Here is a 1,153,433-nt window from a genome sequence, read left to right as displayed (position 1 = left end):
TCTCTACGAATTTTAGCCCATATAGCCTGTGGGACTACATTGCCCATCAGTAAATCAATATCTGCCAAATTCATGATACATGCATCAACGGTCTGAGACAACTCTTTATAATACCCAGCAGGATTCTTACGAGGGTCCGGTAAGGACTGTTTAAGTGCCAACACTTCTGATCTTTTCCAAGGATCATGTACCCATATACGCTGAAAATGAGCTGGAATAGCTGGATTAGCACCTGCTTGAGGAACTTCATCTCTCCATATCGGAGGAACTTCTCGCATATAATATTGTTTTATTCTACTGCGAACCGCAGGATCAGGTTCAAGAGAATCTTGAGAGAAAAAGGAAGACCTAAAAGTAACAAGCTTTTGAACAGCATGCTCTACATCAGGACCCACAATAAGTCCCTTATCAAATTTATCCTTGATCTCAAACAAACCCTGTGGAGGTAAATCCAAATCCGTATCTCCCCATGCTTTGATAAGAGTATTACACATAACATTAAAGACATATCTCTGCGTAGGCGCATTCCATTGAAGAAAGGTGTCTAAGATATCACGCACACTATACTGTAGACTACTCATAATCCAATTACGAGTGAGAGAATCTAACTTAGTCTGTTCTTCTAGATCTGGAATCTGACTACGAGATTGCCTTCGAGATGAAGCAGGAGAAAAAGAAAGAGGCCCAAGAAAAGGTGACAAGAGACCAGAGACAGTATTAACTAATCGTTGTCGAGCTGTAGGGGAATCCGATACTAGAACAGGAGACAATGTATTCTGTACGGCAGGAAAAGAGCTAGTAGCGAGAGAAACTAACGGCAAGGAAGACTGAGGCATAGAAAACGGAGGAACAGAAGCCGGTGGCAAAGGAGGCGGAGCTGGAATCACCGGGAGAGGCAAATGTGCGGGAACCGGAAGAACTGGATTAGCAGCATGTTGTAATGGGGGTGCATTAGCACCTAATACATAAGGTGGAGGTAATGTCAATAGATGGGACATGAAAGGATCATCGTCAGGACCTTTACTCTTTGAGGAAGAAGGCAACACAGGATAACACCTATCTATTGCCACACAATGCTGTCCTTCTGAAACTTCAATCAGCTGATCAGTCTCATCATTTTTAAACTGTTGGGCAGCCTATAATATTGTCATATCTTGTATTTTTTTATCTTTTTTATCTTGTTTAATTTCTTTCTGTTTGGCTTCCTTACGCCAGAGGCGGAAAGAGTCAAACATTGCCGGCCAGGCTTTTCTTTTAAACAGAATTGCTTCCAAATTATTTAATATGTCAGGCTCAAAGCTACCATTTTGTGGCCACTGTAAAACACCATCTTTTTTTGTGTACCGGATCCATGTGTCATTAAAGATAATAGGACCAAGACCATGCTTCGAATAGAGCTCATAAGTGGGAGTTCCAACCAGAGGAATCCAACAAGAATCCTCTAGCCGGGAATCCCTACAACAACCAAAACAACAAAATGTCCTAAACTTACTAAATCCAGGCATTTCGTAACGAACTGGATTTATTCCAAACGTCATGAGGTTTGAAGACAATATAGTCACAGCACAAATGTACTTACCCCTTGGCTTCGATTAGTGCACTACTCGAATAACAAAAACAAAACAAAGAGTGGGCGCTACCCACGAATACTTAACTAAATATTTTCTTCTGCCAACAGATGTCCGTCTAATGTCTCGCGATACCAATCATCACCAGAGGGCCAAGGCAGGGCGACAGTCAGGGCAGCAGTCGTCAACAGCCGTCGGAAAGGAGTAGCCGTGCTTCAAAAGACTTTCGGTCCACTTCGACATACAGGGGTCGCTCACGTGGTTCGCGAATCCTCCAGAATTTTCTTGCAAAGCTCCTCACGATCTTCGGGCTGAACCACTACCACTGAAGTCGCCCACACATTGGGCGCCAATTGGAGAACCGGGCCTTATGGGTCCAGCGGTGCAGGGCACGCCTAATATCTCCGGGTTCACCTGCCTTGTCAGACAGAGACATGAAACACTCTGTTAGGCATAGAAAATCAAGTTTATTATCTGCAGCTAAGCACAGTGGTCCTAGAAGTACACCAGTGGTAAATTCTCAGGAGACTGCCACTTAATTCCGTGGCGCATAATCTATTATAGGGTACAGATTTACAATGCCCACTCCCAAATATACAAAACTGACGAATAGGAATAGTTCGAAAACAAGTCGAATGCCAAAAACACCCCTTCTTTCAGACCCAGTGTGCTCTCCTCCCCTCAAGTTAATCAACACTAGTGCCCGTAATTCAATTTGAAGGTGGTAGAACATGTTTGAATGCTTCAACGGATAGCTTATGTAACAAGAGAATACACGAAGAGAATAGCGAAGGCCAGTCAAATAAGATAAAGTCAGAAAGAATAGTGAGAGCCAAATAGTCAGTCGAGACAGGGATCAATCAGCCTAGACATGGATTAGTGGACTCGGCCAGACCCTGACATCTGCTGGAAGTCATATGCACCTACCCCTCATATGTCTGGTCACTGCTGGGAGTCCTCTGCACCCACCCCTATACTGTTGGGCACTGCTGGGTGTCATATGCACCCACCCCTATACTGTTGGGCACTGCTGGGAGGCTTCTGCACCCACCCCGCACATGTCTGGGCACTGCTGGGAGTCATATGCACCCACCCCTCATATGTCTGGCCACTGCTGGGAGTCCTTTGCACCCACCCCTATACTGTTGGGCACTGCTGGGGGGCTTCTGCACCCACTCCTCATATGGCTGGGCACTGCTGGGAGTCATATGCACCCAGCCCTCATATGTGTGGCCACTGCTGGGAGTCATATGCACCCACCCCTCATATGTCTGGGCACTGCTGCAAGTCATATGCACCCACCCCTATACTGTTGGGCACTGCTGGGAGTCATATGCACCCACCCATATACTGTTGGACACTGCTGGGAGGCTTCTGCACCCACCCCTCATATGTCTGGGCACTGCTGGGAGTCCTATGCACCCACCCCTGATATGTCTGGGCACTGCTGGGAGTAATATGCACCCACCCCTCATATGTCTAGCCACTGCTGGGAGTCCTCAGGACCCACCCCTATACTGTTGGGCACTGCTGGGAGTCATATGCACCCACCCCTATACTGTTGGGCACTGCTGGGAGTCCTCTGCACCCACCCCTCATATGTCTGGGCACAGCTGGGAGTCATATGCACCCACCCCTCATATGTCTGGCCACTGCTGGGAGTCATATGCACCCACCCCTCATAAGTCTGGCCACAGCTGGGAGTTCTCTGCACCCACCCCTATACTGTTGGGCACTGCTGGGAGTCATATGCACCCACCCCTATACTGTTGGACACTGCTGGGAGTCCTCTGCACCCACCCCGCTTATGTCTGGCCACTGCTGGGAGTCCTCTGCACCCACCCCTATACTGTTGGGCACTGCTGGGAGTCCTCTGCACCCACCCGTTCATATGTCTGGCCACTGCTGGGAGTCATATGCACCCACCCCATCTATGTCTGGGCACTGCTGGGAGTCCTCTGCACCCACCCCTATACTGTTGGGCACTGCTGGGAGTCATATCCACCCACTACTCATATGCGACGCACCGTACCCCAACATTCCTGCCGTGTGTGCAGCTCGTATCACTATTGCAATGGTGATATACGCAAGCGTATGACGCACCGTACCACAACATTCATGGCGTGCGTGCGGCTCGTATCACTATTGCAATGGTGATATACGCGTGAGTGTAACGCACCGTACCCCAACATTCCTGCCGTGTGTGCGGCTCGTATCACTATTGCGATGGTGATATATGCGTGCGTGTGGCGCACGGTACCCCAACATTCCTGCCGTGTGTGTGGCTCGTATCACTGTTGCAATGGTGATATACGCGTGCATGTGACGCACCGTACTCCAACATTCCTGCCGAGTGTGCGGCTCATATCACTATTGCAAAGTTAATTTACGCGAGCGTGTGATGCACCGTACATGTACGCTTCCGTTGTTGCGGTACGGTGTACTCACCGTCTGCGCCATCGTCGGTTTCTGTGCACCAGGTCGTAGGCGTACCGGGGTGCGGTTCCAGCTGGACTCTGGTTTTACGGCTGTTTTCATGTCCCATAGAAAAAGGGTCGTACGGAGTGTTGAATAGACGAATCGTACTTGCTGGGACGGAAACTGCTGCCTGTTTACGTACGGATGTCGCGTACAGCGTGAACCGGATGCAAAACGTATGTATTTTTGTTTCGTACGGAGTTTGGTACGAATCGTACGGGATGTGCTTTGGGTTAGGATCGTCATTGACCGTACGTACGGGGACGTTGCAGGGTACGATTCGTACGGGAAATACGCTCCGTACACATATTCGGAGTGCATTTTCCCGGACCGGAATCGACCCCCAAGTGTGTAGTTTAAATTTTAAGTAAACAAAAACAGCCTCCTTGTCCATATATTTTGCAATACCAATTAACTTCACATAAAACTTCTTGCATGATAAAGCGCTGCCGTGTGTGCGGCTCGTATCACTATTGCAATGGTGATATACGCGTGCGTGTGACGTACTGTACCCCAACATTCCTGCCATGTGTGCGGCTCGTATCACTATTGCAATGGTGATATACGCGTGCGTGTGACGCACCGTACCCCAACATTCCTGCCGAGTGTGCGGCTCATATCACTATTGCAATGGTGATATACGCGAGCGTGTGATGCACCGTGCATGTACACTTCCGTTGTTGCGGTACATTGTACTCACCGTCTACGCCATCTTCTGGTTTCTGTGTACCAGGTCGTAGGCATACAGGACTGAGATGACAAGGACGATGGGGTTCATGGCATGTGTGTCGCGTACCGGGATGCGGTTCGAGCAGGTCCCGAAGAAAAAGGGTCGTACGGAGTGTCAAATAGACGAATCGTACTTGCTGGGACAGAAACTGCTGCCTGTTTACGTACGGATGTCGCGTACAGCGTGAACCGGATGCAAAACGTATGTATTTTTGTTTCGTACGGAGTTTGGTACGAATCGTACGGGATGTGCTTTGGGTTAGGATCGTCATTGACCGTACGTACGGGGGACGTTGCAGGGTACGATTCGTACGGCAAATACGCTCCGTACACATATTCGGAGTGCATTTTCCCGGACCGGAATCGACCCCCAAGTGTGTAGTTTAAATTTTAAGTAAACAAAAACAGCCTCCTTGTCCATATATTTTGCAATACCAATTAACTTCACATAAAACTTCTTGCATGATAAAGCGCTGCCGTGTGTGCGGCTCGTATCACTATTGCAATGGTGATATACGCGTGCGTGTGACGTACTGTACCCCAACATTCCTGCCATGTGTGCGGCTCGTATCACTATTGCAATGGTGATATACGCGTGCGTGTGACGCACCGTACCCCAACATTCCTGCCGAGTGTGCGGCTCATATCACTATTGTGTTGTATAGCTCCTATATATCCTTATATCGTGTTAAGTTAGCATAGGTACATTTGAGATTTAAACGCCATTTTTCCTTTCTTGCAACTTCTGCACACGACCCTTAATTGTTGACTTAGCTTTCAACCTAGTGGTTTGCCGTGGTGTATGTGAGAATAATATGTTATTGCTCTGATATCAGTCTTGTTTAATAAAACATGTCTGCACGGAGAGTGCTGAAGTTTCAGGAGCAACACGATATGGAATTGTTATGAGGTCTGATCTCCACGCCTTCATAGTCATAACACAAGTGCAGCCTTTGCCAACTTGGGCTTGAGGCGGGATTGATATTGCTTTGCACGAGAATTGTTAAGACACTTGATGCGGTGCACATGCAGAGAGAGCTGGTGTATGCTGATGTGATTCCTTCATGCTAGGACACTAAGGTATGGGCCCGCCCTAAAACAACCCAAAGAGACCTTCTTAGATAATAATATAATATATGTGTTAGGGAGGGTGAGATATAAGTGTTGTTGACTCTTATTCATTACAGCATGTTAACATGCTGTCACCATTCGCTTTTTATGTCTTAGTAACTATGCTGATAATTTTGCTACTGATAATAAGTATACTTGTATTATCAAAGATACTGCGCCTGAGAAGACGGCATTAGTAAATAAACATTTCAAATGCACATGTGTCTTCTTTACTCCATGTTCTGGTTTGTAATGATAATATAACGAAAGAGTGTTCATGAGTCCCACGTACCCTGAGGTACTGTAAGTTCATGTTCTGGTTTGTCTAAACATTGGGTGTTTGATATGTCCAATGAGACACTGTAGCTAGCTCGGTAAGGGGTGAGTTGGTTGCTAAGGTAAGTTTTGGGACATCCTAATTTGCCGAGGTTCCACTCCTCTGTGCACAGTTCTGTGTGAGTACAGAAACCCTGCAACATGGCGCCCAACGGTTTCGGTGGTCTTATATCATGACACTCGAGTAGTTTATCATTCATGCCTTAACCCCTTCACATCCGTTTCCGGAAAACGGGGTGTTGGTGAAACCTACCTATTTTTTGAAATAGGTCTTTATTCAAGCTTGATTCTTACTTAAACGGTTTCTTTGAATTACTACCCAGTTGTGCTACAAAGTATTCTTTGTGTTTTCTTGTTTCCAATTCTGTAATGGCGGCAGCGGTGGCTATTGCGCAGCATAGTCGCGTAGCGGTACGCAACCATCTTCAGACGTACCAGGTCCCAGTAGATGGGATGGCTGTGATTTTCGTGGTAAGTGCAGATCCGGCGTTTCCTTACGAGTTGTTTTACTCTTGGGTTACGTTTCCGGCTGTGGACGCTAATTCTGGTTTGTTCCACTCCTACACCGCCTCGGATGTCCCGGCTGAATATACGCCATACAGGGCATTGGAAATACCTATTGATCATTGGCAGCATCGAGTTTGGTTTGATGGCGCCCTCCCCCACTCTTTGTCCCGTGCGAGGTTAGGTCCACTCTCAATTCCAGGTACTAATTGGCCTGCGTTGGGTGGCTTTACCCCGCACCCGAATCACGGGGCTTGTACCCTGGCGGAAATTCGCAGGCTACATGTCGTTTCCATTTCCGTGATTCGTGCTTTAGTGCAATACATCGGTCGACATCTTCCTGGTGGTCCCCAGGGGGGTGCGGCCGCTCCCATGGAACGAGGCGGAATGCGTCTCAATCCAGTGATGGTAAATTCGGTTTTTGGTGCGCGTCCTGTTGACAACGATGACTTCCCATTCTGGCTAGCAGAGAAGTTTGATCAACTGGAGGCGGTTTTTCCGAATTCTACTCCTGCTGATAAACATAGAATGTTGACGATTACTCTACCGAAGGATATTACTCCTGAACTAGCTGACTGTGAAAGCTGGGGAAAAACTTTTGCGGCGGTTTATACGAGGTGCTTCGGCACCCCGTCTATGAATGCCCTGCCTGAAATCATTAGACGTGTTCAGAATGATCACGGTCCAGAGGCAGCTGTGGAATTGGGTATGCGCCTGTGTGGTTCTTTTGAGATTGTAAGTGATCTCATTCTCTCCAATGTTAAAGGAGATGCAGTTAACTTTCAGGTGTCGAATGCTTTGGCTGCTCTGCCCGATGCCGACAAACCCCGCCAGTTAGCAAAGATTGTAGTGGCCGCTTATAAAACTATTGGCCGCACAAGTAGAGGTCTGAAATATTTTCCAGTGAAGGATAAAAAACAACCTCAGGGACAATCTGCAGTGACAGATGCCCAGCCCAAGTCCAAGAAATCGAATTGGCCTAAAAAACAGACACAGGGGAAGCAGACAATGCAGACTCAGGGTACTTTTCCTGCAATACAAGCTCCTGCGCCATCCGAAAAAGTTTATGATTTGCGCGACCGCGCGATGATTAAATCACCTGATCGTTTTCAGGGTTCTGATCAACGCTCTCCTCGTTCCTTTCAGGACACATCGGCCCCGAAAACCGGTGGAGGAGGAGGGGGTGGACGTGGACGTGGTGGCCAACAAGGACGTGGTCAGTCCCGCCAGACGGACGGCGCAGTGAAGCAGGAGGATTCTACGCCTAGGCGTCCACAGTTTGCGAAAAAGAAAGTCGCAGCCTTAACAGCGCATCGATATGCCACAGATAGTGAGAACGCGGCTTCGGAATCTGACGTGGGCTCTGACCTTGCTGGACAGCGCGGCGGAGATAACCATAGTCAGAGAGGCGCTGCGTCCACTACTGAGGGTGACAGCGACTGATGTCTACGTTGTGATAGAAACAGCGGATACGAGACTTGCTCCCCCTGAAAGACTATATGAAATTGTCCTGTTAATTGAAGGTGACATACAGCGTTCCGTTAAAGGTGTATTTTGGGAGAATCTGTCTTCTACATATGATATTTTACTTTCGGAGGCTGACTGGCCCCCGCCTTTTGTGCTCGCGGCGCCGCGAGGGGAGGAGGTAATCCTACCCAGTTTCGCGAACACTGTCTCGAAAGAGCATGCGCAGCATTTTGCAGAAGAGTGGGCTCGGGCTCTCGCGCCGGCTCTGTACCGTAACCAATGTGGTTGGGATAAATTGTCGCCTTGCCACGAAATTCCGTTGCGGTCTCAGCCGCAGCCTCAACCTCAATATCCCATTCGGCGTGAAGCAAAATCTTCCGTCGCGGAAATCCTTGAACAATTGGAATATCAGGGAGTTATTGAAACGTGTGTGTCACCGATGAATAATCCCCTTTTTACTGTGAATAAACCTGACGGATCATATCGTTTGGTTTTGGATTACCGGCATTTGAACTCGCATTGCCGTAACTGTGCAGTACAGAATACCCACGGCTCTGCCCTAGTGGATAGTCTCGTGCGTAAGCGTTTCAAGACAACGCTTGACATATCCAATGGTTTTTATGCCCACAGATTGGACAGCTTTAGCTCCCAATGGACCAGTTTTACAAGCGCTGGAGTCCAAAAGCAATTCCGGCGTCTTCCAATGGGCTACAAGAATAGTCCTGGTGTATTTACCGCTCGAATTGTCTCTATTCTGGTTTGGCTCCTCACTTCTTGGAGAAGTGCGCACAATTGCGCGCACCAACAACTCTGAAAAAATTACAATCCTTACTGGGCTTTTTGAATTTCGGCAGAACTTACATTCCGGAATATGCCCAGCGTATCAAGCCTTTGTATGCTTTGATACAACCAACTTTCTCAAAATCATGCTGGCTGCCTGAGCATTCAGCCATTTTGCAATCCTTGCAGGCTGATCTGCTCGCTTCTAAATATTTACTGACTCGTGATAACCACACCAACCTGGTCATAAGAATAATTCCTGGGACGGTGGGTTTCACTTACCTCACTTTTAATGAAGGTGACACAGTACCTATTGCTTACAAGTCACACTTGTACACCTCGGCTGAGATGCGGTTTCCCACCATAGAAAGGGTTTTAACTGCTGTACTGATGGCTATTCTAAAGGAACGAGCTCTGTCACAGGGGAAACGCATGCTAGTGGTAACACCCTGTCCTCATTTGGAGGCAGTCACGAAAGCCAGTGTACCAAATTCAAAAGCTTTGCACCCTCGGTGGATTCAGTGGGCTGCGTCATTGTCATCCACGGATGTCATGTTTATTTTTGACGCTTCCTTACGGTCGCAGGAGTTCTTGCAGTATGAATTCGTTCACCCTGCTCCTCTGGCGATGCGACCTTTGGAGGACTTCCATTGCATCATTTACACTGATGGGTCGGCGCAGGTTGCGCATGGCTCTAAACATGCCTACGTTTCCGCATGCGCCATTGTGGTCGGTGCTATGTTGAATGATGAGTTCATTTCCAGGGAGGTACACACGTTGCCCCTGGGCGATTGCACCGCACAATTGGCAGAGCTTCGTGCTCTCTTACTAGCTTTGGAGTACGCAGATCCAAGTGTTACTACTCTAATTGTAAGTGATTCTTACTACTGTGTCCAGTCTTACAATGAGAACTTGTTCTTTTGGATTCAAAATGATTTTCATGATTCCAAGGGTAGCACGATAAAACATAAAATGATCTGGGTTCGAGTGGCAGAGCTTAAGGCTATGTTGCCACTCGTTTATGTGATTCATACTCTCGGTCATCAGCTCGTGGGAGTTCACGCTGTTGGCAACTCGCTTGCTGATGAAGCAGCGAAATCAGCAGTATCTACATACTTAGTTGCAGCAGTTACTAGGTCTAAAACCAAGATTGATAGCGACATCTTGGCAGCGATTGCTGCCTCTGAGAAGGGAAGTAAACATCCTTCGGGATTCCCTTCGAAGTATAAATACCACTTAAGTCCCGAAAAGGTTCCTTTTGTGACAATTCCTGATGTTGGGGAACGGCTGATTCCCAATTCGGATCGCAGAACAGACTTGATTACAGCGGCTCATGAAGGTGTGGCGTCTGCGCATGCGGGCGTCTCAGCCACTGTAACGCAACTACAACAACGTTTCTGGTGGCGGGGACTGTACAAACAGACGCGTGATTATGTCCTTCTTTGTGACATATGCCAGCAGATTAAACCTTCAACTGCTACGCGTCCGCCTCAGACTCAGTTGTACATTTCTAATAAACCACTAGGCTGTGTTTATTTAGATCACTGCGGTCCATTTTCATCTGATACTGCGTATAAATACATCTTAGTAGCAGTTGACTCATGCACACGCTTTGTGTGGGTATGGCCACATCGCAGCGCTGATTCCCGGACTGTCATCAGAGATTTGCGTATCTTTATAGGGATTTTTGCCTGTGGTACCTTCCATTCGGATCAGGGTCCGGCTTTCGCCTCTAAGGCGTATAAGGATGCCATGACTTCGATGGGGGTCCAAGTCAAGTTTTCGTCACCCTACAGACCCGAGGGTAATAGTGTAGTTGAACGAATGAACCGTGATTTAAAGCAATCTTTGACAGCCCGAGTTATAGGCACTGGCAGAAATTGGCTGGCTCACCTCTATGGCGTGCAGCGTGCTCTTAATAATCTCCCTAGAAGGTCTCTGGGTGGGCGGACCCCATACGAAATGCTCTTTGGCATCAAGATGTTCGTCCCTGACCTTGACGGTCTAGACTCGGTGGTTCGCGCCACTTCCTTTGACGCAGATGAACATTGCAATGTTTTACAGAATCTACAAAAGACGAGAGACACTCTTGCAAAGGAACATTTGCCCTCCACATCGGATGATGCGTTGCAGATCCCGGTAGTTGGCTGGCTACCCCAAGTTGGAGAACTGGTTCGAGAGAAGATCGACAAAAAGAAAGAGTTTGGTCCCTCCTATCGAGCTCCGGTCCCAGTGCTTGGAGTGAAGGGCACAAGAACAGTCATTTTACCACCACTTCCAGGTCGTAAGGAAAACAGGTTTATTTCTATTGACAATGTCAAGATACACAGAGTGGCCGATTCTTCTTAGCATGACACCGGCTGTTTCCTGTCCTTCCATTGTGAGAAATTCAATTATGCCCACTGCTTCTAATAATGAACCTGAGGTGGCCATCGAATTACCTGCTGTTTCCAGTCCATTATTGAATAATTTACCAGGAACTAACCTTGATGAGACAGACTATACATACCCCACTGATTTGTCCATGCCTGACCTGCAAGCTCGTTTAGCCACGGAATCCAGATTTTCATTTGACTCTGCTTCCCTTGCCTCGAAAAAACCCTCTAAAATTGCATTATATGCTAGCCTGTTTAAAAAACATTTTTTGATACCTCCTTGGATATACATTTGGCTGGTCCTTTTTTCAGTTTACCTTTTTATGTCAATTGGTTTTGTGTTTTATTTTTTTCGGATTATGAATGGACACTATGTCGAGGAGAGAACTTGCATTACTCATTTGAATGGAACTTTGGCCCCACTTTCCTCTTCACATTCTACACACAGATTAAAAAGAGACTTGACTTTGGTTAACATCACAGCGTGGCCTGTTCTGGATGGAATCGCGTGGGATGCAGTTCGTTTTCAGATACATGGTCCAACGGAAGTCGTTAATGTCCCTAATGTACTAAGAGTTAATATGGGGGATGTGGTGAAACAAAACATTCGTTCTGATGATTGGGATGTTAATGCTGTGGAAAGTTTGTTTTCTGATTTGAAATATTATGCTGCTTTTGATGCTGAGGATTTATATTTAGATTCTGCTAATTATGGTGAATTGTTCTGTTACCAACATTATGGCAATCACTTCTTACACAAGACATCTTCCCGAAGGGATGCTGTTAATTTTACTCAGTGGGAACATTGCCCAGCACCAACACAAGGGAGTTCGGAAACGTTTCTTAAAAAATATACTTATTTCACTGACTTTAATCAGTCCAATCCCGAGTCCTTTTATTTTAAATTTCACAAACAGCCACTGTCCAAGGTTCGACTTACAAATACAAAATTGTTATATTCAAAGGCCTTCCTGGATCAATTAGTTACTGGAGGGTATGAGTTATGGAAGGATACCATAGACCTTAAATCAGTTTGGGGCTCAAGGGCCTGGCAGGTACAAGGCACTGAAGCTTTGCACCGTGCATGTCTCATCCCAAATCATATGTGGTTTTTAAATGAAACCATTTCCCAGACCACGTGCTTTGGATTGGCTACATCTAAAAGGTTAAACACCCCGTCTTTCCCGGAGTTGGAGGAATATGAGAATTGGAGTAATTTTACTAAATTGTCCATTAGAGATATACAGGCTCTGCTTCTGAATTCCTCCTTTAACATTTCCAGTATGAATCCCACGGGTTGGCTGCTTTGGCACCGTAGTGCTGATTCTTGCCAAAAGAGATTTTTAAATATAACTGACGGTTTTAAGGCTGTTAGATCTGATCCCCGTTTTGATTTGAGTCATACTGTCACCTCTTACTCTGTTGGCAAGTTGTGTCAAGCTTGGCTGAAACATTCAACTTTACCTGCGGTTAAGTATCACCTTTCCAAACTGAATGCAGACGTGGATTTGAATGATTTCATTAAGGGCCCAGCTAGTGGCAGGTCGAAAAGGTGGTTATATGGTGTTTACAATGAAATTTGGAAACTCTCACAGATTGAGGCTGCTTCACGCCTTAGGGCTATTGATCAGGCAAATCTTGAGAAAGTGCTTGCAGTGGTTGACAATAGCATTAACGTGCTTTCCTCTAGAATTTACACATTAGATAATATTGTGTCGTCTGTTGTTGATATTGTGCATGATGAAGTGTCTGTATTATACCATGGTCAAAATCAATTACGTTCAATCATGCAGTTTGCATGGACACTACAGACTCTAAAAATGGGTAAAGTTCCCTGGGGATACATGAACGTTTCCTCTTTATTTGCACCGTTTAATTTGACAGACAAACAACGCTTGCTTTCAATGCGTGATGCTTCCTTTTCTATGCTCCATATTGAAAGATTGGAATCTTTACCTTTTTCTGTGGCAGAGACCACTGCTGCTACGTGGCTTATCCACGGTTTAATAACGCTGCCGTTTGCTTTATATAAGTTTTCAAATTGTATGAAATATGTGCCAATAGGTCGTTTTGAACCCTTAGGTAGCGGTTTTCTTCATGAGGTCTGGTCACTCCCATACACATACAGATGTTTCAAGGATGAACAAGAGGTTTATCTAACAGGGGATGAGTGTACTGAGACGCCAGATCATTCTTTAATGTGCAGACACATACAGTTACACGGTTCATGTAACAAGGACAGACCGAATATGGCTTGCGTTTTACAGGGCACGCCAGTTCCTGCTATCATCCCCACGTTTAACTTGTTGGAGAATGGTAGTTATTTAATGCTCAATAATGAAAACTGCTGTGGTTTAATTAAAGGTATAGCTTTCATAGTAACGGTTAGTGAGCGAGTTATTTGCTGCAGAAATGTTCTTTATCCTCCCACACGTGAACATAGGGAGTCTTCCATTTGGCCACAGATACCGACCTTGGGAGCAGAATTCAGCGGCATGGCTAGAATAAGAGCTCTATTGTCCCAGAAAGAGGTGGCCTTGAGCTCGGCCCGTGAAACTTTCGTGCTTCACATTGCTAACACCCGCACGGAGGTTCAGGCTCTTTTAAACACTGATTTGCCCTTGCATTTCGGAGCCATGGTCCGTTCTATCTTTAACGCATCCTCCACAACGGGCCTAGCACATTTTTTTAAAGTTGTTAGCGGTGGTCTCGTGACTTCCTTTGAGAAGATTTTTGGAGTCATCCCTGCTTTCTTCCATTCTATTTTTTCATCCTTGTTTGGAGGGTTCCCGTTTTTGCTTGCATTAGCGGCTGGCGCATTGGTGGTTTTCTGCCTTTTTAAATATGGATGCCCTTCATGTGCAAGACCACGCACAGCTACTACTGACGCGGTTTCGCAACCGCATGCTTGATTACTATGGCACACTGCCGTTAGCGACTCTAAGCACGGCGTTTGGATTATCTTTTCGGTTCTCCTATTTCACCTGTGTCCAGCCTGTATTTCGCTGTCTGACCTGTGATTTCCTTTGGGCCATTGATTTGTGTCTCTGCGGACCAGCATCTTCTGACGTCGATTTTAATCAACTGATGAGTCCTATCATTGCTCACGAGTTGGTTTGTTCTGACGAAAGGGTTATGGCCTTGGCGGTGGCACATGGACTAATGGGTCCCTGGGATGTGTTGTCGGCAGCGCAGAATTTCTTGGAACTAAGTTTTCTTGAGAACCCACCGAGCTGTCCTCTGATGGTTATAGAGGATCCGGTGCTGGAAGATCACGTATGTTCCTTTCATCTTTTAAATTGGATGGCTGAACTGTTTTCTGATGAGGACAGTGACTTCCTCCTGGAGGCTGTTGCAGCTTACTTTTCATATACGGTCTTATCTTAGACACTGCCTCAAATTGACATGCTGATTGATAGCATTTCCTTGACTTTATTGACTTTTGGTCAAGACATTTTATTTTTCCTTGCCTATTGGCTTGAGCCACATTATATTTGTGGGCTATTTTTTTAGCATTAATTTTTATAATTGAATCTTTATTCATGCTCGTTTATAAATGGATTCTGCTCTCATGTGATGGCACTTCTGTTACCTTATTTAGTCCGTTCTCGGATCATGGGGGGGTGTTGTATAGCTCCTATATATCCTTATATCGTGTTAAGTTAGCATAGGTACATTTGAGATTTAAACGCCATTTTTCCTTTCTTGCAACTTCTGCACACGACCCTTAATTGTTGACTTAGCTTTCAACCTAGTGGTTTGCCGTGGTGTATGTGAGAATAATATGTTATTGCTCTGATATCAGTCTTGTTTAATAAAACATGTCTGCACGGAGAGTGCTGAAGTTTCAGGAGCAACACGATATGGAATTGTTATGAGGTCTGATCTCCACGCCTTCATAGTCATAACACAAGTGCAGCCTTTGCCAACTTGGGCTTGAGGCGGGATTGATATTGCTTTGCACGAGAATTGTTAAGACACTTGATGCGGTGCACATGCAGAGAGAGCTGGTGTATGCTGATGTGATTCCTTCATGCTAGGACACTAAGGTATGGGCCCGCCCTAAAACAACCCAAAGAGACCTTCTTAGATAATAATATAATATATGTGTTAGGGAGGGTGAGATATAAGTGTTGTTGACTCTTATTCATTACAGCATGTTAACATGCTGTCACCATTCGCTTTTTATGTCTTAGTAACTATGCTGATAATTTTGCTACTGATAATAAGTATACTTGTATTATCAAAGATACTGCGCCTGAGAAGACGGCATTAGTAAATAAACATTTCAAATGCACATGTGTCTTCTTTACTCCATGTTCTGGTTTGTAATGATAATATAACGAAAGAGTGTTCATGAGTCCCACGTACCCTGAGGTACTGTAAGTTCATGTTCTGGTTTGTCTAAACATTGGGTGTTTGATATGTCCAATGAGACACTGTAGCTAGCTCGGTAAGGGGTGAGTTGGTTGCTAAGGTAAGTTTTGGGACATCCTAATTTGCCGAGGTTCCACTCCTCTGTGCACAGTTCTGTGTGAGTACAGAAACCCTGCAACAATTGCAATGGTGATATACGCGAGCGTGTGATGCACCGTGCATGTACACTTCCGTTGTTGCGGTACATTGTACTCACCGTCTACGCCATCTTCTGGTTTCTGTGTACCAGGTCGTAGGCATACAGGACTGAGATGACAAGGACGATGGGGTTCATGGCATGTGTGTCGCGTACCGGGATGCGGTTCGAGCAGGTCCCGAAGAAAAAGGGTCGTACGGAGTGTCAAATAGACGAATCGTACTTGCTGGGACAGAAACTGCTGCCTGTTTACGTACGGATGTCGCGTACAGTGTGAACCGGATGCAAAAGGTATGTATTTTTGTTTTGTACGGAGTTTGATACAAATCGTACGGGATGTGCTTTGGGTTAGGATCGTAATTGACCGTACTTATGGGGGACGTTGCAGGGTACGATTCGTACGGGAAATACGCTTCATACAGATATTCAGAGCGCATTTTCCCGGATCGGAATCGACCCCCAAGTGTGTAGTTTAAGTTTTAAGTAAATAAAATCATCCTCCTTGTTCATATATTTTGCAATACCAATTAACTTCACATAAAACTTCTTGCATGATAAAGCGCTGCACATTGATTATTAGCTCCGATAGGGATAATTTAGTGTGGTTTAAATGCGGTGGATGCGGTCTGTGGTACCCATAACTGTAATTCAGACAACAATTCCATAACCCCAGAACACGACAATGATATTCCAGTTGTCTTGAATGTAAGAACAAAACTAAAACACCAACTCTAACTTTAAAAGATGTGAGCTGAATCACCACTTAAAGGGTCATCCAATGAAAGATGTCACTATAGTTTTTAGAATCCAACAGACATGGAATTAAAAGGCATTCTGTAACCCTTATAGTTGGTGGTTAGTGATGATGCAAGATTGCTTATGAAGGCAAGATCTATTAATTTCGCTGGCAAGCACCTTAAATGGTCTGCAATAAGAAAATCATCTCCCTCAAACCCTTTCTGGCTGTAACCATAAAGCAATGTTGCTCGACTTCAAGGGCACGTGACAAATAAAATAAACCTGGGGGCTGAATTTTTAACTGTAGAAGTAAAACCGTAATTCTGGCAAATGGAGGATTCAAAAGGAAGAGAGAAGTATCTTAAACTAGAAGTGAAGGGACTTGGAGAGTTAAGAACACACAAATCACTGACCAAATCAATGCGTTATCAAAAACGTATCAGTCATGCACAGGAGTTAAAGATTTAAATCATCCAAGCGCAATCCATAGTATCAACTGAGTGAAATTGTGTGCAAGTTTCTTTTTCTGAATACTATAATCCTGCACTCATTGTTCGAGACTACACTGAATTTCTTCTGGGCAACAATCTCCCAGTCCGGTCAGTCTGAAGAGTGGTACAAACAGCAGCAGTAACTCATTGTGCAAACATTTACTTACAGTGCCCTTTCCCAAGGTTGAATGTTGTGCAACTTGCGCTCTGAAGCACCAGCCACAAAAAGACAGGATCAAAAGTGCCAGCCACACACTACATATCACTGGCGTAACCGAACTTGAGGAGGCCCCTACAAAGTACATGGAGAGGGCCCCAACGCTCCGGACCATGTCATCTCACCCCCCACACACAGTGGTACTGTTACGCCACTGGTACATATATAATAATAAAGGGCGGACAACTAGCATACCAGCCAATTTCACTCTTTTACATATGAAATATTACTCGCAGAATGACTCGTCTCAGAAAGCGGTTATATTACAAAGATCTGGTGGATTGGCTCCAGTACATTTGTGACAGTCACGCCTGCTGTGCCTAATGATTAAATTTAATGACTAAAAAATGCGAAAATGTAATGAGCTTAAGTCTGGTTAATGCTGAGGCAGGGTGGTGCCAAACCCTCTCTCCAAACTTCTCAAAATCTGTGAGACGTTGACTTTAATTTTGCGCCAACATTGTCGACTTTTGGTACGAAAATATGCTTTGTAATGTTCATATGCTGGAGACAGAAGTTTGCCAGACACTTGTTATTATGCATAAGTATTTTTTTTGTTCAACAAATATTCGAAGACTCCAGTCGAATAACTGTGTTTACGGTGCTGAAGGGTAGAGGACCGACATCAGGGGAGGTAACACACTTGCCAATTTCAACTCTCACTACTAGTTTAGGATATCAATAAAAACCATAACATGTGCTTTAAATAGCGCTTCCTACTGCACTATTATCGTTTCTAAGCAGTATTACTGTTGCCCAATGTTCAGGAATTCAATTTATCGACCTCGGAAGGATGGAAAGCGGACCCACCTCCACGTAGAAAGGCTAACGCAGAAGTGATTGATGTTAAAAGGATTGTGGGGTTTCAAGGGTATCGAGCCTCAAAGCATATTACTTGGGGTACCGGCGGTGACACAAGTGAAACCACAATCGGAAAACTAGCCCATTTTGAAGTCAGAATCCTTTCGGACTCTGGTGTAACAAGCAGCAACCTGGGAGTGGTGGTGAGGCAGGCAGACACGAAGAGGAAATGCAACAACGAGTGGGATGTGGTCCGAAAGCCGAGTCAAAAAAAACAAGCCAGCCTCGTAAAATCACCACAGAGCGCACGGTTGTAAAAACAAGCCCACAAGCAAAATAGATGCCGTGCGGTGCGCGCGCACATGAACTGAAAGCTAAGAGGAGACGCCATGCGTGTGCACATGGCCTGTCCATGCGCGCACATGGTTTGTCTCCCTTCGCGCATCAAACCCACAACAATAGTGTCGCCAAGGTGAAGCAGCGCATGCTCTGCGTTCGCTAGGCTAGACCTAAAAACAACAAATTGAGAGACATATGAAGAATAGCGATATCAACAACACAATCCAAGTAGGATATAAACTGTGAAAACAGAAAAGCAGGAATATAATAGTGTAGACTCATCGAAGAGGAAGGGCGTCCGCTTCCATCTGTGTCTTCGACTGATTATCAAGAAACGTAGCCAAATCAGAAGGTTCTGCAAAGGTTTTTGAGTGCCTTTTAAAGGTGAGCCTGAATTTCGAAGGACCTGAAAAAGCAAAAGGAACTTTCATTTCCAACAATCTTTTCCGCAGGTTCAGAAAACCTTTACGACAAATAACAGTGTCTTTGGCATGGTCCTGCAAAATTGAGGAAAAAAAATAGAGACAACTTTATTGTGTAGTTAATCAAAACCATTACAATTTTAACTGAGATAAGGTGACCATGCCATTGCACAGACCAGATCCTCCTCGGATCACTGAAACAATATCGAGGTCAAAAATATAGAACTACAAGAATATCGAGGTAAAAATATAGAATACAAAAATATCGAACTCCTATCTCCAAACAGGTAAGTACAAAAATATCAAATCAAAAATATCGATGTAAAAAATATAGTTAGTCAAAATATCGATTTTTTTTAAATGCTTTAAATTAATTAAAAATGAATGAAATAATAAATATAATTAACTTAAACATACTTAAAATACTTAAATAATCTTAAAATTAATAAATAAATAATTTAAGTTAAAAAAAAGCATACAAATTGATTTGTTAATACATATATATATATTACCTACTGGCGGTCGCCAGTAGGTATATATAGTTAGGATTTTTTCTCTATGGGATTTTTGAAAATTCTATGTCTAATAACTTTGGCGTTTGTGGACGGAATTGGCTGAAATTTTCAGGAAAATGGAACATTTTGTTTCTGAGCAGCCCCTGAAAATTTGGGGGGGTTCGTCAAGGGGGGGGCCGAGAAAAAAGGGGGGTCCCAAAACGCGTTTTTCCCATGTTAATTTCCATTGGGCGGTTGGCCTCACTTTTAGCCCGAACGGCTGAATGGATTTGCATGAAACTTGGCAAAATTGTAGGGACTGTTAGCCCGATGTGCCTTTGCTAGGTCTCAATATATGTGCTCCAGTGGATTTTGATAAATTAACGTTCAAAAAAATATATATATCTGTAACAGCGCTCCGGGTAGCGCTCCGGTTCGCGTACTTGACGCGTAACAGAACTTCGCGAAGCGAAGCTGATTGGCTCTCCGGTGTCTGTCAACATTCTAAACAGTCCGGAGCGGCCGCCATCTTGTCTCTCGGTAGGATCGAGAGACAAGAGGAGGCCAAAACAAAGGGGGAAATGACCATAAGGGGGCATAGTAGATCCTCCCTCACCCTCTAGGTTTGATGTGAAGGCTTTAAAAGGAACCCGCGGGGCAAACATTTTTTTTAAAAAAATCGTTTTTTTTGCATGGGGAGCGCCCGGTACGCTTTTGTGCAATGGGCGGTGGTAATCTAAATGATGAGGGGGGGGGGGCAGCGTTCAAAGCACATCAGCGTGCATAAACACGAAAATGTTTTTATCTACCACGTACTTGACTTATCTCTAGCTTTATTAATACAATAATCAATAATGAAAAATCGACATCAATAGGGTTGTCTGTATTCCCAGTCAGTACCCTTCCCCGCCCGCCATGTGCACAAAGACCGCATACATCCCCCATAACGTCAAGGCTAAGTAACTAGAACGTCATATGGAGTTGCAAGTCGCTCCCATACTGGCGCCATTTTGGTCGAGGCCAGGCAGGTCCAGAGTATAGTTGAATGTCTCTAATAAGTAGCGGCAGGACCAGAATCCCTTTCGGCAGTTCTGGCTTCGTCATTACAAGCACTAGAAAACAAGACATTCTGGGCAATACCACTCTTGACGCAGCCCTTTATTCTACAAGATGGTGTCTTTCAAAAGCCAGGGGTATAGGAGTATGTAACAAGCGAGCCATTTAATTGAAAAAACTAAACGTGACAAACGGTTGCAGAATCAGTGAAGGTTGATTTTTTAATTGAAAGTATAACAGGATCAGTTACAATAAAATCGTCCATACGCACACCATGGGCGAGTATCATGGGTAACATTACTTCGAAGCTTTATTAATACAATAATCAATAATGAAAAATCGACATCAATAGGGTTGTCTGTATTCCCAGTCAGTACCCTTCCCCGCCCGCCATGTGCACAAAGACCGCATACATCCCCCATAACGTCAAGGCTAAGTAACTAGAACGTCATAAGGAGTTGCAAGTCGCTCCCATACTGGCGCCATTTTGGTCGAGGCCAGGCAGGTCCAGAGTATAGTTCAATGTCTCCAATAAGTAGCGGCAGGACCAGAATCCCTTTCGGCAGTTCTGGCTTCGTCATTACGAGCACTAGAAAACAAGACATTCTGGGCAATACCACCCTTGACGCAGCCCTTTATGCTACAAGATGGTGTCTTCCATTCAGAAAATATTGTTGGCAGCATTTTGAAAGGAAAGATAAACGGCCGTTCTCCTAGTGAGTCTCACATTGTTACATTTATGAAGAATGTTGAAGAGTAGTATGTTGAAAAACTGAAGCCATCGTTCTACAAACTCTCAACCAGCCTTGGATGGAAAAATCCTGAAGAATGTACAAACTGAAAACCAGTTTTTGTCTGCATAGCATCAGCAGCAACACTTGAGTCAGCTTTGTGTGAAGCCGCCATCTTGATCCAATCAATACCGTCCCCCTGCACACATTCAGGGACCAGGCCGCATTGCGAGGGCACCGCAGGACGTGTCTTCAGCTCAAACGGATTGTGGGACAAGGTCCAGAATGGAAGAGTCACCAAAAGGCTAAAAGTCCCGCCGGACCCCGGGAGCCGCCCGCCTATGTCGGGGGCGATCTCAGGCCACACCAGGGCAACAAGACTTGGGGAGGGGGCAGGAGCCAAGCGCCCCCTCCCAGTCCGCGTCACCACACCGCCCCTCGGGGGCCTCCGTCAAGCGGTTCAGGGAGGCACCGCAGGCAGCGGTTCTTCAGATCAGTGGCTCTCACCGGCAAGGCTCCCCTCCGTCAGCAGCGATCGTTGGCGCTGTGGTTGCGGCCGGAGGCCCCGCCTAGTCAACGCCCCGGCCTCTCCATGTCGTAGGCCGCAAGAGTGGGCGCAACTCAGCTGGATGGCGGGTGAGACGCTGTAGCCGCAAGAGTAGGCGAAACTCAACTGGCCAAGTGAGGCACTGTGCCGCAAGAGCGGGCGGAACTCAGCTGGCCGAGCGAGGCACTGTGCCGCAAGAGTGGGCGGAACTCAGCTGGCCGAGTAAGGCACTGTGCCGCAAGAGCGGGCGGAACTCAGCTGGCCGAGCGAGGCACTGTGCCGCAAGAGTGGGTGGAACTCAGGTGGGCGAGCGAGGCACTGTAGGTCTTCCTCTCACAAAGATGAAAGTCAGAGTGAGGAAACAAGGAGGGGTTTTCATCATTTGGGACAAAAAAATAGTTCTAAACCAATGAAAAGTGTCATTTTTAGGTCACATGACCTAGCCTTACATCATTAGGAAACCAAAAGTGAAATGAAGCAATGAAAATTTTTATTAACAAGTCACATGACCTGTTATGCTTACGTTACGCGCTCCGCGCCGCGCCCCGGATCGCTTCCGGGAAGCTGCGCTTCGCGCCTCGCTTCGCGCATCGGGTGCGCTAACCCGGCGCGTCATATGACGCATTACGCGACAACGCGATACTACAGTGTTTCTGGATGTTTCAGACTGAAGCTGGCGTCAGCATGAGAGCACCCCGTGGCTACGTCGTGACCATTCCGCGAGCAATCATGGCAGTCGCTCCCCACCGGAAGTCTGCGGGAGTCGGGGGCCCCGGTGACTCTTGTAGCATCTTCAAGGCTGAGGGGACGCTTTTGGGAATGGGGCCCATGCCCTAGCAGTCAAGCGTCCGAGTTCCAGGGTTGCCCAGAGCCATCCTTGCAGGCCAGGCCCAAGTCTGTGGAGCCGACCGCCATTTCGTGAGCTCCGTGGCAGCCGCCTGTCGCTGTACCGCAAGAGTGGGTGCAATTCAGCAGGATGGCGGGTGAGACGCTGTAATAGCAAGAGCAGGCGCAACTCAGCTGGCCGAGAGAGGCACTGTGCCGCAAGAGTGGGCGTAACTCAGCTGCCGAGTGAAGCGCTGGGGTGCAGCTGAGAAACCTCCACCTGGGGAGGTGGGGGAGGCTCGTTCGCGCCGCCTCTCCCTTCCAGTGCACCCCACGCCGTCTCCTGGCGCAGGTATATGTGATGGTCGGACCAGGGCACCGCAGGACGTGTCTTCAGGTCAAACGGATTGTGGGACAAGGTCCAGAATGGAAGAGTCACCAAAAGGCTAAAAGTTCCGCCGGACCCCGGGAGCCGGCCGCCTACGTCGAGTGAAGCGCTGGGGTGCAGCTGTGAAACCTCCACCTGGGGAGGTGGGGGAGGCTCGTTCGCGCCGCCTCTCCCTTCCAGTGCACCCCACGCCGTCTCCTGGCGCAGGTATATGTGATGGTCGGACCAGGGCACCGCAGGACGTGTCTTCAGGTCAAACGGATTGTGGGACAAGGTCCAGAATGGAAGAGTCACCAAAAGGCAAAAAGTTCCGCCGGTCCCCGGGAGCCGGCCGCCTATGTCGGGGGAGATCTCAAGCCACACCAGGGCAACAAGACTTGGGGAGGGGGCAGGAGCCAAGCGCCCCCTCCGAGTCCGCGCCACCACACCGCCCCTCGGGGGCCTCCGTCAAGCGGCTCAGGGAGGCACCGCAGGCAGCGGTTCTTCAGATCAGTGGTCTCACCGGCAAGGCTCCCCTACGTCAGCAGCGATCGTTGGCGCTGTGGTTGCGGCCGGAGGCCCCGCCTAGTCAACGCCCCGGCCTCTCCATCTAGTAGGCCGCAGAGTAGTCGGGGAGAAATCCCGGGAACGGCGGCATGCATTTGGATCAATGTTGCAGCAGGCTGCCATGTAAATAGTTATTTAATAAAACGTTTTACCCTGTTACTTTGCTGGTGTGTTGTATATATTTATAATATTTGCATAGGGTTTGTCGTTATTTTGGGCGGGGTGGGCGGCGGAGCCGAGCTGTCTTGCAGCCATCATGGCGTCGAGCTCGGTTCCTCTCACTAGTTTCATATTTCTCATGAGGGGTTGTTCCTAATGTTTCTATTTTAGCGAGGTCAAAAAGAGATCCCATTAGTGGCCTACTGATTTTGCTTGATTCCTTTTGTTTTTTCTAACGATTTTTCACTATCTGCAAAGACTAAACAGAGTATTGCGACTCTGTGCTTGTTTGTAAATAGAGAATGAACCAAAGAGAAGCAATTCCAAAACAGTAAATGCTTGGATAACAATCAATCAAATGGAGAGGGAAACAGGCACGACGGATTACAACGGGGGCAAAGGCCTGCGTTACCTACCATTCACTATCTGCAAAGAGAGAATACTCCTAAAAGAAAAGAGGGGGGGGGGCAGCGTTCAAAGCACATCAGCGTGCATAAACACAAAAATGTTTTTACCTACCACGTACTTGACATTTTAAAGCTTTTGATATTTGCTAATAAAAAACCATTGAAATTCACTGAAAAAACCATAGGTTATAGACCATATATAGTTAGGAATTAGCATTTACAAAACCTTGAAAATTCACTGAAAAAAACATGGGTTATAGACCATATATAGTTAGGAATTAGCATTTACAAAACCTTATTTTACTCACACAAAACCATTGAAATTCCATATATAGTTAGTTGCACTAACTATATATCGCGCACCCGCAATCCACTGCTGATGATGTCACATATTACATCATTCATGACATGGTCAGTGACATCACTGATGACATCACTGATGACATCTCTAATGACATCACTGATAACATCTCAAATGACATCACTGATAACATCTCAAATGACATCACTGATGACATCACTGATGACATCTCAAATGACATCACTGATGACATCTCATTTGACATCAATGGTCACATCACTGATGATATCATTCATGTGACAATACAATGCATCTCCTCACACTTTAATATAACCTCTGTTACACCCAGTGTTAAATACAGAATATAATTTTTTAAACCATTGACACACCAATACTAGTTACTACATACGCACTCACTGATTCCTACGTCTACACACACATTCACTCATTCACCCATACAATCATTCATACATACAATCACTCATCTTTACAACACTATCATATGCACTCATACACCTATACAGACACTCACACTCTGCCACTCATCCATGGAGTTACTCACACACCTAGTCAGTCCTGTAAAGAATCAATCACACTTCCATTTTCTAATCTATACAGTTAAACATAGAGTACCTTACATTTTCAAACATATACTAACACATACTTACTCTCTTATACAATCATTGATACAAGAACACATTGATCTGCACAGAGTCACACATCTGCCAGCCAGCCACACACACACTCAGTCTCCCATACATATACTTGGACAATCAATCAATAACCCATATAGTTACTCATATAGCTACTGATCAACACATGCAGCAGTTTACAGAACAACAGACATAATGATGCACAAATTAAGACAGTTTAGTCACTAACCCATGCATTCAGTGAGACACATTTAATCACTCACTCATACAGTCAGTCACGCACCTACTAAATCCTTCATCCAGACACTTCTACATCTACTCATTCTTCAATATGTAAAACATATTTAAACTTTACAGAAACACACAGTCACTGGATGATGTCATCAGTGATGTCATCAGTGATGTCAGTTGAGATGTCATCAGTGATGTCATCAGTGATGTCATTTGAGATGTCATCAGTGATGTCATCAGTGATGTCACTGACCATGTCATGAATGATGTAATATGTGACATCATCAGCAGTGGATTGCGGGTGCGCGATATATAGTTAGTGCAACTAACTATATATGGAATTTCAATGGTTTTGTGTGAGTAAAATAAGGTTTTGTAAATGCTAATTCCTAACTATATATGGTCTATAACCCATGGTTTTTTCAGTGAATATATATATATATAAACGTAATAGGGATTTGGAGCACCCTGCTGACACGTCACAGCTGAATTACCTCATGCATCATGGTCGATGTGGTTCAGTGTTACTCGCTTCACACACAGTTCTCACAGTTTGTTGGCCAGTGCCAGTACCAGTATTCTTTTCAAGTGTATCCCCAGACACGTGTTTCTAGATTCCTCTTTCATCAGTGGGGAAAATGTTCATAGGACGCTGGACGTGATGCCGCAGTTTCCTCAGGGTTAGTGCCACACCCAGCACGCAGGTGCTCACAGAGCTCGTCAGCTCACGGCCCACGGGAGCCATATTAAACAGTCAAAGGGATTTGGAGCACCCTGCTGACACGTCACAGCTGAATTACCTCATGCATCATGGTCGATGTGGTTCAGTGTTACTCGCTTTACACACAGTTCTCACAGTTTGTTGGCCAGTGCCAGTACCAGTATTCTTTTCAAGTGTATCCCCAGACACGTGTTTCTAGATTCCTCTTTCATCAGTGGGGAAAATGTTCATAGGTCGCTGGACGTGCTGCCGCAGTTTCCTCAGGGTTAGTGCCACTCTCAGCACGCAGGTGCTCACAGAGCTCGTCAGCTCACGGCCCACGGGAGCCATATTAAACAGTCAAAGGGATTTGGAGCACCCTGCTGACACGTCACAGCTGAATTACCTCATGCATCATGGTCAATGTGGTTCAGTGTTACTCGCTTCACACACAGTTCTCACAGTTTGTTGGCCAGTGCCAGTACCAGTATTCTTTTCAAGTGTATCCCCAGACACGTGATTCTAGTTTCCTCTTTCATCAGTGGGGAAAATGTTCATAGGTCGCTGGACGTGCTGCCGCAGTTTCCTCAGGGTTAGTGCCACTCTCAGCACGCAGGTGCTCACAGAGCTCGTCAGCTCACGGCCCGCGGGAGCCATATTAAACAGTCAAAGGGATTTGGAGCACCCTGCTGACACGTCACAGCTGAATTACCTCATGCATCATGGTCGATGTGGTTCAGTGTTACTCGCTTCACACACAGTTCTCACAGTTTGTTGGCCAGTGCCAGTACCAGTATTCTTTTCAAGTGTATCCCCAGACACGTGTTTCTAGATTCCTCTTTCATCAGTGGGGAAAATGTTCAGAGGTCGCTGGACGTGCTGCCGCAGTTTCCTCAGGGTTAGTGCCACTCTCAGCACGCAGGTGCTCACAGAGCTCGTCAGCTCACGGCCCACGGGAGCCATATTAAACAGTCAAAGGGATTTGGAGCACCCTGCTGACACGTCACAGCTGAATTACCTCATGCATCATGGTCGATGTGGTTCAGTGTTACTCGCTTCACACACAGTTCTCACAGTTTGTTGGCCAGTGCCAGTACCAGTATTCTTTTCAAGTGTATCCCCAGACACGTGTTTCTAGATTCCTCTTTCATCAGTGGGGAAAATGTTCATAGGTCACTGGACGTGCTGCCGCAGTTTCCTCAGGGTTAGTGCCACTCTCAGCACGCAGGTGTTCACAGAGCTCGTCAGCTCACGGCCCACGGGAGCCATATTAAACAGTCAAAGGGATTTGGAGCACCCTGCTGACACGTCACAGCTGAATTACCTCATGCATCATGGTCGATGTGGTTCAGTGTTACTCGCTTCACACACAGTTCTCACAGTTTGTTGGCCAGTGCCAGTACCAGTATTCTTTTCGAGTGTATCCCCAGACACGTGTTTCTAGATTTCTCTTTCATCAGTGGGGAAAATGTTCATAGGTCGCTGGACGTGCTGCCGCAGTTTCCTCAGGGTTAGTGCCACTCTCAGCACGCAGGTGCTCACAGAGCTCGTCAGCTCACGGCCCACGGGAGCCATATTAAACAGTCAAAGGGATTTGGAGCACCCTGCTGACACGTCACAGCTGAATTACCTCATGCATCATGGTCGATGTGGTTCAGTGTTACTCGCTTCACACACAGTTCTCACAGTTTGTTGGCCAGTGCCAGTACCAGTATTCTTTTCAAGTGTATCCCCAGACACGTGTTTCTAGATTCCTCTTTCATCAGTGGGGAAAATGTTCATAGGTCGCTGGACGTGCTGCCGCAGTTTCCTCAGGGTTAGTGCCACTCTCAGCACGCAGGTGCTCACAGAGCTCGTCAGCTCACGGCCCACGGGAGCCATATTAAACAGTCAAAGGGATTTGGAGCACCCTGCTGACACGTCACAGCTGAATTACCTCATGCATCATGGTCGATGTGGTTCAGTGTTACTCGCTTCACACACAGTTCTCACAGTTTGTTGGCCAGTGCCAGTACCAGTATTCTTTTCAAGTGTATCCCTAGACACGTGTTTCTAGATTCCTCTTTCATCAGTGGGGAAAATGTTCATAGGTCGCTGGACGTGCTGCCGCAGTTTCCTCAGGGTTAGCGCCACTCTCAGCACGCAGGTGCTCACAGAGCTCGTCAGCTCACGGCCCACGGGAGCCATATTAAACAGTCAAAGGGATTTGGAGCACCCTGCTGACACGTCACAGCTGAATTACCTCATGCATCATGGTCGATGTGGTTCAGTGTTACTCGCTTCACACACAGTTCTCACAGTTTGTTGGCCAGTGCCAGTACCAGTATTCTTTTCAAGTGTATTCCCAGACACGTGTTTCTAGATTCCTCTTTCATCAGTGGGGAAAATGTTCATAGGTAGCTGGACGTGCTGCCGCAGTTTCCTCAGGGTTAGTGCCACTCTCAGCACGCAGGTGCTCACAGAGCTCGTCAGCTCACGGCCCACGGGAGCCATATTAAACAGTCAAAGGGATTTGGAGCACCCTGCTGACACGTCACAGCTGAATTACCTCATGCATCATGGTCGATGTGGTTCAGTGTTCCTCGCTTCACACACAGTTCTCACAGTTTGTTGGCCAGTGCCAGTACCAGTATTCTTTTCACACGTGTATCCCCAGACACGTGTTTCTAGATTCCTCTTTCATCAGTGGGGAAAATGTTCATAGGTCGCTGGACGTGCTGCCGCAGTTTCCTCAGGGTTAGTGCCACTTTCAGCACGCAGGTGCTCACAGAGCTCATCAGCTCACGGCCCACGGGAGCCATATTAAACAGTCAAAGGGATTTGGAGCACCCTGCTGACACGTCACAGCTGAATTACCTCATGCATCATGGTCGATGTGGTTCAGTGTTACTCGCTTCACACACAGTTCTCACAGTTTGTTGGCCAGTGCCAGTACCAGTATTCTTTTCAAGTGTATCCCCAGACACGTGTTTCTAGATTCCTCTTTCATCAGTGGGGAAAATGTTCATAGGTCCCTGGACGTGCTGCCGCAGTTTCCTCAGGGTTAGTGCCACTCTCAGCACGCAGGTGCTCACAGAGCTCGTCAGCTCACGGCCCACGGGAGCCATATTAAACAGTCAAAGGGATTTGGAGCACCCTGCTGACACGTCACAGCTGAATTACCTCATGCATCATGGTCGATGTGGTTCAGTGTTACTCGCTTCACACACAGTTCTCACAGTTTGTTGGCCAGTGCCAGTACCAGTATTCTTTTCAAGTGTATCCCCAGACACGTGTTTCTAGATTCCTCTTTCATCAGTGGGGAAAATGTTAATAGGTCTCTGGACGTGCTGCCGCAGTTTCCTCAGGGTTAGTGCCACTCTCAGCACGCAGGTGCTCACAGAGCTCGTCAGCTCACGGCCCACGGGAGCCATATTAAACAGTCAAAGGGATTTGGAGCACCCTGCTGACACGTCACAGCTGAATTACCTCATGCATCATGGTCGATGTGGTTCAGTGTTACTCGCTTCACACACAGTTCTCACGGTTTGTTGGCCAGTGCCAGTACCAGTATTCTTTTCAAGTGTATCCCCAGACACGTGTTTCTAGATTCCTCTTTCATCAGTGGGGAAAATGTTCATAGGTCGCTGGACGTGCTGCCGCAGTTTCCTCAGGGTTAGTGCCACTCTCAACACGCAGGTGCTCACAGAGCTCGTCAGCTCACGGCCCACGGGAGCCATATTAAACAGTCAAAGGGATTTGGAGCACCCTGCTGACACGTCACAGCTGAATTACCTCATGCATCATGGTCGATGTGGTTCAGTGTTACTCGCTTCACACACAGTTCTCACAGTTTGTTGGCCAGTGCCAGTACCAGTATTCTTTTCAAGTGTATCCCCAGACATGTGTTTCTAGATTCCTCTTTCATCAGTGGGGAAAATGTTCATAGGTCGCTGGACGTGCTGCCGCAGTTTCCTCAGGGTTAGTGGCACTCTCAGTACGCAGGTGCTCACAGAGCTCGTCAGCTCACGGCCCACGGGAGCCATATTAAACAGTCAAAGGGATTTGGAGCACCCTGCTGACACGTCACAGCTGAATTACCTCATGCATCATGGTCGATGTGGTTCAGTGTTACTCGCTTCACACACAGTTCTCACAGTTTGTTGGCCAGTGCCAGTACCAGTATTCTTTTCAAGTGTATCCCCAGACACGTGTTTCTAGATTCCTCTTTCATCAGTGGGGAAAATGTTCATAGGTCACTGGACGTGCTGCCGCAGTTTCCTCAGGGTTAGTGCCACTCTCAGCACGCAGGTGCTCACAGAGATCGTCAGCTCACGGCCCACGGGAGCCATATTAAACAGTCAAAGGGATTTGGAGCACCCTGCTGACACGTCACAGCTGAATTACCTCATGCATCATGGTCGATGTGGTTCAGTGTTACTCGCTTCACACACAGTTCTCACAGTTTGTTGGCCAGTGCCAGTACCAGTATTCTTTTCAAGTATATCCCCAGACACGTGTTTCTAGATTCCTCTTTCATCAGTGGGGAAAATGTTCATAGGTCGCTGGATGTGCTGCCGCAGTTTCCTCAGGGTTAGTGGCACTCTCAGTACGCAGGTGCTCACAGAGCTCGTCAGCTCACGGCCCACGGGAGCCATATTAAACAGTCAAAGGGATTTGGAGCACCCTACTGACACGTCACAGCTGAATTACCTCATGCATCATGGTCGATGTGGTTCAGTGTTACTCGCTTCACACACAGTTCTCACAGTTTGTTGGCCAGTGCCAGTACCAGTATTCTTTTCAAGTGTATCCCCAGACACGTGTTTCTAGATTCCTCTTTCATCAGTGGGGAAAATGTTCATAGGTCACTGGACGTGCTGCCGCAGTTTCCTCAGGGTTAGTGCCACTCTCAGCACGCAGGTGCTCACAGAGATCGTCAGCTCACGGCCCACGGGAGCCATATTAAACAGTCAAAGGGATTTGGAGCACCCTGCTGACACGTCACAGCTGAATTACCTCATGCATCATGGTCGATGTGGTTCAGTGTTACTCGCTTCACACACAGTTCTCACAGTTTGATGGCCAGTGCCAGTACCAGTATTCTTTTCACAGGTGTATCCCCAGACACGTGTTTCTAGATTCCTCTTTCATCAGTGGGGAAACTGTTCATAGGTCACTGGACGTGCTGCCGCAGTTTCCTCAGGGTTAGTGCCACTCTCAGCACGCAGGTGCTCACAGAGCTCGTCAGCTCACGGCCCACGAGAGCCATATTAAACAGTCAAAGGGATTTGGAGCACCCTGCTGACACGTCACAGCTGAATTACCTCATGCATCATGGTCGATGTGGTTCAGTGTTACTCGCTTCACACACAGTTCTCACAGTTTGTTGGCCAGTGCCAGTACCAGTATTCTTTTCACAAGTGTATCCCCAGACACGTGTTTCTAGATTCCTCTTTCATCAGTGGGGAAAATGTTCATAGGTCGCTGGACGTGCTGCCGCAGTTTCCTCAGGGTTAGTGCCACTCTCAGCACGCAGGTGCTCACAGAGCTCATCATCTCACGGCCCACGGGAGCCATATTAAACAGTCAAAGGGATTTGGAGCACCCTGCTGACACGTCACAGCTAAATTACCTCATGCATCATGGTCGATGTGGTTCAGTGTTACTCGCTTCACACACAGTTCTCACAGTTTGTTGGCCAGTGCCAGTACCAGTATTCTTTTCAAGTGTATCCCCAGACACGTGTTTCTAGATTCCTCTTTCATCAGTGGGGAAAATGTTCATAGGTCGCTGGACGTGCTGCCGCAGTTTCCTCAGGGTTAGTGCCACTCTCAGCACGCAGGTGCTCACAGAGCTCGTCAGCTCACGGCCCACGGGAGCCATATTAAACAGTCAAAGGGATTTGGAGCACCCTGCTGACACGTCACAGCTGAATTACCTCATGCATCATGGTCGATGTGGTTCAGTGTTACTCGCTTCACACACAGTTCTCACAGTTTGTTGGCCAGTGCCAGTACCAGTATTCTTTTCAAGTGTATCCCCAGACACGTGTTTCTAGATTCCTCTTTCATCAGTGGGGAAAATGTTCATAGGTCGCTGGACGTGCTGCCGTAGTTTCCTCAGGGTTAGTGCCACTCTCAGCACGCAGGTGCTCACAGAGCTCGTCAGCTCACGGCCCACGGGAGCCATATTAAACAGTCAAAGGGATTTGGAGCACCCTGCTGACACGTCACAGCTGAATTACCTCATGCATCATGGTCGATGTGGTTCAGTGTTACTCGCTTCACACACAGTTCTCACAGTTTGTTGGCCAGTGCCAGTACCAGTATTCTTTTCAAGTGTATCCCCAGACACATGTTTCTAGATTCCTCTTTCATCAGTGGGGAAAATGTTCATAGGTCGCTGGACGTGCTGCCGCAGTTTCCTCAGGGTTTGTGCCACTCTCAGCACGCAGGTGCTCACAGAGCTCATCAGCTCACGGCCCACGGGAGCCATATTAAACAGTCAAAGGGATTTGGAGCACCCTGCTGACACGTCACAGCTGAATTACCTCATGCATCATGGTCGATGTGGTTCAGTGTTACTCGCTTCACACACAGTTCTCACAGTTTGTTGGCCAGTGCCAGTACCAGTATTCTTTTCAAGTGTATCCCCAGACACGTGTTTCTAGATTCCTCTTTCATCAGTGGGGAAAATGTTCATAGGTCGCTGGACGTGCTGCCGCAGTTTCCTCAGGGTTAGTGCCACTCTCAACACGCAGGTGCTCACAGAGCTCGTCAGCTCACGGCCCACGGGAGCCATATTAAACAGTCAAAGGGATTTGGAGCACCCTGCTGACACGTCACAGCTGAATTACCTCATGCATCATGGTCGATGTGGTTCAGTGTTACTCGCTTCACACACAGTTCTCACAGTTTGTTGGCCAGTGCCAGTACCAGTATTCTTTTCAAGTGTATCCCCAGACATGTGTTTCTAGATTCCTCTTTCATCAGTGGGGAAAATGTTCATAGGTCGCTGGACGTGCTGCCGCAGTTTCCTCAGGGTTAGTGGCACTCTCAGTACGCAGGTGCTCACAGAGCTCGTCAGCTCACGGCCCACGGGAGCCATATTAAACAGTCAAAGGGATTTGGAGCACCCTGCTGACACGTCACAGCTGAATTACCTCATGCATCATGGTCGATGTGGTTCAGTGTTACTCGCTTCACACACAGTTCTCACAGTTTGTTGGCCAGTGCCAGTACCAGTATTCTTTTCAAGTGTATCCCCAGACACGTGTTTCTAGATTCCTCTTTCATCAGTGGGGAAAATGTTCATAGGTCACTGGACGTGCTGCCGCAGTTTCCTCAGGGTTAGTGCCACTCTCAGCACGCAGGTGCTCACAGAGATCGTCAGCTCACGGCCCACGGGAGCCATATTAAACAGTCAAAGGGATTTGGAGCACCCTGCTGACACGTCACAGCTGAATTACCTCATGCATCATGGTCGATGTGGTTCAGTGTTACTCGCTTCACACACAGTTCTCACAGTTTGTTGGCCAGTGCCAGTACCAGTATTCTTTTCAAGTATATCCCCAGACACGTGTTTCTAGATTCCTCTTTCATCAGTGGGGAAAATGTTCATAGGTCGCTGGATGTGCTGCCGCAGTTTCCTCAGGGTTAGTGGCACTCTCAGTACGCAGGTGCTCACAGAGCTCGTCAGCTCACGGCCCACGGGAGCCATATTAAACAGTCAAAGGGATTTGGAGCACCCTACTGACACGTCACAGCTGAATTACCTCATGCATCATGGTCGATGTGGTTCAGTGTTACTCGCTTCACACACAGTTCTCACAGTTTGTTGGCCAGTGCCAGTACCAGTATTCTTTTCAAGTGTATCCCCAGACACGTGTTTCTAGATTCCTCTTTCATCAGTGGGGAAAATGTTCATAGGTCACTGGACGTGCTGCCGCAGTTTCCTCAGGGTTAGTGCCACTCTCAGCACGCAGGTGCTCACAGAGATCGTCAGCTCACGGCCCACGGGAGCCATATTAAACAGTCAAAGGGATTTGGAGCACCCTGCTGACACGTCACAGCTGAATTACCTCATGCATCATGGTCGATGTGGTTCAGTGTTACTCGCTTCACACACAGTTCTCACAGTTTGATGGCCAGTGCCAGTACCAGTATTCTTTTCACAGGTGTATCCCCAGACACGTGTTTCTAGATTCCTCTTTCATCAGTGGGGAAACTGTTCATAGGTCACTGGACGTGCTGCCGCAGTTTCCTCAGGGTTAGTGCCACTCTCAGCACGCAGGTGCTCACAGAGCTCGTCAGCTCACGGCCCACGAGAGCCATATTAAACAGTCAAAGGGATTTGGAGCACCCTGCTGACACGTCACAGCTGAATTACCTCATGCATCATGGTCGATGTGGTTCAGTGTTACTCGCTTCACACACAGTTCTCACAGTTTGTTGGCCAGTGCCAGTACCAGTATTCTTTTCACAAGTGTATCCCCAGACACGTGTTTCTAGATTCCTCTTTCATCAGTGGGGAAAATGTTCATAGGTCGCTGGACGTGCTGCCGCAGTTTCCTCAGGGTTAGTGCCACTCTCAGCACGCAGGTGCTCACAGAGCTCATCATCTCACGGCCCACGGGAGCCATATTAAACAGTCAAAGGGATTTGGAGCACCCTGCTGACACGTCACAGCTAAATTACCTCATGCATCATGGTCGATGTGGTTCAGTGTTACTCGCTTCACACACAGTTCTCACAGTTTGTTGGCCAGTGCCAGTACCAGTATTCTTTTCAAGTGTATCCCCAGACACGTGTTTCTAGATTCCTCTTTCATCAGTGGGGAAAATGTTCATAGGTCGCTGGACGTGCTGCCGCAGTTTCCTCAGGGTTAGTGCCACTCTCAGCACGCAGGTGCTCACAGAGCTCGTCAGCTCACGGCCCACGGGAGCCATATTAAACAGTCAAAGGGATTTGGAGCACCCTGCTGACACGTCACAGCTGAATTACCTCATGCATCATGGTCGATGTGGTTCAGTGTTACTCGCTTCACACACAGTTCTCACAGTTTGTTGGCCAGTGCCAGTACCAGTATTCTTTTCAAGTGTATCCCCAGACACGTGTTTCTAGATTCCTCTTTCATCAGTGGGGAAAATGTTCATAGGTCGCTGGACGTGCTGCCGTAGTTTCCTCAGGGTTAGTGCCACTCTCAGCACGCAGGTGCTCACAGAGCTCGTCAGCTCACGGCCCACGGGAGCCATATTAAACAGTCAAAGGGATTTGGAGCACCCTGCTGACACGTCACAGCTGAATTACCTCATGCATCATGGTCGATGTGGTTCAGTGTTACTCGCTTCACACACAGTTCTCACAGTTTGTTGGCCAGTGCCAGTACCAGTATTCTTTTCAAGTGTATCCCCAGACACATGTTTCTAGATTCCTCTTTCATCAGTGGGGAAAATGTTCATAGGTCGCTGGACGTGCTGCCGCAGTTTCCTCAGGGTTTGTGCCACTCTCAGCACGCAGGTGCTCACAGAGCTCATCAGCTCACGGCCCACGGGAGCCATATTAAACAGTCAAAGGGATTTGGAGCACCCTGCTGACACGTCACAGCTGAATTACCTCATGCATCATGGTCGATGTGGTTCAGTGTTACTCGCTTCACACACAGTTCTCACAGTTTGTTGGCCAGTGCCAGTACCAGTATTCTTTTCAAGTGTATCCCCAGACACGTGTTTCTAGATTCCTCTTTCATCAGTGGGGAAAATGTTCATAGGTCACTGGACGTGCTGCCGCAGTTTCCTCAGGGTTAGTGCCACTCTCAGCACGCAGGTGCTCACAGAGCTCGTCAGCTCACGGCCCACGGGAGCCATATTAAACAGTCAGAGGGATTTGGAGCACCCTGCTGACACGTCACAGCTGAATTACCTCATGCATCATGGTCGATGTGGTTCAGTGTTACTCGCTTCACACACAGTTCTCACAGTTTGTTGGCCAGTGCCAGTACCAGTATTCTTTTCACAAGTGTATCCCCAGACACGTGTTTCTAGATTCCTCTTTCATCAGTGGGGAAAATGTTCATAGGTCGCTGGACGTGCTGCCGCAGTTTCCTCAGGGTTAGTGCCACTCTCAGCACACAGGTGCTCACAGAGCTCGTCAGCTCACGGCCCACGAGAGCCATATTAAACAGTCAAAGGGATTTGGAGCACCCTGCTGACACGTCACTTCTGAATTACCTCATGCATCATGGTCGATGTGGTTCAGTGTTACTCGCTTCACACACAGTTCGCACAGTTTGTTGGCCAGTGCCAGTACCAGTATTCTTTTCAAGTGTATCCCCAGACACGTGTTTCTAGATTCCTCTTTCATCAGTGGGGAAAATGTTCATAGGTCGCTGGACGTGCTGCCGCAGTTTCCTCAGGGTTAGTGCCACTCTCAGCATGCAGGTGCTCACAGAGCTCGTCAGCTCACAGCCCACGGGAGCCATATTAAACAGTCAAAGGGATTTGGAGCACCCTGCTGACACGTCACTTCTGAATTACCTCATGCATCATGGTCGATGTGGTTCAGTGTTACTCGCTTCACACACAGTTCGCACAGTTTGTTGGCCAGTGCCAGTACCAGTATTCTTTTCAAGTGTATCCCCAGACACGTGTTTCTAGATTCCTCTTTCATCAGTGGGGAAAATGTTCATAGGTCGCTGGACGTGCTGCCGCAGTTTCCTCAGGGTTAGCGCCACTCTCAGCACGCAGGTGCTCACAGAGCTCGTCAGCTCACGGCCCACGGGAGCCATATTAAACAGTCAAAGGGATTTGGAGCACCCTGCTGACACGTCACAGCTGAATTACCTCATGCATCATGGTCGATGTGGTTCAGTGTTACTCGCTTCACACACAGTTCTCACAGTTTGTTGGCCAGTGCCAGTACCAGTATTCTTTTCAAGTGTATCCCCAGACACGTGTTTCTAGATTCCTCTTTCATCAGTGGGGAAAATGTTCATAGGTCGCTGGAGGTGCTACCGCAGTTTCCTCAGGGTTAGTGCCACTCTCAGCACGCAGGTGCTCACAGAGTTCGTCAGCTCACGGCCCACGGGAGCCATATTAAACAGTCAAAGGGATTTGGAGCACCCTGCTGACACGTCACAGCTGAATTACCTCATGCATCATGGTCGATGTGGTTCAGTGTTACTCGCTTCACACACAGTTCTCACAGTTTGTTGGCCAGTGCCAGTACCAGTATTCTTTTCAAGTGTATCCCCAGACACGTGTTTCTAGATTCTTCTTTCATCAGTGGGGAAAATGTTCATAGGTAGCTGGACGTGCTGCCGCAGTTTCCTCAGGGTTAGTGCCACTCTCAGCACGCAGGTGCTCACAGAGCTCGTCAGCTCACGGCCCACGGCCCACGGGAGCCATATTAAACAGTCAAAGGGATTTGGAGCACCCTGCTGACACGTCACAGCTGAATTACCTCATGCATCATGGTCGATGTGGTTCAGTGTTACTCGCTTCACACACAGTTCTCACAGTTTGTTGGCCAGTGCCAGTACCAGTATTCTTTTCAAGTGTATCCCCAGACACGTGTTTCTAGATTCCTCTTTCATCAGTGGGGAAAATGTTCATAGGTCGCTGGACGTGCTGCCGCAGTTTCCTCAGGGTTAGTGCCACTCTCAGCACGCAGGTGCTCACAGAGCTCATCAGCTCACGGCCCACGGGAGCCATATTAAACAGTCAAAGGGATTTGGAGCACCCTGCTGACACGTCACAGCTGAATTACCTCATGCATCATGGTCGATGTGGTTCAGTGTTACCCGCTTCACACACAGTTCTCACAGTTTGTTGGCCAGTGCCAGTACCAGTATTCTTTTCAAGTGTATCCCTAGACACGTGTTTCTAGATTCCTCTTTCATCAGTGGGGAAAATGTTCATAGGTCGCTGGACGTGCTGCCGCAGTTTCCTCAGGGTTAGCGCCACTCTCAGCACGCAGGTGCTCACAGAGCTCGTCAGCTCACGGCCCACGGGAGCCATATTAAACAGTGAAAGGGATTTGGAGCACCCTGCTGACACGTCACAGCTGAATTACCTCATGCATCATGGTCGATGTGGTTCAGTGTTACTCGCTTCACACACAGTTCTCACAGTTTGTTGGCCAGTGCCAGTACCAGTATTCTTTTCAAGTGTATCCCCAGACACGTGTTTCTAGATTCCTCTTTCATCAGTGGGGAAAATGTTCATAGGTCGCTGGACGTGCTGCCGCAGTTTCCTCAGGGTTAGTGCCACTCTCAGCACGCAGGTGCTCACAGAGCTCGTCAGCTCACGGCCCACGGGAGCCATATTAAACAGTCAAAGGGATTTGGAGCACCCTGCTGACACGTCACAGCTGAATTACCTCATGCATCATGGTCGATGTGGTTCAGTGTTACTCGCTTCACACACAGTTCTCACAGTTTGTTGGCCAGTGCCAGTACCAGTATTCTTTTCAAGTGTATCCCCAGACACGTGTTTCTAGATTCCTCTTTCATCAGTGGGGAAAATGTTCATAGGTCGCTGGACGTGCTGCCGCAGTTTCCTCAGGGTTAGTGCCACTCTCAGCACGCAGGTGCTCACAGAGCTCGTCAGCTCACGGCCCACGGGAGCCATATTAAACAGTCAAAGGGATTTGGAGCACCCTGCTGACACGTCACAGCTGAATTACCTCATGCATCATGGTCGATGTGGTTCAGTGTTACTCGCTTCACACACAGTTCTCACAGTTTGTTGGCCAGTGCCAGTACCAGTATTCTTTTCAAGTGTATCCCCAGACACGTGTTTCTAGATTCCTCTTTCATCAGTGGGGAAAATGTTCATAGGTCGCTGGACGTGCTGCCGCAGTTTCCTCAGGGTTAGTGCCACTCTCAGCACGCAGGTGCTCACAGAGCTCATCAGCTCACGGCCCACGGGAGCCATATTAAACAGTCAAAGGGATTTGGAGCACCCTGCTGACACGTCACAGCTGAATTACCTCATGCATCATGGTCGATGTGGTTCAGTGTTACTCGCTTCACACACAGTTCTCACAGTTTGTTGGCCAGTGCCAGTACCAGTATTCTTTTCAAGTGTATCCCCAGACACGTGTTTCTAGATTCCTCTTTCATCAGTGGGGAAAATGTTCATAGGTCGCTGGACGTGCTGCCGCAGTTTCCTCAGGGTTAGTGCCACTCTCAGCACGCAGGTGCTCACAGAGCTCGTCAGCTCACGGCCCACGGGAGCCATATTAAACAGTCAAAGGGATTTGGAGCACCCTGCTGACACGTCACAGCTGAATTACCTCATGCATCATGGTCGATGTGGTTCAGTGTTACTCGCTTCACACACAGTTCTCACAGTTTGTTGGCCAGTGCCAGTACCAGTATTCTTTTCAAGTGTATCCCCAGACACGTGTTTCTAGATTCCTCTTTCATCAGTGGGGAAAATGTTAATAGGTCTCTGGACGTGCTGCCGCAGTTTCCTCAGGGTTAGTGCCACTCTCAGCACGCAGGTGCTCACAGAGCTCGTCAGCTCACGGCCCATGGGAGCCATATTAAACAGTCAAAGGGATTTGGAGCACCCTGCTGACACGACACAGCTGAATTACCTCATGCATCATGGTCGATGTGGTTCAGTGTTACTCGCTTCACACACAGTTCTCACAGTTTGTTGGCCAGTGCCAGTACCAGTATTCTTTTCAAGTGTATCCCCAGACACGTGTTTCTAGATTCCTCTTTCATCAGTGGGGAAAATGTTCATAGGTCGCTGGACGTGCTGCCGCAGTTTCCTCAGGGTTAGTGCCACTCTCAGCACGCAGGTGCTCACAGAGCTCGTCAGCTCACAGCCCACGGGAGCCATATTAAACAGTCAAAGGGATTTGGAGCACCCTGCTGACACGTCACTTCTGAATTACCTCATGCATCATGGTCGATGTGGTTCAGTGTTACTCGCTTCACACACAGTTCGCACAGTTTGTTGGCCAGTGCCAGTACCAGTATTCTTTTCAAGTGTATCCCCAGACACGTGTTTCTAGATTCCTCTTTCATCAGTGGGGAAAATGTTCATAGGTCGCTGGACGTGCTGCCGCAGTTTCCTCAGGGTTAGCGCAACTCTCAGCACGCAGGTGCTCACAGAGCTCGTCAGCTCACGGCCCACGGGAGCCATATTAAACAGTCAAAGGGATTTGGAGCACCCTGCTGACACGTCACAGCTGAATTACCTCATGCATCATGGTCGATGTGGTTCAGTGTTACTCGCTTCACACACAGTTCTCACAGTTTGTTGGCCAGTGCCAGTACCAGTATTCTTTTCAAGTGTATCCCCAGACACGTGTTTCTAGATTCCTCTTTCATCAGTGGGGAAAATGTTCATAGGTCGCTGGAGGTGCTACCGCAGTTTCCTCAGGGTTAGTGCCACTCTCAGCACGCAGGTGCTCACAGAGTTCGTCAGCTCACGGCCCACGGGAGCCATATTGAACAGTCAAAGGGATTTGGAGCACCCTGCTGACACGTCACAGCTGAATTACCTCATGCATCATGGTCGATGTGGTTCAGTGTTACTCGCTTCACACACAGTTCTCACAGTTTGTTGGCCAGTGCCAGTACCAGTATTCTTTTCAAGTGTATCCCCAGACACGTGTTTCTAGATTCTTCTTTCATCAGTGGGGAAAATGTTCATAGGTAGCTGGACGTGCTGCCGCAGTTTCCTCAGGGTTAGTGCCACTCTCAGCACGCAGGTGCTCACAGAGCTCGTCAGCTCATGGCCCACGGCCCACGGGAGCCATATTAAACCGTCAAAGGGATTTGGAGCACCCTGCTGACACGTCACAGCTGAATTACCTCATGCATCATGGTCGATGTGGTTCAGTGTTACTCGCTTCACACACAGTTCTCACAGTTTGTTGGCCAGTGCCAGTACCAGTATTCTTTTCAAGTGTATCCCCAGACACGTGTTTCTAGATTCCTCTTTCATCAGTGGGGAAAATGTTCATAGGTCGCTGGACGTGCTGCCGCAGTTTCCTCAGGGTTAGTGCCACTCTCAGCACGCAGGTGCTCACAGAGCTCATCAGCTCACGGCCCACGGGAGCCATATTAAACAGTCAAAGGGATTTGGAGCACCCTGCTGACACGTCACAGCTGAATTACCTCATGCATCATGGTCGATGTGGTTCAGTGTTACCCGCTTCACACACAGTTCTCACAGTTTGTTGGCCAGTGCCAGTACCAGTATTCTTTTCAAGTGTATCCCTAGACACGGGTTTCTAGATTCCTCTTTCATCAGTGGGGAAAATGTTCATAGGTCGCTGGACGTGCTGCCGCAGTTTCCTCAGGGTTAGCGCCACTCTCAGCACGCAGGTGCTCACAGAGCTCGTCAGCTCACGGCCCACGGGAGCCATATTAAACAGTCAAAGGGATTTGGAGCACCCTGCTGACACGTCACAGCTGAATTACCTCATGCATCATGGTCGATGTGGTTCAGTGTTACTCGCTTCACACACAGTTCTCACAGTTTGTTGGCCAGTGCCAGTACCAGTATTCTTTTCAAGTGTATCCCCAGACACGTGTTTCTAGATTCCTCTTTCATCAGTGGGGAAAATGTTCATAGGTCGCTGGACGTGCTGCCGCAGTTTCCTCAGGGTTAGTGGCACTCTCAGTACGCAGGTGCTCACAGAGCTCGTCAGCTCACGGCCCACGGGAGCCATATTAAACAGTCAAAGGGATTTGGAGCACCCTGCTGACACGTCACAGCTGAATTACCTCATGCATCATGGTCGATGTGGTTCAGTGTTACTCGCTTCACACACAGTTCTCACAGTTTGTTGGCCAGTGCCAGTACCAGTATTCTTTTCAAGTGTATCCCCAGACACGTGTTTCTAGATTCCTCTTTCATCAGTGGGGAAAATGTTCATAGGTCACTGGACGTGCTGCCGCAGTTTCCTCAGGGTTAGTGCCACTCTCAGCACGCAGGTGCTCACAGAGATCGTCAGCTCACGGCCCACGGGAGCCATATTAAATAGTGAAAGGGATTTGGAGCACCCTGCTGACACGTCACAGCTGAATTACCTCATGCATCATGGTCGATGTGGTTCAGTGTTACTCGCTTCACACACAGTTCTCACAGTTTATTGGCCAGTGCCAGTACCAGTATTCTTTTCAAGTGTATCCCCAGACACGTGTTTCTAGATTCCTCTTTCATCAGTGGGGAAAATGTTCATAGGTCGCTGGACGTGCTGCCGCAGTTTCCTCAGGGTTAGTGGCACTCTCAGTACGCAGGTGCTCACAGAGCTCGTCAGCTCACGGCCCACGGGAGCCATATTAAACAGTCAAAGGGATTTGGAGCACCCTACTGACACGTCACAGCTGAATTACCTCATGCATCATGGTCGATGTGGTTCAGTGTTACTCGCTTCACACACAGTTCTCACAGTTTGTTGGCCAGTGCCAGCACCAGTATTCTTTTCAAGTGTATCCCCAGACACGTGTTTCTAGATTCCTCTTTCATCAGTGGGGAAAATGTTCATAGGTCACTGGACGTGCTGCCGCAGTTTCCTCAGGGTTAGTGCCACTCTCAGCACGCAGGTGCTCACAGAGATCGTCAGCTCACGGCCCACGGGAGCCATATTAAACAGTCAAAGGGATTTGGAGCACCCTGCTGACACGTCACAGCTGAATTACCTCATGCATCATGGTCGATGTGGTTCAGTGTTACTCGCTTCACACACAGTTCTCACAGTTTGATGGCCAGTGCCAGTACCAGTATTCTTTTCACAGGTGTATCCCCAGACACGTGTTTCTAGATTCCTCTTTCATCAGTGGGGAAACTGTTCATAGGTCACTGGACGTGCTGCCGCAGTTTCCTCAGGGTTAGTGCCACTCTCAGCACGCAGGTGCTCACAGAGCTCGTCAGCTCACGGCCCACGAGAGCCATATTAAACAGTCAAAGGGATTTGGAGCACCCTGCTGACACGTCACAGCTGAATTACCTCATGCATCATGGTCGATGTGGTTCAGTGTTACTCGCTTCACACACAGTTCTCACAGTTTGTTGGCCAGTGCCAGTACCAGTATTCTTTTCACAAGTGTATCCCCAGACACGTGTTTCTAGATTCCTCTTTCATCAGTGGGGAAAATGTTCATAGGTCGCTGGACGTGCTGCCGCAGTTTCCTCAGGGTTAGTGCCACTCTCAGCACGCAGGTGCTCACAGAGCTCATCAGCTCACGGCCCACGGGAGCCATATTAAACAGTCAAAGGGATTTGGAGCACCCTGCTGACACGTCACAGCTAAATTACCTCATGCATCATGGTCGATGTGGTTCAGTGTTACTCGCTTCACACACAGTTCTCACAGTTTGTTGGCCAGTGCCAGTACCAGTATTCTTTTCAAGTGTATCCCCACACACGTGTTTCTAGATTCCTCTTTCATCAGTGGGGAAAATGTTCATAGGTCGCTGGACGTGCTGCCGCAGTTTCCTCAGGGTTAGTGCCACTCTCAGCACGCAGGTGCTCACAGAGCTCGTCAGCTCACGGCCCACGGGAGCCATATTAAACAGTCAAAGGGATTTGGAGCACCCTGCTGACACGTCACAGCTGAATTACCTCATGCATCATGGTCGATGTGGTTCAGTGTTACTCGCTTCACACACAGTTCTCACAGTTTGTTGGCCAGTGCCAGTACCAGTATTCTTTTCAAGTGTATCCCCAGACACGTGTTTCTAGATTCCTCTTTCATCAGTGGGGAAAATGTTCATAGGTCGCTGGACGTGCTGCCGTAGTTTCCTCAGGGTTAGTGCCACTCTCAGCACGCAGGTGCTCACAGAGCTCGTCAGCTCACGGCCCACGGGAGCCATATTAAACAGTCAAAGGGATTTGGAGCACCCTGCTGACACGTCACAGCTGAATTACCTCATGCATCATGGTCGATGTGGTTCAGTGTTACTCGCTTCACACACAGTTCTCACAGTTTGTTGGCCAGTGCCAGTACCAGTATTCTTTTCAAGTGTATCCCCAGACACATGTTTCTAGATTCCTCTTTCATCAGTGGGGAAAATGTTCATAGGTCGCTGGACGTGCTGCCGCAGTTTCCTCAGGGTTTGTGCCACTCTCAGCACGCAGGTGCTCACAGAGCTCATCAGCTCACGGCCCACGGGAGCCATATTAAACAGTCAAAGGGATTTGGAGCACCCTGCTGACACGTCACAGCTGAATTACCTCATGCATCATGGTCGATGTGGTTCAGTGTTACTCGCTTCACACACAGTTCTCACAGTTTGTTGGCCAGTGCCAGTACCAGTATTCTTTTCAAGTGTATCCCCAGACACGTGTTTCTAGATTCCTCTTTCATCAGTGGGGAAAATGTTCATAGGTCACTGGACGTGCTGCCGCAGTTTCCTCAGGGTTAGTGCCACTCTCAGCACGCAGGTGCTCACAGAGCTCGTCAGCTCACGGCCCACGGGAGCCATATTAAACAGTCAGAGGGATTTGGAGCACCCTGCTGACACGTCACAGCTGAATTACCTCATGCATCATGGTCGATGTGGTTCAGTGTTACTCGCTTCACACACAGTTCTCACAGTTTATTGGCCAGTGCCAGTACCAGTATTCTTTTCACAAGTGTATCCCCAGACACGTGTTTCTAGATTCCTCTTTCATCAGTGGGGAAAATGTTCATAGGTCGCTGGACGTGCTGCCGCAGTTTCCTCAGGGTTAGTGCCACTCTCAGCACACAGGTGCTCACAGAGCTCGTCAGCTCACGGCCCACGAGAGCCATATTAAACAGTCAAAGGGATTTGGAGCACCCTGCTGACACGTCACAGCTGAATTACCTCATGCATCATGGTCGATGTGGTTCAGTGTTACTCGCTTCACACACAGTTCTCACAGTTTGTTGGCCAGTGCCAGTACCAGTATTCTTTTCAAGTGTATCCCCAGACACGTGTTTCTAGATTCCTCTTTCATCAGTGGGGAAAATGTTCATAGGTCGCTGGACGTGCTGCCGCAGTTTCCTCAGGGTTAGTGCCACTCTCAGCACGCAGGTGCTCACAGAGCTCGTCAGCTCACAGCCCACGGGAGCCATATTAAACAGTCAAAGGGATTTGGAGCACCCTGCTGACACGTCACTTCTGAATTACCTCATGCATCATGGTCGATGTGGTTCAGTGTTACTCGCTTCACACACAGTTCGCACAGTTTGTTGGCCAGTGCCAGTACCAGTATTCTTTTCAAGTGTATCCCCAGACACGTGTTTCTAGATTCCTCTTTCATCAGTGGGGAAAATGTTCATAGGTCGCTGGACGTGCTGCCGCAGTTTCCTCAGGGTTAGCGCCACTCTCAGCACGCAGGTGCTCACAGAGCTCGTCAGCTCACGGCCCACGGGAGCCATATTAAACAGTCAAAGGGATTTGGAGCACCCTGCTGACACGTCACAGCTGAATTACCTCATGCATCATGGTCGATGTGGTTCAGTGTTACTCGCTTCACACACAGTTCTCACAGTTTGTTGGCCAGTGCCAGTACCAGTATTCTTTTCAAGTGTATCCCCAGACACGTGTTTCTAGATTCCTCTTTCATCAGTGGGGAAAATGTTCATAGGTCGCTGGAGGTGCTACCGCAGTTTCCTCAGGGTTAGTGCCACTCTCAGCACGCAGGTGCTCACAGAGTTCGTCAGCTCACGGCCCACGGGAGCCATATTAAACAGTCAAAGGGATTTGGAGCACCCTGCTGACACGTCACAGCTGAATTACCTCATGCATCATGGTCGATGTGGTTCAGTGTTACTCGCTTCACACACAGTTCTCACAGTTTGTTGGCCAGTGCCAGTACCAGTATTCTTTTCAAGTGTATCCCCAGACACGTGTTTCTAGATTCTTCTTTCATCAGTGGGGAAAATGTTCATAGGTAGCTGGACGTGCTGCCGCAGTTTCCTCAGGGTTAGTGCCACTCTCAGCACGCAGGTGCTCACAGAGCTCGTCAGCTCACGGCCCACGGCCCACGGGAGCCATATTAAACAGTCAAAGGGATTTGGAGCACCCTGCTGACACGTCACAGCTGAATTACCTCATGCATCATGGTCGATGTGGTTCAGTGTTACTCGCTTCACACACAGTTCTCACAGTTTGTTGGCCAGTGCCAGTACCAGTATTCTTTTCAAGTGTATCCCCAGACACGTGTTTCTAGATTCCTCTTTCATCAGTGGGGAAAATGTTCATAGGTCGCTGGACGTGCTGCCGCAGTTTCCTCAGGGTTAGTGCCACTCTCAGCACGCAGGTGCTCACAGAGCTCATCAGCTCACGGCCCACGGGAGCCATATTAAACAGTCAAAGGGATTTGGAGCACCCTGCTGACACGTCACAGCTGAATTACCTCATGCATCATGGTCGATGTGGTTCAGTGTTACCCGCTTCACACACAGTTCTCACAGTTTGTTGGCCAGTGCCAGTACCAGTATTCTTTTCAAGTGTATCCCTAGACACGTGTTTCTAGATTCCTCTTTCATCAGTGGGGAAAATGTTCATAGGTCGCTGGACGTGCTGCCGCAGTTTCCTCAGGGTTAGCGCCACTCTCAGCACGCAGGTGCTCACAGAGCTCGTCAGCTCACGGCCCACGGGAGCCATATTAAACAGTGAAAGGGATTTGGAGCACCCTGCTGACACGTCACAGCTGAATTACCTCATGCATCATGGTCGATGTGGTTCAGTGTTACTCGCTTCACACACAGTTCTCACAGTTTGTTGGCCAGTGCCAGTACCAGTATTCTTTTCAAGTGTATCCCCAGACACGTGTTTCTAGATTCCTCTTTCATCAGTGGGGAAAATGTTCATAGGTCGCTGGACGTGCTGCCGCAGTTTCCTCAGGGTTAGTGCCACTCTCAGCACGCAGGTGCTCACAGAGCTCGTCAGCTCACGGCCCACGGGAGCCATATTAAACAGTCAAAGGGATTTGGAGCACCCTGCTGACACGTCACAGCTGAATTACCTCATGCATCATGGTCGATGTGGTTCAGTGTTACTCGCTTCACACACAGTTCTCACAGTTTGTTGGCCAGTGCCAGTACCAGTATTCTTTTCAAGTGTATCCCCAGACACGTGTTTCTAGATTCCTCTTTCATCAGTGGGGAAAATGTTCATAGGTCGCTGGACGTGCTGCCGCAGTTTCCTCAGGGTTAGTGCCACTCTCAGCACGCAGGTGCTCACAGAGCTCGTCAGCTCACGGCCCACGGGAGCCATATTAAACAGTCAAAGGGATTTGGAGCACCCTGCTGACACGTCACAGCTGAATTACCTCATGCATCATGGTCGATGTGGTTCAGTGTTACTCGCTTCAAACACAGTTCTCACAGTTTGTTGGCCAGTGCCAGTACCAGTATTCTTTTCAAGTGTATCCCCCAACACGTGTTTCTAGATTCCTCTTTCATCAGTGGGGAAAATGTTCATAGGTCGCTGGACGTGCTGCCGCAGTTTCCTCAGGGTTAGTGCCACTCTCAGCACGCAGGTGCTCACAGAGCTCATCAGCTCACGGCCCACGGGAGCCATATTAAACAGTCAAAGGGATTTGGAGCACCCTGCTGACACGTCACAGCTGAATTACCTCATGCATCATGGTCGATGTGGTTCAGTGTTACTCGCTTCACACACAGTTCTCACAGTTTGTTGGCCAGTGCCAGTACCAGTATTCTTTTCAAGTGTATCCCCAGACACGTGTTTCTAGATTCCTCTTTCATCAGTGGGGAAAATGTTCATAGGTCGCTGGACGTGCTGCCGCAGTTTCCTCAGGGTTAGTGCCACTCTCAGCACGCAGGTGCTCACAGAGCTCGTCAGCTCACGGCCCACGGGAGCCATATTAAACAGTCAAAGGGATTTGGAGCACCCTGCTGACACGTCACAGCTGAATTACCTCATGCATCATGGTCGATGTGGTTCAGTGTTACTCGCTTCACACACAGTTCTCACAGTTTGTTGGCCAGTGCCAGTACCAGTATTCTTTTCAAGTGTATCCCCAGACACGTGTTTCTAGATTCCTCTTTCATCAGTGGGGAAAATGTTAATAGGTCTCTGGACGTGCTGCCGCAGTTTCCTCAGGGTTAGTGCCACTCTCAGCACGCAGGTGCTCACAGAGCTCGTCAGCTCACGGCCCATGGGAGCCATATTAAACAGTCAAAGGGATTTGGAGCACCCTGCTGACACGTCACAGCTGAATTACCTCATGCATCATGGTCGATGTGGTTCAGTGTTACTCGCTTCACACACAGTTCTCACAGTTTGTTGGCCAGTGCCAGTACCAGTATTCTTTTCAAGTGTATCCCCAGACACGTGTTTCTAGATTCCTCTTTCATCAGTGGGGAAAATGTTCATAGGTCGCTGGACGTGCTGCCGCAGTTTCCTCAGGGTTAGTGCCACTCTCAGCACGCAGGTGCTCACAGAGCTCGTCAGCTCACAGCCCACGGGAGCCATATTAAACAGTCAAAGGGATTTGGAGCACCCTGCTGACACGTCACTTCTGAATTACCTCATGCATCATGGTCGATGTGGTTCAGTGTTACTCGCTTCACACACAGTTCGCACAGTTTGTTGGCCAGTGCCAGTACCAGTATTCTTTTCAAGTGTATCCCCAGACACGTGTTTCTAGATTCCTCTTTCATCAGTGGGGAAAATGTTCATAGGTCGCTGGACGTGCTGCCGCAGTTTCCTCAGGGTTAGCGCAACTCTCAGCACGCAGGTGCTCACAGAGCTCGTCAGCTCACGGCCCACGGGAGCCATATTAAACAGTCAAAGGGATTTGGAGCACCCTGCTGACACGTCACAGCTGAATTACCTCATGCATCATGGTCGATGTGGTTCAGTGTTACTCGCTTCACACACAGTTCTCACAGTTTGTTGGCCAGTGCCAGTACCAGTATTCTTTTCAAGTGTATCCCCAGACACGTGTTTCTAGATTCCTCTTTCATCAGTGGGGAAAATGTTCATAGGTCGCTGGAGGTGCTACCGCAGTTTCCTCAGGGTTAGTGCCACTCTCAGCACGCAGGTGCTCACAGAGTTCGTCAGCTCACGGCCCACGGGAGCCATATTAAACAGTCAAAGGGATTTGGAGCACCCTGCTGACACGTCACAGCTGAATTACCTCATGCATCATGGTCGATGTGGTTCAGTGTTACTCGCTTCACACACAGTTCTCACAGTTTGTTGGCCAGTGCCAGTACCAGTATTCTTTTCAAGTGTATCCCCAGACACGTGTTTCTAGATTCTTCTTTCATCAGTGGGGAAAATGTTCATAGGTAGCTGGACGTGCTGCCGCAGTTTCCTCAGGGTTAGTGCCACTCTCAGCACGCAGGTGCTCACAGAGCTCGTCAGCTCACGGCCCACGGCCCACGGGAGCCATATTAAACCGTCAAAGGGATTTGGAGCACCCTGCTGACACGTCACAGCTGAATTACCTCATGCATCATGGTCGATGTGGTTCAGTGTTACTCGCTTCACACACAGTTCTCACAGTTTGTTGGCCAGTGCCAGTACCAGTATTCTTTTCAAGTGTATCCCCAGACACGTGTTTCTAGATTCCTCTTTCATCAGTGGGGAAAATGTTCATAGGTCGCTGGACGTGCTGCCGCAGTTTCCTCAGGGTTAGTGCCACTCTCAGCACGCAGGTGCTCACAGAGCTCATCAGCTCACGGCCCACGGGAGCCATATTAAACAGTCAAAGGGATTTGGAGCACCCTGCTGACACGTCACAGCTGAATTACCTCATGCATCATGGTCGATGTGGTTCAGTGTTACCCGCTTCACACACAGTTCTCACAGTTTGTTGGCCAGTGCCAGTACCAGTATTCTTTTCAAGTGTATCCCTAGACACGTGTTTCTAGATTCCTCTTTCATCAGTGGGGAAAATGTTCATAGGTCGCTGGACGTGCTGCCGCAGTTTCCTCAGGGTTAGCGCCACTCTCAGCACACAGGTGCTCACAGAGCTCGTCAGCTCACGGCCCACGGGAGCCATATTAAACAGTCAAAGGGATTTGGAGCACCCTGCTGACACGTCACAGCTGAATTACCTCATGCATCATGGTCGATGTGGTTCAGTGTTACTCGCTTCACACACAGTTCTCACAGTTTGTTGGCCAGTGCCAGTACCAGTATTCTTTTCAAGTGTATCCCCAGACACGTGTTTCTAGATTCCTCTTTCATCAGTGGGGAAAATGTTCATAGGTCGCTGGACGTGCTGCCGCAGTTTCCTCAGGGTTAGTGGCACTCTCAGTACGCAGGTGCTCACAGAGCTCGTCAGCTCACGGCCCACGGGAGCCATATTAAACAGTCAAAGGGATTTGGAGCACCCTGCTGACACGTCACAGCTGAATTACCTCATGCATCATGGTCGATGTGGTTCAGTGTTACTCGCTTCACACACAGTTCTCACAGTTTGTTGGCCAGTGCCAGTACCAGTATTCTTTTCAAGTGTATCCCCAGACACGTGTTTCTAGATTCCTCTTTCATCAGTGGGGAAAATGTTCATAGGTCACTGGACGTGCTGCCGCAGTTTCCTCAGGGTTAGTGCAACTCTCAGCACGCAGGTGCTCACAGAGATCGTCAGCTCACGGCCCACGGGAGCCATATTAAACAGTGAAAGGGATTTGGAGCACCCTGCTGACACGTCACAGCTGAATTACCTCATGCATCATGGTCGATGTGGTTCAGTGTTACTCGCTTCACACACAGTTCTCACAGTTTATTGGCCAGTGCCAGTACCAGTATTCTTTTCAAGTGTATCCCCAGACACGTGTTTCTAGATTCCTCTTTCATCAGTGGGGAAAATGTTCATAGGTCGCTGGACGTGCTGCCGCAGTTTCCTCAGGGTTAGTGGCACTCTCAGTACGCAAGTGCTCACAGAGCTCGTCAGCTCACGGCCCACGGGAGCCATATTAAACAGTCAAAGGGATTTGGAGCACCCTACTGACACGTCACAGCTGAATTACCTCATGCATCATGGTCGATGTGGTTCAGTGTTACTCGCTTCACACACAGTTCTCACAGTTTGTTGGCCAGTGCCAGCACCAGTATTCTTTTCAAGTGTATCCCCAGACACGTGTTTCTAGATTCCTCTTTCATCAGTGGGGAAAATGTTCATAGGTCACTGGACGTGCTGCCGCAGTTTCCTCAGGGTTAGTGCCACTCTCAGCACGCAGGTGCTCACAGAGATCGTCAGCTCACGGCCCACGGGAGCCATATTAAACAGTCAAAGGGATTTGGAGCACCCTGCTGACACGTCACAGCTGAATTACCTCATGCATCATGGTCGATGTGGTTCAGTGTTACTCGCTTCACACACAGTTCTCACAGTTTGATGGCCAGTGCCAGTACCAGTATTCTTTTCACAGGTGTATCCCCAGACACGTGTTTCTAGATTCCTCTTTCATCAGTGGGGAAACTGTTCATAGTTCACTGGACGTGCTGCCGCAGTTTCCTCAGGGTTAGTGCCACTCTCAGCACGCAGGTGCTCACAGAGCTCGTCAGCTCACGGCCCACGAGAGCCATATTAAACAGTCAAAGGGATTTGGAGCACCCTGCTGACACGTCACAGCTGAATTACCTCATGCATCATGGTCGATGTGGTTCAGTGTTACTCGCTTCACACACAGTTCTCACAGTTTGTTGGCCAGTGCCAGTACCAGTATTCTTTTCACAAGTGTATCCCCAGACACGTGTTTCTAGATTCCTCTTTCATCAGTGGGGAAAATGTTCATAGGTCGCTGGACGTGCTGCCGCAGTTTCCTCAGGGTTAGTGCCACTCTCAGCACGCAGGTGCTCACAGAGCTCATCAGCTCACGGCCCACGGGAGCCATATTAAACAGTCAAAGGGATTTGGAGCACCCTGCTGACACGTCACAGCTGAATTACCTCATGCATCATGGTCGATGTGGTTCAGTGTTACTCGCTTCACACACAGTTCTCACAGTTTGTTGGCCAGTGCCAGTACCAGTATTCTTTTCAAGTGTATCCCCAGACACGTGTTTCTAGATTCCTCTTTCATCAGTGGGGAAAATGTTCATAGGTCGCTGGACGTGCTGCCGCAGTTTCCTCAGGGTTAGTGCCACTCTCAGCACGCAGGTGCTCACAGAGCTCGTCAGCTCACGGCCCACGGGAACCATATTAAACAGTCAAAGGGATTTGGAGCACCCTGCTGACACGTCACAGCTGAATTACCTCATGCATCATGGTCGATGTGGTTCAGTGTTACTCGCTTCACACACAGTTCTCACAGTTTGTTGGCCAGTGCCAGTACCAGTATTCTTTTCAAGTGTATCCCCAGACACATGTTTCTAGATTCCTCTTTCATCAGTGGGGAAAATGTTCATAGGTCGCTGGACGTGCTGCCGCAGTTTCCTCAGGGTTTGTGCCACTCTCAGCACGCAGGTGCTCACAGAGATCGTCAGCTCACGGCCCACGGGAGCCATATTAAACAGTCAGAGGGATTTGGAGCACCCTGCTGACACGTCACAGCTGAATTACCTCATGCATCATGGTCGATGTGGTTCAGTGTTACTCGCTTCACACACAGTTCTCACAGTTTGTTGGCCAGTGCCAGTACCAGTATTCTTTTCACAAGTGTATCCCCAGACACGTGTTTCTAGATTCCTCTTTCATCAGTGGGGAAAATGTTCATAGGTCGCTGGACGTGCTGCCGCAGTTTCCTCAGGGTTAGTGCCACTCTCAGCACACAGGTGCTCACAGAGCTCGTCAGCTCACGGCCCACGAGAGCCATATTAAACAGTCAAAGGGATTTGGAGCACCCTGCTGACACGTCACAGCTGAATTACCTCATGCATCATGGTCGATGTGGTTCAGTGTTACTCGCTTCACACACAGTTCTCACAGTTTGTTGGCCAGTGCCAGTACCAGTATTCTTTTCAAGTGTATCCCCAGACACGTGTTTCTAGATTCCTCTTTCATCAGTGGGGAAAATGTTCATAGGTCGCTGGACGTGCTGCCGCAGTTTCCTCAGGGTTAGTGCCACTCTCAGCACGCAGGTGCTCACAGAGCTCGTCAGCTCACAGCCCACGGGAGCCATATTAAACAGTCAAAGGGATTTGGAGCACCCTGCTGACACGTCACTTCTGAATTACCTCATGCATCATGGTCGATGTGGTTCAGTGTTACTCGCTTCACACACAGTTCTCACAGTTTGTTGGCCAGTGCCAGTACCAGTATTCTTTTCAAGTGTATCCCTAGACACGTGTTTCTAGATTCCTCTTTCATCAGTGGGGAAAATGTTCATAGGTCGCTGGACGTGCTGCCGCAGTTTCCTCAGGGTTAGCGCCACTCTCAGCACGCAGGTGCTCACTGAGCTCGTCAGCTCACGGCCCACGGGAGCCATATTAAACAGTCAAAGGGATTTGGAGCACCCGCTGACACGTCACAGCTGAATTACCTCATGCATCATGGTCGATGTGGTTCAGTGTTACTCGCTTCACACACAGTTCTCACAGTTTGTTGGCCAGTGCCAGTACCAGTATTCTTTTCAAGTGTATCCCCAGACACGTGTTTCTAGATTCCTCTTTCATCAGTGGGGAAAATGTTCATAGGTCGCTGGACGTGCTGCCGCAGTTTCCTCAGGGTTAGTGCCACTCTCAGCACGCAGGTGCTCACAGAGCTCATCAGCTCACGGCCCACGGGAGCCATATTAAACAGTCAAAGGGATTTGGAGCACCCTGCTGACACGTCACAGCTGAATTACCTCATGCATCATGGTCGATGTGGTTCAGTGTTACTCGCTTCACACACAGTTCTCACAGTTTGTTGGCCAGTGCCAGTACCAGTATTCTTTTCAAGTGTATCCCCAGACACGTGTTTCTAGATTCCTCTTTCATCAGTGGGGAAAATGTTCATAGGTCGCTGGACGTGCTGCCGCAGTTTCCTCAGGGTTAGTGCCACTCTCAGCACGCAGGTGCTCACAGAGCTCGTCAGCTCACGGCCCACGGGAGCCATATTAAACAGTCAAAGGGATTTGGAGCACCCTGCTGACACGTCACAGCTGAATTACCTCATGCATCATGGTCGATGTGGTTCAGTGTTACTCGCTTCACACACAGTTCTCACAGTTTGTTGGCCAGTGCCAGTACCAGTATTCTTTTCAAGTGTATCCCCAGACACGTGTTTCTAGATTCCTCATTCATCAGTGGGGAAAATGTTCATAGGTCGCTGGACGTGCTGCCGCAGTTTCCTCAGGGTTAGTGCCACTCTCAGCACGCAGGTGCTCACAGAGCTCGTCAGCTCACGGCCCACGGGAACCATATTAAACAGTCAAAGGGATTTGGAGCACCCTGCTGACACGTCACAGCTGAATTACCTCATGCATCATGGTCGATGTGGTTCAGTGTTACTCGCTTCACACACAGTTCTCACAGTTTGTTGGCCAGTGCCAGTACCAGTATTCTTTTCAAGTGTATCCCCAGACACATGTTTCTAGATTCCTCTTTCATCAGTGGGGAAAATGTTCATAGGTCGCTGGACGTGCTGCCGCAGTTTCCTCAGGGTTTGTGCCACTCTCAGCACGCAGGTGCTCACAGAGCTCGTCAGCTCACGGCCCACGGGAGCCATATTAAACAGTCAAAGGGATTTGGAGCACCCTGCTGACACGTCACAGCTGAATTACCTCATGCATCATGGTCGATGTGGTTCAGTGTTACTCGCTTCACACACAGTTCTCACAGTTTGTTGGCCAGTGCCAGTACCAGTATTCTTTTCAAGTGTATCCCCAGACACGTGTTTCTAGATTCCTCTTTCATCAGTGGGGAAAATGTTCATAGGTCACTGGACGTGCTGCCGCAGTTTCCTCAGGGTTAGTGCCACTCTCAGCACGCAGGTGCTCACAGAGCTCGTCAGCTCACGGCCCACGGGAGCCATATTAAACAGTCAGAGGGATTTGGAGCACCCTGCTGACACGTCACAGCTGAATTACCTCATGCATCATGGTCGATGTGGTTCAGTGTTACTCGCTTCACACACAGTTCTCACAGTTTGTTGGCCAGTGCCAGTACCAGTATTCTTTTCACAAGTGTATCCCCAGACACGTGTTTCTAGATTCCTCTTTCATCAGTGGGGAAAATGTTCATAGGTCGTTGGACGTGCTGCCGCAGTTTCCTCAGGGTTAGTGCCACTCTCAGCACACAGGTGCTCACAGAGCTCGTCAGCTCACGGCCCACGAGAGCCATATTAAACAGTCAAAGGGATTTGGAGCACCCTGCTGACACGTCACAGCTGAATTACCTCATGCATCATGGTCGATGTGGTTCAGTGTTACTCGCTTCACACACAGTTCTCACAGTCTGTTGGCCAGTGCCAGTACCAGTATTCTTTTCAAGTGTATCCCCAGACACGTGTTTCTAGATTCCTCTTTCATCAGTGGGGAAAATGTTCATAGGTCACTGGACGTGCTGCCGCAGTTTCCTCAGGGTTAGTGCCACTCTCAGCACGCAGGTGCTCACAGAGCTCGTCAGCTCACAGCCCACGGGAGCCATATTAAACAGTCAAAGGGATTTGGAGCACCCTGCTGACACGTCACTTCTGAATTACCTCATGCATCATGGTCGATGTGGTTCAGTGTTACTCGCTTCACACACAGTTCTCACAGTTTGTTGGCCAGTGCCAGTACCAGTATTCTTTTCAAGTGTATCCCCAGACACGTGTTTCTAGATTCCTCTTTCATCAGTGGGGAAAATGTTCATAGGTCGCTGGACGTGCTGCCGCAGTTTCCTCAGGGTTAGCGCCACTCTCAGCACGCAGGTGCTCACAGAGCTCGTCAGCTCACGGCCCACGGGAGCCATATTAAACAGTCAAAGGGATTTGGAGCACCCTGCTGACACGTCACAGCTGAATTACCTCATGCATCATGGTCGATGTGGTTCAGTGTTACTCGCTTCACACACAGTTCTCACAGTTTGTTGGCCAGTGCCAGTACCAGTATTCTTTTCAAGTGTATCCCCAGACAAGTGTTTCTAGATTCCTCTTTCATCAGTGGGGAAAATGTTCATAGGTCGCTGGAGGTGCTGCCGCAGTTTCCTCAGGGTTAGTGCCACTCTCAGCACGCAGGTGCTCACAGAGTTCGTCAGCTCACGGCCCACAGGAGCCATATTAAACAGTCAAAGGGATTTGGAGCACCCTGCTGACACGTCACAGCTGAATTACCTCATGCATCATGGTCGATGTGGTTCAGTGTTACTCGCTTCACACACAGTTCTCACAGTTTGTTGGCCAGTGCCAGTACCAGTATTCTTTTCAAGTGTATCCCCAGACACGTGTTTCTAGATTCTTCTTTCATCAGTGGGGAAAATGTTCATAGGTAGCTGGACGTGCTGCCGCAGTTTCCTCAGGGTTAGTGCCACTCTCAGCACGCAGGTGCTCACAGAGCTCGTCAGCTCACGGCCCACGGCCCACGGGAGCCATATTAAACAGTCAAAGGGATTTGGAGCACCCTGCTGACACGTCACAGCTGAATTACCTCATGCATCATGGTCGATGTGGTTCAGTGTTACTCGCTTCACACACAGTTCTCACAGTTTGTTGGCCAGTGCCAGTACCAGTATTCTTTTGCAAGTGTATCCCCAGACACGTGTTTCTAGATTCCTCTTTCATCAGTGGGGAAAATGTTCATAGGTCGCTGGACGTGCTGCCGCAGTTTCCTCAGGGTTAGTGCCACTCTCAGCACGCAGGTGCTCAAAGAGCTCATCAGCTCACGGCCCACGGGAGCCATATTAAACAGTCAAAGGGATTTGGAGCACCCTGCTGACACGTCACAGCTGAATTACCTCATGCATCATGGTCGATGTGGTTCAGTGTTACCCGCTTCACACACAGTTCTCACAGTTTGTTGGCCAGTGCCAGTACCAGTATTCTTTTCAAGTGTATCCCTAGACACGTGTTTCTAGATTCCTCTTTCATCAGTGGGGAAAATGTTCATAGGTCGCTGGACGTGCTGCCGCAGTTTCCTCAGGGTTAGCGCCACTCTCAGCACGCAGGTGCTCACTGAGCTCGTCAGCTCACGGCCCACGGGAGCCATATTAAACAGTCAAAGGGATTTGGAGCACCCGCTGACACGTCACAGCTGAATTACCTCATGCATCATGGTCGATGTGGTTCAGTGTTACTTGCTTCACACACAGTTCTCACAGTTTGTTGGCCAGTGCCAGTACCAGTATTCTTTTCAAGTGTATCCCCAGACACGTGTTTCTAGATTCCTCTTTCATCAGTGGGGAAAATGTTCATAGGTCGCTGGACGTGCTGCCGCAGTTTCCTCAGGGTTAGTGCCACTCTCAGCACGCAGGTGCTCACAGAGCTCGTCAGCTCACGGCCCACGGGAGCCATATTAAACAGTCAAAGGGATTTGGAGCACCCTGCTGACACGTCACAGCTGAATTACCTCATGCATCATGGTCGATGTGGTTCAGTGTTACTCGCTTCACACACAGTTCTCACAGTTTGTTGGCCAGTGCCAGTACCAGTATTCTTTTCAAGTGTATCCCCAGACACGTGTTTCTAGATTCCTCTTTCATCAGTGGGGAAAATGTTCATAGGTCGCTGGACGTGCTGCCGCAGTTTCCTCAGGGTTAGTGCCACTCTCAGCACGCAGGTGCTCACAGAGCTCATCAGCTCACGGCCCACGGGAGCCATATTAAACAGTCAAAGGGATTTGGAGCACCCTGCTGACACGTCACAGCTGAATTACCTCATGCATCATGGTCGATGTGGTTCAGTGTTACTCGCTTCACACACAGTTCTCACAGTTTGTTGGCCAGTGCCAGTACCAGTTTTCTTTTCAAGTGTATCCCCAGACACGTGTTTCTAGATTCCTCTTTCATCAGTGGGGAAAATGTTCATAGGTCGCTGGACGTGCTGCCGCAGTTTCCTCAGGGTTAGTGCCACTCTCAGCACGCAGGTGCTCACAGAGCTCGTCAGCTCACGGCCCACGGGAGCCATATTAAACAGTCAAAGGGATTTGGAGCACCCTGCTGACACGTCACAGCTGAATAACCTCATGCATCATGGTCGATGTGGTTCAGTGTTACTCGCTTCACACACAGTTCTCACAGTTTGTTGGCCAGTGCCAGTACCAGTATTCTTTTCAAGTGTATCCCCAGACACGTGTTTCTAGATTCCTCTTTCATCAGTGGGGAAAATGTTAATAGGTCTCTGGACGTGCTGCCGCAGTTTCCTCAGGGTTAGTGCCACTCTCAGCACGCAGGTGCTCACAGAGCTCGTCAGCTCACGGCCCACGGGAGCCATATTAAACAGTCAAAGGGATTTGGAGCACCCTGCTGACACGTCACAGCTGAATTACCTCATGCATCATGGTCGATGTGGTTCAGTGTTACTCGCTTCACACACAGTTCTCACAGTTTGTTGGCCAGTGCCAGTACCAGTATTCTTTTCAAGTGTATCCCCAGACACGTGTTTCTAGATTCCTCTTTCATCAGTGGGGAAAATGTTCATAGGTCGCTGGACGTGCTGCCGCAGTTTCCTCAGGGTTAGTGCCACTCTCAACACGCAGGTGCTCACAGAGCTCGTCAGCTCACGGCCCACGGGAGCCATATTAAACAGTCAAAGGGATTTGGAGCACCCTGCTGACACGTCACAGCTGAATTACCTCATGCATCATGGTCGATGTGGTTCAGTGTTACTCGCTTCACACACAGTTCTCACAGTTTGTTGGCCAGTGCCAGTACCAGTATTCTTTTCAAGTGTATCCCCAGACACGTGTTTCTAGATTCCTCTTTCATCAGTGGGGAAAATATTCATAGGTCACTGGACGTGCTGCCGCAGTTTCCTCAGGGTTAGTGCCACTCTCAGCACGCAGGTGCTCACAGAGATCGTCAGCTCACGGCCCACGGGAGCCATATTAAACAGTCAAAGGGATTTGGAGCACCCTGCTGACACGTCACAGCTGAATTACCTCATGCATCATGGTCGATGTGGTTCAGTGTTACTCGCTTCACACACAGTTCTCACAGTTTGTTGGCCAGTGCCAGTACCAGTATTCTTTTCAAGTGTATCCCCAGACACGTGTTTCTAGATTCCTCTTTCATCAGTGGGGAAAATGTTCATAGGTCGCTGGACGTGCTGCCGCAGTTTCCTCAGGGTTAGTGGAACTCTCAGTACGCAGGTGCTCACATAGCTCGTCAGCTCACGGCCCACGGGAGCCATATTAAACAGTCAAAGGGATTTGGAGCACCCTACTGACACGTCACAGCTGAATTAACTCATGCATCATGGTCGATGTGGTTCAGTGTTACTCGCTTCACACACAGTTCTCACAGTTTGTTGGCCAGTGCCAGTACCAGTATTCTTTTCAAGTGTATCCCCAGACACGTGTTTCTAGATTCCTCTTTCATCAGTGGGGAAAATGTTCATAGGTCACTGGACGTGCTGCCGCAGTTTCCTCAGGGTTAGTGCCACTCTCAGCACGCAGGTGCTCACAGAGATCGTCAGCTCACGGCCCACGGGAGCCATATTAAACAGTCAAAGGGATTTGGAGCACCCTGCTGACACGTCACAGCTGAATTACCTCATGCATCATGGTCGATGTGGTTCAGTGTTACTCGCTTCACACACAGTTCTCACAGTTTGATGGCCAGTGCCAGTACCAGTATTCTTTTCACAGGTGTATCCCCAGACACGTGTTTCTAGATTCCTCTTTTATCAGTGGGGAAACTGTTCATAGGTCGCTGGACGTGCTGCCGCAGTTTCCTCAGGGTTAGTGCCACTCTCAGCACGCAGGTGCTCACAGAGCTCGTCAGCTCACGGCCCACGAGAGCCATATTAAACAGTCAAAGGGATTTGGAGCACCCTGCTGACACGTCACAGCTGAATTACCTCATGCATCATGGTCGATGTGGTTCAGTGTTACTCGCTTCACACACAGTTCTCACAGTTTGTTGGCCAGTGCCAGTACCAGTATTCTTTTCACAAGTGTATCCCCAGACACGTGTTTCTAGATTCCTCTTTCATCAGTGGGGAAAATGTTCATAGGTCGCTGGACGTGCTGCCGCAGTTTCCTCAGGGTTAGTGCCACTCTCAGCACGCAGGTGCTCACAGAGCTCATCAGCTCACGGCCCACGGGAGCCATATTAAACAGTCAAAGGGATTTGGAGCACCCTGCTGACACGTCACAGCTGAATTACCTCATGCATCATGGTCGATGTGGTTCAGTGTTACTCGCTTCACACACAGTTCTCACAGTTTGTTGGCCAGTGCCAGTACCAGTATTCTTTTCAAGTGTATCCCCAGACACGTGTTTCTAGATTCCTCTTTCATCAGTGGGGAAAATGTTCATAGGTCGCTGGACGTGCTGCCGCAGTTTCCTCAGGGTTAGTGCCACTCTCAGCACGCAGGTGCTCACAGAGCTCGTCAGCTCACGGCCCACGGGAGCCATATTAAACAGTCAAAGGGATTTGGAGCACCCTGCTGACACGTCACAGCTGAATTACCTCATGGATCATGGTCGATGTGGTTCAGTGTTACTCGCTTCACACACAGTTCTCACAGTTTGTTGGCCAGTGCCAGTACCAGTATTCTTTTCAAGTGTATCCCCAGACACGTGTTTCTAGATTCTTCTTTCATCAGTGGGGAAAATGTTCATAGGTAGCTGGACGTGCTGCCGCAGTTTCCTCAGGGTTAGTGCCACTCTCAGCACGCAGGTGCTCACAGAGCTCGTCAGCTCACGGCCCACGGCCCACGGGAGCCATATTAAACAGTCAAAGGGATTTGGAGCACCCTGCTGACACGTCACAGCTGAATTACCTCATGCATCATGGTCGATGTGGTTCAGTGTTACTCGCTTCACACACAGTTCTCACAGTTTGTTGGCCAGTGCCAGTACCAGTATTCTTTTCAAGTGTATCCCCAGACACGTGTTTCTAGATTCCTCTTTCATCAGTGGGGAAAATGTTCATAGGTCGCTGGACGTGCTGCCGCAGTTTCCTCAGGGTTGGTGCCACTCTCAGCACGCAGGTGCTCACAGAGCTCATCAGCTCACGGCCCACGGGAGCCATATTAAACAGTCAAAGGGATTTGGAGCACCCTGCTGACACGTCACAGCTGAATTACCTCATGCATCATGGTCGATGTGGTTCAGTGTTACCCGCTTCATACATAGTTCTCACAGTTTGTTGGCCAGTGCCAGTACCAGTATTCTTTTCAAGTGTATCCCTAGACACGTGTTTCTAGATTCCTCTTTCATCAGTGGGGAAAATGTTCATAGGTCGCTGGACGTGCTGCCGCAGTTTCCTCAGGGTTAGCGCCACTCTCAGCACGCAGGTGCTCACAGAGCTCGTCAGCTCACGGCCCACGGGAGCCATATTAAACAGTCAAAGGGATTTGGAGCACCCTGCTGACACGTCACAGCTGAATTACCTCATGCATCATGGTCGATGTGGTTCAGTGTTACTCGCTTCACACACAGTTCTCACAGTTTGTTGGCCAGTGCCAGTACCAGTATTCTTTTCAAGTGTATCCCCAGACACGTGTTTCTAGATTCCTCTTTCATCAGTGGGGAAAATGTTCATAGGTCGCTGGACGTGCTGCCGCAGTTTCCTCAGGGTTAGTGCCACTCTCAGCACGCAGGTGCTCACAGAGCTCGTCAGCTCACGGCCCACGGAAGCCATATTAAACAGTCAAAGGGATTTGGAGCACCCTGCTGACACGTCACAGCTGAATTACCTCATGCATCATGGTCGATGTGGTTCAGTGTTACTCGCTTCACACACAGATCTCACAGTTTGTTGGCCAGTGCCAGTACCAGTATTCTTTTCAAGTGTATCCCCAGACACGTGTTTCTAGATTCCTCTTTCATCAGTGGGGAAAATGTTCATAGGTCGCTGGACGTGCTGCCGCAGTTTCCTCAGGGTTAGTGCCACTCTCAGCACGCAGGTGCTCACAGAGCTCATCAGCTCACGGCCCACGGGAGCCATATTAAACAGTCAAAGGGATTTGGAGCACCCTGCTGACACGTCACAGCTGAATTACCTCATGCATCATGGTCGATGTGGTTCAGTGTTACTCGCTTCACACACAGTTCTCACAGTTTGTTGGCCAGTGCCAGTACCAGTATTCTTTTCAAGTGTATCCCCAGACACGTGTTTCTAGATTCCTCTTTCATCAGTGGGGAAAATGTTCATAGGTCGCTGGACGTGCTGCCGCAGTTTCCTCAGGGTTAGTGCCACTCTCAGCACGCAGGTGCTCACAGAGCTCGTCAGCTCACGGCCCACGGGAGCCATATTAAACAGTCAAAGGGATTTGGAGCACCCTGCTGACACGTCACAGCTGAATTACCTCATGCATCATGGTCGATGTGGTTCAGTGTTACTCGCTTCACATACAGTTCTCACAGTTTGTTGGTGTTAGAATTGGGGGTCTCTGGTTGGCGCAAGTAGGTACTTGTGACAAGCAGGGACCCTCTCCTCTAAGTCAGGGCAAAGGATGACCCTTCAGAATTACCCTTGCTCACCCTCTAGGTGCGTGGCGTGAGCAGCCAAGGCGATTCTCCAGGCGTTAGTCAGTTAAGCATTTGTAGACACACACACAGTAAAATATACCAATCCCCCCACAAATGGACACCAGGCTGTGAGTATATAAAAATACGCTTCTTTATGTAAAATATATATATCTCTTAGGTCAGACTTATCACAAGATCAAATAACGGTTCTGTATGCCCACAGGTTGTAAATAGGCAAGCTCTCTTTTAGTTGTAGTTCAAAAATGCACTGTTCTTATCTCAAGTTGTATTCCACAGTGTTCTCTTGATTCTTTGTTCGTTTCTGCACTCGGTTGCGCTTTAGACGGGTGAAATCCCGCCGCCCTGCCAAGTCTCACGCTTCCCGCGTGAGACGCGATCGGCCCGGCCGGGTCTCTGACAGCTGATGGCCCCCCTGGTCTGCGGAACCCCCCCGGGGGGGAAACACCGACCTCAGAGCTGTCCAGGTGGAGGGGAGGCCCACGGACCCAGCGCAGCCCCAGTCACTCGGGCAGGGGCTCTGATTGCAGCCTCGTCTCCCCGACAGCTAAAGGATTCCAGCGGGAGGGGCTGGAGCGCTCTTCTCAGCGCGGAGCTGCAGGCAGGCACACAGAGCGGTGCGAGTCAGCGGAACAGGGGCGGCTCGCACCGCGGGTGATATTCACAATTCCTGGGCCCTTGCAGGCAGGCTGGCAACCCCAAAATCAAGGGTAGAAACAAACGTTGCGGGCCCCGAGCCCGTTGACGGTCTCGGTGGCGGCTTTCCTCCGGGGACAAAGGCGAGGTGCCCAGCGGCTCAGGCAGAGCGAGGCTGGCACCCGAGGCGTCCGTCCAGTTCGGAGGTCTGTCCCCTGGGTCTGTTTGCGTCCGGTGGGGATTTCTGGCGGGAGGGTGAGGCACCGCAGCGGGCCCTCTTAGGCGGTCGACACAGCGATCCCCTCAGCGGGGGAAGAGCGGCTCAACGGAGCGGAGCTCTTCCTCGGCGGGGACGAGGAGACACAGTCGGTCACGGCCTCAGGGAGGGGCTGGGGGGCACCACAGCAGCGAGCCTTCCAGGCGGTCAACACAGCGATCTCCTCAGCGGGGGGAGAGCAGCTCAACGGAGCGGAGCTCTTCCTCGGCGGGGACGAGGAGACACAGTCGGTCACGGCCTCAGGGAGGGGCTGGGGGCACCAAGGTCACAGCTCCGGCAGTAGTAGATATCCCGGTTAATTACCGGCAGACGAGCAGAGGCAGGTTGAGCCAGATGGTCCTGTGGCTCAGGTCAGGGGGCAAGCTCAGTCAAGCCCTTGGAGAATGTTCAAGCACAAAGCAGCAAAGTCTTTTCTTATCAAGTCTTTTCCTCTCCTTTCTCAGCAAGGCAAGCAGCAGGCCAGTTCTCCCAGCGTCTCTTCTCCTTCTAGTCGGGCAGAGGTCCTTCGTGGTGAAACAGGATTCTAATTTACAAGGAGCAGGGCTCCTACTTTTATACACAGTTTCTTTTGTTCTCACTGGCCAGGGGGGCCTCTGCATAACTGCTCTCAGCTCCTGAGCACTTGTGGTGGGTACTTCTGCTTCTGCATTCAGTGTGAGGGCAGGCACATCAGCCGCTCCCCAGGGGGGCGGAGCCGGCATTGTGAAGACAGGGGCAGCCTGAGCACTCTGTTGACAAACTTCGGTCTTTCCTGGGCCAGGTGTAGGCTGAGTCATCAGTCGCTCCCCAGGAGGGCGGAGCCAGCATTGTGGTGGCAGAGCACAGCCTGATGCATCATTCAGGGGAAACTCCCACCACCCACTAAGGTGTCATCTGGCTATTCACTACCTGTCAACTCCCAGCCCTGTCACTCACACACACCAGACAGTCAGATCCACATCCAAGCAGAGGCGGGCTGAAATGGTTAGGCAAGCAAATGCTAACTTTCTAAAAGTAGCATTTGCAAACACAGGATATTAAAATAAACTTTACTAAAAGAAGTATTTTATTATTCTGAGTTCAGGCATACTAAACATTAATTTCTACCATGTTCCCTGAGCCTGCTGGGATTATAGAGTGTAATAATTCCAGCAGCCCATCTGGCCTAGAAGGGAACTGGTAGCCTTACAATAGTGAAAAACGAATTTGGCAGTAATTCACTATTAGAACATGCCACACACATCAGGGCATGTTCTCCCTTACACTTACAATGCACCCTGCCCTTAGGCCTACCATAGGGGTGACTAATATGAAGTTAAGGGAAGGTTTAGGGGCTGGCAAGTGTGTGCACTTGCCCAGCCAGCATGACAGTACCAGACTGCACGCAGGTTCTGCAATGGCAGACCCTAGACACATTTTAAGGCTGCTTCTGTGGGTGGCGCAACCAGCGCTGCAGGCCCACTAGCAGTATTGGCATTCACAAGCCCTGGCACTCCTGGTGCACTTTACTGGGGACTGACAGTAAATCCAATGAACCAATCAGGTATATCAATCACATGTACACTTTACAGTAGGGAGCACTTGCACTGCGGCACGGGTTGGCCGTGGCGCAGTGCCCTGAGTAGCGGACACCAGCAAAACATCTGAGGCACAACAGCAAAAAGTGGAAGGGAAACTCACGCCAAGGTGCCAGGTCTAACACGTGTCCCCTCCAGCTGAAATGTGGGGGGAACTACCCTTCCCCAGGGAGTTCCACATCACTAAGGCGGAAAAACCTGGACAGACCGTCAGCGTTGGCGTGATCTGTGCCAGGGCGGTGTTCCACCGTAAAGTCCATGCCCTGTAGGGAGATGGACCACCTCAACAGTTTTGGGTTCTCACCCCTCATTTGCATCAACCATCTGAGGGGCCTGTGGTCTGTCTGAACCCGGAAGTGAGACCCAAACAAGTAGGGTCTTAGCTTCTTCAGTGCCCAGACCACAGCAAATGCTTCACGCTCTATTGCACTCCACCTACTTTCCCGTGGCAGTAACCCCCTACTGATGAAGGCTACAGGGTGGTCCCAGCCCTCCTCAGTCATCTGTGAGAGAACAGCCCCTACACCATGCTCTGAAGCGTCTGTTTGCACTATGAATTCCTTGGAGAAATCAGGAGCCAGGAGCACGGGCGCCGTGCACATGGCAGTCTTCAGGGTGTCAAAAGCCTTCTGACAGGTGTCAGTCCAAATCACATTCCTGGGCTGCTTCTTAGAAGTCAGCTCTGTCAAGGGGGTCACAATAGTGCCATAGCCCTTGACAAACCTCCTGTAATACCCAGTGAGCCCCAGGAAGGCTCTCACTGCAGTCTGGGTCTTGGGGGGTTCCCAAGCCAGGATGGTCTCAATTTTGGGTTGCAAGGGTGCCACCTTGCCACTCCCCACTTGGTGTCCCAAGTACACCACGGAACCCTGCCCAATCTGGCACTTGCTCGCCTTGATTGTGAGGCCTGCCTTGCGCAGGGCCATCAACACTTCCCAGAGGTGTCGCAGGTGTTCTGGCCAGGTACCACTGAACACTGCGATGTCATCCAGGTAGGCGGCACTGAACTCATCCAGCCCAACCAACACCTGGTTGACCAACCTCTGAAAGGTGGCAGGGGCATTCTTCATCCCAAATGGCATAACCCGGAACTGGAAATGCCCATCTGGTGTGGAGAATGCGGACCTCTCCTTTGCCCCATCGGTCAAGGCGATCTGCCAGTACCCAGACGTTAAATCAAACGTGCTGAGGAACCGGGCAGCCCCTAGCCGATCAATGAGCTCATCAGCTCTGGGGATAGGGTGCGCGTCAGTCTTGGTGACTGAATTGAGTCCTCTGTAGTCCACACAGAACCGGAGTTCAGGTGTGGCTCCCGGCGCAGCAGCCTTTGGGACCAAGACCACGGGGCTGGACCAAGGACTGCTGGAAGACTCAACCACCCTAAGAGCAAGCATCTTGGAGACCTCCTCCTTGATGCAGGCCTGGACCCTGTCAGTTACCCTGTAAGCCTTATGCTTCACAGGTAAGCTGTCTCCTGTGTCCACATCATGGACGCACCAATCTGTGACACTAGGAACCAGGGAGAACAGGTCTGGAAACTGCCCCAGCAACTGGCGGCAGTCTTCCTGTTGCTCAGGGGTCAGGGTGGGTGAGAGGTTAACTCCATCCACTGACCCATCTTTCTCACAGGCCACTAAGAGGTCAGGAAGAGGCTCAGACTCCTCTTCCATTCCATCATCAGTGGCCAACAGCATGCCCACTTCGGACCTTCTCAAGTGGGGCTTGAGGCGGTTGACATGTAAGACCCTTAAAGGATTCCTGGGCGTCTTCATGTCCACCAAGTATGTCACTGAGCTCTTGCGCTCCACAACCTCAAATGGGCCTGTCCACTTATCCTGAAGTGCACAGGGTTCCACTGGGGCCAAGACATACACCTCTTGTCCAGGCTGAAGCTCTACCAGAGTGGCATTCTGGTCGTACCACCGCTTCATCTCCTCCTGGCTAGCTTCCAGATTTGCCTCAGCAAGTTGTCTGAAGCGCCTGGTTTGGTTTCTGAAGGCCAGCATGTAGCTATATACATTCTGGGGAGGTTTCCTGGGAGATTGCTCCCAGCCTTCCTTTACCAAACTCAGTGGTCCTCTCACGGGGTGACCATACAGCAGCTCAAAGGGGCTGAACCCTAGAGACTTCTGTGGCACCTCGCGGTATGCAAAGAGCAGGCATGGTAAGAGGACGTCCCACTTACGCCTCATTGGACCTTCCAGGCCCATGATCATGCCCTTCAGGGTTCGGTTGAATCTTTCAACCAACCCATTTCCTTGTGGATGGTAAGGTGTGGTGAACTTGTAGGTCACACCACACTCTTGCCAAAGGGACTTCATATACTTGGATATGAAGTTGGTCCCTCTGTCGCTCACCACCTCTAGAGGGAACCCCACTCTGGAGAAAATTCCCATTAGTGCACGCCCCACCACGGGGGCCGTCACTGTCCTCAGAGGGATGGCTTCAGGGTACCGGGTGGCATGATCCACCAAGACCAGGATGAACCTGTTGCCCATGGCTGTCTTGGGGTCCAGAGGCCCAACAATGTCAATACCCACTCGTTGGAATGGAGTACTGACCACAGGGAATGGTTGGAGTGGAGCCTTGTTCTTCCCTCCACTCTTCCCACTTGCCTGGCAAGTTGGACAGGTCCTACAATGAGCATCTGAGCTCTTGTGCATTTGGGGCCAGTAAAAGTGGGTGACAAGCCTGTCATAGGTCTTGTCCATCCCCAAATGTCCTGCTAACGGCACATCATGAGCCAGTCCCAGTAGGAAGGCTCTGAACTTCTGGGGTACCACCAGCACACGGGCTGACCCAGGTTCAGCAGTCTTAGGCTCTGAATACAGGAGGTCATTCTCCCAGTACACATAATGTGTTTTGGCCTGAACACCATTGGCCTGGTCTGCAGCCTGCTGCCGCATACCCACGAGAGAAGGGCATTCTTTCTGCTCCTTGCAGAATTCCTCCCTGGAGGGGCCTCCTTCTTGCTGCCAATGGGTCAGCTCAGGCAGGTCCCCCAGTTCAGCAATCTGTTCCCCTGTAGGCTCCAGGGCATCCCCCTCAAGGTCTGCTTCCTCCTGGACCGTGGGAACAGCAGGGGCCGGTTTCCCGCGCCCCCTGCGCCTTCTCTCTAAGGCCGGTTCCTGGGCCTCTCCTTCAGGTCCCAGGACTTCTTGATCACCCCTACTGGCTGCCATTGACCGGGTGGTCACGCACGCCCAGTCAGGTAGACCCACCATCTTCAGGTGAGTCGTTTTCTCCACCTTTTCCCAAGGGGAGTCCTCCAAGTCATTCCCTAGCAAACAGTCAACAGGCATGGTTTTCCTCACACAGACCTGCAGAGTACCAGAGACCCCCCCCCACTCGAAGGGAACTTGAGCCATCGGACACTGACTCTCTGAATTGTCAGCGTTGACAACCCTACAGTAGGCATGGGGTACAACCTGCTCTTGAGACACCAGGTGCTGCCTCACTGCAGTCACACTGGCTCCTGTATCTCTAAGAGCCTCAGCTTTCTTACCATTGATGGTAACCACCTGCCCATATTTTTTAGTGTTAGAGGGCAGGTAGTTTGTAGGGACCATCTCACTGTCTCCTAGTGAGACTAGGGTCATCTGAACAGGATCTCCACCCCCCGGGACCATCACTTCTTCTCCTAAGTGAACACTGGTCACTTGTCGGGGCGGAGCACCAGTGGGTGCTGGTTTTCCAAACAGGCGACACTTGGGGTCACTGGCTATGTGCCCCGGGTCACCACATTTGTAACAATTGAAGGGCCCCTTGGGAACAGATCTACCTGTCGGGGCCCCATTCTGCTTTGGGGGTGGGGGAGGCTGAGAACCCTTCTGCTGGTTCCCTTGAGGATTACTTTGGGGGCCTTTAGGGAACCCTTTCTGTTTACCCCTGTCCCCCCCACTCTTCTGCTGGGGACCCTGCCCACCCTTGGCGGAGTCTCCCACTGGACCCTTGTGGACCCTGGTGCTGAGCCAGCGGTCCGCCTCCTCAGCAAGCTTCCTCGGGTTGGACAGCTTGCTATCAATCAGGTGCTGGCGTAACTCAGGAAAACAGTTATCAGACAAGTGCTCCCATGCAATTAAATCAAAGAGACTTTGAAAATCATTCACCTTGTTACCCTTCACCCAACCATCCAGGGCTCTGCAAAAAAAATTCACATACTCCACATACGTAGTCCCAGGACGCTTTGCACACCCCCTGAACCTCTGTCTATATAATTCAGGGGTAAGCCCATACCTGGTCATTAAGGCCTCTTTCATGTGGGGATAGGAAATCTGTTCTGCAGTGGGCAAATCTAGCAGGGTGTCCCGCCCTTCGCTAAGGAACCTTCCCCACAACCCCGCTCCCCAATCTTTCTCAGGGACCCGGTGGGAGGACATGGCTACCTCATATGCCCTAAACCACTGTCCTATGTCATCCCCCCTAAAGAATTCTTTAACTATATCTTTGGGGATGTACACCTTGGACTCTACCTGCACCGGCGTTGTGCTGCCACCAGAAGGAGCTGTTCCCAAACCTCTTTGATCCAACTCCTTCATTCTCAGGTCATGGTCCAGCTGGCGTTGCTGTGCCTCCATGGCCAATCTTTGCTTGTCCATTTCCAGTTTTTGTTTTTCCATTTCCATTTGCCCAGCTAATCTTGCCATCTCCATTGCATGTGCCCTGTCTGCGGCTCTGTCTGCCAGCTCCTCTGGTGACAGGCCTCTGGGGGGCTCTACAGCGCCATCTGTTGGAACGATATCCACCGGGGTCTGTGGATCTCTTGACTCCCTCCAGGCTCTCAGCGCCGTCACGAGTTGGGTCTTGTTGCTTAATCCACCTTTGGCAATTCTGCATTTTGTGCAGAGATCTTTCAGCTGGTCATTGGTCAAGCTCCTCAAGGCTCCCTCTCTCCAATCTATGTCATCTGCTCCAGAGAAGGTAGAGAGCGCTCTTCCGGCAGGAAGTGAGCCAGGCATGGCTTCAGAAATGGCAGATGTCTCAACAAAATTAGCAAAAAGGAACTGGAAACCTGTGGCTGCGTTATAGATCTGCTCTCCCTATGTGGTGATCAGTAATTCACTGTATGTAACCTACAAATGCAAATTCGCAAATCCTCACCGCTGCGACCAATGTTAGAATTGGGGGTCTCTGGTTGGCGCAAGTAGGTACTTGTGACAAGCAGGGACCCTCTCCTCTAAGTCAGGGCAAAGGATGACCCTTCAGAATTACCCTTGCTCACCCTCTAGGTGCGTGGCGTGAGCAGCCAAGGCGATTCTCCAGGCGTTAGTCAGTTAAGCATTTGTAGACACACACACAGTAAAATATACCAATCCCCCCACAAATGGACACCAGGCTGTGAGTATATAAAAATACGCTTCTTTATGTAAAATATATATATCTCTTAGGTCAGACTTATCACAAGATCAAATAACGGTTCTGTATGCCCACAGGTTGTAAATAGGCAAGCTCTCTTTTAGTTGTAGTTCAAAAATGCACTGTTCTTATCTCAAGTTGTATTCCACAGTGTTCTCTTGATTCTTTGTTCGTTTCTGCACTCGGTTGCGCTTTAGACGGGTGAAATCCCGCCGCCCTGCCAAGTCTCACGCTTCCCGCGTGAGACGCGATCGGCCCGGCCGGGTCTCTGACAGCTGATGGCCCCCCTGGTCTGCGGAACCCCCCCGGGGGGGAAACACCGACCTCAGAGCTGTCCAGGTGGAGGGGAGGCCCACGGACCCAGCGCAGCCCCAGTCACTCGGGCAGGGGCTCTGATTGCAGCCTCGTCTCCCCGACAGCTAAAGGATTCCAGCGGGAGGGGCTGGAGCGCTCTTCTCAGCGCGGAGCTGCAGGCAGGCACACAGAGCGGTGCGAGTCAGCGGAACAGGGGCGGCTCGCACCGCGGGTGATATTCACAATTCCTGGGCCCTTGCAGGCAGGCTGGCAACCCCAAAATCAAGGGTAGAAACAAACGTTGCGGGCCCCGAGCCCGTTGACGGTCTCGGTGGCGGCTTTCCTCCGGGGACAAAGGCGAGGTGCCCAGCGGCTCAGGCAGAGCGAGGCTGGCACCCGAGGCGTCCGTCCAGTTCGGAGGTCTGTCCCCTGGGTCTGTTTGCGTCCGGTGGGGATTTCTGGCGGGAGGGTGAGGCACCGCAGCGGGCCCTCTTAGGCGGTCGACACAGCGATCCCCTCAGCGGGGGAAGAGCGGCTCAACGGAGCGGAGCTCTTCCTCGGCGGGGACGAGGAGACACAGTCGGTCACGGCCTCAGGGAGGGGCTGGGGGGCACCACAGCAGCGAGCCTTCCAGGCGGTCAACACAGCGATCTCCTCAGCGGGGGGAGAGCAGCTCAACGGAGCGGAGCTCTTCCTCGGCGGGGACGAGGAGACACAGTCGGTCACGGCCTCAGGGAGGGGCTGGGGGCACCAAGGTCACAGCTCCGGCAGTAGTAGATATCCCGGTTAATTACCGGCAGACGAGCAGAGGCAGGTTGAGCCAGATGGTCCTGTGGCTCAGGTCAGGGGGCAAGCTCAGTCAAGCCCTTGGAGAATGTTCAAGCACAAAGCAGCAAAGTCTTTTCTTATCAAGTCTTTTCCTCTCCTTTCTCAGCAAGGCAAGCAGCAGGCCAGTTCTCCCAGCGTCTCTTCTCCTTCTAGTCGGGCAGAGGTCCTTCGTGGTGAAACAGGATTCTAATTTACAAGGAGCAGGGCTCCTACTTTTATACACAGTTTCTTTTGTTCTCACTGGCCAGGGGGGCCTCTGCATAACTGCTCTCAGCTCCTGAGCACTTGTGGTGGGTACTTCTGCTTCTGCATTCAGTGTGAGGGCAGGCACATCAGCCGCTCCCCAGGGGGGCGGAGCCGGCATTGTGAAGACAGGGGCAGCCTGAGCACTCTGTTGACAAACTTCGGTCTTTCCTGGGCCAGGTGTAGGCTGAGTCATCAGTCGCTCCCCTGGAGGGCGGAGCCAGCATTGTGGTGGCAGAGCACAGCCTGATGCATCATTCAGGGGAAACTCCCACCACCCACTAAGGTGTCATCTGGCTATTCACTACCTGTCAACTCCCAGCCCTGTCACTCACACACACCAGACAGTCAGATCCACATCCAAGCAGAGGCGGGCTGAAATGGTTAGGCAAGCAAATGCTAACTTTCTAAAAGTAGCATTTGCAAACACAGGATATTAAAATAAACTTTACTAAAAGAAGTATTTTATTATTCTGAGTTCAGGCATACTAAACATTAATTTCTACCATGTTCCCTGAGCCTGCTGGGATTATAGAGTGTAATAATTCCAGCAGCCCATCTGGCCTAGAAGGGAACTGGTAGCCTTACAATAGTGAAAAACGAATTTGGCAGTAATTCACTATTAGAACATGCCACACACATCAGGGCATGTTCTCCCTTACACTTACAATGCACCCTGCCCTTAGGCCTACCATAGGGGTGACTAATATGAAGTTAAGGGAAGGTTTAGGGGCTGGCAAGTGTGTGCACTTGCCCAGCCAGCATGACAGTACCAGACTGCACGCAGGTTCTGCAATGGCAGACCCTAGACACATTTTAAGGCTGCTTCTGTGGGTGGCGCAACCAGCGCTGCAGGCCCACTAGCAGTATTGGCATTCACAAGCCCTGGCACTCCTGGTGCACTTTACTGGGGACTGACAGTAAATCCAATGAACCAATCAGGTATATCAATCACATGTACACTTTACAGTAGGGAGCACTTGCACTGCGGCACGGGTTGGCCGTGGCGCAGTGCCCTGAGTAGCGGACACCAGCAAAACATCTGAGGCACAACAGCAAAAAGTGGAAGGGAAACTCACGCCAAGGTGCCAGGTCTAACAGTTGGCCAGTGCCAGTACCAGTATTCTTTTCAAGTGTATCCCCAGACACGTGTTTCTAGATTCCTCTTTCATCAGTGGGGAAAATGTTAATAGGTCTCTGGACATGCTGCCGCAGTTTCCTCAGGGTTAGTGCCACTCTCAGCACGCAGGTGCTCACAGAGCTCGTCAGCTCACGGCCCACGGGAGCCATATTAAACAGTCAAAGGGATTTGGAGCACCCTGCTGACACGTCACAGCTGAATTACCTCATGCATCATGGTCGATGTGGTTCAGTGTTACTCGCTTCACACACAGTTCTCACAGTTTGTTGGCCAGTGCCAGTACCAGTATTCTTTTCAAGTGTATCCCCAGACACGTGTTTCTAGATTCCTCTTTCATCAGTGGGGAAAATGTTCATAGGTCGCTGGACGTGCTGCCGCAGTTTCCTCAGGGTTAGTGCCACTCTCAACACGCAGGTGCTCACAGAGCTCGTCAGCTCACGGCCCACGGGAGCCATATTAAACAGTCAAAGGGATTTGGAGCACCCTGCTGACACGTCACAGCTGAATTACCTCATGCATCATGGTCGATGTGGTTCAGTGTTACTCGCTTCACACACAGTTCTCACAGTTTGTTGGCCAGTGCCAGTACCAGTATTCTTTTCAAGTGTATCCCCAGACACGTGTTTCTAGATTCCTCTTTCATCAGTGGGGAAAATGTTCATAGGTCGCTGGACGTGCTGCCGCAGTTTCCTCAGGGTTAGTGGCACTCTCAGTACGCAGGTGCTCACAGAGCTCATCAGCTCACGGCCCACGGGAGCCATATTAAACAGTCAAAGGGATTTGGAGCACCCTGCTGACACGTCACAGCTGAATTACCTCATGCATCATGGTCGATGTGGTTCAGTGTTACTCGCTTCACACACAGTTCTCACAGTTTGTTGGCCAGTGCCAGTACCAGTATTCTTTTCAAGTGTATCCCCAGACACGTGTTTCTAGATTCCTCTTTCATCAGTGGGGAAAATATTCATAGGTCACTGGACGTGCTGCCGCAGTTTCCTCAGGGTTAGTGCCACTCTCAGCACGCAGGTGCTCACAGAGATCGTCAGCTCACGGCCCACGGGAGCCATATTAAACAGTCAAAGGGATTTGGAGCACCCTGCTGACACGTCACAGCTGAATTACCTCATGCATCATGGTCGATGTGGTTCAGTGTTACTCGCTTCACACACAGTTCTCACAGTTTGTTGGCCAGTGCCAGTACCAGTATTCTTTTCAAGTGTATCCCCAGACACGTGTTTCTAGATTCCTCTTTCATCAGTGGGGAAAATGTTCATAGGTCGCTGGACGTGCTGCCGCAGTTTCCTCAGGGTTAGTGGCACTCTCAGTACGCAGGTGCTCACAGAGCTCGTCAGCTCACGGCCCACGGGAGCCATATTAAACAGTCAAAGGGATTTGGAGCACCCTACTGACACGTCACAGCTGAATTAACTCATGCATCATGGTCGATGTGGTTCAGTGTTACTCGCTTCACACACAGTTCTCACAGTTTGTTGGCCAGTGCCAGTACCAGTATTCTTTTCAAGTGTATCCCCAGACACGTGTTTCTAGATTCCTCTTTCATCAGTGGGGAAAATGTTCATAGGTCACTGGACGTGCTGCCGCAGTTTCCTCAGGGTTAGTGCCACTCTCAGCACGCAGGTGCTCACAGAGATCGTCAGCTCACGGCCCACGGGAGCCATATTAAACAGTCAAAGGGATTTGGAGCACCCTGCTGACACGTCACAGCTGAATTACCTCATGCATCATGGTCGATGTGGTTCAGTGTTACTCGCTTCACACACAGTTCTCACAGTTTGATGGCCAGTGCCAGTACCAGTATTCTTTTCACAGGTGTATCCCCAGACACGTGTTTCTAGATTCCTCTTTCATCAGTGGGGAAACTGTTCATAGGTCGCTGGACGTGCTGCCGCAGTTTCCTCAGGGTTAGTGCCACTCTCAGCACGCAGGTGCTCACAGAGCTCGTCAGCTCACGGCCCACGAGAGCCATATTAAACAGTCAAAGGGATTTGGAGCACCCTGCTGACACGTCACAGCTGAATTACCTCATGCATCATGGTCGATGTGGTTCAGTGTTACTCGCTTCACACACAGTTCTCACAGTTTGTTGGCCAGTGCCAGTACCAGTATTCTTTTCACAAGTGTATCCCCAGACACGTGTTTCTAGATTCCTCTTTCATCAGTGGGGAAAATGTTCATAGGTCGCTGGACGTGCTGCCGCAGTTTCCTCAGGGTTAGTGCCACTCTCAGCACGCAGGTGCTCACAGAGCTCATCAGCTCACGGCCCACGGGAGCCATATTAAACAGTCAAAGGGATTTGGAGCACCCTGCTGACACGTCACAGCTGAATTACCTCATGCATCATGGTCGATGTGGTTCAGTGTTACCCGCTTCATACATAGTTCTCACAGTTTGTTGGCCAGTGCCAGTACCAGTATTCTTTTCAAGTGTATCCCTAGACACGTGTTTCTAGATTCCTCTTTCATCAGTGGGGAAAATGTTCATAGGTCGCTGGACGTGCTGCCGCAGTTTCCTCAGGGTTAGCGCCACTCTCAGCATGCAGGTGCTCACAGAGCTCGTCAGCTCACGGCCCACGGGAGCCATATTAAACAGTCAAAGGGATTTGGAGCACCCTGCTGACACGTCACAGCTGAATTACCTCATGCATCATGGTCGATGTGGTTCAGTGTTACTCGCTTCACACACAGTTCTCACAGTTTGTTGGCCAGTGCCAGTACCAGTATTCTTTTCAAGTGTATCCCCAGACACGTGTTTCTAGATTCCTCTTTCATCAGTGGGGAAAATGTTCATAGGTCGCTGGACGTGCTGCCGCAGTTTCCTCAGGGTTAGTGCCACTCTCAGCACGCAGGTGCTCACAGAGCTCGTCAGCTCACGGCCCACGGAAGCCATATTAAACAGTCAAAGGGATTTGGAGCACCCTGCTGACACGTCACAGCTGAATTACCTCATGCATCATGGTCGATGTGGTTCAGTGTTACTCGCTTCACACACAGATCTCACAGTTTGTTGGCCAGTGCCAGTACCAGTATTCTTTTCAAGTGTATCCCCAGACACGTGTTTCTAGATTCCTCTTTCATCAGTGGGGAAAATGTTCATAGGTCGCTGGACGTGCTGCCGCAGTTTCCTCAGGGTTAGTGCCACTCTCAGCACGCAGGTGCTCACAGAGCTCGTCAGCTCACGGCCCACGGGAGCCATATTAAACAGTCAAAGGGATTTAGAGCACCCTGCTGACACGTCACAGCTGAATTACCTCATGGATCATGGTCGATGTGGTTCAGTGTTACTCGCTTCACACACAGTTCTCACAGTTTGTTGGCCAGTGCCAGTACCAGTATTCTTTTCAAGTGTATCCCCAGACACGTGTTTCTAGATTCTTCTTTCATCAGTGGGGAAAATGTTCATAGGTAGCTGGACGTGCTGCCGCAGTTTCCTCAGGGTTAGTGCCACTCTCAGCACGCAGGTGCTCACAGAGCTCGTCAGCTCACGGCCCACGGCCCACGGGAGCCATATTAAACAGTCAAAGGGATTTGGAGCACCCTGCTGACACGTCACAGCTGAATTACCTCATGCATCATGGTCGATGTGGTTCAGTGTTACTCGCTTCACACACAGTTCTCACAGTTTGTTGGCCAGTGCCAGTACCAGTATTCTTTTCAAGTGTATCCCCAGACACGTGTTTCTAGATTCCTCTTTCATCAGTGGGGAAAATGTTCATAGGTCGCTGGACGTGCTGCCGCAGTTTCCTCAGGGTTGGTGCCACTCTCAGCACGCAGGTGCTCACAGAGCTCATCAGCTCACGGCCCACGGGAGCCATATTAAACAGTCAAAGGGATTTGGAGCACCCTGCTGACACGTCACAGCTGAATTACCTCATGCATCATGGTCGATGTGGTTCAGTGTTACCCGCTTCATACATAGTTCTCACAGTTTGTTGGCCAGTGCCAGTACCAGTATTCTTTTCAAGTGTATCCCTAGACACGTGTTTCTAGATTCCTCTTTCATCAGTGGGGAAAATGTTCATAGGTCGCTGGACGTGCTGCCGCAGTTTCCTCAGGGTTAGCGCCACTCTCAGCATGCAGGTGCTCACAGAGCTCGTCAGCTCACGGCCCACGGGAGCCATATTAAACAGTCAAAGGGATTTGGAGCACCCTGCTGACACGTCACAGCTGAATTACCTCATGCATCATGGTCGATGTGGTTCAGTGTTACTCGCTTCACACACAGTTCTCACAGTTTGTTGGCCAGTGCCAGTACCAGTATTCTTTTCAAGTGTATCCCCAGACACGTGTTTCTAGATTCCTCTTTCATCAGTGGGGAAAATGTTCATAGGTCGCTGGACGTGCTGCCGCAGTTTCCTCAGGGTTAGTGCCACTCTCAGCACGCAGGTGCTCACAGAGCTCGTCAGCTCACGGCCCACGGAAGCCATATTAAACAGTCAAAGGGATTTGGAGCACCCTGCTGACACGTCACAGCTGAATTACCTCATGCATCATGGTCGATGTGGTTCAGTGTTACTCGCTTCACACACAGATCTCACAGTTTGTTGGCCAGTGCCAGTACCAGTATTCTTTTCAAGTGTATCCCCAGACACGTGTTTCTAGATTCCTCTTTCATCAGTGGGGAAAATGTTCATAGGTCGCTGGACGTGCTGCCGCAGTTTCCTCAGGGTTAGTGCCACTCTCAGCACGCAGGTGCTCACAGAGCTCATCAGCTCACGGCCCACGGGAGCCATATTAAACAGTCAAAGGGATTTGGAGCACCCTGCTGACACGTCACAGCTGAATTACCTCATGCATCATGGTCGATGTGGTTCAGTGTTACTCGCTTCACACACAGTTCTCACAGTTTGTTGGCCAGTGCCAGTACCAGTATTCTTTTCAAGTGTATCCCCAGACACGTGTTTCTAGATTCCTCTTTCATCAGTGGGGAAAATGTTCATAGGTCGCTGGACGTGCTGCCGCAGTTTCCTCAGGGTTAGTGCCACTCTCAGCACGCAGGTGCTCACAGAGCTCGTCAGCTCACGGCCCACGGGAGCCATATTAAACAGTCAAAGGGATTTGGAGCACCCTGCTGACACGTCACAGCTGAATTACCTCATGCATCATGGTCGATGTGGTTCAGTGTTACTCGCTTCACATACAGTTCTCACAGTTTGTTGGCCAGTGCCAGTACCAGTATTCTTTTCAAGTGTATCCCCAGACACGTGTTTCTAGATTCCTCTTTCATCAGTGGGGAAAATGTTAATAGGTCTCTGGACATGCTGCCGCAGTTTCCTCAGGGTTAGTGCCACTCTCAGCACGCAGGTGCTCACAGAGCTCGTCAGCTCACGGCCCACGGGAGCCATATTAAACAGTCAAAGGGATTTGGAGCACCCTGCTGACACGTCACAGCTGAATTACCTCATGCATCATGGTCGATGTGGTTCAGTGTTACTCGCTTCACACACAGTTCTCACAGTTTGTTGGCCAGTGCCAGTACCAGTATTCTTTTCAAGTGTATCCCCAGACACGTGTTTCTAGATTCCTCTTTCATCAGTGGGGAAAATGTTCATAGGTCGCTGGACGTGCTGCCGCAGTTTCCTCAGGGTTAGTGCCACTCTCAACACGCAGGTGCTCACAGAGCTCGTCAGCTCACGGCCCACGGGAGCCATATTAAACAGTCAAAGGGATTTGGAGCACCCTGCTGACACGTCACAGCTGAATTACCTCATGCATCATGGTCGATGTGGTTCAGTGTTACTCGCTTCACACACAGTTCTCACAGTTTGTTGGCCAGTGCCAGTACCAGTATTCTTTTCAAGTGTATCCCCAGACACGTGTTTCTAGATTCCTCTTTCATCAGTGGGGAAAATGTTCATAGGTCGCTGGACGTGCTGCCGCAGTTTCCTCAGGGTTAGTGGCACTCTCAGTACGCAGGTGCTCACAGAGCTCATCAGCTCACGGCCCACGGGAGCCATATTAAACAGTCAAAGGGATTTGGAGCACCCTGCTGACACGTCACAGCTGAATTACCTCATGCATCATGGTCGATGTGGTTCAGTGTTACTCGCTTCACACACAGTTCTCACAGTTTGTTGGCCAGTGCCAGTACCAGTATTCTTTTCAAGTGTATCCCCAGACACGTGTTTCTAGATTCCTCTTTCATCAGTGGGGAAAATGTTCATAGGTCACTGGACGTGCTGCCGCAGTTTCCTCAGGGTTAGTGCCACTCTCAGCACGCAGGTGCTCACAGAGATCGTCAGCTCACGGCCCACGGGAGCCATATTAAACAGTCAAAGGGATTTGGAGCACCCTGCTGACACGTCACAGCTGAATTACCTCATGCATCATGGTCGATGTGGTTCAGTGTTACTCGCTTCACACACAGTTCTCACAGTTTGTTGGCCAGTGCCAGTACCAGTATTCTTTTCAAGTGTATCCCCAGACACGTGTTTCTAGATTCCTCTTTCATCAGTGGGGAAAATGTTCATAGGTCGCTGGACGTGCTGCCGCAGTTTCCTCAGGGTTAGTGGCACTCTCAGTACACAGGTGCTCACAGAGCTCGTCAGCTCACGGCCCACGGGAGCCATATTAAACAGTCAAAGGGATTTGGAGCACCCTACTGACACGTCACAGCTGAATTAACTCATGCATCATGGTCGATGTGGTTCAGTGTTACTCGCTTCACACACAGTTCTCACAGTTTGTTGGCCAGTGCCAGTACCAGTATTCTTTTCAAGTGTATCCCCAGACACGTGTTTCTAGATTCCTCTTTCATCAGTGGGGAAAATGTTCATAGGTCACTGGACGTGCTGCCGCAGTTTCCTCAGGGTTAGTGCCACTCTCAGCACGCAGGTGCTCACAGAGATCGTCAGCTCACGGCCCACGGGAGCCATATTAAACAGTCAAAGGGATTTGGAGCACCCTGCTGACACGTCACAGCTGAATTACCTCATGCATCATGGTCGATGTGGTTCAGTGTTACTCGCTTCACACACAGCTCTCACAGTTTGATGGCCAGTGCCAGTACCAGTATTCTTTTCACAGGTGTATCCCCAGACACGTGTTTCTAGATTCCTCTTTCATCAGTGGGGAAACTGTTCATAGGTCGCTGGACGTGCTGCCGCAGTTTCCTCAGGGTTAGTGCCACTCTCAGCACGCAGGTGCTCACAGAGCTCGTCAGCTCACGGCCCACGAGAGCCATATTAAACAGTCAAAGGGATTTGGAGCACCCTGCTGACACGTCACAGCTGAATTACCTCATGCATAATGGTCGATGTGGTTCAGTGTTACTCGCTTCACACACAGTTCTCACAGTTTGTTGGCCAGTGCCAGTACCAGTATTCTTTTCACAAGTGTATCCCCAGACACGTGTTTCTAGATTCCTCTTTCATCAGTGGGGAAAATGTTCATAGGTCGCTGGACGTGCTGCCGCAGTTTCCTCAGGGTTAGTGCCACTCTCAGCACGCAGGTGCTCACAGAGCTCATCAGCTCACGGCCCACGGGAGCCATATTAAACAGTCAAAGGGATTTGGAGCACCCTGCTGACACGTCACAGCTGAATTACCTCATGCATCATGGTCGATGTGGTTCAGTGTTACTCGCTTCACACACAGTTCTCACAGTTTGTTGGCCAGTGCCAGTACCAGTATTCTTTTCAAGTGTATCCCCAGACACGTGTTTCTAGATTCCTCTTTAATCAGTGGGGAAAATGTTCATAGGTCGCTGGACGTGCTGCCGCAGTTTCCTCAGGGTTAGTGCCACTCTCAGCACGCAGGTGCTCACAGAGCTCGTCAGCTCACGGCCCACGGGAGCCATATTAAACAGTCAAAGGGATTTGGAGCACCCTGCTGACACGTCGCAGCTGAATTACCTCATGCATCATGGTCGATGTGGTTCAGTGTTACTCGCTTCACACACAGTTCTCACAGTTTGTTGGCCAGTGCCAGTACCAGTGTTCTTTTCAAGTGTATCCCCAGGCACGTGTTTCTAGATTCCTCTTTCATCAGTGGGGAAAATGTTCATAGGTCGCTGGACGTGCTGCCGCAGTTTCCTCAGGGTTAGTGCCACTCTCAGCACGCAGGTGCTCACAGAGCTCGTCAGCTCACGGCCCACGGGAGCCATATTAAACAGTCAAAGGGATTTGGAGCACCCTGCTGACACGTCACAGCTGAATTACCTCATGCATCATGGTCGATGTGGTTCAGTGTTACTCGCTTCACACACAGTTCTCACAGTTTGTTGGACAGTGCCAGTACCAGTATTCTTTTCAAGTGTATCCCCAGACACATGTTTCTAGATTCCTCTTTCATCAGTGGGGAAAATGTTCATAGGTCGCTGGACGTGCTGCCGCAGTTTCCTCAGGGTTTGTGCCACTCTCAGCACGCAGGTGCTCACAGAGCTCGTCAGCTCACGGCCCACGGGAGCCATATTAAACAGTCAAAGGGATTTGGAGCACCCTGCTGACACGTCACAGCTGAATTACCTCATGCATCATGGTCGATGTGGTTCAGTGTTACTCGCTTCACACACAGTTCTCACAGTTTGTTGGCCAGTGGCAGTACCAGTATTCTTTTCAAGTGTATCCCCAGACACGTGTTTCTAGATTCCTCTTTCATCAGTGGGGAAAATGTTCATAGGTCACTGGACGTGCTGCCGCAGTTTCCTCAGGGTTAGTGCCACTCTCAGCACGCAGGTGCTCACAGAGCTCGTCAGCTCACGGCCCACGGGAGCCATATTAAACAGTCAGAGGGATTTGGAGCACCCTGCTGACACGTCACAGCTGAATTACCTCATGCATCATGGTCGATGTGGTTCAGTGTTACTCGCTTCACACACAGTTCTCACAGTTTGTTGGCCAGTGCCAGTACCAGTATTCTTTTCACAAGTGTATCCCCAGACACGTGTTTCTAGATTCCTCTTTCATCAGTGGGGAAAATGTTCATAGGTCGCTGGGCGTGCTGCCGCAGTTTCCTCAGGGTTAGTGCCACTCTCAGCACACAGGTGCTCACAGAGCTCGTCAGCTCACGGCCCACGAGAGCCATATTAAACAGTCAAAGGGATTTAGAGCACCCTGCTGACACGTCACAGCTGAATTACCTCATGCATCATGGTCGATGTGGTTCAGTGTTACTCGCTTCACACACAGTTCTCACAGTTTGTTGGCCAGTGCCAGTACCAGTATTCTTTTCAAGTGTATCCCCAGACACGTGTTTCTAGATTCCTCTTTCATCAGTGGGGAAAATGTTCATAGGTCGCTGGACGTGCTGCCGCAGTTTCCTCAGGGTTAGTGCCACTCTCAGCACGCAGGTGCTCACAGAGCTCGTCAGCTCACAGCCCACGGGAGCCATATTAAACAGTCAAAGGGATTTGGAGCACCCTGCTGACACGTCACTTCTGAATTACCTCATGCATCATGGTCGATGTGGTTCAGTGTTACTCGCTTCACACACAGTTCGCACAGTTTGTTGGCCAGTGCCAGTACCAGTATTCTTTTCAAGTGTATCCCCAGACACGTGTTTCTAGATTCCTCTTTCATCAGTGGGGAAAATGTTCATAGGTCGCTGGACGTGCTGCCGCAGTTTCCTCAGGGTTAGCGCCACTCTCAGCACGCAGGTGCTCACAGAGCTCGTCAGCTCACGGCCCACGGGAGCCATATTAAACAGTCAAAGGGATTTGGAGCACCCTGCTGACACGTCACAGCTGAATTACCTCATGCATCATGGTCGATGTGGTTCAGTGTTACTCGCTTCACACACAGTTCTCACAGTTTGTTGGCCAGTGCCAGTACCAGTATTCTTTTCAAGTGTATCCCCAGACACGTGTTTCTAGATTCCTCTTTCATCAGTGGGGAAAATGTTCATAGGTCGCTGGACGTGCTGCCGCAGTTTCCTCAGGGTTAGTGCCACTCTCAACACGCAGGTGCTCACAGAGCTCGTCAGCTCACGGCCCACGGGAGCCATATTAAACAGTCAAAGGGATTTGGAGCACCCTGCTGACACGTCACAGCTGAATTACCTCATGCATCATGGTCGATGTGGTTCAGTGTTACTCGCTTCACACACAGTTCTCACAGTTTGTTGGCCAGTGCCAGTACCAGTATTCTTTTCACAAGTGTATCCCCAGACACGTGTTTCTAGATTCCTCTTTCATCAGTGGGGAAAATGTTCATAGGTCGCTGGACGTGCTGCCGCAGTTTCCTCAGGGTTAGTGCCACTCTCAGCACGCAGGTGCTCACAGAGCTCATCAGCTCACGGCCCACGGGAGCCATATTAAACAGTCAAAGGGATTTGGAGCACCCTGCTGACACGTCACAGCTGAATTACCTCATGCATCATGGTCGATGTGGTTCAGTGTTACTCGCTTCACACACAGTTCTCACAGTTTGTTGGCCAGTGCCAGTACCAGTATTCTTTTCAAGTGTATCCCCAGACACGTGTTTCTAGATTCCTCTTTCATCAGTGGGGAAAATGTTCATAGGTCGCTGGACGTGCTGCCGCAGTTTCCTCAGGGTTAGTGCCACTCTCAACACGCAGGTGCTCACAGAGCTCGTCAGCTCACGGCCCACGGGAGCCATATTAAACAGTCAAAGGGATTTGGAGCACCCTGCTGACACGTCACAGCTGAATTACCTCATGCATCATGGTCGATGTGGTTCAGTGTTACTCGCTTCACACACAGTTCTCACAGTTTGTTGGCCAGTGCCAGTACCAGTATTCTTTTCAAGTGTATCCCCAGACACGTGTTTCTAGATTCCTCTTTCATCAGTGGGGAAAATGTTCATAGGTCGCTGGACGTGCTGCCGCAGTTTCCTCAGGGTTAGTGGCACTCTCAGTACGCAGGTGCTCACAGAGCTCATCAGCTCACGGCCCACGGGAGCCATATTAAACAGTCAAAGGGATTTGGAGCACCCTGCTGACACGTCACAGCTGAATTACCTCATGCATCATGGTCGATGTGGTTCAGTGTTACTCGCTTCACACACAGTTCTCACAGTTTGTTGGCCAGTGCCAGTACCAGTATTCTTTTCAAGTGTATCCCCAGACACGTGTTTCTAGATTCCTCTTTCATCAGTGGGGAAAATGTTCATAGGTCACTGGACGTGCTGCCGCAGTTTCCTCAGGGTTAGTGCCACTCTCAGCACGCAGGTGCTCACAGAGATCGTCAGCTCACGGCCCACGGGAGCCATATTAAACAGTCAAAGGGATTTGGAGCACCCTGCTGACACGTCACAGCTGAATTACCTCATGCATCATGGTCGATGTGGTTCAGTGTTACTCGCTTCACACACAGTTCTCACAGTTTGTTGGCCAGTGCCAGTACCAGTATTCTTTTCAAGTGTATCCCCAGACACGTGTTTCTAGATTCCTCTTTCATCAGTGGGGAAAATGTTCATAGGTCGCTGGACGTGCTGCCGCAGTTTCCTCAGGGTTAGTGGCACTCTCAGTACGCAGGTGCTCACAGAGCTCGTCAGCTCACGGCCCACGGGAGCCATATTAAACAGTCAAAGGGATTTGGAGCACCCTACTGACACGTCACAGCTGAATTAACTCATGCATCATGGTCGATGTGGTTCAGTGTTACTCGCTTCACACACAGTTCTCACAGTTTGTTGGCCAGTGCCAGTACCAGTATTCTTTTCAAGTGTATCCCCAGACACGTGTTTCTAGATTCCTCTTTCATCAGTGGGGAAAATGTTCATAGGTCACTGGACGTGCTGCCGCAGTTTCCTCAGGGTTAGTGCCACTCTCAGCACGCAGGTGCTCACAGAGCTCGTCAGCTCACGGCCCACGGGAGCCATATTAAACAGTCAAAGGGATTTGGAGCACCCTGCTGACACGTCACAGCTGAATTACCTCATGCATCATGGTCGATGTGGTTCAGTGTTACTCGCTTCACACACAGCTCTCACAGTTTGATGGCCAGTGCCAGTACCAGTATTCTTTTCACAGGTGTATCCCCAGACACGTGTTTCTAGATTCCTCTTTCATCAGTGGGGAAACTGTTCATAGATCGCTGGACGTGCTGCCGCAGTTTCCTCAGGGTTAGTGCCACTCTCAGCACGCAGGTGCTCACAGAGCTCGTCAGCTCACGGCCCACGAGAGCCATATTAAACAGTCAAAGGGATTTGGAGCACCCTGCTGACACGTCACAGCTGAATTACCTCATGCATAATGGTCGATGTGGTTCAGTGTTACTCGCTTCACACACAGTTCTCACAGTTTGTTGGCCAGTGCCAGTACCAGTATTCTTTTCACAAGTGTATCCCCAGACACGTGTTTCTAGATTCCTCTTTCATCAGTGGGGAAAATGTTCATAGGTCGCTGGACGTGCTGCCGCAGTTTCCTCAGGGTTAGTGCCACTCTCAGCACGCAGGTGCTCACAGAGCTCATCAGCTCACGGCCCACGGGAGCCATATTAAACAGTCAAAGGGATTTGGAGCACCCTGCTGACACGTCACAGCTGAATTACCTCATGCATCATGGTCGATGTGGTTCAGTGTTACTCGCTTCACACACAGTTCTCACAGTTTGTTGGCCAGTGCCAGTACCAGTATTCTTTTCAAGTGTATCCCCAGACACGTGTTTCTAGATTCCTCTTTAATCAGTGGGGAAAATGTTCATAGGTCGCTGGACGTGCTGCCGCAGTTTCCTCAGGGTTAGTGCCACTCTCAGCACGCAGGTGCTCACAGAGCTCGTCAGCTCACGGCCCACGGGAGCCATATTAAACAGTCAAAGGGATTTGGAGCACCCTGCTGACACGTCACAGCTGAATTACCTCATGCATCATGGTCGATGTGGTTCAGTGTTACTCGCTTCACACACAGTTCTCACAGTTTGTTGGCCAGTGCCAGTACCAGTGTTCTTTTCAAGTGTATCCCCAGGCACGTGTTTCTAGATTCCTCTTTCATCAGTGGGGAAAATGTTCATAGGTCGCTGGACGTGCTGCCGCAGTTTCCTCAGGGTTAGTGCCACTCTCAGCACGCAGGTGCTCACAGAGCTCGTCAGCTCACGGCCCACGGGAGCCATATTAAACAGTCAAAGGGATTTGGAGCACCCTGCTGACACGTCACAGCTGAATTACCTCATGCATCATGGTCGATGTGGTTCAGTGTTACTCGCTTCACACACAGTTCTCACAGTTTGTTGGCCAGTGCCAGTACCAGTATTCTTTTCAAGTGTATCCCCAGACACATGTTTCTAGATTCCTCTTTCATCAGTGGGGAAAATGTTCATAGGTCGCTGGACATGCTGCCGCAGTTTCCTCAGGGTTAGTGCCACTCTCAGCACGCAGGTGCTCACAGAGCTCGTCAGCTCACGGCCCACGGGAGCCATATTAAACAGTCAGAGGGATTTGGAGCACCCTGCTGACACGTCACAGCTGAATTACCTCATGCATCATGGTCGATGTGGTTCAGTGTTACTCGCTTCACACACAGTTCTCACAGTTTGTTGGCCAGTGCCAGTACCAGTATTCTTTTCACAAGTGTATCCCCAGACACGTGTTTCTAGATTCCTCTTTCATCAGTGGGGAAAATGTTCATAGGTCGCTGGGCGTGCTGCCGCAGTTTCCTCAGGGTTAGTGCCACTCTCAGCACACAGGTGCTCACAGAGCTCGTCAGCTCACGGCCCACGAGAGCCATATTAAACAGTCAAAGGGATTTAGAGCACCCTGCTGACACGTCACAGCTGAATTACCTCATGCATCATGGTCGATGTGGTTCAGTGTTACTCGCTTCACACACAGTTCTCACAGTTTGTTGGCCAGTGCCAGTACCAGTATTCTTTTCAAGTGTATCCCCAGACACGTGTTTCTAGATTCCTCTTTCATCAGTGGGGAAAATGTTCATAGGTCGCTGGACGTGCTGCCGCAGTTTCCTCAGGGTTAGTGCCACTCTCAGCACGCAGGTGCTCACAGAGCTCGTCAGCTCACAGCCCACGGGAGCCATATTAAACAGTCAAAGGGATTTGGAGCACCCTGCTGACACGTCACTTCTGAATTACCTCATGCATCATGGTCGATGTGGTTCAGTGTTACTCGCTTCACACACAGTTCGCACAGTTTGTTGGCCAGTGCCAGTACCAGTATTCTTTTCAAGTGTATCCCCAGACACGTGTTTCTAGATTCCTCTTTCATCAGTGGGGAAAATGTTCATAGGTCGCTGGACGTGCTGCCGCAGTTTCCTCAGGGTTAGCGCCACTCTCAGCACGCAGGTGCTCACAGAGCTCGTCAGCTCACGGCCCACGGGAGCCATATTAAACAGTCAAAGGGATTTGGAGCACCCTGCTGACACGTCACAGCTGAATTACCTCATGCATCATGGTCGATGTGGTTCAGTGTTACTCGCTTCACACACAGTTCTCACAGTTTGTTGGCCAGTGCCAGTACCAGTATTCTTTTCAAGTGTATCCCCAGACACGTGTTTCTAGATTCCTCTTTCATCAGTGGGGAAAATGTTCATAGGTCGCTGGACGTGCTGCCGCAGTTTCCTCAGGGTTAGTGCCACTCTCAGCACGCAGGTGCTCACAGAGCTCATCAGCTCACGGCCCACGGGAGCCATATTAAACAGTCAAAGGGATTTGGAGCACCCTGCTGACACGTCACAGCTGAATTACCTCATGCATCATGGTCGATGTGGTTCAGTGTTACCCGCTTCACACACAGTTCTCACAGTTTGTTGGCCAGTGCCAGTACCAGTATTCTTTTCAAGTGTATCCCCAGACACGTGTTTCTAGATTCCTCTTTCATCAGTGGGGAAAATGTTCATAGGTCGCTGGACGTGCTGCCGCAGTTTCCTCAGGGTTAGTGCCACTCTCAGCACGCACGTGCTCACAGAGCTCGTCAGCTCACGGCCCACGGTAGCCATATTAAACAGTCAAAGGGATTTGGAGCACCCTGCTGACACGTCACAGCTGAATTACCTCATGCATCATGGTCGATGTGGTTCAGTGTTACTCGCTTCACACACAGTTCTCACAGTTTGATGGCCAGTGCCAGTATTCTTTTCAAGTGTATCCCCAGACACGTGTTTCTAGATTCCTCTTTCATCAGTGGGGAAAATGTTCATAGGTCGCTGGACGTGCTGCCACAGTTTCTGGGGATACACTTGAAAAGAATACTGGTACTGGCACTGGCCAACAAACTGTGAGAACTGTGTGGGAAGCGAGCAACATTGAACCACATCGACCATGATGCATGAGGTAATTCAGCTGTGACGTGTCAGCAGGGTGCTCCAAATCCCTTTGACTGTTTAAGAGGGCTCCTGTGGGCCGTGAGCTGACGAGCTCTGTGAGCACCTGAGTGCTGAGAGTGGCACTAACCCTGAGGAAACTGCGGCAGCACGTCCAGCGACCTATGAACATTTTCCCCACTGATGAAAGAGGAATCTAGAAACACGTGTCTGGGGATACACTTGAAAAGAATACTGGTACTGGCACTGGCCAACAAACTGTGAGAACTGTGTGGGAAGCGAGCAACATTGAACCACATCGACCATGATGCATGAGGTAATTCAGCTGTGACGTGTCAGCAGGGTGCTCCAAATCCCTTTGACTGTTTAAGAGGGCTCCTGTGGGCCGTGAGCTGACGAGCTCTGTGAGCACCTGCGCGCTGAGAGTGGCACTAACCCTGAGGAAACTGCGGCAGCACGTCCAGCGACCTATGAACATTTTCCCCACTGATGAAAGAGGAATCTAGAAACACGTGTCTGGGGATACACTTGAAAAGAATACTGGTACTGGCACTGGCCAACAAACTGTGAGAACTGTGTGGGAAGCGAGCAACATTGAACCACATCGACCATGATGCATGAGGTAATTCAGCTGTGACGTGTCAGCAGGGTGCTCCAAATCCCTTTAACTGTTTAAGAGGGCTCCTGTGGGCCGTGAGCTGACGAGCTCTGTGAGCACCTGCGCGCTGAGAGTGGCACTAACCCTGAGGAAACTGCGGCAGCACGTCCAGCGACCTATGAACATTTTCCCCACTGATGAAAGAGGAATCTAGAAACACGTGTCTGGGGATACACTTGAAAAGAATACTGGTACTGGCACTGGCCAACAAACTGTGAGAACTGTGTGGGAAGCGAGCAACATTGAACCACATCGACCATGATGCATGAGGTAATTCAGCTGTGACGTGTCAGCAGGGTGCTCCAAATCCCTTTGACTGTTTAAGAGGGCTCCTGTGGGCCGTGAGCTGACGAGCTCTGTGAGCACCTGCGCGCTGAGAGTGGCACTAACACTGAGGAAACTGCGGCAGCACGTCCAGCGACCTATGAACATTTTCCCCACTGATGAAAGAGGAATCTAGAAACACGTGTCTGGGGATACACTTGAAAAGAATACTGGTACTGGCACTGGCCAACAAACTGTGAGAACTGTGTGGGAAGCGAGCAACATTGAACCACATCGACCATGATGCATGAGGTAATTCAGCTGTGACGTGTCAGCAGGGTGCTCCAAATCCCTTTGACTGTTTAAGAGGGCTCCTGTGGGCCGTGAGCTGACGAGCTCTGTGAGCACCTGCGCGCTGAGAGTGGCACTAACCCTGAGGAAACTGCGGCAGCACGTCCAGCGACCTATGAACATTTTCCCCACTGATGAAAGAGGAATCAAGAAACACGTGTCTGGGGATACACTTGAAAAGAATACTGGTACTGGCACTGGCCAACAAACTGTGAGAACTGTGTGGGAAGCGAGCAACATTGAACCACATCGACCATGATGCATGAGGTAATTCAGCTGTGACGTGTCAGCAGGGTGCTCCAAATCCCTTTGACTGTTTAAGAGGGCTCCTGTGGGCCGTGAGCTGACGAGCTCTGTGAGCACCTGCGCGCTGAGAGTGGCACTAACCCTGAGGAAACTGCGGCAGCACGTCCAGCGACCTTCGAACATTTTCCCCACTGATGAAAGAGGAATCTAGAAACACGTGTCTGGGGATACACTTGAAAAGAATACTGGTACTGGCACTGGCCAACAAACTGTGAGAACTGTGTGGGAAGCGAGCAACATTGAACCACATCGACCATGATGCATGAGGTAATTCAGCTGTGACGTGTCAGCAGGGTGCTCCAAATCCCTTTGACTGTTTAAGAGGGCTCCTGTGGGCCGTGAGCTGACGAGCTCTGTGAGCACCTGCGCGCTGAGAGTGGCACTAACCCTGAGGAAACTGCGGCAGCACGTCCAGCGACCTTCGAACATTTTCCCCACTGATGAAAGAGGAATCTAGAAACACGTGTCTGGGGATACACTTGAAAAGAATACTGGTACTGGCACTGGCCAACAAACTGTGAGAACTGTGTGGGAAGCGAGCAACATTGAACCACATCGACCATGATGCATGAGGTAATTCAGCTGTGACGTGTCAGCAGGGTGCTCCAAATCCCTTTGACTGTTTAAGAGGGCTCCTGTGGGCCGTGAGCTGACGAGCTCTTTGAGCACCTGCGCGCTGAGAGTGGCACTAACCCTGAGGAAACTGCGGCAGCACGTCCAGGGACCTATGAACATTTTCCCCACTGATGAAAGAGGAATCTAGAAACACGTGTCTGGGGATATACTTGAAAAGAATACTGGTACTGGCACTGGCCAACAAACTGTGAGAACTGTGTGGGAAGCGAGCAACATTGAACCACATCGACCATGATGCATGAGGTAATTCAGCTGTGACGTGTCAGCAGGGTGCTCCAAATCCCTTTGACTGTTTAAGAGGGCTCCTGTGGGCCGTGAGCTGACGAGCTCTGTGAGCACCTGCGCGCTGAGAGTGGCACTAACCCTGAGGAAACTGCTGCAGCACGTCCAGCGACCTATGAACATTTTCCCCACTGATGAAAGAGGAATCTAGAAACACGTGTCTGGGGATACACTTGAAAAGAATACTGGTACTGGCACTGGCCAACAAACTGTGAGAACTGTGTGGGAAGCGAGCAACATTGAACCACATCGACCATGATGCATGAGGTAATTCAGCTGTGACGTGTCAGCAGGGTGCTCCAAATCCCTTTGACTGTTTAAGAGGGCTCCTGTGGGCCGTGAGCTGACGAGCTCTGTGAGCACCTGCGCGCTGAGAGTGGCACTAACCCTGAGGAAACTGCGGCAGCACGTCCAGCGACCTATGAACATTTTCCCCACTGATGAAAGAGGAATCTAGAAACACGTGTCTGGGGATACACTTGAAAAGAATACTGGTACTGGCACTGGCCAACAAACTGTGAGAACTGTGTGGGAAGCGAGCAACATTGAACCACATCGACCATGATGCATGAGGTAATTCAGCTGTGACGTGTCAGCAGGGTGCTCCAAATCCCTTTAACTGTTTAAGAGGGCTCCTGTGGGCCGTGAGCTGACGAGCTCTGTGAGCACCTGCGCGCTGAGAGTGGCACTAACACTGAGGAAACTGCGGCAGCACGTCCAGCGACCTATGAACATTTTCCCCACTGATGAAAGAGGAATCTAGAAACACGTGTCTGGGGATACACTTGAAAAGAATACTGGTACTGGCACTGGCCAACAAACTGTGAGAACTGTGTGGGAAGCGAGCAACATTGAACCACATCGACCATGATGCATGAGGTAATTCAGCTGTGACGTGTCAGCAGGGTGCTCCAAATCCCTTTGACTGTTTAAGAGGGCTCCTGTGGGCCGTGAGCTGACGAGCTCTGTGAGCACCTGCGCGCTGAGAGTGGCACTAACCCTGAGGAAACTGCGGCAGCACGTCCAGCGACCTATGAACATTTTCCCCACTGATGAAAGAGGAATCAAGAAACACGTGTCTGGGGATACACTTGAAAAGAATACTGGTACTGGCACTGGCCAACAAACTGTGAGAACTGTGTGGGAAGCGAGCAACATTGAACCACATCGACCATGATGCATGAGGTAATTCAGCTGTGACGTGTCAGCAGGGTGCTCCAAATCCCTTTGACTGTTTAAGAGGGCTCCTGTGGGCCGTGAGCTGACGAGCTCTGTGAGCACCTGCGCGCTGAGAGTGGCACTAACCCTGAGGAAACTGCGGCAGCACGTCCAGCGACCTTCGAACATTTTCCCCACTGATGAAAGAGGAATCTAGAAACACGTGTCTGGGGATACACTTGAAAAGAATACTGGTACTGGCACTGGCCAACAAACTGTGAGAACTGTGTGGGAAGCGAGCAACATTGAACCACATCGACCATGATGCATGAGGTAATTCAGCTGTGACGTGTCAGCAGGGTGCTCCAAATCCCTTTGACTGTTTAAGAGGGCTCCTGTGGGCCGTGAGCTGACGAGCTCTGTGAGCACCTGCGCGCTGAGAGTGGCACTAACCCTGAGGAAACTGCGGCAGCACGTCCAGCGACCTTCGAACATTTTCCCCACTGATGAAAGAGGAATCTAGAAACACGTGTCTGGGGATACACTTGAAAAGAATACTGGTACTGGCACTGGCCAACAAACTGTGAGAACTGTGTGGGAAGCGAGCAACATTGAACCACATCGACCATGATGCATGAGGTAATTCAGCTGTGACGTGTCAGCAGGGTGCTCCAAATCCCTTTGACTGTTTAAGAGGGCTCCTGTGGGCCGTGAGCTGACGAGCTCTGTGAGCACCTGCGCGCTGAGAGTGGCACTAACCCTGAGGAAACTGCGGCAGCACGTCCAGCGACCTATGAACATTTTCCCCACTGATGAAAGAGGAATCTAGAAACACGTGTCTGGGGATACACTTGAAAAGAATACTGGTACTGGCACTGGCCAACAAACTGTGAGAACTGTGTGGGAAGCGAGCAACATTGAACCACATCGACCATGATGCATGAGGTAATTCAGCTGTGACGTGTCAGCAGGGTGCTCCAAATCCCTTTAACTGTTTAAGAGGGCTCCTGTGGGCGTGAGCTGACGAGCTCTGTGAGCACCTGCGCGCTGAGAGTGGCACTAACCCTGAGGAAACTGCGGCAGCACGTCCAGCGACCTATGAACATTTTCCCCACTGATGAAAGAGGAATCTAGAAACACGTGTCTGGGGATACACTTGAAAAGAATACTGGTACTGGCCAACAAACTGTGAGAACTGTGTGGGAAGCGAGCAACATTGAACCACATCGACCATGATGCATGAGGTAATTCAGCTGTGACGTGTCAGCAGGGTGCTCCAAATCCCTTTGACTGTTTAAGAGGGCTCCTGTGGGCCGTGAGCTGACGAGCTCTGTGAGCACCTGCGCGCTGAGAGTGGCACTAACACTGAGGAAACTGCGGCAGCACGTCCAGCGACCTATGAACATTTTCCCCACTGATGAAAGAGGAATCTAGAAACACGTGTCTGGGGATACACTTGAAAAGAATACTGGTACTGGCACTGGCCAACAAACTGTGAGAACTGTGTGGGAAGCGAGCAACATTGAACCACATCGACCATGATGCATGAGGTAATTCAGCTGTGACGTGTCAGCAGGGTGCTCCAAATCCCTTTGACTGTTTAAGAGGGCTCCTGTGGGCCGTGAGCTGACGAGCTCTGTGAGCACCTGCGCGCTGAGAGTGGCACTAACCCTGAGGAAACTGCGGCAGCACGTCCAGCGACCTATGAACATTTTCCCCACTGATGAAAGAGGAATCAAGAAACACGTGTCTGGGGATACACTTGAAAAGAATACTGGTACTGGCACTGGCCAACAAACTGTGAGAACTGTGTGGGAAGCGAGCAACATTGAACCACATCGACCATGATGCATGAGGTAATTCAGCTGTGACGTGTCAGCAGGGTGCTCCAAATCCCTTTGACTGTTTAAGAGGGCTCCTGTGGGCCGTGAGCTGACGAGCTCTGTGAGCACCTGCGCGCTGAGAGTGGCACTAACCCTGAGGAAACTGCGGCAGCACGTCCAGCGACCTTCGAACATTTTCCCCACTGATGAAAGAGGAATCTAGAAACACGTGTCTGGGGATACACTTGAAAAGAATACTGGTACTGGCACTGGCCAACAAACTGTGAGAACTGTGTGGGAAGCGAGCAACATTGAACCACATCGACCATGATGCATGAGGTAATTCAGCTGTGACGTGTCAGCAGGGTGCTCCAAATCCCTTTGACTGTTTAAGAGGGCTCCTGTGGGCCGTGAGCTGACGAGCTCTGTGAGCACCTGCGCGCTGAGAGTGGCACTAACCCTGAGGAAACTGCGGCAGCACGTCCAGCGACCTTCGAACATTTTCCCCACTGATGAAAGAGGAATCTAGAAACACGTGTCTGGGGATACACTTGAAAAGAATACTGGTACTGGCACTGGCCAACAAACTGTGAGAACTGTGTGGGAAGCGAGCAACATTGAACCACATCGACCATGATGCATGAGGTAATTCAGCTGTGACGTGTCAGCAGGGTGCTCCAAATCCCTTTGACTGTTTAAGAGGGCTCCTGTGGGCCGTGAGCTGACGAGCTCTTTGAGCACCTGCGCGCTGAGAGTGGCACTAACCCTGAGGAAACTGCGGCAGCACGTCCAGGGACCTATGAACATTTTCCCCACTGATGAAAGAGGAATCTAGAAACACGTGTCTGGGGATATACTTGAAAAGAATACTGGTACTGGCACTGGCCAACAAACTGTGAGAACTGTGTGGGAAGCGAGCAACATTGAACCACATCGACCATGATGCATGAGGTAATTCAGCTGTGACGTGTCAGAAGGGTGCTCCAAATCCCTTTGACTGTTTAAGAGGGCTCCTGTGGGCCGTGAGCTGACGAGCTCTGTGAGTACCTGCGCGCTGAGAGTGGCACTAACCCTGAGAAACTGCGGCAGCACGTCCAGCTACCTATGAACATTTTCCCCACTGATGAAAGAGGAATCTAGATACACGTGTCTGGGGATACACTTGAAAAGAATACTGGTACTGGCACTGGCCAACAAACTGTGAGAACTGTGTGGGAAGCGAGCAACATTGAACCACATCGACCATGATGCATGAGGTAATTCAGCTGTGACGTGTCAGCAGGGTGCTCCAAATCCCTTTGACTGTTTAAGAGGGCTCCTGTGGGCCGTGAGCTGACGAGCTCTGTGAGCACCTGCGCGCTGAGAGTGGCACTAACCCTGAGGAAACTGCTGCAGCACGTCCAGCGACCTATGAACATTTTCCCCACTGATGAAAGAGGAATCTAGAAACACGTGTCTGGGGATACACTTGAAAAGAATACTGGTACTGGCACTGGCCAACAAACTGTGAGAACTGTGTGGGAAGCGAGCAACATTGAACCACATCGACCATGATGCATGAGGTAATTCAGCTGTGACGTGTCAGCAGGGTGCTCCAAATCCCTTTGACTGTTTAAGAGGGCTCCTGTGGGCCGTGAGCTGACGAGCTCTGTGAGCACCTGCACGCTGAGAGTGGCACTAACCCTGAGGAAACTGCGGCAGCACGTCCAGCGACCTATGAACATTTTCCCCACTGATGAAAGAGGAATCTAGAAACACGTGTCTGGGGATACACTTGAAAAGAATACTGGTACTGGCACTGGCCAACAAACTGTGAGAACTGTGTGGGAAGCGAGCAACATTGAACCACATCGACCATGATGCATGAGGTAATTCAGCTGTGACGTGTCAGCAGGGTGCTCCAAATCCCTTTGACTGTTTAAGAGGGCTCCTGTGGGCCGTGAGCTGACGAGCTCTGTGAGCACCTGCGCGCTGAGAGTGGCACTAACCCTGAGGAAACTGCGGCAGCACGTCCAGCTACCTATGAACATTTTCCCCACTGATGAAAGAGGAATCTAGATACACGTGTCTGGGGATACACTTGAAAAGAATACTGGTACTGGCACTGGCCAACAAACTGTGAGAACTGTGTGGGAAGCGAGCAACATTGAACCACATCGACCATGATGCATGAGGTAATTCAGCTGTGACGTGTCAGCAGGGTGCTCCAAATCCCTTTGACTGTTTAAGAGGGCTCCTGTGGGCCGTGACCTGACGAGCTCTGTGAGCACCTGCGCGCTGAGAGTGGCACTAACCCTGAGGAAACTGCGGCAGCACGTCCAGCGACCTATGAACATTTTCCCCACTGATGAAAGAGGAATCTAGAAACACGTGTCTGGGGATACACTTGAAAAGAATACTGGTACTGGCACTGGCCAACAAACTGTGAGAACTGTGTGGGAAGCGAGCAACATTGAACCACATCGACCATGATGCATGAGGTAATTCAGCTGTGACGTGTCAGCAGGGTGCTCCAAATCCCTTTGACTGTTTAAGAGGGCTCCTGTGGGACGTGAGCTGACGAGCTCTGTGAGCACCTGCGCGCTGAGAGTGGCACTAACCCTGAGGAAACTGCGGCAGCACGTCCAGCGACCTATGAACATTTTCCCCACTGATGAAAGAGGAATCTAGAAACACGTGTCTGGGGATACACTTGAAAAGAATACTGGTACTGGCACTGGCAACAAACTGTGAGAACTGTGTGGGAAGCGAGCAACATTGAACCACATCGACCATGATGCATGAGGTGATTCAGCTGTGACGTGTCAGCAGGGTGCTCCAAATCCCTTTGACTGTTTAAGAGGGCTCCTGTGGGCCGTGAGCTGACGAGCTCTGTGAGCACCTGCGCGCTGAGAGTGGCACTAACCCTGAGGAAACTGCGGCAGCACGTCCAGCGACCTATGAACATTTTCCCCACTGATGAAAGAGGAATATAGAAACACGTGTCTGGGGATACACTTGAAAAGAATACTGGTACTGGCACTGGCCAACAAACTGTGAGAACTGTGTGGGAAGCCAGCAACATTGAACCACATCGACCATGATGCATGAGGTAATTCAGCTGTGACGTGTCAGCAGGGTGCTCCAAATTCCTTTGACTGTTTAAGAGGGCTCCTGTGGGCCGTGAGCTGACGAGCTCTGTGAGCACCTGCGCGCTGAGAGTGGCACTAACCCTGAGGAAACTGCGGCAGCACGTCCAGCGACCTTCGAACATTTTCCCCACTGATGAAAGAGGAATCTAGAAACACGTGTCTGGGGATACACTTGAAAAGAATACTGGTACTGGCACTGGCCAACAAACTGTGAGAACTGTGTGGGAAGCGAGCAACATTGAACCACATCGACCATGATGCATGAGGTAATTCAGCTGTGACGTGTCAGCAGGGTGCTCCAAATCCCTTTGACTGTTTAAGAGGGCTCCTGTGGGCCGTGAGCTGACGAGCTCTTTGAGCACCTGCGCGCTGAGAGTGGCACTAACCCTGAGGAAACTGCGGCAGCACGTCCAGCTACCTATGAACATTTTCCCCACTGATGAAAGAGGAATCTAGAAACACGTGTCTGGGGATATACTTGAAAAGAATACTGGTACTGGCACTGGCCAACAAACTGTGAGAACTGTGTGGGAAGCGAGCAACATTGAACCACATCGACCATGATGCATGAGGTAATTCAGCTGTGACGTGTCAGCAGGGTGCTCCAAATCCCTTTGACTGTTTAAGAGGGCTCCTGTGGGCCGTGAGCTGACGAGCTCTTTGAGCACCTGCGCGCTGAGAGTGGCACTAACCCTGAGGAAACTGCGGCAGCACGTCCAGCTACCTATGAACATTTTCCCCACTGATGAAAGAGGAATCTAGAAACACGTGTCTGGGGATATACTTGAAAAGAATACTGGTACTGGCACTGGCCAACAAACTGTGAGAACTGTGTGGGAAGCGAGCAACATTGAACCACATCGACCATGATGCATGAGGTAATTCAGCTGTGACGTGTCAGCAGGGTGCTCCAAATCCCTTTGACTGTTTAAGAGGGCTCCTGTGGGCCGTGAGCTGACGAGCTCTGTGAGCACCTGCGCGCTGAGAGTGGCACTAACCCTGAGAAACTGCGGCAGCACGTCCAGCTACCTATGAACATTTTCCCCACTGATGAAAGAGGAATCTAGATACACGTGTCTGGGGATACACTTGAAAAGAATACTGGTACTGGCACTGGCCAACAAACTGTGAGAACTGTGTGGGAAGCGAGCAACATTGAACCACATCGACCATGATGCATGAGGTAATTCAGCTGTGACGTGTCAGCAGGGTGCTCCAAATCCCTTTGACTGTTTAAGAGGGCTCCTGTGGGCCGTGACCTGACGAGCTCTGTGAGCACCTGCGCGCTGAGAGTGGCACTAACCCTGAGGAAACTGCGGCAGCACGTCCAGCGACCTATGAACATTTTCCCCACTGATGAAAGAGGAATCTAGAAACACGTGTCTGGGGATACACTTGAAAACAATACTGGTACTGGCACTGGCCAACAAACTGTGAGAACTGTGTGGGAAGCGAGCAACATTGAACCACATCGACCATGATGCATGAGGTAATTCAGCTGTGACGTGTCAGCAGGGTGCTCCAAATCCCTTTGACTGTTTAAGAGGGCTCCTGTGGGCCGTGAGCTGACAAGCTCTGTGAGCACCTGCGCGCTGAGAGTGGCACTAACCCTGAGGAAACTGCGACAGCACGTCCAGCGACCTATGAACATTTTCCCCACTGATGAAAGAGGAATCTAGAAACACGTGTCTGGGGATACACTTGAAAAGAATACTGGTACTGGCACTGGCCAACAAACTGTGAGAACTGTGTGGGAAGCGAGCAACATTGAACCACATCGACCATGATGCATGAGGTGATTCAGCTGTGACGTGTCAGCAGGGTGCTCCAAATCCCTTTGACTGTTTAAGAGGGCTCCTGTGGGCCGTGAGCTGACGAGCTCTGTGAGCACCTGCGCGCTGAGAGTGGCACTAACCCTGAGGAAACTGCGGCAGCACGTCCAGCGACCTATGAACATTTTCCCCACTGATGAAAGAGGAATCTAGAAACACGTGTCTGGGGATACACTTGAAAAGAATACTGGTACTGGCACTGGCCAACAAACTGTGAGAACTGTGTGGGAAGCGAGCAACATTGAACCACATCGACCATGATGCATGAGGTAATTCAGCTGTGACGTGTCAGCAGGGTGCTCCAAATCCCTTTGACTGTTTAAGAGGGCTCCTGTGGGCCGTGAGCTGACGAGCTCTGTGAGCACCTGCGCGCTGAGAGTGGCACTAACCCTGAGGAAACTGCGGCAGCACGTCCAGCGACCTTTGAACATTTTCCCCACTGATGAAAGAGGAATCTAGAAACACGTGTCTGGGGATACACTTGAAAAGAATACTGGTACTGGCACTGGCCAACAAACTGTGAGAACTGTGTGGGAAGCGAGCAACATTGAACCACATCGACCATGATGCATGAGGTAATTCAGCTGTGACGTGTCAGCAGGGTGCTCCAAATCCCTTTGACTGTTTAAGAGGGCTCCTGTGGGCCGTGAGCTGACGAGCTCTTTGAGCACCTGCGCGCTGAGAGTGGCACTAACCCTGAGGAAACTGCGGCAGCACGTCCAGCGACCTATGAACATTTTCCCCACTGATGAAAGAGGAATCTAGAAACACGTGTCTGGGGATACACTTGAAAAGAATACTGGTACTGGCACTGGCCAACAAACTGTGAGAACTGTGTGGGAAGCGAGCAACATTGAACCACATCGACCATGATGCATGAGGTAATTCAGCTGTGACGTGTCAGCAGGGTGCTCCAAATCCCTTTGACTGTTTAAGAGGGCTCCTGTGGGCCGTGAGCTGACGAGCTCTGTGAGCACCTGCACGCTGAGAGTGGCACTAACCCTGAGAAACTGCGGCAGCACGTCCAGCTACCTATGAACATTTTCCCCACTGATGAAAGAGGAATCTAGATACACGTGTCTGGGGATACACTTGAAAAGAATACTGGTACTGGCACTGGCCAACAAACTGTGAGAACTGTGTGGGAAGCGAGCAACATTGAACCACATCGACCATGATGCATGAGGTAATTCAGCTGTGATGTGTCAGCAGGGTGCTCCAAATCCCTTTGACTGTTTAAGAGGGCTCCTGTGGGCCGTGAGCTGACGAGCTCTTTGAGCACCTGCGCGCTGAGAGTGGCACTAACCCTGAGGAAACTGCGGCAGCACGTCCAGCGACCTATGAACATTTTCCCCACTGATGAAAGAGGAATCTAGAAACACGTGTCTGGGGATACACTTGAAAAGAATACTGATACTGGCACTGGCCAACAAACTGTGAGAACTGTGTGGGAAGTGAGCAACATTGAACCACATCGACCATGATGCATGAGGTAATTCAGCTGTGACATGTCAGCAGGGTGCTCCAAATCCCTTTGACTGTTTAAGAGGGCTCCTGTGGGCCGTGAGCTGACGAGCTCTGTGAGCACCTGTGCGCTGAGAGTGGCACTAACCCTGAGGAAACTGCGGCAGCACGTCCAGCGACCTATGAACATTTTCCCCACTGATGAAAGAGGAATCTAGATACACGTGTCTGGGGATACACTTGAAAAGAATACTGGTACTGGCACTGGCCAACAAACTGTGAGAACTGTGTGGGAAGCGAGCAACATTGAACCACATCGACCATGATGCATGAGGTAATTCAGCTGTGACATGTCAGCAGGGTGCTCCAAATCCCTTTGACTGTTTAAGAGGGCTCCTGTGGGCCGTGAGCTGACGAGCTCTGTGAGCACCTGCGCGCTGAGAGTGGCACTAACCCTGAGGAAACTGCGGCAGCACGTCCAGCGACCTATGAACATTTTCCCCACTGATGAAAGAGGAATCTAGAAACACGTGTCTGGGGATACACTTGAAAAGAATACTGGTACTGGCATTGGCCAACAAACTGTGAGAACTGTGTGGGAAGCGAGCAACATTGAACCACATCGATCATGATGCATGAGGTAATTCAGCTGTGACGTGTCAGCAGGGTGCTCCAAATCCCTTTGACTGTTTAAGAGGGCTCCTGTGGGCCGTGAGCTGACGAGCTCTGTGAGCACCTGCGTGCTGAGAGTGGCACTAACCCTGAGGAAACTGCGGCAGCACGTCCAGCGACCTATGAACATTTTCCCCACTGATGAAAGAGGAATCTAGAAACACGTGTCTGGGGATACACTTGAAAAGAATACTGGTATTGGCACTGGCCAACAAACTGTGAGAACTGTGTGGGAAGCAAGCAATATTGAACCACATCGACCATGATGCATGAGGTAATTCAGCTGTGACGTGTCAGCAGGGTGCTCCAAATCCCTTTGACTGTTTAAAAGGGCTCCTGTGGGCCGTGAGCTGACGAGCTCTGTGAGCACCTGCACGCTGAGAGTGGCACTAACCCTTAGGAAACTGCGGCAGCACGTCCAGCGACCTATGAACATTTTCCCCACTGATGAAAGAGGAATCTAGAAACACGTGTCTGGGGATACACTTGAAAAGAATACTGGTACTGGCACTGGCCAACAAACTGTGAGAACTGTGTGGGAAGCGAGCAACATTGAACCACATCGACCATGATGCATGAGGTAATTCAGCTGTGACGTGTCAGCAGGGTGCTCCAAATCCCTTTGACTGTTTAAGAGGGCTCCTGTGGGCCGTGAGCTGACGAGCTCTGTGAGCACCTGCGCGCTGAGAGTGGCACTAACCCTGAGAAACTGCGGCAGCACGTCCAGCTACCTATGAACATTTTCCCCACTGATGAAAGAGGAATCTAGATACACGTGTCTGGGGATACACTTGAAAAGAATACTGGTACTGGCACTGGCCAACAAACTGTGAGAACTGTGTGGGAAGCGAGCAACATTGAACCACATCGACCATGATGCATGAGGTAATTCAGCTGTGACGTGTCAGCAGGGTGCTCCAAATCCCTTTGACTGTTTAAGAGGGCTCCTGTGGGCCGTGACCTGACGAGCTCTGTGAGCACCTGCGCGCTGAGAGTGGCACTAACCCTGAGGAAACTGCGGCAGCACGTCCAGCGACCTATGAACATTTTCCCCACTGATGAAAGAGGAATCTAGAAACACGTGTCTGGGGATACACTTGAAAAGAATACTGGTACTGGCACTGGCCAACAAACTGTGAGAACTGTGTGGGAAGCGAGCAACATTGAACCACATCGACCATGATGCATGAGGTAATTCAGCTGTGACGTGTCAGCAGGGTGCTCCAAATCCCTTTGACTGTTTAAGAGGGCTCCTGTGGGCCGTGAGCTGACGAGCTCTGTGAGCACCTGCGCGCTGAGAGTGGCACTAACCCTGAGAAACTGCGGCAGCACGTCCAGCTACCTATGAACATTTTCCCCACTGATGAAAGAGGAATCTAGATACACGTGTCTGGGGATACACTTGAAAAGAATACTGGTACTGGCACTGGCCAACAAACTGTGAGAACTGTGTGGGAAGCGAGCAACATTGAACCACATCGACCATGATGCATGAGGTAATTCAGCTGTGACGTGTCAGCAGGGTGCTCCAAATCCCTTTGACTGTTTAAGAGGGCTCCTGTGGGCCGTGACCTGACGAGCTCTGTGAGCACCTGCGCGCTGAGAGTGGCACTAACCCTGAGGAAACTGCGGCAGCACGTCCAGCGACCTATGAACATTTTCCCCACTGATGAAAGAGGAATCTAGAAACACGTGTCTGGGGATACACTTGAAAACAATACTGGTACTGGCACTGGCCAACAAACTGTGAGAACTGTGTGGGAAGCGAGCAACATTGAACCACATCGACCATGATGCATGAGGTAATTCAGCTGTGACGTGTCAGCAGGGTGCTCCAAATCCCTTTGACTGTTTAAGAGGGCTCCTGTGGGCCGTGAGCTGACAAGCTCTGTGAGCACCTGCGCGCTGAGAGTGGCACTAACCCTGAGGAAACTGCGACAGCACGTCCAGCGACCTATGAACATTTTCCCCACTGATGAAAGAGGAATCTAGAAACACGTGTCTGGGGATACACTTGAAAAGAATACTGGTACTGGCACTGGCCAACAAACTGTGAGAACTGTGTGGGAAGCGAGCAACATTGAACCACATCGACCATGATGCATGAGGTGATTCAGCTGTGACGTGTCAGCAGGGTGCTCCAAATCCCTTTGACTGTTTAAGAGGGCTCCTGTGGGCCGTGAGCTGACGAGCTCTGTGAGCACCTGCGCGCTGAGAGTGGCACTAACCCTGAGGAAACTGCGGCAGCACGTCCAGCGACCTATGAACATTTTCCCCACTGATGAAAGAGGAATCTAGAAACACGTGTCTGGGGATACACTTGAAAAGAATACTGGTACTGGCACTGGCCAACAAACTGTGAGAACTGTGTGGGAAGCGAGCAACATTGAACCACATCGACCATGATGCATGAGGTAATTCAGCTGTGACGTGTCAGCAGGGTGCTCCAAATCCCTTTGACTGTTTAAGAGGGCTCCTGTGGGCCGTGAGCTGACGAGCTCTGTGAGCACCTGCGCGCTGAGAGTGGCACTAACCCTGAGGAAACTGCGGCAGCACGTCCAGCGACCTTTGAACATTTTCCCCACTGATGAAAGAGGAATCTAGAAACACGTGTCTGGGGATACACTTGAAAAGAATACTGGTACTGGCACTGGCCAACAAACTGTGAGAACTGTGTGGGAAGCGAGCAACATTGAACCACATCGACCATGATGCATGAGGTAATTCAGCTGTGACGTGTCAGCAGGGTGCTCCAAATCCCTTTGACTGTTTAAGAGGGCTCCTGTGGGCCGTGAGCTGACGAGCTCTTTGAGCACCTGCGCGCTGAGAGTGGCACTAACCCTGAGGAAACTGCGGCAGCACGTCCAGCGACCTATGAACATTTTCCCCACTGATGAAAGAGGAATCTAGAAACACGTGTCTGGGGATACACTTGAAAAGAATACTGGTACTGGCACTGGCCAACAAACTGTGAGAACTGTGTGGGAAGCGAGCAACATTGAACCACATCGACCATGATGCATGAGGTAATTCAGCTGTGACGTGTCAGCAGGGTGCTCCAAATCCCTTTGACTGTTTAAGAGGGCTCCTGTGGGCCGTGAGCTGACGAGCTCTGTGAGCACCTGCACGCTGAGAGTGGCACTAACCCTGAGAAACTGCGGCAGCACGTCCAGCTACCTATGAACATTTTCCCCACTGATGAAAGAGGAATCTAGATACACGTGTCTGGGGATACACTTGAAAAGAATACTGGTACTGGCACTGGCCAACAAACTGTGAGAACTGTGTGGGAAGCGAGCAACATTGAACCACATCGACCATGATGCATGAGGTAATTCAGCTGTGATGTGTCAGCAGGGTGCTCCAAATCCCTTTGACTGTTTAAGAGGGCTCCTGTGGGCCGTGAGCTGACGAGCTCTTTGAGCACCTGCGCGCTGAGAGTGGCACTAACCCTGAGGAAACTGCGGCAGCACGTCCAGCGACCTATGAACATTTTCCCCACTGATGAAAGAGGAATCTAGAAACACGTGTCTGGGGATACACTTGAAAAGAATACTGATACTGGCACTGGCCAACAAACTGTGAGAACTGTGTGGGAAGTGAGCAACATTGAACCACATCGACCATGATGCATGAGGTAATTCAGCTGTGACATGTCAGCAGGGTGCTCCAAATCCCTTTGACTGTTTAAGAGGGCTCCTGTGGGCCGTGAGCTGACGAGCTCTGTGAGCACCTGTGCGCTGAGAGTGGCACTAACCCTGAGGAAACTGCGGCAGCACGTCCAGCGACCTATGAACATTTTCCCCACTGATGAAAGAGGAATCTAGATACACGTGTCTGGGGATACACTTGAAAAGAATACTGGTACTGGCACTGGCCAACAAACTGTGAGAACTGTGTGGGAAGCGAGCAACATTGAACCACATCGACCATGATGCATGAGGTAATTCAGCTGTGACATGTCAGCAGGGTGCTCCAAATCCCTTTGACTGTTTAAGAGGGCTCCTGTGGGCCGTGAGCTGACGAGCTCTGTGAGCACCTGCGCGCTGAGAGTGGCACTAACCCTGAGGAAACTGCGGCAGCACGTCCAGCGACCTATGAACATTTTCCCCACTGATGAAAGAGGAATCTAGAAACACGTGTCTGGGGATACACTTGAAAAGAATACTGGTACTGGCACTGGCCAACAAACTGTGAGAACTGTGTGGGAAGCGAGCAACATTGAACCACATCGATCATGATGCATGAGGTAATTCAGCTGTGACGTGTCAGCAGGGTGCTCCAAATCCCTTTGACTGTTTAAGAGGGCTCCTGTGGGCCGTGAGCTGACGAGCTCTGTGAGCACCTGCGTGCTGAGAGTGGCACTAACCCTGAGGAAACTGCGGCAGCACGTCCAGCGACCTATGAACATTTTCCCCACTGATGAAAGAGGAATCTAGAAACACGTGTCTGGGGATACACTTGAAAAGAATACTGGTATTGGCACTGGCCAACAAACTGTGAGAACTGTGTGGGAAGCAAGCAATATTGAACCACATCGACCATGATGCATGAGGTAATTCAGCTGTGACGTGTCAGCAGGGTGCTCCAAATCCCTTTGACTGTTTAAAAGGGCTCCTGTGGGCCGTGAGCTGACGAGCTCTGTGAGCACCTGCACGCTGAGAGTGGCACTAACCCTTAGGAAACTGCGGCAGCACGTCCAGCGACCTATGAACATTTTCCCCACTGATGAAAGAGGAATCTAGAAACACGTGTCTGGGGATACACTTGAAAAGAATACTGGTACTGGCACTGGCCAACAAACTGTGAGAACTGTGTGGGAAGCGAGCAACATTGAACCACATCGACCATGATGCATGAGGTAATTCAGCTGTGACGTGTCAGCAGGGTGCTCCAAATCCCTTTGACTGTTTAAGAGGGCTCCTGTGGGCCGTGAGCTGACGAGCTCTGTGAGCACCTGCGCGCTGAGAGTGGCACTAACCCTGAGAAACTGCGGCAGCACGTCCAGCTACCTATGAACATTTTCCCCACTGATGAAAGAGGAATCTAGATACACGTGTCTGGGGATACACTTGAAAAGAATACTGGTACTGGCACTGGCCAACAAACTGTGAGAACTGTGTGGGAAGCGAGCAACATTGAACCACATCGACCATGATGCATGAGGTAATTCAGCTGTGACGTGTCAGCAGGGTGCTCCAAATCCCTTTGACTGTTTAAGAGGGCTCCTGTGGGCCGTGACCTGACGAGCTCTGTGAGCACCTGCGCGCTGAGAGTGGCACTAACCCTGAGGAAACTGCGGCAGCACGTCCAGCGACCTATGAACATTTTCCCCACTGATGAAAGAGGAATCTAGAAACACGTGTCTGGGGATACACTTGAAAAGAATACTGGTACTGGCACTGGCCAACAAACTGTGAGAACTGTGTGGGAAGCGAGCAACATTGAACCACATCGACCATGATGCATGAGGTAATTCAGCTGTGACGTGTCAGCAGGGTGCTCCAAATCCCTTTGACTGTTTTAGAGGGCTCCTGTGGGCCGTGAGCTGACGAGCTCTGTGAGCACCTGCGCGCTGAGAGTGGCACTAACCCTGAGGAAACTGCGGCAGCACGTCCAGCGACCTATGAACATTTTCCCCACTGATGAAAGAGGAATCTAGAAACACGTGTCTGGGGATACACTTGAAAAGAATACTGGTACTGGCACTGGCCAACAAACTGTGAGAACTGTGTGGGAAGCGAGCAACATTGAACCACATCGACCATGATGCATGAGGTAATTCAGCTGTGACGTGTCAGCAGGGTGCTCCAAATCCCTTTGACTGTTTAAGAGGGCTCCTGTGGGCCGTGAGCTGACGAGCTCTGTGAGCACCTGCGCGCTGAGAGTGGCACTAACCCTGAGGAAACTGCGGCAGCACGTCCAGCGACCTATGAACATTTTCCCCACTGATGAAAGAGGAATCTAGAAACACGTGTCTGGGGATACACTTGAAAAGAATACTGGTACTGGCACTGGCCAACAAACTGTGAGAACTGTGTGGGAAGCGAGCAACATTGAACCACATCGACCATGATGCATGAGGTAATTCAGCTGTGACGTGTCAGCAGGGTGCTCCAAATCCCTTTGACTGTTTAAGAGGGCTCCTGTGGGCCGTGAGCTGACGAGCTCTGTGAGCACCTGCGCGCTGAGAGTGGCACTAACCCTGAGGAAACTGCGGCAGCACGTCCAGCGACCTATGAACATTTTCCCCACTGATGAAAGAGGAATCTAGAAACACGTGTCTGGGGATACACTTGAAAAGAATACTGGTATTGGCACTGGCCAACAAACTGTGAGAACTGTGTGGGAAGCGAGCAACATTGAACCACATCGACCATGATGCATGAGGTAATTCAGCTGTGACGTGTCAGCAGGGTGCTCCAAATCCCTTTGACTGTTTAAGAGGGCTCCTGTGGGCCGTGAGCTGACGAGCTCTGTGAGCACCTGCACGCTGAGAGTGGCACTAACCCTGAGGAAACTGCGGCAGCACGTCCAGCGACCTATGAACATTTTCCCCACTGATGAAAGAGGAATCTAGAAACACGTGTCTGGGGATACACTTGAAAAGAATACTGGTACTGGCACTGGCCAACAAACTGTGAGAACTGTGTGGGTAGCGAGCAACATATAACCACATCGACCATGATGCATGAGGTAATTCAGCTGTGACGTGTCAGCAGGGTGCTCCAAATCCCTTTGACTGTTTAAGAGGGCTCCTGTGGGCCCTGAGCTGATGAGCTCTGTGAGCACCTGCGCGCTGAGAGTGGCACTAACCCTGAGGAAACTGCGGCAGCACGTCCAGCGACCTATGAACATTTTCCCCACTGATGAAAGAGGAATCTAGAAACACGTGTCTGGGGATACACTTGAAAAGAATACTGGTACTGGCGGTATACACCCATTACAATGGATCTTTTACTCCGCACTACCATTACAACGCGACCATTACTCCGCATACCATTACAACGCATTGCGCTGGGGGGCGCTCTAGGATAGGGAAAAAGTATAATTTAATATCCAACACCTTCCCTAGGGTCCACGGGGACTGGAGTTAGAATAGTAAATTAGAGAGGAGGAGCCAAGATGGCGACCTGAACGGACGTGTGGTCGCTCGGCTCCACCGGCCCTGAAGACCCGCGCCTACATCCTGCCTGTAATCCTGGGGTTTCTTTCGCCCGACATACGCGGGACACGGAGCTGATCCTGGCGGTGTCCCTCTGACCTCTCAGCCCGCCCGGAGTCTCGAGCTCTGGGAGGATCGTCTCTGCCCCGGACCTCCGCCCGCTCCCTGTAGCCTGCCGGACCTCGCAAGTCTCGAAGAGATACTCTGTTGCGGTGGCTGCCTGTACTGGAGGAGTGTTTTCGCCCGTCTACAGCCTGGCCCGTGCCCTGCGCTCACTGTCCTGCCGAGATCGCACGGTGCAGCTCCGGCACGCATATGTGAGGGCTCGCACGGATTCCTTTCTTTGTGGCCGCCATGATGCCGGTCTGCTTTCTTCTCAGCTGCGCTGATTGCCGGTGAGCTCGAACTGCCCTGGCTGCCCGCCGCACCATCGGATGCCCCTTGCTTATGCAGCGCACAGGAGGGGGTGTAGAGTGTTGTAGGGCAAACATCCACTTCCCTGTCGGGGACTGTGACCCCCGTTTCTCCCCCCTCCCAACACCCCGTGGACTGCTGCCAAGATGGCGATGCCTGATCACCAACGGGGTGGAGATGGCGCTGGGACCTCTTCCTGGGGTGGCACGTGTGCATTGGTACAGGGGACCGTGTTTGAGCCCTCCACTGAGGCTGGAGAACCTCGAGTATCGCAGCCGGACTGCACCTACAGGGAGGTGTTGAATATCCTGGATGAGGTACGGTCGGAGATGCGGCGTACCTATGCTGTGCTGTTTGAGAAACTTGAGGCATGTATCCCTGCTGAGAGCCGACCGCAAGGGGTTCACTCCCGACAGGACCCAGGTCTGACTTTGTTACAGCTTGCCAGCCCCTCGCTACCTCCTGTTACTACTGTGTCACCCGATGGAACGACTGCTGGAGCCTTTGAAGATTTGTTGCCGCTCGTCGACTCTGCTGTTGCAACAGTGTTTCCCCTTTGTTCTTCGACTGGCTGTCTGCCTCGTGTACCAGCCTGGCTGCGCAGTGCATCACTAGCCTGTTCTCCTGCCCTGTCCCCTGCTCCTTCCTTGACTAGTTCCATCTCGTCGTTCAGTGACTTTTGTCATCTATACGCTCTGGAAGTACATTTTGTTGTTGGACTACTATCTACGGGGGACAGGCGAAGCTCCCTCAGCGATGGTGCGCCTCCCCCATCCTCGAGGCGGCCATGTTTTCATGTCGAGGCGGACTGCAGTGGACTGCCAAGTTGGTTGGGTTCCAAAGTGCCTCCTAGATCGGGCCAGGGCTAGACGATCCCCTGATTGCATTCATATACTGGCGGGTGGAGGCTAAGACAGACTTGATATGTGTGTGGGACACTGGGTATTCTTTGCTGTCTCTCCCCAATGATTATATCTCGGGTGAAGTTCTCTGGTAATTGATATTGGGGTGTAGGATGCTTAATGGGTCGGCGGTATCCGAGGATGTACAATCGGTACGGGGTTGGGCAGGTTCCTGGTTGTGTCACTGTCTTGCCGGGTGGGGATTGGGGTTAGAATGTGGTGCGTACTGGCTGCTTGGCTTATATTTACGATGTAGATTGTTTTCCCCCGTCTGTCTCTATTATAGTTAGTGGTTGTTTTGCTTTCCAATCAAGGCATCCTTCGGGTGTTGCGACCTTTGTCAATGGCACAGTCGGCGTCATACACTGGCTACCCTGATTGATTGCTGGATATCGGCTCCGCCACGTTTCTCTGGTTCCTGTTGGCTGGTCCTGGAAGCTTATTGTGACATGGGGTTATTTGTATAGGGTAGCGTCCATCTTGCTCTCCTTTGTCTGCACTCTCATTGCGGCGGCCATCTTGTCCCTTTGTCCTGACTGGGGAGGGCTTTTGCTGGGCGTCATAGTGTAGTGGTCGCTCGCGACCGGTTTAAAGATGGAGGTCTCCGGGGCTTCACTCTTGTTGGACTACTGTTATGTTTCGTACTGTGCCTCCTCTCTGGCGAATGTAGTGGTCGTAGCTCCCCACATCTGTTCTGCTACTGTTGCTCATTCTGGTGATTTCGCACGTGGGGTGTAACTGGGTGTATCCTGCTATGGCCCATATGGACGGGGTGATCATTCAAGTACTGGCTCGGGGTCCGGGGTGCATCTGTTTCAATTCTTCTTTTGGTGGTGTACCTTTTTGATATTATTGCTTCGCTCGATGCTGGGGGCTATACATGGCTGGGGGACCGAGATTTTGTTAATGTTAGGGCTCCTCCTCCCCCGTTTCCTTTCTTTTCGGGAGTGATAGACTAGCTTGTTCTTTTCTTCCTCCCGATGCTTCAAGTGTGATAGCTTTCTTTTCTTATCTTTTCTTCTTCTTTTCTATTCTTTCTCTGTATTTCGGGTTTCTTTACTGGGCGACAGGCACTTTGCCGGGGGGGGGGTAGGCCGTAGCCTCCGGATTGTTGCAGGGTGGGGGGGTAGATTTAATTTTCCTTTTTAGTTTCTATGGGCCTTATTTTTCTAATTTCTGCGCTTTCTTGTTCTGGTTTCTGTTCTGGGTCTGCATTAGAGGTTAGTAGGGAGTGGGTGGCGCTGAGGGTAGTACGTAACTGTGGACTGCAGCTCTTATTGTTTTGTATGGTACTGCCATATTGACGGGGTGTTCTTCCTAATGTTGTTCAAATTGATGCTGCCTGCTCATGTTTGTGTCACTAATGTCTGGACTCAGATCTTCTTGATTTTATTCTTCACTGATTTATATTTCTTCACAACTTTAAAAATTTAACCTTCAATACTCCTTTTCCTTGGCGACATGACTCTATTCAATGCAACTGCTACTGATTGCTGTTATCTTGCCTGATGCCGCTGTGGGACCGCGTTGCTCGCACCTGTGCTTAAAGTTTCGTGGCCGGCCTGATGGTTGTAGGCCCGTATTTGTTCTCTCTTTTGTGCACAATAAAGGTTTTAAAAAAAAAATAAAAAAAAAAAAAAAAAATAGTAAATTATACTTACCACTATCCAGCGCCCCAAGGCGCTATGCGTTGTAACGGTATGCGGAGTAAAAGTCGCGTTGTAATGGTCTGCGGAGTAATAGTATGCGTTATAACGTCATACATCCGTACTGGCACTGGCCAACAAACTGAGAGAACTGTGTGGGAAGCGAGCAACATTGAACCACATCGACCATGATGCATGAGGTAATTCAGCTGTGACGTGTCAGCAGGGTGCTCCAAATCCCTTTGACTGTTTTAGAGGGCTCCTGTGGGCCGTGAGCTGACGAGCTCTGTGAGCACCTGCGCGCTGAGAGTGGCACTAACCCTGAGGAAACTGCGGCAGCACGTCCAGCGACCTATGAACATTTTCCCCACTGATGAAAGAGGAATCTAGAAACACGTGTCTGGGGATACACTTGAAAAGAATACTGGTACTGGCACTGGCCAACAAACTGTGAGAACTGTGTGGGAAGCGAGCAACATTGAACCACATCGACCATGATGCATGAGGTAATTCAGCTGTGACATGTCAGCAGGGTGCTCCAAATCCCTTTGACTGTTTAAGAGGGCTCCTGTGGGCCGTGAGCTGACGAGCTCTGTGAGCACCTGTGCGCTGAGAGTGGCACTAACCCTGAGGAAACTGCGGCAGCACGTCCAGCGACCTATGAACATTTTCCCCACTGATGAAAGAGGAATCTAGATACACGTGTCTGGGGATACACTTGAAAAGAATACTGGTACTGGCACTGGCCAACAAACTGTGAGAACTGTGTGGGAAGCGAGCAACATTGAACCACATCGACCATGATGCATGAGGTAATTCAGCTGTGACATGTCAGCAGGGTGCTCCAAATCCCTTTGACTGTTTAAGAGGGCTCCTGTGGGCCGTGAGCTGACGAGCTCTGTGAGCACCTGCGTGCTGAGAGTGGCACTAACCCTGAGGAAACTGCGGCAGCACGTCCAGCGACCTATGAACATTTTCCCCACTGATGAAAGAGGAATCTAGAAACACGTGTCTGGGGATACACTTGAAAAGAATACTGGTATTGGCACTGGCCAACAAACTGTGAGAACTGTGTGGGAAGCGAGCAATATTGAACCACATCGACCATGATGCATGAGGTAATTCAGCTGTGACGTGTCAGCAGGGTGCTCCAAATCCCTTTGACTGTTTAAGAGGGCTCCTGTGGGCCGTGAGCTGAAGAGCTCTGTGAGCACCTCCACGCTGAGAGTGGCACTAACCCTGAGGAAACTGCGGCAGCACGTCCAGCGACCTATGAACATTTTCCCCACTGATGAAAGAGGAATCTAGAAACACGTGTCTGGGGATACACTTGAAAAGAATACTGGTACTGGCACTGGCCAACAAACTGTGAGAACTGTGTGGGAAGCGAGCAACATTGAACCACATCGACCATGATGCATGAGGTAATTCAGCTGTGACGTGTCAGCAGGGTGCTCCAAATCCCTTTGACTGTTTAAGAGGGCTCCTGTGGGCCGTGAGCTGACGAGCTCTGTGAGCACCTGCGCGCTGAGAGTGGCACTAACCCTGAGAAACTGCGGCAGCACGTCCAGCTACCTATGAACATTTTCCCCACTGATGAAAGAGGAATCTAGATACACGTGTCTGGGGATACACTTGAAAAGAATACTGGTACTGGCACTGGCCAACAAACTGTGAGAACTGTGTGGGAAGCGAGCAACATTGAACCACATCGACCATGATGCATGAGGTAATTCAGCTGTGACTTGTCAGCAGGGTGCTCCAAATCCCTTTGACTGTTTAAGAGGGCTCCTGTGGGCCATGACCTGACGAGCTCTGTGAGCACCTGCGCGCTGAGAGTGGCACTAACCCTGAGGAAACTGCGGCAGCACGTCCAGCGACCTATGAACATTTTCCCCACTGATGAAAGAGGAATCTAGAAACACGTGTCTGGGGATACACTTGAAAAGAATACTGGTACTGGCACTGGCCAACAAACTGTGAGAACTGTGTGGGAAGCGAGCAACATTGAACCACATCGACCATGATGCATGAGGTAATTCAGCTGTGACATGTCAGCAGGGTGCTCCAAATCCCTTTGACTGTTTTAGAGGGCTCCTGTGGGCCGTGAGCTGACGAGCTCTGTGAGCACCTGCGCGCTGAGAGTGGCACTAACCCTGAGGAAACTGCGGCAGCACGTCCAGCGACCTATGAACATTTTCCCCACTGATGAAAGAGGAATCTAGAAACACGTGTCTGGGGATACACTTGAAAAGAATACTGGTACTGGCACTGGCCAACAAACTGTGAGAACTGTGTGGGAAGCGAGCAACATTGAACCACATCGACCATGATGCATGAGGTAATTCAGCTGTGACGTGTCAGCAGGGTGCTCCAAATCCCTTTGACTGTTTAAGAGGGCTCCTGTGGGCCGTGAGCTGACGAGCTCTGTGAGCACCTGCGCGCTGAGAGTGGCACTAACCCTGAGGAAACTGCGGCAGCACGTCCAGCGACCTATGAACATTTTCCCCACTGATGAAAGAGGAATCTAGAAACACGTGTCTGGGGATACACTTGAAAAGAATACTGGTACTGGCACTGGCCAACAAACTGTGAGAACTGTGTGGGAAGCGAGCAACATTGAACCACATCGACCATGATGCATGAGGTAATTCAGCTGTGACGTGTCAGCAGGGTGCTCCAAATCCCTTTGACTGTTTAAGAGGGCTCCTGTGGGCCGTGAGCTGACGAGCTCTGTGAGCACGTGCGCGCTGAGAGTGGCACTAACCCTGAGGAAACTGCGGCAGCACGTCCAGCGACCTATGAACATTTTCCCCACTGATGAAAGAGGAATCTAGAAACACGTGTCTGGGGATACACTTGAAAAGAATACTGGTATTGGCACTGGCCAACAAACTGTGAGAACTGTGTGGGAAGCGAGCAACATTGAACCACATCGACCATGATGCATGAGGTAATTCAGCTGTGACGTGTCAGCAGGGTGCTCCAAATCCCTTTGACTGTTTAAGAGGGCTCCTGTGGGCCGTGAGCTGACGAGCTCTGTGAGCACCTGCACGCTGAGAGTGGCACTAACCCTGAGGAAACTGCGGCAGCACGTCCAGCGACCTATGAATATTTTCCCCACTGATGAAAGAGGAATCTAGAAACACGTGTCTGGGGATACACTTGAAAAGAATACTGGTACTGGCACTGGCCAACAAACTGTGAGAACTGTGTGGGTAGCGAGCAACATATAACCACATCGACCATGATGCATGAGGTAATTCAGCTGTGACGTGTCAGCAGGGTGCTCCAAATCCCTTTGACTGTTTAAGAGGGCTCCTGTGGGCCGTGAGCTGATGAGCTCTGTGAGCACCTGCGCGCTGAGAGTGGCACTAACCCTGAGGAAACTGCGGCAGCACGTCCAGCGACCTATGAACATTTTCCCCACTGATGAAAGAGGAATCTAGAAACACGTGTCTGGGGATACACTTGAAAAGAATACTGGTACTGGCACTGGCCAACAAACTGTGAGAACTGTGTGGGAAGCGAGCAACATTGAACCACATCGACCATGATGCATGAGGTAATTCAGCTGTGACGTGTCAGCAGGGTGCTCCAAATCCCTTTGACTGTTTTAGAGGGCTCCTGTGGGCCGTGAGCTGACGAGCTCTGTGAGCACCTGCGCGCTGAGAGTGGCACTAACCCTGAGGAAACTGCGGCAGCACGTCCAGCGACCTATGAACATTTTCCCCACTGATGAAAGAGGAATCTAGAAACACGTGTCTGGGGATACACTTGAAAAGAATACTGGTACTGGCACTGGCCAACAAACTGTGAGAACTGTGTGGGAAGCGAGCAACATTGAACCACATCGACCATGATGCGTGAGGTAATTCAGCTGTGACGTGTCAGCAGGGTGCTCCAAATCCCTTTGAATATATAAACGTAATATTAATAAAAAAATTACAATATTTTTACCGTAGGATAGTGGAAAGGGTAACATTTACTATTACCACTCCAGTGAGTGCAACAGTAGGGAAAGCGTTGGATAGCGTAGGGGTAAAAATTACTATTCCCACTCCAGAGAGTGCAACACTAGGGAAAGCGTTGAATAGCGTAGGGGTAAAAATTACTATTCCCACTCCAGAGAATGCAACAGTAGGGAAAGTGTTGGATAGCGTAGGGGTAAAAATTACTATTCCAACTCCAGAGAGTGCAACAGTAGAGAAAGCGTTGGATAGCGGGAGGGTAAAAATTACTATTCCCACTCCAGAGAGTGCAACAGTAGGGAAAGCGCTGGATAGCGTAGGGGTAAAAATTACTATTCCCACTCTAGAGAGTTGCAACAGTAGGGAAAGCGTTGGATAGCGTAGGGGTAAAAATTACTATTCCCACTCCAGAGAGTGCAACAGTAGGGAAAGCGTTGGATAGCGTAGGGGTAAAAATTTACTATTCCAACTCCAGTGAATGCAACAGTAGGGAAAGCTTTGGGTAGTGGGGGGGGGGGGGTACAAATTACTATTCCCACTCCAGAGAGTGCAACAGTAGGGAAAGCATTGGATAGCGGGAGGGTAAAAATTACTATTCCCACTCCAGAGAGTGCAACAGTAGGGAAAGCGTTGGATAGTGTAGGGGTAAAAATTACTATTCCCACTCCAGAGAGTGCAACAGTAGGGAAAGCGTTGGATAGCGTAGGGGTAAAAATTACTATTCCCACTCCAGTGAGTGCAACAGTAGGGAAAGTAAAGATTTAATATATTAATAAAAATTGATTAAATATCAATACCAAGAAAATATTAATTAAAATAAATTACCAATTTAATATTATATAATAATTAATCAATTACAAATACAAATTAATATTAATACATACAATTAATTACCTATTAATACAAATTAATTACCAATTAATTAATACATTAAAAATAAATACCACTTAATAAATAAAAATGATTTACTTAATTACAATTAAATTACTTCCCCCCCTATTCCCCTATAAACCCACAACCCACCACAGAAAATAAATTAATACAATTAACTTAATTATCAAATAATCCATTAATAAAAATAAATTACCAATTAAACATTAATTAATTAATAATTAATTAACAATTCAAACTGAATACCAATAAATAAATTAACATTTAATTAATTACAATTAAATTACTTCCCACCCTATTCCCCTATAAACCCACAACCCGCTACAAAAAATAAATGAATTAAATTAACATAATTATCAATTAATCAATTAATAAACATTAATTACCAATTAAGAACTAATAAATTACCATTTAAAAAAGAATTAACAATTAATTCAAAATAAATACCAATTAAAAATTAACATACTTAATTATTTACAATTAAATTACTTCCCACCATATTCCACTATAAACCCACAACCCGCTACGGAAAATAGATTAATAAAATAAACATAATTATCAATTAATTAATTAATTAATTAAAATACATTACCAATTAAAAATTAATTACCAAAATTAATTAATTACCAATTGAAAATTATTTAACAATTAATTCAAAATAAATACCAATAAATAAATTAACATTTTTTAATTAATGACAATTAAATTACTTCCCAGCCTATTCCCCTATAAACTCACAACCCGCTACAGAATTAGATTACACAAAAATTAAATAACATAAAAAGCACTTTAAAAAATTGGATATTATTAAAAATTTGATATATTTAAATACCTATATTATATACTTCAATATTTTGACTTTCTATATTTTAAAAATCAATATTACTTACTTCCATATTTTGACTTTCTATATTTTAAAAATCGATATTACTTACTTCCATATTTTGACTTTCTATATTTTAAAAATCGATATTACTTACCTTCAATTCGATATTTTTAGCCACTATATTCTGTCCATTTGATATTATGTCCATTCTATATTTTTAACTCGATATTATGTCCATTCTATATTTTTCCGTCGATATTATGTCTGTTCACCATCCTCCTCATATGGACTAAACTTTGTTCTGTGTACTGATGCCGTTAGGGTTTTAAGATCAAAGGTCTAATAAATTACATATTTGTGGGTTTAAAAGAATGAACCCCATGGGCTCTTTCAATCTCAAAGTCTTTATTGAAGGACAACTGCAAAGCGGCTGACAACAAAGAGATCAGAAAATCAGCAACCGAAGGGGCAGAGAACTCAATTCCCTCTGGTAAACCAAAAATACGTAAGTTGCTCCTATGATTGCAGTCCTTCTGAGAAGTAAGATCTCTCCTCAAAGCTGCAATGGCGCATTCAAGGTTTTGAATTTGTTTGGCCTGAGAATTTGTATAGTTCTCCACCGTACTAATTCTGGTTTCAGCCTTCGACATTCTTTTTGCCATATCGTTAAAGTGGCTGCCACTTCCAATTGAGGAAGATCAGTATTTGTTTTCGTACTCTGAGCAATATCATGAACAGTATTGGCCTTAATCAAAATAGCCTCCAATGTAAATGCCGAGTCTGGGCTACCTTTTTTTTTTGTTTTTTTTTAATTTTCCAAATACCTTTATTGAGAAAAATCAAGGCAGACACAGTACATCGTGAGGTATCGCAATGCATATATGCAAAAAAAAAACAGAAAGCAGGTCAATCCTTGTATTACAAATATATGTCAACTGTCGGCACTTGTAAGCATACATGAGAGTAGTATCACTGCTCCACTTCGCCGAGGAACCCTCCCTCATGGGGAAACAGCACGGGACAATAACAGCAGGGAAAGGCAGAGGAAAGGAGGGTGGGAGCGCACACGGCAGTGGGGGGGGGAGGCATTCACTGACCATCGCCGGCGGCCGCCGCAGATCCAAGGCCGGCGGGGAGCACGGGGGAGGCAGAGCCACTGGAACCGAGATGGGAGAGAAGGTAGGTGACCAGAGGGCCCCAGATGTCAACAGGACGGGACCTAGCAGGCATTTAGTCCCAGAACTCTGAGAGGAGAGTCTGGCACCGAGGGGCGTCCTCCAGCTAATTCTCAACCTTGGGAGCAGGGTGGCGACCCCAGCACATTGCCACTTTACGCCTAGCAAGGACCAGCAGCATCGCAATGAGACGGCGAGAGGCGTCAGGGCAGAATTTGATGAAACCGAGCAGGCACAGAGGAGGATCCGGGCGCACCGCTGCGCCAGAGTCTGGGCCACCTTTGCTCAGGGAACTGGGAGGGGAGATGACTGATTAGACCGTTTCAGGGTTGCTTTAATGTCTTTAACCTTCATGTTTCCATTTGCATCCTCTGCCATCTGCCATATGCCCCGCAGTGGCTAACAAACACTAGTCCCAAAAGAGTAACAAACAAAGTGAACAGTTTGAATATTGACTGAAGATCAGGAGCAAACTATTTGGCCTCAATAAGATGATAGCAGAGTGGTCCACGAAAGAGGCGGGAGGAACTTCTACTGCGTTACAGTCAAATTGCTTCCACTGGCACAGGCTGATCCTCAGTGGCCACACTGATTCCACAGGCTCCACTGACGTATACTGGATACCACTATTACCACTGTACAGGCGCGCAACACCCATTGAACTCACCGGGCTTCAGCCCCTCCCCCGTCGTGTGTGGCAGCCCGGGATGAGACAGATCCCGGGCACACACAGAGCCGCACCCGAACGTTTCACAGGTCTTTAAAAGACCATTTGAAAGTTAATTATGTCTTGCAGCTGTTTCACCCCTTCCAAGAGCACCTGCAGCTCCACTCTGCCTACTGATTAAAGGTTCAGCCCCCCCGAAATTTTTTCTCAGCCACCCCCAAAATTTGGTTCTAGTTGCGCCTCTGCCACTGTATGTCACCAAATCCAATAGACAATGATTATATGGACAGCCTGGTTAACAAATGAGCCGGGCTTGAAAAATGACAGGTGTCAACAAGCCTAGGCAGGTACACAAAGCACTCGAGCAACTGGAAGAAATAGCAAATGGGACCGCAACGTTGAAATCAGCAGGAGGCCTGTCTGACTGGAAAGTTAATTATGAAGCCGCAATTTTAAAATGCTGAGGAGATAAGTTACGGGGCTGAAAGAGTCATAAGCACTCTTAAATAAAGGAAAGCTTACTGCTGGTGAACAGGAGGAACCTCTATATCATGCAGCACTTCAGGTGTCCGAGCAGCTGTTCACCCTCATGACGGCGCTCACAGGAAACCATGAACGTGGCAGCAATAATAGAAAACAGAGGTCTCCCAACATACCTCCAAACAAAGTCTCATGGATGTCCGCCTCCAGTATATACAATTAAAACTATATAACTGGTGTAGAGAATTGCATTCTGTGCCGGCTAGTCTGCAAAGCTAAGCAATGAGCAACTATCTTAGCCGTGCGCTATAAAACGCCTTTTATCATTCAGATTAGAATTAGATGTGGGTGTTGCGTTACCAAAGAATAAAAGCAGTTCTCGGCACGGCTCCAATGCCTTCAGTTTAAAAGTACTGGCAATTATCAGCAGCAAACAAGTACCATGGGTGAAAGAGTACATGCATTTCTACATTACCTCCTCGTCCTGTCTCCCCGTCCCATTCCTTACAAGTGAGCAGCTAGTCTGCTCCACAGAAACCTAGGGGCCCGATGTAGGTCGGTCGGTAACGGCCGAAAATCGGTATTTTCGGCCGTTACCGATCGGAATTGAGACAACGGGATGTAGGAGGCCGAAATCCGGCAAAATCGGTGATTTTACCGAATCGGAAAGTCACCGAGTCAGTAGAATCCCGAATCGGAAAAAAGTAGGAATTTGAAAAATCTCCGATTCGGTAGAATATCTAATCGGAGATTTTTCAGATTTCTACTTTTTTCCGATTCGGAATTCTACCGACTCGGTGTTTTTACAGAATGGTGAACGTACCGAATCGGTATAATTACCGAATCGGTGATAATCCGAATCGATGTGAAAAGCTGAAGATTGAGATGTAGGTAAGCACTGAAATACCGATTTTGCTTCAAATTCGGTATTTCAGAGTCGGAAATTACCATGGATTGGAATCAGGTGGTAACCAGGTGCAACCTATAAAAAAGGACCCAAAATGCAGTTCTACTTGCAACATGGCAGCTTTCTATGTCATAGCAAGACGGCTACGGCTACAGCAGGAAGGAGAGAGGGAATGGCAGAGAGAGGAGCAGGTCTATAGACAGAGGGTCACCCTGTTCATGCTGACAGATGCAGAGATCCAACAGAGGTACAGGCTGGACCCAGAGACCATCAGAGAGCTCATTAGGGACCTCCAACCCCTGTTGCAGCACCCCACCCCAAGGGCACACGCAATCCCTGTGAATGTGCAGGTGCTATGCTGCCTACACCTGCTGGCGTCTGGCAGCTATCAAAGTGTAGTTGCTGTGGCAGGAGGGGTGACCCAGAGCAGCCTGTCAAGGTTCTTCCACAAGTTCCTTGATGCCATGATTCAGAGGATGGGCCACTACATTTCCTTCCCTTCCACCCATGCAGAACTGGCACAGACAAAAGCTGAATTCTATCAGATGGCAAGATTCCCCCACATCATTGGCTGCATAGATGGCACACACATTCCGATTTGCCCCCCTGCTGACACTGAATACGTATTCCGCAATCGGAAGTCACGGCACACCATAAATGTGCAGGTGATTTGCAATGCTAAGTGTGTCATCACTGACCTGGTTGCAAAGTTTCCGGGGAGTACCCACGACTCCTATATCTTCCAGAGTAGCGGAATTTATGCACGGCTGATGGCAGGGGAATTTGGTGAAGGATACCTCCTAGGTAAGACACAGTGTCAGACCCCCATAACCAAAATTGCAGTGTGAAGTACATGTATGCATGTGAGTAATGTTACCCCTTTTCCTTCTAGGCGACAGTGCATATGCCCTCCGCTCGTTCATTCTCACCCCCTACCTCAACCCCTCAACACCCAGCCAAAGGAGGTACAACCGTGCCCACAAAAGCACGAGGAATGTAGTGGAAAGGACCTTTGGCATCTGGAAGAGCAGGTTCAGATGCCTGCACAAGAGCGGAGGTGCAAGACAATATACCCCCATCACCTGCTGCAAGATTATTGCTGTCTGTGCAATGTTGCACAACCTTGCAGTCAGGAAAGGCACTAAGGTTGAGTTGTCCGACTACGACGACCCTGACGATGACAATGCTGTGCCACTACCACAACCTGCTGGAGTCTCTGCACCAACTGACGGCAGATACAGGCGTCAGGAGATAACAGACAACTATTTCTGAGTGAGTACAGATGCACAAACAGGTCAATGTATGTTTTCCAAAAAGAAATTTAATAATGTTGCAACAACGTTACTGCACTGATGTGCAACAAAAGAAAAGGTAAACAAGAAGTGGTGAAATGTCCATTGTCCGGGTTGCCTCACCCGCACTGCCAGTCTTATTTTTTGCTGCGCTTAGCAGCCCCACTAGGATGTGCCTCACCCCCTTCTGTATGCCCAGCAGCCTCAGCTGAGCGCCTGCTGCTCTGGCGCGGCTCTGACACTGCGCTGGCCGGGCTGCTGCGGCTGCTGCTGTCCCCAGCCTCGCCCAGGACGGGATTAACGACAGTGTTGGAGATCAGTAGTGTCTCCATGGCGGTGGTAATGCGGCCCATGCCCCTAGTGACCTCTGACATGTTCTGTGTGAGGCTGGCCTCCATGTTTGCCCCACGTTGGCATAGCTGGGCGGTCGCAGCTGCAAGGCGGTTGAGGGACCTATTCTGCACACGGGCATCCCTGCGACGACATAGCTCATGGTCATCCATTCTGTTGCAGAGCTGGGTGATGGCAGTGGTCATTCGGCCAAGAGAAGTTGCAATCTCCTTGTTGCTATCTACAAATGTCTTGAATCCCTGTGCCATTTCCCCCATCTGCAGGTTGTGCAGGCGCAACTGGCGATGGCAGGCCAAGATAGATTTTGCCTGCATTCTCTGAATCGTCACCATACTGGCCTCCAGCCCTACGAAGACGCTGCCCCCCTGTGCTTGAAGTGGACTGCTGGTTGCACGTGGCCTCCGGGGATTTCTGCTGCCCTGCTGTGTGTGCTGGGGTGACGCTGGTGTCACAGGGTCTTGTGCTGGAGCCTGACCCGCTGCTCCCTCCATGATGATTAATGGAGCAACAATTCTCCTCCTGGCAGGGGATGTGGCAGGTGCAGGGTGGCTCTGTGGTGGTGTGTTCTCCGGGGAGAAATGCAATGGGGGCGTCTGAGACAGAGACAGTCGGGGGGAGTGTGGATATGTGAGGGAATGTCCAGTGTCTTCCTCATTGCCCAGGGCACTGCTGTTGTCCTCCTCCTGTGCTACTACACTGGTGCTTGCCACTGCCACCGCACTGGCTGTTGGTGCTGGAGCTGGTGCTTGAGTTGGTGCTGCTCCCCCGCCTGATGGTGCCCCTAGGTATAAAGAAGCATTTGTCAACTGAGTGCTATTGTGTTCCAGTCACTACTATTAAATCATTGCACATCTCATTACTAAAACGTAGATGCAGTATTACTGTTATTTTTCTTATGCTTCTGCAGTGCCATTTTTGGGTACTTTTGCTGACTACATTTAGCAAGATGCTTTGCTCATGTCTGTTGCTAGCAGTACTGGCCTGGGGTTTGGCTGTGCATTGGGTCTATAGGGGAGGTGTCTGGTATGGTGTGTCAAGTTGCGCATGCTTCTTACCTGTAGCTGTAGCTCGGAATGAGCTATCCAGGTCCCCAATTCCCACAACACTCGCTCTCTCAATGGTGGTCGCCACTAGTTCCTCCAGCTCAGTGAGGGGTGGCGCCCGGTTTGTGCCTCCACCAGTAAGTCCAGCCTGCTTGTGCAGGTCAGCCAGTTTCCTCTTTGTCACACCACGGATATCGTAGAACCTCTTCTTGAGGTTGTCCTGGCTCCTGTGGGTGACACCAACAGCGTTGACTTTTTCCCCAATGTCTATCCACAGCTTCCTCTTAGTGCTCTCTGGAACAGTGAGGGACAGCCTTCCATAAAGCTGCCTGTGCACCCTCACCACCTCCTCCACCAACGTTTGCAGCTCCATGGTGCTGAATTTGGTCTTCCTCTTGCGCTCTGCCTTCTGGCTCTCACAGCTGTTTGCCATGTTTCACAGGGATCCTGCTAAGACTGCTGCTCACTGTGTTTGCTCAGCTCAGGCAGCCTCTCCAGAAAGTTCTGATGAGTTGCACCTGCCTGGGTTGCCACTCCCTGTGGGGGAGGGTGCTTCCAGCTCATTGGCTGATGTCTTCAGTGTCAGTTAACCTGCTCGACGAATCGGCATTCACCGAAGCGGAATTCTCCGAATCGGTATTTTCCGATTCGGAAAATACCGATCATGTTCGGTAAAAACCGATTCGGTATGTATTATGCGTTCCTATTGGCCTTTTGGCCCACGGGGCGTATTGCTATTTCCGATTCGGCGTTTACCGAATCGGTAGGTTCCGCATTTTTATTTACCGATTCGGAAGTGTCCGATCCGGGCTATACCGATTCGGTACTTGGCGAATCGGTACGTATCGACTCACGATACCGATTGCTACCGAATCGGTAATGTTCCGATTTATTTTTCCTACATATCATTTTCCGATTTTGAAATACCGATTCGGTACGAATCGGTATTTTAAAATCGGTAAATGCGTTTTACCTACATCGGGCCCCTAGTACCTAGCAGAGCTTTTTGCCCCTCCCCCAGTATGGCGTCACCATCATGTGACAATAAAGGGGGAGGAGCGGCAGAGAAACTTCCTGTTCTTTTTTTTCTGCATTCGCAGTCTACTGATGTCCAAGCAGGAGCTGTTTGGGGGTAAGTTTATCTCTTTTTTTGTTGTTATTGTGGCGGCCTGCTTTAGTGGACGCCTTTTTTTTACTTTTTCTTGCTTGTGGGACTACCGGAGGTTCGTTCCCTGCTCTTTGTGGCTCCACCTTCTTGTATGTTTATGGGGGGTGGGGGGTGTCATTTGCTCGGTCCGCTCTAGCGGCCGGCTGTGCCTCCTTTTTTGGCTGCTGCTTGCTTTTGGGCACTGGAGTGATCTGTTCAGTGATCTCGTGGTGCTTGGAACCCATGTTCATGGGTTCTATTCTAGAAAGTGCACGGGCAGTTGCTATACGGCACAATGCTTCACATGATGAGAGCCGTTGTGGGGCTCACATGTAGTGTGTATAGGTTCTATCTGTGTCCCACCTTTTTTGGCCTCATTTGTTGCTCTTACATATGGTGAATGCGTTGCGCTTGAGTTCCGTTTGAGTTTCCCTGCGCAGGTTTGAATCCTGTTTGCAGCGTCTTGTGTTTTTGTGCCTCCTCGGCCTGCTCTAGCGGCCGTTCCTCTCGATGCCGGCCTGCTCTAGTGGCCGTTCCTCTCAATGCCATTCCCAATGCGCCCTGCTTAGCGGGCGGGGTTTTTCGGCTGTGTTTCCTGCTGGGTGCTCAGCTCCCTGGGGATGTTTTTCGGCAGCCGGACGCTTTTTCAGCATCCCCCCCCTGTTTCCTGTGTGGGGACAGGGCCTCGGGACTTCATGCCTTTCCGGGCGGGTCCCTTTATTTTGGGTCCTGTCCTCTGTGGCTGCTTTGTGTCCTCCTCACTTGCGTTACTGCCGTGGTGCTGGATGCCTCTTCACCTGCGGACTCTCATGGTTCTCTCAGTGCACAGTCGTCTCTCGCGATGTACTGTTCTGCGCCTTGTTTGCCTGCTGCTCTGCTGGCAGTGTGACGTGCTCTCTGCATGAACCTCTTTGCATCCTTGTTGCTGCTTCTTCGTGTGGAGGTTGCTGCTGCCTTCCGGGCTCGGCTGGCTGTTGGTGGGGTGTGGCGTTCCTCTGCTGCTTCCCGCTTTTTTGTCGGGCGTGGGCCTGTTCTGCTGCCATGGTCTGGGCCCTGGTTTTTCTTTTGCGGGATGGTGTGGATGCCTCCTCTCTCTTGGCCCTCCTGGTGTTGCAGGTGCACTGGTTGTTGTCCCTTGGTATGCCACTGCGCTGCTTATGCTGCTTCGGTTACTGCATTGCGTCCCGCCTGGTTGCAATCCTGGTAGGCTGGGTCTTCTCAGTGGTCGGTCCTGCTTGGGTTGCCCTTTGTGGGTTCCCGTGGACGTGCTTGTGGTCCCGCATGCTTGTGGCTCCTGTATGCCCTCCTTCTTGGGGACATGGGTTTGCCTGCCGCCGTGCCTTTGGGCCTCCTGCTCGGGGTACTTCGCGGCCCTTTTTTATGGCTGGGGTCGTGGCCGGTGGTCCCTGGCGGTGCCTGGTCCCGTGCCCCTGCAGGTGTTGCTGCCCCCACTTCCTCCTCTTCCCGTTGGCTTTCTGCCTCTGCCTGTTGGTGGTCGCCTCCAGCCCTTCCTGTCCCGGTGATTGTCTAATCCGGATGCCTGGGCGGTTCGGTCTGAGTCGTTGGGTTGCCAGTTGGTGTTTTCCTCTCCTCCCCCTCCGGGTTTCTTTCTGGCTCCCCTGCCCCGTCTTCCTCTGCGTCGGAAGGCGTTGCTGGCGGGTGTTCGGCTTCTGTTGGAGGAGGTGGCTGTTGTGGGGGCTGCTGTCGGTCCTTTTTATGGTCTCCGGGAAGGATTCTTCGGTTCGGCGTCCTGTTTTGGATCTGAAGCGGGTCTATCACTTCGTTCTCCGTCGTCCTTTCCGGATGGTGTTTCTGCTGTCCTTTCTGCCTCTGGTGCTTCCGGGTGGCTTCCTGGCAGCCCTGGATCTGATGGTTGCGTTTCTGCAACCGAGATGCTTTGGCTCGTTGGTGCGTCTTGTACCTTTGGTGATGCCCGCCCTCGCGGTCCAGGGTTCGAGTCCTCCCGATGCTGTGTGTGTGTCCCCAGGTGGTATGTTTAGGGGTTTTCTCCAAGCTCTTGGCCCCTCTGGTGGGTTTTCTTCATTCCAGGGGGCTGCATGTGTTTCCCTTTCTGGTTGACTGGCTTCGTCGGCCCCCGGAAGTCCTCCCTGGTGCCCTTCCAGTCCCTGTGGTTTCTTGGGGCTCTCTTCCTCTTGGACCTGGGCATGGTATTCCTCTCCCAGGGGGCGCCGGTTGACTTTCTTTCCCGGGTGTCTGCCCATCTCTGGTTGCGGTGTCGGGGTGTTGGCGTCCGCTTTGCTTCTCCTTCCTTGGGACAGGCTGCGTCTGTAACCCCTGTTGCATTATGTCCTGTCACGCTGGGGTCCTGCCTCCTTGGACTACGAGACTCTGATCCCTGTCGCTCCGGGGTTTTGGGCGGATCTCCAGTGGTGGTTGTCCCCTCAGGGTTTTTCCCGGGGGTTCGTCCTCCTTCCTCCTCTGGCTGTGGTCGTGTTGTCCACGGATGCTTTGGGGTGGGGTGCCGTTCTGGGTGCCTCCTAGGCTCGGGTCGGTGGTCCCGTTTCGAGTCCCTCGAGTCCTCGGCTTGGAAGGTGTTGAGGGCGGTTTGGTTTGCTCTTCTTTGGTTCGCTCCTCTCCTTTGGGGTCGGGCGGTCTCGGAGCAGACCGTTGTTCTGGTGGTTCATGCTTCTGTGTATCGCCTTGGGGGCTTGTGTTGCGCTCTATTTCTCCTGTCCCGGTGGTTCGGCTTTTGGGCCGAGTCGTGTCTCTTATCTCTGATGGCGGTCTGTCTTCCGGGGTGGGTGATTGGGCCTGCGGCTTCTTTGAGCTGGGTGTTCCCCTCCTCGGTGTCCCTGGGTCTGTCCCCGGTTCTGTTGGATCTTTTTGTCCTCCGGTTCCGCCTTCCTTGGCTGGATCTTTTTTGCCTCGGAGGATTCCACCCTTCTTCCTCTGTTTTGCAGCGTTCCCTCTCGGTTGGCGTGCGCCACCGATGCTTTCTCGATTCCGTGGTCGGAGGGTCTGCTGTTTGCCTTCCCTCCGTTTGCCTTCATTCCCAGGGTCTCCCGGGAGTTTCGGTTGGTTCGGGCGGAGGTTCTCCTGGTGTTTCCGGAGTGGTCTCGGCAGTCTTGGTTTCCCCTTCTGCTAGCCCTTTCTGTTTGCCCTCGTTGGAAGTTTCCCCTGTCTCCCTCCCCCCTGTTGGCTCCTCTTCTCGGGTTTGCCTCCCTGCGCCGCCTCCGGCTGGGGGTTTGACGCTTGAGGAGTTGTGTTTGCTGGGTCTGGGTTGCTCGGTGGAGGTTGCCCAATGTCTCCGGCTTTCTAGGCGTCCTTCCGTCTTGAAGTCGTATGCCCCTCGCTTGAGATGTTTCTCCTCCTGGTGTCTTGGAAGGGGTCTCTCTTCTGCCTCCTGTGAGGCCGTGTGGATGTTGGACTTCTTGAGGGATGGTTTCGTCTTGGGGCTTGCGGTTTCTTCCCTGCGGGCGCACTGGGCTACCTTTCTTGCTTTTCGGGGTTCCTCTGTTTCCTCTGTATCCCCGTTGGTGGCTCACCTTCTGAGAAGTTTCTTGGTTCAGCGTCCTGTCTCTCATTCTCCTGTGCCTCCTTGGGATCTTCCCTTGGTTCTGCAGGCTTTGACGGGTCCTCTTTTTGGCTCCGTGGCCCTGATATTCCTTTCTGCTAAGGTTGTTTCCTGGTGGCCTTTACTTCTGGGCAGAGGGTTGATGTGTTTGGGGCTCTGATGGCTTCTTCCCCCTTTTTTGCGCTGTCAGGGTCATTCTCTGCCCGGGTCAGTTCTTTCTTCCTATGGTGTTCTCTTCTTTTCACTGTCAGGAGGTTGTTGTTCCCCCTGTGTTTTTTCTGGCTCCTGCCTCTCCTGAGAGGTGCTCCTCTGTTCGTTGGCTGTGCTAGGGCTCTCCGCATCTACTTGGGGCGTACAGCTGTTTCCGTATGGTTGATTCCCTGTTTGTCGCCTATGGCCTCTCGGGGCTGGGGCTTCGGCCTTCTTTGTCCACCTTGTCTCGTTGGGTCGGGGGCGCTGTGGTTTCTGCTTCCGATTTTGCCCACTGTCCTCTGCCTTCTTCTGTTCTGGGTCGGTCGCCTCGGGGCGTGTCGTCCTCCTGGGCCATGTTCGAGGGGGCCTCTTTGGGGGACATTTGTGTTGCTGCACATGGGCTTCTCCCCATGCTTTTGTTTCCCGTTCTCGTCTTCAGTTGGGGATGGCGGCCTCTGCTGCCTTTGGGGCTTATGTCCTGTCTGCGGTACATGGTTTGTGCTATGTACTGTTTTCTGTTGATTAAAATGGACCTGTTTTCCTCGCACCTTTTGGTCTGTTTTTTTCTTACAATCACTGTGTGCTTGGGTATGGGCTTACTTGTAAGGAATAGGACGGGGAGACAGGACGAGGAGGTAATGCCCGGTTACTCACCGGTAATATCCATTACTCCGAATCCTCGTCTCCCCGTCCCATTCCTGAGCCCTTCCCTCTCTCCCTCTTTTTGGTTTTGGGGTGATTGTTTCATTTCTGGGTTTTTTTCTTTGGTATTCTCAGGAAGTTTCTCTGCCGCTCCTCCCCCTTTATTGTCACATGATGGTGACGCCATACTGGGGGAGGGGCAAAAAGCTCTGCTAGGTACTAGGTTTCTGTGGAGCAGACTAGCTGCTCACTTGTAAGGAATGGGACGGGGAGACCAGGACTCGGAGTAATGGATATTACCGGTGAGTAACCGGGCATTTCCCTTTCAAACACTGTTTAGGAACATTTCCCTGTTAAAAGCATTTACCCACAGAAGTCGCCACATTGCTGCATTCTAATATGTTCTCAGTCAAATGAAGCAGGAAGCTCAACATCCAGCATCCCTTTGGCATTGCTCCCTGGGAGACAAATAATTATCTTTGCCAGGAGTGGCAACGTATTTCTTTTTAAATGTTTTACACTGCTTTTACTCATCCCATTGCCTTAAACGTTTAAGTTTCAAGATTCTTTCCTCTCTCAGCATTTCTTTTTTGTTCCCTCTTTCATTACTTTATCTGTGTTTCTCATTTTCATATTCTAGCCCTCTTTTTCCATTTTGTTCTGATTTTCTTATATCTTTCTCTTTTCTTCCTTTCTCTTGGATCTTATTTTTCCCCATTATTTATATTCTACATTCAATTGCTTTCTTTGTCTCTTGTTCTCATGTTCTCTTTACTTTTTTCTTGCATTCTTATTATTTAGCTTTCTCCCAGTTTTCTTTAGCATCCCCCTTTCTTCTCTCTGTTCTGTATATTCTCTTAATAATTATGAAACGCTCTTCATTTATCACTTAGTTTGCTCAAGTATTTTTCAATATCTTGCTCTTCATTGCTTCTTGTCCTCTTCATCCTCTATTTCCTACTGGCCCTTGCTTTTGCTTCTTTATTTGTCATCAGTTCATTTTCGTCTTTTACTTTACTCTGTGTTGTATGTTAAACCTAATTGACCAATGTAATGCTCATCATTTTGCTTATTTCCGAATTTCATTTCTTTCACTGATCACTTTGCTTTATTATTTAAATTTTTCTTCTTGATATCATAATTTCCAATTTTCCTTCTCAATTTGCCCTTCTCAGTCCTTTTCTTATTTTCTTTACTGTTTACAACTTTTTCCTATTGTATATCTCATTTTGATTGCATTTCCATTACTCTCTTTGATTTTTACTGAGCAGTTCTTTCACTACAGCAATTTATATTAATCTACTTGCATTTTTCTTCCTTAGATTTTTTTATACATTCTGTTTTTGTATTCCCATTTACTGTTGTTTAGTGCCTATGATATTCTTTTTTTAAAAGTCTTTATCTCCATCCATTTATTTATCATGCATACATTTTTATTAACCCTCCTTAACTCCTATAATCTCCCCTTCACTGTTATATTTCTGCTTGCTTTTTTTGATTGCTGCTTTATGTTTCCTGAACGCTTAGCACACTTGTCTTTACTTTTCATTTTTCTACTTATTATTGATGTAGCTCAGATTTCATCTGGAGTCAGGCATTGCTTTTTTTTGTGCTTCAGACAGACTGCTTTTAAAATGACGCAGATTTGGTGCAAGTGAAAAACACATGGCACATGAAACATAAAGTGAGGCCTAGTCAATTTGAAATGCTTGTGCTGAATTAACATATGTTTTTGCAGTTTAGAGAAAACTCATGATTTCAGTGGCCTCTTCAGCTTTGAAAATAATCGTGAAATGTGTTCTCTCTTCCCAGCTCATTTTCCATGTAATCTACACTCCCTGTTCCTGTTTTAAGAGACTTTGACTTTGTGGCATATTTAGCCAATCACATATTCAGTTCATAACATATCTTCTTATAATGTATATTAATTAACCATGTACCAACACTACACCGGGGCAAATGCATTTTGCATGGAAATCTATCTAAAACATTAGAGCATGTTGCTATGAGTATGTATTAACTGTGTGCGCTTTGAAAATTTGCACTGGTGCATGATTATGCTTTGTTGTACATTACACATTTTTGCATGTTGTGCACAAATGATAGATAAACTGCTATAAACTAATAGATTTTGCTAGGTAATAACTAATACAGGGTACTAGTATGGGGGAGGTAAACATAATTGGTTTATTTTTCATAAATTAATACTTTTTTTCATGTTTATTTTGTTTATGGGCCCACCATTAAATGGCTGCCTGGGAATCCAGCATGGCTGAGAATTGTACTGAATGACAGACGCATGCGCCGGACTGCCAAGTGCCTCAAGTAAAGACATGAAGGAGTCAAGGCCACAGTAAACTGTACATTCTTGTTATTGTGCCAATGTATCAGTGTTTGTAGAAAGTATCCTTCCTGTGTGCGATGTGAAATGAAGGAAGAAATGGACTGATACATTTTTCTGCCTTAATGTTGCATATTTGAATAATTATTGCTGGTGAAACATAAGACTGTATTAAGCATTAACACTTCCTTTGTTAAAACTGGTATGGGTTGGATTTGCCAATGAGAACAGGATGGTGAGACCCTCATGTCATATATGCTAACCAAGCACGGTGCAAGGTTTACTGAAAACTGCAACATTAATAGTATAGTCAGCCAAGAATTAGAGTATAAATAATGACCTCTTAGGGGGTGTGTATGCTCGCTTTTTATGCCTTGATTCTCGGGGGCCTTAGTCTGAGAGGGAGGAGAGGAGAAGAAGCAGATGAGATCAGACATCATATGGGTTAGATACGAGAACGTCACGGGTGCAGTCTGGGAGGAGATTGCGTCTGAGGAGAGATAGAGGGAGGTAAGGTGCATAGGCTAGCCTGGCACCTCATATTTCTGGCAAGGCAGATCATATTCCTCTATGGTCTTGTGAAGGGCGGGCTGTCTCGCTCCTTGCGAAGCACAAAAAGGCAGATGGAACAGACCAATGCAGAAGGTTTAGATTTAGTTGCTAAAACTTTAAGTTTATGTTTTGACTAATTAATTAGTTTGAAAAGATGTATTTGTGTTATGCATTTATTTCTATTTATGGGATATTTTGCTAATTATTAATTAGCCTTGGATAATTCACTCTTGAATTATATTTCCTGAACTCTTTAAAGAATTCTGACTGACATTTGATGCCGTATTCCCTTCCTTTATGGAATGCTTTATATGCAGTAAAACACAAACAATTGAAGAAGGGTCTGAGGGAAATTTAAAGACCTGCCCAGTTCGTATCCCCCTAACTGTAATCCTAACAACAAAAGAACCGGGGGTCTATAACGGAGCTTCAAGTACTCCGAGCTGCTGCAAAACTCCTACATAAGTGAGTTAGGCGCTAATAGAGCTACATAAGTCTCTATATCAGAATGTGTGCCAGGACAAACCTGTCGAAGGACCTACTGAGATTGTTGGTAAGACCCGTACAGAGATGTGTTGGATTCCCATCAAATAGGTATGTAGATCAAGTGTTCTCATTTGGTCATCCAAAAATGGGGTGGTATGTCTCTTGATCAATGAGACCCATCCATCGCCCTTACTCAATTGGGTCGCACCATCAATCGCTAAGGTACCCATGAACAAATGATAAAGATGGGATCGAGTGCAGTGCAAAAATCAAAAGATGTGTGAGTTAAAAACAAGGGGTAAAAGGATCAATAGGCGAAAAACTCTAATGTAATTTGTCCTTTCCCTCAAACAAACGAGAACAATGCAGAGGAAGCAGTCTAAACATATAACTGCATTTACAAGGCCAACATGTTTCAGCCGGTAGGGACAAGATCCCATTGCTTTCTTCAGGGCCAGAGTTCTAAGCATTAGCTACTGCATACATAAAGTGAACGTAACGACAATCTGTAAAGGATATACATAAATAGTCCAAAATCGTGTTCCTCTGTACCAAACGGTGTCTCTTACATCTGAATAGTACAGGGAGTGTACCTCACCTCTCCTGGAACCCAGCTCAGGAAAAAGGAGGCCCCGCTCTGTCCGGCGTTGTCTCATCGCAGGACCCGAGCTTGGTGGAAGGCCTTTACAGATTGTCGTTACGTTCACTTTATGTATGCAGTAGCTAATGCTTAGAACTCTGGCCCTGAAGAAAGCAATGGGATCTTGTCCCTACCGGCTGAAACATGTTGGCCTTGTAAATGCAGTTATATGTTTAGACTGCTTCCTCTGCATTGTTCTCGTTTGTTTGAGGGAAAGGACAAATTACATTAGAGTTTTTCGCCTATTGATCCTTTTACCCCTTGTTTTTAACTCACACATCTTTTGATTTTTGCACTGCACTCGATCCCATCTTTATCATTTGTTCATGGGTACCTTAGCGATTGATGGTGCGACCCAATTGAGTAAGGGCGATGGATGGGTCTCATTGATCAAGATATATATGCAAAGTAACACTCCCAGGCATATAACAGTTACACAATAGATTAAACAAACAAACTAGTGCAGTTTTAGGACGAATACATTTTTAATAAGATTTAAAAAAGAGACAATACTAAAAATCAGTGCATTGATTACAATTAATAAAACATTCCTATAATTTTACATCTGTTTATACAAAGGATTTCAAAATTTAAAAAAAAAAGGGGGAAGATTAGATGGCATCCAGTCTGGATGCCATCTAATCTTCCCCCTTTTTTTTTTAAATTTTGAAATCCTTTGTATAAACAGATGTAACTGTTTGTTTGTTTAATCTATTGTGTAACTGTTATATGCCTGGGAGTGTTACTTTGCATATATTGTTTTTCCCTGTCCCAGGATTTTGATCCGTATCAGGGGGTCCTTGTTGTGAACACAGTCTCATTGATCAAGAGACATACCACCCCATTTTTGGATGACCAAATGAGAACACTTGATCTACATACCTATTTGATGGGAATCCAACACATCTCTGTACGGGTCTTACCAACAATCTCAGTAGGTCCTTCGACAGGTTTGTCCTGGCACACATTCTGATATAGAGACTTATGTAGCTCTATTAGCGCCTAACTCACTTATGTAGGAGTTTTGCAGCAGCTCGGAGTACTTGAAGCTCCGTTATAGACCCCCGGTTCTTTTGTTGTTATGCTTTATATGCAACCTATAATATGTTCTGTATTTATTCTATTTTTCCTGTTTTCCATATTCTGTAACCTGATTGATATTTGACTAATGAATAAAGTGTCAGAGAAACGTAACTTTTGACTAGAACATAAAACCTTTAAAATATTCACCAACTCTCTTTATTGGCTTAAATATTATTTGTATTTTGATTTTTCATGTTTATGTAAAGTCTCCTGAAGGTAATACACGGTGTCAAGGGTCCAACACCTTTTCAGCGGTAAAATAGAGGTAAATGAAGTTTTGCATTGAGAAATTACTGTGAAATTACCGCTGGATCATTATTCATGTGCATACCTGATCCGTGACATCAACCAAGAAACGAGGGTTCTGACATTTTGGGCATCTTCTCCTGTACAGATGCATCAGTGTGTCTATCTGACAGGCGGAGTCTCCAGGAAGGCACGTTAGTAGCTTTTACTACACCAGCTAATTGTTCATTCCCTGGAATTCAAATTCATTCCTCTGTATTTAAAACAATTTTCAATTGCGACAGTAGGCCCACTAGAAATGGTCAACGCATTTCGAAACCCCTACATCATCCTTTGTGGGGTTCTCCTCAAGATGCAGAACTGATATCCACTCTCCAATGGTTTAGAGCAGAGGCACTAATGCCCTGTTTGGGGTCTTTAACTTCAAAAAGGAAAGAACACTTATACTTCAATAAACACGGTCTCAGAATGACTCAGTGTGCTTTGGAAAAACCACGTGGATTCTACAGACATCTCTCAATTTGGCTAAATGTTGAGTTGAAAGTCATTTGGACACCCCGGTGTTGGAGTAGAAGGGATCTTTCCTTTTTGCAGTTAAAGGCTCCAAACAGAGTGACTTTGAATTACAATTGGTAAAAGATACTAACCTGATGATATAATCTGATTTACTAAGGTGAAACACTTCCACGTGTTAAAAGAAATAGCTGTTTTAAAACATTTGGAAGAGACTTTCAAATTTTTATATGATGTTTCCTTCACGATTTACATTTCTTGGAGCGGCTTATGCACAGGCTCTTAGAACCAGGCGCGACCTTTGGCTTGGCTCTGGCTCAGTCCTCCTTTTTATTAGGTCTCGCGTGGCATTGCTGGGCAGAGCCCTGCTCCGCCTACCCAAGAGATTTAGTAAGAGAGGACTTTCAGAAGAGGGCTTTAAGCACAGTTTGGGCAATTTTCTGTAATCCAGTAAATACAAATTGTAGCTTGATTATCCGTCTATGTCTGACAAGTGAATTTTAATGGATGAATGACAAGGTAAGACTCAGGCACGAAAATATACAAATGTGCAGAATGTGGGTCAAATTGCTAGACTGCTGGATTTACACAGCTCAGGTAAACAAGGCTCCGCGGTAATGATTATTTTTTTATTTTTTATTTTTTTTTTATTTTTTTTTGTTGAAAACCTTTATTGGACAGAGAAAGCTCACAAATACGGGCCTACAACCCACCAGGGCTGGCCACCACATAGCAAACGTATCAGGAGTCATACACCAATTGACACAGTATACAAAGGCAACGAGTCAGGGAAAAGAACAGGCATCGTAGAGCAGTCTAAGGAGCAATCAAATAGAAAGGTAGTTTTCTTTTTAAAAGGAACGGGTATGAGAGGTCAGGCGCATAGCGGGCCGGGAAACAAACCAGAGGGGCGGGGTCGCGGCGGGCAGCCACATAGCGATCTTAAAGACACAGGAGAAGCAAGTACGACAGAGGTATACCAATAAGTACCGGGCAAAACCACGAGCATGATGAAAGGCAACTGCGCACACTGTCCACTGCCCGCCCACCGCAGCCACCACCCATCCCACCAATCAGCACAATAAAGGACCCAAATACCAATACAATACGAAACGCACCCCCAGGTAGAAAAAACCCCACAAAAGGGGAGGGGGAAGGGAAAAGGGGAAAAAAGAAAAGAAGGGACCCCAACCCAAGCACCCGCCCCCAGGTGACAAAACAGAAAAAACGAAAGTCCGGTACAAAATCGATCACAAAATAGGAAAACAGACATAGCAAATCCCCATCTTTGCAATACCGGGGAAAATACCAGAAAGACACCAGGGGGATAGATGGCGAGACAGAGCCCCGAAAAAGGGGATACACAAGGGCCATAGAACCAATAAGGGAGAAAAGAGGAGGAGACAGAAGCTCCCTCCACAAACAACAACAGACCCTCCCACCCACCCCACAAGCCCACCCTACACCCCTGCAGAGGGCTACGGCCTACCCCCCGGCAGCGTGCCTGTCGCCCTAAATAGAACCCGAAATGTAGAAGAAAGAAACAGGCTAGAAACAAAGACAAAAGAGAAGGGACAGGGGAAGGAGAGAACAGCGCACACGGGGGGAGGGCGAAAAAACAGGATCATCTGCTTCCATCCCGCCACCTGCCACAAAGGAGGGGTAGAACCCACGGAAAGTCAATGATAATAGGATAAGTTTCAGGAGTCTCAAGAAAGTACACAACATTACAACAGCACTTGTCAGTCACATATCAAAAGAAACAAGACTACCGCATATAGAAATAGTTTCAGCCCTGTCCGCTTTTGTCCAAAGTTGTAACCATCCGAACAAACAAAGAGCAAACAGTGAGGGACACAGGGCACAGGAGTAAGTTCCGCGGCAGTCCTAAGAAGAAACGTGAAAGAAAATACTGAAGGTCCAGGAAAGGCATAGCACAAAGGTCGCATCGCAGGCTGAGTTCCAAGGACAGTGCGAACGAGGCAAGCCCAGCCGGGCCGGCACAGGCTTTCAGACCGGGGTGTAGACGCGATGAGAAACTGGAAAGATCATCGAGGCCAGGCCAGGAGATAAGCGGACCGCAGACCAGGGGCCGAGGCAACCGAACAGGATGACGAGGAACGCCGGAGACTTTCCGACCCAAGGATGCAGTCCCCGCCGGGAGCGTAGAGTCCATGAGCACAGAAGCCGCAACCAGCAACGAGGAGGCCAAACCTGATGACGGGGGCCCGCACAGTTCAGAAGGAGGGTCCGCCTTCACAGCGGAAACAGGCGCCGCCACGGTAGTCCGCCAGGAGTTCAGTGCATCCAGGACAACTTGAAGCGTAGGAAAATCTGTACAAGATCCGACATCCGGGCCATGCGGCGGGCCCCCAGTGCTCGCCCAGGCCTGGCAGAGATTCCCAGGGCCGGCCGCCATCTTAGGAGCCCAGCAAGTCCTCGATCTTCGGGGACCCCGGCTGGGGTAAGACCAGAGCAAAGGAAGGTCAGCCGAACTGCGGCAAGGCGCCCCAAGGCAGGAAGGAGAGCCAACAGAAGAAGGATGTCCGTCGGTCCCCCCGTGCCGCCGGCCCCGTTCTCCGGGCCCGGGCGGAAAAATTCAAAATGGCCGGGCCGGGGAACAGAAGGGGGACCCAGCCGAACAAGTGAGTAGGCTCTCCCGCGAGGGGCAGCGTTCGTACCTCTGGGCCCAGGTCAGTCGGGTCGCCAACGGGCACAGCCGGCCTATTCGCACATCAGCACCCGCGTCCAGCTCCACAGCGCCAGCAAGGGCCGAGCATCAAGCTCCGCAACGTCTCGGCGCCGCAATGAGGTCCGGCCAGTCCGCCCCGGAGGCTCCGAGCGGAACCGCTGCACAGGATCGACAGCACTCAGGATCACCGGAGCAACGGGTAAGTGTCGGCGAAGCGACTTGAATACCACACACAGCAAGTGGGGCTTCCCGGGGAAGGATAAATACAGGATATACGAAGAGAAGCAGGCGGTTGAACGGAGCCGAGCTAAAACGCGGCCATCTCGGTCGCGAGCTAGGCTCCTCCACCGCGGTAATGATTATTAATTGTTAATAATGTCTTTGGGGAAACCCTCGTGTTTTCCTTCTGTTCACAGCACAGTTTCTCTCTCTTGATTTGAAATGCTCGAGGTTGAGCAGGCACAATGGTGTTTCTTGCAAGATGGTTTATTTGGTCTCCCTATCACCACCTGCTGGTCCTAACTACAGTAGTAGCTTCCTAATTCTATTGAAGTAGTATGCCGAGGAGGTATATTTCAGTGTTTTGCCGAACTTGGTAATTATACTGTTCCAGACTGTAGTCTTGTATTTTAATTTAGGAGGGGTGATCAGAGAAGGGTGGGGAGGGAGTGGTGGAGAGCTGATACTACACTGTACATAGTGTAAATATAAACACGGCTTTCTTTGCGTCACGGGGTGCTGGAAAGCAGCTTCCATATGATATGGTAGGCGCAGTCCAGGACTCATCGTAAAGACCCAACTGCATGTCTTTTGAGGGCAAGAAAAACAGTCTCAAAACTGTTGGACTAAGTTTGGCATGTGAAAAAAGAACTCCAGTATGTATTGCACAAATCAAGACTGTGGATAAAATTACTATAATTTTAGGTGTTTTAAGAATCTAAAGTTTTATACTTGATCAGAATTAGGAAAGGTGGGGGGGGTTGTGAGTTGACGTTTCTAATAAAAAGGATCGCCATACCTAACTTTCTTAGTATGATGCATCTTTCTCACAGGGGCTGGAGGCACATTATCTTATTTTGGGGGGTGTCTGAACGATGCCCCCTGTGTTTGCAGCCTTCCAGGGAAATCCAGCTTTTCACAAGAAATAAAGGCGTGAAATACTTAAAGCAATCCGCTCACAGTGTTGTATGTCGATTTAGATTCCGTATGAATTTTACCGAATTCATGCCCTTATATAGGTATAATTCACATTGGCCTTATATAGGCATAAATATCCAGTACTTATTTAGGTATAGTCCATGCTACCCAAATACAGACATGGCTACTTCCATCCGTTAATCTACATCACAACGAGTACTAGAAAAAACAGACTTTTTTTATATATATATTTTATTTATCATTTTTAAACCAGAAAAGCAGTGCATCTGATCAATATACATACAGTGGTCATCTCATACATGCCCGTAGGCTCCAAAGGAAATTCATACAAAGAATAGTGCACAAAAGACCCATAATACATACAAAGGAAATGAAAAAGGAGTCAGGAAGTGCAAACAACGCAGCAGTAGCAGCCAATCCTCATCACAATGTTTAGTCCTCCATAGAGCGAGTCAGCATATAGGCGGTGTATGGCCCCCACACGTCCCGAGGCCGTGACTCACTCGGGAGCTCTTCAGCGTAGCACAGGAGCTGATCACGACAGTAAGCAATGTCACGCAATCGATTTTTCAACAAAGGGGCAGGTTTACCATTCCAGTTTAATGCCACCCTTCGCTTTGCCAGCTGTAAAGTCAACACCACCAATTTGCGGGTCCTTGGCGGCAACTTGGATACGTTGCCCAATAGACACATTTTCACATCTCTTTCAAGCGTCACTCTCACCATTTCTGTTAATGTAGCAATCACTCCATCCCAGAAAGTAGCCACTTTGGGACATTCCCATGCTAAATGCATAAAGTCTGCAGCATCCACACCACAATGCTTGCAACACGATGAGTCCCGCAGACCATATCGTTGCAGCTGGATCGGCGTATAATACATCTGATGTATATACTTGTAATGAAGGAACTTAAAATTCAAATTAATCACAAAGCTCCCAGTCATTCGACAGCAATCCTCCCACTCCTTATCTGTAAGTGGCTGTGGAAGACACGCATCCCACTTGGCTTTGGAGGTGACTTGTGCAGCACCCTCATCTAACTGCGAAGTTCGATACAACCTCGAAACCAATTTCACCTGAGTTTGTGTAGTGTAAAGTAGCTGCAGAGCCCCCAGCTCCAAGGGTGCCTCAAGAAAGCAGGGATATAAGCTGCACAGAGCAGAGCGGAGCCTAGTATAGATAAATGTGGACATTGCCTCATTCGCCCCATCGCTCATAAATTCCCGTAGAGTGAGAAATTTCCCATTTGGAAAAACATCCCCCATGGTTCGCACCCCAGCTGTCTGCAATACCTTCAGGGCACCTGCCTCGCCCGTTACGGACAGTGCTGCATGGTGTAGCAGAGGCATCGCCGAGGCATACAGGGGAAGCCGCCCCGCCCGCCGACCCAACACATGCCACGCCCTTGCCGTGCATTGAATTGAGTCAACCTCATCACGCTCCAACACCGTGTGCGGGTTCGCAATCATTGCAATTAGAGGTAAGGGGTGAATGGCCCCGGCTTCAACCGCCACATGCGGTGTAAATCGCGACGCATGCTGCCATTAAAACGCAAACTGTGCCTGAGCACAAAGATAATACAATTGCAGATCCGGTACTGCAAAGCCGCCCAGTGTATATGGTTTCGTCAGAGTGTCCCAGGCAATGCGGGACTTCTTGCCCCCCCAAACTAAGGTAATCAACAGTGAACGTAAGGTAGTGAAAACATGTTGCAGTAAAGGAATAGGAATATTAGTAAATAAATATAAAAACTTTGGCAGCACTACCATTTTAATTAATGCTACTCTGTCCGCGACTGTGAGGGGCAGATGAATCCAGCGAGCCACCTGATCCTCCAACTTTCATATTGCCGACCCAAAATTTGCCCGAATGACAACATGGGGGTCCCTATGAATCCAGACCCCAAGATACTTTACGGGATCGTCAGCCCACTTCAGGGGGTAGTTCAACTCAAAGGGTTTGGTACAATCTGTAAGTGCAAAGATGACTGACTTACTCCAATTAATAGACAATCCAGAGAACCACTCAAAACTGACATACTCTCGTATGACCGGCTCAAGATACGTCTCCGGCTCCCTCACGTACAAGACCATGTCATCGGCATACATGGACACCGCTAGAGGACGTTGGTGAAAACCCAGTGCAAATCCAGCATGCCGTTGGCGCAACACACACGCAGATGGCTCCAGTATAACCGCAAAGAACAAGGGTGACATCGGGCACCCCTGTAGTGTCCCCCTCTTAATTGGAAACAGGTCCGACGTATGGCCATTAATACGCACTCAGGCTCCAGGCTCCGTATATAGCAGCTTTATCCAGTTGGTAAAGAAGAAGGGCACCCCCATGCGATGCAGTACAGCAAACATGTACGTCCATGCAACAGAATCAAACGCCTTGGCGGCATCCAAAAGGACTGCCGCTGCTGGCAAATGAGGCTTTAACAGGTGCATAACCGCAAACAATGTTCTCAAATTGTACGCTGTAGAGCGGGTGGGAATAAACCCCGACTGGTCAGGCAGCACCATAACCGTTAACAACAAGCGCAGCCGGGTTGGCAAAACTTTTGCTAGAATTTTCACGTCAGTATTCATAAGGTAAAGCGGCCTATAGGACTCGCACCAGTCGGTGGTTTACCAGGCTTTAACAATGCAACAATTAGTGCTTCACGAAGCGAGCCAGGCAGCCTTTGTTTGCTCAAACACCTCATCATACATAGCCGGTAAATGCGGCAATAGGATATCAGTATACGCCTTGTAGAACTGGGGCGGTAGCCCATCAGTGCCTGCTGTTCGCCTATCCCCATATACGTCCGTATAATACTGCACAAATTGTGCTAATATACCAGCCGAATCCGAATGAATGGTATCTCCCTCTGCAATGCCCTGTACCGTGCAATATCTCGCCCAAGGTTCCAGAATCCTGTCTGCCAGCGCCCGCCCCGGCCTGCCACCCTCACCATAATATCTAGCCCTGCAGCGCCTAGACAAATGGCACACTTCCTGGTCCGCCAGGTCATTGTATTGAGTGACACCCGACCGGATAGCAGCCAGGGTGGCACTATCAGGCGTCACCTCATACTGTCTCTCTAACTTCGCCAGGTACCGCTCTATCCGGCGCATGGAGTCGCGCAGAGATTTAAGCAACCCCGCACGCAATCCGATACATGCACCCTGAATAGTGACCTTGAAGGCCTCCCACAACGTGCCGGTACTCTGCACCGAGCAAGGTTGTCAGTAAAATACTTCTCAATAGCATCACGGCGGCCCTCCTTAAACACCGGATCCGACAAAGCCGAGAGCTGCAGTTTCCATTGGAATGGGGCCTGAGCATAAGTCAGACAGAGTGCGGGGTAAATGCTGCACATAGGACACCCAGGTACCAACATCCCTCGTCGTGAGCCAATAATCCAAACGGGACCATGTATTATGTGCATATGTATAGCTTGTGCCCTCCCGCACACCAGGATGTTGCACTCTCCAAACATTAAGCAAACCCAAATCTCTCATGCTGTCATGCACAACCTGCACAGCTTTTTTCACAGATACAGAAGCTCCCCCACTCCTATGCAGCCCTTGATTTAACACCACATTAAAATCCCCCCCACAAAGAATGGCGGACGCCGGCAATGTATAGACTTTGTTCCACAGCCCTTTAAAGAACTCAGTATCGTCGATATTCGGACCATAAATATTTACCATTGTGACGACTGTACCACACAGCCTACCCTGCACTATTATATACCTGCCAGCAGCATCAACCTCCTCAAAGCTACATTCAAAATTCGCATTCTTTTTTACCAACACCATCACACCTCTTGCATACGAGGAGTAAGTAGAGGCAAAGCGTGTCCCCGCCAACATGAGATCAAATAGAAACACTGCAATTGATACAGATGCACAGAAAAACATCCCAACTGCTGCCTCCCCCCACCCACCCCAGCATCATAACTATGCCAAGGACAGCCCTAGACCACCCGGATCCCCCAACTTTACCCGCCCCACAATCACAACTCACCCCAAAGAACAGTAAACCAAAAAAACAAATGGGGCCCTCCCACCGAGGTGCACAAACACACACACCCCTCTCCACCCCACCACACAATTTCTTGGGGTGCTCCCACATGAGAGACACCAACGGCCCAGTGAACCCCTCCAGCAAGAAATGAGAGGGGCGGTCAGGGCTCTATTCCAGCAATGCACCCCACCCCTCTAAAAGACAGGTACGTATCGGCATGTCACAACCAGGCCAAACGGACCACTATACTAACCATATATACTTTAACCTCCCAAGCTACGATCAAGGCCCCCATGTAACAAAGAGCACAAATGCATCTAAATACATCGAATTACCCCTGTGTGCAGTTCAGCAGAATCACCTAAACAAAGGCTGATCAATTAAAACACAAGAAGGTACAGATACAGATAAACAGTGACATACCCTTCCATGTTCCCTGGCAAATCACATGTATCAACACTTCAGCAATAAACGTAGTGCGTCGCTATGCAGAGCTTCACTAGAAGTGAAAATGGATACGTAAGTGTACATATAGGCCAACAGTCTCTGGGTCATAACACATTAGAATAAAAAATAGTAAACCAGCATCCCGTAAATTCATCAATCTTCACCATCCGCCTCGGTCCCCACCTCCTTCGCCTTCTCCTGACGTTCCAGCTGTTTAACAAACTGCAAGGCATCCTTAAGCGTGGAGAAGAACCTTGGCTTGCTTCCATGATGTATCCGCAATTTCGCCGGATACATCATTGCGTATTGGATTTGCAACGCTTGAAGCCTTTTCTTTACCGGTTGGTACTCCCTCCTGGCTTGCTGCACGGCTGCAGTGAAATCAGGATAAATCGCAGTCTCCATCCCTTGATACTGAGCCTTGCCCACCTCACGCTCCAGCCGAAGAGCCGCGTTCCTGTCCCGATAGTTAAGGAGCCTGGCGATGATGGGCCTAGGAGGTGCTTGCGGGACGGGTCGTGGCGCAAGGGAGCAGTGCGCTCTTTCCACCACCATGAGCGAGGAGAGGTTTTTCGCCCCAAATATAGTCTTAAGCATCTCCTCCATGTACAACTCCATCTTTCCCACATTGGTCGTCTCCGCCACCCCCGTAATGCGCAGATTATTGCGGCGCGATCTGGCCTCCAAGTCCTCATTCTTGGATTGTATTACTGCAAGTAACTTCTCCATTTGCGTACACGAGGTCGTGACTACTTCAACCCTATTCTCCGTGGTGGATGTGCGCTGTTCCGCCTCCGTCAACCGTGCACCATGCTTATCCAGCTTGGACGCCATTGTATCCATACTGAGGTTCAGATGATCTATTTTTCCATCAATGGTACGTAAACTCTGTTGCATGGCTAGCATCATACCCTCCAGCTTACTGCAGCCGCTAGCCTCCATGTCCTGTTCGGCGTCCAACTCCGCCGGGGCAGTGGATTTCTTCTGCCTCTTGGTGTCAAAGGACAGCTTGGACTGCAACGGCCTGTCCGTTTTCCCCATGATAGCCGCTTCCACTCCACCTATCGCAAAATCCACCAACGCAGCACTCCAGTACAGCTAAATCCACCACCCAACGGCCTCCTTCCAATCACTGACAGAGTCCAAGTAGCGCCGAGAAGGAGAGTCCCAGCGCAAGCCCAACAGCGGATCACTCGGCGCCAAAGCAGGCTTACAATCTACACAAAGCCCCGCCAGAACAAATACAATCTGCTAATATCTCAATCTCACCGTAGCTCTAGGAAGTGAGCCCACAGTGCCACCGAACTCCAGATGCCTGGCATTAGTCAATCCAGCAGGGGCATAACAATATGTCACCAGGCTCCGCTGCAGGGCTCCCACTCCCACGTGGTGTTGCCCAAATCCCGGATAAATGGCCCAAAAAACAGATCCAGCTCCCTCACAGTGTATCCCAGGTATGGCGAAATTCGTGGGATTAATATTTAGGCTGAGGCAGGAGCACCCACCCGCGATCCCCTTCAGCAGTGTCGATATGCAGGCCAGCAGCTTCCAAGAACCAGCGGCAGCAAGCACAAGATGGCGGCATCCCCAGCTCCCGAGTCAGGCCAGAGGGCCACAGCGCCGCAGCCCAGCCGGAGGAGAGCCACCGCAAACCCACCAAACTGCCTCACGGAGTGCCGCGGTGAACTCCTCCCCCGCTGACACTCTGCTCCAACAGCCGGTAAGGAAGAGCACGCCCGAGGCAGCACAGCCCCGCCAACCACAGCTCTGCCGCTTACCTTCCCTCTGGCCCTCGAGTGCGGAGCGGCCGCCCGGCTCTGACCTCTCCCCCGCCGCCACCGCCAGTCACTCGAGCCACAGCTCTCCTCACCGGCAGCAATCACCTGGAGCCGGCACATAGCAGCGGCTCCCCACCAGCGGCGACAGCATGCACGGGCAGCAACGAAGAACCCCAGAGGACCTCAGTGGGCAGTCAGAATCAAAGCACCGCCAGTACGCTCCGCCGCAGCAGCCGGTCACTCAGCCACCACATGTACAGGCCGCAGACTTCCCGATGCCGGTGCTTCGCCAGGTAAGCACGCTAAGGCTCCATAAAGCCTGCAATCTGTTGCCAGAAGCTTGGGATTACAGAAACCTGCATTCAGAGGGGTGGATGTCACACCGGTACCAGGATTATTGAAGGATACTAGCCCCGACCAGCAGAGCTGCACTAGGGTGCGGCCATCTTGCTTCGGGCTCGCTAGCAAGGAAAACCAGACTCCTAAGCCGTTAGGGACTTCCCCTTGCTTGGATATTGATTTCTCCAAGAACTCATTTATTATGCATGAACATCTATTCCTTAGGAGTTCATTCATGATGTTCATATGACCGACTTTACATCAATGCTGGCATTCCTAAACACCTTCAAGGTATAAATATACCTTCACTTGCTATGGCAAAGCACGGTGTGGTTTGGTGCAGTTTGACTACCTACTTGCATGACGCAGCTCACCGCAGCAAGTACCGAAGGAAGCCAACTCTCCAGCTGATGCACTGACTAGAAGCTGTCCTCCTCCTGCCGAGAAATCCAGCTCCAGTGTTTCTGACTCCCCTTGCGGGGTGTTGGGAAATCGAGTTGTGAGAAAGAGATACCAACCTCTCTCATTCTAAGGTATGGAGCGGTTTAGAACCTAGAGAAACCTTTGGCAATTCTTGGCAAAACTAAACTATAGCTAAAACAGCACCTACTTCTTCCCTCGTACTAGACCTAGGTTAGGTACATTGGGGTAGGCGTATTTTAGAAGCACCAGTTGAATATTTTAGCCTGTGTTATTTATGTATGTATTTTTATATATGTCATAGCAACAGACAATGCTATTACAGTATTATTTTATATTACTGTTTCCGCTGTACGCATTATACTTCGCATTCTGTCTAACGATTGTAGCAGATCACATCTCTTGCATGAGAAATAAGACTGTTCAATAACCCCTTTTATTGAAACGCCTGTCCCACCATTTCTATGCAACTCTGTAGAAACGAAGCATGCACGATTGACTGAGTGAAATAGTTATCTATTGTTTCCATGACGCTGAAGATGTTGTTTCAATTCTAGGGGAAACAAAGTTGTCATTTTTATGCGGTTGTCAGAGACTAATCCCTTCTTGTTTATTCGATAAAGTTTCTAGTGACGTCTGAGTTAGCTGGCACAAACACAATTACGTTTAATATACTCAATAGAGGCATACTGACCTCAGTCCTATGTCAAATCTATAGTGTATATTATTTCAATGTGAAGAGCCTATAGGGAATATAGGAACTACACTAGATGGTGCCCAACGGTTTCGTAAGGCACTAATTTAATGCTAGATACTGGGGTAACTCAATCGTGCTTTTCTCAGAGACCCCTTTTCCTGTAATACTCCAATAGACGTCTGGAGTGGATAAAGGATAATATCCGCCATAGCTGAGTAGGACGAAAAATCCTATGTATTAGCTTTTTTGGTTTCTTCAACGTTGAAGGATACAGTGTTCCAAGAATTTGTGCACCTTATCTATGTTTCCTTGAAACTTGCTCTGCAAACTTTCAGTCAACAAAATGGTCGACAATATAATCCCAGGGCCAGTGGAGCTACAGGCGACAACGCGGATGCAGCTTTTAACTTGGCAGGTTTCCAAGAAACCGATGAGAATGCTGTAGTCATTCCTCCAAATTTAAGGAAAACCATCACTATAGAACTTATAAAACATGGCCTAACATCAAGAGGTGGTAGAGCAGTTTTTGTGATCGAGGCACATGAATATCACCAAACAGAGGTATTCTATTCAAGGATAGTCTTCCCAGAAGCAAATCCAGTAACACACATGTTTCGCTTCTACAAAGAAGATGAACCACCAGAGGAATATATTCCTTTCGAGGATATTGAAATTCCACTCACATACGAGGAGCATGAGCTCTGGTTTAAAGGCGCCCTAAAACATTTAAATCACATTATCAGACTCGGTCCACTAGGTAGACCAGGAGCAACATGGCCGGTTTTAGCCGACTATACACCACATCCTGACATTAATGACATGTCAGCCGCAGAATTAAACTCAACTCAGAGTTAATTAGAATTTATAGACAATTGGTTCAATATGTCATGCGGACTCTCACAGTCCAACCTGTAGTAGTTATTCCACAACATACCTCTCACAAGGGAAATACACTAAAAATTACACCACTGACTTTACACTCAGTCATAGGTAAATTACCTACAAAATGTGAACAAATTCCATTCTGGATAGCTCAAATCGAAGCAGTATTTCCTAATACTAGCCCTCATGAGAAACACAGGACCAATGGGGGGTCACACCACATCTGGAGGACTTCACCACTTGGGGTACAGTTTTCGCTGCAATCTACACTAAAACACATGCAGGCCAATCCGATTCGGGAAAAAAACGCTCCGAATAGCCGTTCGTTTTTTTTCCTCCGTACGAATCGTATCCTGCAACGTCCCCCGTACGTACGACGAAGTACGATTCGTACCAGGAGCCGTACTCCGTACGAGTCGTACAGAGACCGTACTAATCAAATCCCCATCCGAATCTCCCTTGGAACCCGCTGTACGCAACATCTGTACGGTTCGCGGCTGGTTTTTACGACCCAGCAAGTACGATACGTGTCGGGTACGCACCATACGACCCTTTTTCTACGGGAGCTGAAAACAGCCGTAAAAGCAAAGTTCATGCCGGAACAGGTACGGAACGGCTCCCCCGGGTATGGTGTGTACCCCCCATGATCGCAGGGGTACGCACCATACCCCTGGATCGCAGGGGTACACACTGTACCCCATGATCACAGGGGTATGCACCGTACCCCATGTACACTGGGTGTACGCACCGTACACCCAGCATACATGGGGTACGGTACGTACACCCAGCGTACATGGGATACAGTGCGTACACCAAGCGTACATGGGGTACGGTGCGTACCCCTGCAATTATGGGGTACGGTGCGTACCCCTGCGATCATGGGGTGTACGGACCGTACGGTGTGTATGTGTTTGTGTGCTTTTCCGTATGACTCGCCCTTACCTGACGTGGACCGTACGAATCGTGTCCTCATACCCCGGTCCGGATCGTACTCGTCGGGTCGTACGGCATGTGTACGAGTCGTACGGCATGTGTACGAGTCGTACGGTTCACGGTTTCAGCCTTGCAATACGTACGGATCGCGACGATTCGGACGGATTCACGGAATACGGATCGTACTTCGCGACTCGGACGGACGGGTACGATTCGTACGGAGAGGGCTCCAGATACAAATCGTACGGACGTTTTTTTCCCGAATCGGAATCGACCCCTTTGTGTTCCGTCTTTGGCGGTAATACATGATGTCCTGAAACAGATTAAAAACGAATACAGGGCAGAGCCTGCTCTAAATTTAGGTATGAAACTACTGAAAGATTCCAAACAGGTCTCGACAATAATATTAGCTAATATTAAAGCAGAAGCAGCATCAGTGGCGATTCGCCAGAAGTTAAGGGAATTTGACGTAACAGAGCAACCACAAGAACTAACCAGAATAATTGAAAAACCCTATGAAGAATTAGGCAGAGACAGTCTGGGTGGGAAATCAGTGAAACCCCAACTGTCTGAAAGTCCTGAAAAGGTATTTACTAAAAACACTCCTACTCCTTCTAAAAAGAAGTGGGAAATTAGCAAACAAACTTCTAAAGAGAAGCGTTCTCATTCCAGAGGCAGGTCTCCTCAAAAGGAGCCCTCTGAAAGGAAGACTAACCTCAGGAATAGGAATTTAAGAAACCTGATAGATATCAAGACACTGATACACGTTCCTCTCGTACCTTTCAGACTTCATCACTGAAATCCGAAAGAAGAGGACGGTCAGAAAACAAGGAAGAATGCGTGAAGTCCAAAGACGATCAACACGTTCAGAAAAACAGGAAACCTCAATTTACCAAAAAGAAGGTAGCAGGTCTAAAAAATCAGACATGCCGAGGATCTTGAAGACACAACTCAAGAACAGAGAATGGGCCCAGACAATGTTGGACAGCGCAGCAGAAGTTACAATAGCTCGCCAGAACCTGAAGGGTCTTCTGAAGACAGTGGACTTGAATGAATTCATTCACGTTGAAACTGCAGATACCAGGGTTAGTTCTCCACATAGGTTATATGAAATAACACTCCGGATGGAGGGAGACGTACCACGAAAAGTGAAAGCACTCTTTTGGGGAGCGACTTTCTAAGGGTTATGACATTCTTCTAGCTGAACAAGACTGGCCACCAGAATTTGTCAGGGAGTGCCCACATGGCAAAGACATCATTATGCCAGCCTTCTCTAATCATATTCCAATACATTTAAAATATACCTATGCCAGGAAATGGGCAGTCGCCCAAGCTCCTACATTATACAAAAATCATGTAGGGTGGGATGAGGATTCTTTTCACCATAAAATCCAGTTGAAAAATTAACCAACTGCACACAGGCAGTACCCAGTTAAGCAAGAAGCTAAAAAAACAGGTCAGGGAGATCTTAGAACAACTTGAATACCAACGGTGATTAAAACATGCACCTCATCAATGAACCATCCCTTGTTTCCTGTCTCCAAACCACACAATAGATATCGTCTTGTTTTGGATTACAGACATCTAAACTCTTGTTGCAAAACATTTGCAGTGCAAAATGCACACAGTGCAGCATTAATGAATAACATTGCGTGTAAAAAATATAAAACCACATTAGATATTTCTAACGGTTTCTTTTGTCAAAACATTGCACCAGAAAGTAGGTATTTGACTGCTTTCTCAATCATGGGGACAGGTTCACTTCTGTCGTCTCCCTCAGGGATTCAAGAATAGTCCTGAGTTATTCTCAGCAAGGATAACAGAGTTACCACAAACTTATGATGATGAAGCATTGTCATATCTCGATGACATCTATCTAACAGATGATGACTTGGATAGGCACTTGAACAGGGTGAACACCATTATATTGGGCTTCGCCTCTGAAGGGTACAAATTCAATTGTAAGAAATCAAGAATTGCCCACCTCAACGTTCTTTTTCTAAGATATGAGTTATCAAGAGAAGGCAAAAGCCTGGCAGCCAACTTTTTAGAAAAGTGTGCGCTGCTCCAACCTCCACAAATGCTGAAAAACGTACAGTTGATTCTAGGTTTCCTGAATTTTGGAAGAACTTACATTCTAAACTACGCAGAAAGGGTAAAACCTCTCTACGAATCAATCAAACCTGATTTTAAAACAGTAAATTTGACACAAAAACACCCAGAAATTTTGCGTTCACTCCAAACAGACATGTTAGCAACAAAACATTTGCAAAAAGGCGTAAACATACGCAACTTAGTGATCCGGATCATTCCAGGTCAATGCGGATTCACCTACTTAACTTTTAACGAAGATGAAAAAGTACCAATAGCTTACAAATCACATTTGTACACACAATGCCGAAATTAAATTCACTTCTACAGAAAACATTCTGACAGCTGCTCAAACTGCTGTAGCAAAAGAAAGATCCCTCGCACAGGAAAAACTCATAATGATCGTGACACCTGTACCTGCCTTAGAAGCAGTGACAAAAGCAAGCATTCCAAATGCTAAAGCTTTACATCCAAGATGGATACAATGGGCTAATTCTCTTGCTGCAACTGATGTTGAATACGTTTTTGATCCTTATTTAAAAACACAAGCATTCCTGCAATACGAACAAGAATGTCCTCTGCCAACTGAAATTCTCCGTCTTGACCAGTATGAGTGTATAATTTATACTGACGGATCAGCACAACCCGCTACGGGGGGTAAACAAGCTCACAGTGCTGTGTGCGCGATCATTAAAGGTCATATGCGCGGTGGCAAATTCAGACCTATGGTCACAAAAACGCAATCTCTAGGAGATTATACAGTTCAGCGAGCTGAACTACAAGTGTTCAAAATGGCACTTGAAAATACGGAACGCGAATTCCCCACACTCATAGTGTGCGATTCTTTCTATTGTGTCCAATCCTACAATGAATATTTACAGAATTGGCTTCAAACCGGTTTCAAAGATGCAAAAGGTGGCACAATTAAGCATATAACGCTTTGGGAACAAGTAGTTCAATTACGAGAAGGACTACAAAACACTCACCAGATACACACGCTAAGTCATCAACGTGATGGCGTTCACGTTGAAGGGAATTCATTGGCTGATGAAGCCACGAAGGCAGCTGTGCAAATGGCTTCGGTAGCTGCAATCATTCGTTCAAAAACGAAAATAGACAGCGAAATAATGCTGGATGTCAAAGCTACATGCAAAGGCAGCGAAGCAGTGTTACCTAATAAGTTTCCACTCAAATACTCATATGTAATTGATGCAAACAGCGTTCTTTTTTCTCTAATCCATGGAGTAGGGGATAGGATAATTCCAAACAGGAAACGTAGAGTAGCTTTTATATACGAAGCACATTTGGGAGAGGATCTGATACATCAAGGGACCTCTAAAACGATGTTAACTGTAAAAGAGACGTACGGGTGGCCAGGAATAAATGCTCACATTCATATGTTTGTCATTGACTGCATTGACTGCAATAGAGATCACAGCATAGAACGCCTCCGGATACCTGACTATAGCATGGCCAGCCCAGTACAGATACCATTGTTAGACAGCATTAGACTATCTACACACAGACGTTCTTGTGGACAAATGTAATCCCATAAAAACTAAGACAAGGTTCATTTGGATGTGGCCTCAGCGCTCGGCTGACACTCGAACTGTTATAAAAGATTTGCGATTCTTTATCGGCACATACACATTCGGCACGCTACATTCTGACCAGGGTCCTGCGTTTAGCTCTTGAGCTTACAAAGAAGCCAAGGCCAATTTGGTCATTGCATTGTGGTATTCCAGTCCATTCCATCCTGAGGGAAATTCGGTTGTCGAGAGAAAAAAACAGGACATTAATAAATCTATAACAGCTAGGCTATTAGGTTCGGGTGACGGGTGGGTCAAACATCTAATAAGTGTCCAACGTAGTCTTAACAACTTGCCAAGAAATTCTCTAGGGGGTATCACTCCATATGAGGTCCTTTTTGGGAAAAGAATGTTGGTCTCGGACCTTGATTGTCAGACATCAGTGGTGGAACAAAAAACATTTGATATCAAAGATTGTTTGGCTGTTTTACAGGACTTAAGTGAACTAAGAACGAAGCAAAGCAACGTGTTCCTGAAGCCAACCACCACTGGGGAAAAGCCACCCATCCCGCAAGGCCTGCCTGGATCCCAAAGCTTGGTGATCTAGTCAGAGAAAAGATTGCGAACAAGAAGGAATGTGGGCCTTCTTACAGACAACCGGTACCTGTCCTAGCAATCCATGGATCAAGGACAGTATTACTGCCACCCCTTGCTGGTAAAAAGGAGAACAGGTTTGTGTCCATCGACCTGATAAAACCATACTATGTGGCCGATACTAAGCAGTAGGCCAAGTGAACTCTGACAATGTAGCAGACGCACACCTCTAGCTACAATCCAAGAGGTTCAAACTGAGAGACTCATCACCTTTGAGGAATCTGCAGTGCGAAAAGAAGGACTATAAAACAAAGCTATAGAACTTGTACCTCTTGAGATCCAAATAACAGTTTGTCAAGAAATACCTATCTACAATGAAGTAGCTCCAGTCTACAATGAAATAAAAAGTGATCAAGTGGTTCCAGCGATTTCAACGAATCCTGATGCAATCCCAACAATTGGCAGAACTGCCTCTGGCTATTTCATTAACTTTGATACGTTTTCTGAGGATCCCAGCGAACCTGAAACAACGCCAGCGAAAAGAACTGTCAAAGAACAAGCAACTGACTGTTTTCATCACCTCGAAAAGACTTATCTAGTTTCACCATGGATTGAACTTTGGATTGTGTTGGGTATGTTTTTCTTCTACTTTGGTTGACTCTGGTAATGACTCTGGGTATGCTGATAAATGGAAAATATGTGAAAATGGACACAGTAAGTAAGAACGTCAACTTACTCCTCAAACCACACAAATCATCCCATCGTGAACAAAGAGACTTGTCCTCAGTGAACATCACAGCCGTTCCTATACCAGATGGTATCGCTTGGGACAAAACGGATTATGACATTTTTGGCCTGTCGGAGCTGTTGAATATTCCACACTTATTCAAGATTTCATTAAGTGACTTTGTTTCATCTAGTACTTTTTCTGATGATTGGGACTTCGAGACTGTTAATAATATGATGTCAGACCTAGAAATGTCTGCAGTATTCACAAATCATGAATATTTAGAGGGTTCATCAGACTATGAACAAATGTTTTGTTATACTCATTATGTTCATCATTTCTTGCACAAATTTGCAAATCCTAGAAATGTATTAATGTATAGCCAATGGGAACATAGTCCTACGCCACCAAAGGTTAGCTCAAAAACTTTTGCAATGAAATGTCCATACTTTTCAGGGTTCAATGTATCCAATGCTGAATCGTTTTCCTTTAAAAATGTAAACAAAACAGGAATGAAAAGTATGTTGACAAATACCAAACAGATTTATTCTGCAGCCTTTTATGCCCAACTGTGTAAATGAGGTTTCGACTTTTGGAATGACAACATTGAGACAAAAATTGTCTGGGGTACAAAAGATAGGCAGGTACAGGGGGTAGAAGCTATGTTTAGAGCCTGTATCATTCCAGAGCAAATTTTCTTTTTGAATGACACTGTCCAACAGATTTCTTGCCTTGGGTTAGCCAAGATCAAATACATGAACAATCCGTCCATACCTACACCTACACCTGAAAGTGATAACACTTCAGAGGGGGAGGTCGATGTACATACTATTTTGCATCACAACAGAACAGATCCAGATTGGAATACATGGTTGATCTGGCCCCCAGACACAAACAACTGTCAAGATAAATTCCTGAACAAAACACAGGGTTCCACATTGAATAGGCCAGACCCAAGATATGTTCATGGACAGCATCCTGGAATAGTAACAACATACACTGTAGGGAAGCTCTACCTCGATTGGCTACAAAAATCTACACTTAAGGATGTAAAGCAACACTTATCTTTAATTAAAGATGGTGCTGATCTTAGAGAATTCTTGCTAGGACCAAGAAAACTGCGTCAAAAATGTTTTATATATGCCGGTATATGCTGCTTATAATAAAATATGGAAGATTACGCAAGCAGAGACTGCAGAACAAATACGAGAAATTGATCATATTAATTTAGAGAAATCTGTCTCTTTGGTTGACAATGGGTTAATGACTCTGTCGTCCAGGATATATTCTTTGGACAGCATAGTGTCTTCTGCCATAGACATCATGGAACAGGACTTGGTCATGTTGCAACATGATCAGTCGCAATTACGTTCTATCATGCTATTAGGCTGGACGTTGCAAAACCTTCATTCAGGCTATGTGCCTTGGTGTTTAATCAATACTACGTCACTGTTTTCAGCATTCAATCTCACTGATAAACAGATCAAATTGGCACAAAGGGGAGCAGACTATACGGTGCTGAGCATTGAAAAACTGGAAAGATTGCCATTTACGGTAGCAGAGATACCAGCTACTGAATGGATTATACATGGAACAATCACTCTACCAGTTACAATTTTCCATTTTCAGTATTGCCTAAAACGCATACCAGCAGGCACATATGAAAGGTTGGGTAAAGAATTCATCAAGACATCCTGGAAATTACCTTACATACACAGATGTTGGAGTGGGGGCCGAGAAGTGTTTCTTAGCGGTACACACTGTGAAAACGCACTGAGCGGTTCTCTCCTTTGTCGGGGTATAAACTTACACGGGGCCTGTGATGGTTCTTCTAATAATTTATTCTGCCACCTGCAAGGTTCACCAGCTACAATGATTGATCCACTTTTTGGACAACTTTCAAATGGAAGTTACCTCATGTTGAACGATCACAGCTGCTGTGGCATGTTGCCAGGTATACTATATCTAGTAACTGTGTCAGCCAGGGTCACTTGCTGTATGCAAGTATTGTTTCCAACAACCAAGACAGCCAGGGAGTCACCACTATGGCCTTCACTGAACATCTCTTCTATACGAATTGATACTCTAAGCAGAATGAAAGCCATTCTTTTGCAAAAAACTGTGCCATTGACCTCGGCCAAAGAAACCTATGATCTACATGTCGCATGGATTTCTACAGAGATACATGCCCTTTTGGCTACAAACTGCCCTATACATTTCTCAGAAATGTTAAGTCGTATCCTAAACATGTCTGATACGAGCGTTATTGTACATGTATTTAAGACCTTATTTTCTGGACTGTTAGCACCTTTTAAAGCAGTCCTAGGAATATTGGTGGATTGTCCCCCCTTTTGGGACTCATTGCAGGGATACTATTTTTGCTCCTACTGCTGCAATAGGGCAAGCCAATTTACCAGCGACACCCAGTTCTCCATGGAGACAACTCTACTGGCAATGAAGTGTCGTGAGAGCATCATCCAAATTTTAGGACTACCTCGTCTACGAGAATTAAATTCCCGTACCCTGGAAAACTGCAGTTATTAAGCCGCTTCTGAAAAAGGCCTCCCTGGACCCTGAAGTCCTAAAAAGAATTTGGCCCATATCCTTACTTCCAGCACCTGCCAAGATGCTGGAGGCCCATCTTAACCGCCATCTGGCCTCTCATCTGGAGAGGGCGAACCTGCTGGATTTTTCCCAACATGGGTTTCGTGCTGCCCACAGCACCGAGTCTGCCCTCACAGTTGTGGTCAATAATATAAGATCGGAGGTGGACAGGGGACAGACCACTCTGTTGGTGCTGCTGGATCTAACGGCAGCTTTCGACACCCTGTCCCCACTAATCCTGGTCGATAGGCTAAAGGGGATAGAGGTGGAAGGTAGTGCCTTGAATCTCCTTTCCTCCTTCCTCCATCAAAGACGGCAGAGAGTAAAGTTGGGCAACTTTCTGTCTCCCTCCCACTCGGTGCAATGTGGGGTTCCGCAGGGCTCTGTGTTGAGCCTGCTCCTGTTTAACATCTACGTGACCCCACTTGCTAAAATTGTGCGATCTTTTGGGTACCAGGTACTGTCGTATGCCGACGACACCCAGATTATCATCTCCATCACTCAGCTGATAAAAGATTCTGCCATCAAATTTCGAGCGTGCATGGAGGCAGTCTCGCAATGGATGATACGCAACCACCTAAAACTAAATGGGGAAAAGACGGAGGTCTTGGTTTTTGGAGGGAGCCAGGATTTATGGTCAGGGGACTGGTGGCCTTCCTCCTTAGGGGAGTGTCCCCATCCTACCCACTCGGCTAGGAATTTGGGCGTACTCATAGACCCAGCCCTCTCCTTTGACCTCCAGGTCAATAGAACAGTGGCCACCTGCTGTGCTATCATCCGGACACTGAAAAAGATTGCCCCATATCTGTCGCCTGAGGCTCGCAAACAGTCAACAGTCGCCCTGGTTTCCTCCAGGCTAGACTATTGTAATGCGCTCTATGGTGGCATTAATAAGAAATCGCTTCAGCGTCTTCAGGTAGTCCAAAATGCTGCAGCCAGGATGGTCCTGAACCTCCCTAGGCGGGCATCCGCAACCCTGGCCAGGAAAGATCTCCACTGGCTGCCTATTCAAGCCAGGATTTCTTTCAAACTCCTCTGCCTGGCCCATAGGGCAGGCTTTGGATCAGGTTCTGAAGGGATAAGTTCCCTTGTTAGTCTCTATACCCCGGGCAGAATCCTTCACTCGGCCTCTAGAAATCTGCTCGCCGTTCCCAGATTCAAAAAGGCTAAGTGGGGAGGAAGAGCCTTTTCCACCTTGGCCCCCAATCTATGGAACTCGCTCCCCCCTGAACTTGACAGCCAACCCTCACTTGTGATCTTCCGTAAACTCCTTAAGACCTGGCTCTTCTCCCAGGCGGATTAATTTCTGTGGTATCTGCCTTTTGTTATTTTTGTCTGTATGTTGCCTGCGCCTTGATGCCCTCCGGGTTAAGTTTGCGCATTACAAGACATCCATTCATTCATTCATTCACATGGTTTCTGTCATTCAGAACAATTTAGCAAGATTGCATCTTACCTGTTCTACGCTGCCTGCTATGCGGAGAAGAATGCGTGTTAGACACATGTCTCACACTCCCACTTTGCTGGACCCGGTAACAGTCATGCTCTGTGTTGTCCCCAGCGGCTACCAATTCTGATGATGGCATTCATTGAGATCTCACAGACGCAAATTGCAACTGCTGAGGTACAAGAGGAAACAGGCGCGCAGATACCATCCAGTACGAACATTGCTAATCCGACCAATGCTGACGGCGATGCTTCACATCTATGTGCGGTTAGTCTTCTAAACGAGGTAATCCAACTTTCACCTACAATGGTAGACAATTTTTTGTCAACAGACATAGAAGAGTTCATGTTTTCTCCAAGCCCTAACACTGACTTTTGATTTTGGCACATGTGTTTGTGGGAAAACAGCCAATCTTTAACGAATAATCAAGACTGTTCGGCGTAGGACGCCTTTAATCTCAATATCGATATTTACCAAATAAAGAGACAGGCTCTGGCAATCTGGAAAGCAAGAACAGGTTTATTGCTTCAGTAGAGAACACAACAGGCCTGACACAAGTCAATGTCTTCAAAAGGTGTTCTAACAACGTCTCCGTGGTCCCACACTATATGACGTTTACAGCAAGTTTATTGGTGGTCAAACTTCCTTGGAATTCCCGCCCCCAGCAGGTTCTCACAGAGTCCCAACAGTTGATAGTCCTCCCTCCCGGATCTTGTTTGGTGATTGGTATCACACAGCCGGACATTCCAATGGGGACTGTAAATGCGTGGAATCGGTCAGATCTAAGAGTTATGTAGATGATAAGATCATGCACCTCTGTGTGTGCAACACATCCTGCAGTGTGGGGGGGCAATAAAGTATGTCTGCAAGGCTTGGTTTACATCCTGAGACCGGATCGAGTGGCCAGGTGCGGTTGGGGGTAATCAAAAGGGCCTGCTGGAGCGGGGAGGATGAAAGGGCATGTGGGTTCGGCTCGGGAAGTGGCTCCGGGGCAGGGTCACGCTGAGGATGCTTTATGACTCTAGCATGTGTGCTTGGGGGCTGCCAGTGCGCAGGGAATGATTGCAAAGTCAGGGAGACGTGTAGGTGACTCGCAAAGCGTGAGATGGCCGTGGCACCTAAAATGGATGCCGTTTACGTGCGGCCGATGGCTCTTGTTAAGCAAGATGGCGTCGGTGATGTTCACGTTTGTTGATTCTACTTTCAACAGTCCTCCCTTTGAACATTCCTAAGACATCTTGCTAGTCTATTTCGATCCCCATAATGTCCTGTATCTCGTTATCGTGTATTACATTTATTCGGGCTGTGTATGAGTCTATACTTCTGGGGCATAAGGAGTACGTACATAGAAAACACAGAGGAGGTATGCAGTGTATCCCCAGGCAGCAGGCACATATCATAAAGACTGGAATCAAGAGGATCATCAATACTTTCCATCCCCACTCTTTTAATATCCCCCATAACCAGCTTCCAAGTGTCCAAGTCTCTTGTTGGATGGATCTCTGAAGAGAGTCTGTGCAAATGTTCAATTGCCTTATAAACAGAAGGTGAACTATCAGGAACGAAGGTGCAACAGCTGTCACCGATGATGAGGCATGCTCCTCCGCGGTCTGCCGGTACTACGTCTAATACAAGACGATTTTGCAAAGTCATGAGGCGGACCGCTTGAAGCTCGGCAGTGTTGTTGGTGAGGATGCCAGCTGTCACGTTCAAAGCTATCTCGACCGCCTGAGATAGATGTTGAATGGCCTGGCTGTTTCCCATCGGACCCCAAAATGGAACAAGGCCTTTAACTGCATCCAGAAACTGGGATGCAGCCGAGTCTGCTTGGTCGAGTCTCCGGACTGCTTTTCTCTGTGATGCCCAGCAGGGGCAGTGTAGGTCGGAGGCAGAACAAAGCCAATGTAGCAAGTACCCCCACAGCCTTTTGGGAGCCAGGTGTAGGCCTTAGTACCGTAGATGAAGTACATGTTTGGTGATGCAACAAATGAAGGGGGGTCGGTGGTATGTAGAGTCCTGGTGATGCGACAAGTACTGTGGCCCACATTTTTCGTCCCATGGCCTTCAATGCAATCAAGACCTGAGACGTTCACCACAGATAGGGCCACAGTTGTGGTTGCAGCTGTTCTTTTCTTTAGAAAGGAGAAGGTGGGCCTGGCTGGATAATTGAACACTTGCATTTCCACTCGTTCTTTTGCAGCAATGTCCATTGGGAAGGTCGTATTTGAAGTGAGGGGACAAAAGGGAACAGCTGTTCTTCCAGTTTTGTTCAGCCAGAACTCGTTGTAGAATTGTTTTATTGTTCCATCAGATGTGGCATTGTCTCTAGCTTTCTTGTAGCAGCATTAACCAGGCAAGGCAGGACCCATGTACAGAGAAAGGTGAAGGAATGAAAGGAATGGAGTGTTCAGTGGCATGTGGTAGCAGTCCACAGACCCAACAGTTCGTAGCATATGCAACAAGATTGTGCTGGTGCAGCAGTTGGACGGAAGAGTAATTCCAGAACTCTCTGCGTCGTTCTCGGAGGCGTGGTGATAGTGACACCAGATAGTGTTCTTTTTCAGTGGTGGGTTGCACAGTGGGCATAAATGTTCGATGAGCGGGAGCACTTTCTTCGATGATCCATACTGTTACCATTAGTAGGAGGCTTGTGAGTGATACTCCAATGAGTGCAATTGTCTTTATACTGTGAACTTTGGCAGCCTTGGCGTCGTCGCGGTAGTTCTTCGGTCGTCCGGGATCTTCCATCACCTTCAAGGGGCTCGATGACTCACAGGACCACATACTTTGTCTAGCGTATCTCCTGGTAGCCTTTGTAGTGTTGACTACCGATCTGAGACTTTTGACTTAGTTAGTGGTCTGCGTGTCGAGACGCCCTCCTCTGTCGACCTCAGGTTGTATCCTTTCTTGGATGGCACAGTAGGGTCGGGATACTCTGCCAGTTCGAGTGTCTCTTTTTGCGGGTAACAGTTCAAGGCTGGTCGGTCTTTGATCAGGAGCTCTTCTTGGACGTCCACTTCCTCGCTGGTTGTCAGGGTTGGTGAAATCCATCGACAGTGGTGGGCATGCAGCCAGTTTGTCTTTCCTTCCACTCGAAGGGCAGTTCGGGTGGTGATGAGGACCTGCCAGGGGCCCGTCCACCTAGGCTGCAGACTCTCCGACCACTGGAAATTCTTTATGAGGACGAAGTCGCCAGGTTTGATATCATGTCCTGGACCCCTGGACACATCCGGAATGGCATGCAGCACCTGTTGGTGGATAAGTGTTAATTCGGTGGTAAGCTTATGCAGGTAATCAGACATTAGTATGTCCGGGATATCATTAATGGTGGATGGTTTCGGTGCTGCCCAAACATTCATTGGCCGGCCGAAAATCACTTCGTAGGGTGTCAATCTATGCTTGGTTGGGGTGGAGCGCATTGATAGCAATGCCAGTGGGAGTGCGTCGGGCTATTTTAACCCAGTGGTGGCAACTATTTTCGCAAGTTTCAGTTTTAACGTGGCGTTGTGCCGTTCTACTAGGCCTGCTGATTGGGGGTGAACGACAGCGTGGAATTTTTGTTTCACCCCTCATCCCTTCAGGATGCCTTGGATTACTTCTGCTACAAAATGGGGGCCATTGTCGCTCCATAAAATTCGACAAAGGCAGTACCTAGGGAAGAATTCTTTCAACAACACCTTAGCTGTAGCCGTAGCGGTATTGTCTCGAGTGGGGTATGCTTCCACCCATTTGCTAAATGCACACACAATGACTAGGACGTATTTGAGACCATGGCACCTTTCTAACTGTATGTAGTCCATTTGGAGGACTTCAAAGGGGTGATTGGGGACTCCAAACCCTCCTCGTGGTACCGTTGTCCCCTTCCCTGGGTTGTGATGTAGGCACACCATGCATTGTTGTACCAAACGTTTTGCCGAGTCAGCAATCTTGCTGTTGTGCCATACTCTCGTGATTAGCTCGATCATGGGGGCAGATCCTATGTGTGCGGGTAAGTGTGCCATGGTCAGTATGGGGATCAGATATGCGTACACAGGCGAGGTCGCCCCCACACACCACTGCTTCTGCCTCGCTGCTGCCCGCCTGGCCTTGGGCACTTGCCCTGCTTTTTGGTGTGCCTTGTGCCTCTGTTTGTTTGCTCACCCTTGCCCTTCGCTTTGCTTTCCTTGTGCTTTCCTTGTGCCTCTGTTCTGCTTGCTCACTCTAGCCCTTCTTTTATATTTTTATTGTACCTCTGTTTTGTTTCTGTTGTCTCGCCCCCCGGACGACCCAGACGCCGCTGAGACGCGCTCGAACCTCCGTTTCCCGCCGCTGACTCCCTGCGGCCCCGCCCCCCTCCTGCCCATTCGCCGCCCCGCTCCCGTCACCCAGCTGCTCCTCCCTCCTGGCTCCTCTCTTAAGGGGATCGTGCCCAGGCGCAGGGAGCGACCGCCGAGCCTGTAAACAGGCGAGGTCGCCCCCACACACCACTGCTTCTGCCTCGCTGCTGCCCGCCTGGCCTTGGGCTCTTGCCCTGCTTTTTGGTCTGCCTTGTGCCTCTGTTTGTTTGCTCACCCTTGCCCTTCGCTTTGCTTTCCTTGTGCTTTCCTTGTGCCTCTGTTCTGCTTGCTCACTCTAGCCCTTCGTTTATATTTTTATTGTAACTCTGTATGTTTCGGTTGTCTCGCACCCCGGACGACCCAGCCGCCGCTGAGCCGCCCTCGAACCTCCGTTTCCCGCCGCTGACTCCCTGCGGCCCCGCCCTCCTCCTGCCCATTCGCCGCCTCGCTCCCGCCACCCAGCTGCTCCTCCCTCCCGGCTCCTCTCTTATGACGTCCACGCGAACGCGCAGCCCGTCTGCGCCCGTCCGCGCCTGGACCGCGCCCAGCGCCAGGACCCCTGGCCTTCACCGACGCAAGATGACCCGACAGACCTACGACGCCGCCGCCCTCAACGCACTCAATGCCGGCCGGAACCCCGCCTGCTGCCGGGCCGCCCGAAACGCTTCCACGGACCCTTCACCTGCACAACCTGCAAGTTCACCTGCCTCCGAACATGCACCACGCCCGCCAAGCCGAACCCCAGCAGCGACCTCAAGTGCATCCTGCCCAACACCCGCTCCGTCCACAGACACGCCGTCGAACTCTGGAACCTGCTTGACACTACAACGCCAGACGTCGCGTTCCTCACGGAAACATGGATGAACGCCTCCTCAGCCCCCGACATCGCCGTCGCCATCCCGGATGGATACAAGATCATCAGGAGGGACCGCGTCAACCAGACTGGGGGAGGGATCGCCATCGTCCACAAGGACACCATCCGCATCACGACCGACGCCGACGACACCTTCACCGCCGCCGAACACCTCCACTTCCAGATTCACACTGACCCAAAGACGACCCTCAGAGGCACCCTCATCTACAGACCCCCGGGACCACGCACACAATTCAGCGAAGACATCACGGACTTCATCAGCCCACACGCCCTCCCCTCCGCCGACTACATCCTCCTAGGGGACCTCAACTTCCACCTGGAGAACATCAAGGACCGCAACACCGCCGCCCTGCTGGACAACCTCGCCAACCTCGGACTCAAGCAACTGGTAAACACCCCCACCCACTACGCCGGCCACACGCTTGACCCCATCTTCTCAGCCAGCAAGCACATCGCCTTCAGCCACTCCACCGGACTCCACTGGACCGACCACAGCTGCGTCCACTTCAGCTTCAGAAAAACCACTACCCACCACCACCCGCAACAGGTTCCTCACAGAAGCTGGAGCAAGATCACCGCCGACCAGCTCACCACCTCCCTCAGCCAGAACCCACCTGCCAGCACACCGGACCCCAACGAAGAAGCCCGCAACTTCGCACAGTGGCTGACCGCCTGCGCCGACGACCTCGCACCACTGAAAAACCCTCCCAGCAAACCCAGAAGCAAGAAGGCCCCCTGGTTCACCGACAAACTCAAGGACTCCAAGAAGACCTGCCGCACCCTTGAGAAAGCCTGGCTCCTCGACCGGACCACTGACAACATGACCGCCCTCAAACACGTGACCCGCAAACACCACCAGCTCATCCGCACCACCAAGAAGAAATCACTGAAGGATCGACTGGACAACAACGCCCACGACAGAAAGGAACTCTTCAGCATCGTCAAGGAGTTCTCCAACCCCAGCACCGGCAACAACAACATCACCCCGTCACAAGATCTCTGCGACTCCCTCGCCTCATTCTTCCACCGCAAGATTGCCGACATCCACAACAGCTTCGGCGCACCCTCCTCACACCCAACCGTCGAACCAACGCACCCCACCGCCACCCTCCGCACCTGGACCGCAGTGACCACCAAAGACACAGCCCGCACGATGAACACCATCCACTCCGGATCTCCGACTGACCCCTGCCCCCACCACGTCTTCAACAAGGACGACTCCACCATCGCACCCCAACTCCGAGACGTCATCAACACCTCCTTCGACACCGCCACCTTCCCGGAGAGCTGGAAGCATGCCGAGCTCAGCGCCCTACTGAAGAAACCAACAGCGGACCCCACCGACCTCAAAAACTTCCGCCCCATCTCGCTCCTCCCTTTCCCTGCCAAAGTCATCGAGAAGATCGCCAACAGACAGCTTGCCGCCTTCCTCGAGACGAATGGATCCCTCGACCCCTCGCAGTCCGGCTTCAGAGCCAACCACAGCACCGAGACCGCCCTCATCGCAGCCACCGACGACATCCGAGCCCTTCTCGACAACGGGGAAACAGCGGCACTCATCCTCCTGGACCTCTCCGCCGCGTTCGACGCGGTCTGCCACCGCACCCTAGTCCAACGCCTCAGCAACACCGGCATCCAAGAGAAGGCATTGAAGTGGATCATCTCGTTCCTCGATGGAAGAACACAGAGAGTCCGCCTCCCCCCGTTTCGTTCCGAGGCCACCGAAGTCATCTGCGGCGTCCCGCAAGGATCATCACTCAGCCCCACCCTCTTCAACGTCTACATGAGACCTCTCGCAGCCATCGCACGCCAACACAACCTCAACATCATCTCCTACGCCGACGACACCCAGCTGATCCTCTCCCTCACCAGAGACCCCGACACCGCCAGAACCAGCCTCCACGAAGGGATGAAAAACGTCACCGAGTGGATGAAGAACCGCCGCTTGAAACTGAACTCAGACAAGACGGAAGTCCTCATCCTTGGACCATCACCCTCCGCCTGGGACGACTCCTGGTGGCCCCCAGCCCTGGGCACCGCCCCCAAGCCGACAGACCACGCACGCAACCTGGGCTTCATCCTGGACTCCTCCCTCTCGATGACCAGACAAGTCAACGCCGTCTTCTCTTCATGCTTTCACACCCTCCGCATGCTCCGCAAGATCTTCCGATGGATCCCGATCGAAACCAGGAAGACGGTCACCCAGGCCCTCGTCACCAGCCGGCTGGACTACGGAAACACCCTCTACGCCGGAACCACAGCCAAGCTACAGAAAAAACTACAACGCATCCAGAACGCCTCCGCCGACTCATCCTGGACATCCCTCGACGCAGCCACATCTCCGGCCACCTGAGAAACCTGCACTGGCTCCCCGTACAACAAGAGGATCACATTCAGGCTCCCCACCCACGCACACAAGTCTCTCCACGACCTGAGCCCCAAGTACCTCAACGACCGCCTGACCTTCCACACGCCCACCCGCCAGCTACGGTCCGCTAGCCTCGCCCTCGTCGCCGTACCACACATCCGAAGAGCCACCGCCGGAGGCAGATCCTTCTCCTACCTGGCAGCCAAGACATGGAACTCCCTCCCCATCCACCTTCGGCTGACTCAGGACCACCTCGCCTTCAGAAGACAACTCAAGACCTGGCTGTTCGAGCAGTAACGGCCCCCTTCCCCCAAGCGCCTTGAGACCCTTCCGGGTGAGTAGCGCGCTATACAAGTGTTATGATTGTTATTGTTATTGTTAACTTGGTCTTTTATAGCGCCAAATCACCAACAGGTCTCTAGGCGCTTAGACAAACAAAAACAAAAAGACAGTGCATGAAGGAGAAGTAGACGGAGCCTGTAATTAATTTTATTTAGCTGAATCCAGTGCCTCCCTAAATAAAGAAGTTTTTAACATCTTTCTAAAACGCTGGAGATTCGTTTCTTTCCTAAGTGATTCTGGTAGGTTGTTCCAAATCTGTGGAACCAGAACCGAAAAGGACCTGCCACCCTTCGTTTTTAGCTTATAGCGGGGACAGACCAGAAACTGGGATTCTGCGGACCGTAGTACTCGCTTGGGGGTATATAGCTCCACACGCTCTTTGATGTATGCAGGTGCTTGCCCATAGATGGCCTTATGGGCTGTACACAGGCTCTTGAACTCCACCCTCTGTTTAATTGGGAGCCAATGTAGCATGCGTAAAAGATCAGAGGCATGGGATCTTCTGGGTAGTTTGAAGATCAAACGCGCCGCGTCATTCAAAACCACCTGCAGTCTGTTAATCAGGAATTTAGGTAGACCAAGATAGTGGGCGTTCCCATAGTCTAGCCTCGAAACAATGGTAGCAGAAACTACCATACGAAGCGCAGAGAAGGAAAGGAGTGGGGCCAGCTTTCGTAGCTGCCTAATCAGACCAGTGCACATCCCTACTACTGAGGAGATCTGACTGGCCATAGACAACTCATTGTCGATTTTAATTCCAAGACTTTTTACATTTTCCCTCGGTCTTGGTGAGGGCCCTAATTCCTGGGGCCATTAAAGATCGCTCCAGGGCGAGGCTTGGGTAGAGACCACCAGTACCTCCGTTTTTTCCGGGTTTATTTTTAACAGGTTGGCTGTCATCCAGCCAACTGTATGTCTGAGGATATTCTGGGCGTTAGTTTGTGCCTGAGTCGTATTATCAATACTCAGCAATAACTGGGTGTCGTCAGCGTAATTAAATACACGACAACCCATGTTGGCTAGGGAATCAATCAGCGGCTGGAGGTACAGGTTGAAGAGCAATGGGGATAGCGCGGAGCCCTGAGGGACTCCGCACTCCAGAGTACCCGCTTTAGAGATGGCATCCCCCAATTGGATTCTCTGGGTCCTACCAGTCAAAAAAGATTGGAGCCATTGATGTACCTGACCCCTTATCCCAAAAGCCTCCAGTCTGTCCAGTAGCAGGGAATGGCTGACAGTATCGAACGCCGCCGAAAGATCTAAAAGTATCAGGGCGCTCGGTTTCCTACTGTCAGCCATACCTCTCAGCTCATCCAGCACCGAGAGCATCACCAACTCGGTGCTGTGATGTGCACGAAATCCCGCCTGACGCTCCTGGAGAAGATGGTGTGATTCCAGGAATGAGGACAGGGACCTCAGCACATGTTGCTCTAAAATCTTGGACAGAAATGGCAGTTGGGAGATCGGTCTATAGTTGTTCAACATGGCCAGTTCGGCTCCAGGCTTCTTCAACAGAGGCCTCACCCGTGCCTCCTTAAGACTTGAAGGTAGTTGGCCTGTCTCCAATGAGTTATTAAGGATAGAGATGATATAACTTTCCATAATGGGACGCGCTAAACGAAAGACCCTAGGGGGGCAAGGATCTGCTGGAGAACCTGATCTAATGTTATTCATGATCTGTTCGAGGCTTAGGGCGTCTAAATCAGGAAACTTAAAAAGATATGCTTCGGGGGGAGACTGAGTTTCCTGTAACGGACTTGGGCCCTTCAGGGCACTGTTCTTAATTTCAGAAAGGATAATTTCCACCTTCTCCAGGAAGAAATCTTGAAAGCTATCGGCCGTTATTAATATTTCCGCCGTTTTTGATTTTTTACTTAGCTTCTTTAAGATTTTAAATGTTTCCTTCTGAATGTTGTCTGCTTGACTTATACGGGATTCGTAGAAAAACTGCTTTTGCTGCTATAATCAGTTTCTTATAAGTCTTAAGTGAGGTTCTATATCGTTCCCTATCTGTCCCGTCTCTCGTTCTCCGCCAGGTCCTTTCTATGCCCCGAAGCTTCTTTTTATGGTCTCTCAAAAGTGGAGTAAACCATGGGGCACCTTTTACTACTCCTTTTACTATTTGTAATTTCTCAGGGGCTATCTGGTCAATGGCCAGACTCAGATTCTGCATTAAATCCGTGTAGTCTTGGTCCAAATCTCCTTTTAAGACTAATGATTGAACACGGCTGGGAAGGCTGTCGGTCAAAGTTTGAGAATCTACTTTTGTCCACTGCCTGACTTTTTGGTGGGTTTTTGTGACATATAGCATTCGATCGGGATCTCACAATTCACCAAATAGTGGTCCGACCAAATGCAAGGTACAATATCCACAAGGTTTACCCTTGGGTCTGATGTCCAAATAAGATCTAAGGTATGCCCCTTGATGTGAGTAGGGGCATCCACCAGCTGTCTGAACCCTAAAGAGAACATGGTATTCTCTAGCTGTCTCAATGACAGGTCTTTATGAGCTTTGTCCCAATGCAAATTGAAATCTCCAGTCACCACGATTCTTTAATATCTAGTACATATATCAGAGATAATCGGGGCGAACAGATCATTAAAAGCTGACGTAGAGTTTGGGGGACGATACACCGTGAGAATCACTAAACATGCATTATTCAGCATGATCTTAACTCCAAGTGTTTCAGCTAACTCGATAGTTTCAGCAATGATTTTAACAACTTTTAGATTTTTCTTAAACAGAATTGCTACCCCCCCTCCCCGTGTGTTTCCCACTCGGTTATGCCATACCGCGTCATAGTTGCTGGGGAGGGCAGCTATGATGTCTGGCAGGGAATTATCACCCAACCATGTCTCCGTAAGTGTCAAAATGTCAATTGCATCATCCTGAAGAAGATTAAAAACCTCAAGATGGTGCTTTTGAAGAGATCTAGTATTTAAACGGGTTAGTTTCAGGGCGAAAGGAGCTATTCCGGGAGGACCCTTATCAGATCGGAGAATTTTCAAATCGGTTAATCTGGACACAGTAACCGGATCCAGACTCTGCCTACCCGTGTCATAATCGCGCAAATCCTTAAAGGAGAATACATGTCGACGACTAACATGTCTGGCCCCTGATCCCGACCGAGCGCGGACGGGCGCAGACGGGCAGGACTCTGGCACGACTCCGGCACAGGTCCGGCGCGTCCGCTGGTAGCGTCCGCTGCGCGGAGGCATGCCCGTCCCTTTAAGTACGTGACTAGAGCGCGTCACGAGCACTCCAGCCCACCCAAGATGTCTGCCATGCTGATCCTGGCCGGGACCGCCTCGACAGCGTCAACACTCGGCTGTGAGTGGCCCGGTCAGCAGGGAGGAGAGTAACGGAAGAAAAAGGCTTCGCAATCAAGCCTGAGCCCTTAAGAATAGATTTAATAAATCTTACAGCAGTTTTTTAAAAAGCGTTCGTTTTTCAATAAAATTCGTCTCAACAACATGCACGACCTCCCGGCTTCCGCCTCAGGAGGATACACACACACACAGACAGGTATCAGGTGTTAGACTCAAAGGGGGACCCTTAAGTACGCGACTAGAGCGCGTCACGAGCACTCCAGCCCACCCAAGATGTCTGCCGTGCTGATCCTGGCCGGGACCGCCTCGACAGCGTCAACACTCGGCTGCGAGTGGCCCGGTCAGCAGTGAGGAGAGTAAGGGAAGAAAAAGGCTTTGCAATCAAGCCTGAGCCCTTAAGAATAGATTTAATAAATCTTACAGCAGTTTTTAAAAAGCGTTCGTTTTTCAATAAAATTCGTCTCAACAACATGCACGACCTCCCGGCTTCCGCCTCAGGAGGATACACACACACACAGACAGGTATCATTGATTGATTGATTGATTGATTGATTGATTGATTGATTGATTGATTGATTGGTTTGGTAACAACTATTTGTCACCTTTTGTTATCCACCAGTCTACCTCATCTTTCAGTCCCACCCATGCCCATTCTGTCAGTTCACTCTGTGTGCCTGTCGTTTGTATGTCTCTTATAGTCGTTCTAGTGTCAGTCCAGTGTTCTGCTTGTGACCTGGTCACATACATGCTTGTTGTTGTTCTGTCTTGTGCTGTGGTTCGAGCGGTAATGTCTGCTAGAGCGTTTCCCTGTCCAATAAGGTCGGTCACCTTCTTATGAGCCTAGCACTTGATCACTGCTAGTTGCTTGGGGAGGAGTTCTGCTTCTGTCAATGCAGAGACTAGATCTCCATGTAGGATGGGTGTGCCGTGTGACATCAGGAACCCTCTTTCCCTCCAAAGGAGCCTGAAATGATGAACTACCCCAAAGGCATATTGGCTATCGGTGTATATGTTGACTGTTGTTATTGGAAAAGGGGGGTGGTGATGGACAGAGTTTCTGAATGATGCAGAATACTCTTACCAAGTCAATAGATCATGGTTTTAATCCATCACCGTTTTTTAGCTCACTGCACCATCCCAGCTCAGAACCTGGCTATATGCAAATTAGTCTGTTCCTGTTCAGTGCATGATGGGAACAGGACAAACCAAACTACCAAGCCAATTCTTATACTGGGAAGGAAACAAGCTTCCGGGGACCGGTTTCTGGCATCACAGCCTTCTTCGGCCCGGCTTGCTTGAATCCTGATGGTGCAATGAGCAAGGGACTCACGTCTGAGTATACCCTCCCACACATAGTGTGGATAAAACCGATATTGGAAAAGGGGGGTGGTGATGGACAGAGTTTCTGAATGATGCAGAATACTCTTACCAAGTCAATAGATCATGGTTTTAATCCATCACCGTTTTTTAGCTCACTGCACCATCCCAGCTCAGAACCTGGCTATATGCAAATTAGTCTGTTCCTGTCCCAGTGCATGATGGGAACAGGGCAAACCAAACTACCAAGCCAATTCTTATACTGGGAAGGAAACAAGCTTCCGGGGACCGGTTTCTGGCATCACAGCCTTCTTCGGCCCGGCTTGCTTGAATCCTGATGGTGCAATGAGCAAGGGACTCACGTCTGAGTATACCCTCCCACACATAGTGTGGATAAAACCGATATTGGAAAAGGGGGGTGGTGATGGACAGAGTTTCTGAATGATGCAGAATACTCTTACCAAGTCAATAGATCATGGTTTTAATCCATCACCGTTTTTTAGCTCACTGCACCATCCCAGCTCAGAACCTGGCTATATGCAAATTAGTCTGTTCCTGTCCCAGTGCATGATGGGAACAGGGCAAACCAAACTACCAAGCCAATTCTTATATTGGGAAGGAAACAAGCTTCCGGGGACCGGTTTCTGGCATCACAGCCTTCTTCGGCCCGGCTTGCTTGAATCCTGATGGTGCAATGAGCAAGGGACTCACGTCTGAGTATACCCTCCCACACATAGTGTGGATAAAACCGATATTGGAAAAGGGGGTGGTGATGGACAGAGTTTCTGAATGATGCAGAACACTCTTACCAAGTCAATAAATCATGGTTTTAATCCATCAGCGTTTTTTAGCTCACTGCACCATCCCAGCTCAGAACCTGGCTATATGCAAATTAGTCTGTTCCTGTCCCAGTGCATGATGGGAACAGGGCAAACCAAACTACCAAGCCAATTCTTATACTGGGAAGGAAACAAGCTTCCGGGGACTGGTTTCTGGCATCACAGCCTTCTTCGGCCCGGCTTGCTTGAATCCTGATGGTGCAATGAGCAAGGGACTCACGTCTGAGTATACCCTCCCACACATAGTGTGGATAAAACCGATATTGGAAAAGGGGGGTGGTGATGGACAGAGTTTCTGAATGATGCAGAATACTCTTACCAAGTCAATAGATCATGGTTTTAATCCATCACCGTGTTTTAGCTCACTGCACCATCCCAGCTCAGAACCTGGCTATATGCATATTAGTCTGTTCCTGTCCCAGTGCATGATGGGAACAGGGCAAACCAAACTACCAAGCCAATTCTTATACTGGGAAGGAAACAAGCTTCCGGGGACTGGTTTCTGGCATCAAAGCCTTCTTCGGCCCGGCTTGCTTGAATCCTGATGGTGCAATGAGCAAGGGACTCACGTCTGAGTATACCCTCCCACACATAGTGTGGATAAAACCGATATTGGAAAAGGGGGGTGGTGATGGACAGAGTTTCTGAATGATGCAGAATACTCTTACCAAGTCAATAGATCATGGTTTTAATCCATCACCGTTTTTTAGCTCACTGCACCATCCCAGCTCAGAACCTAGCTATATGCAAATTAGTTTCTTCCTGTCCCAGTGCATGATGGGAACAGGGCAAACCAAACTACCAAGCCAATTCTTATACTGGGAAGGAAACAAGCTTCCGGGGACCGGTTTCTGGCATCACAGCCTTCTTCGGCCCGGCTTGCTTGAATCCTGATGGTGCAATGAGCAAGGGACTCACGTCTGAGTATACCCTCCCACACATACTGTGGATAAAACCGATATTGGAAAAGGGGAGTGGTGATGGACAGAGTTTCTGAATGATGCAGAATACTCTTACCAAGTCAATAGATCATGGTTTTAATCCATCACCGTTTTTTAGCTCACTGCACCATCCCAGCTCAGAACCTGGCTATATGCAAATTAGTCTGTTCCTGTCCCAGTGCATGATGGGAACAGGGCAAACCAAACTACCAAGCCAATTCTTATACTGGGAAGGAAACAAGCTTCCGGGGACCGGTTTCTGGCATCACAGCCTTCTTCGGCCCGGCTTGCTTGAATCCTGAGGGTGCAATGAGCAAGGGACTCACGTCTGAGTATACCCTCCCACACATAGGGGCCGATTAGGATGGCGGTTTTTCCGCATCCTCCGGGCCGGCGGAAGTGTCCGCCGGCCTGGAGGATGCGGAAAAACCGCGGCGGAGACTCCAAAGACCCACCGCCAAATTAGGATGGCTGGTGGGTCTGATAATCTGTCCGCCGCTTTTTCGCTGCGGTCGGAAGGCGACCGCGGCGGAAAAGCACTAACATGTCTGGCGGTGTCTATCAGACACCGCCAGGCATATTAGGATGTCTGAAAATATATGCTTTTCCGCGGCGGCTTTACCGCCGTGGAAAAGCATACGGACCTTCACTTCGGGGGCCCGTTGCGGGCCCCCTGGGTGAAGGTGGGGTGGGGGGTGCACATGGGGGGTACCTATGGTACCCCCCTGCATTTGCGTGCACAATGCAGCAGGCACCGCGCGGTGCCTGCTGCTTTGTGCACGCAAATGCTGTGCATGGATTTTTTACATTGCGGCGGATGCAGCTTGAAGCTGCACCCGCCGCAATGTTAGAGATAGAGGATGTGACCGCCACCCTGGCGGTCACATCCTAATTTGATCGGAGGGAACGCCGCAGCCCATGCGGACGTTCCCTCCTCCTCAGGGGTCGCGGACGGACTCAAGTCCGTCCGCGATCCTAATCGACCCCATAGTGTGGATAAAACCGATATTGGAAAAGGGGGGTGGTGATGGACAGAGTTTCTGAATGATGCAGAATACTCTTATCAAGTCAATAGATCATGGTTTTAATCCATCACCGTTTTTTAGCTCACTGCACCATCCCAGCTCAGAACCTGGCTATATGCAAATTAGTCTGTTCCTGTCCCAGTGCATGATGGGAACAGGGCAAACCAAACTACCAAGCCAATTCTTATACTGGGAAGGAAACAAGCTACCGGGGACCGGTTTCTGGCATCACAGCCTTCTTCGGCCCGGCTTGCTTGAATCCTGATGGTGCAATGAGCAAGGGACTCACGTCTGAGTATACCCTCCCACACATAGTGTGGATAAAACCGATATTGGAAAAGGGGGGTGGTGATGGACAGAGTTTCTGAATGATGCAGAATACTCTTATCAAGTCAATAGATCATGGTTTTAATCCATCACCGTTTTTTAGCTCACTGCACCATCCCAGCTCAGAACCTGGCTATATGCAAATTAGTCTGTTCCTGTCCCAGTGCATGATGGGAACAGGGCAAACCAAACTACCAAGCCAATTCTTATACTGGGAAGGAAACAAGCTTCCGGGGACTGGTTTCTGGCATCAAAGCCTTCTTCGGCCCGGCTTGCTTGAATCCTGATGGTGCAATGAGCAAGGGACTCACGTCTGAGTATACCCTCCCACACATAGTGTGGATAAAACCGATATTGGAAAAGGGGGGTGGTGATGGACAGAGTTTCTGAATGATGCAGAATACTCTTACCAAGTCAATAGATCATGGTTTTAATCCATCACCGTTTTTTAGCTCACTGCACCATCCCAGCTCAGAACCTAGCTATATGCAAATTAGTTTCTTCCTGTCCCAGTGCATGATGGGAACAGGGCAAACCAAACTACCAAGCCAATTCTTATACTGGGAAGGAAACAAGCTTCCGGGGACCGGTTTCTGGCATCACAGCCTTCTTCGGCCCGGCTTGCTTGAATCCTGATGGTGCAATGAGCAAGGGACTCACGTCTGAGTATACCCTCCCACACATACTGTGGATAAAACCGATATTGGAAAAGGGGAGTGGTGATGGACAGAGTTTCTGAATGATGCAGAATACTCTTACCAAGTCAATAGATCATGGTTTTAATCCATCACCGTTTTTTAGCTCACTGCACCATCCCAGCTCAGAACCTGGCTATATGCAAATTAGTCTGTTGCTGTCCCAGTGCATGATGGGAACAGGGCAAACCAAACTACCAAGCTAATTCTTATACTGGGAAGGAAACAAGCTTCCGGGGACCGGTTTCTGGCATCACAGCCTTCTTCGGCCCGGCTTGCTTGAATCCTGATGGTGCAATGAGCAAGGGACTCACGTCTGAGTATACCCTCCCACACATAGTGTGGATAAAACCGATATTGGAAAAGGGGGGTGGTGATGGACAGAGTTTCTGAATGATGCAGAATACTCTTATCAAGTCAATAGATCATGGTTTTAATCCATCACCGTTTTTTAGCTCACTGCACCATCCCAGCTCAGAACCTGGCTATATGCAAATTAGTCTGTTCCTGTCCCAGTGCATGATGGGAACAGGGCAAACCAAACTACCAAGCCAATTCTTATACTGGGAAGGAAACAAGCTACCGGGGACCGGTTTCTGGCATCACAGCCTTCTTCGGCCCGGCTTGCTTGAATCCTGATGGTGCAATGAGCAAGGGACTCACGTCTGAGTATACCCTCCCACGCATAGTGTGGATAAAACCGATATTGGAAAAGGGGGGTGGTGATGGACAGAGTTTCTGAATGATGCAGAATACTCTTACCAAGTCAATAGATCATGGTTTTAATCCATCACCGTTTTTTAGCTCACTGTACCATCCCAGCTCAGAACCTGGCTATATGCAAATTAGTCTGTTCCTGTCCCAGTGCATGATAGGAACAGGGCAAACCAAACTACCAAGCCAATTCTTATACTGGGAAGGAAACAAGCTTCCGGGGACCGGTTTCTGGCATCACAGCCTTCTTCGGCCCGGCTTGCTTGAATCCTGATGGTGTAATGAGCAAGGGGCTCACGTCTGAGTATACCCTCCCACACATAGTGTGGATAAAACCGATATTGGAAAAGGGGGGTGGTGATGGACAGAGTTTCTGAATGATGCAGAATACTCTTACCAAGTCAATAGATCATGGTTTTAATCCATCACCGTTTTTTAGCTCACTGCACCATCCCAGCTCAGAACCTGGCTATATGCAAATGAGTCTGTTCCTGTCCCAGTGCATGATGGGAACACGGCAAACCAAACTACCAAGCCAATTCTTATACTGGGAAGGAAACAAGCTTCCGGGGACCGGTTTCTGGCATCACAGCCTTCTTCGGCCCGGCTTGCTTGAATCCTGATGGTGCAATGAGCAAGGGACTCACGTCTGAGTATACCCTCCCACACATAGTGTGGATAAAACCGATATTGGAAAAGGGGGGTGGTGATGGACAGAGTTTCTGAATGATGCAGAATACTCTTACCAAGACAATAGATCATGGTTTTAATCCATCACCGTTTTTAGCTCACTGCACCATCCCAGCTCAGAACCTGGCTATATGCAAATTAGTCTGTTCCTGTCCCAGTGCATGATGGGAACAGGGCAAACCAAACTACCAAGCCAATTCTTATACTGGGAAGGAAACAAGCTACTGTTGACTGTTGTGCCAGCTGCTAGGACGCATGCTCGAGTGTGGGCAATGAGCTCGGCTGCTTGGGCAGATCGCTGGGTGATGCGGGCAGTTTCTACAACAGTTTGGGCTGTGGTTACAGCGTATGCTGCTGAGGTAGTACCGTCAGGGAGTTTGAGACATGAGCTCTACTCTTAGTCTGTTCATCAGTGAGCGTAACGCAGTCGTGCAGTGAAGTCATATTGGGGTCACTTTCAGGAAGAGGCAGCAATGTGGCCGGATTGAGGGTGGAACATCGTTTCAGCGTAATGTGTGGTGATAACAGGGTCAGTTCGTATCCAGTCAGTCGGGCACTCGTTAAACGTTGTGTCTTAGTCTGATTCAGCAATGTGTCAACAGCATGTGGTACTAGCACTGTAATGGGGTTGGAGAGCACTATTCCCTCGCTCTGTCGAATGGAAACTGCTGCAGCTGCTACGGCGCGTAAGCACGCGGGCAGTGCTCTGGCTACCGGGTCAAGGGTGGTGAAGAAATACGCACAGGAGCGTTGCTTGTGGCCAATTGCTTGTGTCAGAACAGATAATGCGCAAGCCTCCCTTTCGTGCGTGTAGAGGGAAAATGGTTTGGAGTAGTCCGGTGTTCCTAGCACAGGTGCTGAGCAAAGGGCATCTCGTAATTCTTTGAACGCATACTGACATTCGGGTGTCCAAGGGAGTGGAAAGGGTGTGTCTTTGGCTAGGAGGGAGAGAAGGGGTTTGACAATGAGGCTAAAATTCGGTAACCATTGTCGGCAGAAAGAGGTGAGGCCAATCAGTGTGCGGACTTGTTTCTGGGTTTTGGGAACAGGGGTGTCGAGAATGGTCTGGATCCTATCTGGTGTGAGCGTCCTTCCTTCCTTTGACAAGAGGTGTCCTAAATAAGTCACTTGGGGTTGGCAGAATTGTAGTTTCTTACGGGAGACCTTGTGACCGTTCTCAGCAAGAAAGTGCAGTAATTGAAGGGTGGCGGTAATTGCTATGGGAGTGGTGTCTGCTGCTAGCGAGATGTCATCTACGTATTGTATCAGTGCTACCCCGTCTGGCAATTGTATGGCGTCCAGCTGTCGTTTTAGTGCCTGGCTATAGATGCTCGGACTTTCTGTGTACCCCTGTGGTGCTCTACAAAATCTGAATGAGCGGGATCTGAGTGTAAATCCAAAAAGGTAGCGGCTGTCCTCATGAATGGTTTTGGAAAAGAATGTGTTTGTGAGGTCGATTACAGTAAAAACTGAGGCACTGGATGGATAAGGGTCAAAATGGTGGTGATGTCAGACACGACTGGGAATTGGGGTACTACGATCTTGTTCACCTCCCTTAGATCAATGATAAAGCGGTAGGCTTTTCAGTCTCCCTCTCCTTGCTTCTTTATGATCGGCAGAATAGGACTGTTACAAATGTTGCTCACCACCTCTTCCACCACCCCTGCCTCTACAAGTGAGTGAATGATATCTGTGAGTGTTCTCTCTCCCTCTGGCGATATTTTGTACTGCGGTATCTTTGGTAAAATCGCGTCCTGTCGAATTGTCACATGTACTGGGTCAATCATGATCTGTTATACGTCCGAGTCAGCCCTAGCCCATAAGAGTGAGGGTAGAGTGTCCAGTAGGGATGCGTCTGCTGTGGAAATGGGATACATGTGTTGGGGTGGACTATCTCTCTGTTGTGGGTTATTGTCATATAAAATGACTGGCCGCACTCCATCCGGGGAACATCGGATAGTTGCACGGAAGTGCTTCACCAAGTCGAGGCCCATAATAGCGTCTGGGGTGTTGCAAGAGAGACGGAATGTTGTGTCAGTGATGTTGTTTTCTAGATTAAAAGGGATGGGTCTGGACAAAGGGTTAGTGGAGGGCGTACCATCAAATCCTATTGAGGTCACATGTGAGCCAGACAAGGGTGCCCTTGGAATCAGTCGTTTGGATAGTGCACTACGTGTTGCTCCTGTGTCTACCAAAAATGGCGACTATGTGCCCAGGACCTTTGCGGTAACATAAGGGACTTGGTGATCAACATAGAGCTCGACTGGATCCCTCCCTTGCCCTTGGCTGTCCTATGCAAAGTCGTACGTGTTGTCGTAGTCCGATTGCTGATACTGGTTCTGTCGGGGACGGTCAAAAGCATTCGTCCTACCTGGCCTTTCTTCTCTAATGTCGTTTGTGTGTCCTCTTCCTCGTCTTCTACCTCTGGGCCCATTCGCTACTTCTCTCGTGCCTTTGTCTCTATTTATCTCTGACAGGATCGGGCATTGGGATTTCCAGTGTCCAAACCCTTTACAAAATGCACACTGATCTTCCTCTAAATCTCGGCGTCCGTTGTATGGGGCAGGCGCATTATTCCTAGGTGGTGGCGCTCTAAGGGTACTTTGTTGATATCCTCCCTTGTACTGTTCCCTTCCTGAATTTACACCTTGTAGCTGTGCGATCATGACTCTTTCCTTTAAGACTTTCTTTTTCTTTTCATTGGCCCTTTCGTTCTCGTTTTTCTGATGCTCATAGTACTGGGACATCTGGAGGATGGCTGCTGGTTTAGAAGCCACCCAACTACTCTCACTAGTCTGTAATTTCTGTGAGACTTCTGGTAATAAACCTTTGACATAGTTCTGTACGAACAAGTGGTGTCCGGTTGCAGTGGACATGTCTTGTCCACTATAGTCTGAGAACACCGTCTCGAACCGAGAGAAGAACTCTGACACATCTTCCTACGGCTTTTGGCAGCAAGCTGTTACGATAGACCAGTCTATCTTTTTCTCAGGGACTAATGTTTTCACTTTCTGCACTATTTTGTCCGGGAGGTCTAAGATCGCTTTTAAGGGTTTCTGTCCAGGGTGTCGTTGCTTATCCAGTCCGTCTAGTTGTCTCCAGGTATGTCCGAACAGATCTGAGTGGTCTACCTTTCTAATTTGTTTCCAAACATCGGCTGGTAGACATAGCCCAAAGAACAAGTCGATGTCGGCTAGCGTCATGATCGTCGATCCTAGGGCTGTGCCTAACTCTGTGTAGAACGCAGTAGGGTTCTTTTGTAAGTCTGGTAGGGATTTTCGAAATGTCAAAATGTCCTGTCTATCCCAGGGCTGATATACCCAATTATAGACTACCCTTCCTTTAGCGTCTTGGTGATTTATATATTCATGTGTTCATTGTCCTCTAGGGGGGACCCAATAGGAGGCGGCTTCCTTGATGGGCATCATGCTATCTATTCTGTCTATCGGGGGTTCTGTTATGGTTGATGCCGCTTATTTGCCTGTCTGACCTTGTTCCATAAGTTGGCGAAATATTTCCAACGTTTGGGAGAATAGTTCAGCTATATCACATTCAATCTCGTCTCCTATGTGTACCTTTCTGTACAGAATTATGAGCCGGTTGGGCCCTTTGGTGCTATATTTTTCTTCATACGCTGTGAGCATATGGTGGCAAAAGCGCACGACGAAGTGCCGTTTGCGATTGTCGGTGTACGAGTTACAGATGTCCGTTAAGTGTTCTTCAGTTTCTTTCCTGTCGATTAGAGTCTTAACTATTCTATCGATTCCTGCTCGCTCATCTTTACTAAGTCGCGGGATTCTCACTGACTCCTTTATTTCCGTTCTGTTTAGCGTGTTATCTGATAAGGCATTTGTTGCGAGAGGCTCGGTCTGCGCGGAGGCCGTGGGTACCGGGGCCCTGGCGTTACCTTCAGTGGTACTCGGAGGTTCTTGCTGTTGCACTAGGGGATGGGTAGGGGCTTAAGGAGGGGGCATATAGATAATCGGTAGACCTAGAAGTAGATCATCATCGATCCTTTGTTTTGGTGGGAGCTCAGGGTAAAGGGTTGAGGGAGCTCTAACCGGGTACTGACCCGAGATCTCCGCCTCTCGTTCTTTCCTAACTTTTTCCCTTACTAGAATTTCTTCTTCTAACTTTTTGCCAGCTAGGTGAGCTGATTTTCGCAGTTCCTTTTCTACTCTTGCTCCTTCTCTTTTCTTTCGTTGCGTAGTTTCTTTTCGCCATAAGCCGAAGCATAGTTGGCGTAGTTTTCTTTTCACGTAAAGCTATCTCTAGCACATCTATTTTAACAGGATCAAAAGATCTCGTCAGTGGCCACTGATTTTCCCTATCTTTCTTCGTATGTTTATACCATAGCTTACTGTAAGCTACAGCGACTAGTCTATATTTTATAAACATGTCCTTATTAGGAGTGCCTTCCGGTGGAGCCGGATGATCGACCTCTAATAAACGGTCCGGGTTGAACCAATTACCAATCAGTGGGGAGAAGATAGGCCTGACGTATAATCGGACAAATGAAAATGGTGGACAAAGGTCCGCACTACCTATCCTTCACTGCCTGCAAAGAGAGAGAATATTCCTACTCTTCGTTGTTTGCAAACAGAGAATATCTCAAAGAGAACCAATATATCAATTAGCTAACGAGCTAAACAAACCAATAAAGCTCAATACTACTATTTCAATAACAAACAATCAATCATCCTACTACTAGTCGTTTTCATGACCTTACCCGGACAGTATGGACAGTTCTTCGTCTTCCACTTCCAGCGCCCGATCGTCCTCTTTCTCCGTAATTAGCCACGACACTCCTGTGGGATCCCAGTCAGGACCGTAGGTCACTCGAGAGAGGTTCATTCGGAACTGGTGAAGTTCGGATGATCGGCCACCAGACGAGGGTCTCTTTCAGGCAGGAGCTCTTCCCGATCGTTGCAGTCGTTCACTCCGTCGTTAGGACCTCTCTACCTGGACCCACGTGTCGCTGATGGGCCCCGCGTTGGGACGCCAATTGTGGGAAAACAGCCAATCTTTAACGAATAATCAAGACTGTTCGGCGTTGGACGCCTTTAATCCCAATATCGATATTTACCAAATAAAGAGACAGGCGCTGGGAATCTGGAAAGCAAGAACGGGTTTATTGCTTCAGTAGAGAACACAACAGGCCTGACACAAGTCAATGTATTCAAAAGGTGTTCTAACAACGTCTCCGTGGTCCCACACTATATACAGTTTACAGCAAGTTTATTGGTGGTCAAACATCCTTGGAATTCCCGCCCCGAGCAGGTTCTCACAGAGTCCCAACAGTTGATAGTCCTCCCACCCGGATCTTGTTTGGTGATTGGTATCACAGAGCCGGACATTCCAATGGGGACTGTAAATGCGTGGAATCGGTCAGATCTAAGAGTTATGTAGATGATAAGATCATGCATCTCTGTGTGTGCAACACGTCCTGCAGTGTGGGGGGGGCAATAAAGTATGTCCGCAAGGCTTGGTTTACAGCCTGAGACTGAATCGAGTGGCCAGGTGCGGTTGGGGGTAATCAAAAGGGCCTTCTCGAGCGGGGAGGATGAAAGGGCATGTGGGTTCGGCACAGGAAGTGGCTCCGGGGCAGGGTCACGCTGAGGATGCTTTATGACTCTAGCATGTGTGCTTGGGGGCTGCCAGTGCGCAGGGGATGATTGCAAAGTCAGGGAGACGTATAGGTGAGTCGCAAAGCGTGAGATGGCCGTGGCACCTAAAATGGATGCCGTTTACGTACGGCCGATGGCTCTTGTTAAGCAAGATGGCGTCGGTGATGTTCACGTTTGTCGATTCTACTTTCAACATGTTCTGAGAGACTTTGAATTTGATCTTCATTTTTCAAAAGAAGGTACTTAACTTTGGAACTCTTTTTCCTATGATTAATTTTTTTTCTCCAATTTTGTATTTTTCATTTTTGCCACAAGTAATCTGCTCATAGTAGAACTATTCATAGAGAACAAAAATTCTTTGAAAGCTTCCAGAGACAATATATGACCTTATCCACATACAAACAGTTCATGTAGTCTGACATGAAATGGTTTCAGCACTTTTTCTTCTGTATTACCGAGCCATTTCATAAATGTATATTTTCTTGATTCATTCAGTTAGCATTTAAATGTCAACAAATAAGCTTCGAATGAAACATTGCTTTAAATGCGCACAGCACCAATGCATTTTTTATGTGTACAACCAGTTCTAATGCATTTTTATGTATTTTGGGTGGGTTTTAACACTTCATGTGTAGATATGTTTTAGATATGTTTCAACATGTTTAGAATTTAGTAATGTCGTACATAAGAAAGTGGAGTGGGTGTTGTATGTCGATTTAGATTCCGGATTAATTTTCCAGATTCATGCCTTTATATAGGTATAATTCACATTGCCCTTATATAGGCATAAATATCCAGTCCTTATTTAGGCATAGTCCATAATACCCAAATACAGGCATGGCTACTTCAATCTGTTCACCTACGTCAAAACGAGTTCTAGGAAAACCAGACCCTTAAGCCGTTAGGGACTTCCCCTTGCTCGGATATTAATTTCTCCAAGAACTCATTTATTATGCATGAACATCTATTCCTTAGGAGTTCATTCATGACGTTCATATCCCCGACGTTACGTCAATGCTGTCATTCCTAAACACCTTCTAGGTATAAATATACCTTCACTTGCTATGGCAAAGCACGGTGTGGTTCGGGGCAGTTCGACTACCTACTTGCACGACGCAGCTCGCCACAGCAAGAACCGAAGGAAGCCAACTCTCCAGCTGACTAGAAAGCTGTCCTCCTCCTGCCGCGAAATCTAGCTCCAGTGTTTCTGACTTCCCTTGCAGGGTGTTGGGAAATCGAGTCCCGAGAAAGAGATACCAACCTCTCTCATTCTAAGGTATGGAGCTGATTAGAACCTAGAGAAACCTTTCGCAATTCTTGGCAAAAACTAAACTATAGCTAAAACAGCACCAGCTTCTTCCCTTGTACTAGACCTAGGTTAGGTACATTGTGGTAGGCGTATTTTAGAAGCACCAGTTGAGTATGTTAGCCTGTGTTATTTATGTATGTATGTTTATATATGTCATAGCAGCAGACAATGCTATTACAGTATTATTTTATATTACTGTTTACGCTGTACGCATTATACTTTGCATTCTGTTTAACGATTGAAGCAGTTCATATCTCTTTTATTTATTTATTTTTTATTGTTCAGCTTGAAAACAAATCAATAACACAGAACAATATAGCTTCATCATGGCTAATCAATGTAAATATAACATAATTTGTACAAAGACTACCAAAAACGAAAAAGAAAAGACAGAAAAAAGAAACAAGGAAAAAGAAAAACAAGAAACACCGGCATGAGAGAGGTAATAACATGAAGAAAGGGGAAAAAGAATGGGTCAAACAGAGCACAAATGCCCCAGCAAAACATATACAAGAAACCATGTGGCAAGAACCAGTTCATACAGTTCAGCCATTCAGCCATTGTGTAAATGGAGCCCAAATGTTCAGCCCCCTCTCATGCCTTCTCTTACCTCCCTTAAAAAGACAGCTGATTCTAAATTATGGAGAGCTAGAATCCTTGATTTCCAATTTACAAAAGTGGGGGCGTCAGAACTAATCGATTCTGACGTAATACATTTAGGATATAGCAATAAATATCAGAGCAGAAACATGGCTTGGTCTAACATACAAACCATCGGTCTTACAACCCAATATTACTAGTTCAGGGGATAGAAACAACAGAATTTTCAGGCTTAGGTTGATAAATGATTGAACATCTTGAAGAAATGGATCGAGTTTAGGACAAATAAGAAACATATGTATGTCATTAGCTGCTACTAAACCGCATCTTGGACATCTATGACCCCCACTGCCGCCCCATTTAGATATTTTGGCCGGGGTATAGTAAAGGTCAAATAGGGCCATATAACTTTGGGAGCGTAAGTTTCCGCAGATTAACACCGTGCTGGATAATTCTAGTGCCTGGGAAATGTCCATGCGAACCTTACCTAACTTATTCTCCCATTTAGTGTTATAAAAAGACTAGCAGCCCGTCCCGATGTTGTCCGGGTATGAAATAGAATGTGTGCAATGTGTGCATTCAGATACAGTCATTCGCGTGTTCCCCCGCTTGAGGCCCAGCTGCAGCCCTGGTTGATGTTAGCAGGCGCGTGTCCCCCCGCTTGAGGCCCAGTTGCAGCCCTGGTTCATGTTAGCAGGCGCATGTAATTAGTGTAGTGATCCGCCGCCTGAGCCTGGCTACAGCCCTGGCTGATGTTAGCAGGCGCGTGTAATTTGGTTTAATGTGATAGTTCAGTAACAGGGCGCATGAGAGGCTGCAGTAATTGTCCCCGCAGACACGCTCAGTCGCGTGTCCCCCGCTTGAGGGCCAGCGGCGGCCGCCTAACAATTAGAATTGTGTGAGTCTTGAATGATTGTTTCCCGCTGTTCTTATTTTTTTATGACCAACACCTTCGCTCTTCGGCCCTGAGTGCTTTTTAGACGCACACAGGCCAAGCCACACACTGCGTTCTGCCCTTTCAGACGCACCCAGGCCAAGACACACACTGCATTTGGCACCCCCAGTATGTGTGAGACAACGGGCAGTCCCCCAAGGGAGTCTTACAAGTGGTTACTTACCACGCTTCGAGGTGAACGCCTTTGTGACGCCCCCAGCACACGGCCACAGCAGACAATCTGATTAATGTTCGACCCAGATGGCATGAAGTGCGGAATATAGCACACGCCCCCAGCATTTGTTACGTCCCCAGCGTGCCCCTTGATGCGGCGCAATTGCGTAATTGGCGCTTCACATGGCATGAAGGGCAGACACACGGCCACAGCGCGGACACACGCCCACGGCGTTTGTCACGGACCGAGCGTGTCACGCCCCCAGCGTGCCCCTTGATGGTGTGCAATTACGACTCACATGGCATGAAGTGCGGAACGTACCACATAGCCCCCAGCATTTGTCACGCCCCCAGCACACGCCCACAGCAGAACGCAGACACGCCCACAAGGGACTACTTTGCTGGCACGGTTATTTTACCTTTTATATGTATATGGTGGCCGTCTGCATAGCTAATGTCCTTCTGCTGCAACTGCCCTTTCCAACGCTGTATTGGGTGCTGTGATTGGTGCTGTGGTGACTGAGATTACCCGCCTCAAAAAGAATTTGCAGCGCTCTCTCGCCGGTTCGTAAATCCCCGCAGCAGAACCATGCCGCATTTAAATCCACAACCAATTCCCCCAGCTGGGAGAAAAACGGGACGAACTCGCGTTTGTCTTCACTTATGTGCTTTTTTATTTAATCCTCACAGCATGGAGTTTCTCAAGCAGGCAGGCACAAATCTACGCGTTCGGGATAGCATATCCCTTGTTCACGATCAATTTTGCTCCAGGCTCTCAGTCTCAATATATTGAGTCACATTATTACATCATTTCCTGTTTGATGTTATTTTGGCCCTTGGCCTTCTGGATGATGTCTTTTTTTGCAATTTTTGTAATACATTTTTTTATTTGTCTGCATAGCCTATGTCCTTCTGCTACAACTGCCCTTTCCAACGCTGTATTGGGTGTTGTGATTGGTGTTGTGGTTACTGAGATTACCCGCCTCAAAGGTTTGGGCTCTCTCTTTATAATATTAGTATGGATAGGTCGTCGTGAAGGCCCGAAAGTAAGTTTTGATAGAGCAACCCAATTCGTGACTTCCTCAAAATCAATTCCGTAAGTGTGTTCTTGATAAATAAGGTTGGGATTTTATGCTTAAGTTTATCTAAATAACTTCAAACCTGTAAATATTTAAAGAATTCATGCATGCAGGGCAAACTTATCTTTTAAAAATAGAAATGAAGGCATATTCCCCTCACAGAATAGGTCCCCTAGAACCGTAATACCGTGTAGCCTCTACCTAATTGTAATCTGGTCTTGAAAAGTAGAAGGCAACAATCTAGTTGCTGCAAGAGGTATATAATAATTAATGTTGGGGATTAGCCATTTCCGACGAACTTTCCTCCAAACTGAGTACATTGAGATAATGACCTTGAACTTCATTTTTTTGTAATAGCTAGGTTCGAGAACCGACAATAATATCCCCTTGGCATCCTCCCCTAAACCAATCTCAAAGATAGAGGGGCTGCAGAATAGTGGAAGTATTGCTCTGTCTCCGAAGAGCGGCGGAGCAAAATGTTGAAGTAGGGCTGACCAGTTATATAGCAGCAGGTTGGGCACAGACCACCCACTCCTGTCCAACGGTAAGTGCATCCATTTTGCCGCCCTACGTGGCTGGCGGTAACCCCACAAGAATCTGTTACAGCATCTTTCTGCACGGGCGAGACTTGCCTGCGCGAATTCTAATGGGATGGTCCTAAATATATATAAACATTTTGGTAGGATCAACATTTTTAAGACATTCCTTCTTCCAAACAAAGATAGGTGCAATTTATCTAATCTTAGCAGGGTGGAGCTAACCGTATCTATAATGTGTAAAATATTCATGTACGGTATCTTATCTACTACAGCTGTAATTGTTATCCCTAAATACATCACACTTTGGACTACTGGCGCGTCAGAGGGGCCCATAGTAGTGGATTGGACAACCTGGGTTTTCTGGACATTGAGTTTGTAGCCAGAAAGCTGGCCGTACTGTTCCGCTAAATACTTAATAGCTGGGAATGAGGATGACACATCGCTAGTTAGCACGATGATATCATCAGCATATGCTAGAATTTTAAATTCAAAAGCATTGATCCTGATCAAAGATATACTCGGGGAGAGCTTGTTTTTACTTATAAAAGGGTCTATATAGAGAGCGAATAGCAGAGGCGAGCAGGGACAACCCTGCATAGTGCCCCTGCTAATATCGAACAATCTTGAGACCAGACCTGATATTGATAGAGTTGCTTGTGATGCAATATAAAGTGACTGTATAGCATGAATGAAGCTTGGACAGAACCCCTTCCAGTGCAGGACTTTCCAAAAAAAAAAACAGCCGACCCTGTCAAACGCCTTTTTGGCGTCTAACAGGATCGCATCGAGGGGAGATCTTGTGGCTTGGGCCCAGTCCACAAGTGCAATAATAAGGCGGACATGGTCCGCCGTGTCCCTAAATCTGTGTTGGCGTATGGAGACTAGTGGGGATATCACTGAAGCTAATCTTGTGGCCAAAATCTTTGCATAAACCTTGCTGTCCATATTAATCAGCGATTTCGGGCGGAATGAATAAGGATCCAGCTGCGGCTTGTCTTTCTTTTTAAAAAGAATGATAGTAGTATGGCGCCAAGAGTCTGGTATGTGACCAAGCTGAACAGCTCTAAGAATTATTAAGAAATCCTCCCGAATCTCAGACCGAAATGTGCTATAGAATTCCAAGGGAATAGAATCCGGACCGGCCGCCTTGCCCTTAGCTAATGAATTCAGTGCTAATTTGACCTCCGATCCTATTGGTGCGGCAAGAGCGGCGTTCTGGAGGTCTGCAACTTTTAAGGTGTTAAGATCGTGAGTTCGGGGCCTTCACTCATGGTCTATATTGAGGTCCCTGGCTTCCTCCGTATATAGAGAGTGATAAAACTCAGAAAAAACACTCAAGACTCCTTCAGGAGTATCCTGGATATGGCCCTGAGAGTCCTGAATCTTGATAATACGGTTAGCCAAGCTTCGCTGCTGAAGCCGCTTAGCGAGGACCCTACCAGATCTTTCGCCAAACTCGAACATCATCGAGCGAAACTGTAAATATTTGGCAGCAAGGTCCTGACCAAAAAACTCAAGCAGGGAAGCCTTGATTCGCGCGACCTGTACCTGACTTTGGGCTATGTCCCGGCCTTCCTTAATAGCACTTATGAGTTGGACCTCTGGGGTGAGCGGAGGCCATTCTCCCTGCACGAATACCGAACTGACCGAGGGCAGCTTCTAGAACTTGTAACGAAGCAACAGGTTTCTGACAACCCAGATTCTTCTACGGGGGCACTGGTAGGCGTGATTACAGCAGCCACCTGGTACAATAAATGGAGAATCAAAACGTGCAGAGATAGCGCAGACCCAAAACCCTGATGAAATTGCCGGTAAAAATAACTAGGCAATGAAACATGTTGGTTTTTAGCAGAGTGGGCACACAGCATTCAATAAAATTAGTCTAGCCAGTGTAACCTAGCTCTTTTTAAACGGTGGTGGGACCAGATCTTGATGATAGAGTTTGGCAATCCACATTGGGTCACTCACACAGAGCACTTACATGTTTTTTTGTCTGCACAGTTTATTATCCCCTTTATGTTGTAAGTTGGCAGATGCTGATGATGAGAACGTGAGGACACAGGCGAGTACCAGTCTGTTAAATTCCACCCCGGGTGTTGCTCCCGTGAGGCTCTGCCAACTCCCCTACCCCTTTTTTCAAAGGCAACATCATCTTGGAAAGTTAGAGTGAGGGTAGCCGGTTGCCACAATATTATCACACACACGTTTTTAGCTTTGAACCTGTGACCATATTGAGCACATTGAGACAGGAAGGTTTATATATATATCAACTGTTGAGTAGGCAGTAAAAGTACATGGGAGATTATTGACTCCACATCATTGAGGGGCAGGTCTTTTGTTGTTGAGAGAGTATAGAGTGGGGGGCGACCTTTTTAAACCCCGATACTCCCCCCAAGGCTCCTAGTAGTCTAGAGTAATTCATCGATACATCCGTTAGTTTGCTCTTGAATTTTCCTCTGGCGAGAGAATGAGAAGCTCTTCATTTCGCCACGGATCGCTGCCTTGAGTGTATCCCAGATAATATTACTGGAGGCTGACCCCCTATTGATGTTCAGGAATTCTGTTACCCAGGGCCTCATATGATCTAAGTATGATTGTTCTGATAGGAGTTTTCTCTCAAAGGTCCAGGGCCTTGGGACCCTCGCAATCGAACTTAAAATACAGCCAATTATCACCGGATTGTGATCTGATATAATCCTGGGTGAAATTGATATCGAGGAGGTGTCTGCAAGCTGGTCAGACAAAAAGAAGTAGTCTAAGCGCACCATTTTATTGTGAGGAGCAGAAAAGTATGTGTAGCCATGTAAGTTTTTACAATGATAAAACCAGAGATCGGTCATAAAGTGCTCCTGAACCAAGGCTTGAAAGGCCCTGAAAACTCTAGGTTTCTTACCTACATATTTTTGCCCCCCAATTATATTGAAGTCGGCTGGCAGGTTAATGTTGAAATCCCCACAAAGACAGATGAGGTGGGGCCAGAGATCCAGTTCTACATTCAAATGGTGTAGTACGGCAGGGTCATCCACATTTGAGCAATATACAGTGCAAATGGACAAAGGTCTACCATTAATCATAAGCTCAGCAATTAACCATCTCCCCCCACTGTCTTGACTGGTTCTCAAACATGAACCTAGCCCACGTTTTATCAATATTGATAAGCTCAGCAATTAACCATCTCCCCCCACTGTCTTGACTGGTTCTCAAACATGAACCTAGCCCACGTTTTATCAATATTGCCACCCCTTTTATCATTGAGGTCTGTCGTGAACACCCTATTAAATCAAACCCAGGAATTTTTAAAAGATCTCGATTGTTCCAGGGCACGTGTGTTTCCTGCAAGCACAGTACTTCTAAATGTAAAGCTTGAATAGCTCTTGAAAATAAGGCTCTCTTCTTCCATCATTCAGGCCACAAACATTCCATGAGGCTATGTGAATTCTACCCAACGCCATTAAGTCTTTTGTACACGAGAATCATAGTAATAACAGTAGTCAACAAAGAGCCATGATAAGTTTGATTTTTGTCAAGCTTTTTTTTAGTATGACCCCCAACCCAACCCCCAACCCCCCTCCAACCCCCTACACCCACCCAGCAGCACCCCCTCACCCCACCCCACCCCAAACTAGGCAACAGGACCGAAGTCCGAATGATGGAGGAGCTGGTATGAGCAGAGACCCCCCCGGAGTCATTGCCAACTTAGAATTACCAATAGAGGACATGTCCAAGGAGAATCAGAGCAAAAACGACAAGAGTGAGTACATACAAAAGAGCATCATCCCCACTAAGGATCATTGTCCCCACTAACAAAAAAGAAAGGAAGAAGTATACAGATAAATCCTTGCAATTTAAACCCTCTAAATTGAGTCCAAAAATGCCTTAGCCTGAATTTCGGAATCGAAAAATCTAGTCTGGCCTTGATGGATAACTTTGAGTATAGAAGGAAAAAGCAAAAACACCTGCGCACCGTTAGACTGAAAAGGGACAATTAGCTGGCGGAGCTACCACCTCCGTTCACCCGTAGCTGAGCAAAAATCTGGCCTAACAAAAAACTGACAGCCCTTCCCAGCTCTTTTCCTATCAGGCCTGGCTAGATCGTAAATCCTTTCTCTAGCTAGAAAATTATTCAAGCAGATTAAAATAGCACAGGGTCTATTGTCCGTTTGACCAAGCCATTGTTTAGGCTTGAAAGGAAACCGGTGGGCATGTTGAATTTCCAGTTGCCAGTCCCATTCCTTAACCTCTGGAAATGCCTCAACAAATAGTTCAGCCACAAACTGCCGCGTATCCGACCCTTCGATGCCTTCGCGAACCCCCAGGATTCTTAAATTATTTCTCCGGGCCCTGTTTTCAATGTCCACAAGTTTCCATTGGATATCTTCCCTCTGGGATTTGATTGAATCCGTAACAGTCTTTTGACTGGCGAGATCGTCTTCTAGAGTAGAGATCCGGGCTTCTGCTTCGCCTACCCTAGATGCGATGTCTGCGCAGGTTTTGGCCACTCTGCGAATGGAGTTTTGGACCCTGCGGCACGCCCCCTGCGTGCGGGCACTCTCCTGTCGAGTCTCCTCACAGTGTGCCATTATTGTCTGGTATATTATTGCCCGTGTCATTTCCCCCCGAGGCGGGCCTGAGCCAGAGTCCGAGCCGTTGGTAAGTGGATCTGGAAAATTACCTTGTGCTCCAGACTGTGCAGAAAATGAATAATCCCAAGCTAGGGAGCCAGTGTTTGAACAAGAATCTTGAGGTACTTTTCAACTGTAGAAAGGCCCTTCGAAATACCAGCGGAGTTTAGAACATCATTTGTTCGCCAGTCTCCCAATTCACTGTCTTCATCATCAGTCCAGTTCTTATCCAGATCATTATCATCCACAGAGGAGCCGGTGTGATCTGATAGAGAATAGAAGTTGTCCCCATCTATGTCACCATCAGTATTTATTGAGGCAGGCGGTAGAGGAGCTTGCATTATCTCTATGTGGGCATGAGTATTTTGCTGTTGAAAAGCTATAGAAAGCGCCGGGGGGTGAGCAGCTGCCGATTGTGTTTTTGATTGGGACACAGTCTCAGAAATATTATCGCCAGGCACCCCCATCTCTGGTTGCTCAATTATGCTTCCCAAAGTGCCCCCATCGATATCTCTAGGCAAAACTGTGAGAGGTGATGCCACAGAAGCACTTACTGCCTTACCGATAGAAGACGCCGTTGAAACTTTAGAGGAAGCAGCAGGGGAATGGCGAAGTTTTTCAACAGCCGGGCTCTGTGGACTCAATGGTGTTTTATTATTGCTACTTGCCCGAGGTTTAAACATTGCTGGAACAGGAACGGGTTTGGCATTCTTCAGGATTTTACCAGCCACGTTATCTGTCTGGCCCCTTTTAGGATTCTGGATGGATGCAGGTCCTGTCTGGATGCCTGGAGGTTGGAGTACTGAGGATCCGGTCTTCGCGGGGCCCCGAGGCGGGTTCTTCGTTTGTCATTTCGGCGGCATTACTGCACTGATGGAGCACCGTTGAGCAAAAGGGCTGCTGCCCAGCGATCGCCGCGGTGGAAGAATCCAATGTGAAAAGCAGCGTCTATAGACAGAAGGCCACCGGAACATTCCTTTCACAGGTTTGTGTATAGCAGATTATTTGACTATTTAATTCTTTTTAACCCTGTGCTTTAAGACTGAGGAGTTAGCAGGTCATCCAGGGGGAGAGAGCGCTGAGACCAGTTCACACAGCCAGGAAGCTGGCCGCCATCTTGCCCCTCACACTATGTCATAGCAGCAGACAATGCTATTACAGTATTATTTTATATTACTGTTTCCGCTGTACGCATTATACTTCTCATTCTGTCTAACGATTGTGGGAGTTCATTTCTCTTGCATGAGAAATAAGACTGTTCAATAAACCCTTTTATTGAAACACCCGTCTCACTATTTCTATGCAACTCTGTAGAAATTAAGCTTGCACGATTGACTGAGTGAAATAGTTATCTATTGTTTCCACGATGCTGAGGATATTGTTTCGATTCTAGGGGAAACAAAGTTGTCATGTTTATGCGGTTGTCAAAAACTAATCCCTTCTTGTTTATTTGAGAACGTTTCTAGTGACCTCTGAGTTAACTGGAACACACACAATTAAGTTTAATATACTCGATAGATGCATCAGTCCTATGACAAATCTATAGTGTATATTACTCCAATGCGCAGAGCCTATTGGGAATATAGGAACTACACTACAACAGCTCATGGGATGTAATACTGTCCATCGCCCTTCGCAGAGAGCAAACTACAAACCAGAATGTGGTTGCATACTTACAGAATAGGTAGGCTGTTCCGTAACAAAATGGCAAACACATGACAGTGGAAGGATGAAAGGCTGTAACAGCAAGGCCAACATTAGGACCCATGACCTGTATTGTACGAAGCTCCTAGGCGACTTAACTGTCATGCTAAGATAAAAACCAGCGGGAAGGAATCTAGGACCCTGCACGTGTGAGTCCCCATACTACTTTTCAATACCCACGGGCATTTTATTAATACTTGAAAACAGGCCACGAAACACTCTTTCCAACGTGCCTAGGAGCTTTACAAACGGTGCTGCAGAGCTACGCTCTCATAAAAAATAGAGCACTCGTTTTATCGACCTCTGAAGGATGAATGGCAGAGGAGACCTCAGTGGGATTTGGACCTGAAACAGGGCAGATGTTTACAGCCACAGCGGTATCTCTAGAAGTGTTTTCTAGGGGCTTGGGGACTGGGGAAGGAGATGCAACTGGCCACAAATATAATTGGTGGAGCCACCTATAATGGGGAATCGTGAAGGGTGTTTGTGCACGTGTGTGTGGGTGTGTACACATATCTGTACTCACGCATATACAAAGTTATAGTAATCGCACTCACAAAACACTGTCAGTTACAGACTCATGCATTTCCTCAGTCACTGATTTACAGTGAGAGGTATTTGGACAACATGGGAAAGAACAGATTTAAATTGTTTTCCACCATCACTGCCAGCTGAAGTGCACAGCCTTTAAAAGCAACATTTGCATTCCGTAGCTTTGCTTATGCAGGTATCAGTGAAAGTTTATATGACTGTTGCCTACTCAGGCTGACGAAGCGCCACTGGAAGCAACTGGAGCACACACAGAGAGTGAGCCAAGATCAGCAGACAAAGAGATGTTCAAATCCACACAGAGATGCGACCAGCAGCAAATCCCGAAGACCAAGCGCACAGCCCCCCAATGATGCATCAACGGTAGCACCAGCAAAACTTTTGCAATGCAATAGGTCTCGCAGTCCTGCCAAGTATCACGCATCAGGTGTGACTCTAACGCATTTCAGTGTGGTGGTCCGCATCACCGAACTGAAATGCAGTGTCTCGCATTTGATGCCACTCTGTCTGCTGTCACACAAAGTGCTAAACTAGTATATTACTGGCCACTTCAGGCTGCTTTCTTGCATGCGCGCCTGTGTGTCTGGCCTGCGCCGGGGCTGCTCCCACAGACGTCATTTGCCGGCCCAGGCGCGAGCTGCTAGAAGCACAGAGCACAGCAGAGAGGCTGCTACAATGTATTCTTTTTTGAAAGCCGTATTAGCGCGTTCCCGCCCGGCTCGGCGCCGCAGTCACAGCCTGACCTTAGGACCCGGCCGAACGATGGCAGTATGTATGCTACGTCCTCCTGTCACCTGTGGCGCAAGTGGGGGTGGCTGCGCAGGCAGATGAGTGTAACTGCGGCAAATGGCAGTGCGGCTTGCACCGTCGCCGTCATATTTTAAAATGAACATAATTGTCCCGCACAAATGGGAGCCAACTCACGGATCACGGTGGCTGCTGGAGCCCGGGGCAGCAATCACAGCTGTGTGGTGAGCCTGAATGATCTCTAGAATCGAGCCTGAGCCGCATGTTTTTTACATGAGAGTATAATAGAGACTAGTACAGTTATGATTCTGTGATCAAATCACGGCAGTGCGCCTCGCCTTTCTGTGTTTCCGGCACCTGGGCGCCACCCTTGCACTGTGTTGGGATTATGGCCAAATGAAGTAATGAGTGGCGGGGGGCAAATTAAAGTTTCTTTTTCAAGTACACACCGGTGCCCCTGGAAGCGGAGAGAGTAGGAGGCTGACGTCCTCTTGTCCAAATGGCGCTTAATTAGCAGTGCACTGTGAGCTGACCTCAAAACCTAACTTAGAGGGTCGTTAGCGCTCATGACTGGCAGGATGTTTTTAACTATATTATCCTGCCAGCCCCAGGAAGGCATCACTGGTGCTAATGCGGGCCCACCCGAAAATAACATGCTCAGGGTCCTGTATCAAAAACTGCTGCCACTTAGATCACGACAATCTTGAGGAGAGCTGACTGTGGCTCTCTGATCCCTCCGGGTCAGCTTGAAACTCCAGCTGAATCACCGAGACACGTCGCACCTCAACAGTGTGAAAAAAAGTTAGCTGGCGAACCATTCAGCCTCCAGACCCACTCCCAGGCAGTGGTGGAATGGACAGCAGCAGTCAGGTGAGTCAGACACTGACTAGGGTTGTCACATTCCCAAGAGAAGTTTATTTGTTTTATTAAGTCTGCCAATGACTGGACGTAATACTAAATAGAACTGGAAACAAAATCAGATTTATTCATTTTGAACTTTCGATTTCTGTTTTTGGTTACTCTAAGTAATAGTCATGTATGAGCACTAGAACACGTTTAAAGTGCTTTCTATTTGCATTACTTCTTTGTAGTATGTTCAGTTAAGGGTTGCAAATTTTACCAGCTTTAGGTGATTTTGTTTACTTTTTTACATGCCGGAATAACATATCTGCCTTCTGTTCATTTGATTTCTGCAGCATGTGCTTACCTGTATTAGGCCACAATAAAGTGCAATGGCATGGGGATGTGAAAGGCTTTATGATAATTTCTTTACTTTCATATCTTCTATGCAGACACATCATTTCGTATCCGTATCTTAATCTTCTATTTCAAGGGTTTTGAAGCAGTTTCAAGGTATTTTAGGGTTTCTCGATGATAAAAAATGTCTAATATTTTATATTTATCTCTTTCCATGCACTTCATTGCTTTGTTTTACTCGAGAGAAAATGTCCCCCCAAGTGTCACACATTTGGCAGTTCACTGACAGCACTTAAAAGCCCTTCCATTTCTGGTGTTTTTAACAGTTTTCAGACCTTCTTAGAGTTTCTTGTTAGTCAGTTGGGTGAAATTTCTGATATTTATATGGTTCACTGCTCTTTAGTGCTTGATTTTGCTTGCACGAAAGTGTCACTCATAGTAGTTGAATGTCACTCATAATTCCATTGAAAGTATGAAAATGTGACACATAAGCAATCAGAAACCTTGGCAGCTATGGTCTCGCAGTTACCCGAGTTTAAGCTAATGGCATTGCGAATGACAATGCCTTTTATTTATGTTTTTAAAGCAAAAACAAAAATAAAAGGCATTATTATTTGCAATATCAATAGCTCAAACTCGCATAAATGCGAGACCTATTGCATTGCAAATGCTTGTTTTGCTGACTCGTCTACCTAACGACATTATGTCTTAACACGCAATTAAAGCTGTTCTTTGTCAGATCTAAAACATTTTTATTCATTTTTTCTTTGCGTACAATAGTGCGCAAGCAAGACACCGCTCGTTTAACGGGGAGGTAAACTCCATGAGCTAGAGGACCGAAGTGGCCACCCTCTGAGTCTACAGCTACCTTTGGTACGTGGACACAGAGCGCATAATATATCCCCTATATAACACTAGACCGCCCAAGGTAAATTTGTGGTGAAGTCACAAAGGAGGCCATGTTAGAGTCAGGCTTTTGTTGATTCAATAAGTTGCACAAGGTCCTGAACTATGCGAACTGCTAATATAAAACAGTAAAGAAAAAATGCCAGGCTACGATAGAGCTGACGGAAGAAAAGAAAAAGCGTTAGCCATTTTGTAATGGGATATTTTAGCTGCAGGTCCATGACTTGTCCTTCTGAACGCTACTAATGAAGTGATTATAACAGATAGGAGCGTATAGGCTTCCGCGTGGATCTTTTTAATCGACACTTCGTCCATCACGTTTAGTCCTTATAATGGGAATGGGAAGCGATAGATACAATAACAATGCAATCTAATTTAATACAAAACCAATCCGTCCCAAATAAATATGGCTGCGGTTAAACTTGTCCTCTCACTGTATAAGCCTAATAGGTGAGGTGGTTGGCGCTAGGGTTGCTGGGAAGTCCGTTGTGACGCGCGCGTACGACGGCGGGAGGGAGTGCGCAGGCTCGAGTTGCACGGAGACCGACGGCAACCATGGAGAGAAGAGGTGAGAGAAGTGGGAAACAGCGGGCAAGGCAACATGTGGGATGAGATGATGCGAGGCAGGGGTTACTGGATGTGGGATAGAAACGAATTTTGTTGCTGCAAGGATCTGGCAATAAAAGTTAATGCATAATGCTAGCTCCGGTCTTGTCATGAAATTATGTTGTGTAGAGGTAAGTTATTGGAGATGAGGAGCAAGACCGACCTCTCTGGTGACTGACAGTAGAAGTCAGTGTACAGAATTGGGCTGCCATGTGGCGCTTGAGATAATTGCAACATTCATGAATAGAGGAAGCCAAGTTGCAGATGTAGGGGGTCTGTAGCAGCAGAGTACTGGAGCAGTTCTTTGACAGATGCCATGTGATATAAAGCGGCAGGCCTGCTGAATGGACTGGAAGAGACCTCTCATCGATGGACGGGAAAATACGGTCCTGGAGGGGACAGGAAGAACCAGTCTTAAGGGGGGGGTGGGGGACACAGGGAGAGGCAGTCTTGAGGGAAACGATGGAAAGACAATCCTCGTGGTATACAGAAAGAAAAACTACTAATTGATGGGACAGGGAGATATTACCCGGGAAAGGGCAGGGATGGACCGTTTTGATTGTAGTTGACCCGAGAATTAGACAGGTAGAGGCAGTCTTGAGAATTGTATAGTGATTTTTCTGAGGTATGGATAGAGGAATATGGTCCTGGACGTGAGTTTGGAGAGAGATCATAGTTATTATTGTTAACCATTATTAAAGCGCAGCTACCACCCAGCGGGCATCTTGGCTCTTGTACCAAGTTAGTCTACATAAGTCTAAAGGCAACATTACAATAGGGGGGGGCTGTAGTTGCGTTATCAATAACTAGTAAACAACCAGGTTTTTAGACTTTTCCTGAAACTCAGCGGGTTTGTATTTGCTCTCAGGGTAATGGGTAGTGTGTTCTAAAGTTACGCCGCTTTTCTCTGAAGGATCTCTTACCTATTCTTTCTCTTTTTAAAAGAGGGCACACAGACCAAACAGGCTGAGGATGATCTTCGGGACTGAACATGTTTCTAGTAGGATAATTTTTCTTTTAGAGACCTGTGACCGCCTACCATTCAAGGCTTTGTGCATTATGCACATGGCCTTGTAGATGCATCTTTCCGTCACTGGTAGCCAGTGGAGTACTTTCAGAGTGCCATACACAGAGTCAAATCTGGTTTTGTTTAACAGTAACTTAGCGGCCAATACTTGAATCGTGGAGCCGCTTAAGCAGATATTTTGGGATCTCTATAAAAAGAGAATTACAATAATCCAGTCTACTCGGCACCGTACATTGCACTACCAGCTTCCTAGGTGGTTGTGGTAGAAGGGGGAAAATTTAAAAAACATTCTCAGAAGTCCATGGCAAGTAGCCACTGTTTTATTGACGTAGACTTCCATGGAAAGTTTCTTGTCAAATTGGACTCCAAGGTTTCGGACTGATTGTGACAAATTTGTACCCTTTAACCATGGTCGTCAGAAGTCCCTTGGGAGCTTATATTGAGATTCCCTGGAGAAGAATGCAGAAATTAAGTTTTATATCCATTGAGTTTGAGTGTGTTCTTGTTAAGCAAATTGGTGGAGAGGTAGTGGCCAGGGTGGAGAGGTGTGGTGCAGCGGCCAGGGCAGCTGACTCCGGAGCACAGGGTTCATGGTTTGATCCTCGCTTCGGAGGCAGCTCAGCACCATGCGACTCTGGGCAATGGCTCACTTAATTTCACTACGGCCCCCAGCGCTTTGAGACCCTTAAGGGTGAGTAGTTTGCGCTTTGCAAATACGGATACGGATTTACATTTTTATTTACATTTTTACAATTAGCTACTTCGTTTAAACAAACATTAAAGTTTTCTAGCTGAATAGAGTGAGTTTTGTCTACTTATATTATTAATTGGATGTCATCCATTTTATTTATGAAGGTGACACTAAAAGTGTTGATCAAAGTCAACAGTGGTCGGAGATAGACGTTTAGAAGAATAGAGCTCAAGGCAGAACCCTTCAGTTCCCCATGTTGACTTACACACACACGCACACAACCACTACCACACACACAACCACTACCACACACACAACCACTACCACACACACAACCACTACCACACACACAACCACTACCACACACACAACCACTACCACACACACAACCACTACCACACACAACCACTACCACACACAACCACTACCACACATACAACCACAAGCACACACACACACACACAAACAAACACTGTTGGAAGGGGGTGGTCTCTGGGCGGCCGAGGTAGTTATTCTGACCACACAGGGACCCCCTTCTCCCAGGAACGTCGCCGAGCACTTGGAGTCTGCTTCTCAGATGGGAGAGTTAGGCATTGATAGTTACACACAGATCTCACTATACCACAAAAGGACAACACACCAGTTGATTAAGGAATAAAAGGGTTCTTTATGTCACAAAGGTCCTTGCTGCAATTAGGGTGGTGGGGAGGGGGCTTCTTCAGCACGAGGGGACCAGGAGACAGTTCAAACGGGGTTTAATCGGGTGGTTTCTTCAGTACAGTCCCTTCGAGAGCAGGGTTGGGTCACGAGTACTCGCTCCTGAGATATCCCTTGCACGGGTCCTGCAAGACCGTGAGGAGCAGCGGTGCTGTGGTGGTCTGGCCGCTGGCTCTCAATCCTCGAGCCACGGGGGGGATTTCTGATAGACTGATGCAGGGCGTATCAGGCGTACGGCTCTCAATCCTCGAGCCGCGTGATACGAGGTTGCCCAAGTGTGGGGCGCCCCTGGTGCCTGGCTCGTGGGTCATGTGCCGGAGTTGCAATTCTGCTGGGCTGAGGACAATCTGAGGCGTAGGTTTGTGGAAGATGGGGAAGACGCGAGGCGCACCGGCGGGTGCGTGTCAGGAGTATGGAGCGTACTCGGCAATCTGGAAGATGGTCGAAGCAATGCGCACCAGCGGGTGCGTTCCGGTGTACAGAGCGTACTCTACGGTCCGGAGGATGGTCGAAGCAATGCGCACCAGCGGGTGCGTTCCGGAGTACGGAGCGTACTCTACGGTTCGTAGGATGGTCGAAGCAATGCGCACCAGCGGGTGCGTTTCGGAGTATGGGGTGTGACAGGCTTGAGCCGCGACAAAGTCAGCAGGGCTCGGCGGTCCAGATGCGGTCCGTACTGGAGGTGTTGGTTGCAGGAGCAGCGACAACTTCAGCAGGGCTCGGGAGGTCCGGGTACGGCACGTACTGGCGGTATTCTTTGCAGGTGCCGCGACAACGTCAGCAGGGCTCTGGAAGTCCAAAAGTCAACTGCCGCCAGCGGGGAAGGGGCCTCCAGTTATAGGGCCTCAACCCTTTGAAGTCCTTTGATTGGGCTAGTGGTTCCCTGGTGTCCTCGCACTGATTGTCCGGGCTTCCTGCCAGATGGTGCCTGGCTCCTTTCAAATGGGAGGCAGGGTTATCAGACGGCCAGCAGGGAGCGGGGCCGGCCTCGGGGGGGGGGGGGAGGGGGGATGGGTATTGTGCGGGGGGGTATTGTGCGGGGGTGGGGGAACGGACAGGACTGTTGGCCGAAACTGCACCACCCCCCTCACTTAGCACTGGCATGTTACCACCAGGCTCGGAGGCAACTTGGCAGGATGTTCCAGGCCCGGAGTACGGTGGTGGGGGGTAGGGAGTCAGGGATCTTACAGGACAGTGCTTTTCCTACGCTGGGTGGTGCTACAGGTCTTTGCGACGCATAGGTCTCACGAACCCGGGGGATGGGGAGTTTCTGTGACCTCCCTGGGGTCGGGAGAATTTGTGATGTCAGGGGTTAACCTATTAGTATGAGGCTTCACACGGTGTTCTGGGGTGGAGCATGAAGGAATTTAGCCAGAAGATTGTGACATACACGGGGGGCCTAGGGGAAAGAATGTAAGGAGATCCACGCCAAGGATGCCAGGTCCAACCGGTGTGCCCCCCCCAACCCCCCCCAGCTGAAAGGCAGGGAGAACTACCCATCCCCTTGGGAGTTCTCTTCACTGAGGTGGAAAAACCTGGACAGACCATCCGCGTTGGCGTGGTCGGTACCAGGGCGGTCTTCGGTGAAGTCCATTCCCTGGAGGGGAATAGACCACCGCAACAGTTTTGGATTCTCTCCCCTCATCTGCATTAACCACCTGAGGGGCCTGTGGTCGGTTTGGACCCGGAAGTGAATTCCGAACAGGTAGGGCCTCAGTATCTTCAGGGCCCAGACCACCGCAAAGGCCTCTTGCTCGATGGTGCTCCACCTTTGTTCCCTGGGTAGTAACCTCCAACTAATGAATGCTACTGGCTGGTCTAGGCCCTCCTAATTCAGCTGGGATAGAACTGCCCCTATGCCATGCTCTGAGGCGTCTGTCTGGACAACAAATTCCCGGGAGTAGTCAGGGCCCTGGAGTACTGGGGCTGTGCACATGGCTGTCTTCAAGGTATCAAAAGCCTTCTGACGGGTGGGGGTCCAGTGCACCTTCTTAGGCTGTCTCTTAGAGGTCAATTCTGTCAGTGGTCAGCCTAGGATAGCGATGGAGACATTACAGGGAAACCAATACAATGGTGGGATTTCCCTCCCCAACATTGAGGCATATTATTGGGCGGAACATCTCACTCCGATTAATGACTGGATACATGCCCCGGCAGATCACCCCACGTATAGACTGGAAAGGGAGAAGTTGGGCCGTCGTACATTACATATATGGAGGGAAAGGGAAAACAGCACTACTGCCAGCGACTAGGGTGACCGTAGAGATATGGGATAGGGCGACACGACGGATCGGCTGGCGGCACAAACCGTCGACACAAACCCCAATTAGGCAGTGCGCTTGGTTGAGAGAATTGCACAAGCTGAAAGGCTTCAGACGGTGGGACGATATAGGCATCTATAGTACGGTTTGCACTGCTCTCAATTTTTTAAATATGCGCCACGTGCGTGGCAGGCGGAGGGGGCGCTCTCGGAACCATTACCGGAGCATGCTCCGTTAGAGGGCCGTCTATTGCAGGAGCAGGTACAGGCCAAGTTAGTTTCCCTGACTTATAAAACTCTCCCCAACAACATGCCAGACGGGCTAGTGAAACTGAAAACTGTGTGGGAATCAAACCTAGGGGAGATGGACACGTTTGACTGGGAGACAGCACTGATGCATCCTAGGGAGGTGGCCATAAAATCTCATCTCTCTCTCTCATTCAACTCAAGATTTTACACAGTCTATTAGGACAGACACCGTTTACCATGGATAGGGCGGGCTGCTGACCCTAGTTGCCTGAGATGTGGTCATGTCGAGGGCGACTTCTATCACACCATCTGGGAATGTGAGGTCCTCCAAAGTTACTGGGCTAGAATATTGAGAGAACTTGGAGAAATACTCGAAGTGATCCTACCGCTGGACCCTAAACTAGTCCTACTGGGGATAACAAACGAGGTGGACCTGACTCGCCCTGATCTAATTTTTTTGACATTAGCATTAGTGGTGGCCAAGAGGGATGTGGCGAAGGAATGGGGAGCCCCAAATCCTCCGAGGGTGGCGGACTGCAGGAAAGGTATGGACATGTATATGGCGGCTGAAAGAGTTACTTATAAAGCGAGAGGTTGCCCGAAGAAGTTCTGTAGATTGTGGGGGAAATGGAGACGCTTCTATGGCCTGGATGGGGGGCTTTGAAAGGGTAGGGGGGGTTCCACGTGCCGTTATACTGTACACAGGAAGGAGTGGGGGCAGCTGCTTACCGGGATGGAGACTGGGATTTTCAATATAGATGCACTGCTTTGTTTAGTGGTATGTGGGGGGGAGGCGGGTGGGGGGAGGGTAGGAGGTGATGGCTATTCGGGTGTGACATGCTCGTTATGTTTTTGTATTCCTTTTTGTTTGGAAATGCAAAGAAAAAAAAAACATTCTGTCAGTGGTCCCATCATGCCGCCATACCCATGATGAATCTCCGATAGTAACCGGTGAGGCCTAGGAAGGCCTTCACCTCTGTCTGGGTCGTGGGGGGTTCCCAAGCCAGGATGGTGTCGATTTTGGGTTGGAGGGGTGCCACTGGCCACTCCCTACCTGGTGCCCTAGGTAGACTACTGACCCATGTCCAATCTGGCACTTACTGGCCTTGATGGTGAGCCTGGCCCGGCGTAAGGCCATCCACACCTCCCAGAGGTGTCGCAAGTGTTCTCTCCAGTCGGTGCTGAACACGGCAATGTCATCCAGGTACGCGGCGCTGAATCCCTCCAGCCCGGCCAGTACCCGGTTGACCAGTCTCTGGAAGGTGGCAGGGGCGTTTTTCACCCAGAAGGGCATCACCCGGAACTGGTGGTGCCCATCGGGGGTGGAGAAGGTGGACCTCTCTTTTGCCCCATCTGTGAGGGCGATTTGCCAGTACCCCGAGGTCAGGTCGAAGGTGCTGAGGTAGAGTGCGGATCCCAGGCGGTCAATGAGTTCATCTGCTCAGGGGATGGGGTGCGCATCTGTTCGGGTGACGGCATTGAGTCCACGGTAATCCACGCAGAACCTCAGTTCGGGGTGGTACCAGGCGCGGCCGCCTTTGGGACCAGGACCACTGGGCTGGCCCATGGGCTGTCGGAGGACTCTACTACCCCCAGGGCAAACATTTTAAAGACTTCCTCCTTAATACAGGACCGAACTCTGCCTGGGTCGCGGTAGGCTTTGTGTCGCACAGGGGGCTGTCCCCAGTGTCTACATCGTAGACACACCAATCGGTGACACTGGGGACCAGGGAGAATAGATCCGCGAACTGCCTCAATAACTGGCGACAGCCTTCGTGCTATTTAGGGGTCAAGGAGGGGGAGAGAACTAACCCCTCCACGGAGCCATCCTTTTCCTTAGCACACAGGAGATCGGGTAGAGGCTCAGTTTCCTCTTCCACTCCATCGGTGGCTAGGAGCATGCTCACCTCAGACCGCTCGAAGTGGGGCTTGAGGCGGTTCACATGGAGGACCCTTAAGGGGTTCCTTGGAGACTGGACATCCACTAGGTAGTTGACCTGGCTCTTGCGCGCCACTATCTTGAAGGGACCGGTCCATTTGTCCTGGAGAGCGCAAGGTTCCAACGGGGCCATCACCCACACCTGCTGACCAGGCTGAAACTCTACCAGAGTGGCATTCTGGTCATACCAGCGATTCATTTCTTCCTGGCTAGCCTCTAGGTTGGCCTCCGCGAGTTCCCTGAATTTACGAGTCTGATCCCTGAGGGCCAGGATGTATCGGAACACATCCTGGGGAGGTTTTCGGGGGGCTGTTTCCCAGCTCTCTTTGACTAGGCTTAGAGGTCCTCGGACGGGGTGGCCGTAGAGTAGTTCAAAAGGGCTGAACCCCAAGGACTTCTGGGGAACTTCCCCGTAGGCGAACAAGAGGCAGGGCAGGAGGATGTCCCACTTACGCCTCCAGGGCTCCTCGAGGCCCATGATCATCCCTTTGAGGGTCCGGTTGAACCTCTCAACCAGACCATTGCCTTGCAGGTGGTGAATTTGTACGTAACCCCACATTCCTGCCACAGGGACTTCATGTATTTGGAAATGAAGTTGGCCCCCCTGTCGCTCACTACCTCATGGGGGAATCCCACCCGGGAGAATATCCCCATCAGGGCCCGCCCCACCACGGGGGCCGTCACTGTTCGGAGGGGGATGGCTTCCGGGTACCGGGTGGCATGGTCCACCAGGACTAGGATGAATCTGTGGCCCATGGCGGTCCAGGGATCCAGAGGTCCCACAATGTCGATTCCCACCCGCTCAAAGGGTGTACTGACCACCGGGATTGGCTGGAGGGGGGCCTTGCACCTTCCCCCACTCTTCCCACTCGCCTGTCAGTTCTGGCAGGACTTGCAGTGGGTTTCTACGTTTTGGCGCATCTGGGGCCAATAGAAATGGGTAACCAGCCGGCAGTAGGTCTTATCCTGTCCCAGGTGTGCTGCTAGAGGCACGTCATGAGCCAGGCCCAGTAGGAAGTCTCTGAAGCATAGGGGTACCACCAGCACACGGCCTGACCCTAGCTCAGCAGACTTAGGCTCGCTATAGAGGAGGCCATTTTCCCAGTAGATCCAGTGGGACCCGGACTGGTCGCCGGCCGCCTGGGCGGCGGCCTGCTGCCGCTCGCCTATGAGGGTGGGGCAGGTGGTCTGTTTCTGGCAGAACTCTTCCTGGGAAGGTCCACCATCTTGTCGCCACTCGGCCAATCCAGGTAGGTCCCCCAGTTCCGCAATCTGCTCGCCGGTAGGGCCCAGGGCATCTCCTTCAGGGTTTTCCTCTTCTAGGGTGGTGGGACTGGAGGGATCTGGTTGCCCGTACTCACCTTCTCCCCCCTCTAAGGCGGGGCCCTGGGCCACCCTTTCTGGCTCCAAATCCTCTTGAGCACTCATCCTGGCGGCCATGGACCGAGTAGTGGCGCACACCCACTCGGAGAGTCCCATCATTCTCAGGTGAGCCTTCGGCTCCACTTGTGTCCACGGTTAATTCTCCAGATCGTTGCCCAGTAAACAATCGACAGGCATGGTGGGTCGGACCGCTACTTGCAAGGTGCCTGAGACTAACCACCACTCGAAGGGAATTTGGGCCATTTTGCAGAGGCTTTCAGAATTTTCTGCCGAAATGACGGGACAGAGGACGTGAGGTACAATCTGCTCTTCTGATAGCAAGTGACAGCGGACAGCCGTGACACTCGCCCCGGTGTCGCGGAGGGTCTCTACCCGGTGCCCATTGACGATCACCCACTGCCCGTACTTCGTAGTGTTGGCCTGCAGCGGGATTCCGGGGACCATTTCTCCATTCCCTAGGGAGGCTAGGGACATCGCTACTGGCTCCCACTCTTCAGGAGTTTCTAACTCCTCCCCTAGGGCGACAGCGGCTACCTGTCGGGTGGGGGTTGCCAGAGATGGCTGGCTTTTTGTAGAGGGGACACTGGGTATCACTGGCGTAGTGGCCGGGTTGTTGGCATTCATAACAAGATATGGTGTTCCTTAGCCCCGGTCTGCCTGGAGGTGCCCCAGGACTTGTTACGGGGGGAGACTGTGAACTTGGCTGCTGGTTCCCTGGGGGGCTACTTTGAGGCCCTGGCTGGAATTCCCGCTGCCTACCTTGCCCCCCCCCTCGCTGTCGGGGACCCTGCCCAATCCTGGCATAGTCTCCCAATGGGCCCCTGGGGACCCGGGTGTTCACCCAGCGGTCTTCCTCCACAGCAAGGCTTCTGGGGTTAGTAAGCTTGCTGTCAAGGAGGTGCTGGCATAGTTCTACAAAGCAATTTAAGGACAGGTGCTCCCAGGCTATCAGATCAAATAACTCTTCAAAAGTGGTGACCTTGCTACCCTTGATCCAGCCTTCTAAGGCTCTGCTGTAAAAATTAACGTACTCCACCCAAGTGGTACCAGAGAGGTTTTTGCCATCCCTGAATGGTTGTCGGTACATCTCGGGGGTGAGCCCATATCTAGCTAACAGTGCCTCCTTCATGTGGCTGTAGGAATTCAGTACTGTGGAAGGTAGTTCTAGCAAGGTATCCCTCCCCTCGCTTAGGAACCGGCCCCACAACCCGGCCCCCCAATCCTTCTCAGGGACCCGGTGGGAGGTCATAGCTACCTCATAGGCTTTAAACCACTGTTGAATGTCGTCATTCCTATAGTACTCCTTTACCACTTCCTTGGGGATGTGTACCTTGGCTTCTACAGGGGTAGGGGCCCCTCCGTTTCCCGGGGACCCGGTTTCCTCATTCCTGGCCTTGAGCTCAAGCTCCGTTCATGTTTTAACTGGAGTCTCCTGCCCTCATGCTCCCGCTGTAGCTTTTTCTCTTCCAACTCCCCTTGCAACCTTAATTCTTCAATAGCTAATTTCCTCTCTGCTAACTTCCACTACCCTTCGATTTTGAGCTTAGCCAGTTCTAACTCGTGGGCTCTGCTTCTCTCTCGGTCTGCCAGTTCCTCTGGGGACAGGCCTATCTCTGACGCACTGCTGCGCGCAGGAGAGACCACCCTCTCTCTCTCTCTCAGGGGCCCCGGTTCGTCCTGCTGCCCCTCCCCAACACCGTTCCCTTCTACATGGGGAGGGAGGGGCCCTGGACTCTACCCAGGCCCTCAGCGCTTTTTGGAAATCTTCTTTGATGCTTAGGCCAGTGGTTGGGGATTTGTAAGTCTTTACAGAATTGTTTTAGCTCCCTATGGGTGCAACTTTCTAGTTGGTTTTCCTGAAAGGTCGGGTTCACGTTGGGCCCGGTAAGACTCATGGCTGTCGGGGGTAAGTCTCTCCTTTGATTAGTTCTGGAGGTATTTGGATCAAAGAGGGCTTAGTTAGGGTTTGTCCTCGCTAGGTAGCAAGTCAGTAACTCACTGTGCAGTAACCGAAAATGTCGGTTCGTATCCTTCCGCTGCTTCCAGTGTTGGAAGGGGGTGGTCTCTGGGCGGCTGAGGTAGTTGTTTCTGACCACACAGGGACCACCCTCTCCCAGGAATGTTGCCAAGCACTTGGAGTCTGCCTCTCAGATGGGAGAGTTAGGCATTGATCGTTACACACAGTGAGAGCTCACTATACCACAAAAGGACAACACACCAGTTGATTAAGGAATAAAAGGGTTCTTTATGTCACAAAGGTCCTTGCTGCTAAGTCCACGGGTACACTATACAATTACGGTGGTGGGGAGGGGGGCTTCTTAAGCACGAGGGGACCAGGAGACAGTTCAAACGGGGTATAATCGGGGTGGTTTCTTCAGTACTCGCAGTCGCTTCGAGAGCAGGGTTGGGTCACGAGTCCTCGCTCCTGAGATATCCCTTGCAGGGGTCGGTCCTGCAAGACCGTGAGGAGCAGCGGTGCTCTGGTGGTCTGGCTGCTGGCTCTCAATCCTCGAACCACGGGGGGATTTCTGGTAGACTGATGCACGGCGTATCAGGCGTACGGCTCTCAATCCTCGAGCCGCGTGATACGAGGTTGCCCAAGTGTGGGGCGCCCCTGGTGCCTGGCTTGTGGGTCACGAGCCAGAGTTGCAATTCTGCTGGGCTGAGGACAATCTGAGGCGTAGGTTCGTGGAAGACGGGGAAGACGCGGGGGCACCGGCAGGTGCGTGTCAGGAGTACGGAGCGTACTCGGCAATCCGGAAGATGGTTGAAGCAATGCGCACCAGCTAGTGCGTTCCGGAGTATGAAGCGTACTCTACGGTCCGGAGGATGGTCGAAGCAATGTGCACCAGCGGGTGCGTTCCGGAGTATGGAGCGTACTCTACGGTTCGTAGGATGGTCGAAGCAATATGCACCAGCGGGTGCGTTTCGGAGTACGGGCGTGACAGGCTTGAGCCGCGACAGTCAGCAGGGCTCCGGCGGTCCAGATACGGTCCGTACTGGAGGTGTTGGTTGCAGGAGCCGCGACAACGTCAGCAGGGCTCGGGAGGTCCGGGTACGGCACGTACTGGCGGTATTCTTTGCCGGTGCCGCGACAACGTCAGCAGGGCTCTGGAAGTCCAAACGTCAACTGCCGCCAGCGGGGAAGGGGCCTCCAGTTATAGAGCCTCAACCCTTTGAAGTCCTTTGATCGGGCTAGGGGGTTCCCTGGTGTCCTCGCCCTGATTGTCCGGGCTTCATGCCAGATGGTGCCTGGCTCCTTTCAAGTGGGTGGCAGGGTTATCAGACGGCCAGCGGGGAGCGGGGCCGGCCCTAGGGGGGTGGTAGGGGGAGACAGGACAGTTGGCCGAAACTCCTCCACCCCCCTCACTTAGCGCTGGCATGTTACCACCAGGCTGGGAGACAACTTGGCAGGATGTTTTAGGCCCGGAGTACGGTGGTGGGGGAGTAGGGAGTCGGGGATCTTACCGGACAGGGCTTTTCCTATGCTGGGGGGTGCTACAGGTCTTTGCGACGCGTAGGTCTCATGAACCCGGGGGATGGGGCGCTACTCTGGAGTTTCTGTGACCTCCCGGGGTCGGGAGAATTCGTGATGCCGGGGTTAACCTATAAGTATGAGGCTTCGCACGGTGTTCTGGGGTGGAGCATGAAGGAGTTTAGCCCGAAGATTGGGACATACACGGGGTGCCTAGGGGAAAGAATGTAAGGAGACCCACGCCAAGGATGCTAGGTTACACAACCCCACACACACACAACCCCACACACACACAACCCCACACACACACAACCCCACACACACACAACCCCACACACACACAACCCCACACACACACAACCACACACAACCCCACACACACACAACCACACACACACAACCACACACACACAACCACACACACACACAACCACACACACACAACCCCACACACACACAACCCCACACACACACAACCCCACACACACACAACCCCACACACACACAACCCCACACACACACAACCCCACACACACACAACCCCACACAACCCCACACACACACAACCACACACACACACAACCACATACACACAACATACACACACACACAACATACACACACACACAACATACACACACACACACAACATACACACACACACACAACATACACACACACACAACATACACACACACACACAACATACACACAACAAACATACACACACAACATACATACACACACAACATACATACACACACAACATACATACACACACAACATACATACACACACAACATACATACACACACACACACAACATACACACACAACACACACACACACAACACACACACACACAACACACACACACACAACATACACACACGCAACCACACATGCACACAACCACACAACCACACACGCACACAACCACACACGCACACAACCACACACGCACACAACCACACACGCACACAACCACACACGCACACAACCACACGCACACAACCACACACAGACACTCAACCACACACTCAACCACATAAACACAACCGCACACACACAACCGCACACACACAACCACTCTCACACAACCGCTCTCACACAACCGCTCTCACACAACCGCTCTCACACAACCGCTCTCACACAACCGCTCTCACACAACCGCTCTCACACAACCGCTCTCACACAACCGCTCTCACACACAACCACACACAGACACTCAACCACACACTCAACCACACACACACAACCGCACACACACAACCACTCTCACACAACCGCTCTCACACAACCGCTCTCACACAACCGCTCTCACACAACCGCTCTCACACAACCGCTCTCACACAACCGCTCTCGCACAACCGCTCTCGCACAACCGCTCTCGCACAACCGCTCTCGCACAACCGCTCGCGCACAACCGCTCGCGCACAACCGCTCGCGCACAACCGCTCGCGCACAACCGCTCGCGCACAACCGCTCGCGCACAACCGCTCGCGCACAACCGCTCGCGCACAACCGCTCGCGCACAACCACTCGCGCACAACCACTCGCGCACAACCACTCGCGCACAACCACTCGCGCACAACCACTCGCGCACAACCACTCGCGCACAACCACTCGCGCACAACCACTCGCGCACAACCACTCGCGCACAACCACACACGCGCACAACCACACACGCGCACAACCACCCACACCCACACACACTCCCACACACACTCCCACACACAACCACACACAACCACATCCACACACGCACACGCGCATGCGCACACGCACACAACCACACACGCACACAACCGCACACATGCACACGCCCACAACCACACGCGCACACGCACACGCGCACACACACGCGCACACACCCATACACCCAACCACACACGCACGCACGCACACACGCACACACGCACACACGCACACACGCACACACGCACACACAACCACCCACACACACACAACCACCCACGCACACACACAACCACCCACGCACACACACACAACCACCCACGCACACACACACAACCACCCACACAACCACACACACAACCACCCACACAACCACCCACACCACCACACACACAACCACCCACACCACCACACACACAACCACCCACACCCCCACCCACACCCCCACCCACACCCCCACACACACCCCCACACACACCCCCACACACACCCCCACACACACCCCCACACACACCCCCACACACACCCCCACACACACCCCCACACACACCCCCACACACACCCCCACACACACCCCCACACACACCCCCACACACACCCCCACACACCCCCACACACACCCCCACACACCCCACCACACACACCCCCACACGCAACCACACACAACCACCCACGCACACACACAACCACCCACGCACACACACACAACCACACACACACAACCACCCACGCACACACACACAACCACCCACACCCCCACACACACAACCACCCACGCGCACACACACACAACCACCCACACCACCACACACACAACCACCCACGCGCACGCGCACACACACACAACCACCCACACCCCCACACACACCCCCACACACACCCCCACACACACCCCCACACACACCCCCACACACACCCCCACACACACCCCCACACACACCCCCACACACACCCCCACACACACCCCCACACACACCCCCCACCCGCACACAACTGCACACGCACACAACTGCACACGCACTCAACCACACACGCACTCAACCACACACGCACTCAACCACACACGCACTCAACCACACACGCACTCAACCACACACGCACTCAACCACACACGCACTCAACCACACACGCACTCAACCACACAACCACACACAACCACCCACACACAATCACCCACACACAACCACCCACACATAACTACACCCCCACACGCGCGCGCACACGCACTCAACCACACGCGCGCATACACGCATACACGCACACACGCACGCACGCACCCACGCACCCACACACCCACGCACCCACGCACCCACGCACCCACGCACCCACCCACGCACACACCCACGCACACACCCACACACCCACACACGCACACACAACCACCCATACCCACACAACCACACACCCACACACAACCACACACCCACACACACCCCCACACATCCACCCCCACACATCCACCCCCACACATCCACCCCCACACATCCACCCCCACACATCCACCCCCACACATCCACCCCCACACATCCACCCCCACACATCCACCCCCACACATCCACCCCCACACATCCACCCCCACACATCCACCCACACACATCCACCCACACACATCCACCCACACACATCCACCCACACACATCCACCCACACACATCCACCCACACACATCCACCCACACACATCCACCCACACACATCCACCCACACACATCCACCCACACACATCCACCCACACACATCCACCCACACACATCCACCCACACACATCCACCCACACACATCCACCCACACACATCCACCCACACACATCCACCCACACACATCCACACACACACATCCACACACACACATCCACACACACACATCCACACACACACATCCACACACATCCACACACACACATCACCACACACACATCACCACACACACATCACCACACACCCACCCCCACACCCACACACCCACCCCCACACCCACACACCCACCCCCACACACCCACCCCCACACCCGCACGACACCTCCCCCCCCGACACCTCCCCCCCCGACACCTCCCCCCCCGACACCTCCCCCCCCCGACACCTCCCCCCCCCGACACCTCCCCCCCCGACACCTCCCCCCCCCGACACCTCCCCCCCCCCGACACCACCCCCCCGACACCACCCCCCCCACACCACCCCCCCGACACCACCCCCCCGACACCACCCCCCCCCCCCGACACCACCCCCCCCGACACCACCCCCCCCCGACACCATCCCCCCGACACCACCCCCCCCCGACACCACCCCCCCCGACACCACCCCCCCCACGACACCACCCCCCCAGACACCACCCCCCCAGACACCACCCCCCCCAGACACCACCCCCCCCAGACACCACCCCGACACCGGCCCCCCCGACACCGGCCCCCCCGACACCGCCCCCCCCAGACACCGCCCCCCCCCAGACACCGCCCCCCCCCAGACACCGCCCCCCCCCAGACACCGCCCCCCCCCCCCCCCAGACACCGCCCCCCCCCCAGACACCGCCCCCCCAGACACCGCCCCCCCAGACACCGCCCCCCCCAAACTACGCCCCCCCCAGACACCGCCCCCCCAGACACCGGCTTCCCCCACCCACACACCCACTCCCCCTACACACACCCACTCCCCCCTACACACACCCACTCCCCCTACACACACCCACTCCCCCCTACACACACCCACTCCCCCCTACACACACCCACTCCCCCCTACACACACCCACTCCCCCCTACACACACCCACTCCCCCCTACACACACCCACTCCCCCCTACACACACCCACTCCCCCCTACACACACCCACTCCCCCCTACACACACACCCACTCCCCCCTACACACACCCACTCCCCCCTACACACACACCCACTCCCCCCTACACACACACCCACTCCCCCCTACACACACCCACTCCCCCCTACACACACCCACTCCCCCCTACACACACCCACTCCCCCCTACACACACCCACTCCCCCCCAACACACACACCCACTCCCCCTACACACACCCACTCCCCCCCAACACACACACCCACTCCCCCCCCACACACACACACCCACTCCAACCAAACTCCCCCACTCCCCCCCCCCCCCACACACTGTGCCAACAGGCACGGGCAGAATTTACAGGGGATATGTAAAAGACAGGGCCACCAGGACCACTGTCAGGAATCAGCACTTTTAGAAGTAACACTTTTAGAAATAGCACTTAGAACATAGAACATAGAATGTAAATCACTTTAGTACACAACCAGTAACTACTGGTAACCAGGACCTCACTAGCACCACCTGCACTAGGAGAAAAACAACCACCGAAGTATCACAATACCTGTAGGGGTGTAAGCACATAACACATGATACATAACATACATTCAGAGGTGTAAGGAACAAGGCACATGACGCATAAAAACACATTCAGAGGTGCATCAAAAGAACAATTGCGCCAAACTCACACAAGTCACCACCTGTGACTGTCCATAGACCAACTGGCCTCTCTAGGGCTAGGACGCCCAGTGTCCCAGTGTCAAGGGCCTAAACGTGGCAGCTGCAGCTGTTTAGCAATTGATGGGGCCAAAGTTGGAGCCTCGCAGGCTCTGAACAAAGGAAATGTCCCCCCTGAGCCTCGTGGGCTCTTCAAAATAACTGGGGCACCTGGAGCCTCTCTCCGGGCCCTAAGAAATGAATGTGGCCCTCCAGAGCCTCGCTGGGCTCTAAACAAACAATTGGGGCTGTGAGCCTCTCTGGGCTCGAAGAATAACGGTGGGGCCCTGGAGCCTCGTGGGCTCTGAAATACAATAATGCCCCCTTTAAGCCTCTCGGGACTCGAACTACTGATGCTGGGAGCCTCGCAGGGCTCAACAAACAACATATGCCCCCGGAGCCCTCGTGTGCTCGAGAACAAGATGCCGCCTTGCTAGGGGAGCGACCCGCTGCCTGTCTGGCCGCTCTACACTGAATACTGCTCGCCGAAGGATGCCTACACCACTGGGGGGGGGGGGGCGCCCCCTCCCTTCTCTCACAGCTACTGCGCACTCACCGGGACGGCGGGGACTCTCTGGCGCTGCTCCATGGCGGGGGAACTCCTCTCTGGTCCCGGTGTGGCTCCTCGGAGGGGGCTGCTCTCGAGCCACTCCTAGGCTTCCCCAGACCGGGGGATGCAGAAGGGAGACTTGCCGGTCCTGCCCTCGTCCGGGCGTCTTGTGCCTGCCTTCCTGTGGGGCAGGCAGTACTTCCGGTTCGCGGCTGCAGCCAATAGCAGCGCGGCACTGGGAGAATGGAGGCGGGACTTCCGGGTCGCCGTAGGCAGCGCGGCGGCGATTCCAACACGGAGTGGGCTCCCGTGGTAATTAAATATAAAGCGAGGTGGGCACTCGCTGTGGGGGGCCAAAGAATTAGCCGCAATGTCCCTGTCGGGGTGGGCACCTGCCAGGGCACCTTAAAATCGGCAAAAACTGATCAAATGCCGGGAGGACACCGGCGAAGCACCAGGGAGGCGCTCTCAAGCACCAAGGACAAATACAGCGTTCCCAGTGCTAGGAACAGGATCACAGCGCTCCCAAGCGCTGGAGGGCAAGAGCACACACTTTCCACTGGGACACCGTGAAAGTGCGCAGAACCCAAAAATCACTACCACCAGGTCACCATTAAAAGCAAAAAGTTTAGGTGTGAACCTGCCAGAAGGGCCAAGTCCAACAGAGACCATCAGTTACACCCACACACAACCACACAACCACACCGTCAGTGCACACTTTCACCAGGCCAGACACATCATTTGTCAGTGCACGCTTTCACCGGGCACAAACACCACCACCGTCAGTGCATGCTTTCACCGGGCACAAACACCACCACCATTGGTGCATGCTTTCACCGGGCACAAACACCAAAAGCCATCAGTGCACTCTTTCACCGGGCACAAACACCAAAAGCCATCAGTGCACGCTTCCACCAGGCACACACCACCAGACACCAGTGCACGCTTTCACCAGGCACACACACACCACCACCAGCAGTCAGTGCACGCTTTCACCAGGCACACACACACACCACCAGCAGTCAGTGCACGCTTTCACTAGGCACACACACACACCACCAGCCGTCAGTGCACGCTTTCACCAGGCACCCACACCACCAGCCGTCAGTGCACAATTTCTACAGGCACACACACCACCAGCCATCAGTGCACACATCAATTGTTAACGCATCCACAATTAACTAGTGTAGCAATCGCAGTATGGCACACTTTACTTTTAAACATATTCATCTAAAGCGCAGCATGCCACCATTGCTAAAAAAATAAATACACTTTTTTTGGCCTACAATTTATAGACTTGTTGCAATTGGTGTTGCAATATTTAGCATTGTACAGTTAGTAGCACATCCACTTCATTTGAAAGAACCCAAGCATCAGACAATGAGGTGGAATCAAAAATTTGCTAGCATTCGCGACAAGAATTTTCAATTCTATTAAGGACACGGAGGCGAGGATAATGCTTCCCAATCGTTACTGCCAAAACACAGCAGCCAATGAAAATGCATATTTTCATAAACACAGTATAACAAAACTACATTTCCCATGGTACACATGAGTACAGGCACGCCCCCATAGTCCATAAGAACCCTCTGCGTGCCTCCATCTTCCTCTTTCTTTGTAGTGAACACAAGTCCAATATCAACTTGAATAACTGTACAACTCCTCCAACATGGAAGAAACAGCGATCATCGGGCATAGGTTCCTGTCAGTCTTCTCCGTCTATTCAGACTTCTTGTCTAGGCCTGAAACAGAGGAAATAAACAACTGTAACCACTGAATACGTGGGTGGGCAAGCTTGTTACACTTAATCAAGCCGGGTGGGATAATCCTCGCCTCCGTGTCCGTAATAGAATTGAAAATTCTAGTCGCGAATGCTAGCAAATTTTTGATTCTATTACAGGACCGTAGGCTTCAGATTATGCTAGTTTAAAGCTCTTTAAATACCACAGAGGTAATATCCCCCACCAATAGTATGACTTAAAAGTTGACTCAGAGGACCAATCTGCACAACGCATAATGTCCTGAATGGTAGAACCCAGCATGAATGTTTTTGACGCCATAGCACCTCTTACCGAATGAGCACCAAACATTTGAGTGTCAACACCTGCTTCCTTCATTATAAAACGAAGCCATCTAGCAATGGTGGCGGCCGCCACAGGCTTAAAAGATTTTTGCAATGCAATCAGTAACTGAGAACAACCCTGAGGCCGCAAGGCCTTTGTGCATTCCTCATATGTCTTCAAACATTGTACAACACATAATTTGTCATTTTCACGAAAGGAATTATAATCAATATGACGTGACAATGTTTTAGTACGACCTGTAATAGTAAATGAAACCCCTTCCGGGGTAAATACTCTACCTGTTACGTCGAGTGCCCTCACATCCGAAGAACATCTGCACGATGACCGGCAAAGCAGCATGGCCAGTTTGTCCGACAACTGTTTTCTGGATAGAAGTGAGTTAGCGGGCCATTTATTGAACAAATCAATAACTAAAGAGACGTCCCATAGCCGTATACTTGGGTTTAGGAGGATTGGCAACCCTAATATCCTTGAGGAGTTTGCATACCACCGGGTGCATGCCCCCCGGTTTCCCGTCTATCTGGGCATGCCCCGCAGAGATTGCCGACCTGAAATTGTTCACTGAACGGTAGGCCAGGCCTTCCGCCGCCTTGTCCGACAAAAAATTTAACACTTGGGATATTTTCGCCCCCACAGGATCCAGATGTCGTTCCACGCACCAATCCACCCAATTTTTCCAGGCCGAGGAATACTGTGTCCTGGTGGAAGGTGCCCAGGCCTGTCTGATGAATTCAGAAGTCCTGCTCGAAACTCCTGGCAGGTGCCACTTTTCCCTGAAAGCCTCCATGCCATCAGCGTGAGCCTGCCCTCTAGAACCAACGGGTGCCGCTCCTGAAGAGGGCCCCGCAACAGCCTCTCCGAGTCCGGGAGGAGCCTGGGGAGATCGCAACTCCACTGCAACAATTTGGGAAACCAAGACTGGGACGTCCACCACGGCGTCACCAAGACTATCTCCGCCCGTTGCTTGATCACTTGTGTCATGACTCTGGGTATCAATAGGAACGGGGGAAATGCATACTGGGTCGCAGACGACCAAACCTGGAGAAAAGCATCTGTTGCTTTCGCTAACGGATCCGGCCTCCAGCTGAAAAACAGGGGTAGCTGATGCGTTAGTCTGGAAGCAAAAAGGTCCATCTGAAACGGGCCCCAAATTCTCTGAAGCCACTGGAAGACCTCGGTAAGCAACTTCCAGTCACTGTAGTCCCTCAGATGTCGGGAGTTCCAATCTGCCACTTGGTTGGATTGTCCCGGGATGTATTCCGCCATCACTGATATCTGATTCGTGAGACAGTAATGCCAAAAGTCTTTGGCTATCTGTACAAGAAGTGACGACCTCGTGCCGCCCAACTTGTTGATGTATCTCACTGCGGACACATTGTCCAGTCGAGGAAGGATACAACAAGATGTCTGCCTCGGGGATAGCGTTCGAACTGCGAATGACCCTGCAAGCAGTTCCAAGCAATTTATGTGCAAGGATAACTCTTGCTGAGACCATCTGCCGCCCGTGGAGACGTCTCTGCAGCGCTCGCCCCAGCCCCAACGGCTGGCGTCTGACTCGATTATCACCTCTGGTTGAGAGGCGAAAATCGCTCTGCCGTTCCAGGCGTCCACGTGACCTAGCCACCACTGTAATTCGGTTCTGACCTCTTCTGACAGAGGAATGACATCCGAGTAGGACAATCCCCTCTGAAGATGCCTGATCTTTAGTCGTTGAAGGGCCCTGTAGTGAAGAAAGTGTATGGCCCCCCCCAAGGAAAGAGAGAAAGATCTACTACACTCACCAGCGTGTTGTGGGTTCTTGAAGTGTGCCCTGTTGTTTCCGGATTGGTAACGACGCTTGAATCCTCTGCGGGCGGGGTAAAAGGTACCTCCACGGGTGGAGTCCCACTCTCCTCTTCCACGACCGAAGTCGCCACGCTGGGAGCCTTGGTGGAATCCTCGACCTGACGAGCGGCCCCGCCTCGCCCGGCCCTGTTGAAAACACCCTGGGTAAGGACCCTCTTGATACCACTTTGAGCCTTGTCCAGGGCGGTGAAGGTACCCACATATTTTGAAATGTCTTTGACAAACCGGTCCCCAAATAAATTGCCACTGGCCAGGGGGCCGGGTTCCGCCTCTGCCAATTTGGTTATGTTGCCGTTCATTCTCATCAATAGACTTTCGCCTTTCCGATGATACCGCACAGTTGGCGTTTCCGATAAGGCAGATAGCTCGCTGAGTCCAGCCAGCTAATATATCTGGGTCGATAGCAGACGCGTTCTCTTTAGCCGCCAGAGCCATTTCTAAAATCTTAGCTAGAGGACATACTTCTAGCATCTTGTCTTGACAACCGCGCCACGCACGGTCTAGGCCACGTTTGGGGTCCTTAGAAAACTTCTTAAGGAAGGTTAGCATGCTAGCGTCGATCTCTGGCGTCTCCGCCACCTTGTCCGGCAACTCTGGTCTGGGACACTCCGATCTGAGTCGGTTACGTACTTCTCTCGAGAAACCCTTCCTCAGGTTTTCATGAAGGTAATCTGAAACCACAGGAGGTGGTATCCAGTCTGAGGACCGGGGGTGGACGATCTCTGAGGGATCAAAGGTGAAAGGGGTGTTAAGAGGAGGCTCGGCCGAAGCCTTGGGGCCAACCTTGGCTTTCTTCGGTGGAGGCGGAGGCTTCTCTGAAGTATCAGTGTCCATGTCCGTATTAGTGGTGGTGGTATCTGTATCCACCTGAACCTTAGCTGTAGCTTTAGGTAGACTACCTGCGTAGGCATGTTCCGCCGACCCTCTAGGGGGCAGGATCGCCAGAGTTTGGGAATGCGGCCAAAGCCCGGGATTACCGGAGCCTGTGACTGATGTGGAAGCCTCAAATTTCTTTTGCTGATGTTTCTTGACATATCCATGACGTCCAGCGAAACCCTCTAGTTGTTTACGGATTGGGCGTAGGGCTACTGCCAGTTCTTGTTGCACAGTCTAAGGGACTTTGGTTTCCATAGCTTTATTCACTGAAGCTTGGACGGAAGCATCTAGTGCTTCCACAATGTTGTCCTCCAAGACAGCTTCCTGCTGTCCTTCACCAACTTCCTCCTCCCCTCGATAGTATTCTTCGGGGTCCTGAGCCCACTCCTCCATACTATGGCTAGTATAAATTCTATTGTAATGGAGCAACACCTCAAAATTCACTGGGAGGGGTAATGGGGGGACAGCCCAAATGCACACAAAAATGTAAAGTTAAATAGACCCCCTCAGCAAAGCTGTAATCATAAACGTCAGTGACCTTGGCCAAAATTGTGTCCAGAGAGCGTGTGCTCGCTCTAATGGCCTATATTTTACAACCTGGAATCAGGCGATCGAACAGAGAGGTTGCCGGTGTGTAAAACGCTCCGAAATGCATTTTGAATGTGTGCAGGGAATCGCGCCGAGGCGCGCAGCCCAAACGCAACCAAAAACTGCCCAAAACAAGCCCAATTTGGTCACGTTTAGGCGCGCGCGTCGGCCGTGAGCCACCCGGCCTGAGCGCGTAGGAGGGACTATTAGGGACGCCCAACGCGAGGAGAACCTGCCGGGTACAGGGGCTCATGTGGAGTCTCGCGGCCGCCCCTCTGCTGGTCAGGGACCGTGAAGTTGAAGCGCAACTAAAGGCGCGAGATCATTGAGCCCAGTGCTACCGAACTGGAGCAGCCTGTGGAAGTCAGGCGATTGCGGCTTCACCAGGTAAATCGGAGCGGAGCTCCCAGAGCATGAAACAGAGCATGAAACACGGCACAAATGATCGCAATTGAGCACCATGAATTAACTAAACAATAGAAATAAACCATAACGCATTACAAAAGCATTTAGATATCCCCATGCCAAGCAAAGTAAGGGAACCAGTAAACAGGGTGCACTTAACTCTTGCTGTGAGCAGCAAAGGAAGAGGAAGATGGAGGCAGGCAGAGGGTTCTTATGGACTATGGGGGCGTGCCTGTACTCATGTGTACCATGGGAAATGTAGTTTTGTTATACTGTGTTTATGAAAATATGCATTTTCATTGGCTGCTGTGTTTTGGCAGTAAAGATTGAGAAGCATAATCTGAAGCCTCCGGTCCTGTAATAGAATCACAAGATTTCCTACTCCCCCTCGAGGCGTCAATAGCTCAGATTTCTACTGCATGTTTGTGAGGGAACTAGTGGCAGAGCTCTTCTCTGACCGGTCAGTGAACCTTAAATATGATACATTCCTGATCTTAAATGTATCTGAACCAGCACTATCTTCAGCTAATGTACTGGGCGTTATGTTTAGGGGAATGTAATCAAATTCTGGACAAGGGAGGAGTTTATACCTGACAGCCAACTGTCACCTTGGCTTACAAAGATAATAAATCACTTTTCAAACCCTGGGAAATTCTCTTTAGAGGCCCGAACACTCGTGTTCTGTTGGTTAATACCCTTTTTAGAGGTTTTGGATTAAATTATAGAGGAAAACTTGCCACTTATGTGAGAGTGGGGTCAACAACACCTCCTAATAATTCAAATGACAACCAAGAATGAGTGTCATCCAAAATGAAGGGAATATCCCTCTGAATATGGCAATTATGTTAAAGATTGTAGTTTTCCCAAAACATAATTGGAAATGAATGTTACATCAAATTTTTCACAATGAATTTCTTTATTTTAATTTTGTTTCATCCTGAGAGGTGAGCTCTGAGAGAGAGAGAGGACTCTGTTTATTTAGACCATAGTCTTTAAACTCCAAGATCTTATATCAACTATAAAAACTGTACAAAGCCGGTCAATAACAAGATGATTCACAATAACATATAAAAACAAACAGTTACTTTCCGGGCGGCTCTGCTTAAATGCGTCTATAGTAAAACCGGAACTACCATCGCCCCTTACGCCTCTGTATTTCTAATTTTGTAAAATCAGTTAAAAACCTCCAAAACTTGATAAAACAGGAATTACAAATCTCCTAAGAATAAAAAATTCTTTACATACATCATTGTTCATTAACAGAATAAATTAAAACCATTTAAACTAGACGTACATCGGTCTTAGGCCTTTGTCTACTAAAAGAGAGGGTTTGAAAATAAGTGAATCACAATTCTTGCTTGAGTTTTTCCCTAGCCAAACGATTTACACCTCTCATATAATTTCCTATGCAATTGCAATATCCAAATTTTCCATTTCTATCAGTAATGTAATGGCTTGGGCTTGTGACCTTATGCCGTATTTTATAAAAAAGTGGCTGTAAGAACAGTTTTCTCACCTCTAGGCACATAAGGCAATCTAACAGTATGTGCAAAGTTTCACAGTTGGTCCCCAGCCAACATATGCATAATCCATCGGGATATAGCATTTCTACCTTTAGTCTCCCCTCCATTAGCCATGGGTTGGTGCCAATTCGGATTTTCAAAATTTCGCACCTAAATCCATAATTCGGCAGAGTTTTTAGATATGGGTACCACGCATCCTTTTCCCACGCTTTTATTATGCATTGGACCGATTTCTTTTTTTTTTTTTGTCTTTTTTCTCATGTATTCTAGGTCCTGATTTCTTGATTGCTCCATTCCTTGGGCTCTTGGTAAAGGCTACGTCTAAGGGATTCTGATTAGCTCTCACCTTTAGATTCCCAGTTATCTCCTTTATTTTCCTTCTCGCTTCCATTGCCCATTTTAGGCTGCTATGCCGGATTTCCTCGCTACACCGATGTGAAACCTTCTGGGCGTCCCCTTGGGATTGACGTTTCCAGAATCTTGCCACGGCCATTTGGTCCTGGGTATTCCATGCTATTATTCCTGTCTCTAATCTAATTGCCTGTATCATAGCTGACTTAGGGAGGGACAGTAGCATTTTTAGGGCCTTGCCTTCCTCCCGATCCCACCCTCCTTTGCCACTGAAATGGAGTACTTCTACCCCATATAATATTTGGGGGGGGGGGCGGCGGATCATAGCTTCACAAGCCTTTAACATTGGTTTATGTGACATGTCCCCATAGTCTTTATTAAATTTTTTCAGACCACAGATGGAGTACGATGCTTTTACATTTTGGGCTTCCAATTGTATACCTCATTTTAAGGAGCTTTCAAACCATAGGCCTAGGTATTTATATTCCTTTACAGTTTCCAATTTTGTTTGACCTAGGTACCAGCTACAACTTTTAGACCTTTTACCAAAGCACAGAATCTTTGTTTTGTCCATATTTACCACTAAAGGTTTGCCTTGCAATAGTCACTAAAAACATTTAATTTTCTCTGTAGCCCTAGCTCAGTTTGATCAATTATCACTAGGTCGTCCGCATATAGCAGGCTTGCTACCTTCCTACCGCTCATTCTGGGACAAGCACTTCTTTCAACCTCCAGTTCTGCAGGTAGGTCTGCTAAAAAAATAGAAAAGAGGAGAGGGGCCAATACGCAGCCGTCTTAGCTAATTTCCTATGGCTATTTTCCTTGTCAGTGCCCCTTGAGTGTCTTTGATTACTTGGGCCCAGTTTCCTCTGTGCAATTCTTTTAGGATTGCTAGTAGGCCTACTGGGATATCATATTTTGTCAGGCACTCCCATAGCCTTATGCGATCCACCAAATCAAAGGCCCCCCGGAAGTCGACGAAACAGCAGCACATTTTCCCCGTTTGTTCTATCGACTTCTGGGCAAGTGCCCAAAGGGCATAGCAATGGTCCACTTTAGAGTGCCCTTCTTTAAATCCCCCCTGTTCTACTGGGACAATTGAATTCACTTCTACCCAATCTTTTAGTTTGCCTAGCACTATTTTTACAAATATCTTCTCCCCAATGTCTAACAGATTGATTAATCTGTAGTTTTTGGGGGTATGCATATCACCTTTTCTATGTATAGGGCCTTATCATTGCCCCTTTCCAGTTGTTGGGGAACCTCCCAGTGTCTAAAATAACTCGAAACATTTTGCCAAAAAATTCAGCCCACCAATGTTTGTTTATAGAATGTTTTATAGCGCGCTCGATTACTCACGAGTATCCTGGCGCGTGTGGGGTCGTAAGATGAGCAGAGGCAGAGTGAAACAGTCTTGATTAATTGTTAGAATGAAAAAGGTGAGTTTTTACAGCTTTTTTGAAGAGGGAAATGTCCTGAATAGCCCGGAGGTGAAGGGGGAGTGCATTTCAGGCCCTGGCTGCTGTAACAGAGATAGACTGGCCCCCCAGCCTAACACGCTTAAATCGGGGTAGGACCATCCTACACTGGTTAGCTGATCTCAGGCAGCGATTGGGAGCATACATAGAAAAACGTTTTCTTAAGTACAGTGGCCCTTGCTCGTGTGTCGCTCTAAAGGAGAGAACCAACGATTTAAATAGAATCCGCTGTGCCACCGGTACCCAATGTAGACTGCGCAGATGAAGGCGGACGCTAGACCTCCTAGGGATATTAAACAGGAGTCTAGCTGCTGCGTTCTGGACAACCTGGAGTCGTTGAATCAAATAGGATGGAATGCCACTTAACAGCGCATTGGCATAATCGAGCCTAGATAAAATTAGGGCACGCGACACCGTCTCTTTAGCTTCCCTTGGTAGTAGTGGAAAAAATCTGCGCAAAGCTTTCAGAGTGCTAAACTGTAAGTTTCTTAATATGGTCCTCAAATTTCAGATTTTTGCTGAACCAAACGCCCAGATTTTTTGCCGGACCACCCATGGATTTGGGGCAGGGACCCTCTGGTGGCCATAAGAGATCTCCGAAGTTGCTGGGAAAAGTGCCATAAAAGAGGACTTCGGATTTTTGTAAAAGTTGTTTTTTTTTGTAAAAGTTGAAGGACTTCGGATTTTTCCTCATTGCACTTTAACTGCGCAAGCGCAAGCCAGCGAAAGACGGAAGAGAGACAGAGCTGAACAGCTGACGTGTCCAGATTGTCACCTGGCCAGGTAAACAAGAGCTGGGTATCGTCAGCATAAGCAATTATTTTTGCCCCCAACTGCTCAGCTAGGTAGATCAAAGGGGTCAAGTAAACATTGAACAGCAGGGGGCTAAGTGTAGACTCCTGTGGTACCCCCATAGAAAGTATCCTAGGCGAGGACGAATAAGGTGGCATCCAAACCTGCTGGGTCCTATTATTTAAAAATGACGTCAGCCACTCTAAGGCCGAGCCAGTAATGCCAATAGCAGACAGCCTGGCGAGGAGAAGCTCATGGGGCACAGTGTCTAAGGCGGCAGAGAGATCCAACAAAATTAGGACCACTCTACCGCCTCCGTCCAAGCACTCCCGAATAGCCTCCGTCATCTCAACCAGGGCTGTTTCAGTGCTGTAAGCTGCCCGAAATCCAGATTGGGCCGGGTGCAAGGCATTAGAGGTCTCAACAAAATTGTCCAACTGGCGAAACGCCATCTTTTCGCAGACTTTAGCCAGCGTCGGCAACAAAGATATGGGCCGGTAACTTGACGGAGTAGCAGGGCCCAGCCCGGATTTCTTTAGAAGCGGCAATAGTTTAGCCTGCTTCCAGCAGATCAGGACAGTCGCGGTTAGAAAAAAAGAGAGGTTGACAATCCGAGGGACCTCCCCACATATTGTCTCAGCCACTCCCCCCAGCACTCGCGCCGGACAAGGATCCGTAGGGGACCCCGACTTCATGGACTTTAGTACTGCCAAAATATCTGCTTCTGCAGAGGTGGCAAATCCCTCAAACTGGCACACAGCAGATGTAACAAAACTAGGAGAACACTGGTCAACAAAATGGTGAGACTGTTAAGCTAGAAAAACCCCAATGGACTCAGTTCCACTATACTGAGACACGTCCCATCAGCCCACCTCACTGGCGAAGCATCGTCATTTGGGACTGAGATATATACATGCAGTGAAGTGCACCCCTCAATGAGGGGGACTTTGCTCACACTGCATCTAGAGGACACTAAACTGTCCAAGTTCTCAGTAGAGTGGTGCTGAAAAATGTTGAAAAGTGCAGTGCATGAAAAAGTGCGGGTTAAAAATAGCTACCGGAAAACACCACCATCTTTTATTTAGTGTTTGCCAAGTGCCAAGATTAAAAAGAAGTGAAAAAACCAGATAGTTATTATTTCAAACTATCTCGAGGCAATAGGATCAAGGTCGACATGTTTCAGCCATAATGGTTAATGTTAACCTGGCTTTCTTCAGGACCTAGTTTGACAAATTCTACTGCAATGAAGAAGAATTTCAGTGTAAATGTAATTAATAAGAACTGGTACGATACCCCTACCAAAGACCTGGAATACAAGTGACTGTTTCAGTATCCAGAAGATGTAGGGTGTTCATCAAGTCCTGTAACCAAAATAGTGATAATCATAAAAACATTGAAGGTTAGAAAACTAGCTAACAGTCTCAAAAAAGCTATACTGTATTAAAGTTATACAGAAGCAAAAACCTTGAAAGATAGATGAATATAGGGTGCTCAATGCATAGTTCTATTGACCAAATGTAAGTACTCAACCAGCTTTATGTGGGAGTAGACCTCACCTCCCCCGGCAACTGCTCGGTGTGGGAGGCCCCGCTCTATATAAAATAAAAAGAATAGGAAAACACACTTCTTAATTCTGAGTGTGTTTTCTGTAAAAACAGAAACCCTATTGTTGAAAATGTCTGCAGACCATAAACCAACCGCACAGGGGCAAGGGATTGATGACATACCTATGGAATTCTGACTTATTTAGAGATTTCCTAGGGGACAGAGTCCCATGGTTAACTGAAATCATTACATACAATGTGGATCACATGCTTTGAGTTTACAGAATGGAACAGGTTGATAACTAAACCATAAAGATACTAGATTAAACAGAGGTATGGTATAAAAAGTATGATAATCCTATCTGACCAGTGGAGGACTTACCTGTCCGTCGGTACCTCTGTCTTTGACCAAGCCGAAGGGGAGGTAAAGACTAGAGGGGGACACTGTCTTTATATAGGCCTTCTTATTGGTTAATCCCTAACACCTGACACCAGGGAAACACCATTGAGCATGTGTAGGAGATCAGTGTCTCTCCAATACACATGCATAGTACCGAATTCACTGTGTATGCCTCCTTATTGGTTAATCCCTAAAACCTGACACCAGGGAAACGCCATTGAGCATGTGTGGGAGATCAGTGTCTGTCTGGTAATGGATCAACTATTGAACCAGAAGATTAGGGAGTGTGTGTGTCCCAATCATAATGAGACCCACGGGATCTCATCGTTAAGCCCCACAACGTTTGTTTTCAAGCGAAAAACCCATTTCTGTTCTTTTAAAAACGGGAATCTCGCCACATCGGTGATGTGGGGAGGTATGAAAGGACGCTCAAGAACGAGCCACTGCATATCTTCAGCCTTGTGTTTCAAATCGAGGAAGTGATTGGTAAGACCTGTTGCCTGTTTGTTACACCGGATAGTGCTTTTAAGTTCACTAATCCTTAACTTGATCTTTCGAGTCGTGTATCCGATATACCTTAACGTACAAGGACAAGTGATCATGTAAATGACCCTATCCGAGTTACAGTGGGTATGAGTGTTGAGAATCCATGGACGTGTTGTTCCAATATCAACACTCTCGGTTTTCTTAGTCTGTGGACAGGCATTACAGGTGCCACATGGATAATGCCCTCGAACAGCTGGAAGGTCCCACAATGTGTTGCCCGGCTCCTTGGTATTGCTGTTGGTCTTCGGCCTTGTGTGGACTAAGCTGTCGCGTAAGCTCGGTCCCTTTTTGAAAGAAAACCGAGGAGGAGGGATTTTCACTGTAGTCACATTCAGGATCTTCCAATGTCTGCGTATGATTTTCTGCACCTGGTTGGATGATGTGCTAAATGTGTTCACACACGTCAGATGATTGAGGGGTTCCTTTATAGTACGTGTATCCAACAGGGCATCCCGATCATTATTTGAGGCTCGTTTCCAGGCTTGTCTAACCAGACGTCGTGGGTAGTCACGATCTTTGAGTTGTTCAGCCAAAGCCTTAGTATGTTTCTCAAATAGAGGCTTCTCAGAACAGTTCCTCCGACACCGTAGAAACTGTCCCACGGGCAGATTCTCTCGTAAAGCCCTCGGATGATGGCTGTTAAAGGCTAATAATGAGTTCTTAGCCATGGGCTTCTTGTACAATTCACATCCCAGTCTCCCTTCTTGTGGGAAGATACTGATATCCAGGAACGATAGCCGGGTGGGGCTGATCTCAACAGTGAATTTCAAAAACCTGTTCTGTCTGTTGAGCCAGGCGTGGAAGTCTTGAACCTCACTCGTGGTACCACGCCACACCACCAGGATGTCGTCGATGTATCTCTTCCACATCACCACATGATGACATACAGGTTCGCCAAACTTGGCGCAAAAATACTCCCCATGGATATTTTTGCGCCAAGTTTAGCGAACCTGTATGTCTACCTTTTTGAGACACAGTATGTTCTCGACCACAGCAACCCGTTCCATCATCATGTGGTGCTGTGGAAGAGATACATCAACGACATCCTGGTGGTGTGGCGTGGTACCACGAGTGAGGTTCAAGACTTCCACGCCTGGCTCAACAGACAGAACAGGTTTTTGAAATTCACTGTTGAGATCAGCCCCACCCGGCTATCGTTCCTGGATATCAGTATCTTCCCACAAGAAGGGAGACTGGGATGTGAATGGTACAAGAAGCCCATGGCTAAGAACTCATTATTAGCCTTTAACAGCCATCATCCGAGGGCTTTACGAGAGAATATGCCCGTGGGACAGTTTCTACGGTGTCGGAGGAACTGTTCTGATAAGCCTCTATTTGAGAAACATGCTAAGGCTATTTGAGAAACATGCTAAGGCTTTGGCTGAACAACTCAAAGATCGTGACTACCCACGACGTCTGGTTAGACAAGCCTGGAAACGAGCCTCAAATAATGATCGGGATGCCCTGTTGGATACACGTACTATAAAGGAACCCCTCAATCGTCTGACGTGTGTGAAATCATCCAACCAGGTGCAGAAAATCATACGCAGACATTGGAAGATCCTGAATGTGACTACAGTGAAAATCCCTCCTCCTCTGTTTTCTTTCAAAAAGGGACCGAGTTTACGCGACAGCTTAGTCCACACAAGGCCGAAGACCAACAGCAATACCAAGGAGCCGGCAAACACATTGTGGGGCCTTCCAGCTGTTCAAGGGCATTATCCATGTGGCACCTGTAATGCCTGTCCACAGACTAAGAAAACCGAGAGTGTTGATATTGGAACAACACGTCCATGGATTCTCAACACTCATACCAACTGTAACTCGGATAGGGTCATTTACATGATCACTTGTCCTTGTACGTTAAGGTATATCGGCTACACGACTCGAAAGATCAAGTTAAGGATTAGTGAACATAAAAGCACTATCCGGTGTAACAAACAGGCAACAGGTCTTGCCAATCACTTCCTCGAATTGAAACACAAGGCTGAAGATATGCAGTGGCTCGTTCTTGAGCGTCCTTTCATACCTCCCCACATCACCGATGTGGCGAGATTCCTGTTTTTAAAAGAACAGAAATGGGTTTTTCGCTTGAAAACAAACGTTGTGGGGCTTAACGATGAGATCCCGTGGGTCTCATTATGATTGGGACACACACACTCCATAATCTTCTGGTTCAATAGTTGATCCATTACCAGACACTGATCTCCCACACATGCTCAATGGTGTTTCCCTGGTGTCAGGTGTTGGGGATTAACCAATAAGGAGGCATACACAGTGAATTCGGTACTATGCATGTGTATTGGAGAGACACTGATCTCCTACACATGCTCAATGGTGTTTCCCTGGTGTCAGGTGTTAGGGATTAACCAATAAGAAGGCCTATATAAAGACAGTGTCCCCCTCTAGTCTTTACCTCCCCTTCGGCTTGGTCAAAGACAGAGGTACCGACGGACAGGTAAGTCCTCCACTGGTCAGATAGCATTATCATTCTTTTTATACCATACCCCTGTTTAATCTAGTATCTTTATGGTTTAGTTATCAACCTGTTCCATTCTGTAAACTCAAAGCATGTGATCCACATTGTATGTAATGATTTTAGTTAACCATGGGACTCTGTCCCCTAGGAAATCTCTAAATGTCAGAATTCCATAGGTATATCATCAATCCCTTGCCCCTGTGCGGTTGGTTTATGGTCTGCAGACATTTTCAACAATAGGGTTTCTGTTTTTACAGAAAACACACTCAGAATTAAGAAGTTTGTTTTCCTATTCTTTTTATTTTATATAGAGCGGGGCCTCCCATACCGAGCAGTTGCCGGGCGAGGTGAGGTCTACTCCCACATAAAGCTGGGTGAGTACTTACATTTGGTCAAGAGAACTATGCATTGAGCACCCTATATGCATCTATCTTTCAAGGTTTTTGCTTCTGTATAACTTTAATACAGTATAGCTTTTTTTGAGACTGTTAGCTAGTTTTCTAACCTTCAATGTTTTTATGATTATCACTATTTTGGTTACAGGAATGGATGAACACCCTACATCTTCTGGATACTGAAACAGTCACTTGTATTCCAGGTCTTTGGTAGGGGTATCGTACCAGTTCTTATTAATTACATTTACACTGAAATTCTTCTTCATTGCAGTAGCATTTGTCAAACTAGGTCCTGAAGAAAGCCAGGTTAACATTAACCATTATGGCTGAAACATGTCGACCCTGATCCTATTGCCTTGAGATAGTTATTATTTCAAACTATCTGTTTTTTTCACTTCTTTTTAATCTTGGCACTTGGCAAACACTATATAAAAGATGGTGGTGTTTTACGGTAGCTATTTTTAACCCACACTTTTTCATGCTCTGCACTTTTCAACATTTTTCAGCACCACTCTACTGAGAACTTGGACAGTTTAGTGTCCCCTAGATGCAGTGTGAGCAAAGTCCCCCTCATTGAGGGGTGCACTTCACTGTATCTATATATCTCAGTCCCAAATGACGATGCTCCGCCAGTGAGGTGGGCTGATGGGACGTGTCTCAATATAGTGGAACTGAGTCCATTGGGGTTTTTCTAGCTTAACAGTCTCACCATTTTGTTGACCAGTCTTCTCCTAGTTTTGTTATTTGTTCATTTTATGGGGGTTTGGGGTTCATTTGGTCATTACAAATAATTCCCTTGGGCCCTCTTTTCATATCTTGGTTTTCGACACAGCAGATGTAGACATAGGCAGAGAAGGCAGCAGGGTTGAAGTATTTTGGTCAGGGCAGGCAGTAAGCAGACCATCCTGAATCTTCACAATTTTATCAATAAAAAAGGGGGATAGCTCCTCGCACCATTTTTCTCAGGAGGGCAAAAAAGGTTGTGCGGCACATGGCGATAGGAAACTCTTTACGATGGAAAAGATTTCTTTACTATTATTAGTAGCCTTTGCAATTCTACCTGCGTAATAACTGCCTTTTGCTGTCCTAATCGCAGCATAATATTCTCTCTGGGCAGTTCGCAGAGCAGTTTTCGCATCAGGCTGGTAGCCCTGCCTCCATTGGCGTTCCAGTTTTTTGCAGCCTAATTTCATTTCCCGCAGAGTGTGCGAAAACCATGGCTTTGAGGGGGAAAAACGCATTCTGCGGATAGACCCCTGATTCACAGATGCTTCCGACCCCTTCTCAACCCATGCGTTAAAGCTCATTACAGCCTCAGCCACCTCAGAACCCAATAAAGGTCGGTTCCGGGAAAGGGTGTCGGCGAGAGTGGATAAATTAATCTTCTGGGGGTGGACATTGGGAAGAGAGTCCCCAGCCCCTATGGATTTATCCAAAGACCAGGAGAACCTAATTAGCTCGTGATCTGACCATGTCACACTCTTAGGGCGTGACATCGAGATGTTAAAGTTGGAGCAAACTAAATCGAGTAAATGCCCCCCGACATGCGTTCATGCCTCAACCCATTGCTTAAGGTGGGCGAGGTTCAGAGCATCAACTAAACGGCGTGCCTCTGTTGAATCTGAGGTATCCGCATGGATGTTAAAGTCCCCTAGAAGGAGAAACTTCGAGAATCTCAGAGCCCGAGGCACAATTACCTCCTCCAGATCATCAATAAACTGCCCTGTGTATCCAGGAGGCCGATAAACCAGTGTGCCTCCCAGCGTAAAGTGCGGGTTTAACACAAGGGAAAAATGGTGCACCTCCCCATCACCCAAATCATCTGAGCGCTCATAAGAAAAGATCCATTTATCCCTATCTATCACGGCAACACCGCCTCCTCTTCCTGACAGGCGATCTGCCCTCGTGATTTTAAAGCCCCTAGGAATGGCAAGCTCCACCACCGGGGCGCAAGAATCATTAAGCCATGTCTCAGTGATGAAAAATAGGTCCAACTGGTTATCTGCCAGGAGCTCAAAAACATTAGGGGCTAGCTTAACCAGGGACCGGGCATTAATAAGCCCTGCTGTGATCATGGTATGATTAATGTTTTCAGGGCCAGGGCTGATGGCAGTGGGATGAAAACGGAAATTACAGACTGGGCATTTCCTGGAGGGACATTCAGCCACCACCCAAGGACATTCCATTCCGCACCTTGCTGTATTTAGTGCCAATAGTTCATTGCGGGAATACCTTCTCTTGGCAGCCTTCCGCTGTGGAGGTAACCGGGCAGGGGGTCTGGCACTAAGCACGTCCGGAGCACGGACGGGCACAGACGGGCCCTCCTTCGGCGCACCTTCGGCGCGCACGCTGTGCGCGTCCGCTGCGCGCCTGAGCTACCATTGCAATTTATGCCCCAAGACCCTCCCCCAGCTAGACCGCTGCCTACGGTCCGCTGGGATCCGGGCCTCACGCAAGATGGCGCCCTACCCTGCCCTCCACAACAAACGGCACACAAAAGCCGCGGTGGGGCGGGAGGAGCGAGCCAAAGGTGAGTAGATTATCCACAGAGCACAGGAGTTTAAAAATTAATTATAAAAAGGATTCAAGCAATTTCCACAAACACAGTAATTTTTTAAAAGATGATTAAAAAGGTTTCCAAACAGTTTAACAACACAGCTGATGGTATAAAGTTAAAGCAGAAGAGAAAACACTCGCAGTCTGCCTCACCTTGCAAGCTGGTATCGAGGAGCTGACACCATCTCGATTAGCCGCCAATCTGTCTGGGTTTTAATGATCAGAGCCGGGAGGTTATCTGGGCCTGCTGCTCTTGTTAAATTCAGGCTCTTTATTGTGTTTTTAACTTCAGAAACCGAAAAGTGAAGTTTTATATCTGCTAGCAGCCCGCTCCAGTCTGTGTGCTGATTTACTTCCCGGTTGCTCCCAGGGCTGTACAAGTCCTGCAAATATTCCTCCCAGGCTGCCTCTTCCACTACGCAGTTCATTACAGCTGTTTGGCGGTCCGCAGCGGAATGAACTAGTTTCCAGAACTGGAGTAGGTTCCTTGCCTCAAGTAACTTTCGCCAACAGCCTTCTTCATATGCTCTTTTTTTCCTCCTAATTAACATATTATATTCTCTTTTTAGAGACACAAGGGCATTTCCACTACCCTGCCCGCCCTTTAAAAATTTACGGCGGCGCCATTCTCCTCACTTCTTTTCTTTTCCAGACATTCCCTTGTGAACCATCGTCCTTGTTTCTCCGCCTTTTTGTGGTTCACTTTAACATTTTTTTGACGGTTTCTCAGTCCCTCACTGAGAGTTTGGACCACCTCCTCGATTTTTCCCACGTTCCAATCTAAATCCTGGCCACTTACTGAGTCCAGATCTAAGTTCTGTTGTAACTTTACTACCCTGGCTACATATTCTTCTGTTAGCCTAGTTGTACGTCGCCTGGTGTATTCCATCCGTTGTTCCAAGACTTGGGTACGGGGTTCTAAATGTGCATCAGGGATCTCCAGAACTAAAATGTTATGGTCGCTTCCTTCTCCATTTAGAATCCTAAACCCTGTAATTAGTTGGAAGCTCCAGGGGGACGTGAAAACCTAATCGATTAGGCAGTTTTAGGTACCTATCTTAAACGTTTTTTTTGCTGGGCAATCTAAGGGGGATCTTCCATTTAGGCAGAAAAGGATTTTGGTTCCCAAAAAATTGCCCAAATGGGTGTCCTTAGCACTTGTTATACACTCTGGGAAAGTCGCTTGTGGTATCTCATAGGCCTCTAATATTTCTTGAAACCAGCAGTCTACATTCTTGGGGTGTAATTTATGATTAAAATCGCCCATTAACATAATCAAATCCATGCCATACATTTCACAGATTAAATCCATATCTTCTTTAAAATATCCCATTTCTGCTGCATATTCCTCTGTGGTGTCCCATTGCATATATACATTTATAAGCAATATCATGTTCGTTTTTACAAATCCAGATATTATTCTACAAGTAAGCAATCATTTACATTTTACGGTTATTTCTGTCACTTTCGTCACTATTTTTGTTGACACCAGAGTCCTTAATCCCCCAGCTTGACGGCCAAATCTATGTTTCTTTGCTAATCGGTTTAGCTGGGAGAAGCCGTCAAATGTGGGGGTCTTGCCACATAGCCATGTCTCCTGGATACACATAATCTCTGTGCTTTCTCCTAATTCCCTTAAGTTTTTTTGTTTAACTTCATCTCCTAGGCCTTTTATATTCCAGGAAGCTAATCTTATGCTATGTGGCGTACCTTTTACCTATTCTGCGTCATCTTGCTAGCCGTCCTCCCCATGCCTTTCAAAGACTCTAGATGAGGGACCTGCCTGGTCTATATCCTTGCTCCAGTTTCCCCACCAGTTTTCTGCATTTGAATTATTGGCTACTATTTTAATATTTCCCAGGGTGGCTCCTTCATCTTCTTCTGGATCTCTTATCCTTACCTGTCTCTTTCCCAAACCTGCATGACACCATAGGAAGTTATTTCCTTGCCACCCCTTCCCTTCTACTTCTATTAGTACCTCATCTTCGGCTAGTAGTCGTATTCCCTCTTTCTGTAGCTCATTTGCTCCTTTCTCAATCGTATTTTTTTTACCAGATTTGATTACAACGTTACTCTCGTGACCTCCTTCCCTTCTTTATTTTGCCTAAAGCCCACTTGTTTTAGGTCATTTGTTCCTATAGCTTTCAGACTATATCATTTGGCAAACTCTTGCAGAAGTTGTGACCTATTTAGGGGCAACCTCTTTCCTAACTTCTTACCCCCTTTCCTTTGTGGGATTAGTGCAAGATATAGCCTCTTATTCTTACTCCCCTCTTTCATTGCCCCGTTTAATCTCGGGGGTTCTATCATATAGGCCTTATTTATATGAGTGTTTGACCTGTTATCGCGCACCTCCCGGGTAATCCATGTCTCCAAACTTCCTCCTAACTGTCTCCCAGACTCCTTTGGCTGTGATGTTATTTTATTGATTACACGTTTCTTCTGAGGAGCTGGAATATTATGAGGGAACACGTTTTTTTCCTGCTTTTTTGGGTTTTTCTTCTTTGTTGTACTCATATGGGGGTTGGGTAACTTTATTTCATTCCCCCTTTCACCAACCACCTTCTCCACCCTTGATCCTTTCTCTACAGTTTCACTCCCTTTCCTTAGAGATTTCCTTCCTACACATCTAATGCTATTTATTTGCCCACGTCTAGTCAACTCTCCTCTTCTTATTATCCTCATCGGCCACTTTGAGATATGCACCTCATGACTTTCGTTAGGTGGTTCATCAGTTTCCAGCTGTGCCTCAACCCGTGGCTGAGGGTCTGGGTCAGGGATTTGTCTTACCATAGCTGGCAAATGAGATCTGATCCCCTGCAACCCCCCCTCTATTTTAGCTAAATACATTTTTTGTGATTTTAAAATAACATTATTTGATAATGTCACTTCTAGAAGTACTTTTTTTAATTCAAATCATTTTTATTGAAAAAGAGGGAAAAGTAGACAATACAATAAGGTGCATATAAAAAGATGGGATCAAGATAGCTGATCTGCAATAATACAAAATACAATAATACAAAACCAGAAATAAATAAGAGACTACATAATAGTAATGCTTGATATCAGGAGTACATATATCGGAATAAACAAAACAATACAACAAATAAAATAAAAGCATTGACTCATGTTTGTATAGTTACATGCGAATCCAAACTGTCTGTAAGCAAGTCAGGCTCATGAGGTCGCAAAAGCGCACTACAATAGCGCCTCAAAGATATACCTCAGTGCCTTGATGATATGTATCAGTGATTTGAGGAACTGCATCAGTAGGAGCTACATCACGGTGGATCGAATTGAAATGAAGACTTGTCTAATAATTTCCAGAGATTTTTATTGGAAGTTCGCCAGGTGGAGGAGTGCAGTGCCGGGTTGTCCGCTACTCTCGGGAAGGAAAGCCAGTCCTGCCAAATCTTAAAATTAACCTCTGTGGTATTTTCCCACTTACATAAAACCACCTTACATGCTAGCGTGAGCATCAAGTCCAAGAGCTGGCGGTCCTGTGCATTGTGTAATTTTGGCTCAAGAGCGCCCATTATGACATATATGAATTCCCTCACTGGATGTATCTTGAAAACATGTTGAATGCAGTAAAAGATTTTCCCCCAGTAGGTTTGTAGGGTAGGGCAGTGAAAGAGCATGTGGGCTAGATCACCAGTCTCAGACAGGCAGTTCCAGCACAGGGGAGTATCTCTTAGTTGGCACTTAAAGAGTCTCTCCGGGGTCCAGAATGTTCGATTCAGTAGCATGTATTTTGTTTGGGCAAGGATAGGGGATATTTTGTTGGAGAAAGCAGTTCTGTGAATTATATCCCAGTCAATCGCAATACCCGTAGAGTTGGGTTCTGACTCCCATTTAAGTTCTACCGGCTTGTGTTTTCCTAGGCCTAGGAAGGAGTAATTTGTACACTTTGGAGACAAAGTGGCCAGCCGCTAGGAGACGTGGTAGATGGGAAATGAGCCAGGGAGTGTGGGGATTGAGGACTCGCGTTGAAATGATGGCTTTCAATTTCAGGAACTCCTAGAAGGCCATAGGGGGTAGATCATATGAATTTTGCAGAGAGGAAAAAGGAAGGGGTTGTATTCCATCATACAGGTCAGACACCATGTTAATGCCCTTCTCTGACCAGGATTCTAGGTAAAGGGTTTTCCCTTCATGTTTAAAGTACGGGTTCCTCCATAGGGCCATGAGTGTGGATTTCCTAATTTTTAAGTTTGATTCAGCAGTTTGGTCTAATCTTAGTAGCGCCCGCCTTGTGTTTAGTAAAATGTATTTGGAATGGGGTAAGTGAGATAAGTCCATGGTGAGTAGGGTCGGCAAAGGTGAGTGTTTGATGATAGATTTTTCAATATTTATCCACATTGGGACGTAAGTTGGGGTGTCGACCAACCATTGTGCACCTTGTTTGCAGAGAAAAGCTGTCTAGTAGTTCCTAAAGGAGGGAAGACCCAGGCCGCCCTTGTCTTTTTCTAACTGTAGCTTTTTCAGTGATATTCTGGCTTTCTTACCCTGCCACAGGAAGCCACCAAACAGCCTTTCCACTCTGGAGATGAAGTCATCAGAGAATGTCATAGGCAGCATGCTGGCCAAGTAATTTACCAACGGGGTGATCATCATCTTAAGCGTTTCCGCCCTACCCCACCAGGACAGAAACTTGGATGACCATCCATCCAGTAAAGTGGAGATCTTCTTTAGGGTTGATGTTTCATTGGCTTTTAGTGTGCATATTAGATCCTTATCAAAATCTAAACTTAGATATTTAAAGCAGTGTGGTTGCCATGTAAGGCCCGAATCACCAAGGATATCTTTACCACCTATGTTATTGAGTAATTTGACCTCCGTTTTATCCTTGTTTAATTTGTAACCTGATACCCGGGAAAACTCTTCGATGGATGTCATAAGCGCTGGTATAGCATCCCCTGCCCTCTCTGACAAGACAAGTACATCGTCTGCGTAAGCGGTGAGCTTTATATTGCAATCCTGGAATGGGATGCCGGCAATAGCATCATTGTTTCTCATATGATAGAGGAATGGCTCCATCGCCAGCAGAAACAGAGAAAGGGATAGCGGACACCCCTGTCGTGTTCCCTGTTGCAGCCGTAGCGAGGGAGAGAAAGATCCACCCGCCCTAACCTTTGCCGTGGGACAAGAATACAGAGACATTACTAGTTTCGTGAATGTTGCTCCCAATTGAAATTTATTTAGGACTGCTTCCAGGAAGCTCCAGTCGACTTTGTCAAAAGCCTTCTCGGCATCCAAGGTTATTGCAGCTGTCGGTGTATCAAGGAGTTTCGCCTTTTCTAGCACATGTGCCAGTACCCTAGTATTGTCACTGGACAGTCTGTGTTTAAGAAAGCCTGCCTGTGAGGGGTGGATCAGTTTAGGTAGGACTCGTTGGAGGCGAGCAGAGAGGATCATGGCCAGAAGCTTACAATCAAGATTAATGAGGGAAATGGGCCTGTAATTTTTTGGGAGAGAGGGGTCTTTACCATCCTTTGGGAGCACCGCGATTATGGCCTCAGCCAGAGTCCCCTTGACTTCTCCTGTATCTTCTATCTCTTGGAAGAGGTGGAGCAGAGGTTCAACCAGAAGTGAGGGAAAAGCTTTGTAAAATTTAGCTGTGAACCCATCAGGGCCTGGTGCTTTCCCGCATTTTAATGATTTGATTGCTAACTCAATCTCTGTCGCGTTAATCGGTGCATTGAGATTTAGTTGCTCTTCCGACGAGAGCGTTGGAAGGGCACATTCGTTTAAATAACCTTTAATTTTGTCCCCTTCTACCGACTCGTTCTTAGCATATAGATTTGCATAAAAATCTTTAAACACTTCAGCTATCTTATCCGGTTCCGAATGGGTAACCCCCATTGCATCTTTAATGACATTGATTGAGTTCTTCTGCACTTTAAATTTCAAATATGCAGCCAAGCTCTTGCCTGCTTTATTTGACTCACAGAGTTTAAACCTCTTACCTCTGTCCAACCACACTCCAGCTCTTTCGCTCACTATCTTGTTGTATTCATACTTTTTGCTAGCCAGCGCATTCAGAGTTGTGTTTGCCCTGTTTGCCTGATGTCTGTTTTCTAGGACCAAAATGTCCTTTTCCAGGGTCTCCAGTTTTACGTTATGTTCTTTATTCATTGCTGATCTAAGCTTAATGCACACTCCCCTAATAGTGCTTTTTAACGCCTCCCAACGGATGAGTTCAGAAGTATCACCTTGCCTGTTAAGCTCCAAGTATGCCTCAATGGCAGACTGGATAGTGGTCCGATGCTGCTCATTATCTAGCACCTCATCATTCAACCACCAGGATGTTTGTCTGGAAGAGGGTTTCACATTGCTGATGGAAAGGGAAATGCACGAATGGTCAGACATAACTCTTGGTTCTATTGATGTGCCTTCTATTCTAGGGACACCATTCTGTGTTATAAGAAGGTAGTCGATACGGGAGTAAGAGTCATGTGGGGATGAGTAGAATGTGTAATCCCTGCCCGTGGGATTTTGCAGTCTCCACGAGTCAATCAGGTGAAAACGGTTGCATAAGTTGATAAGGGCCTTGTGTGATTTGCTGGGTCTAAAGGTACATTTGGAATCTCGATCAAGAGTAGGGTCCATGGGGAGGTTAAAGTCACCAGCTAGTATGTGCACAGCCGAATCTGGGATGGTTTCAAGTTGTTTAGTTAGGTCTGACCAGAATCTTAGATCAGTAGTATTTGGGGCATAAATGTTCGTGACATAGAATTCCGTATTATCTTTGGATAGCTTGGCTGTAACCCACCTCCCCTTGTTATCTGCTGTGGAGGACAGTAATTCAACCTTAGATTTTTTCGCTATTAATAACAGTACTCCATTCTTTTTACCCACCGCTTCAGCCCCCACAACCTCAGAGTAGAATTTATTCCTCAGTGTATAAAACTGTTTAGCATCAATTTTAGTCTCTTGCAGGAGCACAATGTCCCCCTTCTGTCTGCGTAAGTAGTCCAGTATTTTTTGTCTCTTGATAGGCTGATTTAGGCCTTTAACATTCAGGGAGAGTATTTTCAGATTGTCCATAGTGGACACACCGAGGGGTGTATTAATTGTTGTTTGCACCATTTATAAATAATATGTTTGACATAAAATCCATATAACCCATAGTTAAGTAGACATGCTCAGTAAGTTCCCACGACCCAAACCAGTGGTTATATCCATGGAAGACCTCTAGGTTCCTTGTTAATTCTGACCACAGCCACTCTATGCGTACATCATTCCGCGTTTTTGCATTTACGTTCTTTGGACTTATGTCCATCATCACAGCAGATACTCCCAAAGAGCAATTACTAACAGCAGTTTGTAGACTCGACATGCAACAGTCCGACAGTATCAGGTTAAAAAATGAACGAAGAAAAAGAAGCATAACACACAATCCCGACCTCTACCCTCAACCTCCCCACCCAACCCTCCCCCAAAATGCTTCGTAGGCATGGCGATTGGAGAAAAATCGCAGCAATCTCCCGTGGTTATGCCAAAGTTATAATGAGCATTGGAACCGCAATGCCAGGTAACCATTATATCCACCGTAACAAGAGATGTAACCTAACATCTAACATCTATCAACATAACTTCTAGTTTACACCGTTAGAAGTAGAGCCATTCCGTATAGAGAGTGTATTGTTCTTAGAGTAATGTCTAACAGTCTTGTACTCTGCATCCCAAATTTCCTAACGAAAGTACTTGCCTAGAATGTGGCATTAACCGTTATTACCAACAGGTTCAGTGCAATGTACGACATTTTTTATTTCTGTCTGCAACCTAGTGTATGGAGGTCGATGTAGTATCAAACACACCTATTTGATTAGGTAAACACTTAGGAGTGAACATTGTATAACCAGGACGCCTCAAAAGGCCGTGTCAGTGTAGCAAACCATATTTAACCTAACACGTAGCTTGTGTCAGCATCATCGAAACGCTAGCTAGCTCATGACCTCAGACGCGAAGCATCCTCTTCATATGGCCCACATATGGAATGAGTCCAGGCACCAATAATGTCCCTGAGAGGAAAGCGTCACTTACCAAATAACTTTCACATACCAGGTCTAGTAATGTCTATAGCGCAACATTCCGAGTACCTGTAATCCAGAGAGACTGACCTCAAACTAGTATATCAAGCACAGGATACTTATTCACCAGCGTGTGCTGAGGCGTGTGCTGAAGGACCGACGTTGTCTGGACCGTTGGTGTCCATGTCTTGCTCTTCCTTACCATCCAACAGTCTTTTAAGCCTTGTGGGATCCGTAAATATATGCGGGGATCCTTGTATAGTCACTCTGTACCTTGCTGGACCTATAAAACCAAACTGGTATCCCATTGATTTGAGCTGTGGGCGAAGCGCTAGGAAAGCCTTCCTTACATCCACCGTTTCCTTGCTGTAGTCCTGTGAGATATATATTTTCGAGTTCTTCCATAATATATGGTTGTGCTTCCGGACGAAGACTAGAATCTGCTCCACATGCTGGTAGCGCAATGGTTTGCAAACGCTAGCTCTGGGGCCTTTCTGGTTTTTTAGGATCCTGCCTGGGACTCGATGAGCCCTATCAAACTCCAGAGGTTGATGGAAGGTCATGCTGGTGGCTTGTGTGAACCATGACTCCAAAAACGCTACACAGGAGCCCTGTGAATCTTCGGATCCCTCCGGAATGCCAAAAATGCAAAGGTTCCCCCTTCGATTTCTGTCCTCCAATTCGGACAGCCTCCTTGTTATTTGATCCGATGCTATGTTCAGGCGTTTGAGCGCTCCACAGGTTTTGCTTTCGGAGTCTTCCAGTCGGCTGATCCTTGATTCCGTCTCCGTCAGTCTTGCATTGGTATCGCGTATATCCTGCCTGATTGCTATCACCTCTTCTTTGGTGGATTTGGCCAAGTCTCTTACTTCATCCAGTCTGCTTAGGATCATGTCCATGGCTTCACTATTGTCCTTCTTTCCCTTAGCGGGTGACCCTGGATTGGAATGGTCAGATTTGACCCTTTTCAGGTTTTTTCCATCCTTGCGATCCATATTTACTGCTTCTTAGCTTCTATAATCTAAAGGCGCAGCAGATGGGTGACCGTGGTAATGGATCGTGGTGCAGCGTGAACAGGCGTGTGGGCCCTCTTTTGCTAGTGCAGAGAAGCGCGTAGATAAATCAGATTTGTGTACCCTATAGCCAGTTCAGTGATCGCCGTACAACCGGGCTTGATCTGAGCTAGGCATACATTCATGCAGTGGATAGACCGATTAGGCTGTATTAGGCTATATTTGTGATCAGTATTGCCAACTCAGTGGTCATCACATATCCGGCTATGGAAGACAGGAGGTATCCCTTCAATCAACGTACAGACCGGTTCATGCTTACGTGGGACAGCTCTGATGATTGCTTTTATTGACCCCACCACAATGATTTGAACGATGCTGCCGATAGTAGGTAGGCGTGTGGTGTTAGATGCAGTACATAAGCCTGCTAGGTTGTGAAGCGAACACCTTACGTTCGGTATGGCCAGCTCCCGCTATTTTATGAATTTCCTGCAGTCCGCATAGGATGGGACCTAGTGGCGGCACACAGTGAAGGTATGGTCATTGTATTGACGAGCCTTGTTATAACATGTAGACATGGGTGAATTAGGGACCCCTGAGCTTCCTTCGGAGCCGCTGGTTACGTGTACCGCCTTGCTAGCAGATATGATCAGGGACGAAGCGTTCCTGGCAGTCTAGGCGCTAAATTAGCTCATCTTCATAGCCCCCAGGCAGAGTGTGACCAGGTTGTGGTAAACGAGCACCGCTTGTTAGTGACCTTGTGCATTTAACTCATTGCGGGGCCGGTCCAAGGGCGAAATACATTGCGCCCGCCATTTTGAAATACCCTGTGTGCAGACCACGCAGGCCGGGTTAATGGTGGCAGAGGAATGGTTGCGAGTACTCACTCGGGGGCCCCGGAAGCCCCGATGTTTCCACAGGCTCAAACCGATCCCGTTTCATGAGCTCCGATTATTTGGGTAGGTCACTCGTCCCTCTGTTAGGGTCGGCTGGAGCCGCCGTGTGTTAGCTCTCCGACGCCGGGCACAGCCACGCTCCGGCTCGTCACAACCAGCGGTGCTTCACGGCCGCTTCCGCGCCTGTAACTTCATTCACGGCATGCCGCTCACTTTCCGGTGTCCAGATCCGATGCCGGCGCCGATTTTGGTCCGGTGGAAAAGGTTCCAATTTCGTGTTTGGCCCTTGTCCACGGGAGGAGAAAAACCTCTAAGCTGCCATTTCTCTCGGCGCCCAAGCCACGCCCCCCCACTTCTAGAAGTCCTTGAAGGGTTCTTTGTAGTAATAACATTGGATCCAACATTGAGGATGCGGACATTGCCGAAAGATCCTGATTTGTCTCAGGAGTTAAGTTCAATTCCGCACATTGTTCTATACTGGCGTTTCGAATTTCAGGGGGGCTTTTATTTTCATTTCTTCTCTGGATTGACTTACTACTCAGGGTACTTTCTTTTTCTTTCCCTGTGACTTCCTGTGAGAGCGGGCTATCCTGGGGACCTCTTTCCAGATCATAGGAGAAAAGATCTCGTGGTGACGATGACAGCCGTGGTGACGCTAGACCCCTATGGTCCAGTAGTAGCTGTAGAGACTGATTAACCATATTTAGGAATTCGGTTGTGTGTACTTCCAAAGGTAGGGAGGTATACCCGTTCTCTTCCCTCTCGAGACTCACATTTTGCAATGCCGACTCAATTGTCACAATTTCTTGCTCTTTTGTGGGTGTGAAGACTTTTTTGAAATGTTTCCCCACAAATTCCTTTATTGATTTTGAAGCAGAGCTACCCGGATTTTTATTAGCTGCTATATTCCTTTTTGCACCTTTCTTGTTTGCTTTCACAGGTGTCGGCTCTATGCTCTCTCTACTTTCTTCCAAGATGCCCGGATTCCCTCGGTTTGCTGGATTTAGTCTTGACCTCAAGTTGTGTTCCGCAGTGTTTTTAACTTTCTTTGGGGCCATCTCTGGAGTTTCCCTCAGGGATTACAAGCTCCTCTGGTGCTGGGTTATATTTTTACCCTATTAAGGGAGAGAGCGATCTGCAACTGTTTAAACCGGTGAAGAATGTGCCCAGACGCAGAATTCCCCAATCTCTTTGAGGCTCAGACTGGGGATGCCAGGCTCCACGTTCCCTGTGTTGACTTGTGTTTTTGTGGGGTTAAATGAGTTCGACCACCGTTTGGTTAATAGTCCTAATTGTACTGGCTCACGAACACGAAGAGGCTTACACTTCTCCTCGCCGCCTCCCCACTTACCTCTGTTGTGTGTGCGAGGAATCCGCCTCCACACCCAGGCCCGTGCCCCTGTCTCTCCGGATCGCGATGTGTTGTCACATTCGACTCCGTCGGTGCTGTTCAACCGCTGCCAGCCGGCTCGGCTCACCGTTTTTGCGTCTCCCCCTTCTGCTTCCTACTCTCGTCCGTGTTGGCGTCGGTGCGGCTTTCAGCTAGTGCTGACGCGTGCTGGCGCGTGATGTATGGGTGTGGGGGCAGGGCTTCCACAGAATAGCGTCCGTATCGGGCAGGCGGTTGACGTTTCACACAGCAACAACAGAGACAACAGGGAGCTCTGAAAACTGCAGTGATATCACTTCCTGAGGAAATTGATACGTTCGTTGAAGGACAAGAGTTTTTGATCTTGAGGTATCATAACAAATCAGGCTTTATATATGATAAAGTGATTGACTTAAAAATTGCCAAAACGTGTTTCGCGTGTTTCGCCCTTTAGGGGCATGCAAGCCGCTGCCTTTTTCAACACTAGTAAAAATTTGAACAATATACAGACCAAAATCAAGATATGTTCAAAATGATAGTAGGAGTTATTGGTGGTGTTCCCATTGGTGATAGGCATCTCCACACTTGTGTACATGATTGATTTAATCTCTAAAACTGAAATAAGTGTGGCATAGTGAGAAAATGAAGTGAAACAGTGAAAATCATTAGTGTTAATTAAAGAATTAGGATTAAAAGTACAGTCGAGTGCAGTTAAATTTACCCCTCCAATATAGGTGTAACTATATTCAAGGCACCAGCAGCACACATATGAAGGTGCGTTACCTGTTCTTGTAACTGTTAGATTAAATAATTCAGTATTTATAAATTAGGGTCTCTTTTAGTATTAATCCTGCAAATAGGAATCCTACTAGAGAACCCCCAAAAACATAGTTGGATGATTCTTCCAGAGAAACATGGGAAGCTGATACATTACGGTGATGTATATGATGTATATGTATGGCGTAAAGGTGATCCAATGTTCCAGCAATGAAAATCGAATGACCTGTAATTTCCATACAAGCAGCATACCGAGGTTACAGAGCACGGAAAGCCCTTCCAGTGCATGCCAATTCAGACTGTTTTTAGAGCTTATCCTGCTTGAAAAAGTTCTCTTTTACTGGACAGTATGTCTTACAATTCAAATGTTTACTAGGGCCAACCTATTTTCTAAAAGACAACTTCATTTCTTTACTATAAGCAGATCACCGTGGCTAGGTTGTCCGTTGCAAATCCAAAGCAACATATTGCTGCTGTGGTGCTTTAGTCCGCCTACAGGAAGGTTGTGGCTCAAAAAACGATGTGCTTGCATTTGATAAAGCATGCATTTTTCCCCGCCAAACTAACATGCAAGAGGCTACTTCTTACACTACTGGTGAATTGGGGCGAGGGATTGGCATAAGGCCAAAGCTGTCGATGTTGGCCATGTTGTAGCTGGGGAGCCAGTTTTGAGTTTCTGCGTTGCCTCAACATCCTGTGATTCTGGTGAAATCACTTAATCGCCATGTGTCCCAAAAAATTGATCTGCCTTATGTAATGTAACTGCAGTTTGTGTTAAGAACTCCAATACCTTCAGCTTGAATTCGTGATTTGTAAAACTGCAAAAAAAAAAAAGGATAGGCGCAGGGTTTAACACAGTCGTTAAGTAATAAAACTTGTAGGGTTAGGGGAAGTGTAGTAATGCATAACCAGTCCTTTAAACTGCGTGTGACATCTCACGTGTAGCACAGATCCTACCTACATATGGTAGAAAACTTCTAAAGATTTCATTGATTAGAATAATTAATTATGTTTTTTCAAAGTACTTGAGCGGCGAGTATCCTTGTCATCTGCACATAAAAAAACACATTTTTTAATTATTTTGTTGAATCGAAATCATATACAGAAAAGCAGTAAGTAAGTAATGTTTATTTTCTACATGATTAATTAAAATCTTTACAAAATTATAAAACTCAAGTAGGAACATTAAAAACAGTTTGTAATTAAACTTAAAAAGTACAAGATTACTGGGATCAATTCAAGGTTGTCCTCAGGGCCTAATAAGGACTTCAAACACTATAAAGTCTTTTTCTTATTAAGTCAAAGAACTTCACAAACTGGCAGTTCAGTTTGATATTACTGGCGTTAAAGCATAGTTTGACTGCCTGTCTGCAGGTCCGAACAGCATGTGATTTAAAAGATGGTAGCAAAAGGTTAGACCTCAAATCCCTTAGTCTGGGGCATATACAAATCACATGAACAATGTCCTCCTTACCGGACTTACACAAGCGACACTGTTGCGAAGAGTGTGTTCTCTCCCACGGGGGGAGGTGTGGCAGTATCGGGATTACCCCAAGGCATAGTTGTAGAAACTTTTCTTTGGCTGTTATTTTCATCCCGGTATTGAGTTATGCTTGTGGCTGTATTTTACCATAATCGCCCAGGGTTGTCCATCCATGCGCTCTGTTTGCTAAGTCCTTCTTGTCTTCAATCACTGAGATAATACGTGCTGATTTTTTTGCTAGTTTTTTGAAGGACAGGAGGTCTATAGCCGTTTCCCAAGTGTCAGTCAAACCTAGAACTTTGATTGATTCGAATAAGTAGTCTCTAGGCAACGAATTACGATGCCGGAGTAACTCTTCCCAAACGTTGGCATTTAGGGAGTCGGCTTCTGCATTACGAATCTTGCGCCAACTGGCTACGTACGCACTCCGCCTTTCTAGTGTTTGTTTGAGGAGGTCAAATTCTAAACGAATCTGAGCAGGAGGGACATACTTAGGAAGATTAAAAATAGCCCTATAGGAGTTGGCTATGACTGTCTCCAGCAGTGCGGCGTCCTTCCCGTGAAGAGATTCACGCCCGTATGTGAGCGTTGGTTGTAATTTTGCACGCAGGACTTCAAGGAAGGGTTTGCGAGTGAGATCGGGGAGTTTGGCCTTTAATGATTTTAATGCCAGATAAGTCATTGTGGCCTTCCCTCGAATGGAATGAAGTTGTGCCCTAAACGTATTATTTGAGTCCAGGAGAACACCCATATACTTGTATGTGGCTACACGGTCAAGCTTTTCCCCATTCACGTGCCAGCTGGGATTCCTTTTTTTCCTGTAATTCACCGTCATGACCTTTGACTTGTTGAAATTTATTTGAAGGGCATTCTTTGCTGAGAAGGCGTAGGCTGCGTTCAAGAGGTGCTGAAGACCTATTGGCGAGCGACTTATCAGCACCAGGTCGTCCGCGTATAGCAGGTTTGAGAGGGTGATTTTCCCTAGCTTGGGTGCATGGTTGCGGCATTTATCTAGTTCTGCGGGTAAATCCGCTAAAAAAGGTTGAATAGGATGGGCGCTAATAAGCACTCCTGCTTTAGTCCTTTTGTCGTCCTTATCTGCTTCGAAAGATGTGTACCTGCCCCAAGTTTACTTTTAATCCAAGTATTGGAGTGGAGCAGTATTAGGACGCCTAGGAGACGTTTCGGAATACCCCAATGGTATAGTTTCTGCCAAAGTCTGTTGCGGTACACATGGTCGAAGGCAGCAGTATAGTCAATGAACGTGAGGAATAGAGATGACTTGGTTGCTTTTGCTGCACCCATCAGAAGGGACAGTGCCATGATGTTAGTTGTGGTCCCTTGGCCTTTGCAGAAACCTGTTTGGTTAAGTGGGATGATGGCGTTTTCAGAGGCCCATAACGATAATTCCTCCAGGATAAGTCCTGCAAAGTATTGTGCTTCTACGTCTAGCAAGGCAATGAGACGGTAACTGTTTGGATGACTTTTGCTCCCATGTTTATAGATCGGGCTGATGATTGACCCATGCCAGGAGTCGGGAAGAGACAAGGCCAGCCTTGTGTTGTTGAATACTAGTGTCAGAGATGCGCTCCAGAAATCTACATCTGATTTATACAGTATAGGTTGTATTCCATTCGGCCCTGGTGCTCTGTTGGGTCTCCCCTTTATTTGACGTCTGATATCTGCAGGGGTAAATTTCATTGGCCCTGGCTCGACATCCTTTGCAGGTCTTTCTTCAGTTTTTGGATTATCGGATTTCGATGGGCGCATATCCTCACGCTCCCACATTTCATGCGTTTTTACACCCGTGTGATGGTTACATTTCTCCTCTTTTTCAGGCCTTGTTGTTTTGATGCGGGAAGACATTATTGCAGTGTCTCCTCCGATGTCATCATTATTGAAGTGCGACAATAAATATTTGGTCCATACTTCCTCTGATATATGTGAATTTTGCCCTAAGTGGTCAGGGTTCTGTATCCTTTTTACCATTTGCCAGAACCTAGAGCTGTTTTTCTGCTTCCCTTCATTGAGAAGTTTTACCCAAAGATCTTCATTTCTTTGCTTCTGGCTTTCCCATTTCATCCGTTTGAGCTGTTTTTTCGCTTCCCGCAGAACCAATTGGAGGCTGTGGTTTACCTGGTCCTTTCGCATACGTCTCAGGGTTTGGTTTATTAATCGTTTTTGTGTTTTCATGTCCGGACATGAATATCTCCAAGTTGAGGACCCCTTCCCTTGACGAGAGTTGTTAGGCATCGCACTACTCATTTTCTCCCTAATGGCGTTGATGAAATTTTGCCAGACGACCGACAGCTTAGTTGAGGAGCCGGGGGCTTGGGAGAATAGGATTTTCGCAGTGGAGCGGATAGAGTCAATGTTGTCCGGGTTGCACCGTAGCCGCCTTAAGTTTGAACTGACTTCTGTGTCTGGGCCAATAAGCGGTTCAATTTCCAGTTTCGAATTTGATCTTATTTCGGCCACTAGGGGTAGATGATCACTGAGGTCACTCTCCTCTATTTTGAATGATGTTACCCAACAGAACATATTCAGAGACATGAACATGTAGTCAAGATGCGAGGAGTGTGTGTTAGAGTGGAAGGTGGCTGCTGGAGGGTCGTCTTCGGCGTAGCGACCGTTTAAGGCCCTAAGGTTAAGATGTTCCAGATGACGAAGTAAATTTTTGGAGTGCATCGTTAAGTTATTATTTTTTGTTGGGCCTTGTGGCGGCAAACCCCATGCTGCATTCAGTTCTTGGGTGAGGTCGCTATCATGATCTTTGCTGATCAGGAGGGTGTTGAAGTCACCAGCCAGGATGAGTAAGTCAGACACCCAAGCTTCCCTTATTTTTTCTAAAACTTTCGCCAACTCGTCCATCGATTTTTGTTTCCGTTTAGGGTGAATGTATGTATTAATTATAATTGCTCCCTGGGGCTGTTTTTTGAGCCTGAGTGAGAGCTTTACCACCTGGATGGCGCTTGGAGGAGGTATATGGAAATCCATTGACTCAATGTCGCCTATTGTCGGTATAGAGGCGAGAAACATCAGCCCTCCTGATCTATGTCGAAAAGTTTGAATTTTTGTTTGCCGGAATGCAGCAAGACGTGAACCCATGGAGACCGAAAGCTTTGTTTTCCCAGGTTTCTTGTAGTAATAAAAGATCAAATGTGGTTAGGTATTTAGGGCTCGAAAATTCCACTCGACCACTCGCATAGTCGAGCTAAATTTAACAAGGTCGAGCTGTTTTTAGGTCCTACTCGCCCTTTCTGGCGAGTAGGAAAACAAACCAACTTTTGTCCTCTGTCTGTGAAAACGGAACAAATGTGACAAGATAACAAGATTTAAAGGCATTTTTATTGCTCACAAAGTTAATGAGCAATAAAGATGCCTTTAAATCTTGTTATCTTGTCACATTTGCTCCACTTTCAGAGACGGAGGTCAAGTAGGTTGCAGTTAGGGCGAGGACATTTTTTAAGGTACTAGTCCTGCAGGACTAGTACCATTTTTTTAGATTTTTCGAGCCCTGGGTATTGCAGAAATTCAGGGTCATTCCTTTTGCTTGCTAGACCATTGATGTTACAAGAGCAAATTCTTATATCGCTGCACCTCGCTGGGAGGTTGGAGAGGACTTGCCTTTTTTGTCAGTTGTCAGCAGTCGTTGTAATGATTGTACGCTGAATTGACTTCCAGTTATGGTCAGTTGTTAGCAAGAGATGACTACTTTGATTTTGGCGTTGTCCAGATCGAGGACTTTATATTTCGCGGGAACATCCCAGGTGAGCTGCTCCTGGCTCCCTTTAATATTGAGATTGAATTTTTTTGAGGCTGAAGTCTGGTGGAGGGTAAAAGAGGAGTCGGATAACAGGGTTGCTTTTCGAGCTTCAAGTCAATCCCCCATTGCTGGAACATTGCTACTTCTTTCATTATTTTATGTGCTATCTCTAGTGAGTTCCAAGTTGCTTTTGTTAAGTCTGGGCGATGAGGCTCGGTGTTAGACTGGAACCCTACTTGCAAAAGGACAGTGGAGCTGATGTTTGTAAGATTTGGTAATGAATGCAGTAGTCTTAGTATGTTTTTCCTGTTCAGTATATCGTCCCTGCCTCTGGATGTATATTCAGGAATAAAAAAGATTGATGTTGGGGTACTCGAAAGCAGCATTCTTGTTGAGGCAGGTGGTGGGCTCTTGTTGTCCTGTTGGAATTGTTCAGGAGAGTGACTTGGGGAAGCTGAGTCTGGGACGACAAAATGCCCACTTTGGTCATTGTCTAACCTCGTATTTCGGGGTGTGCTATTTGGTTTCAATTCAGACTGTTGCAGTGTCTCTGTGGGAATGACCGTGAGGGTATCGTGTCTTCCTGATGTTAAGGCGTTTTTAGATGATTTAGTTTTGATATTAGCACAGTTTAGGCCTAGCTGTATTGGTTTAAATTGTAAAAGTTTCTGTTTGAACTTTTTTGGTGTCAGTTTCTTTATAGACTTGTCCGTTGATTTTACACTCTGTGAAGGGGACACTGATGGAGTGCTGGCTGGGGTCTTGTGCGGGGGAGATAGTTGGTCGTTTGTTGTCAGACTCCGGACATGAGTAGCTGGTAAAGGAAAGGAGATCAGTTGGACTTCTGTATTATGTCTGGCGCCTATTAGCGTCCGATTCCTTCCTTTCCTTTTGTTCTTTCTACGGGACTTTGCAGTGGATTGGGAAGGGGGTTCAGCTGTGATCGCAGTGCTAGTCGTTGGCTCAGCTTCTGGTAGTCCGGGAGATAATGCTTGAGCTGAGGGTAAAATAATTGCTGGTCGTAAAATAATTGCTGGGCTCTGGCCGCCCGGCTGGGTGGTCGCTGGACCTGTTGGTATCGCTGGAGGAACAGTGAATGGGTCGGAGGATTTTGGCTTCAAAGATTGAAGGGCTGTAGATTTTAAGTCGCTTATCAAGTCCCCTAACATCGATGGTAAAGATGATAGTTTGTCTAAAAGTGGGTCACAAGATGGAAGTTGTGCCGGGGGTGGTTGGGCTGCGAGGACGGCGTCTTGGCCCCTCCTTATAAGACCATTTAATTACGAGATTTTCCAATCGATCACTGAAATAGAATCGGCCATTGACTGCAAAACAGAAAGCTGTAAATCAATTTTTTGTGACTGGAAGTCCAGAGCAGTAGCCGAGTATTGCAGGGTATTTAGGATTGTTGTCCATGGTGTTTCGGGGGCTAGTTTGTCTAAATTGCTGCTCCCCACTGATGTCGGAGAGGCGTTAGTAGTTGGTTTCGCTTCAGATGGATTAAGGTTATAAGTGGCAACTAGTTCCTCCCACTCCTGTGCTGCTATGGAGGAAATATCATCGTTTATAAAATTATTTATAGGTTGGGAATCGTTGAACGGCAGTAAAGTGCGGCGTTGGGATGCCGTTGGCGATACTGGCCTAGTGTTTGGAGTAGTTTGTTCACTAGTGCTGCTCAGGTTCGGTTGGGATGTTTTAGTTGGAATCAGTGGTGAGCCTGGCAGATGAGGTGATAGAATCCCGCTACCTTGCCCTTTAAGGTCCGATGGGGGTTCCGTGCATACGTCTTGGATTTCCTTCAATAAGATTGGGGAACTGCTGACTGGTTGGAGATCGGGCGCATCTTCTCTTGCCTCCTCTCTATGGATCATGGCCTTAGTAGTCGTTAACGCGACTTGACTTCCTAGGAGTAATGGGCTGAGCTTTCCGGATTGGGACTCACACTGATTGACTGATTAGAGATCGGTTGCTGGCTCGGGTGGTACGGCTTTGGTTGGTAGGGTCCGATCTCTCGCGGAAATTGATCTATCAGACCCATTTTCCAGGGAATTGGGAATAGTAGAATCCTGGCCAGCTGTGAAGGTGTATGCTCCTGTTTTTCTTAGATCAGGTGGTGTCGATGTTGATATAGCGGTAGCGACCCCGTTGCTAGATGGAAAGAAAATATTGGTGGGTTCGCCTTGTAGAAGCGGAGTTTGGAGGCCTCTAATGTTCCCTGTCTTGGAGTAAATGACTGTCCCTGGGTCTTTGAGGAAAAAAAACTTTGTGTAAATCTTAGGTTGATATGAGCATATCCTTTTTTTTGCTGGCAGTCCGCCGATAGTTACAAGATTGTCCGAAGCTATTGGTGGGGACTTTGATGCTGGAGATGGTAGAGTTTGTACGGACCATTGTGAGTGCTGAGGGACAATAGTTGGACAAAGCGGTGCCGGGGGGATGTTTGCCAGATCATTTTTATTTGTCGGAGCAGTTAGAATTGAAATTTGATTTGAAGGCAGCGTTTCCATAGCTGTCGAAGTTGAGTATCGTTTGATAATTTTTTTGCATGCGTGTGGACCAGTGTCCTGGGAGTTGTTTAGGTTTAGCGGAGATGTTGGCTCTGGGTTTCCCAGTTTCCTTTTCTGAGTTTTGGGCTTGGTGATGGATTTGGGCTTTAGTTGTAGCCTAACTCTGCCTGATCTCATTGCTCGGCTTGTTTTGACACCTCTCTGTTTATTACTTGTTGTGGTCCCAGTTATGATTGCGCACCAGTGAAGTAGTTGCGTCCTCTATTGAAGCCCTGAGGGGGACTGTTGTAGGAGAATTTGGGTTTCTCCTTCTCTTTGTGAAATCCAATTGATGCTGTTGGAGGTGAAATCCTGGATTAACCACAGTTATGGCTGGTTGTGACTGGTTGTGACTGGAAGCGAGCTGTGACTGATAGCTAGTGACTTGCAGGAAGGCTGATAGCTGAAGACTGATAGCTATCTTGCTGTCTTCAGGCTGGCTGAAAGATGTAAGGCGTATTGGCGCGCCGAAGGGTCACAGGGAGGTGCTACGGATAGCGAGCGGTGCTCGTGGGGAGGACCACAGGTCAGTACAACCTAGTCGAGCTGCCTTCCGGCCAACCCCCAGGCTCTTACTCAGCGGCTGTCTCTATCGACAGCCGCGCTCGCGAGTGCACAGTGGCCAATGACCCTCTTGTGGCACCGTATGCCGCAGTTTGCCACCTGCTCCCACTCCTGCTCCTGTCCCTCTGCTGCTCCTCTCCTGAGGTGATCACAGCCGGCAGTGCCTGCAACGCCAACAACGCCTACAACGCCTGCAACGCCAACAACGCCTGCAACGGTGCCAGATATTGAGCAGGTGGAATTAGGAGCAAAAGTGCAGAAGTATCTAACCCCTGCCCCCTTGGCTGTAAAGGTGGTGAGCCCGATCAGATGGGCGTAAAGGGTGGGCGAGTCGCCAGGAGAAAGAACCCCCCTCACCTGTCGGCAAGCCGGTGAAGGATGGTGGGTGAAGGGCGGATCTGCCGAGTTCCGCCGAATTCCGCCGCCTGTCCACTGCGGCTTGAGTGCGGATGTGGGTGGGGGGGGGAAGTCGAGTGCTCGCTGATTCGCGATGCCCCCCCCGGCAAATCTCCCGCTTGATTCGGGGCGGCTGAATGTGGAATCGGCACCGCGACCTTTCACTGCGCCTCGGACTGCAGCTCGCACAGCAGCTCACTCTCCTGGGACACGCTGCTCGTCAACCTTCTATACAGCAAAGCAGACTGTGCCGTAGGTCAAGTTTTATCTTTAGATGTACAAATGTGCTGTCCCAGGGTTGTGTAAGATGAATGGTGTTAAGAAACCCGCACAACCGTGGTGAACACCCTCGAAGCCTGATCTTGATTATGATTTACAAAAATATGTAAATAACGTGATTCCCACGTTTCTGTAAAGTTGGTGTTAAAGGTGTAATGCCCAGGTATACATGCTGCTGAAAGTATGAAAAGTTGCTCAAATTATCAGGTTTTCACCATATTTATGTGTAGGAACAAGAGACAAATTAGGGAACATACAAATTATCAATTTTCCAGTCCGCTTTAAAGAATGCACAGAGCTGCAAAAACTGTCCAGGACGTGAAAGAAGAAACGGGGAGGGGGTAAGGATGATTTTAAAGAGCTATGGCGTGACTTTGACCGCATCATAGTGCATAAATCGTATCTGAATTCCAGCAGGAGTAGATGTGGTGTAAGGGCCAGAGCTGCCAACTTTGTGGAGAAATAAGTTTGAGTCTCGGGGTCAACTCAACATCCTATAATTCTGGTCAAATCACTTCATCTTTCTGTGTCTTACCGAAAAATAAAAAAATAGTGTCCTGCTGTAACATAGCTGGTGCTCATGTTAAACTTTGCTCTTTAAAAAAACTAATCAAAGTTCATTAATCCGTACTTGATCCCTGCGCCACGCAATAACCCAATGCCCAATGAGAAGGCAGCAAAGAAAAGAGAAAATGGTGCTAACCTATGGTAAGCTATGGGATGGTTCCAAAGCAATCATCAGACACAAAAGGCTTGCAAGGTTTAACTTAAAAAGGAGGAAAAGAGGAAACTGGGAAGATTCCTGTGTTCAAAGTACATACGATGGTAAAAGACCCTGTGTTATACATCATAGTCCAATTAGTTGGTCTGTCCACCATGGGGAGAGATCTCATGTGTATATGAAAGGAGAAAGACTGCATCATGCATGCCCCTATAGGGCGAAATACATTTTGGCAATTTTAAATTCAGTCGCTTTATCATATATAGAGCGAGATTTGTTACAATACCTCAAGATCAAGAATTCTTGTCCTTTCTCGGATTTGAAAAATACATGTTCTAAGGTATCCTTCCCTCTCTGAACAAGAAACAAAAATAAAGTAATTCATTGTAAAAGTTTTGATAGAACATAGTCCTTTTTAGGTCTCGTGGCGATTACAGCGCACAGCGCTGTCTCGCCAGAGATCTATTGTTACTGACACAGCTTTCCAGGAGACAGCACCTGGCCGCGCGCATTTCCTCTCCGAGGAGGCGATCGGAGCGGGCCACCTGCATGCGAACGCGCTCGCTGTGGCCAGCTGCTGTCTCCTGGGAAGCTCCAACACCACACACGCATGCGCATACGCAGACACACACACGAGCGCCCACGCACGCACATACAGACACCCCCCACACATACACACACACCCCCCACACATACACACACACACACACACACACACACACACACACGCGCACGCACACAAGTGCACCGCCCCCCCCCCCCGCCGTTGCACACATACACACGAGTGCACGAGCCCCCCCCCACCCTTTTGAACTTACCGGGCCAATCTCAGGGGACTCCGCTGTCAGCATGCGGCAGGGGCAGGCACCGGGCATGTGCCTCGTGCCCCCTCCGCAGAGTTCACGCTGCGGCTCTTGCCAGCTCCTTTCCCGGGGCTCCCTCTTGGTCAAGGGAGCCCCGCAACACTTGCGCAACCTCCTGCTGGCGGCCCCGGGGCTCTCCACCGCTCACAGGAGCCCTGGGCCGCGATACGCATTTACTCCGCCTGCCTCCTCTTCCGGTCCGGACGCGGCCCTCCCCGTCACAGGCGACATTGCCTGACTTCCGGTGCGTGCGCGGCGGGATTCCGGGGGCATTTTCTGCCACACAAACCTTGCCAATTTTTCACTCTCTACCCCTCCCACTGCCCACGAAGGAGGCCCGGCCCCCAGGAGCGGGACCGGGTGCCAGAGTTCCGCTGCCCTGGGAGCAGAGGCGCCAGCGACGGAGCCCCGGAGCAGCACGGAGACAGAGTTAAGTCCCCAAGAGGCCCGGTGAGTGCGGGCGTCTCGAGGCGGGGGCCCCAGTGTTCTTTAGAGGCCCCGTGGGGGCCCGGGCATACTCCTGGAGCGGCCCCGGAAGGCAGCGGGCCGCTCCCCCTTTAATTCCAGCAGCTCTGCAGGCACTGTTATTTCGAGTCCCCAGAAGGGGGACTCCAACGTTTGGGGCATATTGTTTCAAAGCCCCCCAGGGGCTCCTGGCGCCATTATCATTTTGAGTCCCCCGAGCGGGACTCCATCATCACGGGGGCAGTTGTGTTTGCTTTCTTAGCCCATGAGGGCTCCGGGGGCCATCATTGTACGAGGGGGTGCGTCGGGGCACATTGCCGGTGCCCGCCCCCCTCCTGCTAAAGTGGTAGCGGCATTTGGTTATTTTAGAGCCCAGAGAGGCTCACAGCCCACCGTGCCTGAGGTGCTTCATCAGAGCTGTGTGAATAATAACAGCTGTGAGCCCGTACTTGAGGTGCATCATCAGAGCTGTGTAAATAATACCTGCGTCAGCCCCTTGCGTGAGGTGCATCATCAGAGCTGTGTAGAGCTGTGTGAATAATAACAGCTGTGAGAGCAAGGAAAAGTCCTCAAGCCTCCCAGTCCAGCAGGCATCCAGGCAGCCAGGGTTGCAATTAGTGTTGCAATATTTAGCAATGCCAAAAGCTCAAACTTAATTACTGCGAGACCTATTGCATTGCAAATGCTTGTTAATTATTTTTTGGGAACACTTCAGTCCTTATCGTAAGTCATCTATTCATAGCAATCTTTTTAATTTTGGAGGACACACTTATCTTGGATGACACTTTTCAAACCCTGTTCATCTTGTGGCCTTAAGAAGATTACATCATTGATGTAAATGTTTTTTTCCCGAAATGTTTTTATTGATATTTTGTCAGATACATTAAGCAAAATAATTCAACACAACATCAGTTACAGACCTGCAGTTACATACATATATTGGTCGTGTATCATGCAATCCCGCATCATAGCCCCTTAGGACATCTGGAACAATCAATTTCTGCCAGTTCACATATCCCCAGTGTCGTAGCCCAAGGTCCCTCTTCGTCTGGGATGATTGAAAGCTAGGCAGTATGAAAGGAAAGGCCCCTCAAAAGGCCCACTAACCAGTTCCCATCCCCCCATCTGGGCCATAATACTCCCTCCATTTGCCCCATACCCTGCGGAATTTCTTCGGGTACCCCCTCGCCTTTATAGGTGACTTTTTCTGCCGCCATGTACATATACATCCCTGCTTTCTATTCACGGAGGATGGGAACGGCTGCAGCCCCTCAAGTTCGTTCTACATCTCTTTTCGCTACCTCCAGGGCTAACCTAGTTAAAACGAGCATTGGCATAGCCACTAGGTCTCGCCTTTTGGGACCTTGTAAGTGTTTAGCTAGACCTATTGGATTTGTTAATATGTTTAAGCTATGTTGTAGATAAGTGTGGCTTGTGTGTAGCAAAGTTATAGTAAAGTGTTGTAAGCATTTTGTTACCTTTTCTATAATTAAGATGATATGTAGAACTGAACAACTTTATTAAAAAAAAATATTAAAACTTTTTTTATTTGTTCGGGGGGAATGTTGGCAACTATTTCCTGCCTGTTCAATTGGTTGTTTTGGTTTGTCTATCCCGACACATCATGACCGCTCAGTCGAGTCCCTGCCAGTTCTGGCTGCTATTGGCCGCTTTAGTGGCAGCGAAACCACACCAAAACCTTTTATCCCGTAGCAGTCCCCAGCACAAAGCACTGACACATTGCACTACTCTACGTTCCTTGAGCAGGACAGGTGCGCACTTGTATACAAAGTCCATCCCTGTGTATGAGGGAAGCTCTGTTATTCCACTGCACACACATGCGGTCCTGCACAATCACACATGCATTGCCAAGCCACGGTATGTTTGCCCTCGATCAACGGGGTCAATGCAGACCCAGACTCCGGTGTCTGAGAGCAACCCGGTGTGTCCCGAACGCACACATGTTTGTCCCTGTGTGTGTGAGCGTAGCCGTTGGGCTTCCTTGCGCAGGCTGTCTGTGAGGTCAGCCCGTGTATGAGTGCCCAGGGTGGGACAAACTGTGTCCCTAGACTCCGGGATTTTGGAATCTAGTCCATACTGGACGAGTAGAAGGCCAGACTACTATTGAGCCTAACATTAGTGAGGAAGCCTGGCGCCTCCATTTTAAAGACTTATATTCTAGCTACAAAGAAGTCCAAAGTGTGACTGGGAATATATGCAATGCCTGAATTTTAGCCCCATATATGGATGTGCCGATCTGTACTTTGGTCGAGGTACCATCTGCAATCAAGAAGGTACTACCAAACAAGGCCCCCGGGTTAGATAGAATCCCTGGGGACCTGTACAGAAGTAAACAGGCAGTGTGGGCTCCATACCACTCAACAACAACTTTTTAATGCGATCCTTAATGGATTCCCCCCCCGCCCCCCATGGGCTGGGGCGGATATTATCCCAATTTATAAATAAGGATCTCCAACTGACCCTCTAAACTATAGACCCATTAGTCTCATCGATGTGTCCCAAAAAATATATGCTAGAGTCCTACTGGCTAGACTCCATGAATGGATGGAGGACCATGATATTTTAACTCCCCTTGAAGCCGGGGTCAGAACTAAAACATCGATTATAGATCAGTTGTTTAGGTTACAACTGATCTATTGGAAGCACATAGTACTTGAGGGTGGAAGTTTGTATCTCACATTTGTGGATCTAAAATCTGCCTTCGACATGGTGGATCGCGACCAGTTGTGGGCCATCCCGCTAGACATGGGTGCCCCACCCTATTTATGTCATCTGTTTAGGTGCCTCCACGAGGGAACTTTTGCCAGGGTCAGGTTCGGCTAGAATGGTAAATTGACATCCCCTTTCCCTGTAGAAAAGGGGGTGAGACAGGGTTGTGTGCTCGCACCTACTCTTTTCCCCCTCTTTCTCAACGTGTTTGTTGAAGACCTTCTTGCTGTTAAAGATATTGACCCACCAAAACTGGCGAACCGCAAATTTCCTGCACTAATGTTTGCGGATGACACCCTGCTCCTCTCAAAATCACCCATGGGGAGGCAGCGTGTCCTAGAGTAATTTAGCCAGTTTTGCAAGAGGAGGAATCTGGTGGTCAATATTACAAAGACAAAATATATGTTTTTAACGCGAATTCCACCAACTGCCCACACCCTATAATGGATGGGAGCCCTTTAGATGGGGTTTCCATCTTTGACTATCTAGGACTTACTTTAAATGACAAAATGAGGTGGGAACAACAAATTAACAAGGCACATTTAAAATTAACCCAGGCCATTGGAGGGATTCTTAAACTGCATAAATCTTCGGTTTTAAAGGACATAAGTCCGCCATTAGAAATGTTTAAAATACAAGCTAGTGGATCTACCTTATAGGGGGCTGAACTGTGGGGGCTTTGTGCAACGAAAACTCTCACAGTAACCGAAAGTGGCTTTATGAGACAGATTTTAAGCCTCCTAAAAAATACTCCCCTCGTACCACTCAGAATGGATCTGGGCATCTGCCCCATAGCAGATCTTTTATCGGGGCGCCCATTGATGTACTGGCGACGTCTCTGGAGCACCCGTGAACTGGCCCATTATAGGGATGAATTAAAAGTGGTACTGTCTACGTTGGGGTGGGCAGGATCCACTGGTTGGTTTTCATCACGGACACTTTCAGAGCAATGGGTAGGGAAGATCTATGGACTAAATCTGAAACTTCATGTGCGGAAATTTCAAAAAAGTCCTTAGCATGTTCTGTGAAGGAATAGAAGTTGTCATTCATTGTACAGACTGTTGATTCCTCTAGTCTGACCTACGGGTTCCTTGGCTTTAAGTGCCATTACTAGTTTGAGCAAGTGATAGACATTATGCAACCTGTCTTAGTAAAACAATTGTATCTCCAATTTAGATATGGGACCCTCCCACTTAACGCCCGAACAAACAAGTGGGGAGGCACTTTAGGCCGTCCTTGCCCAGGGTGTCTAGTGGCGGAAGAAATCGTGATTCATGTGGTTTTCTTCTGCCCGGCATACACGAGTCCACGATCTAAGTGGGTGATCCAACTGTGCAGGAACCTGGGCATTAGAAATTATACAGAAATTTACAGGATTCTAAAAACAGACACTGACCCGGTTTTTGCTGTTGCGATCTCAAATTTTTTATTTGCAATGTGGTCAAAGTGTAGGTTTCTTCTTGACAGCTGCAATGCGAGTTCAGGAAACTTGTAGCTTGTTTATGCTTGCGTAAGAATCCAGTGGTATCTATCATAGATACCTATACACTTGCTGTATCAAAAGGATTCAAACACATTAAATGATTGCTAGTGGAGGATGACCGTTTGTCACTTTTTAACATGAAACTTTTATCTGTTTTAAAGTTTTGATATTAATTTATATTTTTAAATCATTTTTATATTTCCCATATTGATGTGTGTATATATATTGAACTAATTCTGTGTGTGTGAGGGTAGCCGTTGAGCTCCCCTGCGCAGGCTGTCTGTGAGGGCAGCCCATGTATGAGTGCCCAGGGTGGCACAAACAGTGTCCCTAGACTCCTGCACACTCAGTGCCCTGCTCAGTCACACGCGTGACTGTCCAGAGCCCCACAGATGCCCCACCTGCACTCCCTTTCAAACCGTGCCTTGCCCAGCCACGGACATGGGCGCGCGCACACGTACTCTGTCCAGCTTGTTGTATGAGGGCTGATATAGTCTCCCGACGTTTACACACGTGCACTGCCCAGCTATTGTATAGGGTGCTCATACAGAAAAGGGTATCTTGAGGGGAGGGCAGCTCTACCCTAAACCCTGCACCCACATACTCCCCAGAGGTGCCCCATAGCTTTAGTATCACTATAGAACCTAATGAAAAGTTCACTGTGTCAACAGAATTAGTGTTCCAGACCCTATATACCATACCCTCCCCCACCCCCGCAAATACCTGCCACCTTACGGCAAAGTAACGAGAAAAGCATAAATGCAAAAACTCAACAGTCACCCGCTTCAATAAATCTGGGACCAAGACTAGTGACAGAACAATCGCCAAAATTGCTCGCGGGTATGCACCCCTTCCCCGCCCCCACCCTGAGAACAGGGGATCCCGACACGCTCACCGTCAGAGCCACGAGGTGAAGACATTGCTCGTAGGAAATAATGTTAAAACAACAGAAAACAGTTTCAACAAAAACAAGCACGGGAGTTGTGCGCGCGCCACAGCAAGACATCTCTTTTTAATTATCGCGTACGCTTCTGGGCACGATAATTAAAAACAGATGGTGCCTGTGTGGGTAACCGCAAGCAATAGGCCGTGGGTGGAGCAAAGGCGGGACATTCACACGCCTTTGCCCAACTGCATTCTGTCTTTCTTAGAAAGACGCGCGCAAGGCCAATAGGCTGTCGGCCAAAAACTAAACACATGCACGAGCATGTGAAAAGTTGTGGTGAGTTCCAAGAGATCATTTTCCTAGTGCAGCGCATGCGCGCTACTATAGGCTCGACCTAATGAGGTGCGATCTGCTCAGGTCGACATCCCCGTGTATGCCCAACAGTATACATTTAGGGTCTAAGGGGATAGGTGATTCGAGGACCTTTCTCCGTTTCCCCAATACCTTCACCCAGTAGGCCTGTATCTCAGTGCAGTCCCAGATGGTGCGATAAAAAGCCCCCCTCTCATGGCCACATCTCTGACAACTAGGGTCTCTGGCTCGGCCCATGCGCTGGAGTCTGGCCTTGTCATAATAGATATTGTGGAGTATTTTATATTGATTAAGGCAGAGGCGGGACTTAATAGCCATTGATGTTAATGTTGATGAGAATATTCCTCCTTCTATATGAGATGCCCCCTCTTCAGAGAAATATTCTGTGAAAAGTGCTCCTCCAAGCACTTCCATTTAGGCAACGCAAAAAAGGAGCATTATTTGGTTTCCTGAATTTAATTTGTTTGGTTCAGCGCTAGCAGCCTCTTCTCCATATTACCATGAGAAACATTTGTCTAAAGAATCTTTATCTGCACAGTCTAAACCAAATCCATGGACCATCCTGCTTTGAAGAAAAAAATCTTTAAACATACAATTTTCAGACTCTGCGTCCACAGCAAGTTTGTCAGTGAGAACACCGCCTACAATGAGCACCTAAGCTTCTGAGGTACCTTCGAAGTCCGTGCTGATTGATGGCAACTTCGTCAGTGGTGGCTGTCGACTGTCTTGAGGGTGGCGACAGTCAACAGTAGTTTTAAAGGAAACAGACACACTTTCACCATCAAAGGTGTCATAATTATTACCAGCTCACACTTTACAATCTGATCAGGACAAGAGACTAGCGTGAAATCTGACTGCTACTGAAGTCCTGTATGACTAGTCCACTATGAAATATACGACCTCTTTAAAGGTAGAGCTTTGATCCTATTTTTTTTTTGCAGGTTTGCCCCAAGACAATCGAGTATTTGTGAATGGTACTTTAGAGGGTAAGAATAGATTTGAGTGTCTACTGTAAGTGCAAGGACATCTTCGATAGTCCCCTCCTTTCTGAGTCCCAGGGTTAAACTGAATATTAGTAATTTCACTGACATAGGCGATTCCATATAGGTTTGGGTTGCTGGTGCGATGAAATAGGAAGGGGGATATTGTGCAGCCCTGCTTGGCCCCTGACATAGTTGAAGACAATTTGACATGGTCCTATTCATCCAGACTCACCGAGGGTTTGGCATAAAGTGCTGTGATAAACTGAATGTAAGTGTTCTCTAGTGAAAACCAAATTCAGCACTCCACGCAGTAATATCTAAGACCTTATCAAAGGCCTTTTCTGCATCCTGCACCACAGCCCTCTCTGCCTGCGGTGCCACCAACTTGCCCTTTGCAATGATTTATCAAATATCACACACTAATCTGCCTTTTAAGAAAGCTGTTTGAGAGCCGGAGAGCTGATTTATGAATGACTGTAGACACATCCCCAGTACTATCCTGTATATTTACAGTTTGTGTTAAATGGCATTTCTCATACTTTGATGGCTATTATAATTACTTTGTCAGTTGAAGCTTCTCATTTGCCTGTAGATGCAATATGGTGAAACAGTGTCCATAAGGAGCTAAATCACCAATTCAGAATGTCTTGAAAATAGGGCAGTGTATCCATCAGAGCTGCTCTGTTAGCGTATTCAATCTAGTTCTATCGTTTCAATTGTTAATGGAAGTTTCAGGGTGTTTAAGAAGGCTATGCATGCTTTTGGTGTGGTGAGGGCAATAATTCTAAAAGCACAGTTCTATTTCTTAGTTTCAATATACACAGATCCATTATTGTTTTAACGGCCACAATTTTTGGTTTATTCTTTTTATATTTTGTACATAATAGCAAAATATACCCACTTGTTTAATTCACACATTTTCTTTCCTTTCTGGTTGGTTCCACAGGTGTTTGCTCTCGTATTGAAAATGCTGTTGTATTCATATTTTGGCTTTTACATTTTGTACCTAAACTCGTTCTGAATATAGAAGCCCTTGCAGCGTTGCATAACATATTTATCTCACATCTGACTCTTTAGTCTTTCTAGCCAGGTTCCCAATCAACACACCCTTTAGTGTGTCTTTAACAGCACTGCAGCATATCCGAGATTCTTTAGGGGTTCCAAAGTTTGCTGATCTCTTAAGTCCTCATTCTACTTCTTTATATTTTGTTTGGGATGCAGTTTGCCAGATAAGAAATACATTTAAATGCAATTGTGGTCAGAGATTAACATCAGCATTATTTCCCGATAAATGACTTGGGAGGGGGGTGAGGGGGAGGCAGCGAATGGGTAGTATCAGTTAATACAAGAGTAATTCTATAGTAGCTCGGGTGGGATTGGAGTAAAATGTAAATGTTCTGCCATTACTATTATACATCCTCCAAGCATCTGACAGGTTATAAGAAGGTCATAAAATGGGCATTTATTAATCGTGAGGAAATCTGAATTTACTGGCTATACCAAGAATTAAATGTATAGTGAGGTTAATGTGTCCCCAAGAATAATAATAAAATCAGGAGGGAGTTCTAATAGTTTACTGTTGGGTGCATCCCAAATAATTTATGGTGTCAGGTCAAAGCGTATATGGTGACATAATGATCCACCCCATTCATGTGTAGCCATATAACAAGGCTCAGATCTGAATCAATGTGATCACCCCCAGCTTCATTGATGAAATTCAGTGTACTCCTTTTTTTTTTTACCAAGCAGTGACGAGGTGGTAACCTCTTTCGCCCAGTGGTTTTTAGGTCTCGCCTGTCGATGCGCATGCGCATCGAGCTTGCGAGCCTATTGCGGCTTAAACAACCTTTAACTAAGAAGCAAGGAATCGTGGCGATTCCTTGCAGTGCCCGTGACTTTTAAGCTCAATGCGCATGTGCATTGAGCTTAAAAGCGCGTGCACATCAGTTCCCTCAGCCGCAATCGCCGTCTGTTCGCTCAGCCGCATTCCTCCGACACCTTTTGAAGTGAAGCTTAGCTTCACTTCAAAGGCCCCGGCTTCTTCACACCCACATGCCGCTCCGCCCCCTCCCCTGCCCGCCGTGTGCATTTCTCCTCCACCCCCTCCCCACAGCAATGCCCTCCGTCTTGTTTTTTTTACCCGCGACTCTACTTTAGCTTAAAAACATGTTCCGATAGGAAGTGCATCACATTGGTAATTTACAAAGATTTGCTCTGTTTTCCTGTGGATAAACCATGCACTAGTCGAACACACGATTTGATCAATGTATTGCTGTTTAGAGTACATTCCTTTTGCAGGTCTTTTTGTCATCATCGTGAAAACCGTGACAAATGTCAAGTCTGCATACATGCGCGAAGGCAGGCCTTTTTTATAAGCGCTCGTCTCAGTGCTTGGTTGCCGGGCTGTCTGACATTGCCAGCCTCCCAATTACAGCCATTTCGACAGGCTGTAATCAATAACATTTGAAATGACCGTGTGAGTCGCCTGTCTTTTTTTTCCACATGCTGGAAGCTGCTGCGACAGCGCTCAGAAATGGCTTTAATTCACAGCCAATATTGTCTTTTTTTCCACACAGGGTCTCCGCAAACAACCACAGCGATAGCTCGCATGAAATGGGAAAATGGTTGGAAGGGGTTAACAATTCAGTAAATACAGCTGATAAGTTCCCGATGCTTCTACACAGCGCGCACACCACCTTTTCCTGAAGCCTTTTCTCAAATTCACCCGTTTATCAAGCCACAGTAAAAGCATGGTGTGGATCTTTGCGAAACTCCCTTTACAGATTCCGCCGTGTCGCATTTCTCCTCCCCCCTCCCCTTATCTGCCTTTCCCTCCGTCTTGTTTTTTTTTTACCCGCTCCGCCCCCTCCCCTGCCCGCCGTGTCGCCTAATCTAACTAAATCCTTGGCCGATCACAGCAGTGTATGCTAAACCGTGCACTAAATTAATAAATCTTGCATTAGTATTCTGATAACAGTAAGAATGTTCAAATGTGTTTTTCATGATTGGGCGATGAATTTAGACTAAAATGATACATGTAGAGCGTTAGAGGAATGAGTTAAATTCATTTGCGGTCCATTCTTCAAGCAACTTCCATTGCTAAAAACAGTTCAAACCTCGAAGTTGGTTCAAAACCAGATTCATTCTTTATGAACAAAGTGCCTCCTCCTTGCTTTGTGGCAAATAGTCTTGCTCAAGTGAATCGATGTGTGACCAAATGTAGAAAAAAAAAATGCCTTAAAACGAATCGAGCTTCGAATCTACTTTAGCTTAAAAACATGTTCCGATAGGAAGTGCATCACATTGGTAATTTACAAAGATTTGCTCTGTTTTCCTGTGGATAAACCATGCACTAGTCGAACACACGATTTGATCAATGTATTGCTGTTTAGAGTACACCCTCAACCCCTCACCCTCACTCACCCTCACTCACCCTCACTCACTCACCCTCACTCACCCTCACTCACCCACCCTCACTCACCCTCACTCACCCTCACTCACTCACCCTCACTCACTCACCCTCACTCACCCTCACTCACCCTCACCCTCACTCACCCTCACTCACCCTCACCCACCCTCACCCACCCTCACCCTCACCCTCACTCACCCTCAACGCCTCACCCTCACTCACCCTCACTCACCCTCAACCCCTCACCCTCACTCACCCTCAACCCCTCACCCTCACCCACCCTCAACCCTTCACCCTCAACCCCTCTCACCCTCTCACTCACCCTCACTCACCCTCAACCCCTCAGCCTCACCCTCACTCACCCTCAACCCCTCACCCTCACTCACCCTCACCCTCACTCACCCTCAACCCCTCACACTCACTCACCCTCACCCTCACTCACCCTCAACCCCTCACCCTCACCCTCACCCACCCCCACCCACCCTCACCCTCACTCACCCTCAACCCCTCACCCTCACCCTCACTCACCCTCAACCCCTCACCCTCAACCCCTCACCCTCACTCACCCTCAACCCCTCACCCACCCTCACTCACCCACCCTCACTCACCCTAAACCCCTCACCCTAAACCCCTCACCCTAAACCCCTCACCCTAAACCCCTCACCCTAAACCCCTCACCCTAAACCCCTCACCCTAAACCCCTCACCCTAAACCCCTCACCCTAAACCCCTCACCCTAAACCCCTCACCCTAAACCCCTCACCCTAAACCCCTCACCCTAAACCCCTCACCCTAAACCCCTCACCCTAAACCCCTCACCCTAAACCCCTCACCCTCACTCACCCTCACTCACCCTCACTCACCCTCACTCACCCTCACTCACTCACCCTCACTCACTCACCCTCACTCACCCTCACCCTCACTCACCCTCACTCACCCTCACTCACCCTCACTCACCCTCACTCACCCTCACTCACCCTCACTCACCCTCACTCACTCACCCTCACTCACCCTCACTCACCCTCACTCACCCTCACTCACCCTCACTCACCCTCACCCACACTCACCCTCACCCTCACTCACCCTCAACCCCTCACCCTCACCCACACTCACTCACCCTCACTCACCCTCACTCACCCTCACCCACACTCACCCTCACTCACACTCACCCTCAACCCCTCACCCTCACCCACCCTCAACCCCTCACCCTCACCCACCCTCAACCCTTCACCCTCACCCACCCTCAACCCTTCACCCTCAACCCCTCACTCACCCTCACTCACTCACCCTCACTCACTCACCCTCACTCACTCACCCTCACTCACCCTCACTCACTCACCCTCACTCACACTCACCCTCACTCACCCTCACTCACCCTCACTCACCCTCACTCACCCTCACTCACCCTCACTCACCCTCACTCACCCTCACTCACCCTCACTCACCCTCACTCACCCTCACTCACCCTCACTCACCCTCACTCACCCTCACTCACCCTCACTCACCCTCACCCACACTCACCCTCACCCTCACTCACCCTCAACCCCTCACCCTCACCCACACTCACTCACCCTCACTCACCCTCACTCACCCTCACCCACACTCACCCTCACTCACACTCACCCTCAACCCCTCACCCTCACCCACCCTCAACCCCTCACCCTCACCCACCCTCAACCCTTCACCCTCAACCCCTCACTCACCCTCACTCTCACTCACCCTCACTCACCCTCAACCCCTCAGCCTCACCCTCACTCACCCTCAACCCCTCACCCTCACTCACCCTCACCCTCACTCACCCTCACTCACCCTCACCCTCACTCACCCTCAACCCCTCACCCTCACTCACCCTCACAACCCCTCACCCTCACTCACCCTCAACCCCTCACCCTCACTCACCCTCAACACCTCACCCTCACTCACCCTCAACCCCTCACCCTCACTCACCCTCAACCCCTCACCCTCACTCACCCTCAACCCCTCACCCTCACTCACCCTCAACCCCTCACCCTCAACCCCTCACCCTCAACCCCTCACCCTCAACCCCTCACCCTCAACCCCTCACCCTCAACCCCTCACCCTCACTCACCCTCACAACACATATTGTGTTACAATAGGTGTCACATTTGCGAAAGATAAAACTATCTAGAGATGTAGCATAACGACCAGAGCTGCCATATAAGTCACGTAAATACAAAACATGTTGCATTCCAAATGCTATAGGTGTCACTCATCCATTTGCAAAACGAAAAATGTCAAACTCTTCTATTGCGAGACCTATTGCATTTTCAATGCTTGTTATACATTATTGTGATCTGCATTAGGACTAGGGGTATTAGTAACTCATGGAATGTATTTCTTGTAAATGTATGTTTTTTACAAAAACGTATCTTTTTTAACATATGAATAATGTGCTTTTATTGATGATGATAATAAAATAGTATAAGCACTACACCTTGATTTTCGTAGGGCACTTTCTTGCTATTTGGAGTAGAAGTGTGAATCTTCCAAACACGAATGTATAGAGAGTATGGTGTGGTTAGACTGAGCGCAGTGTGAGTGAACAAATAATCTTCCAAGGGAAGTTCTTTCTATGCTGGTTTGAAGTGTTGGCTGCCAATCAGAGGCAAGCTTGTGCTCGAGAGGGCTCAGCCAATCAGATCTCAGAATTCTCAAATATCAATATCTATAAATCTTTAAATATCTCAAACTGCTGAACGGATTTACACCATTTAAAAAAAAGCGTGCTTTCTGGACCAAGAGCTGTCTGATCTGTCTGTCAAATTTGGTGTAATTCCGTTCAGCAGTTCAGGCTGTACCCGTGTCTAAAGTTTCCTATGGAAATGAACATGGAGAAAACCCGTTTTGGGACCCCCCTTTTTTCTCGGTCCCCCTTGGCGAATCGCCCCGAAACTTTCAAGACCAGAGCTGTCCTCAGTGAACAATTAGGCTTGGAAATTTGGCGAAGATTCGTCAAACGGCGCCAAAGTTATTGGCAAATCAAAAAACGCGTTTCCTATGGAAACTAGGTTCTAACTATACCTTCCTACTGGCGACCGCCAGTAGGTAATATATATAACTATATAGCTATACACACACACCTACATATATACACAGATGCATATACACACACATACACAAATGTATAGACACACACAAATGTATAGACACACACAAATGTATAGCCCCACACATACATACATACAAACACACACAAATATACACACACTCACACACAAACACATATGCAAATTATTAGGCCGTCAAGGTAGTTACACTATGCGGACATCAGAACAGCATACGTTAATGGTGTAAATGATAGGAAGATAGCTGAAACAATCAATCAACCGCTATATACATATATACACACACACTTCAACCGTTGCGTTTGTTGATTATTTCAGTGGTCAACTGTCATTTACACTGTTAACTTATGCTGTTCTGATGTTTGCACATTGAAACTACCTTGACTGTGTAACTATATATATATATATATATATATATATGTGTGTGTATATGTATGTGTGTGTATATATATGCATGTTTGTACTTCAATCAATCTCGCATATAAACAGCGCTCCGAAACCTAGCGCTACATAGAACCTATAAATAAATAAATGGAAGAAATAACATAAATGACCAATATCAAGCTGTATAGACCACAATGTAGAGGTTCAGCATTATCAAGGAATAAATATGTACATGGCATGCCCAAAGCACACAGCACATATGGTCATTCAAGCAGTAACCTGAATATGTAATAGAAATAATGAAAGACTCAGTATTGTAAGTTAAAGGATGAGAGGCTGCCACAAACATTATATGGGAACTGCAATTGAATTACTTTTATTTTGCAGAAGTAGCAGGCCATGCGGCGTGAAAGTGAGATTAGATTGCGATCTGTTCTTCAGTGAGCAAGTTTTTAGTGAGGGATTCGAAACTTTTGAAAAGAGGAGTTTTTCGATATGAAGATGGAAAATGTTGCAGATTCTGAGAGTGTTGACTATTTCCTGAAACATGGCTGCAAAAGAGATCTGTTGTCTTTTCTGCAGAAAGAGTAAGAGCAAGAGCCTTCAGAAAAGGCGTTTCTGGATGATGATTTTTAGAATTTGAAGGTTCAGGGCTTTGATTCGGAGTCAGGCTGTTCTAATAGTGCTGCATGCCTTGGTTAGAAACCATTTAAGTTAAGCTAGAACATGGGCAATATGCTTCTGTTTGTGTTGGTAAGAAACTTGTCAGCAGCATGAAACACTGTTGGATTAGTGTTTTTCTTTGTAAAGCAGTGAAGAGGGATAAACCATAGTCAAGATTACCATAGCCTTTACTGCCAGATTAAAATTCTAGAAATAGAGCATATGTTTTAATTTCTTAAGTTTGTGGAGATGCTTATCCATAGCTTTGATGTTACAGGTAATTAAAGCCTGCTCTGCTTCATGTGGAACTTTACAATATGTGTCCCCTGTGCGAACATGAATGTTGATACAGTGTTAGTTTCCTTCAGGCTAAACCCAGATCTCATTAGCACTACGCAATTCCATTGTGCTACCTTTGTACCTTCATGTGTTCGTCGGTGCGTATTCATGTGAAATCTGATGCTGGATGTTCACACTGTATCGAACCCAAGTAACGTTTACAAGCTAAAGCAACATATGTGGTTTGAATGATGAGCTGTAATACGATTTTGGGGGGAGCTGCGGGAGTATGAGCTATAATTATATTTGGTAGACGAGTGGTATAAGGAGACTTGGGATAATGAGGAAGAGCTAAATGTAATTGACAGAAGGAAGATGAGCTATAACGAGGTTGCCATGGAGGATTGGCATAATGAGACTTGGGGCAGGTGGAGGAGCTAGATCAAGATTTAGAATTCGGAGGATGATCTATGCTATTGAGGAGTAGAAAGGTGAGCTATAATGAGACTGAAAAAATAGCTTTCATGAAATTGTGCTATTAGGCTGAGTTATGAGTTTGGAAGGAGGGAGAGCTATGGGATTGTGGAAGCAGAATGAACTGTAATTGGAGGGAAAGTAACGAAATTAAGGACTGTAGAATGAACAAATTTGAACCTGAAGTAGGTATTTTGGCTTTACTTGATCTATTGAGGTGAGAGTATCTGTTAAAATGAAATGCCGAATTTGGTGGATGAGCCACGACTGGTGCGAAGACTAGTTTGAGGATGAACTATAATGATAATTGGGAATTTCGGATGAGTATAACTATATAATCGAGTGTGCGTTACAGGGAGGAGTTATTGGAATAAGGGTGGGAATTGTTTATGTAGGTAGACTTTCCTGTTTGGATTTGGGAGACAGTTGTATTGTGGGGAAGGCAGGGTGATGGGAAATAAGCAAAAGGATCACTGAGAAATCTATCAAGTTGCAAACCTCCTACCACTAATTCATAATCTCTACAACATCTTCCCTTCCACCATATATATTGTAATAATTCTGCATCATGTTTATTTGGTGGTCTCTTCCATTGAATCTGAGGTTTGTTTAGATATAGAGTAAGGATCGTCTCGCTGCTGCTTTGTAAGGAAGAACTCGTCTGGTTGCCTGTTTTTTGTTTGTAGATTATGCAACAGAAGAACTTGAGTAGTACCAACCTTTGGGGCACTATCTTAGTATTCTCTTAGCTGAGCGAAATATGAGTGTATATACGCATCAGTCATAAAGCAAAAGTGTATTTCTTTTGTTTGGGAAGTCCCTATCTTGTCCATATCAAAATATTTTCCTTTTTTTTTTTTTACAGTTCTAGCGATACAAGCACGAAAGAAACGCACTAAAGCCAAAAGGACACAAAAAAAGTAAGTGAGAATTGCTGATTGTGCTTTTGTTATATTTTTTTTACTCATTTTAACTGCGCTGTAACATTGATTTCTGAAGCGCCTATTTTTTTATGTAGTGGAGAGGTACCATCTGTAGTTTGGTGAAATAGATAGGGTTCAATGCTGGCTGGTTGAAGCGGATACCTTGTTTAAGTCGAAGCATGGGGCGTCATAGTCTGGGAGACAAAATTTGTGAAATATCCACTTCATACCACTGATGTTAGAGTGGATGTGAATTAATTGCCTGGTTGTGTGGGTGTAGAGGGTGTCTGCCATGATGGTGCAGCCATCCTTGAATTTTCCAGAGATGCTTTCCTTCTTGGGGAAGTGCCTACTCGTGCCAATGTGCTAAATTCTTTACTATTTTTGAGGATAGCTTGGTTTCTTACTAAACTGGTAACCTTGGCAAGTGAATGCTTTGCAGTGTACCGGATGCTTCTTTGTGGAATCTCTGTACTGGTGGGACTTTGGCAGATGTAGTGTTTGTTACTATTGTCAAGTAGTGTTAGTATCTGAGCACTTTTACTACTGATTTTTAAAAAGCTGTCTCTCCAGCATGTCTTAAACGTAGGTAAACAGAGCTGTATTTTAGAAGAATGAGTGTGTTTTTAACAAGATTGTCCCCGTGCAGCTGGTAGAGGCTGCCATCCTGTGGTTAAAATAATAATTTGACGCTCTCTTCTCTCAAACCCCCAAAACCTTTTGATTCTTAGTCCATAAGTGGCTTAGACTGAAACATCTGGGATTTGTGATAAATGGTAATGCTACTTCTACCTGCAGATTTGCACAGAAGTCAGAAGTTGGTTATTGTTTTAGATAAACCAACCCTTCTCTAGCTTCACACCATTCCTGCCGTGACTACTGCAACATCTAATTTTTGTAAATCCCTTAAAATAAGTTCATAAACAATCAAAGGGCACAAATACTGCCATGTTGGGCCATATTAGGACTTCAGTTCGTTCAAAACTGTATTCAGCAGCATTGTGGCAGCCATAAAAGTTATTCATGAACCGAAAATGATAAAAAACATTTTACATCCTAACATTTTATATTAAGATTTAACCAATGCGTAATATGCCTCCGCTAGGATAAAATATCTCATACAGTACTAAATTGCAACAGCATATTTCATCGGTGCATCAAAGTTCGTGCCCACGTAGCAGCCTTTAAAAATTGGTCCACATTAAAAGACACTTAATCATTATGTAAAAGTAATAAGAATCTAATAGCGAGTCTACATTGACTTAGGCCATATTTGTACTTAAGAGACTGGACCATATCACATCCACATGAAGGACCATATACTCTCTTTCTGTGGGAAGCAACATTTGTTTTTATGATAGCCTACTTGACTTTAAATATATGCCATATGCACCATCCTGCACCTATGAATTGAGTAATAGGTGCTCTTTAAAGTACCTCCATCTGAACACCAAAGGTTACCAACCCTTTTTAGGTCTCGGCCTGTGTAGGCTGCACTTGCGCAGTCTCGCTGGCGAGATCTTATGTTTCTTAGTGTGGGGGCTTGAACCCGCCCCTTTTCTCCATTGGCTGGCTTCCCTAAACGGAGGCCAGCCATTGGATAAGAGGGGCGTCTGTCCATTTAAGCCCCGTCTTTTTGGGATTGAGGGTTGTGTTTTTTAGGTTCTTTCTCTCCTCTTCCCATTGGCTGGAATTTTACATTCCAGCCAATGCGAAGAGGAGGGAAAGAAAAACACGTCCCCCAGTCGAAAAATGACGGGGCGTTTCTCCGTGGCATTTCTGCTTGAACTCGGAGAAACATGGTGGTCCTTTCCCCCTTGCGCTGTCCTTGCTTAGGGTGAAAGAAGTAAATATGACTGGTTTACTTGTTGTGTACCAATGTAAACTCCTAGTGGCATTTCAGAGCTCAGATCATCTTGTAAGGTGGATGTGAGCTTTTCCTAATATTTCCATCGATATGTGTTCGAGATGCATATATAATGCACAAGGTCTGGCTACATCGCATCCAAGCATCTACACGCTTGAGACTTTCAGCAGATCCTGGCTTTTAAACAGCAGCACTTTGCATGTTCAGATTTCGGGTTCTCTACCTAGGACCTTAAAACGCACAACCACGTGCCCCACATTGCAGCTATTTGACAGAACAGAACAGCCAGAGCTGACGGATGGTGTCACACATAACTAGGAGCCAATGGATTGTGCTGCTAAGTGGCTGTCAAGACATGGGCGTCAGATGGGTGTGAACGCGAGTGCGGAGTCATCAGTTTACAGTGTACTTTTGAGGAAGGTTAACTTAGACATATCAGTCAGCCCCCATCCTCTCCGAAGGTAGTCCCTCCTGGCGGCTGGGGACTTCAGGAGGTCACTGGCAGTGCATCGGGAGGGAGCCCCGCGCCAGCAGTCGCCATCTTCCTCGGCCGCCGATGGGATTGGCTCTGTTTTGATCTCGTATAAACACTGCCACGCGTACAGCGCCCCTCTCCCCTCCCTGCCTCTTTGCAGCCCTCCTTACTCCCGCCCCCACTCCCTCCTGCTTGCCTCTCCCTGCAGCGGGCTGTGATCTGTCATCGGACCTAGCCTCGGGTTTGCCTCCAGAGTCCCCGGTTATTTTCTGTTACAAAGTTGCTGCAGGTGGCTCGGTGCACGGCGTTGCCTATTCTGTGCGCCCTGCCCTGTGAGTAACCTTGTGCGGTGAGATGCAGGATGCACCCTGCCAGCTACCTTTAAAAATAGCCCAAGCCAGACCACCGGGGACCTGATCTGTGGTTGGGCCAGGGTCACGGCCTCAAAGGGTGAGCTCCCAGTCTCGTCGTCCACTGCGGGCCTGCCAGCTCTGTATCCATTTCAGGTCGCACCGAGGATACAGAGAAGAACACCCGGCGTGAGACAACTCATACAATTTCGTTCTGCCAAAAACAAGGAAGCTGCTAACATTTAACATAGAAATGCATGTTTAGCCCATCAACCCCCGTATCTAAGAGAAACCCTTCCAGTAAGCTTTTTTTTAATTTAAAATGGTCAGGCCGGGGTCCAACGCCCCCAGGCTGCCTGGTTTTATTGTATTTCACATTTTCATCTATTTAAATAGCACAATTGTTAGCCACACAGCGAAGTATATATAGCGGTGCCAGTTGTAAATAAGAGGTGGGGATGCAAATGGAGAATGGGTGTGGTGGGAAGAAAATTGTTCAAATGTAAATAATGCCATTGTTCCAGCGTGAACGTGGCCCGGTTGCTATCTTTGCTCTCATTGATTTCGCTGATGTACCGGGAAAGGTTGCAGGTTAAACGGTAGATTAGTACTTTACACTAGAACTTCAGAAGTTCTGGAGCCCATGTGAACGAGAAGCAACGCCTGTCTCAGCGCAGTGAGCAAGCGGCCATGCCATTAAGTATGATAAACCTGCCCCTGCTTTTCCGCCTGCTTGCTGCATGCTTTCTGCAAGGTCATGCAAGGACAGCGCTAAGTTTGCGTAACTCTGTAATTTTTCCATGATTGCCGGTTATTACTATTGTGCGGGCCATGGGGTTTGCATGTCTCCCGCTGCCTGCCCCTGTGCAGGACAGACAGGGCAGTGACAGTACATTCTCTGCCTCAACATGGTTCATAGCATCCTCCACGCCATTGCACTGATGGCCACCTGCGCCCGCACCCATGTAATCGAATTGCGAGGGCTCATTGCATGCGAAGGTCTGGCAGCCTGTGGTAGTGTTCCTCCTGGCTTAAACTCATAGCCATGGTATGGGGGTATAATACAGAAACTGATTTGCAGAGTGCAGTGTGTTAGTGCATAGGTCGGAGACCCGGGATTCCCTCCCGGATATTACAGTCTGCGTTGCACAAACACGAGGGGAGAGTGAGAAGGTGGGAGGGGGGTGAAACAGGCACTATTCTCAGGTTATCTGGCAGTACTTTTATTAGTCTAAGCAGCGTATACAGGTAACCTTTCTCGGCCGTCTTTGGCATTTGTATGCTAATTTCGGGGTGTGCGCACAAGAAGAACCAGTGAAGCTGTTTTATTATCGTCAAGCGCTATTGTGTGCGTATTGGACTATAACGTGACCGACGGATCCAAAAAGGAATAGCGCGGCTGCATTGCACAAGGACGTGTCCAGCCGTCTAGGGGAGGCGTTGTCTAAACAAATGCAAATAGCTTTATGTTGATGTACTGTTTCCACAGCCATTGTGTTCTAATTTGCTTCCCTGCTTTGTTCTGGCTTTTTAATCCTCAAGACTACTACTTTCCAGGCAGCGCCGAGATGCCCCAGGGTGAGTTGAGCGCTTTAGAAAACAATTAACATAACAAACATAACATAACACGGGGAGCAGGACCAACACTGATTTGCATATGGCTGGGTCTAAATTGGGGTCTTGGGGCGAGCAACAAAAAAATGCCTTAATCCAGATCTGTGATTGGGGGTGAGTGCTTGATTTGTTCAGCATTCCCCCATCATCTTTTCTTTTGTATTTGCCATCCTAAGTGGGAAGGGTATGCCCGACGTGGGACCCGTGCTCTGTGCTGCTGGATTCACGCTAGCCTGGCAGATGAGGGGGTGATACCTCGAAACCGGTCCGAGGATGCTTGCTTCTGGTCCAGGGAGGACCTAGCCTGGTCAAGGCAGGACCTAGGCTGCCAATTCGGGTTGCTCTGTTCCCATGGGGAGCAGGGTAAAGACTGATTTGCATATTGCTGGGTCCAAACTGGGATAGCGTGGCAAGGGAAAAAAAACGATGGATTCAACCCAGATCTGTGACTGGGGGTAAGTGCTTGATTTGTTCAGCATTCCGTCCATCATCTGTTCTTTTTGCAGTTATTGCCAGGCTTATTTTTGAGTTTTGCGCTCAAAGTGCATTTTCTTAAAAAAAAAAGAGGTTTACCTCATAGAAGGTCTGTTCTGGCTAGACAGCTTTGGAGTTATGTTGCTGTAAGAGAAAGGGGTGGTCCTTGTGACTCCCTTTTAAAACTTTCATGGGGGTAGTTAAGTAGTTGCTGGTCCCTTACAAGATGTCACCTGGCATTAGATGGGGGATGACAAGACTTAATGGATGAAAAGATTAATGGAGGAGGCTCTACAAGTTGTTATGGAGCCTACAAAATGTTCTCAGAAGAGCAAACAGGATCTTGTTTGGGGGTCTGAAAATGAGGAATTAACAATTTCCAACCGGGAATTTGAAGCCCTGATTAAGTATACAGTGAATTCAGCCTTGGCTAATCCACAAGATAAAAGGCAACAGCTTGATAATTCAGTGGACTCTGAGGAAGGTCCTAAATTACATCATACCTAAAGGGGCCTGTTAGAATAGGTGGCGGTCAGCATGAGATAAATCCTTAAATTACAGGATGAACCTCAATGGGGGTGAGGAAGAGTTTTTGTCTCAGTATGTTTCGCCACAGTTAGTTTCTTTGCCATTCCATGATGATGTGAAATAAGTGGTTTTAAAGGAGTGGAAGGATTTGGAAAAGTCCTAGTTTCCAAGTGGTTTCCCCAAAAGATACCATTTGGGGCATTTTGATACATCTTTTCCTCAGGTCCTGAAAGTTAACACAGTTCTGGTGAGTATGGTGTAAAACTAATTTCTGACCTTTGAGGAATCTTTTTTACCTAATGCTGTACAACATAAAACTGAGAGTGCTTTTAAAAGCAGCTATGGGGCTTCCCATTTTGCATTGCGTGCTAACACGTTGCAATTTGTGCTTCTCAGGCCATGTTGAAGGTTTTTCAGTTGCTCTCGGACAGCCTGGATGAAATGAAAGTTCCCATGGATATTTTAGGCAAAATGGGGTATCTTGCTCAGGTTTTTCTGTATTAGGACTGGGCCGAAAAGTGATGACGAGGTGATGCATGTTTTGTGTGCGTTCCCAAACCTACAGGGCATTCCAGCCCTGAAACATCCACTTCTCACCTATAGGAGTAGATGGACTCACCGTTAAATCTTTGCATGAGTAAGTCCATTTTATTACTGAAAAAGCAACTTTTGTAAATTCAAAAAGTGGCTTGTATTTGTAAAAAAAAAACTGCATGTGCAAATAACTGTGAATCTGGCCTCCAGTGTGCTAGGACCTCCTCGTATGAATTTCACAACATCTCTTTGAACTCTTGAGCAGACATAAACAGGTAGCACACTGTGATGCATGCATGGTTTCTGGTACAAAGCAAGCTGGCTTGCGCAGTCTCGCCGGAGAGATCTTATGTTTCTTAGTGTGGGGCTTGAACCCACCCCTCTTCTCCATTGGCTGGCTGCCTAAACGGAGGCCAGCCATTGGAGAAGAGGGGCGTCTGTCCATTTCAGACCCGTCTTTTTGGCATTGAGGGGTGTGTTTTTTAGGTTCTTTCTCTCCTCTTCCCATCATTGGCTGGAATGTAAAATTCCAGCCAATGGGAAGAGGAGAGAAAGAAATACACGCCCCCCAGTCGGAAAATGACGGGGCGTTTCTCCGAGGCATTTCTGCTTGACCTCGGAGAAACATGGTGGTCCTTCCCCCTTGCGCTGTTCTTGGGGCTCTCTGAGTGTCTGTCCCTCGGGGCCCGGCTTGCTCCGGTACCGGCACCACACAGTGCCAACAGGGCTCGCCGCCTGCTCGATTTCTGAAGGCCGAGCAAGCCAATTGCAAACTGGCCACGATGCTTTCCATGCCTCACAGTCAGGGCGCTCCTCGCGTTGAGGCACGCCTGATTTGCACTGTTCATGTAGAACTCTAGGATGCAAAGTCTGCACGAGTTTCAAAGTGCTTCTCTGCTGTCTTCACCCTAAAGGACTCAGCCAGGCCGCTGATCCGATGGGAACAACTCTTTTCCTAGCACGCACACTTTAGCCCTTACCGCTAGGAGTGGCCGCTCTCTTTCGCCGGCGTCCCCAGGCTGCCCTCTCCGCTGCCACACCGCTCTCTGCTCTTCTAAGGCTCTTTAGCTCACTTTGTGGGACGGCTCCAGTCTCACTCCGGCACTCGATGTTGTGAGGCCGCGTACCCCTGCTGCAGCTCCTGGCTCAGCTCAGCTCGTCATTCGGGCCACTGATTCGTGCTGCGAGGTCACCGGGTAGTTCCTCACGATTTCCACAGCTGCCCCAGCACTTCAGGCAGTTGATGCGGCACCGCTTCACAAAGCTTAAGCCGAAGGCCCTGGCCGGGAGACGGAACGACAAGCAGGCACGTCCTACTTAATCTGTTTTTTAACAGTGTATTTGTCTCTAGTTTTCGAGGTGACATCGCGCACCTTACTTCGATACAAAAGTCATAGCGTGCCTTATGTCATGCTGTGATTGAAGCAATGCCTTTTTTGTGACATGTTTGACATTGTAATTCGCCCCACAGTGTAATCTCAGTTTATTTCTGAAACTTTGGTAAATATAGCAACTGTAAGATCTCTGTAGGAAAGTATAAACGAGACCATACCTTCTTTGTTGAGAGGACCAGCAAAAGTATTGCATAATTTTCATTTATGGGGGAAAAAAATGCAAGAGTTACAATCGGAGATCACTGCTGCTTTAAAAATATTTGAGTGCCAGTACGTTGAGTAATTTTTTTTAAATGTATTATGATAACTGCTTCTGACGTGGATTTTTATTCAATAAAACAGCTTGACTGGTCACCTTGCATTGCTTATTGCTATATTCCATGGTTAAACTTGAAAAAATGAGGTGCAACCAATGTCCAGGTAGTTTTAGCAAGTGTAAAAATGACGCAATAATGGCATAATACTAGCTTAAAGTGTGCTGCATTACGCCACATAATTTGGCTTTGCCTGCCGCACAATTTACTCGTGTGTGTGTGTGTGTGTGTGTGTGTGTGTGTGTGTGTGTGTGTGTGTAGCTCTGTGTGTGTGTAGCTCTGTGTAGCTCTGTGTGTGTGTGGCTCTGTGTGTGTGTGTGGCTCTGTGTGTGTGTAGCTCTGTGTAGCTCTGTGTGTGTGTGGCTCTGTGTGTGTGTGTGGCTCTGTGTGTGTGTGTGGCTCTGTGTGTGTGTGTGGCTCTGTGTGTGTGTGGGTGCAAATGCAATAGGTCTCGCATTTGCGAGAGATTAAGCTATTGGCATTGTAAATGACAATGCCATTTATTTATATGTTTTAAAAACAAAAATAATGTCATGAGCAATGCCAATAGCTCTAACTTTACCAAAGATGAGACCATTGCATTGTAAATGCTTGTTTATGTAGTTACCCTATTATTCAGAAATGCATTGTATTAGATGTTACGAAATGTCATGACATTTGGTCAGTGATTTGTAAGGAAAGATTTTCTGAAATAGTTTGAGACAGAGAAATTGAGACAGGTAACTATTTGGCTGATTCAATTTTAATTTTCAGCAAAATATATATTTTCGAGTTGATTTCACTCTCTTGCTGAAAATGAATCCCTTTAGTTAAATGGTTATAATACAATGTTCTCTCAAATAAAGTTTTGGTTGTAAAAGCAATGGTGGGGGCAGTTTAAGTGTCGTTTACTGCAACCTAGCAAAGTGCAAAAAATTATACATTTTGCTCAGCTCCGTTGACGACATAACTATTTCACCCACTTCTAATCAGATTCAATCCCTTTCCTCAATCCCTTTTGCTCCATTATTTGCTGCATATATTTCAAGATCACCTCCTTGCTCTACTGTGCAGTATCACTTTCTTCCCACTCTCTCCAAGACACTACTGTCCCTTTTAAGCTTTGATTTGATCATACTTCTTAGTGTTCCTACTTCTTTCCTGGTTCGTTGACGATCCCTTATCAGTAAGCTGCTAATAGTTGTTGAAACCAATTATGTCACCTTAATCCTTTTTTTCAACCTGAAAATAAAAAAGTGAAATGAGGACAAACAGGAAGGATGCCATTTTTTTCTCTTTTTATCCTGTAGTAAGTCTTTCTATCAAAGTTTGCACTATTTATTCTCAGCACTATGGGTAGTAGTTGAAGCAATCGAAATAAATGACACCCTGAATGTATTACTTAAAATCGGCATTGAAGCTTTGTTTATGCTAGAAAATGAACAAAGCTTGGTGGAGATACTTCAGTTCTCTATCCGTTCTCTTGCAGGTGGTGCCACAGTTCCCTTGAACTTGTCAGTTGCAGCTCCTGCTGGAATACATGCCTTAGTCTTGTGTGTGGGGACAGTTAAGCCAGGTGTTTCATATAATGGATTATATCGCATTGCTAGCAATGTTCTCTATCCCCTACAAGAGTTAAGAGTGCACAGCCAACCGCTGTGGGGGAGTTTGGGGGCGGTAAGGCGTGTGAAATATGGGAGGAGGGCAGGGGGTCGATGGGGTGCTAAACATTAATCCTCAGTATATTAAGGATTGATTACAAAGGCTTTTACGGGACCTAATTGAAACCAAGTGGGATGGACATGCTGCTGTTTGCATAACTTTGTCAGGCAGCTCCCTGCTGCCCCCTCAGAATATTGATGCCCAATGCCCAACTCACCCATGTCCAAGGACGGCCCTGCTCACAGCCTGTGCACCTCCCCATCCAAAAGTAAAAATTATCCATTATTGTTGAGTCCATCTCCAAGGGCTGGTTGCCCTCAGCCCGAACCTCCAGAATAATATAACTGGAGGCACCAACTAGTAATCCTACAGTTTACTTGTAATGTTTATGGAAAGTTCATATACTTCCACAGAATGTGTAGATGCTGTAGTCCATATGAAAAGTGCCTTTTACACACTTACCAATGTAATCCTTAAAAAAAGTGTTCTTTACACATGCAAACCTTAGCAAAACAACCACCAATGAGTTTTACTCTTTCGAAAAACAGCTTCTTCAGGGCCAGAATTTCTTGTAGGATGCATAATTAAATTAACAGTGTTCCTATATAGCTCAATAGGAGCACATCATCTGTCTCTGATCTCAGATCACAACAAGCCCATGGAACGTTACTAACACAAGCCGATATTTAAGCAGCAGATACACATCATGAATCTTGGTGAATCAGCAACAGATAATCAAGAATTCTTTACCAGCTGGGATGATCTCCCCTCAGATCTATGGGTCCTAGCAGTAATCCAGTAGGGCTATTGCCTACAATTCCCCCACCTCCTCTCCCCAAACATACTACCCCACTATCACATCCTCAGCCGAAACAAACTCAAACTAACTCAAACTTCTGGAAGAGGAGATTCAAGTGCTCCTCCAGAAGGGTGTGATGATACAGGTCACACACCACACCAGCGGCGAAAAGCCATGTACATGCTTTACTTGGTTATTCCAAAAGAGGATGTATCCCTTGGTCTCATCCAAGACCTAACTCCACTAAATTTATACATCCAAAGCAGCACTTAGACGCTCCTGCAGGATGTCATCCTGCTGCTCCGGCAAAGAGACTTCAGGACTGCTCTAGATGTTCCCATCCACCCTACCCATTACTGGTACCTTTGAATTTGTAGTGTTGTCTACTTACCACAAAGCAAAGCCCAAAGTCCTGCTCTTTGGAGCCAGAATAGCTCCCGGGGTATTTTCAAAGTACCTGGCAGTGGTGGACGCACATTTGCCAGGTGCACCATTCATGTCTTTCCCCTCCCTCTATGATTTGCTGAAGTAGAGCAGCAGCAGGAAATATTGTCTTGCACACATTCAGACAGTGATGTCACTAATTCACAGTTTAGGGTTAATCAGAAGTGTAAAGAAATCCCACCTCCAACCCCAATAGAGCCAGCCCTACTTGAACTCAGTGTTGCGCAACATGAACGGCCGAGGCACATTGAACTCAAGCAGCTCACACTAGCTATCTGGTTTCTGAGGTCTTTGAGTTGGCTACAGAAACCTCCCCAATGAGTGTATGGCTTGACTGCATGAAACTCTTCGGTCTACCACACTTGCGTGTTATGCTGCCAATTGGAAGTGATTCACTGTTGCCCAAGGTAGTCTCACGTTTGTGTATCAACCAGGCTATAGAGCTGCCAGTTTTCTTTCCACAGCCAGATTCGGTAGTGCAATGGACATAGTGCATCTTGGATGTCACACAAGAGCTCAATACTAACCAACTCTTTACAGCTTTTGCTAACCCGTATGAAGGTCACCCCGTTTCCAAAGCCGGCATAGTAAAGTGGATTGTTTAGTGTATCCAAACTTCCTACTCTAAAGTTAAACATGTACTCATGCTACAACCCAGCGCATGCTCTTCACTCCAAAAAGGGTGTGACCATGTCTTTCCTGGTTATCTGGTTACCATACTTCTGCAAAGTAGCTACCTGTTGTACATCACATACCTTCACTAGGATCTACTGTGTAGACATGCTAGCCCATGTCTGCCACAGTTATAGACCGTAGGTAAGATGATGTTTAGCCATCAATAGTCTATTGTTGGCTAAATATTATTAAGAAAATGCTTCCAAACATTTTCATCATCTGCCTACTGGGCACTACTGTAGGAGGAACTACCTTTCAGCCGATGCAGATTATGTAAATCTATAATCAAATGTTGTGAACAGAAAATATTTCATTGTAAACATCCGTGTTGTGCAGTGTTATAGTTTCTCATGCACCCACTCTCCTCCCTGTAAGCTGGCAAATATGGTACTTGTTTTCACCTTCTTTAACTACTTGTAATGCTCCCTACACACCCAGTCGTCTTACTATAGACTCCACTTTAACTACTCACCTGCTGAGGGTGATGTCTGCCTATGCACATTGTTGTTGAAGGGAGGAGTCACAGCACCTCCAGTGACTCAAAACTTCTTTGAAGATGATCAAATTGTAAATTTCGAAGCACAACACTAGATGGCAGATTATGCAGAGCATCAAACTACAGATCTAAACTCCTAAAAAGTTATGCTTACAGGGTAAGTAACAATTTCCTTATCTGTCAATCTAGGTGAACATTTACATTCTAAATGGGAAAGTCATTGTCTAGGGACTAACACTTCAAGCTCCAAGAACTCAGGAGAACATCACTGTTACTGTAGAAAATATTCTCCAGAGTTTACCAAGCCTTTCAGGAGCTAGAGGCATTGGACAGCTCAACATCGAGACACTAGAGTAACTGTATACCATCACCTAAGCGGTGCAAAAGCACATGCCGATCCTTTCCTGACCTGCGCAGTACCTTTTTTTCTGTAGAGAGGCACAGAGGTATATGTTCATTCCCTGAGATTGGAGATGTGTCCATTCATTGCAGTAGGTTTCTTTGCCTGTGGAACCATCAGAACTATTTCTCTAGCTAGTATGGCACTGGAGAGTTTCATTTGAGTCCCAAGCCTAAATCCCAGTTATGATTGAACAAGTTCCTGTGTTCGGTGGGTTGTTCTGCGAGTGCTTATGATAAGCTGTAGTTTGACTAGCACTAGCCCATTTCTAGATGTGGGCCCCTAGAAATTTGGCACGCCTGAGTATCTTGAGCTTTGGTGCTGGCACTTGTCCTCATGCTGAAAAGATTTGGAGGCCATCAGAGACCTTAATAATGGGTCGTAGTCCCATTCAACTGGACACTTACTCTTTATCAAAGTACATTTTCATTGTTGAGTTGGTGGAATCTTTGTTCTTGTTTGGGGTTTTTGGGTTTTGGACTGAGAATTTCTGGTCGATATTGAACTGGCAACCTAGCAGCAGGTTCTCTAATACACCGAGTTGTCTACTCTGCGCCCAGAGCCAATAACATGGAAATAAGTTGTGCAGGAATTTGAATGCAGTCCTTGTCCTTATACATTGTCTTTCTTTTCCTGGCACCTCTAGCATGATAGTGAAGGCGGCTCTTGACAAAATCAAGCTTCTCACCTTATATAGTATAGAAATAGAGGTTGGCTGTTTATAAGCACTGCCTTTGGTTATGTCACTGGAAACTAAGTCAAGATTTGTTAGATCTTCACTTCTAACTTAACTAACCAGTGTTTGTTTCTGTTTTACCCGCTTACCAATGAATGAGGGGCTGTTATTTGAAGTTGGAAAACCGACTAGAAAATCAGCCTGTTAATCTCTGCAAGGTGGCTACTTTTGACTTTACATAAAGTTAGCTGAGGCGTCTGTATCGGTGCTGGCACCAGGGTTGTTCCTGTTTTTGTACCAGAAAGTTACTCAGTCTCGCGATTATTATTTTCATATTCTTTAACATTTGTTGTCCGAGCTCTTGCTAAAATATTCTGAGCTTAATTAACATTAGTTTGAATGTCTGAGCTAGATATGCAAAGTATTTTTGCAAATAAGAAGCCATGAGCTTATCATTTCATCTGGCTTTTACCATTCTTGCCAGGCTTTAGTATGCTCGAAATCCACCTGTCTCTGTTGAAAAATGCGCTCTGTCAGAATTTTTGGGATCATCAGCCAATGTTCAGGTGATGGTAATGGCTGGCAATTATGAAGGGAAAAGGAGCCTCATATACTCATTGTGCTTACACAGCCAGTGATTCGCAAAATCATAGGGTTTCCGCAAAACGGATTTTCATTATGTACAAACGCGTCAGAAAATTATTTCTGACTCATGAAAGAACTTTTCTCTGGATTGCAAATAGGAGGGGTGCATGAAATGGGCATTCCCTGCCTGTTGGAGGTTGAATAAGAATGTATCAATAGTTTGACCTCAGTTGTGGTTGCAAATCGTTGATGAGATACTGACACCCCAAAGGAGGTAGTATCCGATTAGCAAAGGGGAAGGGGATTTTTTTTGTAAATGCAGTCCCATTTCCTTTAGGGATAACCGATTGCATAAATGTTTTATTTATTTAAACGCAAAGCAATTATATGGTGGTCTGTTGTCCGTGCATAACACCATCCCAGTGATTGTGGCCAATCTCAGGTGGTATCAAATTGGACTGCCATACCCTGTGATTTGGGTTTTTGTGAATTAACCTATTTGTACATTGGAAGTTTCGCAAAATCAGAATGGGTTCATAAAGTCAGTGCACAATTTGCAGCCACTTTCTGTGAATCCGTTCTTAGTACATGAGGTGCCGGATGTGAGAGGCTGGAAGCTGGGGTTATACTCTTGTGTTTGCCTCTTCAATCATTTCCTCCTTTACAGCTGGTTGGCAAATACAGCACTACAGGTAGAAATAGAAAACACTTCGCCAAAAGATGCTGAATCTTGTCTGGCTCGAGCGATCACTAGCTTGTAGATCTGAATGTTGCTGCGGGAAACACCTGGAACCCACTTGTCTCCTAACCCATTGACACTGTTGAAAACATCCAAGACTGATTGATACGTGCGGCAAAGAGAGAGACGGGAGTTGGTGAAATGAGGAAGAACACAAGGTATTGGGTTGTAGTCACATGGCTCACCTTGTCAAATGGGGGCTCTTTTGGGTGTTCTGCAGACCCGTGAGTGATGTCTCCATTATACTGAACAGGACATAAGGCTACTGTTGCCCTCTGCTCTTACATCGATTTCAATTGCATGCATGTTTTTCTTTTGCACAGATTTCACATGAATGGTATAATTCGACAGAAACTGAAATAAATTCTTAAAAATCACTCGAGCAACAGGTGCCCTGTAGTAAATACTCATCAATGGGACATTACTCTTCTATTGCTAGAGCTAAGGAAATAGTTGTGAGACTGGTCGTGTTCAGATGTCGTGTTCACAGTTGTTAAAGCTCCACAACGTGAGACGCCAAACAGAAATAAAGGTGCACTCAGAATTTGTAAATTACTTTGTGAAGGTCCAAGAGACAGTTGTCCCAGCACTACTTGGGTGAGGCTGAGTTCAATATGTAGGTGTAAGAGGCAATTCAAGAATCCAACAGTAGTTTACCAGTCCAAATAAATACAACTCTCCCTAGATAATCACCAGCCTGAGGGTTTTGAAGACCGCGTTGGTAGAAGTTGATGAGTTTTTAGTATAAAGGACATTTAGTTTAACTGCTGCTACAGAAGAAGGTCTAAGATACCCCAATGGCAAAAGAAAGTCTGTGAAAAGGAACTCTGCATTTGGCTTGAGGATTCTCTCAGCTAGAGAGCCAGAATCAACAGTGAAGAGCAGAATCCAAGCAGAGGAACACAGCTGAAGACCAGAGCCCACCAGAGTCTTCAGCCCATCAAAGTCTTCAGCCCATCAACCGGGAGGAAACCCAGGCATCAAGCCATGCCCTGGGTTTGACTTTTATAGATCGAGCTCCTCAAAGCTTTGTAGCAGATGCTTGAATCCTGTGAACCTTGAATCCTGTTGTAACTTGAGACTCAGGTGTGGCATATTATCACTGCTTTGTGGTGCCTGCATGGGGGCCGGGATTGGCTGTGCTGTTGACGTGGGAGACTATGCGGGTCACAATTGGGCAGCACACATGGCAGTCGCAAACCTGGGTGGTGTGATTCCTGCCACTCCAGCACATGGGACATCCTGAGTGGCAGCCGCCTGAGCAAGGAGTAGGAGGAACGGCTAGTAATGCCCAGGATCAGTGCTGACAGGGAGTGGGGCGAGCACTTGTGGCAAGCAGTGATACTCAGCTTGTGCATTCTTTCCTTGTATAATAAACTTGCTCTACTTGTCCATCAACTGCCCCCACACAATTCCAGATGTTCGAGGCATGTGGGCTGCTGAATTCATATCTATAGCATAGATCGCCGCCTAGTGTTGGGTCCGGATGATTGCACATTGTTGTCCTGGAAGAGTCTTCGAAGTATCACGAGATAGGTGGCTCCTCCCCTGGACTACAGTGCGCATGGGCATCGACTCCATCCCCAGATTGTTTTTTTCCGCCATTGGGTTCGGATGCATATTTGATCACTCAAGTTCGGATTCGATAGAAACTTTCTTTTCGGCCCAAAGGCCTTTCCTACATCGTCGGTATTGTCTTGCGTTCGGTGCCCAGCTCTGTTCCGGCTCAGTTCCCGAGTCGGACATCCAGAGGAGTCGCGTGGCTCTTCGGTGCTCGAGGCCCGGCCGACGCAAAAAGCCTTATTCGACGACACATCATGGAACGGAGCCCGTTCAAAAGGTGCCCCGTGTGCAACTCGAAGTATCCCCACATCGACGTCCACCCGGTGTGCAACAAGTGCCTGTCGCCGGATCACGATGAAGCCAACTGTATGGCTTGTTCTCGTTTTCGCTCCAAGAAGACGATTCGACCTCGGCGCTTCAGGAGGCCCAGCAGACGGCACCTGACCCGGTGAACATTTTCGATACCGAGGGAGAAGAGGCGAACGAGCAGGAAGATCAAGAGCCGATTTCAAATCCAGCGGCAGAGATCGACTCCAACTACGACGCAGACGTAGAAATGCTCGATACAGAAGACGCCGTCGACTAAGTAGGAGACGACGATGGGGCCTATGGGGCCACGGAAGATAGCTCAAGCGAGGAGCTATGCCCCGTTCGGACACTAGCTAAGGCTCAGGTCGAGGGATCGCCACATGGCCTTACCCAAGATCTTGCACCTAGATCCACAGTCTCGCCTCCGGGCCCGGCTACGGACACTTCTACGGAGCCGCCATTAGTCAAATTGAAACCGAAAGAGAAAGCTTTGGTCGCGACAAAAGCAAAAGTGATAGAGGCGCCGTCGAAACAGAAAGCGCCTGTCGCCTTGGTCGGCTCCACGTCTTCAGACCTGTCATTGCAGACGAAGCCAAAGAAGGTTGTCGAACCGGTGAAGTCGCTCAAGGGCGTCGAGCCGAAGACTGGGGCACCGAAAGCGCTTGTCAAGGTCGCCGACCCGAAGCCGTCGGCGCCAAAGGCCATCGACACAAACAAGGGACTCGGAGCTACAAAAGCTGTCGATCCTGTGCGTCGGCCTGAGAAGGCCAAGAGTACTACTACCCTCGAGTCCGCACAAGGTGGTGGCTCGAAAACACCTGTCCAGTCAACGCAACCGTCCGCATCCTTCACGAAGCAGGTGTCGGACTCATTGAAACGCATTAAGGACAAGGCTTCCGCGGTCGATCCGAAGAATACTTCCACGCCGAAGCCTGGCGCAACACCGCACAAGTCGGCGGCGCTGATTCAGTTCACGCTGCCCCCGAAAGTGGCGCCAAAGGCGTTCGCGCCGAAGAAGGTCGTCGAGGTGTCCATGACAGTGTCCACGGGGCCGAAGCCTACCCCTGCAGTTGTAGGCACAAAGCATCGACAGCCCCTGCCGGAGGAGCAGTCGGAACAATTTATCGACGCCGACACCGGTAAACTTTCCTTTTACAAGCGGAAAATCACACCTGCACAGCCTATGGAGTCCTACACAATTCCTTTAAAGAGGAAAAAGGATTCCACAGATTCCCCAGTTCTTGTTGAACTGATTAATCCACGTGGTCAGGACACTGCCCCAGTCTCGCCCAATTACTCGGATGTGGAGGCTGGGGAAGGTGACTATGATGAATACAACTACCCTGCAGACACTGATCCTGAAGATCAACATGACACATGGGCAGATGCTGCGGACCCGGGGGAACCACAAACCGCCCCGGACACTCAAGTGTATACTGTCAAAACCTCACCTACTGAGGATTCTGCGGCATTTAATGCGCTTATTGAGAGAGCAGCCAAGAATCATGACGCCCAGCTCCATGCTGAACCTATTGAAGTGGACTTTCTGTTTGACACTTTTTCCACCTCTGAAAAGACCGTAAAGACTCTGCCAATGCTGATGGGTGTCTTAAAACATGCTGCAGACATTATTAAATGACCCACACGTGCCAGGGTTATAAACCCCAGAATTGAAAAAAAGTACAAGCCAGCACCTGGCGACCCTACCTACATCAAGGGGCAGTTGCCATTGGACTCTCTAGTTGTTTCTAATGCCCGGAAGAGGGCAAATTCACAAACTACTGGTGATGCTCCTCCCCCTCACAAGGAATCTAAGGTGCTAGAAGCCTCAGGGAAGAGGGTGGCGGCTCAAGCGGCCAATTTCTGGTGCATTTCTAACACGCAGGCACTCTTGGCCAGATATGACAGGGCACATTATGATACACTTGAAACCCTGTTACAACACTTGCCAGATGAATATAAGGAGGCAGCAGAGATGCTCGTTCAAGAAGGGAAACTCATCTCAAATGCTTCTATTAAGTGTGCACTGGACGCAGCGGACACCGCGGCCAGGGCCATTAATACAAGTGTAATGTTGCGGCGTCAGGCCTGGCTCAGAATATCCGGGGTCAAACCGGAGATACAAACCACCATCCTAAATCAGCCTGTAAACCCTGATCACTTGTTTGGGCCCGAGGTGGACACCACCCTAGAGAAAATCAAAAAGGACACCGAGACTGCAAAGTCTATGGGGGCTCTCCAGTCCCAGCAGTTCAGGGGTGGTTCTTTTCGTCGCTCAAGTAATAGAGGTGTTTCCAGAGGCCAGCTGTCCCAGCAAACACAGTACACTAAAAGTGGTGCACAAACCTCATACAACAAACAGAGTGGAGGTGGCTATCGCGGAAACACCGCCAAGGGCAGAGGTCGTGGAAACCACAGCTTCCAATCCTCCGCCGCCAACAAACAGTGACGCCTTGTCACTGCCCCCCAGCCATACAACGCCAGTCGGGGGGAGACTCCAACAGTTCCTGCCAGTCTGGAAATCCATCACCACAGACAGGTGGGTCAGAAAGCTTATCCAGTACGGTTATTGTCTGGAGTTAACATCCACTCCACCCAACATTCCCCCAAAACACCATTCTATGTCCACAGAGCATTTACACTTATTGCAGCAGGAGGTGCTCGTCATGCTGCAAAAAGGGGCAATCGAGCTCGTACCAGTGGAACAAAGAGGCTCGGGAGTGTACTCCCTGTACTTCTTGATCCCGAAGAAAGACGGGTCCCTCCGACCCATACTGGACCTCAGGCCCCTAAACCAGTACATTCTCTCAGAACACTTTCATATGCTCACGCTGCAGCAGGTTCTTCCGTTGCTCAATCAGGGAGATTTCCTCGCAACATTAGATCTCAAAGATGCATATTTTCACATTCCACTACATCCGTCACACAGAAAATACCTCCGATTCACCATTCAGAATCAGCATTACCAATTCAAAGTCCTCCCTTTCGGAGTGACCACAGCGCCCAGGGTGTTCACGAAATGCCTGGCAACAGTGGCTGCGCACCTCAGGAGACAAAACGTTCACGTCTACCCTTATCTGGACGACTGGCTTGTCCAAGCAAAGTCGGCCCAGCAGTGCGCTGCCAACATGTCCCACACCATTCAACTTCTTCACGATCTGGGATTCTCACTGAATTATCCAAAGTCACACCTTCAGCCCGCCCATGTGCGGCAGTATCTGGGCGCGACAATACACACTCTGGCGGCCACAGCGCAGCCAAATTCTGTTAGGATCAACAGCATTCAATTGCTGATACAGAAATTCAGACCGCAACACTCGCTTCCAGCACGAGTGTTCATGCCGTTGATAGGCATGATGACCTCCTGCATCTTCATAGTCCGCACGCGAGACTACATATGCGTCCGCTTCAAGAGTGCTTAGCACGTCAGTGGAATCAGGCTCACGGGCAGTTAAAAGACCTAGTGTTGGTGACCGGTCGTGCATACAACTCTCTGCATTGGTGGAATCCACACAACCTTTGCAAAGGCAGACCGTTCCAGGAGCCTGTTCCACAGATCATCCTAACGACGGACGCTTCTCTCCATGGTTGGGGAGCTAATGTACTCCACTACACAGTGCAGGGACTATGGACAACGCAGCAAAAGAAGATGCACATCAACCACCTAGAGCTGATGGCAATCTTCATGGCACTAAAGGCATTCAAGGTACATCTGTGCAACAAGGTCGTGTTGATCCGGACGGACAACATGACCGCCATGTACTACATTCAGAAGCAGGGAGGTACACACTCTCCACAGTTGTCTCATCTAGCTCAGAGCATGTGGAAGTGGGCCATTCAGAGGAACATCTTCCTCATGGCGGAACACCTCCCAGGCAAGGACAATCAGATGGCGGATCTGCTCAGCAGGTCCAGCCACCAAATGCACGAGTGGGAGATATATCCAGCAGTACTCCACCCGTACTTCCAGCAGCGGGGTCATCCAGAGATAGACCTGTTCGCCACAAAGGAAAACGCCAAATGCCAAAGCTTTGCCGCCAGGTTCCCGCACCCACAGTCGCAGGGCAATGCGATATGGATGAACTGGTCAGGCAAATTTGCGTACGCTTTTCCCCCAGCACCTCTAATACCGCTGGTGGCACAAAAGCTAAAGCAACACTCGATGATGCTCATCCTGGTTGCTCCAACGTGGGCACGCCAACAATGGTACACCACGTTTCTAGAACTTTCCGTGGTACCGCATCAAAGGCTGCACCTCACACCCAGCCTTTTGACGCAGAGCCATGGCGACATTCAGCACCCAGATCCGCAACAGCTCAACCTGGCGATCTGGCTCCTGAGGTCTTAGAGTTTGGCTACCTCAACTTGCCTCCAGACTGCATGCATATCATACGGGAGGCAAGAAAGCCCACCACCAGAGCATGCTATGCAGCAAAATGGAAGCGGTTTGTCATTTATTGCGTAGACCACAACATAGACCCGCTTGACGCGTCCACGCACAACATCATTTGTTATCTGTTGCATCTTTACAAATGCAATCTGGCATATGCTTCCATTCGGATACATTTATCCGCCATAGCGGCTTATCTCCAAAACAGGCAGCATCTCTCCCTTTTCAGAGTGCCTGCCATTAAAGCCTTTCTGGAGGGACTCAAACGAGTCATTCCTCCCAGGACCCCACCTGCTCCTGAATGGAATCTTAATGTGGTCCTCACCCGGCTGATGGGTCCACCTTTTGAGCCTCTACATTCATGCGAGCTTCAGTTCTTAACATGGAAAGTAGCTTTCCTGATAGCCATTACGTCACTGCGACGTGTTAGTGAGCTCCAAGCGCTCACTGTATAAGAGCCATTCATACAAATTCACTCCAACCGGGTAGTGCTGCGCACTAACCCTAAATTTCTTCCAAAGGTGGTTTCACAGTTCCATGTCAATCAAACTATTGAACTGCCTGTGTTCTTCCAAAATCCTGAGACAGTGGCAGAAAGAATGCTCCACACTCTTGACGTCAAAAGGGCTTTGATGTACTACATTGATAGGACCAAAGATTTTAGGAAGACGAAACAACTCTTTGTTTCCTTTTCAGCACAACACAAGGGCAACCCCATTTCCAAAGCAGGTATAGCCAGGTGGATCGTTAAGTGTATTCAAATTTGCTATCAAAAAGCTAAGCGCACTTTAACAATCCCCCCCAAGAGCCCACTCCACCCGCAAGTTGGGGGCCTCCATGGCTTTCCTTCGGAAATATCCCTTTAGAAGACATTTGTAGAGCAGCCACATGGTCTACCCCACACACATTTGCAAAACACTACTGTGTAGATGTGCACTCCAAGCAGCTGTAGGGCAGGCTGTTCTAAAAACACTTTTTCAAACGTCTGCAGCTGGCACAGGCGGCCGCTGCTAATGGAGGGACTGCTATATATTCTATGCTATAGATATGAATTCAGCAGCCCACATGCCTCGAACTGAATATGCTACTTACCAGTATGCATCTGTTCTTGGCATGTAGGGCTGCTGACATTCATATCGCCCACCCTCCTCCCCGGCGCCTGTAGCGGCTGCAGAACTTACACTTACTCTTAGCATGGTCATCGCTCACGCTGTTGCACTCTATCTTCGCCACAATGGCTAAAAACAATCTGGGGATGGAGTCGATGCCCATGCGCACTGTAGTCCAGGGGAGGAGCCACCTATCTCGTGATACTTCGAAGACTCTTCCAGGACAACAATGTGCAATCATCCGGACCCAACACTAGGCGGCGATCTATGCTATAGATATGAATGTCAGCGGCCCTACATGCCAAGAACAGATGCATACTGGTAAGTAGCATATTCATTTCCCACTTATTGGTAATGCAAAGAGGAGTTCTTGACTTAACACCCCACCATTTTTGTCTCGCCTTCCTTGAGGCACCTACAAATCAATAAAATCCTATAAAGTAGCAGAGCTCTGAACAGCTCATCCTGTATGTGTAGACACTGTTCAGCTAGACATTTGGAAGAGGTCTATAGCCAAGTAGCAGAGATTCTTTTTTTGATTTCAATATTCTAGTGTTTAGGAATATCAACAAGTGTCGTCCAACTATAGTAAACCACTGCAAAAAGATAACTTGTTTGATATTCGATTTTATTGATGATTTATATTTTACATATGATAAGTGTTTATATATCTTTTTTTGATTTTTTGTATATTTCTCTTTTTTAGTCAGATTAGTAATTTATAAAGAACAATACAGTGTATACAGTGACTGATATTATACATAAAACTCGTGTATTTACATATTCATTTAAATTCAAGAAAGGTTTAAAAAAACATGAACACAAAACATGGAAGACATGATCAATAAACTTAAAAACTCAACAAATGAGTTGAAGGCAATACGGTAGATTACAGTGACGACACTTGTTGATATTCCTAAACACTAGAATATTGAAATCAAAAAAAGAATCTCTGCTACTTGGCTATAGACCTCTTCCAAATGTCTTGTTCTTTCCCTATGTATAGCAAGTAGAACTATATTATATAGGGGTCCCCTTCTTTCAAAATAGACACTGTTCAGCTAGGTCATGGATTTACTTTTAGAATGCATTTATTTCCACTTTCTTCTGATGAGAAATGCAAAATGTGGGCTACTAAATCACTTGGCTCTTACCTCAGAAAAACAGAAGAGCATTTGTCAGCCTTTTCAAGCTTTTAAAGAGTGTAAGACCAGGTAAACTTCGAAAGGAAAATAGTCTTCTGTATCCAGCTAGTCTTCCAGAAATGGCTAATATCGACCAAAACATAGGTCTGTCACTCAATATTTCACTTATGCAGATGTAACTGTAAAAAAAGCTCCTTTACATGTAGGTGCAGTCTGCCAATCCCAAGACCATCTGTCCTGGAATAGCTCTTGCAGGGGGGGGCAAAAAGAAAGTGAATTTCCTCTCATAATGATTGAGAGTCCTCCATATATCCATCATATTATAATGAGAAAAGAATTGCAACGTTTGTTTGCTGGATCTGTTAGAACAGAACGTACAGGTGAAATGTCTTTCTAGAATTCTTTTTATTTTATTTTTGCTCTTATACAATTACAACATCATCCATGTATCTACTCATCATTGACTACAACCTCAATCATCTGTGGCTATAGTAGTTTGCCACAGTTATAGACCGTAGGTAAGACGAGAGTGGGGCCCAGACGTCCTAAGGTCTAGATGGCATAGGAAGTTCTTCATCATAGCATGCCAGCTGATCCCTGCAATAAATAACATCTTCCAACCAATTTTTTTTGTTGTGGAGCTTTTCGACAATCCCAACATTGAGCCACTTTTCTCTTAGCCAGGAGCAGAGCGATCAGAACTAATCACCTATTCTGTGGTTGCAGACGGCCAGCAAGGCGCAATAAACATATCTGTGGTGTACATTCCACTTTCTCCATTACGATATCAGAAAGGGTCTTGGTAACCTGCTCCCAAAAAGCATATACCCTCCCACAAAACGAAGCTAAATGTATAAAATCAGCATCTTGCATTTTACATCTAGTACAATCGTCACTCTCATAACCCATACCTCTTTAATTGCTACTGGTGTAGTATAGTAGCTGTAGGATCTTAAAATAAATAATACGCAGCAGGTGCGCCGGCGGCATGCCGAAGGCGCGCCAAAGGCAAGCCAGTCTGCGCCCGTCCGCGCGCCGGGGCCAGGACCCCTGGTCGGGTGCTGACTTACTCTACGGATGAGCTTCGGGCACTTATACCCAATGCAAGTCAGATGGACATGGAGGTTAAAGCTGGGCTAAAGGAGGGAAATCACCTGAAAACCAGAGTGGAGGGCAGGACCAAGAAGACCTCGGAGGGGTCTCCCCACGTAAGGGTGGGGTATGATTCCCTACCAGGACTTAAAGTAGCGGCCTTGAAAACCTGATTGCTACAAAAACACTGCTTCTGGTGGGAGATATAGACACTCTAGCAGTCTCTGAAACCTGGTTGGAGGAGTCATCTACCCCAGATGTCATTGCGGCTCTCTCGGGGGAATGTGATGTCTTTTGGCACAATAGTCAGGAAAAAATTATAGGGGGGGGGTAGCCATTCTCTACAACAAACAGCTTGTGGTAACAAAAATTGTGGCTGAAAGTGTGGACGGTGCAGACAGCTTAGGGGTAAAAATTGCCACTTTGTCTAGCCCTCGTGGTAGCTTATCGGCCCCCACGGGTAACCTCTAAATTCAGTGAGTTTTTCTCTGAAATTATTAGCGATCTCTGCTCCGGATATCAACGCCTCCTAGTGGTTGGCGATTTTAATTACCAGTGGGATAGCCTGTATCTTCTCGAGTGTAATAAAGGTACCTTCGGTGTAGGCATCACCCATCGAGACAACCCCAATATCTTCGAGGATGGAGATTGCATGGGGCTGCTGTGACCGATCTATCCGGGTGCTGCACCAGCGCATGTTTGGTGCGTATAGAGGTAATTTCCCCGCCCGCACCACCAAGTTCACCAAGCCTGTGCGGTGCAATCTGTCTTTCTCATTTCATGTCCATGGTACACTAGATGTACCTTGTGTATCAGGGCCGTCAGTGGATCCGGAAATATCTCATCCGCCTTCACCACAACATGCGGGAGGAATGGTGGAGGGAAACACCAATAGTGCGCATATTGCGCTTGTGCGCACAGATAGAATAAGTAGAGATCTGGGGCTCCAAAGCCTCCTTGGGAGTATGGCCTAGTAAGTGTTCCCCAACTGCATTGTGGTTGCTTACCTGCCCAGACCATCCTAATGAGGACCGGGAGCAATTTGTCAAAAAAAGACTTTGTTAGACGGATGGGGACATTTGTGAACAGATATAAACATTTCTGAAGAACCGTAAGTTTTATGACCGCTACTTTGTCTGCCAGTGACAGTGGCAGCTTAATCCATCTGCTCACTTGTTCCTCTGCTTGTACTAGTGCCCGCCCAAAAGTCTCTCAACAGTTTCTGGATCCTTGTGGATCCATACATCCAGGTATTTAACAGGTTCCACTGTCCACCACAGTGGAAATTCTAGTTCAAATGATCGCGAACCCGGTGTTAATGGAAAAATGGTAGATTCATCCCAGTTAATCCTGAGCCCCGAAAGCCGTTTGTATGTTATGTACTCTCTGATCAACCCATGTAGCTCCGATACAGGATTACAGACATGGAATACCATGTAAGAATACCATGTCGTCCGCATACATGGAGATAACAAGGGGCCGCTGCCTAAATCCCAGCCCTGCACTAGAGTGTCTGCCTTATGATATAAGTCAATGGTTCCATCACAATCGCGAATAGCATTGGGGAGACCGGGCAGCCCTGCCTCGAACCCCCTACAAATCGGAATGAGTTTGGAATGGCAGTTATTCCCCCGCACTCTAGCAACTGGGGTATTATACAGCAGTTCCATCCATTGTATGAATGCGAACGGCAACCCATTCATCTAAGTACGCCAAACATGAACCCCCATTTTATAGAGTCAAAAGCTTTTGCCGCATCTAACAGCACAGCCGCCGCCTCGACATTTTAATGTATATCAGCAAATAATGTACGTATATTATGTACAGTGGAACGAGTCTGGATGAAACCCGACTGGTCCAGCAACACCAATGCTGGGATCAGCGGGCACAGTCTAGTCCCCACCAGTTTTGCCTATATTTTCGTATCAATGTTTAATAGTGAGAGCGCGATACCACTCACAACGTCCTTGTCCTTTGCCTGGCTGTAATAGGGTTATTATTATGACCTCACGAAGTGTGGGAGGTAAAATCTTGTTCGTGTATGCCTCACTATACATGTTGTGAAGATGAGGGGCCGACAGATTTGCATATGTTTTATAAAATTTGCATAGCAGGCTTTCGCTGCCCGATTCCTTAACAGAGGGAAGGGACTGTATTGCCTCCTTAACATCCTCAACTATGAATTCCTGCATCAGGTATTCTCTTTGACCTGGTGACAGCCAAGCAAACGCCATTTCCTCAAAGAAGGCCAGAATCTCATCACTAGCTGCCTCCTCCACCCCACCATACAAATCAGAATAGTATGACATGAATTGATTAAGGATTTCGGCCGTGCCATGACTCTCAGTGCCATCCTGACTCACAAGCTTCGTAACGTAGTCCTGCTTCCATGGGGTCCTGATCTTCGCTGCCAATGTGTGACTCGGACGGCTGCCCGCCCTCCCCAATCTCTCTAGCTGCCCATCGCCTGGACATATGTTTGAGCTCTTGGTCTGCTGTTTCGTTATATTCAGTGATCTGCTCCCTGATTTCAGCTAATATTTCCAGTTTGTGTGAGGTAGCGTATTCCTGTTCCACTCTATTTAAGGATTTTTCTATTGTGTACGTTCGAGATCTTAGGTCCTTAAGCACACCTGCCTGTAACCCAATGCATGTTCCCCTCATTTTGGCCTTAAATGCCTCCCACAATGTACTTGCTGCATCCACTGTGCCCACATTTTCATTGAAGAACAATTCGATAGCCTGTCGCACCCCTTCGCTAAAAACCGGATCTAACAACGAGGAAGGCTGTAGCTGCCACTGCAAGGGCTGTGTGTGATGTGCGGGGATACATACATCCAAGAACACAGTGGAGTGATCTGAAAGAGTGCGCGGCATGTGCTTAACTCCCTTAACCCAGGGAACCAATGCGCTCGATATCCGCCAATATTCCAACCTGGACCATGTTTTATGTACAGATGAGATATGCGTGACCTTTCGCACCCCAGGGTTTCTTACCCTTCATATATAAATAAGCTTATGATTATGTATGATATCATGTATGATCTGTGCTGCCCTTTTTCCCGGCCATGCGGTGGTCACACTGCGGTCTATTTCGGGATCCAGATACGTATTCATGTCTTCACCCCCACCCCTCCCCCCATAGTATCAGTTCTGGTTGTAGACCAAACAGTTTATTCTCCAAGCTTTGGTAAAAGATCAGATCATTGACATTCGGGCCGTAGGTTGTAAGGATTGTAACGTTTGTACCTCCAAGGTATCCCTGTACTAATGGGAACCTACCCATGTCACTGATTCTGTATGCATAAGTTTAAAGGGAGTGCCCTTTTTCACTAAAATCATGACCCCCCCCTAGCATAAGAGGAGTAAGAGGAGGATGCTCTTACCACTGCCCATTTCGCTCCTACCCTGCTCTCTCCCAGTCCAGTGAGGTGAGTCTCCTTCAGTCAGGCCAGCAGTATCCTATGCCTGTCTAGGTAGGCCAGCTCCTACCTGAATATTTTGGGATTGTTCAGCACCCTTACATTCAACGTCACTAACCTGATCTCACCTACCATTTTTGTAATGCGTTTTTTTCTTACAAGCTATTCTTCTACTGTGATGCAACATCTGTATCCACACTACCTGTGTGACTATATGCCAGTGATGTACCATGGCTACAACTTCAATGACCTAAATAAACCCTTACCTACTTTAGCATCCCAGTCATGCCAAAGACACTCCCGCATAACAAGGATATTCAACATTATAACCTTAGTGGGAAACACCCTCCGGGGGGCGCCCGATGCCCGTTCTCCCACTCGCAGAGCAGATGTGAACTGAATAACATAATAGTCTACGGAGCAGACTGCAAGCATCGGCTTTAACTTATTGTTCAGCATGCAAAAACCATTACACCGTGTAGTAACATGCTACATACTCCCCGCCAACAGCACCCAGCATTAGACGCATTATACCTTTTCAATATTGACTGCCTCGTGCAGACACAGTATACAACGTTGCCCATAGGCCTACTTCGTAACTGGGAGACTGTCCGTGATACATAGGCTATATTGAAGGTATAGCCCCCCTCCAGCGCTTATCTTATCTGCCCATACATACGGAAAAAACAAGCATTAGAAATGCACTAGGTCTCGCATTTGATTGTGTTAGAGCTGTTGGCGTTGTAAATGACAAGGTCTTTTACTCATGGAGTGTATGTATGTGGTGTGTAGTGGAATTATATTGGTTGGATTGGATTTTGTGTATTGGAATTATGTGGCATGGTGTGCGTGTGGAATTATGTGAATAGTATTTAAGTGGTATTGAGTGTGCTGGAATTATGTGGAATGGTATTTGGTGTTGTGGAGTGGCATGTAGTGGAGTTTAATTATGTGGTGTGCTGTGAATTTTGTGATGTGATGTGGAATTCTGTGGTGTGGATTTGATGTATGTGGTGTGTTGTGTAATTGTGTTGTTGAGTAGAATAATGTGGTCTGATGTTAAATTATGTGGTATGGCTTGGAAATGTGTGAAACTAACAAATGGAAAGCAATGAGCGGCCTCCAAACTCCTCAAATACAATATCTCCCGGCGCTGTTTTAGGCGAGACCTAACAATGTAGATCAATTAAATGGACAAGAACATACAATAAACTCATAGGATGAAACAAGGTGCTGAACAGCACAAAGCAGCATGCAGTAAATTAGTGTTCGAGGCATATGAGATGCAGATTACACACTACGCATAGATGGCCACCTAGTGTTGGGCCCGGATGTTTGCAGTTTGTTTTGTTGTAGAAAAGTCTTTGGAAGTCACTGGATCGGTGACTCCTCCTTTGGATGATACTGCGCATGGGCATCGGCTCCGTCCCGAGATTGTTTTTTTTCCGCCACCGGGCTTGGATGTGTTTCCAGCGCTCCGTGTTGGAACCGATTTCCTTCGGCACGCAATCCTCACCAACTTACAAAACTTAGTTTCGAACGCTTTCCAGTCGACGCTACTCTTCAACATCGAGGATCTCGACTCCGGTCGTCGTCGACGGCCTTCGGGCCTAGCTATGCCTCGACTCCAGCTCATGGCAAGGACGCCGTTCAAAAAGTGTCCTCAATGTGGGTCAAAGTTTCCCCACACCGACCTTCATGAGGTATGTAACCTCTGCCTCTCTCCGGAGCACGAGGCAAAGGACTGTTCAGCTTGTGCCTCTTTCCGCTCCAAAAAGACCATACGGGACCAAAGAGCGAGGAGAACAATGGCTCAAAGATCACCCGCTCCGATTCTGGACAACACCTTCGAAGAGGGCGTCAACGTTCCAGAACAACACAACGTCGACAGCAGCTCCGAGGCAGAAGATTCCGAGGTCGAGGAGATCACTCCAGCGCAGTGGGTTGTAAGTAAGACCGTCCACCCCGACCCTTCCTCGACACAGAAGGCCCCAGTCACACCCTCGCATGCACACCGGCACTCTGCTTCTACAGGCCCACCTTCGGGCCTGGCTAAGAATCTAATTAAGCCTCCAGGCGATTCGGGCTTGAGTCTGCCTTCACGCGGTGCTGGAGCACATCTACCGGCACCGAAAAAGACAACGGCACCGACTACACCTACATCCAAACCATCAGCGCCGAAACATACCACTGCTCCTTCGGCACCGAAACCCAGGTCGGAACCAAGCAAACCCGCTTCGGATTTAAAAAAACCACGAAACCGAAAAAAGCCTCCGAACCGAAAAAAGCCTCAGAACCGAAAAAAGCCTCGGAGCCGAAAAAGACTTCTGCTTCCCCAGTGAAAGATATTGCCAAGAAACCTAAATAAGCCATTTGGGTGCCCTAGCCTTCCTCCGCACCAAAAGATCACCCTCCTGCAGAGGATTTACCTTATCCAGACCCTGCTCAAAAGACTCTCGCTAAGGATCCAATCACTGGACACTTAATTTTGGCTTAAAAAAAGCGACCACTGGACACACCAGCTCCGCATTCAAAGAAAGACATGGCTACCTCTCCCCTAAGACTGCCTTCCCCTTCTCTTTCACCTGTACCACCACCACATCCTCCCATACCACAGCATTCCCCAGCATCCTCCATCATACCAGACAGGGATGATAGCTCTGATGATATGGGGGGTAACATACCTGATCCAGGCACGCCTACAGGATCCCCTGAACCGTGGGATGATTATACCACCCCAGACGTCCCTAATGTCCCTCAGGATGATTTATACCCATCAAGGCCTTCCCCACCAGAAGACACTATAGGGTTTAATGAATTAATTCACAGGGCTGCACAATATCATGGAATGGATATGCATACAGACCCTGTTGAGGAAGACTTCCTAATCGACACCTTTGATAATGCACAAAGGTCCTCATCCATTTTACCAATGCTCAAAGGAGTGATCATCCAAAAAAACAACGGTTCCTGTGGAATATCACTCAATAATTCTACGATAAAGAGGGTACTTAATACCTATCCAACTATTAGAGAGAGGGTGGCAAAGAGAAAAGACACAACTGAATCAGTCTCGAACCATTCTTTTATATGTTTCAATTGAAAAAATCAATAATGCTTTAGACTACAACATATACTACAATATATATAAACAGTGCAATGTGTCCCCAGTGGTTTGTGAAGTAACCAAAAAACGTGTGTACATTTAAGTGAGCTATACAGGTTACAATAGTGACTATTTACAGAAAGGAGACATGACTCCAAAAAATATTTAAATCAGTCATAAAACAGTTGCTACACAATCATAAGCACTGTATGAGTCTCATTCGCCTCCAGTACGTCGACGGCGTTTCGACCCTTAGAGTGAGGGTCTCATCAGGACAGGGAGTGAGGGACGTCTAAAAGACATAATATATATTGTGGAATTTTAATTGTATGTAGTCACCTTGAATATTGGTAAATATTCTAAGAGAGGTGAAATGATTTACCTTAGAATGGGCTAATGAATACGTAACCCATGCGTGTAGAAGTAAAATAAATTTACTTACAGTGAACCCAGCCGGGCACTGTCGTGGGACAGACAAGAAGAAGCATATAATTAGCCACGTGCGTGAAAACGTCAAGATTGTGTATCTAAAAGGCACAGAATCAACAGCTTACCACTGTCTTAGACACTTGGTAGTTGTGATATCTCTGTCTCAATAGGGGGAGGTAACGCCCATTAGCAAAATCAGTCAAGGTTCTGCAAATATAATAAACGGTGTCTGAATAATTTAGGAACTGGCAGTAGCTATGTAATTTAAAGTGCTGATTAATCATCACGCTGTGATGCCTACCTGAGCGTGTTGTCCACTAGCACAATTGCTAGCTTCCGTAGTTTGTTTTTTGACAACGGACGATGCCGTCTCAGCGCGAAATGGCCAGGGGATCCCTGCAAGTGCAGCCAACAATAACGGAATTTTAACATGGGCTGGCAGTGTCCCAAAGTTAACACACGTAAAATCATTTCAATTCACAGAGCCTACCTGGGCGCTTTAACCACTTGCTGGATCGCTATTTTCCGAGAATCGTGTGGTGCCTGGCGGGTGACGTCACTACGTTTTAAGACGTCCGGCATCACACACAAGGTAGATATAAAGGAAAGACTTTGGTGCCGTGTTTATGTTTATGAAAGGAAAGTGAATTCCTATCATTTGCGCTATGGTCTAAGCGGAAATGTGTTAGTGTGCAAAATATAAGCCAAACACAAGGATAAAAGAAAACAATTGAGGGAATTAAAAGGCAGGATTTGAGGAAGAAAATAGCATACATTATTTACAATTTCGTACATTTCTATATAATACTCTTGCAATATACGCTGCATTTGATAATCATAGTTTTACAGAGCCAATTCATTGTGTCATCACATACTTCATCATAGTTTCTACATTTCTCAGAGTAATATATTGATAAAAGTGTCTTCAAATGAGGATGATGTACATTTGGCTGTTTCATCAAAACTTATTCACTGAGCGATCTGCTCTGCACTCATTATGATATCATTAACATACATATCTCATTTCTCTGTAGACTAGATGATCTGTAGTTTCTGACATTACAGTTCTAAGTGACAAAAATCAAGAGTTTTGACAAGCATAGACTACGTCAATGTAGAGACAAAACCCCTCCACTCATCTGCAGAATTCAAACCTTCATTGATTGAGTTGATTTTGTCTATCCAATGGCATTCACGGCGCTGTAAGATCTGGGTGATATCGCCACCTCTTTCGGGTAATGTTGCAATATCTACAACTTGCCATCGCATTTCATCCGCAGTGTGTTTGAATTCTTGGAAATGTGCAACGAGAGGAGCCGTCAGAACCAATTTTCTTATGCGGCTACGATGTTGCCCTATCCTGGCTTTTATCAATTGCTGAGTTTGGCCAATATAGGGTAGCCCGCATGGACACCATATGCAATACACGACATTTCGTGTATTGCAATTGGAAAAGAAGTCTAGTTTGTGGTCACAGTTGCCATGTCTGAAACTAGTGGTTTTGCAAGTCAGTGGGCAGATCACACAGTTGCCACAAGGATAGTGACCAAGAAGGGGGGGAAGGTTCCAAGCCGTTTCAAGGCTATTAGTCTTCTGAGAAGTTTTTTCGGTGGATGACCTCACTAGATGATCTTTCAAGTTTTTAGCCCTCTTATATGCGAACAACGGTACATCCATTTCGGAGTCAATGCTTTGGATTATTTTCCAATTTTTCATGATTGTTTTACGAATCTTGTTAGTATTGACACCGAAAGTTGTAACACAAACAATTTTGTTCATCTCTTTCTTTGGTCTAGTGATCAGTAGTTCCTCTCGAGGGCAATACCATGCCCGTTTGAGTGATCTACGTACTAATCTATTGGGATATCCTCGTAATATTAGTTTATTTTTCAAAACTTCTGATTCTTTCATATAGTCCTCTCGTCGAGCACAATTCCGACGGATTCTCAAAAATTGGCCAAATGGCAGACCGTCCCTCAATGCGCGCGGATGTTGACTTTTATATGATAACAGAGTGTTTCTCTCCGTAGGTTTTCTATGGAGAGATGTGATCAACATGTTGTCTGCATTCAAGATATTTAAATCTAGGAACGGAATTGTCTCTTTATGTATAGTTGACGTGAAAGTCAAATGGATTTGGACGGTATTCAGATACGAGATAAAATTGGTGAAATTCTCTTCACTGCCTCTCCAGGTTAAAAAAAAATATCATCTATATATCTATACCAGCAATTAATGCTGGTATAGTATGGATTTAGAACATTCAAGACAAAGGCTCCTTCAACGTGGTTCATATAAATATTCGCCAGATTCGGGGCAAAAATTGCGCCCATACTGGTGCCACAACATTGTTCATAAAATTGGCCATTTGAGACAAAATAGTTTCTCTGAAGTGCTATTTCTAACAGAGAAATAATAAATGAAGTAGGCACATTAAATGGACGTGGTCTTGTGTCGAGAAGTTCTTTGATACAGCTGATACTCTCTTTTTGAGGGATATTCGTGTATAAAGATGATATATCAAGGGTGGCTAGCCAGTCAGTCTCATAGTTGTATGGCATTTGCTCAACTAAATTAATCATGTGCATAGTATCACGCACATAACTCTGTTGTAGAGGAACAAAGTCTCTGATTAAAAAAATCAATATACTTCCCGATTGGCTCTAAAATTGAGCCACATCCAGATAGGATGGGTCTACCAGGAGGGTGTGTGGTGCTTTTGTGGACCTTGGGGAGAGTGTATAGAACGGGCGTTCTAGGGTTAGATGAATTCAAAAAGTCAAATTCCTTTTTTGTGATAAAGCCTTCATCCAAGCCTTCTTTAGTGATTACCAAAATTTTTTCTTTGATCTCAGAGAGAGGATTCCGATTCAATTTTTTATAATGTTTCTCTTCAGAGATCTGTTTTGTAATCTCACTCTCGTAGTCCGTCCTATTTTGAATTACAATTCCCCCACCCTTATCTGCGGGTTTTAGTATTATGGAAGTATCATGTTTCAAATCAAAGGAGTGATCAAGCATGCCCCTGAAGTCTTCAAGGGCCCAGTCAGAACTCTGGTCATTAACCCTCGTATAGAGAAAAAATATAAAGCTGCTCCCTCAGACCCAGCATATATTAAAGGTCCAGTACCGTTAGACTCACTTGTAGTTTCCAATGCACGCAAGAGAGCAAACTCAGTCATCAGGGGAGGCTGCACCACCAGATAAGGAGTCTAAGCTACTTGACGCATCAGGGAAAAGAACAGCGTCTCAAGCAGCAAACATGTGGCGTATCGCCAATACACAGGTATTATTAGCTAGATATGACCGGGCACATTATGACGAGCTAGAGTCATTAATGAGACACCTCGCGGACAAGTACAAGGATAGAGCAAACAAGCTTATCCAAGAGAAAACATCACAAACCCCTCTATTCGGTGTGCACTTGATGCAGCAGATACTGCCTCTAGGGCAGTTAACACCAGCGTTTTACTACGCAGACACGCCTGGCTACGTATACCAGGGTTCAAACCTGAGGTACAAAGTACCATTCTTAATCAGCCCTACGATGAGCAACACCTATTTGGACCCAACATAGATGTATCACTAGAAAAAATGAAAAAGGATACAGACACCGCCGAATCTATGGGAGCCCTGCAGTCGCAGGCTCCCAGACGTTCATTTTGTCGCTCATCCTATCGAGGTGCCACCAGGGGATATACCTCAGACACAGCTTCTACCTCTTATAAAGCCCCTACACAGTACACTTACAGCAAGGGCTACCAAAGGGGGGGTTACAGGGGTAACCATAACAAAGGCAGAGGTAAAAATAACAACTCCCGCTCTGCCTCTACCCCTGCCCAATGACTCCTTCCCCCTTCCCCCGTCCCATTCCACTCCTGTCGGGGAAAGACTCCAACAATACCTGCCAGCCTGGGAAAACATCACATCAGACAGGTGGGTGCTCCAAATAATTCAATTAGGTTATTGTCTGGAACTAACATCTACCCCTCCAAATATACCACCCAAGCGCGCCCAATGTCACAGGAACATTTAACATTGCTCAGACAAGAGGTAATATCCCTCCTGCAGAAAAATGCAATAGAAATAGTTCCAGAGCATCACAAAAACAAAGGAGTATACTCCCTATATTTCCTAATACCAAAGAAGGAAGGATCTCCAAGACCCATCCTAGACCTCAGACCTCTAAACATTTACATACAGTCGGATCATTTTCATATGGTCACACTCCAACAAGTACTTCCACTGCTGGTACTAAACGACTTCCTTGTCACTCTAGAACTCAAGGTCACCTACTTCCATACTCCCATCCACACAGCGCACAGAAAATATCTCGGATTTGTGCTAGACGGGCAGCCTACCAGTTCATAGTGCTCCCATTTGGAGTCACAACAGCGCCAAGGGTGTTTACCAATTGCCTAGCAGTAGTAGCAGCACACTTAAGAAGACAACATATTCATGTCTTTCCATATTGGACGACTGACTCATAAAAGCCAGCTCATACAGCCAGTGCGTGCAACACACTCACGCTACTATTCAACTGCTTCACGACTTGGGATTCACAGTAAATCACACCAAATCGCACCTTCAACCCTCGCACATACAACAGTATCTCGGCGCTACAATAAACACCCAACTAACACTAGCTTATCTATCTCCAGCAAGGATAACAAGTGTACAAGCTCTCCTAACCAAATTCAAACCGCAACACTCACTACCAGCTCGAGTGTTCATGCAGCTCATAGGGATGATGGCATCTTGCATATTTGTAGTACCTCACGCAAGACTGCAAATGCGTCCACTTCAAGAGTGCCTAGCACGCCAATGGAACCAGGCTCAAGGTCAACTGACAGACCTAGTGTTGGTAGACGGTCGGACTCATCGTTCTCTGCAATGGTGGAACACCAAAAACCTTTCCAAAGGGCGACCGTTTCTAGAGCCATTTCCTCAAATAGTCATGACAGCGGACGCATCGCTCTCCGGCTGGGGAGCTCACCTACTGCATCACACCATGCAAGGCAGGTGGACACCGCAACAGAAACTACTCCACATCAACCACTTAGAGTTGCTAGCTGTATTTCTAGCCCTAAAAGCATTTCAAACTCAAGTGTCAGGCAAAGCTGTCTTAGTCCACACAGACAATATGACAGCTATGTACTACATAAACAAACCAGGGGGACACACGCTCTCTGTTAGCACAGCAGATATGGAGATGGGCTATACTACTAAAGATCTTTCTCTTAGCCCAACACGTCCCAGGAGTGCAAAACACTATAGCAGATCTGCTAAGTCGCCAAACACAACAGATCCATGAGTGGGAACTTCATCCCCAAGTTCTTCATCCTTTCTTTCAAATGTGGGCACAACCTCAGATAGACCTCTTCACCACCCACGAAAACGCAAAATGCCCAAACTTTGCCACCAGATACCCACACCCATTGTCCAAAGGCAATGCGATATGGATGAATTGGTCAGAACTATTTGTGTACGCTTTTCCTCCTCTCCCCCTACTTCCGTTAGTGGTACGCAAACTACAGCAACATTCCCTAACGCTCATCCTAGTCGCTCCAACTTGGGAAAGGCAACCGTGGTACACCATGCTGTTGCAAATGTCTGTAGTACCACACCAAAAACTAAACCTATCTCCACGCCTATTAAAACAGAACCATGGAGAGATCAGACACCCGGACCCAGCTCAACTCAATCTAGCGATCTGGCACCTGAGGTCATAGAGTTTGGTTACCTCAAGCTTCCCCCAGAATGTATGAACTTTATCAAAGAAGCTAGACACCCCACTACTAGAGCATGTTATGCCGCTAAGTGGAAATGGTTCGTCATATACTGCCAAAACAACCAAATTAATCCTTTAGACGTGTCTATTCAACACATCATAGGATATCTATTACACCTTCAAAGTGTAACTTAGCCTATACATCTATCAGGCTATACCTCGCTGCCATCGCAGCATACTTACAAAATAGACAACACCTATCTCTTTTTAGAGTACCAGCTATTAAAGCTTTATGGAATGACTCAAAAGAATAATTCCTCCCAGGACGCCACCTGCACCAGTGTGGAACTTAAATGTGGTTATCACAAAATTAATAGGACCTCCCTTTGAACCATTACAGAAATGTGAATTGCAATTCCTAACCTGGAAAGTAGCTTTCCTAGTAGCCATTACTTCTCTTAGAAGAGTTAGTGAACTACAAGCATTTACCATTCAAGAACCCTTTCTGCAAATGCATCATAACAAAGTGGTTCTTCGTACTAACCCCAAGTTCCTCCCTAAAGTCATTTCACCATTCTATCTAAATCAATCTGTTGAGTTGCCCGTATTTTTCTTGCAGCCTCAAACAGTCGCAGAAAGAGCTCTACATACCTTAGATGTCAAAAGAGCATTACTATACTATATCGAAAGGACACAAGCTTTTCGGAAAACAAAACAGCTTTTTGTGTCTTTCTCACTGCCACATAAAGGCAATCCCATATCAAAATCGGGGATCGCTAGGTGGATTGTTAAATGCATAAAAATATTTTATCACAAAGCCAAACGTACATTAACAATTCCTCCAAAAGCTCATTCTAGAAGGAAAATAGGGGCTTCAATGGCATTCTTAGGGAACATTACCCTAGATGATATATGCAAAGCAGCCACATGGTCTACACCGCACACATTCACAAAGCATTACTGTGTAGATGTGCAAACTAAACAACAAGCCAGTGTGGGCCAGGCTGTACTAAAAACTCTGTTTCAAACAACTGCAACAGATACTGGTGGTCGCCGCTAGTGCTGGGTACTGCTATACAATCTATGCATAGTGTGTAATCTGCAGCTCATATGCCTCGAACGGAAAATGCTACTTACCAGTATGCGTCTGTTCTTGGCATGTAGAGCTGCATTGTTACACACACCCACCCGCCTCCCCGGCTACCTTTAACTGTTCCAGTATTATCTTAATTAGATACAAATCATATGGACATCACTACCTCTTATACAGCTCCATCACTTCCCTAATGGCGAAAACCAATCTGGGGATAGAGCCGATGCCCATGCACAGTATCATCCAAAGGAGGAGTCCCCTATCCCGTGACTTCCAAAGACTTTTCTACAACAAAACCAACTACAAACATCCGGGCCTAACACTAGGTGGCCATCTATGCATAGTGTGTAACTCTGCAGCTCTACATGCCAAGAACAGATGCATACTGGTAAGTAGCATTTTCCTTACTACACTGACCAAATACTTAATGGTTAAACTGCAAACAAATGAAGAGATAAAACGCATTCACAAACTCATGAAGAGCGACCCACGGCTCAAAGATTTACAATTAACTTTTACTGGAGATTTAAAAATTCTTTTACAAACCAATAACTGGGAGTAACCTACATGTAGTTTAACATACAATTACGTGATCAGTATATCAACCAAGATTTTTATGCTTTTGGTACATCACAAGTACATGTAATGGACGAAGTCGCAGCGCACCACAGAGGGAAGGTAAACTGGAGCATCTTATACTGCATTCTCTCAAACACAAGGAATTGTATCACAACTTAATTTCTTTCAGAATCAGAACATGACCGTAAGTCAGTGATTATTTTCAGAAACCTTATCACAGTGCACACTTTAATGATCCCTATCAACGACTTCAATGCATTTCGAACCAAAAAGGTCCTTCGTCATAACTTATGAAAATGCACATTAACAACAAAACTACAAACAATATTTTTGTACATGAAAGACTGTGCCGCTTAGCCAATAATAACTGTCTTAAGAAAAACTTGTAAGCATGTACAAGTTATAAGCAGATTCCAAACCCTTTGCCACTTCAAGAGAAAATCATAAGCCTGAAACCACCAGTAAATAACAGTATGAGTCGTGTATGATGCGGCATTCTAGTTTTGTGCCATCTCATTGAAAAACATGCTTACAGACTACATGTATCAAGCCACAGAGTTCATTAAAAATTGCCCATATTTGTGTTTCAAAACAATCGGCAAACTGAAAGTGCCTTAATTCCAAGATGCAAACTCAAGAAGTAGAAACCAATGTGATTCTTAACCAAGTCAAGATGGCAAATAGGACTGCATGGAGAATCAAGGGAACTGCGACTTCAAACATGCATCTCATTGGAGTAGCGGCGAGATTAAACAACAAGGGAGCACAGAAGTGGATGCCTGCTTTGGCCGAGGGAAAACTACAGAGTGCGTGAAGATCAAGAGCACTCGAGTAAGTCCCTGCTTCTGCCCCGGACGGACTGCGGCCGGCGCACTTGATCGTAGGGTATGAATGCTTTTTGAAGCACCAAAAATATTTCAACGGAAACTCAAAAGAAAGACCGATGAAACTCGATCGGGAGTGTACGTATAAATCCCTTTTCCAAGCAAAACATTATTTAAACGCCACCTTAAAATAAACCCAAACACTAATCAGAATGCCTTTTCAAGCACCCAAAAAATTAAGAACACGAATGCATGCCAATTCCAAGAAGCCAAAACAAGAACGGGAGTCGTGCGTGCGTGCGTGCACGCACAGTCTGCTCTTTTTTGTAGTGCGCTCATGCTCGCTCCCGCAAGAAGGATGCTGCCACAAGCACGAGTATGTGCTTTGAAAAAGAGCAGAACGACGGCTAAAGGTCTCCTATGCAGTGCATGCGCGCTGAGTAGGCTAGACCGAATAATGAGTCAGTATTTCTCTCTTTCTTGCCCGGCAAAGTTCAGGGATCTCAAGTATCCATAAAACATATAGGCACACCAATGCATTCAATCCTACTAATATGTGTGCGATGACCCACCATACCACAGTCTGTCCTTGCCTGGATCCCCCAGCCGTCTCTATAACTGTGTGTGGGAGGGAAGGTGATCTCCTCTGACTTTTGTGTTCCGACTTCAACTTTTTGAGGAAATCCTGAACTGCTTTTGGCGTTGAAAAGAATTTCATTTTGCCCTCATGTGAAATCCGCAGCCGTGCGGGCTACAACATTGCTAGGGGATCTCCAGCTCATGTATTTTCTCTTTGACCGGAGCAAACTATCTGCGTGCCGCTTGGACTGCTATGGTGAAGTCCGGGACGAAGGATACTACATTTCCATGGTAGCTTGTGTGCTGCTTTTCCCTTGCCAGCCGCAGTACTGCATTGCGATCATGATAATTTAAGACTTTGGTCACTGTGGGCCGTGGAGACGCCCCCGGAGGTGGTCTGGGAGCCAGTGTTCTGTGCGCTCTCTCAATTATTAGAACCTGTGTAAAGTTCTCGGCTCCAAACCGATCTTTGAGCATCGCTTCAACATAAGCTTTAAGCTGACGTGTGTTGGTGCTCTCTGGAACTCCCAGAATTCGCAGGTTGTTGTGCCTGGAGCGCACCTCCAAATCTTCATTCTTTGCTTTTATGGCCTCCAATATTTTTTCCATGTCTAGGCACTTTACCATCGTCGCATGGGACTCATCCTCGACCGAAGATATGCGCTGCTCTGCGGTGTCCAGGCACGCACATTGCTTGTCCAACTTGGCGGCCATATTGTCCATCCTGATCATGAGGGTATCTATTTTGCCATCTATGGCCTGTAGGCTGTGCTGCATTGCTCTCAGGGTGGACTCCAGCGGAGATACATTTACCTGCCCCATATCGAGATTTGTATCTGAGTGCGCTACAGTAGGCCGCGAAGATCGGCGGGATTCAAAGGAAAGCTTGACTTTTGCTTGTCAGGCTTTCCTATTGTCCCTCTTTCAAAGCAGCCGTCCGGGTACTTGGACAATATCCCAGCACACAGTCTAAGCAGCCGCCCAGCTATTAAGACAATATCCCAGCACACAGTCTTTGGTATATCTGGTTATTTTTTTCATTGACAGTTGTAGCTTGCGTACTGTTTGCCCACTCGTGTGTGCATTACCTCCAGCACCCAGATATCTACATCCCACGATAGCACACCGCTCTGTGAATCCTGAGCTCCCAATCATATGTCGCAGCTCACCACAGGCCCACTCCACGTGCACAGGCCACACCAATCAGGGCCCTTGGTAAGGCAAGCTTATGCTGCAGACACCATGCGCCACTGATGGCTCATCCTGTCACTTCATGCTCCATGCCAGCTCAGACCATAGATATTTGCCTCCCTACGCCAAGCTGACAATATCCTGCGCAGCATCTATTGTCCTCCCCGCTCCTCAGTCTGCCGTTCATATACAGCCGACTGCAGAGCTCCTCACTTGCCCTGCATGTTCCCAGCTTCTGTTATCTCAGTTAGGGTTGTTGGCCGCTCCCGCTGTCTCCACGCTGTATCGCATCTTGCTTCCACCGCCGGCGGAGGCGCCTCAATGAAGAGTCACAGCTCAACTAGTTATAGCAGGCAGGGCGCCATTTATGCCCATCAGGTGCACCCTTGAACTCTGCACCGCATCTCCCGGACAGCTCGCAGAGCTACCCCCTACAGTTTTGAGGCTGGATCTGTCGTCTCAGGGAGCGAGCTCTGCTCACCTCCACGCCCACTGTCTCTTGGCTGAGTCTCTAATTGCGGGGGAGGAGTACAGCTCACTCTTCTGCCGGCGAAGCCCGGGTCTCCTGCCACCATCTTGTTGCGGAGCAGGCCGCAACCGCGCTGGTCACGTTAGCCGGGATCTTCAACAGCAGCAGTCGTACTGCACTCAGAATGGCATAATTTAACTCTCCCTTACTTCAGCTACACATTGCATACTGTTTCTCGAACTGATGAGCATCCTCTCTCGTCGCTATTTTCAGGATGATGACTACGGTCGGCAGAGCAGCACTGTGGCTATCTTGCCGCTGGCCTTCTAGCACCCCCTTTCTAGGATCCTTAATGTTGGCACCAATAGAGAGGTTAAATAGTTTGTATTCAAAGCAGCCATGGAAAGTGCACATGTGTTTTTTTTTAATGAATTCAGTTCTAATCTCTCTAAAAGCCTGCACATCAATCCCTTACCCTCTGTGTTCGCATATGCGATTACCAACAACTACGATCTTTTCACTACTCCTTTTTTTTGGTAGCTTTAAAAACGTAAGCTTCTACTGCTTGCTTTCTGCCACTTCTTACAGGTCCGTTTTAATTTATTTTAAGAATCTTAAGTCGCCCATAACTCTTTAGGAATAATCTGATTTATTATCATTTTTACAGGATGATTTAACTCTTTTGTGTTTAGGGAAAAGTCCTTCAACTTACTTGTGAATGATAAGAGTAGATATTGCAGCTTTCTTGTGATTTTCCAGAGCTACCAAAGGTTCACAGCAGTCAGTATAGAGGGGGCAAAGGGTGACCTACCTTTCTTCTTTTCAGATATTTCTGTTCAGATGTTAAAGTTCAAATATGCAAAGGAAAAGAGCCTATGGTTCGGCTGGCACGATCATAAGAATAAAGAGAAGAAAAGAAGAACCAAAGTCAAGTAAATCATAGTCCCCTCTCCCTGAAACCATCTTCCCAAACCATCATGTCCTTCCTTTTCAAATGCAAATATGGTCATGGTGTACTTGAGTGAACTCCTCTCCCACTCCTTCTATGGAGGTACATCCACATTTCATGCAAACACATAGAACCATAGATTGAAAGCCTTATCTGAATCTACAATTACATCTGCCTTGGCAAAGACTAGGTATTGCACTACTTGGACATACCCACAATGATCACTTGAAGTGACGCATGCATTTGAACAGGAGCACAAACATCCAGTGGATGTTTAAAAAGACCCCTCACCCATCAACCTAGTTGGTGGCATGCTTCATCTTTGGGGTCCCATCTGGGTTGCTGAATGCAACCCAGCTGTGCTTCAAAGCCCGATTACAGCAGAGCGGGTATTGTGAAGTGAGTGCTATGTGAGATGTGACTAAATGTTAAAAATGTCTCTAAGAATGCCCTTGTAAAAAGTTTAATAAAAGAAATATCATGCCTGGTCACAGATACTATCATGCATGATAGTTATCTTATCAGGAACCATGTGTGGCCACAATGTGCTAAGTAATCACGTATGTAGACTTAGAAAAGTAGACATTCTTCAGTCTGATTCCTGCTGGAATGCTCTAGATTTCCAGGGTATGACTTAACTCAAGTGATGTAATGTAAATGCCTCTTCCCTCTGCAGGTTGAGATGGATACAAATATTGAAGACATTGTGTGGACTGATTTGCCTTGGGTCAGGTTGTAGTCTGAGTATCTCTGCTGTTGACCCCATGCTAATAGTAGATACAAAAGACTTTCCTCTGATTGACATGCCCTTGAACATGGGGCAGCGATGGGGGATGATGAAGATAATTCTGTCCGAATCTGCAAATGATGTCTGCCACAGATGGTGGGCATGGTTATGCTATGCTTTGCCCATGGTTCAAAAAACTTGATCCTGAGTGTCACAGTTTGATAAAGGTTCTTTGACTCTGACCAAAAGTCGCTGCTGAAAATCTGGATGGCATCTAGTCAAAACACAAAATCATGGAGTGGCAACTTTTCTTAGCTATTCATTGATGAATGCCTTGGAGTCGTTCCTGCTGTTGCTCAGCTTTGGTGTTTTCTTAAAAAGGGTTCCTTGGCAGGAGGACAAAAGTCTAAGTACTCTACTACCCGAACCAGCCAGCTAGTTTACTCGACCACAAATCCTGTTCACCCTGTCATGCATGTCTTCAGCTGGCCTCTGTCTGGGACCCTGGTTTATTGGGGCAGACAAACTGTATCTGCCCAAGCTGCTGATTCTTCTTTAATCACTCAACATATCTGTGCTCAAGATAATGAGCCACTGTGGTCCTGAACCACTTAAAGAATAATTTTATTAGCAGACTGCTATGGAATAAGCTTGATCATTGTTTGCATTAAGTTAAACACTGTACATTGTTTTATTTCATCAAGTTAAACTTGACAGATGGAGGTCTGATAAGTAGATTTAAGTATATGTGAATGGTCTATGTCTGTGCTGGTTTTAGTTTGATCTTTTTTTGAGAGGGGCACTTTTACTTCTCTTTAGTTTCTTTCTGTACTGAGACTTTATATCACTCCTGGGTTTTGGATATGACTGTTAATTACTATATTCCTACATGCAAGGTGGAGATATTTAGTTGTACAATTATTCATAGTTACCTATGAGCAACTGAGTTTGTTCTAGTTCTGGAAGATGTTACTTTGTTTGGACTGAAACATATTGTGGGACCCTGATATTGAATCACCTAGTGATACTGAATGCCCTGATGGTTTTCAGAATTTGCTTAACCTGCTATTCTGTGAACATTCTCTGGGACTGCTGTTATTTCAGTTTGTATACTACTGTAATAGTTTGACTGGAAGCACATGATTTACCAGCGCCCTTTTCTGGTCTCTTTTTCTTGTTAACATTTAATAAAATGCATATAAAAAAAATTCTCCATTACTTGTCTGGAAGAGTTCAGTTCTGAGAATCCCCTGTGCTCAATAACTGTCACGCCCTAGTGTGAGGTCAACTTTCACTTTAGAAGGTTTGTGCCTTTCCAGAATGTCTCTTTTTAAACATCCCTTCAGTGCACTCAACTCTCCCAAAATGTCCTTAATCATAGCAAGAGCTACTGCAGGACATTGAGAAGATCCTAAATCTAAGAACTATAAAATTGATTCCAGAGCTGAAGTCTCTATGTACTTAGCTCCCTCTCGGTCCCAAGTAGATCCGGGACATCAGGATTTTCCTAGACCTTTATGAGCTGAAGCAAATTTTACTTTGCTGTTTTTAAGAAATTGGGTTTGTGATTGAGGGTGTGAAAGCCCTTCTCAAGCAGTAACCACAGTTTTTGAGCCAGGGTGAACCACAAAAGTCACAAAATAATCCATCTCTTTTTTTCTATTCCTTAGTTTATATCTTCTTCAGGAAAGAGCATCAGCAATACTTAAGGTTTGTCATAAAGGATGACCACTAGCAGGTCTCCTTTTTAGACTCGATTAGATAAATGTGGTGTTGTAGAGTTACTGTCATCTCATATTGCTTTCATGGAGTTAACCACTACCTTTAACCTCTGCAGTAGGCTTCTACGGTACAGCCCTAAGGAAATGGCCAGAAGCTTTCAGTTGGTGAGCAAGCACCTTTATGGCACAGGTTTCGCCATTCACATCAGGAAGTTTTAGGTAGTCGCTTGTCAAAGACTACAGATCGTAGAAGCTCTGCTGGAGTATTCGCTCCACCTTCTTCAGATCAACACCTTCGATGTCGGTATGGCTTTTTTAGAAGTTTCAAGACTAATGGCATTATGCTTTTCATCTGGAATTGTAAGCAGTGCAACTCCAGCTGACCCTTCACTATTTCCAGCTTTGAGAGCCGCGGTTCAAGATCATTTATTTCTCCAGCACAAATCTCTCCTTGGGTAGCTTCAGGAGCCACGCCATGTTAAAAGTCAAGCCTTTCAGCCACACAAATGGCCATGACAATAAAGAATAGGTCAGGAACTTACTGGTCCGACCGCTCAGTTTGGGATCGGCCCCGTAAATGAATCTTCAATTGAATCACCTTGTACTAAAATATGTCTTTCTTCTGCAAAGCCATTGCTCCTCCAGTTTCCCTTTCTCTTGCCTGTCTGTTCACTTATTTGTCCCAGATATTCTCTTCCTTCTCTTGGTACCACATGCACCCAGGGCCAGTAAATTAAATGCTAGTAGTCTGCCTGCATCACTTATTGTACCACCCACTTAAGTCACCCTTTAAAATATATTTTAGGTCTGCCATTGCAGCCTGTGCGCAGTTTTAAACTGCCAAGTTGACCTGGCAAAATAAACCTTTTGCCAAGCGTAAACCTCCCTTTTTAATACGTACAAGTCACCCCTAAAGAAGGTCCTAAACAGCCCTTAGGGCAGGGCGCATTGCATTAAAAAAGAAAATAGAGCATGTGGTTTCAAGTTTTACATGTCCTGGTAGGGAAAATCTCCCAAATTCCTTCTTAACTACTGCCTCTCCCATAGGACAACATTGGGTTACCATATTGCATTTTAGAAGTGATAATTTATGTTTGGGAACAGGTACAAAGGTCAGGTTTGGAGGCAAATGAATTGTAATTTGAAATCATCTTTAATGGTAAAGTAAGTCCGACTTTAGATTAGTTTTGTGCCCTAAACCTTGAGGTCTTCAAGAAGTTCCCAGGTGATTGTCCTGTTAGTTAACAAGCCGAGGCAACTGGGAACTCTTCCGTCTCTGTTTTTGTGCTCATATTTTCTTTACTGAACTTCCATGTTTCCTCGGTTTAGTTGCTGTTCACAAAATCTGATTTGAATGCTGTTTTGTTGGCAGCACAAGAGTTGAATTGTTAAGCACACCACTAGTGAAAACAACCATGATCACTGATTCCTCTTTGTTCGGGTGCCCATCTGGAAACCATGACAGCACAAGGCCGTCATCTATGTAGAGCAGCCTTTATTTCCTGCTGTTGGCAGGGCACCTTGCCATGAAGCCTTTTCTCACCTATATCTCAACAAGCACCATTCAGATTCACTTGGGCAACACTACCACTCTCCATTCTCTCAAAGACCTGTCATTGGAGATTATGGATTCTGTACTGGGAGTCAATTGGACTGCTGCAGCGGGGGAAGCAAATGGGTGATTGTGAGACAGTGCCCTCCTTCTTGCATTGTATGCCATCACTTTTTGCTGAATTGCTGATGTACTTTGCCTGAGTGTGCCCTGGGCTCCAGCCAATCAGGTACCCGGGGCCTGTGTTCCTTCCCTAAAACTGAATTGAAGCCTAAACCCAATTGGCATCTCTGGCCACATGTCAGCCCCTGGTAAATGGTACCCAAGGTACCCAGGGCACTGTGACCAGAGAAGGCCCCTATGGGCTGCAATACTTATCTGAAAGAGACACGTTAGTGATAGATTCCTTACCTTAGAATGTCCCCAGGCGTCAGACTGGATCCGGAAATTTTTCGCGTAGCAGTACCCTTGCGCGTCGGTAGGCGTCGTCTGCGTCTCCGCGTCCGTCGTCTGCGTCGTGGGCGCCGTGATTACATCGTCGGAGTACTTAGACGCCGCTTCCGCGTGCTGACGTCAGTTCTTCTTTTTTCTGCGCCAGCAGCGCAGATCCGGGAAAGAGTGGCACCTTAGTCACTTTTTGACTAAACTTTTTTTAATCTTTTGATCATCCTTTTTCAAAGTCTTCGACTCCGAACGGTGCCGGTAGGGATGCCAGGTTTCAAGCCCTGTGAGGATTGCAACCGACTGATTTCGGTGTCTCCACTGCCTCGGCGTCGATCATGACGACAAGACCTGCTCCGACTGTTGGGCCCTGACTTCGAAGGCTAGGCGGGAGCGGTCCCGTAAGCTGCTCGAACTCCGGCAGTCGGCCCCGCGCCGAGAACGGTCCCGGTCCGGACGGAGGTCGAGGGACCGGTCGCGGGAGAGGAGCCATCGGAGCTCCGGGAGTCGACATCACTCCTCCGGGTCGAAGTAGTCAGGTAAGCACAAGAAGTCGAAGAGACGTCATCGCTCTTCCGACTCCCCCCGACGCCCGTGGGACGCGGCCGGGGGTTCTGGTGACACCGCCCCGTCGGAGTCGCAGGTGCCGCGTCCGGCCTAATACCCTCCGGTCCCTGGGCCTAACGCGGCGCCAGAGGAGATCGAGCGGTTCCTCATGGCCATGAGGTCCCTCTCTCCTCCGACGGGCTCCGCGGCGCCTTCGGGCCCAGCGGACCCGTCTGGGGGGGCCTAGCGGGTCGTAGGCTTCGGTCCCGATGCCGTCGGGTGCTTCAGCTCTGACGCCGCCAGCGCCTTCGGGCCCGGCGCCGCAGGGCCCCACTGGATCCGGTTCTGGATCCGGGTCGCCGCCGGTGGACTTAACGACCTCCCCGGCGCCCTCCCCCCAGGTGTCACCCCCGGCGCCGCCCTCGGGCGGTGCCGTCCCCGATGCCTCCCTCGACCCGGTTCCGGGGCCAGTGCGGCGCCCCTGGGCGCCGCTTCAGACGCCGTTCTGAGAGTTTACTTTCCATTATCCGGCCCCATCTTTTTCTGACCCTGAGTATCAGGTGATGGGTGATGAGGAGTATTGGGAGGGGTCTGAGGACCCTCTGACACGTGAATGTCAGTCCCAAGAGGACTGGACAGGTGAACTTGGGGATGCCAGTGGTCTCGACACTTCGCCCGAAACTGGCTTTGTCTCACCTCCTACCGTGGCTACGGAGGAGAGGGCAACCTATAGTGTGGTGTTGATGAGGGCTGCCAAGGCCTTGGGTCTTGAGCTCCCTGTCGCGGCCGTGAGGACTAACCTCCTCACTGAGGTCCTTAAGCCGCAGTCATGCTCAGCCGAGCCTCTGCTGCCGTTTAACGAAGCCTTGTCCGACGTTCTTTTGGGCACTTGGTCCAAGCCCGCTACAGGTTCGCCTGTAGATAGGAACGTGGCCAGACGCCACCGCCCGGCTCCGGGCGACCCATGTTTCCTGTCCACCGACCCCACCCCCGAGAGCCTGGTCATCCAGGCCTCCAATTTCCAGACCGCATTCCCGTCGGCTCCGCCGGACAGGGAATCCAAGAGGTACGAGCAGTACGGTAAAAAGATCTTCTCCTCCCTTAGTCTGGGACTGCGGTCTTCCAACACCGCCTGTCTCTTGGGCCGCTACACCCACTCTCGGTGGGATACGGTTGCGGAAGTGCTGCCAGAGTGTCCGTTGGATGTACGGGCCAAACTTGGCCAAACCCTTGTGGAGGGCCGGGATGCAGCCAAATATTCTATCCGGTGCAGGCTGGATACCACCGACTCACTAGGTAGAGCGATGGCAATGACAGTGGCGGTCAGACGTCACGCCTGGTTGAGGTCCGCCAACTTTTCGGCCGATGTCCAAAACACACTGATGGACTTGCCGTTTGATGGCCGTCGCCTTTTTGGCGACAAGGCAGACCATGCGCTTGAGCGCTTTAAGGACTCCAGGGCTACTGCCAAGTCCTTGGGCCTCTCGGCCCCGCGCCAGCAATCGGCTGCCTTTCACTCCTTTCGTGGCCACGGAAGGGGTGTACCCACACGTGCTGCCAGCCACGCTCCGCAGGGTAATACCCAACGCGGTGGCGGCCCTGGAAACCGCTGTGGCGGCGGTCGGGGACAACGGCGAGATCAGTCCACACCTTCCCCCGCAGCATCCGCCTCGAAACCCTTCTAGTCCGTGCTTTCAGGCCCATGTGATGCCAGTGGGGGGCAGAGTTCGCCATCACCACCTCCACTGGCGCACTGTCACCTCGGACAGGTGGGTGCTGCAGATCGTCCGAAGGGGCTACTCCCTCCCCTTCGAGGCGACTCCTCCAGCCATGCCACCGCAGAACCACCGTGTATCGGGGGATCATTTGCGACTTCTGCAGGAGGAAGTTACGGCCCTCTTGGCCAAGGGGGCCATCGAGCGCGTTCCAGGGCCAGAAGTAGGGTGTGGTTGCTACTCCCACTACTTTCTGGTACCCAAGAAGGGCAAAGGGGGCCTACGCCCTATCTTGGACCTACGGAGCGTCAACGGCTTCCTCCGGAAGGAGAAGTTCAAAATGCTGACTCTGGCTCAGGTCTTAGCTGCCCTGGACCCAGGAGACTGGATGGTAGCGTTGGACTTGCAGGACGCTTATTTCCACATCCCCGGCGCTACCTGCGGTTCACGGTTGGCCACGAGCACTTTCAGTATACCGTGCTCCCCTTCGGCCTTACCAGCGCCCCACGGGTGTTCACAAAGGTGATGGCGGTGGTCGCAGCTCATCTGCGCAGGTTAGGGGTTTCAGTCTTCCCCTACCTCGACGACTGGTTGTTGAAGGCGGGCTCGCCCCAGACAGTCGTTAGCCACCTCCAGACTATGGCAGATCTCCTGCACCAGCTGGGGTTCTCCATCAATGTGCCGAAGTCACACCTGTGCCCCTCTCAGAAGCTCCTCTTCATTGGAGCGGTTCTCGACTTGGCGCGGTTTCGGGTTTTTCCACCCGAACAGCGGGTCCGGGTTATTCAGGCTCTGATTCCGATATTTCAGCCTTTATCCTGGGTCTCGGTCAGGTTGACGCTGCGGCTTCTGGGACTGATGGCCTCCTGCATCCTTCTGGTGCATCACGCCAGGTGGCGGATGCGGGCTCTTTAGTGGGACCTGAAGTTTCAGTGGGCCCAGCATCAGGGCAACCTGTCCGACCATGTCCTGATCTCGGAGGGCACTGCAAGACAGCTGCAGTGGTGGCTCACGGACCGCGATTGGGTCAGCGGCAGATCCCTCTCCCTCTCCCTTCCCCAACCGGAGCACGTAGTTGTGACGGACGCGTCTCTCCAGGGCTGGGGAGGCCACATGGGAGAGGCGGAGATCAAAGGCTCTGGTCTCCGGCTGAGGCCCGGCTCCACATCAACCTTTTGGAGTTGTGGGTGATTCGTCTAGCACTGAAAGCATTCCTCCCCTCTGTCCGGGGGAGTGTAGTGCAGGTGTTCACGGACAACACCACCGCCATGTGGTACTGCAACAAACAGGGCGGGTGGGGTCGTGGACCCTTTGCCAGGAGGCTCTGCGCCTCTGGCAGTGGCTGGAACGCCAGGACGTGACCCTGGTGGCTCAACACCTGGCAGGTTGTCTGAACGCCAGGGCGGACGAGCTCAGCCGTCGGTGCATGATGGATCACGAATGGCGTCTGAACTCAGACGTGGCGCAAGGCCTCTTTAAGCGATGGGGAGAGCCTTGGTTAGATCTATTCGCCACCGAAGAGAACGCCCAATGTCATCAGTTCTGCGCGTTGGAATTTCCAAGGCGGCACTCGCTCGGAGACGCTTTTCGTCGCGAGTGGAGTTGCGGTCTGTTGTACGCCTTTCCGCCTATACCACTTCTGCCCAGAGTGCTGAAGAAGATCAAGCGTGACCGGGCCCCAGTCATCCTTGTGGCTCCGGACTGGGCACGAAGGTACTGGTATCCAGAGCTACTCAGTATATCAGTCGATCCCCCGGTTCGTCTGCCTCTTCAGGAGGACCTTCTGTCACAGCAGCAGGGGACGGTCCTCCACCCGAACCTGTCCAGTCTCCACCTCCATGCTTGGAGATTGAGCGGCGACAGTTGAGGCCATTTGACTTGCCTCCTGAAGTTTGTGATGTGATTCTGGCAGCCAGGCGTCCCTCCACAAAGTCGGTATACGCCTGCAGGTGGAACAGATTTGTGGCATGGTGCACAGCAAAGGCTGTGGATCCTTGCTGCCCCTCTCTCTGAGGTTCTTCTCTTCCTTCTTTCTCTTGCCCAGCAGGGCTCTGCTCTGGGCACTATCAAGGGCTACCTTTCTGCCCTTTCAGCCTTTCTGAGGCTGCCTGATCAACCTTCTTTGTTCAAGTCCCCTATTGTAAACAGATTTCTAAAGGGCATCACACACACGTTCCCTCCTGTTCCGTTTGTGATGCCTCAGTGGGACTTGAACCTTGTTCTTACATTTCTGATGTGCGCTCCCTTTGAGCCACTTCACAACTGTCCTCTCCGTCTTCTGACTCTGAAGACTGCTTTCCTGGTTGCCATCACCTCTGCCAGGAGAGTGAGTGAGCTCCAGGCCCTTTCTTGTACTCCTCCTTTCCTTTCTGTCCATCCGGACAAGGTTGTGTTGCGTACTAAGCCATCTTTCCTGCCCAAGTTTGTCACAGCCTTCCACATCGGGCAGTCCATCACCTTGCCAACCTTCTTTCCGCCTCCGAGGGGCGCTAGGTGGCGCTTGACCGGTATGGCCGCCATTGTGTAGAGCTCTCGCCAGGCCGGGAGTAATTCTGCACATAATCCTCATCCTGCCTTCGAGGAAATCACCCTAAACCACAGCAACGCTTGGCGAGAGGTCTGCTGCCGAGGTGGTGTGAATCCTGACTCGGAAGCTCCGACTGCGCTCCTGTGATCAGCTGACAAACAATCCAGGGCCACGGAGGCGCGCGGTGCCGGAGCGTGAGGGCGGATCGCAAAACTACGCGAGCCCGCGGTCGGAGGGGCCAGCTGCTGGAAGGCGCTTCCCGCGCGGCGAACCATTAGCGACTGAGGGAGCGGCCTCTTGGCCCCAGCGGACACAGCGGAGGAGCATGAGGTGAGACTAGCGGGCGACCACACTGCACTGTGAGGAGCTACAACGGCATCGCGGCACTGATCAAAGAGCGTACCTCCGCCCGCCCGGGACCGTGAGAGGTTCCCTGAACACACACAAGCGGAGGCGCCTGGATCGGAGGAGACGCTGGGCGCCTGACGGTGGCGATGACGGCGGAGCCCTGCAGCCCCCCCAGCCATTCCTGCATCAACTGGCAAACTGCACCGAGCTTCCTGGAGGTGAGAGCAGTTTGAAGCGCTACACCGGGGGGACAGGCTGCACTGGAAGTTGGGCGTAGGGCGCAGAGAGAGCGTCTGGACCCCTGCGTTCGGGGCGGTTGCCCTTTCACCATCCACCATTGTTATTAGAGCCGCCGTCTGGCACGGACCCCGCGTCGCCTCACAAAACGGACCAGCTGTGGTGGGGTGCTTAGGAGCGAGCCAGGATGGGCAAACCGGAGCAACGACAGTCCAAACTCCCCTTTGACACGCGCAGGACACCGGGAGCGACCTCCAGCACTCAAGGCAACACGGGCTCGCCTGAACCACGAGATGACAGTTGGAAAGCCATCCTGGTCGGACTACAGCAAAGCCTCACGTCCATAGACTCAAAAATAGACTCTATGACCCTCCGCTTGGACAACGTGGTGGCAAAACTGGATGGTCATGAGGCGCGCATCAAGAGTGTAGATCAAAGAGTGTCGGATATTGAAGATGGGGCTACAACTAGCAGGCAGCACATGGCTCATATCGACAAACTTCTGAAGGTGATTGCTGAACGTAATGAAGATTTAGAATCCCGCTCCAGACGAAATAACGTACGCGTGCTGGGCCTGGCCGAGACCACCAACACGGGGCGCCTGGAGGACTACATGGAGCGTCTGCTGATAGATCTGTTTGGGCGCGATGCCTACTCGGCGCACCTAGTTATTGAGAGAGCGCACCGTTCCCTGGCGCCAAAACCCCCTCTGGGCGCCACGCCGCGACCGATCATCATGAAGTTCCTGAACTACAGGGATAGGGACACGCTACTACGTTTGGCACGAGACAAGGGCGAGGTGCGCCACGAGAACACTACCCTGTCGTTCTACCCCGACTTCACCCAAATGGTGCAGGACGCCCGGAGAAAATTCCAGGCGGTAAAAAAACAACTTCAATCCCGTAGCATCAAATATGCGATGCTATACCCGGCCCGCCTACGGATCCACCATAGGGGACGACAACATATCTTCTCAACACCCCAGCAGGCAGAAGACTTTCTGAAACACTACAGACGCTCAGCATCCAGAGAGACGGCTGCGAGGCGGAGATCGCGCTCCAACTCGCCATTATCGGAACCCTCTTGAGACTTGCCACCTAAACTGCTGGTAGAATGGGCTGGGGAGCCCTTTGGCGGCATCACGTGAAACATCGGGAGGGTGAAGTATGACACTGTTACTGGTTTGAAGGCACAATATGACTCTTGGCCGCCCACCCCCGTCCCGTCAATGCAGCCTCATGTGGCCCAGGGGGCTGTAGATGGGTGAGAAAGGGAGGTGTGACGGTACTGGCGGGAGCTCCTAGCGGTCCCCACTGAGGGCATTCCCCCTTGTTTGACTAACACTACTGTGTTTTTCTTAGTTCCTTGATCCACCTGGGTGTATGTTGTCATCCGGGGATCTGTTTTTGACTTGGGAGGGAGGGGAGGTTGATTCCTGGCATGTTGGGGCAGCCGGTGTGGGAGGGCAGGGGAGAGGGGGGAAGCGGGGGGTAGGGGTATTGCGGGACGTTCAGTTTATGAGAGGAGGGGGCTGGGTTGAGAAACATAAGGGTCGGGTAACTCGAGTGGCTGAATGGTGCGGAAGGAAGAGTGTCTTCAGTGGAAGCCTGACAACTACTGTTTATCACAGACAATGCAGGACAAGCAGTTAGATGACGCTCCAGGCGTCAGAGTGATGACATGGAATGTGAGAGGGCTCAATGATCCCCGGAAACGCCGACAAGTACTGGGTTATCTAGATAGGCACAGTGTTAATATAGCTTTCCTACAGGAAACGCATCAGGCACGGGGATCTACCCCTAAATTTGCAACCAGGTGGGCGTCACACGGCTGTTTTGCGTCGTACTCTTCCTACGCAAGAGGGGTGGCCATCTTGATTAAACGTGGGCTGCATTTTGTGGAACGAGGGAGGGAAGAGGATTCGGATGGCAGATACTGCTTGTTGTGGGGGTCCCTACTGACGCATGACATTGCTCTTGTGAACTATTACGGGCCTAATGTGGATGACCCTCACTACCTACAATTGTTACATGGTAAGGTGAAAGCACTAGGGTGTAGGTACCTCATCTGGGGTGGGGATTTCAATACTGTCGTAGACCCAACATGGGATAGAACACAGGCTGCACCAGCACATTACACCACCTCTCAACGTGCCTTACGCGATATAGTCACAGGGGAGGGACTGATTGATACATGGCGCTTTCTACATCAATCGCTGTGGGAAGGCACACATCACTCCTATGTCCATAATACCTGGGCTAGTCTGGATTATATATTTGTGGCGAGAGGGATGACTAACTGGGTGCACAAGGTGACACATATGGCTAGGACATTTTCGGACCACTCCCCCGTGTGCGTCTCCATGCACTTACCAGTAGATACCGCTTCCTATCTGGGCTGGCGGCTGAACTCCGCACACCTACAGGACGCTGCCTTTAGGGCAGAGCTGGAGCTCGAGATAGCTGACTTCTTCCCTAGAAACACTGGCTCTGTGACGAGTCTTACCACCGTCTGGGAGGCCTTCAAAGTGACTGTCAGGGGGTGGTGCATTGCTAAGGGGGGGGCGTACTGAGAGCGCTGCGTGGTACCCTACACAGGCTAGAGACTGAACTGAAGGCATTGGAGCGCGAGGCCAGGAGCGCTGCTGACCCCTCCCCCATACAAGCGCGCATTAGGGAGAAACTGCTGGAATATACCGAAGAGGCAGACCGCGAGAGTAAGTTTCGTGGGAAACCGGGAGAGGCAAGGAAATATGGGCAGGGAGACAGGCCGGGGAGGTCTCTGGCTGGAGCGGTTCGACCACCGCGATTCCAAAACTTCGTAACAGAACTCCAGGATGGTCAAGGGGGGCTGTGCAGATCGTTACCGGGACAAATGGAAATACTAACTGAGTTTTATAAAACACTTTATACATCACAACACAGCTCCGCGTTATCACTGGAGAGCTACTTCGAAGACGTGGCTTTGGCATGGTTGGGCCCTGGGCAGCAGAAATTCTTGGAAGCCGACCTTGAAGTGGACGAAATTAAGGACGCTATAATGGGAATGGCATCTGGCAAATGCCCAGGATCGGACGGGATCCCTATCGAATTTTATAAGACCTATGTACACATTCTAGCTCCTATACTTAAGGCAGTATTTTACGAGGCGCTGGAAGAGGACGTACTCCCAGACACTATGCGAGAAGCGCACATACTGTCCTTACTTAAGCCAGGTAAAGCTCCCGTGCACTGCGATTCTTATAGGCCCCTGTCCCTGTTGAATAGTGACACGAAAATACTAGCTAAAGTTCTAGCCACCAGGTTGAACCTCCTGCTTCAAAAATTGGTTTTACCTGATCAAGCGGGCTTTGTGCCTAATCGGGCCACTTCGCACAATTTGCGTACGTTGCTTGCTATCATCCAGGAGATTACTCCTAAATGCGCGGCAGTAGCCGTCTTTCTGGACGCTACCAAAGCGTTTGATTCCCTGGAATGGGATTACATGTTTGGGACTCTGGCCCATATGGGGATGCCGGGACAGTTCCTCAGGTGGATCAAGCTCCTGTATGAAGCGCCACTGGCTAGAGTGTTGCTTAACGGGGCGCGTTCTGAGCCCTTCAACATACACAGAGGGACGAGACAGGGGTGTCCCCTGTCGCCTGTGTTATTTGCTATCGCGGTTGAACCCCTGGCGGCTAAACTGCGACAGCATCATAATCATAGAGGCCTAAATTACCCTTCCCGACATGTACTTGTCTCCCTCTATGCGGATGACATCACCCTATACGTCTGTAAGCCTGAGGAAAACCTGAATCCTGTGCTGCGTGAAATCACGAAGTTTGGGGCGTATGCAGGAGTGCAGATGAATTGGAGTAAATCTGCGGTATTCCTGCTGACTGACCGCACCGTTCCCCACCCCCTGGATTACCCCCTGCAATGGGAGGAATCTGATTTCCGTTACTTGGGGATATTCATATCCAGAGATAAAGACACACTTCTGAGATTGAACTATGGCAGGGTCATCTCCAAAGTTACGGATAACATCACTTCCGGGCTTCGACTCCCTTTATCAATGGCAGGGCGCATATCGCTCATCAAAATGGTGATCGTGCCGAAGTTCCTCTACTTGTTTGTGAACATCCCATACCACCCCGGAGCGCATTTCTTTGCTACTCTTAAGGCACAACTGGTGCGACTGATTTGGGAAGGGAAGCCGGCACGCTTGAAGTTGGACACTATGATGCTGCCATATAGGTTTGGAGGATTTGATGTGCCAGATTTCGAGCAATACTACCACAGTGCGCAGGCCCATTTTGCGGCTTACTGGTTTCACCCCCCCTCCCTACATCCGCCATTTGGCGGTAGAGGACGGCCATATGTCTCCCATCCCCCCAGCGGGATATGTGTTTGCCCCATATAAACCAGGCAATCGAGATCCCACTACGGTGGATTGCACTGTAAAGGCAATGTACTGGCTAGCTAAGGCTGATGGCATAACGCGTCTCTATTCCCCCAAATTGCCACTGCTAACGAGTCAGATATTGCAGGTAACCAGTGAGAGAATTTGTCAAAATATGCTTGTGAGACTTGGCTATCACACGTGCGGGGATCTGTTTCTGGATGGCAAATTCCGTACACGTGACCAATTCTTTGGGGAAGATCCCCCTGCATTCATGGACCTGTTCCTCTATACGAAGTTGAAACAGAGTATGAAGGCCATATGCCCCGACTTCCCCACGGAGCCGGAGACATTTCAATCCCTACATTTGATGCTGCAGGGTGAGACGCTGAAACACGCTACATCTACACTGTATGCCAGAAGTAGATTGATTCCCCCCCATGAACCGGCCAGGGCTAGGGCAGCCTGGGACAGAGACCTACCTGAACCCCTCACGGACGAGCAATGGGAGGATGCATGCATTCAGACAGAACGCATTTCCGGCAGTACTAGACTCCGGATACTTCATTTTAAATTTTTGCACAGGTTATACCACACACCGGCGCGCTTACACAGACTAGGGCTGAGACAGGACGATAGATGCCAGAGATGCCACCGGGGCCCGGCGGACTTCCTACACCTGGCTTGGGGCTGCCCTAAAGTGGCGGAGTACTGGGAGGAAGTATTGGAAGGGCTAGCTGACATGCTGGGGGTGGACATCGAGACGTCGCCAACGACGGCCCTCCTGGGCCTAATCACGCACATTGTCACCCCACATAAGAAGTTACTATTGCTGGGTCTGCTGTTAGCGAAACGACAGGTGGCATGCCGCTGGGGGAGGGGAAGAGCGCCCAAGTTCAAGGGCTGGCTCCGAGATATGGTTCTATGGCAAGAGAACTTACATGCATATGCGGAACTAATGCCCTTGCACTCCAGACCTAAGGACATTTGGAGCCCGTTTTTAGCGTTTCTCCGGAAAAGACAGGGGGGAGAGGAGGAGGAAGAGACTGGGAGGGGGACAGAAGGGTGAGCTCCCAACTGAAGCAAGAGGCTGGCGTCTAATTGTACAACGAGCCTTGCGTTCTCAACTGCTATGTATATCATGCTATAACTGTGTTGGATGTGATGTTGCCACTCTTATGTTCCTGACGACTATAATACCCGTATTTCTTAGACTTTACCTGTTATACCTGGCCTGACTCGACTATCCTCTGAAGATGGAAATTACTTTACGATATGATGTCCTTGTTAGATGCAGATAGAAGTTAACTGAGGACCTGTTTTGTCCTTTCAGCTATTGGGGGGGAGGCGTCCGGGGGAAGAAAGGGGGGGGGGGGGAGTTTGAGGGTTTGAGTATTCCAAGATTGACAATGTGACAATGGCATGCTATGAACGTAACGTGTATTAATGTATGAAACTACTAAATAAAGTTTAAAAAAAACCACAAAAAAAAAACCTTCTTTCCGCCTCCGCACCCCTCTAAAGAGGAAGAGCGGCTCCACCGTATGGACCCAAAACGTGCGCTCTCATTCTACTTGGATGGCACACGCCAATTCGGGGTTGATGACCAACTCTTTGTTGGTTACGTGGTCGCTAAGAAGGAGAAAGCGGTGCACAAGAGGACCATCTCCCGGTGGATCATCTTGTGTATCCAGGCATGTTACTCCTTGGCTAAAAAGGAGCCCCCTGTTGGATTGCGGGCTCATTCCACCCGAGCCACGGCGACTACAACTGCCCTGGGCCGGGGAGTGCCCTTACAAGACATCTGTCAGGCAGCTACGTGGGCATCTCTGCACACGTTTGCAAGACACTACTGCCTGGACAGCCAAGTCCGGAGGGATGGCTTATTTGGCCGTTCTGTCCTCCAGGACTTTCTGGTGTGATTATTGGTTCGCAGACCCACCACCGGGGTTGGTATTGCTGGGGTATCTATTCTAAGGTAAGGAATCTATCACTAACGTGTCTCTTTCAGATGCACAAGTTACTACTTGTGTAAAGATATATCTGTAAGAGACATTAGTTGGTGATAGATTCCTTACCGACTCACCCATCCTCCCCGTTCTGCGAACCGATATCTAGGGTTAGGGTTATCCCCTTTCAGGGCCCTAGTTTCAATGGCACCAGTGTTGGTTTTTAACATGGCTCAGCGCTTCTGGCGCGTAAAAGCTGTGTCTAAGAACTGACGTCAGGACGCGGAGGCGGCGTCTAAGAACTCCGACGACGTCATCACGGCGCCCACGACGCCGACGACTGACGCGGAGCCGCAGACGACGCCTACCGACGCGCAAGGGTACTGCTACGCGAAAAATTTCCGGATCTAGTCTGACGCCTGGGGATATTCTAAGGTAAGGAATCTATCACTAACTAATGTCTCTTACAGATATATCGTTACACAAGTAGCAACTTGTGCATTGGGCCTATGCCCTGACACACACACTGCCTTGGCAGGCTGCGTGTCTTGGTTCAGAACAATACAGAGTCGACATGGCACACATCCCTGTGTGCCATGCCCACAAAACACTGCCCTGGCATACATCAGTCACCCCTCTAGCTGGGTACCCCATGCCAGTGGTGAGGGTACAGGTGCATGAGCCCTGTACCCCTACAGTACCCAGGGCCATTCCTGGGCACTAAAGTGCAGTGCTGCCATTAAGAGTATATGGTGCTGGGAGGTTGTCATTACGAACTCCACAGCACCATAATGGCTACACTGAAGACTTAGAAGTTTTGTATCAAACTTCTCAGCACATTAAACCCACACTGATGCCAATGTGGGATTTAATGTAAAATGCATGACAGAGGGCATCTTAGAGAACTCCCAATGACCTGACTGAGTGGCTGCCGAGGCTGCCACCCCAGACATGTTTCTGGACACCTGGGTCGAGAGCTTGCTGCTCTCGGGGGCCTGAAACAATGCACATCCTGGGACGGGGTGCCAAGCCTACTCCCCCAGGATGGGCAGGGTTCATGAAGGAGAAGCTTCAAAGCCATACCGCCTTTGTGAGCCTCTCCAGAACAGTTGCTGTACTCAGCAACTGGTCCCCACTGGTTCTACCCCCCACTTTGGGCCGGAGACCCGGTGGGAAAAACAAAGTGAGGAAGAGGGGTGTGCCCACCTCGGCCAACTGCACCTCTAGGGTGGGGGAGGCGAGATGAAGCACAACCTTGAGTACCCGCTATCTTGAGGATGGGGGGACCCAGCCAACCAGGGACAGGCTCCTGCCCCCTCCCACCAGAGAGTGGCAGAATAGTGGGTGTACCCACCCCAGGGAAGAGACCCATTGGTACCTGACCTTTACCTACCTGTAACACCCGTAAATTTTGTATTTAGGGGCACCCTGAACCTTCCTTCCTCAGATCCAGCAACGCTGAGAAAAGGAGAAGCCATGATGAGCTAACAAGAGGACGATGCCCACTGACTTGGCCCCAGCCCTACAGGCCTGTCTCCCCTCGAACCTGCTCCTGCGAAATCCTGGTGTCTAGTGGCCAGCAACCTTAAAAACCCCGGAGGACCTGCCTGCATTCACTTTTCAAGCTGTTTCTCCCGTGAACACCGGACGTGTTTGAACTGCAGCTTCTGGTGCCAGCCAGAAACCGTGAATCCAGCACACTCTTCACCTGCCGAGCCCGGCCCATGGTTGAGTAAACAAACACCACAAGGAGGTCCCCCTGGCGATCCTGACCAGAGATGTGGTAACCCCTGACCTGCCTCAAGCCTCCAGACGACGCCTGCAGCCTCAATCCAAAGGGCCCCCCCACCGCGACCAGAGCGGGTAAGAAAAACCAACGTCCAAAGGCATCCCTGCACCTGACGCCCCATGGCCTTGTGTGCCTTACCCAGCAGTGCCTACCCATCCCAACTTACTCCTCGAAGTGGTGGTCACTCCTGGAAGATTCTCATCCTCGAGCCTGCAGTGTTTGTTTGTCCCGGAGAAATACCATTGAAATCAACAGGGCACCCGACCTCAAAACAGACCCCTGCACCCGCCTGCCCTAGCGCCGCTGAAGGTGCCCCTTTGGTGCTAACTTGGTCCCCAACGTGCCCTGAGCTTAACCCTAGGAGCTTTGCTCCCACAACCCTGCGGCCTGCTTGCCAGTTTCCACTAACCGGAGTCCCCCTATCCCCCATTGGATAACATTGGGCCACAACACTCAGCAGCCGGCCGCCCGAGTGCTGCTGAGGTTGCAACAACAGTGCATCACTGACCCTGGGAGACCCCTGAGTCTAACCCAGAACCCTAACTCAAAAGACCGATTACTTATCTTATGATGAAAAATTAGCTATCGGTTTCAAGGTAACATTGACGCTTTTTCTCCCAAAAAGTTTCTAAATGTCGACTTTTGAAAACTGCTAATATTCCTTAAAAATCAGCCGAATAACTAAAACGCATTTTCTCAACTGTCTTCAGGAAATGTCCCAGTTCTGAATCCAGGATCCAGCACTGAGTAAGAAAATGTAACGATAACCTAACTTACATGCTTAGTGAATTTCCTCCCATAGGATAACATTGGTGATTCTATGTGAAAAAGTTTCTCAACTTTTGAAATACAATAATATTCCTTACAAATCGTACCTTTAACCAAAAAGCATTTACTCACCTGTTTTCAGGAAATGTCCCAGGACTGAATCCAAATCCAGTCCTGTGTTAGCAAAAGTAATCTGAAAAGTAATTAACTGCATTATACTTAAAAAGCCAATTCAATTGAATGTACTATACCTGCATTGTGTTGCAAACTACTTTCTTAAAACTGTAACCAAAACCAGTACAAGTTACATTGCTATTTTGAACTGTGTAAATACAAGTTATTTACTACTGAAAAGTATTTTTATGCTTACCTGCAACAGGCTTGCTTGGTTTTAGAAATGGAACAGCATATTTTCTTATACGAAACAATTGGCCTAGAGTTCACTTCTTGAGTGTGTGAGACCATTTGCTGACTGAGTGTGTACATCAAATGCCTTACACTGTCCTCTGATACTGCCTTACTGCTCGACCAAGCTACCACTTTTTAGAGAGTAAGGTTATATCTAACTTTAGCCTCTGCCAAACCTCTGGAGACTCTTGGACTCTATACACACTGTACCTCACTTTGGTGTAGTGTATATATAGAGCCAGTTTCTTACAGTGATTTCTCGTGAGTTTCTCATGTTGCAGGTTCCCTCTGTCTCTCTAGCTAGAGGAACACAAGTGGGAACTATGCAGGAGATAGTGTTCAATTTGGAGTGTCAATTCGGAGTTTGAATATGTAGATCTCCTTGCCAGTGCCCAAAACAGGAATTTTCCTCATCGTTGTGCTTTACACTTCCCTCTGGATGGTTTAGCTGGACCTTGAGTCTTTTGTTTAATGTTTACACAGATTTTGCTTCTGTTAGAAGTACTTTGGAAAGTGAGAGAGGTTCAACCACAGTTCATCCAGACAGCTCCAGATTGGGTGGGATCGATCTGTCTGTCGATCTGTTGGCACACAATATTTGGCCACCTCTTCCTCGCCCATAAAGGTTGGATCAGTATGAGGGTCATGTCCTCTAGTCCAAATGCTGTGACTGTACATGTGCTTAAACAGTGCTAGAGTCCTTTTTCCTTCTTTGATAGAGAGATAGATTACTTTTTATTGTATCAAGAAAGCTCCTCGTGCCTATATAACTCCTTTGAATGCCTGTCTGTCAACATCAAATCGCGCACGAACAGGTCGCTTCGCTGCCATCTCCTGTACGACCCTCCAGGTAACTCCAACGAATTTGGAGCACAGCTCTCTGACCTGATCACCCAACGTGCACTCAGCAACGACAACAGTATAATTCTGGGCGATCTCAACTTACGATGGAATGAAATAAAAAACCCACCCATCCAGTCTCTCACCAGCCTCCTGCTAGATATCGGTATGATCCAACATTGCTCAGAAGAAACACACCACAGAGGAGCGATCCTTGACGCAATCATCTCGGATAGAAGCACAATCACTTTGGACTACATCATTCCCGTGGACTGGTCTGACCACCACATTATACTTTTCCATATCAACCAACCGGCCTTAACTCAACCCCCTATGCAGGCCCCTCCCAAATGGGTCAAGAACACAGTCCGAGTCCCCCGGGTTAAAATAGAAGAAGAGCTAAGCACGCTCCTCCCAAGCACGACAGAGCACCTCTCAACCACCAAACTCACCTCTCTACCACTCCAACATGACTCTCACCTTGTATCTTCTGGCACCCCTGAAACTAAAAAAACCCAGAAGCACCCCCTCCAGGTCCTGGTTCACTACCGACATCAATGATGAAAGAAGACACCTCAGAACCTTAGAAAGAATCTGGAGGAACAACCCCTCCTCCCTCCACTGTTTTCAACTCAAGGGAGCACGCAGAAACTACAATAAACACATTAAGAACAAAACAACATTTTTCTTCTGCTCCGCCTTAGAGAATGCAAAAAAACCGCCCCAAAGAACTCTTTAACATCATTAACCCCTTCAGTGCTAATGACAAGGGTAACTCGTCATGTAGGGCCCATTGATTTCAATGGAAAGTCAATGGACCTACATGCACACCCCTTAGCAGCCAAGTGGTTAAGAGCCAAACATCCAAACCGATGACATCCAACATAGTGGCGTCCAAAGATCATTGCGACAATTTTACCAGCTTTTTCAACGAAAAAATTGCCAAAATGTATCTCTCTCTCAGCACAAATCCCTCCACTCCCACGGAGATCATGACGCCAGCAACTAACGGCAACACCCCAGTGAACACACTTACTCTCTGGTCCTCCTTCCGCCCCATCCAGGAAGAAGAGAGTCAATCTGATCTCCTCCGCTAAACCCTCATCCCACTCCCTAGATCAGCTGCCTACGGGTCTGGCTAAAGACCTGAAGCTTACCCTAGCCCCAATTTGGTGCAAGATCATCAATAGCTCACTGAACTCAGGAATCATTCCATATTGCCTCAAAGTCGGGCAAGTCACGCCGCTACTAAAAAAAACCTGGGCAAGACACGGAGGACATGAACAACTTTAGACCGGTATTGAGCCTTCCTCTTCTATCCAAAACTCTAGAAAGATGTGTTCTTCCACAGCTAACCCAACACCTAGAGAATATCAAGCTACTAGACCCACACCAATCAGGATTCAGAAAGGGATGCAGCACCGAAACCGCTATCTTAAATGTCTTAGACGATCTTCACAAGTCACTTGTCTCAGACCAATGCAGCCTTCTCATTCTCCTAGATTTGTCGGCCGCGTTCGACACAGTTGATCACACTCTGCTCCTCAAAGTCCTCCATGAAAGAGCGGGCATTGAAATGACGGTACTAAACTAGTTCTCCTTTTCTTCACAACCGCACGCAAAGAATAAAAATCAACAACTTTGAGTCTGACCCCCTTCCCGTCAACAGAGGAGTTCCACAAGGGTCAGTACTCTCTCCCCAACTTTTCAACATCTACATGCAACCCCTCACCACACTTCTCAGGAACTCCAACATTCCCTTCCACCTCTATGCAGACGACACACAACTTTATCTGGAAACAACCTCGATCAAAGACATACACAGATTAAATGTCACGCTCAAAGAGGTCCAACATTGGCTCTCAGTGAACCACCTTAAACTCAACCAAGAGAAAACAGAAGTCCTCCTCATCTCTAACAGAGATGAAAACCCCCAAATCGAAGAATGGCTCAAAGCCCTCAATGGTGCCCTGGCACCAACGGACTCAGTGAAATTCCTAGGTATTACCCTTGACCCCAAACTGGACATGAAAAAACACATCTCAAAAGCCGCCAAAAGTGCGTTCCTAAACCTGAAACTGCTATCCAAAATAAAACCCTTCCTCCACCCGAAAGATCTTAAACAAACCACCCAGGCACTGGTGCTCACCAGAATTGAATATGGAATTGCAGCCCTGACCGGGACAGCAAAATCTCACCTAGGTCCCCTGACCACTACCCTCAATTCCGCAGCAAGAATGGTCACAGGAACTAAAAAATTCGAACACATTTCTCCGGCACTCAAGGAACTGAAGTAGCTTCCTATTGATCAACGAGCCAGTTTCCGTACTGCCTGTCTCACGCACAAAGCCCTGCACACAGGTAAACCAGAATACCTGGCCTCCAAACTCAAAAGTGCAGGCCAGTCCAGGAACCTCAGAAGTTCCAACACGCTTCTACTCATCCCACTGAAATCACGGAAACACAAAACCGCAAATAAATCCTTCGCGGGAAATGCACCTAAGATCTGGAACTCCATCCCCCCCCACATCAGAACGACCACCTCCTTCCCGAAATTCAAGATCCTACTCAAAGCCCTCTTCCTAGAGCGCTCTCGAACGTAACGAGAAACCCACAAGTTACTATGGAAAGGGCAACTGACTCCTCTTCCTGATACCCCTCAGCCTGAAGATCTGTACTGTAACTTTGTTTCGAAGGCTCTTGAGCTGGTAAATTGCAGATTTGTTGTCTTTGCCAAAAATTGCTCATAACTGTACCTGTTGTGAAGCGCTCTGATACCCTTGGGTCCAGCTAGTGCTATACAAAAACTTTAAAAAAAAAAATATATATATATATTTTTAAAAGCAGCAATCTGGATAAAACAGAGCAAAAGACATATTATAGCTTAATCAATCAGTACATTTAGCAACACTCTACTCCATTGTGAACCTGATCCACTAAAGGCAAGGTACAATGTTGTCCACATGGGATTAGAAGGTCCCATCAAATGAGGAGAAAATAGCACCCTACTACTTATGCTGCGGTTTGTGCCCTTCCAAGAGTTCTGCAGAGAGCAAATGGTCACTAAATAGAATATTATTGATAAAGTGCAACGTGCAGAACCATCAAAAAGCATCTCTGCAGCGTATCCAGTGACTACAAAACCATTTTCACCTTTGGTTAAATAAAGTGCCACAGCAGCCTAATGAGAAAAAAATCTTTTTAGCTGTGGTCTTCTAATCAAATTCTGAGCAGGGCAAAATGCAGCCACCCAGCAGATGAAACTTTATTCAGTGACAGTGGTAGTGAAATATAGCATGTAACCCATCCGATCTGATCTATCTATGAGTTAGATAAGATAAAATGCAGGTGCAACTTCATACTGCTATCCATTTTGACTATAGTCTGCACATCTGTTTGAAGTTAAAAATTCAATGAACCAAGTGTGGTCCAGCTAAAATGGATAAAAGGGATAGGCACTCTCTGACGGGTAAGATAGTTAAAAATTCTCCGCCGGTAGGTTCTGTAACTTAAGTAGTTCTCTGAGAACTTTTACACATTTAGCTGATAGCTGCATGTTCACACCACTCAGACATCTGGTGATAGCCATGCTGCATTGTCTTATGCTGAGTTTACTTAAAAGGGGTGTCAGCCATTAGCATCTTACATTTTTCAGAACTGGGCACATGCATTTTACATGGGAAAGGCTTTCCTTCCTATAATTACATAAGCGGCAGTGCTGTTTCATAGACCCAGTTAACTCCCCACAATTGTAGCCTTTTCGAGGAATTTGACCGCATCGGAGTCTCAGCAGATAATTTTTAATGGCCAGTTTCTTGGGGCTGGCTAAGTATACTGCTTTCCCCGGTCAGTTCGATATAATACTCATGGCATGGGTTTTTCAACACGGTACTTGTTTGTCATCAATTCCCGATTGTATCTTTGCCCTTTGTACCTACAATTTTGCAGTAAGCTTTGGGCTTAAGTTGTGTTCAAAGATATTTGACGCTTTGAGGGCTTCCTTTGCCCCCCTCAAGGTCGCCACATGAGTTTTTTGTCTTGGATACCTCGCCTTCTCACTTCTTCCAGAGACCCTGGTGATGCAGCTCTGAGCATCATATAATATCCCAAAAACAGAGCCTTCAACAATATATATTGCTTATGGAGACCAAATTCCAGCCGCATTTGTGAAGATTGGTTAGTGTCCTGGAGGTTGAATAAATGTCTATAAATCTTATTTGCGCTTTGTCCAGCCAAACAGAGATGTGATCTTTAAAAATCAATGAGCCATACATGAGTGTTGGCATAAATTTGGTGTTTATTATTTTACAGATGCCGATTAGATCTGGCCGCTCATCTTGGAGGACTATTTTTTAAAACTCGTTATCATTGACAAGGCAGAATCCTTAAAGCAGCAAAGAATTGTGACGTGGGAGCCACTGTTAAAATTGATTTCCAGATATTTAAAGGTAAAAGAAAATAATAATCTGAGGGACATCCAGTATGGCTTTATGGCGGGGAGGTCGACTTCAGACCAAGGTTTGAACCGCCATCTAATCATTAATAAATACACGGTGGCCCGGTCTGAATCTTTACATCTAGCATTTATGGACTTGACATCCGCATTTGATAGGGTGAACCTAGTGAAACTCTGGGCTTTGCTCAGTGAGATGGGGTTGATCCCAGTATTGTGGCCCTCTTAGCTGATCTCCACTCTTAGCTGATCTCCACTGAAAGACCTCCGCCTAGGTGCCTTTTTCTCAAGGTGCAGCGTGTACTCGCTCATTCCTGATGAGCTGTGGGGTTCGTCAGGGGTGCATAATTTCCCATTTTTAGGTCTCGCCTACGCAGAGCGCATGCACTGCAAAGACAAAAAGACCTTTTCCGATCGCTTTGGCTTTTCAACGTGCATGCGTATGCGTTCCATTGCCCTCAATGGCAATGCGTGCATGTCTGGAGATTCACTTGCCGGAGTGAGCGCCGCCATATGGTAGCAATTATAACTCTCGCAAGTGAATCGTGCAGGCCATCCCCCCCCCCCCCCCCCCCCTGGTAATCTCTGAGCCAGCAAGAGTTCCATTGTCTTGAGAGCTCTTGTCACGGACATCCATTGTGGTGTGTTTTAAACGTTTCTAAGGTGAAACGAAAGTGGCATATTTCACGAAGGACCGTGCGTGTCATTTCATTGTTACCTTTGGTTTTGGTGGAATCTGCAAATAACTACTGCCATTTTATTTCACCTTTATTTGTTATATTTGGGCAGTGCTATATACTTTTCTGTGCTTCGGTTGGACGGTGTTGTACCAGGGCGGGCCCAATACCCGGGGCCCCGTTCTAAACTTGACCATGGTGTATGTGGGAGTGGCTCCCACACACATCTGAGGGCAATGTCTCTATTTAACAGGACAAGACCGACAGGTGTTTTTAGGTGAAGTGCGTCCTGCTTGAAAACAGGTGCCAAAATCAGAGTGAGGACCCAGCTGTGAGATCATGGTGCTGACAATTACATTAACCCTGTGATAGCCTCGCTGAGCCTGTTTGGGCGAGGGAGGGTGCACCAAACTTTGAGGGGCCTCTCTGGTGGTCGTGTCTTTCTGATTGCCCCTTTCCGAATAGAATCTAAATGTACGGCCACTTTGTGTTTGTCAGAAGGGGTCTGCACAAGCAAGGCCACACGGCTGGGAGCGCATGCAGCTGCGACCGCACAAGCCTCACGGCTGGAATAATACCCCCCGGAGCCGCTCTAAGCAACAGGTGTTCGCCTGATCCCATGTAGGTAAATACTCAGAGGTCGAAGATCCCTCCCTTTAACCCCATTTTGCTTCCTCAGCCTATCTTACTCTTTACTCTGCTGTTCACGCCACCGCAGCACGTCACCACCCAGCGTGCCCCTCACCCTCGTCTGCTCTCCCAGCTGCCGAGCCCTCCAGGGAACGCTGCAGGGACACATAACGTAGTTCAGTCTTAAGATGGCATTATTACCACTCCCTTCTGTTTCATGCACTATTCTAGTCTCAGGTTACTTGTTTTTTTCCTGGTCAGTTTAAAAGATTTGAAATATCCTTGTGAAAGGGCTGCTTTCGGGGCACGCGTGCAGCCCCATGTTGAAGTGCTGTTTTTCTCTTGTCGCTCTTCTGAGTGTGTATCCTCGCCTATGTAGGTTTAACTTCTGCATTTAAGAGCTATTTCTGTGTGAGTCCTCAGTAGCATGTGCTTCCTTGCACGAATGTGTGTACGCAGTCTCACAGGATATTCATTGATCTTGGGGAGAATGCTCCCCACACCTCCCCGTAGGGTTACCCCTCTGTGTTTTCATGTGTGTATTACTTTAGTCTTTAGATTAAATTGCTTCCCTCCGAGCCCCCCGCATTGTGTGTATATATTCTTGCAATCGTTTTAAATTGCTTTGTTCTCCTCGTGTGACCACTGCCGCGAGTGAGAAGTCGTGCATACCACACGCACTTTCCATTAAAAGTGCTGTTTTCAGATCAAGTGCTTGTGTGTTCTTGTATGTTTACTTGGCGCACCCTGGTGAGGCTTTCCTTTCAATCCATGTGTACCAGCCTCCTGGTGTGTGTGTTCTTCCACTACGTGTAATCTCCACGTGGACTTGCTCCCTTGTCACACAGCACCCTCTAGGAGGACCATGTTTTGCATGTTAAGGGTACCCTGCAAGTGCTCCGCGTGAGGGTGTTCTTTCATTTGTGTTAAGATGCAGCGTTCAAGATGAAATGCCTCAAGAGTCCTCTCCCTTCTGTGAGGCTGTATTTTAGCAGGTTTTCCTCTGTGTGTTTTGTTTATCGAGGTTGAGGTGCGGGCTCCATTTCAGACCCTATGACTGACGCCTGATATCAATGTGAAAGTGCGAAAAGACAGCACACAGCGAGCTGTGGGAAATCCACAGAAGAGGGAGGAAGCCCGGCATCTCCGACCTAAATACATTGTGTTATCTTTGGCAAACTGCACTCTGAAACGGGAAACATCATTTACTCCGAAGGCATCACCACGCATAACGTTTACCACGCTACACTTACCATGTAAACGTTTTTTCAACGCGGGTGCCTTCCACGACCGTCTTTACCACGCAAGTACGTTCTGCGTGGGTTGGGGGAGACGTGATATTCCTTCCAGTCGTTCTGCGTGGGCTTGGGGGGGGCTCGAGGGGGGCTGGGGGGGTCTCCCCCCCCCCCCCCCCCCCCAAAAATAAACATAAAATATGGAGCGGTTTACTTAAATAAAATAAAAAACGCTCTTTATTTTTTTTAAGTAAAAGGAAAGAGCCTCCCCCAAAACGTGCCGTGTACGTAAAAATAGTAGTCCTTTTTTAATTTTGGTAGACGTGTTTTGACGCTTGTTTCAATGGTGGATGGAAGTAAGGGCTGCTGGTGAAAGACGTGCAGTTGTCAGGTAAGACGTTTCTACGCGTGGTATAATCCTTCGTTGTAAATTCCAGCGTGGTAAAGCCACTTGCGATGTAAAATGTGTGTGGTAAAGCCATGCGTGGTAATTGAAAGCGTGGTATAATCATATATTCTTTGAAACAGGCTACAGAGGCAGCAGTACTATCAACTGCTGCACACCCTGGTAGTTAAGGGGGCAGGTGATAAAGAAACTTGGTGACGAGTGAAACATAGGGAAAAAAACGAACAACAATGCCAGCAGCATGCCCTTCCCCTAAAGACTGTCAAAATTGCAGCTGCGCCAGAACATGTGCAAAATGCTTACCAATTAAACACGCACTGCCATTCTGTTCCTGGAGTATCACGAGGCACTAGAGAGTCCATTTGGTAAAAATAAATACCCTTAACTATGCGAGCACTCGTCGTAAACAAAGAAAAACACCTCCCGATAAAGTTTTACCTAAAGGTGGCTGGAGGAAAGTACCTAAAACCGCATTCTATAGAGTAAACAAGCATTTACAATGTAATAGGTCTCGCCTTCGCAAACGTTGGAGCTATTGGCATTGTAAATGACAAGCTTTTTATATATGTGTTGGTTTTGAAAACAGATAAATAAATGGCATTGTCATTTACAATGCCAATAATTTAATCTCTCGCAAATGCGAGACCTATTGCATTTGCAATGCAATAGGTCTCGTATTTACGCGAGTTTGAGCTTTTGACATTGCAAAAAACTATGCGTTTTATTTGTTTCAAAAATCAAAATATAAATAAAAGATCTCTCACCCTGCTGTCTCTCTCACACTGCTGGCTCTCTCACACTGCTGTCTCTCTCACACTGCTCTCTCACCATGCTCTCCCTAGAACACACACACTGCTGTTTCTTACACACACTGCTGTCTTTCTTACACACACTGCTGTCTTTCTTACACACACTGCTGTCTTTCTTACACACACTGCTGTCTTTCTTACACACACTGCTGTCTTTCTTACACACACTGCTGTCTTTCTTACACACACTGCTGTCTTTCTTACACACACTGCTGTCTTTCTTACACACACTGCTGTCTTTCTTACACACACTGCTGTCTTTCTTACACACACTGCTGTCTTTCTTACACACAATGTTGTCTCTCACACTGCTGTCTCTCATACACACTGCTGTCTCTCACACTGCAGGTTTCAGTTGTGGGTTTCCAGCTCATGTCTGGAGGGTGGGCGCTACTGCGTTTCATGGCTATTTTCTTTTTTTTTTTTTCACACTCCCAGGGCATTAGTGGTAGCTTCAGAAGCTTTTGTTTTGCGGGGAGGGATGTTGGGGGTCAGATCTCAGCCCAAAACCCCGACCCCTCTTCATGACCGTGTGCCCTCATGCCTCATAAACACGATTGGCTTACGATTTTGTTCCTTCATAGACACATCCCCTATAAGATCCTCTCCCCATTGTGAAATGTATCTGGAAGTTGGCATGCCTGGGCAGTAATTTTGTGGCAGTCAATGGATCACTGCAAAAATGCAGCGTACAATTAATTCATTTTCTAGTCCGCTGCAGGCAGAGAGCGGATCATGCAAAAACTGAAATTTTGCACCTGATTCACATTTGCATACTACGGCTAAGAAAAAGAAAATAATTGCCCAAGCAAACTGAGCCACACACACACATAGAGCCACACACACACACAGAGCCACACACACACACACACATAGAGCACACACACACATAGAGCACACACACACAGAGCTACACACACACACAGAGCCACACACAGAGCCACACACCCCCACACACACACACACACACAGAGCCACACACACACACACACACAGCCACACACACACAGAGCCACACACGCACGCAGAGCCACACACGCACGCAGAGCCACACACGCACAGCCACACACGCACGCAGAGCCACACACGCAGAGCCACACACGCACAGCCACACACGCACAGCCACACACGCACGCAGAGCCACACACGCACGCAGAGCCACACACGCACGCAGAGCCACACACGCACGCAGAGCCACACACGCACGCAGAGCCACACACGCACGCAGAGCCACACACGCACGCAGAGCCACACACGCACGCAGAGCCACACACGCACGCAGAGCCACACACGCACGCAGAGCCACACACGCACGCAGAGCCACACACGCACGCAGAGCCACACACGCACGCAGAGCCACACACGCACGCAGAGCCACACACGCACGCAGAGCCACACGCACGCAGAGCCACACACGCACGCAGAGCCACACGCACGCAGAGCCACACACGCACGCAGAGCCACACACGCACGCTGAGCCACACACGCACGCTGAGCCTCACATGCACAGCGCCACACACACACACACACAGCGCCACACACACACACACAGCGCCACACACACACACACAGCGCCACACACACACACACACACAGAGCCACACACACACACACACACACAGAGCCACACACACACACACACACACAGAGCCACACAGCCACACACACACACACACAGAGCCACACAGCCACACACCCACACACACAGAGCCACACACCCACACACACAGAGCCACACACCACACACACACACACACACACACACACACACACACACACACAGGCAGCCACACACACAGGCAGCCACACACGCATTTTGTTTTTAAAACACAGCTTCCTAGTATGGAGCTGAAAGAGACCAGCTGTGAATACCGAATTGTTTGCGCTTGCATTGTTGTAGATTGACCTGCTGTGCACTCCCTAGCTATCAAGTGTAGGTTGGGGATACTATACTTTTTTTTTTTTTTTCTTTTTCTTCTAAGTCTCTTTTGGTTTCTTGTTTTTTTTGCTCTTTGGAATGAATTACCAGATGTGCACTTAGGTCATTTTATTTTATTTCAGGGCTGCGGCTAGCTCTAGAGTTTTAGAGTTACTTCCATGTGATACATTACATTGCTGAATGCATCCTGTGTAGATTGCCAAGATTTATATTGCTTGCTTGACACTGTCATTTTTATTTTTATTGTTTTAATAAACATTGGCCAGGGCAATATATTCATCCATTCCACCCACTACTTTCTATTTTGCATGGAATCTGAAAGAATGCGCCTGTTTTGTGTAGCGCCGATAAATGTCAACCTTGAAGCATGGAAAGACCAGCATTTGCAATGCAATAGGTCTTGCATTATTAAAGTTTGAGCTATTGGCATTGTTAAATAATGCAACACTAATAGCTCAAACTCTAATAATGCGAGACCTATTGCATTGCAAATGCTAGTTTTCTTTTTTGCCGATGCTTCACTTCACCTGTAAACCCTAAAGGCACGATCTGCTGGCTTTCCCAATGCCTGCTTCAATGAAATACAAACCGGAAAGGGCCTTCTCCCATCAAGGATTATTCTTCTGGAGTTTCCTTCTTTTCACCTCATCGCTCTCAGATTAACTGAGACACCAAAATCAGTCTCTATGACAAACATTTGGACTGAATTATCTTTTCAACTTGCCTGGTAACCTAATCCCCACAGAACCTCAACGCTCTGTACCTTCTGCATGTAGTTGAAAAAATAAGCGAAACTAGTATTGGCAAAGCCAATAGTTCTGGGTTTAATGTACTAATATTTTCAGGTTTGCACACTTGAGAGAGAAACTCAGGGAGAGATGAAGCAGGAACGGGGAGGGGATTTGGTAGTAAAGTAGTACCTCACCAGTTTCAATACAAGCACTCAACAGAAGGTGAAATTATACACAAATAGTTATTAGCACTGAGAGACAAACACTCGTCTCCACTAGACCAAGACATGACTGACAATATGTCAAACCCATGGCCGAAAGAGACTGGTCAGAGAATGCCTATGGTTGAAATAGTGAACTCAAAAGTCTATGTTTATACTGTTAGCCATAGGAGTGTTTGATACCTGCAAAAACTTCCTTGAGTACACGTAACATACCAATACAGAGCAGGTCCTATAATGACCGCACTCCCCCGCGTCCCTGTAAGAGTCTGTTCTAGGTAACAGACTGACATAAAATGTTGCTCCCTCACCCCATGTTGTACTAGAGGTTATCCTCTTGTACCCGAGTGGCCGGACAATTCGAACAGTGCCTTCACGAATATCCATCTCTAAGGTCAGGGTAAATGCCACTCCAGCCATTCCTGGAATCCTTCCGAGGGCCTGAGGAGAACTCCAGGGTGTGGATTGTGTGTGTGTGTCCTCCTCTACCTAATGGTATGAAGTCTTACCTTCACTGCCCCATCCAAGCGAGAACAACACCAAAGCCAGCCTTTGGCGCCCTCCCCAGAATCATCAGTATGCGGACTAACAGGACAGCTGTGCTTCCACTGCAATAAGAACAGTCACCCACTGGTGGCAGCCCTCCTGGTGAGACATGCCTCGTGGGCCGGCACTTAGGGCGTGGTAGGGAGGGAGGGATCCAGGCAAGACTCATTACCGACCCCCCCCCCCGCATACCTGGCCCTGTAAAGAGATGTGGGGGGGGTGGCTCCACGGAATGGTGGGGAGCAGAGTGAGGGGTCCAGGCAAGGCTCGCTACACGGCCCCGTAAATAGATGCAGGGGGGGCTCCACGGCATGGTGGGGAGCGGAGGGAGAGATCCAGACAAGACTCGCTACCTGCCCCCCGCATACTCTGCCCTGTAAAGGGATGCAGGGGGGGGCTCTACGGCATGGTGGGGAGCGGAGGGAGGGATCCACGCAAGACTCGCTACCCGCCCCCCGCACACCCGGCCCCGTAAAGAGATGCGGGGCGGCTCCACGGCATGGTGGGGAGCGGAGGGAGGGATCCAGGAAAGACTCGCTACCCGCCGCCCCGCATACCCGGAGCGCCGGCTCTTCCACTGGCAGAGACTGTGCAACTCGCTCCTGGGTCTGCAGGGGGCTGTACACGGGATGTAAACATTCAGGGAGCACATGATCATCTCCAGCGCCACCGACAGGGATGGCTCTGTCGTCTGTTCAGGTCTGAGGGACAGAGCGCATCTTGTCTGCCCTTGTGGAAACCAACACTGTGCATGTCTGCATTGTTGTGGCTACGGGGTATGCCAAGAGGAAGGGCAGTGTCGACGTGCCCATGGTGGGGGAGGGGGAGGGGGAGGATGAGGCTTTGGGGGCTGGGGGTAGAGGGGACGGGGTGGAGGAGAGCGTGGAAGAGGCAAAGAAGGGGAGGGAGAGATCGCGCCGGAGCTTGTCTATATGGGGCCATGTGTTTGAAAACACATGGCCCCATAAAGATAAGAATCCTTTTGCGATGGGAGTAAGTTAAGTGAGCCCATCTAAGTGGGATGGCTCAAAGAGAGAAAACTTTCGGTCACCAAGTCCTCTTTCCCAATGGCTGGCCACAGTTTAGCATAAACGGTGACGCCGGCCAATGGGAAAGAGGGGTGGTGCTTAAAGCCCGCTGGGTAAGCTCCTCAAAAACATTAAATCTCGCGAGCGAGACTGCGCATGTGCGCAGCCACGCAGGCTCGACCTAAAAAAACGTGCAAGCCTTTAAGTACTTAAACAAGAAATCACAGGAAATTAACTATGAAAATAAAAGTGGAAGCAAATGGCTAAAACAGGCATTGAAATTTAACAAAAACAAAGGGAGGGTCAAAGGGCGGGCAATTTAAATCTCAAAAAGCTGCTTTGAACAATTTAGGCTTCCTTCATCGAAACCAGAACGTATTTTGTTACCCATGGACACCCTGTCAGCCCAGTAGCCTTCTGCGTGCTTGTGTCTATCTCAGAATCTGACACAAATAACATATTTGTCCGTTTCAAATAATCATGTCCTTCTTGGTACATCAATAATGCTAAAGCAGCATTCACACTCCTCATCACCAGCCTAATCAGTAAATCCACAGACAGTGAAGCCATCTCGTAGGCTGAAATCCATTGTAGACCCAGTCTAGCTGACTAGAGATACATTGGGTGGCTTCCTGGTTTTGCAGCATTGGAAGCCCTTTAATTGTCGTAGGTAGGTAGACACTTTTATGTTCAGTGAATTAAAACTTACATATTGACACTCTTACATAACCGAATGACACATCATAACAATACATTTTTTAAAAGATCGTTTTAAAGTACAGTTAAAATATTCGTAATATATACAAAAACGGCAAAGTAGTATAGATTTTTAACTGCACTAATCTACGGTTGAAACATTTCATAAAGTCGGGGGCGTGGCTTGGATGGCAAGGAGGGAGCAGACCCGAGTCCGGAGCTCCCGACCCCCAAGTCTAAAGAGCGGCGAGCAAGGAAGGAAAAAAGCTGAGAAGCATCACAACAACGGGAACTAAAGGTGCATGAATGAAAGGAGCACCACGAGAGCAAGCCAAATCGAGGAGCCGCCACCGGGAAGCAGGGAAATAAAGTGGAAAGAGAAGCCAGCCGAGAGGAGGAGAGCGGGCGCAAGATGGCGGCCACCTCGGAGAAGAAGTAAACAGAGCCACCGAGCAACCAAGTAAGAGCACCCGCCCCCAGGCGCGCACCCCCCCGGGCCCATAGAAGGGAGGAGAAGCCACCGCCGACACCGCGGGCAAAGCGGTGAGAAGAAACAACCCCCCCCCCTCCCCCCCCAAGCGCCACAGACGAGGAAACGAGGCGGCCATTTTGGAGTGGGAATAGGGCAACGAGGCGGCCATCTTGGAGTGGGCAAATCTTAAGGCGTCCACTACGCAAGGGAGCCTCGTTCCCTAAGCGAAACACTCCGAACCACGAAGGAAGGCCGCAGAGTGAGCGTGAGGCGAGCAGGGGAAACGAGCAACAGGAAGGGCGGCAGAGGCCCAAAGAGAAGCGGCAGCAGAGAAGCGAAGGGTCCACCACCGAGTCGGCTGGGAGAGGTGTGGGGGGCGGTGGTGCAACCCACCAGAGCACGCACAGCGGAGGGGGAGACAAACAGCAGAGTCCGGAGGGGAGCACCGCTGCAACAACGAGGGTGTGGCACAGAAGGGGGCGGCCATTTTAGAAGAGAGGTGCTGAAGGGAGCAGGCGGCCATCTTGAAGAAGGCGGAAGCAGGGAGCGCACCCAGAAGGCCACCGCGCGAGCACCGGAGGAAGGAGAAGGGCCACTAACCAAGCGCAAAGTGACACCAGAGAGGGAATAACACCCCCAAACAGCGAGTAACCACCCAAAACTGCGAAACTGCGAAGGCGGATGCAGCGGCAGTGCATGGACAGCAGACGCTGAGCCGCAGGCACGCACGTCAATAACCCCAAACAGCGAAGGCGGACGCAGAACCAAGGGGTGAAAGGGGAGGCCCAGAGAGCCGTGGGAACACCAAGCCACAGCCAGACCCCACACCCCCAGCGAACGCGCAACAAAAGAAAGCGGTAGAAGGGGCAGAGCCACCAGAGCAGAAGCCGGGGGGAAGCGGAAAAAAAGGCAAGAAGACAAGGGGTGGAACCGCAAGAGGCTGGCGGAGTACAGGACAAAAACTAGAGTGGTCAAGTGGCCACCCAGGTTCAGGGACAACCCCCTAACAGCAATAAGCACCCTGAGGAACAAGGAAGGGAAGGGGGAAAACAAAGCCGCCACAAAAACAGCCGCCAACAGAAGGGAAACCCAAGACTAACCAGGCCAAAGGAAGTACCGAAGCCATGGCAGGCAGAGACGGGAAACAGGGCACAAACGACTTGAAAAAAAGCAAGAATGAAACTCCAGCCTCCCCGAGCAAGGAGCGCAATAGCCAGGGGGACGGTACAATCACGCTAGACATGCTCCTGAAGAAAATAACAGAAGGAAACGAGCTGGCAAAGGCCACGAAAAAGACAGTAGACAGCATCCAGATGGAGTTAATAGCGATCAGAGCTGAGCAAAGCCGAGCCAATGGCAGAATCGACGAGGCAGAGAAAAGGATAGGCCTGCTGGAGGACAATGCCAACATAACACATAAGGACCTGGGGCTGGTGAGAGAACAACGGCGCTACAAAAAGCCATGGCGGAGCAAGAGGACAGGAGCCGCAAGGGGAACATAAGACTCTTGGGAGTGCCCGAAGAGGAGGAAGATACACCGGGGGCATGCGCCCTAATGCTGGAGTCTCTAATACCCAAACTCACCGGACTCCGCTTCGACAAACCGCTCGAGATCACCAAAGCATATAGCATATCGCATACCGGCCAGAAAGCAAGCGAACAGCAACGCCCCTAGACCTATAATATGCAAACCCCTAAGAGAAAATCAAACTGATGCAATCTTTGCTGTAGCCAGGAAGGGCCGTCCGATGCTGGTAAACGGAAGCAAAGTAACAATCACCCAAGACTTCTCCAAACTAACAGTTGAGGCGAGGAAAGGCTTCCTAGCCCAGAGGGACCACCTGCGAAAAAAGAACATTGCCTTCACCTTTGCGGGCCCGTCCAAAATGAAAGTGACAGATAGGCACGGAAGCAGAATCTTCGATGACCCCAACGACCTACACAGATATCTACAAGGCCCGGAACCAGAAGAAATGGAGCTACCAAGCCCCGGGGCGAAGCGAAGGGCATCCTCGGACGAAACACACGAAGGGGGCGAATAGGAAAGGAATGTTTTGTGTAACACGCATGCGCGACCAGGCACCGAGACTCTGAACTTAACGAACAAATCTACCTCAGACAATCGCACAACAAGAGCACCGAGACTCTGAACTTAACGAACAAATCTACCTCAGACAATCGCACAACAAGAGCAACCGCAGCTACCTCAGCAGAGCCACCGCAGCCACGGGACGAAGAGGCAGAACACCAACTACCATATCCTTTTTAGCCAGTACCCGATCGAACGAAGTAACCGTAAGGGCTGGGGGCCAGCCCAACAACAGAGACTTAGCAAGGACCCTTGCTGTCGCACACCCGGTTTACTACTGACGGGGGGAGGGGGGGAGGGGGGGAGGTGGGCGGGCAGGGGGGGGGAGTGAAGCTGGCGGACATGACAGTACATGGTATAGCCACCATTTGTGTAATGAACAAAATACCTCTACTCTTGCCTTTCTCTACATACATCCTAAACTTTTTCCCTCTTTCTATTCCCATCCAATCCCCCGGGGGGGGCTGCAAAACGCAAAGCACCAGCGACAACACCAGACCACCATGACAGACCCAACAAGAGCAGGCCTGTCCACTGACCTGAAGATAGTGTCCATGAACGTTAAAGGACTGAACCACCCGGTCAAACGAAGGAAAATATTAGAACACCTGGCCAAACTAAAGGGAGACGTATACATGCTGCAAGAGACCAAGCTCTCAGAAGAAGAAGCAAAGCAACTCAAAGCTAGATGGATAGGGGAAGTACTCTGCTCGCCAGCAAAGGGGAAAAAAAGAGGAGTTATAACGATCCTGAGCAAGAGAGCCAACCTAACAACACAAACAACGGACGCAGACGAGGACGGCCGCATGCTAATAACGAGTGTCCAGAGAGGGAGCGACAGAATTCACATGGTCAATATATACGGCCCCAACTCTGAAGACAAACAATTTTGGCAGGGAGTGGACACCAAACTATCCGGCCTGCCCCAAGAAGACCTCCTGATCACAGCCGGGGACATGAACAAGACAATGGACCAAGCAACACAGGCACCCAAACAGACCAAGCCATAACTCCAACAACAACACCCTGAAAGACCTGTGCATCAAACAGCATCTAGCAGACCCATGGAGGCTTCAACACCCGACAGCGCGCGAGTACACCTTCTACTCACACCCACACAACTCCTACAGTAGGATTGACTACATACTGATGTCCAACACACACACGCACCTCATAGAAGAAACGGAGATAGCTCCAATTACCATCTCGGATCACGCTCACATAACACTCACTCTAAGTGGCAAACACAACGAAAACCCAACGAGGAGATGGAGGCTTAACGACGACATCCTCCAGAACAGAGAGAACGTTAAAGAAATTGAAGCCACAATTAAAGAATACCTCGAGCACAAGGACAATGGCGAAGTAGGGAAGGACATCATATGGGACGCCCTCAAAGCAACACTAAGGGGGAAACTAATAAACATCAAATCCAGGATGAACAGAAGCAGAAACAAGAAAATCTTCGAGCTTGAGGAGGAGATAACAGCACTGGAGAGAGGTCACTACGCAAACATAACGGACAAGAACACGCTCACCCTGCTCACAAAAAAGAAATACGAACTGAACAAGATCTTAAGCGAGAGGGCAGGGTCCTGGCTAACTAAGTTCAAATCAGTCAACCTATGCGCAGCAAACAAAGCAGGGAAACAGCTGGCATCGTACCTAAAGGCAAAGCACAGGCAGCACACGATAGCAGCAATAACAGATTAAACGAACAAGTCCCAAACAACGAACAAAGGAATACTAGAGGTCTTCAGACAATTCTACCAAGAGCTGTACACTGAGGATCAGACCCTGAGCAAAGATGCAGGACTAGATCTGCTCAATGACACCAATCTGCCAAAACTCAAGGAGGAGGAGAGGGAGTCGCTCGAAGCCGATATAACGGAAGAAGAGATTGGAACAGCCATAAGCCAACTGAAACAGAACAAAGCGCCAGGACCAGATGGATACTCCGCAGCATTCTACAAAACTTTCAGCGAACACATTAAAACACTAATGGCACAAACGTACTCGACATGCATCCAGAACGGGAAGATGACGGAGTCCATGTGCGAGGCCAATATCACCATAATCCCCAAGGAGGGGAAAGACCCACAATATCCCCAGAACTACAGACCAATCTCGCTAATAAACGTCGACTGCAAAATCTACGCGAAGGTCTTAGCCAATAGACTAAACAGAATCCTGCCAGACATCATCCACACCTCACAAGTGGGATACATTAAAAACAGACTATCGCAGGACAACACAAGGCTACTGTGCCACCTAATCAACCACACAGCAAGTAGCAATGAACAAGCAGTCATGATAGCGCTGGATGCGGAGAAGGCCTTTGACAGGGTCTCGTGGCCCTTCTTGAGAAACTGCATGGGAAGTTTCGGACTGGGGGAAAAATACACGGCAATGGTCATGGCCCTCTACAACAAACCGAAAGCAAAAATAGTGGTAAACGGAAGTGCATCCGAAACGCTCACGCTGGGAAGAGGCACCAGACAAGGATGCCCCCTCTCCCCAGGCCTCTTCTTGCTCGCTCTAGAACCCCTGCTAGCCAGAATAAGAGACAATACAGGTATAACAGGCGTCAAGATCAAGAAAAAGACTGTCAAACTAGCGGCGTATGCAGACGACATCCTAATCACAACAGCAAACCCCTCCACGTCAATAAAAGCGCTCATGGCCACAATAGGAGAATACGCGGAAGCCTCAGGCTACAAACTCAAGGAGAAATCGGAGTGCAAGCCAATGAATGTCCATACCACAAGAGAGGTCCTAGGCGAATCCGGACTGGCATGGCAGACGAAACCACTAAAATATCTAGGACTCCACTTTGGAAGAGACCTCACATCAACGCTACAACATAACGAGGACCTAACACTGAAAAAAATAAAAGAAAGGCTGGAGCTATGGTCGCCAAAATACATAAGCTGGTGGGGACGAATTGAAACCATCAAAATGATGATAACCCCGGCGATAAACTACACGCTAACAATGCTGCCACTCCCAATGACAGAGACATTCCACAAAAAACTAGACCAACTCATAAACATCTTCCTATGGAAAAACAAAAAACCAAGGATAAGCCTACAAAAACTAAGACTGACAAGGGACCTTGGAGGCCTCAACCTGGCGAACTTCAAAACATACCAAACGGCATGCCTGGCGAGACAGGGTATTGCCTGGATAGACGCCACACAAACATACAAACCAGTATGGCTAGAGGTCGAACAAGACATCCTGGGAGGGCTCAAGCCAATAGCCCTTTTAACAGCAAACCGGCACCCACTAAAGTCCAACGCCATACTGAAACACACGAGGGAGGCACTGATGAAAGTAGACAGACGCATGGCGCAGAAGCTGAAAAGCACAGCATGGGAATCTATCTGGTTCAACACAAAAGTAACCTATCATGGAGCGACATTGCACAATGACATATGGATCGAGAAAGGCATTAGCCTCCCCAACCAGACAGAAACCAAGCAAGGACCGCTGACGTTCCAGAACCTACAGCAGCTACACGACCTCCCAAACCAAGAGCTCTACAACTTCCTAAAGATCAAGACAGCAATAACGAAAGCGAACTTACGCAGAGGGGAGCCAGGCATCATCAAGTACCTGCAACTCCTCAACTCAGCAGGTCACCAAACTGCAAAGATCTACAAGCTCCTAAGCCCCTCCACGCTGGCGCAGAACAAGAAAGCCACTAACGCATGGGAGACGCTCCTGGGCAGGCAACTGAATGAAATAGAACGGGCAAAAATGTGGTGCTCAGCGACAACAAACAAAGTCACCCCACAACTAGCGCAAACAAAGTATTGGCTACTACACAGGGCCTACTGGACGCCATCCAAGCTCCACAAGGTCGGCATCGCAGAATCAGGCAAATGCTGGAACTGCCAGAAAGAAGAAGGCACCCTTGAGCACCTCATTTTCACCTGCGTGAAAGTCAAGAGGTTCTGGACACAGATCAACACCTTCTTGAACGATATGCTCAAAACCGACCTAACAATCAGCTTCGTAAGCCTGGCGACAGAACACCTAACCGCGAACCTAAAAAGTAGAGAAGAGAGAGAACTCCTAGACCTACTCCTCACAGCAGCCCTTAAAATAATCCTAACGAACTGGAAGAACACAGCCAAAGCGAACTTTAAAACATGGATTAATTGGGTCACTTTCCTGAGAGGAGCAGACAACATCACAGGCAACTTATCGAAAGAACACAAAGCCAAACTACACATGTGGCGCCCACTCGATGACCACCTGAGGAAACTCCAGTAAACCCCCCCCCCCTCTCCCCCTCTTTCTCTTTTTCTCTTCCTTCCCTCCTTGTAATTGAGGGAAAACAAACGATAAGAGCGCGCATCCACAAATGGACTGTGACAGAAAAAACCGCTATTGTACGCTCCACCTATATATATATATATATATTTTTGTATGGTTTTCTTTTTTTATATGCCAATAAAAGTTTTTAAATAAAAAAAAAACAAAAACATTTCATAAAGTCTTACTGCACTTAATATCCCCATAATGCTTTAAATGTCCCATTTACACCGTTGTGGATTAGTCCACCATTCTATTTGTGAAAAACAATCAAGAAAGTGCAACATTCCTAATAGGGATCTTCTATTATCCTAATCCTAAAGAGTCTTTAATTGTCTGCTGTGGTCAGCTTCAGTGACTGATTGATAGCAGTTTATCATTTATACTCCAGTTCAATGTGTTCTCCCAAACAGCTTTCCAACATCTACACCTGCCACTGTTTCCAGAAAGTCCTATTTTGTGTCACTCCCAGGCTATTGCAGTAGCCTGTGTACTGGTCTTCTAAATCGTTTCTTTCCCTAAACTCAAACTACAAAACCATGCAGCAAAACTGTTATATTTGAAATGACAGAACCATATCACAATGACCCTAAAATCCCCGGTTCCCTGTAAAATAAATCGACTAGACAGACTAACATAGAGGCTGCTCTGTTAACAAGCATTGGCATAGCCAATATGTCTCGCCTTTGGGACCTTATGGATTTGCTGCTGGCCAAGTATGTGTCTTTCTTGGGGCACCTTTACTTGTCTTAACTTTTTGAAGTCATACGTAATGGTAGTGGGCCCCAAATCAATATGCTGCAAGACTTTTAAGGTATCCAATTTTACCCTGAGGAAGGTTAAGGTTTACCATACTTGTGTGCTTTATTTGATGTTAACTGTTGCAAACCTCTGGTCGAGGCAAAAAGATTAGAGTCTGTAAAAACAATGGTGACGGTTTTTAGTTTTGCACACAGGCTTGGCTGCATGGCACCAAGGGATCTCTTAAAAATCTATCAGGCCAAGTGCACGGCACGGCTTCATTATGGCAGTAAGTTCTGGGGGTATGTCAAGTTGGATCAGCTCCAAACGATGGAGAATAATTTTTTCAGTAAATTGTTCAGGTCCCCCAGTCTCCCTAGCATTTTCCATGCATGCAGAGCCTGGGCTTGATCAATTTTGAACCTGGTATCTTTAAGCCCGCTCCTGTGCTGAATTAAGATCTGGCGCAGGGTGGAACTGAAGCTAAGCCGGTTGATTCTTGAGGATTGTTTGGCTCTGGATCGGATAAATCGCATACCGTGATAGCTTATGTTAAGGCAGCCTTTTCTTCCATTGGTAGGTCTGACATTTCTTTGTACCCTTCCTTTCTCTCTATCGACCACCTGGGCATTGTGAAAAGGTTGTTTTGTAACGATATCTATTGGCGATAACCGGCTTAGAACTCCAGAAGCAATCAGTTTGAGGCCACATGCGCTTAACAAGCATTGGCATAGCCAATTGGTCTCGCCTTTGGGACCTTATAAGTGTTTAGTCATGCAGTACATTTTCCTTGGTGTTGTGCAGCCAGGAATTGAAGTGCTATACAACTGCTGAACACTAGTTCAAGTAGTCTGATTTAGAAATATATGCTTGCATTACTAAACATTTATGGACACATTGTAAGGCACTTTAAAGCACAAAGACATGTGCCTCGATGCAAGTCAACAGAGCTTTAACTTTCTTTATGCGGCCATCATAAAGCTGTTTCCTTAATAAATGTTACAAATAATCCAAGTCTGAGCCTCGCAATGAACAGCTGCATTCAAGCTGAATCCACCGGCCAGGGATCACAAGAATAAAAGTCTGGGTCTTTTGAGTTCTACTTCATATAAATGGACAGAAATAAAGACCATTGTAAACATCTGTGTGTACACGTGTTGAGTCTGTGTGGCTTTTCATATCAGAATACTACAACTTTAAGGTAGACTTTGAATATTTTAGTTATAAGGAATAATCTTGGAATACCTTCATTTGAGAAGTTCATCATACATGTTCAGGTGCAAATCTGTGCAACCCCTTGATGGGAGCAAGTATGCCAGATTTTATTTATTGTAGGAAAAACAGGAGAAGACCCATATACCTGTTTGGGATGGGTATATCGTGTATGAAAGAACAATTCCCAACAGGTATTATGTGAAGACAATTTCAAATATGTATGCCATAGGCATTACAGAAGGAACAGAGACAAGGAGTCAATTGATTTAGGAAAAGGTAGTATTATTCACCAAGGAATAGAAATTTTCATATGCAATTACAGTTAAGACAGCACTGTAAAGACCGGATCTTATGCAAGGTGCTATGTACAATTGGTGAAGTGAGCGTGCAAGTGTTTTAAGAACAGCATTGGCGGCGCATTAAACAAAGTATAAACATCAATCCAGAGCTCCAAAAAACAAGTTACAATCACTTGGAAAAACAATTATTTCTTCAGAAGCACTAGGCGTGATATGCGTCATGTAATTCAAGCTGTATAGTCGACGGCGTTTCGATCCCCATTAGTCGGGATCGTCATCAGGACAGAGTTGTCGATATGTACAGTGCTGTAGACAAAGAAGGGCATTTTTGAGAGTGGGATATGGTAAGGGTCAGATTTGGGAGTGATACGGTGAATGGATGATGGTAAAATCTTAGCCATTAAAGGTATATTGTGTAAAGGAAGTGGTTGGGGTGATGGCCGGAAAGGGGAGATGGGTGCGAATTAAGGGGTGGCTAGCGTGGAGGGAAAGGTTGGAAACGCTAGAGTAAGGAAAAACCGCCGGCGAGTGAAGGTGGCAAGTATTTAAATTGGATGGACACTCACAGTGTAGCCAAGAAAGGATGCGTGGCTAACAGGGCTCCGAGGCGGCAATAATGGGCCTGGTGCTGCGGAGGAACAGGGAAAGGGGTTACAGAAAGGGAGCACATAAGTCTAGTAGAAACCCAATCAAAGTGCGAAAAGTTACCTGATCGCGGCTTGAAATGGACGGCACGCGAGGTTGGCAGCGCCTGGGGGGCGGGAGAAAAATGCGGATCAGCATTACTAGGAGCCGAGATCAAACATCGAGAATTAAAACAATGTTCGATTTGGGGCGTGATCAAGGCGAGCACACTCGTTGTATAGACAAGGCTTACCTGAGTAAAGCAGGGCATCAGACGGCAATTGGGGGCTCGTCTGATGCCCTGCTTTACTCAGGTAAGCCTTGTCTATACAACGAGTGTGCTCGCCTTGATCACGCCCCAAATCGAACATTGTTTTAATTCTCGATGTTTGATCTCGGCTCCTAGTAATGCTGATCCGCATTTTTCTCCCGCCCCCCCCCCAGGCGCTGCCAACCTCGCGTGCCGTCCATTTCAAGCCGCGATCAGGTAACTTTTCGCACTTTGATTGGGTTTCTACTAGACTTATGTGCTCCCTTTCTGTAACCCCTTTCCCTGTTCCTCCGCAGCACCAGGCCCATTATTGCCGCCTCGGAGCCCTGTTAGCCACGCATCCTTTCTTGGCTACACTGTGAGTGTCCATCCAATTTAAATACTTGCCACCTTCACTCGCCGGCGGTTTTTCCTTACTCTAGCGTTTCCAACCTTTCCCTCCACGCTAGCCACCCCTTAATTCGCACCCATCTCCCCTTTCCGGCCATCACCCCAACCACTTCCTTTACACAATATACCTTTAGTGGCTAAGATTTTACCATCATCCATTCCCGTTTCACTCCCAAATCTGACCCTTACCATATCCCACTCTCAAAAATGCCCTTCTTTGTCTACAGCACTGTACATATCGACAACTCTGTCCTGATGACGATCCCGACTAATGGGGATCGAAACGCCGTCGACTATACAGCTTGAATTACATGACGCATATCACGCCTAGTGCTCCTGAAGAAATAATTGTTTTTCCAAGTGATTGTAACTTGTTTTTTGGAGCTCTGGATTGATGTTTATACTTTGTTTAATGCGTCGCCAATGCTGTTCTTAAAACACTTGCACGCTCACTTCACCAATTGTACATAGCACCTTGCACCAAGTGTCACTGGGTTGTCATAAGATCCGGTCTTTACAGTGCTGTCTTAACTGCAATTGCATATGAAAATTTCTATTCCTTGGTGAATAATACTACCTTTTCCTAAATCACAGATTTTAATTATGACAACAATGATGACTTACGTTGTGTTAAAACACAGGCCCAGGAGGACATATGCAGTGTCCCTGCACCAACGCTAAGACCATTAACTCAGACTTACAGAAGATACGAGGGGTGAGGTTAGTGAAGTCCGCTCATACATTCATAAGAATGTTTCGGGCCACTGGTACACCATGCGTAGACACCTTGGGACGACACTAAAGAAAACAAACCCAGCTTTCTGGGAGTACTAGTTTGGGTTAAGTTTCATTAAATTAACATACATGTGCAAGATATGTCAAAGAACAGCTCAGGATTCGAAAAATGGTGCTCCACTAACGTGAAAGCATCAGCCCCCCCCTTAGAAATATAGAGCTTTAGGTTCAAGAAACAATTTATCAGCCATTTTTTATGCTTGCTTGCTTTAACAAGGCCTTATCTTGTATTCCATTATTGGGTTAAAGTACAAAGCATTTGAGACTTCCGTAAGTCTGAGCTTCCAGTGAAAGGCAGCTTCAAGATGTACTGAAGCGACCACAAACCTCCCCTGGAGGCAGCTATTTGAACATCTCTAAGCATACATTAAAAGCACTGAAATTAAATGTTCTATCATATACAAGCCCAACCAATGCAGTAAAAGCACCCAATGTTCAATTTCACAGAGTCCTCATAAGAAAGGGTGCCTGCAGCGCACCTAGGTATCTGAGCAAGCACCACCTTAAAACCAGGCAAGCTGCATAGTAACAACTACATTACTACAGTGAAAGGCAGAAAAAGAAGTGGGGAGACCACCTCCACCTACCATGCCAAAATGAAACATGGAGCACCACACTTGCCCCTCTATTTACCTTTGGAAGGGGGAGAAGGAAGCGGGAAGAAACTATGTGCTTCACTTCCCTAGATCCATAGCACGAGCAAGAGGCAGGGCACGCTCTTAAAACGGTCATGGTTTCAGATTTATGTTCGATCTCTGAGGGGTGGTGGGGGCGAACAAACACGGCATCAGAAACACGCCTAACATAAAGAACAGCGTCCCGCGAGTGGTGCGCGCGCACTGTAAGGTAGAAAAAAAGGAGGAATGCAGCTGCCACCCTGCGCTCCGCTGCTCGCTCCCGCAAGCAAAACAGTGTGGGACTGAACCTTTGCAAAAGAGGTGGGACATACGCCCGTCTTTAGCCATTTGCAGGCTACGGTACGAAATGACACAGGCAACAACCAACCCAATGCGTGGGGGAGTCATACCCACACAAAGTAGTTTATTGTGTAAGAAGCCTCGCAGAGCAGCGCATGCGTGCTGGCTCAGACGTGACCTAAAAACTATGCAGGAGATGGAGCTGAATCTGGTCTTGGTTCCCTCACAGCATGACCGGTTTTTACTGGCCAGATCTAGGTTCAATTAATTGTACCATTTCTTGGCCACCCCATCCGGGTGGGTTAGGCATAAGGCAAGGGCTCCCTGTGGCTACGACAATGTGTCTCCTCAAGATATGCTGCATTTTATATTGTTTTGCTTTTATTGCAGCTGGCCGAGGAAGCGTTTTTTAATACCCTTGTTGAAATCTTTAAATTTGAAACAAGTTAGGCCTGTCCTGATGTACCTTCAGATGCTTCCCACTAAGTATGTGATTTTTACTACCTTCTCTTTTTTACGAGCTGCCTGGGTGTCCAGGAGACCGAGACCTGATTAACTGTTTTATTGGTTTATCAACCATGATTTTGATATTATTGTCTTTGATATGTGTTTTATGGTGATTTTATTTACCTGATAAAGATTTCTATTGATTGATATTAACTTGCCAAGTATGAACTCTCTTGTTGTTTGGGTCAATCAGGGCATTATAAGTGTGCTACTCACCTGTGAGGGTCTCAAGGCGCTGAGAGAGGGGGGGTCAGCAGATCTGCTTAGCCGAAAAGCCAGGTCTTGAGGGTCTTTCTGAAGTTGTTCAGGGAAGGGGCGCACCTGATGTCTGCTGGTAGCTCATTCCAGGTCTTGGCTGCGATGTGGGAGAAGGATCTTCTTCCTGCTCTGTTGATGCGCTGGGTTTCGGCCAGAGCGAGGTTGGTAGATCAGAGGTTTCTCTTCGGTACGTGGAAGTTGATTATGTCGTTGAGGTATTTTGGCCCGTTGTTGTGTAGGCATTTGTAGGCGTGGGTGAGGATCTTGAAGGTGACTCTTTTCTCCACGGGGAGCCAGTGGAGTCTTTGTAGGTGCTGGCCGATGTGTTTGTGGATTTCTAAGAAGAGTCTGGTGGCGGTGTTCTGTATTGTCTGTATTGTCTGTATTGTCTGGAGTCTGTGGAGTAGGGATTTGTTGAGTAGAGTGCGTTTCCATAGTCCAGTCTGCTGGTGATGAGTGTGTGGGTGACCGTCTTTCTTGACTCTTGGGTGATCCATTTGAAGGTCTCGCAGAGGATGCAGAGTGTCAAGTCAAGTCAATTTTTATTGTATAAAATTATTAAAAATCATTACAAAATGCATTTAGATCATCATAGGACATAAAACACGTGTTAAAATATTGGCAAATAGAACTGTTTATCAAATGACAAAATAAATGTCATATATTTCAGTTTGGTAGTGTGATTCCATGTTCAGCTTGCTGCAAGAGAGATTGAGCTTTCATCATATATTTGACCCCCCTACAGGCCAACATAGGACATGATCCATCTAGCCATCGAATTACAGCTTGCCTACAAGTCCGAATGTTCAATTTGTTAAAATTGTTCTTTAAAAGCCGTCTCCTCAAATCCTTAAGCGCCGGGCAAACACATAGTAAGTGCGTTAATGTTTCATTTTGGTATCCACATAAACGACAATGGGGGTCAGTGTGACAATTTTTCCAGGATGGTAACAAATCCTTTGAAAACTGTAGTCCTAGTCGATGTTTTATGTATCTTTGTTTTGAGGATGCAGAGTGTGTTGAAGCAGCTGGAGGTGACTGTTGGTTCATGGTGAGTGATGAGTCGAGTACGATGCAAAGGTTCTTGGTGTGGTCTATGGGGGTAGGTGGGCTTCCGAGTGCGGTCAGCCACCAGGTGTGGTCCCATGCCGATAGGGTGGTTCCAAGGACGAGGACTTTTGTCTTCTCGGCGTTGAGTTTCAGGCTTCTATTGGTCATCCAGACTGTGACATCTTGCATTCCTTTCTGGAAGTTGAGTTTGGCGGTGGTGGGGTCTTTGGTGAGGGAGAGTATGAGCTGGGTGTTGTCGGCGTAGGATACGATATTGAGGCTGTGTTGTCGGACGATGGCTGCGAGGGGGAGCCATGTAGATGTTGAAGAGGGTCGGGTTCAGAGATGACCCTTGTGGGACTCCGCAGGTGATTTTCGTGGGGTCAGAGAGAAAGGATGGTAGTCTGATCCTTTGGCTTCTTCCGGTGAGGAATGATCAGATCCATTCCAGGGCTGTTCCTTGTATGCTGGCGTCATGTAGTCTGGCGACTAGTGTGCGGTGGGAGACTGTGTAGAAGGCCACTGATAGGTCGAGTAGGATGAGTGCTGCGGAGTGGCCCTGGTCCAGGAGGGTGCAGATGTCGTCTGTGGCGGCGAGTAGGGTGGTCTCGTGCTGTGGTTGCTTTGTAATCCAGATTGGGAGGTATTGAGGATGGCGTGCTCTTCGATGAAGTGTCAATTCCCTGTTGGCTGTCTTTTCTGCAACTTTGGCTGTGAAGGGGAGGAGCGAGATGGGCTTCTTGAGCAGGGGCCTGACTTCTGCGCGTTTTCAATCATCTGGGAATGTGCCTGCCTTGAAGGTAGTGTTGATGGTGTGTTGCACCCGAGTGGATGCCTTCCATGGTCGAGGCGGTGTCTTTTGTTTTGATCGGTGTCCAGTTAGAGATTGTGGGCTAGCTGGTGTCTCCAGGGGGCGTGGGTCTGGCTTTGGCGTCTGGTGGGTGGTTGATGAAGTTGACGTAGAGGTTTTTGATTTTGAGGTGGAAGTAGGTTCTGAGTTTGTCGTTGAAGTCTTGGGATGGGATGATGTCTGTGGCTTTGCTGCGTGGGTTGTTGAATTCCTGAATGACAATGAAGAGTTCCTTGGAGTGTGTGGCCGAATTGGAGCAAAAATGTTTTTGACCATTTGCATTTGGAAACTGAGGTGTCTGTGCTTATGCCTACTAAGATTTCCAATTGCACCCAAATACAACTGAGGGCACGGAATATCTCCATGAATTTGCTACATTGTTGATTTTGTATTACAATGACTATTACTTTGTAAATGCTGTAGTGATAATTAATGGTCACTGGATATTCTGAATTCACCCAACTAGCAGTGTTAAAAAAAATGCCTAATAAGTATTAAAATATATTGAGGTTTTTTTTAAACAATAAATGCAGATCTTCCTCTCTGGGACTATGGCATTGATTGAGAAATATTTACTTTGCTGATTGTGACCTCTACCACCTGCTGAATGTAGCCTTGACTGCTCGACTCTGCTGCTCCTGGAGAGTCCAGTGCCCAAAGGGGGTAACTCTTTTATCCATTTGGATGACAGCTGTTTTGGTGGCCCAGTGATGAATGTAATAAATGAAAAAATCCACATGGAATTTAAGCAGTAACGACCCCCTAAGAAAACTCAAAGCCTGTACTACTGGCCTTGCGGGGAGAGGGCTGGCTTTCCTAGTCACTTCACTGGTGGGTGACTGTTTTCTCGCCCCTTGGGACTGGCTCGCAGTATGGCATGGGTTGCGGCTTCCGGCTTTAGATTGGTGGCACTGGCCCATATCAGTTGTTCCCGAGTTTGGCACGGGTTGTAGCCTGACACGCGTCACTAAAGCTCGGAGAGGATAACGGCTCTGTGGATGAGATTAGTTGGCTCCCTGGATCTTAAATGCTCTGATCGGAGCCCAGTATAAAGGATCTGGCGGGTCTGTTGTGCTGGTTCTCTAGGGAGCGAAGTGTAACACCGGTGCCTGGAGATGGCACTCACTGGATCTTCAAAACCACACTGAGGGTGCTGGTATAGTCAAGGTATGTCGGAGGGCATTAAGCGCCGTCCTGTTAAGCTACTGCTGACTGACACGAAGCCGTCAGTGCAAGGGATAGAATATTGGCAGAAACAATTAGACTACGCGGCTTCATCACCCGCAGGCTTGCTTGGAGAGCCGCCTGCAATGCAGTGCTTGAGGCAATTAATTTTCCTGACTGTGGCTCTCCCCCTCTTTATCCTTCCTCCTCCCGTCTTCGATCCGTCTATCGGACTCCTTGCTCGTGTCGTCTCAATCTTCCGATCGTGTCCTCCTCCTTCCTTTCTCTGCTTCCTCCCCCTCTCATTTCCTGTCGGTCTCCCTCCCACTCCGCCTCCTGTAACAAACAGTCCTGTTTTGGTCCAGGAAGTGAGCGATGCCTGCAGTGTGTGCGCACCTTGGCTTCCCGCACACTGCCGGATCATCTTTAATGGCTCTCTCCAGGGCTGAGGCTGTATCTCCAGCTGCGTCTCTTCCGATGGGAAACCGCGCTTCCTGCAGGTACCCCTTGCTTGTATGTGATCCCTCGGGACTTGCAGTGCGTGCACCTGACCTCTGGGTGGGGGCAGGGGGGAGGCAGCCAGCGTCCGTCCCCTCCAATGCTTAATCGAACCTGCTTCTAGGTCAAATTCGTGGCATTGATTGCAGAGGCATTCGTCGCATTTGGTTAACCTCTGCTTTCCCCTGGCACCTTACAGAGAGGTGGGCGGCACCCGTGCATTTTGCTGCGGACTGTCGCTCGCTGGCAGCTTTTCCTCAGGACGTCTAACAGGTGGCTAGCTCCCACCGGGACATGGCACGCGTGTCTCTGAACTGCCACTGCTTCGATGCGCGTGTTTGCGTTTCAGTGCCAGCGAGCTCTGCTAAAACTCGAGATGTCGAGGGAGGTGTTCCAAATCTGCCTTTGGTGTGTGTGTGTGTTTATGCGGGGGGCGAGAGGGGGGGGGGGGGCGTCGTCGTTTATAATACAAATCTGTAGACATCAGGTAGATATGTACTTGTTGTCAAAGGATGTGCAAGGATAGGTGCTCTACCTCTCCTTGCACATCCTTTGAGAAAAAGCACATATCTACCTGGGCGGTAAACTAGAGGGCGTTGATTGGCCACCAGTGAGCTGAGTACCGCTATCGGCCCCTGGCCATTGGTCTTCACTCTCTCGCAGAGGATGTTGGCGGCTGCTAGACAGATTAGGCATCTCTAAAATACCAGACCCTTCTCGCTAGAGAAACGTTTTGTTGCACAAGAGGGTAATACTGTATGTATTAGATAATGAGTGGTGTGAAATAAACATTTCAGTGACCGAGCAATCTAGTGTATTTGATCACCTGGATCTGTGCACTGTTAAACATGTCAAATCTGACCTCCCATCTTTACATTGATTTGCGCGGTACATAGACCGGTGTCCGTCTTTCCCGGATGAACAGTGACCCGGTTAATACTTGATAGCCGGCTCGGATTGGGTGGTGGTAGGGGCGAGGGGGTAACGATGCTCTATGCAGATGAAGATTAGTTTTGTGGATCGAAGCCATTTCCCCAATATAAGAGCCCATCGTATATCTGTACAGTTTCATTGCGTCATCTGCGCTCTATACGCAGGTCGGGGAGGCACTTGCAACACGATAAACATTTTTTTTAAAAGGTCTGTGCTTCATAATACAGTTGGCATTGAGTGGCAGTAAGTGCTTGCCACTTTTATTGCTGCGGAGACAGCCTGGTCTCTTGTCTGTGAGGACATGAAAGGTAACGCCGTTGGGATTTTGTCTGATCCACAGACCAGTTACTGTCTCTGATGAAGAGTCCGCGAGTAAGAGTGCTTGAGCTAGCACCGTCTAGTGAACCGTCCATTGGCAGAGCGGTATAAACGGTATAGGGAGTAAAAAGTGTGATCCACAGCAGCAGTAATGGTTAACCTGGGGGGGAAGGGTGAGGTGGCGGAAGATTTCTTAAAGGGCACCAGGAGGGTGCTAAGGAAGCTTTTAAAAACTTGGATTTTCGTTATCCCAGATCATTTGGTGTTATCTCTTATCTAAACACCAATACTTAGTTATCCTCTCCTCTGCAAAACGTTTCAGAGGCCCTTTTCTCCTCTAGAGCGCCAAGATGCTCCTTGCAGTGAACGTTGCGCTACACAAAAAACCTTTCATTCATTCGGATTCTTTCTTATGATTCAAATATGTAATTAATGTTATGCCTTCCCTCTAGACTAGTGTTTGGGTGGGGCGTCACACCTCATCCGAATAGATGGAAAAAGTTAATCTAGGAAGGGTTTGAATATCTGATCAGAAATGTTAGAAACACTTAAATCCTCGGACATAGAAGTGCGAGACTGGTCACATTTCATCTGTAGGATGATTGGCAGTATTCCGTTATTTTGAAATAGGACTGTCAAAATCCCTTTCAGAGGGCCACGTGATAGACAGTAATTACTAGGCCCAGCCATTCGTATGACCTATACTAGACCTATGTGTATGACCTGTACTATAGATCATGAGAACTGTGCCAAGTACCTCCTCTTGCAGCACTTTACTCTTGGTGGGTGAGTAGCCCAAGGCTCTTTGAGGGGGAGGTAGGTTTGAGGCACACCCAGGCTCAAGACTCAATACATACACTGTAGCAGAATAAGATGAATGTTCAGCTAAATACTTGATTTTATGAAAAAAGGAGGACATCTACAAAACAAAGGGAGTCAGTTCTGCTCTATACGGGGCAGAGCTATGGGGCACCACTAGCACAGCTGACCTAACAAGGTCCGAAAATACATTTTTTAGGGATCTTATGTCGCTTCCCCAGAGCACTCCAATGGCACCTTTATTGCTTGACCTAGGCTGTCGCCCTATTAGCGATTTGGCTACGTTTCGACCGTTGCTCCTATGGGCTCGGATATGGCGAACTCCCGAATTGGCCAAATATGCTAAAGGGCTAACTGAAGTCATGGCATTACCTGGTTGGCATAAAGTAAGGTGGCTAAAAAATGTAAAAACTCTGCTTGGGGACTTGGGCCTTAGCGAGGCATGGGTTGGTAGGTCCTCTCCCCCCAAGGCTACTCTAAAGAGCCTCTATTGGAACTGGGTCGCGACTAGAACTAGCGCTGACTATGCTTTGGGCAGGCTTACGAATGACTTCCTGCAGTTCAAGGATCTGCAGATCCGAGAACTCTATTTGGATATCATATGGAAGCCATTCGACAGGGCTCTTTACATTAGGTTTAGGGTCGGTGCTCTTCAGTACGCGCCCTTACAGCTTGCTGGAAGCCTCCCACCCAGACTACAGCATTTTGCCCTTCCTGCCTAACTAGACCAGAAACTATAACGCATTTTATGTTCGAATGTCCAGCGTACATGTACCCAAGAACTAGGTGGCTCAAACCTTTGTTTTGGTCATTAGGCACTAGGTCTCACATTGTAGCGCTGCGCATCTTAACGACAGACTCACGCCCATTCTATGCATGTAGTCTCTCAAAATTCTTATCATGGGCATGGCACCTTAGAAACAAAAGGCTTAAATGAATTGTTTAATCTGCTTCTTAAATCTTTGTTTTATACTGTGTTTCTTATCTGCAAATGTTAGATGTAAAAGAGAGTAAAAACCCTGGTGTAAATAGATTAATTCTTGTTTTTAACTGCAAAATGTGTTTTTTTACAATGTGATGCTTTTATGATATGTTTTTATCGAAATAAAGCCTTTTTGACTTGACTTGTCTTGAAAAAGGAGTATTTTAATGCGTACAAACAAAGCATGGAATCAACACACTAAAATATCCTCAATCTCTTAAGGCCACCACACTAATGCTGTCCTGGCAGTTTCCCAGAGTGCTCTGTCTCGATCTTATGAGGCTGGTTATTCCCCATTTGATACTGGAGACGACTCCAAGTTGCGGCCCACGGTTGTCCCCACGAGGAAAAAACTAGGTCTGGATTAAAAATCCACTTTATCAGCACTAAGTTCATGCAAGTCCCCAGCAGGCTTGCCAGTCTCAAAAGTCTTAATTGACCTGTTGGCAGCCAGTAAGGATGGAGGCCCAGGTCACCTTTGAATGGGCTCCTGAGGCTAAGGGTTACGGACATTGCATGTTCTTTTCCTAGTGATGGGCGTCTCTCAGACCTTGGATGGTGTGTGTCAGTGTTGGGTGTCCTCCTCTTTGACTAATTGCAATCAGGAAGTGTTCGTTATATCTGTCTGGGCACAACTAACTGGGGGAACCTGTCCTGCTTCCACAGCAGCCTCCTGGTGCACAGGAGGATTAAGGTAGCTGGTGGGCTCTGTGCACAGGCGATGACCTACACTTCACTGCAGCCCCCAGCTGCCGTGCGGGGGTCTTTGACCGACGTTATACTAGGGCAAAGGCCCCGTCTGACATTCTAGGGATAGCTGACTTGCACTACAGGTATGGTGCCGCCGGGCATCTCAACACTTCGATCGCCGGGATTCAGTCTGCAGGACTGCTGGGCTTCACTTCCTTTAGGCGCTCTCCTGCTCCTCCGACTCTTCTGGCCTTGGCAGCCCGGCAGAAGGCTGGTGCTCTAGGTTCAGGGCAAAAGCAACTCCTAAGTGGTGGCCCTTCACCCAGCAGGATGACTATCAGAATTTGGCACCTAATCCTTATTCTAGCAACTAGAACACTTGATTATCTTCTATGAATGAATAGTGCTTTTGAACCATTTGTGGTGCTCATACTTAACCTTGAATAGTCCAGATCTAGTCACAAATGCGATATAGCGTCTGATTCGTAGAAATTCAGGCTGTGGTTGTCGGCTCCTTTGAAGTGCTCTATCCTCCGCACTGCCCTTTCTCAAAGTGGCAGTCTGCCACAGAAGGTGTAGCTCCAATTTATATTGACCCACTATAGAGGCCAAGGGAGTAACCAGGGATCACACCAGGTTGTTATCCTACACTGCAGCGTGTCTCACAAAGGTTGAAGGACCTCTCCAGGCCCTGTGTTTCCAAATGGAACCTGCAGGCCTTCATTTCATGTGATTTCCACAGGCACACACATGCATCTCAGCAGGCACACACAGTCCATGTAGGCCAAGGGTGAGTTAAGTACAGAGCCACAGAACTTTACACAAGTGGGCCGGTAGGTACTCCCCACTGACACAAATTAAAAATGCCTTTTCATACTACTTAACACAAAATTGGTATGCTGCCACTACGGTGCTCATGTAACTTAACTCCCGGTCAGGGCAGTAGCACTTAACTGTCATAAGGGTAGCGCCTGGCGTGTCCCTTCTGGTCTAACAAGATCCCATCACCATGAAGTAGGTCTAGCTCATGGTGCATCTGCATGATCCGTATTCGCCCATGTCCAAAAATCATTACCAGGGATTCAGTTATCCATCTAACTGGGCTCTCAAGGCAGGGGTGCAGGTCTGTCACTATGCAGGGACTTTCTACCAGGGTTGTCTGTGTTGCGGTGCTGTAAACATGTTGTGCTAGCCCGGCTATTTAGTGATATGATATTTATAGGCCTTGGAAATGAGACTAGAGTAAACCTGGTCCGGTTTCATTACTGCAATCTGCAGGTTACACCCATATTTCGGCAAAAAGTATATATCTAGCTGAGCCGTCTTACAATACCTATGATTTGGAGCTATGAAATGGGTCCTTATGATTGAGTTCGCCTGGAACAGTTAAATATTCTGACATGGAAGAATGTGTACGGTCAGACCGTGAGGATTTGTTTGCCTTACGAAGAAGCTTGAATTAACCCCTTATAGCCAAATGGATTCAAATAGTTCCTAAGGTTGAAATATTTCTTTGTATCGTTGAAGAAATAAAGATGCAGCCACCCAGGTGCTCTGTATATTTGCGTGCTTGAGGTATAGCTTGTAAAGGGTAATTTCTTTATAATATGACGGTGAAAAAGCTGCAGTCAAATGTTGAATCTCTATAAATAGACTCATCTTTTGAGATTTTTTTGTTGTGAGGCATGCATCCACTTACAAGGCACCGGAGCACTTTACTTACTCAATGTTATGCAATATTGATTTGGTTGTTTGATAGGAAGTGAAGAGACTTTTTTGCTAGTGGTTGGCATCACACTCTTTGTGGGGCTGATCTGTTAGCACGAGCAACCTGTTAAACAATGTTTCTCCAAAGGATGGAGTCGTGTTCTGCTGGGAGTTTGTCTTTAAGTTTAGGCTCAGGTCATCAAGCCAAAATCAGATTTCTTATGGGAATACATGAGATGTCAAAACGCTATAAAGGAGTAGCATATTTGAATTACACTTCTGAATTTATAAATATGCTCACACCCTTGACAAAATAGAAAATACAAAAATATACACAGCTTTAATGATTATTTTCTTAGTGCTGTGACCAAAATGGTTGTGTGAGCTATTTCCCTCTAATTACTGTTTAGGCCCAGTGAAACTGGAGCATCTTGTCTCATCTGACATCTCAGACTGGACAGCTGAGGTGTTGAGGGGGGTAGAGGGGCGATTGGCACTCCAGCAGAAAAAGGTGCGACCAAATTGCTCCTGCTGTGCGAGGTGGAGTTAACATAACCTGTTACGAAGCCAAGATGGTGACGAGCGACCTGCACACTTCCTTTCATGCTAGCCCAGTGGAGAATGGACGGCAGAGGAGGAGACATTGGATGGACATCGGAACAGAGGATAGCGGTAACCCCAGGCTTGAAATGGAGAAGTGGGGGTCTGTGGGACTTTGGGCTCCACCCAGAAGATGGTGCTGCCCAGAAACTGGAGATGAGGTAGTGGACCCTTCACCGAGGAGGAATAAGCTGATGGCTTATGCACAGCAAGTGTGGTGAGGAGAGGCCTTTTGGGGGAATGAAAGAGCAGTGCTGAAAGATTTGTTTGATCACATATGCTAGTGAAGCAGCCACTAGGGCACCCCATCCTTATGAAACCTAGGAACTGCAGCAATGTTGAGTGAAATGCAGCAATGTTGAGCGAAATGCAGACTCGGTGCCTGGGCCTGGAGACTTCTAGGTTGTTATTTGTAAAGATGCCATTGTATTGTACTCCCTGCACTATCCTTTTTGTGTCTCGCAGAGATCGGACTCCCACAGCTTTTTCTTAAATTAGAGGATTCTCATTACTTGGTATCCAGTAGGATGAACTAGAGGTGAACAAGTTACGTTCCCTTATCGTCCTATCATCCAGTTTTCTCATCCGAAAGCTAGCTGAACTTTCCCTTCCAAAATCAGAGCACATCCAGCACCAGTGTAGGGTCCTCGGCTCCAAAATTCTTCTGAAAAGCCCAAGTTGCCACTGGATATTTCAACAAAGTTTGCAGAAATGTATCTTTAGTGAATTAGTTAATGTATTCTGTAAGCTCTGGCTTCTGACATGACCTTTTTTAATCCTATATAAGACTGAGGCTAGTTTTTGAATAGTCCTGACTCATTTCCCAACATTGAGGATCCATGATTCCAGTCTGTTTGGGAATACAAATGGTATTCCATTAAGGGGTTCAAACAAGGCACTCTTCATGTGCCTTCCATTAAAAGAGATGAAGGGAATGGTCATGGAAACTTTGAGGAGGATGGGAACGGCTCTTTGAACTGTCTGGGTATGTTGGGTGGGATCAATGCCTGTGAATATTTAGGTTCTAAACCCAACATGGCTTTGACTGCTATTTATATTTTTATTGTAGAACCAGAATAATACCAAGATGTGAGCAAATATAACAGACATTAATCTTGTATCATGTAGCTTTATCATAGTCATCACTAATCCCTTCCCATGCTTGTCCCCCACCCCCCGTCCAGCCCGTTGGCCATGTAGACTAGTCCTACAAGTCCTCGGCTGCTTGTTTTTCAGTCCTGACCATTCTAATGTTGATTTCTTCAGCCGCGCCCATTCCAGAACATCCCTGTTCCAAGAGTCCACTGCTGGGGGTCCTAGGTCAGGTCCAGTGGATGGCGATGCAATGCTTCGCCAACATCCGAGCGAGTGATAAGGATTTACATCGTGCTTTGGAGTTCTGAGATTTTGGGATTAAATTAAAGAGACAATGGCGTACACTTCTCTCGATGTGTAGCCTCACCACGTCATGTATTTTATTCACAATCCCTTGCCAATAATCAACAAGCAGGGCACATCTCCAGATCATGTGGAAGAAGTCTGCCTCCCTCTCAACATATCTCGGACATATTGAGTCCCTATCTGGAAATATGCTAGGTAGCCGGGCGGGTGTCAGATGTGTGGTGTATAATATTGAAATGCACCAGTTTGAACCTAGCATTGCTGGGGATAGTTTGGACCTACCCGTAAGCCCATTCTCATTCCTTGTAAGTGGGGGCGTTGGTTCACTCTCTCACCCTCCCTGTGCCATTTAGGGCTGTGTGCACCTGTCCTGTTTCAGTGTGCGACATAACACCCACTATCCAAAGCCCGCTTGGCCCAGCTGAAGCAAGGTGTCCAACATAGCTTTCAGCTGGGGCATTTGGGGGAAACCTCTTTAGAATTCCCTGGTTGTACATGTTATTCTGACGTAGTGAGGAAGTGGCCAGGTCCTACCGCTAAATTAGTTTGAGCTTATTCGAACGACACAAAGGTCTCCTCGAGGTGCAGATCCCCCCCATCGTAACACATTCCCTGTCCCTTCACTGGGCTATTGAAATAACCTTACATAGCTTTTGAAGTGGCTGTTGCCACCATATTTCAAAGGTTCTGCAAAAGGGAGGACGTTTTAGTATCCTTTCAACTCTGAAGTCTCATGCCATCACTACATGTTGAATTACTATCGGACAGTGAGCGGGGGTTGTACATCTAATTAATGTGATGGGCAATTGTTAGCCCTCCCAAATGCCCATCATAATTTTTTTTCCCAGTTGTCCACATGGTCATGCATGCTGGAGATGTGCTACTAAAAATACAAATCTAGGTCAGGGAGCCCCTTGCCCTGCTCGCTGTGATCTCATTTAATAACTTCCAATTTCACTCAAGCTTTTACGTACCCAGACCAGAGAGATTAATAAGGAATTTATCTCTTTGAATAGCGAGCAGGAAAGTTTACTCTGGGTGTTATGTAGGTGATACAGGACCCTGGGTAATGAATACTATTTTGGCCTGCAATGGAGAGCAGAAGTTTTCTTCAAGACCCTACTGGTTTGCGCAACCCTTGCACCACCCTGCCCATTTTCAAATCCTATTGTTGTACTGGTGAGTGTGCTATCAGTTTACTCAGATATTGAAATTGGTCCGTTGTCTATCTAATATTAATATGAGGTAACATATCCATCTCTGGTCCGACTAATGAACCCAGTGGGAACACCATTAAGCTAACATTAGGGGTATCCGTACCTGCAGATCTGCAATATGAAGATATCTCGACCCGAATGACCCACAGCTTAATTGTGATCTGGCAACATTTTGACTTCAATGCAAAAAACTAGTAGGAAATACACTGAGGGGGGAAAGCACAACACCACTTTAAGACAACGCTGCACTAAATGGACCCTGCACTATTTTTTTTTTTTTTTAAATTTAAAAAACCTTTATTAGCAAGAAAGGATTACAATTACAGGCCTACAACCGCCAGGGCCGGCCAGTCACATAAAATAACAGTAGCGCATTAGAACACAGCTCATCAGCCGACAACCGAAGGTCCGGCAGCGATATTGCATGACATTACTCAAAATGCTACGGATGAAAGGATGTTAAAAAGGTTGCACATTTTATACAAATAAACAAAAAAACGTAATCGAAAAAGAGTCGAGGCTGTACCCTGCAATATAGTATCAGTTCCATACGGCGCGGGGAGAGGCGAACAAAGAACAGTGTTAAGAAACAGGAGAGATACCAGGAGAAGGGGGGGGGGACACAGAGCAAGAAACAAATCGTAGAACACGGGAAATTAGGAAACCGAAACGTACAGTCAAGGAGAACAAGGAGTGTCGGGAGGTTCAGTAAGGGGGGGGATCACATATCCCCCCTCAATATGAGTTCCATTGGTCCCAAATCCTGCCCCACTTCTTGGGCCTGCCACGGGAGACATACACAATTTTTTCTCTGAACATGCACCAGTCCATGTGCTCTTCCCAGCTGCGAACTGATGGTACCCTCTGAGATCCCCACAATTGAGCAATGTCTCTTTTCGCAACCATGTTCCCTAGCGTGACCCATTGAGTGAGCAGCAGTGCAGTCATTCGGCTCCCAGATGTTCAACAAACAGCGCCTGGCCTCAGGCAACAACTCAACGCCCGTCACCTCACCCATCACCGCATGCACTCTAGTCCAAAAAGACACCACTTCCGGACATTCCCATATGATGTGGAGGAAAGTAGCAAGCACACCACAGCCACGCCTACACAGCCCATCCGCAGAAAAACCCATATGCATCAATCGTGGACCCGTGACATAGACTCGGTGCAGAATCTTCAGCTGTACGAGTCGCAGACGCGCCGGGATCGCGACCTCTTTAGGAGAGGATATCGCAGCCTGCCAGTCTTCATCATCCAACTCCAGCCTATCGTTAGTCCAAGCACTCCAAAGCTGAACAAGCAGGTCCGAACGATCATTGATGAGTTTTTTATAGATAAGGGAGATAGTGCTGTCCGGAACATGCCCGTCCAGCACCCTGTCCTCCAGGGGAGAACACTCCGGGATAGTAGATCCGGCTGGAAAAACCGATTCAATGGCATGTCGAACCTGGAAATAGCGAAACTACTCCGTGTCATTCAAATTATATTCCTGCTTCAATTCAGCAAAGGTCTTAACTCTATTCTTAGCCCAGAGATCGCCCACTTTACTAATGCCAATGAGGTCCCATCTATCAAAACCCTTCGACGTCCATAGCTCCCCCAGTCTCTCAGCGGCAAACAATGGGGTCGCTCTGGTCAGTTTATCCGCCCACCCCGTAGCCGTGGTCGCACTACCCCACACTCGCACTGCCACTCCAGTGGGACCCGTCAGGTTCCTCCTGGCGCCTCGAGAATAGAGCGCCCTATAATCACCCCCGGGCAACAGCCACCGATCCATCTCAAATGCAGGATTCGGAGCTGGACCGTACATGGCATGGTTCACAGCGCTCAGCTGAGATGCCCAGTAGTATCTTTTAATATCAGGCAATGCTATACCACCATCGTACCAGGGCAACGTCAACTTCGCCAACGCAATGCGGGGCCGTCCAGCCCACACTAGTCTCCTCTGGAGGCCCTCGATTTCACGAAAGTAACTGGCTGGCACCAGATCAAGCGTGTTTTGGACGGCATACATAAAACGGGGAAGAGACATAATCTTAAACAGGGCAGCTCTTCCCAAAGGGGACAAGGGTAAACTACACCATGCCGCAACGTCCGACCGAAGCCGGACAAGCGGAGGTAACAAATTCCGCTCGTAGCGCACCATGGGGTCCAGTGAAATATAGATCCCCAAATACTTAAAGCCACCTCTAGAAACCGGTATCGGGCAAGCGCGGGGCAGAGAGGGCGAGTCTCCAGTCAGTGGGAAAATACAAGACTTGGCCCAATTGATAACTAAACCGGAGTTTCGTCCGAAGGAATTCAAAACGTCGAAGAGGACTCCTAGTGACTTACGGGGGGAGGTCAGGTACAGTAATATGTCGTCGGCATATAGTGATATGCGATCTTCGAAGTCAGGGGACCATCGAATACCCTTGAGTGAGGGCTCCCAGCGGAGCCACGCGGCAAGGGGCTCAAGCGCGAGCGCAAAGAGAAGCGGCGACAGAGGACACCCCTGCCGCGTACCTCGTCCGAGAACAAAGGGCTCCGAGGCTCTGCCGTTAACCACAGCCTGAGCCAACGGCTGCTCATACAGAAGCTTGACCCACGCGATGAACTTCGGGCCGAAACCAAATTTAGCAAGAGCAGCCCACAAATACGGCCACTCGACCGTGTCAAAGGCCATCGAGGCATCAAGGGAAACCAAGATGGCCGGTTCATTGAGAGACCCCGCCCTCGCAAGGACACCGTGAAGACGGCGGAGATTGAGCGCAGTATTCCGACGAGGAATAAAACCAGACTGGTCCGGGTGTATGAAATCGCTAATCACCGTGACCAATCGATTTGCCAAAAGCTTCGCCAATATCTTGGGTTCCGCATTCAAAAGTGATATCGGTCGATACGATGAGCAGCGCTCGCGGGGCTTGCCATCTTTATGGATAACCACAATGGACGCCAGCCTCTGGTCCCTAGGAAGGGACCCAAGGTCTTGCGATGCCGCAAACATCCGACTAAGATACGGCACCATTTTGTCCGGGCATAGCTTGTATAATTCAACTGGTATACCGTTCGGACCCGAGGCCTTCCCCGAGCGAAGGGAGCGTATAGCAAATGCAACCTCATCAGTGGAAAAGTCCCCTCCATAAGCACCCTGTCCGACTCCGAGAGACTAGGCAGCACGAGATCACGAAGCAACAAGTGCGAGTCCTCTTCTGGCATATTCGCGACCGGCGCGTATACAACCCGAAAGTGCCGGGCAAACACCTCGACTATCTCAATCAGGTCCACCACTCGCGTACCGTCAACTTTCTCAACCACAGGCACCACTCGATTCAGTCTGTCTCGTTTGTCCAGCCAAGCAATCAGCTTTCCCGCTTTATCACCCACATCATACAAACGCCCCTGTTGCACACGGTTCATCGCCTCAGCCGCGTCAGTCACCAAAGCCCTGTATTCAGATTGCTTAAGAGCCAAAAAGTGTAATCGTTCGGATGTGTAACCCCAGACTCCAACTGTTCCTCCAACCCAGCAATTTCAGTTTCCAAGCTCACCGCCTCCTCATTTTTGCGCCTCCTCTCGCCAGCGATCAAAGACAAAGTCTGACCACGGATCACAGTTTTATAGGCCTCCCACAGGGAGACCGGGGAGGACACCGATCCCTCATTTTCAGCAAAGTAGAAGTCCATACACTTGACCACCTCCGATCTAATTTTGGGATTCTGAAAATGCCATGGATTGATCCGACCCCCAGCCCCCAGCTGTACATCGATTTGAAGCCAAAGCGGGGAGTGGTCGGAAATCCCCCTAGCCAAATGCTTGATTTCACGTACCGAGACCAACTGCACCACCGGCACGAGGATATAATCGAGTCTCGAGAGACTCCCATGAGCTCCCGAGTGGAAGGTGTACTGGAGCTGTCCAGGGTGCAGCTGTCTCCAACAATCCGTCAGCGCAAAAGCATCCAAAAATTTCCCCAGCCATAACTGCGATGCGGGAAGAAGCCTGGGGGGGCTACGGTCACTCTCTCCATCAACCACAGAATTAAAATCGCCACCCAATACCAACAAACCAACAAACCATCAGGCAGCCCCAGAATCACCCCACCCAAATCGGTGAATGTAGTAGACTGCAGACCAGGCGGAACATAGACCGACAATATGGAGGTCAACTTTCCCTCCCACCTCCCCGTCATCCAGCACCGTGCCATCTATCTCCAGGGGGAGGGAGTTCCTAACCAGGATACTTGCCCCCCTCGATCCAGTGGTAAAGCCGGAATGGGCCACCAAACGGTAACCTCGCCTATTCAATGCCCGACACGTATTACCCACCAAGTGCGTCTCCTGGAGCAAAACCACATCTGGGGAGGATCGCTTCATATACTGCAGTACGATCCCCCGCTTTGTCCCGTCACCAAGACCGTTAACGTTCCAGCTCAACACCCTCAGCCCCCTAGCCCCCATCCCAGAAGTAAACAGTCGGCCCCCCCCACCATGAAACAAGCACATAGCAGCAAATATGGAACAAAGCGCAGCCTCGATACAAACAAGAAAGAAAGAACCCCCCCCACCACCCTCAGTGAACCCACAAAACACAAACCCCCCTCCCTGCACCCCTGCGGTAGACCAAAAAGCCACCCCAACTTGCAGTGTGCCTGTCGCCCCATTAAACTAACCTACAAAAAGAGAGAAAAAGTCCCCAGAGGAGGAAGATTCCCCATTCCCCCCCACCCCCGGGTATCCATATTATAAAAACACAGTCTCTGAGCCACTGCCGTGAAGTCAGGTTCGCCGATGCAGACTCACTACTCCTGTTCCGCCAAACCGCCTTCAGCACCCCTCGAGCTCTCCGGGCCATCATGGCGCGTCGGCAAAGTGTCTAACCAGTCACTGGCCACCTCAGGGCGATCGAAGAAAAACGCACGATCCTCATGCTCGATCCTCAGGCGGACCGGGAAAAGCATAGCATATTTCAGTCCCATATCTCTAAGGCGCCTTTTCACTCCCATGAAGCCCATTCGTTGTTTCTGCACCGCCTGAGTAAAGTCCGGGTAAAAACTGATCGATACATTCTCAAATTTGGTGGGTCCATTCGTGCGGGAGGCTTGCAGGATAGCGTCTCTGTCCCGGAAATTAAAAATCCTGGCTATTATGGGCCGCGGAGCGGCTCCCAACTTCGGCTTCCCACCAGGGACTCGATGAGCCCGCTCCACAGCGAAAAGTTTACTGAGGCCCTTCGGTGCCAGGTGTTTCAACACGAGGTCCTCCACCAGGACGTCTACGGGCAGGTCTGCGGAGGTCTCCGGAACACCCACGATGCGAACGTTGTTGCGTCTGGCCCGGCCCTCGAAATCCTCCAGCCGACGGGCAAACAGATCATTAGTCGTCCGGAGATTGCGAACTGTGGTCTGAAGATCCGAGACATCTGTGGTCAGACTCGCAGTCTTGATATCAAGGGACTTGACCCGGTCATTAGTTTTCCCCAAGTCCGCCCTGATGAGGGTGACCTCGATCGCCACCGTGTCTATCTTAGCTGCCAAGGTTTCATATTGCTGGCCCATGGTGGTCCGGACACTTACAATGGCGCCCATAACGTCCTTCAAAGTTGGCTCCTCAATTTCAGGAGCACCGTCACCAGTTTCCTCGAGGGCCCCACTCGACCCGCCCGGGGATCCCTTAGGGCGAGTAAAGCGATCGATAGTCTAGGATTGGGCAACCCCTCCCCGGGACGGGCCTCTGGTGGTGCGCTTCTCAACAACCGCCCTGCCCGCCATGATGGGCAACAAACTCCGATGGGACCTTTAGGATCTGGTCAAAGTGATTACCGTCGTGGCAAGTTCGTAAAGGCGAGAGGGCAGGGATCCAACGCTGACTGAAGGTTGGCCACAATAACAGAGCCGGTGCGCCGATCGGCTGCAAGTCGCTGACCACAACGACCGAAAACGAAACCGAAAGTAACCCAGGGGTAGAGGGCGTGGCGTATCAGCCGTTGTTGTTCGATTACCACCTGGGTACCTCGGGGACTCGAGCCCCCGGCTGGCATACGATGTGGGCCTCAAAGTTCAAAGTGCAGTAAGTCCGGTGTCCGGCGCCCAAATCGATTTTCAAAAAGAATGTGGGCATCAGCAGGGCATCAATAACAAGTACCCGTCGTCCAAATCAGGATTATTCACAGGATAGTTGCGGGAGGCGGAAAGGGTCTCGGGAGCCCTTAGCTCACACGTCCATCTTGGAAACGCGCGAAGCTCCTCCCCCCCCCCCCCCCCCCCCCTGCACTATTTTTAAACTTGTATATACTTTCGGAATCTAAAAAACCGTTTTTAATATGTATAATAAGTTGGTATAACCCACTTAGTTTTATTAGTATATTGGTATGGTTTTAATTAACTTAAACCATAAAGATTAAATCTGAAAAATCTAATTGGCAGTGGGAATACCACTATTTTCCCCCTGTTTACTCATTGTCCTGCCGCATCACTAAACTTGCTCAACAAGGTAAATTGCCCGGTGAGAGATGCTGTTCCTAAACATACACTAGGGTATCTAAATAGAAACTACTTAGCAGTGGTTTACAAAATCACACATCCATGGTCATAGCGTTCGGGCAAAGCAGCAAAGCAAAATGCATTAATATTATTACACACCATTATAATGCTCACATGGTATCTAGTACATTTTGCTACCAATCCAGTGTAAGTTGTTAGCGAACTAAAAAATTCACAAAATCAAATGATAAAATATTGTTACCAAAGGACACGCCAAGCAACTGTATACATTTTAACGGTAACCAGTCTTTCTAACTAAGTTTCCAAAATGGGTGAGTTTTAATTGAGAACAAAACATATAAAGTCCGGCACCTCTTAGGTTAACAGTTCTGGGTATCATTTAGACAGTTCCACAAATTTTGAATGTATAGTTATGATGCTCTGGCAATCAACACGTGTTTTGTCTTTATACAACTTTTTCAAGGCTTCAATATGGATCAGTTTCAAAACAGGTAGATATGGAAAAAAAACTCCACGAATTCCCTTCCTTTGAAGTGTTGAGAAATTATGTTCAACTGTACTCCTGTGACTGCAAACTGGGGATTAAATTGTAGGAGGCTGGCTTAGTATATGGTGCTCACTTATGTAAGTGTAGCACCCTGCACTAATCCAGGCAACCCTTATGGTGATTTTAGTGGTCTTAGACAACCTTAGAACGCTCTCTAAGTGGTAGCTTTGGAGAGCAGCCAAGAGGCTCAGTCCAGAAGGAGTGTAAAGCAGCTTGTTTTTTACCAAAAACTTAATCTTATAGGTATTGGTTGAGTGAAAAAGAACCACACAGTGTAATTATAACAATAGGTATTTATTATAAGACACTAACACACAACAGTATCTCCTACCTGGAGATATGACACAATGTGCACAATACTTTGCAATAATAACAGGTAAGTAGCACAAATACACAGTGGTCGCCAGGGGGAGACCAAACCATATACTAAAATAGTGGGATACGAACCACAACCTACCCAGAAGACGTAGAAGTGGGGGTGACCCAAGGACCCACCCAAGGTAAATACCCAGGAACCTCATGAAGGCCGTGTCCAGAGTGGGTACGCGACCGCATGCTCAATTCAAGTCAATCGTTAAGTCGTGGTTGCAATTTTAAAGAAGGACTCTTCCCAGTGAACCCTTAAGAAACTTTGTGGAAGACAGAAGGTTGGAGAGCCACCCCACCCGTGGATATCCTAGGATCCTGGATAACCTACGGCAAGGAAGTCTGGTGCATAGGCGCAAAGTGTTGTTGGAAACCGTCGTCAAACTCAATGGAGGACTTAGGAAGATGCCTCTGGCGAAAAATGTGAAAGTGTCGGTGGAACCAAAAGGTGGATTGAAGATGTGTAGTACCTGCAAGCAAAGGGGACAGAGTCTATGCCACTAAGGAGTAACCAGAAGGCACGAAAGACAAATGCCCACCGATGTCGGGTGATGCAGGATAGTTGACGATTACCTTGTAGCTGTGTGGACCAAGTGATGGTGAGTAAAATCAGTAGCCGTTCGTTCACGAACTGTCCTACGTCAGATGTCGAGAGTTGAGAGGTCGGTGTCCATCAGGAGCACCAACAAGCCTCGGCAACTGCAAACAACATGGCAAGGAAAAAAGGTGTAAAGTTAGGACCAGCAAGATCCAAGGGTCTTGCCTCAAGCAGGGGAGTTGAAGTAGGCCTCAATCAATCAGCCCTTGGAGTCGAAGAAGACCCTCGAGAGGACCAACAGGAGTCGCAAGAGGACCTCAAGCAGCTCACCAAAGATACAGGCCCACAGTGCAAGAGATGCAGTGAGGGCAAAGATCTTGGCTGTAGAAGATGCTTGACGCTGGAGCTTCTTGGAGCCCAAAGATCACTGGGGAAGAGAGCCATCAAGACTTGGCAACGGCAAGTCAACTTGGTGCACAGGGGTTTGGTTCCTGCGATTCCGACGAGAGATACTGGCCTCAAACTCGGTGAGAGGGAGTTGTAGAACCACCACCTGTGTTGCTGAGCCTCTTGGAGTCCATGGGAGCCCAGGAGCAGCAGACCAGTCCGCTTGGTTGCAGTTCCTGCAGATACAGGGAAGTGACTCCTTCCCTTCAAGGGAGTGTCTTGGATGTCCACAGGCGTTGGAAGGATCCTGTATTTATGGAGAACAGGCACAGACATTGTAGCGTATGAGCAGGACGACCAGAACAGGAGCAACATGAGTCTTCCCAGTTGCAATCTCAAGACCTAGGACAGAAAAGAAAATACAGAATTCAGAGGATGTGCATTAGCCTTGCTTAATGCTATTTTTTTCTGTTCTAGGGATTGATCAGGACCTGTGCAATGGCCCGCCCTGACATATATTATGGGTATTTATATTCATTTTTATTTTCATGTGCACTTAATCACATTTTTTTATCCCGGTCCTGCGGAAATGCCACTGACCCTTACGGCAACAAAGGCATGAAACATGTTGACCGTTTTATGCTATCTGGGTACGTTGTGCGTTTTGGGATTACACCCTATCTATGGGTTTTTATCTTGTGAAGAGTGTTACCTCTCTGTTATTTTTTTGAGGCCACCCCTCGCGAGTTTTTAAACACTCTGCACGCACTTGGTTACCCTTATTAGGACCTACCCACCACACACCCACATGCACCATCCGGCGTACCTCAAAAGAACTCAGATAAAGTGACCCTTCGGGGTACCCGTTGGGAATTGCAGCACCAGCCCAACGAGGAGCAACGCCCGATGATGAAGCATGACACCCTTCGGGGTGTGTGAGGGAAACAGGAGGCAAGACTTGTTCTTTCCTCCTTATTTATATGTCGGTTCACCTAGGACCCCCCTCTTTTTCTTTAGTCTTTATTACTTTTGTAAGCGCTAGGGTGTTGTGATGCACCCTGCCCTTGGAACAGTGTCTCATTTTGGTTTTGGTGTTATCATTTTGGAGCATAGACACTGGACCTTTAACTGACTCCTAGGTCCCCCCCCCCTTTTTTGACAGAACACCAAATGTACCCTTCAAGCAATCTCTGTGGTGCTGGTAAGCGCCCCACTGTGCCCCAATACACTAAACCCTGTCTGGGAGGTGGTCACACCTCCCTATGACAGGATACCTATTGTTCTGCCGTCCCCTGCTCGAGCTCTGCTCTGCAGCAGGAGGGCATAAACATCTCTCTGGTCGGCAAATTTTCTAGCTTTCTGTCCGTTTCTGGAAGGCAAGTTCTGGGAGCACTGAGCAGGTCCAGACTGACTGTAGCTGGCACTGGGCGTTTCTCCGGTGTGCCGCCAGGATGGGGTCTGGTTTTAGACTCATGTGGACCGTTTTTGTTACCGGGGACCGGTTTTGCAATATCGGTTCCCAGCAACAAAAACATACTTATATCTTAATTTTTTTATTTGAGGTTTAACATAGCGCTGCTGGACCCAAGAGTATCAGAGCGCTTTACAAGGTAGGTAGATATATTAAGAAATGATAAACAATTTGCAATGTGTAGGAAGATACAACAGACAGGTGAAAACATTGAATTGAATGCGTGAGGGGGGCAGAGAAGCAACAGGATAAGAAGAGGGAAACACAGGAGTTGAAATTAGGGAGAGAAGGGGGTGTAGAGAAGGGAAGTGATAGAATGGAAAGAAGGAGAGGGGATGGGTAACATGTGAGTCACAGTAGAGCGGTAATGAGCGGGGTCAGAGTCAAAAACATTAGGAACCCCAGTGTTTGTTGAGGAGAAGTACTTTGAGTCTTTTTTTGAAGAGCGGGTAAGAGGGGTTGCAGCGAAGGTCTTTGGGGAGCGTATTCCAAATTGTCGGAGCCGTACCAGAGAATGCACGAGATTGGGTCTTTTTGCGTTTTAGTGTAGGAGGGATTAGCGTAAGGGAGTTGGTGCTCCTCAGGGACCTGGAGCATCCTGCTTTTTGAAGCTTGATAGAAAGGTAAGAAGGTGTGTTTTGGTGAAGAGCTTTGTGTGTGATACAAGCAAGCTTATATGTGGATCGTCTTTCCGCTGGAAGCCAGTTTAGGTTTTTGAGGACAGGGGAGATATGGTCAAACTATTTATGATCAGAAATAAGTCTGGCGGCTAGGTTGAGAACAGATTTGATCGGTGCAAGGTGGACTTTAGGAGTGCCAGCAAGCATGGCGTTGCCATAATCGATCTTGAAAAGGACAAGTGATTGAACCACTATTTTGAAATCATCAGCTGGAATAAAAGCTTAAATTTTTTTGAGGTGGTGGAGGGTAAAAAAAGCACTTTTAGCTGCATTTTTAATGTGGGGGATGAGGTTAAGATTTTGGTTGATGCTGATGCCTAGTGATTTGACAGAGTTAAAGGTGGAGAGGGTGCAATTAAGTGCTTTGATATCATTGTGGGATTTGATCTTGTAGTAAAGTTGAGTATCATCGGCATAGAGGTGATAACTGATTTTGGCTTGTTTGAGAATGAGGGTGAGTGGTTCCATGAAAAGATTGAAAAGGGTTGGGGAAAGGATAGATCCTTGGGGGACACAGAGTGAGATAGGTTGAGGTTTGGAGAGGCAGTGACCAAGCTTAATTTGTTGATATCTATTTTGGAGGAACGAGGAGAACCATTTAAGTACAGTGCCCTCAATACCAAAGCGATCTTTAAGGGTATTAAGAAGAGTGGGATGGTGGACAGTATCCAATGCAGCCGAGAGATCAAGGAGGATTAAAAGAGAGGATTCACCTTTGTCTAGAGAGCGATGAATGTCGTCATTAATATTGAGCATAGCAGTTTCAGTACTGCATCCTTTTCTAAAGCCAGATTGGAAAATGTCGAGGAGATTGAAGGAGCTGATATGGTTATCTAGTTGGTGTAGGACACATTTCTCAAGCGCTTTAGAGAGGAAGGGACGGTTAGAGATAGGGCGCAGATTGTTAAGGTCATTAGGGTCAGCAGAGGGGTTTCTAAGAATGAGGGAGATTTGCCCTAGCTGAAGGGAGTCAGGAACACAGCCAGTGGAAAGTGAGGAGTTGATAATATAGGTCCAAATTGGGGCTATGATAAATTTGAGATCTTGAACTAAATGGGAGGGAAGAGGGTCTTTGGAGTGTGAGGAAGGTTTGAGTTTAGAAATTATGTTGATGATAGTGGTTTCAGAAATTGGACTAAATTCACTTCATGGAGCCTTGTTTTTCAAAAGGTGTCCAGTCCAAGATGAATCGAGATGGGGGGAGGGTGCTAGCACAGGCTTACACAGGCTGCAGGGGCAGGTCTGTCGTCACAGTTTGAGTGATCTCCCTTGGGTGATATAATACATGCTTCAGCCCATGGGAGACCCCTTGTGTACCTATGCACTGGGTATCTTGGTACTCTATATTAGGGACTTGTAATGATTCACCAATAGCCAATCTGGGGTGTACCGAAGTACTTATCACAGCCAATCTTGGGGAGAAAACACAGAGACTGGGGTCCTGGTTAGCAGGAGCCTAGTCACACTAGTCAAATAGCATTACACCAGGCACAAAAGTGGGGGTAACCATGAAACCAGATCCTACTTTCCTACATAAACCAAGAGTACAAGATGTGTGTGCAAAATGTAGATGCCTGAAATACCCATTGGCGGTGTAGTGGTTATTCACTGAGCTAGTTGACGTCTAAACAGAACCATGCATTTGCAAAAGATGCAGAAATGCCATTATAAGCCTTTAAATTGCATGTCTGTATGCAGGCTGCAAGAACAGTGGGGTATGCCATAGACCGGTCCTCCAGCTAGCTTGACCCCAATACAAAGTCTCTAAGCCCCAGCATTTGTAGTCTTAGCCAGTGGTAGGGAAGTGATGAGTAAAAGGTAGCAGGCAAGGCAGCGCTTCTCCGCCCCTCTTGCCCACAGTCCATGAAGGTGAAATATCACCACACAAGGGCAGGCCAAAGTGCACAGTAGTACTGCAAGGATCCCTGTAGGGGTAATGCTGGTGACTGGCTGCACAGGATCTACAAGGCCTAGTCCCATGCATTTCAGCAGAAACATAGCGGGTGCTGTGCCCATAATACATGGTGGTGGTGATTCCTGTGGGAGCAGAGACGATCGAGGACCCTCTTTACGGACCCAAACTACCATATCCGGGTTACTAATCTGCATATTTTGACCTTCCGACTATTAAATATACTTTAACCAGATGAAGATTTGACAAAGGGTCACCAAATAGAATACCTCTTCTTCTGAAAAACCTTATCTAAAAAAATTCAAAAGAAACTGTCAACAAAGAACATATTAAGAATCTGAAAATCAGAATTGACTATATTATCTGTTCAAGCCCTGAAGAAGTCCCTGGACGGGACGAAACGCGTTGACGGTTCCAAAAGTGATGCTGTCAAAAGTTTTTAAAGATTGAACAATAAAGAACATTTGAAATTGAAAAACATCGGCTTGCTTGTGAAACTAAATTCTCTTTGCCTTAGTGATTGTAATAGATCGTGTTTAAAGTGTGCTGGGCTACTATGTGCCCATAATACATTGCCTTACTAGGGGCCTGGCAAGGAGCGCCGCCCATTATGCTGAAACGGTGTGACAAATGCAAAAAGAAGAATTGATGGACAGAATGCAGAACAATGTCATACATTCACCCCAGTACAGAGATCTGGGCCTAAATCCATCATTTTTTGTGCTCATCATGCCATTTCAGTTTGGACCCAACCATATGCAAATCAGTCTTGACCCTGCGTCCAATAGGAACAGTCCAGCCCTAACTGCCAGGCCAGGTCCTCCCTGGACTGGAAACAAGCTTCCTGGGACTGGCATCTCATCACGTAGATCTACACTCTACTTGGTGGGACTTCACCAGCGAAGACCGCGGGGCAGAGGAGGTGGAAGACCAAACTATGCTGACCACCCTATTAACGATCGGGAAGACATCTTCTATGCCCTTCACACTTGTCACATGGAGACAGCAAATAAAATAATCTCCTACTGGTACCTGCGCTAGCTTGAATCCTGGCGTGCGACAGTTGTCCTAGACAGCGATTCATACCCTGACATGTGAGTGCCATTTTTAGGTTTCGCCTGTCGAAAGCTGCGCAGCAGCATTTCGCGCAGGCGAAATCTTATGTTAGAAACAGTGTGGCCTTAGTTCCGCCTCTCTCTTCCATTGGCTAGCTCCATAAATGGAGGCTAGCCATTGGAAGAGAGATCTGTCCGTCATTCACCGAGGCGACTCGTGGGCGTTCTGGCGTTTTTTTTTTTTTTTTTTTCTCATCCTGCCCATTTTAGCACGTCATTGCGGCAGTGGGCGTTTACCTTTTTTTTTTTTTTTGGCCGCCTTTTAAGTTGTCATTTGCCCCGACCTCTGGTGAATGCTTGCTGCTGTCCTGCCTTCCTCCATCCCCTCTCCCGCTGTCCGTGTGCCCGTCCCCCCCTCCCGCTGTCCGTGTGCCCGTCCCCCCTGGCGTTTACTTTTTTTTTTTTTTGGCCGCCTTTTATTTTGTCATTTGCCCCGACCTCTGGTGAGTGCTTGCTGCTGTCCTGCCTTCCTCCGTCCCCCCCTCCCGCTGTCCGTGTGCCCGTCCCCCCTCCCGCTGTCTGTGTGGCTGTCCCCCCTCCCGTTGTCCGTGTGCCCGTTGCTGTGCGAATTTCACTTGAAGTGAGAGAGGCCCTGCTCTTTTGCGGATATCTCGTCAGTGTCAATGTTTCGTGTTGGATATAGCCATGACGTGTTCTCGCCTTCCTAGTTCCCATCCTCACTGATCAGCCTGGGTCTGTGGGTCGCCTGCTTGTTTACTCGTATGTGCCCGCAGCTGATGACCCCCAGAGAAGGGGTGCCCTGGTGGGGCGGAGCTCTCGCAAGGCAGGAACCATTAATGGAGGGGAGAGGGGGGCGCATTGTCGGAAACTGGCGGATTCGAGCTGAGGCTATATTTGGAAGGGGAAACAAAGCCAGTGATACCGTGAGGAAGAAGTGGGGGCGTCGCAGACCCCGCGCAGCCCCCTCAACAAACTGCCCAGTGTAGTACGGCGTCCTCCGGTGGAAGACGCGGCGTGCCCGCTCAGTCCACGATGAACGGGCCGTGCCGTGCGTTCGGTTGTGTATGTCGGTAGCCATTTTAGTGTGCACCGTTTTCCCCTTTAATTAACACAATAGTCCGAGACGCCCCTCTCCCCTGATGTTATCTACAATGTACTCGGGGGTTGGCTCAGTGGGGCAGTCCCAACCCTGGGCGCAGACTCGCAGCCTCCCACTTGGCTGGTACTGTGCCGAGCTGGCGAGGTCTGTTTCCTATCAGGGTCTGGGAGGGAGGATGGGGGCGGGGAGGGAGTCGGTTGAGGACGGGAGAGGGAGGGGCACCAGCTAAAGGTGACCGATGGCTGAGAACAGTTGTTGAGGGGGGGTGGAGAGGTGAGTGAAATGGACGCGCAGATGTTGGTAGCGTCGGAGGTGAGGCGGAGTGGGAGATGAGGGCAGGAGGCTTGAGCGACATCACTACTATGCAAGGTTCCGTGAAGGCGTATCAGGCAAGACGGCACGATTAATGATTTAATGAGCTTCATCAGCTGTTCAGATATCGAGGGTTTGAGGGAAACAAAAGGCGCAGATGGAGGCTGCTTGTAGACTGGTCTGCGGAGGAGGGCCGTCAGTCAACAGATCTGTGGGGATAGGTGACCTGTGGACAAATCTGTAAGGCAGAACTATCTATAGACGAACCCAACCAGGAGAAGGTGTGGTTTCTGTGTATTCTTTACAGAAGGGCAGTTTGTAACTTGACCTGTAGAAGAGGACTGTAGGCAGGCGAGTCTGTGAAGCAGAAGTTTCTGCTTGTCAATAGGGGCAGGTGCCTGTAAATTGGTTTGTAGACCGGTCTGTAAGATAAAATGGTCTTGTAGGAGAGGATTATGTAAACTGGTACGTAGGGGAGGGTGCTCTTTGGGCGTCTCTCCAGGGAATTGGTGGTCTGTGGACTAGTATGTAGGAGAGAGTGGTCTTTGCACTGGTTTACAGCGGATGGTGCTGTGTGAATGGTTCTTTGGTGGAGCACGTCCTGAAATTTCATCTTAAGGCAGGCATTCTAAACGAACCTTCAGGCAAGGGTGGTATGTACAGAAAAGCACGTGTCTACAACCTTGTATGGGAGGGCAATCTTGTTTGTGTGTAGAAATAGTCCCGTGGTGGTAGGGGCTGTCACTAGGCTAGCTTACAGGAGATCAGTGTCTGTGGAAACTTTCCAAAAGGAGGCGGGCGGGCTGTTGTCTGGTCCAAACGGGGCTGGGGCTGTTTAACCTGTGAGGCAGTTTCTAATGGCTGCTATTTAGGGGTATGGTGTCTGCAGACAGCGGGGGAACCTTCGGAGTGTGGACGGTTGTCTGTAGACATGTCTGTGGGGGATACAAACATGGCCTGCAAAAGGATTTTCCAAAGCGTGCACCTACAACCGAGGCTTTACAAATCTCGACCAGGCACACCTCTATTTGTAAACATTTTAACATGCACCTAATCCCTCCTTCACACATTTACCCCAGATACGAGGTAGGGTACGAAATTAACCTAGTATTAATGTATGTGACTCGGCAGTTTGGTTGAATTTAGGAATTCTATAGGGGGTTGGTTTTCGATACCTTGAAATGTGACCCTAAGAAAAGTTAATGATTGCTCGAACGGCAATAATAGACACACTTCGCATAGGAGTGTAATAATTTCCTGGCTGTTGTGGGGGTGTAATGTAGCACCGCGTTTATTTCCACCCCTTGCGATCTGCATGCGTCTTATGCAACACATTGACGTGCACCACCGCCATTGTGTTGAATCATTGGCTTCCCGGAAGCTCATTGGTTACTCCATTGCTGCCTCTTAGGCTTCTTATTAAATTTCTGCATCTAGCCATGTGAACAACTTAAATCTCTCATTGGTTTCGCTGGATAAAGAAATTATTTTATTTTCTGTTCCAGTATTTAGTTTGACACTCCTTCAATAGGCCTCCTCTGAGCCTGTAGATCATTTAAAGGTTTTTTGTTGTAGCCACAGCATTCTAGCAGACCCACCTAGCTATGACGCTTCCCGTTCTGTTGAGTGGCCTATCCCCCTATACTAATTCAAGCATCTGAGATTGCCTCATGTCCTGTTCGATGTGCTCTGGTTCAGTGCTTGGTTGGGACCAGAATAGTTCCTCTGAAATCGTAATATAAGTTCCATATCACCAACTGACCCAAGCAACTGCATGCCAGTGTACCACCCTCACTGACTGTGTACTCTGTTGTACATAGGCTACACCCCCGTCACACGCCACCATAAGGGGTCACAGAAGCGCTACCAACCCCTGGCTTAGGAAGTGAGAACCTCCGAAGAAAACGAGATGTGCCCTGGGCCCCGGTTTACCACTTCAAAGCAAACCCGGCTGCTGCCACCCAGTATGCTATCCTTATTTCCAGGCATAGGGTGTGTGTGGCTCTGGGTGTGTGTGTGTGTGTGTGTGGCTCTGGGTGTGTGGCTCTGTGTGTGTGTGGCTCTGGGTGTGTGGGTCTGTGCGTGTGTGGCTCTGTGCGTGTGTGGGTCTGTGTGTGTGTGGGTCTGTGTGTGGGTCTGTGCGTGTGTGGGTCTGTGCGTGTGTGGGTCTGTGCGTGTGTGGGTCTGTGCGTGTGTGGGTCTGTGCGTGTGTGGGTCTGTGCGTGTGTGGCTCTGTGCGTGTGTGTGTGTGTGTGTGTGTGGCTCTGTTGGTGTGTGTGGGTCTGTGTGTGGGTCTGTGTGTGTGTGTGTGTGGGTCTGTGTGTTTTTGTGTGGCATTTGCCAGAGATTAAACTATTGATTCAGAAAAGGGGGTGGTGATGGACAGAGCATCTGAATTAAGCAGAACACTCATACGCAGTCAAAAGATCAGGGCTTGATCCATCACCGTTTTTTAGCTCACTGCACCATCCCAGTTCAGAACCTGGCTACATGCAAATTAGCCTGTCCCTGGCCCAGTGCATCATGGGAACAGGGCAGACCAAACTACCAAGCCAATTCTTTACTGCAAAGGAAACAAGCTTCCGGGGACCGGTTTCTGGCATTACAGCCGTCTTCGGCCCGGCTTGCTTGAATCCTGATGGTGCAGTGAGCAAGGGACTCACATCTGAGCATACCCTTCCACGCTTGTGGTGGCCAAAACGATTCAGAAAAGGGGGTGGTGCAGTGAGCTAAAAAACGGTGATGGATCAAGCCCTGATCTTTTGACTGGGTATGAGTGTTCTGCTTAATTCAGATGCTCTGTCCATCACCACCCCCTTTTCTGAATCGTTTTGGCCACTATAGGAGTGGATGTGTATGCTAAGACATGAGTCCCTTGCTCACTGCACCATCAGGATTCAAGCAAGCCGGGCCAAAGACGGCTGCAATGCCAGAAACCGGTCCCCGGAAGCTTGTTTCCTTTCCAGTAAAGAATTGGCTTGGTAGTTTGGTCTGCCCTGTTCCCATGATGCACTGGGCCAGGGACAGACTAATTTGCATGTAGCCAGGTTCTGAACTGGGATGGTGCAGTGAGCTAAAAAACGGTGATGGATCAAGCCCTGATCCTTTGACTGGGTATGAGTGTTCTGCTTAATTCAGATGCTCTGTCCATCACCACCCCCTTTTCTGAATCGTTTTGGCCACTATAGGAGTGGAAGGGTATGCTCAGACATGAGTCCCTTGCTCACTGCACCATCAGGATTCAAGCAAGCCGGGCCGAAGACGGCTGCAATGCCAGAAACCGGCCCCCGGAAGCTTGTTTCCTTTCCAGTAAAGAATTGGCTTGGTAGTTTGGTCTGCCCTGTTCCCATGATGCACTGGGCCAGGGACAGACTAATTTGCATGTAGCCAGGTTCTGAACTGGGATGGTGCAGTGAGCTAAAAAACGGTGATGGATCAAGCCCTGATCTTTTGACTGGGTATGAGTGTTCTGCTTAATTCAGATGCTCTGTCCATCACCACCCCCTTTTCTGAAGAGATTAAACTATTGGCATTGTAAATGACAATGCCATTTATTTATCTGTTTTCAAAACCAACACATAAATACAAATTTTGTCATTTACAATGCAATTAGCTCAAACTTTTCAAAAGGAGAAACCATTGCATTGTAAATGCTTGTTTACTGTTCTAGCCTCTGAATTTAATGGGTTGACATGTCCAACCTATCTCAAAGTGCTGTGTTTGCTCCCCCAAGCTGCGCCACCTGCAGACCCACCCACCCACACTCTAATTTTGCTTTGCCAACAAGCTCACTCTCTGGTGACTTCGCACCAGTCCATAGTAGTCCTAGTTCTCCGTAACTTTGTCTTCAAGAAGGTATGGGAGGCGGGGAGGGAGGGTGGTCCAGGAGCTTGGTTGTAATATTATATTTTTTTAAATGCCTTCAGAATTGCCACCACTCCCAGGGTTGTAGGCAGTTTCCTGTGTAAGTCTCTGATACCAACTATCCTTATGATGCTGCCGGCCCCTTGGTTATAAGCAAGTAGCAGTGTGTCTAAATGCCCACTTGTGGCTTTGTCAAGACTGCCAGGTCGAAACGCATCAGCCAGCTATATAAACTTTCTATGAAAGTGACATGTTGGAGTGCGAGCCTTTTGTGTTGGTCTGGACACAGCATTTTGTGGATTTACAGTGAGTCCTCCACTCACTGCTTGGCACCAACCCCAATAGATAGCCGTAATTGGAAGAGTTGCAGGACAACAGTTTGCGAGTGATGTTATGATGTGGTTGCAAAATAAGCAGAATTGATCCATAAAAAGTAGTTTAATAGGATACAGCTGCATATAAGTGTCTCAAGGCACACAGCTTTTGTTTAGCTGCATCAGATGACCTTCGTTGATTCTGCAAGTGCTGAATATAATCCCGGAAAACACTTTTGAACTGATCTCCATATTTTAGATCACTATTCTTAAGCACATCCTGGAGGATCGACTCTCTATCCTTGTAATTAAGGATACAAAACAATAATCGTGTGCGGGTAAGCGTCTAAGAAGGCATGGGTGCCAGCGCACGATATGCGATATCCAGGAAAAAGATTGGGAATAAACCTACCAGTTTCAGTTCGGTTTTAATACAGATATCCCAAAATTGCTTTACCGATTTGCCCTCTGCCTTTACGGGGAACCTCATGAATCTGAGGTTGTTGCGGCAGGATCTGCCCTCTACTGCCTCCATCTTAGTCTCAGTTGGAGCTAAAGGTCTGAGAGGGAGCTCACTTTGGTCTGCAGCTCCTTAACAGTTGTTTGTGGCGTCTGCACTGATTGTTCCGTTGCCAATGTTAGTTTGCTTATTTTTAGGAGATCTTTGCGGGGGAGGTTAACCTGTATTGTGACCGTCTATTTTGTGTTCTAATGCTAGTTATGACTTTTTTTTATGGCAACCAGAATCTGTTTTTTTAATTACATTTCTTTATTGGTCTTTTCAACAATATACAATCACACTGATACATCCCATCAACATTACAAAAAAGGTCCATGCATGTGCCCACATTGCCACATTCTGCATATCCCTTATGTATAGGCCCATTTAGCCCTAGCCCAAGTTCGATTCAAGGCCAAAGCGTGTTTGTGAGAAGGAGAGTGACTTTTTGGTCATTCAGGGGGTCGGACCTATTGATGGTCAGCCCGTTACTCCTTTGTGAGTGACTCATCTTCTCACCGCCGATCCCATTCCACCCAGTGTTGCCCTTGTTCCCCCTGTCTAAGGAGTAACCTGGAGTATCAGCATCTCCCGATTCCAAATGTCCTTCGGTTTGAAGGATGGTGGCAACAGTTCGGAGTATATAGACATTTGTTCTTGGCAAAACAGTAAATCTTTAATCGAGTCCCTACATTTGGGAGCCCGCCCCCGCCCCCCACCCCCATCTGCATGCCATCCTAGGCTTGGCCTGCAATAATCCGAGTGATGTGTAACGCCTGACCATTGCCTTCGTTTTAGGTGTGCCCCAGCAGATCTACAAGTGGGGTGAGTTGTACAATAGTTATTAACTGAGTGACATGATCACGTCAAGTTGAGGAAGTCTGCTCCCTCTGCCCCGCATCTGTCGCACACATCGTTTGTGTGCAAGCGGTAGCGAAGTAGCCTAGCTGGGGTATAGTGAATATGGTGCTAAAATTTAGTGTATGATGTGTAATTGCGATTCTCCTATTTACATGACCAGAGAATCTGGATTTCATTAAAGACACGGAGGCTAACATTATGCATTAATCCTTTTAATGCAGCTCTCACACAGCCGCTTACGTCACAAAGGTAAGAACAAGAATTAGGTGACATCACAGTATCCATAAAGGCCAGGTGCCAAGGGAGATCAGCCTCTTTTAAATGCCTCGAGTGACAGGAGAAGTTGAAACAGAGGAACGAAGCTTGAACTTGAAAGAGGAACTGTAGACCATCTTGAATTCCAAGTAGATTCATCAGTTAGAATTGTCTGAAATGGAAAGACGAGGTAAATCAAGGAGAAGGAAGGAAAGTGACTTCATGAGAAGCATGAGCAAAACATCACAATAAGAAAGCATTGTAAAACTGATTAAATAATTGTAAACCAGATTAAATAACATTCCCAATTACCCTCAGGGAGGGACGGGAGGGATAATGTTAGCCTCCGTGTCTTTAATGAAATCCAGATTCTCTGGTCATGTAAATAGGAGAATCGCAATTTCATTACAAGACAGGAGGCTACATTATGCATGTTGGTAGCCTTGAATAACTGCATCAGAAACATGTTCAATTGGTTTACAATAGTGATGTGCAAAGGTATAGGCGTTAGACCAATCAGCGGATTTAAGGATAGCATCCAACTTACCACCAGACCAGAAAGACTTGCTGGCCATAGCGCTCCTGAGAGAGTGAGCCTGGAACTTAGACAGGTCAATACCAGCAAGGTTCATAGCAATTTTAACCCACCTAGCGATAGAGCAGGATGAGATGGGTTTAAAGGGACTAACGTAAGAAACTAAAAGTTGATTTGCACCAGGAGGACGAAGGTTAGACATTCTGGAATCGTATTCCTTCATGCAATCAACGACACATAGTTTTGGGTGAGAATCAAAACGAGGGTAAAAGATAGAGTCAGACATGGTTTTAGTTCTTCTAAATATTTCGAATTTAACACCAAACATGTCGTAACATCTATTAGAGATATCGAGAGCCTTGACATCAGAAACTCTGCGACAAGAGACTAGACATAAGAGAGAGGCGAGCTTAATAGAGAGACATTTCCTGTTAAGGAGAGAATTATTAGGCCATGAACAAAAAAGATCAAGCAATAGTTTAACATCCCAAACTGATTGATATCTAGGACGAGGGGGTCTCTTAAGACGAATGCTTTTAAGAACTCTGCAGATAATAACGTTTTTACCTACCGTTTTACCATTGACAAGAGCATGGCCGGCTGAAATTGCAGATCTAAAGCAATTAATTGATCTATAGGAGAGGCCATTATCGTAGATTTCAACAAGGAAATTAACAATAGAGACTATAGGAGCCTCCACGGGATCCAGGTTCCTTTCCAAGCACCAACTAGACCATTTCTTCCAGATGTTATTGTATCTGTAATGGGTTCCGGGTGCCCATGACTCTCCAAGGAGAGTGAGAGCAGACGACGAAAGTCCAGACAGTTGGTGAGATTGCCTGACACTTTCCAGGCAAGAAGGTTCAAACTCCCCGAAACAACCAGGTGATGATCCTCTCCGTCTGCGTTTAGGAGGAGGCCCTGAGTCGCAGGAATCAAGAAGGGAACGTCGCAAGAAAGTTCCAGAGCAGTGGGGAACCAGGCTTGAGACGGCCAAAAGGGGGTTATCAGAACAAGGGAGCATTGTTCCTGTCTCACCTTCTGAAGAACCCTCTGAATCATCGCGAAAGGGGGGAAGGCGTAAGGGCGAAGGGGAGCCCAAGGCTGGAGGAAGGCGTTCACAGCTAGAGCACCCGGGTCTGGCATCCAGCTGAAGTACTGGGGAAGTTGGAAGGTCAACCTGCTTGCGAAGAGGTCCACGTCGAAGGGACCCCAGAGAGTGTCCAGGGAATTGAAGATTGCCGCATCGAGTTTCCAGTCGCTGAAATCTAGGAGGAACCTCGAGTTCCAATCCGCTGAGATATTGGATTTCCCCGGGAGGTATTCTGCTCTCAAAGAAATTTTGTGTTCTAGACAGAACATCCATAATTTCTTGGCCAGATCCGATAGGTCTGCGGACCTCGTGCCACCGAGACGGTTGATGTAAGAGACCGCAGACACGTTGTCCATTTTCAGAAGGACAGATCTGCCTTGAAGTGAGTGTCTGGAACTCATCAAGGCATAAAGCCCAGCGGTTAGCTCTAAAAAAATTATGTGGTGGGAGGACTCGGAAGGGGTCCAAACTCCGCCGGTGTCCTGGTCGAGGAGGCGAGCGCCCCAGCCATGGAGACTGGCATCTGATTCCAAGACGAAGTCTGGGGTGGAACCAAAGATAGCCCTTCCGTTCCATGCGTCCAAATTGTCCAGCCACCAAGCGAGTTCCAGTCTCGCTGGCTGATCCAGAGAGATCTTGTCCCCATACCAGAGACCGGACCGGAGGGCTTGGGCTTTCACCCTCTGGAGGGCACGGTAGTTTAGAGGGCCCGGGAAGATAGCTTGGATCGAAGAGGAAAGAAGACCCAAGAGTCTGGCTAGCTCTCGTAGAGAGAGAGATTGATGTTTCAGGACAAACCTGATTTCTTTTCGGATTTTCGCGATCTTCTTCTTCGGGAGTGAGAGAAGACAGCTTGAGGTGTTCACGGTGAAGCCTAAAAACTCCAGGCATTTTGAGGGAGTCAGGATCGACTTCTCTCTGTTTATAATGAAGCCGAGATCCTCTATCAATTCCATGGAGACCCTGAGGTCTTCTAGAATTTGTTCCTGGGTTTGAGACATGATAAGGATGTTGTCCAAGTATATAATTAGTCGAACCCCTCTTGCTCTGAGGATCGAAACGATGGCTCTCATGACCTTGGTGAAACACCAAGGGGCGGAAGAGAGACCGAAGGGGAGGGCTCGAAATTGGTAGAGGTGTCCGTCCCAAATAAATTGGAGGAAGGATTGGTGTTCCTTGGCCATAGGGATAGTAAAGTAGGCGTCCTTCAGGTCTAGCTTGACTAGCCAATCTCCTTGGAGAAGGAGGTCCCTGAGGAGATGGATGCCCTCCATCTTGAAGTGGCGATAGACCAGGTATTTGTTCACTTCCCGTAGATTTATGACAGGCCTCCAGCCTTTGTCCTTTTTCTCTACCAAGAAGAGGGTACTTACAAAATTCTTTTGTGACCAAGGAACCTCGATAATGGCTCCCTTTTTCAGCATAGAGGAGACCTCCTCCTTGGCGATAGCTAGGTGTTCCGGGGGGAGGTCCAAGGGTCTTGGAGTCGTGGATTGGTAAGGAATGTCCACGAAATCTATCATGAACCCGCGGACAGTTTGTAGGACCCACGGGTTCTGAGTATAACTTTCCCAGACATGGTAAAACAATTTGAGCCTTCCCCCGACCTTTGGAGGGGAGGGAGGAAGGAGGGCACTTACTTGAGGTGTTGGTATTAGGTGCTCCACGGGAGGGGAAGCCTCTGCCTCGGGAACCACGAGCTCCTCGTTGGGGGTAGAACTGCTTGTTCGAGGGGTAGTATCCTCTTCCTGCACCACCTCTTCCTCTGCCGGAGTTATAGGGCCGGAAGTTGGCACGGCCGAAAGAACGGCCCCTTCTTCCGGCCTGATCAAAAACATTAGATGGGAATACTTTTTTCAGGTTGCTCTGAGCCCTGTCAAGCGCCGTAAAGGTCGCGACGTATCTGCCAATTGACTTGATCATATCTTGCCCAAAGAGTAGGCCATGAGGTTCGGAAGAAGGTTCTTTATCGGCCATGTCCCCGAGTTTGGGGTTAATTCTGTTTAAGACAGTTTTCCTCCTTTCCATGTTGAGGCTCGAATTGGCGTTCCCTAGGAGAATGATGGCCCTCTGGCTCCAACCCCTGATGAGCGCAGTGTCGAGGGGAGTATCTGAAATATAGGACTCCTCAGCAAGATCAAGGATTTTGGTGAGAGGGCCTAGGATGTCTAGTAGACGGTCCTGGCAGGATTTGAATGCTCTTTCGAGCCCCTTTCTAGGGTCCTTGCCCAGTTTAAAGAGAAATTTAATGAGGTCTGGGTCAAGGTTGGGGGTCTGGCAGACCTTATCCCCAATCCATGGTCTCGGGCATTCAGCGCGCATAATGTTCCTTGTATCAATTTCCAAGGAGTTTCTCAACCATTTGGTTATAAACTTGCCAACATGTTCCTGGGGGGACCACTTAGAGCTATTGGGGCGTGAGATGTTGACCGGAGAGAACATTTCTCCCCCTAGGGGGTCAAGGATGGTATCCTTGGAAGAGGAAGGGGGATCTAAGTCTGGGAAGGAGTTGGGGTCCGAGTCGGAGAGGTGATCATTAGGATCGAAAATGAACTCGTCGTAGGGTTCCTCGAAGGTCTCCTCCAGGTCAGAGTAGGTATCGGAAAGAGCACTAGCACCGTGACCAGTCGTGCCGCTTAGGACACCTTCCAGAGTTGTACCGCCAGGGGTACCCAACCTAGTTGTGCCGCGAGGGGCACCAATGCCTCTTGGAGCGCTAAGGCTTCCCGAATCCAGAGAGGTGCTTGGACCTCCAAAGTTCCCCGCACGACTATCTATAGTGTGCTTGGTTTTTCTAGGTGCTTTGAGCCTTGCAGGGTCATTGGGGTGTTGCCCAAGGTCGCTGAGGGTCCTCTTACGAGACAATACCTCACTGAAGGTATCGAGCATGCATGCTCTCATTTCCTTTTTCAGAAATTTTTTGAAGGCGTCACTATTGTGAGAGGGAGAGGAAGCAGTGGCATCCTCGCTCTCCATATCTGACATTTTGTTTGTTTGGTAAAGGAAAACAGAAGGCTTAACCTGCCTCTTATCTTTGCTCTTTTTTTTTTATTTTATCTGAGTGAATGCCACGTTTTTTTTTTTTTTGTGAATGAATGGCACGATTTTATGCCTGCGTTGGTTATGGCCGGGTGTATTTGGGCAGGGTTGTGGTGGGGTATTGCCGAAGCAGCAGTTTGTCGGTCACGAAAGCCTCGGAGCAACTGACGTGCTCGAGGCAGTGCTGGGAGGAGAGGAATGACCCTTAAGAGGCAGGGGGTGTTGCGCCGCCGAGGGTCATTCCTCTAACGCGGGACACGCGAGGCGGCGCAAGACACCGGGATGGCGTCGGAAGGCAGCGCGAGGAGAAACGGGCAGCCAGGGGGAAATAGGCAGTGAATGGTAATCCATTTCAGGATTCAGGCATACTCAAGGGCCGATTCTGTCACGGGAGCAAACGGGGGCCGAGTTTTAGCGGTCGGCGTGCAAGGCGGGTGTGATCGAGTGTACTGGGGGGTACAGGGAAGACACACGGTGCGGGGGAGACAACCAAAAATTGGAAGTCTTGAGGGGTCACAGCAAAGGGGAACACAAACGCAGCGAATGGGAACACACGAGTCCCTATGGGGTCAGCACGAGCATATATATGTAAGCAAAAACATAGGCAGTACCATACATATGTATGGGCAATAAGCAGCAATAAAGATCTAACAGCATCAACAATTATCAATAACGATATCAAGTGTCAACATTAAAAGGCAAGGAGTAGTAAAGGCAACTTATCTGTTTGAGAGCCGCATTTAAAAGAGGCTGATCTCCCTTGGCACCTGGCCTTTATGGATACTGTGATGTCACCTAATTCTTGTTCTTACCTTTGTGACGTAAGCGGCTGTGTGAGAGCTGCATTAAAAGGATTAATGCATAATGTAGCCTCCTGTTATCTTACCCGTCTGTTGACAGCAATATTCTGCTTGGACACTAGGGTATTGCATCGAAACTGGGTGTGAGGTCTGCTGTTTGGAGTAGCGTATGCAAGGAGGTAAGTGTAGAAGGTTCCCTTGGGAAATCAGGAGTAGCTGCCTTGACATTGTGCCTCAGCCGATCATACAAGAATATGTCAATCGGTGTTGGGGCAGTGTCCCTGAAGAAAGCTTCCCTGCTCGTAAAGCTCCCCTCCCTATTCAAGCCCCCTATGTGTGGACTCCAACCCTCAAAAGTGTCTGTCTGCATCGTGCCTCACACGTCGCAGGGAACAAGGGATGATATGATATCCGCAAGAATGGGTAATATATCGTAGATGTGTTGACTCGCTGGGCCAGATTTCACCAGGCTGTAGAGGTGAAGTGCACGGTTGTGGTATCTGTCTCTGCTTCCTGGGGGTACGACCCCAAAAAGCGGGCTTTGGGATTTGTGCCATATACCCCTGCTCAATCGCCAGGTGGGACATGTGGAGAAGGGGTGTGGAAAGGGAGGTGGAACCAATATGCAGCAAAATGTGCTTGCGGTACAAAAGGGGGTGGTGATGGACGGAGCATCCGAACCAATCAGACACTCACACCCAGTCAAAAGATCTGGGTTTAATCCATCACCGTTCTTTAGCCCACTCTGCCACCCCAGTTCAGACATGGCTATATGCAAATCAGTCTGACCCTGTGCCTCATGGGAACAGTCCAGCCCGAACTGCCAAGCCATGCCTTCCCTTTGACCGGAAACAAGCTTCCGAGGACCGGTTTCTGGCATTACAGCCGTCTTCAGCCCGGCTTGCTTGAATCCAGTGGCAAAGTGAGCAAGGGACTCACGTCTGAGCATACCCTGCCACACTTATGGCGGCCAAAAGCTGTACAAAAGGGGGTGGTGATGGACGGAGCATCCAAACCAATCAGACATTCACACCTAGTCAAAAGATCTGGGTTTAATCCATCACCGTTCTTTAGCCCACTCTGCCACCCCAGTTCAGACATGGCTATATGCAAATCAGTCTGACCCTGTGCCTCATGGGAACAGTCCAGCCCGAACTGCCAAGCCTTGCCTTCCCTGGACCGGAAACAAGCTTCCGAGGACAAAGGAAATACAAATCAAAATCTGGGGCTTCAAATCCTCCCATCGAGAAAGGACGTGCCAATAGCTGCACAGCCAAAAAAACGTGCATTTTTCAGACTCACACCTGTTTCCCTCGTATGCAGCAAAGGTGACTCAGCTTGCATTGGATCGGTCTTTTACAGTGCCCTTAAACAAAACTGTTGCTGCCCCTTCTTGTTAACCGTAACATGGGCAGCCCAAACAGCCCAAAACCAGAGGAAGGAGAATCTGTGTAAGCAAGAAGGTTTCCTGGTAGGAAATTATAAATGCAAAATTATTCCATAAAAAGCACGTAAGTCACAAAAATAGATGTCACAAAAAAATATAGTGACCACACATTAAATAATTCAAAAAGCACAGCCCATTATTATCGCAAATGCAAAAAGAACAATTGATGGACATAATGAAGAACAATGTCATACATTCACCCCAGTACAGAGATCCGGGCCTAAAGCCATCGTTTGTTTGCTCAACATGCCATTCCAGTTTGACTAGATCTTTTGACTGGGGGAGAATGTTTGCATTGTCAGCATTCCGTCCATCATTTGTGTGCTGTAAGACATTTCGCACTAAGTGGGATGGGTATGCCAGGACAGGTCCTCCCTCCACTGTAAACAAGTATACTAGGACCGGTTTCGGGGTTTCACCGCTCATCAGCCTCGATAGCTTGATTTCAGTGGCATGGAGCAAAAACAAAACCCTCTTAAACCCCCCAACCTTCAAATGTATTTCCAAAGGAGGCAAATCCATTGCAGTGTTAGGCACAAAGGCTTGGAACCAACTCCCTTGTAGCCTCCGCCTCTTCCAGTCAGAAACCCTTTATAGGAAGTCCCTAAAACCTGGATTTTCAACTCTGCGGATGCACGATGCAGAGCCTTGATCTAACTCTTTCAATCCTGTTTCTCAGTAGCTGTTGCACTATACCTTCAACTCAATCATCCAGAGTGCCATGATGCTCCTCGGAGCGACAGCAGTGCTTTATAAATGCTACATAACATAACATAAAACATAAAATAAGAATATATCGGTACTTAGTGCTCAATTCCGTGCTCAATTCAGTACACAATAAAAACACATTGAACTATATATAGTGCGTTTAAAAGCAAACAAAAGCTGACATCGGAATAATAGACTTTTAAGACAATGCAAAGATCCAAGTCCAATTGGAAATTTGAGGGGTTTAATCCCTTTCCACATGCCAGAAGTGTTGACGGCTTTTCGACCCCACCAAGTCAAAGTGTCATCCTCTGGACAGAAATAGTTTATTGAGAAAAGCCTTAAAATCTGAAAGAGCAAACAGAGGGCACCTTAGTGAGTAAGAAAAAGACAAAGTAAAAATAAGTAGAGGACCAAAACCCCAAGTAAGTATAGTCCTGCTTGCATCAATACAGTACATGAATTAGGTTTACTTGCCAAAGACAACAACCAATCAGGCAATCAAGATCAAAAAGGAGGACAAGCTCTCCTATAAAAATCATGAACATTCATAAATCCCATAATGCCACAAATGATTAGGATAAGGCACCCAACACCCAGTGAAAGTTCACAAAATGTAAACAAATCACCGAATGAAACAAATCACTGAATGAAACAACAATCTGTCATTTATTCAAAGCAAAATATCACCCTCAAAACATTAATACAAAACTATCACTAAATAGCTAAATGGCTGGTGAGAAATAAAAATGGCGTGAACTGCAGCCAAAATAAACTAAACAATCGGACACTTAATCAAGCCAGCGTGATAACCTTATAGAGAAACACCTGACTCCAAACAATTAAATGTCAAAGGCAGACGGCAGGTCATGACTCATGCAGAGTGGATCGAGAACGCTGCTGCGGGCAGTGCTGCGTCCCGACTGGCCAAAAATGACCTGATAGCTTTCTAAGATAGCTATTCCAGCATGGCCACATCAAATTGGGAACTCTCGGAAAAGCACAAATCTTTCATGCCTCGTGTCCCAAAATAAAGATATAGTGGGTGAAACAGACATTAAACGCAGAAGAAACACTACAACTAACAAAACTTAAAGAATTCAGAAATTGAACCTAGACAATTACCTGCAACACCAAAAAAAAACTTTGAAACAAATTTGCAAAACTACTATGCTCACAGCGCCATGATAAAGATGGTTGGCTGCAAGATCTAACAGAAATGCCCGATTTACAAAATTACAATGCTCGAGTGCCATAAAAGAAAAAATGAAAGTGAAGTGTGAAAGTGTGAATTAGAAAATTAGATTGTCCCCCTCAAGATCAAACCATAATTGCATGAATTGCACATTTATAAGGCATTTAGAAAAACAGATGTTCTCATACAAGTCTCCCATATTTTCTGAAAAAAATTCGTTTAGCAAATATGTTTTGTTTGCAAAGCTTCATACGCTGTGGTGTTGCGTAGGGTGGCTGAGGCCTTGGGCCTCGAGCTTCCTACGGTGGCTGTCTGGACTCATCTCCGGACTAAGGTGCTTCAGCCGGCAGCAGCCTCTTCAGATCCCTGCTGCATTTTAATGACTCCCTCATCGACATCCTTCTGGGCTCTTGGTCCAAGCCCAGCGCAGGGCTCCTGTGGACAGGATGATTGCCCAATGCCACCGCCCGGCCTCAGGCGACCCACTTTTCCTCTTCCAACACCCCACCCCTGAGAGCTTGGCGATCCAAGCCTTATACTCAAAAGGTGCATTCCCTCCTGCTCCCCCAGATAGGGAATCCAAGAAGCTGGACCCTCTTGGAAAAATTATGTTTTCTTCCGCCAGCTTAGGTTTGTGGTCGGTGACCACCGCGTGTCTCTTGGGCCGTTAAATACACACACGGTGTGGGATATGGTCGATCAAGTGCTGCCTCAGTGCCCGGAGGAGGCCTGGGCCGTGCTCACCTGCACTGTTGAGGGCTGACACGCAGCAAAGTTCATCATCCGGTGTGGGCTGGATACCGCTGATTCACTGGATAGAATGGTTTCAATGTCTAGCCCTGAGGCACTACGCCTGGCTGCGAACATCTGGCTTCTCTGGGGATGTCTAATCTACCCTTTTGGACATGCCCTTCGATGGCCGTCGCCTGTTTGGTGACAAGGCGGACAATGTGCTCAAGCATTTCAAAGACTCTAGGGCTACGACCAGATCCTTGCGCCTAGCCTGCAGTCTGCCTTTCGCCCCGTTAGTGGCTGTGAAAGGGGTGCCCTACCACGTTCCACCCAGAGCCACAAGGCCGCACAAGCTACCCAGCCTCTGCATTGCCAGGGACGTGGAACCCAACGTCTTGGGTCTGGGGGCCAGTGGACGGGTCAGTCCACCAATGCCTCCTCTGCAGCAGCCTTCAAGGCCACCAGTTGCCAGTGGGCAGCAGGATGAGCCATCACATCCCCCAATGGCACAACATCACATCGGACAGGTGGGTTTTGCAGATAGTCCGAATGGGCTACTCCCGCCCCTTCGAGGATCATTTGGCCCTTCTCTGCCAGGAATTTAACAGCTCTGTTGGCCAAGGGAGCTATTGAACACTTTTGTGCCAGAAGTAGGTCGTGGTTGGAACTCCCACTACTTCTTGGTACCCAAGAAGGACAATGGCCTGTGTCCTATCTTGAACCTCAGGGACGTCAACTGCTTCCTCAGAAAGGTGAAGTTTAAGATGTTAACCATGGCTCAGGTCTTGTCTGACCTCGACCCTGGAGACTGGATGGTAGCGTTGGACTTGCAGGACTCTCTCATTCACATCTCCGTGTTGCCTGCCCACCGGCATTACCTACGGTTCACGGTAGGCCACGAGCATTTTCAGTTTACCGTGCTCACCTTTGCCTTACCAGTACATCTCGGGTGTTCACGAAAGTGATGGCGGTGGTCGCAGCTCATCTTCGCAGATCAGGGGTTCCAGTCTTCCCCTATCTCGAGGACTGGCAGTTGAAGGCGGGCTCCCCTCAGGCTGTCTTCTTCCCACCTCCAGAATACGGCAGACCTCCTGCATTCGCTGGGGTTCACTCTCAACATGCCAAAGTCACACAGAATTCCTTCTCAGAAGCTCCTTTTCATCGTTAGCGGTTCTGGACACAGCTTAGTTTCGGGTCTATCCTCCTGAGCAGTGAGTCTAGGATATTTGGGCTATGATGCCGATGGTTCAGCCTCTATCCCGGATTTCAGTGAGCATGACAGAGGCTGCAGGGTCTCATGGCCTCCTGCATTCCGCTGGTGGATCTTGCCAAATGGTATATGCTGGCTCCGCAGTGGGACCTGAAGTTCCAGTGGGCACAGCATCAGCGGAATCGTTCCGATGTGGCCAGATCTCGGAGGGGACTGCAAGTCAGTTGCAATGGTGACTCTAGGACCAGGATTGGGTCAGCGGTAGATCCCTCTCCCTTCCCCAACCAGAGTTTACAGTAGTGACAGATGTGTCAGTTCTCGGATGGGCAGCCACATGGGGAGGCGGAGATCAGTGGCCTCTGGTCTCCAGCGAAGTCCGGGCTCCACATCAACCTCCTTGAGCTCCGCACGATTGGTCTTCCACTGAAGGCATTCTTTCCCTCTGTCAAAGGAAGAGTATCAGGTGTTCACGGACAACACCACCCCCTTGTGGTATAGCAACAAACAGGGTGGGTTGGGGTCGTGGAACCTATGTCAAGAGGCTCTTCACCTTTGGACGTGGCTGGAACATCAGGGCTTATCCCTGATGGTTCAACACCTGGCAGGTTCCCTGAAAGCCAGGGCGGACAAACTCAGCCGCCGGTGAATGATGGATAACGAATGGCTTCTTCACTCTGAGGTGGTGCAAGGTCTCTTTCAGCAGTGGGGATAGCCCTGGTTAGATCTATTCGCCACCGATGAAAACGAGCAATGTCAGCAGTTCTGCTCGTTGGATTTTCCAAGGCGGTGATCGCCCTGACGCCTTTAGTCGTAAGTGGAATTGCAGCCTCCTGTACGCCTTTCTGCCTGTATCACTTCTATCCAGAGTGCTGAAGAAGATCAAGCGCAACCGGTCCCAAGTAATTCTTGTGGCTCCAGAATGGGCACGGAGAGTCTAGTGCCCAGAGCTCTTGAGCATGGCCTCCGATCAGACTGCCTCTTCAGGAGGATCTCTGTCACAGCAGCAGGGTGCGGTCCTCCACACAAACCTGTCCAGTCTCCACCTTCTTGTGTGGAGATTGTGCGGCGACAGTTGACCGCATTCAACCTTTCTCCAGAAGTCTGTAATGTTATCTTGGCAGCCAGGAGTCCCTCCACTAAAATGGTATACGCCTGTAGATGGAACATATTTGTGGCATGGTGCACAACAGAGGTTGTGTATCCCCTTTTTGCCCCTCTTTCAGAGGTTCTCCTCTTCATTCTTTCTTTGCCCAGCAGGGCTCTGCTATGGGCACTCTTAAAGGCTATCTTTCGGCCTTTCTGCACCTTCCTGATTAGCCTTCTTTTTTAAAGTCCACTATTGTTAACCGATTTCTGAAGGGCATTACTCAATTGTTTCCTCCTTCTCCTTTGGTAATGCTCCAGTGGGACTTGAATCTTGTCCTCACTTCTTTTATATGTGCTCCCTTTGAGCCACTACATAATTGTCGTCTTCGTCTCCTTACTTTAAAGACTGCTCTCTTGCTGGCCATCGCCTATGCTCGCCTGGTGAGTGAGCTTCAGGCCTTATCTTCTAGAACTCCCTTTCTTGCTGTCCATCCGGACAAAGTAGTCCTCCATACTGGGCCCTCTTTTCTGCCCAAAGTGGTTACCTCTTTCCACATAGGTCACACCATCACATTGCCCAACTTCATCCTGCCTCCGCACCCTTCCAAAGAGGAGGATAGACTCCACCGTCTGGACCCAAAACGTGCGTCTTTCTACCTTGACCGCACTAAAGACTTCCGAGTGGATGATCAACTCTTCGTAGGTTATGTGGGTGCCAAGATAGTTGTGCAGTGCACAAACGTACCATCTCGCGATGGGTCGTCCTGTGCATTAAGATCTGTTGTTCTTTGGCTTAAAAGGAACCCCCAGTAAGACTGCGCGCCCACTCGACGGCAGCTACTCCAGGGTTCGTTTTGATGCGGTATCTATTCGAAGTTAAGGAATCTATAACAAATGGTCTCTTTCAGATGAACAAGTTACTTACCTTTGGTAACTGTGTATCTGTAAGAGACCTACATTAGTTATAGATTTCTTACCGTCCCATCCATCCTCCCGGTTCTGCGAACTGGATAATAGGGATAGGGACTCCCTTCTAGGGCCCTAGTTTTGTGCAAAAGTGGTCAGTGTCTTGCATTGCTCTGCACTTCTCGCGTGGAAAGTAGTGTCATAACGGACGTCAACACGCAGGGTCGGCGTCTAAGTAGACACTGCAACATCATCCCGGCGACCATGACGGCGAACGCGGAGTCGACCGATTCCTCCTACCAATGCGCAAGGGTACTGCTACAAAGAAATTCTCCAGATCCAGTCTGACGCCTGGGGGTAATTCTAAGGTAAGTAATCTATAACTAATGTATGTCTCTTACAGATACATCATTACCGAAGGTATGTAACTCGTTCAAAGCTTCTGGCATTTGGGAAGGGATTAAAACCCCAACATTTCTAATTGGATTTAGATCTATGCATTATCTTGAAGTTTTATTATTCCGATGGCAGCTTTTGTTTGCTTTCAACACATTGTGTATAATTCAATGTCAATTTGTTGTGTGTTTAATTGAGCACTGAGTACTAATATTTTTCTAAAATATTTTAATAGTTTTGTTTTTTTGCAATAATTTACTATGCTTTTTTGAATTATTGTGTTTGCACTTTATTTATGACTTCTATTTTTATGACTTTTAGGTGCTTTTCATTGATTGATTTTGAATTTCTAATTTCCTATCTGGAACACCTGTTTCTTATATAGAGCCCCTTCTTGTAGGGCAGTATGAACTCTCCTGTGCAGGTCTACTCCACAGTTATAACAGAGACACCTTTCATTTTGGAGACGTTTCCCCCTTAAATATATTGTTGCCATCACATGATATTTTTGAATTGCTTGATGCTTAATTTAGGGATGGGCATTAGATATAGTTTTCATTATTTAAATAAAGGGAGGAAATGTCAGTGCATCAAATGTGATTATGAAAACCTGTTTTGGGTGTGAGCAGTGAATAGAATTTAGTTAAGATTGCGGTCTTCTAGATATCTTGATGCTAAGAAGGCAATTTTTTCCTCATGTGAATGATAGTCGGCAGTTTCCATCTCATAACACATCTGGAGTGAGGGGATTCAATTGCTAAAACTCGGCCAGTAAATCATTATTCTATTGATTTTTATTCGATTTCCATATAGTTTGTATAAAGGGAAGCTTTAGTCAATGTCTTTGAACTCCTAGCAACTCTTTTATTAAGTGCTTTCACATGATCCTTTAAAATATTTTTTTTTACATCAGGTCTGATGCTCATCACAGAGGTTCCACCCGAGAGTGTGAGAATGAGTCTCAGGAGCCTGAAGAAGAGGAGGAGATTCTTGGTTCTGATGACGACGAACAAGAAGATCCCAGCGATTACCGCAAAGGTGATGTTTCACTTAACAAGAAGAGCGTGAGCGTTAATTACCAGGGAGCACCCCAAATGTGATAAATAATGAAACATACCGAACATCATTACTTTTTTCATGCATTTCTTGGCAATAGTTAGAAAGTTGAACCGCTCATAATTATGTTTTTGTAATGGGGTGACAGATGTGTTTAATGAGCAGAAAATTGAGTCTCTTGTTAGTGAAGTAATATAAAAATGTCTCTTCAATGTGTAAAATAGTATAGTGGTGAGAGATGTTGTAAGAAAGTGACTCTGTATATACTGGACCAAAGTAAGGTACAGTGTGTACAGAGACCACAGTCCCCAGGGGTTTGGCAGAGGCTAAAGTTAGATATAACCTTACTCTCTAAAGTGGTAGCTTGGTCGAGCAGTAAGGCAGTATCAGAGGACAGTGTAAAGCATTTGTTGTACACACTCAGTCAGCAAATGGTCCACACACTCAAGAACTGAACTCTAGGCCACGTGTTTTGTATCACAAGATATAGTTGTTTTATTCTAGAACCAACAAGGTATCAAAATATACTTTCTCAGAATGAGTTCCTGTAGTTAAATACTTTTCAAGTAGGCATTAGACTTTTTGATTACAATAGTTACAGTTGTTGCAAAAGGCAACACAATTTCAAACACAATGCAACATTGAGCTCAATGGGAATTTCTAGATAAATGCAATTAGTTACTTTGTAGATTACTTTTCTAACCACCGGACTGGATCCTAGATTCAATCTTGGGACATGCATTGTAAACAGTTAAGTAAAAGCGTTTTGGTTACAGTAGTGATTTTTAAGGAATATTATTGTATTTTAAAAGTTGACAAACTTTTCTAGGTAAAATTACCAGTTATCCTATGGAAGGAAATTCAGTTTGCAGGTAAAGTATGTTTGCGTTACTTTTGTAATCCAGTGCTGGAATCCTAGGTTCAGCACTGGGACATCTATCTATAACAGGCAAGTAATTTGTTTTTTATCGTTGGCAAAGAATATTTGAAAGTTTAAAAAATCGAGACTTTGAAACTTTTTCGGCAAAAAGCAGGCAATGATATCCTATAGAAGTTACTGGTAAGTACGGTTAAAATTACTTTTCGGGGTCAGTACTCTGCTAAAAGAGGACTGAAAGCTGAGGACGGGGACACGCGACTAGTGCTTGACTGCACGAAATCAGGCCTATCAGAGTCTGTTTCTCCTCATACAGTGACTGGAATGTGTGTTTCAAAATTGATGAATCTAGTGTTTCTTTCGAAACCGATTGATGACGAAAAGACGGTATATACTACCTGTCTTTGACTTAGAGAGACGGATATTACCGAAATTACTAGTCTCAATATCCAAATTGACAATATTGAAGACCGAGATGCGACAGTACGAATGTACGGAGAACAACACTAATTGAGATAATAAAGTCTGACATTTGGGGAAATCTAAGAGCCTTGAGAAAGTCACATGACTTGACGAAACACGTGTCGGCTGTTGTCGTTTACGAATCTGCGAGAGGAGAACATACAACTGTTGTTAACATTGAACAACGACCCTCTATCTATCAAGGATATGTCGAATTGATTGCCAAATTCCTTGCTTGTTTGTCAATAATGAAATTATTTATGTGTTGTTTTGATGATACAACTCAAATTTGATATAAAAATAAATTTTCCATTCCTACGAGAAAGAAACTTGTTGGTAGTACATGAATTTTTGGGAATTTAGTAATTTTTGTTACTTGTTTTGAATCCAACACACAACTGACCTAGATTAACTACAGTAGAGTGCTGGGATATTCTGTGTATAAAAACTCTGCTAAAAGATGCAGCACTGAGGTCTCTCCTGATAACAGGTGAGTAAATCGGAATTCGTTGTTCGGCTGATTTTAGATGAATATTTTAAAGTTCCAAAACTCCACACTTAAAAGAATTTCCAAGTGAAACCAGTCCATGTTAGCCTATGGAAGAAAAGCGAGTTATCGGCTTTTAGGTAAGTACTCGACTGGCAGAGTTAAGTTTCTGGGCATAGACTTAGGGGTCTCCCAGGATCAGGTAGGTACAGTTGGTACACCCTCAGCGGCACAGGGGCAGCCAGGTGCAGAGGTAGTTAGGCCCAATGTTATCCAATAAGAGGCAGGGGGCCCTCGGTTGGTGGCTGCTGGCAAGCAGGCCACGCGGCTATGGGAGCTGGGCTCCGGGTCACTTGCTCAGGGCAAATGGGGGAGTAGATTAGGACAAAGGTCGCACAGCCAGGGGCATTCGGGCGGCTGGGTGCAGGGTGCTTTTGAGCCGTCGGGCGCTCAATGTTATTAAATGGAGATCTTGTAAAGTGAACAAAGGCTGCAGGCTCAGGGACGGAGGATCTTCTGGATCGACCAACACTTCGAGGGGTAAGTTGGGATCTTTGAGGATAGGTAGGCACCCTGGAGTTGGGCACAGGGGGCTGGAGGGCGCTGGGTGCAGGGGTGTCTTTTGACGTCGGGATATCTTACCCTCTGCTGGTCGCGGTTGGAGGGGTCCCTGATTCTGAGGTTGCAGGCGTCGTCGGGGTCGCTGAGGAGGGTCCTTGGGCACTGGATTCCAGGTCAGAATCGCCGGGGAGACGTCCTCAGGGTCTTTGTTCACTCAGGCACAAGCTGGGCTCGGCGGTTGCAGAGTGTGCAGGATTAGCGGTTCCTGGCTGGCACCAGGGGTATTGCTGTTCAAGCAGAGCCACTGCTCATGGGAGTTCCAGCCTCTAAGAGGGTCAAGGCAGGCAGGTCCTCCGGGGTTCTAGAAGTTGCTGTCCACAGGAGATGCTGGGATTTAGCAGGAGCAGGTTCAAGGATCAACAGGCCTGTAGGGCTACGGCCAAGTCTGTTGGTGTCATGCTTTTGTTAGTAGCTGCACGGCAGGTCTTCTCCTTGGTCATCTTTCTTGTTTTGAAATTGGGATCTGAGGAAGGAAGGTTCAAAGTGACCCTAAATACTACATTCAGGGGCGCTACAGGTAGGGGAAGGGCAGGGACCAATAGGTCCCGGTCCTGGGGTGAGTACACCCCTATCCTGCTCCTCTCCTGTGGAAGGGGGGCAGGAGCCGATCTCTGATTGGTCAGGGCTCCCCGTCTTCAAGATGACCAGAGTCCGGAGATGTGCTTCACCTTGCCTCTCCCACCTGAGGGGTGGAGTTTGCACAGGCTGGCACACCCCCCTTCCTCACATAGGGTTTCCCGCCAGTCTTCCCGCCAGAGTGGGGGTCAGAACCGGTGGGAGCCAGTTGCTGAGTACAGCAAGTGGCCTGGAGAAGCTCACAAAGGTGGCATGCCTTTGAATCTTCGGGTTCCGCGAGGGGTTTTAGAGAGTTCAGAAATAAATGGCGCACAACAAGTTGCGGTGAAAGTAGAGACAAATGCTGATATCAAACAATGCTTCTTGGTCAGAGGAAACCCAAAACCCCTGAGAAAAAAGTTGGCCAAAGGCCTCCCCTTTACATTTCATCACACAAAGTCCAGAGCACACGAAAAATTATTCTATGAGGGTGATCACATATGTTAATAGAAATAAGATCAAACACCATTGGTTGTTTCTTTTGATTTTTATAGGTGAATTTGGTTCTCCTATTAGAGGAGATACTGAAGAACAAGAGACCAGCCGACACGTGTTTCGTCAATTCAGGAAATTACCTGCGACTCTTCAGGGCTGGGGGTGATACAAAAAGGATAGTACTGTCATATAGCTACTGTATACCTTTATAATGTGTTAAGTTAGCATAGGCTCATTAAATGTTTAAACGCCATTTTTCCTTTTGCTGCTTCTGCACACGACACTTAATTGTTGATTTCGCTTTCAACCTAGTAGTTCGTTGTGGTTTACATGAGAATAATATGTTATTACTCTGATATCAGCTTTGCTTAATAAACTATGTCTGCACATAGAGTGCTGAAGCCTCAGGAACAACACGATACAGAATTGTTATGAGGTCTGATCTTCGCGCCTTTATAGACATAACATAAGTGCAGCTTCTGCCAACTTTGGGCTTGAGGCGGGTTTTTATATTGCTTTGCTTGAGGCACAATAACACACTTGATGCTGTTCGCATGCAGAGAGAGCTGGTGTATGCTGATGTGATCCCTTCATACTAGGACACTGAGGTATGGGCCCGCCCTAATTCAACCCAAAGAGACCTTCTTAGCTATTAATATAATATGCGAGTTAGGGAGGGTGATAAATAAGTGTTGTTATACCCTTATTGATTTACAGCATGGTAACATGCTGTCACCATTCGCTTTCTATGGACTAGTAACTATGCTTGTAGGTTTGTTGCTGATAATATGTTTACTTGTATTATCTAAGATACTGCGCCTGAGAAGACGGCATTAGTAAATAAACATTTCAAATGCTCACGAGTTCTTCTTTACTCCATGTTCTGGTTTGTAATGATTGTATAACGAAAGAGTGCTCATGTGTTCCACGTAACCTGAGGTATTGTAAGCTCATGTTCTGGTTTGTCTAAACATTGGGAGTTTATTATGACCAATGAGACACTGTAGCTAGCTCGGTAAGGGGTTTGTTGGGTACCAAGGTGAGTTTTGGGTCACCCAAATTCGCCGAGGTTCCAATCCTCTGTGCACAGTTCTGTGGGAGAACAGAAACCCTGCTACATGGCGCCCAACGTTATCGGTGGTCTTATATCATGACACTCTAGTAGTATTTCATTCCTACCTTAACCCCTTCACTGTCGTTTCCGGTAAACGGTGGTGTCGGTGAAACCTACCTGTTTTTTGAAATAGGTCTTTATTCAAGCTTGATTCTTTCTAAACGGTTTCCTTGAATTACTACCCAGTTGTGCTACAAAGTTGACTTTGTTTTTCAGTGGTTCCGGTGGAATCATGGCTGTGGCTGTGGCCATTGCGCAGCATAGTCGCATTGCGGTGCGCACCCATCTACAGACATACCAGGTCCCGTTGGAGGGCATGGCTGTGATTTTAGTGGTGTGTGCAGATCCGGCGTACCCGTTTGAACTGTTTTATTCATGGGTAACGTTTCCGGCAGTGGACGCAAATTCTGGTGTGTTCCACTCCTACACACCCTCCCCTGTACCGGCTGAATATACACCGTACAGGGCACTGGAGATACCTATTGATCATTGGCAGCATCGCGTTTGGTTTGATGGCGCCCTCCCCCACTCTTTATCTGCTGCGAGGTTAGGTCCTTTATCCATTCCAGGTACGAATTGGCCTGCTTTGGGTGGCTTTACCCCGCACCGAATCACGGGGCTTGTACCCTTGCGGAAGTTCGAAGGCTACACGTAGTCTCAATTGCCGTGATTCGTGCCTTAGTGCAATACATAGGTCGACATCTCCCGGGAGGTCCCCAGGGGGGTGCGGCCGTTCAAACGGAACGTGGCGGTTTACGCCTCAATCCAGTTATGGTCAATTCGGTTTTTGGCCAGCGTCCTGTTGATAACGATGACTTCCCTTTCTGGCTTGCCGAGAAATTTGACCAACTGGAGGCTGTGTTTCCGAATTCTACTCCTGCTGATAAACATAGAATGTTGACGATCACTCTACCGAAGGATTTAACTCCTGAGCTCGTTGACTGTGAAAGCTGGGGAAAGACTTTTGCGGCCGTTTATACGAGGTGTTTCGGCACACCGTCTATGTCCGCACTGCCTGAGATCGTTAAGCGTGTTCAGGATGATCACGGACCGGAGGCAGCGGTTGAATTGGGTATGCGCCTGTGCGGTTCTTTTGAGATTGTAAGCGATCTCATTCTCTCCAATATTAAAGGAGATGCAGTGAACTTTCAGGTGTCGAATGCTTTGGCTGCTCTGCCCGATGCCGATAAACCCCGACAGTTAGCGAAGATAGTTGTGGCTGCATATAAAACTATTGGCCGCACAAGTAGAGGTCTGAAATATTTTCCAGTCAAGGAGAAAAAACAACCACAAGGACAGTCTGCTGCGGCGGATGTCCAGCCCAAGTCCAAAAAACAAAATTGGCCTAAAAAACAGACACAGGGGAAGCAACAAAAGCAGACTCAGGATTCTTTTCCTGCAACACCGGTTCATGCGCCGACTGAAAAAGTTTATGATTTGCGCGATCGCGCGATGATTAAATCGCCTGATCGTTTTCAGGTTTCTGATCAACGCTCTCCTCGTTCCTTTCAGGACTCATCGGCCCCGAAAACCGGTGGAGGAGGAGGCGGTAGGAGACGTGGTGGCCCACGGGGACGTGGCCAGTCCCGCCAGACAGACGGCGCGGCGAAGCAGGAGGATTCTACGCCAAAAAGACGAAAGTTTGCGAAAAAGAAAGTCGCATAGATATGCCACAGATAGTGAGAACGCGGCTTCGGAATCTGACGTGGGCTCTGACCTTGCTGGACAGCGCGGCGGAGATTACCATAGTCAGAGAGGCGCTGCGTCCACTACTGAGGGTGACAGCGACTGATGTCTACGTTGTAATTGAAACAGCGGATACGAGACTTGCTCCCCCTGAAAGACTTTATGAAATTGTCCTGTTAATTGAAGGTGACATACAGCGTACCGTTAAAGGGGTATTTTGGGAAAATCTGTCTTCTACATATGATATTTTGCTTTCGGAGGCTGACTGGCCCCCACCTTTTGTGCTTGCGGCGCCGCGAGGGGAGGAGGTAATCCTCCCCAGTTTCGCGAACACTGTCTCGAAAGAGCATGCGCAACATTTTGCAGAAGAGTGGGCTCGGGCTCTTGCACCGGCTCTGTACCGTAACCAATGTGGTTGGGATAAATTGTCGCCTTGCCACGAAATTCCGTTGCGGTCTCAGCCGCAGCCTCAACCTCAATATCCCATTCGGCGTGAAGCAAAAACTTCCGTCGCGGAAATCCTTGAACAATTAGAATATCAAGGAGTTATTGAAACTTGTGTGTCACCAATGAATAATCCTCTTTTTACTGTGACCAAGCCTGACGGATCATATCGTTTGGTATTGGATTACCGGCATTTGAACTCGCATTGCCGTAACTGTGCAGTACAGAATACTCACGGCTCTGCCCTTGTGGATAGTCTCGTGCGAAAGCGTTTCAAGACAACGCTTGACATATCCAATGGTTTTTATGCCCACAGATTGGACAGCTTTAGCTCCCAATGGACCAGTTTTACGTGCGCTGGGGTCCAAAAACAATTCCGGCGTCTCCCAATGGGCTATAAGAATAGTCCTGGCATATTTACCGCTCGCATTGTCTCTATTCTGGAGGCACTCGACCCAGATGCTTGTTCGTATGTGGATGACATACATCTCACAGACGACGATATTTGGGAGCATCTGTGTCGTGTAAATTCTGTGATTTGTAACTTTGCTGACATGGGTTACAAATGTAACTTTGCAAAATCGCACATTGCTGAACACAGTGTTGTTTTTGGGCTATGAGCTCAACAATGAAGGTAGAGGTTTGACTCCTCACTTCTTAGAGAAGTGCGCACAGTTGCGCACTCCTACTACACTGAAAAAATTACAGTCCTTGCTGGGTTTCTTAAATTTCAGAAGAACATACATTCCGGAATATGGCCAGCGTATCAAGCCATTGTATGCTTTGATACAACCAACTTTTTCGAAATCATGCTGGCTGCCTGAGCATTCAGCCATCTTGCAGGCTGATTTGCTCGCTTCTAAATTCTTACTGACTCGTGACAACCATACCAACCTGGTGATAAGAATAATACCAGGGACAGTGGGTTTCACGTACCTCACTTTTAATGAAGGAGACACAGTACCTATTGCTTACAAGTCACACTTGTACACTTCGGCTGAGATGCGGTTTCCCACTGTGGAAAAGGTTTTAACAGCTGTACAGATGGCTATTCTTAAGGAACGGGCTCTGTCACAAGGGAAACGCATGTTGGTGGTAACACCCTGTCCTCACTTGGAGGTAGTCACGAAAGCCAGTGTACCAAATTCAAAAGCTTTGCACCCTCGGTGGATTCAGTGGGCTGCGTCCTTGACGTCCACGGATGTCACGTTTATTTTTGACGCCTCGTTGCGGTCGCAGGAGTACTTGCAGTATGAGTTTGTTCACCCTGCTCCTCTAGCTATGCGACCTTTGGAGGACTTCCATTGCATCATTTACACTGATGGTTCGGCGCAGGTTGTGCATGGCTCTAAACATGCCTACGTTTCCGCATGCGCCATTGTGGTCGGTGCTATGTTGAACGATGAGTTCATATCCAGGGAAGTGCACACGTTGCCGCTTGGTGACTGCACCGCACAATTAGCAGAGCTTCGTGCTCTTTTACTTGCGTTGGAGTACGCAGATCCTAGTGTTACTACTCTTATTGTAAGTGATTCTTTCTACTGTGTCCAGTCTTACAATGAAAACTTGTTCTTTTGGATTCAGAATGACTTTCGTGATTCCAAGGGTAGCACAATAAAACATAAATTGATCTGGGTTCGAGTGGCAGAGCTTAAGGCTTCGTTGCCGCTCGTTTTTGTAATTCATACTCTTGGCCATCAGCGTGTGGGAGTCCACGCTGTCGGTAACTCGCTTGCTGATGAAGCAGCAAGATCAGCGGTGTCTACATACTTAGTTGCAGCAGTTACATGGTCCAAAAGTAAGATTGATAGTGACATCTTGGCAGCTGTTGCTGCCACTGAGAAGGGAGGTAAACATCCTTCGGGATTCCCTTCGAAGTACACATACCACTTAAGTCCCGAAAAGGTTCCTTTTGTGAAAATACCTGATGTTGGTGAACGTTTGATTCCCAACTCGGATCGCAGAGCTGACTTGATTACAGCCGCTCATGAAGGTGTGGCGTCTGCGTATGCGGGCGTCTCAGCCACTGTAACTCAATTACAACAACGTTTCTGGTGGCGGGGACTGTACAAACAGACGCGTGATTATGTCCTTCTTTGTGACATATGTCAGCAGATTAAACCTTCGACTGCTGCGCATCCGCCACAGACTCAGTTGTACATTTCTAATAAACCCCTTGGTTGTGTTTACTTAGATCACTGAGGTCCGTCTTCATCTGATACTGCGTATAAGTACATCTTAGTTGCAGTTGATTCATGCACACGCTTTGTGTGGGTCTGGCCCCATCGCAGCGCTGATTCACGGACTGTCATAAGAGATTTGCGCATCTTTGTAGGGATTTTTGCCTGTGGTACCTTCCATTCGGATCAGGGTCCGGCTTTCGCCTCTAAGGCGTATAAGGATGCCATGCATTCGATGGGGGTCCAAGTCAAGTTTTCGTCTCCCTACAGACCTGAGGGTAACAGTGTAGTGGAACGAATGAACCGTGATTTAAAGCAATCTTTGACCGCTCGAGTTATAGGCACTGGCAGAAACTGGCTAGCCCACCTCTATGGCGTGCAGCGTGCTCTTAATAATCTCCCTAGAAGGTCTCTGGGTGGGCGGACCCCATACGAAATGCTCTTTGGCATCAAGATGTACGTCCCTGACCTTGACGGTCTAGACTGTGTGGTTCGCGCCACTTCCTTTGATGCAGATGAACATTGCAATGTTTTACAGAATCTACAAAAGACCAGAGACGGTCTTGCAAAGGAACATTTGCCCTCCACGTCGGATGTTGCGTTGCAGATCCCGGTAGTCGGCTGGCTACCACAAGTTGGAGAACTGGTTCGAGAGAAGATCGATAACAAGAAGGAATTTGGTCCGTCCTATCGAGCTCCGGTTCCAGTCCTTGGAGTGAAGGGCACGAGAACAGTCATATTACCACCGCTTCCTGGTCGTAAGGAAAACTGGTTTATTTCAATTGACAATGTCAAGATACACAGAGTGGCCGATTCTTCTTAGTATGACACCAGCAGTTTCCTGTCCTTCCATTGTGAGAAATTCAGTTGGGCCCACTGCTTTTAATCATGAATAAGAAGTGGCCATTGAATTACCTGCGATTTCCAGTCCTTTATTGAGTACTTTGCCAGGTGCGGATCAAAATGAAATAGACTATGCATATCCCACTGATTTGTCCATGCCTGACCTGCAAGCACGTTTAGCCACGGAATCCAGATTTTCATTTGACTCTGTTTCCCTTGCCTCGAAGAAACCCTCTCGTTTTGCAGTTTATGCTACCTTATTCAAAAAACATTTTTTGATTCCCCCTTGGACATATATCTGGCTGGTGCTTTTTTCGATATATCTTTTTATGTCAATTGGTTTTGTGTTTTATTTTTTCCGATTGGTAAATGGACACTATGTCGAGGAAAGAACATGCATTCGCCATCTCAATGGAACTTTGGCTCCCCTTTCCTCATCACATTCTGCACACAGACTGAAAAGAGACTTGACATTTGTTAACATCACTGCTTGGCCTGTCCTTGATGGGATCGTGTGGGATGCCGTTCGATTTCAAATTCATGGCCCTACGGAAGTTGTTAATGTCCCTAACGTGCTTAGAGTTAATATGGGGGATGTGGTGAAACAGAACATATGTTCTGATGATTGGGATGTTCAGGCCGTAGAGTCTTTGTTTTCGGATTTGAAATACTATGCTGCCTTTGATGCTGAAGATTTATATTTAGAATCTTCTAATTATGGTGATTTGTTTTGCTTTCAACATTTTGGCAATCACTTCTTACATAAAACAACATCCAGAAGGAATACTGTGAATTATACACAATGGGAGCATTGCCCAGCTCCTATACAAGGCAGTTCTAGTACTTTTTTGAAAAAGTACACTTATTTTACTGACTTCAATCAGTCTAATCCCGAGTCCTTTTATTTTAAAATGACACAGAAGCCTATGTCCAAGGTTAGACTTACCGATACCAAACTATTGTATTCGAAATCCTTTCTAGATCAGCTGGCTATTGGCGGTTATGAAGTATGGAAGGGAATAATTGACCTAAAATCAGTTTGGGGTTCTAAGGCCTGGCAGGTACAAGGCGCTGAGGCATTGCACCGTGCATGTCTCATCCCTAATCAGATTTTGTTTTTGAATTCTACTATTTCGCAAACAACATGCTTTGGATTGGCTACTGCTAAAAAACTAAATTATCCTTCTATCCCCGAGTTAGAGGAATATTCAGGCTGGAGTAATTATACTCAATTTTCGATTAGAGAGTTACAGACCCTATTGCTGAATTCTTCCTTTAACATATCCAGTATAGACACTAAAGGTTGGCTAGTGTGGCACAAGAGTGCTGATTCTTGCCAGCGCCGTTTTCTGGGTTTGTCCGACGGCTTTACTCAGGTTAAACCTGATTCACGTTTTGAGACTGAGCATTCTGTCACAACTTACTCTGTGGGTAAGTTATGTCAAACCTGGCTGAAACATTCCAAATTATCTGCAGTTAAATTACATCTTGCAAAACTGAGTGATGATGTAGATTTAAATGATTTCATAAAAGGCCCAGCTAGTGGTAGGTCAAAAAGATGGATATATGCTGTATACAATGAAATTTGGAAAACATCGCAGATTGAAGCTGCGACACGACTTAGGGCTATAGATCAAGCAAATCTAGAGAAAGTCCTTGCCGTGGTGGACAATAGTATTAACGTGCTTTCTTCACGCATTTACACTTTAGATAACATTGTGTCTTCTGTTGTGGATATTGTGCATGATGAAGTGTCTGTGTTATACCATGGTCAGAATCAATTACGTTCTATCATGCAATTTGCATGGACCCTGCAAACGCTTAAAAATGGCAAAGTGCCATGGGGCTACATCTCTCTTTGCACCCTTTAATTTGACTGACAAACAACGCTTGCTTTCTATGCGAGATGCTTCTTTTTCTATGTTGCATATTGAGAAATTAGAGTCCTTGCCTTTTTCTGTGGCAGAAGCCTCAGCTGCAACGTGGCTTATCCACGGTCTGATAACATTACCTTTTGCTTTGTTTAAATTTACTAACTGTATGAAATATGTTGCCATAGGTCGCTATGAGCCTTTAGGTAGTGGTTTTCTCCATGAAGTATGGTCACTTCCTTTCACTTATAGATGTTTAAAGGACGGGCAGGAAGTTTATCTAAATGGGGAAGAATGTACAGAAACTCCAGATCATTCATTAATGTGTAGACACATACAATTACATGGTTCTTGCAACCAGGACCGACCAAACTTGGCCTGTGTTTTGAAGGGCTCTCCTGTACCAGCAATCATCCCGACTTTTACTTTGTTGGGGAACGGGAGTTATTTACTTTTGAATAATGAAGATTGTTGCGGGTTAATTAAAGGTGTAGCTTATGTGGTAACAGTAAGTGAACGTGTAGTTTGCTGCAGAAATGTCCTGTACCCACCCACCCACACATGAAAATAGGGAGGTTTCCATTTGGCCACGCATACCAACCTTGAAGGCAGAGTTCAACGGCATGACTAGACTGAGGGCTCTATTGTCCCAGAAAGAAGTGGCCTTGAGTTCGGCTCGAGAAACTTTCGTGCTTCACATAGCTAACACCAGGACCGAGGTTCAGGCCCTTTTAAATACTGATTTACCGTTGCATTTCGGCGAAATGATACATTCTATCTTTAACGCGTCCTCGACATCTGGGCTAGCGCATTTTTTTAAAGCAGTTAGCAGCGGCCTTGTGACTTCATTTGAAAAAATATTTGGAGTAATCCCTAGTTTCTTTCATTCCATAATCTCGAGTCTGTTTGGTGGATTCCCGGTTTTACTGGCACTAGCGGCAGGCGTCCTAGTTGTTCTCTGCTTCCTTAAATATGGATGCCCCGCTTGTGGAAGAAGCGGCCCAGCCTCTGCTGCCGCTGTTTCGCAACCGAATGCTTGAATATTTTGGCACACTGCCGCTTGCGATTTTAAGCACGGCATATGGATTATAGTTTCGATTTTCCTACTTCACCTGTGTCCAGCCTGTGTTTCACTGCCTGAGCTGTGATTTTGATTGGGCCATTGATTTGTGTCTCTGCGGGCCGGTTTCTCCTGGCGTCGATTTTAATCAGCTGATGAGTCCTATCACTACTCACGAGTTGGTTTGTTCTGACGAAAGGATTATGGCAATAGCAGCGGTGCATGGACTAATGGGTCCCTGGGATATATTCACGGCAGCGCAGGATTTCTTGGAACTGAGCTTTCTGGAGAACCCACCGAGTTGTCCTCTGATGGTAATAGAGGCTCCTATACTTGGAGAACACGTATGTTCTTTTCGACTTTTGAATTGGATGGCTGAACTGTTTTCTGATGAAGACGGTGATTTCATGCTGGAGGCTGTTGCTGCATATTTTGCTTATACGGTCTTGTCCTGAGAACTTTTCTATTATTTCTTTCCGGACATTTGACTTTCGGCTTGCATATTTTGCGATTTTTCGTACATTTATCACTTTCCCAGACCTATTGACTTGAGCAAAATGTTAAATTTTTTTACAGTTCTTGAACTCTGCTTTCATGAAGTTGCCCTTATCTTATCTAATCTTATCCGTCCTCGGATCATGGGGGGGTGTCATATAGCTACTGTATATCTTTATAATGTGTTAAGTTAGCATAGGCTCATTAAATGTTTAAACGCCATTTTTCCTTTTGCTGCTTCTGCACACGACACTTAATTGTTGATTTAGCTTTCAACCTAGTAGTTCGTTGTGGTTTACATGAGAATAATATGTTATTACTCTGATATCAGCTTTGCTTAATAAACTATGTCTGCACATAGAGTGCTGAAGCCTCAGGAACAACACGATACAGAATTGTTATGAGGTCTGATCTTCGCGCCTTTATAGACATAACATAAGTGCAGCTTCTGCCAACTTTGGGCTTGAGGCGGGTTTTTCTATTGCTTTGCTTGAGGCACAATAACACACTTGATGCTGTTCGCATGCAGAGAGAGCTGGTGTATGCTGATGTGATCCCTTCATACTAGGACACTGAGGTATGGGCCCCCCCTAATTCAACCCAAAGAGACCTTCTTAGCTATTAATATAATATGCGAGTTAGGGAGGGTGATAAATAAGTGTTGTTATACCCTTATTGATTTACAGCATGGTAACATGCTGTCACCATTCGCTTTCTATGGACTAGTAACTATGCTTGTAGCTTTGTTGCTGATAATGTTTACTTGTATTATCTAAGATACTGCGCCTGAGAAGACGGCATTAGTAAATAAACATTTCAAATGCTCACGAGTTCTTCTTTACTCCATGTTCTGGTTTGTAATGATTGTATAACGAAAGAGTGCTCATGTGTTCCACGTAACCTGAGGTATTGTAAGCTCATGTTCTGGTTTGTCTAAACATTGGGAGTTTATTATGACCAATGAGACACTGTAGCTAGCTCGGTAAGGGGTTTGTTGGGTACTAAGGTGAGTTTTGGGTCACCCTAATTCGCCGAGGTTCCAATCCTCTGTGCACAGTTCTGTGGGAGAACAGAAACCCTGCTACAGTACAGTATATAGTGTGGCACATGACGATCTCAAAAATTCACATGGGCGAGCGGAAAGGACACCCTGTGCGAGTGGAAACCATGAAGATTTAGTGTGAAAGACATCATAAGTGACTCCAAACTTACGGAGAGAAAATAACCAATGTGTGTGTGGACAAACGTGGCGAGCAGGCCGCGGGCGTGTACCAGCGCTGCTGATGCTTTTAACTTTATCCAGCTGACTACGAGCTGTTTGTATTTTTAATATTGATATTTGTGTTATGCACTACCGCGCTTGCATTTCTGACTCCTGGACACGGTAACTAGTTTACCTGATCACTTTCCGCTCCCGACCCCGGTCCGCCCCGGCAGTGTGCCGTTTGTGCGGAGGGTCCTCTACACGAGCGACACTTCCTGCTCTGCACCACTTCCGCCCTGCCTCTCCATCGTGCAGGTGAGCGGTCTAGTGGTTCACGTCAGCCAGTATATATGACGACCTGGAGGAAGCGCAGCGGACGAGCGCAGCGGGAGCGCCGACTTCGCGCCGAAGTCGCGCACAAGTCTGCAGCCGACCGAGGCCCGGGGCCATGCATGCTGTCTGTCGCATCACTTATTCTTCCCAAGATCTTCACTCGTTTCATTGTTCTGCCCCTCTTGCCCCCCATGTTGCTACTCTTGCCCAGAATTGTGGCATTTTGTCTTCCCACTCCTCCCACACCCCTTTGGCTAACCCCCCTGCCCTTTCCCGTCATTATAACGCCATTCCCCCATCCACCAAGATTACTCATGACGCTCACTCCATCTCGATTGTCTACCTTAACACCCGTTCTCTCCCTAAACACCAATTGGAAGTGTTTCAGTTATTGGATAACGATAACATCGATATTCTGGGTGGCGGAGTAGCTGCCATTATCCGTTCTAAATTACAATTCACTACCCTTACAAGTACTCCTATACTAAACTCTGATATACTCACTTTGAAATTTACGTCCCCTAAATATTCTTTTATCTGTGTTTTAGTATATCGCCCCCCTGTTAATATGCCTTCTTTCTCATCCCTTTTTGGTGACTTTATCTCTCAGGTGGTCATTAATTCTGCTAGGATCTTGATTATAGGCGACTTGGCCACTAGACCCCCAGGAAACCGCCCTGTCAGTCGAATTCAGACTTATTACTTGGTCTCAATTTTTTGCAACACATCTCTGTCCCAACTCATAATAGGGGCCATATTCTGGACCAGGTATGGACAACAAACTTTCCCCTCCCCTGGTCTACCCCTGCACCTGGTCCGACCATTCTTTTATTTCTCTCTCATTGAAACTCTCTCTGTCCACTCGCCCTCCACTAGTGTCGAATTTTTCGGCACGTAATTGGAAACATGCTGACATTCCCCTTTTTCACTCTATCCTTTCTACTACACTTCCTAGTGACAACTCTGACCTTAACTCCCTAACCACTATCGTGGATCAATGGCTGACTCAAGCCAGCGATGCGGTTGCCCCTGTGAAAATCATCAAATCCAAACGCCCACATGACGCACAGCGTTGGTTTACTGAACAACTAAAGTGGACAAATTACTTCTCAGACAAGCTGAGCGTCGATGGAGGCGAAATTATGACCCCTCATTAAAGATCATGTTTACCGACCTATTGAAATTATATAAACAATCCATTATGTTGGCCAAAGCCTCCTACTATTCCCAGAAAATTATTAGCTCAGCCTCAAAAACTAAAGATATCTTCTCCATCGTAGCTGAACTTTCCCTTCCTGATCGTGTCACGGCCCAGCCTCAACCTTCGCAGGCCTTGTGTGATTCTCTCAATTCTTTTTTCAGAGATAAAATCTCCATCATCAAAAATAATATTCCCCCCCCCCCCTCCTTCCCCGTCCAAGGTCAGTGCCCTCCTCCCCCGAACCCTTGTTGTCTGCACAAATTTCCTCCTATCTCTTTGGATGAATTTTTTTCTATACTACATGTAGTCAGCTCCGGCTCCCCCAATGACTGCTGCCCCCCTCTAATTTTAAGGGATGCTTTCATGGCCTGTCCAGGTCCCCCACTTGATCTGCTTAACCGTTCCCTTGCTACAGGCTCTGTCCCCGATGCTTTCAAGCAAGCTGTTGTAGTACCCATCCTGAAAAAACCCGGCTCTGATCCAGCTATTTTGGGTAATTATCGACCCATCTCCCTTCTCCCCTATCTGGGGAAGGTGCTGGAGACTTATGTCACCCGCTGCCTGAGCGCCTTCATTGAGAAAACTCACTTCCTAGATGACCAGCAGGCAGGCTTCAGACCGGCCCACTCTACGGAGGCAGTAGTTGTAGCTGTGATGGATGCGCTGAGACAGGGGGCGGACAAGAACCTCGCCCAGGCCTTGGTGTTATTAGATCTCTCGGCCGCTTTTGACACGGTCGATCATGTTATTTTGATCGACCGTGTCGGAAATGCGGGCATCCGGGGCCTGGCCTTGTCCTGGATTGGGTCCTTTCTTCAACACCGTTCCCAATCGGTTCAGCTCTCCACCTTCTCTGCCCCCCAAATCTCACTTTCCTGTGGTGTCCCCCAGGGTTCCGCCTTGTCCCCCCTCCTGTTCAACTTGTACATGCAACCCCTTCTAGCCTCTCTCCGTCACTCTCCTGTCACTATCTTTAACTATGCAGACGACCTGCAACTTATCTTTCCCATCGATCCCTCCCCTCTCTCTTGCTCTAATTTTCAATCAATCATGCTCACCATCTATGAGTGGATGAACTTCAGCCAGCTGAAGCTCAACCCCAGCAAGACTGAGTTGGTTCTGATCGGTGGATCCACGAACCCTTGGAGTCCTAACTTCTGGCCCCCAGCTCTTGGTTTCCCCCCCCTGCCCAGTCACCTCTGTGAAGAGCCTTGGTGTCATTATCTCCAGTGACCTATCGATGAGGCCCCAAATCAACTCTGTTACCTCGGCCTGCTTTTATCACATGCGCAGAATTGGTAAAATCCGAAGGTTCCTATCCTCAGAGGCTCTCATCCTTTTAATCATGGCCCTGGTTACCTCACGTATTGATTATGCCAACTGTCTGTACGTGGGGATTCCCGCATACCATCTTCACCGGCTCCAGCTGGTACAAAACCAGGCAGTCAGATTGGTCTTTCAACAACCCAAGTACCAACACGTCATGCCCCTGTTGGAAAGACTACACTGGCTCCCGGTAGCGTACCGCTGTATTTTTAAAATGGGATGCACTGTTTTCAAATCTCTATCTGCTTCTGCCCCTGTCTTTATTTCTCTCAGCCTTCATCGTCACGTCCCTTCACGGTACCTCAGGTCCTCTGCTCACAATCTTCTGATCACCCCTAGGTTCAAACGGAAGAAACATGGCAGTGCCTGCTTCTCCTTCCTTGCTCCTTCTACCTGGAATTCCTTCCCTCTTTCAATTCGGCTTACTCCTGATTACATCACTTTCCGTAAAAACTTGAAAACTTATCTGTTTCAACTAGCTCACGATTAGCCCTTACTCTCCTGTTCCCTCTCTCCACCTGTCTTGAGCGCCATGAAACCAATTGGTGACCGTGCGCGGTAACAAGTACTTTTAACATAACATAACATAACATTAAAAATGTACATCACCAGTATTGCTGCCAAACCTCAAAAGTTCATGTAAGAGAACAATGGTAAAAACAGAATAAGGTACTCAATGATCGGATAAAAGAAAAAGAGCGTAATGGAAGGGGCACAGAAGAAAATGGGAAGGTGAGGAAAAAACACCAAAACTCTGGCAGAGGACCATCGCTACACTTATGATAGTAAACATCTAAAGTTAACCTAACAATTGCTAAATGGTTAGTAAAGTGGGGTGAGTGAATACCTGAAAAATAAGAATTCAATATTTGTACGAAGAAAAATCCCATTACAATAACGTTTTAGCAATGGCTCCTAGGCATCTAGAAATAATATGCATTGAGAAACAGTTAGGTCAAAAAGCCCCAAGGACCTGTAAAGTAAAAAGGGGGAGCGAGACAGTTAGTAAAATCTTTCTGGCAGTCGAAACCGGGCAAATACTGTGGAAAAAAAACAACACAAAAGATACTGTGCATCGAAAATGATCCTAATATTCCAAGGGTACATATCACCTGAAAGCAGTCAACCTAACAATGGAAAAAAAGGGAGTAGAGTGGTTCCCTAAGAAGCGGGAGTAAAAAGAAAAGAAAAAGAATAGGATAACCGGTTTAGTGACAGACCTAGCATGGTTAAAAATTAAAATGGGTAAGATACCTGAATAAGTGTATTTAAGGTCAGTATCTGTAGAGAAGGGAAAAATAATGTTCGCCGATCAGAGACCATGAATCACAATCTCGAATGCAAAAAACATGGTGGGTCAATAACCGGTGAGAAAAACTGTCTTGGGCCAAAAGGAAACTCACCGGGGGACCGGTGATATTTCCAACCCGGTCCTGATCGGGTTAAGTTCAAAGAAAGCCAGCTGTGGCAGATGCGTAAGTGAGGGACCACTAAAGGTTCAAAAAGACGGGCAGGTCATGCCGCCTGGAGCTCAAAAGGGGCTGTGGAGTAAGGAAACTAAGGGTGTTTCATGAGTCCAGCAATTACTCCCAATGTTGATAAGCATATCTGTTTAACAGTGCGTTAGAGTTGGCAATGCACCACTAAGTAGCAGCTCCCCGCTCAAATTTTCTTCCCACTATATTCACTTTCTTGCTCTGTTTGTCAGAAGGTGGGCTGGATGTTGTGGGAATATTTGCTCTCTTTATAGCTTTTGCTGCAAAATGTGGTCTACTGATACTGTCCCTCTAATATATGGCGGATCCTCAGACGAATGTTTACAGACCTGTATGTTGCTGGTTCTTTGAAGGCCTCTCTACCTTCCTGCATGTTGCTGGTTCTTTGAAGGCCTCTCTACCTTCCTGCATGTTGCTGGTTCTTTGTAGGCCTCTCTACTTTGATCCTGTATACTTCGCAGCATAGGATGATATTGACTTTTACTTTGAGATGAGTAGTAAAGTCTCCAACAAAAAGCATGACTGTTCTTTTTACTACTCCAGTTGTATGTTGTACTTCATAGCAGCGCTCCTAATAAGTTGATTATACATAGCAATGTCTTATGCAGGTGAGGTCCTCTATGGGGAGTCGGTCTCGAGGTCTTACCACTGTGTCTTGTGTTATTCCGACCCATCTGTGTCCTGAAACATGCCACGTGACTCCAGGTCTTTCACCACCTCAAAGAAGATATCTTTTTGCAGCGTGAATCTTTCTGGATTCACTATGCTGTGCATTATTCCGCGGTCTTGTGGTTGGGTCTGGAATCGTAGTCTTTTCTTTGTTTTTTTTGTTTGTTTTTTTTGTAGCCCAGGTGGGCGTCGGCGTCACACCTCCTTGGGTGTATTTTCGGTGACGTCGGCATGCTTCCTGCGGACGCTCCCACTCTTGGGCGCCATCTTCGGATTCTTTTTTCCGCGGTCGGGTCTGGATCGTTCCCGTTTGGGCTCCAGACATTTTTGGAGAAAGAAGAATACAGAATTTGGAAGGAAAACATCTCAGAAGACTCCAGGAGACTTCATCAACCAAGGGCCAAAGAAGGAGAAGGAGAAATCTTCGAGAACTTCGACGCCCGTTGACGAACGCACGACCAGGGGGCCCCCTGAGCGCTCAAGATGGACAACACGCCGTTCAAGTTCTGCCGTAACTGCCACCACAAGTACGCGCAGAAGGACCAGCACCAGGTTTGCAACCTTTGCCTACCGGTAGACCACGAAAGCAAGGACTGCAACGCCTGCTCCGTCTTCACCCCGAAGACCCTTCGTGTGAGAGAGAGACAGAGGGTAGCGCACGCCACCCTCCAGGGAAAAGCCCCGACGCCATCCCTTTACGATCTGGGGATGTCTTCCGAGGAGGAGGACAACGCTGCCGCCGAAGATGACAGCTACGCGGTCGTAGAGACCGATTACACCAAGACTTCTGATAAGGTAGGAGACTCTACGGCCCCTAAGAACCCGAGAGACTCTGAGTCTCGAAAGAACGAGGGCAAGGCCTTGAAAGCGCCGGCGCCAAAAACTTCGGCGCCCGCGGCTACATCCAGGCCCAGCGGATCCTCTGAGAAGGAGTCCCCGGCGCTGAGAGCTGTTGAACAGCAAAAGTCGTCGAAATTCGTTCCCGAAAAGGATCGATCGACGCCGAGGGACAAGGACCCTAAAGCACCAACGCCGACCAGAGACACGAAATCCGGTTCGACGTCAAAGCCTTCGGCGCCGAAGACCGGCTCGGCGCCGAAAAGAGCTGCCGAACCATCCGACGCGGAACACGCAGCGGAGATGGAGAAAAAGAAGAGGCGCCTCGAGGCCGAAATGGAAAACATCTTGCAGCGGAAGAAGGAATTTGACGCCAAGATGAAGGCCTTCACGATTCCCCACAAAACCAAGCCACAGGTTGTGGAGGTTTTTGAGGAGGAAGACCATGACGCCGAGGAACAGGCGCCTGACGTCGAGGAAATTGACAACCAGGAAGAAGAGAGTCCCTACTATAGTTACGACTATGAGGAGGAAGAGGACAACAGGGCGGACGCCGGGTCGGCTCCCTCCGAATCACAGGAGGTGGATTATCTGGATGTCGACACCCTAAACCCAGAGGAGGTTGTTTATCTGGATGTCGACACCCTAAGCCCAGAGGAGGTTGTCGACACATATCCCTCGAGGCCCTCGCCGCCGGACGACATCGGGGCCTACAACTCGGTGATAAAGACTGCCGCAGCAGCATTCAGACTCAAGCTCGACGAAGAGAAGCAGAAAGCTGACTTCCTTCTGGAAACACTGCTCCCCACACAAACAAAGAGCCAGTACCTGCCCATGCTCGACAGCGTCTTGGCCCAGGGAAGGAAAGCATTCAAGGAGCCCGCAACATGCAAGGCGGTCACTCCCAGGACGGAGGAAAAATACAAACATTCCTCAAAAGACCCACCCTACATTCAGGGCACGGTCTCAGCAGACTCCATCATCACAGCCACAGCAAGAAAGAGGGCTAACGTGCCCACTAATTCTGGGCCACCACCAGATAAGGAAAGCAAGAGGATGGACCTGGTGGGCAGGAGGATTGAACGAAATGCCGCGACCCACTGGCGCATGGCAAATTCCAACGCCCTGATCAACAGGCACATGTACCAGATCATGGAGGAACTGGGTCAGCTGGTGAAAGACCTGCCCCAGGAGGCCAGGCAGAAGGCCGAAAGATTAGTGGAGGAGGGGTAAGAACGCGGCAAATTCTTGCCTCAAAACTGCCCTGGATGGAGCAGACACCTCCAGCAGGCTCATGATGATGGGCATCACGGAAAGGAGAAACGCCTGGCTCAGGATTTCAGGTTTCAAACCCGAGGTGCAACACAGCATCCTGAACACACCGTTCAACGGCAAAACACTGTTTGGAACAACAGTTGATGAGAAGCTCAGTCAACTGAAAAAGGATAACGAAACGGCAAGGTCCATGGGAGCATTGCAGTTCAGAGGTAGCAAAAGGGGCACCCCATCACGAAGGCCCGGCGGGAGAGGCGGAAACCAGCCAGGTACATCACACCAGGCTTTCCAGCAAACGCACCAGGCAGACTCACAAGCTCAGCATGGTCAGCATAAGCAGTCCTGGCAGTACCAGCCAAGAGGACAGTCCTTTCGAGGGAGAGGAAATGGACGTGGACAGAATAAAAGAGGGGGGGCAGCAGCCCGCCTCTAAGTGACTTCAAAAAGCTCTGTGTGCCCACCCACAGAAAAGATCCCAGGGGGCAGCACATACAGAGGGATCAGGTGTTACACAAACTAGACACCTACGACCACATAACACCAGTGGGAGGAAGATTAGGATTTTACCTCCAAAAATGGAGAGAAATCACATCAGACAAATGGATTCTCAACATCATCCAATTCGGATACTGCATAGAGTTGGAGGGGAGGCCAACAAGCAGAAAACCAAAAAGAAGACCACTAGCAAACAAACAACTAGAGCGTCTTCAGGAAGAAGCAAAGGAGCTCCTGCAGAAGCAGGCCATAGAACCGGTACCCTTCAGGGAAAGGAACAAGGGGGTATATTCAACGTACTTCCTGGTGCCAAAAGTAGACGAAACAATGAGACCCATTCTGGACCTAAGGTTCCTGAACAAATTCATAAGAACGCAAAAGTTCAAAATGACCTCCCTACAAGAGGTGCTCCCTCAATTGCAAATCGGGGACTTCATGGTCACGATAGACCTCAAGGACGCCTACCTGCACATCCCAATGAACAGGAAGCACAAGCATATGCTCAGATTCACCATCGGAGAAAACCACTACCAGTTCATAACACTAGCCTTTGGGCTAAAGTCAGCACCAAGGGTCTTCACAAAGGGCCTCGCGGCAGTCGCAGCGCACCTACGAAGGCAAGGAATACACATATGCCCTTACCTGGACGACTGGCTAGTGAGAGCAAACTCATACCAGAAATGCAAGCGGGACGCACAAACAGTGACGACCACGCTCATAAACCTGGGGTTCTCCATCCATTGGAAGAAATCATCAATGTAGCCGGAACAAGTGAAGATCTTCCTGGGAGCACAGATCAACACCTTACAGGGCAAGGTGGTCCCCAGCGAGAAGAGGGCGAGAGCGCTGGTGAAAGAAACTCGCCTCTACCAGAAGGGGAAAGCTCGGACAGTGAGGACTGCGAGCAAGATCATGGGCATGATGGCATCATGCATCCACCTAGTACCAAATGTACGATTCCACATGAGACCCATTCAAGAATGGCTACAGGAACAATGGTCACAAGCTACAGGCAGTTGGGAGGATCTAGTGGTTGTAACACACTCAGTGCAGAAGGAAATGACATGGTGGAACATGGAGAACATAACAAGGGGAAAGCCTCTAACGCCCCCAACACCAACAGTGACCATCACCACAGGCGCATCCCTGAAGGGATGGGGCGCTCACATGGAGGAACTCAAAGTGAGAGGACTGTGGACACCAGCAGATGCGACAAAGCACATCAATTACCTGGAATTGAAGATAATCTTCCTTGCACTGAAAGCTTTCCAAACTAGGCTGTACAAGCACAAGGTATTGCTACAAACAGACAACACCACAGCGATGTTCTACATAAACCAGCAGGGTGGGACACAGTCAACCATGCTTTCGCCGCTAGCGCAGGAGATATGGAGATGGGCCATCCCACTCAAGATAGACCTGCTAGCCATACACCTACCAGGGAAGGACAACATACAAGCAGACTGGCTCAGCAGACAGACTTCGGCATCCCACGAGTGGGAGCTCAATGCTCAAGAGACAAGGTGGCTGTTCGACAGATGGGGAACGCCATCAGTGGACCTGTTTGCCACACACCAGAATGCAAAATGCCAAAACTTCACATCCAGACAGCCCGAGGAGGGATCCCTGGGGAATGCCCTATGGATAGATTGGTCCAGGACATTTGCTTACGCTTTTCCCCCCCGATACCCCTGATGCACAGAGTGCTGAGCAAATGCAGAGCGAGCAACATGACCCTGATACTGGTCGCGCCGCAGTGGGCCAGACAGACATGGTACTCGCAGATCATGGAGATGACACAGTGTGCACCCCACAGATTCGGCAAAAGGAAAGACCTGCTCTCCATGCAGAACGGAGAGGTGCTGCACCCAGAGCCAGAGAGCCTGAGCCTGGTGGCATGGCTCCTGAGGACATAGAGTTTGCACACTTAAAACTGCCAGAAAGCACCCTGAGGGTTCTTCGGGAGGCACGAAAACCCAGCACTCGGAAGTGCTATGTTGCGAAGTGGAAAAGATTCACAATGTGGTGCAGAAAAGAAAAACTTCACAATAAAATGAAGGACTCCACAGTGCTAAAGTACCTTACGCACCTGCTGGAGAAGAACCTTAGTTCATCCTCGCTGAGAGTTCACTTGGCAGCGATAGTCGCCTACACAAGAGGAGCAACGTGCAGGAGTTTCTTCACATCACAGGTGGTGAAAAGATTCCTGGAAGGAGCGAAGAGGATCGCACCACCAAAGCGGGTGCCGCCACCTGCATGGAACTTGAACATAGTCCTAACGGAACTCATGAAAGAGCCCTTTGAACCACTTCACAAGGCCTCCCTAAAGATGAAACCAGCTTTCCTGGTTGCAATAACGTCCTTACGCAGAGTAAGCGAACTTCAGGCACTAACGCTACAAGAACCCTACATACAAATACACAATGATAGGGTTGTGATGAGAACTTACCCACACTTCATGCCGAAGGTGGTGTCCAAATTCCACATGAACCACTCTATACAGATACCGAGTTTTTTCCAAAAACCAACCACTAGCGCAGAGTGAGCTCTGCACACCCTGGACGCCAGAAGGGCAGTCATGCACTACATTGAGAGAACGAAGGGACACAGGAAAACAAAACAGTTTTGTGTCATTCGCCAACAGTTTCATGGGGAAAGCAGTAACCAAAGAGACTATTGCACGATGGATCGCACAAACAATTCAGCTCTGCCACAAGCGAGCAGCACAAGAACTAGCAGAGGGGACACGTGCCCACTCCACTAGGAAAAAGGGTGCGACAATAGCTTTCCTGGCTAACCCACCCATACAAGACATATGCCTGGCGGCAACATGGGATTCGGTGCACACGTTCACGAAGCACTACTGCGTGGATATACAGATGAACAAGGAAGCACAAGTCGGACAAAAGGTGCTCCAACACATATTCAATAACCAACGCTCATCTTCCACCCAGCCGCCACAGAAATGAGAAACCGCTACAAAATCTATGCACAGCATAGTGAATCCAGAAAGATTCACGCTGCAAAACGAATAGTTTTCTTACCTGTCGGTATAGTTTTGCAGCTTGAAGATCTTTCTGGATTCACTAGCGAACCCACCCACCTCCGCCAGAAAGATGAGGCTGGAGAGAGAAAAGGTGGTTAAAAACAGAGTCAAATAAAATAAAAAAATAAAAACTTTAAAGGTTAAAAGCGGTAAATCACTTAATGGAACATTGCCATTACTTCGGAAACAGAAAAAAACACGGAAAAAAAGAATCCGAAGATGGCGCCCAAGAGTGGGAGCTTCCGCAGGAAGCATGCCGACGTCACCGGAAATACACCCAAGGAGGTGTGACGCCGACGCCCACCTGGGCTACAAAAAGAAAAGACTACGATTCCGGACCCAACCACAAGACCGCGGAATAATGCACAGCATAGTGAATCCAGAAAGATCTTCAAGCTGCAAAACTATACCGACAGGTAAGAAAACTATTTGTATCCTGTTCTTCCTCCTCTAGCTCTGGTGTTGGGGGCTCGAGTTCCTCAATGTCCTTTCTCGACTAGAGTCATCCCTCTATGCCGTAGCCCTCTCTGAAGTTCTGCTGCCTGCGGTGTCTTTTGAATGGGACCCGAGGGGTTCTTTCAGCTTCTGCTTGTCCTCGGTAGGTGACATTTCCGCCACCGAGACAGCTTTTGTTGTCTTTGACACCCCCGCGCCGCACGGCCACCAGCTGCTGCGTGTGCCCCTTGCCTGCCCTCTGCCTCGCTGCTGCCTCGTTTGCCGGTTGCCGGCTGCCTCCGCTGCGGTTGTTTTTGCCCTTGTTTTGTCGTTAAATTGTGCCTGTTTTGTTTTATTTTCATTTTGCCCTTGTTTTGTCGTTAAATTGTGCCTGTTTGCTTTTATTCCATTTTCCCCGTGTTTTGGTGTTTCCTTCCTTGTTGTCCGCCTACCTCGCCGCCCTCCGCCCTCCCTTCCCGCCACCGCCGCTTTTCCCCGCCCCTTTTTCCATTCTGTACCCTCCCCGCTCCCGCCTCCCAGCTGCTCCGCCCACCCGCGCACTTCGCCTTAAATGGCGACCGTGCGAACGCGCAGCGGTCACGCGCAGCGGGCGCGCCGATTGTGCGCCGAAGGCGCGCCAAAGGTAAGCCCGTCTGCGCCCGTCCGCGACCGGACCGCGACCAGCGCCAGGACCACTGGCCCACGAAGACCCCGACCGACCCGCCTGACGTACTCCGCCGCCACCCTCACCGCTCTCAACACCGGCCGACTCCCAGATTGCCATCAAGCCACTCCACGACGTACCCACGGACCTTTCAGCTGCCACGCCTGCAAGTTCACCTGCATCCGGACCAGCCTCGCACCAGCACCCGCCAAGTCGAACACCAGCAGCACCCACCTCAAGTGCATCCTGCTCAACACCCGCTCCGTCCACAGACACGCCATCGAGCTCTGGAACCTGCTCGACACCACAGCCCCTGACGTTGCCTTCCTCACGGAGACCTGGATGAACGCCTCTTCAGCTCCCGACATCGCCATCGCCATCCCGGAGGGCTACAAGATCGTCCTGAGGGACCGAAACGCCAACCAGATGGGAGGAGGCATCGCCATCATCCACAGGAGCACCATCCGTCTCACGACCAGCACCGACAACACCCTGACCAGCGCCGAACACCTGCATTTCCAGATCCACACCAACCCGAACACCACCCTCAGAGGCACCCTGATCTACCGACCCCCGGGACCACGCACGCAATTCAGCGAGGACATCGCCGACTTCGTCAGCCCGCATGCCCTCCCCTCCGCTGACTACATCCTCCTGGGAGACCTCAACTTCCATCTGGAGAACAACAACGACCGCAACACCAGCACCCTGCTCGACAACCTCGCCAACCTGGGACTCAAGCAACTGGTGTCCACCCCCACCCACCTCGCCGGACACACACTCGACGCAGTCTTCTCCTCCAGCACAGACATCGACTTCAGCCACGCCACAGAGCTTCAATGGACGGACCACAGCTGCGTCCACTTCACCTTCAAGAGAACAACGACCCACCAACACCAGCAACAGGCCGCCCGCAGAAGCTGGAACAAGATCACAGCAGACCAGCTCGCCACCGCCCTGAGCCAGCACCCTCCTGCCAGCTCAGCGAACCCCAGCCAGGCCGCCGACAACCTCACGAAGTGGATCAGCAACTGCGCGGACGAACTCGCCCCACTGAGGACCCCGCCTAGCAGACCCGGCAGCAAGAAGGCCCCATGGTTCACCGACGAACTCAAGAGCTCCAAGAAGAACTGCCGAGCCCTCGAGAAAGTCTGGAGAAGGGAACCAACACCGGACAACAGGACCTCCTTCAAACTTGCCACCCGGAAACACCACCAGCTGATCCGCGCCGCCAAGAAAACAGCATTCAAGGACCGGTTGGACAACAACGCACACAACTGCAAGGAACTCTTCAACATCGTGAAAGAGCTTTCCAACCCCAGCGCAGGAAACAACGACATCACCCCATCGCAAGACCTCTGCAACTCCCTCGCTTCATACTTCCACAACAAGATCGCGGACATACACAACAGCTTCAACAACCAACCAACGCACACCATGACCGAGCAACCACCCCCCACCACCACCCTCCACGCCTGGACCCCGATCAGCACCGAAGACACCATCCGCACGATGAACTCCATCCACTCCGGATCACCGACCGACCCCTGCCCTCACCACGTCTTCAACAAAGCCGACGCTGTCATCGCACCCCACCTGCGGGACATCATCAACACATCCTTCGACACCACCATCTTCCCTGAGAGCTGGAAACACGCCGAACTCAGCGCTCTACTCAAGAAACCAACAGCGGACCCCACCGACCTCAAGAATTACCGCCCCATCTCGCTCCTCCCGTTTCCAGCCAAAGTCATCGAGAAGACCGTCAACAAGCAGATGGCCGCCTTCCTCGAGACGAACGGATCCCTCGACCCATCACAGTCCGGCTTCCGAGCCAATCACAGCACCGAGACCGCCCTCATCGCCGCCACCGATGACATCCGAGCCCTGATGGACAATGGAGAAACAGCGGCCCTCATCCTCCTTGACCTCTCCGCGGCATTCGACACGGTCTGCCACCGCACCCTAGTACGGCGCCTCAGCAACATCGGAATCCAGGACAAGGCGCTGGAATGGATCATCTCCTTCCTCGACGGAAGAACGCAGAGAGTCCGCCTACCACCGTACAAGTCAGAGGCCTCCGAAGTCATCTGCGGCGTCCCCCAAGGATCATCTCTGAGCCCCACCCTCTTCAACGTCTACATGAGCCCCCTCGCGGCCATCGTACGCAAACACAACCTCAGCATAATCTCCTACGCCGACGACACCCAGCTGATCCTCTCCCTGACCAACGACCCCGCCGCCGCCAGAGCCAACCTGCACGCAGGGATGAAAGAGGTAGCCGAGTGGATGACGACCAGCCGCCTGAAACTGAACTCGGACAAGACGGAGGTCCTCATCCTGGGCTCCTCACCCTCCGCCTGGGACGACTCCTGGTGGCCTCCCGCCCTGGGCACCGCACCCAAACCGACAGACCATGCACGCAACCTGGGCTTCATCCTGGACTCCTCCCTCTCCATGACCAGGCAAGTCAACAACGTCTCCTCGGCGTGCTTCAACATCCTACGCATGCTACGGAAGATCTTCTGGTGGATCCCCACCGAGACCAGGAAGACCGTCACCCAGGCCCTCGTCACCAGCCGACTGGACTACGGCAACGCACTCTACACCGGTACCACCGCCAAGCTCCAGAAGAGACTCCAGCGGATCCAGAACGCCTCAGCCAGACTCATCCTCGACATCCCACGAACCAGCCACATCTCCGGACATCTGAGAGACCTTCACTGGCTCCCCGTCAACAAAAGAATCACCTTCCGCCTCCTCACCCACGCACACAAAGCCCTACACGACCAAGGCCCGAGCTACCTCAACAGCCGAGTCAACTTCTACGCTCCCAAACGCCACCTCCGATCAGCCAACCACGCCCTCGCCGCCGTCCCCCGCATCCGAAGAGCGACTACGGGAGGAAGGTCCTTCTCCTACCTGGCCGCCAAGACCTGGAACTCCCTCCCGACCGACCTGCGCCTGACCCAAGACCACCTCTCCTTCAGGAAGAAGCTGAAGACCTGGCTGTTCGAGCAGTAGCGGCACCCCCCCCCCCCCCCCCCCCAGCGCCTTGAGACCCTACGGGTATGTAGCGCGCTTTATAAGTGTCACTGATTGATTGATTGAGTCTAAACGAGACTCACCCCTGCTTGTTTTTCCGGGTTGCCCGTGACCCTCATCTCAACGTCTGTGCCCTCTCCTTCAGCTACCTAGGCGATATTATGTTCCTTCTCGCTCAACAGCTCCAGATCTTTCAGCTATGGAGTTTGTTTCTGGCCCTGCTTGGAGGAGTGTGCCTGTCTGTTTCTCCCTCGCGTTCAGAGCCTTTGAACATTGCACAGGCATAGTAGTTGTTGCTTCAGTTATCAGTCGGGAGACAGAGGTTACACACTTGGTGGGTATCCTTTTCGCAAACTTGTGGTGGCACCTGGGGCAGAAGCAAAACGGCGTATTTTCCATGTCTCATAGAACAGAAGGGCCCCCTCCCCAGACATTCTCTGGTGCGTAATCGATGATCCAATCTGGTGTTTTGCTCCGGTCTCGTGTTTTTACTTCGAGGAACTTTCAACAAAAATGTTGTTCTTTTCAATGCTTGAAGAGCCTTCAGCGATGCTTCCAGATCCAATAGTGGAAAGAAAAGGATGTGAAGATGGTGAACAAGCGTGGAAGCCTCCAGGGAGGGCGTAGAATGTCGAAATGGTAGGACGATCAATGCCCCAAAAAAGCAAACGGAGGAAGGACTACTACTAGACAAATGAATTCCGGACCCAACCACTAGATGGCAGGATAATGCAGAGCATGTGAAATCCAGAAAATCCTTAAACCTGCAACACTACTCCTACAGGTAAGAAACCATTTCGTTATAATGAAGCTTGTAAATAAGTGGAACATAATCAGACACTGAAAAGCTTCTATGACTGGATGGGAAAGATAAGCTCAAAAAGCCCAGCTTGTCTTGTCTTGTCAGTGCGTTATTTTGGACTGTGAACACTGATGCATTCATTTTGTTGTATCCGTTTATATGAATATTGATGAATAAATTGCTGCACTATTTTACATTTCTGCTAGATCTGTACTACAGTTTGTGTGGTTTTTATTCCAATTGGTCAGTTTGTAAGCCAAAAGAAACTATCACAACCAATCAAAAGAAATCCAGTCATTTCAACATCCGGAAGATTGTTGCTTTTATCTGTATTGCTTTATATATTTCTAGGTGAAGAATAAATCCCACACAAGCAATTGCATTGTAGGTTGCGCATTGTGAATGCTTTGAATTCTGATCTCCTTTGTGACGGCGAGCTGAGTTGACGTTGGGTCTTTAGCTGGTGGCGTTCAATACCTTTCAGTATAGCTGGGATTGCTGTTTATTCCCTTTAGCTTTCTGTAGTGGTCACACCAGGCAACATGTTTGCAGGTGGAGATTTTTCAAGATTATCTCTTTGAAGGTGGCCTTCCCAGGATACAATGAAAATGCATTTTATTGTTTCAGTCCCTCTGAAGACTTGAACCTGTGTAGTGTGCACACTCCACTGGTATTTCATCATGCTGCTGTTCCATTGTTTTCTATGGAAACTAAGGTTCACACTGTGCATGCAACCAATGTCTGTCTCTTTGCATCAGAGAGTTGGGTGGCAGGGACTCTTCTGGGTAGATTCCTCTGAGGGGCTGCTGGAATTGCAGGTAAGTAGCCTTTCCTTCTATGTCAGGGATCTCTATTCATAATCTTAGGCACTGAATAAAATAAATAAGTCTTATGAACGTCATGGCAAAAGAAAAAGGAAATAGAGTGCTTTAACCAAAGAGATTTCTCAGAGAGGCTTGTCCTTCCTGGTTGTCCTTCCTACAACCTGAGTCAAGAGAGGTGTCTTGTGAAGGTGCTGATAACTAAATAACATCTTACAAAGCTCTATTGTGGTAAAGTTCCTCACCCAGGTAGTGGTTGCAGATTTACCACTAATAGAATGGACATTGGGTCTACTCACTAAGGAGTAGTTGACTTGCTGATTACATAGAGAGGAGAGGGGGTGAGCCAACCCAACAAACCCTTGCAGGCTTGGGCAAATTTCAATGAAATTTAGTTTATAATGCCAACAAGGGAATTTATTTAGCTAGATCTTTATCAGGTTCAGATTGATTTTATTAATACTTACAAAATCTGATCAATTGAATCAATTTCTGTCACAGTTTACATCAGTTTGTAATTTTTTATAATCAATACAACAAGACTAATCAAATGGTAGTCAAAAGTAGAGATGAATAACACGGAAAAATCTTTTTTTTTAGAAAAGTAGTTCTTATTTATATCATTATTTGATTCATAGGGTTTATATCAACAGTTCACATTAAATACAATGCATTACAAATGAACAAGGAATTTCATAATTTTTCCTATTTTTCATCTGAAAAAAGTCCAATCCTGGATAAAACAGGTGACATTTAACTTCCTTAATTAAAAAAATCACCTATAGAAATTTTCACAATGTAAGAAATGGACTAGACATTCGACGTTTCGGTCTCCAATTGTGTTAATCCATAAGACCTTCTTCAGGACAACTTAGTGTGCATTTAGCAGTGACCCTTAGCAATGCGGTCCAATCGTGACCTTGGATATTTTGAAAGCGTTCAAGTGACTCCTAGGTGGTTCTGATGTGTATCTGAATTTGATCTTTCACAGGGCTAAAGTTTAAACGTTTTCTTTCTTTTTTGTTGATCGGTCAGTCGTCCTCTTTTCACTAGTGCATTTAATGCTTCAGATTTGTTCGCACAGTCGTTTGGCGTGGTATACTGGAGCCTCAGCGTCACATAATTTCTATAGGTGATTTTTTTAATTAAGGAAGTTAAATGTCACTGTCTGTTTTATCCAGGATTGAGAATAATAATTAAAAAAAAAGATTTTTCTGTATTGTTATTCATCTCTACTTTTGCTGTATCATTTGATTAGTCTTGTTGTTGTATTGTTTATCAGAAAATTACAAACTGATTTAAACTGTGACAGAAATTGATTCAATTGATCAGATTTTGTAAGTATTAATAACACAAATCTGAACCTGATAAAGATCTAGCTAAATAAATTCCCTTGCTGTCATTATAAACTAAATTTCATTGCTGATAACATAGCACTAAACAAAAGACAATCCATCTGGAAATGGACTATTTCAAAGTTGATAAACCTCTATGAAAAGATGCACAGTTCACGAAAAAATATTGGAACTTACAAATGTCTTGCTTAGCAAGAATCAGTTTGATTTATCTTCAAAAATCATATGTATAGACCTTTCCTATGGGTTGTTAGGATTCTGAAAGAATGTTGGAAGAGAAATAGACAGATTAACAGGAAAATCAGTTAAGGGTTCTCTTATCCGTGCCGTACCACGTTGAAGATAGTGGTTGTCTGGATGAAATTCCGAGGCTCACAGAGGGCCTAAGCATAGCCAGGGTTTGGAGAAGTCCATATGCCAAACTTGGGAATAGCTTTCAACAAAGAATGCAAACTTGTTCTTTGTGCTAAGGTCAACATAGTGATACCTGGTGCATATTAACAATGATTCTTTTTCCATACAATGGCAAATATTCAGTTTTGATCACATGAAATGTGCGCAGATTCAGCAAAACTGGCATGCCCCTTATGAAATTGATTGAAATCACACATTGTGTGTATTTCAGCGAACATGGTGTGCGTCTGTGGTGGGTTGATATGTTGAGGGGTTTAGATGTTTTAGAAAAACCTTATCCCTCACCCACTGTTTTATTGGAAGTTGTTTTTGTTTGTTAAGACTTTATATTTTTTTTCTCCAGGAGGATACCACCATGTAAAAATAGGAGATCTCTTCAATGGGCGGTACCATGTCATCCGAAAGTTGGGCTGGGGCCATTTCTCAACCGTGTGGCTTTCCTGGGATTTGCAGTGAGTGATACTAATTTACAAATTTCTGTTTACTGAGAACAAAAGAGTGTAAAGCTATCTCGTTATTTTACAATATGAGATATATTGGTTAGTTTCTAAATACAAAACATTGTTTCTGTGTTTTGTTCAAAACCTCTGATCTGGTTGCACGTTCATCTGAATCCACTCTAGTCTGTATCTTACTAAATTAATTAATGAAAATGCTGTTGTTCATTGAAGGTGTTTTGCATTCTATCTTCTTTTTTAAAGCATTATCAGTTTACCTCAAAATGTCAAATGTTTGAAAATGCCTAAACATGTTGTCATGCCCATCAAGACTAACTGTAGCACTGGTCATCTTAAACTGTTTACCATTACAAGCAATTATGGAGAGCTGCTTTCTTTGGCAATTGGGCTTGTCCTTTTTAGGTCTTGCCTAGACAGCGAATGCGCAGTCTCTTCAAGACATGTTATTTACTCTCAGTGGGCTTGAGTGCTGCCCCATACCTGCCATTGGTGGACTTCAAAGCCACTCTCAGTTGTTTGATTTCTGCTGGTCAACTCTGCCGTCTCTTCTTCCCTCTTTTTGCATGTGACCCTCCCCTAGCGCTTGGCCCAAGTACTTGTCTCCTTACACTACTGGCAATTTTCAGAGCAATTTTTAACTTTTTGTTGAGCCACTCTACAGAGAGCAAGTTTTGTAGCTGACTGTGCCTTTTGCTCTCACCGACCATCTTCATTTGCATCTTCCCTCTGTGTTGCCCCTCCATCCCATTGCAGAGTTGCCCTCCCACCCAGCACGAGAAATAATTCGAGAGGTCAGATGCCTTTGTTTCATCTTGCTACATGAAAGGCTTTGACTTTTGTTTTTGTTGCGGTTTTAGATGGTTCAAACTCTACCCAAAGGTATTGGAGCACTTTACACAAAGAGACATTTATTTTGTGTAGGCACGGGAAGGTTACGTGATTTTCCCAGAGTCCCAGAATGTTGAATCGGCGTTGAGACTCAAACCTGTTTCCCCAGCTGCAAACTCAACAACTTTTTTGGAGCTGCTTCATCTCTCTATAGCAGGTTGCGTGGTGCAATGAAGATGCTTTACGTTCTAATCTCAGTATTATCTTCTGGCTAACGATATTAAGTGGCCATATGCAACATGTACAACTTTATAACACTTATTAATAAACAGGCTCTTACATTTGTGTTAGGATGGATGGTGAAAATGCAAGCCATTATATCGTTATTTTATTTCTGCTCTTGTTTTTTATTTTCTTAAATTGTCACTGACTTTTTTTCTCAAAATGACCAATACACTTACTATGGATAAAGCATTTTATTTATTTTCTTATTTTCTGTGCCTGTTAGTTGGCAGCTTTACTGCAGCACAGGTGGCCTGCTCGCCTGTTTCTGTAAGCGGCAAAGTAATGCCTGGAATGCAGAGCAGGCCTTGGAGGTGCAGTCCGTACTTGCCTATAACAGCAAGCTTGGCATTTCCTATTTAGAGCACCCTTGCTAATCAGCCATCAGCGTTTTTGTTTCTTCTTTCACGAAAAACATGTTAACATAATGGCTGAATGGTTGCTAGGTTGACTTGTTAAACAAATGTGGTTCATAACTGGAATGCTAATATATTATTTTGGGGATGTTAGATTAAGCGCATGCACGCATATCATCAATCCGCCGTCCTGTTCTCCACCCGCCACTGATTGCCAAAGCCAATAGCTCACCCATAGGCAATGCTTGTTTTATTGGGTTTCAGTTGCAGTTTGTTTTGGATTTTGTTGTAGGACTTTGCTAGCCATCAAAACTAATCCTAAATTAATCTGTCTCTTTTTGACTCTGCCCAATGTCAGCTGCTCATATGTTACAACCAAAAGATCTTTGGAAGTTCTTTTTCATAGTGTATCCTAGTTTACTTATCTTATTGCACCCTTGCAATGATTGAAGTGATCTTGTTAAATTATAGGAATGCTTAGTGTATTATTTGGTATTGGTAATCAATTGCCCCCATTTTACATTCATTGTATTACTACTTGAGAATTTGTTCTTGGTATTTGAAGTGACCTATTTGTTTTACGCTGGTGTTGTTCGACTATTGACGAATTCCACATTATAGTTGGCGAGTGATTGTACACATACAGTAACAAGATAGAAAGTGGACACTGGCACACAAAATACAAGTTATAAAGAAGGTCACCACCAACTCTTTAGGAGTCGAATAAAGTAGTGCTATAATATTTCTGCTAAGCAAACAAAAAAAGGCCATGCACCGGAGCAAAAATAAAAAAACTGTTAGAAACAAAAGCTGGAAGAAACAGTAACTTGTAAAGCACAATACACAGTCAACATGGCCAGATTCAGAAAGGGCATTGTGCAGCCAGCACTTCTCCTCCTCTCTTGGACTTGTTCCTAATCTAAACTTGTATTTTATATATAAAATTTGAAATGCATTGTGATTGTATTGGCCAGTTTCATCACCGCTCTGGTTAAACTCCACCCACTGTGCTTTAATCTTCCGCATAATGAAGTGCACAGAGTTTGTAGTCAAAATGTTATTATTTGACAAATAAAAAGGCAGTATAGAAGATAAGTTGTTGTCCCTTGTAGATTGCCTTTAGCACTAAAATGCATCTCAAAGACTTGCAAAGTCGGTTTCTTGTCGTAGACTCCTCGAGAAAACACATGGAGAGAGAGCGAGAGAGATGTAGTGCCTTAGTTAGTGAATATTGATATTTAAGATTGCATCAAAAGGTAAAGTTCACTGGGTCATGCTTAAATAGCATCAAAAGGGGTGCATGTATGTATAGAAATGACCAAAAATGTTGGGCTAATTCTTGGACAGCATATGTAATATTTTGTAATTAGAAATTGTCCTGCAAGAATCAATAATCCCATTTTTTTTCATGAAACCACTAGCCTGTCATTTGTTCATTTTAATTGTTGCCAAATCTAGCTTTCTCCAATTAGAGTTCAGGTAATTCAGTTACTTGGATTCAGAATAATATTCCCTGTGGGTGTAATATGGCATTGTTGTGGGTACACCGCACACAAGAATAGCCTACTACTATACCAGAACTTGTGTTGAAAGTTTGATTGCTGCTTTATTGGGTTAGCATGATCTACAGAAGTGTGTTGTGGCAGTGTGGAAGCCATAGCAGTTGAATTTAATTTAGCTGTTTTAAATCAAGCTGTTGGCCCGATATGAAGGAATTAACTGTATTGAAACTCTTCCGACACACATCGCGGAAATGAAGTACAAAGTTCTCTGTTTTTAATCTAGTTATTGCTCCTCTCAGCTGATTGCTAATATCTGCTTTCAGGGTGAAGAGATTTGTGGCTATGAAAGTTGTGAAGAGTGCAGAACACTACACCGAAACAGCCCTTGATGAAATCAAATTGCTTAAATGTGTGAGTATCTGTGTAACATCAGTTTTAAATATTTTGAAAGTAACTGTGCCACACTGGAAGTGTTTCAATTTTCATAAAATTAATAGACCTTGCATAATGAGACCACTGTCTTCGTGTACCTTACACTTTGTAATAGGTATTTCTAACTGCAGATTCCTCACCTTTTGAGTACCCGAAGCGTCAGACTGGATCCAGACATTTTTAAACCTGTACCCCTGTGCGCCGGTAGATGATCGCATGCTGCTCAACATCGATCCACTCCTGAAATGACTCTAGAACCTCGTATAGTCGCCATTTTGGCACTCTGATGTCAGTCCCTTTCTTTCTGCACTACCAGACGTGGATCTAGAGCTACCCCATGTCTCTTCACATAACTTTCTCTCAAAATTCTTTTAAAAAAACAGTGTACAAGGGCAGATATCACCCATCAAAACTACAGGGTTTAATCCTGGTAGGGACTGCCACAAGGAAATACCTTTAACAGACTCCAATCAGGTTTACTTGTGGTGCCTGGGGTCAGGACACAACTTCAAGGCCTGCAGTGACTGTGCTTTGATGAATCCCAAGGCAATGGGGACCATGAGACAAAGCTTTAATTCTACAAACACTGGAAAAACTCCATGTCGTGACTGGTCAAATTTGAAGGGAAAGCCCTGTACCCGTGGTCGGTCATTGTCTCTGTTGAAGTCTTCAGGTGGGTTGAAGAAAAAGCATAAGAAGTCAAAGCAGGATTCTGCCCCTTCCCACCATTCTTGAACTTCAGAGAAGGCGCGAGGCTGCTAACATTCCTCATGTTCTCACTCCCAAATCTGTTCTCCCTCAGAGTAGATTTTGACCCTTGCCCGCAGCAACCTAAATTTGTGAGGCCATCAGCAATGCTGCAGCAAATCGGAGAGTTCTGAAAAGCCATGCTACTGCTCTTTGGCTCATTGCCAGTTCTTCTGGTGCGCCTTTAGGCTTCAAGGAACTTCGATGGCAGGTCTGCCCTAAGTACCATGTCGACTCTCTGGACCTACCATGAGTTCCACACCAGCTTTGTTGCTGGCTAGGATCCTGCCACCATTGTCCATGCCGGACCCTAGATGATCAAAGTCATTGACACTGGATGATAAAGTGCAGCCTGTTGTGCACTCTGACTTGGAGTTTGTGCCACTTCGGGCGAGACAGCACCCTGTTCCCCTGATGCCAACTCATCAGAATCTGATACTTTGCCCTTGCTTCAAGTAACAGACCGGATCCTTTATACTATGTTTGGACTCTGATAATGATACATATGATACTGGGGATGAAGTTGCTCAACCATAAACAGATACAAATTGGTAGGAGTACCTTTAGTATGCCAGTGGCCTGAACCCTCACCAGAAACTGGGTTAGTTTTACTCCCATGCACTGTTTAAAAAGATAGTGTCCTCTTGACTGTAGACATGCAAAGAGCCACCAAGGTTTTCAACTTCAGTCAACTTACTATAATGGAGGTGAAAACTGATTATCTCGGAGGTGCACCAGCCTTGGTAAACACATCCTGAGCCCCTATTTCCATTCAATGAAGCCCTCACAGACTCTCTTCTCTGGGCTTTGGCAAAACTCTGTTCTGGACCTTCGGTGAACAGACAGCTAGCACTGCATCATCATCCAACCCCAGGTAACCCAGACTTCTTGACTCAGCATCCAACCTCTCAGGCCCAAGTTGTGCAGGGCTCAGTGAGTAAAGTCAACCCTGATGCATGGCCTACCACACCTGCGAACAGTGACTGAAAGCACATTGAAACCTTTGGGGGGCGCTTGTTTTCATCAGCCAGTTTGGACGAGTGTTTTGTTAGTGTCAGCTGCCTCTTAGGGCATTATACTCAAGACCTCTGTCATTTTGCCTCACAGGTGTTACCCAGGTGCCCCTGACGATGTGCATGCTGTCCTTACGCAGGCTATTCATAATGGCCATTATGCAACACAATTTACTACTGTCCGCTGTGGCTTGGATTCTACCTACTGCCTAGGCAGGTCAATGGGCATCAGTGTGGCTCTTAGGAAACACGCCTGGATGGGTCCTTGGGCTTCCCTGGCGATGTCCAGCCCACATAATGGCCTTTTGATGTCTCTTGCCTTTTTTGTTAAAAGATTAACTCTGTCCTCGAGAGCTTTTAGGATAGTTGAACCAGGGTACCCTCCTTGGGCTTATCTGCCCCACGTCAGCCAACAGTTTTGCTCCTCCATGGCTACGGTAGGGACTTCAAGTCTTCAACTCCTGCTCGGAGATTAAGCATCAAGAGCTGACTGCCTTCAATCTCCCTTCGAAGAGGTAGATGTTATCTTGGCAGCAAGGTGCCCCGGGGGAAAATCAGTATACGCCTGTCATTTGGGCAAGTTTATAGTTTGGTGCGCTACTTGACAGATTGACCCACGTCAAGCCAGGTTATCCAAAGTATTGTTTTGTGTAGTTCCTAAACCAGTAAAGACTTGCTTTGGGCACAGTTAGAGGATATCAGTAGGCTCTTGCAGTCTTTTTACGGTTTCCAGATCAGATCCGCCTTCTTTGCTTAAAGCACCTGTTGAGATCAATTTTTTGAAGGGTTTGCAATATTTGTTTTCACCCTCTCTCTTTATCGTGTCTCAGTGGGACCTTGGTCTTCACCTTCTTGTATACTCTTGCACAGCTGTACATTATGGCTGCTCACCCAAAAGACAGTGTGTTCCTAATTCGCCTTAACAATGCATGGTGTGTGAGTGAGCACTCTGTCAACCTGCATACACTACTTTCTTCCCAGACAAGCTGGTCCTGAGAACCCACGCTTCCTTTCCTCTGAAAGTGGTGTCTCCTTTTCACGTTGCATTGAACTTCACCCTACTGGCCTTCCTTAATCTCCCTCACCCTCTTAAGAGAAGGACAGACTCTTTGAATCTTGCTCGGCTTTATAATTTGTTAAGCACTAACCAAGAAGCGGCTCCCGGAATGTTTGTGGGCTTCTTCCACCAGAGCTAAGGCTGCTACCACTGTGCTGGCACTCGGAGTACCTGTTCAGAATATTTGTCATGCCAGGTTGCTGTGCGAGTATAACTCAATTGTCCACGAAGCACTACTATCTGGACAGCTAGTTCCGCACAGATGGGCATTTTGCCTGCTCTGTCCTGAAGGACTTTTTGGTTTGAGCCATTTCACAGACCACCACCGGAGATGTACTGCTTTGGTATCTAAACAGGTGAGGAGTCTATAATTGAAATTATCTATTAGAAGAACAAGTTACTTTACTTTTGATTACACTCTTTCTGATAAGCCCTCTATCTCACCATCTCCCTGTTGTGTGAACCAGGTTCGCTTCAGTCTAAAAAAGTCCAAACTTTAAAGATCTGCCCACTGGTCAAAGTCAATTTGCTGCTGGGCTCTGTGTCTAGAGTCTTGGACAGGCTAGAAAGCAACTGACGTCTGTGCATGACGTGGCCCCTATATGCGCTTCTCTGTGGCATTTCCAGAGTGGAATGATGGCGCGAAGCTGCACCACACCACTCACTGCAGCTCGGGGATACTGCTTTAAAACTTTACGGATCCATTCTGATGCCTGGGGAATATTCAAAAGGTTTGCAATCTGCTGTTAGGTGGTGTGTGTACCAGAAAGAGCATTATCAAAGGTAAGTAACTTGTTCAATACTGCCTGATGTCTAATCTTGCTTGCTTCGGGATTGCTACTCGTAAGAATGATCATTGTTGATCAGAACCTTGTCCAGTATTTAATCAATGTGAGATGTATTGTGGTTTCCTTTGAATGGCCCTTCATGCCCCCACCCAGCAAGAGAAAAGCAAGATGTTCATGAGGCTCAAAGATGAATGTGAGTGTGGAAACAAGCCTGGGGATGGTGGTAGGTAAGGTTTGGAACCCTCCAGACATGAGTAGGGAAGGCACCCTTCACCAGTCTGCCCTCAAAGCCCAGGTCGCCTGTCCTGGAAAAAAGTTTTAGTGAGGTATGAGAAGATAGGCCCAAGAGAGGTGGGAGTCAAACCCATATGGGACATAATGCCTGTAGAAAGATACTGTCTGCAACTGTTGAAACTGGATCTACCAGTAAACCTGTCATGGAGGGAAGGAGGGAGATACTCAAGAGGCACAGGTAGTCAAAAAAAAAAAGAATGTAACCATTGCAACAGGACGAATAATCTCTGAGACTTAAAAGGAAATAACACTGATACAATTTTTATTACTCAAATCTTTTTTTTAAATTTGAACAACGAAAGATAGACATTGTTCAAATAGTGTTGCATATAAAAACAATTAACATTATGGCGAAGCATCATCCATAAGCTTCTACATTGTCACAGTACTATGTAATAGCAACGTAAATGCATTAGAAAGTACATACCACTACATAGGAAATAAAGCGAGTCACAACCATTACTCTGTAAAATTGGCAGTCAGTAAAGCTTATTAGCCTATGATTCACACATAAGCCGTTCCATCATGTAAGAAATGCATTTAAGGGTAACAATGCCCAGAAAAAGGCACTGTGTCACTTCCGGCTTATATTGTCATCAACTAACAAAAAAAGAAAGGAGGAACATAATCTTTGGCGAAAGGGTGGAAGGAAATTCAACGGGTAAAAACAAGAAAGAAGTGGTGAGTGGTCTGTACATGTTGGATTGGTGAATAAAGCAGGTAGTGTCATCAGGGAGTGGGGGGCAGCTAGTGCTACTAAAAGAGCAAAGATCCAGAGAGGAGAGGACCAGGCAGGTAGGGATATGCTAGTTATGGTAGAGGACTGACCCGCGAGCAGACAACACTGTGCTTGAGGGGAGCCACTGCCCTCGATCAAAGGGGTAAATCAAACAGATGAAGGGAGCGTAATTTGGGTGGCTGAAAATAGATATTTAACCATGATAGGCAGTCAAGAAGAGATTGCCACAGCTGGTTAAACTTTTTATCAGTAAGAGAGAGTTTATGCGATAGGTTTTCCATTGCTAGTGTAGAACATAACGTGAATTAGTAAAGCGCACGTTCCACCGCAGGTATCTTGGCGCTGAATAACAAATGTTTCTTGTTAACCAACTCAATGATAATCCTTTTATCAACCTCAGATGGATGAAAGCCTGAGTGGACCTAGTTGGATTTTAACCTGTGACCATGAGGTCGAACACAGCCCCTTCAGTGGACACATTAGTCCACTGAGCCACCAGACCAGGCCAAACGTCTAGTGAACCAATAGGCATTAGGAGGAGAAGTAGGAGTCTTCCAGGCCAGAGTTAATAGGTTTTTAGCCGCCCCTGTCATGTGACGAATTGTGTACCATTCTGCATGGGTTATGCTTTCAAGTGTGGTAGGACGGAGGCCTAATATGATCATATAATAGGCTGCTGGAATCAGAAACCCAAGAGTGTTTTTAATGTGTCCCAGGACTTCCATTAAAAAAACAAGTAATTTGGGGGCACTTCCACCAAATATTTTCGAAGTTGCCACTCAGAGCCCCACATCTCCATCAAGCTGTAGAGGCCTCAGGGAACATTATACGCAGACAGACTGGGGTGTAATCCCATTGGCGCATCAGTTTATAATCGGATTCTTGGTGTAAAGTACTCCTGTGTATCTTAGGGATTTTTCCCCAGAGAAGTTCCCATTGTTTCTGTATAATGGCTAGTTCGAGGCATGTGGGCTGCTGAATTCATATCTGTGCATAGATCGCCGCCTAGTGTTGGGTCCGGATGATTGCACATTGTTGTCCTGGAAGAGTCTTCGAAGTATCACAAGATAGGTGGCTCCTCCCCTGGACTACAGTGCGCATGGGCATCCTCTCCATCCTTAGATTGTTTTTTTTCCGCCAATGGGTTCGGATGTGATTTCCAACTCGGAGTTCGGAATCGATAAGCTTTTCTAAAAGGCCAAAAGGCCTTCGGGGTCGTCTGTATTGTTATTCGATCGGTGACAACAACTTTCTTTCTGTTATTTTCTACTCACAGCGTCGAATCGGGCCACTCGGCCTTTCTTCGACACCAGAGGCCTTTCGTCGATGGAACGAAGTCCGTTCAAAAGATGCCCCAATTGTAACTCAAAATTCCCACACATAGATAAACATCCTGTGTGTAACAAGTGTTTATCACCTGAACACAATGAAGCCGACTGCTTAGCTTGTGCGCAGTTTCGTTGGAAGAAAACTCTTCGGGTTCGAAGAGCAGCGAGGCAGACGATGCAGAAGCCAGCGCCTGACCCGGAGAACATCTTTGAAGACAACGAAGAGGTCGTCGAAGCTGACGACTCAGACCAGCATTCGGAGCAGGGGTCGGAACATGACTCCAACTACTACGTCGACGAGGAAGACGACATCGTCGAGGTAGGGGACGACAATCAAGGCATCGGCCAACCGTGAGTACGGAGCCCAGTACATATAATGAAACGCTTACAACGGCTCAGGTCGAGGCATCGCCGGAATGCCTTAGCCAAGATCAAAACATCGATTCTATAGCCCCGCAAGTCTGCCCGGCTAAGAATGTAAGGCAAGAGCCATCGGTGCAACATTACCATTTTCTGGTAATATCGAAACCGAAAGTTTCAGAGCCAAAACAGAAACCAAAACTGATAGTTACCACTCTTCGGACCAAAAGACGCAAATCCATCGGCGCCGACCAAACACAAAATGGCCGCCGACAGGGATGCGTCGCATATCAGGGCTGTCGAGCCGAGAGCCAGTACGCCCAGGGACATGCCTAAGCTAAAGGCCGTCGAACCGACAAGATCGATGCCGACGCCAAGCAACACAAACAAAGGACTCCAGCAGAAGATGGTTGTCGAACCGAAACAAAAAGTCGACAAGCCGAAGACGTTGCAAACAAGAACACTCGAGCCGACGACAAGGGTCGAGGCCAAGGGGTCGATCGAGCCGAGGCAAAATATCGCTCCAAAGCGACAAGCTCCGAAGACGACGCCAAGCAAAAAAGTGGTTATCGACCAACCAAAAACAGTCGGGTCGATACCAATTACGGCATCGAAAAAAGTCATACAGCCGAAAAAGACTGTCGAAGCGCAAAAGCCCCTCGGACCGATAAAATTCGGACTTCCGGGGCACATGCGGCAAAGATCGGTCGAACCAACAACGGACATCGAATCGACACAAATAAAAAAGGCTATACAAAGGAAAACAGCTCAAGCACATGAAGAGCAAGAGCCCTCAACAGAACAGGCCAAACTGTATGTGGACCCAGATACTGGCAAAATTACCCTATTGAAAAGGAAATTCAGACCAGACACTTCTGCTGATCACTACAAAATACCACTCAAAAAGAAAAGAGACTCTTCTACATCTCCAATTCTCTTTGAGCCTATCAGAACACAGGTGCAAGAAACCTATACATATTCTCCCTCACACAATGATGAGGAGATGGAATATGACGATGGTGAACTGTATAATTATCCAGTGGACAATGAGGATAACCAAAATCAACCATGGACTGATGCTGTAGATACTGCAGATTCTCAGCCCACGCAAGACAATAATGCATACCCTGTAAAAACTTCGCCTACAGAGGACACAGCAGCCTTCAATGCATTAATTGAAAGAGCGGCATACAACCACCACGTGGAAATGCATGCGGACCCCATTGAAGAAGACTTCCTTTTTGACACTTTCAACACTTCTGAAAGATCAGTCAAAACATTGCCAATGTTGAAAGGAGTGCTTAAACACGCTGGGGACATATTTAAAGAAACTACTAGGGCAAGAGTCATTAACCCCAGGATAGAAAAAAAATACAGGCCAGCACCAGGGGACCCTACATATATTAAGGCACAGCTGCCCTTGGACTCCTTGGTAGTATCCAACGCACGCAAACGTGCTAATTCTCAAACCACTGGCGAAGCTCCACCTCCAGACAAAGAGTCTAAAATTTTGGAAGCTTCTGGCAAAAGAGTAGCTGCTCAAGCAGCTAACATATGGAGAATTTCAAACACTCAAGCACTGTTAGCTAGGTATGACAGGGCATACTACGACACACTTGAGCACCTTCTCCAACATCCACCTGACCTTTATAAAGAACAGGCAGAATTCCTAATACAAGAGGGAAAGTTGATATCCAACGCCTCCATCAAGTGCGCGCTAGACGCTGCAGACACAGCAGCCAGGGCTATCAACACCAGTGTCATGCTGAGACGACATGCGTGGCTCCGCATCTCTGGCTTTAAAAATGAGGTTCAGAGCACTTTACTTAATCAGCCAGTGAACCCTGATTATTTGTTTGGGCCTAATGTGGACACAATATTAGACAAAATGAAAAAGTATACCGAGACAGCCAAGTCTATGGGTGCCTTGCAGTCACAACAATACAGAGGCGGCTCCTTTCGTCGCTCCGGCAACAGAGGAGCTACAAGAGGAGGCTCAGTGCAGCAAACCTCATACAACAAAGGGAACACGCAAAACACCTACAACAAAAACAGTAGAGGTGGATACCGTGGCAATAACAGCAAAGGTAGAGGACGAGGGAATAACACCACCAGATCCTCTACTAATACCAAACAGTTACTTCTTGTCACTACCCCCAGACCATGTAACACCGGTCGGGGGAAGATTACAGCAATTCCTACACGTCTGGGAAAACATCACTACAGACAGGTGGGTGAGGCAAATTATCCAGAATGGCTATTGCCTAGAATTAATCTCCACACCTCCCAACATACCCCCAAAACACCGTCCTATGTCCGCAGAACACCTACACTTATTGCAGCAGGAAGTCATCAGCATGCTACAAAAAGGGGCCATAGAACCAGTACCCTTAGAACACCAGGGTACAGGAGTGTACTCACTATACTTCCTAATCCCCAAAAAGGACGGGTCTCTCAGGCCAATCTTGGACCTCAGGCCCTTAAACCAATACATTTTATCAGAGCATTTCCACATGCTCACTCTACAGCAGGTATTACCACTGTTGCGTCAAGGAGACTTCCTCGCAATACTAGACCTGAAAGACGCATATTTCCATATACCGGTACACCCAGCACACAGGAAATACCTCAGGTTTATAATACAAAATCAGCACTATCAATTCAAAGTCCTTCCTTTCGGGGTGACCACAGCCCCGAGAGTATTTACCAAGTGCCTAGCGACAGTAGCAGCACATCTCAGAAGACCGCATATTCATGTCTATCCATATCTAGACGACTGGCTAATACAAGCACAGTCAGCCCAGCAATGTGCCAGCCACATGTCACACACTATTCACCTCCTGCACAGTTTAGGTTTCTCGCTGAACTACCCAAAGTCACATCTTCAGCCTGCCCACGTACAACAATACCTGGGAGCGACGATAGACACCCTGGCAGGGAAAGCACAGCCAAATTCAGTCAGAATAAACAGCATTCAGACGATGATCCAACGGTTCACACCCCAACACTCGCTCCCAGCCCGAGTGTTTATGCAACTGATAGGTATGATGGCCTCATGCATTTTCATAGTCCCCCACGCAAGACTACACATGCGTCCGCTGCAGGAGTGCCTAGCATGTCAATGGAACCAGACTCAAGGACAATTAAACGACCTAGTGTTGGTGACCAGTCGTGCATAAAACTCTCTACATTGGTGGAATCCACAAAACCTTTGCAAAGGATGACTGTTCCAAGAGCCTGTACCACAAATAGACCTAACAACGGACACATCCCTGATAGGGTGGGGAGCCCATGTCCTCCACCACACAGTACAGGGCTTATGGACCACGCAGCAGAAAAAAATGCACATCAACCTACTGGAGCTGATGGCAATTTTTATGGCAATGAAAGCCTTCAAAGTACATCTGTGCAACAAAACTGTGTTAATCCGGACGGACAACATAACTGCGATGTACTACATACAGAAGCAGGGAGGAACACACTCTCCACAGCTGTCACATCTAGCTCAAAGCATGTGGAAGTGGGCCATTCAAAGAAACATTTTTCTCATGGCTGAACACCTCCCATGCAAGGACAATCAGATAGCGGGTCTACTTAGCAGACACAGCCAACAGATGCACGAGTGGGAGATTCATCCCACAGTGCTTCAACCATACTTCCAACAGTGGGGACAACCAGCGATAGACCTGTTCGCCACAAAACAAAACGCAAAATGCCGGTTCTTCGCCGCAAGGTTCCCGCAGTCTCAGGGCAATGCGATATCGATGAACTGGTCAGGCAAATTTGCCTACGCTTTTCCACCAGCACCGTTGATACCGCTAGTGGCACGCAAAACTGCGCCAGCACTCCATGACGCTAATCCTAGTTGCTCCAACAAGGGCGAGGCAACCGTGGTACACCACGTTCCTAGAGCTTTCTGTGCTGCCTCGTCAAAGACTAAAGCTAACACCCAGTCTCTTAACGCAGAGCCATGGAGACATTCAGCACCCAGATCCACAGCAGCTGAACCTTGCAATCTGGCTCCTGAGGTCACTGAGTTTGGCTACCTAAACTTACCTCCTGACTGCATGAACATTATCAAAGAGGCAAGAAGACCTACCACAAGAGCATGCTATGCTGCAAAGTGGAAACGTTTTGTAATTTACTGTAACAACAATGACATAAACCCGCTAGACGCATCAACTCAAAATATCATATGCTATCTTTTGCACCTACACCGCTGCAATCTAGCCTATACATCTATAAGAATACACTTAGCTGCCATAGCAGCTTACCGTCAAAACAGGCAACACCTTTCCCTATTCAAAGTGCCTGCAATTGAAGCATTCATGGAGGGACTCAAACGAGTAATCCCCCCAAGACACCCACCTTCACCTGTCCGGAACCTAAACATAGTATTAACCAGACTAATGGGACCACCTTTTGAACCTCTACACTCGTGTGAAATTCAATTTTTAACATGGAAGGTGGCATTTCTTGTGGCTATTACTTCGCTTAGACGAGTTAGTGAACTTCAAGCCCTAACTATTCAAGAGCCATTCTGCCAAATCCACGCTAATAGGGTCGTGCTTAGAACAAACCCTAAATTTATGCCCAAAGTGGCGTCTCACGTCCACATCAATCAGACATTAGAACTGCCAGTGTTCTTCCCAAACCCACAGTCAGTACCAGAAAGGGCCCTCCACACACTAGATGTAAAAAGGGCTCTCCTATATTACATTGACAGGACAAAAGATTTTAGGAAGACAAAACAGTTGTTTGTTGCCTTTTCACCACAACACAAAGGCAACCTTATTTCTAAATCAGGCTTAGCCAGGTGGATTGTTAAGTGCATTCAGATATGTTATCTTAAGGCTAAGCGCACTTTAACAGTTCCCCCAAGGGCGAATCCAACGCGCAAAATGGGGGCATCCATGGCTTTCCTAGGAAACATCCCTCTAGAAGAAATATGTAAAGCAGCCACATGGTCTACCATACATACATTCACAAAACACTATTGTGTGGATGTACATTCCAAACAGCAAGCTGCTGTAGGACAGGCTGTTCTAAAAACTCTGTTTCAGACTGCTGCAGCTGGCACAGGTAGCCACCGCTAAGGGAGAGACTGCTATACATTCTATGCACAGATATGAATTCAGCAGCCCACATGCCTCGAACGGAATATGCTACTTACCAGTATGCATCTGTTCTTGGCATGTAGGGCTGCTGACATTCATATCGCCCTCCCTCCTCCCCGGTGCCTGTCGCAGCTGTAGCATTCATTCTAACTCTTTTACTTGCATGGACATCCATTACTGTACAATACTCCACCTATGCTACAATGGCGAAAAACAATCTAAGGATGGAGAGGATGCCCATGCGCACTGTAGTCCAGGGGAGGAGCCACCTATCTCGTGATACTTCGAAGACTCTTCCAGGACAACTATGTTCAATCATCCAGACCCAACACTAGGCGGCGATCTATGCACAGATATGAATGTCAGCAGCCCTACATGCCAAGAACAGATGCATACTGGTAAGTAGCATATTCCTTCCGGTATCTGGTTCCCATTTCGTCTGGTATGGGTGGCGTGGCAGTAAGTGAAATTGCTGGAGGACCTTATAAATCTTAAAATTAAACCACTCGAGCCCTTCAATTGACGCACAGGTTTCTCGAAGGGAGTGAGTACTTGCATCACCCCATAAAGATTAGGAGGATTGAGCGCCCAATGCCCGAGCTGAAAATATTGATGTCTGAGTTTATCAGGTAGGCTGAAATCAGATTTGCATTGGTCGAATGATTCAAGCTGCTGTCCCTAGAAAAGATCTTGAAGTATATGTCATTTGCCAGTCTCCCAAGCGAGGAAGGAGCCTTGGGGTAAAATCCGGGTTACAGAAGGGTGAGGTATTCAGGGCGGTAAATGAGGTCAAGCCATACTCCACTGCCACTCTGTCCCAGATCTCCAGCAACGTCCTAGTTGGAGTAGCGAGGCATGCACTTTGGGGGCGGTGGCACTGTGGCATCCATGCAAGATCCCAGTGCGGCCGACAGGCTATTGCACGGTACATATGGAACCAATGATTCTCGCTCTCTCGGACGACCAACTCAGAAATAAACCGCAAGTGGGCGGCGCAGTACTAGTTGAGAAGATTGGGACACGCCTTAACCCCCGGTTCCTAGGCAACATGAGACTTGCATCAGAGATTTAGAGCTGCTTCCCGTTCCATATGAAGGTATAGAGGTCTCTTTGCAATCGGTGAATATCATCTGCCGGAATAGCGATTGGGAGGGCCTGAAACAAGTAGAGTAGACTGGGCAAGATTTTCATCTTCACCACATTCACCCGGCCCAGCAAGGAGATATACAGATGTTTCCAGCGACGCAAATCCTCTAAGATGGCCATACGGTAAGAGTGCCAAATAGCTCGTGTCCATGTCTGTAAGAAGCTGGTCACTGTGACCCCTAAATATCGAAAATAATCTTCACCCCACAGGAAAGGAGCTAATGCATGTAAAGCTGAGAGATGCTGTAACTGGATAGTAAGGTTAAGTGCCCGCGATTTCGACATATTGATCTCGTAGCCTCATGCTAATTCAAACACCTGCAGCTTGTGTATGACTACAGGGAGGGAGATGGTTGGTGCAGTCAAAGTCAGCAATAGGCCATCTGCATAAAGCAGAACCTTATGATAGTGATTCCCCCAACGGGGATGCCCACTGTATCCGATGTTTGACGGAGGCAAATTGCTAGGGGTTTAACAGCTAAAGCAAAATAGAATGGATTAGAGTCTGTCGATTTGCCATTAACACGGATGGAGGCCGCTGATTCAGTATAGGAAGCCATGGACGGCCTAGTCCTGTCTTTAGGAGTACAGTACACACAAATTCCCAACTGACCCTATCAAACGCCTTTTTAGCATCTAGCGACAGGAGAAGTGCATATTCACTTTTTCTGTCAGGTGAGCAAGGCACCTAGTTTAATCTGTGCCCTGGCAAAGTTGAATAAAGCCAACCTGGTCAGGGTCAATCAGCCCTGGCAAAAGGGGCTCGAGGCAGTTTGCCAGCGTTTTTGTAAAACGCTTAGCATCAATGTTTAATAGGGCTATGAGCTGATAAGCGGAACAGAGAGCAGAGTCCTTCCTTGGTTTAGGAATGAAAGATATATCTGCCCCCGACATCATAGAGGTAAGTCCAGTGATATGAGTAAAGCAATTGAAGAGCTTGGGCAAATGGTCCTTCAAGGTGGGGATACAGATCTTGAAAAAGGACACCGGAAGACCATCTAGACCCGGGGTTTTTCGTATTGACATGTCCCCCAGGGCCTTTTTAAGCTCCACCACTGTAAAGAGGGTCTCCATATCTCGGGCAAGGTATGGGTCCAAAGGCGTCCATGCGTACTCCCACAGATAAGCATGGATGGGTGCAGAGTGTTCTTTGCTTGCATAAAGAGCACAGTAATCATGTTTAAACGATTTTGGCTTATCCGCTTCCCGGACTGCGTAGCCTGCTGTGCGGAGCTTGACGCTATGGGAATGAGCGTACTGACAATGGAGACTGCTTGGTAAGAAGGTGTTCGAGGCATATGAGCTGCAGATTGCACACTATGCATAGATGGCCACCTAGTGTTGGGCCCAGATGTTTGCAGTTTGTTTTTCTTGTAGAAAGTCTTTGGAAGTCACGAGATAGGTGACTCCTTCTTTGGGTGATACCGCGCATGGGCATCGGATGGAGCATCCCCAGATTGTTTTTTTCCGCCACCGGGCTCGGATGTGGTTCCAGCGTTCCTTGTTGGAACCAATTACCGTCTGCGCGCAATCCTCACCGGCTTCAAGAAACTACTCTCGACAGCATTTTCCAGTCGACGCTACTCTTCAAGACCAAGAAGGTCCATTCCGGTCGTCGACTACGGCCTTCGGGCCCAGCTAGGCCTCGACTCCAGCTAATGGAAAGGACGCCATTTAAAAGGTGTCCTCGATGTGGGTCGAAGTTTCCCCACACCGACCTCCATGAGGTCTGTAACCTCTGCCTCTCTCCTGAGCACAAGGCCAAGGACTGTTCAGAATTGTGCCTCAAAAGGCTATCCGGGACCAGAGAGCCAGAAGCACAATGGCTCAAAGATCTTCAGCTCCGATTCCGGACGACATCTTCCAGGAAGGCGTCGATGTCCCAGAAGAGCACGACGTTGACAGCAACTCAGAGGCAGAAGATTCTGATGTCGAGGACGTGACTCCAGCGCAGCGGGTCGAAAGTAAGACCCCCGACCCTCCCTCGACACACACTAAAAAGGCTACTGTCACACCCTCGCCCTCGGGCTCGGGCGCACACGGAGACACTACTTCAACAGCCCCACCTTCGGGCTCGGCCAAGATGTCAATAAAGCCTTCGGGCGACTCGGGCTCGAGTCGACCCCCACTCGGTGCCAGCCCACACTCACCGGCACCGAAGAAATCATCTAGTACCGCACCGAAGCCATCGGCGCCGAAACACTCAGTTCCCTCGGCACCCAAAACAACTTCAAAGCCACACAAAGCTTCCGGCCCCAAGAAAGCACTGGAGCCGAAGCACACATCAGAGCCGAAAAAAGTATCGGACTCGGAAAAACCCTCGGAACCGAAAAAGTCTTCGGAACCGAAAAAGACCCCGGCTTCCCCCATTAAAGATAAAAGGTCGAAAGAAGCCGCTACGGCGCCAAAACAAACTTCCACGGCGAAAGGTCACACTCCTGAAAGAGACTTGTTTACTCCAGACCCAAGGCAAAAGATTCTCATAAAAGATCCCAAGACTGGTCGATTGACGTTATCAAAGAAACGACCATCAGAGGCACCAGCACCAGCCCCAAAGAAGGACATTTCTACCTCACCTATGCATGTGCCTTCCTCGTCTCCTGCACCCAATCCCTCCCCCCTTATTTCACCACCTCGCTCCCCTACACCATCCAGCACAGATGATGATAATGGGGACGACATATCAGATACAGGGGCTAACCCACAGGAGACATATTATCCCCCAGCCTCGCCAGCCCATGGGACGACTATAATACACCAGACGTCCCAAATGTACCACAAGATGACATATACCCCTGTAGGCCCTCACCGCCAGAAGACACCATGGGTTTTAACCAGTTACTGCTTTTTTTTTTTGTTTAAGAAATTTTTATTAATATTTTGGAACAAAGAAGCAAAACAATACATATGTCATAAGTATTGGAAATAAAGTACATAATAATATGGATAACAAAACATATGTATCATGGATTAAGTCAACAGTGAAAGGGATAAAAAGAAGAAAGAGGAAGATACAGGGGGAATAGGAAAGACAAAAGAATAAAAGAAAGAAAGAAAGAAAAGGGGAGGGGAGAAAAAAGAGAAGACTAGAATAACGAGTGGGAATAATATAACGCAATCAAGAAGGAGATGTGGAGGAAAGATAAGTGGTAAAGGGGAGCCAGAGAAGATCAGATTTGATTTTTAGGGGGACAGAAGAGGCGGAGGCAATAGCAATCCTGTGTTCATCACAAACAAAATTCCACCAAGTATGAATAGAGATCTTGGAATTATCTTTCCAACATGATAAAATAACTTTATATGCAAGAGAAATAAAAAGGTCCAACAATCTTACAGAAGAAGCAACAATATCTATATCAGTTGATAAAGAACCTAAAAAAACATTCTGTAGAGATAATGGAGCAGGACAACTAAACATTCGCATCAAATATTCCAAACTCCCTTCCAGAATAATAGGACAGGGGGACATTCGTATATTTGATGTTTAAGCGTCCCAGTCTCTTTTGAACACGACCAACATAACGGTGAGGAAGTTTGGGAAAACTTATGGATACTAACAGGGGTAATAATGACTCTATGATATAGGAACAATAAAGACTGAGTAATGCGAGCAGCAACAGATACTTTGAACAAAGACGATCCCACATCAAAACGGGGAGGGACATATCAAGGTCAATTTCCCAAGCAGTCTCAACAGTGGATTTTGAACGGTGAGTAACATTTGATAACAACATTGTATAAACAAGCGCAGCCTTAGGTTGTTAAGTAGAGAATAAAGGGTATAGTGGAGTGGTAGGAACAAAAGAAGGTAAAACATCAGGTATGGAGAAAGAAGCTAAATGTGACTGAATAGCAGACGTTCTAATGGTGTATTCATTTACAGATGATGAAGGCAGATTAAATATATTTTGCATTTCAGAGAATGATATAATAGAACCATCAGCAAAAAACTGGTGAACAAACACAATATTCTTTTCTTTCCAATGTTTAAAATAGAAGGATTTGCCTTTGTATCTAAGGAATTTGTTATACCACACAACAGATAATAAAAAACATTGAAGAGGAGAGAGGGTAGCAGAGAAAACATTGTGCAACACCGTTTGGGAGTATTTTAAAATAAGAAATTTGGACAAAAAAGAGCAGTTTGACATAAAAACAAGATACTGAAATGAAAAGTCTTTCAGGAGGGAGCGTTCTAGGAGAACCCATTTAGGCACAGGGTTATTTGCGAAGTCATATGCCAAGGAAAAGGATTGTTTGATCAAAAAGGCGGAGTGGTATAATTTAAAATTGGGAAATCGAACGCCCTCTTCAGTTTTAGGGCGAATCAACTTAAACATGGCTATTCGAGGATGTTTACCATTCCATAAGAATTTAGAATAAGCAGAGTTTATGTGAGAAAAATACGAATTGGGAATTTTAAAAGGGAGCATGGAGACAGTATAGAGAACATGGGGAGTAATCATCATTTTAATTGTATCCAACCTGCCCCACCAAGAAAGAAGTAAGGGGGACCAAATTTGAAGGAGGGATTGGACTTTCTTTAAGAGGGAATCAAAAGTAAATTTAAGGGTATCGACCAAGGAAGAAGCAAACCATATGCCGAGGTATTTAATTTTGGATGGGCACCATGCAAAGTCAGTATTAGTAAACATATATTGATAACATATCGAATTAAGGGGTAGGACTTCAGTTTTGGATACATTGAGTTTATATCCTGATATAGAAGAATATAACTGGATTTCATCCAAAAAATGAGGAAGGGAGGATTCAGGATCTGACATATATACCAGCACATCAACCGCATAGGCAGACAGTTTAGTTTCAGTAGACGAGAGTTTAAAATCAGTAATCCTAGGGTTGGAACGACTACGTTCTAAAAGAGGTTCAAGACACAGAATAAGTAACAGGGGGGAAAGGGGGCATCCTTGTCGCGTGCCTCTAGATAAAGAAAAAAACTGGGAAAATTGGTTGTTAACAAAAATGCTGGCGCGGGGCGAGGAATAAAGGAGCTGAACCAATGAGATAAAGGAATGGCCAAAACCAAACCATTTTAGGGTGTGGAACATAAACTGCCAATTAATACGATCAAAAGCTTTTTCAGCATCTAAGGATAAGGCTGCCAAAGGAACTTTAAGATTTTTACTGTGTGCAATCATATTGGAGAACGTGCGGGCATTGTCTGAAGCAAGTCTACCCTTCACAAAGCCCACTTGGTCCGTTTTAATGAGACGGGGAATAATGGAACCAAGCCGCGTAGCCAGGATTTTAGCAAAAATTTTGCAATCATAATTGATTAAAGAGATAGGGCGATAATTTTTACATTGTGTATGGTCTTTGTCATGTTTGGGAATTATGATAATGAGTGCATCCAAAAAGGACCCAGAGGCCTTTGCATCTGAAATAAAAGAATTAAAAAGTTGCAGGAGTTTTGGTGCAAAAAAGGTATGAAAAGAGGAATAAAACTCAACAGGAAGGCACTCTGGACCAGGAGCCTTTGATTTTTTGAGAGAGTAAATGGCTAGAGTTATTTCCTGAAGAGTAATCTCCCCTTCCAAGAGAGCAAATTCATCTGGAAGGGACGGGGGGAGGGAAGACCTTCAAAAAAGGACGTTAGTTTTGCAGTAGAGGGGTGCGTATCGTTAGTATACAAGGACTGGTAATAATTATGAAACACTGTAGCAATGTCTTCATCCGTGGACACAAGTTTATTAAGAGAGTCGTTAAAAATAGGACCTACATTCTTACGTTCTGATTTAATTTTTAAATAATTTGCTAACATTTTCCCCGTTTTGTTCTGGCCACCATGAAATTAGGACTTAATTTTAAGGAGGGGGTTACAAGCTTCATTAGTGATAATTTTGTTCGTTTTGGCTAGAATTAAGTCTTGAAGGGCAGAGGAGGATTTAGAGGAAAAATATGAATGTTCAAGCAGTTTAATTTTCTTGAGTTGATCCCCATATTTTTGTTTATTAAGTTTCTTTTTCTTGGCAACATAGGATATAGTAAACGCACGGAAAGCGGCTTTAAAAGAGTCCCAATTATTAGGAATGGAGGTGTCAAAAGGGTTATTAAAGGAGAAAAATTTGTTGAAGAACTCCAAACTTTCTTTCATAAAAATGGGGTCAGACAAAAGGAAGGAATTAAACTTCCAACAACTGAATTTAGAAGAAGTAAGGGAAAGGTCAAGTGTAGTATAAACAGGGGCATGGTCTGAAATAAATATGGATCCTATAACAGATTTTTGAATGGAAGGGAGTAACGATTTACCAACCATAATGTAGTCAATCCTCGACCGAGTGTTATGTACATTAGAGAAAAAAGTATACTCCAACAAATCAGGATTACACATCTTCCATGAATCCTATAAAGGACGCGAGGCAATGGCAGATTGAAAACTCTTATGGGACTTATCAGGTTGAAATTTACTTGCGGATGATCTATCTGAGAAAGGGTCTAACCATTGGTTAAAGTCACCAGCAACGACAAAATCAGGACAATCAATGGAGGAAATCAGGACCTTAATGTCATTCCAAAATTTGGGATCAGGACGTACCGGACCATAAATGTTTAGCAAAACCATTGTCCTATTCTGGATGATAACCTTATCCATTGCCCAACGTCCTTCATCGTCATTGTGAGAGGAAACAATCTGAACATTTAAAGCTTTATGAAATAAAATAGCAACTCCTCCCTTTTTATGAACAGCAGGAGAAAACACAACTTGACCCACCCACTGTCTTTTAAGTTTAAGAGATTCAACATCAGAACAATGCGTTTCTTGAAGGAAAACAACCTGTGAATTGAGTTTAGTTAAATGGGACAATACCTTTTGACGCTTGACAGGATGACCAAGACCTCGTACGTTCCACGAAACAAAGTTACACATGATGAGAGGAAGGAATGATGGGCGACACATGGAGCAAACACATGGTAAGGGGGCCACTACAAAAATGGATACAACAAGAACATAAGTTACACAAGAAGGAAACTCCCAAAACATTCAGAATATTTATGCACAATACCAGCAGAATCACAAAAAAGAACGTCATGGAGAAAAAAGATAGAAGTAGAAACTGCGTAGAAAAAAAATAACACAGAGAAGGGGAGAAAAAAAGAACAAAGCCAAGGAAGAAAAGGACAGGAGATAGGAGAAGGTAAAAGGAAAGAAAGAATGAGAGGAAACAAAAGAGTAAACAGATCAAGGCACAGAAGCCTGATCGGAGAAGAAGAGAACAGCCAAGACATCAGGGGCGAAGAGACACCAGAGAGGGGACACAACCCCCCAAGCTACCGAAAGAAGGACATACATAGGAAAAGAGAAAAGGATAGAAGAGCGGGACCCCAAGAAGAGGAACGAAAACTAGAAAATAAGAGTAAAAGAGGTCAAAGTGAAGTCAAAAAGAGCTGCAGTGAAGAATCAGACAAGAAGAAACATTAGTTAGCAGTGTCCATATTGGGCGTAGAGACACTCTGAAGGTAGGTATGGCGCTTTTGCGGATCATCAAAGGAACGAGTGCGGCCATTGTGCGTAATCTTGCAAAAACATGGATGAAGAATCCCATATTGAATATTCAGCTGCCTCATTAGAGGCCGGAGATTCAAGAATTCCTTGCGTCGGGCATTCGTAGCATTTGAGAGATCTTGTGAGATAAAGATGTTATGTCCAGACCATTGGAGACGCCGTTTAAGCCTAGCAGCCTTCAGGATGGACATTAACTCTGTGAATTCTAGAAACAGCATGATAATGCCACGAGGTTTAGTGGAGTTGGAGTTCATGCGGCCTAGACGGTGAGCTCTCTGAATATTGAGAGGGTGTGACGCCGGCTGAAGATCCAAAAGTTCCTGCAAGAATTTACGTAGGAAAGCGACCATATCCGGACCCTCAACATTTTCCGGAATACCATAAACGCGCAGATTGTTCCTACGATTACGATTTTCCAAGTCCTCAGTATGTAGCTTGAGTTTATGGATCTCCTGTTCCAAGAGCGGGATTTTAGCTGACGCATCTTGAAAATCACTAACCCGTTGCTCTAAATTCAACACTTTTCCCTCCATGATAACCCATCGTTCCTCAATCTGTTTAAGCTTTTCATTGGTGGCTGACATAAACGGTTGGAGGCCACGAACTTCCTCAAGAATTGAGTCCAGGACAGGATTCGAGGAAGACTGAATGGGAGAAGGAGGGTCATTTTTCGGCCTCTTAGGCTTAGCACCAGAGTGAGACATTTTTGAAGTAGGAGGATCATTCACCATGCCGTCAACGAGGATTTTAGCCTAAAAGGCGTTGCAGAGGCAAGAGTGGAGAAGGGTGGCTCACTGGTTAGAGGATGCAGACCCTGAAGCAGAGGTCAGACCCGGGACCAGGGTTCAATTCCCGGCACGGCAGGGTCTTGTGCCCAAATGTTCCCGAACTCGATAATTCTCGCTTCGGTGCCTACTCGAATCATGGGTTCACACTCTGCAACTCTGGGCAATAGCTTGCTTAATCTCCACTACGGCCCCCCGTGGCGGGATGCCTGGCTTTCACCTTGGGGATGCCCAGTACGGGTTATCTCACAGGGAAAAACCCAGGACGAGTTCCCAAAGCAAGCGCCTTGAGACCTTGCGGTGATAAGGCGCTATATAAGAACCTTTGACATTTGACATTGACATTTGACAAGAAGACTTGTAGTGTAGTTCCTATTATCCCAATAGGCTCTGCGCATTGGAATAATAGGAACTACACTACATGGCGCCCCACGTTGGGCGCCATGTGTTGTAGTATCTATTATCCCAATAGGCTCTGCGCATTGGAATAATACCTTCAATAGTATAGGCCTAGACCAGACGTTAACTAGGTCTACTACTGTCGATATTAGACTTAAAGTTTTGGGTTTGCCAGCTAGCTCAGAGTTCACTAGAAACTTTCTCGAATAGGCAAGGAGGAGTTGAACCTCCCTGGATAGACAAGAAGGGATTTAGTTTCTGACAACCATAGAACATGACAACTTTGCTCTCCCCTAATCAAGAGTGTATCTCTAGAGTCGTGTGAAAACAAAAGACGACCTATTTTACTCAGTCAGTACGTGCATTCTTAGTCTCACCAGATTGTAGAGAAAAGTAAGAGACGGGCGTGTTCAATAAAAGATGTTATTTATTGATCAGTCTCTTTTCTCATACAAGAGAAATGGATCGATATTATTGCAATACTTATGGTTAAGTAAAGTGCATACATTAAAAGCAGAAGTATAAAATAATACTGTAAAAACATTGATATGGTTTCTAAGCCATATGATGGTTTAAAATGAATAAAATGAATACATACACATATACATTTGACTAATCGTACTCAACTGGTGTTTCTAACTACGCCTACCCCGTGTACCTGACCTAAGCCTAATACGTGGGCGGGAATAGAAAGTTACAGTTTAAGTTAAGTTTGTTTTGCCAAGTGACTGACTAGAGAATTCTCTGCGAGGGGTTATTCAGTTCTGTACCTGGAATCTAGGATGAATGAGGAATGGTATCTCTCGTCTCTGGTCTCGATATTCCAGGCTGCCTGCGAGGGCTACCCGGAAGCGCCGGAGCTGGATTTCTCGGCAGGAGAAAAAGGCAGCTTCTCGTTCTCAGCGCGTCAGGAAGGCGGGGCTGCGCCAGCGGGGTCTGCTCTGGGCTTCGGCAAGTCTGGCTGCTCCGATCTCGTCACCACCGCGTGTGTTTGCATAGGGCAATATCGGTAATATTTATACCTTTAAGGTGCCGAGATTGACGTAAGGATGGACATAGATACGTCAATAAGGATGTCATACGACCTGGTCGTTAGCACATTCTTTTGCTGAAGTTCTCGGTGAAATCAAAACAATGGCCGCAGGGTTTTTCCCAGGTCTGTCATAGGTTTGATTTGTTTTGAGAACTGCGTATGCCTTATCAGGGGCTGGAGGAATATCGCTTGTCTAATTAGATGGCAAGCGTTATGACCTAATCAGATAACACGTTCCTGTGCAGTAGTGTGGCTTTATCAGATAACGGTTCCTGCATCATGGGGGTTTTCTGCCTCATGGGATGGCTGCTAGTTAACTTGTTAACCAGAATAGGGTCAGGAATAGGGGGATCGATACAGAACCTATAGGAATACATCACAGACTGAAGTGCACACTACGTACGACAGCTAATGCCTATGAAGGTGACGAAACTGAGCTCAGAAGCGATGAAAGTGCAAGAAATCCACCTCAATTGAGCAGATTAGGCATTGGAGACTGAAATAGGAGCCCAAAACAGACTGGACACATAGTAAAAGCCCTATGAGGAAAAACCACCAAGAAAAGACGCAGTAATGCACAAATGGTACTTTAAAAACCTATAAAGGATGACTCTGCAGGAGCAAGCACATTTATGTTGAGGAACTTTAAGGTCCATAGCACTTGTAAAGTGATTATTACCGAGCAGACATGGGAGAAGTGAGATATCACGTCATAAAATGACTGTCACAAAATGGCGGCCGTAATTCCTGTCAAAAACTAACATTACTGGGTTAGATACTTAATATCCAGCATAAATAGCAGATGACATGATGGACACAGTCAAAATAACAGAGGAAGAGGAAGCGCTAAGATCCCCTGTATAGATAAAGTCATTGCCCTCGGCGTCACGTTTAAGATGTGATGTAGAACACAGACGCTGGCTTGGGGGACAAAATGGTGGCCGCCCGCGAATCTGAAGGGAATTTTTTTTTTACAGGAGCACATTAAAGTCCGGTCGTTGCCGCAAACCCTCTTCCAGTGATGGCCACGGGTTCTCCAGGCATTCCGCAACACTGCAGCGTTCACTGCCGTTCAGAGAGCGGCGAAGACAGCTCTTCACGGCATTCGGAAGTCGCGTCCGAAGCGGAGCTCACGGGGAAGCCGTCCTGCTCAGCTGGCGTGCAAGCCACGCCCCCCCCACCCCCAGTTACTGCTTTAAACAGCACAATACCATGGGGTAGACATGCACTCCGATGCAGTAGAGGAGGACTTCCTGCTAGACACATTTGACACTGCACAAAATTCCTCAGCCATTCTGCCAATGCTCAAACGCGTGATTAAACATGCCTCTGAGGTCTTTAAAGACCCAGTCAGAACTCTGGTCATAAACCCAAGCGTAGAGAAAAAGTATAAAGCTGCACCATCTGACCCAGCATGTATAAAGGGACCAGTTCCCCTAGACTCTCTAGTCGTATCTAACGCACGAAAGAGAGCTAACTCTCAAACATCAGGAGAAACTCCCCCACCAGACAAGGAATCTAAACTCCTTGACACGTCCGGGAAAAGAACGGCCTTACAAGCAGCAAACATGTGGCACATTGCCAACACACAAGCCTTACTAGCACGCTATGATAGGGCACATTATGATGAGCTCGAGGACATAATGCAACATCTCCCTGATAAATTTAAAGATGGAGCTAGTGAGCTAATTCAAGAAGGGAAAATTATCACTAACACATCTATCCGCTGTGCACTAGATGCAGCAGACACAGCCTCCAGAGCCGTCAATACTAGCGTCCTGCTGCGCAGGCATGCTTGGCTATGTATATCTGGCTTCAAGCCAGAAGTCCAAAGTGCTATACTCAATCAACCATTCAATGAGCAACACTTATTTGCAGTCGCAGGCTCCCAGACGTTCATTTCGTTGCTCCACATATAGGGGTGCAAACAGAGGGTACTCATCTGACACACCTTCCACAGGATACAAAAGCCCCACTCAGTCTACCTACAGTAAAGGCTACCAAAGGGGAGGTTACCGCGGTAACGACAACAAAGGCAGAGGCAAGAACAACAACTCCCGCTCTGCCTCCACCCCGACCCAATCACTCCCCTTCCCTTCCCCCGCCCCATTCCACTCCTGTCGGGGGAAGGATACAGCAATACCTACCAGCCTGGGAAGACATCACATCAGACAGGTGGGTGCTTCAAATAATTCAGTCAGGTTACTGTCTAGAACTAACATCTACCCCCCCCAACATACCACCCAAACAGCGTCCAATGTCACAAGATCATTTAACGCTGCTCAGACAAGAAGTACTTTCTCTCCTGCAGAAAAATGCTATAGAAATAGTTCCAGAACATCAAAGGAGTATATTCCCTATACTTCTTGATTCCAAAGAAGGATGGATCTCTGAGACCTATTCTAGACCTCCGACCTCTAAACGCTTACATACAGTCAGATCATTTCCATATGGTCACACTTCAGCAAGTCCTTCCACTCCTGTTGCAGAACGGCTTTCTTGTCACACTAGATCTCAAAGACGCCTACTTTCACATCCCAATTCACCAGGCGCACAGAAAGTATCCAAGATTTGTGCTAGAAGGACAGTACTACCAATTCAAGGTACTCCCATTCGGAGTAACAACAGCGCCAAGTGTGTTCACCAAATGTCTAGAAGTGGTAGCAGCACACTTAAGAAGACCGCACATCCACGTCTTCCCATATCTAGACGACTGGCTCATAAAAGCACAGTCGTACAGCCAGTGTGTACAACACACTCACAATACAATACTGTTACTCCACAATTTAGGCTTCACAGTAAATTACACCAAGTCACATCTGCTACCATTGCACACAACAGTACCTAGGAGCTACAATCAATACTCAACTAACACTAGCTTATCCCTCTCCAGCAAGGATAACCAGTGTGCAAACGCTCCTAACAAAATTCAAATCACAACACTCACTTCCAGCTCGAGTGTTTATGCAACTCATAGGGATGATGGCATCTTGCATATTCATAGTACCTCACGCAAGACTGCAAATGCGTCCACTTCAAGAATGTCTAGCACGTCAATAGAACCAGGCTCAGGGTCAGTTAACAGACCTAGTGTTGGTAGACAGTCGGACTCATCGCTCTCTGCAATGGTGAAACACAAAAAACCTGTCAGAAGGCCGACTATTCCTAGAGCCTGTTCCACAAATAATACTAACAGCAGACGCATCGCTCTCCGGCTGTGGAACCCACCTACTGCATCACACCACGCAGGGAAAGTGGACACCAATGCAAAAACTACTGTACATCAACCATCTGGAGTTGTTAGCAATGTTTCTAGCTCTAAAATCATTCCAAAAATAAATTGCAAACAAGACTGTCTTAGTCTGCACAGACAATATGACAGCCATGTATTACATAAACAAACTAGGAGGGACACACTCTCTGCAGCTCTCTCAACTAGCTCAGCAGATATGGAGGTGGGCTATACCTCAGAACATCTTCTTAATAGCCCAGCACGTCCCAGGGGTTCAAAACACCATGGCAGATCTGCTAAGTCGGCAGACTTAGCAGATGCACGAATGGGAACTTCATCCACAAGTTCTTCATCCGTTCTTTCAAATGTGGGGACAACCTCAAATAGACCTCTTCGCCACCCACGGCAAAGCAAAATGCCCACACTTCGCTGCCAGATACCCACACCCATTGGCCAAAGGCAATGCTATATGGATGAACTGGTCAGGACTATTTGCGTACGCTTTTCCTCCTCTACCAATGATTCCTTTACTAGTACGCAAGATGCAACAACACTCGTTAACGCTTATACTAGTAGCTCCAACGTGGGCCAGACAACCGTGGTACACCACACTGCTACAGCTATCTGTGGTACCACATCAAAAACTAAACCTATCTCCACATCTTTTAACTCAGAACCATGGAGAGATCAGGCACCCGGACCCAGCTCAGCTCAACCTTGCGATCTGGCTCCTGAAGTCATAGAGTTTGGTTATCTTAAACTCCCTCAAGAGTGCATGAATGTTATCAAGGAAGCAAGGCGTCCCACCACTAGAGCATGTTATGCTGCTAAGTGGAAACGTTTTGTAATATACTGTCAAAACAACAACATAAATCCCCTAGATGTATCCATCCAACACATTATAGGCTATTTACTACACCTTCAAAAGTGTAATTCAGCCTACACATCTATCAGGTTGCACCTAGCTGCCATTGCGGCTTACTTACAAAATAGACAACATTGTCTCTTTTTAGAGTACCAGCCATTAAAGCTTTTATGGAGGGTCTCAAAAGAATAATACCTCCAAGAATACCACCTTCACCTGTATGGAACTTAAACATAGTGCTCACACGTCTCATGGGACCTCCATTTTAACCTTTACTAAATGTGAATTGCAATTTCTCACATGGAAAGTGGCTTTCCTAGTAGCCATTACTTCTTTAAGAAGAGTTCGTGAAATGCAAGCATTTACCATTCAAGAACCATTTCTGCAAATGCACCACAATAAGGTTGTTCTTCATACAAACCCTAAATTCCTTCCAAAAGTCATTTCGCCATTCCATCTAAACCAATCTGGAACTGTCAGTTTTCTTCTCACAGCCACAAACAGTAGCAGAAAGAGCTCTGCACACCTTAGATGTCAAAAGAGCATTACTATACTACATAGAGAGAACACAAAGCTTTAGGAAAACAAAACAGCTTTTTGTATCTTTTTCACCACTGCATAAAGGCAACCCAATATCAAAATCTGGTATTGCTAGGTGGATCGTTAAGTGTATCCAAATATGTTGTCATAAAGCTAAGCGTACACTAACAATTCCTCCAAAAGCCCATTCTATAAGGAAACTAGGGGCTTCCATGGCATTCTTAGGGAACATTCCCTTAGAAGACATCTGTAAAGCAGCTACATGGTCTACACCGCACACATTCACAAAACACTATTGTGTAGTTGTGCAAACAAAGCAACAAGCCACAGTAGGCCAAGCTGTACTTAAAACACCATTTCAAACAACTGCAACAGATACGGGTGGTCGCCGCTAATGTGGGTACTGCTATACAATCTATGCATAGTGTGCAATCTGCAGCTCATATGCCTCGAATGGAAAATGCTACTTACCAGTATGCATATGTTCTTGGCATGTAGAGCTGCAGAATTGCACACGCCCACCCGCCTCCCCGGCTACCTTTATCTGTTCCAGTGTTATCGTCATTAGATACAAACACACATGGTCATCACTATCTCTTAGCTCCATCACTTCCTTAATGGCGAAAAACAATCTGGGGATGGAGCCGATGCCCATGCACAGTATCACCCAAAGGAGGAGTCACCCATCTCGTTACTTCCAAAGACTTTCTACAAGAAAAACAAACTGCAAACATGCCAACACTAGGTGGCCATCTATGCTTAGTGTGCAATTCTGCAGCTCTACATGCCAAGAACAGATGCATACTGGTAAGTAGCATTTTCCTTCCACTTTATCCCCTCAATCATAATATTTTTACTTTAGGGCCAAGAGGGAGCATTCAGCTTTGTTAATCCTATGTGCTCGCAGCTGGCCGCGAAGAATTCTGAGCTGGTTTTGCTACAGGTTGAAGGTTTGCACTTATCCAAGCCATCCAGGGTCTTAATCTCGTCCATAAAGTTGGTTTCAAATAAGGGTGGTTCACATGCAATCGCTATAGAGAAGATGTAAAGCGGCTTTATAACCATCCCAAAGCATTTGAGGAGGAGTGTTCGGTTGGGTGTTGAGTATGAAATATTCCTGGATCTCGTCATTGATAGCAACCCTATCTACTGAATTGCGCAATAACTGGGGTGGGAGTCACCAGCATGAAGGAGCATCTGGAGTGCCAGCTCGGGATGGCCAGGTCAGCTCTGTATGCTTGTGGTCTGAAATAAAAATGTCTAAAATCAGCGCAGTCACCAGGCTGAGCAGAAGAGTCTGAGTAAGAAACACAAAGTCAAATCTGGAGTATGGCTGATAAACGTATAAATAAAAATAATAATTCTGGGCATCGGAATGTAGGTATCGCCAAGCATCAACTAGACCAGTGTTGGTGATCTCCCACTTAATCCAGGCCTACATGGCCCCAATGCCCTGAATATGGGAGGAGCTCCTGTCAAGCGTGGGATCCCACACCCAGGTAAAATCTCCTTGCAAGCCCCAAGCTCCTCCTCCTTTACCCCAAGCCTGACAGACCTGGTCTTGAAGAATACTATTGAGAAATTAGTCTTGCGCGTGGTTAGGAGCATACACGTTTAAAAAAGAAAGGACCCAGCTCTACTGTAACCATATGAAAATGCCCTCCAAGGTCCCACACCTCACGCAACAATTTAGTGTTAAATCCGCGCTACAGAAGGATACCCACCCCCAGTGTTTTACTATCTTAGTATGCCCAGTATTTGGAAGAATATTTGGAATGGTTGACGCTGGGACAATCTTCCTGGAGCACGTGGGTCTCCTGTAGGAAGACTATGTCTGGATTGTGGTGAGGGAGATAGCACAATGACTGTTTTTATTTACTGTGGGAGTTAAGCCCCCCTCACTTTAATGGAGAGAAGTTTGATTTGATTCAGGGACCCCATGTTGTAGCAACAAAAGAAAGGGAAAACAGGTGAATGCAGTAGCGCACTCGTGGTCATGGACTCGCCAAGATTTGCAAACACAGCCAGTGGAAGCAAGAAATCTCAGATCAAGAACATCCGCCCCAAGCACCTCTGACACCTCACAAGTAGGAGAGATCACAAATCCCCCAAAAACTGAAGTGGCCAACAGGGCCTAACATGGTTGGGTCCTCCATCCTCGGACCAGGGACAATGTTCCTCCGGATCCGTAGAGGTGTCCCCTCAAGTGAAGAAATGCCCTAATAGGGCTGATGAGGCCAGACCGGCAAGGACGAGCCAATACCAAAGCAATCTATGTCCATGTGTCCACTATATAAGTAGTAATGCCAAGAGTAATGCAAAAATAAAAAGTCCAACCCCAAGCCCGTGGGCCCTGCAGAAGGGAAGAAAAAGTAATTAGTATGACAAGGTATTCAGGCCGCCATTTTAAAATTGGGGTGCTTGTCCCAGTTAGTCAGTTGTCAGAATTGGAGGGATGAGATGATTCCTGCTTCATGTTTTAAAGGCGAGAAATAATGTTTTCCTTTGCTGCTCGGAGGGCCTTCGCCTTACTCAGATGATCTCACAGATACAATTTTAACTGTCTCTCAGGGTGCGCATGTTCAATGTTGCTCATCTTCTTATTGACTGTGTTCAGATGAGCTGAGTGCTTTGCTTGTTTTGTGGGCTATTTACCAATGTATTTACTAGTTGGGAATGGGAGGACGGTAAAAGGAAAAGATTCGACAACAAGACTATTGCTTCACCTACTACATGCCAGTACACTTAATTATATCTGTCATGGAGTAGGAAAGTCTAGGCTTGCAGGAGGCCTTAAGGAAAAGGAGGGGACAGCAGATTTGGGACCTGAAGTCGGGTCCCATTTGAGCATGGAAGATGAGTAGCAGACAATTACAGGCATTTGTGAGCTGTGCTGTATTAGAATGACATCCATGTCCTATTTGCAACTCCTGTTACAACTTTCTTCATCTTCCTTCGTAGGAGCTAAAAACTAGATATAATTTGGTTACTTGCTCTGAAGAGGGCATTGTGACAGATTTCCTCTACTGAACAACAATATTCTCTCCCATCAAATTAAATTAGTGTCTTGTTTGTAGGCACTATTTATGATGTGTGATTGTGTAATTAGTTCTTGATGTGGCAATCGAGCATTTGTATAATTCTGGCATGAGACTGACCTATTTGCTGACAATGTGCATGAGTAGTGAACTCTTGCAGCATGCCATGATAATGAGTGATGTAAATTTAGGCTTTGATAGATGAAACCTATTCTCTATCTTAAAGCTTTGTATGACTTGCAGAGTGTAATGGAGGTTGGTTGAAGCCTTTCCGTGCCAGACCAATATTTGTAGATGAGGTCATTTTACAGTCTTAGCATGAGTATTTATGCTCTTATGATGAGCCTCACATATTTGCAAGTGCTGGTTACTATTATTTTTATTGTTTGTAAGAGATGTGCAGCATTTACAGTAGTTTTAACATGTTATGGAAGTTCTTTTAATAAGACCTGTCATGTCATGTGCATATTCTGGTGTATGCAGGCTCTGTGAATGACCTTCTCCTTCTATCTTCAGGTACGAAATACCGACCCAAGTGACCCAAAGAGAGAGATGGTGGTTCAACTTCTGGATGACTTTAAAATCCCAGGAGCAAACGGCACTCGTATCCTTCAGAGTCCTAGAATTGAGTTGTACTATTACAGAGCTGATTGGCTGCATTGGTAGTTGAGAAATGTCTGTACACCTAATGAGTCTCCTTGAGCAGCAATTGTACATTTCACGGGCCCCTTTCTTGGTGCAGAGTGTATAGACCTTCAAATTTAGGTCATTTCCTTCTGGATTTCGTGTTGCGGGCAGTTGAATTGTCCTTGAGATTTATGTTTCTAGACTGTGAGCAAGTCTGTATCTGAACCATTTGTATAGAAATGGTGTTCTAGCTGCATGGTGAATTAAATAGTTTTTTTTGTTTCGATTGCACTTTTTGTGTGTATAAATCCATCTGACTCTGTCCTTGTTACTTATATCAGTTTAGTTTTGTATAGCTTTATGCTATTTTTATAGATAAAGTCCCTCATCCATGGATAACTTAAACACAGATCTATTTTAGTGTGAACTAATCGTGAATGGAAGTTCTTTTCCAGGGGATCGTCAATACACTTGAGTGGAATTTTCCCTACTGCCTGTAGAATACTTGCACTCTGTTAAAAGAAATGTGTACACAAAAAGCTTTTCAGTAGAAAAGTACGATTTAAACATAAACCAAAGCAGTTTTGCAGCCTGAAAGAGCGCTCTATTGGCACAATGTGTTTATTTTCTTTTTAAAAAGTGATCAAATGTGCTGTAAAAGGTCACTAAAATGAAGACTGACCAAGAATTTCTTTCACAGTCCTGTTTTAAAAGGAAATTAGAATTGAAAAGGAGGATTGTATAGCAGACAGTCTGCGGAATGGATATATTTTGAGGGGGACGGGGGACGGGGGGGGGTGCAGACCGTGCTACTCCCGGTCACAATATTCCAGGGTCTCTTCATCCTCTGCCAGTGGAAGTTAGGCCAGTTCTTTTCTCCGGCTCAAGGTGACAAGATTCTGGAGAACAGAACTCTGCCTCTTTAACCTTTTTTTTTTTTACCCTGAAAACCTTTAAGACGTTTTGAAAATAATATCCATGTTTTTTTCTTACCCTTTATAGTGTTTTGGGAGAAACACCTGACATGAGCCGTTTTGCTTTTTTCACATAATACTTATGCCTGTTGGCAAAATGCCTCTTTTGAGAAAGAAAAAGCGAGCTCCGGCAGGCAGCCTATGCAGAGGTAGTGAGGATTAGACCGAGTATCACCGCCATGAAGCTTGCCATCACTGTCAAAAATTGCTCAGGATACTTGAAGATGGAAGAAAAAGACTCCATGATCTACAGAATGACTGCGTAGTTGATGGTAGTATCCTTCAGGGAGGTCTGATGGATATGGAGGAGCAGCTTCTAACACTGTTCCATCATCCTCTGTGAAGTCTTCAACAGAGGGCGATCTGAAAAGAAACAGTCTGTTATTAAATCATGTCAGGAAAAGATATGACATTCTCGCTTATTGTCAAGGGCTGGTATGGTGGGTGCTCGCTGGCTGGTATGCCAATAAGGCATTATTTCTTTCCTGTCATTTAGCGTTGATTTAACATTGAAAAGCAAGCACCATTCAGCGACAAAACATCAATCCCCCTTGACATCAAGAGCCACATTGCCATTAACGTACTTGATTCCATCGCCTTCAAGAACTTCATCGGAGGAAGCACTCTTTGCCGTCAATGACATTGATATTGTCCAGATTGCACCTTTCAGTTAAATGGGTCAGACAGTTGAAGAGAAGACTTAGAGACATCGTATTTGGAGTACTCAAAGGCCTATTCACCGTCTGCTCAGTAACACCAATGGGGTCAGCCTGTTGGCGACTTTCACCAAGACTTCTATCTCCCGAGTGTCCTCTCTCCTTACCAGTCATTACTAGATCTGCGGACTACACCAGAACCTCCGAGACATGCGCATAGCCTTCTTCTATAGTCACTCCTGCACATCATGTCACTCCTGCACATCATGTCACTCATTGCAGATTTAGAGCAGATATACCCGTCCAGGCAGAGGTTTAAATTTGAAAGCCGGTCAGATTTGAATAGTTTCTTTCCTTTTTTCCTCTAGCAGGGGATACTCCCTTACACTCACTCTGTTCCGCTTGTGTCACTAGTTAATTGTACACCAGCCTTCAGTGAGGCTCTCATGCGAGGTGTGGCAAAACTAGATATTCCAGTTCCTGTATATATGACGTCAAAATATGTTCTTTTCAAGATCCTACATCTTCGATGATCTTCTAGGCTTTTCCTCCCTCTGGCTCCTGGTCTCCTTGAACTGGCCATTCTATTATTACAATCAGCAGGAGCGAATAGACCAACACTGCCTAGACTCTTGAGAAAACAAATATGCAAGCCTCCGGGTCATTGTTCACTCAACCTTAGAGCAGATTCTCAGCCTGATTTAGTGATGATTTCAGCAGCTCAAAAATAGTATACACTGCACTACCTCCCACGGTTCCACAAGAAAAATAAAGTGAATAGACTTGGTGTGCAGGTTAATGTGTGGGATTTAAACTATGGGCATCAAAACCGGTAGTGCAATTGTCTCATTAGGCTGGTACAACAGATCCCTATGGGATTTCCTCTAGCGCTCTCTGAGAGACTTCTGAGAGGATGGGCAAGATTTCCAGGTGGTCCTCAATGAAGGCATGCTGGTTTCCAACCAGGTTATCAGTGTTGCGGCTGACTCCCTTGTACCTTCATTGCACATGGCGTAGCATTTCCAGACTTCTTTTGATAAGTTTGAAAACCAAAGCACAAATACTCATTAAGCATGTATGTATGGCTTTATATGTATATGTAATAATGCCCTTTCAATAGCATGAACCTAGCCAAAAGGTAACAGAGCCCTGTCACAGGTGAAAGACTAGCATACATTCAGTGAGTAAGAGAAGCTGAAGCTTTGCTTGTAGCTGTTTAAGGCATTGTGATGTAATATTTTTTAAAGGGGTGAGCCCTCAACTATTCCCTAAATTAGAACTGCATTGTGGTGGTCCGGATGGATGTTGTCCCATATCCTGGGTGCATCACCTTACCCCCTTTTGCAATACTTTGTTCCGCTCTCAATCGGGTGATAAAGGCACCGTATGAAGAGCAAAATGGATACTGAAGGTGCAGGGCCTTGAAAAGAGCAAGGGGTATACAAAGTATGATTATAAATCCTTTGATAGGCGTTTTTATGTTGACCCTAGCAACATCATCCGTAATAACGACAGTCATACCCCAGCAAAGGTCTTTCAGAAGGGAGCAGTGGAAGAGCGAAGCAGTAACTTCTTTCTTCCCCCTTCTCCTTTAGTCACTCTGGTAAGGGGAAGCATTTTGTATGCTAAATTTGGTCTTCTCCTCTGGAAATTCCACCATAAAGATCCTGTTTATTGGGAACACCCTGTTGGAGAAACAAGGTATGGAGGAGGTCCCTCCTCAAAAAGGGAGAATATATTCCTGTTTCTGGTTTGGAAAAAGGAACCTACACAAGACATCAGACTCATTATCGATCTGAAGCTCACTTTCTGGTTAGAAAAAAAGGACCTACACAGTACTTCAGACCCATTTATCTCCAGAAAGACAGCTAGCAGCTTTTGAAAGAAAAAGCCAGAATGCTGGCTCTACATCAAATTTACCCTCCAGTAAATAGCAGGACAGGACTGGGTGTGTGACAGACTGTTTGAATACCTGTTTTATACATCCCAGTAGCAGTAAAACATCAAATTCTTAAGCTTCCCAACAGACTGCCAACAATACCAGTTCAGATTCCTTCCATTGAGTCTATGGTCATTGCCCATAACATTCTCTAGAGGTGCAGTGGTGGTAGCTGTGCCCCTAAGACGTCAAAAGATTTTTGTTTGCCCATATCTAGATGACTGGTTGATCAAAACTTCGACTCCACAAGAAGCTTAAGGCCACAACTGTTAGACTCTTCCCATTCTTTGCTGTCTGGGTTTACAAGTCGTCCACTCGAAATCAACTGCAATTCAGTCAATTCATTTCTTTGGTGTAGTGTTGGACACTCATGCAGCCGAAGTGTATCCTTTAGGGTTGAGGCTATCGTCAATCTGTCAATATTTTACTGAGTACACTGAATCCTCTGTCATGCCATTTGCTTCGTTACTGGTGGCAATGACTACCACCTACATGTTCTTAGATTTATATGATACAGACGAGTTCTCTTCAGGAATGTTTGGAGTGTCCGTTCACAAGCCACCCAACTGCTAGTATGATTGCCTCATTTTATCTCGAGTTGTAATCTAGTGCTTCCTGTTGTGGTACCGATGACAGAATCTATTAAAGAGGTTCTATTTTACCAGGATATTCCAACATAGACAATTGAGGCAGATGTCTCTTTATTATGATGCAGTGCTCATATAGTAATTAACCTCCAGGTTAAAGGGATTTGTCCAAGAAAGAGATGTTGTACCACATAAATCTTTGGAGATGAGGGCAATCCATGTGTTCTGTCCAGCATTCAGAACAGATTCCCTACAGATTCAGTCAGACAAGAGATCCTTACACTGACCAGCTTGGCTCCAGAATTCAATGAGTTTGCGCACTTGAAACATCCCAAGAGAATACAAAAATATTCCAGCCAGAGCTTGAGCACATAGTACAACAAGACTTATAATCCTAATTGGATGCAGTTTTGTATCTGCTGCCAACAGTCAAACTTACTCCCTGTGTCATATACATCTGAGGAAATTCTTCCTTACTTATTACATCTGGCAGTCAGATCTCTCTCATGCATCAATTACAGTGCACTTAGCGGCTTTATCTCGCTTCAGAAGGTCCTCAACGTCCCCATCGTTATGGTCTAGCAGGCTCATCAAAGAATTTCTGGAAAGGCTTTTTTGGGTTTACCTGCTAGTGAAATATCCTTCTCCTCTCCGGCAATTGACTTGAGAGCTTTCACAGTTAATGAAGATCCCATTTGAGCCTATACAAACAGCAGAAATACATATTCTTTCTAGGAAAATAGCACTCCGACTGGCAATAACATCAGCAATAAGAGTAGGTGAAATAAAAGCATTCACCATTTGGGAACCTTTTCTGCAGTCCAGTAGTGATAGTGCTCCTAAAAACAATTCCAAAATTCATTCTGTAGGTGCCAGACTTCCATTTAAATGGACCAATAGTCTAGAAGACATTCTTTCCAGATCCAAAAGATGTAGCAGAAAGAACATTACATTTAGATGTCACAGGACAAAACAATTCCGTAGATAAGATCAATTGCTAGTAGCATACAGTGCTCCTAGGAAAGGTTATGTGCTCTCTAAACAAAGTATAGCAAGATGGGTAGTGATATTCATACACTTTCACAGGTCACTTGGTTTGATTGCGCACAAGCTTTTTATTTTGTTAGTGAGAAAGTTCAAACTTTGTAGCGTGCCACTGAGGTATCACTTTGTAGACCATAAAGAGTGATCAATAGAATTTAAAAAAGGCGTCCTCTAATCTTAGAGTTCGTCCCTCCCGGCGCTGCTAGGAAATTCACCAAACTGCATTTTTCAAATGATCTCAATGCATTTCGTGCCTCATGGACACTTCATCAGGGGAATCTAATAAGGGTGAAAAATGTGTGTATGAGGACACCAATATGAAACTTCTGATGTATAATAAATATAAGCTTGCAAAACTGAACTTCCTACATGCATTATTTGTTGTGAGTGGTTCTCGAATAGAAAAGGTTTTATGCATACGAGCAAGCTGAATAGTAATGTTCTCCAGTGCAATCGCTCGTAAAGGCAAGAGTGAAAAAACGGGTTCGGACGCAGGTGAGTGAAGTGTGGGCAAGTATGTAAATAAAGCGGCAGATAACGAGGTAAAAAAGACCGTATTGTTTCTATGAATATGTGCACCAACGGTATAAAATCCAAGTGTTAGCATGTGAATCTTAGGGGAAGTGCTCGGCTCTATCTGTCGTGAAGCAGTTTAAAAGCGAACAGTGAATCGGGTGAAAACCACAATTTTTTCACCAACAATGTTACACAGCTAGCTATATCCTAAGTCTCCTGACCGTCTATTTCTCTATGTCTATACATATACTCCCGATTTCACTACGGGACCTTTTCCTCCACTGAAAGATGGCGCTTACTCCAACCCGCATCACGTGACCCTTAACCGTCTTTGATTTTCACATATATACAGACGCCAAAAACATAATGGCGCTACCGACCGACTTTCAATGAACCTCGGCGTTTGAGCAAACTATGATTATGGTAAGAACGCACTAGCTGCACCATCTTATATACTTTAGAAACTCTCATTGATCATGTACGATATCTTTCTTCACCCTGTTTCTCCACCTTTCGAGCACGGTTTTCGATTTTCACCTGATTCACTGTTCGCTTTTAAACTGCTTCACGACTGATAGAGCCGAGCACTTCCCCTAAGATTCACATGCTGACACTTGGATTCGATACCGTTGGCGCACATATTCATAGAAACAATAGTCTTTTTCACCTCATTATCTGCCGCTTTATTTACATACTTGCCCGCACTTCACTCACCTGCGTCCGAAGCCGTTTTTTCACTCTTGCCTTTACGAGCGATTGCACTTGAGAACATTACTATTCAGCTTGCTCGTATGCACAAAACCTTTTCTATTCGAGAACCACTCACGACAAATAATGCATGTAGGAAGTTATGTTTTGCAAGCTTATATTTATTATACATCAGAAGGTTCATATTGGTGTCCTCATACACACATTTTTCACCCTTATTAGATTCCCCTGATGAAGTGTCCATGAGGCACGAAATGCATTGGGATAATTAGAAAAATCAATGAGTCAAGCCTGAACGCGATGAAAAATGGACTGTAATATGTGATTTACAACATATGCAGCAAGAATAATGAAATAAACTTGAACATTATCCTTTGGAACAAATTAATTTCTTAAATTTCTTTTTCAACATGTATGGATATTTGGGATTTACAGTAACAAATCGCAGTTTGCCGAATTTCCTAGCAGCGCCGGGAGGGATGAACTCTAAGATTAGAGGACGCCTTTTTTAAATTCATGCACTTCTGTCATAAAGAAACTTGTCACACCTTTATAGACTAAAGTACAAGCTCATTATACTAGAACTTATCAACTTTGACAGCTTGGTCTGCTGGTGTCTATGCAAGATATCAGCCGAGTAGCGATCTGGAAAAATACATACTTTTACGCAGCACTACTGCTTGGATCCCCCAGTCCGCAGAGATGCGGCAGTAGGCCAGGCAGTGTCATGCCATCTTTTCCAGTAAAGGTGAGCTCTCATAGTAAGTAATACCCCGCTATCCGCTAATATATTGTGTACGTTTAACATTGAATGTGTGTGTGTGTATGTAAGTATATATAGGTATATGTGTGCATATATATCTAATATGTTTGAGGAATATGAGCTGCAGATTGTACACGATGCATTAGATCGCCACCTGGTGTTGGGTTCGGATGATTGCAGATTGTTGTCTTCTTGGAAGAAGTCTTTGTAGTCACGAGATAGATGACTCCTCCCTTGGACAATACTGCGCATGGGCATCGGCTCCATCCCTAGATTGTTTTTTTCCGCCACTGGGTTCGGATGAAAGTTTCTCCGCTCCGGCTAGAAAAACACTTTTCAGCCACTTCAAAGCGCAATTCTACCTCAAACTTCTACAAACTACCCTGAACATCGACTGCAATAATTTCGACACCATCAGTTCCATTCCGGTAGTCGACACGGGCCGTTGGGCCTACCGACGCCATGCGGCCTACACAATATGGGAAGATTCCCGGTATGTCGAGCAAAGTTGCACTATATTCTTGCAGTAGCATTATCTAATATCTAGGTCCTGATGAAAGCAATGGACTCGTTAGTTCTTTCAAATTGCTGAAACATGTTGACCATTTCTACATCTAGGTAGATATTTGTTAAGTCTACCTTTGCTGCTCTTTTAATATTGGTGGAGCGAGCAAAAACCAGAATAAACTCTTCATTCTTGCTCCCTCACCCAATTTTATTCTCACCAAGCACGCACTTCTTTTTCTTCACAAGCACTGCAAATCAGTCACCCCTATACCCACCAACTGGTACTTTTGACACTCTAACCATACTGGTCACTGCCAGGTTTACAGGAGGTTATGAGATCTGACCTTCCATCTCTACCGGCAGTGGTCCAAGTATATGGCTTACAGGAATCCCAAATGATGAAGGGCGGTTCCGAGGGGTGACGGATGGGTATCCTGATAGGTCTTATAGGGATCACAGGACACTTTTCTATATTCTTCCATACGCCTGCACCTTGCAGCAATTGCAGCCTATTTACAAAACAGGCAACATCTCTCTCTTCAGAGTACCTGCAATAAAAGCATTCATGGAAGGATTAAAAAGAATAATCCCACCCGGATTGCCACCTTCTCCTGTGTGGAACCTGAATCTTGTCCTTACAAGACTCATGGGACCCCCTTTCGAGCCTCTACATAAATGTGAACTGCAATTCCTAACATGGTAAACAGCTTTCCTTGTTGCCATTACTTCTCTCAGAAGAGTACGTGAGATACAAGTGTTCGAGGCATGTGGGCTGCTGAATTCATATCTGTGCATAGAACGCCGCCTAGTGTTGGGTCCGGATGATTGCACATTGTTGTCCTGGAAGAGTCTTCGAAGTATCACGAGATAGGTGGCTCCTCCCTCGGACTACAGTGCGCATGGGCATCCTCTCCATCCTCAGATTGTTTTTCTCCGCCATTGGGTTCGGATGTAATTTCCTACTCTCCAAGTTCGGAATCAAGAAAAACTTTCCCAAAGGGCCAAAAGGCCTTCGGTTCCGTCTGTATTGTTCAGCGCTCGGTGCCGCACAACTTTTTCAAACTTTGTTGCACTCTGGTCGTCGAATCGGGCCATGAGGCCTTCTCGACACCACGTGGACCGATCGTCGATGGAACGAAGTCCATTCAAGTTCTGCCCGCAGTGCAACTCGAAGTTCCCGCACACAGACAAGCATCCAGTTTGCAACATATGCCTATCTCCAGATCACAATGAAGCTAGTTGCCTAGCCTGCGCCCAGTTCAGATCGAAAAAGACTATTCGGAATAGACGGGCGGCGAGGCAAGAAATGCAACGGTCGGCGCCAGAGCCAGATAGCCTCTTCGATGATGAAGATCTAGCGAGCGCGGAAGACTCGGATCAAGGCGACAGACAATACTCGGAGCCCGACTCCGAATATTACCCCGAGGAGGGAGAACTGATCGTCGATCGCGAGGCCTATGATCAGGACATCGTAGCAGTTGAAGACGACTCCGATGACGACATTGGGCGAACCGTGAGTACACCGCCCCCTATAGACACTGCACCTCTATCAGAGACTCAGGTCAAGGCATCGCCAGCAGGCCTTAGCCGAGATCAACCTCATCGTTCTACAGCCCCGCTATACTGCCTGGCTAAGAACCTATCAAAAGAGCCCTCTGAGACACATCTCAAGACATAGGTTCCACCGAAACTGATCGACAATACAGTCTTCGGACCGAATTACGTCGAACCGAAAGTATCGACGCCAAAGAGCGTTGAACCGAAGGCCGTAATACCAATACAACCTTCGAAAACAAAGACCGTTGAGTTGAAATCGAAGAACAAAGCAGTCGAGTCGAGCTCAAAATCAAAGGCCGTCGAGTCAACCTCGAAGCCAAAATACGTCGAGTCGACACAAAAACAAAAGCACGTCGAATCGACCCCAAAAAAGAACGTAGATTCGAGCAAAACAGCCTCAGGTATCGACAAGGGGAAGAAACCGGTCGACGACAAAACAAGGCCTACGCCCAAAACTAGCGTCGAGCCAAAACCGAAACCGAAGGTGGACGAAAAGAAAACGGTCGAGCCGAAGCCCATCGAACCGAAAAGGGGCATTGAGCAAAAACAGCAGGCTCCAAAACAACATAAAGACACTGCCGAACTGACATAAATACTCGGTCCGAAACAGGTTGTGAAGCCAGCAAAGGACGTTCCAACAACAAAACCTGTTGAAAAACGGCCAAAACCAATCCAACCACCAAAAGCAGTCGACAGCACTAAAAGCATCGACCCAAAAACACCAAAACCAAACGTTGCAGCGCCAAAAACAAAGACTGGGGAAGAGGAACTTCTTCACCCAGATCCCTCCACAGAAGACCAGTCAAAAATCTACATTGACCCAAAAACTGGCAAAGTGTCTGTCTATACCAAAAAGAAAAGACCTCTACCAACTGAAGATCTTTCTACGATCCCCCTCAAGAAAAAGAGAGACTGTGCTACCTCTCCCATTTTCTTTGAACCAATCACTCCTGCTATGCCTGCTACTCCTTATACCCCAACATCACCGGCACGCTCTGACTACGCCCCTGATGATGATCAGGACGTAGATGTAGGTTTTGGTTATCCACAAAACCCTCTTCAAGAGCCAAACACACAGCCATGGGGTGGAGGAGGGGAACCAGACACTGAAGGGACTCTACCCATTACAGACCCTGCAGTATACCCTACTAAGCCATCACCCACAGAGGATACAGTAGCATTCAATTCACTACTGGATAGAGCAGCAACCTACCACAATGTAGAGATGCACTCTGATGCTGTGGAGGAAGACTTCGATTTTTGATACACTCACAACATCTGAGAGCCACGTTAAAACACTCCCAATGTTAAAAGGGTTCTTAAAACATGCAAGTGACCTTTTTAAAGACACTGCTAGGGCACGGGTCATAAACCCTAGAATTGAGAAAAAATACAGGGCTGCACCTACAGATCCTACATACATCAAAGGGCAGCTACCCCTAGATTCCTTGGTTGTATCCAACGCACGTAAGCGTGCAAACTCAGACTACTGGTGAGGCTGCACCACCAGACAAGGAGTCTAAAATCTTTGAGGCATCAGGCAAAAGAGTGGCAGCTCAGGCAGCAAACTCCTGGAGAATAGCCAGTACACAGGCCTTGCTAGCCAGATATGATAGAGCGCACTACGACAGTTTGGAAGAAGTTATTCAACACTTACCTGATCCATATAAACAGCAGGCAGATGAACTCATACAAGAGGGCACGCTCATCACCAATGCATCCATTAAATGTGCCCTGGACGCGGCAGACACAGCTGCCAGGTCCATCAATACAAACGTGCTACTAAGGCGCCACGCATGGCTTCGTATATCAGGCTTTAAGAATGAAGTCCAATCTACAATTCTTAATCAGCCAATCAACCCAGACTTTTTATTTGGTCCAGCAGTTGATTCAATCATGGAAAACATGAAAAAGGATGCAGAAACTGCAAAGTCTATGGGAGCTCTTCAGTCCCAACAACACCAGGGCTCCTTTCGTCTCTCCAATTATAGAGGAGGAACACGAGGAACATCACAGCAGTCCTCCAACTACAAAACTAACACACAATCCACATATAACAAAAACACCAGTAGGGGTGGTTATAGAGGAAACAATACCAAGGGAAGAGGTCGTGGAGGCAATGCAAATAGATCCTCCACTAACACAAAGCAATGACTTCTTCACACTACCCCCAGACCACATAACACCGGTCGGGGGAAGAATACAACAATTTCGACATGCCTGGTTAAATATCACCACAGACAATTGGGTCAGGCAAATTATCCAACATGGCTATTGCCTAGAACTCACCTCAACTCCACCCAACATACCACCCGTGCACCGTCCCATGTCACAAGAACATATAACGCTCCTTCAGCAAGAGGTCATCAGTATGCTGCAAAAAGGGGCCATAGAACCAGTCCCACTACAACATCAGGGAACAAGAGTATACTCCCTATACTTCCTAATTCCAAAGAAGGACGGGTCTCTCAGAGCAATATTGGACCTCAGGCCCCTCAACATGTACATTCTTTCGGAGCATTTTCACATGCTCACTCTACAGCAAGTCTTACCATTGCTTCGCCAGGGAGACTTCCTAGCAACCCTAGACCTCAAAGACGCATACTTTCATATTCCAATACACCCTGCTCACAGAAAGTACTTGAGGTTCACCATTCAAGGGCAACACTACCAGTTCAAGGTCCTGCCATTTGGGTTGACAACAGCTGCAAGAGTGTTCACCAAATGTCTAGCTACAGTGGCAGCACATCTCAGAAGGCAACACATCCATGTGTACCCTTATCTGGACGACTGGCTAATACAAGCGCCAACAGCCCAGCAGTGTGCCGACAACATACACCTACTGCACAATTTAGGATTCTCACTAAACTATCCAAAGTCACATCTACAACCCTCCCACGTCCAACAGTACCTGGGAGCAACAATAGATACACAGTCAGCAAAAGCATATCCCAACACAGCACGGGTTCAGGGTATGCAAACGCTAATACAAAAGTTCAGACCCCAACACTCACTACCAGCTCGAGTGTTTATGCAGCTAATAGGCATGATGGCCTCGTGCATATTCATAGTCCCTCACGCCAGACTACATATGCGTCCACTACAAGAATGCCTAGCGAGGCAGTGAAACCAGGCTCATGGGCAATTAAAAGACCTAGTGTTGGTGAACAGTCGGGCATACAACTCTCTGCATTGGTGGAATCCACAAAACCTTTGCAAAGGACGACTGTTCCAAGAGCCTGTTCCACAAATAGTTGTAACAGCGGACGCATCCCTAGTAGGATGGGGAGCCCATGTCCTACACTACACAGTACAGGGACTCTGGACTATACAGCAAAAGAAAATGCATATCAACCTCCTAGAGTTGATGGCCATATTTCTAGCACTGAAAGCTTTCGCGACACACTTACGCAACAAAGCCGTGTTGATCCGGACGGACAACATGACAGCTATGTATTACATTCAAAAGCAGGGAGGAACACACTCGCCACAGCTGTCGCACCTGGCTCAAGCAATGTGGAAATGGGCCATTCACAGGAACATTTTCCTCATGGCAAAACACCTCCCAGGCAAGGACAACCAAGTTGCAGACCTATTAAGCAGGCACAGCCAACAGATGCACGAATGGGAAATTCACTCCAAAGTGCTCCAACCATTCTTCCGGAAGTGGGGACACCCGGAAATAGATCTGTTTGCCACAAGTGGAAACACAAAATGCCAGTACTTTGCCGCCAGGTTCCCACATCCGCAGTCGCAGGGCAATGCGATATGGATGAACTGGTCAGGCAAATTTGCGTACGCTTTTCCCCCAGCTCCATTAATACCGCTGGTGGCACGCAAAATGCGCCAACATTCCCTGACGCTAATTCTAGTTGCTCCCATGTGGGCGAGGCAACCATGGTACACAACGTTCCTAGAACTATCAGTGGTGCCTCATCAAAGACTGCGACTCACACCCAATCTTCTAACTCAGAGCCATGGCGAAATCCAACACCCAGACCCGCAACAGCTGAACCTGGCGATCTGGCTCCTGAAATCCTAGAATTTGGATACCTCAACTTGCCTCCAGACTGCATGAATATTATCAAAGAGGCAAGGAAGCCCACTACCAGAGCATGCTATGCAGCAAAGTGGAAACGTTTCGTCATTTATTGTAACAACAATGACATTAACCCACTTAATGCTTCCACTCAAAACATCATCTGCTACCTATTGCACCTCCAACGGTGCAATTTAGCCTTTTCTTCCATCCGAATACACCTAGCTGCGTTAGCAGCATATCTGCAAAACAGGCAACACCTTTCACTATTTAGAGTGCCAGCAATTAAAGCGTTTATGGAAGGACTTACGCTTAATTCCTCCAAGACACCAACCTTCACCAGTCTGGAATCTAAACGTTGTCTTAACCAGACTAATGGGACCACCTTTTGAACCACTACATTCACGCGAACTACAATTTCTTACTTGGAAAGTGGCTTTCCTTATTGCCATTACTTCGCTTCGAAGAGTTAGTGAGCTGCAAGCCCTAACTATTCAAGAGCCATTCATTCAAGTACATGCAAATAGAGTAGTTCTTAGAACAAACCCTAAATTCATGCCAAAGGTGGTATCTCATTTCCATATAAATCAAACAATAGAACTGCCAGTGTTCTTTCAGAACCCACAAACAGTAGCTGAAAGGGCCTTGCATACCCTAGATGTCAAGAGCTCTGCTATATTACATAGACAGAACTAAAAATGTTCGGAAGACAAAACAATTGTTTGTTGCCTTCTCTCCACAACACAAAGGTAATCCTATTTCAAAATCAGGTATAGCCAGATGGATAGTTAAGTGCATCCAAATATGTTATTTGAAGGCTAAACGCACCTTAACAGTTCCCCCTGGGTGCATTAAACACGCAAGCTAGGGGCATCCATGGCTTTCCTAGGAAATATTCCTTTACACGAAATTTGTAGAGCAGCCACATGGTCAACCACACATACATTTACAAAACACTACTGTGTAGATGTACACTCAAAACAGCAAGCTGCTGTAGGACAGGCTGTTCTCAAAACTCTTTTCCAGACTGCTGCAGCTGACACAGGTAGCCACCGCTAAGGGAGATACTGCTATACATTCTATGCACAGATATGAATTCAGCAGCCCACATGCAACGAACGGAATATGCTACTTACCAGTATGCATCTGTTCTTGGCATGTAGGGCTGCTGACTTTCATATCGCTCACCCACCGCCCCGGTGCCTGTCGCAGCTGTAGCATTCACTCTTTGCATGGACATCTCTTACTGTACTATACTCCATCTCTGCCACAATGGCGAAAAACAATCTGAGGATGGAGAGGTTGCCCATGCGCACTGTAGTCCGAGGGAGGAGCCACCTATCTTGTGATACTTCGAAGACTCTTCCAGGACAACAATGTGCAATCATCCGGACCCAACACTAGGCGGCGATCTATGCACAGATAAGAATGTCAGCAGTCCTACATGTCAAGAACAGATGCATACTGGTAAGTAGCATATTCCTTTCACTATACAAGAACCATTTTTTCAAATACATACTAACAAAGTGGTTCTTAGACTTAATCCAAAATTTCTTCCAAAGGTCATCACTCCTTTTCACCTAAATCAATCCGTAGAGTCACCTGTGTTTTTCCAAAACCCAGACTCTGTAGCAGAAAGGGCTATACATACATTAGATGTTATAAGGGCTCTTTCATACTATATAGATGGAACTAAATCCTTTCGAAAAACAAAACAACTGTTTGTATCTTTCTCTCCCCCACACAAAGGCAACCCCATCTCTAAAGGTGGGATTGCAAGGTGGATTGTAAAGTGTATACAAATAAGTTATATTACAGCTAAACGCACATTAACAGTTCCTCCTAGAGCACACTCCACTCGCAAACTAGGAGCCTCTATGGCTTTCTTAGGAAACATACCCCTAGAGGACATATGCAAGGCAGCAAAATGGTCTACACCACACACCTTCACGAAACACTATTGTGTTGACGTGCAAGCCAAGCAGCAAGCTGCAGTAGGCCAAGCTGTCCTTAGAACTCTTTCAAACTACTGCAACGGATACAGGTGACCACCGCTAAGGGAGACACTGCTGCACAATCAATGCATAGTGTACAATCTGCATCTCATATGCCTCGAACGGAAAATGCTACTTACCAGTATGCATCTGTTCTTGGCATGTAGAGCTGCAGAGTTGTACACGCCCTCCCGCCTCCCCGGGACTTGTATCCGTTCCAGTTTTCCTACTTACTTAGATGCACACGCATGGACATCCCTTTTTTCTTTACTTCTACTGACTCCATCATTTCCCATCATGGCGAAAAACAATCTAAGGATGGTGCCGATGCCCATGCGCAGTATTGTTCAAGGGAGGAGTCACCTATCTCGTGACTAAAAAGACTTCTTCCAAGAAGACAACAACCTGCAATCATACGAGCCCAACACCAGGTGGCGATCTAATGCATAGTGTACAACTCTGCAGCTATACCTGCCAAGAACAGATGCATACTGGTAAGTAGCATTTTATTTATATATATATATATATATATATATATATATATATATATATATATATATATATATATATATATATAGTTTCGCTTTGTGGAAAAAGCCCCGCTGATGGGTTAAAAGTCCTCAGATACAGCGCGGTAGGCAGCAGAGAGGGTAGTGCACATAACCCCTGGTCACAGCCAAACGCGTTTCGAGATTTGCATCCCGTGTTCACTGGCAACAAGAATCACTCGCTGGATGTTTGCTCAAACCACCATTTTATTCACAGGTAAGCCCCGCCCACTGGCCTCCGGGCATTATGGTTATCCAGTATTATGGGTGTCTTTCATAGATTCACATGCCTGAATCATTCCCCGTCGTCGAGGCGGGAGTCTCCGGTACATAGAAAAGTAATGTCCTATAGACATATATAGAGAGAAGTAGGCCTAAGGGCCTCCCCTTAGTAGCCTATCTGTGTCCTTTTGTAAAAAGGACCAAACTCTAGAAGAGAGCCAATCAGCTATCACCTCCCTCTAGAACCTTCCTGTCAGGAGCCTCAGTCTCTCAGATTTTCTACCGCACGTTGTGCTAAGGGAGTCTCCCCCTGAGTTCTCCTCAGGTTTCCTTTTTCCTAGCTTATTACTTCACTTCAACTTTGACTATGGCTGATCCTCAGAAGAAGGGTCTCTTCAGGGCGTGTAATTCTTGTGGAAAAAAGAGGTTACATGTGGAAGACCAGCATAAGACATGTTTATATTGTCTGTATCCGGACCATTCAGCAAAAGACTGCAAAATTTGTAGAACCTTTTCTACAAAGACGCTAAAAGACAGAGAAGGACGTCTTTTACTCTGGCTTCACAGGCTCAAGACCAGGGACAACCTGGAATCTTCAGAGGAAGATGAGTATTCTTCAGTTTCTTCAAAATTGTCTTTAAAAAGGCCACGGGTGGCTTCCCCTAGCCCTACAGACGCTCCTCCAAAGAAGGCTGTCAAAAAGCCTTCAGAGACCAAGTCATCTGCGTCTGACAAGGAGGCTCACTCCTTCAAAAAGCCTGCGTTGTCGACGACCTCGTCGACGCCCTTATCGGCGCAAAAGAAAGCTGTGCCTCCCGTCTACGTTTCGACGACGACAGTCTTAACGACGACAGCATCGTCGACGTTTTCTTCATCGACGACGACTACACCTTCATCGTCGGCGGGTAAGCCTGTGTCGTCGATTATTCTCATAAAGAAGTCGACGGCATCAGCGCCGGCACCCGTGTCGACGACGAAACCAGAGCCGTTGACGTCCGTGCCGTCGACGAGGTCATCATCGTCGACGAGTGTACCGGCGCCGAAGGATTCGACGACGAAGAACGCACCGTCGACGAAGGTATTGTCGTCAAAGTCATCGTCGCCGATAGAGCTACTGTCGTCGGCCACACCGCCGACGAAGACATAGTCGACGCCTCAATGGAAACAATCGGCAACGGTTCCGCTGTCGACGAGACAAGCAACAGACGATGGGTCATCCAGGATCCTGCTGTCGACGAGCTCTGCCACGATAAAGAACTCAAAAAAGGCGATTACGCCAGAGTTAACGTCCCCAAGTAGGGTGCAAGCATTGCCACCAACTTGTCTCCTACAGGATGAGGAGTCGGATGAGGAGGAAAGCACACAGGCTACTAGTCCATCCCATCTTGTGGTCAAATGCCAAAGCACGGATGAGGATGTTGATGATGTTGACATTACACATGAACATGATGTTCAGCCACAGGTTCAGACGCAAATTACGCCCATGGTATGTCTACCAGAGTCTATAGTGTCTGATTTGCGATTTTTGATACAGGATTACAATCAGCGATTCCCGGAGTCCTCCGCGCCGGCAGCTAGACAGCCACCTCCAGAAACGGGGACGGCTCCGTCTCCACGGTCCAGACCACCGCCATTGGTACTCCATCAGGAAAGGGAACAGATACAAGATCCTCCATCATCGGACGATGAGGAAGGACAACAGGAGGAGGGGGAGATCCAAGATGACGCTTCCAATCATGATGACGGGGATGATTACATCATTTCTTCTCCTGCATCTCCGGAGCCCGCTACCTCAGGTTCACCTCCTGCGGACATAGGAGGGTTCCACAATCTGATGGAGAGAGCAGCCAAAAGGTTCCACATGACGATGGAGTCACAAGAAACTGACTGCTTCCTTTACGATTTTAAGGAGCCACTTCGGAGAACAACCAGATCAATTCACATAATTGACTATATATGGAAGGAGAGCCTGCAGTTGATGCAGACTCCAGCCTCAGTTTCAGCACTGGTTCCACGGCTGGACAAGAAATACAAGGCCCCAACATCAGCACCATCCTGCCTTACAGGGCATCCCAAGCCAGACTCTGTGGTTACACAGGCAGCGCAGAAAAATTCCAGGAATCCTTCCTCTCCGCTAACAGCTCCACCAGATGAGGGCAGGAAATTGGACCATATCGGAAAGCATTTTTCCACCACCTCAGCAATGACAGTTAAAGCGGAAAATTCCATTGCGCTGCTAGGAAGGTATAATAGGCAGTTGTGGCCCGACATTGCTCTGTATTTATCTGAGCTGCCAGACGCCACGAAGGAGGAAGTTCAATCCCTACTCCTAGAGGGTCAATCTTCGGCCTCTGAATTGATCGACTGTGCTCTGGATGTGGCAATGACGGGATTCAGACAGCTAGCAGGGGCAGCTGTCCTGCGAAGGCAAGGATGGCTCAAATCTACCTCATTTCGACAGGAGGTACAATCTAAAGTCCTTGACATGCCATACGATGGACAACACCTGTTTGGAGCCAAGATCGATGAAGCGCTTCAAACATTAAAAAAGGACACGGACACAGCGAGAGCACTCGGCACGCTACAATTTAGGAACCAGTCCTTTCGAGGAAACAGAGGCAGAGGACAAACCTCTTACAGAGGCAATTATCAAAAAAGATCCTCGTATTATTACAGCCAAGGCAAATCACAATACCAACCTCGACAACAACAGCAGGGCAGACAGTCCTCCTTTGGAAAGTCCAACTTTAGGGGAAAGAACCAACGGAAGGCCACTGGCGGACGCCAATGACCTATTCCTACAGCCAGTCCATCTCTCATCTCCTTCTTTGAAAAGTGGAGGAAAATTGACCCAATTCCTCAGCAATTGGAGGAGAATAACAATGGACCGATGGGTCCTCCAGTTAATACAATTCGGACATTCTATAGAATTCGAAAATATTCCTCCTACAACCCCTCCTCGCCCAATGCCCCACAAAAACCTGCGATTGCTTCTTCAAGAAATCTCAATTATGCTACAAAAAGGAGCAATAGAGCGAGTATCAACAACTCACAAGGGAGAGGATTTTACTCCCGCTTCTTCCTCATTCAAAAGAAGGAAAAGAAATGGAGGCCCATTCTAGACCTCAGGGCACTCAATGCATTCTTAAAAAAGCAATCGTTCCGCATGGTCACGATTCAGGAGATCTTGGGTCTCTTAGAGGAGGGAGATTACATGACGTCCTTAGATCTGCAGGACGCATACTTTCACGTCCCAGTCCACAAAAATCACAGGAAATTTCTAAGATTTGCAGTGGCGGGACAGCACTATCAGTTCCGTGTCCTCCCTTTTGGCCTCAAGTCTGCGCCCCGGATCTTCACCAAGTGTCTCTCCCCGGTGGCTGCATTCCTCAGGCAGCATGGCCATCAAGTCTTCCCGTATTTAGACGACTGGCTGGTGAAGGCACCATCCGTGACAGGTGCAACTAAATCCTCTAACGCATGTCTGAATCTCTTCAAGCACTTGGGTCTTACACTCAATCAGGAAAAATCCACTTTACATCCCTCTCGAGTCATTACCTTCCTCGGAGCAACACTGGATACCAAAGCTGCAAAGGCATTCCCATCTCTGGAGAGAAAACGCAGACTTGTCTCTCTGGCCTCATCAGTGGCTTCAAAGAAAACTTTACCAGTCCGTACATTCAAATCCCTCTTGGGAATGATGTCCTCGTGCATTCTGCTCATACCGCACTGTCGCCTCCGGATGCGTCCGCTCCAGGAGGCTTTGTCCAAACATTGGATGCAATGCACAGGGTTCATTCGAAGACCGCATACAGATCACGATGCAAATGGCCAAGGCATTGCAGTGGTGGAGGTCGTTCGAGAACCTCTCGCAGGGATTGCAGTTCTTGCTTCCAGCAGCTCCTCATGTCATTACAACGAACGCCTCCCTGGAGGGTTGGGGAGCGGTTCTGCAGGATTTGCGGATCAGCGGCAGATGGTCAGAACCGGAAACGCAGCTCCTTATCAACCTGCTGGAGCTAAAGGCAGTCTTCCTAGCCTTGCAGTCTTTCTTGCCAAGAATCAAGAACTCCCTTGTGCTCCTCAGGACCGACAACACCACGACGATGCACTACCTGAACAAACAGGGAGGGACGCGTTCGCTAACACTATCTCGCGAATCGCCGAAGATCTGGAATTGGCTCATTCTCCACAACGTCTCGTTGAGGGTGGAGTACGTCCCAGGCAAGAACAATGTCATAGCAGACGCCCTGAGCAGACAGAGGTCTTCATCGCACGAATGGGAGCTAGACATGAGAACAACAGTTCACATCTTCTCAACCTATTTGCGACCAGGGAGAACTCCAAATGCCAAAACTTTGCAAGTTGGCATCCCCAGTCAAGGTCTCTCGGAAATGCATTTCCATCGCATGGCGCAACATCTTTGCGTACGCATTTCCGCCATTTCCAATGATTCCCAGAGTCCTCAGAAAGATGAAGGCGGAACCCTGCACTTTAATCCTGATAGCCCCATTCTGGCTGGGGCAACATTGGTTCACAGACCTTCATCGCTTCTCACTGCAGCCGCCGATCCATCTACGCCAGCACCCATCTCTGCTCACGATGAGCAACAACTAGATTCAACATCCGGATCTGAAATCTCTCAGGTTATCGGCTTGGCTCCTGAGTACCGAGAATTCAGCACTCTGAACATCCCTCAGGATTGTAAAGATATCTTAGCCAGGGCAAGAGCGGACAACACTAACAAGACTTATTCCCTAAAGTTGAAACGCTTCTGCATCTGGTGTGCGGACAAAGGTCTACGTCCCTTCGCCACCTCTCCAGAACAAATACTACCCTACTTGCTACACTTGGCGCAGTCGGGCCTTGCCCACTCCTCCATAAGGGTACCTTTGGCGGCGATCTCAAGGTTTAAAAGAACATCTAAAGGGTCATCTCTCTGGTCTAGTAGACTTATAAAACAATTCCTTAAAGGTCTCTATAGATCTTTTCCTCGACCACGGATGATACCTCCAACATGGCACCTAAATGTGGTTCTTAAGCAACTGATGAAACACCCTTTTGAACCCATTCACAGGGCAGACGTGAAATACTTCTCGTGGAAGACGGCTCTCCTCCTGGCACTTACATCAGCAAGGAGGGTCAGTGAACTGCAGGCTCTTTCCATTCAAGACCCTTTCCTGCAGGTTAGGGATGACAGTGATTGTAAGGACCAACCCTAGGTTTATTCCTAAAGTCCCGTCGGACTTCCACTTAAATGAACCTGTGATTCTCAGATCATTCTTTCCAAATCCAGCACTGCAGCTGAGAGATCACTGCACTCATTGGACCTTATGAGATGTATAAAATTTTATGTCGATAAAACCAAACATTTCAGAAAATCTAACCAACTCTTCATAGCCTTCAGTAGGCCTAGGAAGGGTCTACCGCTTACCAAACAAAGCATTTCCAGATGGATCTCTTCGGCGATTGCCTTTTGCCATGACAGAGCCGGACAGCCATTGCAATCTAAAATCAGGGCGCACTCTACAAGGGCCATGTCGACTTCTATGGCGCTGTTTGCAGGTGTGCCAGTTCTCGACATCTGCAGGGCGGCAACGTGGAAGTCGCCGCATACCTTCACCAGGCACTTCTGCCTGGATACAGAGCTGATGAAGGATGCTGCGGTGGGGCAGGCAGTGCTACGCCATCTTTTCCAGTAAGGTGAGCCTTCCTCCATCCCTTTCTGGTATGCACATTTCTCTGTCATTGCTTCTGATTGATGTATAATGATGGTTTATAGTCGCATGATATGTATTATCTAATGACTTATATAAGATGCTCCATCAGAAATGTGCACAAGATATTGCTTGCTACTCTGATTCAGGCATGTGAATCTATGAAAGACACCCATAATACTGGATAAGGAATGTGTTACTTACCTGTAACTGCAGTTATCCAGTATTGGTGTCTTTCATAGATTCACATGCAACCCTCCCGCCTCCCTTGGAAGGACTCACCTATCTCTCTATCAGTGCTACGCCTACTTAGCTTGGTGCGTACGAAAATCTGAGAGACTGAGGCTCCTGACAGGAAGGTTCTAGAGGGAGGTGATAGCTGATTGGCTCTCTTCTTGAGTTTGGTCCTTTTTATAAAAGGACACAGATAGGCTACTAAGGGGAGGCCCTTAGGCCTACTTCTCTCTATATATGTCTATAGGACATTACTTTTCTATGTACCGGAGACTCCCGTCTCGACGACTGGGAATGATTCAGGCATGTGAATCTATGAAAGACACCAATACTGGATAACTGCAGTTACAGGTAAGTAACGCATTCCTTATTGTGGTTTGAACTTGTAGTTCCCAAGTGGGTTCAGCGTATGTTCGCAATCAAGTCCAATAAAAACCCAAGTGGGTGGGTGATGAACAGTACTTAGCTCAGTGGTGCCATGTTTCAAACACACTGAAGGGACCCCACCAGTTTCGAGTTGAAGAGATCCTGAACTCGTAATCCGCTCCTGCGGCGGGCAATTTCCGCAACCTGACATGCCGCAAGTTCAAACCACAATAACCATAATGCCCGGAGGCCAGTGGGCGGGGCTTACCTGTGAATAAAATGGTGGTTTGAGCAAACATCCAGCGAGTGATTCTTGTTGCCAGTGAACAAGGGATGCAAATCTCGAAACGCGTTTGGCTGTGACCAGGGGTTATGTGCACTACCCTCTCTGCTGCCTACCGCGCTGTATCTGAGGACTTTTTATCCATCAGCGGGGCTTTTTCCACTAAGCACAACCTTTTGATGAATTTAAGCGGCCTGCCAGGTCGCGGACATTGCCCGCCGCAGGAGCGAATTACGAGTTCAGGATTTCTTCAACTCGAAACTGGTGGGGTCCCTTCAGCGTGTTTGAAACATGGCACCACTGAGCTAAGTACTGTTCATCACCCACCCACTTGGGTTTTTATTGGACTTGATTGCGAACATACGCTGAACCCACTTGGGAACTCCAAGTTCTAACCACAATAACCATAATGCCCGGAGGCCAGTGGGCGGGGCTTACCTGTGAATAAAATGGTGGTTTGAGCAAACATCCAGCGAGTCATTCTTGTTGCCAGTGAACAAGGGATGTAAATCTCGAAACGCCGAAGATCTGGAATTGGCTCATTCTCCACAACGTCTCGTTGAGGGTGGAGTACGTCCCAGGCAAGAACAATGTCATAGCAGACGCCCTGAGCAGACAGAGGTCTTCATCGCACGAATGGGAGCTAGACATGAGAACAACAGTTCACATCTTCTCAACCTATTTGCGACCAGGGAGAACTCCAAATGCCAAAACTTTGCAAGTTGGCATCCCCAGTCAAGGTCTCTCGGAAATGCATTTCCATCGCATGGCGCAACATCTTTGCGTACGCATTTCCGCCATTTCCAATGATTCCCAGAGTCCTCAGAAAGATGAAGGCGGAACCCTGCACTTTAATCCTGATAGCCCCATTCTGGCCGGGGCAACATTGGTTCACAGACCTTCATCGCTTCTCACTGCAGCCGCCGATCCATCTACGCCAGCACCCATCTCTGCTCACGATGAGCAACAACTAGATTCAACATCCGGATCTGAAATCTCTCAGGTTATCGGCTTGGCTCCTGAGTACCGAGAATTCAGCACTCTGAACATCCCTCAGGATTGTAAAGATATCTTAGCCAGGGCAAGAGCGGACAACACTAACAAGACTTATTCCCTAAAGTTGAAACGCTTCTGCATCTGGTGTGCGGACAAAGGTCTACGTCCCTTCGCCACCTCTCCAGAACAAATACTACCCTACTTGCTACACTTGGCGCAGTCGGGCCTTGCCCACTCCTCCATAAGGGTACCTTTGGCGGCGATCTCAAGGTTTAAAAGAACATCTAAAGGGTCATCTCTCTGGTCTAGTAGACTTATAAAACAATTCCTTAAAGGTCTCTATAGATCTTTTCCTCGACCACGGATGATACCTCCAACATGGCACCTAAATGTGGTTCTTAAGCAACTGATGAAACACCCTTTTGAACCCATTCACAGGGCAGACGTGAAATACTTCTCGTGGAAGACGGCTCTCCTCCTGGCACTTACATCAGCAAGGAGGGTCAGTGAACTGCAGGCTCTTTCCATTCAAGACCCTTTCCTGCAGGTTAGGGATGACAGAGTGATTGTAAGGACCAACCCTAGGTTTATTCCTAAAGTCCCGTCGGACTTCCACTTAAATGAACCTGTGATTCTCAGATCATTCTTTCCAAATCCAGCACTGCAGCTGAGAGATCACTGCACTCATTGGACCTTAAGAGATGTATAAAATTTTATACCGATAAAACCAAACATTTCAGAAAATCTAACCAACTCTTCATAGCCTTCAGTAGGCCTAGGAAGGGTCTACCGCTTACCAAACAAAGCATTTCCAGATGGATCTCTTCGGCGATTGCCTTTTGCCATGACAGAGCCGGACAGCCATTGCAATCTAAAATCAGGGCGCACTCTACAAGGGCCATGTCGACTTCTATGGCGCTGTTTGCAGGTGTGCCAGTTCTCGACATCTGCAGGGCGGCAACGTGGAAGTCGCCGCATACCTTCACCAGGCACTACTGCCTGGATACAGAGCTGATGAAGGATGCTGCGGTGGGGCAGGCAGTGCTACGCCATCTTTTCCAGTAAGGTGAGCCTTCCTCCATCCCTTTCTGGTATGCACATTTCTCTGTCATTGCTTCTGATTGATGTATAATGATGGTTTATAGTCGCATGATATGTATTATCTAATGACTTATATAAGATGCTCCATCAGAAATGTGCACAAGATATTGCTTGCTACTCTGATTCAGGCATGTGAATCTATGAAAGACACCCATAATACTGGATAAGGAATGTGTTACTTACCTGTAACTGCAGTTATCCAGTATTGGTGTCTTTCATAGATTCACATGCAACCCTCCCGCCTCCCTTGGAAGGACTCACCTATCTCTCTATCAGTGCTACGCCTACTTAGCTTGGTGCGTACGAAAATCTGAGAGACTGAGGCTCCTGACAGGAAGGTTCTAGAGGGAGGTGATAGCTGATTGGCTCTCTTCTTGAGTTTGGTCCTTTTTATAAAAGGACACAGATAGGCTACTAAGGGGAGGCCCTTAGGCCTACTTCTCTCTATATATGTCTATAGGACATTACTTTTCTATGTACCGGAGACTCCCGTCTCGACGACTGGGAATGATTCAGGCATGTGAATCTATGAAAGACACCAATACTGGATAACTGCAGTTACAGGTAAGTAACGCATTCCTTATTGTGGTTTGAACTTGTAGTTCCCAAGTGGGTTCAGCGTATGTTCGCAATCAAGTCCAATAAAAACCCAAGTGGGTGGGTGATGAACAGTACTTAGCTCAGTGGTGCCATGTTTCAAACACACTGAAGGGACCCCACCAGTTTCGAGTTGAAGAGATCCTGAACTCGTAATCCGCTCCTGCGGCGGGCAATTTCCGCAACCTGACATGCCGCAAGTTCAAACCACAATACCCATAATGCCCGGAGGCCAGTGGGCGGGGCTTACCTGTGAATAAAATGGTGGTTTGAGCAAACATCCAGCGAGTGATTCTTGTTGCCAGTGAACAAGGGATGCAAATCTCGAAACGCGTTTGGCTGTGACCAGGGGTTATGTGCACTACCCTCTCTGCTGCCTACCGCGCTGTATCTGAGGACTTTTTACCCATCAGCGGGGCTTTTTCCACTAAGCACAACCTTTTGATGAATTTAAGCGGCCTGCCAGGTCGCGGACATTGCCCGCCGCAGGAGCGAATTACGAGTTCAGGATTTCTTCAACTCGAAACTGGTGGGGTCCCTTCAGCGTGTTTGAAACATGGCACCACTGAGCTAAGTACTGTTCATCACCCACCCACTTGGGTTTTTATTGGACTTGATTGCGAACATACGCTGAACCCACTTGGGAACTCCAAGTTCTAACCACAATAACCATAATGCCCGGAGGCCAGTGGGCGGGGCTTACCTGTGAATAAAATGGTGGTTTGAGCAAACATCCAGCGAGTCATTCTTGTTGCCAGTGAACAAGGGATGCAAATCTCGAAACGCGTTTGGCTGTGACCAGGGGTTATGTGCACTACCCTCTCTACTGCCTACCGCGCTGTATCTGAGGACTATTAACCCATCAGCGGGGCTTTTTCCACTTAGCGCAACCATTTGATGAATATATATATATATATATATATATATATATATATATATATATATATATATATATATATATACACATATATATATACATATACAAAATCCTGCAGCAATCATCCATATCCCCTCGGGGCTCGAAGGGAAGAACAGGTACAGACCACAGTTTGGCTCGTGAAATTTTAGGTGCTGTTTATTATTATCACCAGGATCATCCTCGCATGACGCGTTTCGACCGGGTCTCCCCGGTCTTGATCACATGACGTGCCAACATAGAGGCGTGTATTAAATAGTGCATAAAAAACCAAAAGCCCCTCCTACATGTTCAATAAACATAGAAGACATCTTAATGCTATAACTACATGAAATTATAGATAAAAATACACAATTCATGCTGAATACATCGAATTGTAAACATAACACTCATTGGAAATCTCCTTCGCAACGTAAGTAATTACACAAAAGTGCTAAAAATAAAGCCAAGTGGCAACCCATAATATGCGTAAAGAGGAGAAAAGAAAATTGTGTATCATCAAAATTCATTGTAAATGTATAAATAAGCAAGTTTAGTCGTAACATCAGAACATGAGGGAACCTAGGCTGAAGAAAGTGCAAGTGCTGTTAAAGTGCAAAAAACGTGACACAGACTATATGTTAAAATAGAGAAGGGAAGAGCAAGCTCGGGGGACATGATGGCATAGTGCCAAAATACATGAATAACAATAATTATGAATAGATCAATCTAAATAGGAAGTCAGTTCGATTCATAGTAATGGAGTGCAACATAATGCAGGTACTTCATGAATTACCTATAGATGCCAATCCCCTGGAAACATATTCCTGGATAAAGATGAAAGGAAACGAGGGGGGATCTTAGGATTAGTCGAGTAATGGACCAGCATGAATGCATGAGTCTAAAGTGCCTTGTTAGAATGTACAAAGTACCCACAAAGTGCAATATGTGCAAACTGTGCAAAGATGTACAGAAAGAGGCAACTGTACAGAGTCCCGAGGTACTTATATAACCCAAACAGTTACTTAATGCCAGTTATAGGAGTGATAACTTACTCCTCTTATGTATGGATACATCTATGAGGGCAAGTGTGAGAAGTTGGCCTGATGTGCAGTGTTCACTATTCTAGTGATCACTATATATCAGTCCAAACAACCCTTATTGATGATTGGTTGTAAGTCAACCTTATAGACCAGCTATCCTAGTAGCATGGATACGAGCAGTCTAAGGCTAAGACTCTAGAGGGCGTGTTAAGCCAGCTGTTTTACCATCACATTACCCCTTGAACACCCAGTGAAAGGACACCACACAAGTTGTTATGAAAATAAACAGTGTATTTATTTATAACAAGACTACCCTGGCTCTTTGAGACAGGGAGCTAAGCACACAACAAAACTCTTACGAAAATACTTTAAGTCGCACAATTTACACAAATGCCCGAGGGGCACGAAAAACCATATACTCTAAAAGTGGAATGCGAATTACTAGCAGGTAAGTAACGATTCTCAGAGGCTTTAGAAACGCTAGGCCTACAATACTGAACACTCAGGTTAGGAGCAGGAGGCCTAGGGGCGCCACGTGCAGAGGGGGAACTCTCACGCGCAAGGCGGGAAAAAGCCTATGGAAGCTAGTATTCACAAAGTTAGTGTTCTCGGGCGAACCCGACTAGGTAGGTCAAAAACGAAAGTGGATCTGGACCCTTGGATAGTGAGGCTATGCTGAGGCACCGAAATGCCGAAGTTACCTAGCCCAGGGGCTGCAGCTGCATAGGTCTGAAAAGACGTCGGGATTCTCAGTTGACGAACCAGGAGCCTGAAGGAAAGGAGTTGCTGGCAGGCGACCAGTGAAGATTGTTCGGGTGATCCAAGCCTGGATCGAAGATAGATGACACCTGAAAGCAGAGGGGACCAAGTTCGTGACTACTAGCCAGTAGTCAGGTGGCACCAGGAGGGCACCGGGTGATAGTCACCTCGACTAGGTGAGTGGGCGACGCTGGGCTCTGTAGTCTCACGGACCAGGAGGCGTTGTCGGCGACCAGGATGGAGGTACGAGCTGTCCCACGATGGATGATGCTCTCGACGTCGCTGGACCCAGGATTGGGGCAACAAGTCTTGGCAAATTCAAGCCCACGCGGTGGACCTAAAATGGCGTCTGGAGTGGACCAGGAGGGTCCGGGGTGCTCCTCTCTTGGAAGGGAGCATGGGCCAGTCTGGAGCAACCAGAGCAGCAACAGTGATGTCGTCGGGCGTCGTTAAGAAGGCCACAAGCCAGCGGGCTAGTAGCCAAACAACGCGGTGAGCAGCAAAAAGCAGAAGGGCCCCACGCAGATCGTGGAGATGCTGGGAGGCTGAACTTCGGTGCTGGGGCTGCTCAGGGTCGGGGCTTCTCGGACCCCAAAGCACTCACCAGAGGATCCCTCGGCGGTCGTGCTGGACAGAAGTCGTGCAGTCTTGAAGATGGCCGGTCCCTCGAGGTCTCGTCGCACCCACGGTTCTCAGCTTAGCTGTAGAGGTGGGTAGAGGTCAGAGGTGCCAGGGAAGCCGGTTCTCGTCGAGCTGGGCAGTCGGATTCCGGAGGAAGGACTTGCAGCAGACCGCAGTGTTCTTAAGATGGTGCCTGCGGATGCAGGGTGACTACTCCTTAGTCACAAGGGAGAATCTTGAAGAAGAAATCTTGATGTCCTTTCGTAGAAAGTCGTGTCTTGATTCCAAAGATGATCTAATTTGGAAGGGGGCCTGCTCCTACCTTTATCTTGGAAAAGGGGGCTGGCACGCGACTAAGTCCTGCCCTATGGGTGGGACCAGGAGGGGGGTGGTTACACCCCTCTCCTTTGGCGGGCTTTCCCCAGCTCAGGGGCTGGTGTGCCCCTGGAACTGGTTCAAGCCGGCCTATGCACAGTGAGCACCGGGGTGCCACTTGCAGTCACCTTCCTCTGTAGCCCTGCCTACCTGAAATACACAAAACCCTGTCTGGGACGGTGCTGGCACCGCCCCTGGCAGGAAACCCTTTGTCCTTGCCTCCTGCTCTGGGAGGACTCCCAGCAGCAGGAGGGCAGACTTGTGTCTCAGTGGCAGCATCCATTTTGTGGATGCTAAGGCTCTGTCTGACTTTAACCGGGGTTACAGGTTACATACATGTCGTGTCCCTCTAGAAGGGTGGAATGCTAACCCCGTCGCCAGAATTGGCGAGGGGTTAGTATTCCAATTCGTATGACACCTTACTCGACATGTTTTGATAAAGCGATACCAGAGTTGGCATATAACCGCGAGGATTATAATGCACTTAAGAGTATATGGTATGCGATATCATGGAAACGGCTAAGGGATGGATCCCGAAAGCCGCAGACAGGCTCAGCTCATGCCAGAGCACTCTCACACGATTCCAAGCACTCTGCCTTCAGGATTGTTAAGGCCTGCCATAGGAGTGACTGATAGGAGATCGGTGTGTCCATTTAGGTTTAGACATAGGAATACTATATCTAAAGCAAAGGGTGATTACACCACCTTGCCCCAGCTGTCGTGCAGCCAGTTGTGTCAGATTTAGTTAGTCAGGCCAGGGGTGGCATAATACATGCTGCAGCCCCTGGGAGACTTCTGGGTGCACCTCAGCCCTGGGTACAGGGACTTGAGAGGGCCCAGTGCCAATTCAGTACCTGGGTACAATTTGGATTAGAGAGAACAGCTAGGCTGTGGGTCTGATTAGCAGGCCCACAGCCAGGGAAAGTCGTAAACCAGTGAAGCAAAAAGCAAAAAATCTGGGTGATCATAGGATTGCAGACCCTACTCTCCTACAGCAAGGATCTGAAAAAATGTGTCAATGTAGCCATGTAATGGTGTAGACACATTGATCTAGTAAGGTTAACTACTGGTATACAAATAATCATAAATATATGAATATACAAATAAATATCTCTTGAAACTTTGAAAAGTGGGGAAGAAGCATAATACCTCTATAAAACCAGTTAAAAAGTCAATTCACCTATCTCCCGCATAAACAGCTAAAAACCAAAAAAGGCTAAAAGACTGTAAAAATAGGATAAAGATCATGACTTAAAATACTGGAATGCGAAGATTGCTAAAAACCACCACTTAAAATCGAGTCTACCTTACACCAAATAAGTTAAAATCCAGATCAAATCCAAGCATGAATAAACCAAAAAACACTCTTTCCAAACTGTGATCATAAGCAATTGAGCAAATCTTCACCTGTGTTCATCCCATTAGGCATCTTAGTATCAAGTCAGGATGTAGTGAGACTCAAGCTGACGCAAGGATTTCTCTCTGTTGCCACCTCTTTTAGATTTCGGCACTGCATCGATAACCGTACTATAGATCATTGAGGTTGTTATGATGTACTAGGTTAAAGTGTCTGGCGACTGGATAACTGTTGTCAGTGTTGACAATAGCTCTTAAATGTTGTAGGATACGGTTATATACCTGTAGCTTAGTGCTACCTAGTATCTCAAGTGACGTGCACACTAGTACGTAAACTGCGCATTCAGTACGGCACGTATATCGACCCTTAATCAAGACTGGTTGAGAATGAAAAGCATCAATATATTCTGTTTTGTTTGTGCCAAATTTACATGCCCTACATACATTACATTTACGAAAACCATTTTGGGTGGCTAACCTGGTGGTAGGGGCCTCGATCTCCTCAGGACAAGTTTTTACCAGAGTGTCTCGCATGGACGGCTGAAGAACTGGAAAATTTCGTTCTCAGGGAATACTTACTAATATAACAAAAACTTGGCACAGAAGCTGTAATATGAAAAGACATCTTTATTAAATTTAACATAGTGAGGCCACGTCACCCAGAAGCCGTAGCAAGTGAATGAGGTAGTCTGAGGAATGAAGAGGACAGAGGCCTTTTATATGTTTTTAGTGTTACATGACTCAGTACAAAAAAGAAAGGGGCAGTTCTAGCTTTTGCAAACATGCAAAAAACCAACATTCCTTCTTACACAAGCTGCAGAAACCCATAATAAAAAGCCGGCACATCCCCATCGTAAACAGGCCATAAAGAAGGGATTAGAGACAGGTGTGAGCAAGATTAGGCAGGGTGTGTGTGCGATGAAAAGCTTTATGGTAGGCTGTGCCTTGATGCTATCTCGCTCGGCCACTGGGAAAGGAACTGGTCGGGCAGGTTCGGCCTGGGGCGATGGTTCCAGCTTGCCCAGGTCACAGAGAAGTCAACCAAGGTGTACGTGTCCTTTGGAATCATGTTTGGTTTTAATCATTGACCTATGTGAGGGCAACTCACAAAATGGCTGCCGTACACAAAATGGAAGCCTAGGGTTCAGGACGCAAATTACGATTTCGAGGTGAAATAGTCACTCGAATATGACGAAAATGCTTGTACATAGTGTACTAGCCATTCTCGGTCTTTTGATACAAAAATCGTCATGATACGACGATGTTTATGACACCGGTCCAAAATTTTCAGTACCACATGGCGCCCTTCTAAATGTGATTGCGGGACTGTCTGGCAATAATCGAGAGAGAGTAAGGTCAATTTTGACAATGTGCCAATTATTAAGAATGATTTTTCTAATCTGATGTTGTTGGTTACTATAGGTGGTGATAAGCCTGACTGTGTTAGACTCTAACGTTTCTGAGATAGATGGCTCAAGATCTGCGTTTTCTCTCCATGGAATCAGTAATGTTAGCCTTGGCAAGAGCTACTGTGAGATCCTTAGCCCTGTATCCTCTTTGTAAAAATCTCTTAAAAGCATCAGATTGGCAGTTGTCACGATCTGAGTCAAGACTACAGATTCTCCTAATCCTAAGGAATTCTCCGTAAGGAATGCTGCCAATTAGATGACAAGGATGACTGCTGTAGGCATGTAAAGTAGAGTTACCTGCCGTGATCTTTCTGTGTAACTTCGTCTGTATAGTATCGTTGCTTATATACAATTCCACATCTAAAAACTGGCATTTTTGATCACTAATTTGAGCTGTGAACTGTAGATTAAAATAATTCGCATTGATGATATCAATAAAGTTCTGTGCCAATTGTGCAGACCCTCTCCATATAATGCAGATGTCATCAATATAGCGCCACCATTCAACAATGTGTGCACCATACAATTGCCCATGGGTGTGTCTGAGGACGTGCTCCTCCCACCAGCCAACATGTAAGCATGCATAGCTGGGGGAGAAGCACGCCCCCATAGCCACCCCACGCACCTGTTGGTACACTTCTTTGTTGAATAGGAATAAGTTGTTGTACAGACAAATTTCAATCATTTTCAAAATCATGGCATTATGCTTGTAACATTGAACATCCTTTCAATCAAGATAGTACTTAATGGCATTGAGTCCGTCATTGTGTTGGTTGCTGGTGTACAAAGAACTAATGTCCATACCAATTAAGAGATAATCTTTCTGCCATCTGACTGTTTTGAGCTTGGAGAGGAAATGGCCAGTGTCTTTGATGTAGGAGGGAAGTGATATTACAAACTCTTGAAGAAAGTAGTCCACATATTTACTCGTTGCTTCCAAAAGGCTCCTTTGTGCCGAAATAATCGGACGCCCTGGTACCGGTGTTTCATTCTTGTGAATTTTTGGTATTAGCTAAAACACGGGAGTAATAGGATACTCGTTCTTTAAGAATTTGTGTTCATTTTTACTCAACAGTCCCTCTCTTTTCCATTGTGCCAGTGTCCCATGTACTAATTCCTTGGTGTCTGTAATTGCCTTACTGGTCACTTTGACATAGCATGCTGTGTCTGCTAACTGGCGTTCTACTTCTACCATATACATGTGTTTAGGCCATAAAACGATGTTGCCACCTTTGTCGGCTTTGTTGATGATAACATCTTTTGCCTTCTGTAGTTTGCCCAATAGTTTGGAATATTAGAAGTCATGATATTTCCGTTTCCTCGTTCGGCCCAAGACTTGTTTATTTAGAAGTTTAAGTTGTGTTGTCACGACTTTGTGAAAAGTATCTATACAATCCTTGGGCATCATGGGGACAAAAGTTGAAGCTGGACGAAATGGGCTGCCTATGGCGCTGTTGCAGGAGATGCCCATCTCTTGAAGCTCTGTTTGTGTGTCCAAAGTAGATTCCTCGCTGTTAGAATTTAGCGAGTGAACTGTTCTGAGGGTAGAGATGTCAGATACCTGAAATCTGGTACTCGGGTAGACTAGTTGTGACTAATGTAGAAGCCAACTCTGCTGCACTATTAAGTTTGAAAAATTTCATAAGTTTTAACTTGCGGATGAATTTGTATACGTCCATGCGTGTTTGTGCATATTTAAAGTCATTATTAGGGCAATAGGATAAACCCAAGGATAGGAGTTGAAGCTCCGCTTTATCAAGGTCAATGTTCGACAGATTAATGACCGTGTTGTCGAAGATGGTATCATTGTCTTGCTCATTGTGGGTTAGTTCTTGTGGTAGGCTTTGTCTTTCTTGTTTCACTTGTTTGCGCCTGAGTAGGCGCCTTTGTTTCCGCCGCTTGTTTCGCCGTCTCCAAGTTTCTTTTGTACTGGTCGTGGCCGCAACGTTTGGCGGCTGTCCTCGATTTAAAAAACCGAACTCTTCTGGTGGTGTGTAATTTGTGGGAACTAAAGAGGTTTGCCTTGACTGATCATTGTTCTCCGACTCTGAGCTACTAGGAATTGAGCTCAAATCAGTATCTGAACCGTCTTGAATTGGAATACTGTGTAAATCTGAATTTGCTCATTGTACTCCCATAGCCTTTCTTTTCACTGTGTTAAATTTACGAGAAAAGGTGAAGACTCTACCACACTCATCTTGTTTGTCCCTTGCAAACTTATATATTTTCCTTATTTTGATTGTTTCGTCATGTTTGCTGAGCCTTGCATTGATTTCTTCTCTGCCTTTTTTGATCATTTCCTTGTCATTACTTGCCTCCAGTTTATCATTCAATAACTCAATCTGTTTCAAGATTTCAACCCGGTCAATAGCGGCATATTTTACTAAGATTTTGACCATGTTCATTGAGGCCTCAAGATTGTTAGAGGCCCACTCTTTTAGCATTGCTGGGTTCGGGTTCTCGAATGACAGTGCTATGAGCACTCTTAATCCTCGCGGCACTCTGCCAGCCTCTACGTACTTTTCCAGGGATTTACGTTCCCACCATTTGGTGAGTTCGCTACGTAGCAGTTTTCCAGTTGTTTAAGTAACTTCTTGGTGTGATTGTCTTTAGATGCATCATTCTTACTTGCAACCCCCTTTGAATTGCTGCTGACCTCAGGTAGGTTTGAAAACATGGCGTCCGCCGCTGCTTCCCTATCTTTCAGCATGTCCGCTTGGGTGGCCATGGTGAATAGATCTAATGGTAAAACGTAAATAGAGCACTTGTACACTAAAGGCAGACGAATCTCCTTCTACCCTGTTTGTGTATTTGTGAGTTTGATGAGCCTTATCTCTCCACCCGCTCAGTAATGCCTAGTTCCATGAGCGCGCTTGGCTTACCGATGTAGAGCTGATCCAACCTTCAGCAGCGTCCTCCGACTCCGCGACTGCTATCGCAGATCTAACTTGGCGTCCACCTCTGCGCTGTTGTCCAACTCTGTGGCTGGCGGGGGGCTGTCCGGGAATACTCCTTCCGGGTTACTTGGAATAATCGATTCTGCGACGTCGACTGCAGACAGACAGCCAGCATGAGGGAGAGAGGGTCCTTAAGGGAGAAGACAGCCGTACTTCCTCCCGTTTAAAGATGCAACAAAATCCTGCAGCAATCATCCATATCCCCTCGAGGCTCGAAGGGAAGAACAGGTACAGACCACAATTTGGCTCGTGAAATTTTAGGTGCTGTTTATTATTATCACCACGACCATCCTCGCATGACGCGTTTCGACCGGGTCTCCCTGGTCTTGATGACATGACGTGCCAACATAGAGGCATGTCTTAAATAGTGCATACAAAAACCAAAAGCCCCTACTACATGTTCAATAAACATAGAAGACATCTTAATGCTATAAATACATGAAATTATCGATAAAAATACACAATACATGCTGAATACATCCAATTGTAAACATAACACTCATTGGAAATCTCCTCTGCAACTTGTAATTACTCAAAAGTGCTAAAATATATATATATATCATGTCATGTGATCAAGCTTCAGGAGGAAGCGAAACGCTTCATGGCGGACCCGCTGGGCACAATAAAATTTCTTTAATTTTTGCACCAGCAAATTGTGGGTCTACTCCTCATCTTCTTGTGTCCACAAAAGAAAAGGCAGCACTCACGGGGCTTGACTTCAGCAGAGTTTTTTTGTCTCAAGTGTTTACTTGAGAAAATAAAACTCTGCTGCAGTCAAGCCCCGTGAGTGCTGCCTTTTCTTTTGTGGACACAAGAGGATTTTTGAGAGAGTATATTTACACGGAGCACTACCGTGAAGCGGCAAACACGCAAGTATTTAAAATAATAATACGTCACATGTTGAAATAAACATAGAAAAAGGACTTATGCAACATTGAGTATAAAATTCATGGCGGCCATCTTATAGCGTGTTAAATACATTAAAACAAGTACAGTACAAACAAAAGTGCAAAGTGCTTGTGCAACATTTATAAAGATTCTCACATAATAGTGATAGGACTAGAGTGAATTTCATAATTGTATAACAATTTCAAATTAATATCAATTCCTTTTCACCCTGAAGTCCTCCATAATTGTGCCCTGAATGGGCCATCACTTTGTGAAACTAACTAATTGTTTTAGCTGATTTAAATGTAGGGATGAATTGAGGAAAGGAGGAGGGATATCAGAAGAGGGCATAGCATTTTCATTTGAATTCCCTTGTCATTCTAGTTATGATGTTAATCGCCCTTCTCTTCCAGGGGATCCTCATCAAAGTCATAAGCATTAGAATATTCCCGCCCATGCGCAGCGCAGCCAATCATATCTAGCACGAGATCGTAAGGGGCAGCGGCTCCTCAGAGTCCCTATATATATACAATTGGAAATTTCTTAAAATAACTCTGCAACTACTGAACAGATTTACACCAAATCACTACCTTGAACCAACATCTCCCTTTCTACCAAATTTGGTGTAATTTGGTTCAGCAATTTGGGCTGTAGCTGTGTCTAAAGTTTCCTATGTAAATTATCATGGGGGAGGGGGGGCGTTTTGGCCCCACACCTTTTTCACAGACCCTGCTTGACTGATCACCCTGAAACCTTCAAGACAGCAGCTGTAGTGAACTTCAAACTAGTTTAGAAAATTTTGCGATCATTCGTCAAATGACGCCAAAGTTATTAGCAAATGAAAAAACCCTCTTCCTATGGAAACTACATCCTAACTATAACCAACTACTCGTGACCTCCAGTAAGTGACATACATATATATATCTATATATTAGTGTTTGTGTATATGTTTTAATGTGTGTATGTGTTAATGTGTGTATATGTGTGTATGTGTGTAAATGTGTTGTGTGTGTGTGTATGTGTATATATATATATATATATATATATATATATATATATATATATATATATATATATATATATATATATATATATATATATATATATTGCATCAACAAAGTTCGCCAGTCCCCCAGCCTGCTTGCGGCGGCGAGCTCGAGCGGGGAGGCGACCCCCTATTAATTTCACTGCTGCTCTGTCGGTTAGGAAAGAAGTCAGCTCGAGCCCAAGTCCATTAAGCGTGAAGTTTATTAATCACACAGGATGCCAAAAAACACCCGACGCGTTTCGGTGCAGCCGCACCTTGGTCACGGGTAACAGTGTTTTTTTCTTTCACGCGTTTTAAAGTAAACAGCAAAATAACATAACATAAAGGTAGGACTACTCGTCCTCACAGAAGTTTGTTAATCCACATTGTGGCGGCCATATTTGAATATGTTTGTTTAAACAGACAAGTATGTAACCCAGTTACCACAGTGATTTAAGAACAACTCAAGTATGAACTCAAAATTAAAGCGACATAACATTTCATGTATCAATGTTAATGAACTGAGTGTGAACATGATAAATCCTTCTAGATGACAGTGCATCAGAATATTGTTAATACATAACGCCCCAGTGGGCTATCACACTCTAAATGTGATTTGTGTCTCACATTTCAATCAAGCCCCTGTGGGCTATTAAATCAAATGTGAAAATGAATAGTCACTGTAAATTAGTTCGCACATAGTCCCGCCCAAGTGGGCAATCTAATAATTTTAAGTTCCAAATAATATGAGGTAAAATTGGGTACATTCTCTTGAAACAGTCCAATTAATTCAGCAGCCAGTGGTTTCCCATCCTTGTAACGTGGCGACATGTGAGTCTCCTACAAACATAAAATATGTAATCACTTTAAAATACACACAATTTGTTTTAAAAAAAAAAACAAGTACACAGACAGGTTCAAAACATCTTTACATGATTCAGTTACTGAGTTTAAGGTTTTATGAAATTGTTCAAGCTAGATGGACGGATAGCTCCTCATCCTTATTCAACCCCAAAGGATGTACAGTGTCATATTTAATTATGAACTTTGACTCAAGTCGTCTTAATTGTCTCAATCTATCACCACCACGTTCTGATGGCGGAATCCTGTCTAGGGGACAAAATTTCAGTAGACTTAATTTTTCTCATGAACATCCTTAAAGTGTTTTGCAATAGGGTAGTTCTTGTCCTCATGTGTGATAGCCCTCATGTGTTCTAGTACCCGTTTTTTTACTGGATGCTTTGTGCTACCAATATATGTCAAAGGGCATGGGCATTGCAATGCATAGACACAAAAGTCTGACTTGCATGTGAGGTGTTTTTCAATACTGAAAATGTTGCCATTGCTAGATAGTGTGATTTCTTTCTTGTTAACACTGTTCTTGCAGGCTTTACACGATTGACAAGTAAAGAAACCTTTAATTGCTTTATTCTCCTTACTGTCAATTACCATGTTGCTGCAAAGCATATCTTTCAGAGCTGGACATTTTCTAAAAGTGATCATTGGTTGTTTCCCTACAACCTGCTTTAGTGTGTCATCTAGCTGAAGTACATGCCAGTATTTATTGAGACTCTTCCTGACCTGCCATGTCTGGTCAGAATATGTAGTAATGAATCTGATCAGTTCTTCTTCACTGTCACCTTTTGGTTTTGGGGTGAGAAGTTCTTTCCTCTCTATGCCTCTCACTTTGTTACAAGCCTGTTCAACCACTTTAGACGAGTAACCCCGCTCCCTGAAACGTTCTTTCATTTCCTCATTAAACTCCAAGTTTGTGCTGCAATTTCTTTTTGCACGCAATAGTTCACCCAACGGTATACTGCAGATCAAGTTTTTCGGGTGGCAACTCGACGCATGCAGCAGGCTATTGCCTGCCGTCTGTTTGCGGTATAACCTGCTACTAAGCTTCCCGTTATCAACTGACACTAGTACATCTAAAAATTCAATAGATTGTTTGTCAATAGTACTGGTAAATTTTAAATTGCAGTCATTCTGATTCAGTTCGGTGACAAATTGTGCTGCAGCTTCCTTACTGCCTCTCCATAAACAAAACACATCGTCAATATACCTGGCCCAGAGGACCACGTTCTGGGTAAAGGCTGTGATCTTACTCGCCACCTGCTCCTCCCACCAGCCCAGGTATAGGCCTGCGTAGCTGGGGGCGAAGCAGGTTCCCATCGCGGTCCCCCTGGCCTGGCAATAGACCAGGTGATCAAACAGGAAGTAGTTGCTGGTAAGACAGGCATACATCATTTTCACAAGCATGTTAGTGTGCATCAAATACTTGACATCACGGCTTCTCAGAAAATGTTGGTTAGCCTCCACACCTAGATTGTGGGGTATACATGTATAAAGGCTGTTGACATCTAATGTCATAAGCCACATGTCGTCCTCCCACTGTATGGGTTCAATTATTTTCAAAAAGTCTCGTGTGTCCTGGAGATATGATGGTAGTTTTTCCACATATGGCCTTAAAAAGTGATCTATGTATTTAGATGTACTTTCATATGTGCTACCAATCGCTGAGACAATGGGTCTCCCTGGGGTACTGTCGCATTTTTGTGTAACTTGGGTAGAAGGTATAAGACCGCAAGTTTCGGGTGATCACATTTAAGAAATTTATATTCCTCTTCAGATATTAGCTTGTCTTGTTTCCATATCAACAATTGTTTCTGATACTCCAAGCCATTCTTTTCGTAGAGGTTTTTGGAACTAATTGCATAGTTTGAACGATCATCAAGCTGTTTTTTACCCTCCTCGAGGTACATTTCAATTGGCCATACCACAACATTACCGCCTTTGTCAGACATTTTTATTACAATGTTTCTATTGTTTTTTAGTTCAACCAAGGCCTTCCTCTGTTGTCTGGTTAAGTTGTCATGATCAGATTTATGCATTTTGTTTATCCTTTTAAATTCAGTGATCACACCCTTTTCAAATACATCAATGCTATCACAATGAATTTGTGGAAGAAACCTTGACTTTGACTTAAACCCACTGCCACTGGGATGGTCATAGTTCAGTTCTTCATCAGATAAACATTCTAGGGTACTTGGTATGTCATCAGTTTCAGAGCCCAAACAATGCATAGTTTTAAGAAGGCTAATGTCACCAATGGCAACTCCTGTATCTTCCTTTAAGATTGCCCCTCCAGAGGGTTTTCTGTTACAAAACCATTTCTTTAATTTCAGCTTTCGTATAAAGTGAAATAAATCAATCCTGCCGTCCACATAGTTAAAACGGCTGGAGGGGCAAAATGTCAATCCCAATGAAAGAACTTCAATTTGGTCAAAAGATCAAATTAAATTAGAAAGATTTACCACTGTGTTGGTGTTCATCATTTTTTGGCCGTCTTGCCTCTTGTTGTAACTCCCACGAAGGCATCGATCAATCCCTGTCTTTTGGCGCCTCTTTTGCCGCCGCCTCTGGCGCCTCTTCCACGACCTTGATTTGGTGATTCTACAGATCCGGGGCTGGGGCTGACAGGCCCTTGTCTCCCTTGCGCCATGAGAGAGAACTCTATTAAAATATTGTTTTTTACTCCTTCAGTGGTTATTGTTCCACCACTGGTTGAGGGCATTGTCCCGTTCTCCACAACCATATTTGTATCAGTATTTTCGCCATTTGTAGCAGTTTGGATTGGTTGTTGTTTTTCAGGTGCATTCAATATTTTCTTGTTCAATTCTCTTAAATGGTCAAACTTTTTGCCAAAGGTAAAAATCTGGCCCCTCTCATAGTCCAATTGGTCGCGGTGGAACTTACTTTGTTTCTTTAATTTGATTTCATCTTCCGCTTTTTGTAGTCTTGTTGTCAACTTCTTCATCTCAGTTTCAAACTCACTGTCAGTATAGTGACCCCTCAGTTGTTCAATTATTTGTTCAATCTCCTCTGACAGTCTCACCGTGTCTTTCTCGGCGTATTTGATAAGTAATTTTAACATGATTGTTGAGCAGTGGTGGTTGTTCTCTACCCATTCCTCTATTAGCTTAGGGTCCGGGTCAGCAAACGTGGGGGTGATGAATATGCGCAAGCCTCGTGGTACCCGTTTACAGTCCACGTATTTTTGCAAAGTGGTGGCCTCCCACCACTTCACCTGCTCCAGCTTCGCGCTCTTCCATAACTTGTCCCAAAGCTCTTTTTTAGTGTTTTTATCGCGAGCTGTAGTGCCACTCGCTGTACTCACAGCTGAATCTCCTGATAACGGGACAAACAGCGTCTCGGCTGCTTCCCGTCGTGAAGCCTGTCGATTCGGCAAATCCATGTTTGTTTGTTTTAATCCCACCGTCCGTGAGACTACACAGCCCTCAATCAAGCTGTCACACGCTTTTCCTCAGTCACGGCAACAGCCGCTGCCGTGCTGGTTCCGCCTTCCCGCTGCTTAAGTTGATGTTACTCACGTCTTTCAAACGGCACCTCCGCGTCAGGACACTGCTTCCTAGCCCGCCGATGTAAGCCAGCCGGCCAGTCAGGGACCCGTAAAAAACGGGGAAGCAGTTGCTTGCCTGATAGACGTTGGTGTCGATTTCACGTGTCAAATAAGTTCAACAATCCACAGTTCACGGGCGGGCAGGGGGATGTTCCAAAAGGATGAATTGCATCAACAAAGTTCGCCAGTCCCCCAGCCTGCTTGCGGCGGCGAGCTCGAGCGGAGAGGCGACCCCCTATTAATTTTGTGCCCTAGACAGGATTCCGCCATCAGAACGTGGTGGTGATAGATTGAGACAATTAAGACGACTTGAGTCAAAGTTCATAATTAAATATGACACTGTACATCCTTTGGGGTTGAATAAGGATGAGGAGCTATCCGTCCATCTAGCTTGAACAATTTCATAAAACCTTAAACTCAGTAACTGAATCATGTAAAGATGTTTTGAACCTGTCTGTGTACTTGTTTTTTTTTAAAACAAATTGTGTGTATTTTAAAGTGATTACATATTTTATGTTTGTAGGAGACTCACATGTCGCCACGTTACAAGGATGGGAAACCACTGGCTGCTGAATTAATTGGACTGTTTCAAGAGAATGTACCCAATTTTACCTCATATTATTTGGAACTTAAAATTATTAGATTGCCCACTTGGGCGGGACTATGTGCGAACTAATTTACAGTGACTATTCATTTTCATTTGATTTAATAGCCCACAGGGGCTTGATTGAAATGTGAGACACAAATCACATTTAGAGTGTGATAGCCCACTGGGGCGTTATGTATTAACAATATTCTGATGCACTGTCATCTAGAAGGATTTATCATGTTCACACTCAGTTCATTATCATTGATACATGAAATGTTATGTCGCTTTAATTTTGAGTTCACACTTTAAATACTTGAGTTGTTCTTAAATCACTGTGGTAACTGGGTTACATACTTGTCTGTTTAAACAAACATATTCAAATATGGCCGCCACAATGTGGATTAACAAACTTCTGTGAGGACGAGTAGTCCTACCTTTATGTTATGTTATTTTGCTGTTTACTTTAAAACGCGTGAAAGAAAAAAACACTGTTACCTGTGACCAAGGTGCGGCTGCACCGAAACGCGTCGGGTGTTTTTTGGCATCCTGTGTGATTAATAAACTTCACGCTTAATGGACTTGGGCTCGAGCTGACTTCTTTCCTAACCGACAGAGCAGCAGTGAAAAAAAAAAAAAAAAAATATATATATATATATATATATATATATATATTAATGTATAAAACACAAAAAGTCTCTCGTTCTGGAACCCTAGACCCTACAGGGCGGCTTCAAAGCAATGGGCACAGAGCAGCCCATCAATTACACTTGCTGTGCAGAAACAAACATATTGAAGCCCACTGCTGCAGTTAAAATTGCTTACATGGCCGAGCAACGCCAGCTTCCGTTTCCTAACGTTTCGGCTTCAATAGCCTTGCTCATAGGTGGAAGATGACGCAGGCATGAGCTCAGGTGTTGTTTAAAAGATTTTATTCACGTGACTGGGTTATAAAACTTCAAATCCCATAGTGCAATGCGCATTCTGTAAATGTACGAACTGGAAGTCCTCGCATTTCAAACCATTTGGAAAGTTCTTTTTGGCACATGCACTGATGTTAGTCATGGAATGCTGTATGATGGCAGTCAGGTGAGAAGATGAAAAGCCGTAGTTTGGTTCTTGCTACTACGTGCGACCAGAAGCATTTTCAGACTGCAGTACGATTGTTGCAGGACATAAGCCAGCCACAGCCACAAATCCCTTCCTCACGCATTCCTTAGTTTCGTTATTTAGCATATCCTTTGTAGGTCGGGTGCGCGAGCGGATCAGGCTCCTCCATAAACATAAAACACAAAAAGTCTCTCGTTCTGGAGCCACAGACCCTACAGGGCGGCTTCAAAGAAATGGGCTCGGAGCAGCCCATCAATTACGCTTGCTGTGCAGAAATAAACATATTGAAGCCCACTGCTGCAGTTAAAATTGCTTACATGGCCGAGCAACGCCAGCTAACGTTTCGGCTTCAATAGCCTTGCTCACAGGTGGAAGATGACGCAGGCATGAGCTCAGGTGTTGTTTAAAAGATTTTATTCACGTGACTGGGTAATAAAACTTCAAATCCCATAGTGCAATGCGCATTCTGTAAATGTACGAACTGGAAGTCCTCGCATTTCAAACCATTTGGAAAGTTCTTTTTGGCGCATGCACTGATGTTAGTCCTGGAATGCTGTATGATGGCAGTCAGGTGAGTAGATGAAAAGCCGTAGTTGGTTCTTGCTACTACGTGTGACCAGAAGCATTCTCAGACTGCAGTACGATTGTAGCAGGACATCAGCCTGCCACAAATCCCTTCCTCACGCATCCCTTAGTTTCGTGTATGTTTAATGTATGTATATGTATTAATGTGTTTATATGTATTGTGTGTATATATATATATGTATTAATGTGTGTGTATATATATATATATATATATATATATATATATATATATATATATATATATGTATTAACTCCTTGCGTGCTGGAGCACTACCTCGCTAGTGCTGCCGTCTGCCAACGGCCAAGGCCGCCCCGCCCCCCTAATAGAACGCCAGCACCGCAGCGGAAAAACCGCCTGCGGTTAAGGCGTTAATGTGTGTATATATATGTATCATTGTGTGTGTATATATATATATATGTATTGTGTGTATATATGTATTATTGTGTGTGTATATATATATATATATATATATATATATATATGTATTAATGTGTATTAATGTGTGTATATGCTCTTTAACTGCTATTTATTCCAATTCAAGCATGTGTGTGCGTCTATGAAATATCCAACACTGGTTGCTTACCTGTAAGTTCCAGTATTTATATTTCTCATAGATTCACATCCGACCCACCCTCCTCCACTGATAGGCTCACATTCTCTTTGGTACTATTACCTTTTCACACTTGTGCTCTAAAAATCGAGAGACAGAAGCCTCTGTGGGGAGTGTTTCTAGAAGGTGCTGCAACCTGATTGGTCTTTATTAATGATGGAGATATGTTAAGTGAAGTTGTTATAGCCTTTCCAAGCTATGTCAACATTACTCTGCCTTTCTAATTAAACTTTGACGACAGGGAATTATTAAAGCGTGGGAATCTATGAAAGATGCCAATACTGGGGAACCACATTTGCAGGTAAGTAACTTATTCCCACAAGTGGATATATTCACTGAGAAACCTATTACAAAATAGCTCCACATTCATTATATGTCCGTTTTCTCAGTTTAGTCACTAAGTTTGTATTTCTATGGAGTGTTATACTACTCTGACCTGCGAGAGAGGTTTTGGACAAAATACTATGGGCCGGGAACCATTGTCTGGAATAAATCATCTTTACAGATCCTACGGAGTGTCTTTGAACATAAATTTATATAAGAATACTTTTGTTATGATATGAAGGGCCTCCCGTGCGTGTAGCAGACCATCGTCACAAGTGGCTTGTGGATGCTGGGATGACTTGTCTTTTGTTTTCATTATTGATGTACATGTGACATGGATTTTTTTTATTCCACATTTAATGCATAATATTTGTGTATTTGTAAGTGATGTATGAATATTTTGTCATAAACAATGTTAGCATTGTTTCATAGTATTCCCAAAAGACATTCTTGATTACAATCTGCTGCTCCTGTGTATCAGTTTACCATAACTAAAGCAACATCTATTATTTTACACGTTTAGTCCACTTTAGTGACAGTTGGCAGCCTGCTGCTAATTTAGACCCATGCCTTGCCAGTGATGTTTGGTACTTCAAGTGCATAGGTCTCAGAGTTATTCATCTTGTCTGATGATGTGTTGTGACAGAATTGTCCAGGCAATTGGGGAAGAACTTAATACAGAATGTGAATTATCCTGCACTCTGGGGGACAAATGCTATCTGCTTTAAATTAATATAGATACAAGTACCTAACGCAGTTGTTTTGCCAGCATGTGGCTTGTTTAGTTATCCTTGACCTGTTGAAGATGTGTGCATGGTGTTTGAAGTTCTGGGTCATCATCTCCTAAAGTGGATCATTAAATCAAGCTACCAGGGTTTGCCACTTCTCTGCGTGAAGAGCATCATTCGACAGGTATTTTCTGCTCATGTTTCAACAGAATATGTTATGTTTACTTCTTTAGCAAGCAGTTTCCAGATGCATATGGAATCATGCTTTAGTCAGATCTTATATTTGAGACATTTCTGTCAAAATGAATATTTAACATTTTAGAATTCTCTGTCAAAAGTCAGTTGCATTTAATACCTTTGCAATTTTTATAGAGTGAACTAGACGAAAATGGGCATTTAAAATGTTGTCCCATTTTGCCAAACGACTGTGATTATAACAAGCAGTAAGGATTTATTTGTATGTTTTCAAAGAATGTATTAAGCAGTCTAGCAATAGCTCTTACACATTGTACAATCAAATATTAGTGTTTTAGTGAACTGATTTCTCTTCGTGACAAATTTTAGAGTAGGTCTTGCAATTCAAATGCCCTTGTTTTTCATACTAAAAACCTTTGCATCTGTTAATCGCCTACTCATCAATGTGTTGGGCAGGAGAAGCTCTAGACCTGCTTTCATCTTGGAAACTGACTTCCTAATGTGTCAACTTGAGATTGGTACCTTCTTCATTAGGGCACCTACTAATTTTTTTTTAAGTTCAAGAAAATTTTATTTGATAATAACATGAGAAAAGCAAGGTGTCAATACAAAGTACAAAAGAATAGAACACATTGAGAATTATGAGAAATAAGCCAAACATAAGATTGCAAATACTATCAAAAAGGAAAACCGGAAAACCTGGGCACTGGAACGAAGAGAGATAAAAGAAAATGAACAATAATAATAAAAGCAGTAAAGAACCTGAAAGAAAAGCAAAAATGGTACAATGAGAGAGAGAAAAATGGAATGTAGTGAGCATTTAAGGGGGTTTTGAAACTTCTTGTTGTGAAGGCTGTGGGGGGAACGAACGGATAGCACAAGTGTCTAAATAAAGTGTGACAGGGTGCCATAAGTCCAAACGTTTTGCAGCCATGTGAGCCGGAAAGACAAAGGCAGTGTCCAGTCTGTGCTTGTGGCAAACATTGAACCACCACGCCTTAAAGGAAATATTAGAGGAGTCTTTCCAATTTACCGTTATCTGTTGAAATGCTGCAGCCAGTAGTTAGTCAATGATCTGAGGCTTTAGTTCAACATTATCCCAACAAGGAGAGAGGCTGCCCAATAAAAGGTTTATGCAAGAAAAAGGGATACATGTGTGAAAAATCAGGTTAATTTGAGCCCAGACCTGTAGCCCGAAAGCATGAACAGAGGTACATAAGAACAACATGTGAAACAAAGTTGCATGTGGGGACGAGCAAGACCAGCATGTGTGAGGAGTGTGGGGGAAGCGCTTATGGAGGTCAAAAGGTGTGTAGAGAAGTCTATTGTAAATAAAGAACAGGGATTGTGTCAGGGTTGCCGCTCTAGAGGATTTAAGAATCTTAACCCAAACTTTGTCCCACAACGAAATAGGCCAGGACGTGGAGAGGTCATGTTCCCAACATTCCTCGACTTTGGATTTAGGTCTGGGAGAGTGAATAGTATCAAGGTATTTATAAATGGAGGAGGCCTTTGGAGTCTTACGTAAAAATGAATGAAGTAAAGAGACGGGAGTGGGAGAAGCAGGCGATGGATGAAGCTGGAAAAGCTGATTGTAAGTTGTCAATACAGCCTCCCTGAGTAAATAATAGTTCCATGTGAAGGAGGTGGGTAAGTCATAGAGAGAACGGAGAGTGGCGAAAGACAAGAAAGAGGATTGAGAAAAGAGTTGAGATATCCATATCAGCCCTTTGTGATGCCACGCTTTCCAAAAGAAACGTTTGTTACTAATAAGTAGGGTATTATTATGCCAAATGGTGGAGGAAAGGAAATCAGCAATGTTCGTGGGAGGGGAATGGGAAGAAGAAAAGAGCAGTTTAGTAGTAAACTTATGAATGGGAGTGGAAATGGAAGGAGGTTTGCGGGAGAAGGAAAGATATTCGGCAAAGGAAAAAGGAGAAAGAAGAAGACGTTCAAATGTAGCCCACAGAGGACAAGGGGTGCTAGAATCTTGCAGCCAGAAAGAAGCTTGACGTAGTAGAAACGCCTTATGGTAAGCAGGAAAGTTTGGAAAGTTGACTCCACCCTCTGTCTTAGGACGAATCAGTCGAGCAAGAGACATTCTAGGCTTTTTCTTATTCCAAAGAAAGGACGTCAGAATGGAGTTGATTTTCCTAAAGAATTTGGAAGGAATGGAGACAGGAATATTGGAAATGGTATAAAGGACTATAGGAGACAACATCATTTTAATAGTGTCAAGGCGGCCCCACCAAGACAGGTAGAGAGGATGCCATTTAGACGTTAGATCCGTTAATTTTTGGGTACATTTGGATAAACAAAGGGAAATAGTAGCTGGAATGGTAGGTGTGATATGCAAGCCAAGGTATTTAATAGAGGAAGATTTCCACGTGAAGTTGGAGGCAATAAAATTGGGTTTAAAGGTAAATTTCGTTAAGGGTAGGATCTCACATTTATCATTATTGAGTTTGTAGCCAGATATTTGGGAATAATCATGCACTTCAGCAAGAAAGGCAGGGATCGAAGCAGTAGGGTTAGAAACAAAAAGAAGGATGTCATCCGCATATGCGGCTAATTTGACTTGGGAATCTGCAATTTGAAAACCTTGAATTGCAGGGTTCTGGCGAAGTTTGGATAGAAAGGGTTCCAAAGCCAAATTAAAAAGGAAAGGTGATAATGGGCAGCCTTGACGAACACCCCTTCCCAAATCAAAAAAAAAAAAGATTTGACCATTAGCACAGACAGCTGCACGAGGATTGGAGTAAAGTAAGGAGATCAAGGAAATAAATTTGGGGCCAAAACCAAACCAATGAAGGGTGTGAAAAAGGTAGGTCCATTCAACTCTATCAAATGCCTTTTCGGCATCAAGGGCAATGGCTGCAAGGGAATGAGGTAAATGACAAGACTTAGATAAAACATTAAATAGTAGTCTAGTGTTGTCGGTGATAAAGCGGCCCTTGACAAAACCTGATTGTTCCGCACCCAGAAGATCCGGGAGAAGAAGATCGAGACGTGCTGCCAGGGATTTCGCAAATACTTTATAATCAATGTTAACCAAAGAAATTGGCCTGTAATTCTTACAATGTTGGGCATCTTTTCCCTCCTTTGGTATGAGGCAGATATGTGCATCAGAAAAAGAGCCGGAGGAAGAACCCAGGGTAAGGAAAGTTTCAATGAGGGAGTGTAGTTTAGGGATGAGAAGTTTTGAGAAGTGAAGGAAAAATTCAACAGTAAAGCCATCTGGCCCTGGAGCTTTATCTTTTTGGAGATTCTGAAGCGCCGTAAGTAACTCTCTCTGAGAGATATTAAGCTCTAAATGGGAGAGGTCAAGCGGGAAGTGAGCCGGTTTTTGAATATTGGAGAAAAAACGATCCAGGGATTGAGAGGAGGGTTGGGTTTCGGAAGAATATAAGGTTTTGTAAAAGGCAGAAAATTCAGCAAGAATATCTGTATCTTTGTGTTTGAGAACGGAGTGTGTGTCATAGATGGATTCGATATTCAATTTGTTGTGCTTAACTTTCAAATAATTAGCAAGAATCTTCCCAGCTTTATTTTTTCCCCCATAAAACTTTGCACTCGATTTCAATAAATATAAAGATGCATAATCGGTAGACTTTTTGTTAAATTTCATTTTGGCATTGATCAAGGCTGTTAAGCTGTCTTGCGAACGGGAGGTAAAATAAGAATGCTCCAATTTCTTAATGTCATGGAGGAGAGTAGATGTGTAGTTACGGGCAGCTCTCCGCTTTTTTGCTACAAAGCCAATAATAAAATCCCTAGCAGCAGCCTTGAAGGCGTCCCAAATGGTGTGCTTAGGAATGGAGGGAGTATCGTTGATGGAAAAGAATTCATCAGAGAATTCAGTAAAGGATGCGGTGAACTTGGGGTCCATAAGAAGGGAATTATTAAAACGCCATCGCTTGGGTCCAACTGAGTTAGGGATAATGTCAAGTTGAACTAAAGTGAGGGCATGATCCGAAAGTAGTATCGGTCCTATCTCTGCATGAGTAAGGGTTTGGGCAATATCATGAGAAGCAAAAATGTAATCAATCCCGGATTGGGAATGATGACAGGGAGAATAAAAAGTGAATTCCTGCAACAATGGATTACAAAGGCGCCAGGCATCAGTGAGTTTATGTTGCGATATAGCCTGAGAGAAAAGTTTGTGACTTGTTAGGAACAAAATGAGCCTTGGAGTGCCTATCCAAGAAGGGGTCAAGGGGTTGGTTGCAATCTCCCGCTAAGATAAAGTTACCATCAATAAGTCTGGTGATATGTTGGGAGAAGGTGTACCAGAAAATAGGATCGCCAGCAGTGGGGGCATAGACATTTAAGAGGGAAATTAGAACATTCTTAATAGAAAGCTTAACAAATGTCCAGCGACCAACATCATCTGATTCTTGACTAAGCATGGAGTGAGAGAGATTTTTGTGACATAAAATGGCTACTCCATTACGCTTACCATCCCCTGGAGAATAATAAACATCGCCCACCCAACTTCTTTTCAACTTAACAGATTCTTCAGCAGATAAATGAGTTTCTTGCAAAAAAGCAATATCAACATTTAAACGTGCAAGATGTGATAAAATTCTCTGTCGCTTGATGGGAGAATTAACGCCCTTAACATTCCATGTAACTATTTTGAACGACATAGCATAAAGTTGAATAAGAGAGCATCAATGAAAAAAGGAGGGTAATAAATGCCCAGAAAAGTGAAATAAGTGAAAGGGATATACAAATCAGAGAGAGAAAGGATAATAGGAAGCTGAAAAATAGCAGGAAGGAAGTACAGGTGAATGAGCAGGAAGAGTGCTAGGAGAATGAGAAAGAACATAGAAGGAATATACCAAAAGGAAGTAAGAAGAGATGAAGAAAAAGAGGTCAGTGAAAAAAGGAAAACGGTCGAAAACATAGAACAAACAGCAAGGAAAGGATCAGAGAAAAGAAAGAAAGAGAAGAGAAAAAGAAAAGAGTAGAAATGAAGAGCAAATGAGTGAATGAGAAAAGTGGTAAGGAGAATAAAATGAACGAAGAAATAAGATAGAAGACTACAGATGTGAAGTAGATAGATATGAAATAGATAACGACAAGGAAGTGGAGGAGAAAAAAGAAAAGAAGACACCTTTGAATAGAGAAAAACTAGAAATAGGAACAAGAACAAAAACATAAAGGGAGTGCCAGAAAACAAGGGAAGGAAGGAGAACATACTTACGGAGGGTGGAGCTGAGGAAGGGCGATCACGGGGTAGGGGACACAGAAATAGAAAACTGAGGGGGGAGCGCTCACTGGGGGAGGCGGTACAACCAATGTGAACGAACCATCAAACCAAGGGAAGGACATACTGTAGACTGTGAGACCTGTGAAAGAAAAAAAAAAGAGAAACAAGAGAGTTGAGGAGAAGACAACAACACAGGGTTTACTGGTGGAAACGAGACGCTAGAATAAGTGGGGAAGAAATGAACAGATTATGGAACTGGGAAGGACCAATCATAAGGGAAGGGGATTTAGCTAGAAGAGAGATAGAAATAATATGGTGAGAACAAACACACGAAAAATCAACACAGATTATGCGAACTAATGATTGAACCAAAAGAGTGAATTATGAAAGTCATGGAGGGAAAGCTGACGATGAGCTGGAAAGGTCCATGTCAGATGCTTGACAGGAATTAAGGAAGCTCCGAAGACGAACAGGATCCTCGTAGGTCGTCGTTTTGTTGTTATGAGTGACTCTAAAAAGGCAAGGGTGGAAGAGGCCATATCTGGCGCCAATGGATCGGAGCTCCGGTCACATTTCCAAGAAAGCTTTACGACGGTTGGCTGTGGCTCTAGCGTAATCCTGCGCGAAGAGTGTAGATCCTGACCATGTGAGGCGAGGAGAAGCGCGGGCTGCCGATAAAACTTTGAGAAGATCGGTGTATTCCAGAAAGTACATGATGACACCTCTTGGTCTAGAAGAAGCAGAAGAAGATGAAGAGAGGCGGCCTAGCCTGTGCGCTCGTTGGATATTAAGCGTGGTTCCCTCAGGTAGATGAAGGAGCTTGGGCAGGAAGGATTTAAAGAAAGCAACGGGGTCAGTCCCCTCACAATTTTCTGCCAGGCCGTAGATGCGAAGGTTGTTGCGCCGATTGCGATTCTCAAGCTCCTCGACCTGTTTCTGGAGAGAGGAAATCTACGACTGCATGTGCGTAACCTTAGAGGAAGACTCCTGAAGAGAAGGAGTGTTCCTCAGTCGTCACTCTTGCATCCATCTGTGACCAGTTGTCGGTTAAGACCTGCAGCTTAGAGTTGGTTTCCTCCATAAAAGGTCGAAGAGCACGTATCTCCTCCAACAATAGCTCCATAGATACAGCTGAAGTTGAACCTGACGGTGATGGAGGGTCTTTTTTGGGGCGCTTCGATGTAGCTTTCCCTGAGGACTGAACAGGGCGTTCCGTGTTGGATTGCGACATGTGATTGGCAAGTTCCTGAGACGCTTCCAAATGCGCAAGTGCAGAGAAGATCTTGGAATTTTTTATGAAAACACGTCGTGGGGTTTTGGGGGCGCGACTAATTGCACCTCTCTCCATATGACGGAGACACTAGAATATTCTCTGGCAGCAAAAGTCAATATAGGAGTGGAGGAGGATGAAACCCCAGAAGCGCGTGAAACAGAGGTCCAGAGGAAACTGCGTCACAAACACTGAGGAGCTGCAGCAATGCGCATGAGGACAAACAGAAGCATCCACTTGCACGAGTATGGAAGCCTATATGCCAAAAAGCAGACCGCAGAAAAACCATATAGTAAAAAGCAAAAAATCCACATGTATTGAAGGAGGTAAGAAAGAGTCCAACAAGTGAAATCCAGCCTCGTAGTAGAAGAGTTTCAAAAAGGGGGTGGTGATGGACAGAGTATCTGAATTAAGCAGAACACTCCTACCCAGTCAAAAGATCAGGGCTTGATCCATCACCGTTTTTTAGCTCACTGCACCATCCCAGTTCAGAACCTGGCTATATGCAAATTAGTCTGTCCCTGGCCCAGTGCATCATGGGAACAGGGCAGACCAAACTACCAAGCCAATTCTTCACTGGAAAGGAAACAAGCTTCCGGGGACCGGTTTCTGGCATTACAGCCGTCTTCGGCCCGGCTTGCTTGAATCCTGATGGTGCAGTGAGCAAGGGACTCATGTCTGAGCATACCCTTCCACACTCATGGTGGCCAAAATAATTTCAAAAAGGGGGTGGTGATGGACAGAGTATCTGAGTTAATCAGAACACTCCTACCCAGTCAACAGATCAGGGCTTGATCCATCACCGTTTTTTAGCTCACTGCACCATCCCAGTTCAGAACCTGGATATATGCAAATTAGTCTGTCCCTGGCCCAGTGCATCATGGGAACAGGGCAGACCAAACTACCAAGCCAATTCTTCACTGGAAAGGAAACAAGCTTCCGGGGACCATCAGGATTCAAGCAAGCCGGGCCGAAGACGGCTGTAATGCCAGAAACCGGTCCCCGGAAGCTTGTTTCCTTTCCAGTAAAGAATTGGCTTGGTAGTTTGGTCTGCCCTGTTCCCATGATGCACTGGGCCAGGGACAGACTAATTTGCATGTAGCCAGGTTCTGAACTGGGATGGTGCAGTGAGCTAAAAAACGGTGATGGATCAAGCCCTGATCTTTTGACTGGGTAGGAGTGTTCTGCTTAATTCAGATACTCTGTCCATCACCACCCCCCTTTTTGAATCGTTTTGGCCACCACAAGTGTGGAAGGGTATGCTCAGATGTGAGTCCCTTGCTCACTGCACCATCAGGATTCAAGCAAGCCGGGCCGAAGACGGCTGTAATGCCAGAAACCGGTCCCCGGAAGCTTGTTTCCTTTCCAGTAAAGAATTGGCTTGGTAGTTTGGTCTGCCCTGTTCCCATGATGCACTGGGCCAGGGACAGACTAATTTGCATGTAGCCAGGTTCTGAACTGGGATGGTGCATTGAGCTAAAAAACGGTGATGGATCAAGCCCTGATCTTTTGACTGGGTAGGAGTGTTCTGCTTAATTCAGATACTCTGTCCATCACCACCCCCCTTTTTGAATCGTTTTGGCCACCACAAGTGTGGAAGGGTATGCTCAGATGTGAGTCCCTTGCTCACTGCACCATCAGGATTCAAGCAAGCCGGGCCGAAGACGGCTGTAATGCCAGAAACCGGTCCCCGGAAGCTTGTTTCCTTTCCAGTAAAGAATTGGCTTGGTAGTTTGGTCTGCCCTGTTCCCATGATGCACTGAGCCAGGGACAGACTAATTTGCATGTAGCCAGGTTCTGAACTGGGATGGTGCAGTGAGCTAAAAAACGGTGATGGATCAAGCCCTGATCTTTTGACTGGGTAGGAGTGTTCTGCTTAATTCAGATACTCTGTCCATCACCACCCCCCTTTTTGAATCGTAGTAGAAGAGGGCAATCCAGTAAAAGCACACAGTCATAAAGAGGCACTGGCAGCAATAAGAAGTGGGAGCAGCAGGTTGAAAGCAGTCAAAACAGACGAAATGGCCGCCGAAATCGAAAATTCATACAAAATGCTCATGTAAGATAATGCAGGCAAAGTACAGGCACGAGCATGCTGAAATACGGAAAAATATGCTCACCATGAGCGTTTGCGGGGGCCTGGAGCAACAGAGAGAAGCAGCATCATGCGGAGGAGTTAGCGCGTCAGACGCGCTGTGAGGAAACAAAATGGCGGTTGCGGCTGACAGAAAGCCGCGGCCGCTCGTAATTGCTGCAAATACCCGTGGAAGATACGGAAATGCGCCTCCGTTGAAGTCAAAAGGCTCCCAGCATGTTCCGACTTGAAGAACTTCTCACATGGGTCGGCCAGCACAGGTGTAAGAGGGTGAATCCCTCGGCTGACTCGGAGCGCTCACACCAGAGCCGCCATCCGCGTCGGGCGCTAAGCCATGCCCCCAGGGCACCTACTAATAACAATTTAAATCTCTCTTGTGAATCAGTCCTTTGCTGTGCGGGCTAGAATGTATTCTGAACTGTCTAGGTCCAAGACCCCTGTTGCTAAATGTAACTCTCGCAAAGAAGAGCATTTTGTAGGTGAGGATGATATTCCAGTGCAGGCATTAATGTGGCTTATGAAAAAGGAATTGATATGGCTTTACAATCCTCTGTTTTACAATAAGATACTAAGGTGTGGGAGAGCTTCGTATAGAAATCGTATCAGAAATCCTTGCATTGCATTGTTCTCAGTCATCTGCATACGGCCTCCGGAATGGAGGTTTGCAGTATTTCAGATTGGGAGTATCTCAAGACATTGGAGGAGTTTCTTCCATTATGAAAAGGTACGAGTTTTTATCTTGCAGAGCGTGAGCCAGAAATCTCAGAAAACTTTAACTTGTTTTAGCTGCAATGAAGGCCAAGGCATGTATCTGCAGACATAATTTAAGCTTGCATGTCTTTCCTTCGCCAAAATATGCTGAATAATTTGCCTCTTGTACTAAAAATGCATCTGGTAAAAGTGGTTGCAATTTGCACACCCACTTTTACCCAAAGCATTTGTATTTTGAAAACCTACATGTGTATAATAAGTCTGTTCACAAAAATGCAGATTTATAGTGGGTTGCAATTCGATCCACCTCATAAATATTAATGAGGTAGGTTGCAAATTGTGACTCACCATGATTGGTTAAAATGCCATTTATATTGGTACTTTCGAACAGCCACAGGACTGTGGTTGGTGTTATAATTGATCAGGACCCTCCTTAAAGTTAAATTGTTACTTTTCATGCTTCTAAAACAAGAATTGTGGTGAGCTAAAATTGAAAATAAATCCAATTGTGATTACTATGTGCATTTTCTGCATGTTTTTAAAGACAGTGATGCAAAATTGTGAAACTTATGGAATATTTTGTTTCTAAGCATTGTTCTGAGGATGGCCTCGCATATTAAATATACAAGAGACCGAAAGGTTGTTTTCTGTCCACTAATTGCTTCTTTGAAACCTGTTTGGCTTTTGTCAACCCACAAATAATTTGATTAGTCCTGGTTGAACTATCTTCTTGTAAGAGTGGACCCGCACTACTTTTGGCCGTATCTATGGACTTGACGAGCCAATTGTGGGTCATTCGTTTGTTGGAAGCTGAAATTTCTGTTTGTGTCTTTTATTTGACCATTTTAGTAAAACAACTTTTGTTTTCTTGTGTGCACCAGTGTTGAATTATTCTCTTTATCACTTTAATGCAGTTCTAAAAGATATTTCTATGTGTATATACTGTTTTTTAATGATCTTTTTATTAAATGCACACCAAGTAAAAAAGCCAGAAAGAACACCAGATTGAAAGGTACACACACACATGATTGATATATAGATCATATTTGAGCACATACTGATCTCATTCCCTCCCTCTCTCACCATCAACACGGGGATGGGTGCAGTACTGAGGGCCACTGTTGATGGTGACTGTTTGAGGGAGGTACACAGACTTCCTCATAGACATTCCAGTTGTCCCAGATTTTCTCTAGGGGGGAGTGGGGGGGCAGACCTGGCTTTCGTAGACCACTTTCTCCTCCTCCATGCACCAGTCCATGTCCCGTTTCCTGTCTCCCAGGAGGGGGGCCCAGGGGATACTCTCCATATACATTCAATATTACGTTTGAGAATAACCAGGCTAAAAGTCATCCTTGTCTGTTCCGCTTTCTTCAGGTCTGCTTCTTCCCGCACACTTATAGGACATCATTTGGCGGGATTGGCATTTCACTCCCTCACACTGTATTCAAGCCCTCTACCACTGATTCCCAAATTATTTGTTCTACTAGACAGTTCCATATTAGATAAAAATGAAGGCCCTGTCTGGCCACATTGTCGACATCCTGCATCTGCTGCCCTGCCTATTTTGACCACTGTTGTGCATGCCAGGTAAGACGTGTGTAGTATTTTGAGCAGCACCAGCTGAAACCCGGCCTTAATCACCACCTTCCCAGGGGAAACAAGGGCGTCTGGCCATTCATTGTCCTTCAGCCCTTTCAAGTCTTGGTCCCACTTTTCCCGCAATTGTAAGAGTGTGTTCAGTGAGTTGTTCAACTTTTTGTATGTGAAAGAAGTTGCCTTATGATACATGTGATCATCAAGCAGCCTATCCTCTAGGGGCAACGACTCAGGAATATCTGTCTCCCCAAGGGATGGCTGCCTGGAGTGCGTGTCTGGTCTGGAGGTAACGAAAGATCTCAGATGTCGCCAACACGTATTCACCTTTCTAAGTCAGAGTAAGGGACCACATTGTCCTGGGCTCAGAATCCCCTACCATGGAGAGCCCTAGAAGATCCCACTTGTCAAAACCCTTTTGCCTCCCCAGAGTGCCCAGTTTCCCGGATTCCCACAGGGGAGTGGGAGTTATCTTGTCTCCCTCAGCCCACTGATTTAAGCGTGAAGTGCCAGAATTGAATCATGATATCCATGGGACCCTGAAGAGGCATGTAGTGCCCGTTGGTATAGAGCACTCTCAGATCCCCCCCTCGGTTGTAGAACCTGCCTATAAGATATTCAGTCTCATTGTCAGGATGGTGAACCCATTGAATAATGGCCGCCTGTGTGTCAGTCAATCGTATAGTTGGACGTCTGATACAGCTATCCCCACTCTCATACCAGCCCCTCGTCAATTTGGTAAGGATGATGCACGCTGACTCCCTGTCCCACAGCAAAGTCCTGACTGCATAATCTGATAGAGACATCTAGCTACAGATTCCTTACCTGTGAACTTCGAGGCGTCCGGCTAGATCCGGAAGATTTTTGATAGCCGTACCCTAGCACACCGATAGGTGGTGTCGGTCGACTCCACGTGACGTGGGAGGCATCTGGTTCCTTGTCGTGATGTCTGCGTCATCTATATAGGAGCCACCCCGGCGCGCTGACGTCACCGCACCAGCCAACACAGATCCCTCCTGTCAATTTTTTTTAAAATAAAATATTTATATTTTTAAAATGCAAACAAAATGACAGACCTTGAACAGTGATGTAAGCCTTTCACAGTACAGGTCATATTTACCTTTACAGTGACCAACAGATTCAATCCATGTACATATTACATTTCTCGCTCTCTGTCTCTGTTCCTCCTTACTTCCAGTTCTACCAATGGGGATACACATATCTCTCCTCTGTATACATTCCACTTGGCCCATTTTCTATCCCATTTCTTTGGACACCCACGTGCAATAAATACTTCTTTCTCAGCTATCATACATTTATCCATTTCCCTCCTCCATATTGCTACTTCTGGCAGCCTGGCACCCCCCCCCCCCATCCTCTAGCTAGTTCTCTCTTGAATAAAGTAAATCCTACTGATGCAAACTGTTGTTCCGTCTCCGTAAGGTCTGTGGCCTCCCATATGTTTAACAGACCTAGCCGTGGTGTCAACGTAACTGTCTTACCTAGAGCAGATCGCATATGCGTCACAATCCTGTCCTATTGGTTTTGCACCAAAGGACATTCCCATATCATATGATAGAAACTGGCTGACTGACTTTAAAACATAAATCATCTGACCTAGACCCTATCTTTGCCAGAGTGATCCCGGTCAAGTATTAACGATGCAATATACGGAGTTGAATAAGGCGATATCTAAGTGTGATGGCAGCCTCTCTCGGAGACATCAATGCTTGCCTCCAGTCCTCCTCCTCCACAGGTCCCAAGTCTCTTTCCCATTTCTTTCTGAGCTGCCCGAAAGAGTCTGGCATATTGTTATTAAGCTTTCTATATATGAGGGAAATTGCCTTGGCATGTAGTGGTACATCTAATAGATGATCTTCCAAGGGGGAGTTTTCTGGTATATCCCCGCAGTCAGGAAACACCGCCATCAAAGCATGTCTAATTTGTAAATATCGAAAACCTTCGCAGGGCGCCAACTGATATGTTTTCTGTAGCTCTGCAAACCGAAGGATCTTTCCCTTCTTAATCAGATCTCCCACTGTTGAGATACCAATCATGTCCCATTTGTCAAATCCTGGATGGTGACAGAGCATGCCCAGCTTTCTTGTATACCATAGCGGCGTCATATTAGTGAGTCTATTTGTCCACGCCAGGCGGGAGTTAGCCAGCCACCATATCTGCAGCGTGTGCTGGGTGGGTCCTACAAGCTTCTTTCTCCGTGGGGGTGTATAGAGCGCCCCGAGATGTCCAGCCCTATCCATTTGATATCTATCTAAGGCACATGCCGGATCATCCAGCGCGGTATACTTCCATCTATTCACCGTGACCAGTTGCGAGGCCCAATAATACAATCGAATATCAGGCAGCGCGATGCCCCATCATACCACCCCTTCGTTAACTTTTGAAGCGCTATTCTAGGAGCCTTTCCGTCCCACAGTAGTGTACGTATCTCCCCTTCCACCGCTGCAAAAAAGGCATCAGGAACTTTATTTGGACAATTCTGTGGGATATATAAACAAGCATTAGAAATGCAATCGGGCTCAGATTTATTTGAGTTTGAGCTAATGGCATTATAAATGCCAATGTATTGTTGCTATGTGTTGTGGAGTGTGTTCATGTGGTGTGTACTGCCAGTGATCTCCTTGTGAGTGTGAGAATATTGCACCGTTACTGCCTGTGATGTCCTTCTTGTGAGTGTGAGAAGCTTGCACCTCTGCTGGCTGTGGTCTCCTTGTGAGTGTAAGAAGCTTGCACTGCTGCTGCCTGTGATGTCGTTCTTGTGAGTGTAAGAAGCTTGCACTGCTGCTGCCTGTGATGTCATTCTTGTGAGTGTGAGAAGCTTGCACCTCTGCTGGCATGTCTCCTTGTGAGTGTAAGAACTTTGCACTGGTGCTGCCTGTGATGTCCTTCTTGTGAGTGTAAGAAGCTTGCACTGCTGCTGCCTGTGATGTCGTTCTTGTGAGTGTGAGAAGCTTGCACCGCTGCTGCCTGTGATGTCCTACTCACTACTCTACTCTGCACTCACTACTCTACTCACTACTCTACTCTGCACTCACTACTCACTACTCTACTCACTACTCTACTCACTAGTCTGCACTCACTAGTCTGCACTCACTAGTCTGCACTCACTACTCTACTCACTACTCACTACTCTGCACTTACTACTCACTACTCTACTCACTACTCTACTCACTACTCTACTCACTACTCTACTCACTACTCTACTCACTACTCTACTCACTACTCTACTCACTACTCTACTCACTACTCTACTCACTACTCTACTCACTACTCACTACTCACTACTCTACTCACTACTCTACTCACTACTCTACTCACTACTCAGCACTCACTACTCTGCACTCACTACTCACTACTCTGCACTCACTACTCTACTCACTACTCTCTACTCATTACTCTACTCACTACTCACTACTCTACTTTTTACTCACTACTCTACTCACTACTCTACTCACTACTCTACTCACTACTCTACTCACTACTCTACTCACTACTCTACTCACTACTCAGCACTCACTACTCTGCACTCACTACTCACTACTCTGCACTCACTACTCTACTCACTACTCTCCACTCACTACTCTACTCACTACTCTACTTTTTACTCACTACTCTACTCACTACTCTACTCACTACTCATTACTCTACTCACTACTCATTGCTCTACTCACTACTCACTACTCTACTCACTTCTCTAATCACTACTCAGCACTCACTACTCTGCACTCACTACTCACTACTCTGCACTCACTACTCTACTCACTACTCTCCACTCACTACTCTACTTTTTACTCACTACTCTACTCACTACTCTACTCACTACTCTACTCACTACTCACTTCTCTAATCACTACTCTGCACTCACTACTTTACTCACCTGGTTCTAGTGTGAAATGCGCAGGGACAGTGACCCACATGTGCAGAAGATGGGGCGGGGTCCGCAGGGAGTGAGTTTAGGCCAGAAGAAAGGGCTTGGTTGAGGTGTTAAGAGTGTAAATATTTGCAAGCCTCATCTGAGCCTATAAACCCTCCAGCCTCCTAGTTCCAGCAGCACCCATGGGTGCAGGTGAATGTCAGCTTCACTCTGTGGTGCCCATGGAAGGGTGATTTGTGGGCCTGGGGTGATTACACTTCACAGGCAGTCTAGGAATCTCTTTGAAGTCTTATGTTCGTGGTATGCTTGCTGGTGGGAGGGCGCACTTAACCATTTCTTTCTGGACAGACATAACTCAGATAAGGAGGACGCAGCCCCCTCCGCCTCCTCGCGCTGCCCATTCACCTCACACGAGAATACAGTAAATAGCGAAGAGGAGAAAAAAACTGCAAACATCTAGCCCTTGCTGGCACATGTCCGCTACTCCAGGCGAGAGGAAAAAAAAGAAGGCTGAACAGTCATGTGCGCGCATCATCGGCAGAGCGGAGGTGATTGTCAGCCCAGAAGGGAATGCGGATTATGTCAGAAAAGGCTCTCTTTATTAAGGGCAGCACCACGAGGAAGCGCCGTATTTATTAGGAGGGAGGAGGCGAGCGCGGCCGTCCCGAGCAAAACTTTTACCACTTTTATTCACTTCTTACAAACTACTGCGGCAGCCGAAGTTTTTCTGTCTTTTGCTCCGATATTCCCTTTTGAGGAGTATACATTTACATTTTATTTCAAAGATTTGAAAAACAGAAACTTCCCAAAAATGAAAGTGAAGCAGCCACCAGGTATTTACAGACGGGGTAATATCAATCATAACACATTGGTGTATACGGCTCCAAACTCTTCCTCTGAAGTAATTGCCGGCGCTCCTCTCACGGCTACTTTCTGTTCTTAGAGAAAGGGTCCAAGTGTCCGCTAATGATGGCCGCAGCTCTTACAACTACTTTTCGTGTGTCCGTGGGCTGGAATGAGGTTTCTCGCGCACACAGCTCACGTGCCGCAGGACTGAGCAATAAAAAATGATGTAATATTTGACACTGTGTGATTCCGGCTTGGAGCCCGCTCGAGTGCCAGAGTCTCAGGAACACTTTTTCACATTCCCGAGTGCGCTTCGAGCGGGGGAAGCCGAAGAAATGGTGAAAAAAACAAAAGGCGCTTTATTCGAAATACACATAAACATCTTTATGAGGCGTGAACCTTGCAATGCATTGTTGCGTACCTGTAAAAAATGTATTGTATTAAAAATATATAAGTACGTTTAACTTTATTGCAACACATTCTTTTTAGCGCTCTGTAACGACGCTCAACATCCGTGATTCTGGACAAATCACTTAATCTCACCGTGCCTAACAAAACAAGGAAGCTGCGCGCTGAGCGCTGCAGAATTGTGAACGCGCCCGGCCATCTGGATTCACTAACGGAGGCACCCTGACAGCTCCTAATTATAATTTATGTACTTCTTTGCGCGAGCACGAACGAAATATGCCCAAAATGGCGGAACAAAACTACATTTACCCTATCACTTCAAGCCTATTAAAACGAAAACACAAGGAAGACGAATCACTGACCAGATGACAGAAAACGCTAAGGAATGTGTGGAATTCCTCTCACCAAGGCCCTAGGAGATACTTTTTTTTTCTCCTTTAACATTAGTTCTCGAAACTCCTCCCAGTTTCACTGGGGAGGAGTCCGAGCCCTAAAAACGAGGAAGAGCAAGCATTTTAAAGAGGGCAGCACAGCCTAGCAATGACAGTGGCAGGGACCTCCAGTGTTGGACATCCGCTCTCAAACGCGCAAGCAAGGGCGCCAAGTTGCTTCTGTAGAAAAGAGCCGGATCTGGCGTGACAAAGATCCCCAGGTATTTAAAACCTTCCTGCGCGATCATCAGAGCGCAATCGTTTGGAAGGCGTGGAACCTGTCCATGGATCATATACAGTACTGACTTGTCCCAGTTGATGGCGTAGGCAGAGTACTTTCCAAAGTTGATAAAGAGGTCTAAAACCACCTGAATGGATCTTTATGGGTATGCCAGATATAACACTGTCATCGGCATAGAGTGATATTCTGTCCTCACAGTCAGGGGACCATCTCAGCCCTCTGGTCATGACGTCTTTTCGCACCCATGTGGCTAGGGGTTCCAACATCAGCGCAAATATTAACGGTGGCAAGGGGCAACCCTGTCTGGTACCTCTACGGAGAGAAAACTGCCGAGACGTGTTGTTGTTCACTCTCACCTGTCCAGATATGTCTGTATAAAGCAGTCGTATACATCTCAGGAATTTCGGGCCCAGTCCCGTTCTAGCTAAGACTTCAAACATGTAGGACCATTCTATTGAGTCGAAGGCCATAGAGGCGTCTAGGGACAATACATCTGCATCCTCTTCCAGAAATACCTGCCGGGCCAACACATTGTGCAGGCGACGGATATGAAGGGCTGTATTTCTTCCCGGCATCAAACCCGATTGATCGGGGTGCACAAGGGAGGATATCACCATCCCCAATCGCGTGGCAAGAACTTTTGCCAGTACCTTCGCCTCCACGTTGATTAATGAGATTGGTCTATAGGAATGACAGTCTTCCACTGGCTTGCCTGTTTTGTAAATAACTTCAATACTCGCCAACCTCTGATCTGAGGGGAGGGCGCCGTTCTCCCAACTTTCCTGATACATGGCCCTCAAATGTGGCACCACTTGGGCGGCCGTTGCCTTAAGGAATTCCACTGGGGTACCATTTGGCCTCATCGCCTTTCCAGATTTAATCCGGCCAATAGCTGTTCTGATCTCTTCGTCCGAGAGATCTGCCTCTAGAGACTCCCTATCTTCAGCAGACAGAGTAGGTAGCACACATTCCTCTAAAAGCTGATGTGACTCCTCCGCCGTGTATATTGCTGAAGGCGAGTACACTCTCTCAAAGTGATCAGCAAATGCCTCTGCTATTTCCTCCGGGCAGGACACGATTTCTCCATTAGGCGTCCGTAATCTAGGTACCCACCTCGTACCCTGCTCCTTCCTTTCCAACCAAGCCAGTGTCCTTCCCGCCCTGTCTCCTAGTTCGTATAATCTATGATGGGCAGCCGTCTGTGTCGCTATCATTTGTTCTCGGGCCTTTAATTTGTATTCCTCTTGTTTTAGCGCCAATGCATGTAGCAACTCCTCTGAGGGGCGGAGCACATATTCCGCCTCAAGGTCCTTGAGTGCATCTTCCAACTGTATCTGTATCTCCTGTCTTTTCGCTACATATCGCATTTTCAGCGAAAGAGCATGCCCTTTTATAACTACTTTATATGCCTCCCAGATCGTTTGCGCTGAATCTACGGATCCTACATTTTCCTCCAAGAAATATCCAGTTTGCACATTTAGCTCTTCTCGTATGCCAGGGATCTTGAGTAACCATGGGTTAATGACAATGGTACGGCTCTGCTGTTTGGCACCATGCGTAAATTCAAGTCCTACAGGGGAGTGATCTGATAAGCCTCTGGGATATGTCCTGGGCCTCCTAAAGTTGCCCACTGAGGCTGCATATGTTAAAAAATAATCAATCTGGGAAAGGCTGCCATGCACACTGGAGAAATAGGTCAAATCTATAGGGTCACCTTGCAATTCCCGTCCCACATCTATGAGCCGCTGTGGTGAAGTCTGTCATTAGTTCATTTGGTCGCATAGTTTGTCTTACTGGACGTCTATCCGTTAAGTCATTCATTGTCATATTATAGTCTCCCCCAGTATCAAGACTCCATCTGGAAGATCCGTGAGCACCCGGCCTAACTCCGCTATAGCCGCCTTACCTAATGCTGGTGGTAGATATACAGATACAATATTCAGAGCTCTTCCCTCCCATTGAGCCTCAACTATTGCAAACTTTCCTGCGGCATCTGACCACGTACTTAGTACAATCAGAGGAACATTTTTCCTAACAAGGATACACGTACCTCTGGAGCCAGTAGTGTAATCCGCATGCACTAGGAGCTTATATCCCCACCTATTTAGAGCCTTACTTTTATTACCAACCAGGTGAGTTTCCTGTAGGAGCACCAGGTCCTGTTGAACTATCCCTCTCATAATTTTATCTCCCAACCCATTAACATTCCAGATGAGTACAGAGAGCGCTGATTCACAATCCACTATCATTGGCCAGGAATATAGGCATCACTATGTAGGTCGAATATAAGGTCAACATTATCATGAGCACCAGGTATAGGACAAAATCAACAGCAGCCATTAGTCTGTCATTAACACATGAACATAAAAAATTAAACCAATATAGCAATGTATAATCACCACAAAGCCTGTTCCTTAATGTTGCAGCATTAAACCCTACCATTAGATCAATGTCGTCACAACAACAGCAAGTTCTGTCCCATTCCCCTTCCCCCCCCCCCCCAATCCCTCTAACTCCCCCCTCCCTGCTACCCTGCCTGTGGATTCAGAACTACCCACCCCCAAACTTGGCAGAGTGCCTCTCACCCCAATAAACATGCTAGAAATGCACGGGGAACCAACCCTCCCCCACCCACGGCTACTTCAAAACTTGCTATTTATAACCACCACATCCTATATCCATATCACATCGATCTATTCAGGACTTACTACACATCATTTACCCCGAGTATCTCAATAAGCAGTTGCATTACTAATTCCAACCAGCATCATCGCATCCCCCCTTAGACCCTCTACTTGCACAACTTATGTAGATGGAGATGGCGCAGTTCAGTCCAAGGACGAATTAGTCCTGTTCTTCCAGTCTGCTCGATTCCAGGGTCGCCTCCGTAGCCAGCGTGTCCGTATGGTTGTCTTTTTGCATCTCCCGTCTGTCAGGGCGATTCCTCCTCCGATTTTCCACTGTTGTCCATCCCTCCAGCCAGTCCCAGACTGCCTCCGGCGAGTCGAAGAACCAAGATTTTCCATCTGATTCCACCCTCAGAGGAGCAGGGAAAAACATCGAATATTTCACTTCACGGTCCGTTAGTTCCCGCTTCACCGCCTGAAAACTCCCCCTTTGGGCCTGAACTTTAGCCGTAAAATCAGGAAAGAACTGCACCTCGTAGTAATCAATTTTCAGTGGAGGAGCAGACCTGGATGTTTGCAATATTATCTCTCTATCGCGATAATTAAATACTCTGGCAATCAGCGGCCTCGGGGGCGCACCTACTTTAGGTCTACCTCCCGGCACTCTGTGAGCACGTTCTATAGAGAAGTAGTTAGACAGCGACTTTGGCTTCAGGTGTTTCGTAATTAATTCCTCAACATAGAGGTCTGCAGCCGGCCCCTCCGTCTTTTCCGGAACACCTAGTATTCGAATGTTATTGCGGCGGGCCCTGCCTTCATAATCATCCAGTTGTTGCTCCATCCTTTTTCTTCATCTCAAGCATTTGACTCTGTAATTCCGAGGTGTCCGTCTGTAAAGCGTTTGTCACAATTTTCAGCTCTTTCACCTTCTCGTACATTTTCCTGAAATCTGCTCGAAGCAGCGACACCTCCACTGTAACTGAGTCCACCGAGGTGCGCACTCCACCTATCGGCGCCATAATTTCACTGAGAGTTGGTTCCTTTCCTTGCAGCTGGCCTACCCCCGGATTCTCCCTCTCCGATCTAGGCAACTCACTCTTTTATCCACTTTTAGCCCAAGCAAATTTCGCCAGTTGTTTCTGGGCATTGGTCCTCGACCCTTTACGCCCTGCCGCCATTGTTGGAGGGTCTTTAGAACTCGCACAGGCAATAGGGCAATCTGCGTTATCGTATGTGGCTTCGATCGGGTATCTCTCCACTCGTGGTCTCGTAACCCCCCTCTCTCACACCACTACTCGCAGTTTCTCGATATGGGAATTGTCCACCTGGGACCTCTAACTCTCTACCAATTGCCCTCAAGACACTCCAATATCCTTTTCCTTGTGCCACGATGTCTCGTGGCATGATCGCCACACAGGATTTCGTACAGGCCCAAAGGCTGGGGCCCTAGAGTTTTTCACCTCTAGGCGCAGCAGTCCCCGCAAATATGCACCCTCGTAGGCTATGCAGGCTGGCCTTTACAAAGTCCAATACTGTTCGATAGTTATACACCGGCAGACCGAGCCACCCTCGAGGGTCTGGGGGAGGGGGTGGGGGCGGTGCTCCAGGATCTCCTTACCCCGTCCCAGCTTTGTCGTTGGTCCCTTCTGTGGTCACACGTGTAGGTCCACAGGCCTGGGCCTCAATCTTCACGCCCTCTAGCGCTTCCACAGCCTCTGCCTGGGGGAAGGCAGGGGGGGGAGGGGAGGCGTGTCCCAGTAGTCGTCTCTTCCTCTATCTATTCTCACCCCCCTCTGTCATTGCCCCCACCTAATTCCGCCTCTGTACCGGGAGCGTCTCGGGCGGCCTCCTCTGTGTCAGTATATAGGCCCAAAGTTTGGTGGTAGCCGCTGCCGCACCCCAGCTGCGCCCTCACCGGTTTCTTCACTCCTCGCCACTCGGTGATTCGTCACGTTTCAATTCTATGGACGAGGTGGGAGGGGGAGTCCGCATCACTGTTCACCTCCGCCGCCTCATCCCAGGCCCACTCAGATTGTCGTGTGAGGGCCTCAAAGCCGGGGACTCAGGTACTGCAGTCCCCAGCACCGCAACTAGGCCAGCGCCGTCCTGCAGGGCCGCGGGGCTGCACGGCACACAACGTCTCCTATATCGGCTCCCTCCACCTTACTTGCGTCTCGGAGTCTCTTCTCGTAGCGGGCATCCGCTGCTCCGCTAAGGGTCACACTGGAGGGACAGCCCAGGCCGCGTTTTACTTCGTTCAAGCCAGCGCCGCCATGTTATGTCCCCTCCTTCCCATAGCCGGGCTCACTCCGCATCCCCGGTCCCCCTCAAGGATCGCATAATCTAGGATCGTAGCAGGGGGGGGGGGGGGTGGATAGCAGGACGACGTTCCCAACTTCCGCTCTCGATACTCTGGTCTGGACGGTGGGAAAGCAGCAATATTGCCGTGAATGGGCGAGAGCTCCTTTAGGCAGCAGCCATCTCTCTCGGCTGCTAGCCACGCACCCCCTCCTGTCAATTTTTGACAGACTTTTTTTTCCATTTTTTGTCAAACTTTTTGGTGTGTAGAATGTCCAGTAAGACCACCTCGGGTTCAGACCGTGCTGCACCTGTCACCGCACCATGTGGGTTACGGACCCCCATCTGATATGTCTTTGGTGCCTGAAGCGCGACCACTACCCGAAGTCACGCTCAGACTGTCGGGCCATGGCTCCGAAAGCTTTGAGGAAGTGGTCCCTAAAGCTGCTTGCAGCCTGGCATCACGGAGATCCCCTCAGAAATCTCGCTTCCAGTCTTGTCGACATGAAGGTCGGAGCACCGCCCTGGGGGATAGAAGTCTTCTTCCTCCCACTCGAAGTTGTCGACGTTGGGTAAAAGCATCCTCAAAAAGCACAAGAAGCGGAAGGATGCTTCGCCATGGCTGAAACCTGACGAGACTGAAGAGTCTCTGCGTTTGAGTCGTGCTCTGTGGAGTAGGTGCCTGGGTTGGCTCTGCGTTTCCCTCCCTTTCCGGGGCCGGAAGCAACCCCTCTCCAGTTAAGAGATTTGTATGACACCATGTATGCCCCGTAGGTTCCGCACCATGGGCTCCTCTTAGATCCGTTCCTGGATCTGGACTTTCACCAGTCATACCACTTCGACCTTCCCCGCTGCCGCATCCAATGCCGAGACCCTCTACGTCGCTCACAGGTGGCGGTTCCTCCTCATTCCGGACAACACAGAGCCGGCTGGGCATCCACAGACACAGAGACGGGCACCGACGTAGCCTTTGGGCTCGATGTCTTATCCTCTGCCTTATTCTGAAGGGCTAGGACTGGATGAAGATTTGGCGAGGCAGAAAGACCCCTTAGAAATTCCTCTTTACAATGAGGAAATAGACTGGTACGAGGACTTGGGTGATGACACTGGTTTGGACACCTCCCCAGAGCCTGGCATGCTGTCTCCTCTTAACCTGGCTATGGAGGAGGGGGCTTCCTTTGCAATGGTTGTGTGCAGGGCTGTGGAGGTCTTGGACCTGCAGCTTCCTACAGAGGCGGTCAAGACTAATATCTTGATGGAGGTCGTGCAGCATGGTGTCTCCACCTCGGAAACCTTGCTGCTCAGTACGCAAGGCTATGATGGATGTTATACTGAGCACCTGGTCCGAGGCCAGCCAGGGGCTCCTTTGAACAGAACTATCACCCTCTGCCATCGCACTGCTCTATTCAACCACCCGGAGAGCTTGGTAGCCTCTTCTTCCCGTAGCACATTCCATTCCTAACCCTCCCAGATAGGGAATCCAGAAATCTGGACTGTTTTGGGAAGATCTTTTCTTCCACCAGCCTAGCATTGCGGTCGGTTAACACTGCATATCTCTTGGCCGTTATTCCCATTCACTATGGGAAACGATTGTGCCAGTGCTGTCACAAGTCCCGGAGGAGGCCCGGGCTGTCTTTTCCCAGGATGTGGCCGATAAGAGAGATGGAGTACAGTTTGCCATACGGTGTGACTTGGACACAACAGACTCGCTAGGTAGATTGATTTCCTCATCGGTGGCCGTTGAGCGCCACGCCTGGCTGAGAATGTCTGGCTTCTCAGGGGATGTCCAAGCCAACCGTACAGAAGTGCCTTTTGATGGCGCTCGTCTCTTCGGAGGCAGGGCGGACACAGTGCGAGAGTCCTTCTAGGAGTCAGGGGTTATGGCCAAGACCTTGGGCCTCTCAATGTCATCCCGGCCTGCGTCCGCCTTTCGCACCTTTCATGACTACCGAAGAGACTTCCAACCATGCCAGACCTACCCCTGCCAGAGCACTGTGCAAGTTCTGCAAACTCTGCGCGGGCGTGGTTCACCCTGACCTTGCGGGACAGGAAGCCAGAAGTCAGGACATGCCACAACCCTTTCCCCCCTCTGCCTCCAAACCTTCCTAGTCTGATCTTCCCAGATCATGGATGTCCAGTTAGTGGCAGGATACGCCATTACCTTCACCACTGGTGGGATATCACCTCGGACAGGTGGGGGGTGCAAAAAGTCCAAAGCGGCCACTCCCTCCCCTTCAAGACTATCCCTCCCTCCATGCCTCCAACTTACGATTGGCTTACTTCCGAGGAAGTCCAATCTCTTGGCCAAGGGAGCTATAGAGAGGGTGCTGGACCTCATAGCCTCCTGCATCCATGCTTGTGACTCATGCCTATTGGCTTGTGTGGGACCTAAAGTCTCAGTGGGCGCAACTTCAGGGTAATCTTCCGGCAACGTCCATATCTGAGGGAACTGCAACAGATCTGTAGTGGTGGCTAACTAACTGCGATTTGGTCAGTGGTAGACCCCTCTCCTTTCCCCAACTAGAGCTGACTGTAGTGACAGATGCTTCACTCCTGGCTGGGGCAGCTACATGGGAGAGGCAGAGATCAGAGGACTCTGGTCTCCATTGGAATTCTGAGCTACAGAATCAACCTGTTGGAGCGTCTGACAATTTGCTTGGCATTGAAAGCTTTTCTTCCTTCAATCAACGAAAGCCTGGTGCAGGTGTTCACGAAGAACACCACTGCCATATTGTACTGCAATAAACTGTGTGGGGTCGTGGACCTTCTGTCGAGGTGCTCTCTGGAATGGCTGGAACATCAAGGCATTTCTCTGATGGCTCAACACCTGGCAAGCTCGTTCTCTGTGAACGACAGAGCGGACAAACAAAACCTGAGGATGTCTAGCAGATCACAAATGGCATCTCCATCTGACGTGGTCCAAGTTCTCCTTCAGTAGTGGAGAGAGCCTTGGTTAAATCTGGTCCCCACCGCCAAGAACATGCTACGTCCACAGTTTTGGGTGCTGGAAATTTCAAGGTGACTCTCTCTCGGAGATGCTTTTTGTCTTGAGTAGAGCTTCGGCCTCCTGTATCCCTTTGCGCCAATACTACTCCTGCCTAGAGTTCTCAAGAAAATCAGGAACAACTGAGCCCGAGTCATTCTTGTGACTGCGCTGCTGAGCTTGACCATCGGTCCTCCAGCCAGGTTGCCTCCTTGCTTTAGATCTTCTTGTGCAGCAACAAGGGACAGTTCTGCACCCTATTTTGCGCACCCTCCACCTTCATGCATTGAGACTGAGTGGTGACAGTTGACAGATTTCGACCTTCTTCCCGAAGTCTGATGTTTTTCTTGCAGCCAGTTGTTCCTCCACCAAGTTGGTATATGCCTGCCTTTGAGATAAGTTTGAGTCATGGTGTGCTTCCCACAATGTTGACCTCCTTTTTACACCCTTATCCAAGGTTTTTTGTTTGCTTTATGCTAGGCCAAGCAGGACTCTGCACTGGACACAGTTAAAGGTTATCTTTCTGCCATTTCAGCATTTACGTGGTTGCAGGACCAACTTGCTGTAGAAAGCTGGCTATTTATGTCGTGGGCCAGTGTGTGTGCACACCATGCAAAAAGTCCAGATGATCCTTATTGGTTTGCATGGCTTACTTTAATAATCCCATGTGCTCTATTTGTGGCAGTGTGGTAGAGAAGCTTGGGCTTATCAGAGGGGTGTATTAAGCATTTGATGTACACACTGAGTCAATAAATGAGACACACACTCAAGAAGAAGTCTGAGACCAATTTATGAAAAATAATTCAGATTTTTATATGAATTTAGATCTTCAGAATCAGGGACGTATTTTCGGAGTTGTCGATTTTACAAGAAAACAGTAAAAATGTTCAAATAATCTTTTTCTGAGGTAGGAGCCTTGAATTTGGTAACTTAATTTGCTCAGCAGCCAAGGTCCAAAGAACGATCAGATCGGGTTTACCTGCCCTGGGGCTTCCAATTGCAGATGTGCTGGTCTGGATGGTAGCCTCGAGCACTACACCTTTGAAGTCTGTGGTACCTGAAACCGGCTGCAAGGGAGTGTGGGGGGGGGGGGGGAAGGGGGCGGTTTAAGGTCAAGTCTGGAAGAACTAACTTTGGGGTTCAGGTCGTGAAGACCCCTAGGCCAAGGGGACGCAGTTAGGAGTCACTACCCTGGGCTCTGGAGCTCAGGTGCCAAGGGCCTTGGCTGGTTACTGGAGGTCGAGGCTCTCATGGTTGTCGGTGGGTTTTGCAGAGGAGGGAAAGACAAGACAGCAGGGTTACTCTGGTCGTGGATTTTGTCGGGCCTGAAGTCCCTCGCTGTGCTGGTTAGTTTTCAACAGTAGTTGTGTCCAGACTGGACTTAAACAAGCCTTGGCTGGTGCAGATGCTCCAGGACCCAGAGTATTGGTGTGGGGGGCACCTTGAGGCTCTAGTGTCTCGCAGCTTGGCAGGGAGAGACTGGGCTGATCTCTTAGAGCCACAAAGACTTTGTCCTGATGTGCTGCTCACTCGGTAGGCCCAATGGCCAACAACACGATGTAGAGGACACTTGCAGTTGGTGCCTCCGGATGCAGGAAGATGGCTCCTCCACCCCAAGGAAAATGCTAGATGGTTGGCGAAGTGCTGGACAGTCCTCCAAGTGTTGGGGGAAATGAGCAGCTTTTGGATGAATCTAATCTTTGCAATTGTCGAGGTACCAGCAGCCGGGCAGGGTTTTGTGCCACATTTGGTTTGGATGCTCAGTTCTCTCTGTTATGGCTCTTCTTTGACCTTCCTTACCCAGTAAGACAAATCTCTCTCTCTGGAGTCGGGGCACCTCTAAATGCTTAATTTAGCGGCATTTAGGGGAGTATATGGTAGTAGCCAACAGGTTATCTACCACTAGGCTGACTGCACCCCATATATGACCAGTTCCTGTGGTGCGAACCAGAGTTCTCTAGTTTCATCAAAAACAAGACGGTGAAACCCCTCTCTGGCTGTCCACTTCAGGTAGCCCACCTTAGGGGTGTGACAAGCCTGTAAGTGAAACACCTCCTGAATATCTAATTTCCTGCCTGATCTGTTGCCAAATGGGCCTCAGTACAGGAGGTGGTGTTCCCCAGGCCTTTGGCCTTGATATGCTAAAATCTCGAACTGTCCTACTGGAAGAGGTATGATCACCTTTCGCTGGGCATGCATTGTTCCTGGCCTCAGAGTGCGGGCTCTCACCTGCAGGGGTCAGAAACTCGTCTGTGGTGGCAGGCTGGAGAATACTAGTAAGTCAGCTCAATAATGACTATTAGGGAAACACGGGGCACCTCTAAAGTGCCCTCTGGGTTATGTCTTCATAAATCCTATACTGGCATCAGTACGGATTTATTAAGATAAGATGTTTGATACCAAACATCAGTATTTTCAGTGAAGCCATTTTGTAGCTGGGTAACTTGTAAGGACCAGTACATACTGGTGACCGTGCTAAACAGTGGCACTTTCCTACACCTTCAGTTTAAGTCTCTTGTTGCTGATAGGTTCCTTAAGAAAAAAAAAAGTCCTAGTATTTGATGCAAAAATTAAGCACATTAAGTTCAGGCTTTGTGCAACCACACAGGACATCAACGTGCCTGGCACAACATCTAACTCGACCACCGAATGAGTAAGAAATTAAATGCATGTCATAAAAAATAGCGCAAGTACAACGTGTACCTGTAAATTGAACATTAAAATGTATCGCAGCTTAAAAAGAGAGGCGCTCACAACGTGGGAGACTCTCCCCTGTATCCTACCCAGACCATGTGTGCAGATATAAATTGCACAAATGGGCTATGGGGCATTTGGTGGGTGGTGGGTGGGAGGTGGAGCTGGGGGTAACCGGCCTTGGACGGGTGGAGGGTGAATAGGTTGACTCACCAGCACATTCATGCAAAGATTACTAAAACGTATCTTCTCATTCAGTCTTGACATCGGACCCGGTACGTGAACCGTCACTGTAGGCGTCTCAAGTTCCCAACCCCCTGACCCCCTGAAATGGGGGAGAGGGAAGGTGCCAGCAGTTCAACCTCCGACAGGCCAGTCAACCTCTCTTTCCACATTTCCAGATGTTGCTTGGCATGCTCATCCGTGCGCATAGCTTGCAGGTGTCTCGCCTCTGCAATGCATATATGTGAACTAAAATTACCCAGGCATACACAGCAGTACTTAGCGTTTCTTAAGTCACGATATAATGTCTACAAAATCATTCTACAGGTATTTCTGAGTAAAAAATGGATTTTAATATCTCAAAGGTTTTCCAAGGGATATACTTTGGTAAAACAGTTTGTTTAACATGGGAGGTTAACACAACCTTCATACATGATTTAACAATTAAAAAAGCTTTGGTTTATAAACAATTTGAAAATTAAAAAATAAAGCAAGGATGGTTTCCTGTCGACGCGTTTCGACACGTGGACTGTCTTCCTCAGGACTGTACCATCAAGTGCTGTGAATGACAGTTGTAGACATAATGTTACTGTATGTTATTTCTATAGAACAGTACATGTCTTATTTTTAACAGTTCTTTGCATAATTAATAACGCTAGGAAAATAGTTCATGTATTATGATAATTCATTCATTATAATAAACCACAATTTCTTATTGTGTGTGCTCAGAACTTAACATATATCCTAGATATACATGTAGAAAAACATTGGGGATGCCTAAACATTAAATACTTGGAAACAATTTGCTGACCCACATAACATTGGTTTTGTTGAGACAGTGTTTCATTTGAACATATATTGTTTATATATTTCCAGCATGAGAAGACACCTTAGGAACAAGTCTTTGATTCTTAAGCATCACGTAAAAAACAAGAACATTACGTCTCACATTGTGCTTCCAATTATGCAGTACTTGGGACAGTGATTACTACGTTCATATCTAGGATTCTTCAACATGAGAATATTTTACGTCCCTCGTGTCTATGGAGAATCTTTTAATTAAATGCGTCTTAGGGTTGTTCTATTGGGATACGGTTACCTAACACTCTTAAAATTTATACTGGGCAGTGAACAATTGCATCTTATGTTGTACAAACCCATTGCCCAACTATTTATTCTATTATTCTATTCTACCTTTCTTGCATCCTCACCTGGTAAAATATGGCGAGATTTGAGGCCACAACGGTGATGTTCCTTTAAAATAGTATGGGGTCAACGTGAACAGAGAGAAGAAATATTCGCTGCCTGAGCATGTAAACAGAAGAATGTGGGCCCACAGATGTGCACGAGGTGGTAATGTTTTTAGACTGAGAGAACATATTTCACATTCACAGTTGTTACATAGCCACACTAGTTACCTTGTTTCTAGCTCCTACAGCGGCGCTGGTATTATTGTGCTACGTCTACATAGTTAGATGTCAGAAATGGTGCTAGTCAGACGTTTGTGGTTGGCTGTCGTTGTGGAGCTTGAAATGTAGGTTAGCCTGCCGGTGAGTTGACAACAGGTGCTATCTGGAATTACAAATAGTTTTGACTATTAGCGGGATGCGTGTCTTTATTTTTGATAATGGAGCAGGTATTTTAATGAGTGCTTACCTACGGAAGTTGTGTTAGGCTGTGCCGGCAGTCGAGTTCAGTGTGGTATGTAAATTATTAATTCAGGGACCGGATGAGTACTTCTGGACGATGACCGGAATTATACGATATCTGTATTACCCGAAAGTAAGGGGGAGAGAAAGGGTTCAGGTCACAAGGGATATTATAGCATCTGTTGGTGGCTCTTTAGCGAAAAATAAGAGGGGGGCCGCTCCCAATTCCAGTCTTACCGGTAACAGCAATCGTGCTCGTGTGGCCTGGATATGGCGTCCTCATCTGTAAATGCGAGATTTCGACAAGGGTGTTCCCTGAGCTCCTTTTATGTTAGAGCTATAGCTATTGGTTCTGCACGGTGCGTATTTCTTAAAGAGATACGGTATCAGTCCCTTCCAGGGTAGAGTCACGTGATCGTTTGTTTATACAGATATTGGGACATATTATTTACTAAGCTCATTTAATGTTGGAATTGTGACTAGTGGTTATGTGTGCACGCATTTCTGAATGCAATGCGGTTAGGACATCTGTTTAGAGTGGGATCACAAGTGCACTTCAGATAGCGAAATACAGTGTTGACGGCCACCCTAGGAGAAATCACATGTTGGTTAATTTGCCAAAACGCGACATGTTGGTCCTTGCAGTTGTTATCATAAGGAGAATATGATGGTTTTCATTTTGGGCCATGTTGGTTGCAAACCTGCAGGGGAACAGATTAGTGGTTTATATTTATGGATGGTTATTCTTCTATTAAGTGAAATGAAGTAAACCGACATGTGTGGCACACAGTTTATATACAGAGTACAGCGCCATGTATTTATACACGTGCTATAAAATAGCATTGGACCATGGAAGGTCATTATTCAAACCGTCAGTGAATGTTTTGAGTGAAAAAACACCTCCTTCTTTTTTTCTTATTCTATCGCCACCATTAGTATTAGGAGTGTGAATTTTTTCTAAGATACGCCATCTGATGTCAGTTGGTGCATGGCGATATTCCAGGTAATGGCTAACTAGTGGCAATGTTAGTTTTCTAGTTCTCCATTAGTAGTACCATTAGTATTAGGAGTGTGAATTTTTTCTAAGATACGCCATCTGATGTCAGTTGGTGCATGGCGATATTCCAGGTAATGGCTAACTAGTGGCGATGTTAGTTTTCTAGTTTAAAAACTAGAAAACTAACATCACCACTAGTTAGCCATTACCTGGAATATCGCCATGCACCAACTGACATCAGATGGCGTATCTTAGAAAAAATTCACACTCCTAATACTAATGGTGGCGATAGAATAAGAAAAAAGAAGGAGGTGTTCTGGATTTTTTCACTCAAAACATTCACTGACGGTTTGAATAATGACCTTCCATGGTCCAATGCTATTTTATAGCACGTGTATAAATACATGGCGCTGTACTCTGTATATAAACTGTGTGCCACACATGTCGGTTTACTTCATTTCACTTAATAGAAGAATAACCATCCATAAATATAAACCACTAATCTGTTCCCCTGCAGGTTTGCGACCAACATGGCCCAAAATGAAAACCATCATATTCTCCTTATGATAACAACTGCAAGGACCAACATGTCGCGTTTTGGCGAATTAACCAACATGTGATTTCTCCTAGGGTGGCCGTCAACACTGTATTTCGCTATCTGAAGTGCACTTGTGATCCCACTCTAAACAGATGTCCTAACCGCATTGCATTCAGAAATGCGTGCACACATAACCACTAGTCACAATTCCAACATTAAATGAGCTTTGTAAATAATATGTCCCAATATCTGTATAAACAAACGATCACGTGACTCTACCCTGGAAGGGACTGATACCGTATCTCTTTAAGAAATACGCACCGAGCAGAACCAATAGCTATAGCTCTAACATAAAAGGAGCTCAGGGAACACCCTTGTCGAAATCTCGCATTTACAGATGAGGACGCCATATCCAGGCCACACGAGCACGATTGCTGTTACCGGTAAGACTGGGATTGGGAACGGCCCCCCTCTTATTTTTCGCTAAAGAGCCACCAACAGATGCTATAATATCCCTTGTGACCTGAACCCTTTCTCTCCCCCTTACTTTCGGGTAATACAGATATCGTATAATTCCGGTCATCGCCCAGAAGTACTCATCCGGTCCCTGAATTAATAATTTACATACCACACTGAACTCGACTGCCGGCACAGCCTAACACAACTTCCGTAGGTAAGCACTCATTAAAATACCTGCTCCATTATCAAAAATAAAGACACGCATCCCGCTAATAGTCAAAACTATTTGTAATTCCAGATAGCACCTGTTGTCAACTCACCGGCAGGCTAACCTACATTTCAAGCTCCACAACGACCGCCAACCACAAACGTCTGACTAGCACCATTTCTGACATCTAACTATGTAGACGTAGCACAATAATACCAGCGCCGCTGTAGGAGCTAGAAACAAGGTAACTAGTGTGGCTATGTAACAACTGTGAATGTGAAATATGTTCTCTCAGTCTAAAAACATTACCACCTCGTGCACATCTGTGGGCCCATATTCTTCTGTTTACATCCTCAGGCAGCGAATATTTCTTCTCTCTGTTCACGTTGACCCCATACTATTTTAAAGGAACATCACTGTTGTGGCCTCAAATCTCGCCATATTTTACCAGGTGAGGATGCAAGAAAGGTAGAATAGAATAATAGAATAAATAGTTGGGCAATGGGTTTGTACAACATAAGATGCAATTGTTCACTGCCCAGTATAAATTTTAAGAGTGTTAGGTAACCGTATCCCAATAGAACAACCCTAAGACGCATTTAATTAAAAGATTCTCCATAGACACGAGGGACGTAAAATATTCTCATGTTGAAGAATCCTAGATATGAACGTAGTAATCACTGTCCCAAGTACTGCATAATTGGAAGCACAATGTGAGACGTAATGTTCTTGTTTTTTACGTGATGCTTAAGAATCAAAGACTTGTTCCTAAGGTGTCTTCTCATGTTGGAAATATATAAACAATATATGTTCAAATGAAACACTGTCTCAACAAAACCATTGTTATATGGGTCAGCAAATTGTTTCCAAGTATTTAATGTTTAGGCATCCCCAATGTTTTTCTACATGTATATCTAGGATATATGTTAAGTTCTGAGCACACACAATTGAAATTGCGGTTTATTATAATGAATGAATTATCATAATACATGAACTATTTTCCTAGCGTTATTAATTATGCAAAGAACTGTTAAAAATAAGACATGTACTGTTCTATAGAAATAACATACAGTAACATTATGTCTACAACTGTCATTCACAGCACTTGATGGTACAGTCCTGAGGAAGACACAGTCCACGTGTCGAAACGCGTCGACAGGAAACCATCCTTGCTTTATTTTTTAATTTTCAAATTGTTTATAAACCAAAGCTTTTTTAATTGTTAAATCATGTATGAAGGTTGTGTTAACCTCCCATGTTAAACAAACTGTTTTACCAAAGTATATCCCTTGGAAAACCTTTGAGATATTAAAATCAATTTTTTACTCAGAAATACCTGTAGAATGATTTTGTAGACATTATATCGTGACTTAAGAAACGCTAGGTACTGCTGTGTATGCCTGGGTAATTTTAGTTTCCATATATTTCTCGCCCTGACCCAGGATCGCTATTAGCACCAGGGGGTCCCTGTTTCTTTCACATAGTATATCGCCTCTGCAATGCCCCATTCTTGTAGTTCTGCCAGCAATTTACCGCTTGTCATGGGCGCAGGTTGTGTTCAGCGTATGGCCACCCTCTGTTTGGCTAGCACCAGTCCCAATAGTGCAAGCCTGTGACGTTATCGGGCCCCACGCTTTGGCTTTCGGAGCACTCGGAGCACTCGGAGCAAGCAATGCTGCTGGGAACAAGACTCCATATGTTCCGGACTGTCATAGAAGGACTCCTCAGTGGCAAATAAAGCTATATCTGAAAGAGACTGTTAGTTATGGATTCCTTACTTTAGAATTACCCCCAGGTATCAGACTGGATCCAGAGAATTTTTCTTCAGCAATACCTCTGCACGTCAGTAGGTGGCGTCGGCTGACTCAGCGCGTGTCGTGATCACCGGAATGATGTTGCAGTATCTACTTGGATGCCGTCCCTGCTTGCTGACATCAGTTCTTTCTTTTTCTGCGCAAGCCAGTGCAGATCCTGAGAGTGGTACCTTAGTCTTTTTTTTTTTTTTTTTACTATTTTTTATTAGAGATGGTATACAACACGCAGGTCTCTGTAGCCCAGAGATAACTGCAGGACATGTAAGTTTCAACAATTAGAGTACAATCCAATTTTCTTCGTAGATGATTATCAAACAAATAGAGAGGCATATACCATCAGTTTAACATCAACCCTCCCACTCCCCCGCCTCTGGTGTTTGGAGTGCGACCACGACCTGAAGTCATGCTCTGACTGCCGGGCCATGAACCCCGAAGTCTTTGCGGGAGCGGTCCCGAAAGCTTTTGAGGCCCCGCAGGCAGCTCTGCGCCGCTCGAGACCCTGTTCGAGAGGGAGTTCACGGGACCAGTGCAGTGTACCACCATCCCTCCTCTTTGAAGTCTTCGGGTAAGTCGAAGCACAAGAAGAAGGCGAGGAAGCCCCCTCGCTCTTCGCCTTCTCCCCATCCGTCGGCCAGCGCGGGTTGCGGATGGTAGTCCGGCTCCAGCCGCTGAGCCTGTTGGGTCGGCTCCGAGCCTCCCTTCCTTCCTGGGGGCCAGGGTGACCCCTGCCAACTTTGTAGCTTTTACGAAGCCCTCCACTCCATCTTTGGGCTTCCCGACTCCGCTGGCGAGCCTTCAGACCCCATTGACTCGGCTGGGGGTTCTAGGTCTTTGATGCCGGTAGCTTCGGCGCGGCAGGGATCCTGGCCTGGATCCGGATCGGTGCCAGTGGACCTTACAACACCTCCGGTTCTGAATCCATTGGCGACACCTCCGCTCCTTCTGACGCTGGTTGTGTCCTCAGCGGGCGTCGACCCCGGCCTCCACCTCGACATGGAAACAGAGCCAGACGGGCACCGACCGTTACCAACGCCGCCCGGTACTTTTGTACCTCTGTTATTATTATTATTATTATTATTATTATGCATTCTTATATAGCGCTCGATTACCCGTAGGCATCTCGGCGCTTGCCTTGGGAACCCGTCCTGGCTTTTCCCTGTGAGATACCCATACTGGGCATCCCCAAGGTGAAAGCCAGGCATCCCGCCGCAGGGGGCCGTAGTGGAGATTAAGCAGGCTAATGCCCAGAGCTGCAGAGTGTGAACCCATGATTCGAGTAGGCACCGAAACGAGAATTATCAAGTCCGTGGATAATTGGGCTCAAGACCCTGCCGCGTCGGGAATTGAACCCTGGTCCCAGGTCTGACCTCTGCTTCAGGGTCTGCCTCCTCTAACCAGTGAGCCACACTTCTCTGTTCAATCCTGGTGTTCCTTATCGTCCTGAGTGGCAGCCAGAGGAGAGTGCGGAGATCTGAGCTGCTTCAACCAGCAGCAGCCTCTTCGGAGCCCTTGCTGCCATTCAATGACGCCCTCACAGATATCCTTCTGGGCACCTGGTCCAAGCCCAGCATAAGGGCTCCTGTGGAAAGGATGATTGCCCGTTGCCACCGCCCAGCCGCGATGACCCCACTTTCCTCACCCTACACCTGAAAGCTTGGTCGTCCAAGCCTTAACGTCCAAAGGCGCGTTCCCTACTGCTCCCCCAGATAGGGAATCCAAGAAGCTGGATCATTTTGGGAAGAAGTTGTTTTCTTCCGCCAGCATTAGGACTGCGGTCGCTGAACACCGCATGTCTCTTGGGCCGTTACACCCACTCTGTGTGGGACAAGGTCGCGCAGGTGCTGCCATAGTGCCCGGAGGAGTCCCGATAGTGCTCTGCCGTGCAGTTGCTGAGGGTAGAGATGCAGCAAAGTTAGCCATACGATGTGGGCTGGACACTGCCGACTCGCTAGGCAGGGCAATTTCAACATGGGTAGCCATGTGGCGCTACGCTTCGCTGCGATCCACTGACTTTTTGGGTGATGTCCAATCGACTCTTTTGGACATGCCCTTTGCTGGCCATCGCTTGTTTGGTGACAAAGCCGGCAATGCGCTCGAGCGCTTGAAGTATTCTACAGCCACGGCCAAATCCTTGGGCCTCTCTACCACCTCTCGCCCCTGCAGTCCGCTTTTCTCCCCTGTCGTGGCTACAGAAGGTGTACCCCACCAAGTTTCACCCAGAGCCACAGGCCTGCGCAAGCTGTCCAGCCTTTGTGCAGCCGGGGGGGTGGGACCAAGCGTTGTGGGTCTGGGCGCCAGTGGGCGGGCCAGTCCACCAGCACCCCCTCCAACAGCCTCTAAACCTTACTAATCTGACATTTCAGGGCTGCCAGTTACCAGTGGGCTGCAGGATTCACCATCACCTCCCACACTGGCACAACATCACGTCGGACAGGTGGGTTTTGCAGATAGTCCGAAGGGGCTACTCCCTCCCCTTCGAGACTACCCCACCCTCCATGCCACCTGCTTTCCATTGCAGTTTGGAGGATCACTTGCCCCTTCTCTATCAGGAAGTTGCTGCTCTCTTGGCCAAGGGAGCCATCAAGTGAGTCCCTGTCCCAGAAGTAGGTTGTGGTTGTTATTCCTACTACTTCCTGGTACCCAAGAAGCACAAAGGCCTGCGTCCTATCTTGGATCTCGGGGACGTCAACGCGTCCTCCGGAAGTAGAAGTTCAAAATGTTGACATTGGCTCAGGTCCTGTCTGCCATAGACCATGGAGACTGAATGGTAGCATTGGACTTGCAGGACGCCTATTTTCACATCCCCGTCCTGCCTGCCCTCTGGCGTTGCCTACGGTTCAATGTAGGCCACAAGCATTTTCAGTTCACCGTGCTCCCCTTTGGCCTTACCATCGCCCCTTGGGTGTTCACAAAAGTGATGGCGGTGTTCACAGCTCATCTACACAGAACAGGGGTTCCAGTCTTCTCCTATCCCGACGACTGGCTGCAGACTACGGTGGGCCTCCTGCATTCGTTGGGGTTCACTATAAACGTGCCTAAGTCACACCTGATTCCCTCTCAAACTCCTTTTCATCGGGGCGTTTCTGGACACCGTACAGTTTCGGGCTTATCCTCCCAAACAACGAGTCCGGGATATTTGGGCTATAATTCCGATCTTTCAGCCTCTATACTGGGTTTCGGTCCGAATGACCCTGAGGCTGCTGGGTCTCATGGCCTCCTGCATCCTGCTGGTGGATCATGCCAGTGGGACCTGAAGTTCCAGTGGGCACAGCATCAGGGGAATCTTTCTGATTGCATCCGGATCTCGGAGGGCACTGCACACCAATTGCAGTGGTGGTTAACTAACTAGGATTGGGTCAATGGCAGGTCCATGTCCCTTCCCCAACCAGAGTTCACAGTGGTGACAGATGCATCACTTATGGGGTGGGGCAGCCACAAGGGGGAGGCGGAGATCGGAGGCCTCTGGTCTCCAGCGGAGTCTGGGATCCACATCAACCTTCTGGAGCTCCGGGCAATTCGTCTTGCACTGAAGGCATTCCTTCCTTCTGTCAAAGGAAGAGTAGTGCAGGTGTTCACGGCCAACACTACCGCCATGTGGTATTGCAACAAACCGGGTAGGGTAGGGTCATGGACCCTCTATCAGGAGGCCCTTCTTCTCTGAAAGTGGCTGGAACATCAGGGCATGTCCCTGGTGGTTCAACACCTGGCGGGTTCCCTGAACGCCAGAGCGGACAAACTCAGTCGCCGGTGCATGATGGATCACGAGTGGCGTCTTCACTCGGAGGTGGTGCAAGGCCTCTTTCAGCAGTGGGGAGAGCCTTCGTTGGATCTATTCACCACCGACGAGAACGCGCAATGTTATGTTATGTTATGTTAGGGATTGCTTGTATAGCGCCTATCACCGCCGGTCTCTAAGCGCTTAACCAGAAAGAACATAACACACTGATGACCCTGGACCCTGGCAATATGAGCAGGTCTGCGCGTTGGAATTTCCAAGTCGGAACTTGCGGTCTTCTGTACGTCTTTCCACCTATACCACTTCTGCCCAGAGTGCAGAAGAAGATCAAGTGCAACCGGGCCCAAGTAATTCTTGTGGCTCCGGACTGGGCACGAAGAGTCTGGTATCCCGAGCACTTGAACTTTGCCATCGATCCTCCGATCAGACTGCTTCTTCAGGAGGATCTTCTGTCGCAGCAGCAGGGGACGGTCCTTCACCCGAACCTGTCCAACCTCCACCTCCTTGCGTGGAGATAGAGCGGCGACAGTTGACCGATTTCGACCTTCCTCCCGAAGTCTGTAACGTTTTCTTGGCAGCCAGGCGTCCCTCCACCAAAACGGTATACGCCTGTAGATGTAACAAATTTGTGGCATGGTGCACAGCAAAGGCTGTGGATCCCCTTTCTGCTTCTCTTTCAGAGGTTCTCCTATTCATTCTTTCTTTGGCCCAGCAGGGCTCTGCTCAGGGCACTCTTAAAGGCTATCTATCGTCCATTTCTGCCTTCCTGATCAACTTCTCTTTTCAAGTCCCCTATTGTAAATCGCTTCCTTAACGGCATTACTCACCTGTTTCCTCCAATTTCTTTCACAATGCCTCAGTGGGACTTGAACCTTGTTCTTACTTAACTTATGTGCGCTCCTTTTGAGTCGCTACATAATTGTACTCTCATACTATTGACCCTCAAAACTGCCTTTTTGGTTGCCATCACCTTTGCTCGTAGGGTGAGTGAGCTTCAGGCTCTTTTTTCTAAACCTCCTTCCTGGTTGTTCATCTGGACAAGGTTGTCCTCCTGTAACACCCCATAATTTAGTATTTAGGGGCGACCCTGAACCTTGTCTCCTTAGATTCGAGGAAGAAAGAAGAGCTGTGCTGACCCAGGAAGAAGAGGACACCGCCTGCTTTGGTCTCTGCCCTACCAGCCGGTCCTAACTCTAGTCAGCTCACAGCGAAACCCCAGCATGTACAGCAGCCATCCAGAACCCGGAGGACCTGTCCTGCTTTCATCTACAAAGACTCTGTCTCCCATGAGCACCGGATTTGCTCAACCAGGGACTCCAGCACAGAACTCGGATCCAGGTGGCTTCGCGGTCCTGCACCCGATGGCTCGAGTTTGAGTGGCCCAACACCACGAGGAGGTCTCCCCAGTGATCCTGACCTGGGATCGGGTGATCCCTGACTTGCCTTGAGCTCCAAACTGAAGCCTGCAGCCTCACCTGAGGGGTCCCCCTGACAGCGACCAGAGCTGGTAAGAAGACCCAACGCTAAAAGACACGCCTGCACCCGATGCCCCACGGCCTTGGGTGGCCCAACCGACGGTGTACAGGTGTCCTTCAAGAACCCAATGTACCTCTCCTGCCAGTGGTCGCCTTCAGGAAACCTCATTGTCCAAGCCTGCAGCATTTCTTCAAAACCGGATATCTCCATTAAAGACCTCATGGCTCCCAACGTCTAATTGGCACTCTGCTTTGGCCGCCTCCGTGCTGCTGCAACTCCTGTGCTGAGTGTTGACCCCTGGAGTGCTGATCGCATTCCCTGGAGCTTTGCTCCCACAACCGAGTGGCCTGCTCATGAGCAGCCCCTGACCGACGGCCCTCCTTGGCCTTTGGCTAACATTGGGCCCCTGCACTCTGCATCCTGGCCCACCAGTGCTGCTGGTGGTGCAATTTGAGTGCTAATTTGTACCGTGGGTAACCTTGGTTCTACCCTTAAAGCTATTCTTGCAGGTAATTTCACTACCTGCATACCAATAACATTATTTCTTCCCATAGGAACCCATGTTACGATTTTTCTCCAGAAATGTTGTGTTGAGCTGCCTTTTGTATGGAAACCAAAAAAAGTTGCTTTAAACCCAAACGTGTCTTACTTACCTTTGCATTCTAGGATCCACTGTGCAATATCTAGGCTTATCACCCAGAGTAGTCGATGTAATCCAAAAGTTAGGCAAAAGTAATTTCAATGTATTTTGAACAGTTTTAAAAGCAAATACAAACCTGTAACAATTTCATTTTTAACCACAATTGAATCGTCTTGTAAAGTTTTGCATTTGAAAGAATATACTACTTGACTGTGCCAAGTTCTGCTTGGATCTAGAAATAAAAACCAAGTATACCTTTTTTATACTTACCTAATTGGTCTAGATTCAGTCTGAGTGTGCAATCAGTTATTGAGTGAATACAATAAATGCTTAACACACCCTCCTGATAAGCCTATCACAAAGAAAGCTGTTAGTGGTTATCTCATTTAGCCTCTGCTATATCTCTGGAGCTCCCCTGGACTCTGTGCACACTATACCTTACTGTGGTACAGTATATACAGAGCCAGCTTCCTGCACTCCCTGTGGAAGTTTTACACAGGGTGCCACTGGTTAAAATGTTGGAAGAAAAAATATTAGTCATGTAGCGCCTCAAGATGGCCCTTCAAGGAAGAGTTTTTTTTAAAGAATGCAATCCGAAATAAGATCCATCATTCTTTCCCTTTCTGATTATATATAATTCACGGTGAAACAAAATTGAAGAATACAGCATTGTGCAACTAGCAAAATGTGGAAGAGATTGTGTGACCTAAAATCACATTCCCTCCAAGTCCTAAATGACCATAGGCTTATGTGACAGAAATGTACATGAGATGTAAAAAGTTTATATTTTTGTCAACATCAGACAATGTTTAACTTTCCTACGCTAGTAAGACAAAAGAATCCCAGAGTTGACACATTTAACTGTAAAATAGAAAGCTCAGTCTATGTGTAATCTTACTGTTCTCAATCTATAAAATTAACGGTAATGAAGGTCAAAAGTGTAGGTTGAATCCTGTAACTGGTACTGAAGGAGATTTTGTGTTCGAGGCGGAGTCCCGTTCAACCTGTAAAGCCTGTTTAAGTAACTCCATATGTGCAGTAGTTCCATATTTCTATTCTGTTTTCAGGTTCTACAGGGTCTGGATTATTTGCATTCAAAATGCCAGATCATCCATACAGACATAAAACCTGAGAATATTCTTCTGTGCGTGAATGATCAGTATGTTAGACGACTGGCTGCTGAAGCTACAGAGTGGCAACGTTCTGGAGCACCGCCCCCTTCTGGCTCTGCAGGTGATTTTTTTTTTTTTGTAAATAACCCTCTACCGTTCAACAAGTTGAGACAATGCATTAACATGTACAGAGCATACAAATACTTTACGTTGATGTGCAAGAAAGTCATTCTTCTTATGGTGTATGAAAGTTCCCATTCAGAAATATGCATCCACCAATTTGTTTGGTTCCCTTATCAAACAAAGTTATAAAAGTGTTCCCTTCCTCAGTGTTTCCATCACGTGACCTCTTTACCAACTCACAATGCTGATAATTTCTTAGTAACCTAGTCTTTTTTAATCACAATAAAAAAAATCCTTTGCAGTTTCCATTTCGGAAAGTTTTTCTTCTTTTAATTTCATTGCATTGTCCTGATACCTACAGCTCAAATTGTCTGGATCAATGCATTTGCCTCATGGGTTCCCCTTTTCTTACATTTTCTTCTTAGAGGTAAAAATTTCCCTGGACTATTGAAATTGCTCAGCCGCCTTCGCCTTCGTAGAGGGACGGCTGCTAGATTTATAAATAATCTCCAAGTTGACGGTTGTTTACAAAGCGTTGCCAGGAACTGCCTTCATGGTGGTTCTTACTTAGGCGATTTCCATGTATAGTCATAAGCATTGAATAGTCCGGCCCATCTGCGGGGACCTGGGAGCACTTTATCCAATATATGTTCTTAAGTGATGAAGTTCGCTTTCTATGGAAGAGCCTTGAAAAGTCACTTAGTCATAATGCAGCCTAGGGGTAGGCTACAGTGGTCAGAGTTCTTCATCTTGGAATGGCAAAAGAAGAAATTACATATGCTCTCAGTTCATACATTGTTTTCAATTGCACAGAAAAAAGAACCTTCACAAACCCTTTTGCTATGGGAAAAGAGCGATGAAGAAGTGCAGGGTAATGTAGCCCATAGGTTACCATTATAAGTAATGAAAAAGAATGCTGTGCCTTTAAGAGCAGAGAGACCACCAATATCCCATCATGCTCAGCCAGAGGCAGTTGTCTTAGTTCTTCTTTCCAGCTCCTTCTGACAGAACCCTTGGAGCATTGAACCTCCACCTTTTTAGTTTTTTTCCTTCAATTTAGATCTTCAAAGTTCACTGTTTTCTGCTTCACTCAACGTCTTTTGTCTTTGTCTGTGGAGCAAAGTATTTTTCTAATAGGAAAAAAGCCTCTTTTTGACAGATATCCTAGTTGTGGCAGAAAAAATCTAAAACAGACCCACACGAGGTCTGCATTATTTACCATCCTCTCACCTTCTTGCCTCCTGTGACATCTGCAAAACATTCTCCAGACGTACCCTGCATGACACCTAGAAGATTCACCTGCAGAGAAAAACAGCAAGTAGCCAGTGGGACCTCTGAGCGAAGGGGAGGTAACTCTTCTACCAGAGCTCTTCCCTCAACCTAGTCCAGTGGACGTGGGAGGTCTGAGAGGCGTTTTTCAGGCAGAAAACACTTTTAGTCCCAGTCGACGTCGAAGTGGTTGACGTCGAGAGGCGGTATAGCGCTGACATGTTCGCCGTCATTGGCAGGCTCGCCGTAGCGTAAACATTAACACTCGACGTCTAGAACCGCTCAAGCGACGTCGAAAGCCACTTCGCACCAACGAGTGACGCCGAGACAGGTGTTGATGTCAAGGGATACCGACTCTCCATCTCTGAGAGGTAGGAGATCGACGTCTACAGCGAAATGTGAAGATGAGATTGGTCGATGTTGAGAAGCCGATCTAAGCTGAGTGGGCTACATCGACAGGTGTCGATGTCGAGGAGCAGATCGTTGTCGGCGGCCAGTCGACGATGGAGAAAGACGTTGAGGAGCGAAAAATCCTCCAAATGGAGAATCTACTCCTCATCTGAGTCTCATTCCAGATCTCCTTCACTGGTTGAGATACCTGCGTCTCCTATCCCGTTCTCTCCTCCACTGGACTCAGCAGCTCCAACAACGCCACTACCTTCAACTTTACCGGCTCTGCCTCCTCCTCCAGTACCTCCGGTACTTCCAGCGTTACCAGCACCTGTCCTGCCTGCTCTTGGGGTACCTCAGATTCCTACACCGGCTCCTAGGAGATCACTGTCAAGGACACACCATTGTTCTCAACATGTACGCTCACGCTCCTCCACGAGATCACCACATTCACATCGCCACTCTTACCGCAGGTCAAGATCACTGCCAGCGCAATAGAGATCCGTCTATGCCTACCAGAGACTATTATCCTACATTCTCAGATTCGCCTCAATCTCAGTCCTCTCCAATTGATGACATCAAGACTTTTTAAGAGGTCTTAGTTTGTGGCGCAATTAAATTGAACATACCTTTGGTGATCCTTACTCCATCGACATATGTTTATTTTTTTAGACGCTCCACCAACGCACAGTCTCTAGACCGTTACTTCCACTAGTGCCAGCCCGGCTCGAGCCAGCCATGGAATTGTTCCTTACACCTGCTGTGGCAAAATCAGCACCGTCAAGGCTCCAAAAGAAATATCGACCACCAGAGCAGGATCAGCTGTTCTTGCGTGCAGACCCTCCCCCGACTCTGGTGATTTTAGGGGCACGTAAATCTCACACCACCTCTCGATTGGCTATTTCTCCCCCGATAAGGAGAGCAAAAAGGTGGATTTGTCAGAATTTGCAGCACAGCTGCTACGTCCATGAATGCGGCCAGTGCCACAGCCCTCCTAGGAAGGTACGATTGTGCCTTGTGGCATACCATCCTCCATTTTGCGGAACACCTTCAAAAAGAGCACCACTAAGATTTTCTAGAAATTGTTCAGGCGGGGGCTATTGCCTCAAATCAAGTCATCAGTGTTATGTTATGTTATTCAAATTTTTGAGCGCACAGCTGCCCCAGCTAAGGGGCGTCCCGGCGCTATATTGGAACAGATAACACAACTGATGACACACAAAGGGAAAAAGAAGGTTAATAAGGCAGAGGAAAGAGATGAGTTTTAACAGCCTTTCTAAAGACAAAAAGGTCCTCCAGGGCAGCAGACTCCTCGATTCTAGCTGCCCATAGCTACTTCCGCGGAATCTCTTGACATCAACACGCATTGCTGTGATTAACATCCCTGAAGCCCAACACAACAGCCAACATTTTGCAGATTTTACTTGCACGCCAACTATGAAATGGCGAGAATCAAAACATAAAGGGATACCTTAAAAGCAATGGGATTGGAAAAATCTAAAGAACAATGTTCATTCCGCCCTTACCACTAACGTTTCTCTGCACAGAGGGTTCAAACCCCTCAATGGCATTCAGGCAGATCGCAACAATACCAGTGACCATGCCAGTCACAGCGCAAGACACAGCGAGATCGGAACTCCCAACAAGCTAACCAGGGAGGAAGTCAACCCTCTGCAGCAAAACCCTGAATCATCTCTTCCCCCTCTTCTGTTACCCACTCCGGTAGGGGGAAGCATTGTAAATTATCTGGCAGAGTGGCAACGTATAACAGACGACTGGGTCTTGAATATTGTCAAGCATGGCTATCATCTCAGATTCACTGTCCCACCTCCTTCCATTCCTCCGAGGTTGTCCACGTCTTGCCTCAAGCTCTTACAAGAGGAAGTTAACACTCTGTGCCGCAAGAAAGCGGTGGATCCAGTTCCTCGAAACCAACAAGCTATCTGCTCCAGATACTTCCTAGAGCAAAAGAAAGGCAGACAGGAGTTCAGGCTGCTTCTTGACCTTTGCATCGCAAACAAGTGGATCCGAATGGAAATATTCAGGATGCTGGCCTTACACCAAATCTACCCTCAACTTCAAAGGGGAGACTGGCTCTGTACATTAGATCTATACAACGCCTATTTTCATTTTCTGATCGCAAGGTCCCATCCGAAATTCCTCAGGTTCGTCGTGGGACAGAACCACTACCAATACGCTGTTCTCCCATGCTGCCTCAAGTCAGCTCCCAGAAGCTTCTCCAAATGCATGGTGGTTTTGGCTGCACACCTTCGGAAACACAAAATATTTTGTCTATCCCTACCTGGACAATTGGCTGATCAAGCAATCCACATTCACAGAAGCCCAAGAACATTTCCTATGGATGTGCGGTCTGCTTCATCGCTTGGGTCTACACGTCAGTGTTCAAACGTCCACGTCATCTCCGGTTCAGATTCTACATTACTTAAGAGCTACCTTCAGTACGTTGCAGGAAAAGGTGTTTCCTACGGAGGAACGTTGATTATCCATTCTCCAAAAATGTCTTTATCTTCAGCGGATAACCCATCCATCAGTACGCATAGTCTCCTCTATCCTCGGCTCAATGGATTCCTGCATATTTCTGACTCCCAATGATCGCCACATGCTTCCTCTCCATGAGTGCTTGGAGGACCAGTGGAACCAGTTCTCAGGGAACAGGTAGGACAAGATCACCCTCTCAACTCATGCGATGGATTCTCTACAATGGTGGTGCTCTCAGAAGAATCTCCTGAGGGCAATTCCTTTTCACTGCCTTCCACCAACACAGACCAGGGTCACAGACGCCTCACTGCTCGGGTGGGGAGCCCACATGGATCACCTACAGATACATGGGCTATGGTTCCCGAGAGAATACACCTATCATATCAACCTTTCTGGAATTTCGAGCAGTACACCTGGCACTCAATGCTTTCCATCCTCCATTCACGACCAACAACCTGATACAACCACCATGCACTACCTGAACAAGCAGGGGGGAACTCTGTCCAGAGCCCTGTCCAGAGCCCTGTCGCAAGAGCCCCAATCGATGTAGCACTGGCTCATCGCCAGGAATCTAACCTAGTAGCTGCTCATCTGCCAGGAAAGCAGAATATACACTGAGATGCGCGCAGCAGGGTTCTCGGCGAAAATCAGAGCTCGATGGACCCACCCTGCGACCAGCTTATAGACTTCCTCTCCTGTGAGCACTGGATTTGCTCAAGCGAAGACTCCCCACAGGAAGTCTCCCTGCCTGCAGCAACTTCGCAAAACCAAAGGTCTCCATTGAAAAGCACATGGTCTCTAATGTCCATTTTGCACCCTGCACCTGTCCACCTCTGTGCCGCTGGTGGTGCAGCTCCTGTGTTGATCTTTGGCCCCTGCATTGATCGTTGGCCCTTGCAGTGCTGACCTTTACTCCAGGAGCTTTGCTCCCACACCAAGTGGCCGGCTGTTGAGCAGTCCCTGACCGAAGGCCCCCTTATCGCCATTGGCTAACATTGTGCCTCCGCACTCTACATACCCCTTTGCCGTTGGTGGTGCAACTCAAGTGCCCATCTAGACCTTGGGGAACCTTCATTTCAACCTACAAAACTCACCCTCGTAAGTAGTGTACTTACATGAGAAACTGCTAACGATTTTTCCCTCATTGGAACCCTTGTTAAGAGATTTGGGGCCTAAAAATACGTTTGTTGAACTGTTGTTGTATGAGAAAGAGAAAACTCAATTGAAAAGTACGAAAACCTGTACTTTCCTTATATTGAGACCCTAAGGTGTACCACCCCCAGTATTCAAAGTAATCCAAGGATAATAAAAAGTAATTACTGTTAATTTAAACTGTTTCCAAAGCATAAACAAACTTGTAACAATTGCAATTTCAAGCACAACTGCATTTCCTTGAACAGTCTTACATTTGAAAGTATATTTTACTTACCTATGTCAAGTCTTGCTTGGTTCTAAAATAAAACATAAGTATACCTTTTTTCTGGATAAGCCTAACTGCTCGCCCACACTACCACAAAGAGAGCTGTTGTGCTTACCTAAGTTAGCCTCTGCTATACATTTGGGGACTCCCTGGACTCTGTGCACACTATACCTTACTTTGGTATAGTATATGCAGAGCCAGCTTCCTACATGCACTAGTTGTTAAAAGGGCATGCATATGATACATTGACAGGCCCAAGGCCTTACCTAAAACAAGACCATTCTTAGTAGCCTTTGGCAAGCCTCACATGTGGCCCCCATCTCCATCTCCTAGGCGGGCATTGAAAGATCAGCTGTGAAATGCATACAAACCTGTTATACCAAAGTCAAGCACACATTAGTGTTACCTCCTGGAGCATAGCACACGCCCAGGAAGGGTGTCACTGTGGCATTTCTTGGCAACATCTGTTTAGTGGACATTCAGAAAGCTGCTACTTGATCAACCCCACAAACGTTCGCAAAACCCTTTGACATCTAAACCTGTCAACCGTCTTTAGTTGGCCAAACAGTGTTCAGAACCTACTTTCAGACACCTGCATCATCTGCTTGCCAGTCAATACTACAGGGAAAAAGCTGCTTTACAGGTCTTGTGACTCGAGACTTCTCTGAAGAGAAAAGCTATTTGTAAACACCTGGCCACAACACTAGTTGGCAGGAGTATGTACAGCATGTGTATCTGCAGCACTACCCTCTACAAACGTATAGTTACATGGTAAGTAACATTTGCCATACATCACAAGCCTCAGTCATACATTTTTACAACTAATAAACTTTGAACTGCGGAGAAACAATGTGTTTGAAAATGATTGGCAAAGATATTTGTGGCTAGTTGGTGTCCGTTTTCTTTGCTCCATACTCACCAATATATTTTTTCCTCTCCTTTCTAGTGAGTACAGCACCTCAGCCTAAACCAGTAAGTATAAGCAAAGGTGAAAAAGTCATTAATTTTGGAGCTTAGATAATTAGAATTTGAATAGTACCAAAGTGTTCCTGGCAGAAATTTGCAAAGGCAGCCGCAGGAGTTTGTTTGTTGCATGGTGATGCTTTACAACTATAGAATTAATTCTGATGCTCTATCAATTAGCACATACTGTGCATCTCAAGTGACCGTCTATTTAAAGTCTAATGCAACAAAGTGCAGGATTTAGCAATAGAAAGTCTCTTCACTTTCATCGCTAGCACACTTATTGATAGATTAAAATCCATCACCACCTGTACAAAATGTTGCTGCGTCTCTGGGACTGTTCATAAACATGTAGGTGCTACATCATTGATTTTGTGCTTTCCTGGTGTAGATGGGATGTGGCGCCTCAAACTGCAGTTCACTGTAGTAATACCAATATATACATTTTGACTATCTCAGGTGAAATATAAATAAAACTTTAGTATGCACATTATGCTCTTCACTGTTCTTCCAAAGTCCCATTTTTGTTTCCCATATTTATCTTGACTTCAAAACTGATTGACAACTAAAATATTCATAGTTCGAGAACCTAAATGGACCCCATGAGTTTTGACTCAAATAGTGCTTGTGCCATTCATGTCAAATTACTGCATGCAACATACAGCTCCAACGAACTAATGGCATTGGTCAGTAGAACTACTTTACTACTGATTAATCCTTTTACTGACTTACTGACGTGTGTGCATCATGATAAGCTGCCCACTTCATATCTTAATGATGTACGCATACTTCAGTACATAAAAGGGGTCCACCTTTTTTTGTACCCTCCTGATGAGGGAAAACCTCTGTTCGAGGCATATGAGCTGCAGATTGCACACTATGCATAGATTGCCACTTAGTGTTGGGCTCGGATGTTTGCAGTTTGTTTTGTTGTAGAAAAGTCTTTGGAAGTCACGGGATAGGTTACTCCTCCTTTGGATGATACTGCGCACGGGCATCGGCTCCATCCCCAGATTGGTTTTTCCGCCACCGGGCTCAGATGTGTTTCCAACGCTCCGTGTTGAAACCGATTTCATTCGGCGCGCAATCCTCACCAACTTACAGGAAATAAGTTTCGAACGCTTTTCCAGTTGACACTATTCTTCAACATCGAATACTTCGATTCCGGTCGTCATCGACGGCCTTCGGGCCTACCTAGGCCTCAACTCCAGCTCATGGAAAGGACACCATTTAAAAGTGTCCTCAATGTGGGTCGAAGTTTCCCCACACCGACCTTCATGAAGTGTGTAACCTGTGCCTTACCCGGAGCACGAGGCCAAAGACTGTTCTGCTTGTGCCTCTTTCCGCTCCAAAAAGACTATCCGGGACCGAAGAGCGAGAAGAAGAATGGCTCGATCTTCAACTTCCATTCAGGACGACATCTTTGAGGAAGGCGTCAACATCCCAGAACAACACGACATCACCAGCGGTTAAGAAGAAGAAGTAGATTCTGAAGTCGAGGACATCACTCCAGCGCAGCGGGTCGTAAGTAAGACCGTCGACCCCAACCCTTCCTCGACACACCCAAAGAAGGTCCCAGTCACACCCTCGCATTCGGGCTCAGGTGCACACCGACACTCTGCTTCTACTGCCCCACCTTCGGGCCCGGCTAAGAAGCCAATTAAGCCTTCTGGCGACTCGAGCTCGAGTCAGCCTTCGCATGGTGCCGTCGCCAACTTACCGGCACCGAAAAAGGCAACGACACCGGCTACGCCGACGTCCAAACCATCGGCGCCGAAACCCACTACTCCTTCGGCACCGAAACCCAGGTCGGAACCAAGCAAAGACGCTTCGAATTCCCAAAAAACACCTGAACCGAAAAAACAACCGGAACCAAAGAAACCGTTGGATCCAAAAACAATACCGGAACCGAAAAAACCTTCGGAGCCGAAAAAACTCCTGCTTCCCAGACAAAGGACACTGTAATAAAAAAAAAATCAACCCGCTTCGGTGCCGAAACCTTCACCCGCACCAAAAGATCGGACTCCAGCAGAATACTTATCTTATCCAGACCCTGCTCAAAAGACTGGCTAGAGACCCAATCACTGGACAGTTGATTTTGGCCTCAAAGAAGCGACCACTGGACAAACCAGCTCCACATGCAAAGAAGAAGGACATGGCTACCTCGCCTTTAAGACTGCCTTCCCCTTCTCCTCCACCTATGCCATCACCACAGCATTCCCCAGCATCCTCTGTAGCACAAGATGATATGTTACCCCAAATATCCTCTGATATGGGGGGTAACATACCTGATCCAGCCATGCTACAGGATCACCTGACCCATGGGATGATTATACCACACCAGATGTCTCAAATGGCCCTCAGGATGACTTGTACCCCTCAAGGTCTTCCCCATCAGAAGACACTATAGGGTTTAACAATTTAATACACTGGGCTGCACAATATCATGGTGTAGACATACATACAGACCCTCTAGAGGAAGACTTCCTAATGGATACCTTTGATAATGCACAAAGGTCCACATCCATTTTACCAATGCTTAAGGGAGTGATTAAGCACGCTTCTGAAGTCTTCAAAGACCCAGTCAGAACTCGGGTCATTAACCCTCATATAGAGAAAAAATATAAAGCTGCCCCTTCAGACCCGGCATACATTAAAGGGTCAGTACCATTAGACTCACTTGTAGTTTCCAACGCACGCAAGAGAGCAAACTCGCAAACATCGGGTGATGCCGCACCACCAGATAAAGAGTCCAAGTTCTCTTCCAGGGGATACTCATTAATAGTCATAAGCACTGAATTATCTCCGCCCGTGAGCGGGAACCTGGAACACATAAACAATATACATATATATGTGTAATTATACCAAAAAGTAAATAGCACTAAACAAATATACGCATATACATGTATAAGACCCATAATATGCAGCCCAACATATATACATAGGCTAATAAAGCCAAACTTACACATGTTCTGTAGCATGAAAATATGCTATATATCAATGCAATAAACAGGCATGAGCCTAAAATGCATTTCATAACCATGAACACCTTTTATTTTTATCAAAGAACCTGTTGTAAACAGTTATTAGCCTAAAAGGCTGCATATGAAAAAATGTCTGTGTACAGAAAATCAGACTGGCACCCTGCTTTTAAGGCCCCAGAGAATCTGCACACTTTGCCTTTAAGGCCTCCAGGAGAACTCTGTTCCCATAATGCCCCACAGGTGACAGGCCAGTTCTTTTTTCCGGCTTGTTCTGTGAGGAACCTGGAACTTGAGCTCGGCTAATTTTTGAGTTTTTCTGTCAGAAGTTGTTTTTTTCTAGTCTTTTTTGACAATTTACTACTCTAGTGGTGGTTTAATACCTTTTTCTGACTAAACTGTTGGTGTTTTTTAGTCAGAATGCCACCTTTATTTTACAAATCTCCTTCCTGTGGGAAGAAGATGTCAAAAACAGACCCACACTCTGTTTGTGTGGTTTGTCTTCCAGCTTCACATAAGGTGGAAGAGTGTTATCAATGCCTCAACCTTTCTAATAGGACTTTAAGAGAAAGGGAGAAAATGAGTTTGCTGGTCCTTCTGGAGAGAGAAAGCCGTGGTGAGAAGGGCTCTAAGAGCTTGGTGTCATCTGCTAAGCCATCTTCTCAACCCAAACGTCGAAGAACAGCTTCTCCTGAAGGTAGAACTAAGAAACATCGACTCCAGGGAGCGTCGCCGTCAAAAAAGGTGCGCTCAGCGTCGAGATCCAGATCACCGTCAGCCTTGTCGGCGTCGAAGAAGGCTCCATCGACGTCGAGGGCATCGCCGGTGAAGCAAGCAGTCGCCGTCGAAATCCCTTTCGACGTAGAGACATCTGGTGTCGATTGCAGTAAGGACGACGTCGGGGGTGCAAGGTTCGACGTCGAAGGATCGTAAGAGGTCGAGGGAAGAGAGGCTTCCGACTTCGAAGGATCGAGTGTCGACGTCGAAGGATCCAGTGTCGACGTCGAGAGAGAGTCATTTGTCGACGTCGAAGGAGAGACGACGGTCGAGGGAGAGACGTAAGTCGTAGTCGTCGAGAAAAAGGTCGGCGTCGAGAGGCGAAGGAAGATCGGCGTCGAAGAGTTCGACGTCGAGACCTAAGAAGAATAGAAGGTCGAGGTCTCCATCGCGACGTAGTTTGACGTCGAAGCATGCTTCGGGCTCGAAGCATGGAGGGTCAGAGTCTAGGTCTCCCCCACCTGATGAAAGGTCGGTTTCGAGACTATCAAGACCAGCCTCTCGGACCTCACTTAGGTCTTTGTCGAGGTTAGAAATAAGTCCACAACCTTTAGTGGCGTCTACATCGCAGGGTCAGCAGGACCGGTCTGAGGCGGGTCAAGAAGCAGCGCACCAGGACTCTTCTGTGGTGGCGCATTCTGGCTCAACCTCAGGGCACGTGTCAGATGACAGACAATTGGTGCCCAGACAACGGTCTCCATCTGGCTCATCAAAATCTGAGCGGAGTGTAGTCTCCAGAGCCTCCAAGTATTCTGCAGAGCTGCATATTGTGCAGGTTTCACTTGAGGCTTCACCTGAGCGTGCAGAGCGGCCTCTTAACATGTCACCGAGGTGGCTGGAAAGCCTGAGACATTGGAAGATGCGTCCAGAGGCAGGACTGATGGGGATGAGGGCTCCGGTCCCTCAGACGGAGCTGCATAGATCACGCTCGAAATCCCTAGTGAGAGAGAGATCACGTTCGAGGGAGCGTAGGAGGCAGCGATCGGCAACTCCTCGGCGTAGAACCCCTTCACCATCTTCTACGTCATCTTCGTCCTCTTCAAGGTCTTCATATAGAGACTATTCTCCCACTATATCATCTACTCCACTTTCCAGAGTGTCTCCTGTAGATGATTTGAGCACATTTAATGATGTACTATGTCGTGGGGCGAATAAGTTCAACATCAAGATGGCAGTTCCCCAAGTGACATCGTCTGTCATCTTTGAAACCCTGCATCACAAGATGTCTGGCAGGCCTCTTCTGCCGTTAGTGCCCGGTTTGATAGAGCCAGCAATGAGATCATTCCTGACTCCGGCCACGGTGGGTTCAGGTCCTTCTAGGATTGCAAAAAAATACAAGGCTCCAGAAGAAGATCCACTATTTTTGCGCTCTGACCCACCTCCAGACTCACTTATTGTGGCGGCTGTCAGAAAATCGTATTCTGCAGCATCTACCTCTTCTGCTCCACCTGAAAAGGATAGCAAGAGTATAGATTCCTTGGAGCGTAGAGTGGCTAATACCTCGGGATCGGTCACGAGAGTGGCCAGTGCGGCAGCCTTACTGGGCCGCTATGATCGTCTGTTATGGGACTCGGTGGCTCGTTTTCCGGATAAAGTCCCTAAGGAAGATGAAAAGGATTTCCTGGAGATTGTGGAAGAAGGCGGACTGGTGGCTAACCAGAGCATTAGCGCGGCTGCTGATTCGGCGGATCTGGCAGCGCATGGCTATGCGCACGGTATTTATGCTAGGCGTTCAGCTTGGCTGCGCCTTACTGGGCTAAAGCTTGAGGCCCAGAGGAAAATAGTGAATTTACCGTTCAATGGTTCGACTCTGTTTGGATCTCATGCTGACGATGAGATGTCCAAGATGAAAGTGGAGTTGGACACTCTTAAGGCCGTAGGTCTTGAAAAGAAAGAATTTAAACGTCGGGGTAATTTTCGTCCCTTTGACAAGAGAGCTTTCCAGCAGAGGGGCCAACAGACGAATTCGTCCTCGCAAAACCAAGGCCAGAATCAACAAAGGTCGCAATTCCAACAGCGGCGACCTGGGCGAGGCAGAGGAAATGGAAATAGGCAGCAGTCATCTGCTACCAAGCAGCCTCAAAAACAATGAATGGAGGCTTCCTCCACAACCGTGTGCCACTCCGGTTGGAGGAAGTATTGTGCGGTTTCTGGACGAGTGGAAACAGATCACAAAGGACTGATGGGTGATGGGTATCATTCAGAGCGGGTACCTTTTGAGATTCAAGAAGCCACCCCCTGTCATGCGTCCTCTAAAGATGTTACAGTGGAATGTAAAACGTTTACAACAGGAAGCGAACATCCTTCTGAAGAAGAAGGCCATAGAACTAGTTCCATCTCAGCAGAGATATCAAGGACTGTACTCTCGATTTTTTCTTGTAAAGAAAAAAGGTCCAGCTACGGAGTTCAGACCCATTCTGGATTTGAGACTGTTGAACAAATTCATTCGAAAGGAGAAGTTTTGAATGCTGGCTCTTCATCAGATCTTCCCCCAGTTACATCAGGGGGATTGGATGTGCTCCATCGATCTGAAGGATGCTTATTTTCATATTCCGGTATCCAGAAAACATCGCAAGTTTCTCAGGTTTCAAGTAGCTGCTCATCACTATCAGTACACAGTACTCCCATTCGGCCTGAGTTCAGCTCCCAGAACTTTTTCCAAATGTATGGCGGTAGTTGCGGCTTGTCTTCGAAAGAGACGGATTTTCATATATCCGTACTTAGACGACTGGCTTCTGAAGAGTTCATCCTCATCTCTACTGGAAGAACATCTATCGATATGCCTTGACCTCATGTGCAAGTTGGGTCTTCAAGTCAATTACAAGAAGTCCATAATGAACCCCACCCAGAAGATCCACTACCTGGGTGCTCTACTGGACACGGAAAAAGAAAACGTGTGTCCTTCGGAGGAGAGGTGGTTATCCATCAAGGCGAAGTGTATTCTTCTCCTTCAGTATGCACATCCGACAGCTCGGCAAGTGTCCTCTCTCCTGGGGTCCATGGCATCGTGCATCTTCATTGTTCCAAACGCACATTTGCATATGCGTCCTCTACAACAGTGTCTGGAAGATCAGTGGAAGCAGAGGACGGGTTGCTGGGAGGATCGAATTCATCTCCAACAGTCTGCAAGAGATTCCATCCGGTGGTGGATGAAGAAGACACATTTGATGAGGGGAGTTCCTTTTCATCAGGATCCACCAACGCAGACTCTGATCACAGACGCCTCTCTCCAAGGCTGGGGGGCGCATATGGGCCCTCTGCAGGTACAAGGGCTATGGTCAGACTTCGAGAAAGGATATCACATCAATCTGCTCGAACTCAGAGCGGTCCATCTTGCTCTCAAGTCCTTGGCTCCATCTCTACAGACTCGGTCCCTCCTGGTGCAAACAGACAATACAACCACAATGTATTACTTAAACAAGCAGGGGGGTTCCAGGACTCTGTCCATAGAAGCCCAGACCATCTGGCATTGGTTGCTAGCACGAGACCTGTCAATAACAGCGGTTCATCTGCCAGGGAGTCTCAACTCACAGGCGGACGACCTCAGCAGAGACTTCGTCGAAGCGCACGACTGGGTTCTCAACGAGGACGTCGCCCACAGCATTTTCCAAGCTTGGGGCACATTTTAACTTGTATCTCTATATTCCGGGGCATATTGTTTTTAAATCGCGCTGCTTGTGATCGCGCTGTTTGTATTCTTTGCCTACTCATTAGGCGCTTGCCACTACAGCAACTTGGGGTATAGTCAGGCTTACCTGCATGATAATTGTTTTTCACCCGCATTTGGCGGGTCTTAGGGAGTGGGGTTCCTGGTTGTGGTGCTCCGACCGCCATCTTGGGTGGGTGTTGACGCTTGGGCCACTTTCAGGCGCCATATTGGTCGGGTCTAGAGGCTCTAGTAGCCGGAAGCCCGCGCATTGGAGAGCTTATTTAAGTTGCTCTCTCGGTACGCTTTGCAGACCTCTCTACCATCGCGCGCATTGCTGTGCATATTTTAACTTGTATCTCTATATTCCGGGGCATATTGTTTTTAAATCGCGCTGCTTGTGATCGCGCTGTTTGTATTCTTTGCCTACTCATTAGGCGCTTGCCACTACAGCAACTTGGGGTATAGTCAGGCTTACCTGCACGATAATTGTTTTTCACCCGCATTTGGCGGGACTTAGGTAGTGGGGTTCCTAGTTGTGGTGCTCCGACCGCCATCTTGGGTGGGTGTTGACGCTTGGGCCACTTTAAGGCGCCATATTGGTCGGGTCTAGAGGCTCTAGTAGCCGGAAGCCCGTGCGGCGTAATATCATAAATAAGAATGGGCAAGCAGGCGCGCAGCGTGTGCGCGCAGCGTACGCGCCATAGACGCGCCGTAGACGCGCCGGAGGTGCGCCAGAGGTAAGCCCGTTTGCGCCCGTTCGCGTCCCGGGTGCTCCCGGTGTGCTCGTTACGGCTACATCTCATCTGGTAGACCCTCGGGAGGACCTGTATGATCCACCGAGTCACACCGATGCTGGTAAGCAATGTTTGTCGACTCCATCCTCTCATAGGGTTCTTTCCTGTGGCCTGTTAAATGTTCGCTCTCTCGTAAAGTTATGTTATGTTATGTTATATTTACTTTTGTATAGCGCACGGCTACTCAAAAAGAGTGTCCCGGCGCTTTGAGTAAGGAGGACCACAGTACAATAACATAACACAGTTAAAAAAGAAGGAGACAACAATAAAGAGGGCAAACCAAATATATGCAGCCTACTGGGTGAACAACCAGGTTTTAAGACCTTTTCTAAAGGCAAGTAGGCTGGCGGCTCCCCGAAGTGTGAGCGGCAGAGAGTTCCACAACTGTGGCGCCAGTAGTCCAAAGGAGCGACCTCCCAGGCGAGCTCTCTTCACTCGCGGGACCACCGCCAAGAACAGAGATTCCGATCTCAAAGAACGAGCAGGGTGGTAAAATGCAAGTCTCTTTTGGAGGTACTTTGCTCCAACCGCATGGAGGGCCTTGTAGGCCAAGGTCAGAGCCTTGAAGGCGATCCGCTTGCGGATTGGAAGCCAGTGCAAAGTCTGCAGCAAGCCTGCTGCACTGGCACGTCTATTCAAGCCAAAGATAGCTCTCACAGCAGCATTTTGCACCACTTGGAGCCGCTGTAGCAAATACTCTGGCAGGCCCAAGTAGAGCGCGTTCGAATAATCTAGCCTAGAGCCGATCAGGGCCTGCACAGTCAGCTTCCTGTGCTCCTCAGACAAAAGAGGAAGAAACCTCCGCAGCATCCTAAGGAGGCCAAAGCACATCCCTGACACCCCGAGGATCTGGGATTTCAACGTAAGCCCCTTATCCATCTTGACCCCCAAGTTCTTCGCAATCTGGGATGAACAAGACGGAGGGAACATATTGATGGGCCACCAAGCCTGCCAGTCTGGCTCCGTGTCGCACCCAAAGAAGAGTACCTCGGACTTATCGGAATTGCACTTGAGGCTGTTCAGTTGGAACCATTGAAAAACAGCCCCAAGGCAATCCCGGATACTCTCCCCATCAAAGTCTCCTCCTCTCTTACACGAGAAGAGGAGCTGGGTGTCGTCTGCGTAGGATACGATCTGGGCCCCGAACGACTCCGCCAAAGGGGTCATGAAGATGTTAAAAAGGGTCGGGCTCAAAATAGAGCCCTGAGGGACCCCGACTCCCAAAGGCGGCATCACGGCGGAATCTGGCGAGGCCCAGACCGTTTGCCGGCGGCCAGCTAGAAAGGAGGAAAACCAGCTGAGCACCGTCCCCCGTAGTCCTATCTCATAGAGTCTTGCCAGAAGGCCATCATGGGGGACGGTGTCAAAAGCCGCCGACAAATCCAGCAACACCAGCATGGCTTTGCCTCCCGAGTCCAGAACCCCTTTAATGGTCTCTGATACCTCAAGGAGCGCGGTCTCAGTGCTGAGATTTGGACGGAAGCCAGACTGAGTGGCATGCAGGATCTCATTTGTCTCCAGAAAATTGGAAAGCACCGTCTGAACGTGCTTTTCCACAATTTTCGTGAGAGCCGGCAGCAGAGAAATAGGCCTGTAGTTGACTGGGGCCTTCGGGTCCAGGCCAGGCTTCTTAAGCAGCGGGATGACCATTGCCTGCTTCCAGGCCTGCGGAACCACCCCCCGGCTCAGCGAGAGATTCAATAGCGGGTTCGCCAGGGGATTAATCACCTCCGCAATTTTCGCCAGAAACTTAGCGGGGCACGGGTCAAGCGGCGAGCCCGATTTGAGATTGCCCATGAGTGCTAAAGAGGCTGGGGCAGAAATAGGTGGAAACACGCCCAATGTCAAACCTGGCGAGGCCAGAGGGGACCGGTTAGCCTCCGGGTTAACCAGCCCCACGGGTACACCCGATGGGAAGGAATCCTGTATCAGTTGGATCTTGCTAGTAAAAAAGTTAGCAAGATCCGAAGCCCAGGAATCAGCTGGCCTCTCATCAGAGGAATTGGACCGTGGGGATGTAAATTCTCTCACAATGGAGAAAATCTCCTTACAGGAGTTGGAGGCGGCCTCTATCCTCCCTGCCAAATAGGCTTTTTTTCCCAGGCGGATGTCCCGGTGATGGGCCTTAACCGCCGTCTTATAAGTCAGCTTGGCCACTGTGTCGTATTGTGCCTGCCACGCTCTTTCGGCCACCTTACACTGCTGCCGCGTAGCCGACAGTGCTGCGGTGAACCACGGAGCGGAGACCCGTTTCGGTGTCAAGCGGGGGGTCATTTCCGGGGCGAGATCGTTTAGCCTGACTACAAGCCACGCGTGCAAGGACTCCAGATCCTTCTCTAGGTCGCCAGAGAGGGGGCAGGGGTGATCCAGGGCAGCCTGGGCCAGCATCGCAGGGGTGACTCGATGGTAAGCCCTATGGACTCGACCCTGCTGCTGTGACAGAGCAACAGCAGCTTTAACTGTGCCTTTGATTGAAAATTTAGCAAGCAGATGGTCTGACCATAGTACCGGGACGATCTCTATCACCTCAAGAGGGGATGACGAGAAAACCTGGTCAAGCGTATGCCCCTTGTCATGCCTAGGCCCCTGCAGATAAGGGATCAGTCCCAGCGGGACCATAGCCTCTGAGAGTTTAATAGCGGCAGGGTCCGACGGATCATCCATCCGGAAGTTGAAATCCCCAGCCACAATGCAATGTTCCGCTTTCAGGGCCAGTCCCAGCAGAACGGAGTCAAGATCTTCAAAGAACGTACCCGATGGACCGGGCGGTCTATAGACCAGTAATCCCTTGACTGATTGGTGCGGTGCCAGAGTGATAGAGAAAGCAAGGGTCTCAGAGCCGCGGATGTCGTCCACTGGCAAAATAGCACAAGGCGTGCCTTTCTTCACCACCAGTGCCACTCCACCACCCCTTCCCTTAGCTCTATCCTTCCTGAAGATGTTATAATCAGGCGGGCTTGCCATGGCGACATCTGGATTAGAGAATTCACCCCACCACGTCTCGGTGAGCATAAGACAAAGTGGCTTTAACGTATCAAGGAGCTCAAAAATGTCCTGAGCATGTCTACACGCCGATCTTGTGTTTAATAACATGCAGAGATATCCAACGCTGGCGATGTTATTGTTAGGAGACGATGTCAAAGCGCGGGAGGGGCACCAGCCACAAGCAGGGCAGGTGAACTTACCTCGGTGGCGACCAGGGAAGACAGTGCAACAGCCACTGGCAGGAGTAAAGAGAGCGCGAAGCTCCCCAGAAGTATATCACAGTATATCAGCATTATGCTGAGATCGCTCTTTTAATAGAATCCTCACATTTGGATATATTATTTGTAACAGAGACTTGGGCTAAGGTGGATTGTGGGGTGGAACTTGGTTGGGCTTGCCTACCGGGCTACCTTATAAGACATACCCCCCCCCCCCCCCGAGTCTCTGGTTAGGGGGGGGCGGAGTAGGATATATTTTCAGAGACTCAATTTCCCTCTCGCAGCTGGTGGTAAAAGAGGTGCTGGGGTTTGAGCTAATGGGTTTCTCTATTACAGCCCAGGGCGGCACTGTGATAGCAGGTCTTTTATGCTACAGACCACCCTCTCTGACCACATCGGCCCTCCAGTCATTGGTTGATCTGATCTACGACCTCTCAAACTCCCATGCTAAATTCTTAGTACTGGGCGACTTCAATCTCTGGCCCTCCGACCCTCAAGACCTGGCCTATAGAGAACTTTGCCAAGCGTGTAGTAATATTCAACTTGTACAGTTGGTTCTGTCACCTACTCACGCTAAGGGGCACATTCTAGACCTGGTATTTGCTGAGAAGGAGCTGGTAGTAGTGGAAGAGGTCGTGGATCAATGCTGGACTGACCATGCACTGATCCTTATGTCTATTGCCTTGCCTGCTCCGTTCAAACCAAGTAACCCGGGCGGCACCAAGTTTAATCGGCAATGGTCTCGCCTTCTCAGGGAACCAAACCTACCCACATTACTGCCCAGAACTTTTATTGTGGAGGATAGTGTGGATAAGAGCTATGCCGTCCTTTGCCAGCAAATCTCGACATCTTTGAATGAGCTGGCCCCTCTACGGAGGGTGAGGAACAGACCTAGAGGAGCCAATGCCTGGTTCACCGACGATCTTGGACAGCACAAGCTCCGCTGTAAACAGGCGGAGCGTACTTGGAGGAGAGGGTATAAGGAGCTGGATAGGGTAGCGTATAAAGCGGCCCTGCAGGAATATAAGGCCCAGCTAAGGAGGGCAAAAGCAAAGTTCCTGGAAGACACCTTGGCTAAGGCTCCTAATAAATCACAGACCCTGTTTAAGTTGGTCAATAGCCTAACTAATCCGCCTTGTACAGTACCAGCCATCCCGGCCTCTCAGGAATTATGTGATTCTTTGGCCCTCGCGTTCGAGGAGAAAATCAGGACCATTTTGAATGGTGTCTGGGCAGTCCGCGCTGTCTTCATCTTCCTCTCCGGAACTCCCCCCGCTACTCGGGACCCGAATGGGAGGACAACAAGGAAGAGCCCTCCCAGCTGTCCTGTTTTCCCATCCCCTCGCTGGAGGAATTTTGCGTCCTGGCCAATGGCGTGTCCTCAGGTTCACCGCTTGACCCAATGCCACACAAGATCTGGAAGACATTCCAAGATGAGCTGTTTCCCCCGCTCTATTCCATCTGCTGCCAGTCGCTGACCACAGCATCAGTCCCAGACAGTTGTAAGTTGGCAATAATAACAACATTGCTAAAAAAGGCCTCTCTGGACCCTCTATGCTCGGCCAATTATAGGCCCATTTCGCTTCTACCATTTGCGATAAAAATTATTGAGAAGTGGGTCACGAGAGCCTTGTCCAATTTCCTGGAAACCAACTCCTGCCTAGATGCAGCCCAATTCGGCTTCAGACCGGCCCATGGCACCGAGACCGCATTGGTTACCGTGTTGGACGATCTGCGAACACGTGTCGACAGGGGTAAGTCAGCATTTTTAGTGCTGCTTGACATGTCAGCCGCGTTCGACACGGTGGACCATGCGGTTTTACTGGGTCGCCTTCGGAGCGTGGGAGTAACTGGCCTGGCTTTAAGATGGTTAACATCTTATCTCTGTAACAGACAGCAAGCTGTGGCGTTACCACCATTTCGATCAGCCACACGACAGGTGAATCAAGGTGTCCCCCAGGGGTCAGCGGTCAGTCCGATTCTTTTCAATTTATATCTTCGACCCCTGGTAGATCTGATAGTCATTTGGCATATCAGTCATCAATTATGCCGATGACACTCAACTGATTTTTTCATTTGAGGGTACTGAGACAGTCTTGAGAGACACCTTTCACCGCTGTATGTCGGCTACAGCAGAATGGCTGTGAGTTAACTCGCTTCAATTTAATGGGTCAAAAACAGAGGTACTCCACTGCTCCCTAGACCGACTCCCCCGCGCGCTACCGGACGACTTTTGGCCAACTTCCATTCCGGGTACGGTGGAGGCCGCAGAGTCGGCCCGTAATTTGGGAGTTCTGTTTGAGCCTAACTTGCAGCTTGACGTCTCTGTAAATAGGACTGCCGCGACTTGTATGGGCCTGCTTCGTGCCCTACGTAAGATCTTGCCGTTACTTCCCCTGGGAGCCAGAGCAGAGGTAGTGCGTAGTTCTATTCCCAGTAGGTTAGACTACTGTAACGCACTACTTCTAGGAGCTCCTAAGACCTTGATCCTAAAGTTGCAGAGGATTCAAAATATGGCTGCTAAATTGGCTCTATCTCGTCCACGCTCTGCTTCTTCATCTGCAGCACTGGCTGATCTTCATTGGCTATCTGTCCAGCAGAGGATTGCCTTTAAGGCCGTATGCCTTGTTTTCAGGGCTCTGCAAGGACTAGGACCGATACCACTTCAAAATCTCTTTTCTTGGTATCAAGCTGCCAGACTTCTGAGATCTTCCTCCGCGTTCTTGGTGAGGATTCCCAGGATCAACAGAGTAAGGATGGGCGGCCGTGCCTTTAGTTTTACGGCCGCCACGTTATGGAATACCCTACCTCTGGCACTGAGGAGTAGACAAGATCTGACCTCCTTCAAAAGGGATCTTAAGACCTACCTGTTCCCAAGAGCAATGTAATGCGTTTCACCTGATGGTATGATATGGTCTCAGCGCCAGGATACCCTTTGGGTGACAGTTGCGCTTAATAAGTATAAATACATACATACATACATACATACACCAGACATCGATCTGTTCGCAGACGCGGCAAACACAATATGCCCCGTCTACGCGTCCAGGTTCTCCCAGAGAGGGTCTCAAGGGAATGCCCTTTTGATAGACTGGTGTCAAAACTTGCTGTACGCCACCGACTCTGTTGATACGGCAGTGATCAACCGGATGTACAAGACCGACTCCAGAATGATACTGATTTGCCCAGAGTGGCCACGCCAGTGGTGGTTCCCAGATCTCCTCCAGTTGTCAGAAGTACCTCACAGGAGATTGCCTTGTCGCCCAGATCTTCTGTCCAAACAGGAGGGGCGAGTGTTTCATCCCAATCTGCCCACCCTGCGCTTAGCAGCATGGCTCCTGAAGTCATCCAGTACGGGCACTTGCAGCTGAATCCGGAGTGTATGAACATCCTTAAGGAGGCAAAGCTGCCTTCTACAAGACAATCCCACGGATTTAAGTGGAAACGCTTTTACCTTTGGTGTCAGAGTAAGGGTCTTGATTCTGTTTATGGTCAAGAACAGGTGATCTTACCTTATCTGCTTTACCTTGCTGAATCTGGTTTGCAGTTTAGTTCCATCAAAGTCCATCTTGCTGCAATAACTGCTTATAGAAAATCGCCAACACAGATATCTTTCTTTCGGATGCCTGTGGTGAAGGATTTTTTGGAAGGTTTAAGGAAGGTGTATCCTCCAGTCAGGTCTCCTTCTCCACCTTGGGAGCTTAATGTGGTGTTGACCAAGTTAATGGGTTCCCCCTTTGAACCCATACATAAAGCGTCTTTACAACACTTATCTTGGAAAGTATCGTTCCTGGTGGCCATCACTTCTGCTCGTAGGGTGAGCGAAATCCAGGCTCTGTGTTGCAAGGAACCGTACACTATTTTTCATGGAAACAGAGTGGTGCTCAGAACTCATCCTGCTATCCTGCCCAAGGTGGTGTCGAATTTCCATAATAATCAAACCATAACATTGCCTACTTTCTTTCCAAACCCTTCGAGCCCGGCTGAACGGGCTCTACATTCGTTAGATCTGAAAAGGGTTTTGAAATTTTACTTAGACAGAACAAAGTCTTTGAGGCATACGGACCGTCTGTTTGTGAACTATGGTCCTACGAATACTGGTTTGGCAGCGTCTAAGAGGTCCATTTCTAGATGGATAGTGTCATGTATCCTACTGGCTTATCAGCTAGCCCACAAGTCTTTATCAGGTAGACCTAGGGCGCATTCTACGAGGGGGAAAGCTTCCACCACAGCTCTCCTTAGGAATGTGGCTATGTCAGAGATATGTAAAGCAGCTACTTGGCGGTCAGTGCATATGTTTACACGCCATTACTGTTCAGATTCTGATGCGCAGGTTGATGCACAAGTGGGACAAGCATCCCTCAGATATTTGTTTGTAATTCCAGCTGAACACTATGGTTTAAAAGTGTGGCTATGCACTTATCTGTTCGCCCGCTTCTGGTGGGTATGAGCTTGCTACTCTATTCAGTGCTTATGACTATTAATGAGTATCCCTGGAAGAGAAGGATTAGTTACTTACCTGTAATCCTAGTTCTCTTCCAGGGGTATACTCATTAAAGTCATAAGCACCCTCCCGCCTCCCCGGGCGTGCAGTAGCATTGAGTTTTCAATAGGTTAATGTTGTAAATGTTTTAAAGTGCAGATTCCTGCTAAGTCTATGGTGCCGTACAAAAGAACTGGCCTAACTGTCACCTGTGGGGCATTATGGGAACAGAGTTCTCCTGGAGGCCTTAAAGGCAAAGTGTGTAGATTCTCTGGAGCCTTAAAGGCAGGGTGCCAGTCTGATTTTCTGTACACAGACATTTTTTCATATGCAGCCTTTTAGGCTAATAACTGTTTACAGCAGGTTCTTTGATGAAAATAAAAGGTTTTCATGGTTATGAAATGCATTTTAGGCTCATGCCTGTTTATTGCATTGATATATAGCATATTTTCATGCTACAGAACATGTGTAAGTTTGGCTTTATTAGCCTATGTATATATGTTGGGCTGCATATTATGGGTCTTATACATGTATATGTGTATATTTAGTTTAGTACTATGTACTTTTTGGTATATTTACACATATATATGTATATTGTTTGTGTTCCGGGTTCCCGCTCATGGGCGGAGATAATTCAGTGCTTATGACTTTAATGAGTATACCCCTGGAAGAGAACTAGGATTACAGGTAAGTAACTAATCCTTACTTGACGCATCAGGGAAAAGAACTATGTCTCAGGCAGCAAACATGTGGCGTATTGCCAATACACAGGCACTGTTAGCCAGATATGATAGGGCACATTATGATGAGTTAGAGTCACTAATGAGACACCTCCCTGACAGGTACAAGGATAGAGCTAACAAACTCATCCAAGAGGGTAAAAACATTACAAACACCTCCATTAGGTGTGCCCTGAATGCAGCAGATACTGCGTCTAGGGCTGTTAACACCAGCGTTTTACTACGCAGACATGCATGGCTACGTATATTAAGTTTCAAACCTGAGGCACAAAGTGCCATTCTTAATCAACCGTTTGATGAGCAACACCTATTCGGACCCAATGTCGATGTATCTCTTGAAAAAATGAAAGATACAGACACCGCCAAGTCTATGAGAGCCCTGCAGTCGCAGGCTTCCAGACGTTCATTTCGTCGCTCATCCTATAGAGGTGCCACTAGAGGATATTCCTCAGACACAGCTTCTACCTCATACAAAGCCCCCACACAGTCCACTTACGGCAAGGGCTACCAAAGGGGTGGTTAGAGGGGTAACAAAAACCAGGGCAGAGGTAAAAATAACAACTCCCGGTCTGCCTCTACCCCTGCCCAATGACTCCCTTCCCCCGCCCCATTCTACTCCTGTCAGGGGAAGACTCCAACAATATCTGCCAGCCTGGGAAAACATCACATAAGACAGGTGGGTGTTACAAATAATTCAATCCGGTTACTGTCTGGAACTAAAGTCTACCCCCCCAAACATACCACCCAGGCAGCGTCCCTTGTCACAGGAACATTTTACATTGCTCAGACAAGAGGTAACATCCCTCTTGCAGAAAAATGCAATAGAAATAGTTCCAGAGCATCAGAAAAGCAAAGGAGTATACTCGCTATATTTCCTAATACCAAAAAAGGACGGATCTCTAAGACCCATCCTACACCTCAGACCTCTAAACATTTACATACAGTCGGACCATTTCCATATGGTCACACTCCAACAGGTCCTTCCACTACAGGTAATAAACTACTTCCTTGTCACTCTAGATCTTAAGGACGCCTACTTTCATATTCCCATTCACGCAGCGCACAGAAAATATCTCAGATTTGTGCTGGACGGGCAGCACTACCAGTTCAAAGTGCTCCCATTCGGCGTCACAACAGCGCCAAGGGTGTTTACCAAATGCCTAGCAGTAGTAGCAGAACAATCTGAAAGAGACACGTTAGTGACAGATTCCTTACCGTAGAATATCCCCAGGTGTCAGACTGGATCCGGAAATTTTTGCGTAGCAGTGCCCTTGCGCGTCGGTAGGTGTCGTCTGCGGCTCCGTGTCCGTCGTCGGCGTCGTGGGCGCCGTGATGACGTCGTCGGAGTACTTAGACGCTGCCTCCGCGTGCTGACGTCAGTTCTTCTTTTTTCCGCGCCAGCAGCGCAGATCCGGAAAAAATGGTACCGTAGTCTTTTTTGACTAAACTTTTTTGATCTCTTTTGATCATTCTTTTTCGAGTCTTTGACTCCCAACGGTGCCGGTAGGGATGCCAGTTTTTGTTTTTTTTTTATAACTTTTTTATTATAATAAACAACACAGAAAAAACAAACAAGGCAATACGGCAGTGTCACATTAAATGGGAGAGTGCTCAAGGTGGGCGGGAGATACACAATAGTATGATACAGGAGTTATTGTATAGAGATGGGGAGGTCGTGAGCAGGAAACTCAAAATTAGAACAGAATTTGATATACTACATCAGGAATGACGGGTAAGGGATCTCCGTGAGAGGGGGTGTACATATATCTCCCCGATAAGAGTTCCATTGATTCCAGATTTTCCCCCACTTTCTGGGTCTGCCTCTTGCCACATACACAGTCTTCTCTCTAAACATACACCAGTCCATGTTCTCTTTACAAGCCGCCACTGTGGGTGGCCTGTGGGACCCCCAGAGTTGTGCGATGTCTCCCTTTGCAACCATATTACCAAGGGTAGTCCATCGCAGCTGCGATACGTCGGAATCATTCGGCCCCCACACATTCAGCAAACATAGTCGGGCCTCCGGCAGCATCACAACACCCGTGACTTCATTCATTACCTCATGTATACGATTCCAAAAGAGCACCATCACAGGACATTCCCAAATTATGTGAAGAAAGGTGCCAAGTAGACCACATCCACGCCTACACAAGCAGTCAGTCGAATAACCCATATGAATCAGGCGAGGGCCAGTAACATAAAATCGATGAAGGATTTTAAGCTGGACCAAGCGGAGACAGGCCGGAATCGCAACCTCCCTGGGGGAAGAGATCGCAGACTGCCAATCCTCGTTGTCCAACTCAATACCATCAGCAATCCAAGTCGCCCTGAGGCGCTCAAGCAAGCTCGAGCGATCAGTGATCATCTTTTTGTAGATCAAGGAAATGATGCTTGTGAGAAGTTGGCCTGATATGCAGTGCTCACTATTCTAGTGATCACTATGTATCAGTCCAAACAACCCTTATTGATGATTGGTTGTAAGTCAACCTTATAGACCAGCTATCCTAGTAGCATGGATACGAGCAGTCTAAGGCTAAGACTCTAGAGGGCGTGTTAAGCCAGCTGTTTTACCATCACATTACCCCTTGAACACCAAGTGAAAGGACACCACACAAGTTGTTATGAAAATAAACAGATATTTATTTATAATAAGACTACCCTGAACTCTTTATGAGTCAGGGAGCTAAGCACACAACAAAACTCTTAAGAAAATACTTTAAGTCGCACAATTTACACAAATGCCAGAGGGGCACGAAAAACCATATATTACAAAAGTGGAATGCGAATTACTAGCAGGTAAGTAACTATTCTCATAGACTTTAGAATCGCTAGGCCTACAATGCTAAACCTTTAGATTAGAAGCAGGAGGCCTGTGGACGTCGTGTGCAGAGTGGGAACTCTCACGCGTAAGGCGGGAAAAAGTCTATGGAGGCTAGTAAAGACAAAGTTACTGTTCTCGGGCGAACCCGACTAGGTGGGTTGAAAACAAGAGTGGATCCGAACACTTAGAGTGTTGGACTATGCCGAAGCACCGGAGTACTTGCTTTACCTAGCCCAGGGGCTGCGGCTGCATAGGGTTCAAGTTGCGTCGGAAACCCTCGTTGAAGATCCAGGAGCCTGAAGAAAGAAGTTGCTGGCAGGCGGCCAGTGAAGGAGTTCGTGGTGATCCAAGCCTGGATCAGGGAAGAAGAAACCTGTAAGCAGAGGGGACCAAGTTCTGAATCACTAGCCAGTGATTTGAGTGGGCACCAGGATGGCACCGGACGAAGTCACCTCAGCCAGGTGAGTGGGCGCTGCTGGGCTCTGCAGTCTCTCGGACCAGGAGGCGTTGTCGGCGACCAGGATGGAGGTGCGAGCTGTCCCACGAAGGTACTTGCTGTCGACGTCGCTGGACCCAGGATTGGGCAACAAGTCTTGGCAAATGCAAGGCCCACGCGGTGGACCTAAAATGGCGTCTTGAGTGGACCAGGAGGGTCCAGGGTGCTCCTCTTTTGGAGGGGAGCAAGGGCTAGTCTGGAGCAACCAGACCAGCAGTGTTTGTCGTCGTGGAGCGTCGTGAGAGGGCCACTAGCCAACGGGCAAGCGACCTGGACAACGCGGTTGGCAGCAAAGAGCAGAAGGGCCCCACGCCGATCTCGTGGATGCAGGGGGGCTGAACTTCGGTGCTTGAGCTGCTCAGGGTCGGGGCTTCTCTTACCCCAAAGCACTCGGTCGAGGGTCACTCGGTGGTCGTGCTGGACAAGCGTCGTGCAGTTCTGAAGATGGCCGGTCCCTCGAGGTCTCGTCACACCCACGGATCACAGCTGGGCTGATGATGTAGGTTGAGGTCAGAGGTGCCAGGGAAGCCGGTTCTCGTCGTGCTGGAGCAGTCTTGATCCGAAGGAGAGACTGGCAACAAACCGCGATGCTTGGTTGGTGCCTGCTGCTGCAGGGTGACTACTCCTTAGTCACAAGGGAGAAATCTTGAGAAGAAGTCGAGAGTTCCTTTCGTGGAAAGTAGTTTCAGGATTCAAAGATCTGATTTGGAAGGGGGCCAGTTCCTACCTTTATCCTGCAAAAAGGGGCTGGCACGCGACTAAGTCCTGCCCTATGGGTGGGACTAGGAGGGGGGTGGTTACACCCCTCTCCTTTGGCGGGCTTTCCCCAGGTCAGGGGCTGGAGTGCCCCTGGAACTGGTTCCAGCCGGCCTATGCACAGTGAGCACCGGGGTGCCACTTGCAGTCACCTTCCTCTAAAGCCCTGCCTACCTAGGATACACAAAAACCTGTCCGGGACGGTGCTGGCACCGCCCCTGGCAGGAAACCCTTTGTCCTTGCCTCCTGGGCTGGGAGGACTCCCAGCAGCAGGAGGGCAGACTTGTGTCTCGGTGGCAGCATCCATCTTGTGGAGCTAAGGCTCTGTCTAACTTTAACCGGGGTTACAGGTTACATACATGTCGTGTCCCTCTAGAAGGGTGGAATGCTAACCCCGTCGCCAGAATTGGCGAGGGGTTAGTATTCCAATTCGTATGACACCTTACTCGACATGTTTTGATAAAGCGATACCAGAGTTGGCATATAACCGCGAGGATTATAATGCCCTTAAGAGTATATGGTATGCGATATCATGGAAACGGCTAAGGGATGGATCCCGAAAGCCGCAGACAGGCTCAGCTCATGCCAGAGCACTATCTCACACGATTCCAAGCACTCTGCCTTCAGGATTGTCAAGGCCTGCCATAGGAGTGACTGATAGGAGATCTGTGTGTCCATTTTAGGGTTAGATATAGGTATACTATATCTAAAGCAAAGGGTGATTACACCACCTTGCCCCAGCTGTCGTGCAGCCAGTTGTGTCAGATTTGGATGGCCAGCCAGGGGTGGCATAATACATGCTGCAGCCCCTGGTATGCCCTGGGTACACCTATGCCCTGGGTACCTAAGGTACACTGTACAGGGACTGATAAGGTGGCTCAGTATCCAATTAGATATGTACCTAGGGTACATGGAATCCATTTTACAGAGAGAGCAGTAGGCCTGGGGTCCTGAATAGCAGGGCCCCAGGTCAACTAAGTCAGAAAACCAGCAAAACACCAGGCAAAAAGTTGGGGGCAACCATAGTCAGGGATCTACCTTCCTACAGTGCTATCCGGCACATGGCCATCCAATATACGATCTTCGAGGGGGGAGGATTCCGAAACGTCACAACCCACCCGGAAAACCGAGTTCAACGCGTGGTGGACTTGAGCATAGCGGAAGAATTCTCTATCACTTAGCTCTCGTATTCCGCTTGTAATTCTGCGAATGTCTTTATCCTATCCTTCACCCAAAGATCATGTATTTTACTGATGCCAATCATATCCCATTGCTCGAATCCTTTCGTTCTCCACAGGCAACCCAACCTCTCAGAAGCATAAAGCGGGGTCGCGCGGGTCAATCGACCCCTCCAGCCCATAGCTGCGGTCGCACTATGCCACACTCGCACAGCGATCCCCGTTGGACCGGAAAGCTGTAAGCGCGAGGATATAGAATAAAGCGCCCTATTATAATCTCCCCCCGGTAGTAGCCATTTGTCCATTTCAAACGCTGGATTCAACGCCGGGCCATACATCCCGTGATTGATTGCAGCGAGCTGGGAAGCCCAATGATACCGCTTGATTTCCGGAAGTGCTATACCACCGTCATACCAAGGAAGCGTTAGTTTCGGAAGAGCAATACGCGAGCGCCCGCCCCATATCAATTGCCTCTGTAAGGATACCACCTCTCGAAAGTACCTCGATGGAATCACATCGAATGTATTCTGGAGTGCATATAAAAACCTCGGTAGGGACATCATTTTGAAGAGAGCTGCACGCCCCAGTGGAGACAACGGTAATCTACGCCAACTCACTACGTCGGATCGTAAACGCTGCAGCGGGGGAAGTAGATTACGCTCATAACGGACCACAGGGTTCAATGATATATAAACTCCCAGGTACTTAAAACCGGATTGCGATACCTGGGTAGGACAACCACGTGGTAGGAGAGGGACGCCACCCGCAAGCACGTATATATGAGATTTGGTCAAGTTAATAACGAGGCCACAGTATTTTCGAAACGAGTTAAGCACGTCGAAAGAAACATTTAATGATTTTTGAGGCGACGTGAGGTACAATAAAATGTCGTCCGCATACAGTGATATGCGGTCCTCAAAGTGCGGAGCCCAACGTATACCTCTCATCGAGGGCTCCCACCGCAACCAGGCAGCGAGAGGTTCCAGTGCGAGGGCAAAGAGGAGCGGGGACAGAGGACAACCCTGCCGCGTTCCTCTCCCAAGGACAAAGGGCCCTGAGACCCAGCCATTTACCACAACCTGTGGAAGCGGTGTCTCATACAGAAGCTTCACCCAACCAATAAATCCATCGCCAAAACCAAACTTTGCTAGTGCAGCCCAAAGGTACGGCCATTCGATTGTATCAAAAGCCATCGTGGCATCCAGGGACGCCAAGATGGCCGGCTCACGCAGTGACGTCGCCCTCGCGAGAACACCATGCAAACGCCGTAGATTTAAGGCTGTGTTACGATTCGGAATGAAGCCCGACTGGTCCGGATGGTCCAGCTCACTGACTACTTTTATCAATCGATTTGCGAGTAGTTTCTCAAGAATCTTAGGCTCAGCATTTAGAAGTGAGATAGGCCTGTAGGACGCACAGCGGTCCCGTGGCTTCCCTTCCTTATGGATCACCACAATGGTCGCAAGTCGCTGATCACGAGGAAGGGAGCCAGTTTCCCGCGCCGCCAAAAACATATCGCGGAGATATGGCGCTAGCGTGTCCGGGCGCAGCTTATATAGTTCAATGGGAAGACCGTTAGGGCCCATGGCCCTTCCAGAGCGAATAGAGCGCACTGCGAGAGCTACCTCGTCAATTGAGGGAGCAGCATCCAGCCAGTCTCTGTCGGACTCGGACAGACAGGGCAAAGCGATATCTCTTAGCAATAAACGGGAATCCTCCTCGGGCCTGTCAGACACCGGAGAATAGACTCCTCGAAAATAATCAGCAAAGCTATCAACAATGTCAACTGGATCAGTCACTCTCACACCATCAGCTCTCTCGATCACTGGAATCACACGGCTCGCCCTCTCCTTTTTATCCAACCAGGCAATCAACTTTCCCGCCTTATCACCCACATCATACAATCGTCCCTGTTGTTCTCTACTCATCATCTTAGCTGCGTCGATAACCAAGACCGTTAGGGCCCTTGGCCCTTCCAGAGCGAATAGAGCGCACTGCGAGAGCTACCTTGTCAATTGAGGGAGCAGCATCCAGCCAGTCTCTGTCGGACTCAGACAGACAGGGCAAAGCGATATCTCTTAGCAATAAACGCGAATCCTCCTCGGGCCTGTCAGACACCGGAGAATAGACTCCTCGAAAATAACCAGCAAAGCAGTCAACAATGTCAACTGGATCAGTCACTCTCACACCATCAGCTCTCTCGATCACTGGAATCACACGGCTCGCCCTCTTTTTTTATCCAACTTGGCAATCAACTTTCCCGCCTTATCACCCACATTATTCAATCGTCCCTGTTGTTCTCTACTCATCATCTTAGCTGCGTCGATAACCAGATTCTTATATTCAAATTGCTTGAGACTGAGGATATGGAGCTTATCTCGGGTAACATTTTGCTCCAAGGCATTTTCCAGCTCAGTAATTTCAGCCTCAAGGCGGACAACCGCTTCATTCCTACTTTTCTTAGCACATCCAATCAGCGACAATGCTTGTCCCCGGATAACTGTCTTAAACGCTTCCCACAACAAAACAGGCGATGACACAGATCCCACATTTTCTGCAAAGTATAAATCCATTGACTTAATCAGTTTAGTACGAGTTTTGGGGTTATGAAGATACCACGGATTAATCGGAGCTACCCTCCCTTCAGTACCTATATTCGTATTCATCTGAAACCAGAGAGGGGAGTGGTCCGAGATACCTCGAGCTAAGTGTCTAATCTCCCCAATTGACGGAGACTGGGCTGCCGGTATCAGGATATAGTCCAATCTAGATAGACTACCATGTGCGCCTGAGTGAAATGTGTACTGCGCCTGTTCTGGATGCATCAACCTCCAACAATCCACGAGCCCCAGCGCTTCTAAAAAGGATCCCAACCAAGATTGTGCATTCGTGAGGTCCCTGGGGGGATAGCGATCATTCGTTCCGGATACTACTGAATTAAAGTCACCACCCAGTATCAGAATACCATCCGGGAGGCCCAAAACAACCCGTCCCAGATCTGCAAAGGTAGTAGTTTGTAGGCCAGGCGGGACGTAGACCGATACCAGTGAGATAGTTTCCCCCTCCCATCTGCAGATGAGTGCAACATATCGCCCCCTAGTGTCTAAAACGATGTCATCGATTTCCAGGGGAAGAGAAGTCCTTACTAAGATACCCACCCCTCTAGAACTAGAGGTGAACCCAGAATGAGCAGCAAGACGATATCCCCGCCTGTTCAAAGCGTGGCAAGCATTTCCAATCAAATGAGTTTCTTGCAGTAACACAACATCAGGGGAAAGGCGCCGCAACATCTGCAATACCACTCCCCTCTTTATCCGGTCTCCCAAACCATTCACATTCCAGCACCGTAGTTTCAACCCCCTACCCCCCATCCGGACCTACACAGATCTCCCACCTCATAACGAGCACCACAACAAAGTCCAAAGTCGTAACAATTCGTTGCCTTGAAGAAAAAGAAAAGTGAAACACTCCCAACACGCTCACCTCCCTCCCCCCAGCAACGCCCCAGCGCAACACCCCCCACCCTGCACCCCTGCATAGCCTCAAAAGCCACCCCAACTTGCAGTGTGCCTGTCGCCCTAGCAAAAAACTAATCTACACAAAGAACCCCAGAGGAGGAAAGGGTCCTTATTTCCCGGCCGCCCCGGAGATGCAGTTGAAAACAAACGATCACAGAAGGCAGCATGCCGCAGTTGTCCATTGTGTCCATTGTTCGGGACTCGGACGTGATTGTTCATTCTTGTTCCGTCGGCCCCCCTTCCGCACCACCCATGTGTTCCTCACGATTGCTACGGGCAGGCAACGTATCTAGCCAGTCACTCACTCCGTCCGGGCGACCAAAAAAGAGTGTCCCCATATTCCACACGCAACCGGGCCGGGAACAGCATCGCATACTTCAGGTCCATAGTTCTGAGACGCCTTTTCACCCCCTGAAATCCCATCCTTTGCCTCTGGACGGATTGGGAAAAATCAGGATAAAAGTTCACTGTGGTGTTCTCGAACTGCATAGGACCACTCATCCGCGCAGCCTGCAAAATGGCATCCGGGTCCCTGAAATTAAAGATTCTGGCGATGATCGGCCGAGGGGGAAAACCTGGCTTTGCTTGTCCACCCGGTACTCTATTCGCACGTTCCACCGCAAAAAAGTTACTCAACCCCTTGGGGGTGAGGTGATTAAGGATGAGATCCTCGACAAGAAGATCAGTGGACAGCGATCCAGAACTCTCCGGGACCCCAATAATACGCACGTTATTGCGCCTTGCACGACCCTCAAAATCCTCAAGACGACGAGCAAAGAAGTCGTTAGCGGATCGCAAGTTGCGTACCTCAGTTTGCAAGTCAGACACGTCCGTCATGAGGCTAGAGGTCTTCAAATCTAAAGATTTGACCTTCTCATTCGTCTTTGCCAGATCTGTTCTGATGAGATTAACATCGATGGCCACCGTGTCTAGTTTCAGGGCTAGGGCCTCGTATTGCTGGCCAATAGATGTCTTGATACCAGCAATGGCGCTCATAACGTCCTGCAGCGTTAGATCCGCGGACACTTTAGGGTCGTCCGTCATCTCTTCCCGGACCTTCGGGGTGCCACCGGGGGACCCTTTAGGATGTGTGTAATGGTCCATAACATTTGTTTGGGTTGCGCCTCCTCGGAAGGTGGTCTTAACTTTCCGTTTATCACCCTCGGGCTTGCCTGACATGGCGGGCTGGGTGCCCCGAAGGGCCGCTTGAGATCTGGTCAAAATGGTTTCCCAGTGATCACTCACGAGATCCCAGAGGCAGATCAAGCCAACGGAAGTCCACAGCCAGGCACTTGCAGGCACCAGGCCCGGATGATGAGCACAGGAGCCAGCTAGGCCCAGTGTCCGTCTCGGTGAGCAGGAACGATAAGCAGCAGTAGTGAAACCGAAAGTTAGTGCGGGCCGCGATCTGGGTCCCTCTAGCCGATGTTTTTGGGGATGCCAGGTTTTAAGCCCTGTGAGGATTGCGGCCGACTGATGTCGGTCACCGACCCTCACCGTCGGTGTCTCCACTGTCTCTGCGTCGACCACGACGACAAGACCTGTTCCGACTGCCGGGCCCTGACTTCAAAAGCTAGACGGGAGCGGTCCCGCAAGCGACTCGAACTCCGGCAGTCGGCCCCGCGCCGAGAGAGGTCCCGGTCCGGACGGAGGTCGAGGGACCGGTCGCGGGAGCAGAGCCATCGTAACTCCGGGAGTCGACATCACTCCTCAGGGTCGAAGTCGTCAGGTAAGCACAAGAAGTCGAAGAGACGTCATCGCTCTTCCGACTCCCCTCGACGCGGCCGGGGGTTCAGGTGACACCGCCCACTCAACGCGGCCGGGGGTTCAGAAGACACCGCCCACGCGGCTCCATCGGAGTCGCAGGCGTCGCGTCCGGCCCCATAGCCTCCGGTCCCTGGGCCGCACGCGACGCTGGAGGAGATCGAGTGGTTCCTCATGGCCATGAGGTCTCTCTCTTCTCCGACTGGCTCCGCGGCGCCTTCGGGCCCTGCGGACAAGTCTGGGGACCCTAGCGGGTCGGGAGCTCCAGCCCCGACGCCGTCGAGTGCTTCGGGCCCGGCGCCTTCGAGCCCCACTGGATCCGGATCCGGGTCGTCACCGGTGGACCTAACGACCTCCCCGGCGCCGGTCCCTCAGGTGTCACCCCCGGCGCCGTCAACAAGGCCTCCCTCGATCCGGCGCCGGAGCGCCGCCGCTGGGCGCCGCTTCAGACGCCGTTCGGAGAGTTCACCTTTCATGAGCCGGCCCCATCATTTGACACCCCTGAGTACCAGGAGATGGGTGATGAGGAGGATTGGGAGGGGTCAGAGGACCCTCTGACACGGGAGTGTCAGTCCCAGGAGGACTGGACAGGTGGACTTGGAGATGCCAGTGGTCTGGACACATCACCAGACACTGGCTTTGTCTCCCCTCCTACCGTAGCTACGGAGGAGGGGGCTACCTACAGTGTGGTGCTGACGCGGGCGGCCAAGGCCTTGGGCCTTGAACTCCCCGTCGCGGCCGTGAGGACTAACCTCCTCACTGAGGTCCTTAAACCGCAGTCAAGCTCGGCTGAGCCTCTGCTGCCGTTTAATGAGGCCTTGACCGACGTTCTTTTGGGCACTTGGTCCAGGCCCGCTACAGGTTCGCCTGTAGATAGGAACGTGGCCAGACGCCACCGCCCGGCCCCGGGCTGTGGTAAATAAATAATTAATTACCGATACTATTTTTCTATACATTAACTATAACAGATAGCTCAATAAATAAGAGGCAGGATCTGTGATATCTGAGTCAGAATGGCTTTAATCGGATGGCTCGAGCCTAAAGACCATGATGTGGCATGCAATGGAATGGAATGGCAGCTGCGACGTCTCATTAACATTACATAGTATATATAGGAAAACAGTACAATTGCATTGAATACAGTAGGCGTAACAAGTGACAAACGTAAGATAAGAACATATGGGCGTACAAAGAAGGCGTGCACGAAGACATGTGATGTAAACGTCACAGAAGTGTCATAAATGGGTGGATACATGGAGGGGGCTACCTGGGCAGCTGAAACCTTTAACCTACTGGTGCGCGCAAACGGGCCATGACGTGTAACTGGGGAGAGCTGGGGGCTCTGACTTCTGCGCCAGAAGAGGAGACTAAAGTCTGGGATGTCAGGACGACATGTGCCTATAGCATATCTGATATCTTGTGTTTGGAGTACATGTTGATAGAATCTAAAAGTCATCAGGGCAAAGGCTACTTGACACTAAGGCTGGTGCATGCATATATTTCTTTATGTATTGCGTGTGCTATGAATCTTCTATGGATACTAATTCAGTAATTCTCTTGCATGGAGACAGAAAGACTAGACTATAGCTGAAAATGTTTATGCGGTTCGTTAGCTTAGGAATGTGAAGCCGGGGAGCTGAACTGATAACTAGAGGCATAACATATTCTTGGCAGACAGGCAGGCAGGCCAGGCCGGGCACCGCGCTGCTTGGCAGAAAGTAAGTGAAGGGTCAGGGATACGGGAGGGGCTGCATCGCTCCTCGGAGTGGTTTCAGGAGACTTGAGCTTGAATCTGGTGTCCGGGCCCTATGAGGCCTAGAAACGGGGACAACTCGATGAATTAACGTGCACAATGTAAGGACGTTGGCAACATAGGCCTAATACTTGTTGCTTTCAGGGAGACTGGATAACTGGCATATTAACGTTGGACACAACTATAATTGCGTCTTTAATCTGGAGAGGGGGAACATATGCATAGCGATCATGCACATATAACATATAATGGGGAACACGTAGGGACACATGACAGGGCAAAATTCAATTTTCCTCATTCCCTCCTTGTTCCCTACGTTTCCTTCAGGAAACATCAATATTCATGATACCATCTATCTGTTCATATAGCATCATTTGCTCGTCTCGAATCTTTTTGGAATGGGACTTAGGACTTGGAATACAAGAGGTAGCGCACAAGCCGCAAATCGCAGGGCCACATTGTAAACATAGGCAACAACTGAATATGATCATTACTACTATTCCTAGGAATGACAGTACTTTCCAGCCCCAGGCAGATATTATACTCCAGAGCCAACCGGACCATGTCCAGGTGCCTGGATTCTGGTGCAACTGATGGGCTATCTTATGAAGTCTTGTTATAGCTGAATAAACAGACGGGGCGTTATTAGGAATGAAAATGCAACAACTAGATCCGATGACTCTACAAGCTCCGCCCCTATCGGCCAGTATGACGTCAAGAACAAGGCGGTTCTGAAGAACAACAAATCTCATAGCAGATTGCTCTTCAGTTAAGTTACCTAGAGCGGAAGTAGTCTCATTCACTACTGCTTCAAGGGTTCTGGTTAACCTACGTATTAGCTTACTATTCTGGATAGGTACTATGATGAAAAAGAAACCTTTATTGAAGTCTGTATACTGTTCTAATGCAGTTTCAGTTTGATCGACAATTGGGGACTCGATCTCCCTTCTATGTCTGACGTGTACTAGATGTGTATTTCTGTGATAATCGGATGGGGCTAGAAAAACTGGTGGCAGTAGGAAGGCAATGTAACATGTTCCATCCCAATCTAGGGGCAGACATACATATGCGGTCTGACCACATACAAAATATGAATGACGTGAGGCTTTGAAATTAGATTTCCCACTGTCACTGTACTCGACCACAGTATTACAATCACTGTGTCCTAAATGTACTGAACCATTCTTTCTAACACATAATTCGCCTTTCACTGGTAAAACTGTAATAGCAGGCAAGTCTGGAGTAGTCTCGGACTGAACATTCAAAACCATGAAATTCGAGGAATAATTACCTAGATCATATACTTCATTTTCTAGATCTAACCCTGTTCTATGGGAAAGACCTTCCTTGTCTGGGAAACATGTTCTATTCAGAAGGGACTTATCGTCTAGGGATGATGTTATCGTAAACCATGCTCCACACGACCCATTGTGTGAAAACGGATAGGGAAAGAGTGGCAGAACTCCCTTCGGTGTCTGGAAAGGGGGGAGTCGACCACACACCCAACAATTAGTGGCATTGCTAGTCTGGTGTGAATAGTGTAACATTCGTATGAAAGTATTGTTGCGCATGGCAAGTCGGTAGGATAATTCGTGAGGAGGTAGTTCACTAAAAGTGTGTTCTACTGTATCATTAGAAGAAAAATTTACATGTGAATCGATAGGAGGAAAATATACATGTAAAACATAACTTATGCATGTGATCGTAAGACTCAGAAATAACATAAACAACGTAATAACGCATCTGCTGTGCAAATTCTTACAATAACGTAGTTTCTTGGAGTTTCGTCTAACTCTCTCACTATAGGGGTCTATCTCATACATGTCAGGAACCTGTCTAACCGCTTCACCCGAGAGGGACTTAAACAATTAAACTGTCTGACTTGCTAGACCTTAACTTGATTTTATACTCCTGCTGCGGAGTTTTCTCTAACAGGGGGAGTTTAGAGTCAGTATCTGGGCAGTCCTTGAAAAAAGTCTTTGGACGGAGTCCATGAAAACGTTTAACGTGACTGGAGTGGAGCCATCCCTTGCGGCCCTCCACTTTGACGGCGGTCCTTGTGGTCATCAGTACGAGTTTCGGCTCTTTCCAGCGGGGCTCCAGCGGACTTGAACGATCGAAATTCCTCACTAGAACGAGGTCGCCTGGAATGACCTCGTGCGGTTTCACTTGGGTGTTGTCTGGAAAAGCAGCCGCGACCTGTGAACGACAAGAGAGTAGTGCAGACATCAAGGAAGCTAGGTAATCTGTCAGCATATTACTGTCAACATCAGTAATTTTACGTGGCATAGGTGTACCCCACATGTTCGGGGGACGACCGAATACAACCTCGAAAGGTAACAGACCTGAACGGGAGTGAGCGACCATTCTCATGTAAAAAAGGGCGACTGGCAGGGCTACCATCCAATCTACGCCTTTCTCTGCGCAAACTTTTGCAATGCGGATTTTCAGAGTCTGATTATGTCTCTCGACGAGGCCGGCTGCCTCGGGGTGTCGTACGCAGTGGAACTTCCACTGGTACCCTAACAGAAGAGATACTTGTTTCATGAGTTCGGATGAGAATGGCTGGCCGTTGTCTGAATACACGACCCTGGGCAAACCATAGCGGGGGAAATACTTACGAACCAACTGCCTGGCAGTGGTCGCGGCAGTGTAATCTGGGACTGGATATGCTTCTGTCCATCTGGACAAAGCGCATACAACTACGAGGACATACTTGAAACCTCGACATCGATCCATCTGAATATAATCCATCTGGAGGACTTCAAAAGGGTGGTCAGGAGGATGGAATCCACCTTGTTCCACCGGAACACCTTTACCTGGATTGAACTGACAACAGATCATGCAGGTACGCACTTTCTGCTTGGCTGCTGCTCGTAAATGCTTGTTAAACCAAAGGTTCTGGATGCTGTCTAACATGGCTTTTTCTCCTAAGTGTGCTGGACTGTGTGCTGTATTAATAATGACTTGAACCATAGAGTCGGGGAGAAACCATGTGGCTTTTCCCTTCGTCAACCATCCTTGATCTGTCTGGACCCCTCCTTGTTCAGACCATTTCTTGATTTCGTCTGGGGTAGCATGTGACTGTATGTCTAGTACGTCTTGTGTAGGGTCCTTTACTGTCATACAAGTCGTCTGGACTGGAACGTCTGTCTTTGTCGTGTTAGCTGGAATGTCTGGAGTCTGAGCTGTAAGCTTGGCTGTTCGATCTGCTAGATCGTTACCTTGAGAAATGGTGTCAGTGGCTTTCGTATATGCTTTGCACTTCATGATGGCAATGGCTTTCGGTAAATGTATTGCTTCTAACAGAGCTTGAATGAGGGGACCATGCTGAATCTTGGCTCCATGAGAGGTCATGAAACCTCTTTCTTGCCAGAGTACTCCAAAGTCGTGAACGACTCCGAATGCATAACGTGAATCTGTATATATGTTTACTTTCAGGTTCTTGGCTTGTATGCAGGCTTGGGTCAGAGCGATAAGCTCTGCTGCTTGAGCAGACAGGGTGTCAATACGATGGGTTTCTATAACTTCAGTTTCAGTAGTCACCGCATACGCGGCTACTAGTTCTCCTGTACTTGTTCTCATACATGAACCATCCACATAAAGTGTCAGGTCAGGATCAGGTAATGCAATGTCCGTCAAGTCTTGTCTTGGCTTCGTCATGGTGTTAATGACTTCCACGCAGTCATGTGTGGCAGGATTCGATGTAATCGAGGGCAACAGTGTAGCAGGATTTAATACGTTGCAGCGTCTGATTTCTATGTGTGGCTGAAACAGTGTCAGTTCATAACCTGTTAATCGTGCAATTGTCAAGTGCTGAGTCTGTGTTCGGTTTAAAAGAACTTCCACGGAGTGTGGAACTTGTACTGTCAGGGAATGTCCTAACACTATGGAATCACTTTGTCTGATAGCTAGAGCTGTGGCTGCAACTGACTTGAGGCACGCAGGCAGAGCCTGGGCTACTGGATCTAATGTGCTAGAAAAATAAGCACAAGGCTTGTGTTGTCCTGCTTGATCTTGCGTGAGAACAGATAATGCTGTACCATCACGTTCAGTAACAAAAAGTGTAAAAGGCTTACTGTAGTTTGGTGTCGCTAACACAGGCGCATTACATAAAGCTTTCTTTAACTCATTGAAAACAAGTGTATGTTCCTGGGTCCAAGGGAGGACAGTCGATGTGGCTGCCTCCTGTGTCGTTAACTGTATCAGCAGGGGTGTGGAAATTTCAAAATAATCTACTTGTCCAAGGGACAAAATGCCACTGAGATCTACATGTCCTGTAAAATCCACTTGTCCCACCTACTCCCATTCCTACATCAAACATAAGGGATGGCAGAGAAATATGTAATATATTTTTGTATTTTTAAAATCAGTAAACTATTAAATGCTTTGCAATAATAATGTTAACCAAAAACTTGACACGCGAAATTATACTATTGCTACCAGTACTTAGCTGCATAAATCACCACTAATAATGAACATCTGTCGCCAACAAGCCACATCTATGATCCAGTTTAGTAGACTATCCCAGAGCATGCAGACATATCACAAGTAACGGACAGTCATCACAAACAATATCCACCTGCTGCAAACAGTAAGATCACACAATGACCAAAAGCATCCTGAACTATGATTAAATATAACATGCATTTGCAGGGCTATTTGAGGTTTCACTATTGTCATCATTACAGGGGCTTCTAATACAGTACAGTTGTTTGGTGGAGTTACGTTGGGCCAAGTATTTAAATATCAGGTAACTTAAGCACAGTAGAGATGCATTGGTAGAGCTGGGTTTGCATTGTAACAGGGGGGCTGTGCACTGGTATGAATTACATGGAACTTCAGAAGTACTTGTGTGAGGCTCCATGGTTGTTTTAGTATGAATTTATCAGGTCTAGATTGAGGCATATTTGCAGAGTGGCATACATACCAATACTAAAGTTGCTGAGAGTATACAAATCAGCATGGCAATGACTATTGCCAAGTAAGATGGACTCTACACTGCTGTAAAAGCTTGAGTACAGGTGGAGAGACGCATGATAGAGCTGTGCTGTACCACAGAAACATCAGATTAAGCCTGGTTGGGCAGTGGGTATCTAGAAAGAGCTGTGCAAGGTCCATCATTTATCACATAAGGCAGAATTGAAGTGCACTGGCAGAGCTATTCATAGAGGCCCCCCTGTTTCACACAAACACAGTGATCTAGTTGTGTTCATTGACAGAGCTCTGCATACGTGTATAAACTAGCACATACCAACTGAACACACCACCTGATTGTTGTACTGCTGCCAAGTGAAATCAGCATTTTCTCTTCTACTTAAATGGTACCCTTCTTATCTTTCTCACCACCTCACCATTTCACTTGTTTCTAATATCCTAGTCCGAGCTATTTCAAGACTGGACTACTGGACGGGGATACATTATTCTGATAAATAAAGCAGTTTTACTGATTATTTCTAATCAAACACAAGTCAAAGATGTCTGAACAAACAATGAGAATGCCTCAAGGCAGCAAGTCAGGTCCCGGCTTGAGTGAGAAGTTGCAAACTGGTAGCAATGAGTTCCTGCTCCACCATGTAGGTCTTTGCTCGCTGCTCTACCCTTAGAAACTAACTTGGGGTCCCCTCTAAACATGTCAGTTATTTGGGGCACACAAGCAGCACTGACACTTATTACAGTGCTACGCGTTCCACTTTTAATAATTGCTCTTTATTTTGAGGTTGACAGGCTGAGTGGGGCCCAGTAGCAGCCCTCGCTCCCTGCTCCAGTTGACAGAGCGGGGGAGGTTCACCAAATCACTGAGATGCAGATAAGAAGGCGAGGAAAAACAGCTTACACCTTTTGAAGTGGAACAAGAGCCATTGCGCTGCCTGTTCTCGCTGGGTTAAGTTTCGCCTTTACTGCTGCTGTGTGCAGATATTGTGGAGATCCGGGGAGGGGTGTTGAGGGTGGGGGGGGGGGGAAGAGGCTTGCAAATAATGTCCCTCGTGACCCCTCTGCAGGTGTTTCACTTTGGGGCACAATAAAGGAGGGAGAAAGAATGTCTTGCTTCTCAAGGAAGGTATCCACCCAAGAAAACTCAAGCAAGAAATACAAAGGGTGCTCCAAGCAGATGGCGTGTGCCCATAGCCATTTGCACTGGAGGTAGTGTGGCGTTTGGCCCTTAAATGAAAGATGCAGGACATACTTTTACTTCACCCTTCAATGAACATTTAATATGGACTGAAAACGACCTTGAGTGCATTTCTTATAAAAGAATGGCATTTGTTTTTCAGTTTTATATAGCGCGAACTCGACCCGAAGGTATTGGAGCGCTTTACATGAGCGCCAGTTACCTTACACAATGACACGTTCATTTATTTCCAAAGTAGCACTAATACATTGGCAGCTGCATGAGATATCAAATAATGGCAATGCAGAGGGGACATTCAGGTTGTAGAGTCCGAAAATGTCACTTCTAATCCCGGCTCATGGCCAAACTTTACCGTCGTGGTGTAATCCTGGACAAAGAGCTTTATCTTTATACCTTCAGCATCATTACCTGATTATATTGAGGCGGCTACTGTGTTCTATGGAAAACTTTCACATCTCAGTTTTTTTGTAGCCGCATTCAGAGGAGTTTGAAGTCGTAGCGTTTTGAGTCCAGCACTGATGTGATGCAAGATATGTGCCATTCGCATGCCTCTGTTCCATTCGGACAGGACCCTCCATCGAAGGCATATCACGATAGGCCTGCAATGGACTTTGGAGTCAACCTCTTTATCTATTACGAAGTGTCCTTTTACATTAGCAAGCCTGACAGCTCAAGAAAACTAAACTGCAGCAATGACGCTGAGGTGCCGCAGCAGCTTAATAAAATGCGCACAACGGCCGAAATTAAGCCCAAAAAATAGGCACTGGCCAATTGAGCATTTTTTCACACAAATGGAAAATATATCGCCCATTTGTGAGGGAAATTGCCCAATCTGGAAAATTCTGTGTCACGCGTCTGGTGTGAAAGGGAGTTGTAATACGCTCTGCACACCAATTGAAACGTGCGCAGTCGGCATGATTTACAGCACTGCTCCAATAGCAGCAATAAGAGCCCGTGCTTTTTGCGACCACCAGGACGCTGCATTAGACACGGTCCTTCACAGCAGACGCGCCAGGTCTAATCTAATTTCAGAGCGATCTGCAAGCAAAATACAACCCTCGAAGTGTTGCACTACGGGCACTATGGCAGTGCTTATTTTACCTGAAAGTGTTGTCTTGCCACGGCCACGAACTCCTGGTTGCTGAAACTAAGTGACGTTTCACTCCCCCAGCCAATCACTGGCTAGAGCCCAGTCATGGGCTGCTAGCCAATCAGTGGCCTCCAAAGGCTCTCGGCAACCTTTTCTGATTGGCTGTGATCCCTAGATGGCCCGGGGCCTGTTCTATTTACATGATTTAATGTCTACTAGTCCGTCGGACATAATAGACATTATATCTTCTTGCCCATCTATAAAACCAACATGGTTCGGGCGTCGGGCGATATGATTCCCACACCCCTGTATCAGTGGTTTGGCTAGATATGCGTACTGAGGAATCCATTGTCTGCAGTAAGAAGTGAGGCCGATGAAAGCTCGTACCTCCTTCTGTGTCTTCGGCTGTGGAAGATGTGCTATTAACTGGATACGGTCTGGTGTCAACTGTCTACCCCTCTTGGACAGTAAGTGTCCAAGGTATACCACTTGCTGGACACAGAATTGCAGTTTCGAAGGGGACACCTTATGCCCCATGTCTGCCAGGAAATACAAGACTGTCAGTGACGCACGCTCGCAGTCACGTTCTGTACGGGCTGTGATCAACAGATCATCGACATACTGGAGCAGGGCAGTGTCAGTTGGCATGTGAATACTGTCTAGTTGTCTTTTAAGTGCTTGACTGTAAATACTAGGACTTTCTGTGAAACCTTGAGGTGCTCGTGTGAATTTATAGCTTCTTCCGTTTAAACAGAATCCGAAAAGAAACTGGCTGTCTGGATGAATGGGGACACTAAAGAATGCGTTCTTGAGATCAATAACAGTAAAGAACGTAGCTTCAGAATCAATGGCAGTCAATAGGGAGGAGATATCTGGAACCACTGGGTACTGGGGTATGATACATTTATTAAGTTCTCGAAGGTCAATCACTAATCGATAAACTGGAGGTGCATTTGGATCAGTACGTTTAAGAATCGGAATGATAGGAGAATTACATACATTGGAGTCAGTTTCTACAACTACTCCTTGAGCAATGAGCTCGTCAATAATTTTCGATAAGGCTGCTACAGCCTCAGGTGGTAATTTGTACTGTCGGATTCGTGGCAATACAACACCTTGTTTCAGAGTGACACGATATGGTGTAATGTGCATACAACCTACATCAGTTGGACCGTGCGCCCATAAATGCTGTGGTACATTCAATAATCTTGGATCAAAATCACGTAACACATAATGACCTTTAAAATCACGTAAAAACAATCTCACTCCTTCCGGAGAACAGCATATTACCGCTCCTAATTCTTTCAATGTTTTAATACCCAGTAAATTTTCGGGACAGGATTACGTAAGTAACAAGTCTGTAGTTCGGGACAATGGACCAACTTCTAGGGAAACTGGTTTCGATATTTCATTAACAATAGGCTTTCCTGAAAATCCCAGGGAAACATTTCATGAGCCTGAGAGTGGAGCCCCTGGAACCTCGTCATGACTGATGGTAGTCCTACTTGCCCCTGTATCAATCAGAAACTTTCTGTCTTTCCCTAATACTTGGCTGTGTACATAGGGACCCTCTTGATCTACAGGAATCTCGATGAGAGGCAAGCCAACCTCCCTCTCTAGGCTGTTTCATGAATACTGCTGATATTCTGGATAATCTGACTGTGCGTACTGGTACATCTGTTGTGTAACGTGTTGTGTGGCAGCTATAGGCTGCGGTACTGTAACTGTCTGTTGTGCGTTCTGCGGTGGCTGGGCATTTTGCGGGACATGTTCTTGTCTAGGAGGACGTGGTCTCACTTTCGTCTTACCTGTAGCTATGTTATGTTTCAGAACTGCACATTCGTTTATGTAATGACCTGGCTGTTTACAGTAATTGCATGTCCCTTTAACGGGAGATGCAGAATGACTAGCTTGATTCGTACCCTTCTTCTGACTATCTGGTTGAACAGACTGTGCAACTAGTACTTTCATTTTCGTGTCTTTCATACGTCTCCTTTCGTGTTCTTGCTCTTCCCTGATTCGGTTCTGGTGATACTGTTCCTCAGGGCGACCCTTGTTTCCTGTCCACCGACCCCACCCCTCAGTGCCTGGTGATCCAGGCCTCCAATTCCCAGACCGCATTCCCGTCGGCTCCGCCTGACAGGGAATCCAAGGGGTAGGAGCAATACGGCAAGAAAGTATTCTCCTCCCTAAGTTTGGGACTGCGGTCTTCCAACACCGCATGCCTCTTGGGCCGCTACACCCACTCCGTGTGGGATACGGTCGCGGAAGTGCTGCCAGAATACCCGTTGGAGGTACGGGCTAAACTCGGCCAAGCCCTTGTGGAAGGCCGAGATGCGGCACGTTATTCTATTCGGTGTGGACTGGATACCACCGACTCACTGGGCAGAGCGATGGCAACGACGGTGGCGATTCGTCGCCACGCCTGGTTGAGATCCGCCAACTTCTCGGCTGATGTCCAGAATACACTCATGGACATGCCGTCTGATGGCCGTCGCCTTTTTGGCGACAAGGCAGACCATGCACTTGAGCGCTTTAAGGACTCCAGGGCTACGGCTAAGTCCTTGGGCCTTTCGGCCCGCGCCAGCAAACGGGTGCCTTTCGGCCCCGCGCCAGCAAACGGGTGCCTTTCGTGGCCAAGGAAGGGGTGTACCCACACGTGCTGCCAGCCACGCACCGCAGAGTAATACACAACGCGGTGGAGGCCGTGGAATCCGCCGTGGCGGCGGTCAGGGACAACGGCGAGGACAGTCCACACCTTCCCCCCCAGCATCCGCCTCAAAACCCTCCTAGTCCGTGCTTTCAGGCCCATGTGTCGCCAGTGGGGGGCAGGGTTCGCCATCACCTCCTCCACTGGCACACTGTCACTTCGGACAGGTGGGTGGTGCAAATCGTCCGATGGGGCTACTCCCTCCCCTTCGAGACGACCCCTCCAGCCTTGCCACCGCAATACCACCGCGTATCGGGGGATCATTTGCAGCTTCTGCAGGAGGAAGTTATGGCCCTCTTGGCCAAGGGGGCCATCGAGCGCGTTCCTGGGCCAGAAATAGGGTGTGGTTGTTACTCCCACTACTTTCTGGTACCCAAGAAGGGCAAAGGGGGCCTACGCCCTATCTGGGACCTACGGAACGTCAACGGCTTCCTCCGGAAGGAGAAGCTCAAACTGCTGACACTGGCTCAGGTCCTAGCTGCCCTGGACCCAGAAGACTGGATGGTAGCGTTGGACTTGCAGGACGCTTATTTCCACATCCCCGTCCTGCCGGCCCACCGGCGCTACCTGCGGTTCACGGTTGGCCACGAGCACTTTGTTTACCGTGCTCCCCTTCGGCCTTACCAGCGCCCCACGGGTGTTCAAAAAGGTGATGGCGGTGGTCGCAGCTCATCTGCGCAGGTTAGGGGTTTCAGTCTTCCCCTACCTCGACGACTGGTTGTTGAAGGCGGGCTTGCACCAGACAGTCGTCAGCCACCTCCAGACGACGGCAGACCTCCTGCACCAGATGGGGTTCTCCATCAATGTGCCCCTCTCAGAAGCTCCTCTTCATCGGAGCGGTTCTCGACTCGGCGCAGTTTCGGGTTTATCCTTCCGAGCAGCGAATTCTGGATATTCAGGCTCTGATTCCACTCTTTCAGCCTTTATCCCGGGTCTCGGTCAGGTTGACGCTGCGGCTACTGGGGCTGATGGCCTTCTGCATCCTTCTGGTGCATCACGCCCGGTGGCGGATGCGGGCTCTGCAGTGGGACCTGAAGTTTCAGTGGGCCCAGCATCAGGGCAACCTCTCCGACCATGTCCTGATCTCGGAGGGCACTGCGAGACAGCTGCTGTGGTGGCCCACGGACAGCGATTGGGTCAGCGGCAGATCCCTCTCCCTTCCCCAACCGGAGCACGTAGTTGTGACGGACGCGTCCCTGCAGGGCTGGGGAGGCCTTATGGGAGAGGCGGAGATCAGAGGCCTCTGGTCTCCGGCGGAGTCCCGGCTCCATATCAACCTTTTGGAGCTGCGGGCGATTCGTCTAGCACTGAAGGCATTCTTCCCCTCTGTCCGGGGGAGTGTAGTGCAGGTGTTCACGGACAACACCACCGCCATGTGGTACTGCAACAAACAGGGCTGGGTGGGGTCGTGGACCCTTTGCCAGGAGGCTCAGCGCCTCTGGCAGGGCTGGAACATCAGGGCGTGACCCTGGTGGTTCAACACCTGGCAGGTTCTCTGAACGCCAGGGCGGACAAACTCAGCCGTCGGTGCATGATGGATCACGAATGGCGTCTGAACTCGGACATGGCGCAATGCCTCTTTCAGCAGTGAGGAGAGCCTTGGTTAAATCTATTCGCCACATAAGAGAACGCGCAATGTCATCAGTTCTGCGCGTTGGAATTTCCAAGGCGGCACTCGCTCGGCGACGCTTTTCGTCGCGAGTGGAGTTGCGGTCGGTTGTACGCCTTTCTGCCTATGCCACTTTTGCCCAGAGTGCTGAAGAAGATCAAGCGTGACCGGGCCCAAGTCATCCTTGTGTCTCTGGACTGGGCACGAAGGTACTGGTATCCAGAGCTACTCAGTATGTCAGTCGATCCCCCGGTTCGTCTGCCTCTTCAGGAGGACCTTCTGTCGCAGCAGCAGGGGACGGTCCTCCACCCGAACCTGTCCAGTCTCCACCTCCATGCTTGGAGATTGAGCGGCGACAGTTGAGGCCATTTGACTTGCCTCCTGAAGTCTGTAATGTTCTTATGGCAGCCAGGCGTCCCTCCACAAAATCGGTATACGCCTGCAAGTGGAATAAGTTTGTGGCTTGGTGCACAGCAAAGGCTGTGGATCCACTTTCTGCCCCTCTTTCTGAGGTTCTTCTCTTCCTTCTTTCTCTTGCCCAGCAGGGCTCTGCTCTGGGCACTATCAAAGGCTACCTTTCTGCCCTTTCAGCCTTTCTGAGGCTGCCTGATCAACCTTCTTTGTTCAAGTCCCCCATTGTAAATAGGTTTTTGAAGGGCATCACACACACGTTCTCTCCTGTTCTGTTTGTGATGCCTCAGTGGGACTTGAACCTTGTTCTTACATTTCTGATGTGCGCTCCCTTTGAGCCACTTCACAACTGTCCTCTCCGTCTTCTGACTCTGAAGACTGCTTTCCTGGTTGCCATCACCTCTGCCAGGAGAGTGAGTGAGCTCCAGGCTCTTTCATCTAAACCCCCTTTCCTTTCTGTCCATCCGGACAAGGTTGTGTTGCGGACTAGGCCATCTTTCCTGCCCAAGGTTGTCACGGCCTTCCACATCGGGCAGTCTATCACCTTGCCTACCTTCTTTCCGCCACCGCATCCCTCTAAAGAGGAAGAGCGGCTCCACCGTCTGGACCCAAAACGTGCGCTCTCTTTCTATCTGGATCGCACACGCCAGTTCCGGGTGGATGACCAACTCTTTGTTGGTTACGTGGGCGCTAAGAAGGGTAAGGCGGTGCACATGCGGACCATCTCTCGGTGGATCATCTTGTGTATCCAGGCATGTTATTCCTTGTCTAAAAAGGAGCCCCCTGTTGGATTACGGGCTCATTCCACTCGGGCCACGGCGACTACAACTGCCCTGGGCCTGGGAGTGCCCTTGCAGGACATTTGCCAGGCAGCTACGTGGGCCTCGCTGCACACGTTTGCAAGACACTGTTGCCTGGACAGTCAAGTCCGGAGGGATGGCTTATTTGGCCGTCCTGTCCTCCAGGACTTTCTGGTGTGATTATTGGTTCGCAGACCCACCACCGGGGTTGGTATTGCTGGGGTATCTATTCTAAGGTAAGGAATCTATCACTAACGTGTCTCTTTCAGATGCACAAGTTACTACTTGTGTAACAATATATCTGTAAGAGACATTAGTTAGTGATAGATTCATTACCGACCCACCCATCCTCCCCGTTCTGCGAACCGATATCTAGGGTTAAGGTCATCCCCTTTCAGGGCCCTAGTTTCAATGGCACCAGTGTTGGTTTTTAACATGGCTCAGCGCTACTGGCGCAGAAAAGCTGTGTCTAAGAACTGACGTCAGCACGCGGAGGCGGCGTCTAAGTACTCCGACGTCATCACGGCACCCACGACGCAGACGATGGACGCGGAGCCGCAGACGACGCCTACCGACGCGCAAGGGTACTGCTACGCAAAAAATTTCGGATCCAGTCTGACTGGGGATATTGTAAGGTAAGGAATCTATCACTAACTAATGTCTTTTACAGATATATCGTTAAACAAGTAGTAACTTGTGCCTTAATAAGACAGCATATTCATGTCTTCATGTATCTGGACATCTGAAAGAAACACGTTAGTATTAGATTCCTTACCTTAGAATATCCCCAGGCGTCAGACTGGATCCGGAAATTTTTGCGTAGCAGTACCCTTGTGCGTCGGTAGGCGTAGTCTGCGGCTCCGCGTCCGTCGTCGGCGCCGTGATGACGTCGTCGGAGTACTTAGACACCGCCTCCGCGTGCTGACGTCAGTTCTTCTTTTTTCCGCGCCAGCAAGCGCAGATCTGGAAAAAGCAGTAACCCTAGTCATTTTTTGACTAACCTTTTTGATCATTTTTGATCCTTTCTCGAGACTTCGACTCCGACGGTGCCGTAGGGATGCCCGGCTTTAAGCACTGTGAGGATTGCGACCGTCTGATGTCGGTCACGGATCCTCACCAACGGTGTTTAACTTGTCTCGGCGTCGATCACGACGACAAGGCCTGCTCCGACTGCCGGGCCCTCTCTTCGAAAGCCAGGCGGGAGCGGTCCCGCAGGCGACTCGAACTCCGGCAGTCGGTCCCGCGCCGCGAGAGGTCTCGGTCCCATGGGAGGTCGAGGGACAGGTCGCGGGCTCGGAGCCACCACAGCTCCGAGAGTAGGCCGCACTCTTCCGGGTCGAAGTCGTCGTCAGGTAAGAGGCACAAGAAGTCCAAGCGGCGTCATCGCTCTGCGGACTCCCCCCGACGCTCGCGCGATGCGGCCGGGGGTTCGGGTGACACCACCCACGCGGCTCCAACGGAGTCGCAGGCGCCGTGTCCAGCCCCATACCCTACGGTCCCTGGGCTTAACGCGACGCCAGAGGAAGTTGAGCGCTTCCTCATGGCCATGAGGAAACTCTCTCCTTCGACGGGCTCCGCGGCGCCTTCGGGCCCAGCGGACCCGTCTGGAAACCCTAGCGAGTCGGGGGGTTCGGCCCCGACGCCGTCTGGTGCTACGGCTCCGACGCCGCCGGCGCCGAGGGGTTCAGTTGTTCCGGCGCCTTCGGGCCCGGCGCCGCGGGACGCCGCTGGACCTCCTTCGGGAGCTGGTTCGTCGCCGGTGGACCTTACGACCTCCCCGGCGTCGGACCCTCAGGTGTCGCCTTCGGCACCGTCCTCGGGCGGCGCCGTCCCCGGTCCTACCTTCGTTCCTGTTCCGGCATCGGGACGGCCCCGATGGGCGCCGCTCCAGACGCCGTTTGGGGAGTTTAACTTCTATGAACAGGCCCCATTGGTTGAGGACCCTGAGTTTCAGGAGATGGGTCCTGAAGAGGACTGGGAGGGGTCTGAGGACCCTCTGACCAGAGAGTGTCAGTCTCATGAGGACTGGACAGGAGACCTTGGGGAGGCCAGTGGCCTGGACACCTCTCTAGACACTGGTTTTGTCTCCCCCCTCCCCCCCCCTACCGTGGCTACGGAGGAGGGGGCAACCTACAGTGTGGTGCTGATGAGGGCTGCCAAGGCCTTGGGCCTTGACCTCCCCATCGCGGCTGTGAGGACTAATCTCCTCACTGAGGTCCTTAAACCGCAGTCAAGCTCGGCCGAGCCTCTGCTGCCCTTTAATGAGGCCTTGACCGACGTTCTCCTGGGCACTTGGTCCAAGCCCGCTACGGGTTCGCCCGTAGATAGGAACATGGCCAGACGCCACCGCCCAGCCCCGGGCGACCCATGTTTCCTGTCCACCCACCCTACCCCCGAGAGCCTGGTCATCCAGGCCTCCAATTCCCAGACCGCGTTCCCGTCGGCCCCACCGGACAGGGAATCCAAGAGGTATGACCAGTATGGGAAGAAGATCTTCTCATCCCTTAGTCTGGGCCTGCGGTCTTCCAACACCGCCTGCCTCTTGGGACGTTACACCCACTCTGTGTGGGATAAGGTCGCGGAGGTGCTGCCAGAGTGTCCGTTGGAGGTACGGGCCAAACTCGGCCAAGCCCTTGTGGAGGGCCGGGATGCAGCCAAATATTCCATCAGGTGTGGGCTGGATACCACCGACTCGTTAGGTAGAGCGATGGCAACGACGGTGGCGGTCAGACGCCACGCCTGGCTGAGGTCCGCCAACTTTTCGGCAGATGTCCAGAACACTCTCATGGACATGCCGTTCGATGGCCGTCGCCTCTTTGGCGACAAAGCAGACCATGCGCTTGAGCGCTTTAAGGACTCCAGGGCTACGGCCAAGTCCTTGGGCCTCTCGGGCCCGCGCCAGCAATTGGCTGCTTTTCACTTCTTTCGTGGCCACGGAAGGGGTGCGCCCACACGCGCCGCCAGCCACGCTCCGCAGGGCAATACCCAACGCCGTGGCAGCCGTGGGAATCGCCGTCCGGGCGGTCGGGGGCAACGGCGAGGTCAGTCCACACCTTCCCCCGCAGCATCCGCCTCAAAACCCTCCTAGTCCGTGCTTTCAGGCCCATGTGACGCCAGTGGGGGGCAGGGTTCGCCATCACCTCCTCTACTGGCGCACCGTCACATCGGACAGGTGGGTGCTGCAAATCGTCCGAAGGGGCTACTCCCTCCCCTTCGAGGCGACTCCTCCAGCCATGCCACCGCAGACCCACCGTGTATCGGGGGATCATTTGCGAATTCTGCAGGAGGAAGTTACGGCCCTCTTGGCCAAGGGGGCCATCGAGCGCGTTCCTGGGCCAGAAGTAGGGTGTGGTTGCTACTCCCACTACTTTCTGGTACCCAAGAAGGGCAAAGGGGGCCTACGCCCTATCTTGGACCTAAGGAACGTCAACGGCTTCCTCCGGAAGGAGAAGTTCAAGATGCTCACACTGGCTCAGGTCCTGGCTGCCCTGGACCCAGGAGACTGGATGGTAGTGTTGAACTTGCAGGACGCTTATTTTCATATCCCCGTCCTGCCTGCCCACCGGCGCTACCTGCGGTTCATGGTTGGCCACGAGCACTTTCAGTTTACCGTGCTCCCCTTCGGCCTTACCAGCGCCCCACGGGTGTTCACAAAGGTGATGGCGGTGATTGCAGCTCATCTGCGCAGGTTAGGGGTTTCAGTCTTCCCCTTCCTCGACGACTGGTTGTTGAAGGCGGGCTCGCCCCAGACAGTCGTCAGCCACCTCCAGACTACGGCAGACCTCCTGCACCAGCTGGGGTTCTCCATCAATGTGCCGAAGTCACACCTGTGCCCCTCTCAGAAGCTCCTCTTCATCGGAGCGGTTCTGGACTCGGCGCGGTTTCGGGTTTATCCACCCGAACAGCGGGTCCGGGATATTCAGGCTCTGATTCCCATCTTTCAGTCGTTATCCCGGGTTTTAGTCAGGTTGACGCTGCGGCTTCTGGGGCTGATGGCCTCCTGCATCCTACTGGTGCATCACGCCAGGTGGCGGATGCGGGCTTCGCAGTGGGACCTGAAGTTTCAGTGGGCCCAGCATCAGGGCAACCTATCCGACCACGTCCTGATCTCGGAGGGCACTGCGAGACAGCTGCAGTGGTGGCTTACGGACCGCGATTCAGTCAGCGGCAGATCCCTCTCCCTTCCCCAACCGGAGCACGTAGTTGTGACGGACGCGTCCCTGCAGGGCTGTGGAGGCCACATGGGAGAGGCGGAGATCAGAGGCCTCTGGTCTCCGGCGGAGGCCCGGCTCCACATCAACCTGTTGGAGCTCCGGGCGATTCGTCTGGCACTGAAGGCATTCCTCCCCTCTGTCCGGGGGAGTGTAGTGCAGGTGTTCACGGACAACACCACCGCCATGTGGTACTGCAACAAACAAGGCGGGGTGGGGTCGTGGATCCTTTGTCAAGAGGCTCTTCGCCTTTGGCAATGGCTGGAACGCCAGGGCGTGACCCTGGTGGCTCAACACCTGGCAGGTTCTCTGAACGCCAGGGCGGACGAGCTCAGCCGTCGGTGCATGATGGATCACGAATGGCGTCTGAACTCGGACGTGGCGCAAGGCCTCTTTTAGCGATGGGGAGAGCCTTGGTTAGATCTATTCGCAACCGAAGAGAACGCGAAATGTCATCAGTTCTGCGCGTTGGAATTTCCAAGGCGGCACACGCTCGGAAACGCTTTTCGTCGCGAGTGGAGTTGCGGTCTGTTGTACGCCTTTCCGCCTATACCACTTCTGCCCAGAGTGCTGAAGAAGATCAAGCGTGACCGGGCCCAAGTCATCCTTGTGGCTCCGGACTGGACGAGAAGGTACTGGTATCCAGAGCTACTCAGTCTGTCAGTCGATCCCCCGGTTCGTCTGCCTCTTCAGGAGGACCTTCTGTCGCAGGGGACGGTCCTCCACCCGAACCTGTCCAGTCTCCACCTCCATGCTTGGAGATTGAGCGGCGACAGTTGAGGCCATTTGACTTGCCTCCTGAAGTTTGTAACATCATTCTGGCAGCCAGGCGTCCCTCCACGAAGTCGGTATACGCCTGCAGGTGGAACAGATTTGTGGCATGGTGCACAGCAAAGGCTGTGGATCCCCTCAATGCCCCTCTTTCTGAAGTCCTTCTCTTCCTTCTTTCTCTTGCCCAGCAGGGCTCTGCTCTGGGCACTCTCAAGGGCTACCTTTCTGCCCTTTCAGCCTTTCTCAGGCTGCCTGATCAACCTTATTTATTCAAGTCCCCTATTGTAAATAGATTTCTTAAGGGCATCACACACACACGTTTCCTCCTGTTCCGTTTGTGATGCCTCAGAGGGACTTGAACCTTGTTCTTACATTTTTGATGTGCGCTCCCTTTGAGCCACTTCACAACTGTCCTCTTCGCCTTCTGACTTTGAAGACTGCTTTCCTGGTTGCCATCACCTCTGCCAGGAGAGTGAGTGAGCTCCAGGCCCTTTCTGGTACTCTACCTTTCCTTTCTGTCCATCCGGACAAAGTGGTGCTGCGTACCAAACCTTCTTTCCTGCCCAAGGTTGTCACGGCCTTCCACATCGGGCAGTCTATCACCTTGCCAACCTTCTTTCCGCCACCGCATCCCTCTAAAGAGGAAGAGCGGCTCCACCGTCTGGACCCAAAACGTGCGCTCTCGTTCTACTTGGATCGCACACGCCAGTTCCGGGTGGATGACCAACTCTTTTTTGGTTACGTGGGCGCTAAGAAGGGGAAAGCGGTGCACAAGGGGACCATCTCCCGGTGGATCATCCTGTGTATCCAGGCATGCTACTCCTTGGCTAGGAAGGAGCCCCCGGTTGGACTGCGGGCTCATTCTACCCGAGCAACGGCGGCTACCACTGCCCTGGGCAGGGGTGTGCCCTTACAAGACATCTGTCAGGCAGTTACGTGGGCATCGCTGCACACGTTTGCAAGACACTACTGCCTGGACAGCCAAGTCCGGAGGGATGGCTTCTTTGGCCGTTGCGTCCTCCAGGACTTTCTGGTGTGATTATTGGTTCGCAGACCCACCACCGGGGTTGGTATTGCTGGGGTATCTATTCTAAGGTAAGGAATCTAATACTAACGTGTCTCTTTCAGATGCACAAGTTACTACTTGTGTAACGATATATCTCTAAGAGACATTAGTTAGTATTAGATTCCTTACCGTTCCACACATCCTCCCCGTTCTGCGAACCAATATCTAGGGTTAGGGTTACCCCCTTTCAGGGCCCTAGTTTCAATAGCACCAGTGTTGGTTTTTAACATGGCTCTGCGTTTCTGGCGCGGAAAAGCTGTGTCTAAGAACTGACGTCAGCACGCGGAGGCGGCGTCTACGTACTCCGACGACGTCATCACGGCGCCCAAGACGACGGACGCGGAGCCGCAGACGACGCCTACCGACGCGCAAGGGTACTGCTACACAAAAATTTCCGGATCCAGTCTGACGCCTGGGGATATTCTAAGGTAAGGAATCTAATACTAACTAATGTCTCTTACAGATATATCGTTACACAAGTAGTAACTTGTGCGACTGGCTCATAAAAGCCACCTCATACAGCCAGTGTGTATAACACACCCACGCTACCATTCAACTGCTTCACGACCTAGGATTCACAGTAAATCACACCGTCGTATCTACAACCCTCACACATACAACAGTATCTCGGCGCTACAATGAACACACAAGTAACACTAGCTTATCCCTCTCCAGCCAGGATAACAAGTGTACAAACTCTTCTAACAAAATTCAATCAAACACTCGCTGCCAGCTCGAGTGTTCATGCAGCTCATAGGAATGATGGCATCTCAAATAGTCATGACAGCGGATGCATCGCTCTCCGGCTGGGGAGCTTGAGGTACTGGGTTTTTCAGAACCGGTACCGAACCGGTAACCCAGCGGTGCCAGGGTACACCCAAAGACCTCGGGTACTATCCTGATTCAGACCACAGAAACTCAGAGTCTTCTAGGTGAAGTCAAGGATCTATTTTATTGGCTGCAACCAAGAAACAAGCGTCCTAGAAGTACAACACACGGGATGTATATTCTCAGGAGACTGCTCAAACTTACAAAGTCAGGCTTCTCTTTTTATACAAAATATTGTGCTTTAGGCAAACATTCTTCGAATTTTAGTATACCATTCGAATATTTTCGCTACAAAGGAAAAGCAGATTCATGATGACAGCCCACACTTCAGTTCGTCCAGCCCACAACAAATCACCCGGCAAGGCCCAACATTTCATCAGATATCGGTGGACCCCCAATAAAAATGGGCACCTCCCCATCATAAAGCAAGTGAGAGAGAAAAGAGCAAGGACAGGTGTGAGCAAGATTCGGCAGGGTGTGTGCGATGAAATGGGTTTATGGCCTGTTGTGCCTTGATGCTATCTCATTCGGCCACTGGGAGAGGAACTGACCAAACAGGTTCGGCCTGGGGCAATGGTTCCAACTTGCCCAGGTCACAGGAAAGTCAATTAAGGTGTATGTGTCCTTTGGAATCGAATTTAGCTGTATCATAAGCCTATGTTAGGGCAACCCACAAAATGGCTGCTGTACACAAAATGGAAGCCAAGGGTTCAAGACGAAAATGACGATTTCGAAGTGAAATCGTCACTGGAACATGACGAAAATGCTTGTACATAGTGTACTCGTCATTTTCGGTCTTTTGATACTAAATTCGTCATGTTACGACGAAGTTTTAATCTCAAATCCAGAATTTTCAGATCCACAAACCCTCCTTTTGCCCTTACATAGGCAATTTAACCTAATCTCATGCTAATCTGAGTCCAGGTCTACATTCCTAAAGTCATTGAGATGTTGCTGTAACATCATTCTAGTACTTAGCTCGTCTCTTGATACAGGTTTCCTTACACATGATGCAGCACAGAGGCCACATATTGCAGGAGCACACTGCACACACAGACAGAACAGGAAAAGAATGGCTAGGACCATCCCAATGACCATCAGAATTTTCCATCCCCAGGCGGATATCAGTTCCCAGAACCATCCCAATAAAGACCAATCTCCTTTATCCACATGAATAGATTCGGAAATCTTATGCAGTTTAGAGATGGCCTGGTACACTGTTGGAGCGTTATCTGGAATGAAAACACAGCAACTCGATTGGATCAATCTACATACCCCACCTCGGTCTGCAAGTACGACATCTAATGCGACCCTGTTCTGAAGGGCCATAAGACGATCCGACTGGAGCTCAGCAGTAAAGTTACTAAGGGCACCAGCAGTTTCAATTACGGTGGACTCAACCACCCTTGTCAATTGCCTTATGTTCCTGCTGTTAGCCATCGGTCCCCAGAACGGCAGAAAACCCTTTACGAAGTCCCCAAATTCTTGTCCTGCAGTTTCTTCTTTGCTCAAGACACCTCTAACTATTCTTGTCTTGTGGTAATCTGCCGCTGCTGTGTAGGTGGGAGGCAACAGGAATGAAACAAAATATGTACCCGAAAAGTCAGGGGGCAACCATGTATAGGCTCTATCATGGCAGACGAAATAGGTACCCTTAGCGGCTAAAAACGAAGGGGAAGTCTGGGCTGCAAAAATATACATTTTAGTGCAGATACTCTTCCCTAACTGAGCTCTGGGATTCGTGCCATTACCTTGCAGACACAGATGACCCTGATGGGGTACAATCCAAATCGGGGAAGATCTCTTAGCTTGCTGTTTCTCACTCAGAGTAGCTCCATATCCGGTTACGTTCCATCCTATGTATACTAGTGTCATCTCTCGGGATAGTCTCATAAGAAATACCTTCCTTAATCATGTCTACGATACCCTTAACTAGAGCACTATTCTTAGGATTGTCTGTTACAGAACGTAGGGGGTAGACTTCATGTGCGCATATGAACATTGTTCTGTATGCCCACTCAGAACCATTGTGGCTGAAAGGCAGGACCAGATAAGGGATACCTTTATCCGTTGTGTGAGGCATAAGACCACACACCCAACAGTTAGTTGTGTTCATTACAAGTTGGTGTTGGTGCAAGAGCTGAACAAAGGAGTTATTACTAAACTCTAATCTCCTAGCTGATTCGTGTTCAGGAAGGGGTTGAAAAGAGTTTGGGGAAACAGTAGAAGGAGGAGGTATAGGCGATGTAGTGGGTGCAAATGTTACTCGAAAAGAGAATAACACATAACTTATTAAAAATATCATCACACTGAATAACATGAAAATGCACAATATCAAAAAGCTTTTCTTTGTCATTATTTTACAAATCTTGTGTTTAAAGTTCATTTCCTTGGCAGGTCTCTCCATCTCGAGAAACTCCATCCTCTCTAAAGTGCTGCCCGCGATGGGAGGTTGTTTCTGCTAAGGAATGCTTCTGTCAGTCTAGGGCAACTCCCTTGGACCAACCAGAACTGCCGACCTAACGTCGTCAGCTGCACCCCAAAGACTTTGGGCAATCGCGGCCCTAGCAGCGGAACCCGGATGGCGGTTCGAAAAACAAAAATAAGCAAGTTTCTCAGATGGGAGAGCTGCACTTTCAAAAATAGTACTTGGAGGGAAAAAATATTTTTTTATTTGTCCATAGGTCTTGGCCTCAAATTATAGCGCTTTTTCCCAAGTACTGTTTGGTCTTTGAAAAGGAGTTCAGGTTCTGTAGTGTCCAATCGGACTGACGGTGATACAGTTGGTTGCAAAATATCGTCGCTCTCCTGTTCAGTGAGTGTTCCTTTTACACGTGCATCACTGAAAGGCAGAAAACGTGGCACGGTTTCAGTCTCTGAGTCGGCGACACCCTCCTGGACCCACCGGTCATATGGCAGAGGCAGAGGGATCCGCTTGCAGTGGATCCCGTGGATCCAGGATTTCTTCCCCTCCACTCGAACAGCTGATCTTATGGAAAGAAGAACGAGGTGCGGTCCGGTCCACCTGGGCTGGTCCTTTTTTTTTTTTTTTTTTTTTGAAAAACCTTTATTAGCAAGTTAGTCAAAGACAATTATGGGCCCACCACCGTCATGGCCGGCCGCTAGACAAACAGAAAACATCGCAATCAATTATTACATGTCTCAACGTCCGTAACCCAAAGGTGTGGTTAATACTCAGAATAGCATTCGTAGGCGCATGCATCCAAGATGTAGCAGGATCCAAAAAAGGTTTAATTTTATGATATTAAATAACTGGATCTAGTGTCATATACTAGTGGAACGGCAATAATCGAAATACTGGCGTTAGATATGTCAAGCAGGATACGCAGGCGTGGGATTACATTTCGCACCAGTCAGTGCCCGTCCAATCGGTATATCACATCAGGATTTATATTCAGACTTGTCCACGATATATCAGGATTTAAGAGGATTCCATTCTATAGTACGAATAAAAGGATCCAGTGACATACAATAAAGCAAAGTCTTACATGGAACGAGTCATGCAACAGGATATTCGCCCTCAATAGAAGCATAATTGGGAAGTAAAAAAAAAAACAGGATATGTAAGCAGTCAGTGACTATGTACTAAAATCGATGCCTTACCCATAGAATCAGTAAACAGTGCGAGGAAACAGAAGCACAAAGTGCAAAATTCTTCCCAAAAAGAACAAGACCTGACCCCCGTCTAATCTGAGATATATAAGAATTAAAGAAAGAGATAGAAGAGAAAGGAAAAGAAAAAGGCCATAGAACAAGGAAGAAACGAAAACCAGGACCCATCCCCCAACCCCCCACCCTGCATACCAGCGGAAGGCTACGGCCCCCCCCCCCCATAGGCATGCCTGTCGCCCCAACAAAAGAAACCCCGAATATGGGAAAAGGAGGAGGGCCCTGGCGCCGGCCCCCAATCCCCCCCCCCTCCCACCGCGTCCCAGAAAAATATGTAAGCCCACCAAGATGGAAAGCGGGCAGCATTTTACGTCCATCTCAACCCCCCAAAATCACAGTAGCGAGCCGGGCTCTGCATCTCCACTGGGATCATCCAAATAGTACAATAATCAGTCAGCGCTCATCCCTGGCCAGTTCGAACAGAAGTAAACAAACTCCCCGACCCGATAGTTCTGTAAGCAGATAAGCCCGGTGAACAAACCTGCCTTGTGAGAGCCACCCAGGCGCTCGGCAAAGGCAGCAGCACAATGTCGTCACCTCTACTCCAGGTTACGCTTTCTATCATCGAAAGTATACGGCGTTGTTGTGTAATAAATGGTACAATAGTCGTGAGAATAGAAAAGTCAGCAATTGCGCAAATCCGGCCGATGTGTTCATGAGTCTCATCATCTAACACTGTGCGCCCCTGGGAGTCTTCGGTGTCTAAGGATTGGGCATAGCCATGCGCCAGATCTAGAATACCCCCATCCGCTCCTCTAGGTCTCGTCTCAGGAGCAATGGCCGCCAACGAGTCATGGATGGTCAGCCATCGGAGGCTCAGGGAGGAGTGAAAGTCGTCGATAGCCAAAAGGACATCTCTCAGTGTGGGCTCCATTTCTGCTCCGCCGGTAGAAGCCGAGCTCATTGTCCCTGGGGACCCCTCGGACGAGATAGAGCACATCGTACCAGGTAGACAGGATAGTATTGTTTGCTAGTGACGTACGGGTGGGTAATGGCGGAGCACATTAAAAGCGTTCAATCGTGCTTTACCGCCCACCCCGTACGGGCCGTGTCCAGGAGAAGGAACAAATCTCGACGCCTGCTACAGTTAATGAACGATCACTCCGAGGCCCAGGTTACCCCCGGACAGCCCACAAAGAAAGTCCGGTGCGGGCGGAGGGTCTATCTTCGATCCCCGGGACAGCCACTTCAGAGGGAGTCAGCAAAATGGGTGCGGCAAGGCTCTGGGCTATTGCGCCGTGCTCAGCCTGTGCCCGCCCCTCAAATCGGCGAGCTGTGATTTTCGTCCAGATTCACCGGTCCTCTTTGCCCGGCCAGGGCTACTGCTGATCGCCTCCTCGCCGGCCACGCCACCACTCGAGGTCCCGGCTTATCACCGGCTCAGGCCGCGATCTTCGCGACGACGTTTCTCAGCCATCCGGGGCGGCCGCCAACCCGGAGTTACACGGCCAGGCACCGCACCATCTCAGCTGTACGGGGGTGTGGTTGAAATGCAGGATGAATGTCAGGATGTTAGGGAGGGCGAGAGGCGGAGCCGGACGCCTAGGCGGCCATCTTGGTCGCCGTCTTGGCTCCTCCCCGGGCTGGTCGTTCTTGGTTCGCTGGAAGTTCTTGACCAGCACCCAGGATCCAGGGTCAATCTGGAGCTTCAGAGACTTGAGGCAGTGAATCATGCACCTGTTGGTGTAAAACACGCAATTTAGCCGTCAATTCGTACAAGTAATCAAGCAAAACAGGGTGTTCTAATTCGCTGAACTTTGTGGGCCCCATATGTTGGCCGGGCGGCCAAAGACTATTTCGTAGGGACTAAGTTTCGTAGGGACTAAGTTTCACTCGCGAATGCACAGTCATTCTGGTGGATAGGAGTGCTAAGGGTAGAGCATCAGGCCATTTAAGACCTGTGCTCGCTTGAATTTTGGCCAGTTTTAACTTAAGCGTGCCATTGTAACATTCTACTAATCCAGCTGATTGGGGGTGATTTGCAGCGTGGAACTTTTGCTGAATGCCTAGCCCGTCACATACTTTCTTCATCACACGACCCACAAATTCACTTCCATTGTCACTCCAGACCATTCTAGGCATTCCGAATCTGGGGAAGTACTCTTTCACAAGGGCTTTAGCTGTGGATAAGGCAGTGTTGTCTTTTAGGGGATATGCTTCTACCCATCTTGAGAAGGCACAAACCACAACGAGTACGTATTTTAAGTTATTGCACCTCTCCATGTGGATGAAATCTAGCTGCAAAACCTCGAACAGATACGTAGGAGGTGCAAAATGGCCAGCTGGAGTTGGGGTTCCCCTACCAGGATTGTGTTTCAGACACACCATGCAATTCTTGACCACATTCTCTGCACACTTGGGAATTCCTGAATTTTGCCATACTGGAGCCAACAACTTGCAAATCCCTTTCATGCTGATATGAGCCATTCCATGAGCCATTGTAACCACTGCAAGCACGTATGCATCGGGTAACAACCATCTCTGATGCCCTGACAATTCAATCCAACAACCATTTGCATCCATTCTACCCGTACTTTCTCTCCACATGCTCAACTCTTTCTCTGTAGCCTCAGCTTGAATAGACTTCACACTCTCTATCGTGTCCTCACACATTCCAACATCACCAACCCATCTTGCAGGGCCTGCAACATACATTCGGCTCATCACATTCCTTGCAGTTTCTTTCGCGATTTCGTCAGCAAATGCATTTCCACGACCAACATCATCAGTCACCTTCTTGTGAGCACTACATTTCACAATCGCCACTTGCAGAGGCAAGGTCAGTGATTCAAGGAGCTCATTCACCAACTGACCATGCTGAATCTTAGCTCCATGCGAAGTCAGGAACCCACGTTCTTTCCACAATCGTCCAAAACTGTGAGCCACACCGAATGCATACTGGCTGTCGGTGTAGACAGTCACTTTCATTCCTTTTGACAACACACATGCTCTCGTAAGTGCAATCAATTCTGCTGCTTGAGCTGAATTATGTGGAATACGTGCAGCTTCAACAATTGTATGCAAAGTCGTGACAGCATATGCTGCAGTCGTGTCACCATTCGGAAGCTTGAAGCATGAACCATCCACCCATAATGTACCATCACACTTTGCAAGAGGAGTGTCCTGGAGGTCTATTCTCCCTTTCGTTTCTTCTTCTGTTCTAAGAAAACAATCATGCTGTTCTGAAGCATCTAATTCCTCTACAATTGGCAACAACGTAGCTGGGTTTAGAGTGTTGCATCTTTTTATATGCACATGACTCGCTAACAATGTCAATTCGTAACCTGACAATCGAGCACTAGTTAAGTGCTGTGTCTTGGTTCTGTTCAACAACGTGTCCACTGCATGTGGAACCATCACAACTAGCATATTATTCATCACTAGACCAGCAGACTGTCGAATAGAAACAGCTGCTGCTGCTGTTGCTCTTAAACCACTCAGCAGTGCTTTAGCTACCGGATCCAAAGTCGACGAAAAATATGCACATGGACGCTGCTTGTCTCCAAACAACTGAGTCAAAACTGACAATGCACAACCTTGTTTCTCATGGACATACAATGTAAAGGGCTTACTGTAGTTGAGGGTACCCAACACAGGAGCCGAACATAATGCTGTGCGCAATTCAGAAAAACTTTCCTGACACTCTTCAGACCAAGGAATGGGATTGGGTGTATCTTTACACGTTAATGCCACCAAAGGTTTGGCTAATAACGAAAAATTTGGTATCCATTGCCTGCAATATGATGTAATGCCCAAGAAAGCACGCACTTCTCTCTGTGTTCTTGGCACACTCAATTTTGCTATTGCCTGAATTCTTTCTGGGGTCAGTTTCCTTCCCCCCTTCGATAAGAGATGACCTAAGTAGGTCACTTCTTGTCGACAATATTGCAATTTTGAGAGAGACACTTTGTGGTGCAAATCACACAAATGACGCAACAATGACAATGTGGCTTCTTTACAGGTTTCCTCAGTATCTACAGCAATAAGCAAATCATCAACATACTGAATGAGGGTAGCACATTTAGGTAAAACAATTGTATCAAGCTGTGTCTTTAGAGCTTGACTATATATTGATGGAATTTCACAGTAGCCCTGGGGAGCGTGTTTAAAGCGGAAGCTGCGACCTCCTAAACTGAAACCAAAAATATCCCTACTCTCCTCAGCAATCGGGATGCTGAAGAAAGCATTCTTCAAGTCAATCACCGAAAACCAGGTGGCAGAAGCTGGAATCATAGTCAATAGGGCAGTAATGTCAGGAACAACTGGAAACTGTGGCACAACTATTTTATTCACCTCTCTAAGATCAACCACAAATCTGTAAACAGGTGGCTGGGAAGGATCAGTTCGTTTTAAAACAGGCAGAACAGGGCTATTGCAAACGTTGCCTCTTGTCTCTTCAATGACATCTTTTCCAATTAGATCGTAAACGATCGCTAGCAAAGCTTTTTCACCTTCACTAGAAATTCTATATTGGGGAATTCGTGGTATTTTAACATTGGCTTTCAATGTTACAACATATGGTGGTATTTCCAAATGACCTACATCATTAGGACCAGTAGCCCAAAGAATATTAGGGAGAGATGACAATTCTGTTGGAAGTTTGTCTCTCGACAAATATATTGGAGAAACCACTTTCTTACCCAGTGTAAGTTGTACTCCAGAAGGAGAACAGTACAAAGTCGCACACAATCTTTTAAGCAAATCTAATCCTAGCAAGTTTTCACCACAACCTGTTGTCAGAATAAGGGGTGCTTCGAATTCACAAGGTCCAACAGAAAGGGACAAAGGGTCAGAAATCGGATTTCTAACTGGGGCGCCAGAAAAACCTACAGAAACATTCATTTCGCCAGACAAAGGTGCGCCAGGGAGTTTGAAGTGCATAATAGAACTCTTTGTAGCACCAGTATCCAACAGAAAAGGCTCTTACACACCTGATGTAATCACCTCAACGTAAGGTCCACTCTGATCTACTGGAACTGAAACAACTCCCTCTCTTTGTCTATGGCTGTCCTAGCAATCATTACCTTCCCAATGCTCATCTTCTGCATAGTAATCATCAGCATAGTACTGGGCTGTCCTACCAGATGCATTATTCTGCTGATCGAACCTATTCATAGAATTTTGAGGTGGAAGAGACTGTGTGTTCTGGGGGAAATTTCCACGTCCTCTACCTCTAGACGCTTGCTGAACACCTCTACCTCTTGTGTTTGAAATACCATTTGCGCGCTGTAACAGAATAGGGCAGCTATACTTAAAATGACCCTCTTCCTTGCAATACGAACACTGGTTGGGGCCTACAGGAACACGTGGCTGAGTATACTCGACTCTTTGCGAGTTCCTCTGATACTGTTGAGGCTGCTGATAATTATTCTGATAGTTACTCTGACCACTATTATTTTGACCACCACTATTCTGGCCACCACCACCACCACGTGGCGGATATGCTCGCTGTAACAAAACCTTCGTTTTCAACTCTTTAGTTTTCTTCTCTGCTCTATCTTTCTCATCTTTGTCTCGATTTTCATAGTACTGTGCAGTAGCCAATATCTGTGCTGAAGAGGAAACTTCCCATGAACTCTCTGAATCTTTTAACTTTTTACACAACTCTGGAAGCAGATTGTGCACGAATTTATCGACGAACAGTCGCTGACCACCTTCTGTGCTCATATCTTGACCACTGTGGTCGACAAAAGTCTCTTCAAACCTGGTGAAGAAATCTGAGACAGTTTCATCTTTCTGCTGCTTACATGCAGACAATTTATCCCAATTTATTCGCATGGCAGGCATTAAAGTCTTCATGTAATTAATAATCCTACCAGGGAGGTCTGCTACTAAAGGCTCGGGTTTAGCACCACCAACCTGTCGGCCATCTGCTGCAGTAATATTAGCCCATGAGTCACCTAACTCCTGATCATGATCTGCATGACGAATCTTTCCCCATAGAGGCTGTGGAACAACGTTCCCAAACAACATGTCTATGTCTGCTAAATTCATGATACATGACCCAGCAGTCTGTGACAACTCTTTGTAATACCCTGCGGGATTTTTACGGGGATCAGGCAATATCTGTTTAAGGGCCAAAACTTCAGCTCGCTTCCAAGGAACATGTACCCACACACGCTGAAAATGTGCTGGTACAAGTGGTGGAACATTACCAGGACCAGCTGCTACTTCTTCCTTCCATACTGGAGGGACTTCCCTCATGGGGTACTGTCGCGCCTTTTTCCTACCGGATGCATCATGCTCAAATAGTGATTGAGAAGTGCCCCCCTTACTCCGATATGACAACAATGTCTCAACCGCTCTCTCGACATCGGGACCTACGATCATGCCCTCTGCAAACTCGAACCGTACACGACACAACTTGGGCGGGTTGTATTCCAGATCATTGTCTTCCAAATCTTCACAGAGAAAAACACACATTTGTTCAAAAACATATCTCTGCTTTGGTGCTTCCCATTGACGGAAGACTTCCATGACAGACTCTACATCATACCTTACAGTGTCGATAACCCACTTATGCGCTAAACGATTCAGTAAATCTCTCTCTCGATAGTCAGGCAGTTGACTTCGCAACTGTCTTTGTTCCATGTTAGGGGTCGTATTAGGCGACCCGAAAAAAGGTGAGAAAAGATTAGTAACAGTGTTGGCCATTCTTTGTCGAACGGAAGGAGAAACTGACGGAAGAACGGGTGGAAAAACAGGGTGAGATAAGGCAGGGGCAGAGGCAATAGCAGAGGGATCATTAGGAGAAACAGAAGGTGCACTAGGCAAAGTCGTAGAAAGCACAGGTGAAGCAGATGTGATCAGTGGGCCTTGAGGAGGCTGCACCGAAGGAGCAGGAGCCAGCTGAAGAACAGCTGGTGGGTGCTGTGGAGGAACAGGAGGCACAGGTTGCACAACTAAAGGTTGCGGAGGTGCCGTGGCATTTTGCGCATAGGGGGGTGGCGAACTTAATAAATGCGCCATTAACGGATCTTTTTCAAGCCCTTTTTCTGCATCTTGCTGAGGAGGCGGCAAAACTGGATAGCATTTATCTATCACCATTTTATGTTGCCTGTGCAACTGCTCGCTCATCTGTTCTTCTTCACTGTCTTTAAACTGCATAGCAGCTTGCATTATCGAAATTCCCTTTTCTCTCTTATTTTTCTTTGCTAATTTAATTTCCTTCTGTTTGGCTTCCTTACGCCATAGGCGGAAAGAGTCAAACATCGCCGACCGGGCTTTCTTCCTAAAAAGTTTAACTTCGAGGTGATCTAAGATTTCTGTATCAAAGCTACCATATTGGGGCCATTTTAAAACACCATCTTTTCTGGTGTATTTGATCCACACTTCATTATATGTGATGGGACCTACGCCATGTTTTACATATAATTCATAAGTTGGAGTTCCAATCTGAGGAACCGGACACGAGTCCTCCAATCGGGAGTCCCTATTATTACAACCGAGACAAAACAAATTTCCAAGTCTGCTAAGACCAGGCATCTTCGCTCACTAGTCTAGCTTCAAACTTCAAAGGATTATCGATTCCGATATTGCTCGTGAATACACAAGTCCTTCGGTTTTGGCACTTGCAAGTTCCAAAAATTATCCCAAAGGGAATACCCAAACTAAGACCAACTAAGGACTGGGAGACGCTCCACTTATACTTAACTGAGATATCGATGACGTCACCAGAAGACTCATCTTATCGTTTCGCTCTACCAAACTTGGGTCCAAATCAGGGCGATGGCCAGGGCAGCAGTCCTTTGTAGCCGTCGGGAAGCGGGGAACCTCGCAGCAAAGACTTTCGGACCTCGTCGACATGCAGGGGTCGATGAAGTGGATGGCCTTCCTCCAGAATTTTCACACGAAGCTCCTCACGAACCTCTGGCTGGACCGGTACCGCTGGTATCGCCCCAAACGTTGGGCGCCAACTGAGGTACTGGGTTTTTCAGAACCGGTAACCCAGCGGTGCCAGGGTACACCCAAAGACCTCTGGTACTTTCCTGATTCAGACCACAGAAACTCAGTCTTCTAGGTGAAGTCAAGGATCGATTTTATTGGCTGCAACCAAGAAACAAGCGTCCTAGAAGTACAACACACGGGATGTATATTCTCAGGAGACTGCTCAAACTTACAAAGTCAGGCTACTCTTTTTATACAAAATATTGTGCTTTAGGCAAACATTCTTCGAATTTTAGTATTCCATTCGAATATTTTCGCTACAAAGGAAAAGCAGAGTCATGATGACAGCCCACACTTCAGTTCGTCCAGCCCACAACAAATCACCCGGCAAGGCCCAACATTTCATCAGATATCGGTGGACCCCCAATAAAAATGGGCACCTCCCCATCATAAAGCAAGTGAGCGAGAAAAGAGCAGGGACAGGTGTGAGCAAGATTCGGCAGGTTGTGTGCGATGAAATGGGTTTATGGCCTGTTGTGCCTTGATGCTATCTCATTCGGCCACTGTGAGAGGAACTGACCAAACAGGTTCGGCCTGGGGCAATGGTTCCAACTTGCCCAGGTCACAGGAAAGTCAATTAAGGTGTATGTGTCCTTTGGAATCGAATTTAGCTGTATCTTAAGCCTAAGGGCAACCCACAAAATGGCTGCTGTACACAAAATGGAAGCCAAGGGTTCAAGACGAAAATGACGATTTCGAGGTGAAATAGTCACTGGAACATGACGAAAATGCTTGTACATAGTGTACTCGTCATGTTACGACGAAGTTTTATTCTCAAGTCCAGAATTTTCAGAACCACAAGCTCACCTACTGCATTACACCATGCAAGGCAGGTGGACACCGCAACAAAAGCTACTCCACATCAGCCACTTAGAGTTGCTAGCTGTGTTTCTAGCCCTAAAAGCTTTTCAAACTCAAGTGTCAGACAAAGCTGTCTTAGTCCGCACAGACAATATGACAGCTATGTACTACATTAACAAGCAAGGAGGGACACACTCTGCAGCTCTCTCAGTTAGCACAGCAGATATGGAGATGGGCTATACCACTAAAGATCTTCCTATTAGCCCAACACGTCCCAGGAATACAAAACACTATGGCAGATCTGCTAAGTCGACAAACACAGCAAATCCACAAGTGGGAACACAAGTTCTTCATCCGTTCTTTCAAATGTGGGGACAACCTCAAATAGACCTTTTTTGCCAGCCACCAAAACGCAAAATGCCCAAACTTTACCGCCAGATACCCACACCCATTGTCCAAAGGAAATGCGATATGGATGAACTGGTCAAAACTATTTGCGTACGCTTTTCCTCCTCTCCCACTACTTCCATTAGTGTTACGCAAGCTACAGCAACATTCCCTAACGCTCATCCCTATCGCTCCAACTTGGGCCAGACAACCGTTGTACCCCACGCTGTTACAAATGTCTGTAGTACCACACCAAAAACTAAACCGGTCTCCACGCCTTTTAACGCAGAACCATGGAGAGATCAGACACCCGGACCCAGCTCAGCTCAACTTAGCAATCTGGCTCCTGAGGTCATAGAGTTTGGTTACCTCAACCTTCCCCCAGAATGTATGAATGTTATCAAGGAAGCTAGACGCCCCACTACTAGAGCATGTTATGCTGCTAAGTGGAAAAGGTTTGTCATATACTGCCAAAACAACCAGATTAATCCTTTAGACGTGTCTATTCAACATATCATCGGATATCTATTACACCTTCAAAAGTGTAATTTAGCCTACACGTCTAGTAGGTTGCACCTTGCAGCCATTGCGGCATACTTGCAAAATAGGCAACATCTATCTCTCTTTAGAGTACCAGCTATTAAAGCTTTCATGGAAGGACTCAAAAGAATAATTCCTCCCAGAACACCACCTGCACCAGTGTGGAATTTAAATGTGGTTCTCACAAGGTTAATGGGACCTCCCTTTGAACATAAATGTGAATTGCAATTTCTAACCTGGAAAGTAGCTTTCCTAGTAGCCATTACTTCCCTCAGGAGGGTTAGTGAACTACAAGCATTTACCATTCAAGAACCCTTTCTACAAATACATCATCACAAAGTGGTTCTTCGTACTAATCCAAAATTCCTTCCAAAAGTCATTTCACCTTTTCATTTATATCAATCTGTTGAGCGGCCCGTTTTTTTCTCGCAGCCTCAAACAGTTGCAGAAAGAGCTCTACACACATTAGATGTCAAGAGAGCATTACTGTACTACATTGAAAGGACACAAGCTTTTCGTAAGACAAAACAACTTTTTGTGTCTTTCTCACCGCTACATTAAGGCAATCCCGTATCAAAATCGGGGATCGCTAGGTGGATTGTTAAATGTATACAAATATGTTACCAAAAAGCCAAGCGTACATTAACAATCCCACCAAAAGCCCATTCTACCATGAAGATAGGGGCTTCATTGGCATTCTTAGGGGACATAACTCTAGTTGATATATGCAAAGCAGCTACATGGTCTACACCACACACATTCACAAAGCACTACTGTGTAGATGTGCAAACTAAACAACAAGCCACTGTGGGCCAGGCTGTACTAAAAACTCTGTTTCAAACAACTGCAGCAGATACTGGTGGTCACCGCTAGGTGTGGGAACTGCTATGTAATCTATTCATAGTGTGCAATCTGCAGCTCATATGCCTCGAACGGAAAATGCTACTTACCACTATGCATCTGTTCATGGCATGTAGAGCTGCAGAGTTGCACACGCCCACCTGCCTCCCCGGCTACCTTTATCTGTTCCAGTATTAACTTCCTTAGATACATATCACATGGACATCACTATCTCTTATACAGCTCCATCACTTCCCTAATGGCGAAAAACAATCTGGGGATGGAGCCGATGCCCATGCGCAGTATCATCCAAAGTAGGAGTCACCTATCCCGTGACTTCCAAATACTTTTCTACAACAAAACAAACTGCAAACATCCAGGCCCAACACTAGGTGGCAATCTATGCATAGTGTGCAACTCTGCAGCTCTACATGCCAAGAACAGATGCATACTGGTAAGTAGCATTTTCCTTCTTGTCCTTGGAGTGGAGGAGGAGTTTGCTGTTGAGCAATCATTCCTGGGTACTTAAACTTCAAACTGAGGCGTCTTGGGGCAGCCTTGTTAATGTGTAACATCACACACATGGTGTGTGCCTCAGTGGAATTCCATATTCCCTCCAAAATCCATTTAAGTATCAAGCAGGTGAGTGCGGCTACAGGAGGGGCTTTGGGCAGCTATTACTGCTGTCCGCTCCTCCTTAGACATGCCTACCTGCTTGCACCACTTTTTCTTTTGGTGGGAGGGAGGTGGGAGAGAGTGTGAGGAGCAGCCCAGTTCCGCCAACTCTCCTACCACCACACCAACAGAAGTAGTGAACCAGGAGGTGAGGGTTGCCAGGGAATAGACTATGATTTTATGTAGTCTCTTAACTTTAAATCCCCACTTCCTGATTTCCTTTCAACCATCTTCCTCCTCCCCAAATACTTCTCTATCCATGCTTAGGAGACAATGGAGCTCTGTCTGTGCCTCAGCCCTGCACCAGGCACTGTTTGGATTTTCTTCTGCCTAAGAAAATAAATCTAAACAATTATCTTATTCCTTTTTGGGGTATCGATACAGATTTTTGAACCCCAGCAAGAAGCAAGATGCTGTTTCGATTTTTCTTATCTGAAAATAATCTAAACCGCTTCTGACTCCTTCTCAGAATGCAGCCACAGGACTGCTCCTTATGGAGGATCACAGGCACTGTTTTTATTAGCCTCAGAAAAAAAATCCACAACAGTGCCCAGCTTCTTGCTGGGTTGCAGAGACACACCTGCCTGCTTCCATTAAGAAGCTTGGATGCTGGGTGCATTTTATCTGATGGAGGCATTTAGCGTGTGTAGGAGAGCAGGGTCTGCTTTCCTATGGTCACCCCATTTTTTTTGCTTTTTGCTTCACTGGTTTTCGACTTAATGTGGCTGTGGGCCTGCTAATCAGACCCACAGCCCTGCTGTTCTCTCTCTAAATTTCACACCATGTACTTAAGGTACATCACCAATTGGGATTTGGGTCACTCTTACGAGTCCCTGTACAGTGTACTATAGGTACCCAGGGCATAGGTGCACCCAAGGCCTACCAGGGGCTGCAGCATTTCTTTTGCCACCCCTAGCTGGCCATCCAAACTGACACAACTGGCTGATCACTCAGCTGGTGCAAGGTCGTGTAATCACCCCTTGCTTAGATATAGTATTCCTATGTCTAAACTTATATCTAGACACATATACACCTATAAGTCACTCCTATGGCAGGCCTTAACAATCCTGAAGGCAGAGTGCTTGGTTTTATGTGAGATAGTTCTTTAGCATGAGCTAAGCCTGTCTACAGCTTTCGGAACCATGTCCTTATAGCTGTTCTAGGATAATGCCATACCATATACTTTTAAGTGCATTATGAACCTCGCGGTTAAATGCAATCTTTGGTTTGGCTTTATCAAAACATGTCGTGTAAGGTATCATACACTTTGGAATACTACCCCCTCGCCAGTTCTGGCGACGGGGGTAGCATTTCACCCTTCTAGAGGGAGAAGACATGTTACTTCCATTAATCCCGGTTAAAGTTAACCAGAGCCTCAGCATCACAAAATGGATGCTGTTGCCACACACACAAGTCTGACCTCCTGCTGCTGGGAGTCCTTCCAGCGAGGGAGGCTTGGACAATAGGTTTCCTGTCACAGGGAGCTGCTAGCACCACCCCAGACAGGCTATAGTGTATTTGGGCAGGGAGGGCTGAATGAAATGAGACACTGCCTGGGGCACACAAGGTGTCCCATGCATAGTCCAGTTCAAACCGGTGCTGGGGCACTCCAGCCCCAGCTCTGGCGCAAAACTGGACAAAGGGAAAGGGGTGTAACCACCCCCTTCCTGGATCTCACCCATAGGAGGGACCTAGCAGGTAATCCAGCCACTAGATTTGGTATATAGGTAGGAGCGGAGTCCCAAGACTTTAGATTTATCCTGACAAACGCTGATACGAAACTCTGGACCTTCGACATCCTACTCGAAGTAGAAGACTGAAGAATCTCAAGGAGTGACCACCCTGTGCAAGCAGGCACCATCAAGCGCTCAACGGTTTGCTTTGTCGTTGCTTCCGCCGGAGCCCGAACACAGAGCCTGAAAAGACCCGGACTTCCAGACTTCCTTCAGCCCGATCTACAGCCACAGCAAAGCTGAGACCCGTGGAGGCGACGCGAGACGTGGGACCGGCCATCTTGGAAAGCCAGCGAATTGCTTTCCGTGCACCTTCTGAGGCACCCTCGAAGTTGTGCATTGGGGATTGAGAAGCCCCAGTCCCGAGCACCAACTGCACCGAAGATCAGCCCTCCACGAGTTCTGCGTGGGGCCCTTCTGTATTTTCCTGCTCGACGCGTCTGTCCGGTCACTTACCCGTTGGCTAGTGGCCTCTGTGACGACGAGCCTTTGAATTTCCAACGCTGGTCTGGTTGCTCCAGACTGGCCCTTGCTCCCCTGAAAAGGAGCAGCCCATCAGACATTGCTGGTCTGATTAAGAAGCCATCTTCCTTTTCTGCGTGGGTTGCCTTTGCCAAGGCTTGTTGACTCCAATCCGGAAGCCGACACCGCCGACAGCGAGATCCTTCGTGGGACAGTCCGTATCCAGCTTCTGGTCGTCGTCGACACCTCCTGGTCCACGTGGCTGCAGAGACCAGCTTCACGACATCACCTGATTGCTTCCCGACATCGCCTGGTTCCTTCCTGGTTCCATCCTGGTCACTGGCTAGTGACCCAGACTCTGTCCCCTCTGCTTTCAGGTACTCCTCATCCTCGATCCGCCCTTGGATCCAACCAGACTCTTCTCTCCTGGTCACCTGCAGCATCTTTTCTCCAAGGCTCCTTAGGAATCCACGACAAAACCCAACACACTTTGGGACCTATGCACCCGCTTCCTGTGGGTGAGGTAACGCGAGTACTCCGGTGGTCCTGTGAAGATTGACTATCCTAGTGTCCTAGTTTCAAGTAGTTAGTTCCTAGTCCAGTCGGAAGACTCCTAATTCTTTAACTTTCTAACTTTACGCACCCATTGACTTCTATGTGTGCTTGCGCGTGCATTTAGACTCTGCACCCGCATCCCGTGGGCCTCCTGCTCCCTTACTATTGTTAGTCCAGTGTAGCCCCAGCGATTCCCAAGGCCCTAGGCCTTCCAACTGTTCGTGACGGGGTTCTTATACCACTATTTTAGTATATGGTTTAGCGGGCCACCAGGACCTATCCATATTGTGCAACTTATTGTATGTTATATTGAGTTACTTGTTATGCGCTTGTGCCTCTGCCCTCATAAAGAGTTCAGAGGATTGATTTAGAAATAAATTCTTATATTTTGAATATATAACCTGTGTGGTGTCCTTTCATTTGGTATTCAAGGGATTGCATATGGTAAAACAGCTGGCTTGACGTGCCCTCTTGAGTTTAGCCTAAGACTGCTTTTGTCCATGCTACCACTAGGATAGCTGGTCTATAAGGTTGACTTTACAACCATCACCATAAGGGTTGTTTGGACTGGTGCAAGGTGCTCACTAGAATAGTGAACATCATATACCAGGCCTACTTCTCACAGCGTGGATTCCTTACTTTAGACTATCCCAGACGTCAAGCTGGATCCGGAAGACTTTTGCTTGAGCAATACCCTTGCACCCCGGTAGGTGGCATCGGTCGGTGCTGTATGACTTCGTTGTCTAGGTCAGAACTGACATACACCTCGGCGTGCTGACGTCCGTTCTTTTCTTTCTGCACCAGCTAGCTCAGATTCATGAACAGAGCTACAGTTTGTCACTTTTTGACATGCCATTTTCGACGTTTTGTCGACTATATTCGGTATGTAGGTTTTTAGGCCTTAGCAGACTTCTGGATTCAAACTGTTTGGCGCCTGCCATCTCGTCATGTCGGTAACGGATGCACAAATAATTTGTCTCTGGTACCTGGAGCATGACCATTACTTGAAGTTGTGCTCCGACTGCCGGGCTGTGGCTCTGAAGGCTTTGAGGCAGTGGTCACTAAAGTTGCTTGTGGCTTGGTGTTCGACTCCACATCCTTCACCACAGAGGTGTTCCCGGTCAAGAGGAAGGTCTGGGCACTACTCCTGAAGTCCTAAGTCTTTGTCCTCCCACTCAGTCATTGGGTCAGTCAGCTAAGAAGCAAGAGAAGCACAAGAAGTCGAAGCGCCCTTCTACTTCTCCCCGTCTGCCAGCTGATATGACAGAGGGATCTCGAAGATCTAAGCCTCATTCTGCGGAACATGCGCCTGGGTCAGCTCTCCCTTTCCAGGAGCCGAAGTGACCCCTGCCCAGTTTAAAGAATTCTAAAGCGCCATGTGCCTCATATGTGGGTGACCTGACCCTCCCTGCATGTCTTCAGGCCCCAGAGACTCAGAGGGTGCTCCAAAGCGTTCCTCGCCGGCAGCTCAGACCCGAGCGCCGATGGCCTTCAATGGATCTGGTGGCAGATCTGAACCGCTGCCGATCATACCCCTGTCACATTACCCAGCGCCGAGAAACTTGACGTGCCCCCCATCGCCACCCCCAGCAGAGCCTGCCCCATTCTTATCCCTGACGACCCAGAGCCGATTGGGGCCTATCAACACCAGTTCCGGCGCTGATGGCCCCCTTGAGTTCTAGGTTCATCCCTCAGATTTATTTGAGGGGCTAGGAATGGAGGATGATTGGCAGGGGTCTCTGAACGTTTTACAAGGCCTGCCAGAGCACGGAATGGACTAGTATGAGAAATTGGGTGAAGCCAGTGTACTGGATATCTCCCCAAATTCTGGCCTGCTTATTCTATTTGCCACCGATTTTATCCAGACACCAATGTCTACCGCTTTTGTATTATATACGATTTCCGATTGTATGTATAATATGTGATAACTATGTACTGTAAAGCGCGCAGATACCCCCGTGGGTCATGTTCGCCCTATATAAAACTTTATAAATAAATACCATCTTGACAGAGGTCCTGCAGCCGGGTGTCTCCTTCTTGGAACCCCTCCTGCCTTTCAACGATGCCTTGACTGTCATTCTGGGAACCTGGTCAAAGCACAGGCCCTCCAGTGAATAGCAAAACACACAAGATGATGGACAGAATGTTGCACAATGGCAAAACATTCACCCCCAGTCACAGATCTGGGTGTAATCCATCGTTATTTTGCTCACCAAGCCACCCCAGTTCAGACATGGCCATATACAAATCAGTCTTGACACTGTGCCTCACGGGAACAGTCCAGCCCGAACTGCCAAGCCATGTTTTCCCTGGACCGGAATCAAGCATCCTAGGACCGGTTTCTGGCTATCAGCCGTCATCAGCCAGGATAGCTTGATTCGAGTGGCGTAGAGTGGGCATCAAAGTGCTGAAGTCACGCCTCACTCCCTCTCAAATGCTCCCTTTCATTGGAGCTGTTCTGGACACAGTGCAGTTTCAGCCCGAGTGGCGAGTCCAGGATACTCAAGTTATGATACCGATGTGTTCGAGGCATGTGGGCTGCTAAATTCATATCTATTGCATAGATCGCCGCCTAGTGTTGGGTCCGGATGATTGCACATTGTTGTCCTGGAAGAGTCTTCGAAGTATCACGAGATAGGTGGCTCCTCCCCTGGACTACAGTGCGCATGGGCATCGACTCCATCCCCAGATTGTTTTTTTCCGCCATTGGGTTCGGATGTGATTTCGACGTCTCCTAGTCGGAATCGAATAAAACTACTTCTAAGGCCAAAAGGCCTTTGTTACCTCGTCGGTATTGTTCGCGTTCGGTCTCGTGCTTCATCCGACTCTAGGAGTCGGTCTTCTGCGGAGTCGAGTAACTCTTCGGACATCGAGGCCCTGTCGTCGCAGCAAGACCCCGACGAAACTACGATGGAACGGAGTCCGTTCAAGTTCTGCCCCGTGTGTGGTTCAAAGTACCCACACATCGACGTGCATCCAGTCTGTAACAAATGCCTCTCGCCGGAACACGACGAGGCCAGCTGTATGGCCTGTTCGAAGTTCAGGTCGAAGAAGACTCTCAAGATTCGGCGCCCGGCGAGCGGCTCCGGCACCCGACGACATCTTCGACGACCCCGAGGCAGAAGGCCCAAGCCATCGTCTGCAGATTTCACCACCATCGACGGAGGTTCAGGCCGATTCCGGAGAACCCGTTGAGGGTCAGGACCTGGAATACGTCGAGGAGGTAGGGGACGACGAAGAAGTTTATGGGGCCGCGGAAGATAGCTCGGAGGAAGAGCTATGCCCCGAAGGTTACATGACTCAGGCTCGGGTCACGGGATCGCCACTCGGCCTTACCACGACCCTGCACCGCTATCCCCGGCCCCGCCTTCTGGCCCGGCCACGGACACATCAGCGGAGCCGCCATTGCGCATATCGAAACCGAAACCTTCGGATTCAACCACAACAAAGATGGCCGACGTACCATCGAAACAGAAGAAGCCTGCTACGTCATCGGCTCCGTCGCCTTCAGTGGCTCCGAAACCGAAGAAGGCTGTCGAGCCGGCACCGCTACATACGGTGGCCAAGGAGCCAACCTCAAAGAAGGTCGTCAAACACGTGTCGAGCACGGTTGCTCCACCAAAGTCTACAAAGACTGTCGATCAACCATCGGACGCGACTGCGCCGCCGACAGGCAAACTCCCGGTCGAAGCGCAGTCGACGAAGGGCCCCAAGCCGAAGTCCGGAGGCCCTACGCAACGGCACAAAGAAGCCGGTCCAAAACCAACGGCATCGGCGCATAAGCCTAGGAAGGAGGCCCGAACCATTGGGGTCGAAGATGCGTTGGAGGCTCCAGTACGCACGGACGCCTCGTCGACCCTGGGGTCCTCCGATGGTGATGGGCATGGGTCATCGGTAACTAAACCCTCCGCTTCCTTCACGAAGCAAGTCACCGACTCCCTCAAACAGATTCGGGAGAAGACTTTGCCGTCGGTGACTCACACGCCGTCAGCCAAAAAATTGGTGGACGCACAGAAGACTCCCATGCAGATCCTCTACACTCTGCCGCCGAGGGTGGCACCGAAGGCCTTTGCACCCCGGTCGGTGTCCAAGGACACAGAGGCCTCACAACACTCGATGCTAAGTGGCCATTTGAGTCGACATCAAGCTTCAGAAGAACAATCTGAACATTATATCGACGCCGATACGGGAAAATTGACACTCTATAAGCTAAAGATTACTTCCCAACCATTGGAATCATATGTCATACCTCTGAAGAAGAAAAGGCCAGCACAGGACCTTCCTGCCCTTGTTGAACCTCTTCATCCTCAACCAAGGAGGAGCCCATCACCCTCTCCCAATGCTTCAGGGGGAGATGACGATGACCAGGATGACCAGTACAATTTCCCAGATAACAATGACCCTGATGAGCAACAGGACTCATGGGTGGACACTGGTGACCAGGGAGGGCAACAAGTGGTACAGGACCCACAGGTTTATGGTGTACGGACATCCCCAACTGAGGATTCAGCGGCATTCAATGCCTTGATTGAACGGGCGGCTGCAAATCATAATGTGGACATGCATGCCGACCCGGTGGAAGAAGATTTTTTGTTTGACACTTTCTCTGCCGCAGAAAAAACTGTTAAAACGCTTCCAATGCTAAAAGGTGTCCTCAAACATGCACCGGAAATCTTTAAGGAACCCACCAGGGCAAGAGTGGTGAACCCACGTATTGAAAAGAAATACAGACCGGCACCTGGAGACCCAGCATATATTCGGGGACAGTTGCCTCTAGACTCTTTAGTGGTCGCCAATGCCCGCAAACGGGCGAACTCCCAGACGACGGGTGAAGCTCCTCCCCCAGACAAAGAGTCGAAAGTGCTAGAGGCGTCTGGTAAAAGGGTGGCTGCACAGGCAGCCAATATCTGGCGCATATCGAACACACAAGCACTGTTGGCACGATATGATAGGGCGCATTACGACACCCTAGAGCAGCTCCTTCAACACCTTCCAGATGAGTTTAAAGAGGCAGCTGAGATGCTGATACAGGAGGGCAAGCTCATTTCAAACGCTGCAATTAAGTGTGCGCTTGATGTTGCAGATACAGCGGCTAGAGCAATTAATACTAGCGTGATGTTGAGGCGACAAGCATGGCTTCGCATATCAGGGTTTAAACCTGACATTCAAACAACAATACTCAACCAGCCCGTTAATCCCGACAGACTGTTTGGCCCGGACGTTGACACCACCCTCGAGAAGATTAAAAAAGACAATGAGACAGCTAAATCCATGGGGGCGCTTCAGTCTCAGCAATTCAGGGGGAGCACTTTTCGTCGCTCAAGTACCCGTGGTGTTACCAGAGGACACTTGGCACAGCAGACACATTTCACCAAAGGTGGCGCGCAGTCCTCGTACCCCAAGCAGGGTAGAGGGGGTTACAGAGGAAACAGTGCCAAGGGCAGGGGCAGAGGCAACAACAACTCCCGTTCCTCTGCCGCCAACAAACAGTGACTCTCTGTCACTGCCCCCCGACCATCCAACACCTGTCGGGGGAGACTCCAGCAGTTCCTGCCAGTCTGGACGTCCATCACCACAGACAGGTGGGTGAGAAAACTTATCCAATACGGTTACTGTTTGGAGTTGACATCCACTCCACCCAACATTCCCCCAAGACAACGTCCTATGTCGGAAGAGCACTTGCACTTATTGCAGAAGGAAGTTCTTGTGATGCTACAAAAAGGCGCAATAGAGCTGGTACCAGTGGAGGAGGAAGGAACAGGGGTCTATTCCCTGTACTTCCTCATCCCGAAAAAGGACGGATCCCTCAGACCCATTCTGGATCTACGCCCCCTCAACCTGTATATCCTATCAGAACATTTTCATATGCTAACACTGCAGCAAATTCTTCCCCTGCTAAACCAAGGGGACTTCCTAGCAACCTTGGACCTCAAGGATGCTTATTTCCACATACCACTCCACCCCTCCCACAGAAAATACCTCAGGTTCACCATCAAAAACAGGCATTATCAGTTCAAAGTCCTTCCCTTCGGAGTGACCACTGCCCCCAGAGTGTTCACCAAGTGTCTGGCGACAGTAGCGGCGCACCTCAGGAGACAAAATATGCATGTCTACCCTTACCTAGACGACTGGCTGGTTCAAGCAAAGTCGGAACAACAGTGCGCCGCACACATGTCCCACACTATTCACCTCCTTCACAGTCTGGGGTTCTCACTGAACTACCCGAAGTCGCACCTTCAGCCTTCTCACGTGCACCAGTATCTGGGTGCGACAATAAATACTCTGGCTGCTACAGCTCAGCCAAACCAAGCAAGGATCGACAGCATTCAGTCGCTCATCCAAAGGTTCAGACCGCAACACTCCCTACCAGCGAGAGTGTTCATGCAGTTGATAGGCATGATGGCCTCCTGCATCTTCATAGTCCCGCACGCAAGGCTGCATATGTGTCCGCTCCAAGAATGCTTGGCACATCAGTGGACTCAGGCTCAAGGACAGTTGAAAGACCTAGTGTTGGTGACCGGTCGGGCATACAACTCTCTGCATTGGTGGACTCCACACAACCTTTGCAAGGGCCGACCGTTCCAAGAGCCTGTGCCACAGATTATCCTAACGACGGACGCATCTCTCCAGGGGTGGGGAGCTCATGTGCTCCACTACAGGGTGCAGGGACTGTGGTCAACACAGCAACAAAAGATGCACATCAACTACCTGGAGTTGATGGCGATCTTCATGGCGCTCAAGTCCTTCAAAGTACATCTGTGCAACAAGGTCGTGTTGATCCGGACGGACAACATGACAGCCATGTACTACATCCAGAAGCAGGGAGGGACACACTCTCCACAGCGGTCTCATCTGGCTCAGAGCATGTGGAAGTGGGCCATTCAAAGGAACATCTTCCTCATGGCGGAACACCTCCCAGGCCAGGACAATCAGATGGCGGATCTGCTAAGCAGGTACAGCCATCAAATGCACGAGTGGGAGATACATCCATCAGTACTCCGCCCGTACTTCCAGCAGTGGGGTCATCCGGAGATAGACCTGTTTGCCACACGGGAAAACGCAAAATGCCCAAGCTTTGCCGCCAGGTTCCCTCACCCACAATCGCAGGGCAATGCTATATGGATGAACTGGTCAGGCAGATTTGCGTACGCTTTTCCCCCAGCGCCTCTCATTCCGCTGGTGGCAAGAAAGCTAAAGCAACACTCGATGACGCTCATCCTGGTTGCTCCAACGTGGGCACGCCAACCATGGTACACCACGTTTCTGGACCTTTCCGTGGTACCGCATCAAAGACTGCATCTCACTCCCAGGCTATTGACGCAGAACCATGGCGACATTCAGCATCCAGATCCGCAACAGCTCAATCTGGCGATCTGGCTCCTGAGGTCTTAGAATTTGGCTATCTCAACCTGCCTCCTGAATGCATGGACATCATCAGAGAGGCAAGGAAGCCCACTACCCGCGCTTGCTATGCCGCAAAGTGGAAGCGGTTTGTCATTTACTGTACAGAACATCACATTGACCCGCTAGATGCATCCATTCCTAACATCATCTGCTATTTGTTACATCTTTACAAATGCAATCTAGCTTACGCTTCCATTCGGATACACTTATCCGCCATAGCGGCTTATCTCCAGAACAGGCAGCATCTCTCCGTTTTCAGGGTGCCTGCCATTAAAGCCTTCCTGGAGGGACTGAAAAGAGTCTTTCCTCCCAGAACACCACCAGCTCCTGTGTGGAACCTCAATGTGGTCCTCACTAGACTGATGGGCCCACCTTTTGAGCCGCTACATTCATGCGAGATTCAGTTCCTGACATGGAAAGTGGCCTTTCTCATTGCTATTACATTTCTCAGGCGTGTTAGTGAGCTGCAAGCGCTCACTATACAGGAGCCATTCATCCAAATTCATTCAAACAGGGTAGTGCTTCGCACTAACCCCAAGTTCCTTCCGAAGGTGGTGTCACAGTTTCATGTCAACCAAACTATTGAACTGCCCGCATTCTTTCAGAACCCACAAACAGTAGCGGAAAGAATGCTCCATACGTTGGACGTAAAAAGGGCACTCATGTACTACATTGACAGAACACAACAATTTAGAAAGACACAGCAACTTTTTGTTGCCTTCTCAGCCCAGCACAAAGGCAACCCTATTTCCAAGGCAGGAATAGCCAGATGGATCGTGAAGTGCATTCAGATTTGCTATCAAAAAGCTAAACGTACTTTAACGGTCCCCCCAAGAGCGCACTCCACATGCAAGTTGGGGGCCTCCATGGCTTTCCTGGGGAACATTCCTTTGGAAGACATTTGTAGAGCAGCCACGTGGTCTACACCACACACGTTTACAAAACATTACTGTGTTGATGTGCATTCCAAGCAGCAGGCAGCTGTAGGTCAGGCTGTTCTCAAAACACTTTTTCAGACTTCTGCAGCTGGCACGGGCAGCCGCCGTTGATGGAGGGACTGCTATGTATTCTATGCAATAGATATGAATTTAGCAGCCCACATGCCTCAAACTGAATATGCTACTTACCAGTATGCATCTGTTCTTGGCATGTAGGGCTGCTAACATTCATATCGCCCACCCTCCTCCCCGGTGCCCGTAGCGGCTGCAGATCCTTCTTGCATTCAATCATTAGCATGGACATCATTTACACTATTTCACTCCATCTCTGCCACAATGGCTAAAAACAATCTGGGGATGGAGTTGATGCCCATGCGCACTGTAGTCCAGGGGAGGAGCCACCTATCTCGTGATAATTCGAAGACTCTTCCAGGACAACAATGTGCAATCATCCGGACCCAACACTAGGCGGCGATCTATGCAATAGATATGAATGTTAGCAGCCCTACATGCCAAGAACAGATGCATACTGGTAAGTAGCATATTCATTCAGCTTCTATCCTGGATTTCAGTGAGACAGACTCTGAGGCTGCTGGCCCTCCTGCATTCTGCTAGTGACCCATGCCAGATGTCATATGCAGGATCTGCAGTGGGACCTGATGTATCATTCGGCACAGCATCAGGGTAATCAGGGTAATCTCTCCGACATGGTCTAGATCTCGGTGGGAACTGTATAGGATCTGTAGTGGTGGCTGACCAGCATCTATTGGGTCATATACTGACCCATCTCCTTTCCCCAACCAGATCACACAGTAGTGGCATATGCGTCACTCCTGGGATGAGGCAGCCATCTGGGAGAGGTGGAGCTCAATGGACTCTGGTCATCGGCGAAATCTAGACTCCACATCAACTTGTTGGAGTTCTGAGCGATTCGCTTGGCATTGAAAGCTTTTCTCCCTTCCATCAAAGGACGGATGGTTCAGGTGTTCACAGACAACACAACCGCCATGTGGTACTGCGAAAAACAGGGCGGGGTGGGGTCATGGACTCTTTGTCAAGAGGCCCTGCATCTCTGGACATGGCTGGAACACCACCTGCCACCGCCTGCCACTTTCCCTAAATGCCAGGGCAGATGAACTCTGCCTAGTGGATCACGAATGGCATCTCCATTCTGTCAATACCACTCCTGTCCAGAGTGCTCAACAAGATCTGTAGCGACTAGGCCCGCACTGGGCACGGAAAGTCTGGTATTCCGAGCTTCTCCTTTTGCAAAAGACACACAAATGATGAACGGAATACAGAGTAAATCAAACATCCACCCCCCCCGTCAAGAGATCTGGGTTAAATCCATTGTTCTTTTGAACACCATGCTACTCCAGTACAAACCTAGCCATATGCAAATCAGTCTTGACCCTGTGCCTCATGTGAACAGTCCAGCCCGAACTGCTAAGCCAGGCCCTCTCTGGACTGGAAACAAGCATCCTGGGACCAGTTTTGGGGCATCACCCCTCATCAGCCAGTGTAGCTTAAATCCAGTGGCACAGTGAGCCCAGCACCCACATCTGGGCATGCCCGGCGCTCCTAGGGCGAGAAAGTAAGACACACAGTTGATTAACGGAATGCAGAGTAAATCAAACATTCACCCCCTAGCTGAGAGACCCGGGTTAAATCCATTCTTTTGCTCACCATGCTACCCAAGTTTAGACCAAGCCGTATGCAAATCAGTTTCACGGGTATGCTCAGACGTGGGTCCTGTGCTCTCCATGCCACTAGAGTCAAGCTGTCCAGGCTGATGATGGGTGAAACCCCAAAACCAGTCCTAGGATGCTTGTTTCTGCTCCAGGGAGGATCTGGCTCGGCAGTTCGGACTGGACTGTTCCCATTGGGCGCAGGGTCAAGACTGATTTGCACATGGCTAGGTTTAAACTGGAATGGCATGGGGAGCCAAAAAACTTTGGATTTTAGCCCAGATCTCTGTTCTGGGGTGAATGTATGACACTGTTCTGCTTTCTATCCATCAATTGTTCTTTGAGCTTCTCCTATTGCACATCGATCCTCCTACCAGGCTACCCGTTCGGGAGGATCTTCTGTCGCAGCAGCAGGGGAGGGTCCTACACCGGAACTACGCCTTCTTGCTTAGAGATTAGGCTGTGGCAGTTGACAGCATTCGACCTTCCTTCTGAAGTCTGTGATGTGATTTTGGCACCTAGGTGTCCCTCTACTAAGATAGTCTATGCCTGCCAGTGATAGAAATGTGTCAAATATTATAAAGAAAGTTCTTTCTGCTTTCCTCTCTCAAGTCCTTCTCTTTATTTTGACCCTGGCCCAGCAGAGATCTCCATTGGACACTCATAAGGGGCACCTTTTTGAGGCTGCCAGACCAAGCCTTTTTATTTAAATCACCTATTGTAAACCGATTTATTATGTGGCTTGTACATAATTTCCTACCTGCCCTATTCATCATGCCTAATTGGTGCCTTAATTTGGTTCTCACATTCCTGATGTGCTGTCCGTTCGAACCTCTGCACAACTGCTCCCTCAGGCTGCTTTGCATCAAAACATTCTCTTAGTGGCAACAACTTCTGCCAGGACAGTGAGCATTGTAGGCTTTGTAATCCAAGCCTCCTTACCTGACTGTCTTCTATGTTAAGTTGGTGGTTTAAGTTGGTGCTTTGCACTAGGGCTTCTTTCTTACCGAAAGTAGTTAAATCATTCCATGTTGGGCAGTTAGTTACCTTACCCACTTTCTATGCTCCTCTGCACCCCTCTATAGAGGAGGAGCGACTTCACCATCTGGAATTAAAAAAAACGTTGTCGTTCTACCTTCACCGCTCACAAGAATTTCGGGTGGACAACTGATTCTTTGTGGGGTATGTTGGATCAAAGAAAGGTTGTTTGGTGCAGAAAAGTACTATCTCGCAATGGGTTGTCCTCTGCATCAAAAGTTGCTATGCTCTGGCTAAGAAACAGCCTCCTGAGGCGTAAGAGCTCATTCCACCACAGCTAAGGCTGCAACCATAGCTTTGCAACGTGGTGTTCCAGTCCTTGACATTTGTCATGCAGCAACGGGGGCATCACTGCACACATTCACTAAGCACTTCTGCTTGCACAGTCAAGTCCATTGGTACGGCCTTTTTGGCCACTCTGTCCTACAGAACTTCTTGTGTAATCTGGTCCACCATCCCTCCTCCGGGGAAGGTTTTGCTTGGGTGTCTATTTTAAGGTAGGGAATCTGTGGCTCTGTGGCTCTATCAGATGGACAAGTTATTTGACTTCGGTAATGCCTTATCTAGTAGAGACAGTCTAGATGCAAATTCCATACCCACCCACCCATTCTCCCCTTACTGCAGGCAGGTTTTTAGGGATAGGGCTGATCCCGTTGAGGGCCCTAGTTCTAAACACTCCACTGTCCGTGCACTTCATGGCGTCGCGCAACTAGCCTGGAAAGTAGTGGAAAGTAACTTGTCTGCCTATTGGCACCTATATAGGTGGCGTGGATGTCACTTCTGGTGTACCCGATCCTGCCGACGTCGCGCAGAGCTGACTGACACCACTTACCGGCACGCAAGGGTATTGCTTGAGCAAGTTTTCCAGATCCAGCCTGATGCCTTGGATACTCCAAGGTAATGAATCGGTGAATTTGTCAAGTCTATACCGGTTAAGGTGTTCCCAAAGGTAGGTAACTTGTTCTTTATTTCCCCGGAAAAAAAAAAATCCAACCAACTCCCAGCAGTTTGCCAGTTGCAACCCAGGTAAGTGCCTGGATATTTAAGTTCTTGTGCATCGTAGGACTTAGACTAGAACAGTCTTTATTCATGACTATCTGTTAGTTTGCAAGGACCTATGTACACGAATGTGGAGCTTGAGAAAACTGCACTACATTTGGAAAATAAAACAATATTGGTTCTCACCCATAAAGCGTCTGCTGCAAACAGAAGTTTCTATAGTAGTGCTGACAATAAACGTACCCTTCTAGTACCTAGTAACGTACCTATAAAAAGGGAGGGGGAAGATATCCGAAAAATAATAAACCAAAGTCCCAAATGTAAACAAGTTGATTGTGGCTGAAGATCAGCCCCAAGTCCGCCTCATTTAAAAACAAAAAATGAAGGTCATGTATACACAAGTGTTCTTAAATGCGTTCGTTCAAGGGTCTTATTGTGTCGTCAATATATAGGAGTGCACATTCAGCATTATTTGTGAATGCGGACTAGTGTATATGGCAGCACAATAAGACACACCAGTAAGACTTTTGTGCTATAAGGAACAACGGTAGCAATTACCCTCTTGCAGTAGACTGCAATAATGTCCACAGGCAAAAGGGGAATTTTTAAGATTTGTTTGCATGGCATCGATGTGGTAGGATCTGTGCCTAGGGGTGATGCTAGATCTCTGGCACTTAGGCATCTGGAGAGCGGGTGGATTATCCAACTCAGAGCAGTGGACGGGAGCCTAAATGTTGATGGGGTTCTTTACTTTTTCTGGAAGAATAAGTGCCCCTTGAGAAAGTGAGTACAGGTGATGACAGTAATTTGGGCATATCTTTGTTTTAGAATGTAAAATGTACTCACATGTGCGTGTAGGAGAGTAGGGTCTGCTTCCTATGGTTACCCCAACTTTTTGCTGTGTTTCACTGGTTTTTCGACTTTAGTATGGATGTGGCCCTGCTAATCAGGACCACAGCCTAGCTGTTCTCTCTCTAAATTGATAACATGTACTTCTGATAGATACATCTGCCAGTGGATTCCTCACCTTGTGAATATCCCCTGCGCAACAGCCAATCGGAAACTTTTGTAGCTCTCCACGCCGGCGAGGTCATGGACGACGTCACAGAAGGTACGACACCGCTCGCGACCCCGCTGACGTCACTGGATCCATAATAGGGCCTCGTCGGCGTGATGACGTCAGTTCCCTTTTTTACGCGCCGTCGCCACCAACGGTTTCTTGGGATTCTCCGCAGTTACATTGTTGTTATAGTTGTTCTTGTCTGTTCTTCTCGTTTCTTTTCGAAGATGTCGGGGAGGAAATCTGGTTTCAAGCCCTGCAGGGAGTGTGGGAAGCAGATGTCCATTACTGATCTGCACGAGGACTGCGTATGGTGCTTGTCTTCCGATCACGACGTCGATGGATGTGCGTGTTGCAGGAAGATGACCTCTAAGGCTTTAAAGAAAAGGGAAGCAAAGTTGTTCATTGCTAAAAAGAAGAGTAAGAAGGCGAGTAAAAGAAGATCGAGGTCGAGATCTCGTTCCAAGTCCAGGTCCGGCTCGAAGTCGGCGTCGGGACATTCGAAGTCGAAGAGGCATAAGAAAAAGAAGCACTCTTCAAGGCGTCATTCTGATAAGGAACCGGCGCCGAAGTCGTCTTCGCCTCGACGTCGCAGTAATGATGTCGATCCTTCTCATTCAAAACCGGGCTCACCAGAGAAGGAAGTGTCTCCTGAAGTCGAGGTCTCTCGTTCTCCAACGCCGGCGCCATCACATTCGGTCCATTCTTCGGATCCGGGTGAAGCCGAGCCAGAGCAAGAAGATCAGGAGCAGCCTGAAGAGGTTCCTTTGTCGGCACCGACGGGCCCGACTCCAGGTACACCGACTTCGGAGCCGGCGCTAGGAAATGATCCCCCTTTTCCGGCTCCAGGCCAAGACCCATCACACTATCTGAACGCAATGTATGGTGTCTTTGCAAGGGCTATGTACCCCTCTGGTGTACCTGCGGGCCCCATGGGTCCTTTTGCCTTTAATTTGGGTGTCTCTCAGGCATATGGCCAGGCTCCATTTATGCCCTTTCTTCCAGCGACGCCGTCCTGGAATTTTCCGGCGCCGTATAGAGAATCTCCGGCGCCGTATCGAGAATCTCCGGCACCGTCTGTTCATCCTCGTTCGGCGCTAGCGGCGCCGTCAGATCCGCGTTCGACGCCGGTTCCGAATCCGATGGAGTCGGTTGTGGATCCATCGACTCCGGTCCCGAGGATCCGCTCCAGGAGGGAGGCCCAAAGAGTTGGGGAAGAGGCACGCTATCTGAAGGACATGGAGGAAGGTGAACTTCCTGATTCTGAGGACTATTTTGCGGAATTAAAAGATGCAAGTGGTCTTGATATCTCCCATGAGTGGGATTTTTCCCCTGGTCCAGATGCTCCTTCAAAGGAGGTTGTCCCATATCACACAGTCGTGAGAAAAGCTGCGGAGTTATTGGACATTAATCTTTCAACCACTGAATTTAAGTCCAATCTATAGAATGAAATGTTGCATTCTCCTTCTTCTGTGACTGAGCCTTTGTTACCATTTAATGAGGCAATTCTGGAGCCAGTGTTGGAGGTTTGGAAAAAACCTTTCTCTGCTCCTGCCGTCTCTAGGACTGTGGCACGGAGATATAGAGTAGCACTGGAGGATCCAGAATTTTTGTCAGCTCACCCTTCACCTGAGAGCCTTTTGGTTCAGGCGGCTTGCTCTAAGAAGTTTTCAGGAGCTTTTCCGCAGGTTCCAGCTGACCAGGAATCAAAAAGGATTGATCAGTCCGCTAAGAAGGTGTTTGTATCAGCCAGTATGGCACTGAAGTCATCAAATGCAACTTGTCTGATGGGAAGGTATATCCATGCCTTGATGGATTCCTCTAAACAGTTGCTGCCGAAACTTTCTGATGATGACAGGAAGAACTTTCAGGAGGTTTTGGATGATACCCAAGCTGCTGCGCGCCAGGTCATTCAAAGTGGCCTGGATACAGCCGACTCGGTGGCTAGGATTATGGGCTCTGCAGTGGCTACGAGAAGGGGGGCTTGGCTGAAGTCTTCAGACTTTTCGCAAGATGTGCAGGCTAATTTGTTGGACTTACCATTTGACGGTTCGGGTCTGTTTGGTAAGAAGACCGAGGCCGCACTTGAAAGATTCAAAGATAGTAAGGCCACGGCAAGATCACTTGGCTTGCAGTCCCAGTCTAGAGGATCCTTTCGTAAATACAGAGGATTCGGGAAGTCATCCTTTCGTTCGCAAGGGCAGCCTCGTCAGCAGCAACAGCAGCAGCAACAAAATACGCTGTATAAGTCTTATAGAGGAAGAAACAGAGGTCGTCCACGAGGTTGCCAACCCTCCTCCTCCTCTCCTCCTATCACCGCAGCAAAGCAGCCCTAGATTCCCCATTCCCAGTCATGTTGGTCCTGTTGGGGGTCGGCTTACCCATTTTCTGCGGGATTGGGAATCGGTCACTACAGACCAATGGGTTCTCAATCTTGTGGCAAATGGGTATGGTCTTCCCTTCAGGGAATTCCCTCTGACTTACCCTCCTTGTCAAGGGGCTTGCTCAGAGGAACATCTCCGTCTACTTCAGGAGGAGGTTCTGTCTGTTAAAGAAAGGCGCGATAGAGGTGGCTCCAGAGCAGGAAAAGGGTCAGGGATGCTACTCCCGGTATTTCCTGATTCCCAAGAAGGATGGCAGATTTCGTCCAATCCTGGATCTCAGGATCTTGAATCTTTATCTGAAACAAGAGAAGTTCAAGATGCTTACCCTTGCGCAGGTTCTTCAGGCGCTGCTGGAAGAAGACTGGATGGTGTCGCTCGACTTGCAGGACGCGTATTTTCACATCCCAACCCTGAAGTCGCACAGGAAGTATCTCCGTTTTACGGTGGGGTCGCAACACTACCAGTTTGCGGTCCTTCCGTTTGGTCTTACTACTGCGCCTCGAGTCTTCACCTAGGTGATGGCAGTGGTGGCAGCCCATCTCAGGAGGTCGGGGATTCCTGTATTCCCCTATCTGGACGACTGGCTGATCAAAGCAGAGTCTCCAGAGAAGGTGCTCCATCAAGAGACAACTCAGTTGTTGTACAGGTTGGGTTTTTCGATAAATGTACCCAAGTCTCACCTGGTGCCTTCACAGCGCAACCTGTTTATAGGTGCAGTACTGGACACTACTGTTTGTCGGGCATTTCCTCCTCCTCAAAGGATTCTCGACGTTCAGGAAATGATTCCTTTGTTTTACAATGGAGCGGTCGGTCCAGTCCTGAAGGTCCTTCGCCTGCTCGGTCTGTTTGCTTCCTGCATTCTGCTGGTCAACCATGCACGCTGGCACATGAGGGCTCTCCAGTGGTGCCTCCGCAGGCAGTGGTATCAGCACAACGGAGATCTCAGGGAGTCTGTGAGGATCTCCAGAGAAACTGCAGCGGATCTGTCTTGGTGGAGCGTGGAGGGCAATCTGTCTCAAGGAAAGCTCTTTCATCTGCCTTCATCGGTTGCCACAGTGATCACGGATGCCTCCACTCTAGGGTGGGGTGCTCATCTGGGGGATCTGGAGATCAAGGGTCTTTGGTCTCCAGAGGAAAGGTTGCTTCACATCAACCTTCTGGAATTGAGGGCGATTCGTTTGGCACTCAAGGCCTTCCTCCCTTCACTTCGCGGTCAGTCGGTTCAGGTCCTGACGGACAACATGACTGCGATGTGGTATGTCAACAAGCAGGGAGGGGTGGGGTCGCAGTGTCTCTGCAGAGAGGCTCTGCGTCTCTGGTCCTGGGTTCAGGACCACCAGATTTGTCTGATGACAAATCATCTGTCCGGAGTTCTGAGCGTACGCGCAGACAGACAGTCTCGGTCGGCAGTTCTCAGCCGACCACGAGTGGAGGCTTCACCCAGAGGTGGTTCGTCACGTCTTCCGGACGTGGGGGGAACTCCTCAGGTGGACCTGTTCGCCACTCGCGAGAATGCTCACTGCCCCTCATTCTGCAGTATCCATTAAAGGGAGCTTTGGGGGACACGTTTCAGTTGAGTTGGGGCTCTCAACTCCTTTACGCGTTTCCTCCCATACCCTTGAATCCTCGGGTTCTGAGGAAGATTCGCCAAGACCGGGCCCAAGTTATATTGGTCGCCCCGGATAGGCCAAGAAGGGTGTGGTACACAGATCTTCTCCACCTCTCCTCGTGCCCGCCGCTCCGTCTCCCTCTCAGGGCAGATCTCCTTTCTCAGATGGAGGGGCAGGTTCTACACCCCCACCTCCAGACCTTACACCTTCATGTCCAACGGGGCAACCTGAATTCCTTTTCTCTCCCGCCTGATGTGGTGGAGGTAATTCTTTCGGCCAGGCGTCTTTCCACCAAGTCCATCTATTCCTATAGGTGGTCCAAATTTGTTTCCTGGCGTGGAGAGAAATCTATTGACCCCTTGAGAGCTCGTTTGTCTAACATACTTCAGTTTGCTCTTTCTTTGGCCCAACAAGGTTTTGCTGTGGCGACTGTAAAGGGTTATTTATCGGCCTTGTCGGCTTTCCTTTGTTTGCCGGACCAGCCGTCATTATTTAAGTCAACTATTGTATTACGCTTTATAAAAGGTCTTACCAACAAATTCCCTCCATCTCCATTTATTGTGCCTCAATGGGACTTGAATCTGGTCTTGACCTACTTGAGGGGTTCACCCTTTGAACCTTTACACAAGTGTCCCATGAGACTTCTGTCTTTTAAGACTGTCTTCCTTGTTGCAATTACCTCGGCAAGGGGGGGTAAGTGAGCTTCAAGCTCTTAGTTCGAAACCCCCATTCCTGACCATTCATGTCTAGAGAATGGTACTTAGGACCAGGGCTGCTTTTCTGCCTAAGGTGGTAACTCCCTTCCATCTGGGCAGTCCATTACCCTCCCTACCTTTTATCCTCCCCCCTCACCCTTCCAAGGAGGAGGAGCGGCTTCACCGACTAGACCCTAAGAGGGCGGTGAGTTTCTACCTCGATAGGACTAAAGACTATCGTGTGGACGACCAGCTTTTGTTGGATTTGCTGGCTGTAAGCAGGGGAAAGCGGTGCACAAGTGCACGCTGTCGAGATGGATTATCCTGTGTATAAAGATCTGCTACGCCCTGGCTGGTAAGGAACCTCCAAAGGGCTCATTCTACTAGAGCAAAGTCATCAACATCTGCTTTGGCTAGAGGTGTATCTGTGGAGGATATTTGTAGAGCTGCAACTTGGGCCTCCCTCCACACTTTTGCGAAGCATTACTGCTTGGATACTGAGGTGAGGAGGGACAGCCACTTTGCGCGCTCTGTCCTTCAGGATTTCTTGATATAGCAGAGTGGACACCCTCCTCCAGGAGTGGGGACTACTGTGGGATTCTATTCACAAGGTGAGGAATCCACTGGCAGATGTATCTATTAGAAGAACAAGTTACTTACCTTCGGTAACGCTTTTTCTGGTAGATACAGTATCTGCCTGTGGATTCCTCACTGACCCACCCGCCTCCCCGTTGTCCACTCTTCTATACCTGCTATGTGTATATTTGAATGTTTTTTATAATGGATGTATTATATATTCATGCATATTGCATTGTTTTCACACTGTGTGTTGGTCTGAATACTGTGTACTATGTATACTATTACTGTTTGTCAATCCGTCCATGTGCCTCGGGGGCACGGAAAAAAAGGGCGGAACTGACGTCATCACGCCGACAAGGCCCTATTATGCATCCAGTGACGTCAGCGGGGTCGCGAGCGGAGTCGTACCCTCTGTGACGTCGTCCATGACCTCGCCGGCGTGGAGAGCTACAAAAGTTTCCGATTGGCTGCTGCGCAGGGGATATTCACAAGGTGAGGAATCCACAGGCAGATACTGTATTTACCAGAAAAAGCGTTACCGAAGGTAAGTAACTTGTTCTTTAGGTGCATACCAGATTGGTTACTGGATCACCCTTATGAGTCCCTGTATATGGTATATTAGGTACCCAGGGCATAGGTACCCCAGAGGCCTACCAGGGGCTAAAGCATGTATTGTGCCACCCCTGGTTAGCCTTCCATACTGACACCACAGGTCTGCACTTGCAGCCTGGGTAAGGTGGTGTAAGCACCCCTTACTCAGTTATAGTATACCTATCTACCTTTACATATAGACACATAGTAACCTATACGTCACTCCTGTGGCAGGCCTTGACAGTCCTGAAGGCAGAGTGCTTGGTTTTGTGTGAGAAGGTGCCCTAGCATGAGCTGAGCCCCTCTTCAGCTTTCGGAGATATCTCCTTATAGCTGTTCTATGATATAGCCATACCATATACTCTTAAGTGCATTATAATCCTCGCGGTTAATGCTAACTTTGGTTTGGCTTTATTAAAACATGTTATGTTTGGTGTCAAACACTTTGGAATACTACCCCCCCCCCCCCCCAACCAGTGCACACACTGGTATACCCGGTTAAAGTTAAACAGGGCCCCAGCATCACAAAATGGATGCTGCTGCCACAGACACAAGTCTGCCCTCCTGCTGCAGGACGAACCTCCAGCAGTGGAGGCCTGGACAATAGTTTCCCTGTCCAGAGAGGTGCTAGCACCTCCCCAGACAGGCTTTAGTGTATTTAGGGCAGCGTGGGTTGCATTCAGTGAATGCTTATCAGACACTGCCTGGGGCACAGAAGGTACTCCATGCATTTCCCAGTACAAACTGTGCAGAGTACCAAAAAGCATATATCACTTAGAAATGTACTCTGTGTCACAGAGATTCAAGCCACAGTAACAAATGTTAAAAGGCAATACATGTTAATTTCCATCGTACAGTATATTGTTACAATTGACTTAGTAATTAAGTACATACTTGTGTAAACACCAATGACAACAATAATCATGGACACGTGCCAGAAAACTGTGGAGACAGGGAGGGCTGCATTCAGAGAATGCTTTCCAGACATTGCCTGGGGCACACTAGGTGCTCCGTGCATTTCCCAGTTCAAACCGGTTGCTGGGGCACTCAGCCCCAGCTCTGGCGCGAAACTGGACGAAGTGGAAGGGGTGTAACCACCCCCACCCCAGGTCCACCCATAGGTGGGACCTTCGAGTTAGTCCAACCCCTAAACTTGCTATAAGAATAGGATCCCAGTCCCTAGGACTTTAGATTACCCTGGACGAAACTCTGCAACATATATCTTGGACCTTCGACATTCCATATTGACTGGAAGACGGAAGAAATCTCTCTTGTGGTCAAGGAGTGACCACCCTGTTCAAACAGGCACCGAAAGCATATTTGCCGGTCTGCATTTTCGAGGCTTCTGCCGTATCCTGAAGGATCTGCAACACAGGACACGGACTTCCAGACATCTGTGAAGCTGACCCGAGATCCCAGCAAAGCTGAGACCCGTAGCTGACACGAGAGACGTGGGAACAGAACTCCTGGACATCCTGCATTTTTGCAACTTCACCTACTTCCTGAGGTATCCCGAAGTTGCGCATTGGGGTATTTGAAACCCCAGTCCCGAGCACCTTTTGCATCCGAAGTACAGAGAACAGCACTCCACGAGTGACCCGTGAGTCTCCTTTCTACACCGCAGCTTGAGGTCCCTTCGCTATTCCTAGTCCGTTGGCTAGTGAGCCCCATAAAGGCCAATCCTTGATTTCTTAAGCTTTTCTGGTTGCTCCAGACATGCTCTGACTCCCCTCTAAAGGAGGAGTACCCCAGACCTTGCTGATCTGAATCGAAGCCAATCTTGTCATCTTGCGTGGGTTGCTGTTGCTAAGGCTTGTTGGGTCCAATCCGGATTCTGATGCTGCAGGACTTGACATCCTTCGTGGGACAGCTCGAATCCAGCTCCTGGTCGTCGTCGACTCCTCCTGGTCCTCGTGGCTGAAGAGTCAAGCTTCACCTCTTTCACATGAAAACACCCGACATTGGTTGGCATCTTCCCATCGCCATCCTGCTCACTGGCTAGTGACCCAGACACTGTCCCCTCTGCTCTCAGGTTCTTCACATCTCCGATCTACCCTTGGATCCACCCGGACACTTTTCCTCTGATCGCCGGCAGCATTTCTTCGCAGCTCTCCATAGGAATCGACGACGAAAAGACACCTATGCACCCGGCTTCCCTGGGTGAGGTAACCCGAGTACTCCGGTGCTCCCATGGGTCTTGACTCTCGAAGTGTCCTAGTCTTAAAGAGTTCCATCGTAGTTCACCTCTAAGTGCCCTTAATCTTTAAAATTTGTAACTTGTTCGTTCTCCATAGAAAGTCAATGGTGATCCGCAGCTGTGTTTAGACACTGCATGCGTCCCCCATGGGCCTCCTGCATCCCTACCTTGGGTGGTTCCTGGTAGCCCAACCGGTTCTACAGGCCCTAGGCCTCCTTTCTAACCCTCACGTGGTTCTTATACCACTATTTTAGTATATGATTTGTGAGGTCCCTAGGGCATAACGTATACTGTGCAACTTAGCGTATGCTAATTAAGTTCCTTGTATTGTACTTTTACCTCTGACCTCATAAAGAGTACAGAGGGTTTGTGTTTATAATGAATACATGTATATTTGATATATACCTTGTGTGATGTGCTTTCATTTGATCATTCAAGAGATTATAATTGGTAAAACAATTTGCTTAACTCGCATCTAATTCTTAGCCTGCTCTCCACAGCTACCACTAGGATAGCTTTCTATAAAGGTTGACTTTAAACCTACCATTAATAAGGGTCGTTTGGACTGGTGCAAGGTGCCCACTAGAATAGTGGACATCCTATGCCAGGGCAACTTCTCACATTGGTGTGTAGCGTGTGGGATTAGAGCTTGCATTGTTTTACCAAATAATCTTGAGGATATCATTTGAAAAATCACATTAAGGTACCAGTAGGTACATATAAATCAAGCTTAAAATACATAAGTTCTACTGAACTTAGCAGTTGTAGGTGTTAAGGGCCTAGCACACCCTGACTATAACTACTAGAGAGGTTTAGTAGGACACCAAGTAGTGTAGGTAGGTGCACACACCCCACCTCACTAGTCATGGTTTTAAAGGCAGGACCTAGTGGGTCCATGCCAGATGTCAGCCAGGGGCATACATCTAAATATGACACATTCACCTTTCAAGAGTTAAGGGGATTGTGCGCCATAAGGAAATTAAAGCAAGGACAAAGTCCCACCACCCAACACCTCATAGAAATATTAGTGTTAGATGACTTGGAAAAGCATCAGATCCTGATAGACTAGGTAATGGGGATGGGGTGCATCCAACAGCAGAAGAGGATACCAGTGGGGTGCCTCACCAGACCTCTGATGATGATGATGATAATGATGATGCAGACCAGGATGATGTCAGTAGACTCAACCTGGGAAACACAGGGCTACCAGGGGATGACGTTGGCCAAAATGGGCCTCCCTCTATCACCCCACATAGACCTATAGGTGTGCCTAGAAGGGAAAGATCACCTTTAGTGGAATCCAACCATTTTGGCTCATCTTTAGGGTCCTCTTCCTCTGCTCATAGGAGGAGAACTTCTCCTGAGAAGAGGGAATATGAAGCTAGGATGAGAGAAGCCAAGCTTAGGATAAGGTGATAAGAAGTAGCCTTAGAAAAAGAGACCCTAGCTTGTGAGAGAGAAAAAAGATGGGACTAGAGTCCCATGGTGGCAGCAATATCCCTAGTGGTAGGGATAGGTCTTAATACCATATAAACCTAAGCAAGATTGCCCCTCCCTATCAGAATGGGGATGACATCCACAAATGGATAACTACACTGGAAAGGGCCTGCAAAGTACAGCAGGTACCATCAGGACAGTGGGCAGCAATCGTGTGGCTCTCATTTGCGGACAAAGGTAGAGATAAGCTCCTCTCTGTAAGACAAGAGGATGCTGACAATTACAGTGTCCTGAAGAGTGTTCTGATAGATGGGTTTGGCCTAACCACTGAACAGTATAGGTTGCAGTTAAGAGATACCCAGAAGACACTGACTTTGTAAATTGTGATATTAAGGCTCTGGAGGGCTGGTTAATGGGCAGTAAAGTGTGTGACTATACAGTATTGTATAATCTAATCATGAGACAACAGATTCTTAATAACTGTCAGAACCAGTTGTTGCTTCAGCACTTGGTTGACTCTGATCTGACCTCTCCCCAAGAATTGGGAAAGAAGGCAGACAAATGGGTCAGAACCAGGGTGAAGCCAAAGATACAGAACCAAGGTGGTGACCGGAAGAAGCAAGACCAAAAAGGTGGGGAGAAAGCTAAAGACCTGAAGTCTTCACAAGGTCCCCAAAAAGCTTCTAATGGTGGGGGTCCCCAATATAAAAAGAAAGAAGGCCCAAGAAAACCATGGTGCAAAAATTGTAAGAATAATACTCACTGAACTAGTGAGTGCACCAAGGAGACCGCTCCAGCCACCATTGCCCCTAAGGCAACTGTTCCCCCCTGGTTCAGCTCCAAGTGGTGGTTCTCAACAGAAGGGTGTAGTAGGGTTAACCCTGGGAACGGAGATGGACTCTGGCCTAGTCAGTGCCAACTCAAGCTGTTTTGATTTGTGATGGAGGCATGGATATGACCTCCTCTGTGAGTCCCAGTAACCTGGTCAAGTACAGACAAACTCCTTTAATCAATGAGAAAAAGGCTCAGGCCTATAGGGACACAGGTGCCAGTGTCACAATGGTGATACCTGACTTTGTGGACCCTGGACAATTGATACTTGTTGAAACTTACCAAGTGACCAATGCCAGCAATGTCAGTACTACCCATAGTATGGCAGTTGTTAATTTCTCATGGGGAGGGGTAACTGGCCTTAAGAAAGTTGTGATTAGTACAGACTTCCCTGTAGAATGTTTGCTTGACAATGACCTAGAGACTTCAGCCTGGTCTGAAGTGGAGTTTAGGACTCATGCAGAAATGTTAGGAATCTCCGCTCACGTCCTTGCAGTGACTAGGTCACAGGTCAAAAGGTGTAACATGAACAGGCACTGGATTCTGAAATAATGGACCAGTTGCCTACCAAGTAAAGGAGCAGTAGGGTTAAGGTGGTGCCTTCCTCCCTGACTCAGAGTGAGGATCAGCCTTCTGAGGAAGCTGATTGTGAGCCTGAAGAAGGAACTGTCCCAGAAGAGCTTGAACCTGATCAGGTTGAGGGCATATCTGAGTCAGGCGCAGTTGGACTGGCCTTCTCTTGAACCACTCAGACAGCAAGTTGCTGCTGGGAATGCTAGTGGCACCCATAGAATCTATTGGGATGAAGGACTCCTGTATTCAGAAAGTAGAGACCCCCAAGCCTGGTGCTTCCAGGAGGTTGGTCATACCTTTGGCATTCTGGGGCTAACTTTTGTCACTAGCCAATGATATTCCCTCAGCAGGACACCTAGGCCAGAACAAGACTTTGGACAGAATTGTCCCTAATTTTCACTGGCCCACATGTTTGAAGACACCAAGGAGTTTTGTCACTCCTGTGTCACCTGCCAAGCCAGTGGCAAATCAGGTGGCACTACAAAGGCCCCCCTTATGCCACTACCTGTGGTGGGGGTTCCCTTTGAACATGTAGGGATTGACATTGTTGGACCAATGGATCCCCAAACTGCATCTGGGCACAGGTGTATCCTGGTGATAGTGGATCATGCCACCAGGTATCCAGAGGCAATTCCCCTTAGAACCACTACAGCACCTGTTGTGGCAAGAGCCCTCTTGGGAGTTTTCTCAAGAGTAGGTTTCCCTAAGGAGGTAGTTTCTGACAGGGGTGCAAACTTTGTCAAGTTACTTAACTGCAATGTGGATGAAGTGTGGAGTGAACTACAAGTTCACCACTCCCTAGCATCCACAGTGCAGTGGTCTAGTTGAAAGATTTAACAAGACCTTAAAGGGTATGATCAAGGGTCTCCCAGAAAAGCTCAGGCGGAAATGCGATATCCTGCTACCCTGCCCTTTGTTTGCATACAGGGAGGTTCCACAGAGGGGGGTTGGCTACAGCCCATTTGAACTTTTGTTTGGACATCCTGTTAGAGGACCACTTTGGTGAAGGAGGGATGGGAGTTACCTCTCAAACCTCCTAAACAGGATATTGTGGACTATGTACTTGGTCTCCGCTCCAGGATGGCAGAGTACATGAAAAAGGCAACCAAAAACCTTGAGGCTAGCCAGGAATTGCAGAAAGCCTGGCATGACAACAAGGCTGTACTGACTGTTTACCAGCCAGGGTGGAAAGTGTGGGTGTTGGAGCCTGTGGCCCCAGCAGCTCTCCTGGACAAGAGGAGTGGACCCCACACTATTGTTGAACAGAAGGAAGAGGTTACCTATTTGGTAGATCTTTGAACTCACAGGAGCCGCTGGTGCACTCATGAAGTGGACACTGGCGACAGTCTGCCTGTTAAAAATAAGATTTATAGGTAACCTGATCATGTCAGGGACTGTATCAGGACTGAAGTCCAGAAAATGTTGGAATTGGGAGTGATTGACCCTTCAGATAGCCCTTGGGCTAGTCCAGTAGTTCTAGTACCTAAACCTCACATCCAGGGTGGTAAGAGAGATGCGGTTTTGTGTAGACTTCACAGGTCTCAGTGCAGTCACTAAGACTGCTGCCCATCTAATACCCAGAGCAGATAAGCTCATAGATAAGTTGGCATCTGCCAACTTTCTGAGCACATTTGATCTAACAGCTGACTGCTGGCAGATCAGATTAGCTGATGATGCAAAGCCCAAAACAGCATTTTCAACACCTAGTGTGCTTTATCAATTTGTGGTGATGCCCTTTGGTCTGAAAAATGCACCTGCCACTTTTCAAAGGTTGGCGAATAAAGTCCTCACAGGCCTGGAAGACTACTGTGCAGCTTATCTTGATGATATTACTGTCTTTAGTTCCACCTGGGAAGATCACCTGATCCACCTGAAAAATGTTTTGGAGGCCCTGCAAAAAACAGGCCTGACTATCAAGGCTACTAAGTGCCAGATAGGGCAGAGTCAGGTTGTGTACCTGGGCCACCTTATAGGTGGGGGCCAGGTTTAACCACTACAGAGCAAAATCCAGACCATAATTGGGCCTGACTGGGTACTATAGGAGATTTGTCAAGGGTTATGGTTCCATGGTGACACCCCTGAATGACTTAACTTCTAAAAGAATGCCTAAGAAAGTTCAGTGGACAGTTAGCTGTCAAAAAGCATTTGGTGACCTTAAGCAGGCCATGTGCACTGTACCAATTCTGCAAAGTCCTAACTACTCCAAAGAATTCATTGTACAAACAGATGCTTCTGAGTTGGGTGTAGGGGCTGTGCTATCACAATTAAATGAGGAAACGTTGGTTGTGAGAAGTTAACCTGGCATATGATGTCCACTAGTTCTAGTGGGCACCTTGCACCAGTCTAATCGACCCTTATTGATGGTGGTTATGATGTCCACTAGTTCTAGTGGGCACCTTGCACCAGTCTAATCGACCCTTATTGATGGTGGTTGTAAAGTCAACCTTATAGAAAGCTATCCTAGGGGTAGCAGTGGCGAGCAGTCTTCAGGCTAAGACTTCAGAGAGCGAATTAAACAAGTTGTTTTACCAATTATAATCCCTTGAGTAGCAAGTGAAAGCACACCACACAAGGTATATATCAAATATATATGTATTTATTCTAAACACAACCCCTCTGCACTCTTTATGAGGTCAGAGGTAAAAGACAATACAAGTTACTTTTTTAGCATACGATAAGTTGCACAGTATACGTTTTGCCCTAGGGGCCTCACAAACCATATACTAAAATAGTGGTATAAGAACCACGTGAGAACTAGAAAGCAGGCCTGGGGCCTGTGGAATCGCTGGGGCTACTCTAAACAACCAAAGGTTAGGATGTAGGAGGCCCATGGGAGACGCGTGCAGTGTCTAAACACAGCCGCGGGTAACCATTGACTTTCTATGGGAAACGAACAAGTTACAAATTTACAATTTAAGGACACATCTAAATGTACTACGATGGAACCCTTTTAGACTTAAACACTAGGAGGGCCAATACCCTCGAGACTACTAGAGCACTCTTGTTACCTCACCCGCGGAAGCCGGGTGCATAGGTCTCTTTTGGTGTCTGGTTTCGTCGTCAATTTCAATGGAGATCTGCAAAGAGCTGCTGGCAACCAGAGGAAAAGTGTCCGGGTGGATCGAAGGGTGGATCGACGATCTGAAGAACCTGAAAGCAGAAGGGACAGAGTCTGGGCCACTTGCCAGTGACCAGGGTGACGATAGAAAGATGCCACCAGAAGTCGGCTGATTTCAGGTGAAAAGGTGAAGTTTGTCACTTCAGCCACGAGGACCAGGAGGCCTCGACGATGACCAGGAGCTGGATTCGAGCTGTTCCACGAAGGATCTAGTTGACTGCGGTGTTGGTATCTGGATTGGACCCAACAAGACTTGGCAAACGCAACCCAAGCAGGATGTCGAGATGGGCTTCGGTGCAGACCAGCAAGGTCTGTGGAACTTCTCCTTTGCAGGGAAGTTGGAGCAAGCCTGGAGCAACCAGGAAAGCAAGTTTGTAATAAAGGATTGTCTTCTGGGGGCTCACTAGCCAACGGACTAGGAACCGCAAAGACCCGTTGAGCGGAAATGCACAAAGCGAGCCCTCGGGCCACTCGTGGAGTGTGGTGCTCTGTGCTTTGGTGCAAAAGGGGCTCGGGTCTGGGGCTTTAAGCACCCCAATGCACAACTTCGGGAAGTTGATGCAGGCAGCAAAATGCAGGATGTCCAGGAGTTCTGGTCTCTCGTGTCCGCCACGGATCTCAGCTTTGCTGTGAGCGAAAGTCTGGGTCAGAGATGTCTGGAAGTCCGTGTCCTATGTCGCAGCTTCTTCGGGATCCGGCAGGAGCCTCGAAAATGCAGACCGGCAAAGATGCTTTTGGTGCCTGTTTGAACAGGGTGGTCACTCCTTGACCACAAGGGACATTTCTTGCGTCTTCCAGTCGATATGGAATGTCGAAGATCCAAGATATATGTTGCAGAGTTTCGTCCAGGGTAATCTAAAGTCCTAGGGACTGGGATCCTATTCTTATAGCAAGTTTAGGGGTTGGACTAACTCTAAGGTCCCACCTATGGGTGGACCTGGGGTGGGGGTGGTTACACCCCTTCCACTTCGTCCAGTTTCATGTGTTTTTTCCTCTCTAATATTGAGGTGGTCTCCTCAGGATTAATTCTAAAAGACTTTATTCACAGCCATTTGTAATTTTAAACACGTTTGAAGTGTTCCCTTCAATTTTTGGCTCTTTGAAAGTCATTTTCTCCTCCAATGCCCTCCTTTTTAGGTCGAGCCTCGGCAGCGCAAGTGCTGCTCTGCGAGGCATGCTGTATTGAGGTATGGACTTGAAGCTCCGCCTATTTCCCGTCCATCTTTTCAATTGGCTCCTGTTACTTTCTCTTCTGAATTGTTGCTTTTGATTCATGGATAGGCTTAGTTTTCCCTCCTTAGTACCGCCTTGTGTGCATTTGTAACCTATCATGAGGAGTGGACTTTTTAGGTCGAGCCTAGAGTCCACACGTATTCACTGATCTGCGAGGCATGCTGTATTGGAGTATGCATTTGAAGCCCCACCTACTCTCCGCCCAAATTTTTCATTGGCTTGTGTCATTGCCTTTCGTACATGCTGGCTTCTGATTCGTAAATAGGCTTTTTAGACCCTCCTTAGTACTACTTTGTCTTCATTTGTAACCTCCCATGGCGACTTGCCCTTTTACTTCGGTTGTTACACGGTATGTGTTATGTAGTCTGTAAGCACTATTTTCTGTAATTAGTTTCTCCTACAGGGGGCACGACATGCGCTCCTTCAGCTGGTTTTTAGTGATGTTCCACGACATCCCAGCGTGACGCATGCTTTTAGTAATGTATTTATTTTACTTCCAGTGCGGTCCACTTTTTCACTGATTTTTCGCTTATTCACAATGAAGCTGCACGCACCGCTCGCATGAAATCACAGCAGACGCGCGTCTCCCGCAACTTAATGAATTTTTTGTAGCTGGTGTTTACCTCAGTGTTTCTTTAATTTGTATATTGCCATTGCATATTGCCATGTAAAATTGTACACGTATGTATGCAATGTTTCCAAATATACATTTTTCATAGTAGCTTATGTTCCCAGGAGACTTTAAAGTAAAATAAAGTCTATACACTTAAAGATGGTTGACAAAGTTAAGAAGCGATTTCAGATGCTCTCCTCTTCTGCCGACTTGTTTGTCCCTTTTCAGTGTTTACCACGGCACAGCGAGGCTGGAGCTGTGAGTCGTAGAAGTATAGGCACAACACATGATGTCTGCTTGAGGCGAATAGTCACTTCTATCTCCACCTTCAGTCTAGCAAGGTCTGGCGACCATGGAGTCGTTTTGCGCTGTGCTCATTAATGTATTGTTGAAATGCTTTGCTGTTGAGGAGGCCTAAGGGGTAGTGAGTAATAAAAATGTGGAGTTTAGAAACTGAGCCTTAGGGGCATACAGTGTCCAGATGTCCCCCTTTATTTCCCAGCGCCACAGCTCCAGATTTCACTATGTGTGTCGGGCACAAGACTAAACTAATCTTGCAATTTTCTGGTTTTGAACATGAAACCGGTTTCCTGATCTGGTATCCTAAAATGTTTCCAGTTTCCCTTGAGAGTTAAAGTTTTTGTTTCAAACTATCATCCTCTCCTGCTTTCAGTTTAGAATAAATTGAGGGTTCGGTTTGAAAAAGAAAGGAAGCTTTAATAACACAAACATTTGTAATGCAATAGGTCTCGTATTGGTGAGTGTAAGCTATTAGCATTGTAAATCACACTGCATTTTATTTGTTTTGAAAACCAAAACATAGATAAAAGGCATTCATTTACAATGCCAATTGCTAAAACTTGCATAAATGCGAGACCTATTGCATTGTAAATGCTTGTTACTTGTATTGTAAGTCTTCTTTCTCTACAGTCTGAGCACTATTTTCTTTAACAATTTTCTCCTATTGCAGGCACAATGTGCTTTCCTGCAAGGATGCCTGCTTTGCATTCGGCGCCTTGCTACGGTTTCAGCACGGTGCCCACATTTACGTTATTACAGATAGGGCTGACTTGCATCTTTTCATCTACTCATTGTATTGTAATTGCATTTATAGAGCGCTTACTACCGCTGACGAAGCGTCTAAGCGCTTTTTATAGCGAGTAGCACGCTACTCCGGGACCCATAGAGGATTAGTGTTGAATTAGTACATTTTAAGTGGTGGATAGGTTAGTCAGTTATTTGGATTTGGAATGATAGCTGAAGGATAGAGGAGGACAAAGGTTTGTATTTATGTAGCGCTGGTTGACGCACGCTATTCAGGAAGCCTACAAAGAATTAGTGGTGAATTTATATGGTGAAATATTAAGTAATTTCAGTGGTGGATATTAGTCAGTTCCTTGGAGTGAGAAGGATAGCGGAGGGATAAAAGGGGAAGAAAGATTTGCATTCATATAGCACGTGTTACCCCTGATGGGTGTTGAATTGCTTTTCTAGCGAGTAGCACGCCCCGCCGGAACCCATAAAGGATTACTGTTGAAAATTAGTATAGTAAAAAAATATGAAGTCATTTGAGTAGTGGATATGTTATTCAGTTATTTGGGTAGTATATTAGTATAGTTTAATATGGAATTTGAGAAGTGAACATGTTAGTCTGTCCATTTCTATTGAAAAGGACAGTGGAGAGATAAAAGAGTGAATGATTTTTTCTTTTCTTTTTTTTTAGGTCTTAGCAATAGGAGGAGGCTTTTGGATGAGTAAAAAGGAGTTTTGGAGGGGAGGACTCAGAGGAAAGAGTTTAGAAAGGTTTGTTTTAGGGGATCGGTATAGTAAAAGAGGTGTCAGATGATGCAAGGAGGGGTAGAATAGGAGAGTGTCTAGAAAGGGTTATTTTGACAATCATAGTAGTGGTATGGAGTTTGGGAAAATGAGAGAGTGGATGTAGAGGATATATTGATAGATGTATAGGATGAGAGAGAAGGTAGTGCATTGAAAGGAGTAGTAGAAGAAGTTTAAGATGAGTCAGAAAGGTTGGGCTTGAAGATATATTGAGCGAAGTATAGGCTGAGAAATAGGGTAGTGCATTGGAAATGCTAAATTAGAAGAAAGTGATAAATATATAGATCCATAATTACATTGAAAGTATATAGATAACAAAGGAGGTAAGTATATGTAGATTAAATATATTGATAGAGGCACAGGATGAGAAATAGGGTAGTGCATTGGATATGCTTTTTCAGGGGAAAAGTAAGACACACAGATCGAAGTACATGGAAGGTACATAGATGCACAATGGAAGTATGTACATGTAGACCAAAGATTATTTTTATTTATTATTTTTCTCTCAACAACATAATTATTTTACATGCTTATACAAAGTAATACACAAAGATGGGTACATATCTATAGTAAAAAAAATGCTTGTATACAGAGGGATATGTTGTAAATTTCTGTTTGCGTATGGTGCTTATGTGGGGAAGAGCCAAATCTTGAGTAGTTTTCTGAAGATAAGGTGGTTGTCGGTGGACTTTATGTTGTAGGGTAAAGAGTTCCATAGTTTGGCTGCTTGAACAGAGAAGGACATGGTTTTTTTCTTGTATGGTAGGATTTTGAGGCGAGATGCGCCTTTAGAGCGGAGGTTCCTTTGTTGAATGTGTTTGGTGATTTTATTCCTGATGAAGAGCGGTCCCATTCCATGTATTGCTTTGTGGGTGATACAAAGCAGCTTGAACGTGGATCTTCTGGCAACCGGTATCCAATGAAGGTTTTTCAAGGCAGGGTAGATGTGGTCTTGCGGTTTGATATGCAAGAGTAGTCTGGCAGCCGAGTTCTAAATTCGTTGTAGTCTTTTCATGGTCGTTAAAGGTGATCCGTGGTAGGTGCTATTGGCGTAATCGAGTTTGGACAGAACAAGGGAGATGGTAGCTTGGACCTTGTGTTTAAATCCCAAATGATGGAAAATTCGTTGCAGCTTTTTTATAGAAGCAAAGCTTGATCTTGCTAGTTTATCCACCTGGGGCATTTATCGACAGGTTGGAGTCCATGGTCATTCCAAGGTTTCTTACTTCCTTCGATACTTTAGGCAATGATCCCAGTTCATCAGGCTATGCGGCAAGCGGGTTGTAATGTTTCCAATCGCCACACGTGAGTATTTCAGTTTATGAAGCATTCAATTTGAGATGGCTCCAGGTCATCCACGGCTGAGACAGCTGAAATTGGTGATTTTCCAATATCTTTGGGGCATTCCAGTTGAAGGAGTATTTGCGTGTCATCTGCATAGTTATAGCACGTGAGGTGAAATTTATTGATCAGTACTGGTAATGACTTCATGTAGATGTTGAAAAGCATGGGCGAGATGATAGAACCTTGAGGGACCCCTGCTTTTGTGGAGTATGGTTTGGACGAGAAAGGTGGGGTATAGATGACATTAGTTCGGTTTCGAAGGTAGGACGCTATCCAGTCTAAAGCAGTTTCCTCTATGCCGGCTTCATAGTCTTTGTTTCAGAGTGTCATGGTCAACCGTGTCAAAGGCAGCTGAGAGGTCCAAGAGGAGTAGCGCAGCAACCCCGTTGCGGTCAACGGTATTCTTTAGGTCATCCCAGATGGCAAGGAGGGCAGATTCAGTGCCTCTTCCCGGACGGAATCCTGTTTGGAAGTCTGAAAGTATGTCGTTCTCTTCAATGAATTGTGACATCTGGGCTACGCTGCTCTTTCTATCAGTTTGCCCAGGAACGGTCCATTTGTAATGGGTCTGTAGTTGTCAGGGTTCAGCGAGTCCAAGTTTGTTTTCTTCAGTAAAGGGCGTAAGTTGTCAATTTTAGTGATATGTATTTGCCTGAATACAACAGCTAGACCACCTCCTTTTTTGGCTATACGATTTTGGGTGATTATTTGATAGCCTAGAGGAATTGCTTCACGTAGGACTGGAGCCATATCTTATACCAACCATGATTCGTTTATGAATAGTATGTCTGGTTTTGCATCGGTGAGAAGTGAGTGACCTTTGGTGATAGTGGGACTTTGTTTGGTAGAAGATTGATCAGTATAGTGTGGGTTTGTAGCAGGTGTGTTTTTAGTGCTGGTATTAGCTGTATTAGGGTAGCAATTGTGTAGCTGTTCTGTATAGTGTTCCTCATCCAGCATGCTAAGAAGGCGTTTTGCAGGGTCTGCATGTGTATGTGTTGGAGATGGTGTTTGAGAGTGAGTTGGAGTGCTGTGTTGCTTTTGTGGTATAACATTGTTGTGAAATAGACATGGGGAAGCAAAGTTGTGACGTGTGGCATGTTGCTTATATTTTTTGTGCGATTTTAAGGCGGAAGGTGTATGAGTCAGGGGAGGTGGTGCAGCATGTGGGTCATGTAGTAATGTTCTAAATTGTCCAATGGATGAGAGGCGGTTAGAAGAGAGGTGCTGTATTGCTGTATCTGTGTTAGGTGTGGTGGAAGAGTGAAAGCTTGGCATTGGAGTTTGTTCCTTTGTGTGGTTTGAAAGGTGGGTATATGTTTGTATTTTGTGATGGTAAGTATTATGAGGGGTTGCGCTTTGAAGATCTTGCTGTGCTTGTGTGTGTTATATGTTTTGCTTTTGGGGAGTAGTGAAAAAGGGTGCTGATGTATATGTTTCATGCAATGGATTTGGTTGTGTAGTATTGTTTGTGAGAGGAGGATGTGACGTAGAGGGGGTGGTGATGTGTTTGAGTAGAGTGTATGTTGTGTGTAGGAGGGAATGAAGTAGACGTGAGAGTGTTTACCTTAGAGTGGTTTGTTGCAAGAGTTACAAAGTGTGGTGGTGTGCAGAGTGTGTGTTGTGCATTAGTGTTATTATGGTAGAAGGGAGAGGAGGGTGTTTGTTGGGCAACTGATGGAAGGATGATTATATGTTAGTGATAAAAGGTGGTCTGTTAGGTGTAATTACAGCAGGGAGAGTGTCTGAATGGGATGTAGTTATGTATGGTGTTGATTGGTGTTGTGTTAGTGATGAGTGTATTGGTTAGTGGTATAGGATAGAGTTGTGTACTGTTTGTAGGTGATGGTGGATATGTGTGGAGTTGGGATATTAGGGTCTGCAGATGTGGTTTGGTTGGGTTTGTAGTGCAGGCTGGTACATTAATCTGTGCATAGTGTTGTGCGTGGTGTACATTTGATGTGAGTGTGTTGCTCTGTTTGTGGATGGTGTGGGCTGGGTATTGCTAAATGAGAAAAAAAGGCAGCATTTCTGGCCCTAGTTCCGACCAGTCTCGAACAGGCTCAAACAGGAAAATGCCCTTGTCCTCTCTGCCCTTAACAGGCACAAACAGGCAACTGCCCTTGTCCTCTCTGCCCTTAACAGGCACAAACAGGCAACTGCCCTTGTCCTCTCTGCCCTTGTCCTCTCTGCCCTTGTCCTCTCTGCCCTTGTCCTCTCTGCCCTTGTCCTCTCTGCCCTTGTCCTCTCTGCCCGGGCTGAGACGCCCTAACCCTGGCCTTTTTTATAGCCCTAGTAATCAGGTGACCCCTTCAGCCAATGGGAAACCCTAGCCCTAATACTATCCAATCACAACACTAGCCCTAAAATCTAGAACCAATAGGAGACCAGGACTGTACAGCCAATCTTAGCCCTAGTCCAAGCACCCAATCATTTCAAAAACCCTGATCTCTATGTCTAATAAAGGCCCTAGCCCTACCAGTAGTCCCAAAACAAGTCCATGCAACCAATGGCACAGGTAGCCCTAGTCCCTACTTCCAATAGAAAGCCTAACCCTACTCTAAGTCCCACATCTAGTCCAGCAACCAATCACACCAGAAGCCATAATCACTACTTCTAATTAAAGGTCTAACCCTAGCACCACCCTACTCCCAACAACCAATAACATAGGAAGCCCTAGTCCCTACTTCCAATAGAAATCCTAACCCTAGCCCTAGTCCCAACCCTACAATAATTGAATCACCGACCCAGAAACTAATCAGAACCCTCAAATACCCAACCAATGAGGACGTTAACCCTAATCCAATAGAAACACCAGATACAGCCACCAATCAGTATAGACATGTACCAACCACTAGCAGACCATATAAGGTCCCAGCGACCTCAGACAAGGTTTGCTGGCCAGGGAGTTGGAAGCTGCTTCTCCTGTTCAGAATCTCCTAGGAGACAAACAGGCTGAATCCACACTTTGGACGTCAGCAGGAAAGGGCCTCACTAACTTGAAATCTAACAATACTGTTTGAATAAAACTATATCTCCCCTGCTGGTCAGAAAACGAAGTGCACAGGCCCTAGTAAAACACAGTTTAAACAGCTCACAGAATCATCCTCCGATGTAGAAAAATCCCTGTTATGGGGGGGGGAGGCAGGGGGGGCTGGTTTCACTGGCTTGTAAACACAAAATGGTGGCTGGGAGTGCACTGTTTTAACATACAGGTCTTAGCACAGAGCAAAGGAGAAATTTTGAAGGAAAACAGAATTGTCACCAAGGAATGAGAGGGACAAACTACAGAGGTTGGACTGCAAATCCCACAATTCAAGACACTAAATGGAGGCAATCGTGGGCAGGGAAACCACAAATTTAAAACACAACACAGGTGATAAAATATGCAATTACAGGCAGGCTAAATCTACAATTTTTAACTGTAACAACCACAGGCATAGAAAGTAAACACAAAGTGAAAATCGTTTTTTAAACAACTTTTTGTCTTGGGAAGAGACAGCATTAGTCTGTCTCCTTGCCTCTTCCTGTACTCTGCTCACTGCAATCTGGGGCACAGGTAGGCTGCAACTCACAAGATGGAGATCCTGCCTCCAGTCTGCTCCTCATTGCCTGTCTGCTCCTAATGGTGCGTCATCGCGTCCTGCATTTGGGCTCCATGGTGTATGTTTCAGCTCAGCGCCCGCTTTTATACTTTTATTAGTAATTTTCAATATGCATGGCTCGCCCCAGTTTCAGTCGCTTTCTCTGCACAAACACACACTGTGGGATTGCGCGGCCTCCGTTACTTCCCCTTGCAGAGATGCTCTCCTTCCCCCTATGGCGGCGTAATGCATATCCAGACCATTGCACCCCCGCTCTGCCTCCTTTACTGACCAGTCCCAGTTCAAAGCGAGGGCAGTCAGCGGCGTGCCTCCTGACTAGGCTGGGGCACCCTCTGCTGCGTCCCTGCACAAGCAGTGCGAGTAGGGACATGTCTAATCAGTGAATCCGGAGGAACTGGCCCGTATTCGGATCTGGTGGGCCAGTGGACTAATGCGTCCCCTGCTGGGGCCTTTGTTCGACCTCATGGTCACAGGTTCAAATCCCAGGGTCCACTCAGCCTTTCATCCATCTGAGGTCGATGAAATGAGTACCATTGAGTTGGGTAATAATAAACATCTGTTATTCAGCGGGTGAACCTGCACTTTACAAATACACATGTGATGTCATGTAAAGCTGTTCCTGACAGGTAAGTAGCATTACCGTCTCTGCCAATGTCCGGGTAAAAGGGGCTCTTTATTTTTCCTGCTTGCTCGTTTGTTTTCAAACACTTTACGTCCAAAATGTTTGATAGCACAGGTTTTGTCACCCTCTGTTCGCCCTCTCCCTCTGTTTGCACTGTCAGTGGCTGCCATATGCAGCCTTCATAGGACCCATACACAGGCCCCATGGTAGCCCCTTGCAGTAATGACAACTGCTACAGCTCAATACAGAAAAGCATCCTTTCTTTGTGTGTTTATATTTTTAATTAAGCATAAAAAGGGAATTTATGTATGCTGGGTGATTCTGAAGGATTTCAATCATGGTTGGCAGCCTAATGACTTTGCAGACCCACAGCAAAGGAAACCAAAAAAGGAAGGTGGGTACCCAATGCCGCTTACAGTTTAAGTGCACACGTTTTTTGCACAATTGTCATGCTTTCATAAGTTTGTTTTGATGTTTCTTATAAGGACACTTGATCATTATAAACGATCCGAAATGCAAGTATCCGTACATAAAAGTATCTGTGAAACAATGCAGACATATAATAGTCATAGCTTTTTTAATAAACGTGGATTAGTAGAGAAGATGAACATTAGATAAATATAGGCAGAAATGTAAAAAAAAAATTAAAAAAGCGAAAATTCTTCCTACGATGTAGATTAGCTCAATATTGAAAAGCACACCACACATGACCCCCAAGGTGACATTTATATGTTATGCTGGATTGTAAACTCTTGTGTATCTATGGCCCTAAACGCGTATTGCTTAATCTATACATTTTAAGCCACACGTCGAAAAACAAGTCTTTGTGATCAGGAAATGTAACAAATGCACACACTGTGTGGAAAGAGGCAGAGGTAGTCCCACAAACACAAATTCATCCCAAATACCCACCACACAACTTTTTCACAAACATATATACTCCTAGACTCAGTGTCTGAATGCTTTCTTTCTACACACACGGACAGTATCCCTACACACATACACAAGCAGATAGGCCTAGTCCCTCTAGGCAGACACTCACCCATTGCATGCCTACAAAATACTCACTTTATGTGCCTGCACACAGCCACTCACTATGGCAGTAAGCACACACACTCTTTAAACAAAGAGAGAGGTAGGGAGAGTAGACTGACACTCTTATTCCCCGGTTATGATCAATAAACAAGCAAAGAGTGTCTTATGGTTACACTAAACCACATTAGGGAGCAAAAAAAGGGAGAATGGCCTCACTTAGGACGTTAAAGAAAGCCCTCACTCACCACCTGGTGATGACATGCTTCATCATAGGGCTCCACCAAAGAGACCGAGTGTCTCTTTGGTGTGCTACAACGCCAGGACTACTGCGTAGCAGGTTAGTGAAATTTAGGACGTGTTTGTGCAAACTAAACTAATGGGTGGTGAGGGTATTAAAAATTGTCTGTAGTGTATCAAAAAGGAACTTTATTCTATGATCACTAAAGACATTATATTAAAATCTATGTGTATGGAAGCAGTCCACATTTAGTTGAGTGGTAGATTCCTAGATATCAGTCGACATGTTTCTTGCCACGAAACGGTGTAATTTTACCAGGCAATTCTTCAGGACTAAAAGTGTGTTTTAAACCCTGGCGGTATGGACGCGCTAAGGGCCACCCTTACCTAGGGACGTGAAAGTGAAAATAAGGAAAACAGTGAAAAAGTGCAAAAAAAATTAGGAAGAAAGGATTGTCTCCCTAATCAATCCTGGTTTAGGAGCCTTCAACTTTACGGTTTCTGCACTTTGTTGGTGTTAAGGAGGAACACCATGGGTCACAGGAGGGGGGTGGGAACGTAATTGGCACACCGCCCTCGACGCTCTGCACCCTCAGTGTACCTGCATCACCCTCTACTGGACCCCGAAGATCATCTTGAAATTAATATTTTAGTTCAATTTTGATTTTTATGATAAGAGGTAGTTTATCAAAGTTCTTTAAACTGAAATGTCTTTCATCACTTTGGTCTGCAAGGGGCATGGTACTCAACATTTCTGTAGTCTGTTTATAGTATCCTCTGCTACATGCTGTGTTAGATTAAAAAAGTGTCTCTATTCTGAAGTTAAAGACAGTGTGGTTTATATATTTATTTGGAAAACCAGTTTGTCATGCACCTAAATGAGATCAACAGTTCTCCCAAATGAATAAGTAGACAAGTAACTTGTATTTATTGTTCTGCTACTCTGTGCAGGCTGCCAAAATGTCAAAGAATAAAAAGAAAAAACTGAAAAAAAAACAGAAGCGACAAGCAGAACTGCTAGAGAAGCGCATTCAGGAAATAGAAGAGATGGAAAAGGCTCCAACAGAGCAAGTCACAGACCGAGGTGATGGTTTGCTCACCCCAGTACCGCTACTGCAGAGCCCTGGAAGTGAGGTGACAGAAGAAGAGGAAGATGGTATGGATGTTTCAAAGAACATTATAGTCTGTAAAATAATCTGTGTGATTGCCAAGACCACTAAACGCTTGAAGCCTTTTTTAAAACCTATTCAGCCCCCAACATTGGTGGTGTTTTCGCTGGTAATTTTAGGTGGTCTAGAAAGGTACGGTGCATGTGGGTAAAGAAGTTGCCCTTTTCTGTACTTACGATAGACTAATTTAATGGCTTAAATGAAAAAGAATTGGCAATGCTTATAAGTCTGGTTTATAAATCAAAGTGCCTCTTAAATCATTAATGGGTTTAGGCACTCAGGAGTCATTATATGCTCGCTCTGTCACTGATTTTTGCACTCATGTATCCATTCATCTACCACTGACCCGTTCTTATGTTCACCTGCTAACACAACCAGTACCAAACATACACACAAACTCAACAACACTTGCAAGATAAATTGAAAGAATTAAAGTAGAAAAAGAATTCATGCTACCACCTAAACTTCGGGGCATATGTTTGCAAAAAATCTCAAATTAAACAAGACAATTGGTAGCCTTTTTCCAGTTGTATTTTACATAGTATATCTTTGTTTTAAAGTTCCAGCATACTGCCACATTTAAAACCATCTTCTGATGTATGCTTTAAACTGCAGATTCCTTAACTTTAGAATGTCTCCCCGGCACCAGGCTGGATCCGGATGATTCTTTCACCACCTCCCCCAAATGCCAGTAGGTGGCACCGTGTAGCTCTGCGTTGGCTCCGTTCTGTCCTGAAGTGGAGCCATCTATAAGTGAAACACTTGCATGCTGAGGTCTGTTTTTTTTTCCCTTCATCTTCTAATGTGGACAAGGAGCTCTGATCCCAATATTGTCAGGCCTTGGACGACTTCTAAAATGAATTCCAGTGTGCTAGGGAATAAAGTCCCCAGCCAAAATGACTAGTCTCAAACCATTTGCGACTGCAGAAAATAATAGTCTATCTATGACTTGCATGAGGTGTCTCTGGAGTCTGGGTTCGGGCCACACCTCCAAGTCGTGCAATAAATGAGCCATCATGCACCCGAAGGTGATCTGGGACCAGGAGGCAAAGATGTACATTACCAAACATAAGACGTCACACTCTTTGCGATAGTCCCTCTCCAAATCATAATCGTGGGCTCAGTACCTCTTCTGAGACTGTTCCTGTAGCGGTCAACTTTGCTCTTGAAGTCTACGGTTAAGACTAAATCAAAGTTCAAGTGCAAACGTAAAAAACACAAGCGGGTATTGAACCCATCCTGCCACTATGAACACAAACGGAAGGTAGGAGCATGTCACAATGTAAGCCTGTACACCTATTGGGTTTTCGGTGGCAAAGCCAATTCCTCATTTGATCCCTATGTGGTCTCATGCCATGGGCGACATCGCAGCAGATTAAAGCATTGAAGATGGCCATGCTGCAGATTTTTGGTGTGCTTGCGGTTCCCTCTGGCGAGCATTCGGGCACTCAAAAAACACAGAGGCCTCCATTGCAGATAGTCAGCAAATCCATTCTTAGGGTCACTTACCTACACCAGTACAGACTTTCTGGCTCTGACACCTGTGCCAGTTCCTTCCATATCCATGCTGGTATCAACACTACTGGCAGCGGAAGAGGATCCAGGACTGATATTGGTGTCAGGCACCGGCTAGTTCTTGATCAATGTTGTTCTAAGAAAGAAACCACAGTTCAGTCTGTTGTCATGCACTCTGACCCAGGTGCCTTTTGCAGGATGTACACTCCAGCAGAGGCTCCATTACATTTTTGCCTCTGACTCCCAAGGATGCGGATGGTGACGATTGTGATGGGAATGTCTCTCTCTCCTCGCCATTTGACACTAACTGAGGAAAGTGCCTGCTTGCGTTTGTTGTCTAGGGTAAACAGCGTTTACCACGATTCTTTTTCCCGGCAGGGAATCACAACGCGGTCGTTACCACGACCGCATTGTGATTCCGCATACCATTACTCCGCAGTTCGGAACAACGACTTGCGGAGGGGGGGGGGGTGTTGGATTTAAAATCCAACATCTTCCCTAGTGTCCGCAAAGACTGGAGTTGGAATAGTAAATTATACTATTCCAACTTCCAGCGCCCCCCTCCGCAAATCGTCGTTCCGACTTGCGGAGTAATGGTATGCGGAATCACAACGCGGTCGTGGTAACGACCGCGTTGTGATTCTCTGCGGGGAAAAAGAATGCGGGATGTCATCATATATTCGTTGTCTAGAGGGCACCTAATGATCTGGATTTACATTTTCCTTAAGTTAAGACCAGAATGAACATCCTGACTTGCACCCTAGGCCAGCTACTTCTGAGCTCCTGCTCCCTTTTAACAAGGGCTTATTACCTTGATGGCCACTTGGTCGAATCCTTGTTCCTGCCCACATGTAGCCTGTCGGTAGCCAGATTTTAGAGAATGGCTTCTGGCGACCCTAATTATCTTACCAAACATCCTATTCCAGAGAGAGACTTGTGGTACTGGCCTCAATGAGTAAAGTGATTCCCAAATCATTCCTACCACTCCTGAATAGAGAATCCAAGTGGTTTGAGGCTTTTGGCAAGCTTATGTTTTTCCTCTGCCAGCCTGGCATTGCAGTTGGTAAATTTTTGTTTGCTGGGTTGCTGTATACATGCCCTGTGTGACATGACTACAGAGATGTTGCTAGCAGTCCTGGAAAACCTTGAGTCCTCTTTTCCTCAAACACTTGATGAAGGACAAGATGCAGCTAAATACTAAATGTTATCTCGACTGGTCTGGATACTACTGATCAGCTGGTGAGAGAAGTTGGCACTAGTGTTGTACTTTCCTGACCCGTATGCATTCTACAGGATTTTCCAGTGATGTACACGACTCCCTTATAGTTATTTCCTTTGAGTCATGCCTTTTGTTGAGAGTATGCACTCTGCGTTGGAGCCCCTTAAGAGAAGTAGAGCTATGCTGCATATCTTGTCTGTTGACCTCAAAGACACAGTTTCCACACCAGTTTAAAAAGTTTGAAGGCTATTTCAGTGGGCTGGCGTATATGCATAAACATTCTCCCCAGGCAGTACAGCAGTCACCCCTGTGCTTTCGGGGCTGAGTGTGGGTCTGGCAGCCAGTACATGGACAAGCAGGGACATCATTCCTCTTTCCTTGCTGCAACAGCTACCATACCACTTTAGTTTGCATTTAGTGGGGTATGCCCTTGCAGTGGGATTGGGTTGGCGGGGGGCATCCATTGTATGTATGGTGTAATGGCAATTCATTACATCATGCAGATTAGACTTTAAAGTTGTTCAACATGGTTATGCCCCGCCTCCCCTTCTGCCCTGCTACATACAGACAGTGAACCTCCTGAATTTGTTGAGGTTCACCATCAGTGAGCTGAAGGTGCACCTGAGCTCTTCACAAAGGCGCTCCATTCATTGGGGCTGTCTTGGACACAGTGCAGGTCACGACCTTCCCTCAGCCACAGTGAGTCTAGGACATTCAGGCTACGATCATGATGTGTCTGTGCATAGATTGCCGCCTAGAGTTGGGTCCGGATGATTGCACTTTGTTGTCCTGGAAGAGTCTTCGAAGTATCACGAGGTAGGTGACTCCTCTCCTGGACTACAGTGCGCATGGGCATCCTTTCCATGCTCAGATTGTTTTTTTCCGCCATTGGGTTCGGATGCAAACTCCTATACTCCAACTCGGAATCGAAACAAAACTTTTCTAAAGGCCAAAAGGTCTTCGACTCTGTCGGTATTGTTCCGTTCGGTACCTCTCTACTCTCTACAACCTTCCATCTCGAATCGGTCGTCGACGCGGGCCGTTGGGCCTTTTCGACGCCACGTGAGCCGACCGTCTATGGAAAGAAGCCCCTTCAAAAGGTGCCCTCAATGCAACTCAAAGTTCCCCCATACTGACAGATACTCAGTATGCAACAAGTGCCTTTCCCCAGACCATAGGGAAGAAACCTACCCGGCCTGCGCCCAGTTCCGATCGAAAAAAACTATACGGATCCGAAGGGCCGCTAGGCAAGAAATGCAGCGACAGGCACCGGAACCCGACAACATCTTCGATGATGACCAGGATCTACCGGACGCTCAAGACTCGGACCTAGAGATTGTCACAGTCGAGGACTACTCCGACTCAGACGACGAACTACCGTCGGGCCAAATCGTGAGTACACTGCCCCCGACACCAATTGACCCCTCGCCAAAGGCTCCGGTCGAGGCATCGCCAACAGGCCTTAGCCAAGATCAAAAAAGACTTTCGACAGCCCCGCCTTCCGGCTCGGCTCCGACAACAAAACCGAAACCTTTAGAAACCCCAGGGCCCAGTACCATCGCCCCGAAGAAGGTTCCAGATCCAAAGAAGGTTACCGACCCAAAGGGCGTAGATCCAAAAAAGGCCGCACAGGCAAAGACTGTCGGCCAAAAAAGACTGTCGACCCCTCAAAGGCCGCTCAGCCAAAAGCCGTCGACCCCAGAAATCGGTCGACCCGAACAAGGGCACGCAACCAAAGGGCGCCGAACCAAGGAAGGTCGCCGCCCGGACCAAGCCTTCGGTTACAAAAACCGTCGACCCGGCATCCAGTGCCGTACCAGAGCCATCGAAGCCGGACAAACCTGTCGAACCAAAAGTAACAGCTCCGAAGACACCGGTCGATCCGAAAAAGACCGTCGGTCCGGTGAAAGACTCGAACCCAAAAAAGCCTACGGACACAAACAACATGTCGACCCGAACGTTCCCGTCGACCCGAAACAACGAGTCGAGCCCAAATCAGGGCCCGAGCCAAAAAAATCGAGCAAAACACCAAAGGTCGTCGACAAACCTGCCTCTGTCGACCCGAAAAGGCCCAAGCCTAAGCCCAGGACTGTAGAGGAAGAACTATTCCACCCAGATCTATCCGAGGACCAAGCAAAGATTTACATTAACCCAGACACGGGCAAAGTTACCATCCTGCATAGGAAAAAGAGACCTTTGGACTTTGCACCTGAATCACCTATCCCACTCAAGAAAAAGGACTTTGGCACTTCCCCCACTAAGCCCTCACTCCCTTTTCAACCTATCATGCCCTCCACACCACTTGCACCTACCTCACCTTCTAACCACGATGATGATGAGGGGGACACAGGGTATGAACCACAGCCCCTATATGACTTTCCTCAAGATCCAGATCAAGAGGAACCATGGGAGGAGCCAACAGACCCTTATGATACACATCCTATCCCTGATGTGCCCACTTACCCTACAAAACCATCACCCACTGGTGACACAGTAGTATTGAACTAACTCATAGACAGGGCAGCACAGTTCCACAACGTGGACATGCACAGTGACCCTGTAGAAGAGGACTTCCTCTTTGACACCTTCACTACTGCAGAGAAGAGTGTCAAAACACTTCCAATGCTAAAGGGCGTTCTCAAACATGCACCTGACATATTCAAGGACACAGCCAGGGCACGGGTAATAAATCCCAGAATAGAAAAAAAGTATAGACCGGCTCCTACAGACCCCACCTATATCAAGGGTCAGCTGCCACTAGACTCCCTGGTGGTTGCTAATGCATGAAAAAGAGCCAACTCCCAGACTACAGGGGAAGCACCTCCCCCTGATAAGGAGTCCAAAATCCTAGAGGCTTCGGGCAAAAGGGTGGCAGCACAGGCATCCAATTCTTGGAGAATCGCTAACACACAGGCACTACTGGCTCGTTACGATAGGGCACATTACGATCAGCTCGAAAGCCTTATGCAACATTTGCCCGAGCCGTTTAAAGCACAAGCAAATGATCTCATCCAGGAGGGAAAGTTCATCTCCAACGCCTCCATTAAATGTGCACTGGACGCTGCAGACACCGCAGCTAGGTCCATTAATACTAGTGTCCTCCTCCGCAGACATGCATGGCTGAGGGTTTCCGGCTTCAAAAATGAAGTCCACTCCACCATTCTAAACCAACCAGTTAACCCAGTCTTTTTATTTGGTCCTGCGGTAGACACCATCTTGGACAAAATGAAAAAGGACACAGAAACAGCAAAATCCATGGGTGCACTGCAATTTCTGCAACATAGGGGCTCCTTTCGGCGCTCCTTATACAGAGCAAATACACGAGGAAATGCATCACAAACATCTACCTCCTACAAGAATAACACACAAGGTTCCTTCACAAAGAACACTAACAGGGGTGGTTACAGAAGTAACAATCCTAAGGGAAGGGGGCGGGGAGGCAAGAACACCAGAGCCTCCGCCTCCACAAAACAGTCACTTCATTACGCTGCCTTCGGAACACTTAACACCAGTCGGAGGCAGACTACAACAGTTCCTACCTGTCTGGCACACTATCACCACAGACAGGTGGGTGAGAGAAATTATCCAGTCTGGTTATTGCCTAGAACTGACTTCTACGCCACCAAACATACCACCCAGACATCGTTCTATGTCCATAGAACACATCACCCTACTTCAACAGGAGGTCAAAAGCATGCTGGAGAAGGGGGCCGTAGAGCCAGTCCCTTTCCACCAGCAAGGGACAGGAGTATACTCCCTATACTTCCTTATTCCCAAGAAGGACGGTTCCCTCAGACCAATACTGGACCTCAGACCCCTAAATCAATACATACTGTCGGAGCACTTCCATATGATCACACTACAACAAGTGCTCCTGTTGCTACAACAAGGAGACTTCCTAGCAACACTGGACCTCAAGGATGCGTACTTCCACATACCCATCCATCCAGCCCACAGAAAATACCTCAGGTTCACAATAGAAGGGCAACACTACCAATTCAAGGTTTTGCCCTTCGGGGTTACCACGGCTCCAAGAGTCTTTACGAAATGCTTAGCCACAGTAGCAGCGCATCTCAGAAGGCAACACGTCCATGTGTACCCTTATATGGACGATTGGCTAATACAAGCAAAGTCGTACCAAGAGTGTGCAACACACGTCCCAAACTATCCAGTTGCTGCACAGCCTAGGCTTTTCAGTCAACTACACAAAATCGCATCTGCAACCTTCCCACGTACAGCAATACCTGGGAGCCACTATAAATACATCAGTGGCAAAGGCATATCCAAACACAGCAAGGATAGCCAGCATGCAGACACTCATTCGCAAATTCCAGCCAGAACACTCCCTGCCAGCTCAAGTCTTCATGCAGCTCATAGGCATGATGGCCTCCTGCATATTCATTGTCCCCCATGCCAGACTTCAGATGTGCCCATTACAGGAATGCCTAGCAAGGCAATGGAACCAGGCTCGTGGACAACTAAAAGACCTAGTGTTGGTGGACAGTCGCGCTCACAACTCTCTGCAGTGGTGGAACCCACAAAACCTTTCCAAAGGGCGACTGTTCCAAGAGCCAGTTCCACAACTAGTACTAACAGCGAACGCATCACTGACAGGCTGGGGAGCCCATCTCCTCCAATACATGGTACAAGGGCTCTGGACAACCAAACAGAAAAAATGGCATATCAACAAACTAGAGTTGCTAGCGATATTCCTAGCCCTAAAAGCTTTTCAAAAATACGTGTACAACAAGACGGTGTTGATCCGGACGGACAACATCACAGCAATGTACTATATCCAAAAACAGGGGGGGACGCACTCTCCACAGCTGTCTCAGCTGGTGCAGAGCATATGGAAGTAGGCGATCCCAAAGAACATCTTTCTCCTAGCAGAACACCTTCCAGAGAAGGACAATCAGATTGCCGACCTGCTCAGCAGGCACAGCCAACAAATACACGAATGGGAGATTCACCCCCACGTTCTCCAGCCATTCTTCGAGGAATGGGGTCACCCAGAGGTAGACCTGTTTGCCACAAAAGAAAACTCCAAATGCCAGTACTTTGCCACCAGTTTCCAACATCCGCAGTCACTGGGCAATGCGATATGGATGAACTGGTCAGGCAGATTTCCGTACGCTTTTCCCCCAGCACTGCTGATTCCGCTGGTGGCACGCAAACTGCGGCAACACTCGCTCACCCTAATCCTAGTTGCTCCCACATGGGCGAGACAACCATGGTACACAACATTCCTAGAACTTTCAGTAGTTCCTCATCAAAGACTGTGCCTAGCACCCCATCTTCTGACTCAGAACCATGGAGAAATAAGACACCCAGATCCTAATCAGATGAACCTAGCGATCTGGCTCCTGAGGTCCTAGAGTTCGGATACCTTAACTTGCCCCCAGACTGCATGAACATCATGCGGGAGGCAAGGAAACCTACCACGCGCGCGTACTATGCAGCCAAATGGAAAAGATTTGTTATTTACTGCAACAATAACCAAATCAACCCATTAGACGCTTCCATACAAAACATTATATGCTACCTATTGCATTTACAAAGATGTAACCTAGCATACTCTTCCATACGACTACACCTCGCTGCTATAGCAGCGTACCTTCGGAACAGGCAACACCTTTCACTCTTCAGGGTACCAGCTATTAAAGCATTTATGGAGGGCTTGAAAAGAGTGATCCCTCCAAGACACCCTCCTTCCCCAGTCTGGAATCTAAATGTAGTGCTTACCAGACTCATGGGACCCCCTTTCGAACCTCTACACTCATGCGAATTGCAATTCCTAACGTGGAAAGTCGCATTCTTAGTTGCCATCACCTCACTCAGAAGAGTGAGTGAATTGCAAGCACTGACAATCGAAGAGCCATTCATGCAGGTACATGCTAACAGGGTAGTTCTTCAAACAAACCCTAAATTCATGCCTAAAATCGTATCCAACTTCCATATTAATCAAGCAATTGAACTGCCAGTATTCTTTCAGAATCCACAATCAGTAGCTGAAAGAGCCCTGCACACGCTAGACGTCCGGAGAGCTCTACTATACTATGTGGACAGAACTAAATCATTTAGGAAGACAAAACAACTGTTTGTTGCTTTTGCACCACAACACAAGGGAAATCCTATTTCAAAGTCAGGAATAGCCAGATGGATAGTTAAGTGCGTTCAAATATGTTATCTAAAAGCTGAACGCACTTTACCAGTCCCCCCTAGAGCACACTCTACACGGAAAATGGGGGCATCCATGGCTTTCCTGGGAAATATTCCCCTCGAAGACATCTGTAAGGCAGCCACATGGTCCACCATACACACTTTCACTAAACACTACTGTGTAGACGTGCAAGCAAAGAAGCAAACTGCTGTAGGCCAGGCTGTCCTCAAAACTCTTTTTCAAACTGCTGCAGCTGGCACAGGTGGCCACCGCTAGAGGAAATACTGCTATTCAGTCTATGCACAGATATGAATTCAGCAGCCCACATGCCTCGAACGGAATATGCTACTTACCAGTATGCATCTGTTCTTGGCATGTAGGGCTGCTGACATTCATATCGCCCGCCCTCCTCCCCGGCGCCTGTCGCAGCTGCAGCATTATCTCTAGCATGGACATCTCTTACTTTCCTATCTCCACCTCTGCCACAATGGCGAAAAACAATCTGAGCATGGAAAGGATGCCCATGCGCACTCTAGTCCAGAAGAGGAGTCACCTATCTCGTGATACTTCGAAGACTCTTCCAGGACAACAAAGTGCAATCATCCGGACTCAACACTAGGCGTCAATCTATGCACAGATATGAATGTCAGCAGCCCTACATGCCAAGAACAGATGCATACTGGTAAGTAGCATATTCCGTATGTGTTTGAATTTTTAGTGAATTTTTTTTATTACAAGATCCTGGAAAACAAAAAGACTGACAGGCTGTCTGTTGCGATTCTAGCAATAAATATTACAATTAAGATCTTCTACACCTTCAATTTGTCAAAGGGCGTAATTGGCTCCAAAACCCTTTCCTCCAAAGATTATAACCAGGTACATGACTGCCGGCTTTCACACAGTGTAGAAACTATCCACCCTTCAATGCCTATTGGCGTTAAAACACACATTTCATTTTCATTATACACAAATCAGACCTATTGCATCCGAACAGACTTTTCTCCACAAACAATTCGACTAAAGCCTTTATCATTGGTTTGTCACCATACCCAGCTCAGACCAACTATATTGAGAATAATCTTTCCCACAAAACAGCCATTAGGTTAACAAATAAAATTGCAAATAAGATCAAAATTATAGCTGTCCAAACAATTTAAAATTGTTTCTATGAGGGCTTAATAAGGATTATCATAATGCAGATCTTCTATCCCCATGTTTGGTTGGAATGGGTCCCCAGCACCAAAACTCGGGCCTGCTATGGTAATCTGTGGGAGTCCACATAGCAAAATACTTGCCTTAAGAACATTAGTACAAAGTAATAACAAGTCACCCTAAAAAAATTGTCAGATTATTCACACAGGTGTGTTACACTTGTGAGCAATTCAACTGGCAATTTACCCTTAACGCTCGTGAGTAACTTTACCGAATTTGGCTATTCACAAGATTCAAGCATAAAGTGACTAAAAAGTGCAGATTTACATATTTTCCCCACACTGAAAACAAGGAGTTATGGAGTGGAGCGAAATTTTAAAGTATAAGTTACTAATACCAAAAAAACAGTAGTAAGTCCAGCACCATACACGGCTAACCACTGATACTGCAGTATCCTCCCATAGAGAAACATTAAAAATGCAATAGGTCTCGCCTTTGATTAAGTTAAAGCCATTTGCTTTGCTAATGGTATTGTATAGCAAAGCAAATGGCTTTAACATAATAAAAGGCGAGACTTATTGCATTTTAATGCTTGTTAATTGTTTGGAAACATGTTTGCTTTTCCTTTTTTTCACATCCGTCTCCGAAGGAACTGTGTTGAGATATGCGCGTCCTATGATAACATTATGTGGTTTAAACTAAAGCCAACTTGAAGCAGAAACTTTAGAATATTGCTCAAATCCTCATGATTTGGAAGCCCCGAGGTCATCACACACATGACCTTGGTGCCCGATAAAGTATGTTTATGAAATCTTCATTAAAAATTTTAAAGCTCTGTTCAAGCCATGCCCAGTCGTTTCCGGGACCCGAGCAACATTCACACAGGAGTCCACTGTCTGACTTTCACATTCAGCAGCATCAGGTACCCAGCGTTCACTCACTCACTTGTTACTCATTAGGCCAGTGACTGACTCACTCTGACTGTCACTTTCCTGCCGACTGAAGAGTATCCCGACCACTCTCCTAGTAACTCAGTCAGTTGCTCTCTTGTCCACTGACACACTCTATCATCCCCCACCGGCTCGCTGCTTCCCTCACCTCAGAGGTGCAGCTCCCCTGACACACCCGGCCCTCTGCCGGCACTGAGGGCCGCTCTGCTTCTGCCTCAGACTGCACTCGCAGCTCTCACCCCGAAGGGTGGTTCAGGCTCAGCTGTGGAGGACGGGAGCTAGAGAGGGACGCAAGGGCAGGATGGGGACCCATGAACTCTGCCCTCATTCACCGCCGGGGGTCACCCCCTACTGCCTGTGAGGAGAAAGAGATGAGCCGAGAAGCGGCCCCTGGCAGTGCCTTTCGCCACTTGCTACCGCCACGAGGCATTTGTGCCGGAAGACCCACGGCTCACACGAGATCACACGAGTGAAGAGATGACTTCAGTCGGAACAGCCTGATCACACTGCTCACGGGTCTAGTGTGTGTGGGGAGGGGCGGGGATGGGGGGTGTTACTCAAACCCCATTTAAATAGATGAACAGTGGCCTAACGGCTAGGGCGGCTGACTTTGGTAGAACCAGGTTCTGTGTCTAGCGGAAGGCTCAAGCATCCTGTGATTCTGGGTAAATCACTTCCTCGCCCCCTGCCTAAAAATAAATGTGCCAGTCTGTAATGCAAATTGTGTTCATGTAAAGCGCTCTGATAACTTCGGGTCGAGTTTGCACTATATAAAACTGCAAGTATAAAAAGCACACACACAACACACACAAAGAGATGCAAAAGTCTCCCAGGAGACATTCTACGAAGGGGCATCTAGTTAGGGGTGTAAGCCGACCTCTGCAGCCCCTGGGAGCAGCCCAACGCGTCCCGCCCCTCCGCACCTTAAACCTCCAGGCCAGTGGATGTCTGTGAGGCAATTAACACCTAGGGCCCCTCATTACATTCTGCAGGGAGCTCCATTATGTTGTGTTAGGGCATTGCTCAGTGTGGGGTGTTGTGGGGGTGTTATGGGGTTACTGTCAGTGCGGGTCCACCAGGGGCTGGCCTTCACACACTTCAAATCACCCCCGTCATGTCCGCGGCCTTCCGCATATTGACCCACTCTGATAATTTCCAGAGCAGAAAAAAAGATTGTTATGAAGAAAACATAGGAGGTATTTGCAAAATAATGAGGCACGCCGCTTTGTAGGTTGTTTTGGCCATAAACATGAGCAGCAAAGTCCACTTCTACAAAATCCGCCGCAGAACAGGTTATTCTTACATCTCGCTCCTCTGTGACTTCATTATTTTCCAACTTGTTCCTTATTATTAATATCCATCAGTCCATGCGACTTTAAATGCAGCTCCCTGTTCAGAGGTGTTATTAAAAAAACGCCTTTCGATCTGCAGCGGTATGTTCACACTTTTTCAGATTAAAATGATCACAGATTTCACGGGACGGCGACATCGAATCACTGAAAGGAAACAACTGGAACAGTGAGTGCATCTCCGGACGCTAGCGCTCTTGGGCTAGTTATGCGTTATAACAAAACAAGCAAAGTAAGTAAACCTCTTAGCACTGTGTGCAACGGGAACAGCGAGTGCACCTCCGGACCGGCGCGACGGAAACATAAAAAAACAAGCTGGAATGACAATAAGTAGACAGCGTACGCCTCGCTCCAGCCGGAATGACAAGAAAAGTCCTCACCCTGTAATTAAAGGAGATAGTAACACGCCGCTAGTAAACGTTCCAATCCCGGTGGGCGGGGCAACAAGGAGGGATTAAGGAGCCTCCTTTACAATCAGAAGCCAACGTTTTGCATGGAAGATGACGCTACCCAATTAAAAAGATGGGCGGGCTTCAAGTCCCCTTCCAAAACCGTATTGATTTCTAGAAGCTCTTGAATGCCGAGAGCAGCGCATGCGCGCTGCTATTGTCAGCCGAGACCTAATAATGGAGGTAGAGACATAAAATAAACCCCTAGGATTTTTTTTTATTTAAATTATTTAAAATAACTAAAAACCTAAATTAATATTATTTTGTGTTTAAAATAAATCCAAAAGCATATAAATTATTTAATTAGAAGATATTTTCACCAGATTTTCAGAATGTATATAAACAAATTACTTTTATTTCTCAACTTCACTATTAATGCTTAATAAAAACCTTTTGTTTTCACTTTAGGTGGAAATCTATTTCTTAATGTAAACTTCAAAAAATATTTTAATTTAATATATGTAATGTAAAAAAAAATCTAAATTCAGTGTTGTACAATGTGTTTATTGTTCAACATTTAAAATTAATATATGAAATTAATTGACAGTGTGACTTTTGTTTTGTTGCTAATTTATTATTAAGTTTATCAAACTTTTTAATTTTTCCCTATACTTTATCATAGGGCGATCTTCACCCTCTCTGTGGAGGGCTCCCTATGGAAAAGCGAAGGGAAAAATAAGGTTTATTGGTAAAAATATTTTACTGTTCAATCTTAATGCAAGTCATTTTATTATATTAATTTTGAATGTAGAAAAAAGTAAGACATGCACAATAACTTAAATTCGAAATAAATCGAAGTTGTAAACTTACATGTGTGAGGATCTCCCCATAGAAAATATAGGAGATATGGAGGTGGAGATTTACACTCTTAGGTTTGTGAGTAGCATTTTCTAAAACCTTGCTAGCAGTGATAATGTACTACAAATGCACTTGGTGAATAGGTCTTCATTCTTATTACCACATGCTTTTCACAATGTTAGCCAGGCCCTACTGGCTTTGTCAATACTGCATCATAAAAATTTTAAGCAATGGAATCTAGTTTAACTTCCCAATAAAGCAATAAGATATGTTCGAGGCATGTGGGCTGCTGAATTCATATCTGTGCATAGATCGCCGCCTAGTGTTGGGTGCGGATGATTGCACATTGTTGTCCTGGAAGAGTCTTCGAAGTATCACAAGATAGGTGGCTCCTCCCCTGGACTACAGTGCGCAAGGGCATCCTCTCCATCCTTAGATTGTTTTTTTCCGCCATTGGGTTCGGATGTGATTTCCAACTGAGTTCGGAATCGATATAAAACTTTTCTAAAAGGCCTTCGGAGTCGTCGGTATTGTTCTTCGATCGGTGACGACAACTTTCTTCCTGTTATTTTCTAATCACAGCGTCGAATCGGGCCACGCGGCCTTTCCTCGACACCAGAGGCCTTTCGTCGATGAAACGTAGTCCGTTCAAAAGATGCCCCAATTATAACTCAAAATTCCCACACATAGATAAACATCCTGTGTGTAACAAGTGTTTATCAACTGAACACAATGAAGCCGAGTGCTTAGCTTGTGCGCAGTTTCGTTCAAAGAAAACACTTCGGATTCGAAGAGCAGCGAGGCAGACGATGCAGAAGCCAGCGCCTGACCCGGAGAACATCTTTGAAGACGACGAAGAGGTCGTCCAAGCTGACGACTCAGACCAGCAGTCGGAGCAGGGGTCGGGACATGACTCCGACTACTACGTCGACGAAGAAGACGACATCGTCGAGGTAGGGGACGACGATCAAGGACGATCAAGGAGCTGTCGAGGACGACTCCGGCGAGGACATCGGGCCAACCGTGAGTACGGAGCCCAGTACATATACTGAAACGCTTCCAACGGCTCAGGTCAAGGCATCGCCGGAAGGCCTTAGCCAAGATCAAAACATCGATTCTATAGCCCCGCAAGTCTGCCCGGCTAAGAATGTAAGGCAAGAGCCATCGGTGCAATATTACCATTCCCTGGTAATATCGAAACCGAAAGTTCCAGAGGTAAAACAGAAACCGAAACTGATAGTTACCACTCTTTGGACCAAAAGAGGCAAATCCATCGGCGCCGACCAAACACAAAATGGCCGCCGAGAGGGATGCGTCGCATATCAGGGCTTTCGAGCCGAGAGCCAGTACGCCCAGGGACATGCCTAAGCTAAAGGCCGTCGAGCCGACAATATCGACGCCAAGCAACACAAACAAAGGACTCCAGCAGAAGATGGTTGTCGAACCGAAACAAAAAGTCGACAAGCCGAAGACGTTGCAAACAAGAACACTCGAGCCGAACACAAGGGTCGAGGCCAAGGGGTCGATCGAGCCGAGGCAAAATATCGCTCCGAAGCAACAAGCTCCAAAGACGACGCCAAGCAAAAAAGTGGTTATCGACCAAACAAAAACAGTTGGGTCGATACCAATCACGGCATCGAAAAAAGTCATACAGCCGAAAAAGACTGTCGAAGCACAAAAGCCCCTCGGACCGATAAAATTCGGACTTCCGGTGTACATGCGGCAAAGATCGGTCGAACCAATAACGGACATCGAACCGACACAAACAAAAAAGGCTATACAAAGGAAAAGAGCTCAAGCACATGAAGAGCAAGAGCCCTCCAATCAATCAATTAATCAGGGGTTTGTTAAAGCGCAACTACTCACCCGTAAGGGTCTCAAGGCGCTAGGGGTGGGGGGGGGTGCAGGTTCCATTCCCTCAAGGAGGGGGTCTGTCGAAGAACCAGGTTTTGAGGTTTCTTGCGAAGATGGGGAGCGATGTTGTTTCTGTCTGAGGTGGAGCGGAAGGGCGTTCCATGTTTTGGCAGCGACGAAGGAGAAGGAGCGGCCTCCCGATCTGGTCTTTCTGTTGCGGGGGACCACGGCGTAGGAGAGCTGGGCTGATCGTAGGGTCCTTTGGGGTGCGTGGAATTTGAGTCGGCTGTTCAGGTATGCTGGTCCGTTGCCGTGGAGGGCCTTGTGTGCGTGGGTGAGCATCTTAAAGGTGATTCTCGCCTCGACGGGGAGCCAGTGGAGTGTGCGCAGGTGCTGGGAGATGTGGCAGTGTTTTGGCAGGTTGAGGACCAGTCTTGCGGCGGCGTTCTGGATGTTCTGTAGCTTGCGGATGAGGTTTTTGTTTATTCCGGCGTAGAGTGCGTTGCCGTAGTCGAGTCTGCTGGTGACCAGGGCGTGAGTGACTGTCTTTCGGTGTTCGAGGGGGATCCATTTGAAGGTCTTATGAAGGAGGCGGAGGGTGTGGAAGCAGGAAGATGAGACAGAGTTGATCTGGCGGTCCATTTTGAGCTCGGAATCCAGGATGATTCCCAGGTTGCGAGCGTGGTCTGTGGCGGTTGGCGGGTTTCCGAGGGCGGTGGGCCACCAGGTGTCGCTACAGGCGTTGGGGTTTGGGCCCATGATGAGTACTTCTGTTTTGTTGGTGTTTAGTTGCAAGCAGCTGTTTTTCATCCATTTGGCAACGGCTTCCATGCCTTCTCGAAAGTTGCGTCTGGCGGTGTTGGGCTCGTTGGATAGGGAGAGGATGAGCTGGGTGTCGTCTGCGTATGACACGATGTTGAGTCCGTAGGTTCTGACGATGGGGGCAAGTGGAGCCATGTAGACGTTGAAGAGCGTCGGGCTGAGGGAGGAGCCCTGGGGGACTCTGCAGGTGGTAGGTGTGGGGTCCGAGAGGAAAGGGGGGAGTCTGACCCACTGCGTCCTGCCGGAGAGAGGAAGGAGCAGATCCAGTCGAGGGCCTTGTCCTGGATTCCTGCGTCATAGAGTCTGCGTATTAGGGTGCGGTGGGAGACTGTGTCGAACGCCGCTGATAGGTCGAGCAGGATGAAGGCTACTATTTCTCCTTTGTCCAGTAGGGTGCGGATGTCGTCTGTTGCGGTGAGGAGGGCGGTTTCCGTACTGTGGTTTTTTCTGAAGCCGGATTGGGAGGAGTCGAGGATGTTGTGTTCTTCAATGAATGTGGCGAGTTGGCTGTTGATGGCTTTCTCGATGACTTTTGCTGGGAACGGGAGCAGGGAGATGGGTCTGTAGTTTTTGAGGTCGGTGGGGTCCGCTGAGGGTTTCTTTAGGAGGGGGTTCACCTCGGCGTGTTTCCAGTCGTCGGGGAACGAGGCAGACGCCAGGGAGCGGTTGATGGTGTGGCGGAGCATGGGTGCGATGGTGTCGGTGGCTCTGTTGAAGATGTGGTGGGGGCAGGGGTCCGTGGGGGCTCCTGAGTGGATTAACTTCATTGTCTTCAGTGTGTCTTCGGTGGTGAGGGCTGTCCAGTCATCAATCGCTGGTTTCCAGGTGTCGGGGGTGGTTGGTGAGGGTTCAGTGTGTTGGTTGTCTTCGTCGAAGTTGTCGTAGATGCTCTTTATTTTGTGGTGGAAAAAGGTGCTGAGTTTGTCGCAGAGGTCTTGTGAGGGAGGGATGTCGGTAGACTCGCTGGTGGGTTGGGCGAACTCCTTGATGATGCTGAAGAGTTCCTTGCTGTTGTGTGCGTGGGTGGAGATTCTGTCTTCAATCGCTTTTTTCCTCGTTTCTCTGATGAGTTGATGGTGGGCGTTGGTGGCGGCTCTGAAGTTGTTGTGGGCTTCTGTGGATTTGGTGTTTCTCCAGGCCTTTTCGAGGCGGCGGCATGTGCGCCTGGATTCTCGAAGTTCGGTGGTAAACCATCTGGCTTTCTTGGCACGGGTATTGTTGTTTTTCTTGAGGGGGGCTATGGTGTTGGTGCTGTCCGAGATCCATCTATGCAGGGTTCGGGCTGCGGTGTTGGGGTCGTCGTTTTCCGCGATGGTTGGGGTGGAGTTGTTGAGTGAGGAGGTGAGCTGGTCGTCGGTGATTTTGGTCCAGTTTCTTTGTGGAAGCAGGTGCTGGTGTCTGTGGATCGTGGGTGTTCTGAAGGTGAAGTGGACGCAACGATGGTCGGTCCATGGGAGTTCGGTGGTGTGGCTGAAGGTGATGGAGTTTCCTATAGTGAAGAGGGGATCGAGGGTGTGTCCTGCTGAGTGCCTGGGCTCGGTCACGATCTGGCGGAGTCCAATGTTATGGAGGTTGTCCAGGAGGCATGTGGTGTTGGGGTCCAGTTGATTGTCGAGGTGGAAGTTGAGGTCTCCCAGCAGAGTGTAGTTGGTGGATGCGATGGCCTGCGGGGAGATAATGTCCGTGATGGAGTTGGCGAAGGGTCCGCGGGGTCCAGGGGGTCGGTAGATGAGGGTTCCTCGGAGGGCGGCAGTGGGGCTGGCCAGTATCTTGAAGTGAAGGTGTTCCATCAGTTCTGTGGACTCGTCAGGGAGTGTGCTCAGGCGGAGGCTGGATTTGTGGACGATGGCGATTCCTCCTCCTGGGTGGGTGGGGCGGTCCTTCCTGGAGATCTTGTATCCTTGGGGGATGGCGATGGCGATGTCCGGTCCCGAGGTGGTGTTGGTCCAGGTTTCGGTGAAGAATGCTACGTCCGGGGTGGTGCTGTCAAGTAGGTCCCAGATTTCTGTGGCGTGTTTGTGGAGGGATCGGACGTTGAGGAGGATGCATTGCAGGGTATTCGGTTCGGTTGTGTTCTTGTGGGCGGGTTGTGCTGGATCTGTGTTCTTGGCGGTGCTGCAGGTGTGCCGGCAGCGGTGACAGCTGAAGGGTCCATGGGTGTCGGCTGGTGATGCTAGCTTGCAGTTGTTGTTGCAGCCTGGGTTGAGTGCGTGGAGTGCTGCTGGGTCGTAGCGTTGGCGGGCGGAGGTCCAGGGTTCCTGGTGCTGGTCGCGGATGGGTCGTAGACTGGCGCAGACGTGCTTGCCTTTGACGCGCCTTCGGTGCACCAGCGGCGCGCCCGCAGTGGCCGCCATTAAGTAGGGGTCGGGGAGGGCTGGACAGCTAGGAGGCGGGATCGGGGAGGGGAGCTGGATTGGGCCGGTCGCGCTGGGGGGGAGGGGCCGCGGGGGCAGCAGCGGCGGGAAAAGGTAAAGGGAGGAAAGAAGGGATAAAGAAAAAGGGAAAATAAGCAGAAATAAGGCACAAAAGAGCAGAGATGCAGAAAAGAGCAGAAAGGTGAAAGATAGAAAGGGTAGAAAAACGAGTGAAGGAGCAGAGGGAGAGAAAGGGAAAATGGGCAGAAATAAGGCACAAAAGAGCAGAGGTGCAGAAAGGTGAAAGATAGAAAGGGTAGAAAAACGAGAGAAAACAAGTAAAGGAGCAGCGGGAGAGAAAGGGAAAATGGGCAGAAATAAGGCACAAAAGAGCAGAGATGCAGAAAGGTGCAGAAAGGTGAAAGATAGAAAGAGTAGAAAACCGAGTGAAGGAGCAGAGTGAGAGAAAGGAGACGGAGGTCCACTGGACCACCAGGGATGAGGCGCAGGGAAATCTGCGGGTGGAGGAGGGCCTCGATCACCAACACTCAAGAGTGCAGGGGCAGGGGCACCTCACTTAATGGTGGAGCTGCGAGGGTGGGAGAGCAATTTCACTGACAATGAGTCAGTGGTCTTGCTCGCCTGTCCCCGCAGTGGCCGCCATTAAGTAGGGGTCGGGGAGGGCTGGACAGCTGGGAGGAGGGAGCGGGGAGGGGAGCTGGATTGGGCCGGTCGCGCTGGGGCGGGGGGGAGGGGCCGCGGGGGCAGCAGCGGCGGGGAAAGGTAAAGGGAGGAAAGAAGGGATAAAGAAAACGGGAAAATAAGCAGAAATAAGGCACAAAAGAGCAGAGATGCAGAAAAGAGCAGAAAGGTGAAAGATAGAAAGGGTAGAAAAACGAGTGAAGGAGCAGAGGGAGAGAAAGTGAAAATGGGCAGAAATAAGGCACAAAAGAGCAGAGGTGCAGAAAGGTGAAAGATAGAAAGGGTAGAAAACCGAGTGAAGGAGCAGAGTGAGAGAAAGGAGACAGAGGTCCACTGGACCACCAGGGATGAGGCGCAGGGAAACCTGCGGGTGGAGGAGGGCCTCGATCACCTACACTCAAGAGTGCAGGGGCACCTCACTTAATGGTGGAGCTGCGAGGGTGGGAGAGCAATTTCACTGACAATGAGTCAGTGGTCTTGCTCTCAGCAGAAGAACAGTCAAAACTGTATGTGGACCCAGATACTGGCACAATTACCCTATTAAAAAGGAAACTCAGACCAGACACTTCTGCTGAACACTACAAAATACCACTCAAAAAGAAAAGAGACTCTTCTACATCTCCAACTCTCTTTGAGCCTATCAGAACACAGGTGCAAGAAACCTATACATATTCTCCCTCACACACAGATGAGGATGTGGAATATGATGATAGTGAACTGTATAATTATCCAGTGGCCAATTAGGATAACCAAAATCAACCATGGACTGATGCTGTAGATCCTGCAGATTCTCAGCCCACGCAAGACAATAACGCATACCCTGTAAAAACTTCACCTACAGAGGACACAGCAGCCTTCAATGCATTAATTGAAAGAGCGGCATACAACCACCACGTGGAAATGCACGCGGACCCTATTGAAGAAGACTTCCTTTTTGACACTTTCAACACTTCTGAAAGATCAGTGAAAACATTGCCAATGTTGAAAGGAGTGCTTAAACACGCTGGGGACATATTTAAAGAAACTACTAGGGCAAGAGTCATTAACCCCAGGATAGAAAAGAAATACAGGCCAGCACCAGGGGACCCTACATATATTAAGGGACAGCTGCCCTTGGACTCCTTGGTAGTATCCAATGCACGCAAACGTGCTAATTCTCAAACCACTGGCGAAGCTCCACCTCCAGACAAAGAGTCTAAAATTTTGGAAGCTTCTGGCAAACGAGTAGCTGCTCAAGCAGCTAACATATGGAGAATTTCAAACACTCAAGCCCTGTTAGCTAGGTATGACAGGGCACACTACGACACACTTGAGCACCTTCTCCAGCATCTACCTGACCTTTATAAAGAACAGGCAGAATTCCTAATACAAGAGGGAAAGTTGATATCTAACGCCTCCATCAAATGCGCGCTAGACGCTGCAGACACAGCAGCCAGGGCTATCAACACCAGTGTCATGCTCAGACGACATGCGTGGCTCCGCATCTCTGGCTTTAAAAATGAGGTTCAGAGCACTTTACTTAATCAGCCAGTGAACCCTGATTATTTGTTTGGTCCTAATGTGGACACAATATTAGACAAAATGAAAAAGTATACCGAGACAGCCAAGTCTATGGGTGCCTTGCAGTCACAACAATACAGAGGCGGCTCCTTTCGTCGCTCCGGCAACAGAGGAGCTGCAAGAGGAGGCTCAGCCCAGCAAACCTCATACAACAAAGGGAACACGCAAAACACCTACAACAAAAACAGTAGTGGTGGATACCGTGGCAATAACAGGTAGAGGACGAGGGAATAACACCACCAGATCCTCTACCAATACCAAACAGTGACTTCTTGTCACTACCCCCAGACCATGTAACACCAGTCGGGGGAAGATTACAGCAGTTCCTACACGTCTCGGAAAACATCACTACAGACAGGTGGGTGAGGCAAATTATCCAGCATGGCTATTGCCTAGAATTAATCTCTGAGATAGTGTAGGCAAACGATTTGCATTTACATCCCCTCATGGAGGCACTCCGGGTAGTTCATAGAAATGAATCAATGTGTCGAATTCAAAATAAGTTTATTCCATATTCTTAAAGTTTTTTTTCCAATTCATGAAATGTTCGGAAAGGTTCATTGATATTGTCAACATATCATGGTGGCGAAACCATAAGACTCCAATGCATTTCGGGCTACACGCCCTTTGTCAAGGAGAGGCTGAAAAAAGAAAGAGACAGAGCCCGGATCAGGATTGGGAAGATAAATGAAACCAGCGTCAAAGATGGCCGTTTAAATAGTTAACGGGTGCCGATCAATGTAGTGAGTTGATGTGAGGATTAGGATAAGTGCAAGAGAAGTTCGAGGAAATATTGAGGCACAGGGTGAATCAACAGATGGACACGTGTGATGAATGCACCTAGGTGCGGGTGAAAAATTCTAAGCGGGAGTGTACAATTACGTATAAAGAAGTGAATGATAGATAAAATATCCATAACGTCCCTAAAGAGGACTGTATGAGGCCAAGTACTTACTACATGGTACGCGCCGTGGCGGTCAGAGTAGATAACGCGACGGTCTGGAAACTTGGTGTTGTGAGAGAAGGTGGACTAAATTAAACGTGACAGAGAGGAAGGACTAAGGATCTAAAGTGGTGGCCATGTTTGAATGGGGAGGAAAGGAAGAAACAGATGAAGGACAAACTCTCTCAAGTGGGCTAAGGAATGAATAGCAGATTAACGTGCGTTAATACAAATTATAGTTAATAAATTATAGTTAATAAAGAACAATGCAGATGATACAAAGGTGTAGATTATAGATAGCAACTATATTCTACGCGATCATTTAATCCATGGGGTTTAAGGGTTTGTAAACGGAAAGTCCACTCAAGTTCTTTTTGTAGTAGCAGTTTACGATTGTCAATCCCTTCGGTGCGAGAGACACATTCTAGCACGGTGAATTGTAGTTGTGCTATTGTGTGGTGGAATTCCTGGAAATGGGTAGCGATGTTGGATTTTTCTTGTTTCGTACGTATGTTGGACTTATGTTCGTTGATACGAACCTTGATCTTCCTTTCAGTTTTGCCAACATATAGTTTACCGCATGGGCATTTTAAGGCATAAATGAGGTTCATAGAGTCACATGTTGCGTTCACACGTAATTTGATAGAGTTGCCTTTCATGGGATGTTTGATTTGATTTCCTCTGATTATACAGTTGCAGTTACTGCAATTCTGGCATGGTTGGGTTCCTTTGAAATTCTGTTGAACGATGGGTTGTGAGGAGAGAATTTCTTTGATGTTTTTGCCACGTGTGTGGGCGAACAGTGGAGGGCTGTTAAAAATGTTCCGAAAGTCTGGCTCTATTTGGAGAATGGACCAATGGTTAAGAATGATTTTCTTGAATTGGTTGGTGGCAGTGGAGAATTTTGAAACAAGAACCATGCGTTGAGTATAGGGTTTGATGTTTTTGGTTAGACTTTGTTGTCTGGTGATGTTGGCAACACGTGTTTCTGCCTCATTGAGGATTTGTCTGGGGTAACCTCTATCTAAAAAACGTTGATGCATTTCTTTGATGCGGTTGTTATAAGTGTCTTGTTCGGACACGATGCGTTTGACACGCAACATTTGCGAAAAGGGCAGATGTTTTTTGAGAGACCCTTGGTGGAAACTATGAAAATGTAATGTGTTGTTGCGGTTGGTGGCTTTACGATGTAAGTCGGTGACGATTTTCTGGTTGTGGATTTTGACCATCACGTCAAGAAAGGAGATTTCTGTGTTACTTGTCTGCCAAGTCAGGTAGATGCGTGAGTCCTTGGTGTTGAGGTCCGTGAGAGCTGCACTGAGCTCTTCTTGTGAGTCTGCACTTCATTTGTTCCTGTAACCCACACTAACCTCCTCGAGTTGGAAGTGAGCACTTTCAAGCTTACTAGGAAACTGAGGCTACGACACTTCTTCGAAAACATTTTACCTCCAACTACTGACGCTAAAAGAGATCAACTCATGGGTCTACGCCCGTCTAGCAATTATTTGGCCCCCCAGAGCCACAAAAGCATCGATTTATTTGAAAACTTAGTAAAAAACGACTTGGCTAAAATGAATTTCAAAAATCTCAGTAAACACCGTAACACCTCACAAAAAGATCGTGATACTCTAAAAACTTTGGCCAACAATCCGAACATCCGATGCGCTAAAGCTGATAAAGGTGGAGCTCTCGTGATTATGAATACAACCATGTACACACAACGTTTACTCGAACATATCCAAGACCCCGACACCTACATGGTGCTCAATAACAATCCCACCAAGGAGTTTCAAAATACTCTATTGAACATCATCGACCAAGCTCACCAATCCGGGATAATCGAAGAACGCACAAAAAAGTATCTGTGTAAAGAATATCCCAGAAGTCCTAAAATTTTTATGAGCCCGAAGATTCATAAAAACCTCCTTGACCCACCTTTTCGGCCCATTGTCTCCACAAAAGGATCTATCCATGAGCCCACCGGCAAATATTTGGACAGGTATCTTCAACCTTTGGTCATTAAATCTTCAAGCTACATAAAAGACACCACTGAATTCCTCAATAAACTTGCCTCAGTTGAAATCACCAATGATGAATCATTGATCCTGTGTACAGCCGACGTCAGGTCATTATATACCTCCATACCTCATCAGGGAGGCATTGAAGCAGTGGAACAAGCCTTACTCGAGAGCAACATTGACTCAAAAATGCAGACATTTCTAATGGAACTGATGATTTATACGCTGTATCATAGCTATTTCCAGGAAAATGACAAATGGTACCTTCAGCTTACAGGAATGGCGATGGGAAACTGTGCGGCTCCTACCTAAGTAAAGTCCACATTTGTAAAGCGCACAATCACCCGTAAGGGTCTCTAGGCGCTGGGGGCCGTCGGGAAGATTAAGCGAGCTATTGCCCAGAGTCACATGGTGCTGGGCAAACCTGCCGCCGGAGTCGGGGATCGAACCGTGGTCCCCAGATTCCAGCGTCAGTCGCCCTGGCCGCGGCGCCACACCTCTCTACCTACGCCAATATATATATGGAAAACTTTGAGAAAACTCATATCTATGCCAATCCGAAATTTCACGGCAAAATCAAAATGTATGTAAGATATATAGACGATCTTTTTTTCCTATGGGTAGACTCACAAGAAGAGCTCAGTGCAGCTCTCACGGACCTCAACACCAAGGACTCACGCATCTACCTGACTTGGCAGACAAGTAACACAGAAATCTCCTTTCTTGACGTGATGGTCAAAATCCACAACCAGAAAATCGTCACCGACTTACATCGTAAAGCCACCGACCGCAACAACACATTACATTTTCATAGTTTCCACCAAGGGTCTCTCAAAAAACATCTGCCCTTTTCGCAAATGTTGCGTGTCAAACGCATCGTGTCCGAACAAGACACTTATAACAACCGCATCAAAGAAATGCATCAACGTTTTTTAGATAGAGGTTACCCCAGACAAATCCTCAATGAGGCAGAAACACGTGTTGCCAACATCACCAGACAACAAAGTCTAACCAAAAACATCAAACCCTCTACTCAACGCATGGTTCTTGTTTCAAAATTCTCCACTGCCACCAACCAATTCAAGAAAATCATTCTTAACCATTGGTCCATTCTCCAAATAGAGCCAGACTTTCGGAACATTTTTAACAGCCCTCCACTGTTCGCCCACACACGTGGCAAAAACATCAAAGAAATTCTCTCCTCACAACCCATCGTTCAACAGAATTTCAAAGGAACCCAACCATGCCAGAATTGCAGTAACTGCAACTGTATAATCAGAGGAAATCAAATCAAACATCCCATGAAAGGCAACTCTATCAAATTACGTGTGAACGCAACATGTGACTCTATGAACCTCATTTATGCCTTAAAATGCCCATGCGGTAAACTATATGTTGGCAAAACTGAAAGGAAGATCAAGGTTCGTATCAACGAACATAAGTCCAACATACGTACGAAACAAGAAAAATCCAACATCGCTACCCATTTCCAGGAATTCCACCACACAATAGCACAACTACAATTCACCGTGCTAGAATGTGTCTCTCGCACCGAAGGGATTGACAATCGTAAACTGCTACTACAAAAAGAACTTGAGTGGACTTTCCGTTTACAAACCCTTAAACCCCATGGATTAAATGATCGCGTAGAATATAGTTGCTATCTATAATCTACACCTTTGTATCATCTGCATTGTTCTTTATTAACTATAATTTATTAACTATAATTTGTATTAACGCACGTTAATCATTTGCTATTCATTCCTTAGCCCACTTGAGAGAGTTTGTCCTTCATCTGTTTCTTCCTTTCCTCCCCATTCAAACATGGCCACCACTTTAGATCCTTAGTCCTTCCTCTCTGTCACGTTTAATTTAGTCCACCTTCTCTCACAACACCAAGTTTCCAGACCGTCGCGTTATCTACTCTGACCGCCACGGCGCGTACCATGTAGTAAGTACTTGGCCTCATACAGTCCTCTTTAGGGACGTTATGGATATTTTATCTATCATTCACTTCTTTATACGTAATTGTACACTCCCGCTTAGAATTTTTCACCCGCACCTAGGTGCATTCATCACCCGTGTCCATCTGTTGATTCACCCTGTGCCTCAATATTTCTTCGAACTTCTCTTGCACTTATCCTAATCCTCACATCAACTCACTACATTGATCGGCACCCGTTAACTATTTAAACGGCCATCTTTGACGCTGGTTTCATTTATCTTCCCAATCCTGATCCGGGCTCTGTCTCTTTTTTTTTTTTCAGCCTCTCCTTGACAAAGGGCGTGTAGCCCGAAATGCATTGGAGTCTTATGGTTTCGCCACCATGATATGTTGACAATATCAATGAACCTTTCCGAACATTTCATGAATTGGAAAAAAAACTTTAAGAATATGGAATAAACTTATTTTGAATTCGACACATTGATTCATTTCTATGAACTACCCGGAGTGCCTCCATGAGGGGATGTAAATGCAAATCGTTTGCTTACACTATCTCATAGATATCTCAAGGTGTGTGACGGTCACACCACCCTCGAGTGCACCCTTCCTGATTAACCATCAGCTATACCCTCGATCTAACGTGCTGTGCACCTACCTCTCACTCATATTGTGCTAGAATTAATCTCCACACCTCCCAACATACCCCCAAAACACCGTCCTATGTCCACAGAACACCTACACTTATTGCAGCAGGAAGTCATCAGCATGCTACAAAAGGGGGCCATAGAACCAGTACCCTTGGAACACCAGGGTACAGGAGTGTACTCACTATACTTCCTAATCCCAAAAAAGGACGGGTCTCTCAGGCCAATCTTGGACCTCAGGTAAACCAATACATTTTATCAGAGCATTTCCACATGCTAACTCTACAGCAGGTGTTACCACTGTTGCGTCAAGGAGACTTCCTCGCAACACTAGACCTGAAAGACGCATATTTCCATATACTGGTACACCCAGCACACAGGAAATATCTCAGGTTTACAATACAAAATCAGCCCTATCAATCAAAGTCCTTCCTTTCGGGGTGACCACAGCCCCGAGAGTATTTACCAAGTGCCTAGCGACAGTAGCAGCACATCTCAGAAGACAGCATATTCATGTCTATCCATATCTGGACGACTAGCTAATACAAGCACAGTCGGCCCAGCAATGTGCCAGCCACATGTCACACACTAGGCACCTCCTGCACAGTTTAGGTTTCTCGCTGAACTACCCAAAGTCCCATCTTCAGACTGCCCACGTACAACAATACCTGGGAGCGACGATAAACACCCTGGCAGGGAAAGCACAGCCCAATTCTGTCAGAATAAACAGCATTCAGACGCTAATCCAAAGGTTCACGCCCCAACACTCGCTCCCAGCCCGAGTGTTTATGCAACTAATAGGTATGATGGCCTCATGCATTTTCATAGTCCCCCACGCAAGACTACACATGCGTCCGCTGCAGGAGTGCCTAGCACGTCAGTGGAACCAGGCTCAAGGACAACTAAACGACCTAGTGTTGGTGACCAGTCGTGCATACGACTCTCTGCATTGGTGGAATCCACAAAACCTTTGCAAAGGATGACTGTTCCAAGAGCCTGTACCACAAATAGTCCTCACAACGGACGCATCCCTGATAGGGTGGGGAGCCCATGTCCTCCACCACACAGTACAGGGCTTATGGACCACGCAGCAGAAAAAAATGCACATCAACCTACTGGAGCTGATGGCAATTTTTATGGCAATGAAAGCCTTCAAAGTACATCTGTGCAACAAGACTGTGTTGATCCGGACGGGCAACATGACTGCGATGTACTACATACAGAAGCAGGGAGGAACACACTCTCCACATTTTTCTCATGGCCGAACACCTCCCAGGCAAGGACAATCAGATAGCGGATCTGCTCAGCAGACACAGCCAACAGATGCACGAGTGGGAGATTCATCCCACAGTGCTTCAACCATACTTCCAACAGTGGGGACAACCAGAGATAGACCTGTTCGCCACAAAACAAAACGCAAAATGCCGGTACTTCGCCGCAAGGTTCCCACACGTGCAGTCTCAGGGCAATGCGATATGGATGAACTGGTCAGGCAAATTTGCCTACGCTTATCCACCAGCACCGTTGATACCGCTAGTGGCACGCAAACTGCGCCAGCACTCCATCACGCTAATCCTAGTTGCTCCAACATGGGCTAGGCAACCGTGGTACACCACGTTCCTAGAGCTTTCCGTGGTGCCTCATCAAAGACTAAAGCTAACACCCAGTCTCTTAACGCAGAGCCATGGAGACATTCAGCACCGAGATCCACAGCAGCTGAACCTTGCAATCTGACTCCTGAAGTCATAGAGTTTGGCTACCTAAACTTACCTCCTGACTGCATGAACATTATCAAGGAGGCAAGAAGACCTAGCACAAGAGCATGCTATGCTGCAAAGTGGTAACGTTTTGTCATTTACTGTAACAACAATGACATAAACCCACTAGACGCATCAACTCAAAATATCATATGCTATCTTTTGCACCTACACCGCTGCAATCTAGCTTATACATCTATAAGAATACACTTAGCTGCCATAGCAGCTTACCTTCAAAACAGGCAACACCTTTCCCTATTCAGAGTGCCTGCAATTAAAGCAATTATATACAAAACAATATCCCAACTGGTATTATTGAACACGTTAATAAACAGTACTTGGTAAGGATATCTATACAGTATTATCCTACAAAGATCAAGGAGTCAGTTATTTTGTTCATGATAGTGCTAAAAAGCAATATTATATATTCAAAGGAAATTGAGGGATGGGGGCAGATAAACACAATTCGTTGCAGCACTGTGTGAACAATTCAACAATTAACAAATATCAGCCCATAGGGTAGTACAAGGTGCACGAGTGCAGTGAGTTGTGACACTACGGCAGCGCAAGTGACAGAAAATACAGCGTGAACGGCGCAAGGTGCAAATATATACAGTGAAAGTACACAATGGTTTCCAGTTTAATAATGGTTTCTCAGTTCAGTGTTTTTAAGGAGAACCAATGTGGAGGGGCCCCTGGAGTCTGGCTGTTTGGTCGACGACGTTTCGATCCGTATGAATGGGGATCATCTTCAGGACATGGTGGGCTGGATACAGTGCGTGGATCAATGATTATCGGACCAATGCAGAAGGATTCAATTGCAGTCAAGCCTGAGGTGGTCCCGATCCTGGTGGCACGTGGAGGACAGCGGAGAATCCTGGAATAACGAGTGGTCCAGGAAGGGCAATAGCCGTCAGGTGGCGTCAAAACGTCCACTTCGGCGATACAGAAATCAATTATCTTCAAACTGTCACGTGAATCACACGATGAAGGGATGAATCGTCTTCAATACAGGCCGTGAGTCGAATCTAGTAGCAGCGCTCAGTGCAATTAAAGCATTCATGGAGGGACTCAAACGAGTAATCCCCCAAGACACCCACCTTCACCTGTCTGGAACCTGAACATAGTATTAACCAGACTAATGGGACCACCTTTTGAACATCTACACTCGTGTGAAATTCAATTTTTAACATGGAAGGTGGCATTTCTCGTGGCTATTACTTCGCTTAGACGAGTTAGCGAACTTCAAGCCCTAAATATTCAAGAGCCATTCTTCCAAATCCACGCTAATAGGGTCGTGCTTAGAACTAACCCTAAATTTATGCCCAAAGTGGTGTCTCACTTCCACATCAATCAGACAATAGAACTGCCAGTGTTCTTCCTAAACCCACTGTCAGTACCAGAAAGGGCCCTCCACAACCTAGATGTTAAAAGGGCTCTCCTATATTACATTGACAGGACAAAAGATTTTAGGAACACAAAACAGTTGTTTGTTGCCTTTTCACCACAACACAAAGGCAACCTTATTTCTAAATCAGGCTTAGCCAGGTGGATTGTTAAGTGCATTCAGATATGTTATCTTAAGGCTAAGCGCACTTTAACAGTTCCCCCAAGGGCGCATTCAACGCGCAAAATGGGGGCATCCATGGCTTTCCTAGGAAACATCCCTCTAGAAGAAATATGTAAAGCAGCCACATGGTCTACCATACATACATTCACAAAACACTATTGTGTGGATGTACATTCCAAACAGCAAGCTGCTGTAGGACAGGCTGTTCTAAAAACTCTGTTTCAGACTGCTGCAGCTGGCACAGGTAGCCACCGCTAAGGGAGAGACTGCTATACATTCTATGCACAGATATGAATTCAGCAGCCCACATGCCTCGAACGGAATATGCTACTTACCAGTATGCATCTGTTCTTGGCATGTAGGGCTGCTGACATTCATATCGCCCTCCCTCCTCCCCGGTGCCTGTCGCAGCTGTAGCATTCATTCTAACTCTTTTACTTGCATGGACATCCATTACTGTACAACACTCCACCTCTGCCACAATGGCAAAAAACAATCTAAGGATGGAGAGGATGCCCATGCGCACTGTAGTCCAGGGGAGGAGCCACCTATATCGTGATACTTCGAAGACTCTTCCAGGACAACAATGTGCAATCATCCGGACCCAACACTAGGCGGCGATCTATGCACAGATATGAATGTCAGCAGCCCTACATGCCAAGAACAGATGCATACTGGTAAGTAGCATATTCCATACCCCCTATCATTGCCAACACAAATCTACAGAGGTGTGCGTATGCGGACAACCATCACGTTTGCTGTTATAAAATTACAAATATGTACAAAATGACAGTTGGCAAAAAAATACAAAACCCCTCTCAAAATATCTTAACAAGGATTATCCTAGCAAAAAGCTTCTAACCCCAGGGTTTGTCGGAGGGCCTGACCAACACCAAAACCATAGCCTACATGGTAATCTGTGAGATTTCATGTAAGAAAATACCGGAGTACAGTAGAACACAATGTGGTAACAATCCCACTATTAAAGGCCTACTGACCTTAAAAAAGCTTTTCACAGTAAACCAACCAAGCCTAATGTCTTTGTCATACCTTTTTCATCATAAACGGATTAGATTTATCGCACCTGATGTAACTTTTCCCAGCGATTCAATCAGGCCTATAGCCTTTATCATAGGTTCAGCACCATAACCAACTCAGGCTCACTGTATTGAGCAAAAGCTTTCCCACAAAACAACCATCAGGCAACGACAGATTAAGAAATGTATAGAGAATTACAGTTGGCAAAACAAAGTACTCCCTCCTAAAACAACCTAACACAGATTTTTTTTTATTTTAAGTTTTCAAAAAACCTTTATTCGTACCACAGTGGAAACACAGCCAAAGCGCCTACAACCCTGGGGCCGGCAGCGGGCAACAGTGATTTAGCTAATTCCTTCAGAAGTTACACAGCCCATCAGCCGACAACCCTGAGGTCCGGCGGCGTTTCGTATATAGATGCACGTAGTTCAAGCAACATCAACAATGTATAAACTGTGAGCACTGTTTTCCAATATAGAGTCAAGTTGCGTATAGTCTTGAACAACCTAACACAGATTATCACAGTGAAAATCTTCTATCCCAACGGTTTATCAAAGGGGCTAGGCAACTTCAAACCCCTGCCTACTATGGTAATCTGTGAGATTCTATTGAACCGTATACTTTTCTGCAGGCTTTAATACACAGCACTAATAATCTACCCGGAAATGCCTATTGATCCTAACGTGTTTTTCTCATAACTTTTTCATAATATACAAATCAGCCTTGATCATTGGCTTGCCATCATGACCAGCTCACTCCCACTGTTTTGAGCACATGCTTTTCAAATAAATGCAATGCAAGCACTTTACCTCAGAGGAATCACACAATTTCAGCTCAATAAAATTACCCACCCCCTCTCTGTGGTTCTTTTAAAAGGTCTTGTCTGGGGCATGTGTGTCTGTTAGATGAAAATGCAGTGCGCTCCTGCCATCTATTGTTGGGTCTGGATGTGTGCAAGTTGTTTTTCTTTCAATCTGAAGGGCATTTTGGTACGGAGGTGCTTGGTGCCGAGTGCGTCGGCTCAGGATTTTCCTCACTGCCGAGCTGTGGCTTGACGGCGTCAGAAGCAGTAGTTTGGTGCTGTCCATGGCCCGAAGGCGGTGGTTAACTGGAAACCTGTATCTAAGCCCCAGGCGCAGCTGTCTGGCACTTGTGGCTGGCTTGCTTATAGTGCAAGTGGTTTTAGTCGGGTAGGAGAGGAGGGACCGTACTTGCGACCAGTTGAGCAGACCGGTTGTCTTCAATCTCCAAATCGGAGCCGGAACGTGCTTTTCGCGCGAAGACCTCATCCTAAACTGCTGTCCGCCTCGGCTGATGTTTCCCCCTCTGGGTCCTTGGTGCTGAAGAGGTCTGGGGTGATGTCTCCATTGCTGTACAACGTTTCCAAGCGATGAGCGCAATGGTCTCTGAGTCTAAAATAGGAAAACAGATATACAGTGAGATGGGCTGGTATCATGTGAGGGGCACCAGACAGAAGGTGGTAGTGTCTGGTGTTCACAAATTATAGAGGTATACCAGTGACAGAAATTCACGCATTTGTCGCTTAGCCATACATTTCATGGATAGAGCATGTAAACAGAAATTTTCATTTTATTCGTACCATATGCAATAAGTATTGCAACTCGGTGTCATACGAAAACACATGCACAATGTTACCCATTTCAATAGCTGTTTTAAGTGAGTAAGAAGTAAAAACAAGTGTGAACAGATGGCGGTGTGGTTGAGGCACTCTCCCCTCACCCCGGGTACGACAGTGCGTCAGCTCCCAACGGGGAGCTTAGAAGGGGTTGCCTTGTAGTCACACTCTGTGAATAAGGGCTAGGGAGAGACAGAGGAGGCAAGTCGGCAAAATTCTTTAAAGTAATCAAATGCCGAGGCTGTGGGAGATAGTCTCCTTGAATTGTGGTCGATTGCCAAGCGTTTCATGCCAAAGATGGGGCATCACTTACTTCATCAAAGGTCTATCCCCATAGGAGACCTACTGTGCTCTGCTTCCCTGCATGTCTGGAGAGGGAGTGAATCACCATCGTTAAAGTACTCAGCTCGTGAGCATGAGTCGGAGGCGTGCGTTCGAGCGGCCCGGCTCTGCTGTTCACCTGACAACCACTTGTCTGGAACTGGCCATGGAGGTCTGAGGCTCTTCTCCTAAAGATATCCCCATGTCATCTACATCACTGTTGAAGATGAAAAATGTTGCACAGCTGCTAAAATGTTCATCTTTATTTGCAACACTCCTGTCGTCAAAATCCTTACTGTTCAGTCACTACTGCTACTTTTTCATGGGGGTCCTCCCATTTGGCCATCCACTCAGACAACTTCCTCAGTGATTAAACAATTGTTAATGATTTGTGGAGGCTTGAAATCTGTCTGCAAGCAACCTCTTTCAGGAAGCAGATCCCATTGGATCAATATTAGAGATACATTCCAGGAAGACTGAAGTACCCATCCACAGGCAGTCTTTAAACAATGTCTTTGGTTAGGTTAAGAAAGACACTATGTATTGGCGCCTTGGAGCTGAGGTTATCTGCTTTGCAATGCAAGACTTTTTTTTCCCCCTGCGTCTGATTTTACTGTAGAAATTTGCATTGAGAATGTGTTTTTCATTTGACATGAAGGGGACACAAAGTCCTAAGTACCTTATTTCTGATGGGCATTTCTAGCCACAGTTTCTTTACATGTATAATATTGACAGGCACCAGACTGGAGACATTCAATGCATGCCAATATATGGCGATGTGCGCTCCCTTTCAACCTCACTGTACCATGGAAGTGCCAGCAGGAGCCCCATATAAGTGCCACCCAAGGGTGCTGACATCCGTTCCTTTCTTTCCGCACCTTCGTACATGGATCCTGGGCCTGCTCATAATGGTTTCTAGTCAGTTGTGAAGTTTTTTGTGACAAAATTATTGCCCAGAGTGAAAGGGAATGCGTCCCCTCCTCAAAAAAATAGGCGTTTAGCCTTGTAGGGACTGCTCCAAGCGAATGTCTGTGACAGATCAACACAAGGTATTTTCTTTGGAATTTGAGTTTGGCCCACAACTCCATGTCATGAGGTAGAGTGAGGAGCGTGCTCTAAAGCAACTGAATGCGATTCAGAATTAATCCAAGCTGTATTTCACTGAACTCTCCAGGAAATCACGTAAGCTCCATTCTTGTTCTAAGTCTTGAGAGAGTACCTGTTTCTCCTGGGGCTCCTCCCATGGCAAGTCTTCATCAGTCTTTGTGGAAGTCCCAAAATAAACATAAGTCCAAGCAAGCCTCATTCTAGCCTCGCTCTCTCCTTCTGCGAAGTCGTGAGGACTTCATGGTACCCCTCAGTCTAGCTCCTGGTCCCTGCTGAGGACCCCATTCTGCAGCTGATCTTGAGGTATCCTGAATTTCTGGGTGTGTTGGCGACACCGCAATATATTAAGGCATTCAAGAAAGCCATGTAACAAATCTTTGGCAACCTGCCAGCTCCATATGGTGTGCCTTCAAGCCCCACAGATGCGTCCTGTCCCCCAATAGTGTTGAGTGAAATTGGGGCATTTGGGAAAGGAGTACTCTCTTCAGCTAGCCTCACCCTTTATTCAGTCAACCAGAGCTGTTTGCTGGGTAGGTATACCTATACATAATAGGACATGGTTGCAGAGATTTTGCCAGCATTTCGGGAGGAATTCCGATCCAACTTGGCACAGACCATTCAGGATCACCAGCATGCAGCCAACCAAATCATACAGTCAGGCTTGGGCACTTTAGACTGTTTAGGCAGAGCAGTTGGGAATGGGATGGTGCTCAGGCGCTACTGCTGGATGACAGCCACAGGCTTCTCAGGTGATGTGCAGATCGCACCCCACACATGCACAAAAGCAGTGATGGGGTCCATGCTTGCTTGTACCTTGCCCCTAAAACCTGGAACTACCTCTCACAATACATCAGAGCCTCTTACTCTCTTCTCGAATTTCGCAAGAAGATGAGGACCTGGATTTTTTAGTAAGTCCCCAGGGCTGTCCTCTGTGACCTGCTATATAGGGCCTTTTAAGGCATCACAAAGGATTGTGCTTACAGGCAACACCAAGGCCCATCATCTGGCCCTCCAGTCCTTTCAGGGTAGAGGCTCAAGCAGACAGGGTCCAAGACTGTAGGGACAAAGAACCTTCACAGTCCTCCTACCCTCTGGCAACAGCCTCTAAGCTGCTTCAGTTTGCCCTTAGTAGCACATGGCCACCCTGTGGGAGGCAGAATCAATAATCTTCTGCACAGGTGGCAGCCCATAACATCCAAAAGGTGGGTCCTGCAGATAATTTGACAGGGCAGTTCATATCCGATCCATCACCTCTTCCACCTACATCTGAATGGCTTTCAGGGGAACCCTTGACTATTTTGTTGCCTAAAGTTCATGCTCTTTTGGTGAAAGGACACATTCAAAATGCGCACACTAGGCCCAGGTTTTATTTGTCCTTGATGCAAGAGACTGGATGGTAGCACAGGAAGATGCCTATTTCCATGTTCCTATCATGCAGGCCTACAAGTGCTACTTGTGGTTCAAGGTGCGCCCTGAACATTTTCATTTTGCCATGCTCCCTTTTGGCCTCACCAGTGCCCCTCGGGTGTTCACAAAGATAATAGCTGTGGTCTCCGCATACCTTCGGATGCTGGTGTACAGGTCTTCCTCCTACCTTGGCTGTGGCTGTTGGAGGCAGGCTTGACCCCTTTGCACAGGATTTCTTTCATCAAAGCCATCTTGGATACTGTATGTCACCGGGCCTTCCCTCTGGGTCATATAGTCCAGGACATTCAGGCTATAATGCCAACGTTTCAGTCTCAGTCTCAGTTCAGTCAGGGGCTCAGTAACGGTGGCTCTGATGCTACTTAGACGATTGGCCTCCTGCATCCTGTTAGTTGACCATGCCAGGTGGCATGTGTAAGGTCTGCAGTGTGATGAGACGTCTGTGGGCCCAGCACACAGGAAACCTGTCAGATTCCATCCAGGTTTCAAAAGAGACTGCAAAATATCTGCAGTGGTAGCTGCTTGACCACAGTTGCAGACTTCTATCACAACCCCACCCAGAGCGGACAGTGGTGACCTTGCAGCTGGGTTGGGGAGATCATATAAAAGAGGTAGAAATCATCAGACTCTGGTCTAGTATGGAGACCCTTCTCCACATCAGATTGTTGGAGTACATGCCATTTGCTTGGCGTTGAATTAGCAGTAAGCAAGCCAGAGATGGGGTCCTGGGCCTGTGCCAGAAGGCCCCCGTGCCTTTAGACTGGCTAAATCATTAGAGCATTTACTTGTTAGTACTCCCCCTGGAAGGATCGTTATATAACAGGGCGGATCATGAACGACAGTTACACCTGGAGGTGAAGCAGGTTGTCTTCCAGTAATGGGGAGAACTATAGCTTGATATCTTTGGAAATAATGTGTATAGGCAAAACTTCTGCGTGCTGGAGTTCCCAAGAAGGCTCTCTGAGTCTCATTCTGCCAAGATAGGAGCATGGTACTCCTGTATTTCTTCCTGCCACTATCTCTTCTGCTTGCTCAGTTCTGAAGAAGATCAAGAGTGATCTGGCGTAATTCACCCTAATGAGTTGGATTGGGTCAGGAGAATGTGGGATCTGGAAATTCTGGGCATGAGCGTCTGTCAGGCTGCTGATATTTCATTTCAGCAGCATAGCAGCGTCTTGCACCTGGGCCTGCGTAATATATACCTCTTTATGAGGAGATTGACCAGTGGCAGTTCACTGCATTTGATATCCCTCCTGAGGTAGTGGATGTCATCTTTGTAGCCAGATATCTTTCTACAAAGTCTGTTTAGGCTGGATGCTGGGACAGGTTTGTGACTTGGTGTGGCAGGCCAAAATGTTGGAGGTCTTGTTGATCTGTCAGCCCTTTGACCTTTTTGCGTTTACTGAACCAACCATCCTAGTTAAGTCACCTGCTGTGATGCAATTTCTCAAAGGTTTAATCAACGTTTCCTTGTGAAGCCTTTCTGATGTTCTGATGCCACATTGGTCCTTGATGTGCTCTTTACTTTTCTTATGTGACCGCTTTTGAGCCATTGCACAGATCTCCTGACCTTGAAGACTCTTTCTTATCGCAAAACTTCAGCTCATAGCATGAGTGAGCTTCAAACTGTCTGTACTGCCGCCCTACACCACCTTTCAAAGCAAACTGGTTCTGCGGGCTAGAGAGGCCTTTCTACCAAAGGTTGTTACTCAATTTCTTTATAGACAGTGCATCAACGTTCTGACATTCTTTGCTTAAACTTGCCCCTCAAAATACGAGGAAAGACCATCATTGGGACCCCAGAAGAGCATTGAGCTTTTACAATGATCGCCTCAAAGACCATCTGGTGTACGATCAGCTGTTTGTGGTGTTCTCTGAGGTAAAGAAAGCAAGGATGTTATCCAGGTAGATACTGCTCTGCATTAAGATTTGCTATGCGCTGGCTAAGAAACAGCCTCCAGAAGATTGAGCGCCCATTTCATCATAGTCCAGGCTGCTACCACTGCGCCAACACATGAAGTACCTGTCATGGGTATTTGTCGGGCTGCAATGTGGGCATCAGTGCAAACATTCACAAAGCATTATTGCCTTGACTGCAATATCTGATGGGAAGGACATTTTGTCAGTTTAGTCCGACCCACCACCAGGGGAGGTAGTGCTTTGGTATCTGTCATGGGGTGAGGAATCTGCAGTCCATCAGAAGAAGAATGCGCCTGGTTTCGTTAACTCTCTGTTCAAGGCATGTGTGCTGTAGATGCACATGCTTTGCATACTCCTGCCATCTAGTGTTGGGTCTGGATGTTTGCAAGTTGTTTTTCTTCGAAGAAGACTTTCCAGTCACGAGGTAAGGTGACTCCTCCTTTCGGTTCTAGTGCGCATGGGCATGGACTCTATTGTTAGATTATTTTTTTCCGCCATCTGGTTTGGACGTGTATTGCTGTGCTCCAGTTTGAAACTGTTCTTCGGGTTCCCCAACGGTGTGCAATCCACTGTACCCGCAACGGTATTATTTTCCTATGCGTTTCCTGTTCTCTGCGTATCGAATCGGTCAACAAATTCTCCATCTTTGATTGAAAACCTCATGCGCCATCGGGTCTTCCGGGCCAGCCTTCTGCTGATGCAATGGACTCCATTCCAGTTCTGCCCTGGGTGTTACACCAAGTACCCTCGCACCGACCTACATCAAGTTTGTAACTTGTGCCTCTCTCCGGAGCACAATGTAGACGATTGTGATGCTTGTAAATCGTTTTGATCCAAGAAGACTCTACGCGATTGCCGGGCTCAACAACGAGAAATGCAAAGTCAAAGTATTTAACACACTCTGGATATATGTTCGGGGAAGAATCCGAGAGGAGATTGAAGCGTCCACCGCAGAAGAGGAGGCCTTCTCCGTTTCAGAGTCCGATCCAGAGATCGACCTGGAGTCCGAAGATGTGCCTCCAGGGCAAGGTGCCATGAGTACCGAAGGCCCCTTACCCCCTAAAACCTTTTCCAAAACACATAAGGCTAAGGCACCACTTCTGGCCAAGGTCGGCACCCAGACAATGTTTCTGACATCCGCCCACCGGCTCGGCACTAAAACAAATCGTCAAGCCTTCCGGTTCGTGACTGAGTTTGACAAAATCATCTTTGGATCTGTAAGTATCAGCCTCTAAGCACAAATTTAGTTAGAAGCCAGAACCTTCTGCCTCGAAACAAAAACAAGCTTCGGATCTGAAACAAAAACACACTTAGGCACTGAAACCTTCCACTCCCAAGGCCAAACCAATTGCAACGCGAAATCTAAAGACCGCCTCTCTGAGACTCCAGAACAAATTTCTGATGGATACATCTGCCAGTAGATTCCTCACCTTGTAAATATCCCCTGCATCAGCAACATTCGGAAATTCTTTTGTAGCTCTACTCTGACGTGAACGACGTCACAGAAGCTCGGCATCGCGCGCGGCCCCACTGACGTCACCGACTCCATAATAGACCCACGTTGGCGTGATGACATCAGTTCCCTTTTTTCCGCGTCGTTAACGGTTTTTGTAGGGATCCACCGTAGCTACGTGGTAACTCTGTAACTGTTGATTATTTCTAGTGTTTTCTTGCCTCTTTGTTTCCTGTCGAGATGTCTTCGAAGAAGACTGGGTTCAAGCAGTGCGGAGAGTGCGGGAAGATGATGTCCATAACGGATCCGCATGAAGACTGCTCATGGTGCCTTCCTTCTGACCATGATGTCCAAGGGTGTCCATGCTGCAAGAAAATGAACCCCAAGTCGTTGAGAGAAAGAAAGGTAAAGCTTCTAGTAGCGCAGATGAAAGGCAAGAAAGATAGGAAAAGTTCGAAGTCACGCTCAAGGCGGTCGAGGTCGCGTTCGAGCTCCCACTCGAGGTCGCCTTCGAGGTCGTCTTCGGGGCATGCTTCTCGATCCAAGAAGTAACACAAGAAGAGGAAGCATGGGTCTCGACGCCATTCTGAGAAGGATTCGGACACAAAGTCGAAGTCTCCAGGTAGAGACTCCTTCACCTGTTGTTCTGGATCTGGACGGTGAGACTTCACCTGTAGAGCCTCCGGTGCATTCTCCGGCGTCGAATCCATCTCCGGCGCCGTCCTGTTATCCACCTCGAGAAGAGGAAGAGGCCCCATTGCCAGAAGGGTCTGCGACTCCGGGGCATCAGCCAGAGGTTTTGGCTGACACAGTTCCTGCACCTCTGCAGGAACAGCCTGAGGGTCAATACCCTTTTCCAGGACAAGACCCTACGCATTATTTAAATGCTATGTATGGTGTATTCTCGAGAGCCATGTACCCCTCTGGAGCACCGACTGGTCCCATGGGTCCGATGGCCTGTAACCTAGCCGTCCCTCAGGCATATGCACTGGCGCCGTTTATGCCTTTTATGCAGACGCCGGCTCTGGCTTGGCATTTTCCGGCACCTAGGTCATCGACGCCGATTCCATCTTCGCCGGCTCCGGTCCGACCTCGTGCACTCCGTACTGATCCATCGGCTCTGAGTTCGACGCTGGCACCAGCTCCATCGGAGTCGGTTGTGGCTCCGTTGACGCTGACCCCGAAGATGAGGTCTAGGCGGGAGGCCCAAAGGCTTTTGGAGGAGCGTACATATAGAGCGCAGGAGATAGAAGAAGGTGAGTTGCAAGACTTCGATGACTTCTTTGAAGAACTTAAGGAGGCTAGTGGTCTGGAATTATCTCCAGAGTGGGAACTTTCCTCAACTCCTGTCGTCCCTTCGAAGGATGTTGCGCCATATCACATGGTGATCAGAAAGGCAGCTGAACTTTTGGATCTCAATCTGCCCACTGGCGAGTTTAAGTCAAACATTTTAACTGAAGTACTCCATTCTCCCTCTTCAGTGGTGGAACCTATGCTGCCTTTTAATGAGGCAATTACAGAGCCTGTCTTAGAAGTGTGGAAAAGCCCTTTTCATCCCCTGCTGTATCAAGGGCTGTTGCTAGGAGATATAGGGTGGCTCCTGGAGATCCTGACTTTCTCTCAACTCATCCGTCTCGAGAGAGTTTAGTTGTACAGGCAGCCTGTTCCAAGACATCGACTGGAGCTTTTCCGCAGGTACCTGCTGATAAGGAGTCTAAAAAGCTGGACCAATCAGCTAAGAAGGTATTCTCTTCCGCTAGCATGGCTCTCAATTCCACAAATGCCACGTGCCTTCTAGGATGCTATATACACGCTTTGATGGACTCTGCAAAACAGTTGATACCAAAGATACTGGAAGCGGATAGGCAGACCTTCAATGAGGTTCTTGCGGACACTCAGGCTGCTGCTCGCCAGGTGATCGAGAGCGGTTTGGATACGGCTGACTCTGTGGCAAGGGTCATTGGATCATCTGTTGCCACCAGGAGGGCTGCTTTGTTGAAGACTTCTGAATTTTCCCCTGATGTACAGGCTACTTTAATAGACCTTCCATTTGATGGTTCCGGCCTGTTTGGAAAAAGACGGATCTTGCCTTGGAAAGGTTCAAGGACAGTAGGGTGACGGCTAGGTCTTTGGGCCTTCACACCAGAGGTACACCGGTTAAGAGATGCAGAGGATTTGGGAGATCTTCTTTCGCTCTTACAAGCAACCACAGCAACAGCAGCAGAATCCTCTGTACAAGTCGTAGAGGGGTAGAAACAGAGCCCGCCCAAGAGGTCGTCAAGCTTCTTCTTCTTCTCCTTCTTCCCCTTCTCCCTTCTCCCTTCTCCCTTCTCCCTTCTCCCTTCTCCCTTCTCCCTTCTCCCTTCTCCCTTCTCCCTTCTCCCTTCTCCCTTCTCCCTTCTCCCTTCTCCCTTCTCCCTTCTCCCTTCTCCCTTCTCCCTTCTCCCTTCTCCCTTCTCCCTTCTCCCTTCTCCCTTCTCCCTTCTCCCTTCTCCCTTCTCCCTTCTCCCTTCTCCCTTCTCCCTTCTCCCTTCTCCCTTCTCCCTTCTCCCTTCTCCCTTCTCCCTTCTCCCTTCTCCCTTCTCCCTTCTCCCTTCTCCCTTCTCCCTTCTCCCTTCTCCCTTCTCCCTTCTCCCTTCTCCCTTCTCCCTTCTCCCTTCTCCCCCTCCTCCATTCTGGATCATGCAGGTCCTGTAAGGGGTCGGCTTACTCATTTTCTACGGGATTGGGAATCGGTCACATCGGACCTTTGGGTTCTCAGTCTCGTGGAGAATGGGTATGCTCTTCCCTTTTGGGAATTTCCCCCAAATTACCCTCCTTGCCAAGGGTTTTGCACAGAGGACCACCTTCTTCTCCTACAGGCGGAAGTCCTGGCTTTTCTAAGGAAAGGTGCGATAGAGGTGGTTCCGGAGCAGGAAAGGGGTCAGGGATGTTACTCCCGGTATTTCCTGATACCCAAGAAGGATGACAGGATTCGTCCGATCCTGAATCTTTCTGAAACGGGAGAAGTTCAAGATGCTCACCCTTGCGCAGGTTCTTCAAGCGCTGCTGGAAGAAGACTGGATGGTGTCTATTGACTTGCAAGATGCGTATTTTCATATTCTCATCCTGAAGTCGCACAGGAGGTATCTCTGTTTCACGGTGGGGTCACAACATTACCAGTTTGCGGTCCTTCCTTTTGGACTTACTACTGCACCTCGAGTCTTCACCAAGGTGATTGCTGTGGTGGCATTGCATCTCAGAAGGTCAGGGATACCAGTATTCCCTTATCTGGATGATTGGCTGATCAAAGCAGAGTCTCCAGAGAAAGTGCTCCATCATCTGCAGGTCACAACTCCGTCGTTGTACAGATTGGGTTTTTCGATAAATGTGCCCAAATCTCACCTGGTGCTCTCCCAGCGCAACCTGTTCATAGGTGCAGTACTGGATACCACTGTGTGTCGGGCATTCCCTCCTCCACAAAGGATTCTTGACATACAGGAAATGATTCCTTTATTTTACAATGGAGCGGTCGTTCCAGTCCTGAAAGTCCTTTGTCTGCTCGGTCTGATTGCTTCGTGCATTCTGTTGGTCAACCATGCACGCTGGCACATGAGGGCACTCCAGTGGTGCCTCCAAAGGCAGTGGTATCAACACAACGGAGATCTCAGGGAGTCAGTGAGGATCTCCAGAGAAGCTGCGGCGGATCTATCTTGGTGGAGCATGGAAGGCAATCTGTCTCAAGGAAAGCCCTTTCATCTGCCTCCATCGGTGGCCACAGTGATAACTGATGCATCCACACTAGGGTGGGGTGCTCATCTGGGGGACCTGGAGATCAAGGGTCTTTGGTCTCCAGAGGAAAGGTTGCTTCAAAAGCCTTCACTTCGCTGTCAGTTGGTGCAAGTCCTGACGGACAACACTACCATGATGTGGTAGGTCAAGAAGCAGGGAGGTGTGGGATCGCATTGCCTTTGCAGAGAGGCTCTGCGTCTCTGGGACTGGATTCAGGTCAATCAGATTTGTCTGATGGCAAATCATCTGGCCGGAGTTCTGAACGTACGTGCAGTTTCAGTCTGCAGTTCTCGGCAGACCACGAGTGGACGCTTCATCCGGAGGTGGTTCGTCACGTCTTTTGGACGTGGGGAACTCCTCAGGTGGACCTGTTTGCCACTTACGAGAATGCTCACTGACCTCAATTCTGCAGTCTCTAGTATCCGATGCAGGGAGCTTCAGGGGACGCGTTTCAGTTGAGTTGGAGCTCTCAACTCCTTTACGCGTTTCCTCCCATACCCTTGATTCCTCGGGTTCTGAGGAAGATACGCCAAGACCGGGCCCAAGTCATACTGGTCGCCCCGGATTGGCCAAGAAGGGTGTGGTACACAGATCTTCTCCACCTCTCCTCGTGCCCGTCGCTCCGTCTCCTTCTCAGGGCAGACCTCCTCTCTCAGATGGAGGGGCAGGTTCTACACCCCCACCTCCAGACCTTACACCTTCATGCCTGGAGATTGAACGGGGCAACCTGAATTCTTTTTCTCTCCCACATGACGTGGTTGATGTCATTTCATCAGCCAGGCGTAATTCCACCAAGTCTATCTACTCTTATAGGTGGTACAAATTTGTCTCTTGGTGTGGAGAGAAGTCCATTGACCCCTTGAAGGCTCGTTTGACCGACATTTTTCAGTTTGCACTCTCTTTGGCTCAGCAAGGATTTGCTGTAGCGACAGTGAAGGGTTACCTTTCGGCCTTGTCGGCATTTCTTTGCCTGCCATACCAGCCGTCCTTATTTAAGTCACCTAATGTTTTAAGGTTCTTAAAAGGCCCTATGAATACATTTCCTCCCACTCCTTTTATTGTGCCTCAATGGGACCTGAATCTTGTACTTACTTTCATAAAGGGTTCACCTTTCGAGCCCTTGCAAGGGGGCCGTTGAGGTTGTTCTCTTTTAAAACGGTCTTTCTGATTGCGATTACCTCTGCAAGGAGGGTAAGTGAGCTTCAAGCTCTAAGTTCAAAACCCCCGTTCTTGACTATTCATGCTGAAAGAATCATACTCGGGACCAGGGCTGCTTTTCTGCCTAAGGTGGTCACTCCCTTCCATCTGGCTCAGTCCAATACCCTCCCTACCTTCTATCCTCCCCCTCACCCTTCTAAGGAGGAGGAGTGGCTTCACCGCTTGGACCCAAAGATGGCGGTAAGCTTCTACCTTGACAGAACCAGTGAGTTCAGAGTTGATGACCAGCTCTTCGTGGGTTTCGTTGGTGCCAGAAGAGGCAAAACGGTAAACAAGCGTACACTCTGTTGAGATGGATTGTCTTGTGTATCAAGATATGCTACTCTCTGGCCGGTAAGGAACCTCCAGAAGGTTTGAGGGCTCATTCCACTAGAGCAAAGTCTTCTACATCTGCTTTGTCTAGAGGTGCTCCTGTAGAGGACATTTGTAGAGCGGCAACTTCAGCTTCCCGCCACACCGTTGCGATGCATTACTGCTTAGATTCAGAGGTGAGGAGGGGTGGTCACTTTGTGTGCTTGGTCCTTCAGGATTTCTTGGTATGGAAGGGTGGACACCCTCCTCCGGGAGTGGGACTGCTGTGGGAATCTATTCACAAGGGGAGGAATCCACTGGCAGATGTATCCGTCAGAAGAACAAGTTACTTACCTTCCGTAACACTTTTTCTGGTGGATACAGTATCTGCCTGTGGATTCCTCACATGCCCACCCGCCTCCCCGTTGTCCACTCTTCTATTCCTACAATAATGCAATGTTTTAATGTTTATATGTTACTTTCAAAAGAAGTGTGTTATTCTACTTGGTTTCCTTCATTGTCTTCACACTGTGTGTTACCTTGTTTATATTGTACTGTGTACACTGTATATATCTACTGTTGTCAGTCCGTCCGTGTGCCTCGAAGGCACGAAAAAAAGAGCGGAACTGATGTCATCACGCCGACGTGGGCCTATTATGGAGTCCGTGACGTCGGTGGGGCTGCGCGCGATACCGTGCTTCTGTGACGTCGTCGGCGTAGAGCTACAAAAGAATTTCCGAATGTTGCTGAAGCAGGGGATATTCACAAGGTGAGGAATCCACAGGCAGATACTGTATCCACCAGAAAAAGCGTTACCGAAGGTAAGTAACTTGTTCTTTAGACATTCTTAAGGCCAAATTGGATCCTAAACAGAAAAACATTTATAGTAATCCTGTTACGGGACATATTTCTGCTGAAACGCAAACGTCCTTCAGAGGACCCTGCCTATAAGATTCCTCTGAAGGAGGAAATGGCTACCAGCCCTACTTATCCTGTCACACAACCTTTTCCACAATTAATAATTGAGGATCCCTTACACACAACTCCTCAGGGATCTCCAAATACAGATCCAGATGGGGATCATATTGATGAGGACACTCATTTGCCTTTAGACCTATGGAATAAATACACCATTGACCCTCCATTAGATAATGACCCAGACCTTTACCCTGCAAAGCCATCACCACCAGATGATAATATGGCTTATCAACAACTCATTGCTAGAGGAGCAGAGTATAATGGGGTGGCCTTACATAAAGAGTCCTTACAAAAATACTTTTTATTTGAAACACTTGGGGCCACACAGGTCAACCGAAACACTCCCCATGCTTAAAGGCATGATGAGGCAAGCATATGATATCTTTAAAGACCCAGTACTAGCACATGTTTTAACTCCCAAGAGTAGGTAAAAAATATAAGCCCTCACCATCAGATCCTGTGTTTATCAAAGGACATTTACCTCTTAACTCACTAGTAGTGTCCAATGCTCGCAAAATAGCTAATTCACAAAACTCTGAAAGACCGACCTCGCCCAGACAAATAATCTAAGCATATAGATGCCTCTGGGAAACTAGTGGCCATTCAAGCTGCTAACCACTAGCGCATTGCCAACACACAGGGCCTACTAGCTAGGTACAACAGGGCACACTGGGATGAAATGGTGCAGCTCCCAAAGAACACAAAGCTAAGGCACGACAGTTAGTCGAAGAGGGAAAACTCATCTCTAACTCCTCTATCAGATGTTCTCTAGATGCAGCTAACACTGCAGCTAGGGAGATCAATACCAGCATTCTCCTGAGAAGGCATGCCTGGCTTAGAATTTCAGGGTTTAAACCTGAAGTTCAACAGTCCATATTAAAAAAAAACTTTTACAAACAACGCCTGTTTGGTCCTGTAGTTGACCAGTCCTTAGAAAAAATGAAAAAAGATACTGAAGTGGCAAAGTCCATAGGAGCGCTCCAGCCCCCATCAAATAGGGGCTCCTTTTGCCACTCCCTTTACAAAGCAGGGTCTAAAACAACATCCTCAGACCCAAAAGCTTCCTCTTATAAAAATAACAATCAGTCCTTTACCTCTAGAGGTTTCTATAGAGGAGGATATAGAGGATACCATTCCAAAGGTAGGGGTAAAGGTGTCGCACCACGTAACACCACTTCCCCTAACAAATTGTGACTTGTCCACACTTCGCCCCGATCACTTAACACCTGTCGGGGGAAGACTTCAACAATTTCTCCCCATTTGGCTATCCATAACAGCCGACAAATGGGTGACTGACATTATCCGACTTGGTTATTGCCTGGAGCTTACCACCAGTCCTCCAAACATTACACCTTGCATTCACAAACTGTCATCAGACCACTTAGTTACTCAAACAAGAGGTGCAATCTCTCTTAGAGGAAGGAGCCATAGAACCAGTTCCATTTCAGTACCAAGGTTCAGGGGTTTACTCTCTGTGTTCTAATCCCCAAAACGGACGGCTCATTAAACCCACTTTGGATCTCAGAGTGTTAAACTACTACATACTGTCAGAATACTCCCATATGGTAATGCTTCAACAGGTCCTTCCACTTAAACAGCAAGGCAATTTTATGTCTACACTAGACGTAAAAGATGCGTATTTTCACATCCCCGTTCATCCAGCTCATCGCAAATATCTCAGATTTGTGAAAGCAGGCAAACACTACCAGTTCAAAGCACTCTCATTCGGAGTAACTACTGCTCTCAGAGTGTTAAGAATAATGTCTAGCAGTAGTGGCAGCTCATCTCAGGCAACAAATTCACATCTTCACATACCAGACGACGGGCTCATCAAAGCCAGCACACATCAAAAGTGCCTAGAACACACTCAGACCAGGCTACACCTACTCCACCAATTGGGTTTCACGGTCAACATGCAAAAGTCTCACCTACAATCTTATCAAGGAGCCACTCTCAACACTCTCATGGCTCTAGCCTCTCCCAATGCAGCCAGAATTTGCTAAATCCAGACTCCATTGCTGCAGTTCCCAACCGACCAAACCTTGCCAGCCAGGACTTTTGTTGGGCTACTAGGAATGATTGCGTCATGTATTGCAATAGTGCCTCATGCAAGACTACACATGCTCCCACTACAAGAATGCTTAGCATGTCAGTGCAATCAGTAACGGGGTCAGTTAACATATCTGGTGTTGGTAGACAGCCACACCCATTGCTCTCTGCAGAGGTGGAACCTACAACATATATCAAAAGGGTGGCTTTTCATCGACCCTGTGCCACAGATCGTGCTAACAGCAGACTTATCTCTCACAGGTTGGGGTGCACATCTCCATCATTACACAATTTAGGGTCTCTGATGACCAACACAAATGTCTCCACATCAACTATCTAGAGCTTCTAGCAGTATTTCTAGCGCTGAAAGCATTCCAGTCTCATCTCACAGCCAAAGTTGTCCTTGTCGGCACAGACAACATGACCGCGATGTACTATGTACAAAAACAAGTAGGGACACACTCTCTCTAATGTCACGCCTGTCTCAGACAATTTGGAAATGGACAATCCATCACAAAATTCACCTTCTGGCAGAACACCTTCCAGGAGTGAACAATCAAATTGCTGACCTCCTCAGCAGATGAAGGCAGCAAATACACAGATAGGAACTTCACTCCATAGTCCTTCTTCTTCCATACTTTCAACAGTGGGGATACCCGCAAATAGATCTGTTCGCCATAGTAGAAAATGCACAATGCCCAAGATTCACCTCCAGGTTCCCACACCCTCTCTCCAAAGACAATGCCCTATGGATGAATTGGTCAGGGATATTTGCCTATGCTTTTCTGCCTCTCCCACTTCTTCCGTTTCTAGTTCGGAAACGCAGGCAAACATCACTCAAACTGATTTTGGTAGCTACCACATGGGCCTGTTACCCATGTTACTCCACCCTGGTAGAGCTGTCAGTAGTTCCATATCAAAAGCTACATCTCCCCTCAACAGTCTTCTCACTCAGAACCATGGAGAAATCAAGCATACAAATCCCAAAGAGCCCAACTTATAGACTTGGCTCCTGAGGCCATTGAGTTTGAAAATTTAAATTTGCCACCAGACTGTATGACTATTTTGAGAGAAGCAGGAAAACCTTCCACCAAAGCTTGCTATGCAGCAAAATAGAAATAATTTGTTGTCTACTGTAACAACGACACAAATATTCCTCTAGATGCTTCCGTTCTGAACATTACCTGTTACTTTCTGCACTTACAGCAATGTGGGCTAGCTAACACATCTATTTGATTGCACCTGGCAGAAGTAGCTGCATATTTATCTTTAAAGTTCCTGTCATTAAAGCCTTTATGGAGGGCTTAAAAAGAGTAATACCACCAAGAATCCCTCCAGCACCAGTGCATAATCTTAATGTAGTACTTACAAGACTTATGGTCCATCCTTTGAACCATTACACAATTGTCCTTTACAGTTTCTTTCATGGAAGCTTGTTTTCCTCATTGCAATCACTTCATTAAGGACAGTTGGTGAGCTATAGGCATTCACCTTAGAAGAATTCTTCTTCCAACTCCATAAAGATAGGGTAGATCTGAAAGAGACAGTTATAGATTCCTTACTTTAGAATTACCCTCAGGCGTCAGACTGGATCCGGATAATTTTTTCTCTTAGCAGTACCCCTGTACGTCGGAAGGTGGTGCCGGATGACTCCGCGTCCTTTGTCGGTTCTTTCTTTTTCCACACCACCCTAGCGCAGATCCGGAGAGAGCTTATGCCTTTAGTAATTTTTTTACTAAGCTTTTTTCGACTTTTGTCGAGTCATTGACTCCTTGTGTGCAAGGGATGTCCCATCGCCAGACCGGCTTCAATCCCCTCGAGGTGTGTTACAAACTGATGTCTGTGACGGACCCTCACCTCGTGTGCCTTTTGGTTTCTGTAGCGCGACCACGACCCGAAGTTGTCCTCCAACTGCTGGGCCATGAATCTGAAGTCTTTGTGGGACCTGTCCCGAAAGCTCTTGGAGTCCCCGCAGGCAGCTCAACGTCGCTACCAATCTCTCTCTTTCTGGGAAGGTCCCCAGACCCCACACCTTGTTCAAGTCTTCGCACTCCTTGTGTAAGTGGAAGCACAAGAAGAAGGCGATGAACAACCGCCACTATTCACCTTCTCCCTGTCGGGTTGACTGACGCGACGTGGGATCCAGAGCGTTGTCGCTCTAGGGCTTCGTCTTCGGCGCCTGATTCAAGGACGACTCTGCACCTGCTACCTTTTCCGGTAGCCGGGCGTCTCATGCCTAGCTTCGTACGTTCTACGAAGCCCTCCACCGCATCTTTGGGCAGCCCCCGTGGATCCAGGCCTGTTAATCCCAGGTGTTCCCTATCGCCCTGAAGGTGGTGATGAGGACTGGGAGGGGTCGCTGGACCCTTTGGCAAACCAGCTGGAAGAACCGGACTGGAGAGTGGAATTGGGTGACGCCAGTGGTCTAGACACTTCACCAGACCTTGGCATGCTTTGTCCTCCTACAGTGGCTATGGCACTACGCCTGGTTTAAGATGTCTGGCTTTTTGGGGGATGTCCTAGCCACTCAGCTGGACACGACCTTCTATGGCCGTCCCCTTTCTGGTGACAAGGCAGACTCTGTGCTGGAGCACTTTAAGGATTCTCAAGCTACTGCCAGGTCCTTACGCCTCGCAGCATCCTCCCCTCCAACACAGTCTGCCTTTTGCCCCTTTTATGACTAGGGAAGGGGCACCCCACCATGTCCAGCCCAGTCTAGCCACTGGTCCACTGAAGCTGCCCAGCCTATTCATGGCCGCGGACATGGGACCCAGCGACCTCGTGGGTTTTGAAGCCAGTGGGCGTGGCAGTCCACCCTTTCCTCCCTGCAGCAGCCTCCAAACCCTCCTAGTCTGACCTTTCAGGCCCATCAGCAGCCAGTGGGTGGCAGGTTTTGCCACCCCTTCCCCCACTGGCAAGCCATCACGTCAGACAGGTGGGTTTTGCAGTTAGTCCAAAGGGCTACTCCTTCCCCTTTGAGAATACCTCTCATTCCATGCCATCTTCTTTCGATTGCATGCGGGAAGGATCAATTGGCGCTTCTCCACCAGGAAGTTTCAACTCTCTTGGTCAAGAGATCTATAAAAAGGGTCCCTACACCAGAAGTAGATCGTGGTTGTTATTCCGCAACTTTCTGATGCCCAAGAAGGACAAAGGCCTGTATCCTATCGTAGACCTCGGGGCCCTCAACCGCTTCCTCCCGAAGTAGAAGTTCAAAATGCTTACATTAGCTCAGGTCCTGTCTGCCATTGACCCTGGAGACTGGATGGTGTCCTTGAACTTACACGGTGCCTATTTCCATATTTCCATTCTGCCAGTCGACAGACACTACCTATGGTTCACGGTAGGCCACGAGCATTTTCAGTTCACTGTGCTCCCCTTCGCCTTACTAGCGCACCTCGGGTGTTCACGAAAGTGATGGTGGTGGTCCCATCTCATGTGTACAGATCAGGGTTCCAGTCCTTCCCTATCTCGACGACTGGCTGTTGAAGGCGGGCTCGCCCCAGACTGTCGACTCCCAACTCCAGACTACCACAGACCTCCTGCATTCGCTGGGGTTCAATGTGAAATGTGCAGGAGTCACACCTGACCACCTCTTAGTCGCTCCTTTTCTTCTGAGCTTTTCTGGACACAGTGCGGTTTTGGACCTATCCTCCCGAACAGCAAGTCTGGGATATTCGGGCTATGATACCTATGTTTCAGGCTCTATCCTGGATTTCGGTGAGAATGACCCTGAGGCTGCTGGGCCTCATGGCCTTCTGTATCCTGCTGGTGGATCATGCCAGGTGGCATATGCAGGCTCTGCAGTGGGTCCTCAAGTTCCAGTGGGCTCAGCATCAGGGGAATCTTTCATGCTACTTCCAGATCTCGGAGGGCACTGTGCAACAACTGCAGTGGTGGTTAACAATCCACCATTGGGTCAGAGGCAGATCCCTCTCCCTTCCCCTACCAGAACTAATAGTGGTGACCGATGCATCCCTTCTGGGATGGGGCAGCCACCCTGGGAGAGGCGGAGATCAGAGTAGTCTGGTTTCCAGCATAGTCCGGGCTCTATATCAACTTGTTCGAGCTCTTGGCGATTCACTTGGTACTGAAGGCATTCCTTCCCTCCCTCAAGGGGAAGGCAGTGCAGGTGTTCACAGGCGATACCATAGCCATGTGGTACTGCAACAAACAGCGTGGGGTGGGGTCGTGGACCCTTTGTCAGGAGACTCTTCGCCTTTGGACATGGCTGGACGATCAGGGTCTGACCCTGGTGGTTTAACATCTGGCAGGTTCTCTGAACGCCATAGCGGACTAACTCAGCCGTCGGTGCCTGGTGGATCACGAATGGCGTCTTCACTCAGAAATGGTGCAAGGTCTCTCTCAGCCGTGGGGAGAGCCTTGGTTAGATCGTTTCGCCACCAAAGAGAACGTGCAATGTCAGCAGTTCTGCACATTGGAGTTTCCAATGTGGCATTCGCTTGGCGACGATTTCATCACGAGTGGAGCTGCGGCCTCCTGTACGCCTTCCCACCTGTACCACTTCTGCCCAGAGTGCTGAAGAAGATCAAGCGCGACCGGGGTCAAGTCATTCTTGTGGCCCTGGGCACGAAGAGTCTGTTACCCCGAGCATGGCCATCTTTCCTCCGATCAGTCTTCCCACTCGGGAGGATCTTCTGTTGCAGCAACAGGGTATGGTCCTCCACCCAAACCTGTCCTGCCTCCACCTCCTTGCGTGGAGATTGAGTGGCGACAGTTGACAGCTTTTGACCTTCCACCCGAAGGGCTCTATTCTTGGCACTCTTAAAGGCAATCTTGCATTCATTTCTGCTTTTTTTCGGCTACCAGATCAGCCCTCTCTGTTTAAGTCCTCTATTGTTAATAGGTTTATTTAAGGGCATTATTCACCTCTTTCCTCCATCTCCTTTCATATTGCCTCAGTGAGTCTTAAATCTTGTCTTGACTTACCTTATGTGTGCTCCCTTCAAGCCTTCTCACAACTGTCCGCTTAGGCTCCTTACTCTGAAGACTGCCTTTCTTGTTGCCATCACCTCTGCTCGCCGAGTGAGTGAGCTTCAGGCTCTTTCTTCTAAGCCGCCTTCTCTGTGCATCCGGACAAAGGTGTTCTTGGGCACGGACACTCGTTACTTCCTAAAGTAGTTACTCCCTTTCACATAGGACAAACTATCACTCTGCCCACCTTTTCCCCACCTCCGCAGCCTTCCAAGGAAGAGGAGAGACACCATCGTCTGGACCCAAAAAGTGCACTGACCTTCTACCTTGACCGCACTGAAGATTTCCGGGGGGACGATCAACTCTTTGTTGGCTATGTGGGTGCCAAGAAATGTTGGACTGTTCAAAAGCGTACCATCTCAAGATGGGTTGTCCTTTGTATAAAGATTTGTTACGCTTTATCAAAAAAGAAACCTCCAGTGTGGCTGCATGCTCATTCCATTAGATCTACGGCAGCAACTACTGCTTTGTCACGTGGAGTCCCACTTATCGACATCTGCTAGACGGCCACATGGGCATCTATGTATACATTCACCAGACATTACTACCTGGATAGTCTAGTCCGAAGGGACGGCTATTTTGCCAGTTCGGTCCTCCAGGACTTTGTGATGTGAGCTTGGTTCGCAGACCCTCCTCCGGGTTTTTTTATTGCCGGGTTATATATTCTAAGGTAAGGAATCTATAACTAACTGTCTCTTTCAAATGAACAAGTTACTTACCTTCGGTAACAATGTATCTGTAAAAGATTTAGGTTAGTTATGGATTCCTTACCGCCCCACCTATCCTCCCCGCTCTGTGAACGTTTCTCTAGGGGTAGGGTCTCCCTTACAGGGCCCTAGTTGTTGTGCACCAGTGGTCAGTGTCTTTCATGGCTTTGCGCTTCTTGCGTAGAAAGTAGTGCCAGAACTGACATCAGCTCGCAAGGGCAGCATCTAAGTAGGCAACGCGACGTCTTCCGGTGACCACGACGCCAGATGCAGAGTCGACCAATGCCACCTACCGAGGCACAAGGGTACTGCTGAGAGAAAAATTCTCCGGATCCAGTCTGACGTCAGGGGGTAATTCTAAGGAAAGAAATCTATTACTAACCCATGACTCTTACAGATACTTTGTTACCGAAGGTAAGTAACTTGTTCTTCGCACCAATCCCAGATTTCTTCCCAAACTTTTTTCTGCTTTCCATCTTAACCAATTAGTTGTTACCTGTATTGTTTCCTCAACCTGATTCAATAGCAGAACAGGGTCTTCACACACTTGACATCAAAAGAGCTTTATTGTATTATATCGAAAAGACACAAGAATTTCGTAAGACAAAGCAACTGTTCGTTTCATTTGCTCTACATTACAAAGGCAATCCTATTTCTAAATCTACCATTTCAAGATGGATTGTTAAGTGCATTCAAACTTGCTATGCAAAAGGTAAAGAACTTTATACCCCCTCGAGCACATTCCACTCACTAAATAGGGGCATTTGTCCTCTTTAGGTAACGTTCCTATATCTGACATTTGTAAAGCAGCAACATGGTCTACACCACACACATTTACCAAACACTGTTGTGTGGATGTACTTGCACGCCAACAAGTCAATGTAGAGCAAGCAGTGCTAAGACACATTTTCAGACAACTGCAGCTTTTACTGGTTAGCCACCGCTTTGGGACAATATTGCTATATAGTCTATGCAAAGCATGTGTATCTACAGCACACATGCCACGAACGGATTATGTTACCTACCCAGTAAGCATCTGTTCTTGGCTTGTAGAGCTGTAGATTCACATGCGCCCTCACAAATCCCCCGGTACCTGTAGTTGTTGCAGTTCTCATTATTTACATTATCTAATCATGGACATCTCTTTATGACACTCACTCCATACCCTCTTGTGGGAAAATAGCCTACAGGGGTATGGACTCCATTGTTAGACTATCACCAAAAGCAATAGTCATCTTACCTCGTGACTGGAAAGACTTCTTCGAAGAAAATCAACTTGCAAACATCCAGACCCAACACTAGGTGGCAGGAGTATGCAAAGCATGTTAATCTACAGCTCTACATGCCAAGAACATATGCTTCCTGGGTAAGTAACAATCCTTCTGATATATACTCTTATCTAACCACAGATTCCCCACCGCTTCCCGTCTCCTTGTTTTGTGAAATGGAATTTTTCCAACTAAAAAGGCCACATATTAGAGATCTGCACACTGTCACCAGCAATTGTTTTTTGAGCTCAGAGTACGAGGTCCTGGATAGTGACCAGATGAAACATTACATCAGTGCAAGTGGGTGGTGCTTATATGCAGCTCCGACCTACACTTTCAGGGCTGAGCTGGGTTGATGCAGAGCATGATCAATGCAGAACTGCGCAATGCCATATACTGGTGTCCAGCAGCAAGGCTGAAAAATCTTTCAAATCCAGTCTGGCACCTGGGTTTTTTCTGCAGGTGTGGAATCTGCAGTATTTAGATTATCCTCCAGGAAAGAGCATTACCAGAGGCAAGTAACGTGTTCATGCTGCATTAATGGTTTTACTATGAGCTCTGCTTTTTAGTTTTCACTTCAATACCTATTGAATCATCGTCGAGCATATTAAGTGACCTTCCCCCAACTTGGAGATAAATTAACTTAATATGAGTTGGTTGCTGGAAGACCAGCAGCTTCTATATTTCTTCTTCTTAAGAGGAAACCTACAGCGCATAACAAATGCGAGATCTTTGCCAGCAAATGCTAGCAACTGCATTTGTTTGGTTAGGGAGGTGTTTTCGATGATCTGGTGAGAAATCTTTGCCCCCACTTATCCTATTGTTGCTCTGATCTTCTTTGAGATTTCCATGTGTGCATTGGCAGAGAGCAAGCTTATTGACAAAGCTCCAAATCTGAGCAAGACAATTTTACTACTCAGACCGCCTGGATGTGTCCAATAACATTCTTTGTTGATTTGAATGTGGCGCTAGAGACTACTTACGTTTAGGTAACCATGACATCCAGGACAAAAACCATGGGAAAGTCAAATCCACTTCACCAGAAGATCTTGTGCACCAAAATATAAACTGCCCAAAGCAAATGTTTACACCTGATCCCCCTTCAAGCTGCCTTGCCAATTGGAGTTGAATAGTTCAGGTTTTCAATATTCATACGCGTTCAAGTTATGACCATTATGCCATACAGGAGGCAGCCAGGCTTACGTCCCTGTTCACCGTGTATTCAGGCATGGTTTGTTCCTATCCTCTTTGGCATTCGCCAAGGCAATTACCTGTTGAGAACATACCTCAATTCTGTCTTAATTGATGGGCCCCCCTCCTCAACTGGCTGATCAGGTGTAACTTAGAAGACATCAACAAGCTCACATGGGGAGAACATAGTATCACTTTTTCAAAGAAGAAATATTTACTACCAGCAATTCATTGGTTCATCCATACGTTGCAAATGGAGTTTCATGTGAACCAACCAATACTTGCTTCTATTTTTGTTTTTTCAAAAATTGTCTTCACTAGACATTTGATTTATAGTTGCATCAATTTTCACTTTGATTACACTGGAGTTTTTTTGTTTCTAAAATATGGACAGTTTGTGAAAAACAGGACAGCAAATGACAAACTATCTGAAAGCAAGTCATTGCTTATCATGTAGCATCCTGCATCATGCTTTACGCCAACAAAGTGCATAGTCCTCCTAGAGGGATATTCAGTGAATCTAATCAAAGATTGGGAAAGTGAAGGACTTCTACAGTATAGCAATGTGATCTATATTCCACACCTTTCTAAGCATAACTGGCTATTCAGCCTAGAATTTAGTGATCTAAGCTGTGCTTCAGCACCTGTCTCAATAAGGTGAGCCTAAATTTTAACACAATTTGCTTAATATTCTGTTTTGTACTGTGTAGTAGACAGACTGAATTCAAAACCATGTGAATATGTGAAAGAGTCAAATGCTGGAGAGAAAGAAGTTACATGCATTTAACTACGTTTCTCAAACCATTTCATATATTAACATGTACCAGGCCTTCCTCCCCTTTAGGCTATACTTTTAACTTTTATGCTACTGTTAAGTTCTGAAGATTACCTTTTAGGGCTAGAATGTTTTGAATCTACATATTTAATTCCGCTAAATTAAATTCAGGCAATTCATATCTGATGTGGACTAATTCAAAAGTGTGTGACTGTGAATGATAGCAAAGCTTAAACTCGAACACTTTTTCTTTCTATGCCTTTTTGATAAAAGAAATGTAGAAAATGTCCTGCTCTTACTGTGAAACTACTGTTTAATTCTTAAGCATATTGGGGAGGTTAGCACCTACACACCACTCAAGCATTATAGAGAAGGATTTGTACTGTAGAGGTGTACCGGAGTCTTGTGACAGACCGGACTAGAAGCAGACCTGGAGTCTGCAATTGGATCGTTCAAGCATATTTTGCCTAAGAAAGTCTGGAAGAAACGAAATTGCTAAAGTTCCTTAAAAAATTGACAATAAGGGCTACATGCCCTTCCATCTTTATTGACGAAGCTGTAAAGAAACCTGTCCAGGGTATAATTCTGCTTGAAAACAGTTTTATGCGGGTTCTTTACCCTCGGGTGCCCCGGCAACCGAACTACTGTACTCAAGACAGATAACCAAATGTACCTTTTTAGCACTTGACCATCAGGGTAGTGAGGTAGAGCTACTCAGGCTTACTGAGTGAGGTGGTGTGGCTAAGAGCCTACAGCCTAGCGCATTTCTCCGCAGCGCTCTAACATTGTGCAGCTTCCAAATTTTAAAATATCGCGTTTTATATTTTAGTTAGGATTTTCATTTAGGAGCATTCTGCCGCGTTTTTAATATTGTTGGCCACGCTTACCTGCACGCTGCCACCTCTACTCGCACCTTAATTTGTGTAAACACCGCATTTTGCCAGAGTCTCGTTTGGGGGCCATATTGGTTGAGGGCTGAGTCATCGCGCGGTCTAGTCCTCGTTTAGGAGGCTGGACCAACATAAATTGCAGCCATGCTTACGCGCAGCGTCATCGCGCAGCGGGATCGCCGGATTTCCGCCGGAGTTACGCCTGAGTTCAGCCCGTCTGCGCCCGTCCGCGCTGAGGACGGGCTGCAGGACGGGCTGGACACAGTAGGTACCCTTCTTCCATCTCACGAGGTACCCAGGCAATACTCCATGCTGGAACTCAGGGCACTTGGGCCTTTAGCGCAACGGTGCTTTCACCGTTTTTCTCCTGAAGGAATCTTACATTCTCAGCAATGCTTCACATGTAGGACTCCCTTTAGCTGTTCTAACTCACGCCCTACTAGATCACAGTCTCGTTCCTTGCGTCGCCCTGTCCCGATTTCTAAAACTGGGTTCCTAGTCAATGTGCGATCGTTAATCAAACATAATGTCGTCTTCCACGATTTTGTGGAAGAAAGACAGCCGGACTGGGTCTTTATTACGGAGACGTGGGCTTCGGAGTCCTCTGGACATGAATTACTTCTGGCCATTCCTGATGGCTATTCGTTTTATAGACAGGACAGACCTCTTCGAAGAGGAGGAGGAATTGCTGTCCTCTGTAAGTCATCGCTCTTTTGTACCATCAAATCATTGTCCAGGCCTGGAGATTGCTTCGAAGCACTCTATTTTAGTATATTGTGCGCTCCATCCATTTCTTTCACTGGAATACTGATCTATAGACCGCCGGGTCCAAGGGCAAATTTCTCTTTACAGCTACTGGAAATTTTAGAACCCTATTATGGAAAATCTCAGTTTTCTATTTTGGGTGATTTTAATTTTCATTTGGATGACATCAGCTCTAAGGATACCATGACATTAACTGACTCACTCAGAGCCTTTGATCTTGTTCAGCTGGTGAGTAGTTCTACTCATAAGGCTGGCCATATTCTTGACGGAATATTTTCGAGTGATTCTAGGATAATCTCTGGCTTGCCCCTGCCTCTGGTTTGGACAGACCACTTCGCTGTGCCATTTGATTTTGTCTCCTCTGCCCCCCTCCCAGCCAACTCGGCTGCCTCCTCCTTTATTCTCAGGAGAAATTTTAAAAATATTACTGATGACACCATTCTTCCCCAAATTCGGGCTCTAGAATTCATCTCCCTGAAGGGAGTAGATGAGGCAGCTCAAAAATTCACTGATTCCATCACCAGTGCGGTAGAAAAGCTTGCCCCTGCCTCCCTTCGATATGTTGCTCGACAGAAACCCACCGCACCCTGGTTCTCGGAGCATCTGAGACTTCTTAGGCAAGGCTGCAGGAGTAGTGAGAGAAGATGGAGGAAGTCCTGGGATCCGAAAGACCGAGAGTCCCTTAAGTCTGAATTACGAGACTATAAGCGGAGAGTTATATTGGAGAAGCAAGAGTATTTTACCAACCTCACAGGTTCCCTAACTTCATCAAGGGAACTTTTCAAAATTGCTGACTCACTATGCTCTCTTCAACTCCCTGACCCTGTGGTCAGTTCTCAGGACCTATGTAATAACATCTCCGACTTCTTTCACAATAAAATTCTTGACATCCATACTGCCCTGGAGTTACAAAGGCGCTCCCTGGACAAGGATATTCCTTCTGCCATCTCTAACCTAGATTCCAGGGGTGAAGGCCCTTCCAAACAGTTTGAACAATTTCCTCTATTGTCTTTGGAAGGACTAAATCTCCTACTTGATAGGACTAAATCTTCCTCCCCTATGGACCCCCTGCCGCTAAAAACTTTGAAAGAATGCAGAAACAGTATTCTTCCACCTTTGTTGGAGGTTATGAATGGTGCCATCACTCAGGGTTCCTTTCCTTCTGTGTGGAAGAAGGCGATAGTGAGGCCCCTTCTAAAGAAACCTTCTCTGGACCCGGGCACTCTTAAAAACTTTAGGCCCATTTCTCTGCTTCCGGCGCCTGCGAAAATACTGGAGTCACACCTTAACCTACATCTCTCCACTTTTCTAGAAACCAATGAGTACTTGGACTGCGCCCAGCACGGATTCAGAAAATGTCACAGTACTGAATCCGCTCTCACTGTGGTTGCAGATAACATCCGTCGAAAAGTGGATAGAGGCCAAACCACCATACTGGTCCTATTAGACCTCACAGCCGCATTCGACACCCTGTCTCCCGCCATTTTAACATCTCGGCTTAGGGAGGCAGGGGTCTCTGGGTCGGCTCTGAATCTCCTTAACTCCTTTCTCACGGGTAGAGAACAGAGAGTAAAGCGTGGAGACTTTCTTTCCCCTGCTAAGTCGTTGCAATGTGGGGTGCCACAGGGGTCGGCCCTTAGTCCGACCCTGTTTAACATCTATGTGGCCCCCCTTGCTAGACTAGTAAGATCGCAGGGGATGGAGGTGGTATCCTACGCCGATGATACCCAGATCATGGTGTCTCTGGCCCATTCCTCTGATCGCTTGTCTGCCATTAGCTTTAGATCATGCATGCAGCATGTAGCAGATTGGATGGTCATCAACTCCCTAAAGCTAAATGGCGATAAGACAGAGGTTTTGGTTTTTGGGAAGGACCAAGATGCTTGGTCTAATGAGTGGTGGCCTCTGTCTCTTGGCATCTGCCCCACTCCCTCCCAATCAGCCAGAAATCTCGGTGTGGTTTTTGACACCTCACTCTCCATGAAGCTCCAAGTAAATAGGACGGTGGCCACATGTTGGGGTGTGATCAGGATCCTGAATAGGATCCGTCACGATCTCTCTCTTCAGGCCCGCAAGCAGATTGCAGTGGCTCTTGTAGGATCAAGGCTTGATTACTGCAACTCTTTGTATGCGGAGTCTAACAAAGGTCTTATTCATCAACTGCAAATAGTGCAGAACGCGGCAGCACGTTTTGTGCTGGCCCTTCCTTTAGCATCCTCTGCTACGACTGCCAGGAGAGACCTTCACTGGCTTCCTGTCCAGTATAGAGTCTTTTTTAAGATTCTATGTCTCACATACAGAGCGCTCAGAGCAGGTCCGGATGATTCTCTTGGGTCTCTGCTTTCACATTATACCCCAACTAGATCCCTACGATCTGCTGGTCTGTCCCAACTGGTAGTGCCGCGTATACGGCTAGCCACATGGGGAGCAAGAGCCTTTTCTGTAGTGGCCCCTAAGCTTTGGAACTCTCTTCCAACTGAGGTTAAAGTACTTCCCTCAATTGATCTTTTTAAAAAAGCCCTGAAGACCTGGTACTTTACCAAAGCTTATCAGTGATGGACTGTTGGTTGATCTGCTAGCTGTGTCATTTGCTTTAGGCGCCTTGACGCCCATTGGGCTAAGTATGCGCATGATAAGACCTACATCATTCATTCAAGAGACTCAGAACTCAGTAGCATCAGAAGACTTTGACCTCTGGTTTAATCTGTTCTAGACTTTCTAAGAAGGTCTTTATTCTAGATACAGCGAAATATTACAAAATGAAACTGCTTACCAAAGCATTGGGAAAACACAAGCAATCTCAGACAGGATTTGACAGTTCTTTTTAGCAAAGGAAGTTTTGCTTCAGCTCTCACCTTGTATGAATAATACGAGGAAAGTGGCAAAAGATAATATTTCCGGGATCTGAGCTATGTTCAAATGGAACTGAGCTCTTCAGATCTTAACCAAAACTCCCTAGCTGTCTGTTTTCCTCCGTTGAATGCTTTCACCCACTCTCTGAGCAAGTATAATTGCTCAGAGCACCACAGCTCAGGGGCGTAACAAAGGCCCCCGCAGCCCCCAGCATGCTGGGGGACCTTCAGGAATACGCAATCTGGATTGGGCCCCCTCAGCCCCTGCTAGACCACACACTCGACAGACAATCACAGTGCCACTTCCTCCAAACTCTCAGAACACCCTAAAAAAACTATGCACCAGATTTAATTTAAAGGACCCCTGGAGACTACAACACCCCGACACTAGAGACTCCACCTTCTACTCCAACTCACACAACTCATACAGCAGAATAGACTACATGCTAATCACAGGCTCACACACTCACTTAATAGAACACACAGACATAGCGACCAGAACTATCTCAGACCACTCATGCATTACTCTTCAGTTGAGCGGTCGCCACAACGAGGACATCCCACACAGATGGAGACTCAATAGTGATGTCTTGGCAGACCAGGCAAATGCAAATAAAATAGCAGAAGCGATTAAAGACTACATTACAAAGAATGACACAATTGACACAGACCCCAAGATCATGTGGGATGCTCTCAAAGCATCCCACATATCGGATGTGAGAAGTTGGCCTGGTATATGATGTTCACTATTCTAGTGAACACCTTGCACCAGTCCAAACAACCCTTATGGTGATTGTTGTAAGTGAACCTTATAGACCAGCTATCCTAGTGGTAGCATGGACAGAACAGTCTTAGGCTAAAAGACTCTTGAGGGCGTGTAAAGCCAGCTGTTTTGTCCACGCTACCACTAGAATAGCTGGTCTATAAGGTTGACTTACAACCATCACCATAAGGGTTGTTTGGACTGACGCAATGTGTTAGCTCAGTTCATTTCGACCACTCGTTACGCTCTGTTGCCTAGATTGATACATATCAAATTATTTGCTTTTCCCTGGTCTAGGAACTCTATTTCCATGCACTCAGGGGGTCCTTGATAAATATTTACGCAATTCACTAGAATAGTGAACATCATATACCAGGCCAACTTCTCACATTGGAGTGCAGCGGTTGGGATTAGAGCTTGCTGTTGTTTTACCACTTGTAATCTTGAGATATCATTTGAAAGATCACATAGGTACCTATAGGTACATATAAAAACAAGTCTTAGTATACTTAAGTTCTACTGAACTTAGCTGTTTTAGAGCCTGGGCCTAGCACACCCTGACTACAACTCCTAGAAAGGTTCTGTAGGAAAACAAATAGTGTAGATAGGTGCTACACCACACCTCACTAGAAACCATGTCTCATCCAGAGAACCCCAGTGGTTCTTTGCCTGCAGAGGTAGATCCCTTGAGGACTGCTTCGAGATATGAAGCCTTAGCCCTCCAAGAATTGAGACAATTGTGTACTTCTAGAAGGCTACAACAGGGTTCAAACCCTACCCTCAAGTTCCTGGTTGAGCTCTTAGAAGAGTATGATGCTCAACAGCCACCTAAGACAGGTGACACAAGAAGCCTTAGCCTTCCAAGAATTGAGACAATTGTGTACTTCTAGAAGGCTAAAACAGGGTTTAAACCCTACCCTCAAGTTCCTGGTTGAGCTCTTAGAAGAGTATGATGCTCAACAGCCACCTAAGACAGGTGACACAGGTAGTGCAGATGAAGTCTTTCCCTCTTCTGATGATAATACTGATACTCCTGTACCAGAAGAAGAAGAGGGGGTAGAAGAAGATGATTCTGATCTTGAGACAAACAGCCAGGTCCCAGTCAGAAGACTTAGCCAGGCTAACTTAAGCATACATGGGAGTCAGTATGGGCAGCCCTCATACAGACCTCCAAGTGGGCTTAACCAGAGGCAGAGAAGAGGGAGATCACACTCCAGGGACTATCTCCAATCTCAGGCTTCAAATGGCTCTCATGGCCTTGCTCAGAGAGGGATGACTTCCCCTCAGAGAAGGGAACATGAGGCAACGATAAGAGAGGCTGCTCTTAGGATTGAGAGGCAGGAACTTGAGGTTGCCCTGGCCAAAGAGAAGCTTGCTTGTGCTAGAGAGAATAGAGAGAGTGGGTTAGAACCCACTGGTGGCAGCAATATCCCTAAGGATAAAGATAGGTCCTATGAAAATAGACACTTAAGCAAGATTGTGCCCCCCTATAAAGAAGGGGATGATATCCACAAATGGATTACTGCTTTGGAGAGGGCCTGCAAAGTGCAGCAGGTACCCCAAAGTCAGTGGGCAGCAATCTTATGGCTCTCCTTTTCTGAAAAAGGTAGAGATAAGCTCCTCACAGTTAGTGATGGGGATGCTAACAACTACTCTGTCCTGAAGAGTGCTCTGATTGATGGGTTTGGCCTAACCACTGAACAGTATAGGTTGATGTTCAGAGATACCCAGAAGACACAGACTCAGGACTGGACTGATTTTGTTGATTGTGCCACTTAGGCTCTGGAAGGCTGGTTATTGGGAAGTCAAGTTAGGGACTATACAGGATTGTATAATTTGATCATGAGAGAGTAAATCCTTAGCAACTGTCAAAACCAGCTATTGCATCAGTACCTGATTGACTCTGATCTGACCTCCTCCAATCAATCAATCAATCATAACATTTGTATAGCGCGCTACTCACCCGGAAGGGTCTCAAGGCGCTTGGGGGAAGGGGTCCGCTACTGCTCGAACAGCCAGGTCTTGAGTTGTCTCCTGAAGGCGAGGTGGTGCTGGGTCAGCCGAAGGTGGATGGGGAGGGAGTTCCATGTCTTGGCCGCCACGTAGGAGAAGGATCTGCCTCCGGCGGTGGCTCTTCGGATGCGTGGTACGGTGGCGAGGGCGAGGCTGGTAGACCGTAGCTGGCGGGTGGGCGTGTAGAAGGTCAGGCGGTCGTTGAGGTACTTGGGGCCCAGGTCGTGGAGGGACTTGTGTGCGTGGGTGAGGAGCCTGAATGTGATCCTCTTGTCGACGGGGAGCCAGTGTAGGTCCCTCAGGTGGCCGGAGATGTGGCTGCGACGGGGGATGTCCAGAATGAGTCGGGCGGAGGCATTCTGGATGCGTTGGAGCCTTTTCTGTAGCTTGGCTGTGGTTCCGGCGTAGAGGGTGTTTCAATGAATTGGGAAAGAAGGCAGACAAATGGGTCAGAACCAGGATCAAGCAGAAAAACCAGAACCAGAAAAAAAGGCAGACCAGAAGGGTAATGAGCAGAAACAAAAAGACCAGAAGTCTTCACCAGGCCCCCAAAAGGCACAGGGGGAGGGTGGCTCTAAAAAGAACAAACAGAAACAAGAAGGTCCAAAGAAGCCCTGGTGTGGGAATCAGTCTCTCATTGGTTTAGTGAGTGCACCAAGAAGGGCACAGCACCAACCACCATTACCCCTAAGGCAACTGTTCCCCCTAGTCCAGCTGTTGGTGGTGGTTCCCAGCAAAAGGGTGTAGTAGGGTTAACCCTGCGAACTGAGGTGGACTCTGGCCTAGTCAGAGTACCAACTCAGGCTGTTCTTGTCTGTGATGGGACATAACAATGTCCTCTACTGTAAGTCCCAGCAATCTGAGCAAGTACAGGCAGACACCTTTTATTAATAATAAGATGGCTCAGGCCTACAGGGACACTTGTGCCAGTGTCACCATGGTGACACCTAACTTTGTGGACCCTGAACAGATCATACTAGGTGAAACCAACCTAGTGACCAATGTTAGCAATGCCACTACCTCCCATAGTATGGCAGTTGTTAACTTCTCCTGGGGAGGGGTAACTGGCCTCAAAAGAGTTGTTGTGAGTTCAAACCTTCCAGTAGAGTGTCTGTTAGGTAATAATCTTGAAACCTCAGTTTGGTCGGAGGTGGAGTATAGGACCCATGCAGAAATGCTGGGAATTTCAGCACATGTCCTTGTTGTGACCAGGTCACAGGCCAAAGAGTGCTTACCTGAACAAGTGCTGGATCTTAGAACAATAGACCAGACACTACCCAAGAGGAATAGCAAGAGGATGAAGGCAGTGCCTTCCCCCCTGCCTCAGGTTGAGGATCAGCCCTCCCAGGAAGATGTTTCTGAGATACAAGAGGGAACTGTCCTAGAAGAGCTTGAGCCTGATCAGGTTGAGTTTCTTGGTACAGGGGGACCCTCAAGGGCAGATCTGAGGCAGGCACAATTAGATTGTTCCTCTCTTGAACCTCTCAGACAGCAGGCTGCTGCTGAGGCTGCTGGGAATGCTCAAGGTACCCATAAAGTGTATTGGGATGATGGGCTCCTTTATTCAGAGGCTAGAGACCCCAAGCCTGGTGCTTCCAGGAGGTTGGTTATACCCTCTGCAATTTAGGGGCTTCTCCAGTATTACATCTTTCATAGATTCACATGCTTGTATCTTCCGCGTCGTCATGGTGGGAGTCTCATGGTAACAGAATGACCAAAGCAGTATCATAGAGAAGAAAAAAACTGCATAGAAAAGCCCATAGGGCCTGTATTATGTGGTAACCAGACCTCCTCATTGTTTGGTCCAAAAGTCAGCCAATCAGCATTACTGCCCTGACCTCACACTCCCCAGCAGAACCTTCCTGTGAGGAAGGAGTCTCCCTGAGCTCTGCTCAGTTTGGTATTTCAAAACTGAACTTTTGGCCTTTTTTCAACTGAATTTTTCTTCTGGATAAGGTATTGTCTATCATTTACTTTACCTTATAATGGCTGAGAGCTCTAAAAAGAGGCTTTTCAGACCTTGCCGATCCTGTGGAAAAGCTAGGCTTTTCTCTGGAGACCCTCACAAGGACTGCTTATACTGTCTTCATCCAAAGCATATTGTGAAGGATTGTAAATATTGTAGAACCTTCTCTGCTAAAACTTTGAGGGACAGAGACGCTAGTTTGCTGCTGTGACTTCAAAAAAGGAAGGCCACATCAGATTCAGATTCTGGTGAGGAGTCTGCTGCTCAAACACCAAAAAAGAAGAAGGCCTCACATTCTGAGGAGATGGTAGAGCCTAAAAAGTCTAAATCTAAGGGGAAGGAGGTGTCTTCTCTACCTCAGACTCCTCTCAAGAAGTCGTCAGGTCAGAAGTTGGCATCTTCTGCTCCGGCGACCAGTTCCAGGATTTCTACTTCAAAATCTGAGGTAAAAACACCAGCCCCGTCGACTACTTCAGCGTCGACGACGACTATTTCGGCGACGACAGCGGCTTCGACGACAGGAACTAAGTCAGTGTCGATGACGACTACGTCGACGAGTGTGACTATCCCGTCGACGATGGCTTTGGCGACGACGATGGCTCCGACGACGATGGCTCCGACGACGATGGCTCCGTCGACGATGGCTTCGTCGGCGATGGCTCCGTCGACGATGGCTTCGTCGATGTTGAGTGTGATTTCGACGGCGAGGCCTTTAAATCGCCAAAGTCGAAGACTTTAATCTCCATCCGTTCATATCAATCGTTGAGGGGATTGTCGACGATAAGTAAGTCAGCGGAATTCACGTCGTGGACGCAAATTTCTCCTCTGCCTCCGTCCAGCCTGCTGCAGCAAGACTCAGATGATGAGGTGTCATCTGGAGTGGCCTATAGTCCATCACAACTTAAAATAAAGAGCCAGGACACAGATGAGGAGGAAGTCTTTTCATTTAAAGAGCGGGCCCAGTCAAAGTCTTCAAGATATGAATCTTTCCAGGACACTGGTGACTATGGTGAGGAGGAAGAACAGCAGGAGGAAGCAAGAGAAGAGTCTGTCTCTATGCCTACATCTCTAGTATCTGACCTGAGGCTTATAATTAATGACTATTATCGTCGTTTTCCAGAGGCAAATGCGCCTCTGTCATCTACACCGGCTCCTGCACCACAAACTCCGAGGGCCCAGAATACACAGCCAACGAAGCCTCTACGTTCACCACCAGTGGTGACAATCAGAGATGACCTAACGGATACAGACGATGATGATCAGCCTGAGGAGGGTGAACTCACTCAGGATACTTTGGGAGGCCAGGAATGGAATAAGTATATTTTGCCGACAGCCCCCTCGCCTATCCCGGCGCCATCCACTTCTCCTCCTCAAGATATTGGAGGATTCCACAACATTATAGAGAAAGCAGCTAAAAGATTTGATTTAGAGATGGAGGTTCAAGAAACTGAATGTTTCTTATACGACTTCAAAGATGGCGCTAGGAAGACCTCTGGATCAATCCCAATCATCCAGCATGTTTGGGATGAGGGTCTAAAAATTTTGAAGACTCGGCTTCAATTGCAGTTTCGGTTCCTAGAATCGAAAAGAAATACAGAGCTCCTCTGTACTTTATGTAAAGAATCCGGATCAGCACCTTAACTCTTTACTGCGCGAATACATAAGGTTTGGTTAATATTCAGGGCTACAAATCAATTGGACAAAATCTCTCGTTCTGGCGTTGACAGATAGCACGGTCCCACCCCCCCTGGATTACCCACTGGAATGGCAGGAAGAGCTGACCAGATACCTGGGAGTATGGTTCCACAGAGACCCAGAACTGGTCATTAGAACCAACTATGGTAGAGTGCTATCGTCCCTAGAAGACAAAATTAAAAGGTGGAATAAATTACCACTATCGCTGGTGGACAGAGCTGCAATCGTTAAGATGGTGCTTCTACCCAAGTTCCTTTATCTGTTTACCAACATCCCCATCATACCTCCTGCAGAAGTGTCCCGAAATATTAACAAATTGGTACCAAGTCTAATTTGGGCGGGCAAGCACGCCAGATCGGAATTACAGACGATGACGCTGCCATATGCGAAGGGTGGCTTCAAAGTCCCAGACCTTTATCTTTATTATCTATGCGCCCAGGCGCAATTTGCGCATTACTGGTACCACGAGATCCGATTCCTGACGCATGTTGCAGTGGAAACGGGCGATGCTGACCCAATTCTGATAGCTAACATATTGCCACATAAGCGACTTAGACTGCATGAGCGCGACATAAACCCAGTAAACACCACCAACGAAGCGTGGCGGCTGATGGGCAAGAAAGCTGGGAGATTGCCGCTTTACGCACCAGCTCTCCCGTTAGCGAACCACCCGGCACTCTCAGTTACCCAAGAACAGGTAGGGATGGACTTGCTGCGACATGCTGGTATTGACAAAATGGGCGACTTATATAAAGAAGGGGTCTTTCAAACACTGGAAAAGTTGACGTACATTAGTCATCCAATACTGTTATTTAGCTTTAACTACTATAGGTTGCAAAGAGCGGTAAAAGAGCACTATACAACGTCCGGAAGAGCCCCAGCCTCTGGCCCCACTGCAACTTGTATTAACAACACCCACTGCATCACACCTAGTATCAAAGTTATACACAAGCCTACAAGGGGAGATTGGAGGGAACACTGAGGAAATGAGGGGTAAATGGTGCGCAATATTGGATGATACACTGTCGGAAGAAGAGTGGGAAACAACATGCATGCTCACTAATATATTAACGCCAAATGGAAACCTGAGGATTATTCATTACAAATGCATACACCAAATGTACTATACGCCTAAGAGGCTCCACAGATACGGGTTGCGTGAAGACTCGAGATGTGCACTATGTAAGCAGGATGATGCAGACTTTTTACATTTAGCATGGCAATGTCCATCGGTGGCTAGGTTCTGGGGGAAGGTGATACAAGCGATCAGTGAAATGATAGAGGTGTTGCTCGATTGCACGATTAAAGTCTGTTTGCTGGGCCTAGTTCCGCAACTCAGAGCAAAGAAGCGGAAATTTTGTGTGATTGCACTGTTATTGGCAAAGAGGAGGGTTTCACTGCATTGGAATGGTAAAACGGGACCGAAGATGAGAAACTGGCTAGAGGACTTAACATATTGCCAAGATACGCTAGCAACTTACGAGGAAGAACTACCGGCCAGGTCACGCCCTAAAGACTATTGGTTATATTTGAGAGATTATCTACAGGCGCAAACTTTAGACCGAGACGAATAATTAGTATATGCATGATTACCATTTAGCTGATACAGACGAACATCAATTAGCGTTACAAGGGAGGAGGAAGAATGCTGTGATACAGTGATCAAAGTTGATATGGTTTTTTCTTTTCTTTTTGTTTGTTTTTCCCTATTTTTTTTACTGGTTTAATGGTTTCATTTACTGTACAAAAAATGTAAGAAAATAGACACACAACGAGGAATGTGATGCACTGCAAAACTGTAATAGAGCTCTTCACTGCAACGCCGCCGGTCCTCTGGATGTCGGCTGATGGGCTGTGTACACCACACAACATCATATCATTGCTGTAAACAATGTAGCCGGCCTAAAATGGTTGTAGGCGTGCAGATGTAATTAACATTTGAAATGTGAAATAAACGTCTTACACAAAAAAAAAATACAGAGCTCCGGCCTACCTGATAGGACACCCTAAACCAGAGTCGGTGGTAACACAAGCGGCGCAAAGAAACTCCAAAATCCCAGTTTCTACTTCTATGGTACCGCCAGACAAGGAGGGAAGGAGAATGGACGGAGCTGGAAAGAGGTTTGCAGTGATGGCAGCCTCTACTATTAAAGCAGCCAACGCTATGGCTTTACTCAGCCGCTTTAACAGACAAATGTGGTCGGATTTGGTGCCCATTTTAGCTGCACTCCCGGAAGACAAGAAAGAAGAAGCAGCTGCTATCCTTCGTGATGGAGCGAAATCAGCTTCGGAATCTATTGATGTGGCAATGGATGTCTCATCCATGGCTTTTAGACAGATGGCAGGAGCAGTTTCCCTCCGGAGACAGGGTTGGTTGAAGGCGACCTCGTTCCGTCCGGAAGTGCAGGCGAAGATTGTCGACCTGGCCTTCGATGGCGAAAATCTATTTGGCAAACATGTGGATGAGGCCCTACAGGGCATTAAGTCGGATACAGATACAGCCAGAGCACTGGGATCCCTACAACAAGGAAGGTTGCAATCCCTTCGCAGGAGAGGTACGAGAGGCCAGTTCAATCAGCGGTCCAGTTATCAATCCAACAGATATCAACCCTACAACCAGCAGAGTTATAGGCAATACAATGCGGGTCAACAATATAGATCTTCAAACTCTTCCTTTCAGCAGCAGTCCAGAGGCAAGTCTTCCAACAGAGGAAAGAATTAGCAGTCTCATAGACGACAATGATTCCATGATGGCGCTCTCCACTCAGCAAGTTCCCGAAAATAACCACTATTTGTCTCTATTCTTCAGAAATTGGCTGTCCATAACATCGTACAGGTGGGTTTTGGACGTGATAACCAAGGGCCATACCCTAGAGTTTGTGCAAATACCACCAGATCACCCCCCGGTGTTCAAGCACCATCAACATGCACAAGAGTTGCAGAAGGAGGTCCTTTCATTACTACAAAAGGGGGCTATAGAGGAAGTACCGCGGAATCACAGAGGGAAAGGCTTTTATTCACATTTCTTCCTCATCAAAAAGAAGCAAACAACAAAATGGAGACAGGTACTGGATTTGAGGGATCTAAATCAATATATAAAGAAAATTCCCTTCGGATGCTCTTGCTGCAAGAGATCCTTCTTATGCTGAAGAAAAAGGACTTCATGGCTTTGTTGGATCTCATGGATGCATACTTCCATATACCAATCCATCGAAAGCACGGAAAGTATCTGAGATTTGTTGTGGAGAGTCGCCATTTTCAATTCAAAGTGTTGCCATTCGGCCTCAAATTGGCCCCAATGGTTTTTACGAAATGCATGGCCCCGGTGGCTGCCCATTTAAGGTTGAAGGGTCACTGCATTTACCCATATCTCGACGATTGGCTTGTACAGGTCCATCCTTCAAGAAGGCCGGGACATCCCTACATTGCTGCATCAGACTGCTTCAGCGGTTAGGCCTGAGGACCAACTTAGAGAAGTCATTTCTGGTCCCAGCACAAGGCATTCAATTTCTAGGAGCATGGATATGCACACAGGAAGCGAAAGCATATCCTTCGGAGGAAAGGATCAAGAAAATTATAGGCCTAGCAACCTCTCTGCAAGCAAAAAGGTTTATTTCTGTGAGGATATACAAATCCTTGTTGGGAATGATGTCATCTTGCATCCCACTGGTTCCAAACTGCCGTCTTCAGATGAGACTGTTACAGGAACAGCTAGACGAGCAGTGGGTTCAATCAAAAGGAACATTCGAAGATCGGATCATCATATCCCATGGAATGAAGGTGGCCATGTCATGGTGGAAGATTCGGGAGAACTTGAACCAGGGTCTGTCTTTCGAACTCCAGAGCAACGAACATGTGATGACGTCAGACGCTTCGTTGGAAGGATGGGGTGCGCATCTTCAGGAGCTGGAAATCCAGGGGCTCTGGTCGGAATGGGAAGCGCAACTTCACATAAATATGTTGGAGCTCAAAGCGGTGTTTCTGGGGCTTCAAGCTTTTCTCCCCAGAATTCAGGGATCGTCGGTGCTTGTGCAGACAGACAGCACCACGACAATGTTTTATCTCCTCAAACAAGGGGGAACACGGTCCAAACAGCTTTCCATACTAGCGCAAAGGATTTGGAAATGGCTCATAAGGCACGACATCTCTATCCAGGTACAGCATATTCAGGGCATTCTCAATACAAGAGCAGATGTCTTAAGTCGCACGAAGAATGTGTTGCACGACTGGGAGCTGAACGACACACAGCTTCACAGAGTGTTTCAAAAAGGGGGTACACCAATGTTAGATTTGTTCGCGACTCGGGACAGCTCAAAGTGCGAGCAGTTTGCGTCCAGGTACCCTCAACAAAGGTCAAAAGGAAATGCGTTTCATTGGAACTGGACGGGAATGTTCGCTTACGCGTTTCCACCATTTCCTTTGATTCCAAGAGTGCTTCGCAAGATAAGATCGGAACCATGTCAGATAATTCTGGTAGCACCAGCTTGGCCGAGACAAGCATGGTTTTCAGACCTGCTACAACTTTCAAAGGGCAACAAGTGGCAGTTCCCGATGTTCCAGAACCTCATATCAATGAACAACGGCCAGATTCTTCATCCAGACCTGACATCACTAAAATTGTCCGGATGGAACCTCATGAGCGAGAATTCCAGGCCATGATCATACCACAGGATTGCAGGGATATAATGACGCAATCCAGGGCTCTGTCTACAAACAAAACGTACACAGCGAAATGGACACGTTTCTGTCACTGGTGCGCTGGTAAAAATCTTCACCCGCTTACAGTACCACCTGAAGGTGTTTTACCTTACTTGCTGTCATTATCAAAAGCGGGACTCGCTCATGCCTCAGTAAAGGTGCATTTGGCGGCAATATCAAGATTCAGGAGGACGCCGGGTGAGCCGTCTTTGGTCTCACAGACTAATCAAGGAGTTTGTCAAGGGGCTCTTTGGAGCTTTTCCACCCATTCAACGGCCACCAATACCATGGCAACTTAACACAGTTTTGACGCAACTGATGAGGCCGCCATTCGAGCCTATACACAAGGTAGACTTGCAATTTATCTCATGGAAGACAGCTCTGCTTCTAGCACTCACCTCGGCAAGGAGAGTTAGCGAGATTCAGGCCTTCTCAGTGGAAGAGCCTTTTCTCCAATTTCGAAGGGACAGAGTGATACTGAGGACAAACCCAAAATTTATACCCAAGGTTCCTACTTCGTTCCATCTTAATGAACCAATTATTTTGCCTACTTTTTTCAGCAATCCCTCTTCTGATGCAGAAAAGGCTCTGCATTCCTTAGATATTTCCAGGTGTTTTTTTTTTTTTTTAAATTCTTTATTGTCAGGAGAGTAGAAGAGATATACATATCGACATGTTGTAGTTGAAGCGACATAACAGTAATATGATCCCCCGGTGGGGAAAGGATTTAACACAGATTGTATCAACAATTATCATTTCCATGTAAGGCCCAGTAGTTAAGAAGTGAATAGACAGACATATGTATCACATGGCCCAATGTTACCCCTTCTTCTTAACGCCCACCCCGCCCATACTTTTTCGATTCAGTAGGCTGACTTCCCCCACACATATATTTCCAGGTGTTTAAAATTCTACATTGAGTGAACACAGACATTTCGAAAATCGAAACAATTATTTGTCGCATTTGAGGGTCAGAGGAAAGGACTGCCTCTGTCAAGACTGAGTATTGCCAGATGGATATCGTCGGCAATCATTAAATGTCATGAAAAAGCTGGAAAGCCACTGCGTTCCAGGGTGAATGCTCACTCCACAAGAAAGATGGCGACATCTACGGCATTGTTTGCAGGAGTGTCTCTGCCGGACATCTGCAGAGCGGCAACGTGGAGAAGTGTGCATTCATTTACCAAGCACTACTGTCTGGACACTGCGTGGAAAGAGGACACAGCAGTGGGGCATGCTGTACTGAGACGTCTGTTCCAATAAGGTATTCTTGACTCTGTGTTGGTATTATATACAGTATATATTTAAATATAGATGGTGTTATAAGTATTTCTGTGAATAACGTATCATGTACTCTTCTACTGTTATTCTGTTTTATTATTATCTGCTCTGCGTATATTTAGATTGGATTTTAAAGGTATCTTCGCAGCAGAACCATACTACAGAGTTCTACCATGGAAACGCTCCAGGTTTTGGGTACTACTTGCTACTCTGATACAAGCATGTGAATCTATGAAAGATGTAATACTGGAGAAGGAATTAGTTACTTACCTGTACACTATAGTTCTCCAGTATTATCTTTTATAGATTCACATGCGCCCGCCCACCTCCCCGTTTCTCAGGTAGAACCTGCGATCTCGGTATTTATCCATGTCTCACACGTGGGGCTGGAAATCTGAGCCAGGAAGGTTCTGCTGGGGAGTGTGAGGTCAGGGCAGTAATGCTGATTGGCTGACATTTGGACCAAACAATGAGGAGGTCTGGTTACCAAATAATACAGGCCCTATGGACTTTTCTATGCAGTTTTTTTCTTCTCTATGATGCTGCTTTGGTCATTCTGTTACCGTGAGACTCCCACCATGACGACGGGGAAGATACAAGCATGTGAATCTATGAAAGATAATACTGGAGAACTATAGTGTACAGGTAAGTAACTAATTCCTTCCTTCTTACCTTGGCCCATGATATTCCCTTAGCAGGACACTTGGGCCAGAATAAGACTTGAGACAGGCTAGTCCCACACTTTCACTGGCCCCATATGTCAGAAGATACCAAGGAGTTTTGTCGCTCCTGTGTTACCTGCCAAGCCAGTGGCAAATCAGGTGGCACAACAAAAGGCCCCCCTCATACCACTACCTGTGGTTGGGGTACCCTTTGAGAGAGTGGGGATAGACATGTAGGACCAATGGACCCCCAAACAGCATCTGGGCACAGATTTATACTGGTGGTAGTGGATCATGCCACCAGGTATCCAGAAGCTATTCCCCCGAGGACCACAACCGCTCCTGTTGTGGTAAGGGCCCTACTTGGAGTTTTCTCCAGAGTGGGGTTTCTAAAGGAGGTTGTCTCTGACAGAGGTGCAAACTTCATGTCAGGATATTTGCCTGCAATGTGGAAGGAGTGTGGTGTCAACTATAAGTTCACCACCCACTATTGTCTACAGTGCAATAGGCTTGTGGAAAGATTCAACAAGACCCTCAAAGGGATGATAAAAGGGTTACCTGAAAAGCTGAGGCGAAGGTGGGACATCCTTTTACCCTGCCTTCTGTTTGCTTACAGAGAGGTCCCACAAAAGAGGGTTGGCTACAGCCCTTTTGAGCTTTTGTTTGGGCATCCTGTAAGAGGACCCCTATGTCTTGTGAAGGAAGGATGGGAGTTACCTCTCAAAAAGCCTGAGCAGGACATAGTGGACTATGTACTTGGTCTCCGCTCCAGGATGGCTGAGTATATGGAGAAGGCTTCCAAAAACCTTGAGGCCACCCAAGAACTTCAGAAAGCTTGGCATGACCAAAAGGCTGTGCTGACTGTGTACCAGCCGGGGCAGAAAGTTTGGGTGTTGGAGCCAGTGGCCCCAGCAGCACTCCAGGACAAATGGTCTGGACCCCATACAATAGTTGAACAGAAGGGAGATGTCACCTACTTGTTGGACCTTGGGACTCCCAGAAGCCCCCACAAGGTGCTTCATGTCAACAGACTAAAAGCATTTGTCGACAGGGCAGACATGGGCTTGCTCATGGCTACAGATGAGGGGCAGGAGGAAGAGAGTGACCCTCTCCCAGACCTGCTTACTCAGAACCTTGATGATGGGTCAGTAGATGGTGTAGTCTTTGCTGACAGCCTCTCTGAACATCAGCAACAGGACTGCAGACAAGTTCTTCAGTCCTTCAGACATCTGTTTTCCCTGACCCCAAGTCAGACAAGCTGGTGCACCCATGAGGTGGACACTGGTGACAGTCTGCCTGTCAAGAGCAAAATCTACAGGCAACCTGACCATGTCAGGGACTGCATTAGGAAAGAGGTCCAAAAGATGTTGGAGCTGGGAGTTATTGAGCCCTCAGAGAGCCCTTGGGCCAGTCCAGTAGTCCTGGTGCCAAAACCTCACACTCAAGATGGTAAGAGAGAGATGAGGTTTTGTGTGGACTACAGAGGTCTCAATGCTGTCACTAGGACAGATGCCCACCCCATCCCCAGGGCAAATGAGCTCATTGATAGATTGGCTTCTGCCAAGTTCTTGAGCACATTTGACCTGACAGCAGGCTACTGGCAAATCAGATTAGCTGAGGATGCAAAAGCCAAGACAGCATTTTCGACCCCAGGAGGACATTATCAATTTGTGGTAATGCCCTTTGGTTTGAAAAATGCACCTGCCACTTTCCAAAGGCTGGTGAATCAAGTTCTCACAGGACTGTATGACTATTGTGCAGCTTATCTAGATGATATTGCTGTCTTTAGCTCCACCTGGGAGGATCACCTGGTCCACCTGAGGAATGTTTTAGAGGCCCTGCAAAAGGCAGGCCTCACTATCAAGGCCACTAAGTGTCAGATAGGGCAGAGCAACGTTGTGTACCTGGGCCACCTGGTAGGTGGGGGTCAGGTTCAACCACTGGAGAGCAAGATCCAGACCATCAGAGACTGGACTCCTCCAATCACCCAAAAGAGGTCAGAGCTTTCTTGGGCCTGTCTGGGTACTACAGGAAGTTTGTGAAAAACTATGGGTCCATTGTGACACCACTGAATGATTTAACTTCCAAAAAGATGCCAAAGAAAGTTCAGTGGACAGTTAGCTGTTAAAAGGCATTTGATGACCTGAAGCAGGCCATGTGTACTGCACCAATTCTGAAAAGTCCAGATTACTCCAAAGAGTTCATAGTCCAAACAGATGCTTCTGAGTTGGGTGTGGGAGCTGTACTTTCACAACTGAATATAGATGGTCAAGACCAGCCCCTTGCTTTCATAAGCAGAAGGCTGACCCCTAGAGAGAAACATTGGTCACCTATAGAGAGGGAGGCCTTTGCTGTGGTTTGGGCCCTGAAGAAGCTGAGGCCATACTTGTTTGGCACTCACTTCAAGATTCAGACCGACCACAAGCCCCTCCTATGGTTTAATCCGATGAAGGGTGAAAATCCCAAACTTCTTAGGTGGTCCATTTCCCTACAGGGGATGGACTTTACAGTGGAACATGGACCTGGGACTGACCATGCCAATGCAGATGGACTCTCCAGATATTTCTACTTAGAACATGAAGACTCAACTGGTCAAGGTTAGTTTAATGTCCCTAAGTTTGGGGGGGGGGGTTGTGTAGGAGAGTAGGGTCTGCTTCCTATGGTCACCCCCACTTTTTGCTTTTGCTTTACTGGTTTTCGAATTAGATGTGGCTAAATTCACACCATGTACTCTAGGTACATCCACCATTGGGAATTGGTTCACCTTGTCAGCCCCTGTAGAAGTGTACCCGAGGTACTCAGGGCATAGGTGTAACCAAGGCCTACCAGGGGCTGCAGCATGTATTATGCCACCCCTGGCTGGCCACTCAAACTGACACAACTGGCTGATCACTCAGCTGGGGCAAGGTCGTGTAATCACCCCTTGCTTAGGTATAGTATTCCTATATCTACCTTTATATATAGACACACAGTAACCTATAAGTCACTCCTATGGCAGGCCTTAACAATCCTGGAGGCAGAATGATTGGTTATGTGTGAGATGGTGCTCTAGCATGAGCTGAGCCTGTCTGCAGCTTGCGGAACCATGTCCTTATAGCTGTTCTATGATATCGCCATATCATATACTCTTAAGTGTATTATAATCCTCGCGGTTGAATCCTAACTTTGGTTTGGCTTTATCTAAACATGTCGTGTAAGGTGTCATACGCTTTGCAATGCTACCCCCCTCGCAAATTCTGGCGACGGGGGTAGCATTCCACCCTACTAGAGGGAGAAGACATGTTGTTGCTGACTATCCCGGTTAAAGTTAACCAGAGCCCTAGTGTCACAAAATGGACACTGTTGCCACAGACACAAGTCTGACCTCCTGCTGCTGGGAGTCCTTCCAGTCACGGAGGTTTGGACAATAGGTTTCCTGCCTGGAGAGGTGCGAGCACCACCCCAGACAGGACTTTGTGTATTGGGACAGAGAGGGCTGAATAGAATGAGACACTGCCTGGGGCACAGTAGGTGCTCCATGCATACCCCAGTTCAAACCGGTTGCTGGGGCATTCCTGTCCCAGCTCTGGCACGAAACTGGACAAAGGAAAGGGGGTGTAACCACCCCCCTTCCTGGTCCCACCCATAGGAGGTACCTAGAAAGTAATCCAGCCCCTTTTAGTTGTATAAAGGTAGGAGCTGAACCCCAGGACTATAGATTTTTGATCCTGAACTGAAACTTGAAACGAAACTCTGGACCTTCGACGTTCTGCTGAAGCTGAAGACTGAAGAATCTCCCTTGTGGCCAAGGAGTGACCACCCTGGGCAACCAGGCACCATCCAGCAAATAAACGGCTTGCTTTGTTGACATTTCCCGCCGGAACCCAAGAACAGAGCCTGACAAGACCCATTCTTACAGACCTCTCCGACCCTCTCTTCACGACTGCAGCATAGCTGAAATCCGTGGAGGCGACGAGACACGTGGGACCGGCCATCTTGAAAAGTCCACGACTTGCTAACTGTGCAGCTCCTGAGGAATCCTCGAAGCTGTGCACTGGGGATTGAGAAGCCCTGAATCCGAGCTCCACCTGCACCGAAGATCAGCCCTCCACACTCCACGAGTTCTGCGTGGGGCCCTTCTGCTTGTGTTCTGCTAGTCGCGTTGTCCAGTTGCTGGCCCGTTGGCTAGTAGCCTCTGTGACGACAATCCTTTTGAACCAACTTGCTGGTCTGGTTGCACCAGGCTGGCCCTTGCCTCCCTGCAAAAGTGAGGCCCCTCAGACCTTGCTGGTCTGCATCAGAAGCCTTCTGTGAATCCTGCGTGGGTTGCCTTTCCCAAGGCTTGTTGACTCCCATCCGGCAGTCGACCCCTCCATCAGCGAGATCCTTCGTGGGACAGCTCCTCTCCAACATTTGGTCGTCCTCGACGCCTCCTGGTCCGCGTGGCTGAAGAGACCAGCTTCACGACAGCACCTGATTGCTCCTCGACGTCGTCTGGTTCCTTCCTGGTTCCACCCGGTCACTGGCTAGTGACCCAGACTCTGTCCCCTCTGCTTTCAGGTCTTCTTCATCCTCGATCCACCCTTGGATCCACCCAGACATCTTCCTCCTGGTAGCCTGCAGCATCTTTCTTCACAGGCTCCATAGACTTCAACGGCGAAACCCGACACATCTTCACACCTATGCACCCGCTTCCTGTGGGTGAGGTAACGCGAGTACTTCGGTGCTCCCAAGGGTATTGACTATCCAAGTGTCTAGGTTTTTAGTTGTTTCCTTCTAGCTAGACCGGAAGTGTCCTAAATCCTTCTTTCTCTAAACTTTAAGTTCCCATTGACTTAACATTGACTCACGCGTGTGTGTAAAGACACTGCACGCGCCGCCTGTGGGCCTCCTACTCCTAACCTAAGGGTCAGATAGTGTAGCCCCAGCGATCCTCTTGGCCCTAGGCCTTTCCTTTTCTCGTGACGTGGTACTTATACCACTTTCGGAATATATGGTTTGCTTCGCCCCTAGGGCCTAACTGTATTTTGTGCAACTTAAAGTATTCTGATTAAGTAACTTGTTATGTGCTTTGGCCTCTGATCTCATAAAGAGTTCAGAGGAGTGTGTTAGTAAATAAATACATATATATTTTATATATATCCTGTGTGGTGTCCTTTCATTTGATATTCAAGGGGTTGCATATGGTAAAACAGCTGGCTTAACAAGAGTCTTTTAGCCGATGACTGTTCTGTCCACGCTACCACTAAGGTAGCTGATCTATAAGGTTGACTTACAACCATCACCATAAGGGTTGTTTGGACTGGTGCAAGGTGTTCACTAGAATAGTGAACATCATATACCAGGCCAACTTCTCACATCGGACACAAGGGATAGCAGCATTTTATCAGACCTCACAAAGAAAAAATACGAATACAACAACATTCTGAGTGAGAGGGCTGGACTGTGGGTGTACAAATATAAAGCAATTAACCTCTGCGAGGCCAACAAAGCAGGGAAGACCCTAGCCTCTTATCTTAAACACAAACAAAGACAGCACACCATCTCCTCAATTACCGACTCGCGCAACAAAGCACACACAAGTCACGAAGAAATGCTAAGAGTTTTTAGAGAGTTCTACGGAGACTTATACAAAATTGATCAAACACTAGACCAGGAGGGCTGCACAGCCTACCTGGACAGACTAAAACTCCCAAGAATAACGAACGAACAAGCCAAGACACTGTAGGGAAATTAGCTCAACAGGCAAATATAATAGTCATATCGAAAGAAGGCAAGGACACACAGCCAGCTACCGCAAAACTACAGGCCCATCTCATTAATAAACGTAGACTGAAATATTTACGCCAAAATACTAGCCACAAGGCTGGACACGGTACTCCCACTTCTGATAAGTAACGCACTGGTGGGATTTCTAAAGACACTCATGTCGCATGAACACACTAGACTTCTATGCCACATACTGGAAAGGGCCTCCAGGTTGGAGGTTCTGGCTGTGACGATAACCCTGGATGCCGAGAAAGCCTTTGACAGGGTATCATGGCATTTCCTCGAACAATGCATGCGTAAATTCAACCTGGGAGAAGCTTAGACACGGAAAGTTTTGTTTCTATGCGAAAACCCCAAAGCTTGTATAGTAGTCAATGGGGCGGTATAGGAACCCTTTACCTTATAACGCGGTACAAGACAGGGCTGCCCCCTCTCCCCCTCGCTGTTTCTGCTGGCCATAGAACCGTTTATCAGGGATATCGGGGCCAACGAGGAGATGAAGGGGATCACCATAAATGAGGTCACAGTTAAACTAGCTGCATATGCGGATGACATCCTTATAGCCACAGAGGATCCCAACTCCTCCATTGCGGCCCTCATTGAGACCATAGGGAAATATTGAAGGCACTCAGGTTACAAGCTGTACAAGGACAAGTCAGAATGCAAGCCACTAAGCATCCACACCACTAAAGACATATTGGGTAACTCCGGACTAGCCTGGCAAACCCGTTTTATTAAATACCTGGGCATACATTTCGGCAGAGACCTCAAAACAACACTTGACCAAAACGAAAAGCTACTCTCACAAAAGACAAAGACACTGCTAGTGGCCTGGTCTCCTAAATTCCTGACGTGTTGGGAGAGAATAGAGACTATAAAAATTATGATTTTTGAGCAGCGTCCTGAAGCACATATAGTTTGCTGCTAATCTGATTGCACGTGGGAGTGAGTTCCAGAACTAGGGACTTCGTACTGAGAAACTTACACCTCCCCGCCTCTTTAGTTTAAATCTCAACCATCTTAAACCATAAAAAAGTTCTTTTGAGCTGACCTGAGATTGCGCTTCGGGAAGTTGCTCTGGATTCTTGCAGATATAAACTTTGGACTTTTGATGCGGAGTGATTTATAAATGATACAAGCTGTTTTAAATATGGTCCGTTGAGCCAACAGAAGCCAATGTAGCTTCTTCATCAATGGCTTAATATGGCAGTGTCTAGGATGTTGAAAGACAATTCTTGCTGCTTAGTTTTGCCCATTTGAGGTCCATGATTGAGCCCTATTTGGAGTCCCAAGTATAAAGGGTTTAATTTTTGAAAATTTGATAAAAAGTCTATAAGAATTAACATGTTCTGTCTTTTTACGTCTATGGTAAGAGGCAGCCCTTAGTTTTCTCCTCATATCTCTTGTAAACAATAAACAATGTAATTCTCAAAATACATTAAGTGGGGCTTTGGGTCAGCCTCCAGCAGCCATCGTTTGCTTGTCATTCAAATTTTTGATCAGCCCACAGGAAAACATCCACACAGTGTAACCGTGTGTCTGCCCTCTTCAACATTGCCAAGAAGGCAACTGCTGATCACATTTTGGAGTAGCCCATAATCAATGGAGTAGTTCGTTCAATCACTAGAGTGTCAGGCGTATTGAGTGACTGCTTATTGCCAAATTACCTGTCTGTGTGAAATGGCTGTATCAAGAGCCAAAGATTATTCTCTTTGTTCCTGGACGTTCTGACCCACCTCCCAATCCTGCACTCCCAAATATTACAATTGAAGATCTGCGAAAGTGTGCAACAGAGATTGTTCCTGTGGCACAAAACCTGCTCCTTTGCTCATTACCGAGTTATGACATCCTACTCTATGACCATGTGACTCAGTTATGTGTTGGTGAGCTACTAATTCCTGGCTGAGCTTTGACAGACACAAATTTCTGGATCCCATCTTGTGTTTGAAGTGGGTTCACATAAAGAATCATCAAGATCTGGACATCAGAAAGAACGTTACCAAAGGTATGTTAATAGTATAGCACCAAACATGTGGCCTTGTGTACACTTCAGGATAGATAAATCTTAACCCGTTCCGTGCTCCCGTCCGTTAGCGGACGGGAGCACTCCCTCCATGGTGCTGCGAACGACAGTTGGCCAACGCAGCCCCGCCCACCTTTTAGAACGCCCGCACCGCAATGGAATTGCCACCACGGTTAAGGCGTTAAAAGATTAGCAGCAAACTGACTGGTGTCAGACATGTGCATTGGCACAGCCAGGAAGTTTAGCAGATCGTCACCCACATGCGTATCCTGATAGTTGCAGGTGGTCGTGTCAAGTCATTTTCAGCAGGGCTTCTATGATCCAATTCTGTAACCTCAGTTGATAACCGCTCAGCAGGTGAAGACTTTAGCTAACATACCTCCATTACAAAATATTCACCCAAAATAGCCCAGACTCATTGGCTTTTCCAAAAAATGTGTTTTATATTCAACTTTAAATTGTCAAACTATTAAACCCTAGCAGATTCCCTGAACTGCAAATTAGCCAGTTCTTTGAAAGGCTGAACAAGTATCTTACTAACATATTTTCCTCTCCACTTCCTCAGTCTACTGTAGCAAATAATGAACAGGTCTGTAGACACACGGAGTTTAATTAATACCACAAGACTCTCAGTTAAGGTTCTTGTTATCCTTCTTTACGTACAAAGAATCTGCAGGAACAATAAATCAATCTGATTTCTTCTATAGCGTGACAACTCACCTGCAAGGTTCTCAAGGCGTGGGGGGCGGGGGGAGGGGGATTTGAATGGAGGTTCTGCGGTTCAGTCCAAGAGCCAGGTCTTGATGTCCTTACTGAATAGGGGCAGTGATGGTGATTGCCTGAGGTGTAGCAACAGTGAGTTCCAGGACTTCGCAGGGAGGTAGAAGAAGGATCTTTCTCAAGCAGTGGTCGGGCAGGTCCGTGGGATGGTGGCCAAGGCTAGTTGGGCAGAGCGGAGATGGGAGTGTAGTAGGAGAGGCAGTGGTTGAGGTATGTAGGTCCGACGTTGTGGAAAGCTTTGTAGGTGTGTGTGAGGAGCTTGAAGGTAATTATTTTGTTGAGCTAGCCAGTGAAGGTGTCTCAGGTGGCTGGTGATGTGGTTGCAGTGTGGGATATTCAGGATGAGTCTGGCGGAGGCGTTATGGATGTTCTGCAGTTCCTTTAGGAGTTTCTAGGTGGTGCTGGCATAGTTTGTTGCTATAGTTGAATTTGCTGCTGACAAGTGCATGGGTGATCGGTTTCCTGAACTCAGTGGGGATCCACTTGAAGATCTTACAAAGCAGGCTGCGCGTTTGGAAGCAGGAGGACAAAACAGCATTGATTTGACGGTTTATTGAGAGCGAGGAGTCCAGGATGATGCAAAGGTTTTGTGCGCAGTAGGGGGGTGACTTGTTAGTGCTGTGAGCCACCACAATTTGTCCCAGGCAGAGGGGATGGAGCCCAGAAAGAGGACTTCTGTCTTTTTGGAGTTAAGCTTGAGGCAGCTGTCCTTCATCCAGGTGGTGACTGCCTTCATCACATTGTGGAAGTTGCTTTTGGTGGCTATGGGTTCGTCTGTTAGTGAGAGAATCAACTGGGTGTTGTCAGCATAGGCGACTGTGTTGAGTCCCTGGCTTCAGACAATGGGTGCAAGCGGGCCATGCAGATGTTGAAGTGGGTGGGCCTCTGGTATGATCCCTGAGGCACTCCACAGCTGATATCTGTGGGCTCTAAGTGTAGCGGTTGAAATCTAACTCTGTTCGGCAGGTGAGGAAGGAGCGGATTCATTCTAGAGCTTCATCGCGGATGCCGGCGTCATGGAGTCTTGCACAGAGGGTGTGATGGGAGACGGTGTTGAAGGTGGCTGACAGGTCCAGGAGGGTCTGGACCAGTGCCGGTTGAACCACCCCTACCTTCCCCGGCGCTGGACCCAGTGTCTGTGTTCACAGCACCATGCCCATTATCATCCCCCGACATGGAGGCAGAGGGGCCTCATCCAATACCATAGCTTCAAGGCTGCAACCCTATCCCCTATTCCTGTGGGCTGGGACTCCAGGAGGATTGGGGGGGATCTGGACCCTGAAGAATACCAGCCCTAGACCCGAACATGGACTGGTGTTAGGAATTGGTGGACGCAAGTGTGCTGGACACCTCTCCAGATACTGACATGGTCTCTCCTCTTACTGTGGCTGTGGAGGAGGGAGTCTCTTTTTCTATAGTGCTGAGGACGACGGCCAAGGTTGTGGATTTTAGCCTACCCTCAATGACAATCAAGACTAGCGTCTTGACAGAGGTGCTTCAGCCCCCTCAGAACCACTCCTCTCATTTAAAGAAGTCCTCATGGGCGTCCTGCTTTCAATTTAAAGCCTGCACTGGGGCTTACGTAAACATTTTACCGCGAAAAGATTGGTGGTCCAAGCTTGCTCCTCACATGTATATCCTGATGCATTCCCTACCACTCCACCAAATAGGGAATTCCAGATGCTGGAAACCTTGGGAAAGATAAGTTTTCTTCCACCATCCTGGCACTGCAGTCCGTGAACACCGCATACCTTTTGGTCTGTTACTTCCATAGGCTGTGGGTTTTGGTTGTGCAGGTACTGCCAGTGGTCCTGGAGAAGGCCCAGGCCATGCTGTCCCGAGCTATGACAGACTGGAGAGATGCAGCCAAGTTCATGATCCAATGTGGGTCTGACACTACTGACTTGCCACACAGAGTGCTTTCTTTCTCAGTTGTTTTGCGGCTCCATGCGTAGCTGAGGACAACTGGCTTTTATGGCTATATCCAAGAATCTCTTACGGACATGCCCTTTGATGGCGGCTGTTTCTATAGAGACATGACAGACTCTGCTTTGGAGCTTTTCAAAGATAGCAGAGCTATGGTCAGGTCCTTGTGCCTTTCTATGCATCTCCCCCGAACTCCCGCAGCAGCAGCCTCCAATCCCCTTTAATTTACCATCCTATCCTCATGGGCACCCAGTGAGAGGTAGGAAACACCATCACCTGCTCCAGTGGAGGTCAATAACATCAGACTGTTGGGCCACGTGCACTTTCAGTTCTCTTTGCTCCCTTTTGGCCTTACCTTTGCTCCTCAGGTGTTCACCAAAGTAATGGTGGTGGTTGCAGCTCATCTGTAGAGATCAGTGGTTCCAGTCTTCCTCTATCTTGAGAACTAGCTGTTGAAGGTGGACTCACCTCAGGCTGTTGTCTCCCACTTCCAGACTACAGCAGACCTCCTGCACTTGCTCGGGTTTACTACCAGCTAGCCAAAGTCACACCTGACTTCCTCTCGGATGTTCTCTTTCATCAAAGCGGTTCTGGTGCAGTTTCTGGCTTATCCTCCCGAATGATGAGTTTAGGATATTCAGGCTATGATACCGATGCTTTACCCTCTATCCTAGATTTCGGTGAGACAGACTCTGAGGCTGCTGGGTCTCATGGCCTCCTGCATCCTGCTTGTGATACATGCCTGCTGGCATATGCAGGCTCTTCAGTGGGACCTGAAGTTCCAGTGGGCGCAGCATCCGGGGAATCTCTGGCATGGTCCAGATGTCGGAGGGCGCTGGTAAAGATCTGCAGAGGCGGCAAATGAACCGCGATTGAGTCAGTGGCAGACCCCTCGCCCTTCCCCAACCAGATCTGACATTGATGACAGATGAGTCACTTCTGGGATGGGGCAGCCATCTGGCCTCTCCCTCAGCAGAATCCGAACTCTACATCAACCTAGTAGAGATCCGCCCGATCCGGCTGTATTAAAAGCCTTTCTGCCCTCCAAGGGAAGGCTAGTGCAGGTGTTGACAGACACCACCATTGCCGTTTGGTACTGCAACAAACAGGGCGGATTGCATATGGCTGGAACATCAGGGCATATCGCTGGTGGTTCAGCACCTGGCAGGCTCTCTGAATGTGAGGCGCATGAACTCAGCTGAAGAAACCGAGCGGATCACGAGTGGCGTCCCCATCTGGAGGTGTCGCATGGTCTCTTTCAATCAATCAATCAATCAGTACATTTATAGTGTGCACTACTCACCCGTGAGGGTTTCAAGGCTCTGAATGGGGGGGGGGGGTGGGGGGGTGCTGCTACTGCTCAAACAGCCAGGTCTTGAGGTGTCCCCTGAAGGTGAGAAGGTCTTGGGTCAGTCGGAGGTGGGTGGGGAGGGAGTTCCAGGTCTTGATGGCGAGGTAGGAGAAAGATCTGCCGCCTGTTGTTTTACTGGTGCGTGGTACGGTGGCGAGGGCGAGGCTGGCTGAGCGGAGTTGGCGAGTCGGGGTGTAGAACGAGAGGCGTTTGAGGTATTCTGGTCCGGCGTTGTGGAGCGCTTTGTGTGCGTGGGTGAGGAGCTTGAACGTGATCCTCTTGTTGACGGGGAGACAGTGCAGGTCTCAGGTGGGTGGTGATGTGGCTGTGGCGGGGAATGTCCAGGATGAGGCGTGCGGAGGCATTCTGTATGCGTTGTAGTCTTTTCTGTAGCTTGGCCGTTGTCCCTGCATAGAGTGCGTTGCCATAGTCGAGCCGGCTTGTGACGAGGGCTTGGGTGACAGTCCTTCTTGTTTCCGTGGGGATCCATTTGAAGATCTTTCGTAGCATGTGGAGGGTGTTGAAGCAGGAGAAGGAGATGGCGTTGACTTGCTTGGTCATAGTGAGCGATGAGTTCTGGACGAACCCAAGGTTGCGTGCGTGGTCGGTGGGAATCGGTGCTGTGCCCAGGGCGGCGGACCACCACGAGTCGTTCCAGGTGGAGGGGGATGGTCCAAGGATGAGGACCTCCGTCTTGTCTGTGTTCAGTTTCAGGCGGCTGATCTTCATCCATTCGGCGACAGCTCTCATTCCTTCTTGGAAGTTGGATTTGGCGGGGACTGGGTCTTTGGTCAGGGAGAGGATCAGCTGGGTGTCGTCGGCGTAGGAGATGATGTTGAGGTCGTTTGCGCGGACGATGTCGGCGAGGGGGCTCATGCAGATGTTGAAGAGCGTCGGGCTGAGTGATGAGCCTTGGGGTACGCCGCAGATGAATTTGGTAGCCTCTGAGTGGAACGGGGGTTAGGCGGACTCTCTGGGTTCTGTCGGTGAGGAAGGAGGAGATCCAGTCCAGGGCCTTTCCCTGGATCCATGTGTTGTGGAGACCGTGTCGAAGGCAGCTGAGAGGTCTAGGAGGATGGGGGCTGCGGTTTCTCCGTTGTCGAGCAGGGTTCTGGTGTCGGTGGCGGCGATGAGGGCGGTCTCGGTGCTGTGGTTGCTGCGGAAGCGAGACTGGGACGGGTCGAGGGAGCCATTAGTTTCGAGGAAGTTGCTTGTTGACTGCTTTCTCGGTGACCTTCGCCGGGAAGGGGAGCAGGGAGATGGGCCGGAAATTCTTGAGGTCCTTGGGGTCTGCTGTCGGCTTCTTAAGGAGGGCGTTGATTTCAGCGTGTTTCCAACTCTCTGGGAAGGTGGCAGATTCGAAGGAGCTGTTGATGTCTCGGAGGTGGGGTGCGATGATGGTGTCTGCTTTGTTGAAGATGTGGTTAGGGCAGGGGTCGGATGGAGAGCCGGAGTGGATGGTGTTCATGATCTGGGTGACGTCTTCGGTGTTGTCTGAGTAGGGCGGTGGGGGCCGTTGGTTCTGTGGCTTGTGGGGGCGTCTGGTTTGCGAAGCTGTCATGTATGTCGGCGATCTTGCGGTGGAAGAAGGCTGCGAGGGAGTCGCAGAGGTCCTGTGAGGGGGGATGTCGTTGAAGTTGGGGATTGGGTTGGAGAGTTCCTTCACGATGCTGAAGAGCTCCTTGCTGTTGTATGCATTGTTGTCTTTGCGCTCTCTGAAGGCCGTTCTCTTGGCAATGCGGATGAGCTGGTGGTGTCTGCGTGTGGCAGTCTTAAGGGCCTCGAGGATTTCCAAAGCCCGTTCTTGGCACCAGGCTTTCTCTAGAGTTCGGCGGGATTTTTTGGAAGTGGAGAGACCTTTGGTGTGAGAAAGTGCCATCTTTCTTGCATTTGTATGCCCCCACTTTTTGCTGAATTGCTGATGTGCTTTGACTGAGTGTGCCCTGGGCTCCTGCCAATCAGGTACCCAGGGCCTGTGTTCCTTCCCTCAAAACTGTATTGAAGCTGAAACCCAATTGGCATCTCTGGACACCTGTCAGCCCTTTGTGGTAAATAAATTATTTACACTATCATAATTTCTATAGATACCACAGGGGTCAAGTATAAATGAGGAGCAGAGTCCGTGGTGTTAGAGTCAATGGGCTTTATTGCATTAACTCGAGTTAAGGGAGAGCTCCAGCACCAAGCGGGCACAGGAGTGGTCTGAACTTTATTCACAGAGTACAATATTTATACATTCTTTGCATACATAGGGAGGAGCCCTCCAAGCAGAAGAAAAATGAGCATGTAGGTGTTCACTGTAATGAGTCATAGGTGGGTGGGTGCATAGAGGGGGTTGCATGGTCAGCTAGAACCCGCACTGCCTGTTTGCGTAACTTTATCAGACTTTTCCACGAGGGCTGTTTCCTTTCTGTTGCTTAGGGAGGGCCCTGGGTGTCAGAGTGACTAGTATGTCTGGTCTTATCTCTAGCTCGGGGCAGGATGCAGATTGCTCTCATCTGTAGAAGTGTTGCTGCTTCATACCAGCAAGTCGGTTTGGCCCTTCCTGTCCACCCATTGTGTAAAGGTCTTGGAGGTTTCCCTTGACATGGGCCCCACTTATCTCTGAGAGCCGACAGGAAAACTGGGCCTTATCTCTGCAGATGGGCTTCTGCTCGCCTCCTGCTCGAGGCCGGAATGCAAAACTGGGCCTTATCTCTGCAGATGGGCTTCTGCTCGCCTCCTGCTCGGGGCCGGAATGCAGCTTTATCAAGTCGACCCTTGTTTAACACTGTTAAGACACCCCGGGCTGGGCCTCTTCTCCGAGACGGCTCAGCAGAAATATCTAATGTGCTGCAGAGAAATGCAACGTGTGCCTTTTCAGGGTCTGGCATGGAGAGGCCTGGTGACAGAGAAATAAGGCCTCTGAATGTAAAGTAATGCAGGGTTTTTTTATTCAACATGGCAGATGGTGAGAGGGTAGCGCGTGGGGGACACAAATACATATAAATATGTAATTTTCGTCACCTTGGTAAATGATACCCTATGTACCCAGGGTATTGTGACCAGAGAAGACCCCTAAGGGCTGCAGCACTTATTGTGCCACCCTAGGGGCCCTGCAACCGGACACCCACACACTGCCTTTGCAGACTGAGTGGCCTGGTGCAGAACTAACCAAAGTCTCGACATGGCACACATCCCTGTGTGCCATGCCCACAAACCCACTGCCCTGGCATACATCAGCCACCCCTCTAGCTGGGTGCCCTATGCCAATGGTGTGGGCACAGGTGCAGGAGCCCTGTGCCCCTACAGTACCGAGGGCCATTCTTGGGCACTGTAAGTGCAGTGATACCAATAACAGTATATGCTGCTGGGAGGTTGTCATTACGAACTCCACAGCACCGTAATGGCTACACTGAAGACTGACAAGTTTGATATCCAACTTCTCAGCACATTAAACCCACACTGATGCCAGTGTGAGATTTAATGTACAATGCACTACAGAGGGCATCTTAGAGATGCCCCCTGAAACCTAACCTACAATCCCCATCTGGTCTCAGAGGCTGCCTAGGCTGCAGACGTGTTGCTGGACCCCTGGGTGGAGAGCCCCGCTCTCCTGGGCCTGCAACAATGCACATCAAGGGGCGAGGTGCTAGGCCTCCTCCCCCCAGGATGGGCAAGGGGAAACTTCAAAGGCATATCACCATTGTGAACTTCTCCAGACCACTTGCTGTACTCAGCAACTGGCCCCCACCGGTTCTGACCCCCACTCTGGCGGGAAAATCTACGCTAGGGAAGAGGGTGTGCCAGCCTGTGCCAACTCCACCCCTCAGGTGGGAGAGACGAGGTAAAGCACAACTCTGGGCTCCGGCCATCTTGAAGATGGGGAGCCCTGCCCAATTAGAGATAGGCTCCTGCCCCCCTCCCACAGGAGCAGAGCAGGATAAGGGGTGTACTCACCCCAGGACAGGGACCTATTGGTCCCTGCCCTTCCCCTACCTGTAACACCCCTAAATGTAGTATTTAGGGGCACCCTGAACCTTCCTTCCTCAGATCCTGATTTCAAAATAAGAAAGAAGACCTGCCGTGCAGCTGCTAACAAGAGGACAACTCCAACTTACTTGGCCCCAGCCCTACAGGCCTGTTGATCCTTGAACCTGCTCCTGCTAAAATCCCTGCGTCTCCTGCGGACAGTGACCTCAAGAACCCCGGAGGACCTGCCTGCCTTGACCCTCTTATAGACTGGGACTCCTACGAGCAGTGACTCTGCTCAAACAATACCCCTGGTGCCAGCCAGGAACCGCGAATCCAGCCAATTCTGCACCCGCCGAGTCCGTCCTGTGCCCACGTGGACAGAGACCCTGAGGAAGTCCCCCTGGTGATTCTGACCTGGAATCCAGTGCCCAAGGGCCCTCCTCGACGACCCAGACGATGCCTGCAGACTCAGAACCAAGGACCCCTCCTACCCTGACCAGCAGAGGGTAAGATTTCCCAACGTCCAAAGACACCCCTGCACCCGGTGTCCCCGGCCTCCTGTGCCCAACTCCGGGCTGCCTTCCTACTCTCCAAGATCCCAACTTACCCATCTTAGTGATAGGTCGCTCCAGAAGATCTCCATTGAATAACATTGAGCGCCCGACTGCTCAAAAGCACCCTGCTCCCAGCCGCCCAAGTGCCCCTGGCAGTGCAACCTGTGTCCTATCCCACTTCCCCATTTGCCCTGTGCAAGTGACCAGAAGCCCAGCTCCCACAACCGCGTGGCCTGCTAGCCAGCAACCACCAACCGAAGGCCACCTGCCTCTCATTGGATAACATTGGGCCTAACTACCTCTGCACCCGGCTGCCCCTGTGCCGCTGAGGGTGTACAAACTGTTCCTACCTGACACTGGGAGATCCCTGAGTCTATACCCAGAACCTTAACTCTGCCAGTCGAGTACTTACCTAAAAGCTGATAACTTACTGTTCGAGGCATGTGGGCTGCTGAATTCATATCTTAGCATAGATCGCCGCTTAGTGTTGGGTCCGGATGTTTGCACCTTGTTGTCCTGGAAGAGTCTTCGAAGTATCACGAGATAGGTGACTCCTCCCCTGGACTACAGTGCGCATGGGCATCCTCTCCATCTTCAGATTGTTTTTTCCGCCATTGGGTTCGGATGCTATTCCTCAACTCCAACTTCGGAACCAAAACTTTTCAACTTTCTAATGCCAAAAGGCCTTCTACCTCGACGGTATTGTTCTCGTTCGGTACCCCTTAACTCGATAATACTTTCCATCTCGATCCGGTCGTCGACGCGGGCCGTTGGGCCTTTTTGACGCCACGTGGGCCTGCTGCAGATGGAAAGGACCCCGTTTAAAAGGTGCCCACAATGTCACTCCAAATTCCCACATACTGATAGGCACTTGTTGCATACTGTATGTTTATCTCCCGAGCACAACGAGGAGACCTGTCCAGCTTGTGCTCAGTCAGTTCCGGTCGAAGAAAACTATCCGGAACCGAAGGGCCGCTAGACAAGAGATGCAGCGGCAGGCACCGGAACCGGAGAACATTTTTGACGACGAACATGACCTCCCAGAAGCGGCGGACTCTGACCTAGAAATTTTCACCGTAGAGGACCAGTCTGACTCCGATGACCAGATCACACCGGGGCAAACCGTGAGTACCAAGCCCCCAACCCCGCTTCCATCTCAAGACAAGGCTCCGGTCGAAGCAGCGCCTAAAGGCCTTAGCCGAGATCGACAAACTCCTTCAAAGGCCCGCCTTCCGGCTCGGCTCTGAAGACCAAACCCAAGCCTTCTGATACGCCAGGAAAGAGCAACACTCTTCCCAAAAAGGCCATTGAACCTAAAAGGGTTGTCGAGCCGAAGAAGCTCGTCGATACAAAAAAGGGCGTCGAAACAAAAAGGGTCGTCGATCCCAAAAAAACAGTCAACCCGAAAAAGGCCGTCGAGACGAAAAAGAGTGTCGATCCACAAAAACCAGATCACACTAAAAAGCCTGTCGACCCGAAGAAGGCTGTCGAGTCTACAAAAATCCTCGAGCCGAAAGGGGTCGTCGAGCCCAAAAAACACGGTGAACCGAAAAAAGTTATCGAACCGAAAAAAACGGTCGATCCGAAAAAGGTCGTGGAACCAAAGAAGGTCGCGGAACCAAAAAAGGCAGTACAGCCAACAAAAGACGTCGAACAAAAAAGTAATTGAACCGAAAAAGGTCACCGACCCGAAAACAGCAGTCGAGCCGAAAAAAGCTCCACAGCCGAAGGCCCTCGAGCCAAAGACTCACCACAAACAAGTGACTAAGCCAAAAACATCTGCGCCAAAACCACGGACAGTTGAGGAAGAACTTTTCCATCCTGATCCAGTGAGCGCAGAACAACGTAAACTGTATATAGACCCTGAAACAAGACACGTAACCGGTTACGAGAGGACGAAAAGACCATTGGACACTGACACTTCTTCCCCTGTTCCTCCAAAGAAAAAAGACTTTGGAACATCTCCTTCAAGGCCTTTTACTCCTCCTCCTTTCTTTCCTAATATGCCTTTTGTGCCTTACTCGCCTACACCTTCAGGTTATGATGAGACAGAAAACATGGGGGAAGATCCTCAGGATGATTTTGTAGAACCCGAGGATCAGGATGTACAGGATAACACATGGGATGACCAGAATGATCCTTATGATACATACGAGCCACAACCCATCCCTGACACCTTTACATATCCTACAAAACTGTCGCCAATTGACATCACCATTGTTTTTAACCAACTAGTGGATAGGGCAGCTAAATATCATGGTGTAGACATGCACACTGACCCAATAGAAGAGGATTTCCTATTTGACACTTTTCCAACTTTAGAAAAAAGTGTACGTACACTTCCTATGTTAAAAGGGGTACTAAAACACGCGCCAGACATATTTAAAGACGCAGCCAGAGCGCCGGTCCTCAATCCCACAATTGAGAAAAAGTATAAATCAGCCCCTACAGACCCTTCTTATATTAAGTCACAGTTGCCATTAGACTCACTAGTTGTATCAAACGCTCGAAAGCGAGCTAATTCACAAACGACAGGCAAAAGAGTGGCCTCCCAGGCAGCGAATACCTGGAGAACTGCAAACACACAAGCTCTATTAGCACGCTACAATAGAGCACATTATGACCAACTGGAGGGTTTACTACAACAACTGCGAGAACCTTTTAAAGCTAAAGCTAACGTCCTAATACAGGAAGGCAAATTTATCACAAACCCTTCCATTAAATGTGCACTTGACGCAGCTGACACAGCAGCCAGGTCAATCAACACTATCGTATTACTACGCTGGCAAGCGTGGCTACGCATTTCCGACTTTAAGAATGAAGTGCAATCAACCAGCCAGTTAACCAAGATTTCTTGTTTGGCCCTGCAGTAGATACCATCTTAGAAAAAATGAAAAAAGATACTGATACTGCGAAGTCTATGGCCGCACTTCAGTTTCAACAATCCAGAAGTTCCTTTCGTCGCGCCTCCTTCAGAGGCTCAGGGAGAGGCAACATATCCCAAACTTGCTCTACATTCAAAAGTAATACCGAGAGCACCTTCAATAAAGGCTCCAACAGAGGAGGTTATAGAGGCAATAATAACAAGGACAGAGGACGTGGCGGCAACAACACCAGAGCCTCCACCGCCACCAAACAGTGACTTGTTCACACTCCGTCCAGACCACTCAACACCAGTCAGAGGCAGAATAACACAATTCCTACCAGTCTGGAATGCCATTACGACAGACAGGTTGGTGAGAAAAATTATCCAGTATGGTTACTGCCTGGAACTCGCTTCTACTCCACCCAACATGCCACCCAAACACCGTCCAATGTCCAAAGAACACATCACGCTGTTGCAACAAGAGGTCACATCCATGCTAGAAAAGGGAGCCATAGAGCCAGTCCCTTGTTAACACCAGGGAACAGGAGTATACTCTCTATACTTCCTAATTCCCCAAAAAGACGGATACCTCAGACCTCTGAACCAATACATACTCTCAGAGCACTTCCATATGATCACTCTACAGCAAGTACTCCCGTTACTCCAGCAAGGCGACTTTGCTACATTAGACCTCAGAGATGCATATTTTCACATACCTATACATCCAGCTCACAGGAAATATCTCAGGTTCACAATAGAAGGTCACCATTACCAATTCAAAGTTCTCCCCTTCGGGGTAACTACAGCACCAAGGGTTTTTACAAAATGCCTAGCAGTAGTAGCAGCACACCTCAGAAGGCAACACATCCACGTGTTTCCATACCTGGACGATTGGCTCATAAAAGCCAAATCATAGGCACAGTGTGCAAACCATACGTCTCAGACAATCCAGCTGCTGCACAGTCTGGGATTTTCCATAAATTACCCAAAATCACATCTGCAGCCCTCCCACATACAACAATATCTGGGAGCAACAATACATACCTTAGTGGCAAAGGCATATCCAAATCCAGCCAGGATAGCCAACATATAGACTCTCATTCAAAGATTTCGGCCACAACACTCCTTGCCAGCTCGAGTGTTCATGCAGCTTATAGGCATGATGGCTTCCTGCATATTCATTGACCCTCATACCCGACTTCAAATGCGTCCATTGCAGGAATGCCTAGCACGGCAGTGGAACCAAGCTCAAGGACAACTAAAAGACCTAGTGTTGGTAGACAGTCACACTTTCAACTCTCTGCAGTGGTGGAACCCACAAAACCTTTCCAAGGGGCGACTGTTCCAAGAGCCAGTGCCATAAGTAGTATTAACAGCGGACACATCACTGACAGGTTGGGGAGCCCACCTACTTCAATACACAGTCCAAGGGCTCTAGACAGTCAAGCAAAAGACACTGCATATAAGCCACTTAGAGTTGCTAGCAGTATTTCTAGCAATGAAAGCCTTCCAGAAATACTTGTACAACAAGGCTGTGTTAATCCGGATGGACAACATGACAGCCATGTACTACATCCAGAAACAATGAGGGGCACACTCTCCGCAGCTGTCTCACCTAGCACAGAGCATATGGAGGGGGCAATTCCAAAAAACATCTTTCTCCTCGCAGAACACCTACCAGGGAAAGACAATCAAATAGCAGATCTACTAAGTAGACACAGCCAACAGATACACGAATGGGAGATTCACCCTCAAGGTCTCCAACCATTCTTCCAAAAGTGGGGGCATCCAGAGATAGATCGGTTTGCCACAAGAGAAAACTCAAAATGCCAGTCCTTTGCCGCCAGGTTCCCACACCCGTTGTCACAAGGCAATGCGATGTGGATGAACTGGTCAGGCAGATTTGCGTACGCTGTTCCACCAACCCCACTGATTCCATTAGTGGCACGGAACCTAAGGCAACAGTCACTCAAAATGATCCTGGTTGCTCCCACATGGGCAAGACAGCCATGGTACACGACGCTCCTAGAACTCTCAGTAGTTCCCCCATCAAAGACTGTGCCTGCCGCCACAGCTATTAACTCAGAACCATGGAGAAATCAGGCACCCAGATCACAATCAGATGAACCTAGCGATCTGGCTCCTGAAGTCTTAGAGTTCGGATATCTTAACTTGCCTCCAGACTGTATGAACATTATCAAGGAAGCAAGGCGCCCAACTACTAGAGCATGCTAGCAGCTAAATGGAAAAGATTTGTAATTTATTGCAATCATAACCAAATCAATCCATTAGATGCCTCCATCCAAAACATAATCTGTTACTTGTTACATCTTCAAAGATGCAATCTGGCATACTCTTCCATATGGCTACACCTTGCTGCTATAGCAGCATATCTCCAAAACAGACAACACGTGTTCCTGTTCAGAATACCACCTATCAAAGCTTTTATGGAAGGACTTAAAAGAATTATCCCTCCAAAACATCCACCTTCGCCAGTCTGGAATTTAAACGTAGTACTTACCAGACTTATGGGGCCACCTTTCGAATCACTCCATTCATGTGAATTACTATTCTTAACATGGAAGGTGGCATTTTTGATTGCCATTACCTCCCTCAGGCGAGTGAGTGAGCTACAGGCACTAACCATTCAGGAACCTTTCATGCAAATACACCACAATAAGGTAGTGCTTCATACTAACCCTAAGTTTATGCCAAAAGTTATATCCACTTTCTATATCAATCAGTCAATAGAATTGCCAGTTTTCTTCGAAAACCCGCAGTCAATGGCTGAAAGAGCCCTACACACACTAGATGTAAGAAGGGCTCTGCTATATTATGTTGACAGAACGAAACCATTAAGGAAGACAAATCAACTATTTGTTGCTTTTTCTCCACAACATAAGGGTAATCCCATTTCAAAAACAGGAATAGCCAGATGGATAGTTAAGTGCATTCAAATATGCTATCAAAAGGCTAAGCACACTCTAACCCTCCCCCCAAAAGCCCACTCAACGCGCAAAATGGGGGGCATCCATGGCTTTCCTAGGAAATATTCCCCTAGAAGACATATGTAGGCCGGCTACATGGTCTACCATACACACTTTCACTAAACACTACTGTGTGGACGTGCAAGCAAAGAAGCAAGCTGCTGAAGGCCAGGCTGTCCTTAAAACTCTTTTTCAAACTGCTGCAGCTGGTACAGGTGACCACCGCTAGAGGAGATACTGCTATACAGTCTATGCTAAGATATGAATTCAGCAGCCCACATGCCTCAAATGGAAAATGCTGCTTACCAGTATGCATCTGTTCATGGCATGTAGGGCTGCTGACATTCATATCGCCCACCCTCCTCCCCGGTGCCTGTCACAGCTGCAGTAATCTTTTCTACATACATTTACATGGTCATCTCTTGCTTTTCTATACTCCATCTTTGCCACAATGGCGAAAAACAATCTGAAGATGGAGAGGATGCCCATGCACACTGTAGTCCAGAGGAAGAGTCACCTATCTGGTGATACTTCGAAGACTCTTCCAGGACAACCAGGTGCAAACATCCGGACCCAACACTAGGCAGCGATCTATGCTAAGATATGAATGTCAGCAGCCCTACATGCCAAGAACAGATGCATGCTGGTAAGTAGCATTTTCCTTTCTTCCATAGGATAACATTGACTGGTTTCACTTGGAAATTGTTCTGTGTGTGGAGTTTTGGAACTTTAAAATATTCACCTAAAATCAGCCAAACAACGAATTCCGATTTACTCACCTGTTATCAGGAGAGACCTCAGTGCTGCATCTTTTAGCCCAGCACCAACCCTGAAAAGTAATTTTAACCGTACTTACCAGTAACTTGAATTTTCTTCCATATTAAACCATTGACTGTTTTTCTGTGAAATTTCTTCTAAGTGTCGATTTTTGCAAACTTCAAATATTCCTTAAAAATCGTACCAACAACCAAAACGTAATTACTTACCTGTTTTAGGTAGAGGTCCCAGTGCTGAGCCTAGGATTTCAGTACTGGAGTACAAAAGTAACGTGAACATATATTACCTGCTAATTACATTTTCTTCCATAGGATAACATTGGTAATTTCAGCTGAAAAAGTTTCGAAGTGTCAACTTTGAAAATACATTTATATTCTTTAAAAATCAGAAACTGTAACCAAAACGCTTTTACCTAACTGTTTACAGCTCATGTCCCGGGACTGAATCTAGGATCCAGTCCTGTGGTTAGAAAAGTAATCTATAAAATAATCAATTGCATTTATCTAGAAAAACACACTGAGCTCAATGTTAAATTGTTTGAAATTATGTTGCGTATTGCAACCACTGTAGCTATTGTACTTTCAAAGTCTGTTGCCTTTTTCAAAGTAATTACCTAAAGTCACTCATATTGAGAAAAGTATATTTTGATACCTTGTTGGTTCTAAAATAAAACTACTATATCTTTTGATATAAAACAATTGGCCTAGTGTTCAGTTCTTGAGTGTGTGAGACCATTTGCTGACTGAGTGTGTACAACAAATGCTTTACACTGTCCTCTGATACTGCCTTACTGCTCGACCAAACTACCACTTTAGGGAGTAAGGTTATATCTAACTTTAACCTTCGCCATACCTCTGGAGACTGGGGACTCTATAACCACTGTACCTTACTTTGGTCCAGTATATATAGAGCCACCTTCTTACGGCGAACACCCTTTACACCGATGATCACAGATCGCGGTTGCATTACCACGCACATTTTACATCGCAGAAACGTTTACATAGAAAGTCTCCACAACGCATCCTGTTACATCGCATGGTCTTCCACATCACGTGCTATTCCTTCGTGTTTACCTGACATGCTTGAAATGCGCAGTGACATTGTGGTGACGTGTTCACACATGTGTGACATTGGGGTGCTCTACCTTAACGCTGGGCTCTACTTTAACGCTACAACTATGACGTTTGGTTACGTAATGTGGTGACGTAATCGGTACCCTGAGATGCTGTGTGCAGTGACATTGTGGTGACGTAATTGATGTGATGGGATACCAGCTTTATGTGCTTGAGATGTATGAATACGATGACATGAGCTTTATGTGCTCTACCTTAACGCTGGGCTCTACTTTAACGCTACAACTATGGTTGCGTAATGTGGTGACGTAATCAGTACCCCTTAAATGAATACGATGGCATGAGCTGCGCTTACCTGACATGCTTGAGATGCCATGCGCAGGCTTGAGAGGCTGCGTGCAGTCACATTGTGGTGACGTGTTGATGTAATGGGCCTGACATGAATACAATGACATGAACTTTGTGTGCACGCAGTGACATTGTGGTGACGTAATTGATGTGAAGGGATAACAGCTTTATGTGCTTGAGATGCATGAATACGATGACCTGAGTAAGCCCTTGGGAAGAGAAAAACAAGATTAGTTTATTTACAATCACCTGCAATCACCGATTGCGAAGAGCGCATATGCGTTGTAATGGCGTGCACTCTTGCAGTGTGCGATGTATTGTACTTGGCAATAGGAAACACCGTAATGGTGTTGAAACGCCGTGCATTGTAAACAATGCCGGTGTGATGGTCTTTGCGATGTTTTTGACGCTTGGTAAAAGCACGCGTTGGAATCATTTGCTATGTGCGATCATACATCCCTTTCTTACACTTGGTTAGATCTGTTCGCTTCCGTCGAGAATACACAATGTCAGAAGTTTTGCGTGCTGGAGTTTCCAATGTGGCACTGGCTTTGCGATGCTTTTAGTTTCAAGTGGAGCTCAGGCCTCCTGTACGCGTTTCCACCAATATCACTCCTGTCCAGAGTGGTCAAGAAGATCAGGAGCGACCGGGCCCAAGTTATTCTTGTGGCTCCAGACTGGGCACAGAGAGTCTGGTGTCCCGAGCTTCTGCTACTGAGCATCAATCCTCTTATCAGGTGAGGATATTCTGTGGCAGCAGAAGGGGAGGGTCCTCCACCTGTCAACTCTACGCCTTCTTGCATTGAAATTGAGCGGCAGCAGTTGACCGCATTCAGCCTTCTTCCCGAAGTCTGTGATATGTTGTTGGCAGCAAGGCGTCCGTCTACCAAGACGTTGTATGCCTGCCCGTTGCTGAAATTTGTAAAATACTGTATCGAAAGATCTATTGACAGTCTTTCTGTTTCACTCTCTCAAGTCCTTCTCTTTATTGTGACCCATGTCCAGCAGGGCTCTGCTCTGGGCACTCTTAAAGGGTACCTTTCAGCCTTGTCTGCATTCTTGAGTCTGCCAGACCAACCCTCTTTATTTAAATTACCTATTGTAAACAGATTTCCTAAAGGGCTTGCACATATATTCCCACCTACCCAATTCATCATGCCTCAGTGGGACTTTAATTTGGTTCTCGCCTTCCTGGTGTGCTCTCCGTTCAAACATCTGCACAACTGCCCCCTCTGTTTGTTTTCATTAAAATGGCTTTTTTAGTGGCAATAACTTCTGCCAGGAGGGTGAGCGAATTCAGGCTCTGTAATCCAAGCCTCCTTACTTGACCATTTTGCATTATAAGTTGGTGCTTTACACTAGGGTCCCTTTCTTACTGAAAGTGGTAGCACCATTCCACGTGGGCCAATCAGTCACCTTGCCCACTTTCTATGCTCCTCCACACCCCTGTAAAAGAAGGAGCGACTCCACCGCCTGGGACCCCTAAAGAGCATTGCAGTTCTACCTTGACCGCTCCGGAGAGGTCCGAGGGAACGTCCAACTCTTAGTGGGGTACGTTGGATCAAAGAAAATTGTGCAGTGCAGAAGAGGTCTAGCTCGTGATGGGCCGTCCTCTGCTACGCTCTGGCCAAGAAACAGAAAAAAACACATAAACGGGAGTGCCTCAAGAATCCTACAATTGTATTGTAGAGTTTGTTCTCTTTGCTTCTGCTCTCCTCCATTCATGAAATACACATAGTTCAATGGTGTCTTGTTTTTGTTTGATTAGCTTTATTCGATTTCAAGATAAAATCACAAAAGCAGCAGCAACACATATATATACATCAACACATCAAAAAAATTCATTTCACAAGAAATTAACGAACATTTTGAAAAAAATGATTAAATCAATAGAGGAATTCAGCTAATCACTGGACAACAGAAAAAATGGACAAATCAAATAAAAATAAGGAGAAAGGGGGCCATTCAGTACAGGACCACTTCTAGCCAGAAGTTACTCTGAGTTACTTAGCGATGCGACGGGACATATAAAGATCTAGGGTAAAAATCGCTTAAACTCCAAGTGGATATTGGGCCATCGCCTATTTGCGGCTGCCAAGATTTGAGGTATGGGACGACATATGTATTGCTGAATTTTACAAGGACCAAATCGCCCACAGTATTTTTTACAAGAGGTCCTAGCCAGCCCACCCTTCTGACGCTTAGTATAGTGCCATCTATATTGGGGGGCAATGGCCTATTTTTGGTTAGCCAGAACACTACCTTGTTCTTTAGATCCTGCTGTTTTTCATGTTTCCCCTTTGGGAGTTCTGGTATACCTGCAAGGACGGACACAATAGGAGCTGCTTCTGGAGGCAAATGAAGGTGATTAGATTTACGTGGGATGGTATTGTGACTGGCCACTAATCTATTTTGAGATGGCGTTTCTTTATTGTGCCCAACCCTGAGGTTAGAGCGCTGTATCATGGCTGCTTTAGAATTTTGTAAAGTTTTCATAGGTGGGGCAGCTATTTGTTTACTGGTATTTGTGTTTTGTATAGTAGAAACAGGTGATTCTATAGGGGGTGGGCGCTGTAGTTGTACTGGTTCTCCCAAGGCTTTTGTAGGTAGCGAATTAGCCTTTATTGCTTCTTCAAGTCCCGTGAGCCTATCCCCTAGGCTAGTTATTTTATCAAGCAATGGAGATAAAAAAGATTTCATAATATTTTCAAGCGCGGGCAATAGGGAATCCTGTACAGGTACTTCCGAAGTATCCGTGCTTGGGGTATTGTGTACTGGCCGGTGTGGGATTAATTTTTGTTTCTTGACCTGACTGCCCGTTTGGTTAACTTTGTCTCTCTTTCTTTTGACCGAGGACACCTGGGTAAAGACGGTGGGTAGGGAAAATGATATTGGGTGAGTTGTATCCTGTAAGGTCTGTAAGGTCTGAGTTGGTTGGGAAGAACGACTGGGACCAGGACTAGTCATAGCTATGGGGGAGATTGAATCAGAAGTTAGCACATTTTCTATATTCACAGGGGCATACGAGGCTTTACACATTAGATTAAGTTCTTCCAATAGTGATATCGCCGGGGCTAAATCAGCAGACTGTGAGGGAGAACCCTTAATAAGTGAACTGTCCAAGACTGGTGATCGTTCTAGTCTCTCCAATTCACTAGCAATGGGCAATATAGCACTAAGATAATAGTCCATTCTTCCCCTGAGCAGGTCACCCTCAAAGGAGTGTTTTCTAGAGACCCCCTTGCAAGACATAGTGTGACAGTTTGTAACAATCAGAACACAGACAATATCAAGAGTCGAGCAACAGTGACCCTTGGTGTTACCCCGTGGAATAAAATCAAATATAGTCAGTTGGTAAAGTACCTTAAGTCAGTGTTCCTCTTAGCACGGAATCTGACCGGGAGCAAGGTGGATGGCCCGACCCGGCCTCCTCTGGCCTATGATGGCCTTAGATGGTCCCGCCCTTGTCCCGGGCTTCTCCCGGCGCCGACCCGCACGCGATCCCGCGACGCGGGGGGTAGGCGTGCTTTATTGCACCTCCTGGCGCGGGTCAGAGCGGCTTCCTGCCGCTATGGACGCTGGGGATTGTAGTTCCCTGTGGCGATCTCGGCCGCCGCTTTTGCTGGGCTCTCCGACCAGCCCCCACCTTCCCAGACTCACAGGCAGGGCTCCGGGCTCTCGCAGATGTGACTCCCGCTCCACCGGGGGTAGGCGTGCTTTATTGCGCCTCCTGGCGCGGGTCAGAGCGGCTTCCTGCCGCTATGGACGCTGGGGATTGTAGTTCCCTGTGGCGATCTCGGCCGCCGCTTTTGCTGGGCTCTCCGACCAGCCCCCACCTTCCCAGACAAACAGGCAGGGCTCCGGGCTCTCGCAGATGTGACCCCCACTCCACCGGGGGTAGGTGTGCTTTATTGCGCCTCCTGGCGCGGGTCAGAGCGGCTTCCTGCCGCTATGGACGCTGGGGATTGTAGTTCCCTGTGGCGATCTCGGCCGCCGCTTTTGCTGGGCTCTCCGACCAGCCCCCACCTTCCCAGACAAACAGGCAGGGCTCCAGGCTCTCGCAGATGTGACCCCCGCTCCACCGGGGGTAGGCGTGCTTTATTGCGCCTCCTGGCGCTGGTCAGAGCGGCTTCCTGCCGCTATGGACGCTGGGGATTGTAGTTCCCTGTGGCGATCTCGGCCGCCGCTTTTGCTGGGCTCTCCGACCAGCCCCCACCTTCCCAGAAAAACAGGCAGGGCTCCGGGCTCTCGCAGATGTGACCCCCGCTCCACCGGGGGTAGGCGTGCTTTATTGCGCCTCCTGGCGCGGGTCAGAGCGGCTTCCTGCCGCTATGGACGCTGGGGATTGTAGTTCCCTGTGGCGATCTCGGCCGCCGCTTTTGCTGGGCTCTCCGACCAGCCCCCACCTTCCCAGACAAACAGGCAGGGCTCCGGGCTCTCCCAGATGTGACCCCGTTCAATGGTGTCAATATTAATGTGCTCATCTCCAGTATTAAAATAACATGGGAGCCATGGTATGAAGTTTCATAACAAATCTCTTTATTATTCAATACATCAAAGAAACAGTCTGGCCAACTCATTTCGTCCTCAGAGGACTTAATCAGGGCTGAAAGAAAATCTACGTATGTACATTTACAAACATATCTAAAAACACATGATACAACCACCTCCACATACAATACAAAATTAAAAACAATACTATGCATCACGTATCACATAATACACAATTCCACCGTTAAAAAGAAATACATCCCCCAATAGCTAATTTTATTGAAAAAATGACCTTTCATCATTTACCCTACGACATCAAAGTGTCATATGCAACACCTTTCTAGTGAATAGTACATTAATAGGTTACCACATCCTCAATTCAGATATCTAATCCAATAAACTTACTTAATTTATTTGTTTATAGGAAAGTCAACTTGTAAAATAGAGCAGTTCTCCACTAAATGCCTAGATGAAAAGAACAAAGTTGTACAAGATTCCTATTGTCATCAAAAATGCTGTTTTTTCAGGTGTAATGCATTTATGGTTTTGGAGTAGTTTGACCATTAGAGGGTGAGTGCAGATCACGATTACCTTATGGAACAAGAATCTGTGCAGCTGTCTTTAGCCAGAACTACTCTTGCTTTGGAATTATCTGGCCAAGAAACATCCTCCTGAAGGCTTAAGAGCTCATTCCACCAGAGCTAAGGCTGCGACCACAGCGTTGCAACGTGGTGTTCCAGTCCTTGACATCTGTTAGGCAGCAACATGTGCGTCACTGCACACCTTCACTAAACACTACTGCCTGGACAGTAACGTTTTTGCCCACTGTGTCCTGCAGGATTTCTGGTCTAAACTTTTCTGCAGTCCCTCCTCCAGGGATGGTATTGCTTTGGTATCTATCCTAAGATAACTATTATGCGGCTAGACATCTCTGTCACATGGACAAGTTACTTACCTTCAGTAGCGCCTTATCTGGTAGAAACCTGATTTAGTAGCAGATTCCTTACCGATCCACTCATCCTCCCTGCACTGTGGACAGGTTTTAGGGTAAGGGCTGATCCCTTTCACAGCCCTAGTTATGCTGTACCCACCACTGCCCGTGCACTTCATGGCGTGGAAAGTCATGAAAAGTAACTGACGTCATTGCGCCGATGTGGCACCTATATAAGGGACGCAGTCAATTCCGACGCAGATGATACCGATAATGTCCCATGGACCCATCCGGTGCCACTTAATCGGCGTGCAAGGGTATTGCTTGAGTAGAAGTTTCCTGATCCAGCCTGACACCTGGGATATTTGAAGGTAAGGAATCTGCCGCTAGATCATGTCTCTACCAGATAAGGCATTAGCAAATGTAAGTAACTTGTCTTTTAGGATCAAATCTATTATATTTTCACTGGCACTTCAATAATTCCTTGATTATGATTGATTTTGTCTTTTATACCCATGAAGTAAGCTCCTAAAATGCGGTTAGAGAATGCAGCAGCAGAAAACATATTTTTATCCCTCTCCATTTAGCAACTATAACTTTATATATGCCTTTGATTCAACAAGGAAACTGAGTCCCAATAATGCCTTAAGTAGTTGATACATCAGGTCATCCGCAAAAATAAATCAGTGTGTAACCAGTAGCAGTCCATCATGCTCAGCGACAGCATTCTGCCTCACGAGGGACTCTTTCTCCTTATCAGTCAGAAAAACTCAAACCATGTCATGTTGTGAGACCATGAAAGTTCTCCCCCGTTTTCAACACAGTTGGGCAGAGGCCCTATGGAATCCTTGGATACCCACAGAGAGCTTCTCTTTCTTGACAATTTGGAGATCTCTGCGTGTCATCAAGGCCACATGACTTCGTTCTGGGAAACATTGACCCTGAAACCATCCACCATTGCATCTTTCTCCCCATAAGCTGGAGTTAAAGATTCACACTGGATAGAAGTAGCAAATTATGCCTCAGTTGGGGGTGTGTGCACATTCTTCATACATCTGAGTCCTTGCAGCACCAGCTTTTATTCACTTTTTGTTGAATCGCAATGCTCCTTTGTTTCAAGGCTCCCACTGTGTGCTCTGTATCAGCTGTGTGGATTTTCGGAGCTTACAGACTACATTTGAGCCCCAAAACTTTGCTGTCGGTTCAGCGGGTACTACCTTGAAAATGGTGATTGTGCGAGTTCCTCCTCCCGAGTGAGCAGAGAGCAAGCTGCACTGTCTCGTAATTCTCCCTGGGCCTGCAATCCGGGTTAAAAAAGTCTCTTCTCCAACTAGCGGTCCTTATTTTCTTCTTTGAAGGCATTCTGCAGCATGTTCCCTGATGCGTCAACTCTGTGTCTAAAAGACTGAGACTCACTGTGGCTAGCTCAGTATTGGCTCTACTGACTTCACAAGACCACTCCATTCGAGCAGCTTCTCTTCCTCACTGCCACAGTAGTCTTCACCTCAGAATAATCTTCACCTTTGCATTGGGCGATACCCTCAATGGGACTCCTCGCCTCGTTCACACTGTCAGCACTCTGTAGTGATAACCACGCCCAGCTACAGATCCCCAGCAAGGATCAGTGGCCTACCTCAATGGGCATCACCATCTTGTTGTCCGCTAAAATAGCCCTCCGGCTTTGTAAAGACCTCCAGGATGCATGCCCGATGTCATTGGAAGGATGGACCCCTGCAACTAACACATGGAGAAACACACCCCAGAAAACAGGGCCAAATAGGAGCTCCTCAAAATGCAACCTTCTTGACGTTCCGTTCCAGGCTAAATGTTTGATTTTTTTTAAAAAGCGCCTTTTCTATTCCATTATGCAATACAGGTAATTGTGAAGGAGGCAGGACTAGAGCTAATACTATTAGAATAACTATTTATGGAATTCTTCCTAATCTTGACAGAGTGCCAATGCTGTCAACCCAATGTTAAAGGTGAGTACGTTGTTATTTTTCCCATGGATATCTTGAATATCTCTCCTTGGTCATTTCTGGTCCTTATTTTCAAAGAAACCTAAATCATTCCCAGTAGATAAAACCTTAAACTTAATGACATCAAGGTTGTTTTATTCATAGTGAATTCTTTTATCCCTAAAATCTATTTAAAGCAAAAATTTGAAACACTTCCCCCAACTGTCTTTTCCTCCCTCTGTCATTTGCAGGGGCTCAGCTTCCCAGGCTGCTTTTCTTTTCTACTAAATAAGTAAGTTGGTTAAAATAGTTTTTCTTCTTCCTCACTTTACATTCTGAATCCTCTATAGCTATCTTTCTCTTAAGATTCGTAATTCCCTTCCTCTGAATGTTTTTCCTACATTGCTAACCAATTTGCCTTTTTTTTTTATCTCAGGAGGGCCAAGCATCCAGTTCAGGAACGAAATCTCGAACAGCAACATGGAGGGTGTCCCAGCTGAGTCTAATTTCAATGGACTTCCGGCAGACTTAAACACGGGTGTGGATTTTCATGATACAGATTTCAAGGACCAGGATTTACACAATGCAAATGAGATGGCCTTGCAGCGGTCTCATCAGCCGGACAATTTGATGAATGACCCATACACTGGCGATACCCAGGAAGCAGAAAATGATAAGTGTGGACCCTTAATATCTGGCGCCCTTGATAACACATGTCAGTCTTCCTCCAATATTGGGCCCACTTTCAATGAAAGTGAGGCAATTAGCCAGTTGCAAGAGAGTATTCGTTTGGAGATGCCTTCCGAGGACGAGGAGACTGGCTCCTTGGACAACAAAGGTAATGCTTTACTCTACACTGGGCTATGTTATTTTGTTTTTCTGTCAGGATGCAGTGCGGCACAAAGTATGACTGGTGTTGGAGGCTTCCAATCAGTATCATTATAAAGCATCCTCAGATTTTAGTTCTCTGCAGCAGGCAACATGTTAACTGTTTTAATGTTTTACTGTACATGTAGAATGTTCAAGTGAGTACAGCAGGTAATTATCTGTACATATATGTGTGCATATATAATCTGTTTTTATATTTATGTCAAGGGCAAAAGTACAAGTATGGTTAGAAAAAAAATAAATTTGCATGTTATGGTTTGCTCCACAATCCATAACACTAACAGCCATGCAAGTCAAAACTAACTCAGGAAATTTAAAGCTTATGACAGCACCCTTGTTATGACAGATTTAATTACTTGCAAATATTTTGAGATCATATGCATTGCATTTGTTATGTTATGTTATATGTTGTTTTATATAGCGCACGGCTACTCGAAAAGAGTGTCCCGGCGCTTTTATTGAGAACCTGTAGCCATGAACACAACACAGTAATAAAAAACAGATCAGAAAAAGAAAAAAAGACTCAAGATAGGTCGCCTAAAGGGAAAAAAGCCAGGTTTTAAGGCCCTTCCTGAAGGTAAGCAAATTAGAGGCCCCCCGCAGCGCCAAGGGCAAAGTGTTCCACAGCTGTGGTGCCAGCAGGCTAAAGGAGCGGCCTCCAATGCGAGCCTTTTTTACCCGCGGAACCACCGCAAGAAGCAGAGATTCAGATCTTAAAGATCGGGCCGGACGATAAAAGGTAAGTCTCCTTTGGAGATACTTTGCACCCACAGCGTGGAGAGCCTTGTAGGCCAGAGTCAAGGCCTTAAAAGCTATCCGCTTCCGGATAGGCAGCCAATGGAGCGACTGCAAAAGTCCAGCAGCGCTGGCTCGCCTATTTAGGCCATAAATAGCCCTCGCGGCCGAGTTCTGAACAACTTGCATCCGCTGCAGTAGATAATCCGGCAGGCCCAAATAGAGGACGGTGGAATAGTCCAATCTTGAGCCAATCATGGCCTGCACTGTCACCTTCCTGTGCTCCTCCGAAAGTAAAGGCAGAAACTTCCGGAGCATCTTGAGGACGCCAAAGCAAGTTCCCGTTAAGCCAAGGATCTGAGATCTTAACGTCAGACCCTTATCCATCTTGACCCCCAAGTTCTTAGCCAACTGGGACGCACAGGTCGGGGGGAACATGTTGACAGGCCACCATGCCTGCCATTCCGGGTCCGATGGACAACCGAAGAAGAGTACCTCGGATTTATCCGAGTTGCACTTGAGGCTGTTCAGCTGGACTTAACAAACACAGGTGTGGAGGGTCAAGGGGAATATTTAAAGACCTGACTACTCACTCCCCATATTCCAGATATATAACACAAAAAAGAGTAGAACAGGTCTAAGGGTGGTGTGTTGCTGTACAAGCGACTGAGAAACAGTTGGATCTATGCGTAGGTGAAAGAAGACTGTTAAGTCACTAGGGTTTGGATGTATCCCATCAGCCCACCCATTTGGCGGTATCTCATCATATGGGACAGGATAAATATCCAAAACCTAGCCGGTCCTCTAGTACCGGGATAAAATCATTACTATATACAAATAGTTCCTCAACATAATAGTGTTCTTAATGTGCAGTGCTCAAGTGATGGTGTGGGTTAAAATGACTACTAGGACTAAGGATGTTTTCAGAAAAAAGTCAAAGTGTCAACAGTATAGAAGCACGCAGGGTAGTGAAAGTTAATACTACCCCGCGGCGCTAGGCAAGATGGTCGACATGTTTCAGCTTGATGGGGAACTACCCCAGCTTTCTTTAGGACCTTTCATGTTTAGTTGCTACTGCAGGTAACTATGATTAGTGATGTGAGGAACAACAGTGTATGTGCTTGTAAGTCACATATCTACCAGGAACCTTGTTTTGCAATGTTTACTGGAGGAAGACAGGCAAGACTTCTTCCTAAGGAGACAAAAAAGATGACACAACAAAACAGAATCAGGTCACCCTCATACACCCGCATGAATACACAGACAAAGTACAGCTAGACACACCTGCGTAAACAGATTCTGTTCCGCATTATCAAGCCTAATAGCTACATCACACAGAGGCATTTCCTCATGGTGATACTCACCCAGCTGTGTGTGGGTGACGACCCCACCTCACCCGGCAACCGCTCGGGAGAATGAGGCCCCGCTCTACAGTGTAGAAAAAAGGACATAGTAAGTGCGCATCCTCTACCATGCCCAGCCAAATAGCTCTACACATAACCCAACAAACGTGTAATGGAAACCCAAATATCAGGCCACTCGATTGTTTTAATAGAGGTTAACAAAAAAACAAACAACCAGGTACTCCAAGTGTCTTATTGTACACATATATTTCCAATCGCCGTCGAGGCACTGGAAAGTTTATTTAAATACCTCCTAATCTACAACCACTAAAGATACTCAATAGATAATACTAATTTATGTGGTGGAAAAACTATACCACTCACAAAGGCATCAAGTTGATGACAAAAAATAAAAAATAAATTATATTAGGTGTAGAAACGAGCTCAGCTGGAAAAACCTAGTCTTAAAGCAAAATCTGGACAATACCAATACACCATCCATTTGAAAGGACCTAATCAGTGCCCCTTTGTTAAAAACATACTGTCTATGATAAGAGGGCAAATCAGGCTGGTTACAAACATGGTGACTGCCAACTGGAGCCCCGTAACCGTGGCTAAGAAACCCTGCAAGTTACCTGTCCGTCGGTACCCCTTGTGTGAATCGAGCAGAAGTGGAGGTGTTTCTCATTGTGTCCACCTTCTTTTTGTAGAGGAGCGACGATAGGTTAATTAGTCACATGGGACTCCTATCATAATACCCTTCATAATCAAGAGCTGTAACTATCCATATTTCATTCTTTTAGGCAGTTACTAATACGAGGGCATAACATGCGGAGCATTTAAAATATGCGCCGCTACCCTTAAACAAGAAGCCGAAGTAGAGTCCTGGCTTATCTGCGCATGCGCACATCGTGAGTCGCCGTACCTTTGCGCATGCGTAGTGATAATATGGCTCTGATGCCGAGAGCACTGTATTCTTTCACAGAGCCCTTATTTTTAAAGAACCACGTTGTGTTCAAAATGATAAGGAAGAAGCAATTCTAGCAGGGAAAATGGGTCTATATAAATGCGTGCATCTAAAATGAGATATTTACTGGTCTCGTGGGTAACATTATCATTATGCACGCATGTCTAGTTTGTGAACACTATTCCCTGTATAGTTATCCATTGGCAGTTCAAAGTGCTTGTGTATTGGGAAGACTGCGTATCGAGTATGCTACCAATGACCCTGTCTCAAGAGCAGAGCCCAATTCCTAGAATTGCATATGTCAGGATCACTCTCTATTCGAATCCTAGGTGGGACAAATGTCTTTTTATTTATTATAATGGGTTTAACATGGTCTGTTTAGAGTAACCATCACAATTAGGTTGGGTGAGCTTAACTAAAATACGTTTACATAATCATGACCCGCAACTAAGAAGCTGCTCTAAATACTTAACAAACACAGGTGTGGAGGGTCAAGGGGAATATTTAAAGACCTGACTACTCACTCCCCATATTCCAGATATATAACACAAAAAAGAGTAGAAGAAAGCTGGGGTAGTTCCCCATCAAGCTGAAACATGTCGACCATCTTGCCTAGCGCCGCGGGGTAGTATTAACTTTCACTACCCTGCGTGCTTCTATACTGTTGACACTTTGACTTTTTTCTGAAAACATCCTTAGTCCTAGTAGTCATTTTAACCCACACCATCACTTGAGCACTGCACATTAAGAACACTATTATGTTGAGGAACTATTTGTATATAGTAATGATTTTATCCCGGTACTAGAGGACCGGCTAGGTTTTGGATATTTATCCTGTCCCATATGATGAGATACCGCCAAATGGGTGGGCTGATGGGATACATCCAAACCCTAGTGACTTAACAGTCTTCTTTCACCTACGCATAGATCCAACTGTTTCTCAGTCGCTTGTACAGCAACACACCACCCTTAGACCTGTTCTACTCTTTTTTGTGTTATATATCTGGAATATGGGGAGTGAGTAGTCAGGTCTTTGAATATTCCCCTTGACCCTCCACACCTGTGTTTGTTAAGTATTTAGAGCAGCTTCTTAGTTGCGGGTCATGATTATGTAAACGGATTTTAGTTAAGCTCACCCAACCTAATTGTGATGGTTACTCTAAACAGACCATGTTAAACCCATTATAATAAATAAAAAGACATTTGTCCCACCTAGTATTCGAATAGAGAGTGATCCTGACATATGCAATTCTAGGAATTGGGCTCTGCTCTTGAGACAGGGTCATTGGTAGCATACTCGATACGCAGTCTTCCCAATACACAAGCACTGTGAACTGCCAATGGATAACTATACAGGGAATAGTGTTCACAAACTAGACATGCGTGCATAATGATAATGTTACCCACGAGACCAGTAAATATCTCATTTTAGATGCACGCATTTATATAGACCCATTTTCCCTGCTAGAATTGCTTCTTCCTTATCATTTTGAACACAACGTGGTTCTTTAAAAATAAGGGCTCTGTGAAAGAATACAGTGCTCTCGGCATCAGAGCCATATTATCACTACGCATGCGCAAAGGTACGGCGACTCACGATGTGCACATGCGCAGATAAGCCAGGACTCGACTTCGGCTTCTTGTTTAAGCGTAGCGGCGCATATTTTAAATTCTTCGCATGTTATGCCCTCGTATTAGTAACTGCCTAAAAGAATGAAATATGGATAGTTACAGCTCTTGATTATGAAGGGTATTATGATAGGAGTCCCATGTGACTAATTAACCTATCGTCGCTCCTCTACAAAAAGAAGGTGGACACAATGAGAAACACCTCCACTTCCGCTCGATTCACACAAGGGGTACCGACGGACAGGTAACTTGCAGGGTTTCTTAGCCACGGTTACGGGGCTCCAGTTGGCAGTCACCATGTTTGTAACCAGCCTGATTTGCCCTCTTATCATAGACAGTATGTTTTTAACAAAGGGGCACTGATTAGGTCCTTTCAAATGGATGGTGTATTGGTATTGTCCAGATTTTGCTTTAAGACTAGGTTTTTCCAGCTGAGCTCGTTTCTACACCTAATATAATTTATTTTTTATTTTTTGTCATCAACTTGATGCCTTTGTGAGTGGTATCGTTTTTCCACCACATAAATTAGTATTATCTATTCAGTATCTTTAGTGGTTGTAGATTAGGAGCTATTTAAATAAACTTTCCAGTGCCTCGACGGCGATTGGAAATATAAGTGTACAATAAGACACTTGGAGTACCTGGTTGTTTGTTTTTTTGTTAACCTCTATTAAAACAATCAAGTGGCCTGATATTTGGGTTTCCATTACACGTTTGTTGGGTTATGTGTAGAGCTATTTGGCTGGGCATGGTAGAGGATGCGCACTTACTATGTCCTTTTTTCTACACTGTAGAGCGGGGCCTCATTCTCCCGAGCGGTTGCCGGGTGAGGTGGGGTCGTCACCCACACAAAGCTGGGTGAGTATCACCATGAGGAAATGCCTCTGTGTGATGTAGCTATTAGGCTTGATAATGCGGAACAGAATCTGTTTACGCAGGTGTGTCTAGCTGTACTTTGTCTGTGTATTCATGCGGGTGTATGAGGGTGACCTGATTCTGTTTTGTTGTGTCATCTTTTTTGTCTCCTTAGGAAGAAGTCTTGCCTGTCTTCCTCCAGTAAACATTGCAAAACAAGGTTCCTGGTAGATATGTGACTTACAAGCACATACACTGTTGTTCCTCACATCACTAATCACAGTTACCTGCAGTAGCAACTAAACATGAAAGGTCCTGAAGAAAGCTGGGGTAGTTCCCCATCAAGCTGAAACATGTCGACCATCTTGCCTAGCGCCGCGGGGTAGTATTAACTTTCACTACCCTGCGTGCTTCTATACTGTTGACACTTTGACTTTTTTCTGAAAATTCTTAGTCCTAGTAGTCATTTTAACCCACACCATCACTTGAGCACTGCACATTAAGAACACTATTATGTTGAGGAACTATTTGTATATAGTAATGATTTTATCCCGGTACTAGAGGACCGGCTAGGTTTTGGATATTTATCCTGTCCCATATGATGAGATACCGCCAAATGGGTGGGCTGATGGGATACATCCAAACCCTAGTGACTTAACAGTCTTCTTTCACCTACGCATAGATCCAACTGTTTCTCAGTCGCTTGTACAGCAACACACCACCCTTAGACCTGTTCTACTCTTTTTTGTGTTATATAGCTGTTCAGCTGGAACCATTTAAAAACAACCCCAAGGCACTCCCGGATACTCTCTCCATCAAAATCCTCTCCCCTCTTACAGGAAAAGAGGAGCTGAGTGTCATCGGCATAGGATACGATCTGGGCCCCAAAGGACTCCGCCAATGCCGCCAAAGGGGTCATAAAGATGTTAAAAAGAGTGGGGCTCAACACAGAACCCTGCGGAACCCCGACTCCCAGAGGCGGCATCACGGCCGAGCTAGAGGAGGCCCAGACCGTTTGTCGGCGGCCAGCCAAAAAAGATCTAAACCAGCTGAGCACCGTCCCCCCAGATCGATCTCACGGAGTCTGGCGAGAAGACCCTCATCGGGGACGGTGTCAAAGGCCGCCGACAGGTCCAACATGACAAGCATGGCTTTGCCCCCCGAATCGAGTACCTCCTTTACGGCTTCAAACACCTCCAAGAGCGCCGTCTCGGTGCTCCAGTTGGGGTGGAAGCCAGATTGAGTAGCGTGCAGTACATTATGGGATTCCAAAAAATTAGAAAGAACCATATGCACATGCTTCTCCAGGATCTTCGTAAACGCGGGAAGGAGGGAGATAGGCCTGTAGTTGGCCAGGACTTCTGAATCGAGACCAGGCTTCTTAAGCAGCGGAATAACCATTGCCTGCTTCCAGGCCTGCGGGACCACTCCTTGGCTCAAAGAGAGGTGGATTAATAACATTTAGAGTGTGAGTTACAGTTTGCATGGCTTTTTTGTGGTTTGCATAGCTAACCATATATTGGGTAATTCGATGATTTTTGGGGGGGAAGGGGTTGGGAGGGGTTAATTTGTAACCTGAATTTCACAAGTTATTTTTTTCCCCCAAGCGTGTTGAGATCAAATCCTAGCCGCAACATAACTGACTGTAGTTGTTCTGTGGATATCTGGTGCTTCATTGATGTATTACACCCAGCATCTGTGAGTGTATTCCCTTCCCAGGTGCATTCAAGCTTTGACCCTATGCTGCAGGGGTTGGCCTAAACCAGACCTTGTGCACAACGCACCACAGGCTTTCAAATTCTGCTCTGCATGAAGTTTGGCCATGTACAACAGCGGTTGGACACGGCCTGGTCGTAGGCTAGGCACTGCGCTCGACTCACTGCCGTTGGCCAATCCGACTGTTTCCAGATATTTTTTTTTTTTTATATCCTCATGTTGCGGATGAAATTGTATAAGGAGTGTGACGGGAGGCCGTGACTTCCATAATTTGTGCCTTCACTCTCATATTTTTACTGGTCCGACAGCGGAGAGTTTCCCTTCGTTGGAATTAAGTCAGGCTTAGCACTCCTGCCTCCTTTGCCAAATTCAATAATTCTTCGGATACGAGGGAGAGAGCTAGCCTTCCAGGCTACTCGACGGGAATGATTCCTGTCTGAATTATTGTCACCGCTTTAATCATAGGATTTGTTATGTTTACATGGATTTTTTTTTAAGTACCTTGTGTATTAAGTACAACATGGCTTTCCCATATTTCCCAAAAATTTGATTTTTTTGAGGGCTTTCCTTTCCTATCTAATTTATGTGTTTTTATTATAGAGTTTAACCAATCTCCGTATGTTGGTGGCACTGGTTTAACCCACTTTAGACATATCTCCCTTCTAGCAAGTAATATTAGTACAAACGACAGATTTTCCTGTTTTTTTGTCAATTTCAACTTACTTAACTCTGCTTTGGTATAAATCCCAAAAATAATTAAAGATGTACTTACTTCTACGTGTCTTCCTATAACCCGGCTTGTCATCTTACCCACTTCTTGCCAGAAGGAATCTAGGTGGGGGCAACCTTGGAACATGTGCAAATCGTCTGCCTTTTCAAGTCCACATTTGGGGCAGTGCTTTACACTGGTTCCTTTAAATTTGGATTGCCTTTTGGGGGTCCAATATGCCCGATGTATTGTCGGTAGGGGATTTCTTTTTAGGCGAGCTGGTTTGATGGTTGACCAGCATTTTTCTGATGATCTCTGCCATAAGCCTTGAAGGTCTGTCTCTGCTATATCATCACTTAGCTTGTGCCAGGCAATTCTTGACCCTTTTGATGCCCAAATGAAGCTCGCGAGTTCTCCCTGGATCTTTTTCAAGGAATCTCTTTTAAATTCCAATGGTATGGCATTGAACAGGTAAGTAAATTTAGGAAGTATTGCCATTTTTATCAGATTCGTTCTTCCCAGTAAGCTTAAAGGTAGCCCATCCCAGACTTTTAGAATTTTTTTGGTTTCAGTGGTAATTCTACTAAGATTTATCTGAGTTGTTTTTTCTAGATCCTTTGTCAGCGTTATGCCCAGGTACTTTATATTGTCCTTCGAATATGGAATATTCTGATGTACGTTCCCGCTCATTGATTCTGTTTTGGATTCATTTGTCAGATATCCCGATACTTTTCCAAATTCCGCAATTGTGTTGTCAATTGCAGCGGAAGAATTTTGATAGTTATCAGTAAAGATCATTAGATCGTCCGCGTATAACGCCACCTTTTTGGCCCAATCGCGGTATCTGAAAGGAGTTATTGACCCGTTGCTCCTGAGTGTATCCGCCAGTGGTTCAATGTACAAATTGAACAGCAACGGTGACAAGGGGCAACCCTGCCTCGTTCCTCTCTGTATGTCAATATTATTTGTGAGAGCACCGTTGATTAAGATCTTTGCTGCTGGCTTTTTGTATATCTCACTAATCAGGTGGCTGAAGCATTGCATTGTATTTGGAGATGGCTTTATTTAAAAAGGACCAGTTAACTCTGTCGAATGCTTTTGCCGCATCGTAGGTGATTATGGTAAGGGGGGTCTTTTCACAAATTGCCAAGTCTATTGCGGGAAAAGTTCATGCGTTATTTCATGAATTTGCCTACCCTTTATAAAGCCCTTTTGGTCCAGATGAATTAGATTTGGCATTATCCTCGCCAGTCTCCCTGCAATAATCTGCATGAGAATTTTATAGTCGCAGTTTAGCAACGAGATAGGTCTGTAAGATTCACAGACAGCGGGATTTTTCACAGGTTTTAAAATGATACTAACTGTTGCGTCATTCCATGAGTCAGGAATCTTACTCTGTTCCTTGAAAATTGTATTTAAAAGCCTTGTTAATGGTGGAGCCAGGATATCACTCAACGCGGAGTAGAGTTCATAGGGTATAGCATCAGGACCAGGCGCCTTCCCTCTTTTCAACCCTTTTAGTACTGCTTTCACCTCTTCAATTAATATTTCCGCATTTAGCTCCTCTTTTTCTTCTTCCGATAATTTGGGGAGTATTAGGGGATCCAAATATAAGTCAATTTGTTCTTCTAGAAGGTTAGAGTCTTCTTTATATAAAATTGAGAAGAAATTCTCGAATTCTTTCATTATTATCGATTCATCGGAGGTTAAGTCACTCTGGTTGCTAAGCTGGATACTCGCAATTTTATTTCTGGTTTGTTCAGTTTTTGCTTTCCACGCCAGTAGTTTTCCGCAACCCTCTCCATACTCGTGGGTTGCAAGGCTACTGGCTTTCCACTTCATCTTTACTTTGTTTTCTAAGTGATCCTCCAGTTTTTCTCGTAATTTTCGCCTGTCTTCTTCCATTGTGTTTTTTTTCCTGTATCTATAGGCACTCATACTGATTAATTTCCCTCTAATTACTGCCTTAAAGGTGTCCCAAGTAGTTTGGTCTGTTGTGCCTACTCGATTGTCTTCAATTTTTGATCAAGGGTCTCACATACCTCCTGGATCTTAGCTTGATTTGTTTCAGACACTGAGAACTTTTCTCTCATCGCGCCCAGTACTTTTTCCATGCAGTTTTCCATGAGCCTTCGGAATGGAATGGAATGGAAAGAGAATTTATATAGCGCGATGGCTACCCAGAGGCGTCCCAGCGCTGCAGAAGATATGAGAGCAAGATACGCTAGATTGAGTGATTCAGAAGAAGGATTAAACAGATGTTTTATTAAAAAGCCAGGTTTTAAGAAGCTTTCGGAAGGTGAATAGATTGGGCTCGGATCTGATTGAGGGGGGAAGAGAGTTTCAGATTTTGGCTAGGTTGTAGGAGAGTGATCGACCTCCACATCTGGCTCTTCTAATTCGTGGCACTACAGTAAGGTGGGAGGTTGCAGATCTAAGGGGGCGGTTAGGTAGATAGGCATTTACCAGGGTGTAGTTAATGGAGGGGCTTGTTCCCCAATAGGAACGGTGGGCAATACACATGCTCTTAAATTCGATCCTGGCTTTCACCGGGAGCCAGTGGAGATCCTTCAGTCGGGCTTTGACTGAGACTCGGCCAGAGATATCGAGAAGAGTTCTCGCCGCGCAGTTTTGAATGATTTGAAGTCTGTTGAGTGTGGACTGTGGGGCCCCAAGATATAGGGCGTTTCCGCAGTCAAGACGGGATAGAATAAGTCCCAGGACCATAATCTGTCTTGAGTGAAACGGTAGAAGGGGGAGGATTTTGCGGAGTAGTCTTAGAAGCCCAAAACATGTGGCAGCAAGCTTGGTTGCTTGATAGTTAAATGTAAGCGCTCAGTCCAGCCAGATGCCGAGACTCTTGATTTGTTCTGTGGGTTCGGGGGGGCTACCTAAGCAGAGGGGCCAGATGGAATCAATAGATTTGCTGATGTTATTTCCCAGGAGCATAACCTCTGTTTTCTCCCCGTTTAATTTCAAGCAGGAGCCCGACATCCAGGTGGCAACTGCCTCCAAGCATTTATGTAAGCTGTGGTGGGAGTTGAGAGGTGGATCTAGCGCTACCACCAGCTGTGTGTCGTCCGCGTAGGTGACTATTTTCACCCCAAAGGGGCGGACGACATCAGCCAGGGGGCTGAGGTAGACATTAAAAAGAGTGGGGCTCAGAGAGGAGCCCTGAGGCACTCTGCATTGAAGGGGTTTACTGGAGGAGATGGAGTCCTTCTCAAACACTTGGAAGGATCTGTCTGTGAGAAAGGATCTCAGCCAGGTGAGTGCAGTTCCTGTGATTCCTATCCTGCCGAGGCGGTGAAGTAGGATGTTATGATTTACAGCGTCGAAGGCGGCACTAAGGTCGAGTAGGACGATGGCCGCTGACCTGCCACCGTCCATGATCCTTCTTGCCTCCTCCGTCACTGCTATCAAGGCCGTCTCGGTTCCATGACGGGGCCTAAAACCCGTCTGGGTGGAGTCAAGTATGTTGTTAGATTCCAGGAAGTGTGTCAGGACAGAATTGACATGCCTCTCAAGAAGTTTGCTAAGCCAGGGTAAAAGGGAAATAGGTCGGTAATTGGAAGGATTGTTTTGGTCGAAGCTGGGTTTCTTTAGTAGTGCCTTGACCATTGCTTTTTTCCATAGATGCGGGACGATGCCGGTCTGGAGGGAAGAGTTGAGCAGATCCTGTATGGTGGGTGAGATCTGACTGGTGATCGGGGTGAGAGCCCGCGGGGGTGCCGGATCAGTGGGGGATCCGGATTTCACCTGTCGCATGATACTTTCTAGATTGGTGAGATCTAGCAGCGGGATACTATTAAGAGAGTTAGGTGGGACTATCGTGGAGCCTATGTCTGCAGTACCACTAGGTGAAGTGGTGGTGTGAGGAAAAGAGGAGTTAATGACTTCTATTTTGTGGTAGAAGAACTCCGCTAACTCCTCACAGTGGGCCTGGGTATTGTTGTGGTTTTTTGGGGCCTCGGGAAGTTGCAGAAGGGATTTAGCTATCCGGTAGATTTCCTTGGGTTTTGAAGCTGCCTTGTTCATCTTTTCTTCGTAATATTTGGCCTGAGCTAGTTTGATGTTAGATTTATAGCTTTTGATAGCTGTTCTATAGGCTATTTTGTCTGCTGGTAGATAGTCGAGACGCCATTTCCTCTCTGTTCGTTTACAGGCGCGTTCGGCCTCCCGGAGATCAGTCGTATACCATGGAGCTGTCTGGTTACCCCGCTTAGGGTGAGTACGTTTTAGTGGGAGTACCAGATCTAAGGAGCTGGTAATCCATTTATTGTAGTTCTCATTACCCTGGATGGGATTAGGAGTGTTTAGTGAGCTGTAGGTTGTCCCGCCATTCTGGCTGGGGAATTTTGGACCAGTTGCGTGACTTTTGAGCAGACGGGGGTTTGGGAGGGGAATGGTTGGGGAGGGTCCAAGTGAAAGGAATGAGGAAGTGATCAGTCCAGGGGAGGGGGGGAAGGGATTCCAGCATGGAGGTTAGGACAATTACTGAATATGGGGTCCAGAAGATGACCCTTTAAATGAGTGGGCCCAGGAACAAGTTGCTGTAGTTCGAGGGCGCCTAGGCTGGAGAATAATTCTCTAGCGTTTGGGTCGTTCGGGACGTCCAAATGGATGTTGAAATCGCCCAGAATTGTAAAATTAGCGGAGCTAAGTGCAAGGTTTGCAGCTGTTGGGGCAAGATTAGAAAGAAACTGTCCTTGCGTTCCTGGCGGGCGGTATATTAGCATACCGGAAAAGGTATGTATGGGACTGAGTTTTATAGTGAAAGGAAGACATTCACTATCTGGAAGATGAATGGGGGTGCTGGCGACTTCATATCCAGTTCTATAGATCACCGCTAGCCCACCGCCAGTTCCCTTTTTACGGTCAAGGCGGAGTATTTGGTATCCAGGTGGAAGGGTTTGTACCAAATCAGGGTCGGAGTGTTCTTGCAACCACGTCTCTGTGATAAAGAGGATATCTGAGTTTGTTTCCTCTATCAGTGGAGAGATTTCCGTGGAGTGCTTGGTGAGTGATCTGCAATTAAGCAGGAGCATAGAGTATTGTGTGGTCTTAGTTTTAGGGTGAGGTAAGAAATGAAATCCGCATTGGTTACAGGCGGGGTGTTTTGTGGATAGATCCCATGCATGTAGGCAGGGGGGTCCTGCTTTAGTTGGCGGAGGGAGTGGGAACTGTAGGTGATAACCTGGCCTAATGATCTGGCAGGGGGGGTGGCCCCTAGTCCCGGTCTGCCGCGGACGGGCTTGCCTTAGGCGCGCCCGCTGCGCGACCGGAAGATGCACATTTTTTATACGGGAGAGAGGGGGGCAGGGCCTCTCAAAGGGGCGTGGCCTGTGTGCTCGGCTCGGTAATGGCGGCAATAGGGTTGTAGATTGTCCCGCAGCAGCGCTATAATCCGCTGCGCGGGTTTAGCAGAAGTGAGATGGAGCCCTGAGCAAAGTGCAAGAAATAAGGACAGGTCCTGTTTGTTCTAAAAAGGAGGGGGGGAGGGAGACTTAGATTTTCTGTCTCAAGATCGTCTGTGTCTATCCGCTTTGGGGCTTCTGGTACCTCCATTTCAGGTTCCGAGTGAGAATTATCTATTGTACTTATGCTATGGGCGTTGTTTCTTGGCACCTCCTGCCGGGGGTTTAATTGCTGAGTCCCTAGTAAGCAAGGCACCAGCACTGCTTGTCTAGGTGCAGTACCGCAAGCTGCTCCTAGAGGTCCCTAGTGAGCATCATAAACTTTTGGTCACATGTGGTACTGCACCCTGCAGAAGATATGGTAAATCCACCCTACCCATAATACATTGAATGCAAGACAGTACCACAAGTACATTCAAATAACTATGTCCATATATACAATTAGTAGCTTTGAAATGTGACAAAATATCTATTATATTCCGGATTGTATGTGGAGTTGATGGAGGGAAATTTATAGAAGGTCTAATATAAATGTGATATGTACTAGCGAGAAGAGTAACCACTACAAAACTGGTTTAGGATCAATTGAGTGTCCTGTCTGAAGGCATTTGAGAAAATACTGCCTTGAGGCTGTAATTAAAACCTAGGGCGTAACAACACATGTAATAGGGTGTCCTTATCGAAGGTTACAAGAAGAGAACAGGCAGTACTAAGTGGGGACTACTAGGCCTATTGACAAATGAAAAGCCACCATTTACAAAGGACCGGAGCCAATTAAAAAGATGGGCAGAAAGTAGGCAGAGCTTTATGCCCATATCCTAAATACCGCATGTCTGGAAGAGACAGCGCGAGTGCTGCCTAGGCGAGACCTAAAACACGACACGATAAGTACTCAATGATTTGCGCACTTTTCGTAAAACAGATTTTTGCTAGGTTTCTCAAGAGATATTCAAGGTTTAATTCATACAGCTACCAAAATGTAATAAGTGTTAACAGCAGTTCTGGTACGAAAGCGGCAATGCAGAAAATCACAGACCTTGATGGTAATGTGCTTTTATATCTGCATCGTTCCCTCCTTGGCATTAGAATACCTGGAGACCGCGCCTCTCACAATGAGTAACATCACTAAATGACGTACCATTCTGCGTGTTGGAGACAGCAGCTAGGTGTCAGAAGGCTGTCTTGTGTGAAATTCCACAGCTTCCATATCTGCTTCTCAAAAGTTTGCTTTCCTTAGGCCTGGGCAGGGGCGTAAGTACCTTTGATGCAGCAGGTACAGTGGCACCTGAGTCCTAGGGGGCCTATCGAACCCTGATAATTGTTGTATATCACTACCACAACAGCAGTCAAATGGGGCATTTCCTTGCTTGCACCAGGGCATCCTTGCTTCACTGGATGTTTACTCCCAAGCTTTACTTGTATGTGTTATGCAGATGTATTATTACACATAACATTCTTTTAGTCAGATTTCAGTTTTTTTAAAAAGGTGAGCGCTTGTTTTTCAAACATATTTTACTGCAGACTAGTTTATTTTTTAGAGTTAATTGGCCTGCAAAGTGTAAATGTGTGTATAACTTAACATGCATTGATAAATCCTTCAGGTCTCACTTTCTTTGAGAGCTGTTGGCTTTGCCAATGTCTTTTAGCCATGTTGTAAAACAGCACTGCTAAAAGTACAGCTAGAGGAACTAAAGCTATGACGTCATAGCACTTTTTTTTCTAACTGTACGTTCAGCCATGTTGCGCGCACACGCTGCTGTACACGGCTAAAAGACATTGGCAGAGCCAATAGTACTGCCTCGGGCGATACCTATTGGCTTTTCCAATACTCTTTTATAATTGTCCTCATACCATTGAAATCTGATAGTGAAGAATGTATTAAACGGTAACCGTCGTACAACATGCCACGTTGTCTTATTTAATGTTTGTTGGTCCCAAGGGTTAACATTTCACTGCCACTAAAAACTCATCAGGAAGTTGTGTTTTGAATTTGTTCAAGCTCAACTACTGGTCAGTGTCCAGATGGTGAACTCTGCTTGGGTTCGGCAGTTTTCGTAAAAAACATTTAGTTTGACAAAGTCGACCTGCTGCATGCATGCTTTGTTTCACATGCCCCCATTTTGATGCACTTCAGAGGCTGTTAAACTCATGATAGTCGGTTAGTACCACTAATTTGTCTCCACAGTGTTTCTAGTTATGCTGCCAGTGTATTAATTTCTACACTCGTCTGATAGCTTAACTGTTATCAAGACTAAATCCTACTTAATTGTAAATTGTCTAACCGTCCAGCATTCCCTACATCCTTCCCTTCTGTCCATGCATAACAATGGCTGCTCGTTGTCACCCCTTCTGGGAACTTGAGTAAAAGGAGATTTTTGGGATGACTGAGGGGGAAATCCCTGCTGCAGCTGAGGCTCTAAGGAGAAATGGCGAGTTTTTCTATTTTACACTGCTGCTTTTATTCAGTGAGAGCATCAGTGTACCCTCTGCAAATAAGCTTACTTTTATTATATAGATTTTGTTCTGTCTCTTGTGACTTTTGATTAGGTGTAATTTTTAGACGAGGTTATGTGTATTGAAAGGTTTCATTGTATGTTTTATTTTACATTATTATTTGCTTCATAGATATGCTCTTCTTTAACCCTTTCGCTGCTAGGCCTCCTCCTCTGTGCTAAGCCTTTTTTTGGCTATTTGTGGTAGTTCGTGATTAGGATCCTGTACCATTTTGTCCACATAAGGTATCCACGCCAAATTTGCATTCTTTTCTTCCAACATCATGGGGATTTTAAAGGTACCCAGGGTTTGTGGATTCCCCTGGAGGGGACTCGAAAATTAGCCAAAATACAGCTAAATGTTGGGGATTTTTGAAAAATGGGGGAAAAGTGCTGCAGAAGAAAGCATCTGGTTTTTCCCTGCAAATGGTATCAACAAAGGTTTTGTGGTGCTGAAATCACCAGCTTTCAGCAACAAGCAGACTTTTGTGAGAAAACGAAATTTTTCTTCACAGTTTTGGCATTTTACTGGGACGTAGCGTATTTTTGCTACTTTTTGTGCTTTCAACCTCCTTTCAGTTAGTGGTCGAAATGTGTGTAAAAGCAATAATGGATCCCGGACAGTTCTACATTTCTGAGAAGTAGACAAAATTCTGAATTCAGTAAGAAGTCATTTGTGTAGATCCTTTAAGTGTTTTGTTTTTTATAGAAACGAACAATTGAAAGTAAGAAATATTGAAAATGTTTGGAAAAAACAGCTATTTGTGCCAATGTTTTCATCTGTAACTTCTTCTAAGTATGACAGATTGTTTAAAGCAATATACCGTTGCATCCGCTGGACCCTTCTGGTTGTGGGGATATATAGGACTTGTAGGTTCACCAAGAACCCGAGGAACCCAGAGCAAATAACGGAGCTTCGTCTTGCAATGTTTTTTCATTGTGTACCGGGTATATAGCAAAAGTTACTTCTTTTTTACACATTGTTTTACATTTGGGAGTCAAAAATGCCTAGAAAGTCAATAGGTAATAACAGTTGCTCTACAATTCTGTGTTCCCCTAAGTCTCCTGATAAAAATTGCACCTCACTTATGTGGGTAGGCGTAGTGTCCCCAACAGGAAACGTGCCAAAACTCAACGTGGACACCACATTTTTTTTTTTTTAAATGTAGTGCTTAGAATTTGCTGTGCTGTACCGTTAATCCCTGTGTTTTTGGCCCTTTCCAGTCACAGGCCCTTGGCTCACCAACACAAGTGAGGTATCATTTTACTCGGGGGAATGCTGTGTCGTGTCGTAGGACATTTGTGTCGGCATGGTGATGGCATTCAAACGTGTGGAAAAGGTGTTTTTTTTTTTTCATCAAAATTTGAGATTTGCAGGGGGATTCTGGGTTGGAAAACATTGGGGGATCCATGCAAACCATGCCCTCCTGGACTTCCAAGGGTGTCTAGTTTTCAGAAGCATGTGGGTTTGGTTGATTTCCCTAGATGGCCACTGAGCCTGAGGCCGAAAACCGAGGTGCCCACTTAGCAAAACCAGGTCAGTTTGTGATGGGTAGTTTTTATGTCTCCACAATACATTTTGGGCCTTTGCCTGTCGCTGGTACTTGGCCTACCCACACAAGTGAAGTACCATTTTTATCGTAAGACCTGGGGCCCGCTTGGTGGTAGGAAATTTGTGTCAGCCCTGTGATCCCACAGAGAAATTTGAGAAAAATTTGATTTTCTTCAGCAAAATTTGAGGTTTTCAGGGGATTCTGGGTAAGAAAATGTTGATGGGGTCCACACAAGCCATACCTCCCTGGACTCCCCAGGTTGTCTAGTTTTCAAAAATGTGTAGGTTTGGTAGGTTTCCCTAGATGCCTGCCGAACCAGACCAAAAACCTAGGTGCCCCCCATTTAAAAAGCAGGTCTTTTTGTGATAGATAGGTGGGCACCTGTGTTTTTGGTCCCAAGTTTGCAGCCATCTAGGGGAACCTAAAAAAAGACAGACATTTCTGATAATTAGACACTTGTGGGAGTCCAGGGAGGTGTGGCTTGTGTTGATCCCCCCCCCAACATTTTCATTCCAAGAGTCTGCTGCAAACCTCACATTTAGCTAAAAAGTCAGATTTTCCTCTAATATCCATGTGGGAAAGTTGTGGGATCACTGCATGGCACACATTTCCTACCATTCATCAACTCCTGATAAAAATGATACCTTATATGTGTGGATGGGCCAAGTGCCTATGATATGGAAGGGCAAAAATGTGTAGAGATTGAGGGGGGCCCAAAGCGGGTCCAAAAGGGCAGCTTGTTAATGTTTTTAGGCTGAAGCTAATTTCGGCACCCACACAACTAAGGTATAATTTTTCTCGGGAAACCAAGGGGCTGGGTAGTAGGACATTTTTGCCTGTGCGGTGATCCTACAACTTACCCACACAGAAATGTGAGGAAAATGTGACTTTGTACGTAAATTTGAGACTTGCAGGGGATTCTGGGTAAGAAAACCCTGAGGGATCCGTGCAGGCCACTTCACCAGCCAAGAGTCAGTACACGCACACCACCATCCACGCTCACAGCCAGCAAAGCGCCATCCACACACACCGCCAGCAAAGCACCATCCACTCACACAGCCAGCCAAGCGCCATCCACGCACACCACCAGCCAAGCGCCATCCACACACACTACTAATCTGAAAGAGACACGTTAGTGATAGATTCCTTACCTTAGAATATCCCCAGGTGTCAGACTGGATCAGGAAAATTTTGCATAGCAATACCCCTGCGCTCTGGCAGGCGTGCCCGCGGCTCCTCGTCCGTCGTCGGCGTCGTTAGCGCCGGTATGATGTCGTCAGAGTACTTAGACGCCGCCCTCACGCGCTGACGTCATTTCTTCTTTTTTCAGCGCCAGCTAGATCCGGAGAAGCTCTACCCCTTAGTCACTTTTTGACTAAACTTTTTGCTCTTTCTGATCATCTCTTTCTCGTGTCTCTCGACTCCTACGGTGCCGGTAGGGATGCCCGGTTTAAAACCTTGCTCCAGGTGCGCCTGACTGATGTCGGTTACCGACCCCCATCGCCGATGCCTTCAGTGTCTAGGCCTCGACCACGACGACCGCACCTGCCCCGACTGCCGTGCCCTGACGTCGAAGGCTAGGCGGGCGCAGTCCCGCATGCGACTGGAGCTCCGGCAGTCGACCCCGCGCCGTTCCAGGTCCCGGTCCCACAGGAGGTCGAAGGACCGGTCGCGGGGTCGGAGTCCTCGTAGCTCCGGGAGTCTGCATCGGTCGTCGGGATCTTCCTCAGGTAAGAGGCATGAGAGGTCGGAGCGACGTCATCGTTCCTCCGACCCACCCCGACGCTCGCACGACGCGGCGGCGGGTTCGGGTGACACCACCCACGCGGCTCCGACAGAGTCGCAGACTCCGTATCCTGCCCCACACCTGCCGGTCCCTGGGCACGATGCAACGCCGGAGGAGGTCGAGCGGTACCTCATGGCCATGAGGTCCCTCCCTCCTCAGCCGGGTTCCGTGGCGCCTTCGGGCCCAACGGTCCCGGCTGGAGGGCCTAGCGGGTCGGGTGCTTTGGCTCCGACGCCGCCGGGTGCCTCGGCCCCGGCGCCGCCGGCGACTTCGGTCCCCGCACCGCAGGCCCTCACTGGATCCACTTTCGGATCCGGGTCGTCGCCGGTCGACCTCAAGACCTCGCCGGCGCCGGCCCAGCGGGTGTAACCCCCGGCGCCGTCTGTCGGCGCCGTCCCCAATCCTCCCCTCGATTCGGTGCAGGAGCGGCGCCCACGTCGTTTGGAGATTTCTATTTCCACGAACCGGCCCCATCCGTTGACCCTGAACTTCAGGAGATGGGTGATGAGGGTGATTGGGAGGGGTCTATGGACCCTCTGGCACAGGAGTGCCAGTCTCAACAGGACTGGACATATGAGCTTGGGGAGGCCAGTGGCATTGACACTTCGCCAGACACTGGATTTGTCTCCCCTCCCACCGTGGCTACGGAGGAGGGGGCTGCCTACAGTGTAGTGTTGACGCGATACAGAAAAGGGGGTGGTGATGAACAGAGTGTCTGAATTAAGCAGACCACTCTTACCCAGTCCAAAGATCAGGGCTTGATCCATCACCGTTATTTATCTCACTGCCCCATCCCAGCTCAGAACCTGGCTATATGCAAATTAGTCTGTCCCTGGCCCAGTGCATCATGGGAACAGGGCAGACCAAACTACCAAGCCAATTCTTCACCAGAAAGGAGACAAGCTACCGGGGACCGGTTTCTGGCATTTCAGCCTCTTCGGCCCGGCTTGCTTGAATCCTGATGGAGCAGTGAGAAAGGGACTCATGTCTGAGTATACCCTGCCACACCTATAGTGGCCAAAAACGATACAGAAAAGGGGGTGGTGATGAACAGAGTGTCTGAATTAAGCAGACCACTCTTACCCAGTCCAAAGATCAGGGCTTGATCCATCACCGTTATTTATCTCACTGCCCCATCCCAGCTCAGAACCTGGCTATATGCAAATTAGTCTGTCCCTGGCCCAGTGCATCATGGGAACAGGGCAGACCAAACTACCAAGCCAATTCTTCACCAGAAAGGAGACAAGCTACCGGGGACCGATTTCTGGCATTTCAGCCTCTTCGGCCCAGCTTGCTTGAATCCTGATGGAGCAGTGAGAAAGGGACTCATGTCTGAGTATACCCTGCCACACCTATAGTGGCCAAAAACGATACAGAAAAGGGGGTGGTGATGAACAGAGTGTCTGAATTAAGCAGACCACTCTTACCCAGTCCAAAGATCAGGGCTTGATCCATCACCGTTATTTATCTCACTGCCCCATCCCAGCTCAGAACCTGGCTATATGCAAATTAGTCTGTCCCTGGCCCAGTGCATCATGGGAACAGGGCAGACCAAACTACCAAGCCAATTCTTCACCAGAAAGGAGACAAGCTACCGGGGACCGGTTTCTGGCATTTCAGCCTCTTCGGCCCGGCTTGCTTGAATCCTGATGGAGCAGTGAGAAAGGGACTCATGTCTGAGTATACCCTGCCACACCTATAGTGGCCAAAAACGATACAGAAAAGGGGGTGGTGATGAACAGAGTGTCTGAATTAAGCAGACCACTCTTACCCAGTCCAAAGATCAGGGCTTGATCCATCACCGTTATTTATCTCACTGCCCCATCCCAGCTCAGAACCTGGCTATATGCAAATTAGTCTGTCCCTGGCCCAGTGCATCATGGGAACAGGGCAGACCAAACTACCAAGCCAATTCTTCACCAGAAAGGAGACAAGCTACCGGGGACCGGTTTCTGGCATTTCAGCCTCTTCGGCCCGGCTTGCTTGAATCCTGATGGAGCAGTGAGAAAGGGACTCATGTCTGAGTATACCCTGCCACACCTATAGTGGCCAAAAACGATACAGAAAAGGGGGTGGTGATGAACAGAGTGTCTGAATTAAGCAGACCACTCTTACCCAGTCCAAAGATCAGGGCTTGATCCATCACCGTTATTTATCTCACTGCCCCATCCCAGCTCAGAACCTGGCTATATGCAAATTAGTCTGTCCCTGGCCCAGTGCATCATGGGAACAGGGCAGACCAAACTACCAAGCCAATTCTTCACCAGAAAGGAGACAAGCTACCGGGGACCGGTTTCTGGCATTTCAGCCTCTTCGGCCCGGCTTGCTTGAATCCTGATGGAGCAGTGAGAAAGGGACTCATGTCTGAGTATACCCTGCCACACCTATAGTGGCCAAAAACGATACAGAAAAGGGGGTGGTGATGAACAGAGTGTCTGAATTAAGCAGACCACTCTTACCCAGTCCAAAGATCAGGGCTTGATCCATCACCGTTATTTATCTCACTGCCCCATCCCAGCTCAGAACCTGGCTATATGCAAATTAGTCTGTCCCTGGCCCAGTGCATCATGGGAACAGGGCAGACCAAACTACCAAGCCAATTCTTCACCAGAAAGGAGACAAGCTACCGGGGACCGGTTTCTGGCATTTCAGCCTCTTCGGCCCGGCTTGCTTGAATCCTGATGGAGCAGTGAGAAAGGGACTCATGTCTGAGTATACCCTGCCACACTGGATTTGTCTCCCCTCCCACCGTGGCTACGGAGGAGGGGGCTGCCTACAGTGTAGTGTTGACGCGGGCAGCCAAGGCCTTGGGCCTGACGCTCCCCGTCGCGGCCGTGAGGACTAACCTCCTCACTGAGGTCCTTAAACCGCAGGCATGCTCTACTGAGCCTCTGCTGCCATTTAATGAGGCCCTGTGTGACGTTCTTGTGGGCACTTGGTCCAAGCCCGCTACAGGTCAGCCTGTGGATAGGAACGTGGCCAGACGCTACCACCCGGCCCGAATCGACCCTTGGTATTTGTCCACCCATCCCACCCCCGATAGCCTGGTCATCCAGGCCTCCACTTCCCAAACCGCATTCCCGACGGCTCCACCCGATCGGGAATCCAAGAGGTACGAGCAATTCGGAAAATAAGTGTTCTCGTCTCTGAGTTTGGGACTGCGGTCTGTCAATACCGCTTGCCTCTTGGGCCGCTACACCCACACCCTGTGGGACACGGTCGCGGACGTGCTGCCACAATGCCCGGAGGAGGTCCGGGCTAAACTCGCCCAAGCCCTTGCGGAGAGTCGAGATGCAGCATGCTACTCCCTCCGGTGTGGGCTGGATACCACGGACTCACTAGGCAGAGTGATGGCAACGACGGTGGCAGTTCAACGCCACGCCTGGTTGAGGTCGCCAACTTTTCGGCCGATGTCCAGGCCACCCTTCTGGACATGCCGTTTGATGGCCGTCGCCTATTTGGCGACAAGGCAGACCTTGCGCTTGAGCGTTTTAAGGACTCCAGGGCTACGGCCAAGTCCTTGGGCCTCTCGGTCCCACGCCAGCAAACGGGTGCCTTTCGCTCCTTTCGTGGCCAAGGAAGGGGCACCCCCCACGTGCTGCCAGCCACGCACCGCAGACTGCTACACATCGCGGTGGCGGCTGTGGAAACCGCCGTGGCGGCGGTCGGGGACAAGAGCGAGGCCAGTTCACACCTTCCCCTGCAGCACCCGCCTCAAAACCCTCCTAGTCCGTCCTTTCAGGCCCATGTGACGCCAGTGGGTGGCAGGGTCCGCCATCACCTCTTCCACTGGCGCACTGTCACGTCGGACAGGTGGGTGCTGCAAATCGTCTGAAGGGGCTACTCCCTCCCCTTCGAGGCGACCCCGCCAGCCATACCACCGCAGTGCCACCGCGTGTCGGGGGATCACTTGCAACTTTTGCAAGTGGAAGTGTCGGCCCTCTTGGCCAAGGGGGCCATCAAGCGCGTTCCTGGGCCAGAAGTAGGGTGTGGTTGTTACTCCCACTACTTTCTGGTACCCAAGAAGGGCAAAGGGGGCCTACGCCCTATCTTGGACCTACGGAACGTCAACGGCTTCCTCCGGAAGGGGAAGTTCAAGATGCTGACATTGGCTCAAGTCTTAGCTGCCCTAGACCCTGGAGACTGGATGGTAGCGTTGAACTTGCGGGACGCTTATTTTCACATCCCCGTCCTGCCACCCACCGGCGTTACCTGCGGTTCACGGTAGGCTACGAGCACTTTCAGTTTACCGTGCTCCCCTTCGGCCTTACCAGCGCCCCAAGGGTGTTCACGAAAGAGATGGCAGTGGTCGCAGCTCATCTGCGCAGGTTAGGGGTTTCAGTCTTCCCCTACCTCGACGACTGGTTGTTGAAGGCGGGCTCGCCCCAGACAGTAGTCAGCCACCTCCAGACTACGGCCGATCTCCTGCACCTGCTGGGGTTTTCCATCAATTTGCCGAAGTCACACCTGTGTCCCTCTCAGAAGCCCCTCTTCATCGGAGCGGTTCTAGACTCGGCGCAGTTTCGGGTTTATCCTCCCGAACAGCGGGTTCGGGATATTCAGGCTCCGATTCCAATCTTTCAGCCTTTATCCCGAGTCTTGGTCAGGTTGACGCTGCGGCTTCTGGGGCTGATGGCCTCCTGCATCCTTCTTGTGCATCACGCCCGGTGGCGGATGCGGGCTCTGCAATGGGACCTGAAGTTTCAGTGGGCCCAGCATCAGGGCAATTTGTCCGACCATGTCTTGATCTCGGAGGGCACTGCAAGACTGGTGCAGTGGTGGCTCACGGACCGCGATAAGGTCAGCGGCAGATACCTCTCCCTACCCCAACCGGAGCACGTAGTTGTGACGGACGTGTCCCTCCAGGGCTGGGGGGGCCATATGGGAGAGGCGGAGATCAGAGGCCTCTGGTCTCCGGCGGAGTCCCAGCTCCACATCAACCTTCTGGAGCTGCGGGCGATTCGTCTAGCACTGAAGGCATTCCTCCCCTCTGTCCGGGGGAGTGTAGTGCAGGTGTTCACGGACAACACCACCGCCATGTGGTACTGCAACAAACAGGGCGGGGTGGGGTCGTGGACCCTATGCCAGGAGGCTCTGCGCCTCTGGCAGTGGCTGGAACATCAGGGCGTGACTCTGGTGGTTCAACACCTGGCAGGTTCTCTGAACGCCAGGGCGGACAAACTCAGCCGTCGGTGCATGATGGATCACAAATGGCGTCTGAACTCTGACGTGGCGCAAGGCCTCTTTCAGCAGTGGGGAGAGCCTTGGTTAGATCTATTCGCCACAGAAGAGAACGCGCAATGTCATCAGTTCTGCGCGATGGAATTTCCAAAGCGGCACTTGCTCGGCGACACTTTTCGTCGCTAGTGGAGTTGCGGTCTATTGTACGCCTTTCCGCCTATACCACTTCTGCCCAGAGTGCTGAAGATGATCAGGCGTGACCAGGCCCAGGTTATCCTTGTGGCTCCGGACTGGGCACGAAGATATTGGTATCCAGAGCTACTCAGCATGTCTGTCGATCCCCCGATTCTTCTGCCTCTTCAGGAGGACCTTCTGTCCCAGCAGCAGGGGGCGGTCCTCCACCCGAACCTGTCCAGTCCCCACCTACAAGCTTGGAGATTGAGCGGCGACAGTTGAGGCCATTTGACTTGCCTCCTGAAGTCTGTAATGTCATTCTGGCAGCCAGGCGTCCCTCCACAAAGTCTGTATACGCCTGCAGGTGGAACAGGTTTGTGGCATGGTGCACAGCAAAGGCTGTGGATCCTCTCTCTGCACCCCTTTCTGAGGTTCTCCTCTTCCTTCTTTCTCTTGCCCAGCAGGGCTCTGCTCTGGGCACTATCAAGGGCTACCTTACTGCCTTCTTAAGGCTACCTGATCAGCCATCTTTGTTCAAGTCCCCAATTGTAAATTGGTTTTTGAAGGGCATCACACACACATGTTCCCTCCTATTCCATTCGTGATGCCTCAGTGGGACTTGAACCTTGTACCTTGATGTGTGCTCCCTTCGAGCCACTTCATAAATGTCCTCTCCGTCTTCTTACTCTAAAGACTGCTTTCCTGGTTGCCATCACCTCTGCCAGGCGAGTGAGTGAGCTCCAGGCTCTTTCTTCCAAACCTCCTTTCCTTTCTGTCCATCCGGACATGGTTGTGTTGCGGACAAGACCCTTTTTCCTGCCCAAGGTAGTCACAGCCTTCCACATCAGGCAGTCCATCACCTTGCCCACCTTCTTTCTGCCTCCGCACCCCTCTAAAGTGGAAGAGCGGCTCCATCGTCTGGACCCAAAACGTGCGCTGTCATTCTATCTAGACCGCACACGCCAGTTCCAGGTGGATGACCAACTCTTTGTTGGTTACGTGGGCGCTAAGAAAGGACGGGCGGTGCACAAGCGGACCATCTCTCGGTGGATCAGCTTGTGCATCCAGGCGTGTTACTCCTTGGCTAAGAAGGAACCCCCTGTTGGGCTGAGGGCTCATTCCACTCGGGCCACGGCGACTACGACTGCCTTAGGCCGAGGAGTGCCCTTGCAGGACATTTGTCGGGCAGCTACGTGTTTTTCGCTGCACACATTTGCGAGACACTACTGCCTGGATAGCCAAGTCCGGAGGGATGGCTTCTTTGGCCGTTCCGTCCTCCAGGACTTTCTGGTGTGATTATTGGTTCGCAGACCCACCACCGGGGTTGGTATTGCTGGGGTATCTATTCTAAGGTAAGTAATCTATCACTAACGGGTGTCTTTCAGATGCACAAGTTACTACTTGTGTAACGATATATCTGTAAGAGACATTAGTTAGTGATCGATTCCTTACCGACCCACCCATCCTCCCCGTTCTGCGAACCGATATCTAGGGTTAAGATCATCCCCTTTCAGGGCCCTAGTTTCATGGCACCAGTGTTGGTTCTATCATGGCTCTGAGTATCTGGCGCGGAAAAGCTGTGTACCAGAACTGACGTCAGCGCGCGAGGGCAGCGTCTAAGTACTCCGACGTCATACCGGCGCCAACGACGACTGACGCGGAGCCGTGGACGACGCCTGCCGGCGCACAGGGGTATTGCTACTCAAAATTTTCCGGATCCAGTCTGACGCCTGGGGATATTCTAAGGTAAGGAATCTATCATTAACTAATGTCTCTTACAGATATTTCGTTACACAAGTAGTAACTGGCGCGCCAAGCACCGTCCACCCACACTACCAGCCAAGCGTCATCCACGCGCACTACCAGCCAAGCGTCATCCACGCGCACTACCAGCCAAGCGTCATCCACGCACACTACCAGCCAAGCGTCATCCACGCACTCAGCCAGCCAAGCGTCATCCACGCACTCAGCCAGCCAAGTGACATCCATGCACACCACCAGCCAAGAGCCATCCATGCACACCACCAGCCAGGTGCCATCCACGTACACCGTCAGACAAATGCTATCATTGCAAACAGTGAGCCAAGCAATATTTACGCACTCCGCCAGCCAAGCAGGGCTGGACCAGGAACAGCAATCAGCCCTAGCAGATTGCTGCTTGACCGGCCCCAGGAAAAGGGGGTGCTAGTAAAAAAAAAATCCTCCCTCTTTTGTTACTGGGGCCCGATATTGCAGCACTGCTGCAAAACCGGCCCCCAGTGACAAAATGCCCCCCATGGCCAGAAAAGCAGCCCAACCCCTCTGGCCCACAGGAGAAAACACTCAGTGCCTGCTACGGCTAGTCTAGTCCTGCAGCCAAGCACCAGTCCACGTACCCCACCAGCAAAGCGCCACTCCACAAGGCAAGCACCAATCTTCACACACCGTCATGTAGCGCGAGTCCACCCACACCATTATCCAAGTGCACGTCCCCACACACTTCCAGCAAAATGCCAGCCAAAGGTTTGTATACGCAGACAGTTAGCTAAACTCCAGTGTACACACACTCTCCCTGGTTTCTAGTGGTTTTCTTCCCCCGTTTGGGTGCAGATGAAAATAAAAATAACAAAAGTGCCAAAATGTGTGCCAAAAGAAAGGGGCTTCTCACTGGCATGGCCATCCCTGGTGCCTAGTGGGCTTTTTGATTGTGGGGGCATTGGCATTCCCATTTTGGGAAGCCCCCGGGAAGGGCAGATGAAGGGCCATTGCCCCATGTGCCTCTGGGATGGGGCAGGAACTTTTTTTGGGGGGTGGGAGCATTGGCATGCCCATTTTTGGCTACCCCCACCCCTATATACATAAAAACAAAAACAAATCCCTGGTACCTAGTGTGCTTTGTATCTAGCGAGATTTCTAGTGCCATGGCGTTGGAAAGACGAGAGCCGTCCTAACCACATGAGAACTGGTGCGTCAGATGGCTACCGGCTCTCCAAAGCACCGAATGGGTTAATGCTCTGGGTTCTTCCTTTCCTATTTATAATCTTATGAACTGCTTTTAAGTCCTGTTCTTTCGAGTTGCTTCTTTTTTATTGTATCTGCCTAAGGACATATTCCATGTCACTCTTGTCAAGATATGAGCGTCCATGTACCCTGACATTTTAATACATATTACAGCTACCTTTCTGTATATTGCCTTGACTGTTTTTCTTAATTCAAAAATCTCCATATATTACTATGACTTAACACTGGTTCTATTTTCTCACCGGTGCCAGCAACTAAAGTTGTTGATAAAAAAAATTTCATCATGCATGAGGTAACTGTGACTCTTGTTTTCTTTTGTAAAAACAGTTTTTATTGATTTCCGAGTAGGCATTCCTTACATTAGGTCAACAAGGCAGCCTCCTAACTATCTACAGAGCTAATAAAAAAACAGTTTATATAACATGAGGGCTCTCTCCTTACATTGACACCTTTAAAGATTATCATTTAACCAAGCAATACAAAAATACCCTAATACCCTCCCCCCTAATTTTTTTTCTTCTAAATATCATGGTACATGGGTGCCTTCAAGTGTGAGCATTGCAGAGTTGGCTGTGTTTCCCCCTTTCACTGGTCTGGGGGATGGGGGAGGCTAGGAGGCGGATAGCAGTGTTGTCCCTCCCTCAGCGTCTATTCATGGTGTATTCTCAGTGTAAAATTGAAAAAGGAGGAGAGCTCTTGTGCGAGTGGGGCTTGCACACACAGGCAAACTTATTAAAAGATAGCTTCCCAGTAATCCCCATTTCTATTAAAAATTCTTGTAGTAGTCTGTAGCAAAATCAGCAATTTCTGCCATGGTGACTGCACTCCAAAATCTAGAATGCCCTTGTGTCAGGGAAGGTGCTACCTTACTTTTCCAAGCAGCCACTACTGCAGTTTTCGCTGCACTTAGGCACAACTACATTACTGATTTGCCCCCAGTCATTTAATATTTAAGAGTTTCGTGTTGCAACCCCAATAGCACAAATCCTGTATCTCCAGGAATCGGGTAGCCCAGTATGGTTTTGATTTGGGTGAGGATTTCTGCCCAAAGGGCGGCTGGTGGACAGTCTCACCAATTTGTTCAAAGTCACCTAACATTCCGCAGGCCCTCCAGTATAGCTTTGAAGTCTTATGAAAGATTCCCTTTAGTTTGGTGGGGTATAGGAACAATTGTAGAAGTTTATAATGTGCTTCTCTCCGACTCTTGGAGTGGTTGTATTGTGTGATATCTCGCCACAGACTACACCAGGTGCTGTCCATAATTGGTTCTCCCAGTGTCAGCTCCCAGTGTCTCATATGCTGTGGTCTAGGTGTATTTAGTGAGACTAGTCAGTGAGCGTACAGAAAGGAGATAGCCCTTTGTCCCACAGCCTCCCTTTCTCAAAGTGTTCCAGTGGGGTTAATTCTCTGGTGGCTGCTACCCTCATTGTCGACTGGAGTACTCATTGTTTTAAGATGAGTGTAGCGGAAGAACTCCATATCAGATAGATGGAAATCGCGCTTGCAGTGTATGACCCCCTTGTTTTTAACATATTCATGTTCTTGGAAGCTTAGACTTTTGGATGTACTTTTAAATTCATAATTGCAATTTTGATCCCTGAGGGGCATGGTATTGTTCAGCATCGAACAAACTGTGTCTGATAGAGACTTTGAGCAGCAGATTCCTTACCTTCGAAATATCCACAGGTATCAGACTGAATCCAGAAACTGTTCATGAGCAGTACCCCTGTGCAGTGGTAGGTGTAGTCAATCGGCTTTGCATGGCGTCTTTGACCGCGCTGAATATGACGTGCACGGTGCCTATATCGGTGCTACCCCAGACGTCAGTTCTTTTCTTTACAATTCAGTCAGCACAGATCTGGAGAGAGCTACCCTTAAGTCCGTTTTTGGCTAACTTTTTTTTACTTTGTGCCGTTCTCAAGTCCTGTGGCTCCTGCCACCTTGTTTGCCTTTGGTGCCTTGAGCGCAAACATGATTTGAAGACCTGCTCCAATTGCGGCTACAGGAACGCGAAGGCCTTGAGGGCGGGGTCCCTCAAGTTCCTGGTGGCTTGAAGTGTGATGCCACGATGATGTAGATCCTTGTCGAAAGGAAGGTCCCAGGAGTGGTTGCGGAGATCGGAATCATCGTCGCACTCTAAGTTGTTGGGTCATTCTGGTAGTTCCCGCTCGAAGAAATGAAGTAGAATAGGTTTTAGACTTCTCCTTGTCCATTGGCGGACAAGATGAGGGAGCGTTGCCATTCAAGGCCTGGCTCCAAGGTTGATCAAGTGCCTGGGTCATCCCCTCCACCTCCCCAGGTTTCCGGGACCCGGAGCGACCCCAGCACTATTGAGAGAATTTTATGATGTTTTGCACCTCATATTTGGGCAGCCTGTTCCTTATAGCGTCTCTGGGCCCCACAGATTCAGGTGGGGCCCCTACTGGATCTATGTCTGCAGCTCAGGCCCCAATGCCAGTCGGCCCAATTGATCCACAGATAGATTTGGACCAGCGCCAGTTGTGCCATGTCGACCTGCCCTGAAACCGATCCCCATGCTTCCAATGCTGTCCCCATTCTCATCCCCAACTCCGACAAAGAGCCGGGTGGGCGTCACCTGAAGCAGACTCCAGCGCCGACTGGAGCTGTGCCTTCCAGACTAGAGCTGGAGCCCTATTCCCATGGGTTAGGGTGGGAGAGGAGTGGAAGGGGTCACTGTACCCTGAAGAATACTAGCATTATGACCCGAACTTGGACTGGTGTGAGGATTTTGGGGATGCCAGCTGACTGGATACTTCTCCAGATACTGGCACACGCCTATCCCCCTTCCGTGGCTATAGAGGAGGGAGTATCATTTGTAACAGTGGTGAGGAGGGCGCTGAAGTCTTGGACCTTAGCTTGTACTCTGTGACTGTCAAGACAGACGTCTTGACAGAAGTGCTCCAGATGGTAGTGTCCCCTTCGGAACTACTTCTCCCTTTTAGTGAGGCTCTTACTGAGGTCGTGCTTGGGACTTGGTCCAAGCACAATACAGGGGCTCCTGTGAACAGGACTAGTGCCCGCCTCCACTGCAACACCCTCCCCCAGAGAGCTGAATGGTCCAAGCCTGCACATCCCGCATAAATTTCAAATTTCTAACCACACCACCAGATTGGGAATCCAATTTGGGAGTCAGAATTGCCTAGAAAGTCAATAGGTAATAGTTGCTCTCCAATCCTGTGTTCCCCCAAGTCTCTTGATAAAAATTGCACCTCACTTATGTGGGTAGGCGTAGTGTCCGTAACAGGAAACGTGCCATAACGCAACGTGGACACCACATTTTGACAGTGAAAACTGGCCCTTTTTTGCAAACAGCTGTGGATTTTGATCCCAAGCACTGCCGGCACCTAGGGAAACCTAGCAAACCTATACATTTATGAAAACTAGACACCCTCGGGAGTCCAGGGAAGTGTGGCTTGCGTGGATCTCCAATGTTTTCCTACCCAGAATCCCCTGCAAACCTCAAATGTAGCTGAAAAATATCACTTTTTCCACACATTTTGTGTTGGATCTCAGTGCCGGCACAGTTGTCCTACCACTCAGCGTTTCCCTTGGTCTCCGGAGTAAAATTATACCTCACTTAAGTGGCTGTTCAATACAGAATCGGCTAACAACGTATTTTTAAAAAAAAGTAGCGCTTAGAATTTGCTGTGCTATACCTTTAATCCCTATGTTTTTGGCCCTTTGCAGTCACAGGCCCTTGGCCCACCCACACCAGTGAGGTCTCATTTTACTCTGGAGACTGGGGGGGAACGCTGTGTCATAGGACATTTGTGCCGGCATGGTGATCCCATTCAAACGTGTGGAAAAGGTGATTTTTTTTTTCAGCAAAATTTGAGATTTGCAGGGGGATTCTGGGTTGGAAAACATTGTGGGGATCCATGCAAGCAATGCCCCCCGGACTCCCCAAGGTGTCTAGTTTTCAGAAACATGTGGGTTTGGTTGATTTCTCTAGATGGCCAGTGAGCCTGAGGCTGAAAACCCAGATGCCCACCTAGCAAAACCAGGTCAGTTTGTGATGGGTCATTTTTATGTCTCCACAATACGTTTTGGGCCTTTGCCTGTCGCTGGTACTTGGCCCACCCACACAAGTGAGGTACCATTTTTATCGGGAGACCTGGGTGGTAGGAAATTTGTGTCAGCCCAGTGATCCCACACCTACCCCACAAAGAAATTTGAGAAAAATGTGACTTTCTTCCTCAAAATTTGAGGTTTGCAGGGGATTCTGGGTAGGAAAACATTGGTGGGGTCCACACAAGCCATACCTCCCTGGACTCCCCAAGGTGTCTAGTTCTCAAAAATGTGTAGGTTTGGTAGGTTTCCCTAGATGGCCGCCGAACCCGAGACCAAAAACCTAGGTACCCCCCCCTTTAAAGAGCAGGTCGTGTTGTGATAGATAGGTGGGCACCTGTGTTTTTGGTCCCAGGTTTGCAGCCATCTAGGGGAACCTAAAAAAAACCACAGATTTCTAATAATTAGACACTTGAGTCCAGGTAGGTGTGGCTTGTGTTGATCCCCAACATTTTCATTCCAAGAGTCTGCTGCAAACCTCACATTTAGCTAAAAAGTCAAATTTTCCTCTAATATCTATGTGAGAAAGTTTTGGGATCACTGCACGGCACACATTTCCTACCACTCATCGTCCCCTCGGTCTCCCGATAAAAATGATACCTTACATGTGTGGATAGGCCAAGTGCCTATGATATGGAAGGGCCAAAAACGTGTAGAGATTGAGGGGGAACCAAACTGGGTCCAAAAGGCCAGCTAGTTTGTTTTTAGGCTGAAGCTAATTTCGGCACCCACACAACTAAGGTATCATTTTTCTGCGAGACCAAGGGGCTGGGTAGTAGGACATTTTCAGCCTGTGCAGTGATTCCACAACTTACCCACACAGACATGTGAGGAAAATTTGACTATGTAAGTAAATTTGAGACTTGCAGAGAATTCTGGGTAAGAAAACCCTGAGGGATCTGTGCAGGCCACATCACCAGCCCAGAGTCAGTACACTCACACCACCATCCACGCACACCGGAAAAGCACCATACACACACACACAGCTCCAAAGCACCATCCACGCACACACAGCCAGCCAAGTGCCATCCGCGCACACCACCAGCCAAGCACCATCCACGCCCACTACCAGCCAAGCGTCATCCACGCACACTACCGGCCAAGCACCATCCATGCACACCACCAGCCAAGCGCCATCCACGTACACCGCCGGGCAAATGTTATCAATCCAAACAGTGAGACAAGCAATATTCAAGCACACCGCCAGTCAAGCGCCACTTACGCACTCCGCCAGCCAAGCACCATCAGCCAAGCAGGGCTGGACTGGGAACAACAACCAGCACTGGCAGATTGCTGCTTGACCGGCCCCGGGAGAAGGCGGGGTGCTAGTAAAAAAAACACTCTCCCACTTTTGTTACTGAGGTCCCATATTGCAGCACTGCTGCAAAACCAGCCCCGAGTGTCAAAATGCCCCCTACGGCCAGAAAACCAGCCCAACCCCTCTGGCCCACAGGAGAAAACACCAGGTGCCTGCTACTGATAGTCCAATCCTGCAGCCAAGCACCATCCATGCACACAGCCAGCCAAGCACCAGTCCACGTTCCCCACCAGCAAAGCGCCACTCCACCAGGCAAGCACCAATCTTCACACACCATCATGTAGCGCGAGTCCACCCACACGATTAGCCAAGTGCACGTCTTCACACACAGCCAGCCAAAGGTCTGTATACGCAGACAGTCCGCTAAACTCCAAAGAACACACACACAAACTCACCCTGGTTTCTAGTGGGTTTCTTCCCCTGCTTGGGTGCAGGTGAAAATAAAAATATCAACAAAACAGCCAAAATGTGTGCCAAAAGAAAGGGCTTCTCACTGGCATGGCCATAAATATATCCCTGGTGCCTAGTGGGCTTTTTGATGGTGGGGGCATTGGCATTCCCATTTTGGGCAGCCCCTGGGGAGGGTAGATGAAGGGCCATTGCCCCCATGTGCCTCTGAGGAGGAAGAGGGGGGCAGAAAGACTGTGGAACTTTTTTGGGGGGTGGGAGCATTGGCATGCCCCTTTTTGGCAACCCCCAAGCCTATATACATTAAAAAAAAAATCCTGGTACCTAGTGTGCTTTGTATCTAGCGAGATTTCCTGTGCCATGGCGTTGGAAAGATGAGAGCCGTCCTAACCACATGAGAACTGGTGCGTTGGATAGCTACCGGCTCTCCAAAGCACCTGAAGGGGTTAATGCTCTGGGTTCTTCCTTTGCTATTTATAATCTTATGAACTGCTTTTAAGTCCTGTTCTTTCGAGTTGCTTTTTGCTTTTTTTTTATTGTATCTGCCTACGCACATATTCCATGTCACTCTTGTCAAGATATGAGCGTACATGTACTCTCACATTTTAATACATATTACAGCTACCTTTATGTATATTGCCTTGAATGTTTTTCTTAAGTCAAAAATGTCCATATTTTACTATGACTTTAAACTGGTTCTATTTTCTCACCGGTGCCAGCAACTTAAGTTGTTGATAAAGAAAATGTCAACATGCTTGAGGTAACTGTGACTTTATTGTTTTCTTTTGTCAAAACAGATTTTGATTTCCAAGTAGGCATTCCTTACATAAGGTCAACAAGGCAGCATCCCAACAAACTACAGAGCTAATAAAAAAAACAGTTTATATAACACGAGGGCTGTCCCCTTACATTGACACCTTTTAAAGATTATAATTTAACCAAGCAATACAAAAATACCCTAATACCCTCCCCCCTAAAAAAATAAAACAAATATCATGATCATGGTACATGGGTGCCTTCAAGTGTGAGCATTACAGAGTTGGCTGTGTCTCCCCCTTTCACTGGTCATGGGGAGGGGGGAGGCTAGGAGGCGGATAGCGGTGTTGTCCCTGCCTCAGTGTCTATTCAAGGTGTATTCTCAGTTTAAAATTGAAAAAGGAGGAGAGCTCTTGTGCGAGTAGGGCATGCACACACAGGCAAACTTATTATTTAAAAAAAAAAATGTTCCTCATATTGCGAATATGTAGATAGGAAGGTGTTTGGGAGTTTGACGGTCTTTTTGCGAGAGCTATACCTTCACTGCCCCACCGTGTCTATCGAGGGTCCAAGGGGAGTTTCCCGAGATGTTGATTATGACCAGTCAATTTGCTCCTGTTTACCTTTATCATACTCAATAATTCCGTTGTTCCTGGAAATAGCTAGCCTGTAAGGCTACTCGGCAGTGTTCAAATCCTGCCTGGAATTATTGGCCCGCTTTAATCATTGGAATATATCAAAAAAGAAAGAAAAAGGAAAAGTTCTAGGTTATCATCTAGATGTGATATAGTTTTCCCAAATCTCCCAGTATAGTGATCTTTTAGGGCGTTTCCCTATTCTTTCTAGTCTGCAGGTTTTTATTACAGAATTTAACCAATTTTCATGAGTTGGTGGTGCTGGTTTTAGCCAATTTATACAAATTTCTCTTTGTGCTAACAAAATCAGAACAAATATTAAACTTTCTTGGTGTTTACTTAGCTTTATCATACCTGGATGAGTAGTATCGTGGATCCCAAAAATAATTAAAAGCGTACTTACAGTTATAGGTGTTGCCATTATCGCAGTTAGTGTCTTACCAATCTCTTTCCAATACTGCGCGAGTGCTGGACAGCAATAGAACATGTGAATATCATTCACTTTCTCTTCTCCACACTTACAGCATGATTTTACTGTCGCGCCTTTAAATTTTGAAAGTCTTTTTGGTGTCCAGTATGCTCTATGAATAGTAAAGAGATGGTTTCTTTTTAGGGCTGCCGGCTTCACACATGACCAGCATTTTTCTACTGATTTTTTCCAGATTCGCTTTAGATCCATGACTTCGTTTGGTAGGTCTTTTCTCCATATTTTTTCCGATATTATTAAGTCCTCTTCGCCAGATTCAATTAGAGCCCAGTACCATTTCAAGACTTCCTTTTTTATTGGGGTTTCTGTTATCATTTCTTCTTCTAAATTGCCCGTGTCTATTGCTTCCTTTGGGATGGTGTTGGCCCAGCTACTTAATTGATAAAATTTAAATTTTGATAATTTTCCTTCTGTGATTGTATGCAGATGTTCCCAAGATATTAAGACATTTGCAACCAGAAGTTGTCCCCATTTTTCAATTCCTGATTGTCTCAGTGGCCTAGATAACGAGTCTTTTAAACATTCCGGCGTGCCAGGGGAGTCCCATATTGGGGCCATATTACTATAATATGGTATCTTTACTACATTTCTTATCTGGCTCCAAAGTTTAACAGCGTTGTTTAAGATCTTCAGTTTTACTTTTTTGAAAAATTTTGGATGACCAAATTTAAAAAGAAAATGGTCTTCTCCTTTCGTTAAATGTTGTAAATAATTCGGATAAGCGTAGTGTTCCTTTAGCATGGCTCTAAAGTTTTTGAATTGAAAAGATCTATAATACTCACGTATGTCAGGGATTGCTATTCCACCTTGTTCCTTTCTTTTCCTCAGTTTGTTCCATGATATTCTTGTACTTTTTGCTGACCAGATAAAACTAGATATTTCTCCTTGTATTTTTTTTTTTAGGGCTTCTTTTTTAAACTCTAACGGAATGGTGTTGAAGAGATAAGTGAATTTGGGAATGATTGTCATTTTTATTGCATTAGTCCTGCCCAGAAAGCTTAACGGTAGACCTGACCAGGTTTTAAGTAGTTTTCTCATTTCTTTAGCCTCCCCCCTAAAAAAGAAAACAAATATCATGATCATGGTACATGGGTGCCTTCAAGTGTGAGCATTGCAGAGTTGGCTGTGTTTCCCCCTTTCACTGGTCATGGGGAGGGGGGAGGCTAGGAGGCGGATAGCGGTGTTGTCCCTGCCTCGGTGTCTATTCAAGGTGTATTCTCAGTGTAAAATTGAAAAAGGAGGAGAGCTCTTGTGCGAGTGGGGCATGCACACACAGGCAAACTTATGAAAAGATAGCTTCCCAGTGAGCCCCGTGTATATTAAAAATTCTTGTAGCAGTCTGCAGCAAAATCAGCCATTTCTTCCATTGTGACTGCACTCCAAAATCTAGACTGCCCTTGTGTCAGGGAAGGTGCTACTTTATTTTTCCAAGCAGCCGCAACGGCCATTTTCGCTGCACTTAGACACAACTACATCACTGATTTATCCCCAGTTGTTTAATATTTAAGAGTTTCGTGTTGCAACCCCAATAGCACAAATCCTGTATCTCCAGGAATCTGGTACCCCAGTATGGTTTTGATTTAGGCGAGGATTTCTGCCCAAAGGGCGGCTGATAGGACAGTCTCACCAATGTGTTAAAAGTCACCTAACATTCCGCAGGCCCTCCAGTATAGCTTTGAAGTCTTATGAAAGATTCTCTTTAGTTTGGTGGGGTATAGGAACAATTGTACAAGTTTATAATGTGCTTCTCTCAGACTCTTGGAGTGGTTGTATTGTGTGATATCTCGCCACAGACTAAACCAGGTGCGGTCCATAATTGGTTCTCCCAGTGTCTCATATGATGTTGTCTAGGTGTATTTAGTGAGACTAGTAAGTGAGCGTTCAGAAAGGAGCTGTAGCCCTTTGCCCCACAGCCTCCTTTCACAAAGTGTTCCAGTGGGTATAATTCTCTGGTGGCTGCTACCCTCATTGTCGAATTCTCTGGTGGCTGCTACCCTCATTGTCGACTAAAGTACCAAAAGTTTAAGATGAGTGTAGCGGAAGAACTCCATATCAGATAGATGGAAATCGCGCTTGCAGTGTTCGAAGGTTTTAATGTCACCATGACCCCCTTGTTTTTAACATCTTCATGTTCTTGGAAGCTTAGACTTTTGGATGTACTTTTAAATTCATAATTGCAGTTTTGATCCCTGAGGGGCATGGTATTGGTCAGCATCGAACAAACTGCATCTGATAGAGACTTCGAGCTGCAGATTCCTTACCTTTGAATTATCCGCAGGTGTCAGACTGAATCAGGAAACTGTTCATGAGCAGTACCCCTGTGCGCTGGTAGGTGTTGTCGATCGGCTTTGCATGGCGTCTTCGACCGCGTTGGATATGACGTGCACAGTGCCTATATCGGTGCTACCCCAGACGTCAGTTCTTTTCTTTACAATCCAGTCAGCGCAGATCTGGAGAGAGCTACCCTTAAGTCCGTTTTTGGCTAACTTTTTGTTGACTTTTTGCCGTTCTCAAGTCATGTGGCTCCTGTCACCTTGTTTGCCTTTGGTGCCTTGAGCACAAACACAATCTGAAGACCTGCTCCAGTTGCCGCGCCAGGAACCCGAAGGCCTTGAGGGAGCGATCCCTCAAGTTCCTGGTGGCTTGAAGTGTGATGCCACGATGTTCTAGATCCCAGGAGTGGTCGCAGAGTCCGGAATCATCGTCGCACTCTAAGTTGTTGGGTCATTCTGGTAGTTCCCGCTCGAAGAAATAAAGTAGAATAGGGTTTAGACTTCTCCTTGTCCATTGGCGGACAAGATGAGGAAGAGTTGCCATTCAAGACCTCGTTCCAAGTTTTTTTAAATTTTATTTTTTAAATTTTTCAAAACCTTTATTGAGTCATCATAGCTTACCCAGCACAACGCCTACAACCCGGGGGCCGGCGGCTGTTAATCATCTCCCTAATTACACAGCTATTTAGCCAACAACCGCAGAGGCAGGCAGCGTATAGGTCTTCGTCAAAATGTTTCACAAAATGTACAATTGAAGTAACCCAGTGCAGTGTAGTATAGCAGGAACTTTAACAGTGATACCACAAATGTCAGCCACATTCATTAACAATTAGCAGGTGTCCACGTACAACGCCTCTTCCTTTCCGAAAGGTCCCACCCAGATGCTGATGTGTGATAGCGCTTTGTTTCCCTTGCCGTTACACTCTTCTATGTGAGCGCAAGTGTCAATGTTCTGCAAAGTTTGAGCTATCCGATTGGAGGTCCGCTCCTCCCATTCTGAGCCAGTATTCAAATGGGGACCATATATCCGCAGGTCTAGAGCCACTCGGCATCTGTTCCCAATATCCCTCAAGCTGACCTTTGCAATACCTAACTGCCTTAATCAATGCCGCTACTGCAGGAGGCTGCCTCTTTCGCCAGTGTATTACTACCCGTCTCTTAGCCATCAGTAGTAGCATTGCAGCAAGTCTACATCTCCGCACTGGTATATCTCTCACATAACCCAGCAGCGCCAGTCTAATCGACTTCTCTATGGTGGTACCTATTATGTGCTCAATGTGTTTAAATATGTCCTCCCAATACTGTGACACCCCTAGACAGCTCCAAGCCATGTGTGTAAAGTTGGCAGTGTGTGTATTGCACCTCCAACACCTGTCGTCGTCACGTAATGCCATATGGTGCATCCGTGTGGGTGTGCGGTATAGTCGGTGTAGATAATTAAAGTGAATGAGCCGGAGTCTGTAGTTGGGTGACAAATACTCAAGCTGGGTACAACAGCAGCTCCATTGTTCCTCAGTGATGTCAATATCAGCCTCCTCAATCCAAGCCTCTCGCGACCTGGTGCTAGTGATCGGGTTTTCTTTTTGTGTTATACTATATATGCGAGTGACAAGCTTGCGGGGCGAAGCATTCGCCAGAACGTTCTCTAGCGCCGGCAGCATCGGTGGTTCGTTGGGGAAGTCACCATAGGTGGCTCTGCAGGCTGGTCTGATCTGATATAGTAGAGCAAGGTGTCTGATGCCGTGGGGGTCTCTGAGTCACACATAGCTTGTAGTGTTAAAAATTCACCCGCCGGGTACAGAGCTCCCCCTTTGTGCAGGTTGTGCGCCTGCGCTCTTCTCGCTATTGCCTCATCTATAAGAGGCTTGAGTAGTGGGTTCCCTTTCAAGGGCATGGATGGGGCATAAACCGCTTTGATATTTGCTCTCTTTGCAATCCTACTCCAAGCCCATCTTACACTTTCAACGGTGACCACGTCTTGGCGCGGGTGTTTGTATGGCTGAAAAATCGCCGTGTTTAGGGGAAGAGGAGCGACTCTGTCGATCTCAATTGCAATATGCGGCTGATAGGGAACAGGGTGTTGCCAGTAATGTATGCACTGGGCCTGTGCACTGTAGGCATATAACTCGAAATCTGGAGCTCCCAAGCCTCCCTGTGCGAAGGGCAGAGTCAGCACTTGCCAGGAAACTCGTGGCTGTTTACCCGCCCAGATCAGGACCAGCAACGCGGTGCGTAAGCGTTTGAAAAAATGTTTCAATGGGATGGGTAAATTTACAAAAAGGTATAGCAATTTAGGGAGGATTATCATCTTCGCAATGGCTATGCGCCCCGTCAGGGATAGCGGAAGGTTCTTCCACCTTGTCACTTTGCTCTCTATCCACTCCATTGCTCTATCATAGTTCAGTGTCCATAGTTCTTGTATCGTTTGGCTCAATTGAATGCCCAAATATCGCACCCCGTCAGACGCCCAGGTTATTGGGAATTCGGAGGTGAACGGGGCCGTGTCATCAGTCAAAGGGAACATTGTCGATTTGGCCCAGTTGATCTGTATGCCTGTAAGGCCGCCTTATCTAATAAATTCCTGCATTATCGTATCAAAGTTGTCCCGAGGGTTATTTAGATAGACTGTAACCTCATCTGTGTACAGTGAGATAAGGATACCGCGCGTAGTGAACCCTATGCTGCTTTGGGCATGTTGCTGTCTGAGTTTGGCCGCCAGGGGTTCTGTGGCGATGGAAAAGAGTAGAGGGGACAGCGGGCACCCCTGTCTGGTGCCTCTGGTTATGGTGATGGAGTCAGAAGTACGCCCATTTACTCGAACTCGTGCAGTGGGCTCACTATATAGTATTTGGATTTGCTGTAAGAATAGAGGGCTGAAACCCAGACGACGCAGCAATGTAAAAAGAAAATCCCATTCCAGGGAGTCAAAAGCCTTCGTGGCATCTAATAGGGCTGCCGACGCCTGCACATGGGGAGCTAGGTAATGGAGCATCCCAAAAAAGGTTCTCAGGTTGTGCACCGTCGATCTGCCCGAAACAAAGCCCGACTGATCTGTCAGAGCGATTTGTGGTACCATAGGCGTTAATCTATCAGCGAGCAATTTAGCATAGATCTTAGCATCGAGGTTTATAAGTGACAGTAGACGGTGCGAGTCCGTCTTGGTAGGGTCCTTATCCGGCTTCAAGATCGTGAGGATTATCGCTTCTCGGACAGTGAGCAGTAGCACACCGACCTCCAGTGCCTCTTGGTACATACGGAGCAACCAGGGAGCTAATACGTCAGCATATTCCTTATAAAAGGCTGCTGTCAGGCCATCTGCCCCCAGTGCCTTGTCAACCCGGCATGGCGCTAATAACCTGTTTTATATCCTCTACTGTGAATGGCTGCTCCATGTACTGTCGAGCACCGTTATTAAACCACGCAAGGCATATCTCGTCTAAATAGCTAGTCAAATCTGCCTGCGAAGGGGATACTTTAGAGGTATAAAGCTCAGAGTAATACCCGGTAAACTTCTCCAGTATTTCAAGAGGCGTGCGCAGTACCGTACTGTCCAGCTTTTGTATTTTGGCTATGTAAGAGCTACTCCTAGGTGTTCGGAGCAGGTTTGCAAGCGTTCTGCCCGGTCTGTCACTTTCGCCATATCTCCTTGCTTGCGCGTGCTTATGTAAATACACTATCTCCCTCTCCGCCTCAGCCTGATAGTCAGTGAGTTTGGACTTTGTTAGTAAGCGTGTTGTGTGTTCGCCCGGCTACCTGCTGCCTCTCGAGGTCCTGAATCTCACGCTCCAACCTCTGTAAGGTGTTTCGGATATCTCGTAATACCCCTGCCTTTAAGGCTGTGCAGTCTCCCCTCGCAACGGCCTTGAATGCCTCCCATAGAAGCCCAGGTGAGCTCACCGAGCCCTCATTAAGCATGAAGTACTCTTCAATCTTGGCTCTAAGGCCTTCACGGAAGACCTGATCCCGTAAAGGCTCCAGACGGGAACCGCCATGTGAAAGGCTGCGTGTATGCCGGTGGTACCCTAATATTAATCTGCGCAGGGGCGTTGTCCGACAGAGTGCGAGCAAGGTGCGAGGCATCTGTCACCCAAGCTTGCAAATCGTGAGCAGCCAGTAATCTAATCGTGACCAGGCGTTTCTATGATGCGTTATACAAGTTCCCTCCCTGCGCTCCGGATGTGTGGCTCTCCATGAATCTATCAGGAGGAGATCATCCATTATCTCATGCAAGAGTTCAGCTGTTTTAGGGTGATGTGCACGTGAGACCCCCTGTCGGTCTAGCTCAGCAGAGATAGGAACATTAAAGTCTCCCCCCCACATAATTGAGACTGGGCCTAATTTGTGGAGCTCGTGCCAAACCGTTTGAAAAAATTCGGGGCTGTCAGTGTTCGGACCATATATGTTAACTAGCGCTACAGGTGAATTGCACAGTGATCCTACCAATATTATATATCTACCGTTCCTGTCTAGAATTGTGTTGTGTGTTCGCCAGTGTAGGCCCTTTCTCAACAGTATAGCCACTCCCCTGGAGTATTTAGAGTATCCAGCAGCAGCAATCATCTCCCATCTCCTGTTCCTGAGAATGGTAGTGTCAGTACCTAGCAGATGGGTTTCCTGTAAAAAACAGATGTCGATCCCATGTCTCGTTAAATATGAGTGTATGAGTCGGATTTTCCTACGGTCATTGAGACCACGAACGTTCCACGTGAGACATTTTAGTGTGTTCATATTGTGTGCTTCAGTGTTCCCTGTCATCGCACAGGCTATGATGAAGCTTTATCAGGCAACTTTCGTCAAAGACTTCAACTGTACTATGGTCATAGTGGCTTTTAACCCAAAGGGGTCCGTATCTCTGCAGACATCAGACCTTCACCACAAATCTCAAAACGAGCATACTCAAAGGTCAATCTTGGCAACGGATAGATTGACTCAATACTGAAAGACAATACAAACTGTAAAAACTGTCCCCCCATCCACCCCCCACCCACACCAACCCCCCAACCAGGTTGTGCATCACTGCCTCCCCCCACCCCCACAGAATCCCATCTAGAAATAAAACAACCATCATAGGGAATCATCCCAGTGGGGCAATGGCGATCCGGCATGCACCCCATCACTCTTGGCAGGGTGGCCAAGCTGCAACCGGCAACTTACATCTCTCCTCCCAAATCAAACAATTTTTCACAGTGCATGTACACATGCCAGTCAGGTCTGGCTTCATGCCAGAAACACTTGTTTATATCTATGCAGGGCAAGCAGGTAGTCTCTCTCTTACCAGCTGTCGACTTCCATCAATTCAGGTATGTTAGATTCTGTACCTCATATACTGGCAAGCAGGGCTACTCGATATTGCTCAGATTATCCAGTCTGTCCCCGTCGGTCTGATCTTTGTGTGCTCTATGTTCCTTGGCCATCTGTTTGGCGAAAGCAAAAGCAGCTTTCGCATCCGTGAAGAAGGTGGGTTTTCCAGGACCCTGCACCCTCAGCTTCGCCGGGTATATCGGGGAATATTGTGTTCCGATTTGTTGGAAAATCTTCTTGGCGGGAAGAAACTCCCATCTTGCCGCTTGAACCTGCAGCGTGAAATCCGGGTACATCGCTATCTCGCTTCCCTGATATTGAAGTGATCCTTTCTCACGGGCGAGGCAGAGTATCTTGTCTCGATCTCTGTAATTTAAGACTCTCGCCAATATCGGTCTCGCAGGAGCCCCCGGTTTATGTCTTGGTCCCAGTGTTCTATGCGCTCTTTCAACGAGAAACATTGGGGAGAGGTCCGGGCCAAAGAGGTCTTTCATCATACCCTCGACAAAGAGTTCCATGATGGGAATGTTGGAGGATTCTGCCAAGCCCGTAATGCGAATGTTATTCCTCTGCGAGCGAGCTTCCAAATCCTCATTCGTTTGGCGTATGAGTTCCAGAATCTTATCCATGCCTCTAAGTTTCTTATCTATTTCTGTTTGGCCCTCTTCAATTTCCGTAACTCGTGTCACAAGAACGCTAACTCTGCCCTCTTGTTTGTTCATTCTCCCCGCCAATGCATCCATCTTAGAGTCTATCCCTTGCAGGCCGGTCTTCAGCTCCTGGAACATTAACTTGATGTCCTCCGCAGGGAGTTGTCCCGTCGCGTTTCCTGTAGATTGTTGGTGCTCCCCCTCCTCTGGCTCAGAGTTATTTGCTCCTTTTTTTCCCCCGCTCCCTCGAAATTTATGCGGGGTTGGCGCGTGTCAGGTTTCCCCATGTCGGGTAGTAGGTGTCCGCGGTGCCGATATAAGATATGGCTTGGGCAAGTCAGGGCCGTCCTGCGTGTCCCTTTGTGGGAGCAAGGGCAATACGCCAGTGAGGCCGATAATGCGCTCAGGCCAGAGCTTCCAGCTATGCTCTACTGGTCTGTCAGCAACACACCATGGGCAGGGGGTGCTATTTCAGTCTATTTGCCGTACCTTATGTTGCACAAAGCACTAGTGAGCCCCAGGAGCAGAGCGCGCGCAATGAGCCGCAGTGATGAAGCAACGCTATGTGCGATCCAAATGCGCTTATTAAACTCCAATAATCCGCCGCCGTCAGGCCCGTGCAGGCGCCACGCTCGCAGGGCCCAAGTGCGCCGTCCTCGGTGCAGATCGCGTGGCAGTTCTAAAATGGCGACGTAGTCTGCAGAAACGTGGTAGCCCTTTATGTAAATGGCGTTTTTGCAGGGTAACGTTAAAGTATCAGGCCTGTCTGCGCTTCTCTGCCCCGGCCGTGCAACAGCGCCGGTTCCCGCCCAAGGTTACCGCAGGCCGCAGAAATGCGGTAGTCTTTTATGTATATAGCGTTTTTCTAGGGTAGCGTTAAACTGCCAGGCCTACCTCCGCCTTCCTGCCCTGGCCGTGTGTAAGCGCTGGTTCCTGCTCAGGCAAGTTTTCACCGGGGAAACGTGTCTCCGCTTTCCCCCAGCTGCTCCGATCCAGAGCCTGCCGTGCGTGTTTGTACCGGGAAGGGAGGGGGGGTCCTCGTGTGGCCGCCACTGCAGGCGTATAATCCAGGATCGTACTTCCGGTCCCGATCGCTCCTCCACGCGGCGTCGTTCAGGGCCGCGATCCGAGCACAGCCCCACTTCGTCGGATCTCCGCCGACGTTGGTCCCGGCTCTGTCTTGTCTCGCAGGCTGCAGTTGCCAACACCGGTCCGCCTCGCTTCTTCAATGTCGCGGCCGGCAGGGTCCGGTAACAAACGCCCAACACCTCACTCCGGGGAGTCACCAGACAGTCCAGCACAAGTCGGGGAGGAGAGCAGCTGCCCACATGTCAGATAAATAGCGGATTTATTAGCTTGGCCTGCGGAGCCTCTTTAGCAGACGGCCATACCGCTGCTCGGTCAAGCCACGCCCCTTCAGACCTGGTTCCAAGTTTAATCAAGCGCCTGGGTGATCCCTTCCACCTTCCCGGGTTTCCTGGACCCGGAGCGACCCAGCCCAATTGAGGGAATTTTATGATGCTTTGCACCTCATATTTGGGCAGCCTGTTCCTTATGGCGTCTCTGGGCCCCACAGATTCAGGTGGCGCCCTTACTGGATCTGTATCTGCAGCTCAGGCCCCAGTGCCAGTCGGCCCATTGGATCCACAGATAGATCTGGACCAGCGCCAGTTGTGCCATGTAGACCTCCCTTGAAACCGATCCCCATGCTTCCAATGCTGTCCCCATTCTCATCCCTAACTCCAACAAAGAGCCGGATGGGCGTCACCTGAAGCAGACTCCAGCGCCCACTGGAGGCTGTGCCTTCCATACTAGAGCCGTAGCCCTATGCCTATGGGTTAGGGTGGGAGAGGAGTGGAAGGGGTCACTGTACCCTGAAGAATACTAGCATTATGACCCAAACTTGGACTGGTGTGAGGATTAGGTGGATGCCAGCGGACTGGATACTTCTCCAGATACTGGCACATGCTTCTCCCTCTTCCGTGGCTACAGAGGAGGGAGTATCATTTGCAACAGTGGTGAGGAGGGCGCTGAAGTCTTGGACCTTAACTTGTACTCGGTGACTGTCAAGACAAACGTCTTGACAGAAGTGCTTCAGATGGGATTGTCCCCTTCGGAACTAAATCTCCCTTTTAATGAGGCTCTTACTGAGGTCTTGCATGGGACTTGGTCAAAGCACAACACAGGGGCTCCTGTGAACAGGACTAGTGCCCGCCTCCACTGCAACACCCTACCCCAGAGAGATGGATGGTCGAAACTTCTACATCCCGCGTAAATTAAAAACTTCTAACTAACCACCGGATTGGGCATCCAAGAGAGTGGAAAACTTAGACAAGAAGATGTTTTCTACCACCAGCCTGGCACTGCGGTCTGTGAACACTGCATACCTTTTGGCCCACTATTCATACACTCTGTGGGATATGGTTGCGCTGGTGCTGCCAGCAGTCCCGAAGGAGTTCCAGGCTGTACTCTCCCAGGTAGTTACTAACAGTATTGACGCAGCTATGTTCACTATTTGATGTGGACTGGACACTGACTCAAAGGGCAGAGTGAGTTTCGTCAACAGTGGCCTTACGGGTTAGGCAGCCAAAGATTGGGCCAATCCGTGTCCCCCCCCACAGCAGTTGGAGCCTCCAAACCCTTATTGTCTGCCACACTTAGCATGGCCACCAGTGGATGATAGGATCAGGCATCACCTATGCCTCTGATGGTCCAGCACATCGGATCAATGTGTTATACAGATTGTCCGGAGGGGCTACTCTCTCCCCTTCGGGACCCCCCATCACCCATGCCTCCTGCTTCTGACAGATTGATGGAGGATCATAAATCTTTTCTCCGCCAGAAAGTGGCGGCTCTCTATTACCCAACGGGGCCATAGAGAGGGTGTTGACGCCAGAAGTAATTCATGGTTGCTGTACCTGCTACTTTCTGGTGCCCAAGGAGAACTGATGCCTTCGTCCTACACTTGCTCCGTGGCCTCTTGAATTCGTCCTCTGGAAGGAGAACATCAAAATGCTCACGCAAGTCTTTTATTCCCTGATCACTGGAGACTGGATGGTGGTCGTTGCTGCTCATCTGTGGAGATCAGGGGTGCCAGTCTTCCCCTATCTTGACAACTGGCTGTTAAAGGCAGGCTTGCCCCCCGGCTGTCGTCTCCCACCTCCAGACTAAGGCGGACCTCCTGTATTCGCTGAGGCTCACTATCAACATGCCATAGTCACGGGGGGCGTGGCTAAGCACGCAATGCCGGCAGACGTGCCTGGGTAGAGCTCCGTGTGAGACTCCCCTACCACAGGCCATTTCTCCGTCATTTTGCCCGGTGACGGTCTGAAATTGCTGACGAGTGCCTGCTAGACGCTTTCCTGCTGGCTGCCGAAGTTTGGGACGGCTGGTGCGCTCGTACCTGCTCTGGTGGACACGGGAGCTGCTGGTCCGATCTGTGCTCGTCTGCGGAGCGGCGTGAGGACCTGCGCGAGGCCGGGGATCCGGCCGGCCTGGTGGGCCCGCCGGAGTGAACTGCTGCCTTCCGCCCCTTGGCCCGCGGCTGGGCGCTGCAGAAAACTCTTTTTGTGGGGCTTGAGGGGGAGACCTGAGCGGCGGAGTGTGGCTGGCCCCTGCTGGCCCAGGAGCGGATGTAGTCCGAGTGACCGGGCCGGCCTGGTGGTGCCCCGCCCTTGCAGCGGTGACTGGGCGGATTGACCCGCGGCCTTCCTGGGGCCTAGCGGGAGAGGTGCCGGCTTCCTTGAGGGTCCCACTGTGAGGTTGCTGCCCGGGACCTCTACCTCTGGGCGGACGACCCTACCTCCGCCCGGATCGAGTGAGGCGAGGAGCACAGCGGGGCGCTCCCCCCCCCCCCCCGCCTCCCCTCCTCGCGCGGAGCACCCGGAGCCACCGCCGCATCACAGGGGAACTACACGGAGGTGGGGGGATGCGGCCCACACACTGGGATTAGAAGCGGAGAGAGCGGTGTGACGTGCCACCGAGCCGCTTGCCACCACCCTCCACAGATTTACATCGTCCGCGGCGCCCTGCCGGACTCAACGGACTGCACGCGCTGCAGAGGGGGTTGGGCACTGGCGGCGTCCTGCTGACTCCAGACGACCTGCGCTACTGTGGGAGTGCCCCCTACCTGCACGTCGCCGACTTTGCACTGGCCTGGCACTGAGTGCTGAAGCTGGGAGTGCAGTGCTCCATTGCCCCCCGCTGTGCCGAGGCGAGGAGACAAAAGTGGCCCCGGACTGGCGAAGCCGCATGCTTGCTCACGGGGCGGCCTCCCATAGCCCCGATCCGTCTGGCCCGGGCGGTGATCCCTGCGCGACGCACGTGGGTGATGTGAAGACTTGGAGAGCGCGCCAGTCTGGACTACTTGGACTTACTCTGCTCCCCCCCCCCCTTCTGGGAGATCTCCAGTCACTTGTGCCATAGTTTTTTTTTTTTTTTAAAGACCAACGGTCTCAAACTTTATTTAATTTCACAGATAAGCCAGTAGTTATTCATACAGTGTCATAATCACGGGTTATTGCCACAAACAGTACACAGCAAATAGCACATATCAACATAGCAGTTATACATTAGTGAAAATAAACAGTTGCAGGTGGAAGTGCATTAGTACATAAATGACTGTGCTATGAAGTGACTCATGGTGCGGTGCCCGCAGTGCGCAGCACTGCAGAAAGGGACCAGCGTGTTCAAAAAGAAAAGTCAATAGTCATTGTGTGAAATGGAGTCCCCTAAGCAATGCAGCAGAGGTTAAAGGCAACAGTATACCCTCCGATGTCGCATGGATCGCTGAGTGTCCGCTTCCTGGTCCTGGGCGCATTGAAGCAGCAGCGTCACGTGAGATACATACGAGGAAGTGCGGTCGGGCATGATCAAGGGCACAGTATGAACGGCCTCTGTGTGAACCAAAAGAGTTAACTGGGTAGTCTAGTACAAGGGGAGGGGAGAAACATTTCAACAACTGTCGGACTAGTATTCGTGTGTGTGGCAGTGTCCCTAGGACCCTAACTGTGTGTGGTGCATCCGATGTGGGTCATGCAGGGGCGGGGACAGATGAGGAGGCGGTGTCGCCGTGGTTGTAAGGCAAGGGAGGGGGGGGGGAAGCGAGCGGCAGGGAGGCGAGTGTGGCAGGGGACGTCGCCGTCGTGAAAGGCCTCAGTTCTCGGGGGAGGAGGGGGGGGGACGCGCGGAGCGGGGGGGGGAAGGACAGGAGGGGGGGAAGGGGGGGGTGAGGGGGGGGGGGAGGAGAGGGGGCGGCAGAGTCCGTGCCATGCGAGGACAGCTATTAAGTGGGCCCCCCCTGTGTCGCGTCGAGACGGTACTCTATGCCGGCTTGTGTGCATGCGCGGTGATAGGCAATCAGGGCAGCGTCCCAGTCCTGGGCGATCGGGAATTTACGTAGGCCAGCGGTTTCTTCCCTGTGGAGGGACACACTCTCCGCACAGGCCCAGTTGGCAAAAGAGCGACGCCAGTCCGCAGGGCGCGGTGGGTCGGCACTTTTCCAACGTCGTGTGATAAGACGTTTGGCCGTGATGAGGCCTAAATCCCAAAAGCGCGCCCGTAGCTTGGTCTGTTTGGTTCTCTTGTAGAGTCCCAGTAGGCATACCTCCCACGTCTTGGGAAGGGTTTCGCCTGTGGCTGTCGTCAACATGTCCGCGACCGCCGACCAGTACGAGGTAAGATGAGCGCAGCCCCAGAGTGCATGCAGGAAGTCCGAGTCCTGGAGGCCGCATCTGGGACACGCCGACGAAGTGAGTCCGAAGTAGCGATTCAGTTTGTCCGGAGACAGATATGCACGGTGGATGATGTAGTATTGGATAATCTTGAATCGTGCGTTGCGGGGGATGACCCTGGCGCCTGCCAGTATAGCGTTCCATTGGTTGTCCGTCCAGTCTGTGCCGCGGTCGGCCATCCACTTTTCCCTCAGCCTCTGAGAGGAAAATTGCGTGTGGCTGTGTAAGGCTCGTGCAAGCCAGTGCACAAGGTGGGACCCATCTCCCATCACATGTAGATATTGGATGAGTAGATGAGTGGACGGTTCGTGGCTGAGGTCACCCCACGCCCTCGTCAACTCATGGAGGAGCCTGGTGTGTGTCAGAAATTGACCCACCGGTAGTTCTGTGTCCGCGGTCAAGGTCTCGAAGGGCAACAGCTCCCCGTCGCTGTACAGGCCGCCTAGGTCGTCCAAATCTGCCGCAGTCCAGCTGCGCAGCTCGGTCGAGGACAGTGTGCCTGCGCCCAGGGGCGTCCCCAGCAGAGGTAGGTTCGGGGCGTAGGGCACCGAATGTTTGGTGAGCCGGAGGCTCCGCACGAGGCACCGCCTTGCCACCGCTACATGTACCTGCGTGGGGGGCCGGCCCTGTGTCAGTGGGTGGAAGAGTGTGAGCGCCTGTACGGGAGAGAGGATGGAATCGGCTGTGGCCGTGTCCACGAGGTTCTTACCGCTCAGCCAGTAGGCAACCCACTGCAGCTGCGCTGCTAAGTAATAGAGCTCCTGATTGGGAACCGCCAGGCCTCCAGCGTCTCTGGGTGCATACAGGGTCTTTAGTGCTACCCGGGGCCTCCCCTTATTCCAGATGAGGCGTCTGGTGAGGGTGTCCAGTTCTCTAAATATGCGTGCCGGCACATACACTGGCAGATTGGAATAAAAATAGAGAAGCCGAGGGAGCATAATCATCTTGGTGAGTGCCACCCTGGCTGGTACATTCAGCGGGAGGGAGTTCCAGAACGTGACCTGGGCCGTGAGCGAGGAAATGGCTCTCACTAGATTACCCTCCAGGAGGTCTATAGGGTCTCGATATATTAAGATCCCTAGGTACCTAAATACCGTCGGGTGCCATCGGAGCGCCTCCCCCATCATGCGCACCTCGCACTGTGGCATCTCGCTATCGAATGCATAGGCCCCTGATTTGGCCCAGTTGACGTGGAGCCCCGACATGTCTCCAAACGTCCGAAAGACGTCTGTGATCGCCGCTGGAATGTGCGTGAGGTCTCTGACCTATAATAACAAATCATCGGCATACAAAGACACCGAGTGAATGCCATCCGCCAGCGGGATGCCCCAGGTGTCTCCGGATGTGCGGAGCATCTCCGCTAATGGCTCCATCGCCAGGGCGAATAAAATAGGGGAGAGGGGGCAGCCCTGTCTGGTACCTCTCCCGATGCGAATCCTGTCCGAGAACAACCGTCCAGTCCGGACCCGGACCTCGGGCGCCTGATAGAGAAGTCCCACCATCTGGACGTAAGCATCCCCCAGCTCGTACTTCTCGAGGACTCGGAGGAGATATGGCCACTCCACCGAGTCGAACGCCTTTTCCAAATCAAGTACAATGCTTCCCTAGCGTGGCCAGGCCAGGGTCGCATAACGTTGGACCCTGAAAAAACGGCGTAGATTGTAGGACGTGCTCCGTGTGGGTACGAAGCCATTCTGATCAGAGTGTACCAGAGTGGGGACCAGTGGTGCAAGCCTCCGGGCCAGGGCCGCTGCAAGTATTTTGTAATCGGTATTGAGGAGCGCCAACGGCCTGTAGGAGCCGAGGTCACTCGCTTCTCTACCTGGTTTCAGCAGGGAGACCACGTTAGCTTCGTTCATGGACGCCGGGAGTTCAGCGTCTTCCAGCGCCGCCTTGTACACCTTCAGCAGTTCCGGTATTAACACCAGGGAGTAGGCCTTGTAAAACTCCGCCGGGAGCCCGTCGGGGCCCGGCGCCTTGCAATTGGAGAGGGAGAAAATCACCTCACGTAGCTCCACATCAGTGAGCGTGGCTCCCAGTTCTGCCTGTTGGGCAGCGGTGGCGGTCGGGAGCCGCAATGCCGCCAGATAGTCTGTGATCTCCACCACCGTGGCTCGTAGTCGTGAGCTGTACAGGGATATGTAGTGCGATGTGAACGCATCATGGATCTGTTTCTGGGTATAGACCTCGACACCCTGGGCTGTGCGGACAGATAGGATCGATGCGGATTGCGTGTCCTGCCGCACCAACCATGACAGTAGCCTGCCAGGCTTGTCGCCTGCGTTGTGGGTGCGTGCGGAATGTGCTGCGAAGTTGATATTCTTTAGGCGCTCCAGCAAGGCAGCGTGGTCTGCTCTGGCCGAGACGAGTTGGGCATCATCGCCCCCTGTTGCCCCTTGTTCTTTATCCAGTAGTGCCTCCTCCGCCTGTATCAGATCTCTCTCCACTTGCCTACGCAAGCTCGCCTGGACACCGAGGCAGCTACCCCGGGTCACCGCCTTAAAGGCGTCCCACTCGGCTCTCGGGGAGGAAGTCGAGTCAATGTTGTCCTGGAAGTACTGTAAGATCTTCCCGGAGATTTCCTCTCGGAATGGGGTGTCAAGCAGGAGGTCCGGTTGTAGGCGCCACGTCGGTACGGGCGGGCGCGGGCGCTTCCATCCATATACCAACGTGTGCGGGTTATGGTCCGAATGCGTCCGGCCAAGGTAGTCAGTGTCAGACACGGAGGGGAGCAGGTCACGGGACATCATGAATCTGTCCAATCTGACATGTAGTGAGTGGGCTCCCGAGTAGTAAGAATACACCCGGGCAGTGGGGTTTCTGACGCGCCAGGCGTCCTGTAAATTCCACTGCGTTGCCCAGTCAAGGAAGGCCCTGGAGGTCGCCTGTACCGGGGCGATCGCCACCGGGAGGGACGAGCGATCAAGGGAGGCGTCTAACACGCAGTTGTAATCCCCGCCCAACATCAAGGGTACGTCTGGCCATGACGCTATCACCGCCGACAGCCGCGTGAAGAATGTCCCCTGTTCTACATTAGGTGCGTAGATGGAGGCTATGACGATCTGCTGCCCGTCAAGCCTGCCCTGTATGAAGACGTAGCGTCCCTCAGTGTCAACATTGCAGTGTGTCAGTGCAAACGGGACCCCGGGCCGGACCCAGATCAAGGTCCCTCTCGCAAATGCTGAGAAGGTCGTGGCAAAAATCTGTCCCCTCCACTTACGTCGAAGTGCGGCTACCTCAGTGGCAACTAGGTGTGTCTCCTGCAGCAGTGCTATCTGGAACTGATGCCTTTTAAGGTAGGAATATACCTGGTATCTACGTGAGGGCGTGTGCATGCCCCTGACATTCCAGGTACAAAACTTAAACGTAGCCATCAGAGTGTTGATTGCGGACAAGTACCCAACCCCCCCCCCCACCCCCCAACTCCCCGCCCGCCCCACCCGCATCCGCACAGCAGTAACGAACAATGAGCATAGTCACCCCACGCCCCCTCCCACAGTCCCAAGGATGCACGCAATAGCAGATCAATACCAACACTAGTCTCAAAAGGCAGAACTTGAACATGAACATAATACCAAAAGGGCAACAACAAAAACAAGTCGTCGCCCAAATGCTCTATCGAGCTCAATCAATCCGTAAGTTCAATGGGGGGGATGACTAAATACAGCACTGGAATTAAACAAGGTAGTTCGGTACGCCCAAAGAGCTGTAGTGGCCCTCCTTCCACGGGCAGTGGGCCAAAAGGGCGCTAGGAGTCAGCTATAGCGTCTGTAGCCAGGACCGGTTCCCAATGTCACTTGACCCGGATAGTTGGTCCCAAGGCGGGATCGCATCTTTTATTCCCCCGGGGGGGGGCACTCACCTCTAGGGGTCCGTCCACCCCTCCAAAGTTATGATCCCGGTGGCACTCCAGCGGGGTAGCCCCGGCCCCTCACCCGGTGCCACGGCGGCTCCGCGGCAGTCCGGAGGGCGGGGGGGTGGGGGGAGGTATTCGGTAGCAAAGCACAGACCCCGGAGAAGGTGACGCTAATGGCTGCCAGGGCCTCCAGTAGCGCCAATGTGGGCCTCTGATCGGGCCATCCGTGGGGGTGTGCTGACTGGTCCAGTATGCGAGACATGTCGGTCCAGCCAGGGCTGGGTTGGGGAGGACTGTTTACGATATCAGATCTGACGTTTGGGGCGTGACGTCAGGTAGGCCCTCTGGGTTCGAGTCATCTGGCAGACCGAACATGTAGTCGTCGTTTTCGCTCCCGCGCGAGTGCGGGCTGGTGTTGGAAAGCAGGATAGGTGATTGCGACCCGCTGATCACTGCTGTTATGCGGACGGCTTTCAGTTGTTCATTCTGAATTTGCTCTGGGGTTGGGCCGATTTCCGTTGCCATGGTCGGTGACCTGGCCCTCGAGGTGTGTCGTTGTCTCCGCCTGCGAGCGCCACGATTCCGGCGCTGTTCCCTCGGCGCGGGCCCAGGGTTCGTGTCTATCCCCGAATCCAGCTAAGCCATCGCCGCCTCTGGGGTGTCGAAGAAATGGGTCTTGTCCAGCGCCACCACTCTGAGGCGTGCCGGAAACAGCAGCGAGTAATTGAGAGCCAAGCGTCTAAGTCGTTGTTTCACTGCGAGGAAGGAGTGACGTCTTCGTTGAACTTGTATGGTATAATCGGGGAAGAACATCACCTTGGCGTTGTCCACTTGTATATTAGACAGTTTCCGCGTTTCGCGAAGGATGGCATCCCGGTCGCGGTAGTTCAACACCCGCATGAGCATCGGCCTCGGATTGGAGCCTTCCGGGGGTGGGCGGGATGGCACTCTGTGTGCCCGTTCCACTACAAAGTGCGGCGACAGCGTGCCTTCTGGTAGGAGCTCTCTGAGCCAGGTTTCCATGTGTTCCGCCGTCTCTCTCCGTTCCCATCGTTCCGGCAGGCCCACTATGCGCACGTTGTTCCTCCTGGCCCGTCCTTCCGCGTCCTCCGCCCTATCCTCAAGGAACTCCACCCGGCTGAGTAAGTCTTGGACGTGTCTGTCCGTCTGCGCCAGTTTGGGTGTGGTCTCCGCCATCGTGTGTTCCAGGGTTGCGGTGCGTTCGGTCAGTTTCTTGTGGTCCGCCCGGAGAAGCGTCAGATCCACGGCCACCTTGTCGATCCTGTTCTCCAGCGACGTACGGGTCAGCTGCATGGATTCCTCCAGGCGCTCCATGGCTGCCAGCATAGTGTCCAGTTTGGATGCAGTTTGGTCCGCCTCTACGGTTTTCACCATTTTCCCTTTGCCAAGGGTCCCTCCTGTGCCAGTCTTTGCCCTGGTCCCCCCTGACATGTGGGAGGTCTTTGCGGCTGGTCAGTCGGGTGGGTATGTCCCCACAATGCGTGGCGGAGGGGCCGGTGCGTGCGGGTCTCCCGGTCAGGTCCTCTGTCGCTCCTGTGGCAAATTGCGTGTGGCTGTAGGTGGGGGGGGGAGGGCCGCCCCACCGCGGGGCTTCAGGCTCCGCGTTATGCAACCGGCCGGGGAGGACGAGGTGGTTGCGCAGTTACAGTCATATGAACTCCCAGCCGTGGCGGTCAGCGCCGTGTCAGACCTGACCGCCGGACGTCTCTTGTCTGCGCCACGTGGCGGCCCAGCGGGTCGGAACTGCAGGCTTCACCCGGTGAGTCCGTCCACTAGGTCCAGGAAGATGCACCCCGCCGGCCGATGCCAGGCGCCACCCAGCGTCGTCTGGGGGTCTGCGTTGTCTGGCACAAGCCCGGTAGGGGTGGGGGGTGCGCGTTACAAAAGCTTTGTGACTGCACCGGGCCGGGAGAGCCTCTCAGGGCTGGGCCGACTATCAGTGAGGGCCGATGTAGTGCGGTCTCAGTGTGTGTGTGGCGCGGTTCGGGCCCCACGGTGCCAGGTGGGTCTGGTGATGACCTGCGATGTCTTCCGCGAGGTGGACAAGTGCATAGGCCCGAGAGATAGGGCCGTGCAGTCTCCGGCGGTGGTCCGCCGGGCCCAGGGGTGACGTTGTCTGTGAGGGCCTCGCGGCGGACCGGCTCGGTGATCCACCGGCGTCCGTCCAGCCGGGGTGGGCGGTCCCGGTGCTAGTAGGTTGCCGCGGCGTGGGTGTCCGCAGTGTCTGGGGTCCTCGTGCGGTTGGGCCGCTGGAGATATTTTTGGTACCGCGTCGCAGGTTCCCTACCTGGGCCGGGCCGATGTCAGGGCGGCAGGCGGGTCAGGGGGGGTCCAGCGGGCTGTGCCGGGTAGCGTACGTGTGAGGCCGGCAGGGCCTAGGGTCGATGTCGCCCAGGTGGGTCTCTGGCCAGGCTCGCTCACTCACCCCCTGGCAATCACGGAGCTCGGCGGGGCATCTCCAGTGTCAGCAGACGGGGCAGGCTGATCACGTGGTCCTCCTCGAGCTCAGGCGGCGAGCCTCTCGCTGGTGTCCGAGGCCCCCGCAGGGTTCAGTCGCTGTGGAGATTCCGACTTGTGGGACGTGGTCCGGGTCCCACGCTGGATTGGGCACTGCAGGCCACTCGCCGCGCGGCCTACTCTGCAGGGCCGGATCCCCGACCTCAGGTAGTAGGGGTCGCCGGCCGGAAGTGCGCTCCGGGCGGCCAGCCGTCAGGGTCGCCACCGGTCGGAGGGTCAGGTGCTCCGATTCGTCTGGATTTCGCTCCGGAGGTGGGTCGGGTACCCGGGTACACTCGGTCCGAGTTTGGGCCCAGTCCCGCCAGAATAAACAGGATAATTGGCCCGTGGTAGGAGAGCTTCACCAGGAGCTCAGCCCGGGCACATGCTCATGTCGGGGGGACCCAAAACGAGGGCTGTCACGGGCAACGCGCAGGTGAAGGGGAAAATGGCGAAACAGATGGAGGTGGACCACACAGCCTCCAAGCTGGATTCGATGTTGGCGGCCATGGAACGACTTGAGGAGTCGATGCAACAGACCCGGGCCTCCTTAGAATCTCAGATCGACAGCGTGGCTATAGACATGACCCATCTTCGTGCTGACCACAAAAAACTGTCGGAGAGGACGACGACGCTGGAGACCGCAGTAACAGACCTGACTCCCAAGATATCCCAGATGGACAACCATGTGCAGAGCCTTCTCAACAGGGTGGAGTTTCTGGAGGATCGCGCGGAGGATGCGGAAGGGAGGGCGAGACGGAACAACATCCGCATCGTGGGACTACCGGAGAGATGGGAACCCCGGGAGGCCCCAGAACACGTGGAGCGGTGGCTCAGAGACATTCTTCTGGAAGGCACCCTCTCGCAGCACTTTGTGGTGGAGCGCGCCCATCGTGTGCCGTCTAAACCCCCCCCTGAGGGCTCGAACCCTCGGCCCATGCTCATCCGAGTGCTGAACTATCGAGACCGCGATACTATACTGCGGGAGGTCAGGAAGTTAGAGGAGGTCAGAGTGGACAATGCCACGATCATGTTCTTCCCGGACTACACGATACAAGTGCAACGGCAGCGCCACTCCTTCATGGACGTTAAACAGCGGCTCCGCTGCATGGCACTCAAGTACTCCTTGCTCTTCCCTGCCCGTCTGCGCGTTGTATCCCAAGACAAAACGTATTTCTTCAATACACCTGAAGCTGCTGAGTCCTGGCTCGACTCGGGTATTGTCCAGGACCCAGGTGGCCCACCCCCGAGATCCCGCCGAGGAGGAGGCGTTCGTCGACGCCGGCGTAGGAGACACTCGACGGCGAGCTCGGTGCGCCAAGAGGTGAACATTGGTCCTACTCCGGAACACCGCCAGGAGGAGCAACAGGAGGCGATCCGCAGAGTGGCAGAGATCAGCGGGTCGCAGCAAGATGCCCCGACCATTGGTGCCAGTCCTGGCGCCACGGGGAGTGATGATGACTATATATATGGCCTACCGGATTCGCAGGTGTCTGTTGAACTTCCAGATGTCACGCCGCAGACTGCAGATTTACTCAACTGACAATGCTGTGAGCTCACTGACGACTGGTGTAAAGGGAACTACATTTTCCCGCGCCTTCTGTGCCTCCGCAATACTGATGCACGGGGAGACTGCTGTGCCACCTCGAGGGACACTGGGGTGCGACCAGAACTCGGATGCTTGAGCGTTGAGCGAACGGCTGGCTCAGCGAACCGAGACTGCCCTGTTGTTGGTGGGTCTTGAGGGGGGGAATGGGCGCACTGCCCCCTGATGGTAAGTCCTTGCAGATGAACCAGCTGCAGAATCTGTGGGCCTGTTGCCGCCTTGACAGCGCTAGGATCTGTGCACCTCCACTGTCATTGGGCGCTACGAAATGAGACGCCTGTGGCATGGGGGGAGAGCCCATGTCCTTGTTGCATGTAATCTGAGTGCATTTATTTCACGTGCTTAGTAAACCCCCCCTACATTCTTTTAGAAAGTACGAACAGTTAGTGCTCACTAGAGCGTTTGGACGACGGCATGTTTTGCAGTTGCCCTTTTGGCATTATTATTCACTGTTTCATGGTTACAGGATCGGTACAATTTTCCCCTCCCCTTAATGTGTGTAGGAGACTTGGAGCAGATTGGTGGGCAATGTATTTGATGTCATGGGATGGTTTGAACGGGTGGGTCGCAATTTGCTGTGAGACGGGTGGGTGGGGATCCAGGGTGGTGGAGAAGAAATGTTCTAATGGCTGTGGTTAAATTTTGTACTTGGAATGTACGCGGTATGCACACCCCCTCGCATCGCTATCAGGTGTACTCGTATCTCAAGCGGCATCAGGTACAGATAGCGCTATTACAAGAGACGCACCTGACAGGACCAGAGACACATACCCTGTGCCGCCACTGGAGAGGGCAAATATATGCTACAGGTTACTCTGCTTACGCGCACGGGGCTCTCATATGGATTCGCCCTGGGGTCCCCTTTGCTATGACGCATAGCCACATAGATGAGGAAGGTAGATATCTACTACTGCAGGGCAACCTAGACGGCCAACACATAGTCCTGGCGTCTATATACGCTCCTAACATCGACCAGGGCCGTTTTCTCACACGCCTGTCGTCAGCGCTTGCAGCGTGGCCGGGAGTGCCGCTCTTACCTGGAGGCGACTATAATTGTGTCCTGGACGTGGGGTTGGATAGATCCACCCCTCCTTTGGCGAATGGGACGATGCATGGCACATCGCGCGCGTTTGCTGACTGGGCAGCGCAATGGGATCTCGCTGATGCTTGGCGCTGCCGCAATCCCACGACACGGACTTACTCGTACTATTCCGGCGCCCACGCACTCCATGTTAGACTCGACAGGTTCATGCTGACCAGCGATCTCTTACCGTTAGTCACGGACACTCAATATTTGGGTCGCACTCATTCAGACCACAATCCACACACGCTTGACTTTGCCTGGGAGCGCCCACACCCGCCGATACCCACGTGGCGACTCCAGCCTGACGTACTTGTGGATGCTCCCTTTCGGGAACTGCTATCGAGCCGTATCTTACAGTATTTTGAGGACAACACTGATACCGCGACTACCCCGCAAGTTGAATGGGATGCATTCAAGGTGGTGATGAGGGGCCACTGTCTGGGAGCGCAGGCAGGAATACGACGACAGGTAGACAGAGAACTGACACAAATAGAGACGGAACTACTGTCGGGCGAACGGGAGGCGGTGGAGGGAGACGACTCGGCCTTGCTGGATGCGCGCGACAGGCACGCGGTACTGCTCGATAGGATGAAAAACTTGAACTATGCAGCCCATTCGGCGCGCATGCATCATGCTGGAGATAAAGTTGGCAAACTTCTGACTTGGCTAATCAGAAGGGACACCCAAACGCTGCCCGTGATGTCAATCCGCACGACGCAGGGAGATGTGGTCTCCACTCAGAGGGCTATCCATGAAGCGTTTTCAGATCACTACAGGGCCTTGTACTGCTCTCGCTTGCGAGTGACTGCAACAGAGATCACTGAGTACTTGTCGGACCTCCCACTGCCGACGGCCACTAATGCGCAGTGTGAGGAACTGGGAGCGCCGTTCACTGCAGAGGAACTCCGGTCTGTCATATACTCTCTTTCGAATGGCAAGTCCCCCGGGCCCGATGGCAAACCGGCGGAGTTTTATAAGGCATACTCCACCATTCTCATTCCTGAATTGCTGCGGGTGTATGCGGCGGCGATACGAGAAGCAGCACTTCCTCCGTCCCTGAACGAGGCCAATGTGATCTCCCTATTGAAACCTGACAAAGATGCGTTGAACATGGGATCTTACCGGCCGCTGGCCCTCCTAAACACAGATTATAAGATCCTAGCATCTGCGCTGGCCCAGAGATTAGCACCCTTGGTCCCTACACTAGTACACACAGACCAGAACGGATTTGTTCCTACCCGCAGTACGTCTTACAATATTAGACGACTCTTTCGAGTGCAGAGTCCGGCTGTGTCCCGGTGGCCACGTTCGGGGTGTGTAATCCTCGATCTTGAAAAGGCATTCGATTCGGTGGAATGGCCCTACCTAGCACTAGTGCTGGAGAAGCTTGGACTGGGTGCGGCTTACCTTCGAATGGTGGAACTCCTTTACTCTGCTCCTGTGGTGCGGGTTAGGACGAACAGGCTCTTCTCGGACCCGATTCGTGTCCGTAGGGGCACGAGACAAGGGTGTCCTCTCTCCCCGCTGATATTCGCGCTCGTGATGGAACCACTGGCGACGCTGCTACGAGCCTCTGGCGAGACTTGGGGGATCCGGCTGATGGATGGGATGCACTCGGTATCTCTCTATGCTGATGACCTGCTACTCCATGTCAGGGACCTGTCCTGCTTCCCGCGCGCACTAACAGACATATTCAGAACTTTTAGCGAAATGTCGGGGATGCGCGTTAATTGGGCAAAGTCGGGAGTGTACTCTTTTGCCCCTGAGTGTGATGTCATGGTAATGGGTGAGCGGCTCCTATGGTACCCCACAGTATTCCGATATCTGGGGATTCTGATTTACCGCGAGCCAGCGGACCAGCTGGATGGCAACCTCACGAGGGCGATTTCCTCGCTCACTGCGCAAGTTTCCTTCTGGAACACTCTTCCGCTGAATGTGCCCAGCCGTATAGCTCTGGCGAAGGCGATCGTATTGCCTCGGCTACTGTATTACTATGCGAACCTACCAGTCTTTGTCCCGGCTCGCACATTTCGCGAGCTGGACACTCTGCAAAGACGACTGATTTGGAACAAAGGCCGTTCTAGAGTGGCGTTGAGGACTCTTTATGCAGCAACCGAGAGTGGTGGGCTGTCGGTCCCGAACCACGAGCTGTATTATCTGGCTGCGCAACTACAGTGGGTGGCTTACTGGCTGAGCGGGCGTAATCTGAGTGACACCGCCGCTACGGAGACTATTATGTCGGTCTCCCAGATTCATGCGCTGTTCCATCCCTTGGCTAGGTCTCATGTTCAGAATCAGCTCCACCTTGAGGTGGCGCGGAAGTGCTTCGTCAGGGGTCTGAAACTCACTGCAGCGGTAAAGCCGTACGCACCCAATTTGCCCTTACTGGGTACACCCTGGGGATCCGGGATACTCACGGCTCCTCTACTGGACAGTTGGGGAGCGGTCGATTTAGAAAGCTTAGGCGACCTCTTTGAGGAGGGTGCACTGCTTTCCTTCGAGGCACTTGCAGAAAGCACGGGGTTACCGGCAGGGCAATTTCTGACTCACGCGAAACTATTGCATACTTTGTCGAGGGCTTGGGGAGCACTGGCGGAGGAACCACCGATCCATCTGCTTATCCAATACTTACACGTGATGGGCCACGGCTCTCATCTTGTACATTGGATTGCTCAAGCGTTGCACACACATACACAATTCTCTCCTCAACGTCTACGGGACAAATGGGTGACAGATAGAGGACGGGACTGGACTGATAAAGAGTGGGCGAGAGTGCTGGCTGGATCACGGCATGTGCCGCGCAATGCACGCTTTAAGATCATACAGTACTACGTGATCCACCGAGCATATCTGTCCCCGGACAAAATTAATCGGTACTTTGGACTCACCGCGACAGCCTGCCCTAAATGTGGCCTTGTGGACGCTCAGTTTTTGCATGTTCTCTGGTCCTGCGCTTTGCTGCTGCCCTACTGGACGGCAGTTTCTTCCGCCTTGGCGAAGGCGACAGGGGGCACCCTGCCAAATACGTGGGAGGCTTGCCTGTTGGGGTTATTTAGAAGAACGAAACAAACAAAGGTGCAAGCGAGATTCTGGGATCTGGGACTGATTACGGCAAAGCGCCTTATTACTAGACGTTGGAAGCATCATGTACCCCCCCAAACGGTGCAGTGGCGGCGCTCGTTGGATAATTGGGCGAGGGCTGAGAGTGTGGCATTGCACCGAGAGGAAACAGCGGGGCTCCGGATGTATCCTATTGGGCTAGAGTGGGATGGTATCCTGACGTCCTATCACCAAGTGTGTTTGCAGGAGGGGATCACGTGAGCTCATTCCTCATGCTCCCCGGTGCCCCTGCCAGAATTACTCTTCCATTCCCCCCCCCCCCCACCCCCCCTATGCCGCCTCCCTCCCTGACCGCCCCCGCCCCCCTTGCTTCGTCTCGGCATTTCCCGCATGCCCCAGTGTACATGAGACGACTACCAAGATCACCAAGTTCCCGCTGACATGTAGCCACCGGTTGCGCTCCATTCGGTATCACAAGCTCCGCACGTACACACAGGACCACAGTTAGGTACCGCCAGGTTTCTGTTTTTCTATATGTCTAGAATTGTTCTTTATGGTTTATGGGTTTTTATTGGTTTATGCAATTTTGAATGTACAGTATCTTAGCGGTGCGAACAACTGACCTGTTTCTCCGGTCATGGTATACATTGAGACCTGTATGGAATGAGACTGGGCAATGCAGCCACTATACAGAGATCCTTAGCATCGACGCTAGGCACTGTCACCACTGAACGTTTATGTATTATGCATATGCTGGAGCTATATGACACTGTCATGCTGTTTACCTGTACATCTGATCAATTGCCCCTTTGCTGCTATACCTCCGCAGGGAGGTGATGATCCGAGGATCCTGGGACTACCTGTCATGTGTAATAGCGCCGTTTGCCCGATATGAATGCATTTGTGTAATACTGTACGATGATAAAATGCAATAAACATATTCAAACAAAAAAAAACATGCCATAGTCACACCTCACTCCCTTCCAGACGCTTCCTTTCATCGGACGTGTTCTGGACACGTTGCAGTTTTGGGCAGATCTTCCCGAACTGCGACTCCGGATATTCAGGCTATGATTTCAATGTTTCAGCTTCTATCCTGGTTGCCAGTGAGACTGACACTGAGGCTGCTTGGCTTCATGGCCTCCTGCATCCAGCTTGTGAAACACTCTTATAGGCATATGCAGGCTCTGCAGTGTGACCTGAATTTTCAGTGGATGCAGCATCAGTTGAATCTCTGACATGGTCCAGATTTCGAAGGGAACTGCACAAGATTTGCAAGGGTGGTTAAAGAAACGCAATTGGGTCAGCGGCAGAACCCTCTCCCTTGCCCAACCAGAACTGACAGTAGTGACGTATGCATCCTTATTGTAATGGGGTGACCACCTGGGAGAGGTGAAGTTCATAGACATCTGTACTCCACATCAACCTGTTGGAGTTCTGTGTGATCCGACTGGCATTAAAAGCCTTTTTACCATCAATCAAGGGAAAGGCTAGTGCAGGTGTTCAGACAACACCACCACCATGTGGTATTGCATCAAACTGTGTGGGGTAGGGTGCTGAACCCTTTGTCAAGAGGCTCTTCATCTTTGGACATGGCTGGAACAGCAGGGCATATCCCTGGTGGGTCAACACCAGGGCAGATGAACTCTGGTAAAGATGCATAGCGGATCACGAATGGCGTCTCCATCCGGAGGTAGTGCAAGGTCTCTTTCCTCAGTGGGGAGAGCCTCGGTTAGATCAGTTTGCCGCCGCCAATGCACCCCTTCAGCAGTTCTACATGCTGGAAGTTCCAAAGCAGCTCTCACTGTGAGACATGTTTTGTCTCGAGTGGAGTTCAGGCCTCCTGTATACCTTTCTGCCCCTATCTCCCCTGTCCAGAGCTCTCAATAAGATCAGGAATAATGGGTCCAAGTTATTATTGTGGCTCCAGACTGGGCTTGGAGAGTTTTGTATTCTGACTTTTTGAATCATGGACTTCGGTCCCCCGATAAGCTGTCCCTTAGGGAGGCTCTTCTGTCACAGTAACAGGGGAGGAATCTCCACCCGAACCGGTCAACGCTCCATCTTATTGCACAGAGATTGAGTGGCAACTGTTGACAGTATTTGACCTTTTGCCTGAAGCCTGCAATACTATTCTGGCAGCCAGGCGTCCCTACTGCAAAACGGTTTACGCCTGCTGTTGGTACAATTTTGTGGCTTGGTTTGTAGAAAAGCAGATAACCCCCTTTCAGCTCCTCTTTCTCAGGTTCTTCTCTTTATTCTTTCCCTTGCCCAGCAGGACCCTACTTGGGCACCTTAAAGGGTTGTCCTTCTGCTATCTCAGCCTTTGAGTTTTCCTGACTAGCTATCCCTCTTCAATTCCCCTGTTGTACATAGGTTCTTGACAGGTTTGCAACATATGTTTCCTCCTTCTCACTTTATCGTACCTGAGTGGGACTATAATCTTGTCCTGACATTCCTGATGTGTGCTTCCTTTCAGCCCTTGCACAACTGTCCTCTCATGCTCCTTACCATCAAGGCTGCTTTCCTGGTGGCAATAACATCTGCCTGGAGGGTCAGTAAGCGTCAGGCCTTCTCATCCAAGCCTCCACACCTGAACATCTACCCAGACATATGAAATTGTTTAGCAGACCCTCCTCTGGGGAGGTATTGCTTGGGTATCTATTCTAAGGTAAGGAATCTGCGGCTAGAATGCTCTATCTGGGCAAGTTACTTACCTTTGGTAACGCCTTCTCTAGTAGAGACTATCTGGCTGCAGATTCCTTACTACCCACCCATCTTCCCCGTTCTGCAAACTGATTTGTAGGGACAGGGCTTTCCCCTTTCAGGGCCCTAGTTTTTCACTCCTGTGGTCAGGGTTTTTGTGGCTCAGCGCTCCTAACATAAAAAGTTGCGAAAAGTAACTGACAGGGCGCTGGGGTGACGCCTATGTAGGCATTGGCACAACACATCCGGTATGTAGACGCCACCTACCGGCATGTATGGGTACTGCTCATGAAAATATTCCTGACTCAGTCTGGCACCAGGGGATAATTCTAATGTAAAGAATCTGCGGCTAGATAGTCTCTGCCAGATAAAACATTACAGAAGGTAAGTAACTTGTCCTTCACTTACATAACTTTAGAGTTTTCTCAGCGATTTAATAATACCTTTTAACTACGTGCTTTAGATTTGACATTTCACTTGAAAACTACTTTTCTGGACGAGGATTCTCACTTGTTTGTTGCTGCCTAATGTTGAGGATATACTGTTGCCCTAAATACGTCTCAATAATCCGAGATAGAGAGACTAGAAGATGACCTTATTGGAAGAAGATTACCTTATTGCAGACTCGGAAGGATTACTTTCCCAGTACACATTGTGGTAGGATATGTCAAAGGCTTAACTTGTTAGGTTTCTTCCCATAGCTATGATGACCCCAATCCGTTTGATTCCATCTGGCCTGAAATATAAGATTAATTCTGCATGTTTATCTGTCTTTTGTGAGGGAAAATTTCCGTTTGTTAATGAGGACTGCACTGGATTTCAGCAGGCCTAGAAGCATCACAGACTTTTTGGATAGGCCAGTGGCAGTGCTGAAAGTTCACAAAATGTTTCCCAATTATGGCATCATTTCCAAAGTTATGAGGATTTTCTACTGAATACTTTTAAAGTGCAGAATCTTAATTTGTAGAATGCACTGTGATACTAACATGTACTTGCTGAGCATTTTTTTTTCACGTCCGTGCGCGGTACCAGAATTTTTGCAAGTGCACCACAGTGCCCATCAAATCATTTGAGTTGAAAGAACCAGTGGTATGGAAGGCTCATCCTGTGGCATTATGTAGTCAATAGAACTTTAAAATGACCAAACTAATTGTATGAAAAACTAGTAAGCAAAATCCAAATAACATTATACTTGTTAAACAAAAAAGTTCAGACAAAATGCTCTCTTAAATCTCCTGCTTTTCGTGACACAGAAAGAAGCAAAGTGCTCATCATTTTCCCATCCAGAAAAGGAAATGGCTAGACGTAAAGCATAATATGTCTCATTTTCGTATCACGTAGCCTAATACGTGGCTCCAGAAGAGGACATAGTTCCAGCTGTTGTACTCAAGAACAACTATTACTGTCAGTGCTTCACTTTTATTTGCAATCTTAGAAACTAAAAGGTAACGGAGTGGAAAACTATCAGGCAATGTAAATAGATAGGCGTGCACCAGTACCTCGCACTCAAAGTAGAATTACACTATTATTGGCCATTGCATAAGTGTCATAGAACAATAACATTAGTTAAAATATAAACACGTACAGTAATGGAACAAAGAGAGGGAGTAGTTGTCAAAATAATTGATTTTCCCCCCATAAAATCATTTTTGACATTAATAAATATTAAAAACCTGCTTCGTGCAGGGTCTTATAAATATATTCAGAGGAAAAACTTGTGCCATGCTTCTCTTAGTATACCCATTTAAAGGCTTCATTTAGTGAACTAATTAAGCAAAGCATAATTGCATAATGTTAAAATCAACGGCAAAGGCAGTAGGTTTTGTTTTAATGTGCTACCACATGCAAAGAGTAGTTGTCATGCCCTTGTAAACAATAAATCCAGAACTGTTGCCACGCTCTACGCCCTTCACTCAGACAGGCGTCCCTCACTATACGCTCAGACAGACACACCTCCACTCACTTTCCCCCTCTTCACAGACCGAAAGATACTCCCCTCCTCACCCTCCGCTATCTTTCCAGTCAGCACATGCTGTACGGTTACTTCACACATAAACGACAACACATGCCTACACATGTTTTTTTCTTATTGGTAACAGTTGAAGGCGACAAACACCGTGCTTGCAATAAAAGCTAGAGTAAGTAGTGTTCTATGTACAGACGGGCATTCACACTAGTACTTCCATTGTGTATCCTCAGCATGAAAATGGATCTTTAAAGACGGGTCATGGACAGAGAATGAGGGGAAGCAAAAAAGGTGGAGTGAAGAGAACAAAGAAGGAGATAAAGACATGAGAGAGAGCAAAGCTGGAATGATGGAGAAAGGGAAAGGCCCTATGAGAAAAGATATTGAGTTAGAAAGGCAAGCGAAGATACTAGCAGTGGCAAAACCTGTAGGTCTCCCCTTTATGATTTGTTTGCTTTGCCAGTTGCTTTTGGATGTGCTGTACAGCATCACGATGGATGGCAGTATTTTCATTCCACTAATGCACACTTGCATCAGAACACGTGCGTGTGTCAGTGGATTGACTCAGGCAACATAATTGCTGTTTCAAGATAGAGGATGCCACTTGAATCTGTTAATGAAAAGATTTTTAAGAGCACATCTTCCAATAAAAAAAAAAACAAGCATTTAAAATGCAATAGGTCTCGCCTTTCATTAAGTTAAAGCCATTTGCTTTGCTATACAATACCATTAGCAAAACAAATGACTTTAACTTAATCAAAGGCGAGACCTATTGCATTTTCAATGCTTGTTTTTATTGAAGACCGCTTTCACCCATCCATCCCCGAAAGCTCCTGGGCATTCTCTAGTCCTTCTCAGCTGGCACGGGCACCAATTCACCCCTCATTAACCCCTGATCATCAGCATGCAAGAGGCGAAGCAGCACAGTGGGAGTATTTCAAGCAAGTATCTTTTTGTCCGCAGTGTAATGCAAATGAGAGGGCGCCAGTGGACATATTAAAAGGCACGCTCAACCGACCCTCTAAAAACGGGACATTTATTTAACACAGTGACGGTATTCTCAGGACGTCAGGATAACAGCGCCTGTAAAGTGCGTGAACCTTGTGTTAGATTGTTGCGATAAAATCATTTATCAGTTTTCACTTGCCATTTTAAACTCTCAATTCTAGCGATCTCGTTTTGCCAAACTGCGGAAGCCAAAAACAGAGTGCAGTTTTAAGTACGTTGAAATGCATTCGCAGGACGCTGTGTCCTCGAGTGAGTTTTCACTGGGCTCACTGAAGCACTTTTATAGCACATGTTGTCTCCTAGAGGAAACAAGAGCGCGCGCTGTGCCAGCTTCTCTGCCGAAGGGAAACACGAGGTGGCACGTGCGGACAGGAGATGTGCACGCTGTCCGTACGCCTGCACATCTCCTGTCCGCGCGTGCCACCTCCTGTCTCCCTTCGGCACAGAAAGCGGCAACAATAGTCTCGCTAGCGAAACAGCGCAAGCGAGACCTAAAAAACTGCAGGTGTTTGGTAGTGAGGACAAAGGTGAAAACCAGCACACGGAGGGTAATGTGGATAAACAAGAGGGAGAGAACACCAGAGAAGCACATGGGCGTGGGAGATCAACATAAGCACCGGTAGGGGAGAAAGAAGCACATGGACAAGAGAGCAGTATATGGAGAATCACATGGATAATAAAGAGCAAAGTGAAGAGGAAGAGAAGTTCACAGGGGAGACCAGGGAAAACACTTGCACATGTGGAGGTCTTAAACAAAAAGAAAATCATAACTGGCAGGAGAAAATCAGACGGGCGACAGGGCAGCACGGAGCAGGAGGGTGGGAGAGGAGCACATGAGGGAGACAGTTGGAAAACGTGCATCCTTAAGCAGTGCTTAAGAACAAAGTAGTTCCCTGAAAGTGAGCAGTAGGACACCAGTTAAGAAGTGATGCTCCATGGAAGGGACAAACACAAGATGGACAGAGCACGCGATCGAATAAGAAGCAGACAAATAAAAGCAACAATAAAGCCAACCAATGGTAACAATACCAGTCTTTACGTCCACTATAAGAGCTTGGAAGCTTTGCATTTCTCTCGACCTAAAGAAAAAAAATACCCAACGCCACCAACGAGATCTTGATGTTTTGTGATGATTGCTATGACTGAAAACTCCTTTTGGAAATTTCAGAAAATGTGCATAGGAAACAGGTTTTCTCCAATCTCCCCATACTTGGCAAGGATCATGAAAATGAAAAATAAAAAAATTGGAGTTGGGGATATGGTGCTTGTCACACACCAGAAAGGACGCAAGGCCAGGGATTTGATAGGGCACTGTGTTTATTTCTGATACAGTATATTGTCTCTGTGGTTTGGGTGTGTCCTGCACGTCTGTTGGGGTCTTGGGTCTGCTTTCAGCTTGCTTCGCCGCAGATCTGCCAGTATTTCTCTGGAGCCTCTTCATTCAGGGTTCTCCACCTCGGGAAAATGAAGAGTGGAACAGGCAATTAGAGACCTGCGTTGTTCTACTACTGCTCCCACCAGTTTTGTGAACTAAAAGAGGGGGGGGGGGAACCTCCTGTCTTGGGGACCGTGTTACCTCACCCGGTCACCCCAGAATATACAGTCAAAAGGAGGATTGAATGTCAAAAGAATAGTAGACGCCTACAGAACCATGGGGGGGAGCTATTGTGGGGGTAACCCACCCGTGCACGAAGGGAGAAAGGACCAGGAGATCTAAATCCTCTCTAGGCCGGTGAGTGCCCCACTGATACTAGTGCCGCTTATTAATCTGATGTGCCCGTTGTTTGAGGCTGTGGTGTCTCCGGAATTAAGCGCCGCCTACCCCGGTGCCTCAATATCCCATAAACGCTACACGGAAACCCTCCCAACTTTTCCAGGTCCTCCCCGCCCCTCCCGCCACTTGCCTTGTACCGTGACCCGGTAACTGGGTCACGGCTGCCTCGTCCTCAGCGCCTTCCCGAGGGGTGTTGTCCTGGACTCCCTCACTCCCGCTGTCTCCTCCGGTCCCGGCTCCTCCGTTTCCAGTCTCCGGCCCGCTGCTCTTGGTCTCCGGCCCGCTGCTCTTGGTCTCCGGCCCGCTGCTCTTGGTCTCCGGCCCGCTGCTCTTGGTCTCCGGCCCGCTGCTCTTGGTCTCCGGCCCGCTGCTCTTGGTCTCCGGCCCGCTGCTCTTGGTCTCCGGCCCGCTGCTCTTGGTCTCCGGCCCGCTGCTCTTGGTCTCCGGCCCGCTGCTCTTGGTCTCCGGCCTGCTGCTCTTGGTCTCCGGCCCGCTGCTCTTGGTCTCCGGCCCGCTGCTCTTGGTCTCCTGCCCGCTGCTCTTGGTCTCCTGCCCGCTGCTCTTGGTCTCCGGCCCGCTGCTCTTGGTCTCCGGCCCGCTGCTCTTGGTCTCCGGCCCGCTGCTCTTGGTCTCCGGCCCGCTGCTCTTGGTCTCCGGCCCGCTGCTCTTGGTCTCCGGCCCGCTGCTCTTGGTCTCCGGCCCGCTGCTCTTGGTCTCTGGCCCGCTGCTCTTGGTCTCTGGCCCGCTGCTCTTGGTCTCTGGCCCGCTGCTCTTGGTCTCTGGCCCGCTGCTCTTGGTCTCTGGCCCGCTGCTCTTGGTCTCTGGCCCGCTGCTCTTGGTCTCTGGCCCGCTGCTCTTGGTCTCTGGCCCGCTGCTCTTGGTCTCTGGCCCGCTGCTCTTGGTCTCTGGCCCGCTGCTCTTGGTCTCTGGCCCGCTGCTCTTGGTCTCCGGCCCGCTGCTCTTGGTCTCCGGCCCGCTGCTCTTGGTCTCCGGCCCGCTGCTCTTGGTCTCCGGCCCGCTGCTCTTGGTCTCCGGCCCGCTGCTCTTGGTCTCTGAACCGCTGCTCTCTCCCTCTTCGCCGCTTTCCTCGCCAAGTTCCGATACGCCATTTCCTTCCGCCACACCGCAACAGACCACTTGTTCTGTCGCTTCCCCTTTTGTTCCACCTGAGCCGAGGGCTGGGCTTCCTGTTGGGGAAAGTACGTCCTTGAAGGTGCCTCCGGGGTGCCTTGGGTCCACCCCTGCAGCTACTCTGTCACAGTGCTTAATGTTGTCCAGTTACTCCCTTGTTGCATACTTTCAGTCTGATTTGTAAGTCCGTCTTGAACAGGGTCACACAGTGATGTTTAAAATCGCTACATCCTAGATGGCAGCATGAAGTACTGCACCAAAGAATCCTTTTGAAGCAGCAGTACCTAATAAAGACTTGTCAGAGTTCACCTGTCTGTAGTAAGCGGGACGGTAATCCATAGAACCGATGTAAGGGTTAATTTGTGATGAGATACTGTACGAGAGTTAAATCTTGCAGCAAGGAAAGGAGTGGACATCTGCAGTGTCAAGAGAAGAATTAGTCAGTGGAGCGGGAAGTCAGGGGACAGAACAAGAAGGTGAGCAAGTGAAGGAATAGATCTTGGGCTGAGCAGGAGCATTTTAGGAGACCCCTGACAGGCTGCCCCGTACACTTCAGGCTTTTGGCCTTTTTCAGCGGGTTGCTAACTCCAGCATGGCAGTTACTCAGCCCAGCTCCTCATTAGCCCCCTGCTTACTCCTTCGATGCTCATTGGTGACCTACTGCACTGCGGCACGGGGCAGCACTGCAAGAGCCTTGTGCCTGCATCGCCCCGACAAAGGCAAAACAGAATCTCCCAGCTCCTTCCCAGCGGAGACTGCCCAGACTATGCAGGGAAATTTTAAGAGGGATAGATCTGCTGTTTCCAGTACATAATGCTCTCCTCATTATGATTTCCTACAGATAATGCACTCCAAGGATCCATATGCATGACCCAAGCTCCACTAGTGATATAGGAAATTTCTACGGGTCCCTGTGAATCTAAGCAGGATAGGGAGAATGCTTTACATCTAAATGCATACAAAATAGAGACCCCTGAAATCCTACCCTTGGCTGGCTTGTGGGTGTGAACTGCCTGAACCAGTTCCTAAGGTAAATTTTACCTTTATCCTGGATAAAGATTTATCTTGTGCTTTCTTTAGCTGCCAACCTCACATAAAAAAGCTCCCCTTATTCAGCAGGTCGAAGCATTTTAGTTAAGGTGGGTTTTCCTAACACTTGTGCAGAGAAAATCTACAATCTCATTAAAGACAAGCATAATATGCTGATACCTTTACTACTAATCACAGCAGTAGCAATGAAGATGAAGAGTTTACAGTGTATTATAATGTTACTTTGTAGCTAAAGCAGGCAGCTACATCCAGAAACCTCCTCATCATGAAGGCGAATTTACCCTAGGATGGAAGTCAAGAAGTATCAAGCCAGTAAAATATCTTTCTTTTAGGAAGAAAGATTTTATTGGTTAGAATCCAAACAGAAGACAGGTGTGCTGTCAACTTGGAGAGAAAGTGGCTAGGAGGCACAGGATCAACTAGTACAGCTTAAAGAACTTGTGGATTTGTTGTCTTTATTTTGCAATTACAGACATGGCATCCAAATGAGAGTGCAAACAGCAGTTAGCAGAATCTAGTCCAGAGTACAACGAAAGCCATCCAGACTGTGACGTCAAGCAGAAAGGTATCCAGGCAATAGAACATAATACATGAACAGCGAAAGACAAATTAAGTTAATGACGAGTAAAGCATCCCAAAAGGAAATCATCCACCAAAGAGAAAAGTTGGCCCAAAGAGCTGAAGAGATGATCTTTAGTTATCTGCACAAATAAGTGTGTGAGAAGCCAAGACTAAAGTTCACCAGTAGGTACAAATAAAGATGGATTAGGTAAATCATTTACAAGGTAACCTGAACCACCTGATGAGCCCATCAAGTAAAGCTTAAGGAATTCTGGAAGCTCTGGAAGCTCCTACAAAAAAGAGAGCAAAGAGAAGCAACATACCTAGATAAAAAAGAACAGAGAGATGGACACCACATACAAAACATATACATCTACATATAGTTCTAAGGAAAAAATATTTACGGTGGCCAAACTCCATGGTAAAGCACATGGAGACAGCTACTAGAAAGAAAATATGACCGGCCAGTATGGAAAAACATGTTTAGGGACTGGATGGAAACAAATTATGGTTGGATATTCAGAAAGAGTGCTACCCTTTGAGTGGCAAACATATCTGCTACATGTCTTCCGTAGGACACGCAATACTAAGGTCACCTCCCTGTTCCTAGATCTGGGCATAGCCACTGCCAAACAGCTAATTACAAAACGATGGAAAGCGTCAGATCCCCCACAAGTACAGGCTTGGAAAAGTTCCACCATTGCGTGGGCCAGAGCAGAAAGCATAGCGATCAAACGGGAAGAACTAGTGGGTCTCAAGAAAGTACCTATACCTGAAAACTGGGATGTGATCCTGGCAACACTGCAGCAATCCACAGACCTGCCAACCCAGTCCCTTCAGGCACCTGACCTAAACAACCAACACCGCGCATGCGACCCTCACCCATACCACATTTCCGCAACCGATCATGCGCCACAAGCTAAACGATACAACTTTGATGCACTTGCGCTTCATACCCTTATTACAATGACATTGCTAGTGGGCGCCCTCGGAGGCATAAATACAGTATTCTACATACTCCAACCTACGGGAGCATTTCAACCCTACTCCAAGTTTAACACCCCATGTACACAGTTATCGCCATATGAACAGCTTAACCAATCTATCTGCACCGACTTGACTATTAAACATAGCCTACTCTGCAAAATGTACAAATACACCAGATGTATTGGCTATGGAAAATTCTGTACTATAAGCAACCATATGTTAAAATATTGTGTAACAACTATTGAAACCTCACTGTTGTATTAACATATATTAATGTCCAGTGACGCACATCTAATGTCGCTACAAACTGCAGAAAAGATGAAACAACTGCTCGTGTAATTGTTTACTGAAAGCCAATAAAAACATTTAAAAAATGATGGTTGGATATTATGGTAGGATGGCCTTTTTGAGTAATATGACAGACGGATGGCCCCTAGTTGAAAAGTAGTAAAAAGGAGCTTGAAGAGCAGTATTATATAGTCCACCCCCGAAAAGGAGTGCGACAAGAACATGAACTGATCCCTTTTCAGTTCTGAAAGTGCATGAATGGAAAACATAAGGAGGAAAAAAGAGTGGTAGAAGTGAGAGGAAAGTAGACAGATATACAGGGTCTTTACAGGTTACCCCACAACCAATCGTCATTCTCTGAAGCGCCTTCTCTTTTTGAAACACTGTCATGATGGACCTGCAATATTCAGAGACTTTACATTACCTCCAAGGGAAAAAATTCACCTTTTTAATATGTATTTCATAGAGACTTCTAGCTGCAGATTCCTTACCGTAGAATTATTCCCAGGCGTCACACTGGATCCAAAAACCTTTTTGTGAGCAGTACCCATGCGCTCCGGTAGGTGGCGTTATTCGGCACAGCATTGGGTCATCTGTACTGGAAATGACATGCATGGTGCCTATATAGGCACCACCTCATGGCACTGACGTTGTCTCTTTTCTTTCAGCGCCTGTCAGCGCAGATCTGGAAAAGCGCTACCCCCAGCCACTGTTTGACTGACTTTTTTCAAACTTTTCTCAAAGATTTTTTGAGACATTGTCTTCTGGTTTGTCAGGGATGTCCGCGAGGAAGGCTGGTTGATAACAGCATATGCCCGTGAACAAACCTTTGGTGTCAGGACCTTAAGGTATTGCGGGAACAGTCCCTCAAACTCCTTGCTGATCGACGTGCAATGGTCTTGATCCCGGGTCAAGAGGACGGTCCCAGGATAGGTTGCAGAGCCACGGATCATCGTCACAGTCGATGGTGTCCTGACATTCGGGTGAGTCCCACAAAAAATAAGAAGTCTGAGAGGTCTTCGACATAGCCCCATCCACCGAAGTCATCTGATGAGACGCTGGAATGTCTGTGATTGAGGTGCAGAGATGACTGAGGTGCAGGCTCAGAGTTTCCTAGAGCCAAAGTGACCCCTGCTGAACACCACAAGTTTTATGAGGCCATGTACCTTGTATGTGGGTGGCATGTTGCCACTTGCACGCCCTCTGGCACTGCGGATTTGTGAGGGTCCACTATGGGTTTTCCCACTTGTGGGTTTGCCCTTGGCACCAGTTCCGTACCTTGGCTCCATGGACGGATCCGGACCAATGGCGCTACTCAGCTGTCTTATTAGGCTCCTTACTATCAAGACTGCCTTTCTAGTAGCAATAGCATCTGCCTGGAGGGTCAATGAGCTCCATGCTTTGTCATCTAAGCTTCCACATCTCAACATCTTCCCAGACAAGCTGGTCCTTCGCACTAGAGCTTCCTTCCAACCGAACGTGGTGATTCTCTTTCATGCAGCCCAGTCCATCACCCTGCCTGCCTTTTATGCTCTGCCTCATCCTTCTAAGGAAGAGGAGCAACTCCACCGGCTGGACCCGAAAAGAGCAGTGTCATTCTACCTAGACTAATCAAAAGTATTCCAGGTGGACGACCAACTCTTTGTGTGGTGTGTTAGAGCCCAGAGATGGTATAATGTACAGAATCAGACCTTCTCACAATGGATTGTGCTCTATATCAAAATGTGCTACACATTGGCCAAGAAGGAACCCCCTGATGGTTTGCCTTCTTATTCCACCTGAGCCAAAGCTGTGACCGTTGCTTTAGCACAGGAGGTCTCAGTCTTGGACATATGCTAGGCAGCAATGTGAGCATCTCTGCACACTTTTACCAAGCTCTACTTCCTGGATAGTCTGATCTGGTAGGGACGGGCACTTTGCCTGCTCGGTCCTGCAGGATGTTTTAGTGTGAAATTGTTTCACAGATCTTCCTCCAGGGAGGTATTGCTTGGATATCCAGTCCAAGGTAAGGAATCTGCGGGTAGAAGTCTATCAGATGTTACGTACCTTTGGTAACACCTTATCTTGTAGAGACTGTATCTTGACGCAGATTCTTTACCGACCCACCATCCCACCACTCTGCAAACGGATTTATAGACTTAGGGTTTTTCTCCTTTCAGGGCCCTAGTTTTCACACACCAGTGACCAGTACTCTTCAGGGCTCGGTGCTCTTTGCATGGAAAGTTTAAAAAAGAAACTAATGTCCGTGCACTGGGGTGTCGCCTATAAAGGCGACACCCCTGCGTGAGAAGGGGTTCTCCTGTTGTGCGGTTTGAGACCCAGGTTTTACCCTCTTGGTAATCAGAGAATGTGGGTTATCACTGATTCCTTCCAATGGCAACTGTGTTTCAGCAACTAAAATCTGGGTAGATAATGAGTCTGTAGCTGGGCCCGAAGAGATAAGACTGTTTGTAGGGGCAGGCACTGAACCCAGGCTTATAGATATTTTTTTGTCAGGGCAATTTCAGTACTGATCACGTCCCACTGCCCTATTTAACAGCCTATCTATAGAAGTGCTTTTCAATGTGGGCTGGGTGGGTACCCTGGTAATTTTCCTTTTCATCATATTGGAAAAGAGTCGGACGGCCGTAAACAAATGCAGATGCGTGGTGCTGAAGAAAGAGAAGGAAATAAACAAACAGCAGAGTACCTTCGATTGCATGGCCAAGTAGGCTGGCCAAGCCCAATCTCCTCCGGGCCTGCCTTGGCGCAGGCTCATCCAGTACAATTGGCTCCTTGATCGTGTTTGAAGCCCCACCCTTCTTTAATCCTTCTGGGGCATGTATTGCCCATCTGCAGCACCTGCACAGGGCAACAAGCAGGTCAAAAGTATAATATGGACTTTATGCTTTTCAAAACTTAAAAAGAGTATATTATGGAGGCACTTTTGAACCAATAATGCTCATTATTTGCAGTATACTCCAGCATCGGAGGAGTTGGCTATTGGAGGACTAATTAAACCACCACCAAGGAGTATTACATGGCATTTACCCAGAAGAAACGAGCATCAAAAAAGCTTTGGGGCACAGTTGTACCACCAGGGAGTATTATATGGTGCCTACAAAAAGGCGAAAGCTGGTGGCTGCCACTGCCCTAATGCCTTTCAGTTTCAGCAGAGTCACAAGAGGGTCCATTTCGGGCAGTTGTAGGCGCGCTTTAAGTGGTGGTGCGTTGCTCCACGGTGAGACCGAACCGCATTATATTACCACCACCTCTCCACAAAGGAAAGAATGAGCCACACACATCGCGGTGAATTTAAAAGATGTTATTTCCTCTTTGCATGCTCCACTGTTCCTGATGCATTTCGGCCAAACCTTTGGCCTTCTTCTTCTGAGGAGGAGCTTCAAGCATCTGGGGGCTGCAACAAACACACTGGAACCAAGTCATTGCTCTTATATGACTCAGTGATTGCCCTCTAGTGGGCGTCACGATGGGCTGCAGTGTGGAGCCTTCTGGTTCTTGTAATGAGTTTGCCCGCACGTAATTTGTTCCCTTCTGTGGGCGATGTCTGCATAATTTCGAAACAAGGTTTCTTCCGCGATTCCCTTTCATGCCATTTTCAAGCATGCGAGGGTCCAAGCCAGGGGTCGGTCCCTGGTGGCTGCCACTGCCCTAATGCCTTTCAGCAGAGGCACAGGAGGGTCCATTTCGGGCAGTTGTAGACGCGATTTAGGTGGTGGTGCGTTGCTCCGCGGTGAGACTGAACCGCACTCTATTACCACAACCTCTCCACAAAGGAAAGAATGAGCCGCACACATTGCGGTATATATATATATTCCAAGACCCTTATGTCCTTTTATATTTGTAGAGCAGAGATTAAAACTCACTTGCAACATCAAAGATAAAGTTCAAATGGAAAATAAAAATAAAGAGTACAGGTTAACTGCTAAATATGTATGTGAGCTTAAACAGAGGTAGAAAAGGGTCATGTGAGCATCGGGCAGTGGCGGCTCTTCTACTAAGGCGGAGGAGCGTCGCCGCACTGCTTTGCAGCAGTGAAAGAAAAATGTAATGATAATAACGCAAGCTTATTATTCTATTTTTTCCTTCTGACAGCTTTGCGGGCAGAGGAGTGGGCAAGGAGTAGGCTGCCCACTTCAAACTGCTCATGACTGCTTGGGCGGCCCTCTTTGCCAATCACAATGATGCAATGCAGCATTGTGATTGGTCTGAGCGCTGTGGTTCGGCGCTCCAAGACAGGGCCTGGGAGGCCTGGGCACGTTCTCCACACAGGCTGTAATGCGGGTTCTCCTTAAGGTACTGCACCCGTAATGCAATAATAAAGAGAAAGATTACAGCTGAGCATAGGTTTCCATTTTTATTTTATTTTTTTAATACAATTTATTGGAAATAAAAACATGCTATTGCATTCAGCAATGCAATAGCATAATGACATATAAAGAAGACATGGTATATACTTTAATCACATACATTTCGTGTCAGTTGGATTCCATTTTTTTTTTTAATTGGAAGTGAGATTTTTGTTAGCTTGTTGTAAAAAAGCACCATTAAAACTAAATAAACAACAATAGTGCATTTTTAAAACAAAAGCACACAAAATACCATAACAAGACATGACAAGATGGCTGACTAATTAAAAGCTCTTTGCTGTCATCTGGTTTACGTGTTTGGGAAGTATGTAGCCCTATTGTGTTACATGACATGCACAGAAGTCCCAGACAATAGTTACTTAGAATGCATGGAAGCCGTTGATAATGAGGTGAAGATTTTTTCGGACACAAACATCTTATCTCCCTCCCCCAGCAAATCAGTAGCCCTAAAATATGTAAAGATGCACAATGTAAACGGCTCATTGAGTTCTAATTCATGGGGTTTGAAAAACGTGAGCACCTTGTATGAACACATTCTCTGAATTGTTTAAAAAAAAAAGTGGTGGGTTATGGTGTCGAAATGGTTGAGTGCTAATAGCTAAAAGCTTTATTTTTGCTTTGTTCGCCCTAAGTTGGCAGGGTGTGGCCAGACGTGGGTGGGCCCCTTGCTCATTTTGCCACTGGATTCAAGCTAGCCTGGCTGATGACGGCTGATAAGCCAGAAACCTGTCCCTGGATGCTTGTTTACGGTCCAGGGAATACATGGCTTGGCAGTTCGGGCTGGACTGTTCTCATGAGGCACAGGGTCAGATTGATTTGCATATGGCCATGTCTGAACTGGGGTGGCGGAGTGAGGTAAAGAAAGATGATGGATTAAACCCAGATCAGTTGACTGTGGGTGGGTGCTTGCAATGTTCAACACTCCATCCATCATCCCCTTTGGTTTTGCTTTTTTCACCCTAGGTTGACAGGGTATGCCCAGACGTGGGTACCTTGCTCACTTTGCCACTGGATTCAAGCTAGCCTGGCTTATGACTGCTGATTAGCCAGAAACCGCTCCTAGGATGCTTTTTTCCGGCCCAGGGAAGACATGGCTTGGCAGCTCGGGATGGAGTGTTCCCATGAGGCACAGGGTCAGACTGATTTGCATATGGCCATGTGTGAACTGGGGTGGCGGAGTGAGCTAAAGAATGATGATGGATTAAACCCAGATCAGTTGACTGGGAGTGAGTGCTTGCAATGTTCACCACTCCGTCCATCATCCCCTTTGGTTTTGCAGTGAGTGTAAGGCCACACTGATTTAATGCACCATAGCTGTGTGCTAATTCCCAAAAAAACGATGGTCCATTGAGTCTGTATGATTTATGCATTTGTATGGTGTAGAATTTGCATGTGGGTACTTTTTTAAATACCTTCCTTGCTTCAGGAATATGCCCCACCTTTAAACAGGGAGGTAGTCCTTAATATATGTACCCGATAAAAATGACTTTCCCAGATGCAGCACTCGTGTGAAGTGCTGTTAGCAAGACAGTATCTGTATCTTTATATTGTAACTTTGAGTTTGGTATATGGTTGTATGCGATTGAAACACATTTTTTTTTGTTATGCTTTTTATTAACCTGCTTGTGTGGCATATCAAGGAGAGGGTACTTGTGAGTTTGTTGCTATTTATTTATATTGTAATTGTGGCATTTGGCGAAAAGAGACAGGCTGGCAAGCTGCAAGCTGTTTGGAAAGCACTGGCACCTTATTGTATTGGCAGTGAAAAGGGTGCAACAAGGAGGGTGGAGTAACAGAGGAGCTCTCATTAGTGTCTGGTTAAGAATAGAAAGCAGACATACAAGTATAAAGATTACTATTACTCTTCTATACAACATGTGGGTGTTGTTTGGCAATGTGAATCTTTAATGAAGTGGCCGTAAACACTGAATATGAAACTACCCACCATGATATAACCCTAGATTACCAGCTGCAAATATGGTTGGTGAAGTTAATAAACCACATTTGGTGTGTTTTAAGTATATTTCAGTATTTATAAAGCAAATAGTTATGTTTTTGGGGGAGAAACCTCCTCTCCTTTTAGAGTATGTATAGAACCGTGTGTGTTTGTGATATTCTCCAGTATTGAATCTTTCATTGATTCACATGCTTGTATCTTCACCGTCGTCATGGTGCGAGTCTCACGGTAACTGAATGACCATAGCAGAACCATAGAGAAAAACTGCATAGAAAATCCCATAGGGAATCACCTTATTTGGTAACCAGACCTCATTATTGTTTGGTCCAAAACTCAATAGTATATCTGTGTGTATATATATATATATATATGAGTATATTTCTCTTTCAGCATGAATTCAACAGAACACATCTAATAATTAAGAATAAAGTTTTGAGAGAGGTGTGTCTGCTGATTTTAATCACTTCTTGTCACAAGTAGAGGGGAATTGCTTATCTCTCTACTGCACTTCAGATAATTTCTTTCTTGTCTGGACACTTTTTCCTTTCTGTTCATCTTCTTTTCCGGGACTATAAATGACCGCCTATGATGAGAAAAGGGGCTCTATCTGGTGAGTACCTACCAGTTACCCCGATGGTGGGGCGCCCGAGAGAGGTCATTTTGTCCCTCACACCTTTTTTCATCACTATAGATGTACTGAATAATTGTTTTTCAGACATGCATATAGTTCTGTTTTGACTGTCGATTCTAAAAGATTTTCATTTTAGAAAGGGCAATAAACAGTATACATTCACATATAGGATTTAGTAAGAAAGAGGATCTGGGTGCAGCAGAGAAAATAGACGGAAAATATTTCATGCTGAAAGATATATATATCATCTGAGATGTCATCAGTGATGTCATCAGTGATGTCACTGACCATGTCATGAATGATATAATATGTGACATGATCAGCAGTGGATTGCGGGTGCGCGATATATAGTTAGTGCAAATAACTATATATGCGAATTTCAATGGTTTTGTGTGAGTAAAATAAGGTTTTGTAAATGCTAATTCCTAACTATATATGGTCTATAACCTATGGGTTTTTCAGTGAATATATATATATATATAATCTCTCCAGGAGACCAGGAAAAGAAGGGTCGCACACGCCAAAGGATTCCGTTTCTTCAAGGTTGCTTATTTATTCTTAATTTTGTATGTTATCGGTTCACTCGGCAAGACAAAGCAAAAGCCGGCGCGTTTCGCAGCAGCCGCTGCTTGATCACGGTAACTTACTAACAAACAATTGCTATTGGTTTACATAAGTTTGAAAAGGTATTGCATCATTTCCTGCACCATTTTGGTTAAAACAAACTCATAGGCTTTATGGGACATGTAGTTTATATATTTAAACCAATCTAAAAAAGGGGTGCAAGTTTACAAAACCATCACGGGTATTCTTTCAGTTAAAGTTTTTCCTTTTTTATGTATGTATGTAAAACATACAGTATAGTTGGCCCCATTTGTTGTTAATATGATTTCAGATAACCCAGTATCGGTCCGCTATTTTTTTTTGTTGCACATATTATTTAAACATTTTGAACATTTTAATCAATTATGTTTGCTATTGTATAATAGTTCTATCAAAAAGTCACTAAAGGTGCACATAAAGTTCCTCCGACTGATTTAAACCAAAAGGGGTCATTGTTCTGAATTTTAAGATATGTCGAGATTCCTTCAAACGGAGTAATTTTTCCAAATTTCCTCCCCGTTTATTGTCTATGACTTGATCAATGCCATAAAATTTCAAAGTTTTCCAATCCCCATTATGGACCAATTCCATGTGTCTGGCTATGGTGTTGTTCTTGTCCTTGTGTTTGGTGGCACGGGTGTGCTCTAAAATTCTCTTTTTTAACTCACATGTCGTGCTCCCTATATATTTCAGTTTGCACGGGCATTCTACAATGTACACCACATATCTGCTTTTACAACTGATTAGGTTTGGAATTTTCCACATCTTTTTGTTGGCCATTTGGATTTCCAGAGTAGGTTTGGCTATTGAACAGACCTTACAATTGTAACATTTGATGAAGCCTTTGGTTTGTAGCCAGTCTTTGCTTTTATTCTGGGTGTCAAGATGACTGTGCACTAGGTAATCTTTGAGATTCCTTGCTCTCCGGTATGTTACTATGGGGTGTTCCCCTATCATCTTTCCAATGGTGCCATCTAATTTTAGAATTTTCCAATTCTTCTTGAGAATCAAGTTTACCATTTTGGAATTCTGGGTATAGTCTGTTATAAATCTTATACATATGTATATATATATATATATATATATATATATATATATATATATATATATATATATATATATATATATATACACACACAGATATACTATTGTGTTTGCCCAAGGTACAGGGTTATTGTTGTATTTACAGTTTGAGTGGAGGGCAATCCTGTACCCTTTTTCCCTCTAGGCTCCTTTTGTAATTGGTGGTCCAAAAATCAGCCAATCAGTCGCCAGCCCTGACATCACACTCCCCAGCAGACCTATCCTACCTCAGATTTCCAAGCGCCTTTGTGTGAGAAGAAGTCTCCCTGAGTCTTGCTCAGTTCTGTTCATGAGTGAACTTTTGACCTTTCCAACTGACAAGTTTCCTTCTGGGTTCAAGATACTGTGCGTCATCTATTATCTAAACCTGGCTGAAAGCTCTAAAAAGAGGCTTTTCAGACCCTGCAGATCTTGTGGGAAAGCCAGACGTTATTCTGAGGATCCCCACAAAGACTGTTTATATTGTCTTCATCCCAAACATGTGGCTAAGGACTGCAAACAATGCAGGACCTTTTCAGCAAAAATTTTGAGGTATAGATGGGCACGTCTTCTGTTGTGGCTGCAGAAGAAGGCCACCTCAGATTCTGACTCAGAGGAAGAATCCACTAGCCAGTCTTCAAGAAAGAGGAAGTCTTCTTCAGAAGAATCAGTGGATCCTAAAAAGCAAAAAACTAATGGAAAAGAAACATCTTCATCTTGTCTCCCTCAAACTGCTCTGAAGAAACCCTCAGGGTCAAGGATAGTATCTTCGGCTCCGTCGACGAAAACTGTGGCGTCCCCGGCGCTGGTTTCTGTGAAAACGTCGACGACACTGCCGGTACAGGAAACAGAATGTTTCCTATATGATTTCAAGGAGGACTCGAGGTAGTCCATAAAATCAATCCCAATCATTCAGCATATCTAGGAAGAAGGTTTGAAGATTCTGAAAACACCAGCCTCTGTGGCAGCTCCGGTACCCAGGATTGAAAAGAAATATTGTGCGCCAGAATCTTCCTCTGCGTGTTTGATTGGGCACCCGCGGCCAGAATCAGTGGTGATGCAGGCAGCTTAGAGACAATCAAAGAATCCAGTCTCGACATCTGTAGCTCCCCCTGACAAAGAAGGAAGACGAATGGACGGCGCAGGGAAGCGTTTTACAGTAATGGCAGCATCTTCCATTAAAGCTGCAAATGCTTTGGCTTTATTTAGTCGATTTAACAGACAGATGTGGTCTGATATAGTGCCGCTGTTGGCTAACCTCCCGGATGATAAAAAGGAAGAAGCAACATCTATCTTACAGGACGGAGCTAGGGCGGCCTCTGAATCCATTGATTTTTCCATGGACATTTCTTCGGGGGTGTTTCGACAAATGGCGGGAGCGGTGGCTCTCAGAAGATAAGGATGGCTGAAAGCCACTTCCTTTAGACCGGAAGTACAGGCAAAAAGTGTAGACATGCCTTTCTATGGAGAGAATCTCTTCGGTAAACATATTGACAATGCTCTCCAGGGAATCGAGGCTGACACGGACCCAGCGCGGCTGCTGGGGTCTCAACAGGGCAGATTCCAGTCCTTTCGGAAGAGAGGGTCTATAGGCCAATACAACCAAAGGTCTTCGTACCAGTCCAACAGGTACCAGCCTTACGGTCAGCAAGGATATCGACAGTATTCCAGTAACCAGCAATATCGTTCCTTAAACCTCTTACCACCAACAATCCAGGGAAAAGAATGCTGCGAGGGGAAAAGCGTAGCAATCCAGTAGACGACAGTGACTTCATCAAGGCACCCGCCACTTGGTCAGACATTGGCAACGACCATTATCTCTCTCTTTTCACAACAATGGCTGTCGATAACAACAGACCGATGGGTACTGGATGTAATTCATCAAGGCCATACCCTGGAATGTTTGCAGAAGCCCCCAAATCAACCCCCTGTTTACAGACGGCAACAACATCTCTCAGCTCTCAAAGCAGAAGTATTATCTCTGATAGAAAAAGGGGCAATAGAGGAAGTTCTGTTTCCTCAGCGAGGGAAAGGCTTTTACTCACATTTCTTTCTCATAAAGAAAAAACAAACTTCAAAATAAAGGCAGGTAATGGACCTGAGAGGTCTGAAACAATTCATCAAGAAAATTCCCTTTTGCATGCTATCTCTTCAAGAAGTTCTTACGCAAAGGGGATTTCATGGAATCCCTGGACCTTTTAGATGGTTATTTCCATAATCCGATTCATGTGCAGCACAGAAAATATCTGCGTTTCGTAGTGGAAGGGTGCCACTACCAATTCCAAGTGTTTGACTTTTGGTCTAACATTGGCTCCAAGGGTCTTTTCAAAATGCATGGCACCGGTAGAAGCTCACCTGAGGCTACAGGGACACCAAATTGTCCCATATCTGGACGATTGGCTTATAAAAGGATCATCTTATAAGGAAGTCCAGACCTCCCTGCAATGCTGCATGGATCTTTCATTGCCTGGGCCTGCGAATCAAAGTGGAAAAGTCGTCCCTTGTTCCATCGCAATCCCTTCAATTCCTGGGAGCTAGGCTTCGCACAAGGGAAACGAAAGTCTATCCATCAGAGGAGCGAACTCAAAAAATCTTAAATCTGGCATCAATCCTGCAGTCAAAAAAGTACACTTACGTGAGAGCATTCAAGTCCGTGTTGGGGATGATGTCTTCATGTATCCCATTCCTTCCAAATTGCTGACTGCACATGAGACCTTTACAGGAACTCCTAGACAAACAATGGATACAATCCCAGGAATCCTTCGAAGATCGAATCACCATTTCTCCTATGATTCAACAAGCTCTGTCATGGTGGAAGATCAGAAAACATTTAATAACAGGCCTGACATTCAAACCTCAACGCCCCAGCTACGTAATGATGTCAGATGCCTCACTTCAAGGCTGGGAGGCACATCTCTAGGACCTCGAAATACAAGTTCATGGGTCCGAGCAAGAAGCTCATCTGCATATCAACATGTTGGAACTGAAAGCAGTATTCCTGGGTTTACAAGCTTTCCTCTCCAGGATACAAGATTCTACTGTAATGGTCTGAACGGACAGTACAACGACAATGTTCTACCTCTTAAAACAAGGAGGCACAAGATCAAAGCTTCTATCTGCACAGGCACAGGAGATTTGCAGATGTCTTCTACTTCACAACATCTCTCTTCTAGTGCAACACATTCCAGGGATAAGCAACACAAGAGTGGATATCCTGGGCAGATCAGCCAGTGTTTCTCACGAATGGGATCTAACTAAAATCAGCTCCTAAGAGTGTTTTGTTGGTGGGGCACACCAACGTTGGATCTGTTTGCAAATTGGCACAACTCAAAATGTAAACACTTCGCAAGCAGGTTCCCGCAAGCGGGATCCTGGGGCAATGCGCTGCAACTGCGTTGGAAGGAAATGTTCGCATATGGATTTCCTCCATTCCCTCTGATATCGAGTACTTCAGAAAATGAGGTCAGAACCATGCCACTTAATTCTGATAGCCCCAGCTTGGTTTTCGGAGCTTCTTCAATTGTCAATAGCCCCCATAATTCAGTTTCCGATATCGCAGGATCTGATCTCCATGAACAACGTTCAAATTCTCCACCCAAATTTGACATTGCTGAATTTATCAGCCTGGAACCTCACGAACATGAATTCCGATCCTTAAACATCTCCCAGGAATGCTGGGATATACGTTCTCAATCTCGTGCAATCACAAGTAAAAAGACATACAGCAAAATGGAAGAGATTTTGCCAGTGGTGTGCATCTCAGGCTCTACATCCTTTCACTGCCTCACCGGAACAAATCCTCCCATATCTTTTGCATTTGTCCAAAGCAGGTATCTCTCATGCATCCTTAAAGGTACACTTGGCAGCAATTTCAAGATATAGAAGGGTTCCTTATCAACCATCGTTTTGGTCACAAAGAGTGATAAAAGAATTTCTCAAAGGACTTTTTAGAGTGTTTCCCACTGATTTAGCATCTTCTGGTACCATGGCACCTCAATACGGTTCTAACACAGCTCATTAAACCACCGTTTGAACCGGTGCATAAAGTGAACACACAGTTCATATCTTGAAAGACGGCTTTGCTGTTGGCCCTTACGTCAGCTAGGAGGGCCAGCGAGATTCAAGCCTTCTAGATTGCAGAACCATTTCTTCTGTTTCGGCAGGACAAAGTAATACCAAGAACGAATCCAAAATGAATCCCTAAGGTTCCTACAATCTTTCATCTCAATGAGCCTGTAGTGTTGCCTACATTTTTTTGAAATCCTACTACAGGAGCAGAGAGAGCCCTAAACTCTCTGGACATTAAACGATGTTTGAAGTTCTACATTGACAGAACAAAGTTGTTTAGAAAAACAAAGCAACTATTTGTAGCCTTTTCTGGGCCGAGGAAAGGCCTACCTTTATCCAGATCAGGTATCTCAAGATGGATAAAATCGGCCATTCTTAAATGTCACGAGAAAGCTGGGAAACCTCTATGCCCCAGAGTGCACGCAAATTCCACTAGAAAGATTGCGACTTCAGCGGGTCTGTTCCACAGGCTTGTCTCTTCCAGACATATGCAGAGCAGTGACATGGAAAAACTTACACACCTTCACTAGACACTTTTGTCTAGATACTGCATGGAAGGAGGATGCAGCAGTGGGACAAGCAGTTCTTCCACATTTATTTCAATAAGGTATTATTCAAACTATATTAACAAACTATAGATAGACGTATATGTATGTGTGTGTGTGTGTGTATATATGTGTATATATATATATATATATATATATATATATATATATATATATATGTTCTGCACTATATTGGTCTTTCTGTGAATACTATCTTTCCATATATATGGCTAGCAGGGACTGTTTATTAGTTGTGGATGGTATTCAGGGTTTCATATATACTAATGTTTAGGAGCAGAGCGCAGAGATATTAGGGTTCTATCCTGGAAACGCAAATGGGTATGTGTACTGCTCTCTACTGATACAAGCATGTGAATCTATGAAAGATTCAATACTGGAGAAAAAGCTAGTACCTATACACTATGGTTCTCCAGTATTGTCTTTCATAGATTCACATGTGCCCGCCCGCCTCCCCGTTTCTCAGGTAGAACATTTTACCTCTGGACATATCCTTGTCTCTCACTTGGTGGTCTTTTGAAGAAAAAGTTTTTAATTTACCTGCATGAAAAATCAGTACAAACAAGAGCACAGAAGCCGACCCGTGATTCATCACACCGTGTACGGGTGGTGACTCATCAGGGCTGTACTGGTGCGGTCTCGATTTGAAGCGCGCCAGCGAAATGGAAATACAGGTCAAGAAACATCGAAGGAGGCGATCCTCGCTCCGGGTGGGGGTGGTCGTGAATTGAATCAAGAGTGCTGGTCGAGGACGGGTGCGTGCTGGTATTCGAGCTTAGCTCTGTGGTGGCAGGGGTTGTGCGGGAGAAACGGTCTGCATCCGGTCTCCCGCACAACTCGTGACCAGCCCTGATGAGTCACCACCTGTACACGGTGTGACGAAACACGTGTCGGCTTCTGTGCTCTTGTTTCTACTGATTTTTCATGCAGATAAATTAAAAACTTTTCCTTCAAAAGACCATTCTGTCGAAGTACATTACTTCTCTTAAAGAACAAATCTCACTCTGGTTCTCACCTGAGAACTGCATACCTCTGTCGTGTGCACAGGACACTTGTCACATTGTACTTGACCAGAGATCCTCATCTCTGTCTACCCAGGGGCTAGTTTCAGCTGGTTTTGTTCCCCTGACCTGACTCGCACCGACCTGAACTACCTAACGACCACTCACACTCTGGGAACACGCAGAGCGCCAGACTTCCTGACACCCACCAAAACCATCCCCTTGCTTCATATTGTCTCTCACTTGGGGCTGGAAATCTGAGGTAGAAAAGCTCTGCTGTGAAGTGTGATGTCAGGGGATGGCGACTGATTGGCTGAGTTTTAGACCAAACAATAATGAGGTCTGGTTACCAAATAAGGTGATTCCTTTAGGATGTTCTATGCAGTGTTTCTCTATGGTACTGCTATGGTCATTCTGTTACCGTGAGACACCACCATGACGACTGGGAAGAAACGAGCATGTGAATCTATGAAAGATAATACTGGAGAACCATAGTGTACAGGTAAGTAACTAGTTTTTTTTTTTTTTTTTTGAATGCAAATTAGATGTCCCTAAAGCATATTACCGTAAAGCATTTAAAAAAGAGATACACAGACTTATTAATGGCATCGATGCACTTATAAATGTCAAAATGTGCACATACTTTAATAAACTATAAACACGATGTGGAATGGAACTACTGTAGCCGTTGAGTAAACAAGAGAAAAATACTGCCTCTCTATTGGTACACATTTTATGCACATTAAAAGGCAGCATGTCTCTCGTGTTTGCTAAACTGCACCAGTATTTTAATGTCACGTTCATAGCTGCCAAGGTTTCAGACTGCTATGTGTGACATTTTTATAATTTCAGTGTAATTAGGAGTGATATTTCAACGATTATGAGTGACATTTTTTACAAGTAAAACCAAGCAATAAAATGCACGGAAAGAGAAAAATATCAGAAATTACACCTATTTGAGCAATAAGAAGCTCTGAAAACTACTTGAAATGGCTACAAAACCCCTGAAAAGGAAGACTAGCTTTATAATGAACTCAGAAAGGTGTCATCAGCCTACAGAGACTTGGGTTAGTTTTTGCTCTAATGAAAGCCAGGCCTCGGAGCTGTAAATAGTGCTGCACTGCTGCTTACACCCTCCCGTGTCCTAGCAGGATTCAAGTAGGCCCGTGAGCTCCAACGGATCAAACTAGAATCACAAAGGCCCAAAGAGGATCTGAGAAGACCCAGACGAATACCATGTTGGCACTTTGAGAGCACATGTCTGTTAATCCCGTTGTTGTCTGGAATGTGCGTGCAGGACACATCGGTGGGCGTGTGATAGTAGTGGTTGACATGAGGTTACTGCCCCTAAAAAAGGCCAGGAAATGTGCAAAAGCAGGTGGGTACATTACCACCGCACTGTGAGATCAATCGTGAGAGGATGTCTACTAAACATAATTTATCTTCATTTTTGTCACCCCTTTCACAACTGTAGCATGTTTCATGCGGTCCTCGAATAAACAAACATAAAAGAGAACAGTCACTTCTGAGAACTTCCCAGCCCAGCTGACCCCCAAAGGTCATAACCAATCAGGGCGCCCAAATCTCTCAATGGCCACTCTTCGGGCCCAGTCCTCTATAGTTTCTCCAGTCTGGCCACTGCCAGCAAGACATCAGCCCGCTCATAGACGGGAGCTGGAAGGAGGTATAAAGAGTAAGGCCAAGTCTCAGGCACCCATCGAGCTGTGGAATAGCTTTGGGCCGTAATAGCAGGGTCATTAAGGGGGGCCCCGGAGCATAGCGAGAACAGGAGTCAGGCCACCAGAATGCAGAGGGAAAGCAGGCCGCCACCAAGCTTCAACAGTGGGCCGATCTGTGCACCAGGGAGGCATATCAGGAAGGGCTGCAAGTAGATAGAAAGGCCGGGCGTGTGGGACAGGCGGGTGCGCACTATGTGCACCATGACCGGAGATCCAGCGCGGCTGGCAGCAGGCGCCCATTGACCGAGCGTCCCCCAGTTGCTGCGATGCCCGGCAAGTGAAGAAAGAAGGTGTCAAAGAGCACAGGCGAACTAGCGAAGCCTCGTCTGCTCTGACATCCGTGCCATGACTCTCAGGCTCAAGAGCAGCAGCTGCACAGTGAAGCAGCCGCCGTGGTCCATGGGGTTGGCTTTCTTTCCAGTCTGGCCACGGAGATCGTTCCCATTGTTTTAAACAAGTTTTACTGCATGCAAGCTGCACTGGCATTGCTACTGGCTGCAGCCTCCCACAACCTAACATCATGAACTCCAGCTACCCACTTGCACAGCCGTACTCTCTCATGATGTAATCAATCAGGAATGCCGGCCGCCTGAATCCTATTGCTACATTGTAGCAGTTAGAGAGCTGCAGAGCACAGCCAGTCCCCAAGTTTGCCGGGCCCTGTGCGATGCAGACTTCAGCTTTAGTTTTAATCAGCATTAATTGCGCATGATTAGTAGCACTAGGACTTCACAGCCCGGGAGGCGCTAAGCCTATTATGCGTGACTTGGCATTTCAGTTCAGTGATGCGGCCCACCACACTGAAATGCGGTAGTCTCACTCCTGATGCGTGATACTTGGCAGGGCTGCACGTTGTGTTTAACTTACTAAAAAAAAGTTTCTTTTAAAGGAGACAGCAGGAAAATGCTGTGCATAGAAGTTTAACAAATGGCAATGCCTTTTAACTTTGTGTTGGTGCCCTACCATGCACCACCAGTGGTTAGGTGCAAACCAGGGGAACCAGAAACGTTTTTGGGAGAAAGCATGAAGCCTGCGAGCACCCTAACATGGGAAGAATGGAGATGAGCTGACAGCTGGGGCGGAGGCGAAGATTGAATGCTGAGAGTCGAGGGATTCTCTTGGCGGGGGTCTTTGCAACGCTGCGTGAAGCCTAAAGCGTCTCTCAAACACTGCCTCCAATGTTAGGAGCTGGGCACCCTTTCAGCATTTGCTATGTGGTGGTGATAGAAGAACCTAACACCTTTGGTTGGATTGCAATTCTCTGGACACATTGGCAATAAACCATCTGTTTTGCATTTGTTTCGTCAGAAAGGTAAAACTCTAAGTACGGCAATTAAAGAGCAAACTGTGACTAACTTCAGTGCAAATATAGAGGCGTAGACACCTTAGATGTGCTGCTTTCAATGTTTGAAATACCCAAAAGACACCAAGCACACAGAAGAGTCTCTGTATACATATTATGAACTGGGTCAGCCAGGAGGATCTGCTCCCTTTCTATCAGACAGGGTTCCATCCAGGAGGCTCCACCTTAGACAATATTATTGCCCTATCATACTTAGTACACCACACAATGGCTTGTGGCAATCAGCTGCTTTTTGCTTGTTTTATCGATTATACAGCAGCATTTGATGGGGTAGACTGCAACATCCTATGGAAGAAATTGGCCTGTTGGAACATCTGCCCGAAACTGTTACAAGCCATCAGATCTCTGTATACGCAAACTTGGGTAAGAGTTAAACTCTCGTGTGAATAACCTACAGGAAAAATCAACACAGATCATGGGTTAAAGCATGGCTGTGTCTTTGCCTCGTTGCTCTTTAACCTATACACAACAGATTTGGGTAGCGCACTGCACAGAGCAACTTTAGCGACTCCTAGAATTGGGAGAACCAGGATCCAGCTGATACAATATGCAGACGACCTGGTCCTTTTGGACCACACCAAAGTCGGCCTTCAAAAAGCCTTAACAGCACTCTGAGTATAACGCTAAAAATAAGCTGGTTGCAAACCCAGCGAAATCTAAGATAGTGATCTTTGGACGACATCCGAAAAAGAAGCTTATGAAATGGAGTTTGGGACCACTAATATTGAACAGTACACAATCGTACAATTTTCTCGGAGTCTGGTTCAGTGAAATTGGCCAGCCACAGGCCCATCGCCACAAGCTCCATCTGAAAGGAAAAATGATTACCTATGTAATCTGTAAACTTAATACCACTTTGGAAAGTCCAACAACTACGGCCATCCAACAAGTCCTGAGGGCAAAATGATTACCTTCCCTCAATTATGCGATACAGGCGTTCCCAGGCAAATGTGTGTACAAGACCTTGAAAAGACCCACTGTGCAGCCTACAAAAAGTTATTCTGTCTTCGAGCATGCACAACGAACACTTTAATTCGCCTGGAATTCAACCTTAATCGACAATCTTTGGAAGAACTGGCAAGTCTGGCAAAATACTTTTATTTAACCTCTGTGGCTCCAGAGAATTCAATTAACTCTGTTATAAACAAAATATTCAAAAATCCGGGCAACCCATGGTCAACTGGTCTTGCCTCAGCCAAAGATCTCTTGAATCTAGCTGTGGAGAACTGGGACCCTAATATAATTAAGTATACCACTATTAAAACATCAATAAAAAAGCAAATAAGATCACGCTCTCGTAAATTGGACATCGAAGCTCTGACAGCTAGAGGCTTCCATGAGACCCAAAGTTCCCCTCATTCATCATATGGCCTCAAACCACATCTTACTATGCTGTCCTGCCCTGTTGCCAGTCTGCCAAATCCACCTAAGGCCCATTCTCCTCCAACTGGGCACGCGGACGGCAAAGGAGGCTGTCCTTCTGTTATATTTGCTGGACACAGTGAAGCATGTGAAGCATATGGCCAATTTTGCTAAGTTCATCTAACAGGACCTTCAAGCCTTAATGAACAGGTAAACCTCTGCACCGCATGGACACCATCCGGATGAAGGTCCTATACAGTCTGGCCCCCACTGAAAATTTGCCCGGCGCATCTAAAGGACTAATATTTATTGCATCTCATAAAATAAAACACCAAATGGTGGTTTTAGGAATAAGACGTGTAAATATATCATTATATTATTCAATTTTAGCTATCCCTTTTATATTGATCGTTTTTTGTATTGGTTTTTATTAATCACACAAATAAAGAATCATTGTCATTGTCATATTATGAACTTGCAGCACAATGACGGGAGAGAGTGCGAGCAAGGAGGAAAGAGATGGCCAACCAAAAGAAACAATCAGTGATGTACGCTGGGAGGGAACAAAGCAACCAAATGCGGGGTAGATGGACACTATTGACGAACCAGAAGAAAGGAATTTCGAAAGGCAGGCCAACTAATCAACCACAAGTGCTGGGTGTGTTGAATGCCCATAGACCAAATAGAGCATGCCTCGTAGAGCAGTGCATGCGCTTCCTAGGCTCCACCTAAAACGGGCACCGTACGTCCCTCAAATTTCTTTGGCCTACTGCTCCAATTGATAGTACAGTCAAGCTCATGGGCAGGGTGCTTTTCCCCCACCTAAAGCGAAGGGAGAACCAGTCCCTGTCAGTATGGGTTTATCCAGGGCTAGGTACAGTGAAACAGTGCCTGAGCCTGCATCTGATTATTGACATTTAAACCATTTGCAAGGCGCTGCCCCCTGTATCTAGCTTTAACTGATCTCTCAATTTCCTTCATTTGTGTAAATTGCACTAAGCTCTGGTTGCTGGTGTTAGATCTGGGCATAGAGGAGGCATTGGAGAACTTCGTTTACATTCTACATGATAAGTTAACTGCCAGAGTCTGCTGTGGGCCATCTGGAAAAGTTGTCGGAGCCTTTTACACCAGCAAGAGGGGTGCGTCAAAGTTGTATCCTTGCCCCAATATTATTTGTTAATGATCTGAATTCCTGTGTTACTCTATCCATATGATGCAGTGCTCATGCCACATGTACACCAGGAGGACTTAGCAGACTGGTGGAGTCCTTTGTGAATAAATTGGACCTCGCCACCAATTTTGAAAAGTCCCACATCCTGGCTTGTGGCCAGGAAAGAGCAGTGTTTTCCCAAACTGCTGATCGGCAGCCTTTCTCTGTATTGCCTTAATGTTTTACCCTATCTGGGAGTCACCTTTGACTCCTCTGGTTCCTGTTAGTCACAGATAAGAAACTCTTGCCTGATGCGAACTTGTTTACCAGGCGCTATGATGAGTTGTCTAAAGGAAGGTCAACTCTCTCCTCTTTGTTGACCATTTACAAGTCTGTGTATCCAGACAGCTCAGTATCGAGCAGGAATTTGGGAGTATTGTACCACCCACTCTCTTCAGACAGAGGAAAGCTGTATATGTACGCGGTTCCTTGATCTTCCCCACCCAGCCCTCACTATGTTGTTTATCCAGAGCTTAGTCTACAGATTATTTCTGGAAAAGCGAAGCTTGCCCCCTTGTTGTTGTGGGTTCCGATATGAGCCAAAAAAGAGGCACGCTTTAATAGAGACATCTTGTGGAGAAGTGTGGCTCAATGGTTTGAGCGGCAGACCTTGATGCAGAGCTCTGGCCCGGGACCAGTGTTCGATTCCCGCCTCGGTGGGTCTCGGCTCAAATTCCTCTGACTGGATATTCTCGCCTCAGTGCCTATTCTAATCATGGGTCCCACGCTGCAACTCTGAGCAATAGCTTGCTTAATCTCCACAACGGCCCCACCAGCGCGAGGATGCCTGGTTTCACCATGGGGGTGCCCAGGAGTGGACACTTCACAAGGAAAACCAGGAAGGGTTCCTTAGCGGTATGAGTACAAGCGCCGGGAGACCCGATCCGGGTAGCTGCGCGCTATACAAGTACAAAAACATTTACATTTACATTATGGGACTGCCTTACTCTTAAGAAGAACTTAAAGAGCCCTTGGCAAGGCTATGTCTAAAATACTCTTTAAAAAAAAAAAAAAAAAAAAAAAGTAGGTCTCTCCAATATGTTTGATTCAACATTTTTTTTCAAGTAAGTCTGATAAGCAGGTGGTTAAGCTTAGATTCTTAGAATTCATTCAGACTCAGAGTTTACATACAGAATCCACCAAAAGCTCAATCAGGTATTAACATACCAGGTTTAAATTAATCTGCGTTCTGTTTAACCTTAGATCTGATACAGTGGGAAAAGGTCACTCCTGTTCCGTTTCAGATTAGGTACAGTGTAGCGCCTTCTTACTTTTTGGGAGCACCAGAGCTCTTTTGGCATGAAAACATAGGCCTGCCCATGTAATGGGCACTCCAATCAAATTGTTGAGGTTTACTTTTTTGTAGATAATTTAGACTGTTTTTATTCTTTTTAAAAAAGCTATTCTAATGTATTTCAAGTTCCAAGAGTGCAGGGATGTGCTTCCTTGCCTGCAGCTTTTAAGTAGCTCTGATATCTGCTTAAAAGTGCTCCTTTGGGACATGGTCCGGTATGGCGAAGCTGGACCCAATAGAGGCCCACAAGAAAGACCCCCGGGGTGGAAACCAACCTCCAAGCCAGCGAAAAGTTGGGGCGTGCCATATGGGGCGCCCCAGAGTCAAGGACTGGTGGCCAATCTGGGCCAGGAAAGTAAAGCGGCTGGTTCAAAAGGGGCGTAGGGTTCACCTTTTGAGCATAGAAACCCCCCATCGCAATAGAATCCCACCCACCCACACCAAAAAGAAGCAGTCGTCGCAGCCATGGAGCGATTGAAAGGGAGGGCAGAAGAAACCCAGACAACGATCCAAAGGGGAAAGAACCATAGGTAGAAGAGCTGCTCACACAGTGCCCTTGGGATGCCTCACTGCAGGGACACGTGTGAGCAATTGACAACACACAGCACAGGAAGAGTAGAAGAAAGGCTTGAACAGTGTCCTTGGGATGCCACATAGCAGGGACCCTGGGGAGCAGGTGAAGTGGCCAGCAAGGGTCTAGGAGAAACGGAACAGCACTTGCAGCCCAGGCTGGTCCTAATGGATGGTCACAAATCTGTAGCAAGGGAAGCCTGGAACCGTGAACACTGAGGCAGGAGGGACCTCGAACAAAAGCAGTAACATAATGAGAACGTCAAGCATTGGAAGTAATACGGGGCATACATTCACATGGATGTTTATGAATGACCAACCAATACGTTTTGAAATGTGTAAATCCATGTGTTGAATAAACTGCAGTCTTTTATACACCATATCTTGTCACAGGAATGACTTTATGGGAAAGGTTTGCATGCGGGGAGGAGGCGGGTGATTTAAAAGCGACAGTGAGGTCGCAGAAATCAATGAACAGTTGACCTCTATTTTTTTTCTCAGCCTTGTGAGGACCTTTAAGGTTGTGAATGTTTATCCCACGAGGCGTGGCACTTACTTGTAAGGATTGCCTAGGTTGTTTTTTTATATTTCAAAGTATTTTATTGATTTTATGTTCAAAGACATTAGCATTACGGTTACAAGATTAGCCATATGTGGCTTGTATGACCGTGTTAACAATGGCTTCAACACATGTGCTTGGCTACCCCACCTGACGTGGCTTAAAGAGAGAAAGAAAGAAGGAAAGAAAGAAAGAAAGTGAAAGAAAGAGAAGAACACAAGGGAGGTTCTGTATCTGTGAGACTTCTAAACGCCTGACCCGGCTGCCACATCACTGGATTGTTTGTTGCGATATGGGCAGTCAAGTCAGTCCAACCGATCCTTAGGGCTGAAGTGATTGCGCTCATTTACGTTCCTTTATCACACTTACTGGGGGGGCGGGAGGATCAGGTGGTTTGTTCCTGGGAATACTTGATTACCTGGGGGGATTCATGGGGGTTTGTAGAAATCTAGGTATGTGTCGAGTGACTTCCACATCCCGTTGGCTGCTGGCCTCCAGGTGAGTTCTGTAGTGCAATGTTGTCAGCACCTCTGAGGTGCGTTATCCAGTTGAACCAGCCTTTGTATGAAGCCTTACTTGTGTCTTTCCAATTTGCTAGGACCACTTTCACTGCTGCAGTCAGTAGCAGGTCTAGGAGGTCCTTATCATGCTCTGATCTTAGTTCTGCTGTAATAAATGCGGTGGCGAGGGAGGCAAACTCAGTTTTTAGTGTACAACCCAGTACCTTAATTATAAAACCAAAGATTTTCTCCCAGTATGTTTTGAGGGTTGGGCATTGGTAAATAAGGTGTGCTAGGTCTTTTAATTTATAGAAACATAGCAGACTCTTAGAGGTTTTTGGTTTATATTCAGCTGTTAATCTGGAGGATATTTTTCTCCAGAATTGATTTTGTTATAACAGCGTTTCAATGTGTACCACATACTTATTTGATTGATAGTGATAACTGTTTGCACAGAATGTGTGCACTTTATCTGCTGCTATGGGTTCAACTTTGTAAGTTTTTTTTTTTTTTGATTTGATGCATTGTTTATGCTTCTATGATTTACTAGCAGCCCGTCCCGACGTTGTCCGGGTATGAAGAGTTGAGTGGGTGACAGCTCGCGCTAGAGACGCTGCGCGTGTGGGAAAGTGCAGTCAGTTTCAAGGTTAGTGTGCCAGCAGGGCCGCTTAGTCGCGTCAGCCGCCGCTTGAGGCCGGCTCCAGCCCTGATTGATGTTGTGCGCCGTGTGTAAATTTGTTTATCCAGAGAGTTGAGTGACAGCGCGCAGGAGATGTTGCAGTTATTGTCCCCGCAGGCAGGCTCAGTGGCGTGTGCCCCCGCTTGAGGCCCGGCTCCAGCGGCGACCGTATTACAATATGAATTAGGTGACCCTTGAAAGTTATTTCCCGGTATTATTTTTTTAGGACCCACATGGCGTGAAGGCAGGAACGTAATGGCAATTTAGTAAAGCACCGACGGCATTCGGCCCCAGTCTGTTTGACACGCACCCAGCACAAGGCACACACTGCATTCTGCCCCAGTATATGTGACACGCCCCAGCACAAGGTGCAGGCCCACAAGTGAGTAGAGAGAACGGTTACTTACCAGGCCTCCAGCTGAACGCAGACGCCCATTGAACGCACATGCCCAGGTGCGTGATTGGCATCATAATTTAGGAATGTGGCGCGATTGGTGTCGGCCGATTGCCGCGCCCATTGGCCACGGCCCTTGCTCCCGTGCAATTCTGCAATTGCCGCGGCCATTGTCGTTTGTCTTGCTCCTTCCTCCCGCGCAATTGCACAATTGCCACGGCCATTGTCGTTTGTCACGCCCCCAGCCTTTGTCACGCCCCCAGCACATGCCCCCAGCACAACGCACACGTTTAAGGAACGCTTTTTTTTTGTCGTCATGCCGCGCCACGCCCACGCCCACAAGGGACTACTTTGCTGGCAAGGTTCTTTTACCTTTCAAATGTATATGGTGGCATCTGTATAGCCTATGTCCTTCTGCTGGAACTGCCCTTTCCAATGCTGTATTTGGTGGTGTGATTGGTGCTGTGGTTACTGCGATTACCCGCCTCAAAGGTTAGGGCTCTCTCTTTATAATATTAGTATAGATTCATTTTCCAAATCAATCAAAGATATTTGACTGACTGAATAATCTTTGATGGTTTAGCAGTGACTTCAATGGGTTTCTCCTTTACTACTCCTTGATTGACTCCTTGTAATACTCGCTGATGACAGTGCTTCCAATGGGTTTCTTTTCTATTGCTGCTTTCTTTCACTTGCTTAAACTTTATATAATATTTCTTTGTTCCTTCAATGAGATGCTTCCATGGTGCTCCTTATAACCATTATTACTATGTAACAGATTCTATCCTCACCAATAATGGCATAAAGCACTTTGTACAAATGACTTGCCAATTCGATCTCAAACAGCACGACAACTAGTATGCATGTGCATGATAGAATGAAGCAATGCATAAACTTCAGTAGATGAAGTTAACTAGGCCCGTCTCAAAATTGTCGAACAATCCACATGAGAAGAATGTATAAATTGCATGATATTGAAAAGAAACATTATGGACAATTGTAATCTTATGTAACTAAATCACTAAGCAGGGCTCGCACACAGTAGAGTGCTACTCTGATGAAAAGTGCTTCAGCACCTCGTTGGGGTTAATAAGTGCTATAAAAATGCCAATAACATACGGGCTCGTATTTCTCCACCTCCTTTTCGGGTCCACATGCAACAGACGGAAATTAGTGCACGTGTTGAATAAGCCCTTCACATGCAGCCAATATTACAGGTTCTCACTTTCTTGATGCTTTATACCCGTCTCCCGTTCTACATGTCCGCACTTTTCCACTCTACACAAATGCCTCCTTCTCTTCCCTCAGTTATTTGAAAGTCTTCCTCCCACCTATACCTCCTCCGCAAAACAGGTGCCAATTAAGTTGAGTATCTGAACCATGGTTTATCACCACACTTGCCTTTGGATCTCAAAGCATTGATGACTATTACGGCTCCCATGTAGGAGGCAGATGCCACTTTCACGTCATCTTTTATTTGCGGTTAATAAAGACACTTCCCGCTCATAAAAGTGGTTGTGTACATGGCAAAACACTCTTTTGCTCTTTATCGCGACTGTTTTTGTGATTTCCTTCCTTTGCAACTGCAGAAATGTCCATGGGGCCCGCTGTTCACATTTGAAGTAAGTCACTTTTTACTCCTTCCGTTGCTTACGGAGATGACAAAAGATGAGCATCTTAGATAGTCCAATGGAGCGATGTTAACAGAACTAAAGGATAAACTTGTTGGCACTTCACCATATAGAAAACATACATACACAAGTTTATAGCTACAATTTGAGGGAACCTGTACCATATTTTTCAAAAACTGTTGGTAGCAGGGTCAAACTATCCTATGCGTGCACGCCTTAATTTTAATTCCTTGAGTGAAGTGGACACTAACTACGTAGATATGCCTTTGTTTTAGCACCTCACACTGATCAAGGTTATTTTTTTCTGTTTGATAATTTCCTGTGTTAGGTTTACATTTGCATAACTGAAATTTTGAGACTGCTGCAAACTCCCAAATAATGGCTTCAGAGGATACTTCAGTAAGAAGTGAAAGATACACACATTAGGGTGACCACAATTCACACATTACTATTGTAAAGTGAGATTTAAATACCATTGACACTTACCTAGACTGGAGAGTTTAATTTAGACGAGGACTTTTTTGTTTTCATTTTGCAAAAAGTTAATTAATGTTCAGCCCCACTCCCTCTCCTTACTTTGCTAAGTATGCAGTGCTTGATGTGTGAACTACCCTTTTGTTTAATACTACAAAAGCTCTTGTAACTGCCATCTTTAGATCCTGGTCCATGAAAAATAGTTTTGAGGATACAGCGTTAAATTAAAATGTTGCATTCTTTTTCGTGAGTTGGGCTTAAATTTGAACTTGGCCTCTAGGAAGCACATATGACTTTGTGTCCTTGTAGTTTCAAACTTCTGTGATTTTAAGTAACTTCGTTTGGGGAACATGGTTATTCAACTTTTGATAATAAGTGCTTAGTTTGCCTGGGAGGAATGAGGATCATAGGTTGTTGATCCGTCTCTAGGGCTACTTATCTATTGACCATAAATTACAAATGCATGCTAGAGTTGGAAAGCTACTACATTCGTCTTTCCTACTGACTAGACTGAGTGGTTTGGGCTGCTTCAATGTTAACTATTAGGAGGGGTGCAAACCTTTGCTTAGAAAACTGTCTACTTTAGTCTGGATTAACTGATTCCTTAATGGAGCATTGCTGTATCGTGGAGTAAACTTAACTGATGCTTCTCAGTAATTTGGGTAGTACTGCTGATGACTGGAAAGAGCCATACTGCTGCTTGTGCAGAAGTCCAAGTTTCTGCTCTTAACATGGTGGAGGTTGAAGGGTAAGGTGGGTGAGATCAAATAGGGCCCCTGCTGTAACAGTTGTTTAGAGGTGAAACCTCAAATTATGTGCATTGCCAGTTGTTTGTATTTGCGGAGTTATGGAAACAATTTTTTTTTTTATAGAAAAGTCTACTGCTGGGAACTTTCTTTTGAATCCACTGGATCCTCAGAATGCGGAGATGTTAAAAGTAAAGATTGCTGATCTTGGAAATGCATGCTGGGTGGTAAGAACTTTATGACAACGAAGATTCTGCAGTGAATTTGCCAATTGTCCAGGTTTTTTCTGTCCTCTGCTTTGTTGTTTTATGAGATTGCTTTGCTGATGTTTGCTCTAGTTAGGCCTGCACTCTTTTTCCCAACATACCATTTCTATGTGAATTCTTGGTCTAGGCTCTTCATCTGAAAAAGCTAATCACAAGATCCAGACGTGGGTTCCACACCCAGCATAATTCTCAGTCCTCCAGCCCTCTGACGCCACAGTTTTCAAACCTGTTTAATGATTCCTTAACACAGCACACCCATCCCGTTGGCGGCAGGATCAACCTCCACCTGCCTGCAATACAGAGTAACAACCTTTGACAAGTGGGTGCCCCAAATCATGCAGCCGGATTATGCCCTTCCATTTCTGGAAACTCTGCCTACCTTGCAGATATTTGCAAAACAGCTAATGGAGAACCCTCTCTTTTTGCTCTTTCAGCAAGTGCAGTTTCTGTTAGCCAAAAGAACCATCAAATGGGTGCACGCATCAGATGTAGGATGTGGTTGGGAGACCTCTGTCCTATAAAAGATCTCCACCGTCTCAACGCCTTTCTACAGAAAGAGAAATTCAAGATGCTCTCCTTGGCACCGGGTTTTGTCTGCCCTGGGTCCCGGAGACTGGATGGAGGCACTGGACCTTCAAGATGCGTATTTCCACATTCCCATCCTGCAGGCCCAAAGGTGTTATCTGCGGTAAACAGCAGCCCAAGAGCATTCCGTTTTCTGTGCTCCCCTTTGCCCTCACCAGTGCCTCTCGAGTAATCACAAAAGTGATGGTGGTGGTTGCAGCATTCCTGTGAAGGTCATGATCTCAGTCTTTCCCTATCTCGATGACTGGCTGTTGAAGTGGGCTCACCACAGGCAGTCGTTACCCACCCTCAGACTATGCTGGCCTTTCTGCACTCACTGGGGTGTACTGTCAACTACTGAACGTTCAGAAGTCACACCTGACTCCTTCTCAGATGCTCCCTTTATTCTGAGGCATTCTGGGCACAGTGCAGTTCCATGGCTATCCTCTGGAGTGGAGCGTTCAGGATATTTGGGATATGATCCTGATGTTTCAACCTCAGTCCTGGATTTAAATGAGACTGACTTTGAGGCTGCTTGGCTTGATGACCTATGCAGGCTCTGAAGTCCCAATGGGCACAATACCAGGGTAATCTCTCTGACCAGGTCCAGATTTTGAGTGAGACTTCAGAAGATCTGCAGTGGTAGTGGATGAACTGCGATTGGATTGGCTGCAGATCCTCTCCCTTCCCTACCTGGAGCTGGCTGTGGTAACAGAATCATCACTTATGGGTTGGGGCGCCCACTAGGGAGAGGTTGAGATTAAAGTGCTCTGGTATCTAGCAGTATCCCAGCTCAATATCAATCTCCTGAAACAGCGAGCTAATCGTTTGGTATTGAAGACATTGCTCCCATCAGTGAAGGGAAGGCTGGTTCAGGTATTCATGGACAAGACCACCTCAATGTGGTATTGCAACAAACAAGGTGGGGTCGTCGACCCTGTGGCAGGAGGCCCTGCACCTCTGGGCTTGGCAGGACTGCTAAAATACCTTCCTTGTCATGCAGCACCTGGCGGGATCTCTAAACACTAGGGCAGGCAAACGAAGACATTAGTACCTTGCTGATCATGATTTGCTGTTCACGTTTGGAGGTGGGGCAAGGTCTCTTCAGAGAGTGGAAACAACCTTGGCTCAATCTATTCACCACTGCTGAGAATGCATGGTCCGCATTTCTGTGCGTTGGAGTTTTCCAAACAGATCTCACATGCGGGTGAGTTCAATTTAAAATGGAACCTGGGACTCCTGTACACCTTTCCATTGATGCTGGTCCTGCCCCGGGTTCTCGAGTAGATCAGGACCAACCAGGCCTAAGTCATGTTAATGGCTCTGGACTAGGCAAGGCGAATTGGGTATACCAAACTCCAGAACTTGAGCATTTGTCCTTCAATCCGGCTGTGGCAGCAGCAGCGCCGGGTCCTGCACTCAAATGTGTGCATACTCTACCTTCATGCTTGGAGATTGAGCAGTGGTAGTTGAATGCCTTTGATTTTCCTCCCAAAACTTGTGATGTAATCTTGGCAGCCAGGCTTTCCTCGACAAAAACTGGGTACGCCTCCTGTTGATACAAATTTGTTACTTAGCGTTCATGTCATATTGACCCACTTTCTGCCTGCCTGTGGGAGGTATTTTTGTTTGTGCTGTTATTAGCCTAGCAATGCCTTGTCTTGGGCACCTTCAAAGGTTAGCTTTCTGCCATCTCGGAATTGTTAGGTCTCGCCTGGTTACCGCAGCGCGAAAGCACTGTCGCCAGCGAGATCTATTGTTGCGGACTTGCCTCGGAAGGGAGACAGGAGATGGGCATGCGCAGGGGCGATTGGAGGTCGTGAACACGCACGACACGCGATGTGTACATGTCATGTCCCCCTTCCGTCCTCGCAAGCCACATGCAATATGACTTTTTGTTTTATGCGCACGCGAGCTCCAAGCGTGGCGCGCTTTACATGTACAGCATGCTTCACCCCACTTTCAGGCTCTTGTGGGGACTCTGCGCTGCTCCTCGGCTGGTCTCCGTCTTCAGCTGGTCACTGCAGCAACACGCGGGGCTTCGTCTTGCTCACAGGAGCCCCGCCTGAAATCCTGCGTTGGCCGCGCCATGCGGCATTCACAAAGGCGGGGTGGGCTCCTGCCGGACTTATCTCCTGTTTTTTTTTTTATTGCTTTGGCGGCCCCCTCCCTGGTTCGCACAAGTACGGCGAAGTCTGTAGGCGCCGCCACTGGGCACGAGCCGCAGACCACGCCGATGTGCACGCTCACGGCGTGCCTACAACGCGCACATGGCGCTCTTTCACTTTCCCTTGTTATTGCCTGCCAATTGACCTAGGCCCCCTGGAATTGCTACCATCGGCCAGAGTTTGAGACTGACCTTCCTCACATCAACAGACGGACACTCCAGGGCAGCCTGACGCTTATTCTATTATGGCTACCCCCTGAGAGCGACAGCATACGTTTCCCCTCAGCGACTCCCGGAAAGAACGTGCGCCTGCTTGTAGGAGAGTGGGGTCTGCAATCCTATGGTCACCCCAGATTTTTGCTTTTTGCTTCACTGGTTTACGACTTTCCCTGGCTGTGGGCCTGCTAATCAGACCCACAGCCTAGCTGTTCTCTCTCTAAATTGACAACCATGTACTTTAGGTGCATTTACCAATTGGTACTGGGCCACCTTATCAGTCCCTGTACAGTGCACCTTAGGTACCCAGGGCATAGGTGTACCCAGGGCCTACCAGGGGCTGAAGGCTGTATTATGCCACCCCTGGCTGGCCATCTAAACAGACACAACTGGCTGCACAACAGCTGGGGCAAGGTGGTGTAATCACCCTTTGCTGTAGATATAGTATACCTATATCTAACCCTAAAATGGACACATATATTCCTATCAGTCACTCCTATGGCAGGCCTTATCAATCCTGAAGGCAGAGTGCTTGGAATGATGTGAGATGGTGCTCTGGCATGAGCTGAGCCTGTCTGCAGCTTGCGGAACCAAGTCCTAATAGCTGTTCCATGATAACGCTATACCATATACTCTTAAGTGCATTATAATCCTCGCGGTTGAATGCTAACTCTGGTATAGCATTATCAAAACATGTCAAGTAAGGTGTCATACGAATTGGAATACTACCCCCTCGCCAATTCTGGCGACGGGGGCAGCATTCCACCCTTCTAGAGGGACACAACATGTATGTAACTGTGAACCCCGGTTAAAGTTAACTCGAGCCTTGGCATCACAAAATGGATGCTGCCACCACAGACACAAGTCTGACCTCCTGCTGCTGGGAGTCCTTCCAGCGAGGGAGGCCTGGACAAAGGGTTTCCTGCCTTGGGAGGTGCTAGCACCACCCCAGGCAGGATTTTGTGTATTGGGTAGGATAGGCCTGAAAGGAATGAGACATGCCTGGGGCACACAAGGTGTCCTGTGCATACACTGGTTCTAACCAGTTGCTGGGGCATCCCTGCCCCAGCTCTGGCGCTAAACTGGACAAAGGATAGGGGGTGTAACCACCCCCCTTCCTGGTCCCACCCAGGGGAGGGACCTAGTCACCAGTACAGCCCCCTTTAGCAGGATAAAGGTAGGAGCTGGTCCCATTCCAAATTAGATTAATCCTGAACTACTCTACAGGAAGAAACTCTGGACTTCGACGTTCTGCTCCACAGAAGACTGAAGAAATCTCCCTTGTGGGCAAGGAGTGTCCACCCTGCAACTGCAGGCACCATCAAGCGTCCAGCGGCTTCACTTTGTCGTCTTCCCTCGAGGATCCAGACTTCAGAGCCCGACGAGACCTGGATTTCCAGACCTCTCCGACCTCAACTCACATCTGCAGCACAGCTGAGACCCGTGGGTGCGACGAGACACGTGGGACCGGCCATCTTAAAAGAAGCTGCACTTCGCTTCCAGCACGACTTCCGAGGTAAACTCGACCAAGTGCTTTGGGGATTGAGAAGCCCCAGCCCCGAGCAGCTCCTGCACCGAAGATCAGCCCTCCAGCTTCCACGAGATCTGCGTGGGGCCCTTCTGCCTGTTTGCTGCTCGACGGGTTGTCTGGTCACTTGCCGGCTGGCTAGTGGCCTCCTAGACGATGAACCTTGAAATCTTCACTGCTGGTCTGGTTGCTCCAGACTGGCCCTTGCTCCCTTCCCAATGAGGGGCACCCCGGACTCTCCTAGTCCGCACCAGACGCCTTTTCCACTCACCGCGTGGGTTGCCTTTGCAAAGGCCTGTTGAGGCCGTATCCGGAACAGACACCGCCGACAGCGAGAGCCTGCGTGGGACAGCTCGTGCCTCCATCCTGGTCGTCGAAGACACCTCCTGGTCCACGTGGCTGCAGAGTCAAGCGTCCACTCATCACCTGATCGCGACGACGACATCTGGTTCCTTCCTGGTTCCACTTCAGTCACTGGCTAGTGACTTTGAACATTGTCCCCTCTGCTTTCAGGTCTTCAGCATCTCTGATCCACCCTTGGATCACACCGGACATCTTCCTCCTGGTCGCCTGTAGCATCTTTTCTTCCAGGCTCCATAGACTTCAACGCAGAAACCCGACACGACTTCGCACCTATGCGCCCGTGGGTGAGGTAACACGAGCATTTCGGTGCTCAAGGGTAGCTTGACTCTCCTAGTGTCCAGTTCCACAGTCGTTTTAGTCCTAACTAGTCAGGATTGTCCGTATTCACCTTTTTCTTGAACTGTACTGTCCATAGACGTTGTTACGCATCTCGCGTGTGAGTTCACACTCTGCACACGCGTTCCGTGGGCCTCCTATCACTTACCTAAAGTTAGGGTAGCGTGGTCCCAACGATCCTACAGCCTCTGGACAGCTCCAATCCTTCTATCGATTTCCTTATACCATTTATTTAGTATATGGTTTGCCGTGCCCCTAGAGCACCATTGTAATTTTGTGCAACTTATCGTATTTTTCCTAAGAGATTGTCATGTGCTTAGCCCTCTGATCTCATAAAGAGTTCAGGGGTGTTTGTTATTAATAAATATATTGTTTATTTTCATGACAACCTGTGTGGTGTCCTTTCATATGGTATTCAAGGAGTTATATTGTGGTAAAACAGCTGGCTTCACATGCCAAAAGAGTTTAGCCTAAGACTGCTTTGTCCATGCTACCATTAGGATAGCTGGTCTATAAGGTTGACTTACAACCAATCACCATAAGGGTTGTTTAGACTGATACAAGGTGATCACTAGAACTAGTGAGCTTCATATATCAGGCCAACTTCTCACACTGCTCAGCAGCCCAGGTTTGTGTATGTTTTGCTTCTTGCTAAAGCTGGTCCGCTAAAGTTGGGTCTGCTGTTACTCAGGAAGGTGCGCGAGGGAGACGGCCAGCTCGGGGTGTGTGACCTTTGTGTGGGGTTGTGGGTAGTTTCCAATTTTTTTCTATGGATGTTTTCTTCTGTGTTACTCTTAGAAAAGCATCCTGTCCACAGTACTGCAAGCGAGAAAGTGCACCTGTGCCACCTTCGATCCGAAATGACGCTCTTTGTAACTTTCTGTTCGAGGCATATGAGCTGCAGATTGTACATTTAGCAAGAGATCGCCACCTGGTGTTGGGCTCGGATGATTGCAGGTTGTTGTTGTCTTCTTGGAAGAAGTCTTTGTAGTCACAAGATAGGTGACTCCTCCCTTGGACAATACTGCGCATGGTCATCGACTCCATCCTCAGATTGTTTTTTCCGCCACTGGGTTCGGATTAAAGTTTTCCGCTCCGGCTAGAAAAGACTTTTTTCGGCATTTTCGAAGCGTAAAACTTTAGACAAACAACGTTCGACATCGAAGACACTTTTCGACATCACCAGCTACATCCCGGTGCATCGACGCGGGCCGTTGGGCCCATCGGCGCCGTACGGCCTACGCCTCATGGAAAGAACTCCATTCAAGAGATGCCCGGTATATCGAGCAAAATTCCCTCATAGCGACCATCACGAGGTTTGCAACCTCAGTCTCTCGCCAGAACACGACGAGTCGACCTGCACAGCCTGTGCCTCCTTCCGATCGAAAAAGACCATTCGGGATCGGAGGGCCCGTCGACACGAGATGAGGAGATCAGCACCGGGGGCCATCTTTGAGAAGGAGATCGTCGAACAGGACGTGTCCGAGGACGAGAACCCACTCGAAGATATCTCCGAGGACGAGGCTCCACTCGTCGCCGAGGAAGACTCGCCTGATCTCCAGATCATATCGGGGGCAGAGGACTCGGACGACAGACACTGCCCAAACCAAAGGCAACGGTCAGCACTCCGCTCATGGGGCCCAGTCGAGACCGAAATCTACCCTCTAACGCCCCGCCTTCGGGCTCAGCTCCGAGGAAAAAGACTACGCCTTCCGGTGCCTCGGCACCGAAAAAACAACATATGCCAATTCCACCCCCTCCATTGGCACCGAAAAACCCTTCGACACCGAAGGACCCTTCGGCGCCCAAAGACTCTTTGGCACACAAACCTAAACAGGCATCGGTGCCGAAACCAAAAACAATAACGGAACCGAAAGCTTCGACTCCGAAACCATCCGGCTCCAAAACAAAAGGCGGGAAGAAAGACCGAAGAAATTGACACAGGACTCAATAACCCCTCCTAAGGCAAAAAACGCTAAAGAACCACTATCGACACCGAAAAATTCGGCGCCGAAGAGTACTATACAAGAGGAAGAACTATTTAGACCAGATCCAAAGCAGAAAAAGGTCTATATCAATCCAAAAACTGGACATGTGGAAGCATTACACAATCTGAGGATGGAGTCGATGACCATGCGCAGTATGCCGCCATGAAACCGCCAGGTAAACGCGCGCTATATAAATATTTTAAAATTCAAATTCATTACCCAACAAAACCTTCCCCTTCAGAGGATAGTATTGGCTTTAATCATCTACTGAACAGAGCTGCACTTTACCACGGAGTCCCAATGCACTCTGATGCCATTGAGGAAGATTTCCTATTAGACACTTTTGAGCAATCACAGAGATCTACTCAAATACTACCTATGATCAAGGGGGTCATTAAATATGCCCCAGACATTTTTAAAGACCCAGTAAGGTGTAGGGTACTAAACCCAAGAATAGAGAAAAAGTATAGGCCAGCACCATCAGATCCTATCTACATTAAGGGACACCTACCATTGGACTCTTTAGTTGTGTCAAACGCACGTAAAAGAGCCAATTCCCAGACTTCTGGGGACACACCCCCCCCCCCCTGACAAAGAATTAAAAATCATTGATGCGTCAGGGAAACGGATTGCTGCACAAGCAGCAAACATTTGGCGCATAGCAAACACACAAGCCTTACTCTCACGCTACGATAGGGCTCACTACGACCAACTAGAAAAGTTAATGGAACATCTGCCAGATCAATACAAAGATCACGCAGCAGAGCTCTTACAGGAAGGCAAACTAACATCAAATGCCTCCATTAAATGCGCACTAGACGTAGCTGACACAGCATCTAGGGCAGTTAACACCAGTGTTATCCTCAGGTGTCATGCCTGGCTACGCATTTCCGGTTTCAAACCAGAGGTGCAAACTACCATCCTCAACCAGCCCTTCAATCAGAACCAATTGTTCGGGCCAGAGGTAGATAATACGCTAGAAAAGATTAAAAAGGACACAGACACTGCTAAGTCTATGGGTGCATTACAATCTACCCAGACTAGAGGTTCTTTTCGCCGCTCCTCTTATAGAGGAGGCTCCAAGCAGACCGGAGCAGATAACATGTCATCCTTTAAAACACAAACACAAACCTCCTCTAATAAAGGTTACTATAGAGGAGGGTACAGAGGCAACAACAATAAGGGAAGAGGTAGACATAACAACAACAACCGCTCCTCTTCCACTCCCAAACAGTGACTTCCCTCTGCCTCCCCTACAACATTCCACACCAGTAGGGGGTAGAGTATCACAGTTCCTACCTGTCTGGGATTCCATCACAACAGACAGGTGGGTAAGACAAATTATACAACATGGCTACTGCCTAGAACTCACAGCAACCCCCCCAAACATACCACCCAGGCAGCGTCCAATGTCCACAGAACACACAACACTGCTTCAACAGGAAATTCTAGAACTTCTACAAAAAGATGCTATTCAAGAGGTCCCCTTACAGGAACAAGGAACAGGAGTCTACTCCCTGTATTCCTAATACCCAAAAAGTACGGGACATTAAGACCGATCTTCGAACTCAGGCCCCTAAACCACTACATTCAATCAGATCATTTTCACATGATCACTTTACAACAAGTACTCACATTACTACAACAGGGAGACTTTCTGAAAACACTAGACCTAAAGGACGCCTATTTTCATATTCCTATACATCCTGCGCACAGGAAGTATCTAAGATTTGTCATACAAGGACAACACTATCAGTTCAAAGTCCTTCTATTCGGGGTCACAACAGCACCACGAGTGTTTACAAAGTGCTTAGCAGTAGTAGCAGCACATCTCAGGAGACCACAGATACATGTCTTCCCTTACCTCGACGACTGGCTCATAAAAGCAAGATCGTTCAACCAGTGTGTACAACACACCAAACAAACAATTCAGACATTACACGACTTAGGGTTTACTATAAACTACACCAAGTCGCACCTAGAGCCTTTTCACGTTCACCAATATCTAGGAGCTACCATAGACACATCAGTAGCTCTAGCCTATCCCAGTCAAGCCAGGATTCAAAGCATTCAGAGCTTGGTCTCCCTTTTTCAATGCCAACACTCTCTTCAGGCCAGAGTGTTCATGAAACTAATAGGCATGATGGCATCATGCAAGACTGCAAATGCGCCCACTACAAGAATGTCTAGCACAACAGTGGAATCAGGCTCAAGGTCAGCTCACAGACCTGGTGTTGGTAGACAGCCGTACATATCGCTCTCTGCAATGGTGGAACACCAAAAACTTGACAAAGGGACGGCCGTTCCTAGACCCTGTTCCACAAATAGTGCTCACAACAGATGCATCGCTCACAGGATGGGGAGCCCATCTCCTGCACTATACCACTCAAGTCCAATGGAACAGCCAACAAAAACTGCTCCATATCAATCACTTGGAACTGCTAGCAATCTACCTAGCACTCAAAACTTTTCAACTCCAAGTACAGAACAAAGCTATTCTAATCCGGACGGACAATATGACAGCTATGTATTACATACAAAAACAGGGGGGGACACACTCTCTGCAACTGTCCCAGCTTGCACAGAACATTTGGTGATGGGCCATCCCTCAAAACATACACCTGACTGTAGAACACCTTCCAGGAATTCACAATCAGATAGCAGATCTGTTGGGTCGTCAATCACAACAGATTCAAGAATGGGAGTTGCACCCACAAGTCCTACAACCATTCTTCCGAATGTGGGGGCACCCACACATAGATCTGTTTGCCACCCATGAAAACACAAAATGCCCAACCTTCGCCACCAGGTTTCCACACCCGCGCTCGGAGGGGAATGCAATATGGATGAATTGGTCAGGCAGATTTGCGTACGCTTTTCCGCCTCTCCCACTCATTCCACTAGTAGTACGCAAGCTCAGACAACAGTCCCTCAAACTAATACTAGTGGCCCCCACATGGGCACGCCAGCCATGGTTCACCACACTACTAGATCTCTCACTGGTTCCACATCAGAAATTACGGCTCACGCCATCCCTGTTAACACAGAACCATGGAGAAATAAGGCACCCAGAACCAAGCCAGCTGAATTTGGCAATCTGGCTCCTGAGGTCTTAGAGTTTGGCTACTTAAATTTACCACCAGAATGTATGAACATAATTAAAGAAGCTAGAAGACCCACCACTAGAGCATGTTATGCTGCTAAGTGGAAAAGATTTGCAATATATTGTAACAACAATAATATTGATCCATTGGATGTTTCCATCCAAAATATTATTTGTTACCTTCTACACCTACAAAGGTCCAATTTGGCTTACTCTTCCATACGACCGCATCTGGCAGCAATTGCAACCTATTTACAAAATAGACAGCATTTATCTCTCTTTAGAGTATCTGCCATAAAAGCATTTATGGAAGGATTAAAACGAATAATACCACCTAGGTTACCACCTGCACCAGTATGGAACCTGAACATTGTCCTTACAAGACTCATGGGACCCCCGTTTGAGCCTTTACACAAGTGTGGATTGCAATTCCTAACATGGAAAACTGCATTCCTTGTTGCCATCACCTCTCTCAGAAGAGTTAGTGAGATACAAGCATTCACAATAGAAGAACCATTTTTTCAGATACACCCTAACAAAGTGGTTCTTATACCTAACCCAAAATTCTTGCCAAAGGTAATTACTCCTTTTCACCTTAACCAATCAGTAGAGTTACCAGTTTTTTTTCCAAAAAACAGACTCTGTTGCAGAAAGAGCCCTACACACCCTAGATGTTAGAAGAGCTCTTTTATACTACACAGACAGGACTAAATCCTTCAGAAAGTCAAAACAACTATTTGTATCTTTCTGTTCACCACACAAAGGCAATCCCATATCTAAAGGAGGAATTGCCAGATGGATTGTAAAGTGTATTCAAATATGCTATCTAAAGGCAAAACGTACACTAACAGTTCCTCCTAGAGCGCACTCCACACGCAAACTAGGAGCCTCTATGGCTTTCTTAGGAAACATACCACTAGAGGACATATGTAAGGCTGTGATGTATTCCTATAGGTTCTGTATAGATCCCCCTATTCCTGACCCTATTCTGGTTAACAAATTAACTAGCAGCCATCCCATGATGCAGAAACCGTTATCTGATTAAGCCAGACCACGGCACAGGAGCACGTTATCTGATTAGGTCATAACGCTTGCCATCTAATTAGGCAAGCAATATTCCTCCAGCCCCTGATAAGGCATACGGAGTTCTCAAAACAAATCAAACCTATGACAACCTGGGAAAATCCCTGCGGCCATTGTTTTGATTTCTCAAAGAACTTCAGTAAAAGAATGTGCTAACGACCAGCTCGTATGACATCCTTATTGACGTATCTATGTCCATCCTTACGTCAATCTCGGCACCTTACAGGTATAAATATTACCGACATTGCCTTAAGCAAACACACGCGGTGGTGACGAGATCGGAGCAGCGAGACTTGCCGAAGCCCAGCAGAGAGCGAAGCCCACTGGCGCTGCCCCGCCTTCCTGACGCGCTGAGAACGAGACGCTGCCTTTCTCCTGCCGAGAAATCCAGCTCCGGCGCTTCCGAGCAGCCCTTGCAGGCAGCTTGGAATATCGAGACCACAGACGAGAGATACCATCCCTCAACCATCCTAGATCTCAGGTACAGAACTGAATAACCCCTTGCAGAGAATTCTTGAGTCAGTCACTTGGCAAAACAAACTTAACTCAAACTGCTACTTTCTACTCCAGCCCACGTATTAGGCTTAGGTCAGGTACACCGGGGTAGGCGTGGTTAGAAGCACCAGTTGAGTACGATTAGTTAAATGTATATGTGTATGTATATATTCTATCCATTTTAAATAGCATATGGCTTAGAAACCATATCAATGCTTTTACAGTATTATTTCATATACTGCTTTTATTGTATGCACTTTACTTAACCATAAGTATTGCAATAATATCGATTCATTTCTCTTGTACGAGAAAAGAGACTGATCAATAAATAACATCTTTTATTGAACACGCCCGTCTCTTCCTTTTCTCTACAATCTGGTGAAACTAAGAATGCACGTACTGACTGAGTAAAATAAGTTGTCTTTTGTTTTCACACGACTCTAGAGATACACTCTTGATTAGGGGAGAGCAAAGTTGTCATGTTCTATGGTTGTCAGAAACTAAATCCCTTCTGGTCTATCCAGGGAGGTTCAACTCCTCCTTGCCTATTCGAGAAAGTTTCTAGTGAACTCTGAGCTAGCTGGCAAACCCAAAACTTTAAGTCTAATATCGACAGTAGAAGACCTAGTTAACGTCTGGTCTAGGTCTATACTATTGGAGGTATTATTCCAATGCGCAGAGCCTATTGGGATAATAGGAACTACACTACATGGCGCCCAACGTTTGGAAAGGCGATAAAACTAACGCAAGACTTTAGAGTAACTCAGTCGTGCTCTTTCACTCAGACCCTTTTTTCCCATAATACTCCAAAGACGTCTGGAGTGGGTGAGAGGTAAAATCCGCCAAACCTCGCAGGAGGGAACTCCTATGTATGGTTCTTGGTTCAATCAACGTTGAAGGATACACTGTTCCAAAATATTGTGCATCTAATCTTTGTTTCCATAAGGAACCTGATCTGCAAACAAACAGAATAACCTTCCTGACAGTAAAATGTCAGAAAGTGATGATGAAAGAGAGAGAGTTAGATTAGCAGCTGAACTAATAGAAGCTGATAATACTATGCAAGAAGCAGACCCGAATATAAAACTCATCCCGGTCAACATAAGAAGATCTATAACGTTAAAACTTATAGAAAATGGACTGACACCAAGAGGTGGTACAGTCATATTCGTAATTGAGGCACACGAATATCGGCAGACAGAGGTATTCTATTCATGGATAAACTTTCCAGCAGCAAATGCTGTAACAAAGGACTTCCGCTATTAAAAAATAGAGGAACCTCCTAATGAGTACACTCCTTTCGAGGAAGTGGAAGTACCACTCAAATTCCAAGAGCACCTGCTCTTGTTTAATGGCGCCCTAAAACATAATAATCACATCACCAGGCTCGGTCCACTAGGTAGACCAGGAGCAACGTGGCCGGTCCTAGCCGGATACACACCACATCCAGACATCGAAAGAATGTCTGCAGCAGATCTTTTAGTACAACTAAAACAATTAATTAAAATATATAGACAATTAGTCCAATATGTAATGCGGACTTCAACTGTCCTACCAGTAATTAAAATTCCACAGCTGACCCCTCATCAGGGGAACACAAATAAAATTACACCACAGAACATACAGTCCTGCCTAGGTAAAGTACCAGCTAAACGGGAACAAATACCATTCTGGTTAGCACAAAAAATCACCCAAATAGAGGCGGTATTTCCAGATACCACCCCGGTAGAAAAACACAGGATTCTGACTATCTGTCTTCCAATGGGAATCGCACCACACGTGGAGGACTGTGACACTTGGGGTACAGTCTTTGCTTCCATTTACACAAAAACACATGGAGTTCCATCCATGTCAGTAATACCAGATGTGCTAAAACAAATTCAAGACGAATACGGTCCAGAACCCGCTTTAACTCTCTGTATGAAATTACTAAAAGACTTCAAGCAGGTCTCGGCAATATTACTAGCCAACATAAAAGGAGAAGCAGCGAATGTGGCGATCCGCCAGAGGTTAAAAGAGACAGATATAGCAGACCAACCAGCTGAAATTGCCAGAATTATAGAAAAATCCTATGAAGAACTAGGTAGAGATAGTTTGGGTGGAATACCAGTGAAGCCCCAACTAATTGAAAGTCCTGAAAAAATATTTATTAAAAATAATCTAAACAGTCAAAAGAAGAACTGGGATGGAAACAAACAATCCAATCCAAAAGAAAAGAGATTCCAGTCCAGAGGAAGGTCTCCTCGGCGGAGAGAAAGATCTCCGGACCAAGGACCCAAGTCTCCCCAAAGGGAGCCCTCTGTGAAAAGATACAACCTTAGAAATAGGGATAACATAAAGAAACCTGATGGATATCAAGATTTTGATACACGTCCCTCTCAATCTTTTCAGACTTCCTCGCAGAAATCGGAAAGAAGAGGACGATCAGAACCCAGGGAAGGGCACGTCAAGCCCAAAGACAAGGAACCTGCTCATCCAAATAAAAAATTACAGTTTCCAAAGAAGAAGGTAGCCAGTATTAAAGTATTCAACAATGCCGAGAATACCGAGGACACAGCTGAAAAACGGAGAGTGGGCTCAGACAATGCTAGACAGCGCAGCAGAAGTGAGCATAGCACGCAAAGTCCTTATGAATCATCTGGAGACAGTGGACACGAATGAATACATTCAAGTGGAAACTGCAGACACCAGAGTTAGCAAACCTCACAAAATATATGAAATAACTTTACGTATAGAAGGGGATAAGACTAGAAAAATAAGGGGCCTTTTTTGGGATAATCTCTCCAAGGGCTATGACATCCTTCTAGCTGAAAAAGATTGGCCACCAGAGTTTGTCAGGGAGTGCCCACATGGCGAAGAAATAATTATGCCTGCCTTCTCATATCATATTCCAATTCATAAAAAATCTACACTTGCAAGAAAGTGGGCAGTCGCTCAAGCTCCTGCTTTATATAAAAATCATGTGGGATGGGATGAGGAATCTCCTCCACACAAAATCCAGTTAAAATCACAACCTACTGCACAAAGGCAGTATCCAATCAAGCAAGAAGCTAAAAAACAGGTAAAAGAAATTCTAGATCAACTAGAATACCAGGGGGTGATTGAAACTTGCACCTCACAAATGAACAACCCTTTGTTTCCTGTCTCCAAACCAGACAATTCATATCGTCTAGTTTTGGATTACAGACACCTTAACTCATGTTGCAAAACTTTTGCAGTACAAAACTCGCATAGTGCTGCACTAATGAATAACATAGTGCGCAAAAAATATAAAACAACATTAGACATCTCTAATGGATTCTTTTGTCAAAATATAGCACCAGAGAGCAGATACTTGTCAGCGTTCTCAATAAATGGCGCTCAAAAAGAATTCTGTCGGTTACACCAGGGGTACAAGAACAGCCCAGGATTATTCTCAGCGAGAGTAACAGAGTTACTACAAACATATGATGACGAAGCATTATCTTATGTCGATGACATATACCTAACAGATGATGACTTGGATACTCACTTGAAGAGAGTGAACACCATAATACTTGGGTTCGCAGCAGAGGGTTACAAATTCAACTTAAAAAAATCTAGAATTGCCCATCTAACAGTCCTGTTCTTAGGATATGAAGTATCAAGTGAAGGCAAAAGCCTGGCTGACAATTTCCTAGAGAAATGTGCCGTACTCCAAGCACCTAGAACACTAAAAAACCTACAGTCAATTCTAGGTTTCCTAAATTTCTGAAGAACATACATTGCAAATTACGCAGAAAGGGTCAAACCCCTTTATGATCTAATAAAATCAGATTTAAAAAAAAACAATTGGACTCAAATACACACAGAAATTCTGAGATCCTTACAAACAGATATGTTAATTAAAACAAAATTAGAAACACGTGATAACACACGCAACCTTGTGATTCGAGTAATCCCAGGAAGATGCGGATTCACATACCTGACCTCTAACGAGGGAGAAAAGGTACCAATTGCATTCAAATCACACTTGTACACAGAAGCTGAAAAGAAATGCAGCATTAAAGAAAACATTGTTCATGCAGTTCAAACCGCAATAGCTAGAGAAAAAGATAAAGCTGACGGTAGACACATCACAGTCAGAACGGCAGAATCAGCCTTTGAGGCATTAAAAACCCGGTGTAATTTACCAACAACAGCATTGAATCCGGAATGGATACAATGGGTGAATTCCATTACAATGGACAAAGTAAAATACTACTTTGATCCAGAACTAAAGGAACTAAAATATCTAGAATATGAAAGAACATTCCCTCTGCCAATCGACATTCTGTCATTACGACAGTACACTTGTGTAATCTATACAGACGGACATGCTCAACCATCCGTTTGGGGAGAACAAGCATACAACCCCACATGTGAGATTACAAAAGAAGTGTGGCGCGGAGGTATACTAAGACCTCTATTAACAAAAACACACTCAGTAGAAACTAATTCAGAACAACAGACTGAAATAATAGCATTGAAAATGGCGCTAGATAATGCAGATCGCGAATTCCCGACACATATTACTGCGTCAAATCATATAACAGCGATTTACAGAAATGGATTCAAAACGGTTACAAAGATGACACAGGTGCAACAATAAAGCAAAAACTGCTTTGGGAACAAATAGTTCTGTTAAAAAAAAGAACTACCAAAGACTCACGTGATACACTCACTGAGTCATCAGCGTGATGGCGTTCACGTTGCAGGGAATTCATTGGCTGAGAAAGCCACAGCGGTAGCAACTGAATCGGATTCCGTAGCTAGAAAAAAGCGTGCAGTAAAATACATTGACGGTGAAACAATGCTGGCGGTGAAACGTCATCAAAAGGCGACTGCTCAGCGTTACCGATCAGTTACCCACTCAAATATACATACATAATCGATGCGAACTCCGTTCCTTTTGCTCGAATCCCTGGAGTGGGGGATAGAGTGATTCCAAACATGGACAGGAGAGGCTTGTTAATAGCAGACGCACATATGGGCGAGGGTCTCAGACACCTCAAACTAAAAGATTCTCTGGAAGAATTACAATCAGTGTACTGGTGGCCAGGCATGGGCCTGCATCATACCATTTTTGTAAAAAACTGCCCAAACTGTAACAGAAATCGCAGTGGTGAAAGAAACGGTATATTACCTTGGCGTTTCACACCAGAAAGGATCAACAATAAAAAATAATCCCAATATGAAAAATGCGTCGTATTAACATACAGAGACTAGTTTTCACTTATAATGTAGACCCCAACTTTCGGCTGACGCCAGAACTGTTATATCAAGATTTGCAAGTCTATAATGGCATATACGCTAGAAGCATGCTACGTACTGACCAATATCTTTCCATTTGCCTCTCGGGTTTGTGAGGAGTGCTTGGCCAGAATGAGCATTGCATTTGCGGAAATCTTCTCACTTCCTTCCTGAGGGATACGGGATGGTGTAAAGAAAAAACCAAAGGCAGAGAGCGATCTATAACAGCAAAGGTATTAGGTTCGGGAGCTGGGTGGGTCAAACATCTAATAAGTGTCCAACGTAGTCTAAACAACCTGCCAAGAAATTCTCTGAAGGGATTCAGTCCGTACGAATTATTGTTTGGGACTAGGATGTTAGTCTTAGATCTTGACAGTCAGACTTCAGTGGTGAAAGAAAAAAGCTTTGATATCAAAGATCGTTTGGCTAATTTGCAGGACTTAAACGAAACAAGAAAAGACCTGAGCAACATAAAGTTGAAACAACAGCCAACAACCACTGAAGAAACACCGCCTGTCCCAGCAAGACCTGTCTGGATTCCAAAAATCGGGGATCTAGTCAGAGAAAAGATCGCGGTAAAGAAGGAATTTGGGCCTTCTTACAGAAAAGCAGTTCCTGTCTTGTCCATCAACGGGACAAGATCAGTTGTACTACCGCCGCTTGCTGGTAAAAAGGAGAACCGAGTTGTATCCATCGACCTGGTAAAACCACAATCATGTGGCCGATAACAAACAGTAGGCCAAGTGGACTCCCGATAAGTAGTAGAACACCGAGGTTTGCTACAAGTACAGAGGTGCTAACTAAAAGGCTAATCACATTCGAAACGCCTACAGAACAACAACAAGGACTATGCAACAATGCAATGGAACTCACACCTCTGAAAACCCAAATAAAAACGTTTAGTAGAGACACACCAACCTACAATGAAGTAACAAATGAATATGCAAGAAACAGTAATCCTGAAACAATTGGAACAATTGATAGAACAGCATCCGGCTACTTCATAAACTTCAATGATTCCTCTGAAGACCTCAGTGAATCAAAGACACAGCCATCAACAAAAACCCTTAAAGACAAAGCTAAGGAGCTTTTGAAACAACTGAAAGAAACCTATCTGATTTCTCCATGGATTGAATTTTGGGTGTCCTTTGGTGTATTTATCCTCATACTTTGGCTCATCATGGTACTATGCTTGGGACGCTTCATTGAGGGAAAATATGCAAAAATGGACACAGCAAGCCAGAAAATCAACTTGATCCTCAAGCCACACACGTCTTCACACGTCGAGAAAAGAGAACTTTCTTCAGTCAACTTCACAGCCAATCCTATACCGGGTGGGGTAGCATGGGACAATACTGACTATGAAATTTATGGTCCGGTTGAAATCCTCAAATATCCACACCAAATCAAGATCTCGTTGAGTGACTTTGTAAAACCAAACTCATTTGCTGATGATTGGGACTTTGAAAGTATTAATGACATGATGTCTGACCTAGTGATGTCTGCTAAATTTACCAAACATGATTATTTGCAGGGTTCGTCTAATTATGATAGTATGTACTGCTACAACCACTATGGTAACCATTTTCTACATAAATCTGCACAACCTAGAAATGTTTTAAATTATAATCAATGGGAACATTGTGCAACCCCTCCAAAAGGAAGCTCAAGAACCGTTTATGACAAATATTCATATTTTTCAGGGTTCAATACAAGTAAAGCTGAAACATTTTATTTTAAATTGTCAAATAAGACAGGAACAAAAACCATGCTTACAAACACAAAATTGATATATTCGGACTCATTTTTTGAACAGTTGAATACATTTGGTTTTGATTATTGGGACAAAAATGTGGAAGTTAAAAGTGTTTGGGGTACAAGAGAATGGCAAGTTCAGGGTATAGAATCATTGTTTAGAGCCTGCATGATCCCAGAACAAATTATATTCTTGAATGACACTATTCAACAAACTACCTGTCTTGGATTAGCCAAAATCAAAGACTTAAATAAACTGTCTATTCCAAAACCAACAATGAACAGCAATAACTCTGCAGATGAAGAGATAGACGTAAACTATGTATTAAACCAAAACAGAACAAATCCTGATTGGAAACAATGGTTAATCTGGCCCACAGATACTAATAACTGTCAAGACAGATTCCTGAACAAAACACAGGGGTTCACATTGACCAGGCCAGACCCTAGATATTCCCAAAGACAACACCCAGGGATAATCACCACCTACAGTGTGGGCAAACTCTGCCTTCAATGGCTACAAACTTCCACACTGACAGAAATTAAGCAACACCTAACTTTACTTACTGATGGTGCTGACTTGCGTGATTTCATTATGGGACCGCGCAAACAGCGTCAAAAACGCTTCATAGTAGCCTCTATATATGCAGCTTACAACGAGGCCTGGAAGATAACTCAAATTGAGACAGCAGAAAGTATACGGGAAATTGACCGTATTAATTTGGAAAAATCGCTTTCTGTAGTGGACAATGTGTTAATGACTGTCCTCCAGAATTTTTTCATTGGACAGTATTGTGTCTTCAGCAATCGACATAATATCGCAAGACTTACTGTTGTTACAACACGGTCAGTCGCAATTGCCTTCTATTATACAGCTTGGATGGACGTTACTAAATCTGCGTTCAGGCTATGTGCCTTGGCGTTTAATCAACACAACGTCACTATTCAATATCTTTAACCTTACTGATAAACAAATCAGTATGGCACAAAAGGGTGCTGATTATACAATCCTGAGCATTGAGAAACTCGAGAGATTACCATTGACAATGTCAGAACGACCTGTCATTGAATGGATAATACATGGGATAATTAATATTCCGATATCTACTTTCAGGTTTCAATACTGCCAAAAATATATACAGGCTGGCATGTACGAAAAATTGGGAAAAGGGTACATTAAGTCAACATGGAACTTGCCCTATTCACATGCATGTGTCAGTAATAAAGGACAGAAAGTGTTCCTTAGTGGCTATAATTGTGCAATGTCACTAAGCGGTACACTTCTGTGTAATGGAATTGGTTTGCATGGAGCCTGTGAAGGGAACTCAAATAACCTTTCATGTCACCAGCTAGGCACACCTGCAACACAGATAGAACCATTCTTTAAAAGACTCTATAACGGGAGTTACATCCTAATTGTGGATCGCAGATGTTGTAGTCTACTGCCCGGGGTTCCTTATCTCATAAGTACGACTGCGAAGGTCATGTGCTGTGGACGCTTATTGTTCCCCAGCTCCTTTCCAGACAGGGAGGCAAGGACATGGCCTAACTTGAAAATTACTTCTATTCGAATTGATACTTTAAGCAGAATGAAAACAGTGCTTCTTCAGACGCCGACCAGGCTCACGTCATCAAAAGAAACGTATGATCTCCTAGTCGCAAGGACGACTGCAGAGATTCACTCATTGTTATCAACTAATTCCCCCATACATTTCGCAGAAATCCTGAATGAAATCTTAAATATTTCTGATACCAGTGGAGTCTCAAATGTATTTAAGACATTGTTTTCAGGAGCATTAACACCATTCAAAGCCATACTGGGTATTTTTCCAGACCTCGTCCATTCGATATTTGGAGGAGTTCCCCTCATTTTGGGACTAATTGCAGGAATCCTATTCTTAGTCCTTATATTTTGTTATGGCAAACCATGTCACAGACAAAACACCTGCGACAAGGGAAGAAACAATCCGAGCCATTGGATACCGGGACCGGATATCAAAAATCCTGGGACTAACCCGGCTTAGAGACCTGAACATGACTTGGTTTCTTTCATTTCGGCCGATATGGCAAAGATGTGTTTTACCTGTATTAAGGTGCATGCTGTGCGGAGAAGAATGCGTGTTGGACACCTGTCTGACGCTACAATCGGATGCGCCAATGGATGCAGAAACATTGTTGGGTCCGGTAACGGCTCATGCATTGTGCTGCCCTCAACGGCTGCCAATCCTGATGACGGCATTCGTGGAAACTTCACCACTACGATTGAGGGGTAGTGAAGATCAAGATGAAAGCAGCATCGATCAGGTACGACCTTCTGTCAGCAATACTACTCAAAATGTCAATGGAGACAATCATGCACATGAATGCATGGTTACATCTTATTCCGAGTTAGTGGAACTCTCACAGGAAGCTGTTGACAGCTTTTTCAGCAGTCTCAATGATATGATGTTCTCACCAGAGCAGAAATAACTACTCTTGAGCAAGCTAGCACACGGCGTTCCCGACACCTTGAATTTGGCCTTCAACTTTAATAATAAAGTAGCAAGAACAATTTTTCCTCCAGTTCACGGACAGCAATTTTTTTAGCAGCCCCAAAATATTTTTATAATTTTTTCGGGACACTTATCTTCTGCTTAAAGTAAGAACTATTCTTAGAGAACTAATTTCTGTTTTTAGAAACTTCATAGACATTAGCTGCCCGCTGGTATGTTCATAAATATTTTTTGAACTGTGATGAAGTGGTCTCAAACTTTTCTTCTGTATTAAGAGCCATTTCATGTGTAATTCTCATATTCGATTACTAATAATGTATACATATGCGTGATTAATTTAGCATTATTCTACTGCTTGAGTGCATATAGTACATGTGACTATATTTTTCCCCGTATATTACATAATTTCGAAATGCATTATGTGTATTTTGGGGTGGTAAGGTATACACGATACTCTACAGTATGTTTTACTATGCCTAGATTCGTAAATATGGCCATAGTTAGCGTGGAGTGGGTGTGATGTATTCCTATAGGTTCTGTATAGATCCCCCTATTCCTGACCCTATTCTTGTTAACAAATTAACTAGCAGCCATCCCATGATGCAGAAACCGTTATCTGATTAAGCCAGACCACGGCACAGGAGCACGTTATCTGATTAGGTCATAACGCTTGCCATCTAATTAGGCAAGCAATATTCCTCCAGCCCCTGATAAGGCATACGGAGTTCTCAAAACAAATCAAACCTATGACAACCTGGGAAAATCCCTGCGGCCATTGTTTTGATTTCTCAAAGAACTTCAGTAAAAGAATGTGCTAACGACCAGCTCGTATGACATCCTTATTGACGTATCTATGTCCATCCTTACGTCAATCTCGGCACCTTACAGGTATAAATATTACCGACATTGCCTTAAGCAAACACACGCGGTGGTGACGAGATCGGAGCAGCGAGACTTGCCGAAGCCCAGCAGAGAGCGAAGCCCACTGGCGCTGCCCCGCCTTCCTGACGCGCTGAGAACGAGACGCTGCCTTTCTCCTGACGAGAAATCCAGCTCCGGCGCTTCCGAGCAGCCCTTGCAGGCAGCTTGGAATATCGAGACCACAGACGAGAGATACCATCCCTCAACCATCCTAGATCTCAGGTACAGAACTGAATAACCCCTTGCAGAGAATTCTTGAGTCAGTCACTTGGCAAAACAAACTTAACCTGCTACTTTCTACTCCAGCCCACGTATTAGGCTTAGGTCAGGTACACCGGGGTAGGCGTGGTTAGAAGCACCAGTTGAGTACGATTAGTTAAATGTATATGTGTATGTATATATTCTATCCATTTTAAATAGCATATGGCTTAGAAACCATGTCAATGCTTTTACAGTATTATTTCATATACTGCTTTTATTGTATGCACTTTACTTAACCATAAGTATTGCAATAATATCGATTCATTTCTCTTGTACGAGAAAAGAGACTGATCAATAAATAACATCTTTTATTGAACACGCCCGTCTCTTCCTTTTCTCTACAATCTGGTGAAACTAAGAATGCACGTACTGACTGAGTAAAATAAGTTGTCTTTTGTTTTCACACGACTCTAGAGATACACTCTTGATTAGGGGAGAGCAAAGTTGTCATGTTCTATGGTTGTCAGAAACTAAATCCCTTCTTGTCTATCCAGGGAGGTTCAACTCCTCCTTGCCTATTCGAGAAAGTTTCTAGTGAACTCTGAGCTAGCTGGCAAACCCAAAACTTTAAGTCTAATATCGACAGTAGAAGACCTAGTTAACGTCTGGTCTAGGTCTATACTATTGGAGGTATTATTCCAATGCGCAGAGCCTATTGGGATAATAGGAACTACAGTACAAGGCAGCAACATGGTCTACCATACACACCTTCACTAAACACTATTGTGTTGACGTGCAAGCCAAGCAGCAAGCTGCAGTAGGCCAACCTGTCCTTAAAACACTATTTCAGTATGCTGCAACGGATACAAGTGACCACCGATAGGGGAGACACTGCTGCACAATCGTTGCTAAATGTACAACCTGCAGCTCATATGCCTCGAGCGAAATATGCTACTTACCAGTATGCATCTGTTCTTGGCATGTAGAGCTGCAGAGTTGTACATGCCCTCCCACCTCCCCGGGACTTGTATCCGTTCCAGTACTCATCTTACTTAGATGCACACGCATGGACATCCTTTTCTCTTTACTTTTACTAACTCCATCATTTCCCATCATGGCGAAAAACAATCTGAGGATGGAGTCGATGACCATGCGCAGTATTGTCCAAGGGAGGAGTCACCTATCTCGTGACTACAAAGACTTCTTCCAAGAAGACAACAACCTGCAATCATCCGAGCCCAACACCAGGTGGCGATCTATTGCTAAATGTACAACTCTGCAGCTCTACATGCCAAGAACAGATGCATACTGGTAAGTAGCATATGCCTTCTGGTTCGTGAGGTACATAGCAGGCTGTTGAATCACAACACCCCCCCTGGCCCCACCCCCCCTCCTACCCCCTTCCCGTGCTGATTCGGCGGTCAGGCGCCTCATGTATATGTATTTCTTTTCTGTTACACTTTGTGGGCCGCAGATGTTCTGGGTTGTGTGGCTGCTCAGCCGTGTTGTTTACTTATTCTAGTACAGCTGGTTAAGCTGCGTTTGCCTTTCTTTTAAGCCTCTGCCTTCGAGCTTGTCTCAAGAGGGACCCTTCTTTTGTAGAGTTGTGCCTTACCCTATGTGGGGTATTTGTTGGCACTCCTATTGCTACTCTTCCTTGCCCAGGAACTTTTGCTGCACGTTGACTTTTCCTCCTGTTGTAGGATGTCTCCTCTGGTGAGATCCATGGGATTAGTTTCTCTCCTAGGGCTACAATTGGTTGTCTACAGTTGGTCCGTAATACATCCCCGCCTCCGTAATGGATTTTGGCAACCTGGCGTGTTTCTGCAACCTCGCTGTGCACGTCTTGCCTGTCTATTGGTGGACATGTGCGGGGGGCAGGTCTTCCCTGGCACGGTCTCCGGTTTCTTGTTTCTGGCAGGACATAGGGTCTGGTTTGTCCCTTCCTGTCCTGTGCACATTCTTAATTCTCAAGGAGTGACTCTTGTCTATGCCTTTCTGCCTCTGGATCTGTGCTCCACCCCTGATGTTTTTCTGGGTGTGAGTTCTTACTCCCAGTCTGGCACAGGCGCTTCTTTAGGTAGCATTACTGTGTGTGTATTCTTCTCAACGTTCTCCATTTTGGTAGACAGCGTCTGTCTTGGCGGTATAGACTTTGGAGCCTGGCTTATGTCTGTGCCTTCTCTCATTCCTTTATGGGTAGTCTTGTGGTCTCTGTTTTCGCCTGTCTCACAGGAGACCAGGATTCTCCCCCCTCGGGGACCTGTTGTTTTTTCTGTAGTCTTACCTGTTATGCAGCACACCTGTGCCGTGGTACCGCTTGCATGACTCCCCTATTTAGGATTTCGTCACTCCACGTACGTGTGGCGACATTCCTGCCTCTTTGTATCTATATCATGGCTTCTACACGCCAATGGGGTGCTCGCTTACTAAGTCTTTTTGCCTTGGTGTCAGATATTCTTGCTTACTGTTCCTTCGGGATAGTGTCCTCTGTGTGTTTATAGCTTTGCAGGTTCTCCACTCTCTGTAGTGCCTTTTAATTTGTTTGGGTGCATGCCTTCCTCCTGAGCTTTTGCTTAATGGTGGCTCCTCTGTCTCTGTTGGCACTAGGCTCTTGGTTCGCCCCTGCCACTGTTGTCACATGTCCTAGGGGGTGCACGTTACGGTGTTTTTTCTTACACCCACGGGCCTCCTGCTGCGGCTTCTTTTCTTGGGCAGACAGTCTTCCGACTGACACCTGTTTCTTGTGGCTTCCACTGTGGTGTGTGTTCAGGCGGTATACTCTACTGTTGTCATGTTGTTTTGACCCTGGGAACTTCATTCCTCTTGGATTATAGGGGCCAGTGCTGGGATCCTTCTTAAAGGTCTCAATGCATTGTTTCTTGCGTTAGCACTGAACTTTCTAGTTCTGTTCTCCTTTTGTCTGTGTCTGAGCGACAGGTCTCACACCGTCCCTCGTCGGAATTGGTGTTTTGACCATCCCTTGTTCATGCTCCTTAAGGTGGGTCATGGTTCTGATTTCCGTTGTCCTGGCATTGCGGTTTCCACCGTATTTCATCAGCAGTTGACAAATACTTTCTCCTGGAACATGGTAGTTGTTTCGCAGACCCTCCTCCTATGGGGTATGGCTTTGGTATCTATTCTAAGTTAAGGAATCTGCGGCTAGACGTGTCTATCAGATGGAAGTGCTACTTACCTTCGGTAACGATATATCTCATAGAGACACAGTCTTGCCGCAGATTCCTTAACGCCCGCCCATCCTCCCTGCTCTGCGAAGGCCTTTTAATGTGGTATTTTTCCACCTAGCCCCCACCTTTCTGGTGGCGTTGGTCTTCCGGAGGTGTGCTCTCGCACCTCACTCTGGAGTAGGATGGGTTCTCCTGCGTTGGGCCCTTCGGCTTCCCCTTCGTCCTGGTGTTTTGGTTGGTGACGTGTTCTCGCACCTTCCTTTGGCGTGGGGGAGTGTTGTTCTGCTTTTGTGCCCTTTGGCTTTCCACTCCATCCACGTTTTTAGGTGGTTACAGGCTTACTTTTCACTGCCTTCTCATGTTGTGCTGCCTGTGCTCTTTATATGTGCAGTTATTCTGTTTTTTATTCCCTCCCACCACCTGTGCCTCCTTCTTTCTATGGCAGTCAGTTTGGTTGGGTTCTCTTTGGTGCTACAGTCTTTCAATCTCTGGAGGGTGTGTGTGTTGTGAACTGTCCTGTGACCGTTCACTCCTAGTCACTTGCCTTGCATCATGTTGCCTCGAAATTGTGGTCCCTTTCATTTCCCTCCTATGGTGACGGGCTGTGCCTGGCTTGTCATATCTTTTGTGCCACAGCCGTTGCCCCCCGTGAGGTGGGGCATGACTTGGCAATTTGTTGGGCCCTTGCTTGCAGCAAGTACTCTGTGAGCCCCCCTCAGTTTCTCCGGGTACTGGCTGCTTTTCTAATTACTATTGTTTCTCATCCAAATGATTATTCTCTCATTTTCATGTTACTCATTGTGTTTTTCAATGATGTTGCTCTTTTTTTTAACACACTGTTCCTATGCTATCGCAGTTTTTTCATGGCTCCGCGTTGTGGCACGGAAAAGTTTCCTTTAAAAAACTGACATCAGCACGCCGGGAGTGGCTTATATGGCTCCATTGACGTCACTTCCGTGGAAACGTCAGGATGGAGCCGGCAACGCCACCTCCTGGCGTGCAGAGGTATTGCGGGGGGAAAAAAAGTCTGGATCCAGTCTGACACCTGGGGTGATTTTCTAAGCTAAGGAATCTGCGGCTAGACTGCGTCTCTACCAGATATATCGTTACCAAAGGTAAGTAACTCTTCCACCAGAACTAGCGAACTGAACATACCAATAAATAACCTTTTTCTTTCTAAATGCTCTTGGATGAACTATGCTGCGGTAGGCTGCACCTCAGAGGAAGTAGATGTGCAGTGAGAAGAGGTAATTTTTTATGTAAACAACTGTGTTTGTTAGAATTTTAGTCCCTGGTTTCTTCTTTTTCAGCATAAACATTTCACGGAAGATATTCAAACTCGGCAGTACCGCTCTTTGGAAGTGTTGATTGGTTCAGGATACAGCACACCTGCTGATATTTGGAGCACAGCTTGTATGGTGCGTGACTATAACATTTATATCCTGTTGTAGATGTTTAAGTCCAGACACTTTGTTCTCACAGTTATTTTATTTTCCGATGGTTGTTTTTACTGCTTTGCTTTTTGATGTTCTGATGTTGGCATTCCTTTTTTCTCCCAGGCATTTGAATTGGCAACAGGGGACTTTTTATTTGAACCCCATTCTGGAGAAGACTACTCCAGAGACGAAGGTGAGTGCATATATCAAGGTGCCGGAGTGGTTTGGGTTAAAATTAAATAAGACATCTGACAGGCAGTGAACTAGATTAAAGTAATGACTCCTTATAGCCCGCTGGATAGATGAATCTGTTGATTAGATATTGTGGGTCTTCTTGATAGTGAACATGGTATAATGTATCTGATAGGTTTTGAGTATTTCATAGGGTAGGATTGCTGTCCAGATGATCTAAATGCGACTGACTGGGTTCTTTGTGAGGAAAGTTGGAGGAGCTTGTTCCGATATTTTTAAGGGGCAGGATGACTGAGTTATTTAGGGGGATCATATTTTGGAGAAATAGTTGTAAAATAGCTGCGTCCCTGTCCCACCATTCCATCATGTAACAATTCTGACGGATCTTATTCCTCAGCTTACAAATTTTCCCCTTACACCATACTATCTCCGAATCTTTTCCACCAATTGCTTGGGCGCTTTGACCGGTGTTGCCTTCAGATTGTGTGTCCGCTTCGCCTCCAGTAATAACAGCACAGAGCTGTATACAGGCGTCACCCTTGTATGTTGACGTGGGTTTCTTTCTGCACCCTAGATACAGGTCTGGAGCTCTGCGGCCAACCTTTGGCCAATCTCTTACTAACAACAAATTCTCTTTGGTTTTGTTGAGATTATGCTAGGGAAGTCTTGCCCCAAAAGGATACAGGCTTGAAGCCATATCGACACTGCAGAAAACCAGTGTCCATCACAAACAGGAAACATATCCACCACAAACCTGCATGACTTCTGCCTGTGATTATCTCTGGGCTCAGCCTGACGCACAATCCTGCGACAGATGCTTTTACTGATGTATCTGCAGTAGCATCAGTGACACTGCTTAGATGTCCCAGCACTGTCGCTCCAAATCCCGGGACCACTTCCACTCCAAATGGCCTTCTTCAGGTAAGTCAAAAGACAAGCCTTGTCATAAACCTAAGAAGTCTAAAAGGAATTAATCTCCTTCCCACCACTCCCATTCCTCGAGAAGTCGCACAGTCTGCACTCGATGGACCCGACTTCGCTCCATTTGTCCAACTCTGGAGACTATTCCTATCCTGGTCTAAGTGTGCCCTGGGTTTCCCAGGCCGTTGCTGACCCAACAGCAAGTTGAGGCCTAGAATAATTTCATGCATCAATTATTTCAGATGATTCGGAGTGCCTCGAGGCCCCATGGATCATCTGGGGCCTCCAGCTGGATAGCCACACACTGCCTTGGTGCTGACTGATCTGATTTGACTCCTATCCCATCCATACTTCAACACCTATGTGAAAGGCCATCATTGTTCCAACCATTCCATCACTGGTCCCTGTTCCAAAGGCATCATTGTGCAGTCTCTGATTGGCTCGCGATTAGATTACGCGAACGCCCTGTATATCGGGCTGCCGAAATATCTGCTGGCCCGATTGCAGATTGTGCAGAACTCGGCTGCAAGAGCCATTTTTGGTCTCCCAAGCAGGGTGAAAGCCTCTGAACTTCTTAGGAGATTGCATTGGCTGCCCATCGCCAAAAAAATCACCTTTAAGGTGCTGACCTTGGCATTCAAGGCCCTCCATTCAATTGGCCCTAAGTATATGGAGAAGCGCCTGGCTTTTTATGTTCCTAGGAGGTCGCTTCGGTCGGCATTGTTGGCCAAAGCTGTCGTTCCTCCGATTCAATTGGCCCGGATCGGAGGGCGTGCCTTTCGATACCTGGTCCCGCGTTGCTGGAATGAGCTACCTGTCTCCTTAAGAAAGTCAAACAATCTTCTTGCTTTCAGAAAGGAGCTGAAGACCTGGCTCTTCTCGGTATAATTTTTCTTTATGGGACCTCCGGAGCTGCTGTGTTGTGTCTCTTAGCTGTATGTCTCTTTGCCAAAGCGCCGGGACGCCCTTCGGGGCAGCCGTGCGCTATAGAAGAGAATTGAACATAACATAACATCATTTTCACATCTGGAAAGTTTTCGACCCAGCCGCTGCTATTGTCTCGAATGCGTAACCTCTATGTAGTACTGAAAAAAAGCAAGGCAAAGTGGTTGAGTTGTTCTGTTGTGCCAGGTGCCGCTGAGATTGTGGCAATGGCTCGACTTTAACAGGATATATGTGACGGCCAGTCTTTTGTTGCACTTGCTGTTTGCCAATACTAACCAGCTCAGCAGCTGTCATCTGGCAGGCCATGGATGGTGTTTGCACCCATAAGTAGTTCAAGACGTCTTTGCCCAGTAGAAATACTGCCACATCAGAGAATGCAGTGTCATAAAATGTTCGTGCTGCAATTTCCGCCTCATGGTTAGACCAAAGGTGCATTCCTCTTACAGTAAGGCCGAGACCACCTGTACACCTTCCCACTGCTACCTCTCTGCCAAGAATTCTGAAGGTAATCAGGATGGACTGGGCTCAGGAGAGCGTGGTAATGTAACCTAAACAATCTGAGTATTTGCTCTCTCCCCATCTACTTCTTTGAGAGGTCCTTCTGTCACAGCAAAAGGGCAGGGCTCTTCATCTGAACCTCCGCAATCTACACCACTGTGCACAATGCCTGGGAATTGCACAGAGCCAGTTGAGTAGGTCTAGCCTGCTTGTGGAAGTAGTAGACAATATCTTAGCTGCTCGTCGTGCATATCGTCTACTTATGCTGGTCACTGGGCAAAGATTGTGCCCTGATGTGACCCACTTTAGGTTAACTTACCCAGTGGCAATTTCCACCCCAATAGGTGATCCCAAGGACGTGCCACAACTAACCCCCAGCTTCCCCCAAAGCCCTCAGGCTACAGGGGAATGCCTGGACCCTATTGATGCCAGGCTGTGCTGCTGACTGCAAAGTGAAAGAATGAATGACCGCTTCAAACATCCATCAGCCTTTCACTAATGCAAAGCTCCCTGGGCAGCTGCGAGATCTCTGCAGCACATTAACTGTAACAGGTTGCATTGACCAGTCCTGCACTTAGCGCACTCATTTAAAGGTTCACCTCAGTATAATCCAAGGCAATGCACTCAACAAGTAATGCAGTTCCTAATGTGTTATTGTTTGTGTCATTTCTAGCTCCCCAATGTTTCGTCTTGGGCACCATTAAAGGTCATGTATCTGGCCTACATTTCTACATTTGCCTGACCAACCTTCATTGCTCAAATCACCATTTGTAATCTGTTTCTGAAAGGGCTCACATATATTTCCTCCTTTCCCTTTATTATGCCACAGTGAGACCCTCCCTTCGCCCTTGCATTTTTGATATGCACACCTTTGCTGCCTATGAACATCTACTGCCAGTTAAGACCATTACTTCTGTGAAGCATGTAAGTTACATTTAGGTCTGTCAGTGAAGCCTCCATATCTCTTCTGGCAAACTCATGCTTGGGACCCACGTTTCCTTGTTACCAGAAGTGATGTCACCCTTGTGCATGGGACAGTCTAAATCTCATCCCACTTTTGTCCTGCCACATCCCTCTAAGGAGGAGTGCCTGCAAAGGTTAGACGCCAAGAGAGCTCTTAGGTTCGAGGCATGTGGGCTGCTGAATTCATATCTATAGCATAGATCGCCGCCTAGTGTTGGGTCCGGATGATTGCACATTGTTGTCCTGGAAGAGTCTTCGAAGTATCACAAGATAGGTGGCTCCTACCCTGGACTACAGTGCGCATGGGCATCGACTCCATCCCCAGATAGTTTTTTTCCGCCATTGGGTTCGGATGCATATTTGATCACTCAAGATCGGAATCGATAGAAACTTTCTTTGGGCCCGAAGGCCTTTCCTATATCGTCGGTATTGTGTGCGTTCGGTGCCCAGCTCTGTTCCGGCTCAGTTCCTGAGTCGGACGTCCGGAGGACCCGCGTGGGTCTTCGGTGCTTGAGGCCTAGTCAACGCAGCCAGACTTCGACGAATCATCGTGGAACGGAGCCCGTTCAAGAGATGCCCCGTGTGCAACTCGAAGTATCCCCACATCGATGTCCACCCGGTGTGCAACAAGTGCCTGTCGCCGGATCACGATGAAGCCAACTGTATGGCTTGTTCCCGTTTTCGCTCCAAGAAGACGATTCGACTTCGGCGCGTGGCGCGCCAGGAGGCCCAGCTGACGGCCCCTGCCCCGGTGAACATTTTCGAGGGGGAAGAAGCAGACGAGCAGGAAGATCGGGAGCCGATTTCAACTCCAGCGGCGGAGATCGACTCCAACTACGACGCAGACGTAGAAATGCTCGATACAGAAGACGTCGTCGACGAGGTAGGAGACGGCAATGAGGCCTATGGGGCCACGGAAGATAGCTCAGGGGAAGAGCTATGCCCGTTCGAACAATCACTAAGGCTCAGGTCGAGGAATCGCCACATGGCCTTACCCAAGATCTTGCACCTGGATCCGCGGTCTCGCCTACGGGCCCGGCTACGGTCCCTCCTACGGAGCCGCCATTGGTGAAATCGAAACCGAAAGTGAAAGCTTCGCTCTCGACCAAACCGAAAGTGATAGAGACGCCGTCGACACAGAAGACGCCTGTCGCTTTGGTCGCCTCCACGTCTTCCGACATGTCGGGCCAGTCGAAGCCGAAGAAGGTTGTCGATCCGGTGAAGTCGCTCAAGAGCGTCGAACCGAAGTCGCACAAGGGCGTCGATCCGAAGACTGGGGCACCGAAGAAAGATGTCAAGGCCGCCGACCCGAAACCAAAGGCCGTCGACACAACCAAAGGACTTGAAGCTCCAAAGGCTGTCGACCCAGCACGTCGCCCGGACCAGGCCAAAGGTAATGTCGCACTCGAGTCTGCACATGCTGCTGGATCGAGAACACCTGTTGGGTCGACTAAACCGTCCGCATCCTTCACGAAGCAGGTATCGGACTCGTTGCAACGCATCAGGAACAAGGCTTCCGCGGTCGATCCGAAGGTCACTTCCACCCCGAAGCCCGCTGCGAAACCACCAAAGTCGACGGCGCCGATCCAATTCACGCTGCCGCCGAAGGCGTTCGCGCCCAGGACAGTCGACGACACGCCCTAGAAGGTGTCCACGGGACCGCAGCCACCACCTGCAGTTGTAGGCACAAAACACCGACAACCCCTGATGGAAGAGCCGTCGGAGCTATTTATCGACGTCGACACCGGCAAACTTTCCATCTACAAGCGAAAGATCACGCAGGCACAGCCAATAGAGTCCTACACAATTCCTTTGAAGAGGAAAAAGGCTTCTACGGATTCCCCAGTTCTGACTGAACCTATTTATCCACGGCCTCAGGACACTGCTCCAACCTCACCAACTTACTCTGATGTGAAGGCTGGGGAAGGGGAGGATGAAGAGTACAACTTCCCTGTTGACACTGATCCTGAGGATCAACATAACTCAGCGACAGATGCTGGGGACCCAGGGGATCCGCAAACTGCCCCGGACACTCAAGTATATACTGTTAAAACCTCGCCTACTGAGGATTCAGCGGCATTTAATGCTCTAATTGAGAGGGCAGCTAAAAATCACGACGTCCAGCTGCATGCTGACCCTTGAAGTGGATTTTCTGTTTGATACCTTTTCCACGTCTGAAAAGACTGTCAAAACTCTGCCAATGCTGAAGGGGTTTTTGAAACATGCTGCAGACATTTTTAAAGAACCCACACGTGACAGGGTTATAAACCCCAGAATTGAGAAGAAATATCGGCCGGCACCTGGCGACCCTACATACATCAAGGGCCAGTTGCCGTTGGACTCTCTAGTTGTTTCTAATGCCCGGAAGAGGGCGAATTCACAAACTACTGGTGATGCTCCTCCCCCTGACAAAGAGTCTAAAGTGCTAGAAGCATCAGGGAAGAGGGTGGCGGCTCAAGCGGCCAATATCTGGCGTATTTCTAACACTCAGGCCCTCTTGGCCAGATATGACAGGGCACACTATGATACACTTGAGACCCTGTTACAACACTTGCCAGACGAGTATAAGGAGGCAGCGGAGATGCTCATTCAGGAAGGGAAGCTCATCTCAAATGCTTCTATTAAATGTGCACTGGACGCAGCAGACACCGCGGCCAGGGCCATTAACACAAGTGTGATGTTGAGACGTCAGGCCTGGCTCAGAATCTCCGGCTTCAAACCAGAGATACAAACCACCATCCTCAATCAGCCTGTAAACCCTGATCACTTATTTGGACCTGAGGTGGATACCACCCTGGAAAAAATAAAGAAAGACACCGAGACTGCGAAGTCCATGGGGGCTCTTCAGTCCCAGCAGTTCAGGGGTAGTACTTTTCGTCGCTCAGGCAATAGAGGTGTTTCCAGAGGCCAGATGTCCCAGCAAACACAGTACACGAAAGGTGGTGCACAAACCTCTTAAAACAAGAAGAGTAGAGGCGGCTATTGCGGCAACAGCACCAAGGGCAGAGGTCGTGGAAACAACAACTCCCGATCCTCCGCCACCAACAAACAGTGACGCCTTTTCACTGCCCCCCGGCCATACCACACCTGTCGGGGGGAGACTCCAACAGTTCCTGCCGGTCTGGAAATCCATCACCACAGACAGCTGGGTCAGAAAACTTATACAGTACGGTTATTGTCTAGAGTTAACGTCCACTCCACCCAACATTCCACCAAGGCACCGTCCTATGTCAACAGAGCATTTGCACTTATTGCAGCAAGAGGTGCTCGTCATGCTTCAAAAAGGGGCAATTGAGCTTGTGCCAGTGGAGCAACAGGGCTCGGGAGTATACTCCCTGTACTTCTTGATCCCAAAGGAGGACGGGTCCCTGCGACCCATTCTGGACCTCAGGCCCCTGAACCAGTACATTCTCTCAGAACACTTTCATATGCTCACGCTGCAGCAGGTTCTTCCGTTGCTCAATCAAGGGGATTTCCTCGCAACATTAGATCTAAAAGATGCATATTTTCACATTTCACTACATCCGTCACACAGAAAATACCTCAGATTCACCATTCAGAATCAGCATTACCAATTCAAGGTCCTCCCTTTCGGAGTGACCACAGCGCCCAGGGTGTTCTCAAAATGCCTGGCGACAGTGGCAGCGCACCTCAGGAGACAAAAAGTTCACGTCTACCCTTATCTGGACGACTGGCTTGTCCAAGCAAAGTCAGCCCAGCAGTGCGCTGCCAACATGTCCCACACCATTCATCTTCTTCACGATCTGGGTTTCTCGCTAAATTATCCAAAGTCGCACCTTCAGCCGGCCCATGTGCGGCAGTATCTGGGCGCAACAATAGATACTCTGGCAGCCACAGCTCAGCCAAATTCTGTGAGGATCAACAACATTCAGTCGCTGATCCAGAAATTCAGACCGCAACACTCGCTTCCAGCACGAGTGTTCATGCAGTTGATAGGCATGATGGCCTCCTGCATCTTCATAGTCCCGCATGCGAGACTACATATGCGTCCGCTTCAAGAGTGCTTGGCACGTCAGTGGAATCAGGCTCACGGACAGTTGAAAGACCTAGTGTTGGTGACCGGTCGGGCATACAACTCTCTGCATTGGTGGAATCCACACAACCTTTGCAAAGGCCGACCGTTCCAAGAGCCTGTTCCACAGATCATCCTAACAACGGACGCTTCTCTACAGGGTTGGGGAGCTCATGTGCTCCACTACACAGTGCAGGGACTATGGACAACACGGCAAAGGAAGATGCACATCAACCACTTAGAGCTAATGGCAATCTTCCTGGCGATGAAGGCATTCAAGGTACATCTGTGCAACAAAGTCGTTTTGATCCGGACGGACAACATGACAGCCATGTACTACATTCAGAAGCAGGGAGGTACACACTCTCCACAGTTGTCTCATCTGGCTCAGAGCATGTGGAAGTGGGCCATTCAGAGGAACATCTTCCTCATGGCGGAACACCTCCCAGGCATGGACAATCAGATGGCGGATCTGCTCAGCAGGTACAGCCACCAGATGCACGAGTGGGAGATACATCCATCAGTGCTCCACCCGTACTTCCAGCAGTGGGGTCATCCAGAGATAGACCTGTTTGCCACAAGGGAAAACGCCAAATGCCAAAGCTTCGCCGCCAGGTTCCCGCACCCACAGTCGCAGGGCAATGCGATATGGATGAACTGGTCAGGCAAATTTGCGTACGCTTTTCCCCCAGCGCCTCTAATACCGCTGGTGGCACGAAAGCTAAAGCAACACTCGATGACGCTCATCCTGGTTGCTCCAACGTGGGCCCGCCAACCATGGTACACCACGTTTCTAGAACTTTCCGTGGTACCGCATCAAAGGCTGCATCTCACACCCAGGCTTTTGACGCAGAGCCATGGCGACATTCAGCACCCAGATCCGCAACAGCTCAACCTGGCGTCTTAGAGTTTGGCTACCTCAACTTGCCTCCTGACTGCATGGATATCATACGGGAGGCAAGAAAGCCCACCACCAGAGCATGCTACACAGCAAAATGGAAGCGGTTTGTCATTTATTGCGTGGAACACAACATTGACCCGCTTGACGCGTCCACGCACAACATAATTTGTTATCTGCTGCACCTTTACAAATGCAATCTGGCATATGCTTCCATTCGGATACATTTATCCGCCGTTGCAGCTTATCTCCAAAACAGGCAGCATCTCTCCCTTTTCCGAGTACCTGCCATTAAAGCTTTCCTAGAAGGGCTCAAGCGTGTCATTCCTCCCAGGACCCCTCCTGCTCCTGAGTGGAATCTTAATGTGGTACTCACCCGACTGATGGGTCCACCTTTTGAGCCTCTACACTCGTGCGAGTTTCAATTCCTAACGTGGAAAGTAGCTTTCCTAATAGCCATTACGTCACTGCGACGTGTTAGTGAGCTCCAGGCGCTCACAGTACAAGAACCTTTCATACAGATTCACTCCAACCGGGTGGTGCTGCGCACTAACCCTAAATTTCTTCCGAAGGTGGTTTCACAGTTCCATGTCAATCAAACTATTGAACTGCCCGTGTTCTTCCAAAATCCAGAGACGGTGGCTGAAAGAATGCTCCACACTCTGGACGTCAAACGTGCTTTAATGTACTACATTGATAGAACCAAAGATTTTAGGAAAACGAAACAACTCTTTGTTGCCTTTTCTGCCCAACACAAAGACAACCCTATTTCAAAAGCGGGTATAGCCAGGTGGATCGTTAAGTGTATTCAAATTTGCTATCAAAAAGCTAAGCGCACTTTAACGGTCCCCCCTAGAGCCCACTCCACCCGTAAGTTGGGGGCCTCCATGGCTTTCCTCGGAAATAACCCTTTGGAAGACATTTGTAGAGCAGCCACATGGTCTACCCCACACACATTTACTAAACACTACTGTGTAGATGTGCACTCCAAGCAGCAGGCAGCTGTCGGGCAGGCTGTTCTCAAAACACTTTTTCAGACGTCTGCAGCTGGCACAGGCGGCCGCCCCTAATGGAGGGACTGCTATATATTCTATGCTATAGATATGAATTCAGCAGCCCACATGCCTCGAACTGAATATGCTACTTACCAGTATGCATCTGTTCTTGGCATGTAGGGCTGCTGACATTCATATCGCCCGCCCTCCTCCCCGGCGCCTGTAGCGGCTGCAGAATTTACACTTTCTCCTAGCATGGCCATCGCTCACACTGTTACACTCCATCTTTGCCACAATGTCTAAAAACAATCTGGGGATGGAGTCGATGCCCATGTGCACTGTAGTCCAGGGGAGGAGCCACCTATCTCGTGATACTTCGAAGACTCTTCCAGGACAACAATGTGCAATCATCCGGACCCAACACTAGGCGGCGATCTTTGCTATAGATATGAATGTCCGCAGCCCTACATGCCAAGAACAGATGCATACTGGTAAGTACCATATTCACTTTTGCACCAAAAGGATCAAGGATTAACAGGTGGATGACCAGCTTTTTGCTGCGTTTGCTGGTGCTAAAAAAGGAAGGGAAGCTCAGAAGTCCCCCTTGCCTAGATGGATTATCTGTGCATAAAAATGTGTTATACCCAGGCCAAGGAGGAGCCTTCGAAGCGTCTCTCAGCTCATTCGACCACAGCCAAGGCCTCCACCGCGTAATTGGCTATGACTGTTCCAGTGTCGTAAGTCTGCCAAACTACTACTTGGGAGTCAATTCATATCTTCACCAGGCTTAACTGTCTTCATTCTCAAGTCCACAGTGAGGACTATTTTGTGCATTCACTTCTCCAGGACCTCCTGGTGTAAAGTCCACTCCTTAGACTCTCCACCCGTTGGAAGATACTGCTTTGATGCCTGTTCAAAAGGTGTTCATCTGTGGTTAGAAGTATCCACCAGAAAAACAATATGCCATACTTATGTTCGGTAACATTCTTTCTGGGAGCATGCTCCCATTCCTCACCATCCTCTTTGTTCTTTTACCTCGATCATATAAGTTTCCAAAAAGATCCCATGATAGGTTAGGCATACTGCTAGGTTTGCACTCCTATTACAGATGATCTGCATCAGAGGATGCAGAAGATTTGCAGAAGAAACTGAATATAGCGCGCAAGGGTAGCACCTGTGTATGGCTCTATGCCATCACGTTTAGAGGTGGGACTATGTTCTGTTCATCCAGTTGCACCACCTGTCTTGCGTGGGAGCAATTGCTGGAAAGTTATGAATCCAGTCAGGCAACTGGGGAAATTCATAAGGTGATAAATCCCAGGTTCGAATACCCACCAGAAAGAATGTTACCAAATGGAAGTAACTTGTTATGTTTTTTTCTCTTCCACCTACTCTGCTTCCTATTGCATTTCCTCCACTTTATAGGTGGGATAGTGTCATTGGCGATCTCTATTGTACGAAAGTTGAATATCAGGTGAACATGCATATACATATATTTATTGCAACTACATGAATCTTAAAGTATACAGTTTTAATTCCTCCATATTGCTAGTTACAATCATCTTTCAGTGCTCTTGTTTCAAGTCCTATTAGCAATGCTGTTTTGAGATCCCTGGTATCAAGTGTCGGGTACTAAACATTTTCCTCAAAGCTCCAAACTAACTGGTCAACTGGGCTGTTATTAAGTATCTGCCTTACTCAGTATGGCATACACAATCATTTCTGTGCATCACCTTTTAGCCTGCATTCGTCCATATGGGGAACTGTAAGAACTTGGATTGTGATCCTATGTCTGCTTTTCCAGCCTAAAGTTTTAGCACTTTCAGGGTATTTTCTTCTTTATACACTGTGCCTTTTCTTCCAGTGTGCCTTACGAAAAGTTTTTCTTCTGGTTTTCGAGCACTGCCATTATTTTCTTTCACAGTTGTCCAGGTTCAAGATTGTTATTGTCTCCGATTTGCAGAATCTGACGTGCCCTATGAATATCTTGACTCGATAGGCCTAAGAAGCTTCTTGCCAAAATAAAATTGTAATTCATGTCTGAGATTTTGATAATCATGCATTGGTAGGGTGCAGGATGTATACTACTCCCAACTAATGTTGAACGATAAACAATGGTTTCCACAAATTTGTCAAAGAATCTAGATTAGTGAACACTATAGAAGAATTCAGCGCATAGGGTGATTTCTGTGCTTTTAGACATGGTATTTAGGTGCATGAGATTCAGAAACATGTTCTGAATATATTGATGCCACTCACTCAGGTATCGAGTTGCAGACAGATCTTAGCCAAAAGACACAAGAGGTTTCCACTATTAAAGGCTTTTTGAAGTAACGGATGTGCCCGTCCAGAGTGATGTGATCAAACATGGTGGTAGCTATGGAGATAATGTTGAACGCATGAGCCAGTAACGTGGCAGGCTCAATATGCTATTCACTTGGCTTTAAAAGCAGGCAGTATAATGACTAAAGGACAGGTTACATGTGCATATAAATATTTTGGCTACATCTTTGTCTTGCAGGTGTGTTAGTTACAACAGTGACTTGCGCCCTTTGAGGGGTTGTAGATAAGGAAATGCTTGACATAGGTATTGCATTATATATTGTAGAGACGCTTATGCTAACTTGGTTGTCTTGTACCACGATGACTCCTAGATTCCATGCTTGGTTTCTTTTAGGTTATGAGATAGTTTAAACTCTTTTGGCTGTATGGTAGGCAGATCATAGTTTGTTCAGTCCCTGCAAGCTGCTATCTCAGTTTTCGAAGTGTTCAGCTTGAGGTGGTTAGTTAGTAGCCAGTGGTCAACAGCTAAGAGTCATTGGTGTATGGTATAGGAATCACGATTTGATGAATTTTCTAGCTTTGTTATTATTTGTATGTCATCAGTATAATTATAGTAATTGAGGTCCAAGGAGCAGATGTTTGTTACAAGGCTAAAGTGCACGTTAAATAGGAAGTGGATGATGATGACGCCCTGGGGAAAGTTGCTGGGTAGAAATGGTAAAATTATATGATGGTACATGTCAGTACTCTATATTCCTATATTTTCAGGTCTCTGTAGCAGTGCACGGTGATGGAAATTGTCTAAGGCAGAGGAGAGATTTAGTAACGGTAGTGCCTCGACTACATCTGATTCAGTAGTAGTCTTGATGTCATATCATGTCCTAATCCATGCGGCGTCTTTCAGGGAGACCATCATTGAAGGCTGTTATTTGACTGAATACTGACTTTTCAGTGAATGTGTCTAAGAAAGGGTCATCTCAAAGTCGGGTTGCAGTCTAGTTATTTTAAGAACGTTTTGGATGTAGGGGTTTCTATGTTTGGGCATTGTTCTGCTGTTAATGAAGATATCCTTAACAGACAAAGGTCTGCTAGTGATCCTGAATTTTTTATATGGTTGGAGAACTCATCTGATTGGGATTTAGAAAGTAGCCTTGTCCAGATATTTTTACAGATCGGTTGCTCTTGAGATGAAGTGGTATGCCAAGGAGTCATGCAGTTCTTATGAGTGAATGACTTCTGAGATGGACCGAGAGTAATGCTCTTTCTCCTTTAGGCTAATCTTAATTGATAATCATGCACATTCAATAGTCCTGACTATGCGTGGGATCTGAAGCACTTACATATATTTCTGGTGAGTATTTCCACCGTCAGATTCCTGACTTCTTAAATCTCCCCCTGGCACCAAACTGGTTCTGGAAAGTTGAAATAGCTATCCTACACTACAGCGTTGAAATATCTCTCAAATATAGGACGTCAGAGTCCTTCAAGACGCCAACCTGGCACACTGCCATTGGTTCCTTTGTTCTGCATTTTTCGGGGACCAGTAGTAGCTCCCCACAAAACATTTCCTCTAAAAAAAAAACTTTTCACTGTTTTCAGTGTGCCTGCATTGAAAGTTTCAGGTTCTCCAACATTGTATCTTTATGTATTCACATGATTGAATTATTATTCGTCGCCAGGCTCGGAATTCTCGGTACATTAAAATAGCAGTATACAGTGTAATATGGCCATAGGCCTATATTAACATAGTATATTTAGTAGCACATTCACCTCATTTGAAAAAAACCAAACTTTAGCCAGTGAGGTGGAAGCTTAAGCTCTCCTACTCCCCCTAGAGACCACCATAGCTCAGTTATCTATTGAACATCCTGTGTGAAGAATTCCCTTGGCAAAGCTCTGCTCTGACCTCAAACCTCAAACTTAAATCTGTTACATTTCTGATCTGCCCTGGATTTGAACCAGCCTTATCGTCGGCTAAAGTACTTTGAGTTGTTTTTAGGGGAAGTATATCAAATTCTGGACTAGGGAGATCCTTATCTCTTGCAGCCAACTGTCACCATGTCTGACAGAATAAATCAGTATTTGAGCCCTGTTCAGCTTTGTGACCTTAAGAATATTTACATTGATGATTCTCATTCTTAATGCATTTTGGGGCTTCATCCAAGTCAGAAGGCGACCAACTGTGACACTCGGGACACCGGAGCAGGACGATAGGTCGCAGGAGCACTCTGATCGGAAATACCGGTCTCCTTCTCCCCCTGCCAGGTGACCCAGGAGGCTTTAACAGCAAGTAGCAAGTTAAAGCAGAGGGAATCCCCCTCTAACACGTACAGCACCTTAGCGAGTGCGACACTTTTTACCACACACAAAATCACTTAATATAGTTTATTCTTCACCCACACATACTCATTGGTCCTGAGGAAAGCCAGTTTTAAGCCAGTTTTAACAAAAGGCCTGGCTGAAACATGTAGACCACACAGGACGCAGGAGCTCTTAATACACTCCACAACGTCCGCAAGCCTTTTTATTTGCTAACAGGGGCCCAGGAATTAAAATTATCCTTATACCCTCGGGAACTGGAACCACCTGCATAGCTTTTAACCTCACGTTCATACCCACTATTCACTGCACATTCAGTAAGCATACCTGCTCCTCAGTAATCTGGAGTCGCAGCACACCCGGGACACATTCGGTGTCACTGTGGTGGGCCCAATGATGAAGCATGACACCAACTAGGTTGGTGTGTGAGGGCTTCATGATCAAACCAAATGGTTTGCCTACAGACGTACCTTCTGAGCCTCATTAACACAACTTAGCTAGTCCCTTTTTGATATTCCCCAACTGTGACATTTGTCATACTTTTACATCTAAAACCCTAAAAGACAGATATGCGGTTGACATTGTATCTGATGGCTTAGGAGAATTGGATGCCCCCTCTTCAGGAGAAGATTCTGTTAAAAGTGCTCCTTCAAGCACTTCCACAATGGCAGTACTCGTTTGGAACAGTGCTTGCAGCCACTTTTCCTGCCTCTAAGCATGCAAAACAATCTTTTAAGATTCTTTAAAAATAAAATATCTGATGCAACGTTGATAAGACCTTCAGCATCTAAAGTACCTTTATCTTCAACCTGTACAACAAGGAGTTTGCTGTTGGTGCTGACCACTACATTGTCGACCTGACTGCGATGGACCCTATCGACTGTCTTGCTAATGCGTTAAAGGCAGTCCTATTGACAGACCGTTGACCACTATTTTAAAGGAGCCAGACATTTTCACCATCAAAGGTGTCATCATTACTACAAAATCAGATTTTGCAATCTAATGAGGAGGAAGAGTCTAATGTCTATGCCTCGCCAGCTTATAGTCCAATGCAATTAATTGTAAAATATGTCCCAGATTTTGAAGGCAAAATGGAGGAAAATTAAAGTTATTCTGAATATGACTATCAAAAGGATTATATTCCTAATTTTTCACAATCTTATTGATCGCCTAACCAATACAGAGAGCCAGACCTAGTTTAAGTGCCTATGCCCTTTTTAACTACGTTTCAACAAATGATAAAACATTTCCAAAAAATATTACCACAACCAGCTAATTATCTGCAACCGCATAATTCTCAGCCTACTACTCCACCCAGACAGCGGTCACCTTTGCCTTCACCACCTCCCAAGAGGCCATTCCTAAGAGGGGTTCAAAGACCACATGTTCCTCCAACATCTGAGGACATGAATGATGATGACAACTCCAACAACTCTGTTTTCAGATGAAATGGGGAGGAGGGTGAACTTTTGCAAGATGTTGCAGGATGATATGATGTTGTAGAGGATGAAATTATTCCAATAGATGACATTCATGTTCCAATGGACTTAGCAAATATTTTAAGATTTCATTCTCTAGTAGAAAGAGCTGCAAAAAAGTTTGATTTATCAATGAAACTCCTTGATTAACAGTGTTTTCTTTGATTTTAATGAACAACCACAAACTTCTTTAAGGACAATACCAGTTTTGGGTTACGTAGGGTCAGAAGGCCTTAAGCTAATAATTTCCAGCCACATTTTCAGTGGTGATACCTCGTCTGGAGAAGAACTATAAAGCTTCAGATACCGCTCCAGCATACCTCATCGGGCATACTAAGTCAGGCTCAGTGAGCTCTTCAGTCACCCAAAGAAGAACCAGAAGTCTTATAACGCCATCTTCTCTTCCAGGGGATACTCGTCAATAGTCATAAGCACTGAATTATCTCTGCCCATTTGCGGGAACCCGGAACACATATCCTAATACATATATATGTGTAAAGTATATAAAAAGAGTACATAGTACTAAAAAATTATACACATATACATGTATAAACTAATAATATGCAGCCCAAAAACATATCCAATAGGCTAATAAAGCCATAATTACATGTCTTTCTGTAACTTATAACATATAATGCAAGAAAAGGACATGAACATTAGTTGCATCCCACAGAAAACCACCTTTTATTTTCATCAAAGAAAACAGGTAATGAAAGGCAATTAGCCTAAACAGGCTGCAAAAGCGAATAACATCCCTGTACAGAAAAGGAGACTGGCACCTCGCCTTTAAGGCCTCAGAGAATCTGAACACTTTGCCTTTAAGGCCTCCAGGAGGAGCCTGCTCCCATCATGCCCCACAGGTGACAGTTAGTTAGGTCAGTTCTTTTTTCCTGCTCTTTCTGAGAGGAGCCTGGAACTTGAGCTCGACTGATTTTGACTGGTTATTTCCTACTTTTTTTCGATATTTGATTGTTGGTGGTTTTTTTCAATCTTTTCTGACTAATTGGTTTCTATTTTTTAGTCAGATATGCTACCTTTATTTTACAAGTGTCCTTCCTGTGGGAAGATGTCTGTGAGAAGTTGGCCTGATGTGCAGTGTTCACTATTCTAGTGATCACTATAGATCAGTCCAAACAACCCTTATTGATGATTGGTTGTAAGTCAACCTTATAGACCAGCTATCCTAGTAGCATGGATACGAGCAGTCTAAGGCTAAGACTCTAGAGGGCGTGTTAAGCCAGCTGTTTTACCATCACATTACCCCTTGAACACCCAGTGAAAGGACACCACACAAGTGTTATGAAAATAAACAGTGTATTTATTAGAATCACAACAACCCTGTACTCTTTATGAGGACAGGGTGCTAAGCACACAACAAAACTCTTACGAAAATACTTAAGTTAGCACGGTATACACAGATGCCCGACGGGCACGAAAAACCATCTACTTTAAAAGTGGAATGCGAAATTACTAGCAGGTAAGTACAGTACTAATAGGCTTTGGAATCGCTAGGACTTGACTATGGAATCGTTAGATTACTTCTAGGAGACCTAGGGGACTCGGGTGCAGAGTGTGCACTCTCACGCGGGATGCGGGACAAAGTCTATGGAAGCTAGTAAAGGCAGAGTTAGTGTTCACGGGCGAACCCGACCTGGTAGGAGGAAAACGACAGTGGATCCTGACCCTTGGATAGTGAGGCTATGCTGGGACACCGAAGTGCCGAAGTTACCTAGCCCAGGGGCTGCAGCTGCATAGGTCTGAAAAGACGTCAGGAATCTCGTTGCCGGACCAGGAGCCTGGAAGAAGGAAGTTGCTGGCAGGCGACCAGTGAAGAAAAGTTCGATGGATCCAAGCCTGGATCAAGGAAGAAGAAAACCTGAAAGCAGAGGGGACCAAGTTCTTGAATCACTAGCCAGTGATTAAGTGGGCACCAGGATGGCACCGGGCGAAGTCACCGCAGTCAGGTGAGTGGGCGCTGCTGGGCTCTGCAGTCTCTCGGACCAGGAGGCGTTGTCGGCGACCAGGATGGAGGTGCGAGCTGTCCCACGAAGGTTCTTGCTGTCGACGTCGCTGGACCCAGGATTGGGCAACAAGTCTTGGCAAATGCAAGGCCCACGCGGTGGACCTAAAATGGCGTCTTAGCCGGACCAGGAGGGTCCAGGGTACTTCTCCGATGGAGGGAAGCAAGGGCCAGTCTGGAGCAACCAGACTAGCAGCAGTGTTGTCGTCGGGCGTCGTTCGGAAGGCCACAAGCCAGCGGGCTAGCAGCCAAACATTGCGGTGAGCAGCTGAAAGCAGAAGGGCCCCACGCCGATCGTGGAGATGCTGGGGGGCTACTCTTCGGTGCTGGAGCTGCTCAGGGTGGGGGCTTCTCGGACCCCAAAGCACTCACCAGGAAATTACTCGGTGGGCTTGCTGTGCAGAAGTCGTGCAGTCTTGGCGATGGCCGGTCCCTCGAGGTCTCGTCGCACCCACGGTTCTCAGCTGGGCTGTAGAGGTGGGTAGAGGTCAGAGGTGCCAGGGAAGCCGGTTCTCGTCGAGCTGGGCAGTCGGATTCCGGAGGAAGGACTTGCAGCAGACCGCAGTGTTCTTTAGATGGTGCCTGCGGATGCAGGGTGACTACTCCTTAGTCACAAGGGAGAAATCTTAGGAAGAAGTCTTGAGTTCCTTTCGTAGAAAGTAGTTTCAGGATTCAAAGATGATCTAATTTGGAAGGGGGCCTGCTCCTACCTTTATCTGAGAAAAGGGGGCTGGCACGCGACTAAGTCCTGCCCTAGGGGTGGGACTAGGAGGGGGGTGGTTACACCCACTTCCTTGGCGGGCTTTTCCCCAGCACAGGGTCTGGAGTGACCCTGGAACGGGTTCCAGCCAGCCTATGCACAGTGAGCACCGGGGTGCCACGTGCAGTCACCTTCCTCTAAAGCCCTGCCTACCTACAATACACAAAACCCTGTCTGGGACGGTGCTGGCACCGCCCCTGGCAGGAAACCCTTTGTCCTTATCTCCTGCTCTGGGAGGACTCCCAGCAGCAGGAGGGCAGACTTGTGTCTCGGTGGCAGCATCCATTTTGTGGAGCTGAGGCTCTGTTTGACTTTAACCGGGGTTAGGGGTTACATACATGTCGTGTCCCTCTAGAAGGGTGGAATGCTAACCCCGTCGCCAGAATTGGCGAGGGGTTAGTATTCCAATTCGTATGACACCTTACTCGACATGTTTTGATAAAGCGATACCAGAGTTGGCATATAACCGCGAGGATTATAATGCACTTAAGAGTATATGGTATGCGATATCATGGAAACGGCTAAGGGATGGATCCCGAAAGCCGCAGACAGCCTCAGCTCATGCCAGAGCACCATCTCACACGATTCCAAGCACTCTGCCTTCAGGATTGTTAAGGCCTGCCATAGGAGTGACTGATAGGAGATCTGTGTGTCCATTTTAGGGTTAGATATAGGCATACTATATCTAAAGCAAAGGGTGATTACACCACCTTGCCCCAGCTGTCGTGCAGCCAGTGGTGTCAGATTTGGATGGCCAGCCAGGGGTGGCATAATACATGCTGCAGCCCCTGGTAGGCCCTGGGTACACCTATGCCCTGGGTACCTAAGGTACACTGTACAGGGACTGATAAGGTGACTCAGTATCCAATTTAGATATGTACCTAAGGTACATGGAATCCATTTTACAGAGAGAGCAGTAGGCCTGGGGTCCTGAATAGCAGGGCCCCAGGTCAACTAAGTCAGAAAACCAGCAAAACACCAGGCAAAAAAGTTGGGGGCAACCATAGTCAGGGATCTACCTTCCTACAATGTCCAAAACCGATCCTCATTCGGTTTGTGTGGTGTGTTGGCCTTCTTCTCATGACACAGAGACATGTTACCACTTTCTTCAACTTTCCAGAAGGACTTTGAAGGAGAGAGAGAAGATCCGACTTCTTGGACTTATGGAAAGAGGGACACATCATGAAAAGGGCCCAGGAAGTCAACTTTCATCTGGAAGGCCCGCCTCTCCCAGAAAACGTCAAAGATCTGCTTCTCCTGATGGTAGGAGTAAGAAAAAGCATCATGATGTACCGTCGACGTCGAGACCAGTTGAAAAAGTAAGGTCGAAGTCTAGATCGCCATCGGCGCTGTCGACGTCAAGGCCAGTGGAAGGAGTGAAATCGTCGTCGAAGACATCACCTTTAAGAAGTATGCCGACGTCGAAAAGGGTGGAAGAAACAAGATCGCCTTCGAAGAGTTTATCGACATCGAGACATGTGGTGTCGATTGCAGTAAAATCTATGTTGAAGGTGAGAAGTAGATTGACGTCGAGGGTGAGGAGTAGATCGACGTCGAGACCTGAAAAGCGTAGAAGGTCAAGATCACGATTGCCGTCGAGACATAAGTCGATGTCGCGATATGCTTCGGGCTCGAGGCATGAGAAATCTCGATCGACGTCGAAGAGGCTACCGACGTCCAGGATGTCGACGTCGAGATCTCCGCCACCTGTTTCAAGGTCGGTGTTGGGGTCAAGGCACTCTAGATCAACCTCTCTGACCCGTCACAGGTCTTTGTCGAGGTCAGAGCCGACGTAGAGGACACCGACTGACCAGCAGCGGTCGAGGGTGTCTTCCCATAGATCTCCATCTATCAGAGCCTCTCCTCATCAGTCGTCGTCGATGGTCACTCATTCTGGTTCGAGGGAATTGGTCCCTGTGGAAGGAGCGAGTATACCAGTGTCTAGATCTCCACATTCAATAAGGAGTTTTTCTTCATCTTCAATGGGGATACAGATTATTCAAGTTACACCGGAGGGCTCTCCGGTGCGCAAGTCACCTCCTGTCAACATGTACCCTAGATGGCTGGAAAGCATTCGTCATTGCAAGATGCAACCCAGAGCTGATGAAAGGGCTCTTGCCTTGGAGTGTTCAAGACCTCCTGCTAGTAGGTCTCCAAGACGTTCCAGATCTCCTCTGAAGCAGCGTTCACGCTCATAAGATAGCACCAGATCACATGGGTCTCCTACGCCAAGGAGAAGGCAGAGGTCTCCTACAACGACCACGTCAAATCAGGTCACCCTATACTGGATTTGAGATTGTTGAACAGATTCATTCAAAGAGAAAAATTTCGAATGTTAGCACTTGATCAAATCTTCCCTCAACTTCACCAAGGGAATTGGATATGTTCCATCGATCTGAAGGACGCATACTTTCATATACCAATTTCAAAGAGGCATCACAAGTTTCTAAGGTTTCGACTGTCTGTTCAACATTACCAATATGCAGTTCTTGCGTTTGGGCTGAAGTCAACTCCCCGAACATTCTCCAAGTGTATGGCGGTGGTAGCCGCCTTCCTTCGGAAGCAGAGGATTTTCATTTACCCTTACTTGGACGACTGGCTCCCGAAGAGCTCGTCCCTATCTCTGCTACAGGATCATCTCTCAAGATGCCTTCAACTGCTACACAAGCTGGGACTTCAGGTCAATTTCAAAAAGTCCATACTAAACCCACCTCAAAGGATTCACTATCTGGGTTCCTTCCTAGACACAATAAAAGTAAACGTGTGTCCTTCGGAGGAGAGGTGGTTATCAATTCGAACAAAATGCCAGACTCTTCTTCATACAAGTTTCCCAACAGTTAGTCAAGTGTCATCTCTGCTGGGGTCAGTGGCGTCGTGCATCTTTATAGTACCAAACGCAAGATTGCACATGCGTGCACTGCAGCAATGTTTACAGGATCAATGGATGCAAATATCGGGGTGCTGGGAGGATCAGATAATCCTTCATCAGGCAGCCAAGGATTCCATCCGATGGTGGATGAAGAGATCGCACCTAATGAAAGGAGTACTGTTTCATCATAATCCTCCAACACAGACTCTGATCACAGACACCTTTCTCCAGGGTTGAGGTGCTCATATGGGCCCTCTCAAGTACAAGGTCTTTGGTCTGACTCCGAGAGGGGTTACCACATCAATCTGCTGGAGCTAAGGGAGGTACATCTGGCTCTCAAGTCCCTGATTCCGTCGTTCAAGTCTCGATCCCTTCTAATTCAAACAGACAGTTCGAGGCATGTGGGCTGCTGAATTCATATCTGTAGCATAGATCGCCGCCTAGTGTTGGGTCCGGATGATTGCACATTGTTGTCCTGGAAGAGTCTTCGAAGTATCACGAGATAGGTGGCTCCTCCCCTGGACTACAGTGCGCATGGGCATCGACTCCATCCCCAGATTGTTTTTTTTCCGCCATTGGGTTCGGATGCCTATTTGATCACTCCAGTTCGAGTTCGATAAAAACTTTCTTTTCGGCCCGCAGGCCTTTCCTATATCGTCGGTATTGTTATTGCGTTCGGTGCCCAGCTCTGTTCCGGCTCAGTTCCCGAGTCGGACATCCAGAGGAGTCGCGTGGCTCTTCGGTGCTCGAGGCCCAATCAACGCAACAAGACTTATTCGACGACACATCATGGAACGGAGCCCGTTCAAGAGGTGCCCCGTGTGCAACTCCAAGTATCCCCACATCGGCGTCCACCCGGTGTGCAACAAGTGCCTGTCGCCGGACCACGATGAAGCCAACTGTATGGCTTGTTCTCGTTTTCGCTCCAAGAAGACGATTCGACTTCGGTGCGTGGCGTGCCAGGAGGCCCAGCAGACGGCACGTGACCCGGTGAACATTTTCGATACCGAGGGAGAAGAAGCAGACGAGCAGGAAGTTCAGGAGCCGATTTCCATTCCAGCGGCGGAGATCGACTCCAACTACGACGCAGACGTCGAAATGCTCGATACAGAAGACGTCGTCGACGAGGTAGGAGACGACGATGGGGCCTATGGGGCCACGGAAGATAGCTCAGGCGAAGAGCTATGCCCCGTTCGGACATTGACTAAGGCTCAGGTCGAGGGATCGCCACATGGCCCTTACCCAAGATCTTACCCCTAAATCCACGGTCTCGCCTCCGGGCCCGACTACGGACTCTTCTGAGGAGCCGCCATTACTAAAATCGAAACCGAAAGAGAAAGCTTCGGTCTCGACAAAAACGAAAGTGATAAGAGGCGCCATCGACACAGAAAACGCCTGTCGCCTTGGTCGGCTCCACGTCTTCGGACATGTCGGTGCAGACGAAGCCGAAGAAGGTTGTCGAATCGGTGAAGTCGCTCAAGGGCGTCAAGCCGAAGACTGGGGCACCGAAAACGCTTGTCAAAGCCGCCGACCTAAAACCGTCGGCGCCAAAGGCCGTCGACACAGTCAAGGGACTCGGAGCTCCGAAAGCTGTCGATCCAACCCGTCGGTCCGACAAGGCCAAGCGTACCACTACCCTCGAGTCACCACGTGGTGGTGGCTCGAAGGTGCCTGTTGAGTCGACTAAGCCGTCCGCATCCTTCACAAAGCAGGTGTCGGACTCGTTGCAGCGTATTAAAGACAAGTCTTCCGCGGTCGATCCGAAGGATGCTTCCACACCGAAGCCAGCCTCCAAACCACAAAAGTCGACGGCGCCGATTCGGTTCACGCTGCTGCCGAAAGTGGCGCCGAAGGAGTTCGCGCCCAAGCAGGTCATCGAGCCGTCCATACCGGTCTCCACCGGGCCGAAGCCTACCCCTGCTGTTGTAGGCACGAAGCATCGACAACACCTACTCGAGGACCAGTCGGAATAGTTTATCGACGCCAACACCGGTAAACTGTCCATTTACAAGCGCAAGATCACGCCAGCACAGCCTATGGGGTCCTACACAATTCCTTTGAAAAAGAAAAAGGATTCCACGGATTCCCCAGTTCTTGTAGAACTGATTAATCCACGTGTTCAGGACACTGCTCCAATCTCGCCCACTTACTCAGATGTGTAGGCTGGGGAAGGTGACTACGACGAGTACAACTACCCTGCTGACACTGATCCTGAAGATCAGCATGACACATGGACAGATGCTGCAGACCCAGGGGATCCACAAACTGCCCAGGACACTCAAGTATATGCTGTCAAAACCTCCCCCACTGAGGATTCTGCAGCATTTAATGCACTAATTGAGAGGGCAGCAAAAAATCACGACGTCCAGCTGCATGCTGACCCTATTGAAGTGGACTTTCTGTTTGATACCTTTTCCACCTCTGAAAAGACTGTCAAGACTCTGCCAATGCTAAAGGGTGTCTTAAAACATGCTGCAGACATTTTTAAAGAACCCACACGTGCCAGGGTTATAAACCCCAGAATTGGGGCCAGTTGCCGTTGGACTCCCTGGTTGTTTCTAATGCCCGGAAGAGGGCAAATTCACAGACTACTGGTGATGCTCCTCACCCTGACAAGGAGTCTAAAGTGCTCGAAGCATCAGGGAAGAGGGTGGCGGCTCAAGCGGCCAATATCTGGCGTATTTCTAACACGCAGGCACTCTTGGCCAGATATGACAGGGCTCACTATGATACCCTTGAAACACTCTTACAACACTTGCCAGATGAGTATAAGGAGGCAGCAGAGATGCTCATTCAAGAAGGGAAGCTCATCTCAAATGCTTCAATTAAGTGTGCACTAGACGCAGCGGACACCGCGGCCAGGGCCATTAACACCAGTGTAATGTTGCGGCGTCAGGCCTGGCTCAGAATCTCCGGGTTCAAGCCGGAGATACAAACCACCATCCTCAATCAACCTGTCAACCCTGACCACTTATTTGACCCGGAGGTGGACACCACCCTGGAAAAAATCAAAAAAGACACCGAGACTGCGAAGTCTTAGGGGGCTCTTCAGTCCCAGCAGTTATGGGGTAGTACTTTTCGTCGCTCAAGCAATAGAGGTGTTTCCAGAGGCCAAATGTCCCAGCAAACACAGTACACTAAAGGTGGTGCACAAACCTCTTACAACAAGCAGAGTAGAGGCGGATATCGCGGCAACAGCACCAAGGGCAGAGGTCGTGGAAACAACAACTCCCGATCCTCCGCAGCCAACAAACAGTGACGCCTTGTCACTGCCCCCCGACCATATAACACCTGTCGGGGGGAGACTCCCAACAGTTCCTGCCAGTCTGGAAATCCATCACCACAGACAGGTGGGTCAGAAAACGTATCCAGTACGGTTATTGTCTGGAGTTAACATCCACTCCACCCAACATCCCCCAAGGCACCGTCCTATGTCAACAGAGCATTTGCACTTATTGCAGCAAGAGGTGCTCGTCATGCTGCAAAAAGGGGCAAACGAGCTCGTGCCACTGGAACAAAGAGGCTCGGGAGTGTACTCCTTGTACTTCTTGATCCCAAAGAAGGACGGGTCCTTGCGACCCATACTGGACCTCAGACCCCTAAACCAGTACATTCTATCAGAACACTTTCACATGCTAACTCTGCAGCAGGTTCTTCCATTGCTCAGTCAAGGGGATTTGCTCGCAACATTAGATCTAAAAGATGCATATTTTCACATTCCACTACATCCGTCGCACAGAAAATACCTCAGATTCACCATTCAGAATCCGCATTACCAATTCAAGGTCCTCCCTTTCGGAGTGACCACAGCGCCCAGGGTGTTCACAAAGTGCCTGGCTACAGTGGCTGCGCACCTCAGGAGACAAAAGGTGCACGTCTACCCTTATCTGGACGACTGGCTAGTCCAAGCAAAGTCGGCCCAGCAGTGCGCTGCCAACATGTCCCACACCATTCACCTTCTTCACGATCTGGGATTCTCACTGAATTACCCAAAGTCACACCTTCAGCCTGCCCATGTACGGCAGTATCTGGGCGCGACAATAAACACTCTTGCAGCCACAGCACAGCCAAATTCAGTGAGGATCGACAGCATTAAATTGCTGATACAAAAATTCAGACCGCAACACTCGCTTCCAGCACGACACGGGCATACAACTCTCTGCATTGGTGGAATCCACACAACCTTTGCAAGGGCCGACCGTTCCAGGAGCCTGTGCCACAGATCATCCTAACGACGGACGCATCTCTCCAGGGTTGGGGAGCTCATGTACTCCACTACACAGTGCAGGGACTATGGACAACGCAGCAAAAGAAGATGCACATCAACCACCTAGAGTTGATGGCGATCTTCATGGCACTGAAGGCATTCCAGATACATCTGTGCAACAAAGTCGTGTTGATCCGGACGGACAACATGACAGCCATGTACTACATTCAGAAGCAGGGAGGTACACACTCTCCACAGTTGTCTCACCTGGCTCAAAGCATGTGGAAGTGGGCCATTCAGAGGAACATCTTCCTCATGGCGGAACACCTCCCAGGCCAGGACAATCAGATGGCGGATCTGCTCAGCAGGTACAGCCACCAACTGCACGAGTGGGAGATGCATCCATCAGTGTTCCACCCGTACTTCCAGCAATGGGGTCATCCAGAGATAGACCTGTTCGCCACAAGGGAAAACGCCAAATGCCAAAGCTTTGCCGCCAGGTTCCCGCACCCACAGTCGCAGGGCAATGCGATATGGATGAACTGGTCAGGCAAATTTGCGTACGCTTTTCCCCCAGCACCTCTAATACCGCTGGTGGCACGAAAGCTAAAGCAACACTCGATGACGCTCATCCTGGTTGCTCCAACGTGGGCCCACCAACCATGGTACACCACGTTTCTAGAACTTTCCGTGGTACCGCATCAAAGGCTGCACCTCACACCCAGACTTTTGACGCAGAGCCATGGTGACATTCAGCACCCAGATCCGCGACAGCTCAACCTGGCAATCTGGCTCCTGAGGTCTTAGAGTTTGGCTACCTCAACTTACCTCCTGCCTGCATGGATATCATACGGGAGGCAAGAAAGCCCACCACCAGAGCATGCTACGCAGCCAAATGGAAGCGGTTTGTCATTTATTGCGTGGACCACCACATTGACCCGTTTGACGCGTCCACGCACAACATCATTTGTTATCTGTTGCATCTTTACAAATGCAATCTGGCATATGCTTCCATTCGGACACATTTATCCGCCATAGCGGCTTATCTACAAAACAGGCAGCATCTCTCTCTTTTCCCAGTGCCTGCCATTAAAGCTTTTCTAGAGGGGCTCAAACGAGTCATTCCTCCCAGGACTCCACCTGCTCCTGAATGGAATCTTAATGTGGTACTCACCCGACTGATGGGTCCACCTTTTGAGCCTCTGCATTCATGCGAGATTCAGTTCTTAACATGGAAAGTGGCTTTCCTAATAGCCATTACGTCACTGCGATGTGTTAGTGAGCTCCAAGCGCTCACTGTACAAGAGCCATTCATACAAATTCACTCCAACCGGGTGGTGCTGCGCACCAACCCTAAATTTCTTCCAAAGGTGGTTTCACAGTCCCATGTCAATCAAACTATTGAACTGCCTGTGTTCTTCCAAAATCCAGAGACAGTGGCTGAAAGAATGCTCCACACTCTTGACGTCAAACAAGCTTTGATGTACTACATTGATAGGACCAAAGATTTTAGGAAGACAAAACAACTCTTTGTTGCCTTTTCAGCACAACACAAGGGCAATCCCATTTCCAAAGCAGGTATAGCCAGGTGGATCGTTAAGTGTATTCAAATCTGCTATCAAAAGGCTAAGCGCACTTTAACGATCCCCCCAAGAGCCCACTCCACCCGTAAGTTGGGGGCCTCCATGGCTTTCCTTGGGAATATACCTTTGGAAGACATTTGTAGAGCAGCCACATGGTCTACCCCACACACATTTACAAAACACTATTGTGTAGATGTGCACTCCAAGCAGCTGTAGGGCAGGCTGTTCTAAAGACACTTTTTCAAACGTCTGCAGCTGGCACAGGCGGCTGCCGCTAATGGAGGGACTGCTATATATTCTATGCTATAGATATGAATTCAGCAGCCCACATGCCTCGAACTGAATATGCTACTTACCAGTATGCATCTGTTCTTGGCATGTAGGGCTGCTGACATTCATATTGCCCACCCTCCTCCCCGGCGCCTGTAGCGGCTGCAGACTTTACACTTACTCTTAGCATGGTCATCGCGCACACTGTTACACTCCATCTTCGCCACAATGGCTAAAAACAATCTGAGGATGGAGTCGATGCCCATGCGCACTGTAGTCCAGGGGAGGAGCCACCTATCTCGTGATACCTCGAAGACTCTTCCAGACCCAACACTAGGCGGCGATCTATGCTATAGATATGAATGTCAGCAGCCCTACATGCCAAGAACAGATGCATACTGGTAAGTAGCATATTCAATAAGACAACAATGTATTATTTAAACAAACAGGGAGGTACCCGGTCAAGGACTCTCCATGGAGGCTCAGACCATATGGAACTGGTTGCTGGCAAGGGACTTGTCAATAGTAGATGTTCATCTGCCGGGCTCTCTCAATTCTCAGGCGGATTTCCTCATCAGAGACTTCATCGAGGCTCACGACTGCGTTCTCAACGACGAAGTTGCAGGCAACATCTTTCAGGCATGGGGAACTCCAGACATCGACCTGTTTGCAGACACGGGAAACGCGAAATGCCCCGTCATCGCATCCAGGCGTCCCCAGAAAGGATCTCAAGGGAATGCCCTTTTGATAGAATGGTGTCAGAACTTACTGTACGCTTTTCCGCCGATTCCCATTAATACCAGCAGTGATCAACAAGATGTACAGGGCCAACTCCAGGATGATTCTCATAGCCCCGGAGTGGCCTCGCCAATGGTGGTTTCCAGACCTCCTTCAGTTATCGGAAGTGCCACACACGATGCCATGCTGCCCGGATCTTCTATCCAAGCAGGCGGGGAGAGTATTCCACCCCAACTTGTCCTCCCTTCGGTTGGCAGCATGGCTTCTGAAGTCATCCAATATGGTCACTTACAATTGAATTCAGACTGTATGAATATTCTTAAGAAGATGAAACGTCCTTCTACGAGGAAGTCATATGCTTTCAAGTGGAAGCGATTCTTCCTATGGTGTGTGGATAATGGGCATGATCCCATCCAAGGTCAAGAGCAGGTGAGTTTACCTTATTTGCTGCATTTGGCGAAGTCTGGCCTTCAGTTTAACTCTATTGAAGCTCATCTATCAGCAATCACCGCCTAAAGAAAGTCACCTAACCAGACTTCTTTCTGTAGGATGCCGGTGGTGAAAGACTTTCTGGAAGGCTTAAGAAAGGTGTATCCTCCAGTCATATCTCCCTCTCCTCCTTGGGAGCTTAACATTGTGTTAACTAAGCTAATGGGAGCTCCTTTCGAGCCTATTCACAAAGCTTCCCTACAACATTTAACTTGGAAAGTTGCATTCCTGGTAGCCATTACCTCTGCTCGCAGGGTGAGCAAGATCCAGGCTCTTTGTTGTAAGGAACCTTTCACTGTGTTTTATGCTAACAGGGTAGTTCTCAGAACACATCCTGGTTTTCTGCCCAAAGTCTTTTCGGACTTTCACGTTAACCAAACTATAACTTTACCAACTTTCTTTCCAAATCCTGCGAATCCTCCAGAAAGATCTCTCCATTCTTTAGATCTCAAGAGGGTTCTCAAGTTTTATTTGGACAGAACAAAGGCATTGAGGAAGTCAGACCGTTTATTTGTTAACTATGGTCCTATTAACACCGGGTCTGCATCTTCCAAAAGATCCATATCTAGATGGACTGTTTCTTGTATTATCCTGGCCTACCAGTTAGCCAACAGAGCTTTGTCAGGGAGGCCAAAGGCTCATTCTACGAGGGAAAAAGCTTCTACCACAGCTCTCCTAAAGAATGTTCCCATGGCGGTAATTTGTAAAGCAGCTACATGGCGTTCAGTTCATACTTTTACTCGCCATTACTGTCTTGATTCAGACGCACCAGCAGATGCTCAGGTTGGGCATGCCTCATTGAAAAACGTGTTTGCTAATACTAGCTAAGATGTATGTGTCAAAGTAGTTTTTCTATTTTCTGCTCGTCCGCTTGGAAGTGGGTATGAGCTTGCTACTCTGTTCAGTGCTTATGACTATTGATGAGTATCCCCTGGAAGAGAAGGATTAGTTACTTACCTGTAATCCTAGTTCTCTTCCTGGGGTATACTCATCAAAGTCATAAGCACCCTCCCGCCTCCCCGGGCGAGCAGTAGCGTTGTTTTGATATGTGTATGCAGGTTCTTATACCATACAGAAGAACCGACGTAACCGTTACATGTGGGGCATGATGGGAGCAGGCTTCTCCTGGAGGCCTTAAAGGCAAAGTGTTCAGATTCTCTGAGGCCTTAAAGGCGAGGTGCCAGTCTCCTTTTCTGTACAGGGATGTTATTTGCTATCTGAAAGAAACAGGTTAGTATTAGATTCCTTACCTTAGAATATCCCCAGGCGTCAGTCTGGATCCGGAAACTTTTGCGTAGCAGTACCCCTGCGCGTCGGTAGGCGTCGTCTGCAGGCGTCCCCTGCGGCTCCGCGTCGTCGGCGTCGTGCGCCGTGATGACGTCGCTGGAGTATATAGACGCCGCCTCCGCGCGCTGACGTCAGTTCTTCTTTTTTCCGCGCCAGTTAGCGCAGATCCGAAGAGCAGTACTCCGGTCTTTTGACCAAGTTTTTTGTTAACTGATTGATCTTTACGGTGCCGGTAGGATGCCCGGTTTCAAGAGTTGTGACGAGTGCGACCGCATGATGTCGGTCACCGACCACCATCGACTCTGCCTCCGGTGTCTGGGCGCGGACCACGACGTGGAGTCCTGCGTCGACTGTCGGGCCTTGACTGGAAAAGCTAGGCGGGAGCGGTCCCGCAAGCTTCTCGAGCTCCGGTTGTCGGCCCCGCGTCGAGAGCGGTCCCGGTCCGGTCGGAGGTCGAGGGAGCGGTCGAGGGAGCGGTCGCGGAGCCGCCATGGGCGCTCCGGGAGTCGCCACCATTCCTCCGGCTCGTCAGGTAAGCACAAGAAGTCGGGGCGTCGCCATCGCACCCCCGACTCCCCCCGACGCCCGCGTGCTGCGGCCGGGGGCTCGGGTGACCCCACCCCCGCGGTCCCGCATGGGTCGCCGACGCCGTCTACCCCACACCTGTCGGTCCCTGGGGAAGGCGCGTCGCGTGAGGAGATCGAGGCCTTCCTCATTGCTATGAGGGCGAGGTCTTCTCCGGCGGGGCCTTCGGCGCCTGCGGGCCCGTCGGTCCCGTCTGGGGGCCCGAGCGGTTCGGGTGCTCCTGCCCCGGCGCCGCCGGTGGCTCCGGCCCCGGCGCCGCTGGTTCCCTCTGGTTCGTCGCCGGCTGGTCTCCCGGCCTCTCCGGCGTCGGTTCCTGTGGGCCAGCCCATGGTACCGCCCCCGCGTGGTGCAGCGACTCCGCCGTCGGCTCCGGCCGGCGTCGGGTCCCCGGCACCGACGCCGCGCGGCGCCACCCCCCTTTCCTCCCCGACTCCGGACTCGGAGCCGGACCGGCGTCGGCCGACGCCGGACCCGACGCCGATGGGGCCCGTTGACCCCGATGTCTATATCGTCGACCCAGAATATGGGTATGACGAGGAGGAGTATGGAGAGGGTTGGGAGGGGTCTGAGGACCCTCTATCCCGTGCCTGCCAGTACGATGTGGACTGGGTAGGTGATCTGGGTGATGCCAGTGGCCTGGACGAGTCGCCCAACCCTGGGTTTGTCTCTCCGTCCCCTGTGGCGTCCGAGGCGGGTGCTGCCTATTCGGTGGTCCTGATGAGGGCTGCCAAGGCCTTACACCTTGAGCTCCCCGTCGCGAAGGTCAAACCGAATATCCTGACGGAAGTTTTTAAACCGCAGTCATGCCCCCAGGAGCCTCTGCTGCCGTTTAATGAGGCCCTGACGGATGTCCTTCTGGGCACCTGGTCCAGGCCCGCCTCTGGTGCGCCGGTTGACCGGAACGTTGCCAGGCGTCACCGTCCCTGCGCGGACGACCCTGCCTTCCTGTCCACCCATCCCTCCCCGGAGAGTCTGGTGATCCAGGCCTCCACTTCGCAGTCCGCATTTCCGTCGGCTCCGCCCGACCGGGAATCAAAGAGGTACGACCAATTCGGAAAGAAAGTGTTTTCCTCTTTGAGTGCTGGGCTGCGGTCTTGTAACACCGCGTGCCTCTTGGGCCGCTACACCCACTCCCTGTGGGATACGGTCGAGGAGTGTTTGCCGCAATGCCCCCAGGAAGTGCGGGACAAGCTCACCCGGGCCTTTGTTGAAGGCCGGGATGCGGCGCGGTACTCGATCCGTTGTGGTCTGGACACCACGGACTCACTGGGACGGGCCATGTCCACTACGGTGGCGATTCGTCGCCATGCCTGGCTGAGATCTGCCAACTTCTCACCAGACGTCCAAAATACGCTTATGGACATGCCATTTGATGGCAGTCGCCTATTTGGTGACAAAGCGGACCACGCGCTGGAGCGCTTCAAGGACTCCAGGGTCACGGCCAAGTCCTTGGGTCTCTCGACCCAGACCCAGCGCCAGCAGACGGGTTCGTTTCGGCCCTTTCGTGGCCAAGGGAGAGGAGGTCCCACACGTGCTGCCAGCCACGCGGCGCAGAGCGCTCCCCAGCGCGGTGGCGCCCGTGGTTTCCGCCGTGGTGGCGGTAGAGGCCAGCGTCGTGGTCAGTCCACGCCTCCCTCCGCTGCGGCATCCAAGCCTTCCTAGTCCGAGCTTTCGGGCTCACGTGACGCCAGTGGGTGGCAGGGTTCGCCATCACCACTCCCGCTGGCGCGCGATAACATCGGACAGGTGGGTGCTGCAGCTTGTCCGAAGGGGCTATGCCCTCCCCTTCGAGTCCACTCCTCCAGCCATGCCACCGCAGAACCACCGTGTGTCGGGAGACCACTTGACACTTCTGCAGGAGGAAGTTACGGCCCTCTTGGCCAAGGGGGCCATCGAGCGCGTTCCTGGGCCAGAAGTAGGGTGTGGTTGCTACTCCCACTACTTTCTGGTACCCAAGAAGGACAAGGGAGGCCTGCGTCCTATCTTGGATCTACGGAACGTCAACGGCTTCCTCCGGAAGGAGAAGTTCAAGATGTTGACTTTGGCTCAGGTCTTGGCTGCTCTAGACCCACAAGACTGGATGGTAGCGTTGGACTTGCAGGATGCGTACTTTCACATCCCCGTCCTGCCGGCCCACCGGCGTTACCTGCGGTTCACGGTAGGCCACGAGCATTTTCAGTTTATCGTGCTCCCATTCGGCCTTACCAGCGCCCCACGGGTGTTCACGAAAGTGATGGCGGTGGTCGCAGCTCATCTGCGCCGGTTAGGGGTTTCAGTCTTCCCCTACCTCGACGACTGGCTGTTGAAGGCGGGCTCGCCCCAGACAGTCGTCCACCACCTTCAGATGACGGCAGACCTCCTGCACGAGTTGGGGTTTTCCATCAATGTGCCGAAATCACACCTGTGTCCCTCTCAAAAGCTCCTTTTCATCGGAGCGGTTCTCGACTCGGCGCAGTTTCGGGTTTATCCCCCGGAACGGCGGGTCCGGGATATTCAGGCTCTGATTCCCATCTTTCAGCCGTTATCCCGGGTTTCGGTCAGGTTGACGCTGCGGCTTCTGGGGCTGATGGCCTCCTGCATCCTTCTGGTGCATCACGCCAGATGGCGGATGCGGGCTCTGCAGTGGGACCTGAAGTTTCAGTGGGCCCAGCATCAGGGCAACCTATCCGACCATGTCCTGATCTCGGAGGGCACTGCGAGACAGTTGCAGTGGTGGCTTACAGACCGCGATTGGGTCAGGGGCAGATCCCTCTCCCTTCCCCAGCCGGAGCACGTGGTTGTGACGGACGCGTCCCTCCAAGGCTGGGGTGGCCACTTGGGAGAGGCGGAGATCAGAGGCCTCTGGTCTCCGGCGGAGTCCCGGCTCCATATCAACATGTTGGAGCTGCGGGCGATTCGCCTGGCACTGAAGGCATTCCTCCCCTTTGTCAACGGGAGTGTAGTGCAGGTGTTCACGGACAACACCACCGCCATGTGGTACTGCAACAAACAGGGCGGTGTGGGGTCGTGGACCCTTTGCCAAGAGGCTCTGCGCCTCTGGCAATGGCTGGAACGTCAGGGCGTGACTCTGACGGTTCAACACCTGGCAGGTTCTCTGAACGCCAGGGCGGACGAACTCAGCCGTCGGTGCTCGGTGGATCACGAATGGCGTCTGAACTCGGATGTGGCGAGAGGCCTCTTTCAGCAATGGGGAGAGCCTTGGTTAGATCTATTCGCCACAGAAGAGAACGCGCAATGTCATCAGTTCTGCGCGTTGGAGTTTCCAAGACGGCACTCGCTCGGCGACGCCTTTCGGCGCGAGTGGAGTTGCGGTCTGTTGTACGCCTTTCCGCCTATACCACTTCTGCCCAGAGTGCTGAAGAAGATCAGGCGCGACCGGGCCCAAGTTATCCTTGTGGCTCCGGACTGGGCTCGAAGGTACTGGTATCCCGAGCTACTCAGCATGACGGTCGGTCCCTCGATCCGCCTGCCCCTTCAGGAGGACCTTCTGTCGCAGCAGCAGGGGACGGTCCTCCACCCGAACCTGTCCAGTCTCCACCTCCATGCGTGGAGATTGAGCGGCGACAGTTGAGGCCATTTGACTTGCCTCCTGAAGTCTGTGATGTCATTCTGGCAGCCAGGCGTCCCTCCACAAAGTCGGTATACGCCTGCCGGTGGAACAGATTTGTGGCATGGTGCACAGCAAAGGCTGTGGATCCCCTTTCTGCCCCTCTATCTGAGGTTCTCCTCTTCCTCCTTTCCCTTGCCCAGCAGGGCTCTGCCCTGGGCACTATCAAGGGCTATCTTTCTGCCCTTTCCGCCTTCTTGAGGCTACCTGATCAGCCATCTTTGTTCAAGTCCCCTATTGTGTTAAGATTCTTAAAGGGCATCACGCACATGTATCCTCCAGCTCCGTTCGTGATGCCTCAGTGGGACTTGAACCTGGTTTTGACTTTCCTGATGTGCGCTCCCTTTGAGCCCCTTCATTCCTGTCCTCTCCGTCTTCTCACCTTAAAGACGGCCTTCCTGGTAGCCATCACCTCTGCCAGGAGAGTGAGTGAGCTCCAGGCTCTTTCTGTTCAACCTCCTTTCTTGTCTGTTCATCCTGATAAGGTGGTTCTTCGGACCAGACCTTCTTTCCTGCCCAAGGTGGTCTCTGCTTTTCACATTGGGCAGTCCATCACCTTGCCCTCCTTCTTCCCGCCTCCGCATCCTTCAAAGGATGAAGAGCGGCTCCATCGTCTGGACCCAAAACGTGCGCTTTCATTCTATATGGATCGCACACGCCAGTTCCGGGTGGATGACCAACTGTTTGTTGGCTACGTGGGTGAGAAGAAGGGAAGGGCGGTACAGAAACGGACCATCTCTCGGTGGGTCGTCCTGTGCATCAAAGCATGCTACTCTTTGGCTCGGAAGGAGCCTCCTGTTGGGCTGAGGGCCCATTCCACTCGGGCCACGGCGGCTACTACTGCCCTGGGCCGGGGAGTCCCTTTGCAGGACATTTGCCAGGCGGCCACGTGGGCCTCGCTGCACACCTTTGCGAGGCACTACTGCCTGGACGGTCAAGTCCGGAGGGATGGCTTCTTTGGCCGTTCGGTCCTCCAGGACTTTCTGGTGTAGGTTGTATTGGTTCGCAGACCCACCACCGGGGTTGGTATTGCTGGGGTATCTATTCTAAGGTAAGGAATCTAATACTAACCTGTTTCTTTCAGATGAACAAGTTACTTACCTTCGGTAACGATATATCTGTAAGAAACAGTAGTTAGTATTAGATTCCTTACCGCCCCGCCCATCCTCCCCGTTCTGCGAACTGATACCTAGGGTTAGGGACATCCCTTTCAGGGCCCTAGTTTCAAATGGCACCAGTGTTGGTTCTCACATGGCTCTGCGTGTTCTGGCGCGGAAAAGCTGTGTGCAAAGAACTGACGTCAGCGCGCGGAGGCGGCGTCTATATACTCCAGCGACGTCATCACGGCGCACGACGCCGACGACGCGGAGCCGCAGGGGACGCCTGCAGACGACGCCTACCGACGCGCAGGGGTACTGCTACGCAAAAGTTTCCGGATCCAGACTGACGCCTGGGGATATTCTAAGGTAAGGAATCTAATACTAACTACTGTTTCTTACAGATATATCGTTACCGAAGGTAAGTAACTTGTTCTATGCAGCCTGTTTAGGCTAATTGCCTTTCATTACCTGTTTTCTTTGATGAAAATAAAAGGTGGTTTTCTGTGGGATGCAACTAATGTTCATGTCCTTTTCTTGCATTATATGTTACGAGTTATTTTCATACTACAGAAAGACATGTAATTATGGCTTTATTAGCCTATTGGATATGTTTTGGGCTGCATATTATTAGTTTATACATGTATATGTGAATAATTTTTTAGTACTATGTACAATTTTTATATTTCTGTAGTAGGGGATCTCTGTGTATAGTCATAATCTAGTGAATAGTCCCGCTCATGTGCGGGGACCCCGGAGCAATCAAAAATAATCTCTTAAGCTGTCTTCTGTGCAGTCCTGCATAGACACTTAAGAGAGAATTAAAGACAAATAATGCAGTCTATACATGCAAGGCTACACTGTCCAGTACTTCAACTAGAAATGCAAAAGATATTCCACCAATATCATATTCAGCACAGTCTGCCAAGTTTCATCCATAGAGAAACTTCCCCCTTCACCAAATCCTTGTAGTGATAGAGAGGAAGGAATGGACAGACAAGCCCCCCATAGGCTGCCATTATGTGGCTTAAAAAGGGATACCATGCCTTTAAGGAAACTTTACAGAACTCTCTTGGTATCCCAGAGTGCACAGCAACTCCCTCCACTTTCAGTTCTTTTTTCCGGCTCCTGCTAGCAGGACACTGGAGCATTGAGCACTCCCTTTTTGGGTATTTTGTCTAAATTTTTTGCACTCTTCAAGTGTTTAGAGTATTTCGCTCGACGTGTTTCTGTTCCTTCTTCCCTTTGCTGGAGTTTCCTGGTGAGTTTGGCCACACAGGGTGTGTATCCTCTGTCTCCCTTCTTCTCATGTCCCTGTGGATTGTGAGATCTGCCAGCAGTTCTCCAACAGGACCCTGAAGGACAGAGAGAAGACTCGGCTCCGAGGACTGGAGCAAAGAAGACTGCAAGATCAAGGTGGGTCTGGGCATGGAGAGGCATCTTCCTCTACCCGTACTTCGTCCTCTGGGGGGCACCACAGGAAAGAGAAGGCCAGAAAACGACCCAGGTCTCCGTCGACAGCCTTGACATCGGCGTCGAGAGGGATGACCACCGTCTGCTCCCCGTCTTCCCAAGGCTCTGGGTCGCAGCGAAATCGCCGACCTCGGACGAGGTCGGCGTCGAGGACCGCTTCGTCGTCGAGACGCCATCGACGTCGTGAAGGGTCTGGAAGACGCCGGCGCTCGCCGTCGAGGCGACAACGCCGTTCGGCGTCTACTCGACATTCGTCGTTGAGACGCAGATCATCGACGTCGAGACGAAGATCTTTGACGTCGAGAAGAGGAAGATCATTGACGTCGAGAAGACGATAATCGACGTCGAGAAGGCGTTCGACGCAGAGACGCTCGACGTCGAAGAGCAGGTCAGCGTTGAGAAGGAGAAAATCGACGTCCAGGTGGCGTTCTAAGACCAGGACGGAGTCCCAGGGCTCTGTAGTCAGCCTTTCCTCGGCTTCCACGAGCCTATGGTCGCGGCGGCACCGTCGCTCGTCCATGAGGAGATTGGCCTCTAGGCCACCCCCATCAAGGCCGGCGCGGAAAAGAAGAAGAGTGGTAGAGTCTCCGAGCTCGGAGTACTCCCAGACCTTTTCGCCCTCATGGCCCAGGACGCCTACGCCTCTCCCGTTGCCCAAGGACCCTCCTCTGTGTAATCCTACGCCTTCACCGCCTCCTGTCCCACCCCATAAACTGCCTCCTCCTCCACCTCCTCCAAGGTCTATCTCTTTACCTCATCTCCCGGCACCACCTACGGGGCTTCCACGTCCTAGGCTTCCTCCTTTCCGGCCAGTGGACAGACCGAGGCCAAGGAGGTCGAGATCTCGCTCCAGACGGAGGATAGATCCAGAAGTGACCGTCGTTCTTCCACACGGTCCCAACGGCGCCACAGGAGGGACAGGTCTAGGTCCCGCCACACGGACTCGTCCAGTGCCCGGGACTATTCGCCTACATTGTCGGACTCCCCTCGGACAAGGGTGTCTCCAGTAGACATTGTCTCCTTCCAAGAGGTGTTGTTACGTGGGGCGGCGAAACTGGGCATTACACTCACGGTGCCCACGCCATCGACTTCAGTCATCTTCGAGACCCTGCATAAGAAACAGCTGAGTCTCGCCCCTTGTTGCCTTTGGTACCAGGGCTGGAAGAACCTGCCATGGAGCTCTTCCTCACCCCTGCCTCTACAAAATCGGCACCTTCCAGGCTGCAAAAGAAATACAGGGCCCCGGACTCAGACCTGGCGTTCCTTCGCTCAGGCCCTGTACCGGACTCGGTGATAGTGACGGCGGCGAGAAAACAGCACTCCACCGCCCCGTCGTCGACGGTACCTCCTGACAAGGAGAGTCGCTTGATGGACTCGGCCGGCAGGAAAGCCTGCGGTACGGCCTCCACGTCTATGAAGGCTGGGAGTGCCTCGGCTCTGTTGGGCCGTTACGACCAGACCTTATGGGAATCCTTGCAGCAGGTCCTGGAACACCTTCCCAAGGACAAAAGAGAGGATTTCCAAGAGATCATTAATGAGGGGATGATGGTCTCCAACCAGGTGATAAGCTCGTCCACGGCTTCCTCGCTCTTGGCAGCCCACGGGTACTGCAATGAGATCAACCTGCGACGCTACGCCTTGCTGCGTCTGACGTCACTGAAGCCAGAGGTCCAGCAGAGGGTCGTCAACCTACCGCTTTCAGGAGCGACCCTGTTCGGCAAGCATGCTGATGAGGAGATGACCCGCATGAAGGCGGAGGCTGAAACCCTGACGGCTGTCGGGTTGGAAAAGCCGAAGGAACAGAGGAAGACCTTCCGCCCGTTCCAGAGGCGTTACGGTGCGCAGGGCAGAGGGCCAGGTCGGCAGGCTGGACAGCAGCAGTACCAGCGGCGGCCGTTCCAAAAGCGCCAGAGAGCAGTGGTGGTCAGCAGTCCTCCGCGAACAAGGGCCCGGCTGGGTCTAAGCCCTGAGGTGCTACTTACCCCTCTTCCGTTACCCACTCCGGTGGGGGGGGGAGCATACAAAATTACTTGGCAGAGTGGAGAAAAATTACTCGGGACAAGTGGGTGCTGAATATTGTTTGCAATTGATACAGTCTTTGTTTTCCCAGCCCGCCTCCAGGGATTCCACCGGTTTTCTCGCAGTTCCAACTGCGCGAGCTCCAGGCGGAGGCAGATACCCTGTTAATAAAAAGGGCGATAGAAGAAGTCCCTCTGTCTCAAAGGGGAAAGGGTCTTTACTCATGCTTCTTTCTGGTGCGCAAGAAAGACCAGAACGAGTTTAGGCCCATTCTGGATTTGCGCCAAGCAAACAAATGGATTCGCAGAGAAAAGTTTCGCATGCTGTCTTTGCACCAGATTTACCCTCAGCTGCAAAGGGGAGACTGGCTTTGCGCGATAGATCTGCAGGATGCGTACTTCCACGTGCCCATTGCATGGAAACACCGGAAGTTCCTGCGCTTCCAAGTCGGCACCAATCACTACCAATACACCGTACTCCCGTTTGAAAAAGTCCTGGGCGCAGACTTCAGTCCAAAGTGCATGGCAGTGGTGGTGGCACACCTGAGAAAGAACAAGGTGTTTGTTTACCCTTACCTGGACGATTGGTTGATCAAAGCCTCCACCTTCCAGGAAGCGCAGTTGCACTTCAACAGGACGGCCGTTCTGTTGACCCAGCTGGGATTGCACATAAACATGTCCAAGTCGGTCCCGACTCCGGTCCAGTGCCTACAGTACTTGGGAGCCTCCATCAATACGCTGTCAGCAAGCGTGTCTCCTTTGGAGGAGAGACGCTTATCGCTCCTTCAGAAGGCTCAGGCTCTCATAGCTGTTCCATCTACAATAGTGAGGACGGTGTCTTTTCTCTACTGGGGTCGATGGCCTCTTGTATCTTCCTCACTACACATGCGGCCGCTGACAGGAAACGACTGTCTCTGCACGCTCAGCACTCCCTGAGATGGTGGTGTTCGGCAGAGAACCTCCTCAAGGGGGTTCCGTTCCACAAGGACATTCCCACTCAGACTATCGTGACGGATGCTTCTCTCCACGGCTGGGGAGCGTATTCCGGACAGTTAGATTCAAGGAACGTGGTCCCCGACGGAGTCCCCGTACCACATCAATTTCCTGGAACTCAGAACTGATCGCTTGGCGCTGAAGGACTTTCATCCGTTCTTCCAGACCAACTCTGCTTGTACAGACGGACAATACGACCACGATGTATTACCTCAACAAGCAGGGGGGCTCGAGATCGCGCACACTGTCACAGGAAGCGCAGGCGATCTGGCACTGGTTACTAGCCAGAGGGCTGACGATAATGGCTACCCATCTGCCAGGTGTGCAGAATGCTCAGGCAGACGCACTCAGCAGACTGATCCAGGAAAACCACGAGTGGGTCATAAACGACGAAGTGCTCGAAGATGTCTTCGCCAGGTGGGGCACTCCAGACATGGATCTGTTAGCCACCGCCGACAACAGCAAATGCCGAGACTTCGCATCCAGGTATTACCAGCAGGGGACTCTGGGGAATGCGTTATGGATCAACTGGTCGAACAGCTTTCTGTACGCTTTTCCACCCATTCCCCTGATTCTGGCAGTGCTCATCAAGCTGTCCCAGTCCAGGGCGCGGATGATCCTCATTTCTCCGGAATGGCCCAGACAGTGGTGGTTCATGGACCTGCTTCACCGGCCTTTCCTTCCTCATATACGGCTGCTGTGCCTGCCGGACCTTCTCACGAAGTTCAGGGAGCAGATGGTGCACCCCAACCTCTCGTCTTTGAGTTTGGCGACATGGCTCCTGAGATAGTGCAATATGGCCATTTGAATCTTCCTGAAGATTGTATGGACATACTGAAAGAGGCTAAGCGACCTTCCACTAGGACTTCCTATGCTTACAAGTGGGAGAGGTTCTGCATCTGGTGTACGTCCAAGAACTATGATCCGACGACATGCAAGGAAGATGTCATCCTTCCATACCTTTTGCATTTGGCGCAGTCTGGCCTTACTTTCCATTCTATTAAGGTTCATCTCGCGGCGCTGACTGCCTACAGGATATGCCCTTCACAGACATCCTTCTTCCAGATTCCTGTGATAAAGGATTTTTTGGAAGGCTTGAAGAAAGTGTTTCCTCCTGTTCGGCTTCCTTCGTATAAGCTGAATGTGGTGCTGTCCAGGCTGATGAAGGATCCTTTTGAAACCATTCATAAGGCCTCGCTGCAGCACCTGTCCTGGAAGGCGGCGTTCCTCGTGGCCATTACATCGGCCCGCAGGGTGAGCGAAATTCAGGCATTGTGTTGCCAGGAACGTTATACTGTATTTCATGCTGCTAAGGTTGTGATGCGTACTCGCCCTAAGTTCCTTCCTAAGGTGATTTCTGATTTTCATGTTAACCAGACTATAACTTTACCTACGTTTTTTCAGAATCCTTCCACTCCAACGGAAAGATCTCTTCATTCCCTGGATGTCAGAAGGGTGTTGAAATTCTATCTGGATAAAACCAAGGATATTCGTAGGTCGGACCAATTGTTTATCAACTATGGGTCGGTCAGGACTGGTCTTGCTACCTCTAAACAGTCCATCCCTAGGTGGATTATGTCCTGTATCCAGTTATATTATCAAAAGGCTAATAAGACCTTAGGGGGTAAGCCTAAGGCTCATTCCACCAGGGGCAAAGAGGCTACAACAGCTTTGCTCCGTAATGTTCCCATTGCAGAGATCTGCAGGGCTGCCACGTGAAAGTCGGTCCATACCTTTGCGAAGCACTACTGTCTGGACTCTGATGCCAGAGCAGATGCTCAGGTTGGGCAGGCTTTGTTACGAAATCTGTTTGCACAGTAGTGGTGTTGTCTTTTTCCTCCACCGCCGGTTTGGTTGTGAGGATTGGCTTGCCATTCTATTCACTAGATTATGACTATACACAGAGATCCCCTACTACAGAAGGAGTCGTTTCTTGCCTGTAACTCCAGTTCTGTAGTAGGGGTATCTCTGTTATAGTCATAAGCGCCCGCCCTCCTCCCAGGTGGAGAAAAAGATGGAATATTGAATGCTACAGGTCTAGCTTTATACACCTCCAAAAAGAACTGAAAGTGGAGGGAGTTGCTGTGCATTCTGGTATACCAAGAGAGTTCTGGAAAGTTTTCTTAACGGCACGGTATCTCTTTTTAAGCCACATAATGGCATTCTATGGGGGGCGTGTCTGTCCATTCCTTCCTCTCTCTCATTACAAGGATTTGGTGAAGGGAGAAGTTTCTCTATGGGTGAAACTTGGCAGACTGTGCTGAATATGATATTGGTGGAATATATTTTGCATTTCTAGTTGAAGTACTGGACAGTGTAGCCTTGCATGTATAGGCTGCATTATTTGTCTTTAATTCTCTCTTAAGTGTCTATGCAGGACTGCACAGAAGACAGCTTAAGAGATTATTTTTGATTGCTCCGGGGTCCCCGCACATGAGCGGGACTATTCACTAGATTATGACTATAACAGAGATACCCCTATTACCGAACTGGAGTTACAGGCAAGAAACGACTCCATTTTACACATATATATGTATTAGGATATGTGTTCCGGTTTCCCGCATATGGGCGAAGATAAGTCAGTGCTTATGACTTTGATGAGTATACCCCTGGAAGAGAACTAGGATTACAGGTAAGTAACTAATCCTTTTGGTCCTCCAGACAGAGATAGTAGGCATGTAGATATTGTGGGTAAAAGGATCTCATGTACAGCAACGATCGGTATCCGGTCTGCCAATGCTTTGGCAATTCTAAGGCACTGTGGTCGTCCGTTGTGGCATCTTATTGCCCATTAGTAGAACTCATGCCTAAGGGAGGCAGCAAGACCTATCCTCAAGGAAGGAGAGTTCACTTCTTGTTTTACTGATGCTGTAGTGGATGTCGCCAATACAGGTTTTTGGCAACTTGTAGAAGGTATTGTCTTAAGAAGATATGGTTGGCTGAAGTTAACAGCCTTTTGTCCTGAGGTGCAATCAAAGATTTTATATATGCCCTTTGATGGCCTTAATCTTTTCGGCAAACATGAGGATGAGACCCTTCTAGGCGTCAAAACTGACACAGATATTGCCGAGGCTTTGGGTCTTTTTCAATATTGAAATCGATATGGATCTTCCAATTTTCATGGTTCAAGACAATCGCAAAATCTCAGAGGAAGATTGAACCAATATGGAAATCCATATTCATACTATTCCACAGGACACTATACCTCCACAACCATAATTGGAGACAGTCCTGTCGAAGATCATCTGGAAGAGAGTGAGGTGGTTCTCAATTACATGCCATTCAAGAGCGACCTGGACTCTTTTCCTTTATATTCCCACCCGCCCTCCTTCCATCTGCTACTTTAAATCTGGAGGAAGTTTTCAGGAATTTCTCAGTTTGAAACTACTTGAGAAAATAATACTCAGACAAATGAGTGAGACAGATCGTTCTTTCAGATCTTACATTGGAGTTCTTTCATTGACCTCCTGTAAGCCCACCCAAGAAGGATCATCATCTCTATTTGCAGGAGCTTCAAAGAGAAATTCTTCTGCTGCTTACTCAAAAGGACTATTGGGATTGTCGCAAAGGAATCGAGGTTTTTACACAAGATATTTCCTGATCAAGAAGATGGTCAATGGAGACTAATCCTGGATTTGAGACAGCTAAAAACATTCTTGAAGAAGCAGTTTTTCCAGAAGGCTACCCTACAAAACAGCCTCATGATGATGTAAGGAGGGTAGTTTATGACCTACGTGGATCTTCAAATTTCATACTTTTACAAACCTATTCATCAAAAATACAGAACATAGCTGATTTTTGGTAGTGGGACAACACTACCAGTTCAAGGCGCTCCCTTTGGACTCCAATCAGCAGCTCGAATATTTACAAAATGTCTTGCTCCAGTAGCTGCCGCCCATCAGACAAAGTTATCAGGTGTTCCCATACCTCGACAACTGGTTAGTCAAAGCACCATCAGAGAAAGGGAAAAGAAACGGTCTACATCAACCTCTTAAAAAATTCGTTTTGAAAAGGGAAAAATCATCATTGGGACCCAAACAAGCATCCAGTTCTTGGGTGCATTAATCAGCAAGCATCTCTAAAAGGCTTTCCATCTGAGGAGAGGCAAAAAGGTTTGACTGAGGCTAGAAACATGTCTACAAAACCGTAATAGTGAGATAATACAAATTCTTGTTGGGTTTAATGTCTTCATGTAAAGGCTTGATTCCGTAAATGCCGGAATATATGCTACTGCCAATAGAAATGGTGGAAAGGTAAGTGGCACGCACAGGAACGAATGAGAAGCCAGGAAAGAGGAGGCGGGATGTAAGTCCCTTTTAAGTTTATATTAAAAACAGATTTCTCATACACAGCGCAAGTGCTGTTCAGGTGAAACCTAAAAAGGAGTGTCCCAAAACGTAGTTTCCCCATTCATTTTCCCATAGGAACTTTAGACACAGACAAGCCAAAACTGCTGAACGGATTTATAGCAAATCTGGCAGAAAGCTAGATCTTGGTCCAGGAAGACTGACTTGGTGTAAATTCGTTCAGTAGTTCTTGAGCAATTAATGCAAAAAAATTATATATCATGGTGCTTAAGATCTGCGGTCTGACCGATCTTAGAGAGATTAGATTGGCTGCCACCACATCAACAAGGATGTATTGTAATAAATATCCCTTGATGTTAAAAAAATATATATATTGAAATTCACTGAAAAAATCAAATGTTAAAGTGACGTTCTAGTTAGGTATGTTAATAGGATACTTGGCACATAAAAAGATTTAAAATTCACTGGAAAATAAAACAAAGAACATGATAGTTGGGTGAAAATGTCAGTTAAAACATACCATTTCAAACTAACAAAATCGCTGAAATTTGCCAGTTCTAGTAAGCTAAAATGTGAGAAAAAAAATGCTTATTTTCAAATGATCACCCCCAAAGTTTTGGACTGATGCTGCTGGTTTTTCGACTCGAGTGCACTGAGGCCTGCTAACCAGACCTCACTGCTAGTGGCCTGACTTTAAAACGTGTATATTTTGATTGGCTTCTACGTAATTGGTATAAGCTAACTTACCTTTAAGTGCCTAGTAAATGGTACCCAGGGTCTGTAAGTTGGAGGGTCACCCCAGGGACTGTAGCCCTGTCTATTTCACCCTTGGAGTGACAAAGGGAAAACATATGTTCAAGGCATATAAGCTGCAGATTACACACTATGCATCGATCGCCATCTAGTGTTGGGCCTTGATGTTTGCACTTGTTTTGTCCTGAAAAGTCTTTGGAAGTCACAAGATGGGTGACTCCTCCTTTGGATCATATTGTGCCTGGGCATCAGCTCCATCCTTAGATTGTTTTTTTCCGCCATCGGGCTCAGATGTATTGCCTGTGCTCCGGTTTGGAACCAATTCTTCTTCGGCGCTCAATCCTCACCCTTTTCAACGGTATTGTCTCGAACGCGTTTCCCAATCGACGCAAGTCTTAACAACTTCAAAGTCTTCGATTCCGGTCGTCGACGAAGGCCTAAGGGCCTACCTGGGCCTTATCTTCTGGCTCATGGAAAGGACGCCATTCAAAAAGTGTCCTCAATGTGGGTCGAAGTTTCCCCACACCGATCTCCAGGAGTTGTGTAACCTCTGCCTCTCACCGGAGCACGAGGCCAGAGGCTGTTCAGCTTGTGCCTCCTTCCGCTCCAAAAAGACAATTCAGGACCGACTAGCTCGAAGAACCATGGCTCGCTCGCCATCTTTGATCCCAGACGACATCTTCCAAGCAGGTGTCGACGTGCCAGAACAGGAGCGGGTCGAACAAGGCATCGTCAGCGATTCTGAAGCCGAGGACTCAGACGTCGAGGATATCACTCCGGCACAGTGGGTCGTAAGTACACACGTTTACCCCGGCCCTTCCTCGACACCCTCGAGAAAGGCTTCAGTCACACCTTCACCTTCGGGCCCAGGCTCGAGTCAGCCTACCCCCGGTACCGGCACACACCTACCTGTGCCGAAAAAGAAGCCATTCTCTTCCTCATCCATGCCAATCGCTGCTTCCACATCCAAGCACTCTGCGCCCAAGACTGGCACCAGCTCCTCAGCTCCTACACCATCTCCAACTCCAGTAGAAGATGATGATGATGTCGATAACACCACTGATGATACAGGGGGAGGTGTGGACAATGAGCCACTAGTCAATCCTAGTCGTCCTGGCTCTCCTGACCCTTGGGATGATTATAACAGACATCCCTAACATTCCACAAGAAGATATGTACCCATCCAGACCTTCTTCCCCCCCCTCCTCCGAGGACACTATGGTCTTTAACCAACTCGTCTTTAGAGCTGCCCAATACCATGGGGTTGACCTACACACAGACCCCGTGGAGGAAGGTTTTCTCATGGATACTTTTGACACCACACAAGTCCACCTCAATTCTACCCATGCTTAAGGGGGTCATCAAGCATACACCAGAGGTATTCAAAGATCCAGTCAGGGCTCGAGTCATCAATCCCCAGATCAAGAAAAAGTATAAGGCGGCCCCTACAGATCCAGTCTACATTAAAGGCCCCGCACCACTAGACTCCCTTGTAGTCTCCAATACGTGAAAAAGGGCCAATTCACAAACATCAGGTGAGGCCCCCTCACCAGATAAGGAGTCTAAACTCCTGGACGCCTCTGGCAAAAGAACTGCGCACAGGCAGCAAACATATGGCGCATCGCTAATGCTCAGGCACTGTTAGCGAGGTACAACAGGGCACATTATGATGAGCTGGAATCCATAATGCAGCATCTCCCTGATAAATATAAAAATATGGCCAATGAACGCATACAAGAAGGTAAAACTATCACCAATACCTCCATCCGTTGTGCCCTAGATGCTTCAGATACTGCTTCAAGGGCAATCAACACAAGTGTCCTTTTGCGTAGGCATGCCTGGCTACTTATTTCAGGTTTCAAAACTGAAGTCCAGAGTTCCATATTCAATCAACCATTCGATGAGCAACACCTATTTGGCCCTAATGTTGACGTATCCCTTGAGAAAATGAAAAAGGATACCGACACAGCTAAATCTATGGGAGCCTTGCAGTCGCAAGCTCCCAGACGCTCCTTTCGTCTCTCATCCTACAGAAGCCCAACCAGAGGCTACTCCTCAGATAGCCCCTCCACTTCTTACAAAACCCCTACCCAAACCACCTTCACTAGAGGCTACCAGAGAGGTGGTTACAGGAGTAACAATAACAAAGGCAGAGGCAAAACTAACAACTCCCGCTCTGCCTCCACCCCTACCCAAGGACTTCCCACCACTTCCCTGCACCATTCCACTCCAGTGGGGGAAAGACTGCAACAATCAGACAGGTGGGTGTGACAAATAATTAAATCGGGTTACTTTCTCGAACTAACATCTACCCCCCCAAACATACCACCCAAACAGCGTCCAATGTCACAAGAACATTTGTTAATGCTAAAGCAGGAGGTAATATCCCTCTTACAAAAAGGTGCAATAGAACCAGTTCCACCGCACCAACAAAACAAGGGAGTTTACTCCCTGTACTTTCTTATCCCAAAGAAGGACGGCTCTCTACGGCCTATTCTAGACCTCAGACCCCTAAACCTATACATACAATCAGACCACCTCCACATGGTCACACTCCAGCAGGTCCTTCCTCTTCTTTCACAAAACGACTTCCTTGCTACCATAGATCTCAAGGACTCCTATTTCCACATTCCTAGTCACACCGCTCACAGAAAGTACCTCAGATTTGTACTGGACGGTCAGCACTACCAATTCAAGGTACTCCAATTCGGAGTCACAACAGCACCACGAATGTGTACCAAGTGCCTAGAGGTGGTGACAGCACACTTAAGTCAACACATTCACATCTTCCCATATCTAGACGACTGGCTCATAAAAGCCAGCTCATACAGCCAGTGTGTACAACACAGTCACACCACTATCCAACTACTCCACAAACTGGGGTTCACAGTAAACCACACCAAGTCCCATCTGCAACTGTCCCAATTACTACAATACCTCGGTGCCACAATAAACACCTCAACAGTGCTAGCTTATCCCACAGTGCTAGCTTATCCCTCTCCTGCCAGAATAGCAAACATGTAAGCTCTTCTAACAAAATTTCAACCGGAACACTCTCTTCCAGCTTGAGTGTTCATGCAATTCATAGGGTTGATGGCCTCTTGCATATTCATAGTGCCTCATTCAAAACTCCAGATCCGTCCTCTTCAAGAGTGCTTAGCACCCCAATGGAACCTAGCTCAAGGTCAATTAACTGATCTAGTGTTGGTGGACGGTCGTACTCACTGCTCTCTGCAATGGTGGAACACCAAAAACCTTTCCAAAGGGCGACCGTTCCTAGAGCCAGTTTCTCAAATAGTCATGACAGCGGACGCATCGCTCTCCGGCTGGCGAGCTCACCTACTGCAACACACCATGCAGGGCAGGTGGACACCACAACAAAAGTTACTCCACATCAACCACCTGGAGTTACTAGCCATATTCCTAGCCTTAAAAGCAGTCCAAAAGCAAATATCAGGCAAGGCTGTCTTAGTCCGCACAGACAATGACAGCCATGTACTATAAAAACAAACCAGGAGGGACACACTCTCTCTAACTCTCTCAGCTCGCACAGAAAATATGGAGGTGGGCTATACCTCAGAACCTTTTCCTCTTAGCCCAACATGTTCCAGGGACACAGAACACTATAGCTGATCTGTTGAGCCGTCAAACACAACAGATCCACGAGTGGGAACTTCATCAACAAGTTCTTCAACCATTCTTTCTGATGTGGGGCCAACCTCAGATAGACCTCTTCGCCACCCACGAAAACGCCAAATGCCCAATCTTCGCCGCCAGATATCCACACCCACTATCCAAAGGCAATGCGATATGCATGAACTGGTCAGGCAGATTTGCGTACGCTTTTCCACCTCTCCCACTCATTCCACTAGTGGTGCGCAAACTACAGCAACATTCCCTAACTCTCATTCTAGTTGCTCCAACTTGGGCCAGACAACCGTGGTACACCACATTGCTACAACTTTCCCTAGTACCGCACCAAAAGCTATACCTATCTCCACGCCTCTTAACCAAGAACCATGGAGAGATCAGACACCCGGACCCAGCTCGGCTCAACCTTGCGATCTGGCTCCTGAAGTCTTACAGTGGCAGAAAGAGCTCTTCATACCTTAGATGTCAAAAGAGCATTGCTTTACTACATCGAAAGAACACAGCCCTTTCGTAAGACGAAACAACTTTTCGTGTCTTTCTCACCACCACACAAAGGCAACCCCATATCAAATCTGGAATAGGTAGGTGGATTGTCAAATGCATACAAATTTGCTACCACAAAGCTAAACGTACGTTATCCGTTCCTCCTAAAGCCCACTCTACAAGAATGATAGGAGCTTCAATGGCTTTTTTAGGGAACATTCCCTTAGATGATATATATAAAGCAGCCACATGGTCTACACCGCACACATTCACAAAACACTATTGTGTAGATGTGCAAACTAAACAACAAGCTACTGTAGGCCAGGCTGTACTCAAAACACTATTTCAAATGACTGCAACAGGTACTGGTGGTCGCCGCCAGGAGGGGGTACTGCTATGTAATCTATGCATAGTGTGTAATCTGCAGCTCATATGCCTCGAACAATAAATGCTACTTACCAGTATGCATCTGTTCTTGGCATGTAGAGCTGCAGAGAGACACATGCCCACCCGCCTCCCCGGCTACCTTTATCTGTTCCAGTATTATCTTAATTAGACACAGCTTACATGAGCATCCTTCCTGTTTCTTACAAAGCTCCATTTCCCTGCTGGCAAAAAACAATGTAAGGATGGAGCCAATGCCCATGTGCAATATGATCCAAAGGAGGAGTCACCTATCTTGTGACTTCCGAAGACTTTTCAGGACAAAAACTAGTGCAAACATCCGGGCCCAACATTAGATGGCGATCTATGCATAGTGTGTAACTCTGCAGCTCTACATGCCAAGAACAGATGCATACTGATAAGTAGCATTTTCCTTCCCAGTCTGCCATTGTGGCCAGGAAGAGCAGTGTTCGCTTCAGACTCGACCTTGCCATTTAGAAATATGGCTAAGCCCAAAACCTCCCTTTTACTATGTGTAAGTTGCCCCTTCAGAAGGCCTATTGAGCCCTAAGGCAGGGGGCATCATATTTAAAGGCATAGCATCTGTTTTATGTGTTCTGGCAATAAGAACCTGAAATGTACGTTGTTATTGTCAAAGGGACTGGTAGTCCCATTGGTGAATGTAGGGTGAAACTTTGACCCCTTAGCGGTGCAATCTCCTGAATAGGATGGACACAGTTGATACTCCAAGGTATCAAAGAGTTCATTACATTAAGTCAGACTTGATCCCAAGTTGCTAATAATGTAGCTTGTTGCTACATGCAGCTTTTAAAAATGTGTCACTCAAGTTTCTTGTGCCCATTTACGTTGCACACAGTGCCTGTACCCAAGGCCACTTTTTGTCCTCCCGGGGTGACGTGTAATCAACTCTAGGGAAAGGACACAATAGAAGTCTGTGTGGGGGAGAGGTGATATCTCTCCCTTGTAGAAGCCACACGGGTGTTGGCCCAAAAGGTGAGCTTCAAAGGGGAACAAGTCTTTGAAGGGCGATTTGAAACACTTGGGAAGTGGTTGCTCTATTGTTTAGGTAATATCATCAACTTGCAATGTCAGCCCTGTAACCCTTTGAGGGGTAATCGTACATCACCAAATGACTGCGGTTCACTTGGGAGAGCATCAGCCGTAAGGGAATGAGGCTATAAACTGAAAGAGTGCATAGTACTGAAAAAGTCAGTAAGCCTAACACACCGCCAACCTAAAAACCAACTTACAGGCAGACAGCAAGGAAAAAAAGACACTGATAAAAGAATTGAAATAAATGCCCAATAAGTCCCTAAACACAGTACCAGTAACCAGTAGATAATTAATAATGAAAATTAGAATACAAGCAGTTGAAAATTGGTGACAAAATAATTTTTATGAAGAAAACATTTTGAAAGCAACCTAAGCAATGATGATATGAACTGCTCCTGCTCCCTGGAGGCGGTTTAGTTATTAACTTACAGTGTGCCTCTACTGAATTTGCTTGACAGTGTGTTGTCCCCGCGGTTGGTGGACCTGTATCCACCTGAAGCCGGTATGGTCTTGAACCATGGTCTAGGAAAGGAAACCACTGTGCCTGCTGTTTCGTGCTCATAGAGAAGTCGACTCCTCAGCCCAGCCAGAAGCAAGAGACTTAAAGGGTCAGTTGGCTGACCACGTGTTCGCAGCACAGGGCAACAAAAGCAGAACATGGTCTCTCTGGCGGTTGGTAGCCGAGGTCTTAAAATTGTTGCTCCTTGTCCCGTGCAGCCTAAAGGACTGGGACCTGTCTCTCAAAAGCTGCCCCTCTGATGGACCTGGGAGAGTCGTCGGAGCACAGCTTGGCGGCCCAGAAGGCAAGTTACTGCCAAAAGGAAGGAACCATTGAAACTGCTGTACCGGACAACTGCTAGCCCAATGGCAACTGGATTTCTGCCAGTTCCAGAGGACTTTGAGGAATGCCAACCCCTGTGGCCAGAATTGCCTTACCCTAAGCCTGTGGATCAAGGAGCAGTCCCAGGAAGACCTGTCAGCCGCACGGCATCCTTGAGCATCTTCAGCATCCTGTATCCCTTGCATCAGGCACACTTTAAAAGAAGTCAAGAAGGTATAGGCAATTCAGAAGCAGGCTGTTTCCCTATAGACCATCCGTTGTATCAAGATCTGCTATGTCCTCACAAAAATTGGAGACCCCAGAGGGCACCAGTGCCCATTACATAGGGCAAAGGCTGCCTTTTTAACATGTTCTTTGAGCTTTTCGTTCTTTAATATTTCCTGTACTGCAGCGTGCTCTTCAGTCCACACTTTTACTAAGCATTACTGCCTGGGCTCAAGTCCACAGCGATGGCCATTTTGCTTATTGGTGCTGCATGACATCTTGGTTTAACTATCTCTTCAGACCCGCTACCTGGAGGGTGGTGCTTGGGTATTGATTCCAGAACAGAGGAATCTGCGGGTAGGAGCTTCCAGAAGAAGGCCAAGTTACATAACTCTGCTATTGTTTTTTTTCTTTCTGGTGACTACTCTATCTACCCACAGATCCCTCACCAATCACACTCGCTTTCCCAGTCTGACAAGTGGTTATATGATCACCAGTAAGGTCCATAGATTTGATTTGCTGAAACACTGTCAATCTAGTCAGCCTCATCTCCACCACCAAGCAATTGGATAAAAAGGATGGGATAATACCAGCAGCATGGGATATTACCACCATCCATCCTAAGTCCCATGCTCTTCAATCTTTACGGGACACCTTCAGTCAAAGCGATCAGGTCCTACGAGTTTGATGTGGTCGTATGCTGATAACACCCAGTTACTAATCACCCTTGGCCCCAAACCAGCTGACACAAGGCTCCGATTCAAAAATTGTATGACCCATATTGATAACTGGATGCACACTAACCATCTCCAGTTCATCCTTTTTGGTAAGACCTACAAATTTTGGTCGAACGAGTGGTGGCCCCAGAGCCTTGGCCCCTATCCATCCCCTAACCCTATGGTGCGAAATAAAGATTGACAATCAGTTATCCATGAAAGACAATATAAATCATATAACTGGTATCTGCTACGGATTAATGCGTAGCTTACGTAAAATCTTTAAATGGATTCCAATTGAATCAAGGAAGCCAATTGTCCAGGGACTAATCATAATTCGGCTCGACTACGGAAATGCCCTGTTGGCTTCTATCAATGAGGAGCTCTATTCCAAACTTCTAGTCCTGCAGAACACTACTACTAGGCTGGTACTAAACCTCCCATCTGCGTCCAGTCTGGAAACTCTCCATTGGCTCCCCATGAGGAAACAAATCTGTTTTAAGGTCTGGTCCACAAGAGCATGTACGGGAACGGGCCCAGTTACTTTGCCAAAAAACTCTGCTGATATCGGGCCGGGTACCAAACTTTTCCTTACCCTCATAGGATCCGCACCGCCAGGAATGGCAGTGGATCCTTCTCCCATCTGGCTCCTGCTTTTTCGAATGAACTTCCATTACAGCTCCGCATGATCACAGACTACAAGCCGTTCCGCAGGGAATTAAAGTCTTTTTGATTGCTTCTGACTGCCTTTTCTTTTCAATTGGCCTTCAGACCTTACAGGAGTTTTACGATAGTGCTGTGAGACCCATGGGTGATATGTGCGCTCAATAAATCTCTTTGACTTGATTTGGCACTGCACCTTTTTCTGTTCCATGTTATCATATCTGGAGGTTTATTCCAGAGCCAATGTGCCAACTGGCAGTGTAGGAGAGCTATTTCAACTTTTCTGTATCCAATCTGGGGGCTCAAGGAGGTTTAAGAGGTGAGGAATTTGTAGGTCGATAGTGCATCTACCAGAAAGATTATAAAAGTTAAGTAGCTTGTCCATTTTTTAATGGAAAATGCTATTTTAAAGAAAAGAAGTAATTTTGGCATCCAAAACATAATCCAGGTTAGCGGAGTTTCATCATCATCTTTTTAAAAAAATAACCAATTAAGCATCATTAAAATAAGAATAGTGATCAGAAGAGTTTTCACAAACATTTTTTTATGTGCAATGTATAATGGTGCTTTCCACATTCTTGACAAACATTGTATCCTATAATACACCCAGGGGCACATCCTTCTTCAGTCGCTGGTTTCTTTGGCCCAGGTTCCAACAGCCAGTGGCTCGAGACTTTGTCATTCACATCTTAGGCAACAGTAGTATTTTAGCCTCAACTTCTTTCTGTTGGCAAGATAGGTGAACCTTTCCACCTCCTTTGGAATGCATGAGGAAGTATTTTCAATCTCAAATGTACATTGTGTCACCACACATTTAAGTCTTTCTCATCCATAGATTGTATAAACAAATCAAACCAATTGTTTTGCACTACAGCAGGTACTTTTTATTACTTTTCTCTGTGTGAATGTCAAACCTATTGGCTTCGGTGATGTTTATTTTAAAATGAAACAAAGAGGAAAACATTGCAGGTTGGAGAAACTGCAAAGACTAATAAGTTCAAACCAGACACTGCCCCTATGGGCAAATGTTTCACTAGTATCCTATCATGTCTCTTTAGTGGCAGTTAAGCTGGGGAATTTTTTGCAGCTCCTGGAATTATAATCCTTAGCATTAAGCTCAGCCTTTCTGGGGTTTTTCACATTAGAAAACGTTATAAATGTGTGTTTCACTTGATGCTTATGTCAACATGGACTGGTTTTTTTCTTCATTTCATGGCAAGCCCTTTTCCATTTTTCACAAAGTGTCATCCCGTTTAGTGAAATATCCTTTCCGTGGTAAGAAGGCTGAGCCTGAACTCCATGATTTCTGCTTCATCTGTTTTCCAAAAGTTCCTATGGTTGAGAAGTGACATCATTGCTAGTACATTTTCAGGAGAACCTAGAACAGGCGAAAATCCAATTGCATTTTCTGAAGACAAATTGGTGCAGGAGGCAAGGATAAATCTCAAGAATATCTGAATAGTGATAAGAAAGAACCTTCTCTACCACTGCTATATGTATCAATGTTGAGTTTATATAGCACAATCCTAGCTGAAAGACAGCACAACGCTGTGCATTGTCAAAGGCAAAGACACAGCCTGTGATAGGAATGGTAGTCGGTTGGTGGATTGGTACTGCTTCATGATGTAGTATTCTTTATAATAGGTGAGCCTTGAACTATTTTGTAAATTGGCAAAAGATTGGCACAGCCCTGATAGAAACTGGGAAATTGTTCCAGATCATAGATACATATCTGGATATTGCCCTCTTCACTTTGTAGCACTTCAGTGCAAATCTGATGATCTCCTGGCTACAGACTCTCTAAAAGCAACTGGGTATTGTGAGTGTGTCAGCTATGTAGGAAGAGGTACCAGTTGTGATGGCTTTGTAAATGATTTAGCTGACTAAGTCAATGATATTAGCTGGCAAGGGAAGCCTGGTCCTGGGTAGCTACTCGCTTTACAAAACTAGATATCTGAAAGAGACACGTTAGTGATAGATTCCTTACCTTAGAATATCCCAAGGCGTCAGACTGGATCCGGAAACTTTTGCGTAGCAGTACCCTTGCGCGTCGGTAGGCGATGTCTGTGGCTCCGCGTCAGTCGTCAGCGTCGTTGGCTCCGGGATGACGTCGCCGGAATACTTAGAAGCCGCCCTCGCGCGCTGACGTCAGTTTTTCTTTTTTCCGCGCCAGCAATCGCAGATCCGGAAAAAGTGGTACCCGTAGTCAATTTTGACTAACTTTTTCGATCCTTTTTGATCATTTTTCGAAGTCTCATCGACTCCGCCGGTGCCGGTAGGGATGCCAGGGTTCAAACCCTGCGTCGACTGCAACCGACTGATGTCGGTTACCGACCCCCATCGCCGGTGCCTTCACTGTCTGGGCCCCGACCACGACGACAAGTCCTGCTCCGACTGCCGGGCCCTGACGTCCAATACTAGACGGGAGCAGTCCCGCAAGCGACTCGAGCTCCGGCAGTCGGCCCCGCGCCGCTCAAGGTCCCGGTCCGCGAGGTGGTCGAGGGACCGGTCGCGGGGTCAGAGTCATCATAGCTCCGGGAGTCGTCACCAGTCTTCGGGCTCGAAGTCCTCAGATAAGAGGCACAAGAAATCAAAGAGGCGTCATCGCTCTTCCGACTTCGCGACGCGGCTGGGGGTTCGGGCGACACCGCCCTTGCGGCTCCGTCGCAGCTTGCTCCACACCTGCCGGTCCCTGGGCACGACGCGACGCCGGAGGAGATCGATGGTCGCTCACTCCTCCGTCGCGTTCCGCGGCGCCTTCGGGCCCAGCGGTCCCGACTGGGTCCCCACGCGGGCCGGGTGCTTCGGCCCCAGCGCCGTCGGGTGCTTGACCCCGTTGGCGACTTCGGTCCCGACGCCGCAGGGTCCCTCCGGTTCCGGACCCGGGTTGTCGCCAGTCGACCTTACGACCTCGCCGGCGCCGGCCCCCAGGGTGTCGCCCCCGGCACCGTCCCAGGTCCTACCCTCGATTCGGGTCCGGCGTCGGAGTGGCGCCGCATTCGACGCCGATGGGAGATTTCTATTTCTACGACCCGGCCCCATCCTTTGCACCTGAATACCAGGCAATGGATGACGAGGGGGATTGGGAGGGGTCCGAGGACCCTCTGGCACATGAGTGCCAGTTTTCTCAGGACTGGACAGGTGAGCTTGGGGAGGGCAGTGGTCTGGACACTTCGCCCGACACTGGTTTTGTCTCCCCTCCTACCGCGGCTACGGAGGAGGGGGCTTTGGGCCCTGAGCTCCCCGGCGCGGCCGTGAGGACTAACCTCCTCACTGAGGTCCTTATGCCGCAGGCAAGTTCGGCCGAGCTTCTGCTGCTGTTTAATGAGGCCTTGTAAGACGCTACAGGTCCGCCTGTAGACAGGAACGTGGCCAGGCGCCACCGCCCCGCTCTGGGCGACCCTTGTTTCCTGTCCACCCACCCCACTCCCGAGAGTCTGGTTATCCAGGCCTCTAACTCCCAGACCGCATTCCCGAAGGCTCCCCCGTTCGGGAATCCAAGAGGTATGAGCAATACAGGAAGAAGGTATTCTCCTCGCTGAGTTTGGGATTGCGGTCAGTCAACACCGCTTGCCTCTTGGGCCGTTACACCCAATCTCTGTGGGACACGGTCACGGACGTGCTGCCACAATGTCCGGAGGAGGTCCGGACTAATCTTGCCCAAGCTCTTGCAGAGGGTCGAGATGCAGCGCGGTATTCCATCTGGTGTGGGCTGGATACCACGGACTCACTGGGCAGAACGATGGCAACGACGGTGGCGATTCGTCGCCATGCCTGGTTGAGGTCCGCCAACTTTTCGGCTGATGTCCAAAACACCCTTATGGACATGCCGTTTGATGGCCGTCGCCTCTTTGGTGACAAGGCAGACCATGCGCTTGAGCACAGGGCTACGGCCAAGTCCTTGGGCCTCTCGGCCCCGCGCCAGCAATCGGCTCCCTTTCGTGGCCAAGGAAGGGGCGCCCCCACACGTCCTGCCAGCCATGGGCTGCAGACTTCCATCCAGCGCGGTGGCGGGCGTGGAAACCGCCGTGGCGGCGGTCGGGGACAACGGCGAGGCCAGCCCACACCTGCCCCTGCAGCATCCGCCTCAAAACCTTCCTAGTCCGTGCTTTCAGGCCCACGTGACGCCAGTGGGGGGCAAGCTCCGCCATCACCACCACCACTGGCACACTGTCACTTCGGACAGGTGGGTGCTGCAAATCGTCCGAAGGGGCTACTCCCTCCCCTTCGAGGCATCTCCTCCAGCCATGCCACCTCAATACCACCGCGTGTCGGGGGATCACTTGAAACTTATGCAAGAGGAAGTTACGGCCCTCTTGGCCAAGGGGGCCATCGTGCGTGTTCCTGGGCCAGAAGTAGGGTGTAGTTTTTACTCCCACTACTTTCTGGTACTCAAGAAGGGCAAAGGGGGCCTACGCCCTATCTTGGACCTACGGAACGTCAACGACTTCCTCCGGAAGGAGAAGTTCAAGATGCTGACCTTGGCTCAGGTCTTAGCTGCCCTAGACCCAGGAGACTGGTTGGTAGTGTTGGACTTGCAGGACGCCTATTTCCACATCCCCGTCCTGCCGGCCCACCGGCGTTACCTGCGGTTCACGGTAGGCCACAAGCACTTTCAGTTTACCGTGCTCCCCTTCGGCCTTACCAGCGCCCCACGGGTGTTCACGAAAATGATGGCGGTGGTCGCAGCTCATCTGCGCAGGTTAGGGGTTTCAGTCTTCCCCTACCTCGACGACTGGTTGTTGAAGGCGTGCTCTCCCCAGACATTCGTCAGCCACCTCCAGACTACGGCCGACCTCCTGCACCTGCTGGGGTTCTCCATCAACGTGCCGAAGTCACACCTGTGTCCCTCTCAGAAGCTCCTCTTCATTGGAGCGGTTCTAGACTCGGCGCAGTTTCGGGTTTATCCTCCCGAACAGCGGGTTTGGGATATTCAGGCTCTGATTCCGATCCTTCAGCCTTTATCCCGAGTCTCGGTCAGGTTGACGCTGTGGCTTCTGGGGCTGATGGCCTCCTGTATCCTTCTGGTGCATCACGCCCGGTGGCGGAAGCGGGCTCTGCAGTGGGACCTGAAGTTTCAGTGGGCCCAGCATCAGGGCAACTTGTCCGGCCATGTCTTGTTCTCGGAGGGCACTGCAAGACAGTTGCAGTGGTGGCTCACGGACCGCGATTGGTCAGCGGCAGATCCCTCTCCCTACCCCAACCGGAGCACGTAGTTGTGACGGACGCGTCCCTCCAGGGCTGGGGGGGGGGGGGGCACGTGGGAGAGGCGGAGATCAGAGGCCTCTGGTCTCCGGCGGAGTCCCGGCTCCACATCAACCTTCTGGAGCTGTGGGCGATCCGGCTTGCACTGAAGGCATTCCTCCCTTCTGTCTGAAGGAGTGTAGTGCAGGTGTTCACGGACAACACCACCGCCATGTGAAGTCTCCACCTCCATGCTTGGAGATTGAGCGGCGACAGTTGAGGCCATTTGACTTGCCTCCTGAAGTTTGTAAGGTGATTCTGGCAGCCAGGCGTCCCTCCACAAAGTCGCTATACGCCTGCAGGTGGAACAGATTTGTGACATGGTGCACAGCAAAGGCTGTGGATCCACTCTCTGCCCCCCTTTCTGAGGTTCTCCTCTTCCTTCTTTCTCTTGCCCAGCAGGGCTCTGCTCTGGGCACTATCAAGGGCTACCTTTCTGCCCTTTCCACCTTCTTGAGGGTACCTGATCAGCCATCTTTGTTCAAGTCCCCGATTGTTAACTGATTCTTGAAGGGCATCACTCATATGTTCCCACCTGTTCCTTTCGTGATGCCCCAGTGGGACTTGAACCTGGTTCTAACTTACCTGATGTGCGCTCCTTTTGAGCCGCTCCATAACTGTCCTCTCCGTCTTCTTACACTTAAGACAGCTTTCCTGGTTGCCATCACCTCTGCCAGGAGAGTGAGTGAGCTCCAGGCATTTTCCTCTAAACCTCCTTTCCTTTCTGTCCATCCGGACAAGGGTGTGTTGCGGACAAGACCCTCTTTCCTGCCAAAGGTAGTCACAGCCTTCCACATCGGGCAGTCCGTCACCTGGCCCACCTTCTTTCCGCCTCCGCATCCCTCGAAAGAGGAAGAGAGGTTCCACCGTCTGGACCACAAACGTGCGCTCTCATACTATCTGGATCGCTCACGCCAGTTCCGGGTGGATGACCAACTCTTTGTTGGTTACGTGGCCGCTAAGAAGGGACGGGCGGTGCACAAACGGACAATCTCTTGGTGGATCGTGTTGTGCATCCAGGTGTGCTATTCTTTGGCTAAAAAGGAACCTCCTGTTGGGCTGAGGGCCCATTCCACTCGGGCCACGGCGACTACTACTGCCTTGGGCCGGGGAGTCCCCTTGCAAGACATATCTCAGGCAGCTACGTGGGCCTCGCTGCACACGTTTGCAAGACACTACTGCCTGGACAGCCAAGTCCGGAGGGATGGCTTCTTTGGCCTTTCCGTCCTCCAGGACTATCTGGTGTAATTATTGGTTCGCAGACCCACCACCAGGGTTGGTTTTGCTGGGGTATCTATTCTAAGGTAAGGAATCTATCACTAACGTGTCTCTTTCAGATGCACAAGTTACTACTTGTGTAACGATATATCTGTAAGAGACATTAGATAGTGATAGATTCCTTACCGCCCCACCCATCCTCCCGTTCTGCGAACCGATATCTGGGGTTAAGGTCATCCCCTTTCAGGGCCCTAGTTTCATGGCACCAGTGTTGGTTTATATCATGACTCTGCGTTTCTGGCGCGTAAAAGCTATGTATGAGAACTGACGTCAGGGCGCGAGGGCGGCGTCTAAGTACTCTGGCGACGTCATCCCGGCGCTGACAACGGTGGCGGAGCCACAGACGACGCCTTCCGACGCGCAAGGGTACTGCTATGCAAAAGTTTCTTGATCCAGTCTGACGCCTAGGGATATTTTAAGGTAAGGAATCTATCACTAACTAATGTCTCTTACAGATATATCGTTACACAAGTAGTAACTTGTGCTACATAACATAACGAGGTGGGAAGTTTCTTCATGGGGGGGGGGGGTTATGTCCTATTCCTTCAGACTCTTTCTGAGGCATGCTGTTGCAAGTAGGATTTTCTGCTGTCCCCAGAAATGTCTTGAGGAAATTTTTAAAAGAGACTGAACATGGAAAACGGTGCCCCTCCTGCTCGCTTTAGAGAGATCAAACACTATTAAACTTTTGACATTGAAAACCCATATAGTGTCTAAAACATTGATCAAATATCAAATTTTTATGTCTAGTGCAGAATGGGTCTGTCATTTAAATATGAGAAGAGTATCATGACATCTAATTCCAAATATTCTAGGGGTTACAATTCAGCCTATGATGCTGCATTTGTATTACAGCTTTTCCACAGTCCTTCCTTGAAGCAATGTGACTTTAGTTTTCATCATTACCAGCTCCTCTTCCTTCACCTGACGCTCCGGCTACCTACTTCGGTGCTGGTTTATCCAGTAACTCAACCTCTTCCTATGAATGCTTCAAATTATAGAACCTTTTGCAGTATTTATGAACACAATACATTGTTCCAGGTCTCATTCGTGTCAGGTCTTTTAGAGTCTGCAGCTCAACTTTGGTAGAAATAAACTATAGTGAAAGTCCCTCATATCCAAAACAGAAAGGGAATTAATTCCTCTTAATTTCTAATCCATGTAAAAGACCCCCAACAAGAATTTAGCTCATTCTTGATATCAAGAATATTAACAGAGAAACTATTCCGGATGCCAGCATTACACTAAATGTTTCCACAATTTTCAAGGGCACTTGATGTGTACCATAGATTTTCAGGATGTTAACTTCACGTTTTTGATTGGAGGAAAGTATTGAGTATTCCAGAGGTTCCTGGTACACAATGATTACTGAAAGTGTATGGTCTTAGTTTTCAGCCTGAGGTCAACTGGGAAGACTTTCCCCACACAGCGGTTATAGTACTCCTGCAGCTAGAATATGGACTCAAGTCTATTCAGTCATCCTCCCCTGGTGCTGGTTGAAGATTTTGGTGCAGGGATTAATCTTCTGTCATGATATTCCTAAACGCAGTTCCTCTCATAGGGTGGGGTGCTCACATTGAAGTGCGGGAGACATGGTTCAAGAAATAGATGTAATCTCACATCTCTGTTCTGGACATGAAGTGCATTCCATCTGACACTCAAGTCTTTCCTGTCTGCTTTCAAGACAAACTCCCTGCTCCTACAAAGAAGAACGTGACAACTTTCTACTATTTAAACAATCAAGGTTGGACACATTCCAGACCTTGGGTCCCACACTCTGGAAATGGCTCATGGCTAGAAAACTGCCGAACCCAGCTGTACAACTGCCAGGTCTTCAGACTCATTAGAACTTCACAAGAAAATCAGTAGTGGGTATTGCATGGCAGAGTACTGCAAGGTTTCTTCTAAGATTCAGGTTTCTTTTCAGACACAGAAATAAGTGTGTGGACTTCATCTCTAATATTATCAGACTGAAACAAGTGGAACGCCATTTTGAAAGATTGTAGGAAAGTGGCTCTATATATACTGGACCAAAGTAAGGTACAGTGTGTGTATAGAGTTCCCAGTCCCCAGAGGTTTGGCAGAGACTAAAGTTAGATATAACCATACTCTCTAAAGTGGTAGCTTGGTCGAGCAGTAAAGCACTATCAGAGGACAGTGTAAAGCATTTGTTGTACACACTCAGTCAGCAAACGGTCTCACACACTCAAGAACAGAACTCTAGGCCAATTGTTTTGTATCAAAAGATATAGTTGTTTTATTTTAGAACCAACAAGGTATCACACTATACTTTCTCGGGATGAGTTACTTTAGTTAGGTACTTTTCAAATAGGCAGTAGACTTTTTGAATGCACTTTTTAGTTTGTTGCAATAGGCAACACAATTTCGAACACAATGCAACATTGAGCTCAATGGGAGTTTCTAGTTAAATGCAATTAGTTACTTTGTAGATTACTTTACTAACCACAGGACTGGATCCTAGATTCAGTCCCGGGACATGAGCTGTAAACAGTTGAGTAAAAGCGTTTTGGTTACAGTAGTGATTTTTGAGGAATATCATTGTATTTTAAAAGTTGACACTTAAAAACATTTTTAGTTGAAATTACCCATGTTATCCAATTGAAGGAAATTCAATTTGCAGGTAAAGTATGTTCACTTTACTTTTGTAATCCAGTACTGGACTCCTAGGTTCAGCACTGGGACCTCTATCTAAAGCAGGTAAGTAATTACATTTTGGTAGTTGGTACGATCTTTAAGGAATATTTGTAGTTTGCAAAAATCGACACTTAGAAGAAATTTCACAGAAAAAATGGTTTCGTATGGAAGAAAATTCAGGTTATTGGTAAGTACGGTTAAAATTACTTTTCAGGGTATGTGCTGGGCTAAAAGGTGCAGCACTGAGGTCTCTCCTGATAACAGGTGAGTAAATCAGATCTCGTTGTTCGACTGATTTTAGGTGAATATTTTAAAGTTCCAAAACTCCATACTTTTTTAAACCAGTAAATGTTAGCCTATGGAAGAAAAGTGAGTTATCTGCTTTTAGGTAAGTACTCGACTGGCAGAGTTAAGGTTTTGGGCATAGACTCAGGGGTCTCCCAGGGTCAGGTAAGTACACTTGGTACTTGCCCCAGTATTGGAACTTTCATAGATTCCCATGCTTTGTATCATTCCCCGTCGTCGGAATGGGAGCCTCGGTAGTATAAAAACCATAGAAACAAAAGAGAAACCTAGGCCTAGGCCTCATCTCATTTTGTATTCTATCCACCTCCTTTTGTAAAAAGAGACCAAACTTTTGCCAGGACCAATCAGAGCAGCCTCACCCTCTAGAACCTTCCTGAGAGAGCTCAGAGCCTCAGATTTTTCTACCGCACGTTGTGCTAGGGAGTCTCCACTGAGCTCTGCTCAGTTTTCACTGTTTTCTACTTATTTCTTCAAGTTTCTGCTTCAAATCGTCATGTCTGACAAGGAGAAGAAGGCCTTATTCAGGTCCTGTGCCTCTTGTGGCAAAAAACGTCTTTTTGTGGAGGATAAGCATGATAATTGCATTTATTGCTTATATCCTGACCACAAGGCCACAGACTGCAAGATCTGCAGGACTTTCTCGAACAAGACTCTTCGGGACAGAGAAGGCCGGCTACTTACCTGGCTTCAGAAGATGAAGACACGCAAGGAGGTGCTCTCTTCGGATGAGGAGGATTCCGTGTCTGCTGCTTCCTCGCAAAGATCAAAGAAGAGGGGTAGGTCTCCCCCTGGTTCTTCGACATCTGAGCCCCCTCTTAAAGCCCCTCACAAGATCTCTGACAGGTCTGAGAGGGCTGGTCCCCTTCAATCTCCTCACAAAAGTGTAAAGGAGAGGCAGGGACAGGCTACAGCAGTGGTGCCAGCCTTAAAGGACAAAAAGGAGGTGGTGATCCTTTCTCCTCCGTCCAAAAAGATCAAGCCCAGTGATAAACACTCTACTGGCACTTCAGGATCTGGGCCGGAGAAAAAACAGCGTCCGTCGACGACGAGAACACCAGGTACGTCGACGACTGTGACTTTGGCTAAAGTTCCCGCTGTTTCTGTGGCTCCGTCGACGGGCTCGTCGACGGTAGCGGTGTCCACGACGGCGACTTCGTCGACGTTCAAGGTTCCGAGCTCGTCGACGATGATGGCTTCCACGTCGACGACGACTAGCAGGCCGCTGTCGACGGCCGCAACGACGACGAAGACTACGTATACGACGTCGACGACGACGGCTTCCACGTCGACGACGATGATAATGACGACGAGTTCGTCGACGAGACCGTCGACGGTGGTCCCATCGACGACGAAGATTGTGTCGACGACGGCTGTGGTGCCGTCGACGGTTACATTAACTGATGCTCCGACGACGACGGCGTCGTCGACGAGACCGTCGACGGTCCAAAAAGTGCATTTTCCAGTTCGGAGAATGAAAATCACGCCGGAGATGACGTCTCCGCGACGAGTCTCTTCCCATCTACCGACAATGCTGTTAGATGATGAGTCTGACGAGGATGAGTTTCAGGACAATTATGGACCTGCCTATAGTCCCTCGGACTTGAACGTAAAGTTGCAGGAGACGGACACGGAGGAGTATTTCGACCAGGCAGGTGGCCAACAACTACATCCTTATGTTGTGGAAGAGCGACATCCGCCGAGTTTGGGACAAGGCATGGTAGCCATGCCCTCCTCTCTCATTTCGTATCTTCAGGACATGCTTCAGGATTATCGTAAAAGGTTTCCGTCAGACCCTTCTGGACAGACTACGTTTTTTCCACTTCCACCACAGCCGCAAGTGCAGCCGGCTACTAGTGTTCCGGTGGTACCCTCCACACCACCGCCAGTGACACCTTTGGCCCGGGTTCCCACACCAGATCCCGTACCACTGCCCGATGCCCATCAGGATACCTCTTCGGATGAGGAGGTTGTTCCAGTGGATCCCTTGATGGATCCTTTACAGGACCCTGACCCGGATCAGGGGGACAATGACCCGCAAGACCCAAATGCTGCTGGTCGTGACACTTCCATCTCCCCTCCGGTGGATATAGGGGGTTTTCATCATCTGATGGAACGGGCTGCTAAGAGGTTTGGCCTACCTATTTCAAGAGAGGAATCGGAATGTTTCCTTTATGACTTTAAGGAACAACACCAACGCTCTGTCAAATCTATTCCCATTATAGAGCATGTATGGGAGGAGGGCATGAAGATCATGCAGAGTCCTGCCACGGTGATTCCAATCCTCCCCAGGCTGGAGAAGAAATATAAAGCTCCTGAAGGCAGTCCAGCTTGCCTTATTGGTCAGCCAAAGCCTGACTCGGTGATTTCTCAGGCGGCACAAAGCAAGTCAAAGAATCCGTCCACACCGTTGACCACTCCTCCGGATAAAGACGGCAGACGTCTGGATAATGTTGGAAAACGGTTTTCCTCTATGGCCAGCTTACTGGTTCGAGCGGCGAATGCCCTTGCCATCTTAGGCCGTTACGACCGCCAGATGTGGTGCGACATGGAACCCTTCGTGGACCTATTACCTGAGCCCACTAAGGAGGACGCCAAGAAGGTGCTGGCGGAAGGAGAGAAATCGTCTGCAGAAGTGATTGACTGCGCAATGGACATTGCTTCCACGGCCTTCCGGGCCTTGGCCGGCTCCGCCGTCTTACGGCGTCAGGGTTGGCTGAAGGCCACCTGGTTTCGTCAGGAGGTCCAGAACAGAGTCCTAGACCTCCCTTTTGATGGGGAGATGCTGTTCGGGAAGCATGTGGATGATACCCTACAGAATATCAAGAAGGACACAGACACAGCAAAGTCCTTGGGCTCTCTCACCTATCGCAAGGTCCCCTTTAGGGGCGCACGAGGGAGAGGATTTACATCTTACAGAGGAAACCAACAACGTTTTTCCTCGCAGTCTTCCCAGTCATATAAACCCCATTACTCGAATCAGCGACAAGGGCAATCAGCATCTTTCTCTCGCAACCCTCCGCGAGGCCGTCAACAGCGACAAGGCCGTGACAACACCAAACGACAATAGCGGCCTCCCGGCTCTACCTGCTGTTCCTCCCCTCCCGATCACATCAGTGGGGGGCAGGATATCCCTTTGTCTGGACAGTTGGATGTCAATAACATCGGACCAATGGGTCCTCAACATCGTGAAGTGTGGCCATACGTTGGAGTTTCACAACTTTCCTCCAACACGAGCTCCGGGCGCCATCCGCTCAGGACATCTAGGATTACTACATCTAGAAGCCCACCAGTTGTTCCTCAAAGGAGCAATAGAACCGGTCCCGCTCTCTCAGAGGGGCCGGGGGTTCTATTCAAGATTCTTCCTAGTGCGGAAGACGAAAGACACTTGGCGTCCCATCCTCGATCTTCGGGAGCTCAACACCTATCTCGTAAAGCTCTCCTTCAGGATGGTCACTCTCCAGGAAATTCTTCCTCTCTTAAATCCAGGCGACTACTTGGCGTCGCTGGATTTAGAAGACGCATATTTCCATATTCCAATACACCCAGCTCACAGACAATACCTTCGCTTTACAGTGGGAAAGAGCCATTTCCAGTTCAAAGTGCTTCCATTCGGCCTTCGATCGGCACCGAGAGTGTTCACCAAAGTATTGGCACCGGTGGCAGCTTTCCTTCGACGACAATCTCTCGAAGTTTTCCCTTACTTGGACGACTGGCTCGTCAAGGCGCCATCTTTCCAGGACGCTTCGCAAGCCGTGTCTACTTGCCTCCATTTGTTCCGCTGCCTGGGCCTTCAGTTGAACGAACACAAGTCAGTCCTCCTGCCTTCCAAAACTGCCAGATTCCTGGGGTCCGTGCTGGACACCACGCATTGTACGGCTCGTCCCTCAGAAGAGCGACAACAAAAATTGATGGTTTCGGCTCAACTACTCTGCCGCAGCAAGGTCCTATCGGTCCGCCAATACAAATCCCTTCTCGGATCGATGTCCTCCTGCATACCATTAGTACCGCATTGCAGGCTAAGGATGCGTCCTCTACAGGAGGAGCTGGACAAGCAATGGCGCCAAGCAGAGGGGTTGTTCAACGACAGGGTTGTCGTAACATCAGCAATGAGAACAGCGAGCGAATGGTGGCTTCAGAAAAGCAATTTCGCCCAAGGCCTAACGTTCAGGATTTCTCCTTCACCCATGGTGATGACCACGGACGCCTCGTTGGAAGGCTGGGGTGCAGTGCTCCGAGAGCTTCAAGTCAGTGGCCATTGGAGTCCAGGACAGCGGCAGTGCCATATCAATTTCCTGGAGCTGACAGCCATTCGGTTGGCCTTGCAAGCTTTTCTACCCAGAGTGGGCAATCGCTCAGTGCTGGTCCGGACGGACAATACGACGGCCATGCACTATGTAAACAAACGAGGAGGCACCAAATCGCAGACTCTGTCCGCAGAAGCTCAACGGATTTGGGATTTCGCGATTCACAACACCATCACTCTGAGAGCCGAGCACTTGGCGGGAACTCTCAATGTCAAGGCGGACGCCTTGAGTCGCCAGACGGAAGTGACTCACGAGTGGGAGTTGAATCAATCCATTCTCGACGGAGTGTTCTCAGTTTGGGGGACGCCGACCATCGACCTCTTTGCTTCGCCGGAGAACGCCAAATGCCGGTTCTACGCAAGCAAGGTTTACCATCGGGGGGTCCCTAGGGAACGCTCTTTCGATGGCCTGGTACAGCGCGTTCTTTTACGCTTTTCCTCCCATTCCCCTCATTCCTCGAGTTCTCAAGAAAATGAAGGCGGAACCCTGCAGGATGATTCGAATTGCTCCAGCGTGGCCCAGACCATTCTGGTACACAGAACTGCTGCGGCTCTCCCAAGCTCCTCCAATTCACTTGAGGCCCATTCCGTCCCTCTTGTCCAGGAGTCAGGGACAGGTTTTCCACCCGGATCCGAGATCCCTCCACTTGACGGCGTGGCTCCTGAACACAGAGAATTCAGTCATCTAGCTTTGTCTCAAGAATGCAGAGAGGTCTTGGCTCATGCCAGAGCACCAAGTACCAACAAGACGTACACGGCAAAATGGAAGAGATTCTGCTTGTGGTGTCAACGGGAAGGTCTCCATCCTTACACTTCCCAACCTCATCAGTTGCTGCCGTATTTGCTATCTCTGGCTAAGTCTGGTTTGGCACATTCATCAGTAAAGGTGCATCTAGCGGCCATATCAAGGTTTCGACGCAGTTCGGCAGGTCCTTCCTTATGGTCCTCTAGGGTGGTTAAACAATTCTTGAAGGGCCTATTCCGGATGTATCCGCCAGTTCGTCCTCCTCCACCAGTGTGGCAGCTCAACCTTGTCTTGGCTCAACTCATGAAAGCTCCGTTCGAGCCGGTTCACAAGGCAGACTTAAAGTTCCTCTCCTGGAAACTAGCACTCCTCTTAGCTCTAACATCGGCTAGACGAGTGAGTGAGCTTCAGGCACTCTCCATAGTGCATCCATTCCTGCAATTTACAAAACAAGGTCTGGTTCTTCGGACTAATCCCAAATTCATCCCGAAAGTGCCATCTGAGTTCCACTTGAATGAACCGGTGATTCTGAAAACCTTCTTTCCACATCCTTCTACACCTGCGGAGCATACGCTCCATTCTTTGGACATTCAACGGTGCTTAAAGTTTTACTTGGAGCGCACACGTCCCTTTCGGAAGTCTACTCAGTTGTTTGTGTCCTACAGTGCACCTCGTAAGGGGTTGCCTTTGGCAAAGACTGGCATTTCCCGCTGGATCTCCAGTGCGATTCAATTCTGTCATCAGGAAGCGGGCAAGCCGCTGGACGGCAGAGTCCGTGCACATTCCACGAGGTCGGTGGCTTCATCTGTGGCTCTCTTTTCGGGAGTTGCCATTAAGGACATCTGCAGGGCAGCAACGTGGAGCAGTACTCATACCTTCACGAAACACTACTGCCTGGAATCTGCAGGACGAGATGATGCAGCTGTTGGTCAGGCAGTCCTGCGTAATCTGTTTCATTGAGAGGTGAGCTTTCCCTACGATCCCTCCATCCTGGTGAGCACATTTTGTTTGTTTTTACTGTACTTTATGTATTTTTCTATGGTTATGTGATGCCATGTATTTACAAAATGTGTTCATGGGGCTGTACTGCTAGCTATTCTGATACAAAGCATGGGAATCTATGAAAGTTCCAATACTGGGGCAAGAAAACAAGTTACTTACCTGTAACTTTGGTTCCCCAGTATTGGTAACTTTCATAGATTCCCATGCGCCCGCCCGCCTCCCCTGGGAAAGCTCAGTCTTTTTACAGAGTTTGTGGCGGTTTGCACAACGGCTACGAAAATCTGAGGCTCTGAGCTCTCTCAGGAAGGTTCTAGAGGGTGAGGCTGCTCTGATTGGTCCTGGCAAAAGTTTGGTCTCTTTTTACAAAAGGAGGTGGATAGAATACAAAATGAGATGAGGCCTAGGCCTAGGTTTCTCTTTTGTTTCTATGGTTTTTATACTACCGAGGCTCCCATTCCGACGACGGGGAATGATACAAAGCATGGGAATCTATGAAAGTTACCAATACTGGGGAACCAAAGTTACAGGTAAGTAACTTGTTTTCTTCCTCAGCGGCACAGGGGCAGCCGGGTGCATGAGTAGTTAGGCCCAATGTTATCCAATGAGAGGCAGGGGGCCTTCTGTTGGTGGCTGCTGGCTAGCAGACCATGCGGCTGTTGGAGCTGGGCTCCTGGTCACTTGCTCAGGGCAAATGGGGAAGAAGGATAGGACAAAGGTTGCACTGCCAGGGGCACTCGGGCGGCGGGGTGCAGGGTGCTTTTCAGCCGTCGGGCGCTCAATGTTATTCAATGGAGATCATGAAAAGGGAACAAAGGCTGCAGGCTCGGGAATGGAGGATCTTCTGGAGCGACCAACACTTCGATGGGTAAGTTGGGATCTTGGAGGGTAGGTAGGCACCCCGGAGTTGGGACAGGAGGCCGGGGGCCCCGGGTACAGGGGTGTCTTTGGATGTCGGGAAATCTTACCCTCTGCTGGTCGTGGTTGGAGGGATCCCTGGTTCTGAGTCTGCAGGCGTCGTCTGGGTCGTGGAGTAGGGTCCCTGGGCACTGGATTCCAGGTCAGAATCGCCGGGGGACGTCCTCAGGGTCTTTGTCCACTCGGGCACAGGCCGGGCTCGGCGGGTGCAGAGTGGGCTGGATTCGCGGTACCTGGTTGGCACCAGGGCTATTGCTGTTTGAGCAGAGCCACTGCTCGTTGGAGTCCCAGTCTCTAAGAGGGTCAAGGCAGGCATGTCCTCTGGGTTTCTTGAGATTGCTGTCCGCATGAGACGCCGGGATTTAGCAGAAGCAGGTTCAAGGATCAACAGGCCTGTAGGGCTGGGTTCAAGTCAGTTGATGTTGTCCTCTTGTTGGCAGCTGCACGGCAGGTCTTCTTCTTCTTGGTCTTCTTTCTTGTTTCAAAATCGGGATCTGAGGAAGGAAGGTTCAGGGTGCTCCTAAATACTAACTTTAGGGGCGTTACAGGTAGGGAAAGGGCAGGGACCAATAGGTCCCTGTCCTCGGGTGAATACACCCCCTATCCTGCTCCTTTCCTGTGGGAGGGGAGCAGGAGCCTATCTCTGATTGGGCAGGGCTCCCCATTTTCAAGATGGCTGGGGCATGGAGTTGTGCTTCACCTCGCCTCTCCCACCTGAGGGGTGGGGTTGGCACAGGCTGGCACACCCTGACGTAGGGTTTCCCACCAGTCTTCCCGCCAGAGTGGGGGTCAGAACTGGTGGGGCCAGTCGCTGAGTACAGCAAGTGGCCTGGAGAAGCTCACAAAGGCGGCATGCCTTTGAAGCTTCCCCCTGCCCTTCCTGGGGGAGGAGACCTAGCACCTCGCTCAGGATGTGCATTGTTGCAGGCCCAGGAGAGCGGGGGGCTCTCCACTCAGGGGTCCAGCAACATGTCTGCTGTGTGGCAGCCTAGGCAGCCTCTCAGACTAGACATGGATTGTAGGTTAGATTTCAGGGGGCATCTCTAAGATGCCCTCTGTAGTGCATTTAAATTAAATCCCACACTGGCATCAGTGTGGGTTTAATGTGCTGAGACGTTTGATATCAAACCTGTCAGTCTTCAGTGTAGCCATTATGGTGCTGTGGAGTTCGTAATGACAACCTCCCAGCACATATACTTTTAATGGCATCACCTCACTTACAGTGCCCAGGAATGGCCCTGGGTACTGTAGGGGACAAGGGTTCATGCACCTGTGGCCATACCACTGGCGTAGGGCACCCAGCTAGAGGGGTGACTGATGTATGCCAGGGCAGTGGGTTTGTGGGCATGGCACACAGGGATGTGTGCCACGTCGACTCTTTGTTTAGTTCTGCACCAGGCAGTGTGTGGGTGTCGGGGTGCAGGGCCCCTAAGTGTGGCACAATAAGTGCTGCAGCTCTTAGGGGTCTTCTCTGTTCACAATGCCCTGGGTACCATTTACCAGGGGCTGACGTGTGGCCAGAGATGCCAATTGGGTTTTAGCTTCAATACAGTTTTAGGGAAGGAACACAGGAACACTTGGTACTTCCTCAACACAGCGTTGGAGTGCCATTGAGAGGGAGGCCTCTGCTGTGGTTTGGTCCCTGAAGACGTTGAGGCCCTACCTGTTTGGAACGCACTTCCTGGTTCAAACTGACCACAGACCTCTCAGATGGCTAACACAGATGAAAGGGGAAAATCCAAACCGACTAAAATGGTCCATCTCCCTACAGGAAATGCACTTTGAAGTGGAACACCGACCAGGGACTGCCAATGCAGATGGACTTTCCAGGTTCTTCCACTTAGACAATGAAGTCTCCCTAGGGCAAGGTTAGTCTCATCACCTTTCGTTTGGGGGAGAGGGTGGGGGGGAGGGGGGTTGTGTGAGAAAGTGCCAGGTATGCCCCCACTTTTTGCTGAATTGCTGATGTACTTTGACTGAGTGTGCCCTGGGAGTGTGCCCTGGGCTACTCCCAGGGCACACTCAGTCAAAGTACATCAGCAATTCAGCAAAAAGTGGGGGCATACCTGGCACTTTCTCACACAACCCCCCTCCCCCCCACCCTCTCCCCCAAACGAAAGGTGATGAGACTAACCTTGCCCTAGGGAGACTTCATTGTCTAAGTGGAAGAACCTGGAAAGTCCATCTGCATTGGCAGTCCCTGGTCGGTGTTCCACTTCAAAGTGCATTTCCTGTAGGGAGATGGACCATTTTAGTCGTTTTGGATTTTCCCCTTTCATCTGTGTTAGCCATCTGAGAGGTCTGTGGTCAGTTTGAACCAGGAAGTGCGTTCCAAACAGGTAGGGCCTCAACGTCTTCAGGGACCAAACCACAGCAGAGGCCTCCCTCTCAATGGCACTCCAACGCTGCTCTCTGGGGAGTAGCCTCCTGCTTATAAAAGCAACATGTTGATCTTGGCCTTCATCATTGATCTGGGATAGGACCGCTCCTATCCCTAGCTCAGAGGCTTCAGTCTGCACTATGAACTGCTTGGCATAATGGGGTGGTTTTAGAATTGGTGCTGAGCACATAGCTTCTTTTAGGTGTCAAAAGCCTTTTGGCAACTAAAAGTCCAGTTGATTTTCTTGGGCATCTTTTTAGAGGCGACTTCTGTGAGGGGAGTCGCAATGGACCCATATCCCTGCACAAACCTCCTGTAGTACCTAGTCAAGCCAAGGAATGCCCTGACTTGGGTCTGGGTGGTTGGAGCTGCCCAGTCCATGATACTCTGGTTCATGGGTTGTAAGGACTGTACCTGGCCTCCACCAACAAGTTGGCCCAAGTACACCACAGTGCCCTGCCCTATCTAGCATTTGGATGCCTTGATAGTTAGGTATGTAGATTGCAGAGCTGCTAAAACCTTCCCAAGGTGGATCAGGTGATCCTGCCAGGTGGAGCTAAAGACCGCAATATCATCAAGATAAGCTGCACTAAAGGACTCCAACCCAGCAAGGACTTGATTCACCAACCTCTGGGAGGTGGCAGGGGCATTCTATAAACCAAAGGGCATCACAGTGAACTGATAGTGCCCATCAAATGTGGAGAATGCTGTTTTCTCTTTTGCTTCTGGGGCCGTGCCAATCTGCCAGTACCCTGCAGTCAAATCAAAGGTACTGAGAAATGTGGCTGCCCCCAATTTGTCTATCAGTTCATCTGCCTTTGGAATAGGGTGAGCATATGTCTTGGTGACAGATTTCAGCCCTCTATAGTCCACAGAACCTCATGTCTCTCTTTTCACCCTGTTGATGCGGTTTGGGGACCAGACTTGAGGCCCTGCCCCTGGGCTCTGAGAGCCCAGGGGCTCTCAGAGGGCTCAATAATCCCTAACTCCAGCATCTTGCCGACTTCAGCCTTGATGCTTTCCTTGACTTGGTCTGACTGGCGATAGATCTTTTTTTTGACAGGTGAACTGTCACCAGTGTCCACATCATGGGTACACCAGTTTGTCAGGCCAGGGCTCAGGGAAAAGAGGCTAGCATACTGTTGCAAGACTTGCTTGCAGTCCGTCTGTTGTTGGGCAGAGAGGGATTCTGAAAAGACAAACGCATCTACTGGCCCATATTTTGGGCTACAGGAGAGGAGATCAGGGAGAGGTTCACTCTCTGCTTCCTGTTCCTCATCAGTCACCATCAGCATGGTGATGTTAGCCCTGTCGTTGTAGACCTTTAGGCGGTTCACATGGATAACCCTTTTGGGTGTCCAGCTTGTGCCCAAGTCAACTAAATAAGTGACCTCACTCTTTTTCCCCTAGGATAGGGTAAGGGCCACTCCATCTGTCTTGGAGAGCCCTTGGTGCCACTGGCTCCAAAACCCACACCTGTTGCCCAGGTTGAAATTCAACCAGTGCAGCTTTTTGGTCATACCAGTGCTTCTGAAGCTCCTGGCTAGCCTCAAGATTTTTGGATGCTTGTTCCATGTACTCAGCCATTCTGGACTCGGGCCAAGTACATAGTCCACAATGTCTTGCTTGGGTTCTTGAAGAAGACTCTCCCAACCCTATTTCACAAGACAAAGTGGTCCCCTCACAGGATGACCAAACAGAAGTTCAAAGGGGGAAAACCCTACTCCCTTCTGTGGCACTTCCCTATAAGCTAAAACCAGGCATTGAAACAGGACATCCCACCTCCTCTTGAGTTTTTCAGGGAGCCCCATGATCATACCTTTCAATGTCTTGTTGAACCTTTCAACAAGTCCATTGGTTTGTGGATTGTATGGGGTAGTAAACTTATACTGCACCCCACACTCCTTCCACATGTGCTTTAGGTAAGCAGACATGAAGTTAGTACCTCTGTCTCAAACCACCTTCTTAGGAAACCCTACCCTGGTAAATACACCCAGGAGGGCCTTGGCTACTGCAGGAGCTGTAGTAGTCCTAAGTGGAATTGCTTCAGGGTACCTAGTAGCATGATCCACTACCACTAGAATGAATTTGTTCCCTGAGGCTGTGGGAGGTTCAAGTGGACTCACAATGTCCACAACTACCCTTTCAAAGGGAACCGCCACCACTGGCAGTGGTATCAGGGGGGCCTTTGGGTGGCCACCTGTCTTGCCACTGGCTTGACAGGTGACACAGGAGCTAACAAACTCCTTCACCTTTTGGTGCATCTGGGGCCAGTAGAAGTGACTCACTCGCCTTTCCCAAGGTTTGGTGTGCCCAAGATGTCCAGCTAGGGGGATGTAATGAGCCAAAGTTAGGAGGAACTCCCTGTACTTCTGTGGCACTACCACCCTCCTGGTGGTCCCAGGAGTGGGGTTTCTTGCCTCAGCATACAGTAATCCCTCTTCCCAATAAGCTCTGTGGGTACCACTGACATCTCCCTGTGTTTCTGAAACAGCTTGCTGCCTCATGCTTTCAAGAGTGGGACAGTCTTGATGACCCTGGCACGGCTCTTCCCTAGTGGGTCCCCCTGGGCCCAAGAGTTCAACCTGGTAAGGCTCAAGCTCCATGGGCTCAGTTCCCCCTAGAGTTTCCAAGTCCTCTCCCTGAGGAAGGGGGTCCTAAGAGGTTTGCTCTGTAGAAGCTGGTCGCCCTGTCTACTTGCTTTTTTCTCTTGGTTGGTTGGGCCATACTCTCAGGCTCCAAACCTACTTGTCCGGCCTTCTTTCTGCTTAGTGCTCTTGTTTGCACACACACCAATTCAGGGATACCCAGCATGGCTGCATGGGTTGTCAACTCAACTTCAGCCCAGGCTGAGGTTTCTAGGTCATTGCCAAGCAGGCAGTCAGCTGGTAATTTCTGAGAGACCACTACCTGTTCAAGGCCAGTAACCACCACCCAGCCTAGTGTCACCATAGCCATAGGATGGATAATGTTAGCACTGTCCGCATTTGTGACTGGAGAAGTTTTTCCAACTAGGTATTGCTCAGGGGAAACCTGTGTCTCTCTCACCATAGAGACACTGGCACCTGTATCCCTCAGCGCTTCTATTCTGTTCCCATTCACCCAGGGGTACTGTAAATACGTCTTTAAGTTGGGTGGCCATACCGCTGCATTGGCAAACTTAACCTCCCCATGGAAACTAGACTTGCTTGAGTGTACATCCAGATTTGCTCTGAGCACTCTTCTGATCCTAGTTGTAGACTTGCTGCCCCAGGATTAGCTGTACTGGGTGCCTTAGGGGCTTTGTTGTGGGGGTAATTTCTGTCTACAGTTAAATGTCCCAACTTCTTGCAGTTGTTCCAATAGGCCTTGGAGGGATCAAAGTTCTTCCCCCTATAGGGCTGAGGCACATAGGGAGTAGTTTGGGACCCACCCACCTGTACAGGTTTTTGGGGCCCTTTGGAAGAGTCAGACTTTTTATCTTGGGGATTCTCACCACCTTTCCCCTGGGGAGGTGTTGTGACCACCTTCTTTTGGTCACCCCCAGTGGCTGTCCTTGTCACCCTTGTCTTGACCCAATGGTCTGCCTTCTTTCCCAATTCTTGGGGAGAAATAGACCTAGGTCTACCAAATGCTGATGCAACTTTTCATTTGTGCAATTACTCAATATGTGTTCCTTCATAAACAAATTGTAAAGTCTGGTAAATTCATGCACATCATGTCCAGCTAACCAACCATCCAGTGTCTTCACTGAGTAGTCCACGAAGTCCATCCAGGATTGGGACTGGGTTTTGTGAGCCCCCCCTGAATCTAATTCTGTATTCCTCAGTGGTGAGTCCAAATCCCTTAATCGGAGTGCTCTTCATGAGATCATAGGACCCTGCCTCTGGCCCAGAGAGGGTCAGAAGCCTGTCTCTGCAGTTACCAGAGAACAGTTCCCACAGTAGTGCCCCCAAAGAGGTTTCTTAACTCTTCTCATTTCACAAGCCCTCTCAAAGGCTGTGAACCACTTGGTAATGTCATCACCTTCCTCAAATTTAGGGACAATCCCTTTGGGATTTTAGGATTAGAAGTTTCCTCCCTATCCTTATTTTTAGTAGTGCTGCCACCATTGATGGGTGCTAAACCCATCTCTTTCTTTTCTTTTTCTAGAGCAGGAGTCTGGACTGTAGGTCTACTCTTTTGGCCAGCTTGGTTAACAGCGGTCCTCTTCACTGGGGCTATTCCCAAATGGACCCTCGCCCACCTGTGTAGGTCCTAGGGTCCCAGAGGGAGATAATTGGAGTTGAGGGCATGGGGACCCTTTTCTCCCTAGATTGGGGGGGGGTGGGATTATCCTCCTCTACCTCTGACACCTCTTCCCCTCCTGACTGGTCATCACCATGTTCAGAGGGGTGGCCTTTAGCATACTCAGCCAAGAGCTCTTGGAGCCCTAGTTTGGTTGATTACAGGCCCATTTCTATATTCTTAAGTTCACCTTTAGTAGGATCCAGACACAGGCGCTGAGTTCAATATTCCTCCGATCTGACTACACAGTGATGAGAGGCTGAGGGTTCGAACTGCCTCTAACCCGCGAAGCAGCACTGCGAGACAAGGATTATTGAACTCACTGCCGGTGTCTGGATCCTACTAAAGGAGAATAATATGTAAATATGTCAAAGCTGCAGCACACCCACTTAGGGAAAATATAACTTGCTTCTAGAACTACATATCCCAGAAATAATCGCGTTAATGAGCATGATCCACTAGGGGGCCGGGAAATAAATAAAGATGCAGGAAATGCCAAATAAAGCAAGTGTGTGCTGTCTTTGTAACTACAGCCCATGAAGAAGAGGCACAATGCCTTGCACCGCGTTGGCAATGAATTTTTCCAGAACTGGGGGCTAGTTGGAAGTAAAGTAATGCCAGAGGGCGGACGAGCTTTTGTAAATCAGAAAAAGAGCATAAGGGTAAAAAACACAGCATTTATTGAAGAGAAAATTGCCAGTTAATGCAAATGCATTATTAGCCAATAGGCTGCATTAAAACCTGAATACTGGAACCAGGCCTTTAAGACCTCCAAGACCTCCTTCATCAGTTTCCTCTGTCTCACTCCTCTGCTAGGAGACGGATAGAGGCTCCTCAAACACCTGTTCACCTCTCTCCACGATGGCTAGAAAGTGTCAGCAACTGGCATATTACAAACAGTCCAGACTCACAATATTCATGGAAATATTCTCCTTCATGGTCTCCCCTGCGGACACTATCTCCAAAACCAACACCATAAGCTACAACTCCTCTAGCAACCTTGGCACAGACCACCCTCCCTAGGTATTCAACAAGATCCAGGATACCTAGCGATACTACTCATCCGCACAGAACCAGGTCGCAGACAAGGACTAGATCTCGACGCAGGACTACAACCATGTCCTCTACACCTGCCCGAAGATTTCGCAGTTCTTGATCACGCCGCAGCGCACGTAGATCCCCTACTTGGTCTACATCCGCAAAATCAAAGGGGGATTACCCCACAACACTTACGGGACACTCTACCAGTGACAGTATCCCCGGTAGACAACCTGAATGCGTTTAATGAGATATTGGTAGGGGGTGGGGGAAGGGGAGGGGGGGTGCTGGGGCTGGGCTAAGCTGTACATTGATATTCCAGCTCCCACTTCAAACTCTTTGGTCATTTTCGAGACCTTACATCAAATGTCTTCCTCAAGACCATTACTCTTTTTGGTCCTAGGCTTGCAACTAACTGGTAATGGACATTTTCGGACTCAAGCCTCTCTGCCTGCAGCTCCAGCGCGAATTTTAAGGAAATACAATCCAGCAGACTGTCATTATAGCCACCGCCAAAAAGATAAGCTCAATTGCGGCTTCATCATCCATCCCTCTGGACAAGGACAATAAACACATGAACTCCTTGGGTAGGAAATATGAGGCACATCTGCCTCATTTATGGAAGTTGGCTAGCACTGCAGGATTACTGGGTTGATATGATAGGTCCCTTTGGGACTCCCTGGCCAGATTTCGAGAAAACTACCCAAGGAAGACAGAGAACTTCAGGAGATCCTGCACGAAGGAGGTCTGGTATCTAACCAGATAACTAGCGTGGCAGCAGATGGCGCTGACCTGGCGGTGCATGGATATTTTCAGGGAATATGTGCCAGATGTTCATCATGACTTCGTCTTACAGGCCTTAAGCCAGAGGCACATCAGCTCATCCTCAACCTTCCTTTCATTGTAAACTCATTGTTTGGCTCTCACATGAATAATGCGAATACAAAAATGCAGACTGAGTTAGACACACTTGAGACAGTCGGCTTGGAAAAACAGAAGAAATTGAGTCGCCCGTACAGCCCTTTAGACAGACGCCCCTACCATCAGAGGGCTCAACCCCCTCACTGGATGCCAAGCCAACACCACCACCAAGTCAGATCTCACTACCAGCCTTGCAGATCAACGTGTGGATGAGGAGCTTATAGACAATCACCAGCTTCCTCCAAGACACCAGGCAAACAATGAGGTATTGTTTCCTCCGTTGCTGTTACTCACTCTGGAGATGGGGGAAATATCACCTTAAGGATGCCTACTTCCGCATGTCAATCACCAGGAGGCCTCAGAAGTTTCTGTGGTTCATAGTGGCATCCAAGCTTTACCAATAGAAGGTGCTGCCTTTCGGCCTGAAATCAGACCCTCGCACGTTCTCGAAAGGCATGGGCATCGTAGCAGCAGCCTTACGAAGGAAAATAATATTTGTCTTAGATGACTGGCTGGTAAAATGCTCCTCTCTATAACAAACAAAGAAACATTACCACATTTGTATCGAGAACCTTCAATCCTTAGGTCTCCAGGTCAGTGTAGAAAAATCCATCTAGATTCCAACTCCGACTACACTACCCAAGTGCGACCCCGAGCACTGACATTACAAAAATGTGTCCTTAAGAGGAGAGACGATTCTCAATTACTCGGAAGTGTGCCAACCTCCTTCACACACCTCACCCATCGGCCAGACAGATGGCATCGCTCTTGGGATCAATGGCATCATATTCCTGGTTTCCAATGCCAGACTTCACATGAGACCGCCACAACAGAATCAGTAGGGGATCAGTAGAATCAATTCAGAGACCACTGGGACAGCAAGCATACTCTATCAAAAATTGCAAAAAGTTTGCTACTGTGGTGGTCTCACTGAAAAATCTGCTGATCGGGGCCATGTTTCACCAGGAATCTCCGACGCAAATACTCATAACAGATGCATCTCTAGGGCTGGGGTGCTTACATGGGTGCCCAACAGACACAGGGCCTGTGGTCGGCCAGGGAGCAACTGTACCATATCAGCATGCTGTAGCTGCGGGCTATCCAACTCGCCCTCAAGTTCATTTATCCATCCATTCAAACCAGCGCGCTCCCAGTCCAAATGGACAATACGACCACTCTTTAATATCTAAACAAGCAAGAGGGCACTTGATCTTCTCCCTATCCCTGGAAGCGCGTGCCATCTGGAACTGGCTTATAGCGACTAAGTTGTCGATCCTGGAGACCTACCAGGAGTTCAGAATACACTAGCGACTCTCTCAACTGAAACTTTGCTGAAGCTCACAACTGGATTCTGTATGACGATTACATGCTAGACATTTTTCAAGTTTGGGGGCATCTGCAGATCAACCTGTTTGCAGACAAAAGCAACAAAAATGCCCAGACTTCACATCCAGGTTCTACCGACTTGGAACAAAAGGGAATGCCCTTTTGATAAACTGGTCCAGAACATTTCTATATGCGTGTCCTTCCATTCTCCCTGATCTAGAATGTCCTCAATAAACTGCACCGAGCCAGAACCAGAATGATCCTAATAGGGGAAACATCCTTTACAACACAACTTTTACCACGCAGTGCCTTTACGACGCAACTTTTACAACACAAACCATTACAACGCATTGCGCTGGGGGGCGCTCTAGGATAGGGAATAAGTTAAATTTACTATCCAACACCTTCCCTAGTGTCCACGGGGACTGGAGTTGGAATAGTAAATTAAACTATTCACTATCCAGCACCCCAAAGCGCTATGCGTTGTAAAGGTTTGCATTGTAAAAACCGCGTTGTAAAGGCATGTGTGGTAAAAGCATGCGTTGTAATGTCATACATCCTCCTAATAGCTCCAGAATGTCCTTACCAGAGGTGGTACCCAGATATCCTCCATCTCGCAGAAAGACCACACAGGAGGCTGCCATGCAGACTGGATCTTCCCTACAGCTAGGCGGGAATTTTTTCCACTCCAACTTTCCCGCACTGAGTATGACAGCATGGCTCCTAAATGTCTGCAGTATGGCCACTAAGGCCTTTCGCAGGCATGCCTGGGGGCATTCTTTAGGAGTCCAAAAGGCCAGACACTCCTACGCTTTCAAGTGAAAGAAATGTTACATGTGATGTGTTCAAAATGAACTCCACTCAATTCTGGAGCAGGATCATGACATTTTATTTCCTATATTTAGCAACATCTGGTCTGCAATTCCCAACTGTTAAGGTACATCTTGCAGCCATTACTGGTTACAGAGAGTCTCCTACACAGAGGTCATTCTTCCATATTCCTGTAGTGAAGGATTTCTTAGAGGGATTGAAGAAGGGGTTCCCACTAGTATGTCCTCACTCTCCTCCTTGGGGACTAAATGTGGTTCTTTTGAAGCTCATGAGTCCCCTTTTTGAACCTATATATAAGGCATCCTTACACATCTTACCTGGAAAGCTGCGTTGCTGGTAGTTTTTACTTCGGCATGCAGAGTCAGCGAGATCCAGTCTCTCTCTGCCAAAGAGCCGTTACACGGCGTTCCATGCTTACCGGGTGGGGATGAGAATTCATCTGAGTTTCATCCCCAAGTTAGTGTCTGACTTCCACATCAACCAGACTGTTTCCCTCCCTATGTTCTTTCCAAATCCTTCCACACCAGAGGAAAGGGCACTGCACTCTTTAGATAAGAGGGAATTTAAATGTTATTTAGGCAAGAGCAAAGCCATCAGACAGTCTGACCGTCTGTTTGTTAATTATGACCTATGAGAACAGGCTTTGCCTAGTGTAAGTAATCCATTTCTAGATACATAGTTACTTGTATCCTAATCACTTAACAATTAGCCAAACAAATTACCTGCCAGAGCCAAAGCCCATACTACAAGGAGCAAGGCGGCCTACTAAAGAATGTTCCAATCTCTGAAATCTGCAAAGCTGCAACTTGGGCATCGGTGCATACTTTGACAAGGCATTACTGTCTAAATACAGACACTAACGGCCACATGCATCAACCTATTTAGGAAGTGCAAACGGTGCGAATCGGTAAAATCGGCCGTTTGCGATTCCTAAATACGTTTTTGGGATACATCATACATTTTTGTGAAATTCGCTATTTTTAGTGATTTCCAAAAATGCGATTGCTTTTAAGGAATCGCAAATTTGCGATTCCTTAACCACTTGGCTGCTAAGGGGTGTGCATGTAGGTCCATTGACTTTCCATTGAAATCAATGGGCCCTACATGACGAGTTACCCTTGTCATTAGCACTGAAGGGGTTAAAAGCAATGCATGATTGTTTTTCAAATTTCGAATTCGCAATTAGGGGGTGCAAATTACCACGAGGTTGAACCTAGTGGTAATTTGCGAAAAGTTATGAAAATGCTCAAAAATGCATTTTTTAAACTTTCATGTTACAGACACACATGTCCTTAGGACATGTGTGTGTGAAACATGCACTTTAAAATGCATTTCAGGGGTGCGGGGGGGGTCCTTTGGACCCCCCTCTGCACCCTTGCAATGCATAAAAAAATGGGATTCGCAAAATAAAAAAGTGCAAAAAGGCATTGATTCCTATGGGCCTCAAGGCCCATAGGAATCAATGTAATGCCATTCCTTAATTGCGATTCGCAATTAAGGAATCGCAAATACCGAAAATTAAGAAATCCTAAAAACTTTTAGGATTTCTTGATGCATAGGATTTTGCAATTCCTAAATTGCAATTCCTTAATTTTCGCAATTTAGGAAATGCTAAATCCTACAATGATGCATGTGGCCGTAAGACACACAAGTAGGGCAGGCCTCCTCATGAAATCTATTTTGATAATGACAGCTGCTCTTGATTCGTCAGCAGGCGTGTGGGATGGACTTGCTACTCTATTCAGTGCTTATGACTATTGATGAGGACCCCCTGGAAGAGAAGTGTAAGTTACGTATCTGTAATCCTAGTTCTCTTCCAGGGGAGTTCTCATCAAAGTCCTAAGCAACCCGCCCACCTCTCCGGATGAATCTTGGAGGCAGCAGTTCGTACATGCCTGTGTTCTGTTAGTTAGTTTTTCAGATTACCGTAAAAAAGAACTGACCTAACTGTCACCTTTGGGGCATTATGAGATACAGTAGGTCCTAGAGATCTTAAAGGCATGGTGTCAGTATTCACTCGTACACCTTTAATGTAGTCTATTGGCTAACAATGCCTTTGCATTCCCTTGCAATTTTCTTTTAAAAAAAATCAGTATTTAACTTTATGCTCTTTTTCTGATTTACAAAAAAAACGCTTGTCTGGTAAGAGGTTTATTAAAGGAAAATTCAATATACACACACACTCGCAATCTTTCTGTCTGTCTGCCTGTCTCTCTCCCTCTCTGACTCTTCAGGGTCCCCGCACGTGGGCGGGAATATTCAGTGCTTATGACTTTGATGAGGATTCCCCTGAAAGAGAACTAGGTTTACAGGTAAGTAACTTATCCATTCATAATACCTAGCAACCAGATTACTGCACCTTGGCTTGGATTTCCCAATTAGTTTTTTTTCGAAATTTGGTTGGCATGCTGGGATGCACTCCAGTGCAATCCTGGACCGGTCTATCACTTGTTATTGGAGTTTTGAGAAACCGTTTTCACTCATGTTAAGAGGGTTTGCCATCCTTGACTTTGACTACTGGTGTGAAGTTGCCATAAAGCTAATGTTCCCTATATTTATTACATTGCCTCCCATTTTTTCACTACCCCCCTTTTTTTTTCCTCTTTAGTGTGTGAGTATGACTTAAGTATGCTCAGGTCTGGGGCCCTTAATTCTGTCAATGTCCACCCATTTGTTAAGCCCAGCCACATTTCAATAGCTTCAATTCTTTGTCGAAGGTAATTGTATGTTGATTCACGTGGAATAGTAAAGATATTCCAAATCTGAAGTGTTGTCAAAAATACCCCCAAACAGTAGAAATTATATCTCTGCGGCAGATTATGAATGAGAGAAGGCGAACATGACAAGGTAAAAAAGGTGATCCACAAATTTGGTAGCTAGGTTTGATAGAGTGAGAGAGCAAAAGGCTATTGGTTTTTCAGATGAGAGGGAGTGGTGGATTAGGATGTGGGGGTTGAGACTGATGCCCCAACAGGCTATCAAAGAGAGGTGAAGGACAAATTTGGGTGAAGGGTGGTGGTTTAGAGATGTTCATTCTGCAGGTTCGGGGAGGGGTGCAAGAGAGAAGGGTGGTCTCCATTGTCAAGAAAAAGAGGGATATTAAAAGTCAAAATTGGTCTTCATACGGTTATTCTTTCAGAAATCTGCCTTTTCTTCTGCTTCATGCTGGTCTCTGTCATTGTCTTCTTTTTCCCCCTTCTGTTTTAGACCACATTTCGCACATTATAGAGCTGATAGGCAGGATTCCGCGGCACTTTGCCCTCTGTGGGAAGTTTTCAAAGGATTTCTTCAATCGCAGAGGTAGTATTACTTCTCCCCTCACTCTCCTATCCCTCCACTCCTATCTCTCTACTCCTTGTGGGCCTCAGGGATGCAGAAAGTAGCAGTTAACAGGACATCTATTCAAGAAATTGCCAGCTGTTAAAGAAGATGAGCGATTCCAGATTTGGAATGGTTAGGAATAATTGGAAACTGCATTGTCTGTGATGAGGATGAGGCCTCGTCTGTCAGTCAGTCATGAATGCACATCTTTGCCCATGTCCAGTCTTGCCTGCTCTATATTGATGACTTTGTGTCTCTCTTTCCCTTTGAAATGATTTTTGTAACTTGCAGATCACATTGCACTGATCATAGAACTTCTGGGAAAAGTACCTCGCAAGCTCATTGTGGCAGGAAAGTACTCCAAGGATTTTTTCAACAAAAAAGGTAAATAACACTGTCACTTTTTAAATTAAATGCGATTCAAGATGTCACTCTGGTGGCAAGATATTTAGATACTAACAGGTAAACCCTGACAGGAAGAGATGGTTTCGTACAAGCCTGAACTTTTTGGCGCTATTGCACATTCACAGAAATAGCTAACCTCACTCTCAAGACATAGAGGAATCCACCACAGGCTCTTTCATAGATGTTTAGGAACAGACATTAGATCGGCGATCAGCTACCAATCCCATACTATTAGCTCCAAAATAAGTATAGTCTATTGGGCGACTCCACCCTGGACACTCCTTGCTGCTTAATCCAAAGCATTCAGTGGCCCAAGCAAAGCCAGGTGTGACTTCAGACCCCTGCCCACCCATTCAGTTAGTGGCAGGCAGCATCTGTAACAAAACAGCTGCAACTTCACATCCACCTTCACCTAATGTCACCTTATTTGGCACAGAAATCAGCTCCCAACAAGGTCCTAGTCTGCAACCCACCCTGGGTGCTAGGGTTCATGGGGCCCTATACCTCCAACTCAGAATAAAACAGCACTATCCAAGCAATCTCCATTCCTTCTGTCACTTATTAGGTCTCTCCTTCCCAGCCCACACTAAAGGAGTCTTGGGATCATTCTGATTATTCTGTTCCTTGACCCTAAACCACAGTGTTGAATCAGGAATGGTCTAGAAGAAACAAATAATGATCCCAACGTTCACCCATTTTTCTTTCTGAAAATTTAGCAATCACTCACAAGTCACATGAATCCAAATCTTTTGATTACTGCTCCATGCCTGTCTTACTCCACCTTCCAATCAGTTACTTTCCATATAAACCGTTCAAAACCGTGTGGTGCAAATATGAACATTTCTGTACCCCTTTGTCTCATGTCAGGTTGAGAAAACACTGCTTCCCTTTGCCACTTACCTTATCTGGGTCTGTGCTGGTTTTTGTAATGTGCACTAGACATTGCTTGTTTCAGCTGATGGCCTCTAATCTATTGCTTGCACCATTAATTGAATGATTACAGACTTTGCCATTTGAGGCGACGGTATACCAAATCCCTTAGCTTCTCTTGGTTTTATTCTGCACTCAGGCTTTTTCGAACTTCATGGCACATAGATGATTTTGTGACTCGTTTGACAGCAAAAGAAAACCAATGTGTGTTTTATAAAACTGGTTCTCTAAGTGAAAATTGTAGCTAGTATTTTGTTACATCTAAGGTATCCTCTGAATATCCATAAGCACCAGGCTAGATCCGATTATTTTGCAGTATCTGTCCTGCGCCTGTAGGTGGCATCAGCTCCCTCTTGACCTCGGTGGCAACACAGATGTAATGTTGCTGGAGCCATATAGTGCTTAAGGGCTAATCCAACACCCCATTTCCATTCCATTTTTCTGCACCATTGGACACTTATCAGGAGCTGCTGTCTGAATAGGTTTTTCGTAGGAGATCAGCTTTTTTGCTGTGCCTTAGGCAATGCTTCCCTCAAAAAAGTCAGGCTTTAAGCCCTGCCGCTCTTGTCATGAAAAGATGTCCATTTCAGACTCCCATGAGATCTCTTTGTGTTGCTTGGGGCTGAGACACAACTCCAAGTCGTGTGAACAATGATTTCCCATGCACACAAAGACAATTGGTGAGCTGGAGGCCAACATTTTCATGGTGTTGGCTCTGGGCACCGGAAAAATTCAGGTCGACGCATTACTCTTCTCCATCCTTTATAGCTGAAAGAAACCGTTAGTTATAGATTCCTTACCCTAGAATATCCCCAGGCGTCAGACTGGATCCGGAAAGTTTTTCGTCAGCCGTACCCCTGCGCATCGGTAGGTAGCGTTGGTCAACTCCGCGTCCGCCGTCATGGTTGCCGGGATGATGTTGCAGAAGTTACTTAGACGCCGCCTCGCACGCTAATGTCCGTTCTTTCCTTTTCCGCACCAGCAATTGCAGATCCGGAGAGAGCGGAACCCCAGTCATTTTTTGACTGACTTTTGGCTATGTTTCTCGACTTCTTTTCGAGTCCTACATCGACTCCTGGTGCACGAGGGATGCCCAGCTTCAAGGCCTGTGGTTCATGTAACCAACTGATGTCGGTAACAGATCCGCACCTCTTGTGCCTCTACTGCCTGGAGCGTGACCACGACCCTAAGCCGTGCTCCGACTGCCGGACCAAGGCCCCGAAGTCTTTGCAGAAGCAGTCCCGAAAGCTCCTCTAGGCCCGGCAGTCGGCTCATCATCGAAGTCTTCGCTCTCGGGGTCAGGTGAGTCAAAGCACAAAAAGAGGTCGAAGAAGCATCGTCGCTCTCCTGCGGCTCCATGTGTGGCACCTTCAGGGTTGACTCTGGCCTTCCCTCCCTTCCCGGGACCAGGAGCGACGCCTGCCCAGCTTCGTCAAATTTATGAAGCGATGCAGGCCACCTTTGGGCAGCCCGACTCCGCCGGTGCGCCATCCGGCGCGCGGACTCGTTTGGGGGTCCTAGGCCTTCAACGCCGACGGCTCCGGCCATGGATACGGGCCTGGATATGGATCGTGCCGGTCGACCTCGTGACACCTCCACTAGCGCCGATTCCACCGGCACCACGTCCGCAGCTGGCGCTGGCTGGACCTGCAGCCGACGTCGACCCCGGCTTCCACCCCGATGCTGATACGGAGCCGGACTGGCGTCAACCGGATCTGACATTAATGGGTACTTTTGTGCCTGCGTTCCACTCAGGCCATTTTCATCCAGTTTGGCAGCCAGAGGAGGGTGAGGAAGGCTGGGAGGGGTCTGAGAACCCTTTAACTGTCCAGCTAGCGTAGGAGCCGGACTGGAGAGAGGAACTGGGGGATGTCAGTAGTCTGGATACCTCCCCAGACCTAGGCATGTTGTCTCCTCTTACCGTGGCTACCGAGGAGGGAGCGTCATACCCAGCGGTGTTGTCGGGCGGCTGAGTCTCTCCACCTCCAGCTTCCTATGGTGGCAGTCGGGACTAACCTCCTGACAGTGGTGCTTCAGCCGGCAGCGAGCTCTTCAGAGCCCCTGTTGCCATTGAGTGAAGCCCTTACGTACCTTTCTTTTGGGCACCTGGTCCAGGCCCAACACAGGGGCTCCTGTTTATAGGATGGTTTCTCGATGCCACGGCCCGGCCCCGGGCGACCCCACTTTTCTCTCCCAACACCCTACCCATGAGGACTTGGTGGTGCAAGCCTCTACAACCAAGGGCGCCTTCCCTACGGCTCCACCTACCGGGAATCCTAGAAGCTGGATCAACTTGGGAAGATGTTTCCGTCCTCCAGCTTGGGACTGCAGTCGGTAAACACTGCATGTCTGCTGGGCCTTTATTCCTACTCTGTGTGGGATGCGGTGGTGCAAGTCCTGTCTCAGTGCCTGGAGGAGGCCCGGACCATGCTCTCTGGTGCTGTCGCCGATGGGAGAGATTCAACGGATTTTACTATCCGCTGTGGGCTGGATATCGCCGGTGCACTGGGCAGAACAATTGCTACGTCAGTAGACCTTAGGCGCTATGCCTGGTTGCATTCGACTGGTTTTTCCGGGGATGCCCAATCCACACTTATGGACATGCCCTTAGATGGCCGTCACCTCTTCGGCAAAACGGCAGACAACGCGCTGGAGCGCTGAAGGACTCTGGAGCTACGGCCAGGTCCTTCGGCCTCTCCTCCACCCGCCCTGTGTAGTCTGCCTTTCGTGACTATGGAAGGGGTGCCCCACCACGTCCCGACCAGAGCCACAGGCCGGCGCAGGCTGTTAAACCCCAGCGCAGCCGGGGACGTGGGAACCACCTGCGTGGTTCTGAGTGCCAGCAAGCAGGCCAGTCCACTTCAGCCCCCTCTGCATCAGCTTCTAAACCCTACTAGTCCGACCTTATAGGGCCACCAAACACCAGTGGGCGGCAGGATACGCCATCACCTCCCCCACTGCCGCGCCATCACGTCGAACAGGTGGGTTCTACAGATAGTCCGAAGGGGTTACTCCCTTCGAGACTACTTTTCCCTCCATGCCACCTCAGTACCATTGCATGTCGGAGGATCACCTGGCCCTTCTCCAACAGGAAGTTTCGGCCCTCTTGGCCAAGGGGGCTGTCGAGCGCTTTCCTGTCCCAGAAGTAGGTCGTGGTTGCTATTCCCACTACTTTCTGGTGCCCAAGAAGGACAAAGGCCTGCGTCCTATCTTGGATCGCAGGAATGTCAACCGCTTCCTCCGGAAGGAGAAGTTAAAAATGCTTATGCTCGCTCAGGTCTTGTCTACCCTCTACCCTGGAGACTGGTTGGTAGTGTTGGTCTTTGAGGATGCTTATTTTCACATCCCAGTCCTGCCGGCCCACCAGCGTTACCTGCAGTTCACAGTAGGCCACAAGCACTTTCAGTTTACCGTGCTCCCCTTTTTGCCCTACCATTGCCCCATGGGTGTTCAGGAAAGTAATGGCGTTGGTCGCAGCTCGGTCGCAGCTCATTTGCGCTGATCAGGGGTTCCAGTCTTCCCCTATCTCGACGACTGGTTGTTAAAGGGGGGCTCGCCCCAGGCAGTCATCTCCCACCTCCAGACTACGTCCGACCTCCTGCATTTTCTGGGGTTCTCCATCAAGGTGCCGAAGTCGCACCTGATTCCCTCTCAGAAGCTCCTTTTCATCAGAGCTGTACTGGACACAATGCAGTTTGGGGTCTATCCTCCCAAACGGCGAGTCCGGGATATTTGGGCTATGATTCCGAGGGGGGGGGGGTAGAGTTCCAAATTTTGGGCGCACTACCGGCAAAGGACCGGTCCCTGGTTTTTTCGAGTTTTTAGTGGAGTCAGAAGTAAGGTGTTAGAGCTGCTAAGGTTCCTGTTCTGACCTGCTTTTTTAAGTTTGGATGCCAGATATTCAGGTTTGCCTGTGTGAAGGGCTTTGTGGGTGAGGCAGGCTGTTCTAAAGTTCGCCCGCAATTCTATTGGTAACCATTTGAGTTCTTTTAGTGCCGGAGAGATGTGGTATAATTTCTTTAGTCCAGTGACCATTCTGTCCGCCGCGTTGAGGGTTGTTTTCAGAGGAGCAAGATGGATTTTGGGTATTCCAGAGTGGATTGCATTACCATAATCAAGTCTTGACAGCACCAATACTTGGGTAGCGTGTTTGAGATCATTGGGTGGGATGAAAGATTTTATTTTGCTTAGTAGCTTCAGATTAAGGAAGGCACTCTTTGCCGAGATGTTGATGTGTTTGGTCAGGTCTAGTTTGGAGTCAAGTGTGATGCCTAGTGATTTCACGGAGTCCGCTAGGGTGAGATTCTCATTGAGCGCGTCTATATCTTTTAGCCATTCGATCATTTGTGGGTTCTCTTCTTTGTTCGAGATGAGGAGTAATTCAGTTTTTTCAGGGTTCAACTTTAGATGGTTGCTTGACAGCCAGCGTTGGAATTCCTTTAGTGTTTCGTTGAGTCTGTGAATGTCGTTAGCGGAGGAGATTTCCAGATAGATTTGGGTATCGTCCGCATAGAGGTGGAAGGGAATGTTAGCTTTCCTGAGTAGGGTGGAGAGGAGTTCCATGTAGATGTTGAAGAGTTGAGGGGAGAGCACTGATCCTTGTGGAACTACTCTATTGACTGGATGAAGGTCGGATTCAAAGCTTCTCATTTTGATTCTTTGGAAGCGATTATGAGGAGAACCAGTTGAGAACCACATAATCTAGACCAGCTCTTTCTTCAAGGGCTTTGAGGAGAAGAACATGGTCAACTGTGTCGAATGCTGCCGATAGGTCGAGGAGAATGAGGAGGCAGCATTGGTCTGAGTCCAGTGAATCGTGTATGTCATCAATTATGTTGAGGATTGCAGTTTCCGTGCTACACCCTTTCCTAAATCCTGACTGATGTGAGTCAAGGAGGTTGGTATTGTCCAAGTGCTGTGTTAATTGTTGGAGAACACATCTTTCTAGTATTTTGGAAAGGAGAGGAAGGTTGGAGACGGGTCTGAAGTTGTTTAAGTCATTTGTATCAAGGCCTGTTTTTTTTAGCAATGGGGTGACTTGTCCCATTTTCAGGCAATCTGAGACGGTTCCGGTTTTTAAGGATCTGTTAATAATCCTGCACCACAGTGGGGCTAGGGAGAGTTTGTTTTTTGGTGAGTAGAGCAGGAAGGGGGTCTAGGGTATGAGATGAAGGTTTAGAGGTGGAGATAAGTTTGACTATTTACTCTTCTAGAATGGGCTGGAAGAGTGACCATGGTTTAGTAATTGGTGGTGGAGCGCTACCAAGCAACCCCCCCCCCCCCCCCATGCTGCTATGGGGCTGGGGAGAGCAGTTGATAACCGGAGAGCGCTCAATCTTGGAGACCTTGTCATTGAAGAAGTTGGCGAAGTTGGCGCAGCGTTCTTTGGAGGCCTGCCCTAGGGAGGAATCCTGTTTGGAAGTTTTTTGTCTAATAATACTGAAGAGCTCCTTGGGTCTGTTTTTTGCGCTGTCAAGAGCAGAGCGGAAGTACATGGATTTCTTGTTCTTCATATGGTTATTATACTTCTTCTGGCTAGTTCTGAGTTTCTCGGTGGGAGATAGTGGGCACGCTTCTCCATTGTCTTTCTGCAGCTCTTAATTGTCTCCTTTCTTCATTAGTGTCAGAGTTGAACCAAGATCTGGACGGAATGGCTCGGTTTTTTCTTTGTTTCAGTGGTGCTAGTTGGTCGAGAAGGTTTACCATATTAATGTCTTTAGAGTGAGGTAAGATCGGTTGTGGATAGATCTTTGTCGCTAGGAAGGAGCAGCTTTAGCCTATCTTCCATGACTTCCAGGGGAATCTGGGAGAGATTTCTGGACCATTTGGGGGGATCCTGTGCAGGATTAAGACTCTTTTGTTAATGTGGAATAAGATCATGTGATGATCCGACCAGTCTACTGGGAGGATGTTGTTGATTGTAATTGTATCTTGTTGGGCAATGATGGCATCCAAGGTCGCTCTTTTGTTATGATTTTCTTCGGAGCAATGTTGGGAAAGGTTATTGTCACAAAGGAGAGTATTAAGCGATTGGATTAGTGTGTTGTTAGATTCATTCCAACGTAGGTTGAGATCCCCCAGAATTATGTGGTTAGTGTCTTTGAGTGCGCAGTGGGCAATCAGGTCAGAAAGATGTTCCCCAAAAGTAGAGGAGTTGCCGGGTGGGTGATAAAGATGGTGACCTACTAACGGGCTGTTTTCCTTAAGCTTAATGGTGATCGATAAACATTCAAAGGAGCTATATTCGCAAGGGTCCATTACAGTAATGGCAATGTCCTCTTTATGGATGATGGCTACCCATCCTCTGAGTTGGCCTATTCTGTCTTTATTGATGAGTTTGAAACCAGGAGGCACTAACATGTCGAAGCAAGGTGGGGAGCACTCCTTTAGCCAAGTCTCCGTGATGAACGCAATGTCTAAGTCCTGAGAGAGGATGGCTTCAGCAAGTTCCGTTGCATGCTTGGGGGCAGATCTACAGTTAATAAGCATGCAGTTGGTAGATATATTATTTTTGGTCGACTGCTTTTCTAAAGGGGCCCTCGGTATGAAGGTGAGGGCAGGGGGAGGTCTGGTGAGCATCACGGGTGTGAAATCTCTTCCGAAGCCCGTGATCACTTGGATCTTTGTGTTGGTGGCAATTGAGGGATGGGAGGTATAGGTGGAGGCTAGTTCCATAGCTTCTTCATCTGACATAGCTGCTATTTGATTGGATCTCAACATCTTTACTAGTTTATGTCTGAGCTTCAGATGCGGGGGCTTTAGTTCTTGAGGGAGAATGAAGTGAGCTCCCTGCGTCTGTTCTAAGGGGCCTTGGCGGTCTGTTCTCGGGGATGGGTGAGTTTCCAGAACAGGAATTAAGAGGAAAAGAGTCAGTCGGACCGGAGGCCCTGTGTTGGACATGTTGGGGCTTACGAGTCTTATCTAGGTTGGAAAGGATGACATCCAGGCCACTGCATATCATTTCTAGCTGACTCTCTATTAAGGTCAACCGGTGCGCCATCATTTCCAGGGCTGGTGACGATCAGCTTTGGGTAAGGGCATCTCGAGGAATGTGGGGCCAGGTCCCCATTAGAGGTTTAGTGCCGGGAAGGTCAACCTGCCTGTCAGTATTAGAAGCCCTCGGTAGGGGGTTAGGTCTTGGGTTCTTCCTCTGTGGTTCGGCTAGAGTGATGCGGGGGTCAGTATACCAGGCTCTAGGGAGGGTGTTATGTTGTTGGAGCGGGTAGGATTGCTGGGGCGGCGGGGCTTGGTCTTCTCTGATAGGTTGATGGGGGTCAGTGGGCTGAGCACATGGGATGCTAGAGTGGTGACGAGGAGGATAAGATGTGGGCACTGGTCATCTTTAGAAACCTGAAGAATAAGGTTCGCAGGGACAGCGTGATGAGGGGAGTTTCTGAGGGGGAGACTGGGGGGTCTTGACAGGGGGGGGGGGGGGGGGGAGAAGATATTTCCAACTCTTGCAGAGGCACGTTGATCAGGGCATTGGGATGGGGTGGAGCAGGACGCCGTGGCTGAAGGTGTGCTGAGCAAAGGGTAGGGAAGAGGGAGTCGAAGGCCTCTAGATTCTCATTATTGGCCTGTATCAAAACTGTGCCATTTTAGTAAATGGTCACTGATGTATTCCCTTTTCTATTGCTTGGTTAGGGAGGGAGGTTGTCAATTTGCAGCTGTGTGAGGTGGTCGTAGTTTTAGATGTGAAGTTGCATTCTCAAAACGGTGTTCCAGCTTTCCGGACTTTCTGTGTGGAAGTTGAGATCCGTCCTGATCTGTCCTTTGGATGAGCAGTTGTGTGTGTCAACAAATAGTGTTTCTGAGTGTTTTCTGATTAAATTCTATTTGTGGTTTCTTCTCGCTTTTGGCGAGAGGTTAGGGGGCAAGCTAATACGAAGGTATTCACGCCGTGCGATTTCATGTGGGTCAAGGTAGTAGGTTCGACGGAGGATGGCGTGCCTGGTGGCATTATTGCGGGTTGTGGAGGGACGGGATGAGCTGAGCATGGGGACTAGAGGGTTTGCCCTGTTATGAGAGCCGTGATTGAGGAGGCAACGAGTAGACTAAGTGTTTGGTTGCAGGTGGAAGACAGTGTCGTGAAGAAGGTAGTGAGGGGACATGGAGTAGGCTGAGGTATGGGAGTGGATATTGCAGGGGGGTGAAGGCGACATGAAGCAGGTTGATACCTTAGAATGGCCCCCTAGACGCTAACCTCATTTGTGGAGGGTTGACCCTATTGATTACCATCCTACTTCTTGAGCTTTCTCATGGGTAGGTTACCTGGGGGGCATGGGGAGGTATCCGCTATGGATTAGTCAACAAAAAAGAAAAAAAATAAAGGTCGAGCGGGGGGCCGGAGCAGCTTCCAGTGGCCTCCAGTGATCATTCAAGACCCATGCGGTGACCCTTCAGAGACCAGGCGTCGACAGCCAGGCTGGACCAGAGAAGGATTCCAGAACATTGTGACTCAGTTTTTCGGGTAGATCAGGGTACTTGATATGAGGGCAGGTGGGGAAGGGCCGCGCCCCAGCATGCGCAGGAGCAGCCTCTCGATCCTTCAGCGTACAAAGGAGGCGGCCATCTTAGGGTCAGGCGTTACCCATCGGTCCAAACCTAGCTCCATACTGTGGTTAAATTATTAGGCCAGGGGATCCACCGTGAGTAGCATGTGGGGGGGCCCTCTCCTCAGTCCGCTACGTGATCTGGTAATGTTGGGGAGCAGCCACTCAATCTTCCCTGTGTCACTATCTGTCCTGAGTGGCGGCCATCATGGGGTCAGGCACCGTTGATCGGGCCGATCTCAACTCGCTAGAATGTTGAATTAAGTTGGTCCTGAGGAGCCCACCATGTCGAACGGATGGGGGCGGGGAGGATTGCCCCAGCCCGTTGTGCGAACTGGTAAGGTGGGGGCAGCCTCTACGATCTTCCCCTCAATTATTGCATGACCTGGGCCGCTCTTCAAAGGACGCGGACGCAAAGGACGCGGTTTCACTGGTCTCCGGTGGGAGCCCCGGGAGTCTCTTCAAGCCGCTCCGGGCTTCTCTGCTGCCCGGACTCTTCTGCAGCGTTGCTGCGGTCGGACCTACGACAGGTTCATACTGTGTCGTTCCGGGGGCGTGAAGTCGGCCCGCCCAGCCTAGGAGGCACCGAAGCAGCTCCCTATTCCCGGGCAGACTAGATGACAGGAGAGTCCCCCGATATCCAGCGCGGTAAGTCCTGAACGGGGGGTAGATGGCTTGAGGCGGGGTGAACGGGGAGGACGGGCTGGGTGGGATTTACACGAAAGTGATCCCAAACCCGAGAGCCAGTTTTCCCCATGCTATCTCCGCGGCCATCTTGCATCTTATCGTATCTTAAAAGGCATCACTTCTCTTTATTCCTATTCCCTTCGTGATGCCTCAGTGGGACTTGAATTTGGTTTTGACTTCTTTGATGTGCGCTTCCTTTGAGCCGCTTCATGGCTGTCCTCTACGACTCTTAACTCTTAAGACTACATTCCTGGTAGCCTGCACATCAGCCAGAAGAGTGAGTGACGACCAGGCTCTTTCCTCCAAGCCTCCTTTTCTAACTCTCCTTGAAGAACCGGGTTTTCTTAGAATACAGCGGTGCCAGGGACACACCCGAAGTCTTCGGATTCTCCTGTCTTGGAATACAGAGACACGGAATACTTCTGAATGGCGTCAGAGATCAAATTTATTAGCTGCAGCTAGTAACAGTAAACCAAACAATACAACACGGTGTACAACTCGGGAAACTGCTCAATTTTCATAGAGCAAGACATCACTTTTTATACACCATATTCTCATTATAAATGTACACCCACTGCGCAAAATTCTGACCAATAGGACACATTTTCTAACTGAGTATCACATTAACAAAAACCCAATTTACAGTAACCCAACCCAAAAGTTAATTATTAGGACTGTCCCAAATTCAATTTCCACAAGCCGGACAAACCCATAATTGAAAGCACTACCCATGTAATGAAAAAGTCGTAAGGAAAGAAACAATTCAGATGCTGATTAGGATAAGATATGTGCAAGGGAACTAAAAGTTAACAATATCCTGAACATTGATTGGCAATTTTAGACAAGAATCAAACCAAGGGAAATTGGCCTTGCGAAGGGTCAGTTTCAGGTGAAGAGGTCAGCGTCCTGCAGTTCACTCACAAGTCAGAAAAGGGCCTGTTAATGCATACATGAATAATGAGGCCCATGCAACTTTGTTTGTTCGGTTACCTCCACGGCCGACGTGAGGGCAACACAAAAATGGCGTCACAAACAACTCAAACAAAATGGAGTCTGGTTCGAAATCACGGAACCTTATCCTAAGAACGCGTCCATCCTTTCTTCCCAAAGTTGTCACCTCCTTTCACATTGGGCAAACCATCCCTTTGCCCACCTTCTTTCCGCCTCCGCGTACTTCTAAAGAGGAAGAGAGGCTCCAAAGTCTGGACCCAAAACTTGCGTTTTCCTTCTATCTGGATCGCACAAAACAGTTCCGGGTGGATGACCAGCTCTTTGTTAGCTACATGGGTGCCAAGAAAGGTCGGGCCGTACATAAGCGGACCATCTCTAGATGGGTCGTTTTGTGTATTAAAGCCTGTTATTCTCTGGCTAAAAAGGAGCCTCCAGTGGGGCTACGCTGCCATTCCACCAGGGCGACGGCCGCCACTACTGCTTTGTGACGAGGAGTCCCTTTGAATGACATCTGTCAGGCGGCTATGTGGGCATCACTGCACACGTTTACAAAACACTACTGCCTGGACATCCAATCCCCAAGAGACAGCTTCTTGGTTCTTCTGTTCTCCAGGACTTTCTGGTGGGATCTTGGTTCGCAGATCCACCTCCGGGGTTAGTATTGCTGGGGTATCTATTCTAAGGTAAGGAATCTATACCCAACTGTTTCTTTCAGATGAACAAGTTACTTACCTTTGGTAAGAATATATCTGACGGAAACATAGGTTAGTTATAGATTCTTTATCGCCCACCCATCCTACCCATTCTGCGAACTGATTTCTAGGGTTAAGGACATCTTTCAGGGCTCTAATTTTGTGCACCAGTGGTCGGTGTCTTGCATGGCTCCGCATTCCTGGAGCAGAAAGTAGTGTACAGAATTGACATCAGCGCGCCAGGGCGGATTCTAAGTAACCTTCCCGACGTCATCCCGGTGAGCACGATGCGGATGACGGACGTGGATTCGACCGACGCCACCTACCGATGCGCAGGGGTACTGCTGATAAGAAAACTTTCCGGATCCAGTCTGACGCATGGGGGATATTCTAAGGTTAGGAATCTATAACTAATTTGTTTCTTACAGCTATATCGTAACCGAAAGTAAGTAACTTGTTCATCAAGTATAAGGAAGAAACTCATTAGATGTTCTGATTGGACGACTCTACATCTAAACATTATTCCAAGTCAAGAGGCAAGTGTTCTTGAAGATTTCCAACTGAAGTTTGTTCTCCTCAGACCCAGAGCATTTAGAAATCACTCCAGCTGAGGAACCTGTTGCAGCTCAAGCCCTGACTCAGTTGCTGGCTCTGGCCCCAACACAAACACTACCCCCACTGCTAGTTATTCCACCTTTGGATCCCGAGTTTTCGGCATTGACCAGGGTCCTTTTTCTGAAAACCATGGACTCCTACGATAGCCACACCCATGGAGATGGGCTTGGAAGCTCTGAGTATCGAGAGGGATTTTGCCAACTTGGGAGTGGGCAGAATGGTGCATTCTGGGATAGCCAGATGCCACATTTCCCAGGAAGTAGTCATCAGGAGGGTGGGAACCAAGTAGTCCATTAGCTACCAACCGCATCCTGCCCTGAGAGCATTTTCTGGAAAGAAGTATTGCATCCCTGCCACCCGGAACTCCGATCTCGACTGACTCGGAAGAAGGACTACCATTCTGTACTAAGGGACCGGCAAGGAGAGGCTGCACCAATGTGACCTGCACCTGTTGGCCAGTGGAGAGAGGGACTCTGCCTGCCGTGTCCTGCTCAAGGAGAAGTGGTCTCCAGAGCCCAGTCAATCCACAAGAACTCCAAGGGCCGGCTGACTGACCTCCTGTTCGCAGCATAGTGACACAACAGCTGAAGAAGCCTGCTGAGGCAAGTTGGTAGCCTGAAGTCTTCAAGTTGCTACCACTGACACCGTAACGCACCAATTACCAAGATTTGGTGCACAGAGTTGCACCCCAGTTCACTGGGCCTGGGAGAGGTGTCTGAGAGTCGCTGAGACTCTCGGGAAGGAAGGCTATTGACCCAGGAAGGATTGGCCTGTGATCGCGACAGCGGGCAACTAGTAGTCCAGTGCCAACTGGATTTTGACCAGACCAGAGAGGGATTTGTGGGATGCTGACCCTGCAACCCGGATATCCTGTAGGAAAATCCCAGTCGACCGTACCCCATCCACAGCATCCTTAGAGCATCTTCAACATCCTTCACCCCGTTCATCTAGACCACTCAATAGGAGTCCATTGCAACGCAGATTAAGTACCTGGAACTGTTGAAGGACTACTTATCATGTGAAGATAACTGTTCCTGAGAACCTTGCTGGTCCCCCTGACTAGCTCCCTGACCCAGGTGCTCTTAACCAATTGCATTTTCCTTGCAAAGAGTTAAACTAGGTGTCCAATTCGTTGATTTTGCCATGGCTTGTTTGCGGTTGAGTGAAATTACACTGATTTATTATTGCATGTTAAAATCTATATCTCTGGAGCCCTACAGTGGATCTTTTTCGTTCTAGTGTCTAAATTGTTATCAAAATACAACCTATTTTATAGATTTGTGTCGGATTTCTTGAGTGTTATATCAATTTCTTCTACAATTGCTGTGGTTCTGTTGAAATGCTTAACGCTTGTTTGTCTATGTGAGCTTTGCTGCTCAGTGCCACAGCTACCCAGGATTGAGCTGAGGGTTTGACAAACAAAACCAAAGGGTCCTAAAGGGTTGGTAAGTGTATTACACCGTGAGGTTGCTCTACCGCACAATATAATACATCCTATTTCCTTACAACCTCTTTCTGATGTTTTACGTACTGCACTTTTGTGCAATCGGCAACGTTGTGAATTTGGAACAGTTGAAGGCTATGTTGGAGCTTTATATGTTTTCATTTGTCTACCTAATCCACCCTTTCTGTTCAAGTAGTTACAAGGTGCCTGAAAGGGCTATCTTACATGTTTCATCTTCCCCTTTCATTATACACCTCTAAGAACTAATATTTTTTCGAGGCATATGAGCTGTAGATCCTATACTTGTACATAGATCGCAATCTGATGTTGGGCTCGGATATTTGCACTTTGTTTTTGTCTTTGAAGAAGTCTTTGTGGTCACGAGGTCGGTGATTCCTCCTTAGGATGATAGTGCGCATGGGCATTGACTCCATCTCTAGATTGTTTTTTTCCGCCATCGATTTCGGATGTGTATTGCGCTGCTCCGGTTCGGGGTAGTCTTCAAACCTTTTCGCCGCGCAATACTTACCACTCGACGGTATTGTTTTCGATCGCGGTTTCCCTTTCTACGTGCATCGTAAAACTCCAACGACTTCGATCGACGCTTTCACAAGGGCCGTGATGCCTACCCGCGCCGACCATGCCAGCAGTCCATGGAACGGACTCCATTTAAAAAAATGCCCCAGGTGCTAATTTCTCACACACTGACTTGTACGAGGTCTGTAACCTCTGCCTCTCCCCGTAGCACGAAGAAACCAGCTGTGAGGCCTGTCAATCATTCAGATCAAAGAAAATGATTAGTGACCCTCTGGCTCGACGACACAAGATGGGACGCAGCACTAGTCCGGTGCCAGATATCTTCAAAGACGAATCAGAATTCCAATCCGGCGCCGAAGAAGAAGGTGGACACATTTCCGTGTCTGAAGCCAATGACTCAGACATTGAAGAGGACTCGAACAACACTCCGGGTTAACGAACTGTGAGTAACGAACCCCAACTGCCCACAAAACCACCAAAGACTCCGGTTACACCTTTGGGCTCAGATCGACACTGTGGAGTGGTGTGGCTCACTGGTTAGAGGCGGCAGACCCGGGAGCAGAAGTCAGCCTGGGACCAGGGTTCAATTCCCGACGCGGCAGGGTCGTGGACCAGGGTCAGCGGACTCGACAATTCTCGCCTCGGTGCCTACTCTAACATGGGGTCCCACTCGGGAACTCTGGGCATTAGCTTGCCTAATCTCCACAACGGCCCCATCAACGCCGGGGATGCCTGGCTCCACCTTGGGGATTCCCAGTAGGGACCATCCCACAGGGAAAGCCAGGACGGGTTCCCCAGCGGTATACAGCGCCGGGACGCCCCTTTGCTGGGGCAGCTGTGCGCTTTACAAGTATACGACATTTAACATACTATTTCAGACTCCCCGCCTTCGAGTCCGGCTATGAAACATAAAGATAAGCCCTCCGGCTTGGGATCGAGCCAACCCTGTCCAGGTGTTGACCCCACATCTTCAGCACCGAAACGCAAGGCTAAGTTTAACGCTCCGGTGTCGGCACCGAAGATATCTTCAGCACTGATAGATTCACATAAACCAAAGACTTCGGAGCTGATTCCACTGAAACTGAAAGCTTCTGAACCAATACTGGCTAAACCAAAAGCATCAGAGCCAAAGCCAGTTAAAGAAATTTTTTCGGAACCGAAACCAACAGAAAAGCCTTCGGATCCGAAACGGGAAAACCAAGCCCTCAGAGCTGAAAAAACCCGCACCTAAGGGCACCGAGCCTAAAAAACACGGAAGCCCTCCTAAACATCTATCCAAAGAATTTCCTCCGCAAGACTCTTTGGATCCGAAACAAAAACAGCTGCATATTGACCCAGACACTGGGAAACTTCGAGCAACCCTTCCCAAAAAACAGAAACTGGACCTCCCTGAAGAGTTCCACATACCTCTTAAGAAAAAAGACATGGGTACTAACCCCTCTCCCCCTTACATACCTCCCTCTCCTCCACCTTTTAACCCACATCTGCTAATTCCACCAGCAAATTCACCACCACCACGATTTTCACCTGGGCCACAGGATTATGATGGGGATGGAGTTGAAGACAGAAGTGGGGAAGGGGATGAGGATGATAATTAGGACAGCATTCCACAGGACCTAGTCCCCCGTGATGATTATGTTAAAGACCCGGATCATACTAATGACCCCAATCTATATCCTTCAAGACCATCACCACCCGATGACAATATTGGTTTTGCACAGCTCATTAATAGAGCTGCTCAATACCATGAGGCGGAATAACAAACTGATCCCTTAGAAGAGGATTTCTTAGTGGAAAAGTTTGCTCCCTCACAAAAAAACACAAACACTCTGCCCATGCTCAAAGGTATGATAAAACACACCAATGAAGTATTAATAGTCCCTGTTAGAGCTAGAATACTGACACCAAGGGTAGACAAAAAATACAAAGCAGCTCCTAACGACCCAATTTACATCAGGGGTCAGGTACCTTTAGGTTCGCTTGTTGTTTCAAATGCACGTAAAAGGGAAATTTTCAGACAACAAGTGATGCCCCTCCACCTGACAAGGAATCAAAACTTATAGATGCATCAGGCAAGAGAATCTCATCTCAAGCTGCCAACCATTGGCGCATTGCCAATGCACAAGCTCCCCTGGCGCAGTATAATAGAGCTCACTATGACGAGCTAGAAAAACTGATGCAACACTTACCAGACCAATACAAGGATAAAGCTCACCACCTCATTCAAGAGGTTAATCTTATCACAAGCGCTTCGATCAAATGGGCCCTTGTCGTAGCTGACCCAGCCTTGCGTGCCATTAACACCACCATTTTCTATGCCAACACGCTCGGCTTTGAATCGCAGGATTCAAACAAGAAGTACAGTCAGCACTTCTTAATCAGCCATTCGATCAACAAAACATTTTTGTCCCCACAGCCGATTCTTCATTAGAGAAAATGAAGAAAGACACCAAGACTGCTAAAGCCATTGGGGCATTACAACTACCCTCTAATAGAGGTTCTTTTTGTTGCTCCTTTTATGGGGGTGGCTCAAAGATGGCTGCATCAGAAAACACCTCCTCATCTTCTAAAAGCCCCAATCAATCCTCCTCATCCAGAGGATGTTTTCGGGGAGGATACAGAGGGAGTAACAATAGAGGAAGGGGCAGGGGAAACTCCACCCACACTTCCCCTACCACCAAACAGTGACTTTCCTCTACTACCCCTGATCATTCCACTCCTGTCGGGGGACGTCTATCACGGTTCCTACCTGTCTGGAATTCAATCACAAAAGACAAGTGGGTAAGACAAATTATCCAGTATGTTTACTGCCTGAACTCACTTCTACCCCTCCAAACATTCCTCCCAGACAAAGTCCACAGAACATTTTACACTTCTCAAACAAGAGGTTCTCTCTCTATTACATAAACATGCAATAGAACCAGTCCCCTTGCCTCACCAAGGCGGAGGGGTTTACTCCCTCTATTTTCTAATCCCAAAAAAGGACGCCTCTCTCAGTCCCATTTTGGACCTCAGACCGCTAAACCTCTACATTCAGTCGGACCTCTTCTACATAGTCACTTTTCAACAGGTGCTCCCACTACTTCAACAAGGCGACTTTCTCTCCACACTAGATTTAAAGGACGCCTACTTTCATATTCCCATTCACCCTGCTCACAGGAAATCTCAGGTTCATGGTAGATGGTCAACACTACCAGTTCAAGGTCCTCCCATTCGGGGTGACTACAGCACCCAGAGTCTTCACCAAGTATCTCGCAGTAGTTGCAGCCCACTTAAGAAGACATCACATGAATGTTTTCCCTTATCTAGACGACTGGCTCATAAAAGCCAAGTCACACAGCAGCTGTGTGCAACACACACACACAATAATCCAACTGCTTCACCACTTGGGATTCACTGTAAGCCTCACCAAATCCCACCTCCAACCGTCCAACATACAACAATATCTAGGGGCTACAATAGTCACTTCAACAGCTCTGGCATGCCCCAACCCAGTCCGGATAAGTGCGATACAAGCTCTAAGACAAAAATTCCAGCCTCAACACTCACTACTAGCACGAGTGTTCATGCAGTTAATCGGGATGATGGCCTCTTGCATTCTCATCGTCCCTTATGCAAGACTCCAGATACGTCCCTTACCGGAGTTATTAGCACGTCAGTGGAACCAGGCTCAAGGTCCGCTAATAGATCTGGTGTTGGTAGACGACTGCACCCATCGCTCTCTGCAGTGGTGGAACACAGAAAACCTTTCCAAAGGGCGGTCGTTCCTTGACCCTGTTCCACAGGTAGTGCTAACAGACGTATCGCTCACCGGCTGGGGAGCTCATCTTCAAACCCATACCATTCCAGCCATATGGACCCCTCAACAAAAACAATTCCACATAAATTACCTGAAATTGTTAGCAATCTTCCTAGTGTTAAAATCTTTTCAACTCCACCTCTTGAGCAAAGCTGTCCTAGTCCGTACAGACAACATGACAGCAATGTATTATATACAAAAACGGGGGGCGGGGACACACACTCTGCAGCTTTCACACCTAGCTCAAAGCATATGGAGATGGGCCGTTCCTCAATACATATATCTCCTTGCTGAACACCTCCCTGGAGTACACAATCAAATTGCGGATCTACTCCGTTGCCAAAAACAGCAGATCCACGAATGGGAACTTCATCCTCAAGTTCTGCTTCCATTCTTTCAAATGGGGGGCCACCCAGAAATAAACCTGTTCGCCACACACCAAAATGCAAAATGCCCAAGCTTCGCATCCAGGTATCCACACCCATTGTCCAAAGTTAATGCGCTGTGGATGAACTGGTCAGGCAAATTTGCTTACGTTTTTCCACCTCTCCCACTTATTCCGCTAGTGTTTCGGAAGCTCAAACAGCATTCCCTCACAATGATCCTGATTGCTCCGACATGGGGCCGACAGCCAATGTTCACAACCCTCTTGGAACTATCAGTAGTTCCTCACCAAAAGCTACGCCTCTCATCAAAGCTTATCACTCGGAACCATGAAGAGATAAGACATCCAGATCTCCGTCAACTCAACCTTGCGATGTGGCATCTGAAATCTTAGAGTATGGCTACCTCGATCTCCCGCCAGACAGCATGAACATCATTAAAGAGGCTCGAGTTCCTACCATTAGAGCTTGCTATGCTCCAAAGTGTAAAAGATTTGTAATTTACTGTGCAAACAACCAAATCAACTCACTAGACGCTTCTATTCAAAACATCATCTGTTACCTTTTTCATCTACAACAATGTAACCTAGCGTATACATCCATTAGACATCATCTCGCTGCCATAGCAGCCTATATCTAAAACAGACAACACTTGTCTTTGTTTAGAGTACCAGCTGTTAAAGCTTTTATGGAAGGTATTAAAAGAATAATTCCACCTAGAGTTCCACCTGCTCCAATATGGAACTTAAATGTGGTCCTTACCAGGCTCATGGGTCTCCCATTTGAACCTATGCATAAATGCAAATTACAATTTCTCACCTGGAAAGTAGCTTTCCTGGTTGCTATCACCTCTCTCACAAGAGTCCGGGATCTCCAGGCATTAACAATGCAAGAAACATTTCTACAAGTTCACCATAAATAAGTGGTTCTTAGGACTAACCCAAAATTTCTACAGAAAGTCGTGTCTGCTTTCCACCTTAACCAGTCTGTAGAACTCCCAGTTTTTTCCCTCTACCAGACTCCGTAGCAGAACGAACTCTTTGCAGGCTTGACGTGAAAGGAGTGATACTTTACTACAGTGAAAGAACAAAATCCTTTAGAAAAACGAAACAACTTTTTGTTGCTTTCTCTCCACCTCATAAGGGCAATCCTAGCTTAAAAACAGGGATTGCAAGGTGGATTGGTAAATGCATTCCAATATGCTATGCTAATGTCAAACGCACATTAACCAATCCCCCTAGAGCTCACTCCACACGTAAACTAGGGGCATCTATGGTTTTCCTAGGGAACATTCCCCTAGATGACCTCTGCAAAGCAGCAACTTGGTCTACACCACACACGTCACAAAACACTTCTGTGTGGACGTGCAGGCAAAACAACAAGCTAGTGTGGGCCAGGCTGTATTAAGAACACTTTTTCAAACCACTGCAACAGATACAGGTAGCCACCGCTAAAGAGGTAACTTCTGTATAGTCTATGCACAACTATACGATCTACAGCTCATATGTCTTGAACGGAAAATGCTACTTACCAGTATGCATCTGTTCTTGGCATGTAGAGCTGTAGATCCGTATAAGCCCACCCGCCTCTCTGGATACCTCCTATCTGTTCCAGTATTCGCTTACTAAGATACATTACACATGGACATACTTTCCTCTTTCTTACAAACTCCATCATAATACTCCATGGCAAGGGGGGCGTGGCTTAGCAAGCCACGATGGCGGCTGTGTCTTGCTGAGACTCCGCGATCGGGCTAGCATCTTGCCCAGTTCCCGTGATCGCTGGGAGCCTCAACCTGCCCGCATCAACGCTCGGGATGCCCCCGCACACTGGGGCACCCCCCGAGTGATCAGCAATTACAACGGGCGGACAACACTAGCCGAGCTGTATCCTGCCGGGTCCGAGGGACGCCGACCCTGGAAAATGGCGGGCGCTACCTGAACCTGCGGATCTGTGAGCCGCCGAGACCCGACTCCCTGGACAACGGTACCTGACGACGCGACCAGCAGCGGCCACAGAGGACCCTGCAAGAGGGACGACGTTGGCCCACGGAGGGGCTTGTTGCATGGCGCCTCTCTACACTCCGGAGCCCTGACACGCAAGATGGCGGCCGCCGCCCCGGGGCTCCGATGCATAGAGGCTGGACACCCACCAGACGCCTGATCGGCTCCCGAACCCGGACGGCCTGTCACCGCTAACCACGAGAGGCCGGCGTGCACGCCACCGATGCGGAGCAGACCATCCCAGGTGTCCGACGCCCTCATTGTGGGCGGTGAATGGTGGTCTCTCCCGCCCCACCCCCGGAGATCCTGACTGCGGCGCCTCAGCCTCGGACCCTTGAACCCCCGGGCGCTGGATCCCTGCACAACGGCCCCAGAGAGCTCGACCAGCCGACGACCGGGAGCCACCCCTGCGAGGGCAAAAACACCGAACGGAGCCCTCTTTCACCCCGGGGCCCCGGCTCCCAAGATGGCGGCCGCCACCCCGGGACTCCGACGCCTCGGAGCTGTTTCCCTGCCAGAAGCCTGAATCAGCCCTCAAACCCTGACAGCTTGCCATCGCGGACTACAGGAGGGCCGCCACTCACACGGAGCTGAGCGCTTCGGAGAACCCGCCACTGCCATCGGTGAGTGCTGTGCTGCCATTTCCCCTCCTGCTCCCCGAGGATCTCAAGTCGACACCCCGGTGGCCCCCTTTTCACGTCCACCCACGAGGACAGCCACAGAGCACGCTGCCACCCGACCAGAACACCCAGGTCGCACTCACAGGTACGAACTGCCCAGTGAATCCGAGTGCCTGACCTTGACATGGCGCCTGTGCAGGCCTGACACCGGGAACAGCCACGAGTCCCGCTCTGGGGACGGGAGCATTCCACTTGCATTGAAGACATTGTCAGCGCCTCCCCTGGCCCACGCCACCCGACCTTGCCCTGCCGGTCAGCGCGGACACTGGCCTCCGCCCCGTGGAGTGCAGAGACCCCCACACGGTCGAATCCACCGACCCCGGAAACCGCTTACCACCCTTGACGCCCTTGGTGGTGGCCCCCCGGGGTGAAACGAACCTCGCCTTGGACCCGGAGGAACCGGAGTGGCGGACCACTCACCCACCGATACCACGTGGCGATGACCTACCACCCGCAGGACACGCGACGACCGAGGGGACACCCCCCCCTCTTCCCCTCAACAGCACCCATGGGGAAACCGAGGAGCACCCAGGGGACCACAGTCCCGGAAACGGCTGTCGAGAAGATGCCCCCCCCCCCCCCAGACGAGGGCATGGACACAGTCCAATACGTCGCAAGCCGACCCTACGCTATCAACGAAGCTGGACCAGGTGCTGGCAGCAATAGAAATGTCTCGCCTCTCGATGGAGGAGAGATTGGGCACCCTGGCAACAGATATTAGCCTAATCCGAGATGAACACCGTAAACTGGCGGATAGAGTGAAGGAGGGTGAGCGGGTTGTGACTGAATTGCAACCAACGGTGCAATCGCAGGCAGCAGACATGCAGGAGATCCTACGCCGCGTGGCGACCCTGGAGGAACGCACAGTGGATTTGGAGGGGCGCTCGAGACGCTGCAACATTCGCGTCCTGGGCCTACCGGAGGGGATTGAAAATTCGGACCCTCTGACCTACATGGAATCCTGGACTAAGTCGTTCACCCCGGACTGTGACCGGTCGCCATACTTCTCCATCGAGAGGGCACACAGGGTCCCGGCCCGGGCGCCCAAACCTGGTCTTCCCCCGCGGCCCATGCTGGCCAAGTTTCTGCACTTCCGAGACCGGGATGCAGTGCTTCGTGCGGCCCGGACGGCGGGCCCCCTACAGGTGGAGGACCAACACGTTATGGTGTTCCCAGACTATGCCAGGGAGGTTCAACAGCGTCGATCCACGTTTCTAGAAGTCAAGAGGCGCCTCCACGCAAACGATCTTCAATATTCCCTGCTGTTCCCTGCCCGCCTCAAGGTGATCCACAAAGGGAAAGCCCTCTTCTTCGACACGGCGGCAGACGCACAGGACTGGACCGAATTTCATTGCCCGCTGATCCCTAAGCCCGGACCCCGGAAGGCGCGCAATACTGACTACAGACGGCCCAGGAAACGTGGCGCTAACCATGAGCGCTCTGGCCACCCCAAGAGCCAGACGTCCTCCCCAGCGGGCTCACCCGATCTCACCCAAATCATGCAGGAACGACGAGACGCCCTGCGGGCGGTCACTGAACTACATTCGTCACCCCCGGCTTCGGACTTGGAAGGTCAGCCACACCTATTCACCCCAGAGAAAGATCGGGACAGCGATGGAACTATGTCGGGATTTGGCCCGATCTCCTCCCCCCTTGTTGTGGCACACACACTGGACGCTGCCCTAACCAGCCAACCTGTCACTTCCTCGTGAACAACTGAACTGTCACCTGACATATCCTTTTCTTGAATGCCTGTGATGATGCGCGACGTCTAGAAGCCTAGACTGCTCTACCAGATAAATGTAAGCGCCAGCGAGCGATAGATACTTCTCCTACTAGAGCCCGACCCGCGCACAGGCCCAGCAACGACACATGCTGCCACCCCCGCAAACTTCTATTGACTTTTTTCCCCTAGTGGGACACTAGTTTGGATATGCCACCCCCAGTGACGTATCCTCAGTATTGGGACGGTTACCCACCCGAAGTTCTAGTTGCTGTTCACCTCCCCAGTCCCCCCCCCACGTTTAAGGAAGCTTGGCGCGCAGGAACATATACGACACGCACACATGGGCGGCACACGGGAACTGTAGAGGTGCCCCTCCCCCAAACACGTCACCCTAGAAATGGCTGTCCCCCACTCTGACATTAGTATCCTTACACTAAATGTACGGGGCCTACACACGCCCAGCAAGCGCTACTCTGTATACTCCTACATACGGCGCATGGCGGCCAACATAACGTTCTTACAAGAGACGCACATTAACGCTACTGAACTCATTCGCCTACAAGCTAAATGGCGAGGGACCATCTGCGCCACGCAATATTCAGCGTTCGCACGCGGCGCATTAATTTGGGTGAGACCTGGTACTCCCTTCCGGGCGCTCCGGCGAATAGTAGATAGAGAGGGCAGATACGCGCTTCTGGAGGGAATTCTTGATGAGCAAGGGGTACTTCTTGGCAGCATATACGCCCCTAATACGGATCAGGACCGGTTCTGGGATCACCTTACGGGCGTCCTGGCCCAGTTCACCACAGTCCCATGGGTGCTGGGAGGCGACTTTAACTGCACACTAGACCCCTCGCTGGACCGCTCACATCCTCCCCCCACGCACTCCCCGGCCCCCCGGCAGGCGGCCCTCTTCAAGGCATGGACCACACACTGGGCGCTCACTGATGCATGGCGACACCTACACCCACTGGCTCGCATCTACTCCTTCCACTCGATTCCACACAACCTTCGGGTCCGCCTAGACCGTTTCCTCTGCTCTGCTCCGATCCTCCCTAAGGTTACATCTACAGATTACCTGGGACGGATCCTCTCAGATCATGATGCCCACATAATACGGCTCACCTGGCGCCCCCCGCATCCACCGGTCCCCACCTGGCGCCTCCCCAGAGACTGCCTAACGGACCCGGTCTTCAGGGACGCGCACAAAACCAGCATACGCGACTACTTTATACACAATGAGAACACGACGTCATCGGTACTAGTGGAGTGGGACGCATATAAAGTGGTGGCAAGGGGAGAATGCATCAAACAGATAGTGGGGGTCCGCCGCACCTTAGAACGGTCGCTCTTAACGACGGAACAAGCTCTAGCTGCTCTCACCAAACGGCCTGACGACTCGGAGGAACACGCCGTACTTACGGCAGAGGCCAAAACGGAATATCAAACTGCCTGCGCTGACCTCCGTAAGTATAATTTCAGGGCATACGCCTCTCGGGTGCACAAAGACAGAGACAAAACCGGGGCGCTTCTGGCCTGGATGGCGAAGCAGGACACCGAAATCAAGCCGATCACGGACATTCTCAACCCGGAGGGTGTACTGGTGCAATCACAAGCTGAGATTCTCCTAGCATTCCAACGCCATTATACACGAGTGTACGAAGCCCCGGCATGCTGTACCCCGTTTACCGCGGATCAGTTCTTAGACCCTCTGACGCTGCCCACGATATCGGATTCCGACAAGCGCACGCTCGACGCCAAGATAATTCCCTCTGACATCACCCAAGCGATACGCGCCATGTCCCGAAATAAAGCACCGGGACTGGACGGCTTCCCACTAGAATACTACGCAACATTCTCTCCCCTGGTAGTTCCCCGTCTGTCACGGGTGTTCGGGGCGTCACTCCACTTGGGGAAACTGCCCCAGTCGCTGCGGGAATCCGTGATTGTCACCTTTCTTAAGCCCCACAGAGATCCGCTTCTCATGGGGTCATACCGGCCTATCACACTCCTGTCGGCTGATTGTAAGATCCTGGGGAAGATCCTAGCTGATCGTTATGCGCAGGTCATACGCCCGCTGGTCCACCCCGACCAATGCGGCTTCGTCCCCGGGAGGAATACCTCCCAGAACCTCCGCCGAGTCTTCCATATCCAAGATCAGGTACGCGACAGATTTCCCCGCGCTGCCTGCCTCATTATGGACCTGGAGAAGGCGTTTGACACCCTCACCTGGCCCTACCTATTTTCGGTCCTGCGGCGCCTTAATCTCGGCCCGACGCACATGGCATATACCCGCCTCCTATACACCGACCTCACTACTCGAGTACGTATCGGGAAACGTATCTCACCGGCGTTTGCAGTCCGACGGGGCACAAGACAAGGTTGCCCCTTGTCGCCCCTCTTGTTCGCGCTAGCAGTCGAGCCGCTGGCGGTTCGGCTGCGTCGGGAGGGTGTGGACTGGGGAGTACCGCTTGCAGACGGGACCCATTGTGTGTCCATGTACGCGGATGATCTCCTCATATATGTCCGAGACATTGAAATGGACCTAACCCCCATAGGGGCCACATTGGCGGACTTTGCAACTGCCTCGGGTCTACAAGTCAACTGGGACAAGTCCACGGTTTACCCCCTACACCCGGACCTGCCCCCCCGAGACATCGACCTTGGACCACATAGGCTTTCATGGTCCACGGAAGCTCCCCGATACCTCGGCGTCCGCTTATACCATTCTCCGACGGACATCTTTGAAGGCAACCACCGCAAGGTACTCGAGAGTTTGCGCCCGACGGTAGCCTTCTGGAATAAATTACCACTGGCCCCGATTGGACGGATAGCCCTTGCTAAAATGGTGATGCTCCCCCGGCTCCTCTACCATTTCACGAACCTGCCGGTGATACCACCCAGATCCTTCTTTCGCGACGTTGATTCCCTCTTAGGAACTCTCATCTGGGGAGCAGGCCGCCACAGAGTCGCCCTGAAAACTCTACAACTCCCCACAACACAGGGGGGACTCGGAGCTCCATCCTTCGAGGCATATTTCCTCGCAGCACAGCTCCAGTGGCTGTCCTACTGGACAGCGGACCGTTACCCTCAGGAGACGGTTACTCCTACTGGTAGAATCACGACTCCGGAACTCACCCGTCTGCTCCTTCCGGGCACCAAGCCACGGCGCACTTACCCCCTCCAGGTGACGATAGCGCGCCGATGTATGCTGCGGATACACCGGCTGTCCCCCGCTAGACCCCCATACTCCCCGCTGCTGCCGCTAATAGGCGGCCCCAAGCAGGATTCCTACTTTGCGGCCCCACTACTCGCCGACTGGTCCCGCTGTGGCATCACAGATCTAGAATCACTCTTCGAGGAGGGTCAGTTGAAACCGCTGGACCGCCTGTCGCAGAATCCGGGCTCCCCCCAGGCCAATTCCTCAGGTATAGGCAACTGCTCGACGGATACCGACCCCATTTCAATCTCCAAAATGGCGAGCCAGACACGCATCCAGTAATACATACTATCCTACATATGGGGGTGGGTCGCCACCTGGTCACATGGCTATATAAATCCATCCGGGAACTCTCATACACCCCCCTGACGACCCTACGTACCACTTGGGAAGAGGACATAGGCCGTGTTCTGCACGACTCGGAGTGGACTAAAGCTCTTGAGGCCCCTAAACGCGTCTCTAGGAACGCCCGCTTCAAAAATATTCAATATTACATATTACACAGGGCATATCTCACCCCAGCGCGATTGCAGAAGTTCTACCCCTCCACGCCATTCTTGTGCCCCAGATGCTGTTCCCCAGCTGCGAACTTCCGTCACATGTTTTGGGACTGTCCCGATCTCCAACCTTTCTGGCAGGGGGTGCACAACACACTACTGGAACTCACGGGTCTCACTACACTAGCCACCTGGGAGTCCAGTGCATTAGGCATCCTCCACATCTCTAAGCGTGAACCGGTGCATAGGCGCTTCGTGTCTTTAGCGCTCCTACTAGCCAATAGATGTATAACCATGCGCTGGCGATCCCCAGAGGGTCCCCCCATAGCACAATGGAAAGGGGCGGTTAGCAAATGGGCGGCAGCGGAGGAAGATGCTTTAAGGGAAGAAGAAGCCAAGGGCGCGCGCAAACTTCCCATCTCCATGGAATGGGCCATGCTCCTTCACAGATTCCGCCAGTCCACGCAAGCTGGAGACTCGCCTGACCCTTCCCCTCCCCCCACCCGAGAAGACCGGTAGCCTTGACCTGAAGTGAGCCACCCCAGAGTCGGACCCAGATAACCCCCCACGTCCTAGGCAACCTCTCGCATTTCCGGCCAGCCATGGGTTTCTCCCCCCCCCCCCCCCCCCCCTCGACACCCGCCGCCATTATCTCCCTACTTAGACCCTGCTAGCGCCTACATGCTTCCCTCCCACAGTTCCGTTACCCCCCTGTTCACTGGTAACACTGTTATGTGCACAGTACAGATCCAGATTCGGCACTGTTACGGCATGAAAGTACCCATCTGATCTTATTCATCGCCCCTATGGCGATACCGTCCCATCACCTCTCAGCCTGCAGGAGCCTTTACATGATTATAATGCACTGATTCACCGAAGTCATGTTTATGTGTACCAGTTCTATATAGCAAGAAAACGTTGCACACATAGCTGTTCGTGGCTGAATGTTGAGGCCACATCGGCGGACTGTCTATTCTGTACTGAAATACCTTACTGCAACAATAAAAACAAATTTAAATAAATAAAAAAATAATACTCCATGGCAAAACAATATGGAGATGTAGTCAATGCCCATGCGCACTATCAACCTAAGGAGGAGTCACTGACCTCGTGACCACAAAGACTTCTTCCGAGACAAAAACAAAGAGCAAACATCCAAGCCCAACACCAAATGGCGATCTATGCACAAGTATATGAATCTACAGCTCTACATGCCAAGAACAGATGCATACTGGTAAGAAGCATTTTCCTTTCTTACATTTCTGATTGGAGCTCAGTTTGAACCCTTGAGTGGCCACCAGTTGCAGCTTTTGACCGTTGTGATTTTGTTTTTGGTGATCATCACTTCCTCTTGGCATATCTGTAATCTGCACATGCGCTGTCTGCCCTTTACAAGTTTTTACCCAGACAGGTTGGTTCACAGTCGCTAAAGTAGCTTTCCAACCTAGCCCTATTTCATATGGGATAGTTCACCACACTTCCCACATTTTTGCATATCCCATCTCACCGAAATTCAAGAAGTTACATCATTTGTAGACTTATAGGGCAGTCTGCTTTAATATCAACAGGATGGAGTTTAGATCTTGCAATTAGCTCTTTGTTAAATATGTGGGCATCAAAAAGGGTAAGGGCGTCCAAAAGAGTATTCTATTGCAGTAGATCATCCTGTGCATTAGTGTTAGGTATTCCCTTACTAAATGGGAACCATCAGAAGCAATTCAGCCTTCTTCCACTAGCACTCTACTCCGGTATTGCCACCCTACTCCTCAAGAGACTACAGGCCATACAGAATGCAGGAGCCAGACTTGTACTCAACCTCCCCCCAACTTACCCACATCATCCTGACCTCAGGGACCTCCACTGGCTCCCGTCCAGAAGAGATGCCAGTTGAAGCTACTGATGCACGCCTACAGTGCCCTTTACAACCAGGGACCAGAATACATCAACCACCGCATGAACTTCCACCAGACACCTGCACCCCACCTCTCTGGCCCTCGCGCACACCCCCGCATTGGTCGCAGCTGCTGTGGAGCTGGCTCCTTCTCCTACCTCGCTGCCAACTGCCTGCCCCATAACCTACGAACATCACTCTCCCTGGAGGACTTAAGAAGAGGACTGAAAACCTGGCTTTTTGACACGGAACAGCTTAACCTCAGCGCCCGGATACCTTCAGGGGTGAAGAGCAGCGCTTTATAAATATTGATTGAATAATTGAGATGGAAGATATCTTCCTCCACACTGGCTAGATGAGTGCCTATAGCATATATGTTTTGCAGTGACATGTGTCACATCACAGATTCACCAAGCATTATTGCTTGAATTAGGAGGTGATGCGGGATGGCTATTTTGCGCCTACTTTACTGCAGGAAGTTAAAGGAATGACATTCGCGGGGCCACAGTCATCACAGCTCGGCGAGTCGACACCATTCGCCGGGCTCCAAGTCCTCATGTAAAAGGCACAAGAAGTCCAAGAGACGACATCGCTTTTCCGAATCTCCCGAATCTTGAGCTAGGGAAGGCCAGTGGTCTGGACACTTCGCCCGACACTGGATTGGTCTCCCCTCCTAACGTGGCTATGGAGGAGGGGGCTGCTTACAGCGTGGTGTTGACGAGGGTGGCCAAGGCCTTGGCTCTTGAGCTCCCCATCGCGGCCGTGAGGACTAACCTCCTCACCGAGGTCCTTAAACCGCAGGCAAGCTCTTCGGAGCCTCTACTGCAGTTTAATGAGGCCCTTACTGATATTCTGTTGGGCACTTGGTCCAGGCCGCTACAGGCCCCCCTGTAGATCGGAACGTGGCTTGACGCCACCACCAGGCCCCGTTCGACCCTAGCTTCCTGTCCACCCACCCCACCCCCGATAGCCTGGTTATCCAGTCCTCTAACTCCCAGACCACATTACCGACTGCTCCACCTGATCAGGAATCCAAAAGGTATGAGAAATTCGGTAAGAAGCTGTTCTCCTCACTCAGTTTGGGGTTGCGGTCGGTCCACACCGCTTGCCTTTTGGGCCGTTATAACCCACTCTCTGTGGGACAGGGTCGCAGACGTGCTGCCGGGTTGCCTGGAGGAGGCCCGGTTAAAACTCGCTCAAGACCTTGCATAAGGGTGAGATGCAGCACGGTACTCTATTCGATGTGGGCTGGATACCACGGACTCGCTGGGCAGGGCGATTTCCATGACGGTGGCGGTTCGCCGCCACGCCTGGCTGAGGCCCGCCAACTTTTCGGCTGACGTCCAGAACTCACTCATGGACATGCCGTTTGATGGCAGTCACCTCTTTGGTGACAAGGCAGACAGTGCGCTTGAGCTTTTCAAGGACTCCAGGGCTACGGTCAAGTCCTTGGGCCTGTCGGGTCAGCGTCAGCAAACTTCTGCCTTTTGCTCCTTTCGTGTCCAAGGAAGGGGCGCCCCTTCACGTCCTGCCAGCCACCAGCCGCAGACTAACATCCAGCGCGGCGGCGGTCGTGGTAACTGCCTTGGCGGTGCCAGGGGACAGCGACGAGGCCAGTCCACATCCACCCCGCAGCATCCGCCTCAAAGCCTTTCCTACTCCGAGCTTTCAGGCCCATTTGACACCAGTGGGGGGCAGGGTTCGCCATCACCTCCTCCACTAGCGCACCATCACATCGGACAGGTGGGTGCTGCAAATCGTCCAAAGGGGCTACTCCCTCCCCTTTGAGGCGACCCTCCAGCCATGCCACCGCAGTACCACTGCGTCTCGGGGGATCACTTGCAACTTCTGCAAGAGGAAGTTACGGCCCTCTTGGCCAAGGGGACCATCGAGCGCGTTCCTGGGCCAGAAATAGGGTGTGGGTGTTACTCCCACTACTTTCTGGTTCCCAAGAAGGGCAAATGTGGCCTACGCCCTATCTTGGACCTGCAGAACGTCAACAACTTCCTCCGGAAGAAGAAGTTCAAGATGCTGACTTTGGCTCAGGTCTTAGCTGCCCTAGACCCTGGAGACTGGATGGTAGCGTTGGACTTGCAGGACGCATATTTTCACATCCCCGTCCTGCTGGCCCACCAGCGTTACCTGCGGTTCACGGTAGGCCACGAGCACTTTCAGTTTACCGTGCTCCCTTTCGGCCTTACTGTGAGAAGTTGGCCTGATATGATGTTCACTATTCTAGTGAGCACCTTGCACCAGTCCAAACAACCCTTATGATGATAGTTGTAAAGTCAACCTTATAGACCAGCTATCCTAGTGGTAGCACGTACAAAAGCAGTCTTAGGCTAAACTCAAGAGGGCATGTGAAGCCAGCTGTTTTACCATATGCAAACCTTTTAATACCAAATGAAAGGACACCACACAGGTTATATATTCAAAATATATATGTATTTATTTCTAAATAAATCCCCTTAACTCTTTATGAGCACAGGAGCACAAGCGTATAACAAGTAACTTAATATAACATACAAAAGTTGCACAAATATGGATATGCCCTGGTGGCCCGTTAAACTATATACTAAAATAGTGGTATAAGTACCACGTCATGAACAATGGTAAGACCTAGGGCCTTGGGAATCGCTGGAGCTACACTGGACTAACAGCAGTTAGGACGTGGGAGGCCCACAGGACGTGGGTGCAGTGTCTAAATGCACACGCGTGCACCAATAGAAGTCAATGAGTGTGTAAAGTTAGAAAGTTGCAGACTTGGAAGTCTTCTGACTGGACTAGTACTTAACCACTTAAAACTAGGACACTAGGGATGTAAACCTCTACAGGAGCACCACAGTACTCGCGTTACCTCACCCACAGGAAGCGGGTGCATAGGTGTCAAAGTGTACCTGAAAGCAGAGGGGACAGAGTCTGGGTCACTAGCCAGTGACCAGGAAGGAACCAGGCGATGTCGGGTTGCAATCAGGTGATGTCGTGAAGCTTGTCTCCGCTGCCACGTGGACCAGGAGGTGTCGACGACGACCAGGAGCTGGGCACGGACTGTCCCACGAAGGCTCTCGCTGTCGGCGGTGTAGGATCTCGATTCGGAGTCAACAGGCCTTGGCAAATGCAACCCACGCAGGAATCGAAGATGCCTTCTGGATCAGACCAGCAAGGTCTGATGGTCTGCTCCTTTTCAGGGGAGCAAGGGCCAGTCTGGAGCAACCAGACCAGCGTTGGAAAATCAGAGGTTCGTCTTAACAGAGGCCACTAGCCAACGGGCAAGTGACCGGACAGACGCCTCGAGCAGGAAAATGCAAAAGGGCCCCACGCAGCACTCAGTGAGTGTGGAAAGGTGATCTTCGGTGCAAAGGATGCTCGGGGCTGGGGCTTCTCAATCCCCAATGCACAGCTTCGAGGGTGCCTCAGGAGCTGCACAGAAAGCACTTCGCTGGCTTTCCATGATGGCCGGTCCCACGTCTCTCGTAGCCTCCACGGGTCTCACTGTGGCTGTGGATCGGGCTGTTGGATGTCTGGAAGTCCGGTTCTTGTCGGTCTCTGTCGTTCGAGCTCCGGCGGGAGCAACAACAAAGCAAACCGTTGAGCGCTTGATGGTGCCTGCTTGCACAGGGTGGTCACTCCTTGACCACAAGGGAGATTCTTCAGTCTTCTACGTCGAGTAGGATGTCGAAGGGTCCAGAGTTTCGTATCAAAGTTTCAGTCAGGATGATCTAAAGTCTAAGGGCACAGCTCCTACCTTTATTCCAAATCAAGGGGCTGGATCACCTGCTAGGTCCCTCCTATGGGTGGGACTCAGGAAGGGGGTGGCTACACCCCTTTCCCTTTGTCCAGTTTCGCGCCAGAGCTGGGGCTGGAGTTTGAACTGGACTATGCATGGGACAACTTGTGTGCCCCAGGCAGTGTCTCGTTTCATTCAGCCCTCCCTGCCCCAATCTACTATCTCCTGTCTGGAGTGATGCTAGCACCTCCCTGTGACAGGAAACCTATTGTCCAAGCCTGCCTCGCTGGAAGGGCTCCCAGCAGCAGGAGGTCAGACTTGTGTCTGTGGCTGCAGCATCCATTTTGTGATGCTAAGGCTCTGGTTAACTTTAACCGGGTTTAAGGAAAGTAACATGTCTTCTCCCTCTAGAAGGGTGGATTGCTACCCCCGTCACCAGAACTGGCGAGGGGGTAGTATTCCAAAGCGTATGACACCTTACACAACATGTTCTTCATAAAGCCAAACCAAAGTTAGCAATAACCACAAGGATTATAATGCACTTAAGAGTATATGGTATGGCAATATCCTAGAACAGCTATAAGGACATGGTTTCGAAAGCTGCAGACTGGCTCAGCTCATGCTAGAGCACCATCTCACATAAAACCAAGCACTCTGCCTCCAGGATTGTTAAGGCCTGCCATAAGAGTGACTTATAGGTGCATATGTGTCCAGATATAAGGTTAGACATAGGAATACTATGTCTAAGCAAGGGGTGATTACACGACCTTGCCCCAGCTGAGTGATCAGCCAGTTATGTCAGTTTGGATGGCCAGCCAGGGGTGGCAAAAGATATGCTGCAGCCCCTGGTAGGCCTTGAGTGCACCTATGCCCTGTGTACCTATAGTACACTGTACAGGGACTCATAAGAGTGACCCAAATCCCAATTGGTGATGTATCTAAAGTACATGGTGTGAATTTAGAGGGAGAACAGCAGGGCTGTGGGTCTGATTAGCAGGCCCACAGCCACATTAACTCTAAAACCAGTGAAGCAAAAAGCAAAAAAATGGGGTGACCATAGGATAGCAGACCCTACTCTACTACACTTACCAGTGCCCCTCGGTTGTTCACGAAACTGATGGCGGTGGTCGCAGCTCATCTGCGCAGATCAGGGGTGTCAGCCTTCCCCTATCTCGACGACTGGTTGTTGAAGGCGGGCTCGCCCCAGACAGTCGTCAGCCACCTCCAGACTACGGTTGACCTCCTGCACCTGCTGGGGTTCTCCATCAATGTGCAGAAGTCACACATGTGTCCCTCTCAGAAGCTCCTCTTCATCGGAGCGGTTCTGGATTCGGCGCAGTTTCAGGTTTATCCCCCCGGACAGCGGGTTTGGGATATTTAGGCTCTGATTCCGATCTTTCAGCCTTTATCCGGAGTCTCTGTCAGGTTGACGCTGCGGCTTCTGGGGCTGATGGCCTCCTGCATTGTTCTGGTGCCTCACGCCAGGTGGCGGATGCGGGCTCTGCAGTGGGACCTGAAGTTTCAGTGGGCCCAGCATCAGGGTAACCTGTCCGACCACGTCCTGATCTCGGAGGGCACTGCGAGACAGTTTCAGTGGTGGCTCACAAACCGCGATTGGGTCATCGACAGATCCCTCTCCCTACCCCAACCGGAGCACGTAGTTGTGACGGATGCGTCCCTCCTGGGTTGGTGGGGCCACATGGGAGAGGCGGAGATCAGAGGCCTATGGTCTCCGGAGTCCCGGCTCAATATCATCCTTCTGGAGCTAAGGGCGATCCGGCTTGCACTGAAAGCCTTACTTCCCTCTGTACGGGGAAGTGTAGTGCAGGTGTTCATGGACAACACCACCGCCATGTGGTACTGCAACAAACAGAGCGGGGTGGGGTCGTGGACCCTTTGTCAGGAGGCTCTGCACCTCTGGCAATGGCTGGAACACCGGGGCGTCTCCCTGGTGGTTCATCATCGGGCAGGTTCCCTGAACACCAGGGCGGACGAACTGAGCCATCTGAAAGAAACAGGTTAGTATTAGATTCCTTACCTTAGAATATCCCCAGGCGTCAGTCTGGATCCGGAAACTTTTGCGTAGCAGTACCCCTGCGCGTCGGTAGGCGTCGTCTGCAGGCGTCTCCTGCAGCTCCGCGTCCGTCGTCGGCGTCGTGCGCCGTGATGACGTCGCTGGAGTATATAGACGCCGCCTCCGCGCGCTGACGTCAGTTCTTCTTTTTTCCGCGCCAGTTAGCGCAGATCCGAAGAGCAGTACTCTGGTCTTTGACCAAAGTTTTAGAATTTTTCCTGTTACTCTTAAGGTGCCGGTAGGATGCCCGGTTTTAAGCATTGTGACGGCTGTGACCGCACGATGTCGGTCATGGACCATCACCGCCTCTGCCTCCGGTGCCTGGGCCCGGACCACGACGTGGACGCCTGCGTCGATTGCCGGGCCTTGACGAATAATGCTAGACGGGAGCGGTCCCGCAAGCTACTCGAGCTCCGGGTGTCGGCCCCGCGTCGAGAGCGGTCCCGGTCCGGACGGAGGTCTAGGGAGCGTTCGAGGGAGCGGTCGCGGAGCCGTCACGAGCGCTCCGGGAGTCGTCACCATTCCTCTGGTTCCTCAGGTAGGAAGCACAAGAAGTCGGGGCGTCGTCATCGTACCCCCGACTCCCCCCCGACGCGGCCGGGGGTTCGGGTGGCCCCACCCCCGCGGCTCCGCGTGAGTCGCCGACGCGGCCTGCTCCATACCCTGCGGTCCCTGGGCAGGGCGCGTCGCCCGAGGAGATAGAGGCGTTCCTCATGGCCATGAGGGTACTGTCTCCTCCGACGGGGCCTACGGCGCCTGCGGGCCCGGTGGTCCCGTCCGGGGGCCCTAGCGGTTCGGGTGCTCCAGCCTCGACGCCGTCGGGTGCTCCGGCCCCGACGGCTCCGGCCCCGGCGCCGCAGGGACCTTCAGGGTCGACGCCGGCTGGTCAACCGGCCTCTCCGGCGCCGATTCCATCGGGGCAACCCACGGCGCCGCCCCGCGCGGCGCCGGGGCTCCGGGCGGCGCCGCCCCCATTCCCTCTCCGACTCCGGCCGCGGAGTCGAACCGGCGTCGCCCGACGCCGAGTCCGACGCCGATGGGGCCTGTTGACCCCGGGGAGCCGGTCTACATTGTTGACTCCGAATATGGTGAGGATGTAGATTGCGGAGAGGAGTGGGAGGGGTCTGAGGACCCTCTGACCCGCGAGTGTCAGTACGATGTGGACTGGACAGGTGACTTGGGTGACGCCAGTGGTCTGGATGACTCCCCCCAACCCTGGCTTTGTCTCGCCTCCTACCGTGGCTACGGAGGAGGGGGCAGCTTATTCAGTGGTGTTGATGAGGGCTGCCAAGGCCTTACACCTGAGCTCCCCGTCGCGGCCGTGAGGACTAACATCCTCACTGAGGTACTCAAACCGCAGTCATGCCCACAGGAGCCACTGCTGCCGTTCAATGAGGCCTTAACTGACGTTCTTTTGGGCACGTGGTCCAGGCCCGCTTCAGGTTCGCCTGTTGATAGGAACGTGGCCAGACGCCACCGTCCGTGTACGAATGACCCAAAGTTCTTGTCCACCCATCCCACCCCTGAGAGCCTGGTGATCCAGGCCTCGACTTCCCAGACCGCATTCCCGTCGGCCCCGCCCGACCGGGAATCTAAGAGGTACGACCAGTATGGTAAGAAGGTCTTTTCGTCCCTGAGTCTGGGACTGCGGTCTTGCAACACCGCGTGCCTCTTGGACCGCTACACCCACTCTCTGTGGGATACGGTCGCGGAACTGCTGCCTGAATGCCCGCCGGAGGTACGGGCTAAGCTCGGCAAGGCTATGATTGAAGGCCGAGACGCAGCACGATACTCCATAAGGTGTGGTCTTGATACGACCGACTCACTGGGCAGGGCGATGTCCACGACGGTGGCGATTCGTCGCCACGCCTGGCTGAGATCCGCCAATTTCTCGGCAGATGTCCAGACTGCATTGATGGACATGCCGTTTGATGGCAGTCGCCTGTTTGGCGACAAAGCGGACCACGCGCTGGAACGCTTCAAGGACTCCAGGGTCACGGCCAAGTCCTTGGGTCTCTCGACCCAGCGCCAGCAAACTGGTTCGTTTCGCTCCTTTCGTGGCCACGGAAGGGGCGGTCCCACACGTGCTGCCAGCCACGCGCCGCAACAGACTTCTCAACGCGGCGGCGGCCGTGGGAACCGCCGTGGTGGCGGTCGGGGACAGCGGCGAGGTCAGACCACACCTCCCCCCGCAGCATCCGCCTCTAAATCCTCCTAGTCCATGCTTTCAGGCCCATGTGACGCCGGTGGGCGGCAGGGTTCGCCATCACCTCTCCCACTGGCGCACAATAACATCGGACAGGTGGGTGCTGCAGCTCGTCTGAAGGGGCTACTCCCTCCCCTTCGAGACCACTCCTCCAGCCATGCCACCGCAGAACCACCGTGTGTCGGGGGACCACTTGACACTTCTGCAGGAGGAAGTTACGGCCCTCTTGGCCAAGGGGGCCATCGAGCGCGATCTGGGGCCAGAAGTAGGATGTGGTTGCTATTCCCACTACTTTCTGGTACCCAAGAAGGACAAAGGGGGCCTACGTCCTATCTTGGATCTACGGAACGTCAACGGCTTCCTCCGGAAGGAGAAGTTCAAGATGTTGACTTTGGCTCAGGTCTTGGCTGCTCTAGACCCGCTAGACTGGATGGTAGCGTTGGACTTGCAGGATGCGTATTTTCACATCCCCGTCCTGCAGGCCCACCGGCGTTACCTGCGGTTCACGGTAGGCCACGAGCACTTTCAGTTTATCGTGCTCCCATTCGGCCTTACCAGCGCTCCACGGGTGTTCACAAAGGTGATGGCGGTGGTCGCAGCCCATCTGCGCCGGTTGGTTGGTTTCAGTCTTCCCCTACCTGGACGACTGGTTGTTGCAGGCGGGCTCGCCCCAGACAGTCGTCCACCACCTTCAGATGACGGCAGACCTCCTGCACGAGCTGGGGTTTTCCATCAATGTGCCGAAATCACACCTGTGTCCCTCTCAAAAGCTCCTTTTCATCGGAGCGGTTCTCGACTCGGCGCAGTTTCGGGTTTATCCTCCGGAACGGCGAGTCCGGGATTTACAGGCTTTGATTCCCATCTTTCAGCCGTTATCCCGGGTTTCGGTCAGGTTGACGCTGCGGCTGCTGGGGCTGATGGCTTCCTGCATCCTTCTGGTGCATCACGCCCGGTGGCGGATGCGGGCTCTGCAGTCGGACCTGAAGTTTCAGTGGGCCCAGCATCAGGGCAACTTGTCCGACCATGTCTTGATCTCGGAGGGCACTGCGAGACAACTGCAGTGGTGGCTTACAGACCGCGATTGGGTCAGAGGCAGATCTCTCTCCCTTCCCCAACCGGAGCACGTGGTTGTGACGGACGCGTCCCTCCAGGGCTGGGGAGGCCACTTGGGAGAGGCGGAGATCAGAGGCATCTGGTCTCCGGCGGAGTCCCGGCTACATATAAACCTGTTGGAGCTGCGGGCGATCCGTCTAGCACTGAAGGCATTCCTCCCCTTTGTCAACGGGAGTGTGGTGCAGGTGTTCACGGACAACACCACCGCCATGTGGTACTGCAACAAGCAGGGCGGAGTGGGGTCGTGGACCCTTTGCCAGGAGGCTCTGCGTCTCTGGCAATGGCTGGAACGTCAGAGCGTGACTATGACGGTTCAACACCTGGCAGGTTCTCTGAACGCCAGGGCGGACGAACTCAGCCGTCGGTGCTCGGTGGATCACGAATGGCGTCTGAACTCGGACGTGGCGACAGGCCTCTTTCTGCAATGGGGAGAGCCTTGGTTAGATCTATTCGCCACAGAAGAGAACGCGCAATGTCATCAGTTCTGCGCGTTGGAGTTTCCAAGACGGCACTCGCACGGCGACGCCTTTCGGCGCGCGTGGAGTTGCGGTCTATTGTACGCCTTTCCGCCTATACCACTTCTGCCCAGAGTGCTGAAGAAGATCAGGCGCGACCGGTCCCAAGTTATCCTTGTGGCTCCGGACTGGGCTCGAAGGTACTGGTATCCCGAGCTACTCAGCATGTCAGTCGGTCCCTCGATCCGCCTGCCCCTTCGGGAGGACCTTCTGTCGCAGCAGCAGGGGACGGTCCTCCACCCGAACCTGTCCAGTCTCCACCTCCATGCGTGGAGATTGAGCGGCCACAGTTGAGGCCATTTGACTTGCCTCCTGAAGTTTGTGATGTGATTCTGGCAGCCAGGCGTCCCTCCACTAAGTCGGTATACGCCTGCCGGTGGAACAGATTTGTGGCATGGTGCACAGCAAAGGCTGTGGACCCTCTTTCTGCCCCTCTCTCCGAGGTTCTCCCCTTTCTTCTCTCTCTTGCCCAGCAGGGCTCTGCTCTGGGTACTATCAAGGGCTACCTTTCTGCCCTTTCGGCCTTTCTAAGGCTGCCTGATCAACCTTCTTTGTTCAAGTCTCCTATTGTAACGAGATTCTTGAAAGGCATCACGCACATGTATCCACCTGTTCCGTTTGTGATGCCTCAGTGGGACTTGAACCTGGTTCTGAGCTTCTTGATGTGTGCTCCCTTTGAGCCACTTCATTCCTGTCCTCTCCGTCTCCTGACTTTAAAGACGGCCTTCCTGGTTGCCATCACCTCTGCCAGGAGAGTGAGTGAGCTCCAGGCTCTTTCTGTCAAACCTCCTTTCATGTCCATTCATCCAGACAAGGTGGTTCTGAGAACTAGACCTTCTTTCCTGCCCAAAGTAGTCTCTGCTTTTCGCATCGGGCAGTCCATCACCTTACCCTCCTTCTTCCCGCCTCCCCATCCTTCAAAGGATGAAGAGTGACTCCATCGTCTGGACCCAAAACGTGCGCTTTCATTTTATATGGATCGCACTCGCCAGTTCCGGATGGATGACCAACTGTTTGTTGGCTACGTGGGTGCGAAGAAGGGACGGGCGGTGCATAAACGGACCATCTCTCGGTGGGTCGTCCTGTGCATCAAAGCGTGCTACTCTTTGGCTCGGAAGGAGCCTCCTGTTGGGCTGAGGGCCCATTCCACTCGGGCCACGGCGGCTACTACTGCCCTGGGCCGGGGAGTCCCCTTGCAGGACATTTGTCAGGCGGCTACGTGGGCCTCGCTGCACACGTTTGCAAGGCACTACTGCCTGGACAGTCAAGTCCGGAGGGATGGCTTCTTTGGCCGTTCTGTCCTCCAGAACTTTCTGGTGTAAGCTGTATTGGTTCGCAGACCCACCACCGGGGTTGGTATTGCTGGGGTATCTATTCTAAGGTAAGGAATCTAATACTAACCTGTTTCTTTCAGATGAACAAGTTACTTACCTTTGGTAACGATATATCTGTAAGAAACAGTAGTTAGTATTAGATTCCTTACCGCCCCGCCCATCCTCCCCGTTCTGCGAACTGATACCTAGGGTTAAGGACATCCCTTTCAGGGCCCTAGTTTCAAATGGCACCAGTGTTGGTTCTCACATGGCTCTGCGTGTTCTGGCGCGGAAAAGCTGTGTACAAAGAACTGACGTCAGCGCGCGGAGGCGGCGTCTATATACTCCAGCGACGTCATCACGGCGCACGACGCCGACGACGGACGCGGAGCCGCAGGAGACGCCTGCAGACGACGCCTACCGACGCGCAGGGGTACTGCTACGCAAAAGTTTCCGGATCCAGACTGACGCCTGGGGATATTCTAAGGTAAGGAATCTAATACTAACTACTGTTTCTTACAGCTATATCGTTACCGAAGGTAAGTAACTTGTTCGTCTGTGCATGATGGATCACGAATGGCGTCTGAACTCGGACATGGCGCAAGGTCTCTTTCAGCAGTAGGGAGAGCCTTGGTTAGATCTATTCGCCACAGACGAGAACGTGCAATGTCATCAGTTCTGCGCGTTGGAATTTCCAAGGCAGCACTCGCTCGGAGACACTTTTCGTCGCGAGTGGAGCTGCGGTCTATTGTACACCTTTCCGCCTATACCACTTCTACCCAGAGTGCTGAAGAAGATCAGGCGCGACCGGGCCCAAGTCATTCTTGTGGCTCTGGACTGAGCACGATGATACTGGCTACTCGGCATGTTAGTCGATCCCCCGATTCGTCTGCCTCTTCAGGAGGACCTTCTGTCGCAGCAGCAGGGGACGGTCCTCCATCCGAACCTGTCCAGTCTCCACCTCCATGCGTGGAGATTGAGCTGCGACAGTTGAGGCCATTTGAATTGCCTCCTGAAGTCTGTGATGTGATTCTGGCAGCCAGGCGTCCCTCCACAAAATCGGTATACGCCTGCAGGTGGAACAAATTTGTGGCATTGTGCACAGCAAATCCTCTTTCTGCCCCCCTTTCAGAGGTTCTCCTCTTTCTTTCTCTTGCCCAGCAGGGCTCTTCTCTGGGCACTTTCAAAGGCTACCTCCCTGCCATTTCGGCCTTTTTAAGGCTTCCTGATCATCCTCCTCTTTTTAAGTCCCCTGTTGTAAGTTGCTTTTTGAAGGGCATCACTCACATGTTTCCTCCTGTTCCTTTCGTGATGCCTCAGTGGGACTTGAACCTTGTTCTGACTTATTTGATGTGCGCTCCTCTCGAGCCTCTTCACAGTTGCCCTCTTCGTCTTCTAACTCTTAAGACTGCATTCTTGGTTGCCATCACCTCTACCAGGAGAGTGAGTGAGCTCCAGGCTCTATCTTCTCAACCTCCTTTCCTCTCTGTCCATCCGGACAAAGCTGTCTTGCGAACGCGTCCCTCTTTCCTGCCCAAGGTAGTCGCAGCCTCCCACATCGGGCAGTCCATCACCTTGCCCACCTTCTTTCCGCCTCCGCATCCCTCGAAAGAAGAAGAGAGGCTCCACCGTCTGGACCCAAAACGTGCGCGCTCATTGTATCTGGACCGCACACACCGGTTCCGGGTGGACGACCAGCTCTTTGTTGGTTACGTGGGCGCTAAGAAGGGACGGGCGGTGCACAAACAAACCATTTCTCGATGGGTCGTTTTGTGCATAAAGGCTTGTTATTCACTGGCTAAAAAGGAGCCTCCTGTGGAGCTGCGTGCCCATTCTTCTCGGGCCATGGCGGCTACTACTGCCCTGGGACGGGGAGTACCCTTGCAAGACATCTGTCAGGCAGCTAAGTGGGCCTCGACGGGCACACGTTCACTAGACACTATTGCCTGGACAGCCAAGTCCGGAGAGATGGCTTTTTCGGCCATTCCGTTCTCCAGGACTTTCTGGTGTGATTATTGGTTCGCAGACCTACCACGGGGATTGGTATTGCTGGGGTATCTATTCTAAGCGAAGGAATTGAACACTAGCCTGTTTCTTTCAGATGCACAAGTTACTTACCTTCGGTAACTATATATCTGTAAGAAACAGTAGTTAGTGTTAGATTCTTTACCTCCCCACCCATCCTCCCCGTTCTGCGAACCAATATCTAGGGTTTAGGTTCTTCCCCTTTGAGGGCCCTAGTTTCAAGGCACCAGTGTCGGTTTTTATCATGGCTCTGCATTTCTGGCGCGGAAAAGCTGTGTATAAGAAGTGACGTCAGTGCGCGAGGACGGCATCTAAGTATTCCGAAGTCATCCCGGCGCTAACGACGACGGACACGGAGCCGCAGACGACGCCTACCGACGCAGGGGTACTGCTACGCAATATTTTCTGGATCCAGTCTGACACCTGGGGATATTCTAAGGTCAGGAATCTAACACTAACTACTGTTTCTTACAGATATATTGTTACCGAAGGTAAGTAACTTGTGCTACATGTACAGTAGGTCAAATCAACTCTGTTATGACTTAAAACACAATGGCAGCGAAATCAGATCTAATCTTTATTAGCTTCTCCTCCAGCAACAGCCTTTGTTCACTAGTGTTTTCATTACTTTCCGTTACATAGTTTCAGCCTGCATTTTATTTTTGTACTCTTTTACTTCCGTCTATTCACTTATTATGCCTCACTTATTTAGCTATTTCCACCATTGCCTCATTCCCGTTTTTGGCTTCTCATTTACATATCTTTATTTGTTATGTTATATTAATAGCACTTATATAGCACGGAACTATCATTGGTCTCTTGGTGCTTGCCTGAAGGTTATAATAATATGTTACTGCTAAGCTTGTTTAAGTAAAAAGGTTTTTAGGCTCATCCGAAAGGGAAAGAGGGTGGTTTCTTTCCTCAAACTTTCTGGGAGTCTGTTCCAAATCAGGGGTATCAAAACCGAGAATACCAGACTGCCCAAGTTGTTTTACTGAACCATGGGCCAACCAGCAATATCGCCTCGGAGGAATGTACACAACGACCGTGTACGGGTACGTAATGCCTCAGACATTCCTTAATTTAGGCTGGCTCAGTGCAGTGCAGCGTCTTGTGCGCACCGCACAAGCATTTGTACATGGCCCTCTGTTTGAATGGCAACCAGTGAAGTTGTTGCAACAGTGGTGTGGCATGCGCCCATGTTGGTAGTTTAAAGAGCCGTCTTGTAGCATTTTTCATGGTCACCTGGAGCTTGCCCTACAGGTTATTGGGGAGCCAATATACAGGGCATTTCCATAATCCAGCTGTGACAAAATCATTGCCACCACCACTGTTTGCATTGTCGAAAATGAACTAATTGGAACCAGTTTCCAGAGCAGTTTCAGGAGACCTGTGCAACTCTCACACACTGTCCCCACTTGCTTGGCCACAGACAGGTTACAGTCCAACTTAATACCAAGGCTTTTCACTGCTGGTATGGTGCCTGGGGGCGGACCTAACTCCAAGCGCCAAAAACTGTCCATCCAGGGATTCACATTTGTGGTGATTGCCAGCACCTTTATCTTGTCTGTATTGATTGTCTGAGAGTTAGCTGTTATTCAGTTCACAGTGAACCGCAGGATATTCTTCACGTTTTAACTGTGATTGCTTAGAACTCTCGATCCGCAAGACCAGCTGGGTCTCATCCGTATAGTTTAACAGTTTACAGTCCTGCTGTACTAGTTCTGCAACCAACGGCTGTATTTAGATGTTGAACAGCAATGGGGATAGTTCAGATCCCTGAGGGACCCCGCAAGTTAGCCCCCTTACCCTGGAAACATGGCTACCCATCCGCACCCTCTGTGAACGGTCATTCAAGAACTATGAGATCCACAGAAGGGCAGACCCTTGATCCCGCATACCATTAACCGGTGCATAAGCAATTGATGGTCCACCATATCAAATGCTGCACTGTGGGCCAGCAAAATCAACGCGGAGGACCTGTTCTTATCTGCTGCCAACCTAAGTTCATCCAGTACAGAGAGCATCACCAACTCCGTACTATGATAGGCCCAAAAGCCTAATTAGTGTAGATGAATCAATTGCTGGTCATCCACAAACTTTGTAAGGATCTTATTTACATGCCGTTCCAGAATTGTAGCTGGAAATGGCAGCAGCGGTACTGGGCGATAGTTCTTTAGGTCTTTTGGGTCCGCCTTGCCTTCTTCAACAGATTGGTAATTGGCTATGATAAGGAACCCTCTCCCTGCTTTCATCTCTCCAGGCTATCAGGTATGAGGTGTTTCTACCATCATGGTGGAATGGCATCATAACATTTTGAACATGAATATGCGCTTACAGGATGCAGTGGTACAGCTTTTAAGAAAAAATACAGCATACAGATCTAGACAGTCAGTGATCATGATAGGTTGCTTTAAAATTCTTTAAACTGGTATAGAATATCGGTGTATGATTGATACTTAAACTAGTGATACACAAATGACAAATGGAACAAATCTATTTTGAAATATTTTATTTCAAAGGCTTGAGAGCTGCCTGGCTGTGTCTGTTGGTAACTCCCACCAACTATAAACATTATTGTTATCCTAATACATGGGATAATGCAATTTCTGTATAAAAGACAGTCTCTACTTTACTTATTAAAGGTGACTTATGACGCCCCTAGTCGGCTGTAATAAAGAAATTACATGGCTTGTCAAACTGGAATACATTTTTCTTGGCCAAGCGAGCTATTTAAAGGGTCCTTCTGCCAGAAGTAGGTGGTGGTTAGTATTCCTGCTACTTTCTGATGCCCAAGAAGGACAAAGGCCTGCGTCCTGTTCTAGATCTCAGGGCCCTCCACTGCTTCATCTGGAAGGAGAAGTTCAAAATTCTCACTTTGGCTCCTGTCTTGTCTGCCACCCACCCCGGAGACTGGATGGTGGCGTTGGACTTGTAGGACGCCTCTTTCCATCTTGCCAGCCCACAGACGCTATCTACGGTTCATGGGGGGCCAAGAGCACTTTCAGTTCAGCGTGCTCCCCTTTGGCATTACCAGTGCCCCTCAGGTGTTCACGAAAGGGATGGTGGTGGTTGCAGCTCATCTGCGCAGATCAGGGGTTCCAGCTTTCACCTATCTCGACGACTGGCTGTTGAAGGTGAATTCGACCCTGGCTGTCATCTCCCACCTCCAGACTACACCTGACCTCTTGCACTCGCTGGGGTTTACTATCAATGTGCCCAAGTCACACCTGACTCCCTCTCATCGAGCTGTTCTGGATATGACACAGTTTTGGACCTATACAGGGCTTTGAGTGGGATGAAAAAACGGGGGGGGGGGGGGCTCTCAAAGGGGCGTGGTCAATGTAAATAAGGGCGTGGCTTAAAACACGCTAAACATCTGTGTTTAACAAAGGGGGCCGCCCAACTTGTATTTTGCTGTTCCTGTCATTGTGTCCAGCTATGATACAAGTCACATCATACCTACAAGTCAGGACTTTTGGCTTTGTCACTTGTTGCTAGTTGCATAGGATAAATAAACTGCAACTATGGCTTGTATATAATATTGAGAAAAACTTCCACTTAAAGCCCTGGTGACACCACTACAATGTTGCTGGTCCTGAGCTTCAAAAAGAGAAGGGAAATCCAGATAGAAAATGACTGTCTTTAAAGGATTTCCCTTCCTCTACAACGCTCACCACACGTACATCGATGTGTCTGCTGTCACTGCAGTCCGGGGAAAAAATGGACCTCCTGTGCCAGGGCACAAAACAGAGCCCGATAGAGACCCGTTTCGAGTCCCCCTTCAAAACACTGCTGGTGCTCAGATCCCATGAAACCCAGCCCACTTTAAGCCCTGGGCCTGTCCTCCCGAACAGCGAGTCCAGAATATTCAGGCTATGATTCTGATCTTTCGGCCTCTATCCTAGGTTTCGGTCCGGATGACCCCAAGGCTGCTAGGCCTCATGCATCCTGCTGGTCCCTCATGCCAGATGGCATATGCGGGCTCTGCAGTGGGACCTGCAGTTCCAGTGGGCGCAGCATCAGTGGAACCTGTCCAATTGCGTCCAGATCTCGGTTGGCACTGCACAGCAGCTGCAGTGGTGGCCACAACTCTACATTGGATCCAGGGCAGATCCCTCTCCCTTCCCAAACCGGGGCACACAGTAGTGACGGACACGTCCCTCCTGGGATAGGGGGGACCACATGGGAGAGGCTGAGATGAGAGGCCTCTGGTCTCCGGCGAAGTCCAGGCTCCATATCAACCTTCTGGAGCTTCTGGCGATCCGGCTTGCACTGAAGGCATTCCTTCCCTCTGTCAAACGAAATTGGTGCAGGTGTTCAGACGAAACCACCGCCATGTGGTACTGCAACAAACAGGGCGGGGTGGGGTTGTGGACCCTATGTCAGGAGGCTCTGCGTCTCTGGACATGCCCGGAACAGCAGGGCATTTCCCTGGTGGTTCATTACCTGGCAGGTTCAATGAACGCCAGGGCGGACGAAATCAGCCGCAGGTGCATGATGGATCCCAAATGGCGTCTTCACTCAGACGTGGTGCACGGTCTCTTTCGACAGCGGGTGGAGCCGTGGTTAGATTCGCCACCAAAGAGAACGCGCAATGTCAGCAATTCTGTGCGTTGGAATTTCCAAGGCTGCACTCGCTCGTGGCGCTTTTCGTCGCGAGCGAGTGCAGCCTCGTCTGTTGTACGCCTTTCCGCCTATTCCACTTCTGCCCAAGGTGCTGAAGAAGATCAGGCGCTACCAGGCCCAAGTCATTCTTGTGGCCCCAGACTGGGCTCGAAGAGTTAGGTATCCCAAGTTACTCAGTTCGACGATCAATCCCCCGATCCGACTGCCTCTTCGGGACGATCTTCTCTCGTAGCAGCAGGGGACAGTCCTCCACCCAAACCTGTTCAGTCTTGTTAGAAATGGGTTTCTGGTTGACTAAGGCTTGTGCCAAAGCCAGGCTGAAACCACCACTCTAGTCAGGGCAAGGAAGTCACCCGCCAAGATAGCCCCTACTCACCCCCTTGGTAGCTTGGCACGAGCAGTCAGGCTTATCCTGAAGGCAATGTGTAAAGCATTTGCGCACGCACCCAGCAACAACACCCAAGGCCCACCACAAAGGAAACTCCACACAAGGTTATATATAAAAATATCCTTTGTATTATACCAAACACATTAGATAATAAACATACAATTTACACTGTGCCACTGGCACGGGCAGAATTTACAGGGGATTATATACACAGGACAGGGCCACAGGGACCACTGACGGGAATAAGCACTTGGTAGAACTAGCACTTTGTAGAAATAGCACTTTGTAGGAATAGCACTTAGAACATAGAATAATTGTAGCACCAAATAGCAAATGTAGCACACAACCAGTAACCACTGGTAAAAGGTAAGTTCACCCTACGCAATCCTAAACACCTTAGGCATATATCACGCAGGGAACCATGAACTCACTAGCATAACTATACTAGGAAACACAGCCTCCTAGGCATAGACACACATTTAGAGGTATAAGCAAAAAGCATTGCATTAATCACATTAGGCAATTATCACATTTGCACCAAAAAGTACACAGAACTGACCCCAGGCCAACCTGGCCTCTCAGGGGCTTACAGGACCAATGTCCAGAATGTCTGGGCTGGCTGCGCAGGCAGCCAAAGAAGAGTGTGCAACAGTTCTCAGGGCCTAAACGTAGCAGCTGCCCACTAAGTACTGGGCAGCTGGGGAACTTGAGATTGGCACCAGCGTGCCTCCTGGCTCTCTTCTGGGCTTCCAAATAACCAACAGTGCCTAAGAACAATGTGGGAGCCTCGTAGGCTCTAGGAATAAAACAACTGTGCCCGTGGGAGCCTCGTGGGCTCTGAAACAACTGTGCCCTTGGAGCCTCGTGGGCTCGAATACAAAATTGCTTCTGCACTGGGGGAGCTGCCCGCTGCCAACCGGGGCCGCTCTACCACCAGAAACTGCCCCCGCAATTGGTGGAGCCTCTCAGGCTCTAAATAAAAGGTTGCCACTGCACCAAAGCGCTGCTGCTGCCCACTATTCAGCGGGGCAGTGGGAAGGGAGAAGGAGCACCAGGCCCCGGGGCGGGCACCGAAAGCGTGCCCCGACACACCCCCAACCGCCTCATACAGAGCCCCACTCACCAGGACTCCTGGGCGGCGTCTCGCTCCTGGGTTGCGGGGTGACTCCTTTCCGGCACCGGTCACCATGCGCCACCCGGGGCTCTCCTCTTAAGGCAGGAGCCCCGGGGCTCAGCTGTAGTCCTTCCTGCACGTCCGCCCGGGCACACGCAAGAGCGCGGGGTCGGCTCCCGTCTGCATTCTCCTCCCGACCCAGTAGCTGCGGGGGCGGGACCTCCTTCCGGTACGGCCCAGCGCGGGGTAGGCTCCCACCTGGGTCTTCACTCTGCCACCGGCCACACAGTTGCGCGGGGTGGGCTCCCATCCGCTTCCTGTTTACTCCTTCCGCTTCCGGGTCGCCACGGACAGCGTGGCGGCCCTCGGGAGTTCCTCGGTGGCGGGGATGGTTCGGGGTAGGCTCCCGATTAAAGCATAAGGTCCCTGGTGGGGTGGGCACCCGCTAGGGCAACGATAAATAAAGAGAAACACGGCAAAGAGCGGGGTGGCCTCCCGTGAAGGTAAAATTAACGCAGGGTGGGCACCTGCTCTGTAACAAAGGAAAAAGGGGGGGATCCCCACGCCAGGGAATCCCTCTAGGAAGGGATCGCTGCACCAGTGGCGCAACACGCTATTTTTGAGGGGAAGGCCAGCACTTCCCAGGCGCTGGCAGGCCACCGAAGGCCCCACAGGTCTAGGGACAAAGTCCAGAAAGGAATAAAGAAAGGCAGGGGGGGAAAGGCTGGACCCAGGGTCCAGCTCACAGGGCCCTCCAGGCAGGGAGGCAGTCCACAGTGGCGGTATCCTCCTGGCACCCAGCAGCAGCAGTCCCCCCTCTCAGGTCAGAACAAGAGAACCCCTTTTACATGGGGCCAGAGCCCCTTTTTATACACATGAATCCTTTGTCTTAGGCTGCAGGGTTAAGGGAAAACCAGACGCAGCTGGTTTTGGAGCACTCTGTTGTGCTCAGCCACTCTCCTCATTCACAGGACAGGCTAGGGACATCAGACGCACCACAGGGGGCGGAGCCAGCATTGTGTAGGGAAAACGCAGCCCTATTCAGGTCCCAGGTGCACTCCTCCCACCCATCTGGCTGTCAATCTCTCTATTCACCACCGGGGCAGACCCATCCTGACTCCTGGAGCCAGGCTCACCAGCCAATCACAAGCCAGACAGTCACTTCACCTTCATTACACAGACATGCCAACTTCTAGAAGTGGCGCTTCCACACTAAACACATTAAAGCCGCACACATCATCGCGCAGCATTTAATCACACGAGTGCGCACATACCAAACTCGATCCTGCACTCCCCACACATCAGGAACTACCATGGACACATACATTCCCCATGCATTCCTATGGGAGGGCAGGCCTATCTCACAACATGCACTCAGAGAGCGCACGCACTTTACACTGGGACACAGTAGTAAAGTGCGCAGAAGCCAAAAACAACTAACACCAAGTCATATATCAAAGCAAAAAGTTTAGGGGTGAACCTGCCAGAAGGGCCAAGTTTAACAAGTCTCCACCTCTTTGGGTGGAGATTCAGCGGCAGCAGTTGATTCCTTTCAACTTGCCTCCTGAAGTCTGCGATGTCATTCTGGCAGCCAGGCGTCCCTCCACTAAGTTGGTATACGCCTGCAGGTGGAATAAATTTGTGGCATGGTGCACAGCAAAGGCTGTGAATCCCTCTTCTGCCCCTCTTTCAGAAGTTCTTCTGTTCCTTCTTTCTCTGGCCCAGCAGGGCTCAGCTCTGGGAACTATCAAGGGCTACCTTTCTGCTATTTTGGCCTTTTCATGCTCCCTGATCAGCCCTCTCTTTTCAAGTCCCCTGTTGAAAATAGATTTCTCAAGGGCATTACTAATTTTTCCCTTCTATTCCTTTCGTAATGCCACAGTGGGACCTTAACCTAGTTCTTACATATTTAATGTGTGCTCCCTTTGAGCCTCTTCACAACTGTCCTCTTCGTCTGCTGACTATGAAGACTGCTTTCCTGGTTACCATCACCTCTGCCAGGAGAGTGAGTGAGCTCCAGGCTCTTTCTTATAAACCTCCTTTTCTATCTGTCCATCCGGACAAGGTTGTGCTCAGAACACGTCCATCCTTTCTGCCAAAGGTTGTCTCTTTCTTTCTCATCAGGCAGACCATCACTTTGCCCACCTTCTTTCTTCCTTTGCATCCTTCCTGAGAGGAAGAGAGGCTCCACTGTCTGGACCCAAAATGTGCACTCTCATTTTACCTGAACTGCACACAACAGTTCTGGGTGGATGACCAGCTCTTTGTTGGCTACGTTGGCGCGAAGAAAGGTCGGTGTGAGAAGTTGGCCTGATGTGCAGTGTTCACTATTCTAGTGATCACTATATATCAGTCCAAACAACTCTTATTGATGATTGGTTGTAAGTCAACCTTATAGACCAGCTATCCTAGTAGCATGGATACGAGCAGTCTAAGGCTAAGACTCTAGAGGGCGTGTTAAGCCAGCTGTTTTACCATCACATTACCCCTTGAACACCCAGTGAAAGGACACCACACAAGTGTTATGAAAATAAACAGTGTATTTATTAGAATCACAACAACCCTGTACTCTTTATGAGGACAGGGTGCTAGGCACACAACAAAACTCTTACGAAAATACTTAAGTTAGCACGCTATACACAAATGCCCGAGGGGCACGAAAAACCATATACTTAAAAAGTGGAATGCGAAATTACTAGCAGGTAAGTACAGTACTAATAGGCTTTGGACTCGCTAGGACTTGACTATAGAATCGTTAGATTACTTCTAGGAGACCTAGGGGACTCGGGTACAGAGTGTGCACTCTCACGCGGGATGCGGGACAAAGTCTATGGAGGCTAGTAAAGACAAAGTTAGTGTTCACGGGCGAACCCGACCTGGTAGGGAGAAAACGACAGTGGATCCTGACCCTTGGATAGTGAGGCTATGCTGGGGCACCGAAATGCCGAAGTTACCTAGCCCAGGGGCTGCAGCTGCATAGGTCTGAAAAGACGTCGGGAATCCTCGTGCCGGACCAGGAGCCTGGAAGAAGGAAGTTGCTGGCAGGCGACCAGTGAAGAAAAGTTCGATGGATCCAAGCCTGGATCAAGGAAGAAGAAAACCTGAAAGCAGAGGGGACCAAGTTCTTGAATCACTAGCCAGTGATTAAGTGGGCACCAGGATGGCACCGGGCGAAGTCACCGCAGTCAGGTGAGTGGGCGCTGCTGGGCTCTGCAGTCTCTCGGACCAGGAGGCGTTGTCGGCGACCAGGATGGAGGTGCGAGCTGTCCCACGAAGGTTCTTGCTGTCGACGTCGCTGGACCCAGGATTGGGCAACAAGTCTTGGCAAATGCAAGGCCCACGCGGTGGACCTAAAATGGCGTCTTAGCCGGACCAGGAGGGTCCAGGGTACTTCTCCGATGGAGGGAAGCAAGGGCCAGTCTGGAGCAACCAGACTAGCAGCAGTGTTGTCGTCGGGCGTCGTTCGGAAGGCCACAAGCCAGCGGGCTAGTAGCCAAACAACGCGGTGAGCAGCAGAAAGCAGAAGGGCCCCACGCCGATCGTGGAGATGCTGGGGGGCTGCTCTTCGGTGCTGGAGCTGCTCAGGGTGGGGGCTTCTCGGACCCCAAAGCACTCACCAGGAAATTACTCGGTGGGCTTGCTGTGCAGAAGTCGTGCAGTCTTGGCGATGGCCGGTCCCTCGAGGTCTCGTCGCACCCACGGTTCTCAGCTGTGCTGTAGAGGTGGGTAGAGGTCAGAGGTGCCAGGGAAGCCGGGTCTCGTCGAGCTGGGCAGTCGGATTCCGGAGGAAGGACGTGCAGCAGACCGCAGTGTTCTTAGATGGTGCCTGCGGATGCAGGGTGACTACTCCTTAGCCACAAGGGAGAAATCTTAGGAAGAAATCTTGAGTTCCTTTCGTGGAAAGTAGTTTCAGGATTCAAAGATGATCTAATTTGGAAGGGGGCCAGTTCCTACCTTTATCCTGTAAAAAGGGGCTGGCACGCGACTAAGTCCTGCCCTAGGGGTGGGACTAGGAGGGGGGTGGTTACACCCACTTCCTTGGCGGGCTTTTCCCCAGCACAGGGTCTGGAGTGACCCTGGAACTGGTTCCAGCCAGCCTATGCACAGTGAGCACCGGGGTGCCACGTGCAGTCACCTTCCTCTAAAGCCCTGCCTACCTACAATACACAAAACCCTGTCTGGGACGGTGCTGGCACCGCCCCTGGCAGGAAACCCTTTGTCCTTATCTCCTGCTCTGGGAGGACTCCCAGCAGCAGGAGGGCAGACTTGTGTCTCGGTGGCAGCATCCATTTTGTGGATGCTAAGGCTCTGTCTGACTTTAACCGGGGTTAGGGGTTACATACATGTCGTGTCCCTCTAGAAGGGTGGAATGCTAACCCCGTCGCCAGAATTGGCGAGGGGTTAGTATTCCAATTCGTATGACACCTTACTCGACATGTTTTGATAAAGCGATACCAGAGTTGGCATATAACCGCGAGGATTATAATGCACTTAAGAGTATATGGTATGCGATATCATGGAAACGGCTAAGGGATGGATCCCGAAAGCCGCAGACAGGCTCAGCTCATGCCAGAGCACCATCTCACACGATTCCAAGCACTCTGCCTTCAGGATTGTTAAGGCCTGCCATAGGAGTGACTGATAGGAGATCTGTGTGTCCATTTTAGGGTTAGATATAGGTATACTATATCTAAAGCAAAGGGTGAGTACACCACCTTGCCCCAGCTGTCGTGCAGCCAGTTGTGTCAGTTTAGTTAGTCAGCCCAGGGGTGACATAATACATGCTTCAGCCCCTGGGAGACTTCTGGGTACACCTCAGCCCTGGGTACAGGGACTTGGAGAGGGCCCAGTGCCAATTCAGTACCAGAGTACAATTTGGATAGAGAGAACAGCTAGGCTGTGGGTCTGATTAGCAGGCCCACAGCCAGGGAAAGTCGTAAACCAGTGCAGCAAAAAGCAAAAATCTGGGTGATCATAGGATTGCAGACCCTACTCTCCTACAGTCGGTCCGTACACTTGCGGACTATCTCACGATGGGTTGTCTTGTGTATTAAACCCTGTCATTCTCTGGTGAAAAAGGAGCCTCCCAAGGGGCTGCAAGCCCATTCAACCAGGGCGAAGGCAGCTACTACGGCATTGGGACTTGGTGTCCCCTTACAAGACATTTGTCAGGCAGCTATGTGTGCTTCGCTGCACACTTTTACTAAGCACTATTGCCTGGATAGCCAAGTTCGGAGAGACGGCTTCTTTGGCCGTTCTGTTCTCTGGGACCTTCTGGTGTGATCTTGGTTCGCAGACCCACCACCGGGGTTGGTATTGCTGGGGTATCTATTCTAAGGTAAGGAGTCTATCACTGCGTGTTTCTTTCAGATGAACAAGTTACTTACCTTCGGTAACGATCTATCTGTAAGAAACAGTTAGTGATAGATTCTCATCCAGGGGGTACTCATCAATAGTCATAATCTATGAATAATCCCCGCCCATGTGCGGGATCCCGGAGCATATAGAAAATACATATAAATATATATGTATATATATGTGAAAACATATTTGCAGCCTAAAACATTTCCCAACTGGCAAAATTTGCCGCAAAATTACATACATACAGTAGTACTCTTCCAGAACCTAAGGAAGAAAAAAGAGCAGAAAACATTTGTATACAACAATGCTTTATTGCCATAGGAAAAACCTGTAATTGCAGGCATTTGCCAGTAGGCTGCAGTAGAGTATAAAGCAAACAAAGAAAACTGACACCTTGCCTTTAAGGCATTAGAGTAGGGGTACCGTGCCTTTAAGACCTGAAGGCAACCCCCTGCTCCCATGATGCACCACAGGTGACAGTTGGGTCAGTTTTTTTTTCCGACTCCTTCTGTGAGGATCCTGGAGCTTGAGCTCTTCAGTTTTCAACTGAAATTGCTTTTTTGAGAGAGTTTTCTCTCATATTTCGACATTTTTTGAATAAATAAGGCTTCTGATTTATTTTTCTGTGGTAACCCACAAGAATTTCCTGTCAGAATGCCTGCTCTGTTCCGGAAATGTCCTTCTTGTGACAAAAAGATGGCTCTGACTGACCCACATTCTGTGTGTATTGTGTGCCTTCCATCTTCACACATTCCTGATCAGTGCCATCACTGTAAAAAATTTAAAAGTCGAACTCTTCGCGACAGGGAGAAGATTTGACTTCATGCCATGCAGGAGATGGACAAAAGTCACCAGGTGGGTGCTTCCACAGCCCCTAGATCTTCTCCTACAAGCAAGCACGGCCAAAAACTGCGTCATTCCACTTCTCCTGTCTCCAGAAAGAGGAATGAAGGTCGAAGAACTCCGTCGACGTCGAGGTCGCCGTCGAAAAGGCCCAGAACATCTTCACGACGTCGAAGATCTCTGCCGCAGTCAAGTAAGTCGGCGTCGAGGCGCCATGCTTCGGGCTCGAAGTCCATGGCTGCTGCTACATCTAAGTCTCCGTCGACGTCGAGGCTTCCGTCGACGTCGAGACACTCTCCGCCGCCCCGGAAGGGGTCGGCGTCGAGAGCTAGGATGGCATCTAGGTCGCCGCTGGCTAGCGGGCCGCCGTTGAGAGGGACTGTCAGATCCCATCCTTCGACGTCAAGGAGGTCGACGCCGAGGCGACGCCAGGAAAGGTCGCCGTCGACGCGACGTCGAGGAAGATCATCGTCGAGAGTCGCCGTCGAGACGACGTCGAGAGTCGTCGTCGAGACGACGTCATGAAGTATCTCTACCGGATCGACGTCGAGGGAGATCGATGTCGAAGTCTCCAGATCGACGTCGAGGTTCTCAGCATCGCTCGACGCCTCTAGTCACCCAGACGTCTTCGACGTCGAGGATTTCGCCGTCGAGGGATAAAGCGATGGCAGAGGTGGAGTCCCCTGGTTCTAAGACTTCAGGAGGAAAATCGTCATCTCCTGGCTTGAACATCGTGCAGGTCTCCCCAGAATCTTCACCCAGATCCGCGGGCAGCTTGTTTTCTCGACATCCTCAAGGGGCTGTATCTGGACAGAGTAGTCCGGGCTCGAATTACTCCCGTACATATTCCCCTTCTAAGGCAAAGACTCCAGCCAAACCAGCTAGATCTCCTCGGAATCCTAGGATTTCACCCAGGCCGAGATCTCGAGTCAGATCACGTTCTCCAGTGCGACAAAGGACACCGGTCAAACCAAGATCTCCAATCCGGCCAAGACCGAGGTCTCCATCAAGACATCGCTCTAGATCCAGGGACAGTCACAGCAGGAAACGTGACAGGTCCCATAAGAGGTGGCGTACAAGATCTTCCACAAGGTCGTCCTCGTCTAGGTCGTCCTACCGAGATTATTCTCCGACCTACTCCTCTACGCCTCCTTCCCGAGTCTCTCCAATTGATGACCTCGCGACTTTCTCCGATGTACTGGTCAGGGGAGCAAAAAAGCTGAATATCACGCTGCACACTCCAGTGGTTCCCACTTCTGTGATTTTTGATACCCTCCGTCATCGTACAGCGCCCAGGCCTCTACTGCCTCTGGTCCCCGGCCTCCTAGAACCAGCTATGGCTACTTTTCTCACTCCAGCAGTGGTGGGATCTGTTCCATCTCGGATAGCCAAAAAGTACAAGGCCCCTGCAGAGGATCCCTTGTTCCTCAGATCCGATCCTCCTGCGGATTCCATCATAGTGGCAGCTGCCATGAAGTCCCATGCAGGCTCTACTTCTTCCTCAGTACCACCTGAAAAAGACAGTAAACTTATGGACTCTTTTGGTAGGAAGGTATGCAACACCTCTTCGTCCTTTATGAAGGTGGCTAGCGCCTCTGCCTTGCTTGGAAGGTACGACAGGTCCCTTTGGGACTCCCTGACTCGCTTTACAGACAAGCTCCCCAAGGAAGATCGCCAAGATTTTCTGGAGACTTTACAGGAGGGAGGCCTTGTAGCCAATCAAGTTATTAGCGCCGCAGTGGATGCCTCTGACCTTGCGGCTCATGGCTATTCAAGTGGTATTTGTTCCCGTCGTTCGGCCTCGCTCCGCCTGACAGGGCTCAAACCAGATGCCCAGAAGAAGATTTTGAATTTGCCCTTCAATGGAAAATCTCTGTTTGGTCCACACGCGGATGACGAAATGTCCAAAATGAAGGCAGAAATGGACACCGTCAAAGCTGTGGGATTAGAAAAGCGCAAGGAGTTCAAGAAACGCTTTCGCCAAGGAGACAGGAAGTCCTTCCAACAGAGGGTTCAAACCCCTCAGTGGCAATCCCAGTCTCAGCAGAAGACGCAGTTCCAGCAGCGTCGTCCTGGCAGAGGAAGAGGTGGCAACGACAGCAGCCTTCCTCAAAGCAACCTCCTAAGCCCTGAGCCATTGCTTCCTCCACGTCTGTTCACCACTCCGGTGGGAGGGAGTGTTTCTCATCATCTGACAGAGTGGGAATCCATTACAAAAGACAGATGGGTGCTGAATATTGTGCAGCATGGTTACTTGCTGAGGTTCAACTCCCCTCCTCCGCAGGTTCTCCCCCAATCGCAACATCTTCCACGTTACAAGAGTCAATTGCTACAAGACGAGGTCTCCATCCTTCTAGAAAAAATGGCCATAGAGGAGGTTCCCTCAACTCACAAAAATCAAGGAGTGTACTCCCGATATTTTCTGGTTCAAAAACGAGGATCTGTCAAAGAATACAGGCCAATTCTAGATCTTCGAAGGCTAAACAAATTCATACGAAAAGAAAAGTTCCGTATGCTCTCCCTGCACCAGATCTTCCCACATCTTCATCAGGGAGACTGGATGTGTGCCATCGACTTGCAGGACGCCTACTTCCACATACCAGTGTCAATCAAGCATCGGAAGTTTCTAAGGTTTCAGATCGGACGTCGTCACTATCAATATCGAGTGCTGCCGTTTGGCCTGAAATCTGCACCTCGGACATTCTCCAAGTGCATGGCGGTGGTGGCTGCTTTTCTCCGCAAAAGAAAGATCTTCGTCTATCCATATCTAGACGATTGGCTGTTGAAGAGCTCCACCCCGTCTCTACTTCAGAACCATCTGTCGTTCTGGCTCAAACTGATGGACTCGTTGGGTCTTCACGTCAATCTGAAAAAATCAGTTCTTAACCCTTCCCAGCGGATCCACTACCTTGGTGCTTCTCTGGACTCACTACAGGCAAGCGTGTGTCCTTCGGAGGAGAGATTGTCATCTATGCTCCTGAAGGGTCGCCTTCTTCTGGACAATCAGGCCCCCACAGCCAGACAAGAGTCCTCTCTTCTGGGATCGATGGCTTCATGCATTTACATCGTGCCCAATGCTCGCCTTCACATGAGACCTCTACAACAACCCCTCGAAGATCAGTGGTCTCAGAGATCGGATCAGTGGGAAGACCGGGTCTTGCTTCCTCAAGAAGCCAGGGACTCGATCAGATGGTGGTTGAAACGATCCAATCTTCTCCGAGGAGTGCCATTCCATCGTGCTCTTCCATCTCAGTCAATTGTCACGGATGCCTCCCTTCAAGGCTGGGGTGCTCACATGGACGGACTCCAAGTTCAAGGCCTCTGGTCCGAGGTAGAGCAAGGCTACCATATCAACTTCCTGGAGCTTCGAGCAGTTCATCTTGCTCTCAAGTCTCTTTATCCTTCTCTGCGCACCAACCACCTCCAGGTTCAGACGGACAACACGACAACTATATTCTATCTGAACAAACAGGGAGGCACGAGGTCAAGAGTCTTGTCCCTGGAAGCACAAGCCATCTGGCATTGGCTCCTAGCAAGAGGCCTGTCCATAGTGGCAGTTCATCTACCAGGAATTCAAAACGTCCAAGCAGACTGCCTCAGCAGAATCTTCGTAGAAGCGCACGATTGGGTGCTCAACGAGGAAGTGGCTCAAGAGGTTTTTCGGTGTTGGGGCGTACCAGACGTAGACCTGTTCGCAGACGCGGCCAATACAAAATGCCCCGTCTTCGCGTCCAGGTTCCCTCAACAGGGATCACTGGGGAACGGTCTTTTGATCAGCTGGTCGCAGACATTACTCTACGCTTTTCCTCCCCTGCCTCTGATCCCGGCGGTGATCCAGATGTTCTACAGGACCAACACCAGAATGATCCTGATAGCACCAGAGTGGCCACGCCAGTGGTGGTACCCCGATCTTCTTCAGATGTCGGAAGTTCCTCACCGGCGTCTACCATGCCGTCCAGACTTGTTGACCAAAGACCAGGGGAAGGTGTTTCACCCCAACCTTCCTTCCCTTCGCTTGACGGCATGGCTCCTGAGGTCATCCAGTATGGACATTTAGACCTCCCAGCAGACTGCATGACTATTCTTAAAGAATCAAAACGACCCTCCACTAGGAAGTACTACGCTTTCAAGTGGAAGAGGTTCTTCTTATGGTGTCATGAGCAATCTCTTGACCCGGTATATGGCCAAGAGCAGGTGATTCTTCCATATCTCTTGCATTTAGCGAGATCAGGCCTGAAATACCCCTCCATCAGGGTTCATTTAGCTGCAATCACAGCATATAGGAAGTCTCCTAATCAGACATCTTTCTTCCTTATGCCTGTAGTTAAAGATTTCCTAGAAGGTCTGAAAAAAGTCTTTCCACCGGTGAGGTCCCCCTCCCCTCCCTGGGAGCTTAATATTGTCCTGACTAAGCTGACGAGTGCTCCTTTCGAGCCTATACATAAGGCCTCTTTGCAGCACTTGACCTGGAAAGCTGCCTTTCTAGTGGCGATTACCTTTGCCCGTGGGGTCAGTGAAATCCAGGCCCTGTGTTGCAAGGAACCTTACACAGTTTTTCATGCCAACAGGGTGGTCTTAAGAACGCACCCAAGTTTCTTGCCTAAGGTAGTTTCAGACTTTCATATCAATCAGTCTATTACCTTACCTACTTTTTTTCCTAATCCTTCCACTCCCCCTGAGAGGTCATTACACTCTCTAGATCTCCGGAGGGTCCTGAAATTCTACTTGTCAAAAACCCTGCCTCTTAGGAAGTCTGACCGGCTTTTTGTTAATTATGGCAGTACTAATACTAATACTGGCCTGTCAGCTTCCAAAAGGTCCATTTCTCGCTGGATTGTCTCCTGTATAGCTTTAGCTTATCAACTAGCTGACAAGTCCTTGCAGGGTAAACCACATGCACATTCTACTAGAGGGAAAGCTTCCACTACAGCTCTCCTTCGTAATGTTCCTATTTCTGAAATTTGTAAAGCGGCAACTTGGCGGTCTGTCCATACCTTTACCCGCCATTATTGCCTGGATTCAGATACTCAGGCCGATGCCAGAGTAGGGCAGGCCTCGTTAAGGAACTTGTTTGCATAAGATGTATTTGCAATATATGTCTTAGTCGTTCTGTGAAGTTTTTATACTTCTTGCTCGTCCGCGAGACTTTGGGTATGAGCTTGCTAATCTATTCATAGATTATGACTATTGATGAGTATCCCCTGGATGAGAAGGATTAGTTACTTACCTGTAATCCTAGTTCTCATCCAGGGGTATACTCATCAAAAGTCATAAGCTCCCGCCCACCTCCCCGGACGAGCAGAGTTACACAGTTATGAGATGTTTTATTGTGGATCTCCACAGGTGTTATGCACCTCCAAAAAGAACTGACCCAACTGTCACCTGTGGTGCATCATGGGAGCAGGGGGTTGCCTTGAGGTCTTAAAGGCACGGTACCCCTACTCTAATGCCTTAAAGGCAAGGTGTCCGTTTTCTTTGTTTGCTTTATACTCTACTGCAGCCTACTGGCAAATGCCTACAATTACAGGTTTTTCCGATGGCAATAAAGCATTGTTGTATACAAATGTTTTCTGCTCTTTTTTCTTCCTTAGGTTCTGGAAGAGTACTACTGTATGTATGTAATTTTGCGGCAAATTTTGCCAGTTGGGAAATGTTTTAGGCTGCAAATATGTTTTCACATATATATACATATATATTTATATGTATTTTCTATATGCTCCGGGATCCCGCACATGGGCGGGGATTATTCATAGATTATGACTTTGATGAGTATACCCCTGGATGAGAACTAGGATTACAGGTAAGTAACTAATCCTTCCTTACCGCCCCACCCATCCTCCCCGTTCTGCAAACTGATTTCTAGGGTTAAGTTTCAATGCACCAGTGGTCAGTATCTTGCATGGCTCTGCGTTCCTGGCGCGGAAATTCGTGTACACAACTGACGTCAGCGCGAGAGGGCGCGGCGTCTAAGTAGCTGCCGCGACGTCATCTCGGCGACCACGACGTCAACGACTGACGCGGAGCTGCACAACGCCCCCTTCCAACCCTCAGGGCTACTGCTGACAAAAACTTTCCGGGTCCAGTCTGACACCTGGGGGTAATTCTAAGGTAAGAAATCTAACACTAACTAATGTTTCTTACAGATATATTGTTACAGAAGGTACGTAACTTGTTCATTAAGGGCCATGATTTCTCTACAGCCTCTTTGTTCATTTCCGTTGAGTGCATTGTGCTCCCTTTGTATTGTCTTTACAAACTTGATCTAGAAACCTAATTCTATTACAGTTCAGCAGTTTTAACTCCACAGATTGCAACTAATAACTTCCACACTGGGCGCTTTTGTGTGTCAGTTAAACACTTTGTGATACATTTTAGTGTTTAGCTGTTACTTGAGGTTTAACATTATAGCTCCGTACCTCCTTCCACATGGTTGAAGAATATAAACACGCTCAGTTACTGAAACTTTTACCAAGACTAGAATATTTGAACTATGAATTTGGGGAAAAGACAGAACTATGTGGAGATAACATCCCTAGATTGCACACTTAATAAATTACTATGTTGCATACACTCCAATGAACCTTTAACGTTAGTCTTTCGTACCAAAGAACACGAGTATTTCTGGTATAGATGAATGCAAACTTCTGGGAATATCAGGAAGTACATTTGAAAGCAGGAAAACCTCAAACAAAAGAAACCCTGGTAGCGAAATGTCCTAATGTTATCGCTTACTGTAGCTGAGTAATAGTAACAAATGGACTTAACAAAGCACTAGGTTAAGCCCCCAAACATGGTCTTTGACTGGATGGAGAATGTGCGAGTCAACTCCCATGTAGGGTAAACTATCTCCACCAGAAAAAACAATCTCCACTCCCTAATGGAGTTGTCCGTTTTGACCAGAGCTGTGCTGTGCCAGTGACTGAACTCGACCAGAGAAGTTGTTGAGTAAACTTCAGTCAAGGCACTTGACCTCAAACAAAGAAATTAACTTCCGTTAGGACCAGTGTGACCATAAAAACCTTTTTACGCATTTATTGACCACATTCATCAGCAATCTGTTTAAAAAACAGATTCACTAGAAATAAAGGACTTAGTGCACGTTTTATTCAGTCGTTTTAAGAAATAAAGGCTCTGATGGTGTTTTTGGACGTTCATGTACACACAGGGAAATAAATTGGTTGATAAAACGAATGCATATTCTGGTGTCAATTGGCAGCACAACTTTAGTGTTAGTAACATAAAACATAGGAACATTTTCAGAACTACCATTATTAAAGTCCACGTCAAAGAAAATCGGACCATATGCTAGCCTTGCATTAATGTCATAAAACACGCACCCAAGAAAGTAAAGCACTCGAACCTTGGAGTCAAAAATGTTTACGACGTACATTAAACATTCATTCTTGATACATTTTACGCCAGGAGCTTTATTAGGAGACAAACGCCATTTCATTGTTTGCACTGAGTGCTCTTTCAATACTCCATTCAGTCTCAGGTTAGTTTATGAATCTATTGAAAGCCAAATCCAAGAATTAATAAAAAATCAGATTGAGAATATATGAACTGACTTATGATGGGATGAATTCAAATACATGCTGTATATTAGTAATATAGTATATGAGGTCAAAATGTAATGGGGAAATATTCACTCTATTAACAGCAATTAAAAGTAAACATTTGTTATGTTGAGGGGTTTCACATACAAGTAATTTTAAGGCAAACATTATTTTTCAAATACTGTACGCATTATAGCTGCAGCAGTCAATCATCAATCAATCAAGCATTTGTATAGCGCGCTACTCACCCGGAGGGTCTCAAGGCGCTTGGGGGAGGGTGTCCGCTACTGCTCGAAAAGCCAGGTCTTGAGTTGCTTCCTGAAGGAGAGGTGGTCTTGGGTCAGGCGGAGGTGGATGGGGAGGGAGTTCCACATCTTGGCGGCCAGGTAGGAGAAGGATCTTCCTCCCATGGTGGCTCTTTGGATGCGGGGAACGGCGGCGAGGGCGTGGCTGGTGGAGTGTAGCTGGCGGGAAGGAGCGTAGAAGGTCACGCGGTCTTTGAGGTATCTTGGGCCTTGGTTGTGTAGAGCTTTGTGTGCGTGGGTGAGTAGTCAGAACGTGAGTCTTTTGCTGACGGGGAGCCAGTGCAGGTCTCTCAGGTGTCCGGAGATGTGGCTGTTTCAGGGGATGTCCAGGATGAGTCGTGCAGAGGCGTTCTGAATGCGCTGGAGCCTTTTCTAAAGTTTGGTTGTGGTTCCGGCGTAGAGGGTGTTGCCGTAGTCCAGGCGGCTGGTGACGAGGGCCTGGGTGACCGTCTTCCTGGTTTCGGTGGGGATCCACCGGAAGATCTTCCGTAGCATGCGTAGGGTGTTGAAGCATGACGAGGAGACGGCATTGACTTGTCTGGACATCGAGAGGGAGGAGTCTAGGATGAAGCCCAGGTTGCGTGCGTGGTCCGTCGGTTTGGGTGCGCTGCCCAGGGCAGGGGAGCCACCAGGAGTCGTCCCAGGCGGAGAGTGATGATCCCAGGATGAGTACTTCCGTCTTGTCTGAATTCAGTTTCAGGCGGTTGTTCGTCATCCACTCGGCTACGTCTTTCATCCCTTCGTGTAGGTTGGTTCTGGCGGTGGCGGGGTCGTTGGTGAAGGAGAGGATCAGCTGAGTGTCGTCGGCGTAGGAGATGATGTTGAGCTTGTGTTGGCGTGCGATGGCCGCGAGGGGGCTCATGTAAACGTTGAAGAGGGTGGGGCTGAGCGATGATCCTTGTGGTACGCCGCAGATGACTTCGGTGGCCTTGGATCTGAACGGGGGGGAGGCAGACTCTCTGAGTTCTTCCGGCGAGGAAGGAGATGATCCACTCCAGTGCCTTCTCCTGGATTCCGATGTCGCTGAGGCGCTGCACTAGGGTGCGGTGGCAGACAGTGTCGAATGCTGCGGAGAGGTCCAGGAGGATGAGTGCCGCTGTTTCCCCGTTGTCGAGCAGGGCTCGGATGTCGTCTGTGGCTGCGATAAGGGCGGTCTCGGTGCTGTGGTTGGCTCTGAAACCGGACTGCGAGTGGTCGAGGGATCAGTTCGTCTCGAGGAAGGCAGCCAGCCTCGGTCTTCTCGATGACTTTGGCAGGGAACGGAAGGAGCGAGATGGGACGGTAGTTTTTTAGGTCGGTGGGGTCCGCTGATGGTTTCTTCAGTAGGGCACTGAGTTCGGCGTGCTTCCAGCTCTCTGGGAAGGTGGCGGTATCGAAGGAGGTGTTGATGAGGTCCCGGAGATGGGGTGCAATGGTGGAGTCGGCCTTGTTGAAGACGTGGTGCGGGCTGGGGTCGGTTGGTGATCCGGAGTGGATGGAGTTCATCGTGCATTAATTGTGTGTGGGGGGCTTCAAATCGGTCTACAATCCAGATTTAGGTGTTGCTGGTCCTCCCTCACAAGATATGCGAGGCCTATCCATGGCCCTGAACTCCTGGCTTGACTCCTTGGGCCTCTGCAACAGTTGGTGGTTGTGAAACGATAACGGGTGTATGTCCATACATCGGAGTCTACCAAAACAGTGTCTCGCATTGATTAAATATTCATCCGAGCAATGGACGTGTCTGCCACGAAGAGAGCTGATATGCTCCCCTGTGGCATCTCAGACATTTTACCCACACTTAGGTCTTGGGACAACAGCATGACACAAAAGATCTATGTGGCATCTGAACTCCTGGTTCCTCGTAGACTATGATCTCGTGGACTGCCTCTCTGAGGAACCATACGTTCAAGAAATGGTCGTGGTAGTTCCTTACTGCTATAAATTATACACATAAAAACAGTTCACCACAAAGGATTCGATTCAAAGTGAAGTAAATTTAATTTAATTTCCTGAGTGCTTTACCCTGTTGCCCCCACGTATTTTATTGGGATTTACTTCATCGGATTGCGATGACTTTAGTGCCCGAGCATTTTTTCTATGTTTTCGTAATGGCTTATTAGCAACCTAATGTATTTGATGCTTACTACACAACCGAGATCGCTTTCACTTTACCGATGCTGTGCATTTGATGGACAAGCGCTCTGGAGTCATTGACTCAGTTAGCTTTTTTCCTTCATTTTCACTGACACCGCTCGTTTGATTTTAACCTTTTCTTGAGATTCACTTCAGTGGTTTGCGATGACGTTAACGCCCAAGCATTTTTCCTGTGGCATGTATCTGATGCTAACTGCCCAACGGATATTGCTTTCAAGTAACCGATGCCGCACACTCGAGGGAGAAGCGCTCTGGGGTAATTGACTGTTAGCTCATTTCTTCCAATTTCATTGACACCGCGCAATTGATTTAGACGTGCTCAGTTGTGAACCGCTTTCTGAACTTAGTTATTCAGTCTATCTAACAGACGGCACGCATTTGATGCAGACGTGCTCAGGGGTCTCCAACCCAGCGATTTCTTCTTAGCGATCACAATTATGATATTTGGCCAAGCATGTTGACTCTCCCTATCACCGACCACGCGCCTTATGCCCACAATCATGATAAGCTACGCCATTATTATACGCACACATGAAAGGCTAACCTTTTTCGTTTTCGATTTGACTGCAAGGGAGGATATGTCCCTGAACCACCCCTCTTTCTTCCCTACAGACCCTGTCTAAGGTTGATTCAACATTGCAACAGGCGATATGGTACCCTGTATGCCAGTTTTACTACAGAGTGAGTCTTTTCACAGCCTACTTTTTTCCATGAAGATCACAGAGTTTCCCTACCTCATGCTAATACTCAGACCGTTTATTCCTGTTTAGATTTCCAGGAGCCCTTGTGTGCCCAGGATCGCCCATTAACCATCCTTCCTTACACAAGTAGGTGGTGTTCTGATCACCTACCTGACCTTTCACCACAGCCTTTGAATCACACTGAACCATTTTCATTACTTCCGGGGACTCTAAACTTAATCTTGTCCTGATGAAGACCCCAAAGTGAGGAACAATTCACCCTTCTTCTTCCAGGGGTCGAAACATAGACCATCTACCACATACCTATAAACTCATAGAATGAGAACAATCTAATAAATATATGCCTACGAGTTATGTACATATGGGAACTATTGGGCTGGAAAGGTCTTATTGTATGTAATAGTAATTGTGTCCATGTCACTATACCTTTTCCCTGTCCCTTACTCACCAACTCGCCCCATTACCCTCTTTTTCTTCTTGTCACACTGAGAGCACTGTATTTATTTATTTATTTATTTCTGACACTTATAAAGCGCTACTTATACCCTTGGGCGTCAAGGCGCTGAAAACCATTATTGAAGAAAGTAAGAAATGAGGGAATAAACAGAATTAACTATTGAAAGTAGATTAATGAGAAAAAAGCCAAGTTTTCAGGAGTTTACGGAACTGAAACAGCGTAGCACTTCGTCTGATGTTAAGGGGCAAGGTGTTCCAGAGTCTGGGGGCCGCCACCAGAAAGCGACGGTCACCCCAGGACGCTGTTTTGGTGCGTGGGAAAGGCAGTTGGTTGAGGGTGGCTGAACGTAAATCTCTTGTCGGTTTGTAGAGTTGAAGTTTGTCTCTTAAGAAATGTGGTCCTTGATTATTGACTGATTTGAAAACTATACAGAGGGCCTTGAAGTGGATCCTTTTTTGTACATTCAGCCAGTGAAGGTCTTTTATGTTTTTGGCAATAGGTTCGAACTTTGTTTTGCCGGTAATGAGACGGGCTGCTGCATTTTGTATAGTTTGGAGTTTTGTAGTGACTCGCGATTGGGCATTGAGAAATAAACCATTACAATAATCCAAGGACGAGAGGACAAGAGCGGAAACCAGTGTCTTAATCGCAGATTCGGGAAGAAAAGAACGTATTTTACGAATCATTTTTAGTTTTAGGTGCGCTATGGATGCTGTCTTATTGGCGTGATCCATGAAGTTCAGTCCATCATCGAAGATAACCCCCAAATTCCTGACCTTCGAGGTCGGTGTGGGAGGGGTACCGAAGGTCTCTGGCCACCAACTGGTGGGCCAGGCTGGGGACAATGGACCGGAGATGAGTACCTCAGTTTTATCTGAGTTTAACTTTAAGCAGTTTGTTGCCATCCAGTCTCCTATATCTAGGAGCCCTTTCTTAAATTTTTCAGCTACTTGCTCTCCGTCACCTTTGATCGCCAACACTAGTTGGGTGTCGTCGGCGTACGAGGTAAGGCTCATCCCATGTGCTTTGTGCTACTGTACCATGTACCACGAATGTATTCAGGCTGATACATGCCAAAACATTAATGCTTTGATTTATAATTGCATTTAATGAATGTGTTACTCATGAAAACTAAATTTCCTTCACTTTGAATCGAATCAAAATCCTTTGTGGTGAACTGTTTTTATGTGTATAATTTATAGCAGTAAGGAACTACCACAACCATTTCTTGAACGTACTGTACCACTGACCAGGCCGGGTAGTGTTATGGGTTCACCCCGTTAAAACTTAACACATCTCTGAGGAACCAAGCACCTACTACAAAACTAGTGAAGGAACAGGCTAGGTGGCTCCCACGCTTTGGGCTGCGAGCAAACCCACAATACGATGTATAGCGAAAGCGTACCTTTAACGCACAGACACGGACATATATCAGACCTTTACTGACATAGAGACCTGCACACTTGGTACTGATGTCACGGCTGCACTTAACACGACTGAAGCACTGACCTGGCAATTGGAAGTAGATAATGCCCCTGCATCATCTAGCCCCCCCACTGCCCAGCCTATATATATGAACATGGGATTAGGAGTAGCGGGATCCTCTATTGGCTAGCCAACACAAATATTAATTCTAGACATGTCCCAACCCTCAAAACTGCCACAGGGATTTAGGTCACTGCCGCTGACTATATTGCGAGGACTTTTGCAGGCTTTTATGAACGTCTGTATGCCCATCATCCGTGGCCGGCTTCTGAGCTTGCTCGGACACTACTTGCAGACATATCCCTTCTCTTGTCTGGCTCTACTTCAGCAGAAAGACGCTAGACGAAATCCAAACCCCCATTTGAGATTTAAAAACTGGTATAACCCCAGTCCTTAATGGATTCCCTCTTGAGTATTATTCTAAGTTCCACAACATTATTAACCTGCATCTTCAGTTTTACTCCGAGGCGGTAAAATGCAGCACCTTTCCTCCCATACTCTTATCTAGCACTGATCGTCGTCATTCCTAAATCGGATCCAGCAACATGTGCCTCTTATCGGCTCATCTCCTCAATTAACGCATACATTAAAATATATGCCAACATCCTAGTGACAGTGGTTCCAATTGGAACTCCGACCAGTGCGACTGTCAGAATATCCTCAGCACTTGTCACTATGCTCAAAGGCTACAAGTTGTGCAGGCCCGTGTTGGAGAAGTTAGTCGACAGCTCTCTTGCTTGTTGACTTTCAAATAGCCATTCACACCTTGACTGGAGTTACTTAGAATTGGTGTTGCTTCAGATGGGATTTAATCCTCGCTTCCGGGGCCTGGTGGAACTTCTGTTTACCCAACTGACAGCCCAAGTCCTGGTCATCTGCATGCTATCTCGTGAATTCCCAATCTGGCACAATACTCAGCAGGGATACCCTCTCTCACTGCTTCTCTTTACCCTTGCCATTGAACCGTTGGCTGGCTTAATCCGCTGCGACGCCTAGTTTTGGGGTTGGTGATGGAGCAGAACTTCCAAGGACAGAATTGCACTGTATGCCAAAGATGTTCTTCTGTATCTAAATGACCACGCGGTCTCTGGCCCCGGAGCTCCTTTGCTTCTTTGAGGAAGCCTCAGGCTTTCAGATAACACGGAGGAATTGCTCCTTATTCGTTTGCTTGGAGGCCATGCATCACTAGACTGGCAATCTGGCATCCCGGTCCGCCGTCTAGGTTGCATATACTTGGGGATCCACATCTTCATATTGCCGGACCTCACATGCTCTCTTAATTTCATTCCCCTACTGAATAGGACCAAGTAGAGTCTAGTGTCATGACAACACCTCCCTTTGAATGTTTTAAGCTGAGTGGCCTTGATAAAAATGATACCCTTATTAGTAACACCATGTCCGCGATCCTAACTAGATTGATTAAGTTGACTCAAAGGTGGCCCTTTTGGGGCTAATAGATGAGTTTGGAGGGCCACGGGGGATCGGATGAAGTTTGGCTTGGCGACACAAATAGCTAAACAAGATATAGATCAATGGAAAAAAGAGGAACCCCTTCAAACCAAAGGAATAGGGTACTATACAGAAGTAAACAAACGGTATCCTGTGGGTAGTATTGTGTCATATAGATAACTTCTATTCTATTACTCTCTCATACAATCCACAATCCTCTCATACCATTCCACACAAGAAGTTTTGACCATATATTTCCCACAGATGATCTCACCTCCTATAGTTCTAGAAAGATATACATCGATTTATTGATAAAAACACAGTGTTAAAAAAGACAATTGACATCATGAAACAAAATTTAATTTAAAGGGATTTGTTTATAATTCAAGTGCAAGAAAAAAAGAGTACATAACCTAGACACACATACTGTCATTAGCAGTATACCCATCCGTGAAAAACCAAATTCATGGGCATAGAGCCTGTTACTGTTGAATTTGTTTGGTACTCGTTAGCTGCAGCCCTTGCACAGATTGTGTTATCAAAGCATTGACGCGTTTCGATGGATGTCTTATATCACCATCTTTCTCAAGACAAAGGATGAGACTCTCTTTAACATAAATTTCTTTTGGTTCGAACAATTAAAAACACCTATCATAGGCGAGCAAAGCCATTCCATATGTGCTGGACAGGTCGATTTCTGATGTAGGGGGTTGTTGCCTCCTACGTTCTATTCAGGCTATTCTTGAATATGTCTTCAAATCACCCAAAATGTAGCCGAACAGATAAGCTTGCACTGGGTAGGTGGCACATGGGCATGCAACACTTAAGCCCTGTTGAAGAATAAATGTAATTCTTATTATCAGTGACTGCGATATCGAATATAGACTCCAGCCTTCTTCAAATACAGCCTTAATAATGGTCTTTTTTATCAAAAGTGGAGTGTGCCAAAGTTCCCTTTTATAATTAGGGTTTCATTCTATGCACGCTCCTGCGTGGTATCGTCTCGGCCACTTAATCAGAAGCTTTAGCAGTCCGGTACGGGCTGGTGCACCTAACAGGAGGTACCAATTTAAACTACCCGGGTTTGCCCTGGGAAAATTAGCAATATTTGGGGCAAATGATGGGAATACCATGGGTTGTCTTCCACATAGATAACTGTACCTTGAAGTAGTGTTTATTACTGAAATCGACTGCTAGGGGGGGGAGGACCTGGAGCGGGATGCAAGAGTTTTGTTTATGGTGCATTGTTTACACCGTTATTAAAACCAATAAAATGTATCTATTAAAAATAAAGAATGAGGTCTTCAGAGACCTGCTCTCAGGCAGGGCTTAACTAACTTGAGTGGACAATCATCCAGCATGGGTCTACTGAATAGTAACAGTGTCCAAGGGAAAAGTTCCATTTCCTCCAAACTGTTTGCTAACTCCCTCTCACTCACTGCCCAACCAGTGTTGGCAGTGTCCTACTCTACCTCATGCATCATACTAGGGCACTGTTATTAGGGAAATAAACTTTAGTGACCATGCAGAAGTGCCAAATAGTTGCTTGAAGTATCATAATTTAGTCACCCTACTGAGGGACTTAGGCCAGTCAAACTGCTCCTTTTAAGCTTCACTAGTGTCCCTTGAGTGTTAACAAAGGCTGTGGTTGCTGCTCATCAACACCTGAATCCCTGCACGGTTGACAAGCAGTGCTCTACAAGTCCACTGATTGATTCAGCAGTACTGGTTTTCCCCCTACCTCGCCGACTGGCTGTTGAAAGTGTGCTCACCACAGATAGTGGCAGACTAGCTTCAGACAACAGAGCGCCTCATTTTGTCTTTTGAGTTCTCAACCTGCCGAAGTCACACCTAACTCTGCTGTGACTCACTCGCTATTTCATCAACTGGTAGCGGGGGCCTGCACTTTTGCACTTCCCGTTCCGGCTGGCCGCTTCGCCTACAGCATGCTCTTATGATCATGGGGAAGCCTGATGGCCGCCAATCCAAACTTGTCTTAGACGGCCAAAAAACTGTCACATGTTCTGACTCCGAAAACTCTGGTCAGTTCAGTGCTGAGCAAGCAGAGCTGCAATCGGCGGCTTCAGAAGATGAAGTCAAAACACTGCTCTTGGCCATGCAGCATAGTCTCACGGACATCTCCAGTAAAATGGACTCCATGAACAGTCGCATGGACTTTATAGTCCAGAAGGTGGACACGCACGACGAGCAGATAAAGGAGGCTGAACGGCGCATATCTGACAATGAAGACACCAATTTTCAAATACAGCAGCAAGAGACACAAATGGACAAGCTCCTCAAGGTTATTGCTGCCAAGAATGAGGACTTGGAGGCGTGTAGCCGACGCAACAACATCCGTGTCATAGGGATTCCAGAGAGCACCAACACTGGACACATGGAGGATTTCATTGGGCGTCTCCTGCTGGGCACTTTCGTCGCAGAAGCCTTTTCTCCTCATTTCATAGTGGAGCAGGCACACCCTTCCTTGGGTCCCAGGCCTCCTCCGGGCAGTACCCCACGCCCCAATGTTGCCCGCCTCCTGAATTATCAGGCCCGTGACACAGCTCTCAAGCTGGCAAGAGAAAAGAAAACACTACATTTTGAGGGCAATAAATTTACCATCTATCCGGATTTTACAGCAGCGGTCCAAGAAGCGAGACACAAATTTCTTCCGGTAAAGCAAAAACTTCTGAAGGCACACATAGAATACGCCCATATGTACCCGGCTAGACTTCAGGTTACATATCGGGATAAACATTCCTTCTTCACAAATCCGCAGCAGGTCGAGAACCTCCTCAAAGTAGTCAGGAAATGTTCACCACATCGCAAACCCGATGACCGCAGCTCCAGATCTTCGTCTCCCATAATCTGATGGACTTTGAAAGTGGTCACTATCTCCATGGCAAATATGCTCTTATCTTCTCCCTCCTCACAATGCTATATCTTCCAGAACCTGGCAGCGGCAAACACTCCCAGCTTACATCTGTCAAGCAGCAATTGTCACTCCTCCTTGGCGCTTTGGGACGATTACAACTCGCCAGAGTCAGATAAGTGTTTCGCCACCTGAAATTGTCAATGCCTATTCGAGTGATGTGTTCAATTTTTCCTTTTTGTAGGTTTTCCTTTCCCCCTCATCTACCCCGCACCATTGGGTGGATGCGTTGCAGCTTTAGGAGAAGGGAGGACCTTATAGCCCACAAACGATCCCCCTTTACTGTCTTTTGACCTTCTTAGCATCTAATTGACTTAAACTGCAATGTTCATTTGGTTTGAGTGGGTAGCGCATTTCCTGCACATTTGGGGTGCTGTTGTGGGTGGGGGTGGCTTTGGGATTGTTTTTCTTCTGAATGTTATTTATTCCATACACCAGCAGGTAGACATGCGAGTGCATATAGAAAATGGCACACACAGTCACATGCCCAAGGTGCATCTAGATATCACCATACTACTACGCCATGACCTCATGGATTGAGGCATTAAAGATAAATCTACTCACGTGGAACTTTAGAGGTCTTGGGAACCCCTGTAAATACAGATAGATTCTCACATACCTGGACAGGCACCAAATTCATATTGCCATGCTTCAGGAGACACATTTTGACCCATGCCGTCCTCCCCGCTTTGACAGCAAATGGGCTACATTGATTCTGGTCAAAAAGAATACTCCCTTCATTCTGGGCGGAACCTATCATGTCTCCCAAGGTAGAAGTTGCATGCTCTGGGGAACACTGGGCACACAGTCAATCACACTGGTCAGCTGTTACGGGCCCAATATTGATGACCTGGACTACTTTCTGGCACTATGGGAGCAAATACTTAAAGTGGGATCCACTCATATTATTTGGGGGGGGGGGTACTTTTATACTGCCCTGTACCCTGAAGTTGACAGGTTTAACCCTCTCCCTCACCACTATACCAAAACCCAAGACGCAATAGCACACCTGCTCCCAGACCATGGGCTTACTGATGCGTGGCTGCATGTGAGCCCAGCCGGGAGAGAGGGCACCTATTACACTGCTGTATACTCCTCCTGGTCTCAACTTGACTACTGGATTGTCTCCTGACAAGTTGTCCCTTGGATCCTTGATGCCGAACACTTAGCAAGAACTTATTCTGACCACACCCCTGTCCGGATGGTGGTATCACCCTCAAACTTCATTGCTACTCCAAGATGCTGGCGTCTCATTCCAGAGGCACTGCTAAACAGTTTTGTAGGTGGAACTTGGAGCTGAAATAGCGGACTTCTTTCATAGAAACACAGGCTCTGTTACACACATCAGTACTGCCTTGGAGGCTTTTAAAGTCACGATAAGAGGGACTTGCATATCCCAAAGTTTCTGTGTCCTTGGGGACATCCGGCGCACCCTGCACCGACTCAAAGGGGAACTGAAGCAATTAGAGAATGACATAGGGCACAACACATCAGGGCCTCAGCTAGCTACACTCAAGGACAAACCTTCTGAATATAAAGACACTGCTGAGCGGGAAGCTCGCTTTTGGGGTAAATACTTTACAGCCCGCAAATACGGGGAGGGGGAAAAGACCCAGTAGGGCACTTGCAAGGGAAATTAGACTACCCCGTTTCTCCAACTACATTTTAGACATAGTTGACAGCGCCGGGGTGTGCCACAGGGATAGCCTTGAAATTTTACAAATCTTCTACACTGACCTCTATAGCACCCGCAGACTCCAACCCCCTGATCTTTTGGACTCCTTGCGCGATATAACGCTGGGATGGCTGAGAGACACTCTGAAGGAATTCCTGGCGGCACCAATTGTGGACGATGAGATACATGCTGCAATAATGCAATGAAATACGGGAAAGCCCCGGGGTCCGATGGTCTCCCCGTAGATTTTTATAATGGCTATATTGGCCACCCGCTCCCTGTGCTCAAGCATGTCTACATAGATGTCCAGTAACTGGAGATCCTCCCAAGCTCGATGAGAGGCTCTCATAACCTCCCTCCTGAAGCCTGCTAAACTATCGGACCATTGTGACTCTTATCGCCCCCTATCTCTCATCAATACTGATGCAACACATTTTGCCAAGATTCCCACTAATCGCCTTAGCCTCCTGATGGAGAAGCTCGTCCTCCCGGACCAGGCCCAGGCGGGCTTCATTCATGGCAGGGCGACTTCTCATAACCTACTTCTCCATTTTACAAAACATGGATCCACAGTTGGCACTTGCTGCTTTCTTTTTAGACGCCACAAAGGCAATTGATTCTGTGGAATGGGACTATCTGTAATCCTACAATGCATGAGACTACCCAAGGGTTTTTATCGTGGATACGCCTTATATATATATACTTCCCCTGTTGCAAAGGTACTAATCAATGGGCATACATCCTCATCCTTTTTTTCTTATCCGGGGCACCCGGCAGGGTTGCCCACTCTCCCCACTCCTATTTGCCCTAGCAATAGAACCTCTTGCGGCAAAAATCAGGTAGTATCATCATAATAGAGCCTTGCCTTGCTTCCTCCGTCCAAGACTCATCTCCCTATACGCAGATTATGTCACCTTATGTTGAGGAACCCCAGCAAAACCTCAACCTGTTGCTCCGGGAGTTTGTCCGTTTTGGAGGTCTTTCTGGGATCCATATAAATTGAACAAAATCTCAGATATTCCCGCTCACCGCATCACCAACGCCATTCCCCACAGACTTTCCCATTAAATGGTGCGCTACCAAAGGAAAATACTTGGGGGTACATATTACCACTGATCGGGACGAATTGATGAGGCTTAATTATGGCAGAACGTTAGAACATATCACTAGCTGCATAACGAGATGGAATGCCCTCCCTCTCACCATGGTGGGACACATCTCTCATAAAAATCTCTCATAAAAATGGTGGTCCTTCCCAAGCGACTCTATCTGTTTTTAAATACCCTGTACGAACCTGGAAGTCATTTTTTTCTGCCCTTCTCTGAGTTGATCCGACTCATATATGGGGGCAAACACCCTTGTCTGCAATGGGAGACACTCACTCGCCCCTATTCTCAAGGTAGATTCGATATTCCTAACTTCGAATTATGCTATCTTTGTGCTGTGGCACATTATGCCCACTATTGGTTTCATCCCACCAGATACACGCCTCATGTTGCGACTAAACATTGGCTGTCGGACACTGTCCCACTGGGAGGGGTCATACTTTGTGCAACCACGTTGCGTGGGAGAGGCTTGACATCAGTTGTTTACACAGTGAAAGCATGGCAGCACATTGCCAGGCGATTACAGTCCCCATGCTATACTCGCCCTTACTCCCTCTAGTCTACCATCCAGGGATGCCGGTATTACAAGAGGGTACCTTCAAAAATCTAAAGCTAAACACAACATCTCTTGCTGGGGAGATCTTTATCTGAGTGGCAAGTTCCGCACACTTCAACCACTATTTTCAAAGACCCCACCCTTCCCCTATGGATATAGTCTTATACACACGATTGAGACAGGGTCTTAGAGAATTTACCCCTGAATACCCACTGGAACCTCAGGTGATTGCCCCTGTGCATCAATTACTATGTGCTGTTACTGCCTCACACTTAGTCTCTACTCTCTACCACTGCTTATACACCGATGTAACATCTGCCCCTTGTGCTGCCCTGGAAAATGGTCTTCTGTGATCGGGCAGGTTATTACCGATCACAAGTGGACATATTGCTGCAATAAAAAATCAGACTAAACAGGCCTCGTCTAGTAGTCGCTTACGCATTACCCATTACAAGTTCCTATATCGCACATATTGTACCCCGGCTAAATTACACAAATATAAACTACGAGACACTGACAAGTGCGATAGATGCTGGATGGGGGCGGCTGACTACACCTCGCCTGGTAATGTAGCGCTGTCCAGTCCTATTGGTAACAGGTGATCGTGGCACTAGAGTTAATGACCTCCCTGAAATTTTAACATTCTCCCCTGTTAACGCTCCTAGGCTACACTGAGAAGCTACCCTTGACATTTCGCAAATAGATCTCATTTGGTCTTCTACTAGCTAGAAGGAGGATAGCATGTAGGTGGGACCGGGGCACATCACCCAAATTTAAGGAATGGATCAGGCACATGCTCTTTTGGCAAGAACAAACATTCACATATGCAGAACTCTGTCCCTCCACTTCACATCCTCGCGATATTTGGGACCCCCTCAAGATGCATCCGATTGACGACATAGACAATCCGCACATCCCTGTTGCTGAGACGACATAACTGTCCATGGGTCACTATCATGCAATGTTTACATGCTTAACTATACGGATGTGTTTCAAATACACTTAGACCACGTTCTTCACGCGGGATATGTGAGGTTATTGCTTACTTTCAATGCTAAGAGATGTCACCTAATGTTTTTCTCTCTTTTTCGCGCCACTATATCGGATTCTGTACTGCATCATCTTTGTATTCCGCTTGTGCTGCTAAACCTGTATCTACCTATGTACTGTAAATACGATGTTAGATTGTTCTGTGTTTTTTTTATTCTTTTTTTCTTCCCTCTACTTGTTTGAGAAAAACTCAATAAGCAAATCCCCCCCCCCAAAAAAAAAACAATGTGTTTACCAGGTCCTCTACATCTGTACAAAGTTGCATTCGTTATCAGCAAAAGTTGCATTGGTTATCAGCAAAAGAAATACAATGCCTGTCAATGCTTAGAACCAGCATGGGCACACATTGCGAGTTCTTGATTAAGGAACTGTGCCAGAAGCCAATAGTGAGTTTACATGAATCTTACAAAGTATGTTCAATAAATACATACATAGTATCTGCCAGAGTGGAAATATTCCGTGAATGCTATTCTTCTAGGTATATGGGTGTAATCTTTTTTTTCTAATCAGTTTTTAACACAGTCTCTGTATTGCAGGTGAGCTGAAACACATCACTAAGCTGAAGCCATGGGGCCTTTTTGAAGTGCTGGTTGAAAAATACGAGTGGACCCAAGAAGAAGCTGCAGGGTTCACAGACTTCCTTTTACCAATGCTGGAGCTGGTTCCAGAAAAACGAGCTACAGCGGCTGAATGCCTACGGCATCCTTGGCTCGAGGCATAGCCTCTGCCACTTTTACTCCGTTCCCAGCCCATTTCTCTGTGCTATTTCAACAAAAAGCACATTATGTTCCTGCACCCTCCATCTAATAATCCATATTTCCTTCCACATCCATACCTCTCCCATTGACGAACTGAAGTCTTTCACAGAGAAAAGATAGTACTTCAAGACTTTACAGATTTCCAGCATTGTAGCTCGGTGGCCCGAGTGTCTGACGACAGGGAAACTTTATGCTCCTCTGCCTTGACTGAACTTTGCCAAAGATAACCAGCACATAGACTGGAATAAAGAACTGGCAATGGCGGTCCTTGCTGTTCTGGATTCATTGCTCATTGGATGATCTCCAAAAGACACATTCCTTGTAATGAACTAGAATCGCATTTTTGGGTGGTGGGCCTTTCCGGGTTGGGGTTTGAGAGGGTTGGAAATGAATGAAACCGAGGATCTTGTTTTGTTTTTGTTTTTTTACTGCCCCGCTACCTCCTTTAAGTTGAAGAAACGGACCACTGGTGCCTAGAGGTTGTTTCGGTAGGCATTGTAATGCAGAACATTTCAATCCTGTCTGGCAGGCTGCTCCTTGTCTTTTGTGTAGGTTTCAGTTGGTTAATACCCCAGCACCAAGAGATAGGCACTCTGCAGATAAAGCAGACGAACATGCAGCAGCAACCCAATCCCCTCCTCAGTGCAGAGCCGAAATCAGGGTACTGCATGTCTAGTTTCTTAAAAGACACTTGAAAAGTGTTGTTGCAATAGAATTATGCTTGTGCAGTGCTGCTGACTTTTGTATTTAAAACTACATATAGATTTCAGGTCTTACTTGGCGAGGAGTTACTGTTTGTTGATTTATCATTAACTTAGCTAATGATTGTTTTTTTTAATTCAATTCTTCTCCAGTGTTCCCTAATCTCAGCTCAAGTGGGTCACAGAATTAAATGGGACTTCAAGGTTTTGTTTGCCACTCTGAAATAATCTTGTTCAGTCAGTTTTGAGTAGCAGAGGCCTTTTTTCCTATGGACAGAGTAGACACTCACAAGATGCATGTGGAAGTTTCAAGCACTAAAAAGTCACCTCTGAATCCTCTAGATGGTGGAGATCCAAGATACTTCTGCTTGTTAGCTTTCCTTTTTGAGCATGTTGAAGAGGTCCTATATACATTTTCAAGCAACTGTGTTCCCTTATGTTGTATGGTTGTTATTTTTGGAAAGTACTTTGCAAGTTTCCTTACATGTTCATTGTTTTTTCTCCTCTTCTTGGTCTGTTTTCTCCTGACTTTCTGTCCTAGTTAATAACTTACTCTCTTACCCCTACTTAACCCTTTCCACGCTCATGCCGAGCTTAGCTCGTCATGAGTTACGCCTGTCGTACGCTCATGACGAGCTGAGCTCGTCATGTAACGCGGCTTTTCGCAAATGTTAGCGCACAGCGGGGAAAACCCGCAGCGCGCATGGGGTTAAGTAGGACTTGGTTTGCTTTTTCCCCATTCAGTAACCTTGATCAGGCTATTCACCTTGATTCTCCCACCTAAGTGTGTCCACTATATGTTTGCACCTCTGCCAAAAGGTGGCCAAGCAGTGTTTTGCTTCCTATTTAAATTTGAATCATATGTTTATTTAGTCATGCTTTTTATGTTCGGTCAGTTGGTTACCGCTACCTCTTTATCCCTTAAGCTGGCTGATGCATTATTTTGGGTTTGCTGCTTTATTGTTTGTTACCCTTTGATCTGTCTGCTGTTATTTGGCTCCTCCCCCCTCATTCCTCAGAGTACACATTGTATGTACAAGCTATCGCCACAACCCTAAATTCTGAGTTATTACGTACAAAGTCAAATAACTAAATGGAAAGGGGACATGTAGCCGTTTTAATCAAAACTGGAATCTAACTGACTAACTTGCCGTTACTTCTCATGCTGTTGGCTTTTCAGTATTGTTCGTTAAAGGACGACGTCACATAGCTCCTTGAGAAGGCAAGTGGTTAATATGTTTCTGGTATCATTGGTTACTTATGCTTTCCTACACCATTCAACTGTGAGATTAACTTTGTCCTAAAGCACCAAGAGATAGAATCCGCACTTTCTGCTCTCAGCTGAGCCAGTGTGCACTATTTAGCAGAAAGAGCTACTTCATGGTTGATTGGCTCCTCTCGAGCAGTGGCAAATCAGTCACTCCATGCCCATATTCTCTTGAACTTCCTCGATACCTGAAAGTGCTGACTGACTAGGAATTTGTATTGCAGTTTCAGTCTAAAAGAACACCACATTTTTATTCTTTATACTTGGGTGCATTGTCTAGTCTTTCTTTGTAAATGCAGTACAATAAACATATTTAATAACAAGCCTGAACTCCCAGGTTTTTCATCAGCTGTTACCTACTGCTTTACTCTGGTCGGTTTAGAATTGAGCAGGAATGTATATGTCTGTTTTAAAGTTTATCCATATCTGTATGTTTTTTTCCACGGACCAGGCACCTATTGAAAAGATGCTCTGAGAGATTGGCTAGCAGCACCCTGGCGTGGTTGTAAAGTGTGTGAACCTGTGACCCCAGAAAATCCAACAAGCATTAGCAATACTAAAAGCTCTGGCTTATTAACTGAAGTTACCTCTTCAATCACAGGTGAGCTCTGATAGCGACTTCTAGTTGCAGATTCCTTACCGTAGACTTATTCCCTAGAGTCAGACTGATCCGAAATTTTTCATGAACAGTACCCCTGCGTGTTGGTAAGTGGTGACACCTGTGCCTTTTCCATCTGCGCTGACATCGGTTCTTTTCTTTCTGCGCCAGTCATCACAGATCTGAAAAAGAGCAACCCGCAGTCCCCTTATGACTGACCTTTTTTTAAATCCTTTTGTCGAAGATTGTTGAGACTTTGTTTCCTGGTGTGGAGGGATGTTCGCAAGTAAGGTTGGTTTTCAAGCCCTGTGGTGCAGGTCGTCCTCAGATGGCGGTGACAGACTCATGCCCCATGGTGCCCCATGATGCCAAGAACTGAGTTGATTGTTGCTCTATGCACCCCAAGGCCTTGAGGGACTGCTCCCTCAAGCTCCTTGCTGCTGGATTTGCAATGCCACTATGATCGTATATCCTGGTCAAGAGGGAGGTACTGGGATCAGTTTCGGGGTCACTTGTTGTCGAAGTCGTACCAGCATTCGAGTAAGTCCCACAAACAGAAGAACAAGAAGAAGTCAAAAGAGGTCTTTATTTCATCTCCCTTGTCCATCAAAGTCATCCGACAAGATGAGGGAACGCCTGCATATCATGATTGACCATGCGCCAGGGACATCTCTGCACTTTGCCAAGTTTCCTGCAGCTGGAGTGACACCTGCCCAACTCAATGAATTTCATGAGACCATGCACCTCATATTTTGTCAGCCCGTACCTGCTGGTGCGCCCTTGGGCTCAGCGGGATTTGGGAGGGACCCTTATTGGCCTTCTGCCGATGGGTTCGCCCCCTGCACAGGTCGAGCCACCTCGACCTTTCCTGGCACCAGCTCCATTGCGAATGTCCCCCGCACTGCCAGCTCCATACTTTTCCCCGACACTGACACAGAGTCGGATGGGCCTCGTTTGAAGCAAACTCCAGCGCTTACTAGAGGCATTCTACCCAGGCTGCAGCCTGTGCCCTATTCCTATGGGCTAGGAGTTAGGTATGATTGGGACCAACCATTGGACCCTAAGGATTACCATCCCCTAGAAGTCACAGAGGACACCTGGTGTGAGGATCTGGCAGATGCCAGTGGTCTGACATCCCCCCAGAAAAGGGCTTGGTCTCTCCTCCTACTGTGACTACAGAGGAGGAAGCTTACTTTGCTTTTGTGGTGAAGAGGGTGGCCATGGTCTTGGATCTTCAGTTTCCCTCCATGGCTGTCAAGACGAACATCTTGACAGAGGTGCTTCAGCAGGGAGCCACCCCATGCGAACCGCTTCTCCCATTTAACGAAGCGCTCACGAACGTCCTACTCAAAACCTGGTCCAAACCCTGCATAGGGGCTCCTGTGAATAAGTAAATTTTCCACCGTCATCATCATCCTGCCCCAGGTTACTCACCCAGCCCCCCAACCGGGAGAGCTTGGTGGCCCAAGCCTCCACTTCCAGAGTAAATCCTGGCGCATTCCCTACCACTCTCTTGGGCAGGGAATCCAAGAAGCTAGATACCTTGGAGAAGAAGATGTTTTCTTCTGCCACCCTGGCACGGTGGTTTGTGAACACTGCGTACTTTTTGGGACGATACTCTCATTCGCTGTAGGACTGGGTTGCACATGTGCTGCCTATGGTCTCGGAGGAGGCCCTAGCCACACTCCCAAGCTATTGCTGATGGATGAGACACAGCTAAGTTCACCGTATGCTGTGGGCTGGATACGACTGGCTCACTATGCAGAGGGGTTACATCGTCTGTGGCCCTTAGGTGCCACTCCTGGTTAATAGGGACTTTCTTTTCGGGGATGTCCAGGCCTCACTCACGGACATGCCTTTCGAAGGCTCCTGTCTTTTCGGACTCAAGGCGGACTCCGTGCTAGAGCCCTTCAAGGACTTCAGGGCTACGGCCAGGTCCTTGGGCCTTTCAATGGCCTCTAGCCATCCCCAGTCCGCCTATCTACCCACCCAGCCACCACTACCTGCAGCCCTTGCATGGTCGAGGATGCAGTACCTACAGACCTTGTAGGTCATGTAGCCAGAAAATCGTGCCAGTCCACCACCCCTTGGCAGCTGCATCTTCCACACCTCTTCAGTTTACCCTCCAACCATCATAGGCATCCAGTGAAAGACAGGATACACCATCATCTGCACCACTGGAGGTCTAAAACATATGACCGCTGAGTTCTCCAGATTGTCCAAAAGGGCTACTCCCCTCCCCTTTGTGACTCCACATTTGCCACCCACTTGTGACAGGATGATGGATGACCACATCTCATTACTCAGGAAGTGACGGCTCTCTTGGCCAAGGGAGTCATTGAGAGGGTGCCAGCATCCGAAGTAGGTCGTGGTTGTTATTCCCGCTACTTTCTGGAGGTGCCCAAGAAGAACGGAGGCCTTTGTTCTATTGTAGGAACGTGCCCATTTTGGCATTGTTACCCCCACTTTTTGCCTGGTATCTGGTGCAATTTTAACTAAAAGTGTGCTGGGTTCCTGCTAACCAGGTTCCCAGCACCAGTGATCTTTCCCTAAACTGCAAGATTGTTCCACAATTTATTTAAAGGCTTATATAGCGCAGGACTCGACCCCTGGAGGAGTATCTCCGCGCTTGGTTCACCCTATATGCTAAGGACCGCGCTCTCCTGGGTATATTAAGAATCATGCTGTCTGAAACAAAAATGTCTTCAGAGCTTTCCTGAAGGCAAGATAGTTAGTGTTTTGTCACCGATTGAGAGGAAGTTTATTCCAGAGACTGAGGCCCAAGAACGAAAGCGCTCGGCCTCCCAATCTCGCCTTTCTGATTGGCGGAACCTGTAGGAGAGATTGATTGCTGGAACGGAGGATACGTCCAGGTTTATCGGGGGTGAACATTTCAGTCAAATACTGAGGGCCTGAGCCAAAAATGCTTTTGGGAATGACACAGCAGGTTGTAAACTTGACCCGTTGCCGGACGGGCAACCAATGGAGTTTTTCCAGGAGGGGGCGGGATGGAGTTCTAGACGGGGCATTAAGAACCAGCCTTGCCGCAGTGTTTTGAGCCACTTGTAGCCTGCTCAGTAGAGTGTCATTAGCAGATAAAAGAAGACCATTACAATAATCCAAACGGCTAACTACAAGTGCTTGGACAAGGGTCTTTCTGGCAGAAAAGGGAACACGCATCTCAGGAGTCCAATTACCCGAAAACAGGACCTGGTAACCTGATTCACGTGTTCCTTAAGCGATAGTCCTTGGTCGGTCCAGCCGCACGCCTAGATTTTTCACGGTCTGTTTGGGACTGGGGACAGGCCCCAGGTCCAGTGGCCACCAATCTGGCGACCACAGCAGAGGAGCCTCCCCAAATAGCATTACCTCGGTTTTCCCTACATTACATTGCAGGAAATTGGAGGCCATCCAGCAGGACACCACTCTCATACCTTCAGCAAAAGAGTGTTTAATTGCAGGGGTGAGGGCCTGGAAAGGAAATAAAAGCTGAGTGTCGTCAGCATACGACACCGGAGTGACTCCATGTGCTCTCACAAGGTCAGCTAGGTGGGCCACATACACATTAAATAGTGTAGGGCTTAAGCACGAGCCTTGTGGAACCCCCTTAGTGAGCTCCATAGATGTAGAGCGAAAGGAGCCCAAGCTGACACTTTGTGAGCGGCCTGGGAGAAAGCTCTCTAGCCAGGACAGAGCCAAACCTCCAACTCTCACCTCCTGCAGACACAACTTCAGCCTCACTGTAATTCCCTTGTAAATGGTACACCTGGTACCTTGGGCATTGGGACTGAAGAGGGTCCACTAGGGCTGCTGCACGAATTGTGCTACCCTATTGACCCCTCACCCAGCTTATTCAAACTGCTGTTGCAGCCTGCGTGTCTTGGTGCAAAGAAAACCAAAGAGTTGACATGGCACACATCCCTGTGTAGCATGCCTGCCAGCACTACATGTGGTATAGGTAAGAAACCCCTACAGCAAGCCTTACAGCCCTAAGGCAGGGTGCACTATTCCCATGTCAGGGCATATTTGCTAAAGTAGATATGCCTCGATGATATCCAAGTTCACACGTACATATTTCCAGTTCACAGGGATGCTTCACTTTGCCCCAAAGTGTTTAGTACCAAACACCTCGTCTTTATAAACCCACACTGATGCCAGTGCTGGATTTATTAAGAAATACGCACAGAGTGCACCTTACAGGTGCCCCCAAAAAACCTACAGACTACTAGTGTGTTGGCTGGCTGGTCTCGACCAGCTTGCCACCACTTTTTTTTTTTGCTTCAAAAATATCCCAACGTTAGTGTGATAGTGGATCTTGTAGAGGATGTGGCTAAGGAGCTTACCTTCTCTACGGCTTACCTTTAATCAGCTAAGAATCATCTGTCAAAGTTACCAAATAAAGACAGGCTCAAATCCTACCACGGTGAAGCTTCAGAAGCCGTTGGTAGAGTATGAGAAGGCCCATCCTACTGATAAGGCCTCCAACCCTAGAACGAGGGCGGAGGGAGTGAGGAAGGTGACCTAAATATGCATCGACTGGAGACAGAAGTCACCGTACCTCTACAATCCACTGTGCCAAGGTTACCTGCCTCTAGCAAGGATGGCTCAGGTAGCTCAAGGTACATGGAAGGTCCCTCAGAGGAGGAGATCTTCTAGAGAAATTGTCCCAAAGAATAGCCCTGGAGGACAAAATACCGGCTATAGAAAGAACAAGGACAGTTATGGATTTACAACCCATAACTGGTGACAGCAGAATAATACCTACGGACAGTACGGAAACGGTGGACCCTAAAATCCCTAAAGGGATTGTTCCCAAGTATACAGAAGGTGATTACATCACAACATAGTTCACAGCGTTTGAGAGCCTGTAAAGCTAGGAAGATCCGCTGGAAGTATTGGGAGCTCTCTCCTTTGGGGACTGTTCTCTGGTAATTGTCGGGATAGGCTCCTGACATTGAATTAGACAAAAGCGGAGTCCAATGACTTCATGAAGGGTACTCAGTTTGACGCCTCTGGCCTCACCACGGAAGAATATAAAATCAAGTTCTGGGAGACTAAAAAAAAACAGAAGTCAGTCCTTGGTGGATTTTGTAGACTTTTCCGTGAAGACACTAGGTGGCTGGTTGAAAGGTAACAACGTGCATAACTATGATGGGCTGTATATTTTGATGATAAAAGAAAACCTATCTGAAAGAAACACATAGTGATAGATTCCTTACCTTAGAATTACCCCCAGGCGTCAGACTGGATCCGGAAAGTTTTCGTCAGCAGTACCCATGCTCGTCGGAAGGTGACGTTGTGCGCCTCGGCGTTTCTTATTAGCGTTGTGGTCGCCTAGATGATGTCGCAGCAGCTACTTAGACGCCGCTCTCACGCGCTGACGTCAGTTCTTTCTTTTTCCACGCCAGCAAGCATAGGTCCGGACAGAGTGGCAGCCCCAGTCATTTTTTGACTGAGTTTTTGAGGCTTTTTGTCTCAGCTTTTTTTCGAGTCGATCGACTCCTGGTGTTGTAGGGATTTCCGGTTTCAAGTTGTGCGGGACTGTCATCGGATGATGTTGTTGACGGACACGCACCACGTGTGTCTCTACTGCCTGGCACGAGACCATGACCCCAAGTCTTGCCCGGACTGCTGGGCTATGGCAGCGAAGACTTTGTGGGAGAGGTCCCGAAAGTTGCTCGAAGTCTGGCAGTCAACTCCGTGCCACTCCAGGTCCCAGTCCCGTGGGAGGTCGAGGGACCGGTCACGGAGCCATCACCATCGTTTGTCGTGATCGAAGTCTTCGCAGTCAGGGTCAGGTAAGACGAAGCACAAGAAGTCAAAGAAGCGTCATCAATCGCCGACTTCCCATCGCGGCTGAGGGTGCGGGTGGTGCCTCCCCCGTGGCTCTGGCAGAGCCTACGATTTTGGCGTCGGCCTACCCGCGTCCATCGACGACTCCGGCCCAGATGCAGGAATTAGTCAGCCATGACCCGCCTCTTTGGGTGGTCGGGCCCTGCGGGCCTATTGGGTCCTCTCCCTTCATTGTCTGCGGCTCTGGCTCCGGCATCGCTGTCGGCTCCAGCCCCGGCGCTGCAGGGCCCCCAAGGATCCAGGCCTGGATCCCGGTCGACGCCTGTTGACCTTGTTACACCTCCACCGGCGTCGACCACACCGACACCACCTCCGACGTCGCCCAGAGCCCTGGACGACGTCGCCCCGGTCTCAACCCCGACATGGACATGGTTACTTAGCCGGAACGGCGTCGCTCGACGCCGATTCCGACACCGATTGGGCCTTTTGCCCCCTATGTCCAGCCTCCTTATTTTTGACCTGTGCAACAGTCTTCGGAGGTAGGGGAGGACTGGGAGGGGTCTGAGGACCCTCTCACAGCTTAGTGCGAGTTTAACCCCGACTGGGCAGAGGAACTGGTGGATGCCAGTGGTCTGGACACCTCTCCTGACATTGGCATATTCACTCCTCCTACCGTGGCTGCGGAGGAGGGTGTAAGTTATGCAATGGTGTTGCGTAGGGTGGCGGAGGCCCTCCAACTCCCTACAGTGGCCATCAGGACTAATCTCCTTTATTTCATTGTATTTATTTTTTTATTTTAAAGATTTTATACGGCGCTGGCTGGACCCGGAGGTATCAGTGCGCTTTAAATGAGTATTCAGACCATAATTGCAGGTTACATTGTTACAAAGGTTACATAGTTATCAGAGCCTGGCAACATAGTGACAAGTAAGGTCGAGACAAACAAAAAGGACATATGTAAAGGAAAAAGCAGGCAAGGGGAGATATTCAGGGGAGGAGGGGGTAAGAGCAGGGGAAGAAGACAGAGATGGAGGAGGGAAGCGAAGGGGAGGTTGGGAGACACAGCATGGAAAAAGGAGGGGGGTGCCGGGGACACAAACCGGTAGACGAGTCAGAGCTGCGTCCAAAGTCCAGTAAGCTGTGATCCCAGGGGAAGTGGTATCATTTCCCTATCTCTGTTGCGAGAGGCTCCCTATATGCAGTGGACTTTCTCAGAGGGGTCTCTCTGAGATTCCAAGGCCTACATACTGGATCCTTCCCCAAAAAGGGGAGAGGGAGTGCTTTGGCAAGGGATGCCATACCATACCTCAACTGTGAGTGGCTCCCTAGGCGCTGTGGACTCTCTCAGCGGATTTGCTGAGACTCCAGGGTATAAATATTGGATCTTTCCCCAACAAGGGGAGAAGGAGTGCTTAGTCAAAGGGCACAAAAGGACTGGGGGCTAGGCGGTGTAGTGCTTTTGTGCACCTGGTCCAGGCCCAACACAGGGGTGAATAGGAACGCGGCCCGATGCAATGCCCCGGGCGACCCCATCTTCCTCTGCCAACACCCCACCTCTGAGTGCTTGGTTGTCCAAGCCTCAGCATCCAGAGTGCGTTCCCTACCGCACCCCTGGACAGGGAATCCAAGAGACTGGAACAATTTGGGAAGATTTTTTCTTCCTCCAGTTCAGGGTTGCGGTCTGTGAACACCGCATGCCTCTTGGGCCATTATTCCCACTCTGTGTGGGATACGGTGGCGCAGGTGCTGCCTCAGTGCCCAGAGGAGGCACGGACAGTGCTCTCTCAGCCTATTGATGAGGGGAGAGATGCAGACAAGTTCACAATACAATGCAGCCATGACACCACTGACTCGATGGGCAGAGCGATTTCCACGACAGTGGCGCTCCACCGCCACTCCTGGCTGAGGACTACTGGCTTCTCGGGGGATGTCCAGAACACCCTGATGGACATGCCCTTTGATGGAATTCGCCTTTTTGGCAACAAGGCAGATAGGGCGTTGGAGCGCTTTAAGTACTCGCAGGCTACGGCCAAGTCCTTGGGCCTTTCGGCCACTCGCCCTCCTCCACCTTCTGCTTTTCGTTCCTTTTGTGCCCACGGAAGGGGCGCCCCAGTGGGTTCGCTTCAGAGCCACAGGCCGCAGCAGCAGCTGTCTCAGCGCGGATGTAGGACCCACAGAGGCAGGCCAGCGGGCGGGTCAGTTCACTTCCGCCCCAACTGCCCCAAAATCTTACTAGTCTGGTCTTTCAGGCCCATCAAAATGCCAGTGGGTGGCAAGAATCGGCATCACCTCCCCCACTGGCTCCCCACCACTTCCGACAGGTAGGTTTTACAAACAGTCCGAAGGGGCTACTCTCTCCCCTTCGAGACTACCCCTCCAGCCATGCCACCCCAGTTTTAGCGCATGTCGGGGGATCATTTAGCATTTCTTCAACAGGGAGTCGAGGCCTTCTGGGCCAAGGGGGCCAATCGAGAGCGTTCCTGCGCCAGAAGAAGGACGGGGTTGTTGTTCCCACTACTTTCTGGTGCCCAAGAAGGACAAGGGCCTGCGTCCTATCTTGGACCTCAGGGATGTCAATCACTTCCTCCGGAAGGAGAAGTTCAAGACGCTAACTCTAACTCAGGTCTTGTCTGCTCTCGACCCTGGAGACTGAATGGTAGCGTTGGACGTGCAGGACGCATATTTACACATTACCGTCCTGCCGGCCTAACGGCGTTACCTGTGGTTCACGGTAGGCCACGAGCACTTTCAGTTTACCATGCTCCCCTTTGGCCTTACCAGCGCCCCTTGGGTGTTCACAAAGGTAATGGCGGTGGTCGCAGCTCGTCTACGCAGATCAGCGGTTCCAGTCTTCCCCTATCTCGACGACTGGCTGTTGAAAGCGGGCTTGCCCCAGCTAGTCATCTCCCACCTCCAGACTGTGGCCAACCTCCTGCATTAGCTGGGGTTCTCCATCAATGTGCCAAAGTCGCACCTGATTCCCTCTTAGAAGCTCCTCTTCATCGGAGCGGTTCTGGATCGGACACTGTTTCGGGTCTATCCTCCCGAACGGCGAGTCCAGGATATTCAGGCTATGATTCCAATCTTTCTGCCTCTATCCTGGGTTTCGGTCAGGATGACCCTGAGGCTGACGGGCCTCATGGTCTCCTGCATCCTGCTGGTCACTCATTCCAGATGGCATATGCGGGCTCTGCTTTGGGATCTGAAGTTCCAGTAGGCGCAGCATCAGGGGGGCCTGTAAGATTACGTCCAGATCTGGGAGGGCACTGCACAGCAGCTGCAGTGGTGGCTCATGAACCAACATTGGGTCCAGGCCAGATCCCTCTCCCTTCCCCAACCAGAGCACACAGTGGTGACAGATGCGTCCCTCCTGGGATAGGGGGTCACATGGGAGAGGCGGATATCAGAGGCCTCTGGCGGAGTCCAGGCTCCATATCAACCTTCTGGAGCTTCGGCCAATCCGACTTGCACTGAAGGCATTCCTTTCCTCTGTCAAAGGAAAGTGGTGCAGGTGTTCACAGACAACACCACCACCATGTGGTACTGCAAGAAACAGGGCGAGGTGGGGTCGTGGACCCTATGTCAGGAGGCTCTGCACCTCGGGACATGGCTGGAACAGCAGGGCATTTCCCTGGTGGTTCAACACCTGGCAGGGCGGACGTAACTCAGCCGCAGGTGCATGATGGATCACGAATAGCGTCTTGACTCAGACGTGGCGCAAGGTCTCTTTCGACAATGGGGAGAGCCTTGGTTAGATCAGTTCGCTACCGAAAAGAACTCGCAATGTGAGCAATTCTGCGTGTTGGAATTTCCAAGGCGGCACTCGCTCAGCGATGCTTTTCGTCACAAGTGGCATTGCGGTCTGTTGTACGCCTTTCCACCTATACCACTTCTACCCAGAGTGCTGAAGATCAGGCGCGACCAGACCCAAGTCATTCTTGGGGTGCCGGACTGGGCTCGAAGAGTTTGATATCTCGAGCTACTCAGTATGACGATCGATCCCCCGATCCGACTGCCTCTTCAGGAGGATCTTCTGTCGCAGCAGCAGGGGACAGTCCTCCACCCGAACCTGTCCAGCCTCCACCTCTTTGCGTGGAGATTGAGGGGCGGCAGTTGATTCCTTTTGACCTGCCTCCTAAAGTCTGTGATATCATTCTGGCAGCCAGGCGTCCCTTCACTAAGTTGGTATACGTCTGCAGGTGGAACAAATTTGTGGCATGGTGCACAGCAAAGGCTGTGGATCCCCTTTCTGCCCCTCTTTCAGAAGTTCTTCTGTTCCTTCTTTCTTTGGCCCGGCAGGGCGCTGCTCTGAGTACTATAGAGGGCTATCTTTCTGCTATTTCGGCCTTTCTCAGGCTCAGCCCTCTCTTATCAAGTCCCCTGTTGTAAATAGATTTCTTAAAGGCATTACTCATCTTTTCCCGATTACTTACCGCCCCACCCATCCCGCCCGTTCTGCAAACTGATTTCTAGGGTTACGGTCATCCTTTTCAGGGCCCTAGTTTCAAGACACCAGTGGTCAATATCTTGCATGGCTTTGTGTTTTTGGCGCGGAAAGTCGTGTACAGAACTGACGTCAGCGCGCGAGGGCGGCGTCTAAGTATCTGCCGTGACGTCACCTCGGTGACCACGACGCCAACGAAGGACGCTGAGCCGAACAACGCCACGTTCCGGCGCGCAGGTTTACTGCTGACTAAAACTTTCCGGATCCAAGGAGTCTAGTTAAGGAATCTATCACTACTAATGTTTCTTACAGATATATCGTTACCGAAGGTAGGTAACTTGTTCATTAAGTAATTGTTTTCAAGGAAAATTGCAGCAGTACTTGTTAGACCTAGGTACAATTTCTCCATGTGAATTGGGAAAGAAGGTGGACTACTGTGTCAAGACTAGGGTGACAAAACTAACCCTGGTGGGGCTGACCAAAATAAAGGAGTTAAGCCTCCACCAGGGAAAGATGGTAAACATCCGAAGGATAAAAGCCCCCCAACAACTTGCTTGGGGGGGGGGGAGGTTCCCAAAACTCTTCACAACCAAAAACTGGGTACCAAGGTAAGAATTGGGATACCAAAAGGCCTGGTGTTACAACTTTCAGAAGACTGGACACTGAACTGGGGACTCTGTCTAAAAAAGAATTCCCTTACTACTACTACTACTACTACTACTCCAGGTAACACTGGAATAGCAAGTCTCCAAGTTGGATCCCTAGTGTGCCCTGAGCAAATCGAAGTGCACACAGAAGCTACACTAGTCGCTGAGGGGTGGGTGGACCTTGCATCCTTTGCTGTTTGGCCTACTAATATGGAAAAATACTAACAGCAGCGTTTTGCTGGATTATGGTAGAAGCCCTGTGAGATGCAGGTGCCAGTATCTCTATGGTGACAGAAAAACTGGTTTCTCCTGGACAGTACCTGACTAGATAGACTTATTCAGTCATCAACGCTGACAATTCCACTAAGGTCCATCCAAGGCAACTTTTGAATGGGGAGGGGTTATTGGCCCGAAACAGTTAGTGGTCGCTTCTGAAATCCTAGTCGAATGGCTGTTAGGGAATGATTTGAAGTCCTCAGCTTAGGCTGAGGTTGAGCTGAAATCCCAGTCAGTCATGTTGGGAATTCCTGAATGGGTATGTGTAAAAACCCGACCACAGAGCAAGGCTCGGGGTGAAAAAGAGGTGTTGGATCCTGAAATGATGGACCAAACTGCCAACAGAAAAGGTAAGAAGCCTGGGAAGACAGCTTTTGAACAGCCACAAGCTTAGGTCCCCTCCCCTCATGGAGAAGATCTATCAGCCCCAGAGGGAACTGAACCCCAGGAACTTGAGCCTTACACGCCAGAGCTCCTAGGCTTAAGGGAACCCTCTAGGAAAGAACTGTGCCAAGGGCAGAGGACCTGTCCTACTCTTCAAAGTCTGAGACAGCAAGCTGTTGCACAGGGACAGGGAGATGTCAGTGGCTCCCACAAGACCTATTGGGAGGAAGGGCTTTTTTACACTGAGGCCAGAGACCCGAAACCTGGTGCCACCAGGCAAGTGGTAGTGCCTCCGCAGTTCAGAGAGTTTGTCGTCAAATTGGCGCATGACATCCCCCTAGCTGGGCATCTTGGCCAGACCAAAACTTGGAGTCGGTTTTTCAGCCACTTCTACTGGCCAAATATGTCCCAGGAGGTTGAAGGAGTTTTCTAACTCCTGTGCTACCTGGCAAGCAGGTGGCCATCCAAAGCCCCCTTAATTATACTTCCAGTGGTTGGGGTACCCTTTGAAATGATTGAAATCAACATTGTCTGTACCTTTGAACTGCTTCAGGATACAGGTTTATGTTTGTAGTAGTAGTGGATCATGCTACCGTGTATCCTGAGACCGTACCCATTAGGACTACAACTGGTCCTGCAGTGGCTAAGGCCTTCATTGGTGTCTTTACCAGGGTAGGTTTTCCTAAGAGGGTGGTGTCAGACAGAGGGTCCAACTCCATGTCTGGCTAACTGAAACACTTGTGGACTGAGTGTGGTGTGACTTATAAGTTCATTACCCCATATCACCCACAAATGAATGGCCTGTTGGAGAGATTCAACAAGACCATTAAAGGCCTGATCATGGCACTCACTGATAAAATCTCAGAAGGAGATGGGATGTCCTTTTGCCATGCCTGCTTTTTGCTTGCAGAGAAGTGCCACTGAAAGGGCTAGTTTTTCCCTCTTTGAACTTCTTTTGCGATCCTGTCAGGGGACCACTTTGTCTGGTAAAGGAAAGCTGGGAGAAACCTCGCTACAAGCCTAACCAATATATTGTGGACTATGCACTAGGCCTACACTTCAGGATGGCAGAACACATTGAAAAGGCAAGCAAAAGCCTTGAGGTCAGCCAAGAGCTTCAAAAACTCTAGTATGACCAAAATACTGCCATGGTGGAGTTCCAACCAGGGCAGAAGAAATGGGTTTTGGAGCCCTTGGCATCCAGGGCACTCATGTACAAATGTACTGGGCCCTACCCTATCCTTGAAAGGAAAGGTGAGGTCATCCACTTGGTTGACCTGGGCACTAGCAGGAGCCCCAAGAGGGTCATCCATGCTAACTACCTGAAACGTCTTCATGACCGGGCTCAATTGACTATGCTGATGGTTACTGATAAGAATCAGGAAGCAGAGCGTAAACCTCGGAGTTATCTACTCAGAAACCCACTGTGCCCAACATCAAAATAACTGCAGGCAAGTCCTGAAGCAGTATGCTGGGCTCTTCTCCTTAACCCCTGGACATACACACTGGTGTACCGATGATGTGGGCATTGGAGACAACTTTCCCGTCAAGCCAAGATCGATCGACTGTCTGACCATGATAAGCAAAGCTTCATAGCTGAAGTCGACAAGAAGTTGGTGTTAGGGGTTATTGAACACTCTGACAGCACATGGGCTAACTCAGTGCTCTTAGTCCCCAAACCTCACTCAAGGGGTGGGAAACCAGAAATGAAGTTTTGGGTGGAGTACAGCGATCTTAATACTGTCGCTAAGACAGATTCTCACACCATACCCGGAGCTCATGAGTTGATAGACAAATTGGGAGCGCCTACATTTCTCAGCGCCTTTGACTTAACATCAAGGTACTGACTAATTGGCGTGGCTCCAGGAGCAAAAGAAAGGTTGCATTCTCCACACCACATGGGCATTATTGTTCACTTTTATGCCCTTTGGCTTAAAGCAGGGTTCTCCAAAGTCTGTCATGGATGCCATATTCCCAATTAGATAAATGTAGTTCTCTTAAAATCTGGCATGGGTCTGGCCCTTCAGGACTGACATTGGAGAACCCTGGCTAAAAGAATGCCCCTGCCACCTTCCAAAGGTTGTTGAACCACATCCTTGCTGGGATGTAAGCTTCTAATGCAGCATATCTGGCAGGATCACCTGATCCACCGTGGCAAGGTTTTGTAGGCCCTGCAGACTGTAAGCCTCACTATTGAGGCATCCAAATGCCAGCTAGGGAGGGCACAGTTGTTTACTTGGTAGGTGGAGGCCAAGTTCAACCCTTACAACCCAAAATCCAGACCATTCTGGATTGGGAAGGAAGCTCCAACTACTCGGACTCAAGTCAAGGCATTCCTTGGCTTTACTGGGTATTGCAGGAGGTGTGCAAGGGGGTATGGTTTCATTGTAGCACCCCTCACAAAAAACACCTCCAAGAAAATCCCTAAAAGGATAAGCTGGATAGTTGTCAAAAGGCTTTTGACATCCTGAAAGAGGCAATGTTCTCAGCACATATTCTCAAAGCTCCAGATTACTCTAGACAATTCATTGTGCAGACTGATGCCTCAGAGCAAGGAATAGGACCTAACATTGCTTGGCTGCATTCGGTCCCCGAGAAACCTACAAGCTCAGCGATAATTGGGTATCTTCGCAACCACCCCGATATCCTTATATAACATTTTGGCACTTTGCACTTCTGAACTCTTTTAATCCGCTATTATTTTAATTGTCTATTTGTTTAATCGTAATTTGACCTGCTTCTTTGCTCTCTTCTCTGCCTCTTGCCCTGTTCCATCTGAGCTGTATTGCGGACTGTACGAAGGGCTGTTGGAGGCTTTTCACCCACTTCTGCTCCTCCCTCACTTCCGGCGGGGTGTGGAGACTAGGCTTCGCATTCCTGAACCTACATAAGATATGGTAGAATGGGCGTGCAGTGCATGCACGCAGCGGGCGCAACCCTGGCGTGACATGGGTTAAGACTAAATGCCCTCGGGCAGCCTGATGCCTCTCCAGCCTTGTGCAAATCAGTTTAAAGCTATTCTATCAAATGTTCGCTCACTGCACAAACACACTGCCCAAATGTATGAACTACTGATAGTTGAGGGGCCAGACCTCTTGGTTTTAACTGAAAAATGGCTATCTGAGTCCTCTAACCCTTCTATAGCTGCGGCCATTCCTTTGGGATACAGAATTATAAGGAAGGTCGCCCAAATGGGAAAGGAGGTGGTGTGGTCATGAAAGATGCATTGGACTATGTCCCTCTCGAGCTTGAGCCAATTCGGGGGAGCCGAAAACTTAGGCTTCTACTGTCCCGTCCCGAGTTTCCTAAAATACTATGAGACAACTCGCTCGTCCATCTTAAAGGTCTTCAGTCCGGCTCTTTTAGTGATGACTGCCCGGCTAAACTTTTTGCCTCCCTTGTACCTACTATCAACGTCACAGTTAACTCAGTATTGAACTCCTCTCTTTCTTCGGGTAAGGTGCCACTCAGCTGGAAACAGGCCAAAATTATTCTACTCCTAAAAAACAAAAACAAAAAAAACCTCGAACGACCATACCGATCTAGCCAACTACAGGCCCATATCTCTTTTTCCAGCTCTTTCTAAAATTCTGGAAAAACATGTTAATAAAGGTATTTCACGCCATGCAGAGAGCTATCATTTGTTGCACCCTTAACAGTCTGGCTTCAGGGCTAAATTTAGCACTAAGACTGCCCTTTTGGAAGTAACGGAGTACATTAGAGGGATACTGTATCTGGGTGGAAGGGCTGTTCTGATATTGCTCAATCTGTCAGCAGCATTTGATACTGTCCCAGACGAGTGACTAATTGACCGATTGAGGAATCTGGGGTTCTGTGGGACAGTATTGTCCTGGCTGGACTCTTTCCTGCAGGACAGAGTTCAAGAAGTTTGGCTTCCCCCTTTTTCAGCCCCTATTCCAGCCATGGGCTTTGGAGTCCCCAAGAGCTCCACTCTTAGCCCTACTCTTTTCAATCTGTATCTGTCCCCTCTGGAGCATATAGCAGAGGCAAATGATGCAAAGATTATATCCTATGCGGATGACACGCAACTGATTTTCACCTGCGAAAAAGGATCTGATTTCAATGGTGCTATTATCAGGATGTGTCCCTCAAAGGTTTTTCAGTGGCTTAAGGCTAATCCGCTTCATTGCAACTCTGATAAATCCGAGATTGGTTTCTTTTTGGCCAACCTAAGATTAATAATTGGAACAATTGGTGGCCTGAATAATATTCGCCACCACACACCGAGCAGTCAATTATTTGAACCTGGGAGTATTGATGGATAACACTTTGTCCATAAAATCCCAGGTTCAAGCATTACTGGGCTCTTGCTTCGGCATCCTGCGTATGCTGAAAAACTTCCTCCCTCTGTTGACTCTAGAGTCGAGGAAAATAGTGGTCCAGGCCTTGGTGACATCAAGACTGGACTACGCAAATGTGTTGTATCTGTGACGTCCCTCTTATCTTGTACAGCGCTTACAAGTAGCACAAAATGCCGCGGCTGGGGCGATCCTCCAGCCCCTTCTTAAAACTCTGCATTGGCTGAGATTGAAAGAGAGGATCAAATTTAAATTGCTTATTGTTTTTTTTAAAGCTTTCCATGGGAAAGGAGCTGGCTGCCTTACTAGAAGAGTCAACTGTTACACCTCAGCCCTTACCCTAAGATCTTCCTCTTCCCACCGCACCTGCACTCCTAAAGTACATATGGCTCATACGGGTGGCTGATCCTTTGGTTTCTTGGGGGCCCAGGCCTGGAACAGGCTTCCAGTCGCCTTACGCTCCATCTCTTGAGATTTCTTTTTTTAAGAAACTTCTGAAAACGTGACTTTTCAAAACGTAACAGTGTTGTCTATGGTTTTCCCTTTGTGTCAATCTGTCTTGGCGCCGGGACACTCTTTTGAGTAGCCGTTCTGCGCTATATAAATACATTTAATTCATTCATTCAATAGGAGCTGTCCTATCCCAAACCAACGATGATGGCCATGATCAGCCTGTTACTCTTATAAGTAGGAGGTTACTCCCCAGAGAGCAGTGTTGGACTGCCATTGAGAGGGAATCCTTTGCTATGATTTGGTTCCTGAATAAGCTGAGACCATACCAGTCTGGTACTCACTTCCTTGTTCAAACCAACCACAGACCTCTCAGATGTCTTGCACAGATGAATGGTGAAAACCCAAAACTTTACAGTGGAACACAGACCTGGGACTGACAATCCCAATGCAGTTGGCTTTTCCAGGTTCTTCCACATAGACAATGAAGACTCTCTTGGGAAAGTTAGTCTCATACTCTTTTGTTGGAGGGGGGTGTAGTAAAGTGCCCCTTTTGAAATGGGTTTCCCCCCACTTTTTGCCTGGTATCTGGTACAGTTTTGACTGTGTGTGCTGGGTTCCTGCTAACTAGGTCCCCAGCCCCAGTAGTTCCCTAAACTGTGCGATTGTTCCACAATTGGCATGACTTTAGCCCCACTGTAAGTCCCTAGTAAATAGTGCCTGTAGGAAAATAGGATATGCTTTTATGGTTACCCCCACTTTTTGCCTGGTGCTTTGCTGTTTCTGACTAGTCTGACTGGGTTCATGCTAATCAGGACCCCAGTCTCTTTTCTTTCTCCCCTAAATGGGTATGGTAAGTACTTAAGTACATCCCAGATTGGACACTGGTGTACCCTTACCAGTCCTTAGTATATGGTACTAAGGTACCCAGGGCATAGGTACACCAAGGGTCCCTCATGAGCTGAAGCATGCATTATGCCACCCATAGTGGACCATTCAAACTGTAACTAGAGGCCTGCCATTGCAGCCTGTGTACGCTGGTGTTAGCACCACTTACGAAAGATATAGGTTTCCCTATATGTAAGGTCACTGCACTTGAAACCTATAAGTCATGCCTAAAGCAGGCCTTTCAATCCTGAAGGCTGGGTGCTCAGTTCTAAGTGTGAGGGTGCTCCTGCATGAGCAGGACACCCCTACAACCTTCAAAGTCCTTTCTCCTGGGCTGCAAGTGCATCAGCCAGTACAATACATAGAGTAGCCATGCGTCATTACGCTATGACCATCTCTGAACTGGCTATTACGAACCCGGTTATGTTTGGTACCAAACATGTTGGAATCATACCCCCACACCGTAAACTGTGGGAGGTATGATTCCATTCACTGTAAAGCTCCTCCGGGAGGCCCTCGGTGCTCCTGGTACCAGTCTTCTAGACCCGGACAACTTAACACGGCTGCTGCCGACCAGAGAGACAATTCTGCCCTCCAGCCGGTGAGCCAAGCTCAAGCAGGGAAAGGCAGAACAATAAGTATCCTGTCACAGGGAGGTGTGACCACCTCCCAGGCAGGGTTTAGTATATTAGGGCCGGGTGGGAGCACTTGCCAGCGCCACTCAGTCTGCTTGAATGGCCCATTTGGTGCCCTCTTTGCATAGTCCAGTTCAAACCAGCTCAGGGAGCCGTTGACTCCTGCTCTGGCGCGAAACTGGACAAAGGACATGTGAGTATCCTCCCCACTGTGTGACCCCTCCCCTGGAAGGGAACTCTGAATCGTCCTAACCGCAAGGGCTTAGCTGAGGGTGGGTCCCTAGATTCGGTTTGGGACAAGATTCATTTCAAGACACCACTTTTTTGACCAACTGGGCACTCTGGAGTTTGCTCTGGACATCAAGGCTGCAACTGGGAAGAGTCCTGCTACTCCTGATTTTCTCGCCCTGCTTGTCTTCTGCAACGCCCGTGCCTGTGCTCCATACAGAAGCCTTCCAAGGACTGTGGGCATCCAAGATACCTGAAGGAATCTCCCTTGACGGGAATGAGTCACTTCCCTGTATCTGCAGGCACCGCAACTAAGCTGACCGGTCTGCTGATCCTGAGCTCCCACAGACTTTTAAAGGCTAAGCAACACAGGTGGTGGTTCTTCACATCCCTCGAGGCCTGTATCCCTCGTCTGAGCCGGAGGAACTGAACTCCTGTGCACCACCTCGACTTGCAGTTGCGAAGCCTTGTTGGCTTTCGTCCACCAAGATCTTCGGGCTCCAGGTAGTCCCCACCTCAAGCATCTCCTGTAACTAAGATCTTCGTCCTCACCCCATCACTTGCATCGTGGGCCTGCATCTTTGGTGATCTGCTCGAGGTCCTCTTGCGATTACAGTGCCTCCGGCCTGTGGGTCCACTGAAGGGTCTCCTTTGATTTCTGTGGGCTCCCCTGATTGCTCTGGACCTGCCAGACTCCCCTGCTTGTGGTGAGTCACCTGGAACTTGCTGGTCCTGACACTGTACCTTCTTCAATTTCCACGTTGGTTGCAGTTGCAAAGGCTTGTTGGTGCTTCTGACGGACACGACCTCTCAGCTCTCGACATCCGGCGTGGGACAACTTGTGCACGGCTCCTGGTCTTCTACAGCGTCGCCTGGTCCGCACAGCTGCAGTTTCAAGGTCACAATCAGCTCTCCTGCAACACTCGACTTTGAGGGCATTCGACTTCCGGGCCTTCTGGTCACTAACAAGCCACATAAACTGTCCCCTCTGCTTGCAGGTACTTCTCATTCTGAATCCACATTTGGGTTCCACCAGAGATTTTCATCATCTCCAGCAGCAGCATCCTCCTGTAGTCCTTCGTTGAGTTAGACAGATCTTTCCGACACTACTTCACACCTATGCACCCAGCTTCCCTAGTGTAGGTATCCTGGTTCCTAGGGTATTCACGGGTATGGTGGCTCTCCAACCTGCTGTCTTCCACTGGGTGTCCTCAAGGTCCACTGGGAAGGGTCCTTCAGGGTCCACTGGGAATGGTCCTTCTTCTTTGAAATTGCAACCGCGATTTACCCATTAACTTGTATTGAGCCTGTGGTCGTGTTCCCACTCTGCACACGGCCTCCGTGGGGATTCCTGGTTACTTACCTCGGGTGGTTGCTTGGTTCCCCGGCACTTCTACATCTTCTGGGAATAGTCTTGACTCGAGTCGTGATTCGCATACCACTATTTTAGTATATGGTTTGGTCTACCCCCTGGTGACCACTGTGTATTCCTGCTACTTACCTGTTTCTATTGAAAAGTATTGTGTGCATTGTGTAGATCTCCGGCTAGAATTCTAAAAAATACATACTTGTATAAATACACTGTGTTCTTTTTCACTTAATCTATACCTATTAGATTATGTTCTGGGAAAACAGGCTGCTTTACACTCTCCCTGAAGACTGCTCTCCACAGCTACCACTTAGAGAGTTTTCTAAGGTTGTCTAAGACCACTAAAATCACCGTAAGGGTCGTCTGGATTGGTGCAGGGTGCCAACTTACAAATGTGTGCACCTTATGCCAAGCCAGCTTCTCACGGTGCCCCTGGTACCTACCTAGCGCATAGGTACTTGAGAGGATCCACTAGGGCTGCAGCCCGAATGGTGCCACTCTGGGGACCCCTCACCAAGATAATGCAAACTGCTATTGCAGCCTGTGTCTTGGTGCAGAGAAAACCAATGTCGATATGGCACACATCCCTGTATGCCTTGCCTGCCAGCACTAAATGTGACATATGTAAGACACTCCTGTGGAAGGCCTTCAAGCGCTACGGCAGAGTGCACTTAACCCATGTGAGCGAATATCTGCAAGAGTGGATATGCCTGAGTGATATCCAAGTTCACCCTTAAATATTACCTGTAACAAGTACATTGGCGGGGCACTAGTCATTAGGAGTTCCCCATCTACATGATGACTTCACTGTACCCCAAGATGTTTGGTACCAAACACCTCGTCTTAATAAATGCACACTGATGCCAGTGCTAGATGTATTAAGAAATACACACACAGCGCACCTTAAAGGTGCCCCCTGAAAACTTGCCGTCAACTAGTCTGTTAACTCTCTGATCTCCACCAACCTGCCACCACTAGACCTGTTTCTAGCCTCCTGGGGTGAGATCCTTTCAGGGCAGGAAGCCTCAAAGGCCATGCTGCATTTAAAATGCGACCCAAGCCTCTCCAGCTAGTGAAAGATGCCTATCCCCCTGCCCTGTCCCCACTTTTTAGCAGGAGGACAGATGGGAACGTTTGTTAGATTAGGTGTGCCCACACCTAGCCAGCACCACCCCTAAAGTGAGGTAGCTGATGTGGACCCCACTTTTTAGAATCCTGTATCTTGTGTTGGAAAGAATTGGCCTATTAGAGTCAGGGTTATGCCCACTTCCCACCAGAAGTGGTCATACAGAGGGTGTAGTCACCCTGAAGGTAGGTAGCCCATTGGCTACTACTTGGTACTCCCTTTAAGGCCCCTAAATTGAGTATTTAGGTGGTACCCCTCGACCCTGAACTTCAAATTGGACAGCTCTAAAGATGAAGAGGACTAAGAAGTGCTGCTGAATCAGAGAAGTGAGTGCCTGTTGTGGAGTTTTGGTGTGAACCCCTGCCTGCTGCATCTGATAGACTTTTTGCTGCAGATTCCTTACCTTTTAATTTCCCAGGCGTCAGTCTGGGTCTGGAAACTTTTGCTGAGCAATACACCTTTCGCAAGCTAGGTGGCTCCATTCGGCTCTGGATGACATCGTTGGCATAGTTAGCGTCTGTTATGACGTTACAGTACCTATATAGGCACCACCTACGCGCGCGGACGTCAGTTCTTTTTTTTTTTTTGCCTCGCCAGTTCAGCGCCGATCTTGGAAGAGCTATCCCTCTGTTGCTTTTTGACAGGTCTTTTTCTCTACGTTTTGTTGACTTCTATATGTTTTCATCTTGCCCGAGGGATTGTCCCCGGACAATGTAGGTTATGGATCTCCACCTCATCTGCTACTGGTGTCTTGAGCGCGACCATGATCCTAAGTCGTGCTCGGACTGTTGTGCCATGGCTCCTAAGACCTTACAGGAGCAGGCTTTAAAGCTCCTTGTGGGCCGACAGCCAACATCGTCAAGTATGTCTCCACGTAGGGGCCGAACGAGGAAGAGGTGGTGGCAGGACAGCTTCCTGAGCCCTAAGTAAGTCCTCTTCATCCCACTAGAGGTTGTCGGGACACTCGGGAAAGAGGCATAAGAAGTCGTCCAAGCGAACTTCATCTTCACCTCGAATGTCGTCCGACGAAGGAGGTAAGGAGTACCGATGCTTCAGGCACGATTCTGCAGAGCTAGGGTCGACTTCGCGCCTGCCTCCTTATCTGTGCGCTGGAGCCCCCCTGCTCAGATCAGAGTTTTACAAGACCGTGCGCCGCTTATTTGAGCGGGGCGACCTCTCTGGGGAGCCTTTGGGCCTCTTGGGGTCGAGAGTGGCCTGTCGGATAAGATGCCATCTGCTCTAGCCATGGCACCAGTGGTGCCTCAGGGATCTGATCCCAGATCCGGGTTGAAGCTGGTGATGCCACTGCGACCTCCGACGTCGGACCCGAAGTCTGTGCCACCGGTGCCCATTGGGGGTGCCATACCCATTCGCCATCCTCATCCCGACAACACGTTGACAGAAAGATGTTGCTCGACGCCAAATCTGATGCTGATTGAACCCAGAGGTCCTATGTTGTTGCCTAAGCACTTTGTGGACGTGTGGGCTCGAGTGAGGGATGGGAGGGGCCTATGGACCCTCTGAATCACCAGGATGACTCTGCAGAGCAGTCAGACTGGTATGGGTTACTTGGGGAAGCCAGTGGACTAGACACTTCTCCAGATACTGGCATGCTCTCTCTGCCAACTGTGGCTACTGAGGAGGGGGCATTTTATGCCATGGTGGTTAAGAGGGCAGGAGGGGGAATGGCTTGAGCGCCGATGAAGGAGGTCGCCTGAGCGCTCAGCTCCGCGATCGAGCCTCCAATAATCCTGACAAATCAATACTGCCGACCCCTAACCCACTTGAGATTGCGTAGGAAGGGTCTCTCAGCCGCCGGACCCACGGCTGGCCGTCCCTGCAAAGCCAGCTGCTGACTAACTGAGCTGAACGCAGCTTGGCGGCCCCGGATGGAGCTGCGGCCAAGATGGCAGCCATACGGGAGTGAAGATCCCCGAGGAAACGGCGAATACACAGGACCTGAGTCCTAGACAGGGACCCCCTGATCGCCGACGAGGAGTGAGGTGGCTGCCCAGACCATGATCGACGCTTGGAGAAACCCGCGCAGCGGATCTCACACACGCCTGCCACGCGGATTGGATCAGTGGCTGTGCGTCAGGCTAAGGACTAGCGTGGTGGAAGCTACTGCACGGGGGCGCTTGCGGCTCTGGCCTACAACCCGGCGGACCCATAAGGAGTGAAACGCCCCCTACATCGAGACCGGACGGACCCGACCCGACTTGCTGGCCGTTGCGGGTCGTAAACGACCAACCACCCAGCTTGTAGATCCCTGGGCAACGCGTAAAATGGCGACCGCGGGGCTGGCTTAACCTCCGACAACCCAGGAGCAGGGAAAGGCACTACCGGCCTACGGGTCGGCAACATCCAGCCCCGACCCCGCAATGAGACCCAGCGGTGTGTACGCTGCCTGAGGAGGCCACGCCGGCGGAACGGCTTACGCGCAGGATGATCCCGCTCCTGTGACCTACGCTGCTGGGCATAAGTTTGACAGAGGTGAGTGGGACGGGCGGCCGACACACACCGCTCTGGTGGGGATTGGTAGAGAAGGCGGTGCCGTAACAGGGAACCCTCTGGTGGACTCAGGCACGGGGGTTACCCGATCGGTAATTGGAGGGCACGACGCTTCCCCGCCCGCCCCCCCCCTCAGTAGCCACGGATTGCAGGAGCGGCTGCTGAAACACTCAGCGTGGCAAGAGAGGTGTCCATTGGGTCGAGGTTCAGAGGGGGCATCACGGACTCTCAAACCCCACTAGGAAAGCCCATACACAAGCCCACCTTCCCTATGGGTGCCTGAGACCTTGGCGGACTGAGCACCATATTTGCACCCAGAAGGCGAACGCGTGGCTCAGCCACGGAGGGAACTATCTTACGAACTGCAACGAGCGCAGGAGCACGGCTGAGGTGCAGTACGGCCACAGGTTGGACCATCGCGGCGACTCCCGCTCGTCGATAAGGTACAGGTGGGGGTTCGTGGCTGAACCACACGGCTGCTGCTCGGAGGATCACTGAGACCTGCTTCCTTGGGCATGAGGTTCGCGCCGGCTGGCGTCACTGATAAGAACCCTACATCCTTATACTTCCCTGAATCTGAAGTTCCTAACCCTGTGGCACGAATGCCTCCCTATAGCCAGACACTGCGGTGTTGCAGGGGAAGGCCCTTGAGCCCCGTAGGCTGGCGGAGCGGTCAAGCAGTTCCCTGGTGACCACGACTGAGGGCAGATATTGCGAAGGACCCCCAGTGTCGAGACATTATAACCAGATTATCACTGAGGAGGCTACCCACACACCCCGACAATGGGGAAACCCAAAGGAACTAAAAGTGGCACTCCGCCCCTGGGGGATACTGAGTCAATGGACACTGGAGATCAGACGAGCCTTGGACAGCTGCAGGATCCCCAATTGTAGCTTCATCTAGACAAAATCTTGGCGGCGCTGACTGATACACGATCAGCGCTCCAACAAGATATCGCACAGGTGGCCACGAGCCTGGGGCTGCTCCGAGCTGATCACGGCAAACTGGCCGATAGAGTCAAATTGGTGGAAGATGTGGTCCACACCCTAGAACCGGCACAAAAGGACATTCGAGCAACCATGACTAATATGATGGACCGTGTGGACATGCTGGAGAGAAGAGCGGAAGAGGCAGAAGGGCGCAATCGCCGAAATAACATCCGGATAGCGGGACTGCCAGAGAAAGTGGAAGGGAGGGACATGGTGCACTACCTTGAGGTTTGGCTCAGGCAAACGGTGTCACCGGAGGGTTTATCCTCCTTCTACACACTAGAGAGAGCTCACAGAGTTCCGGCCAGGCCTCCTCAGCAGGGCCGTCGGCCGCGTCCGGTGGTCGCCCGACTGCTGCACTATCGGGACAGAGACCTGTTGCTTCAAAAAGCAAGAACAAACTGCCCCTTCCAGGTGGAGAATAGGGGAGTTAACATCTTCCCGGATTACACATACGAAACACAGAGACGGCGGACCTCCTTCCTAGCGGTCAAAAGGGAGTTAAGATCTGAGGGCTTACAATACTCCCTGCTCTTCCCGGCCCGGCTGAGTAATTGTTGACGACTCCACCAAGTTTTTCGACACACCAGAGGATGCCTGCACCTGGCTGGAGTTATACAAGTCCGGCAAAGATGTCCTCGGACATCGTCCCCGCAGTGACCCCGAAGGCCTGCCGCAGCGGAAATCGCGACGCATTCGGAACAAACAAAGGGGACAGGGGAAGCCCCCGCAATCCGTAACCACAGCGGAGCGGAAGGAGGTCCTGGACCATGTATCGGTCATCTCGGGCACACAAGGCACACCACCGCAGGAAGAAGAAGAATCCGACAAAGGCGATGGACACTCTGACACTGAACGTTCTGTAACAGACAGTATGCCGCTCCCAGTGGTCCCCCGGCCACGGCAGAAGAAATGATGGACGAAGGCTAAAGACAACTGGTGACGTGGCCTGCAGGGGACATTTGGCTGAGGCTGGCGGGGGAGGGGACTTGAATGTGGTTGGGGGGGGAGATTGCCGGTAGGGCACTACACTGTTCGAGGCTCGATGACGAGGCTGGGGTTCGGGCGGCTGCACGTTGGCGACCAACCCCCCCACTTAGGCGTACCCACAGCGACTCCTGTTGGGTTAATTCCATGGTTTTCAAAGGGATTGTTTGGACGGGTGCTAGATGGAGATCACTCGGTCCTGTTCTGGGGGGGAGGGGGGACTGTTTAGTTTTAGTTTTGGGTTCTGGGCGGGGGGACTCATCCTCGACACTAACACCTTCCCAGGTTCTGGGAAATCAGATTGCAACGATGGTGGAGTGTGTGGTGCGCTGAGGGACAATGGGTGATCTGGCTAATCTAAGATGCATCACATGAAATGTGCGAGGTCTCCACAGCATGGTAAGGCGCCATAAAATACATGCATACCTGGTACGCAGAGGAGTGCAGATAGCGTTACTGCAAGAGACACATCTAACACGAACTGAGGGTATAGCGTTGCAGCGTAGGTGGAGGGGACAAGTCTTTCATACGACATTCAGCATTCGCAAGAGGTACACTGGTTTGGATCAGGGCCGGAGTTCCATTTCAGATGACCCAACAGGTTATTGACCCAGAGGGCAGGTTCGTGGCGGTGAGTGGCAGACTGGGAGGTTAAGATATAACTATTTGCAGTGTTTATGCACCCAACGTTGAACAGGTGGCTTTCCTAGCAAGGCTGTCTGGGTTCCTAGCACACTTACTGACAGGACCACTGTTAATGGGGGGGGGGGACTTTAACTCGGTATGATACCTCAATAGATAGATCGCATCCACCGTTAAGGGACTCCCCGGCCACTAAAGGTAGATTGGAATGGCAGGAGAGGTGGGCCCTGACGGACGTATGGCGCGCGCAGCACCCGCACGACCGGGACTACTCTTATTTCTCAGGGATGCACGAGCTCCATGTGCGGCTGGACTTTGTTCCCCAGACCTAGTACCGGTAGTGGTGCGAACTGAATATTTAACGCGAACGGTGTCGGATCATAACCCTATGCTGTTGACCTTGCGATGGCTCCCTAGTGTGTCATGTGTTCCCACTTGGAAACTTCGTCCGGAATTGCTAGATGAGCCTGTGTTTAAGGGGGCGTTAGAAAAAATGAGTGGGATGGCTTCAAGGTAGTCTTGAGAGGGTTCTGCATAGGAGCACAGGTAGGAGTGCGTAGTGTTCTCCTAGATGACCTGACAGAGCAGACAGGGCTCTTCGAGTAGCGGAACTTTCGAGGCCCGGCCACCCGTAGCTACAAGACACGGTCACTAAGGCCAAGGAACTAGTAGCAGTGGAAATGGAGCGCTTGCGTAGTTACGACTATAAGGCATACACGGCCAGGACGCATGCAGAGGGCGATCGGGCTGGGACCTTGTTGGCCTGGCTTGCTAACCCCACTAAAAGGAGCACCCCTATAGTATCGATGCGAACCTCTGACGGGAGGGAGTTCTACACCCAGACCGGGGTTCTGCAGTGCTTCGAGAGCTATTATGCGTCCCTATATAGAAGCAGGCTGGAGGTGGGGACCCCGGCTGTGGAAGCCTTCCTGGAGGGACTTTGCTTTCCGGAGTTGGACCGGGATAAGGCTGAGGCGCTGGGCAGAGATATAACAGTGGAGGAAATTCGCGGCACCATTAAAGGTATGGCGCGGAACACAACCCCAGGGTTGGATGGCATACCAATAGAATTTTATAGCAAGCATGTTGACCTCCTGGCGCCAAGATTGCTGGAGGTCTACAGGGAGGCGAAGCGGTTGGGACGGCTACCGCCTTCCATGCGGGAAGCACTAATCATACCCCTACTGAAACCTGGGAGGGAGAGTGAGGATATGGCCTCTTACAGACCGCTCTCGATGCTCACCACAGACTACAAAATACTGAGCAACATTTTAGCATCTCGCCTATTGAGCCACATGACCATGCTAGTGCACGTAGACCAGGCTGGATTTATCCCGACGCGAAACACGACCTCAAACGTACGCCGACTGAGGACTGGAGGAGGACCACTGTGAAGCCCACCACCCGGTGGTTTTGTCGGTAGACATTGAGAAGGCGTTTGACAGCCTCGAGTGGGAATATCTCTACGCAGTACTACGGCGTTTCGGCGTCGGTGAAGAATTCCTGAAGTGGACCATGGTGCTATACACATCGGCGTTGGCTAGGGTAAAAACGGGTGTCATAATATCACAGCAATACCCGGTCGAGAGAGGTACGAGGGAGGGGTGCTCGTTATCACCACTATTGTTCGCTCTAGCGATAGAGCCGCTGGCAATATCGATCCGATCCGATCGGGAGCTCATTACACTGGGCTGAGCGACAGGACAGGACGTCACTATATATTGCTATACGCGGATGACCTCCTGCTTTTCCTTGAGGACGCCGATGGGGCGTTGAAAGGCGCTGACATCTTGCTACAGCGGTTTGGAATGGACTCGGGCCTCAAAGTAAATTGGGACAACACATGCTTATTCCCAGTACGCCACGGCGAGCCACAACCGCCTACGACCAGACCAGTGCGCTGGGAGCCCACCTGCTTAAAATATCTGGGCATGCACATATACCACACACCGACCGACGTGCTGGAAGGGAATATAGGGCGTGGAATGAGAGCACTGAAGAGCAGCATGGCCTTTTGGGCCACGCTTCCACTACCCATAGCAGGTCGAGTGGCACTACTAAAAATGGTGGCACTACCACGATTTCTATACTACTTTAGGACACTCCCTGTATGGATTCCAGCTGCCACCTTCCGACTCCTACCCGACGCTACTAGAACGGAACAACTTACCTAGGGGGGACTTCCTGCTCCATGCCGCGTTAACACAAGGGATACAGAAACACTGGAAAGAAGGTCTGACCGAACCAAAAACGACAATGGCGTGCTAATATGCCATGAGCTCTGCTGGAACCTACAAGGCAGTCACCTGTCTTTACTCCAGAATGGTTAATGAGGATTTACCTCCTCTAATGACATTGAAGGGGAAGTGGGAAACAGAGATGGGAAGACCTATACCTGAGACAACTTGGGCGCAGATTGTGCGGAGGGCCCAGAAGAGCACACGCAACGGCAGATTTCAGCTGGTGCACTTTTTTATCCTCCACCGCGCGTACCTCACGCCGGGAAGGATCCAAAAATACTTCAATGCAGACGGGGCGGCCTGTCCCAGATGTACACTAGTTGGAGCAGAGCTGGGCCATATGCTGTGGACGTGTCCGGCACTGGAGCTATATTAGGAGGTGGGAGACACCCTGAATGCGATCACAGAACGAAGTTTAGTGTTCGACATAGCAATAGGTGTGCTACACTGGTTCCCCCACACCCCCAAAAATAAGATTACCAGTAAATTTATAGACATGGGACTCGTGTTAGCCAAGCGTGAAATTACACGACACTGGAAGGCGGCGATAGGCCCGAGTAGCATGAGATGGAAGAACGAGTTCCTTAAATGGGCTAATGGAGAGAGTTCGATCAGATTCCAAACAGCGCAGCGACAACATAACGAAAAGGCATTAGAATCAGCGCAAGCATGGGACGCCCTGGCGCAAGCGTTGCGCGACTATGGTATGCGGGATGACCAGGCAGAGCAGCACTCAGGAGGCGGGGTTTCCCCGTAACACACCAGTGACATTGCATCACTTGACGTACTTTCCAGCGACTCCTGCTCACTCACATCGTCTGAGCTGATACCACCTGCAATTAGAGAATGAGGACCCGGGGAGGGGGGAGGGACAAGGGTAACCTGTTAGCCACTTGGGTAAGGCACACTGAAACTAGCACACGAGGAGATTCATAGAGAGGAGGATGTGAGGCTAGATAAGATAGATAAAAAATGGCTCGGCTGATCCCACTCCAGCAGTAGAGGCCAATATCGCACCCAGCGTGTGGGAGGATCATTTTAGATCCCTGTACATTGAGGCTAATATAGATTTTACCCGGGTCCAAGATGATTCGACGGCAGGCATGACCCCCACGCCATTTCCGGATATGGATAAATTTACCTTGGCAGAAGTAGGGGCAGCCATTGCTAGACTTGCCTCAGAAAAAGCTCCCGGGCTCGACAAACTCCCTGGCGACTTATTTAAAAACGAACCCATGATCTGGGCTCCATACCTACAGGTTTTATTTAACGAAATTCTGGAGGGGATGCCGGTCCCTGCCACTTGGCTGGGGGCAGAGATTGTTCCCATCTTCAAGAAGGGTTCTTCTCTGCTCCCAGCCAACTATAGGCCTATTAGTTTAATAGACGTCCCCCAAAAGATTTTTGCCAGGTTGATTCTGGACCGTCTATTAGATTGGATGCAAGACCATTCAGTCCTGAGTCCATACCAAGCGGGTTTCAGGAACAAAGTGTCCACCATAGACCAAGTCTTTCGACTTGCTATTATATTCTGGAAAACAGTACAGTTGGAGGGTGGCAGCCTCTGTACTGTATTCGTTGACCTACGAGCAGCTTTCGATCTGGTACCTCGTAGGAAACTTTGGTCCGTGCTCTCTGGCTTAAGGGTGCCACAACATCTCTTAACTATGATTATCAGACTACACACTGGTAACTATGCCCAGGTCTGATGCGGCAGGGAGGGGATATTGTCCAACAAATTCCCCGTTGACCGGGGGGTCAGGCAGGGTTGTGTGCTTGCACCGACCCTGTTCTGCCTTTATGTCAACGGGGTAATTGCGCACCTGAATGGGGTTGAGAATACTGATGCACCCAAACTTGGAGGCAGCAGGGTGCCCGCGATTATGTTTGCGGATGACACCCTGCTGCTCTCCAAGTCTCCAATGGGGATTCAGCGAGTTCTCAATGGTTTCGAGGAATTTTGTAAAGATCATGGCCTTGAGATCAACGCTTTGAAGACCAAATATATGGTCTTCAATCCCCCAGCTAGAACCCGCCCTAATCCACACATTGGACCTAACATACTAGAGAGGGTACGAACCTTTGAGTACTTAGGAATCACCCTAAATGAAAAAATTGCATGGGCGCACCAACGGGAGAAATCACAAATAAAGCTGGCCCAAATAGCAGGCGGGATCATCAAATTGGCCTCTAAGAACAAATCTTCTTTTAAGCCGGTGGGTCCCTCCCTAGAGATCTATAGAGCACAAGCTAGGGGAGCTGTTATGTATGAACGTGAACTTTGGGGCCACATGTGCAATCGTGACCTGGTAGTAACTGAGAATAAATGTATCAGACAGCTCCTATCACTTCCTCCAAGCACCCCCCTGCTGCCCATTAGACTCGACCTGGCCTTGAGACCTCTTGATGAAGATATGGGCCTACGGCCCCTATTATTCTGGCGCAGGATTTGGTCTGTACCAGAGCTAGCGAATTACAGGCTAGAATTACAGGAAATTCTTACCCTCCCAAACATCGGGAAAATTCCCTGGTTAAATTATATCAAGAAAGAACTAGGGAAATTAGGGCTATGTACCTTATGGTCTGACCCGCTTTCATCATGTCCCGGGGTTACACGGAGGCAGCTTATTACCCAGTACCAGGAAAGCAAAATTGCTATTCACCTGCAAGGAAGCGGCCCTTGCACCCTAACGTCATCATTTTTAATAATAAAGGACAGCTATAGGTTTGAAACTGTTTTAGATACCATATCCCCAATATTAATTAGGAAACTATCTCCAATGGAGGTATGGCAGTCTACCATTACGGGCTTACACTAGTAAATGGGCCGAATCTTCCCCGTCTCATTGCCCAGGGTGCAAATCTGAACAGGAAACCGATTTGCACATATTGTTCTTTTGTAGTGCTTATGTGCAGGCGCGGAGGAAATGGATCGTCCCACTGTGTAAAAACCTGGGTTTCTCCCACTGCCTGCAAGCTTATAGGGTTCTTAAGACCGATTTATCAGGGCATATAGTCTTTGCCCTAGCTAAATATCTGGGGATAGTCTGGCATAAGAGGAGACATCTTTTAGATGGGGACTTATGATAAATTGTTAAAATGATAACCGTGATGTTGATATTTTTAGTATGCAGAATGTCTGGTCTTTATACTTGTACACTGATTTTATACGTTTTAATGGCTGTGCATATCTTAACATTCACTGTCTTAGATTTAATGTCATTTGTACCTTTTATGGCACATGCTGCCGAAATAAAGATGATGATGATGATGAGATAAGGGCTATCGAATTAAGATTGTACGGACAATTTGCTATTGCCTCTTGGAGTTATAACAGGTTATGCGCTGGGGAATGGGTGGAAGGGGGAAAACAGGAAAGCAGATGCAAGAGCTCCCTGCTGAACAGTTTAAATTGTCTTTTGTTTTATGCTTCTAGCACTCTTCCAGTTAACGCCGCCTCACCTCCGGTATGTGGGTTTACTGGCTGTGTAATGTTTTGTTTAATGACCTGTGCATTTCTACTGTCGGAAGCAGGAATGGCGAACAGAAAGGTTGTGTACTATACAAATCTGCAATAAAAATATTTTCAAAAAAAAAAAAATGGTGGTTAAGAGGGCAGCTGAGGTCCTTGTACTGGAGCTGCTGTCAGTGGAAGTAAAGACTAATCTCCTGACCGAAGACTTTCAGCCTGGGGCTTCCACCTCATAACCCCTTTTGCCCTTTAAATAAGCACTTACTGTTGTCCTTTTAGGCACATGGTCCAAGCCTAGCACAGACCTGTGAATAGGACAATTGCACACCGCCATTGTCCAGCTCTGGGCGACCCCAAGTTCCTCAGCCAACAGCCCACCCCAGAAGGTTTGATGGTGCAAGCCTCTTCATCCCATGGCTTGTTCTCTTTAGCCCCCCTGTATAGGTAATCCAAGAGGCTGGGTTAATTTGGCAAGAAAATGTTTTCTTCCTCCAGCCTGGCATTGCTGGTCTGCGAATATTGCATGCTTATTGGTCCGTTTATCCCATTCCCTTTGGGAGACGGTTGCCCAGGTGCTGCCACAAGCTCCAGAGGAGGCCCGGGCTGTGCTCTCTCAGGCAGTTGATGGGAGAGATGCTGCAAAATTCACCATCAGGTATGGCCTGATAAGACTGATTCGCTGGGTAGATCGATTTCTACAACAGTGGCCTTAAGGCGCAACGCCTGGCTAAAGACGACTGGCTTCTCAGGGGATGTCCAGGCACATCTAATGGACATGCTCTTTGATGGAACTCGTTTTTTTGGGTTAAAGGCAGATCCCGCCCTAGTGTGGTTCAAGAAATCTGGAGCTACAGCCAGATCCTTGGGATCAGGCCCAGCATTCGGCTCCATGTCGTTCAAGGTCCTGGTCACGTGGGAGGTCAAGGGACCGATCAGAGTCATCACCATCACTCCTCTTCTAAGTCTTTGTGGTCAGGTAAGTCGAAGCACAAAAAGAAGTCGCCGAAGCATCATCGCTCTTCAACTTCCCCTCGTCCGTCGACAAAGAGTGTGGATGGTGCCCCTCCCACGGCTCCGCGTGCGTAGTCTTCAGCGTCGACTCCGGCCTTCCCTCCCTTCACAGGACAGGGTGCAACCCCTGTTCAGCTTCGCCAATTTTACGAAGCGATGCATACCATCTTCGGGCAGCCCGACTCTGCCGGCACGTCTTAGGGCCCCGTGGACTCGGCTGGGGGTCCTAGGCCTTCGACGCCACGACTCCAGCTCTGCACCGCAGGGCCCCCTTGGATCCGGATAGGCGCCGTTCGACCTCATTACACCTCCACCGGCGCCACAACCGCAGTTGACACCGGCTGGACCCTCAGCTGGCGTCGACCCCGGCTTTTCCCCCGATGTGGACACTGTGTTGACCGACGCCGGATTCGGCACCGATGGGTACTTTTGTCCCTATGTTCCACACTGGCCATTTTCAGCCAGATTGGCAGCCAGAGGAGGGTGAGGAAGACTGGGAGGGGTCTGGTGACCCTTTGACAGTTCCGTTGGATTAGGATCCGGACTGGAGAGGAACTGGGGGATGCCAGTGGTCTGGATACCTCCCCAGACCTACGCATGTTGTCTCCTCCTACAGTGACTACGGAGGAGGGAGCGTCCTATGCAGTGGCGTTGCGTAGTGTGGCTAAGGCTTTCCACCTCGTACTTCCTGCGATGGCATTCAGGACTAACCTCCTGACAGAGGTGCTTCAGTCGGCAGTGAGCTCTTCGGAGCCCCTGCTGCCGTTCAGTGAAGCCCTAACAGACATCTTTTTGGGCACATGGTCCAGGCCCAACACAGGGGCTCCTGTGGATGGGATGATTGCCCGACGCCACTGCACGGCCTCGGGTGACCCCTCTTTTATCTCCCAACACCCCACCGTTGAGAGAGCTTGGTGGTCCGAGCCTCTACCTCTAAAGGCCCCTTCCCTACCACTCCACCTGATAGGGAATCCAAAAAGCTGCACCAACTTGGAAAGATGGTTTCTTCCTCCAGTTTGGGACTGCAGTTGTTAAATACTGCATGTTTGTTGGGCCATTATTCCCACTCTGTGTTGGATACGGTGGCGTAAGTGCTTCCTCTGTGCCCGGATTTAGGCCCGGGCCATGCTCTCACATGCAATTGCGGAGGGGAGAGACGCAGCGAAGTTGACCATCCGCTGTGGGCTTGATACTGCTGATACACTTGGCAGGACGATTTCCACGAAAGTAGCCCTTCGACCCTACGCCTGGTTGCGTTGACTGGTTTTTCCGGGGATGTCCAATCACCCTTTTGGACATGCCTTTGATGGCCATTGCCTTTTCGGCGACAAGGCAGACAGCACGCTAGAGCGCTTTAAGGACTCTCGGGCTACGGCCAGGTCCTTGAGCAGCTCCACCACCCACCCTGCGCAGTCTGCTTTTCGCCCATTTAATGGCTACGGAAGAGGTGCCCCACTACGTTCCGCTCAGAGCCACAGGTGGCGCAGGCTGTTCAGCACCAGTGCGGCTGGGGACATGGGACACGCCGGCGTGGTTCTGGGGGGCAGTGGGCTGGCCAATCCACCACAGCCCCCTCTGCATCAGCCTCCAACCCCTCCTAGTCTGACCTTCCAGAGCCACCAAACACCACTGGCACTCCATCAAGTCGTACAGGTGGGTTTTTCAGATAGTACGAAGGGGCTACTCCCTCCCCATCCAGACTACCCCTCCTTCGATGCCACATCAGTACCATTGTATGTGGGAGGATCACCTGGCCCTTCTCCAACAGGAAGTTTCTGCATTCTTGGCCAAGGGTGCCATCGGTCGCATTCCTGGCTCAGAAGTAGGTTGTGGTTTCTATTCTCTCTACTTTCTCGTGCCCAAGAGGGACAAAGGTCTGCGCCTATCTTGGATCTCAGGAATGTCAACCGCTTTCTCCGGAAGGAGAATTTCAAAATGTTGACGCTCGTTCAGGTCTTGTCTGCCCTCGACCTTGGAGACTGGATGGTAGCGTTGGACGTGCAGGATTCTTATTTTCACGTCCCTTTCCTGCCGGCCCACCGCTGTTACCTGCAGTTCACGGTAGGCCACCTGCACATTCAGTTTACTGTGCTCCCCTTTGGCCTTACCAGCACCCCTCTGGTGTTCACGTAAGTGATGACGGTGATCGCAGCTCATCTGCGCAGATCAGGGGTTCCAGTCTTCCCCTATCTCGACGACTGGCTGTTGAAGGTGGGCTTGCCCCAGGCTGTCGTCTCCCACCTCCAAACTACGGGCGACCTCCTGCATTTGCTGGTGTTCTCCATCAACATGCCGAAGTCACACCTGACCCCCTCTCAGAAGTTCCTCTTCATCGGAGCGGTTCTGGACACAATGCAGTTTGGGGTTTTTCCTCCCGAACAGCGAGTCTGGGGTATTCGGCCTCTATCCCGGATTTCGGTCAGCATGACCCTGAGGCTCCTGGGCCTCATGGCCTCCTGCATCCTGCTGGTCGATCATGCCAGTTGGCATATGTAAGCTCCGCAGTGGGACCTGACGTTCCAGTGGGCGCAGCATCAGGGTAATCTGTCTGATTGCATCCAGATCTCAAAGAGCACTGCACGACAATTGCAGTGGTGGCTAACGAACCAGGATTGGGTCAACTACAGATCTCTCTCCCTTCCCATTGCTGGAACATCTGGGCATATCCCTGGTGGTTCAACACCTGTCAGGTTCACTGAACGCCAGGGCAGACTAACTCAGCCTCCGGTGCTTGATGGATCACGAATGGCGTCTTCACTCGGAAGTGGTGCAAGGTCTCTTTCAACAGTGAGGAGAGCCTTGGTTAGATCTTTTCGCCACCGAAGAGAACGCACAATGTCAGCAATTCTGCACGTTGGAATTTCCAAGGTGGTACTCGCTAGGCGAAGCTTTTCGTCGCGAATGGAGTTGCGGTCTTCTATATGCCTTTCCACCTATACCACTTCTGCCCAGAGTGCTGAAGAAGATCCAGTGCGACTGGGCCCAAGTCATTCTTGTGGCTCCGAATTGGGCACGAAGAGTATGGTATCCCGAGCTGCTCAATATGGCAATCGATCCTCCGATCAGACTGCCTCTTCCGGAGTATCTTCTCTCACAGCAGCAGGGGACGGTCCTCCACCCAAACCTGTCCAGCCTCCACCTCCATGCGTGGAGATTGAGCGGCGGCAGTTGACGTCGTTTGGCCTGCCTCTCAAAGTCTGTGATGTAATTTTGACAGCCAGGCGTCCCTCCACTAAGACAATATACGCCTGCAGATGGAATACATTTGTGGTATGGTGCACAGCAAAGGCTGTGGATCCCCTTTCTGCTCCTATTTCTGAGGTTCTCTTGTTCCTCATATCTTTGGCCCAGCAGGACTTTGCTCTCGGCACTCTTAAGGGCTACCTCTCTGCCATTTGAGCCTTCCTCTGGCTCCCTGATCAGCCTTCTCTCCCTGGTGTAAATAGATTTCTTAAGGGCATTACTGATCTTTTTCCTCCTGTTCCCTTCGTAATGCCCCATTGGGACTTGAACTTGGTTCTGACATATCTTATGTGCGCTCCCTTTGAGCCACTGCATATCTGCCCTCTCAGACTTCTCACTTTAAAAACTGTCTTTCTGGTGGCCAGCACCTCTGCGCGCAGGGTGAGTGAGCTACAAGCTCTGTCTTCCAAGCCTCCCTTTCTGGCTGTTAATCCGGACAAGGTCGTCCTCAGAACTTGACCTTCTTTTCTTCCAAAGGTGGTCACTTTTTTTCATGTTGGCCAAACCATTACTTTGCCCACCTTCTTTTCGCCTCCTCATCCTTCAAAAGAGGAAGAGAGGCTTCACCATCTAGATCCAAAACATGTGCTCGCCTTCTACATGGATCACGCCAAACAATTCCGACTGGACTACCAGCTCTTTGGGGTTGCGCGGGTGCTAAGAAAGGTCGGGCTGTGCACAAACAGACCATCTCCAGGTGGGTCATTCTGTGCATCAAGGACTGCTATTCTTTGGCAAAAAAGACCCTCCAGTAGGGCTGCACGCCCATTCCACCGGGCAACGGCAGCTACTACTTCTTTGGGATGGGGAGTCCCCCTAAATGACATCTGTAATGCAGCTACGTGGGGATAACTGTACACATTCACCAAGCACCACTGCCTGGACAGCCAAGTCTGGAGAGATGGCTTCTGTGGCCGTTCTGTTTTCCAGTACTTTCTGGTGTGAACTTAGTTCGCAGACCCACCTACGGGGTTGGGATTGCTGGGGTATCTATTCTAAAGTAACAAATCTATAACTATTTCTTTCAGTTGAACAAGTTACTTACCCTCGGTAACGATATATCTGTAAGAAACAGGTTAGTTATAGATTCCTTACCGCCGCACTCATCCTCCCCGCTCTGCGAACTGACTTCTAGGGTTAAGGACTTCCTTTCAGGGCCCTAGTTTTGTGCACCAGTGGTCAGTGTCTTGCATGGCTCTGCGCTTCTGGTGTGGAAAGTCGTGTACAGAACTGACGTCAGCGCATGAGGGCGGCGTCAATGTAGCTACTGCAACGTCATCCCGGAAACCACGATGCAGACGGCGGATGCGGAGTCGACCAACGCCGCTTTCTGATGCGCTGGGGTACTGCTGACGAAAAACTTTCCGGATCTAGTCTGACACCTGTGGGTAATTCTAAGGTAAGGAATCTATAACTAATGTATGTTTCTTACAGATATATCGTTACCGAAGGTAAGTAACTTGTTCGTCAGTCTCAATCCTGGATTTTGGTGAGACTGACTCTGAGGCTGTTGGGCCTCATGGTCTTCTGCATCCTAGTAGTAAAGCATGCCAGGTGGCATATGCAGGCTCTGTAGTGGGACCTGAAGTTCCAGTGGGCACAGCATCATGGAAATCTCACTGATATGGTTCAGTTCTCGGAAGAGACTGCGAAAGATCTGCAGTAGTGATTGATGAACCACGATTGGGTCAACGACAGACCCCTCTCCCTTCCCCAACCAGATCTCAGTCGTGATTGATGCGTCACTTCTGGGATGTGGAAATCAGAGGACATTGGTCTCCAGAAGAGTTAGGGCTCCACATTAATTTTTTGGTGCTCTGATCGATTCAGTTGGCATTGAAGGCATTTCTTCCTACTGTCAAGGGAAAGTTAGTGCAGGTGTTTACGGAAAACACCACTGCCATGTGGTGCTGCAGCAAGCAGGGCGGGGTGGAGTCATCGACCCTTTGTCAAGAGGCTCTGTGTTTCTGGCCATGGCTAGAACAGCATGGCATAACCCAGGTGGTACAATGCCTGGCAGGTTCTCTAAACGCCAGGCTGGACAAACTCAGCCGTCTATGCCTAGCAGAACATGAATGGCATCTCCAGTCTGAGATGGTGCAATTTCTCGTTCAGCAGTGGGGAGAACCTTGGTCAGATTTGTTCACCTCCGAAGAGAACGAGCAGTGTCAGCAGTGCTGCGCGCTGGAGTTTCCAAGGCGGCTATCGCTTGGTGACACTTCATCACAAGTGGAGCTCAGGCCTGTTGTACACCTTTCCGCCCATACCACTCATGCCCAGGGTTCTGAAGATCAGGATTGACCTGGCCCAGGTCATGGGCTCCGGACTGGGTGAGCAGTGTCTTGTATCCAGAGCTTCTCGAGATGAGCATCGATCCTCCGATGAGATCAGGCTACCTCTTTGGGGAGATCTTCTATCACATCAGCAGGTGAAGGTTCTCCACTTAAACCTGTCAACTCTGCACCCCCATGCATGGAGATTGAGTGCCGGCAGTTGATGGCTTTTGACCTTCCTCCTGAAGTTTGTAACGTTATTTTGGCGGCCAGGCGGGTCTCCACTAAGACGGTATATGCCTGCTACTAGCAGAAATTATTATACTGTACAGAAAGGTCTATTGACTCTTTCTTCTTCTCTTTCCGCTGTTCTTTTATTCATTCTGGCCCTTGCACAGGAGGCTCTTTGGGAACTCTCAAAGGTTACCTTTCCTGGGTTTTTTTTGTGCTTTTTTGCTGCTGCCAGACCAGTCCTCTCTTTTTAAGTCTCCGATTGTAGATAGGTTTCTAAAAGGGCTGGCTCACTTGGTTCCACCCATGCCATTTGTTATGCCACAGTGGGTCCTTAATTTGGTCTTTACCTCCTGATGTGTGCTCTGTTTGAGCCTTTACATAATTGTCCCCTTCGGCTGTTGACAATCAAAACATCCTTCGTAGTGGCGATTACATCTGCACAGAGGGTGAGTGTGTTGCAGACGTTATCTTGCTCGCCTCCCTATCTGATGTCTTTTACATACAAAGTGTGCTTCGCACCCGGGCTTCCTTTTTGCCAAAAGTTGGGACCACATTGCATCTCGATCAATAGATCACTTTGCCCACCTCCCCCACAGAGTTTCAACCAGCTGGACCCAAAAAAGAGCGTTGTTCTACCGTGGCCGCACAAAACATTTCCAGGTGACGACCAACTCTTTGTGGGGTACTTGGGAGGAAAGGGCAGTGCAGAAAAGGACCATCTCTCGCTGGGTCGTTCTCTGCATTAAAATCTGCTTTGCCCCAGCGGAGAAGCAGCCCCCTGAGGGATTAAGGGCCCATTTCACCAGGGAAAGGCTGTGACTTCGGCCTTGGCTCGGTAAATCCCAGTCTTAGACATCTGTCAAGCAGCAACGTGGGCATCCTTGCACACGTTTGATAAACATTAATGCCTTGACTGTCCGGTCTGTAGGGACAGTCATTTTGCCCATTCAGTCCTGCAGGAGGTATTGGTCTGCAGACCACCGCTGAAATGGTATGGCTCGGATATCTAATTCGAAGGTGAGGAAACTATAGCTAGAAGTCAATCAGATGACCAAGTTACTTACCTTCGGAAACGCATTATCTGGTTGAGACTCTTTATCAAGCTGCATATTTCTTACAGCCCCCCCATGCCTCCCCGCTTTGCTGACTAAAGTTATAGGGCTAGAGTTACTCCCTTTTTTTAGGGCCCTAGTTTTGTACACGTCTACGTCAGTTACTTCGTGGTTCTATGTTTCTGGCATGAAAAAAATGAAAAGTAATGACGTCCTCCTGACTGGGTGGCACCTATAAAGGTATCGCAATGTCATAATTGATGCTAATGACGCAGAAGTCGTCACGCGGAGCTGAATGGTGCCACCCGAATATAGCAAGGGGTATTGCTCAGCAAAAGTTTCCGGATCCAGCCTGATGCCTGGGAAATTCGAAGATAAGGACTCTGCAGCTAGATAGGCTCTACCAGATAATGTGTTACCAAAAGTAAGTAACTTGTTCTTTTAGACTTGACAAACGAGGTCAACTGTCTCGTCCTGCTGCTGTGCGGCCTCTTCGAACCCAAGAGGACTATCGGCCTTCGAAACTGCCCAAGAACTCCCTTGGAGTAGAGGAGCTACTCCACTGCAGACCACAGGCACCAAACCGCAGAGTTGGGTCCACCTACTTGCAGCTCCACGGCCCGACTGGTGCAGCAACTGACCAGGAAAGAGGTACCTGTGCTCTGAAAGGTCAGACCCGTCTCAACCCAAGTGTGGAGGCACCAAGAGCAACTAGAGCTGCACAGTATCACCCCCGGTGTCCCGGACACCTTGCACCCAAGACTGACATCAAAGAGCCCAAACAGGACTCTAACTGTACCAGAGCCCGGGGGCCCACTTCGAGAGTGACCCAGCAGTCTTGAATTGTATCCTGTCAGCTGTTAGCTCCTGTCCGTGAGTAGCACCTTTACGGGCCAGGGCCAGCCAGCCAACCTACCTACACTGCACCCAGCCTGCCCGGCCGAGGTAAAGTCGAACCAGCTGTGCTCTCTTGTCCATAAGGCCCTTGCAAACCCAGGCCCTGTTTGAGAGCCCTCAAACTTGCCTTCAAGTCCTCTTGTGCAGCCTGGTTTTAGAGGGCCCCCTTCCCTGTAACATGCTAGCTACCAACTCCCTGCTCCTGGAGGAATTTGTTACGCACCCGACAATTTGTTGGTAGGTCATTGGGCCTTGGCTTCCTGCTGCTCAAAACCCGGAAGGTGAATACCTATATCTGTCTGTGCTGTGTGCTTTACCTACCGGTCTTTCCTCCCATAGGATTGCATGGTTCGTAATTGCGCATACCTGTGAACTAGTTGCTTATCTTTGAAAATTCATAAGAAATACAGTATTTACCATTGAATGTAGTTCTTAGTTTGAAAATATACATTAAAAGATTTCTTTTTCTAAATTGGTTTCTGATTTATTATTTGAGCGTGCGTCTCATTTATTGCCTCTGTGAGTACAACAGATGCTTAGCACTACCCTCAGATAAGCCTAACTGCTTGCCCACGCTACCACAAAAGAGATCATTGGTATTATTTACTTTAGCCTCTGTAAACCAATTGGGAATCCAATGGACTCTCTGTACAGTGTACTTCTTTTTAGTACACTATATAGAGAGTAAGCTTCCTACACCTCTCCTAGACCTGCGCTCTCAATTTCTTCAGAAAAAGGAGAAATTCAGAATGCTCATGCTCGCTCAAGTCCTGTCTGCCCTGGACACAGGAGACTGGATGGTAGCACTGGAATTATAGGACACATACTTCCACAGTCCCGTCCTGCCTGCCCAGATATTACCTTTAGTTCACAGTAGGCCACAAGCATTTTCAGTTTACTGTGCTCCCCTTTAACCTTACCAGCGCCACTTGGGTGTTCATTAAGGTGGTTAGGGGTTGCAGCTCATCTGCAGACATGAGGTGTCAGTCTTTCCCTATCTTGACGACTGACTGTTGAAGGTGGGCTCGCCCCTGGCAGTCGTCTCCCGCCATCAGACTTCGGAGGACCTCCTGCACTTGCTGGGGTTCACCATCAACATGCTGAAGTCACCTGATCCCTTTTGCTCCCTTTCACTGGGGCATTTCTGGACACAGTGCAGTTTCTTGTTTTTCCTCCCACGCGGCAAGTCCTGGATATTCAGACTATGATACAGATATTTCAGCCCCTATCCTGGATTTCGGTTAGACTGATTCTGAGCCTAATGGGTCTCATGGTCTCCTGCATCCTGCTTCTGATGCATGCCAGTTGACATATATGGGCTCCGCAATGGGACCTGAAGTTCCAGTTGGCGCAGCCTTAGCGGAATCTCTCCGCCAAGTTCCAGATCTCGGAGGGCACTGCAAAAGATCTGCACTGGTGGCTGGGGAACCGCGATGGGGTGAGCGGCAGACCCCTTTCCCAACAAGACCTGTTTGTAGTGACAGCTGCACCAGCCCAGGACTGGCATGTCCATCTGTGCGAGATGAAGATCAGAGGTCTCTGGTCTCCTGTAGAATCTGAATTCCCCATCAACCTGGTGGAGCTCCGAGCGATCTGGTTGGCATTGAAAGCCTTTCTACCCTCCGTCAAGGGAAGGCTAGTAGAGGTGTCCATGGACTACACAACCGCCATGTGGTACTGCAACAAACTGGGTGGTGGGGCCATGGACCCCCTGTCAAGAAGCTCTGCGTCTCTGGATGTGGCTGGTACGTCCAGACATTTCCCTGGTGGTTCCACACCGGACAGCTCTCAGAACGCCAGAGCAGATAAACTCAGCCGCAGATGCCTAGCGGATCATGAGTTGCTTCTCCATCCAGGGATGTTGCAAGCTCTCTTTGAGCTGTGGCAGAGAGTGTTTGTTAGATCTGTTCACCCCCACAGTGAAAGCACAATGTCAGCAGTTCTACATGCTGGAGTTTCCAAGGCGGCTCTTGCTCCACGACAATTTTTGTATTGAGTGTACGCCTTTCCACCAATACCCCTCCTGCCCAGAGTTCTCAAGAAGATCAGGAACTTCCATGCCCAAGTCATTCTATTGCTCTAGAGTGGGTGCAGAGAGCCTGGTATCCCATCCTTTTGAGCATGCCCATCAGTCCTCTGATCAGGCTGATCCGGACAGTCTCCTGGCTCAGCACCAGGGAAGGCTTCTCCTCCTGAACTTGTCAACGCTACGCCTTCAATCATGGAGATTGAGCGGCGACAGTTAACAGCTTTTGACCTTCCTCCCGAAGTCTGTAATGTTATTTTGGCAGCCTTGCATCCCTCCACCACGGCAGAATACACCTGCCTTTAGAGCAGGTTTGTGGTATGGTGTACAGACAAACAGGTTGACCATTTATCTACACCCCTTTTCTCAAGTTTTGTTTATCTTTCCCTGACCCAGCAGGGCTCTGCATTGGGCACATTGAAAGGTTATTTATCTGCTATCTTGGCCTTTCTGCAGCTGCCAGATCAGCCCTCCATTTCCAAGTCCCCTTTTGTCAATAAGTTCTTTAAAGGTCTTCTACAAGTTTCCTCAAGCTCCCTTCGTTATGCCAGAATGGGACATCAGTTTGGTTCTTACTTTGCTAATTTGCGCTAACTTTGAGCCACTCTATAACTGCCCTCTTTGTCTCCTCGCCATCAAGGCTGCCTTTCTGATGGCAATAACCCAAAGGAAGAGTAAAGACTTCACCAGCTGGACCTAAAAAAGAGCATTATCATTCAATCTTGACTGCACACAACCGTTTCCAGGTGGACGATGAACTCTTCGTGGAGTATGTCAGAACCAGGGAGTGAATGACATACGGAAACAAACCATCTCTCGATGGATCATGCTCTGCATTAAGATCTACTATGCAATGGCCAATGGCTTGTGTACTCACTACACTAGAGCCAAGACTGCAACCACTGCATTAGCACACGGAGTTCCTGTTCTGGTCATCTATCAGGCTGCACCATGGGCTTCACTACACATGTTCACCAAGCACCACTGCCTGGGGAGTCAGGTCTGTCAAGATGGATATTTTGGCTGTTTGGTCCTGCAGCACTTTCTAGACTAAATCAAGATCACAGACTCTCCTCCGGGGAGGTACTACTTGGGTATCTTTTCTAAGGTAAGGCATCTGCAGCTTGAAGCCTCTATCAGATTAACAAGTTACTTACCTTTGGAAACACCTTATCTGACACCTGGGGATAATTCAGAGGTAAGGCATATGCGGCTAAATGGTCTCTACCAGATAAGGCATTTCCAAAGGTAAGTAGCTTGTTCTTTAGTCACTTAGTGTGTCCCTTTAAAGGACTCTAACACTCATGCATTCATTCATCCACCCACTGATTCATTCTTGCATTCATCCATCCACAATTAAGCACTCCAGCGCTACACGAGCTAAATTATAAGAACAAAAAATGAAACATGCCATGTTTTCTTTTATTTTTTTTTATTTTTTTGCGTCTTACAGTAAAAAATAAGGTTAAACATAGAAGTACGTGGCTGTCATGCAGTGATAGTGTATGTAGTGGTCAATGTTATAAAGTTGCAACTGGTGTGCTGGATTTAGAAGCAACGTGCGGCCCAACTTAGAAGGCTAAACAATGGAACACTATTGACAATACCATTCTAATATAACTGCCAAGTTCAGAAGCAGGGGCTGTGCTGGATGCAGCACATTGCAGATGAAATGTGCAGCAAGGGGGCCTAGTAGCAGCAGTGCGCTCTAAAAAATAAATAAATAAACATGGACAATGACCTATACAAAAGAGATAATAGAAAACTAACGGACTAGCTCCACAGCGATGGCACAGTCACACTACTTTCAGGTAGAAATACATGTGATGAGGCAAAATGCCATCACTTATAAGGCAGTGGCTTTAGTGGGCTGACATATTGCTGTAAGCTATCATTAATGACATTAGATACCTTATCCAATGCCCCCCCTCTAGTTACGTGTCATATGTATTTAGAAGTATGTATTTTTTATTGCTTTGCTTTTTATTTCAACAGCCTGAGAGAATGTATCCGTTCAGGCCCTACTAATAGGGTCTATCAATGATGATCACAGTGCCCATCTGCTACCCCCAGGTTTTTTGTTAGTCTGTAATTGTCACCAACATCCTTGCCTGCTAAAGTAATTAGAGAGATTATGTAGGAGGCTGGCTTGGTATATGGTGCAGACTCACTAATCCAGACAACCCTTATGGTGATTTTAGTGTTTTTTATAACCATAGAAAGCTCTCAAAGTGATAGTTGTGTAGAGCAGTTGCCAGGCTTATCTTAAAGAAGTGTAAAGCAGCTTGTGGTTATCACATTTAATCAACAGTGTAGATTATATGAAAAGGAACCACACATTGTTTTATAAAAATAAGTATTTATTATACAACACAATCAACAATTTGCTATATATCTTACCCGGAAATATCAACAATATACATAAGAATACTTCAAAATAATCAGGCAAATATACACTGGTGTCCAGGAGGAGACCAAACTATGTACTAAGAAAGTGAAAAGCGAACTTCAAAGGAAAACGGGACTTGGACCACAAGACTCAGGATCTGAAAACACAAGGAACCACCCAAGGTAAGTACCTAGGAACCCCACAGAGGCTTTTTGCAGAGTGGAAACACAGCTGTGTGCCCTATTAGAGCCCATGGAGAAGTCACAGTTGCAGTTTTAAAGAAGGATCCCAAAGAAACCCTTTTAAAAGACGGAGGTTTGGTGATCCATCCCACCCGTGGATGTCCCAGGAACAGGTTACCTGCACCAGGGAAGCCGGGTGCATAGGGGTGAAGTGACGTTCGAACATGCCGTAGACAACATTGGAAGATTTTGAAGAAGATGCCCTTGAAGAAGCCTGTGAATGAGTCCAGTGGAATCTAACGGTGAATTCTTGAAGAGGAGAACCTGCAAGCAGAGGGGACAGAGTCTTTGCCACTTGGAGGTGACAAGGAGGCATGGAAGCACAATGTCCACCGATGTGGAGAGGTTCAGGAGGGAAGATGGTGACCTTGTCCAACAAGCCTTGGTAGCTGCAAATGGCGTGACAAGCTAAAAGATGCAAACTTTGGGCCCAGTAAAGTCCATGGCACTCACCAAGTGCAGGAGTGTCAGAGCAGGCCACTTGCAAACCGGCAAGCCCACTGAAGCAAAGGAGGACCTCGAAAGGACTCTAAGGCCAAAGGCACAGGATTCTCTAGAGGACCTCAAGCAGTTCACCAAAGATGGATGCCCAGGGTGCAAGGGATGCAGTGAGGACATTTATCTTCGAGGGATGAGGTGCTGATGCTGGAGCTTCTTGTAGCTCGAAGATCTCCGAAGAGCAGAACCAACAAGCCTTGATACCAGTAAGTGGATGCAGAGCACAGGGGTTTGGTCCCAGCGGCTCTGACGAGGTATACTGTCCTCAAAATTGCTGGGAAGACAGGTCAGACCTTTAGGGATCTACAGAACCTGTGTTGCTGGGCCTCAGGAAGTCTGTATGACGATAGGAGCAGCAAACCAGTCAGCTTTGTTGCGGTGCCTCCTTCACTCCAAAGGAGATTACTTTGGATGCCCTCGATACCCACAGACCTTGTGGAGAACCTGAATAAATCACAGACGATGTTGAAGACTTGAAGAAAAGCGAGACCTGTAGTAGCTGGCATTTTCCTTGATGCAGTCTCGGTTACATTCGAAGTCAAAGTGTACAGACTATTGAAGAGTGCCTTATTGCACGATAAATACGAGGACCCACTACAGGGGAGCCTTCAGCCCCGAGGAAAAGGGTTGGAACAACTTTGGGAAGGGGGGAGACGTCCCCCCTCCCAGAAGAAGGGCTGGACAAGAGGAGAGGACATTCCCCTGTCCTTTGCCCAGTTTCACGCCAGAGTTGGAACTAAGGGGTTCGAGGCATGTGGGCTGCTAAATTCATATCTATAGCCTAGATCGCCGCCTAGTGTTGGGTCCGGATGATTGCACATTGTTGTCCTGGAAGAGTCTTCGAAGTATCACGAGATAGGTGGCTCCTCCCCTGGACTACAGTGCGCATGGGCATCGACTCCATCCCCAGATTGTTTTTTTCCGCCATTGGGTTCGGATGTGATTTCGACGTCTCCTGTTCGGAATCGTGATAGAACTTTTTCACGGCCAAAAGGCCTTCTTTGCACCGTCGGTATTGTTCGCGTTCGGTCCCGTCTATCTTCCAGCTCGTAGAGTCGGATATCCGGGGAGTCGTGTGACTCTTCGGTGATCGGGGCCTAGTCGACGCAGCAAGACTTCGACGGCATGGAACGGAGTCCATTCAAGAAATGTCCAAGTACCCACACATTGACGTCTATCCTGTGTGCAACAAGTGCCTGTCGCCTGACCACGACGAGGCCAACTGTATGGCCTGTTCCAGATTTCGATCGAAGAAGACGATCAAGCTTCGGCGCGTGGCGCGCCTTGAGGCCCAGCGATCGGCTCCGGCACCGGTGGACATCTTTGACGACCCCGAGGCACCAAGTGCGTCACCTGCAGATTTCCCCTACCCCGGTGGAGGTCGTGTCCGACGACGGAGCGGACATCCACAGTCAAGACATCGAGGAACTCGTCGAGAAGGTAGGGGACGACGACAAAGCATATGGGGCCATGGAAGATAGCTCGGAGGAAGAGCTATGCCCCGTTCGTACTCTTACAAAGGCTCAGGTCACGGGATCGCCACGAGGCCTTACCCAAGACCTTACACCTCGATCCATGGCCCCGCCTTCCGGCCCGGCTACGGACACCTCCGCGGAGCCGCCATTGCTAAAATCGAAACCGAAACTGAAACCCTCTGTATCGATGAAAACTAAGATGGCCGACACGCCATCGAAACCGAAGACGTCTGCTCCGGTACCGACGCCGTCGTCTTCGGGGGCCTCCAAACCGATGCAAGCTGTCGACCAGGCAAGGGTGCCGAAGGTGGTCAAGGAGCCAAGCTCGAAGAAGGCCGTCGAGCCGGTGTCAACCAAGGTAGACAAGCCGACGTCCAAGAAGACTGTCGAGCCTACATCGGGACAGTCTGTCGCGCGGAAGACCAAGGGGCCCGTTGACGCGAAGTCGGTGAAGGGCGCAGAGCCAAGGTCTGGGGTCGTTACTCCTAAAGGGAAACCCGTCGATCCGAAGCCGTCGGCATCGACGTCTGCAGCTGTGGACGGTGATCATGGCGCACCAGTCAAGGGTGCCCCTGCGCCTCGACCGGACAAACACAAGTCATCCACGCTCTGGTCTTCCCCTGGGGGCGGACCAAGGACATCGGTCGGATCGACGAAACCGTCCGCTTCCTTTACGAAGCAGGTCTCGGACTCCCTCAAGCGCCTCAAGGACAAGGCTTTGGCATCGGAACCGAAGACTCCTTCCGCACCGAAGCCGGCAGACACACCGAAGTCCACATCGGCACCGCTCCTCTACACGTTGCCGCCTAAGGTGGCGCCGAAGGCCTTTGCACCGCGGTCGGTGCCCAAGGACACTGTGTCGACGTCAACTCACCCGGCTGGGACTGTGGGTCATCGACACCCTTTGGTTGAAGAACTGTCGGAGCATTTCATCGATGCCGACACCGGGAAACTCACGCTATACAAGAGGAAGATTACTTCACAACCTTTGCAGTCGTTTACCATTCCTCTGAAACGTAAGAAGCCTGCAGCGGAAACACCAGTTCTGGTGGAGCAGATTCTTCCTCAGCATAGGAGGAGTGCCACACCTTCACCCACATACTCTGATGGGGATGAAGGGGAGCAAGATGAGGAGTACAATTTTCCTGCTCATACAGAGCCTGATGAGCAACAGGACTCATGGATGGACACTGGTGATCAAGGGGACCAGCAGACGGTCCAGGATCCTCAGGTTTATACCGTGAAGCCGTCTCCCACTGAGGACTCTGCGGCATTTAATGCCTTAATTGAAAGGGCAGCTACAAACCATAAAGTGGAAATGCATGCTGACCCCGTGGAGGTGGACTTCCTTTTTGACACTTTCTCTACTGCTGAAAAAACTGTCAAGACTCTCCCAATGTTGAAAGGGGTCCTTAAGCATGCGGCAGACATTTTCAAGGAACCCACAAGATCACGGGTTGTCAACCCACGCATTGAGAAGAAATACAGAGCGGCACCTGGCGACCCAACCTACATTAGGGGCCAGTTGCCTTTGGACTCTTTGGTGGTCTCTAATGCCCGCAAGAGGGCAAACTCCCAAACCACGGGTGAAGCTCCTCCCCCAGACAAAGAGTCAAAAGTGCTGGAGGCATCTGGGAAGAGGGTAGCAGCTCAGGTGGCCAACATATGGCGCATCTCAAACACGCAGGCTCTGTTGGCCAGATACGATAGGGCACACTACGGCACCCTAGAGCAGCTGTTACAACACCTCCCAGACCAGTTTAAAGAGGGAGCTGAAATGCTTATCCAGGAGGGGAAGCTCATCTCCAACGCTGCTATAAAGTGTGCGCTAGATGTTGCGGACACAGCAGCGAGAGCGATCAACACTAGTGTGATGTTGAGGCGTCCGGCATGGCTCCGCATCTCGGGATTCAAGCCAGAGATACAAACTACTATCCTCAGCCAGCCCGTTAATCCAGACAGGTTGTTTGGCCCAGAGGTGGACACCACCCTGGAGAAGATCAAAAAAGATACCGAGACTGCCAAATCCATGGGAGATCTCCAGTCACAACAATTTAGAGGGAACACTTTTCGTCGCTCAGGCAATCGAGGTGTTAACAGGGGGCACATGTCGCAGCAGACGCCATTCAATAAAAGTGGTGCGCAATCCTCCTACAGCAAGCAGGGCAGAGGTGGATACAGAGGAAACAGTGCCAAGGGTAGAGGCAGAGGCAACAACAGTTCCCGTTCCTCTGCCGCCAACAAACAGTGACTCCCTGTCACTGCCCCCCGACCATCCAACACCTGTCGGGGGGAGACTGCAACAGTTCCTGCCCGTCTGGAAGTCCATCACCAGACAGGTGGGTCAGGAAACTTATCCAGTTCAGCTATTGTTTGGAGCTGACATCCACCCCACCACCCATGCCCCCAAAACACCGTCCTATGTCAGCAGAGCACTTGCACTTATTGCAGCAGGAGGTTCTGGTGATGCTGCAAAAAGGCGCAATAGAGCTCGTGCCAGTGGAGGAAGAAGGCACGGGGGTTTATTCCCTGTACTTCTTAATCCCAAAAAAGGACGGCTCACTCAGACCGATTCTAGACCTACGCCCCTTAAACCAGTACATTCTTTCAGAACACTTCCACATGTTGACACTGCAGCAGGTTCTTCCCTTGTTACAACAGGGAGACTTCCTAGCAACCTTAGACCTCAAGGATGCTTACTTTCACATACCACTCCACCCATCCCACAGAAAGTACCTCCGGTTCACCATCCAAAACAGGCATTACCAGTTCAAGGTACTCCCCTTCGGAGTGACCACTGCTCCCAGAGTGTTCACAAAATGTCTGGCGACAGTGGCGGCACACCTCCGGAGACAGAGTATACATGTCTACCCTTATCTGGACGACTGGCTCGTTCAGGCGAAGTCAGCCCAGCAGTGCGCCGCAGATATGTCCCACACCATTCACCTCCTTCACAGTCTAGGATTTACACTGAACTACCCGAAGTCGCACCTTCAGCCGGCCCATGTGCGGCAGTATTTGGGCGCGACGATCAATACTCTGGCTGCCACAGCTCAGCCCAACCCAGCGAGGATCGACAACATCCAGGCGCTGATCCAAAAGTTCAGACCGCAACACTCACTCCCGGCGAGAGTGTTCATGCAGTTGATAGGCATGATGGCCTCCTGCATCTTCATAGTCCCGCACGCGAGGCTCCATATGCGTCCGCTCCAAGAATGCTTAGCGCATCAGTGGACTCAGGCTCAAGGACAGTTAAACGACCTAGTGTTGGTGACGGGTCGGGCATACAGCTCTCTGCATTGGTGGAATCCACACAACCTTTGCAAGGGCCGACCGTTCCAAGAGCCTGTGCCACAGATTACACTAACGACGGACGCATCTCTCCAGGGTTGGGGGGCTCATGTGCTCCACTACACGGTGCAGGGACTATGGACAACGCAACAAAGGAAGATGCACATCAACTACTTAGAGCTGATGGCAATCTTCATGGCTCTCAAGTCCTTCAAAGTACATCTGTGCAACAAAGTCGTGTTGATCCAGACAGACAACATGACAGCCATGTACTACATTCAAAAGCAGGGAGGTACGCACTCTCCACAGTTGTCTCATCTGGCTCAGAGCATGTGGAAGTGGGCCATTCAGAGGAACATCTTCCTCATGGCGGAACACCTCCCGGGCACAGACAATCAGATGGCGGATCTGCTCAGCAGGTACAGCCACCAGATGCACGAGTGGGAGTTACATCCATCAGTACTCCGCCCGTACTTCCAGCAGTGGGGTCATCCAGAGATAGACCTGTTTGCCACGGAGGAAAATGCAAAATGCCAAAGCTTTGCCGCCAGGTTCCCTCATCCACTATCGCAGGGCAATGCGATATGGATGAACTGGTCAGGCAGATTTGCGTACGCTTTTCCCCCAGCGCCTCTCATTCTGCTGGTGGCAAGAAAGCTAAAGCAACACTCGCTGACGCTCATCCTAGTTGCTCCAACGTGGGCGCGACAACCGTGGTACACCACGTTCCTCGAACTCTCCGTGGTACCGCATCAGAGACTGCACCTCACACCCCGGCTCTTAACGCAGAACCGTGGCGACATTTAGCACCCGGATCCGCAGCAGCTCAATCTGGCGATCTGGCTCCTGAGGTCTTAGAGTTTGGCTACCTTGATTTGCCCCCTGAATGCATGGACATCATCCGGGAGGCAAGGAAGCCCACTACCAGAGCTTGCTATGCAGCAAAATGGTAGCGATTTGTCATCTACTGTACCGAGCACGCTATCAACCCGCTCGATGCATCCATTCCTAATATCATCTGCTATCTGTTGCATCTTTACAAATGCAATCTAGCATACGCTTCCATTCGGATACACTTATCCGCCATGGCGGCTTATCTCCAAAACAGGCAGCATCTCTCTGTCTTCAGGTTGCCTGCCATTAAAGCATTGCTGGAAGGGCTGAAGCGGGTCATCCCTCCCAGGACCCCGCCAGCTCTTGTGTGGAACCTCAATGTGGTGCTCACCAGATTGATGGGTCCCCCATTTGAACCTCTGCATTCATGTGAGCTTCAGTTCCTCACATGGAAAGTGGCTTTTCTCATTGCCATAACGTCTCTAAGACGTGTTAGTGAGCTACAGGCGCTCACAATCCAAGAGCCATTTATACAAATTCATTTAACGGTCCCCCCCAAGGCGCACTCCACACGCAAATTGGGGGCCTCCATGGCATTCCTAGGTAACATTCCTTTGGAAGACATTTGTAGGGCAGCCACATGGTCTACACCACATACGTTTACTAAACATTACTGTGTAGATGTGCATTCAAAACAGCAGGCAGCTGTAGGACAGGCTGTTCTTAAAACGCTTTTTCAGACTTCTGCAGCTGGCACGGGCGGCCGCCGTTAATGGAGGGACTGCTATGTATTCTATGCTATAGATATGAATTTAGCAGCCCACATGCCTCGAACGGAATATGCTACTTTCCAGTATGCATCTGTTCTTGGCATGTAGGGCTGCTAACATTCATATCGCCCGCCCTCCTCCCCGGCGCCCGTAGCGGCTGCAGACTTTTCTTGCATTTCATCTCTAGCATGGCCATCGCTTACACGGTTAAACTCCATCTTTGCCACAATGGCTAAAAACAATCTGGGGATGGAGTCGATGCCCATGCGCACTGTAGTCCAGGGGAGGAGCCACCTATCTCGTGATACTTCGAAGACTCTTCCAGGACAACAATGTGCAATCATCCGGACCCAACACTAGGCGGCGATCTATGCTATAGATATGAATGTTAGCAGCCCTACATGGGGCTGCTCAAAACATCGCTCGTGAAAAAAGCTAGGATGGGTGGAAAGTCCTTCCGCACTCTTGCGGCCAGGAATTGGAACACCCTCCCTACTCCCATTAGGCTAGAAAATAATGAGGCCGCTTTCAGGAAACAGCTTAAAACACATCTGTTTACCCTCTAATCGCCACCTTTCCCTGGGTTGGCTAAGTTTCTCTCTCCACAGCGCGGGGACACGCCGGGAGGCGTCACCAGGCGCTTTAAAAGCCCCTTTAATAATAATAATAATAATAATACATGCCAAGAACAGATGCATACTGGTAAGTAGCATATTCATTCCTGGACTGGCTTTACCTGGAGTATGCAAGGAGGGCACCAAATGTGCCCTTCAAAGCAGTCTGGTGGTGCTGGAATGCGCCCCCATGCCAGCCCAATACACTGTCCTGTCTGGTTGGTGGTCACACCTCCCTGTGACAGGAAACCTGTTCTACCTTCCCTTGCCTGAGCTCATCAGCAGGAGGGCAGAATCATGCTTGTGGTCCGTAGCAGCACTAGCTTGCTGACAGACCCTAATAAACTGTTATTGGGAGTACGGTGGGTCCCCCAAGGAGCCCCCCAGTACATAAGGATCATACTTCCAAACCGGAATCGGGGTATGATTCAAACATGTTTGATACCAAACATGACTATGTTCGGGCAGTTATTGTATAGTTAGACATTGCGTAATGACTGATGTCCACTATATACCTTAAAATGGCTGACTGCTCTTACAAGGCCTTGAGAATCGACTCTGAGGTTTGTAGGGGTGTGCTGCTCATGCAGGGGCACCCTCACTTTTAACTAAGCACCCTGCCCTTGGGACTGTAGGGCCTACTATATGGGTGACTTATAGGTTTTAAGTGCTGTGACCTCTGATATAAAGAAAGTTATATTTGTCGTGAGAGGTGCAAGCACCATCTCACACAGGCTGCAATGGCAGTCCTGTAGTTGGAGGTTAAGTCGACTCCCATGGGTGACACGATACATGCAGCAGTCCATGGTAGATACCTGTTGTACCTAAATCCTGGATACCTTAGTGCCCTGTACTAGGGACTTTATTAGGGTACACCAGTAGCTAATTAGAGATATACCAAAGTACTTACCAGAGCTGATTTAGGGGAGCGAGAATAGTTGCTATGGTCCTGATTAGCAGGATCCCATCAGATGACAATCAAAACACACTGACACCAGCCAAAAAATGGGGGTAACCATGAAAGTAGATCCTACTTTCCTACCACTCTGCTGACGTTATCTGGGTATAATTACAATCCACTGTTGAAGTCTATTGGTTTCAATGTATATATTTTTTTTAATAAGTCAAGCCTATTTCCTTTATGGTAAATTTTCTCAAGAGATCAGACCTAAATCATCTAACAAAATTTTTCCCACTGAACCAATCAGGCATATCCTTTAATGTTAATTTGGCACTACAAACAACTTTGGCCTGCTATATTGAGCATAGCTTTACAACAAGGCAACCATCAGACGTTCATTCATAAAATTATATTTCTTATAGACTTCTACATGGAGATTCCTCACCTTGAGAATTTCTTCATGCACAGACTGGATCGAGATGATTATTCATAGCAACTCCCTCGGGCGCCAGTTGGTAGCATCATGTGGCACAATGTCTGTTCCGTCCCGGGTGTGCCACATCCAAGCACTAACATCAGTTTGTTTATTCCTTCTGGTGCATATCCGGAGCTTGCTCCTTCAAATCTATCAAATTGGACAGTTTTTTTTCTGCTCAAGATTATCCGATGTGCAAGGGACATGTTCCCTCCCAAATCCACAAGATTTAAGCTGAGTAAGGATTGCCACAAACGGATGTCATTGATGAATATCCACGAGGCTGGTCTCTGGTGTCTGGGTGCCAAACACGACTGTGTTATGTGATAAGTGCGCTAAGATGAACCAGAAGGACACCTGCCACCATAAAGCCAAACTGTGTCTTGGATCATCGACGAAAGTCAAAAAAGGCCTGGTCCCAGTCGAAGTCTAGAGCATGAACAAGTTCCCGGGACCAATAATCGTACAAGGATCGTAAAAGGTAACTAAAAGAAAAGTAAAAACATCCCTGTGAACTTGTGCCACACCTCTTCATATTCAAGAATTCAGACAGGCAACGAACTGGAAATTCCGTACCCTTCTGGATATCTCTTGCACGCCTGCAGGCCCCAAGGATCTGGGGTGGCCTCCAGTTGGTGACAGTTCCTTCTTGTGAGGAAATTAGGTATATTATATGGTGTGGTTGTGTGACTTCATCGTGTAATACACTTATCGACCCCTTTTAGACCAGTAGGTTTTGTTTGTCAAACCTTAAGATCCACCCTGGATAGCTGTGACTTTTTGACGCTTTTTTTTTTTCAATTTTTCAAAACCTTTATTGGTCATTGAGAGCATTGAACACAGCACATTGCCTACAACCAGATCCTGGCCGGCAGCGTTTCATAGCGGATTACAATTGCCCAGAAATAGGTCAACCAGATAGATATATTAACACAGCAAGCCGCCTACAACCACATCGGGCCGGCCGCTTGGATACTGGTGTTGGTGCAACAACCGACTAAATTGGCAATTCTGCATATAAACTATAGGGAGACAGAGAGAGATTGCTTAAGAAGTGAAATGCTAGGACATGGAATATAGCTGTCAGTTCTCTATCAGCCATTCATTTGCAGAGCCTCAATTAATTTGCTCTCAAAAACTATACAATCCTACAAGTAGGGCTGAAGTACATGACTACAGTCTGTCCACATATGTAGCCATGAAGTCCATTGAATGACGTACAGATTTGTAAGAAAGGAACAACTAACTTAAGAGACTTTTTGACGCTTAGAAACATTTTCAAGGAAAACATTGGGCAAGGGTCACTGCTTCTTTACAATTACTTTAGGCAACCAGTTCGAGCCGGACACCAGTATGGGGAACCAGCAAAGTCCACAGAAACAGTTATTTAAAAGAAACAGTTAGTTATAGATCCCTTACCTTAGAAATACCCCCATGCATCAGACTGGATCTGGCAAGTTTTTTCGTCAGCAGTACGTCTGTGCGTCAGAAGGTGCCGTCGGTCGGCTCCGCGTTAGTCATTGGCGTCGTGTCGCCAGGATGACTTTGCGGTAGCTACTTCTTAGACGCAGCGGTACCTACTTCCTAGACGTCACCCTTGCTCACTGGCAGTTCTTTTTCCGCGCCAGCCAGCGTAGATCCGGAGAGAGTGGTACCTCCAGTCATTTTTTTACTGAACTTTTTGAGCGACTTTTGTCGACGTACTTTTGAGTCTACGACTCCTGGTGCACGTAGGGATGCCCGGCTTCAAGTCTTTCGGATCTTGTTCCTGACTGATGTCAGTTACGGATCCGCACCGTGTGTGCCTCTTTTGCCTGGAGCGTGACCACGACCTCAAGTCGTGCTCCGACTGCTGGTCAATGGCTCAGAAGGCTTTGCGGAAGTGGTCCCGAAAGCTGCTTGAGCGTAGACAGTTGGTTCAGCGCTGTTTGAGGTCCCAGTCGCGAGGGAGGTCGAGGGACCAGTCGCGGAGCCATCACCATTTGTCTAAGTCTTCGCACAAGGGGTCAGTTAAGTCGAAGCACAAGAAGAAGTCGAAGAAGCATCGTCACTCTTCGACTTCTCCCCGTCGGTCGGCTGACATGATGAGGGATGCGGGTGGTGCCACTCCCGCAGAGCCCGAAGAGTCGACCCTGTGTTTCCCTTCCCTGGACCCGGAGCGACTCCTGCCCAGCTTCGTAAGTTTCACGTGGCAATGCACGCCATCTTTGGGCAGCCCGAACCCGCCGGCGCCGCTTCAGGCCCCGCAGACTCTGTTGGGGGGCCTAGGCCTTCTCCGCCAGCAGCCCCTGCGCCGCAGGCCCCCCTTCGATCCAGGCCTGGATCTGGATCCACGCCGATTGACCTTATTATGCCTCCACCTGCGCCGCTTCCTCCGGCACCGCTACCACATTCGATGCCGGTCGGCCCCCCAGTCCGGCATCGACCCGGCCTGCATCCTGATGTGGACCCAGACCGGCGACGTCCGACGCCTGATCTGGCGCAGAGTGGGGATTCTGTGCCCCTATTCACTCTTGGGGTTCTTTTTAGGCCAGATTGGCACCCAGAGGATGAGGGGAAGAACTGGGAGGGGTCAGGTGACCCTCTGACTGACCAGTTGGACAGTGAACAGGACTGGAGAGAGGAACAGGGGGATGCCAGTGGTCTGGACACCTCCCCTGACTGTGGCATGTTGTCTCCTCCTACCGTGGCTACGGAGGAGGGAGCGTCCTACTCAGTGGTGTTGCATAGGGCAGCAAAGGCTCTCAACCTCGAACTCCCTACAGTGGAGGTCAGGACTAATCTCCTGACGGAGGTGCTTCAACCGTAAGCGAGCTCTTCGGAGCCCCTGCTGCCGTTTAATGATGCATTCACCGACGGCCTTTTGAGCACTTGGTCTAGACCCAACACTGGGGCTCCCGTGGATAGGATGATTGCCGAGACGCCACCACCCGGCTCCGGGATACCCCACTTTACTCTTCCAACACCTCAGCCCTGAGAGCACGGTGGTCCGAATCTCTACCCCACCGGAGAGTGAATCCAAGAAGCTGGCAGTTTGGGACTGCGGTCCGTAAACACTGCATGTCTATTGGGCAGTTATTCCCACTCTGTGGGATACGGTTGCGCAGGTGCTGACTCAGTGTCCGGAGGAGGCCCAGACAGTCCTCTCCCAGGCTATTGCTGCCGGGAGGGATGCAGCGAAGTTTACCATCCGTTGTTTACTGGATACCACCGATTCTCTAGGCAGGAGGATTTCCAAGTCGGTAGCCATGTGACGCTACGCCTGAATGAGATCGACTGGCTTTTCTGGGGACTTCCAGAATACTCTCATGGACATGCCCTTTGATGGCAGTCACCTTTTTGGTGACAAAGAGGGCCATGCTCTAGAGCATTTCAAGAACTTGCGGGCTACTGCCAAGTCCTTGGGCCTCTCCAGCACAGTCTGCCTTACGCCCCTTTCGTGGCTACGGAAGGTGCGCTCCACTAAGTTCCGCCCAAAGCCACAGGCTGACGCAAGTTCCCCAACCTTCACGCGTCCGGTGACATGGGAACCACCGTTGTGATTCAGGGGGCCAGTGGGCGGGTCAGTCCACCAACCCCCCATCACCCCTCTGCAGCAGCCTCCAAGCCTTCCTGGTCCGGTGTTTCGGCCCACCAAACGCCAGTGGGCGGCAGGATCCGCCATCACCTCCCCCACTGGTGCACTATCACGTCGGACAGGTGGATTTTGCAGATAGTCCGAAGGGGCTATTCCCTCCCCTTCTAGGTTAACCCTCCGGCCATGCCACCACAGTACCACCGCATGTCGGAGGATCACCTGGGCCTTCTCCAACAGGATGTAACTGCTCTCCTGGCCAAGCGAGCCATTGAGTGTGTTCCTGTTACAGAAGTAGGTTGTGGTTGTTACTACCACTACTTTTTGGTGCCCAAGGAGGACTAGGGCTTGCGTCCTCTATTGGATCTTAGGAACGTCAACCGCTTCCTCCGGAAGGAGAAGTTCAAAATGTTGATGCTCGCTCGGGTCTTGTCTTCCCTCGACCCTGGAGACTGGTTGATAACATTGGACTTGCAGGATGCTTATTTTCACATCCCGTCCTGCCGGCCCACCGGCGTTACCTGCGGTTCAAGGTAGGTCACAAGCACTTTCAGTTTACCATGCTCCCCTTTGGCCTTACCAGCACCCCTCAGGTGTTCACAAAAGTGATGGCGATGGTTGCAGCTCATCTGCACAGATCCTCCTGAACAGCGAGTCTGGGTTATTCGGGCTATCATTCCAATCTTTCAGCCTTTATCCCAGATTTCGGTCAGGATGACCCTGAGGCTGCTGGGCCTCAGGCCTCCTGCATCCTGCTGGTCGATCATGCCAGGGGGTATATGCAGGCTCTGCAGTGGGACCTGAAGTTCCAGTGGGGGCAGCATCAGTGAAATCTGTTGATTGCGTCCAGATCTTGGAGGGCACTGAACGTCAACTGCAGTAGTGGCTCAGGCACCAGGATTGAGTCAACAGCAGATCCCTCTCCTTTCCCCAGTGGTGACGGACATATCCCTTTTGGGATGGGGCGGCCACATGGGAGAGGCGGAGGTCAGACGCCTCTGGTCTCTGGCGGAGTCCGGGCTCCACATCAACCTTCTGAAGCTCTGAGTGATTCGTCTTGCACTGAAGGCATTCCTTCCCTCTGTCCGGGGAAGAGTAGTGCAGGTGTTCACGGACAACACCACCGCCATGTGGTACTGCAACAAACAGGGCGGGGTGGGGTCGTGGACACTGTCAGGAGGCCCTTCGCCTCTGGACATGGCTGGAACATCAAGGCGTTTCCCTGGTGGTTCAACACCTACCTGGCAGGTTCCCTGAACGCCGGGGCGGACAAAGTCAGTCGCAGGTGCATGATGGATCACGAATGGCATCTACACTTGGAGGTGGTGCAAGGTCTCTTTCAATAGTGGGCAGAGCCTTGATTAGATCTTTTCACCACAGAAGAGAACACGCAATATCAGCAATTCTGCGCGTTGCAATTTCCAAGGCGGCACTCGCTAGGCAATACTTTTCATCGCGAGTGGAGTTGCGGTCTGTCGTACTCCCTTCCGCCTATACCACTTCTGCCCAGAGTGCTGAAGATCAAGCGCGACTGGGTCGGGGGGTCGTGGCTTAGCGATCGGCAAGATGGCAGCGCTATAGTGCTGCTCTGCCGGCCACCTATAATAATCCTACATGATCCTATCTCTCCGGAGCCAGTCAACCTGGTTTCAAGGTTTAGTTTATTGTACAGTCGTTAGCAAAAGATAAAGCATAAAATGGGCGGGTAGATTCACGTAATTAAAATTTTAAAAGTCTCAATTTAGAATAATGCAGTCCATTAGGATTAGGGGGACTAGGTGCATGCAGTTGTTTTGGTTTGGCTAGTGCTTCCGGTAGACCCTGTGACTGTTTCTTTTAGTCTACTAGCCACTATGTCAAAAAAATTTGTTATCCTGCAGTTTAGCTGGGTTTCTTCGGGATTAAAACAAAGCATCACAGCCTGTCTGCAGCTTGTTATGCCCTTCTGATTCCATAGGGCCCGAAGTAGGGAACGTCTTATGTCCAGAAGGTTTGTGCAGATGCAAATAAATTGTTTGAGGTCCTCTTTTCCAGAAGAACAGAGTCGGCAACGATTTGGTACGTTTTCCCTTTTCCAGGGTGCTAAGTGAGGAGTTATGGGTATCTTGCCGAGGTGCATATTGAGGAACTTGTTTTTTGGTATCTGTGTGAGTCCCATTATTAAATACTGTTGTTGTTTGAGAGCTGTGTAGTCTTTCAACACCACCCATCCGTGTGCTCTCTTGGCTAGGGTGGCTTTGTCCTCAATGGATGAGACCATCTTGGTGACTTTCGATACCATTTTTTTGAAGGTACCAGAGTCGGTTGGTAACTCCCATAGGCTTGTTAATCCTAAGGTCTCCAGTGATTCCATTAGGTAGTTCCTTGATGGTGAGTTGTCTCTAACGGACAGTTCAGTCCAGAGGTGGGCATTTAAGGATCCATGCTCAGCATCTCTGATTTTCCGCCAATTTTTTATGTATACGCCTCTTCTCTCCACCGTTTGTTTCTGCAGTCCGAATTCAAGGCGGATTTGAGCGGGTGATGAATAGGTGGGCAGGTGGAATATTGCCTTGTATGCTCGACTAATGGTGTTATCTAATGTCATCTTGTCTTTGCCACACATCGATTCGCTTCCGTATATGAGCATTGACTGTAACGAGCTCTTATTACCTGTAGGAGAGGGCCCAGTGTCCGGTCAGGAAGAGCTTTTGCAGTGGCTTTATCGATAGGTGGAATGTCATGCCCTTCCGACGTACGGCCTCTAGTTGTTGTTTGAATGAGCCGTTTCAATCTAGTATGACACCTAAGTATTTATAAGAGACTACCTGCTCTAGCCTCTGTCCGTCCAGAAGCCATGTGAAATTCCGTTTTCTGTGGTAATTCATTGTCATGATTTTAGTTTTATTTAAATTGATTGTTAATGAGTTCGTTATGGAGAACGCTTTGGGTATGTCCAAAAGATGTTGAAGGCCGATAGGGGACCGGCTGATGAGGACTAAATCATCTGCATAGAGAAGATTTGACAGTGTGATGTTACCCAGCCGTGGTGTGTGAGATTTGGCTGTCCATTTCGCCAGGGAGGTCTGCAAGGAAGAGGTTAAACAGCATAGGGGATAGGACACAGCCTTGTTTCAGTCCTTTGCTGGTCCTGATTTCTCTTGAGAGGTGCGTACCGGATCCCAGTTTGATCCTGACCCAGGTGTTGGTGTATAGCATTATCAGCTGCTGTAAGAGTGGGCCTGGAATTCCCCATTTGTTCAGTTTCTGCCAGAGTTTATGGCGGTCTACATGATCAAATGCGGCGCTGTAATCGATGAAGCACAGAAACAGAGAGCTATTGGTGACTTTTGCCGCATCTGCCAAGAGAGTTAGCGCCATGTTTGTCGTAGTGCCCTGGCCACTGCGAAATCCAGTTTGGGTTGCTGGGATGATGTTCTTTACGGTTGCCCAGGATGTTAGATCCTCCAAAATGAGGCCCGCGTAATACTTTGCCTCAGTATCGATTAAAGCTATGAGGCGATAGCTGCTTGGGTCGTCCCTGGCGCTCTTTTTATAAATCAGGCTTATTATCGAGCCTCTCCAAGATGTTGGTGTGGTTGTTGTTTCCCTTATTTTGTCGAAGACTGGTGCCAAGATGTTACTCCAAAAAGGAGCATCATTTTTCTATAATATTGGCGGGATCCCATTAGGGCCGGGGGCCCCCTCAAGTTTGCCTTTTGAGATTTTTTCCCTAATCCTATCTGCTGTTTCTGAATGTAGATTATCCTCTATGTTTACTAATAAATCGATGGTTATTGGTAGGTCTATGTCCGCAGTTGGATTGTGGGACAGTGATGATTTCCTTTTGTGGACTAGAATCTCTTCATTGTTAAGTGTACTGGTCTTATTGAGACTCTGGTCCGCGTCGTCTAGCCAGTCTCCTCCTCTAGATTTGGCCATTTTTGAATCCGCTGTATTGAAGTGTGCTGATAGGTAATTAGCCCAGTCGGTTTCTGATATATTGGAGTTAATGCCTTTGTGGCCTGGCTGTTGGAGGTTGTGGATTATTTTACAGAAACTGGAGCTGTTCTTTTGTTTGGAGCTGTGAACAATTTTTATCCCTAGATCTTCATTCTGTTGTCTTTTCCTTTCCCAGGTCGTCTTTTTTAGTTGTGCTTTTAAGATGCGGAGCTCCTTTTGAGGGACTTCGTTATTAGATTCTTTTCGGAGCTGTTTTAAGGTCTTTTTTATTTCTCGTTTTATGTTTTTTATCTTTAAAGTTTTTGCTTTTCCGTGTAAGGACCGTGTATTGTTCCCTTTTTGGGTTTTTAGCTCAGTAGCATGTTTGGCTCCCAATTCTGTTACAAAATTAACCCAGGCGTTTAACGGATTTATATTTGAGCAGGATGCCTGGTGCATGATTATTTTGCACTGATTGATAGTTCCTCAGACTCTGTGGTTTTGCACCTTATTCGTTTATAATTGGCGGGGTGTTCTGTGCCTATGTATCTTTTTTCCACCGCTTTATTCTCGCTAGACACACCTAATTTAACTTCTAGTGGCAGATGGTCGCTTTGAGCGCTTTCACCTATCTTGAATGAGCTGATTTTCTTGTACAGTGGTAGTGTCGTTTGCATGTAATCGAGGTGTGAAAAAGTACTTGAGGAGAAATATGTTGGAGCTGGTGGGATATCCTCTGTGAATCGTCCGTTAAGTACTCTCAAATTTAGCTGCTCCAGGTCTTTCAGTAGCTGAATTGAGATGTTTGTGTTTGTTTGGAAACGGAATTGATTGACTTGGGATTTCCCAGACAGTATCCATTTCCTTTGTCATGTTGTCTCTTAGTTTGTCTCCGAAGAGGTGAAGGTTAAAATCACCTGCCACAAATGTGTTATCCATTTCCCTGTCCTCCATAAGTCTTGTTAGTTCTTTGACGAGTTCCCTAGCCCCCGAATGTCTGTGCTTCGGGTGTATGTATATGTTAATGATATGCAACTGATGGGTTATCTGATTGTTTGTGATTGTTACTGATAATGCCTGTATCGCATTTGGAGGAGTAAGGCTTACTTTTATTGCTTCCGTTGCCCCAATTGTTGATATTGAGGCGAATGTCGCCAGGCCACTGGAACTGTGGCCATATTGAGAGCCTCTGGTTGCCGGGTGCGTTTGGGTTGTGTAACCTTGTAGTGGTATGTCGTTTGTTTCCCACGTTTCCTGGAGAAGAATCAGGTCGAAACATTTTAAATAATTTAATGTTTCGGGGTCCTCCAGTTTGTCTGAGAATCCGTTAATGTTCTAGTTGCCTATTTTAATTTTGGGGAGAACAGTAAGATTGGAATTTGAGGCTGGTATTCTTTGTCAGTTAGTGTCACCTCCAACTATGGTCCGTGTTATTGATGTTCTCCGTGGTTCTGACTGGTGGGAGGTTAAGTATTGATGAAGTGGTAGGTATTTATCCGGTCCCGGGGAATAACTGCGTGCTCCTTTCAGTATTGATTTAGCTGTTTGGAGGCGTTCTTGTTTCTTTTCTTCAAGGAGCAGAGTGGGATAAGCGGGCCTTTTTGTTGCTTCAAACTTAATTCCCCACTGGGAGAATCTAAGTGATTCTTCCATTATTGAGTTTTCTACTTCTTTTGTTATCCATATGAACTTTGTTGTTTCATTGCCATTTGGATATGGGGCTGGAAGAAATTTGATTGCAAGCAGATCAGAAGTGTTTGTTTTTTAATTTATCGATTGAGTTCATCAGCTTTAATATGTTGCCCCTGTTTAGAGTATCCACTCTTCCTCTGGATTTAAATTCGGGAATGAAAAGGATTGTATCCGAGTCGGATTCCCCTGGGGGCTGTGTTAGCTGAGGTGTTTTTTGCTCATTTTCGCTGAGCCCTTGTGGGAACTGGGTATTGCATGTTATGGGGTTTCGGTTGGGACTTGCCCGCTGAGGTTGATCCTTAGGCTGGCCACTATCTGCTTTAGTGATGTTTTCTATCCGGGGGTTCCCCTTTGGTTCACTGCGAGTAGTCTTGATGTTTTGGCAGGTACTTGTGTTTGGGAAGTCGATGGTTATAACCTTTGTTCTGGCTTTGTCAGGCTCCTCTTGGGCCTGATTTCCGACATCCGGGGCCAGTTGCGTTGTCATTACTTGGCATTCACTTTGGCCTTTATGGGCCAGTTCTAGTGAGTTATTGAATGTTGAGTTGTTTGTTTGACCCAGATGCTTCTGCTCTGACTGTTTGCCAGTTTTCTCATTTGACAATGACTGGGTTCCCGTTCCCGCTGCGGTTGGCATCTTTACATCTGATGAATATTTAAATTGAGGTAAGGGACTTGTGTACTCCGTGTGTTGTTTGTTGGCTCCTAGCAACTCCGTACCCTCCGGTGTAATTGGCTGACAGTTCTCTTCTGTGCTTCTGCTAGCTTTCTATTCCTGCCCTTCCTTTTTTGTTTGCGTCGGGCGCGCGCGTTCGTTGGGCTTCTCAGTTGCTCAGCGTATCCTCTTGCCAAAGTATTCTGAGGAGACTCTTCTAATGAAGTTTTGGGGTTTGATGGCTGGCGCCGTTGCATGATGGCTTTATTTGGGTCGTTACCGTTTCCTAGTGGGCTTAAGTTGGGGAGTGGACCGGCTGACCTGGCCTTTGATGTGGAGAGCTTTTTGGTGTTTAATTGTATGTCCTCCAAGAGGTTTCCCAGCATCGTGGGTAATGATGATAGTTTATCAATAATTGGTGAACATACGCAATCCGTTCTTTCAACTTGAGAAAGTTTAGCTAACTCTTGTCCTCTTTTTATAAGGCCGTTAAGATCTGCGAGTTTTCTATCATTCCCCATGGTGGCCTCTGCTAGCCATTGCAGCACAGTCAGTTGAAGGTCTAATTTATCCGATTGGTACTGAAGTGCTGTGTAGGACAGTTGGATTGTGTTGAGTAAGGTTACCCAAAAGGTGTTGGTGGGGGTCTCTTGTCCCCTCTGTAGGATGATTGAAGCTCTCTTTGCTGATGTTATATTTGTGTTTTGCTTGACGTTATATGTTGCCACTAGTTCGCTCCATTCTTGTGATACCAAGAAGGTCATGTCCCTGTCCAAGGAGGATAAGTTACCGTCTGCCCTGATTGGGGAGGAGTTTACGGGGTCTGTTTTTATTCCCTGTGTGACGTGAGCCTTGGTGACGTGAGCCTTGGTGTTGCCTTGAGTTTTTGAGTCTGCGTGAAAATAGGCATTGTATGCATGAGGAAGTGCTGTTTCTTGGTCATTTTTTGCCTCTGCCGCTGCCTGCTGGGGGAGTAAAGAAGAGTGTGTTGGGGATGATTTGCTGCTTATGATGTAATTGCTAAGCTGCCCCGGCGACACTTCCAGCTCTGGGGCGTGCGTGTTTGGTGTGTCCGTCTTTGGTGGTGAGCTGGTTAGGCTTGTTTCCTGGCTGCCTCCCTCTTTTGTTGGGGATTGGCTAGTGGCGCCTTCTAATGGCGTTGGGCTTCTAGCTTCTTGTGCCCATTGTTCTCCAGCCCCTGTTGTGCCTTTGGTGTAGTCCGTGCTCTCCTTTGGAGTTGGAAGCGTGTGTATTTCTGCAACTGTGTAAGTTGAGGTTTGGGGCAAAGAGTTGTTTGTGCCGGCTGGTTGCAAAGGGGTTTGGAGGTCTGTAACAGAAACATTTGACGAATAGATCGCATTTCCTGGGTTTTTAAAAAAAGTGAATTTTGTGTCGATTTTCGGTTGGTAGTTGTGTTTTGTTTTCGCTGGCTGACCTGCTAAGTTGATTAATTCCTGGGTGCTTTTCCTTTTATTGCTTGTAGATGGGTCTGATGTTGGAGTTGAGGTGTGGACTGTGTCAGTTGGTAGTCCTTCGTTTGTGCAAAAGTTGATACCATTGTGGTTACTTTCCTGTGGGTTGGTATTGCTGGGGGTGTTGCTGGCTTCCTTAGTGCTGCTAAATGGTCGCTTATTTTTTCCAGGTGTCTCTAAGCTCGTGGTTGTATTATTCCTTTTCCGTTTAGTTGGTTGCCTTGTTAGGGGTCTTCTTTCTCTTCCCGACCTCATGATGTTCCTGCTGAGTCCCTTTCTATGTCTCCCCCTGTTGTAAGGTTCGTCTGCATCTTCTATCTCTTTGCACTAACTAGTTCGCAGTCGCTGGGAAAAAATGGTCAAGGCTTGGTAGGGGCTTGTCTAAAGGGACAGCGTAGTTAGTTCCGCAGGGCGAGGCTTTTAGGGGCATTGAGACGCAGGGGCGCAGGGACACTTCTTGATTTGCCTCCCACTCTCCTCACCTGTACGCCTGCTGTGCCTTCTTGGCTGTGTGATGATTGATGCTTGGTGCTTTAAAACGCAAGAGCCTCCAGGCTGTTTTCTGCACTCAGCGAGTTTGACTCGTGACCTCAAGACAAGCGCCAGGTCTGGAGCCAGTTGTAACGATGTGGCAAGCAGGAGCGAGAGCACGGGGGTAGAGGTAGGGCAGGAGCAGAGCAGAGATCAACTGCTTGGCCTCTTGGCCGCTCTACTGTCGTGTATTTCTATAGGTTCTGATTCGATCCCCCTATTCCTGACCCTATTCTGGTTAAACTTACTAGCTAGTTAACTAACAGTCAGCCCATGAGGCAAGAAAACCCCCATGATGCAGATACCGTTATCTGACGCAGTCACACTACGGCACAGGAACGTGTTATCTGATTAGGTCATAACGCTTGAGATCTAATTAGACAAGCGACATTCCTCCAGCCCCTGATAAGGCATACGACGTTCTCATAACAAATCAAACCTATGACAACCTGGATAATCCGTGCGGCCATTGTTTTGATTTCACAGAGAACTTTAGTAAAGAATGTGCTAACGAGCAAGTCGTATGACATCTTTATTGACGTACCTATGTCCATCCTTACGTCAATCCCGGCACCTTTAAGGTATAAATATTGCCGACCTTGCCCTATGCAAACACACGCGTGGTGACAAGACGGAGCAGCCATACTTGCCGAAGCCGAGAGCAGAAGCAGACCCCGCAGGCAGCAGCCCCGCCTTCCTGACGCGCTGAGAGACGCGCTGCTATCTCAAGCCGAGAGACCCAGCACCGGCGCTTCTGGGCAGCCCTCGCAGGCAGCCTGGAATATCGAGAGCAGAGAAAGAGATACCATTCCTCATTCATCCTAAATTCCAGGTACAGAACTGAATAACCCCTCCTAGAGAATTCTTTAGTTATTCACTTGGCAAAAACAAACTTAACTTAAACTGTAACTTTCTATTCCCGCCCACGCATTAGACTTAGGTCAGGTACACGGGGTAGGCGTATTTAGAAACACCAGTTGAGTACGTTTAGTCAAATGTATATGTGTATGTAAATATATTTTAATCATTTTAAACATCATATGGCTCAGAAACCATATCAATGTTTTTACAGTATTATTTTATACTATTGCTTCTAATGTATGCACTTTACTTAACTATAAGTATTGCAATAATATCGATCCATTTCTCTTGTACGAGAAAAGAGACTGATCAATAAATAACATCTTTTATTGAACACGCCCGTCTCTTCCTTTTCTCTACATTCTGATGAGACTAAGAATGCACGTACTGACTGAGTAAAATAATTGCCTTGTGCTCACACGACTCTCGAGATTGACTCTTGATTAGGGGAGAGCAAAGTTGTCATGTTCTATGGTTGTCAGAAACTAAATCCCTTCTTGTCTAATCAGGGGAGTTAATCCTTCCTTGAACATTCGAGAAAGTTTCTAGCGAACTCTGAGCTTAGCTGGCAAACCCAAAAATTAAGTCTAGTATCGACAGTAGTAGACCTAGTTAACGTCTGGCCTAGGCCTTTACTGCTGTAGGTACTATTCCAATGCGCAGAGCCTATTGGGAAAATAGGAGCTACACTACATGGCGCCCAACGTGTTTGGAAAGGGCGATAAAACTAACGTAAGACATTTAGAGTAACTCAGTCGTGCTTTCTCACTCAGACCCCTTTTCCCAAATACTCCAAAGACGTCTGGAGTGGGTGAAAGGTTATAAAATCCTCCAAAACCTCGCAGGAGGGAACTCCTATGTAAGGTTCTTGGTCTAGTCAACGTTGAAGGATAAAACAGTTCCAAAATATTGTGCACCTAATCTCTGTTTCCATAAAGAAACCTGATCTGCAAACAAAAATAATACCATCCTGTCAGTAAAATGGCAGAGAGTGATGAAGAAAGAGAGGCAATTAGATTAGCTACTGAAATAGCAGCAGCTGATACTACAGCACTCGATGCAGACCCGGATATAATACTCATCCAGGTCGCCAAAAGGAGAGCTATAACTCTAAAACTTATAGAAAATGGACTGACACCTAGAGGTGGCACAGTCATATTCGTAATCGAGGCACACGAATATCGGCAGACAGAGGTATACTATACATGGATAAATCTTCCAGCAGCAAATGCTGTAACAAAGTACTTCCACTATTACAAAGTAGAGGAACCTCCTAATGAGTACACTCCTTTCGAGGAGGTGGAAGTACCACTCAAATTCCAAGAGCATTTGCTCTTATTTGATGGCGCCCTAATACATAACAATCACATTACAAGGCTCGGTCCTTTAGGAAGACCAGGAGCAACGTGGCCGGTCCTAGCCGGATACACACCACATCCAGACATCGAAAGAATGCCTGCAGCAGAGCTATTAATACAGCTAAAACAACTACTAAAAATTCATAGACAATTAGTTCAGTATGTAATGCGGACTTCAACAATTCAGCCAGCGATTAAAATTCCACAGCTGACCCCTCACCAGGGGAACACAAATAAAATCACACCACAGAACATCCAATCCTGCCTAGGTAAAGTTCCAGCTAAACGGGAACAGATACCATTCTGGTTGGCACAGAAAATCACCCAAATAGAGGCGGTGTTTCCTGACACCACCCCATTAGAAAAACACAGGATTCTGACTATATGTCTCCCAATGGGAATCGCACCACACATTGAGGACTGTGACACTTGGGGTACAGTCTTTGCTTCCATCTATACAAAAACGCACGGTGTTCCATCCATTTCGGTGATACCAGATGTGCTAAAACAAATTCAAGATGAATACGGTCCAGAACCTGCTTTAACTCTTGGTATGAAATTACTCAAAGACTTCAAGCAGGTCTCGGCTATATTACTAGCCAACATAAAGGGTGAAGCAGCAAACGTGGCGATCCGCCAGAGGTTAAAAGAGACAGATATAGCAGACCAACCAGCTGAAATTGCCAGAATCATAGAAAAATCCTATGAAGAACTAGGCAGAGATAGTCTAGGTGGAATACCAATAAAACCGCAACTGACTACAAGTCCAGAAAAAATATTTTTTAATAATAATTCACCAAAAAAGAACTGGGATGGAAACAAACAATCCAATCCTAAATAAAAGAAATTCCAGTCCAGAGGAAGGTCTCCTAGGCGAAGAGAGAAATCTCCAAACCCGAGACAAAGGTCACCTCAGAGTGAACCCTCTGGGAATAGATATAACCTTAGAAATAGGGATAATATTAAAAAACCTGATAGATATCAAGACATTGATACACGTCCGTCTCAATCTTTTCAGAATTCCTCGCAGAAATCGGAAAGAAGAGGACGATCAGAAGAGCACGCCAAGTCCAAAGACAAGGAACCTGCTCAACTGAAAAAGAAATCACAATTTCCAAAAAAGAAGGTAGCCAGTATCAAGGTAGTTAACAATGCCGAGAATACTGAGGACACAACTGAAAAACGGAGAATGGGCTCAGAAAATGCTAGACAGCGCAGCAGAGGTGAGCATAGCTCGCAAAGTCCTTATGAATCATCTGGAGACAGTGGACACGAATGAATACCTTCAAGTGGAAACTGCAGATACCAGAGTTAGCAAGCCCCACAAAATATACGAGATAACATTACGTATAGAGGGAGATAAGACTAGGAAAATAAGGGGACTATTTTGGGATAACCTATCCAAGGGCTATGACATCCTTCTAGCTGAAAAAGACTGGCCACCAGAGTTTGTCAGGGAGTGCCCTCATGGCGAAGAAGTAATTATGCCTGCCTTCTCGAATCAAATACCGATTCATAAAAAATATACACTTGCTAGAAAGTGGGCAGTGGCCTTAGCACCTGCTTTATATAAAAATCATGTAGGATGGGATGAGGATTCTCCTCCTCACAAAGTCCAGTTAAAATCACAACCTACTGCACAAAGGCAGTACCCAATTAAGCAAGAAGCTAAAAACAAGTAAATGAAATACTAGATCAGCTAGAATACCAAGGGGTGATTGAAACTTGCACCTCACAAATGAACAATCCTTTGTTTCCGGTCCCCAAACCAGACAATTCGTACCGTCTAGTTTTGGATTACCGACACCTTAACACATGTTGCAAAACTTTTGCAGTGCAAAACTCACACAGTGCTGCACTAATGAATAACATAGTGCGCAAAAAATACAAAACAACCTTGGACATCTCCAACGGATTCTTTTGTCAAAACATAGCACCAGAGAGCAGATATTTAACTGCATTTTCAGTAAATGGCACTCAAAAACAATTCTGTCGGTTAGCCCAGGGGTACAAGAACAGCCCGGGGGTATTCTCAGCGAGAGTAACAGAATTACTACAACAATATGATGATGAAGCATTATCTTATGTCGATGACATTTACTTAACAGATGATGACTTGGAAACTCACTTGAAAAGAGTGAACACCATAATACTTGGTTTCGCTGCAGAGGGTTACAAATTCAACTTCAAAAAGTCCAGAATTGCCCATCTGAAAATTCAGTACGGAGGATATGAATTATCAAGTATTGCCTGGTTGACAGTCTTTTAAGAACTAGAAGAATTAAAAAATCTAAAATATGAAAAAACGTATCCTCTGCCAATCGACATTCTGCCTCTACGACATTACGCCAGTGTAATCTATACAGACGGACATGCTCAACCCTCCGTTTGGGGAGAACATGCATACAATCCCACATGTGAGATTACAAAAGAAGTGTGGCACGGAGGTAAACTAAGACCTCTATTAACAAAATCACACTCAGTAGAAACTAATTCAGAACTACAAACTGAAATATTAGCTTTGAAAATGGCGCTAGATAATGCGGATCGCGAATTCCCGACACTTATAGTGTCAGATTCATATTTCTGCGTCAAAGCATATTACAAGGATTTGCAGACATGGATTCAGAACGGTTACAAAGATGACACAGGTGCACCAATAAAGCAGAGACTTCTCTGGGAACAAGTAGCTCTTTTGAAAAAAGAACTACCAAAGACTCACGTGACACACTCACTGAGTCACCAGCGTGATGGCGTTCACGTTGTAGGGAATTCATTGGCTGAAACAGCCGCAGCGGCAGCCAGTAAACCGGCTCCCGTAGATCGAAAAAAGCGTACATTAAAATACATTGACGGCGAAACATTGCTGGCAGTAAAAACGTCATCAAAAGGCGACTGCTCGGCGTTACCGATCAACTATCCACTCAATTACACATACATCATAGATGCAAACTCCATTCCTTTTGCTCGAATCCCTGGAGTGGGGGATAGAGTGATTCCAAACATGGACAGGAGAAACTTGTTAATCGCAGACGCACACATGGGCGAGGGTCTCAGACACCTTAAATTAAAGGATTCTCTGGAAGAATTACAATCACGGTACTGGTGGCCAGGCATGAGCCTGCACTACACCATGTTTGTAAAAAACTGCCCAAACTGCAACAGAGATCGCAGTGGGGAGAGAAGCAGTTTAATACCTCGTCGTATCAAGGCAGATAACATCACCACTAAAAAGAATGGCTTGCGATTAACATATACAGGCTAGTTCCAACTTATAATGTAGATCCACAACACTCGGCTGACGTCCGGACTGTTATACAAGATTTGCGAGTCTAAATGGCATATACGCTAAGAGCATGCTACGTTCGACCATTTTTTTTTTTTTTTTTTTACTTTTCTCAGGCAATCCAGCCTGGGGGGGGAAAGAATGGCCAAATGAGCACAGCCCAGCGGGAATCTTCTCACTTCCTTCCTGAGGGTATGGGATGGTGTAAAGAAAAAACCAAGACAGAAAGCAATCTATAATAGAAAGGATATTAGGTTCGGGAGCTGGGTGGGTCAAACATCTAATAAGTGTCCAACGTAGTCTTAATAACTTGCCAAGAAATTCTCTGAAGGGATTCAGTCCGTACGAATTATTATTCGGAACTAGGATGTTGATCTCTGACCTTGATAGTCCGACTTCAGTGGTAACAGAAAAAAGCTTTGATGTCAAAGACCGTTTGGCTATTTTGCAGGACTTAAACAAAACAAGAAAAGACCTGAGCAACATACAGTTGAAAGAACAGCCAACGACCACTGAAGAATCACCACCTGTCCCAGCAAGACCTGTCTGGATTCCAAAAGTCGGGGATCTAGTCAGGGAGAAAATCGCGGTAAAGAAGGAATTTGGGCCTTCTTACAGAAAAGCAGTTCCTGTATTGTCTGTCAACGGGACAAGATCAGTTGTACTACCGCCACTTGCTGGAAAAAAGGAGAACCGAGTTGTATCCATCGACCTGGTAAAACCACAACATGTGGCCGATAACAAACAGTAGGCCAAGTGGACTCCCAATAAGTAGCAGAACACCAAGGTTTGCTACCAGTACAGAGGTCCTATCAAAGAGGCTCATCACATTCGAAACGCCTACAGAAGAACAACAAGGACTATGCAACAATGCAATAGAACTTAGACCTCTGAAAACCCAAATAAAGACATTTAGCAGAGACACACCAATCTATACAGAAGTACCAAGTGAAAATGCGAGAAACAAAAATCCTGAACCAATTGGAACAATTGACAGAACTGCATCTGGTTACTTCATCAACTTCGATGATTCCTCTGAAGGCTTCAGTGAACCAAAGACACAGCCATCATCAAAATCCTTTAAAGACAAAGCTAAGGAACTTTTGAAACAACTGAAAGAAACATATCTGGTTTCTCCATGGATTGAATTTTGGGTGGGTTTTGGTGCATTTATCCTCATACTTTGGCTCATCATGGTATTTACTTTGGGACACTTCATTGAGGGAAAATATGCTAAAATGGACACAGCAAGTCAGAACATCAACTTGGTCCTCAAACCACACACATCTTCACACGTCGAGAAAAGAGAACTTTCTCCAGAACTTTCTTCAGCCAACTTCACAGCCAATCCGATACCTGGTGGGGTAGCCTGGGACAACACTGACTATGAAATTTATGGTCCGGTCGAGATCCTGAAATATCCACACCAAATCAAGATCTCTTTGAGTGACTTTGCAAAACCAAACTCATTTGCTGATGATTGGGACTTTGAAAGTATAAACAATATGATGTCTGACTTAGTAATGTCTGCTAAATTTACAAAACATGATTATTTGCAGGGTTCTACAAATTATGACAGCATGTACTGCTATAACCATTATGGTAACCATTTCTTGCATAAATCTGCACAACCTAGAAATGTTTTAAATTATAATCAATGGGAACATTGTGCTACACCTCCAAAAGGGAGCTCTAGAACCGTGTATGGCAAATATTCATATTTTTCAGGTTTTAACATAACTAATGCTGAAACATTTTATTACAAATTGTCAAACAAGACAGGGATGAAAACCATGATAACCAACACAAAATTGATATATTCAGATTCTTTCTTTGAAAAAATGAATACTTTTGGATTCGATTATTGGGACAAAAATGTTGATTTGAAAAGTGTTTGGGGTACAAAAGAATGGCAAGTACAGGGTATAGAAGCTTTGTTTAGAGCCTGCATGATCCCAGAACAAATGATATTTTTAAATGACACTGTTCAACAAACCACCTGTCTTGGCTTAGCCAAAATCAAAGATTTAAATAACCCGTCTATTCCAAAGCCAACAAAGTTTAGCAATAACTCTGATACAGATGAAGAAATAGACATAAACCATATACTTAACCAAAACAGAACACATCCTGATTGGAAACAATGGTTGATCTGGCCCACAGATACAAATAACTGTCAAGATAGATTCCTGAATAAAACACAGGGTTTCAAAATGACCAGGCCAGACCCTAGATATCCCCAAAGACATCACCCAGGGATAATAACAACCTACAGTGTGGGCAAATTATGCCTTCAATGGCTACAGTCTTCCACACTGCCTGAAATTAAGCAACACCTAACTTTACTTACTGATGGTGCTGACTTGCGTGATTTCATAATGGGACCACGCAAACAGCGTCAAAAGCGTTTCATAGCAGCCTCTGTATATGCAGCATACAATGAGGCCTGGAAGGTTACTCAAATTGAGACAGCAGAAAGAATACGGGAAATTGACCGTATTAATTTGGAAAAATCACTTTCTGTAGTGGACAATGGGTTAATGACTCTGTCCTCCAGAATTTTTTCATTGGACAGCATTGTGTCTTCAGCAATCGATATATTATCGCAAGACTTACTGTTATTACAACATGGTCAGTCACAATTGCGTTCCATTGTACAGCTTGGCTGGACGTTACAAAATCTGCGTTCAGGCTATGTGCCTTGGCGTTTAATCAACACAACGTCACTATTCCAAATCTTTAACCTTACTGATAGACAAATCGGTATGGCGCAAAAGGGTGCTGATTATACAATCTTGAGCATTGAAAAACTAGAAAGATTACCGTTGACAATGTCAGAACGACCTGTCAGTGAATGGATAATCCACGGAATCATAAATATTCCAATCTCAACCTTCAGGTTTCAATACTGCCAAAAATATATACAGGCTGGCATGTACGAGAAATTGGGAAAGGGGTACCTTAAAACAACATGGAACCTGCCCTATTCACATGCATGTGTCAGTAACAAAGGACAGAAAGTGTTTCTTAGTGGCAACAATTGTGCTATGTCACTGAGCGGCACGCTTCTGTGTAACGGTATTAGTTTGCACGGAGCCTGTGAAGGGAATTCATACAACCTTTCATGTCACCAGCAAGGCGCACCTGCAACTGAAATAGAACCATTCTTTCAAAGACTCTATAATGGGAGTTACATTCTTATTGTAGACCGCAGATGCTGTAGTCTTATGCCCGGGACTCCTTATCTCGTCACTACGACGGCGAAGGTCAAGTGCTGTGGACGTTCTTTGTTTCCCAGCTCCTTTCCAGACAGGGAGGCAAGGGCATGGCCCGGTTTGAAAATTACTTCTATTCGAATAGATACTTTAAGCAGAATGAAAACAGTGCTTCTTCAGACGCCTACAAGGCTCACGTCATCTAAAGAAACGTATGATCTACAAGTCGCAAGGACGACTGCAGAGATGCATACATTATTATCAACTAATTCCCCCGTACATTTCGCGGAAATCCTAAGCGAAATCTTAAATATTTCTGATACCACAGGGGTCTCAAAGGTATTTAAGACAGTATTTTCGATGGCATTAACACCATTCAAAGCCATACTGGGTATTTTTCCAGATTTCGTCCATTCGATTTTTGGCGGACTTCCCCTGATCCTGGGACTAATTGCAGGAATCCTATTCCTAGTCCTTATTTTTCGTTATGGCAACCCATGTCACAGATCAAACTCTCGCGACAATGGAAGATACGATCCTAGCCATTGGATACCGGGACCGGATATCAAAAATCCTGGGACTATCCCGGCTTAGAGACCTGAACATGACTTGGTTTCTATCATTTCGACCAATGTGGCAAAGGTGTGTTTTACCTGTACTAAGGTGTCTGCTATGCGGAGAAGAATGCGTGTTAGACACCTGTCTGACGCTACAATCGGATGCGCCGGTGGATGCAGATACACTGTTGGTTCCTACCAAGGTTCACGCACTGTGCTGCCCTCAAAGGCTGCCAATTCTGATGACGGCATTCCTGGAATCTTCACCACTGCGATTGAAGAGTAGTGAAGTTCAAGATGAAAGCAGCATCGAACAGGTACGACCTTCTGTCAGCAATGCAAATCAGAATGTCAATGGAGACAATCATGCGCATGAATGCATGGTTACCCCTATTTCCGACTTAGAGGAACTTTCCCATGAAGCTGTTGACAGTTTTTTCGAAAGCCTGAATGATATGATGTTCTCTCCGGAACAGAAATAGAGACTTTTGAGTAAACTCGCACACGGCGTTCCCTGAATTCGGCCTTCAACTTTAAAAATAAAGTCACATGAACAATTACAATCCAGTTCACGGACAGCAACTTTTTTCAGCAAGCCCCTAAAATATTTTTCTATATATTTTTTCCCGGGACACTGATTTTCTGCTTAAAGTAAGAGACTATTCCTAGAGAACTAAGATTTCTATTTTAGATACTTTATAGACTTTATAGACTTTAGCTGCCCGCTGGTATGTTCGCAATAGATTTTATGTGATGAAATGGTTTCGACTTTTTTTCTGTATAGCCATATTAAGAGCCATTTCATGTGTATTTCTCATATACCAACAAGCAATAATGCATAACAATGCGTGTTTACTTTTGCATTTAATTCATAGCTTAAGTGCATACAATATATATGACTGCAATTTTTCAGTATATTTGAAAATTTCGAAATGCATTTATGTATTTTGGGGTGGTAAGGTATACACTATACTCTATAGTATGTTGTACTATGTTATACTATGCATAGATTAGTAGATATGACCATAGTTAGCGTGGAGTGGGTGTCGTGTATTTCTATAGGTTCTGATTCGATCCCCCTATTCCTGACCCTATTCTGGTTAAACTTACTAGCTAGTTAACTAACAGTCAGCCCATGAGGCAAGAAAACCCCCATGATGCAGATACCGTTATCTGACGCAGTCACACTACGGCACAGGAACGTGTTATCTGATTAGGTCATAACGCTTGAGATCTAATTAGACAAGCGACATTCCTCCAGCCCCTGATAAGGCATACGACGTTCTCATAACAAATCAAACCTATGACAACCTGGATAATCCGTGCGGCCATTGTTTTGATTTCACAGAGAACTTTAGTAAAGAATGTGCTAACGAGCAAGTCGTATGACATCTTTATTGACGTACCTATGTCCATCCTTACGTCAATCCCGGCACCTTTAAGGTATAAATATTGCCGACCTTGCCCTATGCAAACACACGCGTGGTGACAAGACGGAGCAGCCATACTTGCCGAAGCCGAGAGCAGAAGCAGACCCCGCAGGCAGCAGCCCCGCCTTCCTGACGCGCTGAGAGACGCGCTGCTATCTCAAGCCGAGAGACCCAGCACCGGCGCTTCTGGGCAGCCCTCGCAGGCAGCCTGGAATATCGAGAGCAGAGAAAGAGATACCATTCCTCATTCATCCTAAATTCCAGGTACAGAACTGAATAACCCCTCCTAGAGAATTCTTTAGTTATTCACTTGGCAAAAACAAACTTAACTTAAACTGTAACTTTCTATTCCCGCCCACGCATTAGACTTAGGTCAGGTACACGGGGTAGGCGTATTTAGAAACACCAGTTGAGTACGTTTAGTCAAATGTATATGTGTATGTAAATATATTTTAATCATTTTAAACATCATATGGCTCAGAAACCATATCAATGTTTTTACAGTATTATTTTATACTATTGCTTCTAATGTATGCACTTTACTTAACTATAAGTATTGCAATAATATCGATCCATTTCTCTTGTACGAGAAAAGAGACTGATCAATAAATAACATCTTTTATTGAACACGCCCGTCTCTTCCTTTTCTCTACATTCTGATGAGACTAAGAATGCACGTACTGACTGAGTAAAATAATTGCCTTGTGCTCACACGACTCTCGAGATTGACTCTTGATTAGGGGAGAGCAAAGTTGTCATGTTCTATGGTTGTCAGAAACTAAATCCCTTCTTGTCTAATCAGGGGAGTTAATCCTTCCTTGAACATTCGAGAAAGTTTCTAGCGAACTCTGAGCTTAGCTGGCAAACCCAAAAATTAAGTCTAGTATCGACAGTAGTAGACCTAGTTAACGTCTGGCCTAGGCCTTTACTGCTGTAGGTACTATTCCAATGCGCAGAGCCTATTGGGAAAATAGGAGCTACACTACACTACCGTTCAAGTCCTCTGTGGCCGCCTCTGAGCTGGGCTGTTCCTGCGGGAATCCTTGCCTATTTATGCCACTGCCGTGTTACCGCAGGTTTGCCGCCTTGCCTTGCCGCCTTGCCTGGTTACTCAGGTGGTCCCTTGGGGGGGATCTGACTACGGCTCCTGCCGTGTACCCCGTATGGCGTATACCCCGTCCCCTGCTGGTCTTATCTAGCTCTCCAGCTCTGGGGAAGGGAGGGTCTCTGCGGGTCTGCAGTGGCTTTGCGGGTCTGAGCGAGACCTCCCGCTACGGATCACGGCCCCCCCCCCCCCCCCGCTGCGACCGGGCTACTCGCGCAGCGCACGACACAAGACCCACCTGCCTGCCTCGCCTCCCGCCGGCTCGCGGTTCACGGCTCACAGAAGGCCAACAAGCCTAAGGGCCCCGGGTCCGGGACCGGGACAGGTCTGAGCAGAGCCGGAGACAGAGCCGGGAGGGAGCCGAGGGAACCGGGAGGCAGAGCAGAGAGACGAGCTTCGCGTGCTGCTGCTGTCGCCGCCTGTGCTCCAAACTGCCAATGTGCTGCCAATGCGCTGCCGACTGGAAACCACGGACTGGAACAACTCAGGGAGGGCAGTCAACCTGATTCATTGTGGGAATTGTCTTGCTGACACAGCCCGAACGTTTGAGGCATTTGTTTGGGCTGCCTAGGTACGGTGGGAACTGGGAGAGGTGTCTGGTGGTGGAGGAGCTGGGCTGACCGCGCCACGTAATGGCGGAGGTGCGCAGAGTGTGCTGACTGCTGTGTCCCTCGGCTGTCCGCGCTTTCTGCTGAAAAATATGATTGCCTCCCTGCATCGCGAAGGTGGGCTGCGCCCAAAGGTGACCTGCAGCCTCAGATAAGTGGATATCGGCGGGGGCGCTGGCTCAGACTGCAAAGGTGCGGGGGAGTGTGTGCCAGCGCTGGGCTGCGGAACTGCAAGAGCGGCCGGTGCCAACGGCTGGACTGGGCTGCGACTAGGCCCGCGAGCTGGGCCTCAGGAGGTGTTGCCGGTGCTGCCCGCACTGGTCGCGCCTCCCCACCTATCCTCGGTGATTCATGTTTATGGGCACAATCCTTCACCTGGGGAGAAGTGACCCGACTGCTTGGCTGCCGTGATTATACCCTGCCTGACTGGGAGGCCTGCATATCGTGGATTGCCGGCACAGTGTCTGCGTCAGTGGCATTCTGGGAGACATCAGACCTGCGGGACTTACATTGCAAGAGCACAGGATTGACTCCATAGAATAGCGAGTTCGGGTCACTGGATCCCCTGCACCTTACTGGCCCTGTTGGTTGTTTTATGTGCGGAATCACTCGGTGGGGCCCTCTGGAGTGCCGCATGGAAGATCAGCTGTAGGAGCCCCTACAAATTGCGACTGGTTGGGTACCAGCTGTGAGGGGTACGACTCACTGCCATCTAGCTGGCGAGTCTGGGAGCTGTGTTGTGGTAAATAAATAATTAATTACCGGTTCTATTTTTGACTATAATCAATAAAAGGTTAGCTCAATAAATAAGAGTCAAGATACGAGGTAGCTGAAGTTGACAGGCTTTAATAAGCATAAAGGACAGGAACAGGACAGCCTGTACGGGAATGGGATGGCAGCTGCCGGGGACAGGAAGGAAGGACTGGAATAACTTTTAATAACAGAACATTAGTATATATAGTTAAACAAATACATTACATTCAATGCAGGGGGCGTAGCCGTAGGCGGAGTTTGTAACAGTCGCGAAAGATAAGGCATAAAGTGGGTGTAACAAGAGGTGTGTACATAGACATGTGATGTAAACGTAACAGAATATGTCATAAAAAGGGGCGGAAACATGGAGGGGGCTACCTGAGCAGCTGGGACCTTTAACCTAGTGGTGCGCGCAAACTGGCAATGACGTGTTACCAGGGAGAACTGGGGGGCTATGACTTCTGCCCCAGAAGAGGAGACGAAAGTCTGGAGGGTCAGAGCGACATGTACCTAGGCATATCTAGTATCTGATGTTTAGAGAACATGTTGATAGAATCCAAAAGTTATCAGGGCAAAGGCTAACAGACACTAAGACTGGTGCATACATAATTCTACATGTAGTGCGTGTTGAGGAATATTAAATGACCATTAATGCAGTATTTTTCTTACATGGAGACATAAAAGCTAGACTGTGACGGAAACTATTGATGCGATTCAGTAGCTTAGGAATGCAGAGAAGGAGGGCTGGACTGATAACTAGAATCATAACATACTCTTGGCAGACTGGCAGGCAGAGCCAAGCCGAGCCGGGCACTGTGAGACATGAAGTAAGTGAAGGGTCAGGGATACAGGTGGGGGCTGTATCGCTCCTCGGAGAGGGTTCAGGAAACAGGAGCTGAATCTGAGTCCGGGCCCTTTTGAGGCCTAGAAACGGGGACAATTCAATGAATTAACGTGCACACTGTAAAGTGTGGCAACGTAGCTTTACATAGGCCTGATATTCGTTGTATTCACGAGGACTGGAAACTGGCATACTAGAGATGGACACAACTGTAATTGCGTCTTTAATCGATCAGAGGGGAATACATGCATATCGATCATGCACATATGACATAACATGGGGAACACGTAGGCACATATAACATGGCAAAATTTACTTTTCCACATTCCCTCCTTGTGCCCTACGTTTCCATCAGGAAACATCTATATTCATGATACCATCTATCATTTCATATAGCATCATTTGCTCGTCTCGAATTGTCTTGGAACGGGATTTAGGACTAGGAATACAAGAGGTAGCACACATGCCACAAATCGCAGGGCCACATTGTATACAGAGGCAGCAACTGAATATGATCATTACTGCAATACCTAGAAATGACAATACTTTCCATCCCTAGGGAGATATAATACTCCAGAGCCAACTGGACCATGTCCAGGTGCCTGGGTTCTGGTGTAACTGATGGGCAATTTTATGAAGTCTGGTTATAGCTGAATAAACAGACGGCGCGTTATTAGGAATGAAAATGCAGCAACTAGATCCGATGACTCTACATGCTCCTCCTCTATCGGCCAGTATGACGTCAAGAACGAGACGATTTTGGAGCACGACAAATCTCATAGCAGATTGCTCTTCAGTTAAGTTACCTAGAGCAGAAGTAGTCTCATTCACTACTGCTTCAAGGGTTCTGGTTAACCTACGTATTAACTTACTATTCTGGACAGGGCCTATAAAAAAGAAGAAACCTTTATTAAAGTCTTGATATTGTTCTAGAGCAGTTTCAGTTTGATCGACAATTGGGGACTCGATCTCCCTTCTATGTCTGACGCGTACTAGATGTGTGTTTCTATGATAATCAGATGGGGCTAGGAAAACTGGTGGCAGTAGGAAGGCAATGTAACATGTTCCATCCCAATCGAGGGGCAGACGAACATATGCGGTCTGACCACACACAAAATAAGAATGACGTGAGGCTTTGAAAATAGATTTCCCACTGTCACTATACTCGACAGTAGTAGTACAATCACTATGTCCTACATGTGCAGAACCATTCTTTCTGACACATAATTCGCCTTTGACTGGTAGTACTGAAATAGCAGGTAAGTCTGGAGTAGGATCAGACTGAACATTCAGGACCATGAAATTCGAAGAATAATTACCCAAATTATAAACTTCATTTTCTAGATCTAACCCTGTTCTGTGGGGAAGACCTTGCTTGTCTGGAAAACATGTACTGTTCAGAAAGGACATATCTGTTGTGGATGACGTTAACATGGACCAGGCTCCACATGAACCATTATGTGAAAACGGATAAGGAAACAGTGGCAGAACTCCCTTCGGTGTCTGTAAAGGGGGGAGTCGACCACACACCCAACAATTAGTGGCATTGCTGGTCTGGTGTGAATAATGTAACATACGGATAAATGTATTGTTGCGCATAGCAAGACGATAAGATAGTTCATGAGGAGGCAGATCACTAAACGTGTGCTCTACTGTAGCATTAGAAAACTTAACATGAGAAATTGGAAAACATAAATGAAATGCATAACTCGTGCAGGTAACCATCAAGCTTAAAAACAATATAAAACTTAGAAGAACGATACATCGGATTGAGTTTTGACTAACTCTCTCACTATGGGGGTCTATCTCATACATGTCAAATACCTGTCTAACCGTTTCACCCGAGGGGGACTTAGACAATTAAACTGGCTGACTTATTTTACTAGACCGAAGCTTTAACTTATACTCCTGCTGCGGAGTTTTCTCTAACAGGGAGGGCTTGATTTCAAAGTCAGTAGCGGGACAGTCCTTGAGAATAGGGCAGTCTTTAGGATTTTGGCAGTCCTTAAAAATGTTCTTGGCAAATGTCTTTTCTCGGAGTCCATGAAACTTCTTGACGTGAGACAGATGGACCCATCCCTTACGGCCCTCCAACTTCACGGCCGTACGGGTGGTCAGAAGGACAAGTCTCGGCTCCTTCCAGCGAGGCTCCAGCGGACTTGAACGATCAAAATTTCGGACCAACACTAGGTCGCCTGGAAGGACCTCATGTGGTTTCACTTCAGTGTTGTCTGGAAATGCGGCGGCAACCTGTGAACGACAAGAGTGTAGGGCAGACATCAAGGAAGCTAGGTAATCTGTCAGCATATTACTGGAAACATCTGTAATACTGCGGGGCCTAGGTGTACCCCACATATTTGGGGGGCGGCCGAATACGACCTCGTAAGGGGACAGACCTGATCTGGAATGTGCAACCATCCTCATGAAGAATAAAGCAACTGGCAGGGCAACTAGCCAGTCTACACCTTTCTCTTTACATGTCTTAGCAATACGGATTTTCAGAGTTTGATTATGTCTCTCTACGAGACCGGCTGCTTCTGGATGGCGTACACAATGGAACTTCCACTGGTACCCTAACAAGAGGGAAACATGTTTCATTAGCTCAGATGAGAATGGCTGGCCGTTATCAGAATACACGACCCTAGGGAGTCCATAACGGGGAAAGAATTCACGAACCAACTGCCTGGCAGTGGTCGCGGCGGTGTAATCTGGGACTGGATATGCCTCTGTCCACCTGGACAAAGCGCATACAACTACAAGAACATACTTGAAACCTCGACATCGCTCCATCTGAATATAATCCATCTGGAGGACTTCAAAAGGGTGGTCAGGAGGTTGGAATCCACCTTGTTCCACCGGGATACTTTTACCTGGATTGAACTGACAACATATCATACAGGTACGGACTTTCTGCTTGGCTGCAGCTCGTAAGTGCTTGTTGAACCAAAGGTTCTGTATACTGTCTAACATGGCTTTTTCTCCTAGATGTGCTGGACTATGTGCGGTATTGATAATGACTTGAACCATAGAGTCGGGGAGAAACCATGTGGCTTTTCCCTTCGTCACCCATCCCTGATCTGTCTGGACCCCTCCTTGTTCGGACCATTTCTTGATTTCTTCAGGAGTAGCATGTAACTGTATGTCTATGACATCTTGTGTAGGGTCCTTAACTGTCATACAAGTAGTCTGTTCTGGAGTGGATGTCTGTGTCTTGTTAACTGGAGTGTCTGGTGTCTGAGCTGTAAGCTTGGCTGTTCGATCTGCTAGATCATTACCTTGGGAAATGATGTCAGTAACTTTCGTATGTGCCTTGCACTTCATGATAGCGATAGCTGTCGGTAAATGTATTGCATCTAACAGAGCTTGAATGAGGAGACCATGCTGAATCTTGGTTCCATGAGAAGTCATGAAACCTCTCTCCTGCCAGAGCACTCCGAAGTCGTGTACGACTCCGAATGCGTAACGTGAATCTGTATATATGTTTACTTTCAGGTTCTTGGCACGTATGCAGGCTTGGGTCAGAGCAACCAGCTCTGCTGCTTGAGCAGACAGGGTGTCAATACGGTGTGTTTCAATAACTTCGGTGTCAGTAGTCACTGCATACGCGGCTACTAGTTCTCCTGTACTTGTTCTCATACATGAACCATCCACATAAAGTGTGAGGTCGGGATTAGGTAATGCAATGTCTGTCAGGTCTTGTCTCGGCTTAGTCATAGTGTTAACAACTTCCACACAGTTATGTGTGGCAGGATTTGAAGTAACTGACGGTAACAGGGTAGCAGGATTTAGAATGTTGCAGCGTCTGATTTCTATGTGTGGCTGGAACAGTGTCAGTTCGTAACCTGTTAAACGTGCAATTGTCAAGTGCTGAGTCTGTGTTCGGTTTAAAAGAACTTCCACGGAATGTGGAACTTGTACTGTCAGGGAGTGTCCTAATACTATGGAATCACTTTGTCTGATAGCTAGAGCTGTGGCTGCAACTGACTTGAGGCATGCAGGCAAAGCCTGGGCTACTGGATCTAATGTGCTCGAAAAATAAGCACAAGGCTTGTACTGTCCGGCTTGAACTTGTGTAAGAACAGATAATGCTGTACCATCACGTTCTGTGACAAAAAGTGTAAAAGGCTTACTGTAGTTCGGTGTTGCTAGAACAGGTGCTTGGCATAAGGCTTTCTTTAATTCATTAAAAACAAGTGTATGTTCAGATGTCCAAGGGAGGACAGTCGATACGGCTGCCTCCTGTGTCGTTAACTGTATCAGTGGCTTAGCTAGAAATGCATACTGAGGAATCCATTGTCTGCAGTAAGAAGTGAGGCCAATAAAAGCTCGTACCTCCTTCTGTGTCTTGGGCTGTGGAAGACTCGCTATTAACTGGATACGGTCTGGTGTCAACTGCCTACCCCACTTGGACAGTAAGTGGCCTAAGTAGATCACTTGCTGGACACAGAATTGAAGCTTCGAAGGGGACACCTTGTGCCCCATCTCGGCTAGGAAATACAGGACTGTAAGTGACGCATGCTCGCAGTCACGTTCAGAACGGGCTGTGATCAATAGATCATCGACATACTGGAGCAGGGCAGTGTCAGTTGGCATGTGAATATTGTCTAGTTGTCTTTTAAGTGCTTGACTATAAATACTAGGACTTTCTGTGAAACCTTGAGGAGCTCGTGTGAATTTATAGCTCCTTCCATTTAAACAAAAACCGAAAAGGTACTGGCTATCTGGATGAATTGGAACACTGAAAAATGCATTCTTGAGATCGATTACTGTAAAAAATATGGCTTCAGAATCAATGGCTGTCAATAGGGAAGAAATATCTGGGTCTACTGGATACTGGGGTATAATACATGTATTAAGTTCTCGAAGGTCAATCACTAATCGATATACTGGAAGTGAATTTGGATCAGTACGTTTCATGACTGGAATGATAGGAGAATTACATACATTGGAGTCAGTTTCTACAACTACTCCTTGAGCCATGAGCTCGTCAATAATTTTGGATAAGGCTGCTACAGCCTCAGGTGGCAATTTGTACTGTCTGATTCATGGCAGGACTATACCTTGCTTGAGAGTCACACGATGGGGTGTGATTTGCATAAAACCAACATCAGTTGGACCTTGCGCCCATAGATGCTGCGGAACATTCAGTAATCTTGGATCAAAATCACGTAATACATAGTGACCCTTATAGTCCCTTAAAAACAAACGAACTCCCTCTGGGGAGCAACAAATTACTGCACCTAATTCTTTTAATGTCTTGATGCCTAACAAATTTTCTGGACATGATTTCGTAAGTAACAAATCAGTAGTTCGGGACAATGGACCTACTTCTAGAGAAACTGGTTTTGAAATCTCGTTCACAATAGGCTTTCCTGAAAATCCAAGGGAAACATTTCTAGAGCCTGAGAGCGGAGCCCCTGGAACCTCGTCATGACTGATAGTAGTCCTACTTGCCCCTGTATCAATCAGAAACTTTCTGTCTTTCCCTAATACTTGACTATGAACATAGGGACCTTCTTGATCTACAGGAATCTCGATGAGAGGCAAGCCTACCTCCCTCTCTAGGCTGTTTCATGAATACTGTTGATACTCTGGATACTCTGACTGAGCATACTGGTACATCTGCTGTGTAACATGCTGTGTTGCAGCTATAGGCTGTGATGCTGGAACTGGCTGTGGTGCATTCTGTGGTGACTGAGAAGTCTGTGAAACTTGCTCTTGTCTAGGCGGGCGTGGTCTTTCTTTAGTCTTACCAGTGGCTATGTTGTGTTTCAGAACTGCACACTCGTTTATAAAATGACCTGGCTGTTTACAATAATTGCATGTCCCTTTAACGGGAGCTGCAGGATGACTGGTTTGATTCGGACCCCTCTTCTGACTGTCTTGTGGAACAGATTGTGCAACTAGTACTTTCATTTTCGTGTCTTTCATACGTCTTCTTTCGTGTTCTTGCTCTTCCCTGATTCTATTCTGGTGATACTGGAGCATTTGAAGCATTTGTGACGGGGTATTAGCTTGCCAGGTACTTTCGACTTTCAAAACTCGATTTTTAACTTGTGGGCTTGAATTCTCGACTAGTTTAGTAACAAAAAGATGAGGGTAAGACTCACTACTCGTCTTCAAACCACTGTTAATACTAAAACATTTCTCGAATCTAGAATAAAAATCACTAGTGTCTTCATCTGGTTTCTGTTTACAGGCTGAGATGGCATCCCAGTCTTCCTTTTTCGTGGCTAATAACCTAGGCAAAACCTGAATCAATAACTCTGGTAATTCTTTACATTTATCTCCAAGACCGGTACCTGGTACACGTGCATTATCTTCAGCTTCTAGAGCTGCCCAATCGATCTTTTTCTCTCCCACCTCCCATTCTTTTTCCTTGAGTTTTTCATATACCCCTGCGGGCAACAGGACTTTTAGCATTTTAATGATATCTGGATACGTATATTCTCCCATACGGAGCATGTCTTTTAATTCTCGATGGAACCCTGCTGGATCTTTGTCGTGACAGGGAATTAATTTCTTCATCTCTAAGAGTTCCATCTTCGTAATCGGGGTGTAAACAAATACTCGTTGCATTTCACCACCCTCTGTCCTAACTGGGTGTACTTCTCGTAACGGATGCTGTCTATCTATGTAGAATGGTTTACTTTCTGGAGGTGAGACGTGAACAAAATGCGGGTTCAGGAACGTTCTATATTTGTGACGCTGTTCTAGAATAACACTAATTAAATCGGTACCTAAACCTCTCCATCTATATTGGAGTAACTCGTTCAGGACATCATGTAACGGACCTGGATCAGAATGTTGACCCTCATACAGTGTAATGAGGTGCTGGATCATATACATACCCACCAGTCGCTGCTCGGCTGGGGGCAGTTTCAGAAACATTTGTGCCACTATTTCATCTGGAAAAGTGGTAGAATCAGTAATCCATCGGACTGCTGATCGGGCTAGTTCTTGTTCATGCATGGTACTAAGTTCACTATAACCGATTCGTGATTTCAGAATGTGATCGGTAGCTTGAAATACTTGCTCGAGAGAACCTTGTTCTGGTGCTGGAAGATGAAAAACTTTCTTGTGTTCTAGGCGTGAATGTCGGTCTGGAAATCTGATTCTACCTACATACGCTATTCTGGTGGGATTCTCGTCATCTACCTCTTCAGTAGAAGAGTCGTCTTCTTTCTCGCTTACTTGTACTGCTTTGCGTTTCTCGTGTAACCTTATTATTTCCTTACGAATTTTCTTGTACATACTCTCTATACTACCTAGTGTCTTGTGTCTTCCCTCGGCTATATTATCACTCCACCTTGTCAGGACTCTCATTTCGGTCGGATCTTTAGTCGGACAATCTTGTTCCCTTACTAAACAATTAATTAGAAACTTTAATAACATGAACTGGGTCTCAGCTTTCCTGAGAGACATGATTTCGCCAATACTTTCTGGATCTTCTCCTGTACGGATGAAGCGATACATTCTGTCTAGATCTTCTTTCATATTCGGTAGGGTGTCCAAATACTCGGTCACCCGTCTTACACGCAATGAATATATAACCATATCATCGCCTGGGACTGGATCATAACGGCATTCGGTAAGAGCTCGCTTGATATCTGCAACGGACTGTTGTTTGGGCGTACGCTGTAACGCACGTTCATGTAACTCGACTAACGTTACACGTTTGTGTGGCGGCGGGGTACCAGGAGGACCTCCCCCCGCGGCCCCTAAACTAGAATCGTCGACTGGTACTATTCGTGCTGGGAGAGTGACTGATGTAGCGGGTACTTGTACTACGGGCTGGACCGGGGGTACCGAACAGGTGCTGTAACAGGTGCCCCGATGGCTGGAGGAACAGGAATTACATTATTTACAGGAGCTGGCGGAGCAGGATTTGCATATTCTGGGACTGTGTCGTCCAAATAGGACGAGAGAAAAATATCAGCTGCGGTCTGTTTGTGACGTAGCTTAATCGGAACTAATGGCGGCGGAAAATTACATGGTGCTTCCGGGGTTGCTTTTGGCAAGCCCTCGGCAAGAAGAGGATACATACCCTTAATAAGGGCATTTCTCTGTCTGTCTGACTGTTCGGCTTTAACTCGTTCACCTATTTCGATTAATTCTCTTTCTTGGGCTCTTTCTGAGGATTCCCTACTTAATTCTGACTTTCTGATTTCTTTTTCGGTTCTTTTATGAGATTCTTTGCGCCATAACTCGATGGCATCTTTCTGGGACTGTCTGGCTTTCTTTTTCCATAATACTTCTTCTACTCGCATGATGCACTCGGCATCCCACGTACCTGATACAGGCCATCTATATTTTTCCTCTAATTCCTTGGTGTACTCCACCCATAAGTCTAGATATAATATGGCACTTATGCCATGCTTGTGATACATAAAATGACCTGGACTGTCCCTAGGCGGGACAGGAACTGCTTCCTCGAGCAGACCTTTTCTAGTTTTTAACTGACGTAACTTAGAGAACAGAGGCATAACTAGGCTGGAGTCTAGACACAATACTATATACAATGAACACAATGATTACTTGAAAAACAACTCATTCATACCACGACATTGAAAACACATGAAATAACATTTAAAATAACAATTCGGACAGAATACTACCTGGAATACTGAGAACAGAAACACATGAATTTCTCGAGAACAGAACAGAACTTACTGGAATGACTAGATGCACTGCTAAAACAGTACGAAACTTACCGGTCTCATAAAGAGACACGTCAGGACCCGCATCCACCTAGGTGGACACTTCGTGTTGGATCTGTGTACCCAAACCCACGGACCAGAGACAAATTAATTGACCCTGTCTAGATACTACCCCAGCAACGGTACTCACCGGGCAGCAAGAACGGAAGGCCTCGGACTGGACTGGACTGCTACGACGACGGACGGACTAACTTCGGACTTCAGTTACAGGTGGGCCTCCGGATACCTCGGACCTTGGACTCTCGGCTTGGGCTCTGGTCGGGACTCGCCGCGTTCCTCCACCGCCTCGTCTGGACGCTGGACCGCAACCTCCGTCTCCTCCGTGGGCCTGAGGGATACTTGAAGCAGAAATATCTGCACATGCACGGTATAGTTCCGTCACGGCTGCAGAGGATCAGGGGGCCTGCGTGGCTTCTCCGGCGCGTGGGGAAAGGGCAAGTCTCTATTCGGGCGCCATTATGTGGTAAATAAATAATTAATTACCGGTTCTATTTTTGACTATAATCAATAAAAGGTTAGCTCAATAAATAAGAGTCAAGATACGAGGTAGCTGAAGTTGACAGGCTTTAATAAGCATAAAGGACAGGAACAGGACAGCCTGTACGGGAATGGGATGGCAGCTGCCGGGGACAGGAAGGAAGGACTGGAATAACTTTTAATAACAGAACATTAGTATATATAGTTAAACAAATACATTACATTCAATGCAGGGGGCGTAGCAGTAGGCGGAGTTTGTAACAGTCGCGAAAGATAAGGCATAAAGTGGGTGTAACAAGAGGTGTGTACATAGACATGTGATGTAAACGTAACAGAATATGTCATAAAAAGGGGCGGAAACATGGAGGGGGCTACCTGAGCAGCTGGGACCTTTAACCTAGTGGTGCGCGCAAACTGGCAATGACGTGTTACCAGGGAGAACTGGGGGGCTATGACTTCTGCCCCAGAAGAGGAGACGAAAGTCTGGAGGGTCAGAGCGACATGTACCTAGGCATATCTAGTATCTGATGTTTAGAGAACATGTTGATAGAATCCAAAAGTTATCAGGGCAAAGGCTAACAGACACTAAGACTGGTGCATACATAATTCTACATGTAGTGCGTGTTGAGGAATATTAAATGACCATTAATGCAGTATTTTTCTTACATGGAGACATAAAAGCTAGACTGTGACGGAAACTATTGATGCGATTCAGTAGCTTAGGAATGCAGAGAAGGAGGGCTGGACTGATAACTAGAATCATAACATACTCTTGGCAGACTGGCAGGCAGAGCCAGGCCGAGCCGGGCACTGTGAGACATGAAGTAAGTGAAGGGTCAGGGATACAGGTGGGGGCTGTATCGCTCCTCTCAGAGGGTTCAGGAAACAGGAGCTGAATCTGAGTCTGGGCCCTTTTGAGGCCTAGAAACGGGGACAATTCAATGAATTAACGTGCACACTGTAAAGTGTGGCAACGTAGCTTTACATAGGCCTGATATTCGTTGTATTCACGAGGACTGGAAACTGGCATACTAGAGATGGACACAACTGTAATTGCGTCTTTAATCGATCAGAGGGGAATACATGCATATCGATCATGCACATATGACATAACATGGGGAACACGTAGGCACATATAACATGGCAAAATTTACTTTTCCACAGTGTGGCCCTTCTAGTTCCCTCTGGGCGGGATTCTCTGTGCCTGTTTGTGGTGTGGGTATCAGTGCCTACATAGAGAAATAGAGGCCTGCTGGACTGCGCTGTTGTCTGACTTGAAGGGTGCACTGGTGCGATCTGTCTGGCGACGTTGAGTGCAACATTGAGACACTCATATTTGCAGATCGATTTTGTGAGATTGCTTGATGGGCAAGCCGGATGTTAGAACTGGGGGTCTCTAGTTGGCAGAGGTAGGTACCACTGTCCAAATAGGGACCCTTGCTTCTAGTCAGGGCAAGGAGATAACCCTCTGAGATAACCCCTGCTCACC

At 48.1% G+C, this 1,153,433-nt stretch overlaps 1 protein-coding gene across 3 annotated transcripts; it reads left to right on the top strand.

Annotated features, from left to right (window-relative positions):
• The first annotated feature begins 193,930 nt into the window (after positions 1 to 193,930).
• SRPK1 (SRSF protein kinase 1) lies at positions 193,931 to 1,062,987 on the top strand. 3 transcript variants are annotated; one of them, XM_078644338.1, is made up of 16 exons: positions 193,931 to 194,312; positions 268,482 to 268,536; positions 403,699 to 403,823; positions 436,793 to 436,901; positions 440,199 to 440,286; positions 470,830 to 470,917; positions 516,063 to 516,169; positions 556,294 to 556,459; positions 562,986 to 563,011; positions 667,793 to 667,997; positions 773,703 to 774,104; positions 873,857 to 873,957; positions 900,957 to 901,064; positions 901,206 to 901,275; positions 984,502 to 984,594; positions 1,060,475 to 1,062,987. In XM_078644338.1, exons 1-16 carry the CDS (start codon positions 194,300 to 194,302, stop codon positions 1,060,657 to 1,060,659), a joined length of 1,941 nt encoding a protein of 646 aa, XP_078500464.1. In that variant the 5' UTR covers positions 193,931 to 194,299; the 3' UTR covers positions 1,060,660 to 1,062,987. The 3 variants fall into 3 exon arrangements, with proteins under 3 accessions (XP_078500464.1, XP_078500466.1, XP_078500465.1); XM_078644339.1 differs by lacking the exon at positions 193,931 to 194,312 and adding an exon at positions 194,454 to 194,481; XM_078644340.1 differs by lacking the exons at positions 984,502 to 984,594; positions 1,060,475 to 1,062,987 and adding an exon at positions 984,097 to 984,302.
• The last annotated feature ends 90,446 nt before the right edge of the window (positions 1,062,988 to 1,153,433 follow it).

Source organism: Lissotriton helveticus, chromosome 5_1 (genome assembly GCF_964261635.1).
Source record: "Lissotriton helveticus chromosome 5_1, aLisHel1.1, whole genome shotgun sequence".
Taxonomy (NCBI): Eukaryota; Metazoa; Chordata; class Amphibia; order Caudata; family Salamandridae; genus Lissotriton; species Lissotriton helveticus.
This window is presented reverse-complemented; position numbering and strand designations above follow the sequence as displayed.

Coding starts and splice junctions, on each gene's coding strand:
- SRPK1 (XM_078644338.1), top strand. Junction 440,287..470,829: donor AAATCAAATTGCTTAAATGT/GTGAGTATCTGT, acceptor TTCTATCTTCAG/GTACGAAATACCGACCCAAG. Junction 556,460..562,985: donor GCCCCCTTCTGGCTCTGCAG/GTGATTTTTTTT, acceptor TCTCCTTTCTAG/TGAGTACAGCACCTCAGCCT.